The sequence below is a fragment of the Lagenorhynchus albirostris genome, chromosome 8, assembly GCF_949774975.1.
Source record: "Lagenorhynchus albirostris chromosome 8, mLagAlb1.1, whole genome shotgun sequence".
In the NCBI taxonomy this organism is placed as follows: Eukaryota; Metazoa; Chordata; class Mammalia; order Artiodactyla; family Delphinidae; genus Lagenorhynchus; species Lagenorhynchus albirostris.
The window spans coordinates 85,903,507-87,056,939 of record NC_083102.1 but is presented as its reverse complement, the minus strand read 5'-3'; the positions used below and the strand labels follow the sequence as shown (position 1 = coordinate 87,056,939).

The window sequence follows — 1,153,433 nt, the reverse complement described above, 5'->3', positions numbered from 1 at the left end:
CAATTACTTAAGAAAGATCACTGAGGCCATTGTATTATCACTTGTCTAACATCTCAAATCTACATTTGCGCTCTGACACAGGAAAGAACCGAAATGTGACGCTTCAGGATACCAGAACTGCTTGTAATGTCACAAATCAAATTTAATCATCTGACTTTCTTGCACTTATTTATTTTTTTAAACTTCCACACTCCTCCCCTTGAGCCTTGACTTTTCAGGAAGAAGAGTCTGTTATGATGGCAGACCATACTGTGGGTGTCTGCCCGCAGAAAATTTGATTGATGCATTGGTGAGTGTTACTTCTCTATAAGGCTAACTAGGAATAGTGATAGCACATCTTTACTAGTCATTATTACCATTTACATGGCACCATTCATCTCAGGCCAGTCAACAAAAAATAATGTGAATCCAGATTCTTACATGTTGTGACAGATAACTTTAAATTATACTTGTTTATTTACTTATTTCCACCTCTTCTGTTTACCAAAGCATTTGAACCAGCTCATATTTATGTTTTATTATGCAAAAAAGACTTCACATTATGGATGCTTCCTCAAACTGTGAAAATAACTCCTAGATGTCTTTTCATACTGTGAAGTAGCTGCAAGGAGGCCCATGAATGTTGAAAGTACTTTTCTTCTTGATTTTCTTGGACTCTTGCCTGCATCTTTACCTCTTAGAGAATTTCCTCTTTGTGTATTACCCCTGGTCTCCTCGTGTAAAGGAATAAACCATTTCCTATTGAAGTGCCTTCCCATTTCATTTTCCTTACTGCTTTCTTTTCCCCAACTACATCTTCTTTGTCATATAAAACTGAGGTCTAATAAGCTTGTGGTCTCTACCTGGTAAAACCCCTTGATAAGTCGCAAGACGTAGATGTGTGTTCCCCCAAAGCTCCCTTTCTGCTAACAAGCTTCAGGCTGGGTTAACAGCAATTGCCCACTCCCGTCTCTTCCTACGCTTCACTTCCATCTCAAGGACATAGAACAAAGCTTCAGCTTCCAATTGAGTTCCCAGTGTGCAAATAAAGCCCAGCCACAGAGAGGGAGTTATTACTATCCTGGATTTATTGCTTCCTTGCCCAGCAGACTTACACACCACACAGAGAGCCAGGTAGCCATGGCCACATGCTACCTCTCCTCATGATTCATTGCTCCCTGTCTGCCCTCAGGACAGACCAGGCCTTCAGGTTAATCAACCTCAAGTGTGATTACCCTGCACACCTGCTCAATGTTATATTGTCCCTGTGGTTGGAAATAAGTGACTTTAGGAGTCTGTTGTGGAACAGTTCTGTGCATGAGCCAGTAAGATCAAAGTATACAATTTCCACAATCATTTTTCTAAAACCCTTGTGGCTTAATCTTTTGGAATTCAGAATGTTTCTGATTTGATAAAGAAAATATGGTGCATGGGTCATATACTACTTAATATCCCCTGCAAGTCTGAGACAACACCCTATTATCCAGCACATTATTTATTATCTTACCAGCAAAACATGTGACTACTCACATGAAATAAGGCAAATGAAGACTATGAAGACTTTTAAGTAATATCAGACCAGATATTGTTCCCAAATGATTACCAAAAACACTTTCAGTTTTCCAAGCTTTCTAGATTTTAGACATGTATTGTAGACAATAGCTAATATGTAATGCATTGGGTACCAAATGCAGAACCTGGCTATTTATCTAAGATTGGCCAGTCACCTGCTGAGGTTGTTGCATTGGGAACACTGTGAATTGGGAATTTTGATCAGAGGTCTCCACTCATTACTGCTTTTCTCTTAAGTCTGGGAAGTGCAGGCACCCATTCCTATGTGGTCTGTTGCCTAATCAAGGTGCTGAGCCTGGCTGAGATTACACAAGGTTTCTTTGACTTTTAATGTGAAAGGATAATTTGTTAAGATATTAATTTGTGTTTTTCTCTCAGCATTTTCCCCAATCCCCCAGATCCTCTATGTTTCTTTGCCTCTGGATAGGCAACCTCCTTTTCTGACATTTGTTTCCCAAAAGGCTGAAATCCTTGAGGAGATGACATTAGGAAGAAATGGAGAGAAGTGGATGATTTTGAGGAGTGAGAGACAGAAAGACAGAAAGTGGATTTTCTAAAGACTTGGGAGTATTTGGAGGTCAGCAGGCTCCACAGGGAGTGGGGACCCAAGGCTGAATGGGAAAGGTGGCAGAACTTGGGTGGGAGGTCGACTGCATGGTCACTGTTGTGGACTGAAAGTTTGTACCCCCCTCCCAAACCCACATGTTCAAGCCCTAACCCCCAGTGTGATGGTATTTGGAGGTAGAGCCTTTGGGAGCTGATCAGGTTTAGATGAGGTCATGAGAGTGAGGCCCCAAGATGAGACTGGTGTCCTTAGAAGAAAAAAGACCAGAGCCCGCCCTCTCTCTCTCTCTCTCTCTCTCTCTCTCTCTCTCTCTCTCACTTTCATGTGAGGACACAGCAAGAAGGCAGCTATCTGTAAGTCAAGAGGAGGGTCCAAATCTTCCAAGCTTGATCTTGGAATTTTCAGCCTCCAGAACTCTGAGAAATAAATTTTTGTTCTTTACCTACCTGGTCTATGGTATTTTGTTATAGCAGCCCAAGATAAGACAGTCACCACCTAGCATTCTGATTTTGATCAGAGGTCAAAAATATTCACATGCCCAAGAAGTAGAAAAGCTTTTCAAAGGTCTAGCAAGGATAATATGAATATTAATAGTATTCAGGGTGGACTGAAGATGCGAAGTGCCACTCGTACTATTTTGTAAGTTCCCTGGAGTACTTCATAAGATTGGGGTGGGGTTAGGGCGGTTCCAGTATGATTGAGATTGAGCTTTCTGTCAACCTGGTCATGGACCAAACTCATACTAAATTAGATTTTTAAAAATAAAGTAAGGTAAATATTTCGTATATATGAGGGTGTAGATTCATATTTGCCATCATTAATTTTCCAATAACTCTCTCTCTCTCTCTTTATTTCTTGGCTGCTTTTTTAGATATATTGCTATCTCACTCCTGATACCTATGGTTTGATTTATATTTTTTATGCCTTATATTTTACATTTTTCACTTCTCCATATTTCTTCCTTACCCAGCCATTTTATTCTCCTCTTTTCTTGATGAGGAAGAATCTCCTCTCAGAAAATTCTGGGATGACCCAGTAGGATAAAAATAGAGGTAGGACATGGGGTAAAGGTGAGAGCCTGAGTGTGGCTCCATATAACTCAGAACAAACCATTCAATTACATTTGTTTCTACTTGAGACCCTTGACCCGTCTGTGTCCTCTTGGCTTGGGCTGGAATGTTGGAGCAGGAACTAGATGCGGGAGTGGGAATGCTTTGAACACTTAGTAGATCTGTGTTCTTTGCTGCTGGGCTGACAGCAACTAGCAGTATAAATACGTACAAAGTGCCTTGAACAAAGTCTTCCATAACTGCGATTATACTCCATGACTGGCACCATTCAATAGTGTTATGTCTTTGAGAAAAAAACAGGTGAAGGATGAACCTCAGTAATCATATATTGAGAGTGTTTAGGATTTAGGAAGGGCTTCCCAAGATGTCGTAGTATGTCTCATATAAAGAAGCCACCAGTAGATTCTTCAGATATCATTCCATCGTTGTCTGGCTGGAAGGTGTTGTGAAAGAGGAGCAACACCTGGTTGAGGGCTTCCCTGATTGGACATACATCCAGCTTCATATCAGGCCTTTTCGCATCCTGCTTCCCCAACCCCTAGGTCTTCCTGCAAGCGGCCCTGAGGATTTTCCTGGTGTTGCTCCCAAGTGACTGCAGGTGGGACCAAATAGTTAAAAGCTTTCATACATGTACTATATGTTTTTAGAGTGATAAGCTCACAGTTCCTTAAAAGCCTTGCTTATTTTTTAAGATTTATTGCTAGGAACTTATTGTTGTTTTGGCAAATATATATATATATTTTTTTTGGTCTACGTTGGGTCTTCATTGCTGTGCGCAGGTACTCTCTAGTTGCGGAGAGTGGGGGCCACTCCTCGTTGAGGTGCACAGGCCTCTCATTGCGGTGGCCTCTCCCGTTGCAGAGCACAGGCTCTAGCCACGTGAGCTTCAGTAGTTGTGGCACGCAGGCTCAGCAGTCGTGGCCCACGGACTTAGTTGCTCCGTGGCATGTGGGATCTTCCCGGACCAGGGCTCGAACCCATGTCCCCTGCATTGGCAGGCTGATTCTTAACCACTGCGCCACCAGGGAAGTCCCGGCAAATAATTTTTTAAATTACATTTTATACTGTTTATTACTAATGTGTAAAAATGTTATTGACTTTTATCCTTTGTGCTATCAATGTTGTGAAATATTCCTGAGCATTTCTTTAAGGTGAAGATCTTTGTCAATGTCACTTTCTCTGGGACATCTTCATTTTTTTTTTTTTCATTACAACCACTTTCCTTATTTATGTCAATGCCATCACCTTCACAAAGTTCCTCTGTTGTATGTCAAGAGTTTCTTGAATGGTGGCATTGTCAACATATTTCTTATATAACATATTTCTTATATAACTCCATTCATAGTGATTCACATTTCCCTTCCAATGCTATCACTTTTCATTTCTTTGCTGCACTTTCATCTTTGGTGACCAATTCCCTCTTCTGAGTATTCATTTTTGTAAAATGTCATGTCATGTGGGTTGGGTTATCACTGAGAGACAAGAAGGTAGCACAACTACATACTTTGCTGTCTGTATTTGAACTTAGTAACAAGTGCACAGTGACAAATTACAGACAGACTTTGAAAGTAGTGATGTGACTGGTCACTGATCATGATGCTCATCTGTTCTTTATACACTGATTTGATATATACCCTCTCCTGGGGAGAAAATGAAAACACTGATTTGAAAAGATACATGCACCCCATTGTTCATAGCATTATTATTTACAACAGCCAAGAAATGGAAGCAAACCGTGTCCATCAACAGATGAATGGATAAGAACATGTGTGTGTATACACACACACACACACACACACACACACACATACACACACACACTGGAATATTACTCAGCCATAAAAATGAACGAAATTTTGCCATTTGCAAAAATATGGATAGACCTGGAGGATACTATGCTTAGGGAAACAAGTCAGATAAAGACAAATACTGTATGTTATCACTTAGATGTGGGAATCTGAAAAATGAAACTAGTGAATATAACAAAAAAGAAAGAGACTTACAGATATAGAGAACAAACTAGTGATTACTGTGGGTAGAGGGAAGGAGGAAGAGACAAGATGGGGTAGGGGATTAAGAGGTATAAACTATTATGTATACAATATATAAGCTACCAGGTTATATTTTATAGCACAGGGAATATAGCTAATATTTTATAATAACTATGAATGGAGTATAATCTATAAAAATTTTGAATCACTATGCTGTGCACCTGAAACTAATATAATATTATAAGTTAACTATACCTCAATAAAAAATAAAATAAAAAATTGATTGTACTTGTGTGTGTGTGCATGTGTAATCAAAAAATTCCATGTGGAGAGCATAAATGACAGAATTAAGGAGACATTTTCACTTTATACACTTCCTAAGTTTTCAGATGTACATTTTATTTTTCCTTTTGGAAAGAAGTTAAGACGTGATTTATAGAAAGCAATATATTTAAAGAACAACATATGTTGAAGTCTAAAGTTAATATGTTAACTTTACTCCCCTCTGAAAAAGGTCTTTGGAACACTTAGATTCCTGTCAACTCCCTGCCACCTTGCATGTCATTCTTGTCCCACGTTTTAGTTGTCTTTTTCTAATACCCTTAAATTAGACATTATTACTATTATCATTATTTTTTTGCAGACAATGTTTTAGATTCAGCTATGTTTACCACTTTCTTTCCTCACCATTGCTCCTTGCATTTTCAGACCTTCCTTCTGATATAGTTTTCCTTCTTTTTGAAGTACAGCTTTTATGTGTAATTTAAGTATAGATCCATTGGTGACAAACTCTCTAAGTGTCTACTTATCAAGAGAAATTTATTTTTCTCTCATTCGTGAAAGAAGGTTTTCTTGGCACACAATTTGAGATAGATATTTTCTCTCAGCTCTCGGAAATATTCTTCCTCTCCTGGTATTCATTGTTGAGTAGGAAGTCTGCTGTCAGTCTATTTGTGATTTCTTGTTAGGCTTTTCTCTCCGGCTGTTTTTATGATCTTTTGTTTGTTTTTGCTTTTCCACAGTGTGGTAAAGTAGATAATGGTGAATTTTGCAGTATCACGTGGTAAGAAACAGCTTTCACTGGGGGGACACTCACAAGCCAAGGATACCAAGCAAGGACCTGAGTGTCTCAATTCTTCCTCCACCCCATAGAGATCTACATCTCTGTGGGCTCTGTGGGGGTGAAGAGACACCCCCTTCATCCCCTCTCCTTTTTTTATTGAGCAAGCATGAGAATAATCTCAGTGGGGCAAACACAGATGACTTAGTTTCCAGGAAGTGATGATGCAGGTATCAGCTATTTAGAGAGAGTTTTCTGGGAAATTCAGCTGTCCAGCACCTTGGAGGTCTTGGGGTCAATAAGAAGTTGCAGCACCTTCTTTGGGGATTGGAGGTAGCTCCTGACCCAAACTAGTTTATTGTCCAGGCAACAAAGAGACTTCTGGAGTCTCAGAAGTCTCAGTCTCTGATGATTCAGTTGCTGTAGCATAATTCCAGTTGCTAACCTCTGGTCTCCTACATATCTGAGAAAGAGAGAGCAGTTATTTGCCACTCACTCCCACCTTACAGCCCTTCAGTTTCGGGGTGGGATGTGTCTCTAAGTTCAATCAGTCAGGGTTTCTCATCCCCCCTGAGGAGCAAGGTACAATAGATTCCATGTCCTATTGTTGGTGTCCGACATTCTCAGGGAATCCAGGAGTTATTATTCTGACTCCAAGGGCGACATCTAGAGGCAGAGGCGAGTAGCTGCAGAGCTAGCTGAAGCCATTGGTATCTTGTCTGAATCGTCCTTCCAGCCATCCTCTGTGGCCCTCTTTCCCTGGTAACCAGGGTTTCTGCCAGGGCAGAGTGGCCAAGGGCAGAGACTGCTCGCTTAATGTCCGACCCACTCTTGCCCATTTCGGACTGCGTTCTGGTTAGACTTGGCCCTCCACTGTAAAAGCCGTCAGCGCGGCAATGTGATGAACTCTCACGGTTTAGCAAAAAATCCACAAACTAAGTGCGGTAAGTGGAGTACTACCTGCCCCCTTACCCTCAGCATCAGCAACCCCAGGGGTCGCGGTGGGAGGGCATAGATGACCAAGCCCCACCCTCATCCTCCTCTAGTCCTAACAGTCCGAACCAGCAAGGTGATCCTCTGGCTCTGGACTGGTCCGGATTTGCAGGGCGGCCCTAGAGCTGGGTGGGTGGTTGGGTAGAGGCGTGGGTTGGTCACCCTCACCTTCTTTGACTGGGAGGCTGTGCATTTGGATGGCAAGTTCAAAGGTCCTGATCCCTAGAGGGAATCAAATTTCCCATCCCCAGGGCCTTCTACCTCATTGTCTTCTTCAAGGCTTTCTTCCTTCTTTGCTGACCTTCTAGGAGGGCTTCTTTCCCTAAAAACTGCTCTATTTTTTTCTCTTTCCCATTTACCCAGCCCCAGGGCAACTTGTTTTTCTATCAGTCTTCTGGCTTTCTTCCCTACCCTACAGCTGCAGCTGCCTGCAAATACCTGCCCAGAGCCGGAAACACACCATTCCTGGCAATCCAGCCGCTCAAATGAGGGATTTTCCTAAATTGGCATGCTGACTCCAGATGGTGCAGCCTCAGGCTCGGAGAATGTGCCTCGGCTTCCCGCATACTGTTCAAGAATGGGGAGGGCATGCCTGCTGCCTCCTATTTGGTCAGTGCAGCAATTTATCCTGCAGCAGCAGGCCCTAGGATTGGTAGATCTTCACCCTTGGAGACTCTGTCCGTAGGCGCTTTTCTCTAGAGAGGATGTTCATTTCCTTTTGCCCAGAATCAGGTGGCATTACTAGCTTGTGACTACCCACCCCTTTCCAGTCTCCCTGGTTTAATTCAGAAATCCTAAGTTTAGCTAATCGGAGCAAATTACTGGAAGGCAATTTGGTAAATAATCTGTAGATATTTTGACTGTGTTACTGATCCCCAAGGGGTCGGTGACCCCTCAATGGATTCTTTGCCTGGAGTCACAAATGCCAATCAAATGAAACCAGGTTCGGTATAGCACAGCAGTAACTTTATTCATTGATTAAGGAATGGTGAAGGGAGAGCTTGTGCTCTAAAAACACCTTCTCCTGGGAGGGAAGGGAGTAAGGGAATTTTAAGGGAGGAAGATATCATAAGGGCTCTAGGAAAGGGGTAGACATTTCCAGGAGCAGCTGGGGCATTTGCAGTCCTACATGCTTCTTTGCACACACTTCTTAAGGCCTAGCAGAGTACAGATCCCCCCGTTGAGCAGAAATGTTAGCATAGTAATGAAGCGTAGGTAACCTTTAGCCACACCTAGTTCTCCTTTGTGCAAGTACTTTCCTGTGGTCAAGTCAGAGCCAGTTCAGGGCGGTTGACCATGCCTAGCTCTTAAAGCACAGCTGCAAAACATCTCTGTCAAATACCAGGTGCTTTTGTAACAAACACAGAAAAATCAAGGCAAGGATCAGCTCTCAGGGGCTGGTATGGGTGACAACCTAATAATTCCAATTCTAGGATTTTAACATAGGGAAATATGTGAATGCATGTCAAGATGTATATACAAAGGTATTCATAACAATTTTTATAAAAGCAAAAATTGGGAAAATTTTAAGGTTCATTTGGTGATTGGCTAAATTATGGTGCACCCATCCAATTGAATTCTATGTAGCGGCTACATGTAGCTATTTAAATTTACAGTGCAGATCTTCAGTTATTGAATGAAAAAAAAATCTTTGCAGTATCTTGTAAGGAAAAACGTAGTCTTGTAAGGAAAAACGTAGAGCAGCATATATGATATGATACATGCTGTGTGTTTTTCATTTGACCTCCGGAGCATTTGGCACTGCTGATTATTCTCTTTTGTGAACCTTTCTTAGTTTCATGACATCTCTTTCCTCACTCCTAATTTTCCTGTGCTCTCTCTGGCTGCCTTCTCAATCTGTTAATCTGTTCTGTTTGCTCACTTCTGAATGTAGATATTTTTTAGACATACATGTTCCCCTTCTTTAGTCTTATTTTATCCATGCTCCTTGAATGACTTCACTTAATACGTGAATTTAACTGCCATTTAGATGTTAATGACTCTCAAATCTGAGTGTTTAGCTCAGGTGGTTTTCTAAACTCCAGAACCATTGAGCCAACTGCGCATGACCATCTGGATGTCTTTCAGCCTCCTCAAACTCTGCCTGCCCAGAACAGAACTCATCTTCTCTCTCCTCCCCAAACCCCTTCCCCCAGTATTTCTCACCTCAGTGATGGCCACTACCTGCATCCTGACAGGCATTGTTGTCTTTTCCCTCTCTTTAACCAAACAAACCTGTCAATTCTACCATCTGAATAGCTCTCTAATCTGTATTTCTCTTCATATCCTTTTCCTGATGTTGGATTATCTAACTTCATCACAGGATCACGGCACTAGCAGAGTATGGGGTCCCAGGGAGCCCTCAGAAACTCCCACCTTGCCAGCCAAGACTCTTGGCTATTTGTCATTTAAGAATTCTACCCTCATCTGAGAAAAAGATGAACTTGATGAAAGGACACCAGAAGACAAAGATCTGCCCTGCCCTGTTCCCAAGAAACAATTGATATGTTCCTGCAAGGGTAAGATATTAAAATATTAGATGCTCTTCAAAACCTTATCTTTCTCAGCCATGGGAATTTTTACATACTTGTTACTTTGTAATATTTTTAGTAAATTTTCAGTAAAAAATAGAGGAAGCCCACCTTTCAGTGCTCCAAATTAAGAAAGGAAAAGTTGTACTCAGACATTCTCACTGTCAATCATGTCACATATAAAAGAGAGAGGCACTTCATTTGAATACACCTGCCCCAACCCAGGGAATCAGTGACCAGATCAGGTCCAGAGTTTAACTGTAAACGGGCATCATTTTATCAGCTATTTCTGTGACAGGAGAGGCATTCATTAATAAAACTATGAGACAGTTCCAAGAGAGAAATCTCACCAGTAGAGAACTGAGAAACCAGTGTGTAGATAATACATGGTTATTATTTAAAGAAAATGTTAAAGAGAAATGAAAAAAGCCTTTTTTTAAATAAAGAACTCTTTGATTTCTGTCACAATGTTCTGAGTCTTTCAAACTAGGTAATTAATTTACATCCTGACAAGTAGGAGGAAGTCTCCCTTGATATTTGACCAATAATTTCTCTAAAATACCTGGAATTTTTTTTTGCGGTATGCGGGCCTCTCACTGTTGTGGCCTCTCCCGTTGCGGAGCATAGGCTCCGGACGCGCAGGCTCAGCGGCCATGGCTCACGGGCCCAGCCACTCCGCGGCACGTGGGATCTTCCCGGACCGGGGCACGAACCCGTGTCCCCTGCATCGGCAAGCGGACTCTCAACCACTGCGCCACCAGGGAAGCCCTGGAATTTTTTTTAAAAGGAAAATAAATTAGAAAAAATATTTGACATATCAAAAAAAGATTATATTCAACATAAGACAATATCAGAACATAACTGAATTTCCTTGCAAATATTTTTATGGTTTAATATAGCTTTTTTTTGAAGTACACAGGGGGAAACTTGAAAACATCACAACTTTTGCAAGATTTGAATCTTTATCTGACCCTGCTTCTGCCAGTCCCTATTTAAATTTTGCAAAAACTCTAAGTCAGTTTATTAAATCAGAGATTTAAAAGGTCTCTGTGTTTCCAATCTTGCCTGTTTAATGTTCTCAATACTGCTGCCACTGTGATCTTTCCAAGATGCAAAGATCCATGCTCAAAATCCTTCAATGGTTCCCTATAATCTTCAAGATTATGTCTAAACTCCATGTTATGGCATACATGACCTTTTATACCCAGGACACTCTTACCTCTTCAAATTATTTTTATATGCTCCCCTAGCCTTCCTCCTCCATTTCCTTCTCTCTACCTTGTACACAACACTCTGGCTCTGCTGAAACATCTGCGGCTTTTCTAATGTTTTCATGCTCTTTCTAGCACTGGACCTTTACACGTTCTTCTAATCCAACTGGCTAACTCCTACTTATATTTCAGCATTTATATCATGTCATTTTCTCTAGGAAGCCTTCCATGATGTGCACTTTTGATGCTATGTCCTAATCACAGCATTTTTGTGTGAGTGGCCCAAGCCCCAATATCCACAGACCCATGCAGTGGGTTTTGTTACATGAAAGGGAACCCTGAGCTTGGAGAACCTGGATCTTTTATAATGAGTAGTAAACATGCCTGCACTTTACTCCTGAGAGAGGTATTATCTTTATCATACTGGACAGAAAGCTTGGCTGCCCCTTTGCTCCAGAGAGAGACACTATATCTTCCAAAGCTGTTTACTGGCTAAACATCCTGGAGGAGATAGTCCTGAAAAAAGGGCAGTCAGTGTCTTGCTCATAAGACATACAGAAATTTGAGAGACCCATGGAGGAGTGACTCCCAACAATATTTTGAAGATAGAGCCAAGATTTATGATGGATTTGTGAGGTATTAAGAAAAAAGAAAAATAAATATGACTTCAAAATTGTTGGCCTAAGCAACCAAAAAAATGTAATGCCTATTTACTGAGATGGAACAACTGTGGGAGCAGCAGGGAAAGATAAATGTGGTTTTGGTCAGGCTAATTAATCAACAAGATAATTACAGTCATAATGATATTTATTGGGTATTTTCCATGTGCTTGGCACTGTGTTAAACACATCACATGCATTTAATTGATGAATACTAGCTGAGCACCTTATACATGCTAGTCATTATTCTAGGAGCTGGAGATACCACCGTATTGAACAAGACAGCAATATCTTTGCCTTACATTGTGGCGCTTGCATTGTAATGAAGGACAGTCAGGCTGTTGGGGAAATTCAATATGAGTGGGGATCAACTCATCCTGGAGATACAGAGATGTCAACCTTGTAAGGTAGGTTTTATTTCCCCCCACTTTACAGATGAGAGGAAAAAAGCCTTAGAAAAGTAATATGCCTAAGGTCACAGTTAACAAGTGTTGGAGCCAAGATGCTAACTCAAGTCTGTTTAACTCTAGAGCCTATGCTTCATTATTTGCCTTGTGAATAAGAATGTAATCATGAATATCCACTAGTAAAAGTAAATATAATGTCTTTTCAGAAGTGTTAAATTAGCCTATCCAATAAATTTTCCTCAGAAATGCAATATTGAAAGTTTAAAAAAAAGTAATGTAAAAATAACGGATCTGGCTATTGCAGTGGAAAAGTAACTGAATTGCTTTTTCAATTTAATATTGATTTAATTTCACACTGATATTGGATTTTCTTATATTTCATGACATAAATTACTTTTGAATATAGTTTCATTACATATCCTTATTACTTTCTTTCTCCTTTGTGGCATAATTTTTCAAATTCTGTCATTGAAATGAATTTGAGTAAATGTGAATTTCAAAATATTGGTCCTATTCAGTGGAACATTAAAAAAGACTTCTAATATATGTTAGTAGCTCTCAGAGAGTATGAAGCACTGAAAACTGTGGTCCTGTAATGAAAACCCAACACTTACAAAGAGGTACTTTTTGGCCATTTATCAAAGAAAAAGTTTTGTGAAATATATTCCCTGGGGCTATATACAGTGAAATTCTCAATAATGTGACAGGAACCATAAGACACATTATATTTTAGGCTAAATGTAATATAAAGAAGAGGGAAAAAATTGTGGAGAAGGGGTTATTACTAACACATTTATTCAACTACTTATTTATTCATTTTGTAAGTATTTATATTAATATTGTTATTTAATAAGATGGCATTTGTAGCACGCAGTAACCTAATTATTGTGTTGGCCAAAAAGATCGTCCGGTTTTTCCATAAGATGGCTCTACTTGAGCTTAGTTGTCTTTACCTTCATTCAAAACAATTTTCTTAGATTGTATTGTGACAGCTGTCATGTGACAGTGTGCATTTTGAAAAAACTTATCAAAATTGGTGAATTTTTGTGTAGCCATTTTAATATTGAAGATGGAAGAAAAAAGCAACATTTTCGGCATATTATGATTTCTTATTTTAAGAAAGGTAAAAACGCAACTGAAACGCAAAAAAAAGAGTTGTGCAGTGTACGGAGAAGGAAGAGTTGTGCAGTGTACGGAGAAGGTGCTATGACTGATCGAATGTGTCAGAAGTGGTTTGCGAAGTTTCTTGCTGGAGATTTCTCGCTGGATGATGCTCCACGGTCTGGTAGACCACTTGAAGTTGAAGCCATCAAACTGAGACATTAATTGAGAACAATCAACGTTGTACCACGCGGGAGATAGCTGACGTACTCAAAGTATCCAAATGAAGCATTGAAAATCATTTGCACCAGCTTGGTTATTATGTTAATTGCTTTGATGTTTGGGTTCCACATAAGTTAAGCGAAAAAAACCCTCTTGACGGTATTTCTGCATGCGATTCTCTACTTAAAAGTGATGAAAACGTTCTTTTTTTTTTTTTTTAAATTGTGATGGGCCATGAAAAGTAGATACTGTACAATACTGTGGAACGGGAGAGAATGTGGGGCAAGTTAAATGAACCACCACCAACCACACCAAAGGCCAGTCTTCCGAAGAAGGTGGTGGTGTGTATATGGCGAGATTGGAAGGGAGTTCTCTATTAAGAGGTCCTTCCGGAAAACCAAACAATTGAGCAAAGTACTGCTCCCAGTGTGACGAACTGAAAGCAGCACTTGAAAAAAAGCGTCCGGAATTAGTCAACAGAAAAAGCATAATCTTCCATCAGGATAACGCAAGACCACATGTTTCTTTGATGACCAGGCAAAAACTCTTATAGCTTTGCTGGGAAGTTCTGATTCATCCTCCATATTCACCAGACAATGGATTCGGATTTCCATTTATTATGGTCTTTACAAAATTCTCTTAACTGAAAAACTTTCAATTCCCTGGAAGACTGTAAAAGGCACCTGGAACAATTCTTTGCTCAAAAAGATAAAAAGTTTTGGGAAGGGACTTCCCTGGTGGCACAGTGGTTAGGAATCCACCTGCCAGTGCAGCGGACACAGGTTCGAGCCCTGGTCCAGGAAGATCCCACATGCTGCGGAGCAGCTAAGCCCGTGTGCCACAACTACTGAGCCTGCATGCCACGACTACTGAAGCCCGTGTACCTAGAGCCCGTGCTCCGCAACAAAGAGAAGCCACTGCAATGAGAAGCCTGTGAACCGCAATGAAGAGTAGCTCCCGCTCGCTGCAACTAGAAAGCCCATGCGCAGCAATGAAGACCCAATGCAGCTAAAAATTAATTAATTAATTTAAAGAAAAACGTTTTGGGAAGATGGAATTATGAAGTTGCCTGAAAAATGGCAGAAGGTAGTGGAACAAAACCATGAATACGTTGTTCAATAAAGTTCTTGGTGAAAATGAAAAATGTGTCTTTTTACTTAAAACCCAAAGGAACTTTTTGGCCAAATCAATACATCTTCACTGCCTGTCTTCCCTGCTAGATTCCAATTTTCACAAGGATGGGTACAATGTCTCTTTTGGTCACACTTCATTCCTCCAGAACTCTGGGGATAGGTCCTCAATAAATGCTAGACTAATGAATGAAGGAATTAATAAATGAATCTGGGTATTTTCATCCAATTGGTGCCTGAAAAACCATAGGCACAAATATTCATAATACAAGGTTGAAAGTTTTAGGGGCTATAACAAGTGTAAATGATAAATCCTGTGAGACTTGAGAGATTAGAAAATTTTGTTGAGAAAATTGGGGGAATTTCATAGCATTGGGGCTTGCACTTAAGATAGGCAGATGTGTTAGATTTGGTTTCCTAGAAGACGCAGCCTAAGTCAATGATGAAAGTGCTTTCAGATGGAAGGTTCAAACCAAGGGCAGAAAGGGTGAGTTAAAAGGAAAATGAGATGAGAGAACATACGTGAGCTTGGATTTTAAAAATAACTAGTTGAGTTCCACTCTACTATCTAGACTGTAAAATTATGGAAAGAGCATAATATATGGAAAGACCCTAACAACAAAAAAAGCAGGATAAACTAAAAAAATAATTTTTCTGTAACCCATCAGAGAGCTAAGATCACAGGGAAACCAAGTAGCCTGGCAACAGGAAAGACAGGCTCCTCCAAGGAGAGATGGGATGGGAGCCCTGACTCACCTGTGGCAAAATAGGAGGTGGGGGTAAGATAGGTGTCATACAAGCAGGCAAAAACATTCAGCTAAAATTTTAAATAATTTGTTAAAGGCTGACTGTGACTAACGTAGAGCCACAGACACAAGGGGAGTTCACACTCACTCACAGGTTCATCTCCACAGACCCCTACTGGATGCCCACCAGGAAGATGGGGGGCAGAGCAGAGAAAGCCTCCCTTGGAGGTGCAACCTACAGGAAAGGAAGTGGCCACCTTTGGAAAATGAACTTTGAGAAATGTTGGGCATTAGGAACTGAAAAAAAGCACTGCCTGGACCCTTGTTCTGTATAAAACAAAAGTTTTAAGCCTTTGGAAGAAAGGCAGCAAACCCTGTCACCTTCACGGTGCATGTGAAAAGCTAAAACTACAGCTGGAGAAGAATGAAAGGAAAACCCCTCTACTCCTAGAAATGGAGCAGGAAATACTCTCCCACACAAGATCCCCCAAAGACACACCGCAGAGTTTAGCTGCTATGGGGAGGAGGACAGGTTTATTGAGAAAAAAACCACTCCTGAGGTTCACGGCCCGCCTAAGCCTGAAGCAGAAATGGACAACAGAGGATACTCCACCATCCTCCAGGCAGACAAGCAAGTACCAAGTCACAAAAAGCAGCATTCTGTCTCTGGAGCAGAGGCAAGGATGTGTAGAGAGACCAACTCGGAATTGCAGGTGCACAGGAAGGAGCTGCAGATCTCTGTGGGGCCTCTTTTATTAGAGCACTAATCCCAAAATGCGGGCTCCACCCTCATGTCCTAAGCATCTCCCAAAGGCTCCACCTCCTAACACCATCACATTGGGCATTTGGATTTCAACACATGAATTTGGTGATGGGATGTGGGCAGGGGGACACAAACATTCAGACCATAGAACTAAATTTATTAGCATAAAGTTTGTCGATAGTATTTTCTTTGTAATTTTAGCTGTATACTTATTTATGAAAACTTTCCCACTTATTATTAATTTGTACCTCTGGTATGTTAACTTTTTTCAAAACCAAAATTTTGGCTTTATTGATTCTCCCTATTTGATATTTGTTGCCTATTTAATAAGTTTTGTTTTTATCTTTATTTTTCCTTCTTCCTACACTTTTTGTTTATTTTTAAGTCTTACTACTTAAGTTGAATTCAGCATTAATTTCCAGCTTTTAAGGCTCCATTTCCTTCTTAGTACAGCTTTCACTGCGTTCTACAAGTTTTGACATGTGCTATTTTTGTTATCACTCAGTATTAAATATTTTAAAAAATATGATATTTTTTCTTTAACTTGAGTTATTTAAAAGCATGTTTTTGAATTCTCAAACCTATGAATTTTTTATCTTTTAAGTACTGACATCTATTTTGATTGCTGACATCTATATTGAGAAATATGATTTTTATGATACCAATCCTTTAAAATTTGTTTAGACTTGTTTTATACCCTTGTACATGGTGGTCAACTTAAGTAAATGTTCTGCATGTGCTTAGAAAGATGTCTATGTGGTAAATCAAGCCTGTTAATTATGTTTTTTTTCAAATCTCCTATATCCTTACAATTTTTGTCTTCTTAACCTAACAGTAATTTACAGAGACTCTGTTGAAATCCCCTGCTGTAGTAGTGGATTTGTCAACTCTTCCTTGAATTTCCACCATTTTTTGCATTATATATTTTGGTGTAATTTTAATAGAGCTGTTCCATAATTTTGATGCAATAAAAAAGTTATTATACTTCAGAGTATACTGTATTATGGCCCTCACTTTTGATGAAAGGGAAAAGTATCCATTTTAGTCACGTAATATCCCTGGGTTGTTTCCAAACATGATTACTATGGAAACTAATCAATACGAGTACAGTAGTCCGTCAGAATTCATGGGATTAGTTCCACAGATGCTCAAGTCTCTTATATAAAATGGCGTGGTATTTGCATATAACCGATGCACATCCTCCCATATATTTTGAATTACCTCTAGATTACTTATAATATCTAATACAATGTAAACGCTGTGTAAATAGCTGCCAGAGACTGGAAAATTCAAGTTTTGCTTTTTGGAAATTTCTGAAATTTTTTTTTTTTTTTTTGGCAGTACGCGGGCCTCTCACTGCCGTGGCCTCGCGGAGCACAGGCTCCGGACGCGCAGGCTCAGCGGCCATGGCTCACGGGCACAGCCGCTCTGCGGCATGTGGGATCCTCCCGGACCGGGGCACGAACCCGTGTCCGCTGCATTGGCAGGCGGACTCTCAACCAATCTGAGCTTGGTTGAATACACGGATGTGGAACCTGCAGATCCAGAGGGCCGAATGTACTAATCACTGGAGTACATATAAATTTTTATCCTAGCAAAAAGATCAGAATGAACTCTCATATAATAGGTAGGGTTAGTTTTCTTTTGCTGCTGTAACAAATCACCACACACTTAGTCGCTTAAAACAACACAAACTTATTTTCTTACAGTTCTGGAGGTCGGAAGTCTGAAATGAGTCTCACTCATTTCGAGGTTTCAGCAGGGCTGCATTCCTTTCTGCAAGCTCTGGGGAAGAATCCATTTCTTTCCCTTTTCCAGCTTCTAGAGGCTGCCTGCATTCCTTGGCTCCTGTCCCCATTCCTCTCACTCCTAAGCCAGCAAGGTCAGACCAGGTCTCACACTGCCATCTCTCTGGTTCTTCTGCCTCTCTCTTTGACTAGTAATGATGCCTGTAATTGCACTGGGCCCACCTAGATAAGTACTGTCTAATCTCCCCATCTCAGAGTCAGCTGATAACCTCCTCCCATCTGCAGCCTAATTCCCCTCTGCCATGTAATCTAACATATTCACAGGTCCTGGAATTAGGTCGTGGCTATCTTTGGGAAGACATTATTCTGCCTATCCCAGGTGGTAAATGGAGGGAGCAGGAAAGGTGGACATCATGCTTAGATTGAATTAGAGTTAAGGTTAGAGAAGGTACATAAAATAACACAGCAATCTGCCCAAGTATGACATTGCTTTCAGATCTACTCCATGTTTTCTCCTAATATGAATATGTGAACATAGGTAATTATTATTTAATCAGTATTTATATGTTATTAAAATATGTTTACTTTAGAAAAAAGTCAATATTTGGTTTATTTTCAGATAATACCCTAAACAATGTCCTCATCCACCTGGGGGGACTTTCACAAATGGCTAACATGGTACTGAGGATACATTATCCAATTTCTAAAGACCATGCTGGTCCTTCACATTCAAACTTCCTTAAGAGTAAATGTCCAAAAGACCTAAAGTTAACTTCATTTCAGAGTAAATTGCCTGGATTTTAACCCAATTTTATTTATTTATATGCTTATTTATTTTTTGCACAACAACCATTTCATTCTTTCTTTTGGGTTTAGGTTAGTCTTCAAAGTAGCTAAAACTACAATAATCAGACTGCTGAATAAGGGTGGGATGCCATATTTAAAGACACAGAAAACAATCATCATTGCAACTAAAACTAGAACTTTTGGGGTTTTTTTAGTGTTTTAATTTTTCAGTAGTTTTTCCTTAGTAATTCATTTCATTAACCAAATGTGGTTAAACACGTACTCTGTATCAGAGCTCGTGCTAGTCATTTGGGATAAGTGAAGTCATTCATTAATTCAATAAATATTTATTGAGCGCCTACTATGCACTAGGAACTTTTTTTGATAGAGCTCCTCACAGGCCTTACATTTTAGTGTGAGAGACTGACAATAACAAGTAAAATATGTAGATGACAAGTACTGTGAATAAGTATTGTGAATCAAAATAAAGAAAAAAAGGGGAATGGGGGACAGCACAGACTTAAGTGGTCAAAGAAGGCTCCTTTAGTAAGGTGACATTTGAGCAGAGATTAAAGGAGATCAGGAGTGAGCCATGTGAATTAAAATTGAGAAAAGGATTTCAGGAGGAATAGCAAGAGCAGAGTCACAAGAAGCTGGAGCATGCCCAGCATAGTCCAGAGAATGCAAGGAGGCCAGTGTGGCTGAAAGAGAGCAAGCTTAAGGAGGAGAAGCAAAACATGAGGTGAGCAAAGTAAAGGGTGAGGTGGGGAGCAGGTTTTATGGGGTCTTGTACATTGTGAGGATCTGGCTGGCAGGGGAAATGAGAAGGATTTGAGCAGGGGGATGAACCGGAATTACTTTCATAGAATTAGATTAATTTGCTATAATAAAATCTTCTTGAAATTTTCCATCTATATTTGGGTTTACCGCTAGTTTATCTGATGCCATGACTAAGTTCCACAACATTATTAAAGATTTTCTTCTGTTTGATTACTTTTTAAACAATTTATATTTCATTAGTCCTGGAATGCCAGTACATCACAATGTAAACCAGACTTTCAAAATGGCATTGAAAAACAATTAACTTGAAAGCCCATTTTATCACCGAGTATTTTAGGATTAAAGCTTCTATGTTTGTTTAGTAAACAAATCATTAAGTTAAAAACTACAGAATAAGTAACCAAAGATTAAAAGAGCACAGAGGTATTGTTAAAAAAATTAAAAATAAAGATAATAAAGTTAGCTTCATTAGGTTACTTTTTTTGGTTCATAAACACTTATAAACAAGTTATTTGAGCTTTGTTATAAAAAATAAATTTTCCTGTTGTTTCATGTTATTTGCTTAATGTTTTAACTTTAAAAGATTAAAATTATGGTTAAAGACCCTTTTAACACATAAAAACTATACTTTTTGCTCCTTATGTTTCATATTGATAGACTTGGCAATTTTCAGGACTCTTTAAAACATCCCTCGTGCATAACTATTGGTCATGCATGGCTTGTGATGTGTTCACTTTTTCTTTTCTATAGGAAACCGTTCCCACATTATTTTCTCATACTCCTTAAACTAGCGCTATATGTATTACCCAAATTTTTGGTTTATAAAACTAATTCCGATAAGTGGAAAACCTAGTGAAACAATCTACTTGTGATTGTAGGTTCTCCTGATTTTTTCCATCAACTAAAACTTGAGTTCTAATACAACTGGCCCCAAACTACAGCTATTAAATATGCTGTAAAGGATTTCAGTGAGCTTTTTACTATTGGGATATTTTTTGAAGACACATTCTTTCTGTGGAAAAAATAATTTACAGTACTTGAGCACCAACTTTCATCTACTACTATTACATTTTTTAAAGGATTATTTGCAGGTTTAATGTGTAACAAACATGTATTCTCTGTGTGTAATCTTATCCAGAGGACTGGCTCAACTACCTATGTGGTGATAACTTCTGTATCTCCTTCTCTAGGCCACTCTCTTTGGGAGCTTCAGATTCTATTTCCACTGGACCTATCTGGTTATCCTGTAGACACTTCAAATTTAATGTGAGAAACTCACTTTGGTCCTAAAGATAAAACTAAATCCTGTATAGATATCACCAAATCTATAAGCCTGCTCCTATTTTTGATTTTATTACTGGCAAAGACGAAAATCAGCTAAATCAGAAACCTAAACGTTACTCTCAAAGACTTCCCCCTCCATCTCATTTAAGCAGCCACTGATTTCTATTAAATGTACTTCTAAATCTCTCTCAGATTCAGCTTCTTCCCAGTATGATGTAGTAGAAAGATTTAGGACTTTGGAGTGAAGCAAACCTAGGTTCAAGTATACACTACTTGTAAGATAAATTTCAGCTACTTTTTCCATTTGCAAATCTATTATGCTGCAAAGTTTAAATGGGCTAATGTATCTATCACAGTGCCTGCCACATTATGTTTAATAAACCTTAATTGCCATTCCCTGTCACCTTGTTTCCCACTATTTTAGTTTAGGACATTATCATTTATTGTTTAGAACTTTGCAATAGTTTTTTTTAACAAGTCAAATTGATTCTATTTTCCATGCTGTAGCCAAAAGGAACTTCCTAAAAGTCAAGTCTTGTCATTTGCTTCTTTGCCTAAAATTCTTCATTGGCTCCCTGCAGCCTATATAAGGTCCAATCCTCTTAGCATAACATACACTTGCCCCAGCCTGACCTCCTGCAACTCTAGGTTTATTCTTAAAAATTACTTGCCAGTCCCTGGCATATGATTGCCTACTTGTCCCTTTTATGTCTTTAGCTTGTCTTTTTGTTCTCCCCCGTTGCGGAGCATCGGCAGGCGGACTCTCAACCACTGCGCCACCAGGGAAGCCCTGAACCCTTATTCTTAAGTCTCAGCATCCCAGTTCCCTCCTCTGAGAAACTTCCCTACACCTGTCCAGGCAGTAAGGCACTTCCTCTCAGGTCAATAATTACTTACTGACTGCTTATTAGGTATGTACCAGCCAGTATAGTATACACTGAAAATGGAGCTGTGAAGAAGACAAGGTTTCCTGCCCTCACAAAGCAGCTAGAGACAGAGACTAACATTTAGATAATTTACTTATAATTTTGTTGAATATTATAAAAATACAGTGTTATGGGAATGTATAACCCCGTCTTGAGAGGGTGGTCAAGGGCTAGCTTCCCTTAGGAAGAAACACTAAAAGATTTGATGGATGGTGCCATTGTACCCTTTATAATTCTTTCTTAAAGTACTTAGGCAATTGCAGTTGAATTGCTTTCAATATATGATTTTGACTAGCGGATAAGTTATAGGAGACCACGATTACCAAAAGATCCTTTTGGCTATCACAAATACAAGATTCTGATTCTGATATCCATGACTTAAATCTATGTACATCAGGCACTAAGTATATAATCTTTTATCCCTAGCAATAACCCAGCTATTATTATTTCTCTTTTATAGATAAAGAAGTTAAAGTTCAAAATGAACGTTTCAATGATTCTTCCAAGGTCTCTCTGTTGAGTCAATGGCCCCAACCCAGCAGCTTCAGGATCCCAAACCCTCTTTTCACCATACATTTCTGTCTACTCCTATATCTGTTTATTTCCAGAATCTTCTAGCGTCTGGTTTCTAGCTCGCGTTCCGCGAACAAATAAACGGAAAGCCTTGTGCTAAAGGTAGCATTATTTTTCACTCTTGTTGCCCTCAGAAACTGACACTAGAACTTCCTCCCATTAGGAGGGAGAGGCATTTCCAGATCTGTTTTCAGGCTTGGAGTAAGACTAGTAATTCCAAGTTGTTTATTCGACTCCATCAGTCTTTTTTTTGCACCGGACGCCAATTTTCCACACCCTCCTCAGGAAAAAAACCCGCAGCTTTTGTGAATATTGGTTATCTGAGCCCGCTTTCCTCAGGTCCCTGTAAGGAGGCGGGCCTCGGCTCCACGACCGCCTCCCCCTCCTGGGTGGGGCTACACGACAAAGCTCCGCAGCACTTACGGTTTCTAAATTTGGGGCCTTTAGGCGGGAAAGCCGAACCCACAGGTTCTCGACTTAGTGGAGCCCACAGGGCCCCCTTAGCCCCTTCAAGCGCTTTCTCTGTTCGCCCATCCCTGCATCCCCCTCTCGACCTTTGGGTGGCAAAGGCCGCAGCCCAAGACGCCCAACCCCACAAAGCGGGCTCCAGAAACCCCTCTACGGCGCTCAGAGCCCTACCGCTTCAGGCTGTGGAAGACTAGGGCGGGTCCGTCGCTCCTCTTGCGCGCTGACGTCACGCGGACGCACGGCCACGCTGGCTCCTCCCACAAGCCCGAGAGTCCGGTTTCCGGCGAGAGCGCGGAGACCCGAGCGTGGGTGAGGCTGCGGCTGTGAATGCGGAGCGGGCCGCGGGCTGCTCTGTGATTTGGTAACCGCCAGCATGCCTCACCTGGAAAACACGGTGCTTTGTCGCGAGTCCCAAGTGTCCACCTTGCAGTCCCTGTTTGGAGAGGTATTGTAGTCCAGCTATCTTTTCTCTTCCAAATCCCGGAGGCAAACAATTCCGTGGTCTTGCGACATGTTCCAATTTTTAAATTTTCGTTCTGACTGAGGGGCTGTAGACCGTCTTTTGCGTTGAGGTAGTGGGTGTTATAGGTCTCTCCCACTCCTCACCCAAAGTAATTTGTGAGCGGTCTCTTAAACTGCACGGGAAGGACCGGCCTGCACTAGGGCTCGTTGGCCCAGGACGTGATGTTTTACGCACGCCACGGTTTTGAGAGGGTGTTAGTCCAGAGTAGCTACTCGAAGTTGCTTCTTACCCCAGCTGAACAGGATTTTATACAACAGATGTGATTGCCCAGTGTTACTTATTCAAAAGTGAGTCCCCACGTTTCAGTGAGGTAGTTAGTGTAAGTTCTGTGTGGATGGGTAGTTGTCAAGACCTGTGAGGGCCAACGCGGTGCTTCAGGTTTAAAACTTAAGCGGCTTTTCCAGCGTTGTTAAAGCACAGAAGAGGTCTAGTCTAGGCTTCTTGACTAGCAGTTCAGGTGATGCCTAAGAGAAGAGGTTAAATGTTTCCTCTGGATGAACACTGCTGCGGAGTCCTTTCCATAGGAGGTAGCATTCATCAATTCCATACTTAATCTGTTTTTGATTATATTCTGGTGGCCTTTAGTGAGCCTTTTGCTTCAGACTCATTAATTAGACTTGGAATTGATCACACTTGGATCTCATCTGTAAGGAGAGTAAATGAGAGTTTAGGGTCACACTCACGTTCTTCCCTCACACCTCTGGTTTGCTTTCATAAGTACTGCTTTCATCCAACTACCTGGGTGGCAGTCTGGGGTGGCCTGTGAAGTATTAGTAGAAAAGTACCACCCTCCTTCTAAAGGGGCACATTAGTTAGGGAACTAAGGTCAGGGACTGCACCCTCAGTCAGTATTCTAGTTATAATGCTTTTTTTTTAATATCAGTTTTTTTTTTAAGGCATTGGGTCTTTTTTTTTTAACTTTATTTATTTATTTTTGACTGCGTTGGGTCTTCGTTGCTGTGCGCGGGCTTTCTCTAGTTGCGGCGAGCGGGGGCTACTCTTTGTTGCCGTGAGGGGCTTCTCATTGCGGTGGCTTCTCTTGTTGCAGAGCAGGGGCTCTAGGTGCGTGGGCTTCAGTAGCTGTGGCACGAGGGCTCTAGAGCGCAGGCTCAGTAGTTGTGGCACACGGGCCAGTTAGTTGCTCCGCAGCATGTGGGATCTTTCTGGACCAGGGCTTGAACCCGTGTCCCCTGCATTGGCAGGCGGATTCTAAACCACTGCACCACCAGGGAAGCCTAGTTATAATGCTTTTAATTGTAGTTATCAATATTATCACTGAAACATTTTCTTAGTTGTACCTTATGCATTCCTTCCCTGGAGTAGACAAACCCAGATCACTACAAACAGAAGTGATCCTCCTGAAAATGAATGTTGGCAAATAGAGATGAGTGATATCAATTTGGTGTAAATCACAGGAAGAAGTCATATTTAACAATTTTAATAGCGCTTTTCTGTAAGGTGCTGTGCGTGTAGGAGATGCAAAGATCTATAAAAAACTGGTTCATATTTCTTAGCAGATTCATTTATGTATTCAGCAAATATTTAGTAAGCACCTTCTCTGTTCCAGGCACTGTGCCTGATCCTGGCTTATTACAGTTTATGTTAGGTTTATGAAGGTGAAAGGTTAAATAACAGTGCAAGAGTTCAGTACAGTTCTAGTTAACAGTAGAAAAGATGATGTAAGGTGGAATATTATTAAGCACCAAATAGTGGATGCAGGTAAGTGTGGTGGGATTCCAGGAAAGGAGAGTTTTAGTGTAGCTTGGAAAAGTGTCCTGAAGGATATCTTGTGCTTCTCTTTCAAGGTGAAATATAGTATTGTATTAGCAGAGATGCTCAGCAAGCATGCGTTTAATTCTTGTTACAGAATTTTTGAGCTAGTTAATTTACAAGAGAGTTATGTATAAACTTAAGAAAAGAATCTGTATGAAACATCCATTTTTAATCTGTTGGGCTGCTCTTGCCATGGGCATTTGCCATTAGAAAGTATTTTCCTGTATAAATCTGAGTTCCTGATTTGTCTTGCTAAAAGGAAATTTGTAACTTGGTGGCTAGAATGTAATAAATGTTTGTGACTACAGTTGGCCTTTGAACAATGTGGGAATTGGGGGTGCTGACCCCCTGTGGAGTTGAAAATCAGTGTGTAACTTTTGACTCACCCCAAACTTAACTGCTAATAACCTTACCGATAAATAGTCAATTAACACATATTTTGTATGTTATATATATTATATTCTGTATTCTTACAATAAAGTAAGCTAGAGGAAACGAAATGTTACTAAGAAAATCATAAGGAAGAGAACTAATTTATAGTACTATACTGTATTTATCAATACCGTTAGTTTACCTGGTTTATAAGATGAATTGTCTGTCAATATCTACATCAATATTGTCTTAATAATACAAAACACTGGGCTTGTTATACATATTACTAACTAGACATTAAAAATGAAAAGATAATGTGAAAAAGAAATTCATATCTATTTACAGGTATAATGATTCATACGTTGATAACAAAGAAGCAGCGATATAATTGCTTTATGGTAGCCTTCTGTTACGGATAGAATTCCTTCATGGTAGCCTACCTATATACTAATGAATGAACCCTTATAAAGTTTCATGGCATACAGTATTCCAGTCATATTCATAATACAGTATTGTAAACACATGGTTACATTTTTTTGAAAAATCACTTACCTGTGATGATAGGCTAATACACAGTTTCTCCAATTATAGGAAGGAAGGAGGGGTAGGAAGAAGGGAGGAAGGGAGAGGGAGAGAAAGAGGGGAGAGGCTGGGAGGCACAGACATACCATATGGTATGTATGGTAATGTAATCCTTTGGGAGCAAGTTATAAAACAGAAAACTAACACATTGTTAATTTTATATTAAATATCATTCACCGTATGCCTTTGTAAGGATATACTATTATCTACATATATTTTACGCTTCATGGCATACTTAATTTTTCCTATGTGTTTAGGCAACGTGGTTCATCTGTGAGTTTTTTCAAATTGTTGCAAATCTCCAGAATTGTTTCGAATATGTTTATTGAAAAAAATCCATGTATAGATGAACTCAAGCAGTTCAAAACCTGTGTTGTTCAAGCGTCAACTGTACTATTGTAGTGGTAGATGATGATCATAGAGACTCTACTTTTTCACGGAAATTGCATCATCCAATTTTCTTATAATTATTTTTTAAGTGTATGTGAATTCCTCCAAAGCAGGTTTTATCTCTAACTGATTTTTGTACTCTTTAGTGCATCATGGTTTTCAGCATTTAGCAGCTGTCTAATTAGTGTTCATTGAATGAATGAAACATATTTGTAGTATTGACCAGACCAATATAGGGGTGTTTGACAATTTTTACTTTTCTCTAGGCTGCTGACTCATAATGTACTTCAGGAGAATCTTGGGAATATGTATTTTGAAATATATGCTGTGTAGATTTGATCATTGAAAACAATGATGAAATGTACACATTTAGGCCAAGGTAAATGTAAGCGTAATTCAAAATTATCCTGTAAGTTTTCCTTAGAACAGAGGACTCTTGAAATTCTTTCTAGTCCTGTGTTTACATATGCTTAGTTTAAAAGCTTTAGAATGTAGACTGAAGTTGCAGCCTGTGGGCTTAGATTCTATAAAAAAGGGTTAAGAAAAAAATGAAGTATGGTCAAAATCATTCTTGAAAAATCTGTTAAATCTCTCAAATTTGAAAATACAAACATTTATATATATAAACCTGTATAATAATAAAAAGGGTTGAATATATATATGTATAGTAATATATCATATATAATAGGCCAAATGTGATTTTCCAGAAATTTTGAGAAAGAGTAGAGTTGAATTCAAGTAGGTTTGAGGTATAATGATGAATCCACTAAATGCTCACTGTTGAAATCATTTGGATTGAATAATTTACTTTATCATGAAAAGTTTGTCACAAATTGATGAATGTTTATTTTCTGTTTTGTACGTGCAGACTGATATTTGTCTTTTCTCTGCTAGAGACATCATTTCAGCTTTCCATCCATTTTTATTTATGGACATACTGCCAGTGGAAAGACCTATGTAACACAAACTTTGTTGAAAACTTTAGAGGTAAGAATATCCCAAACTCAGTGTTAATTGATTTTTATTCATAGACTCCTAGAAATAGAAGGGATCTGGGAGATACTTAGTTTACCTTTCTCTGAAGGAATATCTTCTACATAAAACATTTCTGACCACCTTTTTGTTGAAGACCTTCAAAGACTGTAAGCTTCAGAAGGCATTGTTAAATAACTTGAGCCTTGATGTTAGAATGTACTTTTTAAGTTGAGCCAAATGACTCTAACTTTCATTGGATGATAATATTTGGGGGAAAACACACATAATAATACATTCTTTAAAAATACTAAAATCTGTTTCTTCTCCATTATTGTACATATTTGAAATATTGATAGTGATAAGTCTGAATCTCCACAAGTACAAAACTAAATATGTCACCTTTACCCTTCTTCCCATATTGCCTCTAACAGTGAATTTCACCATTCACACAGTTGTCTAAACTTGCTCTTTACTCTTTCTTTATCCTCACTCTCTTAGTAAATTGAACAGTAAACACATCCTGTTGATTCTGTATCATTAATGTCTTGACTCCATGTAGCTTGAATCATAGCCATTGCTGCTACTTGAGTTTCATTTACCATTATTTCTTTCATTTATTTCCACAACAGTCTCCTAAGTGCAGTCTGTTCTCCACCCTGCAGCTAGTCCATGAAAATCTTAAATAAGATATTTAGGAAAAGGTTCGGGTGTTTTGCCTGATATATAAGACCCTTCATGAGCTGAGTTCAGTTTATCTTTCTTAACGTAATGCCTAAGAATTTGAGATAGAGTCTGGCAGACTCATGTTCTTCTTCTGGGTTCACCCCTTAGTGCTTTCGCATCTGAAGAGTAGGGCTAGTAGTGACAACATTTGGAATTGTGAGAATTCAGTGAGTTAATACATTAAAAGTGCTTACCACAATACTTAGTATATAGTAAGCACTCAATAAAGTTTAGCTGCTATTGTTCGTGATTATTGCCACACCCTGTTTCATATCCTAAGCCAGGGATGGGCAAACTTTTTCTTATGGGCCAGATAGTAAATATTTTAGGCTTGCGGGCCAGGTACTTTATATTACAACCACTCAACTCCTCCTTAGTGTGGAAGCAGCCATGGACCGTGTCTATCTAAATGGGCATGGCTGTATATATCAAAACAGGTTGCTAACCCAAAGGCTGTAGTTTGCTACCCCCGGTCCTAACTAGCTCAGCGTATGTGTGTTTTGTGTGGCATACTGAACTATTTTACAGTTCTTGCTGTCTCTTACTTTCAGCCCTTGACACATACTGCTTGGAATGGCTTTCTTGTACTCATTCACTCCAACTCTTCTACCCTATTATTTGGCAAATGCTTATTTATTTTGCTATGTTTTCTTGTGTTTACACTTTGGGTAGCCTTTTTTGGCTCTCTAGGCGGTGTTAGATGCCCCTCTGTTGTGCAGCCTCAGCACTCTGTGCTTAATTCTGTTGTAATATTTATCCCTTTCAGCTGTGATAAATGTTTGTGTTTCCCTGGCTTGAAACTGTTTCTTGAGGTTATTCCCAGCACAGTTCTTGGCATACATCAACTTAGGGATTTTAGCCTTTGATCCTGAAGTTTGCCTGTGCATTTTAAAATACAGATGCCTGAGGTTCACACCAGGCTTCAGAACCTGAGTGTACAAGGTCCTCGCTCAGGCATTTGCATTTGGACCTCCCTGCATGAAGTGTCCAAAAATATCTATATTGAATAAAAGCATGAAAACTGAATATGGAAGTTCCATAGTTAAGGGCTGTATTTCATTTTTTAATGTATCTTGGTTTTTGTTGCTGCTTAAACATTGTAATGATAATTATCATCACTTTTGGTACAGGTACACAAAGAGACATTTAGAATATGCTGCCATTAAAGGTCATGGATAGCACACAGGTAGCAGTAAACACAGTCTTAACAGAGCTATTGTGGACTGTAGTTCATAAAGGAGTGGGGGTAAGGGAGGTCAGAAAATGCTGGTGAAATTGTGCCTAAGTAACTATAATGTAGCCTTAGTTACACTGCTAATCTGAGAAAGAAAAGCCTCTTTACTGGGTGAGATTTATAGAATGTCGCTAAAAATAGTTATAGGTTCCATTATTTGTGCCAGATGCCACACGCTGTCTTCCTCTGAGTGATCAGTACTGCTTTTGTGATTTCATTTTGAGAACAGACTATATTTATAAATCTTTTTTTTCCTTGTTACTTCTGGAATTACCTCCATTTTGATAGTTCTCTAAATGAAGAGCTAGTTCTAAGTCCTTATAGGGGGATTACTCTGGTTTTTTTTATTTATTTATTTATTTATTTATTTTTTAAACATCTTTATTGGGGTATAATTGCTTTACAATGGTGTATTAGTTTCTGCTTTATAACAAAGTGAATCAGTCATACATAAAAACTCTGGTTTTTAACTCTTAAAAATGTTTTTTTGGTTTAGGTGTGTCCATGATTAAAAATATTTTAAAATTATAAGTAAGAAATTCCCACTAAGAATTTTAACATTCACATGTTCTTGGGTTTCTTTGTAAGAATTCTTTAGCGGGAAATACAGGTTTGCTTTCAATCCCTGTAGGAAACAAATGAAAACTCAAATAATTAAAGTGTGTTTAATGGAGGGACTATAATATTTTACAAAGGTTGAAGAAATGTTAAGGGAACCAATAAGGGATGGTGATGTGCTGAGAGCCTTTACCTCTCTCAGACCTGAATGGCACAGGAAGGAGCTGTAATCAGGCCCCAGCAAGAGGTGTAGCCTTTGATGAGAGGCTGCCCAACTCGAGCTGTTGCCTTTGATAGAAGATGCAGCCACTGTCAAGCTGTGGGATGGGGGTGGGAGTCAAGGGAATGAATATTCACCTTCTTTCTCTTACCACTTTGCTTCTGTCTCCTGGTTCTTCCCTTTGGCTGAATCGAGCAAGAGCTAGAAAATGAGTCTGGGCGATGCAGTCTGTAGTGGTCAGCCTCCTGGGGCACAGAGCAGTTTGGAGAATGGTGGGGTATAGATTTAGAAGGGCAAATGGCGGATATCCAGCAGAGCCGTTGTTGTGGATATGTGTTTTCTATTTATACTTTTTTGGTTTTTGTTTTCAGCTTCCACATGTCTTTGTGAATTGTGTTGAATGCTTTACCTTGAGGCTGCTTTTGGAACAAATTTTAAACAAGCTGAATCATCTTAGTTCTTCAGAGGGTGAATGTTCTACTCAAATAACCTGTGAAACATTTAATGACTTCGTTCGCTTATTTAAACAAATAACCAAAGCTGAAAGTCTCAAGGATCAGACTGTATATATTGTAAGTATCATCTCTTATTTGAAAACTGATTTATTAGATCAATTTCCATATTTTTCTTTTGAGACTTATGTACAGTGCATTGTACAAGGTGCTTATGCAACATAAAAATGTTTTAGATATATTTCTTTTTTTAATTGAGGTATAGTTTTTTAATTGAGGTATGTATAGTTGACGTACAACATTAGATAAATTTCAGGTGTACAGCATAGTGATTCACAATTTTTAAAGGTTATACTCCATTTATAGCTATTATAAAATATTGGCTATATTCTCTGTGCTGTACAATGTATCCTTGTAGCTCATTTATTTTATATGTAGTAGTTTGCACCTCTTAATCCCCTACCCTTATGTTGCCCCTCCTTCCTTCCCTCTCCCCACTGGTGACCACTAGTTTGTTCTCTTATCTATGAGTCTGTAGATGTAGTTCTTATCTAAAGGGAGCTTCACTTTAGTAGAAGAGCTATGACGTACTCACATATGACTACATATAGAATGTGATTAGTAATAACCATGATATGCAAAGCACTGATTCAGGCACATCTGGTACGGCTTCATAAGGTGGTAACATTTGAGATAGATCCAAAAGAATGATTCGGGTATCATTAGGAAGAAACTGAAGAAGAGGAATTTCCTGTGGAGGGAATTAGGCAAAGGCATACAGATGGGAATGGAGGCCAGGGAATGCCAAGTAGCCTGGTCTTAGTGGGTTTAAAGTATGAAGGAAGAGAAAGAAGAGTAGAAAGGTGGGTGGGGGTAGATCAGGGAGTGTCTTGAAAACCATACTAACAAGCTTTATTTCATTTCTTAGGCAGTGAGAGGCAAGGACGTAGTGAAGACTAGAGCAACAAACATGCTTTAGGAAGACTGCTACGAAGGCATGTTGAATAGGTGAATTTGAGGGGATTGAAAGACATAGGCTAGATGGTTTTGAGGCTCTTGTAACTGTTTCCATTAGAGGAAATTTGGGCCTGGACTAGAGTTGGGGCAGAAGATGCAGAAAAGAATAAATGGAAGAGACAGCAAAGGTCAGACTTGTCAATTATATATGGGGCAGGTCTGGGAAAGATGAATTGTTTGATTTTAGGTTGGCTAAGTTCAAGTTTTAGTTGTTACATCAATGTGAAAATAACTAGCAGACAACTGAAAATATATAATGTGTTTTACATTAGTGAGATTTTATAACACCTTAACCTTATTTTAAAAAATGATTATCTCTGGAATTGAAATTAAAATTTAATATAATACCTTCTCATAATGGCTAAGTTTATACTCACTGAAGGGACCACATCTTATGCATTCTTGCATCTCCTTAAATGTGTAAAACAGTTCCTTCCACATGTTAATTTTGTTCATTTATTTATGCAAATATTTACTTGAGTACTTCTTATGTGCCAGGCACTATTTTAGATACTGGAGATGGAACAGAGACAAAATAGTGTCTGCCCACTTGTGGCTAATTCCTCTAATTGAGGAAGATATGTAGTAAGCAAGTTAATATGTAGTATGTCAGATGTGGTATATTAGAGTAAGGGAGAATCCCCTGGGCGGGGGAGGCTAGTTATTTCTAAGTGGGAAGGCAGAGAAGATCTCACTGAGATGATGATAACTGAGCTGAAACCTGAAGGAAGCGAGGGGCAAGTCATGAAAATATCTGAAAAAAGAGTATTCCAAGCAAAGAGATTTACGTGAGCATACAAAGGAGACTGGAGCATGCCTGTGTATTCAAAGAATATGAAGGAGGCCATTTTGGCTGGAATATAGTTTAAGGGGGAGAGGGGTAATGTTGAGAATCAAATGAAGGGTACAGGTACATTTGATTCTTCATTTGAGAATCAGACGAAGAGTACAAGAGTACACTAGTGCAGGCTAGTGTTATGGGTTGATTTGTTTCCTCCAAAAATTCGTATGTTGAAATTCTAACCCCTACTACCTCAGAATATGACCTTATTTGTAAATGGGGTCGTTGCAGTTCTAATTAGTTAAGTTGAGGTCATACTAGAGTAGATTGGGCCCCTCATCCAGTATGACTGATGTCCTAATAAAAAGAAGAAATTTAGAGACAGACACGCACATAGAGAAAATGCCACATGAAGATTGGAGTTATGCTGCCACAAGGCAGGGGATTACCAGGAGCTAGGAGAGGGACCTGATACAGGTCCTTCTCTAGAACCTTCATGGGAAGCATGGCCCTGCCAATAACTTGATCTTGGACTTCTGGCTTCCAGAACTGTGAGATAATAAATTTCTGTTGGTTAAGCCACCCTGTTTGTGGTACTTTGTTATGGTAGCCCTAGGAAACTAATACAACTAGTTATGAAGCATTTGTATTAATCTAGGCAAACAACATGTTGGCTTAGACTGGGGTAGTATCAATGGATATGGTAAGATATGGACTGTATATATTTTGAAGGTAGGGTTGACAGAATTTTCTGATAGAGTGAGTGTGGAGGAGGAGAGAAAGAAAGAAGTCAAGCATGACTCAAAAAAAAAAGTTTTTGTGCGCTTGAAGGGATAAGGTTGTCATTATCCGAGTGGAGAAAACTGCAGCAGGTGGGGTCTTGCTGGGGGAGAAGGAGTGATGAAGAATTTGGTTTGGGGTATGTTAAGTCCAAGTAGAGATGTTGAGTTGGCACTTGGATGCTTGAGTCTGAGGTCAAGAGAGGTCCAACATGGAGATACCATTTTGGACTTCTGAGCATACAGTAGTAGTACTTAAAGCTGTGAGACAGGATTAGGTCACCGAGAGAGTGAGTGAGTTAGAAAAGAGGTGAGGCCAGTGACCGAGTATTCTGGTGCTCCAGTGTTTAGGGGATGAAGAAATAAGGAGACAAGGGCTTCCCTGCTGGCGCAGTGGTTGAGAGTCCGCCTGCCGATGCAGGGGACACAGGTTCGTACCCTGGTCCGGGAGGATCCCATATGCCGCGGAGCAGCTGGGCCCGTGAGCCATGGCCGCTGAGCCTGCGCGTCCGGAGCCTGTGCTCCGCGGCGGGAGAGGCGACAGCAGTGAGAGGCCCGCGTACGGCAAAACAAAAACAAAAACAAAAAAAGAAATGAGACAAGAAATCAGTGATGTACTGATGTCCTCTATAAAGAAAACTTGGAGAGTGCATAGTCCTGGAAGTTTCTCTAAGCTGCCCCTTTCCTGGTCCTTTGGCTAGAGAAAGTAAGGTTTTGGTTGGGGCTCTTTTGGTCTGTGCTGCTTGGCCTTCCTGTGTTGCCGGCTTATTCAGCTCGACAAATGGGATATATGAGGCAAAAAGACAACTTAGACAATTCACCCTCTGAAGTGAGTTGTCATTCTTCTGGTCCTGAGGTCCCTAGCTGGTCTGCCTCCTTCTTTCCACCTTTCAGAGCCCCATTTGTTTTATATGTAATACTCAAGATTCTTAGTTTTACTTAGGACGAAGAGGAAAAAGTGCAGCTACTCCATCTTAGAAGCAAAAGTCTAATTTTTTTTTCTTAAGAGCAAGTACATAGTGAAGAATTAATAACTACTAGTATAGTTTGGCACTGTTACCTTCATTTATGCTAAGACGACTCTAGTTTAACCCACCATTGCTTTTGCACCATTAGTGCAAATGTCACCATGATGAGAAAGGCATATAAATTTTTAGTATTATTATGAAAATAGTTTTGACCTCACCAACTTCCTGAAAGAGTATCAGAAACAGCACACCCCCCTACCCTCACCTCACAGGGGGCCACAGACTACACTTCAGAAACCAGTGATGTAGGAAATAAGTTGATCTTTCACTGGGTAGCGTAGGCAACAAGATCACTGGTGGAGAGAGGGATTTAAGGAAATGAGTCTACCATATCAGAAGGAGGTCATTTATGTGGATTTTGAAATATCCAAAACTACAGGAGTTATATTAGAGATGTGATAGTCAGAAGCTATAATATTTAAAGACCAAGGAGGAATGACCCCAGAGTGTTGGATGACTCCAACAAGTAGAGTTTCAAAGTTGTGTCTTTAGGGAAGAGGGAGAATCAATATTCTGCAAAGAGCCATGAGGAATAAGTAGGACCCAACTCACTTTTCAGGCCCAGTGGATCAAAGTAGGCATTCGATAAGTTATTTGTTAGATGACTAAACATTAGGGTGGAAAAGTTTGCAGGTGTTTAGCATAGAACATTATTTAGAGTAAATCGTAGAACGTTCAGCTAGCTAATATATGAATTGGTAAGTTTCAGCACTTAGGAAATAATGCAGAAAGATGTCTGAGGATGTTTTCTAGTCAGTAAACAAGCTTACAAATCAAGTCTATTAGAATACCTTCAGGTAAATTATTTTTAAAATGTTTGAATCTGAATTAAAATGTTAACTTCTTTGAATATTAGTTATTTGATAATTGCTTTTTTTTTAACATCTTTATTGGGGTATAATTGCTTTACAATGGTGTGTTAGTTTCTGCTGTATAACAAAGTGAATTAGCAAAAATATGGAACACTTCACGAATTTGCGTGTCACCCTTGCACAGGGGCCATGCTTATCTTCTCTGTATCATTCCAGTTTTAGCATATGTGCTGCTGAAGCGGGCACTGATAATTGCTTTTGAAGAAGGATCATTTATTAAAATACCATAAAACCATTAATTACAGTTGGTTAATTGTATCCAGTCAGAAGAATGAACTATTAACTTATTGCTTCAGCTTTGTGTTTTGCATTAAAATGGGCATACAAATGGACCAGTTTATTTGAATTAATCTGTGTCATGTATTAGAGAGTTTTAAAATGGAAATTGATGGGAAAACTGCAATTGAGAATACATAGTGGAGAAACTAATTTGTATCTTTTTAGTGGTAGATAATTTTAGCTTTATTTTGTCTAAATGAATTAGGAATGAAATAAGTTGATTACTCTCATACATTGTTTCAAGCTATCTATTAATCAGTAAAACAGATAAAAAACAATTTGGACTATTCAGGGAAATAATATATTCCCTGCATTTTAATTTTATTCCTAATTTAAATGATTATAATTTGCAACATAATCCCAGTAGCATTATCATAACACTGAACAAAAATTTAATCTTTCTTGGGGCTTCCCTGGTGGCACAGTGGTTGAGAGTCCACCTGCTCATGCAGGGGACGCGGGTTCGTGCCCCAGTCCAGGAAGATCCCACATGCCGCAGAGCGGCTGGGCCCATGAGCCATGGCCGCTAAGCCTGCGCGTCTGGAGCCTGTGCTCCGCAACGGGAGAGGCCGCAACAGTGAGAGGCCCGCGTACCGCAAAAAAAAAAAAAAAAAAAAAAAATCTTTCTTAACATGATCGGTTTTCTAGTTAAACAGGGTTTAGTATCGAGTTACAAAGTTCAAGCAAGAAAAGTTTTATATGATGAAATTCAGAATTTTCTTCTATCTCTCAGGTCAGGTCAGAAAGCTTTGTAATTATTGGTACGTGGTAGACATTTATCTTTTACTAAATGTAATTAAAAATGCACATAGTTTTATTTCTTGTATACCTATAAGAAAAGGTCCTTAGAGCATCTTCATTCATTATCTTTTTGATGGTATATCTTTAAAACAAACCTATTTTAGTATAACTATGACCCATTCTCTAAAATCTGTGTTGAAACATTTTGTTAGTAGTTCATTTTTTAACTTATTTGACCTATTTGAAATGTCTTCCACAAATGTAAATACTGTTTAAAAAATTAATTCATAAGTTCCATTTTTTTTAACATGGGAAGTTCAGATAATTTTGCATTATATTATGTAACTGTTTTGCTAAAGGGCTTTTAAAATCAATTTTGACACTGCTTTTTTTTTTTCATAAGGTTCTTGATAAAGCAGAGTATCTAAGAGATATGGAAGCATATCTTTTACCTGGATTTCTTAGGTTACAAGAATTGGTAAGTGATGAATGAATTCTTTTCCCCTATGGCCTAATCAGTAGAACTGTGTTGTCACATTTTTTCATTTTGCTAATTTGATAGGTGAGAAATAATCTCTTAATATAAAGTTGATATGCATTTCTCTATTACATGTGAAGTTGAGGATTTTTTCAAAGTTAAAACAATTTGTGATTTAATAAGACTTATTCAACTATTTTAGCTTTTATTTTTGATTGTGAAGTGGCTAACACTGCTTTCTATTAAAGGATTTTAGGTGTTTGCTAGAGTAAATTGTGGAGATGGGCTAGACTTTGAACTGTCTGCAAGAATTTTAAAATTTTCATTTCAGTAATCTAAAGAATGATAGGTCTGTTCTGGATCATCTGATGTTCTGTCTCATAGCCGCTCAGTTTTTAGAATGAGCTTTGTGTTTCAACTTAAAATTGTGTTGGCCCTGAATAACACTAATTCTACTGTGATTGTCATGGCCTAATGAGAAAAGAACAGGGAGAGACTTACTATGTATATGTCAGGTGAAAGCCAAATAGTAATATGATGGCAACAACAGGCAGTAGTTTGTAGTGGTTTGAAGAAAGGAAATTGGTGAGAGAATTCAGTTTTTACCAATACTAGTTGCTATAGGAATGCTAAACTCAAAAGGACTGTGGCTGTTTCCTGTTAGTACCATATTCATGAAGTGAGCAAAGATTTAGTTTAGGCAAAACAGTAATGTTCATTATATTCAGATAATGTCAATTTAAATTTTACTGGTTTTATAGTTTTATATTTAACTTATAAATAAAAATATGTGGTTTTATGACTTTATAAGTACCTTGAGCATAAATAGTTTATACTTACTTAGTTTTACGTCTGTATTATTTAAGTATTAAGGAACATTATAATAATTAAGTGAATATTTGGGGAGACAGTGCCTAGAGCATTTCCACCTTTGAAAAGTTAAGTATATTACTCAAATTTGAGAAACTGCTACGAGTTCTCAACTGATTGCCACTGAAATCATTGTGTGCCTGAGGCTGACTCCTAAAATCCTCTTTTAGTAATAGTCTTGAGGGGCAGATGTGGAGAGGACAAGAGAAGAGTAAGTGTAGCTGTTGGTGACTTATTGTGGAAGTTTCCTCATGCAGTCTAGCCTTTCCCACATGGATTAACTCTTGGCATTTTACTACTGACATCAGGGACCCATCCTCATTGAGTAAAGGTCTCTTTCTCTCTTTTTATTTATTTTTTCTTGTGTGTGTTTGCATAAATCCGTCCACTATTTCCCATTGTTTTGCTCAAGGACTCCCTCTCTGGTAGCCAGAGTGCATTCTTGCTGTCCTCTCGCCCTTCCAGTAAAACTTGCCCCACTGTTTTTATCTTGTCACAGTACTTAGACCTTTGATCATGCATCCTGTCACAGTACGTAGGCCTTTCACTTTTTTTTAGTTTTAATTATGGAAGTTATTTGAAGAAAATGAAAAGATTCATAGTAAGCTCAACTCCATCAGAAAAGAAAATTGTTGTTTTGATGTTTCTGAAAGCATATTTGATTTTTAAATGTGTATTTCATTTAAGAGAAATATAGCAAAAGCATTTCACATTTTTTTATATTACTTATCAGACTAAAATGAAGTTTAAATTATGATAGATATCACTGTACACTGAAAGTACTTCCAGATGAACAGATGAGAACATTACCCAACTTAAAATCCTTTTATTTATTTATTTTGTAATATATATATTTTAATTTATTATTAATATACTTTTTTTTGTTTTTTTGGCTGTGTTGGGTCTTTGTGGCTGCGTGTGGGCTTTCTCTAATTGTGGCGAGCGGGGGCTACTCTTCGTTGCGGTGTGCATGCTTCTCACTGTGGTGGCTTCTCTTGCTGCAGAGCATGGGCTCTAGGTGCATGGGCTTCAGTAGTTGCAGTACGCGGGCTCATTAGTTGCGGTGTGTGGGCTCAGTAGTTATGGCTCACAGACTTTAGAGTGCAGGCTCAGTAGTTGTGGCACACAGGCTTAGTTGCTCAGCAGCATGTGGGATCTTCATGGACCAGGGATCGAAACCGTGTCCTCTACAGGTGGATTCTTAACCACTCAGCCACCAGGGAAGTCCTTAAAATCCTTTTAGACTGATAAATGCCTCTTTTTTTTAACCTCTCAGTATTTTTTTTTAACAGACTTTATAAAATTCCTTTGGGTAATCATATTTTAAAGCAAAAACAACTCAATGCTTTGTAATCAAGATTGTGTTTAGAGCATACTTTTTTATCCCTATGGAAATGAATTGAAGGATTCTTAAAAATTAATAGACAAAAAGCATTTGAAAGTAAAAATCTTTTCCTTTCTTTCGTAAAGATGCTACATTTTCTGTGGAGTTATTAATTTATTGAACTCAGCTATCTTTGTTAGCCAGAAGTATATTTCTCTAAATAATGAAAATTGGAATATAAGGTTACACATAAGTTAGAAATCAATAAATAGTAAATCACCATCAAAGTATAGTGTAATTTATGTATGAGACTGGGTCCTAAGAATAGTTATAGAACAAAACAAATATGTCTTGTTTTGTCAACTTGGGAGAGGTCCAAAAGAACATGGGAATATTAAAATTTGTGTTGAGAATGCCAGGTGTCTATAGATAAATTCTAGCATTAGAATTAGCATTTGTGGCCACTCTGTAGAAGGATAACATACACATTGAGCTTGTTCTCTTAATGTTATTTTTGGAATACTAATTATAATTTCTACATATATTTCAAAAGTTTTCTGTTTACTTAACACTGGTATTTTGGATACTCACACTTGTTTGTGTTTTTAATGTATACTCAACATCTTGAATATACATTAAAATATGCAACTGATATTTTTTTTCCTCTGGGTACTATAGCCGTTTTAATCACGAGAGATGTTAAGTTTTGTCTTTTTTGGTTTATTGATGTAAAGCACGTGATTTCTTTGAAAATTTCCATAAAAAGTTCTTGTCTTAATCGTTCAAGCAGATGTGTTTCTTAATTTCTATAAAATTAGTCGTTGTGTGACTGTCCTAGTATTCATGGGTAACTGAATTGTCGATTAACCTAAAAGTTTTATGGAAATTCTAAGTAATTATGTTTGAAAATTTGCATACAAGGATGAGCTCCTTGATTGGGTTTTCTAAATATGGCTTATTAGTATGCAAATAATTTGTTATATGTTGGAACTTTGCTGGATTTCTTTTGAAAGAAAAATTCAAATGGAATTAGTGTTCTGATTAAGATTTTTTAATGCAAAGTTACTTTTATTTATCTCTCTTTTACAGACTGACAGAAATGTGACTGTTATTTTTCTCAGCGAGATTGTTTGGGAAAAGTTTCGTCCAAATACTGGATGCTTTGAGCCATTTGTCTTGTATTTTCCTGATTATAGCATAGGTAAATTTGAAAACATTGTTTTGATAAATGATATTCAGTAAAATAGTTTTTGTTGTTTGAAAGATTAAGCTAGCATGTTCAAATGGGAATACTTGGATGTTTTAATCTATTATGGTTTGCTGCCAATCTTAAATAAAATATTATTTATATTTCTGCACTTACAGAGGTTGTTCTTGTATAATTAACGTTTTTTTGAAAGAGCAGTTCTCACATATTTGTAAATAAAGGTGTATTTTCACATTTTTTTAGTCACTACAGTAAGATGTATATATAAGTGGGATTATTACATCCGTACAAGTGAGTTGTTTAGATTGGCAAAGCACATTAAAATTGTACTGAAATCTTTATATACCATGTACTTGAGTTAAGTACTATGTGGAATGTATCTTTTGATTTTATAAATCTCATTTTTCATTACTGTAACTCTTACAGTAGCAACTGTGCTAGCCCTTGTGTTTCTTGTTTCTTTTTGGTTTGTGTTTAATCTTAAATTTCATAGATCCTAATAATTTTTATCTTTGGAAGAATACAATAGTTTTTTTGTTGCTGAGTAGCTTTGTAGATTAATACTGTGCTGTTACTGTGCAAATATGATAGTTCAGATTCAAAGATCATAACTGAAGCATAAGATGACTAGAGGCTATGAAAAAATAACATTCCTTGACCTTGAAACACTATCCCTGTGAACTGATCAGCTACAAACATTCATTATTAAGATCAACACATTTTTGTCTGTTTTCACAAGAACAGCGATCAGGTAACACCTCCTGCCTTTGATAATTGAGATAACAAAAAGGAAACCAAAACAGATGAAGGGAACCCTTAAATTTTTAATAGCTCCTCTTATATGAAAAATCACAAGGAGAAGAGAAAAGGGTAGGAAGAAAATGAATAAATCAAAGGATTTCATAAAAAGAATTTCTTTGTACTTCTCTTGTGACCATTAGATGTTAAAGTTTTTCATGACCCATTTTAGTGAAAAATTATTAAAAAAATGCTGGTATTCAAGTGAAGTTGAAATTAAAGTATGCTATAATGAATTGTAGAATTTGATTAAATTTTATAAAAATAAGGATACAAAGCAGCAGAGATGGAGAGAATTTGAGGACATAATTAAATAATTAAAGTGACCGTGCTAATTTTAGAAAGTGTAAGCTAATAGATTTTTTTTTTTTTTTTTTTTTTTTTTTTTTTTTGCGGTACGCGGGCCTCTCACTGTCGTGGCCTCTCCCGTTGCGGAGCACAGGACACACAGGCTCCGAGGCCATGGCTAACTGGCCCAGCCGCTCCGCGGCATGTGGGATCTTCCCGGACCGGGGCACGAACCCGTGTCCCCTGCACTGGCAGGCAGACTCTCAACCACTGCGCCACTAGGGAAGCCCTAATAGATTTTTTTAAAAATAAATTTATTTATTTATTTTTGGCTGTGTTTTCTTTGTTGCTGGGCGCGGGCTTTCTCTAGTTGCGGCGAGTGGGGGCTACTCTTCGTTGCAGTGCGTGGGCTTCAGTAGTTGTGGCATGCAGGCTTAGTAGTTGTGCCTCATGGCTTTAGAGCACAGGCTCAGTAGTTGTGGTGCACTGGCTTCGTTGCTCTGCAGCATGTGGGATCTTCCCTGACCAGGGCTTGAACCCATGTCCCCTGCATTGGCAGGCGGATTCTTAACCACTGAGCCACCAGGGAAGCCCTAAGCTAATAGATTTTTGAAAAGTGTATAATGTGGAGCCAAGTTCATCTGATTATTAAATTTTAGAGCCTTTAACATATCAGGTTTTTTTAAAATAATTCAGAAGCATCATAATCATACAAAAAAACGTTCAAAAAGGAAGCATTAATTGATAAGCCAAATTATAGTCAGAATAAGTAAGCATGGAACCAGGGCAAAAGGATAATCTTAGTGTCTAAGTCATCCAATCATAACTTGGTACATATGTCATCTGTAGAAATATGGTATCTGATGTTCAGGACACTCTTTCCTGTTAGCAGTATCACTAGGGCCCTAATTTGGATTTCTTGTTTTCCCTCTCCCACACGCAGACTGCTCATCTTTTGGTAATGCTTTGTTTTTTTTTCTTCAGGTGGATTATAGTGCAGTTGATCAGGTTTTTGGTTTAGTTATTGAATCAATCGGAATAAGTTAAGTTATTCTCTAGTTAACAATCTGAAAATCTCAATGACTTAAAATTTCCCACCTCACAACCTTAGTGCTATTTTTGTCCTACATTTAACATATACATTTATTATAAACCTTATAATATATTACTATTTGGGCTTTACAGAAATAAAAAGGCAAGGTGGAAAATATCTTTTATTGTTTATCCTGCTGGAGATTTGTTGAGCTTTTTGGATATGTGAGTGTATAGTTTTAACTTTGGAAAAGTTTCAGCCATTATTTCTAAAAATATTTTATCTGTGTCCTGTTGTTCCCCCCGACTCTGCTCCCCACACCTTTTTCTGGGACCACGTTACATGAATGTTAGACCTCGTGATACTGTCCTGCTGAATCTCTTATTTATTTATTTAAATTTTACATCATTTTTTGTCCTCAGTGTTTTACTTGGGATAGCTTTTGTTTCTGTGTCTTCAGGTTCAGTGACCTTTTTATCTACAAGTGTCTAATTTGCAGTTAATCCAACCCAGTGGAATTTTCATTACCAATTTTATGATGCTTTTGTTTTCCATTATATTCTTGAGCATATGAGCATGTTTATATTAGTTGTTTTAATGTTCTTGTCTACTAATTCTACTACCTCTTTCGTTGTGGGGATGTTTCTATTGACTAATTTTTCTCTATTATGGGTATCCATTATACTTTCACATGTGTTTAGTAATTTTTGATTGAATGACAGGTATTAAATTTTTTGTTGCATGTTGGACTTCTTTTCTAGTTAAGCATTTAAATCACTTGAAGGTACATGTGACCCTTTTGAGATTATTTTTAAGCTCTTTTGGAGAGAGGGTCTAGAGTAGCCTTTATTCCAGGGCTAATTTTAGCTCTACTTCTAAGATATAGTCCTTTTGGGTTCTCTGCTGAATGCCCCATGTATTTAGTATAGTTTCTCCATTCTTACTGGTGGCAAATTGAACAGTTTATAGCCCTGTCTGAACTCTGGAAATTGTTTGACTTAACAGCTCTCCAGTAATTGTTTTTTCCCCAGAAGGTGTTCTTGCTTGTCCTTTTGAGGTTTTACTCTATGCATATAAGTACTGTTATTCAGCTAAGAACCAAGGGCAACATCTAGGCAGATTTCTGGGGCTCTTTCTCTGCATAGCTTCCTTTTCTCATGTATTCTACCCTGCACATTCTAGCTACCTTAGCTCTCTCTTCTCTGATCTCTGTCTTATCAACTCACTGAGATTAATGGGCTCCTTTTGGAACTCTCCTGTATGACAGTTCTAAAATTACCTCTAGTTAGAAAGCCTGGCTGATGGTAAGACTCACCTCATTTCACTTTTCTCATGTATCACAGTCCTTTGTTGCCTATTGTTTGATGTCTGAAAATAATTGTTTTCTATATTTTGTCCAGTTCTTAGTTATTTATAGGAGAGTATTTCTGGACCCTCTTACTCCCTCATGACTGGCAGCAGAAGTCCCTCTCCATGTTAGAAATGGTTCTTGGTGTGTTAGACCGTATTTTGATAGTGAAATTTTAATACAGCAGGGGACCCATCAAGTGCTTTCTCCTTCCCTTGATTTATTACCTGCTAGTATACACTGCTTTCAGCTTTCTGTTAGAGATGGGATTTTTAGTAAGTTTGACTGTTAGAGCTGGTATGGCTTCCTTAATGTTGAGTTGTACTCTGAGAATTTGTCTGTAGCCTGTATAACTAAGCAGCTGTTCTACTTTTGTTGCAACCCAGTGAGAGTTCTAATTCTTAGAAGACTTTAGTCAGAACTGAAGTGGGCCAGTGGTCATATATAATCAACTCTCTTAGGAGGTACTGAGTGTCACCTGGAAGGGATACCAAGAAGAGAGTCAGGAGGAGCTTAGGAGTGCAGTCTAAGCTGGAGACTTAACTGGTTTCCAGGTTTCCTCATCCATGCATTTAGAGACCACCTTTTTGCCTATGTATGTTTGTCTGTCTGACCGTTGATCCCTTTCTTCCTTGCCTCCCTCCCTTCTTTCTTTCATCTATCCAGTTATTTGTCAGCTTTTATTGGATTGGCCAAAAAGTTCTTTCGGGGTTTTCTGGGTTTTTCCGTAACATGTTATGGAAAAACCCAAACAAACTTTTTGGCCAACACAATATATAAATATCTTTATCTCCAAGTTTTAAGGCACCTTTAGAAATTTTTAGTGTATCAAATATTTGTTTTAAAAAGCTTAGTAACATTAAATTTAAAACTCCTATTACATGTAAAAATACATAGATTCCAAAGTCAAGTTTTGGACTTTGTGTATTTTTTTTCAGTGGTTGTGATATTAAAATACAGATCTAGTAACAGTCTCTATCTGAAATTCCTTCAGGATAACATTCTAGGCATGAGAATAGGCTTTGAAATGTTTTTTGGGCCCTTGTTTGTTTATTTGTTTTTTTGGTTTTGGCCAACTGCCCTGTTTAAAAGATCCCATTAATGTAGCTGTTTCTAAATTTCTGTATATTAGTATCTGTTGATAGGCCATATCTATTGTTATGTACCTATATCTAACTGACTGTGAGGAATAAGACAGTAGTTAAAATCAAAGGCTGATGGTAAATGGGAGAGTATCCATGGTAAAAATACTCACTTAAAGGGATTCTTAGACAACAGGAAATTGACAGGATCAGAACATCCCATGAGAATTTTCACTTGTAAGTATTGTGAAAGTCTTGAATCCTATGGAACTGGGCTTAAAGTACTAGTCATGTTCAAAGAGCTCTTAACTGAGAAGTCTAAAAGAGACCATTGCATCAAGAAGTCAGAGGGAATTGCAATAAGGAATGAGTGAATGACTGATTTATGTGCTATAACCGGGAAATTTTGAATAATAGGTGGTTTCTTTTTAGTTTTAACTGTGCTTCTACAATATATTTCTAGCAGGATAAAATATAAGTTTAGGACCCTAAACATGTGATACTGTATAAGGAGTTTAAGGTAGAAGAGAAATAAAGACACCAAAGTTGTAGGAAGAAAACACATTTTATAAAAATGGAATGACATAGTAAAGATGAAGATTTTCATTAAAAAAATCATGAGTTCTTTTCATTTTACAAAAAATGAGCATTTTCCAGTTTGGTGGTAGTTTATGTAGTACCGCTTATTTTTATCTAGTTGATTTACTTAATTGTTAGAAAAATAAGTGGAATCCATACTATTTTTTTGCCCTTGATAATTCATGTTGCCTGTTATAAGGTTCTTGTGTTTTTCTTTAGATGTCATTGCTTTGTATTTGTCTTGAGTAAAATTTAGTAATTTTTCTTAGAATGTTAGGTTCATAATTCTTTTACCTCAGTTTCAAAACTTGTATTACTTTTGCATTCTAATCTTGTAACTGTTTCATTGTTCCTAATAATTGCTGAGCCTGTGTATTTATTGTTTAAACCTTTGTTATAAAATGCTAGAAGATATAACTAGGGTGATGGGTCAGTCATTTCTGTTCATTTGTGTCCTGTGAACAGGTAACCTTCAAAAGATTCTATCCCATGATCATCCTCCAGAGTATTCAGCTGATTTCTATGCTGCCTACATTAACATTCTTCTTGGAGTTTTCTACACCGTCTGTCGAGATTTGAAGGAGCTCCGGCATCTGGTCCGTGCTCATTTTGCTTAAAAAAAAAAAGTACATCGTTTAATATTTTTCCATGAAGAAAGGGTGTGAGATAGGCTAGAAGCTGAAAATTTATTCTGGAAATTTGGATATGGCCTTTGGGAGCAAATACACCCTAAGAATGTAGAAGTCAGTGGGTTAGTACAAACTTTGACCTGATCAGAAACCTTTGTCTTTTTAGTTGTTTCTTTTCATACGTCGTTAGGAGTGTTTTTTAAATTTCCTCCTTTCTCTTTTCTTTAATTGCAGAAAATGTTTAACTTTATTAAAATTAAAATGAAGATTAACAGAAAGGTGGTGTGAAAACTTAATAAGCAATTTTATATCTTTTTGTTAATTTTTTGTAACAGATTGTTTCAGGTTAATGTACGTATTGATAGTGGTCTGGAATCTAGATGAATTTGAATATTGTCAGAAGCTTTATATAGGTGTTTCATTAGCCACTGACCTTGAGTTAGTAATCTTTATATAAAGGATTACTTTGAATATTTATATAAAGGATTACTTTGAATAGTTATATAAAAGATTACTTTAAAAAGTTTTTAAGGGCTTCCCTGGTGGCGCAGTGGCTGAGAGTCCGCCTGCCGATGCAGGGTACACGGGTTCATGCCTGGTCTGGGAAGATCCCACATGCCACGGAGCGGCTGGGCCCACGAGCCATGGCCGCTGAGCCTGCGCTTCTGGAGCCTGTGCTCCGCAACGGGAGAGGCCACAGCAGTGAGAGGCCCGCGTACCGCAAAAAAAAAAAAAAAAAAAAAAAGTTGTTAAAAACATTAGAATAGCTGTTTACACTTCATAGGCAGTTTGGAAAATAATTGTATTTACTTTAATTTTCATATTTTATTTAATTTTTACCTTTCTACTTTAGTTGTGGGGATCTGAAAAGGAGGAGGCAAGAATATCTGGTTTCACTTTTAGAACCTTTTATTAATACTTAAGGTCTTATCTCCATGTAACAGAAAATGGTAATATATCTAAGGCTAGAAAACAGTTGCTTTCAAAGGAACAGAATCTACATCTCTTGGTACATTTTCTTTGCTTTGCTCTTTTCTTCGGTCTGAAAAGTATTACTTAGAGGGATTCAGTGTGTATTTGAGATAGAATGTAGGAGAAAATGACCATTTAAAATTGTTCACATTTAGTATGTTTTTGGAACTTTTAAACTTTAGACCTCTTCTGATTTAGTTGTACGTTTCAAGCATCTTCTGAGTAGGGAAAAAAACAGAAGACAAGCTGTTCTAGTTCAAGCTCATCACTAACATCTCTCTGGAAGTTGAATGTCTGAGACTCCTGGTGCCCAAGGGAAATGACAACAGGGGGGCTTACAGAGAGGAGCGAGGGTCAGTGCACGGTCTCAGTGTGAGATGGAGTCAGGAGCAAATACTCATCCATTGTCCTTCCTGGGAAATAACTTGGAGCTTCTACTCCTTAGCACTGATGTCCTTGAAACCTGTGGGAATCTGTGCTGGCAGCCATTTCAAAGTAGATTATAAAGTGCAAGAAGGAGGAATTATTTAGAGAAACTATTAGTAGGAAAAGAAAATGTGAAATTTAAACATGGTTTTTATAAAGTCCTTTGGGTTTCACTGAGGAATGATTTTATTTAGGGATGAGGTTACAGCTTTTTATGTTGTTACATCATATTCATAAACTTGAAGCTTGAAGTATGGTTTAAGTCTTTACTACTACTAGTAATACTAATAAATATAAGAAATGATCTTTAAGCATTGGAGAAAAAATAGTATAGTGTTCTATTTTTCTGAGTATGTAGAACATAGGATAATATATGTTGTCCTTTTTCCTTCAAATGGATATTATTATTTGTTTTAAAGTTTGTAAGTGGCATATTTCTTAAGAGTTTAATAAATCATCTGCAGAATATTCTTTTTAGGCATCTTTTCTATGTATGTGCTTTTTTTAATATAATAAATTTATTTATTTAGTTTTGGCTGCGTTGGGTCTTCGTTGCTGCACGCAGGCTTTCTCTAGTTGTGGTGAGCAGGGGCTACTCTTTATTGTGGTGCACGGGCTTCTCATTGCGGTGGCTTCTCTTGTTGCAGAGCGCAGGCTCTAGGCGCGTGGGCTCAGTAGTGGCTCGCAGGGTCTAGAGTGCAGGCTCAGTAGTTGTGGCACACAGGCTTAGTTGCTCCATGGCACGTGGGATCTTCCCAGACCAGGGCTCGAAGCTGTGTCCCCTGCATTGGCAGGCAGATTCTTAACCACTGTGCTACCAGGGAAGCCCCTATGTATGTGCTTTTAAATTTGCTTTGGGAATTGTTATATTTCTTTATATTTAGAGGCTGATACATTAGGCAGGATTTAGCCAGTTAAGGAATATTTTACATATTGTTTTACTGTTGTTATTGATAATTGTGGTTTTGTTGTAGTAATAAACTATAATAACATTTTACTTGAGCCAATTATATTGAAATAAAATTGCCTGAATTCTAATAAAATTTTTACTTGAAAAATAATATTTAATTGTGGTAGATAAGTGCTTTTTTCTCTTTTTTTTCCTTGTTTATAGGCAGTACTTAATTTTCCTAAATATTGTGAACCTGTTGTTAAAGGAGAAGGTAACTATAATTTTACTATAATAATATTTCTTTTGAAAAAAGTTTCTGTAATTCTAAATTATTGAAATTTTCTCTCTTTGGAGTAGCAAGTGAACGTGATACTCGCAAACTCTGGAGAAATATTGAACCTCATTTGAAAAAAGCCATGCAAACTGTTTATCTCAGGGAAATATCAAGGTAATTTTCTATTTAGTATATGTATTTTTTCTATATTTGGGATATTCACTAAAATGTACATGTTTTCCTTTACCTTCTTCACATTGGGCAAAAACTCTTGTGATTTGAATCATTTCTTATTATTTTGGGAAGGACAGACAATTTTTAGCCAGTATGTTACACAAGGCGTATTTCTAATAATTGCTAATTTTTTTAAATCTGGAAAGCTACAGGAAAATCAGTTTCAGCTTTGTTTTTTATATTTATGTTAGATATTTGAATGGTATAATAAGAAATTGATTATTAAAGAAACGTATAAGTCAAGTCATAAGTCTACATTTGTCTGTTAGACTTTCATAGTAATGAAGCTGCTTAGGAGACATGGTTGCACAGACATAGAGTAGTGAGAACATAGTTCTGATTTCCAGCTTAGCTGTTTTCTGCCTTATGAGGTCTTAGCAATTCACCTAAAACCTCTAGACCTCGGATCCCTCTTCTAACAGTCCTTAAAAGATTTCAATAATATATGTGAAGATGATTTGTGAATAATAAAGTTCCTTATAGGTGTTAGGTTTAGCCTACATTACAAAGCAACATAGGAAATTTAAAAACATCAACGCTTTTGTCTTTTTTCACTTTCTAATCAATTTTGTTATCATTTTTCTTTAATGAATACCTTATTCTATACTTTGTGCTTGATTTAATTAGCTGATTATAAGAATATAATAGTTTCTAAATAAGTAGAAACATTACAAAGATATTATTATTCCTCTTTTTAATAATTAATGAGAATGTTTGGAAGTCACAGAATAGAAAAGCTTGTGATCTGATCTTTTAAAGGTAGAAAAATTTGGATACTTGTTAAAGTGACTCTTACATAGTAATAGAAGGACTTCCAGTTTCCCATAGGATAGTGTTGGCCACCTAAATCAAGTTCTCTCCACAAGGTCAGTAAGGAAAGCAAATAAAATCACTCATAACCCTTGCCTGCAATATGACTAGGAGTCTACAGAGCTGACTGTAAACTTCAGTTTATATGTAAATAGTGAAATAAATAACTGAAGCCAGCAAAGCCAACCCTGGGGCTTATGCTGAAGTGAAAAGTTAAGCAAAGACTATAAGGAAAAGAGGAGAGGACAGTGGGGACAGGGGATGGGGTCGACTTGTAGTGATGAAATACAAATGAATCACCTCCAGAAAGAGAGTCCAACCCTGAGTGGGATAATACTGAGAACAAGTGAGACCCGAAGGATTAGAGCACTGGCTACTGAAGAATCAAAAGGAAGTGTTTCAAGAGTATGTAGACAAGAATTAACAAGGCAGATTTGGGAAAGTACTGTTTTTGAGGGGAGATGGAGAGGTGATTTGGAAGGACATGGCATCTCCTGGAGGCTTGGTGGTGAAGAATGAAGCAAGGGGTGGAAATTAAGGCAAAAATATGTCACTTACAAAGGAAAGTGAATCTATAATAAAGCAAGACAACAAGTGAGCAACATTTTCAAGAAACTTGAGAGAGGATGTGTAAGCCAAGGAATTTTATATCTAGCCAACTTATCATGCAGGTATCGTGGCTATAGAAAAACAGTTTTAAACATGTGAGAACTCAGGGAACACTATACTCATAAACACTTCCTGAAGAGTCTGCTAGTGACAGTGCTGGTGCAGTGGAGATGACTGGGGAAACTTTAGCAAAAGGAATGATGAGCACCAAATTTGATTAATTTTAGCTCAAAACGAAAAGATGGGAATGAGGATAGAAGAACACTATGTATATGTTACATACTATGCAAGGATGGGAATAACACAGTTACAAAGTTAAAAAATGGGAAAAGAAAAGAAAGAGAAAGGGCAAAGTAGAATCAACTCATTGTTTGCTGTACAGGTAAAAGAGGGTGTCAGAATAATTCAGAACCTAAAACTATTAAAAAATACTCAAGGAAGTCTCACACCCCATTATTCCTTTCATTCTTTTCCTAACCACCTATATAATTTCTGATTTGTACTCATTTTCTTTTACAAGTATGCATATGTAACATAACATCTTTATATATGCAATTAATATATAATCTTTAGTATGTTTCTTTCACAGAAAGGTATAGAACACAGAAATAAGCATTGCTAATTTGACCTCCTGCCTTACCGAGGCATTCTGAAAACCTTTTTCTTTAATGGGGTACACCCATTTATATTTATTGATAGGAAATATATATGTTTTATTAACTGTTGTATTAATTTGCAGAATTTCCTATGTGGTTATTTTCTTTGTCTTTTTGAAAAAAATTTTGGTATTCAGGGCAGTTTGCATTTTTGTTCCTTTATAATAATAGCATATATAATGCCCTTAGTTACCTTTTTGTAACACTGTGACATAAAGGACCAGTGAGACTCTCCAGTAGTGTAGTAGAGAAATGGCATTCTAAGCCTGGTGATATCTCCTGGTCCATTTGAAGTTTCTTCACAGTAAATGACTCAGCTGTTTTCCCTGCTACCCCCAACCTCCATTCACCTGTGTATAATAAAATTTTTACTAAATTAAAGAATAATAATCATCACATATTTCATATTTTCTAATTGAGATTAAATAATTGGGATAAGCAGGGCTTCCCTGGTGGCGCAGTGGTTGACAGTCCGCCTGCTGATGCAGGGGACACGGGTTCGTGCCCCGGTCCGGGAAGATCCCACATGCCGCAGAGCGGCTGGGCTCGTGAGCCATGGCTGCTGAGCCTGCACTTCCGGAGCCTGTGCTCCGCAACGGGAGAGGCCACAACAGTGAGAGGCCCGCATACCGCAAAAACAAAAAAAATAAAAAAAAAATAATAATAATTGGGTTAAGCAGAATAAAGAAAAGGAGAGTAAAGCTATAGAAGGTTAGATGCTCACTCAAGAAACTGTTATTGGGAATATATGTTGGTTTTATAGCTTTTATAAGCACTTTGGACAGATTATGAAAAAGTCTCCAACCTTGTTCCCTGGTAGTGGAACTAAGAGCTGAATCCTTGTAGAATGCCTGCAGAGTTTGTGTTATTGACTGGCTAAGTGTCCTTGGGTAACTTAACCTGTGGGCCTCAGTTTTCTGATGTAATGATACTTTAAGAAATTGTTACGGAGTTTAGAAGTGGTGTATAACAATTGTATTTAATATGATAACTGGAATATTGGGAGTTTTATTGTATGGTAGGTGATGTTATTTATTTGTTGGTGCTTTTTGATAGCTTTATAATTATGATCAGAGGAAAAGAGATTTTAAAAAATTCAACATCTGGGCATTGATATATGTTTATATTGTTCTAATATACACTAAATGATTTTGTACAGGTACGAACATGTATATGTTATTTGTCTTATTTATGAGGAAATTAAATGTATTTTGTTAAATAAAAAAGTTTTAGTTTTTCTACGGCTTTGTTTTAAGTACAGTACATTGATTTTATGTTTTCAATCCATCATTGCTCTTTCATTTTTTTTTCAGTTCACAGTGGGAAAAGCTACAGAAAGATGACACAGATCCAGGACAACTGAAAGGTATCAAAGGAAGTGTTGAGACAATTACCAGAGACACTTCTTTAATTGATTACTAATAATCAAGATATTAAGTTAACACTAAAGATAGCATCAGTCAGTAGTGTTATAAAAGATCATTTGCAAGCTACCGTGATTTTTTTTTTTCCTGCACCACGCAGCTTGCAGGATCTTAGTTCCCCGACCAGGGATTGAACCTGGGCCCCAGCAGTGAAAGCATCAAGTTCTAACCACTGGACCACCAGGGAATTCCCTACCATGATATTTTAATTAATGATTTTCTTTTAAGCAACACACCAATGTAATAGGAAGAAATGAAGTTTGAATACCAGTTTCTACATGTTGGGTTATATCATGTGAAAACCAAGCAGTTTATATTTCTTTAAATGCTTGTGTTAAAACAATCAATTGTATACCTAATTTTATCTCAGTATATATGTATTTCATGAGTTATATAACAAAATTCAATTTTATGTTAATGTAGTTTGGGGGATGCATTTCATTTGGTTACATTTTGAAAGTTTTGTGCTTTTGTTTTCTTTAAAGAAACTATTACTTTGGGTTTATCCCAACAGAACTACAGTTGACCCTTGAACAACACAGATTTGAATTGCATGGGTCCACTTATACACGGATTTTTTTTCAATAAATATATTGGAAAATGTTTTGGAGATACACAACAATTTGAAAAAACTGGCAGACGAACTGCATAGCCTAGAAATATCAGAAAAATTAAGAAAAAGTTAGGTATGCCATGAATGCATAATATATATGTAGGTATACATATAACATACAAAATATGTGTTAATTGACTGTTATCAGTAGGCTTCCAGTCAACAGTAGGCTATTACTAGTTAAGTTTTTTGGGAGTCAAAAGTTATATGCAGATTTTCTACTGTGGAGGAGAGGGGTGTCTGTGCCCCTAACATTCCCCCACCCCGTATGGGTCAACTTTACTTTTACTTTAAAAAAAGTAAAGCAACCATCTAAAATACTCTTATTTAAAAGTTGGGTCAGTAGCCAGTTAGTTGGGTCAGTGGGGGAAGTGGTATGAAATGAAGTGGTATTGAGATTCCATTTCGGTTTTTATTTTTAACTTTTATTTATTTATTTTTAAAGATTTATTTATTGTTTATTTTATTTATTTTTGGCAGTGCCAGGAATTAGTTGTGGAATGCGGGATCTTCATTGAGGCATGCGGGATCTTTCAGTGCGCGGGCTCCTCTCTAGTTGTGGCGCTTGGGTTCCAGAGTGCATGGGCTCTGTAGTTTGTGGCACGCAGGCTCTCTAGTTGAGGCGCTCAAGCTCAGTAGTTGTGGTGCGCAGGCTAGTTGCCCTGCGGTATGTGGGATCTTAGTTCCCTGACCAGGGAACGAACCTGTTTCCCCTGCATTGTAAGGTGGATTCTTCACCACTGGACCACTAGGGAAGTCCCTGTTTTGGTTTTTAAATGCTTGAAGTACCATACAAGTGATTTTCAGTTGTGTGTTGTAATGGAAAGAAATAGATACTAGAGTTTAAAAAAAATCTGCAGTAATTTGCTCTGCTGCCTATGTGGCCTTGAGCCCAACTCAGTGTCTTTATCTAAAATGGAAAGAATATCTACTTTTAAGTTACTGCAGAGATTCAGAGATGCTTAAAGAAAGCACCTAGCACATTATGTAATCATTACGTAAACACCTTACACATACTAGATATTTCAGTAAATATCATTCCTTCTTCCCTTCCCATAAAAATCATTGCTGCTTGACTGACTCTGTTGTTTTATTTATCCATTCATTCAGTTATTTGTACAAGGTACTGTAGGGATACAAAAAAACATTAGACTTGGCTCCTTCAGTGAACACTGTAGCTTAGTAAGAAATATCACTTATGTTTAATTAATTCTTTATATAAGGTATAAATTTATGTGGATCGTAAGTAAGGTACACGAAGTAGGAATTCACAGTAGAGACAAATTTTCTCTTTTGGTGTGGTAGGGGAGCATCAGGGAAGGTTTAATGGAGAGTGTGGCTTTGAAGGGCAGGACTTTAGAAGAGGCGGAGCCAAACAAAACTAACAGAATGAGCAGAGCATATCATTAACAATAATGTTTTCCCCACCACCGTCATTATCATGGCACTTTAAGCTCAGGGCACTTTAAAATCTTTTGACTAGAGGGTACCATATGGAAGTCAAAAGATAAGTGAGAAAAGGTAAGAGATACTTAAAATCTAATGGTAGCCCGTTATATACCTTCATAAAAGTATTTTGTTATCTAGGTCTCTCTGCATATACTCACGTGGAACTTCCATATTACTCTAAGTTTATTCTCATTGCTGCATACCTCGCTTCTTATAATCCAGCAAGAACTGACAAAAGGTTTTTCCTTAAGGTAATCATTATTTCTTTTTCACTTTATTTTTGCAGATCTAGGGAATATTTTGAAATTCCTCAACACCTGTAAATTTGTAAGGGATAGAGATTAGAATAAGAGATTGCTAAATATGTATTTAGGACTCATTCTTTACAGATTTTGTTTGTTTATTTTCCTTTAATCATTTATTCTTTATTTCTCACTTTACCTTTGCCAGTCAACAGTGTTATTTGAGAACTTTCTTTAGGATATTGGGGGTGAGTGAGTGCCACTTTTGGGGTGGGGACAGTCTTGGAGCAGACAGGCTAAAAAAGAGGGGTGGTATTAGTGTCTAGTAAGCATGATATGATAAACAACTTGCAGGGAAGTGTTGAGGAAAGAAGGCTTCATGGAGGGGGTAGCATTGCTTGCTGAATTTTGAAAGACAAATTAGTCAGAAAATGACAGCAAAAAACAATATTCCTGAAATGAATGTTGATAAGAAAATCTAGAGGCCCTCAGAACTTTATCCATCAGTGGAGCATTCCTCACACTTAAACTTCCCAAAAGGGTTTCTTTAGGATGCGTGAGCCATTACCTCAATCACCTTCCACCTAAGCAAACACCAGCTCTCCTCCAGAGTGAACTCAGGTGCTCTGTGTGGTGTTCTCCCTATAACACTCACTCTCTTACCAAGGCATTATGTCAAGTGGGTGAAAGTTATCCTTGGAAACAGATATATTTTGCTACACATCCTGAGCAAGTCCAATTACAAGCTGATTAATTAAAAAAATTCAAACTTAACTTTTCTGTTTCAAGAGCTTAGCTGTTTTTCCCAACTCCCCAAGCTTTTGTTTACATTGGTTTCTCCATCTAGAATTCCTTCCTCTCCAATCTCTACATGCTTAAATTCCACCTGTTCTTTTTTTTTCCCCCTTTAATCATTTATTTTTGACTTCTCACTTTAAGATCACAGCCTGAATGGGTGAAGTAGGTAGTTTCACAGAAGAGTTCAGGTATACCTTAGGTAATAATTCTACATTTAAAAAAATTTAACTAAGGTTTTGTTAAAAATATGAGAGATGGGAATGATTTTAAGGGTAGTAACTCCTTTATTGTTCTGAAGCTCCTACTATAGTATCATGTACTCCATACATCATTATCCAGAACATTCAGGAGACTCTCTGCATGTATATTAGTTGGAGAAATCTCATTTTAGAATTTCTTCTTGAAAACAAATAATATGCAGTTTGATTTATTATTAAATATAATACATTTTTGTCTGTGTATGTTTTGCCTATCTCTACCACTAGTCTTTGGTTTCAAGAGGGCAAGGACTGCATCTCTATATTTTCCCTACTATTGAATCCCAAGTGCTTAACTAAATGCTCTCAATTTTATGCGAATTGACAGCCTGCCTTACAGAATGAATTGAAAACCCGTTTATCTTTGGAAGTTTTGTTTTTATAGAAATAAATGTGCTGTAATAAATCAATATAAGTTCTTTTAGGAAATATCACTTATTTTGAAACCTCTTTCTTTACATGCACAAGTAATCCTGTATACAATCAAAATTGATTTAAAAAGCCTAAAATATGTTGGTATTTTAAGGTGATGTTTTAGATGATAAATAGAATAAAATAAAAAAGCCTAAGATACATAAGTTACTCTTATGTGTGTCATGTTTTAAACAAATTATGCTTTCTGGTTTTGTGGAATACTATCTTTCATCTTAAAAATTATTTTGCTTAATTGCAGCATCATGGGAAAATCAAGAAAACCAACTTTCTAAAGAAACACGAAAAGGTATTTATGTTGTAATTTCTTTAATGGGAAAAACTTACAAATTTAGAATATTATAGGAAGTTGATAAATGCATAATTGTATGCATTTACATAGTCATTTGGATGTAAGAAGTTACTTGTATTGATATGGTACCATCATAATGCTGTAGTAGTATTTTGTTATGTTGGATACAGTGATTGGGGAGGCACAATTCAGGTGAGCTGGTTCTAGAGATAAAAGGGAGTTCACAAAATTTTTCTAGTGAATTAATAGATGAAAAAGGTCACCCTGGAATTTTTAATTAAATATAGCTTAGTTTCCTCCTTTCCCCTTTGCAACACCACAAAGATGGCATTGAAGAAATTAAAAAGGTTAAACTAATAAGGACTAAGCAGATGAGAGATCTGTAAAATTTGGAATTGACTAGTAGATAGATATGTCGGTGACTGAGCACATCAGAGAAGGCTGAAACGTAACCCCCAAAAGAAGCTGATTTGAGCCAAGGAATCTGGAAAAACTTAGGAATTAGAAGCACTAAGCAACTTTGAAGGTAGGGGTGTGGGGCAAGTTGAAATTTCCAAAAGGAGCATTTAGACTGTTAAGCTCTCTTGTACATCTTAACCACTGCGGTTTCTCCTGGCAGAAGATAGAGAAGTTAGAACTGTAAACTGCACTATAGAAGCTGTGAGTTTTGCTTCTCACTCTCATTGTTAAAAGCAGTTTTGCTCAGTATACACTTCTGAATTGAGGACATTATTTTACTGTCTTCTGGCTTTATTACTGCTAAAAAAAAAACTGCTGTGAGTCTCTTATTCCTGTGTTATTCCTCTGTTTTCTCTGGCTGCTTTCAAGTTCTCTTCTCCTTTTACTTTAGTCTTCTTACAGTTTCTCTGTAGTGTATCTGGGATTGAATTTCTTTTTACTTGGCGTTAGTTTTGCTTCCTAAATTTGAATAATGATGCCTTTATTTAATTCTGGTTAATTCTCAGTCATTAACTTTTCAAATATTGCCTCTCCTCCATTCTTTCTGACATGTTTTCCTGAGACACTGGTTAGGCTTATGATAGACCTTTTCACTCTACCATCTGTGTTTTTTAAGTCTTTATATTCTTCATTCCCTTTCATCTCTGTGTGCTATATTCTGGGTAATTTCTTCAGTTCTCTGTTCTTATTTTCTCTTCACCTTTGTCTGATCTGCTATTTACATCAATTTTGTAATTTCAGTAATGTTATGTGTAATCTTCAGAAGTTTTACTGGTTCATTTCAAGTCTATTTGATCACTTTAATATTTTTCCTATTCATATTTTTCTTTAACATAAAAAAACTATTTAATATTCTGTGTCTTATATTTCAGTGTTAGAAGTCCTTGTTAGTCTAATTCCACGTTTTCTATTTTTGCTGATTTGGGCACATAATGTCCTGTTTCCTGCACATTTTATTATTTTTAATTGTTGGCTGAACTTAATCTTTTAATTTTTGAGGCCTGAGATTTGTTGCTTTGAAAGGTTTTACACGTACTTCTCTGCAAGCACTTGTGAACACTGGTAACCTGGGATCATTTGAAATTCAGTTCTCAGCCTGGGGACTTGCAGACCACAAAGCTATTGTGAATTCTGCCCCCACATCAGCATTAGCTCTGGCTTCTAGTTAAAAGTCTCAGGGAAGGCTTTTTTCTCCCATTCACACAGAGCTAGAGTTTGGCAGGCAGATTTCCTCACCAAATCCATTTGCTTGGCATGGAAAGACTTTTCTAGTATGCCCTTTCACTGAGACATCTCTGATTAGGCTCTCCACTATAGGCAGATCATTGATTTTGTACCCTCTTTCGTATGTATGTAGCTGCTTTGGGTCATAAAGGATGGGTAGGAGGAGAGAGTACTTCTGGCTGAGGTAGGGAGGGAAGGATGTGTAGTAGGGCTTGCATTTTGAGTGGGCACTCAGGAATATGCAAAGATGGGAGGAGAAGACATTTTAGTTGAGGAAATGATTTGAGCCAAGAAACAGAGGTAAGATAGTATAGGGTATATACAAGAAATAATGAAATTGGCTGGAGCGTATGGTGAGTTTCAGAGAAAAATCAATTGAGGCCAAACTGTCGAGGAATTTCCTTACTCACCAGTTAAGGTAAGAAAGCCCATCTCTTCACCTCTGTTATCTTGGCACTTGGTGGTAATTGGTGGGTGTTTATTGCACAAATGAATAAATTGAATGAATGAAAGAAGGAAACCAAAGAATGAACATAAAGCTAAAAATTTTAGGCCTTATTCTTTAGACAGAGAAAATTATTTAAGAATGTTGAAGAGGGAGATATATTAGTGCTGATCAGTGAGGACTGTGAAAGAGCTGGCACGTTAGACCATCCTTGTGGAATGAGTGGATTTGTACAAGTCTAGGAAGACAAGTCTTGACAGAGGCAACCATATGAGCAAAGACACTGTGAAGTTGTCTTTAGTCCTAGGTGAGCTCTAGTTCTTCTGATGTTATTCTTATAGATTTGACTTTTGTGTTAGCCTCTTTTGTCTTTGGTTCATGTCATTTTAAAATCTGAGCTTAGTTACTAAAATCTGTGTACGCTTAGTAGTTTCTTTGTATTTTTGTTCCTTCTCTTTTTGAAATCTTATTGAATGCTTACTCTATGCCATGTACTCTGCTAGATGCTATGGACGTAGTGGAGAACAAAATAACCATTGTCTCTGCTCTCATGAAGCTCTCAATTAGGGCATCAAACATTAAAAGCAAACCACACGAATAATAATCATAACAGTTGTTTTAAATCTGTTATGTATCTTCAGTTGATAATTCTTTTTCTCTGTATATCCTCAGTTGACACTCATTTTTTAAGATTTTGCTTTTCAATTCACCTAATGCATGTATGTGATACCAGATTATCTGCCACTTAGTTTATGTGAAAAAGCATTTTTCCTCTCCTCACTCATAGTCCCATTCCCCACAGTTAAACTTCTTTTAATTGTTCCTAGTTTTTCTGGTATAAATATCTATAACTCTAAGTTTATTTTCCCATCTCTGTTTTTCTTGGTTTGGCTTGATACCAGTTTTCATTCCGTTTTATCTCATTTATTTGGTTTCTTTTTTCGCTTATTTCTTCCATTCGTACAGACTTTCATTTTGTCTAATAAGCTATAGCGAATCTAGTGAGGTATTTCTCACACTTTGGCTTTCTCTCTAGGTGGGAAGCCAGTTTGCATTTATAGCATACAGAATCAGTTCTGTGAAGAAGATAAATGTCATATGCCCTCCATGGCACTAGAACACTTTAATTTTAAATTGGAAATGTGTTTTCTAATCACAAAATAAAAAGTGAAAATCAGAAAAGTGTCAGCAGCATTTCACAGTGTGATTCTCAGCCTGAATTGCCTCCCACTTTATTCCCAACACTTCAGGAATTTGGTAATTTTTACTAACCTCAATTCATTTCTAAGTGTTAATGAGGACAGGAACACCAGTTCCATTTAGATAGCTCAACATTTACCTTTATTTTTTTCTTTCTTCCCTCTAATACAATTTCCTTCATTATCCTTTCATCCATTCGTTTATTTAACTAACAATCCCAAGTGCTAGGGATGAAAAAGGTAAATAAAACATCTCCTGTTTTCAAGGCATTTGTGTAGAAAAGAAAATACATATAAACAAGTATATCATGATGATGATAATAAAAGCTATTGAGCAGTATAAGCCAAACATTGTTAAGCTCCCCATATGATCTTACTTAATTCTCACAATGACCTAATAAATGTAGTTGCTATCATTGTCCTTATTTTCTAGATGAGGAAACTGAATATTAAAGAGAAATTTAGTAACTTGCCCAAGAATACATAGTTAATGTGGTAGAACCAGCATCCAATTCCAGGACTTCTGAATCCAAAGCCTACCTTGATGTTTAACCACTGTTCTTGAACTCATACACCTGATAATGATTAGTATCTAGGATTTTTAAAGCTCATACAAACTAATAAGAAGAAAGCAAAAATTCAGTAGATAAATGGATAAAACGATACAAAAAGGAACTGGAAATGTCTAACAAATGTAACATGATTATCACCCTCATTCACTAATGAGAGAAATGCAACTTTAAACAACACTGAGGTATTATTTTACACTCTAAGGTTGGCAAAACTAAAAAAATGTCTGATGATTCCAAGTGTTGGTGATAATATGGAAGAATAAGAGGCTGCGTGTTCTGCAGGTTGGTCATACCTAATAAAGTTAATATGTGAACGTGTACTTTACATTGTTCAGGATAGGCTGGACAGTGGTGTAGTGAAAAACAAACTCCCTAACCCTCAGTGGCTTAACATAAAAGTTATGTATTGCTCATATGTGTATATATATATATATTGCTCATGACACAGTTGGATATGAGTTATGTGGGCCTTTTTTATGGTGGTATAGTGATGTCAAGTGGAACATGGTGGCCTCTTAAGTTGTCACCAAAGGTAAAGAAGAGTAAAGGATCCAGTGGTTTGAAAGGCCAGGTTTGGTAGTAGCTCACATCGCTGCCACCCATATTCTGTTGGCCAGAACTCAATCAGATGGCGTCCATCTAACTGCAGGAGAGACTGAGACATGTAGTCTTCCTATGTGCCCAAGAAGAAGCAGTGTTGATGAACACATAGCATTCTCTGCCCCCTACTTTAATCGAGCATTCCCACAGAGAAGTTCGCATTCCCACAGAGAAGTTCACATGTGTGCAAGGAGAAATGCACACAGTTGGCCATCACAGTATTCTTTGTGATGAATTATGGGGATTAATTTTTTAGGGTAGACTGATCTGTCATGAAATGGAATTCTGTAGGGTAATTTAAAAATGGACTAGAGCTACATGTATCAAAATGAATAAATCTCAAAAACAATGTTGAAGGAAAAAAGCAGTTTGGTAGAGTGCTATGTCCAAAATGATATCATTTATTTGAGATATTAGATTATGCAGACAACGCTGTATATTGTTTATGGACACATATATAGCAGTAGTAGTTTAAAAATTGTCATGAAAATGATAAAAACACCAGATTCTGGATGGTGGTTCCCTCTAGGGAGGGAAGGGGAGAGTGGTATGTGGGAGGGATGCAAGGGGGCTTCAGTTTGTAATGTGATCTAATGCTTTTTTTTGTACAAATTGCATAATGTTTGGATGTGATAAAAGTGGGTGGTTGCATTGGTATTTATGAATCTCTTTTCTAAATGTTTGAAATATTTAATAAGAAAAGCATATAAACTTTGAGACCTGGAAAATGATTTCTAAACTATGTTTTAGATATAAATAGCTGAGGTAAATACTTCATTTTGTAATTCTGAGTAGGTTTTTTTCTTACTTACAGTCATTCTTTTAAAGAAATAGTTATTCCCATGCTTGTAAATAAAGCTTCTTATTTTATTTGCCCTTGCTCATATAGAGTACTTAAATTATTACATTGCTACTAAAATTATCTAATAGAATTATCTAATTATCTATAGACCCTTGAGCACTGCAGTTTTCTAATGACAAGTAATTGTACCATTGACTTCGTAGACAAGTATGAACATTTTACAATCTTAAAAATTTTTAATAAATTTTACATTGTTTCTGACTGACAGCTTATTCACATACTATGAAACACTGCATTCATTTTCTAAGCTAGTATTTACTATAACTGATCTTTTTAGAACTATTAATGTTGAACAAATACATTTTTCAGGCAGTGGCACAAAGAGGAATGGTGAGGAGTTAGTAGTAAGTTCTAGTCTAGGGGTTAGGGCCTAGACCCTTGTTTTGGTTGTACACTGTCTTGACAAATGACTTGGCTAAGTCACTTAACATCTGGTTACAACAGCAAAATAGGGGTGATGTTCGGGCCTAGACTGGGTAACTTGTGAGTCCTTTAATATTTGTTGATGTAAATCAGAACATCTTGAAGAAAATGTTGAAAGATAAATCATGATCATATCAGGTAAAGTTTTAGGGATTGCAAGTTAGTTTTATTAGCCTATTTGGGGAACTATATACAATGTAAATATGTTGTTATTGGAATTTATAGTACAGAAAGTGAGTGTTCTGCTGTAAGAAGAAAATCCATGATCTTTTTTTCTTATAGACAAGCAATCATCTCCTCGGACCAAAACCGTTTCCACTAGACAGATTATTAGCAATATTATATAGTATTGTGGATAGCAGAGTTGCTCCAACAGCAAATATCTTCTCCCAGGTAATGTTAATGATCGGTTATTATGTATCATCTTTACCTTTATGGAATTCTTCAGGTAATTTGATCAGTAGAGTTCCAGGCATTTAGATTTTTGGTCAGCATATGTTACTAATTTAACTATATAATGAACAACGTCCTTGGTAAGTAATTGAAATTCCAAATATGCAATTTTCGAGGGTGTTACTGAATTGCATATATTTAAAGGTATAATTTGATGATAGAAACAACTTGTTGTTTCTGGTCTTTTTCTTTTCTCAATAAAGGAATTTTTAAATGATTATAATTATCTTGCTGATTAAATAAAAAAGTGGCTTCATGATTAAATTGATGAATTATAATATAGAAATATAATTTAATGAAAAAATTTAGAAATGTATTTATAAGAAAATAATCCATAATATTCTTATTCCTCATATATATACTTTGCAGGTTGACAGTATGCATTTTTTAAAAAATGATGTATTTTCCAAAATGATTAAGTTCTTAAAATTTTCACTAGAGGGCAGCAGTAGCATAAAAATAGGAAATAAGACATTTATAAAGTAGCTAAGGTTCTTTTTTTAGGTGACATTTAAGAAAAACCTATTTGTTAAAAATGCAGTTACAGTAGATTTCTTAAATGGTCCAGAAAAACAGCACTTAGCACATGGTATGAATGGATAGAAGAAAAACCAAATGATGTAACTAGTATTTATTGAAAAGCAGTCACCTCAGATGTTTCAGTGAGCATTTTATTTTATGTATATGTTTTTAGGTTGAAAAACATGTAAATAATAGCATTTACATTTTAATTCACTTCAAATAAATTTGGTTCCTGAATGGGTATTAGACTTTGTAATCTAATGCGTGATAGTAACTTTTGATTCTTCATTTAAAGAAGTCTTTGGGGACCAAAAATAGCTGTGTTCTCAGTGTGCTCGACATTAAAGTTAGATAATTTTTTATGTAAGTCAACTTTATAGAAAATTGTGTCTACATTTATTACATTTTTGAAGAAGGGTAGTCTAGTGAGTTATTAGGTTACGTAAATAACTAGCTAGATGAGTAGGTGGATGGTAGCCCTAATGCTGATAGTTTTAAAAATCTAATTCAGTTTTAATCTGTATTACAGGGATTTTTTTGCCGTGTGTGTGTGTGTATGCATGTGTATATACATAGTTAAATGCTTTTGTCTGAAATTAATTTTTAGTCAAACTGTACATTTTATTAGTAGCTTTCTACATATAACATGAGGTTTTTGTTTTGTTTTTGCTGTTGCAATAACTGAAATAGACATCAGGTATTATGATCTTTATTGTAAGGAATTGAGCCTCAGAGAGATTAAGTGATTTTCCCACCATGACAAAATGAGTAAATCTTTGAGAATTAAAGCCTAGGGAAGTGAAGGAGACAGTGCTTCTAAACAGAGCAGAAAGGTGTTTGTATCACATGTGATTAATATTTCTTGGGTCCCCAAAAATTATGTTTGTGGGAGACACAAAGAAGGATAATAAATGTGCATTTCTTTCTTCCAGAGAGCTTATAATTTATTCTGGGAGGGGGATAAAAAAACATGTACATAGAAGTAATATTGTAAGGCTGTAAGTGAATGCTAGATAGTGCTGCTGAGAAGTTTAGAGTAGAAAGAGATCACTTTTGGATTGGACAAGAGGAGAGAACTTGAAGGTATCACAGGAAAGGTGAAAAATGGGGCCGGGCTATAGAGAATCAGTAGGATTTTTTTCTTTAAATGTTTCTAATTTATATACGACATGTTCGTTGTACAAAAATGAGTAAATAAAAAAGGAAAAATAATAGTAAAATTAGCTGACATCTTGTTTCCAATGGATAGAATTTATAGAGCTCTAAGAGGGAGGATAATATGACCAAAGGTGTGGGACTAGGAAAAAAAGCAAGACACAGTTGTGAAGTGTCACACCAGATTAGTTGAAAGTAAGCGGGGTTATACTGTAGCAGTAGTAGCAGTCATTGTAGTTCTGATCCAGTACTAATACTGCCACCACCACACGTCACACCTTACATATGGTACCTAACATTGGTAGAGCATTTCCTAGCAGCAGGTCTAGGTTTATAGGGATGGACAATCAAAAATAATGATAGGCTGCTGATTTAGAGATCTACTAGCTACTCTGAGGCTTTGATTATAGATGAACAATGTCACCAGTCTTTGTTTTCAATAATGCCTATAATGTTGTAATTAAACAATTTAGCCCCAAAAGTATCTTAATTTTTAATGAAGCTAAATTCTTTTCAGCGTTAACAACCTCAGTCTTTTTATTCTTTATCTCTTCTAACTAGCAGTAATCAAAATAAATTTTGTATATTTAAAACACTGCTTTAAATGAACTTATGTTTATTTGATGAGAAATCATTTAGGACTTGATCTCAGTGATTTCATTTGGGACACAGGTGGGGCCGGGGGGCGGTACAAAGGGATAGTTACAGTCATCCCTCCATATTCGTAGGTTCTGTATCCACAGATTCAACCAACCACAGATTGAAAATATTCAGGAAAAAAAAATCCAGAAAGTTCAGAAAAGCAAAACTTGAATTTGCCTCACTGGCAACTATTTACATAGAATTTACAACTATTTACATAGCATTTACATTGTAGTAGGTAGTATAGGTAATCTAGAGAAGGTTTAAGTGTATGGGAGGATGTGCATAGGTTATGTGCAAATACTATGCTGTTTTATATAAGGGACTTGAGCATCCTTGGGTTTTGGTATGGAGGCGTGGTGGGTGGTATCCTGGAACCAATCCCCAGCAGTTACTGAGGGGTGACTGTATAACTAGCCCTAGGAAGTTTACCTTCACTTTTGTTTGGTCAGTAGAGTACCAAAGAAAATCAGATAACATATACCATGTTTAAAAACAAAATGTGGCAGAAATTGCATCCAAAAGAAAGGTATTTATCCCACGTGCCTTATATTTTTTGTTCCCATTATCTCTTAGTGACGTTTTCTATTTTTCTCCTTTTATTTATCCATCAAAACTGTACTCTTGCCCATAGGAATGACAATTTGTATTTAACCTGTACACACTTAATTTTTTAAGTGCAAAACAAGAATATGACCACATTTGTATTGGAAGTACTTGATATGAACACTAGATGGCAATATTGTTGCATTCTAGCTTTAAAATGAGCAGGAAAACCTAGCTTTGCTTGTTAATATTGTCTTTGATATTTAGAGAGAGCTGTTTGTTAATTTAACACATTAGTTTATTTGCAAAACAAATTTGCCTGAAGATATTTAATGTTATATACGCACGCTCACACTTTTACACTTTCATGAAAATGTAAATAAAATTGGTAAGGAACTGTTTTGCATGAATATTTTCCACCTGGAGCCAAATTGCTTTTTATTGGTTATAATATGTCTATATGAGATGGTAAAGTATTATTTTTCTATTCATTTTGTCTAACTGCAACTGTTTTAAGGATTTGCTTTACAGTAATGTGTTATTTTATAGCTTCATTTCAGTTACATAATTATGTATAATTTTTCACATATAGTAAATTGATTAAATGTGGTATATACATTCAAAATCCTTTTGAAGCAAAATTTTATTTCCATCACATTCATTTAAATCTGTTTAAATCTATTCTGTCATGAAGTTATAAAAATAGTAGCTTAAGGAATCTCTAATCTTATTAAAAGTCCAATTGAGAATAATAGTCAAATTCATAATAGTTGAGTAATAGTAGTGTATTGTAGTTGGCATTCTTCTCAATTTCTTTATTCTTTACTAAATTTTAGATAAAATTCGACTCATTAACTTTTTAGTCTCATAAAAAAGTAAAGGAATAATAGCACATTTAACATTTTATAATAGGTTAATGCTCAAATTTATTGAACTGAAATATAGTTTTTAAATTTTTCTTAGACCTTTAAGATAATTTCATCTTATCCAAATCCTTATACAATTTTACATTCATGATCATGGGTCATTTTAAAAAATTCATTCAAATAAAATAAATGTAGCCTTTCTATATATACCTAAACTTCATGAATGAGGAATCATTAATTCTGGTGTTTTCATTCTTTTCTCCTGTCAGCACGAATAGAATGTAAATAGAATACCATTTATTTATAAGTGGTAGAATATAAATAGAATACCATTTATTTATAAGCAAGAAATGGTAATTTGTGTAGGTATTACCTTCAAAAGTTAGTTATGAGATACATTTTTGAAGACCATTTATTATCTTTAAAAGATATTGAATTGCCTTTTTTTCAAAAGTATATTAAAACCAGGTTATGCTTTTAATTTATCTTTTTTTGTCTTGAAGAAAAATGATAAATTGTTGGGAAACTTTTGAATTGTCTATTTCATTGTTTTGATATTTCTGTATCTTCTCTTATTCAACCTGGCCTACCCCCTCCATACTCTTGTAGTTAGGTGAAGGCAGTAGGAGAACAGTTCTTTAAGATTGTCAGATATATCATTTATTTTAAAATATTGGGACTTCCCTGGTAGCGCAGTGGTTAAGAATCCGCCTGCCAATGCAGGGGACATGGGTTCAAGCCCCGGTCCAGGAGGATCCCACATGCCACGGAGCAGCTAAGCCCGTGCACCTAGAGACCGTGCTCCGCAATGAGAAACCACAGCAATGAGAAGCCCACGCACCGCAACGGAGAGTAGCCCCCACTCGCTGCAACTAGAGAAAGCCCGCGCACAGTAACGAAGACCCAACGCAGCCAAAAATAAGTAAATAAATAAAATAAAATAAAAATAAAATAAAATGAAATATTAAGCCATATTGCTGTATATTTTCCCAGAGGATAAAATTGCTGAAGAGTTTATTTCTGAAATTATTGGTACAGGTTTCTAAAGTGACTTTTAAAAGGAAAATTATCTTTAAAAAGTTAAGGACATTCAATTACACATATACTTATATCACATATTATTATTGATTTTATTTGATCAGTTAGCATTTTGAGAAATTACTTTTGAAGGTAATTCACTGTAATTCTACAGTTTGGGAGGTTTAAAATAATAAGTTCTTTTTTATTAATTGTAAGAAACAGTGCACTCTGAATTAATTTCAAGAAACAAGTGAAAAATGAGAAAAGGAGCATAGTTCTTTAGTTCTGTGTACCAAATTGACAAGTTGTATTTTTCAGTAATATTTAATTTCTGAATCGTTTCCTATTTAGTTGTGCATAATTTAATAAGAAAAAAATTTAAGTTAAAATGTCCTTTTAAATTTATTTTCAAGAGTATAAATAAGCATTATGGAGCAAAGTGTAGTAATATATATATTTTTTCAAAAATACACATTTCTATTTTCTTTTGAACTCACATCATGATACTATATATTAGAATATATTTGGACTTAGTTTGTTATATCAGTTTAATTTTTTAGTCATAAATCAACTTGATCTTTTCCCACAAGTGTTGCATTAATTGTAATAGCATTTAGTTAACCTTATGCTTTTTGCTCTTTTAAGTGTTTATGGTAAGGATATATTTAAACTAATTATTTTGGGTTTTTTAAATAATTTTATTTGTTTGTTTGGCTGGTTGTGTTGGGTCTTTGTTACTGCACGCGGGCTTTCTCTAGTTGCGGCGAGCAGAGGCTACTCTTCATTGTGGTGCGCGGGCTTCTCATTGCGGTGGCTTCTCGTTGCGGAGCACGGGCCCTAGAGTGTGCGGGCTTTAGTAGTTGTGGCTCGTGGGCTCTAGAGTGCAGGCTCAGTAGTTGTGGCGCATGGGCTTAGGTTCTCCGCAGCATGTGGGATCTTCCCAGACCAGGGCTTGAACCTGTGTCCCCTGCATTGGCAGGTGGATTCTTAACCACTGCGCCACCAGGGAAGCCCTATTTTGGTATTTTTGAAATGAATTTATCATTAATCAGGAGGCAAAATGATTTAGTTATTTTATGTATGGAAGTTTTTGAAGTAGAACGCTTAACCTCTAGTTTACTATAGCTGTAGGAAGATGTTTTTGCTATAAATTTTAGGGCAGGTTACATTTATGTATTCAACCAAAAACAGATTTGGCATTTTTCTTCAGCTATAGGTAGATGTATAGAACATTTATATAATTTTCAGTTTTTTTTAAGGTGAAGGGATTTTGTCCGTATTTATTTAATTAAAAGTGTTTAAATGTAATTTAATTCAAGCTTCAAATTCAGTCAGTATTGATCTTTTTTCCCGTAGTTGGAATTAAAGTTTTCTTTGCTTAAAATTTCATTTAACAGATGTTTATTAAGGGCCTGTTATGTTCCATGCTCTGTGTTATGTAAAGAGAATACAAAAGTCAAGAAAATGCAGTTCTTGCCCTCAAGGACCTTATGGTCAGTCTGTGGCTTCCTCTGCCCTTCATTAGTATTGTGTGCAACTTCCAGATTATACAAGAGTTAAAAAAAAAAAAATTAATTCGTGCTGAAGGAACTAATACCTAAATACTTGAAGTGAAAACTAATACTTAAATTTGTAAAGTGAATATATAAAAATAGGATTTTTCACTTCAGTAGTCCATGATATTTGATAATATAGATATTTAAATGTCTTCTTCCAAGTAAAATAACAAACCTACTTGTTGAAATTTTCATTCTGACATTCCTTGAACTTAGTGTTATGGAGCACAATTGTTTGATGCCTATGTCATAACTAAATTTGGTTAATAATTAAATTATGACATTGGTATCAAACAATCAGTTAAAACTTGAAACTTAAGTTATGGACAATAAGTAGTGTATTATGCATAGCATATTATAAACTAAGTGGCTTTTCTTAAAGTTACATGGCTACATTTCAGATACCTTATGATTAAAAGTTATTATGTCACTCTTTTATATGCAGTATTTCAAACTACTTTTATAGATTTTTAACCAAAAGCACTTTAACCAAATAAACTCATTTTATAGACTTATAAAACATCTTTATCTTAAAAAATTTGTTTGTGTATTATATAAACTATAGTTGTTTGGTTTATATTTTTTTAAAGGTAATTATATTTATCAAATGATAATCACGGAACTTCAGAAATCATAGTTGATGAAATACTATCCTTTGCTTATATTGCTTAGATAAGAATTTGAACCTTGTAAATATGAAACGTAATATCCTAAAATCTAGCTATATAAGATATTCATACGAAGTGATTTAAGTATGAGAATTAGTTTATAGATAATGAAGTTGGTGAACAAAAGGGGCAGTTTTCCTAAAAACAAATTCCCTGGTTACTAGATTATTAGAAAATGTGAAAAGCTCTTCTTTTGCAATTTTTCTGTGTTTCATTTGACTTGTAGCAGCATTCTAGTGTCTCTATAATATACAACTGAAATGCTTGATGCCATTAAGGTAAATTATGTAAATCACAGGAAATATCCGAAATGCTAACGTTTTCTAATAATCTTACTATGTTTTTTTCTTAACGACAACTGAAATTGTGAGGCATTCCATTCCATAGATAGTGCAAGAGCCTTACTTAATGCCTACTTTGCTGAAGAATAGGTCAGCAGGGGTGCTGTTTGATAGAGGCGGGCTCTTCTCTAGCAGGGAAGAACCTTACCATCGTGATGCTGTGTCTCCACTGGTGCAGTAAATTAGATTCTGAAATCTCCTACTACCCTTGGTGTGGATGTATTACCATTCTGCCTCTCAGACCACTCAGTAGTAGGTGTCTATTTCAGGAGACTTTTTAAAAACGGTTTTGTCGTGCTTCATATTTGGAAAGAGTAAAGCTGAACTAAGATTTTCACCAGCTGCACTATTGTTGTAAGGAATACTAAGTATAACCAAGGGTAATAAAAAGCACAAGTATATTTTACTCTGTTGCCCAGGGATAGAATCTTTCTCATTTTCATTTGTAAAAGGACAGTGTTTACCCCTACCTTTCTCCTGTCTTCCCTAAATCTGGTGTTAAATTTCTTCAGTGATTGTATCAGCCCAGCAGTAGGCATGTTTACTGAACTCTAGAGAAATGGAACCATTGCTTAAGGGTGACATGTAAAATACTGCCTAAGGGGTAGATATACTGCATAAATTATGCTTTCAACTGTTGAATAAAATAATATCTTGGAATCTTTTGTAGGCAATATTTTATGACTACCTTTCTAATATACCAAATGTATACCCTTTATTCACAATTTTTGGGGAAAAATGTTGAACACCAATAAATTTTATTTGACTTTGCAAATATTTTGCTGAAAGCACGTACAAAAAAGTTTATATGGGTATGTGCTTATACATGACTATCCAAGTAAATCTGTTAGTACAGAGACTATATAGGCAAATGCATACCTTAGAGCTTTATGACTGGATTGTTTTAATGAGGATAGGAGTTTTAATAAGAACAATTTAGGAGTTAAATGATTTGGAAAAAATCTACATTATGGAAATGTGTGCTACGTTTTAAAATACTCTGTAAAAAGTTGATTAAAAGAAATGTTGATGCTTAACATGGGGTTTCCAATGAGAAGTTGTCCTGATTCCTTGTCATCTCACAACTAATCCGAGTCCTTTGGAGGATATTGGCCTCATCTGCCCATAGTAGACATTTTTCATGAGCTAGTGCTACACCAAGTCCTTGTCCTTTCCCCTAGATGAGAAATTAAGGTCCTTGTTCCCAAGTCACCTCTAGAACCTAAGGTGTTCTCTCACCTTGGCCACTGAATAGTGGTGGAGAGCTGTATTTCCAATAATTAGGAATAAGAAGGGGAACTAGGTTTATCTGGGAGTGTCTTATGTATTCCCTTGGCTTCAAATGCTATGTGTATGCTGATAACTTTTTCTTTTTAATATTTATTTACTGATTTATTCTTTTGGTCATGTTGGGTCTTAGCTGCGGCACGCAGAATCTTTCGTTGCGGTACCCGGGCTCTTTGTTGCGGTGTGTGGGCTTCTCTCTAGTTGTGGCACACTGGCTCCAGAGCGTGCGGGCTCAGTAGTTGCAGTGTGCGGGCATGTGGGATCTTAGTTCCTCGACCAGGGATCGAACCGGCTTTCCCTGCATTGCAAGACCAATTCTTAACCAGTGGACCACCAGGGAAATCCTTTGCTGATAACTTTTGAATTCTGTATTTCTAGTCCTTTTTCTCTATCTCTGGACCCAGATTGCCAACAGAACAATCAGACCTGAATGTGCCATGTTTATCAACACCTGATATATCCAAAACCAAAGTATTCCCTAAACCTTTTCCTGTGATTTTTTTCAGCCTTACCTAAGTTTCAAAACTTGTCATTTACTTGTTCATCCTTTACTAAGCACATACTTCATGGCGTGCACAATGTTAGGTACTAGAAAAACAAAGATAATACAATTTCTAGTTTTTAGTTTAGTTAAATGGAAAAATTGTCTCTGAACCCTCTTTTGTTTTCACTTCACTTAGTTGTTCAACAAGCCCAGTCTGTTTTTCTTCCTAAACACAAATGTCTCAAACTTATTCCTGTCTTCCCACCTCCACTGCCATTGCCTTAAATCCACAGCTTCATTACTTCTTAGTTAGACCATTACAACACTGTCCTAACTGGTCTCCCTGACACTGACATCTTCAAATTCATTTTGCATAGTCATCAGCAAAAATCTTAAAAAATAAATATGGTTTTATTTTTCTGCTTACGCTTTTTTAGTGAGTTGTGTTATCTACAGAACCAAGTCTACATTTCATAGCATTTCTTGTGAGGCCCTTCAGAGACTGGCACTATTTTCTGCCACTGTCTTTATTCATCTTGTACACCATTCACAGTAAGGTGCTTTCCTCGCTGAAAGCACACCCGTTTGCCTTGTTGTGTTGTTACATGTGCTGTCCTCCCCACTGTTGAACTCTCTTTTACGTTTCGTGGTCCACCCCCCAAATGCCATTTCTCAGTGAATTCACATTTTGCCTCCCTTCCTATTAGTCATTACCTTTTCTAAAGTCAGGTAATTGGATTTATCCATATCACTAGTATAGCACTCATATTGTGTTATTGCCATTGTATTATATGTTTGTCTCACCTGATACCCTGAATTCTTTGAGGGCACAGAGTTTGTCTTCATTTTTGTGTCTCTTGCACTGTGCCTTGAACATGGGATTCACTCATTGAATGAATGACTTCCCATTCTTCTAAGCATGAAGTTAAGGTCTTCCTGGATACTAAAGATCTGCAGTCATCTCTATGCTAAAAAGTTCCAGAGATTAGAGGCGCTATCTTTAGTTCCTCTAGGTATAAACATTCATATCACTTTTTGTTTATCTGAGTGTTTTGAAGAGTAACAGTCCGTTCCCTGCCCTTTTTTTTTTATACAAATTCACGGTGATGCCTTTTTTAAAATAAATTTATTTACTTATTTATTTTTGGCTGCATTAGGTCTTTGTTGCTGCACGCAGGCTTTCTCTAGTTGTGGCGAGCAGGCTCTACTCTTCATTGCGGTGCGCGTTTCACATTGTGGTGGCTTTTCGTTGCAGAGCATGGCTCTAGGTGCATGGGCTTCAGTAGTTGTGGCATGCGGGCTCAGTAGTTGTGGCTCACGGGCTTAGTTGCTCCGCGGCATGTGGGATCTTCTCAGACCAGGGCTTGAACTGTGTCCCCTGCATTGGCAGGTGGTTTCTTAACCACTGCACCACTGGGGAAGCCCCACTGTGATGATTTTAAGTTGAATTACTTTAAAATAAGTTAAAAGAGAGTATTTCCCTCCCTTCCGTTGCTGCACTCACCACCTCTCCTTTGTATGCATAAAAATGTCGGTTGAACTCTTCTTGATATATGCCATATATTCATGAATTATCACACTGCCTGAAATCAGATCAAATGTGTTGCTTGTTGGGTTGGGTGGACCTCATACACCGACATGTTTTTTTATTTAAATAATTTAATGTTTCAGATTGTAAAGCTCTTCCAAAACAAGCAGGATAGGATATTTCACAAATCAATTGACATATATACTAACCTATGAAAGTATAAAAATAATGAGCGTGTTAAAATTTAATTACAGTTGTAAATTGATTTTCTTTTGTTGGCAGAAAGAACATAGTTTATTAGCCCAGGAACAGGTTCACACTGTTTTAACATCAAGCACTTCCAGCTGAAGCTTGTTAGTGACTGCCTCTCGGATTAAGAAAAAAATCCTCCCTGTGGTACATGAACTCCTATTGTTAAGACATAAATAATCAGCTCATCCCCTAGATGGATGAGAACAAAGAACATAATAGTACACAGAGCAAAGATTAACTAAGCAAATATTGTAGAACCCCATTAAAGATGTAAATTTTAAAACATTTTATGTTTAAGGAGGTTTTTAGCTTTTTATTTTTCTTTGTGAATGCCTCAGTCATGACATAGATGCTAGAGGGAAAAAAATAAATATTTTGGCTTTTGAATTAGGTAGACTGATTATTTTAAGCTAAAGTAAAATAAAATCCTTTAATTAGTGTCAATATGTTACATTTATATGTTTATGTATGTATGTGTGTGTGTGTGTGTGTATAAAGACTACGGAAATATTATTCTCTTTGATAGTAAGATGCTTCAGATTTTTAGTTTTGTTTGTTGATTTTAAACTAAAGAGTAAAAACCAGAATTTACATTTTGAGGAGAAACATCAGTGGAAACATGGCTAAAACTTAGAGGTAAAGAGACTGACTTTTTGTACAACTTTCTTTTTAAACTTTATTCTGTATTTCCTAGCACAAAATCTAAACCCTCACTTTGAAAAAGAAAACCCATTTTCTAGGCTAATTTTTTGTCAGTTGAATTTCATTCATTTGAATTTGAGCTTGATACAATAGACAACAAAAACAGCTGTGGAAAACAGTGTATACTTCCCTAAAGTCTGAAAATTATTGGCAAAGGAATATGTCTTCACAGGTAATAGAAACCAAGAAGAGGAGTAATAATTTCCCCACAGAAATTTAAATTTACTTAGGTAATTAAAATGGTATTTCTTGACAATTATTCCAGTGTTTCAGGAAAGACCTTTTCATATCTTTGCTTTAACATTTTTAATGTGTATGCTAACTTTTAATTTATTCAACTATTATATATTTTGTATGATTTATAGTCATGAATTTTTTTGGTAAATTATCTTTAATCCACAAATGTATAGGAAGTTTTGCTTTTGGATACCATTTTCAGTGTTGTCTAATAATTTCAGATTTTAAGAAATTGTGCTTTTTCCTCCACCTTAATTTATCTTTTAAAAATTAAACCTTAAAAACAGTAATTTTATGTCTAATATAATATGCAGTTTGATTTATGAAAAGTTTAAATGTCATAAGGTTAATAAATTCCACATTAATATTACTTTGGTAATATCAAACCTCTCATATCTGATAATTTTGTTCACAGGATTGTTGATTGTTAATTCTTAAGGCTATTACCTGTATCCCTGGGGCAGGACATTTGCCTTTGTTGAGATACTTCTTTATCCTTTTTGCTACAATTTCATTTAAGTTTTTTCCTCTGTTTTATCTGCAGTGCCTTTGCTGCTGGGTTTCTAACCTCCAGCAGACTCACAGTATCCCCTTTCATTGTGAAATGCTTTCAGAGTTGTCTTTTTACTCACTTTTCCTTATTGGTGCCTTCTTCTGTAATGCTTTCCTTAGTCTGTCTCAATAAGATGATCTCTTCCCTATATTCTGCATTTCCCTTTGGGGTAGTGTAAGGAGTATAAGCTTTGAATTCAAATGGTATTCAAATCCAGTGTAACTCTTACCACTATTAGCTCAGTGATCTTGAATATTTACTAACCTCTCTGAAGATGTTTCCTTTTCTCGAAAAAGAGCCTAACTCATGGCTGTGCTGTTGTGAGGACTGAAGGAATCAAAGTGCCTAGTACACATTGTAAAGCAATTATACTCCAATAAAGATGTTAAAAAAATAAAATAAAATAAAGTGCCTAGTACAACACCTATATCTATAGCCTGTAGATACAGAACTGTCGATGTCTATATCTAAACTATAGAACCTGGACTCAATAACAAGTTCCACTCCCTATACTACTAATTACCCATGGTCACTGATATTCAGTAGAACTGACCATTCAGGAGTGAATGCCAGTTACATATGTGTCATTCTTAGGAACTTTGAAGAGCAGTAGCAGAAAAGATAAAAGCACTGACTGGGATCTTTACTACAGTAGTCATAGTCTTGGCAGACCACCTTCTAATATTCATGAGCACCCAAAATGAAGCATTATTTTGGCTAAGCATTTTTAATATGTTAACTATTCTTAGGATTAAGTACTTAATTTAAAGTGTGTCACGACTCTAAAATGTTTTCTAGTAAACCTCTTGCATGGTATATATGTTATATTCTTTTTCATTGGGACTTTTGGATTAATAATTTGAAACATCTGCTAACATGTCCAACATATTAATTTGTTAGGGGTGACTGACTAGGGGCTGATAATGCCAGTCATCCTTTTATGATGTCTGTTTTCTCATCTGTGAAATGAGGCATTGATCTCCAAGGATTCCAGTCCTGATGGGCTAGCTCATAATTTTATTTCATAATAATTTTTATAGTGGAACACTTTAGTATTTAATAAATTTTGAAGTGCATTTGGTTGCTGTAGCCTCCAAACAAACAAAAACAAAACTTTCACCATTGAAAAAAATAGAAATAAAAGGTAGAATTTGGGGAAATGTAGAACACTGAGGTTGGGATTTATATAATAGCAGTTTTGCTGTAATCCTTCTATGCTTTAGAGGAGGTGATAAGTTGTACTAGCCACAGGTTTGGAGCAACATTGTGGTATTTTTATGGGCTCACAGCATGAAACCAGCAGCTACAAATCCTCCTTGTGGCTGAACCACAAGTCACAACTAATTATCTGGCTTTCAGTGGGAAAATCTGTAATCTATGAACTTTTAAAAACCCATATAGCCTCACCCCAGTGACCTATCAATATTGAAATAATATTCTCACACTTGCCCACTTTGAGCAATATTTTATCAAATAGTTTCTTTAAAATCCCTGTAAATAAAGGTCAAAAAATGTTTTTATTTCTATGAGTAGGTTTAAGTATCTACTTCATAGGTCCTTAAATATTTTGAGATAAAATGCCTTCTGGCAGTTTATAAGGTCTTTCTCAAAGCCCTATATTTTGTGTATTTTAGCAGTGTTATTTTTTAATTAAGAAATTTTTTTGAGTTGCTGTAGATGCATGTGCAGTTGAAAGAGATAATAAGGGCTCTTTCTTGCTGCATGCCCTTCACCCAGTTTCACAACCAGGAAATAGCCATTGATGCGATCTACTGATCTTAATCAAAATTTCCACTTCTACATGTATTCATTTTTGTGTATGTCTGTGCATATTTGGTTATTTGAAATTTTATTCTGTGTGTAGGTCTGTGTATCTCTCTCCACAGTCAATATATCAGTTCTACCATCACAAGGACCCCTCCTTTTATAATGACACCCACCTCTCTCTTGCCTGTTCCCCTAATCCCTGGCAACCACTAATCTCCACCTCTAAAATTTTTGTCATTTCAAGAGTTTGTATAAATGGAATCATACAGTATGTAACATTTGAGGTTGGCTTTTTTTTTTTTCACTCAGCGTAATTAATTCCTTTGAGAGTCATCCAAATTGTTGCATGTACCAGTAGTTCATTCTTTTTTACTGCTGGGTTGTATTCCATGATATGGAATATACAGTTTGTTTAACCATTCACCCATTGAAGGGTATCTGGGTTCTTTCCAGTTTTTGGCTGTCACAAATAAAACTACTATGAATGTTCATATACAGGTTTTTGTGTGAACATGCCCAAAGGGTGCAATTTCTGGGTAATATGGTAATTGCATGTTTAGTTCTGTAAGTGGTATCAATGTTTTACTACTTCCAATGAAATACGATAACCTTACTTATGTTTAGGTTATTTCAACTTTCCCACTTTTTAAATATCATTGTCTTGATTATCAGATGGTGTCAGTTTTTAATCAAATATGATTTAGAAAACTCATGAGGCGGTAGTCTACTTTATCCATACTTCTGCTCTTTCCGTTGGTTCTTTATTCTGTCTTGATGTTTAAGGTTCCTTCTTTTATTATTTCCCTTTTGTTTAAAGAACTCCATTTAGCCATGCTTCAAAGGTAGGTCTGCTAGTGACAGATTCTTTAGTTTTCCCTCATTTGAGAATGTCTTTATTTCCACTTCATTCACGAGGGATAGTTTTGCCAGATACACAACGTACAACTTTCAGCCTTTGGGCAGGACTCCTGTTCAGTCCAGGAGAGAAATAAGCCTACCTGGGTAGGTTTCTATTCTGGATTGGGTGTCAGGAGATGCTGAGCCTGGGTCACCTTGTGCTGTTGGGTGGGGATTCTTCAGACTTCCTGCCTCTACATTATTCCTCCATTCCTGGGTCCTTAAGCAGTCTGCCTTCCTCTTTCCACCTTTCAGAGTCCTTTGGTTGCTATTTAGGTTATTTCCAGGGTTTATAGTTGCACTTAGCAGGGAAGAACCATAAATATGAATCTGTGCCATGTTATCTGGACCAGAAGTCCTCCTGTATTTTTTTTTTTGATATATTTTCTTCTGGCTAGGCTTGTTGTTAGTATTTGTTTATGAAATATGTTTTAGGGTTATTTTAGCTCAGTTGGATGAAAAGCTTTCTGTAAATTGGACAGTGCTAAAAAAGATTTCAAAATATTCAAATTTATTTTGCCATTATTTACAGAGCTTTTCCCCAACAAAGATGAAATCTTTCTAAGACATCAATTTTATAGCCTGCAAAATATTCCAGTTAATTCTTATTTGCTGGAACTAAATCGCTTCCTTCATTTGGGGTCTTAACAACAGTAGTGACTCTTGTGTGTTGTTTTCTTTGTTACTAAATCCTCGGCTGCTGCAGCAGATGAGAAAGACTGATTCCACCTCTATTTTTTGTTTGCACACACTCACATACAAAACTGAGTCTGGTCCTGAGTACCCTTACTGTCTACAGACTTTGCCATATTCCTACTGACCATATCAAAATATTTAGACATTAATGCCAGCCTGCAGATGTGACCTCATCATTTTGTCGTGAACATTTAACGTTGGGCAAGGAAGTAAATCAGTATTTTCCATGATGCTATTCATCTTTGAATGCACAGTACCTAGACCAAGTCCTCAAGAGTTTCATGGCTCTGCAGTGGGAAATAAAAATTAGATAATTTTAAGGATTCAGTAATGGAGAGGAAGGTGGGTATTCTGGTACTTACACATGTATAGAAATAATTTTCCAAAAGTTTCATATATTTTTTCCAGAATTTTTCATCTAGGCATAAATTAATATGTTTGAGATTCAAAATGTTGAACCCATAAGTTAATCTTTGTATTTGATTTTTTCAGTTTTACTCCGCATTATTTTCATAAACTGGCAAAGTACTTTTAAGTTGTTGGTATTTGTACACTGCTTTATGTAACATTCTCCTAAATTATGTATTTGTATGTTAGTTTTGTTCATATGGTAAGTTCAAGGAGTGAAAGATCTCTGAGGGCTTCCCTGGTGGCGCAGTGGTTGCGAGTCCGCCTGCCGATGTGGGGGACGTGGGTTCTGCCCCGGTCCGGGAGGATCCCGCGTGCCGCGGAGCAGCTGGGCCCGTGAACCATGGCCGTTGGGCCTGCGCTTCCAGAGCCTGTGCTCCGCAACGGGAGAGGCCACAACAGTGAGAGGCCCACATACCGCAGGAAAAAAAAAAAAAATCTCTGAAATTAGTGTTTTTTAATGTGAAAAATAACATTACAATTTAATTGTTTTCACTTTGGTTTAGATTTTTTGTGTATAAGCTTCTCCTAAATCAGACCCTACCCTCCCACCCCCCAACAAATTGAGCAGTCATCTTACTAATATTTTGTAAATGCTTTTTGACTGCTACATCTTAAAGTTGTACTATATCCTTTGTGTAATTTATGTGATTCATTTATCATGGAATCTTGGTAGAACTGAAAGTGATTCAAGGGACTGTCTGTTTCAACTTAATTGCCTTTGGTAATTTGCTGTAACTAATATGGTAAAAGTAGTAAGACATATCTGAAAATATTCTTGACATTCTAACTTAACTAGATTAAAGGTTTTGTGTTTATGAAGAAAATGGAAGAAGAGTAAATATAGCATACAGTTTGGATTAAAGAATTGAATTAAATATGTGAGAGTATTTGAATCACAGGAAAGTAGAAGTTATAAGAAATAGTATAAGGAAATACCAGTGGGAAAGTAAAATGTAAGTAATGTCTTCTATATTAAAAGAAAAAGAATGACTAAAGAAATCTATTTTTAATAATAAAGGGAGATTAATCTGTGAGTTTCAAATGTCTATTACTAACCTACTTTAGCAAATGAATTCCTGGTAGAAAGATAGAAAGGAATGAAGTTAATGAGTATATTTTGTCATAGGAGACGATGTCACCTCTTTTCTATGTAGCCTCCCATTCATTAAACTTTCAGACCTACTTTCTCATCATGATCCCTACCTGTTTCTAAACTGGGAAGGAAAATGAGTTTGTCCTGACTTGCAGCAGTACTCAGTTTCCCCCAAAGATTCCATTATTCCTTGGCTGTTCATCCTGTTCTGTGTCTCATCCCTTCATAGTAAAGGTCTCAAGCCACTCAGCTTGTGAGAGATAGGAGCTCAGGGCCTCCATTCTGTCATTACTAAGTGAGCCCTTCTTTAAATCTCTTTTTAATTCTCTTTTGTCTGCATGAAGACACCATCATTTTTCTTTCTCTTTAGTTTGCTTCATGTATCTCATTTTGTCCTTAGACTTTTAACCTTCCCATATTCTTCTGTTTTAGATGTATCTCTCCTAAACAGTATATAGTTGGATTTATTTTTTCAGTCAATCTTTGCCTTTTATTTGCAAAAGTTAGTTAACTTTTAATATAATTACTAATGTAATTTTGTTTATATCTATTATCTTGTTTTATACTTTATATTTGTCTTACCTATTTTTGTTTCTTCTTACTTTCTTTTGGATTTTTCTAGTTCAGGTTTCCCCTTCTAATTTAGAAGTACATACACTTGTTTCTATTCTCTTAGTTGTTACTATAACTATTATAACATTCATACTTATCAAAGTCAAAATTTAGTGAGTACTTTTATTCTCTCAGATACCATAGGACCTTGGACATTTTGACTTCATTTTGTCCACTCCCAATTTATGTATTACTGTTTTTGTGCACTTTAATCCTATTTTTAAACCCATAATATAGTATTGTTATCACCTAAACAGGCAAATTAATCTAGATTTACCATCACATTTACCAGTTTCTTTGTTCTTCATTCCTTCTTGCACTTCAGACCTTCCAATTTGGATTCCTTTACTTTTCACCTGGAGGTAATTTTAGGAGTTTGAGTGAATAGGGATCTTTTGATAGCAAACCTTTGGTTGTTCTTAGTTTGGAAATGTGCCTTTTATTTCATTCTCAGTCTTAAACGATTGTTTTTTCTGGCCATACGGTTCTGAGTTAACAGTTACTTTCTTCAGTATGTTGAAAATACACCACTATTTTATGTCTTTCATCGTTGTTCTTTTTTTGTTCGTTTTTTTTAGAGAATACTTTATTAGTTTCTGTAATCAAACCGATGTAGATAAGACCTTACATATTTAATACAGTGCATTACCCCTGTACAAATGGAAAAAATTATGTTTAACATTTCTAGACCAATACAGCTGTTGATTTCTGTACAATGCCAACCCAACACGGTACAACTGGGATACTTCTCCAAAGTTGACAGCACAGCTAAAGTTTCCAAAAATTCAAATTATATATATATGTAGATAGATTTATTTATTTATATAAAAAGACCAATAGCAGTATGTTATGCATCAATAGCAGCAACAGCTTTTCCAGGTTCTGCAGGCATCTGAACAAAATTATAGAGACATCCAGCACACTCCAAATAAAAAAATAAAAGTAAAAAAAGAAAACCTGAGAAAACAGCAAATTCTGTTACTGTTGTGGTACCTGGCACCATTTTTTTTTAATTAGCTTCTCAATTATCATCTGTCATCGTTGTTCTTAGAACAGCTGTCAGTCCAGTTGCCATTCCTGTGAAGATAATGTTTTTCCTTTTCTAGCTACTTTTAAGAACTTTTTACCTTTGGTGTTCTGTACTTTCACTATGATGTGTCTAGGTATGGATTTCTTTTGATTTCTCCTTGTTTATATTTGTTTGGTCCTTTAATTCTGTGATTTGGTGTTTTTTATCTTTTTGAATGAATTTTCATCCATTGTCTTTTCAGATATTACTTCTGCCCTTTTCTTTCCATCTCTGTTTTCCTTCTTGATCTTTGATTAGGAATATGTTAGATCTTCTCACTTTGTCTTTTCTATTTTTTAACCTCTTTCATATTTTCTCTTTTAACCTCTTTAGTTTGCATTCTGTATCATTTCTTCAGAACTATCCTCATATTCCTTAATTTTCTCTACATCTGGGTCTAATCTGCCATATAACTTTTAATTTGTTATATTTTTCATACAAGTTTTATTGGTCAACTCATTTTTTTAATCTACATCATTTCCTGGTGAAATTGACACATTGAGTGTTTCTCCAAAGTAATTTATATATGTGCACATTACATTTCTTGACCTGTTCAGAAGTATTTTTTTAATTAAAATATAGTTGGTTTATAATATTATGTTAGTTTCAGGTGTAGAACATGGTGATTTAATATTTTGGGATGTTATACTCCATTTAAAGTTATTATAAAATATTGGCTATATTCCTTGTGCTGTACAATGTATCCTGTAGTTTATTTTTTATTTATTTTATACATAGTAGTTTTTACCTTTTAATTCCCTACTCTTGTCCCTCCCCTCTTCTCTCTCCCCCCACAGGTAATCAATAGTTTGTTGTCAATATTTATAAATCTCATAAAGATATTTTAAATCTGCAGATAGTTTTATTTTTTATTTTCTAAACAAGCATGGCTCATTATTCAGAAAGCTATAGGATATATATATATGTGAAACTGTTTTCAGATAAAATATAGTGAGTTTTCAGTAAATTAATGGGCTGTTAGAAAAGAAACCTATTCATTAAATTTGAAATTAAAAAATAGTGCTAATACATGGTAATAATATAAATAGTAGCTCATATTATTGAATACTAACTGTGTTATAGGCACTGTGTTAAGTTGCTTTACAGATGATCTCATTTAATGAGCACAATACTATTTCAGACATTTTTCTTTTTTTTTTTTCTTTTTTTTTTTTTTTGCGGTACGTGGGCCTGACACCGCTGCGGCCCCTCCCGCCGCAGAGCACAGGCTTCGGACGCGCAGGCCCAGTGCCCACGGCCCACGGGCCCAGCCGCTCCGCGGCACGTGGGATCCTCCCTGACCGAGACACGAACCCGCATTCCCGCATCGGCAGGCGGACTCTCAACCACTGTGCCACCAGGGAAGCCCTATTTCACAAATTTTTAACAGCCAACTTAATTTTCTGTTTTATTTAACTCCTAGACTAGGTAAATGGGAGCACATTTATAAAAATGCTGAGTAACTTGACATGTTTTTACCTTTTCATCAACTTTACTCATATGTGCATATAAAACATCACTAAGAAAATCATTAACAGAATGACAGCTGGACAACTACACCTCCACAGTACTTACAGCACATACCAGATTTCCAAGTTAATGGGTAAGGATCCCTTGGTCCTGTTGGCTGGAGGCACACTGACAGGTCTGTTCTCTTGAGTACGTTTCTGTCATTATCTAGTCATTATCACTTTGGACAAGTCACTGAACATCTCGATTTCTACATTGGTTAAATTAATTATCTGAATCTAGCAATTTTTTTAATGCTGAGGTTGGCAAACTTTTTCAGTAAAAGGCCCACATAGCCAATATTTTAGGCTTTGCAGTCCAAGAGGCAAAATGGAGGATAGGATATAAGTATGTGTATAAGTAAGAGAGAAAACTCTTGTCTCACTCCACCTTGTTTGCCTATGATGGGTCATCCCATTTTGTGGGCATGTTTTTCACTCATTTGCCATCAGCTGAAGACATTCTTGGGACAAAGAGGGAAGGGGCTTGGCAGGCAGGACAGGCAGAGTGACCACTGTGGTCAGTTTCACTCTTTGCCACAGTGGCATTCGTGTCCCTGTGCCCTCTTCTTCCCCCCTGAAGAATCCAGCTTTCTCATCAAATTTCAAAGGATTGGTAGTATACAGACCATATTCTGTGATATCCCCCCCTTAAAAAAAAATCAGAACAATACTAGAGGAACTTTATGAGTTGAAAATTAAAGAAGAATTCTAAAATAGCTTGGGGGCCAAAGAAAAAATTAAAATGGAAATTAGAGTATAAAACTATTTCCAAGGTAATAGAGTAAAACAATAGAATGAAAAAATATTATAATTCATACCTTTTTTCTATCTTTTTCAAGTGTTTTCTCGAATGTATACATCTCAGTGGGGATTAATTTTTTTTTTTGGCTGCACCCCACGGCATGTGTGACATTAGTTCCCCCACCCAGGATCAAACCCACACCCCCTGCGTTGGAAGTACAGAGTCTTAACCACTGGACCACCAGGGCAGTCCTCAAAATATTATAATTCAGTTCAATAAAAGGCAAAGGAGGGCTTCCCTGGTGGCGCAGTGGTTGAGAGTCCACCCCTGCCAATGCAGGGGACACGGGTTCGTGCCCCGGTCTGGGAGGAGATCCCACATGCCGCGGAGCAGCTGGGTCCGTGAGCCATGGCCGCTGAGCCTGCGCGTCCGGAGCCTGTGCTCCGCAACGGGAGAGGCCAAAATAGTGAGAGGCCCGCATACCGCAAAAAAAGAAGGCAAGAAAGGAATAAGACACATAGAAGGAGAAATAGAAAGCTTGACATAATGGTAGAAATAAAATTTTAGAATATCTTTACAGTGAAAGCAAGTGGAGTATATAGTCCAGCCAAAAGGACTGTTGTTAGACTGACTATAAAAAGAAAATCACACTACATGTTGTTTATGTGAGCACTATCTAAAGTTAAGAAAATACAAAACCTGAAAGTAAAATGATGAAAAGTACATAGGAAAAAAGATAAGCACCTAAAAGAATGCTGATATAGGTATATTAATACTAGAAAAAAAAACACTTTAAGGCAAAGCCATTACTTTTGGGAAAAAAGGACCATTAGATAATAATGAAAAGATTTAATTTGTCAGCAAAACATAATTTTAAATTTATGCATCAGATAACATAGATTCAAAAATACAAAGCAAAAACTAACAATTATAAAGAGAAAAAGGCAAACTTCTTATAAGGGGAGAATTTTAGTACCTCTCTCAAGTAGATAAATGTTTATAAGATTTCAACAACACAAACAAGCTTGATCTAATAAATATATGTAGAATGGAGAGTGTAACATTAAGCTTCAAAATACATGTTCTTTTCAACACATAGAACATCTATAAAAAGTGTTTCGGGACTTCCCTGGTGGCGCAGTTGTTAAGAATCCGCCTGCCAGTGCAGGGGACGTTGGTTCAAGCCCTGGTCCGAGAAGATCCCACATGCCGCGGAGCAACCGCACCACAACTACTGAGCCTTTGCTCTAGAGCACACGAACCATGACTACGGAAGCCCGCGTGCCTAGAGCCCGTGCTCCGCAACAAGAGAAGCCACTGCAATGAGAAGCCTGCTCATCGCAATAAAGAGTAGCCCCCGCTTGCAGCAACTAGAGAAATCCTGTGCACAGCAACAAAGACCCAGTGCAGCAAAAAATAAATAAATTTACTTAAAAAAAAGTTTCAAGACATTTTTGTCTTAAAAGACAAAAATGTAATTTGTAATATTAGAAATTAAAAGTCTTAGCCTTTTGAATGCAGAGCTTCATATTTCGATCTATTGATACAAAATGTTTTTCTAATTGAAAAAATGTTTTATATTTGCTAAATGTAGTATTTTCTATACATAAAATACTGTGGTAATCTATCCATGTGTTCATTTTAAAAAATTGTTTATAAAGTAATGACAGCTGGCTGAACACTGCATAACAGTTTTCCCTGTGAAATTGTAATGGGAGGGAGTTCCCTGGTGGTCTAGTGGTTAGGATTTGGTGCTTTCACTGCTGTGCCTGGGTTCGATCCCTGGTCAGGGAACAGATCTTGCAAGCTGCGTGGCGCAGCCAAAATAATAATAATAATAAAATTTAAAAATTGTAATGGGAAACATAGTGGAGTCTTTGCAGCATAATACGGTGAGCAAGGACTCTAGGTTTGAATTCTTGTTAAGCCACCTCCAGTTCTGGGATCTGAGGAAAGTTACTTAACGTCTCTAAGGCTCGTTTATAAAATGAGTATGATAGTGTCCACCTTGTAGGGTCAAGAGGAATAAATGAGATGCTGTGTATAGGTACTTGGTACAAAGCAAATCACTACTACTATTACTGTATTTATTACTCAGAATGTTTACTGCATCTCAAGGTATTGATCTCAAGTTAAGTGAGCATTTTTTTATTCCTAAGGCACATGATTAGGTATTACGGGTACTGTACCTCTTATCCCTTATATTGCCACAGGCAGTTACAGGTCACCAAGTCTCCAGATCTTCTTGCCATTGCTGGCTTCTTTTTTCGGTTGGCCTGCAGGAGATGAGAATAAAAAATTGGGAGAAGAGAATGGGCTACTTAAAGAATTTCAGCTCTTGGGTCAGCTTTCTTTCTTGGATTTCAGAGCATTTAACACTTTTGTTGGCCTTATGCATGTGAAGTTATTTTGATTTTGCCAGTATTAATCCACCCGGTGTTTTCCTGACTACCTAGTTGGTGATCAGTTTTAAAAGAAGACTAAGTCCAGGTCTGAAGGATGTATTTCTTACCTAACCAGATACCCAACTCTGAAAAAGGCCCACTTTCACATTTTAACTGCTCAATTCTCAAGGGAGTACAGATTTGCTATTCTGAGCTATTTAGATAGAAACTTCATAAATTTTTTATGGAGAGAAAGAATGTCCTTTGTTTATAGTTTTTAAAGGTTAGCAGTCATGTGTGTGTCATTAAATGAAATAAATTTGTCTCTAGTGGAGTCCTTAAAGGTTGATCATTCGTTTAACTAAGACTTTAAGCATATGTACAAATTTGTATATACAAATTTCAAAGTAGTCATATTCTTTGCAGATGTCCTTGTGAATTCAGTTATATATCTTTATCAAAGTATAAAATGTTTCAGAAACAAGGGCATCATGTAATCTGATTAAACCATTTTCTCATAAAAATGCTTTCTTATTTTTAGATTACCTCTTTAGTGACTCTTCAGCTATTAACCCTGGTTGGCCATGACGATCAGCTTGATGGACCAAAATACAAATGCACAGTATCTCTGGACTTCATCAGAGCTATTGCTAGGTAAGTGTAGAATAATTCTTAACTTAAATGTCTTGAATTATGTAAATGATATACTAAATATAAAAATTAATCTTCTTTCTAATGTAATGTCATTAGTCATTTAAGTAAGTAAAGGTCATTTTAGTGCCAAGAATGCATAAGTTTCACTGTAGAATGAACCCTCTCATCAAATTTACAAATGACATAAAATTGGGAGAATTAGCTAACATGTTATATGGCAAAAAATCAAGATTCTGAGAGACCTTAACAGACTGGAATAATGGTCACATAGTAGCAAGGTAGGATTTAATGGGCAGTTGACTACTAAAACCTAGTATGTACTGTAGTGTATACAGAAGTCAAAATACAATTACACGTGAAACTTATAAAATGTTAAAAACCATTGCTACCTCAATTAGAAAAACAAAAAACCTCATAGGTACTAAAACAAGATGGAAGAGACCTGGCTTAAGTTCTAAGTATTTTAGATGACTGCAGGGTTTTAAAAGTCTTGGTGTCTTGTTCAAGGGATATAATAGGTCTACTATGTGTTGCCATAGGCAGAACAAATGTGGTATGCTGTGCTGTGCTTGGAGTTTTAAAAGGGGGCATTAATGAATGGGTACATGCTGAGGGGGCAGGAGGAGAGTAGTAGAATGAGGAACCATGTCACATCTGTGAGTGAGGGGCAAGGTGTGAGAGAAAAGGCTTAGGAAGGATATGGTAACCACCTCAAGTATTTCAGAGGCTGTCATGTGCAAAATGGATGAAACTAATTCTCGATAATTTTAGAGCATTAGAAATTCAAGGGAGGAAAGTATGTCTGTCAAAATGAAAGCTATCTAAAAATGTAACGAGTTTCCTCATGAAGAGGTGTACTTGCTGTTAGGCAAAATGTTCCAGCCATTATGGTTGCAACTGGATAACAGTTTGTCAAGACTTGTAGTAGAAGAGGTAGTGTGTGGGTAGCCTGGTAGGTGGAACAAGACAAGCCATAATGCAGTGTCTTCCCAACCTTTTTGAATATGATGATTCCATTTTAAAATCCTTTTAAAATTAATCATGGAAGTATTTTTGTATATTTCAAAATTAATAATATATAGGCCTAAAACCAGTGCTTGACATAGGTATGGATTTGCAGATCTCCTCTAATGAATTTTACAGTTTCTTGAAGTTTCTGAAGTCCACAGGTTGGCAGCCTCTGGCCCAAAGTCTCTTCTGAATTAAAAGTTCTGTGATACTGTGAAGCAGGTATTGAGACATTTTGATGACATGTAGACTCTGAAACTTGAAATGAGGGTTTTGAAATGTGTTGTTATGATAAAACTGGGCAAACTTTTACACTGAGGAAATTGAGCAGAAACTTTTTTGGAATGCATTCCACATGACCATAAAGCAGGAACTTTCTGTTTCTAAATAATGGTATTTAAAACTCTGTATCTTAAGAGCCTCTGTCAAAGGCATAACTTTTGAATGCTGAATGTTTACTTCAGGGATTTTGTCATGACTGTGTTTGTGTTGAGTTCTGCCCCATCATAATCACATACAGGACAGGTTTGAGTGCCCCATATGATGAATATGCAGTGAACCGAACTGAACTGTGTGTTGCTTAATCCACAGCATCATTGATAATAAACACTTCCAGAGAAGTGCACTTCCATTTACAACCTCAGAAGGGAGCAGGAATTGTAGACCTGGAATTTTGCCGTAGAACTTGGGAACTCTAACTTGCTTTGTTACATGTGTTTACTCTTTCTTACTTTCCATGGGCAGTGTCCAAAGAATAGTCACCTCCCTCTTTCCACATCTGCCCTCATCCACCTTCTCATCCCAGTGATGTTTTTGTACTTCTTTTCTGATGATTTAACCTGCCATTTTTTCCCTCCCTCCCCCATCCTTCTATCTTTCCCTAATATTCTCTGTCACTGCCTTAATGAAAACCTGATTCTTACCTGGAGATACTTTCCCTAGAGTTATCTCTACTGGTAGCTTCTTACTTTCTCAAACCCCAGTCCCTCAGGGTTGGATGCTCTTTAAGTGCTATCCTTTTTTCTTGGTGCCATTTCTAGATTGTTACTTTCCCCCAGTTTCTTGTGAAAATGGGGGTTTCTTTGAGACTCTTGCAGTCTGGCTCAATTTTCCTCTTCTCCTTATGACTGATTATCTTCTACCAGCCTCCCAGCCATTCCACCTCATGTACTGAACAGTAGAGCATGTGGTTCATAGGTTTCTTTTCAACCTAGATTCTTGACTCTATTCAAACCACAAGTCCTAATGTCTGTATTCACTCTGTTCAGTATTCACTGTTTCACAGAGCTAAATGGAGACTATCAGTTGAGAACTTCTTCAGCTACCTACATTGGTGCCCATCTTCTGTCTTTCCTTTATCAGTAGGTTGGGATCCTCTTACTGTCTAAGGTGGATTCTTCCACTTCTGCTCTGAATTCCATCTCCTCTCTTTCACCAGAACCTTTTGCAGTCCTCAGACTATCTGTTCTGTTCTTTCAGGCACCCAACACGGTTGACCTCTCTCTCTCTCTGTCTCTCAGAACTCTCTTCCCCTAGAGCCCATGATTCCAGTCTTCTGGTTTTCATATTTATTCTTTGGCTGTTTCTTCTAAAGCTCATTTGCCAGCGTATCCTATCCACCTGACCTTTAAATGTAGCTGGTCCTTGAGGCTTGGCTCTTTTTTCTTTTCATATTATATTTTTTCGTAGGTAATTTTAGCTTTACCCCTGCTACAACAACTATCTATGCACTAATCTTACTCCCCAGTTGTTAAAGGCCAGACCTTTTTTCTAATATCCTTGACCTTTATTGGATGTTTCCCACCTATATCATTGTATTTACAAAGCTGAACTCAGCAATTCCTACCTCTGCTTCTGCCTGCCAGCAAAAAAGGAGTGACGCAGCTTTCCTCCAGTGTTCCCTGCTTCAGCGACTAGCACTTCAGTTTGCCATGTTGCACAGGCCTGAAACCTGGGAGTTATTTTTGACATTTCTCACTCCCACACTCGCAGTATCCAAGCATTAGTCCTTTTGAGCCTGTTGGGTCCCTCCTATTGTGTCTCAAATTCATTCACTTTTGTCATTTGTTCTGTTAGCCCTCTAGACCAGGCCACCATCATCTCTTCTCTGGTAGCTTCCTAATTGGTCTTCTGTCTACTCTTATTCCCTTATAATTTGTTGTCCACACTATTGCCAGAATGATCTTATAAAAATTTAATATCACCTTCCTACTTAAAAGTCTTTAATATCAATAGTTTCCCATAACTCTTAGGATAAAAGACAGAATGTTTAAAATAGCCGGTGAGGCCCTAGTGACCTGGCCCCGGCCTTTATGCCCAGCCATACCTGCCACGCACATCTTCTCCCCTAGGTATTTGCACTTTAGCCGCTCTGGCTGTTTTCAGTTCTTCATATAACACCATTCATTGCATATGCAGCACTTCCCAACCCCTCCTCTCCTTTATCTAGCTAACTGCTGCGTAACCTTTAGATTTCAGTTTAAATGTCTCTTCCTTGAAGAAGCCATCTCAAACATACAATGACCTCCCATCGCTCACGCCTGCACACACACACTATAAACAGTTATACAGGTCCCCTTATCTTCTGAGACTTATTGTTATTTTACGTAAGTAATTAATTCAGTAATTAGAACTTCCTCGCTACAGTATAAGTCCATGAAACTCAGAGCAGAGACTGTCAGTCATTGCCTTACTCAAACCCAGCACAAGACTTTAAACTTAATATATGCCAAATGTCCAAAGTATTGCATGTTTTTTAAAAATCATGATCAGTAGTAAAACTTCAGATGAAAGGGAACAATTGTGGACTTGACTCTGGGGGCGACAGGAAGAAGGGAGCTACTAAGGAGACAGAGTTTCATTCCAAATTGAGGTTTGGTGGAGATCAGAGATCCTGAGGATAGTTAGTAAGTATGAAGTAGGTAGCCCTAGTTCCAGACACCCGTGGCAGAGAATGAACAGTTAAATCACAGGATACAACCTAAATATCCAAAGTAAGGGAATGGATCAGTAATTTATTATATATTCTTACAAAAAAACCATTGTGCGGTTATTTAAAATCATAATTTTGAAGGATAAAAACCCAAGAAAACACTAATATACAAGCTTAAGTGGATAAAACAGTTATATAAAAAGTTGTATATTATACAAGAAAGGTAGAAAAACCTAAGGCAAGGGAGTAATGGTCAAAATTGTCAGTTGCTGCCAAGAAATCAGGCCGAGTGTATCTGATTTAATGGTAAAGCAGTCATATGTAACTTTATCAAGAACACTTTCAGGGATACAGTGAGGTAGAAGTCAGGTTATAGGGCATTGAAGTAGTATTTATAAGAAAGTTGATGCAGTAAATAGGATGCTTTTTATTCACTTAAGATTTATTGTGTTGTCCATTATAATCCCTATGCTAGGCTTTGGGGATATAGCAAGAAGTATAACAGATTTGTATCCTATCCTCATGTGCCTACATTCTAGAATATTTTTGCTATAAAGAGGGAGAGAGGATTGTTACCTACTAACCAGATTGTGGGGTTTTGAGCAGGTAATTATTTTTGAAAGATTTGAGCATATTTAAATGCTGATAGGAAAGAACTCGTAGAGAATGAGAGTTAATGATACAAAAGAGAGCTATTAATTTAAAGCACAAAGTCCTTGAAAAGGTGTAGAACATGGGATTTAGAAATATTAGTTAAAGAAATAGGCTTAGATGAGAGAGGGGAATCCCTTTGCATTATAACAAGAGGAAAAGGTGGATTCAAATGGAGCTGAATTGGGAGATTTGGTGGCAAGAAGTTGAAGAAGGTCTGATCTGATGTTTTCTATTCTGCCTGTAAAGGAGGAAGCGATATTGAGACTAAGGACAGAAGTACTAGCAGTTTGAGAGGAATATGGATATTTGAAATAGCTGCTGTGGGGAATGGGAGAAAGTGCTGACAAGGAAAGCAACTTGATGCTAGTGTTGAGGGCCCAGTTGAGGTTCCTGACCTTGAATTTACAGTGGCAGCAATCTGTGAAACTTGTGATCTTCTCCAACAGCATTCCATATGCCAGGTACTGGGACAGCAAAGGGCTGTAATTGAAATCACATAGGATTGGGATTTTGCCAGGTGAATTCAGTGGATGCTAGCAGATGAATGCTTGAAGTGACAAACCATGGAGTCTAAGCTAGGAAGGGAAGGAAGGAAGTAAAGCTAGTAGAGGGCTAATAGTTCAGTGCCTGGCACATAATACTCAGTAATTATTTGTAGATCAGGAGAAAGCGAAGAGAGGTTTGTAAACTAGTTGTCTCCACTGGAGGTAAGAGAGAGGGATAGTGTGCAGTGAAGTCACTAAAGCTGAGGTAGATCTTGGAATAGAGAGGAAGACTGAACGGGGTGCTGCATTATTAGCTGACTAAGAGGTGGTGACAGGGGGATAAAGGCTGGTTAGTGGAATGGTCTGAGACTCAGAGGAGCAGAGCTTTTTGCACAGGGACACTGAGCCCACCTGCCAGGACTGCCTGGGCTGCAGTAGAGTCTAACCTCGCTGGAAAGAACTGAAGAAGAGGCTTGGTCCTTCACGGGGAGCCAACTTTCAGTTAAGCCTGGAAGAGGAAAAAAACCATTCATTCATGGAAGAGGTAGAGGACATAGAGAATGTTCTTGACCAAGGAACAGTGGAAAGATTTGGACAGAGAAGCATTAGGAGGCTGGTTCCAGAAAGGAGCACAGAATATGGAGGTAGAGTATGGGAGAGGACAGATGACAAGAAGTGTATTAAATATTGTCCCTGGGTTCTTAATGTTGACGGTAGTTAAAGTTTCTAATTTTTTCCCTCCACAGTCAGTAGGTAGACACTACAAAATAACTTAAGATTGCAACTTAAAGTTGTATGATTGCAAATTGTCTGAAGGACCAAGCTAAAAATGAAAAACTCAAACTGCCTACAAAAGTAAAAGGAAATAAAATAGTATCCCATGAGAAAAAAGTATTTCAATGTAGTAAAAGCATCAACAAAGTGAAATAAAAGGATAAAGGCAAAATTAAATCCTTAGATATATGCCATGTAATTAACTTGTATTAAAGTATTCTAAATTCTGGTTTAAGAATTACTCCTAGGCAGAGTGCCACCAACATTATTTTTGTTTATCCTATTTCTTTCTAGATGCTTACTTTAGAAAATAATTATTCATGTTCTATGAGAGAGAGAAGCTCCTGTAGTATTTAAAAACTATCTTTGGAATGTGTGATTTAAGTTTTGATGTTGCCCTGTGGTTATTCTATCAAATTCTGCTGTGTCTTAAAATAAATGTGGGGATCAGTTGGGTAAGTCACCTGTTTATACTGGGGGATGGAAGGATGATAGAGAAAGGTAGTCATACATCTTCGGCAGTAAATGTTTCTCAGAGGAATGATCTTACATATTCTTTTCACAATTAATTTAGTTTTTTTAAAAGTCCAAAAATCTTAACTGTATGATTCAGTTTACTTGAGTACTTCCCAGTGGCAAAGCAGAGAAATGGAATGTAGTGAACCTTTAAATGCTTAGTGTTTTTAAGTGTTTTTAGTGTAAATTACTTAGTATTTTTAAGTCAGTCCATTCATTCTAAAAAGAAAAATTTATTGCATAAATTATGCTGCAGTGTTAAATAGATTATTAGATAAGATGGAGGAGTCTTACCACTAACAAATCACAGTATTTTCATTTGTTTATGTTCTAGTACTAGTCCATTATACAAACATTTCTCTGTAGCTATCACAACATAGTTGCAATTCTCTTTTCTCCTTACCTCTCTTAATATTGTAGTTATGGCTTCATATTGATCATTTTATATGGCTTTGTAATAGTCTATCACATAATGCCTTCTGGTCCCATAGTGTTGGAATTTTAATTGTTTTCATCTTAGCTTCTTCTAAACTTTTTCTTTTCCACTCAATGCAAAAAAAAAAAAAAAGAAAGAAAAAAATCCAAAAGACAATAAAACGTACTTAACACTAAGTTCACTTTACCTTGTCACTTTAGGTTTATAACCTTAAGACCCAAAATCATCGTGGGGAAATGTGCCTGGAGAGATATACAAATTCAACCTTCCTTTTTACCTATGATTAAAAATAGCCTACTATGTCTGTTTCCTTCTAAAATTCTCTAAAAAAGGTCTTTTCAACCAATCATGAAAAATCTTTTCATGATTTTTTAAAAAATGATTTGTTAGTGGTACCTTGTTACTAGTGAAGTTGGTGGGGCTCTAGAGTTGAATGAAAGAAAAGGACATAAAAATAAACAGCTTTATGATATAATAACCATAACTTTTGTGTCTTTATGCCTGAGATAAGTTTTTATTTTAGTAACTATATTTAGTTGTTTTATTACTGCTAATGATAAAAGAATTGTTTTGACAGTGTTTTTATACAATTTGGAAAGTTTTAGTGTTCTTTAAAGAGACACTATTGTAATGAAACAATTAAAGTACTCTTCATTCCATCATTAGGTACCACAATAGCCATAGCATCTCATTTGAGCTATTTTAAAATGTGTTTTCATAAGCAGTATCTATAGTTCCCCATTCCAGATTTTTAAAAATATTTGATATGTCAGTCATTTGCTTAGAAACTTTTTTAGAAAGTGTATTACAAAATGATAGACAAAAACACTAATTGATGATGGTTTAATAAAGAAGAGCATGCAATTAGTGCATCTTTAAAGGCTGTTCTCACATGGATGATTATTTTTGTAGAATTGAATACTTTAAGGCTTTAATTTTATACTTATTGCTAGATCATTATATCTAATTATTTTGACCATTTATTCAAATAATAAACCTCCAAGTCTGAATATTTATAGTGAAGAATGAGTTTAGAGAAAGGAAAATAATTATATGTCTCTGTCTCCTGCTATTTTATTCTGCCTGCCATCAGAGTACAAAAATATACATTCACATCGTCTGTTTGTTGTATCGTATTCTTGTATCATACAGATTTAGTTACAATACACACACAGGTCAGCCAGTGTTAAAAGACTGAAAAGAATGAAAACTACAAATGAGGACAGATGAGCTATGCATTATGTAATGATAAAACAGGTGTTTTGGAAGATAAACAATGTTCAAAAGCAAAGAAGATTTAAATACTTCTGCATCTCTAATTACTTTATTCTGGTTATTAGACAAAAAGCAAATAGCTTTCAGATGAAATCCAAACTTTCTGTAGTATAACTGAAATACAGAATGTTGGATAATTCTAACTTCGTTTCCTTTTTTTAAAAAAGCAAACTTTATGCGTTGGGGAAAAAAAACTTTTTAAAGAAACTGTTCCTAGTGACATTTAAAAAAATAATGGCAATTCTATCCTGATGCTTTTGACAGTATCTTAGGATTGTTTAGCAATAGTTGTGAACTATTTTGCATGTGATTCTCAGAATCATACCTACGAAGCTGAGCAGTCTGGGCGGTGAGGATGCTAACGTACTGTCTGTTTTTGTTTATAGGACGGTGAACTTTGACATAATAAAATACTTGTATGATTTCTTGTGAAAACAAGCTTCAAAGCCATATGGACACTGTGACAATGACTAAGCCAAGCTGTGTTCATCCAACTACTCAGTTGGCCAGGGAGAGGAGTTCTTTGGCTCTATTGGATTTGTCCAGACAGGTGCTGGCCCAGCATGGAATCTGATGAAAATACTCTGATTGGTCTGGGTGAATGTGAGCAGAAGACTATTTACCAGGGACCCTGGAGTATTTGGAAGGAACGTGTTAATTATAAACAGCAGGGTTTGAGCACAATCTGTTCTACTCTTAATGATGTTATCTTAACACTGAAATTGCCCGAAACCCATTTACTTAGGACTACATTTTACTCTGTGAACTATCCCCTGCACTTTGAACGTGCCAGCAGCCCTTGTATGTAAGCCCAGTCTTTTCACTTCCTCTCCACAGGAGCCTCTGCAGTTGCTTGCCAAAGCAGATTTTCCTAAGGCCACCACTTTAAAAAATCATAGTTGCAAAATATAATAAGTAGAAGTTTTTTGTTTTTTTTTAAGATCCAAGTTTGCATATGCTTATCTTTCACGCTGATTTTCTCAAAAGGCAAGGTAGTTTGATCAGATATAGGGCAGCTTTCCACCTCTAAGCCTACTTGATAACTGCAGTATGCTTAGGTGAGGTTTATCTGGTCACTTTTGCAATTAACTACCCAACATAGCTTTTTAATCTGCACGATGGTTTTCTTTCCTTCTTTTAATCATTGGCCTTTAATAGTTCCACAATAAAATTTTTTCCTGTTATATCAGTTATGAACCGTGGGTCTGATTTTCTTGTGTATTCATATTTTTTAAGACATTTTCTGTTAGCATGTAAATGCTTGAAAATTATTTTGAGCAGCTTTAAAGTGCTTAATTACGGAGCCTAGTTTAAATTTCAGTTGCATTTTATTCTTTCATTCTCTTTTTGAAGAAGAATTCTCACAATAGGCACCCCCAAATAGGAAGCCTTTTAATGTAGTGACTGACACTTTCTGGATCAAAGAACACGAGTGGTTGTCTACTTGCATTTATTTAGAGGTACTGAGTAGGGGGAGAAGGAATGAAATTCCTTTTTTTCTGCCTACACAAGATAGCATGGAGCACCCTCACCCTGTGTCTCTTGTCCCATGGAAGATGGTGAAATTTTGTGTTCCACAGATGTTTGTAGAAGCCAGGACCAGGGGAAAGCCATGTGCATTGCAAATTCAGGCTTAGGCTTACTGCACGTAGAAATCTGTGTATCATTCAAGTAGAAGGCAGTTTGAGTAGCTGATTCAAGGAAGAGCAATGCACTTCGGGGATTTTCAGCCCCTCATAGTTTGCTATAAAGTGGCAGGTCTGCTGTGCAGCTTTCTTGGATAGCCTGGGACCAATCTGCCTTTTGAGGGAAGAACTCTGGAATATGAGGGGGGACAGAGATTGTCAAATAGGGAACTGGGGAAGACAGAAAGGAGGCAACGTTTCCTGTATGTGACTCTCCCTGCCTTCTCACTGCTGGCCACCTGTCCCTGGCCCAGCACCTTGCTTATCTTGTACTGCCCCACACTGTGCCACCAGCCCTATGTGTGGCTTCCCTGCAAAACACCTTGTAACCAGATTTTCCCTGTCTTTGACTGGGCCATGAGAACTTTATGTTTTGTGATTTACTTACTAATGGCTTGCTAAATGACTCACTAACTAACTTGATTAATTTATTTAAACGAAGACTAACAGAGCTTAATGTGGATATTAGCATTTTAACAAGGATCATCTGCAAATGAAATTTCTAATTGGAAGATATAAATCTCCAATTAGAGGAGGGAATCTAATGATGAGAATGATGCTGGCTGGTGGGCCAGATATTTCTGTTAAAAGAGGAGGTGTCTAAATTATATTAAGCATCTATTCTACCTAGATCTAAAAATGATTTAGGTGGTAGAAGAACAAAGTTACCAGGCTGTGGGATTTTAGATTTTTTTATACATGGTTGATCCTCCATTTTAAAAATGTCTTCTTTCCATTACCATGACTCAGATATACATAGTAAGGAGGAGACCTTATTCCCCCTCTTATTTTCAAGTCAGTTTCAATCCCTGAATCAGTCTTCATTGCTGAAACAGTTCCTTTTCAGTAACTCTGGAAGGGATTCTGATCCAACAAGTCTCTTTTCATGAAGCCCTAAAAAGTCAAAAAGGGGTCAAGTCTCTAGGGCAGCAGTTAAGAGCTGGGGCTCTTGAGTCAGACTACCTTTGTCAAAGACCAGCTGTATCTCTAGGAGCTGTGTGATGTTAGGTAAATTATTGAATCTCTCTGTGCCTCTTGTTTTCTCACCTATACAATGGAAAGTAGAACTTCCCTCATGCAGCTGTTTAGAGATTTAATAAATAAGTTGATATATTTAAGGTGGTAGATCTCAACTGGAGGCAGTTTTGCCCACCAGAGAATATTTAGCAATTTCTGGAGACATTTTTGGTTATCACAACTGGTTGTGAGGTACGGGAGGGTAGAGACCTAGGATGCTCCTAACCATCCTAAATGCATGTCCCACAACAGAATTATCTGGTTCAAAGTATCAGTAGTGCCACAGTTGAGAAACTCCGATCTAAGTAAGGTACTTGACACTTCGTAAGTGCTCAATAAATGTTAGCTATTATTATTATCATGAAATATTTGTGACCTCAAAAGGAGTTAAGTGACAGAATGTGACAACATTCCAACTAAATAGAGAAGAGGTACTCTTACCTAATCCTATCTAGGAAACTTCTTGTTAAAAATTTTTGAATTATTCAAATGGACACAATACCTTGGATTCTTATTTTTAGAATTGAAGGATTTTCTACTGGGTTCTAATTCACATGTAGGTTTCATTACTTATTTTTCAGGATCTTGTTGAATAGTCAAAAGCATGAACTGAGAATGATCAATCAGAGAGCAGGTGACTGAGGAGTTACAGTGTTTGCCCTCAAGGTGTGATGGCTGTACAATTAGTGGTATACCTCCGACGGATTTAGTTAACCAACAACTGTTTAATGTAATTAAGGTGGTCTGGAGCAAGGAAAGCTCAGCATAAGAAGAAGCCTCCTTTGTTACTCCAAGGTATGCCCTACTCTGCTTGTACTATGCAAAGAAAAGAAAAGTAATGGACCAAGTCCAGGAATAATGCATCCCTTATCGCATTAAGTGCTCAGAGAGTCTCTAAAATAGTAGATGAAATGCCACAACTGCCCATGTATGTGACCAGGGCTGTAATAGCATCCTCTGCTTTTGCCTGAAGTCTCACACTATTGAGTACCATAGTTGCATCTTATGCCTTTTTCCATGAGCAGAGGCTTAGATTGGAGGTAATTAACCAGAGGTTGATATTATTCAGCTTCATCCCCTACATTTTGAAAGCTTCATCTCCTACAAAGTGTGACTGTATCATATGTAAAATAGTTCAGATAATTTTGTATGTAATTTCAGTCTGCTGACACAATTTGCTTTCAGAAATGCTTGGTAGAGCTCAAAGAAATCTTTCCTCTCAAGATATCAACGTTTCACTCAAATTTGCTGTTAAATGCCCTCAATGCACAGTTAGTGTTCATTTTCCAGCAGTGACACATTCATGAAGCACAGTTTGAGAAGTAGAAATTTGGTAGAGCAGAGAAAATTATAATCAATTCATTCATTTAACTGCATGTTGATGCACAATAATGATGGGATTTTAGGAGGCATTCAGCTGTTTGAGTAAATAGTGGTAGCTTTGGCATGAGAAAAGAGTCTGGATTTTAGAGGCAGTAGAGATTCGCTTGGGGTTTTGGATAAACCATAACCAGTTTCATTGGTCTTTGAGGAAGTTGAGATTCCCATTTAATGGGAGTTCCCATAAAATTATTCGGTATTCATCAAAAAACTAAGTACCATCTATGTGTCAGGCATTGTGTTGGGTGTAGGAGTAGGAGATACAGCAGTGGACAGAGGAGACAGATTTCTGTCCTGGACAACAGGTGCTATCAGCATTGGGAGAGCCATTCCTCGAAATAGGAAATCCTGAGGGAACGACTAGGTCTGTGGGATGAAGAGGATCGTGAGTTCAGTTTTGAACGTGTGCCATTGAGGTGCTTATCCAAGTGGAGTGTCAAGTGTGTAGCTGGATCTAGTTAGAGATCAGAGTTACTGCCAAGCATTATAGGGGTCACCAGAATAGAGGTGAAAACTGTTCTTGACATAGTGAGGGAGAAACCATCTTGAAATGAATTGAGAAGGTGGTCATAACTATTGCTAATCAACTCACCACAGAACTGCAGGTTAATTTTATTTTTTCAAATAAGAGTTCTCCACTATTCGTATAAACCCCATCCCTTTCAGTATAAGAAGTGGCAATGAGAGACCTGGGCCAAGTCCCATTTAGTATTTGGTCCCAAAAGGAAAAACCAGACCCACTTAGCGTCTTAGTTCTGTGGAGAATGTTAGATCCAAACACATGATTTTATCACTTTGGACCAACTTTCATAATAATAGAGGCATTGCACTGGCTTATGTGTACCCTAGAATTTCTGAAACCAGTTTAGGTTCACTTTCTCTGGGAAGGAACATTCAGCCATCCTAGTTCATGGGATTCATCCAGCTGGAAATGAAGAGATCCTTAGAGGAACAGAGATGCACTAACCCTGTAAGCATCCATGAGAAAGGATGCTGAAATAGAAACCCCTGCTGTTTTCTACATCAGTCTTTCTTTTTTTAATTGAAAAATATTGATGACTAAAGCCTAGTCATCGAGAGGATGGAAAGACATGGGAAAGAGCCACATGGCTTGAGGAAGGATAAAACAGGCAGCTGCTACAAATGCCTCTGAGTGTAAAACCATAATAATTAAGCTGAAGTGACCTACAGAGAAAAGTAAGTAGATCTAAAAAATCTATTTTTTAAAATTGTGATATTGTAACTGAAAGTTATGTGGGAGAAATAAAACATTTACCAATAAAAAGAAATTTTCTTAGATTACTAGACTAGGAGAGCTAACTCCCCAGCTTAGGTAAGAATAAAACTTTGGAAATGTTGAACAGAAGAGGATACTGCCCACAGCTCCCTGCAGCCTGGACTGGTTGCCTGATTTCTTGATGATAAAAGTTCTGGGTTAAACTGTAAAAAAAAAACCAGAATGTGAGAAGACATTCACAGACACCCCTGTTTAAAGAGAAAACAATTTAGAATTTTTTTTATAATGCTGTTATACATAATTTAAAAGTCTGTTTTTAATTATTATAAAAGGAACACATGTTTACTGTGGAAATTTGGGGCAATCATGAAGAAGTAAAAATCACCAGTTAACAACATTCAGAGATAGCCTCTGTAAGTAAAAGTTTTGGTATATTGACTTTAGTTACTATATTGTTCTGGTAGTTTAAAGAAAAGGGGTAATTGTGTCTTTTATATTGAGAAAGAAAGGACAGATCAGGTGAAGATTAATGATTCTCATAGCAGCCTTGTGCAACATGACTGGTAGGACTTAAGTTTGGTATTTCATCAAAAATGTTTAGAGTGACAACGGTTTTGTTTTTTTTTTGTAAATCACTTACATCCAAGTATATAAAGATGTGAAACCACATCAACATAATGAAAAGCAGTATATTTCAAAGCTATAACATCAAAAACCAATTCTCAAATATGTGTGGCCAATATGTCTCTTTCAGTAGAATTGCTTATTTAAAATGCTTGTCATCATAATAAAATGGGAGAACAAAAGAAGCACCAAAGTGAGGGGAGAGAGACAAAAGTTTAAGTATGGAAGGAGGAGGGCGGTGAAGTAGATGCTAATTTGTGGAAATACAAATCAGAAATGGTGTGGAAACAGGACGTTCCGTTATCTATATCTATATGACAAAGCAAAAACAGCAATCATTTATTTTGATCATGAATCTGCAGTTTGAGCAGAGCTTGGCTCAAAGTGGTATCCCTTGGGGCAACGTGAGACTGGAGTTGAGTCACATGAAAGCTGGTTTCCTCACGCTTGTCTGGAGGCTGACACTGGCTAATGGCTCCTACCTGGAATACCTACACATGGTCTCTCATGTGTTCTCTCCACTTCATGGAATGGTGACGAGGTTCCGAAAGTCAGCATGCCAAGAGAAACTAGCAGATGCTGCATGGCCTTTTCTAATCAAGCCTCAGAAGTTTCATAGCATCACTTTTGCAGTATTGTGATTAAGTCCTCCTTTTATTTAAAGGGAAGGGAATTATTATACCCACCTCTTGATAAAAGGAGTGTCACAGAATTTGCAAGCATGCTTTAAATCACCACACAGAGCATAATAGGCTGAAAATAAAAATATGGAATGCAGATGGAATATATTTCATGTCCTTTAAAAATTTGAGTTAGTGTGACTGTTTCTTGTACACATACGCTCATCAAACATCTCTTCTCCATTCCTCCAAAGCACAGGAGTTCTGGCTGCAAGGGGGCCAATATGGTTGGAATACAGGAGGCAGAGACAACCTTGGTAGGATATGGGATCAGAGAGGTAACGGGTGCCAGGTCATGTGTAGCCTTGCAGGGCATTGAAGGACTTTGGTTCTTTTTTAATAGGTTGTAAATATTTTATTGCATTTGCATATTTTAACTTTCTTTCTAAAAAAATTTTATTGGAGTATAGTTGATCTACAATGTTGTGTTAGTTTCTGCTGTACAACAATGTGTATCAGTTATACATACAAGCGACTGACAAGGGATTAATCTCCAAAATATACAAACAGCTCATTCAGCTCAATATGAAAAAAAACAACCCAATCAAAAAATGGGCAGAGGGGCTTCCCTGGCGCAGTGGTTGAGAGTCCACCTGCCCGATGCAGGGGACATGGGTTTGTGCCCTGGTCCGGGAGAATCCCACATGCCGCGGAGCGGCTAGGCCAATGAGCCATGGCCACTGAGCCTGCGCGTATGGAGCCTGTGCTCTGCAATGGGAGAGGCCACAACAGTGAGAGGCCTGCGTACCGCAAAAAAAAAAAATGGGCAGAGGATCTAAATAGACATTTCTCCAAAGACATACAGATGGCCAAAAAGCACATGAAAAGTTGCTCAACATTAGTAATTATTAGAGAAATCCAAATCAAAATTACAATGAGGTATCACCTCACACCAGTCAGAGTGTCCGTCATCAAAAAGTCTACAAACAGTACATGCTGGAGAGGGTGTGGAGAAAAGGGAACCCTCCTATACTGTTGTTGGAAATGTAAATTGATACAGCCACTATGGAGAATAGTATGGAGGTTCCTTTGAAAACTAAAAATAGGCCTACCATATGATCCTGCAATCCTCCTGGGCATATATTTGAGTACTTATATGTGAAATCTAAAAAAATGGTACAAATGAACTTATTTACAAAATAGAAATAGAGTCACAGATATAGAAAACAGACTTATGGTTACCAGGGGGGAAAGCGGGGGTGGGAGGAGGGATAAATTGAGAGGCTGGGATTGACAGATACACACTACTATATATAAAATAGATAACAAATAAGGACCTACTGTATAGCACAGTATTATCTGCTGTAATACACAGCTCTTATCAATACTCTATAATGACCTATATGGGAAAAAGAATCTAAAATAGAGTGGATATAGGACCTTGGTTCTTATTCTTTGTGAGATGGGGAGAGTTTTGAGCAGAGGAGTCACATGATCTGGTTTAGATTTTTTTGAAAAGGATTAGTGGAACCTATATTGAGAATAGAGTGGAAACAAGAAAAGTAGAAGGCTATTAAAAAATCTAAGTGAAAGATAATAGTGGCTCAGATCAGGGTGTTAACAGTGGAGGTGGTGACATGTTGCCAGATTTAGGATGTAATTTAAAAGAAATGTCTGTATGATTTGCTGATTAATTGGGTGTCAGTTTTGAAAGAAAGTCAAGAATGATTCCAGGGTTTTTAACGTGAACATGTGGAAATGTGTAGGGGAGATAAGATCAGGAGTTCATGTGTGGACATGGTAAGTTGGAGATTTCTGTTAGGTATCAAATTGGAAATGTCAAGAAGGCAGTTAGATAAATCTGGAGTTCAGGGTGGAAGCCCAGGTTGGAGATAAAAATTCAGGGGTTGTCAGTATCTAAATGGGAATGTGTGAGGGAAATGTGTACATGAAGGAATTATGGCCAGCTCTTCTGAGTCAGAAAACTACCTTCCCACTGAGCTCCTGCCTAGGAGCATTCAGAGCCCCTCTAGAAGGTAAACCCCCCTCCCTGGGGAGTTGCTTCTAAACTGTAAGGAACCTTCAGTTACTTGTTTCCATAGGAAGAAGGGATTCATGATAAAAGTGAAATTTTCTTTTTTTATATACTGAAATTGCAAATACTAAATTACTAACTTTAATACTAAAATTTCAAAAAGTCTTTGCAACATTAAAAAGAAAAATGACAGGAATGGAGTGAGTGGGTCATAGATTTAGATATAGCAATTTATGTGATGCCCAGCCAAGACAAAATGACCTGTAAATACTGAGTTCACAGATTATGTTAATTAATTTCCAAAATCCATTCTTTTAGAGCTGTTCTTACTACTAGGAATTTGCATTCTTTCCATTTCAGAAGTAAAAATTAATTAAAAGATAATATGCTGGGCTTCCCTGGTGGCTTAGTGGTTAAGAGTCCACCTGCCAGTGCAGGGGACACAGGTTCGTGCCCTGGTCCAGGAAGATCCCACATGCTGCGCAGTGGCTGGGCCCGTGAGCCATGGCTGCTGAGCCTGCGCGTCTGGAGCCTGTGCTCCACAACGGGAGAGGCCACAGCGGTGAGAGGCCCGCGTACCGCAGAAAGAAAAAAAAAAGTAATAATAATATGCTGAATTTCATCATTAAAATAAAGGTTCCTTCTAAGTATATCTAGGTGTGTGATATTTGGTAGCTTTTTTAAAATTTTCTTGGAAATATCCATCTATCTTGTGTTGTGGTTTTTTTACCCTAATCATGATAAGTCCGCCACTGAATCATGCTCAGTAGAGGACATGTTTGGAGTTGTGGCTCCAGATGCTGGACGGGTTTGCACTGACTCTCTTTTAATCCCCATCATAAACAATTCATTAGTAAGAAAGTTGTAGGAGGCAGAACAGAGTAAAACTGACAGGCCTACCTAATGATTAAAACTATAAATATGGGTCCATCATTACATAACAGTAAATAAGAACTACCTGAGTAAGGAAGATGAGGAAAAAAGCTCAAGGGATTACTGGACACATATTGCCATTTGAGGTGGACATTTGTTTTTCTTTTCCTCTTTCAGTTTTCACTGTTAAAACTATGTGATTGTAATGGTGATAACTACCAGGTGAACATTTATGTGCTTGACACTGTAATAGACAACTCATATACATTAAATCTAATACTTATATAGTGTGTATGAAAAAATGTATTCACTCAGTGCTGACCCTAGAATGCCTCTTAGGGGAGAAATTTGAGGAGTAGACGATGAGAAAGCTGTGAAGTGGCAGATGAGACCCTGATAGTCCTTGGAAGAAGTGGCTAAAGGAACAGAAGAAAATCTGTCTACTGCTCGGGAAAGATCAGCAAAATTGATACCTCTGGTCAAGCTAATCAAGAAAAAAAGAACACACACATTACCGTATGATAGAAGGTAATCACTGAAAGATAATATTCTGAATGCCCATGAATTTGATTATTTAAACGAACTGGACAAATTCCTTGTAAAACACAGCCAACCAAAACTTACTCAAGAAGAAATAGATATCCTGAATAGCCATATTCTTCATTAAAGAATTCTAATAATTATTTAAAGGATAAATAATACTTATTCTACACAAACTCAGAAAATAGAAGAGGAATACTTTTTGACTTATTTCACAAGGCCAGGGTTACCCTGATACCAAAACCAGACAAAGATAGGACAAGAAAACTTTCAGACCAATATCCTTCATTAAGATAGACACAAAAATCCTCAGCAAATTATTACTGAATCAAAGCCAGCAACTGTATAAAAGTATCAATAATAATACATTATGACCAAGTGCAGTTTTCTCAGGATTGTGATTTAGCACTCAGAAGTCAACCAATATAATTCACCATGTCAATAGACTAAAGAAGAAAACCACACAATTAATTTAATGCAGAAAATCATTTGACAAGATCCACTTATGATTTAAAAAAAGACCTCTATGCAAATGAGGAATTAAAGAGAACTCTCACTGATAGGGCAGTGATGGCCACTGAGCAGAGGAGAAGTCATGGCTCACACCTCCTCTGGCCTTTGCCCCTCTATCTCCAGTACCCCCTCCTACCAAGGTGATAGCTGCCTGCACATCCTGGGGAAAGATGCGACTCATGTTCACATCAGATCCAGCTTCTCCCGCAAAGTAACTGGGCACACGCAGACTGTATAGGGTCACTCCCACACAAGGACACTCCTTCAAGACTGCAATAGGTAACTGTTTCACCTAATTTCATAGAGACAGAGAAAGTTAAACAAAATGAGAAGACAGAGGAATTTGTTTCAATTGACGGAGCAAGAGCAAACCCCTGAAAAAACAACTAATGAAACAGATGAACAATTTACCAGATAAAGAGTTCAAAGCATTAGTAATAATGCTAAAGAGATTAGGGAGAATAGATGAACACAGAATTTTAAGAAGGAACGAGAAAATATAAAAAGAAACAGCTGAAGAATACAATAACATGAAAAATACATTAGAAGGAATTAATGGCACATTAGATGGTACAGAAGAATGTGTGAGTTATCTGGAAAATAGAATAATGGAATTCAGAACATAAAAAATGAAAAACAGCAGGAAAAATGAGAACAGTTGAAGGGATCTCTGGGCAACATCAAGCGTACTAACATTTGCATCATTGGGGTCCCAGAAGGGAAAGAGAGAGGAAGGGGTTGAATATATATTTGATGAATTTATGGCTGAAAGCTTCCCAAACCTAAAGAAGGGAACATATCTAGGTACAGGAAACACAGAGTTTCCCAAACAAAATGAACCCAGACTCAAACCAAGACATATAATTAAAATGGCGAAAGTTAAAAATAAAGGGAGAATTCTAAAGGCAGCAAGAGAAAAGTAAGGAGTCTCCATAAGGCTATCAGCTGATTTCTCTGCAGAAACCTTGAATGTCAGGAGGGAGTGACATGATATATTCAAAGTCCTGAAAGGGAAAAACACATACATAGGCAGAAAATTAATAAGGCAACAGTGCTCTTAAATGACACAATAGCCCAGTTAGACTTCATAGATATCTACAGGGCATTCCATCTAAAAACATCAGAATACACATCTTTTTAAATGCACATGTATGTTCTCCAGGATAGATCACATGCTAAGCCACAAAACAAGTCTCAACAAATTTAAGAGGATAAAAATTATATCAAGCATTTTTTCCGACTACAGTGGTATGAAACTAGAAATCAATTACAGAAAGAAAAAAGGGAAAAGAATAAAAACATGGAGACTAAACAACATGCTACTTCGAAATAAATGGGTCAATACAGATATCAAAGAAGTCAATATACCTTGAGACAAATGAAAATGGAACTAAAACTCTCCAAAACCCATTACATGTAGCAAAAGCAGTTCTAAGAGGGAAATTTATAGTGATACAAGCCTTCCTGAAGAAATAAGAAAAGTCTGAAATGAACAACCTAACCCACAACCTAAAGGAATTAGAAAAAGGACAGATAAAGCCCAAAGTCAGCAGAAGGAAGGAAGTAATAAAGATCAGAGAGGAAAGAAATACAATAGAGACAAAAAAAAAAAAAAAAAAAGAAAATGGAAAAGATCAGTGAAACCAAAGTCTGGCTTTTCTACAAGGTAAAATTGATAAACGTTCAGCCAGGCTCACCAATAAGAAAAGAGAGAGGACCCAAATAAGAAATTAAAGTGGAGCAATAACAACCAATACTACAGAGATGAAAAAAAACATAAGAGCATACTACAAGTAGTTGTATGCCAACAAGTTGGACAACCTAGAAGAAATGGACGAATTTCTAGAAACATAGCAACCTACCAGGACTGAATCAATTAAAAACAGACAATTTGAACAGACCAAATGTGTAATTTAAAATAAAAAACTCCCAGCAAACAAAAGTCCAAGATCAGCCACCTTCACAGGAGAATTCTACCAAACATAATGGAGAACTAATACCTTTCCTCCTCAAACTATGCTAAAAAATTGAAAAGGATTGGACACTCCTAAATTCATTCTATGAGGTCACCATTACCCTGATACCAAAACCAGACTAAGACACTACGATTCCAGTCCTAGGCGATATGCTCAAAACTTCTGAGTGTATTTGCCCACCATAGTGTATAAGAATGTTCATAGTGGCTTTATTCATAATAGTCAAAACTGAAAATGACCAAATATTTATCAATAGGAGAAAGAATTTAAAAATTGTATGTTCTTAGAACCCAGAACAGCATGGATAAATCTCATAGACATTATGTTGAGTGAAATAAACCAGAAACAGAAAAAACTAATTCATGGTCATCTGAATAGTGGTTACCTCCAAATGTGGTGATTATTGTGTTGTTAACTGAAAGAGGATATGATAGAACTTTCTGGAGTGATGGAAATATTCTGTATCTTCTTTTTTTTTTTTTTTTTTTGTGGTACGCGGGCCTCTCACTGTTGTGGCCTCTCCTGTTGTGGAGCACAGGCTCCACAGGCTCAGCAGCCATGGCTCACAGGCCCAGCTGCTCCGCGGCATGTGGGATCTTCCCGGACCAGGGCACGAACCCATGTCCCCTGCATCGGCAGGTGGACTCTCAACCACTGTACCACCAGGGAAGTCCCAATATTCTGTATCTTGATCCAGGTGGTGGTGGTTACACTGGTGTATAGAAAAATTCAATTGAGCTGTACACTACAGAGTTATGCAGTTTATGCACTTCACTATTATGTTTTTATTTTTACCTCAAAAAGAAAAAAAAACCCTCAAATCTAGCAATGATTCTTTGTTCTAGACCATAAGTCAAAGAGTATCACTGGCTCAGTGGTAAAAATAAAATAATAGAACAGAATAAAATAGAGTAGAAGTGAAAAAATTTAATATAAAAGCAAAAATTAAAAAGAGGGAAAAGAAAGTGCTAGGTTTAAATTTGCCACTTCTAAAAACCCTGCTATATTTTCAGTAAATCCGCAGGGAGGTACGTGAGGAAACCAAAGCTTTGGAGGGATTAAGAGGTATTTTCAAGGCACAGCTAATCAAGATGCAGAGCCATGTTTCAAACCCAAGCCATAGTGTACCATTATACCATGGCTACAGTTTTAGTGAGGCTAGGTTGGTCAGTATATCTTCAATACTGTGTTCTCTAGCAACTGCTTGTGGCACAGGTTGTATCCTTGAGATAAACCTTGAAATCCTAGTTAATGGGACTGCAGACACCACAGCCATCAATTTCAGGGTCTCTTAGTTTATCTTTGCCAAATGCAGAGTCAGCATATTTGCATTGCATTGTATTCTAAGGGGCCTCTAAGGGGCCTCAAAATGTTTGTGGTGAGGAGCTAGTCTGTTTCTCATTTGAAGCTTTGCTCTTGATTACTCTCCCAGAGGGGGAGTACAATCCAGAAAGTTCATGTACGGGGAGGGGGTGAGCGTGCTGACAGGTTTAAGCCAGGCATGTCTTCTTTCCCGTTGGAAATACTTAGGTCATGGTGAGGGGCCTCTGCTGAAGCTTGTGACCCCACAGTCAATCTCAGCTAGGTTTTCAATAAGTCATGAGCAGCCAGTGGGGACCCTGTGGGGTTCAGTTTTCATGGGAATCTGACTGTTTGAAATGCTGAGAGAGAAAGGAAGAAAATGTGTTGAGCATAATTTACTACTTTAAAAATCTATGACTTAGGACTTCCCTGATGGCGCAGTGGTTAAGAATCCGTGGGCCAATGCAGGGGACATGGGTTCGAGCCCTGGTCCGGGAAGATCCCACATGCTGTGGAGCAACTAAGCCTGTGCGCCACACCTGCTGAGCCTGCGCTCTAGAGCCCGCGTGCCATAACTACTGAAGCCCGCGCGCCTAGAGCCCGTGTTTCACAACAAGAGAAGCCACCACAATGAAGAGTAGCCTCTGCTCGCCACAACTAGAGAAAGCCCCTGCACAGCAATGAAGACCCAACACAGCCAAAAAAAAAAAAAAAAAAAAAAATCTATGACTTGTAATGCTGAGACGATGTAATGGATTTATTAAGAACACAGCAAGGGTTTGAAAATTATTTCTTGAACATCCTAGCCTTATATCTGTAGATTCACAAACTTAATGAATAAGAAAAATTGTGAGGTGTCTATTATTTTTTAAAGAATCATCTGAAATAAAGCCTTTCCCAAACTAGTTATTATAAATTAATACGTCAGGAGTATATTGATTAAACTATTAATCCCATAGAAGGGCAATTCAGTAGCAGCATACTGAAGGTTGAGGAGTGCTCAGTGGAGGCTGGGGATTAGGTTAGGACTCGTGAGTGAACTAGGTTTGTAAATGTTCTCTTTGGGATTAATGGTGCATTCATGACATTTGATAATTATTCTGGTTACAAATCAGTGTCAGCAGCAGTAAAATTAAATTATAAATGGACAGAAGAGAAATATTACAGGTGGAAAATAACTGATACAAACAAATAACAACCAAATTCACATTAATAAAAAAAAACAAAACAAAGATGGGAACATCCATCACAGAGTGTTTCTCCAACTGGCAGAATCACTTACTTAAAGGATCATCCAGCCATATCCTTGATGAATTCAGAGATGTTGCTTATAGACAGTTTCTTTATAACCAGGTCTACTGAATATGTATGTGTTGAATGCAAGAAGACCCGGGAAACTGTAATGCCAAAATATATGCTGGGTAATGGAGAGCAGGTAATTGACTTTATCATCACATAGGGGAACAGTAGCTGTCCAAGTAGGTTATACTTGGGGCCGGGGTGTGGGGCTCTGTATGGAGGACATGTAATTATTCCTGCTTATTCCGTTCCTTCAGAATTTTCCCCCACCTGTTCCCACATTAGGAGAATCAGTGACTATCTTTCTGGCTTATTGTTTGATGAAGGATTTTTTAAATGAGGATGCTTACTTAACAGTTGTTGTTTATGTCCACAGAAGCCTAAATGAGATATTGAATTAAGGTAACCAGTTTCGAGTGAGGAACTTGTTTGAAAAATCAGGGTAATATATCCAGCCTTGTTAGGTGACAAGGCCAGAAAACCATTTGACTTTATTAAATGATTTAGGGCCTTGTCATCTGTTACTTTGTATTGTTCAAGACTGTTCTGCCGCTGTCAGGCAGTTTTAAGTTGCTGAGCATCTCTGGAGAAATTCCAAGCTAGAGGTAGATTTGGGAGTCATCAGTTTCTGGGTGGCAGCTGAAATCCTGACCATGGATCAAACCCTGCGGAGAGGAATAGTGAAAAGAAAAGGAAGGCCCAAGTAAACACCAGAGAAATTTGGGTCGTGGATGCCAATGAAGAGAATGTCCACTGGAAAGAATATAAGCTGTCAAATCACAAAGACTAGAAAGGGGTAAAAGGCAGATTACAGTGGCTTGAGGGGTGCATCCCAGAGAAGAGACCCCACTAGTGTGCCTTTCTGAGTTGCCCATGAGTGCTGGTTCTAGATAGTTCTTTTTTTTTTTTTTTTTTTTGCGGTATGCGGGCCTCTCACTGCTGTGGCCTCCCCCGTTGTGGAGCACAGTCTCCGGACGCGCAGGCTCAGCGGCCATGGCTCACAGGCCCAGCCACTCCGCGGCACGTGGGATCCTCCTGGACCGGGGCACGAACCCATGTCCCCCGCATCGGCAGGCGGACTCACAACCGCTGCGCCACCAGGGAAGCCCCCTAGATAGTTCTTTGATACTAGGCAATACACCTGGTGGTGGCTTCATCCACTCAACATAGTGTACAGTGTCCACTACGAGCCAGGTAACATGCTTAGCCTGGAGATGCAGCAGCAAATAAGACAGATTCGGACCCTGCACCCACAGGCGTTTGCTCCAGCAGGAAGGAGGGCGACTGGACAGGCAATGCCAGTAGATTGTGATGGGGGTCAGGGAATTCTGGGAGCACATCAAGTCAATGAGAGCCTCCTTAACCTGCACACAGCACTGTCGGGATACCAGCTCCTCTGCAGGAAGCTGCCTGCTCCCTGATACCCCAAAGGCTATGCTAGGAAGGTCCCACCTCTGCCCAGACTCAGGGCACACAGTTTGGAAACATTTCTGGGTTTATCAATGTATTAAGTGAAAACTATTCATTCTCAAGTGTAGACTTTCCTTAGATAGGGCCTTCCTCCGTGAGCAAGCCTCGGTCTCGGTGGTGGTAGGGTGGGAGGTGTCTGCCCCTTTGGAGATGCTCAGAAGGACCTGGGAGGTTGGGTGAGCAGTGGGCATGCCTCGTTGCTGAGAGGACAATGGTGTAGTTCAAAGTAGTAGTCCTTGAAGTTGCCCTGGAGCTCACATGCCCTGGAGGGAGAGCCCTCTGATAGCTGAAGAGCAGATGGGATGTATTAGTTTCCTATCGCTGCTGTTAACAACTACAACTTTAGTGGCTTAAAACAGCACAGATCTATTGTCTTACAGTTTTGGAGGTAAGAAGTCCATGGGTTTCACTGGGCTGAAATTCACCTGTTGGCAGACCTGAGTTCATCTGGAGGCTCTAGGGGAGAATCTGTTTCTTTGACTTTTCCAGGCTTTAGAAGCTCTCTGCATTCCTTGCTTTGGTACCGTCCTTCATCTTCAAAGGCAACAGCATACCTTCTTCAAATCCCTCTCTGAATCTGACCTCCTCTTCTGTCATCACATTTCCTTCTCTGCCTCTCCTGCCTCCCCCTTTCCTTTCCTTATGAACCCTTATGAATACAGTGGGCCCACCCAGATAATCCAGGATAATCTCCCCATCTCCAGATCCTTAAGTCAGTCATATCTGCAAAGTCCCTTTTGCCATGTAAGGCAGCATATTAACAGGTGTTGGTGAATAGGGTGTGGACACCTTTGGGGGGGCTGTTATTACGCCTAACACCTAAGGACTCTTCTTTGCTAAGGGGAAAAGTAGCTAAATTCCCATTCACAGCTGTTCATCCAGCACCCACTTTGGCTAGGCACTCTGCAGAGGGGGACGGGACCAGGATGCACAAACCACGTTATGACCAAGGAAAGGGTCAAAGTGTTCAGGAGAGGGGAGGGTCACATCCACTCGGGGAGTGAGGGGAGGCCTTTTTTCACCTGGTTGGGGTAAATGCTGTGATAGAGGCACACAGAGTGAAGGAGTTGGAAGGTGATTCATCCAACTGGATGTGTGGTGTGTGACAGTCCATTGTGTGGTGACAGCATACAGGGGAGGCGGTGGCATGTAGCCCGGACACTGCAGACCTGGTAAGATTTTAAGGTGAGGAAACAGCTGAGCAAAGTCTGGAAACAAGGAATGCTTTCTTCTTCAGGAAGAGTGAGGGAGGGTCCAGTCGGCAAGGAAGTTCACCTAACTGGAGTCACACCACCCAGTTCACAGCAACTGTAGGGAGATAACTGCCCCCTGATTTGAGCATACTGTATCATTACATTACAGGCTGCCCACCCCCTTCCTCAGGTTAAGCTGTTCTCTTGCATCATTCTGCTTCCTGTCTTGGCCCCTTTAACTCTGTCTTCATTTCCCCTGTTATTCTCCCATTCTCAGTCTTCACTGTGCTATAGCTTTATCTTCTAAACCTCCGGTTCCTAGAACACTTTAGTCCCTCAGGTGATTTCGCTTACAGGTCAGACATTCTTCATTTGGGGGAAGGGCTCAGCTCACTGCTAGCCCATGTTTGGTAAGAGGTGTTGGGTATCAGGCCCCATTATTTTTTACTTAATTAGCCCTTACATAAGTGACAGTGCAGTGGTCCAAGTCCAACTCTTTCAAGGAGTTAGGTTTTCAAATGTGGTTATATCCACAGAATAAAGAAGAAATGATCATGAAAGTAAGGTGGGGAGGGATGACTACAAAAGAAAAAACTGGTTTTCAGGAATCTATATCATCTGTAACTGTTCTGTCCAACATGGCAACCACTAACCACATGTGCCTATTTAAATTTAAGTAATTGATAAAAGTAAAAATTCAGTTGCACAGCCACATTTAAAACTCTCAGTAGCCACCTGTGGGTAGCAACCATGTTATTGGACAGGGCACATATAGGGCATTTTCATCATTATATAAAGTTCTGTGGGACAGCACTGGTCTGTATCCATGCTCAAAACCCCCAACACCTTCTCGTAAAACCCAAAGCCTCTGTCATGGACTATCACAGTGGTTTCCAAGGAGATAATACTGTCTACTGGGGGGCTTATGGGAAGTATGTGGAGGTGCTACTGGCATTTAGTGAGTGGGGCAGGAATGCCAGACATTGTACGATGCTCAGAATAGTTTCCCACAACGCAAAAGTGTCCTGCATCCAGGAAGACCTCTGAAAGTCCTGAAATCTATTAATTATGACTCAAGCCTAGATCCTAAGTCCATTTTACACATAAACGCAAACTAATTTTTACAGGCTTTCGCCACATACCTAATTATCCAAGAATGCAACTGCTGCATACCTCAGGGAATGTTTGTACTTCGTTTTGTTCAGAACTCTTCAAGAGTACTTGCCATTTCAGAAAATCTCTATACGGCAACATGATGCTCTTGAGTTGCCAACACACTGGTATCAGTCCATTGTCAGATGCGCAGTGATTTGATATACAGGTGCAAGGATCCCATTAACTCATTATAGTTTCTGGTATGGCTGGGAAAGAATTATTTTATTGTAGGCCTTCTACTTCTTCCTGGAGTTGGGGCATTATATTAATTTTTTTAAATTATTAGTGAAGGCTATATTATCTACAGGTTTTTATTACAAGAGAGTAAAAGGGCCATTTGAAGACATTTGTTATATGAAAGAGGCCTTTGTTTCGTAGACTCACAAACCCTCATGGCGCTCTACACGTGATGGGCCTCTGGCTAACACTCACCTAAGCTCCAGCCGCTTTGGACTTGCACCCTCTGCTCCCGCCACACCGGCCTCTTGCTCTTTCTCAAGCCCAGCAAACAGGCTCCTGCCTCAGCCCTTTGCACTTGCTGCCCCCATGGCCTGGAACACTTTTTCCCTAGTGGTCTCAGTCCCTCCCTTACTGAAGTCTCAGCTCAAACATCAGAGAGGCCTTCCCTGACCCTGTTGTTTGCAATGGCACCTCCACTTCATTCATCATCCTTCTATCCTGTATCTGATGGTTCATTCACTGTCTGCCCCCGGCTCACTCATGGCGGCAGGGACTTTGTCGGGTTCACCACTATACCCAGCCCCGTGTTGATGCTCAATATCCCCCTTGAAGGGAGGAGAGAAACTCGAATTCCTCAAGCAAAGTATTCAGGGCATTGAGAACTTATATGGCTTGAATGGATATTAGGATTTTTTGTAATTGAAGTGTAGTTGATTTGCAATATTATATTAGTTTCAGAATTTTGTTTTAAGGTGGGGAAACCATTTTCTAGAAATCTGAAATGCGTAAAAAATGACGGCTTGTATCATTACTGACTTTCTTCTTTGTTAGACTAAACAACCCAATTTTTCAAGTTGCTTGTTCTCCTTGGAATTTATCTCCAGTGATGCTGCAAAAAAAGCTTCGAGTTTTGATATGCTGGATCTCAGGAACAGTTTGACGGTTTTCTTACTGCTTATAACCTGCGGTTCCCTACAGAGGCCTCCTCTGCACTGCCGTCTCTGCCAGGCAGTTGTCACGGCATTAATTAAACTAGCAGAATAAAGGCATTGCATGTCATGTTCTGTGTTGAATGCCTTCATGTTATGGATGTATCTCCATGGAGAAATCTGGTACATAAACTGAAAACAAATGCCTGGTAAGTTTACAGAAGCTCAGTCAGGGTATTGTTAAGGGGAGAAATTGCTGCACACTGAAATGGGAACTCTGTTGCATGTATCAGAGTTTTTAAATGTCTAGAAAAATATGAGTTTACTACCTCTTTTATTTTCCGAATTATATTTCAACTTCATCCCCCAAAACACTTTTTCAGCAGTTTTAAAATGGTCACATCTCTTTAATAGATACAATTCTTAGTGTTACTGTAACCAGGCAATAGACTATTAACTGTTGTAAAATAAGGATTATATTGCCCCACTACATTCATAGATATGGATAAAATTTTTGACTTATTTTTAGGTGTTCTCAAGTACCATATATACAAACTGTATTAAACATATTGCATTTTAAGAAATATGTTTTTAGTAACAGGGAGCATAATCAACTATAAAATCAACTGAAAATGGTGGCCTTGCTGTTCCCCAACAGAAGAATAAAAGACTTCGGAAAGATAAGGCTTTATCAGTATGTTCCAAAGATCAGCTCACTAGGCTTCTGTTAAACTAGAATGTGCAAGGATTCTATAGGAGGCTTCTGGAGGCCTTCCTTGGAGGGAGATTGTGGACAAAGTTAGCAAAACACAAAGGCCAACCTTGTTAACCTGAGGGCGCAAGGGGAAAGGCATGCTGAGAGCCTCAGGAGGGCAGGAGAGCAGAGTGAACTCTGAAGCAGAGTCTAGGCCGGTGCTTCTCAAAGCATGTTTCTCCAACTGTTCTTACTTGCCAACCATGGTGTAAGAATAGAAATTAAGAATAGGTGGTCAGGGGACTTCCCTGGTGGTGCAGTGGTTAAGAATCCACCTGCCAATGCAGGGGACACGGGTTCGAGCCCTGATCCAGGAAGATCCCACATGCCGCAGAGCAACTAAGCCCATGAGCCACAACTACTGAGCCTGCGCTCTAGAGCCCATGTGCCACAACTACTGAAGCCCACGTGCCACAACTACTGAAGCCCGCGCACCTAGAACCCATGCTCTGCAACAAGAGAAGCCATTGCAAGGAGAAGCCTGCCCACCGCAGCGAAGAGTAGCCCCCTCTCACCACAACTAGAGAAAGCCCGCATGCAGCAATGAAGACCCAAAGAAGACCCAACACAGCCAAAAATAAAAAAATTTAAAAAAAAGAATAGATGCTCAGGATTTTGATAATTATATTTCCATTGAACATAATAGTAGTACATTATATTTTATTATTAACTTAATTCTTAAATTTCTATTTTTACTTTTCTTGTAATACTTTTTACTGTAATGTTTAAAAGTATCGGTCTACTGCAGATTGTATTTTTTTCTCTTAAAAAAAATGGTCCCCAGAAGTAGACTCACAGACACAGAAAACAAACTTATGGTTACCAAAGGGGAAAGGCAGGGGAGGGATAAATTAGGAGTTTGGGATTAAAATATGCACACTACTATATATAAAATAGATAACCAACAAGGACCTACTGTATAGCACAGGGAACTCTACTCAATATCCTGTAATAATCTGTAATGGAAAAGAATCTAAAAAGGAACATATATAAAACTGAATCACCTTGCTGTATACCTGAAACTAACACAACATGATAAATCAACTATATTTCAATAAAATTTTTTTAATTAAAAAAATTAAAAGGGTCCCTCACTGCAGATAATTTTAGATCCCAGTGGTTGAAATCAAATTGAACTGTGTAAATTAATCCATTGCCAAGAAGTGCACTCTTAGCAGAACTTCGTTTAGAGCATAGAAATACAGATCGTTCTCAGTTTTTGTATTCGATGCACAATTCCTGAAAAGTTTGAGGTGTCAGATGGGAGAGGTCAGATTACTTCTAAGGTATGTGCCTACCCTGGTTATGTGATTAATCGTTCATTTAACAAACGTATTGTTAAATGTTCCAGGTGCTTAGGATACACTAGTGAATAAAATAACAAAAATAGAGTTTACATTCTGGTGGAAGGAGAAGGATAAACTATACATATAATAAGCAAGCAAATTACACAAATGTAAAACAGTAAATCAGTGACAGAAATGCAAGTTAGGAGTGCCAGGGTTGGGGGTGTGTGTGTATGTGTGACCATTTAGAATACTGTGGTAAGGGTAAGCCTCATTGAGAAGGTGACGTTTGAGTAGAAGTTTGAAGATGATGAGGGGTTAGTCATGTCGCTTTATGGGGGAAGAACGGTCCAGGCTGAGGGAAGTGCTAGTGCAACGACCCTGGGCTAGGGTAGCTGGGAGGATGGGTGAGGGAGCAGCAAGGAGGCCAGTGTACTAGAGCAGGGTGCTCCAGGGGAGGTGATTGGAGACGAAGCTGGAGAGGGAATGGCAACCTGGATTTCTGGGGCAACTTTGGCTTTTACTCTGAGTGAAATAGAAACTACAGAGCATAGGGCCAGGAGTGTAGGGGTGGCGGGCTTTAAAAGGGCCATTCAGTCCACTGTGTTTAGAATAGAGTGTGATGGGAGATCAGTTAAGAGGCTGTTCCCAGTGAGAGATGATGATGACTTGGTCTAGGGTGGTAGCAAGAGAGGTGGTGAGAAGTCGGTAGAGTCTAGTTATATACTTTCACGATGGAGCTAACAAGATTTCCTGAGCTATGGGGATGTAGCATATAAGAGAAAAAAGGAATCAGTTGTCTTGGTCTCATATCTTTTTTTCTACCATTATAACTTCAGAAATGTGCTTCCTCAGAGAAACTTTTCTCTTTATTGTGTGTAAAAACTACACTGAAGAGCCATGAATTCAAACACTGGATTGTGGCCTCCTTTGGGATGGGCCTGTATCTTTTCCCATCTCTGAGTCTATCATGAGACATGATTCCAGGTATAATACAGGCTCTTAATAAGTGTTTTATGGTATAAAAATATTATACTTTCATTTACACAGAAGATACATGTGTGTAATTCTCCCATACTTTCCTTGAGACAATAACAAATAATCCCAGCAAGCTATCATACCATATCATCTATTAAATATGTATATCAGTGTCTATATGCCATTGATTCTTATTTGGTGGATTTTACTTCCCAATGGCAGTTTAAGCAGTTTAAGCTGCTCTATGGGTTAAATGATTATTTCCAAGTTTTACTGGAATTCCCAGCTCAAAGAAGCACAAGAAGATAATTCTTCAGGAGCACCTCTTGTGGTTCAGGATCTGGACTCTGGTGACAGCTCACCAAGACCAGAAGATCCTCACACACATACTCTCTGCTGTGGAGGTAATGGAATGGTAGACATTTGGCATTTTGTAAGATTTGTTCAACGGAAATGCAAACCGAAGAGCTACATTTTTGGAGCTTCAACCATGCCCCTTTTGAAATCTAACTTCAATCGGACCTGAAATCTAGCCCCTTCAAAAACTCTGGCTTTTAGCCTAGGGCCCTGACATCAGCATCCTCTGGTTTTAAAAACAGAATCCCATCCAGAAGAGGTAAAGACACAACTCTCTGGAGGAGCTGTGCCGGACCTTACACCAGGCCCTCCACATGCATAATCCAGCTGACCGCAGCCTTTCACCTTTGAGGCCTGCGTTACCATCCCAAACGATAGACTGGAGAACAGGCTTTGAGTTGAAGCAACTTGCCTAACGTCACCCAGCTAGTTGATGCAGCCGGGATTTAACTCAGATGGTTTGATCCAAAGCCCTTTTAATGTCCACCATCCCACTACTCTGCCTCAACACAATGTAACACTTGCCAAATGATAGTCCCATTCCTTCCTCTGACATTCCTTCCTCCATCATCCCCTTGTGGAAAACCCTGTGTAAAGAGAGACCAGGGTATCTCTTCCAATTTCTATAGTTTACCAACCCTGGGCATTCATCTTGTCTGGATTGAACTTCAGCCAGTTCATTTTTAGCCAAGTTTCCAATTTAGGCTGCCAGTGGGCAAAATACAAAAACCAACCTGTCAGAATCAGTTGAAAAAGAAATACAGGCTGGGGATTCTTGGCATAATGATGAAGCAGGAGGTCCAGGTCCCTTGCTGGTGTTTTAAATGGTCTCCTACTGACACAGAACAGGCAACATCCCTCTGGCAGGAGACACAAGAGCAGCAACCCCTCCGTGGACGAGCAATCCCCATAAACCACCTTTTGGGTTTTCGGAGAGAAGGACGGATTTGCTGGAGCCAAAATGAAACAAGACTCTAACTGTGCCACCTCAGCACCTGAAATTGAATAGTGCTTGGTGATGGTACAAGGAGCACGGTAAATATTAAATCAGCCAAACTGAATTTGATTGACCACGGGAGTCAAAGCGGGAAACCAGAAAGAATTGATTGAAATGGTTCTGCTCATCCCTCTGTTCACCCTCCACCTACATCCAGCCTTCCCTTTATGTGTTCCTTCCACCTGCTCAGTCCTCAGCTGCCAGCAGTGCTGTGAACACACTAACCCTAAGGAAGCCTACGTGGGAAGGTGAGGGGGCAGAACCTGTGGGCCTCAAGAGCGCTGAGGCTCCAGTCTTTTGTCTCCGCTCAGCCTGGAAGCAAGGGTAAAGTCAGGAGAGAAAGATTCAGAGCAGATGTGGGTGAAGATCCTCCAGATTCTGATGGGAGGGAGACCAAGAAAGAGGGAAGGAGGAGAGTTGATAGGAGGTGAAAGTTAAGGAGGCCAGGGAGTGGAAAAACTAGGAAAGGGAGGAGGGATGGAATGAACTAAAAAGGCAGGACCCTACCCAGAAACCACCAGGGAGGCCCTCAGAATAACTTGCCCAAATACCACTACTGTGCCGTCCTACTCTGTCTTCCAGTCCCTAGATAATTTTAAAATTTAAAATCGGTATCAAGACAGATGTCTGAGAAGTCTTTTAATCTACCTACTGAGCCCTGGTGGGACTGAAGGCCATCCGCCTGGAGCCCCGCTGTCTTCCTTCACAGACCCACTGGCAGTTACCCGCCTCCATCTGTGTGCAGGTCTGTCTTCCCCCATTCCCCAAAACGGAAAGGCTGTCAAGGGCAAGGACTGTCTCTAATAGGTCTTTTTAATTTTTTTAAATTTAATTTAATTTTTTTATACAGCAGGTTCTTATTATCTATTTTATACTTACTAGTGCATATATATGTCAATCCCAATCTCCCAATTCATCCCGCCACCACAAATAGGTCTTTATAGTCCCTGCCCTTAATATGATTCCTGCCTCATGGCAGGGACTTAATAAATAAAAAACCTAAGTACCATAAAACCAAATCATTGGGTAGACACACTATATCCTGTGTGACTGCATGTATAGAAACATCCAAAACAGGCAAAACTAATCTGGGGACAGGAGTCAGGATTATTTTTGAGTAAGGGTAGTAATGGGAGGTGGTGTGAGGTGGCCTTTTAGGAGTGATGATATTCTATCACTTGAGCTGGGTAGTACTTTTTTTAATATTATAAATCTGCTTTATTTAGCAATCGTAGCGGCAAAGAGCAGAGGAAACATCACAGGGATACAGACCCTGTACATCACAGAACTAGCCATTTGTACTTTCATGATCACTGCAAGGGAGGACCCAGCGCCTGTATGATGGGGAATTCCTAGGCCAGTGGAAAGCAAGGGGGAGTTGCCCCGTTGTGGCGTAGGACCCAGGCGGTGACCTTCTGATAGTGAGCAATGGAAGCTCAGGTGGAATAGGTGTTGGCAGAGAGGAGATGAGGGCTCTCAGCAACTTCAGTTCTAACTCAAGGAGTAAAAGAAGTAGGAAGCAGGAGAGAAGAAGGAACTGGAGGAGAGGGCAATGCAGCTGAGAGGGGGCCTGAGACATTGTGGAACCAAGGCAAAGGCAGGGCTTCAGTGCTTATAGCTCTTCCTGCTGGAGGAGGAGTCGGGGGTGTATTTGATGGTGGAACTGCTGCCCCCGGCGGAACTGAGGCCACTTCCCACGGCAAGCTGAGTAGTACTTTTTTTGTGTTTCCATTGTGAAATTTAATAAGCTGTTCACTTATGATTTGTGCACTTTTCTGTATGTATATGTATGCTTCAATAAAAAGTTTACTAAAATTAAAAAAGAAAAAAGAATTAGCTACTCCAGACAGAGAATCTATCAAAAGAAATTGAGGTGGGTGAGAGATTTCTTATTATACATGGAGCTGCTTCTCCTTTCTTCTGCTGAGTATGAATTAAAATAGCTTGCAAATTATGTGACAAGCCTCACTAGCACTTCCTAAACATAATTACTCAGTAGCGTGTCTTATTTCACTGCTGATCAATCACTGATCCTTAACAGGTCAACAAAAAGAAATGCATCCATATGTATGTGCAAAGCACAATCTAATTAAGGACCTCTGTAGTCCCATGTTCTATATTACTGATTCCCAAAAATGTTGTTTCACTGGAGGTGAACAAGAAGCCTTTTCTGCATCAGTAAGGTTTCAGACACTGAAAAGTGAATTGTGCCTCTGATTAATTGACTTTAATAATAATACTTTTATTTATATAGAGACTTTGCCAAGGCATTCGGGGAGCTGTAAAGCAACCCATAATCCATGATTAAAGCATTACACAAGCAATATATAACATGCCTCCCTCCTAGAGTAAAACAAAGGGAAGAGATGGATGGGGCTGAGATATGAAGGTGCAGGAGAGGGAGTGGGCTGTAGATTCAGTGTGGAAAGGGTGATAGATGCTTCATTAGGGAAAGAGGGGAGTTTTCCTGGGATTGGTGAAGGAGTGTAATTTAATAGAGTTGCATGGCAATAGTGGCCTATGGGGAGTCAGTCCGGGCCTGCAGAGATGTGTGCACTTCCTCCACTCCAAGCCTGATGGAGAGAGCACAGATAATCATCACATCTTTCCTGTCAGCTACATCCTATCTATGAGCAAAGTTTTTCATAATGATCCAAACAGCAGAAGTTAAGGGGAAACATATAAATTATTCCTCACTTCTTGACATTGGCAAAAGATCTAGGTAATTTTCTTTTTATCAGCTCTTAGTGAAGTCCTGGGAAATATAAACATATGTGCAAGTGACTGTGAAGGTGCCCAAGTGTGAAAGTTCTGAGAGAACAACAGCAGGAACTGAGAATTAGGTGTGATCAGCTGGGGCTTCCTTCCTCTGCACACCCGTCCCCAGTCCCACCTGCACGCCTTTCCCATGCCTGTGCTCTGCCTGCCCCAACCTCCATCTGGCCACATGACATCTCTCCTCACTGTAGCCCCTCGCTTGGTCTTTTCAGTTTTTTACTTTCTTTTATTGTGATTTGCAACCAATGCATGGACGTTATTTTAAGATGTGCAAAGCATAGAAAGAGGTAAAGAAGTAGAAAAAAATTATGCCTCGTCCAACCACCCAAAAGGAACTGCTTTTGAGATTTTCTAAAATATTAAATATTGCATTAATGTGTATGTGACATATTTATGAGAATAACATCTCCATGGATATGTACCAAAGTGTTTTCGGTGGTTATTCTAGGTGGTGGAATGATGGTTGATTCTCACTTTTATCTTTATACCTTTATATAATATTGGGGAAAAAATATATATGTAGGTATCTGTTAGTTAAAATCAGGGAAAAACAATAAAGTAAAAAGAGTCAAGCAGGTTATTTCTCTGTTGAGCTTTGTCACCTGATATTAAATGTTATCTAGTCCATCTTTTTTAGATGGGATGATATAAAATATGACTTCCAAAAAGATGAGATGGCAGATGCTGAAACAACTTTTTTGGACAGAAAGTTGGTGGTCTAGTTCTACTCCACTCTAGGTTACAAGTTTAATTTGTATTTAGTTTGGTCATATGAGTAATAAGAGAGTCACTGAAGGAAAAGTACAAATAATTAACAATAACCACAAGTGATGAGATGGAAGATTAACAGTGACACAGCCCCACTAGCAAGGAGATATGTGCAGTTAAACAGAAAGGCCAAGATCACTAAAGGGAATTTTTCGCTGGCCAGGGCTGAGGCAGGGAATTCCCTATGGCTAAATTAATTCCACCTAGTCCCTGGGTATATCAAATCAAATCTTTATCTTATGCTGGGTAGATACAGTGGCTAATATCTACCCAATAGACAATGACGTTGTCTGTAATGAAGTAAAAAAGTTTTAAACCCCTCTTTTGTTTTGTGTTGTTCTTATCTAGGTTGGCTATGTAGTCATGTGCCTTTGTTTGATGAAAGCTGAAAAGATGTTCTGTCAGGGAAGAAGGGGAGCCAGAGTTTACTGGGAATCCTTGGGCAATGAGTGATTGATTAGTGGGTGAGGAGTCAAGTGAGAGCTAGTGCCCTGGATTGAATAAAAGAGCCTCCATTATTCAGAGAATGCTAGAGAAGGATGGAGAGAGACTGCATGGAAGGGTGCCATGAGTCTGAGAAAAAAGCAACTTTCTGGAAAAGAAAGCAGACATTAGGGCAAAGGAGGCGACCGTATTCTACCTACTGAGCAAAAAATTTGACAGTAGGAAGGACAGAGGATAAAAAATTAGTCTAGAGGGAGGCAGACTGTAGAATGTTATATGTGTTTTGCTTTCGTGGGACTATTTCTCCTTCAATATTTGCCCTTCTCTTGATTGCTGATTACATAATCACCAATTTTATAGATTTTTATGTTCAAGATGAGAGATTTTTTTTAAACTCTGCGACTGATGCTACATGATTGCTTAGTCTTATCTCTTGGCATGTTTGTATTTGCCTGCAGTATGTGGCATCTGAGACCATTACAGAAGAAAGAAAACAGGGAAGAATAGAAGCCATCTCTGTTACTCAGAGTGGGGTAGCAGCTGAGTCAAAGCTGGGATTATCAGGTAACAAACTGAGGTTCGATTCTTGGATTACTTTGATGTGATAAGACTGTCTTTCTCTAAACAGTGTTTATCAAACTGAAGGTTGGGGTCCGTTACTGAATTGTGAAATCAGTTGGGTGGATTACTCAGCATTTTTACAAAATTAAAGAAATAGAACAGAAAATATCAGAATGCACTGCATGTAGTAAGGGCAAGTATTGTTTCATAAAACTTCTGTTGTTGCACGCACACACATGTACACACATACATACTCCTGTGTGTACTGATTTGCAATGTAAAATGTATTTTTTTATATGTGTCAGAGTAAAAGAATAATTTCAAAGCTACTTTCATACAGTACATTCTTTAATAATACCAAATTACAAGTTAAAAATATGGAAGCATTATAATCCCAATTCTTTGGAAAATTATACTTTATTGCAGTAATTTTCTATAAGGATTTTGAAGCAAGGAGAGCCCAGGCTTGAGTTGTTTCAAACCAGACTAAGCAAAGACATTCTCAGAAACTGCACCCAACTGGCAGGTTAAACCTTTCAGTAAAACTAGTGAGGGTGAATGTATCTTTGTGTGAGTGGGTATTTGACTTAACACATCACCTTTTGAAGCCCAAACACATTAAATCTACATATGTTCAACTTTTGGTAATTTAGGATAATACATGGAGGCTAGTGGATCAGAGAATTAAAAATACTAGGTAAGGGGCTTCCCTGGTGGCACAGTGGTTGAGAGTCCGCCTGCCGATGCAGGGGACACGGGTTCGTGCCCCGGTCCGAGAAGATCCCACATGCCGCGGAGCGGCTGCGCCCGTGAGCCATGGCCGCTGAGCCTGCGCGTCCGGAGCCTGTGCTCCGCAACGGGAGAGGCCGCAACAGTGAGAGGCCCGCGTACCGCAGAAAAAAAAAAATACTAGGTAAGAAAAATATCACTTGTATTTGCTTTGGAATATGCTACTTGAGTTTTCTTATTAGATTTACCTCACTATGTACATTTCCTGTTTAGTTGTATTAAGATGAATTTCCTTCTCTGAACAGACTTTCTGACAGAAGGTAGGTAACTCAGAAGCAAACTGAGTGATTGAAAATTGCCACTTTGACATTAAAATTTGCCTCATATAATCCATGAAGAAGCTATCTTCTATGAAATTTTGCAGCTGGCAAAATTCAGTTATGACATATATATTTGAGTATTATTTCTTCTATTACATAGTATTTGACATAGAAAAGAATTAATTTGTCTAATCAAGCTTAAGTCCTATTGAAGATGAATTTGTCTTAGAAGTACCAAAACATTTTTATTATTAGGAAATTTTACACCTAAGGCTGTCTTGTTGTATAGTCAGTGGAGGGTGAATAGCATCCTACCTTGATATTCATGCGCACACCCACCTGAATTGATCCATATACTCCCCAGCCAGGTCCTTGCTACTTTTCCAGGACGTAACTCAAGAGCTTGGTGTAGAATGAGTCATCAGTGACCTGGATGTAAGAAAATAAATTATTTAAGCAATAATGTATTTTAATTTTATTTTAACATACTTTAAAAAATCAATACCTGGGCTTCCCTGGTGGCGCAGTGGTTGAGAGTCCGCCTGCCGATGCAGGGGACACGGGTTTGTGCCTCGATCCGGGAAGATCCCACATGCCGCGGAGCGGCTGGGCCCGTGAGCCATGGCCGCTGGGCCTGCGCGTCCGGAGACTGTGCTCCGCAACGGGAGAGGCCACAGCAGGGAGAGGCCCGCGTACTGCAAAAAAAAAAAAAAAAAATCAATACCTGAAATTCCCCCCAAAAGGAAGCACTCAGTGAAGAGAAGGTGGTGTAAGTGATGAGGAGGCATTGAGGAAGATAAAGAGCAGTGAAAAAATCAATTGCACGAGTTTGGCACCAAACTCGTAAGGGGAAGCATTTTTAAATCTTTTTCTTTGACAGTATTGCTAACTGAACTCCTAGGCAATCAGTCTTCTATGAAGTAGCATTTTAAGAGCTTATACCAACAGATTGAAATGTGGTGGTTGCTTTTTGAATTTTCATTCTCTGAAAATTCATCTTTCAATCTGTTCCTCACTTAGTTGTTTGGAGTTATGTAGTACTCTCTTTAATAATTAGCAATCAGATTTCTTCAAAAGAAAAAAAATCCCTTGCAAATTATCTTTTTTTTAAGAAGAGTTGCTGATTAAAGAGCACTAGTTCTTGGTAAGAGTGCTGTAGATTACTCGGCAGCACACATCTTTATTCATGAACACCCTTTGAAATTCAGTTTTGCATGTATTTAATGTAATTTTTTTTCAAAATGAATGAAGTTATTTAAAAATGAGAATAAATACCCCGCATTTAGTCCTTTGAAACAATTAAAATAGTCAAAAGTGATTGTCCTTAAAAAGCCTCTTTGCTTAGAAAAGCATATTGGCTATCACTTTCTTTGTAAGTTTTAAAAATACTAAACACAATCTGTATCAAAACCATAGCTGTCTTTTTTGCAGAAATTGACAAGCTGATATTAAAATTCATATGGAAATGCAGGGAACCCAGAATAGCCAAAACAGTCTTGAGAAAGAAGAGCAAAGTTGGAGGACACACGCAACAATTTCAAAACTTACTACAAAGCTACAATAGTCAAGACTAGCATAAAATTAGCATATGTTTAGACATATAGAGCAATGGAACAGAATTGAGAGACCAAAAACAACCCATACATTTATGGTCACCTAATTTTTGACAAGGGTGAAAGAGAATTCAATGGGGAAGAATAGTCTTTTCAACAAATAATGCTAGGACAACTGGATATCCAGGTACAAAAAAATGAAGTCATATCCCTACTTCACACCATATACAAATTTTAATTCAAAATTAATCATAGACCTAAATGTAAGAGCAAAAACTATGAAACTCTTAGAAGAAAACTTAGAGGTAAATCTTTGTGACCTTGGATTAGGCAATTGTTTCTTAGAAATAGCACCAAAAAACAAGTAACAAAAGGCAAAATGGATGGAACATCCTCAAGGATGAGAACTTTTGTGCTTGAAAGGATAGCTTCAAGAAAGTGAAAGTTCAACCACAGAATGGGAGAAAATATTTGCCGATCATATATCTGATAAAAGTTTGATATTCAGAATAAACATTTATAACTCAACAACAAAAGACAACCTAATTTTAAAATGAGCAAAAAATTTGAATAGTGTTCCTAGAATCTATTTAAGTGTTCAGTAATTACGTGAAAAGGTTCTCAGCATCATTGTTATTAGGTAAATGTACATCAAAACCACAATGAGATACCATTTCACACACGTTAGGATGGCTATGATAAAAAAGATGGACAATAACTGATTCTTTGTTATAAAGCAGAAACTAACACACCATTGTAAAGCAATTATACCCCAATAAAGATGTTAAAAAAAAAAAAAAGATGGACAGTCATAAGTGTTGATGAAGATGTGGAGAAACTGGAACCCTCATGTATTACAAGTGGGTACGTGAAATGGTTCAGCTGCTTTGGAAACAGTTTGGAAGTTTCTGAAAATATTAAACTTAGAGTTACCATATGTCCCAACAATTACATTCCTAGATATAGACTCAAAGGAACTGAAAGCATATGTCCACACAAAAAATTTGTACATTAATGTTCATAGCAACATTATTCATAAAAGCTGAAAAGTAGAACCAACCCAAATGTCCAGTCCACTGACGAATGGATAAACAAGATGTATATCCTCACAATGGAGTTTTATTTTTCAGCTATGAATTATTAAGCTATGAAAAGAAATAGAGTGCTGATACATTCTACAACATGGATGAACCTTAAAATCATTGTGCTAAGTGAAAGAAGCCAGACATAAAGGCCACATATTGTATGGTTCTACTCGTATGAAATGTCCAGAATAGGCAAATCCGTAGAAACAGAAAGAGGAATAGTTGGCAGGGCTGGAGGGAGGAGAGCAAGAAGAGTGACTGCTAATGGGTAAGGGATTTCCCTGAGGGGATGAAAATATTCTAGAATTAGATAGTGATAGTGGTATATAATAATACCACTAAAAAGTACACTTTGAAACGGTTAATTTTATGGTATGTGAATTATATCATAATAAAAAAACAAAAAATACATTTTATGGGACAACTGAGGAAATTTAGATGTGGTCTAAATATTAGACAATATTAGGGAAGAATTTCTAATTTTCTTAGGGTGAAAATGATATTATGGCTATAAAAGAAGAATATTATTTTAAATTGACAAATTCTGAAATATTTAAGGATAAAATTTATGATGTTTGCAATTTATTTTCAAATGGTTCAATAAGAGAGAAATATTTTTATATATGTATAAATAAAGCAAAGTTAGCAAAACAATGGTTCAGTCTAAGTGAGGGGCATCTGAGTATATACTCTACTCTTTTTCAACTTTACTTGAAATTTTTCGTGAAATAAAGTTGGGAAAAGAAGAAAAAAGTTCCTTAAAGTTTCATCATTAGTCACGTAGTAAATATTTTGTGGGTTGGTTTTTAGAAGCAAGAGATAATTTATAAAATGCTATACAAAATTTAGTGATTTCTATTTTAAAACTCTGCATCTTTAGAGATTGGAATGTCTGTCACCACTCAATTATGACAAATGCAAAATCCATTATTTTATGATAAGTCAATTGTTAACCGTCATTATTTTATTTTATAAATTTAAGACATGCTTTACTTTCCTATTAAAATTCTTTTTAGAAAAATTTCAGGGCTGCTCAGGATTAGATGATAATAGCAAGCAACAATTATTTTGATGGCAAACTTTATTTTCCAAGCTGCAGGGAAAAAATTTTATTAGGACAGTCTTCAGACTGCAATCCATAGTTACATTAGTAGTTTTAGTGACAGTGGGGGGCTTGTTTCATTGAAGAACTGCCTGTATTCTAACAGTATAATTGAAACCCAGAGGCCCATGTAACCAATGTCTACTCTCATTTGTACATATTGGGCAGTTATTAAGAAATAAAAACACCTGGGAATGACCTCTTCCCTGCTGCCTTATGTCTGACATTACCTTTTGGTGAGGCTCGGAGCTTTTCTGCAGGAAGTGCTCTCTGATCAATCTTGCTCAGATCCAACTTTCACTTACATACTCTTTGCCTTTGTTCTACCAATTTGAAGTAACAGACATGTTGCTTTGAATTGCTGTTCCTTGTTTTGTGTGTCTATATGATTTTTCTTCCTGGATTTTCAAAGGACGAGGGCAACCAGTTCTTCTATTTCTATTTAATTCCATTCTTCTTTCTTCACCCCTTCAAGTAGAACTTTGCCCAGAGCAGTTACTTCATTATGGCTGCTCAAACGTGTTGGCTTATGATCTAACTGGTTGTTACCAAGTACAACACAATGTCATCAGGGGCTCCCTTTCCCTTTTCACTTGACTTGAGGCCTACTGTGATTTCCTCTTTATGGAAGAATTCGTCCCAATTACTCCTGTGGGGTGGCCAGGCCCCTCTGATTCCCCTTTGGTTCAGTGACTGAGTGACCCAGTGAGACACTGACCAGTCAGACATAGCAGTGCAAGACAGGAGTTGGACAACACTGGGTGTGTTCTAAGCTCCTGTCCCTCATCGCTCCTTCCAGAGGTACATTCTTATTCTTTATTTCCATTTCTAAAACATACAGCATAGGATCTGCAACTCATTCCCAATAAGATAATAAAGAATTGAAAATATTTTAAATGTCTCCTCTCCTTAGATTAATTGCAATTCAATAACCCATCAAAATGTGAAACTAAGGAGTGAAACTCCAACCATGAAATTTCAGATATTATACTGCAAGAGAAACAAGTATTTTCTGGCCATCTTGGTTTCCTCACCCATCTCATAACCTTTCTTAAATTGAAAGCCATCATGCTCCTTAGGGGTCACTAGTTCACATCTAACGTTGGCACAGGTTGTTGCCTTCTTGGTGACAACTTGATATTGACGTGGTAATTTCATTTCCTGTTCCTTGTAGGAGGATGCCCAATGCACAAACTCCATCTAACAGATTTCCACCAATATTTAGCACTCTGTAGGAAACCAGACACCAGGGAGTGAATAGCCTGAAGGAAAAAGCCTCTCTCCCTTGAGTACTTCCTTTAACAAAAAGTTGACCCGTCCTTCATTCTTCTGCAGGGAGGGCTAAGAGGAAGGGGTGGAAAACTTAATTTGCAACTTTCCAACCTCTGCTGGGAATAAATTCGATAAGCATTGGGATTCACCAGAATCTGATTTGCTAATCTTGAGAAAGTCGTTTATATGTTTAACATGAATTTAGAGATACTCTTGCAAGGAGAACCAGGCAGCACAAGTGTTGTGCTTTTGATTTACAGCTTCAATAGTGAGACTCTGAATGTATTTCAGATGATGTGATCACATTCTATGAATATCGTGTGAACTCTGTGTAGATCATTTACTGACTTGCCTGATAATAAAACATCAGAATATGAACATTTCTTCCTTTGGGAGCATAACAGAGAGACAGACACTGTATGTGGCTCTGTAGCTGTATAAGCCAAAATACTGAGAGCAATCATCCCTAAAAACTGGGGCCACTGTAAAAGTTAATTTGGATTCAGGTAATAGAAGTATTTAAAGTCAGAGAACTGAAATCATAGGTTAGAAGTACCAAATGTCACGAATAGTTTTTGAAAGGTTCTATATGAGATACTGATTTAAAAAAAAACAAACCCATATCTCAGAATAGTTATTTAATAACAGTAACGTGGACACTAATTCTTATGTTAATTTCTTCCAAATGATAATAATGCTCTACATACCTGTAGTGTTTTACTCTATATAAGGCAACATGTCACAATGGTTAAGAATATTGACGTTGCTAATTACTAGCTGTGTGACCTTGGATAAGTTTCTTAGCCTTTCTGTGTCTCAGTTTTTTCATACGTAAAATAGGAATAAGGGAATAAGCCTACCTCCTAAGATTGTTGAGGGCTGTGTTAAGACACTTACAGCACTTAAAACGGTGCTGTACTTACAGAGTAAGCCCTCCATAAATGTTAGCTCTTAGTACTATTTTCTTTTTCATAATCTACGTTCATTTGTTAGTCACAATAAGCTTTGCAGTGTTAAAGTATGTTAGTGTGGTAGCCAGTGACAGAATTAGCTTAGGCAGAGAGGCAACTTACTTTGACTCAAGGGACCCAAGGGAGGGTTGGACACCCAAAATTGTGAGAAGGTCTTCCACCTCACTAATTTGTTCTTTGACTATAATCATTCTGCTGTTAAACCCATTTATTGTATTATTCTCCATCACAGTATGTTCAGTTACCTATTTTTCATAACTGCTTTCCTCTGCTTAATGTTTCTAATATTCCTCCTTATATCTCTGAATTTTTTTTTTTTTTTTTTTTTGCGGTACGTGGGCCTCTCACTGTTGTGGCCTCTCCCGTTGCTCTCCGGACACGCAGGCTCAGCGGCCATGGCTCACGGGCCCAGCCGCTCCGCGGCATGTGGGATCTTCCCAGACTGGGGCACAAACCCACGTCCCCCTGCATCGGCAGGCGGACTCTCAACCACTGCGCCACCAGGGAAGCCCATATCTCTGAATTTTATTCATTTAAAATCTTTGTTACATTAATTCTGCTTTTTTGGTGCAAGTTTTTCAGTATTTGTTTTCATTGTATAGTGTTTGTCCTTGTAAGATATCTCATTATTTGTTCCTTGGGATCATCAGCTAACTTTGTGTTCTGGAGGTCTTCCGTTCATCCCTCCAGATCCACTCACCATCTGTTCCTACCCTGCTCAGTATCCCTTACGGCTGACCTATACAGACAACATCAACAGGTTCCCTTGCCCTCTGGCTTCCTATTGGGTTCAGCCACTGGGAAGAACCATCAGGAGAATGGTGGGAGGGGAGAATGTGAGGTCAAGTGTATTTATTCTCTCACTTTGCTCCCTATGGTGTTGGCAGTGTCCTTGACTGAAGATCAGAATCCCAACTTTCTCCTTGGGATTCTAATATCTCTTAACTCCTTTCAGGTCTGTTGCTAGCACTATACACTGCCTACATAACTATAAATAGTTTAATATTAAAGTTTTCTCAAATTATCAGGTTGAATATGCCACCATTTTCCGCTGGAACCCTGGCTTATATATTCAGCTAGTGGTGTCTACCTGGAGGGAAGGGCAAAAGCTTATTAGACCCTGGCTAGCATTTCCTCAAGTGAGTTAGAAGATGGTGAGTTCTATACCAAATGATTTTGGGGAAATGACCCGTGGTGAAGAGACCCTCGTGCTGAAATCCAGGATTAAGTCACCCTTGCATCATCCTTTCTACCCTGGGAGTTCAGTCCCTCTTCCCAGGAACTGCTTTTACCCAAGGATGCCATTGCTAAAGCTGCTGAGGGTGCTTTGAGGAAGCGCAGGTTGCTCAGGTGCTTGCCCGCTCATCTGCCCTGAGACCTGATATTCTTTATCTCTGCAGCTTCCAGAGCTTCTAAGATACTATCTTAAGGGCTCTGTGGTTATGGCAGAGAAGGCCATGATCTCTGCTCAGGGAATGTTGGGAAGAGAAAAGAACACAGCTAGAAAATTCCCTGCCAGCCTATCCCCATTTGGGACTTTAGAGCATGCCCCATCATCTACCCCACCCTAGACCTAACCACCTTCTGTTTCTCAAGAGTTTCTTATAGTTTTTGTTTTGTTTTGTTTTGTTTTTTAGAGGTTTAGAGCCAGCTCCGAGCTCTTCTTCAGCTTCTCTTGAGTGTGGTTTGGGGAAGGGAATCATTGGTGGATTCCTTGGACCTGTAATTGAACAGGGGTGCTCAAACAGATACTTATGTTTTGTTAGCATTGACATTTTGATTCATTAGGGCAATCATTATTTGCCCAAGGAAGCCTCTCAACTGCTATTGATTCATACGTAGGCTGATAATAAATAAGGTCAACCTTCAGAGGTCACCCAATCCATCTCCCTAGGAAAATCTGCACCCAACACTCTCACAGAGGACAGATAGAAAATCTCTGCCCAAGTGCAGGAAGGTCTGGCCCTACCTTCTATGGTTATTATACTAACACTGTCCTGAATATTATAGTGGATGTTCTGATGTACCACCCAGGCCCCCATCAGAAATGAAGGTTTGTTACCCCAGCTGCTGAGTGTGCTGTCAGCCCTTTGGGGGATTGCCTTAGCTGAAGAGATAAGAGGAGATATGATGATGAGAAGGTGCTGCTGCTGCTAAGCGTAAGAGAGGAGTCAGAGAACTATTAAAGTTTCTACCTTTGAGTAGCTCACAGTCTTGTCAGGAAGACAACTCATAAATAAAAAGAAGCATGATTGAGAATACAAAACAGTAGCTCACAGTCTTGTTAGGAAGACAACTCATAAATAAAAAGAAGTATAATTGAGAATATAAAACAGTAGGTGATAAACCACAACAGCGAGCCAGGCAACAACTACAGTAATTTTGGAATTTGGAGGAATATGCATGAGGCCCTTTTGGACAAGGACCTGGTTATGGAAGAGTCTGTATATAGGAGGGATTTGTAAAGAGTCTTGAGGCTGGATGAAATTAGCTAGGATATATTGCAAATATGGTTGATCTAGAGATGTCTTAACTATCAGATAGTGTCTATCCTATTTCAAATAAATTGATATGTATTGAGAGAATTCATCACCACAATAACCATGAGAACAGTCAAAAAATGGCTGAATTTTTCCCCAAAAAATGCCTACTCATGAGACAGGTACTGTTATTGTTCCCAACTCCCCAATAAGAAAGTAAGGCGCAGGATGGGTAAGTGACATGCTCAAGATTACACAGCTAGTAGGTGGTTGTGTTGGGATCCAAGTCCAAGTAGTTTGAGCCAAAGCATGCATTTTCCTACCATGTTTCCAAGGCTTTCCTCTGAGACACCAAAAGATGAGACTTGGATTGAAACTGTTTATGAAGTGATAGTTATGGATAAGCTACTATGGCTCTGGGAAGAGGAGCTTCTTTATCATTTTTCATCTTTTTTGCAAAAGCAATTTTTGCAGCAGCTCAAGTTATATCATGAGTAAATGAAACAGGTGCTCCTTAGACTTCCAGGCCGGTGTGTCTCTCACTTTGCAATTGCTGTAAGAGGTGAAGAAGATGAACAATCCTAAATGTTCATTATAGAAACCTGCATACCCTTTCTATTCATGTGGAGTCAATTAACCTAAGTTTCTTTAAACTGAGTTTTATGAAACAGGCAAATGTTTTAGGGTGTGGAAGGGCAAAGGAGAGGAAGGTGGTGTATCTTAAAAAAACCCACAAAGAACGGACACAGAAATAATAGAAAATTATCCCCTGCCCTTTCCTTTTATGGCAGTCTCTGATGCACATATGCACAGACTGCCTTATTGTTTTTAGTGAAAGTTAATAAAAGAGACTTTGTTTTGGAGATGGGACAATACCGTACCTGATGGCTGAACTATTTTGAGTTCAGCCTTTATGGCTTTATTGAACAGAGAATGTGTGGTACTGTGAGATGTCTGCACAGAACGCAGCCAGTCTGCACGGGACAAATGGGCTTTTATAAACAAGGGGAGAGCTATGCATTGATTCAAGAGATTCCTGAAATTGCTGATTCCTTTTAATGACTCTTCTTTGATAAAGTGTCTGCTGCCGTTCACCTGCAGGTAAACATGGGAGCAAAGTTCTGATTCCCCCAGGATTAATCATTTTCTTCTTTATCTGTATCAAAGTTCTTTGATATGGCAAAACTTCCTTTTTCAGTTGAACTTAACTGTATGTTTAGATTTCAATCAATAATAGTAAATATTGACTTGAAAGGTCATTGCTTACTTGAAGGAAAAGGGTTATCATTAGAAAAATTCCCATTTGCCAATTTTTTACTCTACTTCTTTCCATAAAAGAGGTAAACTTAAAAATCTTATTAATCTGAGAAAAGAAAGTTTGCTCAAAATTCCTTCACCGTTTCACCTTAATTCAAAATATTGGGGGAATTTTTCTGATTCTACATGGATTTTGTAGCATAGTATTTACAAGCACAGTTTGAAATCTCAAACACTTGAGCTGACTTGTGGTTGTACACCTTTTCATTGCCTAACATTGGGCAAGATAGCAACCTCATAAAAGGAGATCATGACAAGACCTACGTTTTATGGTGGTTTTGAAATTCAAAGTATATAATCAATATAAAGAATTTAGTTCAGTACCTGGCACATAAGTGCTCAATAAATATTAGCTATTAATGCTATCGTAATATTTAAAAACGTAAGTGTATGCAAGTTATGGTGTGTGTGTTTGCATAATCTAAAACCTGCTACACATTACAGAATCCATATGTAAGTGAGCTCAGCGATTTTCTTAAAAGACCAATACAGGGCTTCCCTGGTGGTGCAGTGGTTGAGAGTCAGCCTGCCGACGCAGGGGACGCAGGTTCGTGCCCCGGTCTGGGAGGATCCCACATGCCGCGGAGCGGCTAGGCCCGTGAGCCATGGCCGCTGAGCTTGCGCGTCCGGAGCCTGTGCTCCGCAACGGGAGAGGCCACAACAGTGAGAAGCCCACGTACCGCAAAAAAAAAAAAAAAAAAAAAATCAATACATTTAATTAATTAATTTATTAACATCTTTATTGAAGTATAATTGCTTTACAATGTTGTGTTAGTTTCTGCTGTATAACAAAGTGAATCAGCTATATGTATACATATATCCCCATATCCCCACCCTCTTGCGTCTCCCTCCCACCCTCCCTATCCCACCCTCTAGGTGGTCACAGAGCACCGAGTTGATCTCCCTGTGCTACGCATCTGCTTCCCACTGACTATCTATTTTACATTTGGTAGTGTATATATGTCAATGCTACTCTCTGACTTTGCTCCAGCTTACCCTTACCCCTCCCCATGTCCTCAAGTCCATTCTCTACGTCTGGGTCTTTATTCCTATCCTGCCCCTAGGTTCATCAGAACCATTTTTTTTTTTAGATTCCATATATATGTTAGCATATGGTATTTGTTTTTCTCTTTCTGACTTACTTCACTCTGTATGACAGAGTCTAGATCCATCCACTGCACTACAAATAACTCAATTTTGTTTCTTTTTATGGCTGAGTAATATTCCAATGTATATATGTGCCACATCTTCTTTATCCATTCATCTGTCAATAGATACTAAGGTTGGTTCCATGTCCTGGCTATTGTAAATAGTGCTGCAGTGAACATTGTGGTACATGACTCTTTCTGAATTATGGTTTTCTCAGGGTATATGCCCAGTTGTGGGATTGCTGGGTCATATATGATAGTTCTGTTTTTAGTTTTTTAAGGAACCTCCATACTGTACTCCATGGTGGCTGTATCAATTTACATTCCCATTCCCATCAACAGTGCAAGAGGGTTCCCTTTTCTCCACACCCTTTCCAGCATTTATTGTTTGTAGATTTTTTTTTTTTTTTTTTTTTTTTGTGCGGTACGCGGGCCTCTCACTGTTGTGGCCTCTCCTGTTGTGGAGCACAGGCTCCAGATGCGCAGGCTCAGCGGCCATGGCTCACAGGCCCAGCCGCTCTGCAGCATGTGGGATCTTCCTGGACCGGGGCATGAACCCACGTCCCCTGCACGGCAGGCGGACTCTCAACCACTGCGCTACCAGGGAAGCCCTGTTTGTAGATTTTCTGACGATGGCCATTCTGACCGATGTGAGATGATACCTTATTGTAGTTTTGATTTGCATTTCTCTAATGATTACAGGTGTTGAGCATCCTTTCATGTGTTTGTTGGTGATCTGTATATCTTCTTTGGAGGAATGTCTGTTTAGGTCTTCTGCCCATTTTTAGATTGTGTTGCTTGTTTTTTTTGCTATTGAGCTGCATGAGCTGCTTGTATATTTTTTGAAATTAGTCCTTTGTCAGTTGCTTCATTTGCAAATATTTTCTCCCGTTCTGAGGCTTGTCTTTTCGTCTTGTTTATGGTTTCCTTTGCTGTGCAAAAGCTTTTAAGTTTCATTAGATTCCATTTGTTCATTTTTGTTTTTATTTCCATTTCTCTAGGAGGTGGGTCAAAAAGGATCTTGCTATGATTTACGTCATAGAGTGTTCTGCCTATGTTTTCCTCTAAGAGTTTGTAGTGTCTGGCCATACATTTAGGTCTTTAAACCATTTTGAGTTTATTTTTGTGTATGGTGTTAAGGAGTGTTCTAATTTCATTCTTTTACATGTAGCTGTCCAGTTTTCCCAGGACCACTTATTGAAGAGGCTATCTTTTCTCCACTGTATATTCTTGCCTCCTTTATCAAAAATAAGGTGACCATATGTGTGTGGGTTTATCTCTGGGCTTTCTATCCTGTTCCTTTGATCTATATTTCTGTTTTTGTGCCAGTACCATACTGTCTTGATTACTTTAGCTTTGTAATATAGTCTGAAGTTAGGGAGCCTGATTCCTCCAGCTCTGCTCTTCTTTCTCACGATTGCGCTGGCTATTTGGGGTCTTTTGTGTTTCCATATAAATTGTGAAATTTTTTGTTCTAGTTCTGTGAAAAAAAATGCCATTGGTAGCTTGATAGGGATGACACTGAAACTGTAGATTGCTTTGGGTAGTAGAGTCATTTTCACAATGTTGATTCTTCCAATCCAAGGGCATGGTATATGTCTCCATCTGTATGTATCATCTGTATTGTATCATCTTTAATTTCTTTCATCAGTGTCCTATAGTTTTCTGCATACAGGTCTTTTGTCTCCTAAGGTAGGTTTATTGCTAGGTATTTTATTCTTTTTGTTGCAATGGTAAATGGGAGTGTTTCCTTAATTTCTCTCAGATTTTTCATCATTAGTGTATAAGAATGCTAGAGATTTCTGTGCATTAATTTTGTATCCTGCTACTTTACCAAATTCATTAGTTAGCTCTAGTAGTTTTCTGGTAGCATTTTTAGGATTCTCTATATATAGTATCATGTCATCTGCAAACAGTGACAGCTTTACTTCTTCTTTTCCGATTTGGATTCCTTTTATTTCTTTTTCTTCTCTGATTGCTGTGGCTAAAACTTCCAAAACTATGTTGAATAACAGTGGTGAGAGTGGGCAACCTTTTCTTGTTCCTGATCTTAGAGGAAATACTTTCAGTTTTCACCATTGAGAACGATGTTGGCTGTGGGTTTGTCATATATGGCCTTTATTATGTTGAGGTAGGTTCCCTCTATGCCTACTTTCTGGAGAGTTTTTATCATAAATAAGTGTTGAATTTTATAGAAAGCTTTTTCTGCATCTATTGAGATTATCATATAATTTTTATCCTTCAGTTTATTAATATGGTGTATCACATTGATTGATTTGCATATGTTGAAGAATCCTTGCATGCATGAGATAAACCCCACTTAACCATGGTGTATGATAAAAGATCAATACATTTTAAAAATCCTTGAACAGAGATGTCATTTGTAAAGGGATATCCAACATGATTTAAAATAATTAAGCATACACGCCAACAAAGCTTGATTCTATACTTTAAAATGGTGAATATATTTTCACTTCAGAATTCAAATTCATAGAGTCAGAATGCCCAGTAGAGATAAAATAACATACATATATAAATACCTACTAATTGAAATGATAATATATGCTAATTTTTAAATGCAGCTAGTGTGTGTAAATGTGACCGTCAGTATTTTAAATAAGGAACCGTAGGCCTGTCAGTTAGTGACAATGGCCTTCTTCTCATCATAGACAACTGGGGAACTACATTGTAGAATCACTTTTATATACTTTTTTCAAAATGCAGATACCAGGGTCTCACCTTGAATCAGAATTTCCAGAAGTGGAATCCAAATATTTGCACTTCTATTACTGTGGTCCTGCTGTAAATAACTAGAAAACTGGGGAAAATATATGAAACTGTGGTTTTTAGACATTAGATAACAGGCCGTTGCAAGACTCTTATCCATGGAAGGAGACAAACAAATGAGGTGAACCCTTCAATTGCCCCAGCTTCCCTGGAAGCTGTTTCCAGGGGGAACCCTAACAGAACCTGAAGGTTTCATTGTGGGTTCTGGCAGGCTAAAATGGAATGGGATTTGTGGAGCAGAGTATCATAGAGGAGGAAGTTGTAAAGAGAAATCTCCAGAGATCCCTGACATCTCTGGCTAGGTACCAACTTATACATGTGTAAAAAATATATATATATACACACACACAATATATGTATATATATTTGGGGGGAGGGTGACATTTTGCTCTGACATTATGTTTGTGAAGTTCATCCATGATGTGTGGCAGTTGCACCTTAATTGTCATTGCTCCATGTTCTTTGTTATTATATGATTAAAATACATGGTATGTATCATATGATGGCTCATAGGACTTTGGTTTTTATGGTTCTTTCATTCTTAGCTCTTACAGAAAATGGTGCTGTGAATATTCTCATATGTGTCTTTTGGCTCATATAAGCAAGCATTTTTCTTCAGTGTAAGCCTAGGAGAGGACTAGTTGGGTCATAAGATATGTATACATGTAATGTACATTTTTCCAGAATGATTGCACCAATTTCACTCCCCAGAGGGCATGAGAGTTCTAGTTGCTCCATAGTCTCACCAACACTGGATATTGTCTGTCTTTGTAATTTTAGCCATTCTGGTGGGTATGTAGTGGTATTTCATTGGGGTTTTGATTTGCATATTTCTCTGTTTAGTAATAAAATTGAGCACCTTTTCATATGCTTATTGGCCATCTGATTATCTTTCTGTAGGATTATCTATGTTTTTCTTATAGATTTATAGAAATTATTTTTACGTATTCTGGATTCAAGTCCCTTGTCTGTTATATGATTTTCAAACATCCTCTCCCACAAAGTGGAAGAGGTTTGCCTTTCACTCTGCTATTGGTTCCTTTTACTTTAGGAACAGGAGTTCCTAAATTTAATTTATTCTGATTTATTTATCTTTTCTTCTATGGCTAGTGCTTTTTGTGTTCCATTTAGGAAATCTTTACCAATCTCACTTCGTGAAGATATACTCCTGTGTTTTTGTTTAGAGGTTTTTCCTGTCATGATCATGGGAACAGTCAAATTTTATTTTCTGCATTTTATTTTCAGTTTTCTCTTTGATGTGGGTGTCCAATTGCCCCAGCACCATTTGCTGCAAGACCGTCTTCTCCCTTCTTCTCTGCTGTGCCCCCTTTTACATAAGTCAAGTGTCATATGTGGGTGGGTCTTTTGCTGGATTTTTTTTCTCTTCCAGTTCTCTACTAGTCTATCCTTGTGCCAGTATCACCATCTCAGTTGTAACAGCTTTAGAACAAGTCTTGATATTCAGTAGTGTGCCTTCTCCCAACTCTGTTCTTTTTCTTTGAAAGTATCTCAGCTATTATTAGCTCTCCCTGTTTCCATATAGATTTTAGAACCCGTTGGTCAATTTCTACCTTTTCTTTCTTCCAGTTCTGAGATTTAATTGACATACAGCACTGTTTGAGTTTAAGGCGTACAGCATAAAGATTTGACTAGTATGCATCATGAAATGATTACCACAATAAGTTTAGTGAACATGCATCATCTCATAGAGATACAATATAAAAGAAAACAATTTTTTTTCCTTGTGATGAGAACTTGTAGGATTTACTCTCTAAACAACTTTCATACATAATATACAGGAGTGTTAATTATATTTATTATGTTGTACATCACATCCCTAGTACTTATTTGTCTTATAATTGGGAGTTTGTACATTTTGATTGCTTTCATCCAATTCCCCCTCCTCCCTCTCCATTTCCATATAGATTTTAGAACCAGTTGGACAGTTTCTACCTTTTGGTGTCAGTTGTAATGTGTTCTTGGAATTTTTTCATTTTATCTAAAATTACAAATCTCTCATCATAATCCTAATATCCTCATATTATCTTTTTTATTGTCAGAGGACCAGTAGTAATATCCCTTTTTCATTTCTATTATTGGTTATTTTTGCCTTCTTTCTTTTTTCATGGATTAGTCATGCCAAGGTATTGTCAATGTTCATAGTCTTTGCAAAGAATAATTTTTTGGCTTTGTTAATTTCTCTTTTCTATTTATTTTCTTTTTAAGTAATTTCTGCTTTTATAATTTCCCTGCTTTTACTTACTTTAGGTTTCATTTAATTTTATTTTTGCAACTTCTTGAGATGGGTACTTAAATCACTGATTTTAAGACCTTTTGCTTGTCTAATATGTATGTTGACATTTATATATTTTGCTGGAAGCACTGCTTTCATTTCATCACACAAACCTTACTATGTTCGATTTTCATTATCATTCAGGTCAAGTATTTTCTAATTTCCATTTTGATTACTTCTGGGTAACATGGATTATTTAGAAGTATATTGTTGAAGTTCCAAACATATGGGAATTTTCTAGTTTTCTTCAGTGGTTGTGTTATTATGGATATCTAACTTATTTCTAGTGTAGTCAGAGAATATACTCTCTAATTTTAATCTTAAGAAATTTGTTAGAGTAGCTGATGAACTAGCATATGTCCAATTTAGATAAATGGTGCTGCAGTTGTTGGGCATACTCTTCTATGTATGACAGTTGCGTCAAGTGTATTAATCATCAAGTTCTTAATATCAGTTACTATTAATATGAGGATTTACCAGCTAAAGTGTCTCTTTCATTCTTTTTATTTCTCTGCTGAAATTCTCTGTTTTGTTCTTTTAGTTCTTTGAACATATTATTTTGAAGTTCATGTCTCATAACTCCATCAGGCAAAATAATAAATATCTATCATATGTTTTATTATCTTGGCTTTTGGTTAAGTACTATCTTCTCAAATGCCGAAATAGTTTTGATTGGATGCGAGACACTGTATATAAAAAAAAAAAATGGAGAGGAAGTTGAAGTTCTAGATAATGTTATCTTCCTTCAGTGAGAATTTTCTTTTACTTTTGGAATCTGGTCTTGAGCTAGGGCCTCCAGATCACCTTATAACCAGAAATTGAAATGTTTAGAAGTTAGATGTCAGTATCTGGCAGGGCTGTACTTCCAGTGTATATCCCTTTGGGGTCCCAGCTCACCTGTATAAATAGATTCCTGCTCTATAGAAAGCCTTGAGCTTCAGTTTTTGCCGCCTAGACCTATGTCTGCTTAAAGTTCTGCTCAGCTTCTCATTTACTGCTTGTAAGAATGCCATGTCTCTTGAAAGGATAGTGGCACCAAATGCCAGACTCACCTCTTTCGGCTTCCTCCCTCTCCCTAAGATGTTTCCTCACACATTTTTACTGCCTTGGGGTGTGTGTGTGTGTGTGTGTGTGTGTGTGTGTGTGTGTGTATGTGTATGTGTTCCAGCTTTCCTAGTTCTCAGTGGGAAGTTTGGTCCAAACAACTAATTTTTAATGGCTAAAAAGTAGAACCCCTAGCCCAGAGAATTTTAAGCTAACAGAGCAATCTCATCTCATCTTATGTGTTAATTGGTTTATAAACACAGACCTATGTCTAGAATTCTCCCGGCAGATTTGTGAGCTTAAAAAAAAAAGATTGTTGCTGTAAGCTAAGTTTTAGAGTGGCTTGCTATACAACTGTGGATAAATGATGCATATTTTGGTACTCGTACTTGATTTTGGTATTGCTGCCATAAGAAAACCCCAAAACATATCATCGGCTTTGGCATCTCATGGTTCATGGTAGCTGGAGTGGATACAAGGAGCATGTTAGTAAAAACCTAAAGGAGCTTGAAAAAAGCATTGGCGGAAGTCTAAAACCTCCCAAGGAAACTTTCAGTAAGAGCTAAAGGAAAGAGTAAAAATAACTAGAAGCTGGAGAAAAGGGGGCCCTTTTCATGCAGTAACTGAATGTGGAAAATGGAAAATATAATAAACTTGATGATGAGCGAAGAAATTTCCATGAAGAGCATGGATGGTTCTGCTTGGGTTTTTAGCTACCCATGGTGAAATGGGAGAGGAGAGATGAACCAAAAATGACTGTGGCAGGGAGAATTCTAAGACAGCCCCCCATGATCTCCACCTCCTGGTGTGGCACCCGTGATTAGGTTATATTATATGGCAGAAGGAATTTCACAGATGTGATTAGAGTTCCTAATCAGCTAACTCTGAGTTAATCAACAGAAGATTATCCTAGTGGGATTAACCTAACCAGGTGAGCCCCTAAAAGGGAGTGGTCCCTTTCTGTGAAGAGACTTGAAGTGTGAGAACGCTCTGGAAGGGCCACAGAGTAAGGACATGACAGTGTCCTCTAGGAGCTGAAAGCAGGAAGAAATAGAGACCTCAGTTACACCGTTCAAGGAAATGATTCTGCCATCACCTCAAGGAGCTTGCCAGCAGATCTTTCTCTAGACAACAGCTGCCTGATTTTAGCCATGTGAGACCCTGAGCGGAGGACCCAGCTAAAATACGCTCTGAGATAATAAATCTGTGTTGTTTTAAGCTACTAAGTTTGTGATAATTTGTTGCACAGAAATAAAAAACTAATACAGTAATTGTTCAGTTTCAAGGAAAATTGGAAGAAATATAAAGAAGCCAGGCCTTTTTAGATTTGAACGTAAAAGATGTCTTTTCTCAATCTGTTAAGATGGCAGACCACTCTCAAATTAGGAAACGGCTTCCAGGCAAAGACCAAATCTAGGATGGGCCACTAGGATCCTTTTATAAAACCTCAGAAGATGTAAGGTGGCACCTCAGAGACTTTCAAATAGGCGAAAGTTTTTCTAAAGATCTTAAAGCATGCCTCACAGACTCTTGTTATGCAATGGGGCTTTTTAGAATCTTAAGGGATTGTCACACAGCAGCTTCATAAGGACTCTAAGGTAGAAGAGAGCTTATCTTAAAGAGATTTGAGGTTGTGGCTTTCTTAAAAGGACTGAATTCATGGAGAGCTCACAGAATATTTAAGAGAACTGTTCTGATGGAAGCACCATAAGCTTAAACTAAGAACCAAAAACAACAGAAAATCATTCGCAAGGAGCGGAACTGGGCTTCCACAAGAAATTAACACGTGCCTGCCTGCTTTCCAGAATTACTGTGGACCAGTGACTATTGCATGCCCCTATTTCCCCACTTTTCCAGCTTTAGTCTTTGAATCAACTTCCTGCCTTCCGGTCCTGTCTCCATGATGGTGGCAGAACAAAGCCAGAGCAGCTTATATCTTGCCTTGAAGCCCATGGTCTCTGAAGGATCCATGCTGCTGTGAGGGTAAGCAGCTTTTGACACAAGCTTAGATCCGTTTTATGGCTCAGGGGCACTTGAGCGGCCACAGACTTCTCCAAACGAAAGAAGAGCCAGGTTGTGGAGAAGGGGACTGACGAGCTGGCGCCCCATTTTTTTACCTTCAGAATTCCCCATCCTTCTCATCATTAAGCACATATGTGAGAGCATGAGTACGTGTGCAAGCGTGTATGTATGCCTGTGTTCAAGTGTGTTTGGGTGTCTTTCCAAGATGACCTTCAAGCAACTCTCCCCTAACCTCTCCTCCCCAAACTGATACGTGCCCTTCTCTCTAATAGAAAAACTTCCTTTGCCCCTTTGTAACCAAATTCATATCCCTAGTTTAAAAGAAAAAAAAAAAAGAAACAGATATCTCTAGCTATTTTGTCAAACACGGGGCATATAAGAAAGGGAGATGCTCATATCAGATGTTGCCCAGGACCTATTTTACTAATTATTCCCTCAGTATATCATTTCCATGGGCCAGTCACTTAGTGACAACCCCTGGACATCCCAAATGTGGCCGCTGAACTCCCAGGCTGTCCTCATTAGCGTAGGTCCAGCCTCTGCACAGACGTAGAGAAAAAGCAAGCAAGCAAAAAAAAAAAAAAATCCGTCACTCAGGCACATTTCTCTCAGAGACTCTTTGTAAAAGAAAACGTGGGCTGACTGAATTGCATAATTCTCCCTCCGACAACCCCACCAGACAGTGTGGACTTTCTTAAAATGAAAAAACTGAAGAAAAGAGTTGTCTAAAATGGGCCACATGTGTTTTTTCCTTTCCTGAGGGAAAACCTGTTCGACTTTGGGTTTCACCACTCATAAATTATCAAGTTATTTCTCACTTATGGCATAAATATCAGTCTGGTTGGAATATGCACCTGCATGTCAGCTGAGACTGAACAGGTCTAAATTTGCAAAACATTAAATCAATAAGCATGTGTGAATGGGTAAACAGCATGATATCCTTAACTTAATAATGCCACGGCGTTGCTGTTAATCATCTGTTTTGCCACTTCTGAAGTTTTTTTTCCTTCTAATTTTATAGTGTTGCTAGAAGCCTAGATGAGTGAGGTCCTTCTATCAGAAGAAGAAAACAATGCACCTCAAAATAGGAAATGAGAAATATTCCCAAGGAGATGAAACCATGATAACATCCAAAGTGCTGCAGCCATTGCAAGATGCTGTATTCATAAGGAAGAAATAATAACTACAGTGCATCTTCCTTATTGTTTAAGGAGAAACCCCAGAACAGACAGGGTTACCGGATGTCTCTCGGGAAAACACCAGTCTTCCAGATGGCAAATGGAGGAAGATGTAGGAACAAATGAATAAAAACAACATTTCTTCTCCCTCCTCTGTTCTAGGGCTCCCCCAAAACATGTCTCTAAACCCGCAAGAACAGACTGACAATCTCCTTACATTAAAAAATATCCTTCTGTAGAGAACTACCCATCCCCACCATGGGCTCTACTTTTATGTTACTAAACAACTGCCATTACAGGCTAGATTGGTGTATTGAACTACATTACTTACTAATGCCCAGAACTTTTTCCAAAGATAATGTACTAGAGGGAACCACTAGCAGATGAGAGGTTTCATCTGGTGGAAGATATTGATGACAGCTACAAATTGGTGGGAACTATGGTCCTAAACAGTTCTGTGTAAATGCAAAGAAGGACAATAGTGTGGAAGGAACTGAGCTCCCAAGCAAAACCCAGAGGGACTCTAAACTTGGAGTTGGCAGGGGCAGATGTGGGAGTGAGAAGGGAGATGGAAAACATGGCATTAACTGGGATTCTATGTAAATACATAAAGCAGACTTGCCTGGCCTCTGTTCATTCACCTGATCAGTATACAGACCAACTCTCAACCGCTTATTCTAGTTGTATTGATGACTTCTACTCCCTCTCTACCACCATTAACACACATAAAGAGAGCTCCTAGGCAGCTTTTCTACTCAGGGGTGAAAATGAGCAAGAAAATATGCTAACATTTGCAACAGGAGAAAATCCGTATCTGCTACCTAAAAAAGAAGAATCTAGTCCATGTTTACATGTGGGTGGACAATGAATCATATGAAGAAATCCAGAATCATGAAATCAAAAGTTCAAGATAAAGAGAATATCTGATCCCCAATAAATGTGAGATAATTTAGGAAAGAGAATGGAAAAAGAAAAGTAAAACTGAAGTTATATTTTCAAAGAGATTCAAAATGTATTTTAAAGAGTATGTGTATTTTTTAAAGTCATGAAATACCTCTCAAGGGTTCATAAAAAATTAATAACAAGGTTGTCTCTAGGGCTGGAAACTGGATGAGAGAGATCTTGTCACCATGTGTTTTTTTAACATATTGAGTTTTGTCGCAGGAGAAAGTGTTACTATATAAATTAATAAAATATAATAGATCCATAAATTAGAACAAAGTACTATAGAAAAGGAATAATCAGAGTACATGAAGGCCCTCTTGGAAAGTAAAGACGTTATTGATGAAATAATAGAAAAGTTGGGATAAAAGAGTAAATATACAGAGAGACGGCAAATCTCACAAGTATGAGATTCATGAAAGGAAAAAAAGAGATATTATCAAAGAAATAATAGAAGAAAATTTCTCAGAGCTAAAAGGACATGAATCTTTGGATTGAAATTATCTTTTTCCTAATTCTTCTCTTCTGTTTTAAAAGACATCTATAAAACTATAATTATAAAACTATAATTATAAAACTATAATTATAAAACTGTGTTTATGGGCTCACACATGTAAAGATGTAATTTGTATGATAATAATAGACCGAGGGAGGAAAAAAGGGGTATATGTATATATTGGGGAAAAGGTTTTATATAATATTGAAATTAAGTTAGTATTAATTTAAATTAAGAGTGAATTTACTCACCAAATTCTTAGAAGGATGAATGAAAAAAAGACCCATAAATAAACATATCATTGTGGAGCTTCAGAACTTCAAGGATAGATAAAATATCTTAAATACTTCCATGGAAGAAAAAGAAGTCATTATATAAAGGAATAAAAATCAAACTGGCATGAAGCTATGCCTTCAAAATTCTGAGAAAAATAATTTTCAAGCTAGAATTCTACAACCCAGTCAAATTATCAATTAATAGTGATGGTAACATAAAGACAATTATAGATCTACAAAGCCTCAGAAAATTTACATATAAAATACTCCTTCTAAAGAATTTTCTTCTGACAAAATAAGATAAAAAGTAATTCAAAAGGGGTTGTAGGATGCAAGAAATGGTGGCACTAATTTGGGTGCACAATAAAAAGAAGTCCCAGGAGAAGAATTCTGTAGCAGGCCAGGAAATTAGAAGAGCAAGTCAGGGGGCTCCTACAAGAATGTATTTAAGTGGTAGCCAAAAGGGAACAGTGGTAGCATTACCTATAGCAGAGAAAATACCATCAACATCTTCTTTTCCTCTGATTGACTCACCTGACAAAACGGTGCAGGTTAAATTCCACTCTCTTCCTAGGCTGTGTCTGCACATCAGCAGCTGTTCATGACTGGGGACACAACTGCAGCTGGGATGACTGGTCTCTAAGTAATGGACCCCAAATCTCACAAGTACCCTCAGCTCCAACTACCAGTGCTGTTATAATTTCCAGTCCCTCTCTCCCATCTGACTATTTTACACTATATTCTTAGCCCCCAAACCTCATGCAGCTGTTTCCCATTTCTAACTCTTAGCTGATAACTACATTATTGATTTATTGATACAGTAGACATATTGGTCTATATGATTCTTTTCCTCATGACTGCAATTGATGAGATCAGTGTGGACACCTCCCTGACATGCACACACATAAAAAACCCCATGCGGTCTGGAGAAGCAGAGAAAGAGAAAGGCGGGCAAGTTGAGGGATGTCAAGATAAGAGGTGGAGTGAAGCCAGCTGGACTCACATTTCCTGTTTCCTGTTCCCTTTTAAGGTCCAATAGCTTTTCTGTCCTGAGTTCAATGAAATATCGTATCTTCACGTAAAAACTCCATTCCCTCCCCACTCCCCTTTCTAGCTTGAGTTGGTGTCAGTTGACTAATACAGAGAATCTGAATACTTTATGGCCCATTTGGGACTTTGAAGCTGTCTTCTAGACAAATCCCCTTAGTTCGGATGGTGAATTTTTGTCTTGGGTTTCCATACAACTCCCCCCATGCCAAGTCCTGAACTGTGAGATAAAGGAGTCAAGCAAATGAAGATAAAGGTATTGGGTTTATTGCTGATTAATGTTGAGTTGGAGGATGTAACTTAGGTGTGTAACCAGAGAGAATTTCCTAATGCTGAACCCCAGAATTTGACCAACTTATCCATCCATCGCAGGTAGCACAAGAAAACGGTGACCTCCCCTTGCAGGGGCAGAGCCTTTGCCACTAACTTACCTTGTGGCACATTTTCTCTGCAACCAGACAAACCCGAAGAGAAAAGAGGGGAAAGAGGGACTAAGCTGCAGAGCCACAGCCCCTGCTCCTAAAGTCAGATAAGCAGATAAGAAATTCCTCCTTTCCTGGGGATGAAGAAGGGGTCAGAGATTCCAGGTGTGCTTTGCAATGGATGTCTCTCCACAAAGACGGAAACCAATGGAGGGGGAAATACTTAGTCACATGTGTTCCCTCCCCCTCCAACCTAGTTGTGTCCTCCACGCACACAGAGTCAGGAATCCCCTTTTGTCTACTCTAATGCAGCAGTAAGGCTGTCATCATGGAAGAAAAGAAGACACACACAAATTCAGCAAATAATGGGGAAACATTTTGAGACATCTTTTAAAATAGAGATTTCTTCATCTGGAGTAGGTTTAGGAAGTTGACATATATTTTTGACCAAGACATCTTAGTCGTACTTCATGGAGTATGATTTCCTTTGATGAGTTACTGGCAGTATTCTTACTTACACGACAGTCTTTTACAACCCTTACATAAGCTACATTTGGGTCACCAAATGTAGCTTATGGCCAAGGTCTTCTTCTAAAAAGTTGCTTCATTGTGCTTCACTCATTGTGGCTAAGGTAATGTGACAGATGCCTTCTGGAATAACAATGAGATTTCTCCATAAAAGTCATTCTTTATGGGCAGATAGCTCAGGATGGCAGCTCGTTAAAAGTTTGGGTGCCTCTGCCCTTCTTGTTTGGCCACCCCCTCCATACTGCATTTGAAAGCAGACAGTTAATATGATGGTCCCAGCCCAAAAAGATGGATCAAGGAAGTATTTGACATTAAAGCTCTTGCAGGGGAGATGGCGTACCGTAGTTTGGAAGCCCCTGGGACATGTAGCCCAGGGTATTGGAATTAGATGTTGTTCTTCAAGCCCACTAATATGACTGGAATAACTGGGCAGAATCTTTATTTTACATATCTCACAATGTAATTAAGGTGTAGGTTGATCTTTAGAAAAAAGTACCCAAAGAACCTTGTGATCAGCATAATTTTTAAAGGCAATACCATAGAACTAGAATAGTTGCAAGAACTCTTTAACTCCTTTGATAAGAGAAAAACTTCTTTCTTGATTTATGCCCAATTTGGCAGTGAAAATATTTGTTCTCAGTGGTGAGAATTCTCAATGCCATCTATTTGTGGCTGTATTATTCAGAGTAATTAACTGCAACAGACAGCTTTGAAATCTCAGGGGTTTATCACAATAAAAGTTTATTTGTCACTCTCATCACAGCCTAGTGTTGGCCAGGGAGATCTCCATCTTCTATGACACCTGTGCATGTTCTTCAAGGTTGCCCCCGCTGGGGAAGAGAATGATGGAGAAGGCATACCAGCTCCTACATGCCTCTGCCTGGAAGGGACACATACAGAGCCCACTGGTCAATTTAATCATATGGCCCTAACCTAATTGCAAAGGGGGTTGGGAAATACATAATGGAAGTGTAGGCTGATCTTTATTTTTTTAGGTGTTTTCTTTTTTTTAATTTTTGAATTTTATACAGCAGGTCCTTATTAGTCATCAATTTTATACACATCAGTGTATACATCTCAATCCCAATCGCCCAATTCATCACACCACCACCCTCACTCCCCTGCTGCTTTCCCCCATTGGTGTCCATACGTTTGTTCTCTACATCTGTGTCTCAATTTCTGCCCTGCAATCCGGTTCATCTGTACCATTTTCCTAGGTTCCACATATATGCATTAATATACGATATTTGTTTCCTCTTTCTGACTTACTTCACTCTGTATGACAATCTCTAGTTCCATCCACGTCTCAACAAATGACCCAATTTCGTTCCTTTTTATGAGGAACTCTGAGTAATATTCCATTGTATATATGTACTACATCTTCTTTATCCATTCGTCTGTTGATGGGCATTTAGGTTACTTCCATGACCTGGCTATTGTAAATAGTGCTGCAATGAACATTGAGGTGCATGTGTCTTTTTGAATTATGGTTTTCTCTGGATATATGCCCAGTAGTGGGATTGCTGGATCATATGGTAATTCTATTTTTAGTTTTTTAAGGAAACTCCATACTGCTCTCCATAGTGGCTGTATCAATTTACGTTCCCACCAACAGTGCAAGAAGGTTCCCTTTTCTCCACACCCTCTCCAGCATTTGTTGTTTGTAGATTTTCTGATGATGCCCATTCTAACTGGTGTGAGGTGATACCTCATTGTAGTTTTGATTTGCATTTCTCTAATAATTAGTGATGTTGAGGAGCTTTTCATGTGCTTCTTGGCCATCTGTATGTCTTCTTTGGAGAAATGTCTATTTAGGTCTTCTGCCCATTTTTGGATTGGGTTGTTTGTTTTTTAATATTGAGCTGCATGAGCTGTTTATATATTTTGGAGATTAATCCTTCATCCGATGATTCGTTTGCAAATATTTTCTCCCATTCTGAGGGTTGTCTTTTCGTCTTGTTTATGGTTTCCTTTGCTGTGCAAAAGCTTTTAAGTTTCATTAGGTCCCATTTGTTTATTTTTGTTTTTATTTCCATTACTCTAGAAGGTGGATTAAAAAAGATGTTGCTGTGATTTATGTCAAAGGGTGTTCTTCCTATGTTTTCCTCTAAGAGTTTTATAGTGTCCGGTCCTATGTTTAGGTCTCTAATCCATTTTGAGTTTATTTTTGTGTATGGTGTTAGGGAGTGTTCTAATTTCATTCCTTTACATGTGGCTGTCCAGTTTTCCCAGCAACACTTATTGAAGAGGCTGTCTTTTCTCCATTGTATATCCTTGCCTCCTTTGTCATAGATTAGTTGACCATAGGTGCATGGGTTTATCTCTGGGCTTTCTATCCTGTTCCATTGATCTATGTTTCTGTTTTTGTGCCAGTTTTAATTAATTAATTTGTTTGTTTGTTTGTTTTGGCTGCGCCAGGTCTTAGTTGTGACATGCAGGATCTTTTAGTTGCAGCACGCAGACTTCTTAGTTGCGACATGCATGTGGCATCTAGTTCTCTGACCAGGGATCATACCCAGGCCCCCTGCATTCGGAGTGTGGAGTCTTACCCACTGGACCACCAGGGAAGTCCCTAGGCTGATCTTTAGAAAAGAGTATCCCAAGAACTCTATACCCAGCATAATTTTTAAAGGCACTACCATAGAGAGAGCACATGGGTATTTGGTAAGCATGGTCTATGTCACTGTAGTTAAGTGCAGCTCTCAGGCCACCTTTCAAATCAGTGGTGGTTGATTTTAGCAAGGCAGTCCTACTGCATTCAGAATTTACATTTTATATCCTTAAATCTATAAGCAGAGTAGGTATTGGCATGTCTAACTTAATCCTCAGATATTGTGGAGCATATATATATATATATATTTTTTTCCCTTTGCTAAACCTGTTAGTAAAAGCTTATTTTCATGGATAGGATATTTATTTGTAATAAGTCCTTTAATTTCTGAGACTCACTGGCTAGCTCTCTTATATCAATTTTGCTTTAGTCAAAAGGGGTTGAGGGCTTCCCTGGTGGCACAGTGGTTAAGAATCTGCCTGATAATACAGGGGACACGGGTTCAAGCCCTGGTCCAGAAAGATCCTACATGCTGCGGAGTAGCTAAGCCCGTGCACCACAACTACTGAGCCTGCGCTCTGGAACCCATGTGCCACAGCTACTGAAGCCCGCGTGCCTAGAGCCCGTGCTCCGCAACAAGCCTGCACACCACAGCAAGGAGTAGCCCCCACTCGATTCAACTAAAGAAAGCCTGCCTGTAGCAATGAGGACCCAGTGCACCCAAAAATAAATAAATAAATAAATATTTTTAAAAATTTAAGAAAAGGGGGGTTGGAGGCCATTGATAATGCCTCTTAAAAGATGATCCTGCAAGATTATTCAAGAAATCTTTAAGATTCCTGGGTGGAGATAGATGGTGCCGCTCAGCAGTAAAAGATCACCAGGCCGTTGATCTTATATGTGGATCATAAATCTCCAGACAATGACTGATGGTGCTTGTGAACACTCCCCCACACATTCATCACATGTGTTTGTCATAATGCAGCCAGAGAAACAGTGCCCCTATTATGGTAATTGTGAATTACACAGGCAATGGAAGCACAATACACTTGACCGAGTCACAGGGTTTGATTTGCTTTAAAGTAGAAGTGAGACTGTCAACATAAGAGTCCCAAGAAGTGGCTTGACATCAGATTGTTCAATTTGTTTTAGTCCTTATGTTTGAAGTTGGATTCATTTGCTTACCAGTAGTATCTGAAGGTGGATGTATACTGAGGGTTGTTTTTCAATATTTTTAGGAAAGAATCTCCTCTCTGTTGCTATAAAAGACTTTGAGTTTTGTTAAAAGTAAAGAGCAACAATAAATGAGCAGGCCTTCATTCAGCAAGACTGTTCATAATTGTTCTAGAAATACTCTAGTCACCCCATCTTTGTTTTCTAAGAAACTCCAAGGGACCAAAATACTAGCAGTGAACCACTCTACTATATATATATATAGAAACACATAGCTTGAGTGACTTTTATTCCATTTTATATATGTTGTAGATAATTAAGTACAGTATTTTGAATCTTTTTGTTAAATGTTTTAATGGAAAAAAGCTGATGATTTCATGCTGGGATAGTTGAAGAGGGTTAGGGTACCATTAAATTCACATAGATTTTCTGCAGGTCTAGGAATTGCTAATGTTTGACTTTGCCCATTACTTTCAGGGTTATCCTAGTTCATCACAAGTTCTAGCATAATGTGTCTTCTCATGAAGTCTATGCAAATGCTGCCTCTGAGGATGCAAACAAGGATAAGGATGTGTAGATATTTAAGAAGTGGTTTAGATAGAAGATAGCCATTTTGACTTGTTCTCTCCATTATTCTTTGTTAATGAGTGTAACTTGAAGGAGGTGAGGTTAGCCACAAATAACTGACAAAGCAAGACATTTTACATGTATAATTTGTTACTTTTAAGGGAGGATAATACAGTGGTAAAAACATGTTGGCTTGGAATCAAATTTCCTGTGTTCAAATTCCATCTCAGCCACCTACTAGCTATAAGATTTTGTATCTCAGAGCCTCAGTTTCTTCATCTGTAAAAAGATGAAAATAATATTATCTACCTTACAGTGTCATTATGGATAATGATATTGTGTTCATAAAGAATTTAGCATAATTTAGTAATTAAAATTAATGTTTTTGCATGTGCTAACATGAGAGAGCTTACCCACATGCTGTCCAAGGTCCTGAGGTGAGCTCTGAATCATGATTGTTATGATACAAGTGTAGAGTACATACAGTCTATCAAGTAGATGGCCTCCCATTCAGCAAGGCTATATCTATGTAGGGCACCATTTTGACTAAATTGAAGGGGGACCACTGATAAACTACTTCACATAAACTGTATGATGGGATTCAGTGCCACCAAATCAACTAGATATTTAAGAAAACAGCTGTTTTGACTTGATTTGTCCCTTCCTTCAATGAATTATCTTATTGACCAATTAATATCTCTGTGGACCACTTTAATTTCAAAAATAAAATACATATGCAAATTTATTCATTTTATGGGTTTGGTATATGAAAGGAAATTCATTATGAGAATCTGTTTAACCTTGTAGGTATCCAACCAACATGTTATGTTCATTTATTAACTTATTAACTTATGATTGGAATATAATGTCCAATGGGTTGGTAAGCTGTCATCTATTAAACTGTACTCTATAATCAAATGTCTTCCTGACCTCATATTTTATATTATAGAACTTATTTTTTACTTCTTGTCTTCCTCTCTTATGAGAGAATAGTTGCTGCATAAGGGCAAGGTAGAGTCTTGTTTGCTTACCCCTATTCCTAGAGCCTGAAACTGTGCATGGCATGTAAAAGACATGCTAACAATTTAGATAACCTAAATGAAATGGACAATCTCCTAGAAAGATAAATTATTGAGATTGACTCAAAAATAAATAGAAAATCTGAGGGGATCTATGGCAAGTGAAGAGACTGAATTAGTAATTTTAAAACTTCCCACCAGGAAACTCCCAGGCCCAGATGGCTTCATTGGTCAGTTCTACCAAATGTTTGAAGAAGAATTAATACTGATCCTTCACACACTTCCTACAAATAGAAGAGGGGGCACACTTCTTAACTTATTCTGTGAGGTCAGTATTGTCCTGATAGATAAATTACATGAATATCACAAGAAAACTACAGACCAATATCTCTTATGAATATATATATATACATATATATATGAGGATTTTATATATATATATATGTAAAACACTAGCAAACTAAATCCATATAAAAAGATAATACAACATGACCAAGTGATATCTATCCCAGGAATGCAAGCTGGTTCAACATACAAAAATCAATTAATATAATATACCATATTATAAAATAAAGGACAAAAACCACATGATCATTTCAACAGATGAAGAAAAAATTTTTGACAAATTGCACCACCTTTTCACGATAAACACACACACACCCACACACAATAGAAGGGAACTTCCTCAACCTGATGAAAATCATCTACGAAAAACCCACAGCTAACATCATACTTAATGGTGAAAGGCTGAAAGCTTTCCACAGTCCGCAGAATGGGAGAAAATACTTGCAAATCATATATCTGATAAGAGACTTGTATCCAGATTATATAAAGACAAATACTCCAATTAAAAAACGGGCAAAGGATATAAATAGACATTTCACCTAAGAAAATATGCAAATGGCCAACAGACACTTAAAATGATGCTCAACATCATTAGACATAAGGGAAATGCACATCAAAGTCGCAATAAGATAGTACTATGAACAAATTAGGATGTCTATAGTCTAAACGATGGACAGTAAAAAGGTAAAATTGGAATCCTCACATATTGCTGTTAAGAATGTAAAATAGTGCAAAAGTTTGGCAGTTTCTCAAAATATAAAGTTAACATATGACCTAGCATTTCTGCTCCTGGCTATATACCCAAGAGAATTGGAAAGATATGTCTTGTACGCAAATGTTCATAGCAGCAATATTCATAACAGCCAAAAAGTGGAAACAAATGCCCATCAATGGATGGATAGATAAACAAAATGGGTTATATCCACACAATGAAATATTATTCGGGATGAATGAAGTACTGATCCATGCTACCACATGGATGAACCTTGAAATTATTATGCTAAGGAAAGAAGCCAGTAACAAAAGGCACATGTTGTATGATTCCATTATATAAAATGTCCAGAATATCCATAGAAACAGAAGGTATATTATAGTTGCAAGGGCTGGGGGTGGGGATAATAGGGAGTTACTGTTAGTGGGTACAGGGTTTCTTTTTGGGTGATGAAAATATTCTGAAATTAAATAATGGTGATGTTGCAGAACTCTGTGAATATACTAAACAGCCCTGAATCGTGCATTTTAAAATGGTGACATGCATGATATTTGAATTACATTTCAATAAAGCTGTTTTTAAACATATGAATGAAAAAGCACAGTTAATAGCCAAAAATACTTTATAAGGAATTCCATTCCTTACTTGCCTCTTACAAGGAAAGCTGAAAGGAATACAAATATATAGTTCTCTATCCATTGCCCTTGCTCTTTACATCTGCTCTGCCACCTTTTCCTTTGAACTTTGCAAAAAAAAAAAAAGTGTTCTTACTTTCTCTTACCACCTCACTTCTCTCTAAGCCCTTCATTGTGTAAATAAAGTTAGCATCTCTGACAGTGAGAAATAACTCATCCTCTTCACAAGACTGAAGGGGATGAGGAATAACCTGGAAGTTACAGGATATTTTTGGTAGACTAGGGGAAGAAGGAAATCTGCACATACTCCCACACAGAAACTTCTATTCTGTCCCATATGTGTTTGTATATGTAGAAAAAGGACATAACATACATTTAATGTTGCAATAAAGCAAATTGTTTTGTAGTCAATAAAGCAAATTGTTTTGTAGTCAAGGTAGGGATTCCTAAAGTGATATAATATTGTAGGAAGAATTATCTTTTCTCTTTATCCATCCCCCTATTTATGCCATCATGGCACCTGGTTCTTTCTAGTGCTTGGAGGGGGAATAGAAAGGAGCTATTTGTAATGTAACTGAAGGGAAGGAGACAGACACTAATGTGTCATGCTGCATGCAGGAGATATCCTAAAGGGAATTATCCTTTGGGATGTGAGTTTTTTGGGGTTTTTTTTTTTGAATGTTTGCTAGGTGTTTTCACTCTTAGACCAGTTCAATTTGATATCTCTTCCTTCTTTCTATTCACTCAAAGGATTTGAAGCTCACTTTCTCCCCTAGGGCGTTAGAGCCTCTTGACGGTAGATAGAGTGACTACCACCATCAGCAGACTCAGAACATAAGATGAGGTCTGTCGTTTGGGGGGTGATACTTTTGAGGGAGACAAGAGAAGGCCCAGGGAGAGGGCCCCAGGGGAACACTTTCTGATAACTGAGGTCATCAGGAGAACCTGAGAGTCTAGTAAGGCCCTGTGTCTAAAAGTAGAAATCAGAGACAACACAAATAGGTGAAGAAAGTCAATCATAAACCTTTGCCACCCAAGGGCCTTAGGTGGGTTGGAATACTATATTACTTAACTGTGGTTGACGGAGTAGGTAGGTCACTTTTACCATCACTCCCAGGTTACCTGCCAGCTCTTTGACTCCTCCAGTCTGAGGGGCAGGAGGTGAAGAGAGCCACGAGTAGGACCACCCAACAGTCTCTTCCCTGGTAAAGGACCTACTTTCTTGGTTTCAATTATATAAATTCACATCAGGGGGAAATTTAAATTTTCCTCTTTTGATTTTGCGTTGTACAGATCATGGTTACACACATATAGTATCCACATATCGGGGGATCAGTTGTATGGGTTGCTTTGTCAGATGATTCTTGATTGCATTAGTAAACAAATACATTTGAGGTGACAATGAGAGTGATTTAAAATTAGGGGAAGAGAAAGGAATTGAATTAATAATTAATAGCTTAACCAATAGGAAAAAGAAAAATATTCAGTCATTTTATAAAAATGCTAAATGCCAACTCTACTTGATAAGCGTCCCAGAGAAACCTGCAAAACCTAGGAGTCCTTGAATCCGGCGTGGTCCACTCCTCCTAATAGAATAAATCTCCAGAGATTTGTTGCAGCCATCTAGTGGGAATTGTGTGCTAATGAGACCCGCAATGAAAGAGATCTAAATTCCGGTCCAAATCAATAAATAAAACCGCTGCCCTCACACCTCAGAATCTGCAAAATTTTTCATTCTCGAATTATTAAAGTGTGTCTAATCACCAAACTCACACCTATTTTTATGAGGTGGGCAACATGACTCTTGTGCCAAATAATTTAGCATTATTGGCAGGGGCTGGGTTTCTTCCACTATTATGGTTTCAATGCCCAGGAAAATGCTTTGTTTGAAGCATGTTGCAAGACAAATACATCTTTTGAGTGTCAGATTTCATATGCCTGCATCTTTTCCTAGTCCCTTACCTGTCATTATATGAAACTTTTATGACTACTTGCAGACAACGGCCAGAAACACAAAGGGAAGAGAAAGAGCAGAGTTCAGTAAATAACAAATCAGCAATTTAAGCTCGGCTGAGGAATTCAGCTCCCAGGCCCCAGATTGCTGAAGAGGCTGAATTCAGGTGTAGTTGACACTGGTGAGTCATAGAGAGGAGCCTTAAGCACCCTTGTGTCCTATTGTTAGTGGCGTTAACCTTGCTTCAACTACTAACCAAACCAAAGAATGTCACATCGATTGCTTAATTTGCTTGCCTCTGTTTCTTGACCTGCAAAATGAATCTACCAACACTGCACTCTCCTTTGATACACAGTATTGCTGTAAAATATTGCTAATAAAAAGATTAGAAAAGCAGATGATACTTATAAATTAAATAAATATAGATTAAATAAAGATGACACACTGCAGGCATAAAGAGGAGAACTTTGATTTCTGCATAACGATAATAGCCTACATTTATGGAGGGTTTTACTATGTGCCAGGAATTATTCTAAATACTTTACTTATTTAACCACTTATTTAATCCTTTTAGAAACCCCATGAGTTCAGTATTTCATCTATAACATGCAGAGAATAATAATTCTACACTGTAAAATTGTTGGAACAATTCCAGGCATATTTCTTCATAATAAATGTCAGCTGTTATTATTTGGCTCACAATCTACTCTACTCTTTTTCACTCCTTGAAAATTCAGGCATTTGCTTTTCTCCAGTTTTCAGGCACTTTTGCCCTTATCCGTGACGTCACAGAAGTCACACAGATTCTTTTAAACTTTTAGAGCTTGAAAGAATGGATGCATTTAACACAACAGGGCAAGCTTACTTGGTATCTCTTCTCCTCTTCCATCTTTCCATTCCCTTTTGCTGAGAGTTATGCCATATTTACCTTGATAATAGTCTTTTTTATTTTCACTTTTGCCTGGTAATTATATTGTAATCTCTTTTAAATTGAAGTATAGTTATGTACAATATTATATAATTTACAGGTGTACAATTTAGTGATCCACAATTTTTAAGGGTTATACTCTATTTATAGTTATTAGCAAATATTGGCTATGTTCCCTGTGTTGTACAGTGCATCCTTGTAGCTTATTTTATACACAATAGTTTGTACCTCTTAATCTCCTGCCCCCATCTTGCCTCTGTCCCCTTCCCTCTCGCCATTGGTAACCAGTAGTTTGTTCTCTATGTCTGTGAGTCTGCTTCTTTTTTGTTTTATTCACTAGCTTGTAGCATTTTTCAGATTCCACATATAAGTGATATCATGCAGCAGCGGTACCCAACCCCTGTCTGTGGCCTGTTAGGAACCGGGCCACACAGCAGGAGGCGAGTGGCGGATGAGCGAGCAAAGCTTCATGTGCCGCTCCCCATCGCTTGCATTACCACCTGAACCATCGCCCACCTCCCCAGTCAGTGGAAAAATTGTCTTCCATGAAACCAGTCCCTGGTGCCAAAAAGGTTGGGGGCTTCTGTCATACAGTATTTGTCTTTCTCTCTCTGACTTATTTCACTTAGCATAATACCTGTCAAGTCCATCCATGTTGTTGCAAATGGCAAAATTTCGTTCTTTTTTATGGCTGAGTAATATTCCATTGTACATATACACCACATCTTCTTTATCCATTCATCTGTTGATGGACACGGAGGTTGCTTCCATACCTTGGCAATTGTAAATAATGCTGCTATGAACATTAGGGTGCATGTATCTTTTCGAATTAGTTTTTTGGTTTTTTTGGATGCATACCAGGAATGGAATGGCTGGGTCACATGGTAGTTATATTTTTAGTTTTTTGAGAAAACTCCACACTGTTTTTCACAGTGGCTGCACCAATTCACATTCCCACCAACAGTGTATGAGGGTTGATGTTTGAATTGTACATTTAAATTTACAAAGTAATTTTAAATGTGTTCTCTCCATACTGCAGAGTGCTCCTTGGAGTTGAGCTTTGGGGTAGTCTTTAGGCTTGTGTCCTAGCTCAGCATCTACTGCATGTGTAATTTGAAGTGATTCACCAACCTCAGCCCAAATTTCCTCAGGTGTAACATGAAATTAATAAAAGTACATACCTTCTGGATTCATTTTTAACTGATATAATACATGCAAAGGGTTTAGCATAATCCCTAGCACAATAGAAAGTATACATAGTAAATGTTAGTGGAGATTCTTATTTGTAGTGATAATAGTGGTTGACTTTCCAACATCTGTACCACCCCATAGGGTTAGTCTGAGCTAGTCATAGTTATACACTTACCCTTACTGTAACTGACTGTATCTTTATTAACAGAAAAAGGGACAATATTCAATACTTTTATAAAAATGCCTAAATGCCAACTCTACTTGACAAACGCCCCAGGGATACTTAGGATGCTGAGGTTCCGTGAATCTGGCAAAGTCTACTCTTCTTAACAGAATAAATCTCCAGAGATCTGCTGATATCTAGTGTGTATTGTGTCAATAAGACCCACAATTGGCATGTCACCCAATTCTAGACGTAAGACAAGAGGGGAAGTCTGCTGGGGAGTTTCTGGGAGACTACTGAAAAAGAGCTGCAAGAAAGAGCTGGTGCCTCTTCTCCTTTGGATATTGTCAAGCCTGGATGTGATAATGGGGACAGCTGGAGCCATCTTGCTGCCAGCCGGAAGATGAAGGTAGTGCGCAAAGGAGGGCACAGGGAGCTGGAACCCTAAGGTGCTGAGCTTGGAGATGCCCTACCTCTGAGCTCCTAGTTAGGTTTTCTTACTGCTTAAACTGTTCTGCATTGGGGTTTTCTCTCCCTTGCAGCCAAAAGCACTTTCTGATATAAAATGTTGATAATAATACTAATCAGCAGCTACATATGAGAAAGACGGATGAGGTTTTGTATTTCTCTATAACAAACTTTCAAAGAGGTTCTACAAGTGAATTATTTAATTGAAGTATTCACAAAAGAGATAATCCAGTCCTTATAACCCATTTAAAGCTACCATATTCTAAGTTTACGTGGGGCAAATTGGTTTTCAGAATTTCTTGTGCTTTATATCTCAGCTGGATGTGCTGGAGGATGAGGTAGGAAAATACTGTGTTCCATGAGGTGTGGCTTGTGACTACTCTTGCCATCTTACGGTAAAACTGGGGTTTTATAGTCACAGAACTCTACAAAGTAATGATAAAGTAATGATTTTCAACCATCCCCTCGGTCTATTTTATTATCATTGCTTTCTTATGTTCATTTAAACATTGGCTTTTAATGGTAGATTGTCAAATAACCAACTTTTTTTTTTTTTTTTTTGCGGTACGCAGGCCTCTCACTGTTGTGACCTCTCCCATTGCGGAGCACAGGCTCCGGACGCGCAGGCCCAGCGGCCATGGCTCACGGGCCCAGCCGCTCCGCGGCATGTGGGATCTTCCCAGACCGGGGCACGAACCCGCGTCCCCTGCATCGGTAGGCGGACTCTCAACCACTGCGCCACCAGGGAAGCCCCTAACCAACATATTTTTATCAAGTAATCTGTCTCTGTGCTGAGAACATTTTATCGACATGACCTCTGTTTGATCTTATGCTTAAACTGATTTTTTTCTCATCATCTGACAGCCAACATTCCTTAGATGACACAGTCTTTTACTCTTTGTAGCCAGTACTGAGAGTTTCTCTGCCTATTATGATCATCCCTTGCCTAACAGTGTTGCTCCTCAAACTTTGGGGTGGTGCAAAATCTCCCTGAGGGCTTGTTAAAACAGGTTGCTGGCAAACTTTATGTCTGGAACCGGGCACAAGAACTTGGCTCCACTCTCTTGTCCACAGTCTGACACCCTCCCCTCTGGTTAATTTTCCCCCTTTCTTCTCAGCCTATTTTGTATTTTCCTCTCTGTTCTTTTTCTCTCTTTATCTTTTCTCTCACTCTTTTCCTGTATTTCTTTAGTTATCTGCACATAGGGTGGCAAGGTGAGAGTACAGGTGCTCACCGCCACAAGCAAGCTTCAGGTCTTTTTCAAGGTAAAGTGCTATATTTATTGTAGTAAAATCGTGTATTTCTTAACTATTGCACAGCTATATAACTGTGTATTTATTGTAGTAAAATTATGTATTTCTTAACTATTGCACATCTATAAAACTGTGCTACCATTTTTATTAGGTTTCTCTCTTTTTAAAAATATGCCACTGAAAAGTTTTTGTGTATTATATCTCAATGCATAGATTGGTGATTTTTTGGAACACATGCATCATGTTATAGCAGAACTGACTATAATATCAATAACTGTCTCTTTCATAAAGCTAATTATTAAGTGAGTGAATATGTACCAAACACGTAGGATAACACTTGGCTATAGTGAGTGGTAAATTAGCAGTGGCTATTTTTGCTCTAACAAAGAGAAGATTGAAGTAGACACTATTCTCCGAAGACCTTCCAGCTCCAGGATTTTGTGCATGCTAGAGTTTAGGCTCCCTCATTATACATATGAAATGGGAGACTGGAGACCTGCTCGAGGTCAGACAACTAGTTAATGAGGAGATGAGAAAGCACTGTTATCCAGTACCTTCTCTCCAAACCAGTGACCCACAGACTGAAGGCAATAATAGCTGAAAACTAGTTGAAAAATCATTAAGCATCCTGAAATTTCTAAAATACATATGAAAGTTTCCCGGGTATGGTAAACTGTGTCAGATGGAAGGAACTGGAAGGCTCTTAGCAGTTCGGGCTATGTAGAAAGTTATAGCTAGAAGGCAGTTGTGTAGCCTATTCAAATTTTACTCTGAGTTGGAAGCTCCTTTCCATCTTGTGGCCTGAAATGAGAAAGGCATCCAAGGGTAACATCCAGTCATTGGCAGATGAACACCTAAGGGGCAAAGGGAAATTTACTTTTTTCTCCTGCATCACATTATTATTATCTTTTCTATAACAATTCCCTTAACCCTCAATATTCAAAATACTTATGCCAATAGGTGAAGGTTTTCTCCTTATTGCTTATGGTATGCAGTGCATGCATAGCTAAGGAATATGTTTGCCTTTGTGATGACATAGCCTCAAGAGCCACTGTGACCTAAACTCACCCCAAACTCTTTATAATCCCTCATTTTGTATTGGACCAAGAGTGAAACAATAGCATGTGGACCCTCCATACACTGTAACCATCATTTGACACTTGGGTTATCATCCACTCTGTAAATGGTGTTGAGTTTTCATCTCATTGCATACTTCCTATCTTGCCAGCTCTAGAAGGACACATGATTTTTAAAGATGGCTTCATGGGAATGATGGGTTATTTAATGGTAATCATTGTATCTCCTCTTCAGGGGAAGATGAGCCAATAAAAATAAGAGCAGCCTGCTAAATTTGTGTTTTTATTTTCCAGGCTGGATTATATATAAAATAATAGTAAACTGTTTTTTTAAAAAATATTTATTTATTTGGTTGTGCCAGGCCTTAACTGAGGCAGGTGGGCTCCTTAGTTGCGGCATACGAACTCAGTTGCAGCATGCATATGGGATCTAGTTCCCCGACCAGGGATCAAACCCAGGCCCCCTGCATTGGGAGCTCAAAGTCTTAACCACTGTGCCACCAGGGAAGTCCCACAAACTGTTTTTGTTTTTAATTAATTAATTAATTAATTTTTGGCTGCATTAGGTCTTCGTTGCTGCACGCAAGCTTTCTTTAGTTGCGTCGAGCGGGGGCTACTCTTCCTTGTGGTGCGCGGGCTTCTCATTGTGGTGACTTCTCTTGTTGCAGAGCACAGGCCCTAGGCACGTGGGCTTCAGTAGTTGCAGCACGCAGGCTCAGTAGTTGTGGCTCACGGGCTCTAGAGCACAGGCTCAGTAGTTGTGGCGCACGGGCTTAGTTGCTCCGTGGCATGTGGGATCGTTTCGGACCAGGGCTTGAACCCGAGTCCCCTGCATTGGCAGGCGCATTCTTAACCAGTGCGCCACCAGGGAAGCCCCCAAACAGTTTTTGTAGAGCAGTGGTTCTCAAAGTGTGATCCACAGACCCTGGGGTCCTCAAGACCTTTTCAGAGATCTGCAAGGTCGAAACTAGTTTTAAAAAAATACTAAGATGTTCTTTGCCTTTTTTTGCAATGTTGATATTTGCTTTGATAATGCAAAAGCAAGCTGCTAGTACCTGAGCCTAAACCAAGGCAATAGTACCAAATTGCACAAGTACTCATCCTTCACCATTAAGCACTTGCGGTTAAACAAATGAACAAACTAGTCTCAGTTAAGAACATCCCTGATGAAGCAATAAAAATCATTAATTGTATGCTATCTCGATCTTTGAGAACATGTCTTTTTAACTTGTGTGACAAAACAGAAAGAGCTCATAAAGCACTAAAGTCCAGCGATTGTCTCAAGGTAAAACAATAGTGCAATCGTTTGATTTGTGAGCTGAACTAGCCACTTTTTTTCATGGAACACAATTTTAATGTGAAAGAACAACTGGCATGTAAAATGTGGCTTTTTACACTTTGCAAAAATGAACCAAGTAAACTTTGGTTTTAGGTTCTAACTTTAGATATTTATTGCCAATGATAAAATTCTAGTTTCCAAGTGATAATTATGATTCTGGAACATTCATATCTGCCACTGTAAGCTTGACAGCTTCTCAATACTTAATGACTTTTCTGACAATATTGGTGGTGATATTAATGAATATGAATTTTTAAAAATATGTGTAATAAAATATGTCAAAATGTGGAAGATCTGCATAACTCTGTGAAACAATTTTTTCCAAATGTTATTTTCCAAATAATATATAATGTTATAAAATCCAGAATAGGTAAAAGGATATTCAAAATACAAGTGAGAGCAGTGGATTTTAATGTGAGAGAGTATGAAAAGTTCACCGATAGGGTTTCAGATTCCACATTGCAACCAACCCTTAAGGAACTTCCACCTGTTGAGTTTTGCTATAGTATCAAAGAAGAATATCCACAATTATATATAAAGGTTACTAAACTAGTTTATCCTTTTCTATCTAAGTATCTGTATGAGGCCAGATTTTCTTCATATACTTCAACCCAAAGCAACATATGGCAGCAGAATGAATGGACAAGCTGATAGGAGAATCCAGCTGCTTTCTATCTAAGCCAGTCTTAAAGATTTGCAAAAATGTAAAACTCTGCCACTCTTCCCACTAATTTTTATTTTATTTTGGAAAATATAGTTATTTTTCATAACCAATGTGCTTGTTAACATGTAATGGAATTATTATTTTTAAATGAATTTATATGTAAATATTTTTTAAACATCTCCATTCAGATTTCTAGTTCAATACATGTTGATAGATTTGACCTACAAAAACAAAAGCTTTGGGGGAGTCTCAGTATTTTTAAAAAGTTTATGTTGTTCCTGACATCAAAGTTTGAGACTCACTGTCTTAGAGATTTGAACTGGATTTAAAGATACAGGTTTTGAAGTGTGGTCTGTGAACGACCAGCCTTAGGATTATTAAAAATAATATGTATAACAATGGATATTCCTTGAGCTCTTTCCCAGATTCCTGAAATGGACTCTTGCAGCATGGGAATGGGAAAATTTCCATGTCTGAAAAAATTTTCAGTCATTCTGTTGCACACACAGGACCCTGCACTGGTCAAAGGTTTTGGACTCCATGTCTGGATTGGCTACAACTTATTAAATGACCTTGGGTAATTCTGTTAGCTTCTTGGAACCTCTGTTTTTGACATAGTGAGTTGGACACATGGGCTCACCATAATAAAAGCTTATTTAGAGAGCCTCAGATAAAAGGATTTAAAAACAACCCACGTGTTAACATTTCTTAAATTACATGTGTTAAAATAAATGACTAAAGTACAGTATCCTTGACTTTGAAAAATAATTTTTAAAGTAGTCTTTTAAAAGACTTTTAAATGTAGTCTGCTGATCTATTATCCATCAATTTAAAAAGCTTACAGTGGACATTCTTGTCGTTAGTGTGTGCTAGCTGGCTCCTTAACCCAGAGTGCATTCCCAAAAACCAACACCTGAAAAGAGAGAGGAAAACAAAAACATAAAAAAGATAAATGTAGACTACCAAAAAAAACAAATAAGTAACAGCTATAAAACTCAGATGTAAAATGAATCTGAGGTGCCAAGGGGCCCTGAAAAATGAAAGCTTTTTTAAAATGAGAGATGATCCTCCCTGCCTGGGGGCTGCATAAGAAAAGAGATGTACAGTCCCTTTAATGTTCTGCTAAGCCCCAAAGTCCAAAGCTCCATTCCCTCAAACCCCCTGAAGGCAAGGGCTGGCTCAGAGTTTGTAAAGCACACTTGGAAGCAGTCCTTCAAAAGCTTTAAAAGTTAAAAGCAAAAACTTTAAACAATCTGTTGCTCAGACAAATATCCTTTCAAGGAGGTGCAGATATGGGCAGCCTATGTCCTCTCTGCCCTTCTCAGGAAATGGAGGGGCCGTCACTTCTGTTTCCTTCCCATAACAGATCGAAGCCACCCAGTAACTCCTGATAGAGACTCACCAAACATCGTTCCTTTGTGCTCCACACGCTGGTGTATGATTTCAGGGCAAGGTATATTTTCTGAAACTTGTAGCCCCTTGATTTCCTACTCTGTTGACGTGGAATGTGTTTAATATGAATGGTTCACAGAGCTCAGCAACACTCCCAACAATTCTGTAAGGCAGGAACTATTATTATGTCTACTGATACATGAGGAAACTGAGGCATGGAGAGGTGAAGTCACTTCCTGAACACCACCAGCTAGTAAGTAGGTACATCGGATTCACTCCTATGATTGTATGACTCCCGACTTGAGCTCTGAACATGGTCTATTGTATTTCCTTACCCAATGAACTGAGAACAGAATAACCACCCTCAGGGTGGGGGTAGAGAGTGGGAGGGAGCCCCTCAGTCAAGCCTTTAAAGCCCAATAAAAAATCTTCAAGAGAACCATTTTAATATTTAATAAAATCCCCAGATTCTATTAAAAATTTCCCCCGAATTAAACTTGATTGTTTTAATGTCTAGTTGAATTTGTTGCCCACTTCATTTGCGAATGGTAGAAAAGCTGCCAATCTCAGGACCATGGCAGCCAAAGGTTTCTGATACACAATCCCTCCTTTATATTTTTCTGTATCCATTGGTCAGGATTCAGGGCAAGATCATGGGTAGGGATTTTGTAGTATGGCCTGGACCTGTATGCAAACAACGTGGACCTTTGACTAATTCTACATTTATTTTTGGTTCCCCAGCACCATAGTAAGTAGCTCTTGCAGACAATGTGGACAACATACTTTCTTGCACTGGATTTGAGAAGAATGGAGGATTGAAAGAGGATGTGCATCTGAGGGGATCACATTTTTAGAATCCATCGTAGGAACTGTTGCTGGATGCTCTAGAATTATGGCCGTTCTGATTTTTTCTATTTCCTCCTACCTTCCCAACCTCCAAGCTGAGACTGAAGCAATAGTTTTTAGCTACCCCCATTATTCTTTTTCTTTGTGTCCGCCCATTCTTCCCCCAATGGGATCTTTTTTTATATCTTATACTTTTAACACTGACATTGGTTTTTAGTCCAAAACTCACTCATTTGGGAGTTACATGATCATTGACTTGAGTTGTACAGAGTGGATGTACTGCAAAAATCTAAAAAAATAGTCAGCTTCTTTGCTCAAAGGAATGTCAACAGATAAGGGAAAGGGGAAAAAAACAACTCTGATATTCTAGAAAGCATGTATTAGTTTCTCGGATCTTTTTTCATTATTATTACATTTCAGTACAGTGGAAAGAAGGAATCTTCTGAGGGTTGCCAGTCTGAATTTATAGCACAATTGGACTACAGAACATGTCTTTTACTTGCTATCAGATCTTCAGAGTAAATTATCTAGGTTTGACTCATTGACATGGCTAAGGTGTAGAACAGCACGGTGTCTAAAATATTTGCACAGTTGTAACTTTATTTAATAAAATAAATAATATTTATAAGGTGTTTTTTCATTCATCACTATGTTTGTCTTCACAGCAGTGCTGTTCAGCAGGCATCACTGATAACGCTCAGAGTGTTAAAGTACTTGTTTGGAGTCATGTAGCAAAAAAGCAGAGGAGCCAGGAGCTCTTTCCTTTCCAATAGTACTAATTTAAAATGTTACATTTGCATTTAACAAACATGCTGTCATTCCACAAGCACTTACCATGCACATCTTAAATGACTAAAGAGGTTTTCTTAAAAGGCAAATAACAGAACCTCTGCCATGAAATTCCCTATTGAGAAAAACAAACCTGTAAACCAACCTCAGCTGTAACATATGCAATCAAAAGAGGATATGAGATTAAAATGTGAGTTGAATGTGCACTTAAAGTTGACAAGGAGAGCTTGCTAATTCATGGAGTGCTATACTGTAATGTGAATGTTCACCCTCTAGTTTGTTTTCTTTGTCAGTTGACCTTAAACAATACTCGGTTTGTTTAGACTCTAAACGTTAGACTAAGATAATTTAGATTTTTAAATATCTTTCTTATACCATTAATGTATAAAAGAAAAAGGGAGATTCGACTCAATTCTTCTCCAGATTAGAACAAATTTTCAGTCGTTTGGGTACTAAGTACATGTTAAGAAAATTTGAATTTAGCTGTGTCCCTAAGGGAGAGAGATCTGTGCAATATAACCCATGGGGCAACATAACAATATCCTTCAGATGTTACTTGGCCCAATCACTATCCTTGATAGCAGTGACAATCAACTCCTGACATTTTGTCTTCTGTCTTTTGGTTGGAAGCAGAATCATTTGACCAACTAAAGAAGCATGGAACCTGGAGTTACTTTAGAATCCTGTGCCTCACAGATTTGTGTGAGTAACCTGTACATTATTTCATCTAAATCTACATAATCAAGAATTTCATTCACGCCCTGTCTGCTAGCTGCCACACTCCTCTTTTAGATTATTGGGGTACCCTCTCCCAGGTCTTCCTCTAAGAGCCTGTGGTCAATTCTGAATGCTAAGATTCAGAGACAACATTAGGCAGTGGGAAAGCGCAGGATTTGGAGTAAACAGATGTGACTAAAATTCTTCTGCCAATTACTAGCTGTGTGATCTTAATTTACTTAACATCTTTGATCCTCAGTTTTCTCACCCATAGAAAGAAGATGATAATGATAAAACTTTGCTAGGATCTTGTGAGGATTAAATAAATAAATACATTAAGCACCCAACAGAGTGTCTGGCACATTTTAGGCAACGAACAAATATTAGTTTTGTTTCTGTGTCCTCCATTAGGTTTCTCATTACCCAGTAATTCAGAATCTGATGTGAGTTATTAGTGAACTAGTCCCATGGTCCTTTCTTTTTTCCTCCCATCCACTACTATCTCCCCCAATAGTCACTACCCTGCTCAGCATTCTTTCTTTGTCCGCTCTAGTCTGCTTATCGGGAAAACCTTCCCCCTCTATCTTGCCCTTCATTCATCTCCAGCTCAGAGTTCAACTCATCCAAGAGGTCTTCCTGATTAAATCAGAAGTTTACATGTTTGTTAGCTTATCTTTGTAACATTTTTAACATTTGAGTTTAATGTTAATCATGCTGCTTTGTATAGAATACTTACGTAGAAGTATCTGTTCACTCATTCTATAGCATATAGCAGGCAAACGGTTGGTAGGAAAAATATGTTAATCAAATGCATAAACTGTTCTTACTAACAGTTTTCTGCTAGTGAAGTCAGAGGTGCAGAGAGGCCGTATAATGCGATACTGATAAAAGGAACAAGTCATTATTCCTATGCATTCAACTCCAAGCAGCTGTGATTTTCAGTGATGAAAATACCAGTTATGATTTACTGATAGCAAGTGATATTTGACTCTTAAAGAAAAACACCTCTCCAGAAGTGTCCCTCACTACAGCGTGGTAGAAATCCATTGAGAACTGAGCCACTACTGCCCCCTATAGTCTATCCAAGGTATATCAGGGCACCATGCTAAATGTTTTGCCTTGACATTCTTAGGAAAAGGTTTTATTGCTAGCAGATCAGTTGTCTACCTAGCTTCGTATCCCCGCTTCCCCCTTCACAGTGGAACTCTGATTTTATGCAGGCATCCACAAAATGCAACCCATGTGACTTAAGGGAATGTGACCCAGCCCAGCCCCTAGATGGGCTTTAACTAGTGTAAAGCAATTGTGGTGATCTAATGTCTCTTACCTGAATTGGTTAAGTAACCTGGCTTAAGCAATCAGCTCGTGGCATTCTTTTGGTAATGAGACCTATGTTGGGCCAAGTAGGACTGAAAGGAAGTACTCTTATTGCGTAATTGAGGGAGAAACTCTCATTTGCTCTCTGCTGGATATGAATGAGGAATCATGTACCCTTATTACTACTGGCGCCCATGCTCTGATCCCTGGGGAAACCTGTTGTAAGAAGTCCACACTGTGGAAGGCAAAGCAGTAAGATGGAAAGAATATGGGGCCCAGACTTCTTGCAGCTTCTAAATCAGCTAACCCTCAAGCCCTACCTACACTGGACTTCTTATTATGTGAGATAATACATTTTATAATTGTTTAAGTCTGTTTGAAAGTATCCTAACTGTTAACAGTACTGAAAATGGAAACAAATGAAATAATAATCAATCTTTAAGGTTTTGTTGATCTCCAAGCTTAAGGACATTATATAAATATACATTCTTGGATGGCACACTTCCAAAGAATATTCTCTCAGCCCATCTGTGAATAGAGATAGATTGTGCCTTTTCAGGTTCAATTCCTTATTGGCCTTTTTAGCTTTCTATACAAGAGCTTCTTAAATACAGCCTATGGGTCTGTATTCAACCAGCAACATATGATTTACGAATTCAGGTATTTGACATCTCTGAGTTCATTGCCATAAACTTTTTTCCCCAAACCTGGCTTCCCTCTATTTAAAAATATATCCTCAAATCAAACCAGAACATCATGGTTATTTTTATTGAGTTTCCCATTAGTGTGATGTCATCACTCTAACTTCAAGATCCTTATCTTCTTTTTGTAGAAGTGCCAAAAGCATTATTATTTTAATTCCATACTGCCCTCTTTATATTGTCCCTCCCATGAGAAATAACTGTCTAGTATGAAAATTAGTAATACATGAGCAATTTGTTTGTTTTTAAAATTAAGAACATGGTCAAATATGTTTCTACAAAAACGGTGTTTCCCAAAAGAGGGAACTTGAGAGTTATTTACAAGAATACTTAAATATCGTGTTTTTATTTAAATGACATTCTAGGAAAAAAATTAATATAAGCATATTTTGGATCATTTGTATCTTATAAGTGAAAACTGCCCCCAATAGAGTTGATGCCAAGTGGTAGTTCTTTTTTTTTTTATTTATTTATTTATTTTTATTTGTGGCTGCGTTGGGCCTTTGTTGCTGCACGCAGGCTTTCTCTAGTTGTGGTGAGCGGGGGCTACTCTTCGTTCTGGTGCGCGGGCTTCTCGTTACGGTGACTTCTCGTTGCAGAGCACGGGCTCTAGGCGCGCAGGCTTCAGTAGTTGTGGCGCGTGGGCTTCAGTAGTTGTGGCACACGGGCTCAGTAGTTGTGGCACGTGGGCTCTAGAGAGCTGGTTCCGTAGTTGTGGCGCACGGGCTTTGTTGCTCCGCGGCATGTGGGATCTTCCCAGACCAGGGCTCGAACCCGTGTCTCCTGCGTTGGCAGGCGGATTCTTAACCCCTGCACCACCGGGGAAGCCCCAAGTGGTAGTTCTTGAATAGTTGCCAGGAATGTTAAAAGAACGCTGGTGTGCTTGACACATTGAGGATGTTTTCTCACCAAAGGAAGGCCAAACAGTATCGCAACAGGCCATATGAACTAGGTTTCTCAGTAGTCTAATTAGAGAAAAATGGAGGGAGAATTGAGTCATCAACTTGTAGCATGCCAAACGTAAATGAACTTTCACCTTAGCACTCAGTTCCATATTACTGTTACAAGCAGGGTTCAGTTTCAAAGAACATTTATCATATAAAATTAAAGTTGTCAGCTGGCTTACTTTTGTAGCTTTGTTTATATTTAATCAAATTTGTTTCATATGGATGAATATATAAAAACTATAAGCCCATAGCATTTTTACCTTGTTTAGGTACACATTTAGTAACATCTCACTTTATCCCTTACTAGGTATGGGATAGAACACCTATACCTAGGTATTTTTAATCTTGGGCAAGATTAAAAAACTTCTTTGTTCCTCAGTTTCCTGATCTATAAAAAAGGGGTAATAGTATTATTTACTTTACTAGATTTTATGAGAATTAAATGATTTAATATATATAATGAATTCAGCATTGTACCTGAAATTATAGTCAGTACTCTGAGTTAGATCTACTCTGTTACTGTATTTTTACTACTATTACAAATAAAATAATTTAAGCCAATGCTGAAGGTTCATTAGGACTTTTCCCTTTCATAAGAATATGCTAGAGTTTGATGTCTTCCTTTTCTCAGTCACTGCTAGAGAGTTTAGCACCAAGTCTGTGGCCCATGAATAGCAAGAGTGATGTTATTATAACATGTTTTCTTTGGCCTTATTTCTGGTTCCATTCATGCTCCCATCCATATTTTCCTTTCTCCTTTGCTCAGACTTTTAATTTATGAGGTCTTGTTGCACTTTATGTGTCTTTTAAAGCTATCTTAAGTCTGTTTGGAACTGAAGGTGTGGTACATAAAAATCAATAAAAATGCATATTCACTTTTAGACTGTGTGAAAGTAGGGCATTTAATAGACAATAAGGCTCACTGGGACATATTACCACATACAGGAAGGATCTCAGAACTCATTTCCTGGAGTGTGAGATATTTTCTCAGGAGTAGGAGTATAATATAATTGACCACAGTTATCTTCTGTCTGTTGTATGAATGTTGCAGGTGTTTATTCCATTTCTGTTAAAAAAACTTATGTATTGTATATTTTTCATATTTTTAACTCTTTCACAATGATTACATGTAGAAGTGCAATGTTTGTCTATATTTTATTTAGATTTCTAAATTTTTGATGATTATTTCTCCTGAGAAGGAAATATAGGTATTCATGGTGAAAATGCTATGATTCAGTTCCAGAAGAACAGAGTATTATTTGTGACGACAGTTATATAATTTCCCTTTCCTGATCTTTCTGCTCCATTTTCTGGGCCAGATTACAACCTCAAACATTTTGAAGTGAGATAAATGAATATCCTGTAAGAGATTTTTAGCTGCCTATTCGAATTTGTTAAGTGAGATGTGAAATAGCAATTCATCAGGTGTTGAAATTTGCTACTTATGGTCCTTGGGAAAAAAATACCTATCAGTGTATCAAGAAGTATTTTGCTTTTAAAGCAATTATCACTTTGTGTTGGGGACTGAGATGAGAGAGAGAAAGGAAGTGATAACTTTACTTAAAAATGTCATCCATATCACAAGGACCATTATTCTCCAATTAAAATTCTCTACTCAACCTGACATTCAACTCTCATTTTGCTTATTTTTTTTTCTTCAGTGGTATTTATTTGATGTGTAATTTATTAAGACAATGTAAAGAGGAAAATTGAACTTGAGGACTTACAAGTAATAAATAACTTTTAAGTTTTTCTTTGTGCTTCCCTACATCCAACCAGTTCAGATATTATAGCATGACTTATAAAAGTAATTGATTTTTTCTTTTATTAGTTATTGTAATTTCTGCCTGTTGGACTTACCCAGGAATAACAGCAGAATATTTATTCTCTCATTATTGCCATCTATTCTTTGTGTGATCAACATCTACCTCTTGCTGGTCACATAAAATTAGCTACAGATGGCTTTTCACAGTGTTCTTGTAAAATGCAATCACCAACTTTAGGTTTCCTTGAGACATGTAAACAAAAAATAATTTTGATACATAAGGATTTCTGGTTCTTTCCAATCTGTTAACCGAGCTGGTACAAAAATGACATGGTGGGGTGATATGAATAGTGTTAATGGTTGTATGTAATATGTTTACCAACCTCTTTTCTCCACATTTCATGGATTATTATTCTAATACTAAATGTTCTCCTCCCAGCTTCCTTGGAATCCTGACAGCAAAGCTTTTAAGTTCAAGAATACTTGAAAGGAGTTGTGAGTAGGTAGACCAAGTTAATGGGTCTGTATGGTATGTTTTGATGAGTTCTTCTCCTATTGGCCTTGGTGATCTATTTGAAATAGACTTATCCTTCCTAGATAAAAAGTCCTGAGTCATCCATTAAAATTTAAATATTCCTTTAAGGGTTACATTAAGCTACTTTCAATCACTGGAATTAGTTTATCATATTTTTAAAAATGAATACATGCTCCTTGTTCAAAAAACAAATTCAAACAGTACAAAAGGGTACAAACAGAAAAGTTTCTTTCCCTTATGCATACTCAAATTTCACTTTTCGGTATCTTCCAGAAATTTTCTTCACTTATATATTTAGTTTCTAATTAAATTTTTTCAAGTGGGACAATCCATATATTTAAAAGATAATACTGTTTTCCTTTATACCCACCTCTTTTATTTTACTCCCAGGGGAAACATATTAACAGCCTTTCTCAATGCCCAGATAAAAGCAAAACCTTATAATGTCTGATTTTTAAAAATAAGAAGATACTCTTTACATTATTTGGCAATTCTCTTCTCACATAACATTACTTGGACATTCCTAAAAAATAACAAATATAAATCTTACTTTTTTCTTTAAACAGCTACATAAAATTACTTAGAATGGATATACCATAACTAATTGCAACTATTATGTTATAATAAGTATTTTTATAGTCTTACATTCTCATTTAAAAAAAATTTTTTATTGATTATAGTTGATTTACAATGTTGTGTTAGTTTCAGGTGTACAGCAAAGTGGTTCAGTTATACATACATGTATATCTTTTTTTTTTTTTCAGATCCTTTTCCCTTATAGGTTATTACAAAATATTGAGTATAGTTTCCTGTGCTCTACAGTAGGTCCTTGTCGGTTAACTATTTTATATATAGTAGTGTATATATGTTAATCCCAAATTCCTAATTTATCCCTCACCGCCCCCCCCCCTTTGCTAACCATAAGTTTGTTTTCTACGTCTGTGGTTCTATTTCTGTTTTGTATATAAGTTCATTTGTATCTCTTTTTTTTTAGATTCCACATATAAGTGATATCACATGATATTTGTCTCTCTCTGGTTTACTTCACTTAGTATGATCATCTCTAGGTCCATCCATGTTGCTGCAAATGGCATTATTTCATACATTTTTATGGCTGAGTAATATTCCATTATATAAATTTATATATAAATGTGGTATATATAAATATACCACATTTTCTTTATCCATTTATCTATTGATGGACATTTAGGTTGCTTCCATGTCTTGGCTATTGAAATAGGGCTGCAGTGAACATAGGGGTGCATGTATCTTTTCGAATTATTGTTTTCTCCAGATATCTGCCCCAAAGTGGGATTGCTGGATTGTATAGTAGCTGTATTTTTAGTTTTTTGAGGAACCTCCATACTCTTTTCCATAGTGGCTGCACCATATACATTCACATCAGCAATGTAGGAGGGTTCCTTTTCTCCACACCCTCCCCAGCATTTATTATTTGTAGACTTTTTGATCTTGGCCATTCTGACCAGTGTGAAGTGATACCTCATTGTAGTTTTGATTTGCATTTCTTTAATAATTAGTGATAAATAAATAAATAATATTTTATTTCTGTATATAGAATGAGATAGGGAAATGAGTTTGAATTTTTTTCCTAGATGACTAGCCTACTATATTTGCACTATATATATTAAATAAGCTCTACTTTCTCTTATGAATGGAATGCTACTTTTGTCATTTATCATTTATCTATACTTTGTGGTTTTTCTTTTACTCGCTATTTTATTACAGAAGCATTATATTACATTTAATATCTGACAAGGCAAGTCCCATATCACAATTCTCTTTTTCAGAGTCTTCTTAGCTATTCTTGGATGCTTTCAATTGACCTTTAAAATGTTACTCAGCTCTAAAATATCTATATTTGAATTGAATTAAATTTACATATTAATTTTGGAAATATAAGATTTTATGATGTTAAAACTCCTCATTCAGGATCAGGGTATATCATTCAGTTTGTTCAGGTCTTGATTTATGTTCTTTAGTACAGTTTTATATTTTTCTTCATGTATATTTTGTCATAATTAATGATCTCATAAATGATGTCTGTGTCTGTTATTTTGTTATGTTATTCTATTGGTTATTGCCAGTATAAAGAGAAACTAAGTGCTTTTGTATATTACCTCAAATCCATTCATTTTTTTATACTATTAACTTACTAAATTGGTTTCTTGGAGTTTCTATGTCTATAACCACATCCTTCAAAAAAGAATAATATTTAAATTTTCCAATATTTATATGAATTATTTTTTCTTATCTAATACATTAGCTCTAAAATGATGTTTAATTATGTTGACGTGGACATTATGCACTGTCCCTGATTTTAATAGAAATGGCTTTAGCATTAGAAATGGCTTTAGCATTTTACTGTTTAGTTTGATGTTGGCTTTTGGTTTGTGTCAGTCTCTGTCATATTTCCTTTTACTTATTTTTTATTTGGAGGTTTTTAAAATTAGGAATGGATGGTAAATTTTGATAAATCTCATTTTAGTATACTATTGTTACATTCATAACAATATTCATTTTTATACTGAATTATCTTGAAAGAATATTGAGCTATCCTTGCATGCCTAGAATAAACTCAAATTGTTGCTCATTTCATTTAATGGTAGATTAGATTAATAATATTTTACTTAGATTTTTTCATCTATGTTCATAAGCAAAACTGATTTATAAGTTTCTGGTTTGTACTCTCCACTGGGTTTTGTTAATAAGACATTGCTATCTGCATAAAATGGAGATTCATGCATTTTTCTATGAGCTAAAGTACATTAGGTGACATGAATCATTAGTTTCTTAAGACTAAATATATCTGTATAACTACCTGGGTCTGTAGCTTTTCTTAAAGATATATTTTTAGTTATTTTTTATGATTACTGCTCTGTTTAGTTTTTCATTCTTTTTTTTAGGCTAACTTTGGTTATTTATATCTTGCTGGAAAATTACCACATCCCCCCCTCTATTTTCAATTTTATTTCCATAGGGTTACACAGATTTCCCCCACAGTTTCCATAATCCTTCCATATCAGTGCTTAAATCTCTCTTTTTCAGTATTTTTTAAAAATTGTGTTTATCTTTTTATTTTTTTCTTAAAGAACCTACTTTTTTTTCAGATTGCTTTTCAAAGAAAAGTTAATTGAAGTGGAAAAAGTAGGACACAGGCACACAGGCAGAGAGGAGAGTAAGTCCAGAGAAAGGCCTGTGGTGGGAAGGGGGTAGGTGGTTCTCGTCTCAATCTCACAATTTTTGTCTATAATTAGTACTTTAGGCATTAGATAAAGCCACTGCTTTCTAGCTATCAGATTGTCAGTAGTAGATTGGCCCAGTGCTGAGATGGCAACTCGAATAGTTTAGAAGCTGCTGCCTGCTTTTCTATGTTGAGGAAGATACTGAAACCATGTTTCCAACAATAGATTTAGTTATTAGATTTAAGTCCAAGTTAATTTACTAGCTATGCTTGGCACGTTGTAGGCAGTCAACCAATAATTGTTGGAATGAGTGAATCTCTGTTGGGTACTCTTAAACTCACCGAGCCTCATCATCTGCATCTAGAGAATGGAATGGTAATACCAACCTCATAGGTTCAGTTTGAGGACTAAATAAAATGAGTGCTTGTGTCTGCAAATGTTTTCTCAATCATAGAATGTTATGAAAATATAAAATTTATGGCCTGATACTATAGTACCAATGTTAGTAAAACTATGCTGTTGGATTGCTAAGTCATCTACTGAACACTTATTGTGTTTTTATTTCCCTGACCTTTGTTTAATAATTTAACATTAAGTAATAAGCAACTTAGAAATAATACTTTAACATTAAATAATAAGCAACTTAGAAAATACAATTCAGCAGCAATGGACAGCTCACTGGAATTTGGGTGATCATATAGCGTTTGCCTGGCACGTGGTAAGATGTGACCTCAGGGCTTTCTCCATCTCTGAACTTCAGCTTATATATAAATATATATTTAAATTTAGTAATTAGGTCAAACAGTATATTTGACCATAAAAAACACATGTTGCTTTAACATATTCTGCTCTCATATGAGGTCTTAAAATTTCATCTGCCAGGATAATTAGGAAAATTATTCTGATTATTGAATCTTTGAAATGTGATTTTCTCCTTCCCTAACTTCAGATTTCCTTGTTTTGTATCTAATTTGGCTATGGAAAAAAAAAACCAAAAAACACATCATTTTGGCTTCAAGCTCTCCAAAGAATACTGACCTTCAGATGCCTAAAATGACTGTAACAAAATAAATGCCTCCAAGAAAATAACATCATGCCCAGTTTTATCAGTAGTAAATACTGGGAGGTACAGTCACTAAGCCAGAGCCTGCAAAGTCTTTGAGGATTTACATGTGATTTCCTCTCTTAGAGAATCTGTCACACATGCTCACTTGAAATCTCAGTGAACCAGTTGCTTTATATAGAGATCAGGACAATAGTTGTCCCGATCGAGACCAGTCATATACATCAAATATTAGCAAAACTCAAATGTGGTGGATAAAAGAAGCTCCATCCTACCTTTAGATGTTATAGCTTAGTCTAGGCTCCGTTTATCTAGAAGCAGGGAGCACAGTTGTACTGAAGGTCATTTTGAGGTCAACATTATTTTTCAAACAATAACACTTGTCACAGACCTCTATTAAGTTGGCAGTCGTTGTCATTTTCCCCTCTTTTTTTCTTTTCCTTTGACCTGGAAATCCCAGGGCAGGCCATTGATGACCTTTATCAGGCCACCCTAGAGTTAAAACCATGGCTCATTCTGAAATTCAGAAAAAGAGAGTTCAATGATTAACAGAGGCAGGAAGAAGAGCTGTGGGGAAGCCCATCACTGAGTTCCCAGAAAGGGCTGCTTGTTGACATGCAAAGTTTAGGGCTTTAGTGTCAGCATGCAAAGCTGCTTGATCCCAATAACTCACCAGCCTGTGTCACCCTGTACATGGATCACCTTGTCCATCCAGGTCAGAGAACGTGGCTCTCTTAAACAGAGGGGCATGTGGTGTCCTCCCTGTGGGGCGTCTGCTCTCTGGACCTTCTGACCAGGAAGCTTTTCTGACCTCACCTCATGTGGAACCTCTGAACTGCTCATTCTTGGAGAAAATCCTCTCTCAGGCATTCTAAATGACTCTTGGAAGAACCAATTCTCACCCAGTGGAGGAGCTTCTGCAAAATAAGGCAGGGCGGCTAGACTATATTTTCACGAAAGTAATGGAGAGTTAGGAAATCAACCCTTATATTGTATAGAATACATTATGGTCGATCTAAAACATGGATAACTCTGGGAGTATTTCAGCATAATACCTGAGAACTATGCATTATAAGAGCATAAAATGTAGTCTTTTGCCAGCTTTCTCAGCCTGTGACACCCCAAAGATGTAAAATTAATCATACTGCACAGAAAAAGGTTATAAGTTGTTGAATACCTTTGACTTGAATGCTACCTTTACTGAAAAAAACGAGCAGCTAGTGATTTACATTATTGTGATTATTGTGTGTAAATTAAGTTCTAAACTCTTATAAGTGAAAGGAGATTTTTGTCATCATCAGTATTTCAAAAACACTTCAGATAAAGACTATCCAGAATAAATATTTACAACTGAATTTTAAAACTTGTAAGCCCACCTTGCAGGCAGTAGTTTGGTGAACCAACTAGGAGTTCTTCCAGAAAGGAGGAACAATGTCTTATTAAGAATCTCTTATTAACAATGTCATTAAAATTCTTATTAAAAAATATAATATGAGCAAAGCCATTAATGAAATCTGTCTTAAAACTGAGAAATCTAACTTTAAGAGTTACAAAACCCATCACCATTAAGACATGGTTGCACACATTTGCTGCTCATGCTTCCCATGCCAGTGCAAAATAATAATAACGCTAATGATTTTAAAGCCTTCAATTTGGCCAAACTATCATATATATAATTCATAAAGTGCTAAAATAATATTTAAAAAGTAATCATAACTACCATTTCTTTTAAATGAGCGTATAACTTACAGTTAGTAGGCTTATTAAATTGGGTAAGAAGTATATTATTGGATTTCGGTTTGTGGGTTCTCATAAAAACAAACAAACAAACAAACAAAAAACCTCACAAGTCCTCTAGAATAATCAGAACCACAAGGCTAGAAGTTCATGCAAAAGGATTGGGGGTTTCGTTAGAGATAATTGGTTATGATCCCCAAATCTAATGCTATGGTCACACTATTTGGACAATTCAGTTATTTACAAAATTAGCTGAATTTGAGTACCTTTAGTTTTGGGTCCAGATTCATTTACTTATCTTAATACTGAAGCTACAGCATTGGTCTTGTTATAAATACCTTGCCTTAAATTTAATGTAAAATGTGTGATATTTAACACTTCCTGTATGAAGTATATAAATGATAGAGAATTTGGCCAAGGCAAGACTTTAAAAATTATTATTATTATTACTTTTCACGTTAGTGTCTGCAGCTTCAACAGCAACTTTGTCAAACCGTGTTTTAATAGTGACCGGTTTTATAACTCTTAAAATGTTAAGATTTTCAATTATAAGGCAAGTTTGTCAATGGCCTTTCTCTCATTAAATCCTCTAATATCAATGAACAATGAAATGTCCATTGAACTATTAGGAAATAAAATATATTAGACTGGATTGTATAATGCTGAGAAGTTTGTCTCCAACAAAATGGTTAGACCTTCTCTGGCTTTGAGCAATATCCGCATTATAGTCATTAACTGAAAAATAAAGACAAAAATATGCCATTGTGTCCACTATGTGAAAAATAAAATCTCGTAATATCATAGGCATGGAAGTTGCTTATCATTTCACATTTAGTGCTTTGTTTGAAACTGACCCATGACCCATTTGAGATCAAAGTTCATGCACTTGGCAAGTAATGGTGGCATTATTGTGTGTGTTTCTCTGACATGTGTAGTGCACAAAAAATGAATTCATAGAGATAAATTGTTTGGCATGAACAAGTCCCCTTGAATCCTTTAAGATTTTCTCAAATTCAAATGAGGATAAAGCATTAGAGAAATAAATTATTAAAGGTAGCTAGTTTTATTCTTTTTTTTCCCCTACCAAAAGGCTTGGGATTCCTAGTCCTTCAATATTTTTATTCTTTTCAGAATGAGTTTCATGGTCCAAGACCATGAGACTTAACAGAACTTTAGCAGTGGAATAGTACTATATTTCAGCGATGTAATATGTCAAATAGGCTTTTAGGCTTAAACCCGAACTATGATTTAGTATATTTGGGGTAGGGTGCTAGGAGAGGGAGATAAATTCAGAATTGGAATGGAATGTTCACTGTAATCTGCACAAAGCCAAAATTACTTCTGTGCACATCTGCGTGCCATGCATAGGCCAGGCCGGCGAGGAGGACCTCTTGATACTTTACAGTATAAACTTGAAAGGGAGGTGTACCCCTGGAACAAGAGAAGCCACTTAGTTGTATAGGATTCCTACCTCCTCCTCTCCAAGGGGGGGAATGAATCAAGGAGGGATGGACGGCGTTTCCCGTCTCTCCTCAGCACCATCTTCCAAACTGAGATAGAATTTCTTATACAGTTTCTGAGTGGTGGCTCTTTGAGAGAAAACTAAGAGAGGGGGAAGGGCTGTCTGTTCAGGCAGATATTCAGAGTTCAAAGTTTGTTGTTGGGGGCAGCATGGCTAGGAAGGGCACTGTTTTTGGAATCCTAAGCCCTTGGTTTAACTCACAGCTCTGTTACCACAAGTCGCTGGTCTTGGTTAATCAAGTTCTGTTGGAGCAAAGCCGTGTCCATTGGTCGCGTATTGCCTATGGCTGCTCTCACAGTACGACTATATTGCTGAGTAGTTGCAAAAGAAACCGTGTAGCTTGAAAAGCCAAAAATATTTACCATCTGGCCCTTTACACTAAAGTTTGCTGACCCCTGATAGAAACCAAGTGTTAGGGCAGCAAACTGATTAAACTAATTGACACTAAGATGCAGATGACTAATATCTCTTCCATAACCAGCCCCAGGAATATTAACCTATTAAAAATGTTTTAAAGACATAATTAATTGCAATTACATGAATAAAATCTCGGTGGGTCCTTGACAGATACATTTTAGTAGGTACACTTCTCAAGGCCTACCAGGAAGTGCCTACATCTTTACTTATTTGCTCATTTCTGTTTACTCTGCTTGTGTTGCCCTTTCCACTCCCACTCCTTGGACTTGGGTAATTTTTTTCTTCTTCTTTTTTTTTTTTTTTTTTTGTTTTTTTTTTTTTTTTTGCGGTATGCGGGCCTCTCACTGTTGTGGCCTCTCACGTTGCGGAGCACAGCTTCCAGACGCGCAGGTTCAGTGGCCATGGCTCACGGGCCCAGGCGCTTCGCGGCATGTGGGATCTTCCCGGACCGGGGCACGAACCAGTGTCCCCTGCATCGGCAGGCGGACTCTCAACCACTGCGCCACCAGGGAAGCCCCTGGACTTGGGTAATTTTTACTTGTCCTTAAGACTTAGCCCAAGTCTCCCCTAAGACATTTATTCCCCACTGAAGCATTCCCAACACCTGTGATCCTTTTCCATTATTTTTCTTGCTGAACCTCAATTCTAAATACCACAATGAAAATTATTCATTTTATCAAACTATTTATCACACTATATTATAATTACTTGCCTGTATGTTTCCTCCATTAAACAACAAACTCCTTGAGAGCTTAGACTGTCTCTCTTCACTCTTATATCCCCAGGACTTAGCATGTTACTTGGCATACAGTAGGTGAACACTACTTAATGAATCTGTATTTATTAATCTCCCTCAGTTTAACCCCTGAAAAGCAAAATTCTGGCTACCTGTTTCCTTGGGAGGAATATTTATAAGTAGAGAATCTCCTTAGAAAATTTCCTTGAATACTGTGAAAAGAAATTGGGTAGATATTATCTATAATTGTATCCTCTCTGTTAGAGAAAACTTACTTTATGAGCACTGCTAATAGCTGTTGAATTCTAAGATAATGTTTTTTTTTGTGGTGAAAGTTTCCAGCAAGGTCATGTGCTCAGAAAATATGCCTTATAGATTACAAGCCTAGGTGTGTCAAGGTTTTCTATATTGATATATAGAAAACACTGTTATTATTATTAAATTTTATGGAACATGAGACTCCTGGCCTCTATTTTACAATGGTCCAGATTTTTCTTGATCAAGTTAAAATTTACCTTACCACGAATGCTGCTCCTGAAAACCGGGACTGATCAGCTCTTGTCATTAAGCAGAAGAATCCATTCAGACATATTGTCAGACATGCTGTAGTTACTAGAGAAATACGTGACACCAGAATGAACCTGCGCTGCCAAACAATGGAAGGCATTTCGGTTGATGCAGCGGACATTTGTTGTTTGTTCTGCTTAGCTTTCACTTTCCCTTCTTTTGGTACATTTTCTTTTGGGGACCCACCCCTTCCTCTCTCATAGTGTGTGTGGTTTGGCGGGCCTGACTACCCACTCTACTGACAGGGACCATCATCACAGTGACTGTTCAGGGACTGGCACACAACCCTAAGCCAATCCATGAGACGCAATCCTGTAATGATAAAGTATGTCTGAACTTGCCAAGGGCTACCATGTTGAGAGGGTCTGCCTGAGAGTGATACCTCTGCAGGAAAGAACAGAGCTGAGAGACAAAGAGTGAACGGAGTCCTGGTAGCGTTACTTAAAATGTGCGCAGAGCCAGAACTTCCTTTGGATGTTTCCGTTTTCTCAACCAGTAATAGCTTTTTTTGGATTAAACTAATTTGAGTTGGGGTCTGCATTGCTTACAATCAAAAGGTTCTATCAGCTCTAATCAACAAATAATAGTGTAATGAAATTTAAATGTTATCTGGAAAAGATGTCTTGGGAAAGTCCTAGGAGCTCAAATAATAGAAAATATAAAGAGAAAGAATATTAAACATAACTAAAAGCATTTTGAAGCCAGTTTCAAAAATTAAACAAATTCTTAACTGGGAATGATAGGTGAGAAAAAAGTTATTATATTTTCACGTTCCATTTTTGAATTTCACAGTTTTGAATATAGCAAAGTATTTTAGTCATATGTGGGGCATTAATATTTTGAATATTATAATTGATATTTAAGTAAAGGCCTTAATTTTTCTTCAATTACATGTTTTTAAAAGTTAATTCATTCTTTTAACAATTGATTATGAAATATCTCATACATATGGAAATACACTGGAAACATAAAATGTAAACATATAAAATAATATAACCAGCACCTATGTACCTGTCACCCTAAGAAATATATCATTGCAAGTTGAAGCCCCCTTTTTCCCTCCCTGGACAAATCCCTCTCTTTCCGTCCTAGAGGTAATTACTATTCTGAATTTGTTGTCATTCCCATGCATTCCTTCATGCTTTACCATATATGTATGAATGCCCAAACAACAAATAGTGTTATTTAGCAGGTAACTAAGCTTTACATAAGTGGTACAATAGTATATATTTTCTCCAGCTACGTTTTAAATTAGACACTATATTTATGAGATTCATTCATGTTGAAATAAGTATCTCTCCTTTATTCATTTTCACTACAGTATAATATTGCATTTCAAGTTTTTAATAGGTTAAGAACCCAGTAGGGGGTGGAAGAAATCTATGAAATAGAATTTTCACCAACCTATAACTGAAGTTTAGCATTCCTTCAATTATAAAGCAGGCAACCAACCATAGTAATATGTGACTAGATCACCATTAGAAATCACAGATATTTCCATATCACATTTATGCTTAATATAGAGACCTTGAAATATAGAGTAAGGCCATTAATTATCTTTTTTAAATGCTTAACACTTTAAATTTGCATTGATATTTTCTTTACAAAGTGTTTTAATAACTAATACATATCCAGTAATCTCCTGGGGAGGTATTTTCCCCACTTTACAGAGGAAGGTATTGGAGCTAAAGTGCTTGTGTGATTTATCGAGACACCCAAAGTGTGTATTTCATACACAAAGACACACACCGTATGTATACACACAGTGAGACAATCTATGTATTGCGTTTAGGCTTGGCATACCTGGTCTTACTTTCCATTCTATCTTTTTTTTTTTTCCAGTTCGTAGTCACCTGAGTTTTTTGCTTTTATTGATTTTAGCGTCTAATATATAGTGTCAATTTTTTATTTTTTAAATTAAAGAAAATTAATTTTTTTAACATCTTCATTGGAGTATAATTGCCTCACAGTGTTGTGCTAGATTCCACTGCACAACAAAATGAATCACTATATGCATACATATATCCCTATATCCCCTCCCTCTTGCATCTCCCTCACACCCTGCCTATCCCACCCTTTTAGGTGGCCACAGAGCACCGAGGAGTTCACCCTGTGCTATGCATCTCCTTCCCACTAGCTATTTTATATTTGGTAGTGTGTATATGTCAATGCTACTCTCTCACTTCGTCCCAGCTTACCTTTCCCCCTCCCCTTGTCCTCAAGTCCATTCTCTACGACCACATCTTTATTCCTGTCCTGCCCCTAGTTCAGCATAACCTTTTTTTTTTTTTTTTTTTAGATTCCATATATATGTGTTAGCATATGGTATTTCTTTTCCTCTTTCTGGCTTACTTCACTCTGTATGACAGACTATAGGTCCATCCACCTCACTACAAATAACTCAATTTTGTTTCTTTACATGGCTGAATACTTTTCCATTGTATATATGTGCCACATCTTCTTTATCCATTCATCTGTTGATGGACACTTAGGTTGGTTCCATGTCCTGGCTATTGTAAATAGTGCTGCAATGAACATTGTGGTACATGACTCTTTTTGAATTATGGTTTTCTCAGGGTATATGCCCAGTAGTGGGATTGCTGGGTTGTATGGTAGTTTTATTTTTACTTTTTTAAGGAACCTCCATACTGTTCTCCATAGTGGCTGTATCAATTTACATTCCCACCAACAGTGCAAGAGGGTTCCCTTTTCTCCACACCCTCTCCAGCATTTACTGTTTGCAGATTTTTTGATGATGGCCATTCTGACTGCTGTGAGGTGATACCTCATGGTAGTTTTGATTTGCATTTCTCTAATGATTACTGATGTTGAGCATCCTTTCATGTGTTTGTTGACAATCTGTATATCTTCTCGGAGAAATGTCTATTTAGGTCTTTTGTCCATTTTTGGATTGGGTTGTTTGTTTTTTTGATACTGAGCTGCATGAGCTGCTTGTAAATTTTGGAGATGAATCCTTTGTCAGTTGCTTCATTTGCAAATATTTTCTCCCATTCTGAGGGTTGTCTTTTCATCTTGTTTATGGTTTCCTTTGCTGTGCAAAAGCTTTTAAGTTTCATTAGGTCCCATATGTTTATTTTTGTTTTTATTTCCATTTCTCTAGGAGGTGGGTCAAAAAGGATCTTGCTGTGATTTATGTCATAGAGTGTTCTGCCTATGTTTTCCTCTAGGACTTTTACTGTCTGGCCTTACATTTAGGTCTTTAATCCATTTTGAGTTTATTTTTGTGTATGGTATTAGGAAGTATTCTAATTTCATTTTACATGTAGCTCTCCAGTTTTCCCAGCACCACTTATTGAAGAGGCTGTCTTTTCTCCATTGTATACTTTTGCCTCCTTTATCAAAGATAAAGTGACCATATGTGCATGGGCTTATCTATGGGCTTTCTATCCTGTTCCATTGATCTATATTTCTGTTTTTGTGCCAGTACTGTAGTGTCTTAATTACTGTAGCTTTGTAGTATAGTCTGAAGTCAGGGAGCCTGATTCCTCCAGCTCCGTTTTTCTTTCTCAAGATTGCTTTGGCTATTTGGAGTCTTTTGTGTTTCCATAAAAATTGTGAAATTTTTTGTTCTAGTTCTGTGAAAAATGCCATTGGTAGCTTGATAGGGATGGCACTGAATCTGTAGATTGCTTTGGGTAGTATAGTCATTTTCACAATGTTGATTCTTCCAATCCAAGAACATGGTATATCTCTCCATCTGTTTGTATCATCTTTAATTTCTTTCAACAGTGTCTTATAGTTTTATGCGTACAGGTTTTTTTGTCACCTTAGGCAGGTTTATTCCTAGGTATTTTATTCTTTGTGTTGCAGTGGTAAATGGGAGTGTTTCCATAATTTCTCTTTCAGATTTTTCATCATTAGTATATAGGAATGCAAGAGATTTCTGTGCATTAATTTGGTATCCTGCTACTTTACCAAATTCATTGATTAGCTCTAGTAGTTTTCTGGTAGCATCTTTAGGATTCTCTATGTATAGTATCAGGTCATTTGCTAACAGTGACAGTTTTAACTTCTTCTTTTCTGATTTGGATTCCTTTTATTTCTTTTTCTTCTCTGATTGCTGTGGCTAAACCTTCCAAAACTGTGTTGAATAATAGTGGTGAGTGTGGGCAACCTTGTCCTGTTCCTGTTCTTAGAAGAAATGGTTTCAGTTTTCACCATTGAGAACAATGTTGGCTGTGGGTTTGTCATATATGGCTTTTATTATGTTGAGGTAGGTTCTCTCTATGCCTACTTTCTGGAGAGTTTTTATCATAAATGCATGTTGAATTTTGTCAAAAGCTTATTCTGCATCTATTGAGATGATCATATGGTTTTTATTCTTCAATTTGTGGTGTATCACATTGATTGATTTGCATATATTGAAGAACCCTTGCATTCCTGGGATAAACCCCACTTGCTCATGGTGTATGATCCTTTTAATGTGCTGCTGGATTCTGTTTGCTAGTATTTTTGCATCTATGTTCATCAGTGATATTGGCCTGTAGTTTTTCTTTTTTTTGTGACATCTTTGTCTGGTTTTGGCATCAGCGTGATGGTGACCTCATAGAATGAGTTTGGGAGTTTTCCTCCCGCTACTATGTTTTGGAAGAGTTGGAGAATGATAGGTGTTAGCTCTTCTCTAAATGTTTGATATAATTCACCTGTGAAAGCCATCTGGTCCTGGGCTTTTGTTTGTTGAAAGATTTGTTTTGTTTTGTTTTATGGTACGCGGTCCTCTCACTGTTGTGGCCTCTCCTGTTGCGGAGCTCAGGCTCCGGACGCGCAGGCTCAGCGGCCATGGCTCACAAGCCTAGCCGCTTCGCGGCATGTGGGATCTTCCTGGACCAGGGCACGAACCCATGTCCTCTGCATCAGCAGGCGGACTCTCAACCACTGCCCCACCAGGGAAGCCCAGGCCATTAATTTTTGACACTGGTAGTTGCTTATCTTGCTGCTATATCTAATTATTTAATGGGCTAATAAAAATACATATATTAGTATAACTTTTTTAGTATGCTGATAATAACCATATTTCAATATAATTTGTTTCTTTATAAACCTACATATTATATTTAAAGGCATTAAATTTTTGAAAAGATTTTTCTAAGAAGAGGTCCGTAGATTTCATCAAACTGCCAAAGACGTCCTTCGCACAAACAAGGTTAAGAACATTTGCTCCCAAGCAATTCTACTCCTAGGCATCTACCCAGGAGATAGGAAAATGTATGTCCATACAAAGACTTGTATGTTAATGTTCAGAGCAGCATTGTTCATAATAGCCAAAGAGTGAATGGATCTATCCATGTATTAGAGTAATACTTTAGAATCAAAAGAACTAACTGCTGATACAGGCTACAACATGGATGACCTTCAAAAACAATGTGCTAAGTGAAGGAAGCCGGATCTAAAAGACTACAAATTTTATGATTTCATTTATACAAAATTTACAGAAAAGGCAAATCTATATATGCAAAGTAAATTAGTGGTTTCTTGGAGCTGGGGGTGAAGAAGATGGGATTAACTGCAAATGGGCATGAGGGATCTTTCTTGACATAATGGAAATGTTTTAAAGTTGGATCATGATGATGTTGTACAACTCTGTAGATTTACTAAAAATCATTGAACTGTACATTTAAAATGGATAGCATTTATGGTATTTAAATTAAACCTCAGTGAAGCTGTTAAAGAAAAGCAAGGACCTTTGCTCCATTGTATGATCAGATCATTTATTTATTATTCTATTAATGGATATTTAGGTGTTTTCCATTTTTTGGTTTTGCTATTAATATCAATATTGCTATGAGCATTCTTATTTATTTATTTATTTTTATTTTTGGCTGCGTTGGGTCTTTCTTTAGTTGCCTTGCGCGGGCTTTCTCTAGTTGCGGTGAGCGGGGGCTATTCCTTGTTGCGGTGCAGGGGCTTCTCATTGCGGTGGCTTCTCTCTTTGTGGAGCACGGGCTCTCGGCATGTGGGCTTCAGTAGTTGCAGCACGAGGGCTCAGTAGTTGAGGCACATGGGCCCTAGAGTGCATGCGCTTCAGTAGTTGCGGCACGTGGGTTTAGTTTCTCCGCAGCATGTGGGATCTTCCCAGACCAGGGATCAAAACCGTGTCCCCTGCACTGTCAGGCAGATTTTTAACCACTGTGCCACCAGGGAAGTCCCCTATGCATCTTAATCTGTTGTAATTCTTTGAAGCCTGACTTAAAGGAATGGGGTTTTTTCTTCCTAGAGGCAAATTCAAATTTATTTCTTCTAGGGCCTGGAAGCAGTTTCAACCCAGGACCACCTTAAAATTAATTTTTGGCTTGAGGTTTTTGAAATAAAATGATGTATGAATTTGGGCCACAAACTCTTGAGAACCAGATTGTGGTTTCACATTTTGGTGAGAGAATTCCCCTGACATCACTACTCTCCACTAAGACTGAGACAAATGAGGAATTTTTTTTCTAGTTCACCTTACCATTGAGGGTCTAGTTATTTGAGGATGGGTCATAGCTTTATGCATGAATTTCCTATCACAGTGCTTCACAAACTATCTGTGAGCCATCACAGGCAGGTACTTTTTTTTTTTTTTAATAAAATATAATCAAAATTAGTTACAAGAAAAATGGAATATTGCTTGGATGTTACTGCACTATAAAATCCCTAGAAAAGTTTCCAAACACTCTCAATTTCTGTACACATCTCAACATGGACTGGCAACAGATAATTTGTAGACCGATCTGCAAACCCCACTTTGAGTAGCACTGTCTTATCATTCTTCCCACCTTGGGCAGGCCCTAAGCTTTATCTCCTGTTTCCACACCTCATTTGGCCATCAAAATGGAAGTTCAATGTTTGTTGAAATGGGAGATGTCACAGAGTCCTGGGTGGGTTGGATACTCATTAGCTTATCTCTGGATTCTTGCTTTCACTTCGTTTTCACCTCTAAAGATTTCTCTATATATCTCACTAGTTTGGCAATGTGTCAAAAGAGGTTCCCCCATGATCCAACGCTCCCTTTCCTAACTGAAATGTATGCATATATTTACCAGTAGACAGGCACAAGAGTATTTTTAACCACATTTTTCATAGTTGCCAAAATCTGAAAATAGCCAACCGTTCCATTAACGATAAATACATTGTGATAGCCCTCCCCCCATATGCTATGTAGTAATAAGAACGAACAAACTATTGATACATGCAACAATGTGGATGATTCTTACAAACATGATGCTGAGCCAAAGAAGCCAGATATAAAATCGTATGTATTGTATAATTCCATTTAGATAAAGTTTTAAAACATGCAACACTAACCATCCTGAAGACATATTGCGTCCCTGCCTAAAATCCCTTCCATGCCTTGGGGAAGACTGATGGCTCAGACTCATAGGCCCTCCTGCTCTTGTTCTCTGAATGCAGCTCACTTGCCATGTTCCACTTGTGAAAATGCGTTGAGCTCTACATTTAAGATTTGTTCACTTTTTCCTGCATATGTTATACTTCATTAAAAATTTACTTAATAAAAATATCTAAAAATATATAAATATACTAATATATAATGTATATAAATATAATAAATAAAAATATTTTAAAAATAGTTTATCACACAGCAACAGTCACCAAGCTTCAAAAGACTGAAAGCTGGGCATCATTCATCTTCAGCCCTTCTCTCTCCCCCCAGCCCTATCCAGTCAGTAACCCAGTCTATCACCGAGTCCTGTACTTGTCTTGTAAATACTTCCCAGTTCCATCCTCTTCTCTCCATCACCTCTCCAGAACACCATCTCACCTGAGCTCCTTGCACCACGTTTCTAATCCTCTCGCTGCATCTACTTTTACTGCTCTCCAGTCCATTCACCCCTCTGGAACCAAGATGACCTTAAAAACAAACAAACAAACCATGACCAGGGAATGTCCCCGCTCAAAATCCCTTCCATGCCTCACCATTGTTTTCAGGAAAAAGACCAAAATCCTCAGTATGGTTGACAAGGCCCTGCCCAGTCTGGCCACTGTCCATGCTAGGGCAAGACCAGTCTCCCTGGATAATCTTTACTCCATCTGCACTGATGTTCTTTCAGGACTTGAATCTGCCACCTTCCTTTTCACATAGGCTTCTTCTTCCATGTAGGTGCTCTGGCCCGAAATGTTTTTCCCTCCTTCTCCCCACTACTTTTTACCAAAGTAACTACTCGGAGATCTTAGCTTTGACCTCTTTTTCAGTTAAGCCTCCACTGTTCTCTTTTTTCTTGCCATCTTAATTTTTAATTTAGTTTAATTTCAATTTAAATAGCTACTTGTTGTTAGGGCCTATATAACGATCTAGTTATAGAGGAACTAATTTAGGTTGGGGGGAGAGGCAGGTCAGGAAAGGGCAAGGGCAAAAACATGTAAATTGAGACTTGGAGGATGAAGTGATAGCATCCAAGTGAGGAGTGAGGTGGGTGAGGGGAAAGCTGCAGGAGTGTGGTCAGGGCACAAGGAATACGAGGGACATTCCTGAGTGAGGAAACAGCATGTGTAAATCCCTGGAAGTGGAGAAGCTTTAAAAAAGGGATTTTTAGTGTTGAATTGTTTTCTCTTTTAGAAATTTTATGGTATAATGCTTTTTTATTGACCCATGATTTAATTATTTAGTATTTTAATTTGGGGTACATTAAGTAACTTGTTCTGGCAAGACATGCATATCAGAGCCAATCCTCAAATAACCCACCTTTCCAAGTGGTTTCATTCCCTAAAGACTTAGTTAACTGTTTTTTGTTTTGTTTTTTTTTTTAACTTAAGAGCCTCAGTGTCTTCAGATTGTACATCTTATGGGTAGTAGGTTTTATAAGCTTACTAACTGCTATCTAAAGAAGGGTTTTCTTTCATTTGAACTTTTTTTTTTTTAGTTTTTCATACGTTTTATTTATTTATTTATTTTAACATCTTTATTGGGGTAATTGCTTTACAATGGTGCATTATGGTTTCTGCTTTATAACAAAGTGAATCAGTTATACATATACATATGTCATTTGAACTTTTATTACCATTTTGGAGCCTATAGAGTTGACTGATTTCGCCATCTCCATATGTATATACTTTTTTGATTTTATGTACTTTTTATTTGACTTTTACATAGTAAATAAGAGTAGAGATTCACTTTCTCATACACACCAAAACGTTTGATACTTTGACTCAAAAAATCAGTGAAGGCAGACAGTGAATGAATGCTTACAACTTTAAAATGTAATTTAACAGCTTTTTTGTGTTTCATTTAGAGTCATCATCTTCCAATGATTTGAAAGTTGTGGATCTCATAGTATATAATTTAATTTCCATTGTGTTAAGATTATTCAAATGCTGGTCAGTAATTTCTACTTATCAGCAAGAAATGAATTTATAGTCTGGATGCTTAAATGTAATTTTTTGGTAGACTAATTGCTTCTCCAAAGCTCTTTTAATTAAAAAGGGATCTTACCCCATTTTAAATTCCCTTTCCCACAGATTCACTCATTTTCACCCTGACATCACCTTCTATTTTTTTGCAGATTTTTTTGGATGTAAACCAAATTTTCTTAAAGAGTATGTCTCTATTTTTCCATTAGTTCAAAGGTTTGTAGATTTTGTGGACCAGACAAATATTCCTCAAGATGTTTATTATGGCTCACTAAACAGAAGTAAGATCTAAGGGTTAGCACACGAGCTAGGAACTGGAAGTTTTGAATTGTAACCCAGTTTGCCACGTTATTGTGGGACTTAAAGTGAACTTTTCACTAGGAAGATGCTGTTCCCCATGTGATTCTATATCCATGTTGTGTAATTTTCCTTCATTTTATTTATTTATTTTAATTTATTATTTTTTTTTTTGCGATACTTGGGCCTCTTACTGTTGTGGCCTCTCCCGTTGCGGAGCAACAGGCTCCGGACGCGCAGGCTCAGCGGCCATGGTTCATGAGACCAGCCGCTCCGCGGCATGTGGGATCTTCCCGGACCGGGGCACGAACCTGTGTCCCCTGCATTGGCAGGCGGACTCTCAACCACTGCGCCACCGGGGAAGCCCTCCTTCATTTTAAAAAAGATTATTGGGCTTCCCCGGTGGCACAGTGGTTTAGAACCCGCCTGCCAACGCAGGGGACACAGGTTCGAGCCCTGGTCGAGGAAAATCCCACATGCCGCAGAGCAACTAAGCCCATGCGCCACAACTACTGAGCCTGCGCTCTAGCGCCCACGAACCACAACTAATGAGCCCGTGTGCCTAGAGCCTGTGCTCCGCAACAAGAGAAGCTACTGCAATGAGATAACTGCACACCACAACGAAAAGCAGCCCCAGCTCGCTGCAACTAGAGAAAGCCCACGCACAGCAACAAAGACCCAATGCAACCAAAAATAAATAATAAATTAATTAATTTTTTAAAATATAAAAGATTATTAAAAAGTATTAATAATAATTAGTTGAACTGGATTCCCTGAAGAAGTTATCAGAGATGTGTGAACTTGGGCTTCTATTACTGTAAGGGCACAGGTACACATGCTAGTCCAAAGGACTGCTAAGTGGAGTGTACAAGCATTTACCCTCTTCTTAAGCAGCTCAACACCACTCAGGGCATTATTTAAACAGTCTCTATGCCTGTTAATGAACAACCACAGGGCTGTAGTCACAGATTCGAGCCTGCGTAGTTCAGAGTATAAAAGTCACCCAAATGCACATAGCGAAGTCATGCTGTAAAAGTTAAGAAAGCACAAAAAAGGGGAAGATTGGAAAATAAACTTGGTCACATAAATTGAATGTCAAGAAAGCCATGGTGAGAGATTCACAAGAGAATATTTCTTACAGAGTGAAAAGAGGGGGACTTCCTGGGAACTTGGGACCTTCTGGGAATTAAGTGCAATTGTGACCTGGACCAAGTATCAGTGCTTTACTACTTTACTTTACGGTTTATTTAAAGCAGCGACCTTGGGATCAAGCATGGCCAGATTTGATCCCAGGCTCCTCTTCTTATGGAGTGCCCTTGACAAATTATTTAACTTGTATCAATCTCAACTTTATCTTCTAAAAAATGAGGATAATTATACCTACTTCACAGGCCAATGTAAGAATTAAATGAGGTAATCCAACATTGGTTAAAGAATAATTCTCATCCCATCCCTCTAACAGCAACAAGAGGCATTCATTCCTTACAGCGGTTTGCCATGGTTAAGTGCAGGGACTCTGAAATAAGACAAAGTCACAGCTCTCTCACAATTACAGCTGTGTGACCTTGGACATGTTACTTGACCTCTCTGTGCTTCAGTTTCTTCATATGTAAAATGTACTATTAACAGTAATTTCCCCATACGGTTATGAGGATTAAAGGAGTTAATATATGTAAAGCACTTAGGACAGTACTTGGCATATAGTAAACATTTTTAAAGTGTTAGCTAAAAATGTTCAATAGTTTTGGATTCTTTCTAGAAGTGATTCATTTTGACTTAGGATTTAGTCACATAACGGGACAGGAAGAGGTGGTAACAGCCTTGCCAGCTGCGGGCGAGTGTCTTGTAATTGAGGCAGCATCGCCTGCCTGCGGGGAAAAGGTGGTGGTGGTGGCTTTCCCTAGTCTAGCTAGGGTTGCCCTGGATGGTTGCAAGGCAGGTCCCGGTGAGAGCCTTTGTAGCCAGCAGCCAGGCTGCCTCGCATCCAGCCTTTGTTACTGTTTCCTCCTTTGTGAAATGGGGATCACATTTGCCTCTCCGGGTGTTGTGAGGATTAAATGAGGTGACTTGCCTACGGCCCAAAGCCTGCACCAGCACAGAGCTGCAGCGGTAACGATTGTCACATCAAATATATACAACAGTTGAGCCCTGGCGGATTTTGAAGGAAGGGAAACCAGAAGGCAGCTAGAAGTGGCCCTTCTACCTGTCTGAACTCGGCCTGGGTAAGAGGAAAACAACCAGTCTCTTCCTTTTGCAACGAAGTGACTACAGAGGTCTCCCCTTGGAAAGACTCCCCTTGTCTTTTCGCACTCCCCCCGTCCCCCTCCCCCGCCCCGTCCCCCCAATGTAGGCAAAGACACCATCCCTTCCAATTTTATAATCTACTCATTTCTGTACGTGCGGGTTTATCTGGACTTGGTGGCAAGCCAAGGGTGGGTGGGGAGAGGCATTAAAACCTGGCAACCCCGCTCCCCCATCTCCGGATGCCGCAGGGCTCCTGCCAGCCGTCCTCGGTTAGAAACGTGCTTTTTATTTCTCTTCCCCGCAGCCTCCTGTGCAGCAGCTCATTACCACCCACTTCAATCACCGCTGCCAGCATCTCTCCAGACGTTTTCCCCTCCCCCCATTTCAGGGACATTGGTCGTAGCTGACATTTAAAGGAAATAAACACCGATTTAAAAAATTACAACCATCTCCGCCTGAAGAACCCAGCAGCAATGAATAATAGAACAGTCCAGCGAAGAGCGCCTGTCGGGGCTCAGCTCCGCCAGCCCTTCCCGCCACACAATTCCCCACACCCGAGCAGCACAAATCACCATTTCCAGGCACCACTGGAGGCTGCCAGTTCTACTTTCGCTTAATCTCATTTTAAATCCGGCTACAGATGAGGCTCGGTCGCTGCGGCGAGGAGCCGGGCGGGGGCCAGCGGGAGAGGCTCGAGGCCTGGGTGGGAAAGAAGCGCAGGGGCCCCTCGCGTTTCGGGGCCGCGGGCGGATCCCCGGAACAAGTGCGGGCCGCCGGGGGCTCCGAGGCGGGCGAGCCCCAAGGGGCGCGGGGCGCAGCCGGCGCAGACAAAGAAGCCGGCGCCCGCTCCAGTCCCCACCGCCCCTCTACTTCCCCCTCGTCTCCTCTCAGGAAAAAGGAGGGAAATCTGAGGGGCAAAAGGGACTGTCTTCTCCTTTTGCTCCTCCGGACAGCTGGGCGGGAGGGTCTCCTTCTCTCTCTCTCTCTCTGAGGCGTTTAAGTCCCTCCGTGCAGATTCCCGTACCTCGTGGCCCCGAGCCCCCTCCCCCAACCCGACCGACTCGCATTCCCTCATCTGCCCTTCAGTGTGAGAACTGGGCTCAGGCGCCGGGCCTCGCGGAGGCGTGCGCCCTGCGCAGCGCGAGGTGCGGCGAGCGAGCCCGAGTGGGCGGGGGCCGGGCGGGCGCGCGCCGCGCGGCGCGGAGGGGCGGGGGAGCGGCCGAGGCACGTGTGGCGGCGGCGGGGGCGATTCCGCGCCCCGGGCTTTAAGAAGGTGTGGAGTGGGCCGGGCGCTTTCCCAGGCCTGGCGGAGGGGCGTCGCGCACAGGCGGCGGCGGCGGCGGCTGGGCGGCGCACCGCGGCACCGGCCGACGCGCTCTCGGCGTCCGCAGCCGGGCCCCGCGCTCCCGCGGCCCAAAGAAACTTTGGGAGCTGCCGTCTCCCGCGGAACTTCTCGGCGGGGCTCCGCGCCCGAGCCCTCTCTGCTCCCTCTGCCGCCTTCTCGCCGTCTCTCCACGCGGCTCCTTCGTCCCGGCGCCTCCAAAACTGAATGAGAGAGCGGCGCTCGGGGTGTGCGGCGGCGGCAGCGGCAGCGGCGTTATGGAGCGCAGTGGCTGGGCGCCGCGGACTTTCCTCCTGGCGCTGATGCTGGGAGCGACGCTGAGGGTGCGCGCCGCGGTGGGCTATTACCCCCGCTTTTCTCCCTTCTTTTTCCTGTGCACCCACCACGGGGAGCTGGAAGGAGATGGGGAGCAGGGCGAGGTGCTTATTTCCCTGCACATTGCGGGCCACCCCACCTACTACGTACCGGGACAGGAATACCATGGTAGGTACCACAGCATCTCCGCGCTCGCCGCCCAGCGCAGCTTTGTGTCCCTTTCCTTCTTCCAAGGGGCCGTTTAACCAAGAACCGTGACAACCCTTACCTCAACATTACCTCTGAGGAGGGAGAGAAAACAAAGTTACCGGGGATAGAGTCGCGAGTTGGGATTTATTCCCCCCTCGCCCCCCGCCCCCGCACTCCACACACTCCCCTCACGCGTCTCCCGGTGAGGAGCCGGTTCTGGTGAGAAACGCCAGAGAATTCTTGAGGTCTTTCCTCCTCCCTCGTGGTTCTGGCAGCTGACACTTGAATGAAAACGCGCATCTTGTTTCCTTAACCCGAGTGCTTGGATTCCAGACCTTTGTCCTGCTCCGGGTTCCCCCTGAAGGGCGTCCGGGGGTTGCTGGGCTTTGCGGACCGGCTGATGACAGATTGACGCGCCCCGGCCCGCGGCCGCCCCGCGCCGTCGCCCGCCGGCCCGCCGCAAAGTTCTCGCTGCTCCCCAGCCAGGGGTCCCTCTCGTTTCCTTCAGTGTCAGACAACCCTCCTGACAGGGAGCGGCTGCTTCCAGCACTCTGTTCTTTTAAAAGTGGCTTTTAAAATGTCAGGAAATGGTGCTTTTTTCTGAGTCCTCTCTTACTTGTAACCTGCTACTTGTTTTTAGAATGATCTCTGTGATGTTTCTTAATAACTGTCTTTAATCTGCACAGCTTTAATTTCCAGGTAGGGACTGGAAGTTCCTTATAATTTAAAGGTACCTTTTAAAAAAGGATCATTCTGGAGTCCTTCATCAAAATGAAACATGATCGAAGAAGGACAGTTTAGCTGCAAGCAAGAGAATTTTCTGTAGTGCGTGCGTTTTTGATATTTGAAGCTAGTAAATCGAGTATGTGGGAAAATAAGATATTGTCTATTTTCTATTACTTCCGCTGGAACTCCTGAATATTTCACTTCTATGGAGCTTTTAAGCGGTGACAGGCACTGTTTAATTAGAATTTCAAGGCAAAAATACTGATACCCAACTATTGTCTAGTGATTTCCTATTATAGTTTCCATCTCTTGTAGGCTAACAGTTATTGGTATAGCAGGAGATAATCCACGGAGCAGCTGGCATTTCAGATAAACATGGATATAAAAATGATAAGAATCCTTAAACTTTCTATTTAAAAAGCCCGTCATATCTGCTTTAAAATGTTTAGCCTAAATAAATGCTTTCTAGAGATTGAAAGTAGTGCTTTTACAACTTTCTTGTGGCATGGTGTCAGCCCTGTCTGTAGAGCAGGAGTCTAATTCGGTTGGAATTTTAGACTTTGGAATATTAAATTTCTGCAACTAGTCCCTTCTTTTAAAATGCTTATTGTATTCTCTTTCCAAGAATGGTCCGGTGTTTTTCTGAGTTCATGAGAATCTTTTGAGAAGGACCAGCCAATATGATGGCAACCCAGACCTCACCCAAAGACTGATTGATTGAGCTTGTCACTTAGTGTGACCTTTAGTAGAGGTGCTTGCCCGTTATTAGCTCTAAGTGAGAGTGGTAGGTAAGTGAGTCAAGGCTGGGCTAAAAGGTGTGATTGTCAGGTTGTGATGGAAGACCTGTGATAACACGTAGGCTTTTTTTTTTTTTTCCTGTTTTCCATATCCTTTGTAAGGTGCCAGCATAGATAACTTAAAAATACCAAAATATGACATAGCCTTTGCTTTTGCTATAAAGCTAGCAAGTATAAGTCAGCCTAAGACTGACCATAATCACATCCTAAGTCAGAAAAGGAAAGAATGATAGAGAGTAAGAATACAGTGTAATACTTCAAGTTGCGTATTGTGTGGGAAAGTCTCAATTTCTACCTCTTCTATCACTAGAAAAGGTAGAGAAATTTTATTATGTAAGTTTAAGAAGATCGAATTATTATTATAAACTTTGAGAATGGTTATTGTAAGATTTTAAATTCCTGTTAACCTGTTTTGTCAAATATTTAGATTTTGAAACTGGCTGTAGCTATAGGCCTTCAGTAAGAGTTTTTCCTTGTAACATTTTCTACAGGTAGAAGAAATGTTTAAAAATGAAATGGTGCATACATGTGTCTCCTTTTCTTTTAGACTTTTGGAAATTAATGTTACAAATTAATAATGTAACATCTATTTAAGAATTGAACTGTTGATAGGAAAACTTAACCTAATATACTTTGGTATTAGCTCATTTTATAGGAGACCAAAATAGGAGGTTATTCAGCCAAATTTTTTTAAAACCAAGAAATATGTAAAATATTAGCTTGAGACTTTATTTGTAATCTTCCGAATCTCTAAAATGTAACACGTATGTTAGGAAAACTCAGTCTTATCTATGATTTACATCGAAGTCAGCATTTGAGGGAATGGTTTTTGTGTGCAGCTAATGGCTGTTAACTTTTTTACCTAAAGGAATGCATTGAGATGTACAGTGGTACCTAACACAGGACATGATTGTAGACCAGGCTGTGTCAGCTGCCCTCTGAGACTTGTGTTGTGAGACAGAATATGAAATGGAGAAGCAAATATCAGAGTTCAATATCATGGGTCTCTGTACGTGTCATATTTATTTAGAGATTTTTGTTGAAAATCTTTTGAAAAAAAAAAGCAACGAAAATATAATACAAAAGAATTTGAAATTTGTGTGTCTACAGAATTGTCAGATATTTCCAGTGTTAAGTAGTCTATCCATCTGTTTGCAGTTTTGGCAACTCTGTAAACAGTGCATGGTTACTTTTGCTAGTTCTCGTCACTCGTTCACTTGGTACCTCTGTTGTCATCTTCCTATAGCTTTTAAAATCTGTTGTCTGTGACTTTCTTGAGATGACATCGTTGGTCACAATGAACTATGGTGTCTTTGCATGATGAGTACAATGCAGTTTAGAAGCTCAGCAATAAGAGATTATATATATGTGTATATATATATATATGTATATATCATGTTGAATTAGAAAAGTCTCAGGGTCAGAACATTTTTTTCCTAGAATTTCCCTCTTTTGCACAAATCCCAAAATATGGTCACTTTCCATAACATGATTTCCAGGCCCTGTTTTTTTTTGGGGGGGGGCCAGAAAGTTGCAAATGATGGGAAAATAGGAAATGGAAACCCAGATGGTCCAGTCAGGTAGCCCTTTCTCTTTCCCAGCCACACCTGGCTGTTCACTGCTCCTTCTCCTAAGGACTGGGGCAGTATTGTGAAACATGCAAAGGTCGAGTTGATGTCTGCACCTTTCCTTTCCTCTGATAATCCCTCTTCCTCACCCCCACTCCTCAGGCTTTTGTTTAAAACTCCTCCCCCAACCAATTTGTAGTGACTGTGACTTGTCAATGTTATATTCTCCCACAATCTTAATTACAGCTATGGAAAGATGTTTTCCCCTTTTTGTTTAAAATAATTTTGGCATCACTGAGCAGGCAGATAATATATTTTGAGATAGAAAGACTTTTAGGTAACCCTGAAATCCTGTAATGAGGACCTACCTACTCACAAGATGGGCTTTATTCAGTCACCATCAAAAAGGAGAGGTCAGACATAAGAGAAAACATTATCTGTGAAAGCCAAGCATAAGTGAATGAGTCTGTGGAAAGTGCTTGAGCTTTGGTGAGACAATTTATCTGAATTTCTAAAAAGATGAGAATCCCCATTATTAAGGTGGCAGAAGGTGGGGGAAATGTTCCATTACAGTGAAAAATATGCTCTAAAATATTGATTGAGAGAAAAAAAATTGTCTTAAGCAGAACTGAATTGTTAATAAAGCATGGTTCTTTAAAAAGGGGATTTGATTGTATTTTGTAAATCCAATATCACTATTGGTAGTCCTTTTGTGCTACATTTTCATTCTATTATTTATTTAATCCTATTGTGGGGTGGGTGGGGAAATCAATTTCAACTGCTAAAACAGAATGTTTACCTAAAAAAGATATAATCAGGATAAAGTATTTATGGTATTTTGTTGTAAGAATTGCCAGTGTTCCTATTATACATACATGTGTTCTGGAATCAACTGGTTGCTAATTAAAAATCACTGTTCAAAGGCAGTTGCAATATAATGACTTTTCAAGTACAAGACATGATTTTTGGTAATATACTCTAGATTAAATTCCTTTCAAAGGAATGATTTTTTAAAAAAATTTGAATTAAAGTTATCTGCTATTGCTAAGGTAACTAACTGGCTTGTTGATCAGGTGAGTGGATATTTGTTTTTTATATGTCTCTGATTCTGGAATCAGCATATTTAAACTCAAAATCATTTGTCGAATGCAGTTTATAAGTGAACTGCACCTGTGTCCTGCTTGCATATGACTTTGAAAATTGAACATTTAAAGCATTTTTCTCTACTTGTCTTATATTTCATCTCACTCTCTACAATTTATTTCAAACATATTTTACTAATGTGGTTCAGATCATTTCTTAAATCATATAAATATTGCTTTAATATATATTCCCTGTGTGAGTTTCAATTCCAGTCATACACTAAAAAAATCAGGTCTTTAAAATCATAATTGGAAACATCTAATTTAGGCAGGTATTCTTACTTCAGTCACAGCACTACAGTACTAGAAATTATTTAATTAGAATATTTTCCTCCAATTTTTATGAATCTTTATTTTAAACTATTATTTTTAATTTCATTAAAAATATTAAAGAGTAAAATAAGAAAGTTGTATCATTGTAATAATACAAGTATATTTTTTACAGAACCATCTTATTCTAATAAATTTGTCTTTTCATCTTTAAAAGTGAGTGATAGATATTTTCACAAGATTTTAAAGTCAATACTATTGACTTTCAAATTTTTTCATAAATTAGTTTCATTCAAAAAACAATATCTAAAACTTATCTTTGATTTATTTTTTTCCCTCTCTGGAATTGGTCAACTCTATAGATGATCTGGGAACCTTACATTATCAGTTATTTAGGATATGTTGCATATTAAGCCATAATTGTTCCTCCGATGACTTCAAATGACACTTTGACAGTTATTTATTATGTCTTTAACCTTCACAAAGTTGTTGATACATATATATTTGAAATATATTTCAGATAGCCTTTACATTAGAGAAGCATAAATAAATTGAGCTACTGGTGCTTTTTGAACATTGGCATTTAAAAAAAAATCTTGTATATATTCTCACACAAAAATATAAAGTTCTTCCTTTTTTTTTAGCAGCAGTTTTTTTTTTTGTTTGTTTGTTTGCTGTATGCGGGCCTCTCACTGTTGTGGCCTCTCCCGTTGCGGATCACAGGGTCTGGATGCGCAGGCTCAGCGGCCATGGACCACGGGCCCAGCCGCTCTGCGGCACGTGGGATCTTCCCAGACCGGGGCACAAACTTGTGTCCCCTGCATCGGCAGGCGGACTCCCAACCACTGCGCCACCAGGGAAGCCCAACATGTAGCAGCAGTTTTTTTTGTTTTGTTTTTTTGCCTTTTTTTTAAAAAGTTCTTTCTTTTTTAAAAAGTTCTTTATGCCATATGGAAATAGAAAAAATGGATAGCCCTGCACTCAGTGCATTTGGTTAGAATGGACATGTTCACGTAGGGCTTTAAACTATGTCTGGGTAATGACATAACATACATATGAAAAGGAAAATTCATTTATCTAAATATTTTGGCTTCAAGAATAATTTGGGTGATTAATCCACCTCACCCCTACCCCACCGATTTTAGAGTTATTTATATTGAATAAAATAACCAAACTGTATAATTTCAATCTTATCAGCCTTAAACAAAGAAGTATTAAAAACACATTTTCAGAACTTGGAATTGAATTTTCATATATGAAGATTTCATAATGACTGTTCAAACACAAGAATGGTGTGTTAAAAAAATATTCTTGGCTCTCAGGAAATTCCACATGAGGTAATCTCACTTAGGTGTCAGTTGTGTAGCTTAGAGAGTAATTTTCCCCACGGTCACCTGCCATGCCAATCTCATTGAAGGCAGAGCTTCTGAAGGGTTGAATGCTGTGCCTACAGGATAACCAATTATTTTAGAGAAACATATGTGTGCTTCTCTAAAACTACACACATTTTTTCCTTCTTTATTCGATTTCTGTAGGAGCTAAGTGTAGCAACTGGATTTGGGGGTGTGCAGAAGGGTCACTACACATGTACAGATGTTGATTTGTGGCTTAAGGCAGCTCTAATCATTCAAGGAAACAAAGCTAAGGTAATTAGATAGCTTTTGAATGCCACAAAGAGATAGTTATAGGAACTCTGAGGTTCTGAAGTAAACATTGAAAACTCAGGTTATCTTTTAATGCTAATTTAGCTTTCCTTAGAAACATAAAACTTTGTTTGGAAAGCAAAATAAATTAAATTTTATTGATTAAAGGATTCCTTGAAACTATAGAAGAACTCATGAGTGTTTCGAATAGCCCTGGTTATTGATGTACGCTGGTGCCCACATACCAAGTTACATGAAGAAGGAGTGATAATAGTTTACCATTAAGTGCTACCCTCACCTCAGAATCGTCTCTCTCTGCCTTTCCTGCTCTGCCCCTCTCTCCTTACACCTGTATCTCACCTTCTTTCTCCTATGACCCCTCTCTTCCTCCTAAATTTTCTCATTTTCCTTCTTCTTTTGCTCCTTTCCTCCATGTCACAGGGCCTTGTCTTCCCTCTCCTCTTCCTTCCTCTTTTCTGCTTCACAACTTGATTCCTTTGCTCCTTCAATTCTTTCTCTTTTTCTTTCTTCTCTTCAGATTTCCTATCACCAGCTCTACCCCTTTTTTTCCCTTGAAAAATAATGGTGTATATATATATGTATATATTATATAATCAGTATATATTGTACTGATTGGATGTTTACAATAATAAAAGTGGGTGAGTAGGCATTTGTATTTCTCTCAAAAAATTAATGTTATCTTTCTGTGACATGCACGTGCCCTTTTTAAAAATCATGGGTTAGTTATTCCTGGTGGGAAAGTAGGCTCTTCTTCCTATACTATAAAATCTCTTAGAAGAACTTTCAAGCCAGTAGCTGTTTAATTCTGAGTTAGCTACTTACTGCCAGCTATGGGGTCAAACTGCAGAATCAGAAGTCTGTGCATGGAAGCACATATATACACCATGAGGGAGAGTTGTAGAATTTAGAAAAATGCACACTGAATTAGCTTGAATCTAAAAGGCAACTCAATTTTGAGATGTCTTGAATGCTTGAGTGCATAGAGACTCTTCTAGTAAATGCATGAGGGCTGTCTCTGTCATCACCACAGTCACCTCAAGTTATCTCCTTTACTTGCTGGTCTCTTTGCCAAGACTTGTAACAGTTGCATAGCTATGAAATAGTGATGCCACCTTTTTAGGTAGCTGGCACTTAACAGACAGGTTGAAAAGGGGGTGGGGGGACTTGGTATGAACACTAGATTGGGAGTCAAGAAGGGAGGTGTGTTGCTCTGGGGTATGTTCCGCAGTCTTTCTTCAATAAGACATATTTTACTGTTTTGTACCTGTGAACTCTAATGTCTATTCCAGCTCAAAAATTCAAAGATTCCTTGGCTGAGAGCTCAGACTTACACTAAAAAGAAAGTCTAGGGAGGCACAGTGATGTAGTGAGAAGAGTTCAAGCTTTGGCTGCAGAGAGACCCATGCTTATATCCTTTCTCTGCCACTTATTAGTTGTGTGCTTTCAGCAAGTTACCTACCCTCTCCTAGCCTCAGTTTCCTCGTTTCTAATGTAGAAATAACAGTATCCATATTTGGGGGTTGCAATTATTAAATAAGGTAATGCATATATTAGATGGTAGTTATTATCATCTGGTGCAGTCACCCAGCATTAGATAAGGATATTTGAAGCATTGGATATACAGATAGGAGCTCTTTACCCGTGCCTGTTCCTTTTGTGCCTTGTCAACATGTGGCCCATTTCAAGGAAAATTCCAAACTGAGTATATTAAGGAGGGTCAGAAAAGTAAAAAAAAAAGTCTCTTTGTCACCAGGTATGTATGATCAGAAAGTGTTTCCCAGACAAAATAGATACGACTTGCCTAGAATTAAACAGTTGATGAGTGTAGTTCTAGTCTAACCAAAACTTTTATTAACTTAGCCAGTTCCAAAGTCAGACCTTCCTGTTCCTAAATTGAGTATGTTTCCTTAGTTTATGGCCGTGATAACAACCAAACTTTGTGTATTTAGGTGGTAGTCTAGGAAAGATGCCAAGATAAGTAAATAACATCAGTTTAATGTATTTTGTTAAATCCTACAATATATGTGTCTACAACCCCGTGTAAAATAATTTTAAAATACAAAACTGTTTCAACAAAACTAGAAATGAGAGAAATTGATTTTGATAGTGAACCCATAGTTCACCCCTCAGGGGCTGACTGAGGAAACTTAAATCCACACATGGTTAGGTGGTGAAGTAGAAGGCTAGTTCATTTACAATAAAACATATCCTTGTCAGGATAAAGGCATTGGCTGACCAGTGTATTCTGTCCACTGTATCAGAGTTTATATGGGTGGGCAAATACTATTCGTAGGCTGTTTGGCAGCATGGAGTTAGATCATCTCAGTGGCAGATTCCAGCACCTAGGAAAGCTTCTCCATCCAATCCAATCCAAGTCAGCGGGGCTGGTTGGCATTTTCCCTAGATTGTACTGGAGGAACTGTCCTCTTTCTAGATTCTATAATGCCTCATTATGTGGCATGCATTGCTTGTTGTCTACCCAGTGATTACTAAAACGCCCTTTCTTACTAACTGATTTTGAGAACAACTGTGTGTCTAGTTAAAAATGCTTACCTCCAAGGCTCCCCTGCCATGTAATTTAGCGAGATGCAGTGGAAGTCTACCAGGTAGGGTCTTTAGAAAGACTTTTTTTTTTAATTAATAAAGATGATTTTTTTTTTATAAATTTATTTATTTATTTAATTTTGGCTGTGTTGGGTCTTCATTTCTGTGCGAGGGCTTTCTCTAGTTGCGGCGAGCGGGGGCCACTCTTCATTGCGGTGCGCGGGCCTCTCACTATCGCGGAGCACAGGCTCCAGATGGCGCAGGCTCAGTAGTTGTGGCTCGCGGGCCCAGTTGCTCCGTGGCATGTGGGATCTTCCCAGACCAGGTCTCGAACCCGTGTCCCCTGCTTTGGCAGGCAGATTCTCAACCACTGCGCCACCAGGGAAGTCCAATAAAGATGATTTTTAAAAGGACTCAGCAAATACTTTTTGCTCTGCCCTTACCTATTTCTTCCAGGCAGGGTGTGGTACAACCATCTTGTGACCTTGAGGATAATGGTCCCATGCTAAGGATGGTGGACCAGGAGTTCTGAAGGAGACTGAGTCTTTATTTATACCTTTGAGCGGCTGTATCAGCCCTGGAATACCTCTTCTGGACTTCTCATATCATAAGAAAAATCAGTCAGGTTCTTGTTCGCAGCTGAGTGCAATCCTAATCATTTCTTCTGAACACACAAATGACTCAGTTTACATTCTCTTTAAGTCAGTCACAGTTCTTGTATCAAGCTCTGAACTGCTCTGGTTCTCCCATAGAATTGCTTTTGGTAACCTTGATGGAACTAGGATACTTTCTAAGACACTTTTGATAATATATTTTCAGAATATCCTTCAAGATGTGCTACTTATGCAGGTGGCAAAAATAGTGCATTTTATATTAACTTTTTAGTAATGTTTTGAGAAGGTAACCTGTGCCTGACCTCCAATTTCTGGAGTTTCTTATAACTGACAATTTATGCTAGTGAGTTTGTTTATGAACTTTGTTTCCTGTCAGTCCTATCTCTCAAAAATGCAGTATCACCATATGTAAATCCTGTTGACACTTAAAATACTTAGATGTGTGACATGGTTGTGAATGTGAGCTCTGCCCCAACCTTAACCTTGTTTGTTATGTCTGGCTCAGCCTCTAGGACCAAATCCAATAATGTCATTTCTTTTGCTTGCTGCATATCGACAGAGGAAACAGGCACCTCAGCCTTACCTTCAGGAACATGTAATCTTTTTGTTTAGGCCACCTTTGTTATGAATGTTGAAATAGCCTATGATCATGGTTCCAGATCTTTTCTTACTTCCTTTTCTCATGTAAACACTTCCTGCATCCTCATCCTGCAAAAAAATGTTATAGGTCCAATGAAGGTGATGGAGGAATATAAGAAAATTAGTTGGTTTTAGGCAGTTTTAGAAAAGTGGGTTCACATTCCCATTCCAAGCACTGATACTATCAACAATTTTTTTAAAAGGGTAACTCAAGAACTTATGCATAAATTAATAACAACAACATTAACAATAGCAAACTCTAGAGTAGCACTTATTATGTGTCAGGTACTGATCTATATGCTTTACATATATTGATTCATGTAGTTCTCACAACAACCTCATGAGGTAGGTAGTATTATCCTCCTTTTGTTTGTGGATGTAGAAACTAAGTCACAGAAAGGTATTTTGCCCAAGATCATAAAGCTGTCATGCAGGAGTGCTCTCAGTCTGTATTGCTCCAGAATCCATACTTTTTTTTTTTTTTTTTGCGGTACGCGGGCCTCTCACTGTTGTGGCCTCTCCCGTTGCGGAGCACAGGCTCCGGATGCGCAGGCTCAGCGGCCATGGCTCACGGGCTCAGCCGCTCCGCGGCATGTGGGATCTTCCCAAACCAGGGCACGAACCCGTGTCCCCTGCATCGGCAGGCGGACTCTCAACCACCGCACCACCAGGGAAGCCCCAGAATCCATACTTTTAACTGGTATGCATTTCTTTTTAGAAATGACAATTATTTCAAGAAAGGAATAGTAATAAGAAATAACAAAATACATTTGAAGAAAGAGAAAATAAGGAAAAGTAAAAGCTAATTTCGTCATTTAAAATAAAGATTGCAAAATCAAACCAGAAGGATGATATCCATGCCAAACGATGCCAGAATTGTACAGTCCTCAATATTTCTTGACTAGACATCACCTTCCAGATGAAGCACAAAGCAAAGATATCATTTAGTATACTGTTGACCTAAGGGAGTTAACATGCTCTCAAAGTATCACCACAAATACAAATATAAGAAAGTGATTTGCAAATTTTGCTCAAATTTGTTTTTAACATTTTGATGAATGTAATTTTAATGAAGATTTTCAAGTAAATAGGAAATTTGTTCTTTGACTCACTAATAGAACTTGAGAAGGACATGAATACAAGGGGAGAACTATAATTTAAGCAGAGAGACATTTAAAAAGATTTTCATTGACGTTCATCTATTTGTAATGTATTTCTTTCTTTAGGAAATTCCTGTGAGTGTTATCTGTTGGCAGGTAGAGCCTGTGAAATTGAGTGATGGGGTACACGGTGAAACTCCGGGTGACAAGCCAGATCATCCTGCAGTGTCTGACCTCGCTCATCAGAGGTCTGTTCTCACAGTGATAGTGACACCAGTGGGATAACGTTTGTTTTGTACTCGCCTTTGTAGGGTTATTTTTCATACGTGGATCAGACTTATAAAAATCACTTTCTGTTGAGCTTATTTTGAATGAGAAGAAAAGGGCTAAGCATCCTCTCCTGCCCTTGTTCCCAAATTAATTCACCTCCTGCCAAGGAGGGCAAAGGTCAGCCATAGGTTTTCTGGCAACCAGGTGAGGTGGCAAGGTGAATTACGTTAGTAATACCAATGTTTCCTGATTTGTCACCGTTATAGTTTATCCCAGAGTTTGACATCAGATCTGAACTGAGAGCCACTGAACCCTGGTGGAAGCTAAAACAGACCCCTGGTGGAAATAAAACAGAGGGTGGAGGACAGATTCAGGGTAGGAGCTTCCTGTATGGAACTCATGGAGGTTCTCAGAGGGCCTGAAGGAGGCCCATGCTCTCACTAGGAGAGAAAAATTTGCTTCATTGGACATTAACAAAAGGACAGTAGCCTTTAAAAGCTATTATCAAAACTGTAGAGAAGGTCCACATAGAGATCATTTCTTTCCTCAGGCGGGACACACCAGGTCATCTCTCCCTTTAGCATTCGCCTGTGAGCTGTGCCTAGCTGTAGCTCTAATGGCAAATCTGTGAGCCTCCAGGGTGGTGTAGGAAACCAAGAGGCTGCTTACGGGGTGATCTGACTTGATGCAGGTATTAAACTATTGAGACTTTTTCTCTCAAATATGAGTGCTTTATTTCAGCCTTTTAACAGAAACTGTGAGGCAGACACTTCAATCCCAAATAAATTGTGAAATATTTTTAACATATAGAAAACTACAATAAATTAAAATACAAAATTGGTATCACTAATGAGTACCCAAGGGATACCTATCTGTATTCACTGAAGTAAAATGAAGATGCTCTGGAGATCAAGTGCTTCACAGTTGTTAAAATAATACTCATTGATTTGACCCGCATTGCTGAATGATTTTTGCACGGCTTAGAAGAGTTTGTCCTGTCCCAGCTATGCCAGTGGTTCCTATGTGTTTCTACAACATAATGAAAAACACGGAGTCTCTGCAAACATAAAAGAGTAGGATATCTTGAGTGAGGTACATGCTTGATAGTCATCCTGTAGAAAAAACTGGTACAAAAAAAAGTCTATTACTTTGATTAGTTAAAGACAAATAAGTATTTCCAGTGAATAAAAAGAATGTTTCTCCTGAGAAAGATTTGTCAGTAAAAGATTTACAACCAGAATTTAGGATGGTTATTGGAATATTACCAAATAAAACAATTTCTTAAGCTTTTATTTTGCTTATGATAGCCTCTAAACCTTTATTTTTACTTACGTTGAGAAATGGACCCACTTGAAGATTTATGCATTTTATTGTGAGCTACCACAGAGCTGTACAGTTTGGAGAGTGGCAGGTGTGCAAGGGTACCCTGGCTGCCAGCCACAGAAACCAGTTCTGGCTAACTTGGGCTAAAGGGATTCATTAATAGGAGGTGGGTTAACTTGCAGAATGGAAAGAAAATCCAAACACTAGATTTAGAAATGATGATAGTGTATCAAGGAGCAGGGAGTGGTCAACTGCTAAAGGAATCGTGGTGGTAAGAACCATGATTTTCTGACTTTTTAAAACTTTCTGGCTTTTTTTCTGATTTTCAGCTTTTCTGGCCCCAAAGTTTGGATGAATCCTCTCCAACTCCTTTCCTTTGTTGTGTCGCTGAATTCTAATTCCTGGGACCACAAGTCTCATTGGCCGACCTGAGGTATGGCCATCCCATGAGATGGATGTTGAGGTCAGAGGGGTATCTCTCTCTGAAGCAGAATTGAGGTGTTGTTACCCCAAAGAAGGGAGAGTAGGTGTAAGGCAGGCAGAAACAACAGATGAGTGCCACAATATTCACGATATACGTTTAAGGAAAAAAAGGTGTGAAATGACCTCTGGGGTAGCAAGGTATTGACAACACAGGCCACGTGGAGAAGCCGTGCTCTCTGGGGTACTATAGCACCCTTCATCAGATGTGAAGATTTTAGTGATGTTTTGGGGAGTGAGGGGCAGAGGGCAGAATTATCTTTTTGTTATGCATGTAGATCCAACCTAACAGTGACTTATCATGCTCTTGTGTTTTTGTGAAAGTGTCTGATTCTCTTCTCAAAGCTGCACAGATTGCCTATCCCTGTACAAGACACCCATATTCACTGCGATGTGTATACTTTTCTCTTTACCTCAAACACCGAGGGATCTTAACATTCAGTGACCTGCAAGGGAATATCAAAGGTAAATTAGTGAGTGCATGTCTCTGCATTCATGCATCACTGTAGACAAACCATCCTGATATTCACTAGGAAGATGTCAAAATGCTTCTCTCAGTCCTCCTTTGCTCTTTCTTCTTCTTCTCCTTGACTCTGTGGTGTCAGGGCACCCAGGGCTGTGTCCTTTCTCCTTTTCTCTTTTTCATCTGCCCTATCTCCCTAGGGATGCCATCCATTCTGATGCCTTAAGTGCCAGTCTACATGTTGGTGACTCTCTCACAACTCCCTGAACTCCTGTGTCTTACTCTCCACTCAGCATCTCCACTTGGATGTCTATTGGCATCTCAAACTTAATATACCCACAAATGAGCTTCTTGTTTCCCTCACCCTGCCACCCCCAAAGTAGCTCCTATTCGAGTCTCCTCAACTCCATTATTGCCAACTGAGTCCTTACCGTTGTTCAGTCCCCAGACCTTCTTTCCCTAGCATCCCACATCCGATCCATCCCTAAGTCCAGCTGGCTTTACATTAAAACACACCCAGAATCTGCCATTGCCACCACCCTCTCTCACGTGGATTACAGCAGGCTCCTGATCACTTCTCCTGCTTCAATGCTTGTCACCTTCATTCTGGTCCTAACACAGCAGCTGGAGTGATTTGGTTAAAACCAACCCTCTGCTCCATACCTAGGACAACCATCCAATCCACCAAGTTGCCTGGAGAAACTCTGGTCTGCCTCTGTTTTCCCAAAAATATTGCCTGAATTTGAACAATAAAATCTTCTGTAATTGTATCCGTTCTTTATGTTGCTCCCCTTCTCCTTAAGAAGAAGAGAAAGTACTTGGTGTGGGCTTTAAGGCCCCATAGCACCTGCCTCCTCTGTTACTTTTCTGACCTCATATCTTACTACTTTCCTCTTACTCTTCCACTGAAATCATGAGGGCCTCTTTTTTGTTCTTCAGACACATGTGGGACTCAGTCCCATCTCAGAACCTTTGCACTTTCTGTTCCCCGTTTTAGCATGCTGTTCCCCAGATAGCCCCATGCTCCCTCCCTTCCTGATTCAGGTGTGTCTTCAGATGTCCCCTTTTCAATGAGTTCTTCCCTGTCCACACTCTTAAAGCTTTGTCCTCTCTTCTCCCCAGTATTCTGTATCCCCATGGACTGCTTTGTTTTCCTTCATAGGTGTTATCATCATCTATATATTTTACTCTTTACCTTGTTTGCTTTCTGTGACCATCAGCATAATGCCTTTAAGTTCCACAAGGCAGGGATTTTTGTCTGTTTTGTTTGCTGTTCTATTTCCAGTGCCTAGGATAGTGCGTGGCACATAGCAGGCACTTAATTATACATTTTGACTTAATGAATCAATGAGCAAAAGTAGCACTTGAGAATCCTGTCTCATCTCAGTTACATTTAAAATTGTTATGTGAAAGTGATATTCCAAAATAATTAAAGCAATCAGGAAGATAATTTATAAAGATATGTTTGTGAGTACAATTTGGCCTTTTGAATCCATGATAACAATTTTTAAAAAAATCTAAAAACTGTGTTTCTACTTTCCCACCCTCCAAACTTACAAAATTCTCATGACTTTTGTGAGACTATGCAACTTTATTTATAGTAGTCTGTTGGATTGGCTTTTCTTTAACTATATGTTAGCATATCCAGAAAAGTTCTCATAGCAATTAGTGACTAGAATTATTAATAGAAACTATAATAGACTTGAAGCTCTTATTCCCAGAAGCTCCTCTGTGCTGTACCATAAATAAATTTGAAGCAATTTTGATGAATGGGTATATAGTTTGCATTTAAATTTTCATCTGAATGGGAATAAATAATGGGAAGAACAGAGACCGAAATAGCTTGGCTCCGCACTCAATAGATATGTACCGACGTTAGAGAAAACACACAAAAAATGAAACAAAAGATTTCGCTTAAAAGATTTCATCTTTTAGGAGAAATCTATTTGGGCAGTGATGAATATATGAAGGGAACAGCAGCTGAGAATTCTGGCTTTTCATTACATTTTATTTACTGATACCTTGTAAGTTGACAGCATCAGAGGTTCCGTACTTACGGATTTCAACATGAACGTTTCCAGGAGTTGTGAGAACTGCTCCTCTTATAGATAAGATTGAAAATTCTTTTCCCCACTGTATTTCTAAGATACATGGATACTTTAATTTATAAGCCTTTGAAATCAGAGGAGACTTAGCTCTTAGGGATTTGTGGTGGCAGACAGCACACAAGCTGGGTTGGTTTCTGGACTTTGCATTTTCAAGCTACGTGGCCTTGAGCAAGTGACCTCACCTCTCTGTGTCTCGGTTTTCCCTTCTGAAAAATAGCAGTGATGATAGTACCTGGCTTATGGGTTTGTTATGAAACTTTAATGAGACAGTGCTTATAAAGAGCAACACAGTACCTGGCACAGAAAATAATGTTAGGTATTATTATTGTCACACACTTGCTGATATTTTTTTCCTGTGAGTAAATAGATCTATATTTACAAAAAAAGGATTTATAATCTTTTTTCTCTTAACATTATGTGCTCATTTTATTGATATTTTTCAAAAAAATATAATTTTAAGAGCTGCATAATACTCTATTGAATGGCTATAGCATAATTTATAAATTTATAAATGTTTGACATTTTTGTCATTTACATTTTGTTTTCAGTGTTATGAACACTATAGTGAATATCTTTATACATCTTTCCAAATTTGGCAAAATTCTTTCCCTCAGGTTGTCATGAATTTTTATATGCAGATTATGTTAGTAAATTTATGAAAACAGGTGTATTTTTGTTTCTTTTGTTCTCTCATACTACTTTTGTGCTTGGGGAGTCTTTTCCTACTTAAAGATGAGATAAATATTTACATAAATATTTTCCCTATCTTATTTAAAATTGTGGATTATCATAACTCCATGCATTGTTAGTGCACTGATCTCATTTGTTTATGTTTCTTTTCTTGTGGAGCAAGTGGCTCCCCGAGAACCACAAAAGCACTCTCTGTTGATACAGTAACCTTCTGCCATTACCTGCTTTGTCTTAGCCACTATTCAAAATGCTCTTGAAAAAGCTGTCCCATGTACCATATGGATTGAATTATTGCTACTGACTGCAGTGGTTGAGTGCAAATGCCAGATGCCTTTACTTAAGCCTTCAGGGGACATTTGCTTTTTTCAGCAGAGTTTAGTTCACTCTCCTGCATAGAATTCTTTTTGGGATTCTAATATTCTCAGTTGTGAGCCACCACTGGATCAGAGAAATTGCTGACATCATGAATTTACTCTTTTGCTGATGGTACCTTTTTTGAGTGCCACTAATAAAGCACTTCTATCTAACCTTGTACCACATATATATTATCTTATGCCTACATACATTAGCAGCGTGTGAAGCAGCTACCTTTTTTATCCAAGAAAATATTAATAAACCAGAAAGTGAACACATATGAAATTCAAAGTGTGTAGGTTTCTTGTTCTTTCTAATTTAGCTCTCAAGCTACTCCTGTTACTCTCAGACTTCATTTTACCCTTTTTCTGTAAGCCTCTGTCTGACAGTGATGCTGCGTCTCATCATGGCCTTTTCTTTTCCTAAATCTAGTGGTGTCAAACATCAGGAGTCCTCAACGGCTGACTGCCCCCTCTATTCTAAACAGAAATCAGGTGTCTGATGCCAGCAGTTGTGACATGGGATCTGCCCATACCTCACCTGCATTTCAATCCTGTCAGTGAGTTTCAGTGGGATAGTACTCTACCTCTTTGCCCTGTAATTCTAGGGATTACTCAGTGGGAAAATTTAGAAAGTTTAGTGTGTGAGGCAATGAAATCCTCTTTGATATGGTCCTGAGGACTGAGCCCTTCCAGTGTGAGAGAGGAAACTAACCTCTCAATCGAATCTCTTACTTGTAAGCAATCATGTGTTTTGTCTGGGTATGTACATCCAGACACAAATGGGATCAAATTATATCTAGCAGTCGGCTTTTTTTCACTCAGCTTGTGTTTTCAGTATTATGCAATAAATGCAGAGCTTCATCTTTGTTTGGTGGCTATATAGTGTTGTATGGATGTACACAAATACAGAGTTGATTCTTCTACAACATGGGTTTGATCTGCATGGGTCCACTTATGTGTGGGGTTTTTCAGTAAATACGTACTGCAGTACCACGTGTTCTGAGGCTGGTTGAATCTGCGGATGCAGAACCATGGGTATAGCAGACCAACTATAAAGTTTTACGTGGATTTTCGACTGAGTGGAGAGTCTGTGCCTCTAACCCCTTGTGGTTCAAGGGTCAGCTGTACTTAATTCCCCCCCTTTTTTTTTTGAATTTCTAAAAAAATCTTGTTTGTACCAGCCTTTAAAAAAGTCAAAATACAGTTAACACTAGAATTGTGATTTTATGCCACTTTGATAAATTAAGGGGGAAAAAAGAACGATAAGTATGGATAAGATTATGGATTTCAATATGGTCATCAAAGTCAAACTCTAGGAAACTTACTAAGTTGTTAGTACCTAGAAATTCTATGAACACACATAGTTTCTAAGAAACACATATCATTCCTCAGTTAGAGGTTCCCTCATTTCATTCCCATATTATAGAGCTTCTTTTCTTCACTTGTATAAACATTTAGGTTAGATGAAATTATGACAGAAATCAGTAACAAGTAATAAACAGTGGGTAGCACTACATATATTGCATATAAAATGTTAGGAGACAACATGAGCAAAATTATGTCCTAAAACATATAGAAATTTAATGTAAAACCCCACTGGAAAATCCCATGGCTCTATTGATCACACAAGAATCAATGCCCTACTATATATTAAATAGATAACCAATAAGGACCTATTGTATAGCACAGGGAACTCTACTCAATACTCTGTAATGACCTATATGGAAAAAGAATCTTAAAAAATGTGGATATATGTATATGTATAACTGATTCTCTTTGCTGTACACCTGAAACTAACACAACATTGTAAATCAGCTCTACTCCAATAAAAAGTATATAATTAATTAACTAAAAAAAGAATCAATGCCCTCTGATGAGTGCACTGTATGACTGAGGACAAACGGGAGATAGGACTGACCTCCTTTCACCTAAAATCATACAAACCTGTCCTGTTTAACTTAGCATAGAGACTTATTTTTCATATTTTTATTCATGACTACTGTCCAAATGCAAATAATCTGCATTCTACTTTGTCCATACATCCTCAGTCCAGTGCCCACTCATCGCAAATCTAAGACTTGGCCTGCTCTAGTTCCCCAGGCAACAGCCTGAGAATTTACCAAAAAAAAAAAGAATTTCTCTCAAAATCTTTTCTTTCCACAACTTTATTATCCAAATTCTCCACTGTAAAATGGCAGACCTAGATTCTTTTTTTTTAATTACTTTTTTAATTATGGTAAAATATACATAACATTTAACAGTTTTAAGTGTACAGTTTAGTGGCTTTAAGTACGTTCACATGGTTGTGCAACCATCACTACCATCCAACTCCAGAATATTTTTTCATCCTTCAAAACTGAAACTCTGTACCCATTAAACAGTAATCCCCCATTCCACCCCACACCGTCCCTAGTCTCTAGCAAATGCTATTCTACTTTCTGTCTCTAGGAATGTGACTACTCTAGGTACCTCATGTAAATGGAATTACATGGTATTTGTCTTTTTGTGCCTGGCTTATTTCACTTAGCATGTCATTAAGTTTCATCTGTTTTCTAGCGTATGTCAGGATTTCCTTCCTTTTTTTTTCATTTCTTTAGCTTTTTAATGACAAATAATACAGAACAGAGAAGTTAGCATAGGTGTACAACTCACTGCAAATTCATAAAATGAACAGTGTATTTCACATCTAGATCAAGAAACAAAACATTGCCAGGAAAACAGAAGTTCCTCTCATGTTTCTTTTCCAGGCGCAACTCCCTCAAAGGTAGCCACTGTTCCTGATTTCTTTTTTTTTTTTTTATTCAAACAGAAAGTCACAAAAATTATAATCATCTTCATCAGTTCACTCACTCCCATGTAATTAAATTTTTTTTATCTTGATCTTTTGTTAGCACTCTTATGAATTCATCAGTTGTCCATTAGAGTTCTGAAAATGCTTATTCATTCAGTTCAGCAGTATAGTCAGTTACCAGAAACCTATACCTGTCAGAGTCTTTTCCATGAATTCCTTGAACATGAAACCCTTTTATAGGAACATTTTTGCAAAGCATCAGAGTACACCCAGAACTGTCTGTAAATGACAAAAGACTTAAAAATGACCATGTTTAAAGATTAGATGAAAGTTCACAATAATGCAATTGACAAGGAAATTTAGTTATTTCTGAGATATACATTTTAAAGTAATAACTAGAATTATGACTTATAACATTATACCAGAACATATAAGATTTTTAGAAATTTCATGTAATGGTCTGAAACATTTATATTAACATATTTCCATACAAATAACCCAAAGAAAGTTTAGTATTAGTTGTTCTCTTTGTTTTTTTTTTATACTACAGATTCTTATTAGTCATCAATTTTATACACATCAGTATATACATGTCAATCCCAATTGCCCAATTCATCCCATCACCATCCCCACCCCAGCGTGGTTTTCCCCCTTTGGTGTCCATACGTTTGTTCTCTACATCTGTGTCTCAACTTCTGCCCTGCAGACTGGTTCATCTGTACCATTTTTCTAGGTTCCACATACATGCGTTAATATACGATATTTGTTTTTCTCTTTCTTACTTACTTCATTCTGTATGACAGTCTCTAGATCCATCCATGTCTCAACAAATGACTCAATTTCGTTCCTTTTTATGGCTGAGTAATATTCTATTGTATACATGTACCACATCTTCTTTATCCATTCGTTTGTCAATGGGCATTTATGTTGCTTCCATATCCTGGCTATTGTAAATTGTGCTGCAGTGAACATTGGGGTGCATGTGTCTTTTTGAATTATGGTTTTCTCTGGGTATATGCCCAGTAGTGGGATTGCTGGGTCGTATGGTAATTCTATTTTTAGTTTTTTAAGGAACCTCCATACTGTTCTCCATAGTGGCTGTATCAATTTACATTCCCACCAACAGTGCAGGTGGGTTCCCTTTTCTCCACACCCTCTCCAGCATTTGTTGTTTGTAGATTTTCTGATGATGCCCATTCTAACTGGTGTGAGGTGATACCTCATTGTAGTTTTGATTTGCATTTCTCTAATAATTAGTGATGTTGAGGAGCTTTTCATGTGCTTCTTGGCCACCTGTATGTCTTCTTTGGAGAAATGTCTGTTTAGGTCTTCTGCCCATTTTTGGTTTGGGTTGTTTGTTTCTTTAATATTGAAATGCATGAGCTGTTTATATATTTTGGAGATTGATCCTTTGTCCATTGATTCGTTTGCAAATATTTTCTCCCATTCTGAGGGTTGTCTTTTCGTCTTGTTTATGGTTTCCTTTGCTGTGCAAAAGCTTTTTAGTTTCATTAGGTCCCATTTGTTTATTTTTGTTTTTATTTCCATTACTCTAGGAGGTGGATCAAAAAAGATCTTGCTGTGATTTATGTCAGAGAGTGTTCTTCCTATGTTTTCCTCTAAGAGTTTTATAGTGTCCAGTCTTATGTTTAGGTCTCGAATCCATTTTGAGTTTATTTTTGTGTATGGTGTTAGGGAGTGTTCTAATTTCATTCTTTTACATGTAGCTGTCCAGTTTTTCCAGCGCCACTTATTGAAGAGACTGTCTTTTCTCCATTGTATATCTTTGCCTCCTTTGTCATAGATTAATTGACCATAGGTGCGTGGGTTTATCTCTGGGCTTTCTGTCTTGTTCCATTGATCTGTGTTTCTGCTTTTGTGCCAGTACCATATTGTCTTGATTTCTGTAGCTTTGTAGTATAGTCTGAAGTCAGGGAGTCTGGTTCTTCCAGCTCTGTTTTTTTCCCTCAAGACTGCTTTGGCTATTCAGGGTCTTTTGTGTCTCCACCTCCATACAAATGTTAAGATGATTTGTTCTAGTTCTGTAAAAAATGCCATTGGTAATTTGATAGGAATTGCATTGAATCTGTAGATTGCTTTGGGTAGTATAGTCATTTTCACAATATTGATTCTTGCAATCCAAGAACATGGTATATCTCTCCATCTGTTTGTATCATCTTTAATTTCTTTCATCAGTGTCTTATAGTTTTCTGCATACAGGTCTTTTCTCTCCCTTGGTAGGTTTATTCCTCGGTATTTTATTCTTTTTGTTGCAGTGGTAAATGGGAGTGTTTCCATAATTTCTCTTTCAGATTTTTCATCATTAGTGTATAGGAATGCAAGAAATTTCTGTGCATTAATTTGGTATCCTGCAACTTTACCAAATTCATTGATTAGCTCTAGTAGTTTTCTGGTGGCAATTTTAAGATTCTCTATGTATAGTATCATGTCATCAGCAAACAGTGACAGTTTTACTTCTTCTTTTCCAATTTGTATTCCTTTTCTTTCTTTTTCTTCTCTGATTGCCGTGGCTAGGACTTCCAAAACTATGTTGAATAATAGTGGTGAGAGTGGACATCCTTGTCTTGTTCCTGATCTTCGAGGAAATGCTTTCAGTTTTTCACCATTGAGAATGATGTTTTCTTTGGGTTTGTCATATATGGCCTTTATTATGTTGAGGTAAGTTCCCTCTGTGCCCACTTAATGGAGAGTTTTTATCATAAATGGGTGTTGAATTTTGTCAAAAGCTTTTTCTGCATCTATTGAGATGATCAGATGGTTTTTATTCTTCAGTTAGTTAATATGGTGTATCACATTGATTGATTTGCATATATTGAAGCATCCTTGCATCCCTGGGATAAATCCCACTTGATCATGGTGTATGAACCTTTTAATGTGTTGTTGGATTCTGTTTGCTAGTATTTTATTGAGGATTTTTGCATCTATATTCATCAGTGATATTGGTCTGTAATTTTCTTTTCTTGTAGTATTTTTGTCTGGTTTGGGTATCAGGGTGATGGTGGCCTCATAGAATGAGTTTGGGAGTGTTCCTTCCTCTGCAATTTTTTGGAAGAGTTTGAGAAGGATGGGTGTTAGCTCTTCTCTAAATGTTTGATCGAATTCACCTGGGAAGCCATTTGGTCCTGTACTTTTGTTTGTTGGAAGATTTTAAATCACAGTTTCAATTTTATTACTTGTGATTGGTTTGTTCATATTTTCTGTTTCTTCCTGGTTCAGTCTTGGAAGTTTATACCTTTCTAAGAATTTGTCCATTTCTTCCAGGTTGTCCATTTTATTGGCATAGAGTTGCTTGTAGTAATCTCTTAGGATGCTTTGTATTTCTGCGATGTCTGTTGTAACTTCTCCTTTTTCATTTCTGATTTTATTGATTTGAGTCCTCTCCCTCTTTTTCTTGATGAGTCTGGCTAATGGTTTATCAAGTTTGTTTACCTTCTCAAAGAACCAGCTTTTAGTTTTATTGATCTTTGCTATTGTTTTCTTTGTTTCCATTTCATTTATTTCTGCTCTGATCTTTATCTTTATGATTTCTTTCCTTCTGCTAACTTTGGGTTTTCTTTGTTCTTCTTTCTCTAGTCCTTTAGGTGTAAGTTTACATTGTTTACTTGAGATTTTTCTTGTTTCTTGAGGTAGGCTTGTATTGCTATAAACTTCCCTCTTAGAACTGCTTTTGCTGCATCCCATAGGTTTTGGATCATTGTGTTTTCATTGTCATTTGTTTCTAGGTATTTTTTATTTCCTCTTTGATTTCTTCAGTGATCTCTTGGTTATTTAGTAACGTATTGTTTAGCCTCCATGTGTTTGTGTTTTTTACTCTTTTTTCCCTGTAATTCATTTCTAATCTCATAGCGTTATGGTCTGAAAAGATGCTTGATATGATTTCAATTTTCTTAAATGTACTGAGGCTTGATTTGTGACCCAAGATGTGATCTATCCGGGAGAATGTTCTGTGCGCACTTGAGAAGAAAGTGTAATCTGTTGGTTTTGAATGCAATGTCCTATAAATATCAATTAAATCTATCTGGTCTATTGGGTCATTTAAAGCTTCTTTTTCCTTATTTATTTTAATTTTGGATGATCTGTCCATTGGTGTAAGTGAGGTGTTAAAGTTCTCCAGTATTATTGTTTTACTGTCGATTTCCTCTTTTATAGCTGTTAGCAGTTACCTTATGTATTGAGGTGCTCCTATGTTGGGTGCATATATATTTATAATTGTTATATCTTCTTCTTGGATTGATCCCTTGATCATTATGTAGTGTCCTTCCTTGTCTCTTGTAACATTCTTTATTTTAAAGTCTATTTCATCTGATATGAGTATTGCTACTCCAGCTTTCCTTTGATTTCCATTTGCACGGAATATCTTTTTCCATCCCCTCACTTTCAGTCTGTATATGTCCCTAGGTCTGAAGTGGGTCTCTTGTAGACAGCATATATATGGGTCTTGTTTTTGTATCCATTCAGGAAACCTGTGTCTTTTGGTTGGAGCATTTAATCCATTCACGTTTAAGGTAATTATTGATATGTATGTTCCTATGATCATTTTCTTAATTGTTTTGGCTTTGTTTTTGTAGGTCCTTTTCTTCTCTTGTGTTTCTCACTTAGAGAAGTTCCTTTAGCATTTGTTGTAGAGCTGGTTTGGTGGTGCTGAATTCTCTTAGCTTTTGCTTTTCTGTAAAGCTTTTGATTTCTCCATCGAATCTGAATGAGGTCTCTGCTGGATAGAGTGGTCCTTGGTTGTAGGTTCTTCCCTTTCATCACTTTAAGTATATCATGCCACTCCCTTCTGGCTTGTAGAGTTTCTGCTGAGAAATCAGCTGTTAATCTTATGGGAGTTCCCTTGTTTGTTATTTGTTGTTTTTCCCTTGCTGCTTTCAATAATTTTTTTTTGTCTTTAATTTTTGCCAATTTGATTACTATGTATCTCAGTGTGTTTCTCCTTGGGTTTATCCTGTGTGGGACTCTGCACTTCCTGTACGTGTGTGGCTATTTCCTTTCCCATGCTAGGGAAGTTTTCGACTATAATCTCTTCAAATATTTTCTCGGGTCCTTTCTCTCTCTCTTCTCCTTCTGGGACCCCTATAATGTGAATGTTGTTGCATTTAATATTGTCCCAGAGGTCTCTTAGATTGTCTTCCATTTCTTTTCATTCTTTTGTCTTTATTCTCTTCCACAGCAGTGAATTACACCATTCTGTGTTGCAGGTCACTTATCCGTTCTTCGGCCTCAGTTTTTCTGCTATTGACTCCTTCTAGTGTAGTTTTCATTTCAGTTATTGTATTGTTCATCTCTGTTTGTTTGTTCTTTAATTCTTCTAGGTCTTTGTTAAACATTTCTTGCATCTTCTTGATCTTTGCCGCCATTGTTTTTCCGTGGTCCTGGATCATCTTCGCTATCATTATTTTTTTTTTTTTTGCAGTACGCGGACCTTCCACTGCTGCAGCCCCTCCCGCCACGGAGCACAGGCTCCGGACGCACAGGCCCAGTGGCCATGGCTCACGGGCCCAGCCGCTCCGCGGCATGTGGGATCCTTCCGGACCAGGGCACGAACCCGTGTCCCCTGCATCGGCAGGCGGACTCCAAACCACTGCACCACCAGGGAAGCCCCCCACTATCATTATTTTGAATTTTTTTTCTGGAAGGTTGCATATCTCCTTTTCATTTAGTTGTTTTTCTGGGGTTTTATCTTGTTCCTTCATCTGGTATATAGCCCTCTCCCTTTTCATCTTGTCTATCTTTCTGTGAATGTGGTTTTTGTCCACAGGCTGCAGGATTGTAGTTCTTCTTGCTTCCGGTGGATGAGGCTATCTAAGAGGCTTGATGGGAGGGACTGGTGGTGGGTAGAGCTGACTGTTGCTCTGGTGGGCAAAGCTCAGTAAAACTTTAATCCACTTGACTGTTGATGGGTGGGGCTGGGTTCCATCCCTGTTGGTTGTTTGGCCTGAGGCAACCCAACACTGGAGCCTACCTGGGCTCTTTGGTGGGGCTAATGACAGACTGTGGGAGGGCTCACGCCAAGGAGTACTGCCCAGAACTTCTGCTGCCAGTGTCCTTGTCCCCACAGTGAGCCACAGCCCCCTGCCCCGCCTCTGCAGGTGACCCTCCAACACTAGCAGGTAGGGCTGGTTCAGTCTCCCCTGGGGTCACTGCTCCTTCCCCTGGGTCCCGATGCACACACTACTTTGTGTGTGCCTGCCAAGAGTGGAGTCTCTGTTTCCCCCAGTCCTGTTGAAGTCCTGCAATCAATTTCCACTAGGCTTCAAAGTCTGATTCTCTAGGAATTCCTCCTCCCATTGCCAGACCCCCAGGTTTGGATACCTGACGTGGGGCCTAGAACCTTCACTCCAGTGCATGGACTTCTTTGGTATAAGTGTTCTTCAGTCTGTGAGTCACCCACCCACCAGTTATGGGATTTGATTTTACTGTGATTGTGCCCCTTCTGCCGTCTCATTGTGGCTTCTCCTTTGTCTTTGGATGTGGGGTATCTTTTTTGGTGAATTCCAATGTCTTCTTGTTGATGATTGTCCAGCAGCTAGTTGTGATTCTGGTGTTTTCGCAAGAGGGAGTGAGAGCGTGTCCTTCTACTCCGCCATCTTGGTTCCTCTTCCAGACCTAGATTCTTTGTCTTACTTCCTCATCTGATACTCTCCAAACTCTGGAACTCCACACTCCGAAGGCCCCCATTTCCACGTGCTGCCTCTCCCCTTCTGCCCAGATCCTAAGCAGAGGCCCACTCCATGCTTGAACTTCACCCCGCCTAGGCCCTGCCCCCTTAATTTCCTTTAATATTCAAGTTTGGGATAATAAATACAACATTCAAAGAGCGTTTTTTTTCATTCATGTTTATCATTCACTGATGCCAACAAGTACTTTCACAGTATAAGTAACTAGAACTGAAATTTCCAGTTCAAAATTTATTAATAACACGAAAATACTGATACCTACTGTCAAATTGTCCTCCAAAAAGATTATATTAGTTTACACTTTGTACAGCAGTCTGTGCACATGCACAGACTAATGCTGGGTGCTATAATTCTTTTTAGTCTTTAACAAACCTATATGTTTGAAAAGTAGTATTTTAAAATTATTTTATCTTTACTTCTTTGATTATTAGAGAGGTCAAATACTTTTTTGTGTGTCTCATTACTGATTTGTATGTGTGATCCTTTGTGTGTATCTGTTAGATCCTTTACTCATTTTTCTTTTTTAAAGTTCCCCCTTTTCATATTTATTTGAAGAAATTTTTATGGATGTTAGTAGTCGTTTGTAATAAATGTTACACGTATTTTTTGCCCAGTTTGTCCTTTATCTGTTAATTTTTGTGTAGTCAAGCCAATCCGTTGTTTTCTGTTTTCAGAGAGAGAATGACAGTATGTTAGTAGTGTGGTCTCTGGAATCAGACATGCCTGGATTCTAGTCCTGGCTCTGCTACCTTTTTTTTTTTTTTTTTTTAACAGTTGATTCTCGTTATATGTGATAGTTATATCTATCACATCTCTGGGAACAGTGAATTAAATACTAAACTGTGGTTCCTAGAGGAAACATAGAGTTAGGTTCCTGTGAGCCTGTGGTCACATTTTCATAACTGATCAATACATAGCCTTTTATGTGTGTTTTATGTGTGTTTCTGTTTAAAGATACCTTATTGAATATACATTGTTGACTCATTAACATTGAACTCATGGCCAGCAGCACTATATAATCCATGCATAAACGTATTTTCTCTGTAAGGCACATCACAGCCTTTTTCCTCGTAAGAGCACTAGACAGCATTCCAGCACTATGTTTGGGGGCCATGTCAAGCAGCAAAATCACCAAAAAGAGCACAGAAATGTGAAAATGTGGCTAAATAGATCTTGAAAAGGATACTTGTTTACAGTATGAAAGCTGAAATAAGAAGACAGAGACTTGCCTTGTTTGACCTCAGCTTGGGCTGTCCGTGTTGGGTGACTCAAAGTTTTTGCCACTCTGTGCATATGAATGACTGTGAAAGTGCCTTGACTATTGCTTTTGGAGTTACAAATAAATTTTAGAGAGCAGATGAATTAACAAATATGGAATCTGTGGATAATGAAGATCGGCTGTATACACTGTTGTGAAAGTTACTTAACGTCTCTAAGACCCCTTTCTTTATATCTAAAAGGAAGACTTACATAGAGACATAACAATATTGAGATGATGTATGTTTGGTATATAATAAGCTGGTCAACGTTACCTGCTATTGTTGTTGTATGATTTCTGCCTTCAGTGTCATGCATATAAAAAGCTTCCTGAACCCTCAGATTACAAAAACGTTCTTAAATTCTCTCTCCTAGTAGCTTAGTTTTTACATTAAACTCTCAAATCAGTTGGAATTCATTCATGTCTGGGAAGAGTGATACTGATTTAATTTTTTCCTATGTGTTCTGCCATTTTACCCACTACCATTTGTTGAACAGAACATTTTTCTCCCACTAAGTCTTAAGTATTTTATTCTATAGTACAAGTGATCTTTTACAGTACGTCTTTTTTTTTTTTTTTTTTTTTTTTTTGCCGTACGCGGGCCTCTCACTGTTGTGGCCTCTCCCATTGCGGAGCACAGGCTCCGGACACGCAGGCTCAGCGGCCATGGCTCACGGGCCTAGCCGCTCCACAGCATGTGGGATCTTCCTGGACCAGGGCACGAACCCGTGTCCCCTGCATCGGCAGGCGGACTCTCAACCACTGCACCACCAGGGAAGCCCTACAGTACATCTTTTAATCGACCATTTCTAGTATATAGGAATGTTATTGATTTATATATATTTTGTATGTAGGCATCTTATTGAACTCTCTGAAAGTTTTTACAGATTTTTGGGGGGGGTTGATTTTCTTCCATTTTTAGGAAGCATTTTTAAAGATTTGAACATGAATAAGACAGGATGAAGGAAAAAGGCAGATTGCATGCAAACCAGAAAGGTGTCACAAAAACTTAATTTTCCATCTTGCTGAAAAAAAATCTATTTCCAACAGGTCGTTGGGGCATAAATAGAACACTGAAATTTTAGAATACTTGAATTGGAGGGGTTTCAAAACCCCAGCTTATTCGTCTTAGAAGCATCTCTTTTGTGAGTGCAAACGCCTCCATTTTATGGATGGGAGAACAGGGATGGTAGGAATACTCACATATATGAGCAAAAACAACATCAGAGTTAATTGAACTCTTATTACCATGTGCTGGGCTTTCCTTTAACCCCTTTATGGAATTACCTCATGTATTCATAGGAGAATCATATGGGGTAGGTACTGGTATTCTCAATTTAAGATTGGGATAATGGAGGTACAGAGAGGTATTGAAACCTATAAAATGTCAAACTAAATTGGTCATCTTATTTTCCATCGTTCTGAAATTTTAGTTGAATTTGGTATGACTGGCTTTTTATATTTCAATAAAACCATGACAATTCATATCAAATTCTTTTAAATGTTATGAGGTTTTATCCTTAATTCTTCTTTTAAGCAGCATATAAAAGTTTGACATCATTTAGTATTTTTGGTTGATCATCTCCAACTCTTCTAACTGGCTCTTAATAGTCTAGTGCCTCTTTATCTGCAAATGAATTATATAAATAGTTTAGTGAAAAGAATTACTAGATTGTTAGATTATATTTGAACAAGGAAGCAATAATATCCTTTGCCTTGTTGTATCTTTGACGAGATTTAGTTTCTTCTCCTTTACATTTACTTACCTTTCTAAATTTATTTCATACTTTTAATTTCCTTTTTTCTCTCTCCTCTCTTCTTTACATTATATATTTAATTTTTAAAACAATTCCCCACCTTTTCCTTGTTTTTTGGTTTTTTTTTTTTCTCTACGCGGGCCTCTCTCTGTTGTGGCCTCTCCCATTACGGAGCACAGGCTCCAGATGCGCAGGCTCAGCGGCCATGGCTCACGGGCCCAGCCACTCCACGGCATGTGGGATCTTCCTGGACCGGAGCACGAACCCGCGTCCCCTGCATCGGCGGGCGGACTCTCAACCACTGCGCCACCAGGGAAGCCCTTCCTTGTTTTTCATCTTAATAAAGTGCACAGTTTGGAATTGGCTACATTAGGAGTGATGACACTGCAGCTGCAGAGACTTCATTCAAATCATTTTAGAGCAATGATCCCATCTAATCTTAGAGGGACTAAATAATTGTGCAGGGAAAGGGGTTTTGGTGGCTCTGTTGACACTAGTTTTCTGCTGGGACATCTGAGAGTGGGGCCAGCCACTCATTACTGTCGCATAGTGAATTCCTCTGCTTCTCCTCAGTTATTTCTCACAGAGTACCAACTAGTCCTTAGTAGTGAGTGCTGGTACCTGAGACCTAGATGTCAAACCAATGGACATATATACACTACAGAACGTAAAATAGGTAGCTAGTGGGAAGCAGCCGCGTAGCACAGGGAGATCAGCTCTGTGCTTTGTGACCACCTAGAGGGGTGGGATAGGGAGGGCGGGAGGGAGGGAGACACAAGAGGGAGGAGTTATGAGGATATATGTATATGTATAACTGATTCACTTTGTTTTAAAGCAGAAACTAACACACCATTGTAAAGCAATTATATTCCAATAAAGATGTTAAAAAAAAAGGCAGTCAGTGCACTGCCACCTAGATATAACACATATTAATATTTGCCACATATGCTTAGATTTTTAAAAGGAATAAAACAACAGAGATGTAAAAAACTTCTTTTTTCCTCAACCAAGGCTACTCTCACCCACAACCCACCTGACTGGCCTAGGGATAGCCAGTGTACTGAAGTGGGCTTGTATCCACAAGGTTATATTGATAATAAAAAAAGAGATAATGTCTATGAAAACCCCTAACCTAGAGAACCTGTGTCGTGAATTTCATTAAGCCTTTGGTTATTCATTGGGGATTAAAATATTGTCTTTACTTACCTGAGAGGGTGGCAGATCATTATGTGGAAATGTTTTGTAATTTGTAAAGTGGTACAGAAATGTAGGGCAATGTTGCTGTCGTTATTATTGTCATCATCATCATCATCTAGTTTTAGGGTCTGCCTTATGATTGCCACTGGTTATGGAGAAAGAGCTGGGTGGGAAGAGAGGGTAAAGCAAAGACAGAGGAAAGAGAAGGAGCAGAGAGAGACAGACATAACAGAAAAGAGAATGGGGAGGGAAAAAAAAAAAGGACTCAAGCAGAAGGCTTTGGAGAGAGGGAGAAAATATCCTACGTAAGACAGACGCAGTGTCACTCAGTCTCTTCATATCGTCTTATTGTTCCCACCACTGGCTGACTTCTGCCTCCTGTTCCCTGTGTTTCTGTCTCTAACCTACCTGAGAAAGCTGGACTCTTTTTTTTTTTTTTTTTTTTTGCGGTACGCGGGCCTCTCACTGTTGTGGCCTCTCCCGTTGTGGAGCACAGGCTCCGGATGCACAGGCTCAGCGGCCAGGCTCACAGGCCCAGCCGCTCCGCGGCATGTGGGATCCTCCCGGACCGGGGCACAAACCCGTGTCCCCTGCATCGGCAGGCGGACTCTCAACCACTGTGCCACCAGGGAAGCCCAAAGCTGGACTCTTTTCTTAGCCTCACCCCACTGTCTTCATTGGTTTAGGGTATCATGTCCTTAGGAATTTTATATTATTGCTGGTTTTGCTTCATTTTCATGACCACATTCACAAGTTTTTCTATCAGCTGAAGTAATCATAATCGTTTTCTTTATTATAAAAATACAGTTATAAATTTTTACTCTAATTTACTTTTTTACCCTTTCTGGTTAGATTATCATTTCAAAGTGTATTCTGTGACATTCAGCCTAATTCTTAGTTGTACTGTTATGTTTTGGTAGTGGCAGACTCATGAATTCATTAGTCCATCTATCTAGTGCGTGCGCACACACACACACACATGCGTACACACACACGATGACTTCTGAATGGAGTATCCAAAGACATCTGCCATGAAATGTCTTTTGGGAGGTGTCCTCTGTTGTGTTTCTGTGAACACTTTGTGTTCTCCAGAGCTAAAACCTCGTAGTGGTGAGGTGCCTCAGGGCAGTGACTTTGTGGCAGACCACCTGTTTGTGGCACAGCTGTGAGTGGAGGCACACCACACTTGGTGGTGGTTGGAAAGGCATAGGAATGAAGAGAGGGAGGCAGCAGGGAAAGATGGGAACGGTAATGGGACAGGAGAAAGGAGAGAGTCTGGTAAGTTGTAAAGGGGTGTTCGTGTGTGTGTTGAGAGGAATGTATGGGAGGGAGTTTAGGGGATAAGGGCCATTATGAGGAGTCGAGGGAGCCAGTATGTAGTTTGGACGTTTAGCTGAAGGATAGTGGTGGGCGCTGAGGAGGATGAGAGTTCATAAAGGGGAGTAGGGAAGTAACTTTTGTTACAGGTGTTTTGTTTATTACAGGATATTGCTTTTTATAACTAACTGTAGATAAGTGAATGTATTAGAGATTAAATAAAACAATCCAGAAATGAAAAATGAAAGAAAGAGAGGGAGAAGGAGAGGGAGGGAGGGAGGAAGGGAGGTTTTTCAGAAAGAAGAGAGAGAACTTTGGGAAGGTCTCCCCCACCCCAACTCCTGATTAAATGTTTTCAAATAAGACTTACTTTTCTTTTTTTAATTGAGGTGTAGTTGACTTATAATATTCTATTAATTTCAGGTGTACAACATAGTGATTCAAAATTTTTATAGATTATACTCCATTTAAAGTTATTATAAAATATTGGCTATATTCTCTGTGTTGCACTATATTTCCTTGTAGCTTATTTATTTTATACACAGTAGTGTGTACTTCTATCTCCTATCCCTGTCTTGCCCCTCCCCCTTCCCTCTCCCAACTGTTAACCACTAATTTGTTCTCTATATCTGTGAGTCTGTTTCTTTTTTGTTATATTCACTAGTTTATTATACTTTTTAGAATCCACACGAGTGATATTGTACAGTATTTTTCTTTCTCTGTCTGACTCATTTCACTTAACATAATACCCTCCAGGTCCGTGCATGCTGTTGCAAAATGGAAAAATTTCATTCTTTTTTATGGCTGAGTAACATTCCATTGTATATATATACCACATCTTCTTTATCCATTCATCTGTTGTTGGATACTTAGGTTGCTTCCATATCTTGGCAATTGTAAATAATGCTGCTGTGAACATGGGGGTGCATGTGTCTTTTCAAATCAGTGTTTTTGTTTTCCCAGGAGTGGAATTGCTGGGTCACATGGTAGTTCTGTTTTTACTTTTTTGAAAGATCTCCATTTTGTTTTCCCCAGTGGCTGCACCAATTTACATTCCTACCAACAGTGTACAAGGGTTTCCTTCATGTTCTCACCAACGTTTGTGGTCTTTTTGATGTTAGCCGTTCTGACAGGTGTGAGGTGATAGCTCATTGTGGTTTTGATTTGCATTTCTCTGATGATTAGTGATGTTGAGTATCGTGTCTTGTGCCTGTTGGCCATCTGTATGTCTTCTTTGGAAAAAATGTCTATTCAGATCTTCTGCCCATTTTTAAATTGGGTCGTTTGTTTTTTTGATAAGGAGTTGTATGAGATGTTTACATATTTTGGGTATTAACCCCTTATCTATCATATCATTTGCAAATATTTCCTCCCATTCAGTAGGTTGTCTTTTCATTTTGTCAATGGTTTTCTTCGCTGTGCATAAGCTTTTAAATTTACTTAGGTCCCATTTGTTTATTTTTGCTTTTTTCCCTTTGCTTTAGGAGATGGATCCAAAAGAATGTTGCTACGATTTATGTCAAAGAATTTAAAATAAGAACTTTACTTTTATTTTGTTGTGGTGAAAAGAGAGATGGAAAGACCCCTTCCAGTTAGAAAGACATGTTTGGGGGAACTCAGAATTTAAATGCCACCATTATTAAAAAGTAGCTAATATTTACTTCATGCGTATTACTTATAGACACTTTGTTAAGTACTTTATATACATTATCTCATTTAATTTTCACAGCTCTTTGAAATGATACTCTTATGTCCAGTTTACACATGGAGAGACTGAGGCATGAAAAACATAGAGCTATTAAGTGGTAGAGCAGACCTCAAACCCAGGTGAATGATTTCTAGAGCTTGGACTCACAATCCTGAATTATTTTTGATGTGTATGTCTCAAAGCAAAGTTAAAAAAAAACAAACCCCGGAAACTAGTTCAGCAGCATCTGCTGTTTGTGTTTGCTTTGCTCTTGTGCTTATAAGACTACACCATTTTCCACTATGCATGAGTGAATTACCTGGCACCTGGTAAATGTATTACCCAATCAGCTAGATTTTCTTCTCTCTCTGTTTTTTTGGTCTCATCTTGCCCATTTTATTGTTTATTAGCTGCCACAAGCATATGAATGATAGAAAACATGGTGGGTAGGGACCTAAATTCATCAGTTTGTGATTTCTAGGCCTCAGTTTAGTTGCTCCACAGGTAAGGGAAAAATAGATCAAAATATTTTTGAGATAGCTATTGCCAACTGTAAATTTTAAAGATGACTTTTCAGTTCCTTAACATTTAAAGTATATTGAAAAAATACAGTTTGGGAAAAAAATGAGTTGGTTCTTCATCAGGACCTGGAACAGTTGTAGAATATCTTTCTTCTTACTTCTGTATTCTCTCAAATTTATCATGTTTATCTTAGCAGAGAACACAAGAGTCTATAGTCAGACATATTTTCTATCTTGTACTTCCTGCACAAGCAGCATTTTAAATTCCCCTGTTCATTTGCACTTTGCTGACCAAATATGTAGTCCACATTCGTGCTTAAAGAAATTCATCTTCCCTAACAATTTACATATCCCTCTTGTGTTCACTTAGCTCCAAAATACCAGCTATCCATAAAAGCTTGCCCAAGCTTGGTAGTGATTTCTGAAGAGTAAAGTGAGCCTGTATTTGAGGAAGGCACCTTGAAGCAGTGTTCTTTATTAGTTACATGGCTCTACCATTTCTAATCTTCGGGAAACAACTTACAGTACTTTTTTCTATATATATACACAAGGATTTTGGGGGTCAGATCAGAGTGTTAACTTTGCTTATTCATAGGAATCTTCACAGTAAACACACACATGTACATATACTGGCATAGACATTCTCATGTACAAATATAAATGAAGATATATAGGCACATTTAATACATGCTTTAGTTTTTTCTTAGCAGTTGGTTACTCTGGTCCTGCTTTGGGAACCAGTTTTATTTAGAGAAGATTTTACTGTTTCATTCATTGATTTATTCATTTATTCATCTAATACACCAGAAACTTTCTAACCTTATGGAGGTTATAGCCAAGATGGGAGAGTCAGAAAATAAGAAGATATGGAAAAATATAGATGAGGAAAATAAAGCTAAGGAGAAGAAAAGGCAGGGAAGGGGGCTAGGGAGCCTTTGAAGGTAGGGGTGGGGAGGAAGGCTTTCCCTGAGAAGCTGACTTTTGAGTGAAGATTTGAAGAAGATGAGGGCGTGAGCTCTGCAGCTGTCTAGAGGAAGAGCTTTCCAGGCAGAAACGACAGTAAGGACATAGGAGCCTGCCTCTGTATTTGAGTCACAGCAAGGGTAGATAGTGTGTCTGGGGAGTGGATAGTAGAGGGAGGTTAGTAAAATGGGGAAAGGACAGAGCTGATACTATAGAGTTTCATGGGCTTTTGTAAGGACTTGAATGTATGGAGACCTTTTGGAGGGTTTTGAGCCAAGGAGCAATACCATCTAATTACTTTCTTTCAAAAGGATCGTTCTGAGCTGCTGGGCTGCTGAATTGAAATTGAACTGCAGAGGGCCATAAATGGAAGCAGGGACCAGTTAGGAGGCTATTGTAATGATATAGTTGTTAAATGATGATGAGTTGGACCAGAGTAGTACTGTAGTTTAATTTGTTGAGGATAACTTGTGTGTGGGGGAGAGAGATAGAGAGAGAGACTTCAGGATGGCCTGAAGGGTAGTGGCTTGAGCAACTCAGGGAATGGAGTTGTTGTTTATTGAGATGGGGAAGACTTCAGGAAGAGGAGGTTTGGGCATCGTATTTGGAGTTCAGTTTAGGATACGTTAAGTTTGGAACTACTGGCCACACGTGAGGATTTCTAGTAGGCAGTAGGATGCAAAAGTGGAATTCAGGGAAGGGGTCTGGGCTGGGAATATAAATATTGGTGCCATCTGCATGTAAATGGGATCATAAGGTGTGAGTGTGGTTAGAAGAAGTCCATAGGAGTTCTCTGTAAGTAGTGCAGGAAGGAGAGGAGCAGCATGTGATTTAATGGAAAAATAACTGGGCTGATGTTTGGAGGTTTGTGAACTCTGAACACATCTTTGAATCAGACTCAATTTTCTTGTCTTTAGAATGGGGAAGTAAATAGGCTCAGATATCCCTTTCTTGGACTAGATATCCCTAGGGCTCTGGTTATTTCTAAAATACAAAGTCTACTGTTCCTGATGTTTTTCAGTTTTCAGTTTGGCAGTGGAGAAGCTCAGATACTTTAGCTTTGATTCGGTAGGATTATTTTGAGAGCCACTGCATAGTGAGTCCCTTGTGTATGGCTAATCACAGACACTATTTCTGACCCTAGTCTTTCATTTGTCCAAACATAATATCTGACGCAAAGTACACACACACTCACCCACACAGACACACATTCTGATAATCTCTATCAGTTTGATCTTTCATACCTCCCCACTTAGATGAATGCGCACACACACACACACACACACACACACACACACACACTCACACACACAGATATTCAATGAAATATCGAACTCACTGAGACCTTCACAACAGTGGAAATTTTCCCGCTATGTGATCTTTGCTGGGAGGGGGGATGGTTGGGTGGCTGAGAGAACAGGGAATGGTAGGAAACTACCCGTGAAGCTGCTCCATTCATGTTGGACAGAAGCATTCTGTGGTATGTGAACTTTCTTTAAACTTGCAGAAAATCGGTCACAAATCAGACTTTACCTTTTATTTCAGGAGTCTCAGCCCATGGATCTTACTATCTCTCCTCGAAATAGTGGAAGTCGTGTACCAAATCTACACAAGGTTTTGAAAGTTTCTGGAACAGTGACTGACACCGGGTCCCATTTGTGACAGGACTGATGCCCTCGATAAACTGCCAGTGAAAAGTGACTTATTCTTAGGGGAGGGGAATATTCATTGACTTCTTAATCGTGGACACTGCTGGGTGCTTCATGTGCATTATCTTGATTTAGTTAATCCTTATATGAACATAATGCAGTAGTACTATTCTATCCATTGTGTCGGTGAGGACCTGGGGCACAAATAGCTTAAATTGCTTGCCTTGGGCTACATCAGTAGGGCCAGTAAATTTAGGAGTTAGGCATCATACAGCCCTCTGGGGCCTCCCAGACACACATTGTATTCTTACGGTGTGTAGGTCAGGAGAGCCAAACTTAGGAGTGGTGGGGTCTTCCTAGGAGAGTCTGAAGGGGTCCAAGTCTGTGTTGGTACTTCACCAGTGTGTGTGTCTAGTGTTTCCAATACTCGGGGGACAGCTGGGCTATATGTTATTATCCTTCAGACTATTACTAATGCTTTGTCAAATCTACATTCAGGTACATACTTTGCCTTCAGGTGGATTTTCTGCAGATTTAATGTATTTCCCCTCTGTCACGCAAACATTCAGGAATGACTGTGAAATCTAAAAAGACCCATCTGGAAATATTCAAAGACGTATAAAACTAATGCAGATGCATTCAGGAGAGGAAGGGACCCTGTAGGGGAGTACAAAGGGCCTGGGATAAAAGTGGGATGAACAGGCATCACACCAAGGCCCTGCTGTGTGTGTGTGTGTGTGTGTGTGTGTGTGTGTTGTGTGTGCATATTTTCATACTTGTGTGCACTAGCACAGCGGTCTCCAAACTTTTTGGTACCAGGGACCGGTTTTGTGGAAGACAATATTTCCATGGACTGGTGGGGGGTGATTTCGGGATGATTCAAGCACATTACATTTATTGTGCACTTTATTTCTATTATTATTACATTGTAATATATAATGAAATAATTATACAACTCACCATAATGCTGACAGGAGGCGGAGCTCAGGCGGTAATGAGAGCGATGGGAAGTGGCTGTAAATACAGATGAAGCTTCGCTCGCTAGCCTGTCGCTCACCTCCTGCTGTGTGGCCCGGTTCCTAACAGGCCACGGACCGGTACCAGTCGGTGGCCCAGGGGTTGGGGACCCCTGCACTAGCATGCAACCAGGGTGAGTGATTTGACTTTCTTGGGCCTTGCTACACAAAAGGGCAAAAGAGTTCAGGTAATCTCCACTTTCCCTATATTGCAAGATTCCTAGGGAGGTTAAATTAGACGTGTGACAGTATTTTATGATGTGTTACACACATGTAAAGGACTGTTATTATGGTTGAATCAACCTTCTTAGAATTAGAGAACTTTTTATTAAAGTCCTTAAAAACCAAGGACTCATTCTCTTAGTTTTAATCCCTGAGATAATTTTTGTAACTCCATTCACTTTTGTTCAGCAAACTGTATATAAAAAGAAGAATTTGTTTTCCTAAATGTATGTATTGTCTACTGGATTGCTGAGAAAAGTTTGAAAAAATATTATTTCACTTGAGACAGATTCAGTGTAGAAAGCTTTTTTTTTTTTAACTCAAGGGAACTGAATTCCAGAGATATTTCCAATGAGAATGGCTTGACGAAGCCAAGGCAAACAGCCCAGTGCCCCTCCAGTTATACCTCAGCAACATGAGTCATTTATCCTCTCCTGCACACTGCCAGTTTTCTTTCCTGCTTTATGGCAAATTTCTTAGTCTCCTGTTACCTGTGTGTATGCTTCCGCTTCCAGCTCCAGATATGAAGTGTTAATTTTCTGTCTGGCTTAAAGAATCCCAAGACACCAAGAACATCCATTCATCCCCTCCCCTATGTTTTTCTTTCCATGTTCATCTTTGTCATTTCTAAGCACAAGTTGTAAAGTTGCCAGGAGAGTTCTCAACATTCCAGTGATCCCATTCTTCTTTCTTTTGGTTCAGTCCAACAGTTCTTGCCCTCTACAGCTTCATCCTTACCATCTAGCTCCTTTTCAAGTCTACATTGAAATTTTAGCACCGCTAAGCCTTCTTAAATCCTTACTAATGACCCCTTTTGGGAGAAGATGTACACACGGTGTTTTAGTCTAACATACTTTCCTATCTTCTCCTTGTTAACCAAGCTTCTATCCAAAGATTATAATATATCAGTATGATTCCTAATTAAAAAGTTTTGAAAACTAGCCCAAAGGAGAGATTTTTCTCATAAGATTAATTATTATTATACCCAAAAAGCATTCTGTATGGATATACTTTTATGTCTTGCTGATTAAAACTCACAGTTTTTGTCAAACTTCTTAAATTGTGTTTGGCCTTATCCTGGCCTTTCCTTTCTTTTGCAGGAGGTTGATGGAGCAACACTGTGACCTTGTTTTTCTTACTGAACTCTTCTAACGTTAAAATCAGTTTTACCATGGTCTCCTGTCTTTCAGGAAATCTATTCATTTCAGGTAGTGACTCTTCTAGATACAAGGTAGACTGATGACTAACAGCAATGTAGTAAGTAGAACTGACAGTGCAACTGGATGTTTTAATGTGCCTGAGGGACCACCAGGGATATAGAACCTTACTGTCTGTGTAGAATGTAGTTATAGCAATAGGTAGAGGGTGAATTAACCTGGCAAAACCCTGATGCTATTCCAAACATGTTAAATGCTGGATAAAATATGACAGAAAAAAGTTTAAAGTACATAGTTGAGCTCTAAAGCAAACTAGGGGATATCTTCAGGTGCCAGAAATAAGAAAGGACCCGTAGACACAGTAGTTAGAAAGAACAGAAGCTACTGTAGGCCACAAGGTTATCTGGACCTAACACATGCCTTAGGTGCTGAGATTTTTAGCTCTGAGTCAACGTCTCTAACCACAAAAGAAAGATCGACCTGAGCTTTCAGTATAAGGCCCAAAGCTGGGATGTGGTTTTCCTCTTCCACATGAGTACCAGAAAATCTCTGCCCACCCTTTAGATTTGACATGTGACGTGGAAGTGAGCATCTTATCCTGGTTCTTGGGGGAGAAAAGAGGTTGCCTGAGCGGAAACAGAAGCGAAAGCCTGCCATACATGTAGGTAGGGGCCTGAATCTCTACCAGTTGCAGGAACCTGAGCCAAGAATGTAGCAACAACACTATCCTACATCTAACAGGAGTTCCAGAAGGAGAGAGTGCAGCAAATGAGGCAGATGCAATATTCAGAGGGATAATGACAGAGAGTTTTCTAAAATTGGAGAAAGTTTTGAGTCCTCAGGTTGAAAGTACACACTGAATATCACTGAGTAGGATTACTTTGGAAGGTATAGAATCATAAGGAATTACCAAGTCATATCTATTCCTCTGCTGGTGGAGAAAATAACCTTAAGTTCAAGCAGAAAGACATTTGATTATTTTTACTCAGTTTTAATTTCTAGAGAAAGGAATTCAGTAACTGTTCATGGTAATATATTAATATATTTCATAAGAACGCCAGAGAGTCATACGGGATTTTGAGCTGGAAAACATTTTGTATGTCATTGAATCTACTTCTGTTTTATGTTTATTAAATCATTCGAGGTCCAGAAAAATTGGTTGGATTACTCAAGGTATCATAGCTATGCAAAGATAGGACTGGAACCCAGTTAAGATTGAATCAAATAATATGCTATTCAAAAAATAGAACTGCTGATACCTTTAAGGTCTGAACACCAGGCCACAGCTGCTGGCTGGCATCCTTTCCTGTGTTTGATGAGCAGAATGATCTGCCATTAACTAAAACCTCTTTTATAAAAGATAGCCTTTAGCTTTTTCTTCAGCTAAAAAAGCTTTTTTTTTTTTTCTCCTCAATCTTGCTGATTTTGTTTTCTGAGGCTCTTGAAATTACTGTCCTTAAAAAAAAATCAGCTTAAATATACGTGACAACACTGTTGTCTGTGTGCTTTTGAAATAATGATGATTTAGCCTACATCCAGATTAATAACTCCTTGTCATTTCTGTTATAGTTTACCAGAAAATAAAAATTGGTTCTTGCTTATCCAGATTTTACCACTTTGATAATCTAATTATAAAATCTGTTTATGCAATATTGATTTTAAGTCTAATTGTTCATTTTATATAGTCCATGCCAGAACTTGGTCTCAAGAGTATGTAGGAATTCTAGTATCTCATGTTTTGTTCTGTATCAGTTCACACTTTAATTCAGATAGCCTATAGTTGGAAAATGATTGTCGGTAGATTGTCAGAAAGGACATATGAAGAACTTCCTTTTTTCCCAATAAAGGAAAGTGGGAGTAAATAAATCACGCATGCTCACATGTACACACACCTACACACTTGTGCACAAACACACATACACACTCACATCATTCTCTTCCAAAGTGTTCGGTTAGGTGCCTATCCTTGCCGTAGTATCCTTGGCAACTGTATGTAACAATTAGAAGAGATAAGAGTAGGATATAAATTAAATAAAGCTAGTGGGTTTTGATCATTTATTTTTACCAAAACAAATTCACTGTAGCTGCTAGTTGAGATTACATTCCCATTAGATATTTAGATCGATATATTTAATATTTTTATATAAAATTCTCTGTGTGTGTATGTATGTTTCCCCCAAGCAATGCCTCAAAAATATCTGCACTGCCAAAACATGATTTGTCAAGAGCACATTCAAACTGCTTTTAGTGAAATGGTGGAGAAAACTATCCGTTGCTAGTTATTGAATCTCTTGTCTAAGTTGCCCTGAGCCCTGTTGATGCTTTCTGGCAAAGTGCAATAAACTATGCATGTGGATTCAAAACCAAACAAAAAATGATAACCCTCCAAATCATTATTGTGAGCTTTAGGTAAGGCAATATTTTAACTTTTTTCAATAAACTGTTTGCAATAATGTGAGTTTAGGATACTTTCAAGTTTGTCTTTATTTGGGAGCTTTTTCTTGCACTGACTTTTTCCCCTATGGTGCTGATCTTGGAGCACATCTCCCTTTGAAGTCAGCAGGAATCTTGGAACTTGGCTCATCACACAGAATGAGAAAGAGGAAGGGAGAAACCAGGCTTTGCTGATTGGTCTCCACCAGAAGGCCCACTGGGAAGTGGATGTAGTGACGGCTGTGACATCATAGAGGGGTGTGACTTCATCTAACGAAGGGTTTGCAGGGGAAGACACCTTAAACTAAGGCCAGAGCCCATTTCCATGTTAAAATACCATTTTCCCAGTTACTGAGGGTGAAATTTTTTTAAAGGCAAAAAGGTATTTTATCAGACTGTTTCTTTCATTCTTTTGTGTAAGTGTCAGAGACACTATGATATTGTTCATCATCTTTACTTTTCAATAATATGACTTTTAAAACATTTCCTGAACTTTTGAATGCAAACAACTACTGTGTATGCTTTTTTAGTACATATCTCCCTAAGCTTTATATAGAAATGATACTAGTTCCTCATGTTTCCATTTATGCATTTGGAATCATCTCTAGTGACATTATTTCAAGACCCCAGAGACTTTCTTATAGTGTTGAGTTTACATCAGAAGAGAGAGAGAAAGAGAGAGGTACAGAGACACAGAGAATGTGTTTAAAGAAAGATTTATAGAAATATATCAGGAGAAATATTCATTTTAGTTGGAAACTGGAAAAGGGCTGAGAACGAGTTGTTAACTCATGATAATTGTTTAAGTACCAAAGCAGTAAAATTTTAAATAAATTTAAGTAATTTTAAAATTTAAGTAAATTTATTCTATTTAAAAATTTATTAAAAAATTTTAACTAAAGTAATTTTATTTTAAAATTTATTTTAAAAAGAGTATTATACAGTGTGTTTGCAAAGTCAAGAATCATAGGGAAACTAGTGGTTACCAGTAGGTAGAGGGAATGGGGAAAGGACAATATAGGGGAATGGATTAAGAGGTACAAACTATGTATAAAATAAATATGCTACAAGGATTAATGTACAGCACAGGGAATATAGCCAATATTTTATAATAATAATAACTATAAATGATGTATAACCTTTAAAAATTGTGAATTGGGCTCCCCCAATTGTGCAGTGGTTAAGAATCCGCCTGCCAATGCAGGGGACACGGGTTCGAGCCCTGGTCCAGGAAGACCCCACATGCCGCAGAGCAACTAGGCCCATGTGCCACAGCTACTGAGTCTGTGCTCTAGAGCCCGTGAGCCACAACTACTGAGCCTACTGCCACAACTACTGACGTCTGTGCTCCTAGAGGCTGTGCTCTGCCACAAGAGAAGCCACTGCAATGAGAAGCCCACGCAACCACAACAAAGCGTAGCCCCTGCTCACCGCAACTAGAGAAAGCCCGCACGTAGCAACGAAGACCCAACACAGCCAAAGATAAATAAAATAAATAAGTTAAAAAAAATTGTGAATCACCATGTTGTACACCTGCAACTTATATAATATTGTTCATCAACTATGCCTCAGTAAAAAACGAAAAGCAAAACAAACTAAAATTCAGACATTAAAAAAAGAATTGTAGGGAGTTGTATATAATTAACATACTTTTAAAAATCTGTTTCTTATATTTCCTGACTTTGCAAATAGACTGTAGGATGAAGTGAAGAATCAGACTTGAGGTTCTCACTACTTCTTGTACTCAACCCTTTAACTGCCTTAAAATTCATAAAATAATTAAAATCAAAACAGAACAACAACAAAACCACTGTTTTAAGCAAGCCCAGAAAAAACAATAAATAGTAATAATACCAAATCTAAATTATTTTCTTTCAGATTAACTTGACAATTGTTACAATGAAAGGATGTTTTCACTAGCCAGATTGGAACTGGTGTCTGAACGTGTGCATGTAAGTGCATTAGATTTTTAAATTTAGGGGCTCAAAAGTCAAAAAGGGCCTAGAATACAGACGCTTGTGAGAACTAAATCACAAAAACACACCCCAGAGGAGATAATGAGCATGTTTTCATGGTAAGGAGTGTTGGAGGATTTGATGAGGAAAGTTCAGGCTAAGTACTCAAGTGAAGGAAATGTCTCCTTAGAGCAGGCTGCTGTAGAAAAATTGAGATGAACCTAACTCCCACCCTGCCAAGTCTGTCTTATTAGGACTGTGGTTTGGCGATATGTGCAGTATTCAAAGTAGTGATTATATAATGATAAGGCAGTTACAAGATTTAAATTAAAGAACATAGTACATTATTTCCCCTCAAAAATACCATGTTTACTCTAGGATATTATTCCTCCCCCTCAAAAATACCATGTTTACTCTCTACGATATTTTTCCTCCCTCTTTATTTCATTTAGATATAATCCAAAGACAGTGTATTGAAATAGATGTTATTTGCTTACAGTTAAAGGTACTTGACTTTTAATAGTTGGTAAGCTGACAAAGGTGCAGGTGGTGTCAGATTTTTAATAAATTTGATTGCTGGTTGACTTGGGATAGGACTGGGAAACCCACTGGTTAAAAAAAATCAGCTGCAATTATAGTGACAGAGCGTTGGAGATTCTTTGTTTGCAGAACATCAACATTTCAATATTATTTACCCAAGTTGTATTTTCAATAACGTTTAGCAGCCTCTTTAATACAGAAACAGGAATAGATCATCATGGCAGTATACAGTGTTGGAAACGAAATGTTTTCATGATAACTGTCCTTTAAGAGCCAAAAGCATTTATCAAGAGTTTTTAAGTGAAAAAAAAAAAAAAGATTAACAATTTTTTTTTTGGTAGTAGAAGGCACTAGGAAATATCTTCAAATAACTAGATGAAGCAGAGGTTAAAATCATTTAGTAAGATTTGACTGAAATGTTTGGTATTTACTTTAAAAGCTTATATGTTCGCATAAATATGGGGCAAATGCTCAAGAGCCACTTTAAAAAAACATATCTAGATTCATTGTTCTACATGCCTTTTTTTGGATAACTAAATTCATATTGCTAAATTTTCTCATGTCTTAGTTTATCATGAATAATTTATCATGACTTAATTTATTAGTAGTTTTACTTTTCCATACATTTCTTGAAATTTTATTTTAGAATATGGTATGTATTATAGGATCTTAGTAAACTATACTGTTAATTGTAAATCTGACTATGTCTTGAAAACATTTTCTTTAAAACATGTGAGCTGAAAGCTTGATATAACTCGCTTTGCTTAGCATTTTGATACAGAAGTATAAATGTACCTCACAGAATGTCTGCATCTGTGGCTAAATGTTAGATACAGAGTATGTGAGAGGCGCAAAGAAAATATTCTTTTCAAATTTATATTTTTAAAATAACACTAGTTAATGTGTCCACTAATAATGAAAGGAATGGTTGTAATCTAGAATATCTCTGGCCTTCTTCCGCACCTATGAACAGGCTAGTCCCAGATTTGACCTTTGAAATACGATCTTGGGGAAACTACTTTTCACTCAGTGGAGATTTCTTAATTGTAAATAATGCTCCTGTTTTGGATTTTTCATACACAGGCATTTTGAGAATTAAAACTTATTAAACTAACTAAAATGAATGTATTAATACATTCCAACTTATGCAAACTCGACATGAAATGCCCAAATTATTTTTAAAAAATCAGTTGATATAGAATGAAGTTAAATATATATGCACACACATTATATAAAGAAGGAAGTGTGTGTATATGTATATATATATATACCATATACATACCCATATATATACACACATATATATATATGTGTATATATATGGGTATGTATATTCCTCAAGTATTTCTTTACATAGAAGACTCCTTAGAATACTGAGAATGTGATTCCAGTCACAAAAAATGTAGTTTTAGTGTAAGGCATCCAAACAAAATAATGCAGATATTAAAAGTTTTAAAATGTTTCAAATGTTTTAATGAATATTCTTTTTTCTTAAATTAATTTATTTTTGGCTGTGTTGGGTCTTCGTTGCGGTACGCGGGCTTCTCATTGCGGTGCCTTCTCTTGTTGCAGAGCACGGGCTCTAGGCATGCGGGCTTCAGTAGTTGTGGTGCATGGGCTTAGTTGCTCTGCGGCAAGTGGGATCTTCCCAGACCAGGGCTCGAACCCGTGTCCCCAGCATTGGCAGGTGGATTCTTAACCACTGCACCACCAGGGAAGTCCCTTATTGAATATTCTTATTGCATTAATGATTATAATGGTCATGGGCATCAACAGTGCTAGGCATTAGTGTACTTCTAGATATACTTATTAATGCATTTGAGTATCTGTTCTAAATTTGCTTTACTCAGTGAAAAGTAGTGTTATTCATCTGGTGAAAATGGCCATATTTTATACTTTGTTCTTTGCTGTAGTTAGCTTTGCTATAGATATATAGACAGAAATTAAATAGTTTATTTTGGAAAAGAATGAAGACAATGTCATGGTAAAAATCTATATCAGTGTGGAAAACGGAATTTCAGAGGAACAAGTGCCATAGCAATTATAACTCTCCCCACTAACATGACACTGTAAGCAGTAATATTTAATAATATATAATATATGCTGAGATCTCATGTTAAGATATGCACTAGAGTCAAATTGCAGCTTCACTGGGAAATTGACTTTTTATATTTTATGAATGAAATATTTCTGTTGTAATACACAATATTTTACTTACGTCACTGTGTTTGTTTTCTAGATCTGCTGTAACAAAGTAACATAAACTAGGTGACTTAAAACAATAGGTATATATTGTCTCACAGTTCTGGAGGCTCAAAGTCTGAAATCCCCAGGGCGGGATTGGTTCCTTCTGAGGGCTGTGAGGGAAGAATCTGTTCCAGTCCTCTCTCCTTGGCTTGTTCACGGCTGTCTTCTACATGTGTTTCCTCACACTGTGCTCCTTCTCTGCATGTCTGGTTCTGTTTCCAAATTTCCTCTCTTTGTAAGGACACCAGTCATCGTGAATCAGGGCCCACACTCATGACCTCACTTCAGATTGATTACCTCTGTAAAGACCGTGTCTCTGAATAAGGATGCAGTATGAGGTTCTGGGAGTTAGGACTTCAATATATGAACTGGGCAGCGGTGGCAGGGAGGCAGGTACACAGTTTCACCCGTAACAGTCACCACTGTTTTGTTTTTGATGCACAAAGAGGCTTGTCTGATAGGGTTAAAGGAACTGACTGTGTTGTAAGATACAGTGAGTCACAGTTACTGTCCTTGAGATTTCTGAGTGATAGAGTATATATAAGAATAAAACTTTATGGCTATTACCTTGAGTTTTTAAATGCTGACATTACTTTTAAGATGGCTGAGAGGACTTGGAATGAATGAATTCATTTTGGGGATTATTATTCTATTGCCACAGCTAGTGTTTAGAAGATTTGCTAGACTAACGTGGCAAGCACGAATACTTTGTAATATCTAAAATGCCTTTAGCATACCACTTACATTTGTCTAGGGGAGTTCATGAAAGCCAGATTTTTAGTAAGCTTCTACAAATAATTCATCATGGATGAAAGGTAGTCACATCCCATAAGCACTTACTGTTGCTTACCACGAGTGTTTTTGTTGTCATTATTATCTCTTTGCATCTGAGGTACATGTGTTGAGAATTTCATCAAAAGCTTAATGCACTACAACCATGCTTTTCTTTAATGTACTATGGATTCCATAACCAGAATTCTCAGATATTATATATCAACTCTATTGTTATTCAGTTGTAAGACATAATAAAGTATAATAATTTCAAGAGACTGTAGAAGCACTAGCATTAAATATTAAATATTTAAATGAGGAAGCACTGATTAATTCATAATATTCTGAGCAGCTTATGAATGTTTAATACCCATATCTTGCCTTGATTGGATATTATTTAACTGGAACCATGGTCACCCTAGGACAGTTTAGTTACCATTTTTATTTGCAGGCCCAGTTTACAAAATAATTCATTTTATTTTAGGTAAATATTATTTTGAACTTCTCACCATTTTTTTTGTTTGTTTGCTGTTTCACAAGCTAGAGCAGAATGAAAAATTAAAGGTTAACAGTATCTTTTAAACATTTTAAGCCTAATTATCTTTAAAAGTAATAGTCGAGGGCTTCCCTGGTGGCGCAGTGGTTGAGAGTCCGCCTGCCGATGCAGGGGACATGGGTTCGTGCACTGGTCCGGGAAGATCCCGCATGCCGTGGAGCGGCTGGGCCCGTGGGCCGTGGCCGCTGGGCCTGCGCGTCCGGAGCCTGTGCTCCGCAACGGGAGGGGCCGCGGCGGTGAGAGGCCCGCGTACCGCAAAAAAAAAAAAAAAAAATAGTTGACGTTAAGTTTACATAGTCTTAATAATGTGAAAGTATTGTAGTGATAACTTTACCTTGATTTTAATTTTTAGTTGCTCTTTTATGCATTTATTAGATACTATTCAGCAGCTATTATATGCTCAACACTGGTATAACAGTCAGCAATAAGATACTGTCATGGCTTCATGAAGCCCATGGTCTGCTGTGGAATAGAGATTAAACAAATAACTACTCAAACAACTTAATTACAGTGTGATAAGTGCTAAGCTGGAGGAGTGTGAGTTTTTGTGGGAATATTTAATGGAGCTTGCAACCTTGTCAGAGACAATTAGGGAAACTTCCTTGAGGAAAAGCAGCTATGATATGAATTGCAGGCAGAGCAGCCATTGGCTCAGGGAAGGGCTGGAAGAGAGAGCATTTTGGAGAGAAGGTATCAGGTTTGAGGTCCGAAGTGTTATTATGTATGAGAACTTGTTTTCTCTATAGATTAGGACTAGCTGTTGGGAAATGTCTGAGAGGTCTGTAGTTGTATAACCTCAATTTGTGATGATGGATTATTTATGATCAAGACTGATCCTAGTAAAGTAATACAATTATAGGATTTCTTAGGCAGGGTTGGCGGTGGGGAAGAACTTTCTCACATCAGTCAGCTCTGCCCTGTGTACTTCCCCTGGTGAGCCATTTGAGAGCTCCCCAGCACCCTGGGAGCTCCTCATATTTGAGTGTAGTGCAGAGATCCTTGCTATTTGCAACTCGTCTTCTCTTTCTGTGAGTGTGCTTATTAACTCCTAATAGAATTCTTGCACTTCTATTTTAGGGGTGAACTGGAGGCACTGCCAGCCACCATTGGCACTACAGGGGGATCCATAGGTTTTTGAAAAAATATCTGTGGGCTGGGAATTTCGACTTCTCAGGAAACAACCATGGAGGACTCTCCTTCCATTGCCTTTAATAAAAAGGTTATAGGGCCCTATTATTCCAAACTGAAACAAGCATGGGGCCATTTCCAGCACCCAAAGTTTGGCTAGTGTCAAGTGTCTTTAGTGTTTATTTGCTCATACCAGAGTCTGCAAACCCCAGGGGTGAGTGGCTAAAGGTTCTCACTTATGGCCACCTTGCCACATTGAACGCCCGCTCAGCCCATTACCTGAGAACCTGCAAATCTGCACCACTCAGGGATTCATTTTCAAGAGACTGAGCCCTAGGTGTATCACGTCTGACTTCCTTAAGTCGTCACTTGAAAGATGGTCACTAAAGTGCCCTCCCTTTCCTTTTCAGCCCTGAGTAGCACCACCACAAGTGAGAATTCAGGGGACTCCTTGATGGTCATGATGTAATCCAAGTAGAGTGTTAATTCCTGACTTAAATCAACCCTTAATTGAATTGGACTTGGTTGTTTCTGGGCTCCAAGTCTTGGTGTGCCACCCCTTGGCAGATGACTCACTGTAGTATTTATCCTTGAGCGAACCTGGGGTCAGAGCACGCCTCCCAGCCTATGCTCAGCGAAGTTATAGATGTGACCTAAGACTCCTAGTCACTGTCCACCTGCTGTCCACCACACTTTTGTAATTCTTGGCAGAAAAATCAGAGTTTTTACTAAGAATTATAAATTAATTTACTAATAAGAATTACTGCCATTAATTAGTACTAAAACCACAGGGTCACTGGCCTGACTTAGCACAGTTTACCTCCAATCTCTTGCAGTAAGAGTTTCTCTATAGATGAACTGGTTTGCAGGGCAGAAATAGAGACACAGATGTAGAGAACAAATGTATGGACATCAAGGCAGGGGAAGCGGCGGGGTGGGGGATGGTGGTGGTGTGATGAATTGGGAGAGTAAGATTGACATGTATACACTAATATGTATAAAATGGACAACTAATAAGAACCTGCTGTATAAAAAAATAAATAAAATTCAAAAAAAATTTATTTACGAAGATAAAAAAAAAGAGTTTCTCACGTGTCTGGAGGCAGTTGGTCTGTCTCAGGAGTTCCAACGCCTGCTTGTTCACAGAAGCATCCAATCCCCAGGGTCTGGACTTGGCTAGTGTGTAGCAGTGAAGCCTTAAACTAGTCTGACTGGGTCCAACAATATCTTGCCATCTAGAAAAGATTCTGAATTTTAAGGAAACCATTGTTTATGGAAATGGAAGGGTAGTAATTTCCAATTTATCACTTCTGAAAGGAACTTTTCAAGACTTCCTTAGTTTTTGGTACTCACACAGCACTTAGTGCTACAGCTGGTATAATTAGTCTTAAGGACTAACTATATTCTCCCAAAATGTGCACCTCTAACTTGAGTACTGACTAGCCTCAGAAGATCTCATTGAATTTCCATTGTTGTGCCACTAAACATCATGGCTTCCCCTTCGTGAAATCTCACGCACAAAGCTTTGCATGGTTATGTGAGCAAGCTGGTGTTGAGGAAGGAAATGGGTTTCTGGCTCAGGGCACCTTTCACAGTTTTAATCCAAGTTGTGTTCAGTGTCCCATCTTATCTCCCATTTGGTACCTACCCTTCTAATATCCATCATGACCAAGGTTAAACCTGCCTTCTTTCTAGCAGAGAGAAGGCTTTCTCTTTCGAAAGGGGAAAATTAGGATTTCAGTGATAGGATTCTTTTGATCTCATCACATATTATTTATTGTATTCTATTTAGGAGAAAGTCATTGTCATAAATAAATCATATTAAGTGTGCAGTTATCACTAGCCAAGTCTGTAAAGTGTGTTGACCTAAACCAAATAGACTGCAAGTTATTTCTCCAGCAAAAGTGGGTTTATTTGGGATGAGCAGAGAATTGCAATTTGGGGTCTGCAACCGCGGCAAGCCTTGTGCAAGTCCCCAGCAAAAATGGAGAGGAAAGTTCTTTCGTAGAGGGGAAAAGGAGGTTGGGAGGGCTGTCCTAAACAGAGTCCATGGCTTTTCTTTGGCAGGATTATTGCCAGGAAGAACAGGCGTCTTTCCTCTTCTTCTTGGGTTCTGCTGTGATCGCAGAACATAAGAGCTCCCCCTTCTGGTCTCCTGACTCTATTTAATTGGGGTTTCTGTTTATTAATATTTTATAAGTATACCAAAAAATGTAAATCTGTTTGATTCTCAAAACAACTGTAGTTGTCATTTCTATTAATTATGAGACAAAGCAGCGGTTCTTCAACTTTATCACTTTTAAGAATCATTTGGAGTACCTATTAAACATGCAGATTCCCCAGGTCTTCCTCCCTGCCACCCACTTAGTGCTTAGAAATTCTGTTTTCTTGGCTCTTTGATAAGGGTTGAAAATCGGCATTACTTCCATAGCCCCTAGGTGATTTCTAGATAGGTTGTATTCTATAGAGAAAATGTTGAGAATCACTGGGTTAACAAATGTGTCCCTTAATAAGATACTAATTTAGTTTTTGCTTTTTAGAATAGACATATGCTTAGAATGTTTGTGTAAGTTACATGCAGTAAATCAAATTGTATTTTAAGCCTTAACTATGCTATTTAAGCCAGATACTCTCTCTCTATAGTTATATTTTTAAATTATGATGTGCACACATCACTTTACTTAAAGCGATACTCCGGCCTGGCAAGTTCTCTCTCTTTGTCCTATTGGCCTAGTGTTCTATGAATGCTTGAAACAATTGGTAGCATCATCAGTAAATTCACAGCTTGGTTTGTAATTTTTTAGCTTTAAGATGGTTATGAGCTCTTTGGTTATCAGAGAAATAGTGGACAAATGTCCTTTGGTTAAATGTTATAATTGTACATAAAGTCACCCTTCAGTATCTGATTGGTTCCCCTCCCCACCCCCAGTGGATTCCAAAATCTGCAAATGCTGAAGTCCCTTTATAAAATGGCATAGTATAGTGGGCCCTCTGTACATGCCTGGAACAAAATGTTGACAGTGTTGATTTCTGGGTAATGGTATTTCAGGTGACTTAATTAAAAATTTTATTTATTTATTTTGGCTACACCAGGTCTTATTTGTGGCATGCGGGATCTTTTAGTTGCAGCATACAGGCTTCTTAGTTGCGGCATGCATGCAGGATCTAGTTCCCCAACCAGGGATCGAACCCAGGCCCCCTGCATTAGGAGTGCAGTCTTACCCACTGGACCACGAGGGAAGTCCCTCAGGTGACTTAATATTTTTAAAAACATTTTTTTTAATTCCAAAAGTTTGAATGAGTAGGCATTACATTATTAATTAGAAAAAAGTATAATTTAGTTTTAATAAGTGGAAAATAATTTTCATCTGGCTAGGTATGGTTGGAGATAGAGACTAAAAATAATAAATGGAATAAAAAAAAATAAAGTGGAAAGGCACTCCAGATAAGAGAAGAAATCAGTTAGTTCTAGATGGGGTTTTTACTTGTGAGTTTGCCTAAAGGAGGAAAAAGCCAATCAATCCCCTTTAAAAGGAAAGAAACAGCTTGAATTCTTCCATTACCTTTGGACAATCTTGACAACATGTATTTGTCTTAATAAGTTCCAGAGTATCTAAAAGTGTTTCAGTTTACCATTTAGAGGAAACACAGGAGGGTCTGAGATTTATGGTCAGAGTAAATGCAGTAGAAATTTCGGTGTGTCTTTCTCTTTTTCAGCTGTATGAGAACTCTCCCAAGGTGACAGTTACAGAAGGCTGATCTCTTCTGTGGGGATAGTTTTGACCTGATGGTATGGGGGCAGGAGGGGAAGGGGAGGCGACCAAGGGAGTAGTGTTTCCCAGAGAGGAAGATTTGGGCCTTGAATGTTTATTGAGTAGAAGCTAACTTTAATTCATTCTTGACCTTTGGCAAAAGAGGTTACTATTAATTTAGCAATGAAGTTTCCTAGCTAGGATTGAATCCAAAGTGTCCATCAAAGTGTAGATAATAGATAAGAGCTTTACAAAGGAAGGAAACATTACCCACAGCTGATATCCTGTAAGATTACTTTATTAACAAAATCAGCTTCGGAAATTTTTGGTTTCAGATATCTCTTCTCTAAACCCATTATCTAATCTATCCCCCAGACACCCATCACCAAGTGAATCTGGAGACAAATTAAAGCAATTTGGTTATCCTTAAGGTTTAAGATTTGGTTATCTCATCAGGGATCAGATGAGAGTTTATGCCTCAGGGTACTCACAGTCTTAGCCCTAGAACTTTATGGGGTGCTGTAAGGAATGAGAGGTTGGGGGATCCACATCAGGAGATGAGTGTGGGAATGATAGCAGCTGCTGGTAAGCAGTGATAACTGTGGAGCAGGGGCTGGTAACGGTAGCATAGTATCCTCTCCAAATCTGAGTTTTTAGTGATTGCTTTCAATAACCTCCTTCTCAGTAAGAATTCAAGTCCTATTTAATGGTAGTTTTAAAGGTTCGATAATGATTCTCACAGTTTTGAATGCACAACATACACCATATAGTTTTCTAAAAAATTCATATAAATTATTTAATTGCTATAGCTCCTTTTTGCTTTCTAGATAGGCCTTCTTCCAACCCCAGTAAATTACCAAGGCAAATACTGAGATTAAAAATTTTTTTTTTGAATTTCCTTACATTTTTTTGGCTGGCATTTGTATAAAACATAATAAATCAACACTTAATATTTTAATGATGTATATCATGCCTCCCCAAAAAAAAAGGAATAGCATAAATGTATAGCTTATTGAGTTTTCACAAACTGAACACACCTGTGTAACTTTCACCCAGACCAGCAAGCAGAGCCTTTATAAATATACTTTTAAACAGATTGGGATCCTGCTGTTATATCTAGAGATTGCCATCCTGCTTTTTCCACTTAACATTTTATTGCCAAGTATTTCCCACGTTACTACATATTCCTCAAACTCCACCAGAGTTTATTGAGTGCCCACATTCCAATATTGGGTGTTTTCTTCATCTGTGTGTGTGTGTGTGTGTGTGTATCTTTGCCTTCTTGGTAGACAGGAATTGATATCTGACCACTGTTTAGGTTTTCTTTGTTTATTAACGAGGTTAATGTTTTCATATGTTTATTGGACATGGTAATTTATTTTTTAATTTATTTTATATAGAAATTAAAATAAAGCTACAAAATTACTCCTTATTTATTTTTTTCAAATTTCTTTGGGACATTAAAGCTTATAAAACTTAAGGATAATGCGTTTTTTAGCTCATAAAAATTTGGGAAAGTGATGATATAAGTTTTCTTTTTATTAGCACTTTTTCAAAGCATCCATATAACTCTTTTAGAGAAAAATCTGTGTCCATTCCTGAAATTTAAGGAGGATTGTAAGTAAATTGAAATCAAAATTATACATATCAAAGGCTTTATAGTTGGCTGTTTCAGCCTTTAAAGATACCTTTGATTTTGTTTGTTACCATATCTGGGAGACAAAGTGTTTATAATTTCAGGAACTCGGGATTTTCTAAAGTAGCTTTTGCATGAATGCAGTGGAATTTTAATAAAATAAGAAAGAATCCATTCACAGAAGTGAGAGTCAGTGGGGGTCAGGTGGGAGGTCTGTTTCTCATTGCCAAATGTATCTTCATTTGCCTCTGGTTCTATTCTGAGCCTTGTTACTGAGCAGAGGCTATGGGGACTGGCAGATTGTGCTGTGTTTTATGTAACATGGACAAATAACCTGCAGCTCCAAGCCTGTTAGGATGAGGTCATTTTAACATGTGCATCTTAATCCCTGTGCTAGAATTCTGATCTCCAGGTGTTATAAGCCTTAAGCCATTCTTTCCTCTTTTGGAAATAATTTGGCATAATACTTTTTGTATCTCTGAGTACCTGGATGTTAAATTTGAGCTTTACCTGTTGTTTATTCTTTGCTCTATATTTTGATGTAAACCAAATTCAATTTTTCTTATTATTTCATAAAGATTTCCTGTATAATAAGGGCCTAAATGATTTTTTACAGTTGGAAGGGACTTTAGAGATCATATAATCTTTTGGGTTCTCAAACCCGGTGTTCCAGGGCCAGCAGTACCTATGTGAAGTTATCAGGGTTAGGATGAAAGGAAATGATAATTACTGTGCAAACTAGAGGGTATAGGCCCCACCTAAAGGCACCAGGTTCAAAAGTTTATTCAAACACTGCTGTGCCAACAAAACATATCCATGGCCACATTTGGCCTGCAGGTGTCCAGTTTGTAGTCTCTCTAGAATCTTCTTATTTTAAAAATAAGAACTTCTCTGGCGGTCCAGTGGTTAAGACTTCGCCTTCCAGTGCAGGGGGTGCAGGTTCGATCCCTGGTCGGGAGCTAAGATCCCACATGCCTCGCGGCCAAAAAAACCACAACATAAAACAGAAGCAATATTGTAACAAATTCAATAAAGACTTTAAAAATGGTCCACATCAAAAAAATCTTAAAAAAAAAATGAATTGGTTTTCCTAGTGAAGTTAGTGTGAGCAGGGATTAGAGACCAGGTTTTCTGACTTCCAATTAATTGATTAATTAAATATCTCTTCAGTGCTCACTTCCATCAGACATTTTCATGTGTTTATTTATTATGTACATGTCATTTCCTTACAAAACCAGATTTGAGGTTAAGGACAATAGATACACAATTAACATATCTGCAAGGAGGATAAAATAAAGATGAAAAAGATATTGAAAACCACAGGGGAGAAAGGGACTAATTAGAACAATTATCTTAAAAATATTAGGAAAAGCCTGAGATGGAACATGGTAGCTAATTTTTTTTAAGGGCAAAAATGGAACATAAGATTGTAAGTATCCTCTGCTGACCTTTGATGACTTTCATTGGTTGACAGATAACCATGGAAATAGTTCAGAGCAAGAATATAGTTGTAAACTGAATGAACATAGGGAAAATTCGGGAAGATTTATCTGCTAGGTTTGCAGAAGAAATAGAATTTTACCCTTTAGAGGCTATGTGTATGTGTGTGTAAGAAGGTTCCCAGTAAAGGGAGCTGCAGCAGGCACACTGATACTGTGATGGGAGGAAGGGAAATTAAGTGTGGTTAGAACAGACAGGGAAGGGATATACTGTTCTCAAGATGAGGCTTAGCATTTAAAGCAAGGATTTGTAGACCATTGCTTATGGTATTTTCCTGTATCCAATGAAACAAAAGAAGCTAAAGAGAAGTTTTAAACTGGGGATATGAGTGGGTCCCACGATCACATCTACCTTTTGAAGAGACCCCTCTGGCTGCTGTGTAGGGAGGTGAGCTAGAGTGAATGCTGAAAGAGCAGTTAAGAAGTGGTTGAAGCAATAAACGTGAATATGATAGAAGCTTGGAATAGGGAGGTAATAGAGAGATGACCAGAGCTGAGATATGGACAGACTTCAGAGACATCAAAGAGGGAAAATTGGCAGTATTGGAACTGGGTGTGTGGGGAGCCGAGAGAGAGAGAGAGAGATGTTAAAAATGATTCCAGTCCTTGTATTTTGCATCTGGTTGTACGGCTGTACCATTCAGGAATGTGGGGAACACTGAGAAAGAATCAAATTGGAGATGGCAGAATGGAGAGTATTTTTGTGCTTCCTGAGGTCAGGGGCTCAGTCTCATTCAATGAAGTCCCTCAGCTCCAGAACAGTGCCTGGCACATAGTAGGTCCTCACTAAATATTGGTTACATAAATCAATTATGCATTCAGTTTTGGACAGGTTGAGTTTGAATGTCTTTGAGACATTCAGGTGGTGATGCCAAGTAGCTGTCTGGACTTAGGGGGATCTACTGGAGCTTAGAGGAGGAAGGCTTGGGATCCGCTGATGTGTAGATGAAAGAAGATGCTGATGTTGCTGGGACATAGGAGATAGAATAAGAATTGGAGAGGGCCTAGGACAGAACCTTAAAGTATATTCCTTTAGAGGTTGGGAACAGTTGGCCAAAAAAGTATGAGAAGAAATTTCCAGTTAAGCAGGAGAAAAACAACAAATGAGGCTCAGAGAGACAGAAGGAAGAAAAGGTGGAGTGGTACAGAGGAGTCAAGTAAGATGGGAACTGGAAATGCCATTGGATTTAGCAACATGGAGGTCAGTAGTTACTTTAGTGAGAGCTGTTCTACTGGAGTATATGAGGTGGAAGCTAGATTGCAGTTAATTGAAGAGTGAATAGGAAGTGAAGGAAGAGAGGCAGTAGTTTAGAGGCAAAAGATGAGGACATTTGATCACTTATAAAATATGGTTATAGACCAACTAAAAACCCAGGAACTAGGGAAACTAGAATATACTTTAACATAAATACTTAGGAGAGAGAGAAATTTCATTCACTTATAACCAAACATTTACTGAGCACTCTTTTGTGTTAGGCTTGAGAAATAAACGAGTCATGCTGATGGCTTTTCTCTTCTTGTGTAGCCATTGTGATTGGAGATTTGTATAGCTCTGCATTTCAGCCACTGGTGGTTATGTGTTAAAAGCAAATAGGTGAAAATGCTCTTCTGTATGGGATCCCTCCCAGGATGGTTGCTTCTTCAGAGATTGTGCTTCTCCTTAGGTGCAGGTGTGGTGAACATTCTTCTCATTACCATCCTGAAATCCCTTTATGTCTGAGTTTAGTGGGAGTTCCAAGTTAGTGAAGTGCCTTCTGCTGCTGCCAGCTATTCTGACCCCAGAGCCAGTGAATAAGTGCTGCCACCGCCACCAGGTGGAATAGTAGGAGCACGCATGTGCTGCCAGTCAGCATGGTTGCCTAGCAACAGGAGGAGAGGCTGATGTCTGTCAGTGTGTGGGCACAATATTATATATTCCAGCTCCAGGTGCTTGATGGACGCACTGATTATACGTACCCTCCACATCACCTTTGGAAGTTGTGATTCTGAGCTGGGAAGCTGAATTTGGAAGAGAAAGAGGAATATAGGATATGATCATCTGGCTACATAGATAAGTATTGAAAAACAGGATTTGGGTTTCTGCCTATGGTTAAGCTACGAGAATAATGGGCTCCTGGCAAAGGATAAAGTATATCTCATGGAGACAAGAAATAATGTGTCTAGCAGGTGTGTGATTTTCATTGAATATGAGGAAGTGGGAGACAAATGCTTACATAAATCTGAAAAGCAAACAAAAAAACCCAAAGATAGATTTTACAATTTTAACCAGGTGTGAAGTAGAAAGAACCACAGTGGAAAAGATACACAGAGTGAATATGAAATTACTAGACAACAGTTTATTTCCTAGCTATATTGAGATTTGGAAGTGTCCTGCGAGGTGGATCCCTTTGTGATCACCAACTATCCTGAAGGGTTTGGGACAAATTCTACAATGTGATTGATGGTTTGGATTAATAAATAGGCATTACTGAGAAAGCTTAAAGGACAAAGAGCCACAGGTAGAAAGTTTGTGCTGTGTCTCATCATCCCAAGAAGATGTAGGCAGGGACCAGGGTCTGTATTTCAGTGGAGGAATCCTCCCCTCCCTTGTGGTTTTCCCTTTTTATAGAGCAAGAGAGTAAAAAAGCAATCTTGCCAATGGCGGAATAATCAGTCTGCTTGAGGCCAGGCAGTCAGAAACCAGAGTTGTCTGGAAAGTTACCTGTCCAGCCTCTGAAATCGTTGGGGTTCATGGAGTATTGTAGCTTCCAATGGGGGAGGAAGCCCCTCATCCTATGGGAATCTGGGCTTGAGTGCAGCCTCTCCTGCTGAGGAGAGGAGGACCCATCTCCAGCTAGCTCCCAGGCCACCTGGAGTTTTAAACAATTCTGCTCATTGCCCTACAGGTAGAATAAAATGCGTGGTTGGAATACAGTTTAGAAAGGGTATATTTTGTTCAAAAAGAACAGACTGCAAGTGAGACTTTAGTGCCCTCCCAAACCATCCCCTCACAAATGCCGTGTGTTACATTTTCAGGAATTCTGTGAGCCAGGTGTTAAGCACAGTGATTATTAAAAATTAAATTTTGTAGAATTATCAATATGTAAATAATATGAAAAACAATAGTAATATATACTCAGCTCTCATCACTTCCTAATTGTTTTACTACGTTTTATTATTGTTTATATCTCTTGCATCTCTATGGGGAAAATACCCAATGGTGGAGTAATGGTGTGCTGCTGTTTCCCTTCCCAATTCAGTGCTCAGTGAGGTAGCAGCTGGTACCTTGACATCAGCCATGGTGGGAGTTTGTAATATTTATAATAAAACACCAGGGTCTTTTTGCCCCAGAGAAGCAGTTGTCACACATTTAGCAGCACACCACTGTCCGTATCCTTAAACCTTGCCATTTCATTGTGCTCCAGCATGCTTCTAACTGCAAAATCTGCATCTCTGAGCCAGAGGACTTTTTCTGGAAGGTCACTTCGCTCCTGCCCATGTGCACTGCAGGCAGGAACAGACTCCCCCAGGAGCAGCCCTTCCAGTGAATGACAGGAATTGGTGTATAAGTACCCCAGCTCCCTTCACCCTCAAGGGGGATAATGTTGAGGCAAGTATTGGATACTGTTTCCCAAAGTTTTCCCACAGGATTAAGTTTCAGTTGCCCACGATGATAACTTATGTGCTTTCTGTTGGCTGCCCTCCCTTCCCTGTATCGCTTCTTTTCACTTCTGTCCCTCTGCCTTGCCTCAGGGACCACTTCTGAGAGAGTTGTGTATAAGGGAGGGGAGTAGTGCTGTGTGGAAGGTGGAAGCATATTGGAGAACTTTGGGGTAGGATCAGGGGACGAAGCAGAGGTGTGGTATCCTGTGAGAATCAACAGTAAAGCATCCAGATGGCAGACATGGGTGGTGATGTTCTCATAGCTGGCAGAAAAGCAAGATAGAGTAGTCATGGCGGACTTCAACTGTATTCACCTAATTCTAGTTCAAATTTTTACTTAAAGCAGAGCATTTTTACTTAAAAAACACTTGCTCTTAATCTATTAGGGATTGTGCTCAGTGGTATGGGGATGTGATGAATCACTGCCACTAGTTCCAAGAAGCTTATAACCTATCAAGGGATATCAGATGTATACACATAAATATTTCAAGGTAGAAGGTGGCAAGCTTCACATAGCTGAGAGTGATTGCAGCTCTCGGGAGGGAGAATGAAGGCTTGAATGGATGCAGAATGTGGTATTGTGATTTTTAAAAATTTTGTTTTTTATTAAGGTAACATTGGTTTGCACATTATATGTTTCATGTGTATGACATTATATTTCTATTTCTGTATACACCACAGCATGCTCACCACCAAAAATTTAGTTTCCATCTGTCACCATACAGTTGGTCCCCTTTATCCATTTGTACGCCCACACACCCCTTCCCCTCTGGTGGCTGCTACTCTGTTCTCTGTATCTATGTGTTTGTTTTTGTTTGGTTTATTTTTGTTCATTTATTTTGTTTTTTTGTTTGTTTTTATCTTCTACACATGAGTGAAATCATATTTGTCCTTCTCTATCTGATTTATTGCACTTAACATAATACCCTCAAGGTCCATCCATGATCTCATCTTTTTATGGTTTAATAGATATTCCGTATATATATCTTTATCCATTCATTTGTTCATAGGCAGTTAGATTGTTTCCATATCTTGGCTATTGTAAATAATGCCGTGATGAACATAGGGCTGCATATATCTCTTTCGGTTAGTGTTTTTGTTTTCTTTGGGTAAATGCACAGAAGTGGGATAACTGGATCATATGGCAGTTCTATTCTTAATTATTTGGGGAGTCTGCATACTGTTTTCCATAGTGACTGCACCAATTTATTTTCCCAGCAATGGTGCGTAGAGGTTGTCTTTTCTCTACATCCTGGCCAACACTTGTTATTTTTTGCCTTCATGATAATAGCCATTCTATTAGGCATGAGATGATATTGTGATTTATAATAAGAAATATATATTTGTTCATCATCCCCATTTCTGACACACAGCTACTAAAATTCTTGGAATTTCCTAAATGATGAGAGCCATAAGTGTGTCTTTTGTTATTACAGTGAGGTGACTTTGGAAGGCACCTAAGGATGGGGACAGGTTGCCAGTGGAGCCAACAACGTAATTAGGGGGTGAAACTTTCAGTCTCCCTTCCACCCCCAACACCTCCAGGGAGGGGAAAGGGACTGAAAATTGAGTTCAATCACATATGCCCAATGATTTCATTAATCATACCTATATATTGAACCTCCATAAAAAACCCAAAAGGATGGGGTTTGGAGAGCTTTCAGGTTGGTGAACATGTGGAGATTTGGGGAGAGTGGGATACTTGGAGAGCATGGAAGCTCCATGTCCCTTCCACATACTTCATTCTCAGCATCTCTTCCATCGAGCTGTTGATTTGTATCCTTTAATATCTTTTGTAATATACCAGCAATCTATCAATAGTTAGTAAAATGTTTCCTTGAGTTTTGTGAGCCTCTCTAGCAAATTAATCACACCCAAGGAGGGGGGTTGTGGGGACCTTGGGTGTATAATGCCTGGATAAGTGCTTTGATCAGAAGCAGAAGTGACAGCCTGGACCCGTGATTGGCATCTGAAGTGGGAGGCAGTCTTGTGGGACTGAGCCCTTGACCTGTGGAATCTGATGCTGTCTTTGGGTATACAGGTCAGAACTGAGTTGAACTGTAGGGCACCCAGTTGGTGTGGTGTCAGAGAATTGCTTGGTGGCATGAGAAAATCCCCCCACACATTGGAACTGGTGATCAGAATTGTAGGAGCATCCTGAAGCAGGGACATTTAGATGAGGCCTTGAGGAACTGGAGGGATTTCAGCAGGGAGAGATGGAGAGGAAAGGAGTTGTGGGTGAAGAGAATGGTGAGAACAAAGGCCTGAAACTGGGAAAGCAATCCTTGTGTTCACATTCTTGGAAATACAGAGGTATCCAGGAGGCTGGAGTTGTAGGAAAGCCTGGAGACGCAGTTTATAGGCAGGTTGTGGTTGCCTGGATGGAATTCTGGTGAATTCTTGGTATACCTCCTAATATAATAAGTGTTCAAGATGCAGAGAAACTGTTTAAGGAGTCTGATCCCTTGGCCACAGACTCCAAAAGGGAATTTTATAAGACCCAAGAGGGACAGGGGTCTCTAAACTGTTGATTCTGATGATAAATTATAACTTGTTATAATGAGGAATAAAAGAGAGACAGCCTGATCAGCTCAGATTTCAAAAAGCATTGAAAAAAGTCAAAAGAGAGATACACACAAGGACGCATACCCTGAAGAGTGCTTTTGGGAAGTCCAAGGCTGCAGTGAACTGAAGCTTGGAGAAAAGTGATGTGTGTTAGAGAGGCGTTGATGGTATTATGGGCTGAATAGTGTCCCCCTCCAAATTAATATGTTGAAATCCTAATTCCCAGCACCTCAGAATGAGACTGTATTTGGAGAAAGTTCTTTAAAAAGGTTATTAACTTAAAATGAGGTCTTCTCTGTGGGACCTAGTCCAATATGACTGATGTCATTATCAGAAGAGGAAGTTTGGACACAGACGTATGTGTGCAAAGGAGGACACAGTGAGAAGGTGGCCATCTGCAAGCCAAGGAGAGGGACCAGAAGAGACAAAACCTGCTGACACCTTGATCTTGGACTTCCAGGCTCCAGAACCATGAGGAAATGCATGTCTGTTGTTTAACCCGCCCAGTCTGTGGTACTTTGTATGGCAGGAATAAGCAGTGGGATGGCCCTTGGCTTGGGGCAGATGATATAGTCAGTATTCATTTTTTGCAGGTTCCATACCATATCTGCAACTTTGCCTAGCTGCCGAGATTTATCTGTAACCCCCCAAATCCATGCTTGGAGCACTTTTGCAGTCATTTGCAGACATTCTCGGAGCTGCCAGGCTTGCATTTTCCCAGCTGAGGTTGAATCCTCTGTCATCTTGTTTCAGCCCTCATACTGTAAACGAGTGTCCTTTTTACAGTCTATTTAGTGCCATCTTTTGCATTTTTGTGCTTTTTCTTGGCAATTTTGCTGTTTAAAATGGTTCCCAAGTGGTAGTACCAAAGTGCTGCAAGTTGTGATGTAGGGAAAATACGTGTGTTAGGTAAGTTTCACTCAGGTATGAGTCCTAGTGTGTTGGCCCTAAGTTAAATGTTAGCGAGTCAATAATACCTATTAAATAAGGTTGTCTTTAAACAGAAGCATACATAAAACAAGGTTATATAATTTTGAGTTGATGAAAATGTTGTGACCTGAGGCTCAAAGAAACCTAACCCTGTCTGTCCCCTGGGAGCAGTGGCTCAGTATTTGCTAATTCAGTGTTTGTGGTGTCTTTCTAGAACATAAATTACAAGAATGAACTGTATGATGTTGGAAAATGGTGGGAAAGTCTAGTTATCCAAATTATGTTTTCACCTTTTCCACCTATTCCAAATGAAAAATGTAGAACCCACATACCTTTAGAGAAGAGTTGAAGCTCAAGGTAGATAAAGAGGCAGTGAGATCACCTAACACTGGACATGGGCTCAATTCTCCAGCCGTGGTACCGAAAAACGTACACATGTGGCTCCTGAGCCGCTATTTCTCTGTCTCATGGGTAACAGAAGTACTGTGACTCCTTCTGATGGTAGGGATTCCAGCAACCGTAGACCTTTAACCTCATGTTACTCCATTAGTAAATTCTAGAAATTCTAATGACTTACTAGCAATCAGAAAAGAGAGGGTACACCATAGTACCCAGAAAGGGTTTCCTACAAGATACACTTACTTAACCTTCCCTACCTTCTCCCCCCTTATTTTTGTTGGTATTGAATTCATAACCTATGTAGCATTGGGTAAATAAATGTTCTCTAAAGGTATACCTGCCAAATTCAGGAAATAGTTAGCTTCTTTTCTTTGTTACTAATCCAGTCAGGACATACAGTGGGGTCTCCATTTGCCACATAGGTCGCCACAGGCTCTGACATTGCTCTTTAGTCCTCACCACTAATCTACTGCCTTGGCCGCTAATCCTTATTCTGGATTTGTTTCTATCCTTATCAGTGAGAGAAACGTCACTGGCACCCATGAGATCTAAGAACAGGTGTCCCATTACATCCTCATTTTGTTAAACATCATTTGCACTAGGAGGAAGCTGCAGTATAATAAAAGGCAAAGTAACTTTTTAGTGTAGTGGAATTCTTAATGTAGTTTCAGTTCAATTCAATTATAATCTTTAGTCCTATGGATAGCCTTCACTGGAGATTCTTTCTAATCTGGAACTTTTCATATCACTGTAATTGGTCTATTTTAGGACCACCTACACAGAATTTACCCGGGTTGGACACTTGTTAAGCATGCTAATTCCTGGGCTTTATATCAATCCTACAGAATCAGAATCCCTGGGGGAGTCAAGTGGGGGAAGGAAGGAAACCCAGGAATCTGAATTTTAGCAAACTTCTCAGGTGATTGAAAGTTTTAGTTAATAAAGTAAAATAATCTTTGGGAGAATTTAGTTTGGCTCATGGTTCTACCAAATGCTCAATTATTTGACTAAAAAGTAGTAATTTTATTAGTTAGCACTTGTAGAGTATGGGTCCATCCGTGTTGAATAGATATTGTAACTGATATTTTGAATTCTGTTTGGAATTCTATCTTAGATAAGCCTTTTTGTATACAAATACTTGCCAACAAGATGTACAAGTTTATAAAAATGTATCTATATGCAAGCTTGTCTTTCATCCAACTCTAGTTTTTTATAGCAAGTCTTTAACTTAAGAATTTAGGTCAATTTTCTCAAGAAAAACACCCCAACAGATCAAAAACAAGTATGCGATAAGGCTAGATTAAGATTTTCTTAGAAATCCTACATCAGAACATAAGGAATACCACAGGTGCAAAACACATTTAGTCCTTTGCAGACTCCTCTCATTTAAACAATTTTTACATAACTAATCACTTAACTTTTTCCTGTATTCCTAAGCCTTAAGACGTTTCTTAATACCTATTCACACCTGAAGTTTTTCTTTATCTTCATCTTTGGAAAAACTGTCTTATGGTTGTATTGAAAATGCAAATTTATACTAAAGTACAAGAGATTTTATTAAGAAGGATTTTAAGACTCACGATACTAAATGCCACGTTGTAAAATATAAAGTGTGACATTTTCCATTTTACACATAAGAGAAATATTATATGTAATTACAATTTGATGTTATATAAATTAGTTATGTATTTATTCCTTTTATAATTTATCAAAGAACTATCAGATACCATCTATCAATGTAAATGTCATTTAAATTATTTTCTTATTTAGTTATTATTCTTATCTAAAATTCTTAGAAAAGCATTTAGTTGTAGCTTATTAGAAGAGCAACTAGCTGTGCCTGTACATGAACATTTCTCTTTCACATCATTTACCTAACATTATTTTGTGAATTTCAATGCTAGCAGTTTTGGATTTTATGATTTGGATTTTGAAATATGTAATAAAGATTATTCTGCAGACGGACAAGAACAATTATTCAAATGTTTTTATAAACACATAAGATGGTTCATATTATATTAAATAGTAGCACTTTATAAATATTTGTTTAATGAATGAATGAGTTGGGCAAGACACACACACACGCACACACACACATATACACACACACACATACACACACACACATACACACTAGGTATGACTATAAATGAGAGTTTTCTATTTGTCCTAAGTTAATTGTAGAGTTTTAGAGTTTATTTTTTCCATATGTGTGTCGTATGTGTAATAAACTCAGTATGTATTTAAATGGATGCTTTGATGTTAGCACAGTTGCTTGTAATTAGCTAAGTGAATTGAAATGAACGTACAGAAGTGCCAAACGAGAGTACTATGGAAATGCCCTTTAAAAATATGCAGTAATTTTACAGTTACATTTAGTTTAACTATGCCTATTAGGAGTTCTATTAATTATTGGTTATTAATGTTGATTTTGTCAGTTTACAAGCATAAGAGATGTATGATACATCTCTGTCACATAACATATAAAGATACATTACACATGAGTACCATGTTGAAAATTTGTAATATATTATCAATATGTTGAGTTGCAAATAAAAATATACATTTTATGTTTTGGACACCTTGGGGGCACTAATAGGAGTCACTCTGTAATTTGTTACATGAGTTCAAATTTTCTTTAGTTACGCTCAATCAAAACCACATTTTGGAGGAATTGGGGGGGACTTCATGATAAAAAGAAAAAAAATCCAAGATAGAGTAATAAAAACAAAATAACTACAGAGCTTTTTAATTGTGTAAAGACTTTAAACACCTGATTATATTGGAAAAAAAATTACACATGTGTTTATTCCCTAAGCATCTGTGCATTTTATTATAACATATTTACCTGTATATGTGCTTAGGAGAATTACTAGGCTTACTTTTTCCAGCCTGGAAAAACTAATTAACATCCATATGTCAAAGAAAAAATTTCTTAGAACTTCTTTGAGAAGGTTGGGTATAATAAATCCCCCAAAATGCTTTCTTTTAAGGTTAATCTTTGCTTAAATTTTAAAAAGTTACGGTGAGTTATAGACAAGGTAGTCTTTCTTTTAAAAAAGAAAGAACAAAAGGATAAAAATTGCTGAAAATCTGAACACCACTTTCCTATTCACATCACTTTAATAATTTATCGAGTGCAGGGCCAACAATATGAAATTTTCATGTATAAGTATCATCCAGCCTCATATAAAAGTAATACATGAAAAATAAGGGCAAAGATAAATCACAAATACCAGTAATTCTTGGCAACAGTTCTCTAAATTATAATAGTAAAGTGCTAGTTATAAAGAAAAAAATAAGTATTTTTGGTTCTAGAAACTAAAGATTTTTATCATTATTTGTAGGAATTTTTAAAACTTCAGAATTATATTATGAAAGGCAAAAATGGATGACAAAAAGAAATCATTACTGCTTTAACTTCAATTGGGACTAAAAGTAGGGTAAATCAATGTAAAATTATGTTTTTCTTCTTTATATTCAAGATCACTAATTAAGAATTTGTGTTTAGCATAGATTGAACAGTTTTAAGGAGGTTTCAAAAATACTGTTCAGGACCTCCTCTCAGGTGTTTATTCTGACCTAGGTCTCCAAGTCTCGGGAAGGGTTTTCACCTAAATAAGATATGTGAGATTCTACCCCGATTGTTAGTGTTTTCAGAAATGCTCAGTGGGGGGCAGGGGGCGGGGGTGGAGAGGGAGGGAGAGAGAGAGAGAGAGAGAGAGAGAGAGAGAGGAGACAGAGAGACAGAGACAGGGAGAGACAGAGGAAGAGAGAGACAGACAGCCCTGGGGCATAAAGGAGAGAGAAGGGCAATGTGGAGGGATGGAGAAACAAAAGATTTACATTCACCAAATGCTGTCGTTTAAACTTACTTCCAAAGGGCTTAATTTTAAAATAATGAATTCACAAACACATTTGACTACATCCGTTTTATCTCCTAGGAAGAATTTAAAAGAAGGAAAAACCTCAGTGGCTCTCCGTTTATTACTGGTGGTGCGGGAAGATAAGACTTAGAGACTACATGTGGTTCAGCTGAATCTCTGAGTCTGTAATAAATATATCATAATAGTCTTCCACAGAGATGCTGGATCCCTCTTCCAGCTAGCAAAGAGCATTTTTACAGACCCTCGAAAATGTTTTAGTACATCATTAAATTTTGCATATAATAGGTTCCCTGCACCTGTCACAATTCCCAGATCATACTCACTTTTTCGTCTCCTTTCAGATGGAGACAAAGGTGGGAGGGCATTTGCCAGGGCGTGCTCCCCCTGTTTTCAGAGGTGGGCTGATCCAGGACTCTTTGACCTTTTTATTGTGATCTTTAGCTTAGTCCTCCATCACCCTGCATTTATTTAGTCCTCTGGGGAAGCCATTCTTTCTGCCTCCTTTGTCCCCCAAGGAACAGTACAAAGCCATATAAAATGAAAGAAAGGAGTAATAATAATAATTTTGTTTTAAAGGGCTGTGATGATTGGTACAGCAGATGTCAGGTTAAATGCATTCCATAGATCAGCCTGCTGGGCATACTCCCAGGACTATACCCATGCACCTGGGGCTTGGGAGTACCACCGTAGCAGTGCCTTCCAAGAGAAGGTCAAGCCCCTGCCACTGTGTCAGCTCTTCCAGGAGATGAATGCAGTGTGTCCAGGATAAAAGGAGCATGGCTTCCATTTCTTAGAGCCACCTTTTACATGCCACGTTAGGTGCGGTTCTTAACCCACCCCCACTTTGTTTAAGCTTTCTCATGGGTAAAAGGGTATATTAATAGTAATTATTTCTTAGGGATATTGAAATGATCAAATAAGTTAATTCTTATAAGACTTACAACAGTACCTGGCATACAGTGCTCAAATATTGTTTAGCTGTGATGATGAGGAGGATGATGATGAGGATGGAGGTGACTTAAATCTGAGGGTAAAATGCTCTTAGAGATGCGCTAGGTCAACCATCTAGTAGAGACTTAGGGAAGCAGGAAAGGGTGAGTGAGGTTCATTTAGCGTTGCTTCTCTAGAGACTGACACTAGGTGGGCAGCCATATCCTTCCTCATCATGCCTCTTTTGAGTAGCTGTTAGAGCACATAGGTAAGGCATGGGTGATCTCTCTCTACCCCTCACAGAGGGCTAACTGGAGTCTATTTGTTTGTGGTCTCATTATTTAAGATCTATGTGTTTAGTTCACTGCTACTGATTCATGCACTCCCTCAGTGAATCCTGACCTCCAGTCATTTCTTTTACATATTTACTGGGATTTTTTTTCTCAGCTATTGTTGGTTTGGGGATGTTATTGAAATGGCTGGCTTAACATTTGAAAACCACATAAAACCATGTCATAATGGAATTAATATATGTAATGAGAAGTAGTTCGAGGATTGTGTTCTTATAGAGATTTTGAATGTAAATTACAATGTATTTTTAGATGGTCTCTATTTGGTACCAGGGCTAGTGGCACTTTAACTAAGGAAGAGTCAGTAGTTGAACACACCTTGTTGATGAAATTTTGTGGCAAATAAACTCAGTTGATTTCATTTTTGGAGTACTATGTTTGTTCCTCAGGCTCTTTAATCTGTTCTGTATTCAAAGGCAAATGAGTTTCTGTTCATAAGGCAAAATGTGGCAACATTTTTTTTTTAATATTGACAGTATTAGTTCTGGTGCTTTTCATTTTCAAAATATATAAAAATAAGAAATGGAAACTCTTTGCAATAGGTGCATCATCACTAATACTTAATTTCAGCATTTTTGCAAGTTGCTGTCCTCCTATGTTTGTCTTGAAAAAGATGGAAACATCATTTCAATTATTATAAAATATGTTTCTTTTCTGCGCATATTAAAGGTCTTTTGTATAAAGTAGTAATGGAATATGCTTGAAGTGATCAAAATTTAATTGCCCATAGAGTATTTGTAAGCCAGAAGCTTTAGGATGAAATGCAAACAGCATTAAATGTCTAAATTTATCTTCTTCCAGACTTTCATCTTACAGTGATTTTCTGGAAGAATGGTATTAGGGTCTTGTTGGGAACAGTTAATAGAAGCTGTAATAGATAATAACTGACTCTGTAATTAGTCATTTCAAGACAGAGGTACTCTTTGAGCCACTGATAAGAATTGAATTGTAAGGCTACATCATGTTTTCATTGAGCTGTCACAACCCAGCAATCCATATTCATAGACTCCCAGTGCTAAGCTCATTGCCAATTTAACACAGATGTGGGAGAGATATGTACAACCTCCTCAGCCTTTTGATCCCTTCTTATTTTTTATTTGAGGAAATAGCAGAGTAGCTTCACAGTGAGGATAAGGGTGTCTTAGTGACAAAATTATCAGATTAATTTGGTATGTACATAAAATATGTATATATATATATATATATATATACACACATATATATATTCACACACAAAGTACATATATGCAAAAGAATCACTCTTATGGTTAAATGTAAAATTCAACAAAAATTTTCCTAGGTATTTCTGATTTTTGAGCACTACAGTAAAAATACTGCATTAATTTTTATTTTTGTTTCCATTCAGGAGAAACCTCTATTTTCACTTTCCTCAATGAATAACACTGGTCCCTTTTTTCAGTAGAAGAGATAGAGATTTTACACTTTTAGTTACATTGGCTATACTATATTCTCAGTGATATTTTATTTTTATGTTATTTTATATTGTAACAAATATTTCTGTATGGTTGAATTTCTAAAAATTATTTATTTAAATTTTTATACAATTTTTAAAGGTTACTTTCCATTTACAGTTATTACAAAATATCGGCTATATTTTCCTGTTGTATAATACATCCTTGAGCCTAACTTACACCCAGTAGTTTGTACCTTCCACCCCCCCATCCCTATATTGCCCCCCCCACTGGTAACCACCAGTTTGTTCTGTATATCTGTGAGTCTGCTTCTTTTATGTTATGTTTACTAGTTTGTTGTATTTTTTTAGATTCCACATATAAGTGACATCATACAGTATTTATCTTTCTCTGTCTGACTTATTTCACTTAGCATAATGCCCTCTAAGTCCATCTATGTTGCTGCAAATGGCAAAATTTCATTCTTTTTTATGGCTGAGTAGTATTCCATTGTATATATATACCACAGCTTGTGACCACAGTGGTCACTTAGGTTGTCTCCATGTCTTGGCGATTATAAATAATGCTGCTAGGAACATTAGGGTGCATGTATCTTTTCAAATAAGTATTTTTGTTTCTTTTGGATATTGTATGGTTGAATTTAACAAGCTTTTTTTTTTTTTTTTTTTTGCCGTACACGGGCCTCTCACTGTTGTGGCTTCTCCCGTTGCGGAGCACAGGCTCTGGACGCGCAGGCTCAGCGGCCATGGCTCACAGGCCCAGCTGCTCCGCGGCATGTGAGATCTTCCCAGACCGGGGCATGAACCCGCGTCCCCTGCATCGACAGGTGGACTCTCAACCAGTGCGCCACCAGGGAAGCCCTGAATTTAACAAGCTTTGATTGAGCTCTTCCTGTGGGCCAGGCTCTGTGGAAGGTGGAATGTGTCAAGTATTCCATATTTTTGAAAGCTATGGGGTCACGGAGGGGAGAGAGGGAGCTTTCCCTAAGAGGTCAGAAGAGACTTCATGAGAGAGATGGCATTTGAGCCTGCGCCTGAGGAATGGGTAGGATTTTAACAAAAGGAAACAAGGGAAGTCATTCTAGGTGAAGGTACCCTTTAAAGAAAGGCAAGGAGGGCTTCCCTGGTGGTGCGGTGGTTAAGAATCCACCTGCCAATGCAGGGGACACGGGATCGAGCCCTGGTCCGGGAAGATCCCAAATGCCGCGGAGCAACTAAGCCCGTGCGCCACAACTACTGAGCCTGCGCTTTAGAGCCCGCGAGCCACAACTACTGAGCCTGCATGCCACAACTACTGAAGCCCGCACGCCTAGAGCCCGTGCTCCGCAACAAGAGAAGCCACCGCAACGAGAAGCCCGTGCACCACAACGAAGAGTAGCCCCTACTTGCCGCAACTAGAGAAAGCCCGTGCGCAGCAACAAAGACCCAACACAGCCAGAAAGGAAGGAAGGAAGGGAGGAAGGGAGGGAGGGAGGGAGGGAGGAAGGGAGGGAGGGAGGGAGGAAGGAAGGAAGGAGATAGGGAAGTAAAGAACATGTTCTAGTTTAAATGGATCAAAGGGTGTTTTCAGCTGAAATGGGGAAAATTGACTGGAGAGACTGGTTATGGCCACAACCTGAAGGACTTTGAAATCACACTGAATATAAGATTGTAATCTGTGAATGATAGGAAGCTAGAGATGTTTGTTGAACAAGGGAATTATGTGATCTGATAAGACACATTTGCTTTCTGATCATAGGTAATAATATACTTGCTTTATTTCTTCCCTAAAATGTACTGATAAGTTCAAAATACTACTTGCAATCCATAATATATATATTGCTTTTTTTCTCTATAATTAAAGTAGCTAGTTCTCCATACAGCAGTTTAATGCGAAAATATAAAAGATAGAAAAATTGACTCTAAGGAAAAAAAAAGTCTTCTGGGGAAGAATTTTATAAATTTACCATGAAAATTTGTAAAACCATGGAAAGAAGTAGATCATAAGTCAGACTGAATTCTTTAAGTAAGTGTTTACCTATTTAAAGTCATTACATTATTATTTGATGATTTTTACATAAACCATTGCTGTCTGAAGTGGGTAACTGGTGGCTCCAATACCACGGTGGCGATAAATTTGCATAAAATAACTAGAGTTGTTAGGATATCAGATAGAGTTTATAAACATTTTGTCAATAGGAAACTAGTTCCAAATATCTCTTTTTGCTTTTCTATTTAATAAAACCCAAATTACAGTGTTAACACAGCTCTTGGCTCATAGAAGGTATACAGTTTTTAAAGTCTGAATGTATTACATACTTTGCAGTGCTTTTTGTTTTGTTTTGTTTTGTTTTTTGTGGTATGTGGGCCTCTCACTGTTGTGGCCTCTCCCGTTGCGGAGCACAGGCTCCGGATGCTCAGGCTCAACGGCCATGGCTTACGGGCCCAGCCGCTCCGCAGCATGTGGGATCTTCCCGGACCGGGACATGAACCCGTGTCCCCTGCTTCGGCAGGTGGACTCTCAACCACTGCGCCACCAGGGAAGCCCTTGCAGTGCATTTTTACTGTTTGGGTTAGTTTGCTCATCCTAAGTGCATTTATAAGTGTATTTATACTAAGCTCCTTTCTTTCCCTCAACTTTTTAATATGAAATTTTCCTGAAACAAAGGAGACTAGCACAACAAACATCTGTATACCCCCTACCTAGATTCATCAATTATTCATATAATACATTTCTTTTTAAGTGAATTGCTAAAATATTATTTGTTCCCTACTTAGCATATTAGTTAGAAAATTTGGCTGATAATCTTGGAAAGAAAATGAAGGGTTTGCTTATCAACTGGGCTAGTTAAATATCAGTTAGATACAGGTATTCCTAACAGTTATTTATCTTAAAGGCAGTTCAAATATAAATATTTTCTGCAATTGTTCTCCATGCTAATGTACCCAAGTATACATATTTTAACTATAACTTCTATTTACAAAAAGGTAGTTTCATATACAAATATTTTTAAAGGGAACGTTTTTAAATGACATTAGCTTTGGAACATTTTAAATTATGCTGTTGAGACTATACCATTCTGAATCAGGGTATCAGAAACTTACAAAAATCGCTGTAATCTGAATTAGTACTATGTATTTTACATTCTGCAATTAGTATATCTATTTTGTCTACCACATATGCAATCCTATGATTCATGTATAGTTTATTTAAAATAGTAGACAACAGGTATCTATATTTAATCAACTTGAGCCAAATATTATAACCATGAAAATTGTAAGTTTTCTTTCTAGTTCATATGCATATTAAAATAATTTTACATTCAGAAATGTGAGCTTCACTTTTATTTTCTGTCAGTAGCCATATTAGTGCTGTGTATAGTAAACTTTTCCTTTAATTTGTCATACATCACTCTTCCACTTTCCAGAAGTTTATTCCAGTTGCCTGGATGGCAGCAGTTGGTGGATGCAAGTGATGAGCTAAGAGTAGAGAAGCTAAAATAGTGCTTGAAGGGTGAGTCCCAGTGGAGTTAGAAGAAGGGAAGTCAAGATGCAGCATGTAGGTAGAGTAAGAGTCAGTGCAGGTTGGAGATCCTATGACGCTTGGTAGGAAGGAATCAGGAAAATCTCAGAAGGTAAGATGAGGGAAGAGGCCCCAAAGGAAAACCGAATTCTGCAGAAGCTAATGATGCAGAATTACACAGGTAAAGAGAGCTTCAGAGCACCACACTGAGCAGCCTCGATGTCGGAAATAATTATTTGTTTCTGTGGAGTTTTGTGTGTGTGCGTGTTTTTAGGAAACCCTGACAGACTAACCGGGGGCTACAGGTAGAGAGAGGAAACATTTGATGAAAGGGAGAGAATAGGGCAGAGAGAAGGAAGTCCCTCACATTGTTTCAAAGTCAAAGTGCCTCGGTGTAAAGTTTTTGTTGTCTTACTCAGATTGCTCATGGATTTGCTCCAGTGCTCTCGTCGATATAAACATGTGGGCTGCAGACATTCTGACGTTTCCTACAAGCTAGCAGGGAATCAAAACTGTGTCAGGTGTTTCTTAAATACAGAAATTAGACCGATTATCTTTTTGAGTAAAAGGGACCTGGTGCCCAGAAGATATCTCTTTAATTCCGTAAGAGTCTGAGCAACATTTCCTCTTTCTTGAAAACAGAGATCAATTACCAACCAGTTCACGTATGGATTATACATTACATCTGTTTAGAGGAGGAAAGGGAATGCTTGCTCCACAGTGTCAAGAGTGGAGACTTTTTCCAAAGGCAAATCTCATTTTTTCCCTAAAAAGTAAATTCCCAACTCCAGCAGGCAGAAAAATAGATGATAATCAATTCATTTTTAACAGGGAACTCTTTCTTTAGATGATGTCTCTAAACATACAGTATCTGAGAACGTATGTATACTGAAGTTGGTTTGCCATTTTAACAGATGTCTTTGGCTGGTCTCTGAGTCAGTTTCTGTCTGCATTGATCTGTCTTACACTCTGGAAAATGTTTTAAATATAGAAATAGCCAACTTTTCTCTGTTTTTTTTTTTTTTTTTCCCATGTGGCTTCTCCAAGTGGGATTCATCTGACTGACAAAGTCTGGGATTCACAACATACTTTTCCTCTAGAAACAAGTTGAAGATAAGACAACCTGGCTTCACTTTTCTATGAATGAGCTATTCATGAATAAATATTTCCATGCATATTTATCAAACACCCAAAAGTGTCAGGAATTGTTTCAGGTACTTGAGATATATTACTGAAAGAAACACTCAGGATACCTGCTTTGATGGAGTTTACATTCTACAGAATGAGACTGACAATAAACATAATCAACAAAAAATACTTTAAGTAAATATATCAGTATAATATATCAGTGTTAGAAGGTGATAATTATAGAAAAAAGTGGGGGTGGGGAAGTTAGAACAAAGTATGGAGCATTGGAAATGTGGATATTGCAGAGACCGGGGACTGGGGGGCTGTTTGTGATTTTAAATACTGTGGTTAAGGCAGGCCTCATTGAGAGGGTGACATCTGAGTTGACTTGAAAGAGGTGAGGGAATTGGCCCTTCACATATCTGCAGAAAGAGAGTCCCAGGCAGAGAGGAAAGAGCTAGTGCAAAGGCTTGGCATATCTGAATAACAGCAAGGAGGCTACTGTGCCTGGAGTGGGGTGAGTCAGGAGGAAAGCAGAAGGTCATGGGAACAGAGATGGCATGGAGGCAGATCACATAGGACCTTGTTGGCCACTGTAAAGACTTTGAGAGCATTGGAGAGTTGTAGGCAGGGGAGTGACATGATTGGATGTCTAAAAAGAATTCCCCTGACTCTTACACTGAGATTAGGCTGTAGAGAGAGGATAGAACCAGGAAGACCAGATTGATGTCTAATGCAACAATGGGAGAGATGATGGTAGCTCAGAACAGTGTGGTAAGTGGTCAGATTCTGGATATGATCAGAAGGCAGAGCTGGCAGGATTTACTGATGGACTGCATTCAGGGTATGGGAGAAGGTGATTCCAAAATTGACTTAGAGGTTTTTGGCCTGAGTAGCAGGAACAACGGTGCTGCCATCAGCAGAGTTGTGGAAGGCTGCAGGAGATGCAGGTTTGCAGGGTGGGGTGGGTGTTCAGTTTTGGTCGTGTTGAAGTTGAGACGTCTCGTGGACATCCAAGCGGGGGTGTTGAGCAGAAGCTTGATATATATCTGGAGTATATTTATAAAGAGGTCTGGACTGGAGATAGAAATTTGAGAGTAGTCAGCTTATGGAAGGTATTTAAAGCCAAGAGTCTCTAAGAGTAGTAAGTGTTTTTCTTACGAATTTCTTTTTTTTTTTCAAGTCATTTAATGTTTAGAAACGATTTCTCGCATATTTAAGCCCACCTGCCCTTGAGGTTACCAAATAATAGGTACTCACATCACTACTAGGAATAGAACCAAGCAGAGAGAAAACCTTGCTCAGTCTGACATAGCAAATATTGGGAATGAAGTCCAGTTCTCTTATTCATGGGCTGTTTTCACTAGACCTTGCTGCTTCAGCACCCAAGAATCTAAGTAAAGAAGAGAACTGGTCTGAAGCAGGCTCCTCTTACGGTGTGTGGAAGAGTTAAGATAGAATTTGCTTCATCCTCTGGGTCTGGAAAGGCACTGGGTGGTAGGTGAGAGGGGAGGTCTGGAAAGGATTAAGTCTGGCTGGATATCTAAGGGGCACAGTAGACCTTGGCCATGCTCAGTTTCCAAATGAGTCACAGGCCACCCAGATAGCTTACTAGATGTACATCTCTAAGCTATTGAAACTTCCCTAGATATGTGCAAGCCACCAATAAATTGAATTTATCAATTGTCATGGTAGACATGGCAGGGCTTATGTTTTGCTGGGAGGGACATAGCTGTTTGAGGCCAGAGCTGAATAGCTGAGTAGAAGAAAAATTGAGAGCTGCCATGCATGGTTCTTTTCTTTCTCAGCCACTTCTCCGAGAGTGTTTAGCGTCTGTTTTAAATTAGCATTGAACAGATGCTTGAAGAGTATCTTTTGGAAAGACAGTTAAACTAATCACAAGCTGGGGATGCTCATTTATCTTGGGCCCATTTGAGATCACAGCTCAGACTTGAGTGTGGTTGGAAATGAAGTAGTGGGTGGGAAGGGTACATGGAGAATCCTGGCAGGCAGTAGGACTCAGATGTGGGTAGTCCAATGATTGGACATACCCAGGCATCTGGCGAGGGAGATGCCAGGAGGTCTGTACAGGACCCCAGTTCTCAGGAAGGGAGGAGCAAAGCAGGGCTTCCAGGTCTGAAAAAGGGCAGGGAAAGGTAACTGACTTTTATTGATTCATTACTGTGTTCATGATCGTGTGTTAAGGATCTAGATACATTGATAGATAATATGTATTTGTCTTTATTTCTTACAGTAGACCTGATAGTATTATGATTCCCTTTTGTATATGGGGAGTCCATGACTCACGCTAAGGTCACACCCTGGACAAAGGTAGAAAGAGGTGAGACTCAAATTCAGTTTTGCCTCAATCCCAAACACATAAAACCCTTACATTTTTCAGAATCTTGGAAATAGGAACCAGAGTAGAAGCATAAAGGAATGCAGAGGAGTCCACAGGGGCTGCATTTGTGCATTAACGTGGGATTGGTGTGATCTTGCTGGAGTAGTGGAGTGGATTGAGAGGAAGTAGGTAAAAGCGAGGTCCCGTGGGTCCACAGTAAGACTCTGCAGCTTGGGTCTGATTTGCTGTGAAGGACAATCTGAGACACAGCACTTGAGTTCAGTGGTTAGTATAGGCAACTTAACAGGAAGTAACCTAATTCTCAACCTCCTGGATGGGGCACAGAAGCAGTTTAAGCACTTTTTACCTCACTGAACCAAAGAATGAAGGCAGCAATACAACCATCTGTGGGAATCTGGGGTAAGCAAAACAGGGGGCTGACAACTAGGGTGTTATTCTACAGATGAGGAACTTTAGACTCTGAGAGGTGAAGTGGTTTTGCTGGAGAACGGGGAGCAGTAGATGAGGGCCCAGTACCAGATCTCATCCCTTATCTGGCCTAGGGCTTCACCCACGGTGCCATAGGTGACACCTCCTGGCTGCCTTTGGCCCTCTTCCTCGCTAGTAACGGTGATATTGACTCCTGTAGCTTTCATTTTGCTTTTCAAATACTCATAATGCATGTGAATAATGTGGGAAAGAGGTTATTAAACAAAAATTTAGCCACGGCCACTTTGCCACTTTGGGATTTGGTGGGGGGTGGTAGGTGTAGGGCAGGGAGAAAATGGGAGACAAGCCAGGTAAACAGCATCAAAAAGGTTCCGATGTTATCACATGGTCCTGGACAAAGTTCTTAATTGCTCTGTGTCACAGATTCCTCACTTGTATCCTGAGAATGATAACAGTACCCCCTTTATAGAGATGTTTTGTTAATGAAATGAGATAATACATGTAAACTACTTATCTCAGTGCCCTGCTGAATGGTTTTCATGTGGTTTATATGCCAGCACTCAAAATACTAGCTATTATCTTATTAAAGGATACGGAGATGATTTATTCCAACATCCAATGCCATTTTGGGGGTAGCATGATGTCAGGCTGTTCTGTTGATACATGTGTCTTATTTATGTTTTATAATATGGATGTTTCAAACCATTCCACTCTACTCACTGGATTTCCTGGAGTTTAATTTAAACATTCTCATCACAGTTAATGTCACTCTGGTCATTCTCCTTATTGCTAGCAAGCATTTATGACAGCCTTGTACTGTGTACTACCAAAATAATATTACCTTCTCCTGGCTGCTTCCTACAAATGCCTTCATCTTGATGTAATAAAGGCAATGCAGGAGAAAAAATTATTATGTCAAGGAGGAAATTATGATCAACTTTTAGGGTGGTGAGCAAGATACAATTTTTTAATAAGCCAAACCTGAGTAGTGTACAAGATATACTTAATTTGACTCTTTTTTCCCCAGGAACATCCGGATTTTCTGGTTGTAAAACCATTTGGACTCCTCTTGTAGACTTTGTTCTAAAACTTAAAGCATGTAGTGGTCTTCTTTTCCTGTTCTCAAAGGGAGAAGGGCTGACTGTCTTCATGCAAATTAGTCCGCTTTTGTTGAAAGACTCCGGGGAACTCATCTATGAAACATAGGGTAACAATAAGAAATGCAGTGCAGCTTACTATTCTGCTTTCAGCTGATGAAAGATTGTTTCCCACAGTATTGAATATTAAAAAAAAATAAGAGTGTTTCATCACAGTGCCAAAACTCCAGCAATGCATTTGACTGCCTTCAGGGGTGGTGATGGAGGTGGAGAAACTGACTATTCAGTACTACATTATTTTCCAATGATTTTGCACATAGCTAGGGAAAGTGTAAATGAATGCAGAAAGGTGGGACTGATGTACTAAATTTAGGACCAGCAATTACAGACATTGGAGTTCTGAGCTTTTGTTTTTTTCTTTTTCCTCCTCTGTAATTTCTAATATAAAGAAAATACTAAGTAGGGATAGTATAAAAATAATTTGTTAATAATGAGTAAAGATTGTTTTGACAATGTCTAACACTTCAGAAATGTATCTCATTATTCTGACTGTATTAATTAAGGTTTCTTTTTTTCCCCTGTATTTCAGTGACAATTTCAACAAGCACCTTCTTTGATGGCTTACTGGTGACAGGACTATACACATCTACAAGTGTTCAGGCTTCACAGAGCATCAGAGGGTCCAGTGCTTTTGGATTTGGTAAGCTATCCTGACATAAGAAACCCATGACTGTCTACATTTTATACAGTTACAGGTCTTATTTTTTGAAATATCTGTTTTAAAAGTATTTGACATTTATTATTTCAGAAAAAATAATCTGAAGTGATATTTGTGTGTTTGCTTGAAGTTAGGTGAATTGAAATAAGTCATGTAAATATGCAGCCAACCATGAGCTTGGTGTTACCGTCTTTCTATCCCTCTCTCCATGTACTACTGCTATTACACTTGGTCCTATGGGGTTTGAGTAGATTCCTGTGTTCTGTCATTTAGGTTGCTGAAATTGGAATTCATTCTGATGCCCATGCATCTATTCAGTAGCCTGTTTTTATAAACAGTTCTTAAAATCCTGAATAGATGAAAAGTGTCACATTGTTTGGCAAGTAAGCATCGCACACAGTGGAAGATAGAAATAATTGTTGAAATGATTACATTCTGTGAGTATTCATAAAATAATGTGATTTAATATTTGAAATACTTATATGGAGTCTTTGTCCTTAAACCAGAGACCTGGAGGGTTACTTAAGTGGAGAGGCAGAATGCTACATGATGGTCACTGATCACAGAGGATTCTCGATTTGGAAATCTATAGTTTACCCATAATTCGGTAAACATGCCGAGCTGAAATTAGGTAGACCCTTTACAGCATCAAAAATGCAAATTTAACATATCAATTTATATAAGACATGAAATCACTGATCCTACTCTAAGATTAGAAAACTGCACAAGACTTCCTCCATTGATGTGAGAAAGACAAAATTGCATTATCTAAAGCAGCCACGTGTTCAACGTTTTATTTTTTCTGGGATACTTATTAAATAAATAAATTTTACCTACTTTTGATATATGCAAGAACATCTCGTCTATGTTGAGTCCCAGCAGAGCTCTGCCCAGATAACTCACTGCTTGATGTCAGAGCAATAATATTGAGGCTGCATTGTTACCCTGCTGGCCCAAGATGCGGTTCACAGCCTCAGGGCTTAAAGGAACCTAGAAGTCATTTAATAATCCTGTTAAAATTATTTGACATTGAGGATTTGCCCCATTTTAGATACCAAATAAGCTTTTATAATCTGTTGGTAACTACTTGTAAGGTCTAATCCTTAAGAAAAAAAAGTTAAGTCTAAAAATTCCACTCTTTTAGCCTCACCCTTTCTGTGCTCTGTAGAAGTGAAAGGTCAGCTTACAATCATATATATAATATGTGTACATAAATATATAACATAGTACGTGTTATGTTACAATAGGATTTCCAAGTAGGGTTACCAGATTTAACAAATAAAAATGTACAAGACATTGGTTACATTTAAATTTTAGATAAAAACGTTTTTAGGATAAGTATGCAGTATTTGAGATAAGATGTCCTGGGTTCTACCTTAACCCAATTAAATCAAAACCTCTGGGAGCCTGGCTTGGCATTGGCTCCCAGGTGATTCTAATGTTTACCCAGAGTTGAGAACCACTGTACTGGATCAGTCCAGGGTCCAGCATCTTCAGCATCCCTGGGAACTTGTAAATATAGAGTTCCTGGCCTTGCTCCAGACTCAGAGAATCAGATACTCTGAGATGCAGGGATCACTTTTTAATAAGGACTCCAGGTGATTTTGATACACACTAAGTTTTAAGAATCACTCATCTATATTAGTTAAATGGGAGAGACATTATTTAAATAACCATGTAAATATGTAATAGTAAATCTTGCTAGGGGCTAGGCAGGAAATGTACTGAGTGCTGGGAAAGGGCGTGACGGAGAAAGGAGATCTAGTCTGGAGTAAAATGACATGTAGTTTGGAAAGGCTTTCCTGGGGCAGTGGTGTTGAGCTGAGATGTGAAGGATGAGTAGGAATTAGTTCCCTAAAGGTCTGTGGAATGTGGGACACAGCATACCTGAAGAAGAGAACAGTAGATGCAAAGGCCTCAGGGTGGGAAGAGGCTGGCTATGTTCTAGGAATGGAAAGAAAACCTTGGAGTGGTTGACCTGGAACCAAGAGGGCAAGAGATAAGGCTGGAGAGGACACCAGGGCCAGATCGTTCAAGATCTTAAGCAGAGAGTGCCATTGAGGGTTTCGGGCTGAGGAGATCGCTCTGGTGTCAGTGTGGAGAACAAACTGTCGGGTCCAGCAGTGGATGCAGAAAGACTGTTCTGTGGTTAAAGGTCTGATGTGACAAGGCACGGAAGGAGTTCAGGTGCAGGCTGGCATCAGCCAAGCCTGGACCGGAAGGAACATATTAGGGGGGGATAAGAGCGTGGGCCGTGCAGTCAGGCAGACCTGCTTGCAGATCCATACCCCGACCTTCGTTAGTCATGTGCCTCAGCCACGTTGCTTAACTTCTCTAAGCTTAAGTTCCTCATCTATGAAATGCTGATGACAATGGCAAAATACTCAGTAAAACTAGGTGTTCCAAAATTATAAATCTTGATACCTGAAGCAGCTGCTGCTGAAGTCTGAGCTGAAACCTGAAGTCTCATTCCAGGACTTGCATATACTTCCTTTGGTGGGGGTGAGGAGGAAGCACACAGACACAAACAGGTCTCAGGTGGAATTTTTCTGAAGTTTTTAGACCCAGATGATTTGAGAGGACTTGGCTGCATGAAATAACCATCGTTTACCAAGTTGGAGCCTTTAAATGAGAAAAATCATTAAATATCATTTGTAGTATATTATAAACACATTTTGAAAGAACATATAAAAGGCATGTATCATATTGCCTCAGATTTTAGCTAGTAACCAAACAAACAACTAACAATTGAAAATTGTTAGAAATGATTTAAAGACATTTTCTTTAAGGGTTTTAGGCTTTAAGACATTTTCTGTTGTGACTTTGAAAGCTGTAAAAAGGCAGTTTCACTTGAATTAGAATGTATTTTGATTAGCTTAAATTGCATGTAGTCTTCCCATGACCACCAGCCCTAGGATGCAGAGTCTGAAGAGGCTTCTGAACTTGAAGCTCATTGATGGTAGTTTGACCTCCATAATCAAATTCTCAGGTCTCCCACTGGTCACTTGGCATTTTTTTTTTAACATCTTTATTGGAGTATAATTGCTTTACAATGTTGTGTTAGTTTCTGCTGTATAACAAAGTGAATCAGCTATATGTATACATGTATATATCTCCATATCTCCTCCCCATATCGCTTCCCTCTTGCGTCTCCCTCCCACCCTCCCTACCCCACCCCTCTAGGTGGTCACAAGGCACCTAGCTGAGCTGATCTCCCTGTGCAATGCAGCTGCTTCCCACTAGCTATCTATTTTACATTTGGTAGTGTCAATGCTACTCTCTCACTTCGTCCCAGCTTACCTTCCCATTCCCTGTGTCCTCAAGTCCATTCTCTACGTCTGCGTTTTTATTCCTGTCCTGCCCCTAGGTTCTTCAGAACCATTTTTTTTTTTTTAGATTCCATATATATGTGTTAACATACGGTATTTGTTTTTCTTTTTCTGACTTACTTCACTCTGTATGACAGTCTCTAGGTCCATTCACCTCACCGCAAATAACTCAGTTTTGTTTCTTTTTATGGCTGAGTAATATTCCATTGTATATATGTGCCACATCTTCTTTATCCATGCATCTGTCGATGGACACTTAGGTTGCTTCCATGTCCTGGCTATTGCAAATAGAGCTGCAGTGAACATTGTGGTACATGACTCTTTTTTGAATTATGGTTTTTGCAGGTTATATGCCCAGTAGTGGGATTGCTGGGTCGTATGGTAGTTCTATTTTTAGTTTTTTAAGGAACCTCCATACTGTTCTCCATAGTGGCTGTATCAATTTACATTCCCACCAGCAGTGCAAGAGGGTTCCCTTTTCTCCACACCCTCTGGAGCATTTATTGTTTGTAGATTTTCTGATGATGGCCATTCTGACTGGTGTGAAGTGATACCTCATTGTAGTTATAATTTATATTTATCTAATGATTAGTGATGTTGAGCATCCTTTCATGTGTTTGTTGGCAATCTGTATATCTTCTTTGGAGAAATGTCTATTTAGATCTTCTGCCCATTTTTGGATTGGGTTGTTTATTTTTTTGATATTGAGCTACTTGTATATTTTGGAGATTAATCCTTTGTCAGTTGCTTCGTTTGCAAATATTTTCTCCCATTCTGAGGGCTGTCTTTTCGTCTTGTTTATGGTTTCCTTTGCTGTGCAAAAGTTTTTAAATTTCATTAGGTCCCATTTATTTATTTTTGTTTTCATTTCCATTTCTCTAGGAGGTGGGTCAGAAAGGATCTTGCTGTGATGCATGTCATAGAGTATTCTGCCTATGTTTTTCTCTAAAAGTTTTATAGTGTCTGGCCTTACATTTAGGTGTTTAATCCATTTTGAGTTTATTAAACTCTGAAGAACCTAGGGGCAGGACAGGAATAAAAACGCAGATGAAGAGAATGGACTTGAGGACACAGGGAAGGGGAAGGGTAAAATGGGACGAAGTGAGAGAGTGGCATGGACATATATACACTACCAAATGTGAAACAGATAGCTAGTGGGAAGCAGCCATATAGCACAGGGAGATCAGCTCGGTGTTTTGTGTCCACCTAGAGGGGTGGGATAGGGAGGGTGGGAGGGAGATGCAAGAGGGAGGAGATATGGGGCTATATGTTTATGTATAGCTGATTCACTTTGTTATACAGCAGAAACTAACATACCATTGTAAAGCAATTATACTCCAATAAAGATGTACAAAAATAAAATAATATACCTGAATATTGTTAAACAGTTAATCTTCATAAATAATAGAATAGAAAGAAGAAGATTAAATGTCTTTGTAGGTAAATGGTCATTTTTGGAAACAAAAGCACATTAAGTTTTTGGGTATTTAAGTTTAATATATTCTTTATAATTTAAATAAAATAGAAAAAATTCAATTTGAGTAGGGTATAGGTGAGAAAGTAGAGGAAAAGTCTTATAGAAGACATAGAAAATGTAACAGAATTGCTGCTTTTTGGTAGTTTAGTAGTTATAGTAGGATCAGGCTGAAGTAGTGTGGCATTCTTTGATCTAGAACAAAAGAATTATTGAATACATAATCTATCATTAGGCCCTGACTTAACTGATGGACTGTTAAGCAAACATGACTTGTTTGGCATTTTCCCAATATGTCGTGGAATTAGTGTGTGATATGTTTAACTAGCTGTGATAAATAAGGCAAAGTAAAACATATAGTTGAGTCTGAAAAGGTACTTCGGAAAGTTTTTTCTGCTTATAGTTAATTTTAATCATACTGATTACACTAAAGTTATAGCCACTCTCTTTTGAATATAAAATGTGTGTATGACTAGCCAAAATAAGGCCATAATTATCCTTAAGATACTGTGGTATAAATGTAATTCCACTAACATAACTACAGCCTTTTATGGGAAACCAGAATTCTTTAAATCATACCTCACTGACCAAAAATAGACACATGCCTAATAGCCAGAAATACATGAAAACAATAGCTAGGCAAAAGATGATTGTATGCCAGCAGTGCATGATTTTAAATACCTCATTTTGCTTGTCAGTATAAGAAAACATGCTGCTCTGGGGAAGTGTGATGTTTAATTACGGGTATCTCTTTGTGTATCCCAGAAAAAAATGCTTCCCTCTTGTCTTTGGCACTGAATTCCAGCGCAGTCATATAAATCTTCAAGGCTTATTGTGGTTGCTCAGTGAAATGCTATTTGAATATCCTTTCATACAAAAATTGTTCCTTTTCCAGACACTGAAATACATTTTACTCAATATTTAGTATTCTGGCTCTAAAAGCATATTACTCAGTTTTTGGTATTCTGGCTCTCTAAAACCTGAGAATCAGGTTTGCACGTCTGATGGGTAGCAGCCACACTTCAGATTATTAGACCATGCATAAATTAAACTTTTGTTAGACCTTGCATAAATTGCTTTGCAATTCCTAGATTAATTTTACTCAGGTAATACATCAGCCATTTTAGCAGTTTTTCACGTAAACCTTTATAATTGCCTATGTGTTTCATTTATTTTTTCTGTAATAATTAGCCATTCGAGAGTCAATCATTTGTTAATTTATAAAACTCTTAAAAGGGCAAGACTTGATGGAATCTAACTTTGGGGAGAAAATGTAGTAAACAGATCCATGATATGTTCTTGGATTCAGTCAATCCTGTCATGTTTTTAGTAGATTAAGTACCATAAAAATTTAATATTTTCAGCATTATCTTTGAAGCACAGTATTAGAACTTAATGATCTGATTTTTTCCCAGTGTGATATGACACTCTAACTTTAGATGAATAGGGATAGATTTACAAAGCAAAGTAAATATTTTAAGACTTCAAATTTTAGTAAATCTTATATTGGTCACTAGTTAATAAGAATGTGTACTTTACCAGTGGATTTAGATTGTATGTTAATCTTTCATTTCCAGAATGCAAGCTTTTGTTACTACTTTGTTTTATTGTCAATAAGAATAAAAACATAGGGTCTATTTAAGCTAATTTTTGGATATCCTTCACATTAAAACTAACTAGAACTTTTTACAACTTTACTAAGTATCACCAGGACCGCTGCATCCCTGGACATTAACTATAGCTCAGTCTTAGGTATCCTGTCTATGTGACTGAGACATACACGTGTTATGAATACATACACATGTTTAGGCCATAATATCTGTAAAGAAGGGGCAGCCACTAGCAACTTCATTAAATAACATCTTGTATAGTAGTGGTATTTATTTATTAGCTGCAATTAAGTTTAATTACTCAGGTGATCTTGTTAAATTTATTTTGTCTGTCTCTTTACAAAGAAATGCTTTGTAACGTACTTGAGGAATTTTAAACACATTGAGGGATTGGAAGCATGATCTTTTATTGGGTATGGTAAATGATCTATAATTAACACAAAGACTATAATTTAATTAAACAAATTACTGTAGTCAATAGTACAAAGAGCATAGTTGACAAGAGATGAAATTGCCATTAATTTTTCCTCTTTATAGGGTATTAGACTAAGTTTGTTCTTTATTCATTCCATCTGGGTATGCCAGCATTACCTTGATTAAGAAATACTGTCATATAGTTTGCATTTGACATATGACAAAGAATTCAGGGATATTTCCCAGTTCCTAAATCTAAAAAGAATCACTAAAAAGAATCACTTACTAGAGTAATGGGCATGATGAATAAAACTGTTGGATTCATTAATTGACAAATAGCTAGAGAAAATGTTGAGGGACATGAGATTTGGGCCAAGTGAAGGAGTTAGTGGAGAAAGGCAGCTCAGTGCAGGGGCCATGACGTGACCTCTGGAGTGAGGCAGCTCCAGCTGTATGCCCGGCCCTGCTTCTTCCTACCTTGGACCACATACTTTCCTTCCCTGAGCTTCAGTGTCTGCATTTGTAAAATGAGGTTGATAAGAAAGGCCAGTTCACAAAGTTGTTAGGTGGGTTAAGTGAGATTATCTATTCAACTGCCTTGTATATATGCTCAAAATAAGTGTTTTTTTTTTAAACACTCAGAAAGAAGTGAGAATTCTTTCTTTGAAATAGGAAACAGAATGACAAGATGCTTCAAGTGGCAGAAGATATGAAAGTGGGAGGTGACATTAATTTGGAGTGGGGGAAATACACCCAATTTTTAAAATTAATTAATTAATCGGCTGCATTGGGTCTTCGTTGCTGCACGGGCTTTCTCTAGTTGCAGCGAGTGGGGGCTACTCTTCGTTGCGGTACGTGGGCTTCTCATTGCAGTGGCTTCTCTTGTTGTGGAGCACGGGCTGTAGGCGCACAGTTTAGTTGCAGCACGGGGGCTCAGTAGTTGCAGCATGCAGGTTCAGTAGTTGTGGCTCGTGGGCTCTAGAGCGCAGGCTCAGTAGTTGTGGCACAAGGGCTTAAGTTGCTCCGTGGCATGTGGGATCTTCCCAGACCAGAGATCAAACCCGTGTCCCCTGCATTGGCAGGCGGATTCTTAACCACTGCGCCACCAAGGAAGTCCTGCACCCAATTTCTTACCCATAGAACTTGGAGCTGAAATGTACCTTGGGTAGAGCCTGGCTCAGCCCCTGCCCCAATGTATAGGTAAGGAGACAAGGCTTAGGAAGGGCAAGTGGTGACTCTGCAAGAGAGAGAGTGTAGGTGTGAAGACTAAAACCAGGTGTTCTGACATCATACACAGTCTCAGATACTTTTTAAAAAAATATAATTCACATACTATAAAGTTACCATTTGAAGTGTACTTTTCAATGATTTCTAGTATATTCACAAGGTTGTGCAATGAACACCACTATCCAATTCCAGAACATTTCATCACCTCCAAAGGAAACCCCATCCCTGTTAGCAGCCACTCCCTATTCCTTCCTCCCCTTAGTCTCTGACAACTACTGATCTACTTTCTGTCTCTATGGACTTGCCTGTTTTAGACATTTCAAGTAGACAGAATCATATAATATGTGGCCCTTTGTGTCTGGCTTCTTTAACTTAGCATGATGTTTTCAGAGTTCATCCATGTTGTAGCATATATCAGTACTTCATTCCTTTTTATGGCTACATCATATTCCATTGTGTAGATATACTACAGTTTTAAGTGATATACTATATTTGGTAGTGTCCAGATTCTTAAAAGGAGTTAGGGCTGTGCAAATTGGAAAAGTTCAAGGAGGATGCAAACTGAAGTACCACCAGAATCCTTAAATAACTCATCAGCAGCTCTGACAGCTCTGAAGATGCAAATAGCTTCACCTTTTCTATGGTTCAGACCAGAAAATAGTTAGAAATCAAGATAAATTACTCCTTTGCCCTCCTTTCTCCCATTTAAGGGAGATAGGCCACTGTGGCATGTTTTTATCCTATCCCTTTGGCCTCAGTTTAAACCACGGGATACACAAGCTAAGCTGAGTCATTCAAATTTACTAGTACAGGAATTTGGAATTAAGACTCATCAGTCACAGTTCAACAATTCATGAGCTGGATCAAGGCACATGTAAATATTTGGGAGCCCTGTGCAGCCCTCCTCCACAGTGGCTCAGAGGAAGGTCATGCAGAGAGAGGAGAAGAGAGAGACAGAACGCTGCCTGGGGTATCAGAGCTTTGCAGGCTCTTATTTTAGGCTTTCTTCCCACCAGGCTCAGATATTCTTGGGCTCTAAGAAACAATTAAAAATAGTTAACATTTATCAAGCACTTGCTATGTGCCAGGTGTGTTGCAGGTATTAACTCTTTTGATCCTAACAAAAATCCTACTATAATTATGCTCATCTTGTTGGTAAAGAGCCTAAGGTACAGAGAGGGCAGGTAACTTGACCCGGGTCACACACAGGGAGTTGCAAAGCCATAATCCAAATCCCGGTCTATAGCCTGTCATTAAACTCCAGTTACAGACCAAGCCAGCTTGAGTTGGTTTCTATTACAACCAAAAAAACCTTGACTAAAAAAAGGCCCTCTCTGCTTTAGCCCTGCGTGTCCCTAACCCCCATCTCTTCCCAGCCTCCTTCTATTCCTTTCCAGTCACCTACTCTCACCATACATACATACACACACACACACACACACACACACACACACACACACACACACACACACACATCTGTGTAGCAATCACAGCAACCCACACACAGTTTCAAAATCCCAGCTGCTTTAGACGTTGTTGATACTGCTTAGAATTCCTTCTGGCTCTGTCTGCTGGGCAAGCATCCTGCCATCTTTTAGGGCCTCTGTCCTCACTCACCTCCTCTCTGTTCCTCCCTGGTCCCCACCTCATGGAACTCTCTGCTCCTTCCTCCATGCTACACTCTGTGACCTTTACTAGACATCTCTAACAATCTACTGAATTTACTTGTTTAAAAAACCTTTATACCTCTTTGAGGACGAGAGATGGTCTTGTTATTACCTTCACTCTCATGGCATATAACAAGTGCTCAATAAATATTTATTGCATGAATAAACCAAGAAAAATCTTTGAGGCTTCATCGGGTATTTTACTGTTTACTAGCATTGACATTAGTAAATGCATGTATGTGCACAAGTGGACAGGTATGGATAAGAGGGAGAGAATATTATTGTCTTTAAGTTTGAGTGTATTTCTGAATGTGTATATGTATATATAAGTCTATACATCTGGACAGACATTTAAGACTAAAGGAACAAATGTATATTGTATCATCAGAGATCCTGGAGAAATTTATTATCCTGCCTACTACTTTGTTCCTTTCTCTCCTGGAAGTGGCAGGCACCAGTGCCTTCAGATAGAAGAGTGATTGATTAAGTGCCTTCTATAGGATCAAGAGAGTAGAAAGAATGTCAAGAGATCATCCAGTTCATCTTCATATCATAGGGCAAGTCAGTCTGAATGATATGTGACAGCTAAGTTCTAATTTTATCTCTTAGATCTTTACAAAAAATGGTGATTCTATAATTTCTTGGGAATATAGTCTAAGAGTACATCAAGTGAGATGATTAAGGAAGGTTTTCTGGTATATATGTGTAATCCTTTGCATAACTTTAACACTTTTTTTTACATAATTGAAAATGGTAGATGTTAGTTTAAAAGTTATTAAGTCCCTTGTTTTCTTTCCTTTAGGCAAACAGCAAACAAATGACAACAAAAAACCAAACAAACAAAAAACCTAAAAGAAACCCAACACTTGACCTATGATTCAATCCATTTCATAGCTCCTGAATAATTTACTTGTCTATTTTCTCTGGACAGTCCACAGATTCTAGGTAGAGGAATTCAGCCCTGATAAGATATGTGCCCAGAAACCACTGCAGTTACTTTAAAAATGTATCCCTAAAGAAGAGGAGTTCTTGTAGCTCCATTCTCTTTCTTATTCTTACTCAAATCCATGTGCTCAGGAACAGAGTAAACTGGCTGCTCGTAAATAAGAACATCAGTAAAGTCACATTTTTAGAGCAGATTCTAATAGAAGTTGCCACTATGCTGTGTAAGTTATGAATTTCGAATTGTTCTGTTATAATTTTGCCTGTTAGTGTTAAAAAATTATTGGCAAAGAGACTTCTCTGCCTTGGCAAGTGTAACCTAATTTTTGTTACTAAAGAAGATATTTGCTTTGAAGACTGAGCACCTAACGAAAAGGATAGAGCACTGGTCATTAGTACTCTAGGTCATGGGGTACTTTCTCATATGCCCAAGTTTTTAAGAATAATTCTGGAAAATAAGTTTCTGTAAATGAGGTCTTACCCCTCACTAGATAAAAGCAGAATTGGAAATACTTTTCTCTCTTTTTCTTAAACAATAAGTTTTAAAACCACTTAGGAATCCTGCGTCTTTGCTAATAAGAGATAACTATTTTCTGTAAGAGTGAGGCTTTTCACAGTATGCTGTCCACTTTAACCGGAGACAAGATTGAGTACATGCTTAAGGGAATAAACTTTAAAACAACTGGTCTAGTGGTCGTTTTGCTTGTAATGTAGTTTCCTCTTCAGGTTTTCCAGTCCTTTTTTGAGGTATCCAGGTAATGATAAATGAGTTTATGTTTCATGTTCACAGTAATTGGTTTATAAATACTCATGAGTAAGGTTGGCCTCTTCTTTCCTGGCAGTTAAACTTGAGAACAACTTAAAATAATTTTACGGTGTTCTTACTTCCTAGAAATAATTCTGATAATTATCTTTGAAGTATTTAAAAAAGTGAAAGTAAATTCTTGGCATTGCTTAGAAAATAGTTCTGGGTACAACATGTGAATCTGAAAACAGATGTAGGAGTCCAATAAAGGCACTTCACCAAATGCCAGTTCTGTTTTCACTCTTGTCTTCTGTTGTGGTTTGTATTCAACCCTCTGATGCTGAGTTTTGCATGTAGCCTCGTAGACATGTAGGCTGCTCTCTGAAGCAAGCACACAACAAATTACTGTTTTCAGGACTCTAAGTGTCTGAATGGAAAGATACTTGGTAGTGTGGGAGTTGCCATTTTGGAAAACAGAATAGCAAAAATTGTTAATATTTTGGTAAAAGTCCAGACTGAGCTCTCCTCCTGCTTTTCTTCCTATGTGTTTTCATACATCAGAACCATGTTGTTGTTATTATCTAGTTAATTATGTTATTTCTGGTTCTCTTTCAGAAAGTTCCGCTCCACATGAACTCTAGTAAATAGCAAGTTAAAAGTAAAATAAATGGAGCTATCAGACATCAGGCTCTGGAAAGATGTTTTATTTATCCTTAATTGTTTTCTTTTTAAAATAATTATTTGCATTATGAGATGATTCTTTTTTAACCTGACTTTTAACCTCAATGATCCAATAGCATTTCTAACAATAATAATAAAAATGGAGAGAAATCTGTTACTGATAAAAGAATTCAGTTGGGATTTGGCTTTCTGCTTCTGGAGAATGGGACAAATGACCAGCTCTAGAATAATGATGAGGTTGATGAAGTCTATCCCTTAAGCCCCTAGCCGTCCCCTCCGTTTTCTCTTTCTTGCTGTTTTTCTCTTTTTAACAAGGAGATGATAGCCACATCTTAGAATGAATTTTAAAATATTGTGTTAATAGCAGGTTTTCCCACACTGTTTCTTGAAAACATTAGTGTCTCATGGTATGTTAATAGGTCTTATGTGGATAACGAGTAAAAAAGCTTGGAATATGGCTGGTTAAAGAAAGTTTTACAGTACTTCTTAAAATCTTTAATATGCTTTTGTTTGTTTTTTATTTTTGAGCTATAACTCACATAATATAAAACTTTCCATTTAAGAGTGTACACTTCAGTGATTCTTAGTACATTCACTGTGTTCTGCAGCCATCACCACTAACTTGAAAACATTTCCATCACCCCAGAAAGAACCCTATACCCATTAACAGTCAGTCCCAAATCCCCCCTCCTCCTATCCCCTGGCAACCACTAATCTAATTCCTGTCTCTATAGCTTTGCCTGTTCTGGACATTTTATATAAATGAAATAATGATATGTGTGACCTTTTGTTACTGGCTTCTTTTACTTAACATGTTTTCAAGTTCATCCATATTGAACCGTATTAAACGATGAAGTACTTCATTCTTCTTTATGGCTAGATAGTAGTTCATTGTATGGATATTCCATATTTTATTTATTCATTTATCTGTTGGACATTTGGATTGTTTCCATTTTTGGCACTTTTGGCTATTATGAATAACACTCCTATAAACATTCATATACAAGTTTCTTGTATGAACATATATTTTAAATTCTTTTAAAATTCCACTTAGGAGTGGAACTGTTGGATCATATGGTAATTCTATGTTTAATTTTTTAAGGAGCTGCTAAACTGTTTTCCATAGCAGCTGCACCATTTTACAGGCCCAGTAGCAATATATGAGGTCTCAATTTCTCTATATCTTTGACAATGCTTATTTTCTTTTTTCTTTTTAGAGTCGATATGAAGTGGTATCTCATTGTGGTTTGATTTTTTATTTCCCTAATGACTAATGATGTTAAACATCTTTTCACGTGTTTATTGGTCATTTATATATTTTGGAAAAAATGTCTATTCAAGGCCTTGACCCATTTTAAGAATTGGATTATCAGTATTTTTATTGTCACATCATTAAGTCTAATGAACTTTTTCACACTGTGAATTTTCAAGAACAGCATATAATAAGCTTACTTTAAAAAAGTTATGTTAGCATGGAGTTCTTTTTTTCCCAAAGGATATCTGTTTACATCTTTCAGAGCTAGTTTTGCATGGGACAGTTTGGGAAGCACTGTTTTAAAGAATAGAGCGTTGTGACTAAGTGGGTTTTTTAAATCCCTGGACTGTAAGGATGGTATAATCTTAGAACATCTAATGTGTTTCCTTTCTGCTTTCTAATTGTCTGAAAGCTAAGAACTGCTTGTGTAATAAAAATGCTAATTTTTAAAGATTAAAAAATGAACAAACATTTTGCCCTAGTGATAAAGGCAACCAAAAGAAAACAAACAACAAACTCATACCATTTGCAAAAGAAGAAAGACAGGCGTCCAATAAATGTGAGCAAAATATTCAGCTCATTTCTAATAAAAATGCATTATTAAGGGCTTCCCTGGTGGTCCAGTGGTTAAGACTCCATGCTTCCAATGCAGGGGGCATGGGTTCTATCCCTGGTTGGGGCACTAAGATCCCAAATGCCACCCAGCACGGCTTAAAAAAATAGAGTATACAGTAAATAAATAAATAAAAATAGAGCATACCTTTAAAAATACATTATTAAAGCAATTCTGAGGTATATTTCTTAATTTGGCAAAGGTGTTTAAACTCACATATATTTAATTTTGACACCAATGCTGGAAAATAGCTATTTATTGTTGATGTTGGTGTATACTGGGTTAGTGGCAATATGTAAACAGAACCATTAAAATGTTCATATACTTTGACATATTTCTTTTAGTTTGGGGAAATCTATTATAAATTTTAAAAAACCAGAAATGTAGACAAAGTTTGATGTATATGATTATTCACCGAAACACTATTTGATAGAAAAAATTTGAAAGTAGTTTAAATGCCCAATAACATGGGAATGATGAAATATGTTAGAGTGTTAATGGGAATAATATGCTGCCATTAAAATTCTATTTTTGTATAATGTTTAATGGCATGAGAAAATGGTTATAGGATAACTGAAACGACTATATATATATCTGTATGTATACATATATATTTGTATGTGGATTATATATACACATACATACACACACACACAGTTTGAGTGTTCACCTTGCTTCCTCCAATACTTAGCACATCTACACGTGCCTATGAAAGAAACTATAGAAACCCTATTGTTTGACATTATCAGTACAGGTATTAAGTCAGTTAAAAGAAATTGGTTAGATATGTTTATTGTTTATTTTCTATGAATGACTAAACAACATAGTTTGTTAAAAGGCAGTCAGTCCCATGCAGAGGGCATGGACTAGGGAGAGGATGAATCGCAGTACTTGTGTGGGTTTTGATAGTAAATACGACGGTCATGTAATAAATTTGCCAATTTTTTTTTTTTTTTTTTTGCGGTACGCGGGCCTCTCACTGTTGTGGCCTCTCCCGTTGCAGAGCACAGGCTCTGGACGCACAGGCTCAGTGGCCATGGCTCACGGGCCCAGCCGCTCCGTGGCATGTGGGATCTTCCCGGACCGGGGCACGAACCCATGTGCCCTGCATCGACAGGCAGACTCTCAACCACTGCGCCACCAGGGAAGCCCATGTGGCAGCATTTTTATACTTAAAAGTTTTCCATTCATGTGTGTAGCCTTCTGATTTTAATATGCCACTTTATAAACAATTGAAATTGCTTCAGACTACTGGATTACACTGTGATAAGCCAAATGGGCTTCAGGACACTCCCTTCACACCAGAGACACACGCCAGAAACCAAACAGATGGTAAACTAGGCAGAAATGACCCTTGGCATTCTCATTAGAGCAGTTGGGGGAATTTTAATGGGCCCGTTTGCCTGGTCCTGTATCTAATACCCTTTGAACTGCCCCTTTTTTTTCTTGTTACAAGTCAACAACCACCATGTATATTTTAATAGGGATTATCAAACACAATTTGCCCAGAAGCTGTACAGCCCTCTAATGCTAATTAGCCAAGTTTAAATAATTACTGAGTTCTGGGATAATTGGAAAGAAACACTGTTTTGCTTGCCAGTGCATAATTACTAATTAACAGGAAGATAAAATATCTGTGTAGCAGTCATGTCTAGAAGAATCTGTTAACAGTTAATTAACTGATGAGTTGGTGCCAAGTCAAGGTTGGTCAAGAAAGTTTACAGATGAACTTCTCTTGTAAAATAAATAAATAAATATACACAGTATGTAAAGATTACATCGTTGAGACAGAGCAGAACATGAGTGGAGTTAAAACTGTGAGTTTGGCTTAGCGTTACGGTGCTTAAAGTGGACTGTCATTACATTAAAGAATTAGTTTCTTTGGTTCTAAATATTAACAACACCAACTGCTGGTTGCTATTCTGCTGCGAACACATAAGATTTGAAGCTTTATTAATGTGCTTTTCTCTTGACCCTAATAATTGCATGGGCTTTCTCAGCCTTTAAATATCCTCATGAAATTGGGCCACAGCTTCCTCTGTGTTTTTCGGCTTATTAGAGTTAGAACTTGAGTGCATGAAATGGTTAGCTGGAGATTCACCAAGAAGAAAATAAAAACTTGACTCCCAATTTTCTTTGTTTTTGTTAACGCAGAAGTTACCATTGTGTTACTCTTCAAAAGAATTAAAAAATGCATAGATTAAACCGTTTTTTAAAAGTTAATATTTTTATTAAATAGTATCATGCTTTTAAATATATTTTAAGTTTTTTCGTTTAGACTAGTGAATGAGTGGTTAGTGCCAAGTATATAATACACACTGCTTAAGATTTAAGTGTTTTTTTTTTTGCGGTACACGTGCCTCTCACTGTCGTGGCCTCTCCCGTTGCGGAGCACAGGCTCCGGACGCGCAGGCTCAGCGGCCATGGCTCACGGGCCCAGCCGCTCCGCGGCATGTGGGATCTTCCCAGACCGGGGCACGAACCCGTGTCCCCTGCATCGGCAGGCGGACTCTCAACCACTGCGCCACCAGGGAAGCCCGAGATTTAAGTGTTTTAAAATTCCATTTGTTTAGGGAGTCTTTTAATCACTGGGCAAAAACTAAAAATTAATGATTTATGAATGCATATATTTTATTAAATTTTTTTCAAAATCTTTACTACAGTGAAGAGTGTAGTGTATATAAAAATATTTTAGAACTTAGAAGTTCTGTAAATAATAAAGTGTTGAATTGTTCAAAAGATGATAGAACACTTGGTAAAACTATGGTTTCATAGATTATGGTGGAAGTAAAGAATATTTTTGCTAATTTCTTCTGAAATAAATGAAAGTGAATAAAGAAAACTTGGTAGTAGGAACATTTTAATCCTTGTACACACACTTACATTTAACACTGAAAGTTCTGAAAGTGTTATTGAAATAGGAATTTTAATGTTATGGTGTATTCCCTTATATTTAGAACTCAGCCATACTAAAAGTAGTCTGTCTTCAGAGAATGAAGGAAGGAGAATCAGTGACTGTTTTACTTTTTTTGATTTGTCTTCTCTTCTGATGATGGGGAGTCACTTAACCAATTTACTTATCAATTATACATATTCTCATAACTTAATGATCTTCAGCCTTGGGATATGTAATATTCTTTAGTTAATGTTTCAACACATCATGACAAAGGTACATATTGTTTCATGATTTTTGTTTGTTTGTTCATTTGTTTGTTTTTTGAGCGTATATTTGTGGGTCCTTGGCTGCAAAGTAAAAAGTGTATTCTCTGCTGGGTTGTGGTATTATAGAAGTTTGAAAAGCACTCACTGCTTTTCAAACACTGTGGTTTCCAACACTGTGGTTGCTTAAGTCTGTGTGCATTTGTGTTCAGATATTTATGTACGTTAGATCTTTAGCGTATAAGATTTAACATTTGTAGTTTCGATGGCTAGTAAGCCTCCTCAGAGAAGAAGACCATGTAATAACATGTTATTAATCTAAAGCACAAATTTGAATGATACACGTTTCAAGACTTGGTGAGTAGCCACTCAGTATTCATATTTCAGTGCATTTTTGTGTTTATCTGATTGTTCTCATTCAGTATGGCAGGAATAAGAACTTTTATTCCTTTGTGACAATTGCCGTACAAAGGAGGTCAGCCGTTTGACCTAGAGATGAACATGAGGAGAAAGAGCAGAGTCTCAGCCTGGATGCTTATGTTCTTGGGGTCCTTTATGGGCCCCACTTGAGGGCTCTGCATACTGTAGGGGTATCTGCGGGGTCTGGCTCATCTCTAGCTGCATGCTGGCATCCTTATATTCCATCCTCAAATGGAGTCACCTGCGAACACAGCTTTTGGGAGCAGGAAGGGGAAATCTTCATTTCTTCCTTTACGCCCTGTGCATTGTCTTTCTCTCCTCTGCCCATGCACTTGGGCTGTGCAGAGGGATCCTTCTGGCCTCTCTTCAAGGTTCTTTCTACATTGTCAGACTAGGAAAGCTTCCCCAGAGTCACTCTTCTCTTTGGAAACTCCAGTATTGGACTCAGAACTAAAGACCCTTTTGGCTAAGACATCAGCTTTCCTGTTATACATCTAACATATAGATTAATGATTGATTGCAGGTATATTCTGAACTATATTATTTCCTGTAGACATAGAGGAATTTTCTAAATTGATCTTAGTTTCTGAATGGTAGTATGAGTCTGTATTAAAAAAGGCAGTATTATGCTGGCAAGACATAGTGATTCTTGTTTTAAACTAGGCACTAATTTATATGCTAGGGCCTGAAAAAAATACGCAAAGTGAATTACAGTTTTGAAGGGATGCACTGGTCTTCTGAACTGCAGTCATTTTTTAAAAAACAGGGTATGTGATTGAACCTAAATTTAAAAAAAATGGTTTGGTCCAAGAAATTTAAAAATTTTAAATCTTAAATTACCTTGTGAATAATTGAAAGACTTAATAATACAGTTCTTATGTAGGAAAAAGGACTATCTCAGAGATGGATATGTTGACACTCCTCTTTCCCACCCTGAGTTTCTGCATGATATGAATCCCTGGGGAATCGACAGGATTCTGGGGCAGAGAGGAGGGACAGTGGAGGGAGAGCACAATATTTAACCACTGGTGGAAGGATTACACCAGGCTTATGAGAGGCATGATGACTTTTATTGGTACTCCTTACTTTTCCTTTTATTTTCTTTTTTCTCCCATTTCAAATTTCTGCCCTGTCCCACTTCTTTTTTTTTAATTAATTAAGTTATTTTTTTGCGGTACGCGGGCCTCTCACTGTTGTGGCCTCTCCTGTTGCAGAGCACAGGCTCCGGACACGCAGGCTCAGCGGCCATGGCTCACGGGCACAGCCGTTCCGCAGCATGTGGGATCTTCCCGGACCAGGGCACGAACCTGTGTCCCCTGCATTGGCAGGCGGACTCTCAACCACTGTACCACCAGGCAAACCCCCCACTTCTTTTTTTTAACTCCTATTTTTAGTCCCTCTTCAGTGCTTTATTTTCTCTCCCTCTGCTTCTACGTGGCTACTCATTTGTTTTTTATTTACTTTTTTATTGAGGTATAATTGACATAACAGTATACTAGTTGCAGATGTACAACATGATGATTTGATATTTATATATATTGTAAAATGATCACCACTGTAAGTTTAGTTAATATCTGTCACCATACATAGTTACACAATTATTTTTCTTGTGGTGAGGACTTCTAAGATCACTCTCTTAGCAACTTTCAAATACACAATACAGTATTATTAACTGTAGTCACCATGCTCTAACTTACATCCCATGACTTATTTATTTTATAGCTCGAACTTTGTACCTTTTGACTCCCTTCACCCATTTTGCCCCATGTTTTTACATGAAATAGCCAATAGTCTTTATTTTGCACTTCCCCACCCCCCCATCCCTCTCCAGAAAGCACTAATGGGTAGATTTGTGCATGTGAAAATACAGTATAAAGTCTTTAGGATGATCTCAAATTAATTGAACAAAAAACATGTATCTCAACATAGATGCTTTGTTTCTCTGTAGGGATGGAAAGGTTTTGGCTTCTAGAACAAGGAGGGCAATGAAATACTGCATTCTTGATAGGTTGACTACATTTCCCCAGATTTGCAATTTAACATTCATGGCAGAAATGCTCATTTCTCTGACTCCTGCCTCCCTGCCTCTGGTAACCAGTGATCTATTCTCTGCATCTATGAGCTTGGTTTGTTTGTTTGTTAGATTTCGTATGTAAATGAGATCATGCAGTATTTGTCTTTCTCTGTCTGACTCATTTCACTTAGTGTAATGCCCTCAAGGTCCTTCTATGTTGCTGCAAATGGCAAGATTTCGTTCTTTTTTTATGGATGATAACATATATTTATATGTATATATATGTATTTATGGCTAAATAATTATATATATATATTATATGTATCACATCTTCTGTATTCATTCATTCATCGATGGACACTTAGGTTGTTGCCATATCTTGGCTATTGTGAATGATGCTGTAATGAACATAGGGTTGTGCATATCTTTTCAAGTTAGTGTTTTCATTTTCCATACCCAGAAGTGGAATTTCTGGATCATACAGTTGTTCTGTTCTTAATTTTTTGAGGAACGTCTCCACTGTTTTCCATCGTGGCTGCCCCAATTTACATCCCCACAGCAGTGTACAAGGGTTTCCTTTTCTCCACATCCTCGCCAATACTTCTTCTTTCTCATCTTTTTGATGATAGCCATTCTGACAGGTGTGAGGTGACAGCTCATTGTGATTTTGATTTGCATTTCCCTGATGATTAGTCATGTTGAGCATCTTTTCATGTACCTGTTGGCCATCTATATGTCTTCTTTGGAAAAATGTCTATTCAGGACCTCTGCCCATTTTTAAATCAGATCGGGTTTTTTTCTTTGTTTTTGCTATTGAGTTGTATAAGTTCTTTATATATTTTTTGGTATTAACTCCTTACCACATTTGCAGATATTTTCTCCCATTCAGTGGGTTGCCTTTTCATTTTGTTGTTGGTTTCCTTTTAGTCCCCCTTTTCAGTGCTTTTACTTATTTTCTGTGCTTCTGCTTCTAAGTGGTTGCTCATTTCTTTCAATTCTCTATTCCTTTTTATCCTTCCTTTAGTCTTGTATTTCTCTTCTTTCCTCCCTGCCCCCACTTTTCTTCCTCGCTTCAGTGTATCTTTTATGTTGGCATGAGCTCACTTTCTACTCTTGTCCCCTCATCCCTTCCCTCATGTAAGCAGCATTTACTCACCTGGATTGTCCAGAGTGATAGTATTTAGGTTCCTGGCCTTTTTTTCATAATCAAGCAGAGCGTGGCCCATATTTACAGCATGTCAGGAGCAGAGCAATTTATGAAGGCACATCAAGAAGAATGCAGAGAAATGGCAGCCCTAGGTGAAAGGCTGAAATTGTGAGACCTTGTCAGGTGATTGGTCATAATATGAAAAAAAAAGTATACTTTAAATTACATTTTATTTATTTATTTTTTTTGTGGTACGCGGGCCTCTCACTGTCGTGGCCTCTCCCGTTGCGGAGCACAGGCTCTGGACGCGCAGGCTCAGCGGCCATGGCTCACAGGCCCAGCCGCTCCGCGGCATGTGGGATCTTCCCGGACCGGGGCAAGAACCCGTGTCCCCTGCATCGGCAGGTGGACTCTCAACCACTGCGCCACCAGGGAAGCCCAAATTACATTTTAAAATAACAAATATATTATAAAAGTATATTTTAAAATATATTTAAAACTATTGAATAAGGTTTTATGCTCCTTGTTCATAATTTTTCTTTCAAATATTTGAGATACCTTATGAATTCCAAAGTACAAAATATCACAAATGTGTCAGTCCTCTATAATTTTTAAAGACTTCAAAACAAACCTGAGCAGAGTTGGTTGTGATCTTATAAAGAGTTACCCCAGTTCCCTAATACACATCTAGAAAATGAATCTTCACATGGCTGTGGTGAAAACTGAGTGTAATTATAGAGATAAACTACCTAGTATATAACATGTACTCTCAATGATTGTTTTCCCATCTCTGCTTTCATCCTTTAAATTTGCTAATGAATCACTAGGTTCTGTCATATATACCTGCAAAATATTAGTGGCTTAAAACTAGAGAATTTATTTCCTAACTTGTGTATCGGTCCATGGTAGGTGTTTCTGGTCAATATGGAGGGTTTGCTCCACAGACTCATTCAGACCTGAATGACTGACAGAGGCTCTGTTATCTTCTTAAGGCTTCTAAGGTTACCTTGGGCATCAGTTGCCAGCTGATAGAAGAGAGAAAGCAGAGTAAAGAAGGTACAGTTACTTAACTGCTTTGGCCCAGGGATGATACATCACTTCTACTCACATTCCTTGAGTGAAAACTAGTCATATGGCTTCACCTGGATACGATGAGGTTGGGAGGAGGCATACTGGAAGACGTAGTTCTAGATGGGGCAGCTGCTTCTCAGCAACAGTTCTGTCCTGTGTCAGGGGGAACATGACTCTTGGTGGACAGTGAGATGCTTCTTACCCTTTACTCCACCACACTATATCCTTCCTTCCTCTCGTTCACTCTGTTCCCCTGGGTTGAAGCAAGGGAAGCTAAGGTGCTGGTGAGAGAGTGTCCAGGGTTCAGATGACGTGATGCACAGTGGGTCTGAACTGGCTGAGAAAGCAGCTGAGACCTGGAGGGTCCTAAACATGGGCATTAGCAAGAGAAGTAAAGGAATCAGAGGGCTTGATGAGGTTGTAAAGGCAGTAGGTATTTGTTGAATAAATGACTAATGAATAAACAACAAGGTAGGGGTAAAGTAGTAAGAACGGGAAGAAGAGGAGCATTTGGTCAGAGTTGGGATGTGAGGAGCTAATACTTCACAAGTAGAATAATTCCAGGGGAGGAAAAGGTCCAACGTATCCTTTGAAGTACTGCTGCCACGGAGTGACTGGCGTTGAGTTCGCTGTAGAGCTGGGAGGAAAGGCTGTAAGATGTAGTGCTAGAGGGAAGACTACTGAGCCTGATGCAAAGTCACTGGACACCCATTGCAGATAAGTCTCCTGCCTCACCAGCAACATTACTTACCACATATAGCACAATGAGATGAGAATCACCATCCCAATCAGCACATTTGTAGGATATGCTACAATTTACAAACCAGTGTCAGGCACGTAATCCCACTAACATAAGCTGGAAAGTGTCTCAATTGAACACAGTGTTGTTTTCAAGATGCAAGGGCACTTCTTATTCTAACTCAGGCAGAGTGGCTAAGGAAGGCTTTTTAGAGCCACATGAAGGGATGGCTCAGTCAGATCAGTGGTTAATTTCTTCTCAAGCAAATAAAGACTTTGATGGAATTTCACTTTCAGTTGCTACTATCCATTTCTTGATTCGGAGAGAGGATGGGACTCAAGGATCATACCATTTTCTGTAGTGTTTAGTTCTCTCTTTAGGGAGCTTGATTGCTTAAATACCAACAGGGTCTTGGTCTCCCCATAATAGAGTCTCACAGTGTGGATCCCAAGGACAGTCCTCTACAGGTTGATAGACATATTGTGCTAAAGCTACAATGAGATGAAATGACAGAGTCTCATTTAACTAGAAAGAAAAATGATTAAAAAACAGTTCTGAGTGCCATCCACTGTGCCCAAGCAGATCCAAGACATGGGTACAGCTGCAGTGCATAAAAGACACGGGGAGAGGAAAACCAGAGGCACAGGGGCCAGCAGAGTGCCCAAACTATTGCCAGAAGTGCCATGGAAGGGACTGGTGTAAAATCAAGGAAACAGAAGAGAATTGAAGGGTACATCAACAAAAAGGTTATAGAATTGAAAAGAGAATTGAATTGTGGTAACTTCTTGTCCAGAGCTTAGAGAAGCCCACCCTAAAAGTGCCAGCTAAGTCAGTGTTAGAAAGGTCACGTTTTTCGCAGGCACAAACTCTGTGCGGTCCTACCTGCTTGGAGAAGGCTGGGAAAATGTTTCTTATGCCAGGCCGTTAGACAAGGATTTGGGGGTTAGTGCATCTAATAGTGCCTCATTCCTCTCCAACGAGGAAGCACTTGAGTCTTTGTAGATAACTGCAGAAAACGTACCCATCTGAAAGAACCTTCACCAGTTTTTAGAAAGTCATCCCCATTTGTTGTCTGTGTCTGCCTGCCTGCCTCTCTCTGTCTGTCTTCCTCTCTCTTTCTTTCTCTCTTCATCTGTCTTCATGAGGTGGAGAGAATAAGATAACTCCTGGAAAGATGTACTGAGTTTGGGGGGAGCCTCTGACTCCGTTTAAGCCTGATCCTGTCAGTAATGACTGAAGAATGAGAAAAGCAAAAAGGGCCTCCTTCACCAGGCCTTTCTTCACTAAACCCTCTTGATGTTCAGAAATATAAAATTTTATATGGCTTTTCATACTTTCTATGAGTTGTGCACTTTAGCTCATAAGTTACATGTTCGATTCTTGGCAGCATTCTCAAAAGAGAAATAAGGGTGATGGCCCTCAGTCCTCTGTCATTAGTGCTCTCCTTGGGTGGAATCGGCTGCCTTCTTGCTAGCAGCATTCCCATGTAGCTCAAGAGCGGCCAGCAAAGCTAATAACCTCCTAAAGGTGTGAGGTCAGAAAGCAAGAGTGTTTTACTTACTTACATGGCATGAAGTATAGATTGTTTTCACCTTCTAACGCAGACTGGGATCTTCATGCTTAGAATAGTTAAACGATGGTATAAACTCTCTCTCTACTCCAGACATTATCACCCTCGATAAATATAAGCTTGTGTAATTGGCTTTTTTGGCCTCTGCCTTTTGTCTCTTGTCATAATCAGGGCTGGGTGACAGGGGATCAGAAGAAGGAACTGCAACTCATGAGTCCTCGGCACGCAGAGGTCACGGCTTGCGGGTCGGTGGCCAGCAGGCCAAATGAGAACATCAGGAGTCCCCGGGGGTCTGAGAACCAGAAAGCCAGAAAGATAAGGGTGGGTCAGTAAGAGTCACTAGAGACATAAGACAAGTGGCTGGAAACTGGGGAACAGAGATTCTGTGAACAGTGGCTGAGCAGTCTGTACTTTACCCAAAGCCTCTTGCTAAGTAGGGCTGAAATCTGGCTTCTGTTGTGCTTGCCAAGTTTTTGTGCTTTGGTGCAGGAGCTAGTCTTCCAGGAAAAAGCACCTGTGGATTACCATGCTGTGGGGCTATGGGGCTTCATACATCTGGAGGGGATATCGGTCTACTTTCTGCAGAGGCCAAGAGTAGGGTAGCAATGGCTTTGCTAGAGAAGCTTCTTACTATACTTTCAGACCTTTTTTTTTTTTTTCCTACAGTAAATCTCCAGAACTTATTTATTTTGTATAACTGAAACTTTGACCAACACCTCCCATTTACACCTTTCCCAGCCCCTGATAACTATCATTCTACCCCCGCTTCTATGTATTTGAGATTTAGCTTTCATATACAAGAGAGATCATGCAGTATTTGTCTTTCTGTCTCTGGCTTATTTCACCTAGCACAATGTCCTCTCAGTCTATCCATGTTGTCAAAATGACAGGGTTTCCTTCTTTTTTTTTTTCCCCTCCAAATCTGGAACTTTTATTTTTTAATATTTTTATTGGAGTATAATTGTTTTACAATGTTGTGTTCGTTTCTGCTGTATAACTCCTTTTTTTAAAGCTGAATAATATTACATTGTATGAAGAAGTGCTGCACATTACTAATCATTGGGGAAATGCAATTCAAAACTGAGTTATCACCTCATGCTTGTTAGTATGGCTATCATTGAAAAGAAAAAAAAGGGGCTTCCCTGGTGGCGCAGTGGTTGAGAGTCCACCTGCTGATGCAGGGGACATGGGTTCGTGCCCCGGTCCGGGAAGATCCCGCATGCCGCGGAGCAGCTAGGCCCGTGAGCCATGGCCGCTGAGCCTGCGCATCTGGAGCCTGTGCTCCGCAACGAGAGAGGCCACAACAGTGAGAGGCCCGCATACTGCAAAAAAAAAAAAAAAAAAAAAAGAAAAAAAAGAAAAAGAAAAAGGAGAACAAATTGTTGGTGAGGATGTAGAGAAAAGGGAACCGTTATACACTGTTGGTGGGAATATAAATTGGTGCAGCCACTATGGAAAATAGTATGGAGGATTCTCAAAAAATTGAAAATAGTGTTACCATTTGATACAACAATCTCACTTCTGGGTAGATATCCGAAGAAATTGAGGTCTGGATCTCAGAGAGATATCTGCACTCCCATGTTCACTGTAGCATTATCACAATAGTCAAGATATGAAAACAACCTAAATTTCCATCAGTGGATGGATGGATAAAGAAAATGAGACCATCTCTTTAGCATGAGGTTAAATAAGTGGTCGCTAGAAAATTTAAGTGATTAAGTGGGATTGGGCAATGCCAAATATTATCAATGGAGTAATATCAAGGAAATGTAAACCCTAAAGCAGTTTCTGCTTCAACTTTTGGGATTCTCTATGGCTTTCAATGGCCAGCCGCAGAGATCCTGTTCTAAGGCCCCATCTGTGATAAGAGGCTATTGAAAATCCCCAATGAGGTGGGAAGAGCCACAGCAGTTCCTTGTGATTCCTCTCTAGGTCTCTCTATACCCTCACTCCATAAATACTTGTTTGATTCCAGGTTCTCAGGTTATATATATTTTTTCTTAGATGAGCTGGTATAGGAGAGCTCAGAAATCAGTTTCAGAGGCCAGGTGATTTTATTTAAGGGAAAGAAGATTTGTATGAGATTTCTTCGGGACAGACCAGAGGGTAAGCTTAGAACTCTCATCATGTCCTGGGATATCTGGAAGCAATAGAGAACCCCTCCAGGGTAGGATAAGGCAATGAAAATGCTGGAAGCCTGAGAGTAGTTACTGTTTTACCACTAGCTTCTGGAACAAAAGGAGCACAGTTGATCCATACCACTGAAAGTTTTCTGCAGAATTCTGTGGGCTAGTTCAACCCTAGTTATTTTGCCATATTATGTCTATGTATAAGGTGAGAAATGACTATTCTTCCTAGAACTCTTCTGAGACTGTCAAAGGCAAGGGTAAGGAAATGGAAAATCTTTCCCAATTCTGGTGCTTCTTCATTATATCCAACCACTCATCTTCCTTTCCGCCAGTGACACCCATGTACACACCAAAACACTTTAATTAGAGCAAAGACACAGCACCTCTTCTGCATATGACATTCTGTGCATGTCTTCTTGTCTAGACTCTGTTGATCTCGTCTGACCACAGAAAGCTCTTAATCATACAACATCCAGCTCTTAGTTCACCATTCCTTCCTCCCATCCTGACTGCCACAACAAGTAGACCACAAAGCGTAATTATGTTACACACTCCACTTATTTTTCTTTTGACTTTTTGTTGCATAGGAGATGTAGCTCTCTCTTAGCACTTTGGCTCTCCCCTAGGTAATTTCCCTACTAGTTGTCAACATTTGGGTTAATATTCTCCCATGCATGCAAGCTTCCAGCTCTCTTGCAACTCACCTTTTGGTTTGTTCTTGTACACTGTATCAGGATCAGACTCCTCCATTCTCCATTTTAGGTGCAATGGCTAGGCAGTTTTCTTCTGTTCACCTAGATGCACCTAAGACCTGTCATAGGGGATTCAGCTAATCCTCACTTCTGTATAACTATTCACCATTCAATACCAATATTTGTATAAACTGTGAGGTTGTCAGGGGTGTCAAATATTGAAGTTAGAAGAGGAAGTGGATTCTGAGTTCCACCAACTCTTCAGTGGCTACCTTGTATCATGACTGATATGCTTTATCTTTGGCAATTAAATCATTGCCAGGACCCAGGGATGGGAACAATCAGAGGTTGTGGAGTAACTATTCTGTTAATGAATAAAGATCCCTTAATAGAAATCTGGACATAAACAACATTTGCATGAAGCAGAAAATCACCTAGTACTGGTCCTCACATTGTCCTTTTTATTGCTTTGTCTCTATTTGTATATTGTTTTGCTGCATAGTTTATTCCAATTCTTATTTTCTCCTTGCTCACTTTATATTGCCACTAGATTGCTAGTAATTTGTTCAAGGGTGACAGCTGCCTAGTATAAACTCCATAGCACCTAATATGAAGACCGATATCTTGTGGGTATAGAATTGTCACTGGTGATGAGATACATCCTTACAATGACAGGGAAATGTTACATTTCATTAGGGAGTGGTAAGTTTAGGTGACCTGAATTGTTATCACAATTGTTAGTCCATAAACAGCTATCCTTATTTCATAGCTGTTTCCTAGATAAGGTTATAACATTTTAGGATTTGCTTAATTAGAATTACTTTTTTTGCTGTTCTGAATATCAAAATGACTTTTATGTTCCCACAAAACAAATAACTCACCATAGCTTAAAAATCAAGATGTGAATTAATTTGTACATGAAAGATAATCCCTTGATTGAGAAAGGCTAATTGGGGTTAGCGTCTGTTAGTACAGACTCAGGAAATAGCTTTGATAGATTTTAGCATATGGATAAATCCCTTCTCCAAACTTCCCATGATGAAGAATATCCTTCAGTTGGTATCTTTTAAAGAATTTAATGCATAAATAAAAAATCTTATCAGGCATAAAATGTTTGTCCATTTCCTCTTGATATGGATAATGAATTCCCTATCCTATTAACAGAGGCTGTGTATACCAAAGAGCTGGGCTTCCAACTTTTTGTTTTCTTTCCTTTTGTCTATTGATTTAATTTTGGTTTTTAAGACTAACAAAAACCAAGTTTAAATTGCTTCCTCACTGCAAACATCATCTATCACCTCACCTATTCTTATAGCACTGCTCATGAATAAAACTCATTAAATAATAGGCTTTAATATTGAGTCACTTCACGGAAATTATTTTTAAGATCTATTTACTTTCACCCTTGCAAATAATGTAATTTGTTTTTGCAAGAGCAGATGGCTATTGAAATAATCACCATTTCTTCCGAAAAACAAATGACCTAATTAGCTTTACATTAAATGTTTAGCTTATGAAAGACCTTTACGTTGGACACACCTGTGACTTGGAAATGCAACTATAAGGCTCTCCATGCATTTTACTATTTTATTGTATTTTTTGGTTCATATTCAGCAATGTTCAATACTTTACAGGTTATATTAGAGAGGAATAAAATATTGTCCATATAATCTGGTTTGGGGGGAGCACACATGTTACATTAGGCCACACTAATCAAGTGCCACCTTTTGAGATAACCATTGTTTTCCAGTTTTATTGAGAAATAATTGACATACATCACTGTGTTAAGTTTAAGACATATAGCATGATGGTTTGACTTAACGTGTATTGTGAAATGATTACCGTAATAGGTTCAGCTAACATCCATCTTCTCATATAGATACAATACAAAGAAATGAAAGAAGAAAAGAATAAAGGGAAAAAAAATTTTCGCCTTGTGATGTGCACTTTTAGGAGTTACTCTCTTAAAAGCTCTCCTGTATATCATAAACAGTGTGAGCTATAGTCATCATGTTGTACATTGCATACCTAATACTTATTTATCTTATAACTGGATTAACCATCTTCCTCCAATTTCTCCTCCTCCCAGTCCCCACCTCTGATAACCACAAGTCTGTTCTCTTTTTCTACAAGGGTTTTTGGAGTTTTTTGTTTGTTTTTTTTTAGTTGTCATTGTTGTTATGTTTAACATTCCACATATAAGTGAGAGAGGTGGGATGATGAGAGTCAGAACTAGGCTGGGACAGAAGGATTTTAAAGAAAGGGTTGAATTTTTATTTATTTATTTATTTATTTTTTGCGGTACGCGGGCCTCTCACTGTTGTGGCCTCTCCCGTTGCGGAGCACAGGCTCCGGACGCGCAGGCTTAGCGGCCATGGCTCACGGGCCCAGCCGCTCCGCGGCATGTGGGATCTTCCTGGACCGGGGCACAAACCCGTGTCCCCTGCATTGGCAGGCAGACTCTCAACCACTGCGCCATCAGGGAAGCCCTTGGGATGAATTTTTTAAAAGTAGCCAAACCAAACTGGTGGGAACTAGAGACTGGAGATACTGGTGAGGAGATGACGGTAGAAGTCAAAGGTAACTTTTATATTTAGAGAATGAACAATTATTTTAATACAGCCAGAATGATCAAATAGGTTTGGAGGGTTTGTAAAAGTTCAGTTTGAGGTAACAGAGGGGGACATACCCGAGTGGCCCTATGTAGTAAGGACTAGAAAAAGTGAGACTGTAGCTGTAGAAGCAGATCAGAGCTAGAGCTTTAGTTGGGAGGGTCCTCCATGGGTATGAATTTAAGTAGCATTAGTTTTTTTTTTTTCATTTATCTTTCCCTCTTCCCATTTTGTTGTGCTTTCGTTCAAAGAAACATTTAATTAAAACAAAGGAAAAATACTAAATTTAAGGACTTTTGATTGATGGACTGGCTGACTGGTTAGTTAGTTGGTTGATTGGTTCATTCATTCATTCATTCATTCATGGGACCTTTACGAATCAGGGAATGTATTGGTTTGAAGACAATCAACAAGATATGATTCTGCATTTGAGGAGCTTTTAATTTAGTGGGTTGGGAGTGTTTTGTTTATCTGTTTCTGCCTAAGAAACCACCCAAAACTTAGTTGCTTAAATAATAACCATCATTTATTTGTTAATGATTCTGTAATTTGGGTAGGGCTTAATGGGGAAATTTGTCTCTATTCTATGACACATCTCTTTAGGATGGAACATCCAAACTGACTTTTTCACTCACAAATCTGGTGCCTTAGCTGGGATGGCTGGAGCACAAGGTGATGCTTGAACCAACAAGCAACCTTGAAGGACAAAGGACAAGGGAAGGGAAGAGAAAGAAACATTTTTAAAAAAGAAGAAATAATATATGGAAGACTGAGAAATAGTATATAATATGAGGCATTCAGGGAGCTTCTAGTAGATCAATAGCATGAAGAGGCCAGAAGAAGGGGGCCAGAAATAAAAGTATGTGGTTAATTGTAGGAACTGAGGCTACAGAAGTAAGGAGGGATAGATTACAGAGGATCATGTTTGTTGAATGAGAAAGAGTCCAAAGCAGAGAATGTTGATGGTGCCAATTGTTAAGGGTCTATTAAGGAGGAGGAATTTATAGGAAATCAGAAGGAGCAAGTAAAGGAAGGAAACAAAACCAAGAGAGAGGGTTATCACAGAAATCAAAGGAGGGAGTTTTCAAAAGGACAGCATGACCAAAAAGATCAAGTGGTCTCAGGAGGTCGAAGAAGATGAGGAATGAGAAGTGTCTGTTAGATTTAGCAATGAGAACTGGTAGTTGGTGACCTCAGACCACTTTTAGTAGAAGCAGAAGCCAAATTACAATAGATTGAGCACTTAATAGGAAGTAAGGAAATGAGAAGGAGGAGAAAAGAACAGTAGTAGAGGGAGTTGGGGATGGAGAGAATTGGAAGCTCAGAGAAATTAAGCAGTTTCTTCCAGGTCACACAGCTAGGAAGGGAAGGAGAAGCGATTTGAACCTAGATCTCACTTTCTAGAGCTCATACTCTTAACTATTGTGCTCTTAACCACTATGTAAGATGATGCTGATGACAACGATTATAGTGATAATGATGGTAGGGGGAGGATTCTTCCTCTGAATTTTGACTACTGAAATGGACATTGTATATATGCAGCTTATAATTATTGGTGTCTTAATTTTCTTACATTTGAAATAGTAGCTTTATAGTGGTAAAGATTCATGATCTACATCACAACTGAGCTAAAAATAAAAGAATAGGTAAAAATAGCTTTAAAAAGATGTGAAGGGTAAACGGTGACAAAGCGATAAAGAGGCATGGACATATATACACTACCAAAAGTAAGGTAGTTAGCTAGTGGGAAGCAGCCGCATAGCACAGGGAGATCAGCTCGGTGCTTTGTGACCTCCTGGAGGGGTGGGATAGGGAGGGTGGGAGGGAGGGAGACGCAAGCGGGAAGAGATATGGGAATATATGTATATACATAACTGATTCATTTTGTTGTGAAGCTGAAACTAACATACAATTGTAAAGCAATTATACTCCAATAAAGATGTTAAAAAAAAAGATGTGAAGTATTTGCATGTATAAAATTCTAAATCTGTGTTTTAAATCGGTTTTCAGGTTCTAAATAAAAGTTACTTATAAATTGCACCTAGGATGTGTAAGCTTTTCTACCTAGATGTGCTATGCCACCTTTCTGCTTGTGATGGTGGATGTTAAAATTGCCTACTTGTTAAATCAGCCATCTGTTTATAGTCTGGAAGTAACAAAGATGAAGAACAGGTGGGCTACTGTTGGGAAGAAATATATTATTATAGTTTTTTATTTCAGAAAAGGGTGAATGTCTTACTTAAATACACTATTGTATTAAACTACAGCTTGTGGAAAATGCTTAGAAGCAGTTTTTATGATATTTTGATAAACATTGCAATGATATGTAGATGGGAAAAATGGCTCAAGGGAAAGGAAATTAATGAAGTCTGGGAAGGAGCCAGCTGTGTGATAACATGTATGGAGGATCAGTTTTTAGAAAAGCATTTTTTATTTTTCCTCTCAGTGTCTTCAGTTGTCAAATATTAAAATTAGAAATATGTCCAAGACAAAATTGGCCCATGGGAAAAACAGCAGTCAAGGTTATCAAAACATTAGAAAACACTGCATTACCCCACCCACCCCATCACACATGTGAGAAACTGCAAAAAGATGAAAATGCATATGCTGCCAGCTGGGCCATCTGTTCTAGCTAGTGTTGGCCTGGTCAGTGTTGGGAATGGAGACACCTGTCAGAGAAATTCACGTGTTGCATGAAGTATAGTCGTTGGTGTTTTGGCAAGTCATTCTCTTCCCTTTGAATCAAAATGAAACAAATGTTTTAACATCAGAGGTCTGCATACGGTGCACCATCCTTCCAAAGGAATAGGGAGGGATGGTTTGGTTCCCTCACTGTCGTGGCCAATCCCATAGCACTTAATGCAAATATCAGAACATGAAAAACCAAGAGATGTTCTCCCTTCCCCCTCCTTGCTAACTCCAGTTATCTCTGCTTGACCTGACCTGTAAAAGAGAAGAGGAAGGAATGGTAGCAAGCTTACTGAAGGTAGCTAAGTGCTTTGCATGTATGAGCGCAACTACTCATATGCTATTTAAAATGCTTTGGAAAAGATATAATCTGTGTGAAAATTAAAGCTAGGAGTGTTTGAGTGACTTGCCCAAAGTCAGACAGACAATGAGCTGAGCATAGACTCAGGGTGTCTCTAACTGCAGAGCTCAGTCTCTTAACCATAAAGTTATACTCCTTTGCATGTCTGAAGAGGATATGGTTGATGATATTTTGCAAATGGCTTGAAATTCAAGATAGCTTAGACATGTCTATTTTCTTTTGCCTTGCTGAGCATTGGGGTCTCAGCTTGAGGCTCATTTTGTTAGTAAAAGCCTGAGTTATGGCTTGACTTCAAGTCCAGTGTTTGAAAATTGACCAATAATAGAGTCAAACCCTGACCATCTGCCCACTTGTAGGGAAAGAGGTAAATAATAGAAAATGAATCTGGGTTTAATCTGTAATCAGAAGCATATATCTGGTGGAGACAAACATTTGGAAAGATTTTTTTTTAATTAAAGTATGATTGATGTATAATATTATATAAGTTATAGGTGTACAATATAGTGATTAACAATTTTTAAAGGTTCTACTTCATTTATAGTTATTAGAAAGTATTGGTTATATATATTTTTTATTTTTTTTATTTTTTATTATTTTTGGCTGCGTTGGGTCCTCGTTGCTGTGCATGGGCTTTCTCTAGTTGTGGTGAGCAGGGCCTACTCTTTGTTGCGGTGCGTAGGCTTCTCACTGTCTTCTCTTGTTGCAGAGCACAGGCTCTAGGTGCACGGGCTCAGTAGTTGCGATACGCAGGCCCTAGAGTGTGTGGGTTTCAGTAGTTGTGGTGCGTGGGCTCAGTAGTTGTGGCTCGCAGGCTCTAGAGCACAGGCTCAGTAGTGTGTGGCACATGGACTTAGTTGCTCCACGGCATGTGGTATTTTCCCAGACCAGGGCTCGAACCTGTGTCCCCTGCATTGGCAGGCGGATTCTTAACCACTGCGCCACCAGGGAAGCCCCTGGCTATATTTTTGAAAGGGCTTTAGAATCTACCTTACTTGAAGACAGGAAAATAAGTTCAGTATTATTTCTTTATTGAATTCTAGTATTTGAATATCCCACTCCCATCCTGGGCACAAATGATTCTGCAGTTTTGATGATCTGTTAGAGCTAAAATTTTTTTTTTTTTTTTTTTGCGGTACGCGGGCCTCTCACTGTTGTGGCCTCTCCCGTTGCGGAGCACAGGCTCCGAACGTGCAGGCTCAGCGGCCATGGCTCATGGGCCCAGCCTCTCCGCGGCATGTGGGATCTTCCCGGACCGGGGCACGAACCCATGTCCCCTGCATTGGCAGGTGGACTCACAACCACTGCGCCACCAGGGAAGCCCTATAGCTAAAATTTTTGAAGCAGGAAATTTTGTCATGCGTTCCCATCAGTGTGTCAGACACTGCAGTTGGAGGAGCTCCATTCACCCACCTCTAGGCTGCCCTCAGGTGGGAGTCTCTAGTGACCTCTACCTACTCTTGTCTTCAAAGTAGGCAGAGGCATCTCTGTCACGTTACTGCATGAGTCATTTCTCATGAATGGAGCAGCTTCAAGGTGTATGTACTTGAAAGTTGAGAGAAGAGGGGGGCAAACACCAACAATTGATAAACATTCAACAATTTGATAAATGTTTACCAAAGTAGACAGCAGAGAAACAGTGTTGAATAAGTCGCAATCCTAATCTGAGGGTAAACTGGCTGTGCAGAGTTGCAAAGGTCAGAGAGCATGTAAATGTTAAGGGAGCATGTAAAAGGGGCAAAGCTTCTTCTTAGCTAGACAGGAAGGCTGCTTAACTGTGTGTGTGAAATTGAGGGATCAGGAAGGAGGGGGATATTCTAGGCTGTGGCATAGGCTGATTCTGGAGGTAGGAGAGAACATTATGGGCCATATCGGGGAGTCTGGATTTGAGGATGTTTTATCAAGGAAGTCACATGACCAATTTGCGTTTTAGAAAGATCACTCTGGACACAGGATATGGAGGTTATTTTGAGAAGGACAGGAATGGAGGAGAGACATTCTTGGCAGTAACCCATGGGAGAAGTAATGGGGGCTAAGCCACAGTGATGACTGAGGGAACAGAGAGAAGAGCATCTATAGGAGATTTTAGAGAAATAGAATCCACAGGTTAGGAAGATGGAGCTGAGGGTAAGTGATGCGTCAAAGCTAACGCTCAGGTTTCTGACCTGGGTAGGAGGTGATGGTCTTTATTCAAACAATCAAGGACAATGAGTTGAGTCAAACAGTGTTGGGATATTCAAATGAAAGTGTCCAACATGCAATAATAGTGAACTCAGGGAAGGTTTTTGGCTCAAGATATAAATTGGGAATGAGCTATTTTCCATAGGTGGCAATTGAAACCATAGGAGTGATTGAGATCACCCTGGGAGGGGGAAGGGAAAAGAGAAGAGTGGATTAAATTCTGAGAAATACTGATACTTATGGGAGGGGCAGAGAGAAATTTGCAAAAGACCCAGGGAAGAGACAGGTGAGAGGTAGGAGAGACAGAGTGGTTGGGTATCCCACAAGCCAAAGGAAGAGAGCATTTCCAGAAGCGGAGAGGAAGTCAGCAGGTCAAACCTGTGGAGAAGTCAAATGAAATAAAGCCTGAGAAAGGGTTTAGTGGTACAGAGATGTCAATGACCTTGAGTTAGACTTTCTGTGTCTAGAAACTTCCCAGGTGCTAAAGCAGTAAGTAAAGGTAGCTAATTTTGTGATTTCTATTTTATTTTATTTTTTTAAATTTTATTTATTTTTTTGGCTACATTGGGTCTTTGTTGCTGCATGCGGGCTTTCTCTAGTTGCGGAGAGCAGGGGCTACTCTTTGTTGCGGTGTGCAGGCTTCTCATTGTGGTGGCTTCTCTTGTTGCGGAACATGGGCTCTAGAGTGCAGGCTCAGTAGTTGTGGCACGTGGGCTTAGTTGCTCCACGGCATGTGGGATCTTCCTGGACCAGGGATCGAACCCGTGTCCCCTGCATTGGCAGGTGGATTCTTAACCACTGCGCCACCAGAGAAACCTTGTAATTTCTGTTTTGAAGCCTGAATCTTTTTTTTTTTTTAACCAAGGAGTCTTTTTAAATAGCCACAATTTTAGCATATGATTTGATTTTCTTTTCATATTTTGAATCAGAATTTTTTTTCAGATAACATTAAGTATCACATGGTATGCTTCTGAAGAGTGCACTTTGTTAAACTTTTTAGATAGAGATTAGTTCACACAGTGAAAGTAAAATCAACCAGGCATCAGGTTTTATCCTTTTAATGCTCAGCATAATTATAATATAAAGTATTACTAATGTCAAGAAAAGGTACAAAAGCAATAAGAACTTAATAATAGTAATAACTTAAATACCATTTTGTACTTCTGTATACATTTAAGCATGAATAAAAGCTTATAATCAAATATTTTTGGAAGGACAGGAGGTAACTGGGAGTAGGGAAAATAGTCATTTAAAATCTTTGTGTTCAGAGCTTTCAGCGGTATAGTAAATCCCAAAGTTAATACTCCACATCTTTATCCTGTGTGGGCTTGCCCTTACATACAACCTTTCATAGGTATATGTATATAGGAGGTGAAGCAAACATATATTTAGAGGAATAAGAAAAGATATATCCTGACATTTCATGTTAGTTGAATCCCTAATGAAATGCCTTTTTTTCCCCAGTCTTCGTATACAAGTTAACCCTAAAAAAGTATCAGTAATGGCCAATTGTTAAAGAAAGTGAGAGACAGAAACTAGAATCAGTAGTCCCTTAGGAGTACATAATCAAACAAAGGAATAGCTATACTGCAACAAGAACATCATGGTTACTGTGGGAATTCATGTTGTTGTGTTCTCTTTAGAATGCTTCTTCAAGTATGCTTGCTAGAAAGTGGCTTGTATGTGATGGTGCATAGACTCTTGGGAGTTGCCTCTCACATGTACTTAAAATATGAATTATGCCCTAAGTCTCTTGGATCTCTTCAGAATCATCTTACTCCAAGGAAATTTCATTTAGAAGGACCTGAGGTGCTTTCCAACCATCAATTATAAAAGAGAGATTCAGGGTTTTGAGTTTTAACTGGTTGCAATTTTTGACATTTCCAGACTATGCCTGGAAAAAATTTCTAAGTCTTGTGTGTATTTTTTTTTGCTGTAGTCGTTTAAGAAGTTAAGTCACAGGTTTATATCCACTTTGTAGTTTTAACAAGGCATTGTAAGTTTGCTTAGATTGCAATTAATATCTACCACTTTTTTGGCATGGTAGCACATTAAAACTCTTTTAATTATAGAACCAACCTGTGTTTAATATTTGGACAATATTTCAAAATGTGGTCTTCTAAGACAGTTGAAATTTCTGTTAATATGTTCGGGCTTCCCTGGTGGCACAGTGGTTGAGGGTCCGCCTGCCGATGCAGGGGATGCGGGTTCGTGCCCCGATCCGGGAAGATCCCACATGCCGCGGGGCGGCTGGGCCCGTGAGCCATGGCCACTGAGCCTGCGCGTCCGGAGCCTGTACTCTGCAACGGGAGAGGCCACGACGGTGAGAGACCTGCATACTGCAAAAAAAAAAAAAAAAAGTTCATATATTGTTGCAGTGTCAGTAATAAATGGTTGAGTTAGCATTATATCTCATTGTTTTAATTTCTAATACTGGTAGAAATGGATACATTATTTCTAGCATAGACTCTATTACTTAAAGCCTCTTGTTACTGCCCTATCTTGGGATGTAGAAATGTTGAAATATACAAATGAAGAAGCCAGACTATAAAGCTAGGGATCACCCTCCCTTCCAAAGAGGAAGAGATATTATTATAGAGACATAGCGGGCACTGAAATGTTGTTTTGCTCTTCTGTCTTCCTCTTCTAAATTCTAGTCTTTTCTTACTTCATACCACAGTTAAGAAAAAAAGCAGTCAATAGAAATCAATCCTGGGATTGCCAAGCTGTTGGATTCAGCAAAGACTTTAAAGCAGCTATTATAAAAATGTACAAAGAAGTAGTGGAAAATATGTTTAAAGCATTAAATGAAAACATGGTCTTAGTGAATTTAGCATAGAATCTTGACAGAGAAGTATAAATTGTAATAAAAGAGCCAAATGGAAATTCTAGAGCTGAAAAATACCACTGAAATGAAAAATTCATTGGTTCAGCTTAACAGCTTATTAGATAAGCAGAAGAAGGTGTCAGTGAATCTGAAGACAAAAGTAGAAATTAGTCAGTTGGCACATCAAATAGGACAAAGTTTGAAGAAAAACTTCAGGGCCCTGTGGGCCAATGGTCTAAAATATGAATAATAGGATTTCCAGAGGAAGAGAGTGAGAGTTGGGCATAAAAATATTTGAAGATATAATTGCCAAACAGTCCCCAAATTTGATGAAAAACATTAATTTACAGATTCAAAAAGCTCAACAAATTGCAAGTGATGTAGGTACAAAGAAATTAATATGTAAGCACACTGGTCAAACAACTAAAAACCAAGGATGAAAAGAAAACCTTTAAAGCAGCCAGAGAAAAAAGATACCTGACATAAGTAAGAGTGACTGCTTTCTTTTTATCAGAAATAATGGAAGTCAGGAGACTTGAATCTCATCATTAAAGTGAGGAAAGGAAAAAAGAAACCTGTCAGCCCAGAATTCTATATACAATATAGATATCCTCAAAATAAATTTTAAAAAGATATTCTCAGATAAGTGTCAGCTAAACTAATTCATTGTCATCAGATCTGCACTGCAGGAGATTCTAAAAGACACGGTTCCAGTTAAGAGGAAATAATAGTAGGTGGAAACCTGGATCTGTATGAAATAAAGAAGGTGTAAAGAACAAAACTGAAAATGATGTAAAAGTGGGTGAATATAAAATACAGTAGATTTTTTCTCCTTGTAATATCCTAAAATAAAAGAAAGAAGAAAAACTAATTACATTAAGATGTGAGGTTTCAAATGCTTATTTATTATACCACTTCACACCTGCCCCTTTACACATCCTTTTTCACATTTTTTGGCTTCTTCACATCTTTAAACTTCACATTCCATACCTCACAAAATTTGTAAGGTTATTACTTTCCCCTGAACAAAAGGGACAAGTGAAAAAGTGATAGACTTAAACCTAACTGTATCAATAATTACATTAAATATAGATAGACTAAACACTCTAATTAAAAGGCAGAGATTGTTAGACTGGATATAAAAATTAAGATCCACATATATCCTGTTGCAAGAGGTGCCGTTTAAATAGAAAAATATGAGCAGATTGAAAGTAAAGGATGGAAAAAATATACTATGCAAACAGCACACATAAAACACTAGTGTGGGGCTTCCCTGGTGACGCAGTGGTTGAGAGTCCGCCTGCCGATGCAGGGGACATGGGTTCGTGCCCCGGTCTGGGAAGATCCCACATGCCGTGGAGCGGCTGGGCCCATGAGCCATGGCTGCTGAGCCTGCGCGTCTGGAGCCTGTGCTCCGCAACGGGAGAGGCCACAACAGTGAGAGGCCCGCATACTGCAAAAAAAACCCACTAGTGTGGTTATGTTAATATGAGACAAAATATCAAGACAAAGATTATTACAAAACATAAATAGGAGCATTTAATGAGGATAAAAGGTGCAATTCAGTAAGAAGTTGTAATGATCTTAAATATGTATATATACACCATTTAACAGAGTCTCAAAATTCATAAAACTGCAAAACCTAAGGGAGAAATAGTCAAATCCAAAATCATAGTGGGAGATTTTAAGTCTGAGTTCCATAACATACCAGGCAAAAAGGGAAACGTAATTGTTAACTAGTTCTGTCTGGATACTGGAGGGTGATCTGGATGAACATACTTTCTCTGGTACTGACTTCTGGGAGGGATTTTATGATATAGATACTTAACTAAGGACACTTTCTTATGGATTAAGGTTCTGAAATGATACAGAAATAATCTTCAAATGCATTTCCTTGTTTAACATTTTCTATAAAATAAAATTTAATAAAATACCTTTAATCAATTGCTTTGTGGAGGTAGGTTTAGAAAACATTATTTTGCTTTTTAAGTTTATTTTAACCCAGAAATAGGATTTAGGATGCCTAAAGATATTAACATGGCCCTTATAAGCTTTCTTTAAATTCACATGGTTTAGCTTGGTCAGCCAGAGGCTGAATTTTCAAATTGGTTCCTGATATCCTATTTTCTGATTAAAAAGAGATCTGCGTGTTTTAGGTACAGGGATGCAGGTGGCATTTCATTATGAAAATTCAGGCACTCTCTTTGTATCCGTATCCATATGGAACACCATCCCACTTGTGTATGGAGGTGACCTTAGGGGTGCCTTTGGGTAGGGCCAAATTTTTTTCTTAAAATAGTGCTTTGAATTTTGTCAAGCACTTGGACAGAGCGGAAGAGCACTTGGCGCCAGGAGGAAAAAAGGCATTGAAGAGAGAGGTGGGAGGACGCAGTGGATGAATTTGGCTGACTTCACAGCGTTGCCTGGAGTCTGCTCTGGTTTGGATTATGAATTAGGCAGTTTGCAATTGGTACACATTGTTTTATCACACAAAGAAAATTGGTAGATTTTTTTCCCCTTGCTATTCTGTAAAATGAAATCAATAGTATATCTACTTGCATAGTTACTAAACATTATAGCCTCCCGCAGTCAAGAGGAAATTAAATTTCAAGATGACATAGAGGAAAATATGCCAAATCAGGAACAGCGCCAAAGATTCTTCATTAAATAACATTCAAATGTAGGAATTCTGAGCCAAGAATTAATTTAGATATTTCAGTGGAATAAATATTGATTTTCTCCTAGGAAATATTTTTAGATATTCTCTGTTAAATTGTATTTTTTTTGTTTAAGTGTGATAGCTGCATAGAAAGCTCAGCCCCTTTGATATAGCACATTTTAAATGGTTTGTAATATATGTTCCAAAACAAAAAAGTAACATAGAATCTTCTGTGACTTTCTATTTTCATGCCCAAAGTACACATAACAAACTTGTATGTGAGTTTTTTTTGTTGTTTTTTTTTCAGTAAGGCAATATAATGAACTATCTTTCTCTTAAGAGTTGACCTTGTGGGGTACTGTTATCAAACTGGGAAATATGAATGGTCTGGTTTATCGAGTTTCTCTTTTAGATGAAGGTACTTCCTCATGCACACAGTGCAACAATAAGAGTACATAAATAATGTTTATTTTGTGACAAGATCCACACAGAAATGCTTAGTTAAATTGCTTCAAGTAAATATTAACTGTCACCTACCTACCTGCTGCGGAACTTATGTAATATTTAACATGTATTCAGGTACAGTTGTGTGGTTGAAGCAGTCTAATTTCAGTGTTAACTAGTTCTCATTTTTGGTTGGGGTTATTTAATTTTAAAATACAACTATATGTATCACCTTGTTTTGTTTAATAGGTGAAATTTGTTGACGTATTAAGCTAGTAATTAGGGATAGATAATAATTCCTTCTCTAATTAATTAATGAACAAAAACAATCTAGTTCTATGTCCCTCGTGTGTGTATGTCAGGGGATGGGGGAGGCTATGTGTATGTCATAGGGGGCAGAGAAGGTGATCCACTGGATGATGTGAAGAAAATATTAGAACTTATGTTTTTATACTGTTAGTTTTGTCATTGTCCTATCCTTTTACAATTTCTAATTTTGTGTATTTTATAACGTGTAAAATATAATAGTGCAGTAATAAGTGTATATATTTTATAAAATAAAGACCCAGTACTGTGGTACATGTTCCAAAAGTATTTTACTGGTAGGAATGCCTGATTAAATTCAATTACAGCACTTCTCTTTTTGACTTAAAATATGAAAATAAGAGAAAAATAACTACTTTGTAATATCTACTCTGGTTATCTAATTGATTTACTGGGGTCTAAATGATTTCAGGGGTACAATCACAAATATCTAGTTTTTAAAAATATAATAAATTGCACATTTAATAAATTGGGTTACCAAAGCTACATCCATTCCTAAAAGGAAGCAAGCCCACATCTGCTATTAAACATGCCCTGTAGTGGGTCTTTCAAATAAACCTTGATTCGATGGGAGAACGAGGAAGACAAAGCAAATCTGTTTTGATATGTTTTTGCCAACTTTAATCATGGTTTGTTTGTTTTTTTAAGTTGTTGTGCTCTTTCACGTGGGATGAAATAGTACTCACTGCTTGCTTCTAGTAATAGACTGAGAAGTTTATCACATTTCCAGGATCAATTCCAAGACAGCAACTGATATTTTTAAATAACAATAATTCTTGCATTTGTTATGGCTGTTCTGTTTACAAAATATTCTACCTGGCATTTTTTTCCATTTGATCCATATAACATACTATAAGTAAAAGATTGGTAATATTAACCCCTTTTCCAGGTAAAGAAACTAATATGGAGAGGTTGGGCAAATTGACTAATGTTCCATGGCTTTCAAACATCAGATGTGGGTACTAAATCAAGGTGTCTTGACTGCAAGTTCAGGGATTTCCACTCTCTACCTTTGAAAATATACATTTTTCATTAACTTTTTTCAGGATATCATATACCTAAGAGCCTGAACTAACACTAACTAGCCTTGTGACCTTGGGTTAGTCACTTAGAGTGGAGTAGTGTCATATATATGTTTGTTATGAGAATTCTACTATAGTTGAGAGAGACAGAAGGAAGAATAAAAATAAATGGTACAAGTGATTCTACCTATCTTCCCATCCAAACAGCATATACCTCTGAGGGGAGGCAAAATATGAGATGTCAATCTGCTGTTGCTTCAATTTGCCTGAGTTCTTCATGGCTTCAGTAGTGTGAACATCCCCCGGGCTCAGTGTAACTTTATTGTTTAAGGATGCATGTGTTTTGCAAAACATATCACATTCATGTAAGCCAACTACCACATTCAGTGCTCAGCCAACAAAACAGTGATATCTTCCAATGCTGAGCAACTCAGGGGACTTTTAAAGGGAAAATATTGCTTATAAGTGATGTTACCTTATGTGAAATGTAAGATGTGACTCCACTGTACTGTCTTGGAGTGGAATGTCCTCATTGAAGAATGGAGCTTTTACCAGTCTCAAAGGAGATTCAGCTGAAGAGATGTACAGAAAAGCACCTTGAAAAAAATCACTCTATAGATATAGGATATATAAATATTGAATGTTTTATTTAGTCTAATCCCACTGAGCAGTCTGCCACCCTCTGTATTCCACCCTCTAGATGCCCCCACTCTAAGCCCCATTCTGTAGCTTTTTCAAAAAATCTTCAAAACTCTAAGAGTCAGTGTCCCATGAAAAGAGAACACTAATGTGAGGCCATTAAAGAGAACACAAATGTCAGGCCATTAAAAGGATTCCCCCTGTTTCAGGGGTGTGTGATTTTCAGAATAGCAGTCTGGGCCTCTGAGTCCTGGGTTCTAACCCCAGACTTCTCACTCAGGATCTCTGTGTCCTTAGACATATCACTTTACCTGCCCGAGCCCCAGTTTCCTCATCTGTAAAAGGAGAGGATTAAATCAGATGCTTCCAGGGCCACTTCTGGCTCTAACATTCTGATTCTTTCACATGGTACATGGTGTCACAGTTGTCTTTTCAGTAGAGACTATAATGATCACTATTATTCCTTTTGCTTTTATGCTTTGTGTCTTTTCTTCTTAGAGTCATAAGCATCTTAATACCTTCATTCAAAATGACACACCTTGGGACTTCCCTGGTGGTCCAGTGGTTAAGACTCCCACTTCCACTGCAGGGGGCACGGGTTCAATTGGGGAGCTAAGATTCTGCACGCCCTGCAGCGTGCCCCCCCCCCCACCAAATGACACACCTCTTTTTCATAGTTGCCAAACTGTTCATTATAGGTGGCCCACATTGCTGCTTATTCTTTTCAGTCTCTTTTGCTGGGCTTTATTATTTGAATAGCAGATGGCCGAGTTCTTAAATCTTTTCTTCCTTTTACCCTCTCTGTGTTTGGCCTGTTTCAGCTCTTCAGGTCCCTAGCCTGTTGGACATTCTCACTCCCCAGTAAGTGTTGATGTGAACTTGAATAGATGTTCACTCAAATATGTGGCTCTCCCTAAGTAAATCTTTACATTCCTCAACTGGGGGAAAGGGACGTGCCCATTATCTGATTTGCTGCCTGTTTTGGATCAGATAAACATTTTTACCATCTTTTAGACCATCTGCTCCTTGCTTCCTATCTGCTGGAAGAGAGCATCCTGGTTGCCTAAGGCTGCCCAAGGCTTAGATTTCTGTTCCTTCTCCACTTTATGTTTCACTACTGCTGACCTTTCTGCCTTTCAGTCATATCCCCTTCATCCTTGGTCCCTTATCTAGGAATCATCACATGTTTCACTTTAGATGAAGAGTTCATAAAGCAAAACTTTAATTCTTTATTTCACTAGGAATATAGTGAGGACCTGTCATGTTCCATGCTCCAAACATGGGAACCATAAGTTAGGGCACCTGAAAGGTGGAAACATAAAAGAGGAATGGGAAAAAAAAAGAGAAAGAGGCATGGGAGTGAAAAAGACAGAGAGACTGGCCAGCCTGGGGGAGGAAAGAGAGATTGAGAGATGAGGTAGGTAGATAGAAAGATAGATGAAAGATAGATGGATGGATGATAGATAAAGGCATAAATGGAGACCAGTACCACAGTAGGATGACTGATACAATAACTAAAATTAATTTCCAGTTATCATTGCCTTTCATCTTCCTGAAGTCTATGTATCAGCCATAATCGAGTAGAAATACTCAGTGCTGCAATATTTCATATTTACTGACAGCCAAGCATTTTCACATTCATACACCAAAAGATCACCATTCTGGAGGGGACCTTCAAGATGACGGAGGAGTAAGACGTGGAGATCACCTTCCTCCCCAGATACGTCAAAAATACATCTACATGTGGAACAACTCCTACAGAACACCTACTGAACGCTGCAGAAGACCTCAGACCTCCCAAAAGGCCAGAAACTCCCCACGTACCTGGGTAGGGCAAAAGAAAAAAGAATAAACAGAGACAAAAGGATAGGGATGGGACCTGCACCTCTGGGAGGGAGCTGTGAAGGAGGAAAAGTTTCCACACACTAGGAAGCCCCTTCACTGGCGGAGATGGGGGATGGGCGGGGGGGCGAGCTTCGGAGCCACGGAGGAGAGCACAGCCACAGGGGTGCAGAGGGCAAAGCGGGGAGATTCCCACACAGAGGATTGGTGCTGACCAGCACTCACCAGCCAGAGAGGCTTGTCTGCTCATCTGCTCACCTGCTGGGGCAGATGGGGGCTGGGAGCTGAGGCTCAGGCTTCCGAGGTCAGATCCCAGGGAGATGACTGGGGTTGGCTGCGTGAACACAGCCTGCGTGAACTAGCCTGTGGGGCTAGTGCACCACGGCTAGCCAGGAGGGAGTCCGGGAAAAATTCTGGACCTGCCTGAGAGGCAAGAGACCATTGTTTCAGGGTGTGTGAGAGGGGATTCCTTCCTTGTCTGCCCACAGAAGGCAGAGCACTGCCTAAACAAGCTCAAGAGACGGGTGTGAGCCGTGGCTATCGGCTCAGACCCCAGAGACGGGCGTGAAATGCTAATGGTGCTGCTGCAGCCACCAAGAATCCTGTGTGCGAGCACAGGTCACTCTCCACACACCCCCGGGAGCCTGTGCAGCCCGCCGCTGCCAGGGCCTCGTGATCCAGGGACAAGTTCTCCGGGAGAACACACGGTGCGCCTTAGGCTATTGCAATGTCATACTGGCCTCTGCTGCCACAGGCTTGCCCCAGATTCCAACTATAACTACCATACCCCTTCCTCCCTGCTGTACGAGTGAGCCAGAGTCCCCTGATCAGCTGCTGCGTTAACCCAATCCTGTCTGGGAGGGAACAGATGCCTGAAGGCAACTAACATGCAGAGGCGGGGCCAAATCCAAAGCTGAACCCCAGGAGCTGTGCGAACAAAGAAGAGAAAGGGAAATCTCTCCCAGCAGCCTCAGGAGCAGCAGATTAAATCTCCCCAATCAACTTGATGTACTCTGCATCTGTGGAATACCTGAATAGACAACGAATCATCCCAAAATTGAGGTGGTGGAAGTTGGGAGCAACTGTAGACTTGGGGTTTGCTATCTGCGACTGATTTGTTTATGATTTTTATGTTTATCTTAGTCTACATTTTAGCACTTGTTATCATTGGTGGATTTGTTTATTGCTTTGGTTGCTCTCTTTTTTCTTTCCTTTTCTTATTATTAAAAAATATTTTTTTATTTTAATAATTTTTTAAAATTTACTCATTTATTTATTTATTTATTTTCTTTCATATTATCTCCCTTTTTTTCTGAGCCGTGTGGCTGACAGGGTCTTGGTGCTCTGGCCTGGTGTCAGGCCTGAGTCTCTGAGGTGGGAGGGCCGAGTTCAGGACATGGGACCACCAAAGACCTCCCAGCCCCACATAATATCAATTGGCAAGAGCTCTTCCAGAGATCTCCATCTCAATGCTAAGACCCAGCTCCACTCAACAGCCAGCAAGTTACAGTGCTGGAGGTCCCATGCCGAGCAACTGGCAAGTCAGGAACACAACCCCACCCATTAGCAGGCTTATGATTTTAGGCTGCCTAAACTCATAAGAAGTTCACAGACACCCCAAAACATACCACCAGACATGGCCCTGCCTACCAGAAAGACAAGATCCAGCCCCACCCACCAGAACAAAGGCACCAGTCCCCTCCACCAGGAAGCCTACACAAGCCACTGGACCAGCCTCACCCACTGGAGGCAGACACCAAAAACAACGGGAACTATGAACCTGCAGCCTGTGAAAAGGAGACCCCAAATACAGTAAGTTAAGTAAAATGAGAAGACACAGAAATATGCAGGAGATGAAGGAGCAAGGTAAAAACCTGCCAGACCAAACAAATGAAGAGGAAATAGGCAGTCTACCTGAAAGAGAATTCAGCGTAATGATAGTAAAGATGATCCAAAATCTTGGAAATAGAATGGAGAAAATACAAGAAATGTTTAACAAGGACCTAGAAGAACTAAAGAGCAAACAAACTATGATGAACAACACAATAAATGAAATTTAAAATTCTCTAGAAGGAATCAATAGCAGAATAACTGAGGCAGAAGAACGGATAAGTGACCTGGAAGATAAAATAGTGGACATAACTGCTGCAGAACGTAATAAAGAAAAAGAATGCAAAGAATTGAGGACAGTCTCAGAGACCTCTGGGACAACATTAAATGCACCAACATTCAAATTATAGGGGTCCCAGAAGAAGAAGAGGAAAACAAAGGGTCTGCGGAAATGTTAGAAGAGGTTATAATTGAAAACTTCCTAACATCGAGAAGGAAGTAGTCAAGTTCAGGAAGCACAGAGAGTCCCATACAGGATAAATCCAAGGAGAAACACGCCAAAGCACATATTAATCAAACTATCAAAAATTAAATACAAAGAAAAAATACTAAAAGCAACAAGGGAAAAGCAAGAAATAACATACAAGGGAATCCCATAAGATTAGCAGCCAGTCTTTCAGCAGAAACTCTGCAAGCCAGAAGGGAGTGGCAGGACATATTTAAAGTGATGAAAGGGAAAAACCTAGAACCAAGATTACTCTACCCAGTAAAGATCTCATTCAGATTTGACGGAGAAATTAAAACCTTTACAGACAAGCAAAAGCTAAGAGAATTCAACACCACCAACCAGGTTTACAGCAAATGCTAAAGGAACTTCTCTAGGCAGGAAACACAAGGAAAAGACCTACAATAACAAACCCAAAACAATTAAGAAAATGGTAATACGAACATACATATCGATAACTACCTTAAATGTAAATGGATTAAGTGCTCCAATCAAAAGACTTAGACTGGCTGAATGGATACAAAAAAGAGCCATACGTATATATGCTGTCTAGAAGAGACCCACTTCAGACCTAGGGATACATATAGACTGAAAGTGAGGGGATGGAAAAAGATATTCCATGCAAATGGAAATCAAAAGAAAACCGGAGTAGCAATTCTCATATCAGCCAAAATAGACTTTAAATGAAGACTATTACAAGAGACAAAGAAGGACACTACATAATGATCAAGGGATCAATCCAAGAATATATAACAGTTGTAAATATTTATGTACCCAACATAGGAGCACCTCAGTACATAAGCAAATGCTAACAGCCATAAAAGGGGAAATCGACAGTAATACAATAAGAGCAGGGACTCTAACACCCCACTTTCACCAATGGACAGATCATTCAAAATGATAATAAATAAGGAAACACAAGCTTTAAATGATACGTTAAATAAGGTGGATTTAATTGATATTTATAGGATGTTCCATCCAAAAACAGCAGAATGCACTTTCTTCCCAAGTGCTCATGGAACATTCTCCAGGATAGATCATACCTTGGGTCACAAGTCAAGCCTTGGTAAATTTCAGAAAATTGAAGTTGTATCAAGTATCTTTTCCGACCACAATGCTATGAGACTAGATATCAATTACAGGGAAAAAAACTGTAAATAATACAAACACAGGGTGGCTAAACAGTACACTACTGAATAACCAAGAGATCACTGAAGAAATCAAAGAGGAAATAAAAAAATACCTAGAAACAAATGACAATGAAAACCCGAAGACCCAAAATCTATGGGAGGCAGCAAAAGCAGTTCTAAGAGGGAAGTTTATAGCAATACAATCCTATCTCAAGAAACAAGAAATATCTCAACTAAACAACCTAATCTTACACCTAAAGCAATTAGAGTAAGAAGAACAAAAAAACCCAAAGTTAGCAGAAGGAAAGAAACCATAAAGATCAGATCAGAAATAAATGAAAAAGGAGTGAAGGAAACAATAGCAAACATCAATAAAACTAAAAGCTGGTTCTTTGAGAAGTTAAACAAAATTGATAAACCATTAGCCACACTCATCAAGAAAAAAAGGGAGAAGACTCAAATCAACAGAATTAGAAATGTAAAAGGAGAAGTAACAACTGCCACTGCAGAAATACAAATGATCATGAGAGATTACTACAAGCAACTCTATGCCAATGAAATGGACAATCTGGAAGACATGGACAAATTCTTAGAAAAGCACAACCTTCTGGGACTGAACCAGGAAGAAATAGAAATTATAAACAGACCAATCACAAGTACTGAAATGAAACTGTGATTAAAATCTTCCAACAAACAAAAGCCCAGGACTAGATGGCTTCACAGGCCAATTCTAACAAACATTTAGAGAAGAACTAACACCCATCCTTCTCAAACTCTTCCAAAATATAGCAGAGGGAGGAACACTCCCAAACTCATTCTATGAGGCCACCATCACCTTGATACCAAAACCAGACAAACATGTCACAAAAAAATAAAACTAGAGGCCAATATAACTGATGAACATAGATGCAAAAATCCTCAGCAAAATACTAGCAAATAGAATCCAACAGCACATACATACACCATGGATCATACACCATGATTAAGTGGGGTTTATCCCAGGAATGCAAGGATTCTTCAATATATGCAAATCAATCAATGTGATAAACCATATTAATAAACTGAAGGATATAAACCATATGGTCATCTCAATAGATGCAGAAAAAGCTTTCAACAAAATTCAGTACCCATTTATGATAAAAACTCTCCAGAAAGTAGGCATAGAGGGGACTTACCTCAACATAATACAGGCCATATATGACAAACCCACAACCATCATCATTCTCAGTGGTGAAAAACTGAAACCATTTCCTGTAAGATCAGGAACAAGACAAGGTTGCTCACTCTCACCCATATTATTCAACATAGTTTTGGAAGTTTTAGCCACATCAATCAGAGAAGAAAAATAAATAAAAGGAATCTAAATTGGAAAAGAAGATGTAAAACTGTCACCGTTTGCAGATGACATGATACTATACATAGAGGATCCTAAAGATGCTACCAGAAAACTACTAGAGCTAATCAATGAATTTGGTAAAGTAGCAGGATACAGAATTAATGCACAGATATCACTTGCATTTCTATGCACTATTGATAAAAAATCTGAAAGTTAAGGAAAACCCCCATTTACCATTGCAACAAAAAGAATAAAATACCTAGGAATAAACCTACCAAAGGAGAAAAAAGACCTGTATGCAGAAAACTATAAGACACTGATGAAAGAAATCAAAGACGATACAAACAGATGGAGAGATGCACCATGTTCTTGGATTGGAAGAGTCAACATTGTGAAAATTACTATACCCAAAGCAATCTACAGATTCAGTGCAATCCCTATCAAACTACCAATGACATTTTTCACAGAAAGAACAAAAAATTTCACAGTTTATGGGAACACAAAAGACCCCAAATAGCCAAAGCAATCTTGAGGAAGAAAAAGGGAACTGGAGGAATCAGGCTCCCTGACTTCAGACTATACTACAGAGCTACAGTAATCAAGACAGTATGGTACTGGCACAAAAATAGAAATATAGATCATTGGACAGGATAGAAAGCCCAGAGATAAACCCACACACATATGGTCACCTTATCTTTGATAAAGGAGGCAAGAATATACAATAGAGAAAAGACAGCCTCTTCAATAAGTGGTGCTGGGAAAACTGGACAACTAAATGTAAAAGAATGAAATTAGAACAATCCCTAACACTGTATACAAAATAGACTCAAAATGGATGAAAGACCTAAATGTAAGGCCAGACACTATCAAACTCTTAGAGAAAAACATAGAACACTCTATGACATAAATCACAGCAATATCCTTTTTGACCCACCTCCGAGAGAAATGGAAATAAAAACAAAAATAAATAAATGGGACCGAATTAAACTTAAAAGCTTTTGCACAGCAAAGGGAACCATATACAAGACGAAAAGACAACCCTCAGAATGGAAGAAAATATTTGCAAATGAAGCAACTGGCAAAGGATTAATCTCCAAAATTTACAAGTACCTCATGCAGTTCAATATCAGAAAAACAAAAAACCGAATCCAAAAATGGGCAGAAGACCTAAATAGACATTTCTCCAAAGAAGATATACAGATTGCCAACGAACACATGAAAGGATGCTCAACATCACTAATCATTAGAGTAATGCAAATCAAAACTACAATGAGGTATCATGTCACACCAGTCAGAATGGCCATGATCAAAAAATCTACAAACAGTAAATGCTGGAGAGGGTGTGGAAAAAGGGAACCCTCTTGCACTGTTGGTGGGAATGTAAATTGATACAGTCACTATGGATAACAGTATGGAAGTTCCTTGAAAATCTAAAAATAGAACTACCATATGACTCAGCAATCCCACTACTGATGAAAGTATATACTGGTTATATATCCTGAGAAAACCATAATTCAAAAAGAGTCATGTACCACAATGTTCATTGCAGCACTATTTACAATAGCCAGGATATGGAAGCAACCTAGGTGACCATCGATAGATGAATGGATAAAGAATATGTGGCACATATATACAATGGAATATTACTCAGCCATAAAAAGAAATGAAACTGAGTTCTTTGTAGTGAGGTGGATGGACCTAAAGTCTGTCATACAGAGTGAAGTACGTCAGAAAGAGGAAAACAAATGCACTGATGCATATATGTGGAATCTAAAAAAAAAAATTGTACTGATGAACCTAGTTGCAGGGCAGGAATAAAGAGGTAGCCATAGAAGATGGACTTGAGGACATGGGGTGGGAGGGCGAAGCTTGGGCGAAGTGGAAGAGTAGCATGACGTATATACACTACCAAACGAAATATAGCTAGTGGGAAGATCCTGCATTGCACAGGGAGATCGTTTGGTGCTTTGTGACCACTTAGAGGTGTGGGATAAGGAGGGTGGGAGAGAGACGCAAGAGGGAGGGGTTATGGGAATATATGTATACATGTAGCTGATTCACTTTGTTGTACAGCAAAAACTAACACAACATCGTAAAGCAATTATACTCCAGTAAAGATGTTAAAAAAAACCCCAAAAAGATCACCTTTTTGTACTACCCGAAAAATCTTAGGTTTTCCTTCTTTAGTGAGAAAATTTGTACTTGTTATATTCCATTTTGCTTCTTGGACTTCCTGTGTCTTGGTCTTATCCAAGAGAGTTTAGAGTTATAATCAGAGGGAGCTAAACCTGAGGGGTAACCACTGAGTTAATTTATGAGTCCCCTACTGGCAAAATCTGACTTTATTTTTGCATATGTGATATTGTGATTTATAATAAGAAATACATATTTGTTCTTGACTTAGTTGCTGGCACAGAGCTCCTAAAACCCTTGGAATTTCCTGCGATAAGAGCCATTTAAATGTCTTTTGTTATGTTAATGAGGTGATTTTTAGAAAGGCCTACGGTAACCTAAGGATGGGGCTTGTTTGTCAGCAGAGGTGACCATGTGATTAGAAGGTTGGCACTTTCAGTAAACCTTCCCACCCCTCTAAACCTCCCAAGAGGGGAGAGGAGCTGGAGGTTGAATCATCACAAATGGCAAATGATTTAATCAGTCGTGACTGTGTAATGAATTCTTCATAAAAAACCCAAAAGGACAGGGCTCAGAGAGCTTCCAGGTGGAAATTTGTCACATCTGGAGAGGGCCTGGGAGCTCTGTGCCCCTTTCTCATACCTTACCCAATGCGTCTCTTTCATCTGGTTGTTGCTGAGTTATATCCTTTCACAATAAACTGGTGATTTAGTAAGTAACATGTTTCTCTGAGTTTTGTGAACCGCCCTAGCAAATAAATCAAACCTTAGGAGGGGGTCTTGGTAACCTCTGATTTGTAGCCAGTTACTGAGAAGTACAGGTAACAACCTGGACTTGAGACCAGTGTCTGAAGTCCAAGGAGGGGTTCTTGGAACCTCCAATCTGTAGCTGATTGTTCCAGAAGCATAGGTGATAAGCATAGGCGATTGGCATGTGAAGTCAGGGCAGAGTGAGGGCATTCTTTATAGGACTGACCCTTAACCTGTGGGATCTGATGCTATCTCCAGGTAGATAGTGTCAAAATTGAGTTGAATTGTGGGACACCCAGCTGGTGTCCAGAGAATTGCTGGGATGTGTGAGAAAATTACAGAGTTTTTCTCTGTAATTGTGCCACCAAGTAAATATACAGTTAATTAATATGCTTAATTTTACTTTCGATTATTAGAGATTGTTTTTTATTTAATTTTGTTTCAGAATTACACAAATAATTCACATGATTAAAAGTATCTGTAGAATCCACAAAACAAGATTTATTCTAAGAAGTCTAGTTTCTCTCTTGTGTTTCATTCCTCCCCCTCTATGTAATCATTTAAAAAATTATTGGGTTTTTTGTTTGTTTTATAATATAAACAAATGTCTCTCTATTTGTGTATATCTGTATCAACGTCTATATCTGTATATCTTCTTCCCCCTCATAGATAAATAATGATAACAATAATCTAAACATAAATATACATACATAATTTCTATATCTATGTTGTTTTAAAAAAATTAATATCTGTAGGACACCGATCAATAGTAATGTATAGACACATTTGTCGTTCCTTTTTTATAGCTGTATAGTACTTCATTGTGTGTACCATACTTATTCATCATCCCCTATTAATAGTCATTTGGGTTGTTCTAGGTTTTTTTTTCCTGTAAAGAAATAGTAGTGTAAAGCAGTGTTTATCAACTTTTGACATTAAAAAAGATTACTGAATCCTACCTCTTCAACTTCTGATTCAGTGGGTGACTTATTATGTTAAATTGATTTGTTACTTCAAGTGTCAGTATTGTGTGTGTGTTGTAGAAAATTTTACTCAGTATAAAACTAGACATGATAGCTCAAGGAACCCCCATGCATCTGTCACCCAGTTTCAACGATCATCAAACTCAGAACATCACTCATTTTCCCTTTTCCCACTGGATTGTTTTGAGGCAAATCTCAGGCTTGAATTTTGTGACTTTGATCCAATTACTTAACCATGTTAAGTGTCAGTTGCCTCCTCTGTAACATGGGAATAATTATACCTATTGTCAGTGGTGTGCTGGTAAACGTTTAAGAACCCACTCTCCGGGGGAAAAGAAATCTTGATTTGTATCATGTGGCAGTTTCTCTGATGTAAAGCCTCACACCATGGCCAGTTTCAAGCTACCAGTGTGATGTCACTGAATTGGGAAGAGTTGGGAAGAGACATTCAGCTTCAATCAGCAGCGTTCTGTAGCCTGTATAAGCCAGCTCCATCACACCACGCTGCCACTTCACAGAGTTGTTGTGAGGATTTATTGGGGGGGAAAAAGTGCAGGTAATAGAGTAAGCATCAATAAATTGTAGCTCTGGGCTTCCCTGGTGGCTCAGTGGTTGAGAGTCCGCCTGCGGATGAGGGGACACGAGTTCGAGCCCCGGTCTGGGAGGATCCCACATGCCGCGGAGTGGCTGGGCCCGTGAGCCATGGCCGCTGGGCCTGTGCATCCGGAGCCTGTGCTCCACAACGGGAGAGGCCACAACAGTGAGAGGCCTGTGTACCGGAAAAAAAAAAAAAAAAAATGTAGCTCTTACTCTTCTTATTATTATTTCTAGCCTAATGAGACTCTTATCACTTCAGAGACTCCTTCAACAGGTTTTTCCTCATTACATGTTTTCCAGCATCTGAACATTCATTTCTCAGTACTATCACAGGACCCATAAAGCAGTGTGATCCCATTCACTGACTTACTCCATATAATAATTGGCTTGCTACACGTTATAATTAAAATAAAAACTTAAATACCTTAATCCCTTAGGGAACATAGCAAAGAAGTGTTGAAGTATTTGCCTCACAGATTTCATAATCTGATGAATATTAAGTGTTTTGAGGGGAGTGTAAAGTTATTTCAGTGTTTTTTTTGTTCTTATTATTTTTTAGTCTTGTCATAATTAATTACCTTCTGCTGTTGATAGAAACATCTGGGGAAATATAAATATTTCCATTTATAGTTATGATATAATGAACAGCATATGTCCAATTCAGTTTGTCATGGCTTGGCTTGCATCTTCAAAGCCAATAAAATAAGTAATTGTACTAATGCCTTTAGAGGATATAGCTTAATGGTTTACTTATATTGCTTTGACATTTTGTTCATGGGGATTTGAGGAATGTTAATTGTTGTCATTGTGCACATTTAAAAAAAACTGAAGTGGTCTCAGTGTCTTAACATTGGATATCTTATCTTCGCTCTGTAATCTTTTCTCAGTGAGCTGAAAGCAAGTCAGACAAATCCTAAAACCTCTGTCACTATGTTTTGTGCTCCATTTATTCAATTTTGGGAAGCTTGCTATAGATCTGACACAGAAACAAAATCAAGATTAGGACTCTAGGTTTTGTGAAAAAAAGTTCAGTTGCCATAAAGTTATTTTACGAGGGGAAATCAAATAAAATTGTATACGTTGTGCGCCATGTTAAAAATTCAATTAACATTATACTTACATTATATATAATCCAGTATTTGTAAGACTAAATGTGAAACCTTTAAAGGTACCAAAAGTGCAGAGCATCATCATGGTGAAATTGGAGTGGCCATTTTTTGAGTAGCATTAGTGTCAGGGTTTTTTGCACACACTCAAAAGGTACACAAAACATGCATTTTTTTCTCACTAAAACGAATCTGATAATTTCTATAGTCTTCTCTACTTTTTTCTATCCTTTCAACTGGCCAGTTTTTTTCCACCCTTCAGCTTTTTTTAAATTGAAGTATAGTTGCTGTACAATATTATATAACTTACAGGTGTATAATATAGTGATTCACAATTTGTGAAGGTAATTCTCCATTTATAGTTATTATAAAATATTGGCTACATTGCCTGTGTTGTAAAATATATCCTTGTAGCTTATTTTATACCTAATAGTTTGTACCTCTTAATTCCCTACCCCTCTATTGCCCCTCCCCTCTATCCACTCCCCTCTTTTTACCCTTCAGTTTTAAAGCTAAAAGGATCAAATTTTTGCTACAATCTCAGCGACTGCACCACAAATTTTTGCTGCAATCTCAATGACTGCCCCACAGTTGTGAAGACTTGAAAATATAGAATTGAGGTATTTTATCACCAGTCTTCTATTGTCTTTGGCAAGCCTGGGCTCAGGTCTTCATTATGTGTAATAAAACATACAAGGATTTTTTTTCCTAGGGGGCTAGTAATCATTTCTAAGGCCAGTTGGACATAATAGGATCAGTTAATTAGTAAATAAAATTTGAGTCACATCGTCAACATTTGCTATAATGAAGAATAAAAGCTTTGGGAGCACCATCGCTACATTGTTGGAGTGTCTCTGTGTTTGTGTAATAAAGCAATGGGTAATCAAGGTGATGCAATAAAGATATCCAGTAAGGGATACACTAATGACAGTGCTGGTTCAGGTCAGAAAGGAAAGGCTTTTGTGAATAGTCTAAGTTTAATCAAATACTTTATGTTTTCATGACGTTTAGGCTCTGTAACTATATAATTACAACTACAAAAAACCACAATGCTCCCATTACCTCTTATTTCTGCATACTTCTAACTCCTAGACCCCACTATAAGCCATCAAAGTATTTGGCTTGAATACTCAAATTTTATAGTATTATACTTAAGAATGCAATTATCATGTCAAAGGTGAACAGTGTACTGAATTACAGTAGCTAACGTTTGTTGAGTACTGTGTGCCAGGTACCATTCCAAGAGCTATGCTTATAGTAACTCATTTAATTCTCTCAGTAATTCTAAAAATTAATTATTATTACATTACCATTTTATAGGTGAGGAAATGGAAGCCTAGAGATTTTAAGTTGACGAAGATCACACAGCTATTAAACGGCAGAGACTGGATTTGAACCTAGTTTGCCTAGTGCTGACCCTGTTGTACTTAACTGTTACACTATACTGCATCCCATAGAGAATATTTTAAAATGAAGTAGACATGTTATACGTATTTTAAATGCCACAGTTGCTGTAGCCGCTGGTAGCTATGGTAGCTGCTGGTACCATAGAAGTGGATTTGAAGATTTCCAAGGAGACTGCTGAAGAGGGTAGTTGCATAAAACATTAGTAGGTCGTAAATGAGGTAGAAATATTAGTGAAGTCATGACTAGAGATAAATGTCGAAATTTAACCAAAAACTTCTGCATATCCTTAAAGATGTGGCTTCCCTCCCAACCCCTTCCCTGGTGACCTGTTTTCCTGGAGCAGAACAACTGATTAGCATATTTTATTTCTGTTGTTAATGCCAAGCCCATTTGCCACCACCGGGTTTGTCTGATTGGCGGCATTTAGTGCAGTGCTTGGAGGTTCTCTATGGAGCTCTTAGACGTCAGCTGTAAATCATCTGCTCAGCCTCCCTGACTGCAAGCTCCAAGCCTCCCACCTGGTGCACTGGTCACAGGCATCCACGCACTCTCCATATGTGGACAGAATTATGCTTAGCCTCGGGCGGAGGTGGGGGTGGGACACTACAAATTAGAAGCCCTCTGAGCAGGCCCTTACGTGGGCAAATCCTGTTCCTTGTAATTGGAATTGTGTTTGTAAATCCCTATACCCCCAGGTGAGACTATTACACCCCTGTAATTTGCATGGAAAGGAAAAAAACAGTCTGCTTAAAAGCGGCCAAATAAACTTCCTCTAAAAACTGGACAGTGTGGGTGGGCTTTTTGCAACCACACTCTTTCATGAAATGCAATCTCAGTCTTTCATAGAGAACTTCTCATTGCTTAAAAAAAAATTCCTAAAGTCTACATTCAATGATAGCTTAGTTAGTCATATTTCCAGTCTTTAGAAAGAGATCTTGATGTCACCTCTTGTGATATCTTTGTAAAGAATCATATTGTCATGTAAGCTGAAACTCTGCCTGGCTCTCATCAATAACATGTTGGGTGGGGTGGCAGTATTGCGGGGGGGGGAGTAGTGTAATTAATTGTGTTGGCAAGTAAACTTAGGATAGTTTTTACTAATAACTTTTGCTAGGTACAAATGACTTCTTCCTGTCTGAAGGTCTTTAATGAAATGTTTGATTATCATTATACTGTAACTGTTTATATGTTCTTTTAGAGTTTATGTTAGCCAGTGATTTTCAATATTAAAAAAAAAATTGTATGGATGACAATGGGTTACCTCTCTGTAAAGATACATATTAATTTCAAAAAGTCATGTGGACTCCTGCATGCAGTTTCCAATTGCAAATCTAGAACTTTTTTCTAGACTTTTTTGTCAATATATTTGTTTTTTGATGTAAATTATCTCTCCCCCTCCTGCTGCCCACGCTTCTAAGTAATACCCCTCATTATTTTATGTGATGTTACATTCTATTATACTTTGCATTTTAGGCAAGTCTGAATCGTAAAATCAATCAATATTTAGAAAATGAGTTATTCTTATATGGTAGCATCTTAATAAAGCATTGCCTCAATACCTAACCCTGAGTCACAGAACACTAATCACAAACATATTTCTCTGAGTGAGAGCACTGCAGTTCCTCATGACCCTCGACATTTATTTGAGTTGTGTTATGAAGTCCTAATTGTAAGAAGATACAGAGACACAGGGAGAATGCCATGTGACAGTGGAGGATTGGAATGATGTACCTATAGATCAAGGAACTCCTGGACCCACCAGAAGCTAAGAAAGAGGCATCAACAAAATTTCCCTGACAGCCCTCACAAAGAAACAACCTGCTGACACCTTGATTTTGGACTTCTTGCCTCCCAAACTGTGAGACAATAAATTCCTGTCGTTTTAAGCCACCCAGCTTGTGATACTTTGTTACAGCAGCCCCAGTACACTAATACCAGGCATAAAGCAATGAATTCAAATAAAAACCTTTCTCTTAACACCAGAATTCCAACCCTTCTCATGCCTTGCTAGATCTCTTGCAGTAATTTTCCAGGCACTGTCCTTTATGCTCTTTGGTTTGTACCCATCCATTTTACACACCACTACCATTTTAATATTTCCTTCTGCATATACAAAATTCCAGTAATCACTCTTCATTGTGCCTGCAGCAGTGCAAATTTTTAAGTGAGGCATTCAAGGGCCTTCCTTTCTGGCCTCGACTGCCTTTCCAGCCCTCCCCCGCCTTGTGCCTGCTATGCACGGCACTGTATTCCAGCCACTCCCACTTCTCCTTGTTCTCCCAGCACTTTTCCACTTCGAGCATGCTGCTCCTTTCGCAACAAGCCCCCCTCCAGAATTATACTTCCCTTTCAAAACCAAGCTGAAAGGCTGCTGTCATTGTTTATTGATTCTGTCCCCAAAGCATTTGCTATCCCTTTGGGCTCACAAAATAATGATCCTTAGAGTAGTTTGCTTTGTATTACCAATATCTGTGCATGAGTCTTCCATTGTGTTAAGCCCTCAAGGAATCTTTAACTTTTGTTGGCAGAAATCTGGCATCTTCAGGGTAGATCATAATTCCATAACAGACTAATCAGAAACACATTCTGCTGATTTCAGGCTTCTGGTATGCTCCCCTGACATGTTCGCCTTACATTCCCTTGAAAAATACAGCAATGGGCTCAAATCACAGCCTTTTCTGTCCTTATTCCCATCACTATTTGTATCTCCTTACCAACCAAAGGAGAATAAGTTAAGAATCTGATGATTCCCTGATGTCAGAAAGTCACAAGAGAGACAGTTATTCACACTAAATCTCTTAATTTCCTCCCCGACCTAGTGAAGGCTCTAAACCAAGCATAGCAAAATTTTTCTTTTAATTGGACTCCTCTATTAGTAAAATTTTTGAACATGAATGTATAATTATTTTCCTATTTATTTACTTTTAATTTCTAAATTCTATCATATACTCCTGTACTTACCTACTTTGTATATTATAGAACATACACATTTGATGTAAAAATATAAAAATTCTAATATTTCCTTCCCAACTATGAATAGAGGTATACAAATGGATTCTTTTAAAAAATGTTTAGGTGATTGCCTTTTCAGTTAGAAACTGTAGATAGATAATTCCTAACCTAAAATTAAATTTCTTTCTCTCAAAGAATACAAACTGGAAATGATGTAAACTTTACCAGCAATATAAGACTTATGGTTACAAGTTCACATTAAAGTTTATATATTTTACATAAAGCCTAAAAGAAGCCATACAATGGAAACATAATCATTCAAACTGAAGCTTGGAATGGTATAATTTGTACGTAAAGAAGAAACTTCGAAGGCTTCAAGTAGGCATGATTTATTAAAAATAAATGAAAACTACAGGGGAGAAAAAATTTAAATTTAGCTTTACCAAAAACTTGCTTTGTTAAGAACCTTGCTGGTGAACATTCAAGTGAGTGTATATTCAAGTAATCCCAGCATCATTTTTTTTTAGTCACACCAATATGCTTTGCTTAAATTTGAGTTAATAGATTATAATAAATTTTAAAATAGCTGTGTTTTATCTCTTTTTCTTTTCTTAATATGTTTTATTTTTAAATACATCTTTACTGGAGTATAATTGCTTCACAATGCTGTTGTACAACAAAGGGAATCAGCTATATGCATACATATATCCCCATATCCCCTCCCTCTTAATCCTCCCTCCCACCCTCCCTATCGCACCCCTTTAGGTCATCACAAAGCACAGAGCTGATCTCCCTGTGCTGTGCTGCTGCTTCCCATAGCTATCTATTTTACATTTGGTCGTGTATATATGTTGATGCTTCTCTCACTTCGCCCCAGCTTCCCCTTCCCCCTCCCCGTGTCCTCAAGTCCGTTCTCTATGTCTGCGTCTTTATTCCTGCTCTATTTTTCCACTATGTTCATCAGTACCATTTTTTATTAGATTCCATAAATATGTGTTAGCATACGGCATTTGTTTTTCTCTGACTTCACTCTGTATGACACACTCTAGGTCCATCCACCTCACTACAAATAACTCAATTTCGTTTCTTTTTATGGCTGAGTAATATTCCACTGTATATATGTGCCACATCTTCTTTATCCATTTATCTGTCGATGGACACTTAGGTTGCTTCCATGTCCTGGCTATTGTAGATAGAGCTGCAATGAACATTGTGGTACATGACTCTTTTTGAATTATGGTTTTCTCAGGGTATATGCCCAGTAGTGGGATTGCTGAGTCATATGGTAGTTCTATTTTTAGTTTTTTAAGAATTCCATACTGTTCTGCATAGTGGTTGTAACAATTTACATTCCCACCAACAGTGCAGGAGGGTTCCCTTTTCACCACACCCTCTCCAGCATTTATTGTTTGTAGATTTTTTGATGGCCATTCTGACCAGTGTGAGGTGATACCTCATTGTAGTTGTGATTAGCATTTCTGTAATAATTAGTGATGTTGAGCAACTTTTCATGTGCCTCTTGGCGATCTGTATGTCTTCTTTGGTGTCTTTAGGTCTTTTGCCCATTTTTTAACTGGGTTGTTTGTTTTTTTGATGTTGAGCTCCATGAGCTGTTTGTATATTTTGGAGATTAATCCTTTTTCCGTTGTTTCATTTGCAAATATTTTCTCCCATTCTGAGGTGGTCTTTTCATCTTGTTTATGGTTTCCTTTGCTGTGCAAAAGCTTTTATGTTTCATTAGGTCCCATTTGTTTATTTTTGTTTTTATTTTCATTACTCTAGGAGGCGGGTCAAAAAATATCTTGCTGTGGTTTATGTCAAAGAGTATTTTCCCTATGTTTTCCTCTAAGAGTTTTATAGTGTCTAATCTTACATTTAGGTCTTTAATCCATTTGGAGTTTATTTTTGTGTATGGTGTTAGGGAGTGTTCTAATTTCATTCTTTACATGTAGCTGTCCAGTTTTCCCAGCACCACTTATTGAAGAGGCTGTCTTTTCTCCATTCTATGTTCTTGCCTCCTTTGTCATAAATTAGGTGACCATATTGCGTTCTTTCTAACCTGTACCATTGATCTATATTTCTGTTTTTGTGTCAGTACCATACTGTCTTGATTACTGTAGCTTTGTAGTGTAGTTTGAAGTCAGGGAGTATGTTTCCTCCAGCTTGTAGTAGTCTGTTAAAACCCTTTGTATTTCTGCAGCGTCAGTTGTAATCTCTCCTTTTTCATTTATAATTTTATTGATTTGTGTCCTCCCTTTTTTTCTTGATGAGTCTGGCTAAGGGTTTATCAATTTTGTTTATCTTCTCAAAGAACCAACTTTTAGTTTTATTGATCTTTGCTATTGTTTTCTTCATTTCTATTTCATTTATTTGTGCTCTGAACTTTTGATTTCTTTCATTCCACTGACTTTGGGTTTTCTTTGTTCTTCTTTCTCTAGTTGCTTTAGATGTATAGTTGCATTGTTTATTTGAGATATTTCTTGTTTCTTGAGGTGAGATTGAATTGCCATAAGCTTCCCTCTTAGAACTGCTTTTGCTGCATCCCATAGGTTTTGAGTCCTCGTGTTTTTGTTGTCATTTGTTTCTATGTATTTTTTTGATTTCTTCTTTGATTTCTTCAGTGATCTCTTGGTTATTTAGTAGCACACTGTTTAGCCTCCATGTATTTGTGTTTTTTACAGTTTTTTTCCTGTAATTGATTTCCAGTCTCATAGCGTCGTGGTCAGAGAAGATGCTTGATACGATTTCAGTTTTCTTAAATTTTCCAAGGCTTGATTTGTGACCCAAGATGTGCTCTGTCCTGGAGAATGTTCCATGTGCCCTTGAGAAGAAAGTGTATTTTGCCACTTTTGGCTGGAATGTTCTATAAATGTCAATTAAATCTGTCTGTTCTGTTGTGTCATTTAAAGCCTGTGTTTCCTTATTTATTTTCTGTTTGGATGATCTGTCCACTGGTGTAAGTGGGCCATTAAAGTCCCCTACTATTATGTGTTACTGTTGATTTCCTCTTTCATGGTCGTTAGCATTTGCCTTGTGTATTGAGGTGCTCCTATGTTGAGTGCATAAACATTTATAATTGTTATATCTTCTTCTTGGATTGATCTCTTGATCATTATGTAGTGTCCTTCCTTATCTCTTGTAACATTCTTTATTTTAAAGTCTATTTTATCTGTACAAGTATTGCTACTCCAGCTTTCTTTTGGTTTCCATTTGCATGGAATATCTTTTTCCATCACTCCACTTTCAGGCTGTATGTGTCCCTAGGTCTGAAGTGGGTCTCTTGTAGACAGCATATAGATGAGTCTTGTTTTTGTATCCATTCATCCTAGTCTGTGTCTTTTGTTGGGGCATTTAATCCATTTACATTCAAGGTAATTATCTATATGTATGGTCCTATTACCATTTTCTTAATTGTTTTGGGTTTGTTTTTGTGGGTCTCTTTCTTCTCTTGTGTTTCCCGCCTAGAGAAGTTTCTGTAGCATTTGTTGTAGAGCTGGTTTAGTGGTGCTGAATTCTCTTAGCTTTTGCTTGTCTGAACAGCTTTTGACTTCTCCATCAAATCTGAATGAGATCCTTGCTGGGTAGAGTAATCTTGGTTGTAGGTTTTTCTCTTTCATCACTTTAAGTATATCCTGCCACTCACTTCTGGCCTGCAGAGTCTGTGCTGAAAAATCAGCTGATAACCTTATGGGGATTCCTTTGTATGTTATTTTTTTACTTTTGCCTTGCTGCTTTTAATATTTTTTCTTTGAATTTAAGTTTTGTTAGTTTGATTAATATGTGTCTTGGTGTGTTTCTCCTAGGGTTTATCATGTATGGGGCTCTCTGTACTTCCTGGACTTGAGTGACTCTTTTCTTTCCCTTGTTAGGGAAGTTTTCCACTATAATCTCTTCAAATATTTTTTCAGACCCTTTCTTTTCCTCTTCTCCTTCTGGGACCCCTATAATTCGAATGTTGGTGTGTTTAGTGTTGTCCCAGAGATCTCTGAGATTGTCTTCAATTCTTTTTATTCTTTTTTCTTTATTCTGCTCCTCAGAAGTTATTTCCACCATTCTGTCTTCCAGCTCACTTATCTGTTCTTCTGCCTCAGTTATTCTGTTACTGATTCCTTCCAGTGTATTTTTCATTGCAGTTATTGTTCATCTCTGTTTGTTTGTTCTTTAGTTCTTCTAGATCTTTGTTAAACATTTCTTGTATTTTCTCAATCTGTGCCTGCATTCTACTTCCGAGATTTTGGATCATCTTTACTATCATTACTCTGAATTTTTTCAGGTAGATTGTCTATTTCCTCTTCATTTATTTTGTCTTCTAGGTTTTTGCCTTGCTCCTTCATTTGTGAGATATTTTTTTGCCATCTCATTGTTTTTTTTTTTTTTTGATGGATGAGATTGTGTTCCTGTCTTACTGGTTGTTTGGCCTGAGGTTTCCAACACTGGAGTTTGTAGGCTGTTGGGTAGAGCTGGGTCTTGGTCCCGAGATGAGGTCCTCCAGGAGACCTCACTCCAATGAATATTCCCTGGGGTCTGAGGTTCTCTGTTAGTCCAGTGGTTCAGACTCAGAGCTCCCACTGCAGGAGCTTTGGCCTGACCCCCGGCTCGTGGACCAAGATCCCGCACGCGGTTCGCTTTGGGGTTCCTCCCATCTCCCTGGGCTTCGAGGTCCCCCACCAGCGTCCAGCAGATGCCCTAGTTGTGAGGAGACCGTGAACTCTGTGTCTTCCCATGCTGCCATCTTGACTCTGCCCCCTTCTAATATGTTTTAAATATGAAAGGAATTTTTAAATTTCTAAGACTACTTTGCAGTCATTTAGCCTTGAGGAATATGAAAAACTCATTTTTCTGATAGAATATTCAAATTATTGCCTCAGTGGAGTATGAATTTTAACAAAATTTAAATGAAAGTAGTATACATCATATTTGAAAGCAATTTCCTTGTGGTCTGTCTTTAAAAATTTATTGATATTTATTTTATCTGATTTGGAATCAGTAGAATTGAAAACGTGATGAAATATAGATCATCAATTCATTCATTAAGTGACGGTGCTTTCTTACAGCACATAAACTGCCACTATGATGTATATAGATAAAGTGCTTGCCATAATTATAATGTTTTACAAAGCTGTAATTTTTTTATATTGTATGATTTAATATTTTTTAACTTATTAGTTAATTCTGTAAGAAAACAAAGCCTGAACTTACTGAATGAAATGTCTTTACCAGAAAAATATTTGTTCTGTAAGTTTCTAGAGACATGGATAGAAATTTAGGGCCCCTAACAAGAAGTTTTAATGAGGTAGAAGAAGCCAACATTTATGTAGTATTTATTATGGGCTAGGTATTGTTCTATACACTTACATGCGTTAACTATGTAACCTGATGAGATGGGTAATATTGTTTGTTTTCCATATTTCACGTGTAAGGAAACTGAGGCACAGGGGGTTTACATAATTTAACAAGGACATAGCTAGTATATGGCAGAACTGGGACATGAACCCAGGCAGTTTGGCTCTAGAGTCCTTTCTCTTGACTACTGCTATACAGCTTACATTCATCACAGTTTTCCTTTGACTGCTGTAAAGTAAACAGATTATTGTTCTTTTTGACAGTAGGAAATACTATGGAGAAGAGGAAAGCAGACTTAGAAGTCTGCTCATTTAGCAAACAATTATTGACTGATGCTGTGCAAAATCAATGTAAGACCAAACCACTTTTCTCAAGTAACTTAAAATTTAATAAAGGAAATAGAATTAAATGAAGTGTGATAAGAGTTATATTAAAAGGATGTATTAATCAGGGAAATTCAGTTTTGCTTTGGTAACAAATTAACCCCCAAGTTGCAGCTTATCTCAATAGTCTGATAGGAGTTGAAGACTCTTCAGGGTAGTTGTCCTCCATGCAGGGACTCAGCAATCTAAGGTATTTCCATATTGTGGCTATACTATCACAGTGTGTGGCTTCCACTGCTATCAAGGCAAGGGAATAAAGGAAGCTAGAGGACTCACAGTCTCTGCTCTGTGCTTCAAGTAGGAAATAATACACTTCACTTCTGTTCATATCCCGTTGGTCAAAATTATTCACATGGGCCCTTGAACTGCAAAGAGGCTAGAAATTGTGTGTGAGTATATGGCTATCTGGTGCACACCAAATGCCGTGACCAAAAAGGTATGTACAGTTAACTGGAGCAGAAGAGAGTTGGACAAGAGTTAGTTAGGATTCTATGGAAAGTTGACTAGAAAGTAGCAGACAAAGTCATGAAGTCATGATAGAGGCTGGTGAAGGTAACTGAGAAACACAAAACATAAAGGTTCTGGGCATTGTATGGGAAGAAGCTGTAGGCAGAGTCTCTCCAGTACCACGGAGAGCTCCTATCATTTAAATTACTGTAATACCATATGATGTCAATTGCAATGCCTTTATGCAGCAAAGTTCATTCCATTAACATTTATTATGTGCGTATGATAAATTTTTATAGATAAAATAATTTATAATATAACTAACTTATCTAATTGGGAAGACAGATAACTCTCTGTAATGCAATGAGTACTTCAATAACAGAACAGTTCTCTGGGTATTATGAGAACATGCAAATGTTTCTAACATTAACCTTGGATACAGGAGGAATTGTACAGGAAAATTTTGTGGAGGAGATGGTTTATGATCTTGTGTGTATTAAGTGAAAAGTAATGGTCTAGCCAAGCCAGAGGAAGAAAGGGCACTTTAGGTCAAGGGTCAGCAAACTTTTTCTGTAAATGGCCAGATAGTTAGCATTTTAGGCCTTTCAGGTTATAACAGTAGGTCTCTTTTGCATATTTTTCATTTTTTTTTACAACTTTTCAAATGTAAAACTATTCTTAGTTCAGTGGTTATACAAAAACAGACCATAGTCCAGATTTGACCAGTGGGTCATAGTTTGCTGACCCCTGGTCTAGGCAGAAAGAACAGGAGCAAAGCCAGAGATAAGTACATACAACTATATTCAGTTTGGTTTTGTAGAGTATGAAGTTTGAGTAAGGGTTATGATAGATGAGCCCAGTTAGATAGAGGACAGAATTTCATGTTGAAGTACTTAGGACTAATTTTGTCAAGTTTGGATTGCACTGAAGGATTTAAATCAGTAGGATGATAAAATCAGATTTGCATTTTAGAAAGATACCTGTACTGAGAATTAACCTGAGGAGGCAAAACTGAATACAGAGACCAGTTTGGGAGCCATTGGCACTGGTCAAAAAAAGAGATAATGAAAGCCTGAAATAAAGCCATGGTGGGAAGGGTGGGCAAGAGGGGACACAGTTGAAAAAACTTTGAGGTAACATCAGAAAGAGTTGATGATTGATTGGAGTGACTAGGTAGGTAGTGTACTTTAGCTGAGATAATAAATATTATGCTGGCTCATTGATGTTCCTCCTTTAGCAGGAACTCTGTCATTTATTCCAGATTTACACCTCTGGAGTCAGAAACCAGAGACACATCTTCTCTCCTTATGTGACTTTTGGGGAAATCTATTAGGCTGTGCAGGAAGGGTATGGGGAGCTTTTGCTCCTGTCCATCAAATAGATTGACTGCTATGAGCAGTACTTTTCCTGTGACAGAAAGCCCGTTCAAGGTCAAGGGTAAAGAACTCAATGTAGAGGTTCATGGAAATAGTCCTAAAAGCTGTGGTCTTTTAAGACTATCAGTTATTTTAGCTATTTTTGGATCAAGAAATCTAGAACTTTATAGACTTTGAAATTGCCCTCTGAAGTAGACATAAGCCATCTATGATTGGCCACCATTTCTATACAGTTTCCCATATTGTTAGTACCACCGTCCCCAAATAGAATTTTCATACTTCCTTTCTAGGGTGAAGGCATGCAACTTAGTTTCCACCTACTAGACCAACGCTCATGAGACTTGAATATAGAAGAATGCAATATGAAGTGAGGACCAAGTGTGGGGAAATCTAGATTCAGTCAAGTGCAGCAGTGAAAAGGAGGGGAGTATAGTTCTGGACACATAGCCAGCATGGTGCAGTTAGTTTGGAAAGGCTGGGGGCAGACAACGTGTAGAGATTATCTACCACCAAGCAACTTTTAAGAGGGGAGGCAGAGTATGCAGTGTTAGGAGGAAAGGCAGCAGAGATATGCTTTGAAACAGTGGATCAGAGAGCTTCAGTTAAACACAGTGCAGACTTTACATAGCTCTTTGGAAAGGCTGAAGTTACTGAATGAAATGTCTTTGTCAAACTCTGTCAAACTCAGTGGCCACATAGACCTAAGTGTAACTGGATGGCTTTGCCCCTTAGGGGAGCACTTTTGACCTAAAGATGTCTCACTCACGTCTGTACCTAACTCAGGGATGTGTCTAGCAAGATAACAAAGGTTATCCAAAAACTGTCTGATAAGAAATTGACATCTTTGGAGAGAGAGGGTTGGAATGTGGGGTGGGGGGAGGACAGCACCTGAGTTTGTTCCTAGAGCAGGGGCCCTCTTCATGCTCACTGTCAGATGGTTTGCATTTCATCACTGGATTTGGATTTAGGTTGGATCGACACAGGGGTCTGTCCCGGAATTGAGGTACTGCCTCTTATGGACACAAGGAGGGAGGAATCCAGTGGACAGTGTAAGATAGAAGATGGATCTGTGTTCCAGTGCTGTTCACTAGCTCTGTTATCAACACTTGTTTAAGTGTTGGAAAGTCACTTAAATCCACCGGTTCTTGATAATTCTCATTTATCTCTGAAGTGGGAATGATAGTAACAGCTAACACATAGAGTGCTAACTATGTGCATATATTCATCTAATCTTCAGAGCCACCCTATTATTATCATCTCCATTTTCCTGGAGAGGAAAGTAAGGAACAGTGTTTAAGTAAGCTGCCCCAAATTCCACAATTCCTTGGTAGTGGAGCAAAGATCTGAACCCAGGCGGACTGCCTCCAGGGTCTGTGCTCTCAACCTTTCCCCTCTATTGCCTCTATAATAGTAGTAAGGTAATAACATGGGGAAAACACCTGGCGCAGAGAGGGCATTTGATAAACAGTAGTGCCGGAAGAGGGATGAAGAGGGAAGGCAAAAGCAAGAATTCTCACCTTTGTAACTGCGTGAGTGAGGAAAGAATCAGGTTGACTTAGAATAAGTTCTTTGTGTATAACCAACAAGACATATGGGAATAGCATGGATCCTCATACATTTCTAATGTATACCCATAGACATACAATTCCAGAAAGATTTTTAAAAGGTTTTCGTACTTTTTTCCTTCTAGACCTAAATCTGAAACCAAATGCCTTCAAATCAATGCTTTAAATGTTAAATATACCCAGTGCATATGTGTGAGTGTGGTTGCCCATACTTTTCATTAACTTATATCACTACTTGAAAGCTATTATTTTCATGTCCATTTTCATCAGGCTGGTACTTCACAGATAAGCTGCAATAAGTATGTTTTCAGCAAGTTCGGTGATTACTTTTCAGCATATAAAATCATGTTTAGCTTTGTTGAAATATTTGTGTACATTGACCTAGCAAAGAAGGCAAATAATAGACAAGTCAAATTCTGCAAGTAAACAGTTATTCATATTTGAATCAAATGAAAAGATTAAAGAATGCCATATAGGAACTCCATAATTCACTTTCTCTCGTCACTTAAAATATAACACTAACTTTCCAGACTACATTGTCAGAACAGTCTACTTTTTATTAACTCATGTAAGCCTTTAGATATCCCTTTGAAACAAAGAGAAAATGATGAAAATAAAAGGAAGCAAATCATCTTAAATATTTGTCTGTTCTTACACTTTTTATACAGACATAAGTTAATGAATTTAATAAACTTCCTGACAAAATACTCTGCCATACTTTCTGAAAGTGTTTGAAACAATAAAATATTTAAGATTTCATAATTTTTATATATGAAGGTTACATTTATCACAAACCAAAAATCTATAATCTTAATGTACTTTCCCTTTATTTCGTGATATCCCATCCACAGATATCTTAGTTCTTGAATCACATGAAAAAACCAGGACATGCTTCTACCCACTTTAACCCTAACTATGGCAAATTACAAACTGAACCGATTTGAGTAATCCACGTCTTTAATCTATAAAATATAGAATAAACCCAACATGAATGTGTAATTTTCCTAGTACATTGGTTATTTTTGGTAATAGCATCTTCAGGGTGTTTCTTGGAAGTGAATAGCCTACACTTTTATGAGGATGTGTACATTTTATTTTCAAAATGGGGGAATCATAGAAATTCTAGTTAAAGTTCTGAAGACTCAAGGTATGCACATTAAAAGCATAGAAGAGTATTCCTGAGGGAAAATGGAGTTCATACAAGGTTTAGTCACAAACTTAAAATAACTGAAGACTTGTCAAGGAAAATGACATCCCGGAAGGCACAGAAATGAGTATCACTGTCTTAAAAGGGATCATGGAAGCAACTTTAGAACAATTAAAGACATCGTGAGCCTAATCTTGCAGAAGTATAATGTGGATAAAGGAAGCTCTGGCATAGATTCCTATCCTTTAACCACAACTTTGATTAAGAAGACAGATGCTAGATAATTTTAAATTCGATATCCAATGGTTTGAAGAATTTAATGAATTTAAAACACTCATACTTTGTCAAAGGAAGAGTTATATTAAAAAGTTACCTTGGTTATTTTTTGATTCAGAAATTATAGTTAGATTGTCAATATTCCTATTTTTCAAATGTGTGTACACAATATTCAAAAGGAAAATGTATCTATAATGTAAATGCTTTAAAATCTATCAGGACAGTTATCGGTCTCATAGAACCTCACAGATTGAAGAATACCCTTTACTTCTTCATCCAAAGTTAGACAAAGAGAGCCATACTTCTTGAAGTGCTTTCTTTCTCTCATAGTCCAGTTCTCTTGGAAAAGAATAGCTTCTTTTTTGGGGGAAGAAATTCCACAGAAAAAATTTTTGTATGAAAGTTTACACATAGCCACAACAATGAAAATAAAATCTATATTATAGCTACACTACACACATATATATTTTATATGTATATATCTCCCTGAGATACACAGTGTAATTAAATTCTTTTATCATAGCTCTGATTTTCCCTTTTTCAAGTAATATTAAAACTCAATATATATATCCTATTATCCAGCATGCAGCAAGGGAAAGCACCATCGTAAATTTAAATTCGTTATCAAATTCAAATTAAAGTTATCCAAGAATAGGTTTCCAAATCACATATATTAGATGGCATATGTCTTTCATGACACAGAAGCCATTAAGGAGATCACTGTGGCAGATGCAGTAAATTGTGTTTCACAGAACACTGGAAGCTGATGCTGACTGCTCTCCCCTCGTTCTCATTTTATATGCGTACCTCTGCTCATTATGTCTGCCTTTGTGAGCTGTCCTCCCATCTTTCTTCTGTTCATTTAAATTGTACTCAGAGAGCTAAGGCACTGAAAGGAGTCTTAGAGATCATGGACCAGCAGTTTATAGATGTTGGAACTGAAGCTTGAGAGGGAGCAACCTGACCAAGGTCATGCAGTGGCGGGTGACAGAGCTGAGGGTACGATCTCGTGCTTATACTCTCCTGCCTCATGTACATAAAAACAAATATGGGAAATCTTAGTTTTTCCCTCAAAACTCAATTCCAGTCTCTCTCTTCAACAAAGTCATTTTTTTCTTTTTCTATTATAGCTTACTATAAGATATTGCATATAGTTCCCTATACAGTAGGACCTTGTTGTCTACAGTGCCATTTCTGACTGTGCAGCAAGGATGCTTGTTTGAATCCAGGCTATACTGCCCTTGCTGTATAACTGTAAGCAAGTATTTATCTTCATCATATTAGTTTCCTCATGGGTAAAATAGAGAAAATAACAGCTCCTACTGCATAGGATTGTTAAGAGCCTTAAACAAGTAAATATTCATGAAACGCTTAGAATAGTGTCAGGCCATAGTAAGTGCTCAATAAACATTAGTTGTCATTATTATAATTGTCCACATTAATCACTCTTTCTCTCCTCTTTTGTATTTTTCGCAAATACCACGCAGTTAACACTTACTTATTTTCTAGTTGTTCTGTTTATAATGTTAGTTTATTCCAGTTTTCTCGTCCCAGCTGAAGTCATTTCAAGGTAGGGACAATGTTCTATATTTCTTCTGTGTACCTCCATAGGGCCTAACCCAGTGTTTGATGCAACACAGGGATTCTGTAAATACTGTTTTTTTTCTGCTGGTTCACTCAGAATGTCTGGGAACCAGTATTTATTCAATCTCTTTAGGTGTTGCTTCTGTGTAGCCAAGTTGGAGAACTGCTGTGCTAGACGGTTGGATTGCAAGAATGTCGTCCTGTAGGGTATTTACCCAGGGTACGGCATTAGGCAATTGCAACTCCATAGCTACCTTATAAAACTCTGTCAAGTAATATGCAGTCTAGACATGACTCACTTTCTAAGAGGAGCTTTGAGGAGTGAGGAGATATTTGAACATGAATTCTGTTAGCAAGACTCTGAAACCCTGAAACGTTATTTTGTTTGATTCATTTCCATTCCCACATGATTGTGGCTGGAACTTTTGCTTTCATTTTTGGCCAGGCTGACTCCTGCATATGTATCATTTTCCATACACTGGATCCCTGCTTTTTGCCCGACCAGAGGGGAGTGGCAATTCCTGAGTCACGGCTACTGAGTCTCCTTCAGCACTCTGTGATTTCCTTGGGAGTCTGGAGTCTCTCATCCTCTCTAACCTTGTGGTTTCTCTGGCTTGATGACTTTCATCCTTTTGTCTCAAGATACAGCTTTAAAAATACCTATATATATATACTTGAGAAAAGTAACATCATTAGGATATGTCAAAATATAGACTTGTTCTATTTCTTTGGCCAGTATGACCTATTCTGAACAACTTGCTATTCTAGAAGGTTCTATTTCATTAGTTGATGTAACGTGTATAATTTACATTGTCTTTTATTTTTATAGTTAAATTATTCTTGTATTTATTTAGAAAATATTTCTTGAGTACCTGTGATGTGCCAGACATTGTGATAGTCGCTTGAAATATAAAGATTAAAGACCTAGTCCCTCATAGACTCCCTGGAGAGATGGTCCAGGGTATGATGGAGCAATGTGTGAACTGCTGTGATGACGTGTAGGCAGGGCACCTATCCAAATACAGGGTTACTGTACCAGATGCTGTCATATGTATTGAGTCATTTAATTCTCACAATAACTTTAGGATGGAGTGGACATGTGTTTTCATTTTAAAGACAGGGAAACTGGATCTCAGAGAGAGTAAGCCATTTGCCCAAGTTCACAAAGCCAACAAATTAATTTTTTATTTAACTGCCCACTCCTGGTAGTGTTTTGTTAATTAATAAACTTTATTTTTAGAGCAGTTTTAGGTCACAGCAAAATTGAGTAAAACGTCTTTCCATATACCACCCACCCCGCCCTCAACCTCCCAGGCATCCTGCACCACAGTGATATCTTTGTTACAGCAAATGAACCTACACTGACACATCATTGTCACTCAAAGTCCATACTTTACATTAGGTTTCATTCTTGGTGTTGTGTATTCACCATTGCAATATTATAAAGAATAGTTTCACTGACCTACAAATCCTCTGTGCTCTGCCTATTCATACCTCCCGCCTTCCCTCCTAACCCCGGCAACCACTGTCTCCATAATTTTACCTTTTCTAGAATGTCACATAGTTGGAATCATATAGCATGTAGTTCTTTCATATTGGCTTCTTTCATTTAGTACTATGCACTTATTTATTCATGTCTTTTCATGGCTTGATAGCTCATTTCCTTTTAACTCTGAAAAATATTCTATTGTTTGGATGTACCAGTTTATCCATTCACTTAATAAAGGATATCTTGGTTGTTTCCAAGTTTTGACAGTTATGAATAAAACTGCTATATACATCCATATGCAGGTTTTTGAGTGGACATAAATTTTCAGTTTATTTGAGTGAATACCAAGGAGTGTGATTTCTGGATTATGTGGTAAGAGTATGTTTATTTTTGTAAGAAAACACCGAACTGTCTTCCAAAATGGCTATACCATTTTGCATTCTCACCAGCAATGAATAAGTTACTGTAGTTCCACATCCTTACCAGTGTTTGGAATTATCAATGTTTTGGACTTTGGTTGAATATTAGGTGTGTAGAGGCATTTCATTGTTTTAATTTGCAATTCTCTAATGACATATGATGTTGAACATCTTTTTGTATGCTTATTTGCCATCTATATATCTTTTTTGGTGAGATCTTTTGCCTATTTACAAAAATCAAGTTATTCATTTTCTTAGTGTTGAGTTATCTATTAATATCTTATATCTGAGGTAAACATAAGAGAATCACCTTATTAAAAAAGAAAATAAGCATCTCCTGATAGCTCAGCTGGGAGCTGACTTGGTACTCAGCTAGGCCATGATGTTCTCGTGTTGAACATGAGCAGTTTCATAGGTCATCCACTCTGAGACAGTTGTGGTTTGAGACAAAAACAAGATCACCTTGTAATCATGCCTGAACACAGACAAAAAAGCAAGAACATGGTGCAAACCACAAAAATGACCAACATCCCCTCTCCATGCTAACATGACTGCCGCTGCTTTTTTATCGATCTCAGCTTTAGCCCTACTCCATTCCTCATGTCTCATAGATAAAAATTAAGATACTCAGTGATAAAATTGCTCCCACTTTCTGATAGTACCAAATCCAGAGGCAAAACCACCTTTACCTGGAACCTCCCCAACAAGACTGAGGGGGTCCCCAGGATGCAGGACTTTCAGTACTACAATCGGGAAATTCCTGGGCCAGCTTGATCACCCTACTCTCTAAAATAACCTAACACAAGCCCAAATATTTTAACAAGCTCCTCCTAACATCCTCATACTGAGATACCTGCAAGTTCCCAATAGTATTTGGTCTCCATTGCTGCAAACACTTCCAATAAATCCAACCTTGTTATACCGTGTTCCTGGTGGTCTTTGTTGATGGGCAAAGACCAGTCAACAAAATCAAAATGAAGCAAATACTATACCAATAATTTAGTAGATTGCTCCTTAACAATAATGTTTTAAACGATTCATTTCCTTCTGACAATAGGAAGTAGAAAATTGCATAACTTACAGGGAAGCCAAACAGCATGTTGAATCTTAATATAAAAGAAAAATGTCCAGAAAATATTATTATGCCATCATAAGGACTTTGTTTTATTGTTTTTATAACAACTTCCCTTCCTTTCTGTTTGTCAGGGATCATGTCTGACCACCAGTTTGGTAACCAGTTTATGTGCAGTGTGGTGGCCTCTCATGTGAGTCATCTGCCCACAACCAACCTCAGCTTCGTCTGGATTGCTCCACCTGCTGGCACAGGCTGTGTGAATTTCATGTAAGTACCCAAAATGTCTGTGACTGGTACAGAAGGCAAATGTGTTATCAAACCAAACTTGGGTCCACTCGCCTGCACACAGTAAAGCCAATCTGTGGACACCAGCTTGTGGTGAAGGGAAGTACAGTGTTTATATCAGGGCACCAAACAAGGAGTCCAGGCAGCTAGTGCTTAAAAGACCTGAACTCCCCAGTGGCTTTCAGGGGAAGGTTTTTTAAAGACAGGGTGAGGGAGAGGGTTGTGGGGTACATGATCAGCTCATGGACATTCTTCTGATTGGTTGATGGCGAGGTAAACAGGAGTCGATATTATCAACCTCTGGTTCCAGCTGGTGTGGGGTCAAGGTATTTGTGGGCAGCATACAGTTAACCACCTGGTGGGGGTTTCAGTATCTACACAGCAGCTCAGAGGACATGGCTCAGAATATTATCTGTAGCCCTTGAGGAGGAACTAAAGGTCCTTGACTAAACTATTATAATTTTGTCTTGCTTGGCTGTTTGCCTTTGTTTCCGTATTTTCTTACTTCTCTGATTAAATTTATGCTTTGGCACTCAGGGAAGGCCTAGGAGGCTAAAGTTTTTCTACAAGTAAGAGACAGGTGTAGCACATGGGGTGGTCTGTCCTGGGAAGGCCCCATAGGGTCCGGCTAGGTTACAAATATACCTCTCATGAGGTTACATATACAGTCACTATTTAAATGTATTATTTTAACAGAGTTAACATTAAAGCCTCTCATTTTGGTGTCAAAAGAGGCCAAAAGTGTAAAAAAAATAATAATAATTTTAGCAGTTTATTTTTGCATATTTATTTATACCTCAGGAGATCTAAATTGGATTTTAGCTGATTAAAATACACAATAAGATAAAAGTATGTGAAGAAATCAAGGCAATAGGAAAATGATATTCAGAAAATAAGATGAAAACAGGTACAAAAAAATGCTGTGAGGCTCCATACATGGTTTAGAAGAAGACCACAGATTAGAGATTTAGCTTTTAGCTTTCTAGCCACTGGTGCCAAGAGGAAAATGTGATCAGTTAGCTGATTCATGGTGGTAAGAAGTCAGAACTCTGTAGAAACCTACTGAATCTCTCCTTTGCTTTCATTAAGAGGAAACAGGGAAATGTAGTGAGCAATGTCCCAACAGCATCCTTAGATAAACTCTGAACTACGGTTCAAAGTCTGTGACTTGTGACATCTCTCAATATAGATTGTTCCCCTACCCTTGCCTTACAATCACTGCTTCTCATCTTTCTTAGTCGTCTCTTTTTTCCCTCATAGCCCTTTGTTCACTTCTAACACATGATATACTTCATTTATTTAATTATGTATGTTATTTATTGTGTGATTGTTCCTGCTGAAATGCAAGTTCCTTGAAGGCAAGAATGCATTTCTATTTTGTTCACTGATTTGCCCCAGTTGTCTAGTATAGTCTCTGCACACACAGTAAGCATTTACTAAATATTTCTTGAATGGACGAGTGGGCCAATGGAACAAGGTCAAAGGCAGTTCAGAAACAGCTATTCTATGGGCAGTCAGGTGAAACAGAGCTGGAATTCATCTTGAATATAGTGTTCTATTCCAACCTTCTATTCAGACAACAAAATCCCATAAAACCTGCATACTCCAAAATTTACCACTACCTTTTCTTCTCCCTTAATAATACACAGTTGAATGTCAAGGGTTTATATCACATCACTGATTATCTACTCTCTCTCTGCCTATCCTCTGGGTCAGGGGTCCCCAAACCCCCCGCAGTCCGCAGACTGATAGCGGCCTGTTAGGAACCAGTCCGCACAGCAGGAAGTGAGCAGCGGGTGAGGAGCGAAGCTTTCTCTGCTGCTCCCCATCACTCCCCATCACTTGCATACTGCCTGAACCATCTCCCCCCACCCCCCCCGTGTCTTCCATGAAACCGGTCCCTGGTGCCAAGATGGTTGGGGACCACTGCTCTGGGTTACTCAGGCTGCAAACGTGAGATTCATCCCACCCAGGTGGTTGACATTTAATCCCATCATTTTCTCCCTCAGAAAGTTTTTCACACTTGAACCCTTTCCTTCCAGTACCTCTTGCTAAGATGATTGCAGTAGCTTCCTAACTGGTCTGTTCACCTCCAGCCTATTTCCCATCCAGTCCATCTTGCACATTGTTGTCCAGTTAATCTTTCTAAGGCACAAGTGCTCAAAACTTGGATATCCTAAGACTTCCTTCTAAAGGCCAGCCCTTTGACATTGGTTTCAAGGTTCTTCCAAATCTTGCTGTTGATCATCTTCTCTCATCTCCCATAGCCTGCACCTCCTGATGGGCACAAATTGGCAGTACTTCCCACAATTCCCTATACATTGCATGACTTCCTCTCTTTCGCCATGCTTTTCCCTTAGCCTAGAACGCTTTACTCTCTCAAATTCAATTGTTAAATTCCTATTCTTTCTTCAAGCTGGCATTCTTTTTATTTATTTATTTATTTGTTTGTTTATTTTCATCTTTATTGGAGTATAATTGCTTTACAATGGTGTGTTAGTTTCTGCTTTATAACAAAGTGAATCAGTTATACATATGTTCCCATATCTCTTTCCTCTTGCGTCTCCCTCCCTCCCACCCTCCCTATCCCTCCCCTCCAGGCGGTCACAGAGCACCGAGCTGATCTCTCTGTGCTATGCGGCTGCTTCCCACTAGCTATCTACCTTACGTTTGGTAGTGTATATATGTCCATGCCTCTCTCTCCAAGCTGGCATTCTTAAAAAATCTTCTGTAAAGCTTCTAAGACATCAGCAACAGAAGTGATGTGTATTGTCACATTTTGCTTGTAACTCTATTATAATGCTGACTATATTTTACTCTATATTTATTTGAGTTAATTTCTTGCCTTTTCTATTAGATTAGATTGGATAAGGGCAAATTCTTATTTCTTCGTGATTCCTCCACAGTTGGTTCAAGGAATTGTACATAGAATTCACAGAAAATGCCCTTTGAATTCTGTATCCTGGGAGGGTGGGGGTTATTGGTTCTAGGACCTCCCATGTATGGTCAAGTCCTGTATGAGAAACGCCATGGTACAGCAGACCCTCTGTATCTGTGGTTTCTTCATCCAGCGATTCAACCCACCATGGAAGCAAAATCCGGGGATATGGAGGGCCAGCTGTATCTGATGTACAATGTTGTCTTTTTCTTTAGTTTAATAGTAAGCTCTGACTCTCTCTTTTGGCATGCTTTATCTTACTCATGTTGGCACTTGTTAGGGTAATTTAAATTCTTGCCATGCATAACTTCTTCATTTAAAACAAGAATTACTTTTTTGAAAGAACACAAATTAAATCTATGCCAGCAATACAGAACTGCCTATGTCCAAATAGATATAGTTACTCATTTAACCTGTTTTAAAATGATATTTGATGGCTTATGGCCTCACTGTTGCTGGGATATCAAATTGTATTCTCTTCTGATAAATAATGTAAGTATTTTTTTGAGGGTGCCCTCAAAATACACGGTATGGGCCAAGTGAATCTGAGACTTAATTTTCCCACCCATTATATAAGGTTAGTAATAATTTCCTGAAAAGGCTTGTTATGAGCATGCAGAGTCCTGGATCTAGTCCTCAGCTTTGCAGGAAGTCCAGAGTCTGCAGAGGTGATCAGCCTCAAATCAGGGACTCCCCAAACCAAAAACAAAATTGGAAGATGCTGATAAATAACCAAGGAACTGGACGTTGGTTCAAGATGGCGGAGTAGAAGGACATGCTCTCACTCCCTCTTTCGAAAACACTGGAATCACAACTAACTGCTGAATAGTCATTGACAGGAAGACACTGGAACTCACTGAAAAAGATACCCCACATGCAAAGACAAAGGAGAAGCCGCAATGAGACAGTACGAGGGGTGCTATCACAATAAAATCAAATCCCATAACTGCTGGGTGGGTGACTCACAAACTGGAGAACACTTACACCACAGAAGTCCACCCACTGGTGTGAAGGTTCTGAGTCACACATCAGGCTTCCCAACTTGGGGGTCCGGCAACGGGAGGAGGAATTCCTAGAGAATCAGACTTTGAAGGCTAACGGGATTTGATTGCAGGACTTCAACAAGACTGGGGGAAACAGAGACTCCACTCTTGGAGGGCACGTGCAAAGTAGTGTGCGCATCAGGATGCAGGGGAAGGAGCAGTGACCCCATAGGAGACTGAACCAGACCTACCTGCTAGTGTTGGAGGGTCTCCTGCAGAGGCGGGAGGCAGCTGTGGCTCACCAAGGGACAAGGACACTGGCAGCAGAAGTTCTGGGAAGTACTTCTTGGTGTGAGCCCCCCCAGAGTCCACCATTAGCTCCACCAAAGAGCCCGGGTAGGCTCCAGTGTTGGGTCACCTCAGGCCAAACAACCAACAGGGAGGGAACCCAGCCCCACCCATCATGAGACAAGCGGATTAAAGTTTTACTGAGCTCTTCCCAGCAGAGCAACAGCCAGCTCTACCCACCACCAGTCCCTCCCATTAGGAAACTTGCACAAGTCTCTTAGATAGCCTCATCCACCAGAGGGCAGAAAGTAGAAGCAAGAAGAACTACAGTCCTACAGCCTGTGGAACAAAAACCACATTCACATAAAGATAGACAACATGAAAAGGCAGAGGGCTATGTACCAGATGAAGGAAGAAGATAAAACCCCAGAAAAACAACTAAATGAAGTGGAGATATGCAATCTTCCAGAAAAAGAATTGAGAATAATGATAGTGAAGATGATCCAGGACCTCGCGAAAAAAATGGAGGCAAAGATCGAGCAGAAGCAAGAAATGTTTAACAAAGATCTAGAAGAATGAAAGAACAAACAGAGATGAACAAAACGATAACTGAAATGAAAACTACACTAGAAAGCATCAATAACAGAATAACTGAGGCAGAAGAACGGATAAGTGACCTGCAAGAGAGAATGGTGGAATTCACTGCTGGGAACAGAATAAAGAAAAAAGAATGAAAAGAAATGAAGACAGCCTAAGACACCTCTGGGACAACATTAAATGCAACAACATTCACATTATAGGGGTCCCAGAAGGAGAAGAGAGAGTGAAAGGACCTGAGAAAATATTTGAAGAGATTATAATCGAAAACTTCCCTAGCATGGGAAAGGAAATAGCCACACACGTACAGGAAGTGCAGAGAGTCCCACAGAGGATAAACCCAAGGAGAAACACGCCGAGATACATAGTAATCAAGTTGGCAAAAATTAAAGACAAAGAAAAATTACTGAAAGCAGCAAGGGACAAACGACAAATAACAAACAAGGGAACTCCCATAAGGTTAACAGCTGATTTCTCAGCAGAAACTCTAAGCCAGAAGGGAGTGGCATGATATACTTAAAGTGATGAAAAGGAAGAACCTACAACCAAGATTACTCTACCCAGCAGAGACCTCATTAAGATTCGATGGAGAAATCAAAAGCTAAGAGAATTCAGCACCACCAAACCAGCTCTACAACAAATGCTAAAGGAACTTTTCTAAGTGGGAAACACAAGAGAAGAAAAGGACCTACAAAAACAAACCCAAAGCAATTAAGAAAATGGTCATAGGAACATACATATCGATAATTACCTTAAATGTGAATGGATTAAATGCTCCAACCAAAAGACCCAGGCTTGCTGAATGGATACAAAAACAAGACCCATATGTATGCTGCCTACAAGAGACCTGCTTCAGACCTAGGGACACATACAGACTGAAAGTGAGGGGATGGAAAAAGATATTACTTGCAAATAGAAATCAAAAGCTGGAGTAGCAATACTCATGTCAGATAAAAATAAACTTTAAAATAAAGAATGTTACAAGAGACAAGGAAGGACACTACATAATGATCAAGGGATCAATCCAAGAAGAAGATGTAACAATTATAAATATATATGCACCCAACGTAGGAGCACTTCAATACATAAGGCAACTGCTAACAGCTATAAAAGAGGAAATAGGCAATAACACGATAATAGTAGGGGACTTTAACACCTCGCTTACACCAATGGACTGACCATCCAAAATGAAAATAAATAAGGAAACACAAGCTTTAAATGACACAATAGACCAGATAGATTTAATTGATATTTATAGGACATTCCATTCAAAAACAGCAGATTACACTTTCTTCTCAAGTGCACACGGAACATTCTCCAGGATAGATCACATATTGGGTCACAAATCAAGCCTCAGTAAATTAAAGAATATTGAAATCATATCAAGCATCTTTTCTGACCACAACGCTATGAGACTAGAAATGAATTACAGGGGAAAAAAATGTAAAAAAACACAAACACGTGGAGGCTAAACAATACGTTACTAAATAACCAAGAGATCACTGAAGAAATCAAAGAGGAAATCAAAAAATACCTAGAGACAAATGACAATGAAAACACGACGATCCAAAACCTATGGGATGCAGCAAAAGCAGTTCTAAGAGGGAAGTTCATAGCTATACAAGTCTATGTGAAGAAAAAAGAAAAATCTAAAATAAACAATCTAACATTACACCTAAAGGAACTAGAGAAAGAAGAACAAAGAAAACCCAAAGTTAGCAGAAGGAAAGAAATCATAAAGATCAGAGCAGAAATAAATGAAATAGAAACAGAGAAAACAATAGCAAAGATCAATAAAACTAAAAGCTGGTTCTTTGAGAAGATAAATAAAATTGATAAACCATTAGCCAAAGTCAAGAAGAAAGAGGACCAGGACTCAAATCAATAAAATTAGACATGAAAAAGGAGAAATTACAACAGACATCGCAGAAATACAAAGCATTCTAAGAGACTACTACAAGCAACTCTATGCCAATAAAATGGACAACCTGGAAGAAATGGACAAATTCTTAGAAAGGTATAACCTCCCAAGACTGAACCAGGAAGAAATAGAATATATGAACAAACCAATCACAAGTAATGAAATTGAAACTGTGATTAAAAATCTTCCAACAACAAAAGTCCAGGACCAGATGGCTTCACGGGTGAGTTCTATCAAACATTTAGAGAAGAGCTAACACCCATCCTTCTCAAACTCGTCCAAAAAATTGCAGAGGAAGGAACACTCCCAAACTCATTCTATGAGGCCACCATCACCCTGATACCCAAACCAGACAAAGATACTACAAAAAAAGAAAATTACAGACCACTATCACTGATGAATATAGATGCAGAAATCCTCAACAAAATACTAGCAAACAGAGTCCAGCAACACATTAAAAGGATCATACACCATGATCAAGTGGAATTTATCCCAGGGATGCAAGGATTCTTCAATATACACAAATCAATCATTGTGATACCTCATATTAACAAATTGAAGAATAAAAACCATATGATCATCTCAATAGTTGCAGAAAAAGCTTTTGACAAAATTCGACATCCATTTATGATAAACACTCCAGGAAGTGGGCTTAGAAGGAATCTACTTCAACATAATAAAGGCCATATATGACAGACCCACAGCAAACATCATTGTCAATGGTGAAAAACTGAAAGCATTTCCTCTAAGATCAGGAACAAGCCGAGGATGTCCACTCTTACCACTATTATTCAACATAGTCTTGGAAATCCTAGCCATGGCAATCAGAGAAGAAAAAGAAATAAAAGGAATCCAAATTGGAAAAGAAGAAATAAAACTTTCACTGTTTGCAGATGATATGATAGTATACATAGAGAATCCTGAAGATGCCACCAGAAAACTACTAGAGCTAATCAATGAATTTGGTAAAGTTGCAGGATACAAAATTAATGCACAGAAATCTCTTGCATTCCTATACACTAATGAGGAAAAATCTGAAAGAGAAATTATGGAAACACTCCCATTTACCGTTGCAACAAAAAGAATAAAATACTTAAGAATAAACCTGCCTAGGGAGACAAAAGACCTGTGTGCATAAAACTATAAGACTCTGATGAAAGAAATTAAAAATGATACCAGCAGACAGAGAGATCTACCATGTTCTTGGATTGGAAGAATCAATATTGTGAAAATGACTATACTACCCAAAGCAATCTACAGATTCAATGCAATCCCTATCAAATTACCAATGGCATTTTTCACAGAACTAGAACAAAGAATCTTAAAATTTGTATGGAGACACAAAAGAACCTGAATCTCCAAAGCAGTCTTGAGGGGAAAAAAACGGTGCTGGAGGAATCAGACTCCCTGACTTCAGACTTTACTACAAAGCTACAGTAATCAAGACAATATGGTACTGGCACAAAAACAGAAATATATATGGAACAGTATAGAAAGCCCAGGGATAAACCCACGCACCTATGGTCAACTAATCTATGACAAAGGAGGCAAGGATATACACTGGAGAAAAGCCAGTCTTTCAATACTTGGTGCTGGGAAAACTGGACAGCTACTTGTAAAAGAATGAAATTAGAACACCCCTAACACCATACACAAAAATAAACTCAAAATGGATTAGAGACCTAAATGTAAGACCAGGCAGTGTAAAACTCTTAGAGGAAAACATAGGAAGAACACTCTGACATAAATCACAGCAAGATATTTTTTGATCCACCTCCTAGAGTAAGGAAATAAAAACAAAAATAAATGGGACCTAATGAAACTCAAAGCTTTTCCACAGCAAAGGAAACCATAAACAAGACGAAAAGACCACCCTCAGAATGGGAGAAAATATTTGCAAATGAATCATCGGATGAAGGATTAATCTCCAAAATATATAAACAGCTCATGCAGCTCAATATTAAAAAAACAAACAACCCCATCCAAAAATGGGCAGAAGACCTAAATAGACATTTCACCACAGAAGACATACAGGTGGCCAAGAAGCACATGAAAAGCTGCTCACATCACTAATTATTAGAGAAATGCAAATCAAAACTACCATGAAGTATCACCTCATACCAGTTAGAATGGGCATCATCAAAAAATCTACAAACAAGAAATGCTGGAGAGGGTGTGGAGAAAAGGGAACCCTCTTGCACTGTTGGTGGGAATGTAAATTGATACAGCTACTATGGAGAACAGTATGGAGGTTCCTTAAAGAACTAAAAATAGAATGACCATATGACCCAGCAATCCCACTACTGGGCATATACCCTGAGAAAACCATAATTCAAAAAGACACATGCACCCCAATGTTCATTGCAGCACTATTTACAGTAGCCAGGTCATGGAAGCAACCTAAATGCCCATCGACAGATGAATGGATAAAGAAGAAGTGGTACATATATACAGTGGAATATTACTCAGCCATGGAAAGGAATGAAGCTGGGTCATTTGTAGTGACGTGGATGGATCTAGAGAGTATCATACAGAGTGAAGTAAGTCAGAAAGAGAAAAACAAGTATCGTGTATTAACGCATATATGTTGAACCTAGAAGATGGTACAGATGAACCAGTTTGCAGAGCAGAAATTGAGATAGAGATGTAAAGAACAAACGTATGGACACCAAAGGGGGAAAGCGGCAGGGGTGGGGGTTGTGGTGTGATGAAATGGGAGTTTGGGGTTGACATGTATACACTGATGTGTATAAAATGGATGACTAATAAGAAAATAAATAAGCATTAAAAAAAAGAGCAGAGAAGTACATTGCTAAATACTTAGAAAGGTTTGTCATATAGTTTCTTACCTATAAAAGATAAATGGATCTTGAAAATGACAAATATTGATTTTTTTCTTGATATGTCTGATTTGCGCTCCTCCAAATCAACTGGTTTTAAGTGCTCAAAGTCCCAGTGTTTTTATATCTGTTAATGCTTCTTTTTTTTTATACATTAATGTATTAAAAAAAATAACCAAAGTACTGGAAAGGTATTACCTTAGTGTTTTTTATCCACACATTCTCTGACAATAATTAGCTGGGGAATTTGCCAAAATACAAATTCCCTGTCCCAGAGAATCATATTCTCCAGAAGAGGGGGTCTGGGGATCTATATTTTAAACTCACACTCCAGGTGATTCTTACCAGAGAAGTCTGAGAAACACTGTAGTTTAATACATTGTCATTCTGGTATTGATTTATGGTAGGAGGAGAAATATATATTTTTAGTTCCCAGGTTTTTTTAAAAAAAATATCTGTCATCTAGGGTATCCTCTTTTTGGTATCAGTAATATTGGAAACCAAATTATAGTCAGAAGTGACTTGGCAAGCATAATGTAGGTATTTTAAGTCAGCCCCAAACAGTGTTTTATTAGCAGTTGGTAAAAAAAATACAGTTTGGTTAGAAGTAATTTTTACTGATTACAAAGAAGTTTAGACACCCTCACTTGTATTTCATAATAGAATTTTGATGATGCAATTTGCACTTTTTAGCATTCTTAATAAATGTGTGAGTCTCTGCTTATTGTAAGCCATGACTATGTTGAATCTTACATAGAGTAGCTGCTTCCTATGTGGGCAAGATGTTTTTGTTGATCTCTTTTCCTAATTAGTTTGTGAGAGAGTACAGGAAAACTGATGATTGAACGTGGACCACTGAACAATTCATTTGAAATTTTCTGAACTAAAGTCTTGCAATTTCTTACCTTTGTTTCTTACTACAGTATTTATTATGTGTTCAGTAGAGGTATATGTAAGAGTTAATATCTATAATTAGTATGTGCCCAGTAGTACTTGAAGAGGATTGCTAATATTCAACATTAATGTAAACATTTCACAAAGATAAAATAAAACAACCACCTATGGCATTTGAATATAAATATACTCTGATTCTCTCTTTTCTGACCTACTTCCAAAACTAAGGCTTTTACTTTTTAAGGTAGGGAGAATTACTTTTTAGAAATTAAACTTCAACCAGAGTTATATGCTTTTGTAATGTATTTTGTATGAGGTTTTCATATCATTAGTTAATTCATATCATTATTTAATTTTTCATATGTGTTTTTTCTTTTTTAACTGGGTTTGAAATCCCCCAAGGTCAGGGACTGTGTTAGGAATTTTTATATATCTAATAGTTCTTAATACTGAACTATAGATAATAGAAAGTCCTCAATAAATATTTTTTCTTCCTTTATTTTTATTTATTGAAGTATAGTTGATTTACAACATCGTGTTAGTTTCAGGTGTACAGCACAGTGATTCAGATATATATATACATACATACATATATACATATTACATATATACTCCTTTTCAGATTCCTTTCCATTATAGGTTATTACAAAATATTGAGTATAGTCAATAAATATTTCTTAATAACTAATGACATATTTCATTGATTCTAAAATACAGAAGTTTCTTTTACGTTTTGGTATCTCTAAAGTTGCGTCTTACATTTGATGGCATCTTACAATTATAATTTGCAGTATGTATTTTACTTTTTTTATTTATATATTTGTTTATTTTTGTCTGTGTTGGGTCTTCATTGCTGCACGCGGGCTTTCTCTAGTTGTGGAGAGCAGGGGCTACTCTTCGTTTGGTGCACGGGCTTCTCATTGCAGTGGTTTCTCTTGTTGTGAAGCATGGGCTCTACAGGTGAGCAGACAAGCCTTCGGGCTGGTGAGTGCCGGTCGGCACTGATCCTCTGTGTGGGAATCTCTCCACTTTGCCCTCTGCACCTCTGTTGCTGCACTCTCCTCCATGGCTCCGAAGCTTCCCTCCCGCCCACCCCCACCCCGTCTCCACCGGTGAAGGGACTTCCTAGTGTGTGGAAACCTTTCCTCCTTCACAGCTCCCTCCCAGAGGTGTAGGTCCCGTCCCTATTCTTTTGTCTCTCTTTTTTCTTTTTTCTTTTGCCCTACCCAGGTACATGGGGAGTTTCTTGCCTTTGGGGAGGTCTGAGGTCTTCTGCCAGCGTTCAGTAGGTGTTCTGTAGGAGTTGTTCCGCATGTAGATGTATTTCTGATGTATTTGTGGGGAGGAAGCTGATCTCCACGTCTTACTCCTCTGCCATCTTGAAGGTCTTCCCTGGACTGTCTTTTTACTGCCTTTCTCATTAAAAATAATCAAGTGAGAGACACAGAGAAGAGGATGGCCTGAGGATAAAGTTGCTGGTTGTACTGGTACAGATATATCAAATGGATCAAATAATAACTGAAGTTATTTTGTCATTAGTTTTTTGACACCAGTTGATGACATTTACATTTTAAGTGATAAGTTCATCCAGAGATCTGCTTAGTATGCAGATCTTACGACAGTAAGTTTGTATTTACTTTTGTATTTGATTAGTCTTTAATGATTAGTAAGCTTAATTATCTGAAGTTTTTGGATGTAAGTTAAAAAAAAAAATTCCCAAGGGTCAGGAGGTGGTACAGAGAGAAAAGAGGGAAGAGGAAGGAGAAGAAGAGGGTGGGGGGGATGAGGAGGAGGAGGAGAAAAGGTAGGGATGGAGGGAAGAAAGGATGGAAGGAAGTCTCCAGGGCCTCTAACCCGAAAAGTTAGTGAGAAACTAACAAGGAAAGAAGGCTAGGGCTTCCCTGGTGGTGCAGTGGTTGAGAGTCCGCCTGCCGATGCAGGGGACATGGGTTCGTGCCCCGGTCTGGGAAGATCCCACATGCCGCGGAGCAGCTAGGCCCGTGAGCCATGGCCGCTGAGCCTGCGCGTCTGGAGCCTGTGCTCTGCAACGGTAGAGGCCACAACAGTGAGAGGCCTGCGTACTGCAAAAAAAAAAAGAAAAAAAAAGAAGGCCATAAAATAACAACTGCAAAATTCATTAATATTTTTGAAAATATACAACGTACCAGTCACTGTTCTAAGTAGTTGACATCTTTTAACCCATTTTATTCTCACAGTAATTCTATGAAGTGCTATTATTTTCTCAGTTTACAAATGAGTAAATCAAAGTGCAGAGATGTTATATAACTTGCCTAACATAACTCACCTAGCGATTGACACAGCCTGGATTTAGAAGACAGTCCAGTTTCAAGCAGGTGATTTTTGCCACTTTACTACATTTGTCTCTAAAATCACCACCTATTTTATAGGATAAAATACCCATGATATTGATATGATGAAAATTAGAGTTTTTAATGGGGTATCAGAATTTCTCAAACTTTTTAACGTGACAACATGTGTTTCCTATCCTCATTTTGAAATCTCTGTATGAGATATTATAATATTATCTAACTCATTCAAATATCCTAAGGCACTGATTTAAACTTCTGAAATGTGGAGAACACAGTAGACTCATATGTCAAACATAGGCCTGATCTTGATATGTATGATGTAGGTTCATTCTTTGGGTCCTGATTATACCCATCCCTTGTCACAAGGGGATTGCATATAGGGAGAGAATGTGTGAATTAAAGGCAAAATTGAATACTGTTAGATTTAAGTTAAACTGATTGGACAGATGCTAGGATAATATTAGAATAAAAATGGAACAAAAAAGAAGATCAGATTTGTGCCTAAATTAATGCTGATTTAACCTTAAGTGAACTCCCTCACAACTGAGAACAGAATGAAGCAAGCAATGTTCTATTTAAGATACTGAAGCAACAACAAAGAATTGAACTCAGGGCAGCAAAGAGGTATACAGGTGGACCGTATTTGAACATTTGATATTTTAAAGGAAGATTCTCCTAGAGAGGCTTTAAAAGTACACTAGCAAGAAGACAAAAAATCATTTTAGAGGATTGAAGACACTGGTACTTTCTGAACACTGAACAGGCTCAAAGTAATACTGAGGCAGAGATTTGAAATGCTGCCTTGAGTATATCTCTGATGCCTTTAATTTTTGATGAGAGCCATTCTAGTCTTTCTGGATGATTCCCATGAAAGATAGCGTGGTTGCCCATTTATTCCCATCAATCAGAAGAAAACACTGGAGATATTTGCCTTGTTACTTAAACATTTAAAATAAGATCAGGAACTTGCCCATGGGTGCATTTATGGGGAGTGCATTCATGCCTATAGATAAGGATGCTAACAGTTGATACACAGAAATGTTATTTTACTTTGTAGGTTATGCATAGCTTACTGCAAAGATAAATTACTTCTCATGGAAGGCTGAAATGATCGTATCCACACTGTTTGATAAAACCAGCTATGCTGTTTTACAAAGGAGGAATTTCATCTATCTCCTAAGTCATAAGTGTGTTGATTTTTTCTGATGGTCCAGTTTTGTTTTTTTAAACAGACATTCCCCAACTTGAGACAATGATTTCAGTGATGCTCAAAAACATACCTTTGAATGACAGGATAAAAAAAAAAATTATCTACCCTTAAAAGTGAGTGGCTAGAAGCCTGATAGTTCTCATTTCCCCATAGGCCTGTTTTTCATCAGAGTTAAATAGCTAGTTAGGCTTGGACAAGGAGATAATCTAAGTTCAGGGACTAATGTGTGTTCTTATTTATCAACATTTTGGTAAATGAGGTCAAGATGCTTCCTGGGGATTTAATCCTTAATTTTAAGGAGTATGGTAAAATGTTGAGATAAAATATATCCATTAATCACCAGGAAGGTGTGAAGAAATTATTTTTGTTATATTAATTATACAACATATTTTTAAAAAATTTACAGATATTAAAAAAGTAGAACCATTCCCTTCATTTTTTCCTGTCTCCTCTCTCCCTTCCTGTGTCTCCTTCTTGTAAAAAGCCTCTGTGTAAATGGCACTGGGTATATTAGGGAAATCTACTGGAATCTCACTATGACACTTTTCTTTGCATCAAAACCTTAAGACCAACAGAGAAGTAGAACTGCTTTATAGTGAGAAAATAGTCTACTTCAGTAATGAAGTATTTTTAACTAGGGCCCAAAGATGGACCAGCATTTATGGAATTCTGTCCCACAGTAAATATCAGTAGTTGTTAGTGATTTTTTTTTGTTTCTTTTCTTTTTATATAGAAATAGTAGTTTTTCCTAATGTTAAGTCTAGAAACAGAACAAAACAAAACTATGTGGCAAATCCGTCCTTCCCTTCATCCCTTCCATTCCTGTAATGGAATCATACCTTGTGGAGGGTACTTAAGTAAATGGACTGAGGTTTGGAATCCATGAGATGCTTCCTATTACAAGGCCTTGTGGTTTAGATGGGATTACAACTCCACTTGGCACTTCTTACTTGAAAACACATGGAACACTTGTGAAAGCAGAAAGATCGAAATCAGTAAATCTAAAAGCTTTACATATTACAATTATTAGGAGTTCTCAATATCTGACAGAAATTTCCTAAATGAGATATGGGCAGAGATTTGAGTTATTTCTCTATTAGTAGAATTTGATGGAACCAGTTTTAGAAGCTCCAAATGTGAACTTATTTCCTTTTCATTAAACTGCCTACACAGTCAAAAGTAGTGATGACAAAAATGTCTGGGAAACAGGTAAATAAGCTTTTCTCATGGCAACAACAACTCCACAGTTTGCCAATATAGTTAGTCACTTGGATAATACATACCAGCAAAAGCATTTTAATTCTGCTTTTAGTAAAATCTCTGAATATTAAGACATTATTACAAATATGAAATAAAATTTTGATTGCTTCTTCCAGATAAGAATTTTTTAAAGAACTTATCTTGTCCTCTGTGACTTATCTGAATATACATTATATGTATATTTATATACAGATGTATATTTGTGTATATATATACACGTGGCTATATGTGTATATACGTACATATGTATATACATACACATATGTGCATATACACACACACATATTCTAAAATTTGTTTAAAATTGTACTTTCTAACGTGGTAGCTATATGTGGCTACTTAAATTTAATTAAAGTCAAATAAAATTAAAAATACATTTCTTCACTTGCAGTAGCCACATTTCAAGTTCTTATTAGCCACATATGTCTAGTGACTATTGTATTGGACAGCACAGATCTAGCACATTTCCATCATTATAGAAAGTGCTAGCATCTCACACCAGTCAGAATGGCCATCATCAAAACATCTACAAACAGTAAATGCTGGGGAGGGGATGGAGAAAAGGGAACCCTCTTGCACTGTTGGTGGGAATGTAAATTGATACAGCCACTATGGAGAACAGTATGGAGGCTCCTTAAAAAACTAAAAACAGAACTACCATATGACCCAGCAATCCCGCTACTGGGCATATACCCTGAGAAAACCATAATTCAAAAAGAGTCATGTACCAAAATGTTCATTGCAGCTCTATTTACAATAGCCAGGACATGGAAGCAACCTAAGTGTCCATCAACAGATGAATGGATAAAGAAGATGTGGCACATATATACAATGGAATATTACTCAGCCATAAAAAGGAATGAAACTGAGTTATTTGTAGTGAGGTGCATGGACCTAGAGACTGTCATACAGAGTGAAGTAAGTCAGAAAGAGAAAAACAAATACCATATGCTAACACATATATATGGAATCTAAAAAAAAAAAAAAGAAAAAAAAATGGTCAGAAGAACCTAGGGACAAGAAGAGAATAAAGATGCAGACCTACTAGAGCATGGACTTGATACGGGGCATGGGAAGGGTAAGCTGGGACAAAGTGAGACAGTGGCATAGACATATATACACTACCAAACGTAAAATAGATGGCTGGTGGGAAGCAGCCTCATAGCACAGGGAGATCAGCTTGGTGATTTGTGACCACCTGGAGGGGTGGGATAGGGAGGGTGGGAGGGAGGGAGATGCAAGAGGGAAGAGATATGGGGACATATTTATATGTATGACTGATTTACTTTGTTATAAAGCAGAAACTAACACACCATTGTAAAGCAATTATACTCCAATAAAGATGTTAAAAAAATAAAAATAAAAAAATAAAGTGCTAGTGCGCAGCACTGATTTAGAGGATCAAATGAATTATTTTTTCCTCTAATGTTATCTTAACATTTACAGAATGTAACCATGTACTTCAAAGGACATACAGAAGGAGTAAAGTAAAGCTAAGATTTTGCAGTTGTCCTATGAACTTGAATTACCATAACTGCTAACCTGGGCAAGTAGGGCAGTTATATGTAAAAAGCTAGTTACCAAACTGTTCATTTTATTTTTGTTTGTCAATGCAGCAATTTCTATGGTCCTTAACTTTGTGGGCAATGGTAGGCGAAGTGTGACAGGTGAGGATTCCCTCTGGCTACCTTCCCATACAGAGCTCAGGCCTCAGAGCTACTCTTTGGCTGCCCTGGGCTCTCCTTGCCCCCACCCCTGGGCCTCAGCTCCTGCTCTGACCTTGCCAACCCAACCACTCCCCCCATCCCCTGCCATAATGTTTTAAGTTCTGAGCCTTTTTCATTATGCCCTTATGCCATGAAAATCTACCACCATGTACCTAATATTTAAAATTAACTGGTCTGGAAGGCTAATCATCATTAATAGGAAAATGAGTGACAATGAAATTTGGAATACTATTTGATGATGATGAAGATGATGATGATAGTGATAGTAGTAGTAAAAATAGCAACTTCCATTTAGTGAGTACCTGTGTACCAGGCAGGCTACTAAATTCCTCTCCTCTCCTAGAATCATTACTGAAGGAAGAACTTGAAGAGCTCAGAGACAGGTTTGTTTTGATCCAAAACATGTCCTTTTAACTACCATTCTGTATTACCACTCCATGTCACTTTTAAAATAGTAATTAATGAAGACAGTATAGCAACCTGGGAGATGCTTAGAATATTAAATGACAAAAGCATAAAAAAGTTATTTTTACAACTTCAGGCACATTAAAATTATGTTTGCAGAGGACTTTTGGCATCATGGAACCCTGAGCTGGCATGGCAAAAACTCTTTCCACTGAAATCACACAGAAATTTCGGATAAAATGAGTAAACATTTAAAATATATTAAAAAACTGGTTTGAAAGAAAAAGAAAGCACACAATTCTGGGAAAAAAGGGAGCTATCAGAGTTGGATCAGGAAGTGGCAGCCCACATTGTGGTGGCCTATGGGTATTTTAATCCTGGATATAGGTCCCAAGTCTAGAGTTTTAACCTGAGTGGGGCCTGTAGCTATTGCCATGAGATGGGAGAGGAGAGGGAGCAGGAACTGGGCCTATTACATGAAGCCTAGAGTATCAAAATATTATCCAACTCTATCTGGGAAAACAGCAAAGAAGCTTGTCATTTGACTGGAGCCTTTGGTAAAAATAAGTCACTTATGGGAAACAAAAACTCTCAGCTTGGGAGGAGTCTAATTTTACATTTTTGTCCTGGTACAGAACACCAGGTTAATAAATTAGCATCTAATTGAAGTTTTAGAAGGGGAAAATAGAAAGAATGAAGACTAGCATATTTCAAGAGATCATGGAGGAGAATTTTCTAGAATTAAGGAAGACATGAAACTTTTTAATCTAGTCAAGATAAATAAATTAGCAATGATATGGATCATAGTGAACCTTCAAAATGTCAAAGACAGAGAAAATCTCAAAGACAACTGAAAAGAAAAAGCAGATAACCTGTAAATTTAGTCTGGCAGTGGTTTTCTCATCAGCAGCAAGAGACATCAGATGACAGTGGAACAGTATCTTCGAAGTGAGGATGGAAAATAATTATCTTCCCAGAATTCTGTACCTTCATAAATTATCAGTCAAGTGTGAAAACAAAATAAAGACATTTTCAAAGAAATAAGGTTTAATTGTTTTTACTACATAGACATCATTTTAAAGCAAGTTTTAAAAGAATGTGCTTTAGTAAAAAGAAAAACTCAGAAGGTGTAGGATGCATGAAATTAAGGTGTGACCCAATAATAAATAATCATTGGTAAGCATGTTAGAAATTCTAAATGAACACTGAATATACAAATAAATTTATATATATAATAGAAAGCAATAACTATTTTAGGATAGAATTTAAAGGCAAAGAATAACCAAAATACTAAGCAACATCAGTGTATAAGGGAAATCAGTATTAACATTTTCTAAGGTCCTCCAGTTATTCTGAAAGAAGACTGAAGGCTTAGTTAAGGATGATTGTTAGAAACATAAATGTATAGAACAGAAATAAGTGTGTAACTTCCAAAATAGGGCATGGGATGGGGAAAGGATTAAATAAAACTTAATCCATCAGAAGAAAGGAGAAAAGGCAAATATAAAAAGCATCGGAATGTGAAATGTAATATAAGATAACATAAGCATGTAGGTATTATATATATGTGTGTATGTGTGTATATACACACATACACACATACATATATACTTACAATAAATGTAAACAGATTAAATTCACCAACTAAAATGCTGTGACTTTCAGAAGGCAATTTCAAAAATCCAACAATATACTTCTTCCAAGAGACAAACCTAAACATAATGACACAAAAGCATTAAAAGGAAAGAGAAGGAAAAGGACATACCAGGAAAATATTAACCAAAAGAAAGTTGGTTTTTGAAGTATCGTTGATTTACAGGTGTTACTATATTAATATCAGACAAAGCAAGCAAAAGTTAATAATGCTAGGGACAAAGTAATTACCTAAAAACAAAATAACATGCATATACACAGAGCTGAAAGAAACATGTAAAATTGAAAATTGGCTTTGAGGTGGCAGAATACTGAGTACATATTTTCTAATATTTCACTTGCAAGTAGTATTATAAAATTATTTGAGCAAAAAAATTCTTTAAAAATTATTTGTTGGATGGTTGAGTGAATGCATGAATACATGAATGAAAAAATGCCTTAACGCACAAAGGTACCAGAAGATCATGTTAGAAAATTAGGGTTTATACTATGTTATTTAAACTTCCAGGCATGCACTGGTGGCATCTGACTTTATGTTATGACATTTTATTTATTTATTTATTTTCATAGTTTCTTTTTTTTCTTTTTTTTTTTTACATCTTATTGGAGTATAATGGCTTCATAATGTTGTGTTAGTTTCTGCTGTATAACAAAGTGAATCAGCTATACATATATCCCCATATCCCTTCCCTCTTGCATCTCCCTCCCACCCTCCCTATCCATCCCTCTAGGTGGTCACAAAGCACCAAGCTGATCTCCCTGTGCTGTGTGGCTGCCTCCCACTAGCTATTTTACATTTGGTAGTGTATATATGTCCATGCCACTCTCTCATTTCGTCCCAGCTTACCCTTTCCCCTCCCCATGTCCTCAAGTCCATTCTCTACATCTGCATCTTTATTCCTGTCCTGCCCCTAGGTTCTTCAGAACCATTTTTCTTTTTTCTTAGAATCCATATATATGTGTTAGCATACGGCATTTGTTTTTCTCTTTCTGACTTACTTCACTCTGTATGACAGACTCTAGGTCCATCCACCTCACTACAAATAACTCAATTTCATTTCTTTTATGGCTGAGTAATATTCCATTGTATATATGTGCCACATCTTCTTTACCCATTCATAACCTAAGTGTCGATGGACACTTAGGTTGCTTCCATGTCCTGGCTATTGTAAATAGTGCTGCAATGAACATTGTGGTACATGACTAAAAATAGAACTACCATACGACCTAGCAATCCCACTACTGGGCATATACCCTGGTATGACATTTTAATTTGAAAGGCCCAAGTCTGCATAAAACTTTGCTGTTAAAAATTTTTTTAAAAAGAAAAAAGCAGTTTGAGGAAATAAAAATATTTAAACCACATATTTTCTGGAGTTCTAAGATCACCTTTTTTAAAATTGAATCAGTTCGTATTGAGAAGTTGTCATGTTTAACACTGAGAAATAAATATTAAACAAAATTATTTCCATCTCCATTTAGCACCTCACAATATTGAGATCAGGTTTTGCTTACCCACACTGACAAGTCGTAAGCTGGAAACAAAAATGTGTTAGTCAAATCTCCACCATTTGTCTCCTCTACTGGTATTTATCGAAGAGATTATGAATAATATGAACATATTAGTTATCTGGGCTGACATGTATTTCAAAGAGCAATGCCCTAAAATATTATACGAAAGATAAATAGTAGAAATGCTTCTAATTAAAAATGTACATTGTAGTTGCAAAGGAGATAAGATGGTTGGTCCCTTAATCAACCCCTGGTTTTAACTTAAGCAAATATATTGAAAGTATGGCTGTAAAGCTAAGCTACATAAGCCTTTCTTCTAAATCTGCCTGCAGGCATTAATGCTCAGATATGAGATGGCATCCTTATTTGCTAAGTGCAAAGATGGTTACAAAAGAGCTTTCCTCACTTTGAGGATAAAAGCTAAAGTATTCTTTAATTTTGGTTACTGCCTGGCTCATCTCAGAACCATAATAGTTATTTGGCTTAAAACCAAAAAGTAGCAACACAGTGCTTACATGTCTATGGATCAAAATTAGATGAAAAATTGCTGTTTCTCATCTCCAAAGCTATTTGCTGCACATTTTATAGCCCTCAAGATGGCTTTTGTAATATGTGATAACAGAGCCAACTGCAGCATCTGCCTGGAAAGAGATTACTTTAATTATGGACTCAGTGTCCTATTTTCTGCAAGTGATCCCCAGAGACAGGCTTCCTGATGGAGGAGAGGTGCAGGATGCACATTAAAGCTTACACCTCAACCATGAAGAGGTGGATAAAGTGAGACAAGGGCACCCATAAACCGCCTTCATTTTCCTAGTCTGTGATGTGATGGAAGAGTCTATAGAGATAGGTTTTTAATTATTCCAGCATCTGCTCTTATGGACTTCTGATGGTATGGGCAAGATGAGCTTATAAAAGAGCAAAACCTTTGAAAACTCTGTACAGGAAGCAGACTATATTAAAAAGCTTAGGTAAAACATCATCCTCTTTAAAGTTTTTCTTCCAAATTGAAAAATATAGGTGCTTTATCAGTAACTTGCTATAATATTATTAGAAAGTGAGCTAAGTGGTTTTCTTGTCAATCCCAGTTCTCGGTAACATATCAAGTGCCTCATTACTAAGAATTCATTTGCCATTCAGTGTAATAGAGCTGCTTATAATGAATTTCATTTAGAATCAATGTATATGTCTTGTGTATTTCCATGGAAGTTCTTTATAATTTAACATTGATTTAACATTATGAATGGACACTTAAAGCAAATTGTTACCTCATTCGTATTAATTACAGAATTAGATTCCTTGATGAATAGTTCTTTAGAGAATGAGTGTGTGGTTTTTCTTTTTAAAAGCATAATACGTACTCATAGGATATTTGGGATTTCATCTGATTTCTCAAAAAGTATGAGCATATTTTGTATTTTCAGAAAGATGGGAGATTATAGAAGAGTAACCATGGGAATTAATTTTAAACTTCAAAAGAGGAATTTAAGGGATTTGGCATGGAATCATTTTGTGTGGGGGAGGGAAAAATGGAACAGAAAAATGTACCTAGAATCATGTTAGGTGAAAACATAAAGTCTTTTAAATATTATACCAACCATGACATTCATTAGTTTTTGGTGTTAAAGTTAAATGCTATTACTATTTTTATACTTTGATAAAGAATCTAAGTAAATATATCTCAGGGCATTTTAAATGGTAACATTTAACTCTAAAATTTAAAATAAAATATTTGATATTTTTCAGACTTTCTAGTTGGTAATAAATGCCATAGTAGAGAAATTTTTAAAAATATGTTGAAATGGATAGTTTTACAAGGATCTTTATATTGTATATCTTATAGATGAACAACTGAATCTATGTTATCTATATATCATCAGAATTTATAAATAGAATGGGTTTAGTGTCTGCTTCTGTTTAAAGATCTTGGATACAGGGAATTAAAGCAATATTTATGGACTAACAGGAAAATAGAAATCTATTAGAAGAAACTGAGAATATAAATAACTGTAGTAAATCATCAATGCAAGGGAAATAATTCCTGATTTTAAAATGTTATATTTTGCCATTGAAACATAGGTTTTAAAATTTTTGTACAATGGATCTTAGGTATGTTGTGCAATCAGGTATCCCATACAAATAAATAGCAAGGGGAGATTTCTCAACAGCTCACTTGGAGCATGAGATGACCTCTTTGAAGATCAAAGGGAATCAGAGTTTTCTCTCAAGGAGTATTTATTCTGTAATTTCAACTCCATATTGCCCTTTGGTAACTTCAAATCGGACTTTAAAAAATAGATATATTTTTTAATCCAAGCGTTATACTTGGAATATATGCTTTTTTCCTTCCAATTGTTTGTTTCAGACACTGTTTTTTGTAAAAATGTCAAGTTAATTTTTTTTGGCTTTCTGTATTTTATGTTTGAGTGAGAATGCAAAAATGCCTTGATTTGGACTTACAATTTAAAAGAATGACAGTAAATAAATATATGTTGCAGACAGGCTTTGTTTTTCCTAAACTTGACAATAAAAACGACTTCTTTTTAAATGTTTTAAAATAATTTTATTTTATAATTGTGAAAGCAATGCTCATGTAGTGAAGAAAGCATTTAAAACTACAGCTAGGTGAATACCTATGTTTGTATACACACATACATGCACCTTGACACTTGTGCCCCTGCATGCGTGCGTGCGTGTGCACACACATGCACACACACACACACACACATATATGCATGCTCCTAGTACCTCACAAATAAGAATACTAAGTATATTGGGGTATATTTTTCTAGATTTATATATGTGTTCAATTTTACTTTTTATAAAATTGAGGTTCTGTCATACATTCTATTTTCTAATCTAGCTTTGTTTTAAACCTAGTGTTACACTGTAAATGTTTTCCTAATAAACATCCATCTACAACATTATCAGGATAGTATTCTATTATATGGCTATACTATAATGTATTTAATCAATCCCTTGTTTATGGACATTTTGCATGTTTCCAGTGTCCACTACTGTAACAGCTTTATGATGAACAACCTTATAGTTAATGCTCTTTGCACACTACTAATTATGAAAATATATTATTTTCATATTAAACTATAAAGTCAACTAGATTAAAATGAAAAGTTAAGCTATGAAGTCAACCTGATTAAAATAACATCATATGATTTTTGTACTAAGGCTGGCATCACAAAGACTTATTGTAGTTAACTTTTCAACTTTTAACAGTAGTAGTTCTATAGAATAATATTTGACAGTTATTGATAGATTAAGATAAATGTCACTTTCCTTATCATTGTTCTATCTAGTCATCACTTTAATTAAGAAAACATCGTCTCAAAAAAAAAAAGAAAACATCGTCTCTCACTTTGCAATATTTTTTGTTCCATTGTTAAATGCCTTTTAAATGTCTGTTTTATAAAGCAAACTAATTCAGTTGAAAACAACACATTCAGTCCCTTTCCCAAAGCTCCCTGGAATGCATAGCCTTGCAACTAACTTGTTGGTAGTGACTGAGCCACTTAGTCTAATGTTTATATATTTTTAAATATCTTTGTTATTTCAGATGTATAATTTGAATGTAACATTCCCATTTTTTCTTGTGTAAGGAAAACATACAGAATGTAAATTTCACTAATAAATGAGAGTGGCTTTATTATATTATATAAATATTCACTTTCTAAATTCTTAATTATTTAATGTTTCTAGGCCCGTAGTAGAGCCTTTAAAATTGTCATGAGTGATGACACATACACTTTTCTATTTCTTAATTGTATTTTTTATAGCATTGTCATTGTCTATCCCTTCTTCCATATTCTAATTAGTCTTTACTGGGAAAGTAAATTCTTAATATAAATATCCTTGAGCTTTTCCCAAAGGAAATCCTACAGACTGATTCTTAGACATCATAGTTTATTATACAAACACAAATGTGAGCATGATTAATATTGACCATTTTAACCATGTAGAATAATCTGTAAAATAATGTCTTTTTCATCTGGGTAATGCCTTTTTCACCTTTATCTCTGCAACTGCTATATCAAAAACAAGGCATTGCATCACATAGAGAGGGCCTGGCCACATATTTAGAACCATGGCCTTCAGCTTTGGATGTCTGTCTACCCTTGGTCTCAATACACGGACGTATAAATCACCTAGAAGTGAGAATTCACAGTGAAATATTCAAGTTTATGGGTATACTAGATTCTTCCAGGGAATGAAGTGCTGACTTCATGTGTATAAATTGTAGGATGATATTGTAAACATGAGTGAGCAGAAGAGTGACAAAATTGGTATCAGTGTGCAGACAAATTAAAGAAATGTAAGAGGAAATAGAATTTCAGCTGTTATCACAAAATGATGATATGTGAGTTATCAGTTTTATTCCAAGAGGTAGACCCTAGAAGCAATCGTGGACTCTGTCTCCAACTTCAGACAGGGTTCTTGTGGTTTCCATGATCCTCCAAATTCTGGGAAGCCTCTCAAATGCCACTGAGAAGAGAGTGATGGTCTCACAGGCAGCAGTCCCAGGAAGAGTGGTTGCAGTGTCAGATAAAATTATATTTATATGGAGTCCATATGATATCAGTCCTGATGGAAAGACGTTGGCGCGTGTGTGTGTGTGTGTGTGTGTGTGTGTGTGTGTGTGTGTGTGTGTATGTGTGTGTCTTTTCAGAGAAAGAAGTCTCTGGAAAGCCACTATAAGACAGCTTTTTTTTCTGTTTTGGAGATAACTTTCTGCATCTGATCTTTTTATATTTTTATGCAAAATAAAGGGTGGTTTAAATTTTTTTAGCATAATGATACCTGTCTTGAGAGCTATAGCCCCCTTTTGCTAATTCTACATTGAGAAAATAAAGATAAAATTCTAGAGCATACAGAAGTGCCTTTTATTCTGTTTTGGAGAACTTGATGTATAACAGTTCCACTTATGAGCCATTATACATGATTGAACTTAAAAACAAAGTGTTTTTAATGAAAGATTTTATCAGGGGATTTATATATCAAACACCTTTGAAATACATTTTTGTTGTTTCAGATCCATTTACACAGAGCTTTTCAGTACAGCAGTGCTGGGAATGAGCATGGCCTTGGATAATTAGTATCTCTAAAAAAAATTGCTGTTTTCTCATGGAGATTTTCAAAGTAACGTACTTTGGTGTGCCAGTTTTTTAGTCTTTGAGTTTAAAATTTTAACTTACAAAGTAACTACCAAAGCTGTTATTTTTGTGGCACTTTTGTTGCACCTCTGCCAGTTCACAGGAATGACTTCCCACCACCAATAATGCTAATCCACAAGTGGAAGTTTCATTTTTAAGTGTGAAAGTGTCACAATAACAGTATTTGGCCAAGAAGTATGAATTATTGGTAAATCAAATGGTTCAATTAATAAAACTGTAGTAAATACAGTAATGATACTCATACACTTAAATTTTCATAGATAACTTACTTTTCATTTGATGTATCAAGTCAAACTCATGACTTTACTTAAAATCTAAGGAAAATTACATTTTAAAGACATCCACCCAGCTGCCTGTCTTAGAAACTTCAACATGTATGCAAAGATTTATTTTGTTTACCTGGAAAGAGTAAAACTTTTGTATGTTACCATGAAATGTGTAAAAGTTTACAAGGTCGTATATTAACAAAAATATGATGATATGGCTGAGTTGAATTTCTCGAATAAATATTTGAAAATGGAAAATAATTCCATTGCAAAACCAAGTCAGAAATAACTCTGTAATAATATTTGTCTGCATTACTACAAATTCAGTCACTTTCATGAACAAATCTTTTCAGTATATAAAGTTGCTTGCATGACAGTTGGGCAGCTGAAAGTTGACAATGAAAAATCCTACAACAATTTCTTTCTCATTTTCCTCCATCCCTAATTGCCTTTTCAACTGGCCATTCCTCTGGATAATTAAAGATGTGTAAGTTAACTTGGATAAAGCTACCTTTTTAGAAACATTGCCAAGAAGTTGTATTATTGATAAGAGGAGAGTTTTCTTAGCATGGAAAAACTTCAAGTTCTAAGACTAGCTAGAAAGACCTAAACTCTCATTTTAAAGGTGAGGTAACTGAGGCCCAGAGAGGTTATTAATCCAGTGTCACCAAGCTAGATGATGACAGCCTGCAGTAGAACCCAAGGCTTCTGCTTCTTTCCCTCTTCACCACACCATACTGATCTTTCAGCTCATTTGTCCTCTGGTCCCTCAGAGGGCATTGCAGGCTGAACTCCACCCTTCTGCTCTCCATCTTTCCTTCACATATTAACAATGCAGCAAAGACAGTGAGGAGTTACCCTTAAACCCAATACTGATCCCTGATTACTGATGAAAATGGGGATATTTTATTTGGATTTATTAATCAACATAGACTGTGATTTATATCCTGGATTTTCTGGGACAGGCTCAGTTTCAGGTAACTGTATTATTTCCAATAAGGTCATTTGTTAAATATACAGCACTAACTCATAAATGTATAGAATTTAATCTTCATTTGTTTAAATGTCAATCAGAATAAACTTCCAAATCAGAAGAAAATCTTTTGTCAGATTATGCAGCTTTATTTTTATTTAAGAATACATGATTCCCTAGGTGTCTCTCTGTGTGCCATCCACTATGCTAGGCCCTTCACCTCATTCTTCTTATTTAATCTTCATAGCACTCTTATGAAATAAGCAGTATTATTATCCCCATTTTATGGATGAGGCATCAGAGACTTGGGGTACTTAAATAGCTTTCTCATTACGCAGCCAGTTTATATAGCTAGTAAGAGGCAGGATTGCAACTCAGGTTCAGCCTGGGCTAATATGGGCCCTTAACTGATGCTTTTCCAATGACCACACAAAGTTGATCATTACTATATGTAAATGCAGAACAAACAAACAAGAAAAAAAACCCTCTTTAAAATATTACAGTTTGGAGTCCACTTATATGGTAATGGTTAATAAATTATTAAGAAGTATTATTTTGTGTGTTTAGGTAAACCACTATTTGGAGAAAAAAGGGAAAAGAGAAAATTTAAATACAAGAAAAGACATGGTCTTCTGATTCATTGAAGGAGTCAAAACTGGTAGAAAAATAGAGAAAAAAAGATGAGAAAAATACAGGGAAAGGAGATCTTCAATCTTCCTCCTTTCCTCAAAGACCTTCTTCCTGATACATTACTACTATTCCAAGTGTCAGATTTTCTTGCTATGCTCATGGCATAAGCTTCATTTTTCTGGGCTTATCTGGAAATTTTGCTTATGTGGAAAATCCAATTTTCCAACTATGTCTAAATAATGGAGCATTTTGTATACATGTATATACTGGCTTTTAAAAATACTATGTATCCTCCCTTTAAAAAAAGTAAAGACAAAAGTAATCAGATTGACTTGTTAAAGTTCTGATGTCATTGGCGTCTCTGCTTCAGTTTCCTTATCTGGAGACAAAGTTACTTCTATTTAGCATTTTCCTAATTCATTTAGGGAAAATCATAAAGATTCAGTGTATGCCTCCTTGATATTCCTGGGTGTCAGTAACCGTAAAGACATGAAGTCTGTAGTCTACAGTCTGTTGTCTGTAGTCTGTTATCTTTTCTCAGTTCCCATGCAGTTTTACTTCAAACTGACAAGGATATGGATGTTACCACATAACAGTAAACAAAACAACTGGTCAGAGGATCATAGAGGATAATTGGCTGTGTGTGTAGCAAGAGAACAGGTTCCCAGTGACCTTCCAGGGAGACTAATGTCACATCTATATTAACATCCCCATTATTGACCTGAAACAAGAGAAAACGTTAAGTTAATTAAATTCTCAGATGATGCTAAATGGATAAGTGTTTGTAACTAAATACGAGTGAGAGGACAAAATTCAAAAGGTCCCTAGAGAATGTTAAAGATAGTCAGGAAATAACAACAATATTGAAGCTGAAAAATGCAAGCAGATGTATCTAGGGAGGAAGTCATTTAAAAACCGATATTAGATAAGTTAGAATTAGAATGCAATGGTGATAAAAGATCGCCTTAAGGTGATTTTACGCAGAAAATTAGATATCAGCTTGAAATGCAATATAGTTAAAATGCTACTGTATCTAGGACCCTTGTATTCAGATTCTGCATAAAGGATCAGATTAACAGTCTTTGCTGATGAGACCTCATTTAGAGTTCCTTGATTACAGATTACAAAGCAATAAGAAAAAGGAAAGATTCGTCTTTGTTATATGTATGCAAGCCCAAGAAAATCCAGCGCTAGGCAGCTACAAACTACAAAAAAAGGCTTCTTTTCCTTCAAAATATGTCCCTTACCTGTCTGCAGTAGTGCATGAGATTCTCATCTTTAGATCCACCACTTTCAGTTAGGCTTCTATTCTAACTGTTCCCATTAAATTGTACACTCATTACCTGGAAAGAATAAATCTGGAAATGAAATTGTTTGAAAGACTCTTTAGCAGTCAAGTGGCAGAGGCAGGAGTCTGAGTAGAGGAGGCAGGACAGACAATTGTGTGGCCCTGGGGTCTGCACAAAGGTCGGAAGGGCCGGGTGCGGCCAGATGGTGTCCCCTTGGGCAGCTTGAGAGCCTGTTTCTAGAGGACTAGGGAGAAAGAGCAGCTGGAGAGCTCTCACGAGGTGGGAGCTGGTGGGTGAGGAAGAGGTTAGTGAAAGTCACTTGAACTCGAACGTTTTCTGACTCACCTAAGAAAGCAAAGTGGTAAAGAGCTACCTATTTTCTGCTGGTCCTCTAGAGGCAACAAGGCAAACCATTTGAATAACTAGCCTCATTCTTACCAGTTTATTATTTACAGAAATGCTATTAGCTCATTCAGGGGCTTTATGGCAGAACCATTATATCACTCATGGGATAGATTCATAATTTGGGGCACTAAAAAAACTTTCATTGGATTTTAATACCTGAAATGTGTTTCACTCTGGATGAAAGAAGTTTTGGGGTTGATTTTTTTTTTTTTTTTAATTCTGTGTTATGTCTGCTAAGGGAAATTCACAGTGAATTAATTCTGCTCAATGAATTTTTGCTCTTATAAAATTGTTTTAATGCCAAACATTGCCTGTTCCAAATATTGTACCAGAGACGTTTATTTACAGCCTGGTACATATGTAGTTTGAGCTTCTTAGCATAACTTACAGTGAATTAATGACTTGTTATTTATTGCTCAGCCACTCTTCAGGAGTGATTTATAGGGCCGTGCTATGCACTGGCGGTTACTTTTCAGTCTCTGTGCTGGCTGTCTCATCAATATCATTAAATGAATTCACAGTGACAGAGCTCTGCTACTGTAGTTTTTGATATGAGGGATAACTGAACATAAATCAGGACTTATGTTTAATTCATAAGATGTACCAATCTCTCATGTAGGCATGAGTTAGGTTAGAGGGTGTCACAAATGTATTTTACAGTACTTCTTGTGATTAAATCCAGGCTTTTCCATATGACTCTATGCACCAGGTAAAAATAATAGGTTGCTCTACACTATGTCATTTTTCAGATAAATGCAATTTATTTTGATTTAGGTATGACTGGTTTCTATTGTTGCCCCACCAGTGGGATATGTTTTAGAAAGTAACACTAAGAGAAGTATAATGAAAAAACAGTTGCTCTGAGTTTGTAATTCGTGTATATTCTTTATTTAAGTAGTTCAATGTGAATTAATAACTACAGTTTATTTTTTAATCTATTTTTGCACAAGTTTTAAAAAAAATTGAACATTCATGCTGTGTCAAAATAGTTTTTATTTTAAGCCTTAAAATTTCTTTTCAGTAATAATTTTAAAAATAACTAACTATGGGAGGATAGGCCTGTTTATCTTTCCTTGTTAGTCCAGCCCAAGAAAAGGAAAATATTACAGTTTACTGCAGGGAAAGTCAGTCCCTTGCTTGTTTGGAAGCAAACTGTGCAGAAAATAGAAATCAAGATATGTCAGTTTCCTAAAAAAAAAAAAAAAAGAGGGTGACAAAAGTGAGCTCTCCTAGTGTCAGGAGAATTTTACTGGCATTGTTGTTATCCTTGCTACAATGCCCGATATTTATTCTTTGAACCAAACACTGTGAGTGCACTGTAATCCATGCAGAAGACATGATTTTTTTCTCCCAAAGAGAAGGGTAATCTGACTCCAGCTGTGCTGCGACAGGGCGCTGGGATAATCGCGAGATTGCCAGGTTGTCGAGCCTCATCACTGGCCTGCTGTGGAGCCCTGTAATCAGCTCTGCTGACTGTCACAAAGAAAGAATGTGATATGTTCCTGCCAAAGAAAATAATTCCAACATATGCAAGAAACTGACACAAATGTCTTCCCCTCCTTCCTTTCGTTCCAGTTGATTAGACCTAGCTTGAGGTCCTGATGATTTTAAGATCCACTTATTTGGGCCTTGCTCTGAAAAGAAGATGGATGAGCTATTGCTTTCAAGGCCCCACTGACAAAAGAATGAGAGGAAATGACTGTTACTTAGTAGTGTAATAAGTAATTGATTTCATAACGCTTGGGGCAAAGGGCAGAGTAAATGCACCCAGGAGAGCAGAGGAGGCCTCGGGCATGTCAGCAGAAGGGAAGGAAAGTAGGAGAATTGGGGAATAGGGTGCCTCAGAGGGGAAAATTACTAAAGAAGGGGGATTGGTAACAGCAGGATAATCCAGGTAGTTCCTTCTTGTATGAACAGTGAGATTAAGGATTTATTAAAAGTAGCGAATTTCTGTAAAGAGTATCTACGGGAATTTGTATCATTTAGGAGTAGGTTTTACTACACATAAGAGAAAACCTGACTTGTTTTGCAAGTCTGTTTTTGCTTACCGAGGAAGTCATTAATGTCACATATTTCCTGACGTGTGTGTTTCTGCTGTCTGAGGTCACAACAGGGATCCTCTTTTAGCTGATTCTTTAGAATTTTCCTCCATATCTCTACATAGCATGCTTATTTTGCCAATTCTTGGTTTTCCAGTTTTAAGCATTATCTCTCGACTCTCTACACTGGGAGACTGGATTGTGATTTTGGTTGGACCAATAGTAATGGTCTATAGTATTGATTATGTAAAGACCGTTCACAGCTGAGTCATATACTGTTCTGTAATTTCTTTTCCTTTCCAGCTTAAGTTTTTGTTTTCCCCAGAATTAATAATTTCCTTGCTTTTTTATTTGCTTTCTTTTCTGAGTATGTATTTCTTCCCTAGTTGTGAAACCTTCTCTCAACACAATCAAACCCATTAGGTTTTCCATTAGTTTAAACTTCTCAAAGAAATCTCCTGGAGCCTTCTGGCCTGTTCTAATCTGGACTGGCCACTCCCTAGGCTGGCTGCACAGCCAGTACCCTGGGATCTCCTCTTTCTCTCTCTTGCTTTGCTTCTCTGGTTTCCTTTATTTTACATATTCCTCTTTCTTGATATACTCCCTGCAAGCCCTCCTCCACTTTTGTCACTGTGGTTTTGCTGTTTGGAAGAGAGCATCCTCTGGTAATTTCTTGAGGAGAAAAAACAAAGTTTTGAGACTTTGTTGGTCTGAAAATGTCTTAATCCTACCTCTTGATTGATAGGTTGATTGTGTATAGGATTGTGAATTGGAAATATTTCCCTCAGAATTGGAAGGCAATACTTCAGTACCTTCTAGCCCCCAGTATAGCTTGAGAAGACCAAGGCCATTCTGAATCTTGACCCTTTCTTGAAAAATTGTTTTTCTTTATAAAGTTATGTGACTTCTAGGGTTTGTGGAATTTCATGATGATATAGATTGTTATGGTTCTGTTTTTATTCATTTGTACTGGAACCTCACTGGGCTCTTCTGTCTGCAAATTCTTGCTCTTCAGGTCTAGGAAATTCTGCTGAATTATGTCACTGAGGATTTGTCCCATTCCCATCCCCATCCCCATATTCTCTACTCTCCTTCTGGTATGCCTCTACCTGACATTTGACATTTTGGACAAATCATCTAGTTTTCTTTACTTTTTGCTCTTATTTTCAATCTTTTTTGTCTTTTTGCTCTACCTTCTGAGTGAGTTCCTCAGCTTTATCTTCCAAATCTTTTATTGGCCTTTCAGCTCTGCTATAATATTTCAAAAAAAATTTTTTTTTCTTTTGCGGTACGCGGGCCTCTCACCGTTGTGGCCTCTCCCGTTGCGGAGCACAGGCTCCAGACGCACAGGCTCAGCGGCCATGGCTCACGGGCCCAGCCGCTCCGCTGTATGTGGGATCTTCCCGGACCGGGGCACGAACCCGTGTCCCCTGCATCGGCAGGCGGACTCTCAACCACTGCGCCACCAGGGAAGCCCCAATATTTCAAATTTTTAATACATTTTTCCTTTTGAATCTTTCCATTTTTTAATAGAAATATTTTAACTGCACCATTTTTTCCTTTGTGGGTATGTGTAATCTATTTTCTTTATTTTTTTTCTGCCTGTTTGTTTGCTCTCTCTTTCATAATGGGGAATTTCCTCAAAAGCCCTGTGATCTTTGGCTAAAGGACCCTATAAAATCACCCAGAATTTCTGTGGGGGAAGTGAGGAGGGGTAGGGGTGGTAGTGAGAGAGGTTGGTGGTAGTTGTTTTCACTGTAGGTTTATCTGGCTTGGCTAATTCCCTGAGGGTCTCAGATTTTAGTATCTTTAGATTTTTCTTTCAGGCAAGTCAGAGTTTCCAAAAAGGATGTTCCAGTCTCTCGAGGGAGGGTATACACCTGGTCTGCAGCGTTATGGGAGCCAAGAAGGGAAAAAAAGCTGGGGGTCTCACTTAGTAGTAAACTTTTGTTTATTCCTGTTTGCAGCATGGTGCTCTGGCCTCAAAGGTGCCTAGGGTTTCTGTAGAGTAAACCTCCAGTCTTCTGCTGGTATGATGAGGGCCTGTCACTGAGCTATGTAGAACTGAGGAGAGGCGCTCTTAAAAGAAGCTTCTTAAACAGGACTTCAACGAAGAGTTTCTAACTTCAGAAGGTGTCCAGTGCTACTAATTTCCGAGTCTCTTTCAGCCTACTCCACTGCTGGCTTTGGATTCAGTGTTTCAGTGTGTGCTAGGTTAGTTGCAACTCATCCATCTGCTTTCCAGTTTCCCAAATTTTGATGTTGTTGTCACCTCTCCTGTCTTTTTGGCTCTTTGGGTTTATGCCTTTGCCTAAAATCTTGTACTGTGTTTTAGTGAGGTTTCAGGAAGGAGTGGAAGTTGATGTTTGCATTCAATCCACCATCTTTAAAACCTGACGACTTCTCAGTTACCAGTTAAAACTAAGCTCAGCTATCACCTCTCAGTGTCCCCATTCAGATTAAAAGTCCTTGTTTTGTGCTGCCCTTGCACTTACCTCATTCCGTTATAATTGTCATTTCATGTGTCTCTCTCCATTAGTCTGTGAGATCTTTCACTTGAAAGCTGCCTACTGTTTGTCTATCTCTAGCACTTGCTGGAGCCTGTAACACAGTAGATGCCAGGAAGTACTTATTAACTGAATGGATGAGCCTGGATCTTAGGATACTAAGGAAGAGATACTTTTCCTGACTTAAATCTATCCTGAAGAGATTATACTGACTCTTAAGGCTTTGGTTGCAGTGGTACTTGATTTTTAAGGCCAAGAAAAAGACAAACTGATTTTTGTGTTTTTTAAAAAAGAGATTATTTTTAGGAATCTCTTGATGGTTACTCAATTCACGGTTTGTTTTTCTTCTTTTTTTAGAATGTGAAAGAGGCAAATTATATTTTATGGCTGTCATTAAGAAAGTACTTACAGGGAGCTCTATTCTCTCTTGATACCAAGGATAATTACTTTAACCAGTGGGCTTAACTGAAGTCCCCTTTTCCTTCTCTCCAGTAACTATAGATACACTGGTTATCTAGCACTTACCTCAGATGTTAGCAAAATGTTCGGTTCTTTCTCTATTTTTAAAACATATTGTAGTATTATGACTTCATTTGAAAAACTAGCATGACTTTATTTAAATTTCTCGAAAAATACATACTATATTTTCTTTATCAATAAGTAGGGCATTTTTTTCAAGATGGGTAAAATTTCCCTGAAGATATATACTCTTGATTTTTCCTTATTCAGCAACTCAGAATCCATATGTTCTCTTCCACATATTTTTTCTTTTGAGCTGAAAAATAAAAACTTTTATTAACTATAGTGAGTCAGTGTTCATCCCCATGGAGTATCTGATAAGAAAAACACTTGGGAAAACATTCCATGTCCCTTCCAGCTCCTCCTTGCTTATCCAGCATTTTTCTAGACACCTCTGTGACCATATCCGCATGTCCCTTAAGTAAAAAACCAACCATTTTGGCTTATTCTTCATTTTAAAAGTCGCTGTGTGACCAATTAAAGCACATTTTGATAAGTTAAAAGAGCCTGTGACCTAGGAAAATGCGAACAATCTTCACACCCCCAAGATTAAGCCGTCATCAGACCAATGGCTACTAGAAGAACCCTTAGATTAGACCTAGAGATTATCATATTAAATGAAGTAAGTCAGACAGGGAAAGAAAACTATCATATGATCACTTATATATGGAATCTTAAAAAATGATACAAATGAACTTATTTACAGAGCAGAAATAGACTCACAGACATGGAAAATAAACTTTGGTTACCAAAGGGGATGGGAGGGGAGATAAATTAAGAGTTTGGGATTAACATATACACACTACTATATGTAAAATAGATAAACAACAAGGACCTACTGTATAGCACAGGGAACTATATTCTTTATCTTGTAATAACCTGTAGTGAAAAAGAATAAATAAATAAATAAATATGTATACACACACACACACACACACACACACACACACACATATATCTGAATCACTTTGCTGTATACCTGAAACTAACACAACATTGTAAATTAACTATACTTTAATTTTTAAAAAATGGTTAAAAAAATCCAAATTGCTGGAAGTTAGCTGGCATATTCAGAAGTATTTGGGGGGTGGACCCACTCTTTCCTTTGACACACACCATGGTACATTGTTTTAAATACTTAGACCAGAGGAGTAGAACATTGAAAATGGAGGTAGCGTTCAAATATTGATGACTGTTTTACAAATTTGAAAGTTGATAGCACATATGCCTTTTGTATGTTTTTATGCATGTGTGCCCACAGTTATGTATCCATGTGCCATGCACACTCATGTATCTAGAGTTGGAAAAAACATTGATTCTTGGGGATTTAGATTTTACTTTTCTACATGTATTGAGTCTTCTGCTGCTTACAAAACACTTTCATATCATTTGCCTTATTTGATATCCATCTCAACCTGTGAAATAGGCAGGCCAGCTATTGCTCCCATTTTACAGATGAAGGCTGGTGCTTGGACAAGTTATACTACTTGCCCAGATTCACTCGCCCAGACTATTAGCTACAAAACCGAGAGCAAAGTCTAGTTTTTTTTTTCTTAGACCTTGAATTACTCCTTGACCCTGAGGTATTATTTTACTCAACCTTAAATTCTTTCATGAAAGCCAAGTCCCTGCTAGACCACTGGATCAGCAACACTTGCTCTTTCATCCATGACCATTTGTTCACTCCCCCACATTAAAACTATCTTGGCTGGATGTGACTTTCATAAAAGAATGGAGAGAAAATGCGTTATGCAAAGCCACTCTGCACTGAATAACTTGGGATGCTGTTTTCTAACTTGTTTTGGCAACTAATATTTAAGATTTAGGAGTTTCATTTGTTAGCAAGAAATAACCTATCACTAGTTTCTGCATTATTTCTTAGTGATGTCATGTATTAGTTCATTAGATCTGTCTAAAAGATTTGCTTCTTATTCCTTGTAAATAATTCGTGGATGCCCAGACATCGCAGAATCAGGGTTGGTATTACTACGCATTATTTATGACCATATTCTTTAAATATATTCTAACCTGGAAATTTTGTGTAGATTTCACGTTTACATAGCTAATATATGCATTGTCGCTGCCACACAGTAAGAAATGCTTGCCTGACAGGCTGTGACCTGCATAGTGTATCAGGCATTACTCCTAATTTGTCAGAGATTCAGAGCATAAATTATGGGATTCTTTTCAGACGACTATTTAGTGACATTCTATTTGAAATAGGAAGCTGTCTAGCAACTTCTGATGAAAGTTGAGATTTTGCCTCATTAATATTTTGCCTCCATTATCAATCATGATGGTTGAGTTAGACATAATTTAGAATTATTCTTATATGTCCTTGAAATAACCTTTCTCTTAACCCCCAAACGGAATCAAGTTTTGCAAAACTGTCAGTAAACAGACACAAGTCTCAAAAATAAAGATATGAACATTTTAAAAATATTCCAACAGTAGGAAATTTTTTCCCATACAAGAAGGGGAAATAAATGGGTGTGATAGACTCTGTCTCCCTCGGCAGGAGTGAAGGTAAAGCTAATTACGTGATGGAGGGCTTTTTTCTGATTACACATCATTTGAAGATCTTAGACACAGAATTCAAAGATTCTCAATGGTTTTCATATAGCCTTGAGATATTTTTGGGTGCAGTTTTCCCCCTAGACACAGAACTCAGAGATTCTCAATGGTTTTCATAGCCTTGAGATCTTTTTGGGTGAGATTTCCCCCCTGTATAAAAGTTTCCACCTTCTAAAATAGCTAATGAACCCCAATATTTAAAGCATTTCCCATAACTGCATCTGTTGCTAGGAGAGGAGCAGAAGAAAAAAATGACAGCATCCTAAGATCTATAATCTTGCCTGTTCCTATTGTCCTGGAAATGTAAGAGTCAAAGTTGTCGTCAGGTCTCATAATGATCTTCACCCATTATAATTTGCAGAAGTTCCTGTAAAATTGTACATGTCTCTAAGTTCCTTTTAGCCTTAGAAGCTAGATATCGAGCTGCAATCTCGAAGCAATTTAACAAGGTTTGTGTATCTATCCCCCATAGAATGTAGCATAAAGGCTTACATCTAGAAGGTGCCAAAGAATAAATATTTTTGGAATCAACTATTGGAGCACTAGGCAAAGTCATGGAGTTATTCTCATGATTTTTCAATTATCATCACTCCTGTCAGGTGTCTTTTATTATCCCATAGTGTTAATCACCTCAACGTATAAGAGTTTATTATATGAGGAGAGAACACTAAGTATATTAAAGACAGCTAGCATATGAAGAGGCATTAAGTGAAGGCAATGAATGGAATAAGTAAAGAGTTAAGATGTATTTAAAAGTGCTAGATATATTAATAGGTGTTTTAATCATTATCATTGTGAGTCATTGGTATGAACAAAAGACAAATACCTTTAGTGAAATAGCAGGTGAAAAAGCAGCAACTGGGAATGTGTTTATAAAGTGTGAGTTTGAGTAGGAATAAAGATGGAGTATTTTAGTACTATAATCATAAATCTGGAAAGGGTTTTAGGAAAAAAGTGAGCTTTTTTGACCCACAAGAGAGACTCAAAACTTTGGTGTTCATATATCTGTGTGGATGATTCCATTTTGACCCAAATTTAAACTCACTTGGAAACTGGGCCTGGGAATGTTCTTCCTATGTATTGATTGGAAATATGAAAATAACTCATTATAGGATATATTACCATGTGAAACAAATGCTGTTGGTTTACTTCATTTTAAAAAGTGCCAGCACTCCTAAAATAGCTTTATCGTGACCATGGTTACTTTGGAGGCTTTATTTTTGTTCAGTAAAAGAAGCATTGCAGGAATTCTTGTATCTACACTTTATATGAAAGGTACACTTTTTCAAAATCCCTGCTTGGATATTTCAGATGTAGTTATATACCTATTCCTGAAGCTAATCCAAGTGTTTGAATGGAACTGGCACTCTGATTTCCTAAGAAGACTTGCAATTATGTTGGTACTTAGAAGCTTAGTTTATTTTCCTAGGGATTTAATGCACAGTGCTAATATTATCCTTTGCTACTAAACAAAATGCTTCTCAAAATTTTACATTTGGGTATCTTAAATTTATGTGACTTTTATAGCACTTGTATATTTAAATTAATTTAAATTCTGGTGAACCTTGGTCTAAGACTAAATCCAATATGTGAAAATCCAAGTTTATAGAAAAAGACCAATTAGAGGATTGTGATTTATTTTACAATAGTAATCCTTTAACTAGCAGTCTTCCTTTGTGCTCTTAATATTTGAACACCCTCATATACGTGCTAAGGAATGTATGCATAACTTCATATAAGGCAAATATCAATGTTACTTGTTTATTTGATCATATCTCATTGTATTTTTTTACTGAAAATGATAATTTTTTACACATGATCATTTTTGTTTCTTTTTTCTCTCTAAAAAGTTTTTTCAAGAACCTGTGACTAAATTTTGAGTGGGATAAATTATTTCTTTTATTTTTTTCTCCCTGAATTTGTGAAAGTTATTGATCTCTCATGTTGCTCTTGCCTCTGTTTTCTTACTTAATTTCATGCATTAGCAACTTTTCCCTCTAAACAGTAAACCCTGACCAAGAAGAAACTTGATTTTTATTTATTTTGTTTCTCATCCATTCAGTAATTCATCAGATGTTTATTGACCATCTACTATGTGCCATAGATTATGCCAAGCCCTAGAAGTATATGAGTGAACAAACAAAATTGGTCCCTGCCATAGAACCTGTATTATTATTGTTGTCGTTGTTGTTGTTATATTAAATCATAATTAGTGTAGCTAACAATTAACCACAACTCTGTGAGGTAGGTACTGTTATTGGTGAGGCACAGAGAAATTGTCATTTATTCATGTGATTTACCCCAGTAAGTACTGAAATCAGATTTAAATCAGGCATTCAGTTCTCTTGACCACTCTACTATACGTCCCACAGATAAAATAATTATAGTTGTGACAGATGCCATAAAGGAGGAGCGAAAGCTATAATGAGCAGCTATAACAAGGAATTTGATTTAGTTGGGGAGGTAATGAAGGCCTCTTCTGAGGAAGGTGTTAAAGGTGAGGCCTCCGGAATGACGAGGATTGAGCCTGTCGACGAGAATTCCCCAAAGGTAATTGCATAGCACATGCCAACGTCCTGAGGTAGGAAATGGTTAGGTGGTTAGAGGAACTAAAAGCAGACCTTAGGCCGTACATGTGATAGGTAATAAAGGAATATTGATAGAGCAACATGTACTCCAGAAGCAGTGGTCTCTCCCCACAGAGGCACAATTTGTTCAACAATATAACTTTGCCATAGTTCTAATTATAGTTGCTTTATATGTAATCAGATATATTCATTTAAAATGCATACTATTGATAGACAATGCATGATTTAAAAGTAGAAATATCATCAGCTATGTCATTCCCCAAGTGTTTCCCGTTCAAGATTGAAGAAACCTGGAGGTACAAAGTATTTAAATCTATAAACCATTTACTTAAGGTGGATAATTCTGACACTGTTTATTATTAATAGTAAGGTTGTAGCCCCATGGATGTTTTTATTGCTCTAATAAATTGCAACTCTGTACTAGGTGTGGTGGTCACAGCAACCCATGAGATGTGGAAAGCAAGTAGAAAGGAGGGGATAGGTCTGACACCAAAGCTCAGGACACTGACTCTATGGCAGAGACTAGCCAGAGGTTCTACGTCAGGCAGGGGACAGCACAGACCAAGGGACACTAACGTTGGAGTTTCCCTTATTTGGAGCCCAATGACAAATCTGGGCAGCCAACCCTGGGAACCTAGAGAAATGATGGTTTGCATCTGGAACTCTAGCTGTGGAGACTATGATGTAAACTTCTTGAGGGCACAAAACGTCTTTTGTTCATTGCTTTATCCCTGGTGCCTGGAGTAGTGCCTGGCGTTATAACCAGGAGGTCTTAGAGCATGTGCCTAGGTGGAAGTCTGAAGTCCACTGAGTCAGTGTGGAAGGGAGAGAAGGAGGAATGTTCCTGTGAGGAAAGGGTCCCAGATCTGCCTGACAGTGAAGGAGATATAGAGAACAACATGGGTTCCCAAGAATCAGGGCTGTTCCCTGAGACCCTACTTCTGAAACAATGTCCTTTGTCCTGCCTAACTCCAGGATTGGTTTTAAGAACAGGGATGAAATAGACCTTATGGGTGTCAGGGATGACTACATACTCTTGGGGATCTTCTCATTTCGTCTCCACCAAAAGATAGCTAGGTTCTATTATTGCTCCTATTTTATAAATGAGTAAATCGAGGTATGGGGAGGTTATTTAATTTGCCCAAGATTAAGTCTATTGAGTGGTAGCTAAGATTTGAACCCAAATTTGAGCCCAAAGCTCAGGCACTTAATGACAACACTTTGCTGCTTCTTAAAGGACATCTCTGCTTTCAAGTAGCTGTCAAAACAAAGACTGTAGCTACTAAGGGCATCACAGGGAGGATTTGCTATGCCCAGTAGCAGAGTTCCTTCTGAATTGGTTCTGCAGAGTCAGTGAGTGGTGCTGTCCGGGGCTGGGCAATCAGAGATGTCTTCACACAGGACTCCCAGGAGTGAGGACCTGGAAAGGCTGAGGGAGCAAAATGGTGGCGGACCCAGGGCACAAATCACAGAGCATGTAGAATCCACACACAAAGATTTTAATCCATGACTTATTACCATAATTAATGATTTGTTGTTTTCTCTCAAATGAAAATTAGTTTGTCAGATGTAGTAATCGAGGATGCTAATTACACATAGCTGCACGGGGCCTGCCCCAGGCAAAATTGAATGTCTTTGCGAAGCTTTGATTTGGTTCCTCCTTTCTTGGCAGCATTTCCTTCCTTCCACAATTCCTTTATGTATCCTCACATGCCCAGGATTTTTATGCTGCCCTTATCTTTTCCTTCCAGAAGAAAACTTATATAATAAATGAGTTCATAATAGAGTTGGTTTGTAATTTAATAAATTATACTGCCTGGAAATTTTTATATTTACAAGAGATCTTACCAAATATGATGTGGTATCCTGGATTGGATTCTTATGGGGCGGGAGGAGGACATTATCAGAAAAACTGGTTAAATCTGAATGCTAATTTCTAAGTATTGACAAATGTACCAGGATTATGTGAGGAGTTAGCATTTAGGGGAAGTTGAGTGAAGAGTGTATGGGAACTCTTTTGTACTATGTTGGCCACTTTTCCATAAGTCTAAAATAATCCCCATATAAAACATTTAAAGTAGAGGGACCTTATAGAGAGATCAATTACTATTCAAAGGAATAAATCTCTATTTAAGAATTTCAGGCATGCAGGTCATATCATGTAGGTATGTAAGGATGCCCCTATAGCTGTGTACCCATTTGCTTTCTACAGACCCTTAGCTTATTTAACCATTGAATGTTTCTATTTTGTACATTTTGGATGCTATGACTTGTATCCAGTGTAAGAGGATTGATTCTATTCTTCTCACTGCAATAAATGATGCTAAAAGACAAAAACCAAGCTGAGAATTAAAGTTGCAAAACAAGAAGCACACAGCCATTTTTTTCCTCTTCAGGGAAGGGTGATTGATTCCAGAAATCTGAATTAAGCAAACACTAATTGATGTGCTGGGAGATGGATAATTTAGAAAAACCAAGGTCACTAAATTGCCACTGTTTTAAAATATCAGAAGGAAAACAAATTCACTTGGGCTTTCAAATACTCATATAGGGTTTGTTCTTTGTATAATGGCAACATGGAAATCAGTAGTCTTTATATGACCTAATTTAAAGGGGTAAGTGCTTGAGTACATAACGCTCAGTTCAGTGTTCCAAAAGAATTTACCGTGTATGACTCCAGGGACATTAAAATTAGATAAAGAGTTTAAAAACATGATTTCCCTCTTGGAAAAGGTAGCCCGACTAGTTGGCGCTGTGTCAGATGAGAGACAATGGAAGCTTGTTCTATTATTTGTACAAATTGACTGGTTTGGCAGTTGCTACAGCAATGAGCCATAATGAACTATAGAAAAATGAAAATGTGATTTCTTCAGCATTATACAAAAATGGAATATTCACAGGAAGGCAGAGAATGACATTATAAGAACCCAAGCTGTGTCAAAATGGTCTTCCTTGTTGCTACTTTACCCAGAATGTAATTCAAATAGTGGGCAAAATTATGATGGGCCATCATTTTTGTGCTGTTAGTCAGGGGGCAGTGCCTTGTAATTCCAGAGGAATTTTAATATATTCATTTTCCATGACTTACTTTTCACTTTTGACTATACTGGCTCTGCCTTTGTTTGCAGTGAAGGCTTTCTTTTAGCTTAAGTTCCTGAAATTGGATGATTTGTTCATGTCTTCCTAGCAAAGGGAGGAAAAATATGCTGACTCACGTAATTCCACTGTAAAATACCTGATTTTCTGATTAATTTACTCAATTTTCTTTGCTCTGTTAGGGAATCCCTGGCCTTTGTGGTATGTTCTTGCCTTTGAACTTTAATGTTTATGCCTTATATTTTCATGAACTCTCTTTCATCTACACTGGGTTTTCTCTAACAACATTGTGTTCAATTCCAGGAAAGGGCTTTTAAACAAAAACACTACCCACTACAACTTCCCCAACCCCAAGGGCTGTGTTAATCAAAGAGTAAAGTCACAGAAAATGTGAGTCAGACAGAACAATTTTCCTAGAACTGAGACTTAGTTTGAGCCAGCAAGGACCATTTATACAGACATCTACTGCAGAATGTGTGTCGGATCTTACTTTTCTCTTTTGCCCAGAGCAATGGAGGAAACCAGTTATGACTGTTCCGCAGAAATTGACTTCAATAGAAAATTCTATTTGGCATTAGGGGATATTGTATATAATTAAACTCCTAGACATAAGCCAAATCTGAAATATTTTTCTTTGTATAAATGTCAAAATGGATGATATTCAATGTGGTAAACAGAAGGTTCAGTGTGAATCTTATAATTTTGATATGGGCTGAGTTCTTACAAACCTATACACCAGTGATTCTCAACTGGGGCAATTTTGCCTATGCTCCCAGGGGATACTTGACAATGTCTGAAGACTTCTTTTTGTCATACCTGGCATCTAGTAGTTAGAGACCAGGGATGCTACTAAATATTCTACCATGCACAGCCCGCTACAGCAAAGAATTGTCCAGCTCAAATGTCAGTAGTGCTGACATTGAGAAATCCTGCCTATACACCAGCTTGTGAATGACTATACTGGAGACAACTCTAAAAATACAGCATTTCATACAGTTTTAGGTTAATAGGGGAATCCCTCTTCACTGAAAAATTACTCTTTCTGGCTAATGTTGTGAGTGAAATATACATGTGATTCCCATAAACCAAAGACATTGAAAAATGAAGGAGAAATGAGGGGCAGTGTCCTGCCGGGATCAGCAGGATACATTTTAATCCTTACTAAAGGGTCTTTGGTTGGAGAAAGATGGAATAAAATAATTTGCTGATAGTGATGGCTGTTACCACAGTGCAAGATGTTACTAAGAGGGAGAGCGAAACATTTCTGACTCATAAGGAAAAATGTACAGCAGTGTAACTGTTCAGACCAGTAGTTTTAAAGCCTGGCTACAAGTAGAATCACCTGTGCCTGAGCCCTCTGCCCAGAGATTCTGAATAAATTTTTTTGAAAATTTTTATTTTATATTGTGGTATAGTTGATTTACAATGTTGTGTTAGTTTCAGGTGTATAGCAGAGTGATTCAGTTATACATATATTACATGAATCTATTCTTTCTCAAATTCTTTTCTCATTTAGGTTATTACAGAATATTGAGCAGAGTTCCTTGTGCTATACAGTAGGTCCTTGTTGGTTATCTATCTTATTTTTTAATTTTTGGATGGGACCTGGTAATCTGTATATTTTTAAATTTATTTATTTATTTGGCTGTGTTGGGTCTTCATTTCTGTGCGAGGACTTTCTCTAGTTGCGGCGAGCGGGGCCACTGTTCATCGCGGTGCGCAGGCCTCTCACTGTCGTGGCCTCTCTTGTTGCGGAGCACAGGCTCCAGATGCGCAGGCTCAGTAGTTGTGGCTCACGGGCCCAGTTGCTCCGCGGCATGTGGGATCTTCCCAGACCAGGGCTCGAACCCGTGTCCCCTGCAATGGCAGGCAGATTCTCAACGACTGCGCCACCAGGGAAGTCCTGTATATTTTTAAAGCTTCCGATTTCTGAAAGCACTAATCTAGATGGTTTAGAATCAGCCTTTTAAACACCCTTAAAATAAAAAAAAAATTATCTGTCTAGCAAGATTTCATTTGTCCTACCCATGATGACCACTACCATTCTTACTGTCCATTCCCATCTCCCGTTCCCCTTGCTTGCCCTGAAAATGCACCTGCGTGAGTCTTACACTTGGCAGTGATTTTATATTTCTCACTGGGGCCACTGACTGTTTCTGATTAGGCTAGTAAATGGTTCTTGTTAGATTTGTGCTGAAATTTGTGCTATTCCAAAATCAGACTCACTAGTAACAGAACTGTTGACATCACCAGGAATCCCACTTGCACACTCCACCCAGCCACCCAGCAGTACTGGAATTTACTTGAAACACTTAGGAGATTCAGTCCAAATATGGTTCTTTATTGACCTAAAGGAGTGTATTTCTAGGTGAGAAGGGCACAGAAAAAAATCAGCCTTCATCCAGGCAACATCCTAAGCATTCATTGTGCTTACTTCAATAGTATAATTCTTTTTTTTTTTTAATGGTACACATGACTGCTTTTGAATGTACTTGTAAGAGTTATAGTTGTAGTTGCCTGAATCGGGCCAAAGGGCTTTGCTGTAAGTATGCTAGACAATTAAGGGGAGTTTCAGTTAATCATTACATCAATAATTTAATGTGTTTTTCTTTCATCTAAATGTGTACTGAGGCAGGTAGGAGAAGCACTACTTATACATTGGAAGAAAAAAATTATTCTCTCCCTGGGCTCAAAGTTGCATTATAATATGCAGAAATGAAACTTTGGTTTAATTGAAATTTGGTTGCAGTTTGAGGCTTTTATAGTTTCCTTGGGCCACCTATTGTATTATTTTTAATGAAGCATTGAAGGATGGCAGGATTAAAAAAAATACTACTTTACCTCTGTTCTCTGGTTGTTTCAAGCAACAAAACACTTCGTTTTGTCCATTAAAACATCATTCTCAAGAAAACAGAAGTAACCCCAAAACGCTCATGATTGTCCTTAATGATTATATGCCTATCTATTATTAGCTTGTCTACCTTCTAGAATATATTTCAATTTTATTTTTTAATAAGAGCTTCATTGAGATATAATTTACATACCATAAAATTCATCCCTTTAAAGTATACGATTAAGTGGCTTTAGTAGATTCTCAGAGTTGTGCAATCATCATCAAAAATTTCAGAACATTTTCATCACCCCAGAAAGACACCATGCATCCATAGCAGTGATTCCCTGTCTCCCCATCCCCTGAAAACCACTAATCTACTTCCTGTCGCTATGGATATGCCTGCCTATCCTGGATATTTCATATAAATAGAATCATACAACATCTAGCTTTTTGTGGCTGGCTTTTTAAACTTACCACATTTTCAGGGTTCACCCTTGAAAGTTTCATGTTATAACAACAGTACTTCATCCCTATTTATGGCTCAATGACATTCTATCGTATGTATATACCATGTTTTATTTAGCCATCCACCTGTTGGTGGTCATTTAGGTTGCTTCCCCTTTGACCTATTGTGAATAATGTTCCTAGGAACATTTGTGTACCTATTTTTGTGTGAACACATGTTTTCGATTCTCTTGGGTATACATTTACAAATGGAATTGCTGTGTCATCCAGTAAATCAATATTTAACAATTTGAGGAAATGACAAACTGTTTTCCAAAATGGCTACAGCACTTTATATTCTCACCAGCATACATGAGATTTCAATTTCTCCACATCTTCATTAACACGTATTGTTGTCTGTCTTTCTTATTTTAACCATCCTACTGTAGGTCTAGTGTAACCCAATTTGGGTTTTTTTTTTTATTTCCCTAATGGAGAATGGTATTGAGCATCTTTTCATGTGCTTATTGGCTATTTGGATGTCTTCTTTGGATAAATGTTTATTCAAATCCTTTGCCCATTTTAAAATTGGTTTATTTCTCTTTTACTATTTTAAGAGTTCTGTATATATACTGGATACAAGTCTCTAATCAGATACAGGATTCGTGAATATTTTCTCCCATTCTGTAGGTTGTCTTTTTACTTTCTTGATGGTATCTTTTGTTGTACAAAATTTTTAATTTTGATGAAGTCCAATTTATTTATTTTCTTTTTTGCTTGCACTTTCCATGTTGTATTTTAAAAAGCATTGCCAAATACAAGATCATGAAAGATTTACCTCTATGCTTTCTTTTAAGAGTTTTATAGTTTTAGCTATTACATTTAAGTCTGTATTCCATTTTGAGTTAATTTCTTTAATATGGTGTGAGGTAGGGGTCCAACTTCATTCTCTTACAAGTCGATATCCAGTTGACTGAACACCATTTGTTGAGAAGACCTCTTTCCTCATTGAATTGTCCTTGCTCCTTTGTCAAAAATAAATTAAGATGATGTGAAAGTTTATTTCTGGACTCTCAGTTCTATTCCACTGATCAGCTTGCAAAATCTTTAGAAAACACCAAGTTGGAATTTTGATAGATATTGTGTTGAATCTGTAGATTCATTTGGTTATTTTTGCCATCTTAACAATATTAAGTCTTCTGATCAATGATCATGGAATTTCTTTGCATTTATTTAGATCTTCTGTGGTTTTTTCCAACAGTTTTGTATCTTGTCATGTGTAAGACTTGCACTTACTTTGCTAAATTCCTTCCTAAGTATTCTGGGTTTTTTGATGCTCCTGTACATGGAATTGTTTTTTTTAAATTTTACTTTCAGGTTACTCATTAAGCATGCATAGAAAAACAACTTATTTTTGTATATTGGTCTTTTATTCTGCAACCTTGCTGGACTTATTTATTAATTCTAATAATTTTCTTGTGGATTCCTTAGGATTTTCTGTACACAAGATTATGTCATTCACAATGACATTACTTCTTCTTTTTCAATCTGGATCCATTGTATTTCGTTTTCTTGCCTGATTATCCAGGCTAGAACCTCCATTACAGTGTTGAATAAAAGTGGTAAGAACAGAATTCTTGTCTTGTTCATAATCTTAGAGGGTAAACTTTCATTTTTTTCCAGTAAGTATGACATTACCTCTTAGTTTTCACAGATGACATTTATCAGGTTGAAGATGTTCCCTTGTATTCCTAGTTTGTTGGATGATTTTTTTTTTTTTTAAAGAAGATGTTGGGGTAGGAGTTTATTAATTAATAGATTTATTTTTGCTGTGTCGGGTCTTCGTTTCTGTGCGAGGGCTTTCTCTAATTGTGGCAAGTGGGGTCCATTCTTCATCATGGTGCATGGGCCTCTCACTATCATGGCCTCTCTTGTTGCAGAGCACAGGCTCCAGACGTGCAGGCTCAGTAGTTGTGGCTCACGGGCCTAGTGACTCCGCGACATGTAGGATCCTCCCAGACCAGGGTTCGAACCTGTGTCCCCTGCATTAGCAGGCAGATTCTCAACCACTGTGCCACTAGGGAAGCCCTGTTGGATGATTTTTATCATCAAAAGATGTTAGAAGTTGTCAGGTTATCTTACTGCATCTATTGAGATGATCATTCATTTTTTGGTCTTTTTTCTATTAATGTGGTGTATTATACTGAATGATTTTTGTATATTGAACCCTTGCATTCCTGGGTTAAATCTGGCTTGGTCTTAGTGTATAATCCTTTTAATATGTTGCTGGATTCCAATCTGCTAGTATTTTGTTGACAGTTTTTGTGTCCATATTCATAAGTAATATTTGTGTAGTTTGTATTTATTGTGATGTATTTGTCTAGTTTTGGTACACTGGCCTTGAAGAATGTTTTGAAAAGTATTCCCTCCTAATCTACTTTTTGGAAGAGTTTGTGAAGGATTGGTGTTAATTATTCTTTAAACGTTTTATAGAATTCACCAGTGAAGCCATCTGGACCTGGGATTTTTTTTTGTGGGAAGTTTTGATTACCAATTCAGTTGTTTACTTGTTATAGGTCTATTCAGATTTTCAATTAATCTTGAGTCAGTTTCAGTACTTTATGTCTTTCTAGGAGTTTGCCATTTCATCTTGGTTATCTAGTTTGTTGATATTAATTATTCATAGTGTTTTCTTATAATTCTTTTATTTCTGTAGTCAATAGTAGTGTCCCCTCTTTCATTATTGATTTTAGTAAATTGTTTTCTGTCTCTCTCTTTTTCTTGATTAGTATAGCTAAAGGTTTGTCAATTTTGTTGTTCTTTTCAATGAACCAACTTTTGGTTTCATTGATTTTTTCTATTGTTTTTCTATTCTATTTTTCATTCATTTTTTACTCTAATCTTCATTATTTTCTTCCTTCTGCTTGCTTTGATACTAATTTCTTTCTTTCTTTCTTTTTTTTTATTGCATTGGGTCTTGGTTGCTGCGTGTGGGCTTCTCATCGCAGGGGCTTCTCTTGTTGTGGAGCACAGGCTTTAGGCACGTGGGCTTCAGTAGTTATGGTTCGCAGGCTCAGTAATTGTGGCTCGCAGGCTCTAGAGAGCAGGCTCAGTAGTTGTGGTACATGGGCTTAGTTGCTCCATGGCATGTGGGATCTTCCCAGACCATGGCTTGAACCCGTGTCCCCTGCATTGGCAGGCAGATTCTTAATCACTGCGCTGCCAGGGAAGCCCCTAATTTCTTTTTAAATGAAATTTTATTTTGACAAAAAAAGTTTTAAGTATTATATAATAGGAAAAGGCTCATAATAAAAAGGAAGACTTTCCTTCTCTACTCCTCCTGGTAGTGCTCCCAGAGTAAGTCACTGTAATCATTTTTTGCTGCTCCTTCTGGTATTCGTATCTATATTTTTAAATATTATACTTAAATCAAGTTACTTCACATTGTGGTAGATGAAGATATACATCTTTTACATCATTACCCCCCAAACACACAACTTTTATCCCCCACATCCTCTCAGTATAAATATATCACATAGTTCATAAAATCAGTCATCAGTGTTTCAATCAATAATTATATAAAATTCACTGCAGAACCAAGTGGTATATTATAATTTTTTTTCTTTCTTGAACAACTTTTCATTTTTCCTGGATTAATGATTTTTTCTCTTTCTTAATTTACTCTGTCATTTTTTCTGGATCACTTTCTCAATTTCTTCCTGAGAAAATATACATGGGAGGTACAATGTTTGATTCCTTATTTTTGATGACAGATTAGCTAGAAATAGAATTGCAGATTAAAAGTAATATTCTCTGAAAATATTGAAAGCGTCTAGTGCTGTAATTGAGTGCCTGAAAATGATGCAATTCTTCTCTTATTTTGAAAGTTCTTTTACTTCCTTTTTCTGGAAGCTTTCAGGATCCTCTTTTTAGCCTTGTTGGTTTTCAATTTCTTGATAATGTGTATAAAGTAAAAGAAATAGGTGGCAGTCCAGTTCTTCATGCCAGACGTTTCTCTCCATCTTCCTCTTTTCAGCCCCCTATATTGTACCTTATGTCTAAATTCCAGACACTCTCTGATACAATATTTCTAGAGAATAAGACTCAGATTTATTAAATTTTCCTCAAATTAATTCCTTTTCACCCACATAAATACTCAACCGACAAGTCTGTATTCTCAGACTGCCATAGGAATTATTCCCTATAATTATCTGAATCAACTGATATTTAACAACTAGAAATAAGCATAATCTGTGGATTTGAAATTTTCACTGTGCATTTCCTCTTCATGATTATAATTATGGCTAATAGAAGAATTGTCTATTTCTGATCAAGTCAGAAATCATGAGAAAACATTATTTCCAAGTCCCTGATTAGTCTATCCATGTGATTGAGTTTAGTGTGGAAATTATTTAGTGTGGAAAATTGTCAAAGGCTTTCACATCAATGGAACTGTATAGATATTTCAGAGAACAACTCTGATATATGCTGAAAACACAATATAGAAAATGTTCCATAATAAATAGGTTGATCAAAGATTATCCAATAAAATATGCAAAGACATTTTAAAATAAATGAAAAAAAATTAAATCCCCACTGAATGGCTGTATACTAAAATAAATTGCAGATGAGTAGAAAGAATTCCCAAAAGAAGATAGATACAAGCATCTGTTTAACTGAGTTTAGAATGGGAAAGAGCTTCTAAGCATGAAAATGCTAGAAAAAAATAGATGGCAATAGATTGAAAGATTTGATTACACAAAATTTTTAAACTTTTAAAAATAAAAAAATCATAAAGACAGTAAAAGACTAACTATAAACTGCGTAAAAAATATTGGCAACAAATATAGCATGGAATTAATAGCCTTAACATTTAAAGAGCTCTTGTAAATCAATTAGAAAAACATTAAAACCCAGAGAAGGGACTTCCCTGGCAGTCCAGTGGGTAAGAATCCACGCTTCCATTGCAGGTGGTGCAGGTTCAATCCCTGGTCAGGGAACTAAGATTCCACGTGCCATGTGGTGTGGCCAAAAAATTAAACAAAACAATACAAAAACAAAACCATAGCAAAATTAGCAAGGACGTGAGTATATAATTCCCAAAGCTGAAAAATGTAACCAACAAACATGCAAAGTATCCTCACTAATAATCAGTGGGATGGAAATTAAAAGTAGCATGACAGGGCTTCCCTGGTGGCACAGTGGTTGAGAGTCTGCCTGCCGATGCAGGAGACACGGGTTCGTGCCCCGGTCCGGGAAGATCCCACATGCTGCAGAGCGGCTGGGCCCGTGAGCCATGGCCGCTGAGCCTGCGCTTCTGGAGCCTGTGCTCCGCAACGGGAGAGGCCACAGCAGTGAGAGGCCCGCGTACCACAAAAAAAAAAAAAAAAAAAAAAAAGTAGCATGACAGCTTTGAAATGAAAACTGATAGACTGATAATGCTCATTGCCATCAGAGGTATTGTGGGATGGATGCTCTCTAGGACGCTGATGGGGACATGTACCTTTTCTTAAATGCTATTTGGAATTATGGCTTTCATGTTTATGCCCTTAATTTAGTTTCCCAGTCTTGGAAATCCATCTTAAAATGCAAGGTATGCTAAAAATGTCAAACTCAGAGAAACAGTAGAATGGTGGTTACGAGGGGTTTGGGGAGTAGGGGAAATGGGGAAATATTTGTCAAGGTATACAAACTTCCAGTTACAAAATTAACAAGTTCTGTGGGTCTTTGTATAGCATGGCAACTATAGCTAACAATACTGTATCATATACTTGAATGTTGCCAAGAGAGTAGATCTTAAATGTCCTCACCATAAAAAAGAAATGATAATTATGGACAGGATGGATGTGTTAGCTAATGCGCTAATGGTAATCGTTTTGCGATATATAAATGTATCAAATTAATACCTTTCACATTCTTAAACTTATACAATGTTACATGTCAATTATATCTCAGTAAAATGAGAGGTAAAAATAAAAGATATGATCAAAGCTTATTTATTTTATTATTTAAAATATTAAAAAACAGAAACAAAATTCCAACAATAGTATAATAAATAAATTATGATATAGCCATACAGTGGAATATTATTTAGCCTATCAACATCTTGTTCTAAAAATATTTAATGATATAGGAACTATTTATAATAAATATTAAGTATAAAGGAATAGAAACCTACTTTTTAGGCAAGTAATTTTCTAAAAATCTTTGTATTCATAAACTAATTTTTAAAACTAGAAGACTATATATAGTTTACTGAAATGTTAATAGTGATTATCTCTCCTAGGCATGAATATGAGTAATTTTATTTTCACATTAATACTTTCCTGTATTTTAAAATTTTCATAATACACAGAAATTATTTTTAGAACAGAAAAAAATACTAAATAATGTTGCCTATGATAGAGGCTTGCCTTATAACTTGTTTCCTCCAAAGTAACCATTGTATGTAATTTGGCAGGATTTTACAAGAATATTAGTATTACATCAATACACCAATATTGTTCTAATTCATTATGATTAATTAACTAGGTTAGAAATCCTGTGCTTCATTAGAGCTTTCATCAGCTTTCTCACAGCCATAAAACATTTTAGAGTTTACAGCCCTTTTATTTTTTTTGGAGGATAAGGGGGTGGCTTTTCCTATGGGCTGTATGTTTCATAATTCTTTTTCAATTTTGTGCCAGTATTTTCCAAAATGACAGAACGTTATCAGCATAATTCCTCACATTTTTTACAGTCTTTCCATGGAGTTGATTTCTTCTGATTTTCACCACAGCCCTGAACAAGAAGTAGTGCAAGTTTTTAAATCCTCTCTCAAAAAATAAACATTCGTCTAGGGTCAACATAAACCATTGAGTTGTGGTGCTGACCCACATCTTCTGATTCCAGATCTACTGTTTGAACTTTAGAAATTATCCAGTCCAGTCAGTTTATTTCATAGGTTAAAGAAATGAGACACACAGAAGCTAAGTGATACAGCCTAATTCATGTAGATAATGAGCGCCAGACCTAGGACAATCTCCTCTTCTGTATCTGCAACTAGTACTTTTTCTATCTGTCCCCTCGGAGATGATACCTAAATACTTAGCATGAATGTTTCAACAAATATACAGACTCCTTAATTCACTATCCAATGAATTAAAAAATTCCAATTTTTACTAAGGTTTTCTTAGAATTGGTTTACTATTTTACCAGTTTAGTCCTTGCATTGCCTAAGGATGCCTCTGAAGCAAGTTGACACAGGCTTACTTAGTTAAAAGGTGTTTAAAGCAGCAAAGCCGCTCAAACTCTTTTCTTTGATGAGTTTTAGTGATTTTAAAAGGTGGTATGAAAAACATTTTTGTTTTGAAGTTTTAGAAGGCATTTCTGGATTACAGGTGATTTAAGAATACTCTGGGAGATGTTACATCATGAAAACATGTTGCAATAGTAAAACAAATACATTAGCCTATTTACTTTTATTGCTCTTGCTGTTAACTGATTTCTGGGATAAATCTTGCTTATAATAATGTTTATCTTGACGATCTATTATTATCACCTAACCATCTTTCTCTAAGTGTTTCTTATGCATAATTTATGGTTACTTATTAAAGCATTTTAACATTGTATAGTAATCATAATGCAAACTAATCATTCATGTATTCCATGAACATTTACTGCGTGGCTACCATATGTCAAGCACTGAACACAATATAAAGAAAATAAATAGACAGAAATTCCTGTGCCTAGTGTACACGTAGACTACTATAGAAGACACAATTCAAATTAACTCAAAAGATATTTGCTGAGCACCTATCATATGTCAACAGGGCCAGACTAAGAAATGTGAGCACCTAAAGCAGGCTGTTACCTTAGCACCTCATCAAGTTCATAATCCTTAAGGGTTTGTGAATAATTATTTAGTGGAGGCAGACAGAACATGATCTTTTTATTAACAAAAGTTGTACGTCTTTTCTTGTTGTACTTGTGGTTTTCTGAGCCAGAACAATTCTTGATTAAACTCAAGCTATTTAGAATTTAGACAATAAAAAGTCCTTCATTTTGGTGTACAGCACTCCTCCATTCAGTTTTTAAAAAGTGGCATGTGAGTTGGGAGCTTTGGAAGATGTTTGGCACCTGGGTATAATCCTTCTTGCTACATGAATCAGTCCTATCAGCCTTCCCTTACTTTAAAATTCTGTGATCAATCCTGAGAAGTTTGGCATCTCTGCTGCTTTTAATAGTTGTTGAGAGCAATCCTTTTGCACACTGACAAGACAAAACATAGTTTTGCCTGCTCAGAGGTTATCTTCCCTCCCTAAATCCACTTTGCTGTTGATTTACAAAGCAAACAAAGGATAAAACTCTGCCAGTGATAAATGTTTGCTTCTCTTTAGTGTTATATATACTGCAACTATCAGTGCTTTTTCACCAAAATGATTATTCTTTATTTCAATGCAGTATCACATAGCAGTGTTATTGAAAATACTTTAAGTGAAAATCAGGGTTTCAATTACATTTGGTGGAGTGCATACAACACCATAGATGAACATAACTGCCAGATGAACATAGACCATTTATATTTTGCCAAATTCGCACATAGGCAGGCAGTGGTGGTCATGTCACAACCCACATCTCTTCTGGGAAGCTGATGAATTTCTTCTGATGTGTATAGTAAGATGCTCCCAGATATCAGAAACATAAAATTGTTGTGGAAAAGTTATCAAAAGAAGGAAAGGAGTTAGGATTTTAGGCCTGGTCTCATGCCAGACTATCTCAGTTCAAACTCCTAAGTTTATCAGTTGGGTTTTCATTCCTGAAATCTCTTTTCACACACTAAAAATATCAAAATTGTGTATAGAAATAAAATACAAATGCATACCTTTAATATTACTATGTATAAAAGCAAAGCATCTAAAATCTATATTGTAAATACCCTTTAGGAGAATTTTTTGTCGTGGGCTAAATCTAATGTTAGTTGTAGAGAAAATGGCTTTTTTCTTGTAAGCCCAGACTTTTCTTCCCTTTTCTTGTTTTTCCTTTTCCTTTCTCTTTCTTTTCTTTCCCCCCTCCTTCCTTCCTTCCTTTCTTTTTTTTTTTCCCAAGGAACTTCAAACTACATTTAAAGTTGGAATTCACTCTTTGGAGAATTCCCATTATTGATTCAATATGCAGAACGCTTCTGAAAGTCTTTGAATGATAAATGTTGGATAAGGAAGATCCTTCATGGAATCTTTTTTAGTTATGCCTTGCTCACTTTTTTTTGCGGTACACGGGCCTCTCACTGTTGTGGCCTCTCCCGTTGTGGAGCACAGGCTCCGGACGTGCAGGCTCAGTGGCCATGGCTCACGGGCCCAGCCGCTCTGCGGCATATGGAATCTTCCCGGACCGGGGCACGAACCCGTGTCCCCTGCATCAGCAGGCGGACTCTCAACCACTGCGCCACCAGGGAAGCCTTGCCTTGCTCACTTTTTAATGGAAGTTAAACTCCTATTATATACAACAATCTTTCTTTTCTATGGTTTCCTGTTAAATTTTCTGGAAAAATATTTCATTTTTATATATCAGTGCTAATACTCCATCCCAGAAATCTGACTATAGACCAACTACTTCTCTCCTTGAATAGATAAAAGCATCCTTTGTAGCACTGAAACTTCCTTATTTAATGTTTTAATTAAGCATGTTGTTAAAATTTCAAAGACAGAAAATGCCTTTGACCAGATTCTTGCCAGGTTCAGAGATATGTGGATTCATAGCATCTTATCATGTACTCAGGCAATCAATTCCTTTTTAATCTGATTAATTTTCCATAGTATTAACCTTTTACTGTGGATTGTAGAGGCTTAGTCTTGGTGGATTTGGAAGGCATCAACATTGATTTTGTGTTAGTTGAGGTTGTTAGGCAGTCATGAATACGAGTTTGCTACTTACCATGTTGTTTCAATTATGATAAGAATGACTGTGAAAAGAGAGGGCTGGGCTGCAAGTCAGATCACCTTAAATTAGGAAGCTTCTATGTCAGAGCTGAGAAAATAGGCTGTGCTATCCTTGGAGAAGGTGTCTAATGCTACCTGAGAGATCTAAGAAGGTTTTGTAAGGGGAAGAGATTCCTGGATAAATTTTAGAGTATGAATAAAAGATTTTTGGCAAGAGACTTCGACACACAGGGGACAGGACATAAAAAATTCGGCAGGTATGAAGTAAATCGTGCATTCTAGAACCCGTGAAGACTACTCTCTGGCTCAGTTGCAGGGTGCAGTGGGAGGTGAGGCTGGATACACAGGCAGGGACCGGAACCTGAAGAACCTTTTAGGCCATTCTAAGGAATTTGACAGACTCCTTTAAATGTTGGAGAGCTGCAGAAGGATTTCTAGCGATCCTGGAAAGAAAACTGGCACAATGTGAAAGCTGCATTGGCCAGGGGGTGAATCTGGAGGGAGATTCCAATCAAGAGAGTGTTGCAGCTCATCAGATGACAAATTATCAAGTCCTGAATTAAAACATGGCTGTGGAGATGGAGAAAAAGGGTACGTTGGAGAGTAAATAAACAAAATTGACAGAATTTGCTGATGAATGAGGAGGTTAAGTCTGTGACTCACTTTTTTGACTTGAATGACTAGGATAAAGTTTATATTTTTACATGAGTTAGGGGATATAGCTGCAGTAGTTATAGTATATACATGCAAAACCCATTTATACACACACATATATTAAATTTCACATTAAAATAAAAATATAACTGTTTAAAAAACAAGCTCTCATGAGGTGATGCAAGCTTGCTGTAGCACACCGTTACCTGTGACCTGTGCCACGTGATTTTGGGAAGCACTTCTCTCGATAGAGGCTGCAGCTAGCGTGTGTGTGTGTGTGTGTGTGTGTGTACATGCTCATATGTGCTCACTTAATCTTGAATCATGGAATCAGAGAGGTTTAGAATTTATAGGAATTTTGAAGATCATCTGTTACTATTTTTTTAAACAAATCAGGAAATTAATCAGGAGAGGTTAAGTTACCTCCCAAAGTAATAGAACTAGCTGGTTTTATTTTGATTAACACGCTACATCTTGCGGTACATGGGTGTCTCACTGCTGTGGCCTCTACCATTGCGGAGCACCGGCTCCGGACGCGCAGGCTCAGCGGCCATGGCTCACGGGCCCAGCCGCTCCACAGAATGTGGGATCTTCCCAGACCAGGGCACGAACCTGCGTCCCCTGCATCGGTAGACGGACTCCCAACCACTGCGCCACCAGGGAAGCCCAACACACTACATCTTAATTTGAGTAGTTAGCTCTGCTGAGTCTCTTGAAAGGGATTAACCATTATGGTTGCCATTAACCATTAACTTACTAGCCCTATTTGAATTATTTTATTTATATGTTCTTTGTTTTACTGATGAAAATTATACCTTGATCAGAAAATATCATAAATTCATATATTTGGTGATTTTTAAGAACATGGAGACGTTGTGATTATTGGATAAGCACATAAAAACATTAAGGCTGAAATTTGTGTTTGGAGGGAGAGAAAGTATTTATACATTTAACAGAAGGAAAATGCTATGACTTAGGAATAAAAGATGTAATTATAAAAACAAAGAGCCCAGTAAAGCTTTGAAAAGCAAAAGCATTATGAAAACATCCACATTTTTTTATCATTTTGCAATGGCCTTGACGTGGTTTGAGAGTTTAATATAAAAATAATTTCTCCCTGAAGTTATTCATTACTCCTTTTTACATGTTTTAAATAATTTGGTATTTTTTTCTTGTTTTAATAACGGTCAAGCTAAATCCTCAACCTAATTAGAAGGTACAGTAATTTGCTGATGAAAAGGGGTCAAGAATCTTTGTAAGTGAATTGATTCCTTTGAAGATCAAATTGACCAAACTTGGACCGCTCTCTCTTTTCCTATGTTCCACATATTTATTGACGTTTCCTGGAGGGTAGTTGGCACAGGCACGCTGATATTACACTAGATTAACGTCACGTTGCTGACAGATGAATGCCTTTACAATTGTCAATGGACGAGACACAGGAACATATCAGACCGCATTGGTAAATCAGGGAGAAAAGTGGGAAAATCACCCACCACTGGAGATGTAAAGCACATCGTCCTAGGTTTAAAAATGATTCTTTAGGTTAATCTGTGAGCAAATTGATTGATGAAGTAACGAAACAGTACACTTGGGTAGGCATTGTAGCAACTACATTTAAGTCCCTTTTTAGTCCTGTTTTGGAAACTGGATGGCAATATTGCACAATAGAAGCAAATTGTGAGCTGAAAAAAATATAGTTTTGATTCCCTTATATGTTCAAATCATTATGACAGGTGCCTTGGTGGGAGATAATTTTACTTATTCCTACTATTCCAGAAGCTTGAAATCCGTTTAGGTAGAGAGACTTTAAGTATCAGAAGAGTGAATATTATTGTCTTTAAATAACTGTTATTATTAACCTTATCCTCATATAGAGAATCTGAAGCCTCAAGTGAATAAAGAAGTAGGAAGAGAGATAGCTTGTTAGCGGCAGCTCACTGTGGTCACGCACTGGTCTTTCTGTGAGCTTCAGCTTTGTGCCTCATTACAATACATACTTATTGTTAAATGGCTTGGGCAAACAGTTGCTCTAGGAGTTCAGTAAAAACTAGAATATGGCGTGTTCTTTTAAATTCAGGCTATTTCAAGCTCTGAATATGGTGATCATAATGAACTTTCTTCATTTGGCAGAATCTGTGGAGCTTTTCAAATGATAGATCATAACAGCCCCCCTAGCTTTTAAAATTACTTAGTTAATAGGGATTCTTGTTGGCAAACTTGCTCTAGAAACCTATGCATCTCCCAAGAAGATAAGTACTTATTAGAAACTTATTTAAGAAATTAGGTCTACTCCCCAGGACAGTGAACAATGAGGATAGCTTCTGAACTCTTCTAAAAATTTACTGGTAATTATGGAAAATTAAGTACAAGTAGTACCAACATAGTTATTAGCACCACAAATTTGATAGACGTCCTCCTGAAAGAGAGCTATAAATTGCATAATATAATTCTGAAAACAAATAAGGCCTGTCACCATATATCATAGCTGTATCTTATTATAACAAAAGAAAAATATATTATGGGTTAAAAATTGGAGGACATGACCTCTAGGGACTTTTGACTCTGAGTTACTGTGAGTTTAGCAATTTTTGAATACATAAATATATTTTTATATTTAAATGTATATATTTATGTTTATATTTAAACCATATATTTACATATTATATTTAAATATATATTTATATAAATATATATTTCTGTAGAATATTTGAAGTAAGTACTGTGCTTCTGTAAGTAAACCACCATGAATTATTTCATAGCTCTAAATGTGTTCAAAGTAGACTTGCCATTATTGACATGTCACACCCTGGGGCATGTACAGCAGACACATTCATGGGTAAAAGCAATGGTACTTATGTGCTTGGTGGTCACCTGGGCTTCTGCTCTTTCTTCCCCCAAAGATAAGGTGCTAATAAGCAGACCCTTAAAATCACTAACCATGCACCTACTGTAGAGTTGGGCATTTTTATATTAAACTGTGATCTGAGGGATTTAAAGGTTTGTAAAGAAGGTGATGTACATGATGATTATCTGTCAACACGTGTGTGTGTGTGTGTCCTGTGTATCCTTCCAGGGTTTTCGCAGCAATGTTGATGAGGTTAGCATCCAGCGCTCTTATATTTGGTGGAGAAAAGGAGCGATGCAAGGGATGTGGGGGCTGATAGAGGAAATGTGATAGAGTTGAAAGGGAACTGCAGTGAGCTGACTGGAAGCCCAAGGACTCAGAACACTGTAGGAGAAGCAATCAAGAGAAATGTACTGAAAAGTTGGAATCGAGAGCACAGTCTCAAGGAGGCATGAATTTAAAGATCAGGCCTGGAAAGCAGGCTCTCCCTCTGAAAAGACATCACAAGCTACCATCCCACCTTTGAACCAGATCAATGACAATTTAATGTTAACAGTTAAAAGTGAGGACTCTGCACTCAGACTGCCTGGGTTTGAATCCTGGCCTAGCACCAGTTACATGACATTAGTCAAATCAAACAATAGATCTATGTCCCAGGAAAATGAAGGTAATAGTATCTACCTAGTAGGGTTGTTGTCAAGATTAATTGAGTTAATTTATGTAGAGCCCTTACAACAGTGCCTAGCAGGGGGTCAATTTCAATTCATAATATGTGTTATAATAGTAATAACCATATATGCATGGTTTATATATATACATGACACATACGTGTGTGTGTGTACATATATATGCCTTATATATACCTCTACCAGTCACATTATTATTATTATTATTACTTTTATTTTTCCCAAGCAAAAGACTTCAGAGAATGACATTGAGCACATAGTATGCTTCTTTTTTTTTTTAACATCTTTATAGGGGTATAATTGCTTTACAATGGTGTGTGTGTTTCTGCTTTATAACAAAGTGAATCAGTTATACATATACATATGTTCCCATATCTCTTCCCTCTTGCGTCTCCCTCCCTCCCACCCTCCCTATCCCACCCCTCCAGGCGGTCACAAAGCACCGAGCTGATCTCCCTGTGCTATGGGGCTGCTTCCCACTAGCTATCTACCTTACGTTTGGTAGTGTATATATGTCCATGCCTCTCTCTTGCTTTGTCACAGCTCACCCTTCCCCCTCCCCATATCCTCAAGTCCATTCTCTAGTAGCTCTGTGTCTTTATTCCTGTCTTACCCCTAGGTTCTTCATGACATTTTTTTTCTTAAATTCCATATATATGTGTTAGCATACGGTATTTGTCTTTCTCTTTCTGAGAGCACATAGTATGCTTCTCAATCCAGTTTTGAACTGCTGAGCCCTTTCTTCAAACAACATTAAATACTTAGAACAAGTATTAGAACCAGGTGCTCTGGTTGAATTAATGGTGCCTGAAGCATTCCCTGCTGCCCATCCCTCTGACTCCCATGGAGACCCCTGGGTACCACTATGGAGCACATTTTGAAAACTGCTGATGTGGTGGGAAGAATCCAAGGCTTGGCATCAAGACCTGGAATCAGGTTCCATCTGCCATTAACAGGTTGTGTGACCTTCAGCAGGTGTTCCCTGGGCCTCTGTTTCTTGATCCATACACTGTAAAGAGTTAGACGAGTTCAACGGTTTTCAAACTCTTCCACTTCAAACTCCCAAGTGTTCCAGAGAAGTGCACCAGGACCTTTTGGGGAGTGGGTGGTAGGGAGCATGCTGGGTGAGGAGAGGGAATCCAGCAACTTCCAACAGGGCTCCCCTGTTCATATATCGGAGTTCTGTAATATTTGTTTGAAGAATGAGTACCACTGCTAAAGAAATTTTGACTAGATGATAAAAGTTTCTTCAGTTTCAGTTGTTCTCTAGTTCTCAGAAATTCACTCACTGAACCACAGTAGAAGTAAAAGCATGAATGAAATTCTAAATCTGAAGAAACTGAGTAATAGGGGAAGCAGTATGGACGATTCACAAGGTGCTGTGCAGTGACCCATATATATCAGTATCTCTGATATCCAGGGAAAAAGCAAAACCTCTGTGACATGAATTTTATTTGGATACTTTGGTTTTTTTTGTGTTCATGGGAGCATACACTGGCACAATGATAATAAGTTTGTGGACCAACGAGAAATATTACTGTAGGAATAGTATATACTTAAAATCTGAAGACAACTAAAATGAACAATTATTTAAACATTGTATGTTGCAGGACTTTTCTTGGTGGTTAGTGATTTCAGAAAATATATCCCTTGCAAAGTAAATGTCAAATTAAAATTATACATCTGTGATTGCCGTGTTGCTATCAGAAGTATATGTGAGCTCTAAAGCTCTTGACTTGGGCTTCCCTGGTGGTGCAGTGGTTGAGAGTCCGCCTGCCGATGCAGGGGACGCAGGTTCGTGCTCCGGTCCAGGAAGATCCCACGTGCCGCGGAGCGGCTGGGCCCGTGCGTGAGCCATGGCCACTGAGCCTGGGCCCGTGAGCACAGGCCGCTGAGCCTGTGCTCCGCAACGGGAGACGCCACAACAGTGAGAGGCCTGCGTACTGTAAAAAAAAAAAAAGAAAAAGCTCTTGACTTGATTGAGATTTGAATAATGAAGCGTGTTTAGGTAAATCAAGTTTCCACGTTCTCTCTGGAAATAAAGCTTGTAACTGATGAGTCTGTGGGTCATGTTTATGGCTTAGATTGGCCCTAAATTTAGTCCCTCTCATGTTCACCTTGCTAAAAGCAATGGAGAACCTATAAACATATGTGAATATATAGGGAGAGTGGTAGCATCTGTTTATCTGTAATTTCAATAATGATTAATATGCAAAAACAAGGGCTGATTACACTTATAAACTTCACATATAGTGTGAGTTGACGGCTGCCCAGTGATTTTTCTCTTCAATTATATTTCCCTCCCACCATTCAAAACTCTCACTACTGTGTCATTGTGTGTGTGTGTGTGTGTGTGTGTGTGTGTGTTAAAGTATAATATTTTCAGTTTCACAGCTGAAATATGTTAGCTTGGAGCAATATCACCCATTAACACTTCATCATGGCTTAGTCTATCAGACTACTTCCAGAGACTCAAGTCCTGGGGGACTGACACTTGTAACAATTCAGTGGGGGATAGAAATCAGAAAGGTATGCGGCATGGAGGAGGAGTGTGCATCCACCTGGAGACCAGAGTGGGGATGTGGGCAACCATGAGGTCCTGTTGGGCTGGACAAAGGGCAAGATGTTGACTGAGGGGTGCACATATGGAGGGGAATTGCAGAGGCCAAAAGTTGCCTTTTGTGACCTAGCCCAGTGCTTTGTACATAATCCATCTTCAGTAAGTGATGGCTGAATCAAATTATTTTTGTCCTAGGCTGGTTCTGGCTAGAACTAAACTTGAGATTTAATGTTAATATATTTTAGTTATTAAAAAGATTTTGTATGGCTTATTTTCTGAAATCAAATTTTTTAAAGAGGCATGATTTCCTGTTTTAAATTCATTTAAATAATACCTTTTGTGCCGGAAAAGAATCTTTTTTAAGGAAAAACACTTCAAATATAAAGCATAAATAATTCTTCCTTTAATAAGACAGTTCCTGTTATAACCATTGAATAATACATCTGCTGCAAGGATGTTATTTTTTTCACCAGTCCATGTGCACAGCTCTGATTAGAGGAAGTAAGAGATGCACATCTCCTTCAAGTGGTGAATTAGACCCAGTGGGGAAAAGGTGTATTTTATTATGACAGACTTTATAATTATGAAAGTTCCAAATAGGCCTCTTTTAAAAAAAAAACTTTAAAAATATAATTCTCCATCTCAAATCTGTTATGGTGTTATGGTGACTATTGATTTCAGAAAAATGTACATTAAGAGCATCTTCCTCCAGTGTTAATATCATTATTGCACCACAAAACATTTTATATAAAGGTCTCTTGAAGAATAAATTTTAATAAACATCCTTTCCATACTTTTTCTTCTACCCAAGATTTGCTCACATCTGCAGTTTTCAGAATAAGCCCACAAATGTTACAGTATCTTTACAAAATAAGACCAATCAGAAGATAATTCTCAACCCAGGTGACTTGGTTTAAGCCTTGACTCTATTGTTCATTTTTATCTCTGTTCAGAGGCACTTTTTTTTTTAAAAAAATCATATCCCCATAACATTTAAAAATGAGGTTTTAGGGCTTCCCTGGTGGCGCAGTGGTTGAGAGTCTGCCTGCCGATGCAGGGGACACGGGTTCGTGCCCCAGTCCGGGAAGATCCCACATGCCGCGGAGCGGCTGGGCCCGTGAGCCATGGCCGCTGAGCCTGCACGTCCGGAGCCTGTGCTCCGCAACGGGAGAGGCCACAAACAGTGAGAGGCCCGCGTACCGCAAAAAAAAAAAAAAAAAAAAAAGAGGTTTTAAAAAAGTTTTAAAAATACATTGTTATCACCAGACATATTACAAGATTTGTATTAACCTTTTTCTATTCATTTCCAGGGCTACAGCAACACACAAAGGCCAGATTATCTTCAAAGATGCTTTAGCCCAGCAACTGTGTGAACAAGGAGGTAAGAATCATCTTTGACTTCTTCGTATTGGTTGTGTCAAAATTATTCATGGTAGGTCCTATGTACTGAGTAAGCATTTCATGACTATTACTTGATCATGGCACTTTAAAAATGGAATTATTGACCCCTTAATATCTCTAATAATTATTTAGTTACTACTTATTGATAAAGATCTGTAGAGTTCTGAAGATACTAAGTGTGAGTGAAATAAACCAGAGAAAATTTATATTCTTTTCATAGTTTTTTTTTCCTAATGAGTTATATTTAGTTGTCCTGGAAATATAAAATCTTACTAATTTTAGAATTTTACAGAAACACATCTGCGTAATTTACCACTTAAATTTCTTGTTAACTTTGTCGAAAATATTTGTTTATAGCTTTTAATATTTGAGTGTGTTATAGATGATCGTGTATGTAGTATCGATATGCTTGTTTCAACTGTGTGCACTATTAATTTCAGGTGCAACATCATTTCAGATGCATTAAGTGTACATTAAGTAGCCACATTAAGCTTTGTCACTGCCTCATACACATCCAGACTCTCACCCATGCCAAAGTCTCATAGATGCACATATGTGAACGTATGCACATGCACACAATGAAAAATATGTCATCCCATTTTCACCATTATCATAGGCATATTATCAATTTTTGTTTACAGAGTTCTATTTTGGGGGAAACTTGTTAACTTAAGAATTACATTATTGAAGGTAAAGGAAATTTCTACTAATTATCTCTCTACTAAGGAGACTCTAATGGGTTTAAGACAGAAATTAGGAAAATTATGTGGGTTTTTGAAAGGCTTAAGAAAGTACCAATTGTTATTTATAGTCATATATATCACCAATATGGCTTTATCTAAGTAATGAGACACTTAATGACCATTGCTGGCAAACTTCTGATTGTTTACCTAATAACTCTTGAATCAGAAAACCCCATTCTAATTCTAGTTTCACATATATTATCAGTGTTCTTAGTTTATTTGAACAGATTTGTATTCTGTGACTTTTGAGAATGCAAAAGTGTGATAGCCTTTGTGTAGGCTCAGGAAATCTACCACAATGTAAATCTTTTTCCAGACTATAAAAATGTTCGCGTTACTGAAAATATAGAACACCATATAGCAGTGAACGTTAATATCCTGAAAACTGCATAGTGTCAGGAAAAGACATGTCTAATTTTACTGACATTTATCATTGCCTAAAAGCTGATTTCTTTTAAGCCTTGAATTTTTGAGTCTCTCCTGTTGTAAATGAATTGCTGGGATTGGGTTCATTTGAAATGAAAAGGAAAAACCAAGAAAAATCAGTGGGAAAAAATTCTCAACCAGTGAGGGAAAAAAATGCCTTACGTAATAGTAATGTTACACACGACCATGATTTACATGATGGTAGACTGGGATGTTATTAAAAATTCTATTCAGCCCAGGACCAGAGGAAAACATTGAGCTTTTTCAACAGCACCTAATCAATTGAAATCATATCAGTCCATCCAAGATAGGGTGGAAAGGATGCTAACAAGATTGATTGCTTCCTGCTGTCAGGAATAATAAGGGAAATAATTGGTGCTATAAAACATATATTTATTTTGGCCCTCTCCACTTTTAATTAAAACATCAATTATCTCCTCAAATAAAATAACATAAATTTAACATGTAATAATATCCTATGCATTGGATGAGGAATATCTAATATAAGTATTAAAGAGAGTAAAATGACAGTCTCTATATACCTACCACAGGACAATGCCTTTCAGTCACAACGTACTTGGTAGGTTTGTTGATTTTAATTAAATCAAGGAATTTAAACAAAAATTTTGCTTGTGGAGCTTGAGGATAGCTATTATTACAAGATGATTGCTGGCTAAGCATATTAACTATTTTTTTTATTGAAGTATAGTTGATTTACTATGTTGTGTTAATTTCTGCTATACAGCAAAGTGATTCAGTTATACATATATATATACATTCTTTTCTATATTCTTTTCCATTATGGTTTATCCCAGGATATTGAATACAGTTCCCTGTGCTATACAATAGGACTTTGTTGTTTATGCATCCTATATATAATAGTTTGCATCTAAGCATATTAAAAAAGTAAAAGAATCAGAAAACATACTAATGATGTCTTAGATGGCATGTAATCTTGATCCCCTTCCTTAAAAGGCATTCAGTGAAGGATTTTATTCTGCAAACACGTATCCAGCCCCTGCAAGCCCCTGTCCTAGAGCGCAGTGCTAAATATGGATATAAAAGTAAAAACAGCCATTTCCTGTTCTTGAAGGCTGGGATCACAGAGGTAGCTAGATTCGCCTGGGGTGGTTAGGAAAGACATCCTGAGGATCAAGTCCTGAAGGGTCAGCCGCAGTTTAAGAAAAAATAGGAGGGAAGATTCCATCTCTCTTATCCTTCCCATTGCTACTGACCCACCTTAGATGAGGACCCATCCCCTCCTTGGGGAATTGCTTACTAGCCTCTTCCCTAGTTTCCCTGCTCCCACTTTCTCTGTGCTCTATACAGAGCTGCTAACACGGAAATAGGATTCTATCATTTCCCTGCTTCAAACCCTTCAATATCTCAATTGGAGGCAACAGTTTATCTTCAGAGTAGAATCCCTACTGCTATACGAGGAAAATCCTTTACAATCTGGCCTCAGTTTTCTTCCCCTGCCTCATTTCTTGTCATCCTTTCTTTTTTCCTTAAAATTCCTGGCATGCATGTCACTTGATTACCAGTGTTATTGGTACTCTATACCCTCCCTGTCTTCTTTGCCTGGTCGACCCTTTTTCATCTTCTTGTCTTCTTCGTCTAGCTCAGGCTTTCAGACCCTGCTTTGGTATTACCTCCTCCTGAAAAAAAAGTCTCTGATCCCCCTTACAGTCCTCCTCGATCTGGTCTTGGCGACTCTCGTGCATGGTGACATAACTCTGAAGGCGCAGGAATAATGCAAATGGAAACACTGTTAGCACTACTATGTGCCAGACTGCACCCTCAGCACTCCACAAACATGGACTCGTTTAAGCTTTACTGCAGCCCCCTGAACTATTATTATCTGCACTTGACAGATGAGGAAACAAAGGCACAGTGAGAATAACTTAAGGTCACACAGCTAGAAATTGACCAAGCTGGGATTGGATCCCAGGCAGTTTGGCCAGTAGCCCACGGTATTAGCATTCATATTACATTGCCTTTCAAAGAAATCTCTTCCTTAAGCATGCATTCGTTCATTTGATAACTATTCATTGTGTGTTGTAATAAGAGCATTAACGCACATGCCTTGTCTGCTGTTCACTATAAGCTCCTTGAGGGTAGGGACTGTGCTCTTTATTGCTGAATCTCTAAAGCTTTCCACGATGTGCAGTGCATAGTGTGCACCCAATAAATGTTACTGAACAAGTGAATAGTTGGAGTACAGTGGTTGGATTTCAACGTGTTGGCCTGAGGAAGCTGCTTTCCGTCCCACAGGGCTCTCCAGCAGCCTGCTGAGTAGAGAGGCGGTTTGGAGACACATCAGGATATAGATGCTGAGGAGGCAATGTACTCATCCAGGGAGTTCCCCGGAGAAGGGAGGAAGGGGCCCTGTGTGGAATGCTAGCCATTGCAGGGACGGAAGAGGGAACTCTGGGAGAAGGGGCAAGCTTCAGAAATAGGGGTACTAGGGAGGAATTTTCAACATGGGAGAGGCGTTCAAGAGGGACAGAGGCTTCCAAAAGAATGGTGAGGAGAACAAGAAAAATGCTATAGGATTTTTCAATTAACAGGTCATTGGCAATTTATAAGTGAGGATGGTTTCGGGAGAGGCCAGACTACATGAGCATCTAAACATGTTAAAGCCTTACAGGTTGGAAAGCTGTTGCCCAGGGTTTGGAGTCAGACAGTCAAGGGAAGACAAATTGTTGTGAGTTGAGAAGTATTTAAAGTTGAGGCTTTGAAAAAATCTAAGATTAAAAGGAAGGAGAGAAAGGGCAGCCCGAGTGGAAAGCAGGTTCAAGGGAAAGATGGGTTCATTCTCTCTCCCTCTCTCTCTCTCTCTCTCTCTCTCTCTCTCTCTCTCTCTCTCTCTCTCTCTCTCTCTCTCTCTCTCACACACACACACACACACACACACACACACACACACACACACACACAATGAGTTTATAGACTTTCACTGCCTTGTAGACAAAGACGATCAGGCACACACCTAGAGTTGAACAGATGGGGTTTAGTGCTCATTCCAGAATAGGAAAAGGTACATCATTGGGAACTATGGTGTGGGTCAGTAAGTGGAAATTATAAAAGGAATCATTATGATATTTGGGCCTATATTTTGTAATTTGGGCTCAGGTTTAAGGAGGTGGGGCTTTGCTCTGGATTGGATGCTATTAGCAAGTGTGGGTATTCTATGGTTGGGGATCTCAATAAATCTTATCCATAGGGAGGACAGAGCAGAGCCAGACTAAGGCTGTAATTGATAAAGAAGCAGCAGTTACTCCTATCAGCCAGGAGAGAGGGATGCATGGTATATTGTGAGTTGGACAATGTTCTGGTTGTGCTTGCATTCAGATGTGATTATAAAGTGGTCCTTTGTCTGTCTTGACCCATCATGATCACAGAGTGGCTTTGTCTGAAGCTGATGTTCTGTGAAGTTGTTTCTGTTCACTGGAAGAGCACCAAGGCCCAGCTGTGAGTGCCAGGCCAGCTCCTGGATGTCAGGAGCTGCTTTTCCTTTCTTGAGGCCTGAGGGGAGAATGATGCTAAGAGGCAGTCATTTCCTTTTGGATTTAGCCTTTACGAGGACTTTTGAATCATAGAGTAGTAGGTCTGGATCCAGGCTTTGTGTGCCCATACTCTCCAGAATCCCTAGCACAAAGTACAAGCTCAGTAAATGATAAAGGGAAGGCATCTTGCTGGAGCAAAATTTTATTCAAGGTCAGCCAGGAGGAAATAAAAAGACGAAGTAGATCAGTGTGGTGAGATTATGGACATTTAATTTTTTTCTTTGAACTTATCTGTATTTTCTAATATGTTTTTTACAGTGAGCTTATATTATTTGGGTTATAATATATGTTTCCCCAAAACACAACAAATATAAGGTTATACTTATGAAGAAGGAGGGACAACTCTGCTGAAGCAGGTGGAATAAATCACTTCTAAGAACTGAAGGAAAATTCTGAATTACAACTCCCATGTCTCCTCCTGTGTGAGGTCTTGCCTGTCTCCCTTAACATGATTGGTCTATGTTGTTATAATTATTTGTTTAAATACTCATGCCCACCCCATCACCCCGACTTGAAGCTTCTTGAGCCCAGCAACCATGACTTAATTTTTTGTTTTTCTTAACATCTAACAATGCTTGGCATAAAACAGACACTCTAAATGTTTGCTGAATATCACCTTAAACATTATACATCTGAAAAATCTCTGTCTTTCTTGAAAAAATCTCCTTTAACCCTGAACTTTTGCTGCGGAACACCATGAGGCAGTGTGGCTGTCACTAAAACAGTGTTCTCTACACTGACCTCAGGTTGAAAAATGATGAATCATTGCGTTAAGAAATCTGAAAACTATTCACAGATTTCCATCTAAACACTAATGAGTCCCCTGAATGCTCTTGGGACATAAATCAGGTTTGGGGATTTTATGTCTTCACCTTGAATCCTGAGGTCCTAAGTAATTATAAACACATATCCAGCTGAATTCTGCTGACAAGGTAGTACAGACGAGGAAGCAGAGTTTTCTCATGTCCAGTCGGGTGTGGGGTAGGCGGGTGCCAGGTTGTATACTCCCAATTGTTTTGAAAGCGGAAGATGCTTAGGTTCATTCACCAGCAGTAGAGAATAAAGAAGTGAATTCATTTAACATTCAGTACTCAACAAAGGATTTTTGAATGTCTGCCGTGGGCCAGGCTAAGCTAGATCTTGGGATATGGTAGTGAACAGAGCAAAGATCCCTGCTTTACTAGAGCCTACATTGTAGTGGAGAAGATAGACAATTAATATGAGATATAATAAATGAGTAAATGTGATACCATGTTAGAAGGTGGCAAGTGCTGTAGGGAAAAAAAAGACCTCAGAATAGGGCAGGGTAAAATTACACAGTTGGGTAGAAGGGGGAAAGGCAGTTTGCAATTTTAAATAGGGTGGCAGGTAAGTCAGGCAGGCCTCAGTGGGAAGTAACATAGCAAAGACCAAGAAGGTATCTGTGGGATTACCCAAAATGTCATTAGGTGATTTTAAAGACAGATGTGGTAGTGGTTTCTTTTGTTTTTGTTTTTTTTAACATCTTTATTAGAGTATAATTGCTTTACAATGGTGTGTTAGTTTCTGCTTTATAACGAAGTGAATCAGTTATACATATACATATGTCCCCATATCTCTTCCCTCTTGCATCTCCCTCCCACACTCCCTATCCCACCCCTCCAGGCAGTCACAAAGCACCGAGCTGATCTCCCTATGCTATGCGGCTGCTTCCCACTAGCTATCTATTTTACGTTTGGTAGTGTATATATGTCCATGCCACTCTCTCACTTTGTCCCAGCTTACCCTTCCCCCTCCCAGTATCCTCAAGTCCATTCTCTAGTAGGTCTGCATCTTTATTCCCATCTTGCCCCTAGATTCTTCATGACCATTTTTTTTTTTTTTTGCGGTAGTGTTTTGTGAACTACTCTTAGAGGTGATCAAAGCAAAGGATTGAGGCAATTTCAGAATTGACTGAAAACCTGAAAGGAACTAGAAGAAGTCAGTCTTTTGCAAGAAGTAGTATTGTCAAACGGTCTAGAAAGAGCTGCAGACCTAATCCATATTCCTCAGAATCATGTAAACAGAGTTTCTGCTGAAAATGTTAAGGTATGTGGTATGTATAGACTGAGGATGAGGAATAATATTTGAATGTATGCTCTTGATCCTAGCTCTGTAGCTTCCTTATGTGTAGATTAGCAACAAAGCCAGGAAGGTTAACTTGACAAAACTGTACACCACTTGCGAGTGGCAGGATTAGAATCCAAATCTCTGGCTGACTCACAGCCCACAGTGGGTTCCATTTTACCAAATAGATTCTTAAATTTAAAAAATCCAACATTAAAAAGCCTTAGGAATTACAACTTCAATAAACAAGATCACCACTGCTGCCTTAATTTCCTGAACACCCAGGAGAGAACACACACTTTTGAGCCCTTGTAAGACAAAGGTGGCAAGTGTCAAGCAGATGTGAGTGTATCGAGCGTGGCCACTGCTGGTGCCGCAGTGTGCACAGATCACGGTGGAGGCACGGGCAGGAGTGGGCGTATACTCATTGGCCCGTGAACTGCTTGGCATAACCTCTTCAAACACACACATCTAGTAGGTCTGCGTCTTTATTCCTGTCCTGCCCCTAGGTTCTTCAGAACCTTTTTTTTTTTTTTTTTTTAGATTCCATATATATGTGTTAGCATACGGTATTTGTTTTTCTCTTTCTGACTTCCTTCACTCTGTATGACAGTCTCTAGGTCCATCCACCTCACTACAAATAACTCAATTTCGTTTCTTTTTATGGCTGAGTAATATTCCATTATATATATGTGCCACATCTTCTTTATCTATTCATCTGTCAGTGGACACTTAGGTTGCTTCCATGTCCTGGCTATTGTAAATAGAGCTGCACTGAACGTTGTGGTACATGACTCTTTCTGAATTATGGTTTTCTCAGGGTATATGCCCAGTAGTGGGATTGCTGGATCATATTGTGGTTCTATTTTTAGTTTTTTAAGGAACCTCCATACTGTTCTCCATAGTGGCTGTATCCATTTACATTCCCACCAACAGTGCAAGAGGGTTCCCTTTTCACCACACCCTCTCCAGCATTTACTGTTTGTAGATTTTTTTTTTTTTTTTTTTTTTTTGCTGTACGTGGGCCTCTCACTGCTGTGCCTCTCCCATTGCGGAGCACAGGCTCCGGACGCGCAGGCCCAGCGGCCATGGCTCACAGGCCCAGCCGCTCCGCGGCACGTGGGATCCTCCCGGACCGGGGCATGAACCCGCATCCCCTGCATCGGCAGGCGGACTCTCAACCACTGCACCACCAGGGAAGCCCTGTTTGTAGATTTTTTTGATAATGGCCATTCTGACTGGTGTGAGGTGATACCTCACTGTAGTTTTGATTTGCATTTCTCTTATGATTACTGTTGTTGAGCATCCGTCATGTGTTTGTTGGCAATCTGTATATCTTCTTTGGAGAAATGTCTGTTTAGGTCTTCTGGCCATTTTTGGATTGGGTTGTTTGTTTTGTTGATATTGAGCTGAATGAGCTGCTTGTAAAGTTTGGAGATTAATCCTTTTTCAGTTTCTTCATTTGCAAATATTTTCTCCCATTCTGAGGGTTGTCTTTTCATCTTGTTTATGGTTCCCTGTGCTGTGCAAAAGCTTTTAAGTTTCATTGGGTCCCATTTGTTTATTTTTGTTTTTATTTCCATTTCTCTAGGAGGTGGGTCAAAAAGGATCTTGCTGTGATTTATGTCCTAGAGTGTTCTGCCTTTGTTTTCCGCTAAGAATTTTATAGTATCTGGCCTTACCTTTAGGTCTTTAATCCATTTGGAGTTTATTTTTGTGTATGGTGTTAGGGAGTGTTCTAATTTCATTCTTTTACATTCTTAGCTGTTCAGTAAGAATGCCTTTTAATGTGACGAGATGGATATGTTAATTAGCTTGATAGTGGTAATTATTTCACAATGTATATGTATACACATCAAAGCATCCAGTTGAATACCTTAAATATATACAATTTTTATTTTTCAGTTATATCTCAGTAAATCTGGTGAAAAATAAAGAATACCTTTTATACCCAAATATTGTATAAATTGTAGGTCACATCTACCAGAAACTTCCCTTGGCTATCCTTGAATGCTTAGTAACTTGTATTACTAAATGTCTTTCCAGTATCCTGAAATGTAAATTTTTTATTAATTCAGACTAAAGAAGTCAAAATTGACTAAGCGTCAGAATTGGGTTTTACCATATCCACTTTAACTGATGAAGTGAAAAATAATGAATGATGTGTTTCACTTGAATGTTCCCATTGATAAAACTTTTGCTAGCTAAAGACATCTGTTTTGGGACTTCCCTGGTGACACAGTGGTTAAGAATCCACCTGCCAATGCAGGGGACATGGGTTTGATTCCTGGTCCGAGAAGATTCCACATGCCGTGGAGCAGCTAAGCCCGTGTGCCACAACTACTGAACCTGCACCCTAGAGCCCGTGAGCCACAACTGCTGAGCCCATGTGCCATAGCTACTGAAGCCTGCACGCCTAGAGTCCGTGCTCCACAACAAGAGAAGCCACCGCAATGAGAAGCCCGTGTACCGCAATGAAGAGTAGCCCCCGCTTACCACAACTGGAGAAAGCCCACGCACAGCAACGAAGACCCAATGCAGCCAAAAATAAATTAAAAAAGAAAAAAAAAAAGACATCTGTTTCCCTGTGGCTATTTTGTCAGTGTAGCAGTTGCAACTGCTGTTCCTGATATCCTGTGTTTTGTAATTTACAAACAAAGAGAGCTGAATTAAGATGCTCTGGTAAAATCATCCAGGAATCCCCAGTCTTGCTTCAGGGTCTCACAAACTACCCAACAGGGGGAGGAACTGAAGCCCTCTTGGGGCATTGGCGGGCAAAAAGTGTCCCTAAGTGATCTTGACAACAGACAAGATTAAGGGGAAGAGCTGACTCATAGGGCCACAGTAAAATTCCTTGCTAATGGCTCTAGGTGGGTCTGACTGCTTTTTTAATTTCCTAAAGAATAGTATTTCGGGCTGGTGCTGTTTGCTCTAAGACGATTGAACACAGATTTAAACAGGCTTCTTTTCAGCTCTCAGGGCTCTATACATTCCCCCTTGACAGCTTTATCTAGTCCAGAGTCAAAACACCAAGATTTATGCCTGACAAGAATTTGACATTGACTTCTTTTGGATGCCCATAGAAGTACACTTTCTACTCAAGCTGGTGTGTAATCTGCTGGATTCCACCCCATTCTGGAGGACAAAGCCTAGGTTTGCATCTGTATAATTACTTGGGGGAGAGCAAAGCTGTTGTAAACACACGTAAATTACAACTTTACTTTGGCGCTTGTGAAGTATTATTTCATGCAACCAATTAATCCAACCGTAGTTTTACATTGAAGGTTCAGTTGTTTAATGTAATAATTAATACAAATGTTCATAATCATGTTTGTAAGAGTTGGAATTCATTAATATTAACACATATTATGCTGTGTCCCCTATGGCTATATGTGGAACATTATACCAGATGCATGGGAATGTGTGGCAATATAAGGCAGTTTCACATCCTGTTCATAAATAGTTTATATATTGGTCCAAACCTAAAAGAGAAAGTCCAAAATACATTTACAGGAAAAACATAAACTCAGTGGAATGGCATTCCCCCCATCTCCTCTGAGGTCTTGGTCAACAGTTTTGCCCTCTCTTTCCCATATCGTCAGCTTCTTCCTCTTCACCATCCCCTCCTCCTCAGGGTTTAAACATGCCAAAGCCACTGCAACTTTGAGCAGGAACGCTGTCTTTGACTGTGAGTACTCCTCTGGCCATCGTTCTCCCTCACACTCCAGCTTCTTGAAAGAGTCATGTGTGTTCTCAGGCTTCACTCCTAACCCCGCCATCTGACCTCTACTGCCAGTAATCTATGGAAACAGTCATCCTCCAGGTCATCAGTAACCCAGTAGGTGCCAACCAATCCAAAGGACTCTGGTCCTCACCCTACCTGACTTCCCTACTCCTTCTCAGTTTCATTAATGAGTTCCTGAGCTTCCTGTGGATACAATCTGGGATTGGCAGTGATTCTGTCCTGCAGCTTCTTTTAGACTTCTTATATTGTCCCTGGTGATCTCACTCACACCTGTGATTTTCATCTCCTGAACTCTGTCCATTTGCTTCATGCTTACTGAGTCAGTAATGCAAAGTGGTTGAGAGAGTAGAGTTTGGAGCTATATGCCCCTGGGTTCCAATTTCTTTTATTTTTTTAATTAATTTATTTATTTTTGGCTGCACTGAGCCTAAGTTGCTGCACGCGGGCTTTCTTTAGTTGAGGTGTGCAGGCTTCTCATTGTGGTGTCTTGTCTTTGTTGCAGAGCATGGGCTCCAGGCACACGGGCTTCAGTAGTTGTGGCTCGCAGGCTCTAGAGCACAGGCTCAGTAGTTGTGGCGCACAGGCCCAGTTGATCCACGGCATGTGGGATCTTCCCGGACCAGGGCTCGAGCCCACGTCCCCTGCCTTGGCAGGTGGATTCTTAACCACTGCGCCACCAGGGAAGTCTCCAATTTCTAATTTGATACTTTCTAGCTATGTAATCTTTCAAAGTCTCAATTACCTAACTGTAAAATAGGGAAAATAATAGTACCTACTTTTCTGGTCATCCCATGCCATTCCCCAGAGCCTGGCACAATATTCTATGCCCAGAAGAAACCTAGTGAACTTGTGAGAATTAAGTGCAATAATGATGTGCATAGCACTGTGGCTAGCACATAAATATTCTATAAATGTTAGCTATCATTATTATTACTGGGCACTGACAGTTGGATTCCTTAGATTCCTTGAACTCAATATATTCTAAAATGAACTTGACATTTCCCCCAGACTGGTCCCCTTCATTGCAGTTATAGTCAGTGACATATTCGACCCAGTCAGTAAACAGAGATCTAGGTAATATTTCTTTCCTCATTCCTTTCTTTCTTCCATGTCTACTCAGTGTCTCTAAAACCAATTTATTTTATCTTCTCAATATCTCCTAAACAAATGCTTTTATTTCTGCATCTACAGCCATATCTTTGGTTCAAGCCTTCCACACATCTATCAAAATATTCTTCAACACAAACCTCATTTTTTTCCTCCCAGCCTCAAACCCTATAACTGCCTCCATTTGCCCAGTTTAGCCTGCTTTCAAGGCCCTCCATGATCTGACCCTGCCTCTCTCCCCAACCTCATTGCATGTAGGTTCTCTCCATATTCCCCACCCTCACCTAATACCAAACTCTCTACTTCAGCCGTAAAAAGCACTGACTTCATCAAACATGCCGTCCTGTCCCCTATCTCTGTAGCTTATATATATATGCCAGTTTCTTTCCCTGGAATACACTCCACATTACCTCCTTCTCCATATTACTGATGAAGTTACACTCATCCTTAAAGATGCAGTTCAAATCTCTCCTCCTCCATCATATGTATTTTTAACCCTAATCCACCTTATACTTACAAATTGAAGTTAGTTTATCTTATTGCATTGTCATGTGTTAACTTCTACATGTATTTCCTCCTGCCCTTTGAAACCCTTGATCAAGCAGATATTGGATCACTTTTACATTCCCAGAATCTGGCAGTGTCTGGCACTTAGTAGGTACTCAACTATTAGTTGAAAGAATGGATGAACCATATAGAGCAGGTATACCTATCACAAATTATCTAATTACTATTGGGTTGGCCAAAAGCTTCGTTCTTTTTTTTCTGTAAGATGGCTCTGGTAGCACTTAGTTGTCTTTAACTTCATTCGAAACAATTCTGTTACATTGTATGTGACAGCTGTCATATCAGCGTGCATTTTAAAAAAGACATCAAAATTGATGAATTTTTGTGTAGCCATTTTAATATTGAAGATGGAAGAAAACAACATTTTCAGCATATGATGCTTTATTATTTCAAGAAAGGTAAAAATGCAACTGAAATGCAAAAAAGGATTTGTGCAGTGTATGGAGAAGGTGCTGTGACTGAATGTGTCAAAAGTGGTTTGCGAAGTTTCGTGCTGTAAATTTCTTTCTGGACAACGCTCCATGGTCGGGTAGACCAGTTGAAGTTGAGAGTGATCAAACTGAGACATTAATTGAGAACAATCAACCTTATACCATGTGGGAGATAGCCTACATACTCAAAATATCCAAATCAAGCATTGAAAATCATTTGCACCAGCTTGGTTATATTCATCACTTTGATGTTTGGGTTCCACATAAGTTAAGCGAAAAACACCTTCTTGACCATATTTCTGCCTGCGATTCTCTACTTACACAAACGAAAATGTTCCATTTTTAAAACAAATTGTGACGGGTGATGAAAAGTGGATACTGTACAATAATGTGGAACGGGAGAGATCGTGGGGCAAGTGAAATGAACTTTGAACACCAAAGGCTGGTCGTCATTCAAAGAAGATGATGTGGTGTGTATGGTGGGATTGGAAGGGAGTCCTCTATTATGAGCTCCTTCTGGAAAACCAGACGATTAATTCCAGCAAGTACTGCTCCCAATTAGACCAAATGAAAGCAACACTCGACAAAAAGCATCCAGAATTAGTCAACAGAAAAGGCATCATCTTCTATCAGGATAACACAAGACTGCATGTTTCTTTGATGACAAGGCAAAAACTGTTACAGCTTGGCTGGGAAGTTCTGACTCATCCCCTGTAGTCACTAGACACTGCACGTTCTGATTTCCATTTATTTCGGTCTTTACAAAATTCTCTTAATGGAAAAAAATTTCAATTCCCTGGAAGACTGTAAAAGGCACCTGGAACAGTTCTTTGCTCAAAAAGATAAAAAGTTTTGGGATGATGGAATTATGAAGTTGCCTGAAAAATGACAGAAGGTAGTGGAACAAAATGGTGAATACGTTGTTCAATAAAGTTCTTGGGGAAAATGAAAAATGTGTCTTTTATTTTTACTTAAAAACTGAAGGTACTTTTTGGCCAACCCAATATTGTTTCTTTAATTGCCAGCCAACCTTCACCTCCTATATCCGCATAACTGTTTTTACAATCATACTTAAACATTATGCGCTCCTTTTGCTTTGATGGACTTTATTAGGAATAGCCCTATCAAATTCACAGTTGGATGGATGTTATTTTAAATGATGTTCATTGCACTGCTCAGTGTCCCCTTTGTAAGAAACCGCAGGAGAAGCTTCTCTTAAGTCTCTGCATCTGAAATAGCCACGCTTCTCCTGAGCAATATGTGTGCTTTTCATGTTTTCAACTCTTCAGTTTCTGTAACTTTAGAGCTTCAGAGCCAAAGTTTAAATGTGAGAGCATGCATCTTGCATATTTATCTCCACTGGATATATTTTTCCAACCCTGATTTGTTATCCTGTTTTCCCACGTTATTGTCTTGCTCGATTGCCTTTCTTTGTTAGCTGCCTTACATCTGTTTTAGAACAAGGCGAATTGTACAGTTTATCCTGAAGTATATAAAGGAAAGTGAAAAGGTAAAATGAAGATGATAACATATGTACAAGTAACTAAGAGGGGAGGGAACAGAGGAGAGCATTAGAACATTAGAATTTTCTAGCAGCAATGGTTTTAGCAATAATATCTTATTGATGTTATCAGTAACCAATCAACTAACATTTTTGGAGCAGCTGTATGCCAAACATTGTGCTAGGCATGGGGGTGCAGAGATATACAAATTGAAATCTCTACTCACAGGAACTCACAGTCTTATCAGCTCTAAATTACACTCTGGCCTTTAGGATTATGACTGAGATAGAGAGCATACCCTTCCCCAATAGGGACCCATTCCCCAGCCCACAAGAAATAACTCTTTTAGAATATAGATGAAGCTTCTTTGGCATGTGCCTCAAACTGCAGGTGGCTTAAATGGCTAGAAGTGTGTTTATTTCTCAGTCATAAACCAGTCTGGGGGTAGATGGTCCAGGGCTGGTGGAATGGCTCTACTGTGTACAGAACATAGCTTCCATATCCAGGGGCCATGTCCTAGTAGCAGGAAGGGTAGAGGGCCAAGAATCATGCCCGTTCCTTTAAAGGGCATGACCCAGCTCTGAAAGTGACCCAGGTCACTTCTGCTCACCTCCCTGTGGGCAGAACTTGATTCCTTTGTCTCAGGAGCTGCAGGGGATACTGAGAAATATACCTCTAACGGGGGGCCACAGTCCTGTGAGAAAAAAGAAGGGGAGAATAGATATTGGTAGACCTCTAACAAATTTCTGCTAACATTAGCAACAAGGTTTCTTCTTGTTCCTGTTCTTCTTAGTAGTAGTATTAATATTGCTGTTGTTGTTATTATTATTATTATTTGGTGATGATGATGATCCTAATGATTTTTCTTCCCACCTCTGAAAGCTATTTAAAGGCCATATATGCTCAGGCTACAGGTCAATTTATAGCTGCACTTCCTCTCCTCTGCCCCATCTATGAACTTCATCTCTTCAAGTTCATCTTGAATATATCATCTCCATCTCTTCACAAACAATTCAGATGATATATTGTTTTACATTCTGATCTTTCACTTAAGATTTTATTCATAACATAGGCAAAGTTTTAAAAAAATATATGAATATCTCCCCTAGAAAAGGTGAAGACATGAGCATGGCAAGACAATGAATCACAAGTTTCAGTGTTTAAGATCTCATTATTGACAGCTCCTAGTAGAATAAGTCTTACCTGAAAGAGTGCTCTGTTCCCCCAGTTGTAGGTTATAAAGATATATTTTAGTTTTGCACCTATTCCATATATTTTAGAATATGAGTGATGATAAGTTGTTATGAGACACAATTCAAATTGAGATGGGATATAGGAGAGGAAGGGAAGAGAAAAATGCTTTCTAATACTGCTGGTTCTGTGTATAATTTAGCTGTCTTTAAATATTAAGTAATCTTTTATACTGATCATAAGTATATTCCTGAACACAGGGAGAAGTATTCTCACTCTAAATTTATAACATTTTTTGGAAGCTTAATTATCATACTTGAAGGTCAAATGGTACTTTATTGCAATAAAATACAAAGAGTAATAAAGAAATTATTCCTGGGGAGATGAAAGTCTAGGTTCATAGCTCATTAAATGGTAACTTCACAGACTGTGTCTAATTTGTCATATTTAGCTTTGGAAGTTTCATACATTTGAATTTCAAATTAGGTGAAGAGATACCTGAGGCAAAACTACCTAGGGCCTTTGAATTCTAAAATGATTCAGGAGCTATAGCTCGCATAACATAATACCTATATTTGTAAGAAATGCCTATCATCCGCCATGTAGTGTTTGCCTGACTCAAAGACTTTTTAAAAAAAATAATCAATAATATTAACACAAAGCTCATTAACCACTCCCTCAATTTGTTTCCAGACATTCCTTTCTTTTTCTGCCCAGCATATTGAAATCTCCGTCCCTTGCAGTGAATAATTTATTGAACAAATTGGCCAAAATATGTTTTGGAGTCACATGATTACTCAAAAGTTTCCTCCAAAATAAGGCATTTGAAAGAAAAACACTTTTGTCAAAAGAACAGCCTTTGGAGGAGTTAAATGCGACCCCATTCTTTTACTTATTTTAGGTTGCTGTGACCTCAGGAGATGCTGGTGACCTCAACCTTTGAAAGAGCATAAACACAGAAATACTTTATAAGAAATGAAGCTTTTCTTTACTTTCAGCATGTAATTTGTCTCTTGGACAAATTGAATTGATGATAGGAAGAATTTCTGCTTCAATTTAATATTGAGAAACCATATAATGATCCACGTTTGTGATATTTTCTAAAAACATCCAAAGATTTAACCTGTTAGAATGTAATTAAGAAAAGAATGGCTGTGAGCTCTAAGGTCCAAATGAAATCAATTGCTTCCTGTTGAAGTTTACAGAAATTTTCTGATCTTCCATTGAATTTGACTATCTGCAAAGTTCAGCAAGTGCTCTGTTGCTAGTGTCATAAGGACAAATTATTAATTATAATCTGTGGGATTCTCCAAATAATTGGAGATAATAGAGAAAATATATTTAGTAAATGAAAGGCAGTATTGACGGAGTAACTCTATCTAGTGCCAAACAGTAGATATTTAACATTAGTTGTGTTTAAAAGTTTGGAAAGGGATTGATTACCGGTTATTTTCATATTGTAGTGAAGGTCAGATTAATTTACAGTGAGTGGAAAATAATGAGCTTTTAAAAATATATCTCACCCTCCAAAAAAGTAAACATATTCCTTAGTAACTTCAACTCTTGCCAACTCTAGGACCAGCACCAGCACAAAGGTGTGTTAACATATGTGGGCTGAGTGCTTTTTTACATTTACTCAACAAGTGTCAGTACATGCTTTTTGTACTTGTACTTTAAACAGATAAGTAATAGTCTTGTTTAAAGAGACCAGGAAGCATATTTTTCTTTGAAAACTTTGCTACCGAATTTACTTTTTTTCAGGTTAGACCTCCTCAATCTCTATGATGTGAATTGACTGTCTTGTTTGTAAGTGGGGTCTCTTTACAGTTGTTTCACATAATAATCATTCACATTCACTATTCCTGGCATAATTATCTTTATCAAATTTGCATTAGTATGAGTTCTTGTATTCATTCAAAGCAATTCCAGTCTTTTTCTTATAACTCATGGAGATTAATAAACCATTTCAAGAATAGCACAGCTAAGTAAAAGGGAAGCTTTCCAAGGAATATATTTTTTCAAAGAAATTTTAAAGTATCTTCTGAAAATAATGATTCAGGTTTCTTTTATTTTCAACTGTATTAACTTATCAATTAAAAAGATCCATTCTTGTCTTCTTTACATAGCCCATGAAACGTTAGTGAAATTATATACCTAATATTCAGGTCATTTAATAATACGCTAGCATCTAGGAAAATGTTTGACTAAGCAAAGACCTAGAAAATTCATTATTGATGTAAACCTTTGTATTTTACCAGAACAAATAACCTGGATAGGTCCTACTACAGAATTTGGAGGACAAATAACTTTTTAAAACTTAATTAATTAATTAAAAATTTTTTTTGCCTGCGTTGGGTCTTTGTCACAGTGTGTGGGCTTTCTCTAGTTGCAGTGAGTGGGGGCTACTCTTTGTTGCGGAACACGGGCTCTAGGCGCACGGGCTTCAATAGTTGCAGCACGTGGGCTCAGTAGTTGTGGCTCACAGGCTCTAGGGTGCGCGGGCTTCAGTAGTTGTGGTGCGCAGGCTCAGTAGTTGTGGCACATGGGCTTAGTTGCTCCTCAGCATGTGTGATCTTCCCAGACCAGGGATCGAACCCATGTCCCCTGCATTGGCAGGCAGATTCATAACCACTGTGCCACCAGGGAAGTCCCCAAATAACTTTTAAGTGGCTCCATCACAAACACTGAAAGGAATCTGGAAAAATAAATTGTTAGTGCACAGTTATGAGTGATTTTGACTCTTAAGAACATTTGTTACCTATCTAGTATGAAAGGACTGTATTATGCTTAAAACATTAAAAGTGGGCTTCCCTGGTGGTGCAGTGGTTGAGAGTCATGGGTTGAGTGGTTGAGTGGTTGAACCATGCAGTGGTTGAGGGCATGGGTTCATGCCCCAGTCCGGGAAGATCCCACATGCCGCAGAGTGGCTGGGCCCGTGAGCCATGGCCGCTGAACCTGCGCGTCCGGAGCCTGTGCTCCGCAACGGGAGAAGCCACAACAGTGAGAGGCCTGCATACCTCAAAAAAAAAAAAAAAAAAAACATTAAAAGTTTCCCCACTTTTTTTCTTGTTTACCTGCTTTCAGGAGATATTTGACTAATGATATTACATAGATCCTCATTTTTTAATACTTTCCTGGGAAAATTGCTACCAATTTGTGTTGATAATTTTAAAGTTTTAAAGGTGTTTGGCTTTTTCAACTAAAACCAAGTCAGAGTATGCCATGCTTTCATTGCTAATGCTTTGCTGGAAACATGCTTTTAAAAAACATGGAGGTTTTAGTGAGATTGCCATCATGATTCTTACATTCTGTTGGCTTGCTTTTACTTTATTTTTTTAAGCAAAGTATAATCTTCATTTTAACTTGCCTGTTTAGCATTTCATATTATATCTGTGGTTTTGACTAAGTTGATTCATTTTGATGACATTGGCATACTCCTTAAGTTATCAAGATACAACTTAAGTTCAATTTCCAATTTAGTCCGGTTACTTGAAGTTGTCAAGCTTTACAAAGGACATAGTTTTTACATTTTTGTGGATTTCAGTGACATTAACTTGTGGGTAAAGATTACAAAGATGTGCTAATATTTTGAATGAGATCTAGAGTTCTTTGAAACATGAATCTATTTATTCTTTATGTTATGTCGTCTGTTAACATAGATGTTGTCATCTTGCCTAGGATTAGTAAAAATAAATAGATATTCAGAATTATGAGTTGGATATATTTATCCATTGCCAATACTCATGGAGCTCCTTGGAGTGATCAGTGAAATCCAACTGCAAGATATGGTATCCCATGATCCTTGTACTTTAATTCTAAAACACCACTGAAAGTTTCGCCTCTAACTGTTGCATTGTTTATGAGAGTCTACAAGTTATTGGTAGAAACTTCATATTAATCTGAATTGCCCCAACATTTATGGGAAGGTAAATGATTTCATAACTAATCAATGGTTTGTGTAAACCAAAATGAAATCCTGGTATTTTTCTCAGAAGTGAATTTTTTCTATAGTGTAGGATGTACAACTGATCGTTTTTGTGAATCTAGAAATATCCAGATTTGTTAACAGCTCGGTGTTAAAATAAAAAGTGAGTGCCTCACAGTGTAAAGTTCTGTCCAGCCTTTATATATAGTCTTATGGGTCTCACCAGTGAAGCTAAATCAGGACCATATTATGAAACTTCCCCTCAGTCACCTCTCTGGGTACAGAACCACTCCAAACTATCTTCCCCTCTCTCCAGTTCCATCCCCTCTGACAACTACCAGGGCCCTCACTGCCAGTGCATCCTCCCTTGTGTCTATCTGTGGTCATCATCTGACCTGGTCTTCTTATCACAATGCAGAGACACCTGGAAGAAACCTTTACTTCTGTTAAATGTGTGTTGTATCCTATTTTCTCTAAATACAAAGCCTACTTCTTTAGGAACATTTTTTGTTGTCTCTCATCCTTAGAAACTATGCAGCAACTTTCCACTAGCCATCAATTTTACATTTGGTAGTGTATATACGTCAGTGCTGTGCTCTCACTTCATCCCAGCTTCCCCTTCCCCATCCCTGTGCCCTCAAGTCTGTTCTCTACGTCTACGTCTTTATTCCTGCCCTGCCATTAGGTTCATCCGTACTGCTTTTTTTTTTTTTTTTTTTTTTTTTTTGCGGTACGCGGGCCTCTCACTGTTGTGGCCTCTCCCGTTGCGGAGCACAGGCTCCGGACGCGCAGGCTCAGCAGCCATGGCTCACGGACCCAGCCGCTCCGCGGCATGTGGGATCCTCCCGGACCGGGGCACAAACCCGTGTCCCCTGCATCGGCAGGCGGACTCCCAACCACTGCGCCAGCAGGGAAGCCTTGCTCACCTTGTCTTTGATAAAGGAGGCAAAAATATACAATGGAGAAAAGACAACCTCTCCAATAAGTGGTGCTGGAAAAAATGGACAGCTACATGTAAAAGAATGAAATTAGAACACACCCTAATACCATACACAAAAATAAACTAAAAATGGATTAAAGACCTAAATGTAAGGCCAGGCACTATAAAACTCTTAGAGGAAAACATAGGCAGAACACTCTCTGACATAAATCACAACAAGGGATTTGACCCACCTCCTAGAGTAAGGGAAATAAAAACAAAAATAAACAAATGGGACCTAATGAAACTTAAAGGTTTTACATAGCAAGGGAAACCATAAACAAGATGAAAAAACAATCGTCAGAATGGGAGAGAATATTTGCAAATGAAGCAACTGACAAAGGATTAATCTCCAAAATATACAAGCAGCACATGCAGCTCAATATCACAACAACAGACAAACCAGTCCAAATATGGGCAGAAGACCTAAATAGACATTGCACCAAAGAAGACATACAGATGGCCAAGAGGCACATGAAAAGATGCTCCACATCACTAATTATTAGGGAAACACAGAACAAAACTACAATGAGATGTCACCCCACACCAGTCAGAATGGCCATCATCAAAAAATCTACAAACAGTATATGCTGGAGAGGGTTTGGAGAAAAGGGAACCCTCCTGTCGTGTTGGTGGGAATGTAAATTGATACAGTCACTATGGAGAACAGTATGGAGGTTCCTTAAAAAACTAAAAATAGAACTACCATATGACCAAGCAATCCCACTACTGGGCATATGCCCTGAAAAAACCATAATTCAAAAGGAGACATGTACCACAATGTTCATTGCAGCACTATTTACAATAGCCAGGACATGGAAGCAACCTAAATGTCCATCAACAGATGACTAGATAAAGAAGATGTGGCACATATATATAATGGAATATTACTCAGCCATAAAAAGGAACAAAATTGAGTTATTTGTAGTGAGGTGGATGGACCTATAGTTTATCATACAGAGTGAAGTAAGTCAGAAAGAGAAAAACAAATACCATATGCTAACGCATATATATGGAATTTTAAAAAGCAGTACGGGGCTTCCCTGGTGGTGCAGTGGTTGAGAGTCCGCCTGCAGATGCGGACTTTCTCCATTTTTCTTTATGATTTCTTCCCTTCTACTAATTTTGGGTTTTCTTTGTTCTTCTTTTTCTGGTTGCTTTAGGTGTAACCTTAGGTTGTTTATTTGAGGTTTTTCTTGTTTTTTGAGGTGAGCTTGAATTGCTATGTTCTAAGTTCCCTCTTAGAACTGCTTTTGCTGCATCCCATAGGTTTCGGATCGTCATTTTATCATTGTCATTTGTGTCTAGGTATTTTTTGATTTCCTCTTTGATTTCTTCATCGATCTCTTGGTTATTTTGCAGCACACTGTTTAGCCTCCACGTATTTGTGTTTTTTACTGTTTTTTCCCTGTAATTGATTTCTAATCTCATAGTGTTGTGGTCAGAAAAGATGCTTGATACGATTTCAATTTTCTTAAATTTTCCAAGGTTTGATTTTTGACCCAAAATGTGATCTATTCTGGAGAACGTTCCATGTGCACTTGAGAAGAAAGTGTATTCTTCACTTTCAGGTGGAATGGCCTAAAAATATCAATTAAGTCTATCTAGTCTATTGTGTCATTTAAAGCTTGTGTTTCCTTCTTTATTTTTTGTCTGGATGATCTGAATATTGGTGTAAGTGGGGTGTTAAAGTCCCCCACTATTATTGTGTTACTGTCGATTTCTCCTTTTATGGCTGTTAGCATTTGCTTTATGTATTGAGGTGCTTCTATGTTGGCTGCATAAATATTTACAATTGTTATGTTTTCTCTTGGATCAGTTCCTTGATCATTAGGTAGTGTCCTTCCTTATCTCTTGTAACAGTCTTTATTTTAAAGTATTTTGTCTGATATTAGTATTGCTACTCCAGCTTTCTTGTTATTTCCATTTGCATGGAATATCTTTTTCCATCCCCTCACCTTCAGTCTGTATGTGTCCCTAGGTCTGAAATGGGTCTCTTGTAGACAGCATATATAAGGGTCTTATTTTTGTATCCATTCAGCCAGTCTGTGTTTTTTGGTTGGTGCATTTAATCCCTTTGCATTCAAGGTGATTATCAATATGTATGTTCCTATTATCATTTTCTTAATTGATTTGTGTTTGTTTTTGTGGGTCTTTTTCTTCTCTTTTGTTTCCTGCTTAGAGAAGTTCCTTTAGCATTTGTTGTAGAGCTGGTTTGGTGGTGCTGAATTCTCATAGTGTTGGCTTGTCTCATAGTTATAGCTTTTGATTTCTCCATCGAATCTGAATGAGATCCTTGCTGGGTAGAATAATCTTGGTTGTAGGTTTTTCCCTTTCATCACTTTAAATATGTCTTGCCACTCCCTTCTGGCTTGCAGAGTTTCTGCTGAAAAATCAGCTGTTAACTTTATGGGGATTAAGACAATGGTTTTTGAAGCTGGCTTTTTATCAGAATCAGCTGAGGAGGTTTTTAAAAATACAAATTCTGAGTTTCCATTCTCAGAGATTCTGATTCAGAGGGTCATTTCTAAATGGCCCCTCCCTGATGATTAGATTGGAGGTGGTTCAGTGAAAGATGCCATGTGCCAAAATTTCGGAAAGGGAGATATCAATTTGGGTGGACTCCTTAGATTAAAGTACACTAAAACATAACATTCTGTTTATTGCATCCAGGCCTTAGTCACCAGAGTCATTTAAAGTCAAGTAGGTAATTTAATTGATGCCTCTGCAGACATTTTGTTACACTTATATAACCCATTGTACTGACTAGAAAATATTTCTGATAATTGCCATAAATTTTATACTTAATTTAACTAACTTATTTCCCAGTTTTTTTCAAGTTACACATTTAACAAATATCAGTATTATTTCCTGCCCATCTTAACAATTTATCCCATGAATACAGAGACCCCCTTTGGTAAGGTAGTTAATATTGAACATGGTAAAATACTATGATATCCTAAGAAACACAGCAAACAAAAAAACATCCCTTTGGTCCAAGTCCCTTGTTAGGTGCTACAAAATCTCATTTCTTGTCTTTGCAGTGAACCTTCTTGAAAAAAGTAGTTTGTACAGTAGTTGAGAGAGTTGTCACTGAGGCCAAATTCCCTGGGTTCATCTACACACCCTGCTTAACACTGTGCCGTGGTAACAGGATGTTCTCAGTAGATACCAGCTTTATTAGGATTATTTTGGCCTCTCCTTTAACCCTCTTCTCTCTTAAAACTCTCTCTTTTCCTTATATCCATAATGAAATGCAGTCCTTCCTGGTCTCCTTTGCTAGCTCCTGTTCTTCCAGTCCCTGAAATGCACATTTACCTCTTCATATCACTCTTTTTTTTTTTTTTTTCCTATGCTCTCTCGGAGTGACATGCTGGTCTGCTTCCATGACTTCACCACCTCCTGCGTGATAATGTTTCCTTAACTGATGAACAGTACAGATCTCCCTCCTAGCTATTGCTTGGAACTGTCCAATAGAAGTATAATGTGAGCCACAGGTGTAATATTAAATATTCTAGAAGCCCCATTTAAAAAACGAAACCAAAAAAAAAGGTAAATTTAATAATGCAGTTTAATTCACACAGAATATATAAATATTAAGTATTTCAATATAATATAATCAATAAAAAATTGAGATATTTTACAGTTTTGTACTAATTATCTGAAATCTGGTCTGTATTTTACACTTAAAGCACATTTTTTAATTGAAGTATAGTTGATTTACAATGTTGTATTAGTTTCTGGTGTACAACAGTGATTCAGTTCCATATATATATACACACACATACACATATATATACATACACATATATATACACACACACATATATATACATACACACTCTTTTTCAGATTATTTTCCATTATAGGTTATTACAGGATACTGACTATAGTTCTCTGTGCTATACAGTAGGACATTGTTGTTTATCTATTTTATATATGGTAGTGTTATAGCACATCTTAAGTATTGGAATACTTGGTCTGTATTAAGATCTTTTTAAAAATAAATAAATAAATAAATTTATTTATTTATTTATTTATGGTTGTGTTGGGTCCTAATTGCTGCGCGAGGGCTTTCTCTAGTTGCGGCGAGCAGGGGCTACTCTTGGTTGTTGTGTGCGGGCTTCTTATTGTGGTGGCTTCTCTTGTTGCAGAGCATGGCCTCTAGGCATGCGGGCTTCAGTAATTGTGGCAAGTGGGCTCCGTAGTTGTGGCTCACGGGCTCTAGAGCACAGGCTCAGTAGTTGTGGCGCACGGGCTTAGTTGCTTCACGGCATGTGGGATCTTCCTGGACCAGGGCTGGAACCCATGTCCCCTGCATTGGCAGGTGGATTCTTAACCACTGCATCACCAGGGGAGCCCTGTATTAAGATTTTGTAAATTTTACCTTTCAAAACTGGATTGACCTATCAAAGTATTCCATCTACTTAAAGGTCTTCCAATAACTGAGTCGAATATTAAAAAATTATTTTCCTTTAATATCCACACCCACCTTGACAAGATTTGTCCATCTTTTTTCAGAAGAGTTAAATAACCTTGGTACAAAAACATGTCAGTTTGAAACCTATGTCTGTTCAAGTAAATTCATTTACTCTTGTGTCAGCCTAGTATTATTAACATGGGATTCACAGGAATATTACATAAGTTGAAAAGCAACTCCCAAATTATCAATATCAACGAGAAATTCTTCAAATACTTTTGGAGTTCTTTTGCAGACAATTTAGAAAATTGTCTATTGCAATTAAAATCTGCATATTGATCATATTAGGAAAATATGTAAAATCATTATTTATTTGTGTGTTGGAGGTTTCAATTTCAACATGAATTCTCTTAAGTTTTCAACTACCTTGCAAGTAAACTCTTGCTTTCCTTGAGGCTTCAAGTTCAGTTCACACATATGTAGTGTGGTATTAGTGAGGGAACGTGCATCCGTGTGCCTTGTTTTGGTCATTGGTTATCGGATAATTGGCAATTATTCCTTTTGTTTCAAAAAAATCTTAGAGTTAACAGTTCAGTGAATCCTTGTAAAACTCCTCATAACCAATAACCTTTGGCGTAAAATACAAAATCATTAAATTTTTCTTCTGGGTTTTTTGTTTTTTCTTGATTTCTGTAAACTAGTGATGATTCAGAGCATTTGCATGTGTATTCTAACAACTGTATCTATGACACTTTCCACAGAATCTAGTTCATACAGCTGAGCACAAGTATCTTCAATATATATAATATGTTGGTATGCAGCAGTAAGACAAACATCAGTCTCTAGTTTTAAAATGCTCTTAAATCTGGATTTTTCATCTAACATAACTGAAGCACTGACCATCGTGATAGAAACTAATTTTTTTTTAATATCCAGCTGAAGTTCTTCTTTAATGAATGTAAAAGATTTTAAAATATCTGTCATGATTTCTAATTTTTAGATAGTGAGCTGGCAATATTTCTTCATAGATTTGGAAGTCCTTTGAGGAAAAAACATAGCCAAAGTATTAGTTGGCCAGTGTCCCTTATTTCCTAACTCTTATCAGAGTGCCCCTTTGTAAAATGCATATTTGAACATGCACTCCTTTGCTGATAAATGTTCAGGAGATCATCATGCTTCCATGGTAAAATCCAAATTCCTTAACATTCAATTCCATGATCTTGGCCTCCCTATCTTACCAACTTCACTTTTCCACCCCCTCCTCTTAAACTTCCTTCTAGTCATGCTGAAATTGTTGTAGTTCTTGTGAAAGGCCATTCTCTTTTACCTCTCAATGCCATTTCACTTTCACTCCAGAAAGAAGCATATCTCCCCTCCTTTACCCCCACCTATCTTCCTCCTGCTAGTCTTTCAAAACTCAGCAGCCCCTCCTGACAACCCTCTTCTCCTGGGCAGCCTGGAATTAGTATCCCTCCCTTGTCCCCCTTTTCACCCCAGGACCTCTGAACACTCTCCCATAGCACTTATTACACTATATTGTAGTTGTCTCCACCAGATGATAATCTCTTTGAAGGCAAGGATGGTGCTTTTTGTCTCTACACCTCACACCCACAACAGCCCATGTCATGTAATGGGTGCTCACATCACATTTATATTGTGTGTTTCAAGGGATACCTGACTAACTTGCATAATAAATAACTGCCCTGTATGTAAGGGGTTCTACTTTTCACTTTGACTTTTAAATATAATGAATAGTGAGTTGGCCGTCTTATTTTAGGATGTTAATTGGCATTTTCTTCTTACTCCTCTAAAAAGGTTCTATCTAGCCATTTAATTTGTTTAGTATGACTAAGTTTTATAACTGAATTTGTGATTATTTATTAATGGATTTTGCTCTTGTTGCTAATCAATCATCTTTCCCTTCTTCTCTCTCGGTCCAGCTCCAACAGAGGCCAGTATGCACCCGCATCTAGGTAAGTGTTTGAGACCCTGATGTCACTGACCTTAGTACTAGATCTACTTGTTTTGGTCCTCTGCCATGTGAGCAGGTGATACAGAGGTGAGGAAACTCTCTGCCCTCTCTGATTCGCTGATCATTCACTGAAATCAGACTCAGGTCCAGATTATGCTTGAACCCGGGACCTCACCTTATGAGGTGATCCAGCTGCCCAGCTGGGGTTAATGGAGGGACTTTTGAACGTGTTAGTACATTTATCCTTGGGATCCTGTTGAGTGTGATCTTTTGACACAGTGTTCTAATGCTGAAATTTCCCCAGCGCCCCTACCCATCATAAATAGTAGAGCATGGAGGCAATGGGCAAGGAGCTATGAGTATGGAGGAGTTGAGATCATTTCAGGTCTGAGATATCTGCTCAAAGTAGTATTGGGTTGTAAAAAGAGAAATAATTTGGCCATTTCTTCAAAAATTAAAATGAGGTTGTTTAAATAACTAAATGCTTTTTTTAATGGCACCATGTAAAGTTGCCACCTCTCATTTTTCTCATGATCTTTTCATTCTGCCATGTACTTAGTGGGCCATAGTTCTTGAGGCAGGGTGGTATAGTGCTTAATAGCACAGATTTGAAGCCAAACCAACTGGATTTATCTCACTTTCACCACTTGCTAGCAACGTGATATTGGGCAGGTTATATAACCTCTCTGTGCCTCAGTTTCCTCATCTATAAAATGGAAGTCATAATAGTACCTGCCTCCTATTGTTGTTATGAGGATTAAATGAATTCATATTTGTAAAGTATATAGTCAATGATATAATAATGTTTGTAAAGAAATAAATACATGAACAAATAACCATAGAGGCTTACCCATGCCTTTTAAAAAATATCTCTAGAAAGTAAATAATCTTTAAGAGTTAAATTTCTCATAGGTGACAGTGAAGACTTATTTTAAAAGCAGTTTCCTACACACACTATTTAATAAAAATGAAAAGAAGTCATCCTAGCTGGCTCCAGCTTTTTCAAATGTCTCTCACTGTGGGACTTGCAGATGGGTCAGTATTTGTCTCTTGGGCTTTCTCTTTCAGCCTATAAACCCAATTAATTTATTTTTCTCTTTGGAAAATCTGCCTTGAGAAGCTCTACTTTTATGTAATACTACAGCTTGGGGCTCCTCTTCTTTGGCAGATGAACGCAAGCACTTAGAAGCATGCCTTCTAGCAGCCGAGGCAGGCTGGTGACCTGCAGTGGCCCAGCTGAGCCTCGACCAGGTTGGGTATTTGAGAGAGCGGTACCCTGTAGGCATTTCAGGCACTGCATCTAATTGCTCAGAGGAGTCATTAAATCACTCCCACGCACAGAAGACATCACAGTGTTCTCTCCAGTGTAAATCCATATCCTCCCTGTTGTCAGCCCTAAGGCTTCGAGTCTGAACAGCCATTTCTCTCAATACATGCTGATTCACTGGTTTCCCGGACTTTGTTATGTGCTTACCTGCTGGCATACCCGGTATAAAGAGGGCGAGGATGGCTGCAGGTGGCAAAGAGAATTTGGAAGTGTGCTTCCTGATATTTGGAGGTGATTTTAATTACCCAGTGATTTCAGTGAATTATATTCAAGTGAGCCCCCCCAAAAGGGTAAAATGTCACTTTTGAAAAAAATTAAAAATTTTGGTTATGTTTTATTAATCAGATCATATGATTTTAATTTTCCCGAAAAGCATGTGTAAACTAGTCCAAACAAATTTATACAGACCCAGAGAATTTATATTAGCTGAAACAAATTTCCCCAGCAAACCATGGGAATCAGATGAGGAGATTTTTGAGCACTAAATTCATTTTTTACAACTAGAGTAGAAATAATTATCATTCCTCATACAACCTTAAAAATGAGCCTACTTACATTGTAGTTGGTCATGAAATTGTTTTTACTTGTCCACCCTCTGTTCAGTGGAAATGTCACATACTCTACAGTTTATGAAAACATTCTTTGCTTTTGGCATAACTCGAGTTCCTCTGTAGCTTAAAAATAAGTATTTAATACAATCTCAAGTGTAATGAGAATATATTTAAGACTATGGATGGTTCCCTAGCATTCTTCCTGACTTCTAACATGACTTTATTTGGGAGTTTTACTTATTCATGTAGATAATTTCTCCTGTGCAGCTCTAAGGGGGAAAAATGTTAACAATTTGAAACACATTAAATAAAAAATGAGTGAATATAGGCAATGAGAGAAAGCAAGCCAGGGCAAGAGGGATAGTAGGAAAGAGAAGAGGAAATGGGTTGGTAAATACCAGCAATGTTAGCTGACAATAAATAGTCACAATGTTCTGTTCCCTTCAATGCTCTAAAATGAGTTAGACACTGACCTTGTTCTGGGTGTGTCGAGCTATGAGGGGCAAGTCTTGGGTGACATCTCCTTGTAGGTTAGTGCTGACCTTGGTCTTCCCACTTCTGCAGCCTGGTGACACCTTGGTAGGGTTCTTTTTGGGGGCTCTGGTTTCCAGACTTCTAAACAACAGAGTTACTTTTTCACTTAGTAGTTTAGGGACAAAGCAAATATAATCATCTGCTCATTTAAAATCCAGTTTTAATTTAAAATACTGTTATTCCTCATAAATGCAGCATGTTGACTCTTTTGCGTAGCTGAATCTATTGTTTAATATAATCCTTTTCTAAATTTTTGTTCTTCTTTTAGCTGAAATTCATAGCGACAGTATTATCCTACGAGATGACTTTGACTCCTACCACCAAAAGGAATTGAATCCAAACATATGGTAAGTTATACGAACATGCCTCACTTTGGTCTGTATAATGCAAAAAAAATTTTTTTAATTTAAAAAATGATTCTGACTGCATAAAATGAAATTGCTCTTTAGCTCTAAGGTATCAGTGAGAATTGTTCAACTAGGGAACTGGGCTTACTGTCGCCTGCAGAATGTCTATTTCTTTTTTTTTTTTTCCAATTCAGCATGGTGATTTTATTTTATTTCATTTTTTTTAACATCTTTATTGGAATATAATTGCTTTACAATGGTGTGTTAGTTTCTGCTTTATAACAAAGTGTATCAGCTATACATATACATATATCCCCATATCTCCTCCCTCTTGCATCTCCCTCCCACCCTCCCTATCCCACCCCTCTAGGTGGTCACAAAGCACCGAGCTGAAGAATATCTATTTCTTGACTTCTTTAAGAACTGAATCTAGGTGCCCCTCAAAGCCATCGGTGTAATCATTTTTTTTTTCAGTTGTACAAGTTCTTTACATAGAAAACATTATGCTTTACTATGTCTATTAATTGCATTTTGCCAAACGAAAGAAGGGAAATGGTTTATCTGAAAATGACAGATGATTTGAGTCATACTTCCAAATAGCTTCTATGTTATTGGGTTACCTCATTTATACTCCAGTCTTTCCTTCCAAGACTGTTTAGGGGCAACTCCATGGGATTTTGGAGGGCAAAGAAATAATGAACCAAAATGCATTCATTAGAAACTTGTTGGACACATAAATGGATGCGTGAATTTGTTGGCAGTTTGTTGTATTTTTGCTGATTTTGAAGAAATGCAACTATCCACCCAGATCTATAGTCTGCATAATTTGAGAGAATATATGAATGTGGATTTTCTGTGGTACTAAATGTTTTTGTGTACATGATTAAGAGTTCAAGATAAATTAGAAACTCTAATGTAATCAAGTTGCAACCAAAATCCAAGCAATGCTCAAGACTAGAAAGAGAATAAAACCATTTCATCCTCAAATGTCAGAGTATGATATTCATTTGCTTTTCCTTATTTTCATTGTTTAACAAATATCAAGCAGTAATTATTTTATTTATATAGTACATTAAAAAGGGATGTGGTTCCTTCTCTCAAATAGCTTATAGTTCTGTAGAGGAGACACTAAAAACATATTTTTAAAAAACTTATAATCCAGGATAGAAATCCTTAAGTGTAATAGAGGATTACAAATAGCATACTGCAGTTCTGAAAAAGGAGGGATGACTCTGGTGAGAGTTTCTTGGAGAAAGTGGTCCTTGACCTGACAGTTGAAGATGACATACAGATTTAGAGAGTGTTGGTGCTTAAATATAGACAGAGAAACTTTTTATGTCTTTCCTAGAAAGAAATATAGATCTAGAGAATGTAAATACACAAAAAAATCAGACTAGACAGAGATATAAAGTCTTAAAATTGATATGCCATTTAAAGAAATAATTTATCAACAAAATTTCACTTCCCTCTGAACATATCCTAAATATAAATTTCCCAAAATAAATTGAAAATCTTTTTTAAGAAAAAGCCAAAAAAAAAAAAAAAGAACTTTCTAAGCACTGGTTTTACCCAAGAAAAATTCTCTAGTTCTCCTCACATTTGGCTTTTTTATATCCCATTAGTATAAATGTTATCAGATGATTTGTTTCTTTCAAGGCAAGTTCATTTCTGTCAAGCTAATTCATTTTCTTCAGTGAGTTTTCTTGACAAATACAAAATGTGACTTTTATGTGGTCCAAATTCTGCTGTTTTTAAAATCAATAAAACATGATTGATTTTGCTTCACCCATTTTCATGACTGATCTGATAGATGCTTTCTTGACCGAAGTTATGGATTTTATGTCCCTTTTACTTATGCTATGGTTTTTCCTAATGTTTTAAAAAACCTTTTATTTACTTTAAAAAGCTACATACTTCTGTCTTCTATCAAATGTGCTTCAGAGTAATTTTACTTTATCCCTTATTGCCCACAATCTCCTTCATCTAGCCTCTTTAAGATTAAAAAAACAAAACAAACAAACAAACAAAAACCATGAAGCTCTCATCATTTGAGAGATGGCTTTGTTGAACAAAGGTGGCAGGGGTTTTGAGATCAGGCTGGTCTGGTTTGACTCCTGAGCTAACCACTTGCCAGCTGGGTATCTGAGAAAAGCAAAAGGCTTGCTTTACCACTCTGAGCTCCGTTTCCTTGTCAGTAAAAGTGAGCCAAATACTGTCGTAACAGCATTGTTTTAAAGTCTGATGAGCCCGAAAAGGTCTGGCACCTCGCCTGGTGTATTGACGCTGCTCAGTACAAATCAGTTCCCTCCCCGCCTCTCTTACTCTCCCTCTCTCCTTCCCTGCCTTTCTGTCTTCTTCCCTCCCTCCGTCCCTCCCTTTTTCCCTTTCTTTCTTCCTCCTGTGGAATATCTGCACATTGGTCTACATGCCTCCCCTAAGCCCAGATATGACCCCAAATCATTATTATTAAAATACTCTTCAGCCAATTTATGTAAATGAGTCCCCAAGTCTTCCCTCATTGTATTTGGATGAAAAACAGACTTCAAATTAAATATATCTGTATTATATAATATATGGAATATATATTAATGACAATATAGCAGCGTCAGAGAGAAGGGGAAAATGAGGGTATTAGTTGCTTAAGCCCCCTTAAAATAGACATAAGCTCCCTAAAGTTAGAAACAAATACAGTCAAATATTCCAGTGAAATGTTTCCAATAAAGTAACAAAGTCCTGTGTTGTTTTGGAATCTCATAGGCAGTTTTCACTCTCTTGACATCTCTGTTCTCTTGGTATACATATTGATATGTGAGTTTTGTCCCTTATGATATTGTCTTTGATTTTTTTACCCCATGGGATTAGAAACCACTGGGCAGCTTTGTGGCAACTGAAAAGGAGAATCCTTGCTGACAACTTATAACTCTTTGCCACTACCACTCACCACCAGATAGAAGGAAGCATGAGGCCTGGTTTGCTGCTTTTGGACAAATTCCCAAGACTCAATAATCACTCAATAATTTGCTACAAGAGAAAAACATGCTTTTATGAGCATATTTCTCCCATGGAATTTGAAAAGCATCATATGCATTATTTAACTTGTAATTTTTAAGGATAAGCAAAGGGAGAAATTATGAAACTAAAGTCCCGTCTGTGCAATGATCGGGAGAGAGATCAGTTTAAAAGTTAATCACTCACAGCTTATTTGCTTCCATTGACTTCATCTAATGAAATCAACTTTTTTTCCACTTTATTTCATGTAACTTTTTTTTTTTTTCTTTTGCGGTACGCGGGCTTCTCACTGCTGTGGCCTCTCCCTGCTGTGGCCTCTCCCGTTGCGGAGCACAGGCTCCGGACGCGCAGGCTCAGCGGCCATGGCTCATGGGCCCAGCCGTTCGGCGGCATGCGGGATCTTCCCGGACCGGGGCACGAACCCGTGTCCCCTGCATCGGCAGGCGGACTCTCAACCACTGCGCCACCAGGGAAGCCCTCATGTAATTTTTGATATCCAAATTTCTTATCTTCTGTACAAATGACTGTACACAAAAAACAAGGAACATAAAATTATATTACTATTATTATGAATGAACGTAACAACCAAGTTATTATTCCAAGTGTATGACGGCAGTTGGAATAGAGCCAAGAAACTTTTTTACACCAACTCAATATTGAATGTATTGTCTCCCTGCTTAGTTTAAATATTAGATTTGATTTAAAAATTAAATATACTTGGTGAAAAGTTCAATAACATTAAAAAATAATAAAAATAAACCTTCCTACACTAGATCTGTATTCCCTCCCTCCAGAGGCATCAACTGTTACCAGTTTCTGCCAGTCCTTCCAGAAATTGTTTAGGCTTACGCAGGTGTCACAGTTATGAATTCTGTCTACAAACTTGGGTATCAGAGAAATAAAACTTTATTTTTTTTATAATCCAACTTAATTTCTTTTCACTGTCCCCCTTTTACCAGTGGTGAAAACTTTAATTTCAGTCAACTTTGGCTTGTCCTCTCCCATTTTTCTGGTGTCGTAGCTAAGTTTCAGAGAGCTTATTAGTTCAAAAGCAAAGGGTAGGGTGGGGATGCACCTCTGGTCCCCCAGTCCTCTGTTCCTGCAGGTGCTCACTGAGTCTTCCCTATCTCATCCAGTTTTTGGTGACTGGTCCACACAGGTAGCCTTCGCACCTGTCCTAACCACTCCTTCATAGCAATTGCTCTGTTTTGAGCCCTGCTTGAGGGCATGAAAACTTCTGCTGCTCCTGGGCCTGGACTGTGGGTGTCTTTGTGATGCTCCGATGTGCTCTCATGCCGCTATGGTCCTTCTGCCTCTCTGAGATGTAGAGTATAGGATCCTTCAGCTCTTTGCCCCCCAGATCTCTTTGGGGCTCTGCCAGAGAAGTGACCTTTATCTCCCATTCTCTCAGGCACTTCTGATTGCTTTGCTTGAATGAAAGATGAGAAGTAAAGTTACAAATGAAGACAACAGCAAAACCCCTTCATGGGAATATAGTGGCACCTTAGGCTTGATGAGGGTGAGGCTTCTCCACTTTAACTTTGCCCTGGTGCTGGGCTGCATGCATGTAGACTTCTGAACCACAATAGTAACTTCTTCTGTTCAAATGTGCCATTGAACCCAAGGGGGTGAGAGAGAGAGTGGATGGAGCAACACCGACTTATCAGCACTACTGACAATTCCCCATTATCAAGTGTGCTCAGTGTGATTCCACTCCTGAAGGTGGAGGGGGACCAGTAGGGTCTTGTTCCTATAGAGACAGCCCTACAACCAAAAAGAAAAAAAGGTAGGAAGAAAAACCTCATATAACTAAATTTAGAAGGAAAGTAAGAACCTACAAATAGCTGTATCTCAACATTTCACTTAAACATGTACTACTTGTGTCTCAACTACATTTTTATAGTTTTTTTTTTTTTTTTTTTGTGCGGTACGCAGGCCTCTCACTGTTGTGGCCTCTCCCGCTGCGGAGCACAGGCTCCGGACGCGCAGGCTCAGCGGCCATAGCTCACGGGCCCAGCCGCTCGGCGGCATGTGGGATCTTCCCGGACCGGGGCACGAACCCGTGTCCCCTGCATCGGCAGGCGGACTCCCAACCACTGTCCCACCAGGGAAGCCCCCCATTTTTATAGTTTTTTTAAAATCTTTATTGAATTTGTTATAATATTGCCTTTTTTTTTTTCATGTTTTGGCTTTTTGGCCCCAAAGCATGTGGGATCTTAGCTCCCCGACCAGGGATTGAACCTGCACCCCTTGCATTGGAAGGCGAAATCCCAACCACTGGACTGTCAGGGAAGTCCCCATCGTTTCTCTTTATGTATTAACTATTTTAGTATGATATAAACACTGCCAGTATTCCATATGAATGGAGAGAAATCTTGATTTTTTTAATTAAAAAGAAATACACCTGTTAGCCCAAAACTGGGAACATCCCAGGTACCCATAAACAGGAGAATGGGTAAACAATGATACATTCATTCAGTGGCCTACTACTCAGCAATAAAAAGAAATGAATTATTGATAGTTGAAACAACATGGTTGGATTTTAAAAATATTATGTTGAATGAAAGAAGGCAGACCCAAAATAGTTCTTACTGTATGATTTCACTTATACGAAATCTATAATAGACCAAATTATCTAAAGTGCTAGAAATTAGATTAGTGATTGTTTCAGGGATGGGGAATTGACTGGGAAGGGGCATGAGGATCTTTCTGGGGTGATTAATACATTATATATAATCTTGAGGGAGCATGGGTTACATAGATGTATACCTTTGTCAAAACTTGAGATCCATATATTACACTGTGTGCAAATTTACCTCAATAAAAAATTTCAGGGCCTTCCCTGGTGGCGCAGTGGTTAAGAATCCGCCTGCCAATGCAGGGGACACGGATTTGAACCCTGGTCCGGGAAGATCCCACATGCCTCGGAGCAACTAAGCCCGTGCGCCACAACTACAAAGCCTTGCCCTAGAGCCCGCGAGCCACAACCACTGAGCCCATGCACCACAACTGCTGAAGCCTGCTCCTAGAGCCCATGCTCCACAACAAGAGAAGCCACTGCAATGAGAAGCCCATGCACCGCAACAAAGAGTAGCCCCCTCTTGCCCCGCAAGAAAGCCTACACGCAGCAACGAAGACCCAACACAGCCAAAAAGTAAAATAAATAAATTTTTAAAAATTTCAACAGTAATAAAAAAACAGTGAGAAAAGTTAAGAAATAGGAGACATTTCTGATTCATAACTTGGGTTAAAAAGAGTTCAAAGGGAGGGAGAGAGAGAGTTAAAGGAACTAAAAAAGTGAATGAATTTTTAAAAACATTTTAAGTTTTCTTAAGAGGTGTCTTTACTCTCTAAGCACTTACAAAGTCTAGAGGGAATCTTTGTTTTGCTTAACAGATTATCCCTTTAATGCTTGTTTCCTGAAGATCACAGAAGGCATCCAGAGCTATAATATCACTAGGCTCTGATGTTCTAGTGGGAAATGTTGGGACTGTTAGAAAACATGATGACAAATAGCAACTAGAAGACAACAGATGTTTCCCCTCCAGCACAATAATAATAGCAGAGATGTTCTATTCAGCAGAGATCAGGGAAGAACAAGAGTCACTCGTCAGAAGAAGCATCTTAGATGAATAAGTTGTGATGCCGACAGGGATATGAGACATCAAGAAGAAAGACACAGATGAAGTTGTCTCAGATCCTATGGCAAATGAAGACGTCTGTCAATTGGCTTATCACACAGAAAGCACCACAATTTACAGCTAAGGAAGCCAAAAAGCTGTGGCTGGCATTGCACAGGGTTGCTTGAATCAAGAAAAGACTAGGACATCTCCATTTTTATATGTAAAAGATCATACTACAGGACTAGAGAAATTGAGGTCACAGACTCTGCTGCATGTAATATTTTCTTGAAAATACAAATTTATTGGAGAAATTATTCAGAAATGGAGCAAAAAGTTTGGTGACTTGGCTTATTAAAGTTTATTTGCTTTGAGAAAAATAATTATCTGAATAAAGACTCTAAAAAGACTGAAGTTTTAGTTCGGGGGTGAGTTATTCTGGCTGGAGCTTTATTTATTCAGTGATTAGTAGATTAGCCCATAAGAGAAAAGAAGTCAAGTGAAGAGTAAAACTACTTCAAAGTTCCTTAGTATCTTGGAGCCCCCATTGAGAACTACAGCAGAGGGGACTCCATTTAGTAGCCAAGTATGAGAACCACAATGTAAATGGAGTTTCCAGGTAATCAGAACAAAGTATTAATAAGTCTGATGAACAATGTCACTGGGAAAAAACTGGATAAAAGTGCATCCACGGGCTTCCCTGGTGAGAGTCCGCCTGCCGATGCAGAGGAAACGGGTTCATGCCCCGGTCCTGGAAGATACCACATGCCACGGAGCGGCTGCGCCCGTGAGCCATGGCCACTGAGCCTGCGCGTCCGGAGCCTGTGCTCCGCAACGGGAGAGACCACAACAGTGAGAGGCCCGCGTACCACAAAAAAAAAAAAAAAAAAAAGTGCATCCACTTTGCTTAGTGTCCACCAGGCCAATGGGCAGTAAGATTTGGAAGACAGTGTTGGGTGAAGGGGAACACAAACCACGGGCATCAAAGGCTCCACATCACTGCTGAAGGATGTCCAAGGGACTTTTTTGTAATACTGATCACTTGGAAGGCATATCACCAAATAGGCTTACCCATGTAACATGGAACATACACCTTACAAGTTTTCAAGACCAGGTGACTACGGGAGATCGTGAGTAGGTGAGAAAAGTATGGCGAAATAAATACTTTATCGGATGACACACCTTTGCCAGAACTTCTAATATATCACTGTATTTTGGGGTTGTGGAATTATAATTTGAGTTTTAGGGTTTAATGGTCCAATATTCTGATCTTACGTGCATCTTTTTCTACTTTTTCTCTCATCTTTTCCCTCTTGACCTCACCTTTTTCTACTCTCTCTCACTCTCTCTTCTCTTTTGTTAATAACTTTTTTCTCTTATTATTAAACTCTCCTCTAACCTTTGTCTCTTGCTTCCTCCCCCTCCTTCCTCTTACCATGATGTAATTGCTCTGGGGAAAACTTCATCTACAATAGAAAGGTTAACCAGGAGGTGTCCTACTAATAAAATAAGGTGTGAATCTGGAGGCTTATTATTTCCTTCTTTAAGCTCTGTTTTACATGACAGAAATAAGAACTCACTCAATGGAATTAAATGTCAAGTACATTTGAAACAAGTGATAAAATATTTCCTCAAGCAGTATGTAGTGGAATTCAGCATAGTAGGAGGTCAGAATATTGCATGCAGTAGTAGGGTATAGAACGGTTATTTTTAATCCAAATAATATTTGCCATTATACTTGCTAGCAAAGGAAAGATCAAATTTTTAAACTCCCTGGTGAAATAAGAAGAGTTCTCTTACCTTCCTCAGTGAGAAGTAATGAGAAAGAATGAGCTATAAATGGAGTTTGTCATTTTCACATTTAGAGCATATGTTAGCTCCTTAGAAAAAAGCCATGACATTGTTGAAGGTGATATTATTCTCAGTCTTATAGAGTGAACTTTCCTTGCTGTTTTTCTAAAAGTATTCCACATTTACAAAGAGAAGAGGATTTTACGAGGGGTTTGTTTTGTTTTGTTTGTTTTGCGGTACGCGGGCCTCTCACTGTTGTGGCCTCTCCCGTTGCGGAGCACAGGCTCCGGACACGCAGGCTCAGCGGCCATGGCTCACGGGCCTAGCCACTCCACGGCATGTGGGATCCTCCCGGACCGGGGCACGAACCCATGTCCTGTGCATTGGCAGGCGGACTCTCAACCACTGCGCCACCAGGGAAGCCCACGAGGGTTTTTTTTAAGCTTGATCTTTCACAATAGTCATGCCTTTCTACTATAAAACATTGTCTCTTTGCTGTAAAATATGGTCAAAAGTTGAGTGTTCTGCTTGTTGAGGGTTTTTTTTTTTTTAATTTTTATTGGAGTATAGTTGATTCCTTGTTGAGGTTTGAGTGGAAATTACAAGGAGCTCCGACGTCTCCAGAAGTCAGCTGACTGCCCAGCTCCCACAGGGCTGGCAGGGTCCTATTTACTTTGGTGGATTCACCAGTCCCTGATCTGGCCTTGTTGTGCAAGCCCACACATCAGATGGTGTCAGCACATGCAGTGTGAGCTGTAACTGGGGGAAGAGACTTGTTATCTTTGGGTCAGGAAATTATAAGAGATTTCTCTTTTCTCTTTCCATTTTTAATGTACTTTTTATAATCAGATCAAATATTAAAATTATTTTAATATCTCTGTTCAGAAATGCTAGTGAATAGACAGTTCCAACTCATAGAATACCAGACACTGAATCCTTCAGAGGCAATAAATCATGGGTAGATAATACGATGTCCTCGGTCTTGGGGACAAATGGCATGTATCTCAAATGAGAATTTGATGATAACTGATTGTCACTGAGTTTCCAGGTGATTAACTTGTTTCAGCAGAGTAACTGACGAAAGGCTGAGTGATTTCACTCTGATCTAAAAAGAAGAATGAGTTGCGTAATGAGACTGCTCTTGAGAAAATAGTATTTTAGTTATTTATTTATTGTTATCAGGATGATGTCACCACCAACCATTCATAAATCTGTGGTTGTGCGAAGGAGCCCAATTTTCTCATTAATCCTCCTCCTCTTTCCAGTGTCCTGAAAGTCCTGTGTGAGTCACTGCAGGACATGGGGACTGCGGGGCACTCCAGGGACATTTCACTCCAGCTTCCTCTGTGCCTCCTGAACAGGGGCTTTGGTGTGTTTTCCAGACTATTAATTTTAAAGTCATGATTAAAAACAGAATTATACCTTCAGAAGTGTGCTCTCTATAACACAAATGCACATTGCATATAATTCCTAAACAGAAACAGCCACCTAAATGATAAAAAACAAAGACAGAGAATTGACACCAAGATAACAAGTTTCAAACTGCCAAGGAGCTTGTTAGAGTGAAAAACAAATCTTGGTTCAAAGCATTTCTTTTTCTTTTATGTTTCCAGTTGGACCCTAGATGCTGGTCAACAAGTACCTGCCTTCATCCTTACTGATTCCTTTATGGTTTTGTTTGTTTCCTTTATGTTTTTGTTAGGGAAAAAATGGTAGTGTGATAGTGTATATATAAAATAGGGATGAATTATGTAGGGATGTACATAACCAAAGGAATATTGAATTTGATTATGTACTTTAGTCCAGTGAATTCATTCTGAACATTTTCTGTGAAGTCCATGACATTTCTCTTATTTTTGTACATTTTCATTAGCAAAGCAAAATCCCTTATCCTATAAATGAAAAAAGAACTTTTAAGAAAAGACATTGTAGCTCTTCCAGATAAACTCTTGACAGTAAAAATGATGACAAACGTTTTTGAAATGCACATGAGTTTTGTAGAATTAGAGTTCTTTTCTCTTCTTGGCTGCATTAGAGTGGAGTAGGAAAAATATTGGACAAGGAATCAGGGAATCTAGCCTCTAGTCCTGTTCTGTCATTTGTAAAATGACAGGGGCTGATTGAGACTCGGTGATACTTCAGATGCCCTCTAACTCGAATGACCAATGATCTGTGAACTGTAGTAATAGATGAGATTCATGTGGTACCTAAGCATGTGATAAATAGGTTCAGAGAGGGCTCAATATATTCAGGCTTTGCCTGGTCTTCGGGGATAGCAAGCATTTCCCTTAAATTGTCTTTTAATCATACTGTTCATGGCAGATTATATTTTGAGGTGGGCGATTCGTATGATGGGCTGTGGTATTTGTCAGATTCTTATGTTCTGTTTTTCATATTGAGAAAAAGAAAAAGAGGGGGCAAGTTTTCTTAGATTAGAGAAATAGTCGGTATTACTTTTACTCTTAAGCAGAGAAGCAATTCATTTCTAATCCTTAGCCTGATAGGTCACATTCCTTTTAAATTGAAAAATAAAAGTCTATTTAACTGGGATTATTTAAAACTTCTTCTTCCCACCAATCTCTGAAGAATATGTTACCTAACTTTACAGAGCCCATCATTTTCTTGAGAAAATTTGGTTGGGAGACCACAGTTTAAATGTTAGAAATAAATAGCACTTTTTTTTTGCTCCGAACCTAAAGAAAATTGGACTGCTCATTATCCAGCAAATTGAACCCTTATTCTTAGGAACAACTCATAAGGGAAGAGTAGAATTTTAGACTACTAGTATTATTCGCAGAGAGGACCCATTGGGGTTAGGTACCTAACCCTACTCAACCAAGTTAACTTGTTAGACGCAGGGGCATTCTGAGAAAGACATGAGGGAAGAGCTCAGGCACTCAGAGCACTTAGGCATTGCTGTAGATTCTGGGATGAGCCAAGAATTCCTGTTCTTGAAATTTGGATGCTTATTTACATCTGCAGGTTTTTAAAACTTACCTTGTTTTTCTGAAATGGATCACTATTTCCTTCTGGGAAGCCATGACTCCTAGTTGCCCTTTGTATTATTTGGCCTCCATCAGAGTCATTGTGTTCATCATGAATTTGTGATTTTTCTTTTCCTTAATGATGATAGCATTCATGTAAGTGGTTGTACAATGCTTAACTTTAATGGTAGAAAAAATATTATGAAGGTCATATTATAGACTCACTGTTAGAAAAGTCACCTTGATGGGCAGCACAAAAATATTAGGATTGTTAGGAACATGAACAGAAATGAACCCACTGCCAATAATCATGGAAAAGTATGCAGGGATAGCCTCAGATTGATACACACTGAAGGGTCACGATGATAGTTGGAGCTTTCCAGAAACCAGACTAAGGATATAGTTGTTCCCCAGGGATCCATTCTTGGACCTCTACTTTTCTCACTTAGTATATCCTCCCCTCTCCCCCTGGCCCCCAATAATATGCACTCCTGTGATTTCAGCCATATCTTAAATTGTCCTGTCAGTGCTGATCTCCTTTCCCTGAAGTTCAAATACATATAATTATTGTCAGCTGGTCATCTCCAGTTGTCAGCATAACCAGAAGAGCAGTCAGTTTCCAAGCCCTGTAATTCCCTAGAGTTGAGCTGTCCAGTATGGTAGCCACTAGTCACATGCAGCTATTAATCACCTGAACTGTGGTTAGTCTGAATTGAGATGTGCTGTAAGTGTAAATACACCCCATAATTTGAAGACTTTTTATGAAAAAAGAATGTAAACTATATCATTAATAATTTTGTATAATTACATGTTAAAATATAATTTGAGTATACTGGGTTAAATAAAACATATTATTAAACTTAATTTCACCTATCCTTTTTTATTTTTACTGTAGCCATTAGAAAGTTGAAAATTACATATGTGGATCATATTATGTTTCTATTAAAAAGTGATACTCTTTTCTTCATCTCCACCTTATTTCAAGGCACTATTGTGTCGTACTTGTGTTATATCAACAGTCCAGTCTTTTCTACCGCTAATCCATTATTTGTTAGAGTAATTTTCCTAAAAGTTGGATCGTATCATGACTTTGGAAGCAGAATAGTGGGAGTTTAATCCCAGTTCTATAATTTTCAATCTGTGTAACCTTGGACAATCATTTAATGTCTCTAAATCTCAGTTTTTAGCATCCTCTAAATGTGGATAAAAATAAAGGCGGGTTATATGAATTAATTGAGGCGCTGTTTGTAGAGTTCCTAGTGCAGTATCTATCACTTGGTAAATGGCGCATGACACCTTCCATGAACTGGCTGCCACTTTCCAGCCCCATCCTTTGCCACCCTCTTCATGTACCAGTGTGGTTCCAGGCACACTAACACACTGAAGTAGCAGTTTTACTTGTATCATAATCTCTGCATTCCTTGTGCCCTATGACACCATCACCTTTCTTCTTTGACTAACTCCTATTTCTCATTCAGGACCAGTTCTGGGACCACCTCCTTTGGAAGCTCTCCCTTACTTCCTTAGTCTAAGTTAGGTACCATCACAGCCAGCGCGTACTCCTGTTATAAGGAGTGAAGAGCTATGGAAAACGTGATGGGTGTTGGAATTAGCAAGTCCTGGGTCCAGATTGCCAGTCTGTCAACTTTACAGCTGTAGGATTCGAGCAAATGCTTAACTTCTTTGGAGCTCAGTTTTCTTATTAGTAAAACGAGGACACTGAAAACTATCTTATAGAGAAGTTGAAAGATTCAAATAGGCTTTAGAATATCTGGCACATAATAGGATGCAGTAAATAGCTATCATTGCGTTGGCACCTTATATTTTAATTGTGTGCTTGTTTCCCTGCCTTTCCTTCTGGAGTATAAACTCCTGGAAGAAAATAATACTGTTTTTGTTTTGGTCTTTGTACCACTAAAGCTCATCATATTGCCTATAGGTTCTCAACATATGGTTGTTAATTGTAAGAATGAATTAATGAATGATAAATGAATAAATAACACCATTGGCATCTAAGAGTGGGTTGGATTTGACCACCCAGAGGGATGTGCTTTCAAAATAAATTATGTTGACAAACCCAGACATACTGTGAGAAATTCAAGCAAAGGACATTTAAAAGACCTTGACAAGAAGCTAACGGATTTGTTTCATCAATCCTTGATGAAGCCATTGTACCTCCAGGTAGCAACAACTTAGTGAATAATAGCTGGTAATTCTGAATCTTTAAGTTTCAACAGGGTACCAGTGCCTTTGTAATTTTAAGTTTCTGGAGCTATACAGCACAACAAAGAAAGGTCCAGAGGGGTTTTTGAGCCAAGTGGGGACAAAGCTGTATCTGATTTCCTTTTTCTTGTGTTTATTGTTTTTTTAACTCCTGTTATTCCACAAAATAGAAGTGGTTCTCCAAACACATCAAACACCTGTGGTACATTCACTGGTTCCCGAGTGCCAGGCTGTAGGCTACCTATGCTAGAATCACCTTTAAACAATATACAGATACCAAGGCTGCACATGAATCCTATTTAATCAAAACTGTAGGTGATGGAGACTTGTAATACATGTATTTATACAGATACAGTTTTTCTGATATACAGTTGATTTGGGAAGTGCTGATCAATATTTATAGATAGAATGATTGCTATGAGGATTCAAATATCAGACCTCGGACTTCACATCAACAATGATGCTTTTAGTTTAGAATCACTGGAGGAAAATGGCAGATAGTCATTGTCAGGGTTGAACAACCTTTTAATTTCTCTCTGTCAAAGCTTATATTTCTTTTGAGCCATTTCACAATGCCTTGGAGGCCAAATAATCCTCATCTATCAATAAGTAAGAAGCACACTATAAGTTCAGTGCTACTTCTCTGTACTTTTATCATAATCACACTCCTTGGGAAAAATTGTGTAGTTTTTTTTTTTTTTTTTGGTACGCGGGCCTCTCACTGTTGTGGTCTCTCCCGTTGTGGAGCACAGGCTCTGGACGCACAGCCTCAGCGGCCATGACTCATGGGCCCAGCCGCTCCGCAGCATGTGGGATCTTCCCATACCGGGGCACGAACCCGTGTCCCCTGCATCAGCAGGCGGACTCTCAACCACTGTGCCACCAGGGAAGCCCCAATGTGTAGTTTTAAGAATAGAAAAATAGTAGTAAGAAGTTCATATAGTAGGTTCCCTGTGGGGGGAAAAAACTAATATACCTGTTCTGGATGACAATGGTAGAAATCCATAATAATAATAATAGCTAAACACTTATGCTAACGCTTACATCATGCTTGCTCTATTTGACGTGTGCCAGGTTCTATTTGAAGTGCTTTAGATCTCAGGCCCTAATAATAGTTCTGCTTATGAAGTTGCCTTATATTTATTTACTCATTCAACAAATATTTATGGAATACAGCATGCCAGGCATAAAATGGTGAACAAGAGACATATTTGTTGCCTTTATGAAGCTACTACTATGCCTCTTCTAATGTCAAGGACATGTTATTAGAATCTTGCTTCACAGTAATCAAGAGAAGATTTAAATCTCCTACTAAGATTTGAGATACTACCTTTAAAAATTCTATATCAGAAGTTGTTCTCTGTTTATTCTTAAAAAAGCAAAGCTTCTTGACATTGTTGATCGCCTTTGTATAGGAACACAGCTCAAAAGATTAGAATAATTTATTCCATGCAATACACATATAGGAAATACTTCGATTTTTTTGCCACGTTTTTACTTACTTATTGTGCTTCTGCCTCTTGGCTTTATGGGCTACCTGGTATCTTTTCACACTTTTGTCTTCTTCCTATTTGAATAGGGCTTCCTGCTCCCTTTTTTTCTCTGAGATTAGCAAACAGCTAAAAGGGCCTGGTACAATGATCTTCAAAAACAAAGGGCATGGTGCCCTTTCAATAATGTTTGGCACCTAGAATGTGAGTCTTTGAAAATGTCCTTTCTGCATGAAATACAGCTCTCATGTGCTTTGAGGTTCAGACTGAGGAAACATAATTCTTTCTTTGTACATGTAATGATTCTAGGTTGAAGTATCATGATGCAAATCATTGTCAATGTTATTGTAAATATGCAAAGTCAAATCCAGAATATTCATATTGTCAATTTATACTGAAGACATGAATATATTTGTTTTTGAGATTCTGTTCTAAGGTTTTATTAGCCACTTCACTTTATAATAATAAAGCAACTAATTATTTACAAGGTTAACATTAACTCAGTCTCCAAAATTTGCTTGAATTAGAATTTGTGTTTATTTCATATTACTATGTGGATTAAGTACAATCTGATTCCATTATTTTTTACATAGTATATTTCATAGACATACAATCTATTTGAGGACAGTTATTTTAAACATTGACATTAATCATAACTCAAAAGAAAAAGGTTTAAAATTTGTAAAACACCTTTTGATTTCAGAGATATATGGTTTTAGTTCATTATATAAGTGTATATTACTTTGCTTATCTTTCATATTAGCAAAATACTTGTATTGGGCATAGTATATTATGTAATGATTGATAATAATACCAGCGGCCATTAAGTGCCTACTGTGAGATTGATTCTGTACTCTGTGTTTTATGTACACTCTCTCATTTAATCCTCATGATAACTATGTGATACTTAGGTCCATACTATTTTCCTCATTTTACAGATGAGAAAACTGAAACTTTGGGAGGTTAAGTAACTTACCCACCATTACGAGTAACTGAAAGAATTGGAATTGAAGTTCAAATCCTTCTGTTTTTGTTTCTTTAACATGTCACAATACAAAATACCATTATCTTCCTTGAAATGTTGATTTCAACTGAATAACAACAACTATTACATCTTTCTTTACCTGAGTGATAAACCACATTGTGCTACTTAGTTCACAGCCTGAGGTTGTGTTCTGTGTTCCCACAGGGTTGAATGTAACAACTGTGAGACTGGAGAACAGTGTGGTGCAATTATGCATGGCAATGCTGTCACCTTCTGTGAGCCATATGGTCCAAGAGAATTGGTAAGTATGTGCTATTTATGTACATTATTCCAAATACAGTCTTTACTGAACTTTTTGCCAACAAAAGGTTTTCCTACCCAATTCCAGTTCAGATGAAAATTTGCAGTATTATTTATGAGTCCTATTGCAAATATCTCAAAATTAGGAGCAGTGATTTTATAATTTATTTTCAAATGTAGAAAATAAAGAATACAGTAATAAAATTGGCAGCATCAATGGATCTCATTAAACATGGTGCATCATTGTGATTATATGCTTTTTTAAAAATATGGGTATGACAGGCATGACATATATATATGACACACATACATATATATCATAGCTAAATAATTTGTGTCTTTATAAGCTCTTGTATAAAGCTTTACTTTTACACTTCTTATTTTCTCCTTGCAAGCCAAAAATATTAGATGAGCAATTTTATCACATTATTTTTAAACTTTGTTTCCTAACCACCTAGGAACTTTAATGAATTTTTTTAAAATGAAAGAGCACACTGAATAAACCAGTTTTTAAAAAATTTTGGTTTATGCCAAATTGTTCAGTAGTAGGTTACTTTAATTTAGATGATTAGATTTTGCTTGCCAAAGGTAAGTCCTTGGATCATATGTAAAATGAAACATGAGCATTCTAAATTGAAAGCAATAAAACCACTAGCCATCAGCATGTGGCTAGTGAGCCTTTTGTTGTCACTTGGTACTTCTTTCTGGCACCAAGACTACCTTCATTTCACATTCTTGAAAAAGGATATAAAAGCAATTGTTGTGTTGTACTTCTAGCTCAATTTCTTTGCATCTAATTTCCTTTTCGCAACATCTCTTTTGCTTTACTTTTCTGCTTTTTGACTTGAGTTTCAATGCCTCTCCTTTTTTCTCCCACATCTTCCTTATGATGGAAGTTTTAGTAACAAAGTTGTGTTTTTCACCCCTCCATCACACGTTATGTTTTCAATTCATTCATTTAAAAAGTGGCCAAAAGACTGGCTTCCACAGTGAAAAGGAGGAAAAAACCTTGCTAGGTAATTAAAATAAGATTATCAAATTGTGAAAGTCAATTAGTTTTTATAACATGGTTCTTATTTTATGCTGCTTGAATACTCCTTTCATGGCAATAGATAAATTTAATTTATTAAACATACAAGCTTCAGAACATTGATAAATTGAAGAGTTTTTAGTTGAAATTAGAACACAAACAGAGTTAATTGGATGCAAATTAAAATAATAGGTGCTCATAATTCAACTCTTAACAAGATATTATAACATTCCTGCAGACAAATGTGACTCTGTAGTGAAATTCTCCTTGAAAAAATAGATTTGCTAGTACATCTTAAATAATGTTCCATGACTGAATTAATTATCTATAAACCTTAAAACAAAATTAAATTTTGGTCATAGTTAATCAAGCTTAGAATAAATGCCTATTTTAGAATGTTCACCCATTCAGTAATATTTCTGGAAATGCTTGGTAAATTCTTTTTTGTATCTGATTAATAAGAAATAAACATATCTAAGAATATAATACCAGAATTCATATTTCTGTAGCATAGAAACTGAAGTATCTAGTTTATTTGATCCCATGTAATATATTTAATCCTGAAGGTTTCACTGTATCCCAGTTTATTTAGCATTAGAGTTTATACACCCAGTGGGCTAGTTTTGAATTGTGTTATATAATTAATGTGAGATCAGCCTGTCGACTAAAAAGGAGAATATTCAAAATAATTTTCTTTATCCAAGAAAGGAAAAAACATACACAGATTTCTATTTCGTCATAAGTATTTTCCTAGGATGAATTGTGTTGTAGACTCAAAGGGAATAGAATGAAGATACATTAACAAAGATAAGGATGACATCTACATTTTACACACTGGCAACTTCTAATTTCCAATAATTTTTATACCATATTGGCGTCCCAGGAGCAGAAATATATATTGTACCCAAGTTGTGTTTACAAGAGAAAGATCAATCGAAAGAAAAGTGATGAATTCAGTGGTCAGTAAACATGCTGTTGTCCACTAAAATTCAAATATTTGCACGGCACTTCAAAACTGAATCCAGTTAAAACAGTTGTGTGTGAGAACTGATGAAAGTTATCAGCCCCAAACATTACTTTTTAAAAAAATATCCTTTAAAATTTTTCATAAATCCAATTCTTACTGAAGTTGTGAAACAAAGAACCACCTACCACAGGTAAAGAACCTTAGTAGGTTAATGCTTTATTTTTTAAAATGCCTAAAAGAGCATTTCCATTTTGTGAATTTAGTCAAATGGCTATTTCATTTCAATAAAACTCAGAGCCAGTGAGAGGTGGTACCCACTTACAGATGGGCACACCACGCATTTCAGTTTCCACTGCTGCTCTGCTGTGCAGCCCTCACATGTTTCACTACTTCAGGGAAGTCTCCATATTTCAGGGGGTGGCACCTAACTTGATTCATTTTGCTAGTCTGAAATGAAGGTAACGAGGAATTCATTTACCCACTCCTTTAAGAGAAAATGTGCTCTCTCAGAGCTTAAAACAAAAGTAGTCATGTTAATCTTCATTTTTTAAAAATAAAATATTTGCTCAATTATTCTCTCATATTTGGAAATGCATTTTAGTTACAAGGAGGAGTTTGGGCTAAAACAGGATTAAACTCAGTGAAAATTTGCAGCGAAGAAGCATAGAATGAACAGCCTCAGCCTGCAGTGAATTATTCAGATTCATTTAGTCAGCATATTAATTTTCTATAATTTTCTGTAATTTGGAGTTGATTTGATAATTTAAGAGCAGTGAGATTTGGTAGGGAAAAAGTTCTCTCTCAGACATTCATAGTCGCTGTAATATTTATCAAAATCTCTTTAAGAGGTCCTTTAGTTTTCAGAATGTCCCATGTAAAGACTTAATAACTTTGCAGACTGAAATCATATATTTGAACTCAAGAATAATAAATATAATACTCAAATGTGAATATAGGTGAATAGGTTTTATAGGCAGTGCTTCATTGTTTTTTTTTCTCTTCATCTTTCCTGTTCTTTCTTGTAGCTGACAGTGTTACTAATAAACTAAATGGGTAAAGGTAAAAGAATGGGAGTCAACAGTCCTTAGCTTCCCTGGTGAAGAAAAAAGTGTGGAATCAATGACTAATCGAAGTCTAGGGTCACCCTCAGTTAGCACATGTAATTGAAATTTGGCACTATTTCAAGTGATTTACTGTTTGCTAGCAGAGGTCACGGCTGTGAAACTTGATCACCCAGGTGACAAAAGCATCATTTATTACACCCCCAGCATAAGTGTCAAAGACACTCTGGTCTGTTTAATGCACTAGCAATTAACAATAGCCGTGGTGCTTTTAACTTATATAATACCATACCATTGTTTCAAAGAACTTATATTCAGGAGTGTTTCATAACTCATCTGGGAATCTACTCAGTTACATAAAATCAGAGGGGGAAAAGAGCATTCATTCAATTTTGTGAAAAATTTTTAAAATTTCCATGTGCCTCTTTGGACTTTAAGATCAAAATTTCCAAGTGGAACACCCATGAGGATAAGTAGTTGAACTTACTTTAAAAGTTATGAGGGAAAAAAAACAGATTTCTTTTAACCTCGCAGGACATTTGGTTCTGTCTAAAACATCCATGAGACATTTGGTTCATAAGACATTTGGTCCACACCAAAGGGTCCTTGAAGTTTGATCTATCCAAAACATCCATGAGCTTGTTTGGTCCACATCAAATTGCTTTGGACAGGACCAAATATCAAGGACTTTTTGTAGTGGACCAAATGTCTTTTGGGCATTTTGGACAGCACCAAATGTCTGCTAACCTTTTCTAAAGGAATCTTGAAAAGGAGCTAGTATTTTTGTTGTTTAAAGAAAATTCTATTAGTGCATTTTTCCCTAACGACTCTGGTGAGAGGAAGGAAGTAGGAAACAGTTCCGAGCATGGTGGGCCAGGTTTCTCTTAAATATTTTGTGATAATGAGAGATTTCAATAGAGAATTTTACCTGACATCCTGACACTAGTGATTTTTGCTATGGTTAAAATCAATTAGGAGCTGATACCTATACTGATATCTAGACAACTTACAAAATGGGCTGTCTTGCCCTCCCCTCTATTACCTTTTCTGCTTCTTCATGAACTTTAAAGCCACATATTTAAAACACATGCTCAGTCATGTTTCCAAATTGTGCTGTAGAAATGGGAAGTGCAATTCAACTTTTTGATATTCACATCTCAGCTGAATTCTAGCACTTCAAGAGGCTGGCTCACTGTTTGTCCACGAATTCCCATGGCGATTCATGAACTGGGTATCTCTTGACTCTTCTGCATTGTGGGCTCCATCACATGGGGGCTAACACAGTGCAGGGACAAGTCTAAGGATGTTATTATGACATTTAAGAAGTCTACTGCTTCTGCCATGTTGAAAACACAGTTATACACTTTTTGTTTTATAAGGTGCAGTCATGGGAGGCATCCCATACCTTACCTTATGGGGTCAGAAACCCAACAAAAGAGTCATTGAAAATGAGAACCTTATTTCCCATCTTACTTAAGCTGGTATGGGTCAAAGTCACTACTCCATAGAAAGAATGAATGAATGAACAAAAGAATTAATTAAGAAATAAATATTTTTAAAATTTTAATTTATTTAAAATTAAATAAGGTACCATTCCTTTTTTTAAAAGGGGGAAAACTATTTAGGCATGCTTCTTCATGAAACTAAGGGAAAATAATAGAAATGTGTTGGAAGAGTATTTCTAGGCCTATAATTTGATTACTTTTGGGGGGAGTAACAGTTTTATTGAGAAATAATCCTCATATTCTACAATTCATTCATTTAAAGTATACAGTTCAAGGTTTTTACTTTATTCACAAAATTATGCAACCATTACCACAATCAATTTTATAACATTTTCATCTTCCCCCAAAGATATCCTGCACCTTCTACCTGTTGTAATTCTATTTATTTTTCAAAACATTCTTACTCTTCTCATTTGCTCTTAATTTTGGTCCCAATTTTTGTTTGGTCACTTTTTATGATATTCTCTTGGGCCCCTCATCTGTTGATGAGGACAGAGAGGAGGTGGTGGGGTGAGTGGAGGGGACTGTGTTACGTGCCTGGTAAATTATACTAAAAAAGAGTTTTCGATAGGACCCTGAGAAATGTACCAGCAGTGCCTAAGTGAGAATCTCACAGAGAAATACATCTGTGTTCTGACATGTCGATAGAAGTAAGCTAACCGCTGGATAAACGTAACCTCTGTTTATGGTTCCTTTCTATCCTTTATACTCTCCCTCCTCCTGAATCTTCTGCTCTTTCTCCTCCTCTCTATCTTGTCTTATTTTGTTATATTCCTTTTTCTAGATTACCACAGGCCTTAATACAACAACAGCTTCTGTCCTCCAGTTTTCCATTGGTAAGTTTTTTAGCAGTTAAGCAATTTAACTTGGAAGTGTTTGTTTAATCATAGTGTATAAGCAGGATTATGGTGCCAAATACTTTTAGATTTAGAGGAGAGTAAGTCTTAACACTGCAGTAAATAATTTAAAACATTTTTGAAGTGAAATAAAAAAATTGTAAATGCTACATCCTGTTCTCACTTCTCTCTGGCAGCAAGTGGTATTTAAAAATAATCCAAATAATCTGAAACATCTTAAAGGTATTTACATGTGGATTTTGAATGTATTGGGTTTTTATATTGTACAGAATTACCTTACTAGTAATGTTTTCCTCAGATTAAAATTGAAATCTGTTAAATTTCCTGCATTCTTACTGAATGGCAGTGAAAAAGATAATCATTGGTGGTTCAGAGAAACCAATTAAGGCTTCATGCTTGACATAAATAATCTATATTTAATTCAGACACAGATAATTTTAAAATGACTGTGTCTGGCAGTATTTCTTTTAATTGCCTTTGTATTAGAGCTAAAAATTTCTACCCAAAGCATTCAGTAAAATCAGGTATCTTTTGATCAAGTGTTTATAGTTTTGCTGTCTATTATATTATTTTCCATTTGAATTTTCAAAGGTGTATATTAATAAATAACACAAGTTTCCAAAGGGAATGTTCTAGGTAAAGAAAGATGTTGCCTTCTAGATGGGGGCTAGTTTATTGGTCTTGGTATCATAACATGGAAACCTCCTGGCCTCTCCCCATGACATGAGGACTGCTAGCAGCCATGCCCCTGAGACAGCATCCTCCACTTTCCACTGTCTTCACCCTCATATCTTTGGGCATCCCCCGTTAGCGAAAGGACTGTTTCACTCACTAGCCTTCTAGTCCTAACTGCAAATCAGTGCTCTCACAGCCACTGTGGTTGATTGTGCCTAAGAACAATTTTCTTCAAGTCATGTATTGTATTGTAGTTTTCACTTTTTGTATTGTAGTATTGTCACTACAATACATCATGTATTGTAGTTGTCACTTTTTCCTCAGGTTGCCTCCTTTCAGCTTCTGTAAGTAAAAATGCGAACCTGCCTGACTACGGTTTGAACTCCTCTTCTAACATTGATAGCATTACCTATAACAATTTACAAATTATTCAGAAGTCCATATGTGGTCATAAGAAAAGCATTGGCAAGAACAAAATAATGCGTTTTTTGGTAAAGACGATTTTCTTTGATCTCTTAACAAGTGTATCCTAAATTTTGATCTATTAACAAGTGTATCCTAAATTTTCTATAATGAGCGTGTAACACTTCTATAATCAGAAAAAAAGCTCATTTTTAAAAAGTTGTGGTGCTACAAAAACAGATTTTTAAAACTCTAGCATGACGGGCTAGTGTAACTTAGAGTTTCTTAACCAGAACAAATGTGTTTAAATTCATTATACTATTAATATAAAATATAAGCTAGATTTTTTACTTATCTGTATTCTGAGTATTTGAATATTAATTTCAGATAATATCTTTATGCAATTAAAGAACACAAAAGAATCCTCTTTAAAATATATGCCTCACAATTCTACTATATTTAAATTTTAGTCATGGTAGCAGAGATCCAGCACCAATTAAATTATCCTTCCTTAAAGGAAAAAAAAATTCTATTTTTGTAAATAGTAAAGAGTATACTGTGGAGCTGGCATAGATTCATTTCCCCACCTTTCAACAGCACCCTACCATCAACAACAGAGCTGATGAAAGAGGACCAAGAAGGTGTGTTTATCAGAGAATGTAAGGTTTGGTGCCTGAGACCCAAAACCCAGAGCAAGCACCATGCCCAGAGGCTTGAGACTAGACCCAAAAATGTGACTTAGCAAGAATCCTTGATTTCCCCACAAGCCAGAGGGCTGCAGCTCAGTGAGCCAGAGAGTTGCTTGTATTATACAAAGCATGGATTTGAATACCAGGTTAGAAGACTGGAAGAGTAACTGAATCAGGGAGTTGCAAAAAGATGGATGGATGGATAGATAGATAGCTATGTCAAGTTTATAACTAGAAAATACACTTAGAAATCTTTTTTGAGTGGGAGGTTTAGAATAAAAAGTGAAATTTTAACATGTCATTGTTCGGGAATGAAACAAAATATTTAGTTAAAGAAATTATAATTTACTGCCTAGCAACTTCATTGGGGAATTTGCTTACTGCATTTTGAGAATAAAAATTCTTGGGAACTAAGAAGTATTAAAGTGGCTGAGAAACAATGTAGTGGCAAACCATGAGCTGTATGGTGTTGTATGGTAAATAGGCATAGCGGGCAGAACTTTCCAGAAATGGTTTTGTGTATCTCATGATGAATGCTTGGAGTAGTATTCTTCTGTTTGTATGTGTGGTGTGAGGACTAGACTGGGGCACATACACAAATTCCAGAAACGTCATAATTGTGTATATTCATCCTGAGCTCTACAAGCCCCACAATAACCAAAGGAGCAATCGCAGCCAAGTAGCCACTGAATTTATATTCTCTTCAAAAATTATATTAAGTGTGTTATAAAAAAAACACTGTGTATAGACAGTTCAACATTTATATTTATTTGTGTCTTGTGGAACTTTCCAAATCTATTCAAATAGTGTGGTTAAATATGGTCAGATTTAGAGTCACTCCTTAAGGAGTCCTCTGGGATGTTAAATGTTCATTGTATATCATGATGATTCAGATGTAATATAGACCATTTTCTAGGGGCTTCTGTCATTATTTATGGCCTCAATGATAAGTATGTTCATAATTATGGCTATATAACCACAATTGAATAAATTATCGCCTTGATATTTTTATATTGCTCTTATAAACATTTTAATTTCATCACAAGCGTTATCCAAGATAGTCCATATAGAAATGTCTTGAATTACTAAGGAGTGTCTCAAATAAACTCTATCATGCCAATGTTTAGCACCAAGGCTATCCCAACTCTTTCTAAATACACACACACACACACACACACACACACACACACACACACATAAAAATATACAGACTATCTTAACCCAATGAATTTTAAAGTTAAAGCATCCTGAAAACACAGTTCTGCAAGTTGAAATGTACCAGGTTATCAACAGCTAAATCATCTTGAAAGATGTCCTAAAATATTCTTAGAACAACTTCTCATTTTTCCATTCCAGTGAAAGATTTCATATCCATTTCTGTGCTGAGGCATCGATCTGCTACAGTCCTCACTTGATTCATTAGGTTCAAGTTGTGGAATTTATGGTTGTAAGCTTAGGGGCATTTACCCATTTCCTTTAGATTTCCTCCGGGACAGGAAGAAAAGTTTGAGAAGATGCCCTTGTAAACCACTATTTTACAGATGCCTCCAAACTCTGTTTTCCCAGGCAGGGTCCTCGGTCCAAGGGAAGGGCTGGTAGTACTTTGGATCCATTATTCACCTAACAAAATTTCACTGACTATTTGTTGTCTGGTTAGGCTTTTATGAGCCAGCGTTAACTATGGAAAGACAAAAAAGTGAGAAAACAACATTTTTACAGTGTTTAGTGGTGTGGTAGAAGCCTCTGGATGCATATGGAGCATGAAACGTCTAGGGAATTGCCAGACTGTTATAAACATAGATGGACGTGTGTACACGTCCCCGTGGTGTTAGGTCCTGCAGAGTAGAGCAATACAGGAAGGCTTCTTAGAGAGGAGAATCCCTGAAAGTCAACAGCATGAGTCAGTGGAAAGGACAAAGTTTTTCCAGTTAAGGAGGTAGAGTGACATAAGCAAGGCTTAAAATGGGACCGTGAGTGCTCTCCTAGAGCAGGAGGACCGCCTGGGGTGGCTGTGAGAAGTGTCACAATATTTGTGTCCATCTGAAGAGCTAATCTGCATCAGCTGGGAGTTTTAAGAAGGAAATAGAGGTCGGAAAAAGGACCTCTTTCTCTCTTGAGCAATAAAGAAATATAATGAAATTAATTCTTAATGTATGTGTGATCTTCCTTAAGAAAGATCAGTTGTGTTAAGAATGGATTTGTCCCTTCCTTAATGTAAATCTGCATTGATTCACTCAACAAGAAATTGCCAAGTAATATGCTTGTTCAGTTTAGCCCAGCTCTTTTTTTCAGATTAATAGAATCCATTGGCTAAATGGGGATTGAAAGTAAAGCATTTAAAAACATACATTATGAAGAACGGTTTGCTATAGGAGGTAAATCTGTCTTGTCCATCATGCTATTCTCAGCCCCTAGCCTAGGGACTCAAAATTAGTAGATGCTCATAAATATTTCTTGCCTGAATAACAAGTAACTATTACAGAGACATCTGTAATATTATGTAGCCAAGTGCTAAATTGGTATGATGCAGACATTTCACACCAAGAAATTTGGGGGAGGTGATCTGAGGACCTCAGTCAATGGAAAAGATGACCCAGAAGGAAACAGAGAATCACCAATAAACTATGCTTTTAGTGAAGCCAGTAGATGAAAATACATATCCATGTGTTTATCAGTTTGCTATTATTGAACTAGCTAGATTCTTTTATTTGTTCATAATTTATAGAGTTAGTATCTTTTTTCTTTGGTTTTACTTATAAATATCCTAAAGATTTTGGGTTTTGTGCATGTGTTTTTATTTATTTATTTTGGCTGTACTGGGTCTTCATTGAGGTACATGGGCTTCTCTAGTTGTGGCGCACGGGCTCTAGAGTGCACAGGCTCAGTAGTTGTGGTGCACACCCTTAGTTGCGGTATGTGGGATCTTAGTTCCCTGACCAGGAATCGAACCTGGGCCCTCTGCATTGGAAGCGTGGAGTCTTAACCACTGGACCGCTAGGGAAGTCCTGTGTAGTTTTGTTTATTTGTTTTTTTTTCACTGCTTTTTTGTTTGTTTTTAATCACCTCAAGCAGAGGAAAGGCATTATATCATAAATGTTTTATATTTACAGATTAAGATATGAAAATGTTCTTAGGCCTGAATTATTCTCCTTTGTGCTGTACATGCTACCGAGTCTCTGAGATAAATGAGAGCTACTCATTTTGTATTTTGAAAAATAAAAACTAGAAAATTACAAAGTTAGAGGTATTCATTGCTGAATTGGAAGATTGCTTTGTAAAAGAAAAGAGATCTTTCTCAAATAGATGTAATGAATAAATGCCACTTATAAGAGGTATTATATTGCATTTAGCATGAGGGAAGTTTTTCCCTCAAGCCTGATTCACAAACATCTTAATTACTTAGAACTTGATTCAGTAGAGAAACTGTCCCTCAACTCTTGGAACAGCTAATTCAGAAGGAGGAGAAATTGAGCCCTCTTATATCTTGGTAGGAATTGTTGTGAATATCCTGAGATACATTTCTAAATCAGACTCTCTTTTTTTTTTAAGGGTCACTTTCCTTGGTAAGTAAGTAAGACCTTGGGGAATTTATTATGAAGTCATGAAAAACTCTTTTGAAAACACGGGAATCTCTGAGTATGAGGCTAAAAAAATCTCTGGTGACTTGAGCTCAAAACATACAAAAATAAAAACAGAAGTTTAGAAAATTTTAATGGTAAAATTAGCTTAACACATGTGCTTTTAAGGTTAAATACATGTTTTATTTGAGTTTAAGATTCTTGGATATAAAAGATATTAAAATAAGATTTGTTTATTACTTGATTTTTAGATCTTCAGGAATCTATATTAACACAAAAATTGAAATATTTATATATGGAACACTTCTGGGTTATCTATTTAACAATTAAAGTTTGGAACTGATTTTAATTCAGGTTATCCTTCTTCTTCATCCTGGAGTTGACCTTTTTAGGGAATGTATATTTAAAAGACCACTTTATATGAACTTTATATATTTTTCAAATCCACCTCACCCCAAGTTCTTAAGTCCTATCTTACGTAATAAACGGGAATATTCTGAAATATTGTAAGATGCTACTAAGTATAAGGTTCTGGCAAAGACTGTTGAGATTAATTATGTCTTTGCATTATTGAAACTGATAACTAAAGAGTTGTCTTTATGTGAATTAAAATACAGTTTGAAAGATACTGTACCCTTTCTCTTTTGAAATATTTATTTAATTGTCACTCATCTTGATGAGGCTTAAAGATAAATATTAATAATTCATTCATAACTATGTTTCACTAATATTTATTGAAGGCTGTTCTAGTAGAAGGGATAAAACAGTGAACAATAGGATGAGAAGCAGTTGATCATTGATATAGATTAAATGGTCTTTCCTCCATGAAAACTCATCTCATTGCCACATCCTCCTATATCTGAACCCCTACTTCCTCTGTATTTATTTTGTGATGCCTACTTCACTCTGCATTGATTTATATACTCTGGCCATTTATGCACATCCACTTTCACCCTTTATAGCTTAAATGTTCTGTGAGGACTAAGGAGGGTACAAGGATCCCTCTTTGTATTTAGGGCAGAATTTTACTCACGACTAGAACTAAATAAATATGAACTGAATTGAATTCTATTCTTAGGTTAGGAAAGAGATTTAGTGAGGTTCCACGTTGGTGCTCAATACTAGACCCTTCTTGACTGCTGAGGCAAGGGGGTGTGCTGAATGAAATCCATGGGCAATATTAAAACCTGGTCTGAGCCAGCAGTTTTCACTTTCTTATCAATCAAGGACTCTTGATCAAGGATTCTTTTATCACAGATCTTTAGGATGTGAATACATCCACTGTAGGGAAAGCAAAATCTAAGAAACTGCCCAGCCTTCCAGAAGTTTATTATCAAATACGTGGAGGTGGGGGAGGGGAAGTCCATGTGGGAGAAGAAACGGAGGGGTGCAGACCACAGAGGAGGGTGAGGGGGAAGCCTGTTGGAAAGTCCAGGAAAGAGGGAGCTCCAAAGGCAGGACTTTATCATTCGGGAGGGAGACTGACAAGAGCAGGTGTGGTACTGCCCCAGAGACTCAGCATCACAAGGAAGGTTAGAGCGATGGCTCCCTTCAGGGAGATAAGGCAGTGGCCATTCTAAGACCTTGAGACCAAGGTCAAAGCCCGAACTGCAACAAGGGTGGTAATGCTGAGTCTCCAGATTGCTGGGGGTGGAGAGGGACGTTATTTAGCACCTGCTGCCAAAGGTGGGGATCAGTCCTCCTAGAAAATGAGCCAGGCCTGAGCACCAGGGCTTGGTTTATGGCCTCCACCCCAGGGAAGGAGGGCTGCTCAGCAGGGAACCTGGCAAAGCCTGACACATTTTGCATTTGTCTTCCTTGTGTTTTTCTCAACATAAGATCTGATGAAACCTCTATGTTGTGGACTTGGGAGGGAACTTGCAAAGGGCTGGGCACCTGAAATTGGTTGGAAATGGCATGGCGTTCCATAAACCAGGAGGGAATTGGTCCCTTTCTCTCTTATAGGAGTGACAGGAAAAAGGAAAAAATACAAATATTTTGGAAGTGAGGGAATGGGGAATAGGAATGAAAGGGAAAAAGGTACAAAGGGGAGGAGGACAGCTGTTCATTTTATATCCTGTGGTCATTGTCCGTCTGCCGTAAACCGAAAGAAGTCACCTAATGAGGTTTGGGAATTTCAGCCAAGGAAGTGACTAAGGAGCAAAATATTAAGTACAATAAATCACATACTGTCACATTTATTCAGAAGGAAAGGCTTGCAGATCTAATAGCCTGTTTACTAATAAAGTCAGTCAAAACAAAAATTATTACTAGTAGCCTCATTTTAAAAATAAATATAAAGCATAAGGGGAAGAAGAGTTGCTTTTAAAACCTGGCTCTTTTTCTATATTTTATGAGAGAGGTTTTTTGAGTTTCATTCAAGGTAGCATGTTTTTAGCCTGTGTATAGCATAAATATAGAATATTTGTGAGGATTTCTTTTACTGTTACTTTATTTGACCTCTCTTAATCCTTAATATCAGTTTTTAGTAGATGCTTAAAGTGGAAATTTTACTTTCATATAATGGTCCTTTTTGCAACACTATCCTTGAAATATGTTTCTTCACTTAAAAATATGCTTAATTTCCCCCAAAGGTATTTTTTTGGTGGGCAAAACAGATTTATAGACATAAATTCTGGATTTTCATATTCAAATAATTGCTTAATTGATCTTTTGGGGCAGCCGAAGATTTTGGACATGTTGATTTCTCTAAACCGGCAATTTCTATTAATAAAATAATGATTTATCTCCACTTCGGTCATCATATTTTACCAAAATTGAATTCACTTGCTCTTGACAGATCCAAGAGTAATTTGAGAATTTCCTCTTGTGTGGAATGGAACTATTCTTAATTAAAGTAATATCTGTGGGCTCCTTTCAGTCACAATTCCCATCCCTGTCATTTGGGACTGAGAAGCCCCAGGATGCGTCCCGCCTGGGCTGCCACAAAGCATTATCCGATACAGTAACCATTTTTTCCTTCCCTGCCTCTTACCCACAAATCAGACTGCTTCCCCTTTGGCTACAGTCTCTGAACTTCATCAAGGCATGAGCTGCTGTCTCTGTGCAGGCACAGGCCAGGCGAATTGAGCCTGTATTTTATGAGAGCCTGAAGCAGTGCTGCATGGCAGGATGTGTGGGCAGGGTTAGATGTGGGGACAGCGGCTACTAGAATGCCTCAGAGGAGCCAGGGAGACTGGTGCTCAGCCAAGAACAGTATCCAAGTACTCTGTGGATACCTGAGGTCCATGAAGGTAATAAGTAACCAAAACAACTGGCTTCAAAGGGTAAACCAGGCAAGAAGCTAACTCACTGCTGAAGGACAAACTTGCTTACAGTTTTTACAAAATTTATAGGCTAATGAAACAGATTTATACAGATGTGCCACATTGCAAACTAGTATGAACAGGTACATACAATCTTATCAAGTTTAGGTTCTTCTACTAGGAGAGGAATAAAACAAACATGAAAGCTAAGAAATATATAAAACTGATTATCCTGGAAATTACAGCATTATCTGCTTAAAACCGGCAGTCACAATTTAGGTCCCGTGCATTAGGTAGTACTTCTTCTAGACTGGCCGTATTACAAAGATTTTGCTCTACTTATGGTAGGTTGTTTTGATGCCATGGGCTGAGAGAGCTAACGCCCTTAGGATTTTTCTGGAAGACTTGGTAATGAAGGAAATAAAAACCTAAGTATAGTATAATCATTGTTCTACATCATTGTTGTTACTGGAAAATAAACATGCCCAGCTGCCTCCAGTGAAATATTTGAGCAGAAGTTTGTGCAACTATCAAAATATTGATCATCTGTATAATAATGGTCCATGACTTGCTTGTGGCAGAATTACTTAGAAGAAGAATTGCCCGGTGGCAAATAAGCTTTTACTGTGTTTCTCAGCGCTTGTGCATACAATGAGCCTTTTCTCCGTAGTGAGTAGTACTGTCCTTAAAAATCTCTCTGGGGGAAAAAAATATAGATAATTGCCAGAACTGCTTATTATACCAATATCTTCATGTTGCTCATCACATTTTTCACTATATAGAATGAGGCAAGTCCCTTTGTTGAATGCCTTAGCCTACAGTAACATGTAACATCCCCTGGGAGTGACAGTGTCTGGCTTTTAAAAGCTTCTCTAAAAGTTCCCCATTCATCTCTTTCTCTCTTTCCATTCACTACAACCTCTAGTTAATGGCCCTGTCCTCCATTTATCTACCTTGAAAAGATGAAAGGATGGGTTGAATCTGCTAAGATTTGCTCCAGTCCTAGCAGGGAGTTCTAAGTAGCCTGATTACATCGATTTCATCACTTTATGATCTTTCTATATCAAATGCTGTTGTTTCCATGCAGCTCTGGGCACCCTGCTTGTCTCTGAGGTCTGCGTTTTGAGGAATGGCAGCAGCAGCGCTTGGGTTGCAAGAATCCTCAGCAGGGCTCTGTCCAGACACTCCTCGAGCCTTCAGTATTTATGGGTCCCGCTCCACTATCTAGAGGCATGATTTCTGGCAGTGCTTTTCCCCATCTATAAATTCTGCGAGATAACTTTTCTCCTTCTGTGGCCCTGTGCCACATTTAAAAAGGCAGCTTGTTTTTCAGGCAGAGCTTTGAGGAAAGAGCCTGCTCCCGGCAACCACTACCGAACCCCCAAGAGGCAGTAGCTCCTTCTATTGTTTCTGTTCTGATTTACTTTGAAAAGTCTGGGGCTTTGTGAAGAAGGGCATAACCAAATAAGAATAAAACTACCCTGGGCTTGGGAGACTAAAACCAATTGATTTATCCTTTTACTATAAAAGTAAAAAGAAAGAAATAGAGAGGGCTACTGGAGACACAGGCTCACAATTCCTAATCTGTAATTCCATATTACAATACAAAAACTCTCGGAAAAACCACAAACCTTTTTTTTTAATAGTTATGCGATGGCAAAGCCTCCCATGACCTGAATTCATTTGGCAGCCAGACCTGACTTGAAATGATTTAAGGCTATTTATAATCTTTATTTATACTACTTATGTGAATCTTCATGTATTTCACTGTAGAAATATTAATATGTTTCATTATAGGGTATTGCCTTAGACCTTGCTGGGGATGTTGCATAACATATGGTATATTTACCATGTTACCTTTCTGAAATCTGTAAATTAAGTAAATAAGTAAGTAATTTGGATCCTGAAGGTTATCTTACCTTAAGGGATTATGGACTTGTATGACTGTTATTTTGAGAAAGGGAGTAACTCTTGAATTCTTAATAGAATAAATGACTAATATATCTATTTTTTAAGTAGTCTTGATTTTATACTAAATCAAGCTATTTTTTAAGTTGTTTATTTTTATGGCAACCACCCAAGAGAGATGAGAAGAAAGGAAGAAGTTTATTTGTGAATTTTGGGAATTTGCTGTCTCTAGGAAGTTCCCTAGCGTCTCCTCCAGACATGTACATTATGGTTAATAGGCTACTGCACAATGAACAGGTTTTCAATGTGCTTAATATGGGCTTCATTGATTAGCACATAATTGGTACTTGTTCACGTGCTTGTGTATTCTTGGCATTATAAACCCTAACAGCCCTTTAAGAGCCTCTCGGCCAGCACTGCACAGAAACACTCCACTTAGTAAATCCTGGAAGGTACAGGTTCTCACTGGCTTTTGTTGAGCTCCTGAGGTTCACTCAGGTGGTCTCCAACACAGTCCAAAAATGAATGGCATGTTTCTTATGTAAGCAAACAATTACTTACAAGTCATTTCATCCATCCTAATCTAGTTGTAATGTGATAGTTTCCTTTTAAGAATATTTTAATTGAGCCAGATCTGCCTGAAGTAATAGAGAAGGAAAATAGTTTCAAGAATCATATCTTCTCATTCTCTTTTTATTGTTGTCCTGCATTACAGTACATTTGTCACTGGAATGTGCCATGTTAAGCAAAGTGGAAAGTGAACCATGTAATCTAGACCTTGGTGCTCCCGTGTGAGTTAAGACATTGATGAAATGTGCAGGAACACGCTTCAGGGCATGCTCTGTACAGGGGTGGGTCTAGGTTTTGTGGGTCCATGTTTGAACCTTACACAATTTGGGTGAGGGCTAGGTTGTCTTTAAGGAAAAGAATACAAAATTACACATTCAAAATTAGGTACAAATGTGAATATTTATTTAGAATGAGAAAAGAAATCACAACAAATTAGAAATCTTTAGAAGTTGACAATACCACAAGCATCACAAAATCCAAAAATATAACATCTTTGTTAACTACCTGAAATACTCTTTTCTTACAACTTTTGGGTGCATATTCTTAAACTTCCTCTTCATATGACAATTCTATAATATTTTTATTTAGCGACTAGAAAAATAATTCTGCCTCTAGCTTGGTGGATCAGAGGTGTTTTTTTTTCATTTATTTAACATCTTACCTTCACAATTCCTTACTGATATATCATGTACATCTTTAGGATCATTAGCAAATTGTAAAAATCTCTGTCTTAATTTCTTTCATGTATGAACTACAAGACTGCAGGGCATTTTGACTTCTCTTTCACAGTGACCAATCTTAGCAACTCTGAATTGATGTCACTCACTGAACAGTTTATTACCACTATTCTTGAGTCATGATGACATAGGTACTTCATCACAGTGGGTGGTAGGCATGTTCCTAGAAGCTCTTTCTACGCTGAGGATGACTGCTCTATGGAATAGAAGTGACCTGCATAACTATGTAACTGTATCACACACACATAACATATCTCCAACTCAACTTCCCCTTAAATGGATCCCAAAAGCTGCCATGGCCACTCCAACACCACCTGGCATGAGGGTAACATGGTAAGGCAGTAGTCAAGAAAGGAGGCAGCAGTCTCAATTGGTTGCAAATGTTATAAAACATGGTCATGTGAACACATGGCTAGAGTTCCTCTCAGGGCCTTGGAAGGTGCTCATCCAAGTGCAGAGCCCTGAAGCTTAAGCTCCATGAGCTTCATGGTAAATCCACTTCTGTCTACCCTGTCCACTGTCTACACTAACATGTTAGAATTGAGCATTATATTTATAGATATTATACTGATAAAGATGTGTTTGCATTCTTATAATAAACTTATTGTCATTTTCACACTTCTTTCATGGGAAAGCCTCAACTTCCCTTCCAAATACCAATCACATCCTATCACCTTCCCTTTATTTAATATTCTATTACTTTTGCCTATCTCAGTAGTCATACGTAGGAATCATGGAGATTTCCATACACTGCTCCACCTAGTATTCTGATTCCCTGTAAATAATAGTCATTAATGCAAAATAAGGAAAAAATTTTTCAATGTAGATATTTTAAGCCATGTATTTTTTCATTGAGAATATTTCCATGTCTCTGTGACTCATTTTTGTTGATAAACAACTTTTGTTGTTGATATAAATGGGGAAGGGAAAAGAACACTGGATTGGGAGTCGGGCCATATCGTCCTTTCTCTGCCAACTGGCCTTGTCGTGTAACTTTGGGGAAGTGGTGGAGCCTGTGTGAACCCCTGACAACTTGTTTGTAAAGTGAGAGTGTACATCTTCATGATCTCTTAAATGTCTTCCCACTGTAGTCCTAAATCCTAGAACTGGGTGACAAGAGTGAACTATGAGTTAACCAGGAATACATTTTGTCTGAAAATATGGTTATGATGTTGTCTGTTTTAGTTCAGGGGGTCCCCACAAGAAATATCACAGTAGTTGCCTTTGATACATTTATTCATCCAATTGTAGCTAATTTATACTTGTGGCCTGTTTTGCCATCAGAGAAAGATATTAAGTAGAGGAACACAAAAGCAGCATCAGCCAAACCATGCAGTGTTGTTACCCTAACAATTCTCAGCATCGGAGAACAAATGTGCTGCCCCTCTAGCTTTCCCAGAAGAGTGACAGTCTCTGTGCTGGTGGACAGAGGCTATAAATCACCTCCATCTCCTTATCCTGCTGAAAAGAAATGCTACAAAAGAGCCAGTAACAACAACAATAATAATAATGGTATCATTGCATTTCCAAAAGACTTTCTTCCTAGAGTTTAAAGTGCTTCCTAAATTGCATTCATTCATTCATTCGTTCGTTCATTCAACAACTATTCAGTGAGCTCCTATTCTGTGTGAAGTAGCTCTCAAGGCACTGGGGAGACAGGATTCACAAAACAAAATCTTTGCCCTGATAGGGCTGACATGCTGATGAATATCAAACAAATGAATGTCAGGGAATAATGAATGCAATGAAGAAAATTAATCAGGGGTCATCAAATGAGGAGTAGCATTTTGTTGGAGGCAGCCAGGGGGCAGCCACTGAGGATGTAACCATTGATCAAAGGCTTGAATTGTGTCGGAGAGGTAGCCCAGCAGAGGGAACGGCCAACATAAGAGGCATGTGGACTGCTAACGGATCACCACACAGCTTATGTAAATGTCAGTTCTAAATGATATTTTACTTCTTAAGTGGGAAAGGCTATTCAAAGTGTATACATTTCCTAGTTTTTCCTGAATGACAGCCAAAGTCAAGGGAAGTGGAACTGAATCACGAGAAAATAACTAGGCTTCTGAGTACCTCAGAAATAAGAAATATTTTTAATAATTGGTTGACTCATTGATTGATTGATTGTTAGATTGATCATCTTGGCCTGACTCCCTATAAAAAAAGTAGAAAGTTACTTATCTATTGTTTTCTAAATTATACTAGGGATGATACTATTTAAATAGAACCCGGGGGGGTAAAAGTTGATACCAATTTTAGTTGCAATTTTAAATTGAATAAGTGGTTCAAAGATCAAACCGAGATTACAAAAAAATATTTCTTAGAATCATAGTGATGAGTCTCTCTAACAGTGAAAGGAAGCAACCTTTTAGAAATAAGCTTTACCATTCTTCTTATTTCTTTATTTTTAAATAAGAAGTACTAGGCACTGTTTTACATTTGTAAATATTAATTGTTTCCTTATAGTAAAATGATTATTTCAGAAACAGATTTACAAGATATTATGGAATGCGTTGATACAAATGTGGATTATACTGTTATCTTAAATTTAATCCTGATTGTAATATTATATCAGGTTAATGCTTTCCACATAGTTAAAATTTTCTGAGTTGGGAGGTGTTAGGATTTACTTCTTTGGAATACAACTATTCTTTAAAATCTCTTTTAAATGCCTTTCTATAGATTTTTAAAGCAAATGACAAAAAAATGTTCTTTACAATACCTTTTGTGTTTGTTCTGAGTGCCCAGATAGGAGGTTATCACACTGATCTGGGTGAGAGATGGTCTCAGGAGGTGGTGGTGAAGGTAAAATAAAGGCATAGATTCAATAAATTTGCAGGTGGAGGGTGCGCAGATTTGGGTGACTGGCCACGGGGGTAGGGAAAGGAGGGGAATGGGCAGGGAACCTGCAGAGAAAGTGATGCCCGAGTAAACCTGATATTGAGGCTAGAGGTGGTTCAGTCCTTAAGGTTTTACCAAAAAAGGACCATCTGGCTCAAGTCAGGAGCCTGAGTAGAAGCAGAAGCACAAAAGCCTGTCCCAACATGTTCTGACCATGTGAAAATGAAGCACTGTTTGTCTGTTTTTTTTAAAGTGTGCTTTATGCACCAGAAGGAGTATAGTGAAGTAGTTGAAGGCATGGGTTCTGGTCTACCCAATTCTGAATCCCATTTGGGTCTAGAGTAAATCGTTTAACCCCTCTTTGCCTCCGTGCCCTTACCTATAAAGTGAACATGCACAGAGTAGTACCTCTCTGCTCATAGAAACCTTAATTGCTCTCTTGAGTTACTAGAATTTTTTTTTCTTTGTGGATACTACTAAAACTTAGATCAGATTTTCTGTTTTCTTTGGATGCTAGGAACTGCAAAATCAAATTTCCACTCTAGCAATTGTAAAGACCTTATAAAGTATATTTCATTATACTGATCCCAAAGGGCCTTCTTTTTCTTATCAAGTAGACAGCTTTCTTCCCCTCTAACACATTTACAGTGATGCTAACAAACAGGTAGATTACTCACTTGGGTCTCAGTTTTCATCTCCAGGTTGAACTTACAGCGTTTCCATTAAAGAGCTGGAAAATAGCCCCAAACCAAAGAATCGATGGGGGGAAAAATGTGCCATAAGTTCTTTGTTAAGCAGTAATTCAACTTAATATTTAGCCCATAAACAAATATTTGCTCCTTTTTCTGGGGTAAATTAATTTATGAAATGAAACAAAAATACTGAATCATACCTGAAATCTTTTTTTTTTAAAGGAATTTTGCCTTTTTTTTTAAAATTTTTATTTATTTATTTATGGCTGTGTTGGGTCTTCGTTTCTGTGCGAGGGCTTTCTCTAGTTGCGGCAACTGGGGGCACTCCTCATTGCAGTGCGCGAGCCTCTCACTATCACGGCCTCTCGTTGTGGAGCACAAGCTCCAGACGCGCAGGCTCAGTAGTTGTGGCTCACGGGCCTAGTTGCTCCACTGTATGTGGGATCTTCCCAGACCAGGACTCGAACCTGTGTCCCCTGCATTGGCGGGCAGACCCTCAACCACTGTGCCACCAGGGAAGCCCCTGAAATCTCTTAATGTGGACCAAGATTTGTTTTCTAGGCACTTTTAATGTGTTAACGCCGTAATCTTCACAACAGTTCTGTGAAGTGATTGCTATTATTATTCACATTTAACAAATGTAGAAACTAGACACAGGAAAGATAAGCGACTTGTCCAAGGTCATACAGCTAAAAAGTGTCAGAGCCCAGATTGCAAACCTGGCAGCCTGCCCCCACCATTCACTCTCCTAAGCCCTACACATACTTTCTCTCTGGAAGATAACTTATATCAGAGGGAATTTTACTCTAAAAACTGAAGTTTAAAAAATTATATAGAATTATCAGTAATACTAACAAGCATTGAATTTATTATCATATAGAATTCCTTTAGATGAGAAAGATTAAATAAGATCTATTTAAGGCTATGTGATGATAAGGTTATATGACAATAAGATGTACCTATCATCAAAGATTTTATAACATTACAATTTAGAGTAACATTTTTCTATAAGGTTACAATTTTATTAGGTTTCTTCCTAGACATAAAAGTGGGTTTTCTCCCTTAGAACAGTGTGTTAATCTAGTTAAATATTCAAACAGACACAAAATAAATCAACTTGAAAGGACTAGATAATGTCTTACTATTAAGAAGACATTACATTCGGGCATCCCTGGTGGCACAGTGGTTGAGAGTCCGCCTGCTGATGCAGGGGGCACAGGTTCGTGTCCCGGTCCGGGAAGATCCCACATGCCGCGGAGCGGCTAGGCCCGTGAGCCATGGCCACTGAGCCTGCGTGTCCGGAGCCTGTGCTCCGCAACGGGAGAGGCCACAACAGTGAAAGGCCCGCATACCGCAAAAAAAGAAGACATTACATTCGAGAAACTTTCTTTTCTTTTTAATGCAGTAGAAAATGATTCCTGACGGAGAGGTCAGAACATGTGCCTTGGGGATGGTATTCTATGTGGCTTTTGAGTAATTTGTATGACTTTGCAAATTGCTTATTTTTAATTATGCTGGGCCATTATGACTTTACTAATAAGTAAAATAATTCATCTGGCTATCATTATTCCTCACATTACTTTATCTGGCTGATAAAAATGTACCATAATTACTCATGTAATCTGTCTCTGATATTTTTATTCTAAAAGCAGACTGGATTATGTAACCATCTAAGTCATCTAAGGGCAGTTTCTAATTAACATGGGGGAATTATTGCCCTGTTGACTATATAACAGTACCAAAGTTAATCTGTGGTAAGGATACATACAGCCCAGATATTCTACAGCACGGCTCTCAGATGCCTTTTCACTTTGACCCAACTCAGGCAAATCGAAAGTCCTTAAGTCCCATCGATCTACGGTTATAGTTCCCCTTTCTAGTATAAATATAACACAGCAAAAACAAAGAAATGGAAAAATTACAGCAAACTTATTTATGATCCAGCCAGAGTTTATTGAGCTTCTGTTGTGCACCACGCACTATTCTGGGTACCAAGGACACAAGTAGTAAACAAGACAGACACGTTCCTCCTTCAGTGGAGCTTGCATTCTAACAGGAGATGAACAATGATCAAGTGAACAAGTAAATAAACAGGTAAATTTAGACAGTGGTAAGTACTATGAATAACTTAAAATGAAGTGATAAGATGGAGGATGATTGGACCCTGGGGGATGGAGGTGTTTACATTGAATGCGCAGGGAAGGCTTCTTTGAGGAGGTGATGTTTGCACAGAACCCCAAGAGAGAAGGTGGACCCAGCCAAGGGGTGGTCTGTGGGGAAAGATATGAATGGATTGAGGAGAGAATAGAGTATGAGGAAATTGACATAATCAGTGTAGTTGTAAGCAGAGAGAAGGGGCATGGAAACCCTGAGTTGGAGTGTTCAGGGAGGAGAAAGAAAGTCCACAGTGTCTGGAACACAGTAAACGAGAAGAGTGGTACAAGGGAAGCTCTACGTCATGGAGGGAGCTCAACCTTTTACTCCTAGTGGGCTGAGAAGCCTTGAGAGGATGTTAAGCCACGAATGAATGACATGATCGCTAAAACAATTTAAAAGATTCCTCTGTTTCTGAAAGACCTCTTACTGCTGTGTGGAGAATGGATTATAGGAGGATAAAAAAGGGAGTAAGAAAACCACCAAGACATGACCCTGACTTGACTAAGGTGGTAGCAGTAGAGAGGAATAGAAGCTGAACAATATTTTGGCGTCAGAACTCCCAGGCTGATGGGTTGGAAGTGGGCAATGAAGCAAAGGGAGGAACCAAAGATGACACCTAGTGCTTTGTTTGAGCATCTGGGGTGGTGTCATTTGAAATGAAAAGGGTATCCTAGATATTTGGGGGGTGGAAAACCAATAATTCTAATTTTGACTTAAAGAGTCTGAGTTGTCCATTAGAGATGGTGAGTAGCAGTTGGATCTATAAGTGTGGATCTCATGGAAAATATAATTCTGGGTATTATCTGTTATAGATATTATTTAAAGCTTCAAAGTAAAAGGAGGCAATGTAGATAAGAGAAGAGAAAGCTACCAAAACAATTTGAGATCAAGAAGGAAAAGGGCAACAAAAGAGACTGAGAGGCGGCAGTCAGTGAAGCAGGAGAAAAATCAAGAAGGTGGTAGAAGAAAGTATCCAAGAAAAAAGGAGGGATGCACTGGGACAAATCCTGCTGAGAAGTCAAGTAACCTGAATATGGGGAAACGATCTGTTGATTTGGCAACACGGACTCCCCAGACACCTAACCAAGAGCAGTTTCGGGGTGGAAGGGAGAGGGAATCGGAGGATGTGACAAAGTGGAGGCAATCACTGGACAGCCCTTCTGAGAATTCTTGCTATAAAGGGAAACAAAAATAGGATTGGAAGAAACAGAAGTTAGGGGTGTGACATCAAAAAAAACTTTTTTAAGATGGGAGATGCTTTGTATGTTTCTATGATGTTTGTATGACAATAGGAATGATCCAGGAAACTCATTGGCAGAAATTGGTGATACAAGAGAAAGAGGGGAAATCTTAAAGAACAAGAGAAGATGGGATCTAGACCACATGAGAAGGTTCACCATTGGTAAGAACAGAAACACTTCATCCAGTAGAACAGGAGGAAGGCAGAAAACACTGGTGCAGTGGTTGAAAAGATGAGGGCATTACTGTCTGGGTCTCTGTTTTTCTTAACTATACATGGTGCATTGTTAACCTAATAAAAAGGAACTTAGACATATGATTGTATGTTAAAATTCCAAAAATTTAAAAAATAACCCATTATTTTTATACATAATTTGATAATGCAGAGCAAGTTATTAAAATAGCATAAATTCATAGGCACAAATTCAATAGCACAGATTTAGGACATCATCAATGAAAGGTGGTTTTTGTTGCAAGATAGTTTCAAGGCATTATGTAGGTATCTCCTTTCGCAGAAGAGTAGAGATGGCTTGTAGTTATATTGCAGTGCATATATGTCTTAAGCCATAGGACAAACTGTAAGACAATAATAGGCCAGAAATGCTGCTGAAAAAAGTATCCATTGTTATGTACTGTGGGGTTGACTAAATAATCAATAATAATGTAAATGACAGTTACAGTAAATTCATGTAGGTTTATCTTTATCATTTATCAATTTATTTGTCAATTTAAAATCAAGAATTGACAACCAAGACCAACTGGAAACAACATTCATGAGGTACCTTTAACACAAAATATCCTGTCCTCCCCCAAACTCGGGATATTGCAGTAATCCTGGTGTTTGTCGCTCTACACTGGAGCCAGATATCCTAGACTATTAGATGGGGTCCTCAGTAAGTTCTAGAAGTTCATCAGTTTTATCTATGAGTATCAAACTTTAGGAACCCTTAATCACTTTGTAGGCTACTTGTATCCTTGATGTGGGTCAAAATGAAAATATATGGAATTTCCTCATTTGTCGGTAAGAACCAAAGAAAGAGTTTGAATTTTTAGACCTGTTTAAGTTCATCATGGTTCTCAGGCCATACTTTTATAACCATGGTTCTAAAGTATCTTCCCTCCTTCAGCAATTGTTTAAGTCCTTGCAAAATTACTACTTTAGAGTGAAGGATTACAATTACATTGGAAGTGATCTGAAGGAGAGAAAATGGATCTGCAAGTGAGAGGATATTTTGCATTTTTCACTTGGGTTTGTCTTTCCTTTCTGGTGTTAAATATCAGCTTTGGCAATTAAACATCTTCGATTTAAGAGGGGAAAGAAAGAAGTACCTGTTGTAGGTGGCACCTGCTCATTATTGTCTCGTCACTGCATCAGAGGTGCTTTGAGGTATGTGATAGCTCTGCACCACCGGATCTGGGGGCAGGGAGGTGGGGGTGGCCTTAGGCATCTGGGCACGTGGACGTAAATTAACTCTTTCCTCCCTTTATCACAGACAGAGTCAAGCAACCGTTGTCAACCTGGGCAAGGGGAAATCTTATTCTGTTGACAGAAGTCTATGTGACAGTGGGGCTGCAATTCAGAAGGGCTTATGTGAAGAAGAAATTCACCCAGTCTGTGTGGAACAGCTGTATTAGGAGTGGGCATGGAGAATCATTTATTCACTGGCTTGGCACCATTTGGGATGGTAGTTTGATGGGGAGTGCTCCCAGAGGGAGGCAACTATCCAAAGCTGACTGGTTCTCTTGGGTGGCGCTTCTTCCAGGAGGGGAAGTTCCCTTGGCATGGGCAGTACCTCGCCTCTGGCTGTCCGTTCGTACCGCACACCTCAGTCCTGGTCTTCTAGTTGTCCACTCCTTTGTTGGGAGTCCCTGTGGCTTTTGAGCTATCTTTTCACATGGGAACCCTGGGCTAGTTCTGTTTTCCAGGGTACACATATGATCTCTAGAAACTGTGCACCATTATCTCACTGGGGTAGAAGTACTGCTTTCTCCTGAAGGGACTGAAAAATTGTTGAAGGATTATAAGCAGGGAGGTAACAATTCAGTTCACTTGTAGGAAGAGCACTGGCAAGAGTGGGGCTGGGTGAGGACATGTAAACCTGAAGACAGGGAGACCAGCTAATCATTATTAAAAAGTTTTGGCAAGAGCTACTGAGAGTCCATTGACAATAGTGAGGAGGAGATGAGTTCAGAAGATATTAATAGTTGAGGTACAAAAGAGTTTAATGACTAAGGAAAAGTGAGTCACTGGCCAGGTACCTTTTTTGTTTTATGGGTGCATAGTAAACTTATTCTTGCAACACTGAGATGGTAACATAAAAATAACAGGAAAGGGGTCATATTGGTCATCAGGATCATATTTAGACACATTTTTATTTTCATGTTTATCAGCTTTCCTTCTCTTTTTTCAATTTGTAAATAATTTCCACCGAATTGTTTCTGTAAGGAACATTTTTTGGTTATCATTTGTTCTATCCTTTCCTTTTTTGGGATTCACCTTATACATTTGCTTTTAAGTACTTATGGTGTATAAAACACGAAGGAAGCACATAAATACCATTTACATTCTTTAGGCTAGTTTGAACTGTCTTTTGGAAAGACAGATTGTCTGCCAGACCTCATATTTCTTGGTGTTGAAGTTTGTCTCACATAATCCTGGCTATTTCCATTTCCGGCGCCACAGTTTGATATTTATTTTAAGCAGCTGCTTAAGAAAGGTGGAACTTAGCAATAATCAAAATGGCATAAAGTAGGTTTCTGTTTGAGCTCAGGGTTGCTGTGGAACTTTCCTTTCAGTAGCCTTCTCTCATGCATTTCCATGTACATCTTAGCTGTGCGAATAAATCTAGGAAAACTGCTGTTTGGCCTTTTTAGCACACTGCCAACTTTGGCAATTGCACACTAACTGGTATTGTACTAAACACCACTGAAATAAAATAAATGAGTTTGATTAAAGCTTGGAACTCCTGAGTACTACAAATGTAAAAACCATCAACAGATGCCATTTGCTGAAACCAGGGCTCCTCTAGCAGATGGATGAGAGTTAAAAATAAATTGTCCTATTTCTTTTTATTTTGGTTCATTTGTTTTTAATATAGTATAAAAAACCCTGCTATTGAGTTACAGTAAACTCCTGGCTTATGTTTCATGGCTGGTTTCGGAATCTATGAAGATCTTTGATATTACAGTCAAATTGTGCTTTCTTGTATGTATTCAATGAACATGTAAAAACAAATTCTTATCAGAGTTTTAAAACTTTCTTTGGTAGTCATATCTCCAGTATTGAAAATGATAGTGAAAAACAATGACCGGATATCCACAATGGGACATAATGTCTCTCTTTTAAATCTTTAATGTTGGGCTGTAGTAGAATAATATCAATCATATCTCTAATAGCTCTCATTCATTTAGTACTTGAATTTACTTTACAGTATTTTAGTTCCTCACATACTGCCTCATCATTTAAATAACACACACACAAAAGAAGAATGCTATTTTTATTCTTCATACAGCTGAATGACTCACATGCCATTAAATGAAATCATTATTGATATTAACTTGTAAGATCCATATTAATCATTCTATAATATTTAGATATTTCTTGGCATAGAACTGAACACTTATATTGAAATTTAATTTAGAAGTTCATGTATTTCTAAAGAGACCTGAAATTTACCTTTTTTACCTTTTTTCAACTCTTAAAATTATTTATCAAATAATGTTTATCAGAACAGATTACAAGAAATTTTAGCATAGTTAGAAGAATGGGGAAATGATCAGATAACTATCTACGTGGTTAGAAAATTATCTAGCGTATTTATCAGGAAGGATAATATGTAATTACACTGTATTAACTTTGAAATTTATTGTTATTGCTATTTACAGGTTCAGGTTCATGTCGCTTTAGTTATTCAGACCCTTGCATCATTGTGTCATATGCCAAGAATAATACTGTGGACTGGATTCAGCTTGAGAAAATTAGGTTTGTTGTCATTTAAAGTATCTTCATAAATTTTGACGTAGGTGGATTTCTGCTTCCCTGTTTACCTTCATTCTATCACTGGCTTTATTCCTCATGGTTAAAAGTACTCTGGTTGTTAATTATGTTGAATTACATTGATGCACATATTATTACCTGCTCTATTTGAACAAGGTTGTTAAAAGTGTCATTTTCCATTCAATACTTAACACTGTCAGTAGTAGCTATAACAAACTATTTATTTTTGGTAAGAGTACATTTGAGATACTAACCTTTCTGATGGAATTCTCCCCAAAATAACATCACCACACATCTCTTTAGGTGGCCTGGCTGTGGCCTGGTTTATAGGCCTAGGAATATATCAGATTACCACCTAAATTCCTTCTAGTCTGTGATGATAATGAGTTAATAGCCTTTTGGATCCAATCTCTAGTTCTGTCATTTTCCTTCTAACTTCCCTAAGGCCAGTTTTAAAATTCTATTATCATAATTGTGATGCGACTTGTAATCATTTATTACATTTTCTTTATTTAAAAAAAATCCCTTTGAAAAAAGAAAATTAGGTTGATGCTTAAAGAGGGAGAAGTTCATTCAGGTTGAAAATATTTGATTACATTTAGCAAAACTCAAACTATGTTAACTATTTCTGTGTAGTTTAAATCATAAGATAAAATTCAAAATGGGTGCTTGATTTCAGGTATGGTGAGGTATTTAAAGGAAAAAATACCTTGAAATTTTATTAAGTGGTTATTCTGATCAGTTTAGTTCTTAAATTAGCATGACTCACGTAGAACATTTTCCATCAGTTCTGTGACAGTTTTCTTTTCTCACGCTATTTTCCTTACCATTTTTCCATATTGAAAGAATTGTGATTTATTTGGGGGAGAAGAATAAATATTAGGTTCTTAGTCTTTAATATTAAACCAATCTGTCCAAAGTTTCTAGTAGTATTTCAAATAAAAATAAAAGTCTCACACGTTCAAGCTCTAGTCTAACCAAAAACTGAGAAAAATGATTCTAACTCATGGATCTTAATAGATTGTCTCCCTCTGTGGCAGGATAAGATATTATTTATAGACACCTGGTACAAGCCAAGCTCTGACATGCTGTGCCACTTGCCAATTTTATAACAGAGCATTTTGCTCTTCCTTCTAATTTCTAGTAGTTATTATGAAAATGCATTCATATTAAATACTGATTTATATAAATGCCTTTAAGCAAAGCAGCATAAGTATTGGAAGTTTTACTCATGCCTCCATTTTTTCTCTAATAGTTATACACCATAGTTTAGATAAATTGTAGTGCCGTTTCTTGCTGAAAAACAGCTACACGCTTTTGATATGGCAAATAGTGAGTGTACACATTTAATTACAAGATATAAAGATCACACTCAGTTGATTCCATTTATTTTTCACTAAATGAGACTTTCAATTTTAGTCCAGGCACCAAACTATCATACTCATTTAATGTAAATTTACTATTAGTGATCAGAGTGGACATATTTTCAATCACTTCCTAAAACTAAAATGTAGCATCTTCATTAGTTTAAATTCTTTTTGAAGTTAAAAACATAGTCATCATTAAATATTTTAAAGGAAAGGGGAATTGATTACCCCCAAAGGTAAGGTACACCATTCATAACCTGCACAGACAATTCTGCAGATTTCTGTGTGCTTCATTGGTGAGTGAAAAATATGGCTTTTCTCTAGTCCTTTCAAAACTGATTTATAGTAAGCCCTATACTAGTTTGTATTTTAGTACTACTTTTAATCTTGGCTAAAGCCATCATTTTTACTGTAGCAGGTTTCTACTTTAGTAGAATAAAATGTCTAATAAAAATATTATATAGCAGGGCTTCCCAGGTGGCGCAGTGGTTGAGAGTCCGCCTGCCGATGCAGGGGACACGGGTTTGTGCCCCGGTCTGGGAAGATCCCACATGCCGCGGAGCGGCTGGGCCTGTGAGCCATGGCCGCTGAGCCTAAGTGTCCGGAGCCTGTGCTCCGCAACAGGAGAGACCACAACAGTGAGAGGCCCACGTACCGCAAAAAAAAAAAAAAAATATATATATATATATATAGCAAAAGGACCTAGATGTAACAGATGTAATATAAAAATCATGTTAAATTATATCATGTTTTTAAAGACTGGTCTGCATGGAATTCTAAAGAATTCAAAATGAGAGCATTTAATTCTCATGGCAAATCTGACATTTTCAAAACAAAAATGTATCTGGTTACTAGAAATAAAATAACTATTACATAAAGACTGATTATGAAACATATAGCATACAATGATCTCTAATAGATGCAAAATTTCAAAATAAGAATTAAAATTAAGATAATTTTATAGTTTTTCTCCTTTTTTTCTTCTCAGTATCATAAAAAAATATGGTTTTATTTTTATTTATTTTTTTAAAGCGCTTTTATTTATTTATTTTGGCCTCATGGCATGCGGGATCTTAGTTCACCGACCAGGGATCGAACGTGTGCCCCCTGCAACGGAGGCACAGAGTCTTAACCACTGGACCACCAGGGAAGTCCCAAGTATATGGTTTTAGATTGAGTGTCTACCATTCACAAAAAACTGTGCTGGATACACTTTGATTTTTTACAGGAGCCATGGCAGTTGTGTACCATTTTCTCTTCAATTATCCCTTTACTGGCTTGCCTGAATATGCTTACTGCCTGCCTTGTGTTAAACGTAAAGCTCATTAAGACATTTAATATTTAAACTTTCATCACTCAATACGAACATCTTAATAATCAGCATGTATTAAAAGATTTAAGGGGTATGGGATTGTTAGTATTTAATCTGTAATGTGTACAATATTTTTAAGATAAGAAAACCACAGTCTTAATTAAGAAACAAAAAGGATCTCTAAGAAAAGTAAAGTGGACACTGTTGAACTTTATTGTGACACCAGTTCTCGTCTCTCCAGAGCCCCTTCCAATGTCAGCACAATCGTCCATATCCTCTACCTTCCTGAAGACGCTAAAGGGGAGAACGTCCAGTTTCAGTGGAGGCAGGAAAATCTCCGAGTAGGTGAAGTATATGAAGCCTGCTGGGCTTTAGATAACGTCCTGGTCATCAACTCAGCTCACAGACAAGTTGTTTTAGAAGATAATCTGGATCCAATAGACACGGGCAACTGGCTTTTCTTCCCAGGAGCTACAGTGAAGGTTTGATCTCTCTTTTGTTCCTTCTCCTCTCCTCTAAAACTTAAAGCTCAGTAAACCAAATTGTACAAAGATAACAGTTTTACTAAAGCCACTATTAAAAGAACAGGTAATATTACTTTACCCTCCCTTGTAAGCAAGGAAAATCATTCATTTATTTATCCCTTTAACAAGTATTTTTGAGAATCCATGGTGCCATGTACTGGGCTGAACCTAGAGAATATAAACACAAAAAGGCAGATATGTCTCTTCCCTTCATTGGCTGTCAGTTTAGTGGGGGAGTTAGACATGTCAACATGCATGTGCAAAGTAGCATCATTGTTGATTTGCTGGGAAAGTTTACAGTGCTGTGGAAATACAACATACAGTACCAAATCCAGACTTGAGGGATTAAGAAGACTATCCAGGAGAATAGGGATACAAGCAGAGAATGAAGGGTAATTTCAAATTGGCCAGGAGGGAGGAATAGTGTTTCTAGAATCATAAATCACATACATAAAGGCTGGAAGGTGATAGCATAAAGCAGAGGCCTTGGACAATGTTCCAAATAGTTGTCTAACAGATTTTGAGTTGAGACTTGTGATAAAGTCTGAAGATATGGCCAGTGATGAAACCTTAAAGCTCTTGAAAGCTGCTGTAGTTTGAACTTTATCCTGAAGTTGATAGGGAGTCGCCGAAGTACTCTGAATAAGAGTCAGATAATTAGATCTGAGTTTTGAAATATCCCTTCGAGGCTGGAGGACAGAATGGAAGGGAAAGAGTGCATACAGGAAAACCAAATAGAAGGCTGCAAACAGTAGTCCAATGGGTGATCACATTGACCAGAAGTAGGGGAGAGATGATGGGAAAATATGGATGGATTCAGAGATTTTTAGGAGGAAATGGAGAAGATTGGGGACTGACTGAGATGATGATGGAGTGGGAGGTGTCAAGGACAAGGTTTGGGCATCGTTGTTTCAATAACATGCCATTTGTTGAAACAGGAAACAGGAAGAGGAACGGGATTACAGGAGCTGAATTCACCTTGGACATGTTGATTTTGATAATCCTGGGGGGCGGGGCAGGCAAGAAGCAGCATCTGGTGGGAGGTTAGATGTATGGATCAGAAACTCAGAGGAAGATCCAAAATTGGCAATTATCAACCTTTTGAATGAGAATTGAAATCATGAGCTTGTCTGTCCAGAGAGTGTGTAGAGTAAGAAATTGTGCCTAGGCAATATTTAAAAATACCATTAGACCCTCAACTGGACTCTCTGAAGTTTCCAGTATATACAAATAAAGTACAGATGCAGATTGGAGAATTTTTTAAAATGTGACTCACTGGTACAAAAAAAATCCTGTGCTGCATGGGGGTGAGGTCACAGGAGGAGTCCCAAGCAGAATATAAAGATCGAAGAAGCTCATCTCCTTTGAATAATTTATTTGAATTCTAGAAACATGGTCCAAAATGGTTCCAAATTATTTAGAAAACCTTCACCTTTTTAGGAAACTCCCCTGACACAATAACTTGTTGCTTAACAAATCAAACTCTAGATGTTTTGTTTTAAGTTGATGAAATTACACCAATTGACTAGCATTAGGAACAGGCATCATCTTTGCTCAACATGAGAAAACACCCAGGAAACCTTATGGAAATTTGTTTTGACAAAGACTCTAAAACTTAGGTTCCTTTAGAGAGAGTCCATGGATGCCTTTCATATGGGTATGGAAAAGAACCTTTGTAAGGATATCCCATGTCATATCCCACTACTACTTGATTAAGAGAAGGATTTCTGTTGTCACTGTTCAACATTGGCAAGAAGAAACCCAGGAAACACATGGAGACCTCAGGGCCTGGGATTCACATCCTTTTCCCGTGATAATCATCGGTGATTATTTGGTCTCAGTTCCCGTTACTATATAAATGTACTTTTTATGCCTTGTTTTGTAAGTCATCATTATACTAATCTAATTAGCTTTTTGGTGCCTCAATGCACTGTACTTTGGTACCACCCATGATAAAAATGCATGAAGTGTGGTTTTGCTTCATAGTAATGGTTACTTAAATTACAACTTTGTGTGGAGTATACTTTTGCTTTGTGGTCTCTCATCTTACTCATAAGCTTACTAATCACATGTTTCAGACTTGCCTAGTTACCTAGGCCTACTAAGAAAAAAGTCATTGTAGTAATGATTTATACCAGGGTCTTTGGCTATCAAGTAGAAACTTTTCTCTGATGTTTCTTTTTCTCTTTTAATTAATTAATTTATTTGGCTGCATCGGGTCTTAGTTGCCCCATACAGGATCTTTCGTTGTGGCAGGAGGGCTCTTCGTTGCAACGTGCAGGTTTCTCTCTAGTTGTGGCGTGTGGGCTCAGTAGTTGTGGTACACGGGCTCTAGAGTGTGCAGGCTCAGTAGTTGTGGTGTGCAGGCTTAGTTGCCCCACAGCATGTGGGATCTTAGTTCCCCGACCGGGGATCGAACCCGCATCCCCTGCATTGGAAGGTGGATTCTTAACCACTGGGCCACCAGGGAAGTCTCTCTGATACTTCTTTTTAAAATTTCAAATAAGTGCAATGATAAAATCTAAGAGTTTGTCATTTTAACTCATTTGCATGACCAACCTTTTGCTTTTTGGCTCAAACATTTAAGCATGAAAAATTGCTTTTGCCAAGTGATTTGGAGTTCTAGAAATAAAAATTGTTTATTTAAATTGTATGCAATTTCTCCACCAAATATTGTTCCTTTACCGGGTGGCCTCTGAGATGAAAACCAAATACAACCAATTAGAAGGCATATCTCGATGTTCCTATTGGTCATAGGACATGTTTTGAACATTGCTTTATTTTGGACTTTTTAGTTTTGAGGGTGTTTTTTTGTTCAACCTATACGTTATCTTTTCTATATTCATTAAAACTCTCCAAGATGTTTACATCTTAACTAAATCGAAGATCGAGTCTAACAGCAATCAAAAAAGTGTGCAGCATTACAAAGTAGTGTTTATTCAAGGAAAATTGTCCAAGCACAAATAGGATACCCTTTGGTTAAATAATAATAGCTACTTTTTTTTTTAATTGCTCTGAACGTGAACAATTTCCTCATTTACTTATTTATTTATTTGGCTGCGTTGGGTCTTCATTGCTGCACACGGGCTTTCTCTAGTTGCGGCGAGCGGGGGCTACCCTTCGTTGCGGTGCGCGGGCTTCTCATTGCAGTGGCTTCTCTTGTTGCGAAGCACGGGCTCTAGGCATGCGGGCTTCAGTAGTTGAGGCTCGCGGGCTCTAGAGAGCAGGCTCAGTAGTTGTGGCACAGGGGCTCAGTTGCTCTGCAGCATGTGGGATCTTCCCAGACCAGGGATCGAACCCATGTCCCCTGCATTGGCAGGCAGATTCTTAACCACTGTGCCACCTGGGAAGTCTGAACAGCTACTTTTTATCATTCACTTATTACTCTAGGGACTTGCTCTTCCAGTTGTGTGTGTGAGATTATATATGTATAATCTCATATAGTTGATCTTTAAAACCTATAAAAATTTGCTCTATTAGCCCCATTTTACAGATGTGGAAAGTGGACATGGAGGTGTTGAGTAACTTGTCCAGAATGCCCCTTTTCCAGTGGCAGAGCCAGGGTTCAAATACAGAATCTGACTTCAGAACTATTACTCTCAGCTCCACATAACTTTGCTCTTACAAGTAGTAAATATAAACTGACATGCTCCCTATTGGTCCTGTGTTTCTTCCCATCATCTATTTGTTAATTTATCTGCCTATTTTCTTCACCATCATTCTCTGGCTATAGGCTGAAAGCTTCTTGTTTTTCTCGTATTTCTTGATCTCGCTCCAGCTTTATTCCATTTGTACTATATATTCCTTTCTCTGGGTGACAGATGTTGATACATCAGAATTTAGTAAGTTCAGGCCAAGCACTGGTTGCTTCCTTTTCTTCCACACTACAACAGCTGATACTATTTTCACAATCATAGTTACTGGTCCACCACTGCTGACCTAAAGTGAACTTAAGGAGAAAGGAGTCTTGAAATATTTTCCATATGGAGGTAGGAGGCATTTGCAGTAACCTATAGGGAAGGTGAAATAGAGTGAGAACAGGGGGACACTAAAGAAAGAGAAATCAACAGTTTCATGGTAGCAGACTTCCTGTGACAAGGATGTTGGAGCCAAGGATCATACAAAGGGACGCCACTGACAAAAAATGACATGGTCATTCCTTAAAAGAAACTGCATCATGCACCCTCCATACTCAAGACCTTTGATGGCTTCCTGTGTAGGCCTAGAGGAGACAAGCCAAACTCCCTAGCATGTAATTCAAGGCGATTTCCAATCTCGGCCCAGCCTAACTTTTCATCCTCATCTCCTGCTTCCCTGTGTGCCAGCCTCGCAAACACAACACAGAATTTCACACTCCCACCCCCTTAGACGTGCTTTTCCACCTTTCTTTTTTCTATGCCTAGTCATTCCCCAGCATCATTCAGGGCCCAGTTCAAATGTCATTGTCTGGGTGAAGTTTTGCATCGTTAACATCTGGCTCCTCTCTGTGCTGCTATAACCATGAGGTTGAATAAGCAGGACTTGAGGTTGGAGACTGGCTACAAAAAAAATTCTTTCTTCCTCGCTAGTGACCATTCACATTCACTCAGACAGCTTTTTAAATCTCTGTCCTTTTTGCACAAACCTAAGGCAGGTCCCCAGACTACTGTTAGACCAAAAAAGCAATCAGTCACTTTAGTCACCAGTCTCCATTCCATAACGAATACCACATAGTTCACCGTAATAATGCAAACTCCAAGCTTTGCCCATAGCTTCTCCTCTCCTCCAGCTTAGGTCTGCTGAGTAGGGATAGAGATAGGGGTCAGCTCCTTCTCCCTCCTCGCTAACCGCCATGAGTTTTAGCCTCGGAACTATCCAGGGCTGGGTCAGGAGGCAGGAGAAGAATCAAGAGGCAGACACTGTAAGCCGGAATTATTGATCCCTTGGTCTGGCAAGTGATCAAAGCTGGCTCTCTCTTGGTTCTACCAAAAAGCTCTTTGGAAGTGCCCCTACTTTTCACCAGAACTGGGGATTTCTCACCTGTAGCTCCCAATACATCTCTCAGGTCATGTCTACTTCCACTCCTAGCCACTGGGCCTCTGACTCATGACCTGAGCCTCTTTCTGCTAAGGGCTCCTTGCCCCTCCAGGAAGGCCTTGGGGGCAGGATCTTAGACAAACCAGACTGCCTCTTGTGTGCATGGGCCCAATTCTAGTCTATGGTAAACATTCACCTTGAATCCATCATTGGGAGAAGAGAAGTTAATTACTTTGAAGTGCAGCCCTCTTGTTACCCAGCTACCTGCCAGGCAGACCCGGGCACTAGTCTAAGCCTTTAGAGCATCCCTTCCAAGGGGTGTTCTTGAAGTCCTGGTCACCAGGCTTGAGGCAAGGGGAAGGTACCCTCCTCCCCTGACGAGGGCATGGGTGTGACCCACAGTTCACCAACACCCCTCTCTAAAGGAATCATGTCTCTGCTTTCCAGCTGCCTACATACTTCAGCTTCAGGCTTGTGTGCTCTCAATTTGAGTAAGTGGCTAAGCCATTTTACCGCCTCTTTTGCTAAGTCCTATAGTTGGTCCATCACCTCTCTTTGGAACGTGGAGCAGTTGCTACCTATTTTCTTGGCACCTTGACCAAATCCAACACTAACCTAGTTCCATTTCAACATTCTGTTATGCCGTAAATAATACATCTATGAGAGTGTTTACAACATTGCTTTGTGGTTATGTTTCTGTTTCCCTGTTTAGCGTGTTAGCTTCTTAAGCTCAGGAACTGTTGCTACCATTTTTGAATCTCCAGCAGTGGTACATGATACATTGTGCTAATTGAACGAATGAAAAGCTGAAAAAATATCAAGCTCTAGTTTGTGGGGAAAGAAAATAAATTTTATATTCAGCGATGACATGCAGGCAGCTAAAAATATTGTGAATGGGACTGGATATAGCACAAGTGTCAAGAAAATGGGCTTAACTGGGTTCAAATCTTGGTTTCACAGTTTATTAGCCATGTGGTTTTGGGCAAGTTATTTAACCTCTTGGTTCCTTGGCGTCCTCACCTGTAACAGGGATAGTAATAGTATCCATCTCATGTTGTGATAATTAAATAAGAAGATACATGTAAAACCCTTAGAACAGTGCCTGGCATATATAAAGGACTAATAAGTATGTGTCCTCTTCACTGAAAACTTTGAGAACAAATAAACTCTACAGGGAAGTGACTATGGAGAAAAATATGTAAAAGGCAAAAGGATTGAGCTGATAGCTACAATGGGGGGAGATAACGATAGAAAAAATACAGAACTCACAAATTATGTCATCCTTATATGTCATTAAAGCAATATCAAAATCAAATGCAGTAAATTGATTAAGTTGGACACAAGTATTGCCCGTAGGTGTAACTTTGGCAATCAAAATAAGAAATAGTTTCCACTGGAATTAAGTTGAAATGACATTCATGTAATTATAATATTAATAGTTTCCTTTATTAACAACAAGTGATTTTTTAAGTGCTACCGTTCCTAAAATAAGGTAATAGAGAGTAGTGAGTATGTAAAGTGTCCAGTTGATGTTGAAAATAATGTTTGAGGGCGGCAGGTCAAATAGGAAATATAAAAATGAGTCACTGGCATTCATAGTACATGTTTCTCCTTATCTTCTTGAGATTTTTTTTTTCAATTTCTTTGGTACTATTTAATTCATTTCATCTGAGCCTGTCCTTGTTTATCTCAAGTAGGGCAGAATGATAGAAGACCAAATGGAGTAATTAACTTAAGGAGTTATGTGATCTGGAGAACTGCAATTATAGGTCACCAGTTTAAATCTGCCCTGGGCTGGTAGAAGGCCATTACCATCTGTTGGCTCTTTAGTAATTAATAGGAAGTCGATGTCTAACAGTATCAGCTTTTAATGTAGAACCCGACCTTATGTTTGTTGCACTTTTTTATTTGTATTGGTAAGCTGAAGAGGACTGTAAGAGGTTACACAATTAATATGTTCTTCCTAGACAGCTGTCTGTGTTTCTCCTCCATTCTCTTTACAAGGTCATGGCCTTGCCTGACTCAGCTTCCAGTGTTTTTCCAGAGAACCTGCCCACGTGGAAGAAAAGGGGCACCACATTCTTATCGTGCTTCTAATTACCATCATAATTTTTTTATTTCCCATGAATCCCTAAGCAGGCCTCTGTTCACAACCAAATAGGTGGGGGTCTGAATGCCAATAAGTCTAGTACCGCAAGTCAGAAAGCTAGCCACAGCACCAGCCTCATTAGCAGTCTCCACAGCAGGTCCATTGTGGACTCAGCAAGGCAAGGAGCCTGAACCCACTTGACAGTGAAACACCTGCCTTCATTATTAGGTACGATGGTATTTCCTTCTTTTACAGAATATTGCATCCTTTTTTTAAATTACTTTTATATACAATTTCTAAACTAATCAAGAATTATTTGTGTCAGTTGTGTCTATTCTAAAGATACGGAATATACTCTGTTAGTCCATCATTTGCAGTTGCTAGAATTGGCTGTTGCTGCCACAGCTGCCATCCCCTGACAGCACTGCTCTCTATCAGATGGCTGTGGGTGTTTTGCCACATTTAATAGTGGGAGGCACGTTCTTCCTGCCTGAAATGGGGGAATGATTAATCTCAGGGCAACTTCTGGTGCTCCAACTCATTGCAGACGGTCTTGGTTTTGTCATCAAGGTTTAAGGGAAATGAATGTTTTGGCCCCTTCCATTTAAGACATATAGAATCAAGAATCAATGTTTCACCTTGGGTAGGATTCTCATGTCCATCTCCATTGAGTAGCATGGATACTGGATAATAAATAATAATAACCATAATTATAAGTAGTAGCAGCAGCAGCAGCAGTAGTAATGGTGACATTTCATGAATCATCTGTAGGTGCCAGCACTATGAGGAAGGCCTTATCCTCCAAGTTTTATATCTGTGGTAGGGGAACATTGCATGTCTGTGAAGGCCCTGAGTATTTAGTGCTTAATTGTCCTTAGTCATTCTTGAAACATCTGGACAAATCCATCAAAGTCATCTCTTCCCAACTCCTCAAAAACACATCCTGCAATCTGAAAATGTCCTTAATTTCAAGTTCAAAGAAAAACACTAAATGTAGGATTTTAAAGGGTCAGGCTGGAGCTGCTACAGCTACCTGCTTTCTGTAACTCACTCTTAGAGAGAAGAGCTGCAAAGGTCAGGAAAGTACTCAGAGGAGAACCCAGGAACAAATGATTTGGACAGAGCTATGAGCAGATTTTTTTGTTTTTGTTTTTTTCTGTTTTCTTCATCTTTTAATAGTACCCAATGAAGCAGAATTTCCAGATGGATCAATATGCCATGGAGGTAAATATTCGTCAAGCAGCTGCTTCATTTTGTTTGTTTGTTCACTCCCATCTTTGGTGGCAGCCAAAATTTGTATTTTGAAAGCAGGAATCATCCACAACTCCTTGATATCTGCATGTGTGTGAGAGAGAGAGAGAGAAAGAGAGAGAGCACACTTTGCTCACTCACTGTTAATAAATGTTCATATCTGCTCAGCTAGCCTGGTTACCCTCAGCTTGCAAAGGCAAAAATCACTGGCTTCTGTCAACTCTGGAGTTGACTCACAGATTAAGTGCAGATCACTAGGAGATATGGGCTGTTCCTCGTATTTTTTTATTTTTAAGAAATCTTCCCACTCTGATTTCTGTGCCTGTATCTGCTAATCTTTTTCTATTTATTACCCTAGTTCATTGTATGGATAGCAAAGAGTTCCAGATTACTCCTTTTACACTTTTATGTCAACTTGTGTTGAGAAGTAAATCAGTACTAAATGTCACAGATTCTGTTGTGAAGGTTTGTCCTTTAGAATAGGCTGTGCTCAAATGTATTTAAAAGAAATTTTCTTAAAAAGTAAATTATTAAATTTTGCAGATGTGTGCCAAGGATTGGGAGTAACTAAGTATACAGAATTTAGAAGTATTTCTACTTTCACTTAGACTGCTTCCTCTCTCCTCCATTTACTGTTGATAAATATCCAATGATAGTGTCAATTTTCCTAGTTGAACAAACACCAAAAGGCCCTAATGAAGACAACAGCCATCAGGTGACTCAACAACCCATTAAGGAGAAGAATTAAGTCAGAGCAAGAGAGTCTATTAATTTTCTTATAGCTCTTGTACATTATGCATTTGCCAAATTCCTTGTCCCAGTGGACACTAGGCAGATCTCCAGTCCTGAATAAAAATCGGAGCTTTCATTCTGGAATTCTGCTGTCACCTGTCTAATACTATTGTCACAAACTGTTGAATCATTAATGGAGAATAAAGGTTATAATATCCAAATTATGAAAAAAATGTAAATTTATTTGCCTGAAAATGTAGTCTTAACACAAGTCAAGGCTAGTGAAAAAAGTCAAAGACAAATGGTGAAAGGGGTGATCACATTCAAAGCAGAATTTATTTTTAAATGTGCTTTTTGGGAATATAATCCCCTGGCAGAACAGTATCTGCCTACTATAATGCCTAACTTGTCTTCCATGAATTGGGCACCCCAGAAAAAGGTTTAAAAAATCCATTCAGTGATTTTCCTTTTTTAGAATGTAAGGACAAACAGGAGGAAATCAGATATGCTTTCCAGAAATGTGCTTTGCAAATCGCTGTACTGGAAACTATCTGGTCTGTAACTTGAGGGATTTGAGTACCGGCTTTCTAATGAGGATAAACCTGAGCTCAGTAAGACTTGTGGCGAGACCATGTTCCCACGTCTTTTTCCATTAAGAATCGGAATGTTACCTATGATTTTCTGGCCAGATTCCAGCTTGGTTAATTGCATGCTGTCTCTGTAAATTCCCTTTGCTTGGGATGTTCTTCACTTTGGATTGCATTGCTCTTATTGTCATGTTTCCCCCAAGAGGTGGCTACATGATATTGTAGAATGAGCCAGAATATATTTTAAGCTAATAAGAGTACTTTGGGGATGAAGGGTTAAACGTAAGTAGTGTGCTTTTCACAATTTCCCCCCAATGCAGCCTATTTGTACAGTAATTAATGTGGAATAGCATTAGTGAAACATGGAATTGAGCCAAATCACCATGACAAGAGTGGCAGTAACACAGAAACAAATAATTTCGATAAATTCTACTAAAAATAACCAAACAAATCCCCAGAGCCTCCTTGACTATGCACCCTTTTCTTGTTTGTTTATGGTCTGAAGCTGACACGTTTAATCACTAATTAAGTTAATACGTTATTCAATGTGAAATTTATTTTATTCTGTCTGAACATCCAAAACATAGTAACATTACCCATCATCTTTGTACTTAGCACAGCACATAGCCCAATTATTTGCATAGCGGCACTCATTAAGGTAAGGTTTTTTAAATAAATGAATGAAGATAGGGGACGAAAGAAGGAAGGGAATTAGCATTTACTGATTTCCTAAGATTCATCAGTCTTTAGAATAAGCATGTTACTTAACACTATCTCATCTAATCCTCACAATTGCCCCATTTCACAGATGAAAATATAGAGGCTCAGAGAGGTTAAGTGGCTTCTCCAAGATCAAACAGCTTTGATTTTCAAAGCCAACTACATTGTATTATAAAGCCCCAGCCCTTCTGTTCCTCAGTATCTTGCAGCCTCCCACATTGCGCCTGGCATTCTTGGCCTTAATTTGAGGAGACCAGTCTGAAAACTTCAGATGCTCTGAAAGTTAAGTTGATCCCTACAGACAAGGTTAACAACTGCCCTATGGAATTTTACATTGTTATTCTTTCTCTCATTACTCCAATTCAAATCTGTCACTATTGCCATTTTAGAGTTGTCATAACTATTGCCAAATAATTACACACTTGTTACAAAATATACCGTGAATTGAATCTTTATGAATTGTAGTACAAAGTGATTCAAATGCTTAATGAATCCATAAAATAATAAGAAAGAAACACTTTTTAAGCTCCCTAAAATTTGCTCACTGTGGTTGAATCTATTGTGTTGACTAGAGAAAATGCACTTCAGCCCTCCTGCACCTGGACTGTGTTTATAGCCAAGTTTTCAGTTTTTTAACTGGCATTAAATTACCTAGAAATTGAATGTGTGGAAAATGACAGAAATTCATTTTGCCTCATGAGAGAAATCATTCTCTTCCTATTTTTTTTATAAGCATGAAAGTCTGTACCATTAAAGACCATTGAACCAGGATGTAGGAAATATATATATTTCTATATGATAATAGCTATAGCATGGTGAAAGGCTTAGGAAACACAATGATTTGTAGGGTGTAGATCAGTCCATTTCTAGTCACTCAGTCATACATACCAGTTTAATCCAGAAACTCCTATACCAATATATTTTATTTCCAACCAGGGGCTAATTTATGGCTCTGCCAACAATGCCATTTTAATTAATTTTATTCATCTTATTTCTCTTTCCTCTGCTCCTCATATCTCAACTGTTATGCGTTGCCTAGATTTTAATTTAAAAACCTCTCCTCTCTAAGGAGCAATCTGAAGTGGCAAAAATAATCACTTAAAATATTACAGTCATTAAAAAATTGGCTGTGGTGGAAGCTGTGCATTTTCAATTTTCCTACAAATGATGTTTTAGCTCCTTTTAAAGTGTGCTTTGTATCTGAATTGTCTGCCATCAGCCAGCTTGGCTATCAAAAATGGTCTTCCAGCTGGGTGGGCTGAGTGACAACTCCTTAATGGAGGAAATGGATGGCTCTCTGCTCATGTGGAGGGGAAGGCATACCAGGCAGATTTCATTCCATCTGCCACCAGCTCTCTGCAAGCTGGCATTGCCCAAATGCCCAATATACTCATTCCAACTAAAAGGATATCGTCAAAACTAAATTGTAAGGCTACAGATGTCTGAAAGAATCATCAGGGCCATTAGACCCCAGGGAGATAATATTAAGAGGTGCCTCAGTGTTCATCTTTGATGAAAACCTAATTAAACTATGGTGAAGGCAATTGTAAGTACTTTTACAAGTACAGAGGTGAAATCATTAACATTTCCAGCAGCGTATAGGGAGCAGCCTTAGAAAAATGCTATCTTGAATTGTGGCCAAAGACTTGTTATATTGAGGAATTTTCACTGATGTTTCCTGTTGATGCTTTTCTGAATGGCAAATTCTTGTCAGTTACAGGGTGTTCTGCTTTTCAAGTAAAGGAAACCCATTTAACAGCAAAGTAGAAAAATATTTTTGATTGACAGATGGAAACAAATAAGGATGATATTTAAGCGATTTTAAAAACTGTCATTGGTCAATGCTAAAATAATGAAGTAAAAATAATGATAATTAACATCATCATTAATGTAATTAGGAAGGCTAGGGATAGAAAGAAATATATAGAGCCATCTGCAGAATTTATACCTTTATTTTACCAAAAATAAATTCTTAATTACCTGATATATACTCACCATAAGTCAGTCAAAAGCTAAGACTCACATGATAATATGTTCTGTTAATTGTGTTTTCCACTTAAGATAGCAGCTCATCCACCTTCCAGATCAATTTTGTTCTTTTTCATGTTTGTGTAGTATTTCATCATGTGGCTCTACTGTAATTCATTTAAGTATTCCTTATTTATGGAAATTTGTCCTCTTTTTTTTCTATAACAAGAAATGCTGTGGTAAACAGCCTTGTACATATATTTTCAAGCACTCATGCTATTTTTGTCTATAGCACAGATACCTAGAAGTGGAATTTCTGGGTACGGTTGCATTAAACACTAAAATTTTAAAATAGATACCGTGAAATTATTTAACCAAAATAATCCTGTCAATTTATATCCTAACCAATAGAGTCTTGTTTTCTTGTACCCTCATTTATGCTGGATGTTTCAGTTATTAAAACTGTCTCCAATTCAACAGTTAAAAAAAAAAAAGCTAAGACTCAGGAAGTTACATGTTATTTGTAATCATTTACTCAAGAAAACCTGCTATATTTTTACCATACTCAAAATAAAGTAGCCCTGAATTCCAAAGTATTCTTCTTGTCATATTAAAGCTCACGTATCTCACAGAGTTAGACGTTTAACTGTCTTACGAAGTTGTTTAGATTTTAATTGTCTCGCAAATGACATGAGTTTGAATAGATGCTGAACAAAAACAGCTGGCTATTAAAATCACTGAGAGCAACTTTCTGAAATTCTTTCAGTTCACATTTTGTTTGGCTCTTTAACATAAATACATAGATATACATTTCATCTGTAAGAAAAGTGGCGGCACACATCTTGCATTATTAAGTTTTCCTAAGGAAAATGTTTGGTAATCTGCCAAAGTTTGGAGAACTTTTAAAGTTCTAATTGATGGTTCAGTATGCCCTGAAAATGAATGAATGTTTGTAGTATTTTACCATATTGTATTGTGCAACATATTCTTTTACATTTTACTAAAGGTTTTAAGTTGATCTGAAGAATTTTAGTGACTAGTCTAATGAGAAACAATTTAAAATAGATTTAAATATTCTATTTCTCTATAACCTACTGCCAAGGGTATATATTGCAAAGGGAATATAATAGTGCATATTTAGAAATTGGTGGAAAAGTGCATATTTAGAAATAAAATAACAATTATTTTATACCACTTAGAGATTTCAAAAAAATACTTCCACATAAAATATAATTTGTGCTTCTAACAGCGTCTCTAGGAAATAGATATTATTGGCCCCATTCCACAGCCTAAGAAACAGGCCTAGATGGGTTAAATGAGTTGTGCAAAACCATGTAGCCATTCAGTAGAGAAAATGCATCAGAACATGCCTTCTGATTCCAATCCCCAAACTCCTTGAGGATGGACAGTAACTGAGTTTTCATTCTTTGTCAAGAATGTTTTTGGTTTCCAGTATTTTGGGGTTTTTTCTAACCTTAATCACCTCAGCTCATGTAAGTGCTAAATTAATTGAATTGGGTTCTAGGGGAAAGTTCAAGCACCCCTACCCACACAGGTGGTGGATTTCCATTCAGAGGCAGAGATGCAATCTCAAACAAGCAGAGGCACAGGGGCTCTATCTCAATCTGAATGTAGTCAGGCATAAATTCTTAGTTTGGAGAGCATCTGGGAAACCAGTCCAATACTAAGACACTGAGCCCCCTGTGACCAATTCTAAAGTAGAATTAATGTAAAACTCTAACTAGCCTTGTAATTGATGCAGGAGTCCTCAGAATGAGAACCCTGACTGGCCCCCTATCTTTCCCAGGATTCCTAAATGTAAGGATTATACATAATCAACTTCTTGGTAGGCCCATTCCTGCTCAAATGGCTCAGTAATTCACCAGTTTTGCACAGACCATCCCCTATTTTATAGTCCCAATAGTACCCAGCTAGCTTATATTACCCTTACTCCAAACCTTGAAAACATCTGTTCTACTCATAATGGCTGAGGCAGAAATTATGTCCTGATCTCCTTAGCATGGTGGGGAGCAGAGCAAGCCGTCCATTGTAGTGTGTGCACTCAGTGCATCTCCAGGCCCTGCTGCCCTGAAATTGGCAGCCCCATCCTGCTAAGAGACAGGGGGATTTGATTCACTTCACGCTGAGCTGTGGCTGTTCGCTTTGGGTCTGTCACAGACTTTCTTTAGCAATGTGTTGATGTACTAAGACTATGATGAAGAAAACATTCAAAGAGCAATACTTTTCCCCCTCCACACCCAAAAGGGCATTGGGCCCATTTGGGAAGAGAGAATAGAGTGGAATATGAATCTTCCCCTAAACTCGACAGACAGGGTTAAGATGTTTCAGTGCAAGTCCAGCACTGACTGTTATAAACCACTGCCCTGTTTGTTTGAATTTAGACTTCGAGTATTGTCCTTTTACTGCCAATTGGTGAAGAACAGCTCCTTCCCTATAAAAATAAACTATGTAAAAAACTATACCATGCTGTCCTTCATGGAAACTTGGCAAAGACATCCTACTAGTTTTTAGATTTGCAATTATGAAAATTGGTTAACACTCAAAATGAGTGTTCATTTTTTTCAGGTTGTTTTCTTCATACTTGTTATGGTAAATATTACTTGTATTTCATACGCTGGCGCTAGCAGTTATAATGACAGAAAGGTATATTGATAGCTAATTTTTTTCTTCCACTTTTATTGAAATATAATTGATATACAACACTGTAGAAGTTTAAGGTGTACAACATAATGATTTGACTAACATACCTGAAATGATTAACACAGTGTTTAGTGAACATCCATCATTTCATATAGATACAATATTAAATATAAAAAATATATTTTTGATAGCCAGTTTTTAATAGTTGTATAATTACAAATGATCTACTAAACTACCAAATGTATTTGGTAACAGCCAAATAACTAACAAAAAGATCCTTTAAAATATACTTAAGGGACTTCCTTGGTGGTCCAGTGGTGAAGAATCTGCCTTCCAATGCAGGGGACGCAGGTTCGATCCGTGGTTGGGGAACTAAGATCCCACATGCCGCGGGGCAACTAAACCCATGCACCACACTACTGAGCCCACACGCCTCAACTAGAGAGCCCAAGTGCCACAAACTACAGAGCCCACACGCCCTAGAGCCTGCGCGCCACAACTGGAGAAGGGAAAAACTGCATGCCACAACTAGAGAGAAGCCCACGCACCACAACGACGATCCTGTGTGCCGCAACTAAGACCCAACGCAGCCAAAAATAAATAAATAAATCTTAAAAAAAAAAACTTCAGTTTTTCTAAAACACCAACTCATTTTAATTTTGTAAAGTGAGTTTAACAGTATGGTATTCAGTTTCATAATGATGTGTTTCTTTACATAAATTTTCTATCTCAACTGAATTAAAATATGCATCAAATATGTTAATAATATAAATCTTGGAAGAGTAGCAAAGCATAGTTATGTATAACACAGTCTTAAAATATTAACAAATAATTCTGAGGTAAACAGAATCAAAATGGAAATAATTAAATTGATGTTTAGCCAGAAATGACCAAGATTTTATGTTAAGCAAGTCACTCTTCATTACACAAATATATCCTTTTAAATTGTAATATAGATTATTCTGTTTTCACATGTATGGATATTTCATATATGCCCTTTCCTTGGACAGTGACCTAATGTCATTTGCATCAGTGTCAGAGTCCTTATATTAATTCTAAATAAACATAGGCCATAGTTGTTCAGGATTCCAGAATGGGAAGATAACTGTGAAAACCACTATTTAGAGCTCGGTGGATTTATTATTAGGAAAGTAATCTTTGTTATTCTAGTTAGCATTCATTATCTTTACAGAGTGCATAGTAGTAGAGGATCCTTGGGTTTGTCATTGCTTGACAGTTTCTATTTACTGTTTTGTTTTTTGGGGTTTTTTGATAGATGTATTTAATGCAGAATAATTACCACAATAATGTTAGTTAACATATCCATCACTTCACGTAGTTACAACTTTTCTTTTTGTAGTGAAACTTCTAAAATCTATTGTCTAAATAAACTGAATCCTAGTTTTTGTTTTGTTTTGTTTTGTTTGTTTTGCGGTACGCGGGCCTCTCACTGCTGCGGCCCCTCCCATTGCGGAGCACAGGCTCCGGACGCGCAGGCCCAGCGGCCACGGCTCACGCGGCACGCGGGACCTTCCCGGACCGGGGCACGAACCCGCACCCCCTGCACCGGCAGGCGGACCCCAACCACTGCGCCACCAGGGAAGCCCTGAATCCTAGTTTGGATCAATGTATCTGGGTTAAGGATCATATATAATGAGCTCAATTTAACATCCGTGAATAATCTGTACTCATTGTGGTGTGAAGAAGAGCCTCAGGCAGGTGAAGCCTGCCACACACTACAGTATTATCTAAGCTGATGGCAGGCCCAGTGGGTATGCCTTACGTCTTAGTGCTGTGAAATGACTCCCCCAAGATCATATGCTCCAATTCTCTTGAACTTCTGGAAGCTTCTGAAAGCTTTTTTACTCTTTCAGTATAGAAGTCTGATATCCCTCCCCATTGATTTTACCTGCCATAATTAGTTTAATAGTCATAAAACATTTCTTTGCACACATCACTGCTCTATTTTAGACCATCACTGCTGATGGCATATTGCAGAGATCTCTTAGATTACCATTAAAGATCCTTTACGGTCAGGCTCCAGTCTAATTCTCAAAATTATGCCTACTTATCACCTATGTAATTTATTCATATTTGTCATCCAACTTGGATTTTTCTCAGTCCTTTAAAGCCAATTGGAGACCTGCTCATACATGAAGCCTGCACATCTAGAGCCCTGGACACAGTGATTCCTACTTTCCTCCACTCATTAGCTTTCCATATGCTGCCTTTGATAAATATCAACTAGACTGTAATTTTGTAGAGCAAAGATTGGATATTATTATACTCTTATAAACCCCTTCCCTCCAGTACCTTCCTTAACGCTTACTACATCATGAGTTCTCCATAACAGATTAGTTAATTACCTGAAAGGCATAACCATATCATTCATTTATTCATTTATTGAATTACTCAACAAATATTTTTGAATTCCTACCATATGCCAAGCACTGTGCTAAAACCTGGAATACAGGGACATGACCCCTGCCCTGCAGAACTTACAGTCACTGGGCCCAACTGATACTTTCTGTCCAGTTATTTTTCTTCATTCCTATTTTAAGAGTATATAAAACTTAAAAGAATGTTTGGTCTTTTCATTTTTTAGCATTTCTCTATGTTTAATGCAAAAACTTATCATATTTTTTAAAACTAAATACTCAGTTTACTCAGCTCCAGAGTTGGATCTTGCCTTTGACTATTCACTTTAAGCTGAAAAAATGTAGGTTATAAAAAAAGCATCACAAAAAATTATTTTTCTTTATTCTTTGTAAGCCTGGTGTTCTTTTGGAGAATAACAAAGTTTGTTGTTTATGAGCTCCTCCTTGGGGACATCATGCACTTCCTAGGTCTTGTCAGACACTTTTACTCAAAAGCTGGCTGAGAATATATGATCATATCAGGGATTACTTTGACCTTTTCTGTATTCCATGTTTTGATTAGCAAGCTATTCGGTTCATATCCCATTTATAGACAAATTGTGAAAGGCTTGAATGGCAAGCCAGAAATATATGGAATATTGAAAAGGTCAGTGTGATTTAGCCTGTAACCACAGTATTGAAAATATATGACAAGTCATTATCACACTTAATTCCCACAACAAGGACTGTGGTAAAGATGGGAAATTATGCCAATTAAAATATTCTTGTTTCATACTGAAGGCTGAGGTGGCAAAGCTCAAATGGCCTCTTGACTCCTTTTTTGTGATAACTTAATAAGCTAGAGAGAAACTGTAATTGAATTAAACAAGACCAAAAAAAAAGAGGTAACAATTTCTTTTGATTTCGGAGTCCACCATAGAGGGAATAACATAATGAGTTTTCTAAAAACTCTAATTATACATGAGTAAGACAGATATAGCTACAAAACCAATTCAACAGACACCCCATGCTCTCTTTTTATCTACAGCATAGCTGTCAGTCAGATGGGAACTCCATTTATTTCCATGGAAATGAAGGCAGTGAGTTCAATTTTGCCACCACCCGGGATGTAGATCTTTCTACAGAGGATATTCAAGAGCAGTGGTCAGAAGAATTTGAGAGCCAGCCTACAGGGTAAGTAATCGTTATCTCCCATGCTGTGTATAGCACTTACATTTATTCCACTGGAAATATTTTAAATGCATATTGTTAAATAGCAAAAGTATACTTAATACTGGTGATCCTTATCATAGACAAGCCAAAAGGGGTACACTTATGTTAAACATTCTTTATTAAGTAATCAGCTATTTTTATGCATACTAATTTTTGTGATTGCAAATACCTTTTAACTTCAGTTGAATCACTTATATCTCATCTTTGTTTCTTCAGCTTTTACTGGGAAAATGTGTTTTATTTTTCAATGCGTATAGAATATAAAATCTTTCCACTACTTTTATATTGAGACTTTCAGTTGTCTTCCTGGGGTCTGAGATTTACAGATGCTGTTACCTGATTTTCAGTGGAGTGTGGCTGTGATCTGTAAAAATTGATTTAGTGGGTAAGATTTAATCTTTGAGAGATTTTTTTAAAAATATTTTTAAATTTTTTAATTTTTGGCTGTGTCGAGTCTTAGTTGAGGTGTGTGGGCTTCTCTTAGTTGTGGTGTGCGGGCTCCAAAGCACATGGGCTCTGTAGTTGTGACACATGGGCTCTCTAGTTGTAGTGTGCAGGCTCTCTAGTTGTGGCGTGTGGGCTTAGTTGCCCTGCAGCATGTGGGAATCTTAGTTCCCTGACCAGGGATCAAACCTGCGTCCCCTGCATTGGAAGGGGGATTCTTAACCACTGGACCACCAGGGAAGTCCCTGAGAGATATTTAAAGAAAGAATATGGGGTTGAGGTTGAAACAATGAGGATGGTTTGGTGGTAGTATTTTCTGGCCATTCTGAACTATGTGACTTCTTCTGGGTCCAGTGACCCTAAGATATTTCCTATTAATTGAGTAGCACTTTCAGAAATTCAAGTTGAAAAAAATTAATAGGTTCAGAGAAACAAAATTCATAAGGTAGTATGAATTGGAAAGAAATTCTAGAAATTCTCTGGTTTGCACCTGGCTTTTTTTTTTTTTTTTTTTTCCAGTATACACTTGTAATCATAACACCAGGTCCTTACTGCTGTTTAGTGTATGTTTTCTAAGACTGTGATGAAGATGAATGAAATTAACATAAAGTGTAATTTCATGATGGATATGAAATAGCAATAATTTAGTGCTTAACTACGAGGAACTTTCCCAGAACACAACATTTGAGATAGTCACGTCCCTCTGATCTCAACAAATTCAATCAAAATTGGATGGGATTCTAAGTGTCAGAGGGGAGAGAAGGCCACTATTGATGACCTCTTGGGTTCCCCACTTCCTATGCATTGCCCAGAAGCTGCATTTGGACCCAATAAAAGGGAAGTCTGACCAGCAGCCTAAGCCACTGCTACTGCTTCTTGACCTTCTGCTGCCACATCAAGGTCTCTCACTGTTGAAAGCTAGATTTCTACAGCAGCTGACCCAGCCCTGCTCTTCCCCACCTCAGGGAAGTCCAGCTGTGGGAAGCCTCTGAAGGAGACTGACACTTTGAGGGACCCCACCCCCTCAAGGGTGCACTATTGACCTTTCCAAGCCTAGCAGTGATGCGCAAGCCCTTCAGTCCACAGAACCTTCTCTTTCAAGGTTCCTGTCACTCTTGAAGTGCCATGTCCAGTGTGGCTGTGGTGTCTCCTTGAGGGACCAGCAACCATTGTTCCTCTCTCTCGTGTCCAGGATCTCCCCAGGAACCTGGCTGCTTTCCTTTGTAGCCCTTGTACTACATAGGGCTCATTCCACTCCCCTCAGAGACCCATGGGCTTTGATGGGGTCTAGAACTTTGACAGTGCATGCCAAGTCTTCTTTACCTACCTTCTAGAGATAAAAGATCCATCACCAGCTTTACATCACCATATCAGTTCTTTCTTTCTGACCCCTGATATAAAAGACCAATTCAAATCCCTTTCCTGATGATGGAGCTTAACTGCCTATGAGAGGGTCCCAAATTTTGAAGCACCAGAGACTCGTGACCTCCACTCCTTCACCTCTCCAAGCTAATACCACCTATGCAGCAGTTGTAGGTCATTTTCTTCAGTGAGACTTACATCCTCTAGGAACACAAATGATGCCACAGTGTTGTCCAGATACCCAGTCTCCATCCCACTAAAGCAGAGAGAGAAACACAAGTCTCCAGTGGTACCATTCTGATACATGCGTGAACCCTTTCCTGTTATTTATGTAGCTAGCTGGCTAGCTAGTTACCAAGTTATCTCTTTCCTCGAAGTCCTAATGTCCTCTTATTCTTTTGGGAAGAGATACAATTTATTTTTACCTATGGCCTTCATATCCACATATTCCCTCTCCTAGAATGCCCTCTTCTTTGTTTTAGCTTGTTGTATTATCAAAAAGCATCTATAAAAGAACAAAAGAATGCTTACTGGATGGATTAATGGTCCATACAGCTCTCTGCTACTAACATTAGTGGAGACTTAGTACAAACACACACAACAACACCTTTATGAATTAAGCTTAGAAAGGAATAGATTTGATATTAGAAGAAACCAAGCACATTTTAGAAAATTAATGTACTAATCCAGAAAAATAGCTGGCAAAAAATATATTCCAATTAACAGATCAGACATTCTGCTATCTCAGAGCACTACTGATGTGAGAATTTGTGGCTAAACCAAAATATTCATCTCCCAAAACAAACAAAATGAACTAAAAGTATTTATGCTTAAAAAAAGAGCTAAATTCAACACAGATACAGAGGAACATCAGTGCAAATTCCATTCGCTCAGTGACTCAGGTGGTTTCTTTGGCCACTTCTCAGTACTGAGATATATCAGGTTTTGGTCACAGATAAGAGGCCAATACTTTCAGGCTGTGACATTGTCAGCAGATTTCTGTTCCAATAAGGTAGACTAATGTGCTCGACAAAAGCACCTGTGCCACTCTAATTAGAACACAATTAATTCACCTTAATTCTAAAAGCAGCTTAATTATTCTAGCAACCACACCTTGGGTTTATTTGTAGCTTTTCCCCTAGGATATCAGACCACACCGCCCCCCTCAGAACTACCTCATTTGTGCTCTCATCTGGTGAACCATTCATCCACATTGGCATTATATTATTTAAAAAGGTATAAAAGGATAATGAGACTATCTAGTGTTTTCTCTGTTTGGGGATGATGGTAAAATGCTGCTTTAATCCATAGCGTTGTATGTGAATGTGTGTGTGTGTGCCCCCTCTCCACATCCATGCATTCCCAAACGATGCTTTATTGATCTGAGAAAGAAAGCTGTTATAATAATTTATAATCAAAGCTCCAGGGAAAAAATCCTGTCACAATCAAATTAACATGAAGCATTTTTACCTAGGGTACGAGCTGACAAAGAAACACAGATTAGGAACTTGGTAGTGAAATTCTTGTTGTGTTTTATCAGCCAGATTTACTGAATATTTGTCTCATTCCTCCCCTCAGCCATCACCACCCACAGAATTTATCATCAAAAGCTCACATGCTAAAATAGACATAAAATGTAGGTGGTAAATCCCCACTCTATTCAAGAGTGACCAATTAAATTGATGGGATTGTAGCTTTGAGGTCACTTTCTTTTAAGACAGAAAAATTAGATTATTAATATGGATATAATATTTTCATCTCGCTTAACTATATTTTTCTCCCATAAGAATTATGAGAGAGGGCTTCTCTGGTGGCGCAGTGGTTGAGAGTCTGCCTGCCGATGCAGGGGACATGGGTTCGTGCCCCAGTCCGGGAGGATCCCACATGCCGTGGAGCGGCTGGGCCCGTGAGCCACGGCCGCTGAGCCTGCACGTCCGGAGCCTGTGCTCCGCAACGGGAGAGGCCACAGCAGTGAGAGGCCCGTGTACCGCAAAAAAAAAAAAAGAATTATGAGAGAGAAAAAAGAATATGCAGTCCTCTCTAATAATAGCTTCAAAACATTTCATATGAATGGCAAGAAAAAAAAGCCAGTGTCATTATGACTTTTTTGGAAACCACTTTCCAAATATTCCTGTTTTCTTTCCATTTGAGTCAAATTATTTGATCTCAGATCACAAGGATGCAAAAGCTGTTTGCCTTTTACATCATAAAGCTGTATGTTGATAGGTTTATTTTAAGTGGGATTTTAAAGTTTCTTTTCTTTTTCCTAAAGACACATCTGTTACTTCAGCAAGAGAGAAAGTTAAATAGATACACTGTTAATTTATGTGAGCCTTTCTGAACTTTGGCTTAACCTCACAAACACATCTAGTTAGCAACTACCATATCTCACCCATCTGAGGCTGTCTTTGGGTGGGAGGGGGCTTTGTAGAAAAACACATTACTAGAATATGGAATTTGTATACTTGTCTTTCATCCCAAATGAAAACATTGTATGTTTTTAACTATTCAGATAACTTTAAAAAATATCTGTTTTTTTGCTGTCACCAAAGTATTCATGTTAGAGAAGCTCCACACATGTAATGAATATTAAACTATTTTTTTGAAGTGTAGTTGATTTACAATGTTGTATTAGGTTCAGGTGTACAGCAAAGTGATTCAGTTATACATATATATATATATATATATATATATATATATTCTTTTTTCAGATCCTTTTTTTTTCCTTTTCTTTTTCCAGATTCTTTTCCATTATAGGTTATTACAAGATACTGAATATAGTTCCCTCTGCTATACAGTAGGACCTTATTGTTTATCTATTCTATATATAGTATTTTTTTAAAGATTTTTTTGATATGGACCATTTTTAAAGTCTTTACTGAATTTGTTACAATATTGTTTCTGTTTTATGGTTTGGTTTTTTGGCCACAAGGCACGTGGGATCTTAGCTCCCCGACTAGGGATTGAACCCACACTCCCTGCACTGGCAGGCAAGGTCTCAACCACTGGACCGCCAGGGAAGTCTCTATATATAGTATTTTGTAACTGCTAATCCCAAACTCCTAATTTATCCCTCCTCACCTTTCCCCTTTGGTAACCGTAAGTTTGTTTTCTATGGCTGTGAGTCTATTTCTGTTTTGTAAATAAGTTCATTTGTATCATTTTTTTAACTTCCACATATAAGTTATATCATATGACATTTGTCTATGACTTATTTCACTTAGTGTAATAATCTCTAGGTACATCCATGTTGCTGCAAATGGCATTATCTCATATTTTATGGCTGTATAATTGAATATTAGACTATTGAATCAACACAGCATGCTCTAGTCTTCCCCACCTGCCCCAAATCCTTGGAAACTACAGAAAACAAGCAAATGAATCTATAATGACAACAGAGTGTGCCCTAATTGAGTCAGGAATTATGAAGTGTTGCACAAAAGAAGAAAAAAAAATAGAGAGAGAAAGAGAGAGGAGAAAAGGATCTGATGGAAGGAGGAAACTATAACCCAAAACATATATTGAATGACACACTACAAAAGGGTCCTAGGTACTGAACACAGGAATCAGATGGGTCTCTGGAGTCCTGCTGTCGAGATTGCTAAGTAGGTGAGTCTTTGACTACACACACTTCTGTGCAGGCATGTCTGCCCCTAGGAACAAACAATGAATGTGGACACTTGGAATGGAGAAGCAGGGCAATGCCAGGAAACTGGAAACCTCCAGGACCCCTATGGTACCCCCCACCCAAGGGCACATCTGCTCCCATTGGTGGGCATTTTTACACCAAAACTAAGGAAGAATAGCAGATACAAATCTAAGCAAATGGTCTAGAATCATCAAATCTGAGGAAAATCCACTCCATTAAAAAAAATTCATCAAACTAGAGAACTAAGAGCTGAGAAAATAGAAGTAGCAGAATAAACAAATGGAGATTTTATAAGAAGTATAATTGATACCTTCAGAGAGATAAGAGAGCATACTGCATTTGTGAAATTAAAACAGATTTTGTGAGGAAAAAATAGAGATGTGAGAAATGAAAATATATGATTGTTGAAACAAATTTAATGGTTTTTTTCCCTCTGAATATGAGCATTAGCATAGCTGAAGAACAAATTAATGAGCTGGAAATTTGAGTCTTGAAATCTTTCCAAAACTTAGGGTTATTGGATGTAAGAAAAAGAAATGTAAAGTGTACGGGGGAGATTGGTACTTCTAACATTAGAAATAATAGGCATTCCAAAAGGAGGAAGGGTCAGAGGGAATATGTGGAATGAAATATTCAAAAATATAATTGAAGACAAGTTCCCAATACTTAAAAAAGAAGAAGAAAGAAAATGTTTAGCAAGGTGGATGGAAAAATATCCAGTCCTAGACCATCAGGGAGAAACTTCAGAATGCAGAAAAAAGAGGAAATGCTAAAAGCTTCTAGATGAGATTCACTGTGTAATACTTTCCTTAGTAACACTAAGCATAATTTTATAAAATGAGGCAGTTATCTTAATGTTATGAGACAAAATTATTTGGAACATAACATTCCCCTCCAGTCAAATATCATTCAAGTATTGGGGAAAAATAAAAATTTTCAGACACACAGGGTTCAGAAAGTTTACTACTCCTGAATGCTCTCTGAAAGAATTACTAGAAGATGTATACCTGGAAATTAATCCAAGAGAAATATGATAGATTCAAGAAAGAGGAGTGAGCAAGGAAAAAAGTAAAGCTTGTAGTTCAGACTGAAAAAAGTATTGATTATTGAAAATTTTTAATAAAAATTGGAATTAAAGCCCAGATGACCTCAATATGAGAGGTACAGAGGGAGACTGACAAGAAGAGAAGAAGAAGGAATTAAAATACTGCCAAAGTTCTTAACTTGCTTGGAGTGAGGATATAGATCTTGGGTAACTCTTAATGTTAATAGAAAACTTTAAGGGTAAATATGTGTGGTAAAGAAAATAGATTAGACCAGAGAGCAGACAGCAGAAACAAGAAGAACTACATTCCTGCAGCCTGTGGAACAAAAACCACATTCACAGAAAGATAGACAAGATGAAAAGGCAGAGGGCTAAAAGGCAGATGATGGAACAAGATAAAACCTCAGAAAAACAGCTAAATGAAGTGGAGATAGGAAACCTTCCAGAAAAAGAATTCAGAGTAATGATAGTGAAGATAATCCAGGACCTCGGAAAAAGAATTCCTCGGAGGCAAAGATGGAGAAGATGCAAGAAATGTTTAACGAAGACCTAGAGGAATTAAAGAACAAACACCTAGAAGAATTAAAGAAGCAGCAAACACAGATGAACAATACAATAACTGAAATGAAAAATACACTAGAAGGAATCAATAGCAGAATAACTGAGGCAGAACAATGGACAAGTGACCTGGAAGACAGAATGGTGGAATTCACTGCCATGGAACAGGATAAAGAAAAAAAATGAAAAGAAATGAAGACAGCCTGAGAGAAATCTGCGGCATTAAATGCAACAACATTCGCATTGCAGGGGTCCCAGAGGAGAAGAGAGAGAGAAAGGACTGGAGAAAATATTTGAAGAGATAATAGTCAAAAACTTCCCTAACATGGGAAAGGAAATAGCCACCCAAGTCCAGGAAGCACAGAGAGTCCCAGGCAGGATAAACCCAAGGGGAAACACACCGAGACACATAGTAATCAAACTGACAAAATTAAAAACAAAGAAAAATTACTGAAAGCAACAAGGGAAAAATGACAGATAACATACAAGGAAACTCCCATAAGGTTAACAGCTGATTTCCCAGCAGAAACTCTACAAGCCAGAAGGGAGTGGCACGATATATTTAAAATGATGAAAGGGAAGAACCTACAAACAAGATTACTCTACCAGGCAAGGATCTCATTCAGATTTGACAGAGAAATCAAAAGCTTTACAGACAAGCAAAAGCTAACAAAATTCAGCACCACCAAACCAGCTCTACAACAAATGCTAAAGGAACTTCTCTAAGAGGGAGACAAGAGAAGAAAAGGACCTACAATAACAAACCCATAACAATTAAGAAAATGGTCATAGGAACATACATATCGATAATTACCTTAAATGTGAATGGATTAAATGCTCCAACCCAAAAACACAGGCTTACTGAATGGATACAAAAACAAGACATATATATATATATATATATATATATATATATATATATATATATATGCTGTTTACAAGAGACCCACTTCACACCTAGGGACGCATAGAGACTGAAACCGAGGGGATGGAAAAAGTTATTTCATGCAAATGGAAATCAAAAGAAAGCTGGAGTAGCAATACTCATATAAGATAAAATAGACTTTAAAATAAAGAAGGTTACAAGAGACAAGGAAGGACACTACATAATGATCAAGGGATCAATCCAAGAAGAAGACATAACAATTATAAATATACATGCACCCAACATAGGAGCACCTCAATACATAAGGCAAATATGAACAGCTATAAAAGGAAATAGTAACACAATAAAGGTGGGGGACTTTAACACCTCATTTACACCAACGGACAAATCATCCAGACAGAAAACTAATAAGGAAACACAAGCTTTAAATGACACAATAGACCAGATAGATTTAACTGATGTTTATAGGACATTCCATCCGAAACCAGCAGATTACACTTTCTTCTCAAGTGCACATGGAACATTCTCCAGGATAGATCACATCTTGGGTCACAATCAAGCTTCGATAAATTTAAGAAAATTGAAATCATGCCAGGCATCTTTTCTGACCACAATGCTATGAGATTAGAAATCAGTTACACGGGAAAAACGTAAAAAACACAAACACACGGAGGCTAAACAATACATTACTAAATAACCAAGAGATCACTGAAGAAATCAAAGAGGAAATCAAAAAATACCTAGAGACAAATTACAATGAAAACACGACAATGCAAAACCTATGGGATGCAGCAAAAGCAGTTCTAAGAGGGAAGTTTATAGCAATACAAGCCTACGTTAAGAAACAAGAAACATCTCAAATAAGCAATCTAACATTACACCTAAAGGAACTAGAGAAAGAAGAACAAACAAAACCCAAAGTTAGCAGAAGGAAAGAAATCATTAAGATCAGAGCAGAAATAAGTGAAATAGAAACAAAGAAAATAATAGCAGAGATCAATAAAGATAAACAAAAGATAAACAAAATTGATAAACCATTAGCCAGACTCATCAAGAAAAAGACGGAGGGGACTCAAATCAATAAAATTAGAAATGAAAATGAGAAGTTACAACAGACACCGCAGAAATACAAAGCATTCTAAGAGACGACTATAAGGAACTCTATGCCAATAAAATGGACAACGTGGAAGAAATGGACAAATCCTTAGTAAGGTATATGCTTCCAAGACTGAAACAGGAAGAAATAGAAAATATGAACAGACCAATCACAAGTAATGAAATTGAAACTGTGATTAAAAATCTTCCAACAAACAAAAGTCCAAGACCAGATGGCTTCACAGGTGAATTCTATCAAACATTTAGAGAAGAGCTAACACTCACCCTTCTTAAACTCTTCCCAAAAAATTACAGAGGAAGGAACACTCCCAAACTCATTCTATGAGGCCACCATCACCCTGATACCAAAACCAGACAAAGATACTACAAAAAAAGAAAATTACAGACCCCTATCACTGATGAATATAGATGCAGAAATCCTCAACAGAATACTAGCAAACAAAATCCAACAACACATTAAAAGGATCATACACTATGATCAAGTGGGATTTATCCCAGGGATGCAAGGATTCTTCAATATATGCAAATCAATCAATGTGATACACCATATTAACAAATTGAAGAATAAAAACCATATGATCATCTCAATAGATGCAGAAAAAGCTTTTGACAAAATTCAACACCCATTTATGATAAAAACTCTCCAGAAAGTGGGCATAGGGGGAACCTCCCTCAACATAATAAAGGCCATATGTGACAAACCCACAGCAAACATCATTCTCAATGGTGAAAAACTGAAAGCATTTCCTCTAAGGTCAGGAACAAGACAAGGATGTCCACTCTTGCCACTATTATTCAACATAGTTTTGGAGGTCCTAGCCACGACAATCAGAGAAGACAAAGAAATAAAAGGAATACATATTGGAAAAGAAGAAGTAAAATTGTCACTGTTTGCAGATGACATGGTACTATACATAGAGAATCATAAAGATGCCACCAGAAAACTACTAGAGCTAATCGACGAATTTGGTAAGGTTTCAGGATACAAATTTAATGCACAGAAATCTCTTGCATTCCTATACACTAAAGTTGAAAAATCTGAAAGAGGAATGAAGGAAACACTCCCATTTACCACTGCAGCAAAAAGAATAAAATACCTAGGAATAAACCTACCAAGGGAGACAAAAGACCTGTATGCAGAAAAGTATAAGACACTGATGAAAGAAATTAAAGATGATACAGATGGAGAGATATACCATGTTCTTGGATTGGAATAATCAACATTGTGAAAATGACTATACTAGCCAGAGCAATGTCCCTATCAAATTACCAGTGGCATTTATCACAGAACTAGAACAAAAAAATCTTAAAATTTATATGGAGACATAAAAGACCCCGAATAGCCAAAGCAGTCTTGAGGGGAAAAAATGAAGGTGGAGGAATCAGACTCCCTGACTTCAGACTATACTGCAAAGCTACAGTAATCAAGACAATATGGTACCAGCACAAAAACAGAAATATAGATCAATGGAACAGGATAGAAAGCCCAGAGATAAACCCACGCACCTATGGTCAACTAATCTGTGACAAAGGAGGCAAGGGTATACAATGGAGAAAAGACAGCCTCTTCAATAAGTGGTGCTGGGAAAACTGGACAGCTACATGTAAAAGAATGAAATTAGAACACTCCCTAACACCATACACAAAAATAAACTCAAAATGGATTAGAGACCTAAATGTATGACCGGACACTATAAAACTCTTAGAGGAAAACATAGAAAGAACACTCTTTGACATAAATCACAGCAAATCTGTTTTGATCCACCTCCTAGAGTAATGGAAATAAAAACAAAAATAAACAAATGGGACCTAATGAAACTTAAAACTTTTGCAAAGCAAAGGAAACTATAAACAAGATGAAAAGATAACCCTCAGAATAGGAGAAAATATTTGCAAACGAATCAACGGAGAAAGGGTTAAACTCCAAATCATAAACAGCTCATGCAGCTCAATATCAAAAAAACAAACAACCCAATCCAAAAATGGGCAGAAGACCTAAATAGACGTTTTTCCAAAGAAGACATACAGATGGCTACTAAGCACATGAAAAGCTGCTCAACATCACTAATTATTAGAGAAATGCAAATCAAAACTACAATGAGGTATCACCTCACACCAGTTAGAATGGGCATCATCAGAAAATCTACAAACAACAAATGCTGGAGAGGGTGTGGAATAAAGGGAACCCTCTTACACTGTTGGTAGGAATGTAAATTGGTACAGCCACTATGGAGAACAGTATGGAGGTTCCTTAAAAAAATAAAAATAGAATTACCATGTGACCCAGCAATCCCACTACTGTGCATATACCTAGAGACAACCATAATTCAAAAAGACACATGCACCCCAGTGTCCATTGCAGCACTATTTACAATAGCCAGGTCATGGAAGCAACCTAAATGCCCATCGACAGACGAATGGATAAAGAAGATGTGGTACATATATCAATGGAATATTACTCAGCCATAAAAAGGAATGAAATTGGGTCATTTGTAGAGACATGGATGGATCTAGAGACTGTCATACAGAGTGAAGTAAGTAAGAAAGAGAAAAACAAATATCGTATTTTAACACATATATGTGGAACCTTGAAAAATGGTACAGATGAACCGGTTTGCAGGGCAGAAATAGAGACACAGATGTAGAGAACAAATGTATGGACACCAAGGGGAGAAAGTGTTGGTGTCATGAATTGGGAGATTGGGATTAACATATGTACACTAACATGTATAAAATGGGTAACTAATAAGAACCTGCTATATAAAAAAATAAGTTAAATAAAATACAAAAATTCAAAAAAAATTTGCAATTTATAGGCTACATAACTTCTAAAGCATTAGGTTAATATAAAACAAAGAATACTTAGTCCAACAAATGCCAGGAAAGTGACAAAAAATAAACAATAAAAAACAGGGTAAATAGAAAACAGAAAACAATTTGGCAGGAACATATCAGTACAATCTGAACATATCAGTACACAATAAATTTGAGTGAGATATATTCATTTATTAAGTGAGATTTTCACAGTAGGTTTTTAAAAAATCAGCTATATGTTTGCTATTTATGAGAGACTCAAACTAGAACAACACAAGAAGTTGAAAGTCAAAGAAGAGAAACTAGTATACCAGATAAATGCAGCAAAAGAAGCAAGGAGGCATATTAATTTCAGATATTCAAATCCGATAAAGTAGAATTCAGATTTAAGCATTAAAAGGGCTAAAAAGGAGTATTTTTGTGTGTGTGGCTTTTTTTTTTTTACATCTTTATTAGATTATTGTTGCTTTACAATGTTGTGTTAGTTTCTGCTGTACAACACAGTGCATCAGCTGTCTGTATACCTATATCCCCTCCCTCTTGGGCCTCCCTTCCACCCTCCCCATCTCACCCCTCTAGGTTGTCACAAAGTACCGAGGTGATCTCACTGTGCTATACAGCAGCTTCCCACTAACTATCTATTATACACATAGTAGTGTATATATGTCAGTGCTACTCTCTCAATTCGTCCCACCCTCCCCTTACCCCACTGTGTCCACAAGTCTGTTCTCTACATCTGTGTCAGTATTCCTGCCTTGCCACTAGGTTCATCAGTACCATTTTTCTAGATTCCATATACATGCATTAATATACGGTGTTTGTTTTTTTCTTCCTGACTTACTTCACTCTGTATGACAGAATCTATGTCCATCCACATCACCACAGATGACTCAATTTCCTATGCAACAGTATATGAAGAACACTTTGCACAACGCATGACATATAATAAGCAATCAGAAGACTTAAAAATTGGTTGTTATTCCGACTATGCTTACTATCGGTAATGGGATATGACCAAAGTGGTACTCAAAGAAAAATTATATTCATAGTAACTAATAAGATATGAAAGAAACACAAAGTTGAATAGTCCAGTGAAACCTACATTGGATTCTCTAAATAAACCAATGAAATGTCATTTTAAAAAAGACAGTATTAGTTAAAATGATAATTGGATATATTTTAAAACCATGGAAGTGCTAAAGTGGATCAGAGTAAACTTGTTGCAAGCTGTTAAAAGACTTCTTGGGCTTCCCTGGTGGCGCAGTGGTTGAGAGTCCGCCTGCTGATGTGGGGGACATGGGTTCGTGCCCCGGTCTGGGAGGATCCCGCGTGCCGCGGAGCGGCTGGGCCCGTGGGCCGTGGCCGCTGGGCCTGCGCGTCCAGAGCCTGTTGCTCCGCAGTGGGGGAGGCCACAACAGTGGGAGGCCTGCGTACCGCAAAAAAAAAAAAAGACTTCTTACTTGTTCTGGTTTGCTTTTGATGTGGGTTCTAAGATTACTTTCTGTTTACACAGATTGTTTTTCTGTTTTGAAACATAGTAAATTTTCAAATAATAAAAGAATAAGTTCATATGATTAGGTATGCTAAAATTGTTCTGGAATTCCTTCATAGAAATTTTAAACCCTTCTTTAATTTGCAGCATGTGTACATCTTTGCTTTTGGCACTGCCATTCTTGAGTTGGTTAATAACCCCTTCCCCTCTCCAAACCAGCTGTCCCTGTGAGCATCCAGAATACAGCAACTCACTCCCTCTTCAAGAGAGGACACTCTTTACTGAAGACACAGAAAGAAGAGAATGAAATCTGAATCCTCCCAAAGTGATTTAATTCCTCACAGCTTGGCATAACACTAGCCCATGATAGGATTTTTCTGTAGAAGGCTTTAGAGGAGGCTGCTGGCACTGAAATGTTCAGATGCCCACTTCTTCAGCATGTTTCATTTTCTGTAGTCTTTCCTCAGTAGTTCACCTGCTGCACACTGACCACAAGGTAGTCCTGAATATGTAGGAGTTTATACGAAGGAAAAGCAGAGCTCTGACACCTCACAAAACATAGCTCCAGGTTATCTAGAACATATTCAGGAGCATTAGGAAATTGAGAATTAATTCCTCAGCCCCATAAAGTATACTAAGTAGTATAATTATTTAGCTTTGTATTTTGAAACATGAGAATGGCATAATGACTAGTTTGGCATATATGTAATAAAATATTATGTGACACATTTATAAAGAGTTAATAGTAACCTGGAAAATGTGTATATTACTAATGTAAATGAAAAAGGGCAAAATACAAAACCATCTGTATAATATTATCATGACCGCTTGGAAATATACATATAAAATAGTAGAAATATAGTAAAATAGAAATTGTTCTTGTCTCGGGGTAGTATGGTTATGGGTGACTTTTTTCTTCTACTCTTTCTATTTTCCAATTTTCCAATAATGAGAATATTGCTATCATACTAGAAAACAAATAGATGGAATACCCAGAATTCTCCCACGTACCAGCAGGACATAGAAAAGATGCCAGAGGGCAAACAGGACTTATCCAATGGTCAGAGAGATTAGTCTCTGGACTGCTGACCTGACTATTTCCAGTTCTCTCCAACCTCCAGTCCTAACAATCCTGCTCTGCTACTGTCACACCCTATTAACTGCTTTATAAATTTGTTCTGAAGAAGCTCTTTCAAGAAATATATTTTAAAACAGCTCATGTAAGATTATAGAAAAAAATTTGAGCACAGATAATTTTTTCCTCAGGTCAGCCATGACTTAGTCTCTGATAGGTGATTTACTATAAAGAGACCAAAATACAAGTATTAGTTATGTTTTTTAATGGCATTGCTTAGAAAAGAGGGTCAGTCCTGAAACTGACTCAAAATGTCTTTCTTAAATTTCAGTGCTATCCACTGGAATAAAACCAAGAAAAAAGCAATATAAACTCAATAAAACAAATTTATATTGGCTTCCTTGTTCTGAGGAGATAGTTCCAAAGAATGTTACATATACCTTGAAAACCAAAACTGCATATAGACCAACAAGAACAATCTCCATTATAGCCCCTTCAAGGTCAGTTGATGCTTTTATTAAAAATTGGCTTTAAAATTACATAGAACTCTTCAGAACAGTTTGAGCATCTGCTTGCTATTTTCTACAGTTCTTCCCTCTATCCTACCCAGAAGAATTATGTTACCTCTGGCATTTTATTTAAGCTTCTAATTCAGGGTAAGTGAATTTAAGATAGACTGACAGACTGAGTTAACACTGTATTAAGTGGGTCTTTCTTTTTTTACAGGCATGTTCATTATTATTAAAGTAAAACCCACTTGACTATTTAGATCACATAAGTAATAAGTTTAAGCACCCCGATAGATTTGTAACCAAAATCTTAAACTGTACAAAAAATCCACGGATAGAAAGTACAGTTTTTCTTTCAGCTTAAATTGTTTAAGCAGTTACCCTTTGCATATTGTACTACAACATTGTCTAAGATTGCTGCTCTGCTAATTCTAGTGTGAAAAAAATAAAAACACTCATTATAACTTAGAAGTTCATTTGAATTGCCACTTTCACTTATTTTAAAACAAAAATAGTACTACATTTTACAGGGGGAGAAAAGGAAACTAACATTTATTGAAACTGTAATACGCCAGGCAGTACATCATTTTCTCTAAACATCCTCAGTCTAGGTCATATTTCTGTCTTATTAGTGAGAAAGCTGAGTGCTTTCTACCATTCTGAAGCCAATATTCTTTATTAATGTTATTCCAGCAAGAGTGTAAATAAATACAATGCATGTAATAAAAACCTAAAGCAAAATTGAATTTGAGTGAAATATAGGGGAACCAATTGAAGAAAAGAATTTTTGAAATGCAGTGCATGCAGGAAAGCCTTCAAATAGAGCTTATCCTTTACCTTCACCTAAGCTGTCATGCTGGAGGAAAAACCTATAAATGCAATGAAGGTGGAGAAGCCTTTAGTCAAAATGACCTCACAGGACTCATGCTAGAGATAAACCTCATGAATATAAAGGAATGTGGAGGGTCTTTTCCTATGGCACATCCCATATTAAATATCAGAGAATTCATCCCAAATAGAGAGAGACCTTATGGATGTAATGAACTTATTCAACCTCAGAGAATATCTAGTAGATAAAAAAAACCTTATGAATTTGGTAAATGTAGGATCTTAATAGCCAGGCTGTATTCTATATCTTAGTTCAAACCTAAAGTCACCAACCTTAGGTGGTTTAATATATTTTGGGAAATATAATAAAAAAATTTTGGCTTCCCTGGTGGCGCAGTGGTTGCGAGTCCGCCTGTCGATGCATGGGACACGGGTTCGTGCCCTGGTCCGGGAGGATCCCACATTCTGCGGAGCGGCTGGGCCCGTGAGCCATGGCCGCTGAGCCTGCACGTCCAGAACCTGCGCTCCGCAGCGGGAGAGGCCACAACAGTGAGAGGCCCGCGTACCGCAAAAAAATATATAAATAAATAAATAAATAAATTTTCATAGATAATGTGAAATGTTCCACTACCCTTTAGAGCCTTTTATGCCAATATTTGTAGGGAAAAAAGTGATTAAAATGTAAGACCTCTATTGCCTATGTTCATATTCTTAGTAATTTTATCAACCTATGATGAGATCATTTAAGTTTTCATTCTGAATTATAAATTGAATACCTTTCTTTTTTCTGAAAATGATTTTCCTTTTGCAAAAAAAAGAAAATGTGTAAAGTAAAAACTAAAAGTCCTCCAATGCTAATCCCACTCCACACTGTTGAAATGTAGGCATATATTCTGGCATATATCATTCAGAAATTTTGCTGGCTATACAAAAAAAACACTAGAGTCACATTTCCCTTACTATACTCAACTTGATATTTTATTTTATTTTTTTATAAATTTATTTATTTTTGACTGCGTTGTATCTTCGTTGCTGCACGCGGGCTTTCTCTAGTTGTGGCGAGCAGGGGCTACTCTTTGTTGCGGTGCACAGGCTTCTCATTGTGGTGGCTTCTCTTGCTGTGGAGCACAGGCGCGCGGGCTTTGGTAGTTGTGGCTCACGGGCTGTACTAAGCGCAGGCTCAGTAGTTGTGGTGCACGGGCTTAGTTGCTCCGCGACATGTGGGATATTCACGGACCAGGGCTCGAACCTGTGTCCCCTGCATTGGCAGGCGGATTCTTAACCACTGCGCCACCAGGGAAGTCCCACAACTTGTTTTTTTAAAACTTAACAATATATTATGAATGTCTCTTCTGCCAGTAAATATATATCATTATTTCAGAAAGGCACTATACCAGTTTATCTAACTAAACCTCTATTAATAGACAAAGAATATTATAATCAAATTTTTGTATACTTGTTAAAGTATTTCTGAAAGAGATATTCCTAAAAGAAAATTAGAGAATCAGACATGTATGTGTACATATACATATATATGTATGTATGTAATTTCATTTTGATAGTTACTGCCAGATTGCCCTTCAAAGAATATGCGTCATTCTTTTTTTAAGCTTGTGAAGAAAATATTCTTAATTTCAGCTTTATTGAGATACAATTGACATATAAAGTTGTAAGATATTTAAAGTGTACACTGTGGTGATTTGATATACATACATATTGTAAAAGGAGTCCCTCTATCTAGTTAACTAACATATCCATCACCTCACATATTTATCTGTTTTTGTTTGTTTGTTTGGGGTGTTTTTGGTGAGAACATTTAAGTTTTACTCTCTCATATCATTCTTTTTTAAAAATTTTTATTGGAGTATAGTTGATTTACAATGTTGTGTTAGTTTCAGGTGTACAGCAAAGTGAATCGGTTATACGTATACTCTCATATCATTCTTAAAACTATTAAAGTATAAGCTAATGCAAACATAATTAATTTTATTCTCAAAGCATTCCAAAGCAGCTGATAGGGAGAATCATCAGCTTTCCAGCTAAGAAACTTCTTTAAATTATTTTTGCTTACAAAAAGAACTCTCTTTTTGACACAGAAAGTAGAAGGACATACTTTAAAATATAAATTAAATATTATTGTGACCTTTCTACCTCTAAGGAACGAAGTTGCCTTAAGGCATTTTATTGATTATTAAACTTTTTTTGTGTGTTCCAACTTCGCCCCACTCTATTATAAATAATAGATACCAATGTATTTATAATAAATAATGTAAGGGATCTTTTTTTAGAATTAGCCATCAAAGATAAATATAAATTGCTCTGTTGCAGAGAGTTCTCCCCTCTAGCAGACATTCCTTCAGAGGCAGTTCACAAAGAACCACATTTCCTTGGAGAAAACATAATTTAAACCATAGAAAAGTAACACTCCTTTTCAGGGAAATTGTGGCGCCATCCAAGATATTGCCCAAACTATAGAGCTCTTTAAATACCACTGCTGGCCTCAAAGATTTGGTCGTGCTATAATTTTACTTCATGTAATTATTATATTAAGAGAGAGTCAGAGACCATGACATTTTTGTACTTGGAAAAGACCATAACTTTGCAACCTTACAGAGGGGGATTCTGAAGTCCAGGCAGGTGAAAGGGCATCTCTGAGGTCCCTCAGTAGCTGATGCAGCTCTGGGATCCCCTCAAGGATACTTTGCCTCCAACTAAGCTCGAGCCAGTGTTTATACAAATTCACGAAGAATGAGCTTGTGCTACAAGAAGCTCCTACTGAATTTTTAATAAATGCAAGATAATTTATTTAAAGCAATGAGACTTCTACAAAATGATTTTCAGATTTCTCTCTGCTTTTTTCTCTTCAGAGCCAACTAAATCAAGCCTTTGATTTTAAATATTTGGGTTTCAAAAGAAAATAACCTCACTTTTGTTATCTTCCAACCGTTACAGTGGAATAAATAAAGACTGGAGTAAAATTGAATATGTTGGACTTTAAAATAAAGATTAAAAAGAAAGGTATAGCCTGGATCATATCCCATATAGCCCTCTCAGTGGTAGAAGTCAATGAAAATAATTTCTTTAGATTAATCTAAAAGAGTTAATCATTTACAACTAATAAGAGAAAAAGACTACTAATCTCATTTCTCACTTGAATAAAACATTCTTTCAGTCCATGACAATCTGATCTTTTCCAATTTAATTTTTCATTTTAAAAATACCCTAAAGCAAATGGATGCCTAAAAGGAGTCATCATATGCATCATTTATAACCTTAACTTGCTTTATGGAGCAGTAGGCTGAGTGGCTTTATTGGGATAAATGGAGCAGGTGAAAGACCAATGAACCAGTGTGAAATTTTCTTGTATGAGTCGAGAGAGGTTCCTGGTACTTACAGTGGTCCAGTACTATTAAGAGCTGCTTCTCCTTGAATAGCTGATTCACTTCATTGTACAGCAGAAACTAACACAACATTGTAAAGCAATTTTACTCCAATTAAAGAAAAAAGAAAAGAAATGATAAATCTGAAAGACTGTAACACAAGGAGAGTATCTGCAATAAAAAGTTTTTTGAAAGATGAAAAGGAAAAAGAGCTGCTTCTCCTTGAATGATTGATAATAATTTTTTTTTTTTTTTGGTATGCGGGACTCTCACTCTTGTGGCCTCTCCCGTTGCGAAGCACAGGCTCCGGACGCGCAGGCCCAGCGGCTATGGCTCACGGGCCCAGCCGCTCCGCAGCATGTGGGATCTTCCCGGACCGGGGCACGAATCAGTGTCCCCTGGATCAGCAGGCGGACTCTCAACCACTGCGCCACCAGGGAAACCCGATAATAATCTTTTAAAAGACAAAAAATTAAGCATTTCCTAAACGTCTTGGTCTCAACCAGTTCAACATAATTGTCCTGGCACAGTGTCCTCTTTAGAACTGTAACTACTAAAATAACAGTGAACTAAGAAACAAAAGATCTCAATTTAAAACCGAACAGGCAGTCGGCCTTAGGCAAGCCACTTACCTCTGTGTGTCCCAGTTTCCTCTGTCTGTAAGCAAGTTAGTTGTGTGAAAAGCGGTAGCCAAATTAGACATGAGCAGAGATAAATACTAAGGAGATATAAGAGTTTTTATATATTAGATATTTTTATTTCCCTACATATTCAAATACCTATTTGACAGTTTAAATCCCATCCCCTTTTTGAAAACTTGCTAGATTCTTTCCAGCTTATATGACTTTTCATCCTATGACTATTTTTTAATGTGCCAAACAGCATACAAGTATTTATGATACTATGGCACTATCTTTTATGATTTCCTTTTTCCTTAGTTCAAATTTGATTCCCCACCTCAACTGTAAGTGCTTTGAGAATAAAGGCTATCATGTAGTAGACAAACTATACGTAGTATTGATTAAACTTATCCTGTACAGAAAAACTGTAATTGTGAATGGAATGTGTTTTAAACTTTGTTCATTACCCATGATCTGTAGTACCCCATCTTATTCTTTTTAATTTTTAAATTTTTTGCTGCATTGGGTCTTCATTGATGCTCAGGCTTTCTCTAGTTGTGGGAAGCGGGGGCAATTCTTCATTGCAGTGCATGGGCCTCTCATTGCAGTGGCTTCTCTTGTTGCGGAGCATGGGCTCTAGGCATACGGGCTTCAGTAGTTGTGGCACACGGGCTCAGTAGTTGTGGCTCGTGGGCTCTAGAGCACAGGCTCAGTAGTCGCAGTGCACAGGCTTAGTTGCTCTGTGGCATGTGGGATCTTCCTGGACCAGGGATCGAACCCATGTCCCTTGCACTGGCAGGCGGATTCTCAACCACAACACCACCAGGGAAGTGCCTGTAGCACCACATCTTTATTTCAGAATTATTCATTACTAAGTATATGTTCCTCATTAAAAATAAAATGTTATACTCTATAAAGTTTTGACTTACTATTTTAACTCTTAGTGATTGTCATTTTTTAAAGGTGGGACATCTTGGGAGCTGTCATTGGTACAGAATGTGGAACAATAGAATCAGGTTTATCAATGGTCTTCCTCAAAGATGGAGAGAGGAAAATATGCACTCCTTACCTGGACACAACTGGTTACGGGAACCTGAGGTTTTACTTTGTTATGGGTAGGTACATTTTGAACAAATTTTATTGACCTAGGGCAAATTCTAGATGAGCACCTATTCCTGAGGAAGTAAGATTGTTTGTTGTCTACAATATAAAATTAAAATTCATGAACTATGAGTTCTACTGGTTGAGCAAAAGTCTGTGGTGCTCACACCTGCCTCACACCAGCCTTGCTGGAACCATCCTGTGCAAGAGCTAGTCTTGTTCTTGCATGACTAGGCCTAAAGACAAAATGCCTTTAGACTTTCCTTCCACCTTTCCTGCAATGGTCATAGCTGAAAAGACAACAAGAGAGAAGCTAAGAACAAAGTAACTCCTTTGTCCAAAGCCTCTAGCCTCCCCCAAATACAATTATCAAGGTGAATCATTTGTTTTCATGGATATCTCATCATTGCATAACTCTTTCATTGTAGGAAGCTAAGAAAGAAACAGATTTATTATACTCTTTAATGCTTTAATACTATTCTCTACTTTCTAATATGTTGGCAAACACATAAAGGAAAAAAGTGCTTATAAGATGTTATTTTTCTTCAGATGACTGCAGAGCAAATAAATAGTTAAAAGTTTAGAAAAATACCCAAGGAGGAATTAGGGGGTTGAAATGGGCGTCCTCTGAAATTTATCATTTTCGTCAGCAAGAGCCACAGTTACATACTCTTTCACTAGATGTCATTCCAGAAATGTGAGTAGGTGTCACATGCCTTTTTGTTAAATGACTGGAAAAGCACAGGCAACACCTGGAAGTGAAACAGGAAATAAACACTGTCCACCTTTGACCTTACTAGCAAAGATGTCAATTCATCAGGACAAACAGAACTTCCAAGTCTAGGCTTCTGCAGTGCCTATTATTTTTCTCACATTCCTCACCTCCTACAGCTCAGAGTGGCAAAGCAAACTTCAGATTGTATCATGCTCTCAAATACATTGCCTGTGTGATGCTACCTCATTTTCAATAATGATCTGTTTGGAAACAGGGAAGTTGTGGATATAAAATATAATAATATAATCTTCCTGCCATAAGGATATCCTCACCTTAACTCTGAAATGAGTTGTATATTTAAAGACCCAGACCTCAATTCCTTTAAATAATGAGAATTCAAACTGGCTCTCATTTTATTAAGAGTGATTCCTGGGAAACTTTAAGAACTGCCCTCACCCCCTGGCAAATTGTAATAAACATTTAATATGCCCGTCTAATTTAAGTATTTTCCTTTTTTTTCATTTTTCACAAAATATATTTGAATTCTTCATTTTTTAGTAGTAAATTACGGTAAATCAAACCATTCGATACCTTTATATAAGAGATTGTCATCTCTATATAAGAGATTAAGTCATCTTTAATTCTTTCTAGAACAAAGCAGATTATTAATGAATCAATTAAAATTATATTGACTCGGAGGAAAACATTCAATTGAATAGACCCGAAGTACCTTATCCCAAATAAAAGCATCTCCATTCGATTAAAAAAATTAATGAGTTCCTATTGAATGTAGAGCACTGAGCTAGCATATATAGAGACTACAACTGGGGAAAATAATGATACCTAAATCACAGAGTTGCTGATCAATGAGTTAATACATGCAAAGCCTTCAAAATGGTGTCTAATAAATACTTAAGACTCAATATATCTTTGGTTTTTTATGTATAAAAATTACTTAAGAGCCCTTGCCCACAAGTAACACTTAACTATAAAAGAGATTTGTTGAGGTTGAGGGTTTTGAAAGGCCATATGAAGGCAGAAATTCTACTCAGGGGCTGAATCGGATTTGAAAGTTGTCAGCATACAGGTGATAACCGGAGCCACTGAAGTTGCTGTGTTCTCCCAAGCAGGAGACAGAGTAAGCAAAGGACATGAAAACTCCTTAAGGAGAACCCTCACCTAAGTATAGGTAGAAGGAAAAGGAGTAGACAAAGGATGCTGAGAAAGGGCATAAGGAAATGCAGGAGGAGGGCGTGGTTCTATGCTAAAGAGGGAAAGGAAGAGAGTGGTTCAGGGGTGGGATGACAGGGAGGTGATCAGCAGTGTAGGAAGGCCACAGAGACAGAGGTCAGAGGTCAATCAGGACAGGGCTGAGAGCCCACCTGTGACTCCCCATGGTGTGGTGCCTGGGAAGCCAAAGAGCATAGATTTAAAAGAAATGGAGACGTGGCACTGACTGAGAACTGCTCTTTCAGGAAGTTCACCAGTAAACACAAGGAAGGAAATGGGGTCTGACCTTGAGGAGAAAGCAGAATCAGCAAAGGTGTTTTTAGAATAGGATAGGGTAGGCTAGGCTAGGCTAGGCTAGGACAGGATGACAGTAGGATAAGGTAGGATAAGACTGGATTCTACAGAAAAGACTTCAAAAGTTTGGTAGCTGATAGAAAAGAAAACAATATGGGAAGAGATTTAAGATATGATAGACAGTTTATAAGTAACCCCTCACTAAGTATGGTGCCTTAGGAAAATCAGTGACTGATTGTTGATCTAGACCAGATCACACTCCTTTCTTCTTAGACACTGCCTACGTGTCCTTCCTGGTTTCATCCTTTGGTTCATATCAGTCTGCTGTGACTACCATTTCTGGAAGATTTGCTCAACTTTCAAAGTTTGGTTCAAGTTCTATTTCCTTCATTCACACATTTTCATTTATACAACACAAATTATTTGAGGACTAGTATCCAGCACTGTTCTTAGAGCCGGAATGCAGTGAACATGACAAAAATAACGTAATATACATCATTCATTTGGGTTTTTTGGTTTGTTTTCTTTATTATTCCTTCAACAGATATTTACTTAGCATCTCCTATATACCCAGCCCTTTTAGCCTACACTTGTATCTCTTTTCTCTGAATTTTGACTGCAGTTATGGCAGCACAACACAGTTTACCGCTAATCATCATTCTTTCATGTATATTAGACATGTGTATTAGTTACTTGCTAAATTACAAACTTTTTGAGGTCAGGGCTTATCTCCCCTTTAGGCCCAATGTCCCGCACATAGTCAATAAAAAAAAAAATCACTTTCTTAATATAAATGAGTGTCTTAAATCTACTTAAAACAGGATTTAAAATACTTTAAAACTAACTGTCCATCTAGTTTCTATTGAAATTTTCTGTACCTTAATTGCTGTACAAAACGCCCTTTGAGTCATACCTTTCCACAATACATCAAAGTGAATGAAGCTGAAGAAGAATCCGTGTCTTTCTGTAGGAGCTGCTGTCACTGAAACTTCACAGAACTGATAAATTGCCCCAAGAGGGATCTTTCAGATAAAGTCTGTCATCATTTTAAAGTCTTGGCTCCTTTTGGACTTTCTTCTTCTGTCATTCTGGGCTGGATGAGCCTCCCATGTGGGTTTCTGTTCTCTCTGAAACTCAGGTGCAGTTCACGAACTGTTCTTGAGAGAGCAGAGAGGATTTACAGGGAACAAATTTTAATGAAATTAGAGAGAATTGTTTTTTCAGTTCCTATGTCTCTGGATGTGGTGCTTTAAACCCACACTGCCTGTGACCTTTCACCTTTTTTTGTTCTTTTTTGGTAAGTCTTTAATATGGGCTCAATAGTCAATTCTTATAAGTTACATTTTAAAAAAGAGAATTTAATTTTCATGGAGGTCTTTCCCCCACCTCTCCCCCCACCAGACTGTCATTTTGAATGGCTTTACTTGCTATATTTACTATAATCTTAAAGTATGTAATGAAATGCTAAAAATATGATATCAGTTGTCAAAACCATGAGATTTTTCTCGACAGGTTGCTGCCATTGAACAATAAACATCTTTTAGGATGGGGTCTACATTATCCCTATATCTGGCTTCTCTAGTCTCAATTCAGATTACTTAACTCAGTAAATATTTATTATATGCCAAGTTACATATGTCTGACAGATGTAACATGCCAGATTTCACAAATACCACCATCCAAGTTACTTCTGTTATCATGGTCTTTCTCGTACTGGTCAGGTTCTAGCTTTCTTACCTAACATCACATTTCAGTAATTTCTCCCCAGGATCAGATCCCAGTTACCCAGATCGAGTTTAAGCCAGACACTTGCAATAATTGACACTTTATTTTTTTATACAGATGGTGAGTCTCAGGCTTTTTTTTTTTTTTTTTTTTTTTTGCGGTACGCGGCCCTCTCACTGTTGTGGCCTCTCCTGTTGCGGAGCACAGGCTCTGGACGGGCAGGCTCAGCGGCCATGGCTCACGGGCCCAGCCGCTCTGCAGCATGTGGGATCTTCCCAGACCAGGGCACGAACCCGTGTCTGCTGCATCGGCAGGCGGACTCTCAACCACTGCGCCACCAGGGAAGCCCTCAGGCATTATTTATTGATTTTACTAGATTAACTCTTAAAGGGTAACTTTATTCTAGAGTTTTTGAGGTTGCTTTTTTGTCACCGTAGAGTATTAGCAACAAAAATTGCCTGTAGGTAAAAATTAACATTGATGGTGGTTGATTTAAGAACTGGAAGAGGGTTTTTTTAAAAGATAATAATAAAAAGTTAATGTTATAAATTTTGGACCTTAGGGGTAGAATATTTGCCAGGAAATCCATGTACATATCACCACTCCTGCTATTATGTTTGGTGCTGTTATGAAGGATGATGGTGAGTGGGGAGAGGTTTCTGGTTAGACATGTAATCCTTTAAAATCCAGGTTAAGCAGACAATTGATAGAAGCCAGCAGTAATAAGGATTATTGGCCGAATGCGGTAGAATAGAGGGTCAAAGGCTGAGACATAACATCAACTCCTGGCTCTTCCACCAACTGGTTAAATTATCTTCAGTTTCAGGTACTTGCTCTGTTATTCAGCTGCATCATCAGGATGATCTTAACTACCTCTCAGTTCTAACTTTATATCATTTCATATGACTATAAAGTAGTGTGATAGAGAGTAAACTACTCTATATAGCTTCCAAGAATCAAATGAAGTACCAAAAGTAAAAATATAAAATGAACTGCATCTAAAATACAAATACCCCAATAAAGATGTTAAAAAAAAAATCTTTTTCCTAAGTACTAAAAAAAAAAAAAAAGCAAATACCTAATATGTGCTAAAATATTAAAGATACTACATACAACAGTTTAAGTAACACACTGCTTCAGAAATCCTTGATTCAGTGAGTCACCACAGTTTTTTTAAAACCGTAATCAATAGGTTCTGAACTTGGGCTATAAAGACCTCAAATATAAGGAAGTAATGGTTTATTAAAAAGCAGAGCACACTTCTTTAATGAGAGTTAAGATATGGACAGGTAGTCACAGTTTGTTGCAGACTATTATTTGAGTAATCTCATTAAGTAAATAGTTTGGCCTTCACAAATGTCAAGTCTTTGATCTTTAGCATGGCCTATCTGAACTATCTTCATAAATTTTTCCTTTGGGTCTGGTTACCTTTGTTTAGGATCATTCTTAAGTGACATCTGGGTTTCATAATTTTTTTTATCCTGAAATTTAACACTACGTTTTACATGTTAATGGATGCAAGTTGGTACTAACACTTAAAATTTTTTGTGCAGGAGGGATTTGTGACCCTGGAGAGTCTCATGAAAATGATATCACCCTGTATGCAAAGACTGAAGGAAGAAAAGAGCACATTACACTGGATACCCTTTCCTATTCCTCATATAAGGTACCCATGCCAATCTTTGTGTCAGATGGCCCCACCCCAGTCCAGGTCAAAACCATGAAGACCATGCTAGATGCCATGCTAGAGGATAAATCTCTCTTCTGGCAGCCCAGAAAGTTGCCACATTTCTTTAAAACAGTGACATGGACATTATTTTAGCGTTCACTTTTTTTTCCTGATACAAACAAAAAGTGAGGTTTTATCAGGAGGAGTGAATTACAGCCCATTAGAGACAATAAGGAGGAGCCCAATACTCTGACAATTATTCTCGTCCCTAAGAAAGCCCTAAAAGTGGCTCTAACTATGCAGCTTCACAGACTTGGCATCAGGCATAGTGACTATTAATTTAGCATTTGAGGTTTCCTAGGCAGAAGACATTGTAAAAGTACAGATTGCTATTACCTTTGCTTTTTTCTTTGATAATTTGAGCCAGAGATTGAGTCTTTGGAGCCAGAGATTTGCCCTTTGGATTTAGGACAGATGTTGGCTCTAGTTATTTGCAAACATCTTCAAAATTATGTGATGCTTATCACAAGGTAGAAAATTATCCTCTTCTAATAGTAGATGTATTTGTGCTGAGAGTACACTCACACATTCATTACTAGTTAGCCTTCCCTCCACGTTGATGGCACCTTCGGGACTTTAAAAAGCTTGAACACAGCCAGCCTCTAGCATCTCATAGCTTCAGTTAGGAAGACAGGAGATAAGCATCAAGGCTAGAATAGGGAACAACCAAAGAAAGTACCCAGTACACTCCACATGCTACGGTCACCCAAGTTATACCATTTGGGATTTCATAATGGACCACTCTTCCAGCTGTGACTAGGTAGGGTTCCACCCGCTCTGGTCAGCTGCATGCCTCAGACCAAATCAATACGTCAGTTATCGTGGATTAACTCTTTGCTCTGGCTGTGTCCACTTAGAGTCCTATTTTCAGAATACCTAGTTCGGCAAAGAATTCATATTATACAATACACTTTAAAAGAAGACTGATGACGAAATGTAAATAAGTTGCTTTTATCTTGTGCTAAGGTAGATAAAATGGATACATATGCTTTGGTAACTTTTAAAGACCTTAAACCAGTTTATCTTCAGGTAGAGAGGGCCTGATCAGTCACACACAGGGAGTTCCAGGTGTCTGCAAAGGAGGAATTCTGAGTGACTAAAATGAGTGCCCCATGAGGACAGCATCTTCTACATGAAATAACAAATGGAACATACAGAATATTGCTTGGTGCTTAATCAACGGCAGTTATGTACATAGTAATTGCAAGATTGAATTTAGGAGAATTCACAGACTCCCGTAGGGAAGGTTATGAGTGATTTTGGTTTCCTTTGTTTTGAAGGTTCCATCTTTGGTTTCTGTAGTCATCAATCCTGAACTTCAGACTCCTGCTACCAGATTTTGTCTCAGACAAAAGAACCATCAAGGACATAATAGGAATGTCTGGGCCATAGATTTTTTCCACGTCTTACCTGTTCTCCCTTCTACAATGTCTCACATGATACAGTTTTCCATTAATCTGGGATGTGGAACACAGCAACCTGGGAACAGGTAGGAAGCCGCATTCTGTGCGCCTGTGGACAAATTAACAATAAACACGTGGACCTGGCTATTAAATCAGAGCAACTTCTCAGTAGGTTTTCAGCTGAATTTTTAATAAAATATCCATTAACAAAACACACACTTTCCCTCAAAGGAAGAAAAAAGTTCTTCAATTAATATGTAGAGTATGATTAGATAGATTTTGATTAGAAATGGCTTTATTCTAAGAGCTTGGTCTTAGGTATCAGAGGTGTTTGGAGGAGCTGTGGCAGCCATCCATTCCGACAGATTGCTGAGAGAGCAGAAAAAACAACCAAAGAAAAGCTTGACCCCAGTTGGTTAGTGACCCCGTAATAATAGGCACAGAAATCAATTAGCACTTCAAGAGCTATGACTTCTCGGTTTCACTTGCTGAAGTGTTGCCCTTGTCCTTTCTAAGGATTTTGTCAGTCTGACATTCACAGGATGAAACGGCAGTGTGAGACATGGTAATTGCCTTGCCATCTATCAGATTCAGGAGCACAAACTCAAGTTCGCATTCGCTGTCTTTAAAACATATTTTGTTTCTATAGCAGTAAATTAACTGCTTGCCTTTTGAAAGCTGGTCAGACTTCAGTAGAACGGAAGATGCTTTGGAAACAGCATCTTAATTTGTACAGTAGTTCTACAGATGTTTAGTGTACCTCGCCAGAGATGAGTCATTTCATTACATTTGTTATCTTTGCCCCTTTTCTGTTGTGCTTGGTCTGGTGTTATCAGTGTCAGCTTAGAGTTTTCTACCAACCATGGGCGTTCCTGGTCCCTGCTCCACACTGAATGTTTGCCTGAGATCTGTGCTGGACCGCACCTTCCCCACAGCACGATCTACTCCTCAGAAAACTACAGTGGGTGAGTGCATTCTAACATAGCAAGAGATCTGAATCCATGTTGCAGACTCAAAGTCGATGAGTAAGCCTGAGATTAGTGTTTTTGGCATAACAGGTAAGGAAGCTGCCTTCTCTTTTTCATCTGATTTAGTAGTGATCTCATTTTTAAAACAGACAGTAACTTTGGTAAATCTGATGCAAGATCACAATTTGTAGAGTCATTCATTCTTTAGGTATTTGGCTTTTATATTTTGGATTACATAAATTTAAGTTCTATACGATGACCCTATAGTTACTGCCATAAGGCTTATTGCCAAAATACTCACTTAAGAAAAGATAGACAAGTGGAAGAAAGTCAAGCTTTGGAATTGAACCTGGGCTCAAATCCTGGTTCTGCCGGCTATTGATACTTGTGTAATGCTATTTACTCTAACTTTCCACGTAAATTAAGGACAATGATTCACCCCCTTAAGGACTGTTAAGAGAATTAAAGATGACTATGTAAAATACTTGCCACTTTACAGGATAAGCACTAGATAAATAGATCAACAAACTCCACAGGTGAATTTAAAGAGTTCATTACCAAACTTAAGTGCTATCTCAAGCATACAGAGACTAGAACTTCAAAAGCATGTAAAATAGATTCAAAAGATGTGAACATGGATGTGAAGCTGTTTTGTGCTAAGAAGCTCTTTTGTGCTAAATTTCTTGCAGGTGGAACCGAATAACGATTCCTCTTCCTAACGCAGCACTAACCCGGGATACCAGAATTTGCTGGAGACAAATGGGACCAATCCTTGGAAACATGTGGGCAATTGATAATGGTTAGTTTATGTCTGTCATAATCACATGCCATTGATGTAGCATCTTCCTGTGCTTTTGTTCATCAGCACAGACTTAATCACCGTTCTAAGTCATGGTCTCGCGATTCATTAAATGCCCTTTCTTCCCTTTCTCCTTTGCATTCCGTTAGAAGCCCAGGGATGCACAATCAGAAAAAAAGACAGCGGAGTCAGCAATATTAGAGGCTAGAATGTTGCAACATACATTATTTTAAAATGCATAAAGTCGTGAAACTCAGGCTTGTAGTTGATGACAAGGGATATCCTAACATTTTCCCTGAATGTTTTCTACAAAATTAACATACATACCATCCTGCATGTATTAAAATAAGACCCATTCTTCTCTTAGTAGCTACCACAACATCTGGAATGCTTCTCCTGTAGATGCAGACACCACACATCAGGAAACGTCATCTCTAAAATGAAACTTCTGAAGTGAAACTTTTACCTCTTTTTCAGAAAACAGTATAAAAGGAAAATTCAGAAATACATAAAATATCCTGTTATCTTTAACTTTTAAGTGAATTGTTGATAAACAATGTTGTTGCATTACATTAAAGCCAATATCACTTATGACAAGTGCACTGAGAAAAGATAATATTTAATCTATTGGAATGCATGACTGTAAATTTCTTATATTTTTTATTAATAGCCAACTCTTAATAATTCTCATTACAGGCAGATTCATAGATTCCCTATTTTCAGAGAGTATATAAGTCTGACTGAAGAGTTATACTACAATGAAGTAGAGGGAAGGAAGGAAGGACAAAATATCAATACTTAAGCAAATTTAGTAGTATAGCCACTGACTTGTGTCCATTTTATAAAGCAGGAAAAGCCTACACTGTTGTTTCATGCTGATTTTCCATCTCTCAATAATATTTTTGTTATTTTTGAAAATTTAAAAATTGATACATAATTCAAGAAGTTTTACATTCTTGAAACTCAGGAGTAACTTCAGGCAAGATAATTTGGTGATGAGCCAATGTAAATTTTTTAAACAATCTGTATTCAAAGAAGACCAATAAAAGACCCAGACTTCAAAGACCTTATGAGCTGTACTGATTATCAAAAGGTTTAATATCTTTAAATGTATTTGAGTCTGAGTATCTCAGAACCTACCATTCGACAGTCAGGGGCCCTTTTCTCAGCATTCCCAAGGTTAGAATTTAGGTTTGTAAGATCATTATCAGTCAAGCCCACCATTTAAAAAAAGGTCTGCATTGTATTTGAGTCTGAGTATCTCAGAACCTACCATTCGACAGTCAGGGGCCCTTTTCTCAGCATTCCCAAGGTTAGAATTTAGGTTTGTAAGATCATTATCAGTCAAGCCCACCATTTAAAAAAAGGTCTGCATTGTAGAGAAGACTTTATGCTCAACCACAGATTTTAACTCCCCACTACAGGAAGGATGAATTAATGTTTAGAAATACATATAACAATCATCTGCCGTGGTATAGATTTTCCTCAGATGAAAATGAAATTATAGTTTTTTTAAATTAAATTATAATCTATTTATTTTTTGATATATCAAATTGATCCTTTCTAAATTCTTTATTTCCACCTGAAGAATATAAACTTTGTGGAGAGTTCAAAACAGAAGCACTAACATTCTGCCTGAAATCACGTTAGCGGAAGAGACTCCATTAAGGAACCCAAATCACATGGCCCTACTTTCTCTGCTATGAAAGATTAAAATCTTGAAAGGATTATTTAAGTTAAAAGAGTTCTGGCAGATTTGTAACTAAGCACTTACCTTGTCACGCAGCACTCTATATGTCATCTGGATTCCTGTGCACAACATACATACAAGGAACGAGATTTCATGGGTATTGCTTCACAAAATTGTTTCCCATGCTGATGGTGTCCTTGGTCGTCTTCCCAGTGGTTTTGCCATCTTTCACATGCTCTCTTTTGCCCTGCAGTTTATGTTGGTCCATCGTGTCTCAGATTCTGTTCTGGCAGAGGACAGTGCACTCGACATGGTTGCAAGTAAGCAGTTCTGAGTCATATCTATACTTCTCTTTTTTGATATGTGCTTTATCTACTGAAACCATGGGTCATATTAGTTTGTTTTAATTTCGTTTTTAGGCTTTTAAGGTCTTTGCAAGACTAAAAGTAGCATACTCCAAATGGAATTTAAGTGTAATAGAATATTAAACGTATTTTGTAAGTGGAAGTTGCTTAATAAATAAATTTTCTGTTAGGCTAAGTTGTGAACAGATGTAGCATACTTCATGTAAATTCGTGAACAAATTGGAATTCTTCATAGTTTGATGGCTGCCTTTTCCATCTTTAGTGTCTTCAATATGGTATTTCCCCATATTGGTGTTCTAGTGTTCATGAGTCATATTTTAATTCCTGGCATGCTTTGTAAATGAATTATAAAAATCAATAATGACCCATAGACCCAATGTTCAAGGAAACTGGAGTGGGCCAAATTAACAGATTTGATAAGAAAATTCATCATCTCTAAATGTAACTTCAAATCTTGCTTACTTTTGAAAATCTTTTGAGTCTTCAAAATGATATATAAAGAATTTTATATAATAATGATGTTGAATATGAAGTATGAAATTACACATAAACAGTTTAATATCCGGTCACCATCGGAGCATTGCATTATATTTATTTATAGCAAGAATGGATAGTCATTATGTCATTCACCTATCATATTTAATTATAAGATATCCTGAGAATTACTGAAACCACAGTCTTTTTTATACAGATAAGTTTTCAACAATGGATCATCTAGTCTCTCTTCTTGTCCTCCAAACAAAAAAGAGTCATTAATTAGCCAGTTAAATAATTAATTAATGGAAAACTCATTTAAAAAATCATTAAAAAATCATAAAAGTGCTTTGAACCTGATCATTTAGAAATTATATATATGAGGCAAGACATTGGTCACCACTGAGATTAGAGTGTCGGGTTAACTTTGTTATTTAATTGAAGTATACTTGCTTTACAATATTGTGTTAGTTTCAGGTGTACATCATAGTGATTTAGTATTTTTGCAGGTTATATTTCTTTATAGGTTATTTAGTTCCCTGTGCTATACAGTAAATCTTTGTTTTATCTATTTTATATATAGTAGTTTGTATCTGTTAATCCCCTACCCCTAATTTGTCTCTCTCCTCTCCCTCTCCCCTTCCATAATCACAAGTTTGTTTTCTGTGTCTGTGAATCTGTTTCTGTTTTGCTATATACATTAATTTGTATTATTTTTTAGATTCCACACATAAGTGATATCATATAGTATTTGTTTTTCTCTTTCTGACTTATTTCAAAAAGCATAATATTCTCTAGGTCCATCCACATTGCTGCAAATGGCAGCATTTCATTCTTCTTTATGGCTGAGTAATATTCCATTTTATATATTATATATACCACATCCTCTAATGTAAATCATCTGTAATGGGCACTTGGGTTGCTTCTATATCTTGGCTATTATAAATAGTACTGCTATGAACATTGGGGTGCACGTATCTTTTCAAATTAGAGTTTTTGTTTTTTCCGGATATATACCCAGGAGTGGAATTGTTGGATCATATGGTAGTTCTGTTTTTAGTTTTTTAAGGAACCTCCATACTCTTTTCCAAGTAGCTGCACCAATTTACATTCCCACCAAAAGTGTACAAGAATTCCCTTTTCTCCACATCCTCTCCAAAATTATTGATAGGTATGTACTTATTGCCATTTTATTTCTTGTTTTCCAGTTGTTTTTATAGTTCTTCTTTGTTCATTTCTTTTTCTTTTTCCTATTGTAGCTTGATGATTTTCTTTTGTAGTATGCTTGAATTTCTTTCTTTTTGATTTTTGTGTATCTCTTTTATATGTTTTATTTGTGGGTTCATATATGTTGACCCATAACTATATCTACTTGCTTTAAACTGATAAAACTGATAATTTAAGTTCAAATACATTCTAAAAAACCTACATTTTTTACTTTCCTCACCCACATTTTGTGTTTTGGCTGTCATTTTTTACATCTTCATGCTTATCCCTATACTGTTTATTGTAGTTATGGTTGCGTTTATAATTTTTCTGTTTTTTAATCTACATACTGGCTTATTTAAGTGATCTTCAGTCCTCACTATATATTTTCCTTTCCTATTGGGATTTTCCCTTTCCTGTAGGTTCTTGCTTCTTTTTCCATTTAGAGGAGACCCTTCAACATTTATTTTAGGGTAAGTTTAGTATTGCTGAATTCTTTTAGTTTTTGCTTCTCTGAGAAGTTCTTTGTCTCTCCTTCTGTTTAAAATGATAATCTGGCTGGGTAGAGTATCCTAGGTTGCAGATTCTCCCTTTCAGGACGTTGAATATACCATGCCACTCCCTTATGGCCTGAAAAGTTTCTGCAGAGAAATCAACCGATAGCCTTATAGGGTTTCCCTTGTGTATGACTGTTTTTCTCTTGCTGTCTTTAGAATTCTCTATCTTCAACTTTTGCCATTTTTATTATATGTCTTAGTGTGGGTCTCTTTGGGTTCATCTTGTTTGGGACCCTCTGTGCTTCCTGCACCTGAATATGTTTCCTTCTTTAGGGTGGGGAAGTTTTCAGCCATAATTTCTTCAAGTACATTTTTGATCCCCTTCTCTCTCTTCTCCTTCTGGAACCCATTATGCATATGTTGGCATGTTTTATATTATCCCATAGATCTCATATGTTGCTTTCATTTCCTTTTCTGTCTGCTGTTCTGATTAATTTCCATTATTCTGTCTTCCAGATCATTTATGCATTCTTCTGTATTATTTATTTGGCTATTCATTGCTTCTAGAGTGTTTTTTATCTCAGAAATTGAATTATCTGTTTTTGATTGGGTCCTAGTTCCTTGTTAAGATGATCTGCATTTATATTGATAGTCTTTCTTAATTCAGTTAGCATTTATATTACCAACTTTTTTTTTTAAATGCACAACGTGAGAGTTGTGATTTGACTTTTAAGAATTTTCTTATCTTTTATAAATTTTTTTGGCCCTACCACATGGCATGTTGGATCTTAGTTCCCTGACCAGGGATTGAATCCATGCCCTCTGCATTGGAAGGGCAGAGTCTTAACCACTGGACTGCCAGGGAAGTCCCTATTATCAAATTTTTGAATCCGTGTCTGGTAGACTAATTATCTCTGTTCCATTATTTTTTTCAGGGGTTTTCTCTCTCTAGTTGCAGTGAGTGGGGGCCACTCTTCGTTGCAGTGCACGGGCTTCTCATTGCGGTGGCTTTTCTTCTTGTGGAGCACAGGCTCTAGGTGTGCAGGTTTCAGTAGTTGTGGCATGCGGGCTCAGTGGTCGTGGCGCATGGGCTGAGTTGCTCCATGATATGTGGTATCATCCTGGACCAGGATGATATGCTTGAACCTGTGTCCCCTGCATTGGCAGGTGGATTCTTAACCACTGTGCCACCAGGGAAGCCTAAGGGGGTGTTTTTATGTGAGAGCATCCCCATGTAGACTGCATGTGCCCAGTGTCTTTGGTGTGAGGACTAGATTTGACGTGGATGCCACCCACATCTTTCCTCAGGGTCTGCTGGCCACTATCACCTTGATAGGGGGTGTTGTTGATGCTGGAGGAGCTAGAGCCTGCGCAAGGTGTGAGGCGGGACTTCCTCTCTGCTCCATGAGTGTTGGAGCCATGTCAGGGGTGGGGTCTGCTCCACAGTTGCTGGAGGGGAAGACCTGAGGGTAGGGCTCCAGCTAGCTCTGTTCCCTTTAAGTGTACGTTATGCCTTCTCCTGGCACTGGGGCCTTTGCCCCAGTGGAGGAGAGTGCTGAAGTAAGTGAGGCTACTGCACTTACAGAAGTCTGATGTGCTGCTTGTGTAGGTATCTGCAGCTCTGCTCAGATGCAACCCAAGTTTGCATCCTTTGCCTGTTGTCATTTCCTAGGTCTAGTGCAAGGTTGTGGCATGGAGTGAGCAGAGCCAGAGAGTTTGCTCGGCTGGGACTGGGGGTCGGTGCTTGTGGTTGCAGGAATTGAAGCGGCTGAGCAGCCATCAGAGGTCTGGGTTGCTTCTGGGGTGTGTAAGCGCAACAATGGCCGCCGCTGCCCCACATGGACCACACCCCAAGCCCCCAAGCCTCCTCTTTGTCCCTAGATCGAGTTTTCTCCCAGGACCTGTCTTCCCCAGATGGAGCACCAAGCTGTGGCATGGAGTGGGCAGGGCTGGAGCATTTGCTTGGCTGGGAGCCAGTCGCAGGGGCTTCAGCAGCTGCACTACCATCAGGGGTCTGTGCTGCTTTCATGGTGCTGCCAGAGTAAGCCGCATTGCCCCACCCAAACCCCAGGCCCCCCAGGCTGCTCCTGTGCCCCTATATCAAGTTTTCGCCCAGGACCTGGCAGCTCTAGATCCAATGCCAAGCTGTGATGTGGGCAGGGTTGGAGCATTTGTTCAGCCGGGAATGGGGGTCACAGTGTGTTGACCGTGGGGGCTGGTGGAGCTGTGTTGTCACCGGGGGTCTGGGCTGCCTCAGAAGCACTGTTTAGTAAGAAGCAGCAATGGCCGCTACCCTACCGAGACCACACCCCAGGCCATTTCTGCGTCCCTAGATGGAGTCTTTTCCCAGGTCCTGGTTGCCCTAGATCCCATGCCAAGCCATGTTGCAGAGTGAGCAGGACCGGACTGTTCACCTAGCCTGGATTGGGGAGCACGGCGAGATAGCAGCCACTGGTCCAGAGCTCGCTCTGCCCTGTCTGTTGGCAAGCCAGCACCCGTACGTTCCTTGCGAGTGGAGTCTAGGCTTCTCCAGCCCTTCTGTCTGTCCCAGCTGTTCTCCCAGCAGCCAAGGGGGCTTGTCTCCTCCATGTAGGACCCCCAGGACTGGGATGCCCAGTCTGTGGCTCACTTCCCAGGGTGAGGGTCCAACCATACAGTCCTTCCTTTCCTCTTAGACCACTCCCAGAGGTACAGGTCCCAAACTGATGCCTTTTTTTCCCACCCTGCCTCGTTACATGGCCATCTTTCTTTGCAGCCTTGGCTGTATAGGAGTTCTTCTGCCAGTTTCCGGTTAGTTTTCCATGAGAATTGTTCCACATATAGGTATATATATATATATTTTTTTCTTTGCGGTACGCGGGCCTCTCACTGTTGTGGCCCCTCCCGCTGCGGAGCACAGGCTCCGGACGCACAGGCTCAGCGGCCACGGCTCACGGGCCCAGCCGCTCCGCGGCATGTGGGATCTTCCCGGACTGGGGCACGAACCCGTGTCCCCTGCATCGGCAGGCGGACTCTCAACCACTGCGCCACCAGGGAAGCCCAAGGTGCAACCTTTTTGATAAAATGATGATAACTATAACCCCCCCCCAAAGAATATCCAATACACATAAAATTTGGCATTTGATTTCAGGACATTCACACACTCCATGGACCCTCTGTGAGGCCAGCATAGATCCCAGTTTCTGCACTAGTGCTAAAGAAGTAACCTTATGAGTTGTGCCATAATATCACTTCATTGGTACACTTGCTTTATAAAAGGCTTGTTTCACAGACTCAAACATAGAAAACAAACTTACGGTTACCAAAGGGGAAAAGGGGTGGTAGAAAGATAAATTAGGAGTTTGGAATTAGCAGATGCACTCTACTATATATATAATAGATAAACAACAAGGACCTATCATATAACACAGAGAACTATATTCACTATCTTGTAATAAACCATAATGGAAAAGAATATGAAAAAGAATATAGGTATGTATAACTGAATCACTTTGCTGTACACCAGAAACTAACACAACATTATAAATCAACTGTACTTCAATAAAAAATTAAAAATAAATAAATAAAAATAAAAGGCTTGCTTCAAATTTTAGAGTGTTTTGAATGCTTAGATGAGAACCTGCCACCCACCCAAAAAGACACCAATTTAATTTTATAATGGGAAACATAGTAAATATAGTGAGAAAGAAATAGTGCAGTAAAAATAAAGAATTTGAAACTAATTCCTGATGAGCAAACTCCTTAAAATATAGAAAGTTTCTGATATTTAATTATTAAGTCATCTGTGATGAGTTTTCTCACTGACAGAAGACTCAGGGAGCTCCATATATATTCTAGTCAGCTAACATAAATACAGCACATCCTTACATGGCAGCAGGCAGGCTGGTGTGTGTGTGTGTGTGTGTGTGTGTGTGTGTGTGTGTGTGTGTGTGTGTGTGTGTGTGTGTGTGTGTTTCTTGAAGCACCGCTAATGTGGAATTCCACTGAGAGACAACACAGTTCTGCTAAGGACATCTATCTAGGTCAAGGGTGTATACATTCCCTTTATAATGCCAATCTAGTTTCCAATCTTTTCCAAATATTTCCAGTAATTACTGTCAAAAACAGAATGTGTATTTTTACATTTGTTCATAAAGGAAATTTATTCTAGATATCTTATAGAAGTATTTTATTTATGTTGTTTCTTTTACAAATTTAATGAACATCATTGTGAATAAAATTATATACATATAATATACCTTTTACAAAGATTTTAAACTGGAAATGTGCACAAGCATAGATGCATTTGCAGATAAATTACTGGCATTGGTTGAAGGTGAGTGCTGAATTATTGTTTTAATCATAAGCTTTTTTTACAGCAGGACTGTGCAAAGGCTGTATTCTTTTGGGATATTTACAATTACTTCTCCCATATCAAGTCTTCACATTCAGTATTCTCCAAAGACGAATGAGCTTTGATTACCATTCAATCCAGTCCTGGCCTCTGGACTTCCTCATCCCCAAAGTGGATAAAGGAATCCCTGAAAGGGCCAACAGTTTAAGATTGAATATCATTGTTTCTTTTTCAGGTGTGACCCTGGATTTTCTGGCCCAGCTTGTGAGATGGCATCCCAGACATTCCCAATGTTTATTTCTGAAAGCTTCGGCAGTTCCAGGCTCTCCTCATACCATAACTTTTACTCTATCCGTGGTGCTGAAGTCAGCTTTGGCTGTGGTGTCTTGGCCAGTGGTAAGGCCCTGGTTTTCAACAAAGATGGGAGGCGTCAGCTAATTACATCTTTCCTTGACAGCTCACAATCCAGGTGAGTTAAAGCAGGGTGGAATACATACAGAAACAAGATAACAGTTGAATTCAGATCTATTAATTTTCAATTTTTTCTTTTTTACTAATATATATCTTCTGATTTTCAACCAGGTTGAGAGGAAGCTTATAGTTTATATAGAGTTAATTTGCCCTGGTTTTTAATAAATTAAAAGGCTCACTGATGACGTTAAGATACTAATGACTGACTAGATTTTTTAAAATATGAACTGTTAGCATCAAAACTGTTCTTAAGCCAAGGGCTAGTTAATTATTTATGTAGTTTTATTTATTTGACAGCTTGCAGAGGCTGATTAGATTTACTCTACATCTCTCCTTCCCCCAGTGCTTAATAAATAATGCAGCAAAAGAATGATTGGCGTTTTAACTGTATGTACACAAGTATGTAATATACAAATATGTATAAACATACCGTTATATTTGTATAGATATATCTGTCTACAAAACACATGCAGTGACCTCATCTTCTACATATAGTCATACATCTCACAGTGAAATTACTTACATTTTGTAGAAGAGGGATGAGTGGAAACCTACAGCTTTTGAGTAGTTTATTTAAATTTGTTCAAAATTCTTTAAAAGCCAAAATGAATGTTATGGTTTAAAATGTTTATGCACACTAATTATAGACAATTCGTGTCTAGGTTTCTCCAGTTCACGTTGAGGCTGGGGAGCAAGTCTGTTCTGAGCACATGCAAAGCCCCTGACCAGCCTGGTGAAGGTGTTTTATTGCATTATTCTTATGATAATGGGATAACTTGGAAACTCTTGGAGCATTATTCATATCTCAACTATCATGAGCCCAGGTATGTTGGAAAACACTTGGAAAAAATGGTAAGGGTGATATCTCCTTTCTGGGGAAATCATCATTCAAGTGGTGTAAGAGTCCAGATGCTTTTGCATTGAGAGATGGTGAGGACAAAGATTGATGCCTCTTGCAATGAAAAGCTAGAAAGCTGCCTTCTTGTAATTCATTTGCCCTACTGACTTCTGGTAATTTGAAGAAATTTATTCTCATATTCTGAAATGTGTATCTAAGGGAAATATTTTGATACCTAGGCAAGAGAAAAATAACTAACACTACTTTCCTTATTCAACTATAGTGCAAACTATTAGGTACGATTTTAATATGGTACTAAATTATAAATGCTGTTGATAAATATTTTTAGCAATGTATGATAATATATTATAATAAATTATATGAGATAATAACTCATAAAATCTGATGACCAATTTGCATGTAATATAATTAAGTAATGAGTATGAAGAAGCTTTTCTAGCATGTATAGAGTCCCTGGCAAAGGTGGAGTGGAGGCTGTATTTAAAACCCTTTCTTCAGGCCACTTCTATTTTTCTTTGGCTTATATATTTCATAATATGTAGTCACAATTGTGAGATTTAAGTTTTACTTGAAATAGGGCCATCCTTCAGTTTGGGAGAGTGGTAATCAGCATTTGTGATACGATTTCGGAAGAGTCCAGAGAGTCCTCTCCTTTTCTAGAACACTTATTGACTTGCTCACTGAAATTCCTTTAAAATAGCAGGAGAAGAGGAGGATGGGAAAGTTAAAATAGCACTAGAGGAGGTATCACTGTGACTTACATTCACTTTCCAATATAAAGAGCTAATACAGTTTACCTTCCTAGAAGTACATACATGTTGATCATGGAAAGATGTGAAACAGTGAGGAGGGCTTCCCTGGTGGCGCAGTGGTTGAGAGTCTGCCTGCCGATGCAGGGGACACGGCTTCGTGCCCCGGTCCGGGAAGATCCCACCTGCCGCGGAGCGGCCAGGCCTGTGAGCCATGGCCGCTGAGCCTGCGCGTCCGGAGCCTGTGCTCCGCAACGGGAGAGGCCACAACAGTGAGAGGCCCGCGTACCGCAAAAGAAAAAAAAAAGAGTGAGGACTTTGGGCACTGAAGTGTGCGTTGGCACCATGGCAGAAGGACAGGGGCAATGATGATAGAGTTTATATACTTTAAAATTCTGCCTAGAGCTATCCCTTCATTTAAGTATTTGCAAATAGATGAGAACTTTTATTTTCATTAGAAGATGAAGTAGCATGTAACAGAGATAATAGTTAACAACTATTATGAGTGGTAAATACTATATGTTGTAAAATTTAAGAGAATGCACCAGATGTGTTGAGTCTTTTCCCTATAAGGGTAAATGTAAGACTAAACTCAACTTTCTCACTCAGTAGAGACATATGAATCCCAAAGAAACATTTCATACGTTCTCCATAATAAGCATTAAAAGAAAATTAAGCAAAAATCAAGGTGATAATAAAAATGATGAAAGCATGAAGAAAATATCATTGTCCTAAGTTAAATTGGCCCAAAACACAATTTTTTCTAACAAGGATGGACAGCTTCAAAATTCAGTAATCAATTTGTAGCATGAAATTTAATTAATCTTGGTTGATATGAAAAGAAATTGTACATTTAATGTACTATTGCAAAGGTACATTTAATCTTGTCTGCCATTTGACAGCAACATTTTTCTTCTAAGCAGAATCAAGGTGGCTTTTCAGCATTAGGTATGTGCACAGCTTGAAAGATTAAGATCAGAGGGGAGATTTTTTTAAAAGGAGAATGTGGTAGTGGAACCAAGAACACTTTCATTTTATATATATTGCCTCTGTCCAAGAGACTCTTCCCTCCTCCCCCTCTCTCTTATAAATATTAATAAAAGGTGACATGGCAGAAGTAGAATTTGATATATTCTAGGCACTAAATTATGTTTTATATGAGAAATAGTACAAACCATGTAAACTCTGCATGAGACAGTTAATTATTGATGCCTTTAGCCATTTGTTGTGTTTTCTTCAGGATAAATTGCTGTCTGTAATTGCTGTGAATTCCATATTGTTCCTTTCTGCCATGGTTGTTCGAAAATGAAGTGTGATCCATAAATTAGATGTGATAGTTGGCTAACTACTGTTATTCCTAGCTGATTTCTAATAATTTCCTTACGTATAATTCACTCAGTAAGTGAAAGAACTCTATCTGCTTGATATTAATAAAAGTTAAAGTCTGTAAATATATCTAAGTTAATCTTTTAATTCTAACTGACTAGACTGCCTTGTGAACTAATTGGCATTCTTATTAATATAAAACTATATATTTTTGGTGAGACAAATTATTCTAGATTTTTCTTAATTATAGGGCTTGGTTTCTTATTCTAAAATTATTGTGAAGTCTAATTATATTTTATTTTTGTCTTGATTATTATATTTGATTACAGGAAATCCATGAGCTTAGTACCTATCCAAAAAAGGAAGTTTGAGACAGAAAGTTGACCTAAGTCCCTGGGTTCTCATCTAGGAATATTCTGATCAAATGGCTCCATAGCCATTCTAACCAGCCACTGTAATATGCATACAGTGGTAAAGCAGAGACTCCCACCCCACTCCAAGATATAACGTAGAGGTAAAGGATGCAGACTCTAGAGCCATGTTCCCTAGGTCCATAGCCTGGCATTGTCAGTTAAAAGCTGCTTAACCTAAAAGAAAATCTTTAACCTCCTTGTGCCTCTGTGTTTGAATCTCTGTCAGAGTATCCTGATAATATGTACTTCATCTACGCAGCAAGAAGTTACTCTTTTTATACGCCAGACACTATTCTAGGTGCTAAGATACACTAGTGAAAAATAGAAAAAAGTCTCTGACTTTGCCATAAGGATATTATTATCCCAGTTTCACAGATGAAGATGCTAAGGCACATACAAGTTAAATACCTTCACTGAAGCTGCAGAGTTATCAATCATGAGGTGACAAAGTGCATACTTTAAACCAAGAGTCTGACTACAGACTCACAGTCTTCACATCTCTGCTGGGGAAAATATTGGGCACTTCAGTTACTGTTCTCACACACATATGCACTTTATTTTCCTTTAAAGTTGCCCGAAAAATTCTACTTCTCAGTTGTTAATTTTTAATATTATATTTATTTTCATCAGCGAGAACAGTAACTGCTTTTAAAATTATTAATATTAAAAGAAAATTATAATTTTCTAATAACAATGCTAATCAAATTAAATTATTAAATTAATGCATGATGTTTTAATTGTTGAGCCAGTTTGAATATAGTTTATTTTATTCTATATTTGATATGTAAACATAAATGTTATTTAATTATTTAATAAATAAATAAATATTTACAAAATTAAAGTGAAAATTACTGAAATAAGTATTTAATAAGTACTTTTCTTTTAATAAACTCACATTGGTTAAAAAAATTCAGCAGATTGTGGAAAGTACTTTAAAAAATCATAAACCTGTTATAACTATGTCTTTTTAGTTTAAGAAATGTTTTTTAATTTATATTTCTGTATTTGAACATTGATTTCTCATCATTTAAAAAGTATATTTTCTCACATTACAAAAAGTCCTACCAATTTTTTACTGTTTAAATAATCAATGGTGATAATCGTGTTATTCCACCCCATATTTTCATATGCAGATTATTTAAAGTAAAAATAGATATTACTTTTAATAACTTTCAGTATGCAAAAAATTACATTTTCAAGATGCGATTTACTGTTTCTTTGTGTAATAACTAAAGATGAACATAATACAAATATGAAAATCAATCTAATTTCTCAGTAAATCCAGCCTTAGACATTGAAGTTTTTAAATAATTTATTTCTAAGTTATCCAGCTAGTCACCTGTCTTAGGGAGTTTTTCTTTGCTCACTAGGAAGAAGATTCAGTCGCTTCAGTGTACGTTTACTGCAAACACCTCTCCTGGTGTATAATTGTACACTGATGGAGATAAATGTTCCATTTGCCATTTGTTTCACATCGCACCTTGTGTACGGATTTGAGCAGCATGGTACTATGATTTATGGAGCTTTCAAGCAGATGTCATTGCAGTGGCAATTAATATATAGTTCTTGCTGCTGTGTACAATGATTGCTCCTGGAAATTAGATATTATTCTTAATTTTCTTCCCCATTTGTCAGATACACGTTTACTGTCATAGCCACCATGACACAGCAAGTGACCTCGCACACTATGCTGAACTCCTGGGAATGAGGAAGTGCCATGGTTCCAACCAGCCCAAAAGTATAATGTGTGTAACAAGCTGCCCAAGATCCTTTACCAGACTTAGGCAAATCCTACCACATTGACAACTATGTTTTATTGAGTTAGCTTTTCTGAGAGCAGCTGAGTGCAAGCAAAGTCACAGTTTTAGATGTGTTGAGAAGACTTTGTTGGAGTCAGACAGGAAATTGGAAATCTCAAGAATGTTTGTCATAGTGGGAGAATTATTTTTTTCAAATATTATACCGTAGGAAGAAAAGATCCTGCTATAAATGTTTGTATTTTAAGATAATCAAAGTAATCTGAATTTTTACTTCTATTTTCTCCTTTAGAATAATCTCTGTAGAATTACCAGATGATGCAAGACAGTTTGGAATTCAGTTCAGATGGTGGCAACCATATCATTCTTCCCAGGGAGAGGATGTATGGGCTATTGATGAGATTATCATGACATCTGTACTTTTCAATAGCATTAGTCTTGACTTTACCAATCTTGTGGAGGTCACTCAATCTCTGGGATTCTACCTTGGAAATGTTCAGCCGTACTGTGGCCATGACTGGACCCTTTGGTAAGAATTTCATCTTTGTTCTTGTGGTTATTGTTACAATTTGCATTAAGGATTGAAACCCAAAGATGATCTTCCAGTCCATCCAGCACTTAGTTGTTTGTTGACAAATATTAGCTGAACATGAACCATTTGAAAAGTCGCTGTTATGTCTATAAGTAAGTTATCTTGGGAAAGAAGACTAAAAACAAAACACTGATAGATTTAAATAAATATAAAATTTCACTATATTTATTCATCTCAAATTTTCATTTTCCCACCATTACATATAAAAACCCTCTTCAAGAAGTGTTAATAACTAAAGTGACTAACATATTCTCCCTTCGTGGAGGTCCATCATGATCATAGTGAAAAGTGAAATCACTCTAATGACTACTTTAAAAAAATTTCTCATCACATGTTTTATTTTCATGCTGTCTTACATAAAGTCCAAGAAGTTTCTCCAACCCAAAGATATTCTTTTTAGTCCATTTTATCAAGCAGTATTGGACCAGTGACTTGTATAGTTAATGTCAGTGGGGTTTCAAGAGTGTGGGATTTCCTAGTCAAGATACCTTTCATTCTTAGATTTTTTTTCTCCCTATCGTCATATGCAAACTTAATTATACATTAAGCAGTAAATAAATAACTTAAGACTATGATTAGTACTTCAAGAACATCAGTAGGATGACACAATAGTGATTACCTAGTTAGGAGGTGGCAACTTTAGATAGAGACGAGGAGGCTGTGTTTGGGTAGTTCAGAGAGTGGATACAACACATTCCACTAATTGGAAAGTAAAAGAGCAGGAAGTTCCAGGCACATGAAGATCTGAAGGAAGAGCGTACAACTACAGGAAACTCTGTGGTGCAAAGACTCCCAAAGCATTAGTGACCATGACATGTTCAAAAACCAGGAAGAAGGCCAATGGTGCTGGAGCCCAGGTAATGAGGGAGTGAATGTCAGAAATAGAAGCCAAGAGATATGCAGAAGACAGATCAGATAGGACTTTCTAGGCATAGAGATCCTAGGTTAAGTCTCAGGTCTGTATAATTTCAAAACTCACAACCTTCACCACTGTGCAAACTGCCCCTCTTTGGGTTCCTTTAGAACTTTAAACATGATTGAGGAATAATTTTCTAAGAGTCTTTTACTTTCTATTGAGTCATGGTCAGACCAATTTAATTTCTCCAGATGAATCTTGCCAAAAGCTATTCACTGCAATTGTCTCCCGAGAACATATCATAAATGACCCATCAGTGACCTTATCATAATTAGAGGTAAATTTTACACACCATTGCACATAAAATTACCTTTGATGGGAATTGTGCATGGACAGTCACATCTCACACACAGCAGGCTAAAATTCTAGCATCAAAATGACAGCTAATGGCATGGAAGTACAGCTGATCACTTTTGCTGCAAGCACTGTCAAACTAGATAGAATGAAATTTCTCTATGACAAAATATGAAAGGTTATTGTGTGTTTTCTAGTTGATAGCCTCAGATGCTTATTTTTATGCATGCTGTTTCTTAGTCCTGGAGTCTTCAAAGAAAATAAAGGGGTGAAGCAAGTAAGATACAAAGATGTAAAGCAAAATGAGATTTCTTGGAATTTTATGGTTCTGCAATTTTAAATTGACCTAAATTAACAATAATCCAAACTGGTCATATACCATAAACTATCCCCCAAGTTTGTGTAGCAGTTTTTCTTTCCAGCACTTTGAATACAACAAAGAATCATATCATGAATGCAAGTCCTGTATAATGTTTATTTTTTCCTAAATAGTTAACATCTGCTCAGATAAACTCCAAAGTTGCTGAGCATTTTAATTTTAACACTTGGGTTGAATACATGATAACAGCAGTTTAATTTCTGTGCTTTGCAAAACCCTAAGAACAATATCCTTTCACACAAGTCTGATGAATATTCTTAACCCACCACTGCTTTAATTGGTGGAGATACATTTACTCTGTGAAAGTACAATCACAATAATTATAGAAAACCATAAGAAAATATAAATAATTGTACAATCCCCATGGGCACCTTGAGCAGCGCCACAGGAGTTTCATTAACAACCACATGTGAGCAATCAAATTTGACTTCTCTGAAACGAAAAGGAGTTGTCTTGGCTATGAAACAACAGAGACTATACTCTGGTGGTGATAATGAGACTAGAGAAACACATTAACCGCTTTAATAAGGACATGAAAAATGCTCTCTGCTCATTAAAATGAAACAACATGGAAGATTTCAAACTATTCCCACTTTCTTAGCCAATGAATCAGAATAAAGCCCCATTTAATGACACCGTTTTCTCTCTGCTGCTGTTGAAGAATATATAGTCCAAGTTCCAAGTTCAGTGTGAACTCACTTTAGCGATGTTTTTCAGAAACACTTATTACGATACTGAAATTCAAATGATGATATTGACCAACTATTTATCATAACTACCTAGTCCTAAAAACAAGGTTTTTTTTTAATGTAAAACCTTTGGAGCATGTTATTAAGTTAAAATTCTTTGAACATATTCAAATATGTGGCCTCTGCCGTTCAATGACCTGTTTTTCTCAAGGGAAATTTTGAAATGTATACACGTTCTGTATAAATGACTGGTGTTAAATTAATTATTGTTGGCTTTTGCCAGCTGAGAGTTCATTTGGTTCTCATTTTCTAACTCATGGCTTTTCATGAGCATGGATTGTTGTTACTGAGAGTGTTCTCCAGGGAAAACTTGGACAATTGTTTTTTCATTAGAAGAACTACAGTCAATATGCTATAAATCACTTTACAATATGTCATCTTAGAGCACATTTTTCCATGGGGAAATGAATTGCCTTTAATTATTTGTAGTACTTTCCTTTCTTCCATACATAGTGTCTGAAATCAGAACCTCTGTCTGCTTTGTGTTCTAAAAATAGTCTTTAAAGCCTCTTCCATATATTTTAAGATCACTAAGGGAGTTATTTTAATTGAGATTTATTAAAGATTATTTGACTAATACTATTAGTGATAATACCAAGGGACCTTTACATTCCTCTGTCTTATCTAGTAGACTAGCTAAGTATACAGGTGGAAAGGACATTGCTATCATATTATCTAGAGTTTTGGTTTCAAAATATGTAAAACTATGAGGGTATGGTCATCATAGCATATTAGAATTGGCATTTCGTTTTAGTAGAAGAGATAAGGAGTTTTCCAGACAGGCAAAGGCTAAAGGAGTTCACCACTAGATGGGCTTTACAAGAAATGTGATAAAGGACAGTCTTCAAGCTGAAACAGAAGGGCTCTAGTTAATAACAGGAACAGGTATAAAAGTGTAAATCTCACAGCTAAGGGTAAATATATAGTTAAATTCAAAATACTCTCATGTTGTAGTGGTAGTGAGTAAATCACTTATAAATCTAGTATGAAGGTTAAAAGACAAAAATAGTAAAAAAAAAATAGCTGTAACTATAATAATTTGTTAACAGATAGACAAGATAAAAAAGATGTAAATTATGACACCTAAAACATGAAACATGGTGGAGGGGGGTAAAAATACAGAGCTTTAGTGTGCATTTGACTTAAGTTGTTATCAGTTTAAAATAGACTGTTACAAATGTAAGACGTTTTATATAAACCTCATGGTATCCACAAAGTAAAAACTCAGAGTAGATACACAAAAGATAAAGAGAGGGCTTCACTGGTGAATTTTACTAGACATTCTAAGAATTAATACCAGTTCTTCTCAAAGTCCTCCAAAAAGTATAGAAGAGAGAGGAATACTTCGAAACCCATTTTACAAGGCCAGCATTACTCTGACACCAAAACTAAGCAAGGGTGTCATGAGAAAAGAAAATTACAGACCAAGATTCCTGATGAACATAGATACAAAAATCCTCAGCAACATACTAGCAAATCTAATTCAACAACACATTAAAAGAATATATACCATGATAAAGTGGGATTTATTCCTGGGACACAAGGGTAGTTCCACATGTGAAAATCAGTCAAGTGATATACCACATTAATAAAATGAAAGATAGAGAGAGATTGGTTCAAGATGGCTGAGTACAAGGACATGTGCTCACTCCCTCATGCGAGAGCACCGGAATCACAACTAACTGAACGGTCATCGACAGGAAGACACTGGAACTCACCAAAAAAGATACCCCACATCCAAAGACAAAGGAGAAGCCACAATGAGATGGTAGGAGGGGGCGCAATCACAATAATATCAAATCCCATAGCTGCTAGGTGGGTGACTCACAAACTGGAGAACACTTATACCACAGAAGACCGCCCACTGGAGTGAAGGTTCTGAGCCCCATGTCAGGCTTCCCAACCTGGGGGTCTGGCAACAGGAGGAAGAATTCCTAGAGAATCAGACTTTGAACTAGTGGGATTTGATTGCAGGACTTTGACAAGACTGGGGGAAACAGAGACTGCACTCTTGGAGGGCATGTGCAAAGTAGTGTGCGCATCAGGATGCAGGGGAAGGAGCAGTGACCCCATAGGAGACTGAACCAGACCTACCTGCTAGTGTTGGAGAGTCTCCTGCCAAGGCAGGGGGTGGCTGTGTCTCACTGTGAGATCAAGGACACTGGCAGCAGAAGTTCTGGGAAGTATTCCTTGGCATGAGCCCTCCCAGAGTCCGCCATTAGCCCCACCAAATAGCCCAGGTAGGCTCCAGTGTTGGGTTGCCTCAGGCCAAGCAACCAACAGGGAAGCAACCCAGCCCCACCCATCAGCAGACAAGCGGATTAAAGTTTTACTGAGCTCTGCCCACCAGAGCAACAGCCAGCTCTACCCACCACCATTCCCTCCCATCAGGAAACTTGCACAAGCCTCTTAGGTAGCCTCATCCACCAGAGAGCACACAGCAGAAGCAAGAAGAACTACAATCCTGCAGCCTGTGGAACAAAACCCACATTCACAGAAAGATAGACAAGATGAAAAGGCAGAGGGCTATGTACCAGATGAAGGAACAAAATAAAACCCCAGAATAACAACTAAATGAAGTGGAGATAGGCAACCTTCCAGAAAAAGAATTCAGAATAATGATAGTGAAGATGATCCAGGACCTCGGAAAAACAATGGAGGCAAAGATTGAGAAGATGCAAGAAATGTTTAACAAAGACCTAGAAGAATTAAAGAACAAACAGACAGAGACGAACAATACAATAACTGAAATGAAAACTACACTAGAAGGAATCAGTCGCAGAATAACTAAGGCAGAAGAACGGATAAGTGACCTGGAAGACAGAATGGTGGAATTCACTGCTGGGCAACAGAATAAAGAAAAAAGAATAAAAAGAAATGAAGACAGCCTAAGAGACCTCTTAAACACAACAACATTCGCATTATAGGGGTCCCAGAAGGAGAAGAGAGAGAGAAAGGACCAGAGAAAATATTTGAAGAGATTATTGTCAAAAACTTGCCTGACATGGGAAAGGAAATAGCTACCCAAGTCCAGGAAACACAGAGACTTCCATACAGGATAAATCCAAAGAGAAACACACCAAGACACATAGTAATCAATTTGGCAAAAACAAAAGAAAGAAAAAAATTTGAAACCAGAAAGGGAAAAATGATAAATAAAATACAAGGGAACTCCCATAGGGTTAACAGCTGATTTCTCAGCAGAAACTCTACAAGCCAGAAGGGAGGGCATGACATATTTAAAGTGATGAAAGGGAAGAACCTACAACCAAGATTCCTCTGCCCGGCAAGAATCTCATTCAGATTCAATGGAGAAATCAAAAGCTTTACAGAAAAGCAAAAGCTAAGAGAATTCAACACCACTAAACCAGCTCTACAACAAATGCTATAGGAACTTCTCTAAGTGGGAAACACAAGAGAAGAAAAGGACCTACAAAAACAAACCCGTAACAATTAAGAAAATGGTAATAGGAACATACATAGCGATAATTACCTTAACATGAATGGATTAAACGCTCCAACCAAAAGACACAGGCTTGCTGAATGGATAAAAAAACAAGACCCATATATATGCTGTCTACAAGAGACCCACTTCAGACCTAGGGGCACATACAGACTGAAAGTGGATGGAAAAAGGTATTCCATGCAAATGGAAATCAAAAGAAAGCTGGAGTAGCAATACTCATATCAGATAAAATAAACTTTAAAATAAAGAATGTTACAAGAGACAAGGAAGGAAACTGCATAATGATCAAAGGATCAATCCAAGAAGCAGATATAACAGTTATAAATATATATGCACCAACATAGGAGCAGCTTAGTACATAAAGCAACTGCTCACAATTATAAAAGAGGAAATCAACAGTAACACAATAATAGTGGGGAACTTTAACACCTCACTTAACCCAACAGACAGATCATCCAAACAGAAAATTAGTAAGGAAACACAAGCTTTAAGTGACACAATAGTCCAGATAGATTTAATTGATATTTATAGGACATTCCATCCAAAAACAGCAGATTACACTTTCTTCTCAAATGCACATGGAACATTCTCCCAGATAGATCACCTCTTGGATCACAAATCAAGCCTCAGTAAATTTAAGAAAATTGAAATCATATCAAGCATCTTTTCCAACCACAATGCTATGAGATTAGAAATCAATTACAGGGAAAAAAACTTTAAAAAAACACAAACACATGGTAAACAGTATGTTACTAAATAACCAAGAGATCACTGAAGAAATCAAAGAGGAAATGAGAAAATACCTGGAGAGAAATGACAACGAAAACACGACGATCCAAAACCTACAGGATGCAGCAAAAGCAGTTCTAAGAGGGAAGTTTATGGCAATACAAGCCTCCCTCAAGAAACAAGAAACATCTCAAATAAACAATCTAACCTTACACGTAAAGGAACTAGAGAAAGAAGAACAGACAAAACCAAAGTTAGTAGAAGGAAAGAAATCATGAACATCAGAGCAGAAATAAATGAAATAGAAATGAAGAAAACAATAGCAAAGATCAATAAAACTAGTAGCTGGTTCTTTGAGAAGATAAATAAAATTGATAAACCTTTAGTCAGACTCATCAAGAAAAAGATGGAGAGGAATCAATAAAATTAGAATTGAAAAAGAAGTTACAATGGACACCGCAGAAATGTGAAGCATCCTAAGAGACTATTACAAGCAACTCTATGCCAATAAAATAGACAACCTGGAAGAAATGGACAAATTCTTAGAAAGGTATACCCTTCCAAGACTGAACCAGGAAGAACTAGAATATATGAACAGACGAATCACATGAAATTGATTCTGTGATTAAATGAAATTGAAACTGTGATTAAAAATCTTCCAACAAACAAAAGTCCAGGACCAGATAGCTTCACAGGTGAATTCTGTCAAACATTTAGAGAAGAGCTAACACCCATCCTTCTCAAACTCTTCCAAAATATTGCAGAGGAAGGAACACTCCCAAACTCATTCTATGAGGCCATCATCACCCTGATACCAAAACCAGACAAAGATACTAGAAAAAAGAAAAACACATACCAATATCTCTGATGGATACAAATGCAAAAATCCTCAACAAAATACTAACAAACAGAAACCAACAACACATTAAAAGGTTCATACACCATAATCAAGTGGAATTATTTGCAAGGATGAAAGGATTCTTCAGTATATGCAAATCAATCAATGTGACACACCATATTAACAAATTGAAGAATAAAAACCATATGATCATCTCAATAGATGCAGAAAAATCTTTTGACAAAATTCAAGACCAATTTATGATAAAAACTCTCCAGAAAGTGAGCATAGAGGGAACCTACCTCAATATAATAAAGGCCATATATGACATGGGTTCACAGCAAATACCATTCTCAATGGTGAAAAACTGAAAGCATTTCCTCTAAGATCAGGAACAAGAGAAGGATGTCCACTCTCGCCACTCTCATTCAACATAGTTTTGGAAGTCCTAACCACGGCAATCAAGGAAGAAAAAGAAATTAAAGGAATACAAATTGGAAAAGAAGAAGTAAAACTATCACTGTTTGCAGATGACATGATACTATACATAGAGAATCATAAAGATGCCACCAGAAAACTATTAGAGCTAATCAATGAATTTGATAAAGTTTCAGGATACAAAATTAATGCACAGAAATCTCTTGCATTCCTATACACTAATGATGAAAAATCTGAAAGAGAAATGAAGGAAATGCTCCCATTTACCATTGCAACAAAAAGAATAAAATACCTAGGAATAAACCTACCAAGGGAGACAAAAGACCTGTATGCAGAAAAGTATAAGACACTGATGAAAGAAATCAAAGATGACACAAACAGAGGGAGAGATCTACCATGTTCTTGGATTGGAAGAATCAATATTGTGAAAATGACTATACTACCCAACCCAATCTACAGATTCAATGCAATCCCTATCAAATTACCAGTGGCATTTTTTACAGAACTAGAACATAAAATCTTAAAATTTGTGTGGAGACACAAAAGACCCCGAATAGCCAAAGCAGTCTTGAGGGAAAAACACGGAGATGGAGGAATAAGACTCCCTGTCTTCAGACTATACTACAAAGCTACAGTAATCAAGACAATATGGTACTGGCACAAAAACAGAAATATAGATCAATGGAACAAGATAGAAAGCCCAGAGATAAACCCACGCACCTATGGTCAACTAATCTATGACAAGGAGACAAGGCTATACAATGGAGAAAAGACAGCCTCTTCAATAAGTGGTGCTGGGAAAACTGGACAGCTACATATGAAAGAACGAAATTAGAACACTCTGTAACACCATACACAAAAATAAACTCAAAATGGATTAGAGACCTAAATGTAGGACCAGACACGATAAAACTCTTAGAGGAAAACGTAGGAAGAACACTCTTTGACATAAATCACAGCAAATCTGTTTTGATCCACCTCCTAGAGTAATGGAAATAAAAACAAAAATAAATAGGACCTAATGAAACTTAAAAGCTTTTGCAAAGCAAGGGAAACTATAAACAAGACCAAAAGGCAACCCTCAGAATGGGAGAAAATATTTGCAAATGAATCAACAGACAAAGGATTAATCTCCAAAATATATAAACAGCTCATTCAGCTCAATATTAGAAAAACAAACAACCCAATCAAAAAATGGGCAGAAGACCTAAATAGACATCTCTCCAAAGAAGACATACAGATGGCTACGAAGCACATGAAAAGCTGCTGAACATCACTAATTATTAAAGAAATGCAAATCAAAACTACAATGAGGTATCACCTCACACCAGTTAGAATGGGCATCATCAGAAAATCTACAAAGAACAAATGCTGGAGAGGGTGTGGAGAAAAGGGAACCCTCTTGCACTCTTGGTGGGAATGTAAATTGATACAGCCACTATGGAGAACAGTATGGAGGTTCCTTAAAAAACTAAAAATAGAATTACCATATGATCCAGCAATCCCACTACTGGGTATATACCCAGAGAAAACCATAATTCAAAGAGACACATGCACCCCAAAGTTCATTGCAGCACTATTTACAATAACCAGCTTATGGAAGCAACCTAAATGCCCATCGACAGACGAATAGATAAAGAAGATATGGTGCATATATACAATGGAATATTACTCAGCCATAAAAAGGAATGAAATTGGGTCATTTGTAGAGATGTGGATGGATCTAGAGACTGTCATACAAAGTTAAGTAAGTCAGGAAGAGAAAAACAAATGTCGTATATTAATGCATATATGTGGAACTTATAGAAAAATGGTACAGATGAACCGGTTTGCAGGGCAGAAATAGAGACACAGATGTAGAGAATAAACGTATGTACACCAAGTGGGGAAAGTGGCAGGGGTAGTGGTGGTGGTTGGATGAAATGGGAAATGGGGAATGACATATATACACTAATATGTATAAAATAGATAACTAAAAAGAACCTGCTGTAGAAAAATAAATAAAATTAAAAAAAAATAAAAGATAAAAATTATATGATCATCTCAATAGATGCAGAAAAAGCATTTGACAAACTTCAAAATCTATTTATGATAAAAACTCTCAACATAGTACATATAAAGGGAACATACCTCAACATAATTAAGGCCATCTATGACAAGCCCACTCAATGATGAAAGGCTGAATGCATTTGCTCTAAGATCAGGAACAAGACAAGGATGCCCACTCTCACCACTTTTATTCAACATAGTCCTGAAAGTCCTAGCCAGAGCAATTAGGCAAGAAAGACAAAAGTCTCCAAAATAGAAAGGAAGAAGTAAAACAGTCTTTATTTGCAGATGATGTGATATTATATCATTACAGATAGAAAAGCTAAAGACTCCACAGAAACTGCTAGAACTAGTAAACAGGTTCAGCAAAGTTGCAGGATACAAAATCAATACACAAAAAATCAATAGCATTTCTATATGTTTACAATGAACTACCAGAAAGAAAAAATAAGAAAGCAATTCCATTACAATTGCATCAGAAAGAATAAAATGCCTAGCAATAAATTTGACCAAGGAAGTGAAAGATCTGTACACTGAAGACAATAAGACGTTGATGAAAGAAATTGAAGAAGACACAGAAAAATGGAAATATAATCAGTGCTCATGGATTGGAATGAGTAATATTGTTATAATGTCCATACTACCCAAAGTAACCTACAGATTCAGCGCAATCCCTATCAAAATTCCAGTGGCATTTTTCACAAAAATAGAAGAAACAATCCGAATAGTTGTATAAAAACCACAAAAGACCCTCAAATAGGCAACACAATCTTGAGAAAGAAGAATAAAGCAGGAGGCATCATACTCCCTGGTTTCAAACTATATTACAAAGCTATAGTAATCAAAACAGTATGGTATTGGCATAAAAACAAACATGTAGATCAATAGAGAACCAAAAAGAGAGCCCAGAAATAAACAAATCCATATATGATCAATTAATTTTTGACAAAAGAGCCAAGAATATACAATGGGGAAAGGACTCCCTTCAATAAATGGTGTTTGGAAAACTGAACAGCGAAACACTAAAGAAAACAACTGGACTACACAAAACCACATACAAAATGGATCAAAGACTTGAACATAAGACCTGAAGCCATAAAACTCGTAGAAGAAAACATAGGCAGTAAGCTCCTTTACATCGGTCTTGGCAATTATTTATTTTTTTGCATTTGACACCAAAGCAAAGGCCGTGAAAGCAAAAAATCACAAGTGGGACTATATTAAACTGAAAATCTTATGCACAGCAAGGAAAACTGTCAACAAAATGGAAAGGGAACCTACAGTATGGGAGAAAATACTTACAAATCCTATATCTGATAAGGTGTTAATATCTAAAATATATAAAGAACTCAAACAACTCACTAACCAAAAAAAACCCCTAAACAGTCTAATTTTAAAAATGGGCAGGGCTTTCCTGGTGGTCCAGTGGTTGAGAATCTGCCTGCCAATGCAGGGCACACGGGTTCGAGCCCTGGTCTGGGAAGATCCCACATGCCGCGGAGGAACTAGGCCCGTGAGCCACAACTACTGAGCCTGTGCATCTGGAGCCTGTGCTCCGCAACAAGAGAGGCTGCAATAGTGAGAGACCTGCGCACCACAATGAAGAGTGGCCCCCGCCTGCCGCAACTAGAGAAAGCCCTCGCACAGGAACGAAGACCCAACACAGCCAAAAATAAATAAATCAATTAATTTTTTTTAAAAATGGGGGCTTCCCTGGTGGCACAGTGGTTGAGAGTCCACCTGCCGATGCAGGGGACACGGGTTCATGCCCCGGCCTGGGAAGATAACCACGTGCCGCGGAGCAGCTAGGCCCGTGAGCCATGGCCGCTGAGCCTGCGCGTCCGGAGCCTGTGCTCCGCAACGGGAGAGGCCACAACAGTGAGAGGCCCGGGTACCACAAAAAAAAAAAAAAAAAAAATGGGCAAAGGATCTAAATAGACATTTTACCAAAGAAGACGTACAGATGACCAACAGGTATATGGAAAGATGCTCACCATCACTAATCATCAGGGAAATGCAAATCAAAACCACAATGAGATATCACCTCACACAAGTTAGAGTGGCTATTATCAAAAAAACAAGAAATAACAAGTATTGGCAAGGATGTGGCGAAAGGGGATCCTTGTGCACTGTTGGTGGGAATGTAAATTGGTGCAGCCATTATGGAAAACTTTATGGAGGTTCCTCAAAAAATTAAAAATACAATCCAGCAATTCTGCTTCTGAGTATGTATCTGAAAGAAATGAAATCACTATCTTGAAAATATATTTGTTCCTCCCCCTCCATGTTGGTGGCAGCATTATTTACAATAGCCAAGACACGGAGATAACAAGAGCGTCCATCGATGTGTGAATGTATGATAAAGACAGTATGATACATACAATGGAGTATTTTCATCCATAAAAAAGAAGGAAATTCTACCATTTGTGACAATATGGATGGACTTTGAAAAAATACAAACTCATAGATACAGAGAGAGATTGGTGGTTGCCAGAGGTGGGGGGTGGAAGATGGGCAAAATGGGTGAAGTGAGTCAAAAGGCACAAACTTTTCACTTACAAGATTAATAAGTTCTGGAGATGTAATGTACAGCATTATGACTGTAATTAACAGTACTGTATTTTATATTTGAAAGTTGCTAAGAGAGTAGATCTTAAAAGTTCTCATCACAAGAAAAAATTTTGTAACTGTGAGGTGATAGATGTTAGCTAAACTTATTGCAGTGATCATTTTGCAGCATATACGTATATCAGATCGTTGTGTTGTATGCCTAATACAATGGCATATGGCAATTATATCTCAATAAAACTGGATTCAAAAAATGTATGTTCATATCTCATGGGGCATCTATAAACATGCACAACAAAAAAGAATTTGTATATTTTATGAGAAGCAAGAGTTGCCTAGGGGAAAATCCCAGACTAAAAGGATCCTAAAAGCCTGTTTATCTCATAATAGAAATTAAACACAATTCACTTGCAGTAAAAGGTAGGAAATAGTACTGTGGCTCTATTACCAATTGAAGAAAATCAATAATTTAGCATTATATAATAGTCATATAATAATATAGCAGAACTGAACAATGAATGGAATGTGTTTTAAGCTGTACAATAGGAGCTATAAAGTGGTTGTTAAGGTACTTCTAGATTATAAGAACCATCAAGAATCAACAGTAATGTGTAGTAATGGATAACACAAAAAGATTTCCTAACTGGCCTAGAAAAATCCCTTCAGAGCTCATGCTTGCACAAACCTGACATGCATTTGTGGGGACTGACAAGCCCACAGGCAGATCTAATACACATTTAGCAAGCAGTGGGCGAAACACTTTTTAACGAGATCTACCTTTTCTTCTGCTACCTTTTGGTTAATTTTTAAAAATAGGAATATGTATTTGCAGGGGTTAAGAGTCAAGAGTCTTTTCTACATGCAGATCTTTATTCCTTTGGACTGGTCTCATGAAAATAGTCAAGGAGGTTGCCTGATACTAATACAAGGAAGGTGTCATTGGTAAACATTGACAAAGGAGAGGTTGGATTAGTGCCCTGCTGAAACTTTGGACAGCCTTGATCCCTTAGGTCACAAGAGAAACAAATTTATAACTATCCCTTTATAAAATGAATTTGCTTATAGAATAAAAATGATAGCCAAGTAAATATCTTTAGGATTTTTCTTTCATTGAACATCAACCCATAATTTACATAGAAATTTTGTCAGCTTAAATTGTTTATTAGTAAGCCTAGAGTCTTCTTGGGATTATTTTTTACAAAAACTATTAGAATAATAAATCAACTCAAATTGTGCTGCTGAAGAAAGTCAGCTGGGGTGAACTGGCTCCCAAGAGCCACTTCAACTACCATTTCTCAGCAAGTGATTAGGAAGCTTAGCAAAAAGGTAAGGTAAATACATTGAGTGACAAACTGAAAAGTCACTATTATTTTCAACAGCTATGAAGAAAGTATTTTCAGTACCCAGGGGAATCAGTGCCTCTATAAAATTGGTAATATAATTGAATATACCCCCAAATAAATTTATAAATGAGTTTCTAAAATAAATCCTATTTATTAGGCTTTTTCATCCTGAGGGTTTCATTACATGAAATTTTTCATTTGTTGATAGGCTAATTTATACATTCAACTGTTTATTGATTGCACTACAAGTGCTGTTTGTCCTGAAGGTATAGCACTTGGTACTAAAGGTGAAGATAGAAAAGCCCTTTGTTTGTGGAGCTTATTTTCTAGAGGAGAAAATCAAAACTGAGCAAGTAAACAAATTTGTAATAATATTCCAGATAGTGGTAATTGCTGTGAGGATAAAGGAATGGAATGTTAGATGACATAAGTGGAGAGTCAGACTATTTTAGGTAAAATGTTTAGGGAAACCTTCCTGGGAGTGTAGAGACCAGAATATGAGAAAGAAACACTGATGTGAAAGTGTGCAAGGAAATGATTACAGGCAGAAACAGCAAGAGCAAAGGTCCTGAGGCAAGCAAGGAACTATTGATAGATTATGTTAGGGCCTTATAGAGCAACAGAGAGACTTTGGATTTTAAGTGTTACGGGAATCCAGTAAATAATTTGAAGCAAGGGAGTGATGTGATCATATTTTTAATATAATTGTAACTGCTGTGTGAGCATAGATGGTAATGATAATAGGAGAAGCAGTAGAAGGAGCTAAGCTCAGAGGCCAGTAGTGTCATCCACATATGCTTACAATGTTGCAAGGAACAGGCTGATGGACCACTTGAAAATATATATCAGAGAACAGAGGCTTAGGACCTGCCAAAGGAATGAATAAAATGGCCATGTTCCCAGATTCATGTCCAAACCGTTGACTTTTGAGTCATTTATTTCTCCAAAGTTAGATTTTCCTAAAAATCTCCCTTTAGACTAAGTGGCTACGTGAGATTTCAGAAGTAGGAGAACGTACCACTAAACAAATTAATAACAGAAATCTGCCTTTCATGATCTAGATTGAAGGTATGTCTGGCTCATTGAAAAAGAAACTTAATAGGCTGAGGTAATTACCTTCTATGGACAGTGGTTCACAAAGCTTCGTGGTAGGCCTTGGGTGGCCTGACCTGGTCAGCCTCTCCTGCCTCCCTGCCTTTCACTCAATCCTGCCCAACCACATCATTCTTCCTACTCTACCCCAATGAGCCAAGCTCTTTCCTCTCCCAGCACCTTTGCATTGCCTATGCCTCTTCCTAGGAAGTTCTTTCATTAGTCTCAGTGCCAGGCCTCCAAGTTTTCCAGATAACTGGAAGAAGTCCAGGGGCTTGGAAAATGAATATTGTTTCAGAAATATGATAAGAAAATTACAATACTAAAATTAATAAATTTAAATTAAATATCTACAAAACACAACATATGCCAACCCCATTAATTGCTAAATTTAAATATTCATGAAATTTGATGCTATTGGAAATAATTCTTTGGTCAGATTCCTGAGTATGTTGAGAAATCGTAGGCAAATGTATATTCCATGCATTACCAGTAGCCAAATAAAATTTAAAGGCAAAATTATAAAATCCACTTGAAGGTTTTTGCAACAAAAAATACATATGTAATGTGAGACATGGGTGCATTTTAATATGTTTGCCATGATGTGTGATGGAGTTTCCAAAATTAAAAGTGTCAAAGTCCTATGAAAGTCTTAAAATGGCCCTGCTTCAGTACTAAGTTAGTACACACTGTACGGCTGCACATAGTTGGAAGGATAAAGAAAGAGAGAATTTCAAAGATTCCTCATGTATCTTTCTCTCTCGCCTCACCTCTTCCCTCCAAGCTAAATATTTTCATTCAGGGCTCTCAGGCCTAACTACATGGGCCAGTGTGTTCCTTCCTGAAAGGAAGTGAGGTGCAAGAGGAAACAGGAAAGGGATGACAGAGACAACAGGATTGTGTTGAAAAGGCAAGCCCTAACTATAAGCAGTGTAAATATGGATTGGGTAAGTTCACTTCAACCAAAATTGGTTCTGGAGTTAGTATGGAAGAATAACAGGAGGAAGGAGGTTCTGGATAGCCAAAGATCTGAGATGAGGTGAAGTTATTAACAGAGGCTGGAAACAGCTAAAGCTTCTCTGATTCCTCTCTTCCCGCCAGAAGAGGAGGGAAGTCTTGTTGGGTCCCTGACTACTCACACACCCAGAGGTTCCTGGCAAGAGACTGGCAGGCATTATGAGAGTTGAGAGGAGCTATTTTCCCCTGGGTCCTTGATCTCCCCGCTCTCTGATAGTCTGTCCCCTTTCTGGCCCTCGGTCTCCCTCTCTCTCTCTGCTTCTCTTTGAGGGCCGAAGCCCAGGCTGTGCTTCATGCTGACTCCCCCTCTGACTTTTAAGGGAAACGACTGTGGCAGACATTTCCCTTTCTCTGCCGCAGTTTACTTCCAGCTGCTGAACATTTCCTAAAACTGCTGTTAGGTGGACAAAAAGAAGATTCAGCTGAGACTCGACAGAAATCTTTGAAAGCATTACCTCACCAACAAATTTCTGTAAACTTTTTAAATTTCTATAAACGTTAAAACTAGATTTTTTTTTTAAGTTATTGGAATTAGCTGCTGGCATGTAGGGTTTGGGAGAATTGAGCTAGTTTCACAGGAGACAAAGGTGGGTGACTGGGGTGCAGATGGACCTCCAGACTCCCAACAAAGGCGAGTCACCCGCCAATCTCACGTAGCACCCATGTACGTGCATGCCACCTGGTTATAAAGAGAGAACTGTGGTAACAGCCACTGTGTACAACAGCCTGAATGTCTAACCTAGGTGACACGTTTCCCCCCTATTCTATCTCCCACACAGAAAGTTATCTGATCCTTGAGACAAAACTGCTACTAAGTGTCCAATATTTTGCTGAGTTTTGTTTGCCAAGAGGCTGCTTTCTGTAAAAGCTGAAGAAACAGCAGCCAAGCAGCTCAATTTAAGCGTCATATAGCTTAAAGTAAAGTGTTAGTCCTGACTTGAAGAACCATGTGTAAATTTCCAAACTGAGAAAATGGAAGTGACACTGAAGAAGCTAAAGAATATAAACTATGTACTTTAAGTAGGAATGGTAACAATAAGCAAAATAAAGCAGATGCTAGGAACAAAAGTATAAAAGGAGCCTGAAATACATGCTGAAAAGCACATGTATTCCAAAATATCTTCTATTGCCAATTCAGCCTAACAAGATAAATACAGAGTGGTTTAGTCACTTAGAAATCCATAAGGATTTTTAAAACGAAGTATTGAGTAAATACATGACAAAATGCATTACATGTAGAAATTTCAAATTTGTTCAAAGCTGGAGATTGAAGTAAGTGAAAAAGATTATCAGGGACTTCCCTGGTGGCACAGTGGTTAAGAATCTGCCTGCCAATGCAGGGGACACAAGTTTGAGCCCTGGTCTGGGAAGATCCCACATACAGTGGAGCAACTAAGCCTATGTGCCACAACTACTGAGCCTGTGTTCTAGAGCCCATGAGCCATAACTACTGAGCCCACAAGCCACAACTAGTGAAGCCCGCATGCCTAGAGCCCACGCTCTGCAACAAGAGAAGCCACTGCAGTGAGAAGCCCACACACCGCAACGCAAGTAGACCCTGCTCAACTAGAGAAAGCCTGTGCATAGCAATGAAGACCCAACACAGCCAAATTTAAATAAATAAATTTATTTTAAAAAAAATATTGTCATAAAATAAATTTGTATCTAGAAATTTCTTACATGGAGAATTACTCCAGTTGAGAAACTGGTGGAAAGAATGTAGTCAGGAAAACAAGGGGAAAGTTAATAAATCAGACTGTCATATGAATACAATATGTTAACCCCACATGTTTTACATACTCTTTCTCTAAACTCCTCATTGAAGTGATCATGGCAATGTAACAGAGAAAATGCTGAACCATTTTTGGAATTTGAAACTTGAATGAGCTTCTGGAAGAAGTGGGGTGTGGGAGGAAAGTTTGTTGATGAGAGTGGAGTGAGTGAAAGTTGCATGGGGGGCCCAGATGTAAATCTGGGTGGAATCCATAACCTGGCCCTCAGACGCCACTCAAGACCCCTGACACTGCGCTCCAGAGCAGAGAAGAGCACCCAGCACCCCGCATGACTCAGACCCAACACCCAGCCCTCAGGTGACTCCGTGACAGGATGGCTGCCCAAGGATTCTAAGCGATGGGGAGAAGGAAGGTAGCAGGAAGGAAAACAGACATCAAGAGCCCTGTGGCTGACAGGGTCTTGGTGCTCCAGCTGGGTGTCAGGCCTAAGCCTCTGAGGTGGGAGAGCCAAGTTCAGGACATTGGACGACCAGAGACCTCCAGGCCCCAAGTAATATCAATCGGCAAAAGCTCTCCCAGAGACCCAGCTCCACCCAACGGCCAGCAAGCTCCAGTGCTGGACACCCCATGCCAAACAACTGACAAGACAGGAACACAACCCCACCCATTAGCAGAGAGGCTGACTAAAATCATACTAAGCTCACAGACACCCCAAAACACACCACCAAACATGGCCCTGCCCACGAGAAAGACAAGATCCAGCCCCACCCACCACAGTACAGGCACCAGTCCCCTCCACCAGGAAGCCTACACAAGCCACTGAAGCAGACTTATCCACTGGGGGCAGACACCAAACAACGGGAACTACGAACCTGCAACCTGGGAAAAGGAGACCCCAAACACAGTAAGTTAAACAAATGAGAAGACAGAGAAACACACAGCAGATGAAGAGGCAAGTTAAAACCCCACCAGACCAAACAAATGAGGAGGGAATAGGCAGTCTACCTGAAAAAGAATTCAGAGAAATGAGAGTAAAGATGATCCAAAATCTTGGAAATAGAATGGAGAAAATACAAGAAACGTTTAACAAGGACCTAGAAGAACTAATGAGCAAACAAACTACGATGAACAACACAATAAATGAAATTAAAAATGAAATCAGTAGCAGAATAACTGAGGCAGAAGAACAGATAAGTGAACTGGAAGATAAATAGTGGAAATAACTACCACAGAGCAGCATAAAGAAAAAAGAATGAAAAGAATTGAGGACAGTCTCAGAGACCTCTGTGACAACACTAAATGCACCAAGATATTCAAATTATAGGGGTCCAAGAAGAAGAAGAGAAAAAGAAAGGCTCTGAGAAAATATTTGAATAGATTATAGTTGAAAACTTCCCTAACATGGGGATAGAAATAGTCAAGCAAGTCCAGGAAGAGTAGAGAGTCCTATACAGGAAAATCCAAGGAGAAACACGCCAAGACACATATTAATCCAACTATCAAAAATTGAAAACAAACAAAAAATATTAAAAGCAGCAAGGGAAAAGCAACAAATAACATACAAGGGAATCCCCATAAGGTTAACAGCTGATCTTTCAGCAGAAACTCTGCAGGCCAGAAGGGAGTGGCAGGACATATTTATAGTGATGAAAGGGAAAAACCTACAACCAAGATTACTCTACCTAGCAAGGATCTCATTCAGATTTGATGGAGAAATTAAAACCTTTACAGACAAGCAAACGTTAAGAGAATTCAGCACCAGCAAACCAGCTTTACAATAAATGCTAAAGGAACTTCTGTAGGCAGGAAAGACAAGAGAAAGAAAAGACCTACAATGACAAACCCAAAACAGTGAAAATGGTAATAGGAACATACATATTAATAATTACCTTAAATGTAAATGGATTAAATGCTCCCACCAAAAAACATAGATTGGCTGAATGGGTACAAAAACAAGACCCATATATATGCTGTCTACAAGAGACCCACTTCAGACCTAGGGACACATACAGACTGAAAGTGAGGAGATGGAAAAAGATATTCCATGCAAATGGAAATCAAAAGAAAGCTGGAGTAGCAACTTTCATATCAGACAAAATAGACTTTAAAATAAACCTATTACAAGAGACAAAGAAGGACACTGCATGATGATCATGGGATCAATCCAAGAAGAAGATATAACAATTGTAAATATTTATGCACCCAGTATAGGAGAACCTCAATACATAAGGCAAATGCTAACAGCCATAAAAGTGGAAATCGACAGTAACACAGTAATAGTAGGGGCCTTTAACACCCCACTTTCACCAATGGACAGATCATCCAAAAAGAAAATAAATAAGGAAACACAAGCTTTAAATGATACATTAAACAAGGTGGACTTAATTGATATTTATAAAACATTCCATCCCAGAACAACAGAATACACTTTCTTCTTAAGTGCTCATGAAACATTCTCCAGGATAGATCATATATTGGGTCACAAATCAAACCTTGGTAAATTTAAGAAAATTGAAATTGTATCAAGTATCTTTTCTGATGACAACACTATGAGACTAGATATCAATTACAGGAAAAAGTCTGTAAAAAATACAAACACATGGAGGCTAAACAATATGCTACTAAATAACCAAGAAATCACTGAAGATATCAAAGAGGAAATCAGAAAATACCTAGAAGCAAATGACAAGAAAACACGACGGCCCAAAACCTATGGGATGCAGCAAAAGCAGTTCTAAGAGGGAAGTTGATAGCAATACAATCCTACCTCAAGAAACAAGAAACATCTCAAATAAACAACCTAACCTAACACCTAAGCAGTTAGAGAAAGAAGAGCAAAAACCCCAAAGTTAGAAGTAGGAAAGAAATCATAAGCATCAAATCAGAAATAAATGAAGAAGAAATGAAGGAAATAGCAAAGATCAATAAAACTAAAAGCTGGTTCTTTGAGAAGATAAACAAAATGGATAAACCATTAGCCAGACTCATCAAGATTTTTCTTGAGTCTTTGAGAACCCTCAAATCAATAGAATTAGACATGAAAAAGAAGTAACAACTGACACTGCAGAAATACAAAGGATCATGAGAGATTACTACAAGCAACTATATGCCAATAAATTGGACAACCTGGAAGAAATGGACAAATTCTTAGAAAAGCACAACCTGCCAAGACTGAACCAGGAAGAAATAGAAAATATAAACAGACAAATCACAAGCACTGAAATTGAGACTGTAATTTAAAATCTTCCAACAAACAAAAGCCCAGGACCAGGTGGCTTCACAGGTGAATTCTATCAAACATTTAGAGAAGAGCTAACACGTATCCTTCTCAAACTCTTCTAAAATATAGCAGAGGGAGGAACGCTCCCAAACTCACTCTACAAGGCCACCATCACCCTGATACCAAAACCAGACAAAGATGTCACAAAGAAAGAAAACTACAGGGCAATATCACTGATGAACATAGATGCAAAAATCCTCAACAAAATACTAGCAAACAGAATCCAACAGCGCATTAAAAGGATCATACACCATGATCAAGTGGTGTTTATTCCAGGAATGCAAGGATTCTTCAGTATCCACAAATCAATCAATATAATAAACCATATACAAACTGAAGGATAAAAACCATATGATCATCTCAATAGATGCAGAAAAAGCTTTTGACAAAATTCAACACCCATTTATGATAAAAAACCCTCAAGAAAGTAAGTATAGAGGGAAATTACCTCAACATAATAAAGGCCGAATATGACAAGCCCACAGCCAACATCGTTCTCAATGGTGAAAAACTGAAACCATTTCCTCTAAGATCAGGAACAGACAAGGTTGTCCACTCTCACCACGATTATTCAACATAGTTTTGGAAGTTTTAGCCACAGCAGTCAGAGAAGAAAAAGAAATAAATGGAATACAAATCGGGCAAGAAGTTAAGCTGTCACTGTTTGCAGATGACTTGATACTATACATAGAGAATCCTAAAGATGCTACCAGAAAACTACTAGAGCTAATCAATGAGTCTTGTGAAGTAGCAGGATACAAAATTAATGCACAGAACTCTCTTGCATTCCTATACACTAATGATGAAAAATCTGAAAAAGAAATGAAGGAAACACTCCCATTTACCATTACAACAAAAAGAATAAAATACCTAGGAATAAACCTACCTAAGGAGACAAAAAACCTGTATGCAGAAAACTATAATACACTGATGAAAGAAATTAAAGATGATACAAACAGATGGAGAGATATACCATGTTCTTGGATTGGAAGAGTCAACAATGTGAAAATGACTATACTACCCAAAGTAATCTACAGATTCAGTGCAATCCCTATCAAACTACCAATGGCATTTTTCACAGAACTAGAACAAAAAATTTCACAATTTGTATGGAATCCCAAAATACCCCAAATAGCCAAAGCAATCTTGAGAAAGAAAGGAGCTGGAGGAATCAGGCTCCCGGACTTCAGACTATACTGCAAAGCTACAGTAATCAAGGCAGTATGGTACTGGCACAAAAACAGAAATATAGATCAATGGAACAGGACAGAAAGCCCAGAGATAAACCCATGCACATATGGTCACCTTATTTTTGATAAAGGAGGCAAGAATATACAACGGAGAAAAGACAGCCTCTTCAATAAGCGGTGCTGGGAAAACTGGACAACTACATGTAAAAGAATGAAATTAGAACACTCCCTAGCACCATACAAAGAAATAAACTCAAAATGGATTAAAGACCTAAATGTAAGGCCAATCACTGTAAAACTCTTAGAGGAAAATATAGGCAGAACACTCTATGACATAAATCACAGCAAGATCTTTTTTGACCCACCTCCTAGAGAAATGAAATACAACCAAAAATAAACAAATGGGACCTAATGAATCTTAAAAGCTTTTGCACAGCAAAGGAGCCCATAAACAAGATGAAAAGACAACCCTCAGAATGGGAGAAAATATTTGCAAATGAAGCAACTGACAAAGGATTAATGTCCAAAATTTGCAAACAGCTCATGCAGCTCAGTATCAAAAAAACAAATAACCCAATCCAAAAATGGGCAAAAGACGTAAATAGACATTTCTCCAAAGAAGATATACAGATTGCCAACAAACACATGAAGGGATGCTCTACGTCACTAATTAGAGAAATGCAAATCAAAACTACCATGAGGTATCACGTCACACCAGTCAGAATGGCCATAACCAAAAAAATCTACAAACAGTGAATGCTGGAGAGGGTGTGGAGAAAAGGGAAGCCTCTTGCTCTGTTGGTGGGAATGTAAATTGATACAGCCACTATGGAAAATAGTATGGAGGTTCCTTAGAAAACTAAAAATAGTACTACCATACGACCCAGCAATCCCACTACTGGGCATATACCCTGAGAAAACCATAATTCAAAAAGAGTCATGTAACACAATGTTCATTGCAGCTCTATTTACAATAACCAGGACATGGAAGCAACCTAAGTGTCCATCAACAGATGAATGGATAAAGAAGATGTTGCACATATATACAATGGAATGTTAGCCATGAAAAGGAACGAAATTGAGTTATTTGTAATAAGGTGGATGGACCTAGAGTCTGTCATACAGAGTGAAGTAAGTCAGAAAGAGAAAAGCAAATACCATATGCTAACACATATATATGGAATCTAAAAAAAAAAAGAAAAATGGTTCTGATGAACCTAGGGGCAGGACAGGAATAAAGACACAGATGTAGAGAATGGACTTGAGGACACGGGGAGGGGTAAGGGTAAGCTGGGATGAAGTGAGCGAGTAGCATTGACATATATCCACTACCAAAATAGATAGCTAGTGGGAAGTAGCCGCATAGCACAGGGAGGTCAGCTCGGTGCTTTGTGCCCATCTAGAGGGGTGTGATACGGAGGGTGGGAGGGAGACACAAGGGGGAGGAGATATGGGGATATATGTATACATACAGCTGATTTTCTTTGTTAAACAGCAGAAACTAACAACATTTTAAATATTTATACTCCAATAAAGATGTTAAAAAAAAAATGTTGGGTGGACCCTCACACCTGGCCCCACTAAACTCTTCAAGGCTGAAGCTGGGGCTAGAAACCAGTAACACAGGCGATGCCATGAGGGATAGATGTCCACAGGAATATGAAAAGTCAGGGGCCTCCACACCCTGAATACCACAGAATGGTGAGCATAACGCAAAACCCGTTAGAATCACAGAGGGAAAATTACAACAACCGTAATCCAAAATCAATATTTTGTTTGAGTCCTTGATGGGTGAAGCAAACAAAAAATAGGTGAGGACCTAGAGAAATGTATGAGAGGTAAATAACAAGGGTGGTTTAATTGATAAAGAAAAAAAAATGTACCCTACAAATAAAAAATACAAATCCCTTTCATGTGTCCATTAGACATTTGCAAAAAATGATTATGAACTAGGCTCTGAGGCTGACTTAATAGATACCAATAAAGCATGACACCAAAAGCAGGGCCCATTAAGGTCACATATTCCAGCACTTGAAATTTTTAAACTTGTTTTTGTGAACAGTGGGGGTGACCTCCCTGAAAACAAAACATGACAAGAAATTGGGAGCAAGGGGCTATTTGCAACGTATATGACAGACTGTTTCTCCCAAATATGTGAAGAACTTGTACAAATAAGTAAGGAAAAGATAAATGCCAACTGTAAAAATGGGCAAAGTACATGAAAAGGCAACCCCAAAAAACTACAAATAGGCAATGAATAGTTAACATAAATAGCATGTTAACTTCTCTAGTAATCAAATAAATGTAGATTAAAAGACTGCATAGAGTAGCTGAAATGAAAAATATTGTGCATGTTCAGTGTTGATATGTGGTGAGAATCAGCAGCTCCGTCCGTCGTCGTTAATATTTTTTGGTAAGTGTAACTTTGTACAACCTTTTTGAAGGGCAACTTAGCAATAAGTGCTAACTTTTAAATTTTGCTTTGACCAAGTAAGTCTGCTTCTAGGAATTTATCCTAAGAAAATAATTGGACAAGTACACAAAGATATACAAGGATACATATTATAGAAGCATTGTTTATAACAGTGAAAACTGGAAACAACCTCCAAAGATTTCCATAATTGGAGATTGGCTTTATTCATTAAAAATGACAGTGTCTTACCATATTTTTCGATCTGGAAAGACAGTAATGAAACAGTTTTTAGAAAGAAAAAAACAGGACTATTACAATTTTATGATTTTTTTAAAAGAAAGAAAAGTTAGTATGTGTGTATATTTGTGTGTGTGTAAACATAAGAAAGTCTGGAAGTACTTACACTAAAATGTTAGCAGTGGTCATCTCTAGGTAGAATTGTGAATTTTTATTTTTTAAAAAAATGCTTCTATAATGTCAGATTTTTTTCCCAATAAGTGTAAAACTTATATAATCCACTAAAATCATGGTTATTTCTGTTTTGAGACATAATATTATAGAAATAACAAATGAGTTTAAATGCCACCTTTAATTCCACAGTATCAGCAAGTTTTTCTGTCAACTCTAGTAAACATTTTTTTGATGATTACAAGAACAACCCCCCCCAAAAAAGGATGATGGAGAGGCTTAAATTCATTCACATGTCCTTCCGCAAATTAATATATCTTCTGAATAGTATCAGACTAAAAACAGCTTTGTGTTGGTCTTCTACTTCTCTGAAAATGAGTTCTGCAGAGCTGTTCTATTCCATGGGGTTCTTGAAAATGATAGAATACTGCTTAGATTTCTAAGAAATGTAAATATTGGTGCGTTGTCTTCTCTTGTGGCCCATGGGTAGTGACACTACAGCCACATTGTTTACTTACCAAACTATTCTGAAAGAGATGGATCAATTGTCAAAAATGGCTCAGTCGCTAGGTGATTTGGCTGTTTTACATGAATTTGCTTTTAAAGAACTTGGTGGCCTGAGTATTCTCCTGTTTAGTTAGATGTATCTGCCTTTCATATAAAAGAGCCTTTTTTCTGGAGATGGGAATGAGGCTCTAGGGAAACACAGAAAGCAATTTCTTTAAGTGAGGATAACCTTAAGACCTTGTCTGTGTTCATTACAGCATTTAAGTAACTGTGGTTTTGGAAAACTTGCCTTCTCTCCCATCAAGACACCCCACTCATGTGCTCATTTTATTTAACATTCTTTACATGCCTTTGGTAGGCATGACATAGTGGAAAGGACATCAAAGTAGAAATCAGAAGACCTGGTTTCTAGCTTTTTAGTAACTGTGTGACCCTGGAGGCCAACAGCTCAACCTCCCAGTTTTCCTTCTCTGTAATACAATGTTGAGGATCCCTGGTATCTCCCAAATGGTCTTGACTCAGAGGTCAAATGAAATAATCCAGCTGTTAGAAAACCACGATGTCGTGCGCTAACACCGGGTGCTTCTTGAGGTGCACAAGGCTCTGAGTGCTGTGAGGGATGTAGTGGTGAACAAGATGTGACCTCTCCCTGCAGAGAGGCTTCCAGCCTGGTCAGGACAATAGATCCTCAGCAGTACCGGAGATTAAGCAAGGAAGGGGGAGGCGAAGGACCTATACTCTGGACTAAGATACGACTAAGGAGGCTTGGTCACATTATGGTGTCGTCCACTTACCAGTGTCATAACAGAGAGCCTACTAGCCTTCTTAGGGGTGGAAATGAAAAGGCACAGGGAGGTAAGCTTGTCCTAATGGAAAGTGTTATCCCTATTCTCTCATTAAATCTTGTAATTAGATGCAGGACTTTTTTTATTGTTCCTTTATTTTTGAGGCACTCTTGCAAATCAACATGAATAGAACTGAGCCTCCGATTCCCAAGGCATTCTGTCTCTGGAATTTCTCCCCAAAATGCTGATGTGGACAATTTTTTTCTGTTTCTATGATTGCAACAGAGAAGTTCAGTTTCAGTTTTGCCTTTATAAATGTATCTTGATTTAGACAAGCAACAAAGAGGAGCAGTTTTGTAAATTAAAGGATTGCAGGCTTTCAAGTTCTCTCCCCTAAAATTCCATCTGTGTATGAACATCAGAGTATTCAGGAGGAAAACGTCAGACCTAATATCACTTGGCTTTCAGCCAGTCTTGAATAAATCATAAACATTCGAGTGAACTTGTTCTATGAATGGTCAAGATTTTAATGCACAAAAAAAAGAAAAAGATTTTAAGGCACAGATGTCTGTGATCTTCTTGGGTTATTTTGCTTCAGATTAAGACATCAGGAGAGGTATCCTGCAATACCATGAAGTATGGCAGGTATATCAGAAATGCATTCAGGGCTTCCCTGGTGGCACAGTGGTTGAGAGTCCGCCTGCCGACGCAGGGGACACGGGTTCGTGCCCCGGTCCAGGAAGATCCCACATGCCGCAGAGCGGCTGGGCCTGTGAGCCATGGCCCCTGGGCCTGTGCATCCGGAGCCTGTGCTCCAGAGCGGGAGAGGCCACAACAGTGAGAGGCCCGCGTACCGCAATAAAAAAAAAAAAAAAAAAGAAAGAAAGAAAGAAATGCATTCAGCTCTAGGTTGTAACAAAAACAACCAGAAAAGACTGACCGTGGCATAAGCAAAAGTGAAGAGGCTTATTTGTCATTTGTGACAAGCAGTCCTAGGACTGGCAATCCAGGGCTGGTAAGCAGCTTAACAAGGCCGTCAGGGACCCATGTTCTCTTCATCCTTCTACTCCACCATCTCAGCAAAGAGAGCTCCAACTGAATATTTTTGTTCATAGGCTGACTGCTGCCCCGTTAGGGAGGAAGGAAAACAGTAGGAGCAACAGGCAAAAGGACATGCCAGCCAACTCCATCTGTCTCTTTTTTAAAAGCTTATATTAAAGCTGAGTGAGTATACCCACCTAGCATCTTTCACTTACGTCTCATTGGTGAGACTTACGATGGACTTGGGCAACCCCCAGACCAATCACTACAAGGTGACTGGGGAAGAGAGGGGCTGTGGATGGCAGCTGATCAGCCTACCCAACAGTATCTGCCCACAATTACCAGTGGAACAAACATTCATACTAAATAAGAATTTTATTGTCACTGTTTGACTGTCCTCATTTAGCCTCTTAACTTGTCCTTTTATACTTTTTGTCTTGTTTCTTTCTTGGTGTCTTGGCACCTTTAAAAGCCGTTATCATCAGGGTAGCTCACAGAGCACACACTTCTCAGGTTTGAATGCTTCCTCTTTCCAACCAAGTTCATGGTTAATTTGTTACTATGCAAAATTTGGGTGCAGGCACTATTTACAAAACGTAGCACTTCTTTCTGAATCTGTGTAGAATTGCCAGGACACTAAACCATCTCAGAAGGGAGGAATTTAAAAGGAGCTGATTGTGAAAATAATCTTAAATTATTTCAGAAATGCTGGGGTGGAGAGACAATGTACATGACACGAGTGAGAAAGTTTTAGTGCCTCTGTGTGGCCTGTAGACCGTTCAGCCCATGTGCTTCCATGCACTCTGTGTTTTTTTTTACCAGATGCCCGGGGAATATGTGCCTTTAAAGTAAAAAGTTAAATCAACCCTAGTTGGCTGCCTCTGATTGCCTTTCTCATAAAGCATATAACCCTTGAAGCAAAAAGCGGCATTCATTTCTCACAGGGAGAAGCATTTGGGATTTTTTTGCCTGTTTTGAAGACTCTGGAATTGATATAGATGAGTTTGTGCCTATAAAGCTTACTATTATTTTTGCTCTATGTTGATTTATTTTTTAATATTGCTGAAAAATGCATCCTACAGCTTCATATTTTCCAGATCATATCCTGTATGCCCTAACACATAGCAGCAGTCATGGTTTTACATCTCTAACATCGGAGCATCATTGCATAGTAACAGAAAGTTAATGCTTTTTAAATTAAGTATAACTGAAAATTATTCAAAACTACAGTGTTAAAAAACAAACGACAGTGTTTTTTCTTCTCCATCTTAGAGTAATAGAAGGACAAAGAGATAGTGTATTGGTTGAGAGGTTTTGGAGTCAGGCAAAGCTGATTTCTCATTGAGTCTGTACCATTTACTATCCCCATTTCCTTATTTGTTAACTAGAGGTAATTGTTCCTACTTCATAGAGTTATTGTAAGGATGTATTGTAATATGCGTATTGTGCTTAGCACTGTCTTAGGATATAGGCCTAACTCAGCAACTGGTGGGCATCTTTATAATAGCAACAAACAAGTTGTAGCACTGGATTTGTAAGCCTAGCAGTACTAAATAAGAATTTTCTCTTCATTTATGAATAGTACACTAAAGCAAAGATTAGGGCTCTTACATTTTATTACTCTATTTGTTGTTCAAGTGTTTAAAACTTAGTTAAACAGTAATTAGTCATTGTGTGGAAAAAGCTTCTTAAATTTTATAGCCTTGAGCCCAAACCCATGATGATCTTCCGTATAAGCAAAAATCCATCTTTAAATAACATCTTAGGGCTTCCCTGGTGGCACAGTGGTTGAGAGTCCGCCTGCCGATGCAGGGGACATGGGTTCGTGCCCTGGTCCGGGAAGATCCCACATGCCGCGGAGCGGCTGGGCCCCTGAGCCGTGGCCGCTGACCCTGCGCGTCCGGAGCTTGTGCTCCACAACGGGAAAGACCACAACAGTGAGAGGCCCGCGTACCACAAAAAAAAAAAAAAAAAAAAAAAAAATTACAATTAAAATAAAAATAATAATAACATCTTAAACTCTGGAAGAAGCAAATCAGAGTAGTAGCTTCTTATTTTGCTGATTCAGCAAAGGGGAATTAAGAAAAAATATTAAGTGCCTCAAAGATTTCATGGAGTATTGCATTATCTCCTTTGTCAGCTAAGCCCCCTTACCATTGAACAGTGGTACTTGACCTGCTTCAGAATGGCAGTACCAAGTACTGTGGCAGACAAACCCCAGTGTGGTTGGCTCTGGGAATATTTACATTGACCCATATTAACTACAGTGAAACATGTCCATATTTTAATCTCCTCTGGTAGGTTATAAATTCCTTGAGCACTTTTCTCTGAAAAAGTAATTGTGCGGGCCTTCAAGCAGTTTATAATCCCGTAGTACTCAATTGAGACGAGTAAGACATGGGAATTTTTGAGTTGAGGTACAACCATTAGAACTGCATTATCATGTTTTCAGTATTTAATGGCTGAGCATTAAAGACTTTGGAAAATAAGAAAAATGGGAAGTTTTAAATTGTCCCATTTCCTACCATCAAACACAGCCCCTGCAAACATTCTGGTGAATTTCCTTCATTCATCATTTTGTGGATTTTTTTAAAACTTACTTTTTCACATACACGTTAATTTGATTATATAACCTTCATTAATATTTGAAATATGGACAATCTATCGTGACTATACCAATTTACTAAAGCATTCCATTTTCCCTATAGATTGACATTTAAATTGTTGCCAATTACTACTGAGTAAACCTGCAATATTCATCGTATTTTATAAAATTATTTTTGAATTTAGGACTATTTCCTTAGGATAGGTTCCAAGAAATGAGTCAAAGGGTTTATACTCATGAGCAGTATATGAGTGAGTACCCATTTTCAAATATATTTGACAACTGTAGGTATTAACTTAAAAGAAAATATTGCTTCCTTGATAGGCAGATTGTTTCAAATTGCCTTTTTTAAGATTTTGTTTTTAAATAAATTTATTTATTTATTTTTGGCTGCATTGGGTCTTCGTTGCTGCACGCAGGCTTCCTCTAGTTGAGGTGAGCCGGGGCTACTCTTCGTCGTGGTGCGTGGGCTTCTCATTGCAGCGGCTTCTCTTGTTGCGGAGCACGGGCTTTAGGCGTGCGTGGGCTCAGTAGTTGTGGCTCGTGGGCTCTAGAGGGCAGGCTAAGTAGTTGTGGCGCACGGGCTTAGTTGCTCCACAGCATGTGGGGTCCTCCCCGACCAGGGCTCGAACCATGTCTCCTACATTGGCAGGCGTATTCTTAACCACTGTGCTACCAGGGAAGCCTTCAAATTGCCTTTTTTAGATGAACTAAAATCCATTCTAGAGCTTGGCAAGGTTTAAATAAGTAAAATGAAACTATTTTGATGTATGATATGAAACGAAGAGCTTAATTTTTCCCTGATATATTGCTGTTTTTAATTTTCTGATTTCCACCTCTGTCTTTCAGTTTTACAGGAGATTCTAAACTTGCCTCAAGTATGCGCTATGTGGAAACACAATCAATGCAGATAGGAGCATCCTACATGATTCAGTTCAGCTTGGTGATGGGCTGTGGCCAGAAATACACTCCACACATGGACAACCAGGTGAAACTAGAGTATTCAACCAACCATGGCCTCACCTGGCACCTCGTACAAGAGGTAAGTCTATTTTTTCTAAAGTTTGTGTTAGGTAGCCTTCATGTTTTAACACAGGAAGCAAAGAATTGCAATTCTAAAAGTTTAGTTTTGGTTGAAAAGGAACAACGTTATTTGTAACAGAATTGACATCAAGTCAGCAGTGGATTACAAGGATGCCACATTCTGCATTATCAGATACTAAAGGGCAATTGAAAATTTTTAAAAATGGGAATAACTTCAGGACCAGATATACTGGGATGGTGTTTTCAACATTATTTTCTCTAGCTCTCTTTTTCTATAAATGTCTCTTTCTTCTTTCTCCATAGCATGTCTTCATTTGTTCTTTTCTAAGTCTCTTCACCTGCAGGTAGATCATATTAAGAATATGGTATCTCTTGTTTTAAAAAAGAAATACATAATTCCAGTTTCTTGGAATAAAATGTACTTCTTTATATATACATACTGGTGGTCTGATATTGCAATAAATGCATAAATACATAGTGAATAGGATAATTTTACCAAATGCCAATGTTATGCTAACAGGCCAAAAAATGGATCCTAATCCATTTTCTGTTTTTCCATGTGAGAATTGGAAGACATTTAATTCCACTGTGGTATCTCATTTAAATTATTTCCCAAATATTTTAGCTTCACAGAAGGACAATTTATAGATTGCATTCATGTTGCAAATGGTTGAGATTGTAACATTAGATTTCTCCAAGGTCTTTTTCACTTGAGTTGAGAGAGTAAACATATTGCCCTGGAGGAAACAGAAGCTGAGTTGAATTTTTGCATGATTCTCTTTTAGGAATGCCTTCCAAGTATGCCGAGTTGTCAGGAATTTACATCAGCAAGTATTTACCATGCCAGTGAGTTCACACAGTGGAAAAGAGTCATAGTGCTTCTTCCCCAGAAAACTTGGTGAGAGATGACATCTTCAGATATGGCTGTCACTTTAACTTTTCTATCTCTTTTAGCATGATGAATATGAAGAAGAATTAAGCACAAGGTGGCAAGACGCATTCTTTTTTTCAGCATCAAAAGATCTTTCTTTTATTCCTAGGCTATTTGAAAAATAGAGCCAATGAAAGTTTGGTTTCCAAACTGTCCTGGCTTTTTCTCATCTCCCTTTTGCCTCAACTTTTCTTTTTTTGGGAAAATTCAATGATCCAGTTCCTTTGGGTTTGACATATAAAAGAGAATGATACAGGGCTTCCCTGGTGGCGCAGTGGTTGAGAGTCCGCCTGCCGGTGCAGGGGACACGGGTTCGTGCCCCGGTCCAGGAAGATCCCACATGCCACGTAGCAGCTGGGCCCGTGAGCCATAGCTGCTGAGCCTGCGCGTCCGGAGCCTGTGCTCCAGAACGGGAGAGGCCACAGCCGTTGAGAGGCCCACGTAACGCAAAAAAAAAAAAAAAAGAGAATGATACAGGAATCTAAAAACTCTTATGTCAAGACAGTTTGGATTGCAAGGCTGTTTTCTTGGTTCAAAGCCCTTCTTTTTCTTTTAAAAACTTAATATACACTCTTTTTCTCTTTTCACATTCTTTCAGTAACAATGGAAATCATCCCCCAGGAAGCAGAAGCCTCAGTAACTAGGGAGAAAGTTAAACATTTGATAATATGAAAGAGAAAAGCACATTTTCCCCAAATGTTACATTGTTTCATGTTAGACTGAGGCCTGTGTGAGGAATAGATTGTAGGATAAAGAGTGAAGACAGGGAGACCAGTTCCAGCGGGGAGGGGGGAGGTCCAGGCATTAGATGTTTAGGTGGCTTGGAGTATGATAGTAACAACGTGGAAAGAGACATCTTTTATGAAATGTATTTTAATCAAATAGGGCTTGTTGATGGACCAGATTGGAGCTGAGGTAGAAATGGAAGAATCAAAAGCAGTTTCTAAAGTCTGGGCCTGGGAACATTGTTGGATGGTAATACCACTGACTGAGATGGGAGGGATTGGAGGAGTGGATTTAGGCAGAGAATTAAGAGACATAGTGCTTCTTAGGTTTTGTAATGTGAAGTTTGAGATACTTATCTACTCAAGCAGAAATGTCAAGAAGCCAATTGGACTTATGAATCTGGAGCTCAGAAAAGAGGTTTGGGTTGAAAAGTTAAATAGTATGAGTCCTGTTTAAACCCTGGGATAGGACGAGCTTGCCCAGGAAAGAACCTTTGACTAGAAATTAGAAGGGCTGAGTTCTCAGTATATCTCTACTGATTGACTACATGCTTTAGCCATTTAACCTCTTCAAACGTGACTCCTTATGTGTATGATGAAGAGGTTGAACTAGACAATCTTAAAAGGTCCCTGGCAGTTCTCGAATTCTAAGATTCTGTGATTTGTGTAGCAGAAAAAGCATAAAAGAGACAAAAATTATATTTTTCTGTGGTATCTGCCTTCCAAGACCCCTTTTGTAAAAAAATTACTAAATCAACCCTTCTCAGACTATTTTATGTAAGTTAGGCTGTACAAAAAAACAATTGGTTAGATAACTACCTAGAATTATTATTATACCTCCTTTAGTTGAAGATTGAATTACTACATTATAGAAGAATGTCTCCTTGATTATTTTTAAGGATTCATCATTATGTCGGTTGGAACAAAATGCTTGAAATTTGATTTCCACAGATTTTTTTATATCCAACTGTGAGCCATTTCCTGGATACTCTATTAATGCTTTGTATAACAAGTTGCTACTTTTTCTAACATCCTACTTTTTTATATCTACTGCTGGGAATATAATCAAGATTTTTATTTAATTTCAATGATATTCCAAGCATATCTATCAAGATTATAAAAAGCGACACATCAAACAATTGAAATACTGGTCATACTTGGTGCAAAGCTACTGAGCTTCTTTTACTTAATTTGCCCCCATTATTTTGCCATTAAGTATATTACCCTCATTATTTAAAAAACACTGATTTTTATTCATTGACATGTGGGGTACAATTTCAAAATTATGATGACAAGATAATACTGATAGTGTATTTTAGAGATGTCCTTTTGTTCCCAGAAAAGTTTTAAATTATAATTCTTAATTAATATAGTTTAGGCAATATCCAGAAAGTATCATCCTTTATCGAAAAAGCCTTTGCAGGTTATTTTACACTGAGATTGTATGTAGCATTATTATTTTCTTAGCTTAAAAGATAGGGCTTCCCTAGTAGCACAGTGGTTGAGAGTCTGCCTGCCTATGCGGGGACACGGTTCGTGCCCTGGTCCTGGAGGATCCCACATGCCGCAGAGCGGCTGGGCCCATGAGCCATGGCCGCTGGGCCTGCGCATCCGGAGCCTGTGCTCCTCAACAGTAGAAGCCACAGCGGTGAGAGGCCCGCGTACCGCAAAAAAAGAAAAAGAAAAAAAAAAGATACTACCACTAGGTTGAAAGTTTTAGTATAGTAAGAAAAGGTCTCGTTCTTGTCAATGTTTATTCAGCACTTGAGAGGAAATATACTGATCCTTAAACTCTTTAGTTTTAACACAGAGCCTGTCATGTTGTAGAGGTGCTCATTAAATGTTGGGAAATTAAATAAATTTCAATTCAATGTGACTTGATGAACTAAAGAGATGTTTTATTACAAACCATCTCTTTTTAAAAAACTGAAAAAAAAATCTACTAGATCATTCCTCTGACAATTTGCCTTTAAGTACATGTAGGTAAATAATTGAATTCTGCTTTTCCAGATTTCCCTCAGAGCCCTGGGTAAAGAAAGTAAAAATATTTCTTAAAAACAAACCACCCAATAGGATATTTTTTTTAACATTTCTACTGACTAATACGTAAACTAAACATTATTGCTATAGTATTTCAAAAAAATAGTGTTCAACTGGTTATTATCATTGTTTTCGGATCTGTAATGCTTTAAAGCTCTGCTATAAAGATAAAGTACATTTATTCTCTTTGGCATTCATGATAACTTTATTATATGCATTTCAAACTTTTGCAGATTGCATGTTTTTCCCAAGCATTGGGGCAAGGAAGTACAGTTTAGTGTGAAGCAATATTCCTTTTGGTGAATCTTTCTTCTGCTGTTTTGATTGTCCAGCGTATGCAACTATAAATTGAACGTAGACGAGCAAATTTGGTCTGCACTGTCAAAGATCTGTTAACTTTAGAAGATAATGCTAGATAGGACAACTTAGAGTGGAATACTGAACATGTATACACCTGCTCAAAGAAATTATTTTGTATATGAACTGAACATTTGTTACCCAATGAAAATTAATTTTGTTTTTGTGAGAGACATTTACATAAGAACAGGGCCTAATGAGACCCAAACAGCTGTCAGTTGCTGACTTCATGAACAAATCAACACCTAATGACTGAATGAGTTTCAGGATATTTGGGTAAATGTAATTATAGTCACTCTGAAGGTAGAAAATACAATTTAGCCGGACTTCATTTACCTTGATTCCTCAGTTACCTAACTATCGAGAGATAACTCAATGGTATTTTATTTCAGTCTAGAAGTTTATAAGACGAAAAAAATCAAATAAAGAAAAGACTGTCAAGTTTTGTTGTCTTTGAGAATCCATAGTTTGAATTTTAAATGTAGGTCAACTTCATTTCATGATCCACACAGCAGTAGTGCTATTTCCAGACTCAATCCAAAGTACACAAGATTTTCCTCCTAAGAATACTTAGTTTTGAGAGAGAGGCAGAGGCAGGGAGAAAGAGGAAGGGAGAGAGAGAAAGAGAAAATTGGCAAATTAAATATTTGTATTGAGGGCGATATTTAGCAGTGATGCAGCTGCAAATCAGTGAGATCACACCTTGTGTGACCAGCTGGAGATTGCTCACACAACTAATTTTTTTTTCTCACTAAAAACGAAGCCAATATTCAACCTCTTTTGCTTTCTTTTCTGTTAATTAACATCAGTACATGAAACTGTGGATTGTCACTTTAAATGGAATAATTCACTTTTTAAGCTTTTTATCTTAAGGAAATATCTTTTCAAGAGTTCATAGGTACATGTAAGGATTAATTTACTTATAAAAAGAATTTGGAGAGTGTTTACATGTGACTGTTTAGAAGCATAAATTGAGAAATCTAGGTCAGGTTCTGAAACCCTCCAACCCCATTTTAATGTTTGAAACTTCAAAATAATGTATGCCATGGGTTTCATGTAAGCATGTGACTCTAAAGAAAATAAACTATCACCTCGGTCAACAAACCACCAGAGCAATCATTAAATTTTTGAGCTGGAAAGGATCTTAGAAATCAGATTGCCCAATCTATTTATTGGAGAGGTGAGGAACTAGAAGCCCCTGAAGTCTTAAATTTTCCAGTAAAGATCACACAGCTGATAAATTACAGAGCCAGGGTCCTGGGGGACCGGTCGCCTGACTCCTAGCACTTTCTTCACACTGTTACCTGCAGAAGTCAGAAACAGGCTGCCCTTTCCTGGCCTTGTCCCTCCACTCATCGGCTCGTTTTTTAGCAGACTGTTTTTGTACACTTACTTTATTCTGTTCCTGTGTAGACTACTGAGACAAAAACATATCCCTGTCCCCAAAGGAGTTCACCGTCTAGATATGTGTGACCCTAGACTTGACTCAGATTGTAATCAATCTTACAAGAAATATAGTCATCTCTCCTTTAAATGACAATGGTGCATGCGTCTTAATTTATTTGTTTTCTGTGGGGCTCTAAGATAATGTACTTACTTTTATAGTAGGCTTTTCTAAAAAACATTTCTTAATGGGACTGTGAAAATTGTGATGGCTGTTAGATTACAAATATAAACTATTACCATAGAAGAGGTGCATCTGTCTCATTGTATGTACCATGAAGAACACTGATATCCCGCTAACCTGTGTCTAGTGGATGCACCTCAGTGAATCCTGGAATCATCCTACTAGGACTAAAAATGCAACCTATTAGCCACAGATCGTTAGTAAAATAAACAGTAAAGGCTTAGTCTGGATTTTAACAGCCTGTTATGTACTTAGGGAGTATTCAATATGTGGGTAATAGATGCAGTAGACTTTAATGGATCATTCAGAGCCATTAAGATCAAGCATATCTGTAGGTAGTGTACTTGGGGAGGGTTTAATTAATGGAACTGAGCATGCACGTTAATTCTGCAAATTCTTTTTGTTTTCTTTTTTTTTTTTTTTGCGCTTTGACCAGAAAGAACTAATCATGGATCCCTGAAAGTTCCTAGAGGTGAAAAGTATGATGTGATTTTAAAAGAATTTTTTTATGGTAGTCAGTGAATGAAAACCTTCCTGGCATTGCTCTCAAAACATCCTCTTCTTTAGACTTTATATTTAGTTTAGATGAATCAGGGTCCCAAGTGTTTCTCTATGTGTGATGGACTGTTTTAAAGTTTTTATCTCCACTTAACATCAGCTTGTCCGTGAAACCTAAGCAAGTTAATGTTTCAGAAATAAGAAGCAGGATTTAGCACCCAGATGTTCTTACTTGTAAAATAGTACATTGTAGCCCATCCCCTCAACCCCAAAACCATACCTCCAAACAAAACTTTTGTTTTACATTGAGAGCTAACTGGAAGTCTTCCAATAACTACTGATACGTTTATTTTAAGAAACTGCCTTACTCTAAGTTAAACACTGTGCATTTTCATCTGTGAAAGAGACAGTTTCTTACAAATTTTTATTTTTAAAAGATATCGTTTTACTTCCTTTCTTTTCCGTGCGTCAAATCCCTGTGCAACAACAACATAAATCTGATATTGTGTTTTTCTTTACAATACAAATTTATTAATTAAATGTAGTCTCAAATAAATTAAGATCGAGGTATATACAAAATAGGCTTTCCTTCACGGTGGATGATTAGCAGCTAAATTCAAGTTCCAGAGAGTTCGTTCTCTGAAGGATTTTGAGCTCCACCGTTCCTTGTCTATACGGTCCCATGTCAGTTAAAATACTGTTTTTGTTACTGTGCCTTGTTTCTAGGTCCAGCGCCACCCGCTTCCGCTGGAGTCAGAGCTATTACACTGCCCAAGACGAGTGGGCGTTAGACAGCATTTACATTGGGCAGCAGTGCCCAAACATGTGCAGTGGGCACGGCTCCTGCGACCACGGCGTGTGCAGGTACGTGCGTCAGGAGGCCTGGTTGACTCTGCTTTTCTGGATGTGTGTTTATAGCCATACCACAGCAGCTGTCATCAGTTATAGGAATCACCTGATAAATAATGAGATCGCCAAAGGAAAACGATCCTCCTTTCTGTCTTTATTCTAGATGTAAAAGATATTGTTGTATTTCAGTAAGTATAAAGCCATAGATTGTAAACCTTAAAATGTAACCTCCTGGGTTTAAATTTCAGAGTTTATCAATTAGCCCCAAAGTCCTCTTTGTTAGTTAACAGAGCCTTGCTATTGCTTCCCCCTTCCTTCCCTTGATAGTCTTAAAGCTCTAGTCAAACAGCTGCTACACGCTTTCCTACAGCACTTCACCAGAAGCTCAAGGTTGTGTACGGTGGGAGATGGTGATTATTGCTAATGAGGATGAGATAGGAACACACTTGAATACTTAAAGACTCTAAAAGAGACATAATCTAATCAGAAAGAGGAACTATAAAACGCGGCCACAATTAAATGTTGGGTGAGCAGACAAACATTTATATGTGACCTTTTAAGCCTACGGGAAGATCTCACGATCCTTCCCCTCCCCCCATCACGCATGTGCACACACGCCTGTATCCTTCATTACTACTTGATGCCTCATCTCTACTGTTACAGCACTATTTGTTTTAAGAATGGATTCTATCCCTTTTTTCCCCCTTGTGCAAAACTGAAGGTTGCTACCACCATCTTCAAAGATTACACTGTAGAGAAAAGTCTAGTACAGATGCCCATACCCGAACAAAAGTGAGATATAGGAAGTGTTGCAGGTCAGATGGCTGTGGCATTCACACAGGAGTCCATCACTTGTTCACTCGGCCCTCCTCTCTTGTAGGTGTGACCAGGGATACCAAGGCACTGAGTGCCACCCAGAAGCTTCCCTTCCTTCCACGATCATGTCGGACTTTGAGAACCCAAATGCTTGGGAGTCTGACTGGCAAGAAGTTATTGGGGGAGAAATTGTAAAACCAGAAGAAGGGTGTGGAGTCATCTCTTCTGGATCATCTCTGTATTTCAGCAAGGTAGGACTAAGAGCCAGGAGTAAGTGATCAGGACAGTGGCTGTTTCAATATGTGACTGATGTTGTAGCCGTCTGAACTCAGAAGGTACAAATATGACGCAGTTTTATTTTTCCCTACATTCCCTGCTTTTGACTGGACTTTGTCAAATTTCTATGCCTTAGCTCCATTTGGGAAATTCATAGTTTTATGCTTGTCTTTGCTTACTACAAATCCAGATAGGCCGGTTTAAAATTCCTGCCTTTCTTGGACCTGATTTAAAGCTCATTGCTTTCCTTTCCTCCAGTGCCAGCCAGGCTTGTGTCTTGGGGGGCTTTGAGTGGGGCAGGGTCTTGGCCCCTTCTCATACCAGGCTTTGGAGGGTGTGTGAGCACGCGGGCCTGGGGGTGAGGACGTGAGTGGTGGTGGAGGTAGTGGAGCTTAGAAGTTAACAACAGCAACTCTGGAGCCAGACTGCCTGTTTCAGTCTGATTCTGCCACTTCCTAGCTGTGTGACTTGGAACAAATACCTTAACCTCTCTGTGACTTGGCTTCCTCGTTTGTAAAAGAGTATCTACCTCATTAGGGTTATTATGCAGGTTAAATGAATTAGTACTTGTAAATCATGTAGAACGGTACCTAACATGTAGAAAACATTTCTAGAAATGTTTATTCAATCTGTCAATCCATTAATCCCAAGAATATGATTGGAGGAAGGAGGAATAAAGGTGAAGGTAGGGGTGTGCAAAGCCATTCCTAGGGTACTGACCAGCTCTACATCAAGAGCAGACATCTCAGGTCCTATTTCAGCTCAGTTTGGTGGCTGCTGGTGGCATCGACTCATGTGGGACTGTCCTAGTCAACTTGGGCTACTGTAACAAAATACCATAGAGTGGGTGGCTTCAACAGCAAACGTTTTTCTCTCACAGTTCTGCAAGCTGGAAAGTCCAAGATCAAGGCACTAGCAGATCCAATGTCTAGTGAGGGCCTGCTTCCACATTTGCAGGACGGCCATCTTTGCATTGTATCCTCACATGGTGGAGAGAGAGAGCAGAGAGGGGGAAAGCAGGCCTTCTCCTGTCTCTTCTTATAAGGGCACTAATCCCATCATGAGGACTCCACCTTCATCATTTAACTACCTGCCAAAGGCCTCACCTCCTAATAGGATCCCTATAAGGGTTAACCTTTCAATATATGAATTTGGGGGCACCCCATAACAGGGACTCTGAGTAGAAGATTTTCTTGCAGGGTTCAGCTTTCCCAGTGGAAGCAGACAGATCAGTCTGCTCTTGGAACACTCATAACCCGTGTTGCTTGGTGAGGGATGTGGCTGAGAGAACCACCTTCCTCTCCTCCCTTGCTACAGTCCAGACAGGACATTCTTTTCTTCCTGCCTCCTCCAGTTCATCTCTTCATATAGTTTTCGAAAGGACTGCAGAGGGGAGCAGGACCAGCTCTCCAACCTGAGCAATGTGTTCAACCCTAATTATTGGCAGCTCTCTTTAGCATGTGGGTTGACCAGCACCACTTCTTTCCAGCAGGGACTATAGCCACCAATTCTAGGACAACTGAAAATGTCCCATTCCACGTCACATAGCAAGTACACAAAGGTGGGTGGTATACCATAGGGCTGATGTGTTGCAGAACCTGTTTGGGCAGAAATCCAAAACAAGTTAATGTATGCAAATGCAAAAATAGGTACAGCTTTCGTTTTGAGGCAGGTGCACAACAAAGAATCAGATAGAAAATGTAAACAAGAAAATGTAAATAACAAAGTGAACAAGCTGGAAAATGACAGAAAATCAGGGACGGATTCCATTTAATGATATTTCTTATCCATTGACATCTAAGATCCCCATGTCATTATTCTTAGAGATAATAGTCAATAAGTGACCAATATTCATTGCATAGATCTGGGTACACTGTATAATCATGCAGAAATGAAAAGATTGTGTCTCCCATAACCATCAATTTTAAAACAAGATTATGAATCCTTAACCAATATTTACCCAAACACCCCAGTAAACATGTGTGCATACACACAGATATTTTAAACATATAAAGGTTACATATCAATATTTCTAACACTTAATTCAAGATTATGTCTGGAGTCAAGCTACCTGGCTTTATACCTGGGCTCCAAAACTAATTAATTGGTTCACCTTGCAGAGTTATAACATCTTTCTGTGTCACAGTTTTTTCAACTGTAAAGTAGGATGTTGAGAGTGAGTTAATGCAGGTAAAGAATAAAGGATAGTGTTGGGCATATAGAAATAGCCTATAAGTGTTAGCTATCATAATTACATTTTATGAAAATAAATTTCAAATTGGTATCATTGAATATTTCCATATGTACGCCCTGCCACTAACAAAATCAGCATTTCAAAAGTAAAATCATTCTCTTCCCCTCCGAAACCAGCTTTCTCCCTAAATTTTTGTCAAAATATCTAAGGATCATATTTTTACTTTTTTCTCTTATATCAGTCAGATCTGTTTTGAATTCTAAGTGAGAGAAACTAGCTTAAGCAAAAAAGAAGGAAAATTGGTTCTTCTAATCAAAACAGGGAGGGCTTAGATGAAACTTGACTCAGAGATACATGGAGCTGGAAACTCAAATGCCCACAGAACTCTCTCCTTAAGAGGAGACTCTATCTTCAGGTCAACTGTCATCGTGAGAGTGAAACCATGGCCACAGAGCTCTATAAGCAACTCCATAGGAAAATGTGGGAAAGGTTTCTGATTGGCCAGTCACGGGTCCGGGGAATGGCGTAATATGATTGGCATGGCCAGAGTTATGTACTCGCTCCTTTGGCAGAGAGGTGGGATACACAATTTGGCACCTACCACCAGCCAGCATAATTGAAGTAAAGAAGGGGTAATAACCCAAAGGAAGTGTTCCTTAGACCTTTGCAAACCACCCTAGATTAATTTCTCTAAAAACATGCTTCTGTCCTGTCACTCTTCCCTCACCAGCGTTCAGGATAGTCTCCAATACTGCTGCCCTAACTACAGAACTTATTTTCTTTTTCCAAACATGAGTCCTCTGCTCCAAACAGGAAGCTCTCCTCATCATCCCAGATTTTGCCAATTTCCCTCTTTGCTTAGCCTCCACTGCTTTCCGTTATGCCTTCCACGGCCTCTCACATCCATATAAACCTTGCAGTGTTTTGCCCAAATCCTGCTGCTTCTGACATCGAAAGCTTGGCCTCTGTATACTGGTGCCAAATCGAATCTCAGAGACAGAATTTTGGGTGAAGTAGAAAAGAATAGCTTTATTGCTTTGCCAGGCAAAGGGGGACACAGTGGGCTCCTGCCCTGAAAAACTGTTTCCCACCCCAGGAGGATTTGGTAGGAGTTTTATAGCAATAGTTCAAGGGTGGGGTTGCTGGTAAGATTAGCGTGTGTGCAGGGCCTGCACTCTTTGTTGTTGTTTTTTTTTAGAAGATGTTGGTGGTAGGAGTTTATTAATTAATTAATTAATTTTTGCTGTGTTGGGGCTTTGTTTCTGTGCAAGGGCTTTCTCTAGTTGCGGCGAGCGGGGGCCACTCTTCATCGCGGTGCGCCTCTCACTATCGCGGCCTCTCTTGTTGCGGAGCACAGGCTCCAGACGCGCAGGCTCAGTAGTTGTGCCTCAAGGGCCTAGTTGCTCCACGGCATGTGGGATCCTCCCAGACCAGGGCTCGAACCCGTGTCCCCTGCATTAGCAGGCAGATTCTCAACCACTGCGCCACCAGGGAAGCCCCTTGCACTCTTTTAATCTCATTTCCGGTGATCTCTTGATAGGCTTCTCTGGCTCCTTTAATCTGGCCTCAGGTGGTCTTCTCTGGTATGAAGAATGCTGACATCTGCCACTTGTTGGGTTTTAGTTCTATAAAGAGCTCAAAAGATATTGTTAATGTGTATCCCTTGAGGCAGAACCACAACCCTGCGCCAAGGCTGCATTATTGTTTCTTGGCCGTTCCTCCCTTGTCCCTGCATACCCTCCCTTCCCTGATTGACAACTGTTTGAATCTGTCCTTTGGGACTCAGGGAAGGTCATAGAGGCTGGAGTCTATTCCCTACAAACAAGGAGTGGGGCACAAGGAAAGGCTTTTGTGCCCAGAAGCCCCACAGGGTCCTGCTCAGTTTCACTTCCATGGGGCTTTCTGGGACTAGGGCAGAGTACACTGATCTTTCCTTTCTTTGACTGCCCCTCTCATTGTGTTCCCTACATGTATAGATCATATTTTTATTTTTATTCTCACAGTACCCAGCAAAATGCACAGTCTTACTGACTGAGCCAAACTTTTAGATAAGATGTTCAACTCAAAAATGCATGCCTTGCGTTAGGCATTTACATATTAATAAATACCCTTGAGACTGAATAGATTGGAGCATTGATCATTAATCATATGACCAAATGGGATTTAACAAGGGATAGAACTTCGTCTGCAGCCCTAAGTTATTACTCTCCCTGCACGTACGTATCTGCGGACTCTCCTTTCAAGTTTGTTTTTATAACACGTGGTATTGAGCTTGGTATAACTGGCAACCGGTAATTATTTGCTGAAGAAAGAAATCAATCAATGGATGAAAGAAAATTGGAAAACAACAGAAAGTTATAAAGAAATGGTTATTTTCAAATAAATATAGTAGACTTTTATTCTACTGGCATTTTGATTAAAGAAGATTTTAATGGAAGTCAAAAGGTAAAGTTTTTATAAAGCATTTTAGAGGTTTTGTTATAAAGGCTCTAGATTCTGTAGGCGTTACCTTTAAATTCTGTATTATTTTATCTAAACACTGAAGACATTTTAACCTAGAATGCTGGGGGAAATTGGAGGGTATTTTCCACACTGTAGGAATGAGGAGGTCCTTAATCTATTACTCCAACACATGTATACGCATATTACATGTTTATATATATCTATACATAAATACATTGATCATAGTATAGTAGAAAAACTGCAAACCGTGTGTTAACATCTGATTCTAAATTCTGACAAAATAGTTTGCCCTGAGCCATTTCCTTTTTCTCTCTTGTCCCCCTTTAAAACAATGTTCAGCATTTCAGGTCACCAAACAAAAGAAAATGACTTGTACTACTCTCTAGGAAAAAACATCTTCAGTGCCAAACCAAGCATTTGTATGATATTTTTCATTTTTAAAAAATCCCACAGGGCTTCCCTGGTGGCGCAGTGGTTGAGAGTCCACCTGCCGATGCAGGGCACGCGGGTTCGTGCCCCGGTCCGGGAAGATCCCACATGCCGCGGAGCGGCTAGGCCCGTGAGCCATGGCCGCTGAGCCTGTGCTCCGCAACGGGAGAGACCACAACAGTGAGAGGCCGGCGTATCGCAAAAAAAAAAAAAAAAAAATCCCACAAAACACTCTCAAAATCTCTATAGAGCAACACCATAGTCTTCTGGAAGAACAACACTGTTCTGTGAATTTCACAATTGACCAATCATTCCAACCATTTAATTGTGATAGTTGGATTTTTATCATTCTCCTCACCTTAGATCTTTATCGTTCTGGCTCTTTTCCACATGCCAGGGTTTTCATAGAAGTTTGCTGGGTGGGAATTAACCAGCTAGGTTCTTCTCAAATTCATTCTTCCTGTACTGATCCTGAGGCATGAAAATTCTAGGTCAGATTATAATAATCTCTGAGTTGTTTCCACTTAACACTATTTCAAATCAACAGCAAGAAAAATGAAAAGCACATCTAACACATTGAAAATGCATATTTTAAGATTTCTTCTAATACATACATAAAATTGAGAGTTCCAAAAAATGAGTTTCTGTCTCAGGATTGACCTCAGTTCTCTTTTTGCTGGCACCCTTGTCTATTTTGGAATCTCTTAATTGGCTTTAGATTTATCAGTAACAGTGTACTCCTGTAATTATCCCCAAGTATTTCCCCTGTGACTTCTAATAACTGAAACCCTTTCTTAATTAACTTAGTGGATTAGAGTAGGGTTTAAATTATAAGTGTGAGGGGTGCTTTTCTCTATACTGTGTATTCTGTCTCAGGTTTTCTTCCCAAATATTAATTGAACTCCTCGGAAACTCTCTAAGACCACTTAGTGCAGTCCATGGATTAGCTTTGGCAGAATCAGTTTGAGTGAAAGAATCTTAGCAGCAAACTTTTTTTCAATCCTGTTAGCATGAAACCGTTTAGAGACAACAGAAATGATGACAAACCTTGTCAATTTGTATCTCATACCTCACAACAGAACTGTGACAGGCAGGGGATGCACTAAGCAAAAGAAGCAAGTTGCTGGATTTGAGGAAGTTTTTAACATTTTTAAGACACAAAGAGACCATTTAATGGTTGCAAAAACTTATTTAATGATCCCTCCCACCCTCTCTATTTCCAAGAGATAGACTGACTGGGAGCCCGAGAGACTTCAGTACTCTCTTTTTGTCAAGAAGTTTGTGTCTTGCCTGTTTTACCTCAATTCCCAGGGAGGAGGAGAGCTGGGGCATATCTATTAAGAGATTGTCCCCTCAGGAAGAGATGCCGTGTGCTAGGCAAGTTATGTAACATATTATTTCATCTAATTGTCACAACACCCTGTAAGGAAGGTATTATTACCCATGTTATAACTTTGAGGAAAATAAAAGCTCAGAAAGGTCACACAGCTAGTGAACAGCATGAATCATGGGCTGAGATTCAAACCCAGCTCCAGCTGATTTCAAAGTATGTATGTGGTCTTTCTTCTCCATGACTCTGCCTGGAGGAGATTTCCAAAGCGAATGCTGGGAGTGTTTTCATTAAAATGAATTTTGCTTTATTATTAAAGACTTTTCAGTACCCTTTGGTGGAATTAGCAGTTCTCAAGGATCTCATAACCGAATCTGGGAGTCAGTGATGTAGAGACTAATAGAATGGATCCAGGAGCAGTTAAATGGCATAACCTGCTCCTCTCAACAATAAATGAGAATAAGATCATCTCCACATAGTGCTAGGATGCTCATATGAATTTGAAACGGAAACAACTAATTGCTCCCAGATAATTGAATCTGTGATTTTTCTGTTCTTCCGAAAGGCTGGAAAAAGACGGTTGGTGAGCTGGGATCTGGATACTTCCTGGGTGGACTTTGTCCAGTTCTACATACAGATCGGTGGAGAGAGTGCTGCGTGCAACAAGCCCGACAGCAGAGAGGAGGGCATCCTTCTCCAGTACAGCAACAATGGGGGCATCCAGTGGCACCTGCTGGCAGAGATGTACTTCTCAGACTTCAGCAAACCCAGGTAACCAGCTCCAATCTCCTTCCAGTGCAATAATAATTATTATCTCCTTGATTATTATTAGGCCTTACCATACTAATATCCCTGTTTTGCATTTTACAACTGAACCTTATTTTATTGGAAAAAAATTATTGAAAAATATGTAGATCCAATTCTTACAAATTAAATATATTTTAGATATAATACTTACAATAGAGCTATTTTGTAGATTGAAGGTTCATAAGTTCATTGTTTTAAAACATTGAGTTATTTCAAGGTGACATAACTCTCCATAATATAACACAATTAGATATGCAGACAGACCAACCCAAAGCATTTCTTCTAAGGCACACGGGGGAGAGGTGGAAACCAGAGAAGAGGCAACTGGATCTAACAAGAGTCATAACATCCAAGGAGAGAGTCAGGGATGGTGGGTGGGAGATGGAGCCTGGTGAGATTCCCCCCATACAGTAAAAGGGGAATTGATAATGGGGCCAAACGGGAATTGATAATAGGGCCAAACTGATTTAAACAACAGTTTGAAACTATTCAAATTATTTTTTCCAAGTAATAGCATTGTCCATCTGGAAATTACTGAGAATTCAGTAAAGCAACTAGAGTACTATATAGACAAACAAAAATTCACTAGCTTTTTCAAATTCCAGAGATATTCCATTTTTATTTAAAGGAGTTTTTCTTTAGGGGCTATTTCATCACGTTCTCAAAGAGTTCTATGACACTAAACTGGTTAAGAAATTCTGAATTGGAAGATATCAGAAGAAGACCCCATGATGGCAAATACATAAATAAATATAAGTTTAAGAAACAATACTGAGAATCTCTGTAAAGGAAATGATAAAACTTCAAAACTTCCTTCAAAGATATAAAAGAAAACAAATAAATGGAAAATAATACAGCATCCCTGGATAGGAAAACTGAACATTGTGATATGAAGAAATCTCTTAATTTACATTTAATGCTATTCCAATCAAAATCTTAGTGGCATTTTTTGGGGGGGAGCTTTATATCTGGAAATATAAACTGGCAAAAATAGTTTAAACTTTTGACAAAATATAGAGGGATGCCCTGCACAATATTAAAACATATTGTATAAGCTACAGTATTAAAGTGGAATGATACCAGTGCATGGATAGAACAATCAAGCCAAATAGATGACCCAGAAATTAACTCAGATATCTGTACAAACATATATGAAAAAAAGACACATCAGCTATCAATGATAAAGAAATGGTTATTCAATCAAATGGTGTTAGAAAAAAATGGGTAGGCTCTTGGGGGAAAGTACCTATTTAGATTATCACCTTACATCAGCAAAAACTGTTAAAGACTGGTTAAAGATTTAAACACTTAGGTTGCTATCTGATCTTGGAAAAAGACCTGAACTTTCTAAACGTAAGTTCAATGCAAGAATTAACAAAGAAAAGGACTGCTTACACAGAAATATACTACATACAGATGTAAAACTAAGTACACATGTAACACATATATTTCAAAGAAAACAGAAAAAAAATGAAAAGAAGGAAAGCAAACTGAGAAAATATATGCAACAAATACGAGAAATAGAGGATCAGTGTTCCTGTAAAGAGCTTATACAAATTATCAAGAAAAACACTAAGATCCCAATAGAAAAATGGGTAAAAGGAATGAGTAGATGTTACACAACAGGGAAGACATATGTTTAATAAAATATGATTAATATCCAACCTCTGTGGCAATAAAAAAGATACCATTTTTCAACAGTCAAATGGTCATTTTTTAATGACAACACCAAGTGCTCTCTCCACATGGAGCAGCAAGACAGGTCCTCTCATGTCATCCTGCAAACCATCATGACCCTCCCAGAAAGGAATTTGGAAAAATCCAGAGCCTTAAACGTGACCAGTTTATTTGACCTGGTAATTCCATTTCTAAGAATCTTCCCTAAATAAATAAACTGAGGTATACATAAAGCTTTATACATAAAGATTTTTCATCACAGAATTATTTATAATAAGGAAAAGTGAAATAAATACTAGCACATCTGTGTGATGAAAAATTATATAAACGGTAAAATGATCTTAAGAACTTACTTTATTGACATGAGAATGTGCTTATGATATAATGTTAAGTTTTAAACTGTAAGATACCGAATCATACATATATCTCACCTATGTAAAAGATTACATGCTTTAATGATATACATCAAATTGTTAACAGAGGCCAACCCCATGCAGTAGCTTATGGGTGATATATGTTTCATTTTTAATGCTTATTTATGTTTTCCCCCAATAAGTAAGAACTGCCTTGAAAAAATTGTAATGCTATTTTAATGCAATAACATACAGAGGAACAGCTTTTTCTTAAGGGTTTCTTTAAAATATTATGGCCATTGTCACAGTAGTCAAAAGACACTGTTCAACGGATCAAACGCAGTTGAAATATTTGCCTCCGAAAGATACAATTCCAAACGGAAAAACCAGGATCAGGACTAAGCTTGCTTACAACTTTAAACCTCTTGTCTTATCTGTCTAAACTTAGAAACTTTACAAAAATACCAAGAGATCAAACAAAACATAACTTTTTCTTGTTGCTACTCGTGTTATTTTAACAGCTGCTAAGAAAAACACGGCTTTTCCTTTCCCAACGCTAAATGATTTGCTTTTATGCAGATTTGTCTATCTGGAGCTGCCAGCTGCTGCCAAGACCCCTTGCACCAGTTTCCGCTGGTGGCAGCCTGTGTTCTCAGGGGAGGGCTATGACCAGTGGGCAGTCGATGACATCATCATTCTGTCCGAGAAGCAAAAACAAATCATCCCAGTTGTCAACCCAACTTTACCCCAGGTACTTCTTATTATGTCTGAACTCCAAGAAGACATAGAATGGTAAAAGAAGATGGGATCAAATAACTACTCACTCCCCCAAAGATTTAGTGCTTGACACTTGAACATGTAGTTTAGTTTTCTGTGTTTGCACTTAACTTTTTTACCTCTCTATGCTACTAGTTCATAGATTATTTTGATGTTAAAAAAACAAAACAAAACAAGACTAGAAAGTTTGGCCACGTCATTAAATATGATTATTAGTGTGTTTATGAAATGATTAGATACACAGTGGCAAAATATATTCAGTTGTTAAATAATCAGGAGAAAAAGTTCATGGCAGTTTAAAAAACAAAAAAAAAGTTAATTTAGAGAGTCTGCTATATTTTCCTAGAAATACAAATAGTACATGGCCCTGCATGTCATCAACTGAAAATTCCTTTCTTGTTTTCAAAGCTACCAAATTGCCTTTCTGTGTTGTTTGTGTTGTTCCTATTAGAACTTTTATGAGAAGCCGGCTTTTGATTACCCTATGAATCAAATGAGTGTGTGGTTGATGTTGGCTAACGAAGGAATGGTTAAAAATGAAACTTTCTGCTCTGCCACGCCATCAGCCATGGTGTTTGGAAAATCAGATGGGGATCGATTTGCAGTAACTCGAGATTTGACGCTGAAGCCTGGATATGTGCTGCAGTTTAAGGTATTTATGCACAAACTTCTTGCAGGTTAAGGAGCAGCCATCTTCCAGATTTATAAATGAAATTCACAAAGAACACAAAATATTCATATTCTAGTAAAGTAGGGACTCATCTGAACAAAGTTGCCAACAATCTTAGAATGGCAAAGCTTTTTAGCTCTACCCATAAGGGAAACAGCTTGTCAGTTTTTAATGAGCCCCAGGAGTTGTGGCTATGTCATTGTATTTCTTTAAGGGCTCATGGAACTCTACCAGAATTAAAAAGAAAGATGACTTTGAGGATTTCAATCTGATTGTGACTTAATAAATCCCACGCTTCTGAATGGTAATGGAAAAGTTCTCCTTTTCAGCTTACTAGTGCTTTTTGGACTCATGAGTAATTTTATGTTTTTACTATGGGGTTTTCAAACAATTTCTCTTCCTTTGATTGAGTAAATTTTTACTTTAATTTTCATTGTTCTCTTAAAAGCTGCTTGTTTTCTGTGCTGTGATAACATGTCAATATGTATAACAAGTATTTACTTTGACAAGCTCTTTTTTCAGAACCCTAATCAAAATTTCATTGTGTTTATAATAAAATCCCATTGGTGAATTCTGGGGTTGAAAGTAATGCAGTTTCAATGAGCCAGCACAACTACATGGTCCTTGCATAATGGCAGGATGCAGATGCTAAATAAGTTACAAATGGAATTATTAAAGAGATCAGATGTTTACAGGAAGCTCTTCAAATATAATTTCCAGAGGTCTGTAAACAAGTCAGTCATAAATAAGATGATTAGTGAAATGTTGTCCTTCTCTGTTTAGATTTTGATGCTAAATTGCCATGGAAAGAACACTCATAACAGTGTATGACTCTATATTAATTTGTTGGTATTGCCTAAAATGGGAACAAAATAACACCAGTAGCAAATACATTGCCAGAATAATATGCTCTTTCTCATCTTGCACGTTTTCTAATTAATTAGTCACAAAATCATGATAGTGTGTAGGTGTTGAACTCTGCAAGGTGGTATTCTGAAGTTTAGAAATCTAAATAGAGAAAACATTACTAAATGTTTCAAGTACTTAAACAACCAGCAACAATGCATAATGCCTAAGAAAAGTCTCAATTCTCGAATCACACCAGCAGAAAACTGTTGATTTGTGGCTATCAGTTGATAATAGATATGTAATATGAGTGATTTGGGGATTGATAATTAATGTGTATTTGGGATCTGTAATAAGAACTTGGTGTTATTTTTACAAAAGGCACGGTGCTGGTAAAATTTTTGTGACTGCCTGCCATGTGTCAACACTAAGCTCTAGGAATAGAGAGATGAGAAATATAGCCCAAGCCCTTAAGGAGCTCAGAAACTAGCAAGTGAGCCAGAAAAGTGAACAGTTGCATTACAGTCGCTGGAGTGCTGTGGTAGAGAGAGCCTCTGATACTGTAGGAGTACCTGACATAGTTCCTGGCATATGGCAGGTGCTCCAAAATTATCTGCTGGTTGAATAAATGGATGGATGGATGGATGAGTTGAAATTGTAAGTTTCTGGAAATACAGAGACTAAGCCAGCTGAAAAGTGGAGGGGGTGGGGGGATTCTAGTTAGAGGGAACAGAATGTGCAAATATGTGAAAATACATGAAAGTGCAAGTGAGAATGGAAATGTCAGAAATTTAAGGAGTTTGGAGTATTTGCCACAGAAATAAGAGATAAGGTTTGTCCTAAAGGGCTTTATATGATACTCTAAGTCACTTGGATATTAACCCAAGAGCGATGAGTCATGGAAGATGTTTAATACATTGAATGTAAAAATCAGACCTGTGTTTTAGAAAGATCATTCTGTTGACTTAACAGGAGGGGAAACTGGAATCAACAAGTACATTCATTCATTTATTCAGCAAATATTTGTAAAGCATCTACTATGTTCTGGGCTCAGTTCTAGGCTATGAGAATAACTAGGAATAGAGAGTTTGACTAGGGTGGTGTAGGATAATTACTATTTTGTAAAAGGTTGTCAAGTTAGCCTCACTAATAAAATAAGTTTTAATCTGAGACCTGTGAAAAGTGAAGGAGGGAGTCATGCAGCGAGCACTCCAGGCACAGAGAACAAAAAGGACAAAAGCCTTGAAGTAGGAGTGTGCTTGGAAAAGTTCAAGAAACCAGAAGGATGCCACTGTGACTAGAGCAAAGTGAGGAAGGGGAGACAGGTAGAAAAAAATAAGGTCAGACTTTGACTTCTGCTCTAAATAAAATGGCTAGCAGAAGAGTGACATACTCTGACTTAGGCTTTTAAAGAATCACTCCGGGGCTTCCCTGGTGGCGCAGTGGTTGAGAGTCCGCCTGCCGATGCAGGGGACACGGGTTCGTGCCCTGGTCCAGGAAGATCCCACATGCCGTGGAGCGGCTGGGCCCGTGAGCCATGGCCGCTGAGCCTGCGCGTCCGGAACTTGTGCTCCGCAACGGGAGAGGCCACAACAGTGAGAGGCCTGTGTACCGCAAAAAAAATAAAAAAGAATCACTCCGGTGACTGTGTTGCGAGTACACTGGCAGAGTCAAAGGCAACTGGCTGGGCAACTATTGTGGTGATCCCAATAATAGATGATGGGAACTTGGACCTGTGGGATAGCAGAGGAGGCAGAGAGAAGTACTCAGATTGTCGGGCATATGTTGAGTAAAGTGAGGATGCTAGAGCAGTCATCAAAGTAAGAAATGAGGAGGCCAGCTTAAGGCAAAGTCTGGGATTATAAGATAAATGGATGGGTCTGAAAGATGTTAAAGGTGTGTAGTCTACAGGTTTGGGTGACCTATTGGGTGATAAAATGGATTCTAGAATGACTCCCACATTTCTGCCTCCAGTCACTGAAATTGCAAATATAGGATTTAGGGATGCCTGTGGATTGCTGAAGGGCAGATGTACAGGAAGTAGTTATGTACATTGTGCAGAGAACCTGAGAGCGACCATATCTGGGAGTCATAGGGATTCAGAAGGAATCTGAAATTATGATTGTGAATGAGATTAGGACGCATGTATGAAGTAAAAAGATAAGAAAGCCAAGAACTGCATTCTAGAAGACATCAACAGTTAAGAGGCAGGTCGATTAAAAAAAAAAATCACAAAGATGTCACAGAACTGAAAGTTCCATCGACTTGCTTACTTTAGAAACAGTGGCAGTGATAATAAGTCTAAGACGAAAAGCTAAATAACTCTGTGTGCCCAGTGTGAATGCTGTCACCACGTGCCAACCGAAGGCTGTGCTTACTAACTGGTAATATAATGAAAGGGTTTGTGTTACAAAAGGTAATCAGGCATCTGAGAGGGTCAAGTCTTTATTTATTTTCTTGACATTTAACCATGTAAACTTGGAGAAATGAATCACAATAAAATTGCCATTAGCCACATTTTTAAATCCTTCTGAGAGATGCTTTCTAGCTCTGAGCATGGAATTAAGGAAAATATGGAGTCTTCCTTTTTTTGAAAGACTGGCTCAAGCTACCTTATAGTCACAAAGATGAGTTGGTTGGCCCTTGAACTCTGACCCAATGTTATTTGCCTATGGACCTACCTTTCCTGTGTCCTTTATTTTTTGGTCATGATTATGTTCTTTTGAGTTCTTCAATTTTTTTCTATAAAATTGGACTATTCTTAGTTGTAAAGTCTTTACAATAAAATTCTATGGTGGCACCAACCAACAAATGAAATAAGATATGAACAGATCATTTATATAAGATAGCATGTAATTAAATACCAGGAAAAGAGTCTGACATTTACAATTATCAAAAAATATAAACTAGGGGCTTCCCTGGTGGCGCAGTGGTTGAGAGTCCGCCTGCCGATGCAGGGGACACGGGTTCGTGCCCCAGTCCGGGAAGATCCCACATGCCGTGGAGTGGCTAGGCCCGTGAGCCATGGCCGCTGAGCCTGCGCGTCCAGAGCCTGTGCTCTGCAACAGGAGAGGCCACAGCAGTGAGAGGCCCGTGTACCGCAAAAAAAGAAAGAAAAAAAAAAAAAATATATATATATATATAAACTAAAACAGTAATACAATCATTTATATATTTATTAATTTAGAAAGAAACTGTCTAAAATTATAATAATATTGAGCACTGTGTCAAACTGATTCATTTGAACCCAGGTGATTAAAAATTAACACATATAAATAGGAAATTCAAAGTGTTTCTGCATTTTGATTCAGTAATACTACTTCTGGGTATTGATATGCTTCTTTATAAAGTTTAGAAGAGAAAACAAGAATAAAAATGGTTGTGCTAGGGCATTGGGATTTAGGTTGCATGTTTTTACAATTTTTTTTTAATATTGTTAATCCTGTGATGACAATCATCTACACAAGTACACAGAAGAGTAATAGTTTTATTTCTGGATTATGTTGCTTATTTGATGCTGTGACAAGAACTTAGCTCTTTCATCTAAGCTGAGAATGATTTCTTACTGAGCTTTTGTAAGAAACCAGAGTAAAATTGCTTGTTCCACTGAAAGCAGAGGACAGCTTCAGTAACCTTCATGTTCTGAAGAGGACAGCCCTTTATCGTCTGCTTCCCTCTGTTTATACCCTCTGTCTGGGAAAGCAAAAAAAAGCAGTTTCTTGGCTTCTTATCTTTTGTCCAAGACTCCAGTCCCATCTGTGCTTCTCTCTTCCCTTCTATAATCTCAAGAAATCCACAAAATGGGCAACTGGTCCCGCTTTCTATTGAAAATCCCCTATTGCTTGCCTATACAGAGATTTCCAGAACCTTTGAAAGGGTCTTGGTTGGAATTGAGTTGCCCGTGTCTTATCATTGTAAATTTAGTGTAAACTCAGTAGAAAGAGCCCTGATGGCTGTAGCACCTAATTTGTTAAATGATGACTTGAAACCAAAAGCTTGTATAATTTTGTCTTTCCTTTTAACAGCTAAACATTGGGTGTGCCAATCAATTCAGCAGCACTGCCCCAGTTCTTCTTCAGTACTCTCACGATGCTGGGATGTCCTGGTTTCTGGTGAAAGAAGGCTGTTACCCAGCTTCTGCAGGCAAAGGATGTGAAGGAAACTCCAGAGAACTGAGTGAGCCCACCCTGTATCACACAGGGGACTTTGAAGAATGGACGAGAATCACCATTGTTATTCCAAGGTCTCTTGCATCCAGGTAAAGTGACCATTCTTATTATGTGCCATAGTTGCCATTTCTGAGGAGCATATATTTATCTCAGTATCTTCATCTCATTTATCTCAATAACCTAAGAGAATTCATAAACTCTAGCTGTAAGGACTCTTGAGGAAATGACGCTCATACTTGTGAAAAAGTTCACTCGCTCGCTCATCCATTCATTCATTCAACAAATATTTATTGAGCCACCTACCTGTGCCAAGTTCTGTTCTGGGCACTGGATTACAGCCCTGAACAAAAGATGTTTAAAAGCTAAGGGAGTTATAAGGCATTATCGTATCAGACTTTCACTATATAGAGATTTGTGATAATGTAATGCCTCCTTAAATAGACAATTTGAGATATCTTACAATATAAAAGATCCCTTTAAATGACCATTAAGGTAAATAATTAAAACAATAGGGAAAAAGATTTAAAATCAATTGACAGAAGAATAAGATAAATGGATCAAGAACTTGAAGCAAATTAGTTTCAGTAATAGGGCAACAAATTTAACTCTTAGCTTCCTGGCAGCTAGGACATAGTGTGGGAGGTCAGGGGATAGGGTCATTTGGTTCTCATTGTTGGGTAAAAAGAAAGAAAATACATATATTCTGACAATATATATCAGATATATATATCATATATTTCTACACTCAGTATTCTAGAATACCTTTATAGTACGTATATGTATCTTTGTGTCAGGTAGAGTAGGTAACATGAAAATCAGTGTTTTAACTCTATAGTTTTTCAAAAGATGAAGCATTCTTCAAGTAGACACTTCTTAATTGAATCCTAGAACATAACATTCAATTGTGCCTCAGTCAAAGCATTTCTGTGCAGAGCTGAGATGGTATAAGAAGACTACTGGCACTGCTGGTGATGTAAATTAATATATGGTTGAGATACTCATTAGTGCCATTCATCAATATTTCCAGCTTACTTCCTTCCTGGAATATGATAGGATTATACTTTCCCCACACCCTTTAAAGTTTGGCATTGCCAGGACTTCCTTGGTGGCGCAGTAGTTAAGAATCCACCTGCCAATGCAGGGGACACGGGTTTGAGCCCTGGTCTGGAAAGATCCCACATGCCATGGAGCAACTAAGCCCACGAGCCACAACTACTGAGCCTGTGTGCCGCAGCTACTGAAGCCTGTGCGCCTAGAGCCCGTACTCCTCAACAAGGGAAGCCACCGCGATGAGAAGCCTGCGCATCGCAACGAAGAGTAGCCGCCGCTCGCCACAACCAGAGAAAAAGCCCGCACACAGCAACAAAGGCCCAGTGCAATCAAAAATAAATAAATAAATAGATAAATGAATAAATTTATATAAAAAATAAAGTTTGGCATTGCCTAATGAAATGTGAGTGGAAATTAAACATATGACTTTCAGAGTTCATGTGCATTTTGCTATCTTCTCTGCTTCATGAAAGCCTCTTTTGAGATGAAGCTTACATCAGTCTGGGTCCTTGAGTGTCTACAATCAACAGCCTTTCTTACAACCTATACTGGACATTATAGCATAAGCAAAAAATAAACTTTTGTTGGGTTAAGCCGCTGAGATTAGGGGCTGCGTGTTACCCTGGCAACCTATCTCATCCTGACTGATACAGTGATAAAAGCTAGAAAATCTATAGGAGTGGCTTACTTCTGATGTTTGTAGAGACCATTCTGTCTATAATCTTTCACCTAGTTGATGACCAAATTTGCATCTAGCTGGATATGCTGCTTGTGTTCATCTGCCTCCCTCAGTACTTAGATGTGCATACCTCCAAAAATTACACCTTAGACTTTGGTACACAGACTTCCCAAATGGGTAAGAAGTATGGTCAGGATGTATAAGTTTGTGTGGCAATCTACTAAACTTTGGAACATAATGTTTAATGCCAGCTGTTCCAAGAAATGGTTTATCAGTCAGTGGATCCAAGTCAACTTATAAGGAATTTTTTTGTCTTTACATGCCAGTGTACTTCGTTATGTATCAAAGAGGGACTCAAATGATTTGATGTGTATGTGGCAGAGTTGATGAGTTGACCTTCTTTAGTGAAATTTAATAATTTGACTTGCATTCTGCTTTAGTTAGGATACAGGCCCAGCTACTATAACAGAGTAACAAATACAAATGCTTAACGAGACTTAAACAAGTTAGAAATCCATTCTTTCTTGCATAATGGTCCACAGGTGAGGACTTCAGAGTTTACAGGGTGTCTCTGCCATTCTGAACACACAACTTCTATCTCTGGATCCAAGGCAGCTATTCCAGACCATGTCATCTCTTAACCAGTGGAAGGCAAAAAGATCAGGAATGCGTAGACGCATTACTTTTTAAAAATCATCTTTATTCCTTTTTCATATTCCTCAGTACAGCCTAGGATAATATTTGTACAGTTACCTATTGCTATGCAACATCCCTCTCCAAAACTTAGTGGCTTAAGACAACAGTGGTTTATTATTTCTCATGGTTTTATGGAATTGGCTGGGTGTTTCTTCTGCTGGTCTCTCCTAAGCTTTATAATGTAGCTGCATTCAATTGGTAGATTGATTAGTGTCTGGGATTAGTAGGACTTTTCTCTCTAAGTGGTCCTCATCCCAGTATCCGTCCCAGTATTCATAACAGTTTCCACAGTTAGGTGGTTCCAAGAGAACAAAAGTAGAAGCTGCAGGACCCTGTCTTCTTTGCCACATCCTAGTGGTCAAAGCAAGTCACAAGGCTAGTCCAGATTCAGAGGGTGAGAAAGCAGACTCCCCTTTTTGATAAGAAGTACAGGGAAGTCTTGTAGAAGAAGATTTAGTATGATCCATTGGGGGTCATTATTGTAACAACCTACCATATTTTGTCCTAGCCCTAATGGCTCACATGTCTCCCCCAGGCAGATGTACTCACTTTCCTCCCAAAACCCCCAAACGCTCATCTCATCACAGCATCAGGTACTAAGTCACTGATTTCATGATTTCTATCAAGTCAGAGTTCCCTGGATATGGCTTCTCTTGACCTATTGACCTATGACCTAAAGAAACAAGTTATCCACCCCACCCATTACCCAACATACAACAGTGAGACAATGACAAGATAAACACAATAGACACCCCAACTCAAAAAAAGAGAAAAGAATGGGAATCACATAGCAACCACTGGCTCATAGGGATTCTGAAAGCTAGCAAGATTGTTGTTACTAGGGTTCCCTCCTCCAGGAGAAATGTCCAGGATAAGAAAGTTTCCTTGATTGAGATAATTCTGCTCCCTATGAGTGGCTCCCTAATCTGTTGTTCTTCTCAGCTGTTGGTTCTACCCTCTAGGCTTCATCCTCTGAGACATCTGTCCATAAGAATATATCTGTGTTTGCAGCTAAATAGCCCTTTCATCCTGCTTTCTGCCCATTTCAAGCTAGGTATGTAAAGTACAGCCCTTGTAATTCTCTACTCCACCACTGCCTGCCTCTTCCCCATGCTTTTCTGAAACTGTGGCCCAACCACATCTCTTCCAAATAGACAAGTGCAGCATGCCATGACGCTGGAGTGCACCAAGGGCTGCATCTTTGCTGCAGTGACTAGGAGACCAGGATGCTGGAAGACATCACTGTGAAAGTAGCCAATAGAATCAGGAACCAAGGAACACACCTCTGGTGCAATACTCCAGAGCCAGATAATACAAAGTTGAATCTGAAACTGCAGTTTGTTTGACGCTGAGTGGAAACACCCGCTTGGTAAAGCCACATCTGAGAAATAAAAAAAGGTTGTCCTTAACATCACAAAGTGAGCCAAAATTTTGAGGCTCCCAATTTATCAATATTTTCTTGGACCTCAGCTTTTGGAAGAAGAAATCTTGTTCATTAGCATCTGGCTTCGTGGTTCATTTGAATACCGTCCAGCTTGCTGGTGGATGGCATTTGTGATGGAGAGCTCTCTGCTACAGAATAGTAAATATGTTTCTACTTCAACCCAAGTAAATGAGCTGTTGTTGTTTCTTCTGCAATATGTTAAACTCAGATATCTCCAAATGCAGTGTTGGAAAGCTGAGAATTCTAAGTGTGAAAATTGTTAAAGTTTGGACCTATTTTGCCACAAGGCAACATGCTTGTAATAGTTACTAAAACATTGCTCTTTGACGAATATTTCGAAGCTGATTTTCTCAAAGGAGCAGTTTGTGCTCATGTTAAGTCTCTTGGTTCTTGCCTACAGAGGAGAGACACTGGTGGTGGTAAATATGTGCTGGTACGTCCCTCCTGACTGTCTCCCCAACCACACAGCATCCCCCTCAGCTTGCTCTAGGCTCCCTGTGCAGAATGCAAGAAGTCGATGTCTCTGGAAAGGGCTAGAAACACCGTTGCTTACTATGCTGCAGAATGTCTCCTCCACCACCACCTATCACAGGACAAGCAGGTGCACATGCACCTTCCTGGTTTGAGAGACAGATGCAACACCCCTCTGAAGTGTGGGGGTGGAAGGGAGAGGGGTAGAAACTGGTTCTCCTGGTCACTCAGGCATCCTTTGAACAAAGGTGGCAGTTGGGGAAGAGAACAAAGAGAGAGTCTTACCTTTTATTTCTTCCTTATCTAGAACATGCAGGGCAAAGGGGAAGTTTTGTTCAACGATATGAATAGTCGAATTGCACTCTGGTTTATTTCTAGTTAAATTACATAAGATTAAATTCTGTCTTTTCCTCAATCATCACGTCCTATAACACCTTCCCAGAGTTTCCTGACTGTCAGGTCAAAGACCTCTAAGACTCATGCTCTCCTGGCTCTATGTCCTTCTTAATGGTGATAGTTATCAGAGTTGCACGTTTACATTTCTTTGTGCAGGGGTTTGATTAAATGTGTCTTCTCATTTGACTGTGGGCATCGTAAAGGTAGGAACCATGCAGGAATTCTGCTCTCCATCATGTGCCCAGCCCTGGCACCGCCTGGCATGTTATAGGCACTTGTAAATGCTGGTTGAATGAAGAATAAGGACCAGCAACAGGTGATTAGCTAATTGAAGACACCTCCCTTTCTAAAATGTTTTCCAAAATAAATTCAGTGCTGCTCAGCAAGAAATCATTGTTCTGCATTCTGCTGTGTCTCCTTGAAAAGATATGAATAGCACATGTACACATGTGCACACACATTCATAATATTAATCATTTTAAAGCTACATCTCCTCTATTTAAAAAAAAAAAAGATTAACTATGTGGAATCTAGACATGCTATTAGCTAACTTCGGCCTACTTATTTCCTCCCTTCTTCCGATGGTCTATGATTATGTTTTTCTGTAAATTCCTTACTAGTTCTTCCTCTTCTTCAGGCAGCCCTAAGGTTGCTAAATTACTTGTGCTCATTTCCAAGCTTGTGCTCCTAAGAGAACAGAAAAGCAGTAGGCATCAGGAACCAGGCATAACTTGGAGAAATGGAGATAAAGCAAAGCTTGCTTATGTCATGATCAGTGAAATCTTTGTTGCTTTGATTTGTACCTTCCAACTAAAAGCCAACTAACAAAGATGAAAAGAAGGAAAAGGTGCCATCTCTTGCCCTTTCACTCTGAAATATGGGCTTCCAGCTAGGACTCTCAGCTATAATTCACCATGTCCTGGACACCCTATTAATCAAATGATTAGTCATTTTGCTTTTTTAAAACTTTATTTAAACATGGATGCCTTAATACTGAGCTCCTGAAGTCTTTTGCCTTCTCAAGTATCTAACAGCCTACTCTGTTTCTTGGGTCTATAGCAGCCTTAGAATCTACAAACAAGGGTGCTTCATCTCTCTGGCCAGACCAGACCTTGATTATTTTATTTTTATAATGACAACTACAGGACCCCAAGAATCAGAGATGAGTCAAAGGGCTTTACTTACCCTTCTCTCCCTATCGAATTACCAAAGCTTCTAGAATTCTACCTACAGTTGGGATTCTTCAACTTTCTGAATGCTTCTGGGGCTCAGTCTGAACTTGCTTCTTCCATGAAACAGAACAGTTGATAGAGAGATGCCCTCATCTTGCCCAGGTGAGAGAGCCTAGGTGAAGAAAAGAAATTATTCTTACCCCTTTTTTCACTTTCCATGTGGCAGAAATCATAGATCCATGTTTCTCTGGGTTCTATTTATATTATAGAAACGTAAAAGAAAAGGCAAGTATGACTTCTAATTAAAGAAGACTTCTATCAGGGAATTGGTATGTTTTCCTCTTTTATCATAGATATGCAGCTTATCTTCTGGAAGGGGCATAGAGGGCTTACCATTTTCTTATGAGCAATTGGCAAAAGATGCTGTTCATCAATTCCATTTATTTCCTTTGAAAGGAAAAATATCTTCACAGGCTAAATAATGTTACAACTTTATTGGGAGGAATTTTCCCAAAGCCCATGAGTTTTTTCTTTTCCTTTCTGTTTTTGCTCTGTTTTTCTAATCTTCAATTCAATTGTCTTTTTGCCTTAAAAAATAAGACCAATATATTTTGAATTATTTCCAAAGTAAATAAAAGATGTGTTCACCTTCCTCTTGACACAATGAAGAATGTGTTAAGACTTGCATTAGTTAAAACCTAGAAAACAACATCGTTAGTTACATTTGCAAATTTGCTAAAAGTAGGTAACTTAAAATAATGAAAAAAAGCCAGGGTTATGATTCAGTGTTGCCAAATTACCAAAGCTATTTGAAGAGCCAGAAAGAAATGCATTCTGATACTGCTGTATTATTTTCACAATAATAGAGGGGAAAAGGAACCTTTGTCTACAGTTATCTTTGACAATCTTCATTAATCTTTAAGATTTTTTATTCTTGTTTACTAAGAAACTGAATTCACTCAAAAGTCTATAAATATTGGCAGCAGAATTAACTGGTATCCAGATAACCTAATCCATCTTCCCTCTTTAATGTTAGTAGAACTGAGAAGGAAGAGGTGTTTTCTTGGTATGAAATTATAGATGTGTGTGGATTTCCATATATTTGAAAAGAAAAGAGATGTGTTGAAGGGATTGGAAAGGTTAGAAAGCAACTGGGACAAGTTTTAGTTTGGCAACCTCACAACTGTTGTGGGGAAAATAGGACTGGGCAGTAGCCCAGGCCACTGGTGTTCCAGGGTTTTGAAGCACTGGGACCAGGTCCCTCTTTTGTTTGTTGGCAGTTACCAGTGTTCATTGGCAGCCCAGCTGGTTGCTAAGAGTTTATAGAATGAGCATCTTGGAGATTTGAAGGTAAGAAGAAGAGGCAACAGGTGGGAATAGAGCTGTCAGTATGAACTGGACTCTGTCCTCCCGGAATCATGAGAATGGCAAATAGCCAGAGTCCTCTCATTTGTCCTAACAAAGACCATTCTGTTTGATGGTTTCAAAGATTCCCAAATAGCCTCTTAAAATGTACAAGCAAAAACCTATATAATATGTTTCTGGCCATCAGAATCTTCTTTATCTGATTTTCCTGATATTGAAATATTTATGCTGAAGAAAAAAATCAAGAAGTTTTGAGAAAGATCTGAGAAACACCGTATGAAGGTGAAGTGACCAATCAAGTGAATGTGACTTCCAAATAAATATTAAATCTCTCTTGAGTTTTTCTGAAACGTTCTGTATTTCAGTGCTTTGCTATGAGATACTGGTACAAGAAACACCTGTGCTGTTTTTCCCAACAGTAAGACCAGATTCCGATGGATCCAAGAGAGCAGCTCACAGAAGAATGTGCCTCCCTTTGGTTTGGATGGCGTGTACATATCAGAGCCTTGTCCCAGTTACTGCAGTGGCCATGGGGACTGCGTTTCAGGGGTGTGTTTCTGCGACCTGGGGTATACCGGTAAGGCTGCAGACATGTCTGATGATTTGTTTGTAAAATATTCGTCTCTAGTTACTATATTTCATGTCACTTCTTCCAAGGAAATAGATTCTGAGTTTATTCTTCTTTAAGTCCTAATTGTAGGAATTTGTAACCCAGGCAAATGAGGTGCTGAGATATTTTGTAGTTTTGAACTGCCTAAGAAGGAAACGCATGACAACACAAATTTCATTCCTAAAGTATATTTATTTATTATTAATAGTAAAAATAATTAACATCGCTTGAGTCCGTACTTCATGCCAGGCACTATAGTAGGTGTTTTTATTTCACCTCATTTAATTCTAGCAATAAATAACCCTATAGTGTAGTACTGTTATTGTCCGTGTTTACACTTGAGGAAACTGAGACACAGAGAGGTATAGTAACTCTCCCAAGGTCACAAAGCTAGGAGCTGCTGGAGCTGGGCTTCAAACCCTGGCAGCCGAGCTCTTAACCACTTGGCTGCCTGTGCTTTTTACATTGCTTTTATACAAAATGTAATTGTATACATTTAAAGTAAAAATCAACTTATGAAATGATAAACCCAAGACTGCCAAAAGAGAACTTTACAAGAGAAGTATTTTCTGACCACAGTCACCCTTGGGTGTTGCTACAAGCAAAATAAAAAGGAAGCTGAGATTAAAGAGTAAAATTGGAGAAAATATTATAAGCTCCGAAATCTTTTTATAGAATTTTTCCTGGAGGGAACTTCAAAGGATCCTTCCCAGCTTTTCAGTGCTCTGCCCTTCATCTGGTGCGTGACCAAAGACAAACATATGTTGTTGCAGGCCTTCTGTAGAGAGTGCTGTCACTCGTGGTTTCAGGGTGTTTCTTTTAAATCTGGGATTAACTCCCCTTATTGATCCACTAATACAAAGAACAAATGAACCAATTTTGTTGTGGACAAAATCTATTTCTCAGTTTACACAAATCCTCTGAGTAACAAGAATCATGGAAATGTGTGGTTCCTGATGTCTCTCTGTAAGTAGCTAGTGGGAAGCAGCCGCATAGCACAGGGAGATCAGCTCCGTGCTTTGTGACCGCCTGGAGGGGTGGGATAGGGAGGGTGGGAGGGAGGGAGACGCAAGCAGGAAGAGATATGGGAATATATGTATGTATATAACTGATTCATTTTGTTGTGAAGCTGAAGCTAACATACCATTGTAAAGCAATTATACTCCAATAAAGATGTTAAAAAAAAATTAAAATTATAGGAGCAGAATAGTGTTTTTGATGTTAGAAGTGATGGCTGTATTTCAGACAGATGATTGGGAGATTCAGATTTTGATGTGGTTTCTTTCCCCTAACACCTGTGGCAATGCTTCTTTTGCCCATGCACTGAATGTAACTTCCAATGTCTCATGATTTTAACAAAACCTCTCTCCTGTGTATTTCTTTTCTCGGAAGCCACACAAGGAACCTGTGTGTCTGTTGTCCCTAACCACAGTGAGATGTTCGATAGGTTTGAGGGGAAGCTCAGCCCGTTGTGGTACAAGATAACCGGAGGCCAGATTGGAACGGGCTGTGGAACACTTAACGATGGCAAGTCTCTGTACTTCAGTGGCCCCGGAAAAAGGGAAGCAAGGACCATCCCTCTGGACACCAGGAATATCAGGTGAATAGTTAATTGGTATACTTCTCCATGAACATAGTACTTACCGTGCCATGTGTTCTAACCTACAACACTCTGTTCTGTTATTGAGGGTTTACATAGTAATGTTTCTCTATATAGATTCTGATATATAAAAATAAAGCATAACTTTATAATAAAATAGGCAGTTTCTGCAAAACTTATACTCCAATTCATTAATCAGCGTACAGTCATCACCAAGGCCTGTGTGTCTAATATATGTCAGCTTGGTTTTCTAAAGTTCTGTGTTATTATGAAAACTATTTGGTATTAATTTTAATATATGCCAGGAGAAACAAAGAATTTTTTTCAACTTTAAATTCTGTGTCCAAAAATGTCATGACCCCCATTTATCTAAGTTTATTTGTATTCACTTATTGAAAACTGTTCCAGAAATTTAAAATACCTACACTGACACCTACTGGTAAAATAAATAAATGCTTAGTTTTAAGGGCAAATGAAATAGTAGCACACCTAAAATAAAACTGTGCGTTTTTATTTTTAGTCAAACTATTTTAGAATTGGAAGAAAGGAAACCAAAGAAATGTTTGAAACTTTTAGACCTTCTTCTCACTAAAATCTGGGGTTCTGTGTCATAGTTTTTCTGCCTTCGATCTCTTTCCCTTCCTTCTGAGTCCTTGTCACAGAGGTGTGCCTGCCATGTAGGTTGGTTTACTGTGGGCTGAGGCATGGTTTACATCACACTGAGTGAGTGTCAGTTGTGAAAAATTAAACCATCTGAGTCTAAATCAGTAATACAGGTAACTATCTGGCCCTAAACAAATACAGCATTCAACTTTTTTTTTTTTTTTAACAATTTTTGTTGTTGTTGGCTACATTGGGTCTTCGTTGCTGTGTGCAGGCTTTCTCTAGTTGTGGCGAGCAGGGGCTACTCTTCGTTGCGGTGCGCGGGCTTCTCACTGTGGTGGCTTCTCTTGTTGCGGAACACGGGCTGTATGCACACGGGCTTCAGTAGTAGCAGCACGCAGGCTCAGTAGTTGTGGCACGTGGGCCCTAGAGCACGCGGGCTTCAGTAGTTGCGGCGCGTGGGCTCAGTATTTGCGGCACCTGGGCTCTAGGGCGCGCGGGCTTCAGTAGTTGTGGCACGCGGGCTCAGTACTTGTGCCTCGCGGGCTGTAGAGCGCAGGCTCAGTAGTTGTGGCGCACAGACTTAGTTGCTCCGCAGCATGTGGGATCTTCCTGGACCAGGGATTGAACCCGTGTCCCCTGCATTGGCAGGCAGATTCTTAACCACTGCACCACCAGGGAGGTCCCAGCATTCAACTTTTTAATGTTAGATTTTTCCTCCTGAGTTTCCAAGGATAGTATCATCTCAATTTAAAGGAATTCCCATTTCAGTGATTTCATTAAATCATATCAGACTGTCACAATGAAGTGGAATTAAACTGTTTCCTTTTGTTTCAGTAATTATTCCAGAATAAAATTAATGGTCATATTAATTAACTTTTTCAAATGGTTACAGAATTAACTTACTATATAATCTTTGTAGTTTCTGTTTGTCATATGCCCTTCGAATTTAAAAGTAGTACCTAAGAATTATAGGAGTTTTACTTTTTAATGTGTCAAAATACAAAGGGCTAAATCTCTTCTGAGCTCATCTATTTGTAAGTAAACTGAAGTGTTTTGGGATTTTTTCCCCCAGACTCGTTCAGTTTTATATACAAATTGGAAGCAAAACTTCAGGAATTACCTGCATCAAACCACGAGCTAGAAATGAAGGTAAGCTGCTATATTTCCATAGAAATTACAGTTACTACTAGCAAATTAGTTCTTTCTCCTCCCAAAGTTTGGCCGGGATTTTGTAAACTGATACACTACCTTAGATCATTCCTTCTCTTCTCTCCTCTATCAGTGAGTGGGTAACTACATAGAGCCTTGGTCTCTAAGATTCCTCATCCAGATCCTTAAGCCTGTAAACAGGGAAACCTGTTCCTTTATAACTTTACACGGGAGGAAACGAAATTGCAGAGACTTACATTCAGCACGGTTTAGGTCTAGGAACTTGTTTGCATAGGGTATTGCTGAATGCGGATCATACTCTGCTTCCCGCCCGTAAGCATCCTGAGGGTACTAGAATCCTTTGGTGGAAGGAGCAGTTCTTGTAGTAATAAACATGAACTTTTACTGAGTACCTACTATATGCAAGGCACTGTACCAAGTGTTTTATCTGTTAATGCATTTAATCCTCCCCATACCTCTTTGCCATAGGTACTATTATTTGTCCTATTTTACACATGTAGAAGCTAAGGCACAGAGAGGTCAAGTAACTTACCCAAGATCATTCAGTCAGTAAGTAGATAAGCAGGGAGTCAAACCACTCATGCTGGCTCTAGAGCCTATGCCTTAACCACCATGCACACTGCCTCTCTCCTTGCCCAGAACTCTCCTCTCTCTAGGCATCCATACCATCTTCTGCCTCCATGATTCAGTGCTGAAAGAAATTCATAAGGCTTGAAACATACATAGATGGCCTTCAGTTGCTCTACAGATATGACGGATTCCTTAAGGGACCCCGCATATGAGTTGGTTCCTGGTACAAAATCCATGAGCTTCTCAGATAGGTTTTCCTCCAAACATTGACCTCGTAAATAGTATATGAAGAATTTTGCAGCTTCTAAGTTTGTTATTCTCTCAGGCATGACTATGTAAAACATATTGGCTTAAACACTATAGTACCTGTTAGTCAATAGAGCTACCAATAGCTCTGTTCATCAATTCTAAATGTCCTTGGCCATATCATCACTGAAAGCTTCCATGACTTTTTCTAAGTATCTCAGTACTTTTAGTCTAGTAATTATCCAGATAATCTGTTTACTGAAGCAGCAGTCTAGAAACTTATATAGACTATTTTGCATTTCCTAATCTCTTGACAAACATTTATTAAGAATCTGCTCTAAGCTAGACACAGTTCTAGGTGGCACCGATACAGTGTCACTGAAAGACGGATGCATCAGTCATGATGAGCTAGGTTATGCTGCAATAACAAACAACCCTCTAAATCTCTGTGGGTTAAAACAAAAAGGATTTGTCCTTTGTGCTGCATTTTCCTCATGGGTCATCTGAGGTCCTCATTCCAGCACCCAGGATAATGAAACAGCTGCTGGGGAGCTTCTGGATGTTGCCAGCCACGTGGCAGAAGGAAAGAGAGTGTGTGGTAAAGGGGACAAAACATGCAGACTACCACATGCCAGGATGGGAAGAACTAGTGGGGCAATGATGAGCATAGCAGACAGAAGCCCTGCCCTTAAGGGAACTTACATTCTAGTAAGAGGAGTCAGAAAATCAACAGTAACGAAAAGAAATAAGCAAGATGTTAGATTGATGGGCTAGACAGAAATAAATAAGCTGATGAGATGGAAAGTAAACTTATGCAGGGGCAGATGCAGATTTCGATAGAATGGTCTGGGAGGGCCCTCACTGAGGAAGTGACATTTAAATTGAAATCTAAAGGGTGAAAAGGAGCCAGCGCAGGAGGAGCTCAGGGGAAGTTTTCCAGTCAGAAGAAACAGCAAAGGCCACGAGGTGGAAAAGAATTGTGGTATTGGAGGAACAGAAAGAAAGCCAGGTGGCCTGGGGCATGTGAAGGTCGAGGAGTGCTTGGGGGTGAGGGGCAGGGGCCCAGTCAGGCAGGACCTTGCTGGTCAGTGGTAGGGAGGTGGGGTCGGAATCCACTGTCGTCAGGGAAACCAATTGGAGGCTTTTAGGTCAGGTAGTGACGTAACCTGATTTAAGTTTTTACAGGATCACCCTGCAGAAACAATATGTAGTTCAAAGCAAAGGAGTATTTCTAGAGCACATTCTCCGCCCACACAGAGACAGGAGCTTTGAGGGATGCAAAGGTAGATGGGGTCCTGTCCCAAGACATTGCTTGCTGATTGGAGAGGTAGAGCACTTTAATGTTGTCCTTAACCCTTGTAATAAAATTATTATTTAAAAATCGTTTGTGGTTGGCACAGTGTAGCAACTGTGTGCATGTGCACATGTGCATGACTCTTCTGAAAATTACAAATCCGTACCCCTATTTGTATATGAGAAAAAAAAGACCAACTCTGGCCAGAGTACAGTGAGAAGCATCCACTTACTGACCTGAAGCTCTGCTCTATACTTAACCTCTGATTACAAATGCTCTTGTCTGCCCTGTTGGGCTTATTCCCTTAGGATTCCTTTAAGAACACAACTTTTTCTGGACGACTCTGAGCCATTTTCTTGAACTCACTGCTGCCTGTGTAATTTACATCCCACAGGCATTTCTCAGTCTTTTATTGAAAAGTGGTTGTTAAAATGTAAATCTGCCTAAATCCTTGAACAAATCTCTTCTGGTGATGAAAGTCACAATTTTTTACATACTCAAGCTGAAGCCTCAATTTACATATTTGGAATTAAAATCAAAATTAGGCTATTTTCAATAAGACTGGGAAGATTGTAGATGAAATTGTAATTTAAAAAGGGAAATGTTTTATGTTCCTTAAACACTCAGTAGATGAGCTAAGATGGCTTGGTTTCTTCAGATGGACAGTGTTTAGATGACACAGCTGAAGAGGCTCAGCGATTGATATAAAATATGGATATTGCTGTTTCCCTGTCTTGCATTTCTCCATTCCTTCATACTTATCTGCAAGGGACTTCATTGTCCTGCAGAATTGGGGCCCTCATCTCTGTAGATCTTGTGGCTGCCTGAAGGTATAAGTGACACTCCTGAAAAAGTTAATGAGGAGAAAGGCAGCAAGAAGAAACCAAATGGAGTATGGACCTCTTGAGCTGTGTTTCTCATATTCCTGTGGACATCTGAATCCTTTAGGAGGCTTTCAAATGCAGATTCTGATTCAGTAGGACTTGGGTGGTATGCTGCGTAACAAATCATTCCAAAACTGAGTGGCCTAAAGCAACATCTGTTATCTTCTAGCTTCTGTGAGTCAGGAATTCAAGAACAGCTTTGCTGGGTGGATCTGGCTCCAGACCTCTCATGAGGCTGCATGCAAGATAAAAGCCAAGACGGTGCAGTCATCTAAAGACTCAACCAGGGCTGGAGGATCTCTTTCCAAGATGCTCACTTACATGGCTATTGGCAAGAGGCCTGTTTCTTTCAGTGGACCTAGCCATAGGCTGCTTGAGTGTCCTTACTACCTGTCAGCTGACTTTCTTCAGAGAAAGACAACCATGAGAGAGCAGGGAAGAAAGTGCAAGCGCCTTTTATGGCGTACTCTCAGAAGTCACACATTGTCGCTTCTACGATATTCTATTAGAAGCAAGTTACTGAGTCCAGCCACACTCAAAAAGAGAATTAAGCTTCACTTTTGATGGGAGGAGTGTCAAAGAATTTGTGGACATGTAAAAACACCACAGGTAGAGCCAGTTCCCAGGTGATGCAGGCACTGGTCCTTGGACCATACTTTGAGTAGAAGGTGCTAAAGGACCACCAGTGAGATTTTAGTCTTGTGACGCTTCATTTCTTCGTACTGTATCTGCTTTCTAAATAGGTCACCCAGATAACTATCTAAATTATTCATTTTCTCTCCCTCTCTCTCTCTCCCCTATGTTATTAAATATAAACCATATCAAACAAATTAATATCTACAAGAAAAACTATATTTTGAGAAAACATCGAGGGTTGGAGACTGGAGTTTTCTCAGATGCTCCTCACCTTGACTAGAATCAAAATGAGAAAGAGCCTAGCTTCAGTGTTCTTCATGAACTTTGGTGTGGTTCTCTCCCTTCTCCAGCACATGGGTCTCACCTCCACCCACTGAAGCTCCAACTGCACCTGTCTACACGCATACACAGCATACTGTCTCCCCAGAGAGTTCCTATTCTTTGAGCTGTTTTTATCCTCTCGTCAAACACGATGATTTCTTGTATTTTAAATATGGTAGGATTAATTCTCCTGAGATTTCCAATTTTTTTGCATCTTAGTCATTATTATTTCTGGCATCACCCCTTGTCAGATGTGGTGACAGTAATTCCATGTAACATCAATTAACCTTAAAAGGCTTTCTTTTAGTTCTATATTTTATCATATTATTTCTTGAAACTTAATTTTAGTAAACTCTTTGCTGTGCAACATGACAGAGGGATTGAGATGTTCTGGTTAGTCAATAATGAGGAAACTAAAAAGTTATTGTAAGAACCATGAATTATTGCAATTACAAAAAGATTAGAGCATAATAAAATTAATATAACAAATGCAACTTTACTGAACATAATTTCTGTGAATACTCAGAAAGCACTTCAATATCCCCAGTCATAATTATGAATATGCAGTGCCAGTCTTAGGAACAGTTATAGAATAGCAATCAGATAGATGCCAAGAAAGCCCTCTGCCCCCCCCCACATCAAGTAAAATATATTTTTTTATTAATTGCTAATGATCATATATATATCCTGTTGATTCCTACCATTTCATCCTTAGCAACTTTTTCCTTTGCATTCAACATTACCCTTTCCCTGTGTCCTCTTTTAAAAGAAAAATTTTTCTGGGATAGGTAGCAGGAATAGCACACGAAGTATCTTAAACTTTAACATGCATTTCCCTAAACCACACCTGGTGACAGGCAGAGGGAGGTGGGGTAGAAGGGATAAGTGAAGGGGAAAGGTGACACAGAGAAAGAAAGGTAGAACTAGAAAGGTAGAAAGGTAGAGAAAGAAAGGTAGAACCATCGGATGGGAGTGAGTTCTTCTGCTTTGCTATTTAATAATTTGTCTTTATTCAGTCTTCAGTGACCAAGGTCTGACAAAGTGTGAAGTGCCAGTAAAAATTCTGTTCTGCTTAACAGACCTTCACGTTGGGCTGTGCTTCCTATCTGGTACACTGGTGGCACAGAGCACTTCTTGGTTTTGTACTGGGAGATTGAGATGTTTTTTCTGAGTATATAATAATGATATGAGACTTTGTAAAGTTCAGGACAGAATCTAAAATTCAAATACGTAATCTGGAGTGGATTTTTATGTCCCCCTTACCAACCTACTCATCACCCATACAAAGCTGAGTGGTCTTTAAAAAGAGCTTATGTATTTTTCCCCCCACTTCCTAGGAGTCAGTGCATTAGAAACTGTCAAGAAATTGATGAGCCTTCAGGTCTATGAATTCATTCCTTGGAAGTTAGATGAATGTGCCCTCATCCTATGAGATGCAATCCTGCAGTCTTGCCATTTCAAATAATACTGTCCCTTGCCTTTTTTGCCTCTAGGAGAGCTGTCTAAGTAACTGGATTTATGTCTTTTAACTCAGGGCTTGTTGTTCAATATTCAAATGACAATGGGATACTCTGGCATTTGCTTCGAGAGTTGGACTTCATGTCATTTCTGGAACCACAGATCATTTCCATCGACCTTCCACGAGAGGCAAAGACACCTGCAACAGCTTTCCGATGGTGGCAACCCCAACATGGCAAGTTACTGCTCACCCCAAGTTTCCTGGTAGCGTTTAGATCATCCAGTTAAAGCCACGTTGTGCTGTGTGTTTCTTAATTTGCTGTCGATTTCTAGATAATTTGATTTAAAGCCACAGTCATAAAGATATTCCTATTGCTATATAATGAACCTTCTCTGACTGCCTTTATTCATCTGATTTCAGGGAAGCACTCAGCCCAGTGGGCCTTGGATGACGTCCTTATAGGAATGAACGACAGCTCGCAAACTGGGTTTCAAGACAAATTCGATGGCTCTTTAGATCTGCAAGCCAACTGGTATCGAATCCAAGGAGGTCAAGTCAATACTGACTGTCTCTCTATGGATACTGCTCTGATATTCACTGAAAACATAGGTATACGTTTTCACCAGATAAAGGGAGAATATTTCATTAACTGGAGGATTAAATTAACTAAAACCCAAAAGCAGATTCTCTAATGCAAAACTGTGTGCATAACTGCCTGCACTGAGGGGGGCTCTTGGAAGTAAAGACCTGTGTTGTCCTTTCATGTAACTTGGTGAGCCCAATAACAGTTTGTGCAGGAACTGTCTTTCATGGCATGCATAATATGACTAAGGTTTCTTAAAAGTGGGGCAAAAGTACCTATCTGAAAACATTCCCATGTTTCATAATTTGCAGTATTACAATTTGCAGACTCTCTATTAGCCTGTCTCAAGATGGTAAAGCTTTTCAAGTTAGAAGCCTTCCATATTTCTGAGTCTATGCTAGCTAGATAAAAATAGTCAACGTGAGATGAAAAGCCAAAGCACATGTGAGACACTATAGATAAGACATGAGTTTTGTTTGCCACTGAAAGCATGATGAGCAGAAACACCAAATAAGAAAAGAGCACAATTATGTGCTGCCATTAAACTTTTCCTTTTTTGTAGGAAAACCTCGTTATGCTGAGACCTGGGACTTTCATGTGTCAGCATCGACTTTCTTGCAGTTTGAAATGAGCATGGGCTGTAGCAAGCCCTTTAGCGACTCCCACGGTGTACAGCTCCAGTATTCTCTGAACAATGGCAGGGACTGGCATCTTGTCACCGAAGAGTGTGTTCCTCCAACCATTGGCTGTCTGCACTACACAGAAAGTTCAGTTTACACCTCCGAGAGATTCCAGAATTGGAAGCGGATCACTGTCTACCTTCCACTCTCCACCATGTGAGAATTGTCATTTGGCTACATGTCAGAACTTCGGGTTTCTATCACCTAACTGGAAAATAATTATGATGCCACTTGGCAATTCTATTACTCTCTCATGATAATCATGCATGGAGTATACCGGGGGGAAAGAAAAGTTCAAGGTGCTTGGGTAACAATTTTTAAATGTGGTTAAGAGTTCCGAGAGTTTTCCAAGGCTGAACTTTTCTGTTCTTCAGCAAGGTGAAGGCTGCCCACCAGATTCAGTTTTTAAACTGTTGTAAAAACAAATATCTACCCAATAACCAGACTGATACTTATCCACATGAAGCAGTTTGTGAAATCATCACATGTGGAAGAGTATCCTTAGTTGTTTGGGTTTTTTTGTTTTTGTTTTTGTTTTTTTTGCGGTACGCGGGCCTCTCACTGTTGCGGCCTCTCCCATTGCGGAGCACAGGCTCCGGACGCACGGGCTCAGCGGCCGTGGCTCACGGGCCCAGCCGCTCCGCGGCATGTGGGATCTTCCCGGACTGGGGCACAAACCCGTGTCCCCTGCATCGGCAGGCGGACTCTCAACCACTGTGCCACCAGGGAAGCCCCTGTTTGGGTTTTTTTTAATCTCAGTACCGGAATAAGAGTAAAAGGTTCGTTCTTTGGGGATGCTCATATCCTTTTACATCTTTCTTCCCCTCCACAGTATTTCAGATCACATTCAGGTGTTATATTAGGGCTTACAGCAGGCTCCCACTTTTGTGGTTTAGGCATTTGCATAATTTGGGGATCTTTCTAGGAACCAATGTGTACTATGGTGGGTGGTAGAGATTGTACCCTCCTGGGGCTGCTCCCCGCACATCCCTGTATCTCCCTTCCACTGCTCTGCTCTGAATTGTAGGCAAATTGTCCTCTGTAAGCTGCATTTGCCAGCTGCATGTGTTTGCTGGCTTCCTGATAGATTTAGAGAGTAGCAGATACTGGCAAGAAATTGGAGGGTGGAAATAAAGTTAAGCCAGGGTGTTCCTTCCCCTCCCTTTCTATCTCAAGTGCATCTTGGCCAACTTCAGCAGCTCTAGCTTCCCCGAGATGTCCTTCCATGTGACACTGGCCCCTGGGCACTAACCTCATCTCCTCTTGTGTCCCTCCATCTTTGGACTTGTAGTGCTTCCTGACTTTGTTAAACTCTGGTTTCCTCACTGCCCCCATGCTCTGCCATGAACTGTGCATCCAATTCCTTGTGTTAAATTCCCTCTGTGTTAAATATTTACAGTGGTTTCCATTTTCCTCGTTCAATTTGGATTCAGAGAGGCACAAACAAGTGGCAGAAAAAAGAAAAACAAACACAGGAAATCAAAGCGTTTTAGTATATAACCCAAAATAGTTTCCTGTGGACCCCAGAGCTTTAAAGAGTGCTAACTTGTAGCTCATTTATTCACTTTATTTTTATTCAACAAACATTTATTGAATATCTATTATGTTTTAGATCTCTGACACAAAATGAATAAGTTGATGCCAGGATCCAAATATATTATTTAGGGTAACAGGTATCTAAACAGTTATCTTATAAAATGATAGCAGAAGCAAAACCCAATGGTATTATTGAAACACAGGGAGATACTACCTAACTCAGTTTGAGGAGATCGGAGGGAGATTTCTGGAGGAACTGATGTCTGAGCTGAGTCTAAATAAGTGAGTAGAGCTTGTCTGAGTGAAAAGCACTCGTTGGGGAGGAGGGGCGTATGTGCTGTTGTAAACCGAAATAGAATCCCAGAGGCCAGAAGAAACAAGAGTTTATGGGGAAGTGCAAGGATTCCATGCTATCAGAGTATAATTGTGAGGCAATAGGGGAAGACGAGGCAAGGGCAGAGGGCAGACAATGAAAGGGCCGTGTATTTATTAGAGGTTTGGCCTTGACATTGCATGTGTTGGGGAACCATTTTAAGGGTGTAAAGCTGAGTGTCGATGTGACTAGATTTCTGTTTCAGAGCCACCATGCTGGCAGCTGTGTTGCATTGAAGGAGAACTTGTGTAGGGGAAACTATAGCACTTGAGATTTTACTGTTGAAATTCCACTTCAAGTCAGCTGTGTTCTCCTTTCCAAATAACTAACACATTTCTACTGTGCAATCTGTTCCTAAGTGAGAGACTGCTGTTTGGTAAGGCTGCACATATTTCTGGATAAAGTGGTCTTCTGACAGTATATTCCAAATAACAGACTGCAAATATAATAAAAAACATGGGAGTACATCACATCATTCTAGTCTTCACCTTTAAGGGAGCCAGGCCCTCAGGAACCAAAATAGAGGCAGAGGTTGGATAGGGCTTCCATTTACTACCTCAGAAACCATTTAGGGAGCAGTAGAACAGAGACCTCATGGCAAGACCTTTGTAAGATTCCAACTTATACGCATGTTTATCATCCTCAATCTCTTTCCCAGTACTGAAAAGTAGTAAAAGCCTGAAAGCAAAAACTAAGGTTCTGCATGTAGTTCAAACACAGAATAAAGTGATAGTTCAAAGTAACTCTCCCATCTCACATGTGTTCAGAGGCTCTTGTATGAAAGAAATGGTGAAATATTTTTAAAGCATGTTTTCTACTCTCCTGTTTGTGGGTCAAGAGTAAACAACATCCATTACTTGGTATGAAAATGAAGTGTCTCAAATAAAGAGGGAACTGGAACCCAGAGAGGGCACTTTAAAGGGAAAGAATTAAAATAAATGTTTTTGTGCTTTGAAGGTTGCCATTCAAGCCAAGTGTGGTTTTTTTTTTTTTTTTGGTTGTTTTCTTTTGTTTGTTTGTTTGTTTGTTTTTGCTTAGCTCTCCCAGGACCCGGTTCAGATGGATCCAAGCCAACTACACCATGGGGGCTGACTCCTGGGCTATTGATAACGTTGTGCTGGCCTCGGGGTGCCCTTGGATGTGCTCAGGACGAGGGATTTGTGATGCTGGACGCTGTGTGTAAGTTAATAAAACTGGCAGATTCTTTCTTTGTAATGCAGAGATAAAGATGGCTTCTTGATCTCACGACAGATAATTCCTTTTCTCCGCTCATTTTTTTCTTAGGTGTGACCGGGGCTTTGGTGGAACCTACTGTGTTCCTGTCGTTCCTCTGCCCTCGATTCTTAAAGATGATTTCAACGGGAACTTACATCCCGACCTTTGGCCTGAAGTATATGGTGCAGAGAGGGGGAATCTGAATGGTGAAACCATCAAATCTGGAACATCGCTCATTTTTAAAGGGGTCAGATAAGATTCTTCTTCACTACCACTGAATTCCCTACTTCACTCACTGCTCCACACACATGCATTTCTGTTCAGATGATGTATTATTTTATATATAGTTATTGTCTTCTAGGACATATCATGGTTTTAGAAGTCAGGATAGTGTTGGTTCGGGCAGAAGAAAATGAGGTATAAATTGGAAGAGAGAATTAGGGGCCATCTGGACTGCTGGTAATGTTCTGTTTCCTGAGTTGTATGGAAATTACGAAGCTGTGTTACTTTGTGATAATTCCATCATAATTTGATACTTTCCTTTATGTAATTTATATTTCAGTAAAAAAGGGTCCTTAAGGAACATGAATATGCTCATGTCAACAAAAACAACAAAAAATGTTTCCTCTTATATTCACTGCAGTCACTTTTTATGATCACTTAGGCATAAAATTTTTCCTTTGCTTTGGTAATCAGACCTTCTTTCCTCTCTGCTGGAATTATATATGTAAAAATTATATATATACTACTTCTAGAATCTTGACTTCTAGAATGTAGCATTTTATGTGTAATTAAGTATCTAACTTAGAATATTTTTTAATTGATTTTACGGAAGGTCTTTGCTTTTTCCTTTCACTTTCTTTCTTTTCCTCCTACCAATACAACCAGTTGGTGACTTTAAGAAAACCAAACATTTAAGCCAAGTTAAATAACATTCTCAAACATCATTAGTGTATTTTTTGTATTTCAACCTAGATGTTGGTTAGAGGGTTGGTAAACAATTGTGTGAAACAGTGCTGAGCTGACACATCTTCATATGTGAATACATGCTACATCCTGTCTCACTCAGCTGGGGAAATCGGCTAATCTAGGTGTGCAAATGAAATCTTTAACAAAAATCTGCATGGGTTTCTGTACATCCTTAATAATTAACACCTAACAGTTAGAAAATTAGACACCCTGGAACTTTTTCAATTATAGCTAATAGATGCTGACTGTCATCCTTGTTTGAATCCAGAATTCTTCTCAAGTTTTAGATGAGATAGAAAAAGCACTTTAAGGGTCAGAGAGATTTATAAGTCCCTGAGTGCTATAAGGGGCCAAAAGAAATTGAGGCAGGACATTTCGGGGTGGAATCTTCTGTTTTTTTGTGTGTATGTTTTTAAGTCTTGTCTGAGACTTTAGCTCTCATTGCCACTATCTACTTGAAGCAGTTGACAAGACCAAAAAAGATAAAGTCCTGTGATTCAAATATCTTTACCTGATAAAATTTTAAGCAGTAGAATTAAACTGGTCTCTAGATCCTATAAACAAGGAAGACATATAGTCTTTTATATGTTCCCTGTAGCCATCCAAATGCAAGGGCAGCCAAGCATTATATGTGTTGGACATATATCAGCTCTGCAAGATGCAGAGAGGGCTCAGCGTGTGCCATTCAGTAGGTCGTAGTTTGACCTAGAAAGGCATTCTTTTGTGAAAAAGGAAATGATAGGCTCTTTTTAATGTTTATAGATTCAGGAGTGCTATCCACTATTAAAATAGCTTCACTTTTAGCACAAGGGATTACTGAATCTGGAAGAGGATGAGAAAAAAAACATCTGTATGAACTAGAATATATGCAGAAGGTGGGCATGACAGTTCCACTGGGCAATTATCAATATCAAGTGCTTAACTATAAACAAAATTTTAAATATGAAAGAAAGATACTTTCATAATTACAGATCATGCCAACTTTCAACAAAATTTCTCCTACAAGGGACTTCCCTTGGCCTTATAATGCAGGATCTGCCTTATAATGCAGGAGACACAGGTTCGATCCCTGGTCAGCGAACTAAGATCCCACATGCTGCAGGGCAACTAAGCCCGCGGGCCACAGCTACTGAGCTTGCGCACCTCAACTAGAACCCACGCACCACAACTACAGAGCCCACACACCCTGGAGCCTGCGCACCACAACTAGAGAAGAGAAAACCCGCACGCCACAAATAGAGAGAAGCCCGCACACCACAATGAAAGATCCCACCTGCCTCAACAAAGGTTGTGTGTGCCGCAACTAAGACCCGATGCAGCCAAAAATAAATAAAATAAATAAAATTTTTAAAAATTGCTCCTACAAGATACACTATAAAATGGGTTCTTTTATGGCTGACTTATATTGACCCATGGGAACAATTTTATACTCACATTCCATAATCAAGGGGGAAGAATAATCATATTCCTTTATCTTGATGTTGTCAAGGGATATTTATGAACTGGATCTATTAACTACCCACCTCAAAGCTTTTTCACTGTATTGATAAGATGAAGAAGTGACCTTTCCCCATAAGCTTAACCTCTACATGGCGCCAAGCTGTAAAAACATCCAAGGCCTTCTGTTTGTAAGTGTATGAGGCAGAGGGTAAGGACATAAAGACATGCAGTGATCAAGCATCAGGGACTGAGCAAGGCAGTGAGTTATTATGATAAAAGAAAAATAAGACTGGAAATATAAGGCTTTTACACAGCAGCCTTTAATCCAGGAAGTTTGAATCTATGCTTTGTGAAGTTCAAGGATGGGTATAAATGCAGTTGCTTTTTCATTACCATATCAAATAATTCTCAAATTCTAAATTTAACATTACCTGGAGATCTCTCCCCAAACCAAAAAATAATTTAATAAACAAAATAATGGTATCTTAAAGGGTGGAGGATAAGTTTCAGAATCTGACATATCTAAGTTCAAATCCTGCTATCCTCACGTTTGCAATCTTGGATAAGTTACTGTCCCTCTCAGATTTTGTTTCCTTATCTGCAACAGGAAGATAATAATATATTTCCCTTAGGAGTGATAGGTGCTTCTTAAAGGAGTAAAGTGGTTCTTTTAGAAGCCAGCACGTTGTAGGCACTCAATATATGGTTACTATTACAAAATCAGTCCTATTTAAAATTTTTCAGCTATTGAAGAATGTACTCTATAATAAATGTGAAGAAGAAGAGGAAGAATTTGCTTTCTCTACCTAAGATTCCATTTGGTATTTGTTAGTTGATAATTAAGAAATCAATAGACAGTGTCCACACAGTATCACACAGCCCCACACCACCAAAGAGCCACTTCATTCAGAGTCAGACCTGAGAAACCGAAAGGCCTGTTTGTACCTAGGACATCTGCATAGTGAAGTTCTGTTTTACTGGCTGTCACCGCAACCCTGTGTACACATGGAGAAAACAAGCTATGGAGCTGTCAATCCCAGGCAACCAGAAATAGTTAATTAGCAGAAAAAATTACTAAAGCCAATATGATCACTTTCCGCCTTCCTTGGCTTCTCTGCATGAATGGTTCCAGCCTGGGCTTGGGGACTTGCTTAGTTATGCCTTATTTAACTTGACCAACTGGAGGGTGTTGTGTCAGCCTGAATGAGAGCTTCCCAGGGCCGTCACAGCACGCAAATGAGTAAGTTCCTAAGACTCTATGGAACCCTGAAAAAGTTACCTATTAGCTCCCAGCTTCCAGCAGGAGCACTTGGCACATTTTCCGTCTGTTTCCTCGTTATTCCTCTCACAACATGCTGTGATCAAAGGAGGCTGTTTTTTAAAAAGGCCTGTAGATATGTAATGCTATCATTCTTGCACTGCTTTCTATAAGTCACAGCAAAGTGTGACTTGGAGTTGAGACAATGAGATATTGTTAGTTAGGCATAGGGAATGAAAGCCATTGAAAGGGGAAATGATCAATTTTTCCTTCCAAACTGGACCACGTATTGCTTCTTGATCATTATGTATCATTTAGCTAATGTAAGTTAGATGTATAAAATCAAAGGAAAATAATTTTGCAAATGAAATAAGATTGCCTAACATATGTGTTTTTGTTTACAGGAAGGACTAAGGATGCTCATTTCAAGAGATCTAGACTGTACCAATACAATGTATGTTCAGTTTTCACTTCGATTTATAGCAAAAGGTAAGCCATTTCTATGAGTATGAATTCACTATTTCCCTTCAAGCAAACTTCCCCATGTATAATTCCTCCTCCACAGAGAAGTAACAGATTTGAGGCCTATGAATTTTGTTATATGGGAGAGCTAACATCAATATGAGTACATAGTGTTCACAAATGTTCTATAATATATATTCCTTTTAATATAAGGGTAAGATAACTACTTGTTTTATAATAATTTCATACAGATGTAGTAATCATACTAGTCCTGTGGTAGTTAAATTTATCATCATGTCCTTGAGTCTTTTTTCCACCACTTCTTTCTAGCCATAAGAAATTTAAATTTAAGAAACTTAACTTATGGAAACTTGGGATTTTCTTTCGCAGATGTGAACAGTGAACCCCAAAAGTCAACTCTGTCGTTCTGACCTTTCATATTAACTAACTAATTTTCTTGACAAATAATGCCATTTGGATATAATAAATTCTCAAGTCGATTTTCTGTGTATTCTGAGATTTAAATGTTTGGCCCTTTGTAGAACTGTGATGCCTATAGAATAAAAAAATTTTGATGTAATATTTCCTAAATGAAATACAGAAAGATATGTGTTCATATCTAAGAAAAAGAGGGAGATACTATTGTGTGAAAATGCAAGATTTGGTGTGTGTTTTGAGATATATTTATACAGAAATCCCAACCCATCATCACTTTAAGTTGCCTCAGAAGCATTTGGACTCTAAGGTGTCTATGTGAATATAAGTCAGCTTATGCATCAATACAAAAAAAATAGTCTAAGATCATACCACTTCCCCATTTTTATAATGATGTGTTCATGCCTCTGTTACCTTCTTTCTAGGTACCCCAGAGAGGTCCCACTCTATTCTATTACAATTCTCCGCCAATGGGGGAATCACCTGGCACCTGATGGATGAATTTTACTTTCCTCAAATGACCAACATACTTTTCATTAATGTTCCCTTGCCATACACTGCCCAAACCAACGCTACAAGATTCAGACTCTGGCAACCTTATAACAATGGTAAAAATGCACATGTTCTCCTATGATCAAAACTGACTGCTGCCCGTTAGCATGCTTGCTCCTAAGGTGTGGGGAAGGGTTTGTCAGCTGAGTGGCTTCGCTATCCACAGTACCTTTTACATGCTTCGCTTTTGAGGAGCCGCAAGGAATATTTAGCTTTATATATCTTTATCTTCATACTTGACTATGTATTATCTTCGGGCTTGACTCCTAAGTTCTCTTGATGTAAATACAGCTAAATACTGTCACAGAGCGAAGGTTTTTAAAATTTAATCCAGGTCTACCATTAGGTATTCATCAGTTGTAACTACATTTTTTACTGAATTCATTTAGGAATACATAGTTCTTTTTTTTTAATATTTATGTGTTTTTGTTTTTGGGGGGTTTTTTTTGGCTGCCTCGGGTCTTAGTTGCGGCACGTGGGATCTCTCATTGTGGCGCGCTCTAGTTGTGGCGTGCGGGTTTTCTCTCTCTAGTTGTGGTACGCGGGTTCCAGAGCACATGGGCTCTGTAGTTTGTGGCACTTGGGATCTCTAGTTGAGGCACGCGAGCTCGGTAGTTGTGGCACATGGGCTTAGCTGCCCCGCGGCATGTGGGAACCTAGTTCCCCGACCGGGGATCGAACCCGTGTCCCCTGCATTGGAAGGTGGATTCTTTACCAGTGGACCACCAGGGAAGTCCCCATAGTTCTTCTGAATATGGCACTTCATTAGTGAGATAGAACAGCATTACAGCAAAAGCCGTGACAAAGTGAGAGGGACTGACACAAAGCAGATAGTGCCTGAGATAAAATATTCTTATCACATACACTTGCCTTAGTGATAAGCTAACGTGAATGTATAATTTAACAGTATTTTCAGATGGTGGTTACAGAGAAGGATTTTACAAATTTATAATGTTTTATTGCTTCCTGTAATTCTACTAACTACTGATTATAAAGGACCAGACTCTACCAAATTATGCATTTAATGGCCTAAGTAAGCACAGAGACGTCATATTAAGCAGATTCTTTGCAGAGGTAACACAGAAATGGATAAGAAAGATGTATTTCCATCTCTAAAATTTAACCTGAATATTTCCTTTATAACTAGTAAGTCAAAAAATAATTTTAATTTACCGTGAACAGAAAAAATAATCTTGTATATTCACTGAGGAAAAGTCCAAAAAAGAAATGCAACCTGGGCTTCCCTGGTGGCGCAGTGGTTGAGAGTCCGCCTGCCGATGCAGGTAACACGGGTTCGTGCCCCGGTCTGGGAAGATCCCACATGCCGCAGAGCGGCTAGGCCCGTGAGCCATGGCCACTGAGCCTGCGTGTCCAGAGCCTGTGCTCCGCAACGGGAGAGGCCACAACAGTGAGAGGCCCGCGTACCACAAAAAAAAAAAAAGAAAGAAATACAACCAGTTTCACAGTCCAGAGGATAGTTGTCTTCATGTTATGTTTGGAATGCTCACCAATTGTTCTTCATTGTTTTCACCAACTGCTTCCAAAATAAGAAAAGGGAAGAAAGCTACTAGGATTAGAACAGTGATAGGATTAGAGAGGGAGAGGCACATGTGACTTCATTTAAATCATCAGGTTGTTTCTACAGGCTCCTCTTTACAGATCCTTTTTTATATTTTGTAAGAATTCTACTAAAAGTAGGAATCAGTGAAAAAGCATCCTTGAGGAATCTTGTTTCTGCTTGGTATGGTCTTATCACCTTGTTTCCAGTTAAATCCAAGCAATGCTTTACAAAAGCACTGAGCTCACCCTTCTTATCTGCTCAGTTATATCTTCCTTAAACACCCTGCCTAAGTCGCTGAGTCAAATTCTGACAGCCTAAGGAGTGATTTTCCTAGTTTTCTGTATGTCCCCACATATCTTCAACTAAACATACAAGTTTTGAAACGCTTTAAGGGGAAAATAAAGTATTATATAACACAGAATATTTTCTTCTGTGTAGTTTTTAACACCTAAATAAAATTGTGCATCAAGCCAGTGTTATAATGGCCATGATCCTTCAGCCTGAAGGAAGCATGATTCTAAGTCATGGGTTGACTCTAAAAAGTCCTGAGTTACTCCATGAATAGACTAGTTAGTGTAACTCAGTACTAAATCCACAGGCTGACCACCCATCCTCACAGATGCCGGTATCTTACAGAGTCCCCTAAACCGTGAAAGCATAACTCAAAGCCCACTCTTGCGGTGGAGGGTCCATAGCACCGCTGTGACAGGAAGGGCAGCAGACTCTTACCAACCTTCTGAAATTACTGAAGCTGCTCCGTGCAGTGTCAATTTAATAGCCCTGAAAGCTTAATTTTTTCACACTTTAATCCGTGTAAACACACTTACATAGTTTGTGCTTCTTTGTCTAGAAGGCATCTGTTTAATCGGTTGTTACTGAGTTCCCTCTGTCCTTTACTTTCTTCCAATGAGCAAAAATGTCCACCTGATTTTCACCATTGAAAAAACTTGCTTTATCCAAAAATGCCTTAGGTAAGAAAGAAGAAATCTGGATTGTTGATGACTTCATCATCGATGGAAATAATTTAAACAACCCTGTGATGCTTCTAGATACTTTTGACTTTGGGCCCAGAGAAGACAATTGGTTTTTCTACCCTGGTGGTAACATTGGTCTTTATTGCCCATATTCTTCCAAAGGAGCACCGTAAGTACTTAATTGAGAAGGTAAAAATAAAACCCCTGCTCTATACAGGTCACAATGATCTTTTGCCTAAATGGATTCCTTGTTGTTTTCTTGTATAACAGCGAGGAAGATTCAGCTATGGTGTTTGTTTCAAATGAAGTTGGTGAGCATTCCATTACTACTCGTGACCTGAATGTGAATGAGAACACCATCATACAATTTGAGGTACTTGATTTTGTTCTATTAGAAATGCTTTAAATTTTATCTTGAACAAAAGCTAGGAAAGAGGAGGAAAATCTCAGATGATTTCATGCGTTATGACTTTCCATTTTTGTGCAAGGACAAAAGAGATTTTACATCATAATTCACTTTTATTAGCAGAACCAATTGTTCTACTAAGGTTTATTTCTGAATTTTGCTCCTTTATTTATGACATAATCTCCTCACCTACTACAATGGGAAATTGTCAAAATAGCTTATTTCAAACATTATAAAAATGAAAAGGACCATACTATTCTAGTAGTATTATAGTCACAATTTTTATATATTACTTAGGATCCAGGTCAATGTAACTATACCATGCCAGCACATTTATATAATATTTATCATGGTGTCATGAATTTTACAGATAAAATAATACTATACTGTTTCTTATCATTTCTGGGTATTTCATGAATATTCACGGACTCATATTTTTCAAGACAGCAAACTAATAATGTATAAAAGAAAAACGTTTATATATTTCAAAAGCTTAGATAAAATCAGCAGAACCAAAGGTACATTGTGCTAGGGTTCAATAGTATTAACTTTTTTTTTTGGCCACGCCACATGGCATGAGGGATCTTAGTTCCCCAACCAGGGATAGAACCCATGCCCCCTGCAGTGGTAGCATTGAGTCCTAACCACTGGACTGCCAGGGAATTCCCATTAACTTTTTTTTTCTTTTTCTTGTTTAATTTAATTTTTATTTCTTATCAGAATAAATTTGATTACAATGTTGTGTTTGTTCTATGTGTACAGAATCTGGTTCATTCATACGTATACATATATCTAATCAGGTTTAGACTCTTTCCCATGGTTGGTCATTAACAGAGCGTTGAGTAAACCTCCCTTGGCATCCATTAGGTCCTTCTTGATTATATATTTTATATGAATTATTAAATGCATGTTAACCCCAACATCCTAATTTTTCCATTCCTTTCACCTTTTTCTAAGTCTGTATGGGCCTTTCTCTGTGGAAATATGTTCATGGGTATCACTTTTTAGATAACACTAGTAAATGATATCATCGGATATTTGTCTTTCTTTTTCTGACTTACTTTGTGTAGTATGATTATCTCTAGGCTCATCTGTGGTGCTGCAAATGGCACTGTTTCATCTTTCCCATGGCTAATATTCCATTGTGTACATGGACCACTTCTTTTTTGTCTGTTCATCTGTAGATGGACATTTTGGTTGCATCCATGTCTGGCTATTGTAAATATCGCTGCAGTGCACGTTTGGGTGCCTGTGTCTTTCTGAATTCTGGTCTTCTCGGGTTATAGGCCCATTAGTGGTTCGGCAGGATCATATGGTAGCTCAATTGTTACCTTTTAAAGGCACCTTCATTCTGTTCTGATTAGTGGCTGTTACCAGTTTACATCCCAGCAACAGCATAGGAGGGTACCCATTCTCGGAAACCCATTCAGCATTTATTGTTTGCAGACATTTTTTTCTGATGGCAATTCAGACTTGTGTGAGGTGATACCTTTTTGTAGTTTAAATTTGCATGTCTCTAATAATTCTTGATGTTGAACATTTTTTCATGTCTCACGTGGTTGTAGGTAGGAGGCCTCAGTTCCTTGCCACATGGATCTCTCCTTAGAGCTGCTTGAGTGTCCTCATGACATGGCAGCTGGCTTAACCCAGGATGACTGATCCGGCCCCCGGTCCCCAGGACTGTCATGGCTTCGGCTGCAGGGGCCCCTCCAGAGCCGGCAGCCTCAGTGAGGCCGCCCTCCCCTCAGGCTCCGGGGCAGTTCAGTGACAGTGGAGGGAAGAGACCCCGAGGCAGGAGTTCCAGCTCTGTGGAAACGTGGGCTCTATTCTGGGCACAGGGGGTGGGACCGCTGCGCCCCAAGGCCTTCCGGGAGGGCCCCATTAACTTTTTTTGTGTGTGTGGTACGCAGGCCTCTCACTGTTGTGGCCTCTCCCATTGTGGAGCACAGGCTCCAGACGCACAGGCTCAGCGGCCATGGCTCACGGGCCCAGCCGCTCTGCAGCATGTGGGATCTTCCCGGACCGGGGCACGAACCCATGTCCCCTGCATCGGCAGGCGGACTCTCAACCACTGCACCACCAGGGAAGCCCCTCATTAACTTTTTTGTTGTTGTTGTTGTTTTTGTTTTTGCAGTACGTGGGCCTGTCACTGCTGTGGCCTCTCCTGTCGCGGAGCACAGGCTCCGGACACGCAGGCTCAGCGGCCATGGCTCACGGGCCCAGCCGCTCCGCAGCATGTGGGATCCTCCCGGACCAGGGCACGAACCCGTGTCCCCTGCATCGGCAGGCAGACTCTCAACCACTGTGCCACCAGGGAAGCCCACCCCCACCCCCGCATTAACTTTTGAAGATACTTGTTTCATAGCTGAAATCTATACCAACCATTGGACAGTGCCTAATTTCATCAAAAATCTTGAATATTTGCTCTAGATTAACTGTCTGCATCCTCTAAATTAGAGTTGTTTCTTTCATCTTAAAGTCAGAGACCAAACGATGCCTTAGTGGAAAAATTATTCTCTATTTTAAGCTTTCTGTTATATTTTCTGATTTTATTTTAAGTTACTTATATAACCTTCTGTTATATTTTCTAACATTTATGCTTTAAATGTTAGTAAAAAGTAATCCCTGTGGCCCTTTCAAGAGTTCTGTTATCAGAAGAATCTAGGTAGAGACAAATGCCTATAGCTGAAAAGTTTATCAAATGTCAATAGTTTACTCATCATAAGGTAAGAGGAATAAGTTCAACAACAACAAATATTATATAAATATATCTGGTTGCTCTGATAGCAAGAAAATGTTGACCCCAATTGGAAGTGGGAAAATTTTTTCATAGAAAGAATCACATGCTTTATTTAAGTTTTAGTTTAATTCACTTGAAAGTATGAAAAAGGAATGGAGTGGTTATTTCCCTCATGGTTAAAAAGGTCTTTCTGAGAATATTCTCCCTATGCCAGGGAAATAGTGACAATAATTGTATTTTGTCTGTTTTAAGACTGAAAACATACTGAAGATTCTCCATGTTCAGTACTTTGGGGATTATTTGAAGGTATCACAGGAAGGAAAGTAGAAGGTCTTCTTTCCATCCAGCAGTCTGAAAAAAAAAGCTAACGGTTAGGATTAGGGAAGCAGTCTTTTCATTACGATTTGCTTGGCTTGGCAGTGAAAGTGGGCTAAAGGTAAAATTTGGAATTCCATGCCAACCTCTGCCTTATTCACTTCCTAGCTTTTTATGAAATGAGGGAAAGTAAATTTTTTATGAGGCCCTTTGAGGTTCTTTATGAAAAAGTGTTATTTAAAAGTAATATGCAGTATTACTCAGGCAAAACAGAATTTCATGGTGTTAAGTATTTCAGCAAGACAGTTCCCAGGAAAATGGACTCTCGAGAAAATAATGAAGTGGTGAATCATTTCAAGGCTTGTTGCTCTGAGGTAATTTGTATCATTTTTTCTTCTTCACCAAGATCAATGTCGGATGCTCAACTGATAGCTCCTCTGCTGATCCGGTCAGACTGGAATTTTCCAGGGACTTTGGGGCGACCTGGCACCTGCTGCTCCCCCTCTGCTACCACAGCAGCAGCCATGTCAGCTCTTTGTGCTCCACGGAGCACCACCCGAGCAGCACCTACTACGCGGGGACCACCCAGGGCTGGAGGAGGGAGGTTGTGCACTTTGGGAAGCTGCACCTTTGCGGGTAAGGACCTGCTGCTTCGCACCATGTTCTTCTCATTTCACAGTTTTCTCCGTGATGTCATGGTTGCCTTGCCACTTTATCAGGGAAATTTTCACTTTACATTTCTTCCTCAGTTCTCCACTGAAAGTAGATCAGTGGATGTTTAAACCATAGGAACTGCACTGACATACTACTAATTCATAGTTTGAAGATAGATTTAAAGGAGCACACCCTGGGCAGCGCCCCGTCCTGGGGTTCATATCCCCATGGGTCTTTATTAGATCAGTTAGGAAGCAACAGAAATATGGTTTTCCCCTAGTGTTATAATCTGTCTCCCTTCTGCCCCCTACCTCACAATATAAATGCAGTTAGAATTTTTACTTTCGAACATCTGCCTATGTCTTTCATGCAAGGAGAGGCACATATGGAGGATGGAAGCCCACAGAATATTCCAGGTGTCTCATAAAAAAAAAAAAAATTTATTAGTGCTCTTTCCCCAGGCATTTCTACTTTTTCAACCTTTCTCAGCATTCTTGTTACATATATTTGACTCTTCTGTTGAAAAGCTATTTGGAGATAAAGGACTTCAATTCCAATAGAAATGAAAAGTATAGTTCAAAAAAATAAAACTAATAGTATAAGTGAACAAAGAGAGGAAGTCAGCAAAGCAGTCTGCCTCAGAATTTGTCTTTTCTCTCAGAATAAAAACTTAAGGGCATGCCAAAAAAAGAAGGAAGTACTAATATCATACTTTCAAGATGGAGATAGATTTACATTCCTGATGTGAAACTCAGCATAATTAGAAGTCTTGAGTCTTCAAGCAAAACTGCTAACACCTAGTACGTTTCCAAAAGGGTGAAAGTGAATCTTCAAAAGTCTTCATTCTAGGGCTTCCCTGGTGGCGCAGTGGTTGAGAGTCCGCCTGTGGATGCAGGGGACACGGGTTCGTGCCCCGGTCCGGGAAGATCCCACATGCCGCGGAGCGGCTGGGCCTGTGAGCCATGGCCGCTGAGCCTGCGCGTCTGGAGCCTGTGCTCCGCAACGGGAGAGGCCACAGCAGTGAGAGGCCCGCGTACCGCAAAAAAAAAAAAAAAAAAAAAGTCTTCATTCTCTTTGAACATAAATCCATTCACTCCTCATCATATCATTAGCAAAATTTTTATAATTTGATTGCTAAATACTAATATTTTGTGTTATCAAGTAAGTAATTTATTAATTCTTACTATTACACCAGGATATTATTCTAATTATTCTATTAGAAAATCTAATTGTTTTTTAAAAACAAGCATTACTAAGCAAAACATCCTCAAGATTCTTTTTTTTTTTTTTTTTTTGCGGTACGCGGGCCTCTCACTGTTGTGGCCTCTTCCGTTGCGGAGCACAGGCTCTAGAGCACAGGCTCAGCAGCCATGGCTCATGGGCCCAGCTGCTCCGCGACATGTGGGATCTTCCCGGACTGGGGCACGAACCCGTGTCCCCTGCATCGGCAGGCGGACCCCCAACCACTGCGCCACCAGGGAAGCCCTTCTCCTCAAGATTCTTTAGAAGTGACAGCTGAGGAGGCAAGGAGAATCTCTGAAGACCAGGAATAAATAGAGCTGAAGACTCAGCCAGCACAACTGGAAAGCTGCTATTGGGGTGTTCGGGGGTGGGGTGTGAACTTGTCTATAGCAGAATTGAGCAGGGGGAAATAGCTCAGGAAAAATTTTTTATCCAAAATCAGTCGTGTTATTTAAGATCATATGTTGAGAGAAATATAAAGAAGCTTACCGAAAAAGTGGAAGAACTTATTAGAAAAATACTGGGGAAGAGCATGGACTCCACTCAGGAAGTTTGGGGGCATCAGCAAAAGGAGTCCGTGATCCTCCTTTTTATCATGCTATGTTAACGTCAGTCAGCAAACTCCAGCTCTCATTTTCTGGAACTCTTAATTCTACATTTCTAGAAAAGAAAATTCGAGCAAATCAGCTACAGCCAGAAGGCCAAGCGTTGCAACAGAAACATAAATGCCAAAAATCTGTGCTTATGGGCAGTGCAGGCAGGGGAAAATGGCTGGATGAACAATCACTTCGGCTCCTTTGACCAATACCCATGATTATTATGGTACTGTGAAAAGCTCCAGGTTTCCTTTTTAGTGGACCGCTAATTTCTTCCAGTTGCTCAGCTAAGAATTAGATTAAATAGAAAACAACCCTGAAGATAGGGTGAAGGCCATGATTTTAGATTGTCTTAACAACTGAGACTTGCTTCCGCAAGTTCCTACATGAAAATAATCCGATTTAAAGGCGTGTGATATACAGTCACTGCCAACCAGAGGTACTAAATGAAGCTACCCACCCCAGGACAGTGCTCCAGGATCATGGAGCCTGCATCATTACCAGTTGGCTTTGTCCACTAGGCTGTGCTTACACATAAGGCATGGAGATGTAATTTGAATGAGAGAAATGCAGACATCTGTATTTTCACTGACTGGTATATTGGGAGTCAGCTTAAAATATACCTCCTCTAATTATAAAGGTACAGAACTTAAACCATCATGTTATTTACATTCCATGTGATTTTCATTTCTATGAAAGGAAAGTAAATCTGTTAAGGAGGCATGCCCACTCTCACAGTGGTGTAAACCTACCTTTCAAACTGCCTTCAACTGCTTCTGCAAAGAGAAGAATTTGCCTTAGAAGTGTTGTCTAGTCCTTATTTCAGGAAAACAATTAGCACTCTTCTTAAGACCCACACAGGCATGAATTGCTGGAAGGCAAAAGTTAAATTTTCTCCAATTCAATGAACCATGCCTTGGTTTGTATTCAGCATGATACATAATAATGGCACAAGTGCTACATGCTAAAAAAAATGTATTACCCGTGTTTAACTTGCCTTTCTCTGTGTCCTCACGGGACACTAGGTACCAAAAAACTATACTAAATGTTTCAGGTGCAGAAATGGCTGTTTCTTGCCTTTACATGTAGTCAGTTCACATTTGCAGCATAAGTATTGAGCTTCCATCGAATTTTATTCACCTCACCCTTGTGTCTTTTTCATTTAGAGTCTTTTTGTCTTTAAAACTTCCTAATTGCTTTTGCTTTATGCAGTTTCATAATGAGTCAACCAAAACCCCTATTTAATGAAAACACTGCTGTGTGCTTGAAATTTTAAGTTTACATTAAAAAAAACAGATTCTTTTGGGTACCACTGGCTTGGGAGAACAGATGCTGACATTCACCAGGGAGGGTGGCAGTTAGAAATTTTCAAAATAAGATTTCAGCAGACTGGGAACCACAGTGAAACCAGACCCTTCAGTCCATTTATCATAGTGCCTGCAGTTTCTGTGTCAAGACAGGTGAACAATAATAAATATCCAACCAAGGTGGTTCATTTTTATTCAGAACATTTGAATAAATAAGAAGTTCAAACAAAATCGAGGTAGGCTTTGTTCAAAGGAAAACTCCAGCCGTTTCCCTCAGCTCAGCAGACTGAAAGTTCAACAGGTAGGAAGTGCTTCTTGCCAAGACTAAACTCTGACAGGTACTAGAAAATAAAAGTTAATTATGAACTGGCATTTTGGGGGCAGCTTAATATAGTTGGAGTCTTGATATAAACAATGAAATTAGGGTTAAAATTATATGTGGGAACTTGACTCCATCTGCTTTCCTATCTGCTAAACTTTAGAAGTCTAGTAAATGCCTCTAATACTGACTTCTAATTTCTGTTTCTCAAATAAAAAGAACTCTTCTGAATTTGGTTTCTATATAATTGAAAATTGGACAGATTCACAGGGTACAAATATAAGTGCACATGCCATCTCTATATCTAGCTCCTCTGAAATAAAGTCTATTTTCTTTAAACTGAGTTTTGTACATAATAAAATATACTCAACTATTTCTGGACTGCTACCTAAATATGTAGGTTATTTCTAAGGAGCTAACTTATCGTCAGCAACGTGATAGGACAATCATCTTTCAAGTAAAAAGGAAAACTGTGTTTCATTTTAAAAGAAATTAAGAAATAAGAGACATTGAACTAAAAATAAATCTGACTCTGTCACTCCTCTCTTTAAAATAATCTTTTGGGACTTTCTGTTGCCAATAGGATAAAATCCAAAACACCCTAGTTTGGCTTTTAAGCCTTTCCATAACAAATGACATTCAAGAAACATTCATTGAGCATCTGCTATGTGTGAAACACTGTACTGGTCACTGTGAAAGGGTGCAAAAAAGAAAGAGGTATGAGCATTGGCCTCTAGGAGCTCATAGCCAATGAGGCAAATAGGTGTGCTTTTAAATACCTCCAGCTGTAACTATAATAATGGAAATTCCAGCAAAATTATGGAAGAGAGAGAAATTAAAGGATGAGTTATTTACCATATGACCCAGCAAATCCACTATGATTCTACAAAAAAAATTGAAAACAGGTATTCAAACAAATACTTGTACACGAATATTCACAGAAGCACTATTCACAATAGCCAAAAGGTGGAAACAAAACAAATGTCCATCAATTGACGAATGGGTAAATAAAGTTGATATCGCCATACAATTAAATATTATTCAGTCATAAAAAAGGATGCAATTCTGATACTTGCTACAACATGGATGAACCCTGAAAACATTATGATAAGTGACTAAAGCCAGACATTAAGTTCATATAGCATATGATAGCATATGCTCATAAAGCTCATATAGCATATGATTCCATTTATATGGAATATCCAGAATAGGTAAGTCCACAGAGACAGGAAGCAGATTAGTGGTTGCCAGGGGCTGGGTGTAGGGGAGAATACTTAATGGGCACAGGGTTTCCTTTGGGGTGATGAAAGTGTCTTGGAACTTGATAGAGGTGATAGCTGGCTAACACTGTGGAGGTACTAAACACCACCAAAATGTACACTTTAAATGGTTAATTATTACTTTTATACTTTGCGAATTTTACCTCCATTAAAAAAAGATTAGTTATGTAGAACATAGACAGTATTTAATGGAAAAATCGTGACCAAGAAAAGTCAATATAGAAAAAGGTGGAAGCTCAAGTGGAACTTTGGCATAGTGGTAGGATTGGGAAGGGCTTATAGAAAGCAAGAACTTTATTGGCAAAATCCTGGAGTTTGAGCAATGGAGTTTATGGTCCTGAAATGTTGAACCATGTTTTGTACTTCTTGAGTGTGGTGCAGAGGTAGTAACTGCCCACTGCTCATTGATCAGATGTGCTTACTTACATTAATGTGTTGATTAGATTTTGAAGGGCTTGTATCTCTTTTCCAGATCTGTGCGTTTCAGATGGTACCAAGGATTTTATCCTGCTGGCTCTCAGCCAGTGACATGGGCCATTGATAATGTTTATATCGGTCCCCAATGTGAAGAGATGTGTAACGGACACGGGAGTTGTATCAATGGAACCAAGTGTATATGTGATCCTGGCTACTCAGGTCCAACCTGTAAAATAAGCACCAAAAATCCTGATTTTCTCAAGGATGATTTTGAAGGTAATTTCTTCATTTAAAATCTGTGTAGTTTTGTGAAAGAACGTATACATTAAGCACAATTTGTAATGTAGAAGTAATCATTAAGTTCTACTCTGATATTTCATTATTTATCATTACGTTTGGGACCACCCAAGGCTTCATTTAGTTCTGAATTTCATAGGGTTCCATTCTTGAAACAATGGTCAGTGAGAGTGAACAAGACCGTAATTGAGAAGAACTAAGGCTATTTTAGCCATTTTTTTCTATCACATGTAATTTCTGATCAATGATAATTTTGGAAATGCCTATAGAGGGTTAATCTTGGGTAGAAGGAACAAGTTTCCGGAAATATAAATTCTTGTCATTGCTTTATCACCAACTCATTATGCAGCCTTTTGTCACTTTATACACCTCAGTTATACCTAGAATCTAATGTCATTATGTATGAAGATATGTGACAAAGTAGAAAAATGTACGTGCTCTAATGATTGAAATTATTCACAGTTAATTGTATATCCATTGGATATGCTTTCTGATAATACTGGAAAAACATTCTCACAAGAGCAAGTCTTAAATAAATGTAATAGCTATCTCTGTTAGGATAGTGAGATTAAAAGATTTTTTCTGGGCTTCCCTGGTGGCGCAGTGGTTGAGAGTCCGCCTGCCGATGCAGGGGACAGGGGTTTGTGCCCCGGTCCGGGAAGATCCCACGTGCCGCGGAGCGGCTGGGCCCGTGAGCCATGGCCGCTGAGCCTGCGTGTCCGGAGCCTGTGCTTCGCGACGGGAGAGGCTGCAACAGTGAGAGGCCCGCGTAACGCAAAAAAAAAAAAAAAAAAAAGATTTTTTCTTTTTCCCAAGTTGTCTGTAAATTTTTTATAATATATCTATGGTTTTAAGGTATATTTTAGAATTAGGTTTAGGTATATCAATACTATGGAATATTATTCAGCCATAAAAAGGAATGGAATACTAATACATACTATAATATAGATGAACCTTGAAAACATTATACTAAGAGAAAGAAGTCAGACACAAAAGGCCACATGTCATGATTCCATTTTTATGAAACACAAAATAGGCAAATCCACAGAAACAGAAAGATTAGTGGTTACCAGGGGCTGGGTGAGGGGGAAATGGGCAGTAACTGCTTAATGGGTACAAGGTTTTCTTTATGGTGATGAAAAAATTCTTGGAGCTAGTTAGCACAACACAACGTGGTTTTACAACATTGTGAATGTATTGAAAGCCATTGAATCATTAACTTTAAAATAGTAAAAATGGCAAAATTTATGTCATATGCATTTTACCACAATCAAAAAAGTAAATTAGATCTAAGGTGAATATCTAAAGAGATTGGCAAGCTGGTTTTGAAAAACATTATTTAATAGGAAATATTAAATTATACTGAAATTTCTCCCATTAAATTTGTGTTTTTTAAAACATTATGTAACACTGGCCTGATACTGTCCTCTCAGTAGCAAGGACACACTAAAGAGACCAGTGGAAAGGTCTCATTACCCTTTTTAAATTTTGGGCTGAACCACTCTGACTAGCCAGTGTCTTGTTTTGCAGTGCAGAGGAGCAGAAGGAGGGAACAATTTGGCTGGACCGTAGATACTCAGGAAAAGGCCTCCGCCTTCTGTCATGTGGACCCTTAAATCATACAGCCAACGTTAAACAGTTCAGACAAGCTAAAATGTTGAAGAGACTTCTTATCCCCAAAATATATGACTTCAATATTCATGACTTCATATTTTAAAACTGCACAAAGCACTTACTAAATTCCTTTAAAAAATAATATGACTGTATTTGGGGTCATAGGTAAACCACATTTTCCACTTTTTTCAGGTCAGCTAGAATCTGATAGATTCTTATTAATGAGTGGTGGAAAGCCATCTCGGAAGTGTGGAATCCTTTCCAGTGGAAACAACCTCTTTTTCAATGAAGATGGCTTACGCATGTTGATGACACGAGATCTGGATTTATCACATGCTAGGTAATCATTTTTAAATGCTGTTGAAGAGCCACCTTGTAATATAAAGTAGCAGAACATAATCAAATCAGAAAGAAACAGAGATCTCAAGGACAAGGCCTTCCATTGTAAATGCTGAGCTTCTCTCTTGTCAAAGACTCCATTAAGACACAATTTATATAATTTCCATTCTAAAACTGAGAGAGATTTGAACAATAACTGGATCAGAAATGAAACACAGCTAAACGGACAGAGGTTTATACCTGGTCTTCTACATGGTGGATGACCAGGAAATGACAACATTTAACTCACTTTAACTTCAAGAAAGTAATGTTACATCTTCTTTATCCACCTTCTACAGAATACATTTCATTAGCACTTGGACTATGTAGAATTTCTTTACCATTCTTAGGAGAAAGCTTAATTGAAATATAATACATGCACAAATTATTCACAGTTAATTTTATATCCATTGGCAATTTAAGAACATCTAAAGTGTAGCCTTATTGTTTATAAGCATTTCTTTCCAATGATTTGCTCATACATTCAAAGCACTCATTTTCTAAATTGAGCACAGTCACTCAGAAACAAACATTTTAAACTGGCTCAGAGGATTATGTCCTGTCAAGATGTGTATCCCTTGATCATTTGATGAGCCAAAAACTTAGCCAGTAAAATAGAAAATACAGTTTAACATGTATAAAATGGAACCCTGACCTATTTTTGCCAGTGAACAAAGAAATCATGTTTCATCTTTTGAAACATTTCAGAGTATCTTAACATACACTGTAACATATTTATCCTCTTCTTCCTCCTAAATCTTTTATTTATCGAATTATAAATTTGATCATGCTTCATAGAAAATACAACTCTTATCTATGAGATAATAATTTTACAGTTATAGAAAGCAAGATTTTATTTATCTCCATCCTATTTTAATGCACGTAGTTTGTTTCTCTTTATTTAAGATTTATCATTGGCAGCTGAGTTCTCTAATTTAGAAATTATTAGATTTTTCCAAATAATTCTAACATGGTTTATCTATAAATTAATGTAAACATTTTCCCAATACAAGTAGACAATGTGCTAAAAGTGTTTCTCCGTAAATGATTATTGTTTTTATAGATATAAACTTCACAAGGCACTAACCATGTATTTTTGTCATTAATCCAATGTTAAAAGCTCCATTATTTATCTCATCTCAGTAGCATGCTGTATAAGATTTGCATATATTGACCTCCATATAAAATCCCAATTTTCTCAGGGTTATGAGGTAAATGAATGCCCAGTTAGTGGAGATGGGGGAGGGGAGGAACCCATGAAGAGTGCATGATTTTATATATGGAACTGCTAACTTTTATCGTAAGCCCCAATATATTTCATATGTTTGACATGCATCCATAATTGGGTATGTGTGTTGGGTTGCATGTGAAATTCATTCTGCGTTACCAGCTAGCACAGCGGCCAGACCAGGCACCAGCAGCTCGCCTGCCAAAGATAACATGTGAGCTGGTTTTCATTGGCACCCCAGCTGGTTGCTGCCACTCTGTCCACCTCCCTGCCAGCTGGGAAGATTGCCACTGGCTGACTGCCACAGTTCTCGATGGCCAGTATCACCCATCCCAGACCCAGCAACAGTCAGAGCCTGGCACAGCCCACCACCACCACCACCCCACAGTCATGCTCTCCTGCCCCTGGCGCAAAAGACAGAAAAGAGGCTCAGGTTTGACACACCTCTTGCAAAAGATGCCTGGCCTCTCACAGGGAGGTGCTACAACTGGTGAATTTAAATGTGTCTCACAAAACCAACAATATGAGATCTGGAAAACTACTGGTAGAACCAGGGAATGGATGATTTTGCCAATAAACGGCATAAACTACATTGATTACTTTCTTCCAGTTTCAGGTACTAAGGACAAGGATACGAATTTATCTTGAATAGATAGCAATAGACACTCCCAAACTTGGACAGCCTTTGGACCCCTCCCATCTTCTTATAGAATAGCCAGAGGGTGCAGTGAATGCTCACTTCCCTCAGACTCTCCCCTCTGGAGGAGTGCCAGATATAAATATGGGTACAGAATACCCTTTTTCAGACTTCACATTGTATTAACTCCCTTTCACATTAAAAAGGGAAGTCAGGCTTTGAAACAATTGCTTCGGACGTTCGTTAAATCATGATATTCGTTAAAGCTCTACATTCCCCCTGTTATCCTGTACACTTGTCTTTTGTTAATGGTGTGAATTTTCACTCAAGTAAAAGTCTACAGTAGATTTTACTCGTATCAGATTTGTGCAGTTCTTCATGAGACTGGGATGTGGTAAAGGTGTTCCAGACCCCAGGAGCCAACCTGTACTTCTACAGTATTCTCTCAATGGTGGCCTCTCGTGGAGTCTCCTTCAAGAGTTCCTTTTCAGCAACTCCAGCAACGTGGGCAGGTACATAGCCCTGGAGATACCTTTGAAAGCCCGTTCTGCTTCTACACGTCTCCGCTGGTGGCAACCATCTGAAAATGGGCACTTCTACAGTCCCTGGGTAATCGACCAGGTCAGTCCCTTCAGGATTAACTGTTACAATGTTGTCACTTGAGCTAAATATGGCTTTAGAAAGCAGTTAGTCCAACCCCTCGCTCAGTAGAGGAAGCCCAGTACCCACAGTTGGGTGACTTACCCAAGGGCACATGGCTAGATTAGATGTGGCATTTAGGTTCCTTTCATTCTCTATTCCTTCAACTGCCTGAGCCTATAAAAACAAACGACGCAACAGAAGGCCCAGGTTCTGCTCATAAGAGGATTCTGCCATATGGATAGAGGGACCTTATCAAGCGTGATACAAGGCTATAATTCTCTGAAAAGGAAAATGTGCAAATTAGCATTGGTGCCACATGCAGTAGTTGCCCAATCCTCTTTCCTAGCCTTTAAAGAAAAAATAAATAAATCTCCCTAACATCCTTATGGACAGTTCTAAAGGATCTTCATACATAATAATACGCATATCAAAAAGAACTCAAAGAACCTGTTAACAGACGGTAGAATCCATGCAAAGAATTGGAACTGAAATGCCTTAGGGTACTACTGTCCTTAAATAGAAATTTTACATGGAAAATAATGTAAGCCAAACATTGCGTTCCCAGTTTGGGTACGTGGAGTTTCCAAAGGCACAATTTGGCCCATGAAGGCTGTGAATGGTTTTGTCAGTCTTTCGATTTGTTTCTGTAGCTTTTTGCCAGGTGGGCAAGCAGACCACAGAAACAGGAACATGCTGAAAGGCCCTCTAACATTAAGCTTGCTGTATGACGCCAGTTCTGAGCGATCTGACAGATAAAAACAAACAAACAAAAAGAAACGAACTTTCTCCTATCTTGAAACCAAACTGAAAAGTTGTGTTTTAAAAAATATATTTCAGATTCTTATTGGAGGAAATATTTCTGGTAATACAGTCTTGGAGGATGATTTCACAACTCTGGACAGTAGGAAATGGCTGCTTCACCCCGGAGGCACCAAGATGCCTGTGTGTGGCTCTACTGGTGATGCCCTAGTCTTCATCGAAAAGGCCAGCACCCGTTATGTGGTCACCACAGACATTGCTGTGAATGAGGATTCATTCCTACAGATAGATTTTGCCGCCTCCTGCTCGGTCACAGACTCTTGTTATGGTAAGTATTCCCTTTCCAGGTAGAGGGACAGAGAAGAGTAAATGGGCAGCCAAGGCTGCCTCTGTCAAAGGACTATACTACACCTCCAAGAAGTCTGTAAGTAAAACACAAGTGTGCTTTCGGTTAAAACCTAACTGCATTCTTGAAAATGCTGTGTGTAAATTGAGTTTTAGACGATTATTTTTTAAAACCTCAGAATGTGAGCTTATTTTTAAGCATATGCCCATGAAGACTTCTTTTTTTATATAAACAATAGCCCCCAATTTATCTCCGTTTATAAATCCAGATTTTTTAAGGATCATATTTACAGAATAAAGGGTTCTCGTCATATAGAGAATGTCAGAATAAGCAATAGGATTTACACATACATTTGTATTTACATGGGTTTTAATTCATAGGGCTTTAGATTAGTCCAGTTATTGTCTCCTTTCCATCTCCCAGGAATCATGAAATTTTGTTGTTCCTATTTTGTCTGATACTTTCTGCCACCGTGGGTCATAGCATATTCTAAACCACCGTGATTGTGACCAGTTTGCATCTTCTAGGTTATGCATACCTTACGCGTGCATGCGCACGCGTGCACACACACACACACACACACACACACACACACACACACAAGCCTATCTTAGGAGCTTTAAAAACTGACATCTCTGCATACTTGGACCCTTCACTGGAATTTGCAGATCTGTCAGGATTCTGGGGACCTTCTGGTCTTGCATCACCCTGTATCACTATTCTTCCAAGAGATCCAAACTAGAATGTTCACACTAGAATGTTTTAGATTCTTGCGGTCCAAAATCTGGAGAACTTGGTTACTTCCAAGGTCCTGCAAAATCCAGATTTTTCATATTTCCATTAGTTTGAATTTAATGGACAGATCTAAGAAGGAAGCCCAGAAGAACTCTTTCTACTTCAGACTCAATCAGTCAACACTAAACTAGTCAGTAAAGGTGGAACTTGGAAAAGTATAAGATACACAGGCTGTCTTCACTAGGTACAGTCTAGTTGAGGGGATACTTCAGAAAGTGAGTCCAATAAATGACTAAATCCAGTGCTGTATGGAGTGGTACTAATGCAAAATGTAATGAGAGTTCAGCCGAGGAAGAGATAACCAATGGATGGCCAGTCCAAGAAGTTTGGGAAGATTTCACAAAGAAGCTAAATCTCAAGTGGGCATTGATGGTTGGAGTGAATCTGAAGGGTGAATGGGGAAGAGAGGACACCCCAGGCTGGCTGGCAGCATAAAGCGGGGATTCTCCTGGTCCATGGGTAAACCATGAGCAGACCAGCCTGAACAGATAATATTTGCATCTACCGGAGGAGAGTAGAGTGCTAATTTTGAAAATAGATAGGGACTTCAGGGTCCTAGACACCCACTTCCTCATTAGCATAGGAAGTCAGCTAGAGACCAGGGAGGTGAGTTATGACATGTTCAGCATGCAGCAGAACCAGGACTGAAACTCTGCCTTCATAAGCCCAGTCACATGTGCTTTCTTCTGTAGGCTGGGTAAACCTCTTGAAAAGATGGAACTGAATAAAAAAATGAAAGAGGAAAGTGGCCAAGAAGAGTTGGCAGCAAATTAAGAAGGGCATTAAAAGGCAGGCACAGGAATTTGTGCTTGACAAGGTCATGAATAAGAGGGCACAGGGCTTCCCTGGTGGCGCAGTGGTTGAGAGTCCGCCTGCCGATGCAGGGGACACGGGTTCGTGCCCCGGTCCGGGAAGATCCCACATGCCGCGGAGCGGCTGGGCCCGTGAGCCATGGCTGCTGAGCCTGCATGTCCGGAGCCTGTGCTCCGCAACAGGAGAGGCCACAACAGTGAGAGGCCCGCGTACCGCAAAAAAAAAAAAAAAAAAAAAAAGAGGGCACAAGTGCAGGGGAGTGGCATGATGGGTTTTAGGGAGATTAGCCCAGGAGCCAATGAAGGTGGGTAGAGAAGAATCCCAACAAAAAAGTGTCAGTGGTTGTCTCTGTAGGAAGTGATGAAAACCTGAATTACGTGGCATGAAGAGAAAGGGCATGGATAAAACTAGTATGAGACACTGCAAACCAAAAGGAAAGAAGCAGCAAACCTCAAAACCAGGTGACATGTTGAACATAGAGGGTAAAGAAGAAAGGAGTAAAATTTCTAAAATAATTTCTAAATTCTGAACCCAGAAAACTAGTGCAAAAGCATTGTCACTGATAGCATTTGGTAGTTAAGAAGAGATGTTTATTTATGAGGGACAATGATGAGTCTTTCTCTAGTTTGGTGAAAACAGTTTTAAGTGGTGGTATCCTTTAGTGCGGAGGGCTTGCAGTGTAGAAAGCAGGAACTTTGTCTATACTGTGCATCACGGTATGCCAGCATCCAGGACAATGCCAGGCTGAATAAACATTTGCTGAATGAATAAAATCAATTTTGAGACGTAAAATTGGGAGATTTGGGCACAGAGATAACAGTTGAAGCCCAAGGAAGATAGGTGTAGAATAGAAGGCCAGAAATGGAGTCCGGAAAGATGCCCATAGCTGGGCTAGTTAGCACAGAAGTCAGAGGGAAATAAGACAGGAGATTCAGAATAATGTCCTCCAAACGAAAGGAAAGTTTCAAGAACCAGGGAGTCATCAATAATGTGCAAGGCTGTAGGGAGGGCAAGAACAATGAAGACTGAGACAGGCCATTGTATTTAACTAGAAAAGACCACCAGGAAACTTAGGCCACCAGGACCAGTGAGTGGTCCCACGCTGGCTGCATGGGAGAATCCCCTGGGAAACTTAAAAGCTCCCAGCACCTTGGCCTGCCCCACAAGAGTGAAATCCCAATCTCTGCAGGTGGGACTTTGGCATCAGTAGTTTCTAAAGGTACCCAGGCTATTTCAGTGTGCAGCCAAGACTGAGAATCATGGTCTTAGGAAATTTCAGTAGGGAGGTATGGGCTGAAGTAGTTTATAAAGTCTTGAGAAGGGACCAGAGAGAGAAATATAAAACATAGCATATAGGTTGAATGTTTTGGAAGAAGAGAAAGGAAAGAAAGAAATCTCTTTCCATAAGACCCACAGCCTGACTTCCTGCTTTGGCACGAACTACATGGCCTTCAGCTCCCTCTTTATGCTTCTCTGATTTCCCAGTATATTCCATAACACAGCAAAGCAGGATATATAAGCAAAAGAGATTTGTCAATTTCTTTTTTTTTTCTTTTTTTTTTTTTTTTTTGCGGTACACGGGCCTCTCACTGTTGTGGCCTCTTCCGTTGCGGAGCACAGGCTCCGGATGCACAGGCTCAGTGGCCATGGCTCACAGGCCCAGCCGCTCCATGGCATGTGGGATGTGGAATATTCCTGGACCGGGGCACGAACCTGTGTCCCCTGCATTGGCAGGCGGACTCTCAACCACTGCGCCACCAGGGAAGCCCGATTTGTCAATTTCTTAGGAGTTTCACCTATACCAGAGAAAGTTTGGCATAAGTTGGTCAGGATCCCTATAGAATGCTTAAATTTTGAGAAGGCTGCTCAATATTTTTAACTATTTAAAAAGTAGTCATTATAACATATGGTTATTACGTTCTGTATTTGTATGTTAACCTTTAAATAAACAGACAAAATATAGTTATTATAATACATAAATTATATCTAATTTATATAATGTATTTATACAATATATATCCTATAACTATTAGATTAAATAATAAATATATATAAATTATAACTATTATTATTATTGCTTTAACTGCATGTGAAGCAATAGATTTGTTAGAATTGTTCTGAAAATTTCGCAATTAAAGAAGTGATTCAGGAAAATTTACTTTATGTTTCACTTGATCATATCCCCTTAACAGAAAAATTATTTTAATATGGAAAGTTAAAAATAATCACTAATAATATACAGAGGAAAAAATAACACCAGGAAATACATTTGGGGAAAATCAAATGATATTTGATTGAAATTAAAACATATGAAAACATAAGTAATTATGGTTCCTGGATCTGTAGGTATGTATTTCTAACCAGAATAATGCTTTCTGTTTCAGCTGTTGAGTTGGAATACTCAGTAGACCTTGGATTGTCATGGCACCCACTGGTAAGGGACTGTCTGCCTACCAATGTTGAATGCAATCGCTATCACCTGCAGCGGATCCTGGTGTCAGATACTTTCAACAAATGGACCAGAATTACTCTGCCTCTCCCACCGTACACCAGGTATGGATGTTTCTGCATGTAGTGAACCCGAATGTGATATAATTTGGCATGTCCAATTTCAGCACAGTAAGTTTAAATTAGTTACATGAGATTTTGTTACTTGTTGATGATATTGCTATGCATGAATTATTAAAGCGACCTTAATACGTAAAAAAGAAACCAGTTTTTGTGGTGACATTGTCCTGTGTTTTCCCTAAATCCAGGCCTTTTCTGACTTTTAACTCTAATATTTTTTTAAATGGCATATGAAAGGAAATAGTGGCCAGCTCAGTGAGCTTCTCCAACTTAAGTCACTGGGCCAAGAACAAGTCTTAATGGATTTAAATGGAGTCTAATTTTCTGTCAGTCAGACTATTGTAAATATAGCAGTGAGTGGTATCATATAAACGGATGTAGCATAAAAATGTGTATTAAAATTACTGTCTTCTTTTGAAATTTTATTTTGAACAGTATCTTGAGAATTATCACCTGGAATGTACTTTTATGTGAAAAACAATTGTAAATGCTCCTTCGTTGTGTCTTTAAGAAATGACAGTGTCTTAATAAAACTGCCTGGTAGTTGCTGGTAGAGAAGTTAAGTCTAAACTATCTGTGTATTTGCGCTCCTGCTTGAGTAAAGCAGAGAACTCACCTTGCCTAGTGGGATAGTGTTACATGCCTCTCTCTCTTTTCACCATCTAAGTAGAAAATGGTAATCAGTTGCTGCCGTTAAGAAAGAAGCAAAGCCAGCAATGCAGTCTGTGGAACAGGAGTTATAGTTTGGTCTCATTATTGTTCTCTCACCTCCCCACAAATGAAGAATGAATAAATCTTCCTAGCAAATGATCGTAAAATTCAGCCATTCATCTAGGACTTAACTTTTCCTGGGATTATCATAAATGGGATGGGTTCACTTACTAACAGCCTAGGACTCCTGTACAATTGCTGGCTCAGGGGTGCAAGACTATATCAACTGTCAGCAGAGTTGCCAAGTTTAAATGAGATACGTGAGATTTTGTTGCTCGTTAAAGGTATTGCCATGCATGAATTATTAAGGTGATCTTAATAAGTAAAATAGAAAAAAAAACTCTATTAAGGTGGTAGTCTTTTAAGTCATTATGAATTCTGTGAATTATTACTCAGCAACATGGTAGCATTTTGCAAACAAACGACATTCTAAGATATACTCCAGCTCGTTATTATGCCCTTGAGTCTTTTACTCAAGAAAAATAATTAATCCTCATCTTTTAATCTATCTTTTGTCTCTTACACATACCCATAAAAATTTTGACCCTTTCAAATGATATTTTAAAAATCTGATGAGGATGCATTTCATCTTGTAATCATATTGAAAATATGAGTTTGTTTATTATATTACCCTCAAAGTTTATGTTGTACAATGGTCTTAAAGGCAACACTGCTTTATAACAAGGCCCTTTGGGTAATTCAGAAAGAAACGAGCATGGCTGGAACCCACGCCAGACCCCCTTCTAACTGTGCTTTGCCATGCGCCAAAGATCATTAGAACAATTTGCCAGACTCAGAGCGCTTTGCCTCAAACTCAAGATAGCTAATCTATACTATATCTGCTCTTTCATCCAGTTGCTTTTTACGTGCGGTGCTTCCTTATTCTGAGTTGAACTTACTGCCTCAACATCTGCAAAATACTGGGACATCAGTGTTTATGTCATCTGCCAGGACAGAATTGAGGATTTTAGTTTGTAGTTCTTCACTATAAACAAACATGATGCTGACAACTTAAAGCTATGAGCTAAGTAGGAATTAGGAGTGACTGTGACAATGTGCCAATTGTAGTTTGTCCGCTCACTTATCATGTGACCACAGAGCTAGGCTCTCAGTATTGTTGGCACAGTGGTGGAAACAGTCAACCGAGGTTGGGTGTCCACAAATTGACATCAAACCATTAACCAAACTGAAATGACTAGTAGTCATCAGTAGTGATTATTCATGCATTAAGCCATTCATTAAACAAGTATTTTTTAAGTATTTCATTATTACCTAGGTCCGTGTGAGAGGCTGAACTTAGCCCCGCCTCAAGGAACTTTTAGTCTAGCGCGAGAAAGATGTATTAACCAGAAATCACTAGTAATCAGAGAAGTAAATATGAAATTCAACTCTGATAACTGATGGAGGATACTTGCATGGTGCTAAGAGATTATACATCATAGAGAGATTTGTCTTGGTCAAGAAGGTCAAGGAACACTTTCTTGAGAAAATAATTGTAGTGTGATGTGAAGGAAGGATACGAGTTAACTAGGAGAAGGGGAAGGGGAAGGGTGTTCCAGGTAAAGATAACACCCTGTAGTAGGAGGAAACAGGCATATTTGAGATGCTGATAGAATGGATCAGACACCAAGAGAGAAAGTGAAGTGAGGTGTAAGATGGTGTCAGACCATGGAGAGTCGGTCATACTAAAGATTTAGGGGTTTGTTGGACTTCCCTGGTGGTGCAGTGGTTAAGAATCCACCTGCCAATGCAGGGGACATAGTTTCGAGCCCAGGAAGATCCCACATGCCGTGGAGCAGCTAAGCCTGTGTGCCACAACTACTGAGCCTGCTCTCTAGAGCCCGTGAGGCACAAAAAAAGGAAGCCCGCACACCTAGAGCCCGTGCTCTGCAGCAAGAGAAGCCACTGCAATGAGAAGCCCGCGCACCACAACAAAGAGTAGACCCCGCTCGCCACAACTAGAGAAAGCCCGTGTGCAGCAACGAAGATACAACACAGCCAAAAATCAATTAATTAATTTTAAAAAAAGATTTAGGGGTTTGTTATATGGATGCTGGAAGCCTGCTAAAATGCTTGGGGATGGGGAGACATGATCAGATTTGCACTCAGAAAAGCTTATTCTAACTGGAGAACAAATTGGGGAGGATAAGAGTAGATGTAAGGAGGCCCTTAAAGAGACAGTGACTGCTGGTAGCTTAGACTAAGGTGTGGCAGACATGAAGAGAAGTGAAGAAGTTCAAGAGAAATGGAGGCAATAAAATTGAGCTTAATGATGAAATGCATGTGGGACAGTGAAGGAAGGGGCAATGTTGAAGATGACTCCCTGGTCTCTGAGTTGCAAAACTGAACGGATGCTGGTGCTTTTCATCAGGAAAGCAACAGTGAGACTAAACACAAGATACATCACACTGTGCTCCAGACATTGCTCTGTTGAAACCTAAATAAATTGGGGTAGATAGAATCGTAGTCTCTAATCCTCCCCATTTACACTGGTGAAGTTAGATCTTCATGAAAGAAAGAAAGAAAAGAAAAAGACCAGAAAGTATTGCAGTTTAGTGGAGGGCTCCCACTTTTCAGCCCTGTGAGCGTCTAAGCAAGTCATTTCACGTCCCTAAGCTTAAGTTTCCTTATCTGAAAAATGAAGATATTTTTTACCATATAAAAAGCTAATCGATGTGCCTGGAAGTGTTTGGGACATTGTAAACATTTACTGAAATGTAAGTCGTTTTTACTTTTATGAGTTAACTACATAATCACATTTGCTAACCATAGCTCAAGTGTATTACCAGACTTCAGTCAGACTAAGAAGTCATCCTCAGTTAACAAGAGTGAGCCCATAGTAATGGTAGGACGCTATCTTAAGTTTCTGCCCTGGAGCAGGTTACAATCTGATTATGGGAAAATAAACAACTTAAAAATAATACATGCTGAGTAAAATTTAGAGCTTCACTGAGGAATGGGCTGGAAATGCTGTAGGTACTGAGAGATGGGAGACAGTGTTGAATGCCAGAGTTAGGGATTCGGGAAAAGATGGACCCTGGCCTCAAAGGATGGCTAGGACTTAGTTGGGTAAGGAAAAGAACATCCTAAATTAGGGGAACAACGTGAACAGGGCACGTGAGTCTGGGAGAAGCACAGAGGTTGCTGATTAAAGAGGGAGCACGTATCTGTAAGTTATGGGAAGTTGTTTGTTAGCAGAGTTGGGGTAATTTATAGTAAGCATTGAAGCAAGGCAAAGGGGTTTAGACTTGTAGGGAAAATGAACTATGGTGAGTTTTGAGCTGAGACTAATTCTTCCAAGAAAAAAAAAATGGGAGAAAAGAGAGACTCAAGTAGGAGAAAGACAAAGGTATTGTGATAATGACTGTACATAGTAACAAGGATCTGGGGTACAGCTACCATGAGGGGGATGAATAGATATTATAGGACATTTCAGAGAAAGACTTGATAAAACTCAGTCACTAACTTCTTCTCCCTTGCACACATCAAAAGATGACTTTAAAGTTTGAAGCCTGAGAAAGTGGTGAGAAGAAGAGAGGAGTGAGCTGAAGCTGATTCCAGGAGGGACAGTACAGCAGATTTAATCAAAAGATGCTGAATTAAATGTGATGGAAATATCCTTTTGACAGAGCTATGAAGACTGGAGCCCAGGGGAAGATAATAAACCTTGAAGGCGTGAACACAGAGGTCATAGGCAATGCTATAAAACTGCAGCAGCTCTCCAGAGGAGAGCATTTAAAAAGAAAGGATCCCTAAATTTAATAGCAGAATGAGTGGAAATAGCTATTAGAGGAACCAGGAGGATGCAGTCAAGGAGGAAGGAGAATCAGAATAAAGTGGTATCCAAAAGCCAAGTGAAAATAGAATATCAAGCAGGGATAGATCAAATCAGTGACAAATGCTACATAGAGTCAAGAAGAAGAAAGTTTCACAATAAATTTACTAGAGTTTTCAATAAGGAGATAGTCAGTGACCTTCAAAAGAGCAGTTTCAGTGAGATACTGGAAATAAATACAGCTTGTCTGGTGCCAGAGCCCATGGGCTTAACCACTGTATTAGTACTACATCTTTATTGCTTGCCTAAGAGATATGGTCCGAGAAGAAATAGAAAGGGAGGATGCCAGGCGTTCTTGAGAAAGGCTGAAAAAAATAGGAAGATGCCAAAATCAATTTCATAGCCCCTACTCTGAATATGCCTCCTTCTCCTCCTTTACTAGCCCCAGACCTAAAAATAAAAGGTGACTCAAGTGGCATCGTTCTTGAAATGTCACCTGAGAACCAGAGTGAGTCAGTGGAAGGGCAGGTAACCCAAATCCACCAAGAAAGGTGGGGTGTGGGAGCTGCCACTGGAAGGCTCAGGTGTGACTTGGCTATTTAAAGTCACAGTTTGAAAATGATCCATTCTCTTCTACTGGCCCTAGTGACCTGGCTGATACCACTGGCTTTAAAGATTAACTACTACACTTTGGAAGCCAGGTGGTTTTAGCCACAGCACAGAAGCTATTCCATGTGTGCAGGAAGTTTAAAGGAGTGGTGATAAGCTCAAGAAGGGGCAAAAAGATTGTGGAAGGACTGGAGTGATGGAATGGGGTTGGAGGAGTCTGTACCTTTTGGCAGGTAAACAAATTTAGAGTAGGAGGAGATATTTCAATGATATTCCCAACTACTGTAACTGCAAAGAAAAGGTCTTATTCTAAGAAAACCAAATAACTAAACATAATATTTATTGGGTTAATCATGGAGAAATAGTCAAGGGAATTACAAGTTCTTTTTTTTTTAGCCATTTATTTAATTAACAAAAGGAGAGAAAGAAAAACACATTCCAAAGTTAAAATGCTGATGAATGACAGAAAATTCACACTGAATCACCAGCTTCTATGTTGTATAATGTTGTCTTTTTTTTTAACATCTTTATTGGAGTATAATTGCTTTACAATGTTGTGTTAGCTTCTGCTGTATAATAAAGTGAACCAGCTATACATATACATATATCTCCATATACCCTCCCTCTTGCGTCTCCCTCCCACCCTCCCTATCCCACACCTCTAGGTGGTCCCAAAGCACCGAGCTGATCTCCCTGTGCTATGCAGCTACATCCCACTAGCTATCTATTTTACATTTGGTAGTGTATATATGCCCATGCCACTCTCTCACTTTGTCCCAGCTTACCCTTCCCCCTCCCCGTATCCTCAAGTCCATTCTCTACATCTGTGTCTTTATTCCTGTCCTGCCCCTAGGTTTTTTTTTTTTTATTCCGTATATATGTGTTAGCATACGGTATTTGTTTTCCTCTTTCTGGCTTACTTCACTCTGTTTCACAGATTCTAGGTCCATCCACCTCACTACAAATAACTCAATTTCGTTTCTCTTTATGGCTAACATTCCATTGTATGTATGTGCCACATCTTCTTTATCCATTCATCTGTCGATGGACACTTAGGCTGCTTCCATGTCCTGGCTATTGTAAATAGAGCTGCAATGAACATTGTGGTACATGACTCTTTTTGAATTATGGTGTTCTCAGGGTATATGCCCAGTAGTGGGATTGCTAGGTCATATGGTAGTTCTATTTTTAATTTTTTAACGAACTTCCATACTGTTCTCCATAGTGGCTGTATCAATTTACATTCCCACCAACAGTACAAGAGGGTTCCCTTTCCTCCACACCCTCTCCAGCATTTATTGTTTGTAGATTTTTTTGGTGATGGCCATTTTGACTGGTGTGAGGTGATACCTCACTGTAGTTTTGATTTGCATTTCTCTAATGATTAATGATGTTGAGCATCCTTTAATGTGTTTGTTGGCAATCTGTATATTTTCTTTGGAGAAATGTCTATTTAGGTCTTCTGCCCATTTTTGGATTGGGTTACTTGTTTTTTTGATATTGAGCTGCATGAGCTGCTTGTATATTTTGGAGATTAATCCTTCGTCAGTTGCTTCGTTTGCAAATATTCTCTCCCATTATGAGGGTTGTCTTTTCATCTTGTTTATGGTTTCCTTTTCTGTGCAAAAGCTTTTAAGTTTCATTAGGTCCCATTAATTTATTTTTGTCTTTATTTCCATTTCTCAAGGAGGTGGGTCAAAAAGAATCTTGCTGTGATTTATGTCATTCGGTGTTCTGCCTATGTTTTCCTCTAAGAGTTTTACAGTGTCTGGCCTTACATTTAGGTCTTTAATTCATTTTGAGTTTATTTTTGTGTATGGTGTTAGGGAGTGTTCTAATTTCATTCTTTCACATGTAGCTGTCCAGTTTTCCCAGCACCACTTATTGAAGAGGCTGTCTTTTCTCCATTGTACATTCTTGCCTCCTTTATCAAAAATAAGGTGACCATATGTGCGTGGGTTTATCTCTGGGCTTTTTATCCTGTTTTTGTTTTTGTTTTATCCTATATTTCTGTTTTTGTACCAGTACCATACTGTCTTGAGTACTGTAGCTTTGTAGTATAGCCTGAACTCAGCCTGATTCCTCCAGCTCCACTTTTCTTTCTCAAGATCGCTTTGGCTATTTGGGGTCTTTTGTGTTTCCATACAAATTGTGAATTTTTTTTGTTGTAGTTCTGTGAAAAATGCCATTGCTGTTTGATAGGGATTGCATTGAATCTGTAGATTTTTTTGGGTAGTATACTCATTTTCACAATGTTGATTCTTCCCATCCAAGAACGTGGTATATCTCTCCATCTGTTTGTATCGTCTTTAATTTCTTTCATCACTGTCTTACAGTTTTCTGCCTAGAGGTCTTTTGTCTACTTTGGTAGGTTTATTCCTAGGTATTTTATTCTATTTGTTGCAGTGGTAAATGGGAGTGTTTCCTTAATTTCTCTTTCAGATTTTTCATCATTAGTGTATAGGAATGCAAGAGATTTCTGTGCATTAATTTTGTATCCTGCTACTTTACCAAATTCATTGATTAGCTCTAGTAGTTTTCTGGTAGCATCTTTAGGATTTCTATGTATAGTATCATGTCATCTGTAAACAGTGACAGTTTTACTTCTTCTTTTCTGATTTGTATTCCTTTTTTTGGGGGGGGGTGTGGACCATGGTTTTTTGTTTGTTTTTTTTATTTTTTAACATCTTTATTGGAGTGTAATTGCTTTACAATGGTGTATTCCTTTTATTTCTTTTTCTTCTCTCATTGCTGTGACTAAAACCTCCAAAACTATGTTGAATAATAGCAGTGAGAGTGGGCAACCTTGTCTTGTTCCTGGTCTTAGTGGAAATGGTTTCAGTTTTTCACCATTGAGAATGATGTTGGCTGTGGGTTTGTCATATATGGGCTGTATTGTGTTGAGGTAGTTTCCCTCTATGCCTACATTCTGGAGAGTTTTTATCATAAATGGGTGTTGAATTTTGTTGAAAGCTTTTTCTGCATCTATTGAGATGATCATATGGTTTTTCTCCTTCAGTTTGTTTATATGGTTTATCACACTGATTGATTTGTATATTAAAGAATCCTTGCATTTCTGGGATAAACCCCACTTGTCATGGTGTATGATCCTTTAAATGTGCTGCTAGATTCTGTTTGCTAGTATTTTGTTGAGGATTTTTACATCTATGTTCATCAGTGATATTGGCCTGTAGTTTTCTTTTTTTGTGACATCTTTGTCTGGTGTTGGTATCAGGGTGATGGTGGCCTTGTACAATGAGTTTGGGAGTGTTCCTCCCTCTGCTATATTTTGGAAGAGTTTGAGAAGGATACGTGTTAGCTCTTCTCTAAATGTTTGATAGAATTCGCCTGTGAAGCCATCTGGTCCTGAGCTTTTGTTTGTTGGAAGATTTTTAATCACAGTTTCAATTTCATTACTTATGATTGGTGTGTTCATATTTTCTATTTCTTCCTGGTTCAGTCTTGGAAGGTTGTGCTTTTCTAAGAATTTGTCCATTTTTTCCAGATTGTCCATTTTATTGGCATAGAGTTGCTTGTAGTAATCTCTCATGATCCTTTGTATTTCTGCAGTATCAGTTGTTACTTCTCCTTTTTCATTTCTATTTCTGTTGATTTGAGTCTTCTCCCTTTTTTTCTTGATGAGTCTGGCTTATAGTTTTATCAATTTTGTTTATCTTCTCAAAGAACCAGCTTTTAGTTTTATTGACCTTTGCTATTGTTTCCTTCATTTCTTTTTCATTTATTTCTGATCTGATCCTTATGCTTTCTTTCCTTCTGCTGATTTTGGGGTTTTTTGTTTGTTTCTCTAATTGCTTTAGGTGTAAGGTTAGGTTGTTTACTTGAGATTTTTCTTGTTTCTTGAGGTAGGATTGTATTGCTATAAACTTCCCTCTTAGAACTGCTTTTGCTGCATCCCATAGGTTTTGGGTCATCGTGTTTTCATTGTCATTTGTTTCTAGGTATTTTTTTTTCTAGGTATTTTTTGATTTCCTCTTTGAGTTCTTCAGTGATCTCTTAGTTATTTAGTAGTGTATTGTTTACCTCCATGTGTTTGTATTTTAAAATTTTTTTTACTGTATTTGATATCTACTCTCATAGTGTTGTGGTCGGAAAAGATACTTGATACGATTTCAATTTTCTTAAATTTACCAAGGCTTGATTTGTGACCCAAGATATGATCTATCCTGGAGAATGTTCCATGAGCACTTAAGAAGAAAGTTTATTCTGTTGTTTTGGGATGGAATGTCCTATAAATATCAATTAAGTCCATCTTGTTTAATGTATCATTTAAAGCTTGTGTTTCCTTATTTATTTTCATGATCTGTCCATTGGTGAAAGTAGGTTGTTGAAGTCCCCTACTATGATTATGTTACTGTCAACTTCCCCTTTTATGGATGTTAGCATTTGCCTTATGTATTGAGGTGCTCCTATGTTGGGTGCATAAATATTTACAATTGTTATATCGTCTTCTTGGATTGATCCCTTGATCATTATGTAGTGTCCTTCTTTGTCTCTTCTAATAGTCTTTATTTTAAAGTCTCTTTTGTCAGATATGAGAATTGCTACTCCAGATTTCTTTTGATTTCCATTTGCATGGAATATCGTTTTCCATCCCCTCACTTTCAGTCTGTATGTGTCCCTAGGTCTTAAGTGAGTCTCCTGTAGACAGCATATATACAGGTCTTGTTTTTTTTTTGTTTTTTTTTTAATAAATCTTACATTTATTTATTTATTTTTTAGACATTTATTGGCCTTATACTTCTTAAAGTTTTTTGTCCCCTGAATATTTTAATTAATTTATTTACTTTTGCTGTGTTGGGTCTTCGTTTCTGTGAGAGGGCTTTCTCTAGTTGTGGCAAGTGGGGGCCACTCTTCATCGCAGTGCGCGGGCCTGTCACTATCGCGGCCTCTCTTGTTGCGGAGCACAGGCTCCAGACGCGCAGGCTCAGTAGTTGTGGCTCACGGGCCTAGTTGCTCCGCGGCATGTGGGATCTTCCCAGACCGGGGCCCGAACCCGTGTCCCTGCATCGGCAGGCAGATTCTCAACCACTGCGCCACCAGGGAAGCCCCAGGTCTTGTTTTTGTATCCATTCAGCCAGTCTGTGTCTTTTGGTTGGAGCATTTAATCCATTTGCATTTAAGGTAATTATTGACATGTATGTTCCTGTTACCATTTTCTTAATTGTTTTGGGTTTATTTTTGTAGGTCTTTTCCTTTTCTTGTGTTTCCTGCCTACAGAAGTTCCTTTAGCATTTGTTGTAAAGCTGGTTTGGTGGTGCTGAAGTCTCTTAACTTTTGCTTGTCTGTAAAGGTTTTAATTTCTCCATCAAATCTGAATGAGATCCTGGCTGGGTAGGCTAATCTTGTTTGTAGGTTTTTCCCTTTCATCACTTTAAATATGTCATGCCACTCCTTTCTGGCTTGCAGAGTTTCTGCTGAAAGATCAGCTGTTAACCTTATGGGGATTCCCTTGTATGTTATTTGTTGCTTTTCCCTTGCTGCTTTTAATATTTTTTCTTTGTATTTAATTTTTGATAATTTGATTAATATGTGTCTTGGTGTGTTTCTCCTTGGATTTTCCTTTATGGGACTCTCTATGCTTCCTGGACTTGCTTGACTATTTCCATTCCCGTGTTACGGAAGTTTTCAACTATAATCTCTTCAATATTTTCTCAGACACTTTCTTTTTCTCTTCTTCCTCTGGGACCCCTATAATTTGAATATGTTGTGCACTTAGTGTTGTCCCAGAGGTCTCTGAGGCTGTCCTCAATTCCTTTCATTCTTTTTTCTTTATTCTGCTCTGCAGTAGTTATTTCCACTATTTTATCTTCCAGGTCACTTATCCGTTCTTCTGCCTGAATTATTCTGCTACTGATTTCATTTTTAATTTCATTTATTGTGTTGTTCATCATTGTTTGTTTGCTCTTTCGTTTTTCTAGGTCCTTGTTAAATGTTTCTTATATTTTCTCCATTCTGTTTCCAAGATTTTTGATCATCTTTACTATCATTACTCTGAATTCTTTTTCAGGTAGACTGCCTATTTCCTCTTCATTTATTTGGTCTGGTGGGTTTTTACCTTGCTCCTTCATCTGCTGCGTGTTTCTCTGTCTTCTTATTTTGTTTAACTTACTGTGTTTGGGGTCTCCTTTTCACAGGCTGCAGGTTCATAGTTCCCATTGTTCTTGGTGTCTGTCCCCAGTGGGTGAGGCTGCTTCAGTGTCTTGTGTATGCTTCCTGGTGGGGGGGATTGGTGTCTGTGTTCTGGTGGGTGGGGCTGGATCTTGTCTTTCTCGTGGGTAGTGCCACCTCATGCTAGGCAGCTCTGCCATCTCCCAACTGCTAGGAAGATCTCCCCCACCTTTAACAGTCATCAAATCACTGCCGTCTCCACCACTGACCCCCAGCCCCTGCCCAACCACTCTCAAGGTCACTCTGGCCACCTTTATTGCTGCCAATTAAACATTCTTTCAGTAAAGGTTTATGAAGCCCCATCTATAGGAGTCACCAACAGTAAAATGGTAAGTAAGGAGAATAATCCAACAGAGGCAACTATGCATAAATAGGCACTTATATTAAAACGTGATAAGAGCTTTAATAAAAGGTGATGGATTTGTCAGAATGGCCATCATCGAAAAGTCTACAAATAATAAATGCTGGAGAGGATGTGGAGAAAAGGGAACCCTCCTACATTGTCGGTCGGAATATAAATTGGCGCAGCCACTATGGAGAACAGTATGGAGTTTCCTTAAAGAACTAGAAACAGAGCTACCATGTGATCCAGCAATCCTACTCCTGGGCATATATCTGGAAAAGACAAAAACTCTAATTCAAAAAGATACATGCACCCTAATGTTCATAGCAGCACTGTTAAAATAGCCAAGGCATGGAAGCAACCTAAATGCTCATCGACACATGAATAGATGAAGAAGATGTGAGATAGATAGATAGATAGATAGATAGATAGATAGATAGATACACAATGGGATATTACTCAGCCATAAAGAATGAAATAATGCCATTTGCAGCAACATGCATGGACCAGAAGATTATCATACTAAGTGAAATATGTCAGAAAGAGAAAGACAAATATCATATGGTATCACTTATATGTGGAATCTTAAAAAATGATACAAATGAACTTATTTACAAAACAGAAATAAACTCACAGACATAGAAAACAAATTTATGGTTATAAAAGGGAAAGGGAGGGGGGAGAGATAAATTAGGAATTTGGGAGTAACAGATACACACTACTATATATAAAATAGATTTTTAAAAGTACCTACTGGGGCTTCCCTGGTGGTGCAGTGGTTGAGAGTCCGCCTGCTGATGCAGGGGACACGGGTTCGTGCCCTGGTCCAGGAAGACCCCACATGCCGTGCAGCGGCTGGGCCTGTGAGCCATGGCCGCTGGGCCTGCGCGTCCTGAGCCTGTGCTCCACAATGGGAGAGGCCACAACAGTGAGAGGCCCGCATACCGCAAAAAAAAAAAAAAAGTACCTACTGTATAGCACAGGAAACTGTAGTCAATATCTTATAATAAACTATAATGGGAAAGAATATGAAAAAGAACATATAAGATGTTACAGAAAAGCCCAAACGAATTTTTTTGCCAACCCAATATATATATATATATATATATAACTGAATATATGTATATAAACTGAATCACTTTGCTGTACACCTGAAACATGGTATATCAACTATACTTCAATTTAAAAAAATTTTAAAGGTAATGGAGCATATATAAAATATTAGGGGAACAAGGAAATCTTATTACTTGCCCACTATCTATGCACACTGAAGATATAAAACAATATTCCTTGAAGGAATACAGAGATACTTCCTGCCCTTCAGCAACATATAATCTAAAGGACAGAATAAGTATGTAAGTGTTGACTTGTTATTATAATCCAAGTAATGATGTGCTATGGGAAATACGATATTCTACTATGTTATTCATAAGATGTTGCTGCATGTACCAGGCATAGCTATTAATAAACTTAGTCATTAAAAATTAACTGATGAGCAGAGCACTGAGTTACACAACCACAGCGAGGGCATCTTCATATTACTTACTCTGAGAATACCAGCTCACTGCACCTTAGAGCACCTACTAAGGGCTAGGTGCTGTACACTGAGTGTATAATGTTAAACAAAAAGAGATTAACCCTCCTCCCTTACAACTTTTCTGAGGAAGAGACAGACATTTAAGAAATACATATGCAGGGCTTCCCTGGTGGCGCAGTGGTTGAGAGTCCGCCTGCCGATGCAGGGGACACGGGTTCGTGCCCCAGTCCCGGAGGATCCCACATGCCGCAGAGCGGCTGGGCCCGTGAGCCATGGCCGCTGAGCCTGCGCGTCCGGAGCCTGTGCTCCGCAACGGGAGAGGCCACAACAGTGAGAGGCCCGCGTACCGCAAAAAAATATATATATATACACATATGCAAATAAATATATGACTAAAGTTGTGATAAATACTATGAAAGGAAAAGAACCATTTGCTATGGAAGAAATGTAGTTTTTAAAGGGATCTGAAAGAATATTTCTCTATGAAGACCTGACATTCCCTCTGAGACCTGAAGGACACACAGAGGTTAACCGGGCAGAAAGGAATAACATGTCAGCAGAAGGCAGGAAAGAGTTGGAGGAGCTTCAGGAGCTGAGAGGAGGAGCCGGGCTCCAGAAGGGAGGCTGAGGGACCAGAGGAGAGGACTCAGCTCCGGCAGAGCCTTGTGGGCCAAGGAGGAGCTTGGGATTGAAGTTAAATGCAATAGCAAGTGACAGGAGGGTATTAGGTAGACGTTTCTCTGCTGAGATGAACAGATGGGAGCTGGCGAGCAAGACAGGTTATGGAGAAATGAGTGCATAGCTGCTCAGCAAACAGATATCAAACTGAACAATTTATTTTCAGAGAGAAGATTTGAGTTCTGTTGTATCTTTTCTATTTTCTAAACTTAATATAAATGTGTTCAGTTGGATAATTTTACATCCTTGCTGTTATTTGGTCTTTGGTCCTGCCTAAAACAGGTATCTTTCAGTCAAGTGGTTAGCATATCTCTTAATGAGAAAAGTATATGAATCCATAAAACGAGTTGCTTTGGCTGATTATTTCCTCCAAGGTCTTTGAATGTTCAGGCTCGCTTGAGCCTCAGGCATTGTTTGGATTTTACTGCCATCTAGTGTCCCTAAACACATAAGTTTATTTGTCCTTATGAACAAGACTCCCCCAAGCTGTGCAAATGAGCAAATATATATTCTCCAGAATGGGAGAATCTCTGTTTGGGTTTTATTTACATTGCATTTAAATCAATATAAAATAAGTCTGGGAGTAACAGAGCTTACTATCCTTACTATCCTTACTAACAGAGTCTTACTATCCTCTCTCTTCTCTGTCCAATTATCTTATCTAGGGTTTCACTGATCCTTCTGATATACACCCCCAGTCTTCCTAAGGCTCTCATTGTGAGAATTCCTCATAAATGCTGACCAGTTTGCCTCCTGTACAAAAGTGTCTGGCCTTAGGGAGCGCTTAGGAGTTGAAATCCTCTCCCCGACTCAAATGCAGAGGGGTTATGGCTGCTCAAGGACAAACATCTTTTCCTAAAATGCAAATACAACTTGGCAGCAGCCCTGTTGTCCCTCCACAATGATTTCCACACAAAATTCAGGGCTCACTGGTCCCATAAGGCTACTGATTTTAGCATTAGTTTTAGTATCTGTTTTAGTCTGTTTTTACAAGGCTCAGAAAGCCCATTGGCCTAAAATATTGAGTTGGCCAAAACTTTCCTTCAGCTTTTAAGTAAAAACAAAAGACACATTTTTTTATTTTCACCAAGAACTTTATTGAACAACATATTCACCGTTTTGTTCCACTACCTTCTGCCACACTGATATGACAGCTGTCCCAGTACAGTCTAACAAAATTGTTTCAAATGAAGTTAAAGACAGCTAAGCGGTACTAGAGCCATCTTACAGGAAAAAACGAATGAACTTTTCGGCCAACACAGTGTATTCTCAAGCTATTGCAGTTCAGTTTGGTTTGGTTTTCTTAATCAAAGTTTGGCAAAGAATTGGCCGTAATGAATACATTTTTCGGAACACAGGTGAGGATGTACGTGCGTTTGTGTAACACTCCTCCATGCACTTGTTCACACATACCAGAACACTTTCTCTTGTCCACCACATCCTTCATTATAATTCTCTTTTTCTTCAAAGGTCCCAAGCCACTCGTTTCCGTTGGCATCAACCAGCTCCTTTTGACAAGCAGCAGACGTGGGCAATAGATAATGTCTATATCGGGGACGGCTGCACAGATATGTGCAGTGGCCACGGAAGGTGCATCCAGGAAAACTGTGTGTAAGTAGGTTTTTTTCTTCCTTTTACAGAAAGTTCCTGACTCACATTCTGGCCAGGAAATGTTTCTGAAACTGGTTTTTTAATCACTTCCAAGCTGCTTTAGGTTATATTGATACATTTTTCCTGAAATCTGACCTTGAGCTAACTATGGAGTTTATGGCTATCTTTGTTCTTGCTTGGAGAGTAGGAACTGAACAATATCTTGTGGGGAGAAGGCTGAGTTATAATTGACTTGTTTTATTTTCTTCTATGTTTCTGTGATATACCTGAGCCTTGAAAAAGACATTAGAAGAAGTTCAGGAGTTTCATATGTTCTGACTGAAAATAATACATCCTAAGTATTTTTCTCACTTAGGTCTGAATGTATGTAGTGATATGCCTTACTTGTGGTTTGAATGGTATTCCTGTGGTATTTGCATAAGGAAGTATATAAATGCCTGATCAGTTTGCCAGGTGTATTTGATCGAGAGACCTACAGTTTTACTCAGAGAGCCTTAGTATCTTTGGAAGGATCGAGAGAGAGAGAGAGAGAGAGAGAGAGAGAGAGAGAGAGAGAGAGAGAGAGAGAGTGTGTGTGTGTTGTGTACTACAGGGCTCTGTGCTTTATTTTCAAAGACTGCTGTTCGATGGGATACTATGAATGAAAATGCTGATAGAGAATTCAGTTCCTTCTCCACTAATCCCTGTACACCTGGAGAGTCTTTCCTTTGATTAATGATTCTAGCCCATATCCAGCATGACCTCTGAGATCCCGGAGCCTCCCAGTCCTATATTCATATTTCCTCTAACATTGAACAGGGAATTCACTTCTGTGGTCAAAGATGGCAGATGCTATCCAAAGTACCCTCTGCTATTTGGAACGTGGCCTCTTGGATTCCTGATTGGCTCAAAGTCTCTATGAAAAAGACCAGTTTCATGAATTATTAGGACCAACCAGTTTACTTTGGTAGCTGCAGTTCCTTATCAGCCATCCAGAGCTGTGTCATGCAGGGACAGGGCTTTAGTAAATTCTTTCAAATTGCTTCTCTCTCCACCTGTAAGCCCAAGTCACTACTTTAGGAAAGCCTAGAGGCAGTTAATTCACAGCTTATTTCTAACCTAAAGCACTGTTAAGGAGAGCAGGTGAATTCCAGCAAGCTCTGTGAAGATAACTAACCTTTCATCATCTTGGACTAGGAAAAGGAGTTGGCTTCGCTAATTTGAGAGAACACTTGCAGGGGCTTTGTTTGATGTTGACTTTTCTTTTCTGTTTTTCCACTCCCAGCTGTGACGAACAGTGGGGTGGCCTGTACTGTGATGAGCCCCAGACCTCCCTTCCAACCCAACTCAAAGACAACTTCAATCGGGCCCCATCCAACCAGAACTGGCTGACTGTGAATGGAGGGAAATTAAGTACTGTGTGTGGAGCTGTGGCTTCGGGAATGGCTCTGCATTTCAGTGGGGTTAGTGTTTGGCTACTGTTTATTCATTTCTGCATCCTCTGAGTTCCCCCCCAAAAAGTCGAGTCTCTTTTGAAGTTTAATTGGCAAATCAAGATGCAGAGTTAGACACTCTAAATGCACAACCCTGATGTGAACTCACAACTTTCTACAAATCAGAAAATGCTAATTATTTTCAACACTTTCGTATCACAAATCAGCTGCGACAATTTAATTATTCAGGGTAGTGTCAGCACAGGCACATTTAAGTACACATTTAAAAAGGACTTAAACGAATTTCCAGCCTGGGATAGAGAGCTTGCACAATGTGTGAGGGTCTTCCACCTGAATGATGCTCTAATTGAAAATTCCTGAGCTTGCAACAGATTTGGGATTTAGGGAGCCAAAAATCTGGAAAATGAGCTTCAGTTTCCTGAATTTATTAACAATAATTAATCCCTTATGTAAATTATCCAAGAAAGAGTAATTGTTAGTAATTACTAAACACGTGTATTTATAGCAGATTATTTTGTGAATGATAGCAGCAATGTTAGCAAATTGCTTTGAGAAACTTTATAGCCATTATGCATTGCTGCCAAAGATGACTTGTTTAAAAGTAGAATTTCTCCAATACTATAATTAAATACCCTTTACAGGCCATTTAATTTTTAAAAACTACAAATTCACTATCAGTTCTTTACTGCCCTACCACGTCCTACCTTAGAGTTTACATTTGTGCCAATGAAATATACTAGTATTTTAGCCCAAGAGTAGCAAGAGGACATATATTATGTTGGATTTTTATAATCATCAACAGTGATTAAGAATGCAGTGTTTCATAAAGAATGCTCAACATCATTAATCTTTAGAGAAATGCAAATCAAAACTGCAATGAGATATCATCTCACACCGGTCAGAATGGCCATCATCAAAACATCTAGAAACAATAAATGCTGGAGAGGGTGTGGAGAAAAGGGAACCCTCCTGCACTGTTGGTGGGAATGTAAATTGATACAGCCACTATGGAGAACAGTATGGAGGTTCCTTAAAAAACTAAAAATAAAACTACCATACAACCCAGCAATCCCACTACTGGGCATATACCCTGAGAAAACCATAATTCAAAAAAGAGTCATGTACCACAATGTTCACTGCAGCTCTATTTACAATAGCCAGGACATGGAAGCAACCTAAGTGTCCATCAACAGATGAATGGATTAAGAAGATGTGGCACATATATACAATGGAATATTACTCAGCCATAAAGAGAAACGAAATTGAGTTATTTGTAGTAAGGTGGATGGACCTAGAGTCTGTCATACAGAGTGAAGTAAGTCAGAAAGAGAAAAACAAATACCGTATGCTAACACATATATATGGGATCTAAGACAAAAAAAAAGGTCATGAAGAACGTAGGGGCAAGACAGGAATAAAGACACAGACCTACTAGAGAAAGGACTTGAGGATACGGGGAGGGGGAAGGGTAAGCTGGGACGAAGTGAGAGAGTAGCAGGGACATATATACACTACCAAATGTAAAATAGCTAGCTAGTGGGAAGCAGCCACATAGCACAGGGAGATCAGCTCGGTGCTTAGTGACCACCTAGAGGGGTGGGATAGGGAGGGAGGGAGGGAGGGAGATGCAAGAGGGAAGAGATATGGGAACACATGTATATGTATAACTGATTCACTTTGTTATAAAGCAGAAACTAACACACCATTGTAAAGCATTTATACTCCAATAAAGATGTTAAAAAAAAAAAAGAATGCAGTGTTCACAGTACTCCTCCTAGCTTAGATGGAACTCTGAGAGGCCTAGTTTTCTTCATAGGTTCAACTAAAAAATGACTATGTTAATGAATTAATATAGAAAACATTAAAATCAACTATAAAAGTTTAAAAAGCTTACAACTAATATTGCTAATTATAATTAAGTTGTATTACATTTTTGGACATCATTTTTAAATTGCATATTAAAATAGTCATCTCAGTATACTATTTTGTTAATAGCTGATACCTTTTTAAAAATCTAAAAGATACCTATAAATAGCTAGAAATAATTTAATAAAAATATAGAATAGTTATTTTAATTTCAGCTCTCGTATTGCTTAGAAGAAAATAGAAGAGAATCTCTTTAGAATACATTGCCCTTTGTAAGTAAATTCTAATACTGAAATTTCAAAGTTCAGCATATATTTGCTGTGTACCTACTGTATGCTAAAGGCCATACTAGGAGTTAGTATAATAGGAGAGATAAGAAAATCATTATTGCAATACTGTGTGACTTGTATTGCAAAAGAAAGGATGGAAGCCAGAGAATACCTAGAACCTGTAATGACGATTCCTTATCACCGTGTTGTTGCATTCTGCTTCTTTTCCTTAGGGTTGCAGTCGGCTGTTGGTCACAGTGGATCTAAACCTCACTAATTCTGAGTTTATCCAATTTTACTTCATGTATGGATGCCTGATCACACCAAACAACCGTAACCAAGGTGTTCTCTTGGAATATTCTGTCAATGGAGGCATTACCTGGAACCTGCTAATGGAAATCTTCTATGACCAGTACAGTAAACCTGGGTTTGTATTCTATTTTATCTCTTATAACTAGTATGTTGAGCGAAGATGCTTAGTAAGGCCTGCCAGCAATCCATCACAGGGACCACAGGGGACCTGGACCACACTCACCAGTAGAGGATGCCTCTGAGACCAACACGAAGACAAGGTTTCTGAGCTAGATAAGCAGCTGGTTTAGGGTTTTTATTTCAAAAAAAACTAGTTTGTGAATCCATAAATAAGATAAAATACACAATCACAATGCCAGTAATGAATAGATCCACTGTAAAAACTCATATAAATTAATGAATATATGATAATGAATTTCAACAGCATTTTGGGAAAGTGGAAACAGAAAAGTAATTTATTTGTTTGTTTATATAGTGTTCACTCCATTTTAGAGAATTGGGGGCTAGAAAATAAACACAAAATGTAAATATCCTTAAGAAGCCTAGAGTCTATTTTTAAATTCCTTATTGAAAAACCCTGAAGAAACACAATGTATGGGTCATTTTTAAGAATATACTCTTGAAGGGCAAAAAACAATTGTGGCTGATTAGAAAAGTCCAAAGGTTGTTAAAAAGGAAAAGAGCATATTTATTAAAGTAGGAGGAGAATAGGGAAGAGGAAGGTGATATAGGAGAGAAAGAGAGAAGGAGAGAAGGTTGGAGGAGAGCAGAGCAGAGGGGAGGGGCGGAGAAAGGAGGGGAGGGGAGGAGTGATTGCAGCCCAGTCAAGAAACAGAATAAATAAAAGGAGAAACATAGATAATCTCAGTGCATGGCAAACCAGGTACAAGCTAAAAATTATGTAAAATAAAAACAATCAAGAATCTTGTAAATGATAATTTAAATTCAACCTATCGGTCAAGAATATGTTCAACTGTGAATTACAGAAAACCTAAAATAACTTAAAAGGTGTTTTTTCCTCTCGTATGTAAGTTAGATCCAGAAGGAAGTAACCCAGAGCTGCTACAGCGGCTCCACCAGGACCAGAGACCCAGGTTCCTTCTAACTGGTACTTCTGCCACACTCAACGCTTTGGTCTGAGAGGACCCACATTCCAGCCTGCAGGCAGGAGGATGGGGCAAGAGCAGTGTGCTGTCTCTCTTTAAGGACACTTCCTAACAGTTGTCCACACTTCCTTTCACATTCTAATAGCCAGAACTTAGTCACAGAGACACACCCAGATGCAAGGCAGTCTGGGTGTGGTGTCTTTATTCTGGGTGATTATTCGCCTCGCTAAAAAGATAGGCTCCTAATATGAAGGGAGAATGGGGAATATGGCAATTGAGGAAATGCCAGCCGTCTCTGCCATAAGCAGAAGTTTTAAATACTGCACTTGCATTAAAGTTGGACACCAATAAAGGATTCCAGATAGAAACTAAGTGGTACACAGTGTAATAGTGCAAAAAAATGTGCTCACCTATTAGTAGGAGATAGTAGGCAAGGCAAGTAAACTGTTTATGGAGAAAGTTATAATGACTCTCACATATGAGTTCCTGAACACTTTAACAGCATAGTATACAGGGAGAAGGAAGTTATGTTTCTGTAGGGTAAAAGCATAACTGTCTAACCCACTTTAGTTCTCTGAAGGAGAAACAAATTCACCAAGGCAGGAACAGTGGTCATAATTTATTTACACTTTTCAGCAGCCTTGGATAAATTTCCACTCCAAAGGATTTTAAAATGTGGTCAAGGATTTATCAGGATAGAGAAATGAAGATAAAAGATTGTTGCTCTGGATAAAGAAGTGTGATTGTGTGTTCCTCCAGGAACGGATAGATTTCTGATGTTATTTAATACTTTTTTAAAATGTTAATTAAACATGCCAATTCAAAGGAGAAAAATTATAGAAAGATCTTACAAGGTGAGCATACAAAAAAAGAGGGAAGGGAGGGGCACAGGTGAGCTTCAAAACTGAGATGCATGAGGAAATTAACTTTGGAAAAGATTATTTACCTAAAGACTCATGGTCTCCAAACTGCCAGTTACTACACAGCTGAGGGTCTGGGATTCACAGTCTACACTTCCCTTCCCTAAGACCAAGATCCACTGAGTTATCATGGCCCAAAGGGTGCACAAAATGATGGACATAATCAAAAAAAGTATTTAAGGGACTTCGCTGGTGGTCCAGTGGCTAAGACTCTGCACTCCCAATGCAGGGGGCCCAGGTTTGATCCCTGGTCAGGGAACTAGATCCCACATGCCACAACTAAGAGTCCACATGCCACAACTGAAGATCCTGCATGCCGTGACTATGACCCAGAGCAGCCAAATGAATAAAATAAATAAATAAATATTTTTTAAAAAGTATTTAAAATCCAAGTACTGGAAATCCAACTAATAACATCCTAGCCTTGAATGGATTTTGATTGCCCCTCATCTGGAATACTTCCTACTCTTCTGGTCATTATACTTCAAGGAAGACATCAAAGAGAGAAGAAGAAGGGAACATAAAATCAACAAGGAAATAGTATGTAGGCAAAACTAAAATAACAAAACCTCTTCCATGTGAAAGACGAAAACCCAGGGGTCATATTGAAGCCCTCTGCTTAAGGGGTCTTCCCAGGATGAACTGCAGTGCTAACACTCAGAGGCAGCCCTGGAATGTAAAGGGAGGTAGATTAGCATGGATAAAAAGATGAGACTTTATGAGAGAGTAAACCTCAGGGAATTATTTTCCCCAACAGACTTTATGAGTTGTGAATATCATTTCGAAGGGGTTTGATATCTTCCTGAGGTTTAAATGCATCATTGTGATTAAGGGGTATTTCCGACCTTATTTGTAGCTGATTAAGATTCATGTTGGAGGGTGGAGCCATGTGTTTCCATGTCTGTCTTTGGTGATTGAGTCAGGGGCAGCCTGCTGGGCTTGTTAGCCCATGGTTCTCACTCAGCGTTTCTAAGTATAATGTTTTCAATAAAGCATAAAGTCGATGTCAAACCAGGCAACTGATGAAGTAATTACATATATCCTGGTACTCTCAGGCTGAGAACCCAAATGTCCTGCCACAATCTAGTGTCCAAATTCCAAGCAAATTTCTGGTACACATGGGAGTGGAATAAAATCAAGGTGGCAGGGGAAGGAAACAGATGAAACCAGCCCCTGAGTGGCAGAAAAAAAGTCAGTATCGGTTTATGTCTACCAAAGTGCATATACCCTATGCCTACCGATCTGGAGGGTCTCTAGACAAGCAGAAAACTGTAGGGTCCCTCTCAGTCCTGCCCAGGGACAGTTAGAGCAAGGGGGTAGTTCCAGGATGCTTGAATTTGTTCACATTCTGTTTCCCCAATTTAGTGATTTGTGAGACTTTGTAAAATTAAGACAATTTATCGTGGTTTTTAAAAACAATTTTAGCTAACGTCCTCTCCTCATCCTCCATGTGACATGTAATATCTTATCTCTGGTTGCACATCCCTTCCTTGCATGAGATATTTGACAAGACTTTCCCCCCCACCACCCCAACCATCATTTTCTTCAGATTCGTGAATATCCTTCTCCCCTATGACGCTAAAGAGATTGCTACTCGTTTCCGCTGGTGGCAGCCGAGACACGACGGCCTGGACCAGAACGACTGGGCCATTGACAATGTCCTCATCTCAGGGTCTGCGGACCAGAGGACCGTCATGCTGGACACCTTCAGCAGCGCCCCAGTGCCCCAGCACGAGCGTTCACCCTCGGATGCTGGCCCTGTGGGAAGAATTGCTTTCGACATGTTTATGGAGGACAAAACTGCAGGTAAATTTTTCACTGATGCTAAATGAAAATCCATTTGGGTCTTTTCCAAAAAGTGGAATGTGGAACCTTTTACAGATTCTCAAGTGGTACAGAAACAGTGAAAAGGGTGTCACCCTTTTGCTTCTCTCAACCTTCCTGGTTTACATTGTAACTAAATCTTTTCTTTCGGTCAAGCCAGCAAGTTTGTTTTAATAGCATTCAATAATTTTATTAATAGGGTAATTTTCTTTTTAAAAATTTTCATTTCTACGTTTCTTGTTTTTTATTTTGGTTAGAAAGCCAACATTTTTTGGACATTTTTTTATTCTCCAAGGACAAGTGTTTTGTTTTGCTGCACGTCAGACGCGTTTGTGATGGTATTTCATGTTTTCAGAAGTGTCCAAGGTCATGCTTGTTATTCTTCATTCCTGATAGGAGTATCACAGTGCCCCAGTGAACTGTCAAGGATCTCTCCATGCTGTTCTTATTTTTAACGACTTCTTTTCATTTCGTGACACTATTCTGGTCACCTTTTCTTAAGTGGTGTCGTATATTAAGGATATGGCTTTGTCATGCCACATACTTGGTTATACTACATAAAACATGGTATCCTCAGGTGAAGTAGTGATGTTTAATTACACATATCGTATCAACACTGCAAGTGCTATCGAACAGATATACTGTACCCCTATAGATTCATCAGACAGTGGGACTGTGCCATATCCAACTCTGCAGTAGCCTCTTGCATAGAAAGGACAATCTGGTTGTATTTTACAATAATAAGACTGATAAGAACCTTCTGGAGGAATGAAATCTATGCTGAAGACAGTTGAAATGTGAGGAATTTTAATAACTTAAAATACTTAATTATTAGTTTTTATTTTAAAAGCAACACATGTTCAAAGTATGAAATTAAGAAAATACAGAAAATCATGAAGATGAAAATGAAAATCACCCAGAGGATAACCATCATCAATATTTTGATATTTTTCTTAGAGTCTTTTTTTCTATGCCTCTGTATAATCGTATTTTTTTTGCTGTACGTGGGCCTCTCACTGTTGTGGCCTCTCCCGTTGCGGAGCACAGGCTCCAGACGTGCAGGCTCAGCGGCTCCGCAGCATGTGGGATCCTCCTGGACCGGGGCACGAACCCATGTCCCATGCATCGGCAGGCAGACTCTCAACCACTGCGCCACCAGGGAAGCCCTATAATCGTATTTTTAACAAAATTATAATCTTAAATTATACATATTTGTAGCCTGCTTTTTTCATTTAGAATTAAATCCTTACCATTTCCTCTTGTCCTTAAGTATCTTTGAAAATATAATTTTAATAGCTGTATAATATTCCATTATAATTTTTATCATTTAAACATTGAATATTTAGATTAATTATTCTTATTAATTTATTTATTAGTATTTCACATGGCACAGTGGTATAACTGCAGATATTTAATAAAAATCACCCTTTTAAATAGAAAAAGCTTAAAATGTTCTTCACCACTTCCAAGTAGTCTTACTCTTTCAAGAAGGTTATTGAGAAGACTTACATAGATCTGGTTCAGAACTTTGCTAAAGTACTCATTTATTTTTCCCTATGTAATGGTTTACATAAGTGAGTTTATGATCAGAGAATAATTTTAGTACAACTTCTGTACGAATAAAAGCAAATACGTATTTTTCAAGTACCTAAAATAGTGATATTTACTTTAGACTAATTCTTGATGTACAATTAAGCTCCTGCTTGTCTTGCAAAGATGGTGCTCCTAGAAAGTGTAATATCTACTTATATAAGTAGTTTATTGTATTGTGGAAGAAATTAGTGTTAGCTGATTAATGTAAGCCCTTTTTCATCAGGATTGCAGAGTTCTAGCATAAAATAAAATATGTACCCCAGAATAAACTCAGGGTATTCTTATTGGAATTCAAATTTCTGTGCCTTTTGATTCTTGAATCCTGTATCTGTGCTATAGGACTAAATGTAGCTCCAAATCCCATGGAATGAAAACTTAACAGATAATGGCATTGTGGTAGCCATTTGAGTCCTGGAGATAAACTGCTTGTTCTACAGATATATGTTATGCTCAGACAAAATCAAAAAGACACAACACTAGTGAAGGCTCAATTCCAATTAAATTGTTTGGTCTCTTCTCTGACTCTTCTGAGACCAGCCAACTCTGTGATTTGCACAGTAACCCAAGCCTCCAGTTGCACCCATTCATCTTCACTGTGAATGCTGGAGCTAACCAGGAAACTGCAGAGAAACGTTGGACCTATGAAATCAAAGTGTATCATGAATTAGATGAGATTTACAGATATGTTTCATTTCTAACCTTTCTGGGGTAAAATCATTATGTTCAAACACCTCTTCTGGGCTTCCTTGGTGGTTCAGTGGTTGGGAATCTGCCTGCCAATGCAGGGGACACGGGTTTGTACCCTGGTCCGGGAGGACCCCACGTGCCGCGGAGCAACTAAGCCCGTGTACCACAGCTGCTGAGCCCGCGTGCCTAGAGCCTGTGCTCTGCGGCAGGGGAAGCCACTGCAATGAGAGGCCCGTGCACCGCAACGGAGAGTAGCCCCCGCTCGCCGCAACTAGAGAAAGCCCGCGCCCAGCAGCGAAGACCCAACACAGCCAAAAATAAATTAATTAAATAAATAAATTTATTAAAAAAACAAACCACCTCTTCCGAAAGGGAAAGGGAATTGTGACAGACACGAATGTGTGCTCACGCACACACGTGTGTGTGTGTGTGTGTGTGTGTGTTTGAGAGAGAGGGACAATAGGATTATTCTACACTGATCAGATCATAACCTTGCTGCTTAAATTTTCCTTAGACTCCTAGAAGCTTTTTTTAAAAAATCACTTTATTGAGGTGTAATTGATGTACAAAAAGCTTTAGATATTTAATTTATACAATTTGATGAGTTTGGAGATAAGTGTTCACCCATGAAACCATCACCACAATAAAGGCCATAATTTATCAATCACCTCCAAAAGTTTCCTCCTGCCCCCCCTCTTTTTTAATATTGATTTTTCTGTTATAGTAAGAGCACTTAACATTAAGATCTCTCTTAGCAAATTTTTAAGTATGAAATGCAGAATTGTTAACTGTAGGCGCCATGTTGTACAGTAGATCTCCTGAACTTATTCAGCCTTGCATTACTGAAACTTTGTGCCCTTTGACTGACAAGTCCCCATTTCCCCCTTCCACTATTCTACTCTCTGGTTCTATGAGTTTTACTATTACAATTTTTTTAATTGCCCAGAAAGTACTACCAAAATTTGAGTAGAAATAGCTAACTCACTTGGCTATCATGTTACTAAAAATCTTCCTCTATCATGTTACTAAAAATCTTCCTCCTTTAGATTCTGTCTAAAAAGTTAAACACCTGTCAGAAAAAAGAAATGGGTATACATTTTCCTTTGCTTTTCATCTGTAACACATAGAATACACTCTTTCTTTCTAAATGTAGACTTAGCTAGTATTGGTACTTGATATATCTCAATCTCTCAGTATCCATGTTCCTAAAACGATGTGCTTACATTAGTGTTTTGTCTGTGGATGGTATGTAAGAAGAGAGATTTCTACTTAACATAATTCTAGATGTTGCCTAAAGTGAAAATTTGTTTCAAAGTATTTTTGTCATAAATCTGTCATAAAATTTTTGTTCTTCTTTTTTTAAGTAAATGAGCACTGGCTATTCCATGATGATTGTACAGTAGAAAGATTCTGTGACTCCCCTGATGGTGTCATGATTTGTGGTAGTCACGATGGAAGAGAAGTGTATGCAGTGACCCATGACCTGACCCCCACTGAAGGCTGGATCATGCAATTCAAGGTGAAAATGTGATGACCTCAATTACATAAATAGCCATACACCAGCAATATAAAAATGAAAAAAATTGTGGAGACAACGATCATACAATACTTTATTGACTTAATACATACTTTGAAAAATGAAATTTAATATTAAGATAATATATCAATACATCCCAACTGTATATAACTTAATGATTAAAAGTATTTTATTTTTGAACTATTTCAAGATGAAACTTACATAAGAGTAAATGTGTTTCTGTCTGGGATTAAATACTGATAGAGCAAAATACTGATAAATAAAATGTAGGATACTGATTTCAATTCCCTGAGTCTAAATCATTATATGATTTAGGCAATTTTCTTCCTTTAAGAGAAGATTAAAGCTATTGCAGTTATACCTACTTTTTTTTATATACCTACTTTCTTTACAAAAGCATTTCAGTGTTTCTGGAGAAAAAAAATTATAGAAAACAAAGGCATGATTAGCATTAATGCCAACATGAATTTTGGCCAAGATTTTCTTTCAATCAATTTATTCTGTCTACCTCAATCCCACTGTATTAGCAACAAATGTTGCATTATGACTATCTCCATCAACAAAGGGTTAGGGTCGAAAGTACCTTCTGTAATTACTTCATTGCATCTTACTTGTAGTTAAAAGTGATTTATTGAGAGTCATAAATTGTATAACAAAACAGTAAACTTGGTAAAGCTGTTAGTAATCCTTCTTGGTCGAGCATTCTGCCAAACAGAAGTGCCAGCCCATTAGCACAACAAACAACAATCTGTAAGAGGAGGCCCAGGCCTACCAAGGCAATCAGCCAGCCACGGCAGGAGCGCAGATTTCAGCTTCTCTCCAAACTCCCTGCACGATATATGTGGCACTTTCTATAATCTGTCACCTTGGACAACCATGTCAACTCCGCCGTCTATCAGCAGAGCAAATAATGAACCTGAAAATACAGGACAGATGTGGTTGTCTGTCAGTGATCGGCAACTTTCTTGCTACCAAGTCTTTAGAGCAGAAACATGTAATATGGTTTTAATACCTCAATAATCTTGCATTTCCGTTTGTTAGATCTCTGTTGGATGTAAAGTATCTGAAAAAGTCACCCAGAATCAAATTCATGTGCAGTACTCTACTGACTTTGGTGTGAGCTGGAGTTATCTGGTCCCTCAGTGCCTACCTGCAGACCCAAAATGCTCTGGAAGTGTTTCTCAGCCATCTGTATTCTTTCCAACTAAAGGATGGAAAAGGATCACCTACCCACTTCCTGAAAGTTTAGTTGGAAAGTAAGTAGAAGATTAAAATAAAGCCTAGTTCCAAGCAGTAGACATAGGTTTAGGGACACTGTGGTCAGCCTGAAAGTATTGTGTAATTGTGGATGAAATGCTCTCTTCCTCCCTAACTCTAAAGGTTCTCTAACTGGTGACCTCCATGATGAGCTAATTTAAGGAGACCTCAAATTGTAATCCTCAGACTTGTCAAGATAGACCTTGACAGGCCCTTCCATTTTCCATACCTCAGTGTCTGAAAATGGGGACAGAGCAATAGTGATGGCCTTGGAGCCAGTTGAAAACACGTATGCTACCTTATGCACCTTGTAAATTGTGGTCCACTGTACATCATATGCTTTCCACATTACTGCCTTGTCAATCCATGATAGAGCCAAGAACAAAACCTAACTCATCATGCTATTTGTGCAAATGCAGTTTGTAGGTAGGTTTCATTTTTTTCTTATCAAAGCATTATGTTCTGCACCTGCGGTGAAAAGTAATTAGCCTGGAGCAGTAGTGAGCCAAGATGATTAAACTGTTTTTTGAAAAGTATGTGGATAAGTTAATTTAGGCAATTACAAAAAATTTCCAAAGATGCCACATGCTGCAACTAAGACCCGGTGCAGCCAAATAAATAAATAAATACATATTTTTTAAAAATTTCCCTTCAACTATAAAATTAGGGGGAAAGATACATTAATGAAGATGACAGGTATACTTCTACCATATGAATCACAGTTTCTGGCTAAATGAAGATCCTTCTTGTAAAACAGAGTTAGGATATAGGACCAGAACATATAGATCCTTTGAATACACATGGCAAAAAAAAAAAAAAAATCCCTTAGAGATCATTTATTACATGACCACTCACAGTTTTCTGCTACAAATCTAAAGGGCTTAGTCAATTAACATGCTAGAAAACAATCAGGATACTTTCAGCTGCAGGTAACAGAAAACTCCATTCAAATTCAAATTAAATTTGGCTCAATTGAAGATGAAATGTATTATATCTATAATGAAAAAAAACCCAAAGATAAGTGGACTCTAGGATTGGTTGATTGACAAGCTCAACAGTGTCTTCAAGGACATTGTTATTTCTTACTCTTACTCTTCGCTCCACTGTCCACACATGGATGTCACACTCAGTCTTCAGGCTGGTTCTCCTCGTGAACATAGATGACTTCCAGAAAGCTGGAGCACAGTGTATCCTTACCTGTGTCCAATGGGAGAGAGAGAGAGAGAGTCGCTTTTCTTTCTAACAGAGCTGGAGCAAGTGCCTCCTTGCATCCCGTTGGTACAAATTAGTTCAAGAATGCCCGTTCCTGACTCCGTCAATAGTGAGGGGCCTTATATTACAGTGATTATCTCATATGACTCATCTGTGCTGAAAGGGATGCTGGGGAGCCACCACAACCTCACTTCCTCGTTTCCCCCTCCTGTCTTTACTCTGTTTTTTATAATGAAGTATAATTTACATTCAGTAAAATGAACACATTTTAATTGTTCCTCACAGTGAGTTCTTCCCATTGTATAACCCACGTAACCACCACATGAAACAAGATACAGAACATTCATATCGTCCCAGAATGTTCCCTCATGCACTGTGAACTCTTTCCACCAAAATAGGGTGGCATATTTTAATATAAGGTTAATTATGAGGCTTGTATTTCCCCCAGAAGACAGAGAAGAGCAATGATGAAATTGAAATCTCAGGGAAATCTTCGTTTAATATATAACCCTTTCAAAATTGTCTTCTAATTAGCACAGTTACTCTGAGAATATTCATTATCTTTGAGGAATTCAGGAGTTGCTGTTTCCCAACCACCTGAGGGCCGTGTGTATGCTGACAAGGCTCTGTCAAAGGATTGATTCACCTTCTGTACAATTTCAGGAATACGATTAATGAATCGAAATTGTGTCACAGCCACTGGACTCCAGTTCATAAGCCACCTGATTTATGATAGTTACGGATTTGCATTTTTAAATGTTCCTTTTGCTTGAAATAGAGATTCCACTGTGGTTTTGGTGGGGTTTTTTTTTACAAGTTTAGTCACGTATTTTGAAAGGTAAATTGAACTGGCTTTAAACTTGCATTTCTAGAAAGATAGTGGTACTCTGAAGACATCTTTTATTAACCCATTTCATCTTGTCAGAATGATTTAAATGTTTTTTCTCTTGACTACTGAATATACACGCAGGAAAATGGACCTGAGTAAAGTTAACTTTTGTTCTTCACTCCTTTGCTCTTGTGTTGCCAATAGTCCTGTAAGGTTTAGGTTCTATCAGAAGCACTCAGATACTCAGTGGGCAATTGACAATTTCTACCTGGGCCCTGAATGCTTGGACAACTGCAGAGGCCATGGGGACTGCTTAAAGGAACAGTGCATCTGTGATCCGGGATACTCTGGGCCAAATTGCTACTTGACTCACACTCTGAAGGTAACGTTAAAGCCCCTGGAGGAAGCATGTACTCTCATTGCGGACCATGCATCAAGAACCAGCTTAAGAGTGAGACTAGGGGCTTCCCTGGTGGCGCAGTGGTTGAGAGTCCGCCTGCCGATGCAGGGGACACGGGTTCGTGCCCCGGTCCGGGAAGATCCCACCTGCCGCGGAGCGGCTGGGCCCGTGAGCCATGGCCACTGAGCCTGCGCGTCCGGAGCCTATGCGTCCGGAGCCTGTGCTCCGCAACAGGAGAGGCCACAACAGTGAGAGGCCCACATACCGCAAAAATAAAAAAATTAAAAAAAATTTAAAAAGTGAGACTAATAATTTATAACCACATTCTTTGGGGCCCCTAGTCAATAAATCCTTTGTATGGAAACTTTAAAAATATGTATTAGGTTTAAGGGTTCTGGATTCCTAAATCAATCTCCAAGGTCAGGGGCACGGACTACCAGGGAGAACAAGATAATCAGGGAATATTGGGGGGAAAGTGCTAAAACTGTTTTATTTTATCTTCTTTAAATTTTCAATTTTTGTTCATGTTTCATAGAAACAAAATAAAGTACAAAAGTATTTTTATATAATATATCAATAAATAAGTATATTTTGAGAGTACATGCTTAAGTAACGTTTTACCAGTAGGAGTATTACTATACTCAACTTTACAATTGTTTTATTTTAAGATTCTAGATTTTAAATTCCAATTATTAAACATTATTTAAGCAGTTTAAATGATCTTCAATATATGATGGAAAAGAATACTATGGATGTATCCTGTTGGGTTTCTTTTAATATCTTTTGGAAAAGCATTTGAAATCAGCTCTAATTCTTTTCAAGTCCAAGATGTAATTCTGTATTGTCTTAACTATTCCATAATTATTCTTTAAAATTGTTATTTTTAAATACATGCCACTTAATTTTTTCCAGACTTTCCTGAAGGAACGCTTTGACAGTGAAGAAATCAAGCCTGATTTATGGATGTCCTTGGAAGGTGGAAGTACTTGTACTGAGTGTGGGATTCTTGCAGAGGACACTGCACTCTATTTTGGGGGATCCACAGTGAGACAAGCTATTACCCAAGATTTAGATCTCAGAGGGGCAAAGTAAGTCAATTTTTTGTTATTTTTGTCACAACTTAGTAAGCTGGCCCCCGAACCAGAACGCGTGTGGAAGATGCTGTTATCCAGGACTTGAGTAGACGATTTGTTCTAATTAACTGTTCTGACGGATAATATGTGCTTGCGTTCAGATTCCTGCAATACTGGGGGCGCATCGGTAGTGAGAATAACATGACCTCCTGCCATCGGCCCATCTGCCGGAAGGAAGGCGTGCTGTTGGACTACTCTACCAATGGAGGCACGTTTTGGGGGTGAAAGCCACGCCCTGGAGCAGATTGCCACATTCCATCCAGTGCCCCTCAGCAGAGTCCCTGCAAAGCTTTGCTGACCTGGCAGTGCAAATAGTGAAAGCCACAAAGAGAAAGCTACAGACCTTAGTTGCATTACACGTTCTATATATGTGTGACTTCTGTGTTATACAAAATCTACCCAAAAAGGGACAAGAGAGAAATCACATTAAAAAAAATAAACTCCAAACTTTATGAATAAAGAAAATAATCACGATGCTTAGCTGAAGCTTGATTATAAATGATACAATTAAGAAATAAATTTTTGCTTGGTCTTCCAAGTAAAAGATAATTTTAAAAACATTTTAAAGTGTTTTAAAAAGCTTTTGTGTGAACAAGCATGTAATAAATGCTATAGAAGAGCTATAAGAAAACGTCATTAGTTGTGAAAAAAGATAGTCAATTCGTGAGTCTGTCACACTTTTAACAAGATTCTGTTTCATTATTTTGAAGTAGCTGAAACCAGGCCAGTAGTACCATGAGGTCTTTAGAAAATCAGCTTTAGCAGATAGGTATCATTCTTAATAACTGGCAGATAAATAGATGACCCCGAAGTATTTTAGGGTATTCAAAAAGTGTTTTCTTAAGTAACATAAACATTCCACCTACTCTCTTATCAGTTGATGACAGAAGCTTCATATTCGTCCAACAAATCACAAATTGCATAGACTTATAATAGCTATATTTAAAAATGCTAGGAGTTCTTGTCCAGAAACATGCAAAACATGGGTGTTTCTCATTATTTATGAGAAATAATGCATATAGGAATCGAGAACAAAATTTTAGAAGCAGAAAGTATATAATTTTTACTTAAGTGTTTCTATTTGTGGCCAAGTATTTCTAAATACCCTTCTTCCCCTTATATCATCAGCCTCATTTTGAAGCAATATGTATAAGTGGGGAACACTTATATTAAAGTCAGTGAAATCAGTTCTCATTATCTGGCTGAAGATTTCTTTGGGAAATTTACAGTAACTGCAGTATACTGGTGGTTTGTGATGTTTTTTCCAGATATGTTACTTTTTTGGTGTATTTGCTTTATAGGAATTACTTGGACTTTGCTCCATGAGATGGATTATCAGAAATACATTTCTGTCAGACACGACTACATCCTTCTTCCCGAGGATGCCCTCACCAACACAACTCGACTTCGCTGGTGGCAGCCTTTTGTGATCAGCAATGGACTTGTGGTCTCCGGGGTAGAGCGTGCTCAGTGGGCACTAGACAACATTTTGATTGGTGGAGCAGAAATCAATCCCAGTCAACTGGTCGACACTTTTGATGATGGTAAGAAACAAGACATTGAACAATCTTTCCTGTGAGTCTTTTGTCTGATTATGTCTTTACATGAGTTACTATATGAAAAGCCTTTAGATGAGTTCCTAGCACATATTTACTGATCAACGAATGTTAGCTATTATTTTGCCCAATAATTTATACATCTTCAAGGTTGGCTGCTTGTTGAAATGTCAACTAAGAATTTATGTTGAAATGTCAACTAAGACTTTAATAAATCTCATTAAAGACAAAATGTCTCACTCTAAGTATAATTTGAAATTTCAGTAGCCCAAAATAATTTCTGTTTCTTTAGGAATTTCTGTGCAGAGATACACATTGTATTGGTTTGAAAGTATACCAGGAAAAATTTTGCAGTGGTGAAAGTTACCGGTCTAGCAATTACATTTTAAAAGTTGAGTAATCATTGTCCTAGCATTTAATAATCTTTTCTAGATGTGATTTCTCATCTTGGATTTGTATATTATACCAGTTAAATAAAATAAAAGTCAATCTTAAAGAGTAAGCAAAGAGCTAGAGCATAGACATTCAGGTAGTTCAACACTAAACCAATTAATTCAAGAGAATAACATGCCATATTGCTTCCAATTTACCTTAACAGAAGGCACTTCCCATGAAGAAAACTGGAGTTTTTACCCTAATGCAGTGAGGACAGCAGGATTCTGTGGCAATCCATCCTTCCACCTCTACTGGCCAAATAAAAAGAAGGACAAGACTCACAATGCTCTCTCCTCCAGAGAACTCATCATACAGCCAGGATACATGATGCAGTTTAAAGTAAGGGGAATCAGCTCTTCCAGAGTCTGCATTACATTTGGGGGAGGGGGTATAGAGAGAATACTTATTTGAACAACTCCAAGGAAATGATTGATTTCATTCATTAAAAGAGACTTTATCAATAAAAGAAGTTAGCTTTCACAAAGACCTTTATCTTGTAGGATTATTTGAACACAGGTTAAAATCTAAGTATATTGGGACGTGGCAAGAAATGTAACTGTATTGTATCTCAGATATGTAATCTTGAGTTCACTTTTCCAAACTTGGAAATAAAAAGCTCAAATAGGCACATCTGCCTATTAGTTTCTTTGTCTCTGTCCCCCCTTTCTGTCAGTCTCTCTCCTCCATTTCTGTACCACTTTCTCTTTATGCCTATTTCATACATCAAGCCACTTTGCTTTCTTTTTTTTTTTTTTTTGCCGTACGCGGGCCTCTCACTGTTGTGGCCTCTCCCGCTGTGGAGCACAGGCTCCAGACGCGCAGGCTCAGTGGCCATGGCTCACGGGCCCAGCCGCTCCAAGGCATGTGGGATCTTCCCGGACCGGGGCACAAACCCGTGTCCCCTGCATCGGCAGGCGGACTCTCAACCACTGCGCCACCAGGGAAGGCCCACTTTGTTTCTTTATCTATCCTTTTTCATTATGTCTTTCCATTTTTCTTTTGTCTCTGACTTCCAAAAACGAACCTGTACATTAGCCCAATTGGAACTTCCCAAATCCTCAAAGATTTGAAAAGGACTCTCACTTCTTAAAATTGCATATTTTATTCATATAGAAGAATGGAAGGGAAGGCATAGGAGGTAATTAATAGACAATTAGAGAGAAAGATAAAGCAATATCAATTAATGTCTTTCTCACTGAAGAACACACTAAAAAGGGGCATTACAGAAATGCAGTTTATTACTAGATCTTTTTAAAGAGACAGATCAGTTCTAATACCCTTATTTAAAAAGATGTGCTATAATCACAATTAATAGTAAGAATCCTTATCAGTATAATAAAAATGTATTCACAGCTGGGAGAAGGGGAAAATCAGGACTTATTATGTATAGGGTTTCAGTTTTGCAAGATGAAAAATTCCTAGAGATATGTCGAAAAAACAAACAAATTTTCTGGTTTCCTCAGCTCTGTGTTAAACTCTCCTTCAGAGACTGTAGGGTGGTGAGGCAAGCCCCCCAAATGCTACCACTCCTTCAGGACTGTCTTTAACTTAGTGACATGAAGGATGCTCAAGGTCACGTCCAGTGTTATACCACCCCTAATTCCAAGCCACGTCCCTTAAGGCTTTCCCTCTACCAGGCTCACATCAGAGCATTTTTTGATTAAGTTGGTTGGGACCTCCTCTTTTACTTCTTCTATCAACCCAGAACTGAAGAGACTGAAATTTTCTCTAGCCAAGTCAGTTTGTTTCATAAAAAAAAAAAAGCTTGTCCCCAGAAATCTCATGATTAAAGTGTCACTAAATCTGCATTTTTACAGTCACCATAGAATGGTTACCTGTGTATGTGTGGCTGAGTTGCTTTGCTGTGTGCCTGAAACTGTCACAACATTGTTAATCGGCTACACTCCAATATAAAATAAAAAGTTAAAAAAATAAAAAAATAAAGTCACCCTAGACTTTCTAAACACCATATCCATAACAGCTTTCAGCTTTCACCCATTCCTTGTTTTTCCTTTTCTTTGTACTATTTGGCACTCTTTTCCTTGTCTTCTCCAGCTCGTGAAATTCTCTTTGCTATTGGCTTCTGGGTTCTCTGCTGCTTCTCCTCTTACCTTCTTGATATCCACGTCTGTCTCCTTTTTGGTTCCTCTTCTTCCCTCAGCCTGGTAAATATCAGCATTTCTTAGTACTTCTCCCTGGCTTTCTTCTCTCTTCACAGACATTCTCACCTTTGGAAACCTCATTCATCCTCTGGCTTCAAATATCACACCTTTAAGAGCAACTCCCAAATCTGCATATCCAACCTTGACTGGCCCATCAGCAGCCAATTCAGTACTTTTAATAGCCTGTGTACATTTCTACACCTCTGCCTTACTGGCACCTCAACTCAACATGTCTAACGGTGAACTTCATATCTTCCTGCCCCATGCCCACTTCTCTTTCTGATTTTCCTGTTTCTCTTGATAGCACTGCCTGTCACCTATTCACTGGCTCTAAATTTTAATTTAGTCTTTGACTTTTCACTTTTCACATCTAATCAGTTACTACATCCTTTAAATTCTAACTCCCAGTGTTCCTGGCACCCATCCCATCTCCTCTGTTTGCACTATTACCACCTTTATTCTGGCCCTAATTCAATGAGTAGGCCATTGAGTAGTCCTTTCCTTTCTAATCTCTCTCCACTCCCACCTGTCTTCAACAGCACAGTCAGATTGATCCTTACAAAGCACAGCTTTGAGCCCATCATCCCCCTGCTCATTAACCCTTAATGACGCCCCACTGCCTACCAAATTAAGATCAAACACCTTTGACTGCAACTCATGGTCTGTCAAACTCAACCAATCTTTCCAACCTCCTCCACCAATATTCCACATACTCTACACTTAGACCAAAACACACCACACGCTGCACTCCAGACATGCCACAGTGCTTTCCCACCCAAATGTCTTTCTCCTGTCTCTACCTCTCAGACTCTTCCCATTCTTCAGGGACAGTTCACATACACTCTACCTGATGAATTCTTTTCTATTTTTTTAATTGAAATATATTTGACATATAGCATTGTGTAAATTTAGGGTATACAACGTGTTGATTTGATACATTTATATATTGGAATATGATTGCCACAATAGTGATAATTAGCACCTCTATCACATCACACAATTATCTTTTCTTTTTGTAATTGGAATAATTTAGATCTCCCACTTCTGATGAACTATTTTCTAACCTACTTAATAAGATTCAATCTCTCCTTCCTGTGAAGCACCACAGCATTTTATTTGTATGGGTTCTGGTTTCCATTTCCACTATTGGAATATACTTTGTATTGTATCTCTGAAACCAGGGTTGTTTTATGAATAAGCGTATAGTCTAAAGTTTTTAGCATTAACCTTCCCTACTATCAGCACTGAAATAGGACTTACTGAGTAGATGATTAGAACTTAAATTTGAATCACCAAATTTTTCTAGCATTTATGCATTATTGATGATTCAAGCATTTAATTGCACATAATATGGAATGCTTTTATTCACATGGAAATGGAAAAAGACTAGGAATAAATTTAAGTAATTAAAAATTGCTATTTTTAATTACAAATAAAAATTTAATGGTAGCATCAATGAAGATAGGATATCAATGAAAATGTTTTGAACCAATGATACTTTGTTTCTTTCCTTTAATTCTCCAAATACTGCTTTCCTTTTGACCAATTTATCTTCCCCAAATTTATGATTAATATGTTATACTAATTAAGTAAATAGAAATAGTATATCTTTAACCTTAATTCTCGTCTCCTTGCAAAATGGCATGACTTTAACAAAGCTCAAAAGAATGTGTGCTTGGTGTCCTGGCAGGCTGCTCTGTAAAAGCTTCTCTGAATACTTCTTGATTACTTTTCAGAGTCATAATGAACAGAGATGGGATTTCTAATTAATGAGAGGTATTATTTAATCTAGCCTGACACATATCAATTGTTTGCTTGTTTTAGATTGTGGTGGGTTGTGAAGCCACTTCTTGTGGTGACCTTCATTCCGTAATGTTGGAGTACACTAAGGATGCAAGGTTTGTGAAACAATGTTTTACATTTCCTCCAAACAAGAATATACAATTCAAATGTTTGTCTGTTTTTAAGGCAGCTGCTTACAGGGGAGCATTCTTATGTATTAAAAGTGGCAGTTCCTGTGTATACATGTAAAAATTTCATTTGTATAAAATTCACACACGTATCTTATTTTCAAATTTTTCCTTCAAACTAAGAAAAATCAATGTTATATTACGCGGCAGCCAACAAACTTTACATTGTAAGTTAAGTAAGACACTAAGTTTGTCCTCAAAGTAGAACCCTCTTTATTCACGTTGCTTGTTCTCAACCAGCCCTAATAAAAATATAGATCAATGAAAGGTCTGAACATGCTCTAGCTACAGTCACACCTCCTAAAGCATAGTAGCAGTACTGAGCATCAGTCTGACAGAGGAAGTTTGCCTTGTTGGTGCTGGCAGAAATGCCTCTCACCACCACTTTGAAAAATGAATTATAGTGAGAAGTTTGGGTAGATAGAGAACTTTGTCAGTCGACTCCAGGTGTAGTTCTTGTAACAATATCAGTGGGAGGAAGTCGCTAGAATGCCACTCTGTTCCTGCCATCATTTTATTCTGTCATCTGTGAATATATTAATGTGCCTGAAAAGAGTTAGGATCTATCTCATATGAGATAGTTTTCAATTTTTCTTTTTATTATCTGTAATTATAAATATATATAGGAAATAGGAAAGTTACATTAAAATGTCTTAATTTAACCCAGCCCTAAAGCATTCTGTTGACATAAGACAGGTCATGTACTTCTCTGAAGAGCTGTCTAATGCAGCCTTTTTGGTTTCTGCAGGTCCGACTCCTGGCAGCTCGTTCAGACCCAATGCCTTCCTTCCTCTTCAAACAGCATTGGCTGCTCCCCCTTCCAGTTCCATGAAGCCACCATCTACAATGCTGTCAACAGCTCCAGCTGGAAGAGAATCACCATCCAGCTGCCTGACCATGTCTCCTCCAGGTAGGTTGCATACTAAGGTCAACTTGGTGGAATCATCTGCCTGTCTTGGCAGAGCACATACAGTGAGGCGAGAGCAACTGATAAAATGAGGCTAGACTTTTAGTTGCAGCCCTAGTACCCTTTCCCCTCATCTCCCCCTCCTCTCACCAACCCATGCCCCTAAATGGCAATTGCATGTCCCAAGAAGAAATAGGATCTTGTCGGTAAATGATTCATACACGTCAGATTTTCTTTTGATTAAATACCACAGCACACACCAAACTCAGTCACAGGCCCAGAGTCACAAATGCCCAGAGACTTGGACTTGGCACCGTATCTGCCCCGGTGTTCTGTGCCCCCAAAGGCTGTGCTGCTCCTCGCAGAATCAGTGCCCTCTGGGTTCTGCCAGGCTGGTTGGGTTACGCAAAGCTGCAGGGTAAATATAATGGAGCACAGTCTTCCTAGAGCAGCATTTATTTTCCTCAAAGATTTGAAAATGATACACCACTACAGGAAAAATAGGTTTATTATGGAACAGAATAGGAAATTCACGTAAAATTTTCAGGGCTTTTGGGGTATATACTCCTAGAATGTGAGGGGTACACCACTCACCTCCACCAATTGGATGCTTCGGGGAGAAGTTTGGGAAGCCCTTTTCTTAGAAATAGCCCCCATTCCCAGAGGCTGGATGCTGGACGTAGCCATGGAAAATAACAGCCTCCTGGATCCCTTCTGCTCTCTGTGGGACTTTCAGTGCAACCCAGTTTCGCTGGATCCAGAAGGGCGAAGAAACGGAGAAGCAGAGCTGGGCAATTGACCACGTGTACATTGGAGAGGCTTGCCCCAAGCTCTGCAGTGGGCACGGGTACTGCACCACCGGCGCCATCTGCATCTGCGATGAAAGTTTCCAAGGTCAGAATCCCATTTTGTCGTTCTTGACACAGGAGACCATGGAGTTCTCATCTCAACATGTGTGCAAAGGCTGCTAGGAAATGGATAGAAACTCTGGCCTGAGGGATTTGAGATAGATGATACACTCTTTGATCACATAGATATTTACCTCTGGCATGAATTACCAAGGTTAATTTTATGCTATGTTCCTTGAATTTTTAAAAATGCAGATTTTATCCTCCCAGGATATTCTATGGTACCTCACATTCTCCAACTTCCGTATAACTCCCTGCTCCAACCCCTACCTTCCACACTTGATTTCCACTCTGGACCTCTCTTCTGCCTGGCCTGGCTGCCTGTCCCTAGATACTGGACCAATATTCCTTCTCCCTGGACTGGGAAAGGAGCAGCCACTGTCGTCCCAAGATGGAGCCGACAATTCAAGATGTTCTGTTTCCCAGGTCACTCTGTCACATACGAAAAAACCTTCATGACTCAAAAAAATATACTTTTACTGCTTGAATTTCCAGAGGCTAACTGTGTATTTGGGGCAGAGTATTCAGTCAGCTCCTAACAGGAGATTGCTATGTCAGCCTGTTTGAAGGCCTGCAGCCCTGCTTTCTTTTGATGCAATGTTTCTCATAGGTTTCAGCCTCTATGTTACAAAGTTCACTCCATCCAATTACCATTATACCCTTGGAGCCTAATAGCAATGCACAGTAAATCTTTTCCGAGTGAATCCTTACACTGCCTCATCCTTTACCATTTACACAGTATCCACCAATACATTCAGCAGAGTCATTTAGTATTTATGATATTCCCCATAAATTAGCTATGGTTAATATCATTATTCCCACTTTACAGGTAAAGAAACTGAGGCTCAGGGGGGTTAAGTGACTTGCCTAAGGTCACATAGCAAGTACATGTCAGTAAGAAGACCAGAACTCAAGTTGTCCTTTCCAGCCAGCCTTGCTGTCTCTCAGAGCTGAGAGAGTTATCCAAAGAGGACCAAATTATATAGCTTCCCCAAGGGTACAGTGGAAGACCCCATAGATTTGAATTGCGTAGAATCCATTTAGATTTCTTGGTGGATGCTACTTCCTTGCCTCCACGTGAAATGAGTATGGTAAATGTAGACCGCTGCACATCTCTGAGGTTAGAAATTACTTAGCTGCCACCTTTTTCCCCTGGTCTCATTACCGCTGAGACCAACTGGGTCTGTTTGTATATTAGCTGGAGAATTTGAACTTCAGGCAAATGAACAAATCAGATGTCTCACAAGGAGTCCTAGGTGTCTGGAATTTGTCCTCTTCTCTGATCCAACAGAGCTATAACCTTTTGATTTTGAACTATTGTACACGTTGAGAAAAGTTGTGCTGTTGCAATGAAGGAGAAATGCGAAGACATACACATTAGCTAAAGTAGCACCTTCCTTAAATGCCCATATTTCAGATCTGTGGTCTCTGAGAGACACTTCCAGTTTTTTATTCATGTATTTATCCCAGCTTCATGATGGAATATTTTATATGTGCTCAATATTGTGCTAGGTTCTGGGATCCAACAATGAATAAAGTATAGACTCTGCTGTCAAGAATCATCAAATATAAGAGCTAGAAGGAGAACGAGAACATGACTTATTTTCTGCTACAAAATCACGCTAGGGGACCAGAAATTAGGTTGTCTCTAATGCCGGGGTGAGGTCACCCTCTGGAGATACGTCATTGGTAAACATACAGGCCCAACCAGATGCTGTAGTTTTTTAACAATGGGCTTATACAAGAAATAAGCACATTAGCACCTACATATTTTAGTAAACATTGACTCAAAGATAATGGTATTTTTCAGCAACACAAGTCAACTGAAATAAAAGAGAAACATGTATTTCTGGGAGTCTATATCTGCTTGGTATTTTGTCATTCTTACAATAAATCTGAAATTGATTGGATAAAATCTGAAATTGAATGCTTGTTCTTAATCTTTGGTGATTCTGCTTGTTCCAGCTAATTTTTGCAACTATTCCTTTCCCTCTAGGCGATGATTGCTCTGTTTTCAGTCATGATCTTCCCAGTTATATTAAAGATAATTTTGAGTCCGCAAGAGTCACTGAGGCAAACTGGGAGACTATTCAAGGTGGAGTGATAGGAAGTGGCTGTGGGCAGCTGGCACCCTATGCCCATGGAGACTCACTCTATTTTAACGGCTGTCAAATAAGGCAAGCTGCCACCAAACCTCTGGATCTCACTCGAGCAAGGTAATACAACTCCCAGGTTGTAGTCCAGACATAGAATCAGTCACAAGCGCCTCATTGTCTGCTGTTAGCCATGATCATGAACTTTATGGCACAGGTGTCACTAAGCAGTGGAAACCTAAATATCATCTGAATTTGGTATGAAAAAGCATTATATGTTTTCACAACTCAGAATTACGCTTTGCTTAAATTGAGTGTAGAATTACCTTGTATCTCTTCACACACACTGGCTGAGTGTTGGTAACATAGGCATAAGCCTGGAGAAATGGCCAAATATAAGAAATGGATAAGTGTATCACATCAACATGTTGAACATCGTGAACTTATACTATGTTAGAGGCCAGTTGTATCTCAATAAAGTTGAGATACAAAAATAAAATAATTGGTTAGAGGCCAGTTGTATCTCAATAAAGTTGAGATACAAAAATAAAATAATTGGCAAAAATAAATAATTGGTTATGAATAATCTATATAGATAATTTAATATGGAACATATGCAAGCATGTAAATATAAATGTGAATGTGAAGAAGATTCGTAGTAATGCAAACATACATATTCCTGTAGTTAGCATATGTAGCTATAAAAGGAAGTGGAGGACCGATGGCTGGATGGCTGGGAACTTTAAAAGTTCACATGCTTTATGAGCTGCACGGTAATGCAGAATAGAGAGGACAGAGAAAAAGAGACCCAAGAGGGTTCCTTCCCCACCTGCCTTCCCAGCTCTACCACCTTAGCCAGAACAAAAACAGCTTATTGTCTGTGTAATTCAAGAAGAGATTCCAAGGCTTTATAAAGGTTGCAAAATACTAGACTACTCACTGAATGCTGAAAAGTGCGTGAGTATTTTTGAGAATTAAATGTTGGGTTAGTTGGAATGTAGATGTTTACTTGAAGCTTAATATTAGTAATGTATTTTCAGAGGCAGAAAGGCAGGTTGGGGGGCCTTCAGTATGATAAACAATAAAAATATTAAAAAATTAATTCCTGTAGAGTAACCATATAACTAACCATAGACGTCAGAAGTTGTTGTGTCCACCCACCCCCAATTTTTTTCCTACCAAAGAGATGTGCATCATCTAGATCAACCTGATGTCTTCCTTGACCCCATATATAGCTACAACTAGCCACTTAGTTAATGATTGCACACCATGTCATGCAAGTAACTTTGCTTTAAATTAATTAATGCATTTAAATAATGCATTTACCAGTTTAAGTCAGGCTCTTTATTTGACCACCTGTTAATCACTAGGAATCTTACGAGGATAGATTTCCTATGTTTAAAAACTGTATCTTCTAAGGGCAAGGATGCCTGTGAAAAACAAAAGGACACGTCAAACACGATAGCAGATATTGTCCAGAGCCTGTGCGTCTAACTCAGTTTTCCCTCTGTTCTGATCTCCAGACATCCTTTCCTAAAATAAACATGATGATTTATCCTTGTCCAGATTCTGTCCAGCTTGAAGCTATTTGTAAAAAGCATGTAGCATAAATACTGTGGTTTTATTTCTTGTCCTCTCCATGTCCTCAGCTGCCTATTTGGCCCATATCACTTTGCAGAGAACAGAAGGTGTTTCAGGAGAAATACTCTGACAAGATTTCTAATATCATAAGAAGAAAAAAGATCTTTGAAAGTCAAAATTTTCACTGTGTAGAACACCAGCCTTCTGGGCTTATTTTTCATATGTATGATGTAAAAGATAAGTTCAATAAATTTTGTTATTTATGTGACTTAGTCATAAGACTGGATGCTTCTATTTTTACTATATTATGAATGTGAAAATTATGGACTTTAGGAACGAGAAAGATAAAAAAGTAGAACGTATAACTCCTTGAATACTTCCTGACTTTTGTTTACACGTGGTTTCCCCTGTGTTTGTTCAGCAAAATCATGTTTGTTTTGCAAATTGGGAGTACATCGCAGACAGACAGCTGCAACAGCGACCTGAGTGGCCCCCACTCCGTAGACAAGGCCGTGCTGCTGCAGTACAGTGTCAACAACGGGATCACCTGGCACGTCATCGCGCAGCACCAGCCGAAGGACTTCACACAGGCTCAGAGGGTGTCCTACAACGTCCCCCTGTAAGCGGTCAGAGAGCAAAAGCATGGTGTCACACATGATCCTAACAGTAAACAGAGTTTGGTGAAGTTACTGAACCAGCGCCGCAAAAGTAGGTGGTGGCAGAACCAAGACTAATCCAGATCTCCAGAGTTGTGTTACCGTTTTCTATTAGGACAACAGGCACAACTGGGAGCCAGGATAAGGTCGAGAGGGAAGAGAGAAAAGCAATTAAATACAAGGGTGTGTTTGCATATTTCCCTCCCAGTAACCAGTGTTTCTAGTCGTTTAGGAAACAACATTTTTAATCTTCTGCTGGGTACACCAGTTTAAAAATTTGCTGAGGATAGGCAGCTTAGTCAGTTTTGCCTGGCATGGTACCCCAGCGTCTAGTACGGTGCCCGTCACATAGAAGGCACGTCACATTTGTTGACTAAAGATGTGACTCTTCCAGGTACTAGTGGAGCAAGGGGAAGAAGGGAGAGACATGTAGAAGGATTGCAAATCCTTGAGTAGCCAATAACACTTGATGCTGCTTAGGAGAATACTATGACCTGAGCAAATCTAAATTCCATACCCAAAGTTATGTTGATTAAGATTAGACTATTGTAGTTGAAGTCTGGAAGTCACCTACCAGAAAGTTCTCTGTGTTCTAGTGTTTAATCTCTCTGTCTTTCTATCTGTGACCCAGGGAGGCACGGATGAAAGGAGTTTTATTGCGCTGGTGGCAGCCACGCCACAATGGAACAGGTCATGATCAATGGGCTTTGGACCATGTGGAGGTCGTCCTGTGAGTATCTGATACATAGCATCTCATGTCCATTTCAGAAAGGCTTGAAATTTCTTTGATATGGCATGCTCCTTAATTCAGTAAGAACTGTCCCTGATGAGAAACCCCCATGGGACCACTTTGGCTTATACTCTTCCACAATTGCAAACTACAGCTCTAGTCAACAGTGAAATAACAAAGCCCCAAATATAATTTAATATAACTTAGAAAACTTCAATAAGCAAAGGTTTATTTAAGGGTTTGACAATATTAATTAAATTGCATCGAACAGAAGTCTCCAGGTAAATGGGAAACAATGCCTACTACCAGATCTGAGTTTCCTTATAAAATGGAATGACATCCTGAAAAGAAAAAGGATCTGTACTGGTCTATGTACAGAGTATCACTAGGACATGTGCCCAATTACAAACACCTGTCCTAGCAACAGATGCCTGGGGCATTCTTCCATTTAATGACATGGTCAAAACGAGAAGAAAGAATTTGTGGTTTCAGATTCCTCGTGACCGATCCCAGCACCTAAGAAATCAAGGGTGTTCCCCATGGTTTTTCCCATAGAATAAAGTTGTCAGCGCTCTCACCTAACTGGGTTGACTGTTCCACAGTGAGATGACTTGCTTTTTCTCTAACAATCTAGTTCCTGTAGAACTGGAATGCTTATGTCTCGACGGGTTCGGACTGATGGCTCCAAGTGGTTGGCAAGGAGAGGCGAATCTTCTCGGTAGATAGGTTCAAATGTTCATTCTGTTTACCAGATCGAAAACGAAATCAGTCCCTTGGCTGATTTCAGTCATTTTGAAAGCAAATTTAAGTGATTAATTGGTAGGAAACCTACCAGATTTGTTTTCTTTCAATCATAGCCATGAGCTGAATCTTTCAGTCTTGAGTTAGCCCTCGTCTTAGTTTTCACTGAGGCACCTGCTTGCATGGCATCCATGTCAATCCCCAAATCCAAGAGCAACCCGGTTCCTACACAAGCTCCCACTGTGCGCTCTGCTGCTTTGGACAACTTGCTGGGCTCTGCCTCCATAAGATAAAGTTGAAGTTTAAAGTAACAGTCCAGACTCACTTGAATCTATATTATGAGGCTGATGTTTTACTTAGAGTTTGATTTCCTCAGACTGCATTATTCCAGGAGAATAGACTAACCTGGGCTCTAAAACGAATGATGTATGGTAAGTTCAGAGAGAGCGAGATCCAGACAGACCAAAACCCAACCCTCTAGCCATTATGCTCTGGCTACTTTCCTTTCAGAGCAGCGCTTCTCAATCTGATTGAACATCAGAATTACTTAGGAGCTTTTGGAAGCATCAACGAGTGTCCCGATGTCCGTGCCCATACCTACGGGTTAGTTGCTTTAAATTGACCTTCAGTGAGACCTGAGCATCGGTCTTTTTTAAAAGCACCTCAGTTCATTCTAATAAACTGGTTGAGAATCAAATTTAGAGTCAATAACCAGTTTTTATCTTTCAAGTCTCTTGCCAAGACAGTTTACATTAATGGGGCTTCCTGTGCCTGACAAAGCATTACCAACTGTTATGGAAAGTTCAAAGCTTGACAGTCCTCAATAGAAGGCAGGATGCTAATACTGACCTTGGGTAGATACGACAGTTGTTAACATGTCATGTGTTTGAAAGGATATTTCTTATCCCCCCATCCAACCAAGCAATTGCAGTTATCCATTTTGGATTTCAAAGGCATATTATCACCACAGTTCCCTCCCGTGTACTAAGATTAAAGAGTAGGTGGGGTCAGAAGTACCAATATACTCCCTGGTGTAAAATAACCCCTTTACAATTTGGGAGCAGAACAGAGTTGACCTGCTGCCTCAGAGGTTCTCACCACACAGCTCCCCAGGGAACCTTCTGGTATACCTGCTGTTGGTATTAATTTTTATAAGCAGTAACCAGAATCATGATATTATTACAAGAATCAAGGTCAGATTATATAAGATACCAGAAACCTAGCATTTCTGGTATTCTTCTGGAGCAATAATCTGTATTTATAAAGACTTCACTTTTATTCCATCTCCAGAATTTTAAGACTTCGAAGAATTTAGCACGTAGGCACCTGTCTGCTCTTATTCTGCATGATTGTTTCAAAGTCTCAGGGCACTAAAACATTTCAAATGAGAAAAGAGCATTGCCACACATGCAGAGTATTGCATGACTTGAGTTTTATTCAGTCTTTTGGTGAATAATTTTAAATTATAACTTTACACGTGTAACCGTAAAATTTTATATATTTATATAAATATGTGTGTATTTATATAATATGTTAAAATTTGTTAAAACTAAAGGAGTCACTTTGTTTTCCTTCTTTTTTGGAAAGAAGAAATACTTCATAAAGCTGAGTTCAATCAATGAGTTGTTTAAAAAATACGGTACAAAGAAATTATATTTTCAGAACTATGTTTTTGATGTTTTTCTCTTGTCTTAGGCTTTAATATTTCTATGCCACTGTATTCTTTCAAACTGCTTATTTTCAGAAGAGTCGCAAAAAGTTTTAAGGCATTTGCTAGTTAATATGCCCTTAGTAGCTCTACAAAACAGTTACTTTAATTCATTCATTTGATGAGCTTAAAAATGAAGTTCCAGATAATTCAGAAAAATAAAATATAATAATTTTTCCAAGTGTCTTGCAACCAAGTAAAGCACAAAGAAGCCAGCCAAGGTTCATGTCACAATTCACAAATATTACTAAGTATAACTTTGCTGCAATAGATGTATATTTAGAAATGGACAGGTGGAATACTCCCATAAAACCCTATTAAATTCAAAATATCCTCCTAATTAACTATACTTTTGTATAATAACACTTAGTTATAGGAACTAGTAATGTTAACTCCTTAAGTGTGGAGGGAACAGGAGGCTGAGGTGCATATCTCAAGAGATACAAGCCCTGCCTAATTGAATGCCACAGATAGGGCAACTAATATATTTTTTGCAACCAATGGTTGGGGATATACATTTTTAGAACATATTTTCTTTTCTGAGTAAAGATTGGCCCTAATCTAGCTTTATTACCATAGTTTAGCTTTTGTGCATGTGCACTAAGGACACATGCTAAAAACTCCTAGAAAGAAAAACTGTGGTCACGCATGGTATCTTGAGTCTAACGTCAGTACTGCCCATATTAACCAAGAAGATACATGAGTTTGATGAGAAAAAAATGTAGCACTTTTGAAAATATTTCAGAGTTTAGGAGTGCATCCTAAATGAGCAAGATAGAGAATATATTTTTAATTTAATGGTTTAATTCTAAAATACTCCATCCAGAAGGATTTGAGTTTCATAAATATGGATATACAGAATAAGCCCCACACCATAAAGATAAAAACCACAGTTTTAGCATTTAACAAGCGAAGTCACTTATGCCTTATGCTTGTTTGAGAGTGTAATCTCCCCACTCTGATGATGTTTTTCAATAAAACCTGCACATGAAAAGCACTTCATGATGATAAGCCCTTGCTAATCTGCCACAGAACAGATGAACTGAATTGACAGATCACTTTTTTCCAGCCTCACTAGCTTACAAAAAGTCCTCATCCGTAAAGTCTGAGTGATGCAGCTTAACACAGTCATTGACAATCAAGCATCAGAAACCTAATTTCTCTGAATTCATTGGCTAGTGTAGAATATTTGTTTTTCAGTAAATGTTTTTGAATACATTTGGGCAGATCCCTCACAAGATCCATGCTGGTGGGGTTCTTCTTAGGATAAAAGGGAATCCTTTGTCTTATTGCTGGGCACTCATCCTTCTACCCTAAGAATCTCCCTCACCCAACTATGCATTTCATTCACACATCACATTTCCTGTGTACGTGTCTAAGTCACAACCTGTCATGTGTACAATGAAACGGGCCAATTTTTGCATGTGTACCTTGAAAGCAAATTGCTCGGTAAAGAGTCAGCCTTTGTGAACTGATTTACTAAAAAGTGAATTATTACCACATTTGCTGAGAATTGGAAATGAATATGCTGCTAACTATGGTCTTAAAGGCATTTATCAGATTTTATAATATGAGTTCCATCATGGCCATTCCCTCATGTATTCATTATCAAGATACTGTCACATTTTTGGCACAAATGATTTATGGAGAACAGCATATTACATTTGTTGCAAAGCATATTTATCCTTTATTAAATTTGATTGTGTTGTTTGATATAGAGGACTTACGTATTTTTAAGAGCCCATTCCTTAATATATTCAGGAATAAATATGTTCTAAAATGTAAATAATTGAAAAATCAAATAATAAAATTAATGGTAGTTATTAAACTATTACTTTCATATTTATACTTTATATGCAACATTTATGCCAAATGTAGTACTATAGCTACATGTACCTTGACATACGGTTATGAGCAAATATTGCATGTTGCATTACATAGAAAAGTTAAATATATGTATATATTAGGTATAGAAGAATAAGAAATAACTTCTTTAATTTTTATTTTCAAAAGAGATGAAAAATCCTTTATCGCATCTAAACCTGATCAGACTTTTATGACTAATCACAGTGCTGCATGTGTTGAAAGGCATTTTTTAACTTGTGTTATATTTCATTATTTGCTGTCATTGGTTTTCCACTAGAGTAAGGTAAGTCTTCTTACTAATTCCGGGGAACTGTTTACTAATAGTTTCATCAGTGTTACCTACATTAACTGAGAAGTTTTGTAGAAGACCTTTGCAACTGAAAAAAAACCTGTGAAAACAAAGTTATATGGGATACTGAAATATAATGGAACACTTGAAACCTAGATCATGTAAACTCAGAGTTCAGCCAAATTGTGGTAATTTTCTGATGTATACAATAAGGGGCACAAGAGCATAGATCAGAGTACCAGTCAGCATTCCTTCATTTGAATGTTTGACTCTGTGCCTGGGATTTTGTTAGGTGCTCTTGAAATGTTAACAGTTTGTAAGCTTGTTATGAGGGGAAAGTGAAAATAGAAATGTGTGGAAAAGAGCTCGGGGCTTTGATTAAATGCAGTGTCTTTCAAAAGATCTCTTGTGCTGGACATGAGTGAGGATGCCTAGACTTCTTAATTCTCTTCTAAGTTAAAAAACGAACAGGCAAAAGGGAGTGGGTTTATTCATAATATTTGTGAGTTCTAGATGATATCCTTAGGTAAGATTGGCCTTTTTAAGTATATATTTACATTTGCTCTCTAATAGAGATACTTTAAAACTTAGGAAAGAAGGTAAAATGTTTATCATTTATTAAACATCTGCATATTCTACTAGAAGCTTTCATTTAATCCTTACAATTCCCCAAGGTACACAATATCAGATATTATTCCTATCCCCAGTCAGCAGGGAAAAGAAAAATGAAACCTTCTACATTTGTGAGATATATGAGCCCACACTAATCTACATGTAGCCCTCCTGAAAACACATGGCCTTGAAAGTAAAATGTACTTTCTTTTTTATATGCAGGGCAGTTTCATTGATTAGTTTCAGTGGCAGCTTCCCGTTCTACTCTCATCAGTATTTCTCTGAAAGATAATGGCAGTCACTGGATTCTTATTTTTGCATTGATATAAAATATTATTTATTGTATCATTTTGTTTTGATGAAAAATAAATTACCGAACAGTAAAAATGCCTAAATTTCTGTGAGTTCAAATTACTTCTGCCAAGTCTCTATCTTCCCCATTTCCTTTAGAATCAATTAAAAATCAGTCAAATTTTTTCATAATAATAACCTAAGATAGTGGCTCCAGTGAAGAAGAGCAGTTCGAGAGAACAGTCACTAGTTCTTGAAAAAACTTACAATATCCGTATTTCCTATGCAGAAACAGGGAAACATTTTATTATTCCATATGCTGTCTAAAGTCCCCAAATTCCCTCAGTGATAATGGAAATTTAAGTTAGCATTTCCAAGAAGTCATCGTTCTCCCTTCCTTCAGTGACTTAACTCATTAATGGGAGTTTATAAATGGACCTAGTTCTATTCAGAATCAAAGCAAATTGATAAGTACTGTAGTTGATATGCCTTGGGATGAATATTACCTGCTTTCACTGGAATTATAATAAAAATACTTTCCCCTATAATCACAGTGAAGAAATAAATCCTTAAAATTTTCCACCACACCTTAATTATTTTGGTTATAAGTTTATCTATAACTATACATCTACATGTATCAAAACCAAAAATAGGCTCTCAGATCTGCTTCACAAAAGAAGATAGTAAGCATGAGATCTTTAAACTTGTTTAACATTCCCCTAATGCCCAATCCTATAACTTAGACATTTTAGAAGCCACAAGTTTAATAACCATGACAGTTTATTAAATGGTCCTCGAAGCAGGCAGCACTTCGGTATAGCTTCCCATGGTGCTTGATTTTCAAAAGCTTATGAACTGGAAAAGTCTGCTTTGTTAGGTTCCAACTTAACTGTCTCCAGAGATATTTATGCTTTACATAACAAAATTACTAGTTAGTTTCAAGTGTGATTTGAAAATGTGGCCATTTCTAATGTGACTACAAAACACTAGACATCTATAGCAAATGCTGAGTGCATATCAACATTCGCAGAGATCCAAGGATATGCTACTGATACGAAAATGTATTCAAAATTAAAGGGTATCCAATGAATCAAAATGCCTCCTAAAGTAGAAGTCAGCTTCCAAGCTGGACTGATCGATTATCAAGGTATTAAAAGATCTGCAACCTGTGAATATTTATTTTCTCACATACAAAAATGAAGAATTTAAATCAGTCCATAGAAAGTAAATAGTTATATGGAGAAGTTGCTTTAAAGCCATTAAACATGCACATCAACTTTTGTTCAAATTAAATGTTCCTTTGTTCCCGGATATTGAGGTCACTTTCATGTCCATCTCGGTCACATTAAGGTAACTAAGTATCTTGAGTGTTCTGAGTTTATCTTTTTTCCATGTAAGATATTTTAACTATTTTAAATTCTCTTTGAGTACCTTATATCTTTAAGTGTGTTTTCAACAGAATATTTTCATTGCTTTAACTTTGCAATTATTCCTTATAGTTAAAGAGTAATGATTTACAACAGGAATCCAATCAGTAAGTCACCATAAGTTCAACAAACATGCCTTGACCCCCCAGGGGTCAGGCAGGAGGCTCAGCGCTATGATGTGGGGCTGGAGGGAGTGGGGCCCATCCACGACACCCACCGCAGTTTAGTCATGGGGAGCCAAGATGTGAACACAAATCATCTCCACGCAAAGCAGAAAGTGAGCAGTATGAGGGGTCACAGGAGGGGGGGACATCCCTACTGCAGGGGGTGAGCAAGAAAGAAAATGTGATACTTGAAAAATGAGTAGAAATTTGAGGAAGCTGTGTTGGGGATTGTCCAATAAGGCAGATGGAAGGGGCTCAAGGTGAGTTTGAATAGAGATGACTGTGTGAGGTGTAGCGGATGAAAGGACTTGAAAAACAGAGTAAGGTGAAACATGTGGAGGACTTGAAATAGCTGGTGAAGTTGACTTACAAGGATTATGAATGGGTTTTTTTTGTTTGTTTTTTTTTAACAAGATAAAGCCAGCATTTGAGGGAAAGTTTGCTGAAACTGGTGTGCAAAATTAATTGTACTTATGTGTGGGAAGATACACACACACACATACATACATACAATTACACATTCGGTGATACTTTCTTAGTATTTCATAGTATCTTTTCAGTGGTGTTTCTTTCATAAGGGGAGAGAATGTGGAGGCTAGCTTAGGGGGCCACTGTAATAGCTCAGGGAAATTCAGGGAAAGGGCCACAAGATGTCCTAGGATGCTAGCAGGAAGCCAGCTAGTGCCAGTCCCAATCTTCTGTGACCAAAGAGGTGAGAGGATTCTTTCTCCTGACACTTGATTAGTTCAATACATTAGGTCGTTGTCCGTTTTTTGCAACTAGACTTTACATAGGCAGCAACTAGTACTTATAGCAGCTAATGAATAATGGATACATTCATTTCCTTCTTCAACTATGACATTGAAACGGGTCAACTTGGTTGATACAGGGGAGCAAGGAGGATAGTCAAGCTACCTGAAGACGAAACCTGATTTTTTTCTTTTTCTCTACAGTGTCTTCAGAGTATATTTTGTTTCCATTCTATAGTTTCTAGTTAGCATTTTTATAGTATAGAAATCCAGGGTGAAAAGTTATTAGCACTTTATTTTGCAAAATATATATCAACGTGATGTCTTCTTTTTATCAAGTTTTCAGCACAGATACTATTGCTTTTTGATTAAACATATCTGATGAAGTTCACTTTATGCATTTTCCTTTGAGAGATTTTATTATAAATCTTCTTTTCGAATGATCAAACATCTAGAAAATCCTATTTTTAAGGTTTCTGTATGTTACAAGTGTTAGTATAATATCCTAGGTAAAACAGTATCATTTTACACCTTGCCTGGTCTGTTGATCATTAATAACTCAGAAGAATACACTACTCGGTGCAAAATTATCCATTCCCACCTCTTCACCGTGACTCAAGTTCATGTCATATTCACTGACCTTCATGGTGATAGCACATCCCATGACATTATCCTGCTCCATACGCATTTTATGTTCCCATAAAATTAAGGAGGAAAAGACTTTAGGACCAGACAGTATTCAAGAGACTCAGTGAATTTGGAAAATACTAAGAGGCTCACACTTAAAAACCACACTTCAGTGCTACATAGAGACATGTTGTCACTCCAGTCCATGTGTGAAAGGAGTCTGATTCTTGTCAGTGACCTTATGGATAATGATCCTTTTTAAATTACATTTTCCATACCAGAACTTTAACAGCTGTCTCTACCAGTATCGTGCATATTCCTACAGGCTCCTAAAATCCATTTTCAGTATTTTTATCAGCTTCACGTAGAGTATGTATGCATGAACGTGTATGTACATACATGGGGGGAATATATACACATATATTTACATCTATACATTGAATTACACTTTCTTAGTATTTTATGATCTTTTTTTAGTGGGGTGTCTCCTTCATAAGGCCATGTGTATAGAATATGGCCCAAGCTGCTTATTGTTTGAGGAAGGCAGTGGAATCCGACCTTCTGAGAAAAAAACTTCCTTCCTTATTTTGCCCCTGAGACTGCATAAAATAGGAAGGTCAAGCTGATTCAGATAACAAGTTTGTTTTCCCTTTGTTTGTCTCTGCTTTTTAAGCTTTAAATGAAAATGTTTGCTGAAAGAATCAAATTATGCTTTCTACTTGTTAAAGGTATATTTAAATAAGGTAATGGGTACAGCACGCACTTTGTCTCAAATGAACTCCGTCCAAGTAAATGTTTTCAGAAAGAGTTCAAGGATAAAATTAAAGATCCAAAGAGTTTCAGTTCACTTTTGCAATGAATCAAGAGAATTTACCATTTTTTCTGGTTCGGACCTCACTCATGAAAAGAAGGGGATTTCTTCAAGGCCAAAGGCAGTGAATTCAGGTGTCAGCCTTTAGTTCTTCTGTCCTGGGGTGGTAATGTCAGCATGACCTGTTAACCCTGAAAATTTTCAAATAAGTATCAGGGTAACTTAGGACCTAGACTAAGGTCCTAGATTGTGCTTTCAATGATGGGACTTACATGCTCTTTCTCCTTTCCCTCCCCTGCCTCTATCCTTTCTGATTTTAACAGCACTCGCAAACAAAATTACATGATGAATTTTTCACGACAACATGGGCTCAGGCACTTCTACAACAGAAGACGAAGGTCACTTAGACGATACCCATGAGGAATCAAAAAGTTTATTTTTCCTTCCAACTTGTGATGTGTTGTTTTCCGTTCTTTTAAATCTTGTACTGCATCTGATATCAGGAAATTTCTGTGAAGGACTTGGTGATTAACTGAAAGCCCTTCTCAAGACTGAGTATACACCACTTTCCCACACTGTGAACTAATGACAAGTGACTTATTTTCTCATAAGTAAATGTCTTCATGTTGATGTGTCTGTGCAAATTGTGATCTGTGGTAATATCAGTTACAGTGGCAGTATTGAAAATAAGAAATAGTTTAACAGAAAAAAAAGTTTAAGCACAAAAGTTTAAGAGATTTTATGTTTAAAATGGCATTTAGTACAGTATTTAACATTCTTGGTCACAAAGCTATTTAAGTGGGCTGTATTTCAGCTATGTATCATGTTTCATATGATTAAATTATCATTGTTTGTCCTTTATGTATTCTCTTCTACAATATAACAACACATTGACACTGTATTTACTTATGTTGCAATATTTTGCTGCTGAATTTCAGGCTACTTATATTCTGCAGAAAATTCATTGAAATACCTACTCAAGAAGATAGTTGTAAAGATATGGTATCTCCTTTAATACACCCCTTGAAATGTATGTTGGCTTAGCGTTGTTTTGTGGATAAGAAAGATGCCTGACCTTGAAATATTTTCTAATTAAAAATTGTGGATGAAGACCCTGTCTCCCACAAAGGAATTCCCATTTCCTTGTCTAAAGATTCTTTTAAAGTGTTCTGTGGCTGATTTACTAACAGTAACTGCCATTTTGTGTCTGTGGTAACAGAGTGATTTGTGAAACAGTGGATGTTTTCATTGTGTTCTCTTTGTGGATTGTTTTTCCTGCGGGTCATATTCATACCTTTCTGATGAAGTTGTACCAACACCAGCAACACTATAATGGCCCGGTAGCCCTGAACTCTCTATTAACTTAACGAAAAGGTTGCACTCTAGGGTGAACCATGCTAAAAGCCCATGCTTAAATAAAAATTATGTTCAAAAGCCATTGGAAGTTCATTTGTCTTTATTTACTGTTAATTAAATTTTCTGTAGGATTTGTAAGCCTGGTCAGGTTTGGAAAGAACAGTGTCAAATATATTTACTGTTTTTTTATTTTGTTTCATCATTGATAATAGCAATTATGAAGCCACACTCTCAATGTTGCCATTTTTCTCTTACTCAGTTTTTTTCTATTATTCACTCTGTAATTACACTAAGAAAAGCCAGTAGAGAATTTTGAAAATTATTTAACTCCTGAAAATTTTATTAGCTGCTGACATAATTCCTAGCTCATAATAAGTACTCATAATAAGTACTCATAATAAGTACTCATGCACTCATTCAGCAGATATCTACTGAGTACTTGCTATTTGACAGGCACTGTGCTAAGTGTTGAGGATAAAAATGCTGATTGAGACATTTTCCCTGCTTGTTTTTAACATCTACAAAAAAATAAATATGTTGATATTGTTGAATTTGTTGGCTTTCCAGAGGGCTAAAAAAATATACCCAGGTAATAAAGGGCTGAGTGGCAGTAGTATTTCTCATTGGATGATCTCCAATGAGATTGGAGATTATTGGATTTCCCATTGAAACGATAAGGGATGATCTCACTGAGAAGTTTAGTTAAATTTTATTTTGAGTCTGGTATCAAATCCATTGTAAATCATTGCCTTGGAGATACAAGGCCTTCTTTTTTCTACCTAATATATGACATATTGTATAATTCAGTGCATATGGGGCCCATAAATATTTCTAAATACTGTATCTTAATTGTTGATTCTTCGTTCACAAATGATCTGCTGCTGGTTCACCATTTGGTGGTATTTTTGTTTCATTTTTTTCATTGGTACAAGGGGTTGAATTTTTCCCAAAGCCTCATCTTTCCAAGTAACTTATATGTGCCATAGAACTACCCCCTGCCTACGGCTGAGATATTTTCAGTGCTCCCATCCACGTGTCTCGCCACCAGAACAGGATTTGAACTCCCCACCAATTCATCTCCTCGAAATTTTAATAGCATAAGTTGGGACTCACATCTATTGGTTTATTTAATTTGAAAACACAGTTAAAGTAGGAATTCAAGTATTGTTGGCTCAACTGACGTATCTTGCTAAAGGAAACAAAGTTTAGTAACTGATAAAAAGTATTTGTATGGCCAAGTTTCCATGGTTTCTACACTGTTGTCTCTTAGTCACTGTACATTTTAATGTAAACTACACTCATATCTAATTTAAATATATTCAATATCACACGTATTTTACCTTTTACCTAAGAAATAACACCTATATTACTTCAAAAATTCCCCAAACTGAGGTTGTCACTAGCACTCTCTTCCTTATGTTCCAAGGTTAAAGAAAGAATTAGAGGGGATCACTTAAAACATGTACCCATTCATTTTAATGTTTTCCAGTTGATATTTTTGACAGCAAATTGTATATGTCAGCAAGACCCCAGATGCTAGGACATCAAGAATACTGAAAATAAGAAAATATGGTTAATACAAATCTTTGTAGAGAGTAATATAGTATTAGTAACATTGAATATGTTACAATATCAGTAAAAATGGTATTTGTGTATACAGCATGACGAAGCTACTTCTGGGTATTTACCATAGTAAAACTCTCACATGTATACACAAAGAGATTTGTGCAAGAATGTTCACAGCAGCATTATTTGTACTTGGCAAATAATGGGAAGCAATCCAAGTGTACATCAACAAGAGAATGGATAAATTGTGATTTATTTGCATAATAGAACATTGGTGGTGAAAATGGATAAACTTAGAGTATACCTATTAACGATAACAACAAAAGTTGCAAAATTATAAATGTATGATGCCATTTATCAAATATTAAAACTTGCAAATACTGTATATTGCTTATGAATACATGCATATGTTGCAAAACTATAAAAGCATGTATGGGAGTGATACATACAAATGCATGATGGTAGTTACCTCGGGTGAGGAAATAAGATCAGAGTGGGGGATGTAGAAGACATTGTATCTAAAATATTTTATTTCTTTTTTAAAAGTCAAAAGATAATATAATGTTAAGACTTGAATGAGTTGTGTGCGTACAAATGGGCTTGTCATATTTCTGTTCTCATGTGAGGATCTAAATATTATAGCAAAAAAAAAAAAAGAATAGGGAATTCCCTGGCAGTCCAGCGGTTAGGACTCGGCGCTCACATTGCTGGGGGCCTGGTTTCAATATCCCGCAAGCTGTGTGACACGGCCAAAAAAAAGAAAAGAATAAATAGGCTTTGTCAGGCAGATTCAATGGGGAAATATATTCTAGCAATAGAGCAGCGTGTGCAAAAATGCAAAGACGGGAAGCAGCTTGGCTCCTTGGGGGAGTCAAAGCTCATTTGTATTTGAGGAGGGGTGCCGGGGAGCAGCCTGGAGAGACGTCAGGGTCCAGGGTTGCTGGGGGCCTTAGGAGGGAGGGAAGGGGAGTACTTTCTCAAACTAACAAAATTCAGCTTTACCCAGGAGGCACCGGGATAAGTCCACTCTGACCAGAGTGTGGAGAGGGGTTGGAGTTAAGAAAAGAAGCTGGGAGACTGGAATTAACAGGTAGATTTGCGACAACAGCTGAGGAATAATTTTAAGTTGTCTGGTAAGAATGTTGCCAAGGATTCATACTTCTCTAGAGAAACTACAAACTGCTTCACATACAAAATATAGTAGTAAATACAAAAAGTGACTATGTGTTTATTTATTGTGCAGAAGGAAAAGAAAAAAAATAGCTGTTACTGAAAGAATCCCAGTTCAGAGGTGAGAGGAGCTTGTCATCATAACTGTATCTTCTATTTAGTCCTTTGGGTGTTTATTATAAATGAATTTTTACAGTATTTTTTAAACCCAACATGGATGGAAATGGATGCTGTCTTTATAGACACAGAAGGCCATGCAATGACAATGGGAAAGTCTGCCTCTCTCCAGCGGCCTTATTACCTTATTCCAGCCCTTGGTTCCAGTGTCCAGAAACCATGCCAATACAGCAGAGAAAGAAAAGTTAAGTCTGGAAACATGACTTTTATGGAGAGAATACTGGTAGAATAATATATGGATATACATGTGAATAATAAAAAGGCACAGAAACTGTGTGTAAGAAATATTGCCTCAGTAAATCTAGAGACAGTAAACTAACTTACACCAAAATTATTATAAGAATCCCTTAATGTTACTATCCATGGAAAACAGACATACTATGATAAGTCAGGCGCTTTTCACCACCTCTGCAATCACCGTAGCAAAAACTAAACAACTCCCTTAAACAGTGAAGAAACCCAGGCATTCCTAATTTTAATGTAATTTCTTTCATGTTCATAGTTTAGGTGATTCGAAGCTGATTATTTGGTCTTCCTCTAAATTTCCTAACTGTAATAAAATAACTATAAAATGTTGGAAACTACATAAATATCCAAACATACATAAGTGTTTGAGCACAGTGTGGTACATATACACAATGGAGTATTATGTAACTGTAAAAAAGAATGAGGATAATCTCTGTGAAGTGATATGGAGTGATTTCCATAGAGGGACGTGAAAAAAGCTAAGCACAAAAGAGCATTTACAGTCACTCTTTAAGAAAGAAGAGGAAACAGAACACAGAAGCTATACCTTCTTAGCTTTATGGAGAGAAACCAGGAAGAATAAGACAGAAAATCATGAAGTTGGTTACTCCCGGGGGAGATTGGGTGGCATGAGTGGAACAAAGGAGGGAAGACATTTCTCTGACTATTAACATTTGTATAGCTTTCACTTTGGAGGTCAATGTTAATCTACAAGTTCAAAAATTAAATCAAGCCACCAAACTGAAAGTAAACTCATCTCTAAACTAGAAACAATAGCACTAACTCACGAAGTTGTTGTGATATAAGTTAATACAGGTAAGGTGCTTAGAACAATGCCAAGCACATATGCCAAGCACTGAATAAGTGTTACTCAGTATTACTATTACAATTGTTATTATATTAGGTACCTGAGCACTACTTCCAAAAATAGTTTATAATCCACCTGTCTACAGTGTTGCTACTCAATATTTGGTCCTCCAATTGGCCCACCAGCCCCACCTAGGAGCTTGTTAGAAGTGCATGTCTCAGGCCCAACCCAGACCGACTGAATCAGAATCTGCATTTTTAACAAGATCCTCAGGTGATTCCCATGTACATTATAGTTTAAGTACTGGGCTGCAGGACCTGTGTGTGACAAGGTAATCTCCTAAGATGGCAAAGACCAGTGTCAAATGGACGACAATAGAAATTCATGTCACAGGAATCCCATTCCTTCTCAGTATCGCACTCTGTTAGGATTTATTCAGAGATGATCAAAGCCTGAAGAAAAGCAAAATTGGTTTTACACACCGGCCGAGATACCAGTAACTTCCTCATCACAGGACTCTTAGGCTGGTGTGGTGCTCTTGACGAGAGTGCCCTCCTATGGAGTAGAGAGGAAATTTCCAGCTCTCCCGTCCCGCGCTGCGAGGGTGATACCCGGCCTCTGCTCAGACGCCACTGGGTCTCCAAGCGCGCTTTTCAGCTTTAAGACCCGCTGCCAAATAGCTAGCTCATCATATGTGTCACAACAGTATGCACTCTGGAAACGCACAAAAGCAGAAAGAAAAAAAAAATGACCCTAATGAACCAACCATAATCCTTGCTAAGACAAAGCCAGAGGAAAGTTTTTATATTGAAATCATTTCTACCCCTCACCTTCTTGGATTCGTGCACTCTGGCCACGGTGCTCTCTTTTATCCTAGGTGTTAAAAATAAAACAGGCTCTTCCCTTCCCTCTTTGCTTCTTCTTTTATCCCTTCCTTCTTTCCAGCCTCCATTTCCCCTCCATTTATATTCCTTTCTCCTAAATTGCATATTATGTTGCATTACTTAATAAAAAACAAAAGCTGATTTGTAAATTCTAACTCGAATGCCTGGGAAAGAATCTGTCGCGCATGTTTGCAGGTAGTGTTCATCCGAGGCAATTCGTCAAAGCTTTAAAAAACAAAACAGGGCTTCCCTGGTGGCGCAGTGGTTGAGAGTCCGCCTGCCGATGCAGGGGACACGGGTTTGTGCCCCGGTCCGGGAAGATCCCACGTGCCGCGGAGCGGCTGGGCCCGTGAGCCATGGCCGCTGAGCCTGCGCGTCCGGAGCCTGTGCTCCGCAACGGGAGAGGCCACAACAGTGAGAGGCCCGCGTACCGCAAAAAAAAAAAAAAAAAAAAAACTGCACTGTCAATTCAGTATTGTCATTGTTCCTGTGTCAACGTGAGTCTCCATAATGAGTGTATTTTGAAATATCTGTTAGGGTATTTTCATTAAAAGAAAATGACAGTAAGCAATGAAATGTTTCCCGCTTGAATACTCTCGCTTGTCTATTCTGCTTGCTGCACGAATCCCATCTTGAGGAGTCCGTGGGCCGCGGGCGACGAGCGTGGGTGTGGCTCGCGCAGCACTGCTGGGCTGGACGCGCGGGGTGTGGCTTTCCTTCCACCTTAGAAGTTCGAGAGGAGGCTCTGAGGCGCAGGGGTCGCGCGGCGCGGCGGGGGGCGGGGCGGGCTCGGGTTACGGGTCGCGCCGGGCGCCGCGCCTCCACTGCCGGTCTAGGGAGCAGTGGCGCGGCGTCGAGGCGGCAGCGGCTCCGGAGCGCGGCGGGGCGGCGGCTCCGCCCAGGGCAGCGCCGGGCAGCGCCGGCCGGTGAGTGCGCGCGGGCCGGGGCCGGGGCGGGAGCGGCCGCGGCGCGCGCGGAGCGCCCCTCGCCTGGTCCGCGGGGGCCCACGGGGCTCGCTGCGTCGCCGCCTCTCCCGGCGTCTTTAGCTCCGCTCTGTGTCTCGGTCTCTCTACCTCTCCGAAAACCCCTTTCCTAAAACGAATTCAACATTTGACGTGCCCACGCCTTGGCCGTCTCTCACCCCTGACAGGATAAAGTCTGAAGAAGCGCCTTCCTTTGCCAACCCGCCCCCCCGAGGCCGCGGCCGCACAGCTTCTTCACCCGACGTTTGCGTCTTCACTGGACGTGTGCGTCCCCGTGGTTCTAACGCAACCCTCTGGTCTTTACAGTTTTGTTTTCGTAGCCTCTCAGGCGCCCAGAACCCTCCGCCTTAACCCGCTGTGCGTAGCCTCAGGCCGCGTGTACCCCAGCCCCGGTGCTGCCCTTCGTCTTCTTCCTGGAGCCCGGCGCCGCCCCCGGCCAAGCCGGGAGCCGGGGTACGCTCGCCGCTTGGACGGCTCTGGTTCCCCCAGGGGAGCTGTGGTTCGGAGACTGGGCTGCTCCCCGCCTCCTCCCGGCGCCCGGGGGACGTTTGAACTTCGGGTCTCCGGCCTCTCCCTGAGCGGAGGGCTTGCTGAGAGCCTTCCTGCCCTAGAATTTGGTAGTGGTGGCCTCCCGACTAAGACAAGTTTCCGGCCTAAGCAGTGGGCGCTCTACCGTAATAGCTGCCCTGATATGATGGCCTCCGAAAGCCCTGACGTGTAAAACAGTTGATCAGGAAATCAGTTCGCTTGCAATTGACTGCCTAGCTGGGGCGCACTCTGGGCCAGACCCACGATGAAGCAGGATGGAAACCCTAAAGCGGCGGTCACACAGGCTGTGAGGCAGGTGGGGAGATTCTTTTCCTCCCCGTGATGAGGAGTATGTATTAATGTGGGGTCTAAAACTTTCAAAACCTGAATGGAAACACAACAAAAATGGCAATTTCGGGGTGGAGGGTGGACTGATTCATCTTTTTCTTATCTGAGAACTGGGAATCTCTAGTGTTATATAAATGTATCATTTAAGGTGAGCTTGGAAATGGAGAGGAATTTGAAGCATGCAATAGGATGCATAAGCCTTTCTGAAGTGAAATTTGAAATAGGTTTTTGCCAGGCAATCCTTCTAATTATTTCTGTAGTGTTTCTTTGTTTCTGAAGAGTTTCAGGCAGGGGACGGGAGGCAGGAGAGAGAAATTCAAGCCAATGTGCATTAGAAAGAAACAGGGGTAAGAATTCGTAGGTAAGGTTGCTATGGCTGATATCTTAAGTGCACTGTTGGAAAGCATTCTAGCCTGTTAAGTAACACCTGAAGCCCCAATTCTGTTACGTAGCATTTCTTTCTTTTTTTTTTTTTCTCTTTAACTACTCTGAAACTATACAGAGTTACACGTTCCTCATTAATTTATGAGTGATACCAAAAGAATTGACTCAATCCAACAAGAATTTGAGCACCTTTCCTGTATGAGGTGCTTTGCTAAGAGCTGCAGAAGAATGGAAGATGGTGGAACTTTGTAATTAAAACAACAACAACAACAACAGTGGACTGATTTGTAAGGTGTAGATGCGGTGCCTGTTCAATTTAAAATCAAAAACAGTTGGGCTTCTCTTCATGCTAAATGCCATGTGTAGCCCCTGATAACTTAATCATTTGGCAATTTTATCGTGCCATTGCAGGTGGTCTGCGTTTTAGTAATTCCAAAGTAAAAGGTTTTCTAAGTAATACAACTAAATAAGAAAGTACGTTTTCCTTAGCCTTTACATTACCGTTAAGTTAATGAAGTCAAAATCAACAAGAAAAATTAGATGTTGATTTTCCTTTCCTTTGGTTTCAAACTAGTGAAATCTTGCACGAAAGAAGACAGAGTCAGCATGAATAAATTTAATTTCTGGTGCTTTCCAAACTGTCTTATCTAAGTCCATTCTTTTGGAAGATAGATCCAGTTTCAGGAAATCTTTCAAGCCTTCTTTTGAAAGATAGTTCCAGAGACCAACTTCATAAAACCTTTAACTGTAGATACCAGAAGCCATCAACATCATCATCAGCTTCCCAATTTTACCCTTGAAAACAGTTGTATTCTAGGGGACTTTTGGGGAGGGGACAGGCCTTTTTTAAAATCTGGCCAAAGCTAGGGACTTGATCCCTAGAAAAAATGCACACTCATTTAGAATGTTGTGTGTCTTTTGGAGGATTCATGGTATCTTGCTTAAGAACAGGGGCAGTGGGACTTCCCTGGTGGCACAGTGGTTAAGAATCTGCCTGCCTATGCAGGGGACACAGGTTCGAGCCCTGGGCCGGGAAGATCCCACATGCTGTGGAGCAACTAAGCCTGTGAGCCACAACTACTGAGCCTGTGCTCTAGAGCCCACGAGCCACAACTACTGAAGCCTGTGCGCCTAGAGCCCATGCTCTGCACCAAGAGAAGCCACCTCAGTGAGAAGCCCGTGCACAGCAACAAAGACCCAGCACAGCCAAAAATAATAAATAAATAAATAAATTTATTAAAAAAACAAAAAAAGAACAGGAGCAGTAAATAAGTCAGAAGGTAGGTAGATGGAGGAAAATGGAAATGAAGCAAGGATGTGGGTAAATCCACAGACTGTAGATATATTTTAATTTACTTCAAATGAAATAAATACCTGGCCTTTTGAGTAAGTGTTCTGTGAATGGTAATAATTAGTTGTAAAAGACTGAAGACAAATTAGTCCTATTAATTTTTTAGTTGCTCAAGATCAGCTTTTATCTTGAACATCATGAATCTCGTTTTTCAATTTTTCTTTTTCTTCTCAAGGAAAGTGTTTCTGAGATGATTTTTCTCTTAGCACTGATGCCTCATTCAGAACTGTTTATCACCTGCCAACTTTTCTAATATGGGAATGGTTGAGTTCAAAATTTGAACTTACTCTCACACAACACATACTAGTAGTTCACCTTTGGGAAGGAGATAGATATATAATTACCATATTCAATGTGAACCACTGTGATAGCAGTGGTTGTGTCTTGGAGAGAGTTGGTTAGTATTAGGAATGAGTGGACAGCATTAAGAATATTTTGGACATAAATTCTTTTAAAAAGAAACAGTAACCAGTGGATTAACTTTCCTTCTTCTATCCCCAGGGCCAAGGAGCAAGCTCTCCCATCTCCAGCTCTCAGCCTCACAGATCAGGATTTCACTGAGCTGCACTAGACCTCCCATCTGGGGACCCTGCCCCCTGCTCTGTGTGCTGCACGTTGGATCTGGGTAAGTAGAGGCCCCTGGAACTAGTAAAATGGGAGAGTGAGTCATAGGTAGTGATGAATTTTACCTGGACTACAAGATTCCTTAATATTTCCAGAAGCCTGTATCATGTAGCACTATTTGGAAGAAAATGGTAAGAAAGAGAATGCCAGTAAACGGTTTACTGTCTCCTTTTAACTTGGATCAGGACCAACCTAACTGATCCTTAGATATGAACCAGTTTTAACTTATCTTATCTTTGAGTGACAACTAGGTAACTGGTCACAACCCTAGAATGTCATTGATAGACATTAACTGGATTACTAAATTAATGGAGATCATGGTTTTAATCCAAGTTCTCTCCTTAACTAGGTATGTGATCTTGGTTAAGTAACAAATCAATTAAATTATTTGGACCGTAATTTTTCTATGGATGAAGTGTGTGTCATGGGATCAGTGGTTCTCAACTACTGTGTAGTTCCCTGCATTTGATGGAACTGGAGAGTTTATTTAAAATATGTGTATACACTGGGTCAGAGATTCTGATTTAATTGATCTGGGGCAGGCCCAGATATCTCTGTTTTTTACAAGTCCCCCCACACCCCCAGGAAACACTAATGTCCAGCCAAGATTGAGAATCACTGGGTTAAATAAACACTAAGAACTGATTCTAAGGTTGTGTAACCTAAAAGCAGTAAAATCTGCTTTCATGCGTAGCTTGGCCCAGCATTACGTCCACTCCATGGTAACCAAGCCTAAACACACCTTTCTAAGAAGCAGTCCAAATCAAGCAATTTAAATTTATTCAGGGAAGATGCTGTGCCTTCTCGTGGTTTCAATATTCCCACAATGCTTTGCGAATTCTCAGCACCTCGTTCGTTTTGATGGACTGAATTAGGTGTAACTCTGCCCATCTAAAATGATTAGCTGTTCCTGAAGGTCCCCAGAGACGATTATCTCTCTTCTCTCGGTATCCATGCCAGTGTTTACTAGCCTATTGAAAGTTTCTCCTAGAGGTGATCTGTGACTTTCTGGGGTTGTGGAGAAGGTGTCAGCAAGGGATAAGGATGATCACATCGATCGTTGCTGAAATGTGAGCTTCTGTGTCCAAACTGAGATAAAAAAATGATCCTCACACCTTCTCAAGTAGTTGTAGACTATCGAGTTACCAGAACTGAGATAAGAGCACATTGTGTACTTTCATCAGTTGTTGGGGCCTAATCTTGTTGCCATTACATTGTAAATTCTGTACATGTTCACACTTTGAAAATTATTCTTCAGTTTAGAGATATGAGTTATTAAAGTGTAATCCGTGAAATTTATTTCTCTTTATCCTACCCTTTTTTTCCTCCCACTGCCCTTCGTATCCCAAAACACTTAGAAGAAGAAAAAAACTATGTATGTGTGACTGTCAGATCAGTAAAGGGAAATGGACCTAAGTTGACAAAAGATGGAAAGGCATTAAGAAGGAAATGTAAAACAAGGCTAAGGAGGCTCATGGATTGCAAGGAGCTACACTTAATTTCTTTTCTCTCTGCTATTGGTCCTAGAGCTCCTACACATTTATTCTCAAGTTTTCTAAACTTTAGGCAAATCGGATCCCACCTGCTGTGTGTTGGTAGATGTGTTGGTAGATGTGGGCTTGTGGCCCATGATCCCTACGTGTTCCCTGCATCTTCCATACACAGTGCGTGGAGTGGTATCTTCATGGGTGAATTGGCAGCCTGGACATACTTGGTCTAATTCAGCATTGACCAATCCCAGAGCCCGACTTAATCCTAAATAATGTCTTAGGTTGGGGAATATTTTCTTCTGGAGTGGAAAGCTACTGGCTCTGGGGCTCTTTACTTTTGTGTCTCAGAGCTGCCCTTACCTGGAGTCAAAAATGTGATGGAGAACCACAGATTCAGCTCAGCCCCACACTCTCCATCCTCCTAGAGCTGGCTGCACTCAGAAAAAATTCTAAGATTGGATTCGTTTTATATGTTTATTGCTGATCATTGTTCCCAAAGATTTAGTGGTATTGGGCACAGGCTATTTTGTTATGTCACAATTTATTCTTTATCTACGTCTTAAAATGAATTAAGATAGGAACAAATGTGCTAGAAAAAGGTGGTTTTATCATCATAACTTTAAATCTAATGAAAAACTTAATTCTTGCTAAACTCAAACACCCAATTATGTGTTTATATATAAGCATTTGTCCTCCCACAGATCTAATTTTTGAAGCTAGTAAGTATAATCAGGGTTGGTCTGGTTCTTAGGTTTTGGTTTCAATTATCATTAGTTTGCTTTTTAATCTTTACTTCCTCAAGGTAATTAGAAATGATAACATCTTCTTAACTGGTCCCTGTTTTCTTGAACACTTTTAACAACAGTCTCCAAAGCTAGCAGGGTATTTTGTTTCTTCCTTCCTTCCTTGATTCACTTAACCATTCAACAAGTGTCTAATGAATTTCTGCTTTGCACCTGTCCTCCTATAGCTTTCATTTTTGCGAAGGCAGGAGGGGAGACAGAAAATAAAGAAGTAAAATACATTGTGAGTTAGATGGTGATACGTGCTGTGGAGAAAAAGAAAGCTGGGAGGAAGGCAGTGGAGGAGTTGGTTGGGCAATATTTAAAATAAGGTGGCCTGAGAATGTGACCCTGAGACTAGACCCAAAGATGATTAAAAAAAAAGAAAGAAAGAAAAAAAAAGAAAAGAAAAGAATAGGTTATGGAGCTTTCTGGGAGTGGAGCTTTCTAGCCAACACAGTGGCCCTGAGGCAGGTGTGGGCCTGGCACATACACAAAACAGCAAGGAGGTCCGAGTGGCTGGCGCAGAGTGATGAGGGGGGAAGTGGAAGGAAATGAAATCAGCAAAGAAAGGGGTGGCTGTGTGATGGAGTCTGGGAGGGTGGGGAAGATCTCGTAGGGCCTTTTCCGTGTGATACTTCTACGGTGAGATGAAGATGCGGCTTCTTACTGGTTAGCCAAAACAACGGAAGCCCTGTGATCTCTGTTTCTAGTTTGTTACACCCTCTGGATGTTAACCAGTTTTTGTTTCCTCATCAAATCAGGTGATACCGATATTTCCCCTTGTGGTTTCTTTATCCCCAAGGTTGGCTCTGGAGTGGGATTCAGTCTTCCCATCTTTGCTTTCTTGATACCCTGAAGATTAGGCTTGCCCTTCCTTTTTAAAGAACGTGCCACTAGTCAATAAGAAACAAAAATGGTCAGTACCAAAACCAACAATCATGAGAGAAATTAATAAACTTATACAAGGTATATCCTCGGTTTATACTATAGTCCAGACAAAAAGTGGTTGCATTGCTAGCGAATAGAATGTAGCCTGTGTGATTTGTTGGGTCTGCATATTGTTTTATAAAAATTTGTGTTGGTTTCCAACATTTAAAAATTAAGAAAGTTTTCATTAAAATACAGTTTCAAGTTCTCTTTGAAAATTGAATGTTCTATTTATATGAAGTTCTAGGATGAGCAAAACTAATCTATGACGATGGAAATCGGAACTGAGGCTCCCTGACATGGGGGTGTGGCAGGGATTGACTAGGTAGGGCCACTAGGAGAAATTCTGGATGATGAAAAGGTTCTGTGCATAGTAGTCTGAAATGCATGATAAAACACATTAAACCAAACACTGATCTGTGCAGTTCATTATATGTCAGTCGAACCTCAGTATGAAGAAAGTTTAAAATGGAAGCCAACATTCAGTGAGAGCTGACTAGCAGTGACCACTTCGGACTTGGCATGTGCTCTTGAGATTGGCACAGACTCACCTGGTTCACTTCAATCATTGTCATTACCTACCTGGCCCCTGTAGGTGGTATTGGTGTGTGATTCCTGCAGTAGTGGTTTTGGTTTCAATTATCAGTGGAGAACAAATCTGAAAGGGCCTGATAATGCGTCACTGGCAGTGGAGAAATTATTGCCTGCCTCCTCGGGTTGCATGTGAAGCATGTAACAAAAACATAAACCTGGTAGCTTGGGTCCATCCATCTCTCAATTAGCGGTATTCTCAAATCTGGGATTCTCAGAGGTCTCTGAACATAAATCTCACCTTTCCTCTCAAATGTAAGGGTCGCCTATGTTTGCAGACTCCTCCTCTGAAAGTATAACAGAAAGTACCTTTCAATCCTATTATCAGCACTTAAAACTTACTTTTATTATGTTTGTTATGAAAATAATAGGGTCTACTGTGGAAATCCTAGAAAGTACAGGCAAGAAGAAAATAAAATTACCCACAATTCCAAACATAACCTCTGTTTACCATTTTGTGATAAATGCTTTCACATTTTTCTCCATACATCTATATATACTTTATATTGAAAATACGTTTACTATGTAAAATTTAGCACACAATCACCCAATTTGCAAAATGAAAAAAAAATAAGTAAAAATGAAAGATGACAGACTAAGGGCAGGCATTTGCCTTCCCTCTGTCCTATAACTCTTTTTAAATGGCTGTAACATTTAAAATAGTAGGAAGAACTCTGAAGAGAATGGGATAGCGAAATGTTTGGAGGCAAGTTGCTGATGAAACAGAACCAAGATTTGGATCACCACCAGGGGAGGGAGAGTGACCCTCTAGAAAGAAGCTCTGAGCATGAAGTCAGCAAGGACAGAGAGCAGGCATAAGCAGGGGGGCCTGAAAGCAGAGAGACTGGGCGTTTGGCATTGAAGAGTAAACCCTTTCTGTTTCTGGCATTTGAAAAGAGAGGTGCCCCTAGCCTGAAGGCCAGCTCTTGCCTCCTCATCCTGAAGTAAAGCTACACAGCGTTGTAAATCAACTATACTTCAATTAAAAAAATAAAATAAAAATCTAAAGACTATCAAAAACAGAAAGAAAATAGCTTTAAAAAAATGTGAGTACCCTCAGTGATTAAAAAGATATTGTTTCCATACAACAAAAACACAATTCTATAAAGAAAAAGTATAATCAAAAAACAGGCAAAAAAGGATCTTGAAATTTTAAAATAAATAAATTTTATTTTAAATAAATAAATAAATTTTAAAAATAATTGCTAAAATAAAAATTAGTTTATTAGAGCAGCTGAAAGATAAAGTTTAAGAAATCTCCTGGAATGTACAATGAAATGTCAAAGAGATGGGGAATATATATGCTAGAAAAGATAAGAAACATAGAGAAATAGTCCATTAAGTCCACTTTCAGCCTATTGGGGCTCTAGAAAGAGAAAACAAAATGGAAGGGAAGAAGTTGACAAAAAAATACTAGGAAAAGATTTCCTGTAGTTGAGGAAAAGCGTGAGAGAAAAATGATCCATCAAATGAATGGAAAAATATCTATATAGAGATATAATCATTATAAAATTTCAGAGTCAAGGATACAGAGAGGTTCCTAAAACTTTCTGAAAGAGAAAATAAAGTCACTCAAGATTGATGTAAAGCTTCTCATCATTGAACTGGATACTAAACTACAGTGGAGCAATGCCTTCAGAGTTATGAGGGAAAATGATTTTGAACTTAAAATTCTATTGCCAGTAAAATTATTAAGTGTGAGAGTAAAATGAAGACCTTTTCAGATCTTCAAAGACTCAGGCAATTTACTTGCAAGTACCCTTTCTGAAACAGTTGCCTAAGGATGTGCTCTAGCAAAAAGAGAGTAAAAAGTAAGAAGGAGGAACATGTGAAATAAGAGTGTTACTCCCCAAATGCAATCCTAGGCTGGCAGCTTTGTACCAGGCTTAGACAGAAATTGATGCAAATTAAAACAAGTAGTCAGTAAACTCCAAGAAGAATGACTTTAAGAAGAACTAAGTAATTTCTGTTCAACAGATAGAACCAGTAATGAACTATATTCACAGAGTTATAGTAACAGGACATCTAGCAACCTGGAGAACTAAACTGAGTCATACAGACCTCCCTTCAGTACAAACATACAAAAATAAAGAATAAAACACAATGACATGTTTAAATAAGTAGTTAACTTTAAAATAAAGACTGCCAGAAGAATGCAGGAAATGGTTTAAAAGAGCACTAAGTACAAGCTTATACTCAGCATAACCATAGCAGTTTCTCTGGGGGATACAGATCCTGGGGTGTGGGGATGGGATCATGCCATTTAAATCTGGAAGGAAGACGTGACCTCAGGCCCAAGGAGACAGGGAACCTCTTCTCACGTCCCTCCCATTTAATATGAGCTCACAATTTTAAAAACCTACAAACCACCATAAGGGAGTGTCAGCAAACAAAACAAATAGAAGAATCACATCCCAAAGAATTGAAAATAACAGAAATATGTGAAAAAAATCATAAGTGTGTTAAAAATTATTAAAGGAGTGGGCTCCCCTGGTGGCGCAGTGGTTGGGAGTCCGCCTGCCGGTGCAGGGGACATGGGTTCGTGCCCTGGTCCGGGAGGACCCCACATGCCGCGGAGCGGCTGAGCCCGTGAGCCATGGCCGCTGAGCCTGCGCATCCGGAGCCTGTGCTCCACAACGGGAGAGGCCACAGCAGTGAGAGGCCCGCATACTGGGGGAAAAAAAAAAAAATTATTAAAGGGGTAAAAAGAATAGAAAAAAGGAAAAAAATAGTGCACAAAAAAGCATATTTCAAAAAGAAGATAAACGAAAAATATAGGCTTTTTTAAAAATTAATGTACTAACTAAACAACATATTAGAGCCAAAGGTAGATTAGTGAACTAGAAGCCAAATCTGAGAAAATTGCCTAGAATCAACCCATTGAGTTTAAAAGATGGAAAATGTCAGAGGTTAAAAGACACAGTGGTATAATGAGAAGCTCCAACAAATGTCTAATAGAAATTCCAGAAGGAAAGAATAGAGAGAATGACTTAGCCTATATTGGTTATATAGGTCAACAAATTAAAAGGTAATACAGGGACTTCCCTGGTGGTGCAGTGGTTAAGAATCCCCCTGGCAATGCAGGGGACCCGGCTTTGATCCCTGGTCCAGGAAGATCCCACATGCCATGGAGCAAGTAAGCCCGTGTACCACGACTACAGAGCCTGCGTGCCACAAGTACTGAAGCCCACGTGCTTAGAGCTGGTGCTCCGCAACAAGAGAAGCCACTGCAATGAGAAGCCCCCGCTCACCACAACTAGAGAAAGTCTGCATGCAGCCACGAAGACCCAATGCAGCCAAAAATGAATAAATTTTTCTTTTTAAGTAATACAATCTAGCAAAAAATTGCAGGCAATGTGGAGACTTAAATATTCATTTTTCATGGTAAGCATTCATAAATGTCTAATTTCGATAAATCAAAAGATAGACTCAGCCATGAAAAGAAACGAAATTGAATTATTTGTAGTGAGGTGGACGCACCTAGAGTCTCTCATACAGAGTGAAGTAAGTCCGAAAGAGAAAAATACTGTATGCTAACACATATGTGGAATCTAAAAAAAAAAAAAAAAATGGTTCTGAAGAACCTAGGGGCAGGACAGGAATAAAGACACAGACGTAGAGAATGGACTTGAGGACACGGGGAGGGGGAAAGGTAAGCTGGGACCAAGTAAGAGAGTGGCATGGCTATATATACACTACCAAATGTAAAATAGCTAGTGGGAAGCAGCTGCATAGCACAGGGAGATCAGCTTGGTGCTTTGTGACCACCTAGAGGGGTGGGATAGGGAGGGTGATGCAAGAGGGAGGGGATATGGAGATATATATATATATATAGCTGACTCACTTTGTTACACAGCAGAAACTAACACACCATTGTAAAGCAATTATAATCCAAAAAAGATGTTACAACATATATAGCCATATAATTATATTACTTAGAGCAGTAGTTCTCAATTCTAGAGGAGATTTGGAAATGTATCATAGTGGCTGGAGGGCACTACTAGCATTTATTTAGTATCGGAGATGAAAATGCAAAGCGCACAGCACAGTTCCACACAAGTCCCACCCAAAATACTAATAGCACTCTTTTTGAAAATGCTGATTTAGAGTTAAAAATAAGCCCACAAGAAGAACTAAAAACAAAAACTGGTTTTAAGAAAATGGTCGCTTCAGTGAATACAGCTGGAGTTGGGGAAAAGAGGGATGGAAAACTGTTTATTTTTGTGATTAGCCCTTCCATAATACTTGTATTTTTATCATGTCTGTATTATTTTGACTAAAGTTATTATTTTAGAAAAGGAAATGACTGGTAAGCCAGTAGTTCTTTCATTTTCACTTAAACTAGAGAACTCTTTCTTATTAAAATATCTGTCATTCAAACTTAAGCACCAATGTGATTTACTGAGCTTTTTGTCCCAGAGAAGATTCTGGAGGCATATCTTCTGACTATTAATGATCTTTCATGTGTTCCTAGTTGGAAAATAAATCTTGCAATTTATCAACTTAAGGAGTCACAGAAAATTAGTGCTGGAAGAGATTCAGTATCTTTAGTGGAATTGAATAATTTTTCCATGGTATGGTGGTTTTTATAAATTTATTTATTCATTTATTTTTGGCTGCGTCGGGTCTTCGTTGCTGCCCACAGGCTTTCTCTAGTTGTGGAGAGCGGGGGCTACTCTTTGTTGCGGTGTGCAGGCTTCTCGTTGCGGTGGCTTCTCGTGTCGTGGAGCACAGGCTCTAGGTGCGTGCGGGCTCAGTAGTGGTGGCCCGCAGGCTCTAGAGGGAAGACTCAGTAGTTGTAGCACACGGGCTTAGTTGCTCTGCAGCATGTGGGATCTTCCCAGACCAGGGCTCAAACCCGTGTCCCCTGCATTGGCAGGTGGATTCTTAACCACTGTGCCACCAGGGAAGTCCCTGGTATGGTGGTTTTGATCAGTAGTTCTGTATAGGACAAAGGAGGATGGGAATATGTTCAAATAGCTAGAGCATATGGCTTCACATTTGAATGTGTAGCTTGCCTTTTATGGTCCTATAAGACCTCATCCTATTCGACCTCTCCAGTTTCATTTCCTATAACTACCTAAAACAAAGTTGTTACCAGTGCTTTTGGTATTCTGTGAATAGGTCCTATTAATTTTTAACCTTTCACTTCTGTGTGCAGAGTCACACACCTTCACTTTTTGCCTCAAGAGCTACTTCCAGTGCAGTATCCTCTCTGAAACCTTGCTTGACCTCTAATCTTGCTTCTAATTTGGTTAAGACCACCATGCTTCCTAAGCAACAAATCACAAGTGACAACATATGCCTATAATTAATATAATTTCGATAAAAGTAGATAAACATTTTGATACGATTAATCTGATGCACAGTTAATGAGACAGCATAGCATAAGAGCATGGTTTCTGCAGTGAGCAGACCTAAATTCCAATCCCAGCTGTTATTACTCCTGAAAAATGTGGGTAATTCCTACCTTCCATAGACACTGTGATTCTTCAATGGCAGAGTGTCAATAAATGTTATACTATAATGACTAATCATTGTGTATAGACAAGAAGCTCACATAAATGTCAATCATTCATAATATTTTTAAGTCAATTTGAAGTTTTTATGTACTCACTTTGTAAGTTACCCACTACTTAAAATGAGCATTAACGTTGTTTAAATATGAACTATATTTTATTACCATTACACACATAAACTCAGATCGAAAAACAAAATCTCACTTGTGATAGCAGAAAATTAGAAGTAGCCTAAGTGTCTAATAATAAGGAAGGTGGTTAACTAAATCATGGTACATATATATTAGAAAATATTATAAAATCATTAAAAAATATCTTCTGAAGTTGTTTATTTTTTTAAATTTTATTCTTTATTTTTTGCTGCATTGGGTCCTTGTTGCTGTGTGCGGACTTTCTTTAGTTGCGGTGAGTGAGAGCTACTCTTTGTTGTGGTGTACGGGTTTCTCATTGCGGTGGCTTCTCTTGTTGCGGAGCACAGGGTCTAGGCACGTGGGCTTCAGTAGTTGTGGCGCAGGGGCTTCGTTGCTCCACGGCATGGGGGATCTTCCCAGACCAGGGATCGAACCTGTGTCCCCTGCATTGGCAGGCAGATTCTCAGCCACTGCGCCACCAGGGAAGTCCCTGAAGTTGTTTATTGACATGGCAAAATGTTTATGATATAATGTTAAGTAAAAAAAAATTTTAATGCAAAACTATTAAGACCATTTCAGCCAAGTAAATATACATTACATATACATACAAACATATGTATTTGCAATATACATTTACTATGTATCATTTATGCATGAGAGAAATGGAAAATTTCCAAATTTTCACAGTGCTTATATATTACTTTTATAAAAAGAAGGAAAAAAGTAACATGATTTTTATATCAAAGGCCCTTGATCTGATTTCCTAAGTGTCGTATTTCCTCACCAATGATCTCTTGCCCCCATCCCCAGAACCTCCTATGTTCCCCTATATGTTCCATTATTTCATATGCCCCTAGCCACCTGTAAGACATCCTTAAATGGATATAGATTGCTGCAAAGACATTAGATGACAAGTTCCCTGAGGGCATGTACCATAGTTTATTAATCTGTAAGCATAGTCAACTTGCATGTTTCAACCAAACATTACTAGAAACTAAGTAGGTTTGTATTGGAACGAATGAATAAAGGGAGACCCAAGGCCTCGAGAAATGGAGCAGGTGAAAGGAAATAAATGTGAGGTTTGTCTAAAAGGTAATAGTAATTATAAATAATAAATATTGAGTGCCTTATTCTAAGCGCTTCATAATTCTTACATTAAGCCTCAGTGTAGCACTACCAGTACTGGCCAAGCAAACTGAGGAACATCCATGTAACAGCACAGTATGCAGCTGTTTAAAAACACAAGAAAGAGGAAACTTTTTTGTACTGATATGGAAAGATCACCAAGATATAGTAAGTGAAAAAAGCAAGGTGTAGAATGGGGTTAAGTCATGCTACCGTTTATAAGAAGAAAACCGTATACCCATATCTGCTTATGTAGAAAATATCTCTGGGAAGACACACAGGAAACTGACACCATGATTGCTCCCAGCCACGGAATGGCAGTGTAACTTCACTTTAATTCTTTTTGCACATAATTTTTGAGCCTTGTGAATATGTCAGTGATTCAAAAAGACAATTAAATGAAAACAAAGGAAAACCATTATCCCCACTTACAAATGAGCAACCCGAGGTTGAAGGAAATTAGGTACCCTCTCCACAGTAGTAACGGTCACACTTATTGAGCACTTACTGTGTGCCAGGCCCCATGTAAGTACTTTAGAAACATTTTCTAATTTATTTTCACAGATATATAACGAGGTTTTATCTGAGTGGTATAGCTGAAGAATCGGAAGGAAACATATAATTTATTTTCCAATCCAGGACATTCTGGAAGTAAGAATTACTCTGGGACAGCAAGCATAAGCCAGGACTTATGGTCACCCTATTTAGAGAGGTTAGGTAACTTGCTAGATGTCCTAGCAAGAGGCCAGTACCAGGACCGGAACTTAGATCTGTGTGATTTCACAGCCTATGCTCCGAACTTCCACTTATAGATAAACAAATGAAGGCTTGCAAAAAACACATATCGAGTGCCAGTTCCAGTCTACAAACACAGTCTCTCCGAACCCAAAGCCTACCATACGGTGTTGCCTCTCTGGATACTAATCTAAGAATCCTTTGGCTGAGGAGGTAGGTGGCCTCCTCCTCAGGGGAGGTGGATAATTATAAAAGAAGAGGGAAAGGATGGGAAGAGCCCCAGGCTACATCCTCCAGCAACCTTGGCCCCCAACACTCAAAAACACTGCGGGAGCATTCAGTCAGCAAGCTGCATGCCACTATGTGCTAGGTGTTCAGACAGTGGCCCTCCCCTCATGGAGCTTACAGTCTACATTCAGGACCAGTTTGCATGGATTTTGCATGGCCTTTCTACATATTGGGCCTCTTTAGTTAATCAGTGGTTGTTAATAAGGAAAAGCAGGGAATTTATCTTGGTTACGCTAAAAGTCCCAGAAGTGTAGAAAAGAGGAAGCAGCTTTTTCAAATTGCTTTCAGGGAAAGGCTGGTAATGTCATAGGTGAAAGAAAAATTATTTCTGGACTGTAATTCTTTTCTGGGCTATAGTCTTACTCTGTGAGCTTTGAAAAATAGAGACTCCAGAATTACTAAATCAGAATTTCTAGAGGGCCTGGAAATCTGTGGTTTTTGACGCTCTCCATGTGATTCCAATGTGCTTCCAAGTATGGGGACTCCTGGTCTAGTTGATCCTGTCATAACAGTATAGAATAGCTCAGATGATTGAGAGGCAGAACTAGGGCCAGACCCTGCCCCCAACCTCCAGTTTGGAGCATCTTCCACAAAAGCATAGTGCATCTTCATAATTGTCAAGCAATTAATTCTTGCCTTTAGTCTGAAGTTTAAAATGTTGCTGTTGTTCTAAATAAAAATGTAGTTTTACATTTTTATTTATAAATATCTGAGCCTTTTATATTTGATGACTACTTTGAATAGGAAACAAGGTTTGCATTCTGAGAATATTTTTGGATAAGTCAAGTGAGTGAAGATGAGCTCCTTTTCTCACAAAGTGAGGGAGTTAAATTGTATGATTTCCAAGATTACTTTCAGATCTAGAAATCTATGTTGAAAGGTGTTCTAAACTGTTTTTAAATCCCTTCTTTCATAGCTGTGGAAAGCAGGGCTTGAATGTCTAGATCAATTTGCTTTTCTGTTATTAGTATTTTCGTTGGAGGGCCTGCCAGAAGACTTGTCCCTTTGGGCCATCTGAGAGGTGACTTTTCTCGTGTGAGGGTTTATGTACTTAGTCTTACAACTTGGTGATTTATAATTGCAATCAGCACACTTGAAGCTCATTATCTGTCAGATAAGCGTCTGGTCATTTGATCTCCTGCATTGGTCCCTTGGTTACTTTGCCTCTCTTCTTCTGATGAGGTGGTTATTGATAGCCTTCAAGGCTTTAATTATTTAATCATTGTGGTGAACATAAAAAGTTCCCCAATAAGACAGCCTTTCATTATAACATCCTCTTCTCCTTTACTGTTCTCAGCAGTCCTTTTCTTTCCCAGTTGAGACATCTTTGAACTGCCAGATATCTCAAGGAGGACATAGATTGTAGCCAGGGTCCTAAAACCTCAAAAATTTGAGAATCCCGTCTTTTCTCTGTCTCTTCCTGACCTACAGAGAGTTATTGTTGCAAGGTTTAGCAAAGAAAAATATAATAGTTAAAGTTGGGATAAACAATAAATTTTTAATATAAGTATGCCCCATGCAAAATTTGGAACATACTTATACTAACCAACTATTTGTTGCTTATCTGACATTCAAATTTAATTGGGCACCCTATATTTTATTTGGCAACACTGCAGAGAGTGCATACCCTAAGGCTTTCCTAAGTCCATCTAATGTTTTGGGGTCTAAATTCCTTTAATATTTGATCCTAATTTAAACCTTGAATGGAATGTTTGTAACAACTAAGGCTTCAGTTTTATTCAGCATTTGCATGAAGTGTAGTGGATGTTGCACTGCCCACCTACGCACAACTCCCTTTTGTTATGAGAATATACAAATAGAAATAAGACTTTGCTGGAGAAACCTAAGCTAGATAATTCTCTCTTTTGTAAGTTTTTATTAAATATTTCAAAGATACACATAAGCAAAGACAGTAATATAATGCATTGCACACAATTTATTTACACCCTATTCAGTTTTCTTCTTTTTGGTTGGTTGGTTGTGTAGGTAAATGTGAGTGTGTATACTGCCAGCCTCTAAGTCAGTGGTTTTGAACCTTGGCTGTGCATTTGAATCACTTGGAGAGCTTTTAAACTCTCAATCCCTGCCTGCCTCCCAGACCAATTAAATCAGAATCCCTGGCAGTAGAGTCAGGTGATTCCAGTGTGCAGCCAGGGCTGAGAACCAGTGCCCTGAATGAAAATGGCAAATGCAAAGAAACATTTTTTACTGGTAAATCATGTCCTTATATTTCATATTCCTCTTCAAAACTTACTTAATGGATTTTTCAGTAAGCATATTACATTATAGCATATTATATGTATTGTATTATAGCATAGCCTATGTTATTTTATAAAGTTTACTTTAAAAAAACTCATCTGGCTTTAATCATGTCACTGATTCATTATTAATTTTGGAAAAGCCTATAATTGGTTTTTGTTTTCAGATATTTCTTTGTGATTTTCCTATGTCTTTTTCATATGTATTTCTCTCTCTTAGGTTATAAAACAGTGGTTTTTTCACTTTATCTGCTCATTAGAATCATCTTAGGATGCTCTAAAAAACGATGCCTGGGCCACACCTCCCAGAGGCCCTGCTCGGAGGCTCTGTGCTAATTGGTCTGGTGTAGAGCCCAGGCATTGCTGTTTCTCAAAAGCACCTGAGGAGATTCCGTGTTTAGGCAGAGTTGAAAGCCAGTATTTCTAAATATGTTAAATTCCTACCTAGCTGACCATCTGAATCTTGCTGGAGTAATTTAAAACTTACATATAATTGCCCTGCTTAATGAGGTAGAAATTATTTCCAGGTTCTGTGAGGGGGAGAAATGAGGAGATGAGAAATGGCCTTCCGAGTAATAGGTGTAAATGAGGAATTCCTGTTGGGGGTGGCCAGAGGACTTTTGAGAATAAAGAGAAGGATCTCTAATATTTTAGAAATATTTTATTTCTTCTGCTACATTTCAGCCTAACCTATTATGTTACTCTGAAAACTTCAAAGAAGGTTGCCACTCAGGTACAGGGATGTGAGCTCACACCTACTCAGAGTAAGTGCCCACTGTCCAGGCCCCACCTATGGGATCCTAATTCAGGAGGTTCAGAGTGGGGCCAGACACCAGTCCTTTAAAACCTTCCCCAGGTGGTGAGAGGGCAGTTTTGGTCACTGCTGCCTTCTACGATAACACATCCCTAGACGTGGTCATCACAATTCATCCCATCGACAACTGGGCAAATTCATGTGGAGTAACAGTAAAATCAGTGGTAAAAGTAGGTTTTTGCAACAGGGATTCTTATTAAACCTCCCTCAGATCTACCTGGTCTTTTTCTCTTTGAGTGGCTATATCAAGAAGGAAGTTATCTTTCTAAAGTAGGACAGAAGACAACCAAGGAGGAGGTGTCCAGAAGCATAAATAATTAAATTAAAATGTCAGAGCAGACTTAATCCTCTGTAATATGAAGTAACAGAGAGGAGGCGTGGCATACACTATCGACAACATGATGCACCAGTCCAAAGACTGTGTACGTTCATCAGTAAGACAAGGACTGTACTGGGTCCTGGGAATTCAGGGTATGGTATTGCCTCAAGGAATTTGCAGTCTAGAAGAGGAGACCAATAATTATACAGTGGGAAGAAACAGAAAATTATATGAAGCAGCGAGTATAGACCGACATCACAGGGGATTACAGGTGAGACGGGACTCAGGAAAGCAAAGGACAAAACCTGGGTTTTGAAAGATACAGTGATTAGGGTGTGGAGAAAGTGGAAGGAGAGTGAGGGGAAAGAAACAATTTCTTGTCAGAGTGAATGGAACTCTGGGCATGGGTACAGAGGCTTAAAGCAGCATGGGAGGTTGCCTGAATTGCATATGGTTCTATGATGCTGTTGCGTGATGTTCTGGAGGAGTTGGGGGCAGGGGGAAGGCAGAGTGGTGGTGTTGCTGTGTTTCAGACCCCACCCGCATACCTCAGCCCAGTCATTTTTGGATATTATGATGAGTTCCTGGAATAATAAATAAAAAGTTAGATGAAAAGCCAACCAGCCTTGCTAACTGTAAAACAAAAGATGTACAATCTTACTTTGTCAGATTCTACTGCAGAATCCTCTTTCTCCAGGCTTATCTTTTCATATCATCTGTCCTGATACTTAGTTGCATTTGCTGCTAGAATTCCCTTTTATTCTAGACTTTTAAATTTTCAGCCTCCTTAGACTTAGGCATTTATTTTGCGTGATGTTTCCTGGTTGAAAACATGAACGTAATTTCAATTTGAATGTTAAGATTTCACCATAAGGGAATTGGATTGACCAGCATCAATAATCCCCCGCCTTCACTCAGTCACCACACAGGCACCTAACCATTAACCCACGCTAACCCCCAACTCCTCTGCCCTTAACTTCCTTCAGTTAGGACTGATGGCTTTAGTTGTTGTTGAGCACTTAATTTTTATTATAAAATATATCATTCAGGGCTTCCCTGGTGGCGCACTGGTTGAGAGTCCGCCTGCCGATGCAGGGGACACAGGTTCGTGGCCCGGTCCGGGAAGATCCCACATGCCGCGGAGCGGCTGGGCCCGTGAGCCATGGCCGCTGAGCCTGCGCGTCCGGAGCCTGTGCTCCGCAATGGGAGAGGCCACAACAGTGAGGCCCGTGTACCGCAAAAATAAATAAATTAATTAATAATAATAATAAAAAAATAAAATATATCATTCAAATTTACAGACAGAGTCGTGTATTAAACACCAGTGTACTTACCACATGACTTAGTCAAATCTTAACATTTTGCTCTTTTTGTGCCAGTTCTTTTTTTACAAAGTGAACATTGCAGATTTGGTTAGTTGAAGCTCCCTATCTCTTCCGAGTCTCGTTCCCCTTCTCTCCAGAGGTAACAACATCCTGATCTTAGTGTTTGTCGTTGACATGCATGCTTTTATACATTTACTACATATATGTGTGTACACAAACAACCTACATTATTGCTTGGTAAGGTTTTTAAACTTTGTTTAAATAATTGCATCCTTGAAGTACCCACCTGTGCCTTGCATTTTTATTGAAAATTAAGTTTTTGAGATTTATTGATGATGACATACAGATTTAGTTCATTTTTTTAAAATTACTGCATAGCGTTCAATTTATGACTATACAAAAATTTATGTTTTATTGCATATAGGTAGACATTTGGGTTTTTTCCAACTTTTCACTGTCATAAAGCTGCAGTTAACATCCTTGTACACATTCCCATGTGCAGAAACACACTGGGTTTTTATTCCTTAATCATTTCTTTTACTCATATGAGTAGTATTCATTATGTAGATAGGTAGGTAGGTAGATAGATAGATATAAATATAGATATATCAGTCATCCTAATAGTCTTACACATGACAACACAATAAACTTTAAAATGATTATAACATTGCACTGATGTTTTCAACTTGTAGCTCTTGTGGAGACACAAGCCTCAGCTCTGAACCATAGAATAATTTAAGGAGTAACCAAATGTGAATACAGAATTGGAAAGGAGGCTAATGTACCTTCAAGAAACTTAGGGTCAATTTAAGCACTGATCTTGCTCCTTTTTCTTTTTCTTTGATGTGTAAATGGTTAGAGTCAGCCTGATTCCCTGTTCCCTTAATATTGACTTGGAGTCAACTTGCTGCAGCATTTAGCCACTGAAGTTAACACGATCCTTTGTTTAAAGTATGCACACTACCCCCTCGTTGCCCTGGGAGAGACAACATGTTTTTTACTGACTTTGCTTTCCTTTCATTTATTAGTGCCTACTCTGTCCAGATCACTAGGTTAGATGCTCTGGGTGTCCAAAGATGAAGAGGTCCTCAGAATAACTTGCAATAATACCGCCAAGAAGAGATGCATCGGAACGGTCATCAGTAGGATTTTGGCATCTGACAGAGTTTTTATTTTCTCCCTTAGTGAAATTCAGGAAATGCTTGTCTCCTGCTATTGATGAATAATTTCAGAGTACTATGGATCATGTTGAAGAAACTGAAATCCTTGCAGCAACCCAGCGGTACTATGTGGAAAGACCTATCTTTAGTCACCCGGTCCTCCAGGAAAGACTGCACAAGAAGGACAAGATTTCGGAATCCATTGGGGATAAGCTGAAACAGGCATTCACGTATGTTGTTTCCACTTACTTCCTTTAATCTGTCTTTCACTTATGAGAGAAGCAAGGTCAAATGTATAAAGAGAATCTGGCAATGTGGAGGAAAAAACAAATGGTGAGCTCTCGTGATTTGCAGAGCTGTCCACACAGTTCATTCAGTGGTAGATATTTGATGGAACACAAGCTTCATTACATATTTCACCATATTTATTCAATTCCTTCTATGCTTTATGTCTGTATAAAGGTTTATATAAACAACCCACTTTCCATTTCTCCACCCACCTACATAATATCCACCTCTTCCATTTGTCTCTCAGGAATGTTCCAACCCCTCTTTTTCCCACTTGACTTCTACTCCATGTGGCAACACCCTGAATCTATGCATTTAAGTCCCCAACCTAAGCTATCAAGGACACTCAGTGTCTTAGGACACTTACCATTCCCAGGCCAGCAACATGGCTGTGTAATACATGTGTGCCTGACATGTGTACCTGATTGCACACCTGATTTTGCAAACCATCTGATTGCTGCCTCCTGAACCCTTGAGACCACAGCTTCATATAAGCTTCACAGTGACCCTGTGCTCTAGGTGTGACATCACGAGAGGTTGAAGGTATGTGCACTGGAGTCAGACTGTCTGAGTTTTGATCCCAGTCCCAGCCGCCCACCAGCTGTGCACTTGAGTTTCCTGCTTTGTAAAATGGGAATAGTAATTAGGGCTTACATCATCGAGTTCCTGGGGTTAAAACCTATTAATATATGCAAAGCGCAAGGCACATGGCAAGCAGTATATAAATGCAGCTGTTATTAATATCTCAATTTTCTAAACCAGGAGACTGCTATGAAATCTGGTTTGTTTCACTCAAATTCATTGCTCTTGCCATAGTTGCCTGACATTTTGCTTCCCGTATCTTCCTGCATCTAATTACCAGATGCTCTTAACCACTAAAGGCACTGTATAAAATACCATGCATGCTGCAGTAATGCATTATCCTTTTAAATGGAATAAGTTGCTTCCTCATCACCAGGAGGACTTGAGGCTGTCACAGTGGTGATGGAACTCATCTGTCCATACTCTTACTCACTGATGGCTTTGATTATAGGCATAGACTGGCAAAAGGACTGGCTGAGGTCCAGAATATAGTCTGTGTATCAAAGTTAATTAAACCATCCGGGGATTAAATGCAAAGCCTTGGTTTTTTCAGCATGGTGTTCACCTAACCAAGATAACCAGACATAGACTTAGCTACAGTGCTCCCGTGACAAATGGTGCTTTGAGTTTACCTAATCAGAGACATATTCATAAAGCTCATAATACCTGTGAAAATTTCCTTCATTTTATAAGGAAAGGGAAAACTAAGTGGGTAGATGCTGGTCATTGGTTCCACATCCAAGAGTTAACTCAATCAGTAAATAATTCCCCTACTTCACTTTGCACCAACACAGGAAGCACATTAAGGGTTTCACCTGTTGAAATAATAGCTTCTGGGATATCTCAACTATTTTGAAGCTAATATTTTTTTTCATGGTCAGTTGTAGAGCATTAGAGTGGAGACAATTCAGATGTTCCTTTTTTTTTTTTTTTTTTTTGCGTTACGCGGGCCTCTCACTGTTGTGGCCTCTCCCGTTGTGGAGCACAGGCTCTGGACGCACAGGCTTAGCAGCCATGGCTCACAGGCCCAGCCGCTCCGCGGCATGTGGGATCTTCCCGGACCGGGGCACGAACCCGCATCCCCTGCATCGGCAGGCGGACTCACAACCACTGCGCCACCAGGGAAGCCCAGATGTTCCTATTTTTTTTAAATAATAATAATAAGCAGGTCTTCTTGTCTCTGACCTCTGCAGAGTAGAAGAGTCATCCTCCGCACCAGTTTTGAATTCTTCCTTACTGCTCCAGGATATGAGGAAGGGAAAATGCCTTGGTGTGAACTCTACAGAAATGATCCTCATTTTATCTATTTCTTTGTTCTCCAGATGTACCCCTAAGAAAATACGAAATATCATTTACATGTTCCTCCCCATAACCAAGTGGTTGCCTGCATACAGATTCAAGGAGTATGTGTTGGGTGACATAGTCTCAGGCATAAGCACAGGTGTGCTACAGCTTCCTCAAGGTCAGTAGAATATATTTCTTTCTTTCTGTCCTTCGCTACCATCTCCTCAAACAGTTGCTTGACCATTTTTCTGTTTAATTTCATCGTGATTGGAAATTCATAGTTTTTATCATTATAGTTCTAGTAACCTTCACCTGTTTAAAGGAATTCTCCAGAAATAACCCTTTAAAATAACCTTTTAAAAGCCCCGGAGATATTAGTTGTAGAATGTGGTAATACTGTTTTACAGACCAGTACATGTAGGAGCTGGCTGGGCATTGCCTTTCTCTCGCCAAGTTAATCAGTCACTCCATGAGCATGTTGTTGAGGTTGTCCTTTTTTGTTGTTTTTTTTTGTTGTTTTTTAAATTTTATTGAAGTATAGTTGATTTCCAATGTTGTGTTTCTTTCAGGGGTTGTCCTTGTTCAGGTTCTTGACTTATAAGTCCATATTCTTACTACAAGGGACCATGATATACTGAATTCTTGTGCCTTTGTGTGATTTTATATGTGATATAAGAATTTAAGAAAACACTCATTGATTATTCACACACATTTATCAAGTATCTGCCTGGCCGTCCCCATCTTCATGGAACTAACTATCCAATCAGGGAAACATGAAGCACATAACAGCACGCATCAGTTTTTATTGCAAATGATGGTAAACACTGTGAAGGAAGATACAGGGCACTCTGACATGGTGATACTAGGGGGACCTAATTTAAGTAGGTAAGTCACAAAAACCCCTTTAAGAAGGTGAGATTGAAGTGAGACCTGAAGGACGAGTAGCAGGGAGGTAAAGAATGAGAAGAAGTGCACTTCAGGAAGAAGTGATAGCATGTGTGAAGGCATTTAGCAGGAAGAGAATTGGGTGTTTGAAGAATTATGAGAGAGGCAGGGTGCTAGGAGTGTGGGGAGTGAGGGGCTGGAGCCTGGCAAGGCGAGCAGTGGCAGGTGTGCACAGCCTTGACGGGACCCTTTGGATTTCGTTCTGAGCGCAGTGAAAGCTGTCAGCGTGCTTTTTTCAGTTGGGTATTTCTGGTAAGAGATCACTGAGACTGTTGTGCGGGGAGTGGACTTGGCTGGCGAGAGGTCACCAGGATGAATGTAGGGAGACCAATTAGAGGTGACAGTGACTCAGTGTGGTCAAAAGGTGATAATGGCTTGAACAGCCTCTAGGTAAGCTGGCAGAAAATCTATTCCCTTCTCCAGTTGCCCAAAAACTAATTACTGAACAATCGCTTTGTAAAAAAAAAAAAAAAAAAAAAAAAATTTTCCCAGTGATCAGTTAGCTGAGTTTTTAATTTTCCAAGTGACTGAGTTATCGAATCTATTAAATCTGTTAAACAAAAGCCTTAAATCAGGTTTAGGACCACTCTCCACAACAATTTTGGCACCAACACCCCAAGGATAGAGAAAGGGATGTATTTAAAGGCAGAGGTGAGGGCAGGGGGAGGAGCAGACAGAGGCTCGGCATCCAGAGTGGGAAATAGGAGCTAGACTGACATTCAGTCAAGTTGGACTGACAGCGCCACAGGAAATGGCTGTAGTGAACGCATGTAAATGAATACGTCAAAGAAATCCTCAGAATTTAGCCTAGTTGGGTTTTTTACTGAAGTGCCATTCCACAACTTTTTTTGGACCTGTAGACATTACGTAAACATCTACCCATTGAACTGTGAGCTCACAAAGGCTCTTCCTTGCCCTGTTCAGCTCCAGAGAGCCTGCAAGAACTTACAGCACAAGGCAGATGGTCACCTGTACCCAGAGAAAAGAGCTATAGTGACAAAGAATATTCTCAGAATTGAAATACATGAGTTTTCAGACTGAGAGCAACCATCAGGTACCCATCAGAATTCGTGAAAAATTAACTTAAAACAAGACACACCATTGTAAAATATCAGAATACCAGGAATAAATAGAAGATCCCAAAACTTTCTAGAAAGGAAAAAAAAAGTCACATAACCCTGAAATCATAACCTAGAGGAATCTGAAAAAATAGGCATTACAGAAGGTCAACAGTTTATATCTACAACGATAAACCAAGAAGTAACAATGTGAACAGGTTATGTAGAATGGGTTTCTCAGCCTGTACCATGTACACTGGTGGTGGGGGGCCATCCTGTGCATTGCAGGGTGGGTAGCAGCATCCCTGGCTTCTACCCACTAGATGCAGCAGCAGCCCCACTCCCAGGCTTGGTAATAAAAAATGTCTTCAGACATTGCCAGATGTCCCCTGGGCTGGGCAGAATCCGCTCATGTAGGAACTGCTGATTTAGAAAAATGGAGATAAACGGTAGAAAAACAGCTGAAAGAGTTAGAAGTGAGTGCTTCTGGGGAGTGGAACCTAGAGTAAGGCAGAAGAGTGCTGGCTTTTCCTCCCAGCCTCCCTAGTACTGCTTGGCTTTTTATACTACGGACGTGTGTTTCTTTGCTAGAAATAAAAAATATTTTTAAATGCAACATTAAACTTACCATATTGTTACATATGAAATAGGGACGCTTTCCCAACTCTTCTTTTGCTAAAATGTTCTTATCCACAATATGACAATGCATTGCATGAACTTTCTAGTTATTCCAGACACTTGGTGAGGCCCCAAAGCTGAGAACAAAGGGTGTTTATTGCTTACACGCTCTAAAGAGGGATTCCAGGCCATCCATACAAAACGATGAGTGAATGACACAGGCTCTCTCCTCGGTGCATCACTCCAACAGGATGTAAGGGGACAAGAAGACTGATACTAGATTTGGAATGAGAATTTTCGAGAGAAAGGTGAAAAAAGCCCTATGCATTTCCCCTCCACCTAAAGTTAAGGAAGGACTGCAAGAGAATCACTTGGAGCACTGGACGTGTGTCCCCTGGAGTTTGTGGGCACTATTGCCTAATTCTTGCAAAAAAAAATAAATCTACAGGTGAAAGGGTGTGAACTGCCTATGACAGCAAAATGAAGAGGACCCCTCCTGTGGGCATGGCCTGCACTTGCACAGTTTACTGGGGTAAAGCATCAGATAACTGGGCACCCTGGGAGGTAACCTGGCTTGGCTCATTTGAAAGGTACCTGCCCAAGAAGTCTGCCTACAGGATGAGCAGCTGCCAGCAGAAAGAAGCTGGAGGAGGTGTAAGAACTGGAACCTGTAAGGGGCCTAGGTCGGTGGGGGCGGCATTACATCGGCCAGGGAATAGTACAGTGGGAGTTCCTCACTGAAAACGGGTCTCCAGAGAACCCTAAAAACACCCCATTGGAGAAACAGCTGGCATTTGGGCATCAACACCAGATTACAACTGCACCAGTCAAGTAAGACTTTCTGCCGTTATGTAATTTGGGAAAGAATAAAGCAGAAAAAAACCCACCCCTGGCAAAGAGGAGATGACAAGGAAAACTGTCTCAGCCTGGGCTCTCTGAACACAAATATAGGATTCCATGTAAGGGTGTGATGGAAGGGTGGGCATGTTAAAACACATCTGCTTAAATTAACATGATTTTCACTTGTTCATCATAGAGAAAGAACCAAGAGAAAAACACACATAGCCCTCTGTTTTCTAATGAGCTCCCCGTTTCTGTTTGGTTTTTTATCCCACAGGTTTAGCCTTTGCAATGCTGGCAGCTGTGCCTCCGGTGTTTGGCCTGTACTCTTCATTTTACCCCGTTATCATGTATTGTTTTTTTGGAACCTCCAGACACATATCCATAGGTAAACCTTACAGTTGCTATTTTAGTACCTTTCCTTTTGGATTTCCAAGCTTTGCAGTGTGCCAGAGAAACAGCATGTTTGTTATTAGGACATCTGCTTAGTAACAACTTTTGTTACTGTATACCCAGTAGGTGCTTTCAAAGAATACACTCCCCCTCAAGATTTCTAGAACTAACAGCTTTCTCATAATCTGGGCATAATAGAAAAAGACAGTTTTCTTGTGTAAAAAGAGCAATTGTTGAAATCTGTGAAATAAGTGCTTGAGTGCATAATACAATTTGCCTGCATCTCTTTTTTTTCCTCTGTTTTATTAGTGATGCTGCAAGTTCCTAATTACCATGCATATAATGCATTTTCGTCTTACTTTAGGCACTGAATTATACTTGGTTTCTCTTTAGTGTATTTAGGATCAGATTTATATGGATTTCATAATAGTGTTGATGCTGCCTGAGGCTGCCACCAGCCAACACACACAAGGTCTCAGCTGTCCCTTGCTGGGTAACACCCCCCCCCCCAAGTTTAGCAGCTAAAAACAACCACCATTTGATTATCTCTCACAGTTCCTGTGGGTCAGGATTTGGGAAGGGCTCATCTGGGCAGTTTAGGCTCGGAGTCTCTCAAGCAGTTAAGAGTCAGGTGGGAGCTAGAGCCAGAGCAGCTACAGGAAGGCTGGACTCCCCCTCCCTCTCTTCTTACCACCCGCCCTCACCCTCTCTCCACGTGGTCCTGACTGGGGCTTTCTTGCCTGTAGGGCTGCAGCACAAGCGAGCAGTACAGCTCTCAGGTGGAAGCCGCATCACCTGTTGTTACCTGGCCTCAGCAGTCACGCAGTATCGCTTCTGCTGCATTCTTTTGATTACTAGCATGTCACAAGTCCACCCAGATTCAAGGAGAGAGGAGTTAGACCACCTCTTCATGGGGAGATGTCAGGGTTCTAGAAGCGTGTGTGGGATGGAAGATTTTGTCACAGTGCAGTGTTATTTCAAGGAGGATTTATTGACCTTACCTGTGTCTCCTGGGGTACTGGAAACAACCACATCAGACATACTGAACATAATTTCCCTGATTAATGCTTCCTTATTTCAGGTCCATTTGCAGTTATTAGCCTGATGATAGGCGGCGTGGCTGTTCGATTAGTACCAGATGATATAGTCATTCCAGGAGGAGTAAACGCAACCAACAGTACGGAGGCAAGAGATGCTTTGAGAGTGAAAGTCGCCATGTCTGTGACCTTACTTACAGGAATCATTCAGGTAAGACTCACAGATGTGGAAATGGGCTCTCATTTGCTCATTTAATAAATATCTGTTGAGCACATTTGGCTGGTCTACATGGTGGATAGGGTCAGCCAGCAAAACTCCAGAGCTCAGGGTTTATAGCTCAGGAACGCCGGTCCCACTGCATGCCTTACTTAAATTGATACTGAATAGGAACTAGCTAGCTTCAGTTGGATACTTTAGAGATTCCAAAAGCAAGACTAGCTTGAAGCAGGATGGGTTAGTAATGGGAAGAGGGCCTGGAAGGAGCAGGAAGTGACATGACTAAGCCTACCCCCACTTCTGAGGGACAGAGAGAGTACGGGGGTGCCCATTGCTCCGTGGGGCTCCAGGCCCTTCCAAACCTTCCGTTGTTTTCTGCATAACCAGTGATTGATTTATTAGCTACTTACTTGCTGCAGGTGCAAGTTTGTAGTATTAGAAAATGGTCCAGAAAGAACTTTTTAATGTTTTCTGTTGGTTTTAACTTCGTGACCTATCATGTGATTTATTTGTTTCTTTGTCATTAAAAAAAAAAAAGTTTTGCCTAGGTGTCTGTAGGTTTGGATTTGTGGCCATATATCTCACGGAGCCCCTGGTCCGTGGGTTTACCACTGCGGCAGCTGTGCATGTCTTCACCTCCATGTTAAAATACCTGTTTGGAGTTAAAACAAAGCGGTACAGTGGGATCTTTTCAGTGGTGTATGTAAGTAAGCAACTTCCCGACTTACTGGTACTTGTTTTCCCTTCTTTATTTTTCCCCCTTCTCTTCTGTATCTCTTTTACCTTCAAGGCTCACTTTTCTTATTTCCATGAATTTCAATAAAATGGAGGAGATTTAGTTATTCTAAGGCTTTTCTGAGAAGAGCACTACAAGGAAAATTAAACCTTAAAGTCTCATTTCTTTAATATATGATACTATCTACCTCACAAGGAATTTTTTGGTTAGGTCTTTTTTAAATATTTATTTATTTATTCGGCTGTGCTGGGTCTTAGTTGCAGCATGCAGGATCTAGTTCCTTGACCAGGGATCCAACCCAGGCACCCTGCATTGGGAGCACGGAGTCTTAACCACTGGACCACCAGGGAAGTCCCTGGTTACGTCTTTATTTGGTTATTTCACTTTGACTCTAGTTAGCTAAAGAAACAGCTTTTTTCTTAAGACAAATTAGATTATCTTTGGGAACTAACAAATAATTTAAAGGCATTATGGGATAATAGATCTCTCTCAAAAACTGCTTACTCAAGCAGGCAAAAAAATAAGTCTGTAAAGGATCTATTGTGTAACTGTCACAATTAACCAGTTTAATCTAATAAAATAGACATAGATCCTTCTACCCAACTCAGAGAAGATACAAATTATTTGTAAGCACGTAGGTAACAATGGTAATAACTGATCACGTTGAGAGTGGTCACGTAAAACTGATCACAAATTCTAAAAATGCAGTGTTGTTTCACATGGTGCAGTAAATTAGCAATCAATAACTAAATACAGCTTTAAAACCCCCATACATTTGGAAACCAAAAACATATTTTTAAATAACCATGGATAAAGAGGAAGTTACGAAAATTATTAAAACCAAATGACAGTGTAAGCACTACATACCAGAACTGAGATGCTGCTGAAGCTATCCTTGGAATGAGAGATCTATAGCCTTTGGAGGTATTGATGTGTCAGACACTGTGTCAGGCAGAGCAGTGAGTTTACGGTCCAATGGGAAGACACATAGTAAACTGCTAATCACATAAATATGTAATTAAGTACAAATTGTGTTAAGTGCTATGAAGAAAAAATCAGGCTGCTCTGAAAGTTGAATAGAGAGAGCTTTAGATTAGGGGTCTAGGAAAGTCGCTTTGAGGAAGTAACAGTTAAATTGAGTCCTTCATTGATTAGAATGGAGTCCAACTGTGGGAGCATTCCCTAAATAACTCAATTCTTCGTTTCCCATAACAGCTGGTAACATGCTTCTTACTCTGAGATTTCTCAAAATGCCTTGTCACAAAGGAAATAGAACAGACAAGCATACTAGAGAATGCTCCTAGGCATTGATAGGAAAAGTGTGTAGCCTGGGCTCGGTGGTAACCTACTTTCCCAGGGTCCAGATAAGTACTGACTGCATTTGGGGTGCCGAGACTGCAGCCTTAGGAGAAAATTAAGCGGCTTTCTTCTCTAACTTTCCTGGGCTTCTTTCCAAGCTTCAGCCACTCTCTTCCCTTCAAAGCTCACCTGATTCGTCTTTCATCTGCTAACAGTGATTTCTCTCCCTCTTTCAGCTCCTAAAAGCTTTCGTATGTATTTACCTATGGATTTTTTTGCTGATATTACCCCTAATCCTTTCCTAATGCTCAGGACTCAGCTTCAGGGTTACTTTTCTGAATTTTACAATTCTACATTGAGATGTTAGCATAGCAAAGAACACTGTAATATAAGATTGTCAGGTAAGGATTACAACTACCAAGTTGTATGACTGGGTAAAAAATGACTCCTAATTGGTGAAAGCTGCAGAGAGAGAGACTTCAGCCTGAGAACCTTTAGCTAGAAATGTCCACTAATGGGATGGCTGGTGTGAATTAGAGCACTAGACTCTCTCTGTCTATTCAGGGGCTCTTGCTTGATGTAACATCCAGTGTTCACTGTGTTACAGAGTACAGTTGCTGTGTTGCAGAATGTTAAAAACCTCAACGTGTGTTCCCTAGGCGTTGGGCTGATGGTCTTTGGTTTGCTGCTGGGTGGCAAGGAGTTTAATGAGAGATTTAAAGAAAAATTGCCAGCGCCCATTCCTTTAGAGTTCTTTGCGGTAAGTCAGCGTCCAGCAGCTTACGCCTACCTGTTTCTGTGTGGGGTTTAGAAGTGGACCCGGGAGGAGGAGACTTGACCTCTTTTCTCTCACTTCTGCCAAGAGAAGGTTGGAATTTGTCAAGGGGAACTTTTACAAATACACTGACAAAAAAAGAAAAGCATTAAAGCAGAGTCATGGATGATTTTTAAAATATAGCTGAAGTCTGTCCATAAAAATGTGAATGTAAACTATCTTTGAGTGAAATTATGGAGATTTTTCTTTTTCAAAGTTTTTATTGTCTAACCGTTTTATAATGAACATATAAACTTTAATAACCTGAAAAAAGTAAGCTGTTTCCATTCTGAAAAGAGCAAATGACAAAGGTTCCCAAACTTTCTTGGTTCCTGGCACTCCTAGGCCAAAAGAAATGCCTAAGTAATAGTTCCATTTACTAAGTAGTAAGGTCCAAACAACTTCATACGTATTTATGTCTAACAACTTAAGAACTGTTTGTAAAAATAATGCACATATATTGAAATAAAATATATTTTATGACATTCTTAAATCACCACAGTAATTTATCAATGAACGCGTATGGCGGCTGGTGGGCACTTCACAATCCCTCAAACCTGGGAATCAGATGGACACCACTACCATCATTTCCTGTTCACTTTGATTTTTGCATGGTACCTGCTTTTTTATCACAGTGACCACTGAATGCCCAGCTTTGCAAACATGTGGTGTGACTGAAAGGAATGTAGTAGGAACTAATATCGAAACTGTGAACTACCTCAAACTAGAAGTTTGCATGGTGTCTGACACGTGTCACTGTTTTCCTTGAAAGTCATGTCCCACAGTGTCCTGGTGAGTTCTCCTTGGGAGCCTGGAGCACTTTGGTGTATAGTTTTTTTTTTATTTTTTATTTTTGGTTTTTTTAACATCTTTATTGGGGTATAATTGCTTTACAATGGTGTGTTAGTTTCTGCTGTATAACAAAGTGAATCGGTTACACATATGTCCCCATATCTCTCCCCTCTTGCGTCTGGTGTATAGTTCAGGAGCCACAAGGAGAAGCAATGAAACGTACAGGTGTCTGATCCAAATCTAGCTAAAAGTTCCAGCCACAAGAACCACTGGCTCGTATAGCTCACAAAGAAGCCAGGCCCTTTGACCCTTGTCCTTGCTTTCATCTTGTCTATACCCGAATTGGACTGTCTCTCACTGTTTTAAGACCTGTTCTCTCATTGGGGTTGGGCCCAGAGTTCCTGTTTCCTCTTGGAGAACAGCAAGAGGTTCTCAGCTCCTTCGCATGGCAGTGGAGAAAGGCAGGCCCTAATCATGAAGTAAATGATGAAGACTGACTTTCCTGGCTTGGGATCCTAGTTTTGTCCACTTTCCAGATTCTCTTTAAAGTTTCCCTCATGTTTTCCAGGGCAATGGTTCTCCAGAATTCTATCATTAAAATTATAGTTGAACCTGTTTTTTGGGTTTTTTTTTTTAACTTCTTATCTGTATGCTCCTCAGAGCAAGGGAGAGGGACGCCATACTGGAAAATTTGGGACAGAATCTTCATGACTCTCATTAAACATACAGTTCCTTTTTTATCATAAAATTGTTTGGGGTTCTGCATTCTCTTTCACAATGCATCTGTTTGTGTTGGTAGGAAAGCTTTGGTTTCGATTTATTTATCACTGCATAAAGTTGATGCTCCAGGAACTTGAGCCATGTGTATCCTGTGGATTTGAATTTTCTGGGCACTCCCCCAGTTTGCGATGCACAACGGATGTAATTAAGCGTGGCAGACATTGCAACCAACAAAGAAGGGGCATTTCATCATAGCGGCCGGAAGCAGCCACGCCCTTGGTCTCTCGGGCTGCTGTGTCTGATAATGAGCTTACCTTCTTCTTGGCTCCCTGCAGCAGCCCCCTTTGGTGGGGGTCTGGCTCCCTTCCCTGGCCAGCCCTATGCCTTCACTCCTGGATAACCCACTCAGAAAGTTCTACAAGCAGTGGTTCTTTGGGATGAAGAAAGTTGCTGTCTCTCCTTCTGTTATTTTTCTCTTCTTGTAGCTCACTAAGGCTTGTACTTTACACACAGACTGAATCTGTGCCCCGACAATCCAGGCAACCTTATGTACAAGGACACTCCGTGATGGGCGGTTTCACCCTGACCCTGACTTGGCAACAGACATGGGAGAAGATAGCCATGGGGTGCTGGTGGAGGCCTCTAACCACCTTGGTGCTGCTGTCCTGGAAACAAGAGTCCATAGAAAGATTGTGCAATAGATCCAAACCTACATGTTATGATGATACACTGTCACTGTACCACCCTCACAATACGTATTTCATGTCCTTTATTTGTGCCACCTTGGCCAGAGCCTCATTTTACCTGCCCCAAAGGCAAAGCCAACTCCTGAAAGGTTTTATGGTTTCTTTGTTTGTAGCCAACTAGCCAAATGCCTCGGGATGGAACAGAACAAAGTAAAGAGAAAAGAATTCCAGGCCACAAGGAGACTGTAGAGTCCATTTTAATTTTGTGGAGAAGGGTCATTAGGAGAAGTTAGAATTGCTGGAAGCTAACTATAATTCTTTTTTTAAAAAACCGAGAAAGTGAGAATAGATTTGGCTTGGCTAGCAAGTTCTTTGAAGCTTATTTTTGTGGTGTTTGAATGTTCATTTCTAAAGGTATGTTTGGTTTTGTGTCTGTTTCAGGTGGTTATGGGAACTGGCATTTCAGCTGGGTTTAGCCTGCATGAATCGTACAATGTGGATGTCGTTGGGACACTTCCTCTGGGGTAGGAAAATAGTTTCAAGTAACCGTGTGACTTGAATAATCAAGGGATCTATTATTGCTTCGAACTCCTGCTTTAGTATTGCAATGAACAATCTTTTTTTTTCCTACGTAACAAATAGCTGAGGGTTTGGGGGGGGGTTGAGTTTGGTTTTTTTGGCTGTGTGTGTGTGGGGGGGTGGCTTATTGTGGTTAAGAAAAAAATAACATAAAACTTAACCATTTTAACCATTCATAAGTGTACCGTCCAGTAGTGTTAAGCGTATTCACATTGCTGTGAAACAGATCTCCAGAACTTTTTCATCTTGCAAATCTGAAACTGTACCATTAAACAATAACTCCCCATTCTCCTTTCCCTCCATCCCCTACTTTCTCTCTCTATGAATCCGATTACTCTAGTACTCCGATTACTCTAGTACTCCGAGTACTCTAGTACTCTTGCCTTCTCTGTGACTGGCTTATTTCATTTAGCATAATACCAACGTTCATCCGCGTTGTAGCACGTGACAGGATTTCCTTCTTCTTTAAAGCAGAATAAAATTCCACCTTATGTATATACCACATTTTGTCTATGCATTCATCTGTTGGTGGACATTTGGGTTGCTTCCACCTCTTAGCTATTGTGAATAATCCTGCTATGAGCATGGGTATGCAAGTGTTTCCTCAAGACCCTGCTTTCAGTTCTTTTGGATATATACATAGAATTGGGACTGCTGGATCATATGGTAGTCTGCTTTAACTTTTTGAGGAACCTCCATAATGTTTTTGAAAGTGGTTGCACCATTTTACAGTCCTACCAACAAATGGCATGTGGGTTTTCGTTTTGTTCTGTTTCCTATTTAGCATTTATTGGTTTTTTAGATCTCTTCCTGGGTAGCTTTGGAGCTAAAAGCAAAAAAGCTTTGGAGCTAAAAAGCTAAATCTAGCCTGCCACTTAGTAGCTTTGTGACCTTGGGCAAGTCACTTATCCTCTCAAAGCCTCAGTTTCCTCCCCTGCTAGGTAAGCATGGTAATTGATGACTATCTCAAGAGCAGTTGTGAGAGTTACAGGAGAAGATGTGTCTAAAGCAGCCAGTGTAGCATTTGGCATGCACAGTGCACGTTCAAGACATGTTAATTGAAAGTTCTGTGGCTCATTATTTCAATCAGGTTTCTAGTTTTAAATCATATATTACTTCTTTGCTTCATCTGTTTTTCTTGTACCTAATTCTACATTTTAAAATTTTTACTATTATTTTTATATTTGAAGGAGTGAGAGTGACTGCGAGCCTCTCCTGGTCTCACTCTATCCCTCTCTGATACTCTGGCTATCTCTGTACTGCTCTGCGTGTCTCTGTCTTTCTGTTCCTGGTACTGTCTCTTTCTTGCCACTCTGTTCTCTCTTTCCAAAAGAAGAGTCAGACATTTGCCCAGATGCTGGACATTGACAGGACCTGGTATATACCATCAGGCCTTGCCCCTGGAACCACCTAAGAATCTCCAGGGAAGCACAGGCAGCAGGAGTTGCTTTTTAAGCCAAAGTTCAGAAGCCTGCATTCAACTTCAGCGAACTGCTGTCATAAACGTGTTACTTATGATTCAATGTAAAGGTATAACACAGTGATAACCCTTGTTTTTCTGTTTGCACTTATAATTTTTTAAGTACTTTTATACCCACCATGTCAGTTGATGCTCACAATTACACTGTTGATATATGTTATCTTCATTTAGCAGAGAAGAAAGTTCATTTATTCCCATTCATTCAGCATGTTTATTGAGTGCCTATTATGTGCCAGGGACACAGCAGTTAAAAACAAAAGTGAACATGCAAGCATAAAAGCCTTTGGTCTCATGGAACTTATATTCTACTAGGAGAGATAGACAATACATCAATAGTGAGACATGCTACGAAGACAAGGGAAGCCAGGTAAGAGATAGGAGGGGCTGGGGCTGCTGTTTTAGGTAGGGTATCAAGGAAGGCGACATTTGAGAGACGTGAGTGAAGTTTGGTATGTCCCAGCCTGGACCCAGAACTCAATCTTCTGATACCCAGTTGTGTGATCTTTCCATTACCTCACACCTGGCTCACTAACGTAATTCGTCATGTGATAAACATGTGTCTTTGGATCCGGTAGATAACCCTATTCAATAACTAATCACAAATAATCTACATGTGAATTTTCACGCTTAGATTTCTCCTTTTAAAAATTCACATGCCACCATCATTCCTACCTAATACCTTCCTTTCCCTATTGCATTATACCCAAATATGTTGCTTTCCCTCTACGTATGAGAGCTAAACTATTTTTTGTTAATAAATTTATTTATTTAATTTATTTATTTTTGGCTGTGTTGGGTCTTCGTTGCTGCGCGCAGGCTTTCTCTAGTTGCAGCGAGCGGGGGCTACTCTGCATTGCAGTGCACGGGCTACTCGTTGCAGTGGCTTCTCTTGTTGCGGAGCATGGGCTTCAGTAGTTGTGGCACGCAGGCTCTAGGAGAGCTAAACATTTTTTTTTTAAAACTAAGGACATTTTACCTTTTTGAAACTTGGCTTCCCAGAAACCTTATCTGGAACTTTGCCCAAAACCAGGCAGGCAACCAATAATGCCTCCCTGACTTCCTATCCGTATACAGTCATACTGCTTCAGTGTTCTGTGAGTCTCACTGCTGAAGAACAGTGGCTTATAACAATGTCCGTTTATCTGCTCGCAGTTTGTCAGTGTAGGTGGGGCTCAGCTGAGTGGTTGTCTCCCTTGGGGTCTCTCAGGCAGCTGCAGACTCTGAAGGGGCGACCAGGGTTGGAGGATCCAAGAAGGCCTCGCTCACATGTCTGACAGCTCAGCTGCAGTGGCTGGAACAGCTGAGGGCTGGCTGGCATCTTCTCTCCATACGGGTCTCCAGCAGGGTAGCCAGGTTCTTTAGGTGTCAGCTCAGGGCAACAGGACAGAAAAGCAGAAGCTGCCAGGCTGCTTACAGCACTCATGCAACATCACTCCCACCACATTCTGTTGGTCAAAGCAAATCACAAGGCCAGCCCAGATTCAACCAGAGGGGAAACAGACCACATCTAGATAGGGGAGCAGCACACAGAAGTATGCGAGGAATTGGTGGTGGCTGTATTTGGAAACAAACTACCACACTTATCTACACACACACACACACACACACACACACACACACACACACACACACACACACACACACACACACACACACACACACACACACACACACACACACACACACACACACACCATAAATATATAATACAGTGTCCAGAAAGTGACAGCTGACTGTTAGAGATCCCATTCACGGCAATATATCATGTTCCTTGGTTTACTTCTCTTCACTCATTGCAGCATACATTCTTTTCTCATATTCTTATTCCTCAGACCCAAACCTGCTGCCAGGCCTTCTCTCCTGGTTAGTGCTTATGTAGCAAAGTGCAAGGAAAAGACAGTGAGTTCTATAGGCAGACCCCCCGCGTCTGATTCCCTGCTCCATCTTCAGCAGATTACTTAACATCTGCAAGCATCCATTTTTTCACATATAAATTGGGGTAATAATGGCACCCATCTAAAAGGATTGTTTTGAGGGCAAATGAGATGACATATATCAAGCATGTAGCACATAATCTAGGCTTAACATATGTTAGGTTCCTTTGCTCCCCTCCCTTTCCCTTACCTCAGAAGCTGAGACAGCCCCTTTGTCACTGTGATATGATGCAGTATGAGAAATAGTGTGGAGAGACGGGTTCTTTGTGGTTTTTGTTGTACTTAATAGATGAGCTGTTTGACCTTGGACAAGTTACTTGACCTCACTGTGCCTCATTTTCCTCATCTGTAAAATGGGGATTATAATGGTACCTAGCTCACGGTGCTGTTGGAGATAGATAAACACAGAACCTGGCACAAGAGGAAGCGCCTAATGAATGACTGTAACAGTAATAATATTGTACATCAATTAATTGATATTGTTATTTAGCCCAGTGCCTTGAATTGGAGCAGGTGCCTTTGAAAACCTCCCTTGCCCCTTCCCCCGTACCATTCTGGGGAACACCTATTCTGTTCTTTTAGGACAAAGGTTCCAAACTATAAGAATGGACCACAAAAATTAGGTTCCCTACTGGGGAGCTCCAGGAGCCACGCTTTTGGCCCCTCCAGATTCCTAAGATTCCCAGGTGTGACCCAAGGAGTATAATCTGCTGCTCATTTCCCATGTTAGACACTCACCTAAAGGGATCCAGGGAAGAAGCAGGGTCCTTACATCAAACAGCAAGGGAGAGCAGTGAGTACCTAGTGTTGCCCGGACAGTAGTAATTCTCTGATATGATAGCCCCTGTCCACCTCCCTCCTCACCTCAGTTTTTGGTTCGAATGTCTTGTGGCATCTGAGCGCTTCGCTGACCCTCTCCTCTACCTGCTCTGAGTCTTACTTACACCTGCCATACGGGCTGCCGTGAGGTATGAGGTTACTCCTTTTCTAAATAAAACGGCATTTGATCTCTGCTGATAACCCATTCAGGTAGAAAGCCGGCACTCTGGGGTTGGGGCCTGGAAAGAACTTGTGTGTCAAAGAGGGCCCTGCTTTTTGCCAAACAAGTACCCAAGTGTTGATCACCTCATCTGCAGATAACGCCCCCCTACAGTGCTCCCCTCTAGCTGCATGTTTTTTTCCAGTGGTCACAATGCCCAGGTTAAAGTCAGCTTCACCTTTCAGGCTGCTACCTCCGGCCAATCCGGACACCAGCCTCTTCCACCTTGTGTACGTGGACGCCATTGCCATAGCGATCGTTGGATTTTCAGTGACCATCTCAATGGCCAAGACCTTGGCGAATAAGCATGGCTACCAGGTCGATGGCAATCAGGTAAAAATCATTAATTTCCTGCGGATGTTTCCTGGTGGCACAGTCATCTTGCTCTACTATAGGAGACAAATCAACTGGATTTCTCCATCTTGGTAGAAAAAAAATTACTTTGGTGATGGATGTATTTGAAGCATGTATTTATTCAACGCTACAATTTTTTCGTGGTTTGTGTGCCTTACATCATCAGAACACTGAGGTCCAGACTCCTACCTCACCTCATCAGTAGGTGCAGTCTCCACTCTGAGGTGGACAGTTTGCCATGCTCCTCTAGGCGCTATCCCTATTTTTAAAGCTCACAGCCTGAGAATCTAACGTTTTTCCAGAACCATTTTTACTCCACAGGAAAGCCTTCTCTTTGTTCACTGAACTTTGAGTTTATGATTCATCACTTAAACCCCACAATACATTCTTTGCCGCCTTCTTTTATAAGATAGCTACAGATAAAGTATTTAATCTGAATACCGTGAGCCATTATTTATTTCTAAGATAAATACCCAGTGTGTATTTATCTTAGAAATTCACACTGTGCACTTCTAAGAGGAGACTAGACGCTCCATGTTCATACGAGACACAGTAATCAATCTAGGAAACCCGGAAGTTGCCCTGAGATCAGGACCCACTCAATGGTCCCAAGAGGACACTGGCAGCGGTTCCTTGATGAGCAAGAGCCCAGGCATTTAAAAGATGCCAGCAGTCCTGTTCACCAATAACTTTCTCTTAAATGACAAAAATATTTTGTCCGTTTTGCTGCAGTTTTCTTTAAAAACAAAAGCATTATTTGTGTAGAGAGTGTGTTTGGGAAAGAGGGGGCTAGGTGGTGAGCGCAACATTTATCTCCAACACAATAAAAATTCAAGGTGTTTTTCTTGAATTAATTCAAGAAATTAATGCATTAATTCCTGTTTTGAACTCATGTTAAACAAATTCTTGTATCTGGAAAGAGAATGAAGAGACAGCCTGTACTGCTGAAAATGTGCATTAAATGGGCCATCGTGCCTGGCTTCCTGAAAAATAACTGATCTCTTTTGTGCTTTGCTTCCACGTGGAAAAGGAGCTCATTGCCCTGGGACTGTGCAATTCCACTGGCTCACTCTTCCAGACTTTTGCAATTTCATGCTCCTTGTCTCGAAGCCTTGTCCAGGAGGGAACTGGAGGGAAGACACAGGTGCGTATGCAACTGGCCTCCAAGGTCTGGTGATTTGGGTGATAAACTTTAATCTGTTGATTGTATTCTGCCTGAAGATCCATGCTCCAGTGAGCTGTGTATGAATCAGAGAAAGGCATGATTGGTTGAAGCAAATCACAAGGAACTGAATCTACAGAAAAGGGGTATATTCGCCAGTCAAATCGAAAAATTAAACAACACTCCCTGCTACCAGTAAACCTCAAAGTTCAGACATAGGATGTTGTCATGAAAGCCTGAGAGTGAGTATGGGCAGGATGCCAGCACCATCCAATAGACCCTTCTGCTGTGATGGAAATGTTTGATATTTGTACTGTCCAGTATGGCAGCCACTAGCCACATGTAGCTCTTGAGCACTTGAAATGTAGCTAGTGCAACCAAGACCTGAATTTTTAATTTTATTTAATTTTACTTTTTAAGATTTAAATAGCCACCTGTGGCTAGTGGCTACCACTTTGGATGGTAAAAGTCTTATCTGAACTCTTCTGGCCCCTGTGAGTCTTGGGTCAGCACCACACATCTCCTTTCCCCCACCCCTGGCACGGGCATTTCATTCAGGGTATTTAAATATTTCAGCTTCTGGTTTAAAGGCTATATGAGGAACCAAAACCTCAGAAAGGGAGTGGGAATGAGTTACAGGTTTATGTAATGGCATGGATGACTTATGTGAAGCCATATCTTCCCACAGTGATTATCAAAAGACTAAGACCAACCTATGCCCCGCCTCTTACTCAGGTCTCCTAAAAGCCCCTTCCACGTGTCTTCTCTCATTCAGCTTGCAGGTTGTTTGGCCTCATTAATGATTCTGCTGGTCATATTAGCCACTGGATTCCTCTTTGAATCATTACCCCAGGTATGTAGCTTAGATTTGGTGTGAGGTTTTCTCATGTATAGAGACTTTGCTATTTTATTTGTTTATATTTTTGTGGCTGTCTCATGGGTGTTTACTGTAACCCTAGTGAGGTGGTATGAGAAAGGGCCAAGGCTAGGATCGATATCCTGTTCCACAGTCTGCCAGCAACTGGGACCTAGGGAAAGCCATCTCAGCATCTTTGATTCTCAGTTTCTTTATCTGCAAAGTGGAGGTTTTGGTTTGGCTAATCTCCCAAGGTTCTTCTCTCTTTAATCTTCTATGACCTTATACTCCCATTAAAAATTTGAGATGGCCTACACTCATAAAACGTTTAGTTACTGGAACATTTAATCTAGTAGAGCTCAGGAATGCTATAGCTTAGAGAAAATCATAGTGCAGGAAGACCATGGGTGAGATAAGTCCTTGAGTACCATTTAATTCTGAACCTCTTGACCACCATGCAGGTTTGCTACTAGGATATAAGCCTGGTTTTCAAGTCCCATTTTGGCTAACCAAGTCCTGAAAATCCAGGTGTTCTTGTCTCCACATGTACCATCACTGCCCTGTAGGAAGGGAGTGGGGAAAGGACGGTGGGAGGGCAGCTGCAGGACAGTGAAGGGCCAGCAGAGGGGGGGTCTCTGGACACAAGAGGAGAGGCACGCATGAATGTGCTGTGTTTCAGGCTGTGCTGTCGGCCATTGTGATCGTCAACCTGAAAGGAATGTTTATGCAATTCTCAGATCTCCCCTTTTTCTGGAGAACCAGCAAGATAGAGCTGGTAAGTAACAAAGGTGATTGCTAGGTGAATATGTCATAGCAACAAATGTATTGTTGCTGATAAAAATGTAAGAAAGATAAGTTACTGTGGCCAGTTATTATATGCAGTATCCAGTTAGGCAACAAGGCTAGGTTCTCTGTTTGTGTGTGTGTGTGTGTGTGTGTGTGTGTGTAACTCTTAGGAAATTTTTCACAGGATTCTACCTGAAGCTTTCTGTCTTTTGTTTAGACCATCTGGCTTACCACTTTTGTTTCCTCCTTGTTCCTGGGATTGGACTATGGCTTGATTACTGCTGTGATCATCGCACTGATGACTGTAATTTACAGAACACAGAGGTGAGTGCACAGATTGGCATGGGTGTGCGTCCTGCCTGAGACTGCAACAGTGAGTTTAAACGTAGATCAAAGCTCGATCTGGTCAAAGTAAGCTCTTTGGTTACTTCTGGTCAGCATGAAAGGGAACTGAGGACTCATGGGGCTTGTTGACTAAATAAACAAACTGCCAAATGAAAAACTCAATATGATCATGCCAGATGCTCTACTCTATCACAGTTTATAATTCCATCAGTGGTTTTCTTAAAAGAGCCTAGTTTGTCTCATGGTTCCTGCCACTCTGGCCCCTGTGGCACCCTGGCTTATTTACCCTCTTGTGAGGGTAAATGAACTGTGTATTCTTGCAGTCTGCTTTGGCACCGGGTGCTGACATAGGTTTTGATAACATGGAGCAGACGCTGACACCAAGTTATCATATGTGGGGCTTCAGCGGTTCCTTCCTCCACCCTGAAATATTATCACCTGTCATCTCTTCTCCTAGTACGAAGCTGAGCCCAATGGGGAAGGTATAAAATAACTTTAAAAAAATACTCTGTTCATGATAAATAAATAAATCACTATAAAGAAAAAAAAAAGGAAACATTATGTTTTCAAATAGTCTGACTTTGGAGTCAGACAACCTTAGGTTCAAGGCCTGGCTGCACACTCTATCTATATAAGCTCTGTGATTTTACATGACCTCTTGGAGCCTCTGTCTCTGCCTCTATAAAATGAGACTATTACTTGCTGCCTCAAAGAGTCACAGTAAGGTTCAAATGAGAATAATGCACATGAAGAGCCTAGCACAGCGCCTGACACATCCTATGCACGCAACAAATTTAACACGGGTGGAATGAAAATGAGGTTAGTCTGTTTTTGCCTGTAGTTGCAAATCACACAATAGTTCTTAAAGTTTTGATTGTGGTATATTGAAGGGCTGCTAGATGGAAATGATGGGATGCTTCCCACTCTACAGCGTAGGAAATGAGCATTTTCCTCTTCAGAAACGACATAGAGGGAAATGTAAACGTGTGGAATCTAAACTCAAAAATTACACTGTTTTTAATAACAAACTCTACCCTGTCACCCACTTTTATGTAAAAGAAGTTCACCCTCCCCCCCGTTTTTGTTTGATTGTTTTTGGTTTTTGGGGGTTTTTTTCTGCGGTACGCAGGCCTCTCACTGTTGTGGCCTCTCCTGTTGCGGAGCACAGGTTCCGCACGCGCAGGCTCAGCGGCCATGGCTTACGGGCCCAGCCACTCCGCGGCATGTGGGATCTTCCCGGACCAGGGTACGAACCCGTGCACCCTGCATCGGCAGGCAGACTCTCAACCACCGCACCACCAGGGAAGCCCTCCCCCCCCGTTTTTATACGAGCATTATTAGTACATGCAAGAGTTCTTTATCTCAGAGCTTTAGTGAACATCATGGTTTAAAAATATCTATATCCTTTAACAAGCCATGGTATAGAATTGGAGATTTTTTTTCACTTTTTGGTGTTTTTTTTTTTACCCAAATAATAGTTTATGATTTCTTATCATAAATTTTAAAGTTAGGCAGGTTGTTTTTTAAATGCTCTGCTTATTTTTCTCCCCCAAATAATTAACTAAAGTTCGTTTTTAATGTTCTGTCCCTGTTGGTGATTGTGCTGGGTCTTTGTAGGTTAGAGTTTGGGGAGCCAGTACCAAGGCTACATGTTTATTTTCAGTTGCTTCTTTCTCTGTAATTAGGCCATGCTGTCCAGAGAGGGCTGGTGCTTCAGTGGCTTTGCTTGTCTTCCAAACACCCGGATTCCCTCAAAGCCCACATGGTCAAGGGACAATCAGTTCATCAACAAATAGTTCCTTATGCCTCCTCCATGCAGGCGCTGTGGGTGATGCTATAAATGTGACGGAAATTCAGTTTTTGCCCCCAAGCGGGGGCAAAACATATTAAAATAATTATAATCTTATAATCTTAATTGGACAGTTTTTTTGGAGGGACTACTAGGTTCCCAGGGAGATACTAGACTCTAGGGATATTGCAGTAAATAAAACATAGTCCTTCCCTTCAAAAAGGCTGCACTCTCCTAAGGATGACAGATACATAATGATGATGCTAATCATGATAATGAAGTAATGGTGGCACTAAATTATTGTAGTTAGTTATGTGCCTGGCTGTGTGGGAAGATCCACGCTTTATGTCATTCATCCTTCCAGCCCAGTGACTGTTAGCATCCCCGTTTCACAGATGGGGAAACTGAGGCCTAGATCGATTGAGTAACTTCGATCACACAGCAAGTGGTAGGCAATGATTCAAATACGAGTTTTTGTGAATCCAGAGGCTAACTCTTAATCAGCATTTTATAATCCATCTTCAAGAAATTGGAATACACAGTTGTAAGTGCTTCAGTGAAGTGTAAGTAAGGTACCAGTAGATAATAAGCATAAGAGATGGCCAAATAAAACCCCATCAGAGTTCATAAAGAGAGACTTTCTTGCTCCTGGGGTGATGAGGGAAGAAACAGGGAGTATTTAGACCTGAGGAAGTGGGATTCCAGAGCGCTCCAGCTGGTCAGGAAGGCCTTTTCCTCATCTGCCTGTTGAAATCCACGTAAGTTTAGACCCCGCTCACCCAGCCAGAGAGATCCCAACTCCCCTGTGCGCCCACAGCAGCATTGTGGTCCTCCAGCACCTCACAAGTCTCCCAGTTACTTGTGTACTTGTGTGGTCCCCGTGTCCACCCCTCACTCACCTCCGCCCGCTGGCACTAGATTGCAACATGTGGACAACATTTCGAGTCTCGTATGGAAGGTTTTCTCGTAATTGGGAACTCAACTGAGAACCTTGCCTCTCATCTCCAGTATCAGTCGGTGTTATATTTGTCCACAGACATCACTAGACTGTGAGCACCTTGGTTGTGTACACGAGGTTCCTGGAGCCCAGTACCAGCATATAGTGTGTGTTCTCTGAATGCTTGTTGAAGGAATCCACCTAGAAAAACCCCTGACATTTCTGCTGTAGATTGTAACTCACAAAGCACTTGCACATATGCGCTGAGAACACCAGAGCATAGTAACGAGACCATGGAATGTCCGTACAAGACCTTGAGCCATATTCTGACTCTGCCAAGCTCTCTGACCTTGAACAGCTCACCTAACCCCACTGGACTTCAGTTTCTCTTCCACATGACGGCAGAAATAAGCCCAGTAGGATTTTTCATGGGCTATAATAAGGTAATATCAGGTGCTTAAGAAGTAGTACCTGTCATCATTTCAGTATCTAATTTGAGCCAGACTGTCCTATAAAAAGAATTCGGAATTTGTGCTTTTAAAAAATCATGTTTAAAATCTATTCACACCAGCCTTCAGAAAACTTTCTATGCTGATTTGAGATTTTTTTCTCCCCACACCTTCTGTTGACTAACCCCCCGCCCACTGCTCCATGAGTCAGAGACTCTTATTAGAGACAGAATGAAAATCCCCTCTCCTGCTTTAGAATTAAAACAGGAAGATAATTCTATCTACCCAGTAACATGAGATCGAGTTACACATGTCCCTGGCATGGTTTGAACTCTGCACGATTCATTTTTGCCCCCATCTTTAGATGCCTGAGTCTTTTGTCTTGATCAGGTTGTGTGTGTGCTATCTGGATGGTATGTACAGAATGTGTGTGTAGTGTTATGTAGTGGGTATGTACGTGGTGTGGGTATGTACGTGGTGTGCGTATGTGCTGTGTGTGGGGGCTCCGTGTGTTGTGAGGTGTATGTGTTGTGTGTGTATATAGCGTACGTCTTGGGGATGTGTGTGGGGTGTGTTAGGCTTGGAATGGCACTGGGAATGTGAATATATGTGGAGCCCTTCTGAAAAGGCACCATAAAAGGATCAAGTATCCCTGAAGTCACTAGCAAATCCAACGTGCAGAACCTCGTGTTTCCGTCAAGTCCTGCGCATCAGCACGTTGGTATTTTAACACGCTCCTTCTCTGTCTTCAGTCCGAGCTACATAGTCCTTGGGCAGCTTCCTGACACTGATGTGTACATTGACATAGACGCGTATGAGGAGGTAGGACCTTCTTGTATCATTTTAAATGGTTGTAAGCATGTGATGTGACTGGCCAACTAGATATTATTTTTACTTAGGACAAAGAGTGGGGTGGAGAGCAGGGAGGTGTGGTGGTCAAAGCGAAAAGCCTGAACTTCAGTTTACTGTCTGGATTCAGTTTTACAGTTTATACTACACATCAGTTACACAACCTCCTAATATTTATTTTTCCTCCTTTTTTAATGAGGATAAACATATATTCTTGGACTTAAAGTATATGTTTACAAAATACTGAGACTGTTTGCCAGGGTGGTCTGTATGGGCATGATTTCCTTCTGATGAGTGTAAACTGGTGGTAAAATACTAGTATTAGCAGTGTAAAATGTAGATGGTGGGGCTGTGGAGTTCTCCTGCTTCATTTTTTTTCCTGCTTCACTTTCTTAATATATAAATTTTTCTGTTCTATTTTATTTATTTTTGGCCACATTGGGTCTTTGTTGGCAGTGCACGGGCTTCTCATTGTGGTGGCTTCTTGTCGCAGAGCACGGGCTCTAGGCGCACGGGCTTCAGTAGTTGTGGCTCACGGGTTCTAGAGCACAGGCTCAGTAGTTGCGGCACACGGGCTTAGTTGCTCTGCGGCATGTGGGATCTTCCCGGACCGGGAATCCAACCCATGTCCCCTGCATTGGCAGGCGGATTCTTAACCACTGCACCACCAGGGAAGCCCTCCTGCTTCTTCTTTTTTTTTTTTTTTTTTGTAGTACGCGGGCTTCTCACTGTTTGTGGCCTCTCCCGTTGCGGAGCACAGGCTCCGGACGCGCAGGCTCAGCGGCCATGGCTCACGGGCCCAGCCACTCCGCGGCATGTGGGATCTTCCCGGACCGGGGCACGAACCCGTGTCCCCTGCATCGGCAGGCAGACTCTCCACCACTGTGCCACCAGGGAAGCCCCATGAGGCTTCTTGATAAAATTTTCACTCTGTTTCACTTGGGTCCATTTTCACTCCTGCCTACGTTCTGTGGATCAACCAGTATCAGCCGCTGTTCATTTTATTCGGCTGCTTGTCACAGTCTGAGTGGCAGCTTCACCTTTCCTACCCACTTCTTTTTTTTTTAAATATTTCAGTTTCTTCTTTGTACTTTATGGTAAAAATGAAACAAAGAAAGACTTTTAAAAGAAATGAAAAGGTGTGCATTCTTAAAGGCGTTCTGCTCAGCACGCATTTCTCCAGAGCATGAGTAGGTCAGCTAGAGTGACATTATTTTATTTAAACACTGTCAGAGGGCCCTTAGCAACTTCTGTATTAATTTTCAAGTTAGAAGAGGGAGGCAGTTGCTGTTTCGATTCTGAAATATTTCCATATATTAAATTCACTAACATTTTATTTCTCAGGTGAAAGAAGTTCCTGGAATAAAAATATTCCAAATAAATGCCCCAATTTATTATGCAAATAGTGACTTATATAGCAGTGCATTAAAAAGAAAGGTGAGTCACAAGAAACTAAGGGTGATTATTTCTGAGCAGGGAATCTGAGGATTGATAGGCATGGGGGGGGTCACTTAAATGTCTTGGTATACCTTTTATACTATTTGTTTTTCTCCGCCTCTATTTTTTAAATTGTGGTATAATATACATAACTTAAAATTTATCTTTTTTGTTTTATTTTTCTTTACATAACTTAAAATTTATCATTTTAACCATTTGGAACTATACAAGTCAGTGGATGGAATTAAGTACATTCGCATTGTTGTGTAACCAACACCGCTATTCATTCTCTTTTATCATATGCATGTATTACCTATTCAAAAATAATTTGTTTAAAAAAAGCGAAGAACTAATTTTAAATTTCTTATTCTTGGGTTCCTTTGATCATGATTAGGACTCCACCCCACACTCTCCAGCAAGGAGGAAAACCTTCCAGTCAACCCACAGAGTCTCTGAGAGATCTAAGTTTGAAAAATACTACTTTAAAATTCTCTTTAATATTTAGCTTCTGGTTGTCTTGAATCAAGACCAAGAATAAGAAAAGTTACTACTGTTCTTTTAACGAGGGATAACCCAGTTCAGGGCATCTGAGGGAAAGATAGAGCAAGGGTTATGGTGATAATTAGGCATAGAAAACAGTCAGATGGAGAGATTTGAAGATTAATTGCTTTGGGTGGGTTTCTGGGAGCCAAGAAGTTATTTTTGCATATATTGCCTTTCTGTAAAGACTGGAGTGAACCCAGCCTTCATATTGGGGGCAAGAAGAAAGGCCATGAAGAAGTATGCTAAGGAAGTTGGAAATGCCAACATGGCCAATGCAACCGTCGTCAAAGTGGTGAGTGATCCCTTCATTGTAACTTTCCCTTGTCTCTTGATCTGCAGTGCCCCCCACCTTTATTCATGATTGAAGGTTTTTTTTGTTTTTTTTTTTTTTTGCCGTACGCGGGCCTCTCGCTGTTGTGGCCTCTCCCGTTGCGGAGCACAGGCTCCGGATGCGCAGGCCCAGCGGCCATGGCTCACGGGCCCAGCCGCTCTGCGGCATGTGGGACCTTCCCGGACCGGGGCATGAACCTGTGTCCCCTGCATGGGCAGGCGGACTCCCAACCACTGCGCCACCAGGGAAGCCCCATGATTGAAGTTTTAACACAGCATCAAGTCCCTAAAGTAGGAAAGCTTAGAAACAAGCTAAGTATCCTTTGTATATTAAAGATACATGGTAAGGTCAGTTATGAGAATGCTTCTGAAATAAGTAGTGATAGGAGCCCAGGAAAACATGGTTTTAAAAAATAGAAATCACACAGTACCTTAATAAATGTTACCATTATTACTTTGTCAGAGATTCATTCAGCTGATAGTAAAAAAACCTCAAAGACTGGTTTTTGTCTGTGGTCTGTGGTCTGTCATGTTGAAGTTAATGGGACTATTTTAGAAGTTAGGGGAAAATGTATATGATGACTAAAGAGAGTGGATTTCATTGGACAAAAGAAAAAGAGGAAGAGGAGGAAGAAAAAAAGAAACAGCTAAAACTGAATATTGTGTATATATCCTTTTTTGTCATATTACAGGGCTAGGATATAGCAAATATTTTGGAAATGGTCTGGTATAGTCAGAAACTTGAGCATATGAGGACTAATTTGTCCCTCATAAATCTTTCTCAGAACCAAAATATGAGTTGTTCATAGCGCTCTGGTTTGGTTTGATTTTTAACATAGGATGCAGAAGTAGATGCAGAAGATGGCACCAAGCCTGAGGAAGAGGAGGATGAAATAAAATATCCCCCAATAGTCACCAAGAGCACACTTCCTGAGGAACTGCAAAGATTTATGCCCCCAGGGGATAACGTCCACACCATCATTCTGGATTTTACGCAAGTCAATTTTATGGATTCCGTTGGTGTAAAAACTCTGGCAGGGGTAAGCATCATCTTTAACAAGTCTTTTAGTATCTCTGTGCCCAGTATCACCATCAGTAAAATCAGAGAATTGAACTAGGGTCCTTTTTCAACTCTCAAAATTTTGTTGTTGTTTTTGTTTTTCAACTTTTGATTGTGGAATATATCGAAAATATACAAAATAAAGAGCAGAGTGTAATGAACCCCCGTGTAACTATCACTCAGATTCAACTATTATCAGTTCATGGTCAATTTTGTTTCATTTATCCCCACACCCATTTTCCCCTTCTCTTATTTTGAAGCACATCCCGCTCATCATATAATCTGTAAATATTACAGTATATACCTCTTCGAGAAGATTCTTTTAAAAACCATTACCATAATACCTTTATTACACTTGAATAAAATTTGATAAGAATTCTTTGATGTTCCAGATTATCACTGTTGATATAAAAATCAAACAAAATACAGATTTTTAAATGATTAGTTCAAAATGCATAATTATTGAAGTGGAGTAGCTCAAGTGAATGAACCAGAGCATCTTATATCACTAAATACGTATTGGTAGAAAGAAACTTGCACTTCACAGAGTCAAGAGAAATTAAACTTTATTTCAACATTATTACAGATTGTAAAAGAATATGGAGATGTCGGCATTTATGTGTATTTAGCAGGATGCAGTGGTGAGTACACTTTTAGAATGGGAGAAGTTTTAACATTTTGGTTTTGTTTCTGTTTTTTAAATAACTGCATTTGGAAGTATTTTCCCTTAATTTTAGTTTTAGGTGAAAATGAAAATTATTCTGAAAATCTAAAGCTAGCTTTGAAATTTGCCACTTACAGCACTCAAATCCCTGGGTTACTTGGTGGTAGGCCTCCTGCACGGGAGTTGGAGGAAAGGAGCTAATAAACCATTGTTCAGGGCTGGCATATTTTTTAGTAATTATTTGTGTAATGGCTGCCATAAACATAGTTATATAAAATCATTTAGGTTTTTCCAGACAATGCCTGCTCTTTTTGTTTTAATATAAATTTTGGCTAAAACAGTGCTTGAAAATGAAATTCACATAAAGGCATCACTTTTCACCTACCAAAATAGCAAAAATTGAAAATGTTTGACAGCAGGCTCTGTAGGCTCACTGTAGGACAACAGGAACCCTCAGACATTGCTGGTGGGAGTGCAAACTGGAGCAGCCTCTGTGGAGGGCAGACAGGCATTTTCTTTCAGAATTACAAATGCATTTACCTTTAACCCAGCAAATCCAACAGTATGCTACACACATTCAAAATAACACATGTACATGGTTAATGATCATAGTACTGTCTCTAAGAACAAAACACTAGAAAATATTTAATTGTCAAAAGGGACCAGTTAAATAAACTAGGGTACATTTACACCATAGAATAATACCATGTATGGTAAAAAATAATTTTTATTATATCATTTTAATATTTAAACTATATGAAAGTGTTACTTTTTTAATGTTTAAGACTGACACCCAGAGTGTGGGCTAATTTTCTTTTTTTTTTATTTATTATTTACTGATTTATTTTATTTATTCTTGGCTGCATCAGGTCTTAGTTGCAGGATCTTTGTTGAGGCACGCAGGATCTTTCATTGCGGCGCACAGGCTTCTCTCTAGTTGTGGCGTGCAGGTTTTCTCTCTAGTTGTGGCGTGCAGGCTCCAGGACGCATGGGCTCCGTAGTTTGTGGCACCCGGGCTCTCTAGCTGAGGCGCGCCAGCTCAGTAGTTCTGGTGGTTGGGCTTAGTTACCCCACGGCACGTGGGATCTTAGTTCCCCGACCAGGGATTGAACCACGTCCCCTGTATTGGAAGGTGGAGTCTTTACCACTGGACCACCAGGGAAGTCCCTGGGCTAATTTTCCCTTCTTCTTTTACAGCACAAGTCGTGAGTGACCTCACTCAAAATCAATTCTTTGAAAATCCTGCCTTACTGGATCTGCTGTTCCACAGCATTCACGATGCAGTCTTAGGCAGCCAAGTTCGAGAGGCACTTGCCGAACAGGAGGCCACGGCTGCTCCTCCCCAGGAGGACTCTGAGCCCAACGCCACTCCGGAAGCTTAGACGAGGAGCTCAGCCTGAGATGGGGTATGAGCTTCTCGTGAAATTACTAACCTACACACTTTAAATAGTAGACACTAAATGTTTTTTTCCTAAGGGCAAATACTAGTAGTAGGTAAATACTAGTAAATACAAGGCTTGATTTGGAGGGTGAATGACGCATAGCAAGATGTATCTTACTTGTATTTTTTTAATTGACTATTTCAAAGATATTATTAGCCTCTTGCCTGCCTTTATTGTGTAGTGACATTTCTGTTACTCTTTAGTATTATCTTTGTGAACTTAAAGAATTTATTTAAGTACTTTATCCACAAATCAGATACCCTGTCACCAGATGGGTAGTAGTTCTTTGCTTTTGTACTTGTTGATCTACAGACTTTCTGTAATCAGTTATCTCACAGAGGAGGCAAACCCACAATTTTCTAGAAGTTCTTCTTTTAAAATAACCATTTATTGTTACAGAAGCAATGTAGGTACATTGCAGAAAATTAGAAAATATAGACAAGCAAAAATAAGAAAAACATTACATTACCAGCAAAGATTATTGCTAACACCTTAATGCATGTCCTTCCAGATCTTTTTCTATCCATATATATTTACATCTTTTAACCAAAATAAGATCATACTCTACATAGTGTTCTGTGACCTGTTCTTTTCAGTCATCCATCTTTGCTTTCTCATTCTAGAACATGTTTACCTCAGACCGTATTCAAACTTCCCCAATTGTCTCCACAGTTGTAGTTGGTTTATCCAAACTAGTATTCATTCTGTGACCTTACACTACAAATGGTCATGTCCCCTCTTAATCTAGCACTGTCCCTTTTTTGATGACATTAACTTGTTAAAGGGAGTTGGGGCAGTTGTCCTGTAGAATCCCATCTTGTGAGTGTGTCCACGCGCTTTTTCAAGGTGTTATTTAGTTTGTCCCTTTATTTCCTGAACTACCTGTGATCTAGAAGTTATGTCTAACTAAAGCCTTCATGAATTTGAATAAAACATTTCTTGCTAGATGAGATACGTGCATAGATGAGGCACATGCTTCAAATCGCATCACAACAGAAAACAAGTAATATCTAGTTGACCTACCATTAATGATGCTAAAATAAATCACTTGGATTAATATGACAACCAATCCCCCAATTATATTTTCTCCTTTGTGACTAGTGAGTTATCTGTATGGTGTTCCTTTGGCATTGAATGAATGCCCAGTTCTCCATTAGCCGTTCACCCAGAGGTTTTAACGTCTAGTGTTAATCCTTGCCTAAAGCAGCAATTTTATTAAGGTGTGTGAATTTTCTTTTCCAATTCTTTCATTTCTTCTGCATTTATCAATTGGTGTTTCCGTGTAAACTACAGCTTTCCCTCAACTTGAATTATTTAGTCATCCTTAAATATAGTTCTTACTGGAAGGGCAGGTTAAATTTTTTTTTTTCCATTTAGTTATCAACTTCAAAGTAAGGAGTTGGTTTAATAGATGGTGACGAATTAGGTTCTTTTTGATTTTTCCTTTTTCGTATAATTATACACTCATGAATTGTTGTAGTTTTAATGTGTTTCAGTGCATTATAGTTGTTCTTTTGGGTGTTCAAATTGTCACACCTGTGGCCAGTAGGAGGCCCTAGAAGTTTTGTTGTTGTTGCTAAAACTGATTTACCACATATTTTAGAAAACTGACTCCTGGGTATAATTTAATACCTTCCTTCTAAATCCACAGAGTTAGTTAATTCTTCATCAAACTCAGTTTTAAGCCGATGAGTGAGTAAAATGCTGTTTGAAGCATTTTCTCTACAGTTGTTCAAAAGGAGTAGGGAGACCTTTAAGCCAGTTTGTCATCAGAAGTTCCTGCTCCTGTAATTCTAACCACCTGCTCACTCCAAATCACAGCACAAGTATTAGCCAACCTGCCTAAAGCCTCATCTGCTAAGATTTCCTGCTAATAGTTGTTTTTGTTTTTGTTTTACATGTTTCCTTATTGACTCCTTGTTTTAGTTTTCATGAAGAAAACACTTCCAGGGGAAAAGTGCATCAGGAAAGAAGTAGGTTAGCATGGGTCTAGTCCAAACCAAACCCTATGGCTTGTTTGCTTTAAGTCTTATCAAGTTTCTCAGTGACTTTACTAATTTAATTCAGAGTAGACCCCCGCCCCTTTCTAATCAATACTTTATCTAGATCTAGAGTGAAATTAGATTTGCAGTCAGTTATTTCCTTTGCAATCATCAGATACATCTGCATTCTGATACAGACTGCCTTCTGAAAGAGCATGTAGTTATAGGACCTCAGCTTGTACTAGAAACTTTTATAAAAGGGCTTGTATCGTTTCAGCCATTAAAGTAGAACTTAAGGATTTTAAACAATATTATAAAATATTTTATTGCATAATCTTTAGCACCAGTCTTCAATAAATGCTTTACACACAGCAGATATTCAAGTCCTGGTTATTGATAGATTGAAAGCAGTATACAAAAAAAGTACTTGTCTGTAGCTTACAAATTTGTATTTAACTTTTCTGTCCTTTAATTTTTAACCTATTTTGAATAGAATTCTACCATGTACATAAAAAGCATTTAAGTCTTACTGAGGGGTAATATGTTTTTGTTTTGGCATGCCTCTGATATCATAAGAATGTATTTCAAAATGTATTCTATGTATATGTAAATATTTTGGAATGTTTTACTTAGAGTTATTTCATACGGTGGGAAATTTCCTGAATTCTTTTACTTACAATCAAGTTTTGTCTCTACCTCCTTCTTTCCGGACCTTAAAATCTGCTAGTATATACCTTTCTATGTTTTTCAGCCCTGGTTCAAATTCAGATTCTTAACTGCCCTATCCAAAAGGGCATAATCCACACTGATGGATATAGGGACTAGACTAGGCTTATTTTAAGGAAATATGGGAAAGCCCTATTTCCAGGAAGGCCCCCTATAGTGATGTTGTCTTTCTCAAATCCTGTGCAACATGACCATGGTTGTTCTGTGTCTCATGACCGGATGGAATATGTTTGCAAACAGTTTTGAACCAGGGCCCAGGAAACTCCTCATTCAGGTCATAGACGCTGACTGTACAATCATATGGCAGCTGAGAGGGATCCCAATGCCAATCTCATCTGCAGTGGGACTCAGAGAAACAGTGAAGGGCATGAATCCTCTGCAGGCTCTGGGAGAAGCATTTTGTAGTTTTCAGGTAACATCTAAAATATCCATGTGGTTTGATCCTGTATCCTTACCTGTTTAACAGAGAAAGGAGGTGTCTGCCTCCCAAGGTACATGTTGAGAAAATGAGACTGCCCTCCAGTGTGTGGAGAGGGTAGCAAACCCAGAGAATCTGCCCCAGAGTGGGTGGGTGTGTTGTCCTGTTTGGGGAGTGGGGGGCGAGGGGGTACCTTTGTGTGGGGCTGAGGGAAGGAAGTGTATGTGGTGAAGACGACTTTATTATGTCTGCCCCTTTAATTAATTCAAATTCTAAAATCAAACACAAGTTCCTTGGTATGAGCCTGTGTGCTTTAGTGAGTGCAGAAATGCTTTTGGTCCTTTTTTTCAGCAATGCTTTTAGGATTCAGTGTGTAGATTCTTGATAACATGGATTGAGTGCTGATAAAAGTTGGTTTGAGGACTGATAAAAGTGTTATCTAATTCTCCAAACATATAGCTAACCAAAATGTGTGCGGTGGTTTTGAAACCCCTCAAATCCCAGCAGCAAAACGTTCAAAAGCCAGGACTGCACCAGGTAACCTGCCTGCTTACTGACTTGGATTTAAACAAGTTTGAGCATCTCAAAAACCCACTTTGCCTTTAAAAAAGGCTTACCAGGGTTTTCATTGTACTGGTGTATAGCATTTCAGCTTTATGTAACAGATGAACCTGAGCTTTGTGAAAATTAAATTTTATAAATCTAATCACATTTTTAAGATGTTTTTTAAAAGTTTTTTTAAAAGATCGCTACAGTATTTTTCTGAAGTCATAAACCCTTTGTATTGATTTATCAGCACGCTAATATGTGTAAACATGTATGTCTGTACACACACATATACACGTGTTTATGCACACATACATATTTTAGGTGGAGGGAGTTACCAGTGAATGTGTATATTTTCTTTTTAAATGGGGTACAAACATGCTAATCTAGATAGCATTGATGCTATCTGCATACATATGCCTGGGTAGAAACACCCAGATTTTTCAGATAATTCATTGTGCATTGATTTGATGTGTGGCCAGTTAGATTTTCATCATGAAACTGAGATGTCAAGATTATTCACAGCCTGTGACACGTTAGGCCTGAGTGAGCACCACATAACCAACTTGAGTTGTCTCACGTTGGTGCATCTGATGTATGTGGCAATACGAACAAGTGGTAAGACTTGAAGGAGTGTGTTCTAAATGCTTACATTGATCAAAACAGCACAAAAACATACATCTTTAGTCATTCACTTATCAGCATAACCTGGAAATGGTTCGCTTTCATACCTCATGAAAGACTAGGGCAGGATTAGAAAAAAAATTTTCTCATCAAGTTCACAAAAATGAAGAGAAAGAAAGGATGTTGGTTGGATTTTGACTGAACAGCTTTATTCTGCTTTAAAACTTTCATATTTTAAATATTTCAGTGCAACACAGCATTTTCTATGTTGTCAACTTTTTCTTTTGTGAGTTAAAATGTATCCATCTCTCACTATTTTGCATTACTTGTGAATACTGAACTACAATAAAAATATTCTTTATTGTGTTTGGGTCTCAGTGTTTGGCAGGGGCCTGGAAGGGGTAATTGTGGAAGAGGGGAGGGAATTTGGTGGTGGCTGTACAAGAAATCATTTTAAAGAGCTTTGTTTAAGATTCTAATAAAAACTTTTATTTTAGAAGTACCTCACTATAGACCCGAAGTCTAACGGGAGCTTTACTGAAATTTTAAACCATTAAGTTATAATGGTTTAATAAACCATTAAACCATTAATTTATAAAATGAAAATAAGTACTTTTCTGTATAAAGCCAATTCCGGATTTTCTAAATGAGATTATTATATGTGTATGTTTTTCTTTTTGCTTTACTACTTCGCTAGTCATTAAAATCAACAATTCTTCTTGATTAATTTGAAATCAACTCAAATGGCAAAGCAAAACACATTACATCAGATGCTTCCTACACTTTAAACATAGTTTAGCCAAAGCTGCTTTATTCAACGTTGTAGGAAAAAACCTGTCGAAACACATGTGATCATATGCCTGGATGGGCCATTGTGATGAGGGCAGAAGAGCATAATGGATGGGGACATCGGCGATGGAGCTGTCAAACTTGGACTTGAATCCCAGCTCTGCTACAAGGAAACGAGGTAGGAAAATTCTGCATCTGTTAAATCCACGTCACTGGGCAGATGGGAAGATAAAAGGAGATAATGTATGTACAGCACTCAACCAGCATATGCCTAGAAAATATGTGGTCAAAGCAAGCACTTCACAATTTGGAACCTTTAAAAATGGTAGCAAGTCAAAAAACAGCTTTTCTGCCTAACGGCATTAGATATCACCCTTTATTGTACCACAGAGAAACGACATCTGAAAAAAGAGCATACAATTTTGAAAACCACTTATTTTGTGTGTGAAATGGTTATTAAGAAGTCTGTATAAGGTTAGGATTCCAATGAAAAGTGTTTTCACGAACACCTCCAGGGCTCAGTTGTATGTCATATAGCGCGGAGTAGCACTGAATTTGGCATAGGACTTGATGACCTTATTTACAGCTTCCAAGAAATCCTTCTCAGTAGCAATTTTTCGCCGTGCTCGGATGGCAAACATACCAGCTTCTGTGCAGACGCTTCGGATCTCAGCACCTTTCAAACAAAAAGAAAATAACAGGCTTAATTAAAGCAGCCCAAATAGACACACCAGTAAATAGAAGCAAGACCTTTCTACCTACCAGTGCTATTTGGACACAGTCGTGCTAACAGTTCAAATCTGATATCTCTTTCAACACTCATTGAACGGGCATGAATCTTAAAAATGTGAGTCCGGCCCTAAAATTGGGGAATTGACAAATATTAAACTGGAAAACAGCACAGGAAGAAAAAATTTCAAGAATCCCTTTTCTACCGTGAAATGATGTTCCCACCTCTAGATCAGGTAAGCTAAACTCAATCTTCCTGTCCAGTCTCCCGGGCCTCATCAGCGCGGGGTCCAGAGTGTCAGGTCTGTTTGTGGCCATCAGAACCTTAATGTTGCCTCGAGGATCAAACCCATCCAGCTGATTGATCAGTTCCAACATGGTCCTCTGTACTTCATTGTCACCTCCAGCACCATCATCAAAACGAGCCCCTGAGAAGACAGGAGGAAAGACATTCTTCACATCTACTCAAAGCAGCACTCTGCTCAGTAAATCTCAGCTCAGATCACACCCTCCAGCCCAAGAGAACCTCTCAGTTTTAAGCAAATCCTGTAAGAACAGCCTGATTTACACAAAACTAACGAGAAAAGGACTCATCATAGGTTGATTTAACATAGGTTCCTTTAAAGTATTTTTTTAAATCCTCTTTAAGGATTTTGGTTTAAGTCACTGAAGAACACCTCCATTCAACACAGTATACACCTGGACTAGGCAAAAGAATACATGCAAAATTAGCACTATAGTGGTATTTGAGTATATGTAAGAAAATGCCATACTCTTCTAAATTTCTCAAAACTGTCCTTAAAACTATGGCTAAATCCATAATACAGTAGAACTGTAACAGCTTACTATCACACTGATTTGGATATATTAGAATACTCTAGGTTAATGTCAATACTCTTCTTCATTTCAACCAAAATAGCACAAGAAGAGGCCTCCATATACATTTTTTCACTTTAAAATTGTATAAATACATACTGTTGTAGTAATGCATTATGTACATTACAAAATACAAAAAATAGAAATTTTAAAAATGAGATTAAAATTAAATATGAAGGAAAGTACCAGTATTTTCTTCCTTCACCCTAATACTGTTTTATACAAAATCCGTTTTGGAAGCCACAGTTTCAGAGCATCCTGACATCATAAGGCTTATTCCAATGATACTACAAAAATGACTTCAGGGTCACAACACGGCATCTACAGACTGTGGTCAAATTATGGCCCTTGAACACTACCTACAGAATGTCCAAAGCCCACAACATCCATCCAGTCTAAAAGCAAGACTTTAGGTATCCTAACCACAGTCCCCAAACAGTGTTACAGCATCCACTATATTTTTTAAGACTTTTTTTGTCACTGAGTTCATTAAATAACAACTGTCTGGTATCTGCAGCTAATAGGAACTATTACTCTTATAGACTGTAACAAAAGCCAAGGCCTCTAGAACAGTATACAGTTTTCAAAGTCAATCACATTTATGACTGACTTCAAACCTCTCAAAAACCCATGAAATAAACAAGGCTGGAATTATCATTTCTTTTATAAGAGGAGCAAACTGGGGCTCAGAAGTAGTTAAAATAACTTGTCTAGATTGCACAGCTAATACTGTATTTCATCAAATCTATGAAGCCAATAATGTTATTTTATGTACACTTTATGAAAAACTACCACCAATTAAATTATGCCCCAGTGCTTTCTGATCCGATTAAGTGAAGCTGTATCCCAAGTTAGGAGTTGCTAAAGTGAAAATATGTGCCCTAGGAAAGAAACTGGGAAAGTTCAAAGATAAAGACTTTGAGAAATATCAATGCTATATATATAATGCTTCATCTTTCCTTTATGGTGTGGCCCTAAAGTTTATTAGATCCGTGACTCTGATGTGCTAAAGCTCATAAAAGAGTTGGAATTTAAAATTCTGTACAAGATTAATGCATCAGGGGAACTTTACACATACTACTACAGAATTCTCGTGAAACCCAGCTGTAAAGCTCTCTGAGGTACCATTCATACCTCCAATAGCATCAATTTCATCGAAGAAGATAAGGCAGGCTTTCTTTGTTCTGGCCATTTCAAAGAGCTCTCGAACCATTCGAGCCCCCTGATGAAAAAAAGTGTTAATTCAGAGTTGGTTTTAAAATCTTTTAAAATATAATAAGTTATACTTCAAACTTTTTAATATTCCTAACAGTATTCTCAACCATTATTACCTAAAGCTTTTTCAGAAAGACTGAAGTTTGTTACCTATTCCGTCAAATTAATCTTATTAGCTTTAAAACAATATTAAGTAATTTCATGATTCTGTACCTATTAAATAGCCAATAACTTTAAGACCTGAAGAGATCAAATTAACACGATTAAATAAAGGCACCATTTCAATCAATAAAACTTGAGGAAATAAAAGCATTTGATCCATCACTTGGCATTTCTAATCAATGAATTTGATTTGTAAGTTTTGATAACGGAATAAAAGTGTATCTCAACTCATGCAGATCCTTTTTCTAAGTATACTAATCATTAATGTTTCAGATATAATATATTCAGCCCTAGACTTACTCTCTAATGAAAAAAACGTGTGTGTGTGTACATACCTGTGTGTACATACACCCACGCACATACACATAGACAATCTCTGTTCTCTTTCTCAGAACAACATAAAACACTGCCCCTGAAGTGAATACACTTTCGAATGCATTCACTGGGCATTACTGGGTTATTGATCTTACAAACCAAATGTGTAGAAAATGTCACCCTTCTGAGTAGGGAGCATACTGATTAAAAATGTTCAGCAGTTTATTTCCAAATGACCGCACGGGAATGCTGGTGGCTTCTGGGCTTCTGACCTACTAATTACAATCCATCAATCAAAAAGTTTCAGGTCTCAATCTTCAATGTGGAATTCCCATTTTAATTTTAATTTCATCTATGCTTTATAAATGTTTCATAGAGCTACATATTCTTTGATTATTATCAATTTACGTTACCTCACCGACGTACTTCTGCACAAGTTCAGATCCAATAACTCGAATGAAGCAAGCATCAGTCCTATTAGCAACTGCCCGAGCACAGAGTGTCTTGCCTGTACCCGGTGGACCAAAGAGCAGCACACCCTTAGGAGGCTCAATGCCAAGGTTAACAAACCTCTCTGGCTGTGATGGAGACACGATTTTTACACTTATCAATTCTCTATAATAAAAACAAGACTACTTCTACATCAATATATTTAAACCAAAATTATTCAGTCCACAATTTATATACTTAATCTAAATAAGAATTTTACTTATAAGACATAAGATCTAAACTAGACTCATTAATACACAAGGCTGAATGGCTTTTAAAGGTATTTCTATTATCCAGGGTTAACAAAACATTTTTTTCCCCTAATTTTAAAAAATTACAGTGTTTAAAGAACAAAAGTATTATCTCATATCTAATATTCTAGTTTTTTCCATTATCCCCCCAGGCTTAATTTGATTCAATTAAAGCCCATTTCTTCTTGATAGCATTAAAACACATTGTTTCTTCTACAACAACCTATTCTAAAGGTTACGCCTCAACCTCCCTTGTCACTCTAGATAGCAGATTCTTCTTTTTTTGAATAGGCTTGACGACCCAATCCTTTTACTTTCTCTTCTAGAACTTACCAGTTCTCCACACCTTTACCCTCTACCCCATCAAAAATTTTCATTTAGGAAAACATAAAATTTTAAAACTAATATATAGGCATAATTTTAGTGCACAGTACACAAAAGGCTCTCACATCTTTGTACAAAGAAATTTAAAAGGCAACAGACTCAACCACTTACATGAAGTAGTGGGGTTTCAACTACTTCTCGAAGTTTCTCAATCTGTTCTTTACAGCCACCCACATCACTATATGTAACATCAGGTTTTTCCTCCACCTAAGAGAGGGATGAAAATGTACAACATAGAGCTACACGCTTTTGCATACTAATCCAATTGTTCTATCCAGTAGAGCAGACCCAATACCCTAAAAGAAAAATCAGATTTATAGCAAGTAAGAATTTTAATAAAAATGGAATACACTGCCCAGTGTCCTAGACCCACTTGCTATATTACTTGTTATGACACTAAGTGAGAGACAAACTACTAAAATAAAGACCGATAAAGACTTTCTCATCTGAAAAATTGTTTTAAAAATTTTGGCAACTCTTCAATACATACCCACATATTAATATTTTATTAGTTAAAAAGTTTCAACGTTTTTTTGAGATGGATGCAATCAGTCATGCCATTCCTTTTCCCTCTTGTGGTTTCTTACCTGCATCATGGTAACTGTTGGGTCAATCTTAGGAGGCAGTGGAATGTGAATCTGATACTTATTTCTGTCCACACTGAGGAGGTAAAAAAGAGCCTCACCAATACATTCAAAAAATTTACTGAGTGAATTATCATGTGTTCTATATACATTATTTACATTAACTCACTTAATCCTCATAACCATCCTAGAGCAAGTGCTTCCTCCACCTACACCATGTTACCTTAAATAGACTGGCAAACTCAACTCTACAATTCTGTACTTAGTTTGATCATGACATTTGAGGCCATAAAAGGCCAAGTGGGGGTGGGGAGGTCAGGAAACAGATGCAGCAGCAGCAAGGCTGTCCAACTGCAGCCCTCTCCTAGGTTACCCCGGTATTCCATGGCGCCCAGTTCACCCATTCAAAAGCAAGCCAAGGGTGTGAATGTGACATGGCATCTTCAATGAAAGACGAGTATTTACTGCAAATAGAAATCTTACCCAACTCTCATCCCTTCTTCAATGTCAGTAGGTGCAACCTGATCACTGAGGTCCACCACAAACTTGGCAAACTGCTTCACATTGATGATGTACTTCGGGTCCTCCGAATCAGCATTGATTATCTTTGTGCATCTAACATGGCAAAAGGCTTGATTAGAGTAAGGAACCTGAACCACTAATAATGAATTCAAGTAACTAGATTCTCCCCTGGGTATGAAGTACACGAATAAGCAGGTGTAAACTAGAACTGCAGAAACTGGGCCACTGTTAAGGATCCTTCTCTACAGAATATGCTCAATCCCAAGGGTCTGCTCAACTTTAGCCAAGCCATAAAAATTTCAAAAGATACATTCCCCTGGAAAATTAAACCCAAATATTTTGTCATTAGGAAGTTCTCTTTACCAAGGGGGAAAAGTGACGGGGAGGCGGGATGGTGGTGTGATGAATTGGGAGATTGGGATTGACATATATACACTAATATGTATAAAACAGATAACTAATAAGAACCTGCTGTATAAAAAAACAAAAACAAATGCTCAACTACAAAAAAAAGTTCTTTCTTGATTTTTATAACTATATGGCTTTATTAGTAATACTCCTCTATATCTTCAGGTATTCTCCTTTTTATTTTTCCTATAAAAAGAGTCATCTTGTCTTACGTCAAGTAATAAATATGTTTATTCTTTCCTGAGTTTATACTTCAAATCCATTATTACTGTTGCTGTTTTTAACTTAAATATATTCTTTTCCTGTGGGTTGTGGTGAAGGCGAATCTGAAACCCCACATACATCACAGTAGAAGGTAGTCTACTGCCTACTTTCTATACTATCTTCCTACAGAAGAAACCCAAAAACAAAAAACAGAACTCATATTGGAAAGAGCTTATATCATAAGCTGTAGCAACAAATACAGGGAAATACAAAATAGTCTCTGGCATGTGCATAGAGGTAGAGCTAAGAGTAAGGTAAAGAATTCTTTGTCCTTGCAGCATAAATTGCGGACAGGATTCTATTTTCTGTTATTGGAAAAGGTCTACCAGGGAAGTAGAATTTTATATATAGAAAGTATCTATCACTACTTTATCTGACAGACCCTGCCAACAGTGTTGCACAGATAGGGATATTTTTAATTCTCAGCTGAAAAAGTATATATACAGGGACCTCAACTTGCAGAACATTAAATAAGGACCTTTGAAAACCTGCTCATCCTTAAAAGCAAAGAGAACACTGGCAAAAACATTGAGAATCAACATTTTCAGAACTCAAACTACAAGTTTGTAACAATCCAAAGAATGTTTATTCAAAAAAAAAAGAAAAGGGCTGAATCCTGGTAAGAACAGCGAGCATTTTGCGTTTAAATTCGCCTTCATCCCATAGCCCTCTCCCCAGCTCTGCACAAGACTTGAAAGCCAACGGCCTCACAGCCGTGATAGATGTGAAGACAAGCAGCCTTCCTGGGGGAAGGCAGGGACAAAGAACTGGAGCTCCCCAAAAGCCCAACCCCAGAGAACTATTTGACCTGTCGGGCAGCTAGCTGAAAAGCTCCATTCTCAGGACTTGCTTTTATTTGACCGGACTCAGAGCTCGCTGTCTACACACCCCCTGCCCACAGGACATTTACTGGAAATAATCGGTGGCAATTGTTTAACATCAACTGTCTGAGGTGGCATTTACCAGTTGGGGCTAACGAGGCTGACCAAAAAAACTTCAAAGAAAAAACAGCAAGGAACAGCAACAGTAACAAACCCTGGGGATAGGGGAAATCTGAGTTCCAGAACTGACGTTATTTAAAATGTCCAGTTTCTATCAAAAAATTATGAGACACAAAAAGAAATAAAATATGGCCCATACATAGGGAAAAAAGTCCATAGAAACTGTCCTTGAGAAAGCCTAGACATTGGTCTTACTAAACAAAAACTTTCATCAGTGTCATAAATATTTTTTTTGGAAACCATGTCTAAAGAATTAATGGGAGGTATGAGAACAATGTCTCACCAGAGAGTATCAACGAAGAGCGAAATTAGACTGGAATATAATTAGGCTATTAAAAAAAAAAAGATGTTCTGATACAAGCTACAACATGAATGAAGCTTAAAACACTACGCTAAGCTAAAGAAGCCAGAAAAAGGTCATGCCTTGTATGATTACATTTATATGAAATGTCCAGGATAGGCAAATCCATAGAGACAGGAAGTAGATGAGTGGTTGCCAGGGGCCAGTGAGAGAGAGGAACAGGGACAGTTAATAGGTACGGGGTTTCTTTTGGAGGTGATGACAATATTCTGGAGAGTAAAAAACAAAGTGTCAAGAAATGCTGGGGCAAGGGGTAGGGTGGTGGTAACTTCACTGAAAGTGAGAGTGTGGACGTGAGAGGGGAAGGGTGATTAAACATAAGTGAACCTGCCACTGACATTCCCTAGCCCTCTATCTCCACTGTTCTTCCAAAATATTGGAGATTGGAGACAACGTGAGACTGAAGACAACTTCTCTGGGAAGAGTGACCATCCAAATGAAAGATCTAAAGACACTGACCCTGAAGGCTCCCCAACTAAACATTCAACTGTATAAGTTACAGTGAAGCCTGAGATAGACATGCCTCACTATTGAATCTAGAGCTTCTATCAGCTTTTTGGTCTCCCACTAAACAAAAGCACAAAGTAAGATTACCAGATATCTAACATAAAAGACAGACACCAAGCAAGCAAAGAGGAAAAAAGCATCTTAGAGGAAACAGAAATCTTCCAGTTATCCTTAACTTCCTTAGACGTTGACAGCATATTACAACCATGATATGAGAACAGGACAACACAACATATACACTGAAAGAAAGAAAAGCTCTTGGAAATTAAAAACTTAAGTGAGAGGGAAAAAAATCAATACATAGACTCAAAGTTAAGAAAATCTAACAAAAAAGTAGAACAAAAAGACAAAATGAGAAAAGGAGAGAAAGATTAGCATTTCCAGGAGGTCCAATATTCCTGTAACACAAGTCCAGAACAGAGGACCAAGAAAATGGAAAGAAACGATTTACAAATAAATAGCTTCAAGAAAATGTGCACACTGAAGGACATGAGAGCGCAGCACCACTGCTGAAAACACACCAACACCAAGGCACGAAGCCATGGAATTTCAGAACACTGAGAACAAGGGAAGAGCCTACAACTTTCAGAGGAAGAAAAGGTCACATACGTAGGACTGGGAATCGGAATGGCTTCAGACTAACACCACCGGGAGGCGGAGGACAATGTAACGATGCCTTCAAAATTCTGAAGGAGAAGAATTTTCTATCAGCCAAGATATTTCCAGACATATGTGGTCTCATATGGTACCTCCCAAATGACCCTTTCAGGAAGCTACCAGAGAATACAGGCCACCTAGTGAGGGTGTAATTAAATCAGAAAGAGAAACTCGTGATACACGAGCAACAGGAGAGAGTCAAAGGGAACCTCCAGGGTAAGAAGTCACAGGATGCTCGTGATTCAGCAGGCGTTCAGGCAACCAGTCCACACTGAAGCAGGTCAGAAAGTGCTGGGAAAGGCTTGCTCAGGAAGATGCACCTGAGGTACACGTGAGAAAACCTAACGGACCTAAGGCATCTGAAGAATAACTGATGATCGCGAAAAACCGGGGGCGGGGCGGGGGGCTGAATTAGTAATATACATAGACAACAAGGCAAATGAAAAAATGAGACAGTTAGGGCAAGGAAAACAAAAAGTGGTAGAAGAAAGGAAAAGTAATCACAGTTTACTAATGGTTCTTTGTGAATAGGGTTTACTTAGCCATAATTATGAAAACACTAAATACGGATCTAACCAAAATTTTAATATAATTACATTATGAGGCCGTAAGGATGAGAAGGGCATGTCTTTGGGATGAAGGTAGAGGAAACAAAGCAAAACAAAATCCTCATCTTTCATGGTGGGAAAACCAATAAACACCACCTGAAACTAAAACATCAAGAAGTGATCTACAATATACAAAACTTGACTCTATCCATTAGAAATAGAAAGGCAGAAACCAAAATAACCACCTAAAAGTTTTGAAAATAGGTGCCTCTAGTAAAGAGGAATTAGGAGAAACTGTTGTCATAGAACTATTTAACTCTTTAAAACCATGATAAAACTAAAAAGCAAATAAATGAAAGCATGGAAAGACAGAAAAAGGAAAGGAGGATAAGATGAAAGAAAAATAACCTGTACCTGTATTAAAGAGGCAAAATTAAAACAAAACTTTCAATAATTAGAATAAAACACAGGAGAACATGTTTATAATCTTGGACTGGGCTAGGCCTTTCTAAGCAACATTAAAACCCAAAAGGTAGGGACTTCCCTGGTGGTCCAGTGGCTAAGACTCCACGCTCCCAATACAGCGGGCTCTGGGTTCAATCCCTGGTCAGGGAACTAGCTCCCACATGCTGCAACTAAGAGTTCGCATGCCACAGCTAAGACCCGGCGCAGCCAAATAAATACATAAATAAAAATATTTAAAAAAAAAAAAAAAAAACCCAAAAGGTATAATGAAAAAGCTAATATATTTACCTCCTAAAAAGTTAAAACAGTACAACAAAAAGTACTGAGAAGTTAAAAGTCAAGTGAGAGACTGAGAAAAAATATTTGTAACATATTTAAGAAAAGATTAATATGTACAATATATGAAGCATTCCTAAAAATTAACAAGAAACAATCCAATGGAACAAAACATGAATGGTCAAAAAAATACAAATGTTTAATAAGTATAAGAAGTAGCTATTATACTACTAATCAGCATGACACAAATTAAAGTGAATTGTTTTTTTTAATTTTTTTGCCCAAATGGCAAAAGTTTAAAAATCAATAATCAGATATCTTACATTGATCAGGCAAATACGCAGTTCCCTCAAAACCTTTGGGTAAGAATGTAGACTGGCCAAACCACTTTTTTTCATACATTTTCAAAATGGTAAATGCCTCTGTCCCCATAATTCCACTTCCAGTAAGCTATACTACAGAAATGTATGCACATATGTAGAGAAATATTTAACATGCGTGTTCAGTCCAGCACTGTTATCATAACAGAAATTGCAAACAACCCAACACCTATAGAATATTATGTAATTTTTAAAAAACGAGAAACAAGAAATAAAAAAGGTACATCTGGCCTTCCCTGGTGGTGCAGTGGTTAAGAATCCGCCTGCCAATGCAGGGGACACGGGTTTAAGCCCTGGTCCGGGAAGGTCCCACATGCTGAGGAGCAACTAAGCCCGTGTGCCACAACTACTGAGCCCGCGCTCTAAAGCCCGCGTGCCACAACTACTGAAGCCCATGTGCTGCAACTACTGAAGCCCGTGCGCCTAGAGCCCGTGCTCCGCAACAAGAGAAGCCACCGCAGTGAGAAGCCCACGCGCCGCATCGAAGAGTAGCTCCCACTCACCACAACTAGAGAAAGCCCGCACACAGCAATGAAGACCCAGCGCAGCCAAAAATAAATTAAAAAAAAAAGGTACATCTATAACAAAGACAATGAAAGATTTCTAAAATATGTAGTTATATCTAAAAAGAAAACAGGATGTTTCTTTGTATGTAAATATATACGTGAAGACGCACTGGAGGATTAAAAGGACCAAATTATTTTCAGTAGTTAGATGGGAAGGAAGGTTTTCATATTTTGCTCTGTATCTTCCTGTATCATTTGAATCTTTTATATGATTACGTCTTCACCTATTTCTTAAGTAATTGTTTAAAGTATAAAGTTTTAACCCCAGATACTTTTGGAGAAAGCTGCATTTACTTGGAATATGGCATAAAAATTCTTTACGAACTATTACATTATACCCAAGGCTTGAAAAAGTACCTGAAAGTACAGATAAAAATAAATTTCCACAGAGCACTATGCGTACCTCGCAACCTGCAAAGGCTGTTCACTCTGGAGTGTTTGCTTATCCGCAGCCAAATCCCAGAGTGCTGGTGGGGCCAGGCCAGTGTCAGACTCTTTAATACCTACGTAAAGAAAGATTGCAAAATTCACTGGACTGTAACGCAAGCTTTCTCACCCCAGCACCACTACCATTCTGGACTGAATAATTTGCTGTGGGGGGCATCCTGTGCATTCCAGGATGGTTAGGAGCGTCCCCGGCCTCTAGCCACTAATCACTAGCACCACCTCCCCCTTAGGTTGGGAGAATCAAGAATGAGTTTAGATGCTGCCGAATGTCCTAGGGGGATGACATCAGTTGAAAACCATGGCCCTAAAGTAGTCACAGGCCAAAAATGTGATGCGATGTCATATTTGACATTTTTTTGTGCAAGTCAAATACTATCAATATAAAATTTCACCACTCAAGTTCCCAAAAAGAAGTTTCCGACTACTAGGCCATAGCCCGCTTACTTCAAGCAGTACCATGTGAGATCATATTTTTATTCAAGAAGAAATTCTGACTTGTTTATTATAGTCAACTGAACTTGGCTTTGACCAACAGAAACAATACTTGCTTAAAGGATGATGTTTCTTAATTGCTTAAGCATTAAACTTTCTTGTAAAAGGTAATGAAAACAGATTATTAAATGAGATCCAATTTCTTAACAGATAGGAAGGATAATAATTTTTTTAAATCTGTGATTCATGGAAGAGTGACATTGGTATTTCAGCTCCTTTTTTTTTTTTTTTTTTTTTCAGCTCCTTTGATATAATCAAACCATTACCCATAAAGAGGGGAAACAGAAATAAAAAATATACATACCCGTGAGCTCATTAATTTTCTTGAGAAGTTGTTGAATGTCATCTTCAACCTGTTTGATTTGCCTAGAGTAAGTGCTCTGACCCTAGGAGTTAAAGTCAGTTTAATTAGAATATCAGGATACCAACAATGTACTAATCTATAAACAAAAACTTTTAACAGTTACACTTGAAATAGCTATTATTGTCCTAAAGCTTGTGAAATGAGAGTAGAGAGAGGGAATCTATCATTTTCAGAACTATTCCTGAACCAATATATTCCCCTAAACAGGCAGCAAACCATTATGCAAGGTAACAAATGAAAATCATGACTAAAATTATCTAAAATTCAAGTCCATTTCTATGCATTAAAACTTATCATTTCAGATCTAATTCATTTTTATACATTTTAAATATAGTAAATATTTCTAAATATAATAAATTATTTCAAATCTTTCAATATAGTACCGCACTTTAATTACAAATAGTACAGAGATAATGTATAAGCTTAGACACACTGAGTATTTACTCTTTGATCTATTCTAAATAGAAACTGTAGGTAGATAACTTTTTATCAGTGAAGATTAAACAGCTGGACAGTCTCTTCCAACTATTCTGGAAGGCCAATACCAACAAGAGTCCTTATTTCAACACAAAACATCTATATTTTGTAGACATTGAAAGGACTTACATAAGTTTTCAGCAAGGCAATATCCCCCTCATCCAGAGCTACAAGAAAAGAGATAATATATGAATTCAAACAAAAGAAACTAGAGCTTACAATTCTTTTCTGTTCAATTCAGATTGCATTGAGTGAGAAAAACTGTGAAAAGTTGTAATGATATAAACACAACCATCAAATAGTTCCTGGACTCAAGGAACTTTTATCTAACTGGGTGAAGGCAGATTTTAAAAAGTACATAACATAGCTTCAAAGTGATATGACATAACAAGAACACGGAGCCCAAAGAACAGACTTTGAGATTCAGAACGACCTGAGCACTAGTCCCAGCAACATCATGCATTTGCTAAGTAACCTTGGAAAAACCATTTAAGTTCTCTGAGCATCAGTCTTCTCACCTGGAAAATTGTTAGCCTCAGTGTTGCTCTAAAGATCAAGTAAGACATGGATGAAGAAGCGCAGAAAAATGCTACACACATTAGTCATAACTGTATCCAAGGGATACATTTGTTAATATATTTATAGAATTATAACTTACCCAGAGAAATACCCAGATGAAATGTTACATCTCTGTGACTAAATTTTACACTAGGTGACTGAGTACCTCTTTCAAGGGAAAAGAGTGAGATGAAAGTGGAGAGGAAATGCTCCTTCTCTGAGGGATGGGTGGATATTAAGAAGAAAGGGTGCTAGGAGAGGTTGAAGTTGTTTAGGAAGGAAAGACAACAAAAATCCACCATAAGAATGTTTTAAAATAGCCTATAAGGAACAAAAGAAAACAGCATAAAGATGAGGCTTTTACAAAAGGGGCTACTGGGAAGAAATCATGAACGAACGTGCTGCGGGGAAAGGGTCAAGTGGTATAGTCTCTAAGGAGAGTAACCCAGCAGTGTCTATAAAAATTACTTCATTTCTAAAATCTACCCTACAGCTTGTGTTTGTGCATGTAGTAAAGAGTTATATTAACAAGGTTATTCATTCGTATAATGTCCATCAATAATGATTATTACTGAACACCCAATCATTTGGGATACTGTACAAACCACACTGACTCTACATAATGATATGAACTTATATCATTAAATTTTTTAAAAAAGCAAGATGTACAGCATGTTACATTTATGTTAAAAAAAAAGGAATATACAAACAAACTTGTTTGAATGTACACAGAAAATGCCTAGAAAGATGAGGCAAAACGGCAACATTAGTTGCCTCCGTGGATAAGAGGTGGCCGGGGTCAAGGATGAGACACTTTTCCATTTATCTTTTCCGCTTTCGTGTTTTGAATCATGTGAATGAATTATCTAGTCAAAGGAATGTTTTTTAAAAAAGAAAATTACGTCTCAGGATCCTGGCTATACAGTGATAACAGCAAGCTGTCATTTGAGGGGGAGGAGGGACAGCAAAGAGGGTCCAGGCGACCAAGCACCGCCACGCGGGGAACTTTCCAAGGCCTGCAAGGCCAAGCGGGGCGCGTGACTCCTTCAAGACCTGAGAGCTGAATGTGAATAAAAATTTCGATCAGCGAGAGATGAACACAGGACGCGGGGCTGGTAGAGGGGAGACGGAGAGGACAGGCCGGTCAACCCGTCTGCAGCACCAGACTCAAATCGCTAGCGGCACAAAAGCGACAGAGCACCGAGCAGGAATCTAACCCCCCCATCCCGGACCCCGGGCCAAGATGGTCCTGCCCCGGCCCGGAGCTCCTGCCTACGTCAACTGACCTCGGATGGGCTTGTCTTCTTTCTCCTCTTCTTTGGTTTTCCGCTGATCTGCACCGAGGTAATCCGGCATTTTAGGAGAACCAAGAACCTCAGCTTGTTGGGTGATTACACAGCACCTTCCTCGCTTCCGGTGGCGCTCCTGCCTTTCCCTTCCTCACCGGAAGTAAGGCCGGCTCCGCGGGCCCTTTTGCCCCAGAAACGGGCGGAAGAATGCCACGGAGGACAGGCCCTGCGGCGGGAGAGCAGCGAAGGGGAGTGAGAAGGTTTCGCTGTTAGGAGGGAACGTCGCTCTCCCTTAGCCCCTCACCGTGGCGAGTTCCCAGAGCAACAGATTGCAAGATCAACTCAGGCTGAGGTCGCTGAGTTTAAATCGTGCTTTAGTCATTTAAACTCTGTATTCTTGGGTAACTTCTTTAATCCCTGTGCTTTAATTTTCCCCTTGACCTCACAGCATTGTGGATGCATTAAATAACAATGTTTGTAAAGTACCTGGCTTATTCGATACGCAATGAGTAGTGACTAGATTTATACATAGAGTGAAGGTAAATAGAAGTTGTTCACTAATTTGACACTAACAAGGGATGAGGAGGTAAATGGTTTCCATGTTTGACCCTGCTGCCAAAGAATGGTACCATCTTCAGATACAGGAGAGCCAGAAAAGAGAGCAGGTTTTGAAAGAAATGAATTCGGGAGATGAGGAATGGAAGAGAGCAGTTAGACAATTGTAGAAGTTAGAAATGAAAAAAAAAAAAGCCTGACCTTTCTGTACCCAGTCAGCAGTGAAAAGGCAACCTACAGAATGAGAGAAAATATTTGTAAGTCATATATCTGATAAGGGGCTAATATCCAGAATATATAAAAACTAAAACGGGAATTCCCTGGCGGTCCAGAGGTTAGAACTCAGAGCTTTCACTGCACGGGCCCAGGTTCAATCCCTGGATGGGGAGCTAAGATCCCACAAGCCTGTGGAGCCGCCAAGAAAGAAAGAACTAAAACTCAATAACAAAACACAACCCAATTTTTTAACTGGACAATGTACTTGAATGGACATCTGTCCCAAGAAGTTATACAAATGGTCAAGAAGCACATGGAAAGACGCTCAGCTTCACTAAGCCCTGGGGAAATGCACATCAAAACCATGAAATACCACCTCATACTTGTTAGAATGGCTATTATCAAAAAAAAAAAAAAAGTGTTGGTGAGAACGTGGAGAAAATGGAAACCTTGTGCACTGCTGGTGGAAATGTAAAACGATGCAACCACTGTGGAAAACAGTATGGCAGTACCTCAAAAAATTAAAAATAGAATTATCAAATAACCCAGCAATTCCAGTTCTGGGTATATACACACAGAATTGAAAGCAGGGTCTCAAAGAGAAATTTGTACCTCCATGTTCATAGCAACATTATTCACTATGGCCGAAAGGTGGAAGCAACCCAGTCAACAGATGAATGGATAAATAAAATGTACATACAATGGAATATTATTCAGCCTTAAAAAGAAGAATTCTGGCACACACTGCAATTGTGAAGACATTATGCTAAGGCAATAAGTCAGTGACAAGAAGACAAACAGTGTATGATTCCACTTATATGAGGTACCTATAGTAGTCAAATTCACAGAGATAGAAAGTTGAATGATGGTTGCTAGGGACTGAGGGGCGGTGGAAATGGGGAGTTGTTTAACGCATGTAAGAGTTTCAGTTTTGCAAGATGAAAAGAGTTCTGGATATTGGTTGCACAACAGAGTGAATGTACTTAGCACCACTGAACTGCACAGTTTCAAGTGGTTACGATGAGAATTTTATGTTATGAGTATTTTACTACAATTAAAAAAAATAACCTTCATGCTCTTAGAGGTTATGGTGAGAATAATTGGGATAGGTGTGAGAAAAAATTAAGAAAGTGGTGTCAGGTAACCTTGACCCTTAAAGCTTGTTTTAACAGTGGCTACAGGTCAGGAAGAGTTTTAGGGTGAGATAGTTTAGTTTTTGAAATGTCAGTTTTGAAGTAACAATTTTGTCATGCGGCAGATACACAGGCCAATTCAATGTATTTAACAGTGAAAATGTAATTCCTAGATAATAATTTACTAATTTCTGGGTCTTTTTGCAGAAGAGTGGCACATCAATTCTTCTCTTTTGCACAACCTATTCCAGATAACTGTGTGTGGGGTGGAGGATGGGAGGTGGAGTCTGTGAATTTCCACCCACTGATTTCTTTTTGCTAATTCTTGCATTTGACCTCAGTCCTAGAAGGAATCATACAGGAGAAGTATAATTAATTTTATTAAACAATTAAACATTAAACAATAGAGTCCTGTAATTGGGAATATCTTGAAAGAAAACTTCATGCTGCTAGAGCAGGGTAAAATGATTGCTGGCCTTGGATTAGAATCTAATACTACAGAGGGGTTACTTCTGCAAATGATATGGGTATTAAATGCGATAGCCCAGGTAAATTAGTAATAGCACAAACATTAGCTCCTATTATTATTTAGGTAAACACAAACGCATTACAGGTTTATGTACAGAATTCTCTATGAATGTATAGACTGTTATTGTCAATACTAATTCATACACATCTCACTTTCTATTTATACAAGTACAGCTACTACTAAAATCAACGGTTCAATTCAAACTAATAAAGTAGTAGTTAACTTAAAAAGGAAAAGAAGGGCTTCCCTGGTGGCACAGTGGTTGAGAGTCCGCCTGCCGATGCAGGCGACACGGGTTCGTGCCCCGGTCCGGAAGATCCCACATGCCGCGGAGCGGCTGGGCCCGTGAGCCATGGCTGCTGAGCCTGCGCGTCCGGAGCCTGTGCCCCGCAACGGGAGAGGCCACAACGGTGAGAGGCCCGCGTACCGAAAAAAAAAAAGGAAAAATCATGTCCTACGTATTCCATATTCTACCTGGACGAGGCAAATAATCCTTTTTACCAGGGAACTGATAAACCTAGGAACCTTTCATTCGTGAATCTTGGTCCCCACCCGGATCTGAGTCAGTAGGACCTAGACAGCCGCATACGTTGGCGGGGGTGGGATTGGCCTACGCACCACGAAAGATTCATCCCGGAAGTAGTTATTGGTCGTCTCCATGCGCCGGTTCCTGGACATCGTAGAGCCAAGGCGCGAGGCTCGGACGGGGAGGTAGAGCTGGCGGGACTCTAAGAGCCCTCCGCCTGGGACGGGAACTGCTGCGCCCGCGGGGCTGGCTCTGGCGTCATCATGCTGCTCCTGCCAAGCGCTGCAGAAGGCCGGGGCACCGCCATCACCCATGCTCTGACCTCTGGTACGTGCCCACTCAACCCCTGCTCAGTCTAGCCTCAGCAGCCCCTGCCTCGGGCCTCCACCTTGGCGACCCCGAAACCTCTCTACCCTTGCCCCTGGCAAGTAGCTTATAGAGTGTGGGGCCGTGACAAGTGTCTTTTTGCTCCCTGCTATACAGAAGTCCTTCCCCAGACTGGAAGGAAGGAGGAAGGGGGGCGTCTTCCTTCTGCCCCCGCAGTTTCTTCCTTGTCTCGCGGCTGCTGACTCATGGATTGGGCGGAGGAGTTCGGGACCGAACCCTCCAGTACCCTAAAAAGGTTCTCATAAGCATCTTGCCTACGGCAGGAGACTGCCCACAGCGAGCACCCCACGTGCCGGGGGCCCTACAAAGACTTACAGCTGGAGCTCAAACACCTCTCTCCCCTTTTACGTTTGCTCCGGCTTCGTTTTTTAAATGTCCCGACTCAGACACTGCTCCTCATATTCAATATGAAAACACCACTGTGTATACTGGTGGTAAGACCCGTGTAAACAGACTTTTAAAGGCAGTCATTAAGTGAAACTTGTTCTGTGGAAGTCAACTATCTTCAGTTTTTAAAAAAAGGGGGGGTGAAATTTGTCCTGCTGCTGTAGGTTCTTAGATTTATAGCCCAGGACAGTCATGGTATTGTAAACTTAAAGGGTCTCTAATTTCAGTGATTTCATTGATTACCATAGCCACGTATACAGACGCTTGTATGTGATATTGGACGTATCTCACGGCACGTGCTGTGTTCCTGCTTACAGAAGTTTCTGTGTAATCTTACAAGTAGAGGGAAAGGCTTGAAAGGTCATGTTCTTGAAAGCCACACCCACACTACACAGGTAGTATTTCTTGAATATAGTGTTTTTGAATGCTCTCCTGTGAATGGTAGAAGAAATCTTAATTTCCCAACACAAAACATGAAAAGTCAGCTATTTTTACAAAATTGTGGCCATTAGGTACAAGGGAAGACTTAAATCTGAGTTTTTGCCAGACAGTAAAGCCTTTTGCTTTCATTTGAAATATGAAATTAAAATTAAGATGTTCACTTTTTTCCTGACCCAAACTACCTTTTTTGAATTGTTAATGTACACATATATAGTGACTTACCCTACTTTCCAGGAATAATGATAAAGACTTATATTTATTTAACAGTTTGTGACTTTCAAAGTGCTTTTATCGTTTGTCATTCAATCCTTCCAAGGAACCAGATAAGATAGGTATTGTTCCCATTTTACAGATGAAGGCATTGTTGACTCATTTCATATAGCTACTAATTGTCAAACCTGCACTGAAATCCAGAGCTGCTGATTTCAGATTGAAAGCTGTTCCACTAAAGCACAGTTTCATTAGTAAATTCCTGTTAGCTGCTTGAAAATTGTCTTTCAGAAAAAATCATTGCTAGTGGATTCTTAAAATTTTTGAAAGCTATCTAAATTCAGGTATTAATAATTAAGATATTTTGAGTTATTTTTAGATTTTTGTTGATGAGGCTGGCTCTTGACAGTTTATAATTATTTATCGCTTTATTACAAGTCTAAAAGGAAAGCAGTTTGCAACATCTCTCCCTTTTCCTCATTTTCCTTTCATATCCCCAGAAAAGTATTGATTTATTGTTGACATTGCCCAATGTCTTGTTTTGTCAGATAACTGGAAGAGGTTGATTGAATCTCTCTCTGTAAATACTAGGAAATGATTATTTATTGATAACCCTCATGTTAACTGGATTACTGCAGTTATTTTCTCAGTTGATGGTTTTAAAATTATATTCTGATGCAGTCACTGTTTTGATCTTATTTATTGCCTTGGAACAGATTTATTCCATGCAATACATTGAAGCCTCTCTTAACGCTTTCAATCACAGCCTCAACACTCTGTCAAGTTGAACCTGTGGGAAGATGGTTTGAAGCTTTTGTTAAGAGGAGAAACAGAAATGCTTCTGCCTCTTTTCAGGAACTGGAGGATAAGAAAGAATTGTCAGAGGAATCAGAAGATGAAGAATTGCAGTTAGAAGAGTTTCCCATGCTGAAAACACTTGATCCCAAAGACTGGAAGGTACTTAATATCTGAATCTTGTTCGGTCAGATGGCAGTTTTCCATTATTAAGCCATGTTTTAAGATGCTTCAACAAAATAATCATGATTGAGCACCTGTTTATTGTTAAGCCCTGAGTGGGAGAGCAGTAGCCCTAGGATACTATCTCTGATGGAGAAATCCAGAAAAAGCCATGTCTGAGTTGGTCTTAAAAGGTTAAGTGACAGTTTATGAAACAAGAAGGGAAAAAAGGTGTTACGGGCAGAAGGAATAGATATGGAAAGACACAAAGGAGTAAAAGAATATGCACTGCCTCTTCAGGGATTGGTGAAGGGTAGAGTAGCATATTGAGGGGTGGCAGTGAGAAATTAGACTGAAAACAGAGTCTAGATGAAACTCTGTTGTGTCCTTTTCATGCCATGGCAAGGAAGGAATTTATATTTTACTTTGGGGGCAGTAAGAAGTCATCAAAAGTTTCTGAGCTAATTTTAGAATAGTAGTTCTCCTGGCAGTACAGAAACTTGCTTGAAAAGGGAGGGCAGGACCAGAGGGGAAGGGAACAGTTTGCCTTTATGGGGCTAGTGCCGTAATCTAAGCCTGCAATTGAGTGCTTGATGCTTGAACTAAATTGGTAGCCAAGTTTTGAGGACAAAGGGACGGATTTGTTTTTCGGGGAGGTAGACTTGACACGTCTTGGAGACCTGGGCTGTGCCGCCCAAGAGAAGGGAACATATTGGGAAGACCCGTGATCATCCCAGCTTGAGTCACCGGCTAGACTGTGGTGTCAGTCACCAGCACAGGGTTGCAGGAAAAGGAAGTTTGTGGGGAGCGTCGTGTCTCTGCATCTGGAGCTCAGGAGTCCACACTAGAATGAACTGGGGAGTTGCGAGCATTTACAGGGCACCTACCGTCTTCTAGCCCTGGCATGGGTCACGTCACCTTGGACCAAAGTATATAGAGAGAAAGAAGCCCGAGGACTGAGCTTGGCAGGGCTTCGAGAAGCCAGTCAAAATGGCTGAAAAACGCTACTGGAAGATGGGAGGAAAACAGTGGATTCACAGAAACTAAAGGAAAATAACGTTTCAAGAAAAGAGTCAGCTGTGCTGCCACTGAGAGTTGAAGTCAAGTGAAGGCAGCTGGGTCATCTTGTGTTTGACAGCTGGAAATTGATACTGAAGAGAGCAGCTTCATAGCCCCTGGGGTGAGAATGGACAGAGCAGAACTAGATTGGAGTGGTTTGAAAATGAATGCTAGAGGGGGTAAAAATGTTCTGTGGATGGCTTTTTCAAGAAGTTTAATTTTGATGGGCAGCAAAGAAATGGAAGTGGGGTCATGGGAGGGTCTTAAAGATGAGAGATAACAGAGCTTCTTCGTACAATGATGAAAATAATCCAGTTGAAATTTAGAAGACAATTGAAAGATGCTAGCATTTGAGAGACATAGAGAAGGTGGTTCAGAACCAGGAGGGATGGAGTAATTTGTCTCGGTAGGATAGGCTTTCTCAATGGTGAGGGAAAGGGAAAGATGCATGGGTGCAGGTAAGATGGCAGAAAGATGCTGGAATTTGAGTAGGATAATTTAAATTTTTTCATTAAGCAGGAAGCAAGGCCATTGATGAGAGGGTGGAGCAGGGTCTGTGAGGTTTAAGGAAAGACTAGAGGACTGAAGTATGTAATAATACGTAATAATAGTCTTAGGGAGTGGAAAAGCAAACCAACTGGAACAAAGTGTGAGTGCCAGACATAATAAAGGAGCACATCCTTAGGGAGTTTGCAGTCCTGAATTTAAAGGAAAACCAGTCAACCCTATTTGACTTTTTTCTCCTGTGTTTTATGCCCTCAAGCCCTCTTTCTCCCCACTCATTCTCCAATACTAGATACACCCTTTGGGTAAGGAGCCTTCACTCAGGTGCTACCTCAATCTCTAGATTTGTAAGGATGTTAACCAAAGCAGAAATGAAAGCAGGTGCTTCCTATCCAGAGAAGCCTCATCCCCAGTTTCTCAAAATTTCCATCCAGCCTTCTTTGCTCCACGGCTCCTGTCCTGTCATTGCCACTGGCCCAACCTACTGGGACTACTGTAATGCTCCCCTCAGTTCTGAAATCTTCCTGGCTGTACCTTGATTTAAGGATGCCCATAGCATATTAATATGTATTAAGAGAAATACAAGACCAAGAGTTCTTTGGTCAAGTTTTGGAAAATGCTGGGCTATATAGGTTTCCGTCTGCTTGTTTTTGTTTTTTTTTTAATTGCAGGACTTCTCAGAGCCTTTGGTTTCTGTGCGTACAGATTATTAAGAAGGCTGTATACAATGGTCCACATTTCCCAAACTTCCATGACCTCAGAACCTGTTATTTTTTTTTTATTCATTTATTTACTTATTTTTTGGTTGCATTGGGTCTTTGTTGCTGCGCATGGGCTTTCTCTAGTTGCAGCGAGCTGGGGCTACTCTCCATTGCAGTGCATGGGCTTCTCATTGCGGTGGCTTCTCTTCTTGAGGAGCACGGGCTCTAGGGGTGTGGGCTTCAGTAGTTGTGGCACACAGGTTCAGTAGTAGTGGCTCATGGGCTCTAGAGCACAGGCTCAGTAGTTGTGGCGCACGGACTTAGTTGCTCTGTACCATGTGGGATCTCCTCGGGCCAGGGCTGGAACCCATGTGTCCTGGACTGGCAGGCAGATTCTTAACCACTGCACCACCAGGGAAGTCCCAGAACCCATTTTATATGGAACATCTCACTAGACTTCTGTTATGAGAGTCTCACTTTGGGAAACTGTTTTAGGGTACCAACACAAGGAATACGATATATGGCTTCATTTCAAACTTGACTCCCATTTTGTGTCTTTATCAGAACCAAGATCATTATGCAGTACTTGGACTCGGCCATGTAAGATACAAAGCTACACAGAGACAGATTAAAGCAGCTCGTAAGTACTTAGTTATTTTGAAATAATCAAATATCTGGTATAGGAAATGTTATCCTCTTGAAAAGATATGCAAGATCATAGTCTATAGCCATAATTCTAGATTTAACATGTGTTCTATGGTATAATGATGTGTAACCACAGTCTCTTACCTTCAAAACCAGAAAAATGCAGTCTCATGAATGGACTTTCTCATTAGGAACAAGAAATCAGGGTGTGTGTGTGTGTGTGTGTGTTTGTGACAGGATAAAGAACACTATTCCAATAACAAGCTTTTAAAAAATAATATTTCACCTCCCCTTGGAAGTATGGCCAGCTGTACTTAGTGGAAGTTGCCTTGTTACTTAGATTTTTCAATATTCTTCTGTGATCTTAGGTCACATCTTTGTTGATACCACCCTGTGTCTTCTGCGGAAGAAAGAGTTATCTGATGTTTCATTGTTCTTTTCATTGACAAGGTTAAAAATTGGGGCGGGGGGACGGGGGCAGGAATTGTTGGCAACCCAGTCTTTATAGGCCTTATGAAACACCATCCCCTTAGTGCTGTGAACTGTCGAACTGTCCTGTCCTTTGCAGTCCTGTGGACGTAATTCCTTACACACCATTCGGTTCACCTGATTAGTAAAGTTTCATGAAAGAGGTGAAGGTGATGAGTTTTCTGTTTTGTCTTAGGACAGAGTTCTGCCCTCTACTCTAGAGAATGGATATTGAGGTCAGAGGAGGTAAGATTGTGGCCATATGGAAAAGGAGGAGGGAATCAGGGACAGAGAAAGTCTTGCACTTGGAGGAAGATGACTGAATGAGACCTACTTCACGCTGAAAAATGCTAGTTGAGCCTTAGTAGATAAACTCAAAATTTTCTCATTAATGCTTGTATTTAGGAAAGTCACAGGAAATACTTTTTAACAAGGTGAAGGAATTGATGAGATTATTTTAGACCTATGATTGGATTTCTTTAAAAGCTGGCATGATTTTAGATTAAGCATATGTTAGTGTGTATGAATAGTCATTGCAATATACATAAATGCCAGGAAAATTCATTTGCCCTGGAAAAGTATTTGCAAAGTCTTACTATATGAAAGAGTAGCATACAGATACCAAATATTTCTTGACACATATAATTTGTGAAAGAACCAGAAGTGATTGAGAGCTAGGAAAGCAGTTGGTGTTTTAAGGTGAAGGAATTGTTTCTTTCTCTAAAGATAAAAAATGTATAATAATTGTAAAAGAAACATCCATTTGCTTCTGTTAAGTCCGTTTGTTTTATTGGGATAATAGAGTTTGTTTGTTGGTTTGTTTGTTTTTGTGGTACACGGGCCTCTCACTGTTGTGGCCTCTCCCATTGCGGAGCACAGGCTCTGGACGCGCAGGCTCAGCGGCCATGGCTCATGGGCCCAGCCGCTCCGCGGCATGTGGGATCTTCCCGGACCGGGGCATGAACCCGTGTCCCCTGCGTCGGCAGGTGGACTGTCAACCACTGCGCCACCAGGGAAGCCCCGAGATTAATTTTTAAATATTCTGTTGCCAGAAGTTTTGCACCTTGACTGTACAGATTATTAACGTTATGTGGGTTTGCGATTCACTCTCTGCCACCTTGCTGAATATTCTCAGTATTTATTCAGAAGCAGACTGTTGTTCTCTTTCCTCTGTCACTGTAAAATAGACAGTTGCTACTTACTGCTCTCTGAAATCTTGTCCAAAAGTAAAAATACAAAGTTATTCTTTGCAAATTTATAATCATTAGCACAGACAAACCTAATAATAATGTAAGACTGATGACAGTTGAGATCCTTCTAGTTCTTGAATCCTATCACAAACACACACATAAAGGAGGTTGGTGGGTTTTTTTTTACATTTTATTTATTTAATTAATTTATTTTTTTAATTGAAGTATAGTTGATGTACAATATCATAAGTTCCAGGTCACAATTTTTAAAGGTTATACTCCGTTTATAGTTACTATAAAATATTGTTGTGTTGTACAACATATCCTTACAGCTTATTTTATACATAATAGTTTGTAAAAAGTTTTAATTTTGTTTATTGATATTTTGAATTGCTATAATGAAAATTAGGGATTCAATTACGTGTGGATAAAGTAAGTGGTCTTTTCTTCCTTTTCTGCATTATCTGAAAAGAATATACTAGAAAAGTTGAATGATGGGCTAAGAGAAAGTACTTGAGTACTAACAGTGGTATTTCAATGTTTTTCTTGAAGAAAAACTGCCACACTGGCATATGATGCATGTAGGTTTGCTGTTCTTTACATGGAAGTAAAATCTTTGAACTTTCTAAACTTAATCATTTTAGCTTAAAATACTTCCCATGTTTTAAACTGAAAACTGTTTCATATTATGCTTCTTAAAAATTTGAAATCAGAGACTTTTTGTAATAATCTGTAATGGAAGAGAATCAGGAAAAAAAAATATATATATATATATAACTGAATCACTTTGCTGTACACCTGAAACTAACACAATATTGTAAATCAACTATAATATTTTAAAAAATCATAGAGACTTTTGATAATAATAGAAATATGAATGTACAATAAAAGCCCATTTGCTAATGTACCCTCAAAACATCCCAGAAACTATCTTTGGTGGGGAAGGGCGGAGAGGTAGGTCTTTGAAATTTCAGTAAATATACACAACGGCTGTTCTTCGGCCTCCATTGCCTTATTTTTTTTTTTCATTGCCTTATTTTTAATATTGGGTGACATCTTTTGCCTCTCCCAACCCCACCCCTGGAACAGAATATAGGAGAATCTCAGGATGCCCTACTGTACATGAATGACTAGAGGTGATTAGGTGGAAAAGTCAATGAAGAAAAAAACATTGTAGCATAAGAGGAGACTATCCAACAAAAAACTGAGACATACATCATCTGTCTCAGACTTTATAATCAGGTTCAAAAGAAAACTTAATTGCTGCATGTTGTCAGTGAGATATGAAGACACTGCCTTGGGGGCGGGGGGCGGGGTGGGAGCAGCATATAGGCACTGCAGAAAGAGACTAGCGAGAAAAAAGTAGAATTGCCTGGAAACTAAAAACAGGAGAGCAGCATTTAGAATTCGAAAGGCTGACTTACAATTAGAAAACAAAGTAAGGCAGAGGACAGCCTTGAGGAATGCTCCCAAGGTTCAGAAGGAAAGAATAAAGAGATGTCAGATTTCCCTAAAGAAGAGGTCAGAATGAATGTAACAGAGACAGTAATTGCAAATAAAGAAAAGTTGCCTGAATTATTATAAAAAGATACGACTTGAGATAGAGAATGTTTGTAGGCATGTGACTTAGGTTTTACTCCTCAGCATTTCAAAGGAGAACAGATGTGAGTTAGGCCGAGCTGAACAGCATCTGTTTTGACAGCAGGGGTGGAAGAGCAGCGCCTTGAGAAGCTATAGCTTTCCCCAAGCACTGGCCATGGGAGGAGCCTGTGCTCTGTTCCTGCAGTGCCCAACAGTGGTGGGGTCATCACACCACTGAACTGTCTGGTATGGTGTGATTATTGTTCCTGGCTACTTAGCTTCCAAGCCTGATAGTCAGACTCTCAGTTCCTGTGAGCCACCTAATAACCTTTAAATAAATTCCATTCCTGCTCAAACCAGCTAGAAGGTGAAAACGTCTTCTCTTGAGTGTTAGGGGAGAAATTGATAATACACTTGACTATAAGAAAAATCTTGGAGCTCAAAAAAACCAAAAGTGTATTTGTCACAGTTTCTGAACCCTTGCAGTATATGTAGAAACAACTAAATATGCCCATAAAAAGATTTGTACAGAAATATTCATAGCAGCCTTATTCGCAATATCCAAAAACTGGAAACCACCCAGATGTTCACCAACAGGATGATGGGTAAGCAAACTGCTGTATACAATAGGATAGTACTCAGCAGTTTTCAGAAAATTACTAATATACACAAGGTGGTGAATCTCGAAACATTATGTCAGATACAAAGACATACTGTATGATTCCATTTATATGAACTTCAAGAACATGCGAACATAATCTGTGGTGACGGAAATCAGAAAGAGGTTGCCCCAGATGGTAGGGGGTAGGAGTTGACTGGAAGAGGGGTACAAGGGAACTCTGAGTGATGGAAATAGTCTGTATTCTTTTGGGTGGTAGTTAAGTGAGTATATACAGTTGTCAACTTATTGAACCAACTACTTAAAATCTGAACATTTTATTCTATGTAAGTTTTCTCTAAATTTAATAAAATAGATCTGATTAAACAAACCAAAAAAAATCACTTGGGAAATGAAATATACTCTTTTGCACCTAGACAGAAATAAAAATTGTATTGATAGATTCTTTTCATGAAAGTAAGATCATTGCCTGTCAAAACATATGGGATGGCAGCTAGAGCTGTACCATCAATAAGTTCATTGCCTTCAACTATTGTGTTACGTTTTTTGTTTGTTTATTTGTTTTTGGCCACGCTGTGTGGCATGTGGGATCTTAGTTCCCCAACCAGGAATCGAACCCGGGCCCCCTGTGGTGGAAGCGTGGAGTTTGAACCACTGGACTGCCAGGGAAGTCCTATGTTACTTTTTTAAAGGAGGGAAAAAATAAAATGAGCATTCAATTCAAATGTTTAAAAGAATAATACTAAGGAGGATGGAGGGACAAAATAGATAAAACAATATCTTACAATGGATTTGTGAGAAGAAAAAACAAATAGTGAAATACAGAAAGGATGAAAACAATTACAGAAGATATTTTTAACTGAGACCACTATTAAATGCAGTGAATTTGAAAATTTGATAAAATTGGCTTTTTTGGGATTGAAGAAATTTAAAGAGTTACCAAGAATTATCTCCTAAAAAATGTTTTAGGCCTAGGTGATTTCTTAGATGAATTTTTTTCAGATGCTTAAGGAATTGAACATTCTCATGCTGAATGTAAACTGTTTTTGGAACAATTCATTTTGTGACATTAATGTAATCCTAGTATGAAAACCTGGCATTGAAAGGCAGAATTATGGAGACACTAAAAAGTTCATGGTTGCCAGGGGTTGGGGGCGTTGAGGAGGGATGAACAGGTAGAACACAGAGGATTTTTAGGGCAGTGAAACTACTTTATATATTATGATGCATACATGTTATTATACATTTATCCAAACCCACAGAATGTATACCACCAAGAGTGAAAACTGTGGCCTTTGGGTGATTATGATGTGTCAGTGTAGGTTCATCAATTGTTAACAAACAGCAGGAATTCCCTGGTGGTCCAGTGGTTAGGACTCAGCGCTTTCACTGCTGGGGCCTGGGTTCCATCCCTGGTCGGGGAACTAAGATCCCACAAGGCACGTGGTGCAGCCAAATTAAAAAAAAAAAAAAAAAAACTAGATGAAAAAAAATTGTAGCAAGTGTACTGCTCTTGTGGGGGATGTTGATGAGGCGGGGCAGGGAGGGGAGGCTGTGCATGTATGGGCGCAGAGGGTATATGGATCTCTTAATCATCCTCTTAATGTTTCTGTGAACCTAAAACTACTTTAATTAATTTTTAAAACCTGGCAAAAAGAGCTTTTTTAAAAAAAACTACAAATATCACCCATGAATATAATACCAAAAAAAAAAGCACCCAGTTAAAATAATAGCAAATTAGGGCTTCCCCGGTGGTGCAGTGGTTAAGAATCCACCTGCCAACACAGGGGACACGGGTTCAGTCCCTGGCCTGGGAAGATCCCACGTGCCGCAGAGCAACTAAGCCCATGCACCACAACTACTGAGCCTGCGCTATAGAGCCCACAAGCCACAACTACTGAACCCGCGTGCCTAGAGCCCGTGTTCCACAGCAAGAGAAGCCACTGCAATGAGAAGCCCGCGCACTGCTCACCACAACCAGAGAAAAGCCCATGTGCAGCAACGAAGACCCAACACAGCCAAAAATATAAATAAATAAAACAAAATTAATTAATTAAAAAAATAGCAAATTGAATTCAACAGTATATTAAAGAATAATGCCCATGAACAAGATTTCTCTTAGGAAATATGTCAGTGTGATGTCCTAAGAAGAATGTGAAAGTACATATAGTACAATTTAATATCCACTCCTTTTTGGTAAATACAACTTTGAAAGGAAATGCAGTTAATTCCCTACTTAGATAAGTATTTCACACTCACTGCCAACAAACTTTTAACTGTGTGACATTAGTGATATTACCATAAAAACCCATGGGGGAAGCTTACCTGCCCCTTACTTTTATGCTATTTGGGAGTTTGGGTCAGAGAATTAACGATATTAAAGGAGAGAGAACTGTTAGAAGGAAAGAAAGAAATATATTATTTGTAGGTAATATAGGATCTACCTAAAAACTGAAAGAGCTGAGTCAGGTAGCCAGATGCAAGAAAAATACACAAAAATAATACACAGTTTTTGGAAGTTACCATCAAATTAGAAAGCTATAGTCATTTTAAAGATAATCCTGGGACAGGAATAGGTAAACAGAAACAGACCCTGGTAAAATTTACTGTGATAAAGGAGGCGTCACAAATTAGTAGAGAAGGGAGGATTATTAGATGGTATTAGGACTTTGAAAAAAAAAACAAGCTTTTCAGTTCCGACCGTAGAAAATATTAAAATAGAAACATATATCTCAAACTTTTGCAGAATGAAAGACCTACATTTATAAGTACCAGAATAAAATTATAAAGGAAATGATCAGTAAATATAAATTAAACTGAATGTTTTTTGACAACAAGAATAATCACAGCAGTTGTGGAAAGCATTAGCATCAAACATGATTGACTAGGAGAGGCAGCATACAAGCACAGGCTTAGGAGTCAGGCTGCTTGGACTGGAGCCCAACTTGGCCAGGACTTTGGACAGGTTGCATAGAGGTTAAATGGTTATTTCACCTCTCTGTGCCTCATTTTCCTCATCTGTAAAAGGGAGAAACTAATAGTACTTTCCTCAGCGGGTTACTGAGAAGATCAACTGATAAAAATAGTGCTGGCGGGCTTCCCTGGTGGCGCAGTAGTTGAGAGTCCGCCTGGCGATGCAGGGGACACGGGTTCGTGCCCCGGTCCGGGAAGATCCCACGTGCCGCAGAGCGGCTGGGCCCCTGAGCCATGGCCGCTGAGCCTGCGCGTCCGGAGCCTGTGCTCCGCAACGGGAGAGGCCACAACAGTGAGAGGCCCGCGTACCGCAAAAAAAAAAAAAAAAAAAAAAAAAAAAAATGCTGGCACATATTAAATGCTCAGTAGATGTTGACAGCCAGCCATTAGTCATTGTAAAGTGACTCACACAAACTAAGAAGAAAAAACTGAGACAGACTCTCTTTCCTCCATAAATGAAGGATGAAGTGTAGAAATAAAGAACAGCAAAAAATTTGTTGAGCACCAGTGATAATCATGTTTTAAATAATTGGGTCCAGTGTTGAGGTTGTGGTGAAAAGGATGTTCCCATAGGGGTGTGCAGTGGTATGACTTTTAGAACGGGACTTGTTCCTACATTTTCAGTCACTAATTCACTTCTCTGAGTATATCCTAAGAAGAAAGAGTCCTAAATATGGAAAAATACTTCTCTACAAAATGATTCAAATTGACTAACTTACAGTAGTGAAGAATTGGAAACAATCTAAATATCCAGCAGTAGAGAAACAGTTACATAAGTTATGGTAAATCTACTTGAAATACTGTATTAAGTAGTCATTAAAATTTTTTGAAGAGTTTGCAACAGCGTGGAAAATGGAACTGCTGTAATGTTAAGCTGAAAAAAATCACAACTTAAATTGGTATATATAAAATGATTATAGCTACATTTTTGAAAGCATATGCTTAAGGGGGAAAAAGTCTGTGTGGAAATACACCAAAATATGAACGGCACTTGTCTTTGGGTGCTGGCACTTTGGCCAGTTCTTAAAATAATTATTTCAATTCCTCTAATTTCTGTTTAATAAGCATATATTTTACTGTAGGAGAAAATATTTTTTAAACTAATACTATGCTATTAGAAATGGCTCTATTTAGCTCATCTTTATTTTTAGCTTTGATGCCTAAAAGGACAAATTATCTAAATCTGACTTATTTTGTAGATAAAGCAATGGTTTTAAAACATCACCCAGACAAACGGAAAGCAGCTGGTGAACCAATAAAAGAAGGAGATAATGACTACTTCACTTGCATAACTAAAGGTAAGAAAACGCTTTAGAGTCAGAAATTTCTGTTAGTGAAGATTATGTATTAATTGCTGGGATTAGGTGTCCTATGCGTATTGTACTTCATTTATACCATAACATTTTAAAACATCTTTAGTTAACATCTGGTTATTTCTGGTAATCTCCCCCAGAGCCTCACCGCACAAAGTGAGGCTCTCCTACCCAGCAGCATCAGCAACCCTGGTAGCTTGTCAGAACTGCAGCAGCTCAGGCTCTGCCCCCGACCTCCTGAATTGGAGTCTGCATTTTAACAAGATTCTCCAGGCGGTTCTTTTGAGAAGCGCATCCTAGAGTTAATTCTTATACCTGTTATGTTTAACAATGAGAATACTAAGATCTTTTCCCATTTCAGACACTTTGCGGGGCTAAACTGTTCCTCAGACGTTTTGCTTATTTAAATGAAGAAGTTGATTCTATCCTAGTAAGGGACCCTCCCCAGCCATCAATGGATATTTAAATAGCCATATCCTCATTAAGCAAATTAAGAGAGGGAGCCACCATACCTAAATATTTCCTTAAATGTAATTTTACAGTTTGATTCTAATTTTTAAAAAATTGTATACACACCTTTCAAACTTATTCTTTGTTGACCCACTCATACATAGTGCTCAGGATGTCAAAGATCCTTTGATCTTTCATAACCTTGGGATCTAACGGTTAGTCTTCTAGCTATTTCTTTTTCCTCAGAGTCATGCTTTCCTAAGGGTTGAGTGTTTCTGGACTTATATGGTTTGCCAAGTATGCTATTATAATGAAACTGCCCTTATTTTAAAAGCCGGTCGATGACTCCACTGATGAAATTTGATAAATAAACATCAGGATTGTTAAAAAAAAAAAAAAGCGGTTGAGTGTTTATTGTTTTGTCCTTTGCCTTCCAGAAGAGGTACTTAAAGAAGTTCTTAAGTCCCATTGTGCTAGAGCTATTACCTAAATCCTCCCTTCCCCACAAGCACACAAAATTTTTAAATATGAAAAATAACTTTTTTTAAGAAAAAAATGTAGCATTGTGGTGATGTGACCTTATGATTTTTTTCCTCAGCTTATGAAATGTTATCTGATCCAGTGAAAAGACGAGCATTTAACAGTGTAGATCCTACTTTTGATAACTCAGTTCCTTCTAAAAGTGAAGCAAAGGACAATTTCTTTGAAGTGTTTTCCCCAGTGTTTGAAAGGAATTCCAGGTGCGTTAAGGCATCCCCTTGTGATCATAATGCTCTATTGGCTGGCTTTTTTTTTTTTTTTTTTTTTAGAAAAATGAGCTTTAATTGAACTGAATGCAGAGGCTGGTTGTGCTATGATGCTCTGTTGGTTGGCTTCTTGTAGTTCCAAGTTTCTGGTTTTTTCCTCTAGTAATAGCTAGTAATAGTTTTGTGTTTGTCCTCCTCATCCTCTACAATATTGAGCGCCTCTGGTGAACTTACTCTACTAATTTATTTTGCTCTAAATGGAAGTTCTTCCTTTCCTTAGTGAAATTACAACTCATGGGATGTTTTTCTTTTAAATTTCCTTTGGGGGAACGATGGTTGACTTTATGTAGTGTGATGCTGATACTTAAGTGACAGTAATTTCCCATTCTTTCCTTCCCCTTTGTTAATGGGTACACTGCTGCATTTGGCCCATTATCATTTAGGAAAGCTTTTATTCTATTTTTGAGCGTCTGATTATCATAAGGTTCTCTGACAAAGGATGATTTATATTTAAGATTAAAGCATATGTAATTTATTTCATTAAAATCAGTTTTTAAGTAGTGTGAACCAATAATCTACATTTTTTGGTTCCATCTGCATTGGAAGGTTTCCTGAGAGTGCATCTTAGTTGCGTATTGGAATCAGTTGGAGAGCCTGAACAGTTCCCGCTGCCTGGGTTCCACCTGGAGAAATTGTGATTTTAATTTAATTGGTTTGGAATGCCTGTAGGTTTTTTTAATGCTTCCAGGTGATTCTAATGGGCAGCTAAGTTTGAGAAGCACTTTGATTAGCAGTTTGATGCAGACTAATTATTTCCTCCACCCTTTCTCCTCACATTTGTTTTGTAACAGTGCTGAAGGTGGTTTTAAAATATATATATATATATATATATATATATATAGTGGATTATGTTTTTTTGTGGGATGGTTTCACAGAGTGGAAAAACACGGGTCAGTAGCAAACTCAGGGTCCTTTTAGAGATGGTGGGTGAAGTGCTGAACCTACAAGTCTGACTCTTAGGGGGAAAGTGGTGGCGATAAGAGGGTGGAAATCTATTCCATCTGTGATTATTCACATTTTTTAAAAGGCAAGGCCTACCGGTCACTTCCGTACTGCCTGTTTAGGGGCAGGACTAAGTGAGCTTGAAAAGTGGCGTTAGAGCCTGTTTTTCCTGGCCAGCTTGGCAGCTGCTACAACCCTGTAATTTACAGAACTGAAGATAACCTGAGGGTTAGAACACTGTTCCATTGGTTTCTCCCCCTCACACCCCCTCTCCCCTTGCCCTACCTTTTATTGCACCTGCATTTTTCAGCACTGCACTGCTGATTTCCCAGTTCCATCTCTTAGTCATGGAGGACATAGGGGAGGGATATTGTAGGGGATTTAGTAAAAACTGTTGTTTTTAATAAATCAGCTTGTTGAACTTTTTGTACAAAATGTTTTGAGTTTTTCTTTTTTCAATATTTCAGATGGTCAAATAAAAAAAATGTCCCTAAACTTGGTGATATGAATTCATCATTTGAAGATGTAGATGCATTTTATTCTTTCTGGTGAGTGAATACACTGTTTCTCCCATGCTTTCATTTTTTTAAGAAGGTAAGTATTCAATAAGTGCTCGACTGACTTCTGTAAATTAATTGAGGGATGGGAAAATTGCAGAACCTTCAATGAACAAAAGCACTGTGTTTCGAAATCAAAAAGGTTTTCACAGAATGCTGTATTATCTCCTATGTAATATTTAGGCTCTTATGATTATTTTTTCAATCTGTTTTCTATTTATCAGATTTCTAGATATCAAGCACACTGTAGCAGTAAAAAATGAAAAATAAGGAGTTATTTGAATCATTAAAAAATAATTTTTCATTTAGCTATTTCTTTAAGTACTTGAATATATGATGAAGACGATGTTGTCTCTATAACTAATTCATTAATTTTTAATGCGCAGTATTCATTTTCCATTTTTATATTATGTGTGCTATATTTTCTCATTAAGTATCTGGTAAATATGAAAACACAAAGTCACTGTAAGACAAAAATGACAAAATTTAGCTCTACAAACCAGATAAAGTGACCACTACTAGGTTCCCTTAAAACTTGACAGACTAGTGGCGGTGAAGGCAGGGAAAACTTTATCAAGTCCCAGGCAAGAGAGAAACCTAATAGTCAGAAGAGATAGCAGGGAGCTGGGATTTTGTTTTAGGGGTGATGAGTATTTTAGACTTTCATACCAAATACAATGTCATTTTAAAAAGAAGAAGAAAAAGACTTGGGTATAGTGCTAGTTCAGTATCAAAAGAGAGGGGAGGGATCTATTAAAACAAACTCATCCACTTATCATTAAAGTTTCTTAAAATTATATGCACCTAACTTAATTTTAAAAGGAAGATTTTTTTTCATTTGTTTTGGCTTGATTTTATTTTATTTGTTTATATTAGGTATAATTTTGATTCTTGGAGAGAATTCTCTTATTTAGATGAAGAAGAAAAAGAAAAAGCAGAATGGTATGTATGTAAATCATTAATAAAGGAAGATATTTGTTTGGTTCTTTGGTATTTGTGATGATGTAAAAATATACCACATATATTTTCTTTTGCATTTTCTCTGTGTATCCGTTTTAAATGAGTTTTTTTGGTATTTTGAGGTCCTATCTCACAAGTTAAGCTTGATAGTGCCAGATCAATAGTTGGTTATGAAGCTTAAGAAATTGCCAAGGAATGTAATTGTCAATAAAGCTCAAGTCAGCAAATTCTTTTTCTTCCGGTTGCTTAACCAGTTTTATTTTCATTTTCCCTATATGTGTAGGGAAATTATTTTGACATGAATGTTCCCAAAAAATTAACCAAAAATAATAGTAAGTACTGTTACCCTTTAATGTTAATAATGACATAGCATTTTAACCTTTCAAGACATTACTTGCATTGTAGCTAAATTATAAAGTATTACATTTTCCTGTCATACCATCCATAAGCAATAGTTTATTTCCAATATTTCCTATTTTATAGTCGTGATGAAAGGAGATGGATTGAAAAGCAGAACAGAGCAACAAGGGCCCAAAGGAAAAAAGAAGAAATGAACAGAATAAGAACATTAGTTGGTAAGGATAATTGATGTTTTTTTTAAAGTTCTTTAATTAAATGTTAGAAATTCAAAAGATTAACTTTTTTTCTGGTAGATAATGCATATAGCTGTGATCCAAGGATAAAAAAATTTAAGGAAGAAGAAAAAGCCAAGAAAGAAGCAGAAAAGAAAGCAAAAGCAGAGGCAAAACGGAAGGAGCAAGAAGCTAAAGAGAAAGTAAGATGACATTTGACAAAGTTGGATTTTAAATGTTCATAAAATCTTCAATCTTCAGATCTATTTTTAAATACTGTAATCTAGTAGTAGAGAATTAGGTGCTACTATGAAAGAATCATGACATTTGGCACAGTTGATAGAATGATCTTCCTTACCAGCAAATTCTTATTGAGCAAAAACGTAATGTCATGTAAATTTCTTAATACTACACTCACTTCTAATATGTCCTTTTTACATTTCTAATAAATTTTTATAGAACTGTACCATCTGCTTTTCCTTCGGTCTTTGATAAGTTGATGTTTACCTTTGTGTAATTTAAGTTATTAAAAATTGTATTTTTTGAATAAGATTATGGAGCATTTTGGAATTCTAATTTTCTTATTAAATGATTTTATTTTCCATTATTAAAGCAAAGACAAGCTGAATTAGAAGCTGCTCGGTTAGCAAAGGAAAAAGAAGAAGAGGAAGTTAGACAACAAGCGTTATTGGCAAAGAAGGAAAAAGATATCCAGAAAAAAGCCATTAAGAAGGAAAGACAAAAACTTCGAAACTCATGCAAGGTACGTCAGACTGTGATTGAACAAGCACTACATACAAGTAAATCAAATTGCTGATTAAGCTTAAAAATATTTTTATACTATGGAAATATAAACTACTGTACACATTTTATCTCAGAATATAAACGTTTTTAAATTCACTTTTTAAAAATTTCACACATGCATATTCAGTATGCAACTCTGATAGGGTTGGTTGTTTTTTTTTTTTAACATAACCATCTTGCCATTTTCAAACCTAAAAAAAAAGTTGTTTATTATTCTAATACTTGTTCCATATTCACACCTTCTTGATTATCTCAATGTCTTTTTATCTAAATAAGATCAAAGATTTCAGCTGTGTGTCTCCTGGTTGTGTCCGTTGCAGGTCCCCTACCATCACCATCTCTCCCCCTTCCCCTGGTTGGAGAAATTGGATCGTTTGTTCTGAAAATGTGCCACAAAATTGGTTTTGACTGGTTACTTCCTTAATGGTGTAAAATCAATGTTTATCAAAGAAAAAGTTCTTTAAGAAGTTAAACTTGGGTTGTTTTTAAGGATCTAAAAGCTTTCATTTTTATCTAAATAAAGGGATATCATTCAGTTGAGTACTGGTAGTTTGTGTTCAGGTACAGTTTTTACTAAAAAATATTGACTAAAAAACCCCAAAAGTTTTCAAATATAGTTTTGTCCAAGAGATGGTCTTACTTTTTAAACTGGTAAAGTTAGAGGCCAGTATTGTTCCATATCAAGTAGCATCAAATGAATAAATTAATGAAATTCCAAGCTATAGTAGAGATTGCCACACAGTATACTACACCATTGTAGTTAAATTCAGCAAGTATGTAAATGTTTACTGTGTATAGAAGACTCTTTCACGTGACTGTCCAGAGGCTCTAGACACTAGTATATGTATTCTAATATATGCCATCCTAAATCTTCAGTTAATGAAATTAACCTGCCCCATTTAGCAGGCTTTGAAAGACATTTAATAAAAATACAAGCACAGGATGTCTCTTCAAGCTTTTGGTAAGTAAGAGGAAAATCTAAATAGAAAAAAATGAAAGATTTTCCTCAGATTTCACCTAGAAAATTATACTGAGAAGAATGCAGGATATCATAGTTGTTGAGAGCATACCCTCAGATTTAAAGTAATTTTCCACTTCCCATGTCCTGTCTCTGGTCCTCAGGAGGTTCCCTCAACCCATTTATGTCTCAATTTCCTCACCTATACAGTAACTGAAATAATACCTAGAAATAGAGTTGTGAAGATTAAATGAGATCATTCACATGTAGCACTTGTTAGATTTGGCATAATGAGAACTGGATCAACAACTTGAAAAGGTCAGTTAGAAAACAGAAAACTTGAATAGTTCTTAGAGATGGTGCCTAAATGAGGGTTAAAGTTCTGGCCTTTGGTAACTTATTATAAGCTCCTTTCCTGCATGAGTTCATGTATTCATTCATCAAATATGTGATGAGCACTTAACTATGTGTCAAGCAGTTATAATTGATGTTGATACTATGACGACACCGTCTTTGCCTTCAAGAATCTGCTGGTTAACGATGGAGAATGACAAGAAAACAGGCCAGTGAAACACTTTAAGATGGGTACTAGGACAAGAAGGTACCAAACAGGTGGTCAAGGAAGGCTTTCTGGATCTAGTGGGATTCAGCCAGGTGAAGCGGTGTGTGTATGGGATTAGAGATGAGAGAGATCAGGGAGCATTGAGAGAGTGTAGAGATCCAGAAAAGTGAGGTTTAATGAGCCAGAGGAAGGAAGGGCCAGGTCTTGAAGAGCATTATATATCTTGCTAGCTTAAAAGTGACTCTGATCCTGAGTCACTTATGCTCAGGATGCTGTGAGAACACTAGAGGCAGAGACAAATTGAGTCTTTTGCATAATCCAGGTGAGAGCATGGGCCTTGAACTAAAAGAGATGGTGGGAAAAGAAGGTAGATTAAATGAACCAACATTTAGGAGGTAAGATTGGCTGTTGCCTGTTGGGTATTGATTTTATGTTGGAGGTGGAAGAGGAGTAAGGGTTAATACATGTCCTGGTTTCTTGCATGGAATACTGGATGGGTGATGGCATTATTCAGTGAAACAGAAAACAAAGGAAGAGGAAAAGGCTGGGGAAGAATGATTTCAGTTTAGGGCATGTTTAGTGCATTGAGATACTCAGATGAAGATACTCAGTAGGTGACTTAACTTTGATGGAAAGTCTGGAGTTGAGTGGGATTGTCACAGAGTCGTCTACATCTCAATGGCAAGTAGTGGAGATCCCCCCAGGGGAGAGTATAGAGCAAGGAGGGTGGAGATGGGACACTGGCAAACACCAATACTTATGGCACTGACAGAGGAAGTGGAGCCTGAGAAGGAGTGACCCAAGCAGGTAGGAAGAAAATCAGTAAGGCTTTTGGAAGCCGAGGGAGGTGTCACAGTAAAAGAAGCATTGGAACCTTAGCACCAGATTGCATCCATTAAGGAAGCAAGGAAAAATGAGGAATGAGAGATGGGTCAGCAGCAGCTGAAAGCAGCATGAGAAGTATTGATACTTTCCAATTCTTGTTCACCCAGGCACATCACAATATTCCATTCTAAGCATAATCTCTAGCTATATCAGGTTTTGCTGAACTTCCTGTTTCTTAACACACTGTCTTTTTTACAGTTTGGCACACAGTAAATAGAACAGGCAGCCTAACAAAGGGATTTTACTTTGTCGTTATATAGAATTTCTTGATTCTTCAGTGGTTGTCTGAGGACTCATTGTCTTATATCATCTAGAGGCCTTCTGCACCATCACCTTGCTTCTGTTTTGCACCTCCATCCATTTAGTAATGCCTCCTTATTGCTGGCTGGCCAGAGAAAGCCTTGCATGGTGCCCGGGGAATGTGCTTGTCGGTGGCCAGGAGGCCATACAGTCAACTTAAGAACCTCTCAAGGACTTCATGCTTGGTAGTTGTGTTTATGGATGTACTCTTGAGTGCCAGTAGAGATGATGAAAATGTTTGTGTTCATACTTCTAGACCTGGAATCACTTTTCTGACAATGAGGCAGAACGTGTTAAAATGATGGAGGAAGTGGAAAAACTTTGTGATCGGCTTGAACTAGCGAGGTATAACTGTAGAGCTGCTGTTAAAGTCTTCTTTTGGGCTTAGGATAAAATTTCATCCCCTTTTTTCCTTTAAGTTTACAGTGCTTGAATGAAACACTCACATCGTCTACAAAAGAAGTAGGAAAGGCTGCTCTGGAAAAACAGGTAATAGAAAAACATATCACTTCTACCTGTATTTAGCATTTAATTCTGCTTTAGTATTGCTTTCACCTCAGTGTTTCCCCACCTAACATGTAAGTTACTATAGGGGCAAAGAGTGTCTCATTTCTCTTTGTGTTGACTTAAATTGGATTTAAGTGTGTATAGTTGTTACCATATATAGTTGTTTGATTTGTAGTTATCTAGCACATTAATCATAGATTTTTCAGAATCACTGTTAGAAAAAAATCATTGTGTTGACTATTCCTTGAGCATTTTTGTTGGATAATAACATTTAGAACCAAGAGATTTTTATTCTGTCTAGTCTACACCTTTTATTTTACAGATGAGGAAACAGGCCCAGAAATTCAATTCAGTGCAACAAGTGTTAGTACCTACCATATATAGCCCCGTGCCTAGGTGATTTGCTATTGCTGCCACAAAGGAGTTCAGGAACAGTTATGCTAAAGAGAAAAGGCCTAAGGACCAAAAGATGGAGGGCCCCCAGTAAATGCTGTAGGTTAGAGAGGAAGTGCCAACACCAGGTTGAGTGGTCAGGGAGGCTTAGTGAAGGGTTTGAGCCAGTTTTGAAGGACGATAGTGTTAAATGAAGGTCGGGGAGCAGTGTAAAATACAGGTAGGAGTAGAAAGTTAGGGTAAGAAGAAGCGGGAGTTTAAGTTAGTTAAGAAGAGTAGAGCCAAATTAAGCAGGTTTTGAATACCAAGATGAACAGTTTCCATTACCACAGATCTTTGAGTAGCACAGGGTTAACATTGTGCTATTAATCTGGCATTTGTAGACAAGAGGCATTGGATGAGTGTGACTAGTGTAAGAATCTCACTGGAAGGACTTGGACTGTGAGTGATAATGGGAATCTCTGAAATCTTTGGGACTTGGTGACTGGTTCTAAGGGATTGAAGTGGGGAAATGAGTCAGAGATGACTCCAAGATTGCAACTGACAGAGCAACATCATCAAGTAAAGATTTTTTTTTCCCTTGTGCATGTTTGAAGGTACACTGGAAGTGACAGTGTAAAAGGTAGAACTTCAAGATAAACCAAAGGCCACTTTGCTGTGCTTTTACCTTTTTGTAGAGAGTAAATGACATTATCTGCAAAAGAGTGGGTATGAGCTTTGAAATGGCCTTGTGGGTGAATAACCCAATGACTATAGACTTGACAAGTAGTGTCCAAGGCAAATAGAGATATGATAGGAATACAGGGTAGGTCAGGCCAAGGCTGGTTCTTGTTCCTCAAGCAGAGATATGCAGCCTGGAAGCCAGAGTGAAAAGGCTGACTGTGGTTTTGGGGCTGGCCTGGGGGGTGGTGTAGGCTCCCTGCCTGGATGATGCTGAGCGTCGAGAACCACAAGTCAGCAAGGGAGTGTAGAGTAGTAAGATGTTTTAAGTCCCTGACTTACCTATGATATTTGTGTAGATAGAAGAAATAAATGAGCAAATTAGAAAAGAGAAAGAGGAAGCTGAGGCTCGTATGCGACAGGCATCTAAGAATGCAGAGAAATCAACTGGCGGAGGTGGAAATGGCAGTAAACACTGGTCAGAAGATGATCTGCAATTACTAATTAAAGCTGTGAATCTCTTCCCTGCTGGAACAAATTCAAGGTACTCGTTCTAATGAAACTTCTCTTCAACACATACTGGAGCCTAGGGATAATGTAGACACCCAAATAGCAGCACATTACAGCAAACTTCCAGAGATATGCTTGGACCTGGACACTAAGTTCTGTGCAAAGTGTGAAAAGCATTTTGAACCTGCTAGTCTTAGCAGCTTATACCAACACACATATGTATATCCATACATACAGCAGGATGCTTCATCAATTTCTCAGGAAATTAAGGATCATAAGACATAAACCTTGACTCTCATGTTGGCTTAGTCCATTGTGGTTTATAGTAGGCACTAGGTTTTGTGCTCCATAGTTTCTCTTTCAGTCTTAATCCTTCTTTGTTGCTTCCGACCTCAAACTGGAGCTCACTGCAGAGTCTGAGCTGAGAACTCAAAGAAACCTTAGAGATCCAGCCTCCCTTATTCTGTATATGAGGAAACTAAGGTTCTCTTTTCAGAATGATCTGTCTCCTTAAGTATGTGTCCAAATGGCAGTATACACAAATGTGTGCTTTTATTTCTGTTGATTTTTACACAGAATCAGTAAGGTTTTGTACAAACTTGAAACCAAGATTATACACAGTTGATTTAAACATATGAAAAGCAAAAAACATAGTTCAGGCAATAGTAATAATTAGACCACCAATTTAGAGCTAATTCTTTAGATGTTATAGCTAACCCTTCTGCATTAAAAATGTGGGATCATTCTGGGTTTTGTTTGGGGTTTTTCGTTATTTTTGTATCGGTTGCTCTAGATGGGAAGTTATTGCTAATTACATGAACATACATTCTTCTTCTGGAGTCAAGAGAACCGCCAAAGATGTTATTGGCAAAGCAAAGAGTCTTCAAAAACTTGGTGAGTTAGTTTTGCCAAATCAATTTTTTTGCTACCTTGAATACATATTTTAAAAATAATCTATGCAATTTAATGAAAGACTAAATGAGCTGATCTGTATTAAAGTTTTTTCCCCTTTTCAGACCCTCATCAAAAAGATGACATAAACAGAAAGGCTTTTGATAAGTTTAAAAAAGAACACGGTGTGGTGTGTCAAGCAGACAATGCAACACCTTCAGAACGATTTGAAGGTAATGAAATTTTATTTTTCTATGAGTAGAAAATGCTAACCATGTATCTGTGTGAGAGTATACAAGATCTACGGTCTACATTCAGAGTGAATGGAATGGAAAGCATTTAGCAGACTGAAAGGTATAAAGCGGATGTTTTCAGGACAGTTTTACATCAGCACCATTGAGAATTACAGTTCTTCCATTTCATATGCCATGAGGGGAGGGGTTGTGTTTGTTTTGTTCACCAGATTTTACAAATCAGTATTAAAGGATATTGGGACAATTGAAATTTGAATAAGGTCTGTAGACTAGATAATTTTTTATCAAGGTTGATTTCCTGATTTTGAAAAATACACTATAAGGAAAGGTCCTTGTTTTTAAGGGAAGACAGGAGTAAAGGGGCAGCATGCCTGCAGCTTACGTGGCTCAGAACAAGTTAGTTATACAGACAGTTTGTTGTGCTGACATGTCTTGGGTGTTCTAGTTAATTTGATTACTCTGGACCAGTATGTTTCAAATGCAAATTATGACTCAGAGGTGGGTCATGAAATCAGTTTAATGGATCATGAATAGAAAATATCAGAGAGCATTACACCTATTACATAAGTGGGTATTTGTGAAACTTTTGTTCATGTGTATAAGTGTCTGAGATGTGACATTTTTTTCCTTAATGTGAGTTGCTGACAAAACTTTGAAAAGTTCTCTTTCACTACATGCATTTGTGAGCCACCAGTCCTTTTCTCCCTAAACTAAGCTAATCTTGGATATGCTTTCCAGATCACAGTGCCAAATGTATGTTTTGGGATTAACTGACAGCCTTGACTCCTCATGATGACCTGTCCCTGTCTTAACGGTCCCACTTTTCCTGTATTCTTGGTCTGGTTCATTATCCCAAAATTTCAATTTGAAAATACTAGGAGAGACTTACAATGTTCTATAAAGAGGAAAAAATCATTCTGCGTTTGCAAGTTGCATTTGCAAAATTGGGTGACTTTTGTCTAGGCTGGGCATTATTTTGGCTCTTTTCAGAAAGATAAGTAACAAAGAAATTTCAGAACACTTGGAAGGCACTTCTAAAGGAGGTAATTCTCTTGCCCCTTACGCCATCCACAAAAATCAGACACATTCAAATATTACTGCGTTATTCTCAGCCCTTTCTTGTGGGACTAGTTTCCGTGCTGGAGGCAGACACTGATGGTTGTGCTTTCTGGCAGATGGGTGACCCTGTGAGGGCAGGAGTGATATGGTACTTGGGCCTGACTCCTTTACCTCTTTTTATGGATTTAATGGGCAGGTCCCTCTCTCTTCAACTGCTCCAGTAAACAGCAAGCTGGCCACATTTTTTGGAATAGTGATTTCTCATAGGAATTTTATATGTTTCATTCATTTTGGTATTGGGAAGTCCCTGGATCATAACAGCAGATAATAAGCAGCAGATAATAATTATATGTCAGTTCCATCTTTTTTCCAAGAGAGAGGAAATGAATTAAATCTATGGTGTTAAATGGGGCTTCAAACTAATAAAAGGAAATTCCACTAAGGGGTTCCTGGAATTTTAAAAGCTGATTTCAAAAAAAGCTTCAGTCTTTAATCTGTCTTCAAATACAAGTTCTCTGCCTTGTTGTAAGGTGTGTTGTTTTTCAACTTGTTCACTGTGTCTGTGAGTATGTTTTTAATTGGGAAATAACTTAGATTTCTAGGCTTTACTTTGTACCTGATCTCACAGGTTACAATTTCAAGAGGTAGTCTCACTGCTGGTAGGATAGGTGCCACTGTGTTTTCACTGCATGATCTGAAATAACTAAGCTGTCAGTAATCCATTAACTTAGAATAACCAAATCATTTTAACCATTTTCACATTTTCATTTTCCTACAGAAGTGGGATGTATACTTCTTGCATCTTAGGAAGGAATATATTTGTTTCTGATACATGTATGAGGTGTTCTATCAAACATAAAGGTCTGGTTTAGTAGAGATGCACAGTGTAGACTCCACAATATTTTAGTGGACGTGGTGACAGTGACACACTGGAAATGGCACCTTGGCTGTACAGCATTGAAACCATGGGAGCTTGGCTTAGCTTTGTTAAACTTGTTTCTCCCAGTGTAAAATGAGAATGGTTTCCAGGCTCTCATCGGGCTAAAAGTTTTTAAGTAGGAGGCAGCTCTTGAACTATGCTATAAGGAACTAGATTTATCAGAAATCTTAAATGACTTGTGATTGTGGTTTCGAACCCAGAAGTCCAACTGTGTATGTTAAATCTGATTTTTTTTAAAAAAGTCTGGTGAATATAAGATTAGATTGTGATAGACCAGAAATACAAAGCATATTGTGCTTTAAAGTCTCATATTTTTCTGGGATGTGAGCTATCTAAAGTTTTTTCCCTAATTAATACCTAGAGGTATATATGTGCGTCTAATTTGGTCTGTTCAAGATTGCACATCACAGATTCAAATGGGCACTTACCAAGATGTGTACCAAAAGACTCATCTGGGAAGGTGTTCCAGGACAGTTTTCTATCAATTAGAATAAAATTTTCCAAACAAAATTTTTTCTTAAACAGGTCCATGCACAGATTTCACCCCTTGGACAACAGAAGAACAGAAGCTTTTGGAACAAGCTTTGAAAACGTACCCAGTAAATACACCTGAAAGATGGGAAAAAATAGCAGAAGCAGTGCCTGGCAGGACAAAGAAGGACTGCATGAAACGATATAAGGTTGTAGATCTTTAGTGTGTAGATTCCATTATCAATCATTTAAATTATGTTTTTGTGCTTATTCAATACCACAGTAGTCGTGGGGCCAATATTAGAAGTAACCAACCTTAGAAACATTCTAGCTCTGGCAGTTACTAAAAAAAAAAATCAACCTTTTCAGTAGATTTACCCCAGTTTGGATGTTTTACATACTTATACCAAACACTAGAAATGTCTGCAAATTCTGACAACTTCTCGGTGTAAGTAACATCTTTTTCCCTTCCTAGGAACTTGTCGAAATGGTAAAAGCAAAGAAAGCTGCTCAAGAACAAGTGCTGAACGCAAGTAGAGGCAAGAAATGACTTATGACAATCTTTGTTGTGTGTGCATTTTTATAATAAAACTGAAAATACTGTACAAAATTTTATTCTTAAAACTATACTTAAAGTGTGTTGTTCCAGTATAATTTCTCAGAGATCTACCATTCATTGTGGTGGTCTTATTCTTTCAAAGTCTGAGATAGTATTTCATTCATATTTACCAGTATAGATGTTCGTTTTTTTTCTTTAGGACTTGCAGGTCTCGGTTTTATAAATATATATGTTCAAAATATGTTTATTAGGAGCATTTTAATCATGAATCCAGCACATGTTACTGCAAATCTGTTTAAAATCTGGTAGCTGTTCAATGGGACCTAAGGATTAAAAGAAAGGACAGTTACAACTAAAGAGAAGGAAAGTCCCTAGCCAACTTTCTGCATAGGAGAAAAGGAGCCAGGCTTACCAACAGCAGCAACAGCTGGACTCTTATCATAAATATATTTGGTACACACTTCTCGAATTATCTCAGCATTTACAGCCTGAAAAATTGAAGACACAAGCATTCAGAGCTTTTTGTAGTAGTGAAGACATTCTATACCTGGGACATTTTAGAGCTAAAGCAAGATTTATGATGTGTATCTCCAGGTGTTGTAACAAGCATCATTTTACACAAGACCCAATAGTATCTAAGGACTACTTACATCAATTCTTGCTTCAAGCTCAGGGATGGGAATTCTTCGATTATAGCATAACATTTGCCTACCAATATCTTCACAGATGGGAGTGGAACCTGTTTTAAAGAAAAGGGAAAACTAAGTACTGGAACGTAAGTCAACCATGTGAAAATAGGACTTATGTGTTTAATTCTTTTACCATCAAGTTGCAGCAACATGTTTGTTTTCAGAAGATTCTTGGCTCGTGCAACTTCACTTTCAGTGACACTTGTACAGAGTCGCATCCTAAAAACCATTTGGAAAAATCAAATGTCAAAGTAGTTTGAAAATGTTATGCGTTTCATGAGTTAATGACCTAAAAGAAAGAAAGGATGCTATATTCTATGTATTACACCACAATGTACAAGTGATTATGATTTCAATTTAGTAAAAAGTTGAAATTACTAATGATCCCAACAGTTAAGCAAAAGTTAAAGTATTACTGATTATTTTCCTGGTAGTGTTAATTTCTCAAAAATGATATGGTTAGCAGAGATTCAATACAATATAAAAATAGGCTGACTGCATTTTGAGAAATGCTACAGTCATTTTGAAAATTCATGAATCCCCATCTGATAGGATCTGACTTGTTAAGGGATAGATAGGTCAGTGGGTCATTGGTTTCTCAAAAGAATCCAGCTGAGTCTAACTTAAACCTAATAATTAATGATTACACTCCAACTAGACTTAGAGAGATGTAAGCCATTTAAGAATGGTGGAGGAAAGGGACCAGAGCTAAATAAAAGTTTTCCAAGAAGCTTTGGGCCCTTCTGCCTGTCTCAAGGTACTAGTTTTGACTAAAACACTACATTTTTCTTTTAGCAATGGCAACTTCAGGTTCATTTTCATAACACAGCCTTTCCAAGCCAGGTAACTTTTAGAAATATTTCCTAGAATTCTACTTGGCATTTAAACATTTTTAACTTTTAAGATATTCTTTCTGAAGTAATCTGCTTCTTAATGATTAAGAATTTTCTATACTATAAATCAGCTTCACATGAAACTTAGAAGAAATATCTGTGATCTTTAAAAACACAGCAGTAACTGCTACTACTTAAGTCTTGTTCTCTTAATAAAATGCTAATAACATCACCATAAAAAATTAATCAGCATCAACAGTGTAAAAAGAAACTAGTCTAAAGTGGGAATTCTAAGCATGATTTAAATTTTTTCTCACCATTCTTTTTGAACAACATGTAGCATGTCTGCAACAGTGGCTGGTTCACAAACCATATAGATTCCCCATAATCCTGTATCTGTGTAGGAAGTGTTGAAAGACTGGAAGCTATGGCAGAGGTTGCCATGACAGGTGAGCTGGGCCAGCTTGCTAGATAAATTCTGTAAGGGAAAAAAACTGTCCAAGAGAACTGTAGGTATACATGTCCAAATTACCAGAAAGAAAAATGAGATGTGAAAATCGTGACTGCCTTAAAAGGCTGAGTTTCTCAGTTTTATGCAGCAGTATCTCAATAATAAAGCAAAAATTCACTGAAACTAAGAATTATAATAATCTCACCAGCCCAATGCATCATCCCCAGAGAAATTCATAATGTTAAAGCAGTGAATCCTTGTAATTAATTTAGTAGCTGCACCCACTTCTAAAATAATACATATTGATGGACCTAGAGATTATCATACTAAGTGAAGTCAGTGATATCACTTACATGTGGAATCTAAAAAACATAAGATACAAATGAACTTATTTACAAAACAGAAACAGACTCACAGACTTTGAAAACAAACTCATGGTTACCAAAGGGGAAACGTGGTTGGGAGAGGGATAAATTAGGAGTTTGGGATTAACATATACACACTACTGTGTATAAAATAACCGACAAGGAACCTACTGTATAGAACAGGGAACTCTACTCAATATTCTGTAATAACCTAAATGGGAAAAGAGTTTGAAAAAGAATGGATATATATGTGTATATATAACTGAATCACTTAGCTGTACATATAACACAACATTGTAAATCAGCTATACTCCAATATAAAATTAAAATTAAAAGGAAAAATCCAATCAGGCCAAAATTAAAATTAAAAATGGGTTGACCTCACAGGTTGTAGTTCAGGTATGTTTACAGGGTCCCTTGGTCAATCCAGCCCAGCATTCCACTTCTAGCAGTGATTGATGTGAGATATGGTTATGACTTCTAATTCTGTGTTCCAGCTTTGTTTAATAATCATTTATAACCATATCAACCAAAAAACTGAATAACCCATGCCAATATGCTTTGCCAACAACAACAAAAATTTAAAATAAAAATAATTAGCTATTATCAACCCAATTTGTAGAGCTTTGGGCTGTTTGCTTAAAAAATTGAAATTATATTGCATGTGAAGCCTAAGATACTTATATGAAATGTATTTTCTCAAAATCTTTGAGTATAAATATATACACTTTGTATTTTGAAGTAATTTCAGACTACAGACTAGTAGCATAAATAGTACAAAGAATTTCCTTTATCCAAATTCCTTAACACCTGTTACTTTACCATTTTTTTTTTTGCTTTATCATTCTCTTTAACATACTTTTCAATTGTTTGAGAGTACAGTGCAGATATCCTTTTACCCCTGAATACTTTTTAATGTGCACTTCTGAAAAACAAGGAAATTTACCTCAGTACAATTATTAAAATTAGGATATTAACACTGATATATTACTATTAACAAATCCTTCTATCCTTATTTAAAATTTGCCAATATGGCAAAAGAAAAAAATTGTTTTTTTCTGGCCCAGGATGCAATCCAGGATCAGTTTATATTTTAAGTCAAAATTCATACTACGAAGTTTCATCTTCTCATTTATTATGGAAATTTACTTTTAAAATCACTTACCATTCCTCCTCCAAAAGAGCGATCCCAGTTGCCAATCAGTGTGTTTGCAACCATGAGACAGATTGTATCTGGATGTGCCCAACCAACAGCTTCAACAGCTATTGCAAGATGTGCCAAAGGCATCTTGTCATCCCTCACTCGAATCTAGTTAGGATAAAGGATACAAAGCTCTAGTTAAGATTACCACTATATAACATGCTTAACAAGAAACAAACTCACCAGCTCCATTAACTGCAAAGTTAAAATGCTCACCATGACACTCCTTTGTTTTTTAAACAATTAGGCCTCATTACACTGTATAGTCTAGAAGAAGTTCACCAAAAGATCTCCACTTGAAATAATCCAGACACAGCCACCAGATAATTACCTGGTCAAAAAGCGATGCATTATTTCACTGGTAGAAATAATCTTTTGTCAGTCTGAATTTTTCTGACTCTCTAAATTTAAGCTAATCTTGACATAACAGGCTTATTTTTGTACTGCCAATGCTACAGTCTTATGCAATTGCCAACATCAGGCTTCTTTCCAGATACAACTATATGAGCATCATCCCTAATGTGGCAAACTAAGCTTCTAATGAGGCTTAAAGATACAGCTGACATGTAGCAGGTTCTCTATAAGTTCTGGCTTTAACAGCTACCCCCCAGAAATGTACTGTGGGCAGAACTTAGCCAAGAATAAACCTGATGTAAAAGTCAAAATTTGAGGTGTTTTTAAAATAAAAGATTAACTTTTATGCCCTACAATAGGAAAATGGGCATAGTATCAAACAAAAAGCACAAAAAGACCAAATTATATTTTTCTTAAAACCTTACTTCCTTAGGAAAGAAAAATAGGTGGTTAAATATATGGAACAGGAAAGAATATAAACAACTGAGTCCATCCTCGGCTGGACTCCTTTGGCTTCTTCCATTTTACTGTTAGAAACAGGCACATTTGCTACACACATTCATAAATACAACACAAGAAACCCAAAGGGTTAAACACTAGCTTAGGAGGCTTGCCCTACCTCACTTCCTGTGAATTTGCAGGGAGGCAGAGCTGGTATTTCTCCTTTGTGTGTGGACAAAGAGTCACCAAAATGAAACTTTGCTAACTCAAGCAGTTCATCATGGGAAACCCCTAAATTGAAGGAAAATACGTTATATATCCAGTAGCAGTGCAATGTAAAGCACACAACGAACTGCCAATACTTCTGTTTACAATAAGCTCAAGGTGGTATAATGTGATACAGGTTACACACGGACTACTTGCTCTGACTAAAAGCCTTTTTAAGAGTAAGCTCACAGAGCACACTCTTTCCCTTGTTATAAGGCTTGGGGCTGCACAGCTTTCTCATTCTGAAGAACCATCACAGTTTTCATAACATACCAATGGATTCACAGATAAGGATAATTAGATAGCTTGAAAATACCATTTTCCATGCAGAATCATGTTATATTGAATAATTAAAACTCCTAGAATGCAAACTAGCAAGGAAAAGTCACCTTTCAATAAATTTTTTAAAGTAGAAAAGAATAACTATCATTTAAAGAAAGATGGATACAAGATATGCTTCATTCTCTGTGCTCTGCTATCAAAATACAGGAACAAAATAACCTCATACAAATTTCTGAATAAATTCATAGCTATTCAAACACTCACTACTTGCCATCCAAAACTTAAAGAGTTACTTAGATTCTATATCCCTTATTTTCCAAACTTGGGATCCAAACAGATTCAGTCAGTGAGAGATTCCTAAACTTACAAGACAAATTTAAACATGGGTAAGTGCCTTAAAAAATATCACAAGATTTTTTTTTTAATGAAACATTCTATTAGAACATAAAAGCACAACTACACCCATATTTCCAAACAAATCTCTGGTATAAAACAAGACAATGAATGATTACACACGTTTTCACAATCACTATGTAGGAGAGCCGCCTTAGATATCAATCCAGAGGGTGACAAAACAATAGGAAGACCCTGGTGATACAAGGATGACAAGCAGAGAGTGCAGAGCCATGAACACGCACACAGTTCTCAGCACTTAACAACCACTTCCACTGTTTTACTACCTTCACCTATAGCCCTCCTGGTTGGATGTCCCAGATATTCAGCTCCTGCCCCAGCACCACCTCTGCTTACCTCTATCCAAAAGGCAGGGGAGCCGGTAAATTTTATTTTTTCAAATCAAGCTAACTCTGGCCTATTTCACTGAAGATGCCACTGTTGATAAGAAATATCATCACTTATGTACCAATAAGACAAAATGCTAATTAATCTAGGATAGGCCATTAATTAATTGTAAGATATCCCAACTCTGGTGATGTTAAAATGAACCAATGAACTATGATAAAACCCACTGCATCCATATGCCACCAACAATGGCAGAGACATTCCTGACAGCTTAGCTGCTGAGGCCCCATCCAACCAATAGTGTTCCCCTTTCCAAGGCAGTTTCAATTGTTGAACCCCAGCCATTTTAGAAACAATGTTACTAACTCAAGATAACTTCAGAGCACACTTATCTGCCACACAAAGGCAACATGTTTTAAGATATTTAACCCTCATTTTCATCTTCTCCATTATTCCCAAGTAATGAGCCTAAAGTCTATCCAGGGCAACTAGAATTTTAATTTATTGTCATTTCTAAAGAGAGAAAAATTTACACAAAAGAACATTCCATGTATCTTCACTTTGTCCTAAAAAGAGAAAGAGAACACAAAACTGGAAACCAATAAAATGTACAATTTGCCTAAATTCAGATTACCAGGAAATCTAGCAAAATCTAATGTGAATTTTCTTTCATTCACTGGCTTCAAACATGTTCTCACAAGGAAGCCTTGTCCAGATGCCACTTGCATGTTCAGATTCCCATTAAATATTCTCCTAATCCCCCATATACTTCCCCTTTTCAGTAACTAGCAGATCTTACTGAAAGAACGAACAAATCAAAGAATGAATAAACAACGTAACATACTCATACCACGCCTGACCAAGGATGAAGCTGGTTCTCAAGAAATTTAAAATCTCAAGAGATTCCCAAACCGTAGAACACCATCTTCCAAGTCTCATTATCTCCCAGTTCACTCATTTGCCCTTTTCTTACAAGGAAATTCCATTATGTGTGCACACTTACATATTGGAGGGTCACTACATTTTCCCACTGAAAAACTCTATTGGGCTTCCCTGGTGGCCAGTGGTTAAGAATCCACCTGCCAACGCAAGGGACACAGGTTTGCGCCCTGGTCCGGGAAGATCCCATATGTTGAAGAGCAACTAAGCCCGTGTGCCACAACTACTGAGCCGGCGCTCTGGAGCCCGCGTGCCTAGAGCCCATGCTCCACAACAAGAGAAGCCACCGCAATGAGAAACCCGTACACTGCAACGAAGAGTGGCCCCCGCTCGCTGCAACGAGAGGAAGCCCGTGTGCAGCAACGAAGACCCAACACAGCCAAAAATAAATAAAAATTAAAAGAAAAAAGAAAAGAAAACCTCTACTAAAGAGAAGACAGAGGAAAAGTCTGGTTCCAGGGCTCCATACTGCCCTTACCCAGCACATTTAACAATCTGCTCTCTAAATAAAACCTCTAAAGACATCTGCCAATAGGATCAAACTGATAAGTACATCACTCTGTGTTTAAAACAGTCACAGAAACTTAAACTAACCTCCAGCAGCAGCAAGTACTATTCTTGGCCCCTTATAATGTGTGGTTATATAATCCACTAAGTCCTTACGATTTATAGACCTGTAAGTGGAGTAAGAAAAGCAATATTAAAAGGAAATTTAAAAGCACAGATCCTCACATAATATACCTGAAATTAAATTGGACCTTAAAGGTGTTCTAAGTTAAATGCAGTCAGAAATAGGATATATGCAACAAGTATCAAAGTATATATCAAAAAAAAAAAGATTTAATACCATCACTTGTTTATTCCAGAAGTAGCTACAAACCCAGACACCTGGGAGTTAGGTGGGGCTAAAGTGTAGCTTAAGTACAATTTCATTCAGATTATTGGGGGTAAAAAATTACTTTCTGAAACATACTTTTTGAATGTGAATGTTAATTTTCACAATTCAAATTTTTTCTCAAAAAAAAAAATCTGAGAATTATACCTACTTGATATTTTCAGTTGGTCCCAAAATTGTCCGTCCAAGTGCAGTATTTTGATAAGCTGTGGCATGAAGATAATCAAAAACAACTTCTTGTAAATTGGTTTCAACTTCCTGCATCTCTCTAAGGATTACTCCACGTTCACGTTCAATCTCTGCTTCTCCCAATGTGCTGTTTTGTATTATATCAGCAAGGATTTCTACAGCTTATTGAAAATAAAACACAAGAAGAAACACTAAAATCTTAAATTTTCACTATTTAAAATCTATTAAATTAGCATCAGAAACAATGATAGTGACCATCACTCAATATTGACTAAATGATTAAACTGAGAAGAAATAAATGTTTCTATAATTTGATATACCTAGAAGGACTAAATTAAAATGAGAAATGCAATCCCCTGTGGTACAGATGAACTTGAAGAAGACTAAATTTGCCAGAAGTCCCCACAACACTTGTAAAATGACTGCCTACAACCACTTCAGAACGGTCATGGAAATCTGCATATAACTGTATATTGTTCTCTGTGACAATGGTAAGGAGAAAATTATCTATCTACCCAGAGCACACAGGTACACACAGAGAGCTGACATCACCCAAATAGTTACTACCCAAGATCCCACAGCAACGAGGCTACTATATTAAGAAGCCAAGAACCATCATAATCTAATATATACCCCCAATGAACCACTTACAGAATTAGTGTCCTCTCAAATATCTTTCCCCACTTAACTCCAGTTAATGGTCAGTGTTGGTTAGATTCTGGTCAATGCTGGTTAGATTCTGACCATTAATTAGTAAAATCACTGATAAATGATGATCCAACAGAGCTGGAGCAGTTAACATTTGAAAAAAAAGGATAGGTACCCTAAAAGAGATAACATGACTATCAAAGGATTAAAAGCGACCCTTGGAAAAACTGATAAAACCCTCAAGTATTTATACAAAAATGACCCTAATTTGCAAAAAGCCACAAGTGAACTAAAGGATTTATCATGCTTTTAAGCAATTTTATCAGAAAAAGTACATACTTCTCCAAAAAAGGAAAACCTAAACTATCCTTGAAGAATTAGTATATAGTTGCAATCACAGTCTAAATTTTAGTCAATATAAAACAGATTTATAAACTTTAGTTTCATTTTGTTACTCTGCTATAAATTTCTGTTCCTTGTTTTAAGTTCACTTTAAGGTGACTTGTCTCAGAAGCAATAATGTTCAAATACCAAGGACCTCCTGTAATTAATTACCTCTACAGACTACCCAACATGACAAAACAGACTGCTAGATCCTGGGCGAAAAGAAAAAATTATCTGTAAAACCATCTCTCTAACACAATGTTGTAAATCAACTATGCTCCAATAAAATTTAAAAACAAAAAACAAACAAAAAAAACCTATCTGTCCCGACAAGAGAAATAAAGGCCCAGGTGGGTAAGGAAGAGCCCAAAGACAGGTGGGAGGACAAGGGATCCTGTGTGAAGACCCCCCTTTATGTGGAAGTAGTAGTCTAGATTGGTACCTTCTAAAGTGGGGATTCATATTTCCCAATATTTATGTTTTACTCAGAATCTTCTCTCTTTCTAATGTATATGTAACACTGTATATATTAGTACAGCAGTACATGTATTTAATTTATACATATACCTATATTGAGGATATATGTTCAAGTCTCTTACTGATAAGAATGGATGATCATAAAAGTTTGAAGACCACTTGTCTAAGCATCTAATTATTACCTCACACACCAGGTTTCACCCAACTGAGAGTATAAAAGCCTCAAGCAAATTCCCAAAGTGGGATCTGCCTCAGAGAGCACTTCCATTTTGGATTCCTCAAAGAGCGCCTCTCTTTTCCATTTCCACTCCCACTAACAGGGACTCTGTCCTTCCCAGCCAGAAGCCAGAAAGAAAAAAAAAAAGGTCTTCTAAATTCTCTCTTCCTTTCTCTAGTCCTCTTTTTTGCTTTCTTTGCTGTTCTCTGTGTAAATAAAGGAGAGAAACAGGCTAGAATCAACAGTCCCTTAAAGTAGCCTGGCCTAGCCCTTTGTTCTTAGTGCCTAACTAGTCCTGGGGCAAAAACTATTTCTACGGAAATCATTAAGAATCTAACCAATGTTTTTTGCAATTCAAACTAACACACCCTCCACTGTTTTCATTTTCATTGGTTTTAATGCACAAGTTAGGCTACCATGTTATGAAAATTTTACTTTATTTATTTGCAGGTGGTAGGTGTTTTGTTTTGTTGTTTTGACAAAGCAACCGGACACAGTGAATCTGAGTGAGAAGACACGCATTTGAGTCCACAGTAAGCCACTAAGTTATGTGATCCGGGGAAAGTCACAGTCTGGGCTGCGCCTCAATTTCCACAACTGCACAGTGGAGACACTTATCTGATTACTATGCTGATCAAATGAGATGATATATACACAAATTACATATATACAAAGGTACTTGTGTAAAGTGGCATTCAAACATTATTAATGAAAGCCTATTAGGAATCCAAAATTTCAAAGTAATGAAATTAACTACAACTATACAAGGACCTTAAAGATTAATAGTCTCACCAATTAGCACTAAAACTGCTACATTTTTTCATTAATTCTCCCACTGGGAAATGTTTTGTGTAATAACTTTCCCTTAAGATATCCAAAACACTCTACAACATGGTAACTACAAAAAATAGTTATGCTGTCAGAATAATTATTTTACTTCTACAAAATAAAAATAAAATCTATTTTATTTTATTGCTATGAAAACAATCATCAATAATCTTTTAAGTGAACACTTGCTTATTCTGCTTCAGAGTTTTTGTAACAAAAAAGGAATAAAAAAATTGCTCCTAGTCAGAGCAATTAGGCAAGAAAAAGAAATCAAAGGCATCCAAATTGGAAAGGAAGAAGTAAAACTATCACAATTTGCAGATGACATGATATTACATATAAAAAACACTAAAGACTCCATCAAATAAACTGTTAGGACTAATAAACGAATTCAGTGAAGCTGTAGGATACAAAGTCAATAAGCAAAAATCTGTTATGTTCCTATACACTAATAATGAACTATCAGCAAGAGAAAATAAGAAGTAATCCCATTTACAATTGCATCAAAAGGAATAAAATACTTAGGAATAAATTTAATCGAGGAAAACTACAAGACATTAATGAAAGAAAACAACACAAGGAAATGGAAAGATAGTCCACACTCATGGATTAGAAGAATTAATGTTGTTAAAATGTCCAAGCTACCAAAAGCAATATACAGACTCAATGCAATCCCTATCAAAATTCCAATGGCAGGCTTCCCTGGTGGCACAGTGGTTGAGAGTCCGCCTGCTGATGCAGGGGACACGGGTTCATGCCCCGGTCCGGGAAGATCCCACATGCCGCGGAGCGGCTAGGCCCGTGAGCCATGGCCGCTGAGCCTGCGTGTCCGGAGCCTGTGCTCCGCATCGGGAGAGGCCACAACAGTGAGAGGCCCGCGTACCGCAAAAAAAAAAAAAAATTCCAATGGCATTTTTCACAGAAATATAATGAACAATCCTAAAATTTGTATGGAACCACAAAAGACCCCAAATAGCTAAAGCAATCTTGAGAAAGAAGAACAAAGCTGAAAGCATCATGCTCCCTGATTTCAAACATTACAAAGAACAGTAATCAAATCAGTATGATACATAAAACTAGGTACTGAATCAGTGGAACACAACAGAGAGCCCAGAATATACCCAAGCATATATGATCAATTAATTTACAACAAAGATCCAAAAATATAAAACAAGGAAAGGATAGTCTCTTCAATAAATGGTGTGGGAAAATCGGCCACATGGAAAAGAATGAAATTGGACACCTATTATACACAAAAATTAACTCAAAATTAATTAAAGGCTTGAACAGAAGGCCTGAAACCATAAAACTGCTAGAAGAAAACTGAGGAAGTAGTAAGCTCCTTGACATAAGTCTTGGTGATGATTTTTTGAACCTGACATCGAAAGCAAAAATGAACAAGTAGAACTACATCAAACTAAAAAGCTTCTGCACATCAACAAAATGAAAATGCAACCTCCTGAATGGAAGACGATATTTGCAAATCATATATCTGATAAGGGGCGAATATACAAAATATATGAAGAACCCACAGAAACCAACAGGAAGAAAACAAACAATCAGATTAAAAGATGGGCAGAAGATCTAAATAAACATTTTTCCAAAGAAGACACACAGATGGCCAACAGGTACATGAAAAGATTCTCAACATCATTAATCATCAGGAAAGTGCAAATCAAAATGACAATGAGATATCACCCCATAACTGTCAGAATGGCTACTATCAAAAAGACTAGAGACAAGGGTTAGCAAGGATGTGGAGAAAAGGAAACCCTTTTACACTGTTGGTGGGAATGTAAACTGGTGCAGCCACGATAGAAAACAACATGGAATTTCCTTAAAAAATTAAAAATAGAACTACCATACAATCCAGCAATTCCACTTCTGCACATTTATCCAAAGAAAACAAAAACACTAACTTGAAAAGACCTACCTCCGTGTTCACTGCATTATGTACAACAGCCAAGATATGGAAACAACCTAGGTGTTCATCAATGAGTGAATGGATAAAGAAGTTGTGATACACAAATACACACTCACATACAAAGAGGAGTATTATTACTCAGCCATAAAAAAGAATGAAATCTTGCCACTTGCAATGGCATGGATGAACTTCAATGGCATTATGCTAAGCGAAAAAGTCAGACAGAGAAATAACAAATATCATATGATCTCTCTTATATGTGGGGAAAAAAAAGTCGAAAACAAAAAAACACCCAAGCTCATAGATACAGAGAACAGACTGATCATTGCTGGGGCGGGGGGTGGGGGATCGGTGATCTGTATTGGGTTTTTGTGGGGTTTTTTAGTTTAAATAAATTGAATTTTGAAAAAAATTAATGGAAAAGACAGTAAGAAAGAAGTGCACTCCAGGATGAGGAACCAGAATGTGCAAATGCAATAAAGAAGCAAGCAAGTTTTGTTCAAAAACAAAGCCCAGCAGTCAGTAGATAGAAAATCTGTTCTGACTTGTAGAAATAAAATATTCAGATAACAGGAGAAAAAAACAAAACAAAAAGTAGGCAGTAAAAGTAAACAAATAATAAAACAATTAAAAATAGTTCACTACACAGGTATGGCTCTGGAGGAAGTAATATTTGAATCAAGTGTTAGGGCCTGGTTTGCACAAGTCCTGCAGCCTACAAATATTTTTATCATTTCTCATATTTGGAGGAAAAAATAAAAACAGGTGCCCCCTCAATCAAAGTTTGGTTCATTTTTTTCATTTTCTTTCTCAACAAACATAATGTAAACAGCACTAAATCATTTCTGAATTCCTGTGGAAATTACATATCTGCAGTATAAATAATAACAATACCTCTTGGCAAATCTTTAGAGAATGCTTTGGCATAATATACAGTCTGCTCCCTGGAAGTATAGGCGTTGAGATGAGCACCCATGTTTTCAATCTCAAGTTCCAGATCTAACTGGGATCTCTTTTTGGTGCCCTGAAATAAAAGAGGAAAAAAAAAATTATGACCTCTTCCTTTATCCCTCATCTGTTCTAAACACTTCAGACAATGAATATGAGGACATAAGCCTATGTAAGGACCAAATTTGGTTTCTAAAGTACATCAGGCTTCAGAAATAGTGGCGTACGTTCAAATGACCCTTACATCCCAAGAGAAAATCCTTGTTTCGCTCTACAGAGCAATTATCAGTAATTATTTCAGGTAATTATCCTGAAAAAAAGATTTTAAAAGTAAAACATGCTATACTATTATAGTTCTCCTTACCTGAGAATGAGATTTTGTGTTTACTGCCTCTTAAAGAAAATGCATTAAAAAAAAAAGTCTTACAACTTGCCTTGAAAGCCATATGCTCCAGAAAGTGAGCTGTTCCATTATTCTTCTCATTTTCATATCTACTTCCAGCATCAATCCAGAGCCCAACCTTAATGCAATCAAGTAAGAATTAAATAAGACAACATCTTCTTTCTTTTGAGGGGATGGGGTAGGGGTAGGGGGCAGTCTTCTTCCTTTTTCTGACAAATGCTTTCCAGCCTTAACATTAAAGTCTTCTTGAGTGGACTGACAGTAAGGTCCTATGAACTGAGATTTAAAACTTTTGGTCATCAGGTTACTGCTGGGTGCCACAAATACCTACTTGCCAGCTTTACTGAGGACCCAGATTCTTAGCCCAATGTGTTACTACAGTCAATTAACAAGTATAGTGTAAAGAACATCAGAGACTGTCAGAAAATCTAGGTTCAAATCCTGGTTCTGTCATGTATTAGCTGTGTGACCTTGGACAAAACCATTTAACTTCTCTGATCCTGTTTTTCAACTGTAAAATGGATATGATGATCCCTGCTACAAAGAACTATTTTAAAGATCAAATAAGACAATATATGTAAAAACATTTGGCACAGAGTAGTCCAGCAAATATATCTCTCTCATTATTATCAACACTACATGACACAACAGGCTACAAGAACCAGATGTAGACACTCGTGTGGTATGGAAGTATCACAGGAAGAGATTCACAAGTGACAGTCACTTGTCAAGGCAAAATAATTGCTGCTACTTTCAACCACCTGCCAACCAACTGAAAAGCTTAAATTAAAATCAACAGTTTGCTCTCTCGCCTAATGAGGGGTCAAACTAAATCACTTACTGTGCATGTTGAGAGCCCAGAGTCTTCAGAGGCCACTCTGAGTCCATTCTCCAAACAGGTTACGTGCGTTTCAGGGACATTCAGAACAACTTGTGTAGCAGCCTGTGTACTTCTCAATCTGTTTCCTCCAAAATATAGTGACTGGTTGGGGGTGGAGGAAAGAAGCAAAACATATCACTATTCTAATATGAAATGTTGATTAGAAAACCAAATCTATCCCAAAGAGACTCTATAAAGTACTCTTTCCTCCTTAACTTTTATTCCACTGAGACCCACCCCTTGGCTGGCCTATGTTGAGAACATTCCTCAACCAACCACTTTCCTAAAGCCAGCAACATGTCTACATATGCCCTTTCCTTACGGCAAATAAACAGTTATGATAATTATCCTGAAAGAAACTACTTTTATTTCAATACTTCTCCTAGAAATGTTTAATATTCACCATAGAGGGCAGAAGCGGGGGTTGGTGAATGGGGGAAGCCAAGAAAGGGAGCGAAAAATATAAAAATACCCATACACAACGTAGAAATGCTTAAGGTTTCCACCGTTTAAGAAAAGCAGTTTTTAAAAAGCCAGAAAAAGAGAAGGCAGGAAGAAGGGCAGGTGCTCAAGATATACTCTGGCTGACTGACTTGTTGCCTATGGACTATTCGCCCATCCCCAGCTTTTCTTTTCCTCTAGACAAAGCTAGTCTTGCACGAGAAATATACATATACAGACAAACTTTTCCTTTAGCTACCCCCTGGTTCACGGGAAGCAGAGTTGATGATGAAGACGATCAGTTTTAAGAAAAAAGAACTCGGGGCAGGCGGGGTCCTCACTTTTTAATTTCCCCCAATGTCAACCACTGCGATTTTAGTGATCAACACGCACTCTTTATGACTCCCGAGTGACTAGGGCAGGGAGTCGGTAAACCAGGGTCATGCCACACGTCACTGGCGGGTCACGCGCTGCGGGGTACAAAAGCCAGACCAGCGCCGGCGGGAGATAAGCGTCCCCGGCCGCCTGATGCCCCACGGGTCCCGGCTGGGAAGGCCCGACCCGCCGTTGCGGGTGGGGCGGGGTGTGGATCCGACGCCCGCGGCCCGGCCGGGCGCCCGAGACTCAGGCTCGCCGCGCGGAGTTCTGCGGGAGAGGCCCGGCCTAGCCTGGTCCCGGCGGCACCCAAACAAGTGGAGGGAAGCTCACCCGCCCGGCAGCACTTCCGGCCAGGAGCCTCTCGGTGAAACCGCAGAGCCTCCGCCGCGCCGCGGGGAACAGCACCGCTCGGGCCGCCGCCGCCATCATCTTCCCTCGGGCCTGTGCGAAGGATGTGCTTCCGGGATCGTGACCTGACGTCCCAGACGAGAGGGCGGGCCCCACCAAGTGGCCATGATGGGAATGACACTTCTCTAAGCAGTCGTGGAAGGAATGGACCTGGACGTGGTGCGAGCAGTCTAATAACGCGAATTAAGGAGTCTGTAGAAGCCCTTGTATCAGCAGTTACTTCAATCACCTACGACGTGCAAGGCACAAAAGTAGAAGAATGAAAGGTAACCTGGTACAAAATATTATCCCATTGGTGGCCGAAATTGATTGGAAAAAGGGGAATATGATCCATAACTCATTGTCCTTAGAGGAAGCCTTAGTGGGAGAGAGAGGCGCCGTGAGGAGAGGGAAGAAAGTATCAGTGTTGACCCCTACTCACTTTTCAACACTTTACGGTCTGGCTCATTCCATTCCATAGAAATTGCTCTTGGTGAAACCACAAATTGCTGAAAGATGGACACTTTATAGACCTTCTGGTACCATCCTCTTGGCTGAGTTTGACATGGTAAATCTCTGTGAAATTGTCTTTTCCTCATTGCACCTTAAGAGCTCCTCCTCCTTCTCCTAGTCCCTTCTTCACCTTCTTGGACAGCTCTTTATTCACAGATCTCAGTGAAACTAAACATCGCAAGCACTGTTCTAAATGTGCTATTCAATATGCTCATTTTACAGATGCAGAAACTGGGGTAAATAACTTCCCTGAGGTCAGGACACTAATAACAGGCGTTGTGGCTCCAAAGCCTTTGCACTTAAGCACCACACCATTTTGCCCTGAACGTTGCTGTTCCCCAGGGTTCTGGACCTGGGCCTGGGCCTCTTCTACTGCACACTCTCCCTGATGGTTTCCACTTTCACCTGAGGCCTTTCCTGTCTACCCAACCAGGCCTCTCTCTTGAGCTCCAGGCCCCCTTAACCACTCAGTGACTAGACAACTACACTTGAGTATCCCTTTGGCACCTCAATATCAACTTGTCCAAAATGCGTTTCACTGTCTTGCCCAGGAGTCTATTCCTGTATATTCAACGCAAAACAGCAAATGTTACCTCCATTCAGCAGACATCCAAACCAGAAACCCAGTTTCACCCTCAGCTCCTCCCTTTTTCCCCACTCTCAACATCCAATTGATACACCCCTTTCCTGCTTCTTGAATCCACTCCAGCCCCACTGTCATAGTTTTTGGCCCAAGGGATCTTTTTTTTTTTTTTTTTGCTGTACGCGGGCCTCTCACTGTTGTGGCCTGTCCCGTTGCGGAGCATAGGCTCCGGATGCGCGAGCTCAGCGGCCATGGCTCACAGGCCCAGCTGCTCCACGGCATGTGGGATCTTCCCGGACCGGGACATGAACCCGTGTCCCCGGCATCGGCAGGCGGACTCTCAACCACTGCGCCACCAGGGAAGCCCGAGGGATCTTTTTAGAATGCAGCTTTTAGTATGATAGTACCATTATGAAGAACCCCCCAGTAATTTCCCTTGGTCAGGATAAAGTGAAGCCTCCTTAGTATGGAAGATAGGTCCCTCCATGAGCTGACTCCTACTTATCTTTCCAGCCTCATCTCTCTCCACATCTCCCTTCTGCTATGAACCACAGGTTCATCCCACAGGATCTATTATATAATAAGGACAACCAAGGTTATCCCTTCAGGTTTCTAAAACACATGTGTGTTAACATTAATAAAGAAATACAAACATCATACATATATACAAAAATATTTAGGTATAATCACAGGAAGCACCTGGGAAATTTTAGCACATCTTAATTCAAACTTAGTTTAACACGTCAGGGAAAATGACAGAATAAAACCTCTGAAAATCCTCCCTTCTTTTAATAAAATAAATGAGAAAACTGGTTTTAACAATGGCCAGAATCTGGGACTTCCCTGGCGGTCCAGTGGTTAAGACTCCATGCTTCCACTGCAAGGGGCATGGGTTCGATCCCAGGTCAGGGAATGAAGATCCCACGTACCATGTGGCGTGGCCAAAATTAAAATGGCCAGAATCAACATTTTCAAAACTCTGGAAATGAAACAAGCCTTGCAGTAATCTGGGGAGTTTTTCCCCCCCTCATAAAAACACCTAAATTGCAATAAGCAAAGGGAGCTTTATAGTGCTTTATAGTGTTTAACTCTATCCTTAACCCCTTCCTCCTAACTCCATGGTAGCCTTGAAAACCAGGATCCCACAACCAAGATGAAAATCGGCAGCCACCAGAGGGGACAAAATTGGGCTGGAGTTCCTTCAAGGCCTCAAATCCAGAGAATTGGAATTATTTGACCTGTCTCATGCTTCCCTGGATGATCTCACTTGCAAGGTTGCCTTTATTTAACCTGACTCAAAGCAAAAAGCCTTTTTCTGGGGATGTTTGTCAAAAATATTTAGAGGCGGTTATCTAACTTTGGGTGGTTGCCTGGAGGTAGTAGATAAGAGTAAGGGCAAACAATAGGCAAACCAAGAAGCTTAAAAGGAAAAGCTAGGGCCTGAGCTGTCTATACAGGATACCTCGTTTTATTGCGCTTTGCTTTTTTGTGCTTCACAGATATTCTGTCTTTTACAAATTGAAGTTTTGTGGCAACCCTATTGGAACCATTTTCCCAACAGCATTTGCTCACTCCGTGTCTCTGTGTCACATTTTGGTAATTCTGACAATAGTCCAAACTTTTTTCATTATTATTATATTTGTTATGATGATCTGTGATGTCAGTGATCTTGAATGTTACTAAGGGCCACATGATGGGTAGCAATTTTTAGCAAGAGATAACTTTTAAATTAAGGTCTGTACATTGTTTTATTAGACATAATGCTACTGCACACTTAATAGACTATAGTATAGTATAAATGTAACTTTTATATGCAGTGAGAAACTGAAAAATTCATGCAACTCACTTTATTGTAATATTCACTTTATTGTGGTGGTCTGGAACTGAACCTGTAATATATCTGAGGTATACCTATAGAGACTTTGAAAAGCCCAGGTGTATTCCTGGGAATCTGGAAGGCCATGCACATGTATATGACTGTGTGCATACCCAGGGCTGTACACATGCCCAGGAAAGACAGGAGAAGGCCCTAAACCCTCCCACAGCACTGACCTTGAGGCTCTGTGCAAGCAGGAAGTGAAGGCTAAGGCACAGTTGTCAACTGTCTGGCTAAGTGTTGAAGGTATACCATACACAGAGCTCCTCAACAACAACTGAGAAGTTCATTGGTTCTAGGCACTTATGGAAGTATCTGTATAATCATTAGCTGACCATTAAGCTAGTTGAGCAGAGACTTCAGTGGTAACACATGAATTAAGGAATTTACTTAGAAAAGTCACTAAACAAACAAAAGCAAACAGCAACAACAAAGTCTGGGAGGCGGTGGAATCTGATATTCAGAATTGACACATTATATTATTTTAAATGTCCAGTTCTTAACAAACAAATTACAAGACATTCAAAGAACTAAGAAAATATGGTCATGCACAGGAAAAAAAATCAATAGAAAATGTCCTTGAGGAAACCAAGACATTGGACTTAAAAGACAAAAAGTTTTTAAAATAAGCTGTTTTTAAAATATTCACAAAACTAAAGGAAACAATGTCTAAAAAACTAAAGGAAGGTATGAGAATTATGTCTCATCAAATACAGGATATCAATAAAGGGATAGTAATTATTTTTAAATCAAAATCCTGGAATTAAAAAGTACAATAAATGAAATGAAAAATTCACTGAAAGGGCTCAAGAGCAGATATGAACAGGTAGAAGAAAGAACCAGAAAATGTGAAGATAGATCAACTGAGATTAACAGTCTGTGGGTTTAAAAGAAAAAAGAATGAAGGAAAATGAACAGAGCCTCAGAATCCTTTGCGATACCTTCAAGCATTCCAACATACACATAATGGGAGTTCCAGAAGGAAGGGACAGAGAGATAGGGAGAGAAAGAATCTTTGAAGAAATAATGATCCAAAACACCCAAATTTGATGAAAAACACTAATCTACATGTCTAAACATCTGAACAAATTCCAAGTAGAATAAACTCAAAGAGATCCACACCAAGACATCGTAATAATAAAACTACAGAAAGAGAACATCTTAAAAGCAGCAAGAGAAAAGCAGTTTGTCACATACACTTGATCCAACAAGGTTAATAGCTAATTTTTCATCAGAAACCATGGAGGACAAAAGGCACTGAGACAACATATTCGAAGTCCTGAAAGGAAAAGACTGTCAGTCAAGAATTCTATATCTAGTAAAATGATCCTTCAAAAATGAAGAAAAGGGCTTCCCTGGTGGCGCTGTGGTTGAGAGTCCGCCTGCCAATGCAGGGGACATGGGTTTGTGCCCCGGTCTGGGAAGATCCCACATGCCGCAGAGCCGTTAGGCCCGTGAGCCATGGCCCCTGAGCCTGCGCGTCCGGAGCCTGTTGCTCCGCAACGGGAGAGACCACAACAGTGAGAGGCCCGCGTACCGCAAAACAAAAACAAAAACAAAAACTTTCATGCTTCATAGAATCAATGGAGAGACTGGAGAAGTAAGCTCTGAAAATGAGCAGAAACCAAAGAAGGCCAGGATGCCTACGACACTGCCACCACTGGGAGTTCAGTGCCTCCAGTACTCCTAGGCTCTCCAATGGCCACTTAAGTCATTTCTGCACCTCCCCTACCCTTCCTCAGAAATCAAACTCAAAATCTCAATGAGATACCATTTCACCTCCACTAGGATGGCTAAAATTTTAAAAAGAGGCAATAGCAATTAGTGGTGAGGATGTGGAGAAATAGGAATGCTTACGTGCTGCTGGTGGAAATGTAAAGTGGTGCAGCCACTTTGGAAAACAATCTGATCGTTCCTCAAAAAGTTAAACATAGAGTTACCATCTGACCCAGCAATTCCACTCCTAGGTATATACCTGAGATGTGAAAACATGTTTCCACTTGTATACTGATGTCCATAGAGGCATAAGTCGTAATAGCCAAAAGGTGGAAGCAACCCACGTGTTCATCAACTGATGAATGGATGAGTAAAACTTGTTAAATCCATGCAACGGAATATTATTCAGCAGGAAAATGAATGAAGGACTTATACGTTCTACGACATGGAGGAACCTTGAAAACATTATGTAAAGTGAAAGAAGTATATTCCTTGATTATATGAAAGAAGTATACTCAATGATTATATGAAAGACCATACATTCTATTATTCCATTATTAGAAATGTCTAGAATAGGCAAAGAGGCAAATATGTAGAGAAACAAAGTAGGTTGGTGGTTGTCTAGGGTTGGGGGAAATGGTAAGACTGAAGGTTGACAGCAAAATATATGGGGTTTCTTTTTTTTGAGGTAATTAAAATGTTTCAGAATTAGTGGTGATGGTGGCCCAACTCTATGAATATACTGAAAGCCATTGAACTGTATACTTTAAGTGGGTGAGTTACATGACATGTGATTATATTTCAAAATTGTTACCAAAAGTTGGGCAAAGGATTTGAATAGATATTTTTCCAAAAAATAAGATATGTAAATGGCCAATAAACACATAAGAAGATGCTAAACATCATTAGCCATCAGGAAAATGCAAATCAAAGCTATAATAAGGTACTATTTCACATACACTGTGATGATTGTAAGGAAAAAGACAGACAGTAACAAGTGTTGGTGAGGATGTGGAGAAATTGTAACGTTCAGTGCTGATTGTGGGAATGTAAAATTGTGCAGTTGCTGTGAAAAACAGTGTGGCAGTTCCTCAAAAAGTTAAACATAGAGTAACCATTTGACCCAGCAATTCCACTCCTAGGTTTATACCTAAGAAATGAAAACATGTCCACACAAAAAATTATACCCTCATGTTCAAACAGCATTATTCATAATAGCCAAAAAAAGAAAACAACCCAAATGTCCATTATCTGATGAATGGATAAACAAAATGAGTATCTATACAATGGAATATTATTTAGTGACAAAAAGTAATTAAATATTGCTACAAGTTACAACACAGATGAATTTTGAAAACATGCTATGAGAGAAGTTGGTCACAAAAGGCCACATATTATATGTTCTATTTGTATGAAATATCCAGAATAGGGAATCCATAGAGACAAAGTAGATTAGTGATTGCTAGTGGCTGGGTCAGGGAGGAATGAGGAATGACTATTCATGGATATGGGGTTTCTTTAGGGGTGATAAAAATTTTCTGGAATTAGATAGTGGTGATTGTGGTATCACCTTATGAATACTAAAAACTATTGAGTATTACATTTTAAAAGAGTAAATTCTATGTTATATAAATTACATCTCAATTTTTAAATACTCCAAATCACACCATCCAAATATTATCACCATTAACGTTAGGGTAACATTCCAGGTCTCTTTCTAGGCATATATATGACTAGAAAGGTAGAAGGGATGAATGGATGGATGGATAGATAGCTATATTGGTTGAATACTCAACTGATATTTTTAAGAGAATGGGGTGATACAATAGATGCTATGTTTATTAAAAAGTATCTGCATATCTTCCTTCTTTCCCCAATTCCCACTTTTTCCCCCTCTATTCTGTGCTTTAGGGGGGCTGACCTGCATAAATTGCTTGATTCATCAGGTTTTTAGTGGGTTTAGCCAATGAAAGTCACCAGCAGGGCACAGAAGCCTGGAGAAGTAAGGTGGGAGCATTTATCCCTCAGCTTCCTCCATGGGGGTTGATGCATCTCTTCAAGGGCCTAGCCTTCTTCATGTAGCTGTCCTCTCTGCATTCTAGTGGCCTTTCCTTCTCTTCCTCCTTTGAGACTAAGTGGATAGATACAGGCCTCTGCTATTGCTGGTTCTGGAACACTGTACCCTCCCTTGTTGGTTCCTCTAAACCCTGCCCCTACCTTTGTAAATAGTCTTAAACCCTCTTTAAATTACCCCATTTGAATATGGCAGGAACTAGACTGATAACAAAGTTTCAGATTTGTATTAATCAGTATGAGTATAAATAAGCAATACACTCAATATTTATTAAGTAGTATTAGGATTAAAATGGACTCAGTATTATTAGCAGTAGCATTTAATTTTACTTTAATAGAAAATAAAAACTAAAGTGAAACTGAAGAAATTGTTGAACTTCAAATATTTCTTTACCATAAGAGATATTATTTTCCAAAAGCTACTTCTTTAGAGATTCAGAGCTCTTATTTAAAACAAAATATGTATTTTTTTAAATCCTCTCTAAAAATTTAAAAATACATGTTTCAATCTAAACAGTAGCTCTTGACTTCCAGCTTTGAAAGATAAAGACTCGTGAAATCTTACATTTCCTCTGACCTCATTCCTCTACTTCCTGATTTTTGTTAGTTATATTATTATTACTTAAAAAAAATAAATTTATTTATTTTTGGCTGCATTGAGTCCTTGTTGCTGCACGCAGGCTTTCTCTACTTGCAGAGACCGGGGGTACTCTTCGTTGCGGTGCATGGGCTTCTCATTGCGGTGGCTTCTCTTGATGTGGAGCATGGACTCTAGGGCGCACGGGCTTCAGTAGTTGTGGCACGCAGACTCAGTAGTTGTGGCTCGCAGGCTCTAGAGCACAGGCTCAGTAGTTGTGGCACATGGGCTTAGTTGCTCCGCGGCATGTGGGATCTTCCCAGATCAGGGATCGAACCTGTGTCCCCTGCATTGGCAGGCGGATTCTCAACCACTGCGCCACCAGGGAAGCCCTATTCCCATTCATACTCTCTTCTGTAACTATAATTCCCATAATTGTTTGGTATGGTCATAATATTTAAATGGATCAGTGTTTATCACCAGTCCTTTTATGTTGCTTTTCTAAACCTGAGTTCTTACATTGATTAATCTTTTAATTGACCGAATTTCATTGTCAAACAGTTGTCGCTATTTTTGTTGTTTTGCAAGTTTCATTATGGATATCATATTCCTTTAAGTCTTTCATGTTTGAGAATGTCTGCTTTTGGTTTTATCCTTGACTAATATTTTATCTGGGCTTAATATTCTTGGGTCACATTTTCATTTTCTCAGAATTTTATAAACATAGCACTATGGGCTTCCATGGTGGCGCAGTGGTTGAGAGTCCGCCTGCCGATGCAGGGTCCGGGATGCTCCGGTCCGGGAAGATCCCACATGCCGCGGAGCGGCTGGGCCCATGAGCCATGGCCGCTGGGCCTGCGTGTCTGGAGCCTGTGCTCCGCAACGGGAGAGGCCACAGCAGTGAGAGGCCCGCGTACCGCAAGAAAACAAAAAAAAACAAAAAAAACCCATAGCACTATTATTTTCTTGAATTGAATGTTGCTTTGGAGAAGTCTGAGGCTAACCATATCTTTTTTAACACTTTTAAATATGGCTTGCTTTGTCTGTTTGAAAACCTAAAAAATTATTTTATTCTTGAAGTCTAATAACTTAACTAAGGATATATATTAATATTGTGTAGCTTTGTGTTCAGTGATTTTTTTGATGGGTGGTGGGCATGCTACACGGCTTGCAGGATCTTAGTTCCCCTGACCAGGGATTGAACCCGGGACCTCTGCAGTGAAAGCATGTAGTCCTAACCACCGGGCTGCAAGGGAATTCCCGTGTGTTCAGTGATTTTTGTCATAATTACAGGGAACACGATATATTCTTTCAATCTGCAGATTCACTTCTTCCTTCATTTAGGAAAATTCTCTTTGATTACATCATCTGACATTCCACTCAGTGGATTCTTTATTGGGGATAACAGTTATCTTTATGCTGAATTACAATAATTTATCTATCTTCCACATTTATTAACATCTCTCTAGGCTCTTGAAGCTTTGTCATTTTCATCTGCATCTTTTGTGATTATCTCAAACCGGAAATAGGCCCACACACATCTGCCCAACTAATTTTTGGCAAAGATGCAAAAGTAATGCAATGGTCGAAGGATACCTTTTCCCACAAATGGTACTGGAGCAATTGGATATTCCTAGAGTCCCCTGCCCCCTGCTCCTCAATGAACCTCAGCCTAAACCTCACACCTTATACAAAAATTAACTCAAAATGAGTCATAGACTTAAACATAAAACTATAAAATTTTAGAAAAACACATAACATAAAATCTTTGGGATGTAGGGCTAGTTGAAGAATTTTTAGACTTGATATCAAAAGCATAACCCATAAAAGGAAAAACTGCTAAACAAGACTTCATCAAAATTAAAAACTTTTGCTCAATGAAAGATACTATTAGAGAGTAAAAAGACAAGCTACAGACTGGGAGAAAATGTTTGCAAGCCACACATCTAATAAATGAGTTGTGTTTAGAATATGTAAATATGCTCAAAACAGTAAAGAATAAACAATCCAATCAGAAAATGGGCAAAAGACAGGAACAGACATTTCACTGAAGAGGAAATACAGATGACAAATAAGCACATGAAAAGATATTCAACATCATTAGCCATTAAAGAAATACAAGTTAAAACCACGAGATATCAGGCTTCCCTTGTGGTGCAGTGGTTAAGAATCTGCCTGCCAAAGCAGGGGACGCGGGTTCAAGTCCTGGTCCGAAAAGATCCCACATGCCATAGAGCAACTAAGCCCGTGTGCCACAACTACTGAGCCTGCACTCTAGAGCCCGTGAGCCACACACAACCACTGAAGCCCACACGCCGAGAGCCCGTGCTCCGAAACAAGAGAAGCCACTGCAATGAGAAGCCCACACACTGCAATGAAGAGTAGCCCTCGCTCACTGCAACTGGAGAAAGCCCGTGCACAGCAATGAAGACTCAACACAGCCAAAAATAAAATTAAAAATTAATTAATTTTAAAAAACACGAGATATCAAAAATACTAATAATACCATATGCTGGTGAGGATGCAGAGAAAACAGGATCTCTCATGCATTGTTGGTGGGAATCTAAAATTTCAGAGTGGTACAGTCACTCTGAAAAATAGTCTGGCAGGTTGTTTTTTGTTTGTTTGTTTAATTAATTAATTTATTTATTTTTGGCTCCGTTGGGTCTTCATTGCTGTGCATGGGCTTTCTCCAATTTCGGCGAGCAGGGGCTACTCTTCATCGCAGTGTGCAGGCTTCTCATTGCGGTGGCTTCTCCTGTTGCGGAGCACGGGCTCTAGGTGCGTGGGCTTCAGTAGTTGTGGCGAGTGGGCTGTAGAGCACAGGCTCAGTAGTTGTGGAGCACAGGCTTAGTTGCTCCGTAGCATGTGGGATCTTCCTGGACCAGGGATCAAACCCATGTCCCCTGCATTGGCAGGCAGATTCTTAACCACCGTGCCACCAGGAAAATCCCTAGTCTGGCAGGTTTTTAAAAAAATAAAATAAAATATGTGCTTACTCTACAACCCAGTGATCGTACTCTTGGGCATTTATCCCAGAGAGATGAAAACATCTGCATGAATATTAGTAACAACTTTATTCATGATGGCCCCAAACTGGGAACAATCCCAATGTCTTTCAATAGGTAAATGGTTAAACCAACTGTGGTACATCCATACTATGGACTATTACGCAGCACTAAAAAGGAATGAACTCTCGATAAGTGCAATACAGATGACCTCAAGAGAATTACGCCAATCTTAAAAGGTTATATCCTATATGATCTCATTTATAAAGCATTCTTGAAACAACACAGTTATAGAGATGGAGGGGAGATTAGTGATTGCCAGGGGTTCAGGCAGGGAGGGGAGAAGGACAGGGAGAAGAAGAGGTGAGTATGGCTGTGAAAGGGTAGCATGAGAGATCCCAAAGGTGATGAAACTGTTCTCTATCTTGAAATGGTGATGGTTACATGAATCTACACACGTGATAACATTTTGTAGAATTAAGTACACACAAATGAATGCATGTAAAACTGGTGAAATAAGGTCAGTTAATTACATCAATGTCAATTTCCAGGGTGTGATATTGTATTGCAGTTATGAAAGATGTTACCATTGGACAGATAGATGAAGGGTACGTGAGATCTCTGTATTATTTCTTACAACTGCATGTGAATCTACAACTATCTCAAAATAAAAGTTGAATTAAAGGGAAAAAATGAGGTTACATTTCCAAAAGAAAATTTGTATTGTGCGCAAGGAGCCGTGTGGGAAGAGTACTGCTTCTATCTACTGATCATCACGTATCACAATCACACACTCAAACGCACACACGCACAGATGTATTAGTCACAGAGGTTCTTATAAATGGACATAGGAAAGGAAATTTAGAATTGTTCATCTGGGCATAACTAATAAGGTAACAAAGGGAACTGCAAATGAATTGGAGCAAAAAATCTTTGCATGTTTCATAAAGCTTTCCTGATCCAGCCTTTTGTACAATGGCCCCCTAATGAGGAAGGAGCAATTAATGTGCCATGAGATGTGTAATGTGGCAGTTTGAGCAGCTCCCTGAGTCTGGCTGTGGTGCTGGCAGTCTTTGTGCCCAGTCTGGACTCACTGAAGTGCTTTGGCTTTATTTCCTTTTGTTTCTTGCTTCTTAAGGGAGGTTACACGGAGTGGGAAGGAAGTCCCGAGTTGAATGTATAATCACCATGGGAACAGAGGCCACAATGAATCCCTGGGAATGTAGCTCATGGCCCCCACATCACTATTGTCAAAGTCCTTCTTATGCACTTTTCTATGTTTTGAATGCTTCTGAGTTTGAGTGAATGCCTGTGTGTATAATACTTATAGGTTACCTGGTTTATCCTTGAGGGCAGAGGCAGAAGAAAATGTAGGGCACTTTATACAAAAAACTTCACATTCCTCAAACTTCTGGTTTGTGTTTATTAGCTAGGAATCAATTGTAATCAAGTGTAGTAGAAGAAAAGTAATTTCTGAAAAATCTGAACTGCCACTTACCTCCATTCAGGCCACCATTTCTCTTCTATAGGAGACTAAGTCCAGCATTTATGATGCTAGCAAAATTTGACTTTCTGTCTTCCTCACCTTCATTTCCTCCTGGTCTAGATGACCCCTAATTGCGATGATCTTTGCTCACTCAGGGGTCTTTCTGGGACTCTTCAATCATGAATCGCCTCCTCATCTTTTTCTTCTCCATTGATTATCCACTCAGTGCTCCTTGACTCACACTGGATTGATATGTACCAAAAGTTTCTGCCCCTGGGCTCTTATTCACTCCACAAACCTTCCTAGAGACTGTCTTTCCTGTAGTGAAGACCTACAGTACCTTCTAGACAAATATTCTGCTCTAAATGACTCCAGGGGTTACCTTTAAGTTAGACTTAAACTTGCTAAATCTTCACGAGAATACTCCAACAGGCTTGGTAGAGAGGGGATGAAGAAGACAAAATCTAGGATCTAATTTAATGTGCGGAAAGCTTCTATAAAGATCTCAAAACAGATTTTCAAGAGTATGAAATCACCTGAGTCACAAGATGCTATTCTTCAGACATGGGTGTAAGATTCTTACAGAAGTAAGAATTGAACCTGTTTTCAACATTTGCTCAGTTATCTCGTATCTGAGAAAAGAATAGGCAATTCAGAAACTATAGGAATGATGATCTGCCAATTCAGTACTTTAGATTTCCAGGGAGAGAAGCTAGTCACGTCAGTTGGTTTTCTATCTACCTGGATCTCCTGTATGCAGCCCTCTCTTCTTAACCCTGGCTGATTTCACCAAATTTGTATAGAGATTGCTAATCCTGAAGTAGAATTTAATGATAAAGGTATTTTTTTTAATTCCTACCAAATCCATAAACTGGCATCAAACTCTTTTCTATTGATCTCTTTTTAGTTTCAGTGGGCAGTGGGCAGAATTCTAAGATGACCCCCCAGTGACCCGTGTCCTCATATAACCCCCTCCCCATGGAAACTCATTCCTGTAATTAGGTTACATTATATGGCAAAGGTGAAGGGATTTTTTCAGATGGAATTAAAGCAGCTAATCAGCTGAGTTTAAGTTAATTAGCCCTGGGGGGACTTCACCTAATCAGGTGAGCCCTTTAAAAGGGTGTAGAGGTAAGCCATTCCTCTGCTGGCCTTGAAGAAGTAAGATGTCGGTAGCTCTACAGCCGCAAGGAAATGAATTCTTCCAACAGCCATGTGTACTTGGAAGAGGACCCCGAGCCCCAGATGAGACCCCAGCTCTGACTGACATGCTGATTGTAGTCTTGTGAGACCCTGGAGCAGAGAACACAGGTAAGCCATGCTCGGCCTCGTAACCCATGGACCCTGTGAGATAATAGATAGATGTTGTTCTAAGCCCCTAAATTTGTGTCAACTTGTTGTGCCGCTGTAGAAAGCTCATATGCAATTTAATCCCTAGATGTTTGGTTAGCTGTTGCAGAGTGGCTGTTTCGTTACCTTGCTTTACTGTCAGTCTCTTTCAGTATGCCGTATCAGCTAACAGGGGAAGGCAGGAAAAAAAACGCCCCTTAACACCAGGCTCTGAGCCTGTGTTTTGCATACTATAGACAAAAGAGGGGAAATAGTATAAATATAAATTCTTATTTTGATCTTCCATCGAGATATAAAGCTTTCCCCATTGCAGACAATTCATTACCAAATTCTGTTGGTTCTACGTTCAAAATATATCCTGAGTCCATTTTTTCCTTTCAATCCCCATTCCACCCTAGTGGAAACCACCATCCCTCATAGCCCAGATGAGTACAAAACAGCCTCCTAACGAGTTTCCCAACATCTTCCCTTTCCCTCTTCTCACTCTTTCCTGACCAGTCCAAGGAGCTATGAAAATACTGGGGGGAGGACTATGTCTCTTCCCCACTTAAAGCCTTTCAATGGTTTTTCATTGTTCTTAGGATAAAATCCCAAATGACTCGGGTTCTCCCCAAAATAATCTTGATCCGCTTTCCTCTACAGCACAATTCTCCAGCCCTGGTGATCTTTTTGTTTTTCATTAGGCACATGTCATCTCTTGAGCCTGGAATACACTTTTTTGGCTAATTCTCACTCATCCTTCAAGTCTTAGCTCAAAACTCACTTCTTTAGAGAAGCCTCCCCAGACGCTCTGTAGCAGATGCTATTGAAGCCCCGCCTCATCGCCTGGACCCAGGTAGTGAACGTTCCTTAGCCACTACGCCTGGACCCAGGTAGTGAACGTTCCGTAGCCACTACAGGTGTGGCTGCTGCTAACTGCTCACACCTGCACCTTGCTATAGAGAATTGCCTTTGGCTGATGGGAACTGCCTGGATGAAAGAGGCCTAGGAGGTTATTCTCCCCGAAGAGGGCGGCCTTAACCAATTATTAAGTGATATGGGGGTAAAACAGCTCAGTCCTCTTGCCTCTGAGACAAATTTGGTTCTGAAAGGAAGCTTCCGAGCTCCTGGTAGGGTCAGGCTGAGGCTAGAGTTCTCCTGAAACCCATCTTTACCCAGATTCTCCCCCCCACCCGTCCTCACTCTGCTGTCAGTCCCTTAGAGGCCTCTCCAGAGAGCACTCTCTGAATGAATCATTTGCACAAGTGTCCCCACTTCAGGTTCTACTTCTAGAGAACTTGCCCCAAGATGCTCGCAATAGAAATGACATTCGTTACTGTCTCACGTACCTCCTCTTTTCCTTCACTGCACTTTTCACAAAGAGCGATTTTATATTTGTGGGTTGAGTAATTTCACCTGCTTCCCTGTTAGCCATGATCTCTGTGAGGGTGGGGACCATGCCTGTTTCACCCACCTCTCCATCCCCAACAGTAGCACCATGTCCAGTACCGTGGGGGAGCTCATAAGTTGTTGAATAGCTGAATGAATGTGTGACTGTGGTGTCTGTCTTCAAGATGAGTGTAGCTGGCAGTGGATATAATGCATACATTGTACCTTAGACCATGCCTTGGAAGTTCTGTGGTGCTCCTTTTTGTGTTTCTAAGTGGAAGCACTTAGAAAACTAGGCTTCATTAATTTACATTCTTGCCTCATGAGGAGGAGGGTGGTGGGGGGAGAAAATAGAATGGCAAGTGGTGGTGTTTCTTTATTCACATTAGAGAGACGAGAAAACTGAGGTTCAAGGGGATTAGGCCACTTGCCAAGGCACAACATGAATCAAAGTCTGAACTGGGAACCTAATCTAGGGCTTTCTGACTCTAAAACCCATGCTTTCCTCCTCCTAGGTTTTCCTTCGCTCTCAACCTACTAACGTATTAAATTATCTTGGAGCAAATATAAGTAAAAGTTTAAATACATGAACTTCTTTGAGTTAATGTCAAAACTAGATATAAATCTTAAAATACTGTTAGTCTTATAAACTACCATTAGTCAATATGTGATATTGTATTGAACACCTATAATGTGTTAAACTTTGATCTCACCATGACTAAAAAGGGAAATTGATTGGAGATGATTTTTAAAAATTAAAGTACAGTTGATTTACAGTATTGTGTTGGTTTCAGGTTTACAGCAAAAGTGATTCAGTTATGTATATATATTTCAGATTCTTTTCCATTATAGGTTATTACAAGATATTGAACATAGGTCCCTGTCCTATATGGTAAATCCTTGTTGTTCATCTGTTTTATGTATAGCAGTGTGTGTCTGTTAATCCTATACTCCTAATTATCTCTCCCCATCCCTTTCCCCTTTGGTAACCATAAGTTTGTTTTTTATGTCTGTGAGTCTGTTTCTGTTCTGTATACAGATTCATTTGTGTTACTTTTTAGATTCCACATATAAGTGATGTCATATGTAAGTGATTATCATATGTTTGTCTTTATCTGACTCACTTCCCTTAGTATGATATTCTCTAGGTCCATCCATATTGCTGCAAATGGCCATATTTCATTCTTTTTTGTGGCTGAGTAATATTACATTGTATATATATGCCACATCGTCTTTGTAATTCAAGATGAGTTTGTTTTTGGATTTCTTGCTGGCCTAGTTGTTCTAGGATCACCTGATGGAATAAAGTGTACCTGTGTTTCAGGGACTGGAACAATAGCTTCTGTATCTGCAGTTTCACCTCCCTCAAAGCCATCCTTAACCCCAGAGTTTACAATGACTCTTTTTTCTTTCTTATTGAAGTAGAGTTGATTTACAGTGCTGTGCCAATCTCTGCTGTATAGCAAAGCGACTCAGGTGTACACATGTATATATTCTTTTTTTACATTCTTTTCCACTATGGTTAATCCTAGGAGATTGGATATAGTTCCTTATGCTATACAGTAGGACCTTGTTGTTTATCCATTCTAAATGTAATAGTTTGCAACCCCACACTCTCAGTCCATCCCTCTCCCTCCCTGCCTCCCCCTTGGCAACCACAAGTCTGATTTCTATGTCTATGAGTCTGTTTCTGTTTTGTAGATAGGTTCGTTTGTGCCATATTTTAGATTCCACATATAAGTGATATCATATGGTATCTGTCTTTGTCTCTCTGACTTCACTTAGTATGATAATCTCTAGGTCCATCCATGTTGCTGCAAATGGCATTATTTCGTTCTTTTTTGTGGCTGAGTAATACTCCATTGAAGATATGTACCACATCTTCTTTATCCATCTGTCGATGGACACTTAGGTTGTTTCCATGTTTTGGCTATTGTGAATAGTACTGCTATGAACATAGGGGTGTGTGTATCTTTTTGAATTACAGTTTTGTCCAGGTGTGTATGCCCAGGAGTGGGATTGCTGGATCATATGGTAATTCTATTTTTAGTTTTCTGAGAAACCTCCATACTGTTTTCCATAGTGGCTGCACCAACTTAAAAAACAAATGGGACCTAATCAAACTTACAAGCTTTTGCACAGCCAAGGAAACAATAAACAAAATGAAAAGACAAGCTATGGAATGGGAGAAAATATTTGCCAGTGATGGGACCAACAAGGGATTAATCTCCAAAATATACAAACAGCTCATGCATCTCAATATCAAAAAAACGAACAACCCAATCCAAAAACGGGCAGAAGACCTTAATAGACAGATATTTCTCCAAAGAAGACATTCAGCTGCCCAGTAGGCACATGAAAAGATGCTCAACATCACTAATTGTCAGAGAAATGCAAATCAAAACTACAATGAGGTATCGCCTCACACCGGTCAGAATGGCCATCATTAAAAAGTCTACAAATAAATGCTGGAGAGGGTGTGGAGGAAAGGGAACCCTCCTGCACTGTTGGTGGGAGTGTAAGTTGGTGCAATGACTCTTCGTTTTCAGGATGAAATCCAAACTTTATAGCAGGGTCCACAAGGCTCCCACAGTCTGGCCCTGCCCGCTGTCCTGTCCCCTCTGCTGTCACTTGCCACTGCAGCTTTTGGCTCAGTCATGCACAGCTTCTCGCACGTTTCCTCTGTGCTCTTGCTTAAACCATCTCAGCTGCCTCAGCGCCTTCCCCTCCTGCCGGTCTCTGCCTTCTCTGTGTTCAGTTCAGGCGTCACGTTCTCTAGGAGGCCTGGCTTGACCCCATCCCCACCCCCAGACCAGCCTATAGATCCCTCCTGTGGGTGCCATACACCCTGTGCAGTTACCATTTTATGTTGACTTAAAAATTTTTACTTTTCATTATTTTTTTAAATTGATAATATATTCACATGGTTCAAAATTCAAAAGGCTCAAGAAAGTAAACAATATGCCTTTTTACCCTCTCTTTTGGGCACCCATTTCCTTTCCATAGAGACAATCGACATTACTACTTCCTCTTGACTCGTTTGAAAGACTGACTAGTATATTCAGTTGACCCTTGAACAGCACAGGGGTTGGGGCATCGACCCTCCATGCAGTTGAAAACCCCAGTATAACCTAGAGTCAGTCTTCTGCACTCCCTACCACCCCTCACAGCATCTTTGATTGTCGTGTAGTAACCTGTGTTGTTCAACTGTACAAGCAAACATATGTATTTATAGTCTATATACTTTTTTCTCCCTTTTAAAAATATAAATGGCAGCATATTACATACAACATTGTGCTCCTGTGTTTTAAAACAATATATCTCAGATCATTCTATAGCACTGCATAAAGGTCTTGAATTTTTAAACGGTCTTTTAATACACAATTTTAACTTGTAATGGTGGGCTTCCCTGGTGGCGCAGTGGTTGAGAGTCCGCCTGCCAATGCAGGGGACACGGGTTTGTGCCCCAGTCCGGGAAGATCCCACATGCCCGCGGAGCGGCTGGGCCCGTGAGCCATGGCCTCTGAGCCTGCGTGTCCGGAGCCTGTGCTCTGCAATGGGTGAGGCCACAACAGTGAGAGGCCCGCGTACCGCAAAAAAAAAAAAAAAAAAAAAATTGTAATGGTAAATATACAATTATATAGGATTCTGTTGAATTGAATTTGGAGATGCTTTAGGCATCTCCAAATTTACCTGCTTTTAGCAGGGCTTGGCATGTGGTAGGCGTGCAGTTAAAGTTAGCTAGACTCAAGTTATTGTGTAAGGACTGAGTTGATCTCCACATGCTTTGCTGCCTGCACATGTCTGAGGATCACTAGACCTACGGGCCTCTAAGGGGTTTGTTGGGTTATTCTCTGCTCCGCCCCTTCATCCATTCTGTCGCTCTCTACCCTGATCTCTGTACCCAAGCGGGAGCTGAGCCTTACAGACATCATCATCTAGGCTCCCCGCCTTTGGCTTCCCTTGGGGTTCATCCAGTAGGAGGCACTGCCACGGGATGGAGAGCAGGAAATGGAGGTCCTTCCTCCTGCTGCTTCCCTGCCTCAGCATTTCAGTTCCAGCAGTGGTTCTGTCTTCCTCTGGGTAGGACTGCAGCTGTCTCCCTCCACAGTTCCAACTCTCCCAGCACTCGTGACACTGTCTTCTGCCCTTGCCCTTTTCGGTCAAAGTAGTAACAACCCCACTGTTAGTCCTGGGTGGTTCTGATCTTGGGTGGCTTGGCCTGCAGCGGCTTGAAGCAGGATTTCGGTTCCCAGCCAGAGATTGAAGTCAGGCTGCGGCAGTGAGAGTGCTGAATCTTAGCCACTAGACCACCAGGGACCAGTGACCAGTGACAAGGCCCCTGGCCCTTTGGCTTTATAGAAATGAATTCCCACAAGGACAGAAAGTAGTGAAGCAGGTAAAGTGCTTATTAGGAGGAAAAAGAGTACGTGTGAATGGGCACACACAGGCAGGCTCAGAGAGAAGGTCGTGCCCTCGTGGTAGTTTGAATCACATTTATGGGGCATTTCTTCCAGGTTTCCTCTGGCCAATCATCTTGCTTTGCCTGGTTCTGAGTCTGTATTTGGTTTATCTCAGGACCCGTGTGTGTGTGTGTGTGTGTGTGTGTGTGTGTGTGTGTGTGTGTGTGTGTGTGTCGCGCACATCTCTTAGCCAAGATGGATTCTAGTAAAGAGATCTATGGGTAGGTTGACATCCCTTCCTATGAGGTGATGCCCCCTCCCTTTTGACCTCTGAGGAGCCTTTCTGCACATGTGTAGTCGGGACTGTCTCCTTGACTTCGAGAATGAGAAACATGTGGTCTCTGGGCGGGGCTCAGCTTCTCCTCCTCTTCATCTTGGTGTATCTGCCCTCAGGGGACAAACTCCAGCTGCTCAGCCTGGGGCCCATCTATCTCCCGCCTCAGTTTCTCATCCCTTTTTGGATCCCTTAACCTTGCCCACATCCCTGTAAATCATCTTGCCATTAAACTATCTTCAATTAAACCCTTTGCATGGAATTCTGTTTTCTGATAGGCGCTTCACTGATTTAGGATCTCTTCTGAATCTGAAATTCTATCATTCTAAGCCTTGATAGAGAGTTTCTCAACTGATTTTTGAGCTATAACAAAATATAACAAAAGCTGGCTAAACGAGGGGTCAAACCGTAACTGATTGTCCAAAACTTTATAACAATAGTAATAAAGTGGTGTTGAGAAGATGAAGCACCTAAAAATCCCCTTTGTTCTACTGTGACTACTTTGCCAGCATCAGCATTTATGATTCAGCCAGCAATATATAATGAAAATACTCACAAGTTTAAAGAGTATTTCAATGGCTTCTGCCTAGAGGTTCTTTTCACTCATTGAAGCAGCAGATAGGAACTGAAAAAACAGACCAAGCAAATAAGACCAGAAAGATTTTATGTGAATTAAGCAGTATTCTGCTTTATACTATTTCTTATAATGTATATAAATAGTGTTTTCAATGTGAGCATTTCTTAAATAGCTGTTCATTAGTGGGCCATAAATTGCATTTTTTATATCTATAGGTTGTTCTCCAACCAATTAAGTTGAAAATAGCTTTTTTTTTTCCCCATGATTACTAGCTGAGCAATAGCCTGAAGAGCCTTCAGGGCACTGAGATTGATTCTTTGTACTTTTGAATTGTAAGGAAATCTGCTTAAAGTGAAACATAATGGCTGCAGATTTCAATGTTCCTTATTAGCAAAGCTAAGGCTTTTGAAATTGGTGATTTAGGATTTTCCTTCAGGAAGGATCAGGCTGCAATGTCTACACACAGTTTTTGCTTCTAGACATTAGCTACCAAGAACTTTAAAAGTCACACAAAAAGTAGGCCTGTTTTTAATTGTCCCAGATCAGGCTGCTTCTAAGATAGCAGGACCTTTCTCAGCCATAAAAAGACAGTTTGAATAATTCATGAAATCCTTTCTCCACCTTGAAAATAAAATGAGGGGGATGACAAATAAAATGACTTATTTGAAGCAAATAAATGGAAATTTCTTTGGGAAAACATATGCTATATGTATGCACATGTATATAGATAAATACATACATATACAGGAAACCGAGTCCCCCTTAAATCAGGTTCCCATGCTGGGTTTATGATTAACCTCTCTATTCAAAATGTTATTCTGTTTCTTTTTTTCCTCTCACTGTTGTGGCCTCTCCCGTTGTGGAGCACAGGCTCCGGACGCGCAGGCTCAGCGGCCATGGCTCATGGGCCCAGCCGCTGCGCGGCATGTGGGATCTTCCCGGAACGCGGCACGAATCCGTATCCCCTGCATCGGCAGGCGGACTCTCACCCACTGTGCCACCACGGAAGCCAGTTATTCTGTTTCTTGTCCTGCCCCTGTTCCCTTCAGGATTGAGGAATATCAAAGAAGGGGGTGCGGGATTAAAACTGAGAGCCCTCCCGGGTACAAAAGGCCCTCCATGTCCCCCGTTTCTTGCTTGTAGAAAAAGGTTTTAGTCTCTTAGGCCTTCCCTTAGTTCCAAAGAGCAGGCTCAAGCAGGTACTAATTAGGGAAGTGAGGGAATGCAGAAACAAAGCAGTTAAACAAGAAAAGTAACGGCAATGGTTCAGTGATAAGAGTCCTCGTTCCTCCTCAGGGGTATACAGAGCAATCTGACAGAAATCTTTGAGTTGTTCTGCAGGAACTAAGAGCCCCACTTCATCCAGGTGGAGGATGGTGACTACATACTAACCACAAGCACTTAGACCCCAGGTTGGCTGGAACCAGAGGCTGATGATTAAGATTTCTGAAACTTCACCCTGTTACCTCACCACCAACCAATCAGAAGAAAGTCATGCACCCTTCAGCCCTCACCCCAAATGTTGCCTTTAAAACACCTTCCCTGAAAGCCATCAAGGAGTTCGAATCTTTCGAACATGAGCTGCCCGTATTCTGTTTTTGGTCCCCTGCACATAAATGCTGTGCTTTCCTTCACCACAACCTTGCATGAGTAAATTGGCTTTGCTGCACAGGGGGTGAGCAGACCCAAGTTTGGTTTGGTAACATATGTACACACAGGGAAGGTGGATGCTTTCTCATGTACAACTCTACCTGGAGACTTTTCTTTAAAGCCAGTATCATGTAGGACTAAATTTAACATGTTTATTTTGTTTTCAGACCGCTTACTTCTGCTTATCTCACATCGAATCTTACATATTTTTCTTTAAAATTTTCATTTAGAATATCATTGATGTACTAATAATATAATGCCTTTAATCAGGTGGGGACATTGCATTTATGCATCGTATTAATGTACTCCTCTCTGGTTGACTAGAGATATGACATTATCTTCAAACATATGCGGACGTTAAGGTTTTAAACCCCATAGTGGTCATTTGGTCGTCTTTCTACATTTGTGTTTGGGGTCCCATAACCCTGTAGTATGTTGAGCTTTTGTAACTGAGCAAAAGGGCTCATGTGCCCATGGCACAGAAGGCTCAACTCTGACAGCAGGAGTTTGCAGCCAAGTAGGATTTATTGCAGGGTGCCAAGCAACAGAGTGGGAAACAAGCCTCATATCCATTCCAACTTGGTCTTTGAGCTAGGGGTTCTTTTATAGGGGAAGAACAAAGCCTGGGATTAATCATTGTTTTGTGACCTATCTGTGACCTTTCTTAATTGTAGTTTTGGGAGTCAGCATGTCTCTGGTTTATGAGCCTCTGGCCAGGTGGTCCACAGCTCCAGGGTCTGTAAGCTCATCTCGCCCTGGAGGAACAATCTGAGTTTGTACGTTAATGATGATATCTGTAATACCATGTATTATAGATATTATTAGTATGTACATTGCTGTTGTCTATAACGTCATTATAGTCATCGGACTCTGCTTGATTAGTGTTCAATTAGCACAGGATTGAGGTCAGAGGGGACATAAACTTTTAGATTTAGAGAGATTAACCATACACTTGGTAAGGGAACTTGGTTTTAATTTATTAGGTGCATATGACTAACTTACTGCCAATAGATGGGGTACTATGGTTGTGTTTCTATGGAGCACTAGGCCCAGTTATTATTATTGTATATAAAAGTGATATTATTGTATACACAAATAATGATTACTCAGTTTATATGGGAGTTAAGTTTCCCATGAAAACTTTTAGTCCTTAAAATAACCTGGTGATCAGTTAATATGATCACCTTACGGATGAGAAAATTGAGGCTCTGAGACGCTAAGGTCACACAGCTTCCAAGAAATAGAGGTGAGATGCTGAAAAGGACCTAAAGCTCTGACCGAATTCTATGCTTCATGGCCTCCACTCTTCTAAGGCTTTACTTCCACCAGACATCTAAGAAATTTCCCAGAACAACCGCGGCCTTGAATTTTATGGTACTGAAGGCATGAGTTCATTTAATATCGGTGAAATGAAATTCATATTTTAAGGCAAGACAAGAAAAATTTAAACATAAAAGTTTTCTCTGCCCATTTGGGCCTCCTCCTGCCCCTCTGGTGTGCATTGTGCATCTGCATTATGCATTAACCAGACCTCCCCCAGGGCAGAAATACCTGCTCAACCGTGACGATCTATTTTTCTTCTGGTGCCAGCCATGTAACTCCTTAGGAGATAACATTACTTAGGACCTTATTAATGTTACTAGCTATATTACTTGTTTTCTGCCTATTTTACAAGATTGTTGTTTCTTGCATTACCAAATGTATGACCAGCTTCTTATTAAAAATAATGATGACTAAGTGATTTGAAATGATTGACCAAATATAGAGTCCTGTAAGATCGATAATTCTAATAGTGTAACTCTAGATTTGGGAAGAGGAAACGATTTCCTGGACCATGACAGTCTAGTAAGACAGGTGGTCCAGAGGCTTTTTGCTACAGGTAGTAGGGCCTAGTGCAGTAATAGCACATTGAGTAGCCTATCAACGAAATCCTCGGCCGACCTGAGAATGAGTGTTCCTAGCACCGTGCGACAAACCGGTCATGAAATGGGTCTGAAACCTAGGTTGAAATTAAGACTGAAAGAGGGGGTATTGTAAAATAAAGAACATAGCCCACCATCCAGTTCTCCAAGGATCCGGTCATTAGCCACTGTAGTTGCTGACCTACGACACACCCTGAAAGGAATTCAGGGCAAAGATCAGGATGAAGCATTTTGGGCTCTGGGAGAACTGGCAGATTGGCCCTCAAATAGTTAAATATTTTCAGGAGAGAATTTTAGGAACACAGTTGCTTGCATCGTCCCATACTTAACTGTTTGGAACAGTCCTCAGAGCTTTCTGGAAGACTGTCTCCTGGGTTATAATCTTCAGGTTGGCTCAAATAAAATTTTCTGTTTCTTTCTTACATTGACTATTAATTTTTTGGTCAACAATATATTGAAGAAAAACATGTTCAGGGAGATTCTCCATAAGATATCTTTCCTGTTCTCCTTTAGAAGACCAATATAGAAATGGGGATAGTCTTTACTAGCACAGCAAAATTTAGTGGGGCTTGGCATACTGGTCCTTAAACAAAAGCAGTTGTATCATTTGAATCACTAAAACCATTTTCAATAACATCTAAGTGGTCTGTATTAGGTAGTAGATTACACACTTACTATCTTCCTTTCTTGAGTTATCTTAATAATCTATATGAGAATCCTTTGAGAAAGATATCATCGGCCTTGTTTTAGAGATGAATGCACACCAATGTACCAACCAGGTAAAAGAAAAGATAGTCTTTCTGGGTGAGTCCCCAAAGTGAGCATCTGCAGAACTGAGTTTTGGAGGGCAAGAGAAATTTCAAGATAGCAAGCAGTCAGGACTCCAGAAGAAAGAACTGGAATAGCTTTTCTAAGAATACTGGTTGCAACCAGCAGCAAAGTGCCCTGATGGTGAAATAGTCAGTTTTTGTCTGTGACTTAATTGTACTGTCTGAACTAAATTGTACTTCCTGAATTCAACCAATCAGCAAGCCCATTAGATCATGGACCATTATGCATTTGGCTTTAAAACCCTGTATCACCTCTGTTCCTTGAGGCTCCATCCCACAGAGCTGAATCCCTTCCTGTTGGATTAATTTTCTGCTCACTATTGGACAGTAAAATCAGGTTAGTGTTCACTCTGTATCAGACTGTTTTTCTTAATGTTATATAAATGAATGTTATCACTTCAATTACACAGTATTTCACATAGCAACTTATTATAAAAATAGGAAGTAAACTTTTCAGTACATATTTGTTTAGTCATTCATTTACTAACTTTTTGGGTGCCTACTCTGTGCCAGGCACCATGCTAGACCTTGGGGATCTATTGGTGACATGGAGCCTGTTCTCACAGAGTTCACACTCTAGTCAGGGAGACAGATACCCAATAAATGGTCAAATGCACCAATTTAAAACTGGAATTGTGACATGCTAAGAAGGAGAGGTGGCCAGTGCCATAAGTACTCAATGGATGGGAATCTGGCCTATTCAGGGAGGTCAGGAAAGGCTCCTCTGAGGTATCGTCCTCTGAGCTGAGGAAGGAGAAGCAGTATTATGCACGGTGATGCAGGCAGAGGGCGCAGTAGGGGCTACTGGGAGGGAGAGGGCCTGGGAGTCTTAGGCACCTAGGGAAGCCTGTGAATGCTTTTGGTAGTGAGGTTTGCAGGGTCTGGTGAACCAGGTAAGGAGCTTGTCTTCATTCTAAGAGGTAGCAGGCCAAATTTGTGTTTGGAAGGAAAACTTCCAAGGAAACTCTAGCTGCTGTGGAAAATGGATTGAAGCATGCCAGAGTGGATGCTGGTAGACCAGGGAGAGAACCATTGCAGTAGTCCATGGAAGAGTAATCTAGTCCAGAAGAGGCTAATTTTAAACTGTAGTCAGGCACTGCTGTTTTCCTCTCTTTTTAAAAAAATTATTTATTTAATTTTGGCTGCATTGGGTCTTCGTTGCTGTGCGTGGGCTTTCTCTAGTTGCAGCGAGCAGGGGCTACTCTTCGTTGTGGTGCGCAGGCTTCTCATTGCGGTGGCTTCTCTTGTTGCAGAGCAGGGGCTCTAGGTGCATGGGCTTCAGTAGTTGTGGCTCGTGGGCTCTAGAGCGCAGGCTCAGTAGTTGTGGCACACGGGATTAGCTGCTCTGCGGCATGTGGGATCTTCCTGGACGAGGGCTTGAACCCGTGTCCCCTGCATCGGCAGGCGGACTCTCAACCACTGCACCACCAGGGAAGCTCCTGTTTTCCTTACTTTATTTCCCTCTTCATTCAGACTTTTCCCCTTAGTCACTGATGCTCAATATAATTGATCAAATGCATTATGAAATAAAATAATTGACAAAAGGTTAGTTTTTATGCTATCATTTTGCTTGTGAGAGAAAATGTTAAAGTTTGGATCAGCGCCATATAAAAGACCTACTAAATGTTATTGATATTGATGCATTGTTTAATATCTCTCTTCTTGAATCACAAGATACAACTTCTGGTGGATTTTGAAAATTGTTTCTTGAAGTGTAACATGTTAAAGGTGTCCTCTGAGTCCATTTGGATTATGAGTAGCTTCTGTTTTCTTTGTATAGTGTGTTGGGTAAGAACACACACTCCAGACAGGCTGCCTGGTTTGAATACACTTTCATTTCACCAGCTTACCTTTCAGGGCTGTTGAAAGAATTAAATAGGTTAATACACATTAAAGCACTTAGTACAGAAGCTGGCACATAAGGGCTCAGTAAGTGATGGTCATTACTGGTAGTATTTTTCCCCCAAACGTTATTTCCTAATAAACACATAACATCATATGCAAACTGCATTTTTAAACTACAAGTATGAGAGCATAAAAATGTTAGCAGTCTTTATCTCTAGATGCTGGGATGAATAGTGATTTTTATCTCCATCTTTGTACTTCACTGTATTTTTCTCAGTTTCTAAAGTGAACATGCATTATTTTATATAAAATGCTATTTTTATTTGCCTTCTTTACAACTTCGATTATTGCCAACAGGCAGGTAGAAGCATTAGAAAAAAAAATTCTTCATAACAACACACAGTGCTTGAAATTTGCCCAGATGCCTCGTCAGAAATAAAGGTGACCGAGCCCAGTGACTTGCTGGTCCGAGGTGGCCACACCTAGGAGACAATGTTGACAAAATAGTACCAGCTACGCCTGCTTATTAATACTTTCTAGCTCCCAAATACACTCAACAACCAACTGACAGCTGTGTTTTTTAAGAAGTGGCGATAGAAATTACAACACTAATCTACTATCTAAACTAAAACTCTGTCCCCAGTGAACATTAATGCTAAGAGCAGCCGAACTCTCCAGCTCTTTAATATATGATCATTTCAGATTCATTTAAAACTCCACAGAGGCAGTGACTTGCCTGCCTCCCCAGAGTACTTCAATCCTGATATTTGCAGTCTTCCTGGCCATTTACAAGGTCAAAAGGTCAAAGACTTAACCAGATTTTACACACCTTAGTGTGCCCCTCGGTTTAGGGTACGGGTTAGGGTTACGGTACGTGTTAGGGTATGGGTTAGTGTTACTGTAAGGGTTAGGATTAGGGTATGGGTTAGGGTTAGGGAACGGGTACGGTTTAGGGTACAGGTTAGGGTATGACAATGGTTTAGGGTTAGCATATGTGTTAGGGTACAGGTTAGTGTTAGTGTACGGGTTAGGATTAGGGTACGGGTTAGGGTAAAGGTTAGGATTAGGGTTAGGCAACAGGTACGGTTTAGGGTACAGGTTAGGGTACGACAACGGGTTAGGGTTAAAGTTAAAGGCTTCAGTATGATGGTTCTACTATCCTGATCCATCTACCACTATGAATAGGCAGGAGAGACGAACAGCATCCCGGAATCAGCGTTGGGATTCCTGATAGTTGGCTTGGGACAGGTATTCAGAGAACAGGTACTAGGAGAAAGGTGTATTCCAGAAGGTAGGACGTATTACCCAAGCCAGATGAAGGGAGATCTAACTCCCAGGAGCTGGAATCCCCCAACAGGTGAGGGGCAAGGCCTTCGGAAGGACAGAACAGGTAATGATATTTGGAACTCCAAGCAGTGGAATCGGGGAGGCTTGTTAGCTGGTGGTAGGACCGCGTTGCTGGACTGGCTTTGGGAGCGAGACTGTTATCCTCGATCCTCCTGGTAGAGGAAGGATTATGAGAGTTGGGAGGTTTGACAAGAGGGTCCCAAGGACAGGGACCTGGCACTGGACAGAGCACCAAGAGTCAGGCCTGTGGGAACAGGGCAGAGGTCCAGATCTCAAAGCAGAAGCAGGAGGATAAGAAAACCAACAGCCAAGATGGTTGGACATTGCAGTCAGGATTAGCCTACACACCGGCAGAGCTGAGCCACCCAGTGGGGAGTGGGGGCTGGAGTGGGTGCGAGGTGGCATCACCCTGTGGTCGGAGCAGGAATTCAGTAGTTGGGGACTAGATGGGACTGATATTCATAAGAATAACAACTGCTTGCTGGGCACCTGCTATATGTCAGACACTGTGCACGTACTTTCACTAACCTCAAAACACCCCTGAGAGTTGGTGTAATTATCTCTTTGATAAATGAGGAAACTGCGGCTCAGAGGATAAGTGATAGCCCAAGGTCATAGAGTTAAGAAAAGACGATCTGAGTCCAAACCCACCATCTTTCTACTCCATGAACATATTTATTCCGCACTGTATCTGAGCACAGTTGACTCCAGTTTTTTTGTTCTTAGGGGCAACATCATATGTGCAACCTATGATTAACGTTAAAACAGTAAAATCTATATTCGTGGAAAAGCAAGGTCAAGCATGGAGCCGGTAGTATCAATAACATATATTTGTAATTCCATATTGTAGTAACAGTGAACTCTGTCATTACCTTAAGAAAACATAAACGTTCCTGGTAGTAGCTTCAGCATTCTTGCTGGCCATTTTGCTAATTCTGGAAACCCTAAAAATTAACATCAGCTGGTAGCTATTAGAACCCTTTTTATACAAAATTAGAGTAGGTTTTTTTTTGGCCGTGCCATGCGGCGTGTGGGATCTTAGTTCACCTACCAGGGATTGAACCCATGCCCCCTGCAGTGGAAGCAGGAGTCTTAATCACGGGACCACTGAGGAAGTCCCAAAATTAGAGTAGTTTTTGTTTTTGTGGTTTTTTTTTTTTTTTTTTTTTTTTTTTTGGCTGTGTTGGGTCTTCGTTGCTGCGCGCGGGGCTACCCTTCGTTGCGGTGTGCGGGTTTCTCATTGCGGTGGCTTCTTTTGTTGCGGAGCACGGGCTTTAGGCGCGCAGGCTTCAGTAGTTGTGGCACGTGGGCTCAGGAGTTGTGGCGCATGGGCTTAGTTGCTCTGCGGCATGTGGGATCTTCCTGGGCCAGGGCTCGAACCCATGTCTGTTGCACTGGCAGGCAGGTTCTTAACCACTGCACCACCAGGGAAGCCCCTAGAGTAGTTTTTAAAAGAGTGTATGTTGAAGGAAATTGCCAATAGGAACAGGAATCCTGGTGGAATATGAGGACTTGGGCTTCTGAGAGCACATCAAGACACAGTCCCCTACCCCCTCTTCTGTAGCAAAACTAGCAATATCACTGCCTACTCCACTAATCAAATAGCACACAGATGACAGGTGAATGCATCTTTATCATTTATAATTTCAAATTCTAGTATCTCAGTTTTAAAATTGAATGACTACCTCCCCAGGACTATATTTCAGAGTCACTAGGGGAAAGGAAACAGGGAGGGGTCAGAGTGAGCAGGGTATTAAGATGCCCAGGCACAAACCTGTGGTCCCACAAAACCAGATTTACTGACCCCGCGCAGTGAGGGAGAGCACTAAAGAGAGGGAGGAGGGAAGCATTTTGTAAGTCTGAGGTTCCTTCTGAAGGATTCTGAGGGGGGCGTAAGGGAAGCAAGGAACAGCTCTGTATTGGATGCTGTTTCTGCTGTGAGTTTAAGAGAAGAAGTAAACCAGGTGGTGGGTGCTGCCATGAATGGAGGGCTATTTAGCAATTAGGAATCCCCAGTGAGATATGGAAATAATAAGATGGGTTGGGACACCCTCGGAAGGAAAGAAGCAGCCATTCAAAGAGGAGGGATGTGGCGTTTTACAGCTGCCATAAGACTGGCGGGGAGCAGTGCTTCCTGTTAACTCTGCAGCTGGCTCTGTGTTCATCCTCCCAGCCTGAATGACAGCAGGGCTGCTTTTTTTCCCCCCTTTTTTCTTTTTCAGTTTGAGCTGATTTTTTTTCATGTTTTAGCTCCCGACAGGTTTTCACTCTTTCAGTGGGGTGGGGGAGAGCATGGGGAGGAAAGTTGAGCGATCCCCTTGGTCATTCAGCCCACCCTCCTGTACTGTGATCTGGACCTTGGTTTCGGATTTTTCCATTATCGCTGATGGCTGGGACCTTCAGATGCTCTCTTAAGCAACGTTCATATCATAACCTGGATGAGAATATTGAAAAGCACGCTTATAAAGGCATAAGCGGGGACTTCCTTGGTGGCACAGTGGTTAAGAATCCGCCTGCCAGTGCAGGGGACACGGGTTCGAGCCCTGGTCCAGGAAGATCCCACATGCCACAGAGCAACTAAGCCCGTGAGCCACAACTACTGAACCCGTGTGCCACAACTACTGAAGCCCACGCACCTAGAGCCTGTGCTCCACAACAAGAGAAGCCACCGTAGTGAGAAGCCCGCGCACCACAATGAAGAGTAGCTCCCACTCGCCGCAACTAGAGAAAGCCCGCACGCAGCGATGAAGACCCAACACAGCCAAAAATAAATAAGTTTATTTAAAGAAAGTCATAAGTGACAGAAAGATGGAGGGACAGGAATTTCTGGATGAGTGGACTGAACAACATATGAAATGCTAAGTGGCTGCCAGGGCCAGACACCTTGAATAAGCATTTCCAGGCAGTACCTTCTGATGGTGCCACATTCTGATCTTCTTTAAACCAGATCATGCTTCCCACCCACAACACACATTCCATATTTAAAACTCCTAAGTGGCTCCTAAATGATGTGGCCTCTGCCTGCCTTTCCAATTTTATCTTCTGCCTCTCTTCCCCTTAGGCCCCGTAGTTCGACCACACTGGCCTCCTTTCTGTTCCTGGACACCAGCCTCATTCCCATACTCAGACCTTTGCTAGACTTCTCTGGAATGTGTGAGAATACGCTTACAGAGATTTTTGACAAGAGTAACTCTTCATCATTTAAGTCTTAGCTTAAATTTTATCTTTTCAAAGAGGTCTTCCCTGTCAACTCTCTCTAATCCCTTCCCCCAGCCCAGTCTCTCTCATTACCTCTTCTATGTATATATATAATAGCACTTACCACTAAATTTTTGTCAAATTACTGGCTTTCTTTTTATGGGTGCTCCCTGAGAGCAGGGACTTGGTGTATACCACCAGCCACTATGACAACAGTTGGCACACAGTAGGTGACCAATTAATATCTGTTGAATGAACACATTTTTGTCAAGTGACTTCATTGTGTCAGCCACATCTGAGTGGGCTAATGGCTATTCTAGCGAAAATCCTCGGTTAAGCTAATCACGACAGAGCAGTGGCCTGTGAGTGGTCCGCATGAGAAATCTGCCCCACAGATTGTGTGGTGACTATCAGACCCCATCAGATTCACATTAAGGGCATTTTGAATCCAAGATATAGAGGGAAGCCAGTAGAAATCAGCAGCAGCAAAGGGGGCAGTAGAAGCAAAGTGAATAAAAAAGCAGAGAGAGAAAAACAAAGACAGATTTGGGGCCTCCAAAATAGTGTCACTAGCATTTGGATTGCTCAGGTTACCAAAGATGTTTTGAGCCAGGAGAGTTACTGCTGTGTCGTAAATGACAAACATTTGTCTGGTTGTCCAAGAGGTCTTTTTCTTATACCTTTCAGTAAAAACCGATCACCTTAGTCACGTTTTTGCCACATGAAAGGATATTTGACAGAGACCAAACTGTAACCTAAGATGATAGGCTCAATAGGCTGGGGTGATGGGCCTAATGCAATACATTAAGGTTTCATAGGTATAGACTTAAAAGCTCTCCATTTATGTTCAAAGAATCCACCATACAAATAGGAGATTAGTGGAAGATATAAGTAAGCCGCAACCTAAAAACAATCTTTTTGCAAACGGCAAGTTCAGTTTATATTAAAAACAGTGTGATGATTTTTTTAATTTAGTTTTATTTTTTATAGAGCAGGTAATAACAGTGTGATGATTTTTTGAAAAGTAATTCCATCTTAGGCAACTTTTATAAAACTATAGGGTTCCACCCTGGAGAAGGGATCTTCCCTCTCCATGCTGCATATCCACACTGCCTGGAATATGGTATTCAGCTCTGGGTACCTGCTTCATGAGGAATTCTGTAGGAGCCCCCAAGCTGAGTCTATGTGAGCTCACCACTGGAAGTCAGACTGGCATGGGTTTGTCTGGCTGGTTGATGGACAAATGAACCTCTTGAGAGAACAGAACCAAAAGGAAGAGTCAGGCAGCTAACCTTGGCCCAGTTGCAAAGCCTTACGTGTTGCAAGGAGTGGTCTGGGCTTAAGTTTTGTCACTTGAATTTAGCTCCTGATTCAGGCGATCCCTCCCCTTCAAATTCATACCTGATTCCTATGGAGAAGGATTGGGAGTAAAACAACTAAACAGCAATTTCACAAAATCTTCAAGACTTGGGGGCCTTTGGGGTCTAAGCAACACATCCTTGGTACTTGTGAAAGATAATCAAATCATATGGGAATAGGAGTGGTCTTCCCCCTTTGCCACAAAAATATGATTTTCTTGGGCTCTAGTGCACCACTAATAGTAGTGAAAGCAACAGAATGTCTGGCACAGGCCCAAGCTGCAGGCAGAGGGGCTGCAAGCAGAGTGAGCTGGACCAGGAAGGGCAGCTGACCACCCTGAGAGCACAAGTGCTCTTTGGGGACTCAGAGAAATAGCCAAAACCCTTCCCAAAGGGAGCTACAGCTGTGATCTCTGTCTCATGTATCCCAATATGAAAAAGGATCTGGAAACACTGAAAAGTGAGTAACAATTGAAAGAAATTTGAGCTTGGGAAAGAGAAGACGTGGAGGAATTTGACAGATGTCTTTCATTGTTGGGGAGCAATTGGGGAATGGGAAGAAAAAGGAACATTATTGTAAAGCGCCTTTTTTTTTTTTTTTTTTTGCGGTATGCGGGCCTCTCACTGTTGTGGCCTCTCCCGTTGCGGAGCACAGGCTCCGGACGCACAGGCCCAGCAGCCATGGCTCACGGGCCCAGCCGCTCCGCGGCACGTGGGATCTTCCCGGACCGGGGCACGAACCCGTGTCCCCTGCATCGGCAGGCGGACCCTCAACCACTGCGCCACCAGGGAAGCCCTAAAGTGCCTATTCTTTATTCATCTTTTCAAAACTGTGCCAATGCTTCCACATTTCTTACCTCATTTGATTTCCGTAGCTGTCATTCCTCCCATATTTACAAATGAGAACAATGAAGCTTGGGAAGTTTTAAACAATGTGCCTGAAGTGATGTAGCCAATAGGTGGTTGAGCTGGGATGAGGCCATATATCCAGTGGTGTGCTGGTAAATGTTTAACTATTGGCTCTTTGGGGGAAAGGAAGCCTTGTTTTGTGGTGTGTGCTGACTTCTGTGGTATAAATTCTCCCATCAGGGTGGACTTCAAGCTACCAACATAACGCCATTAAACACAGTGTTGGGAAGAGATGCACACAAACAGCTCTTCCAAGCCGTATGAGCCAGTACAGTACATCACCTTATTTCCACACTCTCTCCATCCTATATGCTTCTTCCCAGGATATGTCTTAGTCTCCATGAAGCAGAGGTTGCTATAGCTAGTGACTGGACATTCAAAAATAGACTGTCCTGTGGTGGTTGGCTTTCAACCCTAGCTGAGAGACTGCTGGGTACAGGGTTGTAAGAGGAGATTCAGATATCATCGAGGTTTGTCAGGATTTCCAAGCCTTGATGCACATCAGAATCACCTGGACAACTCGTTAACATAGATTATGGAGAGTATAGCATACAGGTTAAAAGTGCAGATCTGGAGCCAGACAGCTTATGTTCAAGTCTGGCTGAGCCCCCGAATGGCTAGGTGACCTTGGGCAAGTTCCTTAACCTCTCTGTGCCTCAGTTTCATTGTTGATAGATGGTGATGACAATAATAGTATTTACCTCACAGCATTGTTAAGCAAGTTAAATGAGTAACTGCTTGTAAAATGCTTAAAACAGTGCATGGAACATAGTAAACACTGTTAGTGTTAGTTGTTATTACCAAAACCTCTCCTGGGTGAGGCCTATCTGTTTGTATTTGAAACATACTTTCCCAGTGATCTTAATGCAATCAGCTGTTCTTATCCATAGACATCTGGGAAACCACTGAAGTCTATGATTCTTGCTCTTTGGGAGTTGGGTAGCTTCCTGTAGACCAACCCAAGAGTGAATCTCAGACTGTCATTGCAAATTGGGGACATTCCATGAATCCTAAGCTCACTACGGTTGTGTTGGACATCCTCTCAGAAGTCCTTATCCTTCCACAGAAGAACTAGGTTGTAGGATACAATACAGATCTTGTTTTTATTGTATTTTTTAAAGGAATAAATAAAACCTAATCCACAGTCAAAGTTTCACCTTAATGATGGCACAGAACATGACAGGGGCTGTAGGTTAATCTGAATTTCTAAGAAGCATTGTAATTTCCACTTATCTCCCCCTCAGTGTTCATTTACGTCATAAACCTATATTTCATTTCTGGCCTGGATCCATGTAGTCAGTCCTTAGGGCTCTAGCTTTGCTCTCTCTGACTTCAAGAACTAAAACAAAGAGGAGATCCATGAAGATGGAGGAGAAGAGGGCGTAGATTTCACCTCCCTCCACAAACAAGTCAAAAATACATCTACGTGTGGAACAGTTCTCACTGAAAACTTACTAGAAACAGAAGGACCCCCGTACAACCAAGGCTGTAAGAAGATCCACACGTAATCCAGTAGGAAGGGAAGAAAAGCAATTGTGTCAGGATCCATGCCTCTGGGAGGGGACTCAGAAAAAAAGGGAGATTGCACAGGCAGACACCTGCCCTGGGGTGTGAGTGGTGAGGGCCGCAGATTGGATGCACTGGTCCTGGGGTCCTACGAAGGGGAGATGAGCCCCTCTGGCTGGTGGGAGGACTGCCAAGACTAACAGAGTCTGTGGGAAGCCTGGACTCCACGCATGAGGAGCGTGCATGCTGGCTTGCCCTCGAGGCAGGGTGGAGAGAAGTCTGCTCTAATGGCCCCCAGGTTTCTGTGACCTGCTCACTCCACGCCACAGCACAGCACTGGATCTGGGGTGGCCACGACCAGGGAGAAGACTTGATCATGGGACACAGATGTGACCCGGACCCAGGGCAGAGCCTAGGTGGGGCAGTGATGGCTCTCCTTAGCGCTAACTCAAGCCGTGTATCAGAAGCATCCCAAATCTCTGATGGCAATCGCTCGACCATAGCTCACACACTGCTGAGAGTCCATGTGGGCCCCACCTGCCCGAATAATGAGTCATCAGAAAAAGTTTTTTAAAAATCCTGTTTAAAATCACATCAAAAAGAGTAAAATACCTAGGAATAAATTTAGCCAAGGAGGTGAAAGACCTATACTCTGAAAACTATAAAACACTAATGAAGGAAAGTGAACATGATACAAAGAAGTAAAAAGATGTCCCACGCTTTTGTACTGGAAGAATCAAAATTGTTAAAATGACCATACTACCCAAAGCAGTCTACAGATTTAAGTCAATTCCAATCAGAATACCTGTGACATTTTTCACAGAACTAAAACGAATAATCCTAAAATTCATATGGAACCACAAAAGACCCAGAATTGCCAAAGCAATTTTGAAAAAAAAGAACAGAGCTGGGGCAATCACACTGCCTGGCGTCAGACTACTACAGAGCTACAGTAATCAAAACAGCATGGTACTGGCACAAAACCAGACACATGGACCAATGGAACAGAACAGAGCCCAGAAATAAACCCCTATGCCTATGGTCAATTAATCTATGAAAAAGGTGGCCAGAATATACTATGGAGAAAAGACAGTCTTTTCAATAAGTGGTGCTGGGAAAACTGGACAACTACATGTAAAACAGATTAGAACATTTCCTCTCACCATATACAAAAATAAATTCTAAATGGATTAAAGACCTCAATGTAAGACCTGAAACCGTAAAATTCCTAGAAGAGAACATAGGCAGAGGACTCTCTCACATAAATCATAGCAATATTTTTTTGGATCTGTCTCCTAAGACAAAAGAAATAAAAGGAAAAAGAAACAAATGGGACCTAATTAAACTGAAAAGCTTTTGCACAGCAAAGGAAACCATTGATAAAATGAAAAGACAACCTTTGGAGTGGGAGAAAATATTTGCAAATGATATAGCCAATAAGGGGTTAATATCCAAAATACATAAACAGTTCATACAACTCAATATCAAGAAAACAAACAACCCAATCAAGAAATGGGCAGAAGACCTGAATAGACATTTTTCCAAAGAAGACATACAAATGGCTAACAGGCACATGAAAAGATGCTCAGTATCACTAATTATTAGAGAAATGCAAATCAAATCCACAATGAGATATCACCTCGCATCTGTCAGAATGGCCATCATCAAAAAGACCACAAATAACAAATGTTGGTGAAGATGTGGAGAAAAGGAAACCTTTGTACACTGTTGGTGGGAATATAAATTGGTGCAACCACTATGGAAAACAGTTTGGAGTTTCCTCAAAAAACTAAAAACTAGGGCTTCCCTGGTGGCGCAGTGGTTGAGAGTCCGCCTGCCGATGCAGGGGATGCGGGTTCATGCCCCAGTCCCGGAAGATCCCACATGCAGCGAAGCGGCTGGGCCCGTGAGCCATGGCCGCTGAGCCTGCGCGTCCGGAGCCTGTGCTCCGCAACGGGAGAGGCTACAACAGTGAGAGGCCCGCGTACTGAAAACAAACAAACAAACAAAAAACAAAAAAAAACCCTAAAAAATAGAACTACCGTATGACCCAGCAAGTCCATTCCTGGGTATATATCTGGAAAAATGAAAACACTAATTTGAAGAGATACATGCACCTCAGTGTTCATAACAGCCTCTTTACAATAGCCAAGATGTAGAAGCAATCCAAGTGCCCATCAAGAGATGAATGGATAAAGAAGATGTGGCATATATATATATATATATATATATACACACACACACACACACATTGTGTGTGTGTATATACACATACAATAAAATACTACTCAGTCATAAAAAAAGAATAAAATTCTCCCATTTGTAGCAATGTGGGTGGACCTAGAGAATATCCTGTTGGCAAAATAAGTCAGACAGAAAGGCAAATACTACATGGTATCACTTATATGTGGAATCTACAAACAAAACAAATGAATGTATATAGCAAAACAGAAACAGACTCACAGACAGCAAACAAACTAGGAGTTACCAGTGGGGAGAGGGGAGGGAGGAGGTGCAAATATGGGTATGGGATTGATAAAACTACTATGTATAAAGTAGGTAAGTAACAAAGATATATGTTACAACACAGGAAGTTATAGCCATTATTTTCTAATAACTTTTAATGGAGTACAATCTGTAAAAATACTGACTCACTATGCTGTACACCTGAAACTAATATACTATTATAAATTAACTATTTTTTTTAAGAAGAATTGAAACAGAGAGAAGAGGAACTCTCCAACAGACACAGGCCTGGCTCTTGCATCCACATCTTACTAGGTTTGTGCCCTCAGGAAAGTTAATTAGCCTCTCAAAATCTTAGCTTTGTCCTCTATAAAAACAGTATAATAATGCTTAGTGCCTGAGTTTGTTATGAGGATTAAATAAGATTTGTAAAGCCCTTAGCATAGTGTCTGGTACATGAAAAAGGTACAGTAAGTGGTGCCTTTAAATAATAAGCTGAATCTCAAATGTAAAATTCTAAAATGACACAAGTATATGGAATGAAACAGCAAAGGAACATACAGAGATGACTACATCATAAAGAGAGAGGCAATGGGGCTTCCCTGGTGGCGCAGTGGTTGAGAGTCCGCCTGCCGACACAGGGGACACGGATTCGTGCCCCTGTCTGGGAAGATCCCACATGCCGCGGAGCGGCTGGGCCCGTGAGCCATGGCTGCTGAGCCTGTGCATCCGGAGCCTGTGCTCCGCAACGGGAGGGGCCACAACAGTGAGAGGCCCGGGTACCACAAAAAAAAAAAAAAGAGATGCATGATCAAGGACACATTGTAAATTATCATCAGTCTATATATTGTGAAAAGACTTCATAGGTTTTCTAAGGTGTGTGGAAATGATAACCTCATTTCCACTTTAAGGAGGTTTTCTGAGTACGTTTGTCCTTTGTACTTTGTATCAAGAAGATGGAAGACATATCCAGATCACTCAAGGAGTAGGGGGAGGGTATTTCTTATGTCTAAGAAAGAACACTGAATGTAGACGGTTTTATGAGTTGTTACTCAGAATGGTCTATAAGGCCAGAGTTGTCAACTAGCTACCATAAAATTCTAAAGTTGTAGCCTCTGCCTAGGGGCACACGAGGATGCAAAGCTGACAGATCATACATGGCTCCCTGCCATCTGCCCCAGTTAAGAGCTTCTAATCAGCAGATTGCTGTGCAAGGTAGCTCATACTGATAACTCCACTTAAAAACTGACTTTGAAGCAAGGTCAAGAGAGATGCTAGATTGCATGTACAATGAATATCTGAGGACAGCCTTGAACTAAATCATCGCACACATCAGACTCAGCTTTTTCTCCAAGGCTCTGAAAGTCTTGTAGAAACATAAATTTCCTGTCCTCTTGTACTTCTTTTCCATCTCTCCCCACATCCCACTCCTGCCCAGTCCCAAGTAGGCTCTGCAGAATTCAGGGAATCATCATTCATTTATTCAGTCCACAGACACGATAGGAGTGTCTGCTGTGTGCCAAGCACAGGAGTAGGTGCTAGAGGTATACGTATGGATCAGGCAGAGTGTCTGCATGTGAGTAGCCCACATTCTGGTTTGGGAAACAGAAATGGAAACAAAGAGTCATACTATAATTTGCTACCTGCTTTAATAGTTCTCTGACAGCACCAAGGCAGAGATGACCATTCTGCTTTGAGAAGGTGGGAGAGCTCCTCAAAGGTGGTGATTCTTGATTTGAGGGATGAGCCTGAGTGCTCAGGGGTGAAGCCAGGGAAGATAAATTCTTTTTTTTAAAATAAATTTATTTATTTTATTTTATTTATTTTTGGCTATGTTGGGTCTTCGTTGCAGTGCACATGCTTCTCATTGTGGTGGCTTCTCTTGTTGCAGAGCATGGGCTCTAGGCAAGCGGGCTTCAGCAGTTGTGGCACGCAGGCTCAGTAGTTGTGGCACATGGGCTTAGTTGCTCCGCGGCATGTGGGATCTTCCCGGACCAGGGATCGAACTCGTGTCCCTTGTATTGGCAGGCAAATTCTTAACCACTGTGCCACCAGGGAAGTCCCAGGGAAGATAATTTTAAGCAGAAGAAGCAATGTGTGCAAAAGCTCGGATGTGTGTGTGGTTGACATGCAGGCTTCGTGGTGGACAGGGAGGCTGGAAAGGTTGGCTGGAGAGCGATTGTAACAGCAGTAACATGTGAATGTGAAATTCGGAGGGAGACCATGTTTTGCTACAGCTCCGAATTTTAGAATTGGAAGGGATCTTAGTGATTGTGCAGGTTAACCTCACAGAGGCTCAGGGTGCTTAATGACATGTTCATGGCAGGACCAGAAGCAATCTGTCGGGAGGGGAAAAAATTTCCCACTTCCCCTTTTAGTTCTTTTGGCTGGTTGAATAATTAAAATGACATAAGACAGATTAACAGGAGAAAAAAAATTTAATTATGAACATACAGGGAATCCACAGGAAATTCCAAAGAACCAAGTAAAATGAGGTATATATGTCATCCTGGGCCAAGGAGAAGGGAGTAGGGGTCTGGGACTTCAAAAGTAAAGAAGTAAATTCATAGGAAGAATGAAGAGAGCAAATGTTTAGTATCAATAAATAAATGTTTGCTGGGCCAAACCAACAATGGGACACAAAGGGGAATTTTAATAGACTTTGCTAGGTTCCTCCCTTGTCTACCACACCTAGTTCATATTATACTATAGATACCTCTGGTGATGGTTCTTTCCTGGAATAGGCCCTCTATCTAAATTCTTTCAGGCAGTTAAGTGAGAGTTGCAAAGAAAAACTTCCCGAGTCTTCTGTTCCTTCCTCACGCCAAGAGACACATTTTGGTTTGGTAAATTTTGCTTCCCTACCAATATCTCCCAACACTAGGACTTCTGCTCCTTTCTCTGAATCTTCCAACCATGACTCCTAGCACCAGCCTGGAAATTTGATCCTCTAAAGCCTGGAAATTGGGTCTTTCAGAGCTCAACCTGGAAGTCACAGTATAGAGTTTAGACATATGTGTCTACTCATGAGTGTTATGCTAATGGACAAATACTTTATATATATATATATATATATATATAGTTATAGTTATCACAGTTCAAAGACTGCTTAAAGGAGAATGTGTTGGTTTTCCATTGCTACTGTAACAAAGTACCTTAAATTTGGTGATTTATACACATTTATATATTTTCTTATGGTTCTGGAGGCCAAAAGCCAAAATCATTTTCACTGGGCTAAACTCAGTGTGTCAGCAAGGCTGGTTTCTTCCAGAGGCTGCACACCTTCCTTGGCTGTGACTGCATCACACCAATCCCTGCTGCTGTTGCCACATTGCCTTCTTTTTTCTTTTTTTAAAAAATTAATTTATTTATTTTTGGCTGCGTTGGGTCTTTGTTGCTGTGCGTAGGCTTTCTCTAGTTGCAGCAAACGGGCCTACTCTTCGCTGCAGTGTGCAGGCTTCTAATCATTGCGGTGGCTTCTCTTGTTGCGGAGCACAGGCTCTAGGTGCGCGGGCTTCAGTAGTTGTGGCACAAAGGCTCAGTAATTGTGGCGCACGGGCTTAGTTGCTCCATGGCATGTGGGCTCTTCCCAGACTCTAGGCATGTGGGCTCAGTAGTTGTGGCTCACGGGCTGTAGAGCACAGGCTCAGTAGTTGTGGTGCACAGGCTTAGCTGCTCCGCAGCACGTGGGATCTTCCCAGACCAGGGATCGAACCCGTGTCCCCTGCATTGGCAGGCAGATTCTTAACCACTGCACAACCAGGGAAGTGCCTTGCCTTCTCTCTTTGACCTTCTACCCTCCCTCTTCTAAGGACCCTTGTGATTACATTTAGGGCCCACCTGGATAATCCAGGCTAATCTCCCCATCTTAAGATCCTTGATGACATGGGTAAGTCTCTTTTGCCACATAGGTAACATTCACAGATTCTGGGGCTTAGGAGGTGAATATTTTCTGGGGAAGAGAGGATTCTTCAGTTTACCACAGAGAGCAGTATTCTTTGTTCTTGAATTGGAAGCAGATTACACACACCTCTTTGTGGCTGGAGATTTGGGAATTTAGGGGTAGATGGGAAGGACTGGGACAAGTAACCCTCATTAGTTGCTCAGCCTCTAGACAATCAGATACCAGAGGGGTTTGGGGGGAAGAAGGCCAGAAGAAGTCTTTTCTCTCCCTGCCCATAATACATGCCATCCAAGTTGAATTAACGTTGTGCTGGAAATGTGGTTGGCAATTTAAAAAGGGTTAAGGGACTCCTGAAAATTTTTTCACTGAATCAATGGTGGTAGAGCCACGTGACTAGCTGAGTCGACTGTTTTACAGATGCGGGAGGTTCATAGTTTTTGATTCTGGATTGGCTGTGTGTACAGTTCGGGACATGCTGAAGACTGTTCTGAGTCTTTTACCCTTAGACCCAGGTAAAAAGCCCTGTGCTTGAGAGCCCACTCTGGCCTCCTTTGGCTGCACCTCTCCTCAGGTGTGCCACAGGGACCTGTCTAAATGCTCTCCAGGTACCCAGGAATTTGGAGTCCTGCCAAAATGCTCCCAAGCTTGCTTCCAGGGCGTGCACGAACCTCTTCCCCATGTCCATCCTCCTGAGGTCAGGCAGCAAGGCCCATGGGTGGCCAAGGGGTGGCTCTTTGGGGAATGGAAGGAACTTAGATATGGGGAAGGGTTCATATGGGTAAGCTCCAGGCCATCACGGCACAGAGCAAAGCTCTGGAGCTGATATCACGGACCAAAGGCCAGCTCTCCCAGACGGATGGCCAGGGTCTGGTGGAGAACTCTGGGGAGGCTGAGAGCTCCAAAGAACCTGGGCTTCCTTGTCTTTATGTACTTTGTCAGGGTAGGAGGATCAAATATGTTTTACTTAACCATGTGTCAGCTTGATTTATGACTTTTAAATAATTAGATAGGTAGAATATGTCTCTTGTTAATACTCTTGCCTTGGGCTCTGTATATGCTAGTGGCAGGTCTGGCCAGAGCTACACTCACTGCTATGAATAGCAACGCCTAAATCAGAGGTGCCGCACACATTGCACAAAGCAGTGCAATGAAAGCATCATAATGTGAAGGAATCAAGTCAAGTTTCTTTGGGCAGCAAACTGAATGTAAAAAGAAGTTCAATTAATCCAACAAGTCATTAGGAAAGTATCTACCTTAGGGCCCAACCTTCATAAGATAGAATATTTAGTTAGGGTGAAGAGGATAAATAAGACTTAATGCCTTCAACATTAACAGTCAGTTTTTGGTGTTTAGATTTTGGAAAATATTTGATTCTATATTCTAAATTCCAATCTTTTGTTGTAACTGTGTAGTTCATTTGCATGGGAACCCAAAATAACATTAGCAAAAAAGTACGAGAACAAAGAATGAGTGATATTTCACAATCAGTGTGCCCAGAAGACTTCCCTCAAGTCATATTCTTTGAACCACTTAGGTGTAGGAGGGCTCCTCTCTCATTGGAGAAAACCACGGCGGGTCTTCCCATGTTCTTCTGGTTAATTTGTCAGTGGATTCCTCCTGGCAGTCTAATAAGGATTAAAAATTGAAGTCTATATTCAACACAAGCAGTGTTTTTAAAGTTAAAACTGGTGTTTTAAAAGTTAAATGAAGAATAAACTCAAATATAAAAGTTCAAAAAACCCCTGGAAATCTAATAATTTTTCTTAATCACAAAATACATATGTATTGGTGACTTTGGTTTCCTCTTTCACTTTTCCTTTTTAAATGCATCTAAAGTTTCATGATTAAAAATAGTCTAACACAGAGGTCAGCAAACTTTTGGTAAAAGGTCAGATAGTAAATATTTTAGGCTTTGTGGGTCATATGTCTCTGTTGCAACAACTCAGCTCTGCCCCCTGCAGTGCAAAAGTAGTCAGGTGATATGTAAATGAGTTTATGTGGCTTTATGTCAATAAAACTTTTTTATGAACCCTGAAATTTGAACCTTACGTAATTTTCAGGTATTGCAAAATATTATTTTTGATTTTGATTTTTTTCCCCCAACATGTAAAACTGTAAAAAAGTCATTCTTAGCTCACAGGCCATACAAAAACAGGTGGCAACCTAAAACTATAAAACTACTGAAGAAAATAGAAGAAAAACATGACATTTGACTTGGCAATGATTTCTTAGATATGAGAGTAAAAGCACAGGAAACAAAAGTAAGAATAGACAAATGGGTCTCTATCAAACAAACTTCAGTGCATCAAGGACACAGCTAATGGAGTGAAAAGGCAACCTATGGAATGGAAGAAAATATTTGCAAATCATACCCAGAATATAAAAAGAATCATATAACTCAACAACAAAAAATCAAATAACTCAATTTAAAAATGGGCAAAGGACTTCAATAGACATTTCTCTAAAGATGATATATAAATGGCCAGCAAGTATACAAAAAGATGTTCAAGATTCCTAATCATCAGAGAAATACAAATCAAAATCACAATGAGATATCACCTCATACCCATTAGGATGGCTAATATCTAGAAAACAGAAAATGACAAGTGTTGATGACGATATAGAGACATTGAAACACTTGTGCACTATTGGTGGAATTGTAAAATGATGTAGCCACTATGGAAAGTATTAAAAATTTAATAAACGGAAACCTCAATTAAATAGAGTTGGGAGATCAGAAGGGAGAGCTCTCTCACCCTGCAATGATAGTAGAGCCCAACAGGAAGAAGAAAGACTCTACTTTCTACTTTCCTGACAAGGATTCAGCCAATGAGAAGTCATGGACTGTTTACTGAGCCCTCCCAACTTCCTTTTCTCTTCTATAAAAGTGTGCTCCTTCCCTTGCTATACGGAGACTTGCACATGGCTCACCATGGTTGCAGACCCTGAACTGCAGTTCTCTGCTGATACCAAGTCCATCTTTGCTGGAGAAATATCTGGCAGTCTATTTGTTTCAGATCAATAAAGCAGTATTGAGGTTCCTCAAAAAAGAGAATTGCCATATGATCTAGCAATCCCACCTCTGGGTATATGTTTGAAAAAATGGGAGGCAGGGTCTTGAAGAGAGATTTGCACACGCATGTTCATAGCAGCACCATTCACAGTAGTTAAGAGGTGGAAGCAACCCAAATGTCCATTGATGGATGAATGGATAAATAAAATGTGGCAAATGGAATATTATTCAGCCTTAAAGAAAGGAAGAAAATCTTGTCACGTGCTGCAATACAACATGGATGAACCTTGAGAAGATTATGCTAAGAGAAATAAGTCAGTCACAAAAAAACCAAATACTGGATAATTCCATTTGGATGAGGTATTTAAATAGTCAAATCCACATAAACAGAAAATAGAATGGTGGTTACCAAGGCCAGGGGGTAGGGGAAGAAGGGGTATTGTTTAATGGGTATAGAGTTTTAGATTTGCAAGATGAAAAAATTCTGGAGATCTGTTTCCCAACAATGTGAATATACTTAATGCTACTGAACTGTACATTGAAAATTTACCACCTTAACCATTTTTATGTTATGTGTTTTTTACCCCAATACAAGAAGTGAAAAAGTATCACTATAATATACATGTTGAGAACTTTATATTCTGAAAAAAAAATAGTTTGAATCAAAAACAAAACAAACCAGGGGGCAGGCGAGATTTGGCCCTCAGGTCAAATTTTCCTGACCATTGGCCTAATGTAATCCAACTCCCCCTGTAATCAGCATGCTGTCTTCACATATTTTCCCCCAAAATCTTGAGTCACCAAATGTTACAACTGCAAGTGGCCACGGAAACTCAGTCATTTTGGAGGGTAGGAGTGGGGGCCTGGTGAGGTGGGAAGGGTATTTTCCAAGGTCGAAGAGGTAGTTAATGGCAGAGCACTGATTTAGAAGTTAGCTGCCTTATTGCTTTTCGGAGTTATCTATAGATTGTTAATGATCATGCAAATAAATTTTGATTTAACTGGAAGTGAACTCAGTAGTTAACTGAATTCCACAGGTGCTGCTATAAATACACATTGAATTAAAGCCCTCTAGTAAGTAGTCACGCTGTGCTCTAGTCCTCTGTGCCTTTTGGCCTGGAGCTGGGAGAGGAAAGGACAGTACTGACTGCAGAACTCACTTTACAGATGAGCTGTTGTGCTAAAATTGGTTTATATGTGGTTTCCCAGAAGTAATTTAACTAACATTTTGTGAAGTATTTAAAATAAGCTCATTTGGGACTTCCCTGGCAGTCCAGTGGTTGGAATTTCACCTTCCAATGCAGGGGTTGCGGGTTCAATGCCTGACTGGGGAGCTGGGATCCCACATGCCTCGCAGCCAAAAAAAAAAAAGAAAAACCCAAAACAAAACAGAGGCAATATTGTAACAAATTCAATTAAGACTTGAAGAAATGGTCCACATCGAAAAAATCTTAAAAAAATAAATAAAATAAGCTCATTTAATACTAGTCTCCAGAAACGTTGCCTTGGCCACCAGCCACTTTAAGGGAACCTTGTAAATTTGCCCCTCTTCTTTACAGCATTAATTAACATTTAAAAATGAAGTAATGTTAAAACAAATTCAACTGAGTAAATTTTCAAGATCTTATAGGCTTTTTTCAATGATACATGAATTGGGCAGCATCTCATTTAGCAGATAGAAGCTCCAAGGAGTTGTACAAAATGAAAGACCTTTACAGGCAGAAGGGAGTGGACCAGGAAGTTAAAATAGCAGAAAGTGGATTGGTTGTGACAGGTCACTTTCCTTTAGGGGATGGCACGGGCCTATCAGGCCGATTAACTAGTGCTGACCAGGTGATTCCTGATGGACTGATTTAAGATTCCTATTCTGGGAGAGGGTGACATTCTGAGTCTCCATTTGGTGATGTGGAGCTTAGCATAAGTGACTCCATTTTACGCCTGTTGTTTTAACAGTGACAGTTTAAAAGACAAACAGTTATATGCTGAATGCCTGACTTCCTAGGGGTGGCGTAAGAAGGAAGGACAAATAAAACCCAGTTCAGCAGGTCAGGATCTAAAATTAAACCATGAGTGAAAGGCACAGTGTTCATTCTGCTCTGTACTGCGAAGCAGGGCAAGCTAGAGGTTTTCCCTGGAGTGATAGAAATTGTTTTACTAAACAGCTTTTCATTGTCTAGAAAAATTAAGCTTTGGAAGTCAAGTAGAAATTACAACACAATCCATAAAGTTTATGTAGTAAACTACATAAAAGTTTATGTTTAGAAAGCATAAACATTAATTAATACAGCTTCAATTATAATCTCTGTGTTGTACTAAAAGGTTACTATTCATTCCTCCTAGACTTTCCTGGTCTACATAAATGTGCTTATCAAAAGCACCTGCTCTCAGTGAAAAACAAGCTGTAAACATTTGTCTCCATTTATCTGTAAGTTTGTAGAGAAGAGTTATCAAGCGAACGTTTCAAATTGCTTGTTAAACAACATAATAAGCGAATGCAATGCATGAGCCTAGGCAGTTAATAAGCCTAGTTCAGGAAAAAAAGGCTATAAAGTCATTCTTGGGACAATCACACAAACTTGAAACTGGACTGAACATTAAATGGTATCAGGGAATTGTTTCCTTAGGTGTGCTAACGGTATTGTGATTGAGGCGAACGTCCTTTCTTTAGAAGAGGCAGGCTGAAATATTTAGGGGTGATTGATTTTGTTGTCTGCAATTTATTCAAACGGTGTAACAAAAAGGCATCTCTATTTTCTGTATGTTTGAAAATCATCATAAAGAATTGAGATGAGGGGAACAGAGGGCATCTTTTTAAAGTTCCTTAGCCAAGAGCATTGTGAAGACCTCCTGAGCTAACAGTAGCTTCAATTTACAGTTTGGGTTTGTAGCGCTGTGTCTTTTTTTTCCTGTTGCACCTGAGGTACCACTGAGTGAGTGCAGTCTCGGCCCAGCCCACGAGCAAGCAAGCAGCTCTTAATCACACTTAATAAGATTCAGCAACAGCTGCAAGCTACCCTGAGGGGGTGAAAGTCCATACCTGGCATAATCTTCTTTACATTCCTACGCTATTACACTGGCTCGGTCACTTTCAAATTGCAAAACAGTTCGGTTTGCATTTTCCACCAGTCCTATCTGCATTCGTAGTCCCAGACAGAGGGCATTTCTTTCTGGCCCGTGGACACACCCCCGAGGACTCTTATAGAGGAATCTCTTTGCCCAGCCACCCATTATTGAATTCTATTTCCATCTGTCTATTCTTAAATTACTTATTGAAACAGTAAATTTCATCCTGTAGTTCAAAAAGGAAAACCTGGGAAAAGCTGGGAATCATAATTTGGTGCTCTGTTGTCATCATCCTGAGATTTTTTTAAAACAAATTTAGATGAGAACTGTGTATACCAGGAAGCTGTGACATCTTTTTAATAATGAGCACAGACCGTGACAAGGCAATGCTTGCCATGAATATTCAATACCTACTGTACAGACTTCAAATTAGTTTGGTTTCTTCGCTACGAGGCTCGTGGCACCATAGGTTGTAAGTATCCTGCTACCAGGTGCTGGTCTACTACGATCACGCAGGCTACGAGAGGCCCCCAAGATCCCATTTAATTTTAGCAATTAGGGAGGGTGTTCTTGAAGCTGTTCACGCGATCTGATATTTAGCTTCTGGGTCTAGGACAGGACAGCAAATTTGGTGTCAGAAGGGCTCGCGCAGAGTGCGAGAGAGGCATGGGCCCGGCTAGGAAGGGCGAAACGTGCCGCGGCGTCGCCAACAAGGCCTCGGAGCCGGGGCCTGGGAGGGGTGGGCGGCCATCTTGATAAAGGCCTGAGCGGCGGACGGCGCGGAGCTGACGCTGGCGGGGCTGCCAGATTCGAAGGACACAATGAGTGAGTGACCGGGCAACGTGGAGCGGAATCTAGCTCGGCCAGGGCCCCGCGCGGCGTGGGGGCGCCCAGTGGGCCTCGGATGCGGCGCCGGCTCGCCCCCAGGATGGTGAGGCGGCGAGCGCTGAGGCGCTGCCTGCAGCTGTTAACGCCCTCGGCGGAGCCGGCGCTGCGGGGCCGGGGGCGGAGGAACCCGGGCGCCGGCCACCGTCGCCCTTTCCGCTGCGCTGGGGCGCTGTGTCCGGCGGCGCTGTGGCCCGTGGCCGAAGAGCAGCAGCAGAGGCGGCGGCGGCGCGCGCGCCTGACCGACCATCGCGTCAGGTGAGCCCACGCTCCGTGCCCGCTTCCCTGCCTCCCTGCCCCCCCCCCCGCTAGCGCCCGCCTCCCTGCCCCCCCCTCCCCCCTCCAGCGCCTTTCCTTCGCCCGGCTCCGCTTGCTTCCTCTCGGTCTCTGGGTGGAACGGTCCGCACTCCCCAGCTTGGGGCTGCTTGGACTCTTCCGGGAGTAGAGCGGAATGTGGGTGGGTCCCTGCTCCCAAGCCCTGCCTCATCTCGGAGATGCTGCACTTGTGAGTGGCAGGGATTCGTTTGAATTTCCGCACCTCACGAGGTGCGGAGCCCGCATCTCTGAGGCTGCCTGGATGAAGAGCCACATGATTTTTTTCGCTTGGGAGAGTAGCCGTCCCTGGGATTTGTTCTAAGTCCAATCTCCTCTGCAAATCACGAGGTTGCATCTTCACCGATTGGAATACATGTGGGTGTATTTTTTGGTTGTACGTAAATGAGTGGGTGGACAACTTCCTTGGAGCAATTTATTTCTGCTTCACCTGTAGTATTTATTTCTAAAAATCCGTTCTACCAGGTTTCTCCCGTTTTATCTTAAACTAACCATGGAATGGAAATGAGCGAAAGATTGGAGCAAGGTGCGGCGAGGTGGTGGAAGCCGGCGCTTTCTTGAGTTTTCTGTTCGGTGGTCGTTTGTTTCTCAAATTGAATATTATTGCAGGCTTTTCAGACCAGGTATTCAGATAGTTTTTTTATTTTTCAGCTGTAATTCTGGTAGTTGAGATAAATACGCTTATACAGGCTCCCGAGTCTGAGATGCATCACATCTCAGTTGAACCTGGAAAATATTGAGTATGAGAAAAGTTAACCTTCAAAAAGTAGCTAGGTTTTCGGCCTTGTCTTTACTGCAGTTGTTCTATATATGTTGTAATATGACTCACCTGGTTTATTTTGGCTAATTAGCATCAAGTGTTTGCTATTTGATAATTCTAATTAAGTTAATGAGAAAGTCATTCCTGAGATACAGCTGTCTGGAAATTAAGAAATAATTTACATCTTTGTTAAGAATGGATATCTAGCAGTTCCATTTCTATTTTCAGTTTCACTGGTTTTGATTTAGCTGCAGACGTCGATATCATTTAGAAAGAAGTTATGTAATCTTTAAAAAGATTACCTATTTCCCACAGTAGTCTGATTTTGTTGCAAGAAAATTTAGATCTGCTGGAGAAGAAATTTAGGGCCTGTTTAAAATGTAAGAGAGATATTGATTTCAATTCCAACTGTTAGTTAACTGAAGATATTGTCGCAATTTTCAGGTTTTATTTCATTACATTCTGCAGGCTTTCCTGCTGCAAGAATTTCATGTCTCCAAGGGATGAGAATAGTGTATTTCTCATACTCTTATCTTCCTTCACAATTTCAAATTGTACAGATTTCATATTGCAAAATTTAATTTTTAAATTATTCAATTACAACTGACTGATATTTTAATATAAGCATTCCGTCATCGGGTTTGGGTTTTGGTTATGCTTTAGATGATACAATCATCCTGTATGAAAAGGGTATTATGTTACTTTGAGTATTAGTGAGCTTGGGAAATTGGGGAAATTTTTAAGAACATGTTGTCCGTGTTTGACAAAGTACTATTTGCCTTTAATTGTGTTGTTTTATTCTGCTTTTTCATTGTAGTGGTAGATAGCTGTAGCTATGTTACCGGGCTGGCGTGGGTAGTGTCAAAATAGCTTCAACCGAGGAGGTCACCGGAAGACCCGGACCAGCAATCTCGGTCCTTGTGATAGCATGCAAAGAATTGCAGACTACCACTTAGGGCTTAAGCACAACGCAGAGTTTTATTAAAGCATAATTACACTCTCAGAGGGAGAGCGGGCTGTTTCTAAGAAGTGAAGCCAGGAGCTCTTGTGCAGGCTTAAGGGTGTTTATAAGGAGCGCTCTGCGAGGAGGCGGGGCGCAATCGTGGGTGAGTGACAGGAGGTCATTATTTGATTGACAGCCCCGAGCTAGGTAACAAGTTCCTTATTGCGCATGCCCTTACCCTCGATTCGCTAAGAAAAGCCCAAGGGGGATGGCAAAACCACCTGCAGATTTTATTATAATGATGGTATAACGAGTTTGGTTTACTCTAGGTTACACGCCTGTCTAGTCTGGGCACGCACAGCCCGGGGAAGTCCCCTTGTGTTACTGTGCTCCCTCTTTATCAGGATAAATTGCTCGCCACAACACCATAGTTTCCCCCGTTCTGGGTGGAGTCAGGGGAGGGTCGTCAGATGGTCGGGGTGTAATTCCACTAGTCCCCTCTTTTCGCCACTGTCACCTCCTTGCTGCTAATGTCTAACTACCTAACAGATATAGTGGGTTTTTCCATTCCATTCTGCTCTTTTTTTTCGTAAATTAGAATATGGCTGTAGCTGAAGGACTGTGTTGATCTGGGCATTTTAGATTGAAATGCCTACGAATAAAAAATGTTTTCGTTGAAGTATTACTAGGGAAATGGATTGAGCACATAATTAATGGTTAACGAGCACCTTTATCCTGAAGGCCTGTGAGGGCATATGTAAAACTGGCATTAAAAAATCACCCATGTGATTTCCAGCATGAGAGTCAAGTAATGTGCTATTCTAACTGCTAGAATACCAAAAAATTCTACCTATCTATATCTATAGAGCTTTCATTGACTTGTCTTTTGAATTTAATAAGCATTTATTGTGTATTTAAATTTTTTAATACTTTATTTTTAACATCTTTATTGCAGTATAATTGCTTTACAATGGTTTGTTAGTTTCTACCTTATAACAAAGTAAATATTTTATTAACAGACTTTTGTGATAGATTATGTATGAACTCATATATCCCCAGGGGCAGTCTTGTTATGTCAGAGATAGTCTTTTGCCAACTCAGCTGGTTAAATAATGTATTATAACTTTATAATTTACAAAGCTCTTTCAAGTATTCTTGTATATATTTATATTTACTTTGGTTTTAGAGACGTACAATATGTGAGATTATTAATGCCCTTCCACCTATGAGGGAAACAGGAAACTGAGAGCCTGGGAGATTTTAGTAATTTACCCAGGGTTCCTTAGCACAACAGCCCTGGCCTTTGGCCCAGTACGTGTATGCACAGCTGCTGCTTATTAGAAAGGAGGTGGTACCAACTGAAGCCAAGGTAATAGTGGTTGGGATCAGCAAACTTTGGTCAGCATCACAGCCATAAGTTGCAGCCCTAAACCTGTTGGGTGTGAATGGTAAGTACCCCTGGCTATGGGGGCACAGGGCTGACATCTAGATGGATCAGCATAAATTCAGAAATGATTGAAAATCAACTCAGTATACGCCTGCTACCTAGAACAATTCACCTTTCCCCTCGGGGGCAGTAGATTTTCCTGTTTATCTAATTTGAGGGCCTTCCCAGATTTAAGGGACAGCAAAAAATGCCTGTAGACTTCTGTGCTTCTCTGTAATCTCTCTCAGTTACAAGAATGAAATGGCCAGAGTATAGGAAAACCAAGCTTCCTCATTGTTCTGGCACCCCTTAAAATGGGCAGACACTTGATTTGCGCACAAAAGATCCTGTTGCTAGGAAAACTGGATGACAGAATAATTTGTTTTGAAAGTTGTTTTCTGTATTTTGAAGGTCTTTCAAACTACAAAGATGTTCGTTTTCTTTTCAAGTTACTGTGTTCATTCCTTTGGCTTCTTTAGAGAGTTAATGCAAAGTACTACTATCTGTATTGTGCTATTCTGTGGTTGAAGTAACTAATGATGGTTTAAAGAATTTCTGAGCTCGAAGTTCTTTTTTAAACTTGAGGCTAGTTTATCTGTTTATGAGCTAAACTAAGTGAAATACCCACCATGAGGTGAAATGTATCATTTATCTCCCCATGCTGACCACATGCTCTGTTGGTTCTAAGTGTTTCTAGGCATAATTCAGGTGAGAATATGGCTAATCAGCAGTCCAGGCTCCATCACCAGACAGAGCTGGACCCTTGGAGTGCCATGTACCTCTCTGCCCTGACTTGCTTCTCCTGTAAAAGAAAGGGGTCACAGTATGACGACTTGGGTCATGGAGTGTTCAAGTTAGAAAGGACCTTCGTATGCGGCTGGTCCAACCCCTTAACTTACAGATTTCCTGTTTCTACTTTTTTTTTTTTTTGGCTGCGTTGAGTCTTTGCTGCTGTGCACAGGCTTTCTCTAGTTGCGGCGAGCAGGAGCTACTCTTCATTGTGGTGCGCGGGCTTCTCATTGCGGTGGCTTCTCGTTGCGGAGCACGGGCTCTAGGGTGCGCTGGCTTCAGTAGTTGTGGCTCGCGGGCTCTAGAGCACAGGCTCAGTAGTTGTGGGACAGGGGCTTAGTTGCTCTGCTGCATGTGGGATCTTCCTGGACGAGGGCTCGAACCTGTGTCCCCTGCACTGGCAGGCAGATTCTTAGCTACTGTGCCACTAGGGAAGTCTCTCGTATTTCTACTCTTGCAAGAGTTTTTAGCCTCTCATGATGCCACAAAAGTGAAGTGTCAAAATTAAATGTTTCCACCATTTCACAGAGATGAGGTACAGATCTTCCTGACTTACGATGGGGTTACTTCTTCATAAACATGACTGAAGTTGAAAATACCATAATTTGAAAATGCATTTAATACACCTAATCTATCGGACATCATAGCGTAGCCTACTTTAAGCATGCTCTGAACACTTACATTAGTCTACAGTCTGACACAAAGCCTGTTTTATAGGAAAGTGTTGTATATCCCATGTACTTTATTGAATACTATAGTAAAGGTGAAAAACAGAATGGTTGTAAGTGTATGGGTCGTTTACCCTGGTGATTGCTAGCCAGCGACCCCAGTCACCCACTGGGAGCTGTGACTTGCTGCCTCTGCCCAGCAAGGGAAGAGAGTATCTTTTGGTTCACATATTACTAGCCCGGGAAAAGATCAAAATTCACAGTTCGAAGTAGTGTTTCTACTGAATGCGTATCGCTTTTGCACCATTGTAAAGTCAAAAAATCATAAGTTGGACCGTTGTAAGTCGGGGACCGTTCGTACTTTAAAATTCTTACTTGAAAGTCCATTCCTTTCTTATTCTTTCCTCATATAGTGTCTCAATTTTATATGTAGACAAACTGTCCATCGTGTGTAAATGTATGCGTGCCTTTCGGAGCCCATGTTTTAACTGGTGAATGTGAATGCTGGAGCGTGTATCGAATATCATCACAGAAGAATTTGGCATAAACGTCTGATGTTCTCGGCAACATTCTCTTGGTTAAGCACGATTATGTAGAGCTTTATAATTTCTTTTTGCTTAGCTGCCCAAATATCTTAAAATCATACTTTATAATAAAGCTCATCTCCAATTTAGTATACACTGCCCACATTTTGTTGAAGGCATTACTATGCATATATATGGTACCCTGAGGCTGCAGAGTGATCAATCTTTCAGGTTTTCCCAGAACTGAGGGCATTCCCAGGATATAGGACTTTCAGTGCTAAAACTGGGAAAGCCCCGAGGTGTTGATCCTCTTACCTGAAAGTGTCTCTTCATTGGACTTGATTAAAAATTCTTCCAGCTGGAAGGATAAAATGCCAGGTGGTTATATGCTGGATGAACTCAAAGGCATCTTTTCAAGGCAAGGAAAGTATCTTCAAGGCCCCATGTATATTTTCTGTTTATATGACTGAAATATAGGACTAATTTATTCTTTTCTGTGTAATTTTAAACGAAAATAATTTAGCAATTAAATAGAATAGTTACATCATTTGAAATCGCCATGTAATATTAAAAGGGCAATTATAGGGCTTCCCTGGTGGTGCACTGGTTAAGAATCTACCTGCCAATGCAGGGGACACAGGTTCGAGCCCTGGTCTGGGAAGATCCCACATGCCCCAGAGCAACTGAGCCTGTGTGCCACAACTACTGCGCCTGACTCTAGAAGCCCACGAGCCACAACTGCTGAATCCCGCGCGCCTAGAGCCTGTGCTCTGCAACAAGAGAAGCCACTGCGATGAGAAGCCCACGCACCGCAATGAAGAGTAGCCCCCGCTCGCCGCAACGAAGACCCAACACAGCCAAAAAAAAAATAATAAAATATAAATAAATAAGTACATTTATAAAAAGAAAAATAAGGGAACTGGTATTTATTGAGTGTCTACTAAGTGCTTTTTACTTTGAAAGGGGATAAAAGAGACATTGGAGAAAAAAGACATTGTTGAAAGCAAGAAAGGCTAGCCTTGTCACTGAGACCATACTGTTGGCTGTATGCAACTAACTTTAGAACCTAGGGATCTGTTTAAGATAAAATTATTGGATTTTCCGTGCATATTCAACATGATTAGTGGAAAGAGCATGGATTTTGGAGTCTGATCAACTTGGGCTGGATTTCCAGGTCCAACTGTTACCAGCTTTTTGACTTCAGGTAAATTATTAACCTCTGTGAACCTCTGGTATGTCACGTGTGACGTGAGGATAATATCTATCTACCTTGAGGGAATGTTGTGAGGATTAAATGAGATAATGAATGTGTATAAAATGTCTGACACATATAGTGCTCAATAGACGATATACCTATAGTAGTCATGTGTGCTGCTCTGTGTACCCATGTTTGGATCAGGAAGGCTCTGTTTTTGGATAGTTACTTTGTGTGTTTTTATAGCTTCCCTAAACTTCCAAGTTATGGTCATTGTATCAGTTAGGATTAGTTTGGGGAGGTCCAGAGTTGCAAGGTCCAGGCTTGGTACGTGGTCTCTGTCTGAAGTCCTAGTCGTCTACGCCATTCCTAGAAGTGGCCATGATACTCATGGCTCAAGATGGCTCCGGGCAGCAGGATGCAGGAAGAAACCAGAATGCCTCCCTTTCCTATATAAGACTTCTGCTTCGATCGCATCGGCCATCCCTAGCTGGAAGGTGTGGAAATGTAGTCATTAACTGGTGCATAGCTACCCTAAGTAAAACTGGTGTTCTGTTACTGAGGAGAAAAGGGGGATTAGATTTTATGGTAGGCATCTTCTGGTCTCTACCACTTTGTCACCACTTTACCACCATAGAATTCAACTACTGAAGTATTCCCTAAGATTTTTCGATCTTTATCTCCATAATTAGTAGACTTAGAGGGAATGCCCTTTGTTGAATTTTGTCTCATTGTCCTTTGGTTACTTTTGCTTCTCCTGTAATTTTATTCCCAGCAGATTCTCTCAGAAACAATTAACTCTGTCTCAGTGAAGAGTGATTAGGATTTAAGCTCCTGTTCATTTATTCGGTCAATAAATAGTTATTGAGCACTCGTGATGTACAGGCTGCTGTGGGTTATTATAGACAATGGCAGTTATTACTGAGCGTGGTTCCTTTTTTTTTGGTTTGGCTTATAGTTGGTATATAGTTGCTTGCAGTAGTACATCCAGTAGTAGATCCTTTGTATTTCTGTAGTGTCCGTTGTAACTTCTCCTTTTTCACTTCTTCTTTTCTTTCTTTTTCTTTTTTGGCTGCACCATGCAGCCTGCGGGATCTTAGTTCCCCGACCAGGGATTGAACCCCGGGCCCCCTGCATTGGGAGCATGGAGTCTTAACCACTGGACCACCAGGGAAGTCCCTCCTTTTTCATTTCTAATTTTATTGATTTGAGCCCTCTCCCTTTTTTTCTTGGTGAGTCTGGCTAAAGGTTTATCTATTTTGTTTATCTTTTCAAAGAACCAGCTTCAAATTCTTTTATCTTTTCTGTTCTTTTATTTGTCTCTATTTTATTTATTTCTGCTCTGATCTTTATGATTTCTTTCCTTCTACTAACTTTGGGTTTTATTCTTCTTTCTCTAGTTGCTTTAGGTGTAAGGTTAGGTTATTTGAGATTTTTCTTGTTTCCTGAGGTAAGACTGTATTGCTATAACTTCCCTCTTAGAACTGCTTTTGCTATGTCGCATAGGTTTTGAATCATCATGTTTTCACTGTCATTTGTCTCTAGGTAGGTATTTTTTGATTTCCTCAGTGATCCATTAGTTGTTTAGTAACAGCGTGTTATTGTTTAGCCTCCACGTGTTTTTTTAGTTTTCTTTCTTTGTGATTAGTTTCTCATCTCATAGCGTTGTGGTCAGAGAAGATGCTTGATATGATTTCAATTTTCTTAGATTCACTGAGGCTCACTTTGTGGCCCAGCACGTGATCAGTCCTGGAGAATGTTCCACGTGCACTCCAGAATGTGTATTCTGCTGCATTTGGATGGAATGTTCTGTAAGTATCAATTAAGTCCATTGGTCGAATGTGTCATTTAAGCCCTCTGATTCCTTATTGATTTTCTGTCTGGATGATCTGGATGGTAGTTCTTCTTGCTTCTGGCGTCTGCCCTCCGGTGGGTGAAGTTGGTCCAGGGACTTGTGCAGGCTTCCTGGTGGGAGAGACTGGTGCCTACCTGCTGGTGGGTGGAGCTGGGTCTTGTCCCTCTGGGGGGCAGGGCCGTGTCAAGGGGTGTGTTTATAGGCGGCTGTGGGGTCAGGACGACCTTAAGCAGCATGTCTGCTGATGGGTGGGGCTATGTTCCCACCCTATTGGTTGTTTGGCCTGAGGCGTCCCAGCGCTGGATCCTGCAGGCTGTTGCTGGGGCTGGGTCTCTATGCCAAAATGGCGACCTCCACGGGAGCTCACGCTGTTGAATATTTCCTGGGGCCTATGTCACCAGTGTCCTTGCCCTCACAGCGAGCCACAGCCGACCCCGTCTCCCCGGGAGACCCTCCAAGACCCGCAGGTAGGTCTGGCCCAGGCTTCTATGGACTCACTGCTTTGCCCTGGGTCCCAGTGCACATGAAACCATGTGTGCACCCTCGAAGAGTAGAGTCTCTGCTTCCCCCCGGGGCTGTGGGGCTCCTGCACTCAAGCCCCGCTGGCCTTCAAAGCCAAATGCTCTGGGGGCTCCTCCTGCCGAGGCCAGACCCCCAGGCTGGGGAGCCTGACATGGGGCTCAGAGCTCTCTCTTCTGTTGAAGACCCTCTGTGATACAGTAATTTTCCAGTTTGTGGGTTGCCCACCTGGCAGGTATGGGATTTGATTATATTGTGAAAGCACCCCTCCTACAGTCTTGTTGTGGCTTCTTCTTTGTCTTTGGGTGTAGAATATCTTTTTTTGTAGGTTCGAGTCTTTTTGTCAATGGTGGTTCAGCAGTTAGTTGTGATTTTGGTGTTTTCGTGAGAGGAGATGAGCTCAAGTCCTTCTGCTCCGCCATCTTGTCTCCTGCCCATGAATTCACAATTTTATATTTGCTCTCCTATCTTTAGTAAAGAAAAGGGTCGTTTTAATACACTGCTAGATTACATAGCTAATGAAACGATTTCAGTTCATTGAAATGTCTGCACAGGGCTTTGCAGGTTAAAATTAAACTGTCCTCCCCTCCCTTCGCATGCAGTATAGATTTCCCTTGAGAATGGTGTTAACCCCACAGGCATTTAGGAGACTGATGGGAGGGCAGATATGTCCCAAGCATGGGAAGTACACTGGATAATAAATAAAAGAGAGAATGTTCTGTGGGAGTTACGTGCACAACATGCATCGGCAAAGAAAATACTGCTCTGTTTTTCCGTGAATTTCATTTTTAACTCAGTTTATTGACTGAACCAGTTTTGCTAAAAAGCTAAAGGAAAGCAAAGCAAACAAACTTAATATATAGTACCTAGGAGCACACTATAAAATGGTGTATTTCATCAGTTTTAAGACATTTTATTCCGGTTTTAACACCACCCATGTCAGGATGAATCATACAGTGCATGACATAATTATAGTTGATAACATTTTAACTTAGTGGCACATAAAATAACTGCCTTACAAATTCATGGTGTCTTAAATTGGTTGAAAATCAGTATAACGTAAAGATCTTCATCAAGTTTTGAACTTCCTTTTTTTTTGTTTGTTTTTTGTTTTTTGCTTTTTGCGGTATGCGGGCCTCTCACTGTTGTGGCCTCTCCCGTTGCGGAGCACAGGCTCCGGACGCGCAGGCTCAGTGGCCATGGCTCACGGGCCCAGCCGCTCCGCAGCATGTGGGATCTTCCCAGACCGGGGCACGAACCCGTGTCCCCTGTCTCGGCAGGCAGACTCTCAACCACTGCGCCACCAGGGAAGCCCCACATAAGGAATTTTTTTAAAGGTTTGGCAGTAATAAGTAAAGCAAACACCTTTTCTATTTAGCAAGCAGTAATACTGGATTCTAAAATTGTATTTTGCAGGAAGAAAGTTTGAGCCTAATAGAGACATTGTTATAAGTTTGAGGAAATTTTTATTGCTTAACAAATAATACTACGTGTATGTTTTAATGTCTGTATGTTAAACTCAGTATATTCCCCCTCCCCCTTTTTTTAGCTCTTCACGAAAGGACATGGATGAAAATGAAAGCAACCAGTCCCTGAGGACAATTTGCCAATATCCTAAAGAAGCAGTAAGAAAGCGCCAAAATTCACGGAATTCTGGAGGAAGTGATTCTTCTAGGTTTTCCAGGAAGAGTTTCAAACTGGATTACAGACTAGAAGAAGATGTAACTAAATCAAAGAAAGGAAAGGATGGGAGATTTGTTAACCCTTGGCCAACATGGAAAAATCCCTCTATTCCAAATGTTCTCAGATGGCTGATGATGGAAAAAGATCACAGCAGCGTTCCATGCTCCAAAGAGGTAGCATCTGGCTTTCTGAGTGCTGCGCATTTGCTCTTAATATATGTATTACTTAACGTTGCTGTGAATTGTATTATGACACTCCAGTTAGCTAATTGAGCCCTTTTGTATGATAAGGTTCTGGGGAGATGACATGAATAAGGTGCCTTCAAGTTCACAGTTGAGCAGCAAAGTACATGTGTGAATAACCAGCTCTGATGTGGTGGCAACTAGAAGTAGGAACGGATGTCTTAAAAATATAGGAAAGGACGCAATTAATTCTGACTGGTGGGATTGGAAATGGCTTTACAGAGGAGATGATACTTGAGCTGGGCCTAGAAAGATAAAAACTATTTGGCAGTGGTTTTCCAGGTGGATGATGGGCGTGGGGAAGGTCACAGAGGAGAGAAAGTGCATGGCATGTTCTAGAAAATAGTAACCTGTGTTTTGGAATATGAATTATAAGGGTTAAGCCTGGAGCGCTTGGCTCTTCATCCTTGGAAAAAGCTGCTAAAGTTATAAAAGAAATCGTCAGATAACCTTCCACTCCTTTAAAAATTGGGAATAGGTTACTGGGCTTTCGATATGCTAGTTATACTTAGGATGAGACTATTAACCTTTGGCCTATGGTTTATGAGATGAGTGAAATTTCACTTCAGCAGGGAGTCGGTGGCTCCCAGTGACAGGAGTGCTTTTTTCTCCTTTCTTAGTTTCTTGCCCCGCTACACCTCCTACCCCACTTGGCCTCTCTTTTCCAACAACCCCTGTCCTGCCAGGCCTTGTGGGGAACTGAGAGATAAGGAACTAGTAGACATTGGAAGTGGGTGGGATGAAAAGAGTGGAGGTATCCCTGAAGCGTTGATCTGCAGTAAGGCAGGAGGCTGGGGAGTGGGTCGGTGGCGGTGGTGTTAGATCGTTTACCTTAGTGAGTGTGTCCATTTTTCTTTCAAGGATGTGAGATTTAAAAAAAACCCAAAAAACCCATATTGTCACTTTGATGCTAAAGAATGTTCATAGTATTAATCCTAGTTAACAGAATTGAGTAACATGAATATTTTCTCAGCACTGTTTAAGAATGAGTCAGGATATTAATAGATAAAACCTTAGTGTATGTTTCAACTTTGTGGTTGGGAGGAACAAGAAAATTTTATGTCTTCTGGAGAACCTGGTATGAAGAGAAACATGGAGTCAAGCTGTGAGAAGAAGGGTTTAGGGTAGGGGGCCAAGATGGGTCGGTTACCTGTTCGGTAAAAATTCCTTCCTGGTTTTTGGGCCACAGTTTCTAAAAATACAGTAGTAGTGATGGTGTCTTTAGTTTTCTTTCATTTCAAACAGGAAAGTGAGTGACCACATGAAGGCGGAAATACATCTCTGAACTCTGATGATTTGGAGATATTGAAGAAACTGGGTTCAATTTCTGAGAACTCACCAGGCCAGTTGTTCTTAAACTCCACTATTCTAGGTGCTAGAGAGAGAGCCATGAAAAAGCAGAAAGACAAGGGCTTCCCTGGTGGCGCAGTGGTTGAGAGTCGGCCTGCCGATGCAGGGGACGCGGGTTCGTGCCCCGGTCCAGGAGCGGCTGGGCCCGTGAGCCATGGCCGCTGAGCCTGCACGTCCGGAGCCTGTGCTCCGCAACGGGAGAGGCCACAACAGTGAGAGGCCCGCGTACCGCAAAAAAAAAAAAAAAAAAAAAAAAAAGCAGAAAGACAGCCGGGCTGCGTTGAGCCTTCGGTTTAATGGAAGAGAGACAATAAACAGATAAGAAAATGATGTGGGATACTGAAAGATGATCGGTGCTTTGAGGAATAATGAGGCAGAAAAAGGAAGTTGGGGGGTGGGAGCTGAATTCTTTAATGAAGTGTAAGCTTTCTTTTTTTTTTAAAGGCAGGAGTTCTTTGTTTTTCTTTGCTTTTTATTTTAATTTTTGTTTTATATTGGAGTATAGTTCATATACAGTGTGGTGTTAGTTTCAGATGTACAGCTAAGTGATTCAGTTGTACATACACATGTATCTATTCTTTTTCAAATTCTTTTCCCGTTTAGGGTATTACCTAAATAACGAGTACAGTTCCCTGTGCTAAACAGAAGGTCCTTGTTGATTATCTGTTTTATATACAAGTGGGTATATGTTAAGTGTGAACTCCTAATTTATCCCTACCAGCCATGTTTCCACCCACCCCCGGCAACCATAAGTTGGCGTTCAAAGTCTGTGAGTATGTTTCTGTTTTGCAAATAAGTTCATTTGTATCATTTCCACCTTAGACCCTACCTTCAAGCTATATCAGATGACATTTGTCTTTCTGTGTCTGGCTACTTCACTTGATGTGATCATTGCCGGGTCCAGCCAGTTGCTGCAAATGGTGTTGTTTCATTCTTTTTTATGGCTAATATTACCTTGTATATATGTACCACATCTTTATGCATTCGTCTGCTGGTGGACAATTTGGTGGCTTCCACAACTTGGCTATTGAAAATAGCCCTGCAGTGAACGTTGGGGTGCATGTGTCTTTCCAAAGTACGGTTTTCTCTGGATATATGCCCAGGAGTGGGATTGTTGGATCATATGGTAGATTTATTTTAGTTTTTTAAGGAACCTTCATACCGATCTGCATAGTGGCTGTTACCAGTTTACGTTCCCACCAACAGCATAGGAGCGTTCCTTTTCTGTACGCACTCTCTCAAGGATTTGCTGTTTGTTGACTTTTTAATGGTGGCCACTGTAACTGGTACGAGGTAATACCTCCTTGTAGTTTTGATGTGCTATGATAATAGGCGATGTTAAGCTTTTCATGTGCTTTAAAAAACAAAACAAAACAAGAAAAAACCTCGTGAATAAAATTTACCTCCTGAAATGGGCTTATTGAAAGTCGGCTCTGTTTTCAATTCTCTTTCGATCACCTACCACACTACATTTCTAGAGGGCATTGTTCATTTAAGCCTCACAGGCCTTGTGAATGTGAAGTACCCATAAGCACTGGTTTCTTTTTGTTTTTTTTTAACGTCTTTATTGGGGTATAATTGCTTTACAATGGTGTGTTAGTTTCTGCTTTATAACAAAGTGAATCAGTTATACATATACATATGTTCCCATATCTCTTCCCTCTTGCGTCTCCCTCCCACCCTCCCTATCCCACCCCTCCAGGTGGTCACAAAGCACTGAGCTGATCTCCCTGTGCTATGCGGCTGCTTCCCACTAGCCATCTATTTTACATTTGGTAGTGTATATATGTCCATGCCTCTCTCTCGCTTTGTCACAGCTCACCCTTGCCCCTCCCCATATCCTCAAGTCCGTTCTCCAGTAGGTCTGTGTCTTTATTCCTGTCTTACCCCTAGGTTCTTCATGACATTTTTTTTCTTAAATTCCATATATATGTGTTAGCATACGGTATTTGTCTTTCTCTTTCTGACTTACTTCACTCTGTATGACAGACTCTAGGTCTATCCACCTCACTACAAATAACTCAATTTCGTTTCTTTTTATGGCTGAGTAATATTCCATTGTATATATGTGCCACACCTTCTTTATCCATTCATCCGATGATGGACGCTTAGGTTGTTTCCATCTCCGGGCTATTGTAAATAGAGCTGCAATGAACATTTTGGTACATGCCTGTTTTTGAATTATGGTTTTCTCAGGGTATATGCCCAGTAGTGGGATTGCTGGGTCATATGGTAGTTCTATTTGTAGTTTTTTAAGGAACCTCCATACTGTTCTCCACAGTGGCTGAACCAATTCACATTCCCACCAGCAGTGCAAGAGTGTTCCCTTTTCTCCACACCCTCTCCAGCATTTATTGTTTCTAGATTTTTTGATGATGGCCATTCTGACCGGTGTGAGATGATATCTCATTGTAGCTTTGATTTGCATTTCTCTAATGATTAATGATGTTGAGCACCCTTTCATGTGTTTGTTGGCAGTCTGTATATCTTCTGTGGAGAAATGTCTGTTTAGGTCTTCTGCCCATTTTTGGATTGGGTTGTTTGTTTTTCTGTTATTGAGCTGCATGAGCTGCTCGTAAATTTTGGAAATTAATCCTTTGTCAGTTGCTTCATTTGCAAATATTTTCTCCCATTCTGAGGGTTGTCTTTTGGTCTTGTTTATGGTTTCCTTTGCTGTGCACAAGCTTTGAAGTTTCATTAGGTCCCATTTGTTTATTTTTGCTTTTATTTCCATTTCTCTAGGAGGTGGGTCAGAAAGGATCTTGCTGTGATTTATGTCATACAATGTTCTGCCTATGTTTTCCTCTAAGAGTTTGATAGTTTCTGGCCTTATATTTAGGTCTTTAATCCATTTTGAGCTTATTTTTGTGTATGGTGTTAGGGAGTGATCAAATCTCGTACTTTTACATGTAGCTGTCCAGTTTTCCCAGCACCACTTATTGAAGAGGCTGTCCTTTCTCCACTGTACATTCCTGCCTCCTTTATCAAAGATAAGGTGACCGTATGTAAGCACTGGTTTTAAAGTTGTCATTCCAGGAAACAAGGCAGCAGCATTTCTGGTTGCCCAACGTTGGTTACTCGGGCAATGAGAGGCTTAGGGGAAGTCCTGCTGCTGGGTTTTACATGAGTGGAATGTGCCAGAACAGACAACCAAGGACTTGTGCCTCAATACTCGCACCCCTTCCCTTTCCCCCGGGACAAATCCCAATCTCTGCCAAAGCGCTGTGCTGAGGGTGCTGGCATCCGTAAGTGGGGTGACTCTGCGGAAGGAGGCTGGAGGTGGGAACCCCAGCACCAGGAGACATGCGGACCAGGTGACTTTTCAGAGCCCTTCCGGCCCAGAGGGTCCACCATCCTTTGGCTGCACCAGGCTTGGCCTTGCTGTCAGAGGTCCATCGTGGATCTGGAGATTGTGGTCCATCCCGAAGGGATCAGGCACTGCAGGTCCAAGGAGAGCTCATTTGCTGGCACATCCTTCCCAGCTCCCTAAGCCCCATGACATCCAGCCTTTGGAAACCAAGGCTGCTGGGGCTCCAGGGATGTGAAGCTCTCTGGGTCCCAAGGCCCGAGGAGAATGTTGTAGGAATTTCGTTTTTGCTTTTGTTTCCTAATTTAACATTTAGTTTATATTGGAGTATAGTGGCTTTACAATGTTGTGTGTGTTTTAGCTTTAAGTAGCTTGATTCAGGTAAACAGAGACACATAGCTACTCTTTTTCGGACCCTTCCTGTATAAGTTCTTTCAGATTGTTGAGTAGCGTTCCCTGTGTTAGACAGTAGATCCTTGTTGATGATCTATTTTATGGATATTAGTATGCAGGTGTTAATCCCAACCTCCTAAGGTATCCCTCCAGCCCCACCTTTCCCCTTTGGTAACCATATGTTCGTTTTCTAAGTCCGCGACTCTGTTTCTGTTTTGTAAATTTGGTTATTTGTATCAATTTTTAGATCTCATCTGTAGGTGATATCATATGCTATTTGTCTTTTTCTGTCTGGCCTATTTCACTTAGTATTGTCACCTTCAGGTCCATCCATGTTGCTGCAAATGGCATTATTTCACTCTTTTTATGGGTAATAACCTTTTTTTTTTTTTTTTTTTTTTGCGGTACGCGGGCCTCTCACTGTTGTGGCCTCTCCCGTTGCGGAGCACAGGCTCTGGCCGTGCAGGCTCAGCGGCCATGGCTCACGGGCCTAGCCGCTCTGTGGCATGTGGGATCTTCCCGGACCAGGGCACGAACCCGTGTCCTCTGCATTGGCAGGCGGACTCTCAACCACTGCGCCACCAGGGAAGCCCCTTCCCCTGTTTTTGACTGGGTTGTTTATTTGTTTGATTTAGAGCTTCATGAGCTCTTTGTATATTTTGGAGATTAATCCTTTGTTCATACTTCATTTGCAAATATTTCTTCCATTCTGTGGATTGTCTTTTTGTTCATGATTTACTTTGCTATGCAAAAGCTTTTTAACTTTTATTATATCCCCCTTTTTATTTTGTGTTTATTTTCGTTACTCTAGGCGGTGGATCCGGAAAGATACTGTTCTGATTTTTGTCAAACAATTCTGCCTGTGTTTTTGTCTAAGAGTTTTATAGTGCCTGTTCTCACATTTAGGTCTTCAATCTATTTTGAGTTCTTTTTTTTTTTTGTGGTACGCGGGCCTCTCACTGTTGTGGCCTATCCCGCTGCGGAGCGCAGGCTCAGAGCCCATGGCTCACGGGCCCAGCTGCTCCACAGCATGTGGGATCCTCCTGGACCGGGGCATGAACCTGCGTCCCCTGCATCGGCAGGTGGACTCTCAACCACTGCGCCACCAGGGAAGCCCCTTGAGTTCTTTTTTATGTATGGTATTAGAGAATGTTCTTGTTTTACTCTTTTACATGTAGTTTTCCAGTTTTCCCAGCACCACTTATTGAAGTGACTGTCTTTTCTCCATTGTATAGTCTTGCCTCCTTTGGTAGATTAATTGGTGCGTGAGTTCACTTCTGGTTTTTTTCTTCTTTTCTATTTATTTATGTTTCTGTTTTTGTGCTAGTACCATACTTTTTTGATGACTATCACTTTGTAGTATAGTCTGAAGTCAGGGAGTCTGATTCATCCATCTCCGTTTTTCTTTCTAAGGATTGGTTTTTGTATTCTCGGTCTTTTTTGTTTCCATACAAATTAAAAAAAAAATTTTGTTCAAGTTCTGTGAAAAATGCCATTGGCAATTTGATTGCAATTGCATTGAATCTGTAGATTGCCTTTGGTATTATAGTGATTTTTGACACTACTGATGGTTCTAATCCAACAACATGGTATATTTTTCCATCTGTTTGTGTCATTTTTGATTTCTTTCATCAACATCTTATAGTTTTTAGAGTACAGGTCTTTAGCCTCCTTAGGTTGGTTTATTCCTAGGTAGTTTATTCTTTTTGATGCGAAGGTAAATGTGATCGTTTCTTTAATTTGTCTTTCTGATCTTTCATTTTAGTATTAGTAATGCAAGAAATTTCTGTGTATTAATTTTGTATCCTGCAGTTTACTGAATTCATAGATGAGCTCTAGTAGTTTTCTGGTAGCATCTTTAGGATTTCCTATGTATGATATCATGTCATCTGCAAACAGTGGCAGTTGTACTTCTTCTTTTCCAGTTTGGATTCCTTTTATTTCTTTTTCTTTTCTGATTGCCGTTGGTAGGACTTCCAAAACTATGTTGAATAAAAGTGGCAAGAGTGGACATCCTTGTCTTTTTCCTGATCTTGGGGGAGATGCTTTCAGCTTTTACTGTTGAGAATGCTGTTAGCTGTGCGTTTGTCATATATGGCCTTTATTATGTTTAGGTAGGTTCCCTCTATGACCACTTTCTGGAGAGTTTTTATCACATATGGGTGTTGAATTTTGTCAAACGTTTTCTGCATCTACTCAGATGATCATATGGTTTTTATTCTTCAGTTTGTTTATGTGGTGTATCACAGTGATTGATTTGCAGATACTGAAGACCCTTGCATCCCTGGGATAAATACCACTTGATCATATTGAATGATGTTTTTAATGGATTGTTAGATTCAGTTTGATAGTATTTTGTTGAGGATTTTTGCAACTATGTTTTTCAGTGATATCGGCCTGTAATTTTCTATTTTGTAGTATATTTTTCTGGTTTTGGTATCAGGGTGATTGTGGCTTATGAGTGGTTCTTAAATTCCACTGTTGTAGGTGCAAGAGATACAGCCATAAACAAGGCAGAAAGGAAACCTGGCCTCCTTGGAAGTTAGGTTTATTGGAAGAGAGACAGTAGTCAAGTAAATGATGTGGAATATTGAAAGATGATTAGTGCTTTGAGGAATAATAAGGCAGAAAAGGAAGGAAAAGGAATAATGCAGAAAAGGAAGATGATTAGTGCTTTGAGGAATAATAAGGCAGAAAAGGGTGAGAACTGCATTCTTTAATGAAGTGTAAGCTTTTTTCTTTCTTATGGCACTTGATACTTCATTGTTAGGTTGTCCTCCAAAAATAGTGCATCAGTTTACACTCCCCCCAAAAGTATGAGAGAGGATCTATTTTTCTCTACTCCTAACCAACAATTAGCTTTGTCATTAAAATAAAAAAGACCTTTGCTGATGAAAGGTGAAAGATGATGACACTTTAATTTACATTTCTTTTTTACTTCTAATCAGGCTAAACCATTTTTAAGTTACTTAGGCTTATGCGGTCTTATTTTGTGAATTATCTTCTAGTATTCTTGGACCTTTCTTCCATTGAAGTGTTACTTTTTTTCCTTACAGATATATAGGAATTTATTTATATTTAACCATTTTAATCCTTTCTCATAGATGTTGCAAAGTTTTGTTTCCAGCTCATCACTTTTTTTTTTTGAGGGGGTAAGGGGACTTTTTTTTAACACAGAAAAGTTTTTAATATTTATGCAAATATGCCAATATTTTACTTTATTATTTTTTCCTTTGTGTGCATAAAAAGGCTATTTCTGCTAGCTATCAGATACATCATCACCTGTATTTTGGTTTTTTTTTTCACTTTTTAAAATTAATTATTTAATCCATATGGAATCTAGTTTGGTACATATAGGGTGCTTTACATATCTATGTATGTCTTAGACAACCAGCTCAGATATAAACACCATTTATTAAATTCCAACACTGTTTATTAAATCATCTTCTATTTCCTCTTTGATTTGAAATTCCAACCTTATATTCAGTATTCATATACTTGTATATATGCCAGTATACCTGTTTTGGAATATCCTGTTCCAATGAGCTATCTTTTCTGGCAACAAGATCACACTGTTTTAATGTTTATAAATTTAATATTTGATTTAATATCTGTGCTCATTTTCATTTAGGTTTAAAAAAACCTTCTGGCTCTTCCTTCCTATTAGTTCTTCAGATGAAATTTATAAATTTTTTTTTATTTCAAAAAATTTTTTTTGCTATTTTGATTGAAATTGAGCTAAATTTTTGAATAAATATTCTGGGAGAAACATTTTTGCAAAAGCGATTTTTTATCGAGATACATGATAAGTCTTTCTACGTAATCTTTTTTTTTATGATTAGTCTAGAAATCATAATAATTCAGTATACTGATAAATTCTTAAGTTCTGTTTTTTTTTTAACATCTTTATTGGAGTATAGAGCTTTACAATGGTGTGTTAGTTTCTGCTTCACAACAAAATGAATCAGTTATATATATACATATGTTCCCATATCTCTTCCCGCTTGCGTTTCCCTCCCTCCCACCCTCCCTATCCCACCCCTCCAGGTGGTCACAAAGCACTGAGCTAATCTCCCTGTGCTATGCGGCTGCTTCCCACTAGCTATCTACCTTATGTTTGGTAGTGTATATATGTCCATGCCTCTCTCTCGCTTTGTCACAGCTTACCCTTCCCGCTCCCCATATCCTCAAGTCCATTCTCTAGTAGGTCTGTGTCTTTAATCCTGTTTTACCCCTAGGTTCTTCATGACATTTTTTTTTTCTTAAATTCCAGGTATATGTGTTAGCATACGGTGTTTGTCTTTCTCTTTCTGACTTACTTCACTCTGTATGACAGACTCTAGGTCTATCCACCTCATTACAAATAGCTCAATTTCGTTTCTTTTTATGGCTGAGTAATATTCCATTGTATATATGTGCCACATCTTCTTTATCCATTCATCCGATGATGGGCGCTTAGGTTGTTTCCATCTCCGGGCTATTGTAAATAGAGCTGCAATGAACATTTTGGTACATGCCTGTTTTTGAATTATGGTTTTCTCAGGGTATATGCCCAGTAGTGGGATTGCTGGGTCATATGGTAGTTCTATTTGTAGTTTTTTAAGGAACCTCCATACTGTTCTCCACAGTGGCTGAACCAATTCACATTCCCACCAACAGTGCAAGAGGGTTCCCTTTTCTCCACACCCTCTCCAGCATTTATTTATTTATTTTTTTTAAAGAGTTTAAGGTACATTTTTATCTTTCTTATTAATTTTTTTTAACATCTTTATTGGAGTATAATTGCTTTACAATGGTATGTTAGTTTCAGCTTCACAACAAAATGAATCAGTTATATATATACATATATTCCCATATCTCTTCCCGCTTGCGTCTCCCTCCCTCCCACCCTGCCTATCCCACCCCTCCAGGCGGTCACAAAGCACCGAGCTGATCTCTCTGTGCTATGCGGCTGCTTCCCACTAGCTAACTACCTTACGTTTGGTAGTGTATATATGTCCATGCCTCTTTATCGCTTTGTCACCGTTTACCCTTCCCCCTCCCCATAGCCTCAAGTCCATTCTCTAGTAAGTCTGTGTCTTTATTCCTGTTTCACCCCTAGGTTTTTCATGACATTTTTTTTTAAAATTCCATATATATGTGTTAGCATACGGTATTTGTCTCTCTCTTTGACTTACTTCACTCTGTATGACAGACTCTAGGTCTATCCACCTCATTACAAATAGCTCAATTTCGTCTCTTTTTATGGCTGAGTAATATTCCATTGTATATATGTGCCACATCTTCTTTATCCATTCATCCGATGATGGACACTTAGGTTGTTTCCATCTCTGGGCTATTGTAAATAGAGCTGCAATGAACATTTTGGTACATGACTCTTTTTGAATTATGGTTTTCTCAGGGTATATGCCCAGTAGTGGGATTGCTGGGTCATATGGTAGTTCTATTTGTAGCTTTTTAAGGAACCTCCATACTGTTCTCCACAGTGGCTGTATCAATTTACATTCCCACCAACAGTGTAAGAGGGTTCCCTTTTCTCCACACCCTCTCCAGCATTTATTGTTTCTAGATTTTTTGATGATGGCCATTCTGACCGGTGTGAGATGATATCTCATTGTAGTTTTTATTTGCATTTCTCTAATGATTAGTGATGTTGAGCATCCTTTCATGTGTTTGTTGGCAGTCTGTATATCTTCTGTGGAGAAATGTCTGTTTAGGTCTTCTGCCCATTTTTGGATTGGGTTGTTTGTTTTTTTGTTATTAAGCTGCATGAGCTGCTTGTAAATTTTGGAGATTAATCCTTTGTCAGTTGCTTCATTTGCAAATATTTTCTCCCATTCTGAGGGTTGTCTTTTGGTCTTGTTTATGGTTTCCTTTGCTGTGCACAAGCTTTGAAGTTTCATTAGGTCCCATTTGTTTATTTTTGTTTTTATTTCCATTTCTCTAGGAGGTGGGTCAGAAAGGATCTTGCTGTGATTTATGTCATAGAGTGCCCTGCCTATGTTTTCCTCTAAGAGTTTGATAGTTTCTGGCCTTACATTTAGGTCTTTAATCCATTTTGAGCTTATTTTTGTGTATGGTGTTAGGGAGTGATCAAATCTCATACTTTTACATGTATCTGTCCAGTTTTCCCAGCACCACTTATTGAAGAGGCTGTCCTTTCTCCACTGTACATTCCTGCCTCCTTTATCAAAGATAAGGTGACAATATGTGCGTGGGTTTATTTCTGGGCTTTCTATCCTGTTCCATTGATCTATCTTTCTGTTTTTGTGCCAGTACCATACTGTCTTGATTACTGTAGCTTTGTAGTATAGTCTGAAGTCAGGGAGCCTCATTACTCCAGCTCCATTTTTCGTTCTCAAGATTGCTTTGGCTCTTCGGGATCTTTTGTGTTTCCATACAAATTGTGAAATTTTTTGTTCTAGTTCTGTGAAAAATGCCAGTGGTAGTTTGATAGGGATTGCATTGAATCTGTAGATTGCTTTGGGTAGTAGAGTCATTGTCACAATGTTGATTCTTCCAATCCAAGAACATGGTATATCTCTCCATCTATTTGTATCATCTTTAATTTCTTTCATCAGTGTCTTATAATTTTCTGCATACAGGTCTTTTGTCTCCTTAGGTAGGTTTATTCCTAGGTATTGTATTCTTTTTGTTGCAATGGTAAATGGGAGTGTTTTCTTGATTTCACTTTCAGATTTTTCATAATTAGTGTACAGGAATGCCAGATATTTCTGTACATTAATTTTGTATCCTGCTACTTTACCAGATTCATTGATTAGCTCTAGTAGTTTTCTGGTAGCATCTTTAGGGTTCTCTATGTATAGTATCATGTCATCTGCAAACAGTGACAGCTTTACCTCTTCTTTTCTGATTTGGATTCTTTTTATTTCCTTTTCTTCTCTGATTGCTGTGGCTAAAACTTCCAAAACTATGTTGAATAAGAGTGGTGAGAGTGGGCAACCTTGTCTTATTCCTGGTCTTAGTGGAAATGCTTTCAGTTTTTCACCATTAAGGATGATGTTGGCTGTGGGTTTGTCATATATGGCCTGTATTGTGTTGAGGTAGTTTCCCTCTATGCCTACATTCTGGAGAGTTTTTATCATAAATGTGTGTTGAATTTTGTTGAAAGCTTTTTCTGCATCTATTGAGATGATCATATGGTTTTTATCCTTCAGTTTGTTTATATGGTTTATCACACTGATTGATTTGTATATTAAAGAATCTTGCATTTCTGGGATAAACCCCACTTGTCATGGTGTATGATCCTTTAAATGTGCTGCTAGATTCTGTTTGCTAGTATTTTGTTGAGGATTTTTACATCTATGTTCATCAGTGATATTGGCCTGTAGTTTTCTTTTTTTGTGACATCTTTGTCTGGTGTTGGTATCAGGGTGATGGTGGCCTTGTACAATGAGTTTGGGAGTGTTCCTCCCTCTGCTATATTTTGGAAGAGTTTGAGAAGGATAGGTGGTGGCTCTTCTCTAAATGTTTGATAGAATTCGCCTGTGAAGCCATCTGGTCCTGGGCTTTTGTTTGTTGGAAGATTTTCAATCACAGTTTCAATTTCAGTGCTTGTGATTGGTCTGTTCATATTTTCTATTTCTTCCTGGTTCAGTCTTGGCAGGTTGTGCATTTCTAAGAATTTGTCCATTTCTTCCAGGTTGTCCATTTTATTGGCATAGAGTTGCTTGTAGTAATCTCATGATCTTTTGTATTTCTGCAGTGTCAGTTGTTACTTCTCCTTTTTCATTTCTAATTCTATTGATTTGAGTCCTCTCCCTCTTTCTCTTGATGAGTCTGGCTAATGGTTTTTCAATTTTGTTTATCTTCTCAAAGAACCAGCTTTTAGTTTTATTAATCTTTGCTATCGTTTCCTTCATTTCTTTTTCATTTATTTCTGATCTGATTTTTATGATTTCTTTCCTTCTGCTAACTTTGGGGGTTTTTTGTTCTTTTTTCTCTAATTGCTTTAGGTGCAAGGTTAGGTTGTTTATTTGAGATGTTTCCTGTTTCTTGAGGTATGATTGTATTGCTATAAACTTCCCTCTTAGAACTGCTTTTGCTGCATCCTGTAGATTTTGGGTCGTCGTGTCTCCATTGTCATTTGTTTCTAGGTATTTTTTGATTTCCTCTTTGATTTCTTCAGTGATTACTTCGTTATTAAGTAGTGTATTGTTTAGCCTCCATGTGTTTGTATTTTTTACAGATCTTTTCCTGTAATTGATATCTAGTCTCATAGCATTGTGGTCGGAAAAGATACTTGATACAATTTCAATTTTCTTAAATTTACCAAGGCTTGATTTGTGACCCAAAATATGATCTATCCTGGAGAATGTTCCATGAGCACTAGAGAAAAATGTGTATTCTGTTGTTTTTGGATGGAATGTCCTATAAATATCAATTAAGTCCATCTTGTTTAATGTATCATTTAAAGCTTGGGTTTCCTTATTTATTTTCATTTTGGATGATCTGTCCATTGGTGGAAGTGGGGTGTTAAAGTCCCCTACTATGAATGTGTTACTGTCGATTTCCCCTTTTATGGCTGTTAGTATTTGCCTTATGTATTGAGGTGCTCCTATGTTGGGTGCATAAATATTTACAATTGTTATATCTTCTTCTTGGACTGAACTCTTGGTCATTATGTAGTGTCCTTCTTTGTCTCTTCTAATAGTCTTTATTTTAAAGTCTGTTTTGTCTGATATGAGAATTGCTACTCCAGCTTTCTTTTGGTTTCCATTTGCATGGAATATCTTTTTCCATCCCTTTACTTTCAGTCTGTATGTGTCTCTAGGTCTGAAGTGGGTCTCTTGTAGACAGCAAATATATGGGTCTTGTTTTTGTATCCATTCAGCCAATCTGTGTCTTTTGGTGGGAGCATTTAGTCCATTTACATTTAAGGTAATTATCGATATGTATGTTCCTATTCCCATTTTATTAATTGTTTTGGGTTCGTTATTAAGCTTTTTTTTTTTAAGGCGGTTTGTTTTTTAGAAAACGTCAAAAAGAAGGCTCAGTATGAATGCATTTAAACAGATGTGGCATCATGTAAGAGAAGACTCATTTGTCTTAATCCAATTTTTATTTTCTTATCATTTACCTACATCTTTCTCCTTGTTTCCAATAAAAGCCTAGAACTAACTAGATTAAATGCATGTTGACTTCTTTTATTTTCATAGAATACTATAAGTCCATACTTTGTCCCTTTAAGTTGCCCAGATTATTAATTTTTAAGAACTGCTAAGTGTGATAGAGTTATTCATTTAAAAAAATTTAAAGATTATGTAAAGAATACTTACTTCAGATCGTTAGGCCAGTTCAGAATTTAATCAGATTTCTCGAAATTATTTTAATTAGATATTGGGACGCTAGAGTTTAATAATACAGATCTTCAAATTATTGTTTTGGAAGAAGAGGATAATATGATATATGTTATGATATATGTTATGATGGGTTATGATGACTATATAATGGAATTTACATCATTATAGTATGTTATGTTTAGGTTTATGAATATGAAAGTGTTCTGGAAAAGACATGTGATTAAAGTATAAAATAATAGAACAGCTCTCAACAAAGTGAAAATGGGTTATTAGCAGAGCTACACAATTGCATTGCCTGGTTAGACAACAGTACTTCGTTCCTGATATTTGCCTTTTCTGGGTCATTGGAGCAGTGGGTCCGCTCACAGGCTTCAAGTTGTTCATGTGCTTTGTGCTCTTGCAGTGGCTCAGTGACCTTCTCTGATTGTTAGTGTTGATGATAGTCTCCAACAGTTAGGAGAAAGGAGGTTGGAGAACTTCAAAGAGGGAGGGAGGCAGGCACCTCCGAGTTTCATTAGTGGAAGGAGGCCGTCCTTATCAGTTACTGCTGTAGAAGTGAGAGGGACAGTCATATTGGAGTAGGAGAGAGACACGGGACTGAGGCTGCACAGCATGGCCTGGTAGAAAAAGTGGGACACCAGGAGTCTGGGAACCAGGCTCAGGCTCAGGAATCCTGTCCGTGTGTGACCTTATTTCTATCACAGTCCCTCAAGGAACTCTTTTTTTGGGGGGGGGGTGGAGGGGAGGGATCTATGAAGTTAGGATAAGAGAGTTTCGGTGACGAGGATTGTTTTGAGATTCATGTGACACATGAAAGTACTTTGAAAATCTGACGCATTCTTTAAATGTATGATATTGAAGAATAGGATGCCCTTTGAAAAAATGATACGTAGCAGTTATTTTATATTTGTACTGTAGTAGGCCAGCAGGTTGCTTTTTTATTTTTATCGAGGGGAAAAAAAAAAAGCATGTATACAGGTTTTTTTTAAAAAATCATATTACCGACAGGCTTATAAGACAAATACCAGTCCCCTAACCAGCCTCTGCCACCCAGGCCCCTTTATTTCCTTTGGAGTTTGTCTTCATATTTCTTTTCTTTTTATTGTGGTATGAACACTTAACATGAGATCTACCCTCTTAAATTTGTCAGTGTACAATGCATTATTGTTGCCTGCAGGGACCATGTTGTACAGCAGATCCCTGGAGCTTCCCCATCTTGCTTAAGTGAAGCTGTGTGCCCACTGATAGTAACTCCCCACATTCCTCTCCCCCACAGCCCCTGGCAACCACCGTTCCACTCTTTGATTCTATGAGTTTGACTATTTTAGATACCTCAGATATGTGGAATCACGCAGTGTTTGTTTTTCTGTGGTCCTTCACATTACTATCAGATGTAACCCACTCTGTATCCCTCCCCATCTCTCCCGTGCTTCTACTTGAGCTTTCCCCTTACTATTTACATTATTGTGACTATGTCAGTATTGTTCATTGATGAACCAATATAGTATGGCCATGTCTCCTGTCTCACATACTTTTCCCTCTGAGGTTAATGATCCCTCCTTTTTCGTCTGTTGAACTTTCTATGTATTTATGACTGATCATTTCCCTCCTTCCCATGGCTTCTCAGGACCATCTTCCCGAGGGGGAGACCTTCAGGAGGTTTTCAGCACCAGGCTCTAATCTGGGCTGATGCCCTCCAGGCTCTCTGTGGCTTCCTTCCGGGCTCTCCCTCACCGCCCTCCTGGGCCCCTTTCCCTCCTCACTGTGGCCCTGTTTCCTGCGTCCCACCTGTTCCCCCTCTTGGATATTTTCTCCTTTTGGTGGAGCACACTCTTAACGAGCTTCCTGAGAGGGGGTACACGGGACGATAGTTTTTTGAGACCTTGCTTGTCTAAAATGTCTTTATTCTCACTCTTTATTCTAAATTGAATTTATAGTTGGTTTACAATGCTGTGCCAATCTCTGGTGTACAGCAGTGACTCATTTATACACAAAGAGACATTCTTTTTTTATATTCTTTTCCATTATGATTTATCACATGATACTGAATATAGTTCCCTGTGCTCTACAGTAGGACCTTGTTGTTTATCCATCCTATATATAATAGTTTACATCTGCTAACCCCAAACTCCCAGTCCTTCCCTCCCCTACCCCCTACCCTTTGTTGACCACAGGTCTGTTCTCTATGTATGTGAGTCTGTTTCTGTTTTGTAGATAGGTTCATTTGTGCCATATTTTAGATTCCACATATAAGGGATATCATATGGTATTTGTGTTTCTCTTTCTGACTTGCTTCACTTAGTATGATAATCTCTGGTTGCATCCATGATGCTGCACATGGCATTGTTTTGTTCTTTTTTAAGGCTGAGTTTATTCTCATTGTTGATTGATAGTGTGGGTAATGGAATTTTAGTTTGGAAACAGTTTTCTTTCAGAATTTGAAAGCATTACCTCCATGACCTTCTTTTTAGTATTGCTTTAGAGAAGTTCAGTGCCATTTCTTGATCCTTTGTGTGGGACCTTGATTTCCTCTGTGGAAACTCTGAGGATCATCTCTTTGGCACCAGTGTTCTGAAGTTTCACCAGGATGTGTGGTTCTTTATTTATCATGCTCGATGCCTGGTGGGCCCTTTAGATGTAAAAATCTGTTGCCTTCAGTTCTAGGAAATTTTCTTGTCTATTTCCTTGAAAATTTCCTCCCCTCCATCTTTTCCTTGTAAACCAACTACTGATTATATTTTGGATCTCCTAGATCAACCCTCTGTAACTTTATTTCCCCTGTATTTCATTTCTTTTTATTTTTTTGTTTTGCTTTCTGACAGGTTTCCTCAAGAATTTGTTTCATTTTTAAATCAGTATGTGTTTCACTTTTTTATGTGATGGGTGAAAATGTCATAATATGAAATTTAAAAAAAGAGTAGAAAATATGAATATCCTATGATCTTAACCATGCATAAAAATAGAACTGTGCATAAAAATAGCATAATGTTTAACAGTGGTTGTAATCTCTGCACATGGATATAATGGATGGCTACTCATCTTTATATTTTCCAAATATTTTATAAAGCACATTTTCTTTTATAATCAAGGAGGAGTTTAAAAATATTAAGCCATTTTGATGCATCTTGTACTCCTAATACGGATAGTATGGCAAAAATATACAACCTTAGCATTCATATTTAATTGAATTGGTGGTATTTTGGTAAAATCAATCTCTATTCAGTGTTCACCTATATCGTCAAAATAAATATGAAAAAAATATTTTTAATTCAAATCTTAAATATGAGTTGCAAAGTACAGATATTAAAGTTTCCTAAAACAGCACAAAGATACTTTCAGTTGGAAGAAAAGGATTAACTCAAGTCCTCTTTAAAAGTGATTTTTTTTTTAGAAAATATGGTTTGAACAGATTTTTGTCAAATCTTTCTGTCTCATTCATGTACAGAAACACATATACTTAATATTAACAAGTATGTGGGTTTCATTGTTTTGAAGTTAACATTATCTATGCCATGGAAAGAGTTATGGTTTAATGAAGAGAGAGGGTCTTGAGAGTCAGAAGACCTTGATTCCACTCCTGATTGGACACTTCCTTGTTGTATGACCTTGGCAAGTGTCTTAGTGACCCTCTGCCTTGGTCTGGTTTTCTGTGAAATGGCAGTAACATCTGCTTCACAGAGTTAGATGACAATGTACTTAAAGCATCTGGTAGAGTAGTGGTTGAATAAATGTTGGGATTTTTCCCTTTCCCCAGGAAAAGTGAAACATTAACTAGTGTACAGGTTAATAACGGGCTTGGGGATTTTCCCATTTGTAGCTTTAAAGAAGGAGGACCAACCAAGAAAAATCTTGATCTAGTAAAGAAAAATGCCAAGTGGGTGCTTGATTTCTGTAAATAAACAAGAATTTCCCCATTCTACGTACTTTATCAAACTCTGATTAGGATAAAAAGTAAAAAACTATTTTTTTCTTTTTGGAATCTCAATTGTAGGCACTATTTCTTTGAGTTTCATGGGCCAGTAGTGTTAGAGATCAAATTCTTTAAAATAAGCTACTCTTTTGCGATGGACGGGCTTAGAAACAATATAGCAAGAGGAAAGGACCTTGAAGAAAAGTGTGACTGCTTAATTCAGATCTCGTCAGACGTTTTACCTTTTTTAAAAAACAGCTTTGTTGAGATATAATTCCCGTATTATACAATTGACCTGGTTAAAGTGTACAATGTGGCAGTTTTTCGGTACATTCAGAGTTGTGCAACCGTCACTACAACCTAATACGTTTTTATTATCCCAAAAAGAAACCCTGTGTGCTGAGTCATCACCCCCCAGTTCTCCAGCCCCTGGAAATCACTAACCTATTTTCTGTCTGTGGATTTGCCTATTCTGGAAACTTCATATACATAGGACCGCACAGTGTATGATCCTTTGTGATGGGCTTCTTTCCACACTTTACCTGTTAGTACTGCGTTTGGAGAACAAGTTGAGGCTGCCAGAGGTGCTCAAGGTTTTGTTTCCTCTCAGTTGTCAGTGGATAATGCCAGATATTAAACTTTAAAATGACTTTTAAACTTACAGCAAAAAAAATGCAACAATTTTCAGGGAGTTTTGTTTCAGATGTTTTGATGCACTGTTCAAACATGATGCTACTTAAATTTTTTATCGTTTTATTAACATAATAGAAGCTCCACATATTCAAAAAGTAAAATCTGGCGAGTTTGGATATCTGTATAAACCTGCAAAATGATCACCATGATCAAGAAAATGAACATATCTGTCATCTCTAAAAGTGTCCTTGTGTCCATAGTAATCCACGTCTGGTTCTCCCCCACCTGAATCCCAGGCTGTTACGGACTCACCCTGCAGATATTGTGGGTTCAGTTCCAGACCACTGCAAGAAAGCCAGTCATACCAATTTTTTGGTTTCTCAGTGCATATGAAAGTTATGTTTGCCTAATTAAAAATACTTTATTGCTAAAACATGCTAACCATCATCTGACAATGCAAGGTTGCCACAAACCTTCAATTTGTAAAAAAACAAAACAAAACCAAAAAACACCGCAGTATCTGTGAAGCGCAATAAAACAAGGTATGCCTGTACCTTTTTTTTTTTTTTTTTTTTTTTTTGCGGTACGCGGGTCTCTTACTGCTGTGGCCTCTCCCGTTGCGGAGCACAGGCTCCGGACGCGCAGGCTCAGCAGCCATGGCTCACGGGCCTAGCCGCTTCGCTGCATGTGGGATCTTCCCGGACCGGGGCACGAACCCATGCCCCCTGCATCGGCAGGCGGACTCTCAGCCACTGCGCCACCAGGGAAGCCCTGTACTTGTGTTTTTTAAAAATATGTATTAAATGAGACTTGGGAGTAAGTATGGTGGCGTGAGGCAGAATGTGTGGAGGCAGGCGGCATGCCCTCGTGTGAATGCTGTAACTTCTGTTTTTTTGTCTGTAAAATGGAGAGAGTTAATAACACCTACCTCCAGCATTGTCGTATTAAATGAAAAAAAATTTATGAAGCAGTTAGCACAGTTTCTAGCACATGGTAAGCACTCCATGCATGTATTTTGTGTTATACGGAAGTACTTGATACATTAGATAATGCTGCATCATCATCATGTGCCTCGTATGAAGCCTAACGCATGCTAGGGACTCAACTGATACTCATTCCCTCTCCTTTCTAACATAATTCTTGATAAGCACACCGTATGGCATTTGTTCACCAACCCTAACTACCAGCTTTGAGAACTGAGTTGAAAAATTCATTCACTCATCCATTCAACAAATTTGATCGTGCATGCTGTGTATTAGTCATTGAAGCAGGCACTGTGAATGATTCCAAGTTGAATAAGACACGGGCTGCATCCTGTGTACAGTCAACCAGGGTAAAGAGCAGAACATCCATGGTGTGCAAACAGGTGGCATGGGAGTGGAGAGGGAGAGTGAGCAATGCCGGCTGTGGAGACTCAGGGATGGCTCCATGAAGGGCGTGCGATTTGATTAAGGTCTTGAAGGGATGAGAGAGAGAAGGAAGAGGGTCAGTGTCGTGCGGGGCTCCCAAGCTCAGGCTGGGAGCGAGGTGCAGTTCCAGTGTTGGGGGGAGTACAGAGCCGTGTGCAGGAACTGAGTGAAACAGCTGGAAAGGAGGAGCGGCAGTCCACCAACAGGCTTACCACTGGGCTAAGGAGGTAAGACGTGCTTTGTCAAGCAGTACAGAACCAGTGACGATTTTTCAGCAGGGGAGAGAGTTACGCCCTAAGAAAAGTGTTTGAGGTGGCTCTAGTGTGTGGAATGAGTTGAAGGAAGATGGCTGAGCCATCAGGAGGACTTGAACATGCCTGGATGTTACTCAGGATCTTAACTCGGATCTTAACTCTTAACTATGAGTAAGGCAACCAGTAAATATGTAAGGGATCGATAGGGGTGGTGCCTGATTGCTTGTCGGGGTTGGGGTGTGCTTCCTTCTTCTTTTGCATTACTTGCAGAGGGCTTACTGTGTGCCAGGCTCTCCTAATTCAGCCCCCAGTAATGACATGTAGGTGCAATTATTATACCCATTTTTCAGATGAGGAAACTAAGGCTTAGGCTGGCTAAGAGCTATCTTGTCATTCTCCACCTTCTGGGCCCACTTCCTGTTAGGACCAGCTCAGTGACCTCTCAGTTTCCCTTCACCTGCATCTCCCCCATCTGCCCTTTGCTGTCTCCTTTGTCCAGCTCTTTCTCTCTCCTGGCAGCTATTGTGACACACCCTAAGTCATCATTTAAACTTGAAAAGTGGTTTCTCTAAACATGAATTGGGTCATGTCTTTTTTTTTTCTTTTCTTATCGATGCTTCCTCACTGTCTCTGGGTGAAGCGTGGGATTCAAGGCTTTTTACTGGGTTCTGATCCTATAAGATTTCAGTTTGTCTTCTGCCCCCTGAACGCCACATTCCTACTTGGCTCTGTGCCTTTGCTTGGGCATTTTCTCCACCTGAAATGCCCTTCCCCCTTTTCTCTGCATCAGGAACTTCTCACCATTCTTCAGGAACGCACACAAGTTACTGTGTCTGTAATGCCTTCCGCAGCTGGGCTCTTCATTCCTTCTTACTGGGCTACAGCATGCCTTGTATTTTATTTATTCAGTACCATGCCTTTTTCAAAACTGATTTGCAGCAGCTTGTAAAAAGACATGTAGCAGTAAAAAACCAGATGGATAAACATACAAGAGCAAATGGACAATTAGGGTAGAAAAATAAAGCCAAGAAAGGTTAGCATAGAAATCTGTTCCATTGTTCCCTGCGATGTGCCCTGCCCTGTTCCCTTCTGCATATGGGCTGGAGGAGTCTTCAGCTTTTACTCTGAACTTCCTGTCAAAGCAAAAGTCAAAGCAGGATTGTCAGTTTTCCCAATGGTGGTCAAAGGAGTAAAGCCAATTGCTCTGCAGAAGAGCTTTTCCTGTTACAGGGAATCGAGAGCAGTGTTTCTGGGGTGTGTGTGGGAAGGTGGGGTTGGTGTGCGCTGGTACCCAGTCATCAAGACAGCCAGCCCCACGGTACATACTCGGCAAGTTTCACAAGGAAGAGACCTCCATGCAGCTGTATGGCCTAACACCAAAGCACAGTTTATGAAAGTTTTATAAAAGCCAGGACTGTGATGCTAGAACACAGCTTCTTGTTGGTCCAGCTTAATCCAAGGATAAAATGAAGAATAATAAAGGAATAATACTTAACACATTATGTTGTAGTTATTGTTTCACACCTGTTTGCCCCCAAAAGCGATCATCTTATCATGGGCAGGGACCGTGTTCCGCGTTGGTTTGATCAGTGGTAGAAAACCTCAGAGGTAAGCGGTGAGGAGAACCATCTATGCCCGACTTTCCCAGCAGCCATCACAGCACTCTGCTCTGAATTTGTGTCCTCAGGAAGTCAGGTTCACGTGAGATCCACGATCTACACATACGTGGTCAAAAGTTTTCTTTACTATTTCTAGGGGCTGACCTCGAGGCAGGTTTCAGTAGCGAATGCACCAGCTGAGTAAACAGCAGTAGCAAAGGGACTGCATCTCGGTTGGTCTACTTCTGGCACTTACAGAAGAGAGCCTTTAAAAATATTTCGTAAAGTCAGCAGTACTCAAAGTTTTAATTTTCCCTTTGTTGGTTGCATTTGGGAGTAACATCTTACATCACTATATGGTGATTATGGAGTCAGATTCAGAAGGAAGTATGCACTTTCAAGAAAAAAGCAAAAATAACAGATTTATCGAATGACTTCAGTTCTCCCCAAATAACCCTTCTCTCTGTAATTTAGGTCAAAAATGTATTTATGGTGACACATAACACCTTTTTTTTTAATAGCTGCTTTTCTTTCTTTCTTCATATATGTAGGAGCTTGATAAAGAACTCCCAGTGCTTAAGCCGTATTTTATCGATGACCCTGAAGAAGCTGGAGTGAAGGAAGCTGGCTTAAGAGTCACGTGGCTGGGACACGCGACAGTGATGGTGGAAATGGATGAGCTCATCTTGCTCACGGATCCTGTCTTTAGCACCCGGGCCTCCCCGTCGCAGCGCGTGGGTCCCAAGCGGTTCCGGCGTCCCCCTTGCACCGTTGGTGAACTGCCCCAGATAGACGCGGTCCTCATCAGCCACAACCACTACGACCACCTGGACTACAGTTCTGTCACTGCTCTGAACGAGCGATTTGGTAACGAGCTGAGGTGGTTTGTGCCTTTGGGGCTCCTGGACTGGATGCAGAAATGTGGCTGTGAGAATGTGATCGAGCTGGACTGGTGGGAGGAGAACTGCGTCCCCGGACACGATAAGGTGACGTTTGTGTTCACACCTTCCCAGCACTGGTGTAAAAGGACTCTGACGGATGACAACAGGGTTCTCTGGGGCAGCTGGTCTGTCTTGGGGCCTTGGAACCGCTTTTTTTTCGCAGGAGACACTGGTTATTGCTCTGCTTTTGAAGAGATAGGAAAAAGATTTGGACCTTTTGACCTCGCAGCTATTCCCATTGGAGCGTATGAACCAAGGTATGTAGATGTCTAAAGCAAGCATTCCTGCTACATGATAAATTAACTGGACTCCGAGTAATCTGTGGTTTTAATGGTAGACTTTGTTATACATTGGGTGGGGGGTTGGTGGGCCAGAGTCAGTTAAAATTTTTCTTTGAATTTTAAAATGCTTTAATTACAGTGATATCAGTTAAATAATTGTAGTTACTGAAATTATATTACCAAGAGAAAAGGACAACGGTTTAAAGAATTACTCTGCCTAGCCCGAAGTTCGTGTACTATTCCGACTAAAGTTAAACCTGTCAGCCAGTACTCAAACCTGACTCTTGGTCTTTCTTTCACGTGGAGGATACGCTCCATGAGTGGAATGCACCCATGCCCTGTCCTGTGTTTAGTGGAGAAAAAGGGCTTGGCCTATAGCATCAGTCCCTTGTGACGGTCTTACTGCAGACAGCACTGAGGTTAGTCTGCTAAAGACATTGCTGCACTACTTACCACTTGCCCTGCAACCTCTCTGTACTGATTGCCTGTCTTCAGAGCACAGAGCAGATAAAGGTCACACGAGCATTTGAGACCCAGGAGACCCATCCGCTGCCTGTGTTTTCCTTAATACTGCCTATTTAAGGAAAAAGTGATTTTCAAGAATTCAGTTAGATTTCAGTCAACTCTGGTTGATATGTACAAGTTAAGAGAAAATAAACACTAAAAGTAGCAAAGTAGGGGCTAATTTAAAAAAAGGTTTTATTTTCTGAAGTGCATGCACAGACTCATACAGAATGGTATGTAGGATGGCATTTTATTTAGGTGATCCTACAAACAGAACACTGATACATAGATGAATTGAGCAAATCTGATCATTGGTTTCCATCAGATTGTTATACTTTTCATTAACTTTTTAAGTTCACCAAAACCGTTTCATTGCTAAGTATATTAGTGCTTATTTCTCCCTTTTTTCTAGTTTCTTCATTTAAGGGACTAGATATTTTTACCTTACTAAAAAATTATTATAAGCCAATAGTAGTGCTTGAATTTCACTTTTCCACATAATTCTAATTCTGAATTCTAATAAAACCTCTTAAAACATCAGTCAACCTGTTTACAAATCAATTTTATATGGTATTGATCCTTATTCAATATATGTTCTTAGTATATTAGAATACTTCTTGTACTTGTGAAAATTTTCATATGTAGAAATATACAGACTTGTCATATACAGGTGATGATAAAATATGTACAGCCGAAGTACACAAATGCACTCACATAATTCCCCCTTGCTTCTTGCACTGCAGCTGTCTTGTCACTAAGATGGGAGAAGGATGGGGAGGACAGTATTTGCTCTAAAGAATTAAATTGGTAGTAGCCTCTACTCTGTATTCTAGTTCTCTAGTCAGTTCTAAAGTTTTATTTTTATTTTTTTTGGCCATGCTGCATGGCACGTGGGATCCTAGTTCCCTGACTGGGGATCGAACCCATGCTCTGTGCATTGGAAGCCTGGAGTCTTAAACACTGGACCACCGGGGAAGCCCCAGTACTAAAGTTTTAGAAATGTTGTTATCAACAAAACTTCAGAGTAGTCTATAAATGTAAGATGATCACACCCAAAACGATTTTCAATAATCTGCTTAGAATGTTTTCACCCTTACTTTTGGGATCTCCTGTCATCGGGCATTCTATCCAAGTCGGTTAGGATTTTGACTTTTTATTTTAATTTGTATACCAGAGTAAACATTTTAAATGTATTTCAGACATGAAAAGGAATATGTCTATCCCTTTGATTTGAAGTAGGAGTTTTTAAAAAATCAATAGAGAGAAACAGCCAAAACTGTTTTCATCTTGCCCTGAATTCTAAGTGTCAGGAGATAAAGCAGAACAAGTGCTTCTCTAATCTCTTGTTGAGAACACAGTGGCTTTGTTTTGGGGCTCCCATCAGGCCCGGCAACTCCTAACAGTAAATAACAACCCTTGTGCTGTGCAGATGGATGAACTTTTCCATGACGTGTTCTACAAAGTGCAGCAGCCCCTCTGCTGAATCCAGATCCCTTAATCTTCACTGCAGTGTTCATTGCCAGTAGCAGACCCAGGATATAAATAATGTGAAGACACTGTTGTTTTACCTCTTCTAAACTGCTGGCTGAGGGGGCTTCCCTGGTGGCACAGTGGTTAAGGATCCGCCTGCCAATGCAGGGGACACGGGTTTGAGCCCTGGTCCAGGAAAATCCCACATGCCGCGTAGCAACTAAGCCCGTGCGCCACAACTACTGAGCCTGTGCTCTAGAGCCTGCGAGCCACAACTACTGAAGCCTGAGTGCCACAGCTACTGAAGTCCACGTGCCTAGAGCCTGCGCTCTGCAACAGGAAGCCACCACAATGAGAAGCCTGCGCACTGCAACGAAGAGCAGCCCCTGCTCGATGCAGCTAGAGAAAGCCGGTGGGCAGCAACAAAGACCCAACACAGCCAAAAATAAATAAATAAAATAAATTTATAAAAATAAATAAATAAACTGCTGGCTGGGCAAGCAAAGGATTTGCCTGTATGTAGTACATTTTACTTTTGTATCAGAAATAATTCTCCTGAAAGTGTTGGCTTTGTCAACTCCCTACTCTTTTGGAAGAATTCTATGAAGTAGCTGCTGTACTTCATGCTTTGAATAAATTTTGTCTTGTTTAATCCTCACAATAACCCTGTGAAGTGGGTATAGTTTCTATTTCACGGACCAGGAAATGGCAGTTGGAGAAACTGAAGCAGCTCCAAAGGCATTCCCAGGAATTGGTAGAGCTGGGATTCATGCCCAGGCCCCCTGCCTCCAGAGCCGTCTCTTCCCAGGCATGAGGCAGCCTTTCACATTGCTAAACTCTATTTAGTCTCCCTGATGTACCCTTTCTTCTTGCCAAACCAAACACCTCATTCATCAGTTGTATGGTATTTAAATAAAATCCTTGAATAGTAACTGGATTTTTTTTGCTCCTGATCTTACAAATTATACACTAATTTTTGTTTCCTTTTCACTTTAGCACGTTAAAAAAAAATTGTTTCAGCAAGGTTATTTGCAACTGGAGTTTTGATTTCTAGTTCTTTACCCATTATTCTGTTTCTTTCATTCATACCAGGATTGCAAAATATCTGCTTTTTAAAGTAATAAGATATCTTCAGAATAAATCATCAGTAAAATAAAAATACATGTGAAACAAAATCTACTATTCAAAGGGAAGTTTTGCTTGAGACGTATCTACTGTTATAGCAGTTTGTACAAGAAAGATTTTTATTTTTTTCCAGCAGAAAAGTGGACTGAAGGGAGATGGTTTTGCCTACTGTGATTTATTTCTGTGCAGAATGTTAAAGGTTGATCACATGAAGCAGTAATTAGAATTTATTGTATACTTAAAAGCCCAGATTTAATAAATTACTGTGTTTTATCAGGTGGTTTATGAAGTACCAGCATGTAGACCCAGAAGAGGCTGTAAAGATTCACATTGATGTGCAGACAAAGAGATCTGTGGCGATTCACTGGGGAACTTTTGCCTTAGCGAATGAGGTGAGTGTGATTGTGGTAACAATAACTCGTGACGTGTCTGACCGATGATAGGACTGATCACTGTACCCTGCAGTGTGTTCGGAAACCAAACTAGAATCAGAACCTGCGTGGTCATCAAGTGACTTAGGGTGGTAAATCATATTAATTAGTGAAACAATATTTATGTACAGTGGGAAAAAAAATCCTCAGTGCATGTTGTTCTTTTGGCTTATTTGTGTAGTTAATGAAGCAAGTGTTTATATAACCAAAAATGTGCGCAGCCTTAGTAAATAGAAAAATGAACCGTCATGTCATCCCTCTCACGGGAGGCTTTTGTTCTGGCAGAAGATACAAGACATGCACATAATTACTCAGAGTGTTGTAAAGTGGGACAGATAAAGTGGTCTCAGAGTCAGGGACTGTTACGACTTGCAGGGATCAGGGAGAGCTTCATGGAAGAGTTGACATTTGAACTTGGCTGTGAAAAAGCAAGGAGGAAGGCATTTCAAGAGGAGGAAAGTGTGGGATTGGAGGCAGCAAGCATGGGGAATAGTGAGGAATCGGTTCAGCCAGAGTATGGATGATAGGGAGGGCAATGGGGGAAGTGAGGCTGGACAGCTTGGAAGTTTTCAGAAGTATGTTATTCATCCAGTAAACACTGACTTGGTGTCTGCTGTGTGCCAGGCATTGGGATAAAAGGTGGTTTTATTCCTAGACTAGTACAGAAGAGCTTATTTTTCCTTAAGGTAGCTGAACCCTGGAACTCTGCTACTAGCCAGGGTTGTGGGATCAAACAGAAGCTTAGCAAAAAGCATTCTCTGCTTTCCTCAATCCAGGGCCTGCCCTAAGCAAAATTTAGAAACAGATGACTGAACTTGGCTTCTACTTTGCTCTGTGTGGCATCTTCCACATTCCACAGCCTCTCTGCAGGAGCCCTGTGCTTTCATGCTGATTTAAGCACTCCCTCTCTGTCCTATTTATGGCCTGCCCTCTCCCTAGTTGCATCTTATTCCAGAATTAATACACTGCCTGCCCCCTGCTGACTCCCCCCCCCAATCTGAATTCCCATTCCGCAATGCTGTGGCCCTGAGCCACACTGCTGGGGGACAGAATGGAATCAATAAATGAATGTCCACGGGCATGGGAAGGGTGAAGGAGAATATGATGTGTGTGTGTTTCTGTGTCTGTGTATTTGGGGAAGGGGGAATTTGATACTGGTTTCCATTGGTTTACCACTATTATTTAGAAGCAGTGTCTTATTCCGTGTGTGTGTATGTGTGTTCCATAAGTATATAGGTAAATTTAGATATATGTATGTTTATGTTCTATATATAACATATTTCAGCAACTTAGATGAAGTAATAGTATTTTATTAAACCTTGCAAAGAGAAGAATCAAGGATGACTCCTAAATTTTTAACTTGAGTAATTGGGAAGGTGGCTATGTTCTTTACAGAGATGGGAAGATGAGGAGAGAAAACCTCAGTCTTCAAGAGTTATTGTGTTATGCAGTCTTCAAGAATTACTGTTTTAAATCTAAACTTCATCTTTATTTCTTAATGAAATATAAAATACACTCTCATTTAGTCATTTTTTTTTTTGGTACGCGGGCCTCTCACTGCCGTGGCCTCTCCCGTTGCGGAGCACAGGCTCTGCACGCGCAGGCCCAGCGGCCATGGCTCACGGGCCCAGCCGCTCCGCGGCATGTGGGATCTTCCCGGACTGGGGCACGAACCCATGTCCCCTGCATCGGCAGGTGGACTCTCAACCACTGCGCCACCAGGGGAGCCCTCATTTAGTCTTTTTGACATTAGTTGCATAAATTGAGAACTGCGAGTTTGCTAAATAAATTATAAAGTACATGGAATTTTGGGGGAGGATGTTTAGCCTATGCTTTGCAAACAGTTTTAAATGATTTGCATGTAAATAGTTGTAATAACTGCTTACTATAATATAAGCAGCTTAAGGATGTATTGACTTGGCAACACTTTAAAACTATACGTACGGCAACATCTGATTCATCTAAGGAATGATGAGTGAATTTCCTAAATGATGTATTTAAGCACTTCAACTTAACTGACTAGTTTTGGTAGAAACAAACTGTAGGCACTACATAATATATGTTAACTTCTTAAATGACCAGGGTCTTTATTTTGAGTCTCTTCTGTTGGAGTAGATCATAAAACAGTGACCCCTTTGAAAGGGAATGTATGAGCTGTCTGGAGCTGGTTGCCTGGCCCTTAATGGGTCCACACTGCTGGGAGCTTCTGCTTTCACCACTTACTCTTTTTCTTTTCCCACATCTTTATTGGATTAAAATGGCTTTACAGTGTTGTGTTAGTTTCTGCTGAACAGGTATATGCATACCTATATCCCCTCGCCATCCCACCCCCCTAGGTGGTCACAAAGCACCGAGCTGATCTCCCTGTGCTATGCGGCTGCTTCCCACTAGCTGTCTATTTTACACATGGTGTAGTGTATGTATGTCAATGCTTCTCTCTCAATTCGCCCCACCCTCCCCTTCCCCCACTGTGTCCACAAGTCCGTTCTCTACGTCTGCGTCTTTAGTCCTGCCCCATCACTAGGTTCATCAGTACCATTTTTCTAGTTTCCATATATATGCGTTAATACATGGTATTTGTTTTTCTTTGTGACTTACTTTATTCTGTGTGACAGACTCCAGGGCCATCCACATCACTACAAATGACTCAGTTTTGTTCCTTTTTATGGCTGAGTAAGATTCCATGGTATATATGTCTAACCTACTACCTTGCTGTATACATATTGTTTGGTCCCATGGCTATTGGGCATTTTTACCTTCCCTGCAGGATTAATGTGCTTGTACTAAGAGATAGCTATCAGTCACTCAGAGGCTTTCTTGCCTACTTCTAGAGCTCCCTTCTAGATGGTTGAAGCAGCCAAGAATTGACCTACGAAGAAACTCAGAAAGATACTGCAACATCAAAATCCATACTAAATTATAGCTTATAACTAAAGTTACAGTCTAGGAAAGACATTATTAGTGTAGGGCAATTGTGTAAGTGTATTGTTGGCCAAGACTTGTAGAGAGAGCACAGGGGAGAAAAAATTTAACAGAACAATTATTTTTCATTGGGAAAGAATTTCATCATTTTGAAATCTCTTAAAAACAATTTTGCAAGGGAAGCTTCTTGACTTAGGCTATTATTTACAGTTAAATCTCATGGGGGATATATTAGCAATCTCCTATATGCATAAAAAAGACTAAAAGTGGATTCCTGTTGTCAGCTAACCCATTAATAAGTGGCTCTCTCTCTAGGAATACCGGGTAACTAATGCACAGTTAACCTCAGTTACTCCATAGTCAGTGGGAAGGCATCCCTGACCCTCTAAACGTAGCCATAAACCTAGAAGTGAGCAAGCGGGGAGAAAAGACCCACGTGTGGCTAGTAACTGTTAGCAATGTGTACATCTGAAGCCACAGAAGACTTGCCTGGTTTTTCCTAGTACATCACTGGCTGGCCCTCTCTGCTGCTAGTTCCTCGTCAGCAGGGAGTGCCTTAGGACTCAGTCCAGGGGCCCCATTTCTTCTCTAGTTGGTTGCTCCCTTGGGCATCTCATTAGTCTTACGGCTTTAAACACCATCTACCCACTGTACCTCTCTAGCCCAGGTTTCCCCCTACAATCCATGTTTATGTATCCAGCTGCCTACTTGACTTCTCCACTTGGATGCCCATCAGGTACCCAAAACTTCAGTCTAAAACCAAACTTCCTGATCTTCTCTCAAAATCATCTCTCTTAATCTCAGTAAATGGCAACACCCTCCTTCCAGTTCCTCAGGCCAAACCCTTTACTCTCTTTCTCTCATATCCTCCCTCCAGCTTCTCCCCACATGCAGTCAGCTCATCCTTTAGATTGTATTTAGACTTTGAGTACCTCTTACCCCCGTCACTGATGCCACACTGCCCCTTACAGTCTGTTCTCAACGCTGCAGAGGGCAGCGACCTTTACCCCTTAGATCAGATTGTGACACTCCTGTGCCAGAAGGACCTGCAGCTTTCCATCACACTCCCAGTCAAAGCCACAGCCCTCACAGCTGCCTACGAAGCCTGGTGCAATCTGCTCCCTCAGGTCTTTGTTCAAGTTGCCATCTCCAAGAGGACTTCTTAGATGGTTGTATTTAAAATTAAACCTCCACCCCCGACACTTACCAACTATGTTCCACCCAGAACATGTCACCCACTCAGATACTGTTTCCTTTATTCATTTCTTATCTGTCTCTGTATTGGGATGACAGCTCTAGGAAGGCAAGGGTTTTTATTTAGTTCACTGACCTGGCCGCTTTCTGGGTGCTCACCAGCCATTGCTGCATGGAGGGAAGAAGCAGACTTACCACCAGTGATCAGAGTAGAGACTGTTTGATTTTTATTTCTGCTTTAATTTTAACATTTTATAGCTTTTCTAATTGAAATTGGGGAAAAAACCCTTCGTGTAATACCTGTTTTTTTCCTTTATTTGCTGTAAAAATAGCTACTATACACTGTAAATATTTAGCTCGAAAGAGAAATAACTGGTGAAGTGATTTCTTTTATACCTTTTGCTTTCTTTAACTATAACACATGTTCAAGTGGTTTCAATTTATTTGGTAAACATTTGAGTATGTTGAAACATTCTTCAGCATTTTTTTTTTTTTGAGTTATGAAAAGGTGAGGAAACAAAAGGTAACTCCACCTGTTAAATCTCTTTTCCTGAGGCCCCTCTTCAATCCATAGACTACAGAATCAGTATTTGGTTGGGGTTTGGGGATGACAACCCTTCTTCAGCCAAAAATATTTTCTCTAGCGTTTGCTTGTACACACATACTCTTCCTTATAATCTAAGTTTCTCTGTTCTTCCAAACTATTGGTAACACTTAATTCTTTAGCATTGATTCCATTTAGACTAGGATTTCATGTAGGGAAATAGTGATCAGAGTTCATGCAGTCTAATCAGAGTTCATGCAGTCTAATAATGCTCAATCTAAGTTGGCCAAATTTGACATGCATGGTGTTAACAGATTGATAAATATGACATTTCTATTGGCTTAATGATTCTATATTAGAAAGTATGATGGACTCATTTGCTAATGCTTCAATGAAAAGGAAGAGCATTACTTTAAGTAGGCTGTTTGGTTATTTTAGTTTGAACTCTTGTTTGACATATCCCCCCAAATATATGTATGCTTAATCTTTTTCCATTTTTGTTTCTCTCTGCCCTTTGCCAGCATTACTTAGAACCTCCAGTGAAACTGAGTGAGGCTCTAGAAAGATATGGACTTAAGACTGAAGATTTTTTTGTCTTGAAGCATGGAGAGTCAAGATACCTTAATACTGATGATGACAACTTTGAGTAAATATGAGCACAGGAGCTTTTAATGAAAAAGGCATCATCGGATATAAATCCAAAAAGACTAAGAAATTCATGAATATTACGATTTTTTACATTTGGAAACAACTTCTGCAGGTTTGTGTTCTATGTTGTAACCTGCTTAATATGATTGCCAGTTCTTATAAACAGAGAAGAGTTCAGAGGTGGGTCATTTAAATAATGAAGGCTAATGTGGATTTTAAGTCATGTCTCAGTGACATAAACATTGCAATGGCATTTTTTTTACTAAAGCATTCTACTTAGTGGTAGAGTTTTGAGATTATGAAAAACTGATTTTAAAAACTCATTTCTGTTTTTCTATTCTTAGGGGCCTTCTGCATGGTAAGTCAAGGCTGACTACCTACCTAGATTTTCTCACAGGCCTGCACATAGAAACATATTTCTTACAGTCATGTTAGAGCAAATGATGACATTGATTCCCCACATGGTTATATGCCAAATGTTAAGAGATTTATTTTTTTAAACATAAAAACATAGGAGTTTGGGCTAAGTTACCATTTTTTTTAAAGAGAGGAATAATATACTCTGTGGCATACTTACAATCCCCAAATCAAAAGCCCTCTGAGCTGGGCAGAGGAAGGGGAAGTGTGGTTATGAGAACATGATTTGTGAAATGTTTTATTTTTAATCTGAAAGTCAGACCTGCTCAGCACAAATATAGCTGCAAGGAAATAATTTACAAAGATAAATGCAGATATTAAATGTTAATAGACCATATACTTTGAGTTAAATTTTATTCTTTCCATATTCCATCTTCTCTCTCTCTCTCTCTCTCTCTCTCTCTCTCTCTCTATATATATATATATATACTCATTATTTTTTCTGGTTTTCAGTGAGCTTTATAAATATTTTGTTTTACATGATTCTCTTATATTTACACGATCCTTAAGCACGGTTCTACTTTTATTAAGCCAGTGTGGAATATTAGTGGTTAAAAAAAAAGACAGTGATTCTGGGAGTCCACTGCCCTGAGTTTTAGTCCTAGACAGGCTCTACACGCACTCCATTACTCTGAACCTTCCTAAATGAGAGAGCTGATTAGAGGCCCATTCTGTCTTCCCAATCCAGCCTCAGTGAAATGAACTTTATTCACACAAAATAATCAAAATAGGTGTCCTACACCAAATGCTACCCAGGTAGTACCCTGTAATTTATTTTCATGTATATATATGCATGTTAGCCACTTAATCTGACTTTTAATCCTGCTTCTGCCTTGGATTCTCTGTCACCTAAGCTCAGTGTGCCTCAGTGTCCTCACGTGCAACAAGAGGATGATTTTCACCTACCTCCCAAAACTGTGAAGAATAAATCAGTCTTTTTTTAAAAAAAACACTTGGAAAATATAAGGGAGAAAATGATATCTTCAGATATCACTGCCTAATACAGGTAGGTAGATTTGAAAGTGGAAAATAGGCTAATGCTTTTGATAATATATATTCAAGCACATAAGGACACTAAACATTGAGGACTAACAACTTTGTCTCCCACATTTTGTAAATTTGGAGAATAATAGCCAAGATAAATGTAAATAATATTTATCAAAATTTAGCATTTTTATCTACAAAGATGCAAATCTGTCAAGGGGAAATGTATATGTAATATAGCTGAATGTATATGATTCGTGGGCACTAAAGCACAAAAAATTTCCCCATAAACTTTCAGGAAAAAAAAAACCACTTTTTCACTCCAAAGGAACATTTAGCAAACAGATGGGAATCAAGATGTTTGGCTTATGGTGGATTAGCTTTGGCATAGGTTGCCCTAATACTAGCCAGAGTTCTGTGGTTACCTTCCTTGCTGTTGCACGCCAGACGGAAAATTCACTCTTACCTCTGCTCTATGAAGCAAGCCAAGCACATCTTGCTGAATTATTTCTTCTCCTTGAGTGGCCTTAATGTTAATTTTGTATTCACATGTACTGTTTAACTGAGGGGTCTCCAAGCACTTTAAATTATGTTCTAAGTTCCACTTAATTGGGCCTGCCTCATTTTCTAGGCTTCCTCCAAGCTGTAAGTTTTATGACTATTTGCATTCCTTCCACTTTGACATTTTGTTCATTAGGAAGTACACTGAGCTTCATCTCTCCTATCCACATTTTGAAGGGTTTTATGTACAAAGCAAAAACAAATTTTGAAAAGACTAATCCACTCTGTTCCCTCCATTCAGTCTAATACATGTCATAATACCTTTTCATTTGTCTCATCCTCTAAGTCAATTTCATTTTCCTCTTTGATTAGCCAGCATCCATACCAACATGTAAGATTTTATTGAAATCCCCTTCTCCCGTGATAACTGAAGAACACTTTGAAACTCACTGCCCAAGAGGGTGGGACCATCAATTAGGAGAAAGCCCACCTAAAAAAGGTAAGATGTGCCATGACCTACATAGGTAAAGATCGAACTGTGCACTTTCCCTGTGGAATTCTTTCTAGATGACTCCCCCCTTTTCTCTAGCATTTTGACATTTCAAACTCAATGCTCTGATCTCCAGGAAACGTTATTTGTTCAAACTAATAATAGAGGAAAAGAAGAGAGGGTGTTTTAGAATCCAATGCTGCTACCGCACATTGAAATCAAATCTTCGTTTTAATGTGTGTACATTTTGAATATATATTTTCAGTAAACAAGGAGGAAGATTAAGCAAAATTGTTATAAAGAAATGTGCCTTTCAGGGAGTTAATACTTATGTTTGCATCACCTGATAAATGATCCTTAGCCTTCATAATGTACATTATTACTGCCGTAGCTAATTTAGAATTTTCACATTTTCATCATATTTATACTGTAAAAATATGTCTCCCAAGTTTCATTTCTGTATCAGGATAACCCTGATAAAGCACGTTTTTCTGTTTGAGGATTTGTGACTTCCTATGGAAATCTATGTATTTACAAATGAAATTTAAAGTACTCTTCTCTTAAAGCTTTGCCTTAAATACATGACTAGGAAAGCTTCTGCTTACAAACTGATTTACTTAATAACTAAGCATGGTGGTGGTTATGAACTTGAATATTACAAAACCTGGAGGGGGGAACCTGGCTGAATTCAAATGTATCAATCAATGATAGAGTAGCTTATGGGATAAAAATACTATTAAAAATAACTGCTGAGAATTTTTCATATCTTGTAATTTTAATCATGTAAAATATGGGTGAAAATTAATGAATAAAACTTCTTTCAATTAAGGGGAGAAAATAATCCTGTGACATTTTTCTTCTTTATTTAAAAAAATTATGAAATTTATGCCCAGAGTAAAAAATTCTAACACTAGAAGGTGTACATAGAAAAGTCATTTCCTCACTCCCTAATCCTATTCTCAGGAGTGTGGCTTTCATTCTAGATATATATACCAAAATGCCTATATATGAAAGAAGTGTTCTGTCCATATATAAGCATAAATTTTTTGATTTAAGAAAACCACAAATGGGGTCATATTTTTCTACAACATGTATTTTGAAAAACAACCATATTTCATGGATGTCTTTCCACATCAGCACATTCAGACTTGCTTCATTCTCTTTAAAGACTATATAACTGATTTAACCAATTGCCTTTGCATGGATTTTGGTTGATCCCAGCATGGATTTTGACTGAACCCAGTATGTTATACACATCAAACTGAATGGGAGTGGGTGAGTACTCGGAAACATTTCTAACAGTTTACATAGACTAGAATAGATTCTAATGATTAGAACAGACCTGAATGGCAGGTGGCCTTGGGAGTATGGGATCAATCTCGGGTCCTTCCTAGGGCGCTTATGAAACATACTGCTGCTGTCCCAGATGCATAACTGCAAATCACTGCCAACAGTGGAAGGGTAGCTTACACATAAAAAGGTCACTGTCACTCCCTGTAGAGGATAACTGAAGTAGCTTAGCAAAAAGCAAAATAAAAACAAAATGGTTTCAGAACAAGCTCTTATTTTGGTATCAATAAAATGGTCCGAGACCAGGGCAAGTTGTAGCTGTGTAAATGATGGAAGGTGATATTACTGTTTGTTTAAATTCAGCAGTTGAAAGAATCCCTTTGTAAGGAAGGTGAAAAATGAGAAGTTTATGTGTATTATTTCTAGACTGCATTACTCTTTGGAAAAATATGACCAACCAGTTAGAATTTTGGTATCATTGTTACCTTTTCCTTCACATCTGCATCATGGTGATAAACTAAAGCTCTCATTTTCTGGGCACATTCTTCTCCATATAACAGGTAAAACAGTGAACCTTCAGTGAAAGTTGGCTGAATAGCTAAACGGCCTTCCTTTTCGAGGCAGGTAGTTATATTCTGAAACAGTGTGAGAACTCGAAGAAGAATCTCCTTTGCTACATGGCCATCATAAAGGGAAAGGAATGATGAATCCACCTGAAGTAGGAAACAATGAAGATTAAAAAATATACGAAAACATTTTCCATGTGTATGTTCACATTTTAAAGCTGTAGTAAATGCATTTTAAAGATCTTGTCATAGAAAACTATCCCTAAGACTGCGTAACGTAAATGTGTAAAATCTTAGGCACTCCTATGTCATATACTAATGGAAAAAAGAGGTTTTGTGTTTTAGCTAAAAAATACTATTTCCTTGGAATCCTAGAATGTAGTCATTTGGAAAAACACCCATTTCCTCTTTAAGATCCATCATATACAGTCATCATGGAAACTCATTAATTCACCAAACATAGTGTGCAGGGCATAGGGCTGAGCAGATGAATATGACAGGGTCCCTTTTCTATAGGACTTGAGGTCCATTCTACCACAGCACTAACCTATGCTTCCTTCAAAATACCACAGCTTTTAACTGCTCCTTTCTTACATATTTTTGTCTCCCCTCCCTAGACTGTAAGCTCACGAGGACAAGCACCAGGTAATGCTGTACTCACTGGTGTATCCTGGCACTGAGCCTGGCATCAGGCACATACTGCGGCCTCCATAAATACTAGTGTGTCAGTGGATACTAAGATACACTGAACATAAGCAGGTCAAATATAAAACGTGATGATATATAAGTACCCCAAATTGGACATAGACAGAAAAAATATAATTCATTATTGCTAGGGAGAACTTTTCAAAATGATTTTTAAAAGTAAAATACGTTCATTACAGAAATTATAGGAAATTCATATCAGCAGAAAGAACCAAAAAAAAAACCCCACCTCTAATATTGCTACTCAGAGATAATCCCTGTTAATATTTGAGGTAAGTCCTTTCCTTCCAGATCTGTCTGTCCAAATCTATATATTTGTATGGACAAAACAAATATATATGTAAGCTACTGAACTTACTTTGGCACCAAGGAGTCCATCTGTCATGGCTGGATTTTCCGACAAATTCAAAAGCAGTTTTAAAACTTGAACCTGAAATAAGAACATTGGTTTATTTCAGACTAGCAAGCGTGGGTTTTCTCTCCCTGGCATGCTGTCCCCCAACCAAGTCCACATTTTAAAGTCCTGCCTATTCTTCAACGTCTGACTCAAATTTTCTCCATTCCACGAAGCTTTCTCAATTCCTCTTATTTAAAACCTTAGTTTTCCAATGATACTGATAGGGAGACAGGGAGAAAATAATGAACATCTTAGCTACCTACCCCTGGCGCACAGAAATACCTAACACAGAGTAAGTTTAACATGTGTTACATAAATAATCTTTATTACGATTACTGTTAAGTGAAATATGATCTTTAGAACAAAAAAAAGAATCTCTCAAACCTGTTTCTACTTCAAATGTGAAAATTTGGGGATAGTTTGGTTATGAAGACTAACAATATGGTGCTTTATACTAGGTTTCTATGATTCTTGGAGCTTATCGTTTCTATGTGAAAAACTGTACAATCATTTACGCAGTGACATAAATAAGCAAATGTTATCTTATAGCTGACTAGCCAAAATATCAGAACTCATCACTTATAACTGAAAAGTCAGTAATGAAAACATTCAAATGGAATTCTTCCTTTAAAAATGCGAGTCGTGGCGCTTCACTGGTGGTGCAGTGGTTAAGAATCCGCCTGCCACACGGATGTAGGGGACAAACGTAGGGGACAAACGCGTGGACACCAAAGGGGGAAAGTGGCAGGGGGGATGGTGGTGGTGGGATGAACTGGGAGATTGGGATTGACATGTATACACTAACATGTAATAGATAACTGATAAGAACTTGCTATATAAAAAGATTTAAAAAAAATGAATCCACCTGCCAATGTGGGGGACACGGGTTCGAGCCCTGGTCCGAGAAGATCCCACATGCCGCGGAGCAATTAAGCCCGTGCGCTGCAACTACTGAGCCTGCGCTCTAGAGCCCACGCTCTGCAACGAGAAGCCACCGTGATGAGAAGCCCACGCACCACAACGACGAGTAACTGCAGCTCGCCGCAACTAGAGAAACTCTGCGCGCAGCAACGAAGACCCAACGCAGCCCCAAAAAAATGCAAGTCATGTAAAAGTATACTTTCTACAAGATACTTGAAATTGCAGAAAGTGAGGAGCAGGGAGAGCAGACTGAAATCAGGAAAAAGTGACAAATGTGCCCTCCATTACTCCCTGGAAGAGACCCGGATATTATTATATAAACCTTTTCGAATTACAAAGGCATTATGTGTTTACTATAGAACATTATTTTTAACTACAGAAAAGCAGGAAAAGGAAATTCACATTTCCATGACTAGAAATGATATTAAGTCTGGTATTTTCTCATATACATATCCTAATACACATTCCTTTGATCACACTGTACATATTAATTTGTTAAGTAGAAAGATATAAGACTTTCCCTACTTTTACTGTTTTTATCATTTAAAATTTTTAAATAAAATCAATACATGTTCATGATAAATTTCAAAGAGTGCAGGAGGGTTCTGCACAGCAAAAGAAACCATAGAAACGATGAGACAACCTACACGATGGGAGAAGATATTTGCAAATGATGTGACCAACAGGGGTTAATTTCCAAAATATACAAAGAGCTCATGAAGCTCAATATAAAAAAATAACCCAAACAATGAGAAGACCTAAATAAACATTTCTCCAAAGAAGACATACATGTGGCCAAGAGGAACAAAAAAGATGCTCAACATCACTTATTTCTAGAGAAATGCAAATGAAAAGTAAAATAAGGCATCATGTCCCATCAGTCAGAATGTCCATCATCTTTAAATCTACAAACAATAAACACTGGAGAGCACATGGAGAAAAAGGAACCCTCTTCCGCTATCAGTGGGAATGTAAATTGGCAACAGGCACTATATATTAACGCATACACATGGAATCTAGAAAATGGTACACATTAACGTATTTGCAGGGCAGGAATAGAGATGCAGATGTAGAGAAAGGACATGTGGACACGGGGTGGGGGAAGCGGAGGGTGGGATGAATTGGGAGATCAGTACCGACATATACACCACCACGCATGAAATAGAGAGCTAGCAGGTACCTGATATAAAACAGGAAGTTAACCTCGGTGCTCTGACACGACCTAGATGGGTGGGATGGGGGGTGGAATAGGCGGATGGGAGGGAGGACCAAAAGGGAGGGGATATAGGTATACATATAGCTGATTCACTTCACTGTACATTAGAAACTAACACAATATTGTAAAGCAATTATACTCCAATAGAAAAAAAAAAGCACGAGGGGGTATCAAGGGGTACCAGTCAGAATGGTCATCATCCAAAAGTCTACAAACAATACTGGAGAGGGCATGGAGAAAAGGGAACCCTCCTACACTGTCGGTGGGAATGTAAATTGGTGACTGCCACTATGGAGAAGAGTAGGGAGGTTCCTTAAGAAACAGCTGCCATATGATCTGGCAATCCCACTCCTAGGCGTATATCCGGAGAAAACCATAATTCAAAAAGACACATACATCCCAACCTTCCTTGCGGGGCTATTTACACTAGCCCAGACATGGAAGCAACTAAAATGTCCATCGACAGGTGGATGGATAAAGAAGATGTGGTACATATATAAGGAAATATTACTCGGCCTTAAAAAAATGAAATAATGCCATTTGTAGCAACGTGAATGGACCTGGATATGATCATACTAAGTGAAGTCAATCAGACAGAGAAAGACAAACATCATATGATATCGCTTGTATGTGGAATCTAAAAAAAAATGATACAAATGAACTAATTTACAAAACAGAAACAGTCTTCAAAAACAAACTTAGGGTGACCACCGGGGAATAGTGTTGGGAGGGATAAATTAGGAGTTTTGGTTTAACATATAAACGCTATTTAAACTAGATAACCATGAAGAACTTACTCTATAGCTCGGGTAACTCTATTCAATATTTTGTATTTATCTAAATGGGAAAAGAATTTGAAAAATAATATGTATATGTATACCTGAATCACTTTGCTGTACACCTGAAACTAACACAACATTGTAAATCAACAATACTCCAATATAAAATAAAAAGTATAAAGATAGAAAGATAGAAATCAGCCGCCCGCTTTTAGACTCGTGACCTGGGTTTACGTCTCGTGTGTTAAAGGTGAGAAAAAATATATATAAAGTTAGAGTACAACTACAGATTAAACATGTATATGGTATTTTGTTTTGAAACCACGGTCTGTCCTATTGAACCGTAACTTTTTCTTGTGTCACATATGCCATCTTGTGGTGGCTCTAGGACATTTCTTTTAAGCCATTACTTACTTTTGTTCTCATGGCAGATGTAGCAAACACAAGGTTTATTTAAATTCACCTTCTACTATTCGTATTTAGTTATGAATCAGTGTTGAACCCAAGAGGTTATTATAGTAGAGTGAGATCACTTATTAAAAATAAAGATTTAAAAAATTCATGTTGGTGGTTTTTTACTAAGAAAATATCTAAAATGGATACATTCTTCCACTTACAAATGGATCATTATCCAAAAGTTCATTTGCAAGTTGCAACTTTAAACTCATTTTTTTTAAAAGACTTTTTTGAGGTGGACCATTTTTTAAGTCTTTATTGAATTTGTTACAATATTGCTTCTGTTTTATGTTTTGGAGTTTTGGCCAAGCGGCCCCGACCAGGGATCGAACCCGCAACCCCCTGCATTGGAAGGTGAAGTCTTAACCACTGGACTGCCAGGAAAGTCCCTAAAGTCATTGTTTAATGGAGAAACAACTGGTGGTTAGCCTCCCAGACAGACGAAAAAAGCAACTTTTCTATCCCAGAAATACCTGCTAGGCAATGTAGTGGCAAAACAAAACAAACCAAAAATGAACATAGTATTGTGGTGTGAGTCACTTTCAACATGTCATAAAATATAAACCGGGGGACCTTGAAGATGGCGGAAGAGTAAGACGCGGAGATCACCTTCCTCCCCACAGATACACCAGAAATACATCTACACGTGGAACAACTCCTACAGAACACCTACTGAACGCTGGCAGAAGACCTCAGACCTCCCAAAAGGCAAGAAACTCCCCACGTACCTGGGTAGGGCAAAAGAAAAAACAGAGACAAAAGAATAGGGACGGCACCTGCACCAGTGGGAGGGAGCTGTGAAGGAGGAAAAGTTTCCACACACTAGGAAGCCCCTTCGCGGGCGGAGACTGCGGGGGGCGGAGGGGGGAGCTTCGAAGCCGCGGAGGAGTGCACAGCAACGGGTGCGGAGGGCAAAGCAGGGAGATTCCCGCACAGAGGATTGGTGCCGACCGGCACTCACCAGCCCGAGAGGCTTGTCTGCTCACCCGCCGGGGTGGGCGGGGCTGGGAGCTGAGGCTCTGAGGCTCGGGTTTCAGTTTCGGAGGGAGCGCAGGGAGAGGACTGGGGTTGGCGGCTTGAACATAGCCTGAAGGGGTTAGTGCACCACGGCTAGCCGGGAGGGAGTCCGGGGAAAAGTCTGCACCTGCCGAAGAGGCAAAAGACTTTTTCTTCCCTCTTTGTTTCCTGGGGCGTGAGGAGAGGAGTTTAAGAACGCTGCTTGAGGGAACTCCGGAGACGGGCGCGAGCCGCGGCTAAAAGCGCGAACCCCAGAGACGGGCGCGAGCCGTGGCTAAAAGCGTGGACCCCAGAGACGGGCGCAAGCCGCGGCTAAAAGCGCGGACCCCAGAGACGGGCGGGAGACGCTAAGGCTGCTGCTGCCGCCACCGAGGGGCCTGGGTGCGAGCACAGGTCACTCTCCACACTCCTCTTCCGCGGAGCCTGTGCAGCCCGCCACTGCCAGGTTCCCGGGATCCAGGGACAATTTCCCCGGGAGAACGCACAGCGCGCCTCAGGCTGGTGCAAAGTCACGCAAGCCTTTGCCGCCGCAGGCCCGCCCCGCACTCCGGGCCCCTCCCTCCCCGCCGGCCTGAGTGCGCCAGAGCCCCCGAATCAGCGGCTCTTTTAACCCCGTCCTGTCTGAGCAAAAAACAGACGCCCTCCAGCGACCTACACGCAGTGGCAGGGCCAAATCCAAAGCTGAGCCCCTGGGAGCTGTGAGAAGAAGAGAAAGGGAAATCTCTCCCAGCAGCCTCAGAAGCAGCGGATTAAAGCTCCACAATCAACTTGATATACCCTGCATCTGCGGAATACCTGAACAGACAACCAATCAACCCAAATTAAGGAAGTGGACTTTAGGAGCAAGATCTATGATTTTTTTCCCTTTTCCTCTTTTTGTGAATGTATATGTGTATGCTTCTGTGAGAGATCTTGTCTGTATAGTCTTGCTTCCACCATTTGTCCTAGGGTTCTCTCCGTCCATGGTTTTTTTAAAAAATTTTTTTCTTAATAATCAACTTTAATTTTAATAACGTTAGTATACTTTACCTTCGTTCTTTCTTTCTTTCTTTCTTTCCTTCCTTCCTTCCCTCCTTTAGACAACGAATCATCCCAAATTGAGGAGGTGGTCTCTGACAGCAAGATTTATGATTTTTCCCCATTTACCTCTTTTAGTGAGGATGTATGTGCATGCTTCTGTGTAAGATTTTGTCTGTATAGCTTTGCTTCCAACATTTGTCCTAAGGTTCTATCCGTCCTTTTTTTTTTCTAAATAAGAATTTTTAAATTCAATAACTTTATTATACTTTATTTTATTTTTACTTTATCTTCTTTCTTTCTGTCTTTTTTCCTTCTTTCCCTCCTTCCTTCCTTCCTCCCTCCTCCTTTCTTTCCTTCTTGCCTTCTTTGCTTCTTTCTTTCTTTCTTCCTTCCTTCCTACCCTCCTTTCCTTCTTTCTTTCCTCATACTTCTACTAATTCCCTCTACTTTTTCTCCCTTTTATTCTGAGCCGTGTGGATGAAAAGCTCTTGGTGCTCCAGCCAGGAGGCAGGGCTCTGCTTCTGAGGTAGGAGAGCCAACTTCAGGACACTGGTCAACAAGAGACCTCCCAGCTCCACATAATATCAAACGGCGAAAATCTCCCAGAGACCTCCATCTTAACACCAGCACCCAGCTTCACTCAACGACCAGCAAGCCACAGTGCTGGACAACCTATGCCAAACAACTAGCAAAACAGGAACACAACCCCACCCATTAGCACAGAGGCTGCCTAAAATCATAATAAGGCCACAGACACCCCAAAACACACCACCAGACGTGAACCTGCCCACTAGAGAGACAAGATCCAGCCTCATCCACCACAACACAGGCACTAGTCCCCTCCACCAGGAAGCCTACACAACCCACTGAACCAACCTTAGCCACTGGAGACAGACACAAAAAACAACAGGAACTACGAACCTTCAGCCTGCAAAAAAGGAGACCCCAAACACAGTAAGATAAGCAAAATGAAAAGACAGAAAAACACACAGCAGATGAAGGAGCAAGATAAAAACCCACCAGACCTAACAAATGAAGAGGAAATAGGCAGTCTACCTGAAAAAGAATTCAGAATAATGATAGTAAGGATGATCCAAAATCTTGGAGATAGAATGGACAAAATGCAAGAATCAGTTAACAAGGGCCTAGAAGAACTAAAGATGAAACAAGCAACAATGAACAACACAATAAATGAAATTAAAAGTACTCTAGATGGGATCAATAGCAGAATAACTGAGGCAGAAGAACGGATAAGTGACCTGGAAGATAAAATAGTGGAAATAACTACTGCAGAACAGAATAAAGAAAAAAGAATGAAAAGAACTGAGGACAGTCTCAGAGACCTCTGGGACAACATTAAACGCACCAACATTCGAATTATAGGGGTTCCAGAAGAGGAAGAGAAAAAGAAAGGGACTGAGAAAATATTTGAAGAGATTATAGTTGAAAACTTCCCTAATATGGGAAAGGAAATAGTTAATCAAGTCCAGGAAGCACAGAGAGTCCCATACAGGATAAATACAAGGAGAAATACACCAAGACACATATTAATCAAACTGTCAAAAATTAAATACAAAGAAAGCATATTAAAAGCAGCAAGGGAAAAACAACAAATAACACATAAGGGAATCCCCATAAGGTTAACAGCTGATCTCTCAGCAGAAACCCTACAAGCCAGAAGGGAGTGGCAGGACATACTGAAAGTGATGAAGGAGAAAAACCTGCAGCCAAGACTACTCTACCCAGCAAGGATCTCATTCAGATTTGATGGAGAAATTAAAACCTTTACAGACAAGCAAAAGCTGAGAGAGTTCAGCACCACCAAACCAGCTTTACAACAAATGCTAAAGGATCTTCTCTAGGCAAGAAACACAAGAGAAGGAAAAGACCTATAATAACGAACCCAAAACAATTTAGAAAATGGGAATAGGAACATACATATCGATAATTACCTTAAATGTAAATGGACTAAATGCTCCCACCAAAAGACACAGATTAGCTGAATGGATACAAAAACAAGACCCTTATATATGCTGTCTACAAGAGACCCACTTCAGACCTAGAGACACATACAGACTGAAAGTAAGGGGATGGAAAAAGATATTCCATGCAAATGGAAACCAAAAGAAAGCTGGAGTAGCAATTCTCATATCAGACAAAATAGACTTTAAAATAAAGACTATTAGAAGAGACAAAGAAGGACACTACATAATGATCAAGGGATCAGTCCAAGAAGAAGATATAACAATTGTAAATATTTATGCACCCAATGTAGGAGCACCTCAATACCTAAGGCAAATACTGACAACCATAAAAGGGGAAATCGACAGTAACACATTCATAGTAGGGGACTTTAACACCCCACTTTCACCAATGGACAGATCATCCAAAATGAAAATAAATAAGGAAACACAAGCTTTAAATGATACATTAAGCAAGATGGACTTAATTGATATTTATAGGACATTCCATCCAGAAACAACAGAATACACATTTTTCTCAAGTGCTCATGGAACATTCTCCAGGATAGATCATATCTTGGGTCACAAATCAAGCCTTGGTAAATTTAAGAAAATTGAAATTGTATCAAGTATCTTTTCTGACCACAATGCCATGAGACTAGATATCAATTACAGGAAAAGATCTGTAAAAAATACAAACACATGGAGGCTAAACAATACACTACTTAATAATGAAGTGATCACTGAAGAACTCAAAGAGGAAATCAAAAAATACCTAGAAACAAATGACAATGGAGACACAACGACCCAAAACTTGTAGGATGCAGCAAAAGCAGTTCTAAGGGGGAAGTTTATAGTAATACAAGCCCACCTTAAGAAGCAGGAAACATCTCGAATAAACAACCTAACCTTGCACCTCAAGCAATTAGAGAAAGAAGAACAAAAAAACCCCAAAGTTAGCAGAAGGAAAGAAATCATAAAAATCAGATCAGAAATAAATGAAAAAGAAATGAAGGAAACAATAGCAAAGATCAATAAAACTAAAAGCTGGTTCTTTGAGAAGATAAACAAAATAGATAAACCACTAGCCAGACTCATCAAGAAAAAAAGGGAGAAGACTCAAATCAATAGAATTAGAAATGAAAAAGGAGAGGTAACAACTGACACTGCAGAAATAAAAGAGATCATGAGAGATTACTACAAGCAACTCTATGCCAATAAAATGGACAATCTGGAAGAAATGGACAAATTCTTAGAAATGCACAACCTGCCAAGACTGAATCAGGAAGAAATAGAAAATATGAACAGACCAATCACAAGCACTGAAATTGAAACTGTGATTAAAAATCTTCCAACACAGAAAAGCCCAGGACCAGATGGCTTCACAGGCGAATTCTATCAAACATTTAGAGAAGAGCTAACGCCTATCCTTCTCAAACTCTTCCAAAATATAGCAGAGGGAGGAACACTCCCAAACTCCTTCTACGAGGCCACCATCACCTTGATACCAAAACCAGACAAGGATGTCACAAAGAAAGAAAACTACAGGCCAATATCACTGATGAACATAGATGCAAAAATCCTCAACAAAATACTAGCAAACAGAATCCAACAGCACATTAAAAGGATCATACACCATGATCAAGTGGGGTTTATTCCAGGAATGCAAGGATTCTTCAATATACGCAAATCTATCAATGTGATAAACCATATTAACAAATTGAAGGAGAAAACCATATGATCATCTCAATAGATGCAGAGAAAGCTTTTGACAAAATTCAACACCCATTTATGATAAAAACCCTGCAGAAAGTAGGCATAGAGGGAACTTTCCTCAACATAATAAAGGCCATATATGACAAGCCCACAGCAAACATCATCCTCAATGGTGAAAAACTGAAAGCATTTCCACTAAGATCAGGAACAAGACAAGGTTGCCCACTCTCACCACTCTTGTTCAACATAGTTTTGGAAGTTTTAGCCACAGCAATCAGAGAAGAAAAGGAAATAAAAGGAATCCAAATTGGAAAAGAAGAAGTAAAGCTGTCACTGTTTGCAGATGACATGATCCTATACATAGAGAATCCTAAAGATGCTACCAGAAAACTACTAGAGCTAATCAATGAATTTGGTAAAGTGGCAGGATACAAAATTAATGCACAGAAATCTCTTGCATTCCTATATACTAATGATGAAAAATCTGAAAGTGAAATCAAGAAAACACTGCCATTTACCATTGCAACAAAAAGAATAAAACACCTAGGAATAAACCTACCTAAGGAGACAAAAGGCCTGTATGCAGAAAATTATAAGACACTGATGAAAGAAATTAAAGATGATACAAACAGATGGAGAGATATACCATGTTCTTGGATTGGAAGAATCAACATTGTGAAAATGACTCTACTACCCAAAGCAATCTATAGATTCAATGCAATCCCTATCAAACTACCACTGGCATTTTTCACAGAACTAGAACAAAAAAATTTGCCATTTGTATGGAAACACAAAAGACCCCGAATAGCCAAAGCAATCTTGAGAACGAAAAAAGGAACTGGAGGAATCAGGCTCCCTGACTTCAGACTATACTACAAAGCTACAGTTATCAAGACGGTATGGTACTGGCACAAAAACAGAAAGATAGATCAATGGAACAGGACAGAAAGCCCAGAGATAAACCCATGCACATATGGACACCTTATCTTTGATAAAGGTGGCAGGAATGTACAGTGGAGAAAGGACAGCCTCTTCAATAAGTGGTGCTGGGAAAACTGGACAGGTACATGTAAAAGTATGAGATTTGATCACTCCCTAACACCATACACAAAAATAAGCTCAAAATGGATTAAAGACCTAAATATAAGGCCAGAAACTATCAAACTCTTAGAGGAAAACATAGGCAGAACACTCTATGACATAAATCACAGCAAGGTCCTTTTTGACCCACCTCCTAGAGTAATGGAAATAAAAACAAAAATAAACAAATAGTACCTAATGAAACTTCAAAGCTTTTGCACAGCAAAGGAAACCATAAAGAAGACCAAAAGACAACCCTCAGAATGGGAGAAAATATTTGCAAATGAAGCAACTGACAAAGGATTAATTTCCAAAATTTACAAGCAGCTCATGCAGCTCAATAACAAAAAAACAAACAACCCAATCCAAAAATGGGCAGAAGACCTAAATAGACATTTCTCCAAAGAAGATATACAGACTGCCAACAAACACATGAAAGAATGCTCAACATCATTAATCATTAGAGAAATGCAAATCAAAACTACAATGAGATGTCATCTCACACCGGTCAGAATGGCCATCATCAAAAAATCTAGAAACAATAAATGCTGGAGAGGGTGTGGAGAAAAGGGAACACTCTTGCACTGCTGTTGGGAATGTGAATTGGTTCAGCCACTATGGAGAACAGTATGGAGGTTCCTTAAAAAACTACAAATAGAACTACCATATGACCCAGCAATCCCACTACTGGGCATATACCCTGAGAAAACCGAAATTCAAAGAGTCATGTACCAAAATGTTCATTGCAGCTCTATTTACAATAGCCCGGAGATGGAAACAACCTAAGTGCCCATCATCGGATGAATGGATAAAGAAGATGTGGCACATATATACAATGGAATATTACTCAGCCATAAAAAGAAACGAAATTGAGCTATTTGTAATGAGGTGGCTAGACCTAGAGTCTGTCATACAGAGTGAAGTAAGTCAGAAAGAAAAAGACAAATACCGTATGCTAACACATATATATGGAATTTAAGAAAAAAAAATGTCATGAAGAACCTAGGGGTAAGGCAGGAATAAAGACGCAGACCTCCTAGAGAACGGACTTGAGGTTATGAGGAGGGGGAAGGGTGAGCTGTGACAGGGCGAGAGAGAGTCATGGACATATACACACTAACAAATGTAGTAAGGTAGATAGCTAGTGGGAAGCAGCGGCATGGCACAGGGATATTGGCTCGGTGCTTTTTGACAGCCTGGAGGGGTGGGATAGGGAGGGTGGGAGGGAGGGAGACGCAAGAGGGAAGAGATATGGGAACATATGTATAACTGATTCACTTTGTTATAAAGCAGAAACTAACACACCATTGTAAAGCAATTATACCCCAATAAAGATGTTAAAAAATATATATATATAAACCATCTCTGAGACAGATATATACAGCCCCAAGGCCAGAAGTACTTGGCTCTGAATACAACGTGCCTCTGAGGTTTTGGGCAAAGTAGCTGCAGAGAGAACAGAAGAGTTTCCAACAGCTCCAATGCCATGCGGTAGAGAGAATGCAGTTTCTATGGGGTCAAGGGCTGGAAGTTACCTTGCTCCCCTGGAGAGAGGGGTGTTGACGGGTGTGTGCATTTGGAAATTGCCTATGGATGGAGCATTATTCCTAAAATATTGCTAATACAATTATTACATTTAATTTTGAGTGCCTTCGGGTACATCTTGGACCAGATCTAAGTAAGTCTGGCTACCTGAAATGTGGAAAACCCATATAAAAACATCTCAGAACAAATTTTAAAAGGACTATAGTAAGGCTCTGCTGTAATCACAATTTGATAACCTCAGAAGTAACTTCAGTGAACTTGATTATCTGGAGTTTGGCTTCACATTTAGTCCTTCTAAAATGCTCATGCATTTTTTTCAACTCTGCCAGAGAACACAGACCAATACAGTAAAACACTGATGAACAACTGACTCAACTAATTAGAGCCTTTGATTACTCTACCTTCTGTTTTTATGGTATTTCTTGAAAAGTGGTGCTTGGTAAGAATGCACACCAATATGAGGGCTTTACTCAAGCAGTTTTCACAGGGTGTCCCAGTTAATTCAGCTCCAACTCTGTTGCCTCCTACATCTATTGATACATAACAGGTCAAAGTGGAGCACTGAGACATGCTTTACTGAAACTTAAAAGTATCAGTGTCGGAAAGATTTTACAACACACAATGGTCGAATCAAAAAAAAAGTTCTGTTAACCCTGAGGTAAGCAAAAAACTCAATTACCCAGCACTGTCACTCAAAGACTTCTTTGAATCACAATGGTCCTGTATCTGGTGCGGGTGAAGCTAGCTATTTCACTTCAGTAAAAGGTAAACTGATTTTCAGAAAACCAAATGAATACCCATCTATTGATAAGTGAAACAACAGATTATTTTCACAAGTTAACTTTGAAATTCAACATTAGGGTATAAAAATAATATACTTTCTTGCGCCCATGTAAGGGTTTTTAGTAAACTTTGAACTTTCTGTTTTGAGGAGTATCAACTTAAGACGGGTGACTTGTAAACTTAATTCCAATCTTAATAAACTGGATGCAATAGCTGTTTGTACTGCAAGTAATGACCAACCACTTCCTTCATACCTTGGTGCTTCCGTTTCCCGTGAGCAACAAGTGGAACAGGTCTGTAATGTAACTGCTAAGCATGTGCTGGTGGTCATTGGTCACTGTCATGTTTGTTAACAACCTCAGTCCGGCCAGCTGCACAGCGGAGTTCAGGGGGCCGGAGAAGACATCCTCAGAGACTTGACTGACGTACACCTGAAGGCGGGGAAAAAGTGAGCGTCTTAGGATCTCCAAAATTTTTCTATTGAACCGTAACTTTTCTGCACAGCAGAACAGGGTGATTGTTCAGGATGAGACTTGCTCCTTAGGAAAGATGGTATTTGTATCCAGCCCTCAAACTTGGGTGACTTTTTTTTTTTTTTAAGCTGCCCTTGTTAATGGGAGGCACGGAGCATTTTACAGATATACCTCACTTCAGCCCTGAGACAACTCTAATGAGGCAGTGTTATTATGGCCATTTTACTGACAAGGACTTTAAACTCTTCCAGGAGCTTGGACCCCCTGCCCAATGTAACGAGCTGGTGGAGCAGTGTCCAACCCCAGAGACCATGCTCCCAACACCAATGGGGGGCCTCCCAACCCAGTCTGCCTTTCTGTGTCTGGGCACACTTGGATGAGGAAGAAGACCTGTAGGGCCATTTTGTACCATGGTTAAGTACCTGAACAGTAGGATCTAGGGGTGATATCATGTTAGAAGTAAAGAATGGGGGAGACACAAAGTCAAATAGAACTTTTCTTTAGAGTTCTTTCCTTCAAAAGTAAGCAGAAGGCTTCCCTGGTGGTGCAGTGCTTAAGAATCCGCCTGCCCATGCAAGGGACACGGGCAGGATCTTCCTGGTCCAGGAAGATCCCACATGCTGCGGAGCAACTAAGCCTGTGCGCCACAACTACTGAGTCTGCACTCTAGAGCCCACGCACCACAACTACTGAGCCCACGTGCCACAACTATCGAAGCCCGCGCACCTAGAGCCCGTGCTCCGCAACAAGAGAAGCCTCGACAATGAAAAGCCCGCACACCGCAACGAAGTGTAGCCCCCGCTCACAGCAACTAGAGAAAAGCCTGCGCACAGCAACTAAGACCCAACACAGCCAAAAATTAATTAATTAATTAAAAAAAAAAAAGCAGAGGCAAACTCTATTTGGCCCAAGGTTCTTATTTACCGAGGTATATGTATATGAACTACTCCTTCATAATATTGTAAACCGCCACTGGCAAAAAGTAATGCAATGCCAGTAGTACTCCTATTTCACACATGACAGATCTAAACTAAACCCAGGGTGATGGAAATTTTTCTGAAACTCTATTTTCTATGTTTGGCCATGATCTCTCCAGCTTGGAAAAGTTATGTCTCACAAATAATTGGTATTCACCTAAGTCTGAACTCCACCAAACATTCTAATTGGTAAGAAAAATTCCCTAATATAAAATGCTAAGGAATTACCAACTGTCCCATAAGCCAGTATTAACTTTTAAAAATATCCAAATGTATTCATGTTACCTAATGGCAGTAAAGCAAAGAGAGATTACAATTTTAATCTGGTTTCAAGATCTAAATGATATTTACAAATCAATCTGGCTGTCCTGGGTCACCATTTCATTATACATCCATCCTTTTAAAAAACGGCATTTCCTTAGAATCATTATAAATCATGTATTTTCACAGGATGCTCATGTCTTTCAAAGCATTTCATAAAATGTGCTGAGCATTTACATCCTTATTAGCTCTGAATCTTTTCTCCATTTCAGTTCTAGCAACAAGACTACCAAATGGGCCAGCTCAGTTATTCCTGGAGCCGTGCCCACCTCACCTTGTTCCTTTCTCTTGTGATTCCCTCCTTCCCCAACTCTGCCCGTAGAAAGCTTAGACAGTCTTAAGAGCCATCTTGGGCTCTACCTTTTACAGAAACTTCTGAATGAAATCTCTCCTTTCTGTGTATTCAATGATATTTTACTTGTATTTTTCCTTAAAGTATTTCATCATGTTCTGCCTTGAATTACAACTATTTGTGGACTTGCCTCATCCCTCCTTCTAGCTTTCTTAAAACAAGAGCTAATCACGTTCATTTCTAAACTCTGTTAACACAGAGCAGGAGCTCAATAAATGTTGAATTAACATAATTTCCTCATTTATTGTGTCTTCCTGCTGATGTCATCTGACTTTGGCCTGGTTCCTTTACCACACTTGGATTAAACTGAACCCCCAATTCAGAAGTCCACTGCACTTCTTATTGGCTGGTTCAGGTCCCTCCTTCCTCTGACTTAGTCTCCATAAAAATGAGCAGAGGAAAAAAAATAAAAAATAAAAAATTAAAAAAAAAAAAAAAAAATGAGCAGAGGGCCTGAACAGACATGTTTCCAAAGACATACAAATGGTCAATAGGTTCACGAAAAGATGTTCAACGTCACTAATCATTAGGGAAATGCAAATCAAAACCACCGTGAGATATCACCTCACACCTAGTAGAGTGGTTATCAAAAAGACAAGAAGTAACAAGTGCTGGCAAGGATGTGGAGAAAAAGGAACCCTTGTGTACTGTTGGTGGTTGGTGCAGCCACTATGGAAACCAGTACGGATATTCTTCAAAAAATTTAAAATAGAACTACCATATGATCCAGTAATCCCACTTCTGGGTATATATCCGAAGAAAACAAAATCACTATTTCAACGTGACATCTGCACCCCCGTGTTCACTGCAGTGTTAGTCACAATAGCCAAGACATAGAAATAAACTAAGTGTCAATCAATGGACAAATGGATAAAGGAAATGTGTGTATATACAATGGAATACTATTCACTATAAAAAAGGAAATCCTGCTATTTGTGAAAAATGGACGGACCTTGAGGGCATTACGTTAAGTGAAATAAGTCTGACAGAGAAGACAAACAATGAATGATCCTACTTACATGTGGGATGTGAAAAAGCCAAACTCACAGAAACAGAGAAGAGAATGTTCAGGTGAAGGAAATGGGGAGATGTGATCAAAGCAGACAAACAAAGTTATCAGGTGAATAAGTTGTGGAGTCAAATGTACAGCAAGGTGACTATAGTTAACAATACTATATTGTATACTTGCACGTTGCTAAGAGAGTAGATCTCAAATGTTCTCACCACACACACACATGCATGCACAGGTAATTATGAGGTGATGGAGGTGTTTGCCAATGCTATACAGTAGCAGCCATCATTTGCAATATATATGTGTATCAAATCATCATGTCGTATACCTTAAACTTATACAATATTTATGTCAATTATATCTCAATAAAGCTGGAAAAAAATAAAAATAATTCTTGGCTATAAAGTTATAAAGTATGGCCTACTAAAATTTCATTACTTACCTTTTTGTTATTTTTCTCTTTCATTTACAGAAATCCTTACCTTTTGTGATTTCAGATAATTACCTTTATCTTTATTTGATTTTCAACATTCACACTCAGGTTATTCAGTGCATTTAAAGCTTTCTCTTTAATACTCTGGTTGGGATTGTTGATTTTGCTTCCAATGATTGGAATACCACCCAATTCACGAATCGTGACCTAAGAAGGAAAAAACAGGACCATGACTTCAAAATGCACCCCCCTTCATTATATTCTTTGCATCTACAAATACAAATAAAAACTAATGACTCTTTGGAAATACTGTTCCCATATACAACCTCTGATTCCTATTTTTCAAAAAAGTTTACTACCCATAATTTTATAGGTGAAGAAACCAATTGAAAATAAATTATTAATATATGTAATATTTAAACTATAGCATGGAGATATACAATGAAGATTTATATCTACTACAAGAGCTACTATAATGATCTCAAAGCAATTTACAAACAAAATTATTTTACTTTGAAATAAGTTATATCTCTATTACAGGCCAATTTGGAAATGCATTAAGATTTAGAACACTACAGTATTGTTTTGCTAAAATGAATACTTTGGAACACTAATCCCTCAAGATTTTAGTAGATGCTCCATTAAAAAAAAGGGAGCTTTCATGGATAAGTAACTTTGAGAAACTCTGGGTATAACAAGACTAAACACGTCTCTTTATTTTGACGCAATCCTATGTTCGTGTGCATTGGAATCTCCGAGAGGGGAGTATTGAATATAGTACTTCTATAAACTTTATCCATAAAGAAGATCATTTTTCAGTTGGGGGAGAGGAAGAAAACTTATTAACATCTTGAAGTATTAAAGTTCCACACAGTTTGGAAATGGTGCCCAAATTTTCAGAGGAAAAATAATCTGGAGATTTCTCACAATCAACTGCAACACTAAATACTATGTGCCTTTGTCCCAACGTTGAAAGAGACATAAACTTTCATTCCTCACAAGAAAAATAAGCTGAAAATGACTCCTGTCAGGCCAAAACATGCCATTCTATCAGAAAAAGAGATAAAGAAGTTTTCCCTCTGCAATTCCAGGTTCTTTCAAAGAACGTGTGGTTACTAGAAAACAGCCCTTTTTTAAAAAAAAAAACAAAAAAAACTGTACTGTTAAAGCAGATGAAGGCATTATAATTGATGACGAGGGACACCAACTCCCATTACTGAAGAAAGTACTTGTTTACCAGTGGCTTCTGACCCCCTCACTCTGACTACAGTTTGTTTCAGAGGAATATAAAACTATGGCATCGGAAATAACCCCAATACAGGCATGCTAATAAGCTAGTCACCATCTGTTGTTTCCGTCTGCCAGGCACCCCTCTATCTATTGGGGCAGACACAACACCTCCTCTATCCTATATAGTCCCTGGTGGGACTGCTGGTCAATTGTGTTCACACCCATCCCTGTTGTTTTTGGCTGCAGGATGCACATGTGAGCCAGGCCTTGGTAATCATGGTCCAGGGTGCTTTGGCCCAACAATCAATCCAAAGGGTTGGCACTTATCCTAGCAGAGCAACTCCACCTTTCAGATCATAAGCTACAATGATGAAGGCTTGAGAGGCCAGTGGCTTTCTTTCCATCCCTGTGAAGAAAACCTCTTTGTGGCCAGAGAGACAGAGATCAAAACACAAAAAGAAGCAGGGATAAGCAGCCAAAAGACAGAGAAAGAGAAGGTCTGATAATTTTTTCTGTAATCCTGAACTATATTCACACTTGTGCCTGAAACCAATGATACCCTTGGATGTCCAAGTTAACTGAGCTCAATATTTTCCCTTTTTGGTTTGAAATAATTTAAGTTGGGTTCTGTCATTTACAACTGAAATGTGAGTAACAGACAAATATTCCTTGTATCTCCCTATAAATCGCTAGAGCTTTAGAGTAAACCTTGACATGATGGATAAATACGGACTAAAATGAAGTATAAATTCAAAACTGTGCATGCATGACAATGTTAAGAAAGGGCATTAGCTGAAAATAATGACAAAAACTGTTTTACTTTTCTCCATGGGTAGTGGGGGGAGGAAGCAGAGGCCATTTACATTGGTCCGTGGTTGTCAGCGTGTGGTCTAGGGAGCACCTGCATCAGAACCATCCTCATAAGCCCTGTGTACAATGTAAAACATGTACTTAAATGTCAGATGCTTTTGTTGCTCTACTGCAGCACTGCTGAACTTTAAATAATTAAAAAGGTCACGCAATGCTAAGTGTTGATTAGATACACTTATTACAAATGTGATGCCAGTGACCAACTTCATAAGGATCTTGATCTAGAATCCTATTACTACTCGTATTACTATTAGGCTGTGCTTTTCAGAAGTAAACAAACGTTATTCTGTAGGTATCCATAGCCATACTATATAGATGAAAAAATCGAGGCTCTGAGAGGTTAAGTAACTTATCACGGTCACAATTGGTGCTGGTGTGTGAGAACAGGAGGAACGTGTTTGCAGAGACTAGGGTACTCACTTGGTTGACTGAAAAGGCTGCATTGTTACCCAGAGTGACCAAAGCTCTTTCGATAATGACAGGATCCTCAGTAGACTCAAGCAGGTAAAGGAGTTTCTGAAGTTGTTCAGCATTTAGGATATCATCATATGAGCCATTGGTTAAGTCTTCTGCATAAGAATAAAGTTATTAAAGTTCATTTAAAATCAATATGAGACAAATTTTTTTTACGAACAATACTGAATGCATATTCTGATGCCAGGCACAGTTTTAAGCACTTCAAATGCCTTATCTCATTTAATCTTCAAGTGACCCTTGGCAGAGGATACTATTATAATTCTCAATTTACAGACAGAATACTGAGGCTTATAAACGTTAAGAAATTAGCCAATGGTTACTTTTCTCTTTTAGTAAGGCACTGCATGCCAACAGCATTTCTCTTTTAGTAAGGCACTGCATGCCAACAGCATTTTCTGTTTCTTCTTTGTAAAAATCAAGTACACCCATCCAGTGGAGCACTTCCCTACAGACATAGATTATTAAGAAACAGAATTTGCATTAGGGAGAACTGTTCTGATCACAGTTTTAAGAGTGCCTCAGGCTGGAGCAAAAGCTATGGGAGTGGCCCAATCATGCTGCTCGTGGGGCGCTTTTGTTTGGTTTATATGAGCAAGGCATGATGACCGAGACGCAAGAACAGCAGTCCACCTGGGGGTGATGACAAAAGCTGTTGTTCTGAGGAATAGGTCAAGTAGTCAAATGCTGGATCTGCTCAGGAACATTTAAAATTTATAGCTCTAACCTTTTAAAAAAAATCCTCTTTGTAGAAATCACCACAGGAAAAACAGAAAGCATTTGTATAATGCTATAATTGTGTTATAAATATAGAACATGATTCTCTCCAAATTAAACTATGAGAATAGGTCAGACAGTGCAAGTGTCCACAGTACATTGCCCAGGGTGGGGCTGAGGGGGCAGTTTATAACAAGAGGTGCTGTATGATGTCACAGCTGTGCTTTTTGTTTTTAAAAATGTCTCTCAAATTATTAAAAGTTATCTTTGGATGCTGGGATTATGAATGACTTATTTTCTACCCCTGTGCTCATGAGTACTTTCTGATTTTTTTACAGTAAACATGTATCACTTTATTAAAATAATTGAGTATATTGCTTAAAGAGGAAACACAGAAAAATATGAGGTAAACAGACAAGTTTAGATTATGGGAGCCAATAAGTGATATGATGTCCTGAAGAAGCCAAACAAGAAATCAATTATTAGGAAAATCTAAAAGCCAAAAAGCCAGCAGATTCTCACTCCCATGTCTTATAATCAGAACCTCTGTACCATGCTTTTACGCCTGAATCCACAACCTGCCTCATTAACACCTTATAAAAGAATTTCACCCAAAGAATACTTGAAAAGGTAAGTGAAACAATGACAAAAACACAGATTTTTAAAATGGAAAGATTTTTGGGGGGGTTCATCCAAACCTCTTATTTTACACACAAAGAAACTGAGACCAGGATCATTTAAGGATTTGCCTAATGTCACAAAGGAGTTAGTAGCAGAGACCAGAGAAATGAAAATACAAAGCTGCAGACAACCACTTAACCTCTTTTGGGTCTCAGTCTTCTCACATGTAAAATAAGGTTGGTCAAACACTATAACTGGTTCCAAAGTTCCTGTACGGCCCTGAAGTTGTGTAATTTTATACATATACACATGACAGAAATAGGATAAATTTAACTCATTCATACTTCCAAAACATTTCAAAATCCTATAACTTCCTTATACATTTTCCCACAGTCATTAAAAAGTTTCATAGATACATAAATTATTTATAAATAGCCAAATAAAAATTTACAGGGAAAAGTGTTAAATCATAGATTTTTCACTTGAAGGAAGGAAGTGCAATGTGGTTAAAAGTAAAAGTAAGTTAAAAGTTAAAAGTAAGCCAAGGTTAAGTCTGGTTCAAATTCCAGCTAACCTATTTACCAGCTGAGAGACTTAACCTCTCCAAGACTCAGTTTCTTCATCTATTACATGGGAGTTAATAATGCCTACCTTAAAGCATTTTTATGTCTTTGGATATATACCCAAGAGTGGAATTGCTGGGTCACGTGGTAGTCCCATTTTTAGTTTTATGAGGAATGTCCATACTGTTTTCCACAGTGGCTGCACCAATTTACATTCCCACCAACAGTGTATAATGATTCCCTTTCCTCCACATCCTCACCAACACTTGTTATTTGTGGTCTTTTTGATGACAGCATTCTGACAGGTGTGAGGTGATATCTCACTGTGGCTTTGATTGGCATTTCTCTGATCATTAGCAATGCTGAGCATCTTCTCATGTCCCTGTTGCCCATCTACATGTCTTCTTAGGAAAAATATCTGTTCAGGTCTTCTGCCCATTTTCTAACCAGGTTCTTTTTTTGGTATTGAGTTGTATAAGGTGTTTATATATTTTGGATATTAAGTAACCCCTTGTTGGTTGCACCATTTGCAAATATTTTCACCCATTCAGTAAGTTGTGTTTTTGTTTTGCAAATGGATTCCTTTGTTGTGCAAAAGCTTTTCAGTTTAATTAGGTCCTATTTGCTTATTTTTACTTTTGTTTCCTTTGCCTTAGGAGACAGGTTCAAAAAAATATTGCTACGATTTATGTCAAAGAGTGTTCTGCCTATGTTTTCTTCCAGTAGTTTTATACTTTCCAGTCTTACATGTAGGTCTTTGTTCCACTTTGAGTTTGCATATGGTATGAGAAAATGTTCTTATTTCATGCTTTTAAATGTAGCTGTCCAGTTTTCTAAGCACCACTGATTAAAAAGACTAGCTTTTCCCCATTGTATATTCTTGCCTCCTTTGTTCTAGATTAATTGACCGTAAGTTCTTGCTTTATTTCTGAACTATCTATTCTGTTCCATTGATCTATGTGTCTGTTTCTGTGCCAGTACCATACTGTTTTGATAAATGTAGCTTTGCAGTATAGTCTGAAGTCCAGGAGCCTGATTCCTCCAGCTTTATTCTTCTTTCTCAAGATTGTTTTGGCTATTCGGGGTGTTTTGTGTTTCCATAAATATTTTTAAATTATTTGTTCTAGTTTTTGAAAAAATGCCATTGGTATTTTGATAGGGATTGCATTGAATCTGTAGATTGCCTTGGAGAATATGGTCATTTTAACAATATGAATTCTTCCAACCAATGCACAACATATATATCTTTCCATCTATTTGCATCATCTTCAATTTCTTTCATCAGTGTTTTAAAGTTTTCTACGTATAGGTCTTCTAACTCCTTATGCAGATTTATACTTAGGTATTTTATGCTTTTTGATGTGATGGAAAATGGGATTGTTTCCTTAATTTCTCTTTACAATAGTTCGTTGTTAGTGTATAGATATGCAACCGATTTCTGTATAGTAATTTTGCATCTTGCAACTTTTCCAAATTCATTGATGAGCTTTTTGGTGGTGTCTTTGAGATTTTCTATGTATAGTATCATGTCATTTGCAAATAGTGACAGTCCTACTTTTTCCTTTCAAATTTGGATTCCTTTTATTTCTTTTTCTTGTCTGATTGCTGTGGCTAGGACGTCCAATACTATGTTGAATAAAAGTGGCAAGAGTGGGCATCCTTATCTTGTTCCTGATCTTAGAGGAAAATGCTTTTTACCACTGAATATCATGTTAGCTATGGGCTTCTCATATACGGCCTTTATTATGTTGAGGTATGTTCCATCTATACCAACTTGGTTGAGGGTTTTGTTAAAAAAAAAAAAAAAAGAAGGATGCTTAATTTGTCAAAACATTTTTGCATCAGTTCAGATGATCATATGATTTTTATTCTACAATTCATTAATGTGCTGTATCACACTGATTCATTTGCCAACATTGAACCATTCTTGCATCCTTGGAATTAATCCCAATTGATCATGGTGTATGATCTTTTTATTGAACTGTTAAATTCAGTTTGCTAATATTTTGTTGAGGACTTTTGTATCTATGTTCAATGATATTGGCCTTCAATTTTCTTTTCTGTGTGATATCTTTGTCTTGTTTTGGCATCAGGGTGATGCTGGCCTCAGAATGAGTTCAGAAGCATTCCTTCCTCTGCAACTTTTTGGAATAGTTTGAGAAGGACACGTGTTAACACTTCTCTAAATGTTTGGTAGAATTTACCCGTGAAGACATCTGGTCCTGGACTTTTGTTTGTTGGGAGTTTTAAAAACTATTCAATTTCATTACTGGTAATTGGTCTGTTCATGTTTCCTATTTCTTACTGGTTCAGTCTTGGGAGATTGTACATTTCTAGGAATTTGTCCATTTCTTCTAGGTTTTCCATTTTATTGGCATATAGTTGTTCATAGTAGTATTTTATAATCCTTTCTATTTCTGTGGTGTTGGTCCTAACCTCTTTTTCATTTCTGATTTTATTGATTTGGGCCCTCTCTTTTTGTTTTTATGAGTCTGGTTAAAGGTTTATCAATTTTATCTTACCAAAGAACTAGCTCTCAGTTTCACTGATATTTTCTATTTTTTTATGAGTCTATTTCATTTATTTCTGCTCTGATCTTTATAATTTCTTTCCTTCTGCTAAGTTTGGGTTTTGTTTGGTCTTCTTTTTCTAGTTCCTTTAAGTGTAAGGTTAGGTTATTTGAGAATTTTCTTGTTTCCTGAGGCTGGCCTGTATCGCATAAAATGCCCTCTTAAAACTGCTTTTCCTGGGCTTCCCTGGTGGCGCAGTGGTTGAGACTCCGCCTGCTGATGCAGGGGACATGGGTTCGTGCCCCGGTCTGGGAAGATCCCACATGCCGCAGAGCGGCTAGGCCCGTGAGCCATGGCCACTGAGCCTGCGCGTCCGGAGCCTGTGCTCCACAACGGGAGAGGCCACAACAGTGAGAGGCCCACGTACCACAAAAAAATAAATAATAAATAAAACAACAAAAAAAACTGCTTTTCCTGCATCCCATAGATTTTGGATCTTTGTGTTTCTGTTTTCATTTGTCTCCAGTATTTTTTACTTTCTTCTTTGATTTCTTCAGTGATCTACTGGTTGTTCAACAGCATATGTTTTAGCCTCCAAGTATTTGTTTTTTGCAGTTTTTTCCTTGTAATTTCTAGTCTCATACTATTGTGGTTGGAAAAGATGGTTGATATAACTTCTATTTTCTTAAATTTACTGAGACTTTTTTTGTGGCCTAGCATGTGATCTACCCTGAAAAATGGTCCATGTGCACTTGAAAAGAATGTGTATTCTGCTGCTTTTGGATTGAATGTTTTATATATATCTAATAGTTCTATCTGGTATAATGTGTCATTTAAAGCCACTGTTTCCTTATTCATTCTCTGTCTGTATGATCTGTCCACTGATGTAAGTGGTGTGTTAAAGTCCCAAACTATTATTGTGTTACTATCGATTTCTCTCTTTATGTCTCTTAATATCTGCTATGTACTTACGTGCTCCTATGATGGGTGCACATATGTTTAAAATTGTTACATTTTCTTCTTGATTCTATTATAGATTTCTGGTTTGTAGTTACCATGACTCATATATAGCAATACATATATATATACATACACACACACACACATATGTATATATGTGATTGTTTTAAGTTGCTGATCTCTTCATTTCAAACACATTTTAACAACCCTGCATTTTTACTCCCCCCTTGCCCGTGACTACTGTTTTTGACATCATATTTTACATCTTTTTATTTTGTGTATCTCTTTACTTATTGTGGATATAGACGATTTCACTACTTTTGTCTTTTACCCTTCCTACTAGCTTGGCATGCAGCTGATTTACTACCTTTACTGTATATTTACCTTTACTAATGACATTTTTCCTTTTGTAATTTTCACGTTTCTAGTTGTGCCTTTTTCCTTTCCACTTAAAGTCATTTTAACAATTCTTGTAGAGGTGATGGGAGACAAGATGGCGGAGTAGAAGGACTTGAGCTCACCTTCTCTTACAAAAACACTAAAAACACAACTAACTGCCGAATAACCATGTTTTTTGTTCAAGTCGACAAAAAAAAGACTTGAACCTACCAAAAAAGATATTCTGCACCGCAAAACAAAGAAGAAGCCACAACAAGACAGTAGGAGGAGCGCTTCTGTTATATAATCAAATCCCATACCTGCCAAGTGGGTGACCCACAAACTGAAAAATAATTATATCACAGAGGTTCTCCCACAGGAACTAAGAGTTCTGAGCCCCACATGAGGCTCCCCAGCCTGAGGGTCTGGAATTGGGAGTAGGAGACTTCAGAGCATTTGGCTTTGAGGGTCAGTGAGGTTTGAGTGCGGGACTCCACAGGACTGGGGGAAACAGAGACTCCACTCTTAGAGGGTGCACACAAGGTTTCATGTGCACTGGGACCCAGGGTAAAGCAGTGAGTCCACAGAAGCCTGGACCAGACCCACCTGCGGATCTCAGAGGGACTCCTGGGGAGGTGGGGGTTGGCTGTGGCCCAATACAGGGGCAACGTCACTGGTGGCGGAGGCCCCTAGGAAATACTCCTCAGTGTGAGCTCTCCTGGAGGTCACCATTTTGGCACCGAGACCTGGCCCCATCCAACAGCCTGCAGACTCCAGTGCTGGGATGCCTCAGGCCAAACAACCAACAGGGTGGGAACACAGCCCGACCCATCAGCAGACAGGCTGCCTAAAGTTGTCTTGAGCCCAGAGCCACTTCTAGACATGCCACTTGACATGGCACTGTCCACCAGAAGGACGAGACCCAACTCCACTCACCAGTGGGCAGACACGAGTCCCTCCCACAAGGAAGCCTGCCCAAGCTCCCGGACCAACCTCACCCACCAGAGGGCAGACATCAAAAGCAAGAAGAACTACAATCCTGCAGCCTGCAGAACAGAGCCCACAAACCCAGAAAGTTAGAAAAAAAATGAGATGGCAGAGAAATATGTTCCAGACGATGGAACAAGATAAAACCCCAGAAGAACAAATAATTGAAGTGGATATAGGCAATCTGCCTGAAAAATAATTCAGAACAATGATAGTAAAGATGATCCAAGATCTCGGAAAAACAATGGAGGCACGGACTGAGAAGATACAAGAAATGTTAAACAAAGAGTTAGAAGATTTAAAGAACAGAGATGGGGCTTCCCTGGTGGCGCAGTGGTTGAGAATCCACCTGCTGATGGAGGGGACACGGGTTTGTGCCCTGATCCGGGAAGATCCCACATGCCGCGGAGCGGCTGGGCCCGTAAGCCATGGCCGCTGAGCTGTGCGTCCGGAGCCTGTGCTCCACAACGGGAGAGGCCACAACAGTGAGAGGCCCACGTACCGCAAAAAAAAAAAAGAAAAAGAACAGAGATGAACAATACAGTAACTGAAATGAAAAATACACTAGAAGGAATCAGTAGCAGAATAAATGGCGCAAAAGAATGAATAAGTGAGCTGGAAGACAGATTGGTGGAAATCACTGCTGCAGAACAGGACAAAGAAAAAACAAAAGAAACGAGGACAGTCTAAGAGACTTCTGGAACAACATTAAAGGCACCAACATTCACGTTATAGGGGTCCCAGAAAGAGAAGAGAGAAAGGACCTGAGAAAATATTTGAAGAGATAGTAACTGAAAATTTCCCTAACATGGGAACGGAAACACTCAAGTCCAGGAAGCGCAAAGAGTCCCATACAGGATAAACCCAAGGAGGAACAGGCTGAGACACATATTAAACAAACTGACAAAAATTAAAGACAAAGAGAAAACATGAAGAGCAGTAAGAGAAAAGCAACAAATAACATACAAGGGAATCCCCATAAGGTTATCAGCTGATTTTTCGGCAGAAACTCTGCAGGCCAGAAGGAAGTGGTACAATGTATTTAAAATGATGAAAGGAAAAACCTACATCCAAGAATACTCTACCCAGCAAGGCTTTCGTTTGGATTTGACAGAGATATCAAAAAGCTTTACAGACAAGCAAAAGTTAAGGGAATTCAGCATCACCAAACCAGCGTTACAACAGATGCTAAAGGAACTTCTCTAGGCAAAAAAGAAAACTGAAAAAGGAGAAGTTACAACAGACACCGCAGAAATACAAAGCATCCTAAGAGACTAGTACAAGCAACTCTATGCCAATAAAATGGACAACCTGGAAGAAATGAACAAATTCTTAGAAAGGTATAAGCTTCCAAGACTGAACCAGGAAGAAATAGAAAATATGAACAGACCAATCACAAGTAATGAAATTGAAACTGTGATTTAAAACCTTCCAACAAACAAAAGTCCAGGACCAGATGGCTTCACAGGTGAATTCTATCAAACATTCAGAGAAGACCTAACACCCATCCTTCTCTAACTCTTCCAAAAAAATCGCAGAAGAAGGAACACTCCCAAACTCATTCTATGAGGCCACCATCACCCTGATACCAAAACCAGACAAAGATACTACAAAAAAAGAAAATTACAGACCAATATAACTGGTGAATATAGGTGCAAAAATCCTCAACAAAATACTAGCAAACAGAATCCAACAACACATTAAAACAATCATACACCACGATCAAGTGGGATTTATCCCAGGGATGCAAGGATTCTTCAATATACGCAAATCAATCAATGTGATACACCATATTAACTAATTGAAGAATAAAAACCATATGATCATCTCAATAGATGCAGAAAAAGCTTTTGACAAAATTCAACACCCATTTATGATAAAAACTCTCCAGAAAGTGGGCACTGAGGGAACTTACCTCAACATAATAAAGGCCATATACAACAAACCCACAGCAAACATCATTCTCAATGGTGAAAAACTGAAAGCATTTCCTCGAAGATCAGGAACAAGACAAGGATGTCCACTCTCACCACTATTATTCAACATAGTTTTGGAAGTCCTAGCCATGGCAATCAGAGAAGAAAAAGACATAAAAGGAATACAAATTGGAAAAGAAGAAGTAAAACTGTCACTGTTTGCAGATGACATGATACTATACATAGAGAATCCTAAAAATGCCACCAGAAAACTACTAGAGCTAATCAATGAATCTGGTAAAGTTGCAGGATACAAAATTAATGCACAGAAATCTCTTGCATTCCTATACACTAATGATGAAAAATCTGAAAGAGAAATTATGGAAACACTCCCATTCACCACTGCAACAAAAAGAATAAAACACCTAGGAATAAACCTACCTAGGGAGACAAAAGACCTGTATGCAGAAAACTATAAGACACTGATGAAAGAAATTAAAGATGTTACCAACAGATGGAGAGATATACCATGTCCTTGAATTGGAAGAATCAATATTATGAAAATGACTATACTACCCAAAGCAATCTACAGATTCAATGCAATCCCTATCAAATTACCAATGGCATTTTTTATGGAACTAGAAAAAATCATCTTAAAATCTGTATGGAGACACAAAAGACCCCAAATAGCCAAAGCAGTCTTGAGGGAAAAAAACGGAGCTGGAGGAATCAGACTCCCTGACTTCATAGTATACTACAAAGCTACAGTAATCAAGACAATATGGTACTGGCACAAAAACAGATACACAGATCAATGGAACAAGATAGAAAGCCCAGAGATAAACCCACGCACCTATGGTCAACTAATCTATGACAAAGGAGGCAAGGATATACAATGGAGAAAAGACAGTCTCTTCAGTAAGTGGTGCTGGGAAAACTGGACAGCTACACGTAAAAGAATGAAATTAGAACACTCCCTAACACCATACACAAAAATAAACTCAAAATGGATTCGAGACCTAAATGTAAGACCAGACGCTATAAAACTCTTAGAGGAAAACACAGGAAGAACACTCTTTGACATAAATCACAGCAAGATCTTTTTTGATCCACCTCCTAGAGTAATGGAAATAAAAACAAAAATAAACAAATGGGACCTAATGAAACTTCAAAGCTTTTGCAAAGCAAAGGAAACCATAAACAAGACAAAAAGACAACCCTCAGAATGGGAGAAAATATTTGCAAACAAATCAATGGACAAAGGATTCATCTCCAAAATATATAAACAGCTCATGCAGCTCAATATCAAAAAAACAAACAACCCAATCCAAAAATGGGCAGAAGACCTAAATAGACATTTTCCCAAAGAAGACATACAGGTGGCCAAGAAGCACATGAAAAGCTGCTCAACATCACTAATTATTAGAGAAATGCAAATCAAGCCTACAATGAGGTATCACCTCACACCAGTTAGAATGGGCATCATCAGAAAATCTACAAACAACAAATGCTGGAGAGGTTGCAGAGAAAATGGAACCCTCTTGCACTGTTGGTGGGAATGTAAATTGATACAGCCACTATGGAGAACAGTATAGAGGTTCCTTAAAAAACTAAAAATAGAATTACCATATGATCCAGCAATCCCACTACTGGGCATATACCCAGAGCAAACCATAATCCAGAAAGACACATGCACTCCAATGTTCACTGCAGCACTATTTACAATAGCCAGGTCATGGAAGCAACCTAAATGTCCATTGACAGACAAATGGATAAAGAAGATGTGGTACATATATACAATGGAATATTACTCAGCTATAAACAGGAATGAAACTGAGTCATTTGCTGAGACGTGGACGGATCTAGCGAGTGTCATACAGAGTTAAGTAAGTCAGAAAGAGAAAAACAAATATTGTATATTAATGCATGTATGTGGAAACCTAGAAAAGTGGTACGGATGAGCCAGTTTTCAGAGCAGAAGTTGAGACACAGATGTAGAGAACAGACACGTGGACACCAAGGGGGGAAAACCGTGGTGGGGTGGGGACGGTGGTGTGCTGAATTGGGCAATTGGGTTTGACATGTGTACACTGATGTGTATAAAATCGATGACTAATAAGAACCTGCAGTATAAAAAAACAAACAAAACAACTAAACTTTCCTTGGGTTATTTTTATGGAAATATGTTAATATAAATGTTTCAGACATTACATGAAATTTCTAAAAATCTTGTATGTTCTGGTATTATAAGTCATAATTCTAGTTATTACTTTAAAATGTATATCTCAGAAATAACTAAATTTCCTTGTCAATTGCATTAGTATGAACTTTCATCAAATCTTTATCCGTGGTCATTTTTAAGTCTTTTGTCATTTACAGACAGTTCTGGGTGTACTCTGATGCTTTTGCAAATATGTTCCTATAAAAGGGTTTCATCTTCAAGGAATTCATGGAAAAGACTCTGACAAGTACAGGTTTCTGGTAACTGACTATACTGCTGAACTGAATGAATAAGCATTTTCAGAACTCTAATGGAAAACTGATGAACTCATAAAGTGCTAACAAAAGATCAAGATGAAAAAATATTGATTACAGGGGACTGAGTGAACTGATGAGGATGATTATAATTTTTGTGACCTTCTGTTTGAATAAAAAAAAAATCCCACAAGGACTCAAAGGCAAAAAATATACAAATCAATTTTCACTGCAAAGTAAAGGAGCTATTACAGTGGAGGATTACTGGAGTGAATGTCAATATTATGACATAGTGTGAGTGTGTTTCGTGTTTGGTGATTGCAATCATTGTTGCTTTTGTTGTGGTCATCCATTTACAATGCTTGGTGTCAGCTTATTTATCTCTTGTAAAAATAAAATACTGTGTGTGTGTGTGTGTGTGTGTGAAAAACAAAACAAAACAAAAAAACCAAAATAATAAAATATTAAAAAAAAAACAAAAACAGAATACTCTACCCAGCAAGGCTCTCATTCGGATTTGACAGAGAAATCAAAAATGTTTACAGACAAGCAAAAGTTAAGGGAATTCAGCATCACCAAACCAGCTTTACAACAAATGCTAAAGGAACTTGTCTAGGGGAAAAAGAAAAGCCCAAAACTAAAAACAAGAAAATTATGAACGGGTAAAGCTCACTGGTAAAGGCAAACATACAGTAAAGTTAGGAAATCATCCACACACAAATATCAAAACCATCAACTGTGAGGAGAGTAGAAATGCAGGACATTGGAAATGTATTTGAGATTAAGAGACCAGCAACTCAAAACTATCTTGTTTATATATATATGTACTGCTATATCAAAACCTCATGGATGGTAACTGCAAACCAAAAATCCACAACAGAAACTCACATGCTTCCTGATTTCAAACTATATTATAGTAATCAAAACAGTATGGTATCGGCACAAAGACAGACACATAGATGAGTGGAATAGAACAGACAGCCCAGAAATAAACCCACACACATGATCAATTAATTTATGACAAAGGAGCCAGGACTATACAAAAGGGAAAGAAGAGTCTCATTAATAAATGGTGTTGGAAAAACTGGACAGCTACATGCCAAAGAATCAAACCAGTTCATCTGTACCATTTTTCTACAGATGAACCAGTCTGCAAGGCAGAAATAAAGACAGAGATGTAGAGAACAAACGTATGGACACCAAGGGGGGAAAGCAGTGGATGGTGGCGGGATGAATTGGGAGATTGGGATTGACATATATACACTAATATGTATAAAATAGGTAACTAATAAGAACGTGCTGTATAAAAAATAAAATAAAATTCACACACAAAAAAGAAGGAAACCGAACCACTATCTCACACAATACACAAAAATCAACTCATAAAGGATTAAAGTCTTAAATATAAGACCTGAAAACTAGGGGCTTCCCTGGTGGCTCAGTGGTCAAGAATCTGCCTGCCAATGCAGGGGACACGGGTTCGAGCCCTGGTCCGGGAAGATCCCACATGCCGCGGAGCAACTAGGCCCGTGCGCCACAACTACTAAGTCTGCGCTCTAGAGCCCGTGGGCCACAACTACTGAAGCCCCTGCGCCTAGAGCCCATGCTCCGCAACGAGAAGCCACCGCAGTGAGAAGCCCGCGCACAACAACAAAGAGTAGCCCCCACTTGGCGCAACTAGAGAAAAGCCCACATGCAGCAAGGAAGACCCCAAAGCAGCCAATAAATAAATAAATAATAAATTCTTAAAAAAAAGACCTGAAACCTAAAACTCCTAAAAAAAAATAGATGGTAAGCTCCTTGACATGGGTCTTGACATGATTTTTTGGATTTGACCAAAAGCAAAAGCAACAAAAGCAAAATAAACAAGTGGAACTACATGAAAAAATCTTCTGTACAGCAAAGTAAGCCATCAACAAAATAAAAAGGCAACCCATGAAATGGGAGAAAGTATTTGTAAATCATTTATCTGATAAATGGTTACTATCTAAAATATATTTAAAAACTCAAGCAATTCAATAGGAAAAAAAAAAAGAAACAATCTAATTATAAAATGGGCAGAGGCTCTGAATGGACCTTTCCCCAAAGACATTCAAATGGCCAACAAGTACATGAAAAGGGGCTCAACATCACTAATCTTCAGGGAAATGCAAACCAAAACCACAATTAGCTATCACCTCACACCTGTTAGAATGGCTATCCTCAAAAAGACAATAGATAACAAGTGTTGGTTAGGATGTAGAGAAAAGGGAACCCTTGTGCACTGTTGGTGGGGATGTAAATTTCCAATCACTATGGAAAATATGGAGGTTCCTCAAAAAATTAAAAATAGAACTACCAGGGACTTCCCGGCAGTCTAGTGATTTAAGACTTCACCTTCCAATGCAGGGGGTGCAGGTTCAATCCCTGGTCAGGGAGCTAAGATCCCACAGGCCTCGTGGCCAAAAAACCAAAACATAAAACAGAAGCAATATTGTAACAATTCAATAAAGACTAAAAATGGTCCACATCAAAAAAAAACTTTCAAAAAAATTCTAAAAAAACAGAACTACCGCATGATCTAGCAATTCCACTTCGTGATTCCACGAAATCACCACCTTGAAAAGATACTTGCACCGCCATGTTCACTGAAGCATTATTTACAATAGCCAAGACATGGAAACAACCTAAGTGTCAATCGATGGATGAATGTATAAATAAAACGTGATAATACACACACACACACACACTCACACTCACACATACATACAATCGAATGTTATTCAGCCATAAAAAAGAAGGAAATCCTGTCATTTGTGACAACATGGATGGATCCTGAGGGCATGATGTCCAGAGAAATAAGTCAGACGATGAAAGACAAATACACAATGATCTCACTTTTATGTGGAATCTAAAAAACTCAACTCACAGAAACAGAGTGTCATGGTGGTTGCCAGGGGCTAGGGGCTGAAGGAAATGGGAAGATCTGGGTCAAAGGGTACAAACTTTCAGTTATAAGGGCAATGAGTACTAGCAGTGTAAAGTACAGCTTGGTGACTATAGTTAACAATACTGTATTGTATACTTCAAAGTTGCTAAGACAGTAGACGTTAAAAGTTCTCATCACAAGAAAACTTGTGGTGATGGATGTCAACTAACCTTACTATGGTGATCATTTTGCAATATATACAAATGTCAAACCATTATGTTGTACACCTAAAACTAATACAGTGTTTATCTCAATTTAAAAAAAATAGATCACCCTCCAAAACATAAGGGTGATGCTGACAAAATGGGTATTTCTTGAGTCTTCTTCAAAGAAAAAAGTGTAGCTTCAGGTAGTGGCTGTGAGCAACGTATTTTGTAAGCTGCCTGGCCAAGATACTGGTGATTTTGGGGGGGCAGTAAGACTTTGTCAGTGTTCATCATGTTGAGTAAGTGTAAGTGAGAAGGTATCTGAGTTCGGGTCACCTGACTACTTATACGAAAATATCTCTGACACAAAGACAACAAAGTAGGCTTTGGAAGTAAAGGTAAGTCCAAATCTGTTTTAAAATGAATTTTTTCCCCCTTGTGCCAAAAGGGAAAGAAACCTTTCACCCACTCCCTTTTCTGAGAACATTTCCTTGAGCAAACTAGTAATTGTAAATCCTTTGTCTGTCCCTTTGATATAAATATACATCTTTTTTAAAGCTAAGTAAGCCTCTTGCCGGTTTAAAACCCAAGAAAATCTTTCTTAGCGTCTTTGGTGTCATCTGAAGTGTAAACATCAAGGAAGATGGAGTCCCCATCTCCTTGTCTCTGGGTGAGTCAGAGCTCGGTTCTTGGCTCTGTGTTGTAACTACGCGGTTATCATAGATACTGAGAAGTCTTATTTTTCTTCTACATAACGGCTATTAGCTAACACAAATACCACCCCAACTACCTGTGAATTTAGAATGAACTACGTGTAGCAAATGGTTCTGTCAAGTCCTATTAAGGACAAATTACTGTTTATCTTGACGGCATGTACTTAATATGAAAGAGGTTATAGGTTATCTCTGGTTGGATACATAAAGGGGTGAGAATTCTGTCTTTGCAATCCCATTAGAAGATTGCCCGTGATGGGCGTAGCAACCTGGTTTAATGCTTATTCTCTAATAAAGCTATTTAGTTCTTTCCTACATTTGTAGAGAGGAATTTCTTGGTTGGCAGGAGATTTTATTTTTAATTATTTCTGTAACAGCTTTCATGACCTGAAATACCCCCTAGAACATTCAACAAGTTGTTAGAATCCTGAATGCAGCAATCAATTTTTGGACCGAAACCTCACCATGCACTTGTCCGCCAGGAGGGTGTCCTCCATGCAGACAACTGTTCTAATTTGATATACATAGCTATATCTGTATCTCCAGGATCTCTCGCATACTTTGTGTGTGTGTGTATATATATACATATATATATAGACCACGGCGACTTCAAAGTACCTCCCCTCAGAACTGCCCCTCTGGCGTCCCTTCTTCCAGGCTACCTGCACGCAGAATTTCATCTATCGCCCCAGAATCCCCCTGGTAACACAAAGGCCGGGAGCAAGCTTTAACGTTGAGAGGCAATCAACACGCTTTTGAGAAACTGTTCTCAGCTGTGACGCCAGACTCAGACAACAAAGTCTGGGCAATTTTTCATCCCGGAATTTTGAACAAAGAAATGGAGGCGGGGAACCAGCTCTGAACCCTACACTCACCCAATCACGTGGAAGACCCGTCTTTTGCACCTGGGCTTCCCGACTTTGCCCTTCTCATCAGCCTCCCTCCCTGGCTGGGCTCCTTATTTACTCCCAGCACTGGAAAGCCACGAGCACCTGTGGCGTCTTCAACCCCCACTCTGGGAAAGCCACAGTCACCGTCCCCGCCCACCTGCCAGGCACCCCGTGGCCTCACCTGCAGACCGCGAGGGGCGCAGCCGTAGCCCGGGGACGCCTCGCCGCCGGCCCCGCGTCAGCCTGTAGAAGCAGTAGCAGGCGCCGGCCGCTAGGACCAGGCCCGCCGCCACCCAGCCCACATCCCGGGCGCCGCCCATGCTGCCGCTGGGGCCACGCGCAGCGCTGGGCCTGGCGCAGGATGGTCCGAAGCCAGAGGGTGCTGCCGCCGTCCGGGTTCTAGCCGACGGAGAAAGGAAATGGGCGACTGAGCTCCGCCTCTCGGAAACCGCCCTGTCGGCCCGGACGCGTCCCGGCGGCTTCCTCGAGTCTGGGCGGGGCGCGGGTGAAGGAGAGCGGGACTCGGTGAAGAGCTGCAAGGACTGAACGCCCCAAGAGCACACACCAGGGACCGCCCCCAGGCCGGCCCGAGATTCACCTCCCTCCCGGCAGTCCTCGGCACCAGGGTGGGCGCTCGCGGCAACGCAGCGCCTAGTCCCTCCCCTCCACGCAGCGTGGTTGCCGGGGCAACGCCGAGACGCGCCAGCCCCTAGCCAGGCGCGGCTCCTGCTGCGCGGGGCGTGAAGCGCAGGCTGGAAGCGCAGAGTTTCAGCAGGGCCTCCGGTCATGGCCTCGCTGCGCCTTGCCAGACCCAGGCTGAGGAACTACTTCAAGGAGAAATACATTCCTCAGGTCTGCGAGGTACTGCAGCCAAGTGCGCCGGAGTTAGAAGAGAAAGGAATTGGAAGAGATTTCCCAGAGGAGGGACTGGGGTTTGGTGGAGAGAGGGAGTGGAGGTTCAGAGGAGCGAAAAGGAAAGGATGAAGTCACATTTGGGCAGGTCGGCGGTCTGGGCTGAACATACCGATCAGAGTTGAAGACAGAGGGGTGACAGTGGCTGAAAGGGGGGAATGGGTGACATCTCCCAGAGAGAAGGAACAAAGGGCCTCGGGACAGAAACCCCAAACTCCAACTTTTAAGTTTTGGACAAGAGGAGCCTGAAGACTAGAGGAGTGAGAATGAAGTGCTGTGGAGACAGAGAAGGAAAAGCAGGAGAGTGTGGCTTTATGAAGAGAGTGGGCAATAGTGTCACCTAAGATAAGGACCTGAAAAGGTGTAGTAGATTTGACCCAAGGTGAGTTTGGGTTTTCAGTAGAGCGATGAAGGCAGAAAATAGATTTAAGTTGGCTGAGGAGTGGAAGCTGAGACCTTTAGATGGAAGGTAGTTAGCCCTTTGTGAAGGGAAGGACCGCACAACCAGGACTTAAACACGGGAGGAAGGACTGTCCTCACCCACCCGCCTTGTAACAGGAGGGAAGGAGGACAAGAGGTGGATAGGTTTTGTAGGTTTGGGGATAGGAAGTCAAGAACGTTCTCTTCTGGTGACTTCCATTTTCTCTGCTAATATTAGGTGAAATATTTGCCAAGAATGGTATGTTTGGGTGGGGATGGAGGGTGCAGAAGAGGTTTTGAGTAGTTAAGTTATGCAGAGAAGGAGGGAGAGTTAGAAGTCTAGGGAAGGAAAGAGAAGGAGAGCCAGGCAGTGTTGAGAGCCCAGCTTGGGGTAGTAACTCTCCTACGCAGGTGGAAGGGCAATTCAGTATAGCTCCTCCTTTTTGGATGGTAATTTAGAAATATGTATTAAAATGTTAAATATGAATACCCTTTGACCAAGCATTTCCACTTCTGAGGATCCACTTTAGAGACATATTTGCACATGTAACCAGAAGGATGTACAAATATTTTCATTATAACATTGTTCATAGTGAAAATGGTTATTACCTAAGTGTAGGTAAGGGAATGGGATATTATGTAGAATAAAATATACCTGTACCTTTTGAGAAGAAGGGCTCTCCGTGACATATTAAATTTTAAAAAGAAAAGAAAAAAATGCAAATTGCTTAACAAAGTGTGTACTACAATCTAGCTACCTATTGATTTCATATATGTATGTATATGTGTATATATGTGTGTTTATATGTATATATATGTACATGCATATATATATCTATATTTAAGACAATAATACATGCATAGAACATATGGCAAACTTAATAGCAATGTTTTGGGGAATGGTTTTAGGAGAGAACTCTCATCTTTTACTCCATATACATCTGTATTGTTTTAATTTTTTTATGATGAGTTTCATTCATGTTTTACCTCTGTACAATTATATTTGAAAATGTGTAGAGAGCATGGTACTCATCTTCCCAGTTATATGATTTTCTCAAGCAGCACTCAGTAAATCAGATGCAGGTACACAAATAAGAGTTGACTTCATCCAGGATAGGAGTTTGCCAGACATATATAATGGAAGGGCAATGGTGAGGGAGCTAAGCTTTTGAGAGTGCCTGAAGTGATGGGCAAGGACTCTAAGGACTGGGTGGGAAATGAGAACAAGACATAATACTGATATGTGGGTAGAAAGTAGAAGTTTGTAAGAGGGGAATGAAGAGGGGTAGAGGGAGTAATTGAGTGAGGGAGCTGGAAAATAGGAGATGGGGGTCAGAAAGTGGAATGTTGGTATAGTTCTCTCTCAGTATCTTCATTTTTTTGTTTTATTAGAACTTTTTCTTGGTCAGATATATTGACACATGACTTCAGGGCTTCCCTGGTGGCGCAGTGGTTGAGAATCTGCCTGCCAATGCAGGGAACACGGGTTCGAGCCCTGGTCTGGGAAGATCCCACATGCTGTGGAGCACCTGGGCCCGTGAGCCACAACTACTGAGCCTGCACGTCTGGAGCCTGTGCTCCGCAACAAGAGAGGCCGCGATAGTGAGAGGCCCGCGCACCGCGATGAAGAGTGGCCCCGCTTGCCACAACTAGAGAAAGCCCTTGCACAGAAACGAAGACCCAACACAGCCATAAATAAATAAAAATAACACATGACTTCATAGTGCAAAATTCCAAACTTATAAAAAGGAAATGGACTTAGTTTCCAAGGGGAGAACCTGAAAAATCTGTGGATCATCAATTTTCCATCTTTGAAACCATTTTTGTACTATCATATCAATACAAGTAGGCCTGGAGGGGTGAAACTATCCTGGGGAGAAAGAGCCTCCTCAAAGGACCTAATACAGTTGTCCCTCAGTATCCTCAGGGTTGGTTCCAGGACCCGCCATGGATACTAAAATCTGTGCATGCTCAAGGACCTTGTATAAAATGGCATAGTATTTGCATACATACATCCCACTGTATAAATCACCTCTAAATAAATCATCTGTAGATCACTTATAGTACCTAATCCAATGTAAATGCTATGTAAATAGTTGCCTGCACACAGTGAACTCTTTTGCTTTTTGAAACAATGGAATTTTTCCCCAAACATTTTGGATCCACATTTGGTTGAATCCATGAATGAAGAACCTGCAGATACAGAGGGCTATTTAAGATTCAGGATGAAGCCATTCTGAGTGATGACTCAGTCCAAGTTGGCCATGGCGCAGGTAGCATAACTGGACTCAAGTTGAGGGTCAGGGAACATCAGGGAAGTAGTAACCTCTCCTTGCCTTGCTCTCCACTTGCCATAACACTACATGGCTGCAAGAGGCATCCCTGGTTCCTCCTCTGGATGAGAGCACCTCTTCCTCACCAGCCTACCATACTGTTTTGCCCCTAGAGAAAAGAGGCCCTTAGAAGTGCTCCCCATTGCCTAAGACGATATTCTTCTGAGGAGTCCTTCACTCACCTCTGCTACCACGTTACCAGCAGGTGCAAGAGAGCCTCACACACCCACCTTAACCTGATTACCTGCTTCCCCTAAGAGACTATCAGGCTGAATCCCATTGTGTCTCATATCCCTGTACATCTATTCGCCTGACCCAATTTTCCATGCCTAGCACTCTTCTAAAACCCATCTTCTGCAAGTTTTGGAATTCATCATCTTTCATCACAGATTTCTATGTATATTTAAACTCTTCTGAACTCCACCTACCTGTCCTGAATAAAACCTGGCTGTCTACTTAGGATATCATTTCCCTGCCAACATTTGAATAGAGGCTGATTTTTTTTTTTCAATCCTGCTTGATTCACTGGGCTTACTGAATCTGTTGATTGATATTTTTCATCTGTTTTAGAAAATTCTTGGTCATTTTCAAATTCTGCTTCTACCTAATTCTCTCTTCTCCCTCTGGGACTCCGATCATAAATATGTTAGCTTTTTTTTTTTTTTTTTTTTAACTTAGTCCTACATGCCTATGCCTCTTTGGCTCTCTTCTGTTTTTTCCCCATTCTCTTTTCTGTGCTTAAGTTTGGATATTTTTCATTGATTGTCTTCACGTTTACAGATTCTGTTTTATGCTGAGTCTCGTCTACTGTTAAATACATCAAATGAATCAAATGAGTTCTTAATTTCAGATGGTATATTTTTCAGTTCTAGAATGTCCATTTGATTTTTTTATACATTCCAATTAATATTCTGCATCTTTTCATCCATTTTGTCTATCATTTCCTGTTTTCTTTAACATGTTATTATCAATTTAAAACCATTGTCTGTTAATATGAATAACTTTGAATTAAATTATTAGAATTTAGTTATTAGAATAGAATAAATGTTCTTTACTCAACTTACTGGTGTGATTTCTGTCTCCTGGCTGGACGCTGACTGATACAGAAGGCTTAAGTGGAATGCTACACAGGGGACTTTCTGGGGAGTTGGAAAATGACTGAGGTGTAGGTGTATCCATTGTCAGAATTATACAGCTAGGATTTGTGTTGAATTCATGTAAACTTTACCTAAAAAAATTATAATTGAGAACAGGTGGAAAAATGGGTGAATATATAGATAATACAAAGATCACAGAATGGTGATAATTGTTGAAACTGGGTGATGGGCACATAGGGGTTCATTATACTATTGTTTACTTTATATACGTTTGAAGTTTTCCATAATAAAAAGTTAAAATAAATGATAGTCATGGCTGCTCATAATGTATGTAGCTAGGGATGGATGAAATGACAGGCTTGATTTGGCTGTGCAGTCATTTTCTGTTAGCTTGCTGTATCAATTATTCATTTATGTGTAACACAACTGCAAAACTTCATGGCCTAAAACAACATGACTCATTTAGTTTGCTCAAAAGTCTGAAATTCTTGCAAGGTTTTTTAGGGAGAGCTTGTCTCTGCTCCATGTGGTACCATCCAGGGTGGATCAGCAGAGGGTTAAAGATCCACTTTTAAGATGGTTCACTCACATGCCTCGCAAGTTGGTGTCAGATGTTGGCTGGGAGTTCAGTTAGGTCTGTGAACCAGGAGGCTTGGTTCCTCCATATGGGCCTCTCCATGGGCTGCTTGGACTTCCTCACAGTATGGTGGCTGAGTTCTAAGTGCAGGTGTCCCCAGAGAGAACTAGGTAGAAGTTATATCACCCTTTATGACCTAGGCTTGGAAGTCAACATAACGTTATTTTCACCTAGATTCAAGAGGAGAGAACATATACCCCACTTCTTGATGGGAAGTGTATCAAAGTCACATTGCAAAAAGAGCTCATGGGATGGGATATATTGTTATGGCCACTTAAGGAAATACAATCAGCTATATACCTGGCTTGTTCATTCAAGGGGAATCTGGGATCAAGTTGGATCTCAAAGTATTATCTGAACGAACAAGATGTGGATTACAACACTATCACCCAGTAAGTGGGTCTCAATTCTTCTATAAATATCCCTTCTTTCTTTTCTATGTTCCCCAGGAGCAGATGTATACTGGACATTAACAGGTTGCCTACACAACATCTACTTCCCTCTTCCTAATATTTCTTACACTCTTATTCCATAAACTACCTCTTCCCCATATAGCCCATATGCTTCAGGGAAACTGACTATCCCTATCTCTGGGGTTGGACCCTGATTGGCTTATGACAACCAGCGCATTCAAGTTCCCTGGCCACAATGTTTGTGACTATGATGGGTGGTGGTGAGGATCGTGGGAGAGGGCAAGATGTGACCTAAACCAGTTTAGATCAGGTTGCTTGGTTGGAATGCTGGGACAGAGATATAGCATCTCTGGATGTTTGTGGGGAAGCATGTAGCCCTGGGAGCCATTGCCAATTCTCCTGTGTCCACAAGGAAAGATGGTTTTAGGGTGAGCGGATTCTGAGGAAGGTAGAGTCAGGAAATGGAAAGAAATCAGGCCTCTAGTGACATCAGTTAGTCACTGGGTTAAATTCATCCAAAGCATGATCTACCTTTAGAATTTCTAGTGTAGGAGCCAATAAACTCCATGTTTAGTTGAGGTTTATTACTTGAACCCTAAAGTGTGTGAAGCAATACAAGGGGATTATCTATTATTACGAGATTGCCTAGGTTTGATTCTTGGCTTTGCCAATTACTAATTGTGTGACTTTGAGCAAGTTTCTAAATCTCTCTGCCTCAGTTTTCTGTGTAGTGAGATTCCAGTTGGATGAGAGACAGGCCTTTATAGTTTCTGGAGTGGGAGAAAGCAATTGTGAATGGGAAGAACGGGAAAAGAAAATCACAAAGTGTGTCCTGAGGCAAATCAGGTTCTGGAAAGAATACATGGGAAAGGTGAGGATCTGGAAATGGAGTCCTTTATACTATTCACTCTCACATATCCCTTGGAAAGCCTTTGTGGGCTTCTAGAGGTTTGCACACCAGCTTAAAATCTGCTGGATTTTATGTTCAATTCAAGTTAGGTTTTTTTTTTAACAACAGATTAGGCTCTGGACACCAGCCAGCCTTTTTTTCTTGGAGGGGATGGCAAGAGTGGTCAGCTAAGAAGGGTACATTTGACCATTTCATCAGCAAGCATTTGCCGGGCATCTACCATGTGCTAGTAGAAAACAGATTCAACCATTTGCAGCTATGACTCTGAAGCTGTCTCTAGCTCAGACTTTCTCCTGAGTGCTCTGTGCATTATCCCTTTGGGTGTCCTACAGACACATTAAAGAAGTGAAAAGAAATAGGCAAAGTTAATTTTAACAAGAGATTTTCTACCAACCAATCTATCCAGGCTATAATCATTTCAACATGGACTCAATATAAAATCATATTAAGTCTTCAGAATTGAGTGTGTATTTTACACTTGCAGCACATCTCAGTTTGGACTAGCCATGTCTGAAGTGCTCAATAGCCACATGAAACTAGTAGCTGCCATATTAGTGCAGGTCTGGAATGCATTAACATATTTAATAAGCCAGAGAAAATTACCTTTGACCCAGATATGATCATTGTGTCTTTGAGAAGGTTGTTGTTTTCACAGGCACCAAGCTTCTGGAACTTCAGGAAGAGTCTGAGTGGCACAGGGAGGGTGGAGCGGCTGTCTAGTCAGGTTGGTCACCTGCAATCAGTGTCACACATGGGACAGTTTTTCTCACATGCACTGAAATAAATTGATACCTATTTTCAAATCTTCAGGAATCACAGTGATTAGTTTCATATTGTGAAAAATGAACAAAGTGATATGAACATGCTATAGACTGAACGTTTATGTCTCCCCAAAATTCACATGTTAAAACCCAATCTCCAATGTGATGGTATTAGGAGGTGGGGCCTTTGGGAGGTGATTAGGTCATGAGGGTGGAGCCCTCATGGACGGGGTTAGAATACTTACGATGAAGACTCCAGAGAGCTCCATTGCTCCTTTCATCATGTAAAGGCACTGTCAGAAGATGGCCATCTATGAACCAGGAAGTGGTGCTCACCAGACACAGAATCTTCCTGCACTTTGATCTTGGACTTCCCAGTCTCTAGAACTGTGAGAAATAAGTTTCTGTTGTTTATTAGTCCCCCAGTCTATGGTGTTCTGTAATAGGAGTCCAAATGGACTAAGACAGAGAGTAAGTCATGGACTAACTGCTGCCATGGCTTGTCTCAAACCACAAAACCTTTTAAATCCTTAGCTGAGAAAGACTCCAGGGGAGACTTCGGGAGACATGAGTAGAGATTCAACAGGCGGCCCTGCTATCTTTCTGAATTTTACCATCCCTTTGAGATTCTCTCTTTGGTTACTGTTATATCTTGCATCCTTATCTAAATAAAGCCTGTCCCCAAAAATGACATATCGAATGTATAGAAAATCATAGATGGCTAGTATCTTGGTTGGCTTGGACTGCTATAATAAAATACCATAGACTGGGTGGCTTAAATAACAAAAATTTATTTTCTCAGTTCTGGAGGCTGCAAGTCTAAGATCAGGGTGCCAGCATGGCTGAGCTCTGTTGATGGCTCCCTTCCTAGCTTGCAGATGGCTGCCTTCTCACTGTGTCCTCACTTGGCAGAGAAAGAAAGAGAGCAAGCTGTCTGGTGTCTCTTTATATGAGGGTGCTAATCCCATCGTGAGGATCCTACCCTCATGACCTCATCTAAACCTAATTATCTCCCAAAGGCCCCATCTCCAAATACCATCACATTGGGGAATAGAGTTTCAAAATATGAATTTTTTTAAAATAAATTTATTTAGTTATTTTTGGCTGCATTTGGTCTTCGTTGCTGCATGCGGGCTTTCTCTAGTTGCAGCGAACGGGAGCTACTCTTTGTTGCAGGGCGTGGGCTTCTCATTGCAGTGGCTTCTCTTGTTGTGGAGCATGGGCTCTAGGCGTGCCGGCTTCAGTAGTTGTGGCTCATGGGCTAAGTAGTTGTGGCTCACGGGCTCTAGAGCACAGGCTCAGTAGTAGTGGCGCACAGGCTCAGTTGCTCCATGGCATGTGGGATCTTCCCAGACCAGGGCTTGAACCCGTGTCCCCTGCACTGGCAGGTGGATTCTTAACCACTGAGCCACGAGGGAAGCCCCTCGATATATGAATTTTGCAGGGACACGGTTCAGTCTATAGCAGCTAGTAAATGTAAGAAAACTAATTTAACTGCACTGAAAAAATGAAATGTAGATGAAAATGAATTATTTTCATCAAATCAACAAATATAAAAATGTTTTAATTCTCAGTGTTGGCAAGGTGAATGGGACACTCCCATTGGCTATCAATGAAAGTATAAACTGATAATATCTTTTTAGAAAAGCAATTTTGAGAAATGTATGAAGATCTTCAAAATACACATTTTGATTCTATTTCTAAGGAAATAGAGGTGAAGATATGTACATTTCATCATTAGTAGTGATAATATGTATATCATATAATTTTTAATAAAGGGAAAAAGTTAAAAACACCTAAATGTCCAGCCATTTATAAACTGTAAACATTTATGGTATAATTTTATGCAATAGGTTACCAACCAACCTCAATACATGATGTTTTGAAGAATTTTTGGTGGCATGGAAAAATGTTCGCAATGTAATAACTAGCCAGGAATAAAAAAAGGTATATGTAGGTACTTCCCTGGTGGCACAGTGGTTAAGAATCCTCCTGCCAAAGCAGGGGACACGGGTTCGAACCCTCGTCCAGGAAGATCCTACATGCCATGGAGCAACTAAGCCCGTGCACCACAACTACTGAGCCTGCGCTCTAGAGTCCACGAGCCACAACTACTGAGCCCGCGTGCCGCAGCTACTGAAGCTGGCGTGCCTAGAGCCCATGCTCTACAACAAAGAGAAGCCACTGCAATGAGAAGCCCATGCACTGCGATGAAGAGTAGCCCCCGCTCACCACAACTAGAGAAAGCCCGCACGCAGCAGCGAAGACCCAACGCAGCCAAAAATAAAATAAATAAATTTATTTTTTAAAAAAACTGTAGTATGATCCTAATTTTAATTTTGTAAAAATATATGTATTGAGGAAAGACTGAAATTAAAATTTTTATTAGAGGCTATTTCTGGTTGTCAGGATGATGGTTGCTTTTTATTTTCTTTGTATTTTTTTTCAACTTTCCAAATTACATAGAACATATATATTTTTATAATCAGAAAAAGTTCATATATTTAAACAAAATAATGAAAACAGGCTTATGTGTAGGGACAAGTGCCTCCTTTTTTGCTTTCCCATACTATTATCAAGTGAAATTTACTGATGGAGAATTAGAAAAGAAACATACAAAGAAAGCATAGGAAGCATAAAAACACTCATTGCTGGCAAGTGCTGGTTTCTCAGTCTAGGAAACCAGCTAGCTGGCCAGTTTGCAGGCCTGTGTCTGGTCTCCCTGGGACGAGAGCCCTTCTCCTCTGGCTGCTGTGCCAGCTGAGGTCTCCTGGATACCCTCTTTCCTAGATGGGTCAGCCTCTTTTCCTGCTTACGATGGCACTTCCATAAAATCTTCTCACTCTGCTTTCACGTAGGCCTGTGTGTGACTAATTGCATACTGATAGATTTCCAAAGTTTTTTTTCCTTTTTTAGCAGAATCCCAGGGTTCTAAGGACACCTATGGGGGATGCTCTAGAGGTTAAGAAAGGATCTAGATTATATTTGGGGATTCCCATGAGTTTGGGTTTTTTTTTAAGATTTTTTTTCTCTGATTTAAAAAACAAAATTTGAAACCACTGTGATCAGTCACAGGAAATAATCTCTTCCTTCATGGTTCCTGTCCTCCATGTTGCAGCAAGTGAGTAGACCTCATAGACCATCAGCACCTAGCACAGTGTCATGCAACCTAGGTGTATTATTTATACAACAGATATAAACATAGAGACAGTTTTTTAGACCTTGGAGTCCAGTATTGTTTTAAACTTTAATTTTAGATTTGAAAAAAAAAAGTGAACTAAATGATCAAAGACTTGGGAATTTGGGCAATAAAATATTTACTTTCTATATATTATTCTAAGATTTGGCAAAAGTATATTTCAGAAATTCAAAGTTTTTAAAAAAAACTATCTACATGTAGACACTGAGAGCCTGCGCCTCGATACAGTTGTGGGGAAACTGAATATTGCCTTCAAATTCTTCACTCTCACTATATTCATTGTTTCTCTCTCTGAGAACTCTGAAATACTCATCCCACCACCGTTGGAATCTCCTTCCTTGGAGATATTCCTTCCAAAAGACATCTATATTTTAAAAGCTATCACTAAGCTAGGAGTCCATACAATGAAGCCCTATTGGTAGAATATCAAACAGTAGGTTATCAGAAGTATTTAGAAATCTGTTTCTCTTTCAATTTTCTACATACTAGGCAGAAGTCAGCACACTGTCTACAAACAAGGCCTGCCCCATAGGGACCAAAGATGGGCAAGATATTAAGGGTATAATGTCTACAAAACTCTTTAGCCCCTACATATAAAGATTGCATCTGCGAGTGTGAGAAAGTGTTAGCTCAGGTTTCGGTTTAACAACTAGGAAAGATTAAAGGAGTTTGCAAAACTAGATCTGCCCAGCAGAGGGCATGTTTAAGTTACAAACCATGATCTTTATGCAAAGTTTTCTATTTTTAGAAATTAATAAATAAATACATGTTTTTAAAAATTCTTATGCAGTTTTTATGCTTTGTGTTTCTTTCATGATTAAGTTTCCAATCTGTATTTTAAAAAAACGTATTTATTTCTAAATCACATAGACTCTACTATCGGAAGTTTTTTTAGAGACTAATAGCTGCAAATACTTGCCAGAGATGCAAGAATCAGGAATTACTAAATATATGAGCAAGAGACCACAAGCTTATGTAGATGAGAAGGAACTGGTCACACTAACTCATTTGGCTGGACCCTGGGACTAGAAGGTTGTGGCTTCCCCTGAGGGCAGTTATGTTTGCTGTGTTCCCTTAGCCCAGCCAGCCAGTTCATAGATGCAGTTCCAGAGGAAAACCCATGGTACACTTAAACAACCCAAAGGCATATGACAACCCAAAGGCTTATTATTTCTTCAGTAACAATTCACCTACTCATCTAGGGATTACATGGCTGGTGACCACCTCCCTGTTGGGCCAGGCACAATCCCACAGGTATTAGGATCCTGCTTTTACTGTCTTGCTCTCACTTCATAGAGACCTCGTCTCCTCTCCTGTCCAGTCTGCCTTAAAACCCCTCAAGTTCTGGCCTTGGGGGCATCTTCCTGTCCCTGGGGTCCCTCCTTAATGGCTAAATCCAGTTGATCCCTTTTGATAATCTTCAATATGTTTTTAGTTATAGAGTTTCTAAAATAAAAATTTGGCACCCTCTATTTAAATGTTGACAAGACACAGAACCCCCTTTATTTACAAATTTTTAACTTACTAACTTCCATAGAAAAACATTAAGACACTCCTAGAACTACAGCATGCCAACACAGTCTCTACTACAGATGGGGATGGTGAGCATTTCTGAGATGGAACTTTGGATTGTTTTGGGGGTTGGAGGGTAGGGAGGTTTGAAGGGACTTTGGACAATGTTTAGAAACTTAAGCCTCCTCCTAAGTAAAGGGGTTTCTGTAACTATATGGTGCTGACATTGCAATTTTAAAAGCAATCTCATCTGGAAAAAAAACAAGGTGTAAACTATATGTTGATTACCATCTACTTGAAAGAAGAATGTGTTTGGGGGTTGGCATATGAATAAAATATTTTGGAAGAGATAACGTGAAAAAAAACCTCTCAAGTTCTGGAGAAAGATACACATGCACACAATTTTGTTTGAGTGCATGGTATGGGCCAGGGGGGAGTCCGGGGTTTGTAGTTTAAAAACATGCCGGCTCTGTGAATCACTTGGCCCTTCTCTGCCACATCTGTGAAATCCAGAAGCAAGAATATACCCTCTAAAAGTCGAGGTCAACCCTAGAGGGATCTTGGAAACACACTGAGCTGCGACTCTCTGTTGTATGGCCATCTGTGACCTTGGCCATGTGATTGATCTTGCAGGGGTTTGATCATGAATGACCTATTGTGTCTAGAGGAAGATCCAGTCCTGGGTCCCGGTATGGAATTCTGACGTCGTCACAGAGTGACTCTGCCTGCTTCTCTTTTACATTTATCCTCCATTCCAGCCAAACTGGTTTGTGCCCCTGAGGTTTTGTTCTTGCCAAGAGGAAGACCCTTGCCCTCTCCTTACCAGTTGAAACTTTCTCCAACTGCTGAGGACCCCACAAGCATTTGGTAATCACTTTTAGCTCTGCCCTCATGAAGCAATTATCTTCTATATTGCTACTTAGGCCCTTAGCATTTTTCCTATGTTTATCTGAGTATCTAAAAAGATAAACAAGACTTGCTCTCTCAAGTGTCTTATATCTACCCATAGTTCTAATATACAGTTCCTGCCTTGCTATTTATATTTAAACTATTGTTCTATCAACTTCTCTCTCCTAACCATTTCTCTCTCCTAACCAAGACCAAATGCATTGGTCTTAATCTCTTCCAATAGACTTGGTATAAAGTCTCTCTTTCTCTGTCATTACACTGGCCTTTGAATGGTACAAGGGAATATTTAAAAATTTATTTTCTCTTTGTCCAAGTCTTTTCCTGTAATGGAAGTGATAATTAGCAGTGGAATGGTTTAAAAAATGATGATGGCTTGCTATCATTATTATCTATTGAGTACTTATTTTGTGCTAGAAAACAATTCAAAGTACTTTACATACATTAATTCATTTAATTATCATGATAGCCCTATGATATATATACCTTTATTATCCCATGTATGGTTAAGGAAACAGAAGCACAAGAGAAGTAGCTTGTCAGAGGTTACACACCAGAAAATTACAGATCCAGGAGTTAAACCCAGAGGACTCCATTCACTGCATTATCTTGCTTCTTGTAAGATGGGTAGTACTGAAAAGGAGTAGAAACAACCGTCTTGGATAAACCCTTCTTTGTCCTAAGTACCCAGACATTTTTCAGAATATTTGAGAAATATTCTGGACTGAGATTAGGGAGGCAGAGGCAAAGAAAGTGGAGGATTGCACAATTGTTTTATGAATTTACAAGACTGAGAAAGCCAAGTAAGTCATGGTCTTTTTTTTGTCCTTGACCATGTAAGTTTTTACTAAGAAGGCTAGCAATAATAAAGCCCTACTCATCGTTTTTTGAGAGTCAAACATTCATTTTGCAGGCATCTTTGCATATTTTGTCTCTCCTTATAAAGACCAAGCTAATGGTTTTATAGCAGAAAAAAAAATCTATTGATTCACTAACTATGCTTTCATATTTGCATGGAGCTATGCACTGTTCACACATTAAGATGTGAAACCCCAGGATATTTTATTTTGCCCAGTGGGAAACTATGAACAGTGAGATTTGTTATGCAAAAAGTGAACATTTGAACTATGCTAGTTCCATATGACTTTATTAGCACTCCACAGACTTATCCTTTCAACTTGATTTGATTTCTGCAGGATAACTTTTCAGGAAAAGTAGTTTTCTGATCTGTGGAGCTTGGAAATATAAAGAAATAAGCAACTTCTCATATTCATTTATCAGATCCCAATTTTCTCAATAATTTACTTTAAAGCTGAATTCCAGTAAGGCTTCAGTGTGATAGGAATCAACTGGGGAGCCAATCAAAATGCAGGTTCCTAGACCTCATCCTCTGAGACCAATTCATTCCCCAGGTTATTCTGCTGCAGATGTCCTCTGGGTACCAGACTAGGATCAAGGGGAGAATGTGGAGTAGGGAGTAGAGAAACTCAGTACTATAGTGATCGAGGCACAGAAGGGCTAGAAAGCAGATGGGCTTTTCATCAGGGCTATTTAGGGAGCTGTCTGAAGTCTAGCCTCCAGGGAATAGACAACTTCAGCCCTTAGGTAATAGAAGACTATTCAAATCCAGCTTGACAACTTTGGTGAGAATACTGATCTCCCATATCACTATATTCTTTAGGCCTGGGGGAGAAGGAAATTAGTCTGCAGATGGCTGAGTGCTCACTGTAAGCAGCTGGGGTGGGGCTACATCGGAGGCAGAGCTGGGAAGGGAGAGACATCGAGGTCTTACCCTTTGGCCATAGCCCTAGGGGCTAGGTTCCCAGCCCGCAGGTTGCACACTAAGGGGTGGGGGGGGACATGGAGCTACTGCAAATGGGAAAATGTGCTGTGCAGGTTCAGTCAGGAGAATTATGCTCTTATGTGGAGGAACACTATGAGAACTGCTGAGAGTCTAAAACCCAGGACCTCCAGGCCTGGATCTGTTGACACTTGGCTCACGGAGGTAGGTGGGAAGAACTCTGCATGACTCAGAGGTGGAATTATTTTGTTCATGAGACAGAGGAGTAGGAAAAAAGCCAGCAAGAGGAGGCCCTATGTGGAGGAAGGGCCAAAGAGAGAGCCTCACCCGCTATACACACATACACATCCCCACACCTGTACCAGGAGACCCACCAGTGAACCAAAGAGAAATGTCTAAGCACTCCAGGTGGTTTCTGTGGGATGTGTGCTGTAACTCTTTTTCTCTGTCTCAAATGGAGAGGTATTCAATATATGACTCACCAATACATTTTTTGTTTGTTTGTTTTGTTTTTTTGCGGTACGCGGGCCTCTCCTGTTACGGAGCACAGGCTCCGGACGCTCAGGCTCAGCGGCCATGGCTCACGGGCCAGCCACTCCGCGGCGTGTGGGATCTTCCCGGACCGGGGCACGAACCCGCATCCCTGCATCGGCAGGCGGACTCTCAACCACTGCGCCACCTGGGAAGCCCCACCAATACATTTTTTAAATTTACTTTATTTTATTTACTTATTTTTGGTTGCATTGGGTCTTCGTTGCTGTGTGCAAAACATATATATATATATATATATACACATATATATACATATATACATATATATACATATATACATATATATATATATATATATGGAGCGTCCTTTCCCTCCACCCATTAAAATCACTGATTCAATTTCCATTATATATATATAATGGAAAATAACTCAACCATAAGAAAAGAATGAAATAATGCCATTTGCAGCAACATGATGGACCTAGAGATTATCTTACTAAGTGAAGTAAGCCAGAAAGAGAAAGACAAATACCATATGATATCACTTATATGTGGAATCTAAAATATGATACAAATGAACTTATTTACAAAACAGAAACAGACACAGAAAACAAACTTATGGTTACCAAAGGGAAAAGGAGGAGGGGGAAAAAGATAAATTAGGAGTTTGGGATTAGCAGATACAAACTACTATATATAAAAAAGATAAACAACAAGGTCCTAATGTATAGCACAGGAAATTATATTCAATATCCTATAATAAACCATAATGAAAAAGAATATATCTATATCTGAATCACTTTTCTGTACACCAGAAACTAACACAACATTGTAAATCAACTATACTTCAATAAAAAAGGAGTTCCTCATATTTAAAAATGGTAGAAACCATTGATCACAACTATTTCTTCAATTGGACTGTCCCTTCCTGCACCAGGGATCTAACCCGTGACCCCTCACATAATGCAACAACTCACCATTTACAATGGAATTTTTTTTAAGAGTAAAGGTAAACTGCATGTTGCTCTGGTTATTTGGTAACATTGAATAAACACAGAGGGGTATCTATAAAGCACATTTAGTTTAGAAACTGTCACATTATTTGACTTTGTCTGACAGAAAGTCTCTTGCTTAGTAAGAACATGCAAATCCAGAAACACTGCTTCCATTTCATTTTCCCAGGCTCTGTTATGTGGTCTACTTGTTACATGTCCTGAGGATCCCCTGAGGTATTTAGAGAAAATGATCACTGCTGTAATGGAAAATGGTCTTGAAAGTCTTCTCTGGTAAGTATTGTTTTGATTTATGGTAGGGAGATATTTTATTTTGAAGGTAAAACACTCATTGTATACTATCAAAAAAGGTCTTGCTAATGAATGTTTCCAATCTTAAGATTGTCCAAGAATCCCTCCATAGGCATATATATATATATATATATATATATATATATATATATATAATCATGATTGTTTATTGAGCTAGGACATTTAGTTACCCCAAGTAGTTTTCAGTCTGTTATTATATTTTTTTAAATAAATTTATTTACTTATTTATTTTTGGCTGTGTTGGGTCTTCGTTGCTGCACGCGGGCTTTCTCTAGTTGCAGAGAGCGGTGGGTATTCTTCCTTGTGGTGCACGGGTTTCTCATTGCGGTGGCTTCTCTTGTTGCTGAGCACAGGCTCTAGGCGTGCGGGCTTCAGTAGTTGTGGCTCGCGGGCTCTAGAGCGCAGGCTCAGTAGTTGTGGCGCATGGGCTTAGCTGCTCCGTGGCATGTGGGATCTTCCTGGACCAGGGATCTAACCCGTGATCCCTGCATTGGCAGGCGGATTCTTAACCACTGCGCCACCAGGGAAGTTCCCCTCCATTGGCTTTTAAGTCCCCCAAACTTCAATAGGAAAAATTTATCCACTGGTTCTTAAGTGAGAAACATAGCACACTCTCATCAACAACGTGTGCTCATAGGACAGTTTATTTCAAGTTGAGGATGAGGACAGGATGAGGATGCTTCTTGGGGAGCACAGCAGAATCCTGAGGGGGGAGTGGTTTGAAAAAGCCCTCCAGGTGATTCTGACATGCCTCTCCCAAGGGGAAGTGTTTTTCCTTCCCTTCCCTTCCCCTCCACCCATTAAAATCACTGATTTAATTATGGAACTAATTACTATGAAATGAAATTAATTTTTGACTGCATTTTATGATTTTATTAAAGGGATATGTGCATTGATCCATCAATGAAACCCAAAATTCGGAGACTGTTGGAAACTTACGTGGAACAACTTTTTGGACTGGATGATCAGCTGGTAAGTATTATTAACCAAACACTCTACACTATACATCTTAAGTTTGGACGGAAGCTCTCAAAAAGATTTTAGATTTCACGAGAGGTGTGAGGTCACACTGTTTTTGAAATTGGGGCCACTCAGAAACGTGAAAGAACATCACATACACATATACAAACATCCCACCCCACCCCCCTACACACATATGCACAAAGCCACACTCACAGAAACCTCCCCAAATTTCCAAGAAGCATTTGGATAGGCAGTTATTCTTTCTCTTTCTGACAAAATCTCTCTACTAAATCTCCCCCTTTCTCCTTCTCCTCCTCTCTTGTATCTTTATAATGACAAAAATAGCATTATGGAAAGCTTTAAAGGAGGATATTTTCTTTCCGTTCTAATCTACTTCCTTTGTATTCCACGCCCCCTCCATTCTCTCTGCCATCTGCCTGGGAATTATGCTTACAAAGATATGGCCGAAACATTAATGAGACCTAACTTAAAAACCAGACCAAGTTAATGAAAGGAACAACCAGCTCCAACAGCTGGTTTTGATCCTGTAAAGAGGGGAAGGAAGTAATTCAGAATATGGAGACTTTCAGAACAAAGACTGTGCACCTGAGAGAAGCTAAAATAGCAAAAGGCATGTGGGGAGAGAAAGGGCAACACGAATTAGCTGTGTGTGGGACCATGTGTCATACCTCTAGATCCCAGGCTGGTGTCTCAGTGAGCACAGGCAGGGCTAGTTGCTGGTGACGTCAGGCACTGAAAAGTAGAATCAAAGCCATGGTCACGGTGGGTGCTGAGAGCCAGGAACAAGGTGAAGCATCATTTAGAAGGATGGGTGGAGAGTAACACCAGATCCTAATCAGTGATCTACAACAGAGAGACAGAAATAGAGGGATGGGATATTTCTGCCAAGCCTGGGATGATTCAGAGGCACCAATACACTGGGAAGAACCCATATGTTTGATCATAGTTGATCTGCATCATGGTGTGTGGGTGTCTTAAAGACTTTATCAACCACAGAATTTTGATCCACTATGGAGTGCAGATATCTGCAAACTGTGTTCTTGGAGGTGTTTGGGGGCAACCTCAGGAGCTGGGGAGAGAAGACCCAGGGGATGGGATTCTTGATCCTCTCCTCCCCACCCCTTATCCTCTAGAACAGTACTGCACTGAGTATAATGTCACATGAAAAAACACTTGAAAACCATTGCTATAAGATACTAAAATTATTAAAAACCACTGATCTAGAGGGGTAAATATTATCAATATTTTGAAAATGACCTTATAAAATACAATCAGATTGTGTCCAATGTCTAGCTAGAAGCCCACAGAGAATCTTTACAGGTTTGCACAGAATTCTGAGACACTGTAGCTACTTCAAATCTAAAGTTTTATTTGAAAAGGAATTCATAGAGATATTTCATGACATTAAAAGCACAAAATATTGGAAGCTGATCCAGATTTAGAAAAGAGTATGACAATTCACCAAGGCATAGAAAGGCTGCCCACTTCGTAAGTTAGAAAAAACAGAAAATAGATATGACTTCGCAAACTGTGAATCTCTAGGTGCCTAGGATTGCTTAGAGAGCTCAACCTAGGCTGGATAGACAATTCATTTCTCTTTCACCCTCAGAGAAAAACGAAGGTTTTTTTTTCCCCCACAAAGACATAAAACACTTTAATCCTCAATGTTTCTAATATTTTAAATTACAGTATACTAAATAAACATAGCTTTGCTCCCCCCCCATTTTTCTTTCCTATAGTTATAACTGCCAGTCAGAGTTTTTAATGGTTTGCTAAAATATTTTACAGATCACAAACAATTGTAATTTTCCCCATGGATTATTAAGATTGCTTTGCATGGTTTCAGCGTGCAGTCATTTTTATGGCCTCACGCTATGAAGTCCTCCACAGCAAGGACATGTCTATTTATAAATATGTATTTGTTTCTATTTGTGCAAACAGAGAAGATTGAATACAAGAAACTGTAAGCCAAACAGTTACAAAAAAAAAAAAAGAGAAACTGCTCTCATGACAGTAGACAGAAAGACAGTTTAACTGTGTGTTCCAAGATTAAAGAATCAACCATTGTAAGGAGGAAACTAAATTCACAGACTTGATTCTCATTTCTTAGGAAATGAAATCTCCAGGTGGGCCTACTAATTACAAGAAGAAAAGGCATCTGTAACATTAAAAACATCTTTTTATTACAGAAGAATTTAAATATGACTCAAAAGTAGAGAGAATATATAATGATCCCCCTTCATTCAGCTTAAACAATAATCAACATTTTGCCAATCTTGTTAATTATTCTCCCCTCCCCCGTTTTGCTGGAGTATTAGAAAGTAAATCCCAGGAATTGTATTACTTTACCAATAAATACTTCAGTGTTCATCTTTAACAACAAATGGTGTTTTTAGAGAACGTAGCACAGTGCAACTGTCTATGAAATGTAATGAAATGAGCAATAATTCCTGAATGTCATCTAGTGATGATTACATTCAGATATATATAGACTCCATATTCAGTCCATATTTGGGTTTTCCAAATTGCCTCGAAAATGCCTTTTCACATATGGCTCTGTTAAGTTGAAATCCATACAGGGTCCGCACATTACACTTGGTTTGTTATGTATCTAATGTCTCTTGTCATCTGCAATATTTCTCTTTCTTCTTCTTTTTTTTTTTTTTTTTTGCCATATGAGGGTCTCTCACAGTTGTGGCCTCTCCCGTTGCGGAGCACAGGCTCCGGACCCACAGGCTCAGCGGCCATGGCTCACGGGCTCAGCCGCTCCGCGGCATGTGGGATTCTCCCGGACCAGGGCACGAACCCGTGTCCCCTGCATCGGCAGGCGGACTCTCAACCACTGTGCCACCAGGGAAGCCCTCTCCTTTCTTCTTTTTTCCCACGCCACTTATTTATAGAAGAAAACAGATCATCTGTCATGTAAAATGTCCCACATTCTCATTTCCTCTAGAATCCTTTCATTTGTTCTGTTTCTTGTATTTCCTGCAAGTTTGCAGTTAGATCTACAAACTCGATATTCAGGTTCTTTTTTCCTTCTTTTTCTCTGATGACAAGAATAATGCAGAGGAGATGTTGGGTTCCTTCTAATGCATTGCATCAGGAGGCACCCATGGTCTGCCTGACATTAACTAATTGCTTATTAGTTTCATCCTGCAACACCCATATGATGGTTTTGAAATAACAATACCACAAGACCAGTAACCAAAGAACTATGGAAAGCTGTTTAAGAAAATTATGCAATTCTTTTTGCTTTTAAGATATATATATCTTACCCGGTATTTTCATTAAAATAATACTTTTTTGTGTGTCGATGGTCATCTTTTTTTTCTTTGATATAATTATGCTTTTTCAATTATTTGTAACATTACATGACAGCAAAAATCAAAACAATAAATGAGGAGTTCGCAGAGAAGTATTGTTCCCTTTCCTGCCTCTTTATCTACTCTATTCCATCCCTTTCTCTAGGTAACCAATTTCAGTAGCTTTTAGTTTATCTCTCCATTGCTTTTTTTTGAAAATATATGAGCAAATACATGTATTCCCCTCCCCCTTGACTTCCTACACAGAAGTAGCAGACTACATATAGCCTTCTGCTTCTTGCTTTTCTCACTCAATATGTCCTAGAGATCACTCCCTTATACGACTTTTAAAATGATGCTATCAGAGAGAGCACTGAGTAACAAAACTCTAAAATCTAAATGAAAGATGTGGACTTAAAAAGTCTTACTGATATAACAACCAAAGCTTAACTATGAAAAGGAAACTTAACTTTATGAACCCAGGAGCTGGGGTTTTAATAATTTGGGAGAAGCAGACAGATCTTGTGCCCTAAACAAGATAACCACATCCTATATCCTTGCTGGTTTGCAAAAGTAGTCTTTTGAGATGGAGATCGTTTCCTGAGGAGGGATCAAAATAAGTGTTACTGTAATCTGGAAGGAATAAAAATAATGAAGTATAGAAATAGTGAAGATACAAACTAGATTCATACTGTTTACTTTAGGATAAGTTTAAATATAAAATAAGTAATAATAGCTAATGATATAGCATTTATGTATGTGTGTCTGCTGTGTATGGCATTTGAGAGTTCTAAGGAACATCTTTGTAAGTTTTTAATTTAGTTTAAGTTGTTTCAGGGACTTTACCTAATGAAATTTGCAATAAACATTTACATGTGTAAGAAAAATTGATTTTTCCAAGTTGTACTGAATTAACTGTGTTTATTAAACAGAGCTCTAAAATACAAATAACAGTGAGTGTTTCCCTCCATGCACAAAAGCTCCTTGAACACTAAATGGTCTGTCAATAATTTGCAGAAGGTCAAAAAATAAGAAAACTACTCAGCATGAAAAATCCAATACTTATGTCAGGCCATGGTACTGTATTTTAGACTGTGCTCACTTCTGCATTAAAGACATGGTTTCTTTTTACTATTGTTGTTATTACTATTAGCTTTTATAGCCTATGAAAAATAAACAATTCAGAGTTGGGAGGGATTTAAATTAATGCATTCAACACATATTAATAAACTCTTAGTCTGTTCAGGATGCTATAATGAAAATATCATAGGCTGGTGGTTACAAACAAGAGAAATTTATTTCTCAGAGTTCTGGAGGCTGGGAAGTCCAAGATCAAGGTGCTGGCCGGTTTGATGTCTTGAGAGCCTGCTTCCTGGTTCATAAACTGCCATCTTCTTGCTATGCTCTTACATGGCAGAAGGGGAGACGGAACTCTCTGAGGTCTCTTTTTGTTTATTTATTTATTTTATTTTTGGCTGCATTGGGTCTTAGTTGCTGCATGTGGGCTTTCTCTAGTTGCGGTGGGCAGGGGCTACTCTTCATTGCAGTGCATGGGCTTCTCATTTCCGTGGCTTCTCTTGCTGCGGAACATGGGCTCTAGGCACGTGGGCTTCAGTAGTTGTGGCGCATGGGCTCAGTAGTTGTGGTGCACAGGCTCTAGAGCACAACAGGCTCAGCAGTAGTGGCACATGAGCTTAATTGCTCCATGGCACGTGGGATCTTCCCAGACCAGGGCTCGAACCCGTGTCCCCTGAATTGGCAGGCAGATTCTTAACCACCGAGCCACCAGGGAAGCCCATCTGGGGCCTCTTTTTTAAAGGCACTAATCTCATTCATGAGAGCTCCACTCTCATGACCTAATCACCTCCAAAAGGTCCCACCTCCAAATACCATCACACTGGGGATTAGGTTTCAGCAGATGAATTACGGGAAACACAAACATTCAATCTATAGCAAACTCCATACTATGTTGCTAGCATTATTCTAGAATGATACTATATGGGATATTAATAAAGCTCATGAATGAAATAAAGGCATGGTGCTTTAAAATATGGTAAGATGTGTTAAGACAATTAATATATAATTTCTTGTTTCAAGGATTAACTGAGCAAAAAGAGGAATTGCCCACCAGAAGAAAAATTATGTTATAATATGCCAGAAACCAAAAATTATAATCTGAAGTTAATGATTAACTTATGCTATACTAGGTACATCAAGTATTATAGAAGTAAAACCTTTTTTCTATAGGTATTATTTAAATACATCCATTTTCTCATATATAGTAAAGTGAGTAGCTTACAAAGTTAAAAATTAATGGGGGGATTTCCCTGGTGGCACAGTGGTTAAGAATCCTCCTGCCAATACAGGAGACACGGGTTTGATCCCTGGCCCGGGAAGATCCCACATGCTGTGGAGCAACTAAGCCCGTGCACCACAACTACTGAGTCTGCGCTCTAGAGCCCATGAGCCACAGCTACTGAGTTCACACACCTAGAGCCTGTGCTCCGCAACAAGAGAAGCCACTGCAATGAGAAGCCCAAGCACTGCAATGAAGAGTAGACCCCGCTCTCTGCAACTAGAGAAAATGCTCAGCAACGAAGACCCATCACAGCCAAAAAAAAGAAAAAAAAAAGTAATGGGACCAATTACTACTGACATTAAAGAGCCATAAATTCGATATCTGTTTGTAAGTTAGCATTAATGATTTGTAATGGTATTTCATTATCTTTTCATTTATTACAAAATTTCTCCAGGTCTCACCATCCTGGGATAGTAACAGTGTTGATAGGAGTATCCCAAATTTCACTGCTTCTAGCCCCTATCTTTGTAACACAGGAGGTTGGTTTCTCCTTAAAATTCCAACCAATTTCTTCTGGGAATCTCAAAGCTGTCCTGTGTGAATTCAAGAAATCCAAGTGTCTCTGTCCCAAACCTGTGAAGCCATCTGAAGGTGGAGGCTTAGTGCTGCCGCTGTTGCCTTCCTAAGAGCTTTGATGTCCAATTGAGGTGGAGTAAAGATACCTATATTATGTTAACCTACTGTTAATATAATACTATCTTTACTCTTTAAAGAATGTACAGAAGGTACAGACGATTTCAGCAATCCTCAGTGAGCCATTCGCACATTAATGTGTGTTATTGTGAATAACTGCAAGTGATATCTGCATCTCTTTCAGCATATTCCACAGTTTAGACTTTTAATTTATATAGTTTTCCTATTCCTGCTTGGCAAGTGAGGCATTCTTGTATTTTTTTTAACAGAGAATCTCATTTTCTACTTTTTTTTTTGAGTTTGGGCTTAGCCCCTAATTTTATTTATTTATTTTTATTTTTATTTAAAAATTTTTATTGGAGTATAGTTGATTTACAATGTTGTGTTAGTTTCAGGTGTACAGCAAAGTGGATTAGTTATACATATACATATATCCGCTCTTTTTTAGATTCTTTTCCCATATAGGCCATTACAGAGTATTGAGTAGAGTTCTCTGTGCTGTACAGTAGGTCCTTATTAGTTATCTATTTTATATATAGTAGTGTGTATATGTCAGTCCCAATCTCCCAATTTATCCCTCCCTCATTTTCTACCCTTGAGAAGGCAAAATCATTCAGCTTAATAGTGACCAGCCAACCCACAACTATCAATATTTCCTATCAATATACTTGATAATAATAATGCCATAGTACTTACCTGAAAATGCTTTAAAGTAAGTGCAATATAATGGGAAATTTTTAAGCTGTGATTTTAACTTTAAAAAAAATGGGTAATAGGCATACACAATAAAATTCCAGAATATATAAATGGTATATAGTTCTTCTAGTCTGTTCCTGTCTCCCTACTGCCTTATTCTACTTCCCAAATGCAACCATCACTCTCATTCTCTTGTACATCTTCCAGAGGTAGCCTGTGCATTCCATTTATTATTATTTTTTTTTATTGGAGTATAATTGCTTTACAATGGTATGTTAGTTTCAGCTTCACAAAAAAATGAATCAGTTATATATATACATATATTCCCATATCTCTTCCCGCTTGCGTCTCCCTCCCTCCCTATCCCACCCCTCCAGGCGGTCACAAAGCACCGAGCTGATCTCCCTGTGCTATGCGGCTGCTTCCCACTAGCTAACTACCTTACGTTTGGTAGTGTATATATGTCCATGCCTCTTTATCGCTTTGTCACCGTTTACCCTTCCCCCTCCCCATAGCCTCAAGTCCATTCTCTAGTAAGTCTGTGTCTTTATTCCTGTTTCACCCCTAGGTTTTTCATGACATTTTTTTTTTAAATTCCATATATATGTGTTAGCATACGGTATTTGTCTCTCTCTTTCTGACTTACTTCACTCTGTATGACAGACTCTAGGTCTATCCACCTCATTACAAATAGCTCAATTTCGTCTCTTTTTATGGCTGAGTAATATTCCATTGTATATATGTGCCACATGTTCTTTATCCATTCATCCGATGATGGACACTTAGGTTGTTTCCATCTCTGGGCTATTGTAAATAGAGCTGCAATGAACATTTTGGTACATGACTCTTTTTGAATTATGGTTTTCTCAGGGTATATGCCCAGTAGTGGGATTGCTGGGTCATATGGTAGTTCTATTTGTAGTTTTTTAAGGAACCTCCATACTGTTCTCCACAGTGGCTGTATCAATTTACATTCCCACCAACAGTGTAAGAGGGTTCCCTTTTCTCCACACCCTCTCCAGCATTTATTGTTTCTAGATTTTTTGATGATGGCCATTCTGACTGGTGTGAGATGATATCTCATTGTAGTTTTGATTTGCATTTCTCTAATGATTAGTGATGTTGAGCATTCTTTCATGTGTTTGTTGGCACTCTGTATATCTTCTTTGGAGAAATGTCTATTTAGGTCTTCTGCCCATTTTTGGATTGGGTTGTTTGTTTTTTTGTTATTAAGCTGCATGAGCTGCTTATAAATTTTGGAGATTAATCCTTTGTCAGTTGCTTCATTTGCAAATATTTTCTCCCATTCTGAGGGTTGTCTTTTGGTCTTCTTTATGGTTTCCTTTGCTGCGCAAAAGCTTTTAAGTTTCATTAGGTCCCATTTGTTTACTTTTGTTTTTATTTCCATTACTCTAGGAGGTGGGTCAAAAAGGACCTTGCTGTGATTTATGTCATAGAGTGTTCTGCCTATGTTTTCCTCTAAGAGTTTGATAGTTTCTGGCCTTACATTTAGGTCTTTAATCCATTTTGAGCTTATTTTTGTGTATGGTGTTAGGGAGTGATCTAATCTCATACTTTTACATGTATCTGTCCAGTTTTCCCAGCACCACTTATTGAATAGGCTGTCCTTTCTCCACTGTACATTTCTGCCTCCTTTGTCATAGATAAGGTGACCATATGTGCGTGGGTTTATCTCTGGGCTTTCTATCCTGTTCCATTGATCTATCTTTCTGTTTTTGTGCCAGTACCATACCGTCTTGATAACTGTAGCTTTGTAGTATAGTCTGAAGTCAGGGAGCCTGATTCCTCCAGTTCCTTTTTTCGTTCTCAAGATTGCTTTGGCTATTCGGGGTCTTTTGTGTTTCCATACAAATGGCAAATTTTTTTGTTCTAGTTCTGTGAAAAATGCCAGTGGTAGTTTGATAGGGATTGCATTGAATCTATAGATTGCTTTGGGTAGTAGAGTCATTTTCACAATGTTGATTCTTCCAATCCAAGAACATGGTATATCTCTCCATCTGTTTGTATCATCTTTAATTTCTTTCATCAGTGTCTTATAATTTTCTGCATACAGATCTTTTGTCTCCTTAGGTAGGTTTATTCCTAGATATTTTATTCTTTTTGTTGCAATGGTGAATGGCAGTGTTTTCTTGATTTCACTTTCAGATTTTTCATCATTAGTATATAGGAATGCCAGAGATTTCTGTGCATTAATTTTGTATCCTGCCACTTTACCAAATTCATTGATTAGCTCTGGTAGTTTTCTGGTAGCATCTTTAGGGTTCTCTATGTATAGGATCGTGTCATCTGCAAACAGTGACAGCTTTACTTCTTCTTTTCCGATTTGGATTCCTTTTATTTCCTTTTCTTCTCTGATTGCTGTGGCTAAAACTTCCAAAACTATGTTGAACAAGAGTGGTGAGAGTGGGCAACCTTGTCTTGTTCCTGATCTTAGTGGAAATGCTTTCAGTTTTTCACCATTGAGGATGTTTGCTGTGGGCTTGTCATATATGGCCTTTATTATGTTGAGGAAAGTTCCCTCTATGCCTACTTTCTGCAGGGTTTTTATCATAAATGGGTGTTGAATTTTGTCAAAAGCTTTCTCTGCATCGATTGAGATGATCATATGGTTTTTCTCCTTCAGTTTGTTAATATGGTTTATCACATTGATAGATTTGCGTATATTGAAGAATCCTTGCATTCCTGGAATAAACCCCACTTGATCATGGTGTATGATCCTTTTAATGTGCTGTTGGATTCTGTTTGCTAGTATTTTGTTGAGGATTTTTGCATCTATGTTCATCAGTGATATTGGCCTGTAGTTTTCTTTCTTTGTGACATCCTTGTCTGGTTTTGGTATCAAGGTGATGGTAGCCTCGTAGAAGGAGTTTGGGAGTGTTCCTCCCTCTGCTATATTTTGGAAGAGTTTGAGAAGGATAGGCGTTAGCTCTTCTCTAAATGTTTGATAGAATTCACCTGTGAAGCCATCTGGTCCTGGGCTTTTCTTTGTTGGAAGATTTTTAATCACAGTTTCAATTTCAGTGCTTGTGATTGGTCTGTTCATATTTTCTATTTCTTCCTGATTCAGTCTTGGCAGGTTGTGCATTTCTAAGAATTTGTCCATTTCTTCCAGATTGTCCATTTTATTGGCATAGAGTTGCTTGTAGTAATCTCTCATGATCTCTTTTATTTCTGCAGTGTCAGTTGTTACCTCTCCTTTTTCATTTCTAATTCTATTGATTTGAGTCTTCTCCCTTTTTTTCTTGATGAGTCTGGCTAGTGGTTTATCTATTTTGTTTATCTTCTCAAAGAACCAGCTTTTAGTTTTATTGATCTTTGCTATTGTTTCCTTCATTTCTTTTTCATTTATTTCTGATCTGATTTTTATGATTTCTTTCCTTCTGCTAGCTTTGGGGTTTTTTTGTTCTTCTTTCTCTAATTGCTTGAGGTGCAAGGTTAGGTTGTTTATTCGAGATGTTTCCTGCTTCTTAAGGTGGGCTTGTATTGCTATAAACTTCCCCCTTAGAACTGCTTTTGCTGCATCCCACAGGTTTTGGGTCGTTGTGTCTCCATTGTCATTTGTTTCTAGGTATTTTTTGATTTCCTCTTTGATTTCTTCAGTGATCACTTCATTATTAAGTAGTGTATTGTTTAGCCTCCATGTGTTTGTATTTTTTACAGCTCTTTTCCTGTAATTGATATCTAGTCTCATGGCGTTGTGGTCAGAAAAGATACTTGATACAATTTCAATTTTCTTAAATTTACCAAGGCTTGATTTGTGACCCAAGATATGATCTATCCTGGAGAATGTTCCATGAGCACTTGAGAAAAATGTGTATTCTGTTGTTTCTGGATGGAATGTCCTATAAATATCAATTAAGTCCATCTTGCTTAATGTATCATTTAAAGCTTGTGTTTCCTTATTTATTTTCATTTTGGATGATCTGTCCATTGGTGAAAGTGGGGTGTTAAAGTCCCCTACTATGAATGTGTTACTGTCGATTTCCCCTTTTATGGTTGTCAGTATTTGCCTTAGGTATTGAGGTGCACCTATGTTGGGTGCATAAATATTTACAATTGTTATATCTTCCTCTTGGATCGATCCCTTGATCATTATGTAGTATCCTTCTTTGTCTCTTCTAATAGTCTTTGTTTTAAAGTCTATTTTGTCTGATATGAGAATTGCTACTCCAGCTTTCTTTTGGTTTCCATTTGCATGAAATACCTTTTTCCATCCCCTTACTTTCAGTCTGTATGTGTTTCTAGGTCTGAAGTGGGTCTCCTGTAGACAGCAAATATATGGGTCTTGTTTTTGTATCCATTCAGCCAATCTGTGTCTTTTGGTGGGAGCATTTAGTCCATTTACATTTAAGGTAATTATCGATATGTGTGTTCCTATTCCCATTTTCTAAATTGTTTTGGGTTCGTTATTGTAGGTCCTTTCCTTCTTTTGTGTTTCTTGCCTAGAGAAGTTCCTTAGCAGTTGTAGAGCTGGTTTGGTGGTGCTGAACTCTCTCAGCTTTTGCTTGTCTGTAAAGGTTTTAATTTCTCCATCAAATCTGAATGAGATCCTTGCTGGGTAGAGTAATCTTGGTTGCAGGTTTTTCTCCTTCAACACTTTCAATATGTCCTGCCACTCCCTTCTGGCTTGCAGAGTTTCTGCTGAAAGATCAGCTGTTAACCTTATGGGGATTCCCTTGTGTGTTATTTGTTGTTTTTCTCTTGCTGCTTTTAATGTTTTCTTTGTATTTAATTTTTGACAGTTTGATTAATATGTGTCTTGGCGTATTTCTCCTTGGATTTATCCTGTATGGGACTCTCTGTGCTTCCTGGACTTGATTAACTATTTCCTTTCCCATATTAGGGAAGTATTCAACTATAATCTCTTCAAATATTTTCTCAGTCCCTTTCTTTTTCTCTTCTTCTTCTGGAACCCCTATAATTTGAATGTTGGTGCGTTTAATGTTGTCCCAGAGGTCTCTGAGACTGTCCTCAGTTCTTTTCATTCTTTTTTCTTTATTCTGCTCTGCAGTAGTTATTTCCACTATTTTATCTTCCAGGTCACTTATCCGTTCTTCTGCCTCAGTTATTCTGCTATTGATCCCATCTAGAGTACTTTTAATTTCATTTATTGTGTTGTTCATCGTTGCTTGTTTCATCTTTAGTTCTTCTAGGTCCTTGTTAACTGATTCTTGCAATTTGTCCATTCTATTGTCCATTCTATCTCCAAGATTTCGGATCAACCTTACTATCATTATTCTGAATTCTTTTTCAGGTAGACTGCCTATTTCCTCTTCATTTGTTAGGTCTGGTGGGTTTTTATCTTGCTCCTTCATCTGCTGTGTGTTTTTCTGTCTTTTCATTTTGCTTATCTTACTGTGTTTGGGGTCTCCTTTTTTGCAGGCTGAAGGTTCGTAGTTCCTGTTGTTTTTTGTGTCTGTCCCCAGTGGCTAAGGTTGGTTCAGTGGGTTGTGTAGGCTTCCTGGTGGAGGGAACTAGTGCCTGTGTTCTGGTGGATGAGGCTGGATCTTGTCTTTCTGGTGGGCAGGTCCACGTCTGGTGGTGTGTTTTGAGGTGTCTGTAGACTTATTATGATTTTGGGCAGCCTCTCTGCTAATGGGTGGGGTTGTGTTCCTGTCTTGCTAGTTGTTTGGCATAGGATGTCCAGCACTGTAGCTTGCTGGTCGTTGAGTGAAGCTGGGTGCTGGCGTTGAGATGGAGATCTCTCGGAGATTTTTGCTGTTTGATATTATGTGCAGCTGGGAGGCCTCTTGTGGACCAGTGTCCTGAAGTTGGCTCTCCCACCTCAGAGGCACAGCACTGACTCCTGGCTGCAGCACCAAGAGCCTTTCATCCACACGGCTCCTTAATTTGGGATGATTCGTTGTCTATTCAGGTATTCCACAGATGCAGGGTATATCAAGTTGATTGTGGAGCTTTAATCCGCTGCTTCTGAGGCTGCTGGGAGAGATTTCCCTTTCTCTTCTTTGTTCTCACAGTTCCCAGGGGCTCAGCTTTGGATTTGGCCCCGCCTGTGCGTGTAGGTCGCCGGAGGGCGTCTGTTCTTTGCACAGACAGGACGGGGTTAAAGGAGCCGCTGATTTGGAAGCTCTGGCTCACCCAGGCCGGGGGGGTAGGGAGGGTCACGGAGTGCGGGGCGGGCCTGCAGCGGCAGAGGCCGGCGTGATGCTGCAGCCTAAGGCGCGCCGTGCGTTCTCCCAGGGGAGTTGTCCCTGGATCCCAGGACCCTGGCAATGGCGGGCTGCACAGGCTCCCCGGAAGGGCGTGTGGCTAGTGACCTGTGTTCGCACACAGGCCTCCTGGCGGCGGCAGCAGCGGCCTTAGCGTCCCATGTCCGTCTCTGGGCTCCGCACTCTTAGCCGCGGCTCGCGCCCGTCCCTGGAGCTCTCTCAAGCAGCGTTCTTAATCCCCTCTCCTCATGCACCAGGAAACAAAGAGGGACGTAAAAGTCTCTTGCCTCTTTGGCAGCTCCAGACCCCTCCCCGGACTCTCTCCCGGCCAGCCGCGCGGCGCACCAATGCCCTGCAGGCTGTGTTCACGCCGCCAACCTCAGTCCTCTCCCGGCGCTCCGACAAAAGCCGGAGCCTCAGCTCCCAGTCCCGCCCGCCCCGGCGGGTGAGCAGACAAGCCTCTCGCTGGTGAGTGCCGGTCGGCCCGATCCTCTGCGCTGGAATCTGTCCACTTTGCCCTCCGCACCCCTGTTGCTGTGCTCTCCTCCGCGGCTCCCAAGCTCCCCCACTCCGCCTCCCGAAGTCTCCACCCGCGAAGGGGCTTGCTAGTGTGTGGACACTTTTCCTCCTTCACAGCTCTCTCCCGCTGGTGCAAGACCCGTCCCTATCCTTTTGTCTCTGTTTAGTTTTTTCTTTTGCCCTAACCAGGTACGTGGGGGGTTCCTTGCCTTTTGGGAGGTCTGAGGTCTTCTGCCAGCGTTCAGTAGGTGCTCTGTAGGAGTTGTTCCACGCGTAGATGTATTTCTGGTGTATCTGTGGAGAGGACGGTGATCTCCGCGTCTTACTCTTCCGCCATCTTCCCGGAAGTCCCATTTATTTCTAATGCTTGTTATTTCATCTCTTTCTTTATTTTAGGTGACTCCAGAATTAATGATAAAAGCATGTACTTTTTATACTGGACGTTTACTGAAGACCCACTTTTAGTAAGAACATGATTTTTATACACTATTTCTTCCTCTTTGTGTTCTTATTCTTGACATTCTCCAGGTGAAGAACAGCTCACTTTTGGCCAGTTGTGCTGATTTTACCTGTTTAATCTTTTTTTAATTAATTAATTAATGTGTTTATTTTTGGCTGCACTGGGTCTTCGTTGCTGCTGGCGGGCTTTCTCTAGTTGCAGCGAGCGGGGGCTACTCTTCATTGCGGTGCATGTGCTTCTCATTGCGGTGACTTCTCTTGTGGTGGAGCACTGGCTCTAGGTGCGGGAGCTCAGTAGCTGTGGCGCATGGGCTTAGTTGCTCCACGGCATGTGGGATCTTCCTGGACCAGGGCTCGAACCCGTGTCCCCCTGCATTGGCAGGTGGATTCTTAACCACTGTGCCACCACGGAAGTCCCTACCTATTTAATCTTGTTTCCACCATTTTGTATTATATATTTCTTTTATATTTAATTGGTTTTTACTTAGTTAAAAGATGTTCTTTACTTCTTTGAGGTGTCAGGTTTTTTTTTTTAATAGAACTTCAAAATTGAAAGTATAGGTCCACAATCCGCTTATCTGAAGCCCTTGAAGACAACATGTTTTGGAATCTAGATTCCCTTTCTAAGAAAAATTTTTAGAAAGGAAATCTCTGCACATACTGTGTACTGTATAACATGTTCAGTGGTGTCTGGGATGGCACGTTGGAACCAAACATATCTGAACGTATTAGTATTTCAACAGTAAAACATATATGTATATTCTTACTAAGAAAAATGAAGAAAGACTATGAACAGCTATGTGTCAGATTCAGAGAGGTTTTGATGCAAAATTAGTTTAGGTCAGGTCTAGCTTTGCCCTTAAATAGGTTATGAAAAAAAAAAAACTTTTAGATTTCAGAGCTTTCTGGGCTTTCGAAATGTAGACACGGGAAGTGCAAGCTTAAAGGAAATGCAAGGACTGGCTGTAAATAAAACAATAAAAATAACAATTTCTTTCATGCTGTGGTTTTTGAGGAGGTAAAGGAAGCCCAGTGTATTTCTTCTCTCTCTCAATTTATTTACTTGTGTATTGCCATAACATCAAAATATTATGTTTCTGTATTTTCTGCCTACAGCACGTGGAGGAAGATAGCAATACCTCCTACAAATGAAGATGACCTTCTGGCTGAAAAAATGGAACAATCAATAGAATATGACAATTTCAGACTTAAAAAATGTGTATTTCATCACTGGCACTCTTATGTGAAAGGTCGAAAAGAACGACTTAAAGGTAAATCCTTACATAGTAACAATTGGTTTTTTGTTTTCATGTATCCAAAGTTTCAACAAACTTAACAGTTAAACATAATTTGTACTAAAGAATTTTTTATTATTTTTATGTCTAGAGGATTGTCATGAAATGTAAAGCCACTAATTTAAAATATTTAACGAGATATGTCTCAAAGGGTTTTAGTGTAATAGAAAACAGCATATTTAAAATAAAATTCTGTATGTATTTGTGTGATATATATATATATACAAGTTTCAATATAAATAGGGATCTACTATTAACTTTTTTACATAATAGAGAGCTGGTATAGATATAGATAGATTGATAGATATCAAAACTGACTATTTTTTGTAGAGAGCTCTTCATTCTTTACAGATATTTCATTTAATGAATACCTGAGAAAACTTAAAGAAAAATAAGTTTAAGTTTTACTTAAACCCTTGATAGTTGTAGTGAGTGGACAGTGTATGTATGTGCTCTTAGGAGCAAGAACAGAGATTTTATCCAGCTCACTAGATACTGATTTGTTTATGGCTGCTGCAAATCAGAGAATCATTTCCTCTTGATTCGCTCCTGTTCGTACCTCAGAGTCGACCCTCTGATGGTTTTAACATAGGGTAGTGGGTCTCTATTTCTGAGAGGAAACAATTATCTAAGAGTGGTGTCTCCAAGGCCTGCCTTAATCATCCTCCTTCCCAGCCTGGCCCCTATGTTTGAGCTTTGGACCCCTGGTTAAAAAAAAAATATATATATATATATATATATATATATATGGAACAATCTATTTAATCATAGGGTATTTAACTAAATCAGAATACTACCTCATGATTGTATTTCTACGAATAAATTTGGAAGTTCTGGTTTTATAAAGAACAGATTTGTTAAAAAAGAAATGATATATATCTTGACATTTTATTGCATCTATTATATAATTTATAAGGGCAAAGGTGATGTTTACAGGTTAATAAAGTCTCAGGAGTACTATCTACTGCTGTCAAAAGTAATTTCATATGTAATTAAAATAAAAAACTATCAGATGCAACATTGGTTCATATTATAAACATGATAGAATAGTAAACACTTTGTTTTTTGAGAGCAGCTTTAACTATATACAGTAATCTAATGCACTTTCTTCAGATACACTACTGCGGGTACAACAGATGTTCTACTGCTACAAGCTGATAATTATCCTAACTAAATGGAGGGATAAAGCAAGACATAAGTATAAAGAGAGAGAAGATGAGCTGGTATGGCATATTGGAAACAATTTTTTTAGAAACTGAATTTTGCTGTTACATTGATGTTGCCTCAGATAATAATGCTGTGTGGAAAACACTAAAGTCCTGAATATTATATATTTTTAATGGGGTCCTTGTTCTTTTAACTTAGTAATTTAAATGTCACCTCAGCTACCCAAAATATTTCCTAAAAAATTTTGTTGTTTCATTTGAACTATGAACATCAAGGAAAAATCTTTTTAACATTTTGTTTAAATTTATTGATAAAGACACCAAGATTTTTTGTTTAAGCAAGTGTTTAGGTGGATATAGATGTCTAAAGTGGAAGAGAAACTGTTTGATATGATTATAACAGAGAAATAAATGATAAAGACTAAATTTATTCTTTTCTAGATAAGATTAAATTGCTTTTTATTCTTTTTCAACATTCAATTTAATAAATTATAATACTAAATTATTTTTTAAACTACTAAATTGCTAAATTTAAAGGATCATTCTTAACTGGGACACCCATTAAGAATTAAATCAATCAAAATAGGATCCAAGCAAACTCCTCCAAACTTAAAAGTATCTCTAGTTTGCTTTAGCTATCAGTACAGTATATTATCATTTAATATTGTTTTAGAATATTCATAGTAACTAGTAGGAACAGACATAGAAACACGCTGGAATTTTTTGTAGTTACATTATTTAGTAGGTAACGTTTTATTAATATTCTTTGAAATACAAAGTTGGGATAAATAGGAAAGAGAAAAATAGGAAGAAATTAACCCCCCTGTTTTATGGTTGCCCTGTGGAGGGGAAGATCAATGCCTCTCACCCCAGATTGTTTCAGATATTGACACTGATGATACTATGTATGTACCAAGAGAGTAAGAAAAGATTACTCACATAATGCTTGAAACAGTGCTAGAGTCTGTGGAGGAGACTGAGACGCATAAAGCATTGATCATTCTTACTCTCTAGAAGTTTACCAACCCCTGGTATTGAACTGGTGTTCTTACCGGATGTCCTCTAGCACCTGCCTTTTGTGGACTACATTTTCAACGTTGCCAGTTAAATGGTTGTACTTTGGGTACCACTGTTTTAGTCTGGGCATTCTGTGTTTTCCACCACTTCTTGTACTAAGCTAATGTTTTGACCTGGCCCCTAGCCTGGCCATTGATTGTCTAATGGTGAAAAGGTAACTGTGCATGACCAGGCTGCCCCTTTTACATCCCCTTAAACTGAACATCCCTGAGAGCAGGCAGTATTGTTCTCTTAACCATCCCCATACACTGAGCACAATGTTTTGTAGTAGTTGATACATATTAATATATATGATAATAATATCCTCAATATAGATATGTATTAAATAGTTAGAGAAAATATTTTCTTTTAGCTATGTGGTATCTTGGCCTAACAATATTACTAGGCCAGTATTCACTAGGGTGGAGTGAGGAAGGCAGGTGTCTGCTGGGAGGAGAGGCAGGGAACACTTGTATGTGCTAGCTCTCCAATGTGTGCTCTTCCTTAGGCTCTAATATATCCATATATTACACCAAAATTGTGTGTGTGTGTGTGTGTGTGTGTGTGTGTGTTTGTATGGGTACAACACTTATTTACCCTTTGGGTGTTTTCTTGATTATGCAGTTTTAAGGAATGTATTGAAAGTTAAAATGGGGACTTCCTGTAATGATAGATTAGGCAGTTCTCCAAATTCTTTCCTTCTGACTCTCTCTTTTTAAAAATATTTATTTATTTATTTAGTTTTATTTTTAATTTATTTTTTTCATCTTTGGCTACACCATGTGGCTTGTGGGATCTTAGTTCCCCAACCAGGGATTGAACCCAGGTTCTGGGCAGTGAGAGCACAGAGTCCTAAGCAGTGGACCGCTGGGGAATTCCCCTAACTCTCCTTCTATAGCTCCATGCTAACCCTCACCCTTCCATGCCCCACATACCAGTTCTGGCATTACCAGAACCTTGACTCTCTGGGATTCCGCTTCCTCATCTCTAAAAGAGAAGGCTGGACCACATCTTCAAGGTGACTGCCTATGCTAATGTTGTACGACAACTGGTGGAAATGATCTATAATGGTGATTCAGAGACTACACATTATTACACATGCTCTGGACAATGATAATTTATATAATGATAATGATGATAATAAATAATGTTTAATTGGTGCTATGATTGTATCAAGCATTGTGTTTTACATGTATCATCTCATTTAATCCTTACAAGAGTTCCATGGAATTTGTAAATTATTTTCATGGCAGATGTTAAAGCATGAACTTCAATTTAAAAAATGGAGAAGCAAGTTAAAACTCAGAGTAAATTCTAAAGAAGAATACATTTCACCTGAACAAAATGTGTCTGAAGTCTTTCTTGTAGGTGAGATTCCTGAATTTGATGTTTCACAGTTACCCAAAAGAACAGTATTACAGGTTCGTATGAATTCATATCTTAACTAGTTATTTTCACAATGTTTGTTTAAAGAGTGGTTTTATGAACCTTGTGTGAATGATGGAAGCCATATTTTGAAGAAAAATATTTTTTACAACTAGCTTTGGGCTATTTCATTTTTTGGAAGTCATCAATTTGGATGGCTGTAAATTGTTATAACAATCAAAAATGGAGAAATTAAAGCTATAGTAAATAAGAATGAAAGGAATGTCTTTCTTTCCCTCCTCCTTCAAGCATATATTGTCATTTAAGGTACAACAGATTTTAGATAACCCAATGCTTATCTTTTAATCACTAATCCCTAATCTTTTAATCTTAACGTTATACCTACACTCCAGAATATAAATGGGGCTTGTCATATTGCACCTTTCAGTTAGTTAAAATATTTATGCCTATCATCTTTCTTCCATAGATCATGAGTTCATAACAACAAGAATCATGTATCTGTAGCTTACAACTCATTGAATTGATCTCTGAAATACAAGCCATAATTCCAACTACTGGTTATATTCTTTCCTATTTTGATAAATAAGCCATTTCTACTTTGTGGGACTACCTGATAAATGGTGGAGGAGTTGTAAAATATCGTCTTATTCTGGTTGATGGCAGATTTACGTTATAAAATTCCATGTATTAAATCCATCCTTCTAAATGTAGAGACTTGAGCTCAAGTTATTTTGGGAAACAAGATATCTATACCTATATTTATATCTAATCTTGCACTTTATGTATGGCATAGAGTTAGGATGAGGACATTTTTGTCCACTGTTTCCTCTTTATAAATTGTCTGCTCATCTCTTGCTTGCTTTTAAATTGGAATTCTTATAATTTTCTTACCGTTCATAATAGCTCTTTATATACTGGTAATATTCACCCTTTTCCTGGAATGTATTTGAGATTTTTTCCCCTACACTTGATGCTTGCTTTCAATTTTGCCCATGGAGTCTTTTGATGAGAGAAATTTTAAAGCTTTAAGTAACAGAGTCTATTACTGTTGCCCTAATTATTTCTCTTTTTGTGTCATATTAATGTCATTCTTAGCTATTTTTCTAAGCCATATCACACCCCTTCCTACACTTATGCAGCTGCTTTTTGTCTTTGAACTCCAACGTTTTGACTGCTGTTTCTTTATTTACATTGTAAGCAGCTGCATTTTTAATTTATTGCACATTATGCCTTAGAATAATTTTTTATCCCTCTACATATGTAAGAACCTAACAAGAGCATGCTTTCACTTCCCCCCTCCTGTGCTTCACGCTATTATTGCCATGCATTTTATTTCTATGTATTTATAAACCCTACATTAGAATTTATTTTTGCTTTAAACAGTCAATTATATTTTATTCAGCATGTATTTTTCATTTTTAGCAATCTCAAACAGAAAAGTTGCAAGTACTACACAAAGAACTTTTTTTCCTGAATGAGTTGGGAGTAAGTTGCTGACATGATGCCCTATGACCCCTAAATATTATTGGTGTATTTACTATAACAAGGGCATCCTCTTACAGTCAGCCATCAAAATCCTCGGACCTAATTTGGGTATCCCCAATTATCCCAATAATGTAAAAGGATGCAGTGCAGAATCACACAGAACAGTTGATTATCATGGCCCTTCCTCTCCTTTAGTCAGCCTTTCTTTAATTTTCATTCCCTTGACATGAAGATCAGGCCAGGTTTACTGTAGAAGTTCTCTCAATTTGAGCTTGTTTTATGTTTCCTCAAGAATAGATTCAGGTTCTGCATATTGCCTGGAAATACCACAGACATCATGCTGTGCTCTTCTCACTGCATCCTATCAGTGGCACAGGATTTGGATTTGCCCAGGATTGGTGATTTCACGGCGGCTGCTTGTTGAAAGTGGTGTCTGCTAGGCTTCTCCACTATTCAGTTGCCCCCTTTGTAATGGATGTGCATTTCGTGGGTAGGTACTTTACAATTATATAAATATACGCATTCCTCATCAAACTTTTAGTTTATTTATATCAGTATGGACTCATGGTTTTCTATTTTATTCAATGGGTTATAATCCATTACTATCACTATTTATTTTGGTGCTCAAATTGTTCCAGATTCAGTGGGAGTCCTTTCAGGTTGCCTTCTCTGTCCCTTTGATGTGTAACTATCATCCTCTGAGCACTTCCTTACTTTGTAGCACAGCATGATGTCCCAGGCTCCTCTTGTACTTTCCATGCTCCACCCTGGATAGATCATTTCTCTAGGACTCTTTGAATCCTTTTTAATGGAGAATTGTACGTAGGAATCAAGATTTGAACTCTATCTGTGTTCATCACCATTGAAGTGTTGCTTCTCCCATGCCTTCTCATTAGACAGAACTAGAGACTGTAAGTAGGAACACACATATACATATTTCCCCCCATATCTATGTACCTCTATATACCTAAAAAACCTAAACTAAACCTAAACTGTATGTGGATACTTCCAGGTCCAATTTAGCACCACAGGGCTCATACTAGTCTTCTCCTTTTACATATCTGCAATGTCCTTCTCCAACAGTGAGAATCCCAGCTCTCATTATTCATGTAGTTACTTATTTGGTCACTCCCCCTGTGTGGAAGCAGTCACACACGTGGCTGCCACTGTTCCCTCCCTGTGTGGATACCTTCCTCATCCTGCTCAGGCTTTGACATTGCTTGCCGTGCAGAGGCCCTCCTCATACTGCTTGGGCTCTGACATCCTATGCCAGTTGCTTTTCCTCCTATGTAGTTGCCTTTCTAACTTTGTTTGGGCTAACACGCCCTGCACTGAGTACCTTCCTATGTAGACGCCCTCCTTACCCTACTCAGGCTCTGACGCTCCATGCATGGGCTGCCCCTCTTTGGGGATGCCCACCTTATACTGAGTAGGCTCTGTCACCACATGCCACCCTCCTCCCCCAATAGAGCCACTCTCCACATCCCACTTAGCTCCTGGTATGTTATACAGGGTTTCACTTCCTCGGTTCCCCCTCCTTGTCCTGCTCAGGTTCTGACATCCCACAGTGGCTGCCCCCTCCTTAGGGACTTCCTCCTCATTCCTTGCAGACTTCAACATCTTACATTATACTTCTATGTGGACGAATGCCCTTCTCAGTCTGCTTGTTCTCTGACTGTCTGTGCTGGGCAGATGTCCTCTTCTTGGGCTCCATCTACTCTGGGCTCCAGTATCCCACAGTGAGCCATGCTTCCTCATTTGTCTTCCTTTTTCCACTGGGGCTCTGATATTCTACTCTGGGACATTCCTCCTTGGGGACACCCTCCTCACCTGTTTTGTGCAAGGAAGGCTGCTCCACTGAGTGGATGCTCCCCTTTATGTACCCTAGTTCTGATGCCCTGTTCTGGGCCAACAGAGCCCCTTCTGCGCCCCTTACCCTGGCATGGATGCCTGCTTTGCTTGGACCAATCTAATGGCTTTAAGACTGAATTGTATTGAAAGAAGAAAGTGAAAGGGTAGTGGAAGGGATTCATTATTTTTTTAAAATATAAATTTATTTTATTTTTGTCTGGGTTGTGTCTTCGTTGCTGTGTGCGGGCTTTCTCTAGTTGCGGAGAGTGGGGGCTACTCTTTGTTGCGGTGCGCGGGCTTCTCATTGTGGTGGCTTCTCTTGTTGTGGAGCACGGGCTCTAGGCAAGCAGACTTCAGTAGTTGTGGCTCGTGGGCTCTAGAGCGCAGGCTCAGTAGTTGTGGCGCACGGGCTTAGTTGCTCCGCGGCATGTGGGATCTTCCCGGACCAGGGCTCGAACCCGTGTTCCCTGCATTGGCAGGTGGATTCTTAACCACTGAGCCACCAGGGAAGCCCAGGGTTCATTATCTTTTAAAGAAATTTAAAACTCAGAAAAAAGTATTTTCTATTTTTCCACAAATAGGTTGATTCTGGCCTTCTTTCTTTTGGTTTAGATTTGAGTTTTCATCTGGAACTATTTTCCTTCAGCATGAAGAACCTCCTTTAACATTTCTTGAAGCACAGGTCCGTCTGTTGGTGCTTAATTTTCTCAACTTGTATTTCTCTGAAAAAGTCTTTATTTTTACTCTGTTTCTGAGAGAGATTTTCTCTAGACATTGACTTCTAGACTGACAGGTTTTTAAAAATTTCATTCATTCCATTTAAAAGACGTCATTCCATTGTCTCCTGGATTGCATTATTTTAAATGAGAAATCAGTGGAATATTTTTTTCTTCCTTTGTATGTATGTGTCTTCTTTCTTGTTGCTTTGAAGATTTTTCTTTTTATTACTAAATCTTTAGCAATCTGATTTTGATATGCCTTGTAGTTTTCTTTGTGTTTATCCTTCTTGGAATTCATTGAACTCTTGGATATACATGTTTATATTTTTCAGCAAATTTGGAAAGTTTTCAGCCATTATTTCTTCAACTATTTTTCTGTCTTCTTCCTCTTTCTGGAACAACGATTACACATCTATTAAACAACTTAATATTGTCCCACATTTCATTGAGTTCCTGTTCATTTTTTAAGCCTTTTTTTTTCTTTCTGTGCTTCATTATGAATAGTGTTTATTGCTATGTCTTCAAGTTCAGCACAGTAAATATGCAACTGTCTTTAAAAAGCCATTAACTTCTGTTTAATTACTCACCAAAACTGGCAAAAAAAAAAAAAAGGCACCAACAATTTGCATAATAGATAGCCTGCAACATACTGCTGAATTTTGTAAGTAGGATGAACTTAGCATATTTTAAAATTCTTACTAGCTTTTGTTAACCTCCTTTTTCTTCAACTACCTTAAAAGGGGCTAAAAATGCATATAGTCAATTCTGAGTTTAGAAACATCTCAGAAAGATGCAGAGAGGAATGGCACAATAAACGATAACTTCCTCATAATGTACAACAAGAAAATCATTGGTCGTTAGTGGCATTTGCCTAGTTTTATAGTAGGGATTTTTTTGTTTTTATTCACTGCCTCCCTCCAAAATAATTAAACAGTGTTTGTTTAGGGGAAAAAAAAAGTCAGTGTTTAATCTGCTATTAAGTCATTCCAGTGAATATTTTCAGTATAGATATATTCATCTCTAGAAGTTTTATGTGGTTCATTTAAAAAATCTCCACTTCTCTCTCATTTTTCTTTGAAATCCTTGAGCATTTTTATAATAGCTGTTTTAAAGAACTTGTTTACTCGTTTTATTATCCCTGTAATTTCTCTGTGTGTTTACATTCTAAATTTTTCTCTTGGTTATGTGTTGTGTCAGATTTTCCTTCTTTACAGATACAGTAATTTTTTTATTATATGCTGGATGTTTAGTAAGTTACATTGTTGACTATATTATGTTGTTATTTTTAAGAAGTGTTGAACTGTTTGTTTTTTTTTTTGCGGTACGCGGGCTTCTCACTGTTGCGGCCTCTCCCTTTGCGGAGAACAGGCTCTGGACGCACAGGCTCAGCGGCCATGGCTCACGGGCCCAGCTGCTCCGCGGCATGTGGGATCTTCCCGGACCGGGGCACGAACCAGTGTCCCCTGCATCGGCCGGCAGACTCTCAACCACTGCGCCACCAGGGAAGCCCTTGTACTGGTTTTTGTAGTCAGTTAACTTACTTGAAGATAAGCTTCATCTTTTCTCAGCTTATACTTAAGCTTTGTTAAGGAAAGACTAGAATAACTTATACTCTAGGCTAGTTTTTCCTTACTCCTATCATGTGACCTTCCGGGGTCTTTACTGAACGCCCCAAGTGTTCTGTGGCATGTCTGTACTCTGATTTGTCTCAATTTGTAAATTTTCCAATCCCGTACGAACTATAGTAGTTGTTCTGCTTACAGATTCCCCGCAGATGTTTTGTCCCCAGTAGTCACTTTTTTGTTCAGCCTCATGGAGTGTCCCCTGCACACATATTGTTTAAAATGCAAAGATGCAAGGATCCCTATGCAGACTTCTCAAGCTATCTTTTCTGTGTAACTCCCACTTTTCCAGTACTTTGCTGATAAATTCCAGCAACCTCAACATCCTTGAATCCCACTGGGGTTCTATCTCCTTGGCTTAGTGAGACTGCCTGGCACTCTTTCTCTCACAAGCAGCCAAAAAATGTCTCCATGCAGAAAGCCTGGGCTATCATAAGTCTCATCTCATTTATTTTCCTTCTTTCACAGATCCGAATATTGTGATGACTGTTGTCCAACGTCTGAAAGCAGTTGTTTCACATATTTTGTCCATTTCTCTAGTTATATATGGTGGGAAGGATAGTTTCGTACCATTACCTTATCATGGCTGGAAGTGGAAGACTGCTGATGGTTTTCCTGAGTGGTATTTAACTTCAGTCGCTCCAAACAATGCCTGTCTATCCTTCTATGGGTCTCTTCCTTCCATTTCTTAGAGAGACTGTTTAAGCTCTTATTTATGGACTAAATGTTTGTGTCCTCCCCTCCCCATTCCTGTGCTGAAGCCCTAACGTCCAATGTGACTGTATTTGGAGATAGGGCCTGTGAAGAGATGATTAGGGTTAAATCATGAGGTTGGGGTCCTAATCCAATAGGGTGGTTGCCTGTATAAGAAGAGGCAGAGACACCAGTGCTCTCTCTCCGCCATATGAGTACACAGCAAGAAGGCAGAGAAGAGAAAACTCCCACCAGGAACCAAACTGGACACAATCTTGATCTTGGACTTCCCACCATCCAAAACTATGAGAAATACACTTCTGTTGTTTAAGCCACCTAATCTATGGTATTTTGTTATGGTACCCTGAGCAGACTATTACCACTCTTCAATTTTTCATGCTAAATCCCCCACTTCACTGCCCTTCACCTTCACTTTCCAACCTTCTTCACTGAGAAAATACATGCCATCAGGTAGGAACTCCTTCAACTTACTTCCTGACCCCTTTCCTCAATCCTGTTCTCCTGATCTCTGTACCCTCTTTTCAAATGTACCATCCATACCCATCTTGGCTTCCTTTTCTGTTCTAAGGGCATTTTGCCTATATAATGTAGAATATTTATATTAGATGTTTTTCTCTAATTTCTGCCATGGGTAGTGATGAAAGCTATTTTCAGGCCATTATTAATATCAGTTTTGAGTCAATAAGGAGTAGTCGACAGAAAGTTGCATAATGAACTTCAAATACAAGACAGTTTCTCAACATGGTTTTGTTGCCTGTTAGTCAAGGCACTCAATGGTATACACATATTAGATTATTCCTGGATGTCTAGGAGTATGTCTTATTCATATTATATTCCCTGATTTACAAGCATACAGAATATTTTAAAATATTTATCAAGTGAATGAATATGTCATTTAAGAAATTATACTGCGCTGCTCCAATTCAAGGTTAAGAAAGATGGTGCAGATCTAGAATAAAAACATCAAAGTTTTCCTCAGGCTGTTTCTTGTGCTTGTGACAGTCAAATCTCTAAACAATTATTGATGAATAGACATAAAAGGTAAGCTTTCAATAACTGAAAAATAATCCTAGGGCTGATTGAAACAGAAGAGAAAAGGCGTAAAGTTCTGAAAGATCTTTAGGTCTCAAGAACACAGCACTTTTCTTTTTATGGGCCTCCATACAGATGACTTAAAGAGAGCATAAAAACATTTAAGTGCCTAGTCTCAGAAGCTGACTGGATGCAAACACTTCAGTGTGCTTCAAAGTAGCTATTTTATGCACAACATTCTGGGTCTAGTAATTCTCTAAGGTATCAGCTTATACTGCCTTTACCTACCAATACAGGAAAACCTGACTGATAGTGGGGCTTAAAGAAATAAGGGCTTATTTTTTTCTTGTAACACAAAGTCCAGAGGAAGGCAATCCAGGGCTGGCCCTCCATAATGCCAATAAAAGTGGAAATTTTCTATCTTTTCACTCCACAGTCCTTAGTATCCTCTCGCTTATTGTCTCGTGGTTCCAATACGGCTACTCCTTTTCCAGCCTCATATTCATTCATCAGGCCAGGAGAAGGGGGAAAATCACAGTGGTAGAAGGCAAATGGTTCTCTACCTTTGTTTATTAGGAAAGCCAAAGTCTCCCCAAGACCCCACAGTCAAGAATTTCAGTGATGTGCTTTAGGTTAGAACTTTGTCACTAGGCCAGGTCTAACTGCAAGATTGCTATGGGTAGGAGGGGACTTTGAGTGGGGGATTGGGTGAGATAATTGGGCAATCAGCCTCACTGAAGGTGGATTTGAACTGCCAGTCATCAGACAGTATTTAAAAGGGCATTCCTCCTTGTCAGAAAAAAATGTTGGTTTCAGTGAAAAGCAAAATAACAATTACAACAGATAAGAAACAAGAAGATGTTTAAGAAGTCAATACATAGTTGCTGCAGAGGAACTCTGGTTTAATACTCTTCTGTCTTCCAGTTCAGAGAAACTAAAAATGCCAACTAATAAAGAACCACAGAGCCCAGAGCCAGTAAACCACTTTATAATGTGATCCGGGCCCTAACAGAAACTTGTACATGGAAACTTCAACAGTTACGATGAGCTATGAACTTGCATCCTTTCTCATAAGAAGTCTTTTGGTTTGATAATATGATTGAAAGTCCAGGCATAGGGCTCAGCTATTGCTAGCTACTCACTAGCAATACGACCTTGGGCAGTTTCAACCCTCTTGGACCTTGATTTCTAAGACTTCTGCATTCTCATTACCCGGACAAAACTCTAAACTTACAGAGACGAGTTTATGTTGAATTAATTGACGTTTGGATTCACTTTGGAAAAATCTCATATCAGGATATGGGAAACATGTAGAATTACTGGGGATTTTGCTCAGGACAATGAAAATCATTGCCAGTTTTTGCATTTTAAATATTTCTTTATGATATCACGTCATGGGTTATGATCAGCCTTCCTGTCCCTCCTTCCACCCTAATTCTCACCCCCACCACTTTGTGGAATGATATTGAGCCCTTTTGGGATCAGATTTATAGAGTCTGTCAGAGTGCTCAAACCATAGCATGATCTAGAAAAGAACATAGAGATTTTTGTGCTGAGCTATTACCTTTTTCAGGAGGGACAGCTGAGGATCTGAGAAATTAAATGACATCCCCAAAGCCAGACAACTACAAAACCGAGACCAGAATCTGGTTTTCCTGACTACTTGGGTAAAATTATAGCCTCTATATCACTCTGGTTTTTCCTCTTGGAGAATTCTAAAGAAATAGAATGAGAATATATACACACACATATATATGTAATTATATTGATATATGTAAAATAATCATTTATAGTATGTGTACATATGAGTAAAATAATTGTGAAATAAAAAACAATTATTAAGAACCATTATATTCAAAATTGATAGCTAGTGGGAAGCAGCTACATAGCACAGGGAGATCAGCTGGGTTCTTTGCGACCACCTAGAGGGCTGGAATAGGGAGGGTGGGAGGGAGATGCAAGGGGGAAGAGATATGGGGATATATGTATACACATAGCTGATTCACTTTGTATAAAGCAGAAACTAACACACCATTGTAAAGCAATTATACTCCAATAAAGATGTTAAAAAAAAGAACCATTATACTCAATACATCTGTTTAGTTGTACTACCCTTAAAAAAATACAAGAGTAACTTTTAAAAATTACTCAATCTTGACATGACACTAAAGCACAGAATTATTTTTGGAGATAGTCTCAAATTTTTCCCAATCAAATAAATTGTCAAGAATATCCATTAAAATGTACAGGTAATAAAAGAGTGAATTTATATAATATTATAAAATTGGAAATTAATGATTCTAACACTCCTGTCTTAAACAGTTGGGTTTATTAAGCTTATTAACGCAATAGATTTGCAGAATTAATTTTTTAAATCATAGTTCTAAAATGGCATTTAATTTGGTGACTTCTCTGGTCAGTGAATTCTCAGGGACTTAAGAAACAAAACATAAAAATGTAATATGAGCTGGATCTAAACTTTAAAGTTTTTGGAAGTGTTAGTTTTCAAAATGGAGATTTGTATATTTAGACTGTCTAATGTTTTGAAGGAATAATTGAAAACAGCAATCAGTTTCAATTATTGTGATGCAATTTGAACCTAACTTGAAAAACTGTAGGCTTGCTTTTTAGGTTCAGTTGCATCAACTCATGAAAACAAGTCAGGTTCTGTTTCACTATCATTTTCCTTAGTATCATTTACCCATTACGAAAGGCTGCTTTGTTAGATGGTAGAGCTCATACACTATCAGTCAAACTCAGAGCTATTTGGGAGGTTTGGCAAAGATCATTTTCCATGAAAACGCAACTTTTTTTTTTTTTTTTTGTATGTGTGTAGTTTGACAAGCAATACAGAGAAAACCCTTATGTGGATGAATTTGGAAAGTCTAAATAATCTAGTCAAGTAATGCAGTTGTCCTAAAATGAAAAGTGTTTGATTAGTTTAATAATATAAGTAGTATCTTAGGGCTGTCTTTCATTTTAAACAACTGTAACTTTTTGTTTGTTTGTAAAAGATAATAGTGTGTGGACTTGCAAAGACTTGTAAAATCACCTTCAGATTTTATAGTGTGGATGACTCATCTCACTTGGGGAAAAATGTCCCTGGAAAAACTTAAAACTTGTACCATGTTGCAGGAGACAAACCAGATGGTTCAGGCCTGTTAGATTAAATTACTTGAAATTCTAAAACAAAAGAGTAGTCTCAATGACTTTTTGAGTTTCTGTTTTGATAACCTCAGAGGTCAGTCTGACCTCAATTCACTAAAGCAGAGTGGTTCCAAGTTTCTTAGGCATGTACTGTGTGAACTTCAGATAAGGGAGCTTCCAAAACCACACGGCTCCATCAAAGAACTGTGTGTGTGTTGGCTCAGTCTGTGGGGTGGGTGAAAAAGCAGATTAAGCTCAACATCTAAAAATTGCTTTAGGATCAGTTTATTTTGGGTATAAGATTGCCGTGCCCATAGACCTGGGCACTTTCATCACTTCAGCCCTAATCAGTAACGCTACCTAAGTTAAGAAGTTTACAAATGATTTTGAAATAAAGTTTTCATGACTTTTAAATTGTAGAAGATGCTACATTAATTTTAGCAGGAACCACCCTTGCAAAATGATACATCATTTGTAAGATGAAAAACTACAGCACAGAAAGAGGCAGCTACATGGAAACTGAGAGTGTGCTCTGGAGTCTGGATAGCTGATTCCGTCACTAGCTGCATGACCCTGGGCATCTTGCTTAATTTTTTGTTTCTAAGCTGTCTCATTTGTAATGAAAGGATAATAATAATATCTCCTGCACTTGCTATTGTGAGGATTAAATGAGTTAATACACACAAAGTGCTTAGAACAATGCCTAGCACACGTAATTTCTCAGTAGAAGTTACTATTTTTAATATATTGAATTTAGATGGCTGAATGACAGGAAGCCACTGAAGAGAAAGTCAGGAAGACTGGATTCTACACGTAGCCCTGCTGGCTCTGTCAGCTTGCTGACCTCCCACAGGGCATCTACGTTCTCTTAACCTCAGTTTAAAGACTTTGAAAATTCCCAGCAAAAAGTACGTATGTATTCGGAGTTTCTTCTGTAAAATGAGGGTGGGCTAGATAGCTTCTAGGATCACTTCCAGCTTTAAACACCTATGACTCTTGGATGAAAACATCCCAGTAGAGGAAAATGTAAGAAGTGAATGCAGAAAATCCTACAGAGGGCTTTGCCCGTGCTCATATCCCATAGGGAACTCTTCTCCATCTGCTGTTAGTTTGACTAGGTCTCTGTTTACGTCTCAGAATGTTCCCCATTGGAAAGACCTCTCCTGATTACTCAATCTAAAATCAATCCTTGCTCTAAGCCTGTTCTTTTCCTTCATAGCACTTCTCATTGTACATAACTATTATTTTTTAATAGTGTTCTTGTTTTTCTGTTTTTTTGTTTTTTTTTGTGGTACGCGGGCCTCTCACTGCCGTGGCCTCTCCCGTTGTGGAGCACAGGCTCCGGACGCACAGGCTCAGCGGCCATGGCTCATGGGCCTAGCCGCTCCACGGCATGTAGGATCTTCCCGGACCGGGGCACTAACCCGTGTCCCCTGCATCGGCAGGTGGACTCTCAACCGCTGCGCCACCAGGGAAGCCCAGTGTTCTTGTTTTTTTTGTCTGTCTCTTCCACTAAATTGTATGCTTTTGGGGTTTTGGAATTACATCTGTTTTGATTACTTCTGTTCACCTAAAACAAATATACTATCAAGCAATTCTCCAGCAAAGATGTGTTTATTCAGGAGCAGAAGAGAATTGCAGTTGGAGGTCTGTAACCATTATGAGTCATGCGCAAGTCCCCCAATGGCAAGGGAAGGAGAGCGCTTTTATAAGAAGGAAAAGGAAGTTGGGAGGGCTAAGTAAACAAAGATCCCATGGCTTCTCACTGCCTGAGTCTTTGCCATGGAAAGAAGAGTTCTTCCTGTTGGGCTCTGCTATCCTTGCAGGTGTAAGAGCTCTCCTTTCTGGTCTCCCAAATCTATTTAATTGAAGTTTCTGTTTATTGATTTTTTACATTTCTTTATCCTAAGCACCTAAGAGGTTGGCACAAGCAGGTGCTCCATAAAGATTTTATTTTATTTATTTAATAACTATGTTGAATGCCTACAATGTACAAGGCTTTGTTTTAGGTATTGGGGAAATAGTGGTGGATTAGACAAATACCTTGCTCTCAAGGGACTTATATTTTAGGGTGAAGAATCAGATAGCAAACAAGGAAACATACACAAGGACATGTCATATAGAATTAAATGCTAAGAAGAAAATATGTCAGGGTAAAAGATGAACACCTTTACTAAAAGGAACAACAAAAGCAAAGGTGGGGATGTAAATTGTTGCAGCCACTATGAAAAACATCGAAGTTCCTCAAAAAATTAAAAACAGGACTACCATATGATTCAGCAATTCCACTTCTGGGTATTTATCTGAAGGGAACAAAAACACTAACTCAAAAAGATGCCCCATGTTCACTGCAGCATTATTTACAATTAGCCAAGACATGGAAACAACCTGAGTACCCATCGACAGATGAATGGATAAAAGAAAATGTGATATATCTATATATCTAGATATATCTATATCTATATATAAAGACCCAACCCTTAGTTGGGTCTTCCAGCATCTATTCCTGACCTTGACCTTCCAACTCATTCTTCATTTGCCCACCAGAGATGTCTTTCTAAAGTCCCATTTATTCATGTTACTTTCCCACTTAAAATCTCTCCTTGACTCCCCATCGGCTCTAACATTGCCCACAAAGCCCTTTCTGTCCCCCTCATTACCTTTCAGCTTCATTCTCCACCATTTCTCCACAGGAATCTTTGGCTCTAGCTATACTGAGTTACCTAGTCTACTACTCAAGTATAAGACATTCTCTCCAGCCATTATGCCCTTTCTGTATAGGGTCCCCTTCTCTTCTTTGACTGGCTCACTCCTGTCTAGGCACAGCCCAGATGTCATCTTTTCCAGAAAGGCTACCTTTGATCTTCTGTCCTCTCCCTTAGTCTTGATTAGTTACTCTTCATATGTGTTCCCAGAGCCCCTGAAGCATTTCTTACTGTCTGTTATAACTGTCTATTTTCTGTTTTCCTCTTGGACTGTAAGTGCCTTGAGGACAGGGACAGTGGCTTACATGCTTTGAATTCATAACCCCTAGATGCTCAATAAATGTTGGTTGAATAAATGAATGGGAAATGATTTTTCCCCTTTCAGCCCCACCGCCACAAACTTGGTCTCATTCCCAGGAATTTCTTAATCATCAAATCCAATAGCTTATGCTCACTTCTTCCCTGTTCTTTGAGTAGCATTTGATTATGCTTCTTTTTTGAAATGCTCTTTTTTTGGAGGGGGGTGGTTCTATGGCATGACACGTCCTAGTCGTTTTCTCTGGGAATTATTTCTTGGTCCTCATGTTAGGTTTCTCGCTCTTCCCTCTCCCCCAGCTTCCTCACAGCACCCGTGGATATTGACCTTGGCCCCTTCTCTTTTCTCCATACTCTCACTAGATCTTGGCGATCACAGATTTTCAAACACCACTTGGCTATGTCAGTATGGATATGCAATCATGATAGGGATGTTTTCAACTTCCCTACCATTTGGGAACTTTAACCTTTTAAATCTCAATGAATATGAGGCCAGTTGTACTTTTGATGTGCTGCAATGTTGGGAGAGTGAACTGGTGTGGGGGGAAGAGAAATTTAATTTTAGATTCATTGAATTTGAAATGTCAACTGGACACTAAGTTAGAAGATCCTAGAAGTATCTGAGAAGTCATTAAGTCACAGAATCCCACATTTAGAACAACTTCTGAGCTATATGGTCTAACATTTCCCCCAGGACGGTATTCCTCAGAGATATTCTTAGAGTCTTAGGGGACAATATAATAATACCCTCTTCCTTGTCTGAGTTTGGAAACAGTTGGGAAGTAGACTGCTGGAGAGCTAAATATTATTTGATATAGATGGTAGGAAACCATGGCTTAAGACATTGATTGACCAAGGTGACTTGCTAGTACTTTACACCTGGATCAGACAGACTTACCCTCAGTCACTGCACAGCCTGGACTACTGCACCCCTCCCTCAGGCTGCTGAGGGCGGCCAGGATGCATGCATTTGCTTTTGAGTCAGGGCAGAGTGGACCGGGAGCTGAATTGTAGGCCTGGTTATTTCTCCAAAATTCGCCAGTCAGGTAACATCCCTCCTCTTCTCCTGGGGAGATGGGAGGGGTGGAGACAGAGCCCTGGAGTGTTACTGAAGTGCTTTCGGATGGGGATATGAGGCCAAGAAAATGAAGCATCTCCAGTAATAGTAATGTGTATCCAGCCTCTGGTCTAACGCTTTCTGTGCTTGAGAGGCTGTTGACTTTGGGGTGCATTCTGTTCCCTTTCGGGGAGGAGTAGGTATGTAATTAGCAAGTTGTCTCTCATATCAAAGCAGAGAAAGCAGCTTCCCAAGCACCCTTTGTCCCTAGTTCTTTCTGCTGCATCCACAAGGAATAAGAACAAATTTGTCAATTATAAAACATAGCTATGATTTTATTTTCTAGTACTTATGTGGTTACAAATTCCCAGTTCAGTCAACTGTTTATTCTTCTCTCACAGTTTCTAGTCTCAACTCTTCCCCCCTCCACTCCTGCTACTATCTTGGTTGCCATTTTCTGAGAATTCTCTATTTGTAGGTCCCTCATAGAGTGGTATGGACCATGTTTTCTCCCCACCCTGAATGGGCCCAACTTTCTAAACACAGGGGAGCTCTCCAGGTAATCGGTGGCCTGGATCGCTCTGTACTTTTATACTCAGCTCCCTCCTTATCCTGGTCCTGAGGTTTCCCTTCAAGTAGCAGTGTGAGAGAAAACAACACTAGACAATGTGAATATTCCCTCATGTGACTTACTACTCAACACTGAGTCAGATGAGAATCAGTGGGAGTAGCAGCACCCAGGGTGGGTCTTGTGCACCCAGGTTCAAGTTAATCCTTTTATATGGAAAGCTCTGTCTCCCAGATAGAGATACCCAGGTCATTTAAGGCTCTGACCAGTTATGGTTTTATTCAGAGCTTGAGGATTTCCTCATAATGCTGTTTGCATCATGAAGGCATCCTTTGCCAGAGTGATAGGGTGTGGAGAGTGCACCATGCTGAGATCCTCAACCCCATGGGGTCTGATCCACACTGTGTTCCTGGCTGCTGTTCCTTCTGTGGTTAAAAAATATAAATCACTCCATATTCCTGCCTCTGCCCCTTCGTTTTATCTTTCTAATTTCCATATAACATGGCTTATCAGTTTGGTTTTTCCTGAGCCTTCTAATTTATCTTCTATTTTCACTACCTAATTTTTTTAAATTTAATTTTATTTATTTTTTATACAGCAGGTTCTTACTGGTTATCTATTTTATACATATTAGTGTATGCATGTCAATCCCAATCTCCCAATTCATCACACCACCACCAACTAACTCCCCGCCACGTTCCCCCTGCTGTCCATACGTTTGTTGTCTACATTTGTGTCTCTATATCTGCCCTGCAAACCAGTTCATCTGTACCATTTTTCTAGGTTCCACATATAAACGTTAATACATGACATTTGTTTTTCACTACCTAATCTTGATGCCTGCCTGCTTCTCTTCTCCTATGCAATGGCTGTCTCCTCCAATCAGTACTTCACACTCAACAGTGCCAAAGTTAGAAGAAATATTCCAAGTGTGATTTGATCAGGGCAGCATCCAGTGCAAGTATCACCTCCCTTAAAATGGACATTCCTGAAGCCCATCTTTGCTCCCACTTTTCCACTGAAGTTGTGCTAGCTAGACTCTCCACTGACCTTCAACAGCTGATGAAAATGTTATGACTTTATTGACCTTTCTGTGACCTGACATGGCTGACAACTTCTTTAGCATTAAACCTCTCTGTAAATGCAAATCAAAACTACAGGGCTTCCCTGGTGGCGCAGTGGTTGAGAGTCCGCCTACGGATGCAGGGGACACTGGTTCGTGCCCTGGACCGGGAGGATCCCGCGTGCCACGGAGTGGCTGGTCCCGTGAGCCATGGCCGCTGGGCCTGTGCGTCCGGAGCCTGTGCTCCGCGGTGGGAGAGGCCGCGGCGGTGAGGGGCCCGCGTACCGCAAAAAAAAAAAAAAAAGTCTACAAATAACAAATGCTGGAGAGGGTGTGGAGAAAAGGGAACCCTTCTACACTGTTGGTGGGAATGTAAGATGGTGCAGCCACTATGGAGAACAGTATGGAGGTTCCCCAGAAAACTAAAAACAGAATTACCATATGATCCAGCAGTCCCTCCTAGGCATATATGCAGACAAAACTGTAATTCAAACAGATACATGCACCCCTATGTTCATAGCAGCACTATTCACAATAGCCAGGACATGGAAACAACCTAAATGTCCATCGACAGATGAACGGATAAAGAAGATGTGGTACATATATATAGTGGAATACTACTCAGCCATAAAAAAGAATGAAATAATGCCATTTACAGAAACATGGATGCAACTAGAGATTGTCAACTAAGTAAAGTGAGTCAGAAAGAGAAAGACAAACACCATATGATATCAGTTATATGTGGAATCTAAATGATACAAATGAACCTATCTATGAAACAGAAACAGAATCATGGACAAAGAGAACAGACTTGTGGTTGCCAAGGGGCAGGAGGGTGTGGGAGGGATGGAGTGGGAGGTTGGGGTTAGCAGATGTAAGCTTTTATGTATAGAATGGATAAACAACATGGTCCTATTGTATAGGGCAGAGAACTATATTCAATATCCTATGATAAACCATAATGGAAATGAATATTAAAAATGTATATATAAGTGAATCATTTTGCTGTACAGCAGAAATTAACAGAACATTATAAATCAACTATACTTCAATTAAAAAATTATTGAAGAAAAATCTCTCTTTAAACTCAGCCTCAGTGACAACACTCTCTCCTGGTTTTCTGTCCACCTCTCTGAATATTCATTTTAAGATTCCTCTAGAGATAATGTGTTCCCATTCACTTCTTATATGATAGTATTTGTAAAGGCTACATCACTGCTTCTTTGATCTTCTCATTCCATCCTCAATCTCTGGGTGATTTCAAAGACATGCTTTAGGTTATATGCTGTTTACTCCTGACTTTCAAATCTATAAATCTCCAGCCAGCTTTCTCTTCTGAGACCCAGGCCACTATCAGCAATACCTGCTGAGCACCTCTATCTGAATGTTCCACAGAATCTCCCCCAACTTGTCTAACTTAAAAACATCACCTCCCTACTGCCCTTGGGGGACTTCTCCCCACCCCTCCATATTCCTGGCCTTTCTTGGTAAACAGCATCATCACGTGTCACCCAAATCTTAACTGTGAGGGTCATCCTAAACTTCCCCTTTTATTTTTATTCTCCACATCCAATTAGTGATTAGCAAATGATACCCATTCAAGATGTTTTTCCATGTAAGAATAAAAATATAAAATGGGATTCATATTTTTTTCAAATTTTGCCATAGAATGGGTCTCATTTTTATTGCACTATTTTAAATCCACAGAATTCATATTTGTATAAAATGCAACCATACCACACTAAGAACTATGTTAGGGTTTTTACCACAAGTTATCTCATGTAATTCTCCTAAAAGCTTTGTGAATTTGGCATTATTTTTTCTTGTTTGCAAAACAATGAAATGATGCTTGGAAAGTAGGTTAAATCGCAGTGGTATGGTTGGGATTGGTCTGAGTCTGTCTGACTGAACAAGTACTTTAAACTTTGTAGAGTGTGAATTATGCTCCCTAATATTTGGATGAAAATAAATGTCATATTTATTTATTCCCCTATGTCAGGTCCGTCTGCTACATGTCTCCACCCATTTGGCAGCCAGTAAAGTCAATCTCAATCATGACATGTAATCCTAATCCCCCTTGGCCCCTGCTCCTTGGTTGTGCAAGAGTCTTAGAGGTCTCTTAGAGCCCAAGAACCCAAGAAGAGCACTGGACTTGAGCCCACTAAGTCCAGTGCTGGCCACCACACCTGCGCTTCCTAAGTTGATTCAGTCCCTTGAAGGCAGGAGGCTCCACAGTTTCTGAACCAAGCTTGGGCACAGGGATTTTTACCATGGGGTTCAAGGCAGGCTTTTTAGTGGTCAGTTGCTGTGGCCTTCAGAGGGCTCCCATTAGGGGGCTTGTCACCTCTTAGGAGGGTTGGCATGGGAATGCAGCACAGATGTCTGCCATAAGCTCCCATTCTTTCCCTAAGTGGTGAAATCAGGAATTGAGATAGGGTATGTTTGAACCTAAGTCTTGTTTTTTTATCTACTACATCATAATGCCTATCCTTGAACTTGTGTTGAACAAAAATGCTGAGGTCTTTTTTATCCGAACTGCTGGCCAGCAGTTTTACCTTATGTCACTGCTATTCTCAACCTAAACACAGCAGTTCCTGTTATTCCTATTCAAGTTCATCTTGTTGATTTTGGTTCTAATTCCAATATTCAGTGAGTTAGCTATGTTGTACAGCCTGTGGAATTCACTGCTTTTATAAACATGATGCTTACAGTCTTATCAATGGTGAAAAAATGTTGAACAAAAATCCTGTCCACTCTTCCTTTCTGGGGCTCATTCTGCTGCCCTGAGCTGTTAAGATGCCTCTCTGGCTTTGCTTTTTTTTGTGTTTTTTTTTTTTTTTTTTGTGGTACGCAGGCCTCTCACCGTTGTGGCCATTCCCGTTGCAGAGCACAGGCTCCGGACACGCAGGCTCAGCGGCCATGGCCCACGGGCGCAGCTGCTCTGCGGCATGTGGGATCTTCCCGGACCGGGGCACGAACCCGTGTCCCCTGGATCGGCAGGCGGACTCTCAACCACTGCGCCACCAGGGAAGCCCGCTTTTTTGTGTTTTTAAAATCAATTTTCTATCCATATTTTCCCCCTTCCCACAAGACCCTGTATTGTATGGAAAGTGGGCGTGGTTTATATGCTGGTGGGACACTTAACCAGGATCACGACCACCAGGGTGGTGCTAGTTCTGGGTGGAGTGAGGGGAAGACTGTTCCATAGCTGATTGTGGTACAGAATGGTCTTCAGAGGATTTGGCCAAACAGCCACAGCCGGGCCAGGTAGTGAGCATGAAAGAATTCCCATCTGGTGAGAGTCCTGCAGGTGCGTAGAACACAGGGATCGGGGTATGGCAGCTGTCAACATGTGGTGACCATGGCAACAGGCAGGTGATGAGGGACAGGTGGTCAGGCAGACACTGAGGGTCTGTATACAGAGCTAAGGGACCAGAACAAGCAATGGAGGACCCCAATTCAGGTGAGGGTTGCCAGAGTTAGCAAGTAAAAATACAGGACGCCCAATTAAATTTAAATTTCAGGTAAAGTTTTCCTTTTCTTTGTAGTATAACTTTGTCCTGTACAATATGTGGCATATACTTATACTAAAAATTTATTAGTTCTTTATGTAAATTCAAATTTAATTGGGCATCCTGTATTTTATGTAGCAAGCCTAATCCAGGTAGAACTGGAAAATGGTGTAGAGTTAGGTCCCTCTATCTTTAGACTAGGATAACAATGGACACATAACAGGGGTCTTCTAAGAATTAAAATGAAATGCCTAGCACAGAAGAAGTGCACAATAAATGTAAATGTCCTTTCCACCTTCACACAAGCTTCTTTCCCTTCTTATTGAAAGTCTAGCATTAAAATTTTGATTAGGTAGTTGTCATAAATAAAATATCATATAAGCCGTAAGAATGAACAAACTCTTTGAGGGAGAGAATTTTTAAAAATTTGCTGGTGCCAAAGGGTGAGCCTTGGGAAATACCCATGATTTAAGAAAAGGCAGGGAAGCCAATTGGGGACTGTTATGGTTAATTTTATGTGTCAACTTGAATGGGCCATGGGGTGCCCAGATATTTGGCTAATCTTTATTTCTGGGTGTGTCTGTGAGGATGTTTTTGGATGAGATTAACATTTGAATTAGTACACTGAGTAAAGCAGATGGCCCTCCCCAGTGGGAGTGGGTATCATCCAAGCCATTGAAGGCTGAATAGCCAGCTTGCCAACTGCAGATCTTGGACTTCTCAGCTTCCATAATTGTGGGAGCCAATTACTTACAGTGTGTGTGTGTGTGTGTGTGTGTGTGTGTGTGTGTGTGTGTGTGTGTGTGTGTGTGTGTGTGTGTGTGTGTGTGTGTGTGTGTGTGTGTGTGTGTGTGTGTGTGTGTGTGCATACATATGTATATATCCTATTGTTTCCCTAAACTAATAGAAAAATGGAGAGAGCAGAGAACCAGGGTGGAGAGTCAGGGAAAAACCAGGATAATGCGGTATCTTGGAAGCTGTGAGAATAGAGAATTTACATTAAAAAAACAAAAATGAGGTTCACAGTAAATGGTTAATGTCACTGTCTTTCTGGAGATAAAAGAAGGTCCTAAAGAAAAAAGTTCTTGACTTCAGTTTCTAAAAGGGTAATATTTGTTAAATCTGATTAATGGATATGTGCTTATTATTAATTTCTTTCTTCCTCTAGATGCTTAAATGTTTCATAATATTTTACTTTGCTTTGATCAGAATTTCCCAAACTTATTTGGTCACATAATTATTTTTTCCTACCAAATATTTTTTAATATTTTAAGTAACACTTGTGGAAATATTGGTCTATATGTCCCTGGGATCTAACTCTTGAATGTCAGGCTATAACCACCAAACCGTAGTTCAGACCCATATCGAACTTATATCCAAAACAATGTTTTGACTTTTAATGGCATTTGGGAATCATAGTAGAATGTTTTTTAGGATACTGTCTTCTAGAGAGCATATGTCTCCTTTGAGAATAAGTTTAAGTTAGGGAGAAATAGAAGAAAGATACAGAGTGAAAAACTCACATTAATTTATTATTTTCCCTTAAGATTCTATATACATGAGAAGAAGCTCACAGTTAAGTTTTTAGAATATCTACCATTTTATACATCAGAAATACTGCATTAAAAACAAAAATAACTTCTCTAGAATGTCCTACTTTGGGTAAGCAGAACAAGATAGTTGCTACGAGTGGTCCAGGAATTGAAATAATATTTAAATTTTTTAAAGATTAAGTTTAAATAGAACATGCAATTTAGCCATGGAAGCAGATTAACTGTTAAGTGTTCTACTCTTGGGAGTTCTATTTCTAATGGGATATGGTTAAATTTTCCTCTGTTTGGAAGGGAAAGTGTTGTTATATTTTTTGACATTAGATGTTGTGCAAAAAGGAATGGTTAGTTTAAACAGGGAACAGAAAACTCTTGACCTCGTACTGGCAAAGTTCCATTTTGATTTTGGATGAGGAGAATGACTTCATTAAACAATTGAGGTTTACTTTCGAACAAAATTTTTCTTCAAGTAAATGGGTGTTTGCAGAATTTTGACACAAATATCTCTTAGGAGAATTTGTCAGCAAAATGATGAAAGTCTTTTCATACTGTCAAGTAGTTTATGATTGGAAAATGTCTAATAATTATGAGGCTTTGGAAAAATATTCAAAATAGAGGTTATATGGTGAGGATTAAAATTTATGCTGAAAGGTGTTTTATGACTCATTCTATTCTAGGCAGGTGGCAGTCAGGTGAGAACAATATATCATTCTAGAATGGGGTAAAGTTTCAGTGGAAATTGTGTAGGGAAATGAATCCTAAATGTAGAAAATCAAAGTATGAATCTGAGCTCTGGATAACTGTGTGTTATGGACTGAATGGTTGTGCCCCTACCAAATTCATATGTTGAAGTATTAACTCCCAATGAGATGGTTAGGAAGTAGGATCTTGGGGAGATAATTAGGTTTAGAAGAGGTCATGAGGGTAGATCCCCCATAATGCGATTGCTGCCCTTAGAAGAAGACGAAGAGACACCAGAGCTTCCTTTCTTTACCATGTGAGGACACAACAAGAAGGCAGTTGTCTACAAGCCAGGAAAAAAGCCCTTACCAAGAACCAAATCTGCCAGTACTTTGATATTGGACTTCCCAGCCTCCAAAACTGTGAGAAATGTCTGCTGTTCAAGCCACTCAGTCTACGGTATTTTGTTATAGTAGCCTGAGCTGACTGAGACATTGTGTAATCTACAGCATGTAATTTAATCTCTTTGATCTTCAGTTTCCTGATTTGTATAATGGGGATAAAGCTGATGTGAACTATAATGTTTGTGAATGAGCCTACCAATACTAAACATGACTAAACCAATACTAAACAATCCCACTGGTAGACAGTCAATGGTTGAATGGACCCAAGAGGTTTACTCTGACATTTAAAAGCACTTATGCCTAAGCTGCCTAATGATGACCTCGATTACTAGTGAATGTTTAAATATATTCACATTCTAACAGAACTCTATTTTTAATCTCTGGGAATTGTGAAAACTGGCCCTTCTGAGGCAAAGCAGTGTTGCCAAAAAAGATCTTTGGGGATTTTTCATTTCTTGCCCCCAAATTTGGCTCTATTTGTTCTGATGAAATGAGTGTTTCAGGACACAGGTTGCCCTCAGGACAGGGGTGACAAGAAACAAATAGGGTTAAGAATTTGGCTTGCCCCAAGGGATCTTGCCATAGCTCTTTTAGGTTAAGTCCCAGAAGAGCCACCAAGCTGGGCCCCATCTTGCGAGTGCTGAGGATGGGGATGGTCTACAGCAAGGGTGGCAGACTGTGCCCACCACCACCTATTTTTGTATGAATTTCTAACTAAAAATAGTTTTTACATTTTCAGATGTAAAATAAAAAAAGACCATTCATCTTTTGGTGATTTGTTGCTCAGTGAGTTGAGGACATTTCCTCTTGGCCCACAAAGTCAAAATATTTACTTTTTGACCCTTTTTAGAAAATGTTTGCTGACCCCTGGTCTAGCAATAACCTAGAAATACTATAGGTTAGTGAGTAAGACCCAGGAAATCAAAGAGGTGGTGAAAGCGTCCTGAAGCCAAGGGTGTTTGCTCCCTACTTTGACGATCTGTTGGGTGGTGGACTGGCAAGATGTTTGCTGCTTAATAGTCAATCCCTCCCCTCCTTCTTGTTAACAGAACCTTGATTTGGTTCAAGAGTCCACTCTTCATGAGCTTCAGGGGATGATTTTCCTGCTCCTAGCCTCCCCTATTTATCTAGTTGTATATAATCGAAAACCACGATTTTCCACCAATACCCACTTCCAGTGTAACACCACAGGGTTCATTCTAGTTTTCTTCCTTTCCACACTCATAACTACCTTCTCCTAGAGGGAGAAACCCGGCTCCCAATTTCCTAGCCTTTTAACTTACTTGATCTATCCACCTCTTCCCTATATGTACCAATCTCCTACCGTCACGGCCACCTTTCCTGTGCAAGTACCACCCTCCTTACACTCCTCTGGTTCTGACATTCCACACAGGCTAGTCCCTCATCTCAAGAATCGACGTGCGGGCTTCCCTGGTGGCGCAGTGGTTGAGAGTCCGCCTGCTGATCCAGGGGACACGGGTTCGTGCCCCGGTCCGGGAAGATCCCACATGCCGCGGAGCGGCTGAGCCCGTGGGCCATGGCCGCTGAGCCTGCGCGTCCGGAGCCTGTGCTCCGCAACGGGAGAGGCCACAGCAGTGAGAGGCCCGTGTACCGCAAAAAAAAAAAAAAAAGAATCGATGTGCTTCTCACACCACCAAGCTCCATCTCCCCTCCACGCCCCCCAGGGTGACCACCTGCCTTATCTCTCCTGGGGTCCCCATTGCTTGACTAGATCACTTTCCTGTGCGCTTGGGCTCTAAGCCTTGTGCCAGGCCAGCTTCCTCATGCTGTTGGTGCCCCACCTCTGACACCATGCCCTCACCCCTCACCTCTGCCTCACTTGGATGCCCACCTCCCCCACTGAAGCTCCAACATCTGCACTGGGTAGCCCTCCTAAGTGGATGCCCTCCTCTGGGAGTGGCTATTACTCACATTCCACTCAGATGCCTACTGTGTTAGTCCCACCTAATAGGTTTAGAAAGAGGAAGGGTTCGGGTTTTCACATCCCTCCATCGTTCTTTTATTCCTGGGCAGAGGACCAGGCCTGCCTGAAGGTTGTGATATAGGCTTTGACACATTATGTGTAATGGACCAAAACTGAACCTTTAATTTTTATTATATCTTATTTCCACCAAGAGAAAGGATCTTTTCCATTTCTCCAGCTTTGAGGTATGGTCTCTTGGTTTAGAACTAACAGACTCACCTACTCAGTCACTGGATAGAGGTACCAGTGAGTGGTACCTGACTTAGCTTAGTGGAAACCAGCCTTTCACAGGCATGTTTTTCTCATTTCTACTTTTTCTCTTTTATAAACCTCGAGAAATACAGATATCTTGACCTGAAGGGAATCCCTCTTCAGCTTTACCAAGCAACGTGAATATATAGGCCTTGCAGAATGATTTGGCCAGCATGCACGTAACATTTTGTAAACCGAGTGCTATACAGTTGCTCAGGAGGCTTTGCTACAGTTATTTGATGGTGCACACTGTCGCATAATTCTGTGATGCATAAATTGTGTCTGATTTAGAAGATTTATACTGTAACATTTTCCCCCTCCAGGGCCAATGGTGTCTGGACTTATTTTTGTTTGGTTTCCACTGTGCTCACAGCAAGAACTCCCACATGAAATGCATTACTATCCAAGCAATCTAACAAATAAGTAGGGAGTGCTGGTATTACTAGAGAATAGATTTAATTCTCATGAAGTTCTTTTTTTTAAAGAGCTGGCTTGTTTTGGAAAGCAAGGAATTACAAAATCTTAGAATAACAGAATCTTCGTCTAGGAGGAACTTAAAGTTCATCTCTTCCAACAGGCTCCTCTACCCCAAGTCAGTAACTCCTCGGTAACACACTCAATGTTCTATCATAGTCAGTGAGCAGACATCCTTCCTAGTCAGCCCACTTCACTTTAGCTCTTCCTTGATCCTTCTCCCTGCTCTTATGTTGAACACATGTGCTGATATGTGTTCCAATACCAATCGAACACCACAGAGGGTTAGAGAATATATTTAATTCTCACCATGACCATTATACATTCTTTTCTTTTGGAACTTGCTTGCTTGGGAGAGCAGAGAATTACAAAACCCTAAACTCATAGAGTCTTTGTGCTAGAAGGGACTAGCCTAGAGGACTTTCCTTACATAAAGCTGAAATCTGTCAGCTATTGATTCCCTCCCAGGGATCCTAGTTCTATCATTTGAGGTCAAAATGAAAATATCTGTTGTACACCTGGTGCTTCAGCTTACTGTCAGCATTTCATAGTCTCCCCATCCCAGGAACCATTCCTGGTCTCTTGCAAGTGTCATTCATTACCACATGAGTCAGGAGGAGTGAGGAGTGGGCATTAAGTGTGAAAGGTAGACTTTTCTTCCAGCTGCTGCCGTATTCCTTAGCTGGGATCATATACCACCAGCACTTGTTGTGACTGCTTAGGGGCAGAGCAGGCCTCCTTGAACTTGTGAATTCTTTTTCTTTTGTTCTCCCCCTACTAGGGGTGCAAGGTTCTTCTCTCCTATTTTGTCTTCTTTGTTACATCCCTCCAGTTCCCTTGTGATATGGGCTTTCATTTCTCTAGCTCGCCTCACTATGTTTTCACGACCACTAGATGTTCTTTCTTCTCCTAAAGATCCCACTCCACCTGGCACATAGTGGGTACTGACTGATACATATTAAATAGGAAGACTGAATAGCCTCACACTTGATACTTATATATCGTTTCATGGTATTAAGTTTTCTTAAAACTTTGCTTTTTATTCTCTGTCACATCTTGTCAGTTTTTTTTGCTGTTGTTGTTAGAATCCCGTGCATAGAATAACCACACAGTAATTTTCTATGGAATTGAATTAGAAATCCACACTTACCTGCCCTGATGTTCTTCCCAGGTTTCCATGTTGGCAACAGCCCCTGTTCCTTGTGGAGTTATTTTCCATTTTTCCAAGTATAAACGCATATGAATGTTTTAGAACTCTCAATATATATTGCACAACAATGGCATGACTCCCTAGGAGAAAGTGTAAGTTTATGGTAATTGCACTTAAATTCTTTACAAAAATTTATTCCACACTGAGATGTGGAAAACCTGCCTCTTAAATATTTCTGGGTAATGTTCTATAGAATTAGTGAGGTATGATTGTCATAGAGCAGGTGCTTAACAATAAGTGTTAAATGAACTAGTGAATAAATTAATACCACATATATCGGAAATGGCATTATATGGTCTTTTTCTATTAGCCCCTTGCTTTTCTACTAGGTAGACAAGAATGCAGGAATGCCTTTCATATAAAAGTCTGTCTCCATTTATGCAAGAATTTGCACCTGGATGATGGGTACAATCCAGTTAGAAATGGACTTTCTTTTGGTTATAAACAATATTCTGTTAGATTTCTCATTTAAAAGTAATTTAATTACATGATATGGGAAAAATCAACCTTTTAAACTTAACATTAAAGATTACACAATGGCAATACAATTAGAAGTCTAGTTTTAACTATCTGGCCATGAATCACAACAGTAATCATAAAATTTTCAGTATGGAAGAGGCTTTGGGAGATTTGCTCATCAAAGACCCTCATTTTGCAGATGTGGAAATGGACTCAGGGAAGTTAGGTAATTGAAATGAGTAGTATTGCTCCAAAATTCAAAATTCAAAATCGCTCCAAAATTGTTTGAAAATAGATGTAATTAGCTAAGATAACATCACACTGGATTAGGGTGGGTCTTAAATCTAATGACTGGTTTCTTCATAAAAGAAAGGAGAGGGAGATTCAGATACACAGAAACACACAGGAGGGAAGAAGGCCATGTGAAAAAGATTGGAGTGATGTAGCTATGAGCCAAGGAATGCCAAGGAATGCCAGCAAACAGCAGAAGCTAGTAAGAGGCAAGGAGGGAGCCACCTCTAGAGCCTTCAGAGGGAGCATGGCCCTGCCAACACTGTCATTTCAGACTTGTACCCTTTCCTGTTGTTTTAAGCCACACAGTTTGTGATAATCTGTTACAGCAGCCTTGGGAAACTAAGACAGTAACCTTCCAAGGAGTAGCAGTGACTCTGGAATAAAGGCTCAATCCACCCTGAGCAGTGGCATGTCCATTTCCTTGTGTGTTGAGGAGACTCAGAGGTGCTCTCTTCAGTGACTTTATGTCTTCATTAGTTCTATTACAGTTTGCTACCCTTAGGGCTTTGCTTTCTGGCCCCCTCTTACACCAAGTTGTTCTTACCCAACTCTTACACAAGTCACTTGTTCTCACATTGCTTAGAGTCTCAGAAATTTGGCCCTACACTTTTACTGCTATTCTGTGCTGCTACTTCTCTTTTCTAGGTTGCTTTTACCCCTGAGCATAAACCCTATCTATTATAATACTTCCTCAAGTATAGTATATGTGCAAAACTGTACAGGTACACTTTTCAGGCCATCTGATTGACCATAATACCTTTCCAGTACTTCTAGGCCATTTCAATGACTGACAATTTGTGGCACATTTTCCCCTTTGCAGCACATACAGACAAAAGGTAGAGTTTTTACTTTCTGATAAAGTCATTTGATGCACAGAAGTTTTAAACTTTGATGAATCCTAACTTATTTTTTCCTTTATTGCTCACGCTTTTGTTGTCATATCTAAGAGTCCATTGCCAAGCCCAAGGTCATGGAGATTTACCCCTATTTTCTCTTCTAAGAGTTTTATAGATTTTAGCCTGATATTTAGGTTATTGATCCATTTTGAGTAAATCTTGTGTATGATGTGAGGTAGGAGGTCCAAAATTTATTCTTCTGCATTTTGATATCCAGTTGTCCCAGCACTGTTTATTGAAGAGACTGTTCCTGCCACACCGAATGTTCTTGGCATCCTTGCAAAAATCAATTGACCATAGATGAATTGGTTTATTTATTTATTTTTTTTTGCGGTACACGGGCCTCTCACTGTTGTGGCCTCTCCCGTTGCGGAGCACAGGCTCCAGACGCGCAGGCTCAGCGGCCATGGCTTATGGGCCCAGCCGCTCCGCGGCATTGGGATCTTCCCAGACCGGGGCACGAACCTGTGTCCTCTGCATCGGCAGGCGGACTCTCAACCACTGAGCCACCAGGGAAGCCCTGGTTTATTTTTATACTCTTAATTCTACTACAACAGTATATTTACCTATCCTTATGCCAGTACCATGCAGTTTTGGTTACTGTAGCTTTGTAATAAGTTTCAAAATTGGGAAGTGTGTCTCCTTTAAATTTGATTTTCTTTTCCAAAATTGTTTTAGCTACTTGGGGCCCCTTGCAGTTCCATATGAATTTGAGGATTGGCTTTTCTGTGTTTCTGGGGAAAAAAAAGGACCACTGGCATTTTGATAGGGATTATACTGAATTTGTAGATCACTTTCGATAGTATTGACATCTTAATACTATTCGTGTTAGTATTACCTATTCCTTGGATATTTGATAGAATAGTCTTGTAAACTCTTTGAGCCTGTGGGTTTGTTTGTTTTTGGTGTTTATTCATGGGCAGATTTCAAAGTCTGATTAAATTTCTTTTATTGTTATTATGTCTTCCAATCTATTAACTTGGGATATTTTTCCATTTATTTAGGTCTTCTTTAATTTCTTTCAGTAAAGAAAGAAATTTCAGTGTACTAGTCTTCCACCTCCTTAAATTTATTCCTGGGTACTTTATTCAAAACTGAGGTTTTTAAAATAAAATATTTTAGGCATGCAAAGAAATATAATATAATGAACACCTGTGTAATCACTACTCAGTTTAAGAAATAAAACTTAAATACAATTAAAGCCGCTCTAACTGCATTTTTCCCCCTCCCTCAGAAGTAACTGCTCTCTTACACACCATAAACAAAAATAAACTCAAAATGGATTAAAGACCTAAATGTAAGGCCAGACACTATAAAACTCTTAGAGGAAAACATAGGAAAAACACTCTATGACATAAATCACACCACGATCCTTCTTGACCCACCTCCTAGAGCAATGGAAACAAAAATAAACAAATGGGACCTACTGAAACTTAAAAGCTTTTGCAAAGCAAGGGAAACTATAAACAAGACGAAAAGGCAACCCTCAGAATGGGAGAAAATATTTGCAAATGAAGCAACTGACAAAGGATTAATCTCCAAAATATACAAGCAGCAGCAGCTCATGCAGCTCCATATCAGAAAAACAAACAACCCAATCCCAAAATGGGCAGAAGATGTAAATAGACATTTCTCCAAAGAAGATATACAGACTGCCAACAAACACATGAAAGGATGCTCAACATCACTAATCATTAGAGAAATGCAAATCAAAACTACAATGAGGTATCACCTCACAATGGTCAGAATGGCCATCATCAAAAAACCTACCAACAATAAATGCTGGAGAGGGTGTGGAGAAAAGGGAACTCTCTTGCACTGTTGGTGGGAATGTAAATTGATACAGCCACTATGGAGAAGAGTATGGAGGTTCCTTAAAAAGCTAAAAATAGAACTACCATATGACCTAGCAATCCCACTACTGGGCATATACCCTGAGAAGATCATAATTCAAAAAGAGTCAAGTACCACAATGTTCATTGCAGCTCTATCTACAATAACCAGGACATGGAAGCAACCTAAGTGTCCATTGACAGAAGAATGCATAAAGAAGATGTGGCACATATATACAATGGAATATTACTCAGCCATAAAAAGAAATGAAATTGAGTTATTTGTAGTGAGGTGGATGGACCTAGAGTCTGTCATACAGAGTAAGTCAGAAAGAGAAAAACAAATACTGCATGCTAACACATATATATGGAATCTAAAAAAAAAAAAAAAAAGGTTCTGGAGAACATAGGGGCAGGACAGGAATAAAGACACAGATGTAGAGAATGGACTTGAGGACACAGGGAGGGGGAAGGGTAAGCTGGGATGAAGTGAGAGAGTGGCATGGACATATATACACTACCAAATGTAAAATAGCTAGTGGGAAGCAGCCACATAGCACAGGGAGATCAGCTCAGTGCTTTGTGACCACCTAGAGTGGTGGGATGGGGGGGTGGGAGGAAGATGCAAGAGGGAGGAGATATGGGGATATATGTATATGTATAGCTGACTCACTCTGTGATACAGCAGAAACGAACACAACATTGTAAAGCAATTATACTCCAATAAAGATATTAAAAAAAAATTAACTGCTTTCTTAAATTTAGTGTTTATCATTTCCTTACATAGTTTGATAGGCAGAATAATAGTCCCCTGTGCTACCTGCCCCCCACCCCCACCCCAATCCTCAGAACCTGTGAATACATGGCAAGAGTCTTTGCAGACTCAAGTTAAAGATCTTGAGATGGTGAGATTATCCTTGTTTATCTGGGTGGATCCAATGTAATCACAAGGGTCCTTATAAGTAAAAGAGGGAGGTAGGACTCCTTGTAAATACATCTCTCCAAGGGCCAGATAAGCACCAGTGTCTCTAGTTTTTATGATCTATAGATGTCTCCCAGGTCCTGCGACACATATCTCCTTGAATGTAAATTATTAGGGATCTTCCTGACATCTTGGGAACTTGACCTAGGGAAGGAACTAGGCCAGATTATACACATTTGACCTTCTTGGGGAGACAAGAGAAGTTTTATTATCCTTTTAGATCAGAGAAATTAACTAGACAGAAAGCTACAGATCTAATCTCCATAGTATGTGGAAAGTAAAATGTTTATAGAGGAAGTGAAGACAAAACATTACCTTTTTATCATATAGATTTCTGTCTCCAGAGGCTAGAGCTTTTTCCTCAGGAGCACTGAGGAATCCAGGAAAGATTTTTATTTCCTCACACTGATTTATCAACAATTGAGAGTTCTGATACAACCTTTCATGATGATTGTGGATTTGTCAATTTCTCCTTTGTATCTTTGCAGCTCTACTACTGGATACTTTCATTTAGAATTGTTATATATCTTTAGTAAATTATTTGTATTGTTTTCTTTAATTATAATGTAGTGACCCTCTTTATCAGACAAATTTTTAAAATCTACCTAAAATACAATACTGAACAAGATGAACGCAACTGAAAGGAAATTTGATAGCTATATTGATATCAGAGGGGAAAACTTTAAAGCAAAAGCATTATTAGGGATAATCTTTGTCTTCCAAGCAGTGAATTTTGTTAAATTTATTATTGCTAGATATACTTAGATTCATTTTTCTCATCTTATTTTATACCATTTATTCTCTTTCATGTACTTGTTTTGTCCTTTCCTGCCTTTATTTATTGAATTTTAAAAGCTACCGCCTTGTCCCCATTTTCATGTGTTAGAAGATATCCATTCTATTTCCATTATTTCAGTGGCTTCTCTTAAATATTTTTGACATGTGCATTTACCTTAATAAAGCCTAAAGTAAATTAATAGCTATACTTTCTTCCTGACTCATTAATGGAATTTAGAACATTTTAACTCTGATTACTTTCTCCAGTCTTAGAGTATGAATATATTCTAGCAGTTTTGTCCCTTGTTTTTTGTACTCCCACGTGTCATCATCCTTATATGTTTTTATAAGGTTGCTGGGTTTACCCTTATGCTTATTAAATTTCTTTGCCCATCATTACTATTTCATCTCACTCCTTTCCTCTGATTTCAATGTCCTTTAGAAGTTGTTTTGTGATGGGTGTATTGGAGGCAAACTCTTTCAGTCTTTGTCGTAGAGTGTCTTTACTTAATACTCATCCTTGAGTTGTAATTTACTTGCATGTGGTATCTGAGATTGGTAAGTATTTTCTGCTGACTATGCTTTCTGCGACTGCTAAGTGACATTCTTTTGTAGGTAATCTGTCTCCAGTTGCATTTAAGGTTTTCCTTTGCTTATGGCCTTTTGCAATTTCACTACAAACCCATGGTATCTTGATTATCCTGTTTGGGATTTCTTGTGCTTCTTAAATCTGAGAATTGTTGCTTTTCATCAGTTCTAAAGCATTTTTGTCTGTAATATGTTTCTTTTTGTGTGTGTGTGTGGTACGCAGGCCTCTCACTGTTGTGGCCTCTCCTGTTGCGGAGCACAGGCTCTGGACGCGCAGGCTCAGCGGCCATGGCTCACGGGCCCAGCCGCTCCGCGGCATGTGGGATCTTCCCGGACCAGGGCACGAACCCGTGTCCCCTGCATTGGCAGGTGGACTCTCAACCACTGTGCCACCAGGGAAGCCCTATTTTTGAGTTTTGCTTTGATTCCATTTGCTCTGTTCCTTCCTTCTGGAAACTCTATAAAGATATATAGAATATTGGACCTTTTTATGTTATATAATGTGTCTCTTAACCTCCTTTATATTTTCCATCTCTTTATCTCTCTGTGCTTTATCCTGTGTAATTTCATTATACATAATCCAGTTTGCTATTCCTTGTATTAGCTGGGTTTCTTCTGCTATTTAACTCATCTGTTGAGTTTTTAGTTTCAATCATTATGTTTTTAATTGCCATGAATTTTATTTGGTTTCTTTATAAATCTGCCCAGTCCTTTTTCAACAGCTTTTCTCAAGAATTTTTTTGTCTTCATCACCTTAATGTTTTCATGATTACTGACAATTTTATTCATGAAGTTATTGTTTTACTGTTGTTCACTCTTGTTGGACTTTTTTTCCTTCCTGTGTTTTGTTATTTTTATTGAGAGCTCATTTTGTTGTGGCTTAATCTGTACGAATTCTACAAGGCCAGGTTTGAGGGTGTGTTTCTTTAGAGAGAGGGTATTTATTTCTGCCAAATGCCCCATAGTTACTACCAAGTTGGAAACTCTTTTCATGTTAATGTATCAAATACAATTACAAAGGTAATAAATTCAAGTTAGATCCCACACATAATAAAATTCAAATTCCAATGCACACAATAAGTGGTCTTTGGTTACAAATTCTTTGGGAAATTTTTTTCATCCCAGGCTAGGTACTTCAGTTTTTCTCTTGTCAATAGCAGTTTTTTATTTTGTTTTTACATCTCTTTTTTATAATCCTGGATTTCTCTGTCTCTCTCCCTTTCTCTGTCTCCTTCTCTTTCTCCCTCTGACTCAGTTATGACCTCCAGCTTTGTATAAGCCTGGTAACTTTTTCTGTCCCTGCATGGCCAGTAAAATCTGAACCTATTTGTTATGAAAAGCAGCAACCACCTCCACTGTTCTCCCATCCCAAGCAACTATGGCATGGATATCTTATTGTGTGTCTGGGTTTACAAAGACTGGGGCCCTGGATATTTTCCTTACTTTCTTGAAAACTCAATTATTTTTAAAAAACAAATGTTTGTTTTAGAGAGTAGAAAACTGATTATTAGGGGTTATGGGGTAGGGGAAATAGGGAGTTTGGAAAAAGGATATCAACTTTCAGCTATAAGATGAATAAGGTCTGAGAATCTAAGTAATACATGGAGATAAATAATCTAATACACTTTAGATTAAAAGTAATCTAAAGTCATCTAAATAATGACTATGGTTGATAACACTGTGTTGTATAATTGCTAACAGAGTAGAACTTAAATGTTCTCATAAAAATAAATAAAGATAAGTATGTGAGATGTTGGATATGTTTAATTTAACTAGATGGGGGAATCCTTTTACAATGTATACATAAATCAACTCACTATGATGTACACTTTAAATATCTTATAATTTTATGTCAATATACCTCAATAAAGCTGAAATTTTAAAAAATTTAAAAAGGAAATATTTTTAAAAATGTTTGTTTTAGCATTTACTGATGTTTTGTATCAAGAGGATTTCCAGATTTTCTAGTCTACCCTTTTTCTAGAAATAGAAGCCAAAGTGGGTTTATTGATCTTTCCCAGGAATCCTATAACTTTAAAAACAATCCAGTTCAGAAAATAATTATTGAATGCCTTCTATGTAGTACCAGCTATTATTTGGAAAATTATTCACTTTCTAGCAGAATACCACTTTAATTCAGAAAATAAAATAAATCTACCTATCTTCCTCACCATCCTTCTGCAACTATCAATTTGATCACATTATATCAAAGGCAGCATCAGATAAGTTCTAGAACTCTAGATAAAATTCCTACCTTCAGATAAAATTCAAGCACATAAACCCCTGCTACCACAATATACGGATTACATTACCATTAAAACACACACACACACTCACACAAAATGGTAAATTGAAGAGTTAGATCAAAATTCACATATTTTTTCAAAATCATGAATGTTTTTCTTTGTGTTTAGATTTTCTCCTACCTCAGTTTAAGAGATGTGGTAATATGTGGTCAAGTTAATCGCTCCTGGTTGTTGATGACACAAATGAGCTCATTGTGGAATGGTGTAAGTAGACACGACCTGAAGCTATGTCTTTATTCTAGTTCTCAAAGGAGAATAGACCGCTATAAAGCCACCTGTAATGGGGAATACCTTCTTCCCTGCTCCACAACATGGGGCCACAAAAAGTAGGTGCATTTGTTTCTCTTTTGTCCAGGCACAAGCCTGAAGGACAAGATAAAAAAATGTTATTTGAAGAGATTCAATATGAGTATTTTCTAATTTAACTAGTAGAAATAAATTGAATATTATTTTTGGATTGAAACAAAGCTCCATTATATCTGAGTTAGGCTTAACATTGCCTTACTCAAGGAGCTCCAGAGATACATTGAGAAAATGCAAGCAAGATGCTTACTGTAGAGCCTGGCATGTAGGCAGTACTCAGTAAATATTAGCTATTATTGTTGGTTCAAAAAATACAACAAAGCAGCACAAAATATGGAGTAAAGGAAAAAAAATTACTGAGCATGAAATAGGGCTAAAATATACATGTACGCAAAGCTTGTTTGATAATTCTTAGTGTATTTGCATGCACATGTACACACACACACTCAGGAATTTTCTAATGCGGACTCCTAGGCTCATGCCTCTGTATTGTTCTTGTCATTGCACTATTTTTATACTATTCTCATAAACTAGAACAAGCTTATATTTTTCATTCCAAAGAGACATTGGGTGGTAGGTCTTAGCCAACAACAGAAAATAAGCATGTGTTATCCCTGATGACCTTTCTTTTCTTTCTCTTGGATGATTGCTTTAATCTTAACAACTGTGACCATTTATGCCATCAACAAATGTTGGAGTAGTAACATTTTCCTTGTTGCCTAAGTCCAGTAAATAGCTAGCTTCACCACCCCTCCTTAATTGCTATTGATTGGAGGACAAATGATATCATGTGCTCAGACTGATCTATGAATAGGTGGTCAGGGCCATTCTGCAGAAACTTTGACAAAGAAACTAAGAGGAGTTGACAAGGTACAGGGAATCTAGGCTCCATAAGTCAACTCAGAATCTTTACATCTCATCAGAACACCATCCCTTTCTTGGCTATACTGCTCTACTCTCATCTTATGCAGCAATGGCAATAAGAAAATGTGCTTCTGTCTTAGTTAACCCCTCTTAGCTACCAAATTTAGTATTCCTGTCTTAGATTTTTAGTTCAAGGCAGTGATTCTTAAGCTTTAGAATGCATTAGAATCATCTGAAGGGACTGTTAAGACAGACTGATGGTTGCCACCCCCAGAGTTCTGACTTAGTAGGTCTGGGGTGGGGCTTGAGAATTTGCATTTCCAACAAGTTACTGGATGATGCTGATGCTGCTGGTCCCAGGACCACACTAAGAACCACTGATTTAAAGGAATAAATCTCTTACTTATGTGACAGATTAGGTGTTACTTTTTCCTTTGGAAAACCCATAAAGAAGAAAAATAAATAAATCCAAATGATCTGGAAGAGAAAGAACATGTACAATATTAAAATCAGGACAAATCTTGCAGAAAAATGGCAGAAAAAGCCAGCACTTCTGCCAAGACTTCATTGGGTAAAGATGAAGAAAATATGAGCATATGGCAGTGAAGAACAAAGCCAGGATTGGAAGTTAAGCTGCTTTATGTTCAGCAAATTTCTCTTTCCTCAATTATGTGTTGTCCTTCATTTGCAGTTATTTTTTCCTTTATTTGTGAGTGCTCAAATGTGGCGCAACTATAACAAACATTTTAGCACAAAGAATAGTTTTGTTCAGAAGGCAATGAGAAAGTGAATGTTCATATACTTAACCTTTTAGCTGAAAGATAGTATTAATACTATGTTATTGTTATCAACTATACTTCAATTTAAAAAATACTATGTTATCGTTTATCAACCAGCCCTGGCCATTCGGAGCTCACTAAACCTCTGTGCTCTTCAATTTTACATATAATCAGCAAGGTACACTCAGGTCATCTTTCCTTTTCTCTAGAACTACCCCCTCCAAATTATGAGTTATGAAAAGGCCATTATAGACCACACACTCTAAACTGTCTTTCCTATAGTCAAGGACTCAATGTATAGTTTGTGCTCATGAAAAAAGAAGCAGGCACACATTAATGATGAACCCAGGAGAGTTCACTGACATTGAAGAAGGGGGAAGCCTTGGGGCTCACCTGGAATTACAGGCGGGCATCCAGGCCACTCTAAGACAGTTGACTCTGTTGACGGGTGGATGTGAGACCCCTGCCCTCCCAGCTGTCAACCTGGACTGGACATTTAGAATCTGTTTTTAATTAAACCTAGGAATGACCATGAGAAAAAAATCTATTTGCAATTAAACCTGGGAATGACCACAAAAAACCCAACCCCCCCCAAAAATAAATGAGTGGTGAGATGAAGAAATTTTAGTTCTTTGATGCTTTAAAAATATTTTTAAAGTTTTACATGCAAAAGATCTCTCTCATTTCTTAATGTTTTTGTTTATCCTTTTTAGATTGATTTTTCCGCAGTAAAAAATATAATCACAGATAAGCACATAGTGTCTACTTTGCAAAGATGGCGTCTAAATGTGCTGTGCTTGAATTTTCGTGGTTGTGTTCTCCAACTGAAAACTTTGAGATCAGTAAGTATGTTCATTACAACTGTTTGTCTTGCTTTCCTGTATTTTAAAATGGAAACTTCAATTACCGCCTTAGGCCATAAGAATGCCTATTAAAACTATTTAAAAGTCCTATAATATAGCCAGCTCTTGATGGAGTGTATGCCCTGGGAGTTGGTCCTTTGGTCATTCTTACTGACTCACTGCTTTTTTTTTTTTTTGTCTAACATTTTTCTATCTATATGTCATTAGTTTATCCACTAATAAAATACAATATAAGAACTTCTCATTAAAGAAATTCTAACAATAGACAGTAGAAGCAGAAATCTACCTTCATCTCCCTCAAACCCATTCACTTACCCCATGGTACTCAACATTATCAGTCTTTCTGTTTTTCTAAAATACATTTACGTATTTGTGATTAAAAATACACAATTTTAATTTGTAACATTAAAGGGATCATACTGTCTTATATTTTCTATTATGTCTTGGAAATCTTTTCATGTCAGTACATATAGAACTACAAAGTTATTTTCCCATACTATGGCTATACTGTAACTTATTTAACTTTCTTCCTATTGATGGACATTGAGGTTATTTCCAGTTTTTTCCAAGCTGTTTTGTGAAGTCTGTATTTAATTGTCTTAGTTCAGGCTGCTATAATAAAGTTCCATTTTGGCTGGGTGGCTTATAAACCACAAAAACTTATTTCTCATAGCTCTAGAGGCTGGAAGTCCAAGATCAGGGTGCCAACCAACGTGGTTGGGCTCTAGTGAGGGCCTTGTTCTGGGTCGTGGACTTTTGTCTTCTCCCTGTATCCTCACATGGTAGAGAGCAGAAGAGAGCACTCTCTGGAATTCCTTGTGTAAGGGCACTAATCCTATTCATGAGAGTTCCACCTTAATTACATCCCAAAGGCCCCCCCTCCTAATACCATCACATTGGGGGTTAGGATTCCAACATGTGAATTTTGGGGGGACATATGGGTTAACACATTGCATTAACCCATATGTCCCTTGAGGTACATTTTTAAGTTTCCATATGTATTTCTGGAAATGAGAGAAAAAATAGATTTCAAAAAGTACACATCCATGTTGACTTCAGATAATGAGAAAGAATGCCATAAACACATGTAAATATCAACATGGATGAGTCTAAAGATATTAATGGGCAAAAGCAAGTTGCAGAATGATATACATAATCTAGTACCATTTGTATACAACTTTTCAATGTGTAAAATCATACCATACACTTTATATTTGGAAATAATTTCAATACTATATATTCAAGGGCACTTGTACATACACACTCACAGAGTAAAATATAAAAAGCTTGCATGGGAATCAAAGGCCTCAAATGCAAGATAGTGGTTACCTCTAAGGTGGAGAGGGTTGAAGGAAATGGGGAAGAGGTTCACAAGGGGTTTCAACTGTTATCTGTAATATTTTTTTAATTGAAAAAAGAAAAAACACAAAATGGAATAATTCTAATTGGTTATTGCTGGTGCTGAAGAAAGCAGTAGCTTTATATATGATGTTATTTTACCTGATCACGTATTAAACTATCTTCTTGGTTTTAAGTTTGTTGGTTGAATCTTTTAGGTTTTCTAGGTAGACTGTCATGTCATCTGGAAATACTAACAGTTTTATTTCCATTCATTCCTATCTTGTATCTTTTACTTCTTTTTTCAGTAGCAAGGATATGCAGCCACCTTGTCTTGTTCTTGAGTCCTTTTCTCATATTTTTAATGAGAATGGTGTTAATATTATTATATCTTTTAATTTCTGGGACACACCCTTCATAAAGATATAATGCTGCTCCATCTTTTACAGCAGCCATCTTATGCATGTTCCTCATCCAATCTGGTCATGTCTGCCTTTGGATTTTTAGGAACTATTAATTTCTGATCCACCAAGACCATTCCTTTTTGTTTTTCAAGGATATTATAGATTAAAAATCATTTATTTCTTGTAATTTGGGTAGGAGAGGAAAACTGAAACGTGCTTAGTCTGCCATCTTAAACCAATTTGTTATTTTTTTCTTCTTTTGCTCTCTCTCCTTGTGATTTGATGACTATCTTTAGGGTTTTGTTTGGATTTTTTTTCTTTTTGTGTGTGTGTATCTATTATAAATTTTTGGTTTGTGCTTACCATTAGGTGTATATACAGCAATCTTTATACATATTTGATTATTTTAAGTTCCTAATCTCTTAAGTTTGAATGCATTTTAACAACCCTGCATTTTTACTCCCTCCAAGTTTGTTTTTGACATCATAGTTTACATCTTTCGTTTCGTGCATCTCTTAACTACTTATTGTTGATATAGATGACTTTACTACTTTTGTCTTTTAAACTTCCTACTAGCTTTATAAGTGGTTGATGTGCTATCCTTACTGTATATTTGCCTTTACCAATGAGATTTTCTTCCTTTTGTAATTTTCATATTTCCAGTTGTGGCCTTTTCTTTTCCACTTAGTGAAGTCCCTTTAACATTTCTTGTAAACCCAGTTTCTTTCAGCTTTTGCTTGTCTATAAAACTCTTGATCTTTTCTTTGAATCTGAATGATAGCCTTGAGTAGATTATTCTTTTTCCTTTTATCATTTTAAAAATATCACGCCACTCCCTTCTGGTGTGCAGAGTTTCTGCTGAAAAGGCAGCTGATGGTCTTATAGGAGTTCCCTTGTTACACTGTTGACTGATACATATTACATCTCCCCATCATTCACCAACACTCCACCTGCTGCAGAAAGAAGCCCCAACATCTCACAGAATTTAGACAAGTAGATTCTCATTACTGAACTGCTTCTATTTGCTAGAGCAGGAGACTTGTTCAGATTTCTCAGAAACAGACGTTAATTGATCCAGGGCGTAAACTCCAGAGGAGGGGATGGTTAGTAAATGAATAATCTGAACTGTTTAATGTTAAATATCTTTCCCAAATAATCAAGAATTAGGTCAGAGTTGACTCAGGCTTAGGACTCAGGAGAACTCAGCTTGTAGTAAATCTTATTTACTTCAGAAAAATCAAAGAATCTTAGAACTAGTTGAAAAAAAAAACCACTTGGGTATTTGGATAAAAACTCAAGTGATATTTAAACATATATGTTCAAATATGTAGATCTCAGGATTGTATTATTTTTGACTACCATAAATTTACTTTAAAAAAAATCTCGAATTTCATCACCCACTGAACAGAAGGAAGTTGCAAAGGCAAGTTATTAATCAATCAAGTATGAAGTTGGCAGAAAGGGTGGATATATGTATATGTATAACTGATTCACTTTGCTGTACAGCAGAAATTAACATGACATTATAAATCAACTATATGCCAATAAAAATTAATTAAAAAAAGAAATTAGCAGAAGAGGAGGTATCTAATTATTAATTCCATCACTGATCAACTATGCTTCCCTGAAAAAATATAAACTCTCATACAAAAAAAGAGCAAATTTTAAGCTTTTAAAAATGTATTTAAATTTTGGCCCTGGGAGATATTAGCAATTCTAAATGACTTACTTTTGGATGGTCTGGATCAATTTCTATCATGATGTGTTCCAGAGCTTTATTTTCAAATAGATCCCTGGGAATGATCCTGAATATAAAAATAAACCAATAAAATTCCCAGCTAGCCTCCAAAAATTAAACCAGAGAGTAACTTGGGCCCTTTCTCTGAATCAGATTTAATGCCCTTATTTCTTTCCAGAACCCTCACATTCCCACTGTGTGCCTCTGTCTTCCACTGAGGTCCCACCTGGCATTCTCCACCATCAAATCTTGGATGTTTTATTTAATATTCCACTCTGAGTGCTCATCAACAATAAGTGAATTTATTACATCTCTCTGGTAACACTTCAAACTTAACAGCTACCTTCAATACCTCATGTTGAACAATGTGAGAATTTGCATTGAGAACCAGTATTTCTAAGTCTCCACCCTGACCCAAACCATTGATAAAATGTGCATAGTGGTTAGAACCTTAAAATCCAGTGTCATTTCCTGAACCACCAGCTCCAGCAATTGTTCCAGCTTCCCACTCTCTTGGTTTCCTATACATATTAATAGAATTAACTGACATGACCCAAAGATTATCACCTGCCCTCATAAATGTTTCAGGAGAAAAAGCACATACTATTCTTTTAGTGTCTGTTTCTGGAAGTTCTGATGTGAGGCAGCCATGACTAAAGGTAACATTTAGAGTGCTCTGTATCCTTGCACAGTAGAAAGGACTTAGGCGGACCTGAATCCAGGCTCTGCCACCTGCCAGCTTTGTGGCTCTATCCAAGTTACCTACATACTAAGCCTTGGTTTCCTCATCTAGAAAAGGCAGATAATATTATGTACCTCAGAGGGATCTTGTGAGAATTAGAAATAGAATACGTGAAGCTCTTAGCACAGTGTCTGGCCTCTAATAGGTGTTTAAGAAATGTTCAAGGGAATTCCCTGGAGGACCAGTGGTTAGGACTTGGTGCTTTCACTGCTGTGGCCTGGGTTCAATCCCTGGTTGGGGAACTAAGATCCTGCAAGCCGCGTGGTGCAGCCAAAAAAAAAAAAAAAAAGAAATGCTTAATACTATTTGTTATTTACCACGTTCTATACTTTGGAAATTTGTACAAGTATCAATTAAGACCAGTTGTTAAACTTTGTATGAATACCTTGATATAAGAAATGGAAATATATTCAACTCAATGAAAAGAAAATCTGCATAAAAAGGAAAAAGTGGTATTTCTAATGATATGTACATATTTCTTTGCATTTTATTTTTCTAATAGTACAGTACTATCAAAATACAAACTGATGGGTCAGTCTCCAGACACTTCCTCTCTTTCTGGTTATTGTTTCTCCAGGTGAGCTAATTTTTAACCTGCAACGCAAATCATGGGGCTTCTCTTGGGTACCACCTCTGCCCTCAGTTGCTTCTGATATCACTTCCCTTTTTGTTTGCTTCTTTTTCATCCCAAATCCTGACCCTGAATCCTAATTTCATCCTGTTTTATGTTCCTTGACATATTAGCTTAGCAGGAAGGGCTCTCAGATCCTTCCCACTGACAGGTGGCTTCCTAGTCTGAACTCTGTTAAAAAACCAGTGCTGTTTCCACATTTACTAGTGTTTATACCTGTTCAGAGCTCATGTTCACATCATTTACAACTGCTTCTGAGAGTCCCATCTTCTGAGCCGTCTCTAATATAATTCTCAGATTCTTGGCTTATTGCCTGTGGCAATTCTCCTTCAGGTCTAGCTTGACAGTTTTTTGCAAGGATCAGTGAAAAGTAGTTGAGAATTTGGGTTTACCAGGACCTCATTTTGGAGTGTACAGGAATCAGAAATGGAAATTTATTCAATGCACAAGCTGACTTACTGAAAAAAAAAAAAGTTGGGGGGCAGAGGGGAGAGAATTACATTTTATTATTACTAAGCATTTGTATCTCTTCATTTTGATCATCTTTAGGTATGTGCAAGCAGCTCTTGAAAAGCATATAAAAATGAACCAGGTTTTTTTAATTTTCAAAAAGCAGTAAAAACATTTATACAGAACATTATGACCTCCTAATGCCATCATTAGGACCCAACTCCTGCAGGTTACCAGTGTGGAGTCACTATCAAAAGCTGTTCTGCAAACAGGCAGGCAAGCAGCATGAGAGTATTCCCTCGATTACTATACTGTGACAACAATAATAATAATTAAGGGAACCTTCCTTTAGCTGGATAACCTCGCCTAAACAGGTAAAACAGTTAATCAAAATCTAAACATGTGGTTTTCCAACACCAGTTTAGCAAATACAAAATTAGCTGCAACCAGAACAATTTCTAAGTTATCCCACAATAATGATTCTTACACTTTGTTTCTTTGCTGTGTGATCCTTATGTATTTTTTCCCATTCGTCATCTTCTGTATCCTGGTCAAATGTTTCAGGGTATGCTGGTAATTTGTCTTTGGGGCATTCTTCATAGTAACTCCGAACATATTTTCCCACAAACCACCCTTTGTATTCTTCAGGCATTTTGCACTCCAGGCCATTATAGTGCACGTTGTAGTGATGCATTAACCAGTAGTAGAGGTAGTGGATGTTGTAGTCACATCTCCAAGGGTTATCTCTGAGCCACAAGAGTTTCAAAAAATACAAGTCTTCTAATACTCCATAGTCAAAGTTTTGCAGACTGTTGTTTGATAAATCTAACTCTTCTAAATGTGTGAGTCCTAAAAAAGCAGCTAGAAACAGAAAATATTTATTAAACCAGTTGGGTAATTGGGTTAAGTGCACTGTATATTATAAGGACAAATTTAAATTAAAAATAAGAGAGTTAATTCTCTCTATTGAAAATAAAGGAAAAGATTTCCCTCCCCGCCTTTTTCTCAGCGCTCTTACTTTAGAAAACGTGCACGTACTTTCTCTTCTCTTTGAAATGTGTTTATATCCTTTAGAAGACTAAAGAGGCCTTTTTCAGCTTTATGAGGATCATCCTTCTTAAGAACCTGGGAGCCATCTCTTTGAAATGGAAACATCAAGGCAGAGAACACCTGTCTCCCAGTTTCTGTGGGGGGGTAGGAGCCTTCTTCCAAGTCACAAAATTACCTCTTGTCATAAAGATAGAAGTTTGTTTTCCTCTTGATAAAGCCAATTAGCTAACACAGATGCCAACTCACTTGCGAGTAAGGTTAGAATGAACAATGTTTGACAAACGGTGCTGTCAAGTCTTCTTACTTAAGAACTAGCTATTATTTATCCTGAAAACACGTATGTATTAGGTTGTATCTGCTTGGCTATACAAAGGGTGAGATTTCTTTCTGTCTCTGCAATCTCTTAGCAGATTGCCTGTGATGTACATCACATTCTGGTTTAATGCTTATTCAATAATAAAAGAATCTTCTTTCTCTTTACCATTGTGGAGAGGATTTCTGTGTTGGGTGAAGACTTTGGTTTTAATTAAATTTCCCTAACAGTATATGTGTCTAAATGCAAAATTCTGAAATATGTTTTTACTCAGACAAAGCTTTCCCCTTGATTAAATTGACTAGAATACAATATTTTATTTGAAAAATCAGTTTTAAGTTAGCTTTGTAAAAAATGTACTTTGTGCTCATGTGCATTTTTTAATACTCACTGGAAAGTTGCCACAAAAAAGGCATGAATTAGGAAAATATCTCAAATGTAAGACATAAGTGCATAAAAAATGAGAAACGTGTTTGGGGGTGATTTGACAGCTCTCTGGGATATAACTCTGAAAATGCCTAGAAAATAGCCGTTTCCCAGTTTCCTTCCCAGGGGGAAGGAATTATATTCTTGTATTGTCCAAAACCAAAAAAATTTTTATCAACATTTTTAAGACATCTGGTTGTATTTTGGCAAGCTGTGGTAGCTATCAGCTTTGAATCCATATGTATTTAATTCTGCTGGAGGGTGGATAATTAAAACAAATAGCAAACACAAAACACAAAATAATACAACAGAAAGCTTTTTTTTCCCCTCTGAGAGTAAAGAAATCTAAACCTAAATTATCCCTACTTCAGTTGATGTAAACTGACCAGCTACTCTAGAATTTACAGGTCAATGCTGATTTCAAATATTTTGTTTCTGTTTCAAACATTTTCTCATTGCTCTTTTAAAATACTCTCCTCAGAGCATACAGTGCCCTTATTTTGAATTTGAAAAATATGCTCTCAAACTAATACCATTAACTATTTTCATATCATTTGTTCTCAGACAAAACCCTTAATTCCCCCTAAAAGAAGTCTATTTTGATGCGAAGCAATGACTTGGGTCATTGGGAGAGGGGAGCAGGTGGCTGGGGAGGAGCAAAAGGTCAGCCCTTGCAATGATAGTTCTGAAGACACTGCATTTTAAAAAATTTGCAAACATTTTGTGAGTTAATGATCTCACAATTTTCTTTTTCTTTCTTTTTTTTTTTTTTTTTAGCGGGACGCGGGCCTCTCACTGTTGTGGCCTCTCCCGTTGCGGGGCACAGGCTCCGGACGCGCAGGCTCAGCGGCCACGGCTCACGGGCCCAGCTGCTCCGCGGCATGTGGGATCTTCCAGGACCAGTGCACGAACCCGTGTCCCCTGCATTGGCAGGCGGACTCTCAAACACTGCGTTACCAGGGAAGACCTCTTTTCTTTTTTAAAAAAAAAAAAAATTTATTTATTTTTGCCTCTGTTGGGTCTTTGTTGCTGCATGCGGGCGAGCTGGGGACGGGGGGTGAGGGGGGGAGTGGGGGGGGGATTAGACACTTGCTCAGGGACCCGAGACAGGCATGCTTGTCTTGCAGTTCTTTGGTTCTCATTCAGCAAAAGAGGATCTCCACCTCCAGATTCTTCACCCTGTGGCCTGGCTTTGTGGAGACCGGCTACCAGTGACTGACCTGCACACTAATACAATGATCGCTTCGTTTGGGAGAAGAGTATCTCTATAGTATTCTTATTCAATGTAAAATGAAAATTGCTTTTGATCTCAAAATTTGAAGATACTCCCAAGTTTACACTATCTGTACAGGCTAAGGTATGAGTGTAGCATATTGCTATTCCTTTCAAAGTTTTTTAAAATTATGATTTCTTAATATTTACAAATGTTATTAATACTAAAATATGCCTTGGTAGCTCTAGAATATTCATTTTCAGTTTTTACTTCTACAATTTTAAAATCCTAATGTTCTGTTAATGGTATTAAATTACCTTTAAGAAAACAAGAAACAATTGTACTCAAAATGTTTATGACATTAACATTGCACTATTAATAGTAGTAATACACATTTTTAAAGACAGCTTTTCAAATTATGAACGCACTGCGAAGGCACAAATATGTACGTTACAAATCTGATCAACATTACAGTAATTCTCAGTTCTTTCTAAAATTCAGTGAGTTAACTTACCATGCTCATTTTTGTCAGAGGCTTTGCTTAGCAAATGGAGAAGACATTTGAAGGATGGAAAAGAGAATTGATCTTGATTTAGGATTAGATAAAATCCCTCTGGCTCTAGTTTGAGCACATTTTATCTTAATTTATGAGCACTCAAACTAATACCATTAACTATTTTCATATCATTTGTTCTCAGACAAAACCCTTAATTCCCCCTAAAAGAAGTCTATTTTGGTGCAAAGCAATGACTTGGGTCATTGCTTTTTTTTTTTATTTTTTATTGCGGTACGCGGGCCTCTCACTGTTGTGGCCTCTCCCGCTGCGGAGCACAGGTTCCGGACGCACAGGCTCAGCGGCCATGGCTCACGGGCCCAGCTGCTCCGCAGCATGTGGGATCTTCCCGGACCGGGGTACAACCCACGTCCCCTGCATCGGCAGGCGGACTCTCAACCACTGTGCCACCAGGGAAGCCCTAGATCTTAATTTTATGAGCTTAATTTATTCTGCTTAGCAGATTGTTTCAAATTTACTTTAAACAAGTTAAAGTCTTACTTTAAATAAGTTTGGACTTAATGAAAAGCAAAGAAAATGCCAGATCTGAATTTCCTTTTAAAAATCACGACATGTTTAGCATATTACTGACCACTAGCCACATACCCTATGTATTTTTTTTTTGGCTGCTTTGGGTCTTCATTGCTGCGTGCGGGTTTTCTTTAGTTGTGGTGAGCCGGGGCTACTCTTTGCTGCGGTACGCGGGCTTCTCATTGTGGTGCCTTCTCTTGTGGCGGAGCATGGGCTTTAGGTGCGCAGGCTTCAGTAGTTGTGGCGTGTGGGCTCTAGAGCACAGGCTCAGTAGCTGTGGTTCAGGGGCTTAGCTGATCCGTGGCACATGGGATCTTCCTGGACCAGGGCTCGAACCCGTGTCCCCTGCATTGGCAGGTGGATTCTTAACCACTGTGCCCCAGGGAAGCCCTAGCCATAGGGCTTTTATTTTTAAAATATGTTCTACAAAACACTTCTTTTATTTGGACCAACTGAATAATTGTTGCTTATTACATACTTCATAAAGCAACAGTTTGGCAAATATTTCTGAGGGCCAAGCAAGTTCTACTATAAGCATCATGTTTCATTTAAATTCAAACTTCTTACTAGTTTTTTAAAAACTAAATTGTATTTACTATAAATGTTGCCATAATAAAAAAACAGAGAACACCTGTCACCTGTTTAAAGGGCTATTCTGTGGAACTTACCAGGATCTATGAATTGAATGCCGTTGCTGCTGAGGTTTAATTTCTTTAGCTCATGAGCATCTTCAAACTCCTTGGGTCGAAGCTGGTTGATTTTGTTGTGTGACAAGTCAAGTTTAACAATGTCTGGAGGGATGTTGTTTGGAACTTTCTTCAACTCTGGAAAAAATAAAAATGTTCAGGTTATCAAGCTCTCTTCTTGCCCCCATTTGCTCTATCACTCTTATCCCTGTGTGACTGAAGAGTCAGCTCTTGAAGGGAAAAAGGATATCCCATCTAAAGCCGAAGAATATTACCATATGAACAAGCCTTAGAATACGCTAAATTCCACCAAAGCCCAGCGAACCAAGTGCATCACACTTAGAGGAGCAGATATCACTCCTTGCTGAACTGTTCTGAGAAACTTCCTAGAGGCGGCAAGAAATCAAGAGCAGGACAGCAGGCAGTGCAGCTCAGCTGGCTGGGCATCAGGCGGCGCGGTGGGGCTCAAACCTGGCCGCCTGTTAGAATCAGCTGAGACGCTCTTAAAAACAGAAAGCTGAAACAAAATGAAACCCACAAATCAAACCACTCTTCCTGCCTCCCCTCCCATTCCCTTCCCACTCCTCTAAGAGCTTTCAGTATTAATTATTGCCTCTTTGTTGCATCTTCCTTTTATCCCTCTCCTCAGACTCCTTCTGTTAACAAATAAGCACAGATCTTGCCATCCTAAAAAAGAAACAAAAAGCCCTCCACCCTGATGACCCTCAGGCTCATTTCTCCTTTCCTTGGATGCTAAAATTGGAGAAAGAATAGTCCTCATTTGCTCCCCCTGCTTCTTCATCACCCGCTTATTCCCTGAATCCTTGTGACTTAATTTATACTCCACCACTCCTCCCTGACTCTTCCCAAGGTACTGAAGTAATTGGACTCCTCAGGAGAAACAGTAATAACAATAGTGCTGCTACTACTGCTACTACTACTACTGAGTCAACAATGACTACGACTACAAAAAAGCCTCTGGAAGAGGAGCCCAGTTATTTTTCATAGGTTAATAGGAAATCAAGGTTCACCTAATTTATCTCTTACTATTTATATTTGTCTTTAAATCATGCTTTAAAATATTATAAAGTGTGTTTATTTTATAGTTTAACATAATACTTGCCCTTTCTTTTAATCTTTAGCAAAATATTCTGAAAAGGTTTTATTCAATTTTAAGTAGGGCAAGTGAAGCCTGTGAAGAGAAACAAACCTGTTCAGACAAAAGAAAATTAGAAGCAACAAATAAAATGTCCAGATTAGTTCACACCTGAGAAACAGCATGACCCAAAGACTTTCTGAATAAGTAGAAATTCCTTGAACTAGGTACAGTAAGTTTATGAAAGGTGGTATCCATTTATCCGTAATTCCCTTTTTGCTATAGAATAACTGACTTACTGATAATGTTTTCCAAATATTTTTTAAAAACCCCTTCTGGTATATATGATTTCTTAACTCATAGTATGTTTACTTTCATAAAGACTCAGTCTTATATCCCCCCTTCTTTTAACAGCTCAGAATCCATGGTTAATGGGATGGTATTGGTAGTTCCTTCTTTGGTATCCTTATTACTGTTAAATTTGCTTTTTCTTCTTGATGGGATCTTGGTATCTTAGTACCTAGGTACAAGAACTTTTTCTAGGTGCCCTAACAAGTATTATGTGACAAGAACCCTATGAGCTAAGTACATTATCCCCATTTTACAAATGAAGAAACTGAGGCACAACTTGCCCATAGTCACACTCTAGGATTTTTTTTTTTTTATAACACCCAGGCTCAGCGGGTATAAAGGGAAGCAGCTGACAATTTTGCTGCTGTATCTCTGCCTTGAGTGTTTGGGGTTGTTTTTTGTTTTTTAACATCTTTATTGGAGTATAATTGCTTTACAATGGTGTGTTAGTTTCTGCTTTATAACAAAGTGAATCAGTTATACATATACATATGTTCCCATATCTCTTCCCTCTTGCATCTCCCTCCCTCCCACCCTCCCTATCCCACCCCTCTAGGTGGTCACAAAGCAGGGAGCTGATCTCCCTGTGCTATGCAGCTGCTTCCCACTAGCTATCTATTTTACGTTTGGTACACACTCTAGGAGTTAAACACAGACATGCTAGCCCCCAGAACTATGCTTCTAACCACTATGCTCTGCTGCCTATTCATGGTACCTTTCTGCTTCACTTACGCTGTTCCATCTGCTTAGAATCCTCAAGTTTGTCATGTAGGGTTAAGTGGGGATTGGGGAGCAACTGGGGTGGGGGTCAATATATTGGAATGGCCATAAGACCTTTCTGGCTCTGTATTTAAAATGACATCTCCCTGCTTTCAAGTAGGCAACAACAGCAATGATAATACCATTTCCTGCTTTTTCTCAATGGCAGTTATCAGCATCAGGCGCAGGGTACATCTTACTGATTTTTTTCATTTTTGCACCCTCCTTGCCATGGAAGCTTCCTGAGGGAAGTGCCTAATATATCATAAATAAATAAGTGGTATGTGGCAGCCAGCTTCTAAAATGTCATCCAACAATCTCCTCTACTGATATTCATGCCCTTGTATAAACTCTTCCCCTTAAGTATGGGCTGAACCTAGTGACTTGCTTCTAATAATAAAATGCAGCAAATATGATAGGAGCTCACTTCCATAATTAGGTTATAAGAAATTGTGACTTTTGTCTGGCTAGCAGACTCTCTTTTGCTGGCTTTGATGAAGCAAGTTGCCATTTTGGAGAGGCTCACATGGCAAGTAATTAAGGCTGGCCTCTGGCCAACAACCAGCAAGGAACTCTGGCCCTCAGTCCAACAGTCCTTGAGGAACTGAATCCTGCCAGCAGTCATATGAGCTTGGAAGAGGATATTTTTCCAGTTGAGCCTTCAGGTGAAACCACATCTTGTTGCAGCCTTGTGAGAGATCCTGAAGTAGAGGACTCAGCTAACCCATATCTGGTTTCTTGACCTACAGAAACTGTGAGATAATAAAGTGTGTTGTTTTAAGCCACAGAGTTTTGGGGTAGTTTCTTAGGCAGCAACAAAGTTATCTAACTAACATATGGGAAATAATGAGCTCATTAAATGTGTTGAGTTTAATGATTCAGGAATATTGAGCCCTCTTGCAATCAAAATGCTTTGAAAATTTGGATTGATTTTATTTCCATCCTCCGATAAGACATTGTTTTGTTTGACCTAGAGTTGTGTCTGCCAACATATAGAAAGGTGAAAGATTTTAAGACTTGAACTTATTATAATGTTGCAATGCTGAGGTAATCCTCCCTTTAGGACCAGCAAGACCCTGACTGGAGAGCTATATTCTCTCTTGGGCACTACATGTAAACAAGGAGATGGATATCCCAGGAAAAAGTGAAAACCACAGAGACACTTGAGCACAGGCAGAAGAAATAATTTCTTGACATTTAGCATTTGGAATAATTATTGAGAATGGCTGTGGCATTTTCTTAGAAGATTCTTAAAAGAGGAATAGAGTTTTATTTCAAAATACCCAGGATCCCACCTCTCCTCTCTTCCTTCACTGCTACCACATTGGTCCAAGCCACCATCACCTCTTGTCTGGATTATCCCAATATTGTCCTAAGCCCAGGTGATCATGTTAAAACATGTGAGATCCTGTCATTTTACCAGATGGCAGAACCCTTTCATTGCTTCCCATCTCACTATGAATAAAAGCCCAAGTCCTCACCAAGGCCCTACAAAGCCATTAAGGGCTGTAGGTCTTCCTTGCCACCAGAGTTAGTATCTCCTAGGTCCTGGAAAACAGCCTATTTATCAGTACTTGCTTGCTGAACCCACATCTGCTGGGCTGGACATGAGGATGAATGACAAGCAACCACTGTAGGACATGAGGGTGAGTCCCAAGCAACCATTGTAGGACAAGCTAAAGCGGGTTAACCACAAATAAATGGGTAGAAAAAAATGTTTATGAGAACACCCTGAAACCCAGCTTAAGCAATGTGGCAGACCTGTGGAAGAGGAATATGAACTGCAGAACCAACTTTGGCATTGTTACCAGCAGACCTGAGTAAAAATAGGATCCACAAGTAATACCAGGAAATGCAAACCAAAGCCTTTACTAGTAGGCTTAGAAAAACATGGAAAAATCTTATTTGTTGTATTGATGAGTAAAAACAGTTCTTTAGTTTTTAACCTTAAACTTGAATGAGAAATGCAAATGTTGATGTGAAGTATGTTTGTCTTTGATAAAGATTACACAAATACAAATTTCCCCAGACCAGAAGTCAAATTTGGTCAATGTCCCCATTTCTAGACCAGGCACCACACGGTTATTTGCTGCTATCTGAGATTTTTGGTAAACCTCCAACGAATATCATATTTACTTATCACCCCTGGCAAGCATTGCCTCTCCCCCAACCAAACCTTGCTGATTTTGAGGAGGAAATTGGGAAATTTTTTCCACATAATTTCTCATTTAGTAGGCTACCCTGATTGTCAGCAATGTCAGAACTACTCTTAAGGCTTGGTAGTGGTAGGTAAAGAGATATAAATGGCCCTGTGTATTGCAAATAAAAGATTCTTAATTATTGTTCAAACTAATGGTGAAATTATCTTCAGAGGCAGCTGGGAGCAATTTATGGTCATAATTCTCCACAGCCCTAATCTTAGAAGTAAAATAAATCCTTAAAATGGTAAATTATTCTAGTAAATGTGAAGCTAAAAAGCAGTTTTAAAACTCTCTCATGTATTTTTGGCAAATCCATCCATCTCAATATGGCATAAACATGGCTTTCAACTAATCTCACATTTATTCCCTTTGAAAGACTAAGTTTTGTTGGCAAAGTGCCCGTCACCCAGTGAATAAAGCTATTGTTTCTTTTTCTTGCTGTCAGATGTTTAAGGCAAAACTAGTGATTTTTGAGGTCTATGTGGTCAAAATGGCATGTATTAGGTACCCTACACATACCATCTGACTCACCATCTGTCAGCTGGGAAAGGCACAACTAATTCCCGAGTTAAGGGAATCTGTATTCGGGTTCCTTGAGTGTGATCATGTACATGATGAATTGTACAGAGCCTAAGAGGAGGGTTCAATACTGGAAGGAAGCACCCAGAAGGCTTTTATATATTCTTCTTGGTTAATAGGCATACCCAGAATCTTGAAGGAAGAGAGGACAGTGCATGGTGGCCAATGCCTTGGGAACTGCTTAGGGATTGCCTATGTGATCTTCAAAGGGCAACCTAACCTCTCTACTCCTCTACTTCTTCCTTCCTAAAATGAGGATAATAATAGTATTTCTTTTAAGGTTGTGAGGAGTAAATGACAATGCATGAAACTGCTATGTCTTAGGCACACAGAGCATTTAGATGGCAGCTCTCATTAATATCACTGCTAGTTCCACTCTTGATGGCATGTTTTAGGCTTCTTTAGATCCTACATAGTGTCCAACATGTGAGCACAATCAAAAGTATTACTACCCTCTGGCAGGCAGTTAGAGATGAACACTGCTGAACATTTATTCTCAGTATTTGACATTTATTATCTAGTTATAGAATGGGGTAAGGAAAACTACAATGGATAAAATTCAGTGTCATACTTGAGTTCCAGCCATGATTTTTAACTTCTATATATTTTTATGTTTAAAAGTTGCTTAAATTACTGCTCTGTAAGAGCAAAGAAAGCAGCTCAATTATTATCATCAATCTAAAGAACATGGCCCTGTGCCAGGCAGTACCAAAGGGAATTTAATAGAGAAGACCTTTGACTTTAAACTTAAGGGAATCAACAATATATCAAAAAATGAAAAGTAAATTATCAGCTGAATCAATAGACTGATATCAACCATACTGAGAGTGATTTATATTGATGATATTAAAAGACACAACTACCCTTCATTTTATAATCTAAAAAGTATAGCTCTGATTTACGTCATCACTAACAAGAGGAGGACCTTGAGTTGTCTTTAGTGTTAGTATATATGTACTAACTGTGCATGTCATATAAACTTTATTTACACTGTTTTCCAGTAAATCATGTGTTTTTAAAGCATGAAGAATGAATTTATGGAGCATGTCTGGAAGGTTGTGTTTAGACAACAACAGTAACTTGAGGAAGGAGAGCAATAAAAAATATATTTGTATTTTTATAAGTTGATTTTTGCCAAGAAAAAAGAGAAAAATATCATGGAAAAAAAGACAAAGGCAGAAATAGGCTCACTGGAGAGGGAATGGCCAGAGTAGAAAAGCAGTAAAAAAGAAAGCTATTTCCTACTATGTTATCTTTTCTTAAATTACAGTGTGGTATAGCTGTAGAAATCTTCAATTTTGTGTTAATAGCATTTTTCTCAGATAATTAATGAGCTTAACTCTACTATTTTCTCTTTGTCACCTGATACAGCAAGTGCAAATTAACTTTAGCTTGAGGATAGAAACTTAGCGATATCAAGTAGGTTTTCTAACTCAAGTCTAGGAATAGTAGCTTTGTATTAGTTTTTGAAATATATAATTCAAGTTTTTAAGCATCACAAAGGAAATCCTAGTAAAACATGCTCTTTGTCATGAAGCACCAAGTACTCACCGTTAACCGTGTTGGGAAATTCCACCCAATCTGGCTACAGAGAAACTTCACGTACTGACTTCTCTGCAATTCTTTAATGCTTTCTTTGTTCCAGCTGCTTGTTTGAACATGGTTAGATTAATTATGGATGCCAGCAGGCTGGACCAGGTGGACCAAGTTTCAAATCTTAGTTTTGCTGCTTACCTATGAGACCTTGAGCAACTGACTGAACCTCCCTTAGCCTCATTTTCCTCAACTGTAGATGGGGATACTATCATTACTACCTTGTTAGCAGCTGTAAACAGCATGTGTGTGGAATACCTGGAGCATAGGAGGTTCTCAATTAATGAGCACTTTCTCTCAAACTCAGAGGATCCCATGATGGCATCTCCCAGGTTATGATACTGTAATTGCTCTACTCTAGCATCAACGATATATAATTCACAGAGTGTCACAGTAAGCAAACCTTTTGGTGTCATGTAGTCATGGTGCGATCTAACCAGGTGTCACCTTCCACAGTCAGAGAGAGGGAGCAAGTCTTGAGCAAGACTTCGCTGATAAATGAACAAATTTATTCCTGCTTCTTCAAAATCCACAGATTCCTGCCTGTGGTTTCCTTGAGAGGAGCCAGTCTCCATGTTCCTCTTAACCTTTCCTTTCTGTTCTTAAAACAAACCCTCCTAAAATAACTGGAAGGAATGATACCATGCTCTTTATGACCCTAATTCAATGACATCTGGCTTTAATTTAATATTACATATAAGTTATTAACCCATGACAGAAATGAAACAGACACTCAAATGCCTTGTTGTCCTAGGATAGATTAGCGGTGCCCAGACCACACTTTGAGAATGTCTTCACTAACATGTCAGGAGCCTTACTGAAATCTCCCATCTGTTTTCTTATTTCATGTATTTGTCCTGTATGCACAAATCCCGCACACTACTAGCCCAAGATTGTGTGCGATGTAAAAGCAAGTAATGATTTGCAGAAAGTAAGTAATAGTCTAGAAAGCTATTCTTAGTCTCATAGCTCTTGGATTAATACTTTCAACTTAGTTTTTTTTCAATATTCTTATGTTTCATTTTGGATAATTTGGGAACAATTAAGATACAGGATGTTAGCAAGCGTTTTTGAAAACCTTGAGACTAAATTATAAGAACTACAGACACGCCATCACTACAGCCCACTTGGCTTCCTTCTCCTGGTGTTCTCACCTGTCCTGCTCTGCACATGGTTTTCCTTGAGGTTATTATCTCCCCACAGATGCATACCATGTTTTGAATTTAATTGGTGTAAATCAGGTTATACAGACAGCACTGGCACTTGATTTCATACCCACTGGTTTACCTACATAAGTTAAATTACATTGGATTTAAAATTAAAGAAATTTCTTACAGCCACAGCTTGCGATGAGCAAATAAGAGTAGGAGCCAAATGGCTGCCCCTCCTGAGCATACCTCCTACCCTCCTCTAATGTTCCCCAAATCACTAACCACCTTGAGCTCGGAGTAAATTCCATTGTCATTGGGGAAAGATTTCTGGTGGGATGCAGAGATTCCTAAGACTCAGAAAGCATTTTTAATCATCCATGAAAACGAAAAAGTAAGAAACTTACAAACCTTTTCTTTTGCAGTCCAGTGTTCGTATGGGAAACACGTAGTTGTGGCAAAGAGAAGAGTCCACCTCAGGCTTGATGACTGGGCGTTTCCCTGACACTTGGGGTTTTGGATCCAAATGTGCCTTTTCTTCTTCATTACATAACTGTTCAGATTTTATCTGCCTCAGTTTTTTATTTTTTAGTCCTTGTGGGCTTTCACACTTGGCGTAGTTCCCCAAATTCCGGTTCCTTGGAATCTGCAACATTGAAATAAGCGTTTCCATCTCACAAGTACAATGCCAGGGATTGTCATAGAGACGCAGGTAGCTCAGGAGAGGTGTGTAAATGAACACTTCCTCTGTCAAGACTTTGATCTGGTTGTGCTGCAGTAAGAGAGTGGTAAGTTTATTTAAACCAAAGAAAGCCTCACTCTCAATTTTGGAGATCTCATTCTGCTGTAAATCCAAGCTTTTCAGCTTTTTAAACTTGGAAAACATGCTGTTCTTCAGTACGCGGATTTTGTTTCTTGCTAATAGCATGTGCAGTAAATCCTGAGGCCAGCCGGGCAGCACATAAACTAGTTTTCTCTCTTGACAATCTAAGTATTTCTCGTGAAGATATGTGTACACTTCACAGGGGAGGCCTGGAGCGTAGCGTTTGACCAGGCTGGAGCCCTTCCGGCTCCCACCAGCCCGGCTGTGATTCACTCGGTTTCTCGCACCCCCAGGGCTTCCTTTGCGCTCAGCGGCTTTACAAAAGAAGAGCAGGATTAAGATGGTTACCAGGCGCATCCTGACATCCAGCTGGCCTCAATTACTTGGTGTGACAGATGGAACAATGAAAGTATTCCTTTGAAATCCACGTTTGGGTAATCTTAACTAATGCAGTTCAGGAACAATGAGGCCCAGCTGAGGTACGGTGGAGTCCCTAGATTGCAGGAGGAAAAAATATTTAGAGACCATTGTGAGCAACGCAATTGACAAATAATAGCAAGTTTTCAAGTTACTTTTATTTTTAAGCAAAGGCATTCCGTTAATAAAGGCACATGCAGAAGAGTGGTGTAGAAGGCTCCACACCCTCCTACTTGCCTGGTTTGGTAGCTAAATGTTTGGTCCCTGAGTGTGAATCAAGGCTCTTCTACTTGCTGAACTGTGTGACCTCAGGCTAATTATTTAACCTCATCTTCAGCATCTGTAAAGTGGGACTGAGGATACCTCTAGTATTGTTGGGAAGATGAAACAGGCTCATGTGCATCAAACACTTCGCAGTGCCTGATCCAGGGGAAGTACTCCACATTGTTAGGACTTAGCATTATGAAAACTGAAACTGGATTCCAGAAATTAAAGGGATTCTCCTTACAGCTTTGAGATGTGCAAATCAGAGTTGGACTCCCATGAATGTTCTCCTGAGCTTATTTTTTTCCTTCCTTTACTGTCTCCCAATCACCAATCATGTTGAAGGTGGGCTCCAGAAATGCTCAGGCTAAACTGCAACTGTCCTTGTCATTTCCTGCACATCTTGGCTTAAATGTCACCTTCTCAGCAAAACCTTCTCTGATTGCTCTATTTAAAAGTAGTACCCCTTCCCACTCGCTGGTCGCCCTCTACTCCGTTTCTGGTTTTATTTCTCTCCAGGGCACGTATCACCATCTGTCAAAATAGATATTTTGCTTCTTTTGTTTATTGTCCTTCTCCCCCAACTAGGATGTAAACTTCGTAAGGGCAGGAATTTTTCTCTATTTTGTTCACTGCTGTATTTCCAGTACCTGTAGAGTTTCTAGCACATAGCAGGTTCTTGATAAATGTTTGAATTGCATGAATTCAGGTAACCACTCTATAAAAATATTAATAGTCTCATAAATTTAGTTATTATATTTTTTGGTATCCTTCCCTTAAGTATTACTGATGACTTCCAAGAGCTGCACATTTTTTTTAACATCTTTATTGGAGTATAATTGCTTTACAATGGTGTGTTAGTTTCTGCTTTATAACAAAGTCAATCAGCTATACATATACATCTATCCCCATATCTTCTCCCTCTTGCGTCTCCCTCCCACCCTCCCCATCCTACCCCTCTAGATGGTCAGAGCACCGAGCTGATCTCCCTGTGCTATGCGGTTGCTTCCCACTAGCTATCTATTTTACATTTGGTAGTGTGTATATGTCCATGACACTCTCTCACTTCGTCCCAGCTCACCCTTCCCCCTCCCCGTGTTGTCCTCAAGTCCATTCTCTACTTCTGTGTCTTTATTCCTGTCCTGCCCTTAGGTGCTTCAGAACCTTTTTTTTTTTTTTTTTTTTTAGATTCCATATACATGTGTTAGCATACGGTATTTGTTTTTCTCCTTCAGACTTCACTCTGTATGACAGACTCTAGGTCCATCCACCTCACTACAAATAACTCAATTTCATTTCTTTTTATGGCTGAGTAATATTCCATTGTATATATGTGCCACATCTTCTTTATCCATTCATCTGTCGATGGACACTTAGGTTGCTTCCATGTCCTGGCTATTGTAAATAATGCTGCAACGAACATTCTGGTACATGACTCTTTTTGAATTATGATTTTTTCAGGGCATATGCCCAGTAGTGGGATTGCTGGGTCATATGGTAGTTCTATTTTTAGTTTTTTAAGGAACCTCCATACTGTTCTCCATAGTGGCTGTATCAATTTACATTCCCACCAACAGTGCAAGAGGGTTCCCTTTTCTCCACACCCTCTCCAGCATCTATTGTTTGTAGATTTTTTGATGATGGCCATTCTGACCATTATGAGGTGATACCTCATTGTAGTTTTGATTTGCATTTCCCTAATGATTAATGATGTTGAGCATTCTTTCATGTGTTTGTTGGCAGTCTGTATATCTTCTTTGGAGAAATGTCTATTTACATCTTCTGCCCATTTTTGGATTGGGTTGTTTATTTTTTTGATATGGAGCTGCATAAGCTGCTGCTGCTTGTATATTTTGGAGATTAATCCTTTGTCAGTTGCTTCATTTGCAAATATTTTCTCCCATTCTGAGGGTTGTCTTTTTGTCTTGTTTATGGTTTCCTTTGCTGTCAAGAGCTGTACATTTTTAAGAATTGTTTTCATCTTTAAAATTCTGAAATTGGTTTTGGTTTGTACTTATTACTTAGGACATAGCCCATTCTTGGCAGAGACAGAAATATTCAAAATGGATTTATAATTAATAACATTTCTGTTGTTATTGTCGTGGGGCTCTTTGGTATAACTGGCAGATGTTTCCTATTCATTGTAGCAGTGTGAATGCCAGGATCACCCCCTTACCTGGAGTTTTCCTGCTTGTACAGGTCTCCTCCATCTAGAATGCCTTTCCCCTTCTTTGCCCCAAGCATTCCTCCCATTCACTGTTTTGTGTCCCCTCCCCTCACTGCTTCTCTTCTGTCTCAGATTTGGAGTTTTACTTACTGTTAGTCTAGACCCAGAGAGCTGATTGTATAACACAAGCCTTGTTTCCCCTGCCAGAGCACAAGCTGTGCAGGTGTCTCTGGTTCCAGAACTAATCAGGCACTTGACCTTTCTGACTCTCCACATCTCAATCTGCAACTCATTGTAAACTGTATGTAACTCTAACCTAAAATAGAAATATTTTGTGAATTTCTATGCATGATGAATTATTCATGATATTCATGCTTAATTATTTGTGGGGAGGAAGTGTGCTGATGTTTGCAACTTACTTTAAAATGCATAAAAAATTAAGATGGATTGAGGGACAGAGAGATGGATGTACAGGTGGATATGTGATAAAGCAAATATAGTAAAATATAAATTGTAGAATATGGGTGGGTGATGGGTACATTCACTGTACAATTCTTCAATTCTCTCAACTTTTTTGTATGTTTGAATGTTAAAAGGTAACAAAACCCCCCAAATTAACAAAAATGTCATGCCACAAAAAAGCAGACTGGTTTTCTTCAAGTGCTTCAAAGCTGAAAGCTCTAAGTATATACAGTTTCTTCCCAAAATAGTTTTCTCTTTCCCCCTTCCTTCTTTAATCCTCAAACAATAATAAACATGTGTATACTTTTTAATTTTAAAGCCAAAATAAATCATTTTTTCTGGGGAAAGGAAACCATATACTTGGGACAAGTTATTTGCCAGCGTTTTTGTTTGTTTTCTGATGAATACACAGCAGTGAATGTAGGATGGAAAAACTTTTAAGATTTGTAATATGGTGTTTAATAATGTGTAACTTGTTTGATTTAGGCCTCTGTAGAAACTTGCAAGAGCTGAATGTCTCTGACTGTCCAACACTCACGGTGAGTATAAGAAGCTTATTTTACTGTTGTTTATATAGATTCAGACTTGCTCCACTGGAGCACTAATACACAGAGATTCTGCCAAAATACATGACTGTGTGCTCATTTAGGATTAAATATGGAGAAAAGCAAACTATGTTAAACACTGGCAAGAAATTTTATCCAACTTATGTAATGCTCTTATTATTCCTGTAGATATGTCCAAGGTTGGAGTCTCTGGAAAGTGGAAACTATTCAACGATTAGACAAAAATGAACTATATTTCTGTTTAAGGCCATGTGTGCATGAGACAGAAAAAATTGGGCCCCAGCAGAGACAATAGGCTCAATTTATAAGTCTTCATGACTATCAGCTGTGGTGCCAAAGAAGATGGAAATGAACATGTAACTCTAGCCAACTCCTTCCTAGTCCCTGTCTCCAGGCTTTCCTCTACTTCCAATCTGTCTTACACCCTGTGGACACAGAATATTCCTTCTTAAAGGCAGATCTGACCACTTCACTACCATCTGCCATCATTTATACACACACTTATCATCTACACTATTGGATAGAGTCAAAGCTCTTTAACATTACTGTACCTTGGAGACCCTCGGTCGTCTTGTCTCTGCCTCCCTTTCCAGCCTCATCTTCTTATAAATCCTACATGCACATTAAGTTTCAGCAGCCACAAGCTGCTATGCTTTCTTTCCTGCATGCACCAAGCTCCTCTTGCTGTTTTGCCTTTGCTCCGGCTGTGCTCTTTGCTTGGAGATAGGAGGGAAAAGAATGAACGGCCTGATTGCTTCCCCCTCCTCATTAAGCACCAGCTCCAGGATGAAGTCCATGCCCCTTGGCACAGGTGAAAAGATTCGTGAATTGGCTCTTCCTTGCTACCTACCCAGACTCATCATTAACAGTTCTTTATTTCAGATTTCTACTGGATTTCATTCTTTCTGTGGATATTTTTAGCACCTACTATGTTAAAGATATATTTATCTTTATATATAAAGATATATAGGGAACTTATATGTTATAAAATAGAGGTTCTATAGGGAATTTAAGATGAATTTTCAGTTTTGGCCCTCAGGGAGCTTTAGTTCTCACTTGGATAAAAGATCATATTCTTTAATTTGGCTTTCTAATAGGAAAGTCAAAACAAGCCCATCTGGGCTTCCCTGGTGGCGCAGTGGTTGAGAGTCCGCCTGCCGATGCAGGGGACACGGGTTAGTGCCCCGGTCCGGGAAGATCCCACATGCTGCGGAGCGGCTGGGCCCGTGAGCCATGGCCGCCAAGCCTGCATGTCCAGAGCCTGTGCTCCACAACAGTGAGAGGCCCGCGTACCGCAAAAAAAAACCCCAAAAACCAAAAAAAACAATTCCATCTGTGTTGAATTTGTGAACATCAAAGTCTTTTCCAGTTTTAGAGTTTAATAATGTACAGGGCTGATAACTTTATCCAGCTACATTTTACTAGTGTCTTTCCCTTTGAGACAAAGACTGAGAGACAGGCTTACATTTAAGGAGTTGAGTAACATTCATTCAAAAACTTTGATTTCTAAGAAGCTTGCCTTACGAATATATTACATCCGGAGAGATTTTGAGTGCATCATAGACAAATTCATGGACCATCCTGCAATGTAGACACTGAAACAATTTTTGCATTTATGTGCTCAAACATTTGGGGATTGAAATTTGAGCTCTTTTAAATATTGAGAACAAAATTCCTTTGAACTTCCTCCTCATCTCAAAGGGAAAATCAGATTATTCTATGTTACATAATGCCTACTTCATCTTCCTCTTGCTGGCTCCCATATATTTTCATCTGTGTGGCCACCTCTCTAGGGTGTAAACCAGCTTTCTATCTTCCTCCTTGTTCCATTTCATTTGCATTTTTGCTGGCGTCTTCCACCAGGTGCACAATCACTTTGACGGCTGATTGGCACCATGAACATTTTTGAAGATAGATTCTTTCTATTGAACTATAATGCCACACATTATGTTTGTTCTCTCCATTCCTGCTGGGAAAAAGTGTACTGTATACTCTTTAATCTGTACATGTATATCCAAATCCTACATTTTGGTGGTGGAGTGTCTAGAAAAATTGCTGGTATCTCGAATGCAGTGGCAAGAGTACAGTGTTTATTGAAAGCCCTGCACTTGTTCTCATGCGTCATTGGCACATAGAACCTTTCGACAACAGAACTAGTTTTACAACTTAAAAAAAAAAACCTTGTGTTCTCTTTAAGGTGTGGTTTGCTTCCCCTGTAAATCAATCAGTTCTTATCCCATGTGCAAGATGCTCTGACCTACAGGATTTTGTTGTTTTAATATTCATGATTCCAGGAAGCAGCTAGGAACAGAATGTTAGGCATTGATGGTCCTGCTGAAAGTAAACCTTTGCCATCCTTAGTGGTGTTCGGGGAAGCCATATTGACCATGCAGAATTCTTCCCCGAACCTCATCTCCTAGCCTAGTGCCAGTTTACCTCTTCCTGCAAAGGCCTATTCTTCCAGGACAATGTACCACAAATATTTAAAACTAGCAGACTTCTTCAGTGTTCCTGGGGAGACTCATAAATCATTAAATAAATACAAACCCGCTGCTACTCATTCTAGAACATCTTATAAATAGTTACCAATACAAGAAGCAGCACCATTGCAATCAAAGCTTGAAACACATCTGTCTTGCAAATGTCAATTTAGGGCTCATGCTTGAAATCACTCTGTGTTTTTCTCATGTTGCAGTCACACTGTTCTCTTGTACTGGATTTCAGCTCTCTGCGAGAGGGTTCCCTGAATCTTTGATATTCTCCCCTGCAGTACCCCCTGCATTGAATTTCATGTCCAACACGTATGCAGCCTATATTTTACTTCAGGACATCTCAAACTTAACGTAAATTTGGTGCAAGGCTGTTTAGCTGTTTTAATATCTTCAGTAACAGAACCACAGAAACTTAATCACACACACACACCTCTATATCAATATACATGTGTAAATATGGACTCACTTTTTTTTTTTTTGGCCGTACGCGGGCCTCTCACTGTCGTGGCCTCTCCCGTTGCGGAGCACAGGCTCCAGACGCGCAGGCTCAGTGGCCATGGCTCACGGGCCCAGCTGCTCCGCGGCATTGGGATCTTCCCAGACCGGGGCACGATCCCGTGTCCCTGTATCGGCAGGTGGACTCTCAACCACTGCGCCACCAGGGAAGCCCTGGACTCACTTTTTAATGAAGTCCAGTTGAAAGAGTTTCATTCTGTCTTTCAGAATGATTTTAGTAAATTTAAAAATGGATCCATTTTTAATCATTTTCATGTATCTAACGAGTCAGGAGTGTTTGACACTTTGACATGAGCTCAAAGGGTTGAACTGGCAAGGGTTCAGATTTTAATGAAGTGTCATTGTGATGCAATGGGACTTTATTTCCAAAGAAAGGGAACGGGAGGGAGTAATGAACCTTCAAGCAAAGCCATCACCTTCTACTTAATTTGATTTATAAATGATAACAGAGACTATGAAGAGACCAAGACTCGCATATACTTTTTTGGAGTAGGGAGTGAGATAATAGAGAGATAATAGGGAAATAGCAAAGCCTGTTAGACTTTGATAAGATTCTTCCCTGTGTTTTTATGCACAATGAATCAATGAGATACATCTCTGAGAGCTGTCCAGGAGTCCTGTATCTCAATCTATCTAACACAACTATCACCAACAGGACGATGCGACTCCTGCCAAGGTAATGCTTGTGTTATCTGTATTACACTGAAAATAATTATGCTCCTCTAGGCTCTGACTTGCTCTAGTATTCCCCAAAGGCAGTGATCCTTTTACTAACACCCCACCACCTTGGTACCCCTATTCTGTTAACAGGACTGCTTTCAAGTCCCCAAGCTAGTGCCTAACCTCTCCCTCCTTAGCCTTGACTTGGCCAGTATTTGGGGGTCACTCTTGTAGCAGTTTGCCCAGTAGGTTGAGTTAGGCTCTGCCTATCTCTTTCTGGTCCTCGTTCCTGGGCTTTGGAGCCTGGCCCATCAATCCCAGTCCAGTGTTTGGACTTCTCTACAACAGAACCCCAATATCCTGCCTCCTTAGACCCTGAGCACTGCAGAGCCAGGTTCCCTGTTGCCATGCTCTGGTTACCTGTTGGGACCCCCATCACCTCCAGGAAACCTGATGCTTGCGTTTTTTTGATCTATGGACTGTTGACAAGCCAGCATTTCTTTGGAGAAGAAGGGAAAGGAGAATATAAGACATCACTAAGAGTTGACAGAATATTCAATTTTATCAAAAATTTACGTCATTCAATTATTCTTTATTTTCACCAAGGAAAAGACTAATCAGGAAGAGTATATGCTCATATTGGGAGAGATTCAAAACAGTTTTCAAACTACTGTGAAAGAATGAACCATTTCTGAGAATGTAACTTTTTTGAGATCCTTCAAAAAATAACAGTGAGGCATTTAGAGAAGCTTAAACAGAGAAAATTATAGGTGGTAATTTTCCTTATCTTTTCTCTCTAACCATTTTCTGGAAATATGCAAGACTAAAAAAAGGTGGTAACATATTTGCTTTATCTCATTAATTGACTTTCCATATTCTAGTCAGTCAAATCTATCAAACATTTCCTTTGAAATTTTTCATGAGTCTTTTAAAAAATAGAGGGTTTTCCTCCTTCCAGGCATTTGATATACATTTATTTTTTTTCTTGTATGATTTTTTTTTGGTACGCGGGCCTCTCACTGTTGTGGCCTCTCCCATTGCGGAGCACAGGCTCCGGACGCACAGGCTCAGCGGCCATGGCTCACGGGCCCAGCCGCTCCACAGCATGTGGGATCTTCCCAGATCGGGGCACGAACCCGTGTCCCCTGCATTGGCAGGCGGACTCTCAACCACTGCGCCACCAGGGAAGCCCTATGATTTGTTTTTATTTAAATTTATAATCAACCTAGAATTAATTTTGGTAGATAAATGAAGCAGTGATCTAACAGGTTCATCAAACTATGACTTGTGCAGCCCAAAGCCTGTTTTAGTGCAGTCCATGAGCTAAGAATATTTTTTTTTTCACATCAAGAGTTGTTAAACCCTTGGGGATAGTGGGGCAGGGGAGGGGGAGATATAAATTACGAGTTTGGGATTAACATATACACACTACTGTATATAAAACACATGAACAACAAGGACCTACTGTATAGCACAGGGAACCCTATTCAATATCTTGTGATAACCTATAATGGAAAAGAATCTGAAAAAGAATATATATATGTATACTTGTATGTATAACTGAATCAGTTTGCTGTACACCGAAACTAACACATTGTAAATTAACTATACTTCAGTAATTTAAAAAAAAGCGTTGTTAAACAACTAAACAATTATTCCAGCATCATTTATTGAATAAAACTTTTCTCAAGTGATGTGTGTTACCTCTTTATATATCTAAAATTTTTATATAGGTAGTACATACTAAAAACTCATCACCTTCTAATGTTTTTGTACATGTTACTATCATCTATGTTCTAGAGGTTATGACCATTGTATCTGTATGGTTAAAATATTACAGCACTGTGCATCTCTTCCCAACTCCATGTTCAGTGACCTCTCTCATTGGTAGCTTAGAACCAGCCAAAATGGGAGTGTTCTGTACCATGAAAAATGCCATACAATACAAATTAGGGTTTGATTTATTTTTTTGTTGATTGTTTAGACTGGAGAAGACAAGATAGCAGATTAAAAGTGTGTCATGTCTGCAACCTACAGAATGGGAGAAAATATTTGCAAACGATGTGACCGACAAGGGCTTAGTTTCCAAAATATACAAACAGCTCATACAAGTCAACAACAAAAAAACAAACAACCCAATCCCAAAACGGGCAGAAGACCTAAATACACATTTCTCCAAAGAAGAAATACAGATGGCCAATAGGCACATGAAAAGATGCTCAACATCGCTAATTATTACAGAAATGCAAATCAAAACTACAATGAGGGCTTCCCTGGTGGCGCAGTGGTTGAGAATCTGCCTGCCAATGCAGGGGACATGGGTTCGAGCCCTGGTCTGGGAAGATCCCACATGCCGCGGAGCAACTAGGTCCGTGAGCCACAACTACTGAGCCTGTGCATCTGGAGCTTGTGCTCCACAACAAGAGAGGCCGCGATAGTGAGAGGCCCGTGCACCGCGATGAAGAGTGGGCCCCACTCACCGCAACTAGAGAAAGCCCACGCACAGAAATGAAGACCCAACATAGCCAAAAATAAATAAATAAATAAATAAATTAAATTTAAAAAGGCAACTATCAGAAATCAACAATTAAAAAAACTACAATGAGGTATCACCTCACACCAGTCAGAATGGTCATCATTAAAAAGTCTACAAATAAGGGCTTCCCTGGTGGCTCAGTGGTTGAGAGTCCGCCTGCCGATGTGGGGGACACGGGTTCGTGCCCCGGTCCGGGAAGATCCCACATGCCGCGGAGCGGCTGGGCCCGTGAGCCATGGCCGCTGAGCCTGCGCATCCGGAGCCTGTGCTCCGCAACGGGAGAGGCCTTAGCGGTGAGAGGCCCACGTACCGCAAGGGGAAAAGAAAAAAAAAAAAAAAGTCTACAAATAACAAAAGTTGGAGAGGGTGTGGAGAGAAGGGAACCCTCCCACACTGCTGGTGAGAATGTAAGTTGGTGCAGCCACTGTGGAAAACATTATGGAGGTTCCTCAGAAAACTCAAAACAGAATTACCATATGATCCAACAATCCCATTCCTGGGCATATATTCAGAGAAAACTATAATTCAAAAAATACATGCATCGCTATTTTATAGCAGCACTATTCACAATAGCTAAGACATGGAAACAACCTAAACGTCTATTGACAGATGAATGGTTAAAGAAGATACATAATACAATGGAATACTACTCAGCCATAAAAGAGAATGAAATAAAGCCATTTGCAGCAACATGGATGCAACTAGAAATTATCATACTAAGTGAAGTAAGTCAGAAAGAGAAAGACAAATACCATATGATATCACTTACATGTGGCATCTAAAATATGACACAAATGAACCTACCTATGAAACAGAAACAGAATCACGGACATAGAGAACAGACTTGTGGTTGCCAAGGGGGCAGGAGGTTGGGGGAGGGATGGAGTGGGAGGTTGGGGTTAGCAGATGTAAGCTTTTATGTATAGAATGGATAAGCAACAAGGTCCTACTGTATAGCACAGAGAATTATATTCAATATCCTATGATAAACCATAATAGAAAATAATATTAACAAAGAATATATATATATGTATAACTGAATCACTTTGCTGTACAGCAGAAATTAACACAACATCGTAAATCAACTATACTTCAATAAAAAAATATTGAAAAAAAGTATGTCATGTCTGTAGCTGCAACATTATGATTAGCACAAAAAAGGTGAGGAAATATCTTTTCAGTACTTGAAAACTGTCACATCATTGATGGATGAGTGAAATCTGGACATAAATCTTTGTGGTTTTATTTTTGTCTTACCCATTAATATAAATAAAAATATTCATATTGGAATTATACCCATTCCTCAAGCTTTTGAACTTTATTTTTTGGTTAAAAAAAGAAATACATCAGAGTGAACAATTTTATTCTTCCTTTATGTGCACATAGGAGAAGACAAAAGTACTAGCTATATTTATGAGTTTGGCAAAAGTCAATGAATGAAAACACTGTGTGACAATCAACTGACTATATGAAATTAGCAATAAACAGTATTGTGTATGTTATTATTTGTAAGTTGTGTGCTGTACATCTTTTATATATGTAAAATAGTTAATGTAAAATAGTAAGATGTGGGCTTCCCTGGTCACACAGTGGTTAAGAATCCGCCTGCCAATGCAAGGGACACGGGTTCAAGCCCTGGTCCGGATATATCCCACATGCCGTGGAGCAACTAAGCCTGTGAGCCACAACTACTGAGCCTGTGCTCTAGAGCCCACAAGCCACAACTACTGAGCCCACGTGCTACAACTACTGAAGCCTGCGCACCTAGAGTCTGTGCTCTGCAACAAGAGAGGCCACTGCAATAAGCCTGCGAACCGCAACAAAGACCCAACGCAGCCAAAAATAAATAAAATAAAATTTTAAAATTTATTTAAGAAAATAGTAAGATGTACAAATTTACAGTAAACATATATACATTTATATGCATACATGTTTTTGAAGAACCAGCTGTAAGATATTTACCAGTATGTCAATAATTAAAGGTAAAATAAGTTGGGAACTAATCCATATTTTTATAATATTTAGTCTCCCTATCAGGAACATAGTATACTTCTAAAATTTTTCTTTCAAATGTTCTTAAATGTCTCAAAATTTTGTTTTATTCATGTGGATAGTCTGTGGTGTCTTTTTCATTGCCATTGTGAATAGTATCCTTTCTGATTATGATTTCTCATTATATTTTCTAAATGGTTACTTTTGGACTTGGGCCTGATGTACATGTATCTTTTTAAACTTTTCATTTGTACGATTTGATTTCTTTCCTTTTAAAATAAAAAATAGAGTTATGAAATTACTTCTAAAGAAGAACTTAGGCAAAGCTTATAAGATTTGATAAATATTGTTCTTATTTTCTAACCAAACTGTTGTATATTTGATTATATGTTGATTACCACTTTGACCTAATAATTATTTAGAAGAGGATTTTTGGTTTCAAATTGTTGAAGTTTCTTAATTAAGCTTATGTTTTTAATTCTAGTTTTTTACACTGTGGTCAAGAAATGTGGACTGAATTATTTCTACTTTTTGAAATTTATTGAGATTTCTTGGTGGACTAGTTTATATACTCAGTTTCAGTAAATCATCCATGAATGTTTAAAACAAAAGAGTTTCTTTCAGAGAACATTTCTAGGTGTATATGCACATATATGTATAAATTCTCAATATGTCATAGATAAGTGATATATTAGTTGCCTATTATGACAAAGCTTCTATTAATTTATTTTTGTTATTTTACACGTAAAGATTAATAAGTAGTATGTTTCATTATAGATTGTAGCAGTTGTTCACATAAAATTATATTTTTTATCCTGGTTGATATTTCTTTGCCTTAAATTCTTTTTAATCTGTTATTTATACAGTCACATTTGGTTTCTTTTGTGGAATAACTTTATGTATACCCATATTTTTAACCTTTGTGTTGCTGTATTTTAGGTTTATCTTTTACATGCAGCACATAGCTAACTTCTATTTTTAAAAATTTCAATCTCTTTGCCTTTTTAAGAGGGAAGTTTAAAAGACTAATATTTCTTGTCAAAACTGAGTGTATGGTCTTATTTTTATCATCTTGCTTTATGTTTTAGATTTTTTTATTTTTTACGTTACTGCACTGTACTCATCTTTTCTGCCTTTTGCTATAAAAGTGTTATTTCTATAATCTGAATGCATTTCAAAGATATATGCATATTCTCTTGTGTATTCTAACTAGTGGATATTTGTATGTTTTTTAAAAACATGCTTTAACATGCATTTCTCTAATTATCAAAGTCACAATGAAACAGTAACTTTGGCTCCCCCTGTGTTAGGCAAGAGATCTGATACACTTTAATTCTCCCTTGAACTTGATGTTCTTCTACTTCCACTCACCTAGATGTAAATACCTATTAATTGTGATTTTTGTTAATCATTTAACTTTCCTTTTAATGTTGATTTTTGGTGTTTGAACTCAACATTGTAATCATATTTATAATGATTATGTAGTCCTAACTCTAGTTTTAACATTCATTGATGGTCCATTTGTTCCACAATTTCCTTATTCTTTAATTTTGATTTTGATTCACCCTATGATGACTGGAAATATAGTTTTAAAAACTCTTTATCTGGAAAGATGTGCAAGTATTAGATCTTCAGTCATTACTTTCTGAAGATGACTTTCTGTTGTCTTGAAGGATGAACAACAAATTCTCTTGGTGTATGGTTCTTGAATCATGTCCCTTACTCTATCCTTAAAACCCTACAAATGTTGCTCCATGATCTTTACTATTTCAAGTTAAAGAGAAGTCTAAAGCCAGCCTGATTTTTCTCTTCCTTTGTTGGTAACCTATATTTTTCTGCCAAGATGCTGGCATGAACTTCCTTTTCTCTGAGAAATTAAAAACATCTTCCAAACTTAACTGTGTTCTTTCAATTAACTTTTCCTGGAACATAGTAAACTTTTTGAACATTAAAACTTAGATTTTTCTCAGCCAAGGAAGGTGGTTTTCTCTTCCTTCCTTCTTTTTTTAATAAATTTATTTATTTATTTACTTTTGGCTGTGTTGGGTCTTCATTGCTATGCCCAGGCTTCCTCTAGTTGTGGCGAGCGGGGGCTACTCGTCATCGTGGCGAGCGGGGACTACTCGTCGTCATGGTGCGCGGGCTTCTCATTGTGGTGGCTTCTCTTGTTGCAGAGCACAGGCTCTAGGTGCGTGGGCTTCAGTAGTTGTGGCACATGGGCTCAGTAGTTGTGGCTCACGGCCTTAGTTGCTCCACAGCATGTGAGATCTTCCTGGACCAGAGCTCGAACCCGTGTCCCCTGAATTGGCAGGCGGATTCTTAACCACTGCGCCACCAGGGAAGCCCTCTTTTTTTTTTTCTATTAATTAAACTAAAGTCTTTATACAAATTTCATCAAGTTTTCCACTCATGTCCTTTTATTTTTGCTCTAGGATCCAATGTAGGGTTCCATATTGCATTCATTTCTCCTTAGTCTCCTCAAATCTGTGCCAGTCGTCAGTAGTTCCTTGTATTTCATGACCTCGACACTTGAAGAATATGGTTTAGTTATTTATCTTATATAATGTCCCTCAATTTGGGTTTATCTGATGGATAGTTTTCTTTTTAAATGCTTCTATTCCATTTGTTCAGGTTTTATCTTAAGAATCCCCTTTTATTTTTAGATCGATTTTTATTCTTGTCCTTCAAAGCTGTCATCTTCTCTCTCATCATTTTTATTTCTGTATACATTTTCTCAGCATACTGCATTCTCTATATCAGTAGTTCTGAAAGTGTGTTCCAAGGACAGCAGTGTCCCGATAAATGTTTAATAACTGGCTGGGGTAGGGAGTAAAGGTGTTTTTTTTGTTTGTTTTTTTTTGCGGTACGCTGGCCTCTCACTCTTGTGGCCTCTCCCGTTGCGGAGCACAGGCTCCAGATGCGCAGGCTCAGCGGCCATGGCTCACGGGCTCAGCTGCTCCGCGGCACGTGGGATCTTCCCGGACCGGGGCACGAACCCTCAACCCCTGCATTGGCAGGCGGACTCTCAACCACTGCGCCACCAGGGAAGCCCTAAAGGTGTGTTTTGATTTGTAGGATTTATTGATTTCTGTGATATAAATAATTCCATCATGGCCAATTTTAAGCTAGCAACATGATGCCACTGAATGTGGAATTGGGAAGAGATGCTAACAATTAGTTCTCATGGGCTGGTACAAGCCAGCTCCAGAAGCACCACTGTGGAGGGCCCCTGACCGTTTCAGGAATTCTGTAGGATTCTTTGTCCTGCAATACAGAACATCACTCAGTACTTTTCTTTAGACATTTCATATTAAGATATATATGTGATGAATATATGTGCATGTATGAATGTGTGTTTATATATATATATAGAATATATGTGCATGTGTGTATGTATGTATGTGTGTATGTATCTATAGATAGAAAGAGAGTGGGGGGGTGAAGAGGGAAGAGAGAGAGAAATATATATTAAAAAATCCATAAATCCATATGTGAAAATCTGAACTCTCAAAGTAGATGATTTGGGAGTAGCATATATCACAGTACAAATTATTTTTTTAACTTAAAACATCTCTTCCAACCATAGTTTGAGATAAACTTTTCTCCTAGGAAATTTAAAATAACACTACATCTCTGCATAATTTTTTAAGGACATTTATTTTACAAATGAAGCTATACCTTTAGTGGGCAACAGATAGAAAAATAGGACGCAAAATGAGAATTCTGTTTTGATTTTAACTTCTAGTTCTTGCTATTGAGACAACACTTAGGATAAAACTAATTAATATTGATGTTTTTTGCCATATGAAAAAAATGTACATTGACTTTCTTATCTATAATAAAAATACATTTCATAATGATTCTCTATTTTTGCTCTGCTTTCTATTGTTTCAACCATGCTTGGGTATGCAAAAGCATTTGTTAAGCGGTAAATAACCAGAGATGTGTTATTTGTTGCTGTTCTCATTGTCTCTCGTGTCTTTAGTATTTCTTTCCAGAGAAAAATGTAATTTGTTTGCCTTTCTTAGCAACAGTGATTTGCCAGTTTTTTATTTCAATATTTTTCCTCACTTCTTTGGGGACTTGCTCAGTTTTCTAAAGTTGAAAATGAGGGCTGCCCACAGCTCATGCCCATTCCAAAACAGTTTTTGCTTTGAAATATTTCCTGAATTAAACCCTCTCCATTTATTCCCATTGCCACAATCTAGGTGGCACTCTCAGCACCTCATTTGGTGCAGCATCCTGATGGTCCACTCTTGGTCTCTCTTCCCTTCAATATACTCTGCCTTATGCTGCGAGACATATCATCCTGAGCTTAGTCTTATCACGTCTTTGACATCCTTAAGGTCTAGACTCTTCCCTTACTGTCCAAAAACATTATGTTGATAATACAACATTATATAAAGCAACTATACTCCAATAAAAAAAAAACATTATGCTGACAAAGGGGCCATAGATCCATAGGTATCTATTAAGAACTCCTCGCTCAATTCTCATTTTTGGTATTTGTTAACTGACACATGCACTTAAAGAAACTGAACAATAGGCTTGGACCAGATTTGAATATGCATGATTTCATAAGTAACAGTTTCATTATTATATCTAAAGAAAGACTGACTGATATACAGAGCTTAGAAACAGGTTAGGAAGAACAGTCTTCAAATGAGTGGGCAACACATGGGAGGAACAGAAACTACGCCAGAGGCTATCAATCTCGCTAGAGTTGACAGATTACATATGGTATTACCACCATGACCAAAATGAGGGTATAGATGGCATATGAGGCCCCCCAAACTCTTAGTATCAGTTGTATGCACCACTCTTGTCAGGTGAGTACTTATTCCATTCAATGGAAGGAAGACAGTACAAACTTCATAAGAATAATTCATATGTAATTATTATTTGAGGTAGTAGTAGCAACAATAACAATATATATATATTTAAAGGTTCTACCATATCCCTGCTAATATTTATCATCAAAGACCACCCTCACTATAATACTATTACATCTATGTGCTTATGTAATTGTCACATCTCTAAGAGGAAAGAGCAGATAGGATTACATCCATGTTACAGACGAGCAAACTGAGGTTCAGGAAAGCTGGAGGCCCCACAGTTGGTGAGGGTTAAAAAAAAAAAAGATAATGTTAAAATATCCACTTAACAGATGTGGAAACAATCTCTGAGAGGTTAGGAGAAGTTGCAGTAAGTGTCAGGACTGGGATTCAAATCCAATTTCATCAGATTCCAAACCCTTGTGTATTTTCCATTGTGTCATGCTGCCTGCCTCACTATTCCTTTCTCCAAATTAGAGAGCTAAACGGTTGTTAGGAATGACAACCCCCAAGAAAATTGTACTTACTCAGCTGAATCACAAGGGTATGCTTCAGGGAGAGGAAGATGGAGCATTTCCAAAGCTTTGGCAATGCTCTTAGTTAACTCAAGGGCCCCAGGAGAAGGGACGTTCTTTGGGATGTTAGTGCTCCTTTCTCCTTCAGAACCCTGCCCACCCAGCCACTGGGGAATCCAGAAGGCTTCCCTCTCCGTTCTCCTGAATCTCATGGACACAGCCATTACCAGAGGGAAATGTGTGTTCTGAGTCAAATAATTTGCTATGGAATGTGAATCATATCATATAGTTGTGTTTTTTCAGATTTGGGAAATAAATCTGATTAATGGTCAAAGCTTGCATATCTAATTTCCCATTTATGTGAAGATAAACTTTATTAGTCATTTGTGGGTTTTTGAGGGACAGAGAGTTTTCTTCCTACTTTTCATTCTTTTTGCTTTCTAATTTGCTGTTAAACCGTTACAGATCACAAACCAAAAGCACGTTTTTAATTCCATTGCAAGAGCAGGCAGTAGTGGGAATTCTTGCACTTTTATAAAATGCCAGGCTTAGGAGGGCTTTGAAAATCATCCAGAGTGTCCTCAAACCGTGAGCCCTTGCACAGTAGTACAGACTCGTCCTGAAGACCCTCTTTTTTTTCTGGAAGCTCTCATTTTGGTCATGGTGGTAATGCCATAGTTAATCTGTTTCAACTCCAGTGAGATTGATAGCCTCTGACTGTAGTTTTTATTCCTCTCATATGTTGCCCACTCATTTGCAGACTGTTCTTAACCCATTTTTAAGCTCTGTATATCAATGTCTTTCTTTATCCATAATAATGAAACTGTTACATACAAAATCATGCACTGTTACAAAAAAATCTATTTTTTTCAAGCCATTTGCTTACCATGTCCATTTTAAAAGCCTGTTATGTTCAACTTTGCCTCCTTTCTGCCCCAAATCCTAACTCTCATGTAACAGTTAATCGCCACTTAAATGTTTACAAAGGGTTTGTCCTCCTAGACATTTTACATGTTATTTTGGTGCTCCAAAGATAAAACCTAAATGCAACAATAACACAAACTCTGAAACTGCTTTCAAACACTAACTTCCAAACAATAGGAATGCACAAACCTCCCCCACCCCCAAAGCTTTATCCCAATCAGCTTTCTTAAAAATCTAGACAAATCTTTAATTATTTTCATTTGAAATGTGATTATGCATTATCTGATATGCTACTGCAATCTCCTTTACTTAACAGGAAGAGTATTAACAGTAAAGTTCAACTCTTGAATATCTGTAAGGAGAAAAGATTAATTTACAGTTTTACTTCTCTTTGTCATAGTGGCTTAACAAAGATGTAAGAAAACAACGAAAGTATAATCACTTTCCTTCCTCTCTTCTCTCGCCCTGTCTTTTCAGGTACTTCCACAGTTTACAGAATCTTAGTTTGGCTTATTGCAGAAAGTTTACAGACAAAGGTTTACAGTACCTGAATTTGGGGAATGGATTCCACAAGCTCATCTATCTGGACCTTTCCGGCTGCACCCAGGTTTGTCTTTCAGCCTTCTCTTTCCTGCAGCAGGCGAAGAAGTCCTCCAGAGAATGAGAACGGGCTATATCCAGCCCTCATGTTATACTAACGCTGTGCACAGACCGCAGCACACTTTTTGGAGGTTTTAAATTACATGGCCACAGCTGCTTAAATTTTCCCCAGGATCGCTACTATAGGCTCTTGGCTTCCTTCCACTGGAGTGCCACATCCACTAACAGGCAGAGTTCATTGGATGATGAAGCAGAACACGTCTGTGTGGATACTCTGAGCACAGTTATAATACCAGAGTCCAAATCTTGAAAACTTTTTAGAATTGATACCAAGATACAAACAAAGAAAAACATTTTGTGGGGAGAATTTGCAAAGAACTTCCTGAAGAGTCAGTTTGCTCTCACGTGGGCCCTCAGAGAGTAAATAGTATTGGGTAAGATGCTACAAGTGATAAATGCATGAAAGGAAATACACAAAGATTATGATTTTATTTATTTATTTTTTATTTGTTTTTATTTTTGGCTGTGCTGGGTCTTCGTTGTTGTGCGCAGGCTTTCTCTAGTTGCAGTGAGCGGGGGCTACTCTTCGTTGTGGTGCGCGGGCTTCTCACTGCAGTGGCTTCTCTTGTTGCAGAGCACGGGCTCTAGGCGCACGGGCTTCAGTAGTTGTGGTGCACAGGCTTCAGTAGTTGTGGCACGCGGGCTCTAGAGTGCAGACTCAGTAGTTGTGGCACACGGGCTTAGTTGCTCTGTGGCATGTGGGATCTTCCTGGGCCAGGGATCAAACCCGTGTCCCCTGCACTGGCAGGCAGATTCTTAACCACGCCACCAGGGAAGCCCAAAGATTATGATTTTAAAAACTGCATTATATCCTTGGGCTAAATAACATGACGATTTGAGGTCTATATGGGGAAATATTTAAGTTTGAAGGAACAAGACTAAGGAAAACTGGGCAGAAAAGAGTGTGGAATTGTGGAGGGTAGGGCATGGCACTTTGGAAGCAGTTACTACCTCCCTGATAGTTTCTTCTGCTCTGTTTTGTTTGATTTCAGTCATGATTCTTTTAACTTTTCTTTCACCTCTCTGTGTATTTTATTGATATTTGTGTCATAGAATGTTCATCATTCTATGAGACTAATAACACAAATGAGAACTGTTACTATATGCCAGGCACCATGTTGACTGTCATACAGATCAAATTTACTGCTCATATAAATGCTGTGCAGTATGTATTTATCATGCCCATTTAGACATGAAAAGACCAAGGCTCCCAGGGCTGCACGGCTGGTGAAAGCACATGGTACTGGTACAGTTATAAGCAGGTAGATTCCCTGGAAGGAATACAGGGACAGAACAGATTTCTCCTCCAAGTTCTTGAATGGACAGAAATCTTACATAGCACTACTACTGGCATATCATGGTTTCCTGGTACACCACACAGTGGAGAGGATGTAAGGGAAAGGAGGGGGGGACGTTAAGCTAGGGCTGAAATGGCTAGAAGTTGCATTTGTTTAACATCCAATTTACTGCGATATAGCTTGCTAAGCATCAACATCTACCATCACTCTGTGGCCAAGATGGCCTTAATGTTCCCTCCAGATGGACAAAACTTCAGACAGGCTTCTTCTGGACTCTGGACCCCTGACCTCCCTTTTCTTAGAGCGTTTACTTTAGAAAACTTGTGGTTGTACATTCTTTCTCTGCTCCCTTTGAGATGTAAAGCCCTTAAAAAGCTTCTTGCCAGTTTTACAACCCAGGAATGTCTTCCTCAAAGACCTGGGAGCCAGCCTTTAATATGTAATCATCAAGAGAGAGAGCATCAGTATCTCCCAGTCTCTGTGGGAGGATGGGAGCCTAACTTCCATATGGATGTCAGTTAGCAAACACAGAGGCCTAATCACAAAGGAAGAATACCTGCAAATTCAGAAATAACTCAATGTGCTTGACACATCTAACTGATCAATCTCTCCCCTAAAGATACATGCTCCAGTACTTTTTTTAAAATTAATTTTTATTGGAGTTTAGTTGATTTACAATGTTGTGTTCGTTTCTGCTGTCCAGCAAAGTGAATCAGTTATACATATAGATATATCTGCTCTTTCTTAGATCCTTTTCTCATATAGGCCATTACAGAGCACTGAGTAGAGTTCCCTGTACTATACAGTAGGTCCTTATTAGTTATCTATTTTACATACAGTCGTGCCTAGCTTACCTCAGTGCTTCCGAACCCTCTGCACAGTGTGACTTACCTCCTTGTTCTTCTCAGTTTCCACCAGGTAATTATTATAGCAAAAACACACAACACATGCACAGACACACAAACACTCATACACATGCCCTAAGGTTAAATATTTTCAGACACACTAAAGTCAAAATGAGAGGTTTCAAATTGATGACCCTCTGGCTAGATATATATTCAAAACATATAGACACAGTCTGTCTTTAAATTTTGAGCCAACATTTGGAATTTTGGAGTTTTCAAATAAAAATCTAGACTTCAAGCTTCTCTTAAAAAACCAGAAGAACTAGCAAAATTGGGCCTGCTTTCCCACATGGCAACAAAAGGCTGGAGCTGAGTCAGCCTCACCCCCTTGAGATGGCGCCCTCTCCTCAGTATGCCGCCCTCTCCTCCACTCAGTAACGTCCACACATGCACTTACTCTGGAACTGCTACCACTTCACTGCATTGCCTGCCTGCCTCAGTAGGTATTTGAGTTTGATCTGAATGTATTTCTAAAGAATAGATTTCTTTTCCTAACTGACCCTTAATTTGTAAGTCTCAAACCACAGTGACATTAGTATTTCACATCATTATGCAAAATAATGTTTTTTTTTGTTCATCCGTCTTCCATTTGCATTTGTTCATTTAATAATTTAATTACTCGAGAGATTTAACCCTAGGTGTCAGGCACTGGAAATTGTACCATTTGAAACTTTATAAGAAATGGGCTCATTATGAACCACAGATATCTTAATAATGGCTGCTGCTGTAACTTCAGAGAATCAGTGAATCTTGGATGTCACTGCTTCTGAGGGACTTATTAAGTCTTTTGAGGAGGCTCCATCTACCTCCCTAGCTCTGGGTGTGAGGATAGTTTCACCCTTCCAGACCTACTTGCATTGATATGACAGTATAAAATGGTTTCAAAGAAGGAAAGTTGACTATTCACAGGTTTTTCAGGTTCTTCCCTTGGAAAGTAAAATGTATTTTCTTCTTATGTTTGGAATTTTGCACTATGAAGTCATGTGTTAGTATATCTGATCAAGGAAAAAGGCCCTAATAAAACAAAAAGTTGAGAATAGAAGCTTACAATGAAATGCTTTACACTGGTGTTTATTGAGTGCCTACTGCATACTGGGCACCATGATGAGTCAAATAGCATCTCTGTCTTTTGGAAGCTCTGGATTAACATAAGTGAATTATGTCAAGGGCTAAATGTTAATGCAGTCACAGCTGCCCAAAAAAGGAAAGATGTATACAGTATTGTGAAAGATTTTGAATCCATATTTGTTAGAAAAAATAAATAAGTGGATGATGGAGAACTACAAAGAAAAGTGAAAATCAATTACATATGTTTTAGAAATATTCTGCATTCTTATGGGATTGGATAAACACGGTAGGGTGCACTAAGTAATATGACCGATTTCCTAATGAGTACCAGCACTTGCACGTTCCCCTGCATGTCATCATCTTTGATGGGGTTGAGGTGATGCCTCTGCCCAGTTTCTCCTCCTTGAAAAAGCCTCTGCTCACACGTGGCCTGAACTGGGATAGGGCTGCTTCAGCGAGCTCTCTCACTATCCTCTGCAAATTTCTACCCATATACTTGCCACTTTGAGTTTTCTTTTTTCACTTTTAAAAAACCTGCTTTTTTTCTTATTACATGCTAAATGCAGAAAAATACAAGAAAAAAAGGAGAAAAAGGGACTTCCCTGGTGGTGCAGTGGTTAAGAATCCACCTGCCATTGCAGGGGACACGGGTTCGAGCCCTTGTCCGGGAAGATCCCACATGCCGTGGAGCAACTAAGCCCGTGCGCCACAACTACTGAGCCTGTGCTCTAGAGCCCGCGAGCCACAACTACTGAGCCCACATGCTACAACTACTGAAGCCTGCGTGCCTAGAACCGGGCTCTGCAACAAGAGAAGCCACCGCAGTGAGAAGCCTGTGCACCACAACGAAGAGTGGCCCCTGCTCGCCCCAACTAGAGAAAGCCCGTGTGCAACAAAGACCCAACACAGCCAAAAATAAATAAATAAATTAATTAATTAAAAAAAAAACAGGAGAAAAAAATTTAAATTACCTGAAAATTCATCATCAGAAATAATAAACACTACTAGAATTTCAGGGTCTTTATTCTATGCCTGTCTAGACTTTTTTAAACTGAAATGGATTATATAGTACACATATCTTTCATTTAATGTTTTATAAAGTGAATGTCTTTATTCCATTAAATATTTTTCCTGTAACTTACTTTTAATAGCTATATAGTATTTCATTGTATCAAAATACCAATATGTATTTAACCATTCATTATTGGCCTACAGTTCTTTTTTTTTGGCCTACCATTTTTTTTGCTATCATAAATAACCTGTGAGGAAAATTATTGTAGCCATATCTTTGCATATGTCTGTGTAATATTTTGGTACAAATTTTTAGAAGTGAAATGGTCAGAGGATATAGTTATTTTTAAGGCCATCCATACCCTACAAAGATTGTCAGTTTACACTTACCATAAATGTAAAATAGTTTGTTCTCTTCATAAATATATTATATATAAAAAATTTTGCCAATTTGACATTGAATATGATATTTTATATTTTCAATTTGTATTTCTTTGATTACCAGGCAAAGTTAAACCATACACAGGCACTTAATAAATATCTGTTGAATGTGACAGCATTCTTATCCCAACAGGCCACCACTGTTAAAATATTTTTCAAATTAATTAAAAAATCTCTTTCAAACTGGGGAATATTGGAGATAATGTAAGTTAAGTGCCTGACACAGTTGGTGATAAAAAAAGAAAACCTATTAGTATATTTCTCTAAAAAAATTTCTTCAGAGCCTGAGTGCAACATTTTCATTATAGTAGTTTCAGAAGAAAAAAAAAATCTACATTCATTTAACAAAATGATTCTGGCTGAATCAGTTGAACAAATTTAATTTGTTTGCTTTTATATTTGCTACTTACTCAAAGTTATAAAATCTAACCTTATGCCATAAAATAATTTTTTAAAAACCATGTTTAAATACAATTTGGAAAGACTCTGGAGACAAAATGGTTTTATCACGTAAAGAAGGTACTCTTTCCTGTGCTCCTTTGTCATCTATAATCTGGGAGACATTTGGCGACAGTGAATGAATCCATCTTTTTCTATGCTCTAAGGAATGATGTGTGACCTAACTCATGGTAGACATTTGTCAGATATTTGTTGAATTTTTGGATTAATGTTTAGTTAAATAAGTGAAACTAATGAACCACTGTATGAGATGCTGGTAGTTTTCCTTTGCATCTCATACTCTGCTTCAAGGAACCACTCCTCTCCCTTCCCTTGTGGTTCTGGGCAGCTGTCAGTTGTGGCACCTTGAAAGCAACACACCACAGTAATTGGAAGCATTGGTTCTGGGGCACCTGCATTTTAATCTTGAGTTTACTATTTACTAGGTATGGGACTGGGGCAGGTTACCTAAGCTTTCTGTATACCTCACTTTCCTTATCTATGAGATGGGGAAAATACTAGCAACTTCCTAAGTGTGTTGTGTGAATGAAATTATTTGATACATATAAGAGTCTTAGAATGATGGCTTCATATAGTAAATGCTTAGCCACCATTAGCTATTATTATTAGATTACTATTAGTATTTTCCAATGGCCGCTATCATTTGGCCCAGGCCTAGACATTCCTAAATTCCATGTGCAGTGGCTATGATTTTTCCAGGAAGAGCATGACCTTAGCAGAACTATTCAAAACTCTTTTAGGTGCTCAACATTGGGAAAAATAAATTCAGTTTTTTTCTGAGGTTGCAGGGCCTGGAATGTGTTTGTGGTTCTCTTGCTCAGGAACATGGAGGAAATTTGTCTGCAATGGGAAAGAATAAAATCCTCACAAAGAGGCTGACCTTCAAGAGGGAGAGATGCTGTGTTTGAGAAGGAGAGATCGTATATTTTTGCTTAGCTGGACTTTCAGTTAGAGATACCACTAATTCCCTTTTTACCTACGCTAGTTTATGTTGGGTCATTGTGACTCAAGGAAGCTGACTGGGACAACTGTTGAGGATGTGATTCCTATTTAGCTTTTAGTTGGGGTATTGAATACTTTGATGGAAAGCCTTTCTCAAGGAAAAAACTAAGGCCCAAGAGAGGAAGTTGTGAAGGTTTCTCATAGCTCTTCACATGCTTGTATTCTACCATGTACCTGAATTTGTTGCTTTGAGCATGCCTGTGACTGACCACAAAGCAATCCTTAACACCCAAGAAACCGGATTAAATCTGCTTCCTGTTTTGCTGGCACCGACAGCTGGGACATACTGAGCAAAGGCATTCCCTAATGACTTTTTTGAGGGTAAGTATAATATACAGAAAAGTGCACAAAGTGCTATATACATGTCCTTTGGTGAACACAGAATGTGTTTCTGTTGAGTATACACATCGGAATCAAATGGGCTGGGTGTGAAGTATGTGTATGTTTGGCTTTTGTTGATATCATCGTTAGTTTCCTAAATTGGCTGTGTCAATCCTAATGATTATGATTTAGAAAACTCATGAGGATGTGATTTCTGCAGGAAAGCTAATGCTGTGGCTCTACATACTTACTCCCTATATTTACCCACATAATTTATTTTCATAGCAACACTACTGTTAAAGTGCAGTACAGGAGAGGTAGGAGAACAACATTCAAACCTAGAGTGGGCTTCTATGCTGATGAGTACTCTTCCCTTCTCAGAAATTAGCAATAAGTATTTAAGTCATCTTATATTCACTTCCATAGCAAGCAGGCTTCATTAAACTTCCCTCTTTTCAACTATTTTAAACAAACATTTAGAATCCATCACTGGTGACTACTTTCACTAAAAGAAAATAAGAAGAGAGGTTTAAAAATATTGTGTGTTCTCTGCGGTATTTTTCAGGAGAGGAAAAGTACTCAAGGGAAGAAACATAACCAGGGATTTCTATTTTATTTCATACTAGATTTATTTTATTTTACTTATTTTGGAACTCAGGTACCAGGAACAGATTTAATCACACTCCTCAATTCATGGCACACTTTCATCATCATTCCAGGCAAGGCTGATCTCTTGTTTTATTTATTCCCTTTTATCTACATTTCCCACTCATGTTCCCCTTTCTCTACACAAGCAAACCCTCTAATTTGTTTTATGCGGTTCCATATACAAATATATTCTTAAAACTTTCATTTGAAAAGATACTTGTACCCCAATGATCATAGCAGCACTATTTAATAGTCAAGACACAGAAGCAACCCAAGTGCCCATCAACAGATGAGATATATATATATATATATATATATATATCACATTTTCTCAAGCCAATCATCTGTTGTGTGTATATATATATTTACACACATATATATCACACACACACATATATATATACACACACACATACACAAAGGAATATTATTCAGCTATAAAAAAGGAAATATTGTCATTTGCAGCAATGTGGATGGACCTAGAGAATATTATGCTTAGTAAAATAAGTCAGACAGCAAAAGACAAATCTATATGATATGACATATGATATGAATCTAAAAAATAATACGAACGAATGTATATACAAAAGAGAAACAGGGTCACAGACATAGAAAACAAATTTATGGTTACATAAGGGGAAGGGGAGGGGGAGGGACAAATTAGGAGTATGGGATTAACAGATACAGACTACTATACATAAAATAGATAAGCAACAAGGATTTACTGTATAGCACAGGGAATTATACCCAATATCTTATAATAACCTATAATGGAATATAATCTGCAAAAAAACTGAGTCACTATGCTGTATACCTGAAACTACCACAATATTGTAATTCAACTATACTTCAATTTAAAAAATGAGCAAAACATAAAAGTCTTTCTCTAGCAACAAAAAGGAATATATTAATATATATATATCTCAACGTATTCTTGCATTCTTATATTGTGGTTCTGTGTGTGGATTTTAATCCTCATAAATGATATTGTGCTATAGCTCTGGCTCTTTCTCTTATTTCTGACAATGTTTCTAAAGGTGCCTCAGTCACCTCTTCTCTCGAACCCCTTAATCTCTTAATCATAGAGAGCCCCAAGGTTCAGTTTTTCTACTTTTCTTCTCATCACGCACTTGGTGATGTCACCTAGATCATGGCTTTAAATATCACCTACAACAACAAACACTCATATAAAAAAAAGAATCACGCAACAAACAAAAAGTTCTAGGTATCAGACACAACAATAGAAACTGGAAAAATGGTAAGACATGTTCCCTAATCTAAAGAAGATCAAAATACAGTGGCGGAGACAGACAGGCATAAAAATTATTTTACAATGTGGTAAGAGAGGAAGTATAAATGTGGTTAAAAGCACAGACTAAAACACCAAACAGACCCAGTTTGAAATCTTAGCTTTACCTATCACTTTTAGCTGTGTATTCTTAGGTCAAATAACCTCTCTAAGGCTCAGTTTCCACATATGCTAAAGGGGATAATCATAATACCTACCTGATGGGGTTCTAGCCATAAGTAAATAAGATAATGCATGTGAACCACTTAGTAGAGTGTCTGGAACAAATATTTTAAGTGCGATACCAGATGTACATATGTACATGAGGGTAAGGAGCCTTAAAGAGGGAATAATGAACATCCTGAGTGATCTGGAGGTTATCTGTTGAGTGGAACCTTGAGACATGAATAGGAATTCATGATTAAGAACAGGAGGGAAAGGAAAACAACATAGGAGCAAGGTGTACTCTGTAAAGAGAAAAGGCAGGAGTTAGTGTTCATGTGGGAAAATAACAGGAATGGTTGAAAGATTCTTAAGCATAGAAGTAAGGTCGGGTATTATGTCAAGATAGAGCTGAGCAAAACCTATAATATTTAGTAAGGTATGGGCAGTTTCATAGTTACAATAATCAAACACAAAGACCTGGGCTTCCCTGGTGGCGCAGTGGTTGAGAATCTGCCTGCAGGTGCAGGGGACGTGGGTTCGAGCCCTGGTCTGGGAAGATCCCACATGCCGCGGGGCAACTAGCCCCATGAGCCACAATTACTGAGCCTGCGCGTCTGGAGCCTGTGCTCTGCAACAAGAGAGGCCGCGATAGTGAGAGGCCCGCGCACCGCGATGAGGAATGGCCCCCACTTGCCGCAACTAGAGAAAGCCCTCGCACAGAAACGAAGACCCAACACAGCCATAAATAAATAAATAAATAAATAAAATTTTAAAAAAACACAAAGAACTTAGAGACCAGCAGTCCAATGCCAATTTTATATGACGAAGTGGGGTTTAAAAAATAAATTTGATTAGAAATGGAAAAAGCTAAAGGCAATTTTAAAGTCAACAAAAAATGAGAATTATTTGAATTATAATTGAGACCACTGCTCATTCTCAGGTCATGTGATTTGAGACTCAGGTAGTACAGGAAATTATGATCCAGTTTCCATCCTTTGTCTCTTCTGATCCAACAAAATATACCTTGTCATTAAAAATCTCAAATGATGGACTACCTTCCCTAAATCTGCCTTCTACACAGGGCGTCTATGAAGCCTGGAAACATAAGTAACCTTTTACTTTTTTACAGATTGAAGATGTCTTTGACAATATTACGCATATTCGCCTATGTCTGGGTAAAGAGACACTTTCTAAACCTCTTTAGTTTTATTTTAACAATAAACTTTCATTAAGTAATTTTTTTTAATTACAAAAATAAGGAGAAAAAAATGTGGTAATCTAAAGTGGCAGGGCCACACACTCCACGTACTGGGCACTCACTCACCTTCACAAGGAGTTCGTTCAGTGAGCTCCTTCTCACTACTGTACACCGCTCCGGAGGCCTTCCCTTCTTGCCACAAGACATCTACAGAGAAAGGGAAGACCACTGGATCAGTAAGCAGGAGCCTTTGGGAAGACAGGTTCTAATAAAGAAGAAATAGGAAGAAACTCCTCTGCGTACAGAAGAAAAAAAATGTTGGAGTGGAAACTCAAAGGCGTTCTTACATTAAATCAAGAAAAAGAACTCCAATAAAGAGCTATCACAGGGCTTCCCTGGTGGCGCAGTGGTTGAGAGTCCGCCTGCCGATGCAGAGGATGCGGGTTCGTGCCCCGGTCCGGGAAGATCCCACATGCAGTGCAACGGCTGGGCCCGTGAGCCATGGCCGCTGGGCCTGCGCATCCGGAGCCTGTGCTCCGCAACGGGAGAGGCCACAGCAGTGAGAGGCCCGCGTACCGCAAAAAAAAAAAAAAGATCTATCACAGCAAAATAGAGATGAAAGACCAACAATTACCATCAACAACAGTGTGAAAAAGGTATTAACAGCATCTAGGTACAATAAAGATAGTCCAATAACAATGTCATCATCCTCAACTGCCTTCCAGCAGCAGAACAATTTTCCTTTATCTATACTCATTTTCTGTTCTCTGTATGGCTCAGGTTGACCTTTTTCGGCAGTGGCTTCCTTCTTCTCTGCCTTCCTAGCCAGTCAAAGGAAGTGTGTGAACTGCTATGAGCAGAGTTAGCAGAAAAGAGTAAGGCGAAGGTGTGGAATTTCAGTATACTATCGCCAGAGCTGGAGCCAGGGAACTGAATCCCTGACTAGACAAACCGTGGTGAGAGATGAGCCATCAGCCTCCTGTCCTCAGGGACCCCTCCTTCAGACAAGCCCGGAAACCCATACAGAATTAGCCACCTGCTTCCAGCAACCTCTGCTGCAGCACTCAGCATCAGGAACACAGCCATCACTGGGAGAAGGCTCAGAGGACAGGTTCCTGACCAGAATGTAAGGTCTGACTTTCCACTTCCTGTCTGAGGTGCTCCCCCAGAGACACTCTACAATACCAACGAATCTGTTCATGTGGGTGTCTCGGGTCCTTTTATGACAACATGGCTGTGCCCTATTGAAAGTGGGTAGTGAGAATTACAGAAGCTCCCTAGCTGAAAACTGTTGCCACGGGCTCTACAAAGCCAAAATCTGCAGTTCCAATGAGAGCAGAAGACTGAGTAGTGAATATCCAGACAAACCCCTCATTCTCACGTGATCTGTCAGCTCTGGCTTGTGGTCAATTTGACTTTCCCTCTTTCTTTAGAGGACACTGGTCTGTGCCATGCATGTCTTCAGACCAGAGGTCACTAGCGTCTCAAAAGTAGGATATATGGTTTTATTTCCTGTTCTTTTACTGGGGCTACAGAGTATGGCAATGGACAGTGACTTAAAAGCGGAAGGGAAGGAAATATGCTGCAGCCAACCAGCCCTCATAATCATAGAAATCTTTAATATACAGGCCTCAGAGAATGCTAATCCTTGCTTTATATCATATATAAATCCTGGACTGTATCTAGTTTTGTACCATCTGATGTCAAAAATTCAACACATGTCAATTAGAAATTTTTAAATGTAATATGGTATCCTGGACTAGATCCTAGAACAGGAAAAAAGACATTATAGAAAAACTGGTGAAACAGGAATAGAATTTGTAGTTTAGTTAATAGCACTGTAACAATGTTAATTTTTTAGTTTTGACAAATGTACCATGGTTATTTTAGATGTTAGCATCAGGAGAAGCTGGGTAAGGGGTATGTGGGAAATCTCTGTATTATCTTTGCAAATTTTCTATAAATCTAAAATTATGCCAAAAAAACCCAACAACACTCATATATGTATACATGTAAAATATATATAATGTATATATAAAATCATTACATATGTATACGCATAATATACACACATACACACAAATATATGCTCACATACGTATATACACATACATATATATGTAATGTATGCACATAGGAATAAGTTTATATATGTGTATATACATGTGCATGTATATGTGTTTATAGGAGTATATATGTATACAGGAGTACTTATATATGTTATATATATAGAGAAGTAATATATGTATATATGCATGTACATATATATACATATACACATATTATGTATACATACACAGACACATATATATGATAGATAATATAGATCTTCAACCCAGAGTTCTCTCTCGAATTTTAGACTCATATCTTTTAAAAAATTTATTCATTTATTTTATTTATTTTTGGCTGCATCGGGCCTTAGTTGCAGCACGAGGGCTCTAGTTGAGGCATGCAAGCTCAGCAGTCATGGCACGCGGGCTTAGTTGCCCCGCGGCACGTGGGATCTAACTTCCCTGATCAGGGATCAAACCTGCGTCCCCTGAATTGCAAGGCGGATTCTTTACCACTGGACCATGAGCGAAGTCCCTAGACTCTTAAATCTTAAAAAAAAAAAAAAATCCCTGTTCAAAAATGTAACTCCTTGCTCCACCTTCGGCCTTTCCTATCTCAGTTAATGACAGCTCCATGTTTACAGCTGCTTAGGCCAAAAGTCTTGGAGTCATCTGTTACAGACTGAATTGTATCTGCTCCAAATTAATATGTTGAATTCCTAACCCCTGGTATCTTAGAATGTGACCTTGTTTGGAAATAAAGTCATTACAGATGTAATTAGTTAAGATGAGATCATTAGGGTGGGCCCTAATGCAATGTGACTGATGTCCTTACAAAAAGGGGAAATTTGGACACCGACACATGCATTTACATGGAAAGCGCCATGTAAACATGAAGATAGCCATCTACAAACGAATGAGAGAGGCCTGAACCATACCCTTCCACCAACCCCGCTAACACTGTGATCTTGGACCTTTTGGCCTCCAGAACTGTTGGACAACAAATTTCTGCTGTTTAAGCCACCAGTTTGTGGTACTTAGTTACAGCAGACCTAGCCAACTAATACAATATTCTTGACTTTTTCTCTCACACTCCACATGCACTCTGTCAGGAAGTCCAGTTGACTATTACTTCAGAATCTCTCCAGGATCTGACCACTCCTCACCATTTTCACAGTTACTACCCAAGTTCAGGTCACCATCATCTCTTGCCTGGATTATTGTGATAGCTTCCTAACTGGTCTCTGTGCTTTCACTTCAACCTCTAAGTTTCCTCTCAACACAGCAGCATCTAGAATGGTCTTTTGAAAACCCAAGTCAATGTTCTGCCTCAGTTCAAATACCTGGCAAGTCTTCCTATTTACTCAATAAAACAAAAGCCTTGGAAGGACCTTCAGGATTCCATATAATCTGCCTCCTTCCCTAATTGTCTCTCTGACATCACTTCCTACTACTCTTCCTCTTATCAACTCTGCTCCAGCCACACTGGCTTCCTTGATGTTCTTTCAACACACAAGCTCTTGCCTTCGGGTTTTTTGCACTGGCTGTTTTCCTTGCCGGGAACACTCTTTCTGCAGCTACCTGTATGGCTTTCTCACCTCCTTTAAGTCTTTCTCACATACCCCCAAATGAATGAATAAGTGGATAAAAATGCATCAGCTAAAATGCTCCAAAGAGATCCATATTAGTTCCATGTTCATATCAGAGCTCTCTAACATATGATCTTGTTTCTTTCAAAATCTCAAAGAAGAAAATATGGGTAGGATTAAGAGTTTTAATGGAAAGGATAAGTCTATCTTACATGTACACGAGAAAGTGCCAATTAGGAGGCCAGTGATTCCTGGTTATGCTTTTCCTTTACCCTCTGCTCTGTTTGTGTGTAACTCCAAGGGTTCTCATGTTGATATTGCCTTTGGGTAGCCACTTTTCCTACAGATTCATGTATCTCCAATTGTGTTTAGCAGTGGGTTATAGCTAGGCATGGAATAATCACAGCTATGCTGGGAAGGAAGGCTAGGCTGAAGCCAATCTCTGGTTGAAACCCAAGTGCCCAGAAACCAGTAACTCTGAACATGGAGTGGGAAAAGGAGCCAGATGAAGAGTGGGGAGTTTGGGCCAAAGTACAGATTTACATGTTCAGATTTAAGATTTAAGTTAAACCAGAGAGCAAGAGAGCTTACAACAGTTTCTGCCTCTCCGTTCCCGTGCTCTTCATTTCCAGCCTAAGTACTTCCATTAGGCTCACTTTTTGCCCTCTGACTAAACACCCTCATACTTTCCCTTTCTCCCATTCACCAGGTTAACTTTCACATACCCTTTGAGGCTCTGCTCAATCACAGCGTTCTCTAGGAACCCCTTGCTGACCCCTCATTTCCCCTAACCCAGGTTGGGTTAAGATCCCTTTATTCCACTTCCACTAAGCATTCTCTGTGTATTTGATGGTCTGCTTATTTGTCTGCTCTCCGCCCCACTGTGAGCTCCTTGATGGTCAGGATGGTGCCTTATTTATCTGTATCTGTATCCTCAGTGCATAATAAATACCTGGCACATAGTAGGACTTTGATCAATGTTTCATGAATGAATGAATGAAACTGCAGCCAGTTTCAGGGTATGGCTAGCCAGGTTCTTCAGGTGGAAGCTCAGGAGGCTTGTTAGGTATCTGAGAAGTTGGCAACTTGCTACAGCAAGGTCTGATGATCTTTTCTTGGTAAGAGTTGGGTCTGACATTTCTTTCGATTTACAGGGAGAAAAGAGCCTAGGAAACTACAAAATACTAAAGTGGAAGTATGTTTTAATCAATTATTTTTCAGTTACTACACAAGTCAACAGAAATGAAAAGGGACAGCATCCCAGAGATGTTCAAATGATTGGAATACTCAATATAGTAATAATGGTTTATCAGTAATTCCTGTACTATTAAATCTCTCTGGGAACCATGAATCTTAAAGGTACACTGTGTAAACTGCAAACTGGAAGATTCTAAGGTCGTTTTAGTTCTCTCTAGGCTACATAAATTCCAACCTCCCCTTTCAGAGAGGCAAAGATCATGGAAGGTCTTACTTATTCACCTCTGGGGTTTGTGGGAGGTGGGAGAAAGCCACGGAGGCACATCCGGGGATGAATGCATTAGCCAAATGGAACAGAGACTGCATAAGCAGAGCAACCTCTCTCACTCTCTCTCTCATACAGCAGAAGGCAGTGGGATGGTGAAAGGAGCCCCAAACTGAAGTTAAGAGACTCAGGATCTAGTCCTTGCTATGCCACTAAGCACTTGTGCAACCCTGGACATTTACTTGCTTTTTCTGCTTCAGTTCTCTCTTCTGTAGAATGGCTAGGTTAGCTAGATGATCTCTGAGATCTTTTTCAGCTTTAGGATTTTGTGTTTCTGTATGATGACTAACCAAGATAACTAAAGAAGGAGTAAGACTGGGGGATAAGAATAATGAATGGTATTTTGGAAAAGCTGAATTTGAGGTTCCTGTGATATACCTGGTTGTCAATGACAAGAACTAATTGAAAGTGGAAGTGTGGAAGTCTGGTCCTTGGAGCAGAGCTGGGAGTGGAGGTACAGATTTGGTAGTTTATCAGCAGGAGGTAAATGGAACAATAAAAGTTATGTGACCAGCTAAACCAGTTGTGAATAAACAGGTTATGTACCAAAATAACTTGGTAACAGCCAAATTATAATTCATTTAATATTTATTTGATTACATTTTCCCTTATTCTATATTTTAATGGATGGTAATAATAACTGCTACCATTTGTTGGGTATTGGCTATGAGCTAGCTGTTGAAGAAAGTGTTTTACATTTATTATCTCATTTAATATTTATAAATAACTACATGAGGTCAGTATCACTATTGCCATTTTTGAGATGTGGAAACTGAACACTGGTCTGTTGGTAAACATCTAACAACTGGATAGGAACACGCAAATCCCTGAGTTACAGTGGTTGTTGACTTCCATGGTGTAAAAACTCTCACCATGGCCTATTTCAAGCTAACAACAAGAGGTCACTGAACAGAGAGATAGGAAGAAATGTGCCTTATGTAATACTGTCACCATACAGATATAATAAACATACATATCTTCAAGAGCATAGATAATGGTAACGTGGTAAAATAATTAGAAGGTCATGAGTTTGGGTATTCACTACACTTGTTAATATTGTTTATTTAATTTTAAGTTTATATGATTTAATCTTTTAACTAGCTGTGTTTAACAATTGGCTTCCATAGTTCCTAAAATTTTAACAATCTGCTCTTGCAAGCTAGTATAAGCTGGCTCCACACACCACTGAAAATGATGCTAAGACAGAGTAAGTAACTTGCCTAAGGTCACATAGAAAATGTCTGGGTCAAGATTAGAACCTTGATCCACCTAATTCTGAAGACCGGCTCTTAACCACTAGACTATCATCTGTAAAACTATAAAGTGCTATATACTGTGTATGGTAAAAAATTATTGCTGCATTTCGTATTTGAAAAAAATGTTATGTGGTCTTAAGTGTCATCAGTAAGGAGGGGTTCTAGTGGAAAAGCAGCCATGAATCAGAAAAGTCACAGTGCAATTTCTGCTTTTCTGGGTCAGTTCTTGTGCTTGAGTTTCCCTGTTAAAGGAATGTTTTGTGTCCTTTTTGAATCGCACTTCAACCCGCATTGGGAAAAAAAAAATAGAAGAATTTATTAACATCTTTTAACGTTTCTTGTAGACAGGACTCATGGAAATTTAAATGGTTGTTATTATTACTTTGAATATAACTTTATACTAGCCATACTGAAAATAAAATATAAAGAAATATAACAAACACCTATCGTTTAGCATCCATAGATTAATGCAATCTCTTTGTAGCCAAAATGTATAAGGATATTTATTACATTAAGTAGCAAAAAAATAAAACATCTGGAAACAATTTTTAGATCTTGAAGAATCAGATGACAAAATGATGAGTCTCAGGGGACTAATCATATTCACCCCTCTGGAGAAAAGGTTTGAAAAAAATTTTAATGCTTTCTGAAAAACCATACTTATTTTAGCTTCTCCTCTGCTCCCTATCATAGGAAATGACTTACACACAGAATTTCATGAACTGCTCATAAAACTCTACTTAGGTCTTTGGACCTGAGTGAAGCCCGTAGTTAGGATTGCAGCTGTAAAGCCACCATCTAGCTCAATAAATCTAGACAAACCAAGTAGCTCTATGGATCGCTGTGTTGTAAAAATAACGTATCATAGTTGTGATTCTCTTGGTTAAAAAAGGGACTTCCCTGGTGGTCTGGTGGTTAATACTTCACCTTCCAGTGTAGGGGGTGAGGATTTGATCCCTGGTCGGGGAGCTAAGATCCCACGTGCCTCGCAGCCAAAAAAACGAAAACATAAAAAACAGAAGCAATATTGTAACAAATTCAATAAAGACTTTAAAAATGGTCCACATAAAAAAAAATCTTAAAAAAAAGGAGATAAAGCTCCGTTATAATACAGGGGAAGCTATAAGTAATTTGGCCAGTGGGTGAGGAAGAGAACAACATAGTATACTCTAGACAAGAATGGTAAAGTTTAGGAAGGGTCAGCATGCTTCTGCAGATCGCAGCTCTGAGTCATTGTGCGGTGAGTACATGCTGAGTTGGCACGCATGCTTGCCTTCCTGGCATCCGCAGGCTTTACTAATCTTGTGTTCTAGTTCCTTACTCACATTGGAAAATGAAACTTTTTTTCTTGTTTGGCTGTTCAGTGTTTTTAGATATATATGGCAATCTTTAACAAATGACTGTATTGACTATGCTCCACCCCCACACACACTTTGGAACTACAAATTTACATTCTACAAACAACTTATTTGACAACTACTTGGTCTATGAACAAGCGGTTGTTGCATCATACTTTGCGCTAAGCATGGTGCTGTACTGTAAAGGATATGATGGATAAGATGCTGTTCATGTTCCTTGGCAGGGATATTAGACATGTGCATAGATATTAGACATGTGCATAGATATTAGACATGTGCATAGATATTAGACATGTGCATATAAGGCAGAAGATGCAAAATGCAAAGTGAGGGCTCTGGTCGTTGGTGCTCTGAGATGTAAGACAAAGAGACAGCTCTATCTGAAGCTTCTTCCAGGGCTACCTGGGAGAAGTGCATTAGTGAACATAGAGGAGGGGGTGGCCATGAAGAATATATAGACTGGAAAGTACAGCATCATCCAAAGAGAGAGATTGGCAGAGATAATAATTAGACCTCTCTTCCTGTCACCACAGAGGACACAATATTTGAAAGCCTGTCAAGCCCTGTTAACACAGATCCTGGGAAGTGTTCCTACTGAAGCTTGTGGCACATTTGAATGCAATAAAACATAATATTCCATAATGCTTTGGGAGAAATCTTTGTCTTTCCAACAATTCATTCTACTTGCTAAGCCACGCTTCTCTAAGTTCACCAAGAAGTCATGAAGGATATATGGATATGACTAAAGTCATCACATTACACGTTAGTCACTGGCTGCAGTGCTGGTTAGAATGAGAGAAACAGCTGGAAATGGTACAGGAACACAGTGTGGGCCATGTCTACCTAAGATGGATATTTCTAGCTGTCATAGAGGGTCTGGCCCTATATATACCTCTTTTCTGTGCTGTTGAGCTAACTGATTCAAAGACACTGTTGTTAAGAAGTGGAAACTGGGAGCTTGGTAAGATGCTATCCTCACTGAGGTAAGTCTCTTCCTTCTTTTTACCACTTTGGAGTGGCTAGGAGGGATCTGAGCTAGACCTTGATGAACAGCACTCTCGTCTTCATTTTGTATGGTTCACTGATAGCGCATTTCCCACACAGACAGCTGTGTCCTGTTGTGCTGATGGGTTGAGACACACGAGGCAGATGGAGAGAATTTCTCTGTGATCACCAAGGTTTCTCTGCCCCCAATAGCAGCAGTAGCAGTCTGCTGGGACTTGAGACTGGAACACCACTGGTGTGGCCAACTTCCCCAAGTTCCTAAATCATTGGGAACTTAAACCAGAAAATAGCAGAGTGGCAGGGCTCCAGTTGGTGCCCAAATTGAAGCCCAAATCACCTCAAAACTAAACAACAAGATATTAGATCCCAAGTTTTGTAAGAATACTATACAGAAAATGCACAGATACCAGATGTGGTGAAACCCGGTATTTGAACGTGGTAAAATATTTTGCTTTTTCCTCCTAGAGATGAATCTTTAATTTCAGGCTTATATCACCATTCTTTCAGTGAAGAGAAAGGACAACTAATAGTTGGTTACCCTAAAGGATTCTGACAGGAATACTTGAGTCATGAAATATTAGCCAAGCAACTCTCTGGATATTCTAAAATAAACTGTGTAGAGAACTAAGTGTTTCATGCCAGGACAAAACTAAAAAGCTTTTCTCAGAGGTCTCCCTGACCCCCCTTTTCTGTATACAATCTTATTGGTTGATAGCACCCAGTTTTTGGCTGCATTGCAAGAAACCACTCAGCTGTGGCTGATTACTGCTCTCATTTTTTCCCCTTGTTCAGGAATCTTCTCATGAGCATGTTTCTGAGAAAGCAAGACAGAAAAAGTTTTTCGCTTGTTTTGGGGAAGCCATTATTGGAGAGGCTAGTGTTAGGGTAATAGACTAGGGCTGAGATAAAGGGGAGGAATTTAGAAGTGTTGTGAAAAACAACTGTTTCCATCCCTGGAGTTGTGAGTCACAACGGGAGAAATAGTCTCTATCCTTGGCTCTGCGGTGGAGAGCCGCAGAGTCACGGTGTGACTCAGGAACATTCTTTCATTCATTCAGCACTTATGGAGCAGCCACTCTGTGTCTGACACTATGTCCAGCACTGGGGACGCACAGTGAGGAATAGATAAGGAACCTGTTCTCAGATCACACAATTTCTCTAAATACCTTTTCTTTATGTTTACAATGTGAGGGATGGACTAGAATGATCTTTCAAGGCCCTCTACCTCTAGTACTTGAACGTTTATTTTTCTGTGGGCTCACAATGTGCCCAGAAGAACAGTAACAGGAAAACTGGTTCTCAAAGCACATGCCAGATATTGTGCCGACTAATCACTTTTATATACATTACTCTATTTGTTTTCTCAAGAAACTCCTAAAATAAGTATTATTATATCCATTTTATAGATGAGAAAACATCTATAAAGCATCAGAGAGGTTGAGTTACCTTTTGTTGTAAGTGAGAAAGAGGCAGTGCCAGACTCAAACCCAGCTCTGCTGACTCCAAGCCCAGCATTCTTTCCCCCTCCTCTGTTCTCCAGATTTATAATGTTAATTCATCTCCCCTGGACTTTTCTCTGGGAATATTTATGGAAAACTTATTCAAGAACCCATGGCAGTACAATATGAAATATGTAACTTTTGCCTTATGGGTCTTCCATTAGTTTTCCTTCCCTCTTTACCTACTAAGTTTTCTTATTCATCCCAAGGGTGATCTTGCCACTTCATTTAAGCCCAGGGCTTCCACTGCTTTGCCTTTATTGTGCTTTACTTTCAGCTTGGAATCATTTTCAATCTTGTCTTCAGCCAAATTCTGTACTCTTTCCCAGACTTTGTCTTACTCCTAAATTTAATTCATTCATCCCCTAATAGTTATCCAACAGAGTAAGAAGTTAAAAAAAAGAGTATAAGATCATCTCCTTGGGGGAAATAAGATATGCACAGATTATAGGAAAGTTATAGGCTAAAATACTTATAGACCTGTAAGGGAAAGAGAAGGAAGGTAGCAGAATAGGGCTGGAGTCACTGGAACTTGAGGAATAGTTAAGGCTTGATTAGATGAAAAGAGAAAGAGGCAGGGAGAGGTAACAAGGTCAGACAAAGAGCAGAGAGGTCCGCTGAGTACTGAAGAAGTTGGATGTCTTCCTGGCTGGAGTGACTAGGTTTGAAGAACTATGGAAGCTGGAATGGAACATTTGAACTGGATGTTATTGTTGAAGAATGTTAATCAGAAGGAGTACTGGATTAAGAGTTTGCACACCTGTGTTTTTGCCTGATCAATTTGTAATCTGGAGAAAATTGATCAAGAGACCTGAGTCTCCATTTCCTTATCTCCTGGGGCTACCTCGGTCTATAGAAGTCCAAGCTCCTTAGAATAGCCTATCTCTTCTCCTACTGTTCCCACCTCCAGCCATTTTATAGTATGTCTTTACATGTGAGGAGTCAGTTATGAGCTAAGACCTTTCACAACATGGTATAATCACATGTACTCTGTGAGAACGCTCACAGTGCTGAAAAACATGATTTCTCACAAAGGTACACAAGTTAAATAATAAAAATTAAGCTATACAATTTAAATAATGAAATCAGGCTACACAAGTTAAATAATACTCATACACATGCATTAAAAATTGAATTTTTGATCGTGAGTTTGGGATTAGCAGATGCAAACTAGTATATATAGGATGGATAAACAAGGTCCTACTATATAGCACAGGGAACTATTATATTCAATATCCTGTGATAAACCATAATGGAAAAGAATATGAAAAAGAATATATATATGTATGTATAACTGAATCACTTTGCTGTACGGCAGAAATTAACACAACATTGTAAATTAACTATACTTCAATAAAATATTAAAAAATGGAATTCTTACCCTACCAATTTCATAATTTAACTTTAAGACACTAAAGTTCCTTAATTAAATATTTAGAATTAAAACTTTAAGGCTAGAGAGTTTCTGTTTTAACTTGAAAATGTGAGGCAACAATAAGGTCTTAGGGCTTTCTTTTCAGTTGTGTATGATTCAGACAGTTAGTGGTGCCAGATAGGATGAATGGTCTCAAAGATGCTAATCTGGAAAAAAAATGTGGCCAGGCAAGCGCAGATGATCAGCCAGGACAAAGCAGGCAAGAGCAAAAAGAGCATCAACCATGAATCTTAGGAAAAGTCAATGTCCAAAGTCTTCAAGGAAGCTGTGATGTTAATTTTAGTGTGTCAACTTGGATGGGCCATGATGGGGTGCCCAGTTTTTTGGATAAACATTTTTCTAGGTTTGTCTGTGAGGGTGTTTCTGGATGAGATCAATATTTAAGTCAGGAGACTAAGTAAAGCAGATTGCCCTCCCCAGTGTGGGGGTCTCATCCAATCTGTTGAGGGCCTGAAGAGAACAAAAAGGCTGAGAAAGGGAAAATGCACTCTCTTTGCCTGACTGTCTTCAAGCTAGAACACTGGTCTTTTCCTACCTTCAGACTTGGACTCAGACTGGAACAATACCTTCAGCTCATCTGGGTCTCCAGCTTACCAACTGCAGATCCTGGGACTTCTTAGTCTCTATTGTTGTATGAGCCAATTCCTTATAATAACTCTATGTATCTACGTATGTATGTATGTATGTTTCTATCTATCCATCTATCTATCTATCCATCCATTCATCTATCTCCTATTGGATCTCTTTCTCTGGGGAACCCTGACTAACACAGTAGCATTAGCATCTGGATCCAAAAGTGAAGGAACAAGGCAGCAGGTTTCTCTCAGAGTCCAGTGGCAAAAGGTCTTTTGTGTCCTTTTAAAGACACATGTACCCCAATGTTCACTGCAGCACTATTTACAATAGCCAGGTCATGGAAGTAACCTAAATGCCCATCGACAGACAAATGGATAAAGGAGATGTGGTATATATATACAACAGAATATTACTCAGCCATAAAAAGGAACGAAATTGGGTCATTTGTAGAGACGTGGATGGATCTAGAGACTGTAATACAGAGTGAAGTAAGTCAGAAAGAAAGAAAACAAATATCCTATATTAACATATATATGTGGAACCTAGAAAAATGGTACAGATGAACCAGTTTGCAGGGCAGAAATTGAGACACAGATATAGAGAACAAACGTATGGACACCAAGGGGGGAAAGTGGCGGGGGCGATGGTGGTGGTGGTGTGATGAATTGGGAGATTGGGATTGACGTATGTATAAAATGGATAACTGATAAGAACCTGCTGTATAAAAAAATAAATTAAGTAAAATTCAAAAAAAACAAAGGGGCTTCCCTGGTGGCGCAGTGGTTGAGAGTCTGCCTGCCGATGCAGGGGACACGGGTTCGTGCCCCGGTCCGGGAGGATCCCATATGCCGCAGAGCAGCTAGGCCCGTGAGCCATGGCTGCTGAGCCTGCACGTCCAGAGCCTGTGCTCCGTGACGGGAGAGGCCACAACAGTGAGAGGCCCGCGTACTGCAAAAAAAAAAAAAAAAAAAAGAAAGGTCTTTTGTGTCCTTTTAAGCGCAGTAATGCAAGCTGATCTTTTTAAGAGGTAGTGTAGTTTAATGACTACATTGGAACTAGACTGCCTGGATTCTTATCCTGGCTCCACTATTTATGAGCTAGATGACCTCGGACACATTACTTAACTGCTCTGGGCCTCATTTTTCTCATCTGTAAAAAAATAAAAAAAACACCTCCCAATAGGTGGTTGTGAGGATTATATAGACCAGTATATGAAAATTGCCTAAAAGAGTACCTGGTACACAATAAGTGTTACTTAAATGGTAGTTATTATAAACCCTCCTGGACTCATTGAGCTCACCACAGTCTCTCATAGAACATTTTGGATCTTCTGATCAGCAACTTTTTCTTCCAGTCACTGACTAAAGAGTGGGAGAAAGAGGAATTCCACAGATGTTTTCCTGAGCTTTACCAGGAAGTCTTTGAAATCATCTAACAAGATACTTTTAGGCCAAGTATCACCCAGTGTCTTGGCTTTTCAATAAGTTAAAAGGACCATGTCCTGGAGCAGAAGTTCTCAGTAGATGCTCACTTTCAGCTTACTTCAGCAGCATTTTCTTTAGGTATGTGACTGTAAGCCTACTGTGTGAAGAAGAGGACTGAATTTCCTTCTTTCCTTTGATATAAATTGCTTTCTGATTACAGAAGAATTATACACTCATTATATAAAATTTTTAAAATATAAAAGAATATAAAAATAATCCATAATCCTAGCATCCAAAGATAACAAACAATATTTTGAAATGTGTCTTTCTAGTTTTTTGTCCATTTGTCTGTGACACATACCTTTTTAATTTTTTTATTTATTTTTACTTATTTTGGCTGCACCATGTGGCATGTCGTTCCCTCACCAGGGATTGAACCCATGCCCCCTGCATTGGAAGTGTGGAGTCTTAACTACTGAGCTGCCAGGGAAGTCCCAACACATACTTTTTTAAAACAAGATTAAGATCATAATATATACAACTGCTGTTCCTCGTTCTCACTGTCATGCTATTGTGAAGATGACTCTGTGGGAGAGTTCCCCCTGATGTTCGTTTCTGGATAGAGTCTCAGTTTCCCATTACTGAATCAGTATATCATTTCCCATCCATGACCATCTGTTAGGAAATGGAGCCTAAATAACATGTTATTTTAAGGTAATTCATTCATAGGCGAAGATATTTGATCTTTTGATCAGTAATTACTTTGAATACTCTCTACCACTGCTGCTTCCATTAATGTGGATAATGATAGTTGAAAGAAAGAAATCAGTATACAAAGCTGTAGTAATCAAAACAGTGTGGTACTGGCATACAGACGGACGTATAGAATTGAGAGTCCAGAAATAAACCTATACTGTTATGGCCAATTGATTTTCAACACAGGTGCCAAGACCATTCAGTGGGGGAAAAAACATTCTCTTCAATAGCTCGTGCTGGACAACTAGATATATGCATGCAAAAAAATGAAACTGGATCCCTACCTCACACCATATATAAAAATCAACTGAAAAGGGAACAATGACCTAAATATAAGAGCTAAAATGATAAAACTTACAAGAAAATACTGAGGGTAAATCTACATGACCTTGGATGTGGCAATGGATTATTAGACATGACATCAAAAGCATATGCAACAAACTATAGAAATGACCCCTGAAAGCATAGTCTTGTACCACAATGTTCATTGTAGCTCTATTTACAGTAGCCAGGACATAGAAGCAACCTAAGTGTCCACTGACAGATGAATGGATAAAGATGTGGCACATATATAAATGGAATATTACTCAGCCATAAAAAGAAACGAAATTGAGTTATTTGTAGTGAGGTGGATGGACCTAGAGTCTGTCATAGAGAGTGAAGTAAGTCAGAAAGAGAAAAACAAATACTGCATGCTAACACATATATATGGAATCTAAAAAAAAAAAAAAGTCATGAAGAACCTAGGGGCAAGACGGGAATAAAGACGCAGACCTACTAGAGAATAGACTTGAGGACATGGGGAGGGGGAAGGGTAAGATGGGACAAAGTGAGAGAGTGGTAGTGTATATATGGACATATATACACTACCAAATGTAAAACAGACAGCTAGTGGGAAGCAGTCGCCTAGCACAGGGAGATCAGCTCAGTGCTTTGTGACCAGCTAGAAGGGTGGGATAGGGAGGGTGGGAGGGAGGGAGACATAACAGGGAAGAGATATGGGGATATATGTATATGTATAACTGATTCACTTCGTTACAAAGCAGAAACTAACACAGCATTGTAAAGCAATTATACTCCAATAAAAACGTTAAAAAAATAATAAAATAAATAAATATTCATTGCTTAAAAAAAAGCATATGCAACAAAAGAAAAAACAGAGAAATGGACTTCATCAAAATTAACAACTGTGCATGAAAAGACATTATTAAAAAGTGAAAAGATAACCTAAAGAATGGGGAAAATATTCTTAAGTCATATACCTAAGGGTCTAGAATCCAGAATATATAAGGAACTCTTACAACTCAACAAAATGACAAATGACCCAACTGAAAATTAGTCAAAGGACTTGAGTAGACATTTCCCTAAAGAAGACATTCAAATGACTAATAAGCACATGAAAAGATGCTCAATCTCATTAGTCATTAGGGAGATGCAAATCAAAATCACAATGAGGTACCACCTCAAACTCATTAGGAAATTTTTTGCAAAAGGAAAATATGGAAAAATAAAAAATAAGTTTTGGCAACGATGTGGAGAAATTGGAACCCTTGTAGATTGCTGATGAGAATGTGAAATAGTACGGCCAGTGTAGAAAATATTTTGGTCGTTCCTTAAAACGTTAAACATAGAATTGCCATATGATCTGGCAATCTCACTCCTAAGTATATACCGAAAAGAATTTAAAACCGGTACTCAAACAAATAGATGTACACATATGTTCATAGCAGCACTATTCAAAATATACAAAATATCTATCAACAGATGAGTGGATAAACAAAATGTGGTATATCCATAAAACAGAACATTATTCAGCCATAAAAAATGAATAAGTACTGATATATACCACATTGTGGATGAACTTCAAAAACATTAAGTGAAAGAAACTAGACACAAAAGACCACATACTGTATAATTCCACTTATATGAAATATTTAGAATGGGTAAATCCATAGAGACAGAAAACAGATTAGTGATTGCCAGGGGCTGGGAAAAGGTGAGTATGGGGAGCAACTGCTTAATAGGTAAAAGGTTTCTTTTTAGGGTGATAAAAATGTTTTGGAACTATGTAGAAGTTGTGGTTATACAAAATTATGAATGTTTAAATGACCTTTTAAGTGACTGATTTTATGTTATATGAATTTTACCTCAATAAAAAATAGAATAATAAGTTAACTAGACTAACTGTGATGATAATTTTACAAAACCTACATATAAAAATTAAAGAAATCAAGATTAGATTCTTTGTTTCCTTTTATGTCTGCAATATTTTATGGTTTCAATTTTAAAACACAGTAGCAAAAGCATGACATAACTTTGGCTATTACTATCTTAGGGTTTTATTAGAGGTCATACTAATGGGTTCTCCCACATTTTCACCAACTCTGTACAATTCAGATTTCAGTCCAAGGCTTCAGGAACACTGCAAACAGCTGCAGTGGGATTAGGCATCTGACCATCAATGACACGCCAACTCTGACGGACAACTGTGTAAAAGTACGTAGTTGGAAACTATATTTTCTTTTCAGTCACATTTGGTTGGCACATTTTCTAGAGGCTTGAATTATTGAAAAATATGAATGGGTTTTTCATTTTAGTTTTTTTTATATAAGAAAATCATTAGGAAATTTATACACAACACATTTGAATCCTTAAATACCCTGAGAAACTTCGTTGCACAGTTAGGATATTTTTATTTCAATGATATTGTAGCTTAAGCATAAACTTTAAGTCTAATTCTACACGTCAAGCTTCTAAATGTAGTGATTCTTTTCAGCATTCCATTTTCTCATGTTTTCCCTTACTTTTTTTTTTTTTTTTTTCCGGTATGCGGGCCTCTCACTGTTGTGGCCTCTCCCATTGCGGAGCACAGGCTCCGGACACACAGGCTCAGCGGCCATGGCTCACGGGCCTAGCTGCTCCGCGGCATGTGGGATCTTCCCGGACCGGGGCACAAACTTGGTCCCCTGTATCGGCAGGCAGACTCTCAACCACTATATATATATATATATATATATAGTGTATAAAATAAATAGTGTATATATATATATATAGTGTATAAAATAAATAAATATTCATTGCTTAAAAAAAAGCATATGCAACAAAAGAAAAAAAAGCATATGCAACAAAAGAAAAAACCACCAGGGAAGCCCTCCCTTACTTTTGTAACATCATTTAGTTGATTCCTATGCATTACTCAAATGTAAGTGTACTAAAATACATTGAAAAAATGTCCCATTTTCTTTGAAATTAGGACAATTTAATAGCTAATGTGTCTGTTTCTGAAAATATTGAGAGGAAGAAAATAACCTCATCACTTTCATAAGCTTGTTCTCTATACTCTGGTTAATCTTTTTTTTTTTTTCTTCTAAAGGCTTTAGTTGAAAAATGCCATCGAATTACATCAGTAGTTTTCATTGGTGCACCACATATTTCCGATTGTACTTTCTTCTACTTGTGACCTCAGAAAGATCTGATTTGAAGGTCTGTGATGTTAAAAAGCGGTTTAGCATTAATTTTACTTTTAATCTTATGGCAATTCAAATACAATACTTCTTTTTTAAAAAAAAACAGGAAATAAAAGGATTACTGATGTGTGCTTCAAATTTATAGACAAGAATTCTCCAAATATCAGTCACATTTACATGGTGGACTGCAATGGAATAACAGATGGTAGCCTCAAGTCACTCTCACCTTTGAAGCAGCTTACTGTGTTGAATCTGGCAAATTGTGTAAGGTAATGAGTCAGTCAAGAAACACTGATTATCTAGAATGTTCCAGACTTCCTCAAGATGCTCATCGGTTAGGAGAGTAAACATGAAAGTCAGGAGTCCAAGTGGAGGTAAATGCATAGTTCTGCGGTAAAACAAAGGAGGGGCACCCAACCCAGACTAGTTATGTAGGGGCATGGGGAGATTGTCAGGGAATGCTCAGGATATGTGGAATCACAGGCCCTTGTAAGATTAAATGAATTTGCTGGAACACTTATGGGCCACCTTTCCTAGTGATGGTTCTCACAGCTAGTTCAGTTAATAGGTCTTTTTCCCAAATGGACTTTCCAACTTGCTTATGAAGAACCAATCTTACTGAAGTGTTTCCTCTTGGGTACTAGTTAGATTTCTCCTCTGTGTGGGTTTGCTCACAGATGGACAGAGGGCAAGTTCTTACTGAAACCCTTTCTTTAGCTGGGTTACAAATGGGCTTCTATCCTGGTGTTCTCAGGTGGGCAAGGATCAAATTCTTGCTAAAATTTCTTCCCCAGTGGATAGCTCAGCCTCTTGCTTGTATAAATTTCTTATAATATTAAAGGGCCAGATGATAAAAAAATAGCATTTGATCTACAATGAAATTGGCTAATATTTGGGAAAACATAAGTCAAGTCAGAGTAATAAGCTAAGCTACACAAAATCTTAACTCATGTTCCCTATTATTAAAATGGGGAGGCACCATGGGTTGTGGAGGGGAGGTAAAGACAGGATTTGAAATGGGAAAAACCTGGATTACGAAATGAAGCCTCCAGTCAACAGCCAGCAAGGAACTGAGGCCTCCTGTCAACAGCCATGTGACTGAACTTGGAAGCAGACCCTCCACCCTCAGTCAATCCGTTGGATGATTAAAGTTCCAGCTGGCATCTTGGTTGCAAGCTCATGAGCAAGCTGGCACCATAATGCAAGCAGGATAACTGTGTGTGTGTGTGTGTGTGTGTGTGTGTGTGTGTGTGTGTGTGACAGCTAACCCTATCTGTATTAACATGTGAAATAAAATTGAATTGCATTCATATATTTCACTCAGGCTTCTGCAGGTTACCTAATTTTAAAAAGAAATGGAGGTTTTTCTGCGTCCAGCAGTAGAGTTGACAAAACACTTCAAAGGACTCCTTGCTACAAACAATTTAGATCTTGGATGAAACATACTTTCAATACATTGCTGAGCCCACAAAGAGTACGAGAAATATCCAATATCCAATATCATGATTCTTCACCACCTTCTCAATGAGTAGACTCTCTAAGACGAACAGTGAATACCAAGCAAACATAAAAGATAGAGCTGCTATGAGCATAAATGTTCATTTCAACATTGGCATTGAGACAATCAGTTTTAGCGAGACTCAAGATAGGGAAGCAGGATGAGACTTCTGCAGTGTCTGGACCTCTTCAAGGGGGACAAAGTGGTCTCAGGTAGATAGTACCTAGACCCCTGGAAGAAGTTAGCTCAAAGCTTTTCTGAAGTAAAGCACCTTCTCTTAAGGCGTCCAAAGTTCCCATAGGTTAAAGTCAAATAAATAGGTGCTCGCAATTAAAGACCATCAAATGTACAAAGATATGAGTCACCATGAAGCAAAATAAATTTGAACTTCCATAATTCATATATTAGAATTATCACAAAATATTAAGTAACTATATATGAAATATTTGAAGAAATAAATAATGGAACCAGAAATATGAGCAGACAACAAAATGTGATAAAAATAACTAGATTTACTTGAAAAACTAACTTTTACAAATAAAAAATATAGTTATTGAAATAAAGAAAATGAATTGCTAATCAGCAGATTAGAACTCACTGAAGAAGAGAAGTACAAAGCTGGAAGATAACTGAAGAAATGACAGCAGAGTGAAAAAATAAAAAGAAAAATGTGATAGAGTATAACAAAAGACAGAGAAGGTTTAATATCAGCGTTTTAGATTAGATTTTAAAAATTCATCTATAAGAGATACACCTAAAACAGGAAGTTTGAGAGTCAAAGTATACATTTTTCTCAACCACATATCAATCCTTCAAAAAATGGACTATGTATGAAGTTTTAAAACAAGTTCCCACAACTTTCATAGTATTGGTAACAAACTATATTCTCTAACTACAATGCAGTTAAATTAGGAATCAGTAATAATAAAAAGATAAATTTCAAAAATATATATGATTTAAAAGTGAAAATTCCAGGGCAGCAGAATCACCTGAAGAGCTGAATAAAACTACATATGCCCAAGCCCTACCCCAGAGCTACTGAATCTGAATATCTAGGGATGGAACACTCGCTTATATATTTTTTAAAAAACAACATGGGTGCTTCTGATGCACAGCCAGGTTTAGGATTAACTGCATTAACCCATTAACTTGGACCATTACCTGAAAAGTCCTTTTCTATTGACTTTTATGCCTCCAGGATTATCATATAAATGTATATATATATCTATATATACACATCCATATATATACACATACACATGTCAGTATATATGTGTGTGTGTGTGTGTGTGTTAGTATATAAATGTCTGTTTCCAGGCTATCTTTTCTGTTCCATTCATTTATCTGTTTTCTGTCTAATCTTGCACAGTACTTTATCTGTAAAATGGGGAAAATAAAGAGTATATACTCAGGATTGTTGTGAGGATCAAATAAGTTAATTCATGTAATGTACTTAGAATAGTGTCTGGCACATAATAAGCACTCAAGCAATGTTACCCTTTATTATTATTACTGCTTTATAATATGTTTTAATATCTAATAGAATGAGACTCTTTATTAGTAGTCTTCTTTTAAGTTATTATTTTTGCCAGTTTATTCTTCCAAGTGAACTTTAGAATAATTTTGTCATATTTCAGAAAAAATCCTATTAATTGAAATTATGTTAAATATATAAATTTTGGAAAGATATATAGTTTTATAATACTTATCTGATTTTCTCTTTACCCAAGAATTATTAAAAATGTATTCAGATATCCATGTAGTTTATATCTAATTATCATTGTTACTAATTTTTCATTTTATGACATCATGGTACAAAAATACAGCCTGCACAACTTCTGTCTTTTGGGATCTTTATTTAGGGGTAATGCTGGTGAAAAAGATGACGGTTATGTTGTTTATCATGTTGAATATATATGAATAGTCCATGGAACTTAAATTACATTAATTATATTACTTAAACTTTATGCCCCTTTTCTGTTTGTCAAAAGCTAAGTCTAATACAAAATTGTATCTTAATTATGTTCTTTTTGAATTTTTATTTTTCTTTCATTTTGTATTTATGCTATATTATACATTGCATAAAAGTTCATGACTAAAATTACCAAATAAAAAAAAAAAAGAATCCAGACTGGCCTTGGATTTCTCTTCTGTAACAGAAAATTATTTATAATTGATCTTTTTATTAATATTGTTTATATTGTTATATAATATATATACATTTATATGTTTGGTATTTCTGTTACAGAGGAGAAATCCAAGGCCAGTCTGATTTTTTAGGGTTTTTTTTGGGGGGGGTTGTTGGTTTTTTTTGGCTGCACTGCACAGCATGTGGGATCTTAGTTCCCCAACCAGGGATCTAACCAGTGCCCCCTGCATTGGAAGCATGAAGTCTTAACCACCCTGATTTTTCTAAAAAATTATTTTATTGGGCTTCCTTGGTGGCGCAGTGGTTGAGAGTCCGCCTGCCGATGCAGGGGACACGGGTTTGTGCCCCAGTCCGGGAAGATCCCACATGCCGCGGAGCGGCTAGTCCCGTGAGCCATGGCCGCTGAGCCTGTGTGTCCGGAGCCTGTGCTCCGCAATGGGAGAGGCCATAACAGTGAGAGGCCCGCGTACCGCAAAAAAAAAAAAAAAAAAAATTTTATTGAAGTATAGTTGATTTACAATGTTGTGTTAATTTCTATGGATAGTCTGATTTTTTTTATCACACACACACACACACACACATATATATATATATTTTAATTGTTACATCATTACACCATTTCACTGTATGCAATTTCATGGCAGTAAAGAATATGATCCCCCAATTCTATACCCAACCATATTATCTTCATTGGGGTGATACCTAATCAATGTAAAATTACCCTGTTAGTCTTGCTTAATATTTTTACTAGTATAGTATTCTAACTCTATGTAAAATTATCACCCCTGTGTTAATTTTATTTACCTTTACCTAATACCACTGCACAATTTTCTTTGTTTTTGTTGTCATCTTATTATAAATCTATTTCTGGTTGACTATTTATAATTTAGAGGATCATTTATAAATGTGGACTTACATGGGAGGGGTGGGAGGGATGGCACTGATACATAGGTGTCTATGATTAAGGACAGTATGGGAAGACTGAGGTCAAGATCTTACAGCATCAGATTTTCTCTGCTTCAGAAAGAAAGGATCTTTAGGTAACTTATTAGGTTTCCAGTCCAGCTAAATTGACCTGTACTTAGTGGAAATTCCTCCAAGATTTTGACAGTAGTTTGACTGTTAGGCTTGGTTCTCCCTATCCTAAGTTTTTGTCTTTTTCTTTTGCAGGAGATTGCATCAGGCACTGTTTAACATGATCACATTTTAACCCCAGGGAAGAAACCTTATAGGCTACCTGTTTTATTAATAATTAGGCCACCTAATTAAATGAACAGATGAATAGGAATACCATTTTTAGTAATATTTCTCCCATTACTATCATTTATATATTTTCTATTAAAATAAAAGCTATATAATCAAATTTGGTTTACAAATGTTGGCAAAATACCAGATATAGATATCACCTTGCTATTTTGGAATGTATTGGGTATAGTAACTTATTTTAATAGTATTCTACATATTTATACATAAAATCACATGTAGAGCTTTTCTTACTCTTTCCTACAGAATTGGTGGCATGGGACTAAAGCAGTTTCCTGATGGTCCTGCAAGCACAAAGATAAGAGAGCTAAATTTAAGTAACTGTATCCACCTGGGTGATGCCTCTATTGCAAAACTATCAGAGCGGTATGATAAAACAATAATATTTTACATCATGTTATTAGTAATTGTATATTTGTTAATAGGACAGATCAGAGGTAGACTTTTGAAGCCATTTGGAAAACATGAGGGATGCCCAGAAGCTGGTCCAATATTCAGCGAAACGAAATAAGACATTGGAGTCATGGAATGAATTAATCTTTTGACTATATCTAAGACGTTTCTTATAAAATTTCAACTTGCAGAAAGTCTGAGATCAAATCACTCATGAAGTTATAAATAGCTATACCTGGGTGACTTCTCTGTACTTTTCAAGGATATCATCTCTATGTAAACCTTTACAGTGTTTCCCAAGGGATATTCTAGCTGGTGGGTTTATTCTTGATCCTGTTTACTTGTAAAAGGTCTTGTGTACACTAAGGGGTTAAGTACAATTCTTGTAACAAACTTGTAAAGATAAGTGAGAAATTTAACTTTGCACTTTTAGTGGTCATTCATCGTGGTATTTAGGAGTTGCTCCACGTGTAGATGTATTTCTGGTGTATCCCAAAGCCGCAAAAGAAGGCGGTCCCAATCGTGGTATTTACATGATAGTTTTTGTATGCATGTAATATATTTTTTCTTAATAGAAATTGCAATATGAAATGAAATCACAGAATGTTTTATACAATAATCCACCTCTCTTTCATTCAACTTTGTAATGTCAATTATTTCTACTTTTTTTTTTTCCTTGGCTGTGCTGCCCACAGCATGTGGGATCTTAATTCCCGACCAGTGATCGAACCCGCGCCCCCTGCAGTGGAAGCGCGGAGTCCTAACCACTGCACGGCCAGGGAAGTCGCAATTATTTACACTTTTAAGCTTACTTTTATGACAAGAAAAGGAAAATCCTTGTTTCAATAGCATTTGCTTTCCCCAAGTAGTTTTTAATATGAAGAAATTTCTACTGAGTGTGATTAAAAGCTAAAATGAACTCTTCATGCTACTTTCTTTCAGCTGCTCTAATTTAGACTACTTGAGTTTACGAAATTGTGAACATCTGACTGACCTAGGAGTTGAATTTATTGTAAACATCTTTTCTTTGGTATCAGTAGATCTCTCTGGAATAGACATCTCTAATGAGGTAAAAACAATTCAATGACTTCTATTGCTTTCTGTAATATAATCATTTTCCATTGTGTAAACAATGGAGAGAACAATTATTTTTATTTCTTAGAATATTGGATTATAAAGGGCAAGTTTGGGAATATTGTTTCTGGAATAGCGATGGATGAAGTTATTTGTAAATCAATGGTCTTGTTTTTCTTCTTTAAAAATTGGCAAAACACAGTATTTTGAGGAAAGTCCTGACAGATCAGAGTTTTATGTGATAGATCTGACATGTGTTTCAATTATAGACATTTGGTTATTGTGGAGATATATTTTGGATGGCTTAGGTATATTTTTCCTGTGGATTGTATATTCTATAAGACTACCTGAGTGCCTTGAGATCCAAGTCCTTAGTTCAAAACTGAAGTCTAGAAATGGCCTCTACAAATCTATAAGAGGATACATTTTAAGAAACTCATTTCTTGCAAGCTGCTGTTGCTACTCGTCAGAGTTGAAACACAGGTCACACTATCCTATCATTCCAGCACTGCCCCATTTACTAATCAAAATGAAGATAAACCCAGAGATCTGTCATGTTTCTGAAAGACTTTAATGGACTGTAGTTAGATAAGGAATGTACTGGCTTCTCTTAAAAATCAAAGCATTGGGAGGGATAGAAGAGGACAACAGAGGTGAGGATCTCTCCCCCATCTGCTTGCTAAATCCCTATTCATCCCTCAAGCTCATCAAATATCACCTGTCTCTGAGGCCTTCTGTGAAAAGTCCTACCTTACAGGCAAGTACAGGAACTTCTCTATGTACATCTCCAGCCACAGTGCATTCTTTAACATGACCTGTTTCTGTTTCTCACTGCATTACTGATACCTGTGTTATATGTCCATCCTTCCCTACATATTCATTGGGCTCTTTTAAATAACTATGTCTGTTCATTAGTTCAGGTTCTTTCCTTTCTTTATCTAAGAGTGAATTTAAATTCAGCCTCCATTCTGCTAGGTGGTCTCCTCTTCCCTTCCCTGGAGTGTTGTCTAAATGTAGTATGAGAGTGGGAGCTCAGGGCAGTTACATGTAGTCAACTCATGGTGGAATCAAGCCTGGTCTTCTCAATGCTGTCTTTTGTCCAAGGTGGAATCCAGTGAGATGTCTGAGGGCCCATTTGGTTTCCTTCCAGGTAAATTCCTGATGTGTCTTCCCTTTCCTGGCTCCAAGCCCCCCTTCAAGTCTTCAGGCTCCTTTGTCATAGGGACCCTTGCTCTGGGCCCCTCCGGGTCATCCTGGGGCATGGGGACTCTGTGAGGCCTTCTTAGGTCCACAATCCCAGACATCCCCTGCAGACATTTTCCTGCTGTTACATCTGGGTGTATTTGCCCTCAGACCCGTGCCTCACCCTTCTCACTCTCCTGCAGAATGGCTGATTCATGTCAGTTAGATTCCAGTTGGGTTTGGTGCTTGTGAGGCATTTGTGCACAATGGGAGGGTCAGAAGGAGGGAGAGGCCAGGTTTTCCTCCGCCTTTCCTTTCATTATTATCATCAGCTGCATGTCTTTTGTGATCTACTCCCTTCAGTCAGAACTGCTGTGGTTCTAGCTTCCCTCCTGACCTTGGACTCTGGGCTCTAATAAACACCATTGCTTCCCATTGTCTTTCCAGCATAGGGGTGGTAGTGGTTTCCTGCTGCTAAATCTCTAGATTTTGTCATTATTCCATTAGGCTTCTCAGTTCTCTAACACCTATGTCGTCAATTCTCTTTCACAATTAAATTTCCTCAGTTTGAAATTAGAGTTGTTTTTATTTTCCTCATTAGATCTTAGCTGGTAAAATGATGAGCGTAGGAAAACTCTCCTGCCTTGTTGCTTTGCACAGCCATACCAGGGAAAGGTAGAATGAGTTCTCATGTACTCTTACACCCCCAAACCTATCAGGAGATAGAGCCCAGGGAGGTCTGGAACAGGGCCCTGTATCCCAGCACCTCATTCTTTTGCTTCCCTCCTGCTCTCCCTGCCCCTCTTCTTCCTCCACTCTCCCCTCCTTCCCCCGCTTCTCTCTCCCTTCTTCTCCTCTCTCCTTTCTCTTCTCCTTCCCCCTCTGCTCCTCTCCCCTCTTCTCTTCTTTGCTCCCAGTTTCTTCTCTTGGCATAGATTCTTTGTCTAATCTGAGGGTGGAAGAAATGTTCCAACTGATTACATGGTTTTTAAAAATGTCATGTTCCAAGTCTTTCAGGGTTTAGAATTTAAAGCTTACAAGTCTAGGATGTTTTTCTCCTGTGTTGTTCTGTAAAAACCCTTCCCTGACACATATAAGTAGAAGGCCCGGCTGTTGTCTGAAGGGTCACGGGGTAACAAGAAGGATCAAAGCACATTTTAAAGTACATCAAAATATAATTGAAGGAATATAGTTGAAGGAACTTTACGTAGCTTAGTACTGCTAGAATATACTGTGAAAGGAGATGTCACTGAGGGAATATCACGTTATCCTCAAGGAGCCTGGATTTGAATCAGTGGATGATGAAGTAGCATCTAGAAGGGGAGCCACAGTCAGAGTCAGCCTCCCATTTTAGATTATTTGGGTTATTCTCTGGGTGACAGACTGGAGGGGAGACCAGTGGGAGTTACTTCAGTAGTTAAAGAAAGAGATGAGGAGTTCTTGAACTAGGTCACAGGACAGAAGTAGTATGGAAAGAACATATTCAAGACTACTTAGGAGGTAAAATTCAAAGAACTTGATGACTGATTAGATGTGGAAGATAAGAGCCTGGGGGTGAGGGGGAGGATAAGAATGATTCCAAAATCTGGCTTTGGGCGGATGGAAGTCCTACCTGAAAGAAACTTAGGTAATGTAGGAAAAGTAACAGGTTTTGAGGGAAAGGTGATGTCAGTTTTATCAGACTGAGTCAGAGTGTGTGGGATATTCAGGCCAAAGGCTTGGGAGAGAGATCCTGAAGGAAGACTCAGATTTAGGAGTCATCAGCATGGAGGTGTGAATGTGGCCAAGATCCGGAGAGACAGTGTAGGGAGTAAGGAGAGATGTGTACCCAGGAAGAACACAACAGAACACCAATATTTAAAGAATGGGAAGAAGATAAATCCATGAAGGATACTAAAGAGAGAAGATGAAAAATATCGTAAGAGAATCAGATGAGTGTAGTCATGTGTGGAATGTTGAGGGAATAACCAACAACGTCTAATAAAACAAAAATAAAATCGGAGAAAGACCAAAATTTGAAAGAACATTTACCATTAATTAAACAGATGCCTGCCAACCCCTCTGATATCATTTCATGTGCCTGCTCCTCTCATTCTCTTTCCTCCAGCCCCACTGCCACTTTCAAGCTCCTCAAACAAGCCAAATTCTTTCCTACCTCAGGATCTTTATACATATTATACTTTCTGCTTGGGATGCTCCTCCTCCCACTCTTGTGCTTGGGTAGGTAGATGCTAAGCAAGTAATCCCTGATGTTCCTGACAATAGCTGTAGAATCTTGACATGGGCTGATAATGCCTTTTAAGATATTCTGGATGTAATTTTATAGATACTAAACATTAGGCATGCTATCTGTAATTATCAGAAAATCACACTCTCACAAGCCTCTTAGATAGCCTCATCCACGAGAGGGCAGACGGCAGAAGCAAGAAGAATTACAATCCTGCAGCCTATGGAACAAAAACCACATTCACAGAAAGACAGACAAGATGAAAAGGCAGAGGGCTATGTACCAGATGAAGGAACAAGATAAAACCCCAGAAAAACAACTAAATGAAGTAGAGATAGGCAACCTTCCAGAAAAAGAATTCAGAATAATGATAGTGAAGATGATCCAGGACCTCGGAAAAAGAATGGAGGCAAAGATCGAGAAGATACAAGAAATGTTTAACAAAGACCTAGAATTAAAGAAAAAACACCTCGAGGATTTAAAGAAAAAACAAACAGAGATGAACAATACAATAACGGAAATGAAAAATACACTAGAAAGAATTAGTAGCAGAATAACTGAGGCAGAAGAATGGATAAGTGACCTGGAAGACAGAATGGTGGAATTCACTGCTGCAGAACAGAATAAAGAAAAAAGAATGAAAAGAAATGAAGATAGCCTAAGAGACCACTGGGACAACATTAAATGCAACAACATTCGCATTATATGCGTCCCAGAAGGAGAAGAGAGAGAGAAAGACCCGAGAAAATATTTCCCATGTTAGGGAAGTCAAAAACTTCCCTAACAGGGAAAGGAAAAAGCCATCCAAGTCCAGGAAGCACAGAGAGTCCGAGGCAGGATAAACCCAAGGAGAAACACGTCTAGACACACAGTAATCAATTTGGCAAAAATTAAAGACAAAGAAAAATTACTGAAAGCAGCAAGGGAAAAATGACAAATAACATACAAGAGAACTCCCATAACATTAACAGCTGATTTCTCACCAGAAACTCTACAAGCCAGAAAGGAGTGGCATGACATATTTAAAGTGATGAAAGGGAAGAAGCTACAACCAAGATTACTCTACCCAGCAAGGATCTCATTCAGATTCGATGGAGAAGTCAAAAGCTTTACAGGCAAGCAAAAGCTAAGAGAATTCAGCACCACCAAACCAGCTCTACAACAAATGCTAAACGAACTTCTGTAGGCAGGAAACACAAGAGAAGGAAAAGACCTACAATAAAAAACCCAAAACAATTAAGAAAATGGGAATAGAAATATACATATCGATAACTACCTTAAATGTAAATGGATTAAATGCTCCAACCAAAAGACACAGGCTCGCTGAATGGATACAAAAACAAGACTCATACATATGCTGTCTACAAGAGACCCACTTCAGACCTAGGGACATATACAGATTGAAAATGAGGGGATGGAAAAAGATATTTCATGCAAATGGAAATCAAAGGAAAGCTGGAGTAGCAATACTCGTATCAGAAAAAATAGACTTTAAAATAAAGCATGTTACAAGAGACAAGGAAGGACACTACATAATGATCAAGGGATCAATCCAAGAAGAGATATAACAATTATAAATATATATGCACCCAACATAGGAGCACCTCAATACATAAGGCAACTGCTAACAGCTATAAAAGAGGAAATTGACAGTAACACAATAATAGTGGGGGACTTTAACACCTCACTTACACCAATGGACAGATTGTCCAAACAGAAAATTAATAAGGAAACACAAGCTTTAAATGACACAATAGACCAGATAGATTTAATTGATATTTATAGGACATTCCATCCCAAAAGAGCAGATTACACTTTCTTCCCAAGTGCACATGGAACATTCTCCAAGAAAGATCACATCTTGGGTCACAAATCAAGCCTCAGTAAATTTAAGAAAACTGAAATCATATCAAGCATCTTTTCTGACCACAACACTATGAGATTAGAAATCAATTACAGGGAAAAAAACGTAAAAAACATAAACACATGGAGGCTAAACAGCACATTACTAAGTAACCAAGAGATCACTGAAGAAATCAAGGAGAAAATCAAAAAATACCTAGAGACAAGTGACAGTGAAAACATGATGATCCAAAACCTATGGGATGCAGCAAAAGCAGTTGTAAGAGGGAAGTTTATAGCAATACAAGCCTACCTCAAGAAACAACAAACATCTCAAATAAACAATCTAACCTTACACTAAAGGAACTAGAGAAAGAGGAACAAACAAAACCCAAAGTTAGCAGAAGGAAAGAAATCATAAAGATCAGAGCATAAATAAATGAAATAGAAAAAAGAAAACAAGAGCAAAGATCAATAAAACTAAAAGCTGGTTCTTTGAGAAGGTAAACAAAATTGATAAACCATTAGCCAGACTCATCAAGAAAACGAGGGAGAGGACTCAAATCAATAAAATTAGAAATGAAAAAGAAGTTACAACAGACACCACAGAAATACAAAGCATCCTAAGAGACTACTACAAGCAACTCTATGCCAGTAAAATGGACAACCTGAAAGAAATGAACAAATTCTTAGAAAGTTATAACCTTCCAAGACTGAACCAGGAAGAAATAGAAAATATGAACAGGCCAATCACAAGTAATGAAATTGAAACTGTGATTAAAAATCTTCCAACAAACAAAAGTCCAGGACCAGATGGCTTCACAGGTGAATTCTATCAAACATTTAGAGAAGAGCTAACACCCACCCTTCTCAAACTCTTCCAAAAAATCGCAGAAGAAGGAACACTCCCAAACTCGTTCTATGAGGCCACCATCACCCTGATACCAAAGCCAGACAAAGATACTACAAAAAAAGAAAATTACAGACCAATATCACTGGTGAATATAGATGCAAAAATCCTCAACAAAATACTAGCAAACAGGATCCAGCAACACATTAAAAGGATTATACACCATGATCAAGTGGGATTTATCCCAGGGATGCAAGGATTCTTCAATATACGCAAATCAATCAATGTGATACACCACATTAACAAATTGAAGAATAAAAACCAGATGATCATCTCAATAGAAGCAGAAAAAGCTTCTGACAAAATTCAACACCCATTTATGATAAAAACTCTTCAGAAAGTGGGCACTGAGGGAACTTACCTCAACATAATAAAGGCCATATACAACAAACCCACAGCAAACATCATTCTCAATGGGGAAAAACTGAAAGCATTTCCTCTAAGATCAGGAACAAAACAAGGATGTCCACTCTCACCACTGTTATTCAACATAGTTTTGTAAGTCCTAGTCATGGCAATCAGAGAAGAAAAAGAAATAAAAGGAATACAAATGGGAAAAGAAGAAGTAAAACTGTCACTGTTTGCAGATGACATGATACTATACATAGAGAATCCTAAAGATGCCACCAGAAAACTACTAGAGCTAATCAATGAATTTGGTAAAGTTGCAGGATACAAAATTAATGCACAGAAATCTCTTGAATTCCTATGCACTAATGGTACAAAATATGAAAGAGAAATTAAGGAAACACTCCCATTTACCACTGCAACAAAAAGAACAAAATACCGAGGAATAAACCTACCTAAGGAGACAAAAGACCTGTATGCAGAAAACTATAAGACACTGATGAAAGAAATTAAAGATGCTACAAACAGATGGAGAGATATACCATGTTCTTGGATTGGAAGAGTCAATATTTTGAAAATGACTATACTACCCAAAGCAATCTACAGATTCAATGCAATCCCTATCAAGTTACCAATGGCATTTTTTACAGAACTAGAACAAAAAATCTTAAAATTTGTATGGAGACACAAAAGACCCCAAATAGCCAAAGCAGTCTTGAGGGAATGAAACGGAGCTGGAGGAATCAGACTCCCTGACTTCATAGAATACTACAAAGCTACAGTAATCAAGACAATATGGTACTGGCACAAAAACAGAAACATAGATCAATGGAACAGGATAGAAAGCCCAGAGATAAACCCACGCACCTATGGTCAACTAATCTCTGACAAAGGAGGCAAGGTCATACAATGGAGAAAAGACAGTCTCTTCAATAAGTGGTGCTGGGAAAACTGGACAGCTACATGTAAAAGAATGAAATTAGAATACTCCCTAACACCACACACAAAAATAAACTCAAAATGGATTAGAGATCTATATATAAGACCGACACTGTAAAATTCTTAGAGGAAAACATAGGAAGAACACTCTTTGACATAAATCACACCAAGATCTTTTTTGATCCACCTCCTAGAGTAATGGAAATAAAACCAAAAATAAACAAATGGGACCTAATGAAACTTAAAAGCTTTTGCACAGCAAAGGAAACTACAAACAAGATGAAAAAACAACCCTCAGAATGGGAGAAAATATTTGCAAACGAATCAATGGACAAAGGATTAATCTCCAAAATATATAAACAGCTCATGCAGCTCAATATTAAAAAAACCAACAACCCAATCCAAAAATGGGAAGAAGGCCTAAATAGACATTTCTCCAAAGAAGATATACAGATGGCCAAGAGGCACATAAAAAGCTGCTCAACATGACTAATTATTAGAGAAATGCAAATCAAAACTACAATGAGGTATCACCTCACACCAGTTAGAATGGGCATCATCAGAAAATCTACAAACAACAAATGCTGGAGAGGCTGTGGAGAAAAGGGAACTCTCTTGCACTGTTGGTGGGAATGTAAATTGATACAGCCACTATGGAGAACAGTATGGAGGTTCATTAAAAAACTAAAAATAAAATGACCATATGACCCAGCAATCCCACTACTGGGCATATACCCAGAGAAAACCACAATTCAAAAATACACATGCACCCCAATGTTCATTGCAGCACTATTTACAATAGCCAGGTCATGGAAGCAACCTAAATGCCCATTGACAGACAAATGGATAAAGAAGATGTGGTACATATATACAATGGAATATTACTCAGCCATAAGAAGGAACGAAATTGAGTCATTTGTAGAGACGTGGATGGATCTAGAGACTCTAATATAGAGTGAAGTAAGTCAGAAAGAGCAAAGCAAATATCGTATATTAACACATACATGTGGAACCTAGAAAAATGGTACAGATGAACCGGTTTGCAGGGCAGAAATTGAGACACAGATATAGAGAACAAACGTATGGACACCAAGGGGGGAAAGTGGCGGGGGGTGATGGTGGTGGTGGTGTGATGAATTGGGAGATTGGGATTGACATATATACGATAATATATATTAAATGGATAACTAATAAGAAACTGCTGTATAAAAAAATAAAATAAAATTCAAAAAAAATTCACACTCTCAACCTACGTCATTTCAAGGCAATATCAATAGGTTTTATTTTATTGATGCATTCTCTCTTTAAGAAAACATAAATCACATGGTGAGATTAATTACTCTAGATGGTTTTCTAAATAAATGTTCTTTAGTTCCTAATATATTGTATCTTATCTCTGCCACATTACAGTATAGTCCCCTAGAGGGGTGTTATGCTTTTAGATGGCCTCATTTGGGTAGCACCCTAATTATTTTCAAATTGAACTGCAAAACAAACAAAAAAACCAGTATTCCTAATTGAATATTGGCGTGTGGTTTCCATCTTAATTTTAACTGTATATGTTATAAGGTCATTTAGTTTCAGATATTTCTAGCCAAAAAAAATAAGCCAATGTGAGAACTTCAACAATATCTCCTATATCTGTCCCCTGCCTCCCCTCCAACCCTGCTGCCACTGCCATAGTTCAGGCACCATTTCTCCTTACTAACCTCTCTTGCCTTAAGTATCACTGTCCTCAGATCTGTTCTCCACTCTGCTGTGGTGTGATCTTGCACCATGCAAACCTGAGCCTTTCACTTCCTTGCTCAGACTTCTTCAGGAGCTCTACGTTGCTTTCAGCATAAAGTCTAAAGAGTCTACTGTGGAGGACCAAGCTCTTCCTGAGGTGGTTCCTGCCTACTTGTGCAGCCTCACTTCCAGATGACTCCCACCTTTCATCTTTGCTCCAGAGACATAGAACTGACTCTCCTACAGCTCCGCAAACATGGCATGCTCTCCTTGCCTTCCCATTTCTGTGAGTTAATCTCTCTGTCGGAAACAGCCTTTCTTCTTGTCCACCTAGTAAATTCTTGCTCATCCCTCAAGTTTCAGCTGTGTGAAGCTCTTCTGGAATTCCTGGGCAGGCTTAGGATCTACCTGCCTTGTGCTTCCGCTGTACTTTATAATGCCTCCAATAAAGCAATCAGCTCGATATATTTTAATATTTTTTTCCACGCCTATCTCCTTACAAATTGTAAGTTTCTTGAGGGCAGAGGCTGGATCATCCTATCTTTGGGATGCCCAGCATTATGCTTAGTACATAGAGGTGTGTAAAATATTTGATCAGTGAGTCAGTGAGTGAGGGAATGAATGGATCTGGTACCGTTTCCTTCCTGTAAACCAAACACTTAGACTTTTAAAAATTCCACATTTTCTTAGCTATGATCTGAGCTGGAGTGGGAGAGCTTACAGTTGCATGTCTTAATCTGATGATATGCTTTCAAGAGACCACCCATCTGCATGGAACACACATACAAATAAAGCCTGAGGTTTAGTGCAGCACAACCCCTAAAGGAGGAAGCACATGAAATCTCTTGAGATTTAAGAAATAGAAAGAATGGGAGTTAAAAGAAAGCAGAATAACTCAGAGACAAATGGATTTGCCTTGGATTAAAAACAAAAAACACATTAGAAGTCTGCCCTACTGAACTTTTTCATATGAAGCTGGACCTCTCCTTAGTCCATTCCAGGCCCTTCTTCCCAGCCAGTGGCCTTATATGAGTCTGCTGGTCCCATCACTAGCAACAGTGGTTTTCCTCATAGAAGTTCCAGTCAATTTTCTCCTGTTTCCAGCAAAATGCCTACTAAAATCATTGCAAAAAGAAGTGACCATCCTGAGCTTGTCTTTTCCCTCAAGGAGAATATCTGGTTGATATAACTTTCCTCTCAACCTCCATCAGGTAGGAGGCAAGTAGACTCAAGGTGACTTTTCTATTTCCAGGTAACAGAGATGCTAATTTTCCTTCCCTCCATAAACATATAGAGGACCAATTTCTGTGTATTGACCAAAGCCTGCTTTCCTTTAGACTTGTAGGTTGGTAAATTAGGGTGGAAATGTTGACACATTTCAAAAAGAAGTATGATACAAAATTCATACTAATAATCAAGTAAGTAGAAATAAATAAAAATAATTAAGAAGAAAAGGTAAATTATTTTTATAAAATTGTAATTGCTAACCAGAGTATAAAGGGGAAGATCACTTGTGAGGTTAAGATACATTTTCATGGACATTGTACAAGATAGCATTATCAATGATTTTAGAAAGAGGATGTGTTAATTGAGATAAAACATATTTCCAATAAAAGTTTTGTTCTTTACTCCTAAGAGAATGTGGTAGGCAACACCAAACACAGCGAATCTTTTAGAAAGAAACATTATATAAATGTTAACACTGATTCACACAATTACAAAGGGAACTAGATTTCATCCAAGAATTCTGAGAGTATGCCAGCAAGATAAGGGAAAACTGGGTCCATAAAAATAATTTTATAAATAGACTACTCATTCATTCACAAATACTTATTCATTGTCAACTGTGTGTCAAACGCTATGCAAGGTTATAGGAGTATTAAACTTACACAGCCTGGTCTCAAGGTACACCTTAGTGGCAAAACAACAACAAGAGTAACAACATTACATGGCTAAAAGTTACTAAAAGAATGAGTTCAGAGTGTGGCTTCACATCCTTACTGGTGTCACAACACTATGAGAGTTCAGGCAAGTTACTCTGTGCCTCCATTACCCTCTCTTTAAAACAGTAATTATAATATTACTTTCCTCATAGTGTTGTGAGGATTTGTAAAGTGCTTAACATAAGTGTGTGGCACACGGTAAACATTCAATGCATCTTCGCAATAATTTATTGGAATTATGACATAATGAGGTATATTTGCTGTTATGGAGATATGTGCACTGCACTGCATCTTGGCAGCATGGATGAGTTGGAAAGTGAGTGCTTTTGCCCCTGTTGTCTCTGTGGAGGAGTCAGGAGATGCTCTTCAGCTTTTGAGGTGCAGCTAAGAGCTTCAGTAGGTGTTTGTGAGGTAAAGAAGAGAAGGGCATTCTCAATGAAGGAAGAAGCAGGGGGGAAGGCATAGAGACATGACAGAGGGTTATATGTTGGGAGATCCACAGGTGACTTTGCATTGGCATAGCATGGCCTGAGAAGACGGAGGATGTGGCAGGAGATGAGGATGGAGAAAGAGGAGGAGGGCAGAATGTGTATGGCCTCGCAAAGCGATTCAGACTGTGCTATATGCAATGGGAGCCACTGAAGAACTCTGAGTAGGACTCATACAGATTTGTGTACACAGACATAACAGTAAGGGGGATCTATTTAAGAATGGGAAAGGTATTGCAATGACACTAGAAATAATGAGGTTTTGATCATGGTGGCAGATGAGGCATGCATAAGAGATTTTTAGGAGGTAGTATAGGTAGGGCGGGCTTGGTGATTGATTGGATATGGGGAGCAGTGGGGAGAGGAGTAGACACAGATAATATCCAGGTTTTTATCTGGTCAGCTGTGGACATGGTGGTACCATTAACCAGGAAAAGAATCCTAAGAAAAGGATTAGGACTTGGACACAAGATGCTGAATTCCATTTCAACATGTTTCAATCCAGTACCAGGACACATCTCTCCTGACTAAGAGCTCATTTGGTCCTGGCTGACAAAAAAGACAGACACCCATTTGACTTCAGAATCTTCCCTTTTGTTTTGTTTTGTTTCTCAGTATGTTTGACAAGGAATCATAGGCATTCCATATATTACAATTTAAGCATTACTGAAAGCAGAAAATTTACGCAAAGGATTTTCAACAACACCTTCTAACTGTATCCCCTCTATCACACTAACTTATATCCCATTTTACCCTCAAAAAAAAAAAAAAAGCAGCAAGAAAGGAGGCTTCTTATGTTTGCTGTTAGGGATCTTTTGTTCTTTTTAGATTTCTCATGATCTACACCCCCAATAATTACATCAAAGTCCTCAGTCATCCTAGACTCCTGGGTACCTCATTCCATCTTATTTCATAGAATGTATTTTCCAACATCCTATATTCAAATATCCTAAATTGTATAGATTATATTTATAGATTTCTCAGAGAAATTTCCCCCTATATTTGTTTATCTTTGTGATTGTATTTTATGTGAATTTTCTGTTTAGATTCTTTAGTCATTTATATATTGAGGGGTCTCAATATTCCTGCCAATTTGTATGAACTCCTTATAATGTAGTTATTAATCATTTGTCATATTTTCTCCATACTTTACAATGGCTTATGTCATGACTACGGAAGAGAGGTTTGTTTCAGTGTTTTAATATTGAAAGCCTACAAGCTACTGCTTATAAAGAGTATTCAAGAAAAAATGAATTAAAAGTTGGACAAACTATGCAATCTTACGTAATTTTATACAGATTTTTTCAAGAGACTTTCTTTAATCATACGCAGAACAGATTATAAAATTTATTTATGCTTATTTACTGTTCTGGTGTGCCTGTATTAAAGTGCTGACAGTTTCCAAACTGAAATATACCATAAACAAGGATGGTTCCTGGCTATCAGATAAACTACATTGTATTTTATTCTAAAGTTAGTATTCCATAATGCCTAGACCATCTTCCAGACTTTTTCTAAGCACAGACTCTCAGAAGAAAAGCCATGTGCAAGTTGTAAAGACTAAATCTTTCAGATTGTGAAGCTGATTAACAAGGTTTCCGCAACAATATATAAAACTTGTTTTTTAATTATGACCAAATATTTAGTCTTATAATAGGGCAACATACTGATGTTTTTATTTTCCTCAGTGTGTCATCTTTTGCCAACAAACAACATAATTACACCAAGCAAAACAGTAACTACATTTTGTAAATGCGCTTAACAGGAGTTTGGGAAAATTAAAAGACTGTTGCCTGTTAGAATGGCTATTACCAAAAAGATAAGAAATAACAAGTGTTTGTGAGAATGTGGAGAAATGGGACTGCTTGTGCACTGTTGGTAGGAATGTAAATTGGTGTAGCCACTATGGAAAACAGTATGACGGTTCCTCAAGAAATTAAAAATAGAACTATCATATGATCTAGCTTTTCCAAAGGAAATGAAAACATTAATTTAGAAAGATATATATAACCCCCCTGTTCACTGCAGCATTATTTACAATAGCCAAGACATGGGAACAACCAAAGTGTCCATTGATGGATGACTGGATAAAGAAAATGTGGTGTATATATATATATTTAGCCATAAAAAAGAAGGAAATCTTGCCATTTGTGACAACATGGATGAACCTTGAGGGCACAATGCCAAGTGAAAAAAGTCAGACACAGAGGGATAAATACTGTATGATCTCATTTATATGTGGAATCTAAAAAAAAACAAATAAAAACCTCATAGACACAGAGAAGAGATTGGTAACCAGTGGAGGTGGGGTTGGGGGGTGTGGGCAAAATGGGTGAAGGGGGCTAAAAGGTACAAACTTCTAGTTATAAAATAAATAAGTCATGGGGTGTAAAGTACAGCATGGTGACTACAGTTAATAATAATGTATTGTATATCTGAAAATTGCTAAGGGAGATCTTAGAAGGTCTCATCACAAGAAAAAAAATTGTAACTATATATGGTGACAGATGTTAAACAGACTTATTGTGATGGTCATTTCACGATATATACAAATACTGAATCACTATATGTACACCTAAAACTAATATAATGTTATATGTTAATTATATCTTAATAAAAAAGATTAATAGGTAACACAACAAATTAACTGGGACAGCTAGTTGTTATGCCTAAAATAATCTTTTGTTCAAAGTACCTCTCAAACTATTCAGCAGGAAATAAGGGAAAGAGTGATGGAAAAAAAGGTTTAAATAAATAACAGATTCTATATTTAGAAGGAAGGATAGAATCAGAAAACTCAGCATTTTGCAACTTTCAGCAAAATAACTGATATAGGCAAGGATCATCAATTAATGCTCAAATCATTGACTGAAACGTTGGGAAACAGGGAATTCATGTGGTCTCAAAGGATCACATCATGGATTATTTATTAAATAAACAGAAAAAATACAGTTCTAATGAAACTGCACCTAGGTAGTAGTTTTACAGAAAATGTTTACCTAGAATCTAATCATAAGGAACAGTCAGACAAATCCAGAATGTGGGACATTTTACGTAATGGCTGGCCTGGGATCTTGAAAGACAACACTTAAAGAAAAAAAAAAAGGCTAAAGAGACATGCAACCAAATGCAACGTGTGAACTCTGAGGACTGGATAAAAAGCAAATCTGAATATTGACTCTATATTATATAGTATGGTAGTACTGTTAATCTTCAGTATCATATTATATATACATAATCCTATATAGTTACATAGGAAAATGTCCTTATTCCTAGGAAGATGCATATAGAATATTCAGAGGTAAAGCATCAAGATAGCTGAAACTTATTTTCAAATGGTTCACACTACACATATGAATTTAAAATATATATATTATATATACATATAAAACTATATTCACACATAAATATCAGTAAAACTATAACAGCAATTAAGCAAAATGTGGCAAAGTATTTATAACTGGTGAATTTAGGTAAAGGATATATAAGTGTTCATTATACCATTCTTTGAACCTGGCTGTAGATTTGAATATTTTCAAAATAAAGAGTTGGGGGAAGTATGTTTTATGTTTATGTTGGTGATATTCTAAGCCTGGAGTAGTATGACTCAGTCATATAGTAAGTACACACAGACACACATACCATTCCAACATTTGGTAACTCGTTCATTGCTGATGTCTATCTATATCAGCTAAGCAATTCCAGATGTAAAATTGGGGGGGAAAAAAGAATAGTTTTCAAAGGATTTGTTTGCTCCCAACTATCTGGTGTACATCTATCTGTTCCTGGTAGCAATGTAGTGTTCCCACCCACTACTCCCAGTGACCCCAATCTGAACTATTTTCCAAACAACTCACACTTTCCAAATGAAGCCTTTGTTCATGCTGCTTCCTCAGTCTGAAACACTGTTCCTATTCCTTTGTCAAAATCTTACCCAGACTTTAAGGCTTAATTCAGATTCTTCTTCCTCTGTGAAAGTCTCTTCTAGACTGTCACCTATTCCTTCCAACTAAAAGCAATCACCCCCTGCCCTGTGATCTCTATACCTCTTTTGAAACACATCCTCATTCTTTTTGCATTATTGTCACTTATTCCCTAAAGAGGGAAAGTTTTGTTTAACAATGTTGCATAGGATAAAATCCACATTCCAGAATAACGTACGAGGCTCTCATGGCTTGGTGCCTGCTTCCTTTTGAGTCTTAAGTCTTGACACTCCCTTCAATGGACCAGAGCTACAATATAAGCCAATTTTTCACTAGGGACGCCTGGACCCCTAAGATCCAGGTCTCTCAATTCCATGGCCTATGAAGGAGCAAAGCGCTCCCCAGGATTCCTATGAATTCCTAAGGCTTCGCATTCTCATACAACCTGTAATGCTAATGACTTCTCCAGGCTACCACACCATCTGCTTTCCTTTGCATTTTACCTGATTACAAAATTTAGCCCCTTCTAAATTTTGGGAAAATAAACCAGAACCTTTCCTGCAAAGCATTCGTGAGTTTGGCTGACTTTTGAGGGAGATGAAGGAGGATTTACATTTTCATGATGCTACAACTTCCCTGAAAATTTAAGTACCCACCTGCTCTTTGCCTCACTGAGGCCCAGTCACTCCATCTGGTTGGCTCCTCTTTGCTTCTTTCTTAGTCTTGTCCTCCCACCTTCCTCTTTTTATCCCTCCCAGAAGTAAAAGCTTGGCACAGCCAACCCCCAGGACTTTCCCCCCCAAGCACTTAACAAGGTATTAAACAAAACAAAAACAAAACCCTGCAGTTTATTCCTTAACAGAAATTCTTAGATCAGCTTTTCAGATATTTTAAAAATCCATGTAAATCTAATCATGCCATGCTATATAGTTCCATATACATGCCATACTATTTCATACCTCAATGCTTTTGCACATTCTGTTCCTTCAGCCTGGAATGTCCTTCCCTTTGTAGCTTTCTTGGCAATTTACACTTCCCCACTCATGACTCTCCTCCATGCAGTCTTCTCTAATCCAAAGTAGTGCCCTCATCTTTCCTCTTTGGTTCGACCACTGTGCACAGTATTTACCTTCCACAGGGTTGTAATGATCTAGTGTACATGTCTGTCTTTAATGCCAGACTATGGGATCCTTGACAGTAAACACTGCACCTCATTGACCTTTATACTCCCAGCTTCTATCCCAGAGCCTGAACAATATAATACATGCTAAATAAATATTTATCGAATGATGAATTAAGAATGAATGAATTTTACCTAGACTTGAGATTTAAGACTTTCTAAGGTATAAAGAAAGACTGTAAAATGCTGGAACCATCACTTGCTTCACCTTCTAATTTGGAGCATTTATAAGCTTCACAATGCCAAGGCATCTTATTATCTGTCCTTTTAATTATAGCCATCCTAGTAGGTATGTAGTATTTAGTATCTCACTGTGGTTTTGATTTGTATTTACTTAATGGCTAATGATATTTAATTAATTAAATTTTGAGGCCATACATTTTAATGAATAACCATAGTGACGAAATGTGGCACTCCATTTTAATACTAATTAATATTTTAAAATAATTTTGAACAAAATGGTAAAGATATTATAGTCTGTTAAATGTCATACTTAACAAGTATACTTCATTACAGCTCATCTTTAAAAAATTCTAACATGGCTACATAGACATAAAAAAAAAGTGAAAACTTCAGAGAAACTATTCAGAGATAGTTTCATAAGACAAATTCCACATCGAATAATAAAACATATTTAGCTATTATCAAGTACAGGGCAAAGAGAAAAACTTTGCATCTCTTACTTGATATTTTTGTTCAAACCATTTAGTTTCTGTTGGGGTAGTATCTAAACTCCAATTCTTCTAACATGAATAAAACAGCATCCACATCTGGAACCCAGACCACGTGTGATGGCTTCACAGGGTCTGCCCATTCTTTGTTTTGAAATAAGGAGACAGAAAACATAATGTGCTCCTAGCAAAAGAATCCACATTTGCAATAAAATTAAAAGTATAAATGGAGTGATTTTATTTTTGTGTGGTATACAGGACTGTTAAATGAGATTAGAAATTGCAATTTAAACAGTGACTTCAATGAAGCAGAACTTCAAGCACTTTTCTCCTTGATCTGGCTTTTGTTCTTGAAAAATGAAAGGGCCTAATATGTACATCAGTGAAAAAAGCGGGATATAATATTTGCAGGACCCATTTTCAATTACAATCCAAATGTGGTTTTTACGATCAATAAAATGTAAACCAGTCCTGCAAATAAAATGTAAAAAGGACAAATCATATACCATTTCTGGCATTTTCCCTGCCAGCCAGCTCTGGGACCATAGAATGAGGAAAATGGTCTAGGAAGCATATCTAACAGAAATAGAAAAGTAATATGATCCTGAATGCAACACAGGAGGATGGCATCTATAATGCACATTAGTCAGTTCCTAATCTGAATGTTGTGCCAGTTTAGGGCAGGAGGGTACGGAGAAATGGGCCAGCAAAACCACACATAAAAAAATGAAGGGCTAAAAGTACAATCTATATTTTTTTAAATAAAAAGAAGCAAAGCTTTTAGCCTGAAAAAAGAAGTGAGCTATTGATGAATGACTATCTGTCTATACGCCTTTATATAAAGATATTTCTTCTCCCTCCAAGCAGTTAAACATAATAAAATGAGCTAAAGGTTTTCAGATGTTTAGGCTAGGCATAAAAAAGAATTTATTGATAAATAGATTCATTACCCACATGAAGTGTCTTCAAAACAAAGCTGTAAGCTTAGGGGTCTTTAAGGTTTCTTTATATTGATTCGTATAACATTTACCTGGAAACAGAAGGCAAGATAAGAAGTTTCCTGCCTCTGGGATTTCTAACACTTTTTGTAAAACATTAGAGACAACCTGAAAATTTTATTTAACAATGCTGTCTAACCAAAGTGATTTTATGATTTGTTAAGTGTAAAGGAATAGAAGACAGAAGCTAAATTTTTTTTAGTTTGCATAATTGTTATCTCATTGGAAATATACCTTCCATACTAAATTATAATCATCAAATAATCTTTATATTAAACATTTTTTGGGTTTGATGATACTTTCCAGGCATAAAAAATTAAAGGAACTTTATCTGAGTGTGATAAAATCACTGATATTGGAATTCAGGTACGATAATTACAGTTCTTCGTTAAAGAATTAAGATTGAAAATTAAGCACAAATCAAATAATCTTTGTAGGTCACCACAGAAAAAAGTGGATTGGAACTGTAACAATACATATGTGATCCTGGTTGAGCCAAGATTAACATCTGCCAATAGTCAGGTCTCCACAGCCCAAGGTGACTGAGAGGTTTGCTTTCCCATTTTTCTTGTCTACTCTCTCCCTTCCAGATGTCAGACTTACAGGATAACTAGGGATAGGTTGACATTTTACTTGTAGAATGATGAACTGCAATGTGGTAAAAGTCTCATATAATGGAAGTGTTCTGTAGATAATCTGTGTTATATCATCTAACCATAAAAATTGGGGGACTCTGAAAACCTATACCAGGTACTTAACAATTAGGGACTTAAGTTACTCAAACATAGCTGGTAGCATAGTTTACCAGGATAGAAAGCATGAGATAAGTAACTGGATAGGATAAATGATTATGTGCTCAAATGGTACTTTAAGAACTCATGAGAAGTACATTTCCTAGACCTGGTGTTGAGCGATATATAGGAAGTCATAAAGTAGCTATTGTGAGTAAGCCACATGTAATGTTTATCACAACATTAAGCAACTCAATTTGCTGTTAAAAGAAGAAAAGTTGCAATCATATGTCACACATGTATTGAACTAGGGCAAAATCTGGTTACTTATTAGTAAAATAATGGAAGATAACATTCTTAAAGGGAACTAATAATCTAGGAATGCGGAAACTGTTAAATGCATCAGAAACTCCATTTAAAGTATCCTGAGAGTTCAAAACCCCAAGCATTTATGAAAATCTGGGGCTAAACTCAGAAAAAAAATTTTTTAAACAGAAACGCTTATTGAGATAAAAGGATTTATCTCACATATGGAAAGATACTGCAGATGATGGCTGAAAAGTCCACCAGAGCATGGCAGACTTGAAGTTAAGCTCTCTTCCATGAATTTGAAAAGGATTTTGCAAGTCCTAACATTACTAATAGGAGAGTGTTGAAATATTATATGAACTGGTGGGCTATAGAGAGGGACAGGCCAAACGGTGCTCTAGACTTTAGCATAGAGTTCTAGCTGAAGCTCAAGGAATCTTAGAACCATTTAAACCACTCTGTAATTTTACAAGGGAGGAAACTAAGGCCCAGAGTGCTTAAATGATTAGTCCAAAGTCCTATGCCATCTCAGCAAACTAATCTGACTCATCTAGTTTTACAGAAACGAAGAGAAGAAGTGGAGAACTGCTGTTCTAAATGGTTGATTGGCAACATGACAGTGGGAAAAATTGTTTTCAAATGATTTTTGCTGTATTTCACTGCATCTGGACAATGTAATGGTACTTAAGAGGAAAATGTAACACCATTAGGGAGTCTCCTTTTAGAGGTATTAGTGTCAAGCAATGTCAATTTCCCCCAGTTTCAGACCCTGGTTCCAAAGGTTCTAGCAGGTTCCTAAGAAATCTACCTAGTAGTACATTCAATTGTATAAAGAGTTAAAAAGAACAAACACTTTCAAAACAAAGATCCCAGAGAGGGCTAACAACTTGCATATAAGACAAGATTGTAACTCTACAATAACAAAAGGGGTTATAATGCATGTAACCCACTAGAAGAAAAAGCCAAGAGGTTCCTGTAAGGCTAAACCATGGTTTACCTACTGCAGTTCATTTAAGGATTAAACATACATTTACATAAAACTTTATCCATGAATATGATCTAGTCGGGCTTTCAAAAGGTCTTTGACAAAGTGATAGAATAAAGTTTATTAAAATAAAACGGTTAAGTGTTAACATTTCTAATACTGGGTTATATTTCTTATATGGTGATCAGTCACATTTGATCAACAACTATAAATCATTCAGAAGTATTGAAACCTACCATGGTGATGACATACATGGCCTCTTAATATCCATCACTTATTAATTTTAAAATGCTTCTTTGGATGAGACAGAGGGCTGACCAAAGTCTGAGGCTACATATCAGAAAGCCACTGCTTTCTGCCATTTATCTTTGAGTCTACAGGTTCCAGGCCTTTTTATTTTCATTCTTTGGAGCCTGAAAAATCATACTAGTTTTAGGTGCTCTGAGATCTTAGATGAAAGCGTTTACCCATATGCTAACTATATGATCATACAGCTGAGTTTGGCCTAGCTCTAAAAAATGGAACCTTTTAAAAATTGGTATGTATTGATTTTCAGTGACCTAAAAGAAAATAAAACAGGGGGAATACAAGCACATGGAAATACAGAATTATTTAATTATTAGTTGCATAAGATCAGCTGTTCTATTCAAGTTCATGAAAAAAATTTTTTCTCTTTCTCATCATCCCTCTTTTTCTCCTCCCTGCTTTTGGAGTGTGTGTGTGTGTGTGTGTGTGTGTGTGTGTGTGTGTGTGTGTGTGTGTGTGTGTGTGTGTGTGTGTGTGTGTGTGTGTGTGTGTGTGTGTGTGTGTGTGTGTGTGTGCGCGCGCGCGCGCGCGCACTCGAGTGTTGTGGCATTTAACCTCCTTTTACCTCTTCCAAGGATCCAAGGTTCACACTTCTGGGCATGTGGTAATCCTTCTCCTCCTTCCCTCCTCCAGCCCAATTATTAAGTTCCAAAAGAGATGAAACAAAGAAGGGGGAGGAGAAAGTGACACATGAGCCAATTTCACAATTCCTTATCTGGATTTACAAGAGAGGGGGAAGAGAATAAACTAAGGTGGTTAAACTGAGATGTTTAGGTTATCCTAAATTTATCAGGAAATTTTTTCTTATTACTTTAGAAGGTAACTATAGGAGATTTTCTTTTTAGCTTAAAACATTGAAAACTACATCATGATTTAATGAGAAAAAGGAGGAGATGAGCATTTTTACCCTGATTTGGTTTTGCACAAATCATGAACATTACAGGAATAAAAAATTACCTCATTTTTGTTTTACTGGAAACCACAGCACATGCAGTTTGAGTGTCTGGAGCCTCAGATGTATTGACTTTTTAGAATCTGGTTTTAATTACTTTCCCCAACTTTAGTTTTGTTCTGAGAACTTTAGACATTCAACGATCATGTTAAACTAAAATTATTTGGTGCTCTTGAAAGACACATTTATTTTGGAAGCAATGTTTGATACAGTCATAATTGAGCATTTCTTAAGAAAACTTTTCCTTGAGCATTTTGCAAATTTAAATAACAGACTGTCAAGTTTGGCAAAAAATTGGTCTAACTGGGATGTTATAATACAAATAAATTGGAAGCTCTGTCTTATTAAGCTGTTTGGATAGAACCAAAGGAATAAATAAAATTATTTACTCCAGTTGCTTTTTACATTCCCTTAATCTAGTTTTTATTTCTCATTCCCTTTTTTGGGGAATGAAGTATGCTATAAATACATTAATGCAATATCCATACATATGATTGTGCATATTTTTCTTTATGCAGGTTATTTGAGAGTGAAAACCTTGGAGATTGACCAAAATTATTTATTATTTCAGTTTTCATATGTTGAGGCAGTTGATTAAGAAACAGCACTAAAGAGGAGAAAATCAGGTTTAGTTATGTCTCACCACAAGGACTTACATGTATGTATGCACTGAAAACATGCCTCTGTGTGTTTACATGTAAGTATGTATGTAAATGTATACCTATGTGTAGTGTATGTGTACAAATTAAATATTTACAAGTTTTAGCATGTTAGATTACATATATTTACATGTAAATACATGTAAGTATATACCTAACTGTCTAGCACATGTGTGTGCTAAATTAAATATATGTACACATCTTAGTGGTTGTTAGACTACATGAATATGTCAATGTGTGTGGATGTTTATTATGCCCAAATTGTGTATAGAGATGTTATAAGATTATTTATTTCTGGGCTAACACCAAATAAATGATGGTCAATATTCAAGACAAATAAAATTAGTTTGTTAAAGAATTACCTTTTTCTTTATACTTTAACTTTAAAAATTAAATATCTATGTACATTTACATAGATATTTACATTTACAAGGCTCTTTCTCCTACGGTAAGGAAATTCAGAATATGCTCTTAGAAGCAATAACTTTTTTTTTTACAAACAAAAAAATTTTATTGAAGTACAGTTGAATTATAATGTTGTATGAATTTCTGTTTCACAGCAAAATGACAGTGATAAATTTATATATACATCCTTTTTCTTTTCTTTTTTTCTTTTAACATCCTTATTGGGGTATAACTGCTTTACAATGTTGTGTTAGTTTCTGCTGTATAACAAAGTGAATAAGTTATACATATACATATATTCTCATAATCCCTCCCTCTTGCATCTCCTTCCCACCCTCCCTATGCCACCACTCTAGGTGGTCACAAAGCACCGAGCTGATCTCCCTGTGCTATGTAGCTGCTTCCCAATAGCTACCTATTTTACACCGGGCAATGTTTATATGTCCGTGCTACTCTCTCACTTCGTCCCATCTTACACTTCCTCCTCCGCTTGTCCTCAAGTCCATCCTCTACGTCTGCGTCTTTATTCCTGTCCTGCCCCTAGGTTCTTCAGAATCATTTTTTTTTCTTTTTAGATTCCATATATATGTGTTAGCATATGATATTTGTTTCTCTCTTTCAGACTTACTTCACTCTGTATGACAGAATCTAGGTCCATCCACCTCACTACAAATAACTCAATTTCATTTCTTTTTATGGCTGAGTAATATCCCATTGTATATATATGCCACATCTTCTTTACCCATTCTTCTGTCGATGGACACTTAGGTTACTTCCATGTCCTGGCTATTGTAAATAGAGCTGCAATAAACATTGTGGTACATGTCTCTTTTTGAATTATGGTTTTCTCAGAGTATATGCCCAGTAGTGGGATTGCTGGGTCATAAGTAGTTCTATTTTTAGTTTTTCAAGGAACCTCCATACTGTTCTCCATAGTGGCTGTATCAATTTACATTCCCACCAACAGTGCAAGAGGGTTCCCTTTCCCCACACCCTCTCCAGCATTTACTGTTTGTAGATTTTTTGATGATGGTCATTCTGACTGGTGTGAGGTGATACCTCATTGTAGTTTTGATTTGCATTTCTCTAATGATTAGTGATGTTGAGCATCCTTTCATGTGTTTGTTGGCAATCTGTATATCTTCTTTGGAGAAAAGTCTATTTACATCTTCTGGCCATTTTTGGATTGGGTTGTTTTTTCTGATATTGAGCTGCATGAGCTGCTTGTGTATTTTGGAGATGAATCCTTTGTCAGTTGCTTCATTTGCAAATATTTTCTGCCATACTGAGGGTTGTCTTTTCGTCTTGTTTATGGTTTCCTTTGCTGTGCAAAAGCTTTTAAGTTTCATTAGGTCCCATCTGTTTATTTTTGTTTTTATTTCCATCTCTCTAGGAGGTGGGTCAAAAAGGACCTCACTGTGATTTATGTCCTAGAGTGTTCTGCCTATGTTTTCCTCTAAGAGTTTTATAGTGTCTGGCCTTACATTTAGGTCTTTAATCCATTTTGAGCTTATTTTTCTGTATGGTGTTAGGAAGTGTTCTAATTTCATCCTTTTACATGTACCTGTCCAGTTTTCCCAGCACCACTTATTGAAGAGGCTGTCTTTTCTCCATTGTATATTCTTGCCTCCTTTATCAAAGATAAGGTGAACATAGATGCGTGGGTTTATCTCTGCGCTTTCTATCCTGTTCCATTGATCTATATTTCTGTTTTTGTGCCAGTAACATACTGTCTTGATTACTGTAGCTTTGTAGTATAGTCTGAAGTCAGGGAGCCTGATTCCTCCAGCTCCGTTTTTCTTTCTCAAGATCGATTTGGCTATTCAGGGTCTTTTGTATTTCCATACAAATTGTGAAATTTTTTTCTGTGAAAAATGCCATTGGTACTTTAATAGGGATTGCATTGAATCTGTAGATTACTTAGGGTAGTACAGTCATTTTCACAATGTTGATTCTTCCAATCCAAGAACATAGTATATCTCTCCATCTGTCTGTATCACCTTTAATTTCTTTCATCAGAGTCTTATAGTTTTCTGCATACAGGTCTTTTGTCTCCTTAGGTAAGTTTATTCCTAGGTATTTTATTCTTTTTGTTGAAGTGGTAAATGGGAGTGTTTCCTTTATTTCTGTTTCAGATTTTTCATCATTAGTGTATAGGAATGCAAAAGATTTCTGTAAATTAATTTTGTATCCTGCTACTTTACCAAATTCATTAAATTTAGCTCTAGTAGTTTTCTGGTAGCATCTTTAGGATTCTCCATGTATAGTATCATGTCATCTGCAAACAGTGACAATTTTACTTCTTCTTTTCCCATTTGTATTCCTTTTATTTTTTTGTCTTCGCTGATTGCTGTGGCCAAAACTTCCAAAACTATGTTGAATAATAGTGGTGAGAGTGTCTTGTTCCTGATCTTAGAGGAAATGGTTTCAGTTTTTCACCATTAAGAACGATGTTGGCTGTGGGTTTGTCATATATGGCCTTTATTATGTTGAGGTAAGTTCCCTCTATGCCTACTTTCTGGAGGGTTTTTTTTTTTATCATAAACGGTGTTGAATTTTATTGAAAGCTTTTTCCGCATCTATTGAGATGATCATATGGGTTTTATCCTTCAATTTGTTAATATGGTGTATCACATTGATTGATTTGCGTGTATTGAAGAATCCTTGCATCCCTGGGATAAACCCCACTTGATCATGGTATAAGATCCTTTTAATGTGCTGTTGGATTCTGTTTGCTAGTATTTTGTTGAGGATTTTTGCATCTACGTTCATCAGTGATATTAGCCTGTAGTTTTCTCTCTTTGTGACATCTTTGTCTGGTTTTGGTATCAGGGTGATGGTGGCCTCATAGAATGAGTTTGCGAGTGTTCCTCCCTCTCCTATGTTTTGGAAGAGTTTGAGAAGGACAGGTGTTAGCTCTTCTCTAAATGTTTGATAGAATTCACCTGTGAAGCCATCTGGCCCTGGGCTTTTGTTTGTTGGAAGATTTTTAATCACAGTTTCAATTTCAGTGCTTGTGATTGGTCTGTTTATATTTTCTATTTCTTCCTGGTTTAGTCTCAGAAGGTTGTACTTTTCTAAGAATTTGTCCATTTCTTCCATTTCTTCCATTTGTCCATTTTATTGGCCTATAGTTGTTTGTAGTAATCTCTCATGATTCTTTGTATTTCTGCAGTGTCACAGTTGTTACTTCTCCTTTTTCATTTCTAATTCTATTGATTTGAGTCTTCTCCAAGACCCAAGAAAAATCTTGATGAGTCTGGCTAATGGTTTATAAATTTTGTTTATCTTCTCAAAGAACCAGCTTTTGGTTTATTGATCTTTGCTATTGTTTCCTTCATTTCTTTTTCATTTATTGTTGATCTAATCTTTATGATTTCTTTCCATCTGCTAACTCTGGGGTTTTTTGGTTCTTCCTTCTGTAATTGCTTTAGGTGTAAGGTTTGGTTGTTTACAAGAGATGTTTCTTGTTTTTTTTTTTTTTTCCGATATACGGGCCTCTCACTACTGTGGCCTCTCCCGTTGCGGAGCACAGGCTCCGGACGCGTAGGCTCAGCGGCCATGGCTCACGGGCACAGCCACTCCGCGGCATGTGGGATCTTCCCGGACTGGGGCACGAACCCGTGTCCCCTGCATCGGCAGGCAGACTCTCAACCACTACATCACCAGGGAAGCCCTGTTTCTTGTTTCTTGAGGTAGGATTGTATTGCTATAAACTTCCTTCTTAGAACTTCTTTTGCTGCAGTCCATAGGTTTTGGGTCGTCGTGTTTTCATTGTCATTGGTTTCTAGGTATTTTTTGATTTCCTCTTTGATTTCTTCAGTGATCTCTTGGTTATTTAGTAGTATATTGTTTAGCCTCCATATGTTTATATTTTTTACAGTTTTTTTTCCTGTAATTGATATCTAGTCTCATAATGTGGTCAGAAAGGATATTTGAGATACTGTAGTTATGAATTCAGTTTATAACTTAGAATTGTGGAAGTTGTATTTCAGCCTTTGAAGCAGCACAAAATAGTCTTCATTATAGAAAATAGTTCTTGGTAGCACAAGATTTTTCTGTAATTATCAATAGGAAACCCCACCCCACCCGCAAACAGAAGTTGGTAGCAGGATTAATCAGAATGTAATGAGGCAAATAGTCAAGAGATGGTGTTATGAGTATGCACCATGAGGTGAGTTTTTTTGAGACTGGCAGCTGCCACCTGTCGAGGTGGTTTAAATCAGGATTTTGGCAGAAGCACATTACTATGACAGTCAGTAAATGTTAGTGAAACTCAGTCTCTTCTACATACCCAACTTAGGAATGCAGTCATTAAGCCCCCATACTGTGACTCAGCTCATAAGATACAGAGAAGAAATTATTTAACTCACTAAGCGATTTGGAAGTTGTCTTCAACATTGTTAACCCACAGCAAAATTGGTTGATACGTGGGATGGAAGTCAAAATCGGTAATTTTTAATTTTCTCTCCATTTTCACTATAAAAGCTTAAAAATCTCAGTCTAACATTGTCTGAGAAAAGAAAATCAACAGCATTGATATATGTGTGATTCTGTAACACTGTAGCCAGAAGAGCATATAATAATCTTATCAGTAGGGGGGAAATGGAATTTCATGAATGATTATGTTGAAAAATGCCTGCAGACTTAAGTACTTAATACGACTTACATGTCTCTAAAGGAAAATATGAATTATAAAAGAGGAAAAGTTCTGACTTATTTCTCAGATCTGCACTGATTTATGCCAAGCATAATGCCTTGGACTCATCTTTGTGCCTCAGATTTTCCATGAGTGAGAATGCTACCATGAATGTATCATAGACCTTGTAATAATTTTTATAAGTTATTCTTAATTTAAAACCTCTGAGAAAGTTTAACTTCAAAGAATATCAGAGCTTTAAAAAAAGGCTTAAAAAAAAAAAAGGCTTAAAGCAGAAGTGATTCAAGCAGTCCAAGATATTGACAGATGCTACTGAAAAGGGTTTGCAGACACCAAGAGCCTTGAATCTCCCTTTGAAGCTTGTTTCATCTTTCAATAAACTATTCTTATTGTTTAAAATATTCCTTCTTGCTTTACATTTTCTCCGGTTCCTTGAACTCTAACCATTCTCTAAGCAGAAAACAATGTTATCCTACCCCTTGCAACGTAAGAATTCCTGTATTATTAAAACAATTCTTTATATCCTTGAAGATACCCATAAAGGGTTGAGCAAGCAACTAGTATTTATTGAGAACTTACTGTATTCTAAATATGATGCTTGTGAAAGGGGTATAAAAAGCTAGCAGGGTTCCAGACAGTACCTCTGAGAGTCTTATTGCATTCTAATTGAAAAACTTGTTGAATCTGAGCTGAGCTTCAAGACCACCAGTTCCAATCCTTTAAAGCTAGATTTCCCTCTGCACCACACTAGTTGTGCCCTCTATGCTTGATTATCTCCAATGACAGGGACCTCAATATTTCCTGAAAAACTGCTCCTTCCAATTTTTGACATCACTTAGTTGCTAGAGGAAACAAATCTCCATATAAATATAGCCACAAAACAGGAATGAGTCAAGTACTGTAAGTGCTGAATCAGTTGAAAAAGACAAGTTCTGTATGAGGTCAAAGGAAAGAGGAATCACTGTTGGCTGCTGTGGTCAGAAAAAGATGATTTAGGGTAAAATAACCAATATCTTTTAGTTTTCTCCAAAGTACAATACAAATGTGCATCTTTATTATTACTGTTATCATATGCAAATCCCCATAACAGTTAACATTTACTGAGTGCTTACTACATGCCAAGCATGTTATACTGTCTCTCAAGTAACACTGTATATACAATTTTATAGCTAGCTAGAGAATCTACTTTGTTCTAGGAACTATATCAGGTACATATATTATTTCATATAATCTGCACAACTAAACTTTGATATGGGTGTTATCATTTGCATTTTACCCGAAGAGACCTTGTGGCTCAGCGAGTTTCAGTAACCCATAGTGGCAGAGCAAGGCTTCTAAACCCACTATATCTGATGCCACTGTCCTAGTCTTATCTACTGTGCTAAACTGCCCCTCCAGGAAACTTTCCCTCTTCTATTAACTTATTAAAGAAAACAGGTGGCTGACTAGTTCTTTCCAGTCTTCCTTAGGGCTAAAATAAGGGGAAATTGGCATACTCAATGGGAGGGAAGCCCACTGGTAGTTTTACCTCTGGAGTCATCCTAATGGCCATTACTGATCCAACAGCCCAGGTCCTTCCCTCAGGTCTGAGAGGAAAATGTCTGATAGACATCCATTTTTACATATAAATAAGGAATGCCTTAATCCTCTAGGATTACTAAAATCTAACACTTGTAACTAAAAATGGTAAACTATCATATACCGAGGTCTCTAATTTAGTACTCTAAGAATTTGAGCTGCTTCACAATGAGGTTAAACCTTTAGAGTGACTGAGCACACGTTGATAGTTGTAATTCTTGTAATTTGAGGGATGGACTTTTCTTACTAGTATTAAGGTTATCTTGAATTGGTCATGGTTTCCAATTGCTACTCATCTTAAGATATTTTTGTTTCTTTTTTTTGCGGTACGGGGGCCTCGCACTGCTGTGGCCTCTCCCGTTGTGGAGCACAGGCTCCGGACACGCAGGCTCAGCGGCCATGGCTCATGGGCCCAGCCGCTCCGTGGCACGTGGGATCTTCCCGGACCGGGGCACGAACCCGTGTCCCCTGCATCGGCAGGCGGACTCTCAACCACTGCGCCACCAGGGAAGCCCGACTTAAGATATTTTTACAGTTACTGTTAGTTTACTTCTGCGGATCATTTTGTTCTTGTATAACTGCTGAACTATAAAATTTGACCATTATTTCCTCATGGATTCTTCTTATCACTCAGGTTTTTTGTTTGTTTTTTGTTTTTACTGAAAAGTAGGAATGAAAATTAAGAACTCCTGAGATAAAGGGAAGAATTTCCATGATTTCCAGACCTTTTCTAGCCCTAAAAATTTCAGATGAACATTTTGGCATTTCAGAACAATGCTGGAGGGTAGATATTTTCCCTAATTTGAAGAAGAGCACACTGAGGCTCAGAAAGATTGAGTGACTTGCTAAGGTTTCAAAGCTAATAAGGTGGTAGAATGAAATTAAAACTCAGGTCGGCCTGGTTCCAAAGACTGTGCTTTTTCCATTATATTATACTGTCAACCCCAGAGTGTTTGCCTTCCAATTCTCATCTCCAGATTTCTTTTCCTCCACTCATTGGACTGAATATAACTCTAATAATTACTAACCACATGGGTAAAATTCCATTTGCGCTAACCTCAGGAAAACCAAATTCTGTTAGCAGGAATTTGATTATTACTGAACTGTTAACTGGTGTGTGAGTATCTTTTGTTATAAAGAAATTCTGGACATAATGGCTTTTGTTTGCAACAAAATGTAACACATCTATATTTCAGAAACTGAAATGCATATTAGGTAAATTGCTATGGGTAAGATGGCTATAGATGTACACAACATTTGAATAAAGACTAAGAAAAAGAAAAAGAAAAAAAACCTTTAACTTTGGAATTTCTTGCAGGCATTCTGCAAAGGCTCACTGATCTTGGAACATGGATGTCTCTTACTGCCCCCAGCTGTCAGATGAGATTATTAAAGCACTGGCCATTTATTGTATTAATCTCACATCTCTCAGCATTGCTGGCTGTCCAAAGGTATGTGCAGGAGTCAGCTCAGACATATCAGATTGAAGTATTGCCAAAGAACCCAGGCAGGGTAGCAATAAGCAGTTGGACTCACCAGAGAACTTGTTTTCTTTGCCATGTCTGTGGTATTCATGAGTTTTCTTCTTTCCCCAAATTGGAAATAGCTTTATGATTTCATTTGTGTCAAAGTAGAATCTGCAAGAAGTTAAAGACAACTCTTATACAAATATAAAAATGTGTTAAATATTTATTTAATTCAATGAGAGAACCAGCAAAATGGTAAAGTCAGTTCATACAGCATTTGATCAAACTGGGTATTTATATAGGAACTGAAGAAAGAATGTTGGAATATAATTGTTAGGTTAAATCCAAAATTGGTTAATGTCCTATAAGGTAATAAATCCATAACCTTGGAGTTATAGTTTCTACCAGACAGAAATAATTTGCATCTCTCCTGGGCAAAAATATAACAGAGTTTGGGCCCTAATCAGTACTAAACAGTATGTCAAACAAAAGCATAATTCCTTATAGAATTTCTCAGTTGGACCTGTTAAAACAATGTTCCAGTAAGACAGTGAAAGGATATGCAATCATCTTTTGTCTTATTTTCAAGTGTTGGATAATTTTTCTTGACATCTTTCTTTGAAAGGAATATATACTCATTGCAAAATCTTTGAACTACATATAAAAGTGTGAAGGACAAAGTAAAAATTCAAAGTCATACCACCAACCAGGACATAACCACTGTTGCATTTTATACTTATTCTTCTAGAATTCTTTTCTATGTACAGAGATTATAAATAGTTACAGGTTTGTGCTTTGTCTTGTTTTTTAAAGAACAGAATCATACTTTCTATAATACATTGTAACCTACTTTCTTTTCTCTTAATATACTATGCATATATCCCGTGTCAAGAAATAGAGATCTCTGGCTCTGGATTAATATGGCAGATTGAATATACACACATAATTTTGTTCCCTCTTGAAACCCTACCAAAACTGCAGAAGAAGGGTGAGGGGCCACTTTGATAGGGAAAACAGTAGAGGAGACAAGCGCAACAAAATTTTGGAAACTTGAAAGTAGATGGACGAATTTAGCATACCAGAGATAGCTTTGAATCCTAAGACAACATAGAGAAAGCTGGGAAAAAAGTGGATTTACACCATAATCTTCAAACTTGGCAATACTGTGTACCTATGGAACTAGCTTAAGAGGGTGGCTAGAATAAGGAAGACTGGGTTAAAAGTTCTTGAGAAGTAGACAGATCTCTAGATCTCCTCCTCTACTCCATACCTCTGGGCAACTGCCCCTCCCCACTCTCACCAGATTTGAGATGTATTTCCTACAGCCAGATTTCTCAGCCTTGGCGTTACTGATATTTTGGACAAGATCATTCTTTGTAGTGGGGGATTGTTCTGTGTACTATAGGATGTTTAACAGCATCCTTGCCCTCTATCCACTATATGTCAGTAGCACCTAGCCCCCCACACCTCCAGTCATAACAATAAAAAATGTCTCCAGATATTGCTAAATGTCCTCTGGGAGGGGAGGACTGAAATCTCTCTACTATCTGCTCTCCAGATAATAAAACAGAAGGTTGCTGAGCTGGGAGACTCATGTATAATTGAGATCTTGGGTACAAAAATGAAAATGGGAATTAAGTGACTCAATGCTGAACGCAGAGACATTCAGCACTTTTCCAACAGAGCATTTAGAATATGGGCGCCAGATCTCTGCCTCCAGGCAGCAGATTGGAAGCCTCTTTTCTGGGGACTCTGACTAGCCCAACATGAAAGATTGAAAAATACTGACATATGTGGATTTTCCAACAAATAAGCCATCTAAACCATTGAAGTTTAATGTAGAGAAGGCCCATATCATGCACTCAGACCTTCCAATCAGCTTTTAGCTCTCCACTATTAATCATGAGCAGACATCAAGGACATAAGAGACTAGACTTAAAAGAAAAGCCTCTAAAGTAGAAGATAAAGACCAAACCAAATTAACAGGAAAAACTCAGAGGAAGTAAAATACTCAGAGGGAAGAAAACTAAAAAAACTTTAAAAAAATCCTCAGAAATTGCAAGGTTATTAACAACCTTGTCCTCTTCTATTGTGCACACTGATGGGCTTCTGTTTACCAAAGCATCACTTGACATTTTAAGATGCCTTCATTCTAGCTAGTCTAAAAATTCAGCTTCTCAGTTGTTTAGTCTGGGTGGTGAGGAGATTAAGAAAGTGATGCTAGGAACTCCTGATTCCTCCATCATTAACTGTGCCACAATAAGGAAAAGGAGGCAGTGGTGGGAAAGACATGGTGAATCATGACATTAATCTGAAAAATTCACAGTAAAACTCTCTTTGTTCAATAGTGTACTTGTTTAGAACTAGGGAAACCAGATGCCTTTCTGGTCAACATCATCTGGTTCTAGAAGTGAGCTGGGTCAAGGAACTCAGGACACTAGCAGCACTGACCATGAACCCTCTGCAGCTTGAGCAGTCATGGCTCGCAGGGTCCTTGCTTCCACTGCACACGGACACATGGGTAACACATGGCTCACTGGGAACTGCCTTGGCTGTAAAGCAGGCACAGATGTCGACTGGGCTTTTAAGAGGCTCCACTAATAAGGGAGGAAAGTAGGAGAATGAGAAAAGGAAAGACTCCAATGAGAACAGGAATTGAGGCAGAGAATTTTTTGTTGTTTCGTTTCACTTTGGTTTGTTTTTTGGTAAGGAAAAACTGAGAGTTCCTTCTATAAATCGTGCGGTGGATATTGTCTTGCAGCCTAGAAACTAAGGAGGATATCACACAAGTAAGATATTATAAAATGAATCACTCTACACTGAAGATCTACGCTGAGAAAAAGGAAGGGGAGTAGTTATTTCAGAAACTCAATGTAAGGGAGGATTTAGCTTTACCATCTATGCAGGTGAAATGAGTATCCTGATTCAGAAGATGTAGTGACCTTAAGTTGGGCGAATGTGAACACTCCTCACAGCCTCAGAAATCATAAGGCTGTGGTTCTGTCTAATATATTTCAGTTCCATTGCTTCTGATGAGCCATGAAGCACATTAGTGTCTGGCTCATCATTCCAGGCTAGGTTTCCCAAAAGCCCATGGGTCAATCTTGAATGGCCATCTTGTCCACCTCCTGGAAGGTCCCTTCAACCAGCTCGCCACCAAGGTCAGTGAGTAGTACTGTGACCTCATCCCACCCAGCACTAAAATGAGAATAACATAATCTCTGCTCAGTAGGAGTGAGATCAAGACCATGTATCTGGGAGTTAAGAGCATGGCCAGTCATCTCCACCTCCAGTTTCCAGCTCCCATAAGTCCCCAAAACATCACCTCAGTCACTGAACATTTGGGATTCTGATCTACAGGAAATGTTGGGCTCCTTTTCAGTTCCCCCGGTATCAATAAAACCTAGCACTCTGAGCTCTACCTATCCAGGATTTTTCCATCATCTCATTGTCTTTCCTTTTCTCTACAATTCTGAGGGTTAACCCCCACCCCCAGTGACATTAGATCTTCAGAGACCCACAAAGAATGGCAAAAATGTCTGAAGCATTTTTGTGAGAATCAGATGCAATGTTAAACCTTGGTTCTGAGCAAGTTCTGGAAACAGGGCATGCTTAGACAATGACATCTATTTTTCCAAACATAAAAAGTATACATTTCAAACTGAAGGGTTTTTCAGCATAATTCTCTCAATTTTATGTTAAAAACAAGAGCTTAGCCTCATGGCATGTTTTTTAGAATGTTCAAACATTTAAAATAAGAAATTAAATACAGTTGGAAAAAAATTCCTTTGGGGAGAGTAATCTAGTTGATTTTGCAGCAAGTCCCAGTTCAGCTATAAATTCAAAAGCTAAACCTTGAGTAAGTGAAGTAATCCAAGAAGTGGAGTTGAATTACCTCTGCAGAACATCTGGGCAAACTCTCAAGATACTGGAACCCTGAGCAGAAATTCTCAGAGTGAGATTCATGCAGTCTCTGTGGCTTCTACTATTCTCTCCCCTGCTGCCTACAAACATCTGTCTTACCTACTTGTCCCTTTCCAGAACCAATTACTCCATACACAAATCATCAGAGATGTCCAGATCCCTTCTCACAGCAATCTGGTCCTGTCTGCAGGTTAACTTCAGTGGATATATATATTTTATAGTTTTGTAACGTGTGATGTCATTAAACTTATGTTTCTCAAATTGATGATGCCTTACAGTGGATTTCAAGTTTAAAGTTAAATCCCATTACTGCAGCATTTCATAAACTGCTCATATTGGTGTGACAGGGAAAATTTGATGAAGTTTCCAATCCCAAACTGAAAACTCTAAAATGAAAATAACAGCAAGATCACAAATTCTATTAGTGCCACTTGAAACAGACATCTTACTGTTCTGGAAACAGACTTAAATCACTAACTTGAGTTATATAGGCTCATCACGTGACAAGCTAGTTAAAGAGAATCTGCAATGGTTCTGATTCTATTTGTTATGGACTGAGTATTTATGTCCTTCCAAAATTTGTATGTTGAAACCCTCATCCCTGATGTGATAGTATTAGGAGGTGAGGCTTTGGGGGGCTAATTAGGTTTAGACCGAGGTCACAAGGGTAGAGCCCCCATGATGGAATTAGTGTCCTTAAAGAATAGGAAGAAACTAGAGCTCACTCTCTGCCATGTGAGGCTACAGCAAGAAGGTAGCCATCTGCAAACCAGGAAGAGGGCCCTCACCAGACACTGAACCTGTGGGTAACTTGATCTTGGACTCCTCAGCCTCTAGAACTGTGAGAAATAAATGTATGCTATTTAAACCATCTAGTCTGTGGTATTTTGTTATAGCAGCCCAAACTGACCAATACACTATTCTTCCCTGGGATGGAGTTTGTTGGAATAATCAGAGTTACTTTGGCTGTGTGTTTAGATTACTGACTCAGCATTGGAGATGTTATCGGCAAAATGCCATTACCTGTACATTTTGGATGTTTCCGGTTGTATCCTGCTTACTGAACAAATGCTTGTGAACCTTCAGATGGGCTGCAAACAACTCTGGATCCTAAAGATGCTATACTGCAGACTTATTTCCAAGTAAGTATGTACCTGAATATGAAAAACTTTGAGAACTACTTTCTGAGAAAATAGAATATGTCACCACAGCATTCATAATACATAGTGGTTTTCAGAGTTAGGAAGGTTTCATTTTATTTTTTACCTAATTGAAGCCAATATTTTGGGCTGAACCAAGGGAAGCTCCCTCAAAAATAGTCTTTGTGGCTTCACATTCCTTTCCCAGTAGCCCTTCTACTCTCAGTACTTCCCCTTCTTTGACCATGCAGATGCTCAAGGCCTTAACTCTGCTCCTCATAGAATAATCACTAGCTCTTCCTCTACTCCTCTCTCAAAATATTTCCATTCAGTTAATCTCCTCTAGGGGTTAAGAAACTAATCAGACTAAACTAGCTCACAATTATGGACAAATTATTAACAGTTATCCTAAGAGCCCCATCTCTTCCAAAGCTATTTGTTTGACAGTTGTTATTTAACTAAGATCTAGAGCTCAGAGTAAGGTATTCTGATGACTGCTACAGGCCAAATGCCTATTTACTCAATTTACAAAATGTTTCCAATGAAATAAGAGTTGGGTAAATAAGCAATCTATAAAGGTAGAAGGTATTAGGTGTCCACCCTGTGAGTTTTTAGATAGAAAGCAGTTATTTGCTCCATTGTTCATTTTTTTTTCCTATTGACTGAAAGTAAAAATGTGCAAGTATTTTAACTGACCTCTTGAAGTAACCTGTGGAGTGTTCAAATGAGAATTCTTGACCAATCCCTGAAGGTCAGGTTCTTTTCTGAAGGTTGGAAAAATGAATACTAAGAATTAATATTATCAAAGTACAAAGTACCTAATGTGTTCTAAGCATGTAGATTTCACAGAAGAACTTTCTTAATTAAGCAGCCCTGGCATGAGCTGAACCATGAGATCTGGTCACTTGACGCCTGAGGAAGAAAATGATTTCTGATCTAAGGATGTGTGTGCTAAAATGAAATGAAAAACAAAACAAAAACAAAACTTTTACTTGTAAAATAGGCACTCCCACTGGGCCCAGGCTTGCCAGGGAGGAGGGCAGCCAACTGAAGCTGGATCAGAAAAAAGGGAGCAGGTTCTTAAAAATTTTTTGGAGAGGAGTAGAGACTCAGCCCTTGATAGGTCTGGAGACGACTGACATGGACATTATTAACTTCATTTAAAGTGTATACCATGAAATGAGGTCCTACGAGTCCCTGCTGACCCTGTCATATCGTTAAACAGCCAACTTTGGGCAAGATGACAGTAAATGAATTAATATATTACACAAAGGAGTTTAGCTTCTAATCTTTTGACTTTATTTTGCCGATCATTATTTTGGGGAGGTAATATTATTGAACTTCTAAAACGTAGGATTTTAAGTAGAATGAATGAAGACTTTCTAGCCAGGGCCTCTCTGATCCTAAACATGGTGAACGTAATCATGGTATGGGATGTTAAAGTGTAATAAGTATGGTGCTTGGTCAAGAAGACCCAAGATATCTAGTAATTTCCAATTCCTGCCTTTGACTACCCACTCCTCTTGCAAGGTCCTTAGATAAAAATACGCAAAGAAAATAAAACAAGTAAGATTTTACTAGTAGGGTTTGGCCCCCAAAACCCAATGCAAAACTCTAGTTAACTAACTGAATCTATGGAAAATTCCTTTACCTAATCCAGGACAGCCAAAAGGCCTATTTTGTTTTCTACCACCAAGCCTGCCTGTCCCTATGAGCAAGAAGCAAACAGAGACTTGGCCCTAATACCTAGAAGGGAGCTGGCTTGTCTGCCCATCTCATTGTCTAAAGAGGCCAAACCACTGTACTCTCCCTTATAGCTCCACTCCTGCTAAGATCCAGCAACGAAGAGGCCTAGAATTCTCTGATTCTATCCTTGTCTAGCAATGGAGAAGGGCTATCCCCGCAGCAGGGTGGCTAGACTAGTTAGGCTCCAGGAGTATCTGTTCCTGACATCCTGCTTCTAGGAGAGGATGCTGTTTGTCAGTCAAGCCCAAGATACTTGGGCTTCAAAACTGATTAGAGAAGTGCTAAGGCCTGGCCACATTCTGCTTGTCTGGGGTCAGCTCTAGAGACTGTAGAGCATCTTCTTCTCCACTTAGATCCATGGGATTCTTGGGTGGAACTGGAAGTGCTGCAGAGAATGTGGACCCTTCAAGACACAAGCTCATGATGACATCTAATCCCCTACCTATGTTCACTCTAAAAAAGCACAGTTGTTTGCTCTTGCTCCCTAAACAGCAAGAGCTTTGTTTTGTCTGGGTGAAATGGAACATTTGGTAGTTAGGATATAGGAGATTTTTCTTGGGAAGAGGTTCAGTGACTTTGAATCATAAAGCAATGTATTCCCACACATCTGATTCCATTTGGACATAAAAGTATACAATGCAGCCCTTAAAATCCAATTATAGCCCTCAGAAGAAACTGTTTTATATACAAATTCCCCCATACTCAATGGAATCTGAAAACACTGCACCAGCTTTACAAATCAAAGAGGTCTGTTCAGCCCACCCTATCTGAACTAGGGGAGTAGCAAACTTTTGGTCAATGAGCAAATTGGCTGAAGCGCTTCCAGCATGAGATATGCTGTTATTCTACAACCCCAGAGCCTGAAGGGATCCCAGGAAGTGATTCCAGAAGTCCCATGTGGAGACATAATAAAGGCTCCTTTAATTCAAGGAGAAATAAGTAATAACTGAGATTATAAATTTGACGGGAAAATCTAGCTGTCTACATTTGAAGCAGTTGTATTCAACTAACCTTTCAATTTATGGACCTCTGTGGGGAAAGCAAGACAGGCAATGGAGATGAAGAAAAGCATAGTGGAAAAGAGGGAGAAAGACCTAAACAATAGTCTCCACAACCCAGGAGGGTCTGAATCACAAAGAGGCAGAAGAGCCATTAAGTCTATAATTAGCAAAGAGCAAAGGGACCTTTCTGATATTTTTGTGTCTGGAGTCGAAAACTTTAAACTTTAGAGAGATGAGTAGAGAAAGTCTAGGTGGTCTTCAGAGCCCCAAACAGCAGTATAGAGATTCCTTGAGGACCTTATTTAGCAGTTCCTGGCAGCATAAATTACTACCTAGGTACTCTAATATCTGTGTTGTTAGGAAATAAATCTCAGAGTTCTCCTCTCTAGCTCACGGAAAGGTCTTTGTGGTAAGGGCTTTGTAATTTGGACCTACTGAATTTTATTATTAATATGAACAAATAATATTACTTAACAATTATCACTGGCCATGTATGTGCTAAATCTTATTTTATGTTTATTATCTAATCCTCACAAATACCCTATTACCATAAAAATGAATAAGGAAACTGGTATAAGCAGCTTAAATAACATACCCAAAGTCATACAAATAAAAGACAGAGCCATACTTTGTACCTAGATCTTATCACTGTTATGCTGCTCTTTTATCTTTAGATTAGTGATTTTCAAGTTTTTTAAAGCTCTAACATTCAAGAGATTTGATCAATAAGGGGAGACAAGTACTGTTTGCCCAATTTACTTGCTGATGCATAAATAAGAGGCTGATTACAAGTAGTCTTCGATGTAGGCTCCAAATTCCCCTTTCTTTTAGCTTACTCAAGGAACTAGAAGGAAATGTGAGGGCAAGTGATGTTATTACAGGGATAACCTTGAATCCCCTTTAATTTATAAAAAACAAAAATCACTCACAAACTTCAAAATATCATTATTATTATCCATCTGATACTTTACAACTGTGTGGCATATCGTGTTTGAAAATCATTGTTCTATACTGATCCAAAGAAACCTCTCTCGCCAGGTTAAATGTGTAATGACTAACCATTGCAGTAGACGGCTTCAATTCCCAAATCATTTCCTACAAGTTCTTGGAGTCACTCAGGCCTAAGTACCTGAGCAGAAGGTACTCAAAGGATCCCACATGCACTTGAAGAAACTTAGAACACACAGTGAGTCCTAAGTAGACATTTTCTTTTCAATATTTCCCAGCTCCCATCTATACTAGAGCATTAAGCTATTAAAAGAGAGAGAGGGAGTTTGAGACAAACAGACAGACATGTTTCTGGCAGGAGCATTCAGTTTCTACATTTTCAAGTTTCCTGATACTTTTCATTTACTGTATCTGTTAATCTCTGAACTGGATGAACCAGAGAACTATTGAGCTACTTAAGCTTTGGGATCCTGATTATTAGCACAATTTACCCACACCCTCCCCATCAGGAAGGCAAGAGAGATGTGAAATGAATTCAAGTTGTGACAGTGAGTTCTTTAATTCCAAATGTGATCTAGTTTGAAAATTCTGCACTAGTGATTACTTCTGCAACTAGCTAATGCTCATCACTGTTATTACAGAGAAGCAGCTAAGAGAATGTCATCTATAGTTCAGCAGCAGGAATATAATGCTACTGACCCTCCACTTTGGTTTGGCTATGACTGTGAAGGCAAGCCCCTTCCAGAGCAACAAGATATAACACAACTTAAAAGATTCAGAATTGATGGCAGAAGAGTCAACATACAGTAGTGAAGAGGAAGTAGCATGACCTTCAACCTCAAGCAGGAAGAACAAAATATGTAGAACTTGGCAACTTCATTTTGTCCAAGTATTTTTACTAGCTGGATCTTAACTGTGTAAACAAACAGCAAATCATCTCCAGATTCTTATTCCAGCTACAAATGTTTCTAAATACATCTATAAGTTCTTCTGTCTAATAATCATGATTTTAAAAAGCCAAATCAAGCACTGCTACTACGTAAATTTTCCACTTAAATTTACCTTAATCAAACCAATAGTTTTGATGAGATTATCAAATTTAAGGTTACAGTCGTACGAAACAATCCTGAGAAATGTGATGTTATTGACAAGGAATTTAGAAGCTTCTCTTTAGAAAAGAAAGCAGAAGGCTATATAAATCAGAGTAAGAGTTTGAGTAAGGGCAATGACTTCAAGGATCTATATAAATTTTACATATAGAAGTCAGTACATGTTTATCCCAGACTCCTAATTTATCTCTCCCCCTACCACCTTTCCCCTTTGGTAACCGTAAGTTTGCTTTCTATGTCTGTGGGTCTATTTTTGTTTTGTAAATAAGTTCATTTGTATCTTTTCTTTTTTTAGATTCCATGTATAAGAGATGTCATATGATATTTGTCTTGGTCTAGCTTACTTCACTTAATGTGATAATCTCTAGGTTCATCCTTGTTGCTGCAAATGGTATTACTTCATTATTTTTAAGACTAATATTCCATTTTACACACACACACACACACCCCACATCTTCTTTCTCCATTCATCTGTTGATGGACACTTAGGTTGCTTTCATGTCTTGGCTATTGCAAATAGTGCTTCAATGAACATTGGGGTGCAAGTATCTTTTCGAATTATAGTTTTCTCTGGATATATGCCCAGGAGTGGGATTGCTGGATCATATGAAAGAAATTGAAGATGACACGAACAGATGGAAAGATATAATGTGTTCTTGAATTGAAAGAATCAATATTTTTTAAAATTACTATACTATCCAAAGCAATCTACAGATTCAGTGCAATCCCTATCAATTTACCAATGGCACTTTCCACAGAACTAGAACAAAAATAAATTTTAATTTGTATGGAAACACAATAGATCCTGAATAGCCAAAGCAATCTTGAGAAAGAAAAACAGAGCAGGAGGAATGAGACTCTCTGACTTCAGACTATACTACAAAGCTACAGTAATCAAGAAAGTATGGTACTGGCACAAAAATAGAAATATAGGTCAATGGAAGAGAATAGAAAGCCCAGAAATAAACACACACACCTATGGTCAATTAATCTATGACAAAGGAGACAAGAAGATACAATGGAGAAAAGAGTCTCCTCAATAAGTGGTGCTGGGAAAACTGGACAGCAATATATAAAAGAAAGAGATTATAACATTCTCTAACACCATATACAAAAACAAACTCAAAGTAGATTAAAGATCTAAATGTAAGACCAAATACTATAAACCTCCTAGAGGAAAACACAGGCAGAACACAGGCAGAACACTCTGACATAAATTGCAGAAATATCTTTTTGGATCCATCTCCTAGAGTAATGGAAATAAAATCAAAAATAAACAAATGGGACCTAATTAAACTTAAAAGCTTTTGCACAGCAAAGGAAACCTTAAACAAAATGAAAAGACAACCTACAGAATGGGAGAAAATATTTGCAAATGATGCAACAGACAAGGGATTAATTTACAACATATACAAACAGCTCATATAGCTCAATATCAAAAAAAACCCAAACAACCCAATCCAAATATGGGCAGAAGATCTAAATAGACATTTCTCCAAAAAAAGACATACAGATGGCCAACAGGCACATGAAAAAATGCTCAACATAACTAAATATTAGAGAAATGCAAATCAAAATTATAATGAGGTATTACCTCACTCTGATCAGAATGGCTACAGTCATAAATGCTGGG

At 38.6% G+C, this 1,153,433-nt stretch overlaps 10 protein-coding genes and 1 non-coding gene across 18 annotated transcripts; 6 read left to right on the top strand and 5 right to left on the bottom strand.

The window, feature by feature from the left end:
- Positions 1-22,842: 22,842 nt before the first annotated feature.
- On the top strand, positions 22,843-95,581 carry ORC5 (origin recognition complex subunit 5). Of its 2 annotated transcripts, XM_060156201.1 has the most exons (14): positions 22,843-23,010; positions 27,100-27,192; positions 30,287-30,487; positions 36,268-36,342; positions 39,626-39,737; positions 45,337-45,467; positions 48,013-48,061; positions 48,148-48,238; positions 51,687-51,739; positions 53,998-54,110; positions 55,830-55,877; positions 61,947-62,057; positions 86,200-86,312; positions 94,779-95,581. In XM_060156201.1, the coding sequence occupies exons 1-14, from the start codon at positions 22,939-22,941 to the stop codon at positions 94,822-94,824; spliced, it is 1,308 nt and encodes a 435-aa protein (XP_060012184.1). In that variant the 5' UTR covers positions 22,843-22,938; the 3' UTR covers positions 94,825-95,581. The 2 variants fall into 2 exon arrangements, with proteins under 2 accessions (XP_060012184.1, XP_060012185.1); XM_060156202.1 differs by lacking the exon at positions 61,947-62,057.
- On the bottom strand, positions 34,924-35,030 carry LOC132525007 (U6 spliceosomal RNA). Its single transcript, XR_009542142.1, has one exon. It is a non-coding gene; the product is annotated as a U6 spliceosomal RNA (small nuclear RNA).
- A 100,569-nt stretch (positions 95,582-196,150) lies between the features above and the next one.
- RELN (reelin) lies at positions 196,151-712,465 on the top strand. Of its 2 annotated transcripts, XM_060157242.1 has the most exons (65): positions 196,151-196,376; positions 275,144-275,254; positions 349,730-349,865; positions 413,766-413,836; positions 440,487-440,519; positions 443,199-443,277; positions 459,584-459,680; positions 465,027-465,078; positions 487,739-487,835; positions 490,771-491,011; positions 509,483-509,628; positions 530,409-530,560; positions 536,064-536,176; positions 537,520-537,728; positions 538,479-538,607; positions 539,300-539,409; positions 541,353-541,419; positions 548,210-548,443; positions 549,108-549,269; positions 553,842-554,078; positions 584,831-585,023; positions 585,811-585,923; positions 591,930-592,067; positions 592,933-593,119; positions 600,126-600,331; positions 602,977-603,148; positions 603,626-603,826; positions 608,716-608,948; positions 616,552-616,709; positions 618,135-618,342; positions 620,021-620,097; positions 625,604-625,762; positions 625,949-626,137; positions 626,674-626,947; positions 629,739-629,879; positions 629,985-630,162; positions 633,987-634,071; positions 634,905-635,087; positions 637,564-637,735; positions 637,837-637,939; positions 641,434-641,663; positions 646,898-647,118; positions 648,946-649,093; positions 651,359-651,617; positions 652,476-652,725; positions 656,736-656,904; positions 672,232-672,372; positions 673,637-673,814; positions 676,174-676,367; positions 679,828-680,084; positions 683,747-683,901; positions 684,961-685,175; positions 687,422-687,599; positions 688,530-688,705; positions 688,852-688,958; positions 690,052-690,294; positions 690,905-691,080; positions 694,728-694,801; positions 695,622-695,783; positions 696,517-696,674; positions 698,685-698,904; positions 700,784-700,981; positions 701,650-701,748; positions 706,341-706,346; positions 711,357-712,465. In XM_060157242.1, exons 1-65 carry the CDS (start codon positions 196,151-196,153, stop codon positions 711,451-711,453), a joined length of 10,383 nt encoding a protein of 3,460 aa, XP_060013225.1. In that variant the 3' UTR covers positions 711,454-712,465. The 2 variants fall into 2 exon arrangements, with proteins under 2 accessions (XP_060013225.1, XP_060013224.1); XM_060157241.1 differs by lacking the exon at positions 706,341-706,346.
- A 26,538-nt stretch (positions 712,466-739,003) lies between these two features.
- Positions 739,004-769,209, top strand: SLC26A5 (solute carrier family 26 member 5). Of its 3 annotated transcripts, XM_060156198.1 has the most exons (18): positions 739,004-739,155; positions 741,118-741,257; positions 744,818-744,928; positions 746,015-746,181; positions 746,726-746,890; positions 748,830-748,982; positions 751,676-751,758; positions 756,452-756,599; positions 757,651-757,764; positions 758,558-758,635; positions 759,318-759,413; positions 759,642-759,748; positions 763,697-763,766; positions 765,138-765,230; positions 765,958-766,065; positions 766,943-767,143; positions 767,750-767,804; positions 769,025-769,209. In XM_060156198.1, exons 1-18 carry the CDS (start codon positions 739,004-739,006, stop codon positions 769,207-769,209), a joined length of 2,226 nt encoding a protein of 741 aa, XP_060012181.1. The 3 variants fall into 3 exon arrangements, with proteins under 3 accessions (XP_060012181.1, XP_060012182.1, XP_060012183.1); XM_060156199.1 differs by lacking the exon at positions 759,318-759,413; XM_060156200.1 differs by lacking the exons at positions 758,558-758,635; positions 759,318-759,413; positions 763,697-763,766; ... (3 more) ...; positions 767,750-767,804; positions 769,025-769,209 and having other exon boundaries at positions 759,642-759,752.
- A 5,490-nt stretch (positions 769,210-774,699) lies between these two features.
- On the bottom strand, positions 774,700-789,140 carry PSMC2 (proteasome 26S subunit, ATPase 2). Its single transcript, XM_060157239.1, has 12 exons — positions 788,939-789,140; positions 787,224-787,261; positions 786,558-786,639; positions 785,718-785,817; positions 779,843-779,974; positions 779,363-779,435; positions 778,887-778,982; positions 778,065-778,229; positions 777,094-777,181; positions 775,309-775,511; positions 775,117-775,213; positions 774,700-775,030 (listed from the first exon to the last, which is right to left on the bottom strand). Exons 1-12 carry the CDS (start codon positions 789,006-789,008, stop codon positions 774,873-774,875), a joined length of 1,302 nt encoding a protein of 433 aa, XP_060013222.1. The 5' UTR covers positions 789,009-789,140; the 3' UTR covers positions 774,700-774,872.
- A 2,870-nt stretch (positions 789,141-792,010) lies between these two features.
- DNAJC2 (DnaJ heat shock protein family (Hsp40) member C2) lies at positions 792,011-819,445 on the top strand. Of its 2 annotated transcripts, none has more exons than XM_060157234.1 (17): positions 792,011-792,227; positions 794,092-794,282; positions 797,111-797,186; positions 805,222-805,320; positions 806,384-806,525; positions 808,001-808,081; positions 808,967-809,032; positions 809,534-809,625; positions 809,704-809,825; positions 810,236-810,385; positions 813,388-813,476; positions 813,551-813,620; positions 815,051-815,235; positions 815,995-816,095; positions 816,218-816,325; positions 818,871-819,025; positions 819,292-819,445. In XM_060157234.1, exons 1-17 carry the CDS (start codon positions 792,164-792,166, stop codon positions 819,364-819,366), a joined length of 1,866 nt encoding a protein of 621 aa, XP_060013217.1. In that variant the 5' UTR covers positions 792,011-792,163; the 3' UTR covers positions 819,367-819,445. The 2 variants fall into 2 exon arrangements, with proteins under 2 accessions (XP_060013217.1, XP_060013218.1); XM_060157235.1 differs by having other exon boundaries at positions 792,012-792,227; positions 794,181-794,282.
- PMPCB (peptidase, mitochondrial processing subunit beta) lies at positions 816,846-835,001 on the bottom strand. Its single transcript, XM_060157237.1, has 13 exons — positions 834,881-835,001; positions 833,693-833,833; positions 832,883-832,969; positions 832,395-832,524; positions 826,985-827,183; positions 826,533-826,612; positions 823,888-824,000; positions 822,879-823,022; positions 821,215-821,375; positions 820,198-820,283; positions 820,026-820,114; positions 819,788-819,863; positions 816,846-819,698 (listed from the first exon to the last, which is right to left on the bottom strand). The coding sequence occupies exons 1-13, from the start codon at positions 834,977-834,979 to the stop codon at positions 819,634-819,636; spliced, it is 1,470 nt and encodes a 489-aa protein (XP_060013220.1). The 5' UTR covers positions 834,980-835,001; the 3' UTR covers positions 816,846-819,633.
- Positions 835,002-882,890: 47,889 nt separating this feature from the next.
- Positions 882,891-930,360, top strand: NAPEPLD (N-acyl phosphatidylethanolamine phospholipase D). The gene is made up of 7 exons (XM_060157238.1): positions 882,891-882,955; positions 893,259-893,565; positions 916,363-917,009; positions 920,410-920,524; positions 925,745-925,983; positions 928,146-928,272; positions 930,114-930,360. The coding sequence occupies exons 2-5, from the start codon at positions 893,275-893,277 to the stop codon at positions 925,871-925,873; spliced, it is 1,182 nt and encodes a 393-aa protein (XP_060013221.1). The 5' UTR covers positions 882,891-882,955; positions 893,259-893,274; the 3' UTR covers positions 925,874-925,983; positions 928,146-928,272; positions 930,114-930,360.
- On the bottom strand, positions 929,284-966,339 carry ARMC10 (armadillo repeat containing 10). The gene is made up of 6 exons (XM_060157240.1): positions 965,883-966,339; positions 949,804-949,952; positions 947,356-947,490; positions 943,970-944,146; positions 931,183-931,254; positions 929,284-930,266 (listed from the first exon to the last, which is right to left on the bottom strand). Exons 1-6 carry the CDS (start codon positions 966,019-966,021, stop codon positions 930,015-930,017), a joined length of 924 nt encoding a protein of 307 aa, XP_060013223.1. The 5' UTR covers positions 966,022-966,339; the 3' UTR covers positions 929,284-930,014.
- Positions 966,340-966,487: 148 nt separating this feature from the next.
- Positions 966,488-1,151,520, top strand: FBXL13 (F-box and leucine rich repeat protein 13). Its single transcript, XM_060157227.1, is given in 25 exon segments — positions 966,488-966,562; positions 982,277-982,380; positions 983,301-983,391; positions 997,500-997,567; positions 998,679-998,833; positions 999,971-1,000,080; positions 1,002,333-1,002,500; positions 1,037,053-1,037,148; positions 1,039,604-1,039,736; positions 1,062,175-1,062,228; positions 1,065,839-1,065,938; positions 1,077,202-1,077,331; positions 1,104,057-1,104,155; positions 1,105,033-1,105,106; positions 1,105,108-1,105,142; positions 1,105,233-1,105,395; positions 1,110,283-1,110,402; positions 1,111,372-1,111,497; positions 1,130,168-1,130,208; positions 1,130,211-1,130,248; positions 1,141,786-1,141,817; positions 1,141,819-1,141,918; positions 1,146,836-1,146,999; positions 1,151,333-1,151,461; positions 1,151,463-1,151,520. Coding segments are annotated over 25 exon segments (2,463 nt in total).
- On the bottom strand, positions 973,550-1,142,051 carry LRRC17 (leucine rich repeat containing 17). 3 transcript variants are annotated; one of them, XM_060157231.1, is made up of 5 exons: positions 1,077,272-1,077,376; positions 1,057,967-1,058,871; positions 1,049,811-1,049,966; positions 984,072-984,135; positions 973,550-973,571 (listed from the first exon to the last, which is right to left on the bottom strand). In XM_060157231.1, the coding sequence occupies exons 2-4, from the start codon at positions 1,058,733-1,058,735 to the stop codon at positions 984,113-984,115; spliced, it is 948 nt and encodes a 315-aa protein (XP_060013214.1). In that variant the 5' UTR covers positions 1,058,736-1,058,871; positions 1,077,272-1,077,376; the 3' UTR covers positions 973,550-973,571; positions 984,072-984,112. The 3 variants fall into 3 exon arrangements, with proteins under 3 accessions (XP_060013214.1, XP_060013213.1, XP_060013212.1); XM_060157230.1 differs by lacking the exons at positions 973,550-973,571; positions 984,072-984,135 and adding exons at positions 1,043,262-1,043,300; positions 1,045,544-1,045,917; XM_060157229.1 differs by lacking the exons at positions 973,550-973,571; positions 984,072-984,135; positions 1,077,272-1,077,376 and adding exons at positions 1,045,185-1,045,917; positions 1,087,315-1,087,395; positions 1,142,004-1,142,051.
- Positions 1,151,521-1,153,433: the final 1,913 nt, after the last annotated feature.

Excerpts from the sequence above, each read along its gene's own strand:
- ORC5 (XM_060156201.1), top strand. The coding sequence starts at position 22,939 with ATGCCTCACCTGGAAAACACGGTGCTTTGTCGCGAGTCCCAAGTGTCC. Across the intron at positions 30,488-36,267 it reads AGGATCAGACTGTATATATT|GTTCTTGATAAAGCAGAGTA; the intron begins GTAAGTATCATC and ends TTTTTTCATAAG. Across the intron at positions 54,111-55,829 it reads ACAAAAGGTTTTTCCTTAAG|CATCATGGGAAAATCAAGAA; the intron begins GTAATCATTATT and ends GCTTAATTGCAG.
- RELN (XM_060157242.1), top strand. The coding sequence starts at position 196,151 with ATGGAGCGCAGTGGCTGGGCGCCGCGGACTTTCCTCCTGGCGCTGATG. Across the intron at positions 585,924-591,929 it reads CTTCTTCCCCAGAAAACTTG|GTCCAGCGCCACCCGCTTCC; the intron begins GTGAGAGATGAC and ends CCTTGTTTCTAG. Across the intron at positions 637,940-641,433 it reads ACACCATCATACAATTTGAG|ATCAATGTCGGATGCTCAAC; the intron begins GTACTTGATTTT and ends TTCTTCACCAAG.
- SLC26A5 (XM_060156198.1), top strand. The coding sequence starts at position 739,004 with ATGGATCATGTTGAAGAAACTGAAATCCTTGCAGCAACCCAGCGGTAC. Across the intron at positions 757,765-758,557 it reads GAACTGGAGGGAAGACACAG|CTTGCAGGTTGTTTGGCCTC; the intron begins GTGCGTATGCAA and ends TCTCTCATTCAG. Across the intron at positions 767,805-769,024 it reads GTATTTAGCAGGATGCAGTG|CACAAGTCGTGAGTGACCTC; the intron begins GTGAGTACACTT and ends CTTCTTTTACAG.
- PSMC2 (XM_060157239.1), bottom strand. The coding sequence starts at position 789,008 with ATGCCGGATTACCTCGGTGCAGATCAGCGGAAAACCAAAGAAGAGGAG. Across the intron at positions 779,436-779,842 it reads GAAGAAGGGATGAGAGTTGG|TGTGGACAGAAATAAGTATC; the intron begins GTAAGATTTCTA and ends TTACCTCCTCAG. Across the intron at positions 777,182-778,064 it reads TGCAGAAGTACGTCGGTGAG|GGGGCTCGAATGGTTCGAGA; the intron begins GTAACGTAAATT and ends TTTTTTCATCAG.
- DNAJC2 (XM_060157234.1), top strand. The coding sequence starts at position 792,164 with ATGCTGCTCCTGCCAAGCGCTGCAGAAGGCCGGGGCACCGCCATCACC. Across the intron at positions 806,526-808,000 it reads GTGTTTGAAAGGAATTCCAG|ATGGTCAAATAAAAAAAATG; the intron begins GTGCGTTAAGGC and ends TCAATATTTCAG. Across the intron at positions 815,236-815,994 it reads CCTGCTGGAACAAATTCAAG|ATGGGAAGTTATTGCTAATT; the intron begins GTACTCGTTCTA and ends CGGTTGCTCTAG.
- PMPCB (XM_060157237.1), bottom strand. The coding sequence starts at position 834,979 with ATGATGGCGGCGGCGGCCCGAGCGGTGCTGTTCCCCGCGGCGCGGCGG. Across the intron at positions 833,834-834,880 it reads CCGGAAGTGCTGCCGGGCGG|TCACTATATTTTGGAGGAAA; the intron begins GTGAGCTTCCCT and ends ACCCCCAACCAG. Across the intron at positions 826,613-826,984 it reads GGACCAACTGAAAATATCAA|GTCTATAAATCGTAAGGACT; the intron begins GTAGGTATAATT and ends CTCCACTTACAG.
- NAPEPLD (XM_060157238.1), top strand. The coding sequence starts at position 893,275 with ATGGATGAAAATGAAAGCAACCAGTCCCTGAGGACAATTTGCCAATAT. Across the intron at positions 893,566-916,362 it reads GCGTTCCATGCTCCAAAGAG|GAGCTTGATAAAGAACTCCC; the intron begins GTAGCATCTGGC and ends TCATATATGTAG. Across the intron at positions 920,525-925,744 it reads CTTTTGCCTTAGCGAATGAG|CATTACTTAGAACCTCCAGT; the intron begins GTGAGTGTGATT and ends GCCCTTTGCCAG.
- ARMC10 (XM_060157240.1), bottom strand. The coding sequence starts at position 966,021 with ATGGGCGGCGCCCGGGATGTGGGCTGGGTGGCGGCGGGCCTGGTCCTA. Across the intron at positions 947,491-949,803 it reads CAGCCTTTTCAGTCAACCAA|GTCACGATTCGTGAATTGGG; the intron begins GTGAGTACCCTA and ends TTTCCTTCTTAG. Across the intron at positions 931,255-943,969 it reads CGGGAAACGGAAGCACCAAG|GTTCAAGTTTTAAAACTGCT; the intron begins GTATGAAGGAAG and ends TTCTTATTTCAG.
- LRRC17 (XM_060157229.1), bottom strand. The coding sequence starts at position 1,058,735 with ATGCGCCTGGTAACCATCTTAATCCTGCTCTTCTTTTGTAAAGCCGCT. Across the intron at positions 1,049,967-1,057,966 it reads ACTGGACTGCAAAAGAAAAG|AGTTGAAGAAAGTTCCAAAC; the intron begins GTTTGTAAGTTT and ends TATTTTTTCCAG. Across the intron at positions 1,045,918-1,049,810 it reads CATTCAATTCATAGATCCTG|CTGCTTTTTTAGGACTCACA; the intron begins GTAAGTTCCACA and ends TTCTGTTTCTAG.